Source organism: Geotrypetes seraphini, chromosome 9, assembly GCF_902459505.1.
Source record: "Geotrypetes seraphini chromosome 9, aGeoSer1.1, whole genome shotgun sequence".
NCBI lineage: Eukaryota > Metazoa > Chordata > Amphibia > Gymnophiona > Dermophiidae > Geotrypetes > Geotrypetes seraphini.
In genome coordinates, this window is record NC_047092.1 from 45,708,310 (window position 1) to 46,861,742 (window position 1,153,433).

The 1,153,433-nt window shown below is 43.1% G+C and overlaps 4 protein-coding genes across 9 annotated transcripts; all 4 read right to left on the reverse strand.

Annotated features, from left to right (window-relative positions):
- Nucleotides 1–7,978: 7,978 nt before the first annotated feature.
- On the reverse strand, nt 7,979–18,100 carry LOC117366704 (secreted frizzled-related protein 2-like). The gene is made up of 4 exons (XM_033958437.1): nt 17,644–18,100; nt 16,578–16,747; nt 15,381–15,473; nt 7,979–8,595 (listed from the first exon to the last, which is right to left on the reverse strand). Exons 1-4 carry the CDS (start codon nt 17,925–17,927, stop codon nt 8,288–8,290), a joined length of 855 nt encoding a protein of 284 aa, XP_033814328.1. The 5' UTR covers nt 17,928–18,100; the 3' UTR covers nt 7,979–8,287.
- A 36,743-nt stretch (nt 18,101–54,843) lies between these two features.
- On the reverse strand, nt 54,844–151,829 carry MAPK12 (mitogen-activated protein kinase 12). 3 transcript variants are annotated; one of them, XM_033958439.1, is made up of 12 exons: nt 151,602–151,829; nt 138,974–139,103; nt 134,619–134,677; nt 104,216–104,327; nt 95,190–95,219; nt 94,425–94,472; nt 88,456–88,570; nt 82,085–82,156; nt 80,402–80,481; nt 77,341–77,419; nt 65,446–65,619; nt 54,844–58,911 (listed from the first exon to the last, which is right to left on the reverse strand). In XM_033958439.1, the coding sequence occupies exons 2-12, from the start codon at nt 138,986–138,988 to the stop codon at nt 58,841–58,843; spliced, it is 855 nt and encodes a 284-aa protein (XP_033814330.1). In that variant the 5' UTR covers nt 138,989–139,103; nt 151,602–151,829; the 3' UTR covers nt 54,844–58,840. The 3 variants fall into 3 exon arrangements, with proteins under 3 accessions (XP_033814330.1, XP_033814331.1, XP_033814329.1); XM_033958440.1 differs by lacking the exon at nt 151,602–151,829 and adding an exon at nt 140,079–140,386; XM_033958438.1 differs by lacking the exon at nt 151,602–151,829 and adding an exon at nt 140,020–140,386.
- Nucleotides 151,830–174,938: 23,109 nt separating this feature from the next.
- MAPK11 (mitogen-activated protein kinase 11) lies at nt 174,939–251,904 on the reverse strand. 2 transcript variants are annotated; one of them, XM_033959249.1, is made up of 12 exons: nt 251,626–251,904; nt 212,829–212,958; nt 211,804–211,862; nt 209,153–209,264; nt 206,164–206,193; nt 205,978–206,025; nt 200,745–200,859; nt 200,565–200,636; nt 198,871–198,950; nt 195,028–195,106; nt 183,686–183,859; nt 174,939–175,601 (listed from the first exon to the last, which is right to left on the reverse strand). In XM_033959249.1, exons 1-12 carry the CDS (start codon nt 251,736–251,738, stop codon nt 175,528–175,530), a joined length of 1,086 nt encoding a protein of 361 aa, XP_033815140.1. In that variant the 5' UTR covers nt 251,739–251,904; the 3' UTR covers nt 174,939–175,527. The 2 variants fall into 2 exon arrangements, with proteins under 2 accessions (XP_033815140.1, XP_033815141.1); XM_033959250.1 differs by lacking the exon at nt 251,626–251,904 and adding an exon at nt 251,154–251,287.
- Nucleotides 251,905–301,638: 49,734 nt separating this feature from the next.
- On the reverse strand, nt 301,639–922,902 carry PLXNB2 (plexin B2). 3 transcript variants are annotated; one of them, XM_033959732.1, is made up of 38 exons: nt 922,452–922,902; nt 777,025–777,191; nt 562,135–562,226; nt 494,693–495,806; nt 489,354–489,542; nt 484,001–484,123; nt 469,865–469,965; nt 448,837–448,969; nt 443,327–443,480; nt 439,906–440,017; nt 438,483–438,588; nt 436,977–437,078; nt 421,877–421,966; nt 418,871–418,952; nt 417,123–417,289; nt 416,746–416,894; nt 412,710–412,818; nt 400,461–400,603; nt 382,878–383,045; nt 378,946–379,066; nt 376,450–376,680; nt 369,327–369,503; nt 365,399–365,535; nt 363,360–363,460; nt 360,408–360,637; nt 356,557–356,735; nt 353,170–353,236; nt 348,101–348,247; nt 345,780–345,936; nt 344,577–344,677; nt 342,899–342,983; nt 340,370–340,524; nt 334,391–334,551; nt 333,635–333,782; nt 329,718–329,782; nt 326,192–326,267; nt 320,444–320,518; nt 301,639–303,531 (listed from the first exon to the last, which is right to left on the reverse strand). In XM_033959732.1, exons 4-38 carry the CDS (start codon nt 495,791–495,793, stop codon nt 303,427–303,429), a joined length of 5,547 nt encoding a protein of 1,848 aa, XP_033815623.1. In that variant the 5' UTR covers nt 495,794–495,806; nt 562,135–562,226; nt 777,025–777,191; nt 922,452–922,902; the 3' UTR covers nt 301,639–303,426. The 3 variants fall into 3 exon arrangements, with proteins under 3 accessions (XP_033815623.1, XP_033815624.1, XP_033815622.1); XM_033959733.1 differs by lacking the exon at nt 562,135–562,226; XM_033959731.1 differs by lacking the exons at nt 562,135–562,226; nt 777,025–777,191; nt 922,452–922,902 and adding an exon at nt 497,373–497,406.
- Nucleotides 922,903–1,153,433: the final 230,531 nt, after the last annotated feature.

Sequence of the window (1,153,433 nt, forward strand, 5' to 3'; positions counted from 1 at the left end):
TTTTAAAATGACCAAGTCAAAATGATCTACCAACAATAAAATTAAAAACAAAACAAAACACAAAGCACACTGTACGCATAGAAAATGTTAATCATCATTCCTATTCCAGGGTTTTTCAAAGAGGTCAAAGCAGATGACTCTATGCACTGTCACCTCAATAACAACCATACAAAAACAGACAAATACCCCCTCCCTTTTTACTAAACCATGATAGCAGTTTTTAGCGCAGGGAGCTGCGCTGAATGCCCAGCGCTGCTCTCAACGCTCATAGGCTCCCTGCGCTAAAAACCTCTATTGCGGTTTAGTAAAAGGGGACCACAGTGTAAAACATAGACAGCAGATATAAATTCAGATACATTTTAATCACTAAATTTAAAATAAAATCATTTTTCCTACCTTGTCTGGTGATTTCATGAGTCTCTGGTTGCACTTTCTTCTGACTGTGCATCCAATCTTTCTTCCCTTCTTTTAGCCTGTATGCTTCCTCTCCTCCTGACCTCATTCCCCCCCCCCCAACGTTTTTTTCCTCTCTCCCTGCCCTCTCTTTCTTTCTCTCTTCATGCCCCCTTTCTTTTTTTCTGTTTCTCTTCTTTCCTTCTGTCTCCCTGTCTGCCCTCTTTCTCCCTCCCTGCCCTCCCCCAAGCCACTGCCATTGGATAACACAAGCTCTCCCTGCTTCGGGCCCACCAGCATTCCTCTCCCCGACGTCAATTTTGCCGTCGGAGAGGAAGTTCCGTTGGCCAGAACTTCCTCTCCGAAGGCAGAATTGACGTCGGGGAGAGGAAGGCTAATGGCCCAAGATCGACCTATTGGAAAAAATGCTGCCAGGTCCTGCCTTTGAGGAAACAGAAAGTAGGCAGAACCTGGCAGCAAGAAGAGCAAATCGCAAGCTTAACTGACCTGTCTCCCACTTTAGCCCGCGAACGGGGCTCTAACATGTGCGTGCTGGCTTCCCTTCTCCCCCCCCCCCTCCCCCCGGACATAACTTCCGGTTTCAGAGGGAAGAGAAGGGAAGCCGGTACAAGCACACAAGCCCCCGGATTATAAGTTCTTCAAGCCGGCTTTTTTTTTTTTTAAATGTTGAGCAGCGGCGGCAACAGCAGAATTCAGGAGCGGGCTAGTCAGGAGGGGAAAAAAAGAGAAGGGAAGGGAACCCGCTCTGCGATCGACTGGGGTTGCCTGAGCGAGCGAGCGACCTGTCGATCACGATCGACGTATTGGGCACCCCTGCTCTATAATAAAACCTTAAATGCGGATGCGCACTTACAATTTTGTGATCCCTGCTGCCGTGGTTTCTGACTGTGGCTGTGTTTGATTTGCGGCACGTGCGTCATGCGGTGTCGTGCGGTGCATGTGCATGTTCAGAGCATGTGTGGCATGCGCGCACATTCGGAGCTAACACCAGGGAGAGAAGGAGGCAGTGGCGACTGAGCTACGGAGCTAGGGGAAGGAAGACCACAACCACTGCCACTCACTCGCACGGTCTTCTCTGCCTCCACTCTCGCCTCTGGGTCAGAGCACCTTGCAGCTTGCAGGAGCCGTGCTCTCTACCCACCTGGCAGAGTTTGTTGGACGGGTCAGGCATGAGGATCTGTTTATTCGCTGCCATGGCGGTGGAGGCTGGTGGCTCTACTGCAGAGAGGGGGTGGGGTGGGCTGGGGGGAGGGGGAGGGCAAAGGAAGGGGAGCGGGGCACAGGCGGGGAATGGGAGGGAGGGAAAGAGACAGAAAGACAGGCAGACACACAAACAGCAGCCAAGGAGAGAGAGAAACAGAAAGACAGACAGTGGACAATGAGAGAGAGAGAGAAAGAGACATAAAGACACACAGACAGCAGCCAAGGAAAGAAAGAGACAGAAAGGCAGACAGACACACAGACAGCGGCCAGTGAGAGAGAGACACACACTGACAGCGGCTAACGAGAGAGAGAGAAAGAGACATAAAGACACACAGATAGCAGCCAAGGAGAGAAAGAGACAGAAAGACAGACACACAGAGAGCGAGAGAGAGAGAGACAGAAAGACAGACAGTGGCCAAGGAGAGAGAGAGACAGAAAGATAGACAGACAGTGGCCAAGGAGAGAGACAGAAAGACAGACAGACACACAGACAGCGGCCAATGAGAGAGAGGAAGAGACAGACAGACAGCGGCCAAGGACTGAGAAAGACAGACAGACACACAGAGAGCGAGAGAGACAGAAATACAGACAGCGGCCAAGGAAAGAGACAGAAAGGCAGACAGACATATAGACAGCGGCCTAGGAGAGAGAGACAGACAGAAAGACAGACAGACAGCGGCCAAGGAGAGAGAAAGAGACAGACAGACAGCTACCAAGGAGAGAGAGAGAGAGACAGAAAGGCAGACAGACACACAGACAGCGGTCAAGGAAATAGAAAGTGACAGAAAGACAGACAGACAGCTACCAAGGAGAGAGAGACAGACAGACACCCACACCCACACAGAGAGCGACAGAGGAAGAAAGAAAGACAGATAGCAGCCAAGGAGAGAGAGAGACAGAAAGACAGACAGACACACAGACAGCGGCCAAGGAGAGAGAGAGAGAGACAGACAGCGGCCAAGGAGAGAGAGAGAAAGAGACAGAAAGACAGACAGACAGTGGTCAAGGAAAGAGACAGAAAGGCAGACAGACATATAGACAGCGGCCTAAGAGAGAGAGACAAACAGACAGCGGCCAAGGAGAGAGAAAGAGACAGACAGACAGCTACCAAGGAGAGAGAGAGAGAGAGAGAGAGACAGAAAGGCAGACAGACACACAGACAGCGGTCAAGGAAATAGAAAGTGACAGAAAGACAGACAGACAGCTACCAAGGAGAGAGAGACAGACAGACACCCACACCCACACAGAGAGCGACAGAGGAAGAAAGAAAGACAGATAGCAGCCAAGGAGAGAGAGAGACAGAAAGACAGACAGACACACAGACAGCGGCCAAGGAGAGAGAAAGACACACAGAGAGCGAGAGAGAGACAGAAAGACACATAGACAGCAGCCAAGGAGAGAGACAGAAAGGCAGACAGACAGCGGCCAAGGAGAGAGAGAGAGACAGACAGACAGACACACACACACACAGGCAGTGGTCAAGGAGAGACACAGAAAGAAAGACAGACAGCAGCCAAAGACAGAGAGAGACAGAAAGAAAGACAGACAGACATCTATTCTAGCATCTGTTAATGTAATGGGCTTAAACACTAGTTGTTATAGAACATGCACGATGCATGCACAACTTAGGTGCAAGCATTTAGGCTTGATTTTAGCTAGCTTAAACGGGTGCACCTAAGTTATGAGATGCATACGGGCGCCAAGAGCGATTCTGTAAAAGGTAGGCACACCTTGTTGAATCATGCTAAGTGCCATTCTAGTCAGCACCAAGTTTTTTTGGGTGCTATGTATAGAATCAGGCCTTTAACGCGTGGTTAGTGCACACAAACAAGCTACCACAGAAATGTGCTAAACCATTTTGCAGTATTTTGCCTGTTTGCACATGCTAACCCACATGTTACAGATTTTCAAAAATATTGGGGGGAGGGTGTGTCAGGAGTGGAGAGTGGGTGTTCCTGTGGTAACTAGCAAGCATGTCCAGGTTGAGCACACCATTCACATTCTCACCAATGTAACCACATTTTTTCCTCTTATTTTTTTTAATCAATTTTACTATTCCTTTCAACCATATTTATTTCAATTTTATATCCCGTCCTACCCAGGAGCCCAGAATGGGTTACAGTAGTATATTCAGAATGACTGGGGTACAGCAATAAAGGTACATTGTATATACTGTAGGGTATATAATATTCCCTTGTTTTTTGTTAGGACCCCTGAGGAAGATGTTTTAATCAAAACACAGACCTTGTTGGGTCCCCATTTCTCTAGAGTAAAGGAGAATGTGTATTATGCAACAATTTATTGACTGAATAAAGTGTCTGAATCTTGTACATCTTCTCGGCAGTTTTCTTTGTGATATCCACTGCAGACTGTTTGGATTTGTTTTCATTGCTGAATTAACGTTAGAGCTAAGCACCTACATTAATTACCTAAACAAGCATTAATAAGCTCATAATTGGGGGAGGGGCTTAATTGTCCAATGGGAAACTACCCAATTCTATAAAAGGCCTAATAACTAAATAGGCATGCTTGGGGTGGAGATAGAGATATGTGCTGTTAGGCAGGATTCTCCGAAGAACTTAGCCACCTCCAATGTAGGCCAGCAAAACCCTAAGAACATAAGAATATCCTTACTGGATCAGACCAATGGTCCATCTAGCCCAGTATCCCGTCTTCACGGAGACCAATCCAAGTCGCAAGTACATAGCAAAAAACTCAAATAGTAGCAGCACTCCATTTCACCAAGCCAGGGCAAGCAGTGGCGTCCCCCATGTCTTTCTCAACAGCAGTTTATGGCCTACATTACCGGTGGGAAAACGATTCTATAAATGGCACCAAAGTGTGATTGACACACGGCCAGCACCTTTTTTCAAGGTGCCTTCCAATTTAGGTGTCGTTTGCAGAATTTGTTCCTAAGCACCTTCAAAATAGGAGATCATAAGTGCTCCCGCATTAATGTTTTGCAGATACCATGTTCTAATGAGAATATTAGCATCCAACCTTCAAATATATATAAAAAAGGGCCATGGTAAATCTGGGCTTAGCATGTGGGGAAAGTCCCACGTTAAAACATACTAAGCCATGATTTTACCACACTTTAGTAAATGGGCCCCTAAATGTCTTTCTCTTATTTGAACTTATTGAATGCTTTTTTTTTTTTTTTTTTCTTTCTTAGTGATCTACATTACATTACTGATTTCTATTCCGCCTCAATCTTGCAGTTCTGGGCGGATTACAAAAGAGACAGCTGGACATTTCCAGGATAATTACAGAGAGAATTCTGGTCATTTCCAGGCGAAGTTACATCTATGCATTGTATTTTCTATTTTGCGAGAATTTGGTAGGAAACTATCCCCACCTTTTACTAAGCCTCAGTAGAACTTTCTACCACGGCCCAGAGCGCTAAATGCTCCAATGCTCATAGAATTCCTATGAGCATCGGAGCATTTAACGCCCCTGGTCACGGTACAAACCTCTACCTTGGCTTAGTAAAACAGGGCCTATATGTGTTAAGAAACTGTGTAAAAATGCAACTTCAGGGAACTCCAGCATGTGATTGACTTTGTTGGTAATGCTACAAGCTCTAAAAAAAAGTAGCATAACAGATGGACATAGGCTGGGAAATGAGGCAGCTACAATGTAGCAGTTGTCAGGCTATAGATGTGAATTTAGAAAACAACAATCATAAAAATGTAGCAATTTGCTATTAGATTATGTTACCAACTTCAATGGGTGCCTATGACATAATACACAGAAGTTTAATAAATAAAGAGAAAAGGGATTGTTATGGAGTGTCCCTAGCAGGCACTGTTCTCTGATGCTTGATGAATTTCTGGCTCTGTGAATAAGGGCTCTTCTATGCAACGGAATTGACAGGAATCTACCAGGAGCTGTGGTGCCAAGCCTTCTGCTGTGCCACTGGAACAGACGGCCTTAGCTGGGATGTGAATCAAGGGCTTAGAGGTTGGCAGGCTGTCCCTGTTGTCCAGAGCCACTTTGCCTTCATTCGCCTGGAAATCAAAACTGTTAGAAGCACAGCATTGAACCAGGGCAGTATACTCTGATAGGCTGATTTAGGGTACGGGTGGAAAAAGATCAAAGGGCAAATTCTATAGGAAGCGCCCAAAAGTTAGGCGCCTAATTAAGCACTGTTCAGCGCAATTCAAGCACAATTGGGTGCTGTTTAATGAATCACGCTGAGCGGAACCTATTTTGGAGGCGCCCAAGAAATCGGCCAGCTCTAGGCACAACTAAAAATTAGGCGCCTAGCTGAGCGCTTAAGAACGGTGATTCTGCAACAAGGCGCCTAACACGTAGCCACGCCCATGCCTAACGCCTATTTTTTTGAAGGCCACCTAAATTTTTAGAAGAGGCGCCTTGTTACAGAATCGTGCTTTCTTGATAGGCGCCTATGTTTCAATCAGTGCTGATTAAAAAGCTTAAGTGAGCTTGTTATTCAATTTAGATATGCGCCTATCTAGGTGGGAACCTCCGAAATAGGTGCCTAACTTTAGGCGCCGGTTACAGAATTTGGGCCCAAGTGCTCTGGTTAGTCAGAAAGTGACATGCGATTGTGAGCATTTAAGGCTAATGTCTATACAGTCAAACCTTGGATAGCGAGTAATGTGGTTTGCGAGTTTTTGCAAGACGAGCAAAACATTTTAATTTTATAAACGAGCATTGTCTTGCAGTAGGAGCACGTATACGCACATCACATCAAGTACGTACAATATATGCGCTTTGCATCGCTGAATGCGACTGAATGTAATACAAGCACCCGCAGTCCAAGCACGCACATCTTACGCTGAGCATGACTGAACATAATAAACTTTTCAATATATTATTTTATAGTTTTCTTTTTAAGTTATAAAAGTGCTCGTGCTTAATACTATATTAGTAGCCAATGTAGCTGTTACTTAGCTTTTTTGTAAACTGGGTCTGGCTCAATCCCCACCGACGCGTTTCATTTTTTCATCAGGGTCGGGGAAGGAGAACACAGAGCAGTATACTATCTTAGCTGAATGCTAAATCCATGATTTGTGAGCCGGCTCACAAATCATGGATTTAGCATTCAGCTAAGATAGTATACTGCTCTGTGTTCTCCTTCCCCGACCCTGATGAAAAAATGAAACGCGTCGGTGGGGATTGAGCCAGACCCAGTTTACAAAAAAGCTAAGTAACAGCTACATTGGCTACTAATATAGTATTAAGCACGAGCACTTTTATAACTTAAAAAGAAAACTATAAAATAATATATTGAAAAATCGCATAATATAAAAGTTCCTGTAAGGACAGCTACCATGCGTTAAAATCGTGTGGCACTCTGAGGAACTTTAAGCGAAGAATATGGTGGCTATCTTTAATTAAGTTTTGTTTCTTGATACAATATTTTGTGCACTTTTTTGTTTTGAACATAATAAAAGCATCACGCCCAATTCACCCACAGTGTAGTGACTGTTCAAAACGAGCGAGGTCTTGCAATACAAGTATGTACTGTACTGTATTTTCTATTAAAGTTTTTGGGTTGTGGAATGAATCATCTTGAGTTTCCATTTTTTCCTATAGGGAAATTCGCTTTGATATACAAGTGCGTTGGATTACAAGCATGCTTCTGGAATGAATAATGCTTATAAACCAAAGTTTTACTGTATATGGTGCCCCCCAAAAAAATTGGTGCTAAAAAAAGCACTATTATATAAGCTGTGTTTAGTTAGATGCAGTTTCTAGACTAGCATTTACACCCGGGAACCAGGAACTGATGTCAGGAAAGCAGAGGCTGGCGCAAGCAGCAGGTAGGAGATGCTACTGGCTGCTGGCAAAGATTTGAAGAGGTGGGTGGGCGGAGAGGAGGACAAGTGCTGGTGTCCACCTCCAAGATGGCACCCTGGGCATTCCCCCTGACCCCCTCACTACGCCACTGTTTTAAAGCAGTGTTTTACCAATAAATCCTAGAGCACTGTTCCCTCCAAGCTGAACAAGAGTCCTCTAACTGCATTGCTGTCAGTAGGGGGTAGTACTTCAATATTGTGTTTTCAGTGGCTAGAGACAGGCAGGTTACCTGGAGTTTGGAAGAGCTTGCTTGTCCCTCACTATTGAAAATGTGATAGTGAAACAGCACCTCCCACTGGTGGGACTATAGGTAGAGGACTCCTGCTCAACTTAGAGGGAACAGTGAGTATCCCTAGCCAGTCTGATTTTGAGGATATCTTTGATAGATTTGCATATGCTGTTATGGGTTCATCAGGACACATTTGGGAATTTCTGGATGAGGGGATTCTTCAAACCTGATTCAAGAAATACTGTCTTAGAGTTCTCCCACATCAAGTCCATACCTTCAGATAATAATTTTAAAAGACGAAGCTTTTGTAAGTAAAACATTTCTTTTTATAACAACATAGTTTACAAAGTAATTGCTATGATTGTTTTTTCACGTACTGAGAACAACATATACATGATATCTAAGTATATTTAAGGAAGTTTAAGCCTAACGATTAGAATAAGACTTTACATTTCATTTATAATACATCAGTATTTACATAATTGTTTAGATACAAAGAGTGCATTCAGTATTTACAGACAGTGGGGCACGATTTATAAAAAGGTTTTACCCCACAGGCATAAAAAGGGGGGGGAAAAACTTATTATAAATCATATCTCAGTTAGGAATAAATTAACATTTATGATGTCTCCATTTTCTTGTGGCCAGAATGAGTTGCGAGTCTCGTCTCTGCCAGTGATAAAGCCTGCTAATGAAAACTGTGCCCTGCTTTACATCTCCTACCATGATGTACACCATGGAGCGGTTGCTGCGGGTCATCCTCTGAGCACAGCTCTCATTGATGAGAAGCCACTGCTGAATCAGATTGCGTGTGTCATACGGCAGGAGCAGGCCCTGATTAATGAACTCAACCTGGCCTTCAATGTTGTACTCTGGCTCCCCAGAGGCAGCTTTTCTTTTCACCAGCTTAGCTTTCAAGGCTGTAAAAAAAAAAAAAAAAGAAAAACCAAATCCAAAAAACAGGAGGTATTTTTTTTGGACATTTTTTTTTTTCATAAACACCCACTGCCCTTTTTTTTTTTTGCAGCTTGACTGCTGCAAACAACATGTAAATAAATTAATTGGTAAAATATTGCTGCTAAAACCCATACTGTAACTTTATACAAAGTTTTGATTAATGAGGTTTCAGTAGGCATAGCCATACTGCTGAAGCTCCATTGACCATCCCAAGTACTTGGGTCAATGGATCACTGCTTGTTAGATGTGCCACTTACTTGCTAAAGCCAATTAGAAGAGACCCATATTTGCATGTTCTTAGTCACAGGCCCAATATTACGGAACCCTCCACTAGGAGAGTTGCAATTTTTGACTAATGTAGTGAACATTTCAGAGGCGGTTGAAATATATTCCAAAGGGCTTAACCAGGCATGAGCGACTCAACACTGAGCTGGCCATCTGCCAGTATTCAGTGGAAAGTACTTAAGCAGAATCTACTTGAGATGCAGCCAGCGGCGGGCAGTGCTTTGAATGTCCTCCACTGGCATTAAACCTGGATTTTCAATGCCAGGCCATTTCCAGTGACTGGCATTGAATATCCAGGTTTTTCAATGCCAGCAATGCATGGCCAGTTAAGGCAATATTCAGACTTAACCAGCCATGGCTTAGTGGAGAAAGATAGGCCATGCATTTTATGTGGCCTTATGTAGAAAGGGATTGGGAGTTGCATACCACCTTTTTTTTGTGTAGTTTCAGAACCATACTCAAAGCGGTTTGCACACAGGTACTTCAAGCATTTTCCCTATCTGTCCCGGTGGGCGCACAATCTATCTAATGTACCTGGGGCAGTGGAGGATTAAGTGACTTGCCCAGGGTCACAGGGAGCAGCACAGGGTTTGAACCCACAACCTCAGGGTGCTGAGGCTATAGCTTTTAACCACTGTGCCACACTCTCCTCATTTGCCCGCTAAGCCTGGCTGCTTAGGTTCCAAATATTGGGACTGAAGCAGTCATGCTCCCAGAACACCCCAAATATCGTTGAGGCATTTTTGGCAGTGATAACAGTTAAATGTTATTGAAAATGCCCAGTTAGCCACTGAGATGCGAGTTAATTGGTCGGCAACCATTCCCAGCCAGTTAACTTGCACTGAATATCGGCTGGTTAGTGCTGTTAAAAATTGCCTCTAGTGCCGTTGTACTGTCTGGATAGTGCTGGGGTGGAGTTTGTGTGAGTTTGTTTTGGGTGGAGCTGACACTTAATTGGTTAGTGGTGATATTTGTGAGGGGGGGGGGCTTTTAAATCATGGTAAAATAACCCCATCAAGCTGCAGCCCGATGCTCTTGGCTGTGATATTCAGGGTTTCCACCCCCCATGTTCATATCTTAATTCCCTGGTAGTCTAAGGGGGTCTCCAGGCAGGAGTGATCCCCCTGCTCTTATGGCGCCATCTATTAAAATGGCACTTCTAGCAGTAGACATGCTATTTTAATGGACAGCGCAGGAAGGGCAGGGAGTAGCCGGGGACCTCTCTAGGCCACTAGGAAACTGATCAGAAGGTTCTACTTCAGAGGGGCTTCTACTTTGGGGGTAGGGGAGGGACTGTGGAGGACATAGGAGCTTTAGGTGATAGCTTGGCGGCCCAGTGCTCCAGGCAGATAGACTAGTACAACTTGTGGAGTGGCTTGCAATTAGCGCATTATTCATTTTACCATGATAGCAACCTGTTGTATTGCAGGTTGACTCCTGTGGTAACTTCTCCCCTCACTCTGCTAACCAGTTAAGTAAGTCCATAAAGTTAGGACAGCCTAGGGTTACCGTATGGCTCCAGAAAAAGGAGGAAGTAAAACCAAGGTGTGTCAATCTGTCCTGCTTACTTCCAATGGAAGTAAAACCTGGATGTCTCAATCCGTCCTCTTTTTTTCCTGGAGTCATATGGTAACCCTAGGACAGCCAGAAGGCTTCCAAGCATTACCCACCGGGCTAAATGTGCACCGGTCTGATTATCGGTCAGCGCCCAATTAACTTCCAGGTGACTGAACTTAGCCAGATACTCAATGCCAGAGCCTGAACATGGCCTTGCATTGAATACATAGGCTTAATTTGGCCTGCGCTTGTAAGAGGCTTTAAAACTGTCATGGCCTGATTTAATGGGAATAAATAGAAATAAAAGAAAATGAAACTAGACTAACACAGTAACCACTCCAGTTTGGAATAATATGCGTTACAGATAGTTGTGGAAGGATTATGTGCTGAGAAACAGAAAGTTGTATAAAAGGGAAGGCACTGAGGCTGGCAGAAACAACACATTTGAATTATTTCTCACTGCTGGCGACCTTAAGGGGCAAAGAAAAGTTGTAAAGGGACACCAGGGGATTGAGAGATGGTTTGAGGGTGGGAGTAGAAGAGAGGGAGAGGTGCTGGATCTGGAGCAGAGGGAACTGGGAGAGACTTGCCACATAATGGGAGAGAGATGTGGGGGGAAGAAAGAATACAGCAGGGAAAAATGAATAGGTGTTGGATTAGGAGGGAGGGGGAAGGACAGCAGGATCATGGGAGGGGAGGATTGGAAGAGAGGGAGAGATGCTGAAGAGGGAAGAGAGGTTATGGAGAAACATGTGAGAGAGGCCATCAGGGGGTTGTCACGGAGATGCATGAGAGGAGGATGGTGAATACAGAGGATAGAAATGTGGTAAAGGGGTAGAAGTCAAAACAGAATAGGCTGGGGAAGGGTGTGAGACAGGAAAATGGGAGAACTAGGGAGGGAGAAGCCTTAGACCCCCCTCCCCAGTACATCTGACGAGGGGCCTAAGGCTTTTATTGGCCCAGACACCTAAGGCATCTCCCATGTGAGGGGCCTTAAATAACCTAGGCCAATCAGCCATAGGCCCATCCCCGGTACATCCCAAGATGCACTGGGGAGGGGATGGCCCACCATTTTAAAGAGGCGGGTATGCTGGCCAGACGGAGTAGGCAACTCTCTGGCCAGCCATCAAGCAAGGGAAGGGGGAAGGGGCAGGGGCAGGGGTCATCGGAGTCACAGGAGGGTGTCCGGGGGGGGGGGGGTTTGTGTGGCAGCAGGAGGGAGTGGGTCTCTCTCCCACTGTTATGGAGGGTGTAGGGTGGGAATTCACTTGATGGCAGTGGGGGGCAGGAGTGGTCATCTCTCCCACTGCCGGGGGAGGTGTCGGGTGGGGGTTGCTTGATGTTGGCAGCAGGAGTGGGCATCTCTGCTGCTGCTAAGGGGATGTTGAGGGTGTTACTTGTGGGCAGGAGGGAGTGGGCATTTCTCCTAGTGCTAGGGTGGGGGGCGATGAATGGGGTGTTGCTTGACATCAGCAGCGAGAGGGAGTGGGCATCTCTCTCACTACTGGGAGGGGAGGGTTTAGCAGTGTTGGGTGATTGTGTGACGTGGCAGGAGATAGTGAGCATCTCTCCCTGCTGCCGGGGGTTGTCAGGGGACATTGCTTGGCAGTGGGAGGGAGTGGGCATCTCTCCCAGTGCCGGGAAGGGGGGGTTGGTTGGTTGGGAGGTTGCTTGACTTCAGCGGCTCAATTTGTTGTTGTTTTTTTTTGGGGGGGGTTGCATTTATTCTGTGCATATGCCCATCACTATCATCAGCGATGGACACATGCAAATTTAGCAAACCTTCGCTGCTCTCCAACAACCTCATTTGCATGAGCATTTTTTGGGAGAATGACTCACTTTTATTAAATCGTTACAATAACAGCTGCAACTGCAGCCCATCGATTTTTAATGTAAATTTTTGAGAACTAGCCCTGAGAGAAGGAGATGAAAAGTTGACAAGTAAAAGTAAAAAGAAAGTGGTGAAGAACCAGAAGGTGAGAAGGGTAAAATTAGAGAGGCAGAAAACAAAGAAAAGAGGAAAGAGCTAAAAGGGAAGGATTAATAAAAATAATTCTTATATTCTGTTGAATCTCTTGTTGGTTTGAAGTGGATTACAGAACAGCAGAGGTGAGGGGATAGGAGAAGAAAGGAGAAAAGACAATGGATAATACTCATTTGAAAGAGTTGGCAGAAAGGAAGGAAAGCAGAAGAGAGCAACTGGGACTAACATGATTGGAAAAATAAAATGCCCAGACAACAATGGTAGAAAAAGGGTTTGTTTTGAATTTATCTTTGGGATATGTACATCACAGATGTCTTTTGTTCAGTAGAAGAAAAATGCATTTCTGTTTTTTTATTTCTCCAGTTATTGTGGTACATGTCAAGTTTGACTTCTTGGGGTTCCTAGTTTAATTTTTGTTTTTCTGTTTCTGATTTGTGATCTGTATTTAGTGATAATCTATTTCAACATAGACACCTGCATTTTATAAGGGGGTACCAATGGGACATAAAACAATAGAAGGTAACCAGAAATATAGAAACATGATGGCAGATAAAGGCTAAATGGCCCATCTAGTCTGCCCATCCACAGTAACCATTATCTCTTTCTCTCTCCGAGAGATCCCACGTGCTATCCCAGTCCCTTTTGAATTCAGACACACTCCCTGTCTCCACCACCTCTTCTGGGAAACTGTTCCATGCATCTACCATCCTTGCTGTAAAAAGTAGTTCCTTAGATTACTCCAGAGCCTATCATCTCTTAACTTCATCCTATGCCCTCCCATTGCAGTAAAATAAGAAATGCTGTGGTTGGGTGGTAGAGCTTGCCAAATCCCCAAACAAAAAAGTGTTCCCCTGTCCCTGGTATATTTCATTATGTATGTGAGTTTTTAGATAGTGCAAGCTGACTATATACAGCTTTACTGGTAGTTTGTGAATTATACACATATGTATAGTAGGGGCTGCTTAAAAGTAGGAGCAGTCTCCATCGAGGGCTATACATTTAGCCCAGTGATTTTCCAATTTTTTCATTTTGTTAGAAAAATATGGAATGAAAAAAGTAGTAAATCACTGGACTAAGTGTATAGCCCTCAATGGAGACTGCCCCAAATTTGTTGGTGGGTTAAGAACTTTTCAGTGGCCCCTCGTACATACTTACTATGAAATGTGGAAAAATTGATGCTATTGAAAACAGAGATTAACACTATATATATCTCACAGTATATATCTCAACTTTATCTTATCTTATTATGAATTCACTTACTTTCTAATGTTATTACTGAGCATTGATATGCTACCATAATTCTGGCAGGTCTTTTGGCTTTGAGTGTTTTTGGAGCCCTTCATATAGCTAGTTTCAGTTTCAGAGAGAATTTGAATGAAAATATATAAACCCTAATTAACTGGGCTATTGTGTTACTATTGTGTTAATTTAGAAGAAATTTTATTTTTCTTAAGCAAGGAATGTACAGGAAAATACAATATTTATTTAATTTTCTGTACCATTCTCCCAGGGGAGCTCAGAATGAATTTATTTAGGTACTCAAGACTTTTCCCCTATCTGTCCCGGCAGGCTCACACTCTACCTAATATGCCTGGGGCAATGGGGAGGTTAAGTGATTTGCCAAGAGTCACAAGGAGCAGCATAGGTTTGAAATTCAGGGTGCTGAGGCTGTAACTTTAACCACCATGCCATTCTTGTAGTCTTATTTTTTTTTTCACTACAACTGAAGTTTTCATAAGAGATTTTTAAATTAGAATCTTAATTCTGGTAAATTTGCTAGATTCCTTACTTTTATATCTGTAATCTGTACCCACGCACAGAAAACACGGTTGGAAAGAATTCCATGAATCAAGCTCTGCATGCTTTTCCCCATTTGTTCTGCTAATCCTGCTGCTGCTTCACTCCCTCAGTTTTGGACGAACAAAATTATTTTTTAATCCATTTTCTATCAAAGATAGCTGGATTAATATCCAAGTACAGGTCATATTATTTCTGCAACATCTCAGGCTAAAACCAATAAATTTTAGTACTATAGTCATCTGGGAGCCTGGCAGCTCTGGCTAGAGCTAATTTGTTGTGCCCTGCCCTGCCACCAGCAGTTCATTCCAGAGCTGGATCCTCTTTGCATAAACCACACAAACCTTTGACAAATATCCCAGTGCCTGAAGTCAGTAAAAGGTATTTCAGTAATGAAACAAGATAGTTATCCCAAGAAAAGAGTTACACACTTCAATAAGGTAATACTAGTCCAATATTCATATTTCTCTTCCTGAATACAGGCACGTAAGAGGGATCTCATCGAGACAACATTCAAGTTGAAAAAAGTGGAAAATCACTGGACTAAAGTGTATTGCCCTCGATGGAGACAGCCCCAGCTTTTCAGCAGCCCCTTATATATGTGTGTATAATTCACAAGATACCAGTAAAGTAAAGTTATTTATAGAATTTCTAGCTTGCACTATCTAAAAACTCACATACATAATGAAATATACCAGGGACAGGGGCAAGCTCCATCTCCCAACCCCAGCATTCCTATTTTCCTTCCCTTCAATCGTTTCATGGCCCATTGATATCCCCTTATAAAATGCAGGTGCCTCTGTAGAAATAGATTATCACTAAATACAGATCACAGATCAGAAATAGAAAACCAAAAATTGAACTAGGAACCCCAAGAAGTCAGTACCACAACACTGGAGAAATAAAAACAGAAATGCATTTTTTCTTCTACTGAACAAAAGACATCTGTAGGTGAATCTAAAACTTCAAAGGGGACTGGGAAAATTCTCTAATTAAGGCAGGTCATTAAGTTAACCCCCCCCCATATATCACGACTTGTTGACCATTATTTATGTTCCCCCCCTTTCAACTCTGTATGATCATTTTTCTCCGTTATCTTATCTGTATTATTTAATACATACTTACCAAAGTTACTGTCGCAGAAAGCTTCCAGGACGGCTGTATAAGAGAAGGCATCTTCCACAGTTGGGCAGCCCTGGCAGGTAGGCTTTGGTAATTCTGCAAAGAGCACGTTAAAACTGGCGTTTGATTTCATATAAAAAAATGTAGCAGCCGCCAGTGCAAGAAATTAACTGGAAGCCAACAGTATATAGAATAGGATTGCTAGAAGGTAGATTACCAAGGTGAGAAACCAATGGCTTTTTACAGAACTTTCGAGGCACTCAGGCCCAAATTCTGTAACCAGCACCTAAAGTTAGGCACCTATTTCGGAGGTTCCCACCTAGATAGGGGCATAGCTAAATTGAATAACAAGCTCACTTAAGCTTTTTAATCAGCACTAATTGAAACTTTGGCGCCTATCAAGAAAGAGCAATTCTGTAACAAAGAGCAATTCTGTAACAAGGTGCCTCTAAAAATTTAGGCAGCCTTCAAAAAAATAGGCGCTATGCATGTTAGGCGTGGGCGTGGCTACGTGTTAGGACCCTCTTACACAATCAGTGCTCTTAAGCGTGCTTAAGCGCTCACATAGGCGCCTACTTTTTAGTTGTGCCTAAATCTGGCCTATTTAATGGGCGCCTCCAAAATAGGTGCCGCTCAGCGTGATTCACTAAACAGCACCCAATTTTACTTGAATCGCGCTCTACAGTGCCTATATCGGCACCTAACTTTTGGGCGCTTCTTATATAATTTGCCCTTCAATATATTTATTTTAATAATACAGGATAATTGTATAGATCAGTGGTTCCCAACCCTCTCTCCTAGAGGACCACCAGGCCAGTCGGGTTTTCAGGATAGCCCTAATGAATATGCATGAGAGAGATCTGCATATAATGGAGATGCCAGGCATGTAAATCTGCCCCATGCATATTCATTAGGTCTATCCTGAAAACCCGACTGGCCTAATGGTCCTCCAAGACAGGGTTGGGAACCACTGGTATAGATAGCTAATCTGTTTGGCAAAGCGCTTAGCAATCAGACATTTAAAGTACTGATGAGCTCTTAACAGTTGTGAGTAATCCTTCTGTGGATTTACTTTTTAATTTGTTATGATGACCATACACCAGTCATTTCCTCTCTCACTCCACCCCTGAACTAGGCTGACCAGTAGTCTTAATTAGATTTTTCCCATCATTAAACCCGGAAACCGCGAGACACCCCCACCTTTGTAAATATACTCCTCCTCTTTGCTAAGGGGGGCCAGGCACATGTCTTCCCCCGCAGGGATTCGTTCACAGTTCAGGCTGGCCGGCCAGCTGTGGCCGAGACAGGCCAGGACCGGGGCGCAGCTTCTACGCACGGCCAGACACACGCTGCGACAGGGCTGGATGAACCTGCGGAGAGACGCCAAAGAAAGTTGGGTTTGTTTTCTTTCAAATTCAGCCTCGCGGCCTGCCCTGCCCCTTTCATGCAATTGGCCGTTGTCTCTGGTGTAAAACGCGGACCTCACGGATCTTAACTGCACGTCCTTAAAAATCCGAGGTCCTTGGCACAGCCCTGCAGAACACTGGGAAAACAGGGGCTGTCCCGCCCAAGACGGAAATGAGGGGGAAGAATTCAGAAATGCATAGCTTCATATAACAAATTTCATACTTTGAGAATTAACATTTTACTTTCACAAAGTTGGAGACTTGAAAAAAAATAAAGAAAATTGTGTGTAAATATTTCCACCGCTAACAGTTGTAAAATCAAGCCACTGGCGCTATTAAAAGAACTTGTAAACGAGTTGTTACCTAAGTACAGTAAGATTTATAAAAGGAATCATTTCACCCTTACGTTCCCTCAGATCAAACAAAATCTTTGCTCGGGCGGCATGTACGGATCTTAACTGCACGTCCTTAAAAATCTGAGGTCCGTGCCACTTTAAGTCTCGACATAGGTTACGGCTTCTGACAGATCCTAAGGCTTTTCCCGCCTTAATCCGAGACTAAAAGTGGCAAAACTTTTGCCCTGAGGTCTGTGCTACTTTTAAGACTCAGCATAGGGAAGGAAAAGCATTAGGATCCGTGAGAGCTAAATTGTCTTGAGCCATAACCTACGCCGAGACTAAAAGTGGTACGGCCCACAGATTTTTAAGGACGTGCAGTTAAGATCCGGGAGCTCCGCGTTTTACCCCTTCCCGTTCTCTCTTAACATGCGTATTATAGTCCAGGGGGGGAAAAGGCGCTTGTCATGAACCGTGCACGAGCTCCTGTCAAGGCTTAGGGGAAAGAACTGTCGGGGCACTTACGTATCCAGGCACACCGGAGCAAAGAGCGCGCACAGAAACGTCCTCGCGAAAGGATGGCAGCCGGTTTGCAGGAGATGCGCCCAGTCGGCTGCTTTGGAGACGACCTCTGCCAGGCTCGTGTGCCCCATCAGATTGGGAAGCCTCATCTCGGCGTAGCCGATGCCATGGCACATGCCCAGCTCTTTGGGAATAACCACACACTTGGTAGATAAGCCAATGTCAAGCCCTCGGGTCAGACCCAGTAGACAGCCGGCAGCAAAGACAAATGTTGGTGCAGGGAGCATCACTGTGGTGGTTTCTCTGGCTTTTTTTTTTTCCTGACAGCGAGCTGTCAAGTCCTCCTCCTACGATGCCGAGACCCGCTGAGATCCTGTTGCCTTATATGCATGAAGCAGTTGCCCGGGTCCGTTCATTATCGACAGCTTATCAAAACACTTAGAGGCACGGCGTATGCTCATTGCCCCAGCGAGTCGAAAAGATTGTTGTGATAACGAAAGAGGTGGAGACACGAGAGACGGGGGAGACTCTTTCAAAAAGGTTGGATTTGCATAGAGGCTTTAATTGACTTTGAAAATGTCGATGCTGCAGCCTGTGATGCGGGGCTGGATATGAAAATGTGACAAATTGGGGTTGTTTTGGGGTTGGTTTTTTTGGTTTTGTTTTGTTATGCATGCGCTAACTTGAATGAAAGCCAGGTCCTAGAAAGTGAGTGGACAGACAGGCTGACTCCTGGGGCTGGATTTGTCTGCTTTCTACTTTGGCAGGGCTGCTTTAGCAGATACCCCCAAGGACTGACCTATCCAGCCAGAATGGTTTGTTTTTGCTAATTGCTGTTCTCACTGGCTCTGTTTTACAGTATTTCAAGAGCTACCCTCCCGAAGTAGGCAAGTACTAAAAAGAGTCAGCTTTCTGGTACTTATTTGATTATGTGATTGGAACTTCCCCCTAATGAACACATATCTGAGCCATTACTTTCATTTAGACATAATCTTAAACTTTTATCAGAGGAAGACAGAATTCCAGGTCAAGCAAATACCATGTTTATCTCTTTTACCTTGGTTTGTACACAGAATGGCTATAAAATCCTCATAGTCTGAGCTCCTTAAGGAATGCTACTAATTGTATCACTACACTTTCATTTACTGGGTGAAAAGTGAGGTTGCCCTATCATAGTTGAATTAATTGATGGTCTAGAGCAGGGGTCTCAAAGTCCCTGCTTGAGGGCCACAATCCAGTCGGGTTTTCAGGATTTCCCCAATGAATATGCATGAGATCTATGTGCATGCACTGCTTTCAATGCATATTTGTTTGGGGAAATCCTGAAAACCCGACTGGATTGCGGCCCTCAAGGAGGGACTCTGAGATCCCTGGTCTAGAGCAGTGGTTCTCAACCAGTGTGTCACCAGCAGCTGGGAGGATAACAGGGGATGTGAGACCAGCACCAGGAATGTTGGGGGGATGTGGGGGATGTCGGGATCTGAGGGGGGGGAGGTACGGGATATCAGGGGTATGTTGGGGATGTCAAGGGAGGGGTGTAGTGCTCCGTGTCTCAGCTGATCCTGGCAGGGGGAATCCCTATCAGCTGAGCCTCCAGGAATCCCCCCCCAAACTGGCTCAGCTGATGGGGATTCCTTCTGCCTCGATCAGTCAAGGTAGTTGGAGGGTATGTTGACAAAACTTGCTTTTGTACATTTTTGGCGTGGTCGTTTTAATTTTTTTTAATGGGCAACAAAGGTGGACGTCCTAAGGACCAAAACTTATACCTTGCTCATTTTCAAACATAAAAGATAGACGTTTGTCAGCTTTGAAAATGGGCATTTTTCCTGCTGGGTTTATGGACAAAATGTCCAACCTCAGACTTAGGCACATTATTGATTATGCCCCTCCATGCATCTAAGGAAAAAGTACTGTATCACTTGAAGAGCAGTATAGCTGAATGTCACTTAGAGAGGAGGACCCAGGCCCATAAGCCACTCTAACCACTACATGTATAGTAGAACGTGTGAGCCCACACAAACCCTACTATACTGTCATATAGGTGCTACCTGCAGACATAAGTGCTATTGGGGGGTTTTTGTGGGCTCATCTTAAATTATAAGGAGGTTATGGTGAGATATACAGCTGGCACCCTTTATGTGAAGTTCACAGCAGTACCCTCTAAGGTGTTCCATTGCTCTGTTGGGATGTCTATGTGTCCAGTCCATTACTATGTTGGCCCCACTCACATCCAAATGGCCAAGATTAGGATATTTTCAACCTGGATATTTTTCTGATCGAAAATGGGGCATAAAGTTAGACATTCTGGCAGCCTAGATGATCTGGTGGCCAAAGACATCTAAGTAGACTATTAAAAAAAAAAATAAAAAAAAAATATATATATATATATTTAGACATCCAGCAATTTGCCATTCAAAAATGGCCATTTTTGTACCTCCAACTTTGGATGTTCAGCTGGAAACATCCAAGTTGAACTTAGATGGGTTTTTTTTTGTTGTTTTGAAAATGCCCCTCTTTGACTTATTTTTGGCCCTTGGCCTATGCCTACTCTCCATAAGTCCAAAAATATCAATGCAGGTACTCTTCTTAATTTTTTCTTCATTGACTTGGGAACCACCTCCTACAATTCTGTCAAGGCCATTAAAGCTGGAGGACCTCTACCTCCAGCTCCAATAGCCTCTGAAGACAACCTATGAGCAGAGGATCCTGGAGACCCAACAGAGGATGAAGTAGAGGAAGAGGAGACACAACTGGAAAAGGAGGAAGAAGACAACCTATGCTTACTCCTTTTCCCTTTTTTCAATCTAGCCAAAGCCCTACCTTTTGTAGCTCCTGACAATACCGTGGGTTCAGAAGACAAGGTAGTAAAATTGCTGACCATCTCAACCTCACTCAGTGCGGCGGAAGCAGCAGCAGTAGCAGTAGACACACCAAGGAAGAAGCCATCACAAGAACAGGATCCATTGAAGATGAAGGCTGTCCTTGAGTCATACATCCCTCTCTGACATGATCCTACAGCCTTGTATGTGAACGCCACATTGTTGTCTCCCAGTTGTCAATGTCAGGTGGAGCCTATGGAAAAATGGAAGAAGCAGGAACAGGAACCCAAACTGCTTGCAGGTGACACTCAGATCTGTGCTCCCAACCATGCCCATATGAACTCCAATCTGCCCAATCACCTGGGGGGTAATCCCAACCACCCCAAAACCGAGTACTGCAAGATCTTGGAATATCCCACATGATGGTGGAGGTCATCTAGACTGAGGAACCTCAACTATGGGCCCAAAAATAAGGAGGATGGTAATCCCAGTATCCATTAGCCTCCTCCTCCACCTCCCAACTATTATCAGGTTACTTAGGACGGGATGCCCCAGCATGACTCAGGGTAGAGATCCAAGGCCTTCTGGCACCATGAGATTCCATACTGCATTGGACTCACCTACCATTCCCAGCTCTGTTGAAATTGCATTCCCTGTCAGAGGAAATTCCCCTGCAGAAGAAGCCCTAAACTGGTCCATAGCAGAGGGCTATTGGGCGTTTTTTTTTTTTTTTTTAATATTAAATTGTGGAGCTGCATCAGCTGCAATGACTGCAAAAAGGTATGAGGGGGGCTAATTGGAACGGATCTGTAGAGGCTGCACCTCATAAGAACATAAGAATAGCCTTACTGAGTCAGACCAATGGTCAATCAAGCCCAATAGCCCGTTCTCACGGTGGCCAATCCAGGTCACTAATATCTGGCCAAAACCGAAGGAGTAGCAACATTCCAAGCTACCGATCCAGGGCAAGCAGTGGCTTCCCCCCTGTCTTTCTCAATAACAAACTATGGACTTTTCCTCCAGGAACTTGTCCAAACCTTTCTTAAACCAGCTACGCTATCTGCTCTTACCACAACCTATGGCAATGCGTTCCAGAGCTTAATTATTCTCTGAGTGAAAAAATTTTTCCTCCTATTGGTTTTAAAAGTATTTCCCTGTAACTTCATCAAGTGTCCCCCTAGTCTTTGTAATTTTTGACAGAGTGAAAAATCGATCCACTTGTACCCGTTCTACTCCACTCAGGATTTTGTAGACTTCAATCATATCTTCCCTCAGCCATCTCTTTTCCAAGCTGAAGAGCCCTAACCGTTTAAGTCTTTCCTCATACGAGAAGAGTTCCATCCTCTTTATCATCTTGGTCGCTCTTCTTTGAACCTTTTCTAGCGCCACTCTATCTTTCTTGAGATAAGGAGACCAGAATTGAACGGAATACTCCAGATGAGGTCGCACCATGGAGCGATACAGGGGCATTATAACATTCTTAGTTATAATGCTTGTTAACCATCCCCTTTTTAAATAATTCCCAGCATCTCTTAACTGGTCTGAAGATTCTTCCAGGGAGTCACCAGCAAGCAGGGAAAGCTCTGCTGGGTCATCAGGATTTTCTTTTGTCATGGAAATGGCTGTGGTGCACACACCCAGCTGGTGAAAAATACAGCTGAAAGACTGCCTGTGCAGTGAATCAAACCCCTAACCTTAGGTTTCAAAGCCTGCTACGCTACCACTGCAGTATGTAGGCTCTGATGATAAAAACAGGCCAACAAGCAGTAATAACAAACTTACCCTCCTTTTACAAAATGGCACAAGAGATTTTTAGCGCTGACCGGTGCTATGAATGCTCTGTGCTTCTCTGACGGTCATAGAGTTTCTTTGAGTATCAGAGCAGTGCAGAACATTCTGCATTCCAAACCTCTTGCATGGTTTTGTTAAGGGGGTGTGGGGAGGGGGGGAAGAAATTTCTTGATCTCGGAAGGGTCCATGTTTTCAATGGTATTGTCCTGATAATGCAGCTGAAAATCCCAGTATGTACCCAGTGAGTGGAGCTTATCTGGTTAAGAGCTGTTCCTAGCCAGGTACGTCCTGCTTAATATCAGTGGCTTGGTGTTTTAATTAGTTGCAACTTTTATAAATGTATAAAGTGCACAATATATTTGTGCCATTTATTTGTGTCACAAAGGATAAAAGAGACCTACAGAAACTATTGTCATGTGAATTTCTTTAGGAACAAGAGAGGAATTTCTGATTTGCCTTTCTCATCAAGTTCCTAGAGAGGACTGGCACAGTGAAATCGGAAACATTTGAATTGTTATTTGTGCGATGGCTAAAAATGAATTGAAGTGTGTGGGAAGTGCTTTCAAAAACTTTTAATTCTAATCTCTCTGGAGGAATGGAACAGAAATCAGAACCACAGTGCAGGGTTAGGTTTGGTATGGCAGCAGATTGGTCAAAACGACTTTTGTTTCTTATTTCCCAGCTCAGTTGGTCTTCATCTTAGGTCTTCTTCCTTTACAGGCCTTCTTCCTTTTTCATGTAATTAAGAATAAAGACGGCATATTGGCTACCACCTCCTCGCTTTAGCAATGTCTTTTTTTTCTGAGCCCATGTCTCAGCGATGTTTCCATGTATCAGATCCACACTGCTCTCTGTCTTACTGAGCTTTGCCCAGGTAGGCGTGCAGAAACAATTTTTAAAAAAAACTTTTAATACAGTAGCACCCCCTCAGAAATGAACAAAAGCCAGAACAGAAGCCTCTTAATTAATTTAACTGTCAATTGCATTTTCTAAAATGCCATACACCTCCTATTGGGAGGTTTAGATTGAAAAAACAGAACAAGATGGGCTGCATCAGATCCCTATGCAGAAATTACAGGTTCACAGAACCTTGGGGTCATACCTGTGGAACACAGACAGAACTTCGACAAACTCCAATAAGCTGCCCTTTGCTGGCAGTATCAGGTTTTATGTGCAGAAATAGTCACTTAAAATTTCCCCAGGAGCACATAAAATTACACACTGCTCACACATAGTGCACATGTTTATGCAATATTCCCCTAATTCTATTAACTTGTAAGCACAATTGTGAAATTGACTGACAAACTTGACGCGCAAGTTATAGAATCATGTCAGTTATGCACATAATTTAATAATTAGATGCTAATTGGCATTAACAACCAATTATTGGCTATAATTGTTAATTTGCATTAATTAGCAGTTATGTGCAAGCTGTCCTTAGTTGTGATTTTCAAATTGTACACATAAAATTCAAAGCATAGAAACATAGAAGATGACGGCAGAAAAGGGCTACAGCCCATCAAGTCTGCCCACTCTGCTTACCCACCCCCTGTCTATGCCCTAATGACCCAATTTCCTTATCTTGACCCTTGTAGGGATCCCACATGGGTATCCCATTTATTCTTAAAGTCTGGCACGCTTTCTGCCTCGATCACCTGCACTGGAAGCTTGTTCCAATGATCAACCACTCTCTCTGTGAAGAAATACTTTCTGGTGTCGCCATGAAATTTCCGCCCCTGAGTTTGAGCGGGTGCCCTATTGTGGCCGAGGGTCCCTTGAGAAAGAAAATATCATCTTCCACTTCGACACGTCCCATGAGGTACTTAAATGTCTCGATCATGTCTCCCCTCTCCCTACGTTCCTCGAGAGTGTAGAGCTGCAATTTGTTCAGTCTCTCTTCGTACGAGAGACCCTTGAGCCCTGAGATCATCCTGGTGGCCGTCCGCTGAACCGATTCAATTCTGCGCACATCTTTACTGTAATGTGGCCTCCAGAATTGCACACAGTACTCCAGATGAGGTCTCACCATGGCCCTGTACAACGGCATTATGACTTCAGGCTTTCGGCTGACGAAACTTCTATTGATACAACCCAATATCTGCCTTGCCTTAGATGAAGCCTTCTCCACTTGATTGGCAGTTTTCATGTCTGCACTGATGATTACTCCTAAATCTCGTTCTGCTGAAGTCCTAGTTAAAGTTTCTCCGTTCAAGAAGTACGTCCTGCATGGATTTCCGCTTCCGAGGTGCATGACCTTACATTTCTTAGCATTGAAGCCTAGCTGCCAGATTGAGGACCAACTTTCCAATGTAAGCTGGTCCTGTGCCATATAATTCTGTAAACTGCATTCACTTACTATGTTACATAGTTTGGCGTCATCGGCGAATAGTGTTATTTTACCTTGAAGCCCTTGAGTCAGATCCCCTATGAATATGTTGAAAAAGAGTGGACCCAGGACCGAGCCCTGCAGCACTCCACTGGTCACCTCCGATGTTTTAGAGAGGGTACCATTAACCACCACCCTCTGAAGTCTGCCACTCAGCCAATCATTGACCCATGCAGTTAGTGTCTCTCCTAACCCCATCGATTCCATCTTGCTTAGCAGCCTGCGGTGTGGGACACTGTCAAAAGCTTTACTGAAGTCCAGGTACACGACGTCCAAAGACTCTCCCAAGTCCAACTTTCTTGTTACCCAGTCAAAGAAGCTGATGAGTTTGGATTGGCAGGACCTACCCTTGGTGAATCCATGCTGACTGGGATCCCGAAGATTCCCTTCATTCAAGATTGTGTCCAATTTGCTTTTAATTAGTGTTTCCATGAGTTTGCACACTATTGATGTGAGACTCACCGGTCTATAATTCGCAGCTTCTGCCCTGCAACCCTTTTTATGCAGAGGAACGAGATTAGCTAATTTCCAGTCGAGGGGAACTTTCCCCTTACTTAGGGAGAGATTGAATAGCTCAGCCAACGGTTTTGCCAGGACATCGCTCAATTCTCTGAGCACTCTTGGGTGCAAATTGTCTGTTCCCATGGCTTTGTTCACCTTGAGTCTTGCCAGTTCACTGTAAACTTCACCTGGTGTGAACTCAAAATTCTGAAACGGGTCTTCTGTGCTTTGTATTGCCTTCAACTGCGGACCGTGTCCTGGTGCCTCACAGGTGAAGACTGAGCAGAAGTATTCATTCAGTAGTTCGGCTTTATCGGAATCTGCTTCCACGTAACTTCCGTCTGGTCTTCTAAGGCGTACTATCCCGCCTGTGTTCCTTTTTCTGTCACTAATATACCTGAAGAAGGATTTGTCCCCCTTTTTAATGTTTTTTGCCAGAATTTCTTTCACTCGAAGTTTTGCCTCCCTAACTGCCATTTTGACCGCTGTAGACCTGGTCCTATATTCTACCTTTGCCTCTCTTTTCTCTGTGCGCTTGTAGGAGAGAAATTAACTGCAAGGGAGCAAGGCTGGGAAGGAGGCAAGGAGCAAGGCTGGGAAGCAAGGAAGGAGCAAGGCTGGGTCAAGGGTCTAGCGCTTATGCACACATCTTATAGAATACAGTCCGTTCTTGTTATTCGCGGTAGTATGGTTCCCAAAAATGTGCCCGAACCACAAAATCATGAATAACAAAATATTGAGTCTATGGGAAAATAGAGGTAAGGTTCCAGCTAAAGACTGACACGGGAAAATTTGTCCCTGTCCCCGCAGGAACTCAATTTATCTGCCCTGTCCCCGCAAGTTGTGTCGCTGTCCCTGTCTGTGTCTCTGCCCCATTCCTGTAAGCTCTGCGTTAACCGCACAAGCCTTGAACACATGATTTTAGAGTGTTTGAGGCTTGTGCAGATGAGGACAGAGGTTAGGCATTGGTGGAATAAGGCATTATGACATCACAATCTGAGCTCTAGAATGTTGCTACTTATGATTTTAAAGTGTTTGAGGCTTGTGCAGATGAGGGCAGAGCTTAGGCATTGGTGGAATGAGGCATTATGACATCACAATCTGAGCTCTAGAATGTTGCTACTTATGATTTTAAAGTGTTTGAGGCTTGTGCAGATGAGGACAGAGCTTAGGCATTGGTGGAATGAGATACTATGACATCACAATCTGAGCTCTAGAATGTTGCTACTTATGATTTTAAAGTGTTTGAGGCTTGTGCAGATGAGGACAGAGCTTAGGCACTGGTGGAATGAGGCATTATGACATCACAATCTGAGCTCTAGAATGTTGCTACTTATGATTTTAAAGTGTTTGAGACTTGTGCAGATGAGGACAGAGCTTGCAGGAATGGGACAGGGACAGGAAAAGAACTCACAGGGACGGGATGGGAAAATGAGTTCCCGTAGGGACGGGGAAAAATTTGTCCCCGTGTCATTCTCTAGTTCCAGCAATATACATTGTGCTTCAAAACCGTGGAAAGTGAACAATGGATCTTATTGGGAAAATAGGGTTAGGTTCCTGCATGGGACAGCAGTTGAAGTGCAGGCAGTCTCCGAGTTAAGAACATCCAACTGACATCAGATGCATACTTATGAACTGGGGTCCTACTCCTCCCTTCCATGTCCCAATGCATCCTTCTTCATCCTCCCCTCCCTCTAGTCTGTGTCCCAAATTCATGCCTCCCTCCCGCCTGTGTTTACCTGTTCTGGCTGGCTCACTCCTCCCAGCTCTTCCCGTGGCTGACCCAAAAGACTTCCTTCTGACATCAGGGAAGGCTTCCGGGTCAGCTGCGAGCTGTATAAGAACAGTGGCCACAGCTTTGTGAAGAGAAATGCAGCTGGGAGGAGGGAGCTAGCCAGAACAGGTAAACACCCAAGGGAGTAGAACTTGGGGCATGGAATGGAGGGAGGGAGGGAGGGAGAAGACACTATGGAACATGAGAGAAATAAGGTGTGTTGAGACACAGAATGAAGGGAGGGAGGACAAACTGGTCAAAGGATGGAAGGAAGGAAGGTGGGAGAGGGCAAGAACTTGGGACACAGGATGGAAGAATGGAGGGAGTGAGGGAAAGATTCTGAGGTGGGGGAAGGAATCAAAAGGGAGAATTGTTGGGCATGGGTGTCTGAGTGAGAGGAAAAGAAAGATGGTGCATATGGAAAAATGAAGAAAGAGGGGAATTTTTGGGCATGGGGGGGAGAGAGAAATATTGGATATGATGGTGGAAGAGGAGTGAGTTACAGATGCAGGGGGAAGAGAGAGATGAGAGAAATGTTGAATGTGGTGGTGGAGATGCAACAATGGGACAGATGGAAAGGCATGAAAGGGGGGTCTCAAGGAGGTGGAGAAGATGGGAAGAATACTAGGCTTTGTGAAGAGAAACAAGGGTCAGTGCTTGCTGGAGCCAGGTCTGGAGCTACACAGTGTTGAGGCACAGGGGAGCAGTGGAGGAGGAGAGAAAAAGCCTGGTGCTGGTGTAGAGGCCTAGGGGAGCAGCGGAGAAAAAGAAAGGACTGTTTCGTTAATGTTTAATGTTTAATGTTTACAGCAGGGGTGCCCAAAAGGTCGATCACAGTCAACCAGTAGATCACAAAGGCAATGCGCCGGGCCCACAGACTCCCCCCACCTCCTCCTGACGTCAATTCTGACGTTGGAGAGGAATTTCTGGGCCAGCAAATTGCTGCCTGGCTGGCCCGGAACTTCCTCTCCAATGTCAGAATTGACGTCAGGGGGTGGGGGGAAGGCTTGTGGGTGGGCCTGGTGCTTGTATGCGCCTGGCCTGGCATCAGGGAACCAGGGAGAAATTTTCGGCAGTGGCTTGGGGGGGGGCAGGGAGAAAGAAAGAAAGAAAGGGGGGCAGGGAGAGAGAAAGAAAGAAAGAAAGAGGGGGCAGGGAGAGAGGAAGAAAGAGTTGGACTCATGGAGGGACAGATAGAGATGTTGCTTGGGGAATGGAATGAGGTCTGGAGGAGAGGAAGCATGCAGGTGGCAGAAAGAAAGAAATATTGGATTTAAAGTCAGAAGAAGGAAATGCAACCAGAGACTCATGAAACCACCAGACAGCAAAGGTAGGAAAAATTATTTTATTTTAAATTTAGTGATCAAACTGTATCTGAATTTATATTTGCTGTCTATATTTTACATTATGGCTCCCTTTTACTAAACCGCGATAGTGGTTTTTAGTGCAGGGAGCCTCTGAGCATTGGAAGCAGCACGGGGCATTCAGCACAGCTCCCTGTGCTAAAAACCACTATCACGGCTTAGTAATAGGGGAGGTGGTATATTTGTCTATTTTTGTATAGTTGTTACTGAGGTGACATTGCATATTTTAAAGTCATTTGCCTTGACCTCTTTGAACCCCCCCCCACAAATATAAATGATAATTAACATTTTCTCTGCGTACAAATTCAACTTAAAAACGGTTTTGAAAACAGAACTCGTTCTTAACCTGGGGACTGCCTATACCTATAATTCAATCTCTGCTAGTATTCTATATCGGCAACTGGATGTGCAATTACTGATTACAGAATTCAGGGCTCATAGTCGAAAGTTAAATACGTCTAAAAACCTACCCAAGTAGGCACTTGGATGATCTAAAAGACAGGTTATCCAAGTGCCGATAATCGAAACAACTTTATAGACATATCCAGTGACTTTTTAGGCCTCTGAATCTCGCTGTGCGCCCAGAGCTGAAAGGGACATTTTTGGAGGAGTGGTTAGGGCGGGATATGGGCCAATCTAGACTTAGTCGTCCTGCAGGGATAATCGAAGGTTTGACGAGTTAGACGAGTTGATGAGTTAGATGACATAAAGACAAGGCAGCCATTTCCTGTGAGCAATCTGCACAGGGCAGGAGTGTGGGAGATTGCTCCTGCCCCGAAAACCTTCTAGTCCACCAGGTAAGGCTTAAGGGGGGGGGCTTAAAGGGCTTAAAATAGCCTGAAAAATGAGAATGCATTTTTTTTGCTTTAAAACTGCGAATAAGCGAATCTGTAGATATGGAAACCGCGAATACGGTGGGGGAAGTGTATTTGCTTCAAGTTGTTGTTGGGTGCCATTGACTCATGCTCGAGTCCTAGTGACTTGATGAATTGCAGATCTAAAAAGAAATCGTTTTTGTGCTAGTCTGGAAAGGTCCTCCAGCGTCATCCCCACCGTTGTTTTCAACATGTCCAGCCATCTGATTGCAGGTCGCCCTCTTCGATCTTCTCAATCATGATGTCCTTCTCCAGTGATCTCTCTCTTTTCTGATCGTGCGACCAAAATAAGACAGTCGTAACTTCATCATTTGGGCTTCGAGTGATCTCTTCCAGAATAGATTTGTTAGTTCTTCTGGTGGTCCACAGCACACCTAAAATCCTTCTCCAGCACCAAATGAGTCAATCTTCTTTCTGTCTTGTTTCCGTAGTGTCCAGCTTTCGCATCTGTAACTGACCACTGAGAAAATGAGTGCTTGGACAAGTCTGATGTTTGTTTGAATTGTTACCTCCTTGCCTTTAAATACAATCAGGTATTCAAACATTTTCCCTGTCTGTCCTGGTTGGCTCACAATCTATTTAACGTACGAGTTGTTTCCCTAAAGGGTGGTATATCGGATTTTAATGAACTTGAAACTAAACTTTATTCAATCTACATATTCTCTGAAGACAAGATGGCATTATATTCTCACAAAATAGTATCCAATTGTCGGGGTGCATTTGTCAGGGTGCAATTGTTGTGCGTGCATTTGACGGGTCACCCTTTGTTTCTATCAATGTCTCCCTCCTCATGTTCGAGATACTGGATTGCATGGGGGGAAGATGGAAGCACCCTTGACACAGACCACTGAAACTGGGATGGCAAAGAGGTGACATTTGCCAACCCGTGCCACCCTGCAGTGACATCTATGGCTTGGGGCCATGCACAGTAAAGGAACTAGGAAGCATCCCCTCAGGGTCTGCACCTGGGCAGACTGTCTCCTCCGCCTCACCCATGGTATGCCACTGTCTCATATCATAGAAACTTAGAAAAAGGAATACAATCTACTTTACATAAATATTGTCTAATTAAATGGTGCACATGGCAAACCATAGTAAGGTGAATGTGTCTTTGAAAGCTATAAATAAACTAATATACTTACATATTGCTTGTTTAAACCACAGAGCATTCAGATTTCCAGTACTGAATCGGCTGAACCAGTAGTAGGTTCGGCATTGATTCGGTATGTTAAAAATTATACACATACAATTCCATGGTATATATTTTTCTTTTTCTAAATGCAGTTTGTAAAGTTCTGATCTAGTTCAGTCATCACAGCATGCTTTGTGTTTGTTGGAAGATTCCTATCCTTGGCTCCTGGTTTATTTTTGTCTGTCTCCTGGAGGGCAGTCAAAGAAGCCAGGCGGGAGGAGGGACAGCAGTCTCCAGGGATCCATTCACTTTATCAGGGCCCATCAGCAGGCGACTGTCCTACCAGAGCCTGTGGCTGATCAACTAACAGCCCTTTGCCATCTCCATCAAAAGGTTAAAAGAAAAAAGTCCAACCAGGCAGGGTCATAACTATCTGTTTTCAGCATAAAGGCACTGTCTCGGAACGAAAAGCACTGCATGGCTTTTGTTCCATTAAACTCAGTTATTGGTATTACTTTCACAGGTGTTCATATGGAAAGAACAAAAAAAATACCTTTATATCAAGCTGGTGCTGGTTCAATCGCTGATCCTATCCATCCTTGACTACTGCAACATCATCTACCTGGGTATCCCACAAAAAAACAGTAAAAAAAATTGAGATTAGTACAAAACACCGCTGTTCGCTTAATCTTCGGACTGAGAAAAAAAGACCATAAATGGAAAACTGGATCAAATTCATCAATGGCTGGATATAAATAGACTAGCCATGAACATCAACAAAACAAACATTATGCTCTTTCCATGGAAGGACTGTTGTAGACTTTCTTTTCCCATCTCTATTAAAGGCATCCCTCTGCAGCTGACTCAAAATATTAGGATTCTCGGGATAATTTTTGATAACAAATTATCTTACCATGATCATATAAGCCACGTGGTTAAATCAACTTTCTATAGACTTCATCAAATTCGTTCTGTGGCCAAATTCTTATGTGCAAAGTCCTTGAATATTCTAATCCATTCTTTAGTAATCTCTAAAATTGACTATTGTAATGCCCTGTTTAAAGGTCTGCCGCAAAAGGAAATTAGACGTCTTCAAATTATTCAGAACGCCTCTATTAAAATTATCTATAAAGCCAAAAAATTTGATCATGTTTCTCAATTACTAGCTCCTGGTCGCTCATCGTATATTATATAAAATATGTCTGCTTACCTTTAAATCTTTATTATTTAAAACCCCTGCTTTCGTTTTTAGAGTTCTAATTCCATATTCTACCTCTTGATTATTGAGATCAAATGACCAACATTTATTGGTCATTCCCTCGATGAAAATTATTAACACGAGGCGTCATACTATTTTTTCGGTAACGGCTCCTCAATCGTGGAATGCCCTTCCACTATATATAAGAGGAAAAGAATTTGGACAAATTTAAGAGCAAACTTAAGAGTTTTCTTTTTAAAGATGCATTTAATGAGTAAACGAAATGCTATTGACTCTTTTTATCCATATACTAGCTGATGCCCCGGCATTGCACGGGTATTTAATTATAGCAATAATACTGTAAATGGATTCAAATAAAGATACTTTATAGTGGTGAAAGAAATTATTTTTTTACAGCTTTATAAAAAGTACAATATTCAAATAATAATGTGAAATATTTGACAAAATGAATACAATACAACTAACACAAAACTTGATTATAAACAACATTTTTAGTTTCACCTCCAGGAGCAAGAACATATACATTCTTGGGTGAACCCACCCTTGAGCAAGCAACATAGAGTTGTCCATGGGAAAAAACAGTGTCCTTGTGATTTGTTGATTGTGATAGAGAATGCAAGTCTCACTGGAATTTGCAATCTCTTAAACTGAAAAGGAAGATCTGTTGGAATAAGTGGTATCCGCGAGATAAATACGGTTTCACCTTGTCCCTTTCCGGTTAAGATAGTCGCTTCAATTACATTGGACAGTAACCTCTTTACACAAAGCCTTGTGCCATTGCAAAGTTTTGGTGGGTCAAGGTTGCTAAGTAAAATAACTGGAGATCCCACAGCTTTTTACATTTTTTCCATTGACATGAATGGGTGAAATATGATTTTATGTTTGTAGCTCCACCCACGTGTGCAGGTGGGCCGCGAGACCCCCAGAACATATCACCCCAGGTAGTGAGGGATCTGCATATCAAGTTTCGTTCAAATCGGTCCCACAGCTTTTTACATTTTTTCCATTGACTTGAATGGGTGAAATCTGATTTTCTGTTTGTAGCTCCGCCCACGTGTGCAGGTGGGCCGAGAGACCCCCAGAACATATCACCCCAGGTAGTGAGGGATCTGCATACCAAGTTTCGTTCAAATCGGGCAAGCCGTTTTTGCGTTGGCAGCTTTTTACATTTTTTCCATTGACATGAATGGGTGAAATCTGATTTTATGTTTGTAGCTCCGCCCACGTGTGCAGGTGGGCTGCGAGACCCCCAGAACATATCATCCCAGGTAGTGAGGGATCTGCATACCAAGTTTCGTTCAAATCGGTCAAGCCGTTTTTGCGTGATCGCGGCACATACACACACACATACATACACACATACATACCTCCGATTTTATATATATAGATTTTATTATAATCTACATTTGTTTCCCTTCCTCTTGTTTTTTACCTTAATTGTTTTTCCTTTAAACACCAATTGTAATTTTTTAATAATTTTCCCTCTTGTTTTGATATTGTTTGTATAAGTTATTATACCTAACAGACTTAGATTTAGCCTAGGATTGTTTGTATTTGTTGATTTAACTTGTCTTAATTCATGTTTGTGAGATATGTTTCCCATAATTTTGTATTTTTATTTAATGTACATCGCCTAGAACTTGGAATAGGCGATTAATCAAATTTTTATAATAAACTTGAAACTTGATAAACCACATTAGCCCCTACTATAAAAAACTGCACTGGCTACCAATAGAAGTGCGAATACTATTCAAATTTGCATGTATCTGTTTCAAACAAGTTTGGGGACTAGCACCTTCCTACCTGCAAACTCACTTCATTCTGCACAACCCCACACCAACAACCAGAAACAAAAATATCTTTGCATACCCAAAGATCACAGGCTGCAGATACAAATCCTTCCTGGATAGAACCTTCATGTTCCAAGCGAATAGACAGCAAGTCTGGCTGAGAAACTGCATAAATGAACCCAAACTGACCTACAACGCATTCCGAAAATCAATTAAAACTGCCCTATTCGACAAATTCGTTGACTAAAACAGACCACCCTCTCTCACTATGATATTCCCCTCTGTAAACTCTATTTCAGTCTCTCAGGAAACTCCAAATTTCATGTACTCTTTACCCATGGAACTCCAATTAGTATGTAACTTTTCTATTTTTAGGCTTCTTGTTATTCGCTGACTGTCCAGCCTTCTTTCAATGTGAACCGCCTAGAAGTTGCTTGACTATGGAGGTATAGAAAAATAAAGTTATTATTCTTCTTATTATTATTACTTGAGTATCTTCAGATGTCAACAGTCCCACAGATCCATTTTTGATAAAGTAGCACGATTGACATGTTAGTCCACTTAAACATGTACGAAACAAAAGGCTGACAAATTATGGAGCCCTTTTACTATAAAGCATTAGGAAATAGGCTTAGTGCATTTTAATGCAAAACTTACCCATATGTTAAGCCCATTTCTAACACAGCAGTATGTAAGGAATTTTTCAATTAGTTTCTATTTATGTAATGTACTACTGTTTGCACTAGCATGTTTTACCTAAAAAAATTAACATGGGAGCACTTACCACCAGCTATTTAGGAAGCACTAAGGCCTGGATTCTGTATAGGTTGCTGATATAGGCAGCCGCCTAGAAAGCGGCTACCGATCATGTGTCAATCACACAACTGTGTCCTATAGAGAATCATGCCTCCACGAAAGATATACACCAGTAATGTAGGCCAGGGCTTATATTTCTGGTGCCTATGTCATGAACTTCCCTCCCCTTCAGATTCACCGAGCTCTGGAACAACCTTACCTCCCCTCTTCGGAACCTGAGTGCTCTCCAACCCTTCCGTAAACATCTTAAAACCTGGCTTTTCTCAAGAATCTAACACCTCCTACTCATCTGTCATCCTAGCCCCCTAACATTCTTCTTTCCTCTGATCTTCATCTAGCCCTTCCTTGTAGTTCCTTCTCATTACAATTCCTGTAAACCGTGCCGAGCTCCACAACCATGGAGATGGTGCGGTATACAAACCTAAGGTTTAGTTTAGTTTAGTTTAGAATCATGCTATGTAGGCACTTTAGATCACCTAATGCTTCTTCCGGCGTTAGCCATGCCCATAGTAGTGTTCGGTGGGCTAAAGCGCCTAGGTATGCACAATTCCGGTACATATTATTTTGGCGCCAGTCGTCACATACCGGTGCCTAAATTTAGGTGCCGTTTCTAGAATTTCTCCCTAATGCCCTGATTCTATAAAAAGCGGCTAACGATCTAGGCGTCCAACTTAATTTTTTAAAATTGGCTTAATTGGTGCAGATAATTGAAAGTGCCATTAAAAACTGATTAGAACAACAATTTAAAAAAAATGAATTAGCTGGTAGGCTCCTATCCGGAAAGTGGGCGGAGTTAGGGACGGAGTTTGGGCATGGATTGAGTTAGGCGTCAGTATTATAAGACCAAGAAAACTGTGTCTTAATATACTGACTCCTAAGTTGATTTAGGTGCAACTAGGTGCAATTCTACTGAGTTAGATATCATTTATAGAATCTGGCTCTAAGTGCTTTCACGTTAACACCCTGTTAACCAGCTAGTGTGCACTAATGCAAATGCATTACTGTTTAATAATTCCACACCCATGGCACGCCCCCTTGAAAAATATTTTTAAAACTATCAAATGTGCAAGATAGGACATGCTATTAAGCTTTGGTACAGGTATAAAAGCATTCATAGTGGTTTTTCTGTGCTTGAGTGAGTACATACCTATTCAAAGTGCCACACTGAAATTACAGTTAGATACTTATAAGTTACTAGTCATTAAGCCCGTTACATTAACGGGTGCTAGAATACTGTTCACCCTCTATGTTGCCCCTTCCATTCACTGCCCTCTCTTCTCTTTCCATCCAGTGTCCGCCCCCTCTCTCTCTGTCCCATATGGCCTCTCTCCATCTCCTCCTTCCTTTTGCCTTGGTCTGGCATACCTTCCTCCTTCCCTCCAAGCCATTCTCTCCCCCTCTGCTCCCTTTCCTCATTTAACTACTTCATTGGTCAGCAGCATCATTCACAATTCATTTCTGTTGCTGGCTTCAGGTCTTTCTCTCTGGCTGGTCCTGTCTTCATGAAAACAGGAAATAGGCAGGATCGGCCAGAGAGGAAGGCCTGAAGCCAGCAACAGCAGCGAATTGTAAACGCTGCTGCTGCCTGAAGCACCCGAGGCAGATGCTTCTCTCCCCTCCCAGCCCAACCCCCGCTGACTGTGCGACCCTCCCAGCAAGATGACTTTAATATCAAACCTCCCTCCAGCGTTGGCAGCCGCAGCACGCTAAACAGGCTGCTTCGGCTTTTTTCTGCCGTTGAGTCTATCTGTCGCGTCATTGATGACGTCATCAGTGATGCGGCAGAGGGACTCAACTGCAGGAGAAAGCCCGAAGCAGCCTGTTTAACGTGCAGCGACTGCCAACGCTGGAGGGATGTTTGTACCGGTGCAGAAGCAATATGTCTCTCCCCCTCCAGTACCTGTGCAGCACTTTGCTGCGGCGCATCCTCCCATCGTGAGTCGGCCACAGCGCTCGAGTCTGTTTCTCCCGCTTTGTGTAGCCGCCGCATACGCACTCTGGCCACGGACCTACAGATCACGGATCAGGGATTACAGATCAGGCAGGTCTGAGTGTGCATGCGCGGCTAACGTTTTATTATATAGGATTCCACATATTCACTTCTAAGTTCAACATTCTTGGTACATTTTGTCTGAAGTTTCTGTAACCCTTCCAAAAAATATTCTGATGTCTGCTCCGCTGTTACAATCACCTCCGATTCACTCGAAAAATGTTGCTCTTTCAAACTCTTTTTAAAATGTGGAAACAGAAAACAGTCAGATGGTGCAAGATCCAGTGAATAGGGTGAATGGTCTATGCACTGAAACCCCAACGGCGTCAAAACATCCATCGTTTTATCAGCTTTGTGAGCAGGTGCATTGTCTTGCAAAAAGAGAACTTTCAGCAGCTTTCCTATCCTTTTTTCTTTCAATGCCTCCTTTAATTGGCACAGCAAGTTACAGTAGATTCTGCATTAACTGGCCCCCTTGGAAGATAATCAGTCATTATAACACCTTCCTGATCCCAAAACACTGCGGCCATGACCTTTCCTGCTGGCTTCTGGGTCTTGAATTTTCTTGGCCTTGGAGAGCCTGAGTGCTGTCATTACATGGACTGTTGTTTTGGCTCAGGATCATAATGGTGCAACCATGTTTCATCAACAGTAACTAGTCATTCTAAAAAGTTGGCACCAGAAAATGCTGCAAAGTCAACTTGGAAGTGTCCACTTGATGTAACATCTCATAGGCATTCAAATATTTGGGCGTCCACTTGGCTGACAGCTTCTTCATACCTAGCTGCTCGTGCTCATGGAATATACACCCAACACATTCTCTGGATATCTGTAGTGTCTCAGCAAATGTTTTGACCGATCTGCCAAAATCAAGTCATGGTCAACAATTTCTTTGGTCTCAAAATCTCCACGCTGAAAGTTTGCACTTCTTCACTGTGGAGTATGATGGGCATTTGTAACTCCCACCAGTCTACGTCAGGAACTTGCTTGCTGCTCTACTGGGACTGGCCCTAACATCGTAAGCTGTCATACAAACAGGTATGAACTGTTTCATTTTCATCCTTTTTGTTAGAGGGGGGAAGGAAGGGGTTGTTGATCACAGAGGGGAGTGGGGGGGCATGCTTTCATCCCCCCCACTGGTCACTTTGGGTATCTTTTGGACACTTATTCATTGTTAAAACTGGTCTAGCCCCAAATGTCCAAACTGTGCCCTGGATTTGGAAGTTTTTATTCAATGGGAATCACAAGGTATCACGCTTCTCAGCCACGAACTTACGGTGGAGGGTATGTTACAATCGTTGGGTTCTTTGGGTATGGAGGGAGCCTCTTAGCTGGTAATCTTTGCTCACAGACTATTTGATCATTCTGTCCGGTCTTTGCCATGGCTTTCTTTATCGGCTAGTGTAGTTCAATGTGTGGACGATCTTTTTTCCTTGGAGGAAGTGGATTATCTGTCGATTTCCTTGCTTCATCGGAAACTGGTGCAGAAGTTGCCTTTGCGGGGGTGCTTGATAGATGGTCTCTGGACTTGGGTGTCTCATTGACTGCGGAAGAATTTTTATGTTTCATACGTTTGATTCCCTGATGGGTGGCCTCCTCGGAACTCCGGGAATGTCAATTTCGTATACTCTTTAGAGCTTATGTTTCCCAACATCAGCTATTTTTGATGGGCAGGATTTCGTCGGATGTTTGTGGTCGATTTAAGGGGGCTTCTAATACTTTTCTACAAGCTTTGTGGCAGTGTCCCAATATATATGCTTCTGAAGGGAAGTCTTGAGATATTTGGGTGATGTTCTATGCCAGCCCCTTTCTTTTCAGCCTGGAGGGGTACTCCTTGGTCAGGTGACCACTTTGAAGGTCAAGGGGAGAGGAACCCGGCTTTGGGTGTTGAAGGCATGTGCATTGGGTAAGAAATGCATTCTTCAACATTGGACTCTGGAGGAGGCCCCTTCTTTTTGGCACTGGAGAAATTGTTTGCATGAGCTGCTACTCTTTGAATTTCAGGCTTTGACTCTCACTTTTAAACGATCTAAACATTTGTATTCTGTTTTGAGTCCTTATATTCATAAGCTTCCTCCTAGGTTGGGCAGTTATTTTCTGAATAAGCTTGGCAATTTGGCCTCACTTCCTCCGACCGCTTAGCTACTTTTTCCTCACTCTGCAGCCTCTTTCTTTTTCCCGCCACACGTAAGATTAGATAGTAATGGCCGGTAGAAAGTCTGGATGGGGTGGTAGAAGGGATTGGGGTGCCGGGGAGGGGGTGGGGGTGCTGGGGTTGGTGGTTTCTAGGGCTCATAAGAGTCCAGGGCCATGGAGTGTTTGACATAGTTTGCAGAGCTGCTTCTTCCTTGCCTGGGGAGGGGGGGGGGGTTCGATAATGTAAAATTGTTGATGCTGCATTCATTGCCTGTTATGCTGTGCTTTGCTATCTGCTTCCTTTTTGAGTTGGTGCGATTCATTTTTGTACTGTTTGTATTTTGGCAAATCATCAATAAAATTGTTTGAACATAAATGCTCCATTATTGCAGAAAAATACCCCGATTATAAAACTGTCCCACCCAAACCACACCTCCCACACACCCCTTCAAATGTAGACATATTGAAGACAGTCTACAAAATAGGTTTTGAAAATAATGAATTGATAGGTTTGGCAAGATAAATGTCCATCTGCCACTTTATGCCACTTATAGGATGCTTTTTCTTCTTCTTTTTTTTAATGTGCCCCATAGTCTATTTTAGAATTTGGTTTGATTAAGTATGTAAACTTATGAAACTATAGCCAATCAATGCAATATTAAATCACTATACCACATCCCAGTTTTAGAGTAATTTTGTAAAAAGAGAATCCTGACTGTTATCATAAACAAACCATATAATTTTGTGCTTTCCTAAAAAAGAAATAACATACTTGGAATTTATGTTTAAATTATTTTTGAAATTAAACTGCTGAGTGGTGATATTCAGTGGCATTTAATTGGGCATTGCCACTGAATATCACCACAGACCATCCCTATACTGTCTGGTTAATGTTAGGGAGGTGCTTGGGGGACCTTAACTGGTTAATAGCCATATTCAGACTCATAACCAGTTAGGTAAGCAAATAAAATTAGGACAGCCGCAGCGAAAAGGCTGGGTTTTTTTTTTTGTTTGTTTTGTTCCCTTTTGAGGAGAAAAAAAAACATTTAGCAGAAGGTTCAGAATCCAGTGGAGTTCATGTCACAGGGCATTAGCAATTCTCTACTCCCTCCCAAATATACATACTCGGGTTTTTAATCTCAGTCAAAAGCCAAAGAAACTCTGTGCCTCCCCCAGCCCCATTCATAAGAACAGTAAATGCCTGCAGTTGCTTTTAATGAACTGCACAAGATAAAGTTGCCTGTCGCACCTCTGTATATTTATACACATCAAAGGCAAAGATGATGGGTTCCACTCTTGTAGCCCTTGAGAAATGCGCTGATAAAGATGTCTCCACCCTAATGATTAAACCTCATTCAGATTAAAGTGAACAGATGAGACCTGCTCAGCCTCTAGCCAAGAAGCGGAAAATCCTGACTCCAGAATCCATTTGCCAGTCTGGACAGGTATGGTGATGTTCTTTTGTGTGTGTTTTGACATAATTTCTTCTCCGGCCAGCTCTGTTCAAAGAAGTGTCTTGCCGACACAGAAATTTTATGTGGAAACAGGAATATCGGCTGTTTTATAATGGACATTCTCCAGGTACGATTGTAGAATGGCTTGAAAAAGCTATTAAAACATTTACAAATAATTTGTGGCTTAACACAGCTGTGGACATCAGTGTTAAGGGGAAACATGCCAGAAAAAGGTTCAGGTGACAATTTGTGAACCAAATGTACTAGAACCCAGTTTCAAAATAGTTCATTTTGCAGCTATGAGCTAGGCTAAATCTGGGCATTTTAAACTGCAAAACTGGGAAATGATTCTGGGCATTTTAAACTGCAAAATAGATGAAATGTGCAGGGCAGGCTTAATCAACAAATTAACTAGACAGTTGCCTAAGGTGGCCGGTTTTGGAAAGCAGCTGCAGTCAAAGCAAAGCTATACAGCCACAGAACTTCAAAACAACAACAAAACCATCATTATGCAAAGATACTAGGCAATTTTGAAATAACCCATTTGTCTGGGTATATGGTGTTTGGAAATTGCCTTTGTTCTATTACCTTCATTAATATTTACAAATATTGGTGCCCAATTATTTGTTTTTACAGGTTTCATTCTGGCAGGGGTGACACTGGAATTATCATGCCGCTGGTAGAGCTGCTGCTTCTGCTCCAAGAGGTTGTGAGATCAAATCCCAGTACCGCTCCTTGTGATCCAGGGGAACTTAATCTTCCAGTGCTCACCACTTTGAATGCCAAAGCCACAAAAAGGCAGTATACAAGTCCCCATCCCCTTTCCTTTAATGGGCTAGCCTTTATTTCTTTTTAATCTGTCAGCATCTCTCTGGCATGGTGTGCACCAGTTTCAGCTGTTCCTGAATGATGACATGGTTCCAGGCAGCATTAAGGGACTCTGGGCTAGATGCACAAAACATGGTCGCTAAGACCGTGCGGGGTAGCTGTGGGCCCGATTTCTAAACAGCGATCGATGTTCAACTGGCTGCCCATGCAAATGAGTTTTGTGGAGGGCAGTCGTAATCCCATCTGATCGCTTGCTTAGAAACCAGCCAGCTCTCTCTCACACATGCATAGAGCCTGAACAGCTGAGCGGTAGGAGAAGCCCCAATGCAGCCTCCTGCCACTCAGCTGTTGGGCTTTTCCTTTTTTTTTTTAATGGCACAGATGTTATGCATGTTTCACATGCACAATATCTGTCCCTTAAAAATAAAAGGCGAGTCAAGCTGCTGCCTCACCATGATGCCCCCGACACCCCCAGAAGACAAATAAAGAGAGGCAGGAGGGATGTCCACTCCTTTTTGCCTTCGTGACTCCCCCCCCCTGCTGGGCCATGCTGACCCCCCCGTCAGGATCTCCCTCTGTGGACTTAAATAAAAATTGGCAGGAGGGATGCCCACTCACTCCTGCCTCTGTAACCCTACCCCCTGATGAACTGACTGACCCCCTCCCCTCGCAGGACTCCCTCCCTCACTCCTCCTATCATAAAAAGAATTGGCAGGAGGGATGCCCGCTCCCTCCTGCCACCAGATGCCACCCCGAACCACCCCTCACACCTCGTACCTGTAAGGAAGATGACAGCAGGAGGGATGCCCAAGTCCCTTCTGCTTGCAGGCCTGACACTCCAAAATGGCAGGCCTTCCACTGATCATATCTCCCAAGTAGTTTCCACCTCATTCTACTATCTCCGACAGCTACAGAAAATCAGATGATACTTCTCGGAACCAGACCTCTCCCAGCTACTCTATGCCTTTGTCCTCTACGCACTACTAAATAGCTTTACTGCAAAAAACCGCCGTCAACTACGAGTACAAAATGCTACCATCTGACTCCTGAAGAACCTCCACAAATGAGACACGATCACCATACCATTACATGCTGCCCACTGGCTGCCGATTGACAAACGATATATATTCAAAGGCCTTGTAATGGCTTACAAACTCTTCCACGACATTGTACCAGCCTATATGGCCTCCAAATTTCCACCCTATGCCCCAAATCAACTGCTTCGCTCACAAGAAGAAAAGCAATTACGTGCTCCCTTGGGACGTGCCTTCTGCCTTGAAAATGCCCTGAAAAAAATCTTACACTACCTACCGTGCTTCTGGAACACATTACTTACCCGCATAAGATCATTAGAAAGTCTATTGAACTTCAGGAAGGCAATAAAAATTCACCTCTTCTCCTGACCCTCTATGAGACTATGCCAACCCAAATTCCCTGGTCCTTCTGACACAGGTCTTGACTATACACTGCCTCGAGTCTCAAATGCTTATGTGCTTCATTCTATGTCTGACCATGCCGTGTCTTGCAGTCCAGTATTCTGACCATGCCATGTTCTGTCATCCAATGTTCTACCATAGTCTGTTATGCTGTTCACCATCCTTGTCCTACTACACTTTACTACACACCATATTTACCATACTTTATTTGCCATACACAGAGATCCGTTTTGAGAACTGAGTCGGCAAATTCCGTCGGTCGCTAAACCAGTCAAACTGGTTTATCGACCACTGGTACATGATTGGAGAGTTTTGTGTATCTAGCCCTTTATAAGTTCCCTTTTATTCACTGGTGGTCTCAGCTATTTTCAGAGGCACTTTATACCATAAATTCCCAATTGGATTTAGATCTGGAGGTTGTGCTGGCCATTTAATTGTCATCTGGGTTCTTTTTCTGCCAGTCTGCCACTGTTTTTGCTTGAGATTATGAAGCTTTGTCATCCTGGAAGAAGTAATCGTCAGGAAACAGTTGCTGAGCTGATGGTAGCATAAATCGTCATTGAGTGTAAGAATATTTGGGTGCATTGACCATCTCATCAACTCTGCCAACTCCACTGGCTGCCAGGCATTCTACAAGCTACAAAACATCTGGCATAACATGTATAAAGTACCATAAAATTTTATAAAACCAAAATGAATGTAATATTAATTTCTAAATAAAATTTTGTATGACATACTTTGACTGTGACACACACACCATGTGTTGAAAAGTTCTTAGCTCAACCAAGAAGAGAATGATGTGGATATGGTTCAATCAATGATCTGAAATCATGTCAAAACATAGAATTTTGTTTCTGCAAATTGGCACTTAACGAAATAAGATAATACTCTTTTCTGCTACAGTGGCAAAATAGCGCTCAGAATTTAGGAAGTTAGTTGATTGGGCTGAGAGCTTTTCAGCACCCCCTCGTATATATGAGAGAGGAGTTTCTGGTGGGCTTTTTATAAAGGTGCAATGCTAAGCCACCTATAGGAATAGAATGGGCAGCTCGGCATATAGCATGTTCTGCTTGGCACCTTTGTAAAAGGACTCATTTGTTGTTTTAATGGAATCTCTTCTCTTGGTATATAATAGGTACCTTTTTGGAACATTGACAGAAGCACCCTTAATAAAATTAGTCCCTTACTTTGTTAAGGAAAAACCCCCCAAAGAAATAATTCAGAAAACAGTGGTAAAAATAAAGTAACCTTATAGCATACAGAAGGACAATTTCCTGGTCAGTTTATATTTCTGGCCTAGTGGCAAGATAAAACTTATTTTGCTGCTCTTTCTCCTAGGTTTACATAAAATTGCTCCTGCCTTTTTCAAAGGTAGCTGAAGTTGATGTTTCTCTGTCCACAGAGGATTTACAGTCTATGGGGCTCCCCAAAGAGCTCAGTACAGATTACAGGTTTACATCCTCTATAATAAAATCCTAAGCGCGCATGCGCACTTAGGACGGTGTGTTTCCTGACAGTGTGCTGTGTCCCTCCATGTCGAATTCCATTTTTGAACACAGAGGCAGGAAACATGCCGCCGACTCCCCCCTCCCACCCTCACTCACCACCAGAGAAACCTCCATAAGCGTCGGAATGGGGGGGGGGGGCACAGGCGCCCCTGCCGGCATCTACTTCTCCCCCTCGCCTGCTCACCCACCCGCCACATTTAACTTCATAGAAAAGCGTCGCGCCATGCTGCCGCTGGCCTCACCGTCTTCTCTCCACTGTGGCCCGCCCTCTGACAACTTCCTGTTTCCGCTAGGGCTGGCCGCAGTGGACAGAAGATGCTGAGGCCAGAAACAGCGCGGCGCAGCGCTTTTCTTTGAAGTTAAATACTGGGTGGGGTAGGTGGAACAGTGTTGAACTGTTTTTGCTCCTTCCTGATGAAAAGATGGGAGAAGGGGACTGGAGGGAGGGGGGGGGGGTAAAAATGGGTTTGGAGCTGGGGCTGAAAATAGGGGACATGTGAGGGAAGGAGGCTTTACTAGCACTCGTTAATATAACAGGCTTAAACACTAGTTCATAAATGTACAGTTAACAGGTTACAATTTGCCAAAGTACAGTACACGATTTTTGATGCAAGTTTTATCTTAATTCAACACATAAGGATCTAATACCAATATACATAGTAGGGTTTACAGGTTACAGTTTGCCACAGTTACAGTGACATATACTGAGGATCCGGTTCCAATATACATTAATATTTCTTTGTAGTCTATTAGCTTTAGGCAGGGGTGTTAGGTGAACAGGTATGTTTTTATTGCTTTTCTAAAGTTCAAGGCAGGGGTGTCCAACCTGCGGCCCAAGGGCCACATGCGGCCCAGTGAAGTATTTTGTGCAGCCCCGGTCGAGGGCAATGCAGTGTTTTCCTCTGCTGCCCCCAGGTGTTTACCGTCTTGCCGGCTCCCTCCTCTGTCTTGCTACAGCGTTTGCACGTTTGTGTGGCCCCAGAAACATTTTTTTCAGCCAATGTGGCCCAGGGAAGCCCCGGTTTAAGGGATCTGATCTGTGGGGGCAGTCGATTCCAGTGGCTCGGTACGAAGTGGGAGTAGGAACGTTGTTTGGTGGTTTGCAGTTGAAGGGCTAAACCAGGGATCATTTTGAGGTGTATTTCATCCTAAGAGCGGAGGGACCTGTTCAGCACTTGTGGAGGAAGCTTAGTCTTCATGTATGTGAGTCTTTCCTGCATGCTAAGGCCATTTTTACCGCTGGGATAAAATGACCAAATTTCCTACTTTTGTACTAATGGTCATGTGTTAATTATGCTGCTGGTTTAATAGATGAGCCTTTTCTTTTGTAGAAATCAAGGGCCTGATTCTAAAAACGGCATTCTGACTAGGCGGTGTTTGGAGTCCTACTGCCATCTAAAAGACCAATTGGGATGTACTTTTTTAAAAATTTTAAATCAATGGGGCAGATGATGCCTACAATGTAGGTGTTTTTCGTGCACATATGGAGATATCTAGGCACACCTACAGAGGCCTAAGGACAGTGTAGGCATGTCATATGCTGGAAGTGGCCTTAGGCATCTGCAGGTGTGCCTAGGTGCCTCTTGTAGGCGCAAGTCAGACACCTTGGTGTCTGTAGAAGAAAATAGACGCTATTCTGGGATGCGGCTACCGGTGATTGACATGCGGTAGGCGCCCATTATGCAGGTGCCTACCACAGCAGGCGCCGTTTCCAGAATCACACCCTAAGGCTCATGAGCCTGTTAGTTAGCATACGGCAGGGGTGTCAAAGTCCCTCCTTGAGGGCCGCAATCCAGTCGGGTTTTTAGGATTTCCCCAATGAATATGCATGAGATCTATTAGCCGTAAATGAAAGCAGTGCATGCAAATAGATCGCATGCATATTCATTGGGGAAATCTTGAAAACTTGACAGGATTGTGGCCCTCGAGGAGGGACTTTGACACCTGTGGCATATGGCAACGTAGCTGTGCTAACTGATTAGTGCAGAATGCTCCTTGCTCAGGGTGAAATTCAGTTCAACTTCAAACGTACAATAGGAAACTGTTGAAAAGGTTGCAAGATTCTTCTCCGTTCTCAGTGAAGTTCAAGAGCAGACATGGGCAACTCCGGTCCTCGAGGGCCGGAATCCAATCGGGTTTTCAGGATTTCCCCAATGAATATGCATTGAAAGCAGGGCATGCAAATAGATCTCATGCATATTCATTGGGGAAATCCTGAAAACCCGAGTGGATTCCGGCCCTCGAGGACCGGAGTTGCCCATGTCTGTTCTAGAGTCTCTTTTCTCACATGAAAGAACAGAAAAAGGACAGATTCGTGTACGAAGACACCTGTGGAAATTATTCCCTTAGTCACTGCAGGACTTGGCAATTAATAGTCTATGGAACCAACAATTCCGAGTCTCCACTTTTGCACAACGAAAAAGTTATTTAAGACCTTTTAGAAACTTGCAAGACTAAACTTAAATCCTTCTTCTTGAAACAACAATTCTCTCAAGGTCAATAATATCCTTTAACCTTTTAGTCCATAAGCTGTGTCTCAATTCATTCAGCAATATTGACTACCTAGTTCTAGAATGAATCCTTTATAAAAGACATATTTTTTTATTTATTTCGATTTCTATCCCATCCTCCCCAAGGAGCTCAGTATGGATTACCGGCTAACATACATAATATACAGTTTACAGGTTGCCATTTTCCATACTTACAGTGCAAGGTTTTTCAATTCAAGTTTTTGGGTTGAGGTCTTAAAGAGAGGTTTGGACAATTTTCCTCCAGGAAACTGTCCAAACCTTTCTTAAAAACCAGCTATGCTATCCGCTCTTACCACAACCTCTGGCAATGTATTCCAGAGCTTAACTATTTGAGTGAAAAAATATTTCCTCCAATTGGTTTTAAAAGTATTTCCCTGCAACTTCACTGAGTGTCCCCTAGACTTGGTAGATGCGTGGAATAGTCTCCTGGTAGAGGTGGTGGAGACAAAGACTGTGTCTGAATTCAAGAAAGTGTGGGACGGACACGTGAGATTTCTTAGGGAGAAGAGTAGATCAGTGATTCCCAACCCTGTCCTGGAGGAACACCAGGCCAATCGGGTTTTCAGGCTAGCCCTAATGAATATGCATGAGAGAGATTTGCATATGATGGAAGTGATAGGCATGCAAATTTGCTTCATGCATATTCATTAGGGCTAGCCTGAAAACCCAATTGGCCTGGTGTTCCTCCAGGACAGGGTTGGGAACCACTGGAGTAGATAATAGATATTGGTCATTTGTTCTTTATCTGTCATCATGTTCTTATGTTTATCATCCAAATGATATGAAATGAAACAATATGACCCTGTATTCTCTCTCTATATATATTCTAATATATGTCATCATTTGCTCATTTCTGATTTGAAGAAGATATTGCCTTCAAAAACTAATTTAAAAAAACCCACATTGTTAATCCAATAGAAAATGTGTTACCTTATTTTCTTTTCTTTATTTCTATTTACATTCCATTAGAGATTTCTATTCCGCCATTGTGGTTCAAGGCGGATTACAAAAGAGTTATATAAGGAGGGTTACAAAGTAAGATCACAGGTCATTTCTTGTGAAGGTAAAGAGTAGATCAGGTAGTATCGGTGAGTTAGGGAGAAGGTGGGAAGAAAGAAGGCAAATTTATTACCAATTGGAAAAAAAATACCATGATTTGTAATGCTAGGATCACCAGCAGTGGCAAACAAGAACAGACTGGGGCATCTGATGCCAAGTTAATGTTGCCACCTAGTATCAGTACATGTGTCAAGTGAATGCCAATTGTTTAGCCCGACCAGCTAACCCTGAAGAAGCCACGCGTTGGCGGCAAAATAGATCCCGTCGGACTTTTAAGTGTTTGGGGCTTATGTAATCCATGCAGCTTCATTGACACGGTCGATTATCCAAATGCTTGGGGCTCATGCAGTGTAAGCTTCATTGACACGGACTACCATCCGAAGCATAAGATAAGGGCTATTTCTATCTACAACCAGTAATGCAGGTTGAGAGATACTCCTTTGAATATGGTGCTAAGATATTCTTTGAGAAGACACACATAATTGTTTGAAACTAAAGCCTACTGTGTTTTCAGTCTACAACCGCTAAAGTGGGTTGAGATTTTTATATTTTGTAAAATGGTGTTAAATTATATCTATTAAGAAAATTGAAAAATACAAAAAAATTTAACAAAAAAAATCACAAGAAAAATTTTGAGTAGTAGAAAGCTAAAAGACTTAATACAATAGAAGCCAAATAAATATGAAGGTTTTTGGATCTATGAAAGATACCCATGCTACAACTCCTTAAAGGAGAATACTATCATGATCCTGGGAGTGGTAATTCTGTGATCCTTTCCTTCATTTAGGGCCTGTTTTACAAAGCTGCGCTGGCAGCTGCCGCGCGGCAACAGCCCCAAAGCCCTTTAAATCTCTATGGGCTTCGGGGCTGTTACCGCGCTGCAGCCGCTAGCGTGGCTTTGTAAAACAGGCCCTTAGTCATCCTAAATTTGTAGGTTAACCTTGCGTGGCTTTTGACTTTGACTGGTTAATCATATGTTCTAACTTTATTTGGATATTTTGAATTGCCAAGTTAATGTTGCCACCTGATCAGGGAGGCCCAGACTGCTGCCCATAGTCACACAATAGCTGGGGCTGAGCTCTAGACATTGTTGTGACAAGCTGATAGGCCTCATCTCCAGTCTAGCTTGAGTGCCTGTTTAGGCTAGACGTTCTAGGGACAGCCATAGGACAGCCATAAAAAGCAGGTCTTGAAGTGTGTGTGTGTTCATGGGATTTGATTGGATGGGGGAGGGGGGAAGAGTCTTATCATAGCGATCAGCAGTCAGCTACAAGCCATAGACAAAGGCACTAGACTCAGACAATATGACCCTGTTTACTTTCTCAGCAGTTTACAAAGAAGGTTTTCTGTACCTGCTGTTTACTTTCTACCAAAGGAGCTGATCTTTCAGCTCAAATGTTTCTGAAGAAGAATCTAACTTTTACTTAACAGGGGGCTATTAAACCCTTTAATAGTTCTTTCTCAGGGCTGTTGCCTGAGGAGTCAGCAGGATGCTAGTATAAATTTTAAAATCTATTCAACCTATGGGGGCATTAAATAACCCCCCCCCAAAAAAAACCCCAACACTTCCGAAGTACAGTCCTAAGGTTTATGTTTATTAAAATTTGATATTCCAACAAATCTTGCAAAAGTGCTCATCAGATTATATTAAAATTACATAAATAAATGATACTTAGCACATTTAGGGCTCCTTGCTTTAGCGCGCATGACTTTTAATCACACGCTAACACCTGCGCTAGCCGAAAAACTACCGCCTGCTCAAGAGGAGGCGGTAGCGGCTAGCGCGTCCAGCAGTTTAGCGCGCGCTATTATGCGCATTAAACCTTAACTACATGTGAAATTGAATTTGATAAAAAACGAAAAGAATTCTGTAATGAAAAGAAAAGACCTATTCTCATCATTCATATCTAAGATACATTCAAGTCCATCCATAAAATAAAATTAAATAGCTGGTCAGTTGCCTGTGAACCTCTCGAAGTAATGAATGTGATCATTTGGAAAGGAATCAATTCCAAAAGCCTGTTGAAAAAAAGTATGTTTTTAATAACTTTTTGACTACTTAATGATTAATTCCAATACGATTGGAATTAACTAGGTCAGTGTTCTTCAACCACCGGTCCATGGACCAGTGCCAGTCCACAGAAATTTCCTGCCAGTCCACAGGGCCAGCACGTGCATCAGGCCCAAAACAGTGTTCTTCAACCGCCAGTCCAAGGTGTGATCGATGCGGTGTTATCTTCGAGCCAGCTCCCTCTTCCTAACTGATTCAGTGCACAAAGCCACGGGCAGTGGCTCCTACGGGCATCCTGCGCCTGAACTGGAAGCCTTCTCTCTGACGTTGCAACGTCAGAAGGAAGGCTTCCAGATGAGTCACGGGACGTGCAAGGTGCAATTAGTACTATTATGGGGGCGGGGTCTGGGGTGGAGATTAGGTAGAGATGGGCGGGGTTTGGCCCACGACTTAGCCCAGTGTTCTTCAACCGCCGGTCCACAGACCGATGCCGGTCCACAGAATTATTCTTTTTTTCTGCCGGTCCATAGGTGTAAAAAGGTTGAAAAACACTGAACTAGGTGACTAGGTGCAAAGATCTCCGTGTTCGTTTTGGGATGTATGGAATGGTCAGGGATTGTAAGTAACTAGGCTCTGAAGTGTAAAATGCTTTATGAGTACATGGCTGAAAATATGTAGTAAATTAATATTAATAAGAGACTCTGGTGAGACCTCATTTAGAATATTGTATACAATTTTGGAGGCCGCACCTTCAATAAGATATAAAAAGGATGGCGTCGGTCCAGAGGAAGGCTACTAAAATGGTATGTGGTCTTCATCGTAAGGCTTATGGGGACAGACTTAAAGATCTCAATCTCTATACTTTGGAGGAAAGGCGGGAGAGGGGAGATAGGATAGAAACGTTTAAATACCTATGTAATGTAAATGCGCATGAGTCGAGTCTCTTTCATTTGAAGGAAAGCTCTAGAATGAGAGGGCATAGGATGAAGTTAAGAGGTGACAGGCTCCGGAGTAATCTAAGGAAATACTTTTTTACAGAAAGGGTGGTAGATGCATGGAACAGTCTCCCATAAGAGGTGGTGGAGACAGAGACTGGGATAGGCACGTGGGATCTCTTGGAGAAAGAAAGAGATAATGGTTACTGGGGATGGGCAGACTAGATGGGCCATTTGGCCTTTATCTGCCATCATGTTTCTATGTTTTTGATCAATGAAAGAGAGCTTGACCTGCTGATTAGTTCTCATGACATTCATCGGTGCAGGCATCTGAGATCTTTTTCCTCTCAATTACACTATTGCTGAATTTGTTTTTGTGAGACCTGTTGGGTGTTTTTCGTCTGAAAATTTGCAGTGTCATGCAGCGATGTTAATTCTATAATTACAGTGCATTTCTATTTTATAATTATTATATATTTTAATAGTTTTATCATTAAGCTTATGGAAACAAGCCTTGCTGGCATCAGCCGTTTAAAGCTGAAATATTGTGCCATCATACAGACCAAGCCGTTGTGTGACTAATATTGTCATTTGGTTTTCAACCCCAATTCTTATGCTTTAAATAAAGATGCAGTATGACAGGTTGCTCCGTTTTGGGAGACTTGACTTTGATATAATTTTGTTATTGTTTTCATATTGTAAATACGATCTCAGGGCTATCAGGTTGCGTGTCTGCAGAAGGACTTACTGTATACATGATCCTCAGGGGTCCCTGCTGGTCCTTCAGTTGAAAATACGTGGAAAAACTAAACAACCCAAATGTACTGCTCTTCCTGCCTCTACTGTGCAGCCAGAGCCAGGGTGGTTGTCTGAGGCTCCATTTCCAGAATTGAGGATACTGGTGCCTAGCAAGGTCCCTAGGCGCCAGAAATGTAGGCCAGGGTTTTACAGGCCTGGTGCCTAGGGTTCTTGCAGAATTGCGGTCAGTGGTGCCTAGTGATACTGAAGCCACTTGCTGTACTTCTTTGAGGGAGTAAACAGGCAGATAGACAATGGTGACCCGGTCGACATTGTATATCTGGATTTTCAGAAGGTGTTTGACAAGGTCCTGCATGAACGACTACTTCAAAAAATTGCGAGCCATGGAATCGAGGGTGAAATACTCACGTTGATTAAGAACTAGTTGGCGGATAGGAAACAGAGAGTGGGGGTAAATGGACAATACTCGGACTGGAAAAGCGTCACAAGTGGAGTGCCACAGGGTTCGGTGCTTGGACCAGTGCTCTTCAACATATTTATAAATGACCTGGAAATTGGTATCACGAGCGAGGTGATTAAATTTGCGGACGATAACAAAGTTATTCAGAGTAGTGAAGACACAGAAGGATTGCTAAGACCTGCAAAGTGACATAAACACGCTCGAGAAATGGGCTGCGACAAGGCAAATGAGGTTCAACGTGGATAAGTGTAAGGTGATGCATGTTGGTAACAAAAATCTTATACACAAATAGATGTCCGGTGCAGTAGTAGGAGAGACCCACCAGGAAAGAGACTTGGGAGTACTGGTCGACAAGTCAATGAAGCCATCCACGCAATGCGTGGTGGCAGCAAAACGGGTGAACAGAATGCTAGGAATGATTAAGAAGGGGATCACAAACAGATCGGAGGTTATCATGCCACTGTACCGGGCCATGGTACGCCCCACCTGGAATACTGCATCCAGCACTGGTCGCCGTACATGAAGAAGGACACAGTACTACTCGAAAGGGTCCAAAGAAGAGCGACTAAAATGGTTAAAGGGCTAGAGGAGTTGCCGTACAGTGAGAGATTAGAGAAACTGGGCCTCTTCTCCCTTGAAAAGAGGAGATTGAGAGGGGACATGATCAAAACATTCAAGATAACAAAGGGACTTAGTAGATAAAGACAGGTTGTTCACCCTCTCCATGGTAGAGAGAATGAGAGGGCACTCTCTAAAGTTAAAAGGGGATAGATTCCGTACAAACGCAAGGAAGTTCTTCTTCACCCAGAGAGTGGTAGAAAACTGGAACGCTCTTCCGGAGGCTGTTATTGGGGAAACACCCTCCAGGGATTCAAGACAAAGTTAGACAAGTTCCTGCTGAAGTAGAACGTATGCAGATAAGGCTAGTCTCAGGGCACTGATCTTTGACCTAAGGGCCACCGTGGGAGTGGACTGCTGGGCACGATGGACCACTGGTCTGACCCAGCAGCGGCAAATCTTATGTTCTTAAAAACAATTAAAACATTTAAGTTAGGCGTCGGCAGCCATGATCTAGAGGCCTGCTGATGCCTAACTTTTGGTGACTTTTTCATGAATCCGGTACAAAAATGCAGTTTATGGTCTGTTTTATAAGGACACTGAAAAGAGTCACAAGGTAATGGACCCAGGAGTTCAGAATGTTGATTTTGTGGAAGGACTCACATAACAGTATATAGCCATAAGATGGCGCTGTTCGGCAATTTATACAGTGCTCTGTTTTTCCAAGACAGCATTTCATCAAAGGGGCAGATAAAATTCACAAGAAGGAAAGATGCCTTCTGTTTAATGAGCGGTGATGCCAGAGATTTTCTGTTTTGGGAATAATATTGTTAAGCGTACACCTCTTTCAGAAAAAATGTGCATTCTAACAAAAGAATGTGCATGAAGAGTATGCACTTTTACACATTCTTTCAGAAAGTACACATATGTGTGACAGCTCTGAAAAATAAGGAACTACTTTTCCAAGTCTGACTTCACCCAACTACTCTATGCCTTAGTCCTCTCCCACATGGACTACTGTAATGCTCTATACAACGGTCTCATGGCGAAGAACATACAATGTCTCCAGCATGTACAAAACGCAGCAAACAGACTTCTAAAAAACTTCCATGCCTCTGACCCTTTCTCTCAGGGTGCTGAGGCTGTAGCTTTAACCACTGCGCCACACTCTCCCCTTTTAGGTACAGTTCACTGCAGTGTTCCTTAAGGTGCCCCACTGCTCTGCTGGGATGTCTATGTGGCCAGTTTACTAAAAATGTTGGCCCCTCCAACATTCTAATGGCTTGTTTTGTATGGTTTTTTTTTGTTTTTTTTCTTTAATGGTTCAAAAAAAAAAAAAAAAATGCACATCTGAAAAATTGCCATTTTTGAAAAAACAAGATAGGACATTTTGCAGGTTTGAAAATGGTCATGTTCACCGCTGGAGTTTTGTGCATCTTCTGCAAAAAATACAAACTCGGACTTGGACGTCATGTCGAAAATGAGCTTGATGAATTGGGGAGGGCTTTGATAGTAGCTCCAGTGACAGGACGGTTAGGATAGGCTGGAATGGGCTTGAATGGCAACTCCAGCAGTGGGAACCTAATGACAGTACCGGGTAGACATCTATGGTCTATTTCCCAGAAATATTAAAGACAAATTAACCATGAATATATAATGAGTGTGACAATGGGCAGACTGGATGAACCTGTCAGGTTTTTATCTGCTGTCATTTACTATCAAGATGATAAAGGGGATGGAGCTCCTCTCGTTTGAGGAAATTCTAAAAAGGTTAGGGCTCTTCAGCTTGGAAAAGAGATGGCTGAGGGGAGATATGATTGAAGTAGAACAGGTACAAGTGGATCGATTTTTCACTCCGTCAAAAATTAAAAAGACTAGGGAACACTCAATGAAGTTACAATGGGAGGAAATTTTTTTTTCACTCAGACAATAGTTAAGCTCTGGAATGCGTTTGCCAGAGGTTGTGGTAAGAGCGGATAGCGTGGCTGGTTTTAAGAAAGGGTTGGACAGTTTCCTGGAGGAAAGTCCATAGTCTGTTATTGAGATAGACATGGGGGAAGCCACTGCTTGTCCTGGATCGGTAGCATGGAATGTTGCTACTCTTTGGAATTCTAGAATCTTGCTACTCGTTGGGGGTTCCGGAATCTTTCTTACTCTGAGATAATAGATTGTTGCAGCTCTGGGTTTTGGCCAGGTATTAGTGACCTGGATTGGCCACCAAGAGAACAGGCTACTGGGCTTGATGGACCATTGGTCTGACCCAGTAAGGCTATTCTTATGTACTATGTCTTGTATTTATAGGGAAAGACCTTGTTACATTAGACCATGTCTCCCTCCAACTTAGGAATCAAGGAAACTCTTATATCTTGGCATCCCAAGTCCTCTAAATTTTCTTCACGCTTCTACCTCTAACCCTCTGTTGTAGTTCCTTCCTATTTCTCCTACTGTAAACCGCGTCGAGCTCTACGAACGTGGAGATGATGCGGTATACAAACCTAAGGATTAGATTAGACCATAAATAGAAGAATTCTAGAATAAAGGCACAATAAAGTGGAACAGGAGGGACAAAAAGAAAAACATTGTTCTTACAAAAACAGTTTATTCTCCCTGACACATTACAAGTTCATACAGGATGTATTTACATTTCCTTAAGGCAAGCAGAAATTAGGTTTTTTGTTCCTGAGTTGCTTAGCAGCAGCTGTGGTCTGTCCTGTGAGACCCTAGTGTCCCTTATTAAATATTTCATAACACTGCATTTATGAGTCACCAAGGCAGTACAACTGCTGTGCAGATTGGGTACAATTGTTGTGATTTTAAGTAACACAGGGCTTTGATGCGATTTTCCAGTTAAATCTAATTGATTTCAGAAAAGTGAAAGCACCTCAGGGCATTCATTCCCATTTTTCAAGGGCTGCCAATGGATCAGGTTTTAAAAATATCTGAAATGAATATCACGAGAAAGATTTGCATACAACAGAGGAGATAGGTATGCAAATCTCTTTCATGCATATTCATTAAGGAAATCCTGCATCCTGGCTTGCTGGTGGCTCCAAGGATGGGGAACATATACCAAGGACCTAGGGCTTTTCCTAGTTCATGTCAATATTTAAAATATAAACATAGAAAAAAAACAAAACCTTTTGCAGGGGAATAATGCAAAGCAGCTACAATAGTGGAATGTTAAGGTGGGGGGAGGGGGGCAGATTGTAATCTCCGCAGTAGCCTACAAATAAATTTTCCCAGGGAGTTTCCTTTTAAAAATCAGGCTGGAGGTGCGAAGTAGTGCTGCCCGATTCAGGGAAAAGTTTTTAAATTTGATTCGATTTGGCCTATTGAATCGGTTTTTTGATTCTACTACTACTATTAATTATTTCTATAGCGCTACCAGACATATGCAGATTTGATTTGCTTTTGACACCCAATTGGGTGTTGATTTTTTTCAAACGTCCTGATGGGGGCAGCACTAGTGCAAAGCCCACTGAACAAGTGCACGTGGGATTTTAAAATGAAATCCCCATGTGTGTTTTTTCTTTAGCGGACCTGCACTAATTCCACCTCTAAATTCTCAAATGGTTGCCAACATGTAGGCATCAGGTGATGCGCACTAAGGGGGAAATTCTATCGACAACGCCCAGGTTAGGCCCCTCTAAGCGCTCCAATCACAGGCGCCTAGCAATGCCTAACTAAAATTTGCACACAAAGCTTTTTTTTAAATTGGATAATTGACCCCACTATTAAAAACCAATTAAAGAAAAAAAATATTACTTAATTAGAGCTGTGTGCAGAACACCGTGCGACACCTACCTAAAAAGTAGGCGTAGTTAGGGGTAGAGAATAGGCATGGTTGACTTAGATATCGCTAGGTGTATGTGTTAGGCACCGATAAGTTAGGCCAAGAAAACTCTGGCTTAATATTCTGGCACATACCACAAGGACACCTAGCGATGCCTAAGCCTAGCCTAGCCGTTGATTGACAACCACGCCAACCAGAACCTACAAGTTAAGCACAGTTAGGCGCTGTTTATGGAATCAGGTCCTAAGTGTAAATTCTGTACCAGTAATTGTGTGTGCAACTGTTGCTATAGAATACTAATGCAAGTCTATTTTTCCAAGTCTAACTTTAGCTACAAGCACTTTCGTCAGTTCAATGGCTGGTGTTAATGCTCACAGCTAACTGGAGGCCGTTAGCAGGGCAGGATTAATTCGTCGAGAGCCCCTAGGCACACAAGTACACTGGGCCCCCCTGCCCTGCCCCACCCCACCCCACCTTGCACCCAGGCGGAAACAGGAAGCTGCATCAGAGGGAAGCTTTGGGCAAGTAGCACCGCTTGCACAATTACAGTTCCCGTTGCCTTTCTTACCCACGTTGCTTGCTTGTCTTACTTTCCGTCGATGGGGGGGGGGGGCCGTGTTGCCAATCAGGGTGGAGCCCACATTGCCGATCAGGGGGGCCTGCGTTGCCAATTGATGCTGGAGGGGCCCATCACCGTTTGGAAAAAACAATGTTGATGCCCTCCTTCATTGGGCCCCCCTGACCATTTCGGGCCCTAGGCACGTGCCTACTTGGCCTACTGGTTAATCCTGCCCTGGCAGTTAGGCATGCAAATGAAAATATTCTATGATCCTGAGCATAACTGCTTGATACGTCCCAACCTGCCCCTGCCCCTCCCTTGTCCATGCTCTCCTTGAAGTTGCACACTCTGGAATTTGAGCGTGCAACTTATAGAATAACAACAAAGGGCAGTTACATGTGTAACTGCTAGCTGGTGCCAATTGTAATCAATAAGTGGCTGTTAACATAACATAAGAAACATAACAATATGCTTGTCTACCTCAGCTACCTCTCAGTTCTGTGCAGTTTACAGAGTACAAATATTGGACATTCACAGTGAATTACAATCCATTAGTTAAAAAATTTACCAAACAAGTATGTTTTTAACAATTTTCTAAATGCCAGATAGATGTTGGAACTTAATATAAAATTACCAAGATGTTTATTCCATATACCGGCCTGATAAGATAATATTCTGCCCAAGAATCATTTGTAAACACATCCCTTAATAGACGGAAAGTCAAATATCCGCGAATGACAAATTATCAGCCCATTATTGATTCAAGTTATGTGCACGGCTGACCTATCTCTATAACTTGCATGTGCAAATCTGAGCATGCAAGTTTATAGAATCTGGAAGAACGTGCACAAGTTTCAACTCATATGTGTGGAAAACCTTCAGGAGGGTCATATGTATACTACCTGCAGTTTTCTGTACTCCCGTTGTCATCATTTTTAATAACAAATCACATTTTGCATTTGATTTAACTAATAGCTTCCATCCTCAAATACACCACTTCCTGGTGTTTGACATTCCAATTCCAATAGAAACTAAGCTTTATGACATCATTATGGAAAACAGTGATGAAGGCATAACTTTGAGCATTACAACTTCAGATCTCACACAAACAACACGAAGCTGGGATTATAGAAATAGGTGTTAACAGGCCAACAATTACCTTAAAAGCACATAGAAATGTACATATGCATTCCATATACTCTATATATTTCAACATAATATACCTCCCCTTTTACAAAGCCACGTTAGCGGCTACCACTGGGGTAACTAAATTCCATAAAGGGCTTTGGAGCTTTTGCCACATGGCTTTGTTAAAGAGGGGGATAGATTTTATGTTCCACCACCCAGCGAGAGATATTTATCCTTCAATAAAAATCCCTCTGTCATTTACCATTCAACCATAAGATTTATACAAACAGCAGAGAAGCCTGGGGAGAAAAAATGGTACCATTTTCCAACAGAATATGCTGTCAACATAAAGTTCCCCTATCCATTTTAGGATGTTTGTAATATATTCAGTTCTAAACACTCCTTGTAATCTCAGTTTTCCTCTGCCAATCTTTGGATTCATGAATCAATCCCGCTGCGTGATGGAGAAACTTCTAGGCCCTGGTAGATTTTCCCTTAGCAGGATGTCAGAACTGGCCTTTAAAATGATGCCAGGCAATCTCAGCTGGATTATAGTGTTGAGCGGCTTTGCACCCAGTGCAAAAGCTGTGCAGCTACAAGTCGACCGTGTTTCGTGGCTTCTCCTCTCTTGGATTTGTTTTCAGTCACGGGTATGCTCTGAACACTATTTCTTTTTAAGAATTACAATCAAACCTATGGCCTGTATTACTAGCAGCTTTTTAAAAGTTGGTCCTAAAGAAGATAAGATTCATGGCATTCCACAATATCTGTCGTATGTCCTTTACCATCTACAGAAGATACAGAGACTACGTGCCATAATCCACTAAGAAAAGACATTAGCAGCCCATAAAAATCACTCCAGCAAGCAAAAGTAGCTTTACCAGACTTCAGCTGTCCATCAAAACAGATCATGTGATAAAAGTGAGTCCAATACATTCCCTCTGTGTCTTCCATGCCACACCATGAGTTAGTTTCACTGCCAAAGTCTTGGAATTCACTGCCAAAGTCTTGGAATTTACAAGTCCAAGTAGGCTTCTCACAGCATGATTGGTTCTTTCTGCAGCAGTTCATACTAGCACATGGCTCAGCGTGTGTGTCTTGTATTAAGGAAACCTTTTTTTTCCCAGATGGATGCCTGAAAAGAAGTGCTCTTTGGAAGGTTTCATATCTTACAGTCTTTCATCGCAGTTTAGATCGATGATCTGATATTAACGATTAGGAACCCAATTCAGTCCAGACTCTAGGGCGCTGCCGGGGTACAGCTGTACGAATTCTGTTTTGGAATGATCTCTCTTGTATTTGCTTTCGTGCCATCATCGCAGGAATGTCAAACCTGCAGGTACGGACTACCTGCTGCGTTTCATTAATGAGTGATCGCTTGCCTAGGAAAGCCAATATAGGGTTAAATTAAGCCACTGCCAAAAAGCACCAAGTCCCTGGCGAGAATAAAATACACCAATCACTCTTACAAAAACAGAACAAAACAGACACATCCAGTTGACTTATTAAATAGTTTTACAGTCACTTCTCATATAACTAAGACGCCCTTCCTGTTTCACATAAGTGGTAGAGGGGTTGGTTGTCCTGATTACACGGCTGTTTCCTTTGGCTCTGGCAGCTGTTGAGGCTTGAAGTTGATCAGCTCTCTGTATGTGATTCCTGCATATAAGGCAAAACACACCATCACTTCCAGCTTGTGAAAACCAACTACAGTGGTGCCTCACACAACGAACTTAATTTGTTCCAGGAGCAAGTTTGTTATGCGAAAAGTTCGTTATGTGAAACGCGTTAAGCGCAGTGACTAACGACTGCCTGCAGTGCCTGCGCAGAAGGATGCAATACATCGGCAGCGATCGTGGAAGCTCGGGCGACTTCGTTGTGTGAAACGAAGTTCGTTGTATGAATCATGACATGAAGTTCGTTGTGTGCAGCGTTCGCTGTGCGAGGCGTTCTTTATGCGAGGCACCACTGAACATGCAGAAAACAGAGAATAGAGAAAAGTGTTACTGTACATTTCAAACAACATTGCAACTTTCTTAGAAGGGCCAGGCTGATGGCTCACTGAAATGAAGAGGACCTACTGTAGGTTCAGTTCCTGGGTAGGCCTTTCATTCCCTGGGTCAGCTGGGGTTGGAGATGCCTTGAAAGCAGCATCCATAGTCTCTGAGGGGAGAGAGATCCAGTCATTGCCCAAGAGCAACACCTAATGGTTCAGTTCAGGGCCTGTGAATGCAGGGCGGAGAATGACACGGGGACAAATTTGTCTCCGCCCCCGCAGGAACTCAATTTCCCCGTCCCGTTCCTGCGAGTTTTGTTGCCGTCGCTGCCCCTGACCCACTCCTGTAAGCTCTGCCTTAACCACACAAGCCTTGAACACTTTATGATCTACAGGGCTTGTGGGAATGGGGCAGGGACAGGAAAAGAACTCGAGGGGATGGGAAGGGAAAATGAGTTCCCGCGGGGACGGAAAAAAGTTTGTACCCTCTTGGGAGAACAGTATAAAAATTGATGTCGCAATGGCTTGATTGTCCTTTACTTGGCTCACATTTACTACATTTTGATTTCTAGAGTGGTGCGGCGTAGAGAATGACATGGGGACAGATTTTTTTTCTCGTCCCCACAGGAACTCAATTTCCCCATCCTGTCCCTGAAAGTTTTGTTGTTGTCCCTGCCCCATTCCTGCAAGCTCTGCCTTATCTGCACAAGCCTCAAACACTTATGATTTTGAAGTGTTTGAGGCTTGTGCAGATGAGGACTAGAGAGTTGCGCGGGGACAGAAATCCCACCCGTCCCCACCCGTCCCCGCCAAAGTCCCACCCGTCCCCACCTGTCCCCGTGAGGACTCCCACCCATCCCCACCCGTCCCCGTGAGGAATCCCTCCGTCCCCACCCGTCCAGCGAGGAATCCCCTCCATCCCCGCCCGTCCCCGTGAGGAATCCCCTACGTCCCCGCGAGGAATCCCCTACATCCCCACCCGTCCATATAAACTACAGAAATAGTTATTTCATTTAATTATGCTACTGAATTAAAGGCTCTGGTAGAAACCCATTTAAAAATAAGCAAAAAGACTTTATTAATTTGGAAATATTAATTGGGAAGAATACATACTTTGTAAACAGGTTTCTACCAGAGCCTCTAATGTTTATAAATTTTTATCAACACAACTAATATACTACTTTATCCTTAAGCAAAAAAAAAAAAAAAAAAAGAATTTTTCCTACCTTTGTTGCCTGGTTTCTGCTTTCTTCATGTTCTCATTCAATTCCTTCCATCCACTGCCTCTCTTCTCTCTGTGTCTTCCATTTGCTCTGTTACTGTGCCTCTCCCTTTCTCCCCCCTCCCAAATTGGTCTGGCACCCATCTTTTTCCCTCCGCTCCCCTCATAGTCTGGCACCTCTGTCTTCTTCCCTGCCAGCGTCTTCTCCCCATTCCCTCTTCCCCATTTCCTTTCAGTGTCCTTCTCCCCCACCATCTTCCCCATGTCCTGTCAGGCAGCATTCTTCTCCCCCCTCTGCCTTCCCCATGTCCTTTCAGCGGCCTTCTCCCCCCCTGTTTTCCCATGTCCTTTCAGTGGCCTTCACCCCTGTTTTCCTATGTCCTTTCAGTGGCATTCTCCACCCCTTTGTCTTCCCCAGTGCTTTCAGGGTCCTTCTCCCCCCTCTGTCTTCCCCATGTGCTTTCAGCATCCTTCCCCCCCTCCTCCCATGTCCTTTCAGCGTTATTCTCCACCCCTTTGTCTTCCCCAGTACTTTCAGCGGCCTTCTCCCCCCTTAAGCGTCTTTTCTTCTCCACTCCACCTTTCCTCCCTCCCTTTGTGGCGCTTTCGCACCCGACCGACAACAGAACAGGCCCGGTCGGACAAATCTCCCTGTCCTGTAGCCGCGAATCTAAATTACCTTCTTACAGCAGCTGGAGTAGTGAAGCTGCTGTAAGAGGTAATTTAGATTCGCGGCTACAGGGCAGGGAGATTTGTCGGCCGGGCCTGTTGTCGGTCGATCGTGGGACCTGACCGGCTGTGCACATTCTCCGGGGCGGACCGCCCCCTCCCCCCTCTTTCGTACGCCATTGCCTTCTTCCTACCTGCTTTGCTTAAGCCCTCCCTCCGACGTCAGCGTTGACATCGGGAAGACTTCCGTTCGGCTGTGTGCTGCGACAGGGCAGGTAAGGAGGAGGAGACTACCCTCGCGGCTCGAGTGCACTGCGATCCAACCCCGCAGGAACCCCGCAACCCTCGGAGGCATCCCCACGGGATCCCCGTGACCCTAGGGGGCGTCCCCACGGGATCCCCGCGACCCTAAGGGGCGTCCCCACGGGATCCCCGTGACCCAAAGGGGGAACCCGCGGGATCCCCGCGGGATTCCCGTCATCCCCGTGCAGCTCTCTAATGAGGACGGAGCTTAGGCACTGGTGGAATGAGGCATTATGACATCACAATCTGAGCTCTAGAATGTTGCTACTTATGATTTTAAAGTGTTTGAGGCTTATGCAGATGAGGACAGAGCTTAGGCACTGGTGGAATGAGGCATTATGACATCACAATCTGAGCTCTAGAATGTTGCTACTTATGATTTTAAAGTGTTTGAGGCTTATGCAGATGAGGACAGAGCTTAGGCACTGGTGGAATGAGGCATTATGACATCACAATCTGAGCTCTAGAATGTTGCTACTTATGATTTTAAAGTGTCTGAGGCTTGTGCAGATGAGGACAGAGCTTAGGCACTGGTGGAATGAGGCATTATGACATCACAATCTGAGCTCTAGAATGTTGCTACTTAGGATTTTAAAGTGTCTGAGGCTTGTGCAGATGAGGACAGAGCTTGAAGGAATGAGGCAGGGACAGGAAGAGAACTCGCTAGGGCGGGAAAATGAGTTCCTTCAGGGGCAGTGAAAAATTTGTCCCCGTGTCATTCTCTAATGCAGGGTTCCAAAACAAGGCCTGGAACATAACCCCTAGCATAGGGCTGTCACTGTAGTGTGGAAAGGACAAGGGTGGCTAATTCCATAGATTGAGAATTACTACCAGAATGAGTGAGTTGAAGGCCAGCGAGGAAGAGTTTCTAGTGGTGCCTCTGGGGTATACATTTGGACTGATCTGCATATCGTTTTGCTTCTAAATTCTGCGGAGGCTCTAGGGCAGTGGTTTACAATCTTTTTTCAGTTGGAACACACCAGATGGGCAATATTCTCATAGGTGATACATGGTCATCACAGATCTTTGGTCTGACACAGTACAGTAATTCTAATGAGCCCACAAAAGTCCAATTTATTTTATTTATAAAGCTTGATATACAACAATGTGTCCACAAAGGGGCACCTATGAAGTTTGCAATAAAACAATTCAATTAAACCCACAGAGTAATCTCCCTCCAACAACAGGTGTAGATCAGAACTGGCACATTCCTCCATGGAAATCTCCACACAAAAAAACAATATTGATCGTCATGTCATCTGAGCAATAGCAACATAAATCTCTCCTCTACCAGGCACTTTGTGAAATAATACAAAACCTGAAAAAATATAATATAGCAAACATGTCCTCTGATTCAAACAGCAAGGACAGTACCTCTGAATAGGCAGTGCCACATATATTACACTAGGCCTTTAAAAAACCTACTGGTAAAACAGAAGACTCATCACTCCTACCCCAGACTCCTACCGATATGCCCTTCTGTTTTTCATCTACTCCCCAATACCACATTTCTACGATCTGAACTCATTATCGTCCTCTCATTCATCTCACCATTGTCTCTCCCACATGGTTCCACCATGCTATCATCTTCTTTCCCTCTACTTTTGTAGTCAGAATGTCCTCCCTCTCTCCTCCCACCATATATTTTTCTCTCTTCCTCCTAGCATTTCAATACTCTATTCCTCTTCCCTCCTGCTGTGCCTTGTGGGCCAGCTTCTCTCCTCCTCCTGGACCAGCACATCTCCCTCTCTTTACTGCTGTCTTTCCATGGTTCAACATCTTTCCCTCTCTCCATCCTGTTGTCCAACATGCATCTCTCCCTCCCTTTCACCACCAAGTCCAACATCTCTCCCTTTCTTGTCCCTCCCTCCCTCTCATTTTCCAGCATTTATTTCCTTCTTCCTCTTGGATCCAACACTTCTTTCTCTCCCTCTCTCTTCTCTTCACCTCTGAATTCAACATCTCCTTCCTCTCTCATCCCTTTGCCCCCGAGTCCAACACCTCTCCCTTTCTATTTCCTCCCTTTTTTCCCCGTCCCCCGATCCAAGATCTCTCCCTCTCTTTCCTCCTGCCTGTTGTCCAGCATCTCTCTCTATCCCTAGGTCAGACATCTCTTTTTCCATTCCCCTCTACCCCTTCCTCAATAGCAGTCCGGCATCCCCCCCCCCCTCTTAACCTTCCACCCTTCTTCTGCAGTGTAATTTAAAATTTGTCTTTACTTCTAGAGGTTGCCAGCAGCAGCAGTGATTAACATACTTGCCTGCAGCCAGCCCTGGAGCATTCTCTCAGGTGCATGCTACCTATGCAGAAACAGGAAGTTGCATCACTGGTGCCTTATAAAAGCATATATTGCTGCCAGATGTCACAACATGCAAGTTTTGCTTGTCTTCTTCAGTTCATCTCCCCAAACCTGTGCATTATGATAGTCCTAAAACAGTATAACAACCAGCGCAGCAGTTGCGCAGTAAGGGGGGGTCCACCCCAGGCGCCATGTTGGTGGGAGCGCCGGCATCCCTTCTCCTCTCTGCCCCCTCCCACTCCCCCTTGCCACTCGCGTGCCCCCTTCCCCTGTACCTCAAGTTGTTCACCGCCACGAGCAATAACTTCAACGTGTTCCTTGCGACCGCATCAGCTCTCCCACTGACATCACTTCTGGGTGCCGCGCATAGGAAGTGATGTCAGAGGGAGAGCTGCCAGGGTCACAAAGAACACGTTGACATTGTTACTTGTGGCACTGAACAGCTAGAGGTATGGGGGAAGGGAAGATACACGGGGAGGCGGAGACGAAGGCGAGAGAGGGACGCCTGTTGCCCTCGCTACGCCACTGAGCAGCAGAATCTATTAAACTACTGAAAATGTATCCATTGTACTAGTTCTACCAATCGTCATCAGGGGAGTGGAAGAGTAGCCTTAGAGCAGCAAGCTGTGACCCAGAGAAACTGTGGTTCAAATCCCACTGACTCTCCTTGTGGCCTTGGACAAGTCACTTAGGCCCCGATTCACAAAAGTCAGCGATCGTCGCTAAGCCTATTTTCACAAGTTTAGCGACAATCGCTGCTATCCACCCAATTCACTAAACGGCCCATCGCGTGTTTTTCCCCATTTTCCGATCCAATCCGATCCAACTCATGCAAACGAGTAGAACCCTATGCAAAATAGCCAAGCGATTGATTCACTAACATTTGCTTGGCTATTTTGCATCGGGTTTTACTATCCTAAAACCCGAGTGCTGTAGACCTGTCGGTAACTATGTTACCGACAGGTCTGCCAGGTTTTTTTTTTTTTTTTCATGGCAAAGATATTTTGCGTGTATTACACATGCAAAATATCTACCCCATAAAAAAAGAACAAAATACAGGTAGACCTGTCAACCCCCCCCCCCCGACAAACGCGCCCCCCCCCCCGGTGACCCACAAATGGCAGTAGGGATTGCAAGCCATGTGGGGGAAGGGAAATCCCCACTCTACCTGAAGTAACTCACCTTGAACCACATTAGAAAGGCATTATGTTTATGTTTATTTTAATAATTTGATGAATCGCCTATCCATAATTTACTAAGCGATTTACAATAAGATATATAAACATTTTTTTAAAACATATAAGTAATATTATATAAAAGGTAAAAAACAGACTCATAAACAGACAAAACAAGAACACAAAATGATAAAATGGGAAAAGTTACATAATAAATGTTTTAAAAAGAAGAAAAGGGAACATTCAAGGAAAAAACATAAGGAGGGATGACTTAGCTACACTGTTTAAAAAGTATTTGTTTTAGAGACTAAAAGCATCTTTAAAAAGGAAAGCTAAATACTGCTAAAACAAAATTAAAAATTAAAAGAATGACAAGAAACTCTGAATATGTGGTGGAGCTGGTTGCTTCACTGAGTTGTCGGTGCCCTTTCGAGATGTCACCCGGCTAAGTACAAAATAATTTCTGCAGTCAATGCTAATCCTCTATGGAAGATTCTGTTTGATCCTATCCTGGCCTCGCCATACTTACGTTTCCATTCATCAAGGGGAAGGTCAACATTATCAAACGTGTCATCGTACGGCTCGGCCTCCGTTTCTTCTTCAGCATCTCGGAACTGTTCAAAGTAGGGATGAACCAGTGCTGCCGCTGCAGTTATTCTCTTCTCTGGATCCAACACTAGCATTTTCTCCAGAAGGTTTACCGCTGCTCAGTACAAAGAAAAGTATCTCATAAAACTTGCATAGATAGAAAATTAAATAGAGAACAGATGCAAGGCAAGAGAGGAAAGGCCTTTGCTAAGGATACATGATCTATTATTATTATTTTTTTAATTAAAAAAGTTATTAATCTATTTAAGAAACTAGGAATGCCATTTTAGAAGCACTGTGTTGGCCCAGTTGGACTACTGTAATTCTATTTATTTGGGTATTAAACAGGGCAGCTTAGATCGTCTCCAGTTAATACAGCGGCCAAACTTATTTTTGGAAAGAGAAAGTACGACCATGTTTCCCCATTGCTGAGAAAACTCCATTGGCTTCCAGTCCTTCATAGGATCCAGTTCAAGTGTGCATGTGTGGTTTTCAAACTCCTTTATGGAATATTTGACTCTTTGATTCCCCTTAGTGGGAATTCCTTTAGATCCTGCTATTCAAGAATTACAACAATTCACAAATTAGCATTTCCTTCTCTGAAAGGTATTAAATGCACTGGCGTACCTAGGGTATGTGGCACCCGGGGCCCATCATTTTTTGACACCCCCCCCCCCCCCATGTAAAAAAAAATTTTTTTTTTTTTTTTTTTTGCAATAACCATGAAATGGAATAAATGGTCAGAATAGAAACAGGCAGTGAAAATTTTCTTTTATTGAACCTCATATATGTAACCATTATTCCAAACATAACATAAAATAAATTATGTCTAAATTGTCATGACATTAGAAGTACATATGGAGTAGTTGCAGGTGATGCTTGGGACAGTTCTGATTGTGTTAGTTCGGTTTTATGTGTTTTTTGAATAGAAGGGTTTTTATTTCTTTTTGAAGGTTTTGCAGTCTGTGGTTGATATCAATTGGTTGTAGAGTTGGGGGTCGAGTGTTGCAGCTCGAATGGCTAGGAGGTTGTCGAACAGTTTTTTTCTTTTGACGTTTTTGGTTGGAGGGTGTGTGAATGGTGCACAAGTTCTCCTATGTCTGTTTGAAGTGGATTGAATTATTTAGCTGAAGAAATTAGTTACCCCCCATTCCACACACATTAATTCTCTTCCATTTTTGTTCCCATTATAAAAAACACTGATAAGTTCCCAGAAAAAAAATACATTAAAATAAGAAGTGAAAACAAAGGCCCCTACAGATGAGAACATAACATAAGAATAGCCTAACTGGGTCAGACCAATGGTCCATCATGCCCAGTAGCCCATTCTCATGGTAGCCAATCCAGGACACTAATACCTGGTCAAAACCCAAAGAGTAGCAACATTCCATGCTACCGATCCAGGGCAAGCAGACACTTCCCCCATGTCTTAATAACAGATTATGGACTTTTCCTCCAGGAATTTGTCCAAATCTTTCTTAAAACCAGCTACACTATCTGCTTTTACCATAACTTCTGGCCACTTCATTTTTAAGTTTAGATCTTTCCTTTCAAACAGAGACCTTGCTAGATGTCAAATACAGCACAAGGTAACTTCACATGGACTTAGCTGTGCAGGAAATGTGAATCTCCTCATACACCCACCATATAGTGCAAAAATGTGCAAAGGTCTGTTTTTTTTCTTTCGATCACTACATAGCCTAATGCCACACAAGCAGCGCTGTTACAAACATATTCTGTAGGTCAATGCTAAGGATAACAAAGTTTCCTTCCTTGGACCAGAAGGAGATAAATCACTGGAAGAGATCCCAAAACAACACCCAAAGACCCACTCAGTGTGTGAATCAGTTGAGTGGAGTGGACTAACTGGGGGGTGGAAATGGGCCCGGAGTTTGCTCAGCAGAATTTCCCAGACCACCTCTTCCTCTCAACACATTGACACGCTGCCACCATCACCACTAGGAACACCTCACTGGGTAGGCCAGCTATGCTATAAACTTTATAAAACACATTATTATATTTTCTTATAAAGCACATATTTTAACTGACCTCTCTGACATCCTCAGCCTTTCCATTCACAAAAATAGAAGGAAGAAAAGTTCCCATTTCCTGCTGTCTCATGTCCCCGGCCTATACAATATTTTTTTTCTGCAGACCCTTCAAAAGTCTGACCAAATCCTCGTTTCACTTGCATTATAAAGTACTGAGGATGCCATCTCTCCCCAATCCCAGGTCCTAAAGTCTAAGACAGTAGCGCAAACTAATGCTGCCAGATACAGGAAAAAAAAATTTTGATTCGATTCAGCCCTATTGAATTGGTTTTTCAATTCGATTTTCCTGCCCAGTTGGGTGATTTTTTTCAAAACTCCTGGTGGGTTTTATAGCTTTTTCACCCCCTTTGGCTTCTCCTAACCACACTGGCGCTGTGGTGTAAATAAAATAAAGAAACAAAAAGGACTTTTCCTCTTTCTGTTAAATCCTAGCTCACGTTTGCAGTCCAACACCAGCTCTGGCAGGATACACATTTCAAATCTGACATGTTATAATCACAAAACAGAAAATAAAATTAATTTTTCTACCTTTTGTTGTCTGGTTATATTTCAAATCTTGTTGGTCCAAGGCTCTGGTTTTCTTCTGATAACTTGCTTGCCAGGGTCTCCTTCTTTCTGCATGCTAACCATCCATCTGCCAACTCTGTCCTCCCTTTCCATTTCCCTTCCCTTCCCAGGAAGTCTGGTATCTTTCCTTTTTTTCATCTCCCTCCACAGATCCACCTTTTCTTAAATACCCTTTCATCCGGCATCTCTCCCTCCTTCCCCACCATCCCAGAGTCCACCATCTCTCCGTTTCTTTTCCTAATTACCCTCCTATCCAGTATCTCTATCCCTCCTCCACACCATCCCTTGTGTCCAATTTCTCTCCCTTTCTGTTCCTTCTCTCCCTAAATCCCATGGTCCATCATCTCTCTCCCTCTCCTCTATTTTCAGACCCATTATTTCTTCCCCCCCCCAAAGTTTGGCATATGCATGTCTCTTTGAACACCCCCTTCCCTCCGTGTACTTCTAAATCATGGTCCCCCCCCAAAGGCCTGTCCCCCCTTAAAGGTCTGCCTGTCCCACCTTGAAGGCCTGCACCCCCCTTGAAGGCCTGTCCCTTCCCCTTGTAGGCCTGTCCCCCCCTTGAAGGCCTGCCTGCCTGTCCCCCCCTTGAAGGTCTGCACCCCCCGAAGGCCTGCACCCCCCCGAAGGCCTGTCCCCCACTTGAAGGCCTGTCCCACCCCCTTGTAGCTTCTCCCCCCCCTTGTAGGCCTGTCCCCCCTTGAAGGCCTGCCTGCCTGCCTTTCCCCCCTTGAAGGCCTGTCCCCCCTTGAAGGCCTGCACCCCCTTGAAGGCCTGCACCACCCCCCTCGAAGGCCTGCCCTCCCTTGAAGGTCTGCACCCCCCCCCGAAGGCCTGTCCCCCACTTGAAGGCTTGTACCATCCCCTTGTAGCTTCTCCGCCCCTTGTAGGCCTGTCCCCCCCTTGAAGGCCTGCCTGCCTGCCTTTCCCCCCCTTGAAGGCCTGCACCCCCTTGAAGGACTGCACCCCCCCCGAAGGCCTGCACTCCCTTGAAGGTCTGCACCCCCCCGAAGGCCTGTCCCCCCCTTGAAGGCCTGTCCCACCCCCTTGTAGGCCTGTCCCCCCCTTGTAAGCCTGTCCCCCCTTTAAGGCCTGCCTGCCTGCCTTTCCCCCCCTTGAAGGCCTGTCTCCCCCTTGAAGGCCTGCACCCCCCTTGAAGGCCTGCACCCCCCCTTGAAGGCCTGTCCCCCCCCTTGTAGGCCTGTCCCCCCCCCTTGTAGGCCTGTTCCCCCCTTGAAGGCCTGCCTGCCTTTCCCCCCTTGAAGGCCTGTTCCCCCCCTTGAAGGCCTGCACCCCTTTGAAGGTCTGCACCCCCCCCAAAGGCCTACACCCCCCCCGAAGGCCTGCACCCCCCTGAAGGCCTGCCTGCCCCCCTTGAAGGCCTGCACCCCTTGAAGGTCTGCACCCCCCCCCCGAAGGCCTGTCCCCCCTTGAAGGCCTGCCTGCCTGTCACCCCCCTCCCCCTTGAAAGCCTGCTTGCCTGCCCGCCTGCCCCACCCTGAAGGCCTGATGCCCCGACCCACCCCGAAGGACCGCTCGCCCCCCTGGCCTCCCCGCACCACCTATGAACAGCCGCAGCAGGATCGCGAAGTCAGCGTCAGCGATCCCTGCGTTGCTTCCTGCGCCACGGTCCCGCCCCTCCTCTGACGTCAGAGGAGGGGCGGGATCGCGGCGCAGGAAGCAGCGCAGGGATGCTGACGCTGACTTCGCGATCCTGCTGCGGGCTGCTTCACAGGTGGTGCAGGAAGGTCAGTGGGGCGAGCGGTCCTTCGGGGGTGGCGGGGGACTGAACGGCAAGGCCGGGAACACCCCCTTAGGGCTGGTACCCGGGGCGGCCCGCCCCCCCCGCCCCCCCTAGGTACGCCACTGTGCACTGGGAAGCTTAGTAAATCTTTTACTTTTAAATTGGTGAGAATTTGGAATGGACTTCCAGATTCTCTAAGACTGGCAGATCAATTATTTCAATTTCAAAAAAGTTTAAAAACCTGGTTGTTTTCACAATAGTTAATTTGATTTTAGCTGTCGTATAGTAATTTTAAGCAATTCAACCTACTTTTTTCTAACTTTTTCCATCCATCTAATCTAACCAATTTCTGTTTTTATCCACAGTTTTTACTTGTTATGTTTCATTTTTTAACGAACTGTAAACCGAGTCGAGCTCCTTAGGGAGTAGATTCGGTATATAAAATAAAGATTAGATTAGATTCTACACTTGTAAATAATGATATTTAAGCATATAGGGGCTGATGCAGGGAGCGATTATGAGCAGAAGGATGAGGTTAACACCAGGAATGTGCACAGGTTATTTATTTATTCTTCTGTACCATTCTCCCAGGAGAGCTCAGGATGGTTTACAAGAATTTATTCAGGCACTCAAGTATTTTTCCCTGTCTATTCCAGTGGGCTCACAATCTATTTAATGTAATGGAGCAATCGGGGGATTAAGGGACTTGCCCAAGGTCACAAAGAGCAGCATTGGTTTGAACCCACAACCCCAGGGTGCTGAGGCTGTAGCGTTAACCACTGCACCACAGCTGCATGATGTAGAAACGGGTTCAGTGCAGGAGATAACCTGGGTGGTAGACATTGGCATGCATTAACGATCAGTTTCTGGCTCAATGCTATTCTGTAAGTATACACCAATATTTGAGAGCCTGTACTTTGCAGGTGGGCATTCGCATGGGCGTTCATATGGGTGGGCAGAACATGGGTGGGTTGCACATTTACACACAGAGATTGTAGTGTAGTATATAATCAGCACACATTTTTTAACAATCGAGGTGCAAACATTTATACCTATTTAACGGCTGCTGTAAGTGTTTGCACCTAAACGATAGGCACCTTTTTCGGTTCATAGACAAAATCGCGCGAGGCAACGGCGTGCCGACAACTGAGCGCAAGGTTGACGGCGCGCCGAAGAATAGCACTATTTTAAAGGGTTCCGACGGGGGGTGTTGGTGGGGAACCCCCCCTATTTTACTTAACAGACATCGCGCTGGCATTGTGGGGGGTTTGGGGGGTTGTAACCACCCTCATTATACTTGAAACCGAACTTTTTGCCTGTTTTTTAGGGAAAAAGTTAAGTTTTAAGTATAATGTGGGGGGTTACAACCCCCCAAATCCCCCACAACACCAGCGCAATGTCTGTTAAGTAAAGTGTGGGGGGGTTCCCCCCCCACCACCCCTGTCGGAGCCCTTTAAAATAGTGCTTTTCTTCAGTGCGCCGTCAACCTAGCGCTCAGTTGTCGGCGCGCCGTTGTCTCGCGCGATTTAGTCCCGTCCCCCCTTTTTCACCTATTACACTAGTATTCTATGAAGATAAGTAGATGCCTTTTCTTTATAAAACAAGGTAAAACGGGTGCCTTCCTGGTGCTTAAAAAAAGGCCCTTTGTTGTTATTTATTTTCCCCCCTTTTACAAAACTGCGAAAGCAGTTTTTAACGCAGGCCGGCGTACTGAATGCGCTGCGTTGCTCCCGATGCTCATAGGAACTCTATGAATGTCGGGAGCAGAGCATTCAGCGCACTGGCCTGCGCTAAAAAACGCTTTTGTGGTTTTGTAAAAGGGGTGTGGGGTTATTAGGTATTTATATATCACCTATCAAGGTGGTTTACAATCAGATTCAGGCAGTCCCCGAAGTACAGACGCCCAACTTAAGTACAACGCATACTTAACAACGGGGTTGCAGCTTAATTTGATTTCACTGAGCAGTATTTGCAGTGGTATAGACTCCTACACTTTTCCTGTAGCAGATTCAAGAATGATGCACGGCCACTTTAAGAACAGTGTGTGGTTGTGCATGCTGTACCTTAGAGGGAACATTGGTAGGGACAGTTGGCCCTTTTGTCAGCTGGGAGCAGAGGTAAGCAGCAAAAATCTTAAAATCTACAAGTTCTGAGCTACACACAAATCTGACTTAAGAACAACTTTAAAAATGTAACTTGTTTTTAACCTGTTGACTGCCTGTACTCAAGCATTTTTCCCTATCTGTCCTGGTGGGCTCACAATCTATCTAATGTACCTGGGGCTATGGAGGATTAAGCAACTTGCCCAGGGTCACAAGGAGTAGTGCAGGATTTGAACCCACAACCTCAGGATGCTGAGGCTGTTGCTCTAATCACTAGGCCACTCCTTCCTGGCACTTATAAATATCAAGCGAAGCCTCTTGTTTTTCTCTACATATGGTATTGCTCCCGTTGTACATGCCGGTACGTATTTGTTGGCTTGCATATACTTATTTTATGTGTAATCAAATTTTATTTTCAGAAATAAAACCAACCAACAAAGAACAGTCAACAGAAGAAAGTACAAAGAAGCAGAACCATTATACTATGCACACATGCCCAACACCCAATCCCCCCCATTTCCACTCGCACATCCCCAACTCCAGGTCCATATACAAAGCAGGAACAACAGCCCACTGCTGAAGAAAGAAAACCCTCCCCCATCACCCCCATGCTAATACACAGAGACCATAAAATGAAAAGGCAAAACAACAACAAAAAACCTTAATTGAGAAAAAAAGGAAGAAGAGAAAGAGAGAAGAAAGAAAAGAAATAGATAAATAAATTATAATATTCCTCTCACGCTCCCCCATATCCTTATTTGAATTACTTTTGTCAAATACTTACCGCAGTGTGAATATCCCAATCTGGACACCTCATTTCCCATATGGAGCCCCTACCCAAAATGAGACTTTATTTTGGTTTACTACTAAGGAATCTCTTGTTCTAAGCAGCAACTTCCATTTTTCTTGGTTTATATATACAGACAGTAAGAAATGAAAGGCCAGCTAGAGAGAAACTTGAGAAAAAGAATGCAATGAAATATTGATGCCCAAGAAGATCTTCAGCATCTAATCAGGAAGAGGAAGGATAGCCAAATACTTGAATTTATTCCTTAACAAGGTAGTATATGGGTATTCTTTATAGTAAGTTTTGCCTTGGTGCCTCACCGTGGCTATCCATGTTAATTTTTCATGTTCCTGTTCATGGAATGTTGCTTGTGTAAGCTTTGAAACTATGCAAAGGTAAAAAAAAAGACATACACAGAAAACAGAGGAAAATATCAACAGATTCAATGGGAGTTCCCTGATTCTGCTAGCCAATCAGAAGTTCAGGGCTCTGGCAGCTGATGAAGCAGGGTTGATGGTGCTCCTCAGACTCTGTTAGCTTCAGACAAATGTTGTCCCCATCTCTGTGCCTCCTTCATGGGCCATGCTGGCTGTGAGGACAGATAGAGCTTCAGCAGCAGAGAAGGGGAGGGAGGTGAATATAGAGTGTGAGTTGGGAGGGTTGGAAGAGTGAGGAAAGAGGGAGCTGGGGATAAGACTGAGAGGTTGTAAAATGAGAGAGATGTGACTGGGAGATGGCGAGAGGAAAGTGAGGGAGTGAATAGGTAGAGGGCACAGTAGGGAGGAAAACCAGGTGAGAATTGTATGGGGAGTAGTTGGAGGTGAATGCAATCACCAGGAAAATAAATACATCAACTTGTACTCCTGCCATCCATGTATCTTAAAACAAAATGTCTGGGAAGGTGGGGAGGGCCAATTGCATTTCATCTTTGGCGAATAAGTGTTGGAGATACAGAATACCTTTGGAAATTTTGCAAGCTCCATACACTTTCAATCATGTTAAGAGTATATTATCCAAATATTTGAGATGGAAGGGAGTGTAAAGGCAAAGAGGCCAATAACCAAAGATGGCTGAGGTTGTCGAAGTGTTAAAAAAAGAAAATTTACAAGACTTCAGGTCTTCAGTATGTCAAACAAGCCAAGTGTTCAGGATATCCCTAATGAATTCTTAATGAGATAAATTTGCATAGAGTAGAGGTAGTATCCCTGCCGATTTCTGTCATGCATATTCATTCATAAGGGGCATATCCTGAAAACCAAGCCTGTTTGTGGCACTCAAGGCAGAAACTCCTGCATTCTTGTCCTAAGCTAAGCGTCCAGTGCTGGTCCCATCTAATTTTCAGCAATCTCAATATACGAGTAGGCATCCTGTGAAAATAGGCTGCTACATTTAGGTGCTCAGCAGGAGAAAATATTTACTCTATTGTTACAATGTTTCCTGGCACCTAACAGAGATCTTCTGAATACTAGCCTAGAATACTAGTCTACTGTAAAGTGTATGTAAATGAAAGTGAAAGTGAAAATGGAAGCCAGCATGTAAAATACAGCTGCAGACTGGCAAGCCCGCTCTGCTCCCAGGAGGAAAAACTTCTGCCCAATGTGTGGCAGCGGCCAAAAAAGCAAACAGGATCCTAGGAATTATTTTTAAAAAAGGGATGGTTAACAAGACTAAGAATATTATAATGCCCCTGTATCAATCTATGGTGCGACCTCATCTGGAGTACTGTGTTCAATTCTAGTCTCCTTATCTCAAGAAAGATATAGCGGTGCTAGAAAAGGTTCAAAGAGGAGCAACCAAGATGATAAAGGGGATGGAATTCCTCTCGTATGAGGAAAGACTAAAACAGTTAGGGCTCTTCAGCTTGGAAAAGGGACGGCTGAGGGGAGATATGATTGAAGTCTACAAAATCCTGAGTGGAGTAGAACAGGTACAAGTGGATCAATTTTTCACTCCGTCCAAAATTACAAAGACTAGGGGACACTCGAAGTTACAGTTAAAACCAATTGGAGGAAATCTTTCTTCACTCAGAGAATAGTTAAGCTCTGGAACGCATTGCCAGAGGTTATGGTAAGAGCGGATAGCATAGCTGGTTTTAAGAAAGGTGTGGACAAGTTCCTGGAGGAAAAGTCCATAGTCTGTTATTGAGAAAGACAGGGGGGAAGCCACTGCAGGCCCTGCTTGCCTTGGAATGTTGCTACTCCTTAGGTTTTGGCCAGGTATTAGGGACCTGGATTGGCCACCGTGAGAGCGGGCTACTGGGCTTGATGGACCATTGGTCTGACCCAGTAAGGCTATTCTTTTGTTCTTATGTTCTTATCTCCTGGCTGAGCCCTCCAACTCCAGATGCCAATCCTACTCCCATTTCTTACCAAACTACTGGCATCAACTACCTCTACATATCAGACCTCTCGAAGGGCTCCTGAGCTTTAAGAAAGCAATAAAAACTTATGTGGGGTGATCAATAATTTATCTATCTCAGTAGGAAAGAAGAGTTTTCAAAAAGTTTTTATTGTTCAATATAGTCCCCTGATAGTTACATACATGTCATCCACTTTTCCTGCAATGACTTTAACCCCTTTGAAAATAATTCTTCCGTTTGACCTTCAGAACAGGACGTCACAGCTTCCTTGACATCTTCATCACTTGAAAACCGCAGTCCATGGAGAGATTTGTTCAAAACTCAGAATAGGAAATAATCCAAGGGAGCCAGGTTGCGACTGTAGGGTGGATGGTTCAACCGCTGAAATCCATATTCTGAGGGCAGTCTGTGATTGTCGTGACATGCACAGTCACATTGTCGTGAAGAAGCATCACGCCTGCTGTGGATTTTCTTTGTCTTTTCTCCTTGATTGACTCCCACAAAGCAATCATTGTGTTGGCATAACTCTCCCCAGTAATGACTGTCTTGTGTGGCATGAATTCCAGAAGCAAAAGTCCTTTATCATCCCAGAAGACAGCTGCCATGACTTTGCCTGCAGATTTTTATTTCTTGAACTTTTTTGGGGTGGGGGATGACTTGTGCTTCCACTGCATTGACTCCATTTTGGACTCGGGATCTCTGTGATAGACCCATGGCTCATCTCCAATCACCTGACAGCACTGGATCCTCATGGCCTTCTGACATGGCGTCACCATTCTTGGAACCCATTTTGCACTAACCATGACATGCCCAACTTTGCATGAATTATTTTCCAAACTCTATCTGCCGAGATGTCCATTTCTTCAGCTATTCAGGAAACCTTAATTCATCTGTCTGACAAAATTAAATCCTCAACTTTCTTGTCCAATGTGAGGGTCAGCTTCAATGGACTCTCTAATGCACTTAAAACTGCTTGCTTCAAAATTTTACTTTATAGGATGATGGGGCAGACTCACCATAAAGTACAGTCATGCATTCATGGGTTTCCTTTAGCTTCTTCCCTTCTCTTGTGAGAAATTTTATCACTGAACTGTGCTCCAAATCTAGCAGTTTCTTAGTTGATTTGCACGAGGACTCTCCTGACATCCCGTCTCTTGGAATGTTTAGACTCGCACTGAGCCGCAACTGTGCTTGAGTAACCTTGAGACATGTCACAACATGCATAGACTTGTTTCAACTTATTTGCTACTTTCTGTCATACTCAGGTAGATAAATTATTGAACACCCCTCATAGCTACATTTCTGTGATATTGTTCCAGATTAAACATGTTATTAAAGTCATTAAATTGCTGTACGATTTTCCTTGCCATCAATATTCTCACTACATTGCATGGGGGCTTCAAATCACTTTCTGACCACCTGGTGGACCACTTGGTGGTGCTGTAGCCCAATACAGGCTGGGTCTGACTGAGCTTGAGACTAAAAAGGGAGAAACAGCTGGATCAAATAATAAGAAAATAAAATGAAAGGAGAAAAAAAAATGACAAGATGCTTCATTCCATTCTCCGAGACAGACATTTGCAAATGATCATGGCTATTAACCTTTTAAAATGCTTAGGTCAACCTATGAAAGGACAACTTTAAAAATATTCAATGAGAGCACAATGTATTCTGACTTCCCTGAGATTTCAGCTTCTCTTGGTTGTTATATTTTTGTGATCAGGGAACTACAGCCACTAATCAAGGGGAGAGACAGCTGAATTAAACTGGCTTGTTTCCCTATAACAGGGGTAGGCAATTCCGGTCCTCAAGAGCCGGAGCCAGGTCAGGGTTTCAGGATATCCACAATGAATATGTATGGGATGGATTTGCATGCACTGCCTCCTTGAGATGCAAATCTATCTCATGCATATTTATTGTGGATATCCTGAAAACCTGACCTGGCTCCGGCTCTCGAGGACTGGAATTGCCTACCCCTGCCCTATAGGAAAGGAAAAGAAACTGGAATTCTATATTCCCTGGATCACAGCATATGACAAGTCTGAGCTGGGGTTGTGGGTTCTTGAGCATCTGTGGCAGAAATTTGAATGACTGGATAAATGGTTCAAAAGCTACTAGGGAGATGGGGAAACATTTCCAGGGGGGATCAGACAGACTGGCACACAAACATGACAATTTTTTAAGGCCGGTTTTCCTACCTGAATGCTGGGCTAAAATTATGCTTACCCAAAGGATTTGCATATCTGAGGACTGCAGCAAAGTCTTTTTTCTGCACTTTTGGGAGGCTTTTGATATAATTTTTTGCCTAAAAATAAAACAAGTAAAATAGATTAATCCAGTAACAATGAAAATATTTGATTTAAAAATGTATTTATCAATCATCATTTGTATTCTGCATAATGTAATCACAGTTAATCTTGGCAGAGGACAACACAGACATAAAAAGTCTTTAAAAACATTATAAAAAATTCTAAAAATACCTCCCCCCCAAAAAAAAAATGAATTAAAAAATCTAATACACTTCCCCCTCCATATTCGCGGGGGTTAGGGGCAGAGCCGGCCCGCAAATATAAAAAAAACGCAAATAATATTTGGGCCAGTTCTACCCCAAAACCCTGCTTCCCCTGGTTATTTTAAGCCCTGAAAGCCCCCCCTTAAGCCTTACCTGGTGGTCTAGTGGGTTTTCAGGGCAGGAGTGATCTTCCCACGCTCCTGCCCCGTGCAGATCACTCTCAGGAAATGGCTGCCTTGAGCTCCCTTAGTCTCTCGAGCCATTTCCTGTGAGCGATCTGCACGGGGCAGGAGCGTGGGAAGATTGCTCCTGCCCCAAAAACCCGCTAGACCACCAGGTAAGGCTTAAGTGTGTGTGTGTGTGGGGGGGCTTACAGGGCTTAAAATAGCCTGAAAAATGAAAATATATTTTTTGATTTAAAACCACGAATAAGCGAATCTGTAGATACAGAATTCGCGAATACGGAGGGGGAAGTGCCTACTAATAACAATAAATTTACTCTGCTTCTAAAAGTCCACTCAAAAATTGAGAATACAAAACTCTTCATACGGTATCTCTTCTGAAACCTCAGCACCTGCTACTGAGAAAGATAATATCCACCAAGTAATTATCAAGCTAGCTTTAACAGGAGAAACCCAAACCACATTCAAATCTGTAGATCTAAGCACATGAGGGTGCAGAGAAAAGCAACGAAGCTAGTGAAAGGTATGGAGAAGCTGGACTACGAGGAACGACTTAGGAGACTGGAGTTGTTCTCCTTTGAGAAGAGGAGACTGCGAGGGGATTTGATCGAGACTTTCAAAATACTGAAAGGATTCGACAAAATGGAGCAGGGAAAGCAGTTATTTACAATGTCCAATGTGACACGGACAAGAGGACATAGACTGAAACTGAGGGGGGGACAGGTCCAGGATGAATAGCAGGAAGTTCTGTTTCATGCAGCAAGTGGTGGACACCTGGAATACTCTCCCAGAGGAAGTAATTGCAGAATCCACTGTTCTAGGATTTAAGGGTAAACTAGATGCACATCTCCTTAAGAGTAGCATAAAGTGATACGGGTAAGGGTAAATTAATGCACATCTCCCTTGAGAAGCATACAGTGATATGGGGATTAAAACTATGCCAGGGTACACCTGGCGGGGCCTCCGCATGTACAGATCACCGGACTTGATGAACCCAGGGTCTGATCCGGAGATGGCAATTCTTATGTTGATTACCTCAATGTAAAATAAAACAATCAGTAAAACAAACTAGGAGCATCACTAAGGGCTCCTTTTATGAAGATGCGCTAGCGTTTTTAGCGCGCGCACAAGATTAGGGCGTGATAGCTGAAAAACTACTGCCTGCTTAAAAGGAGGCGGTAGCGGCTAGCGTGCGTGCTAAAACCGCTAGCGCACCTTTGTAAAAGGAGCCCTAAGTAAAATGTGATACATCAAACAGATCTTAAACACAATCAGGAGTCAAAATAATTCATCTAATAAAGAGGAAATGTACTGTTGACAATTATGATTCATCTAACCATTGAAATTTGAACCTTCTGCAAAGCTCTCAAGGGAAGCAGCTGAAAGGCCATGCAATAAAGAGTTGCATCCAACCTACAGAAAACCAACAATTGAAGCAATGCTTGAAACTTTGTCGGACAGATATTTCAATTGCTCAATCACAACTCGAAACAAACAAACAAACAAAAAAAAGAGCTCTTAACCAACTCACAAGTACATGCCTTAAATTGTAGTTCCTAATGGACCTGGGATAGCAATATACTCATGGTAAGTGGCATAGTAAGGGGGGGCAGTGAGACAGTCCGCCCTGGGCACCATTTTGCTAAGGGCACAGCACCCTTCCTCCTCTCCACCCCCCCTCCCCGCTTCTCTCCTTGCTGCGTGCGCACGTCCCTTGCCTTCCCCAACCCTTTTATACTTCCCCTACGCGAGGTTGCTGTCCGCACTGGCATTGGGACTCTCTCTGACATCACTTCCAGGTCCCACGCCTAGGAAATGACGTCAAAGGGCGAGCTGACTCCAACGTGGGCGTGCTGCTCGTGCCGGAGAAGTTAAAAAGGTACGTGGAGAGGGAAGGGGGGAGCGGGCATGACACGGGGGGAGGGGGGCTTCTCACCCTTACTACGCCACTGAACATCCTCACTCTGAATGCCCCTGATATTCAATGCCAGTATGCGGACTTGCCCCGGCATTGCATATCTGTAGGAATGGAACACAGCGAACACACACACACAGGATACAAGTCGGGAAGGAGGCGTTGCCAGTGGCTAGCTCCGAACCCATTTTATTATGCTTCTATGCTAATGACGTCATAGTAACTCCCTCGATTACATGTCTAATGATTGGATACAAAGTCACATGCATTTACATCGTGTCACCCTCAACTCTGCACGTAGGCAATGCCTGATTAACACGTAGACAAAACCTGAGTCTCTGCACCTGAGTCTCTGCACTATCCAAGGCCTGTCAACTGATGTCCTTCTCAAATAAGGACTAGTTAAATTAAGATAAGGGTTAATTTGTGACAGGCAAGGGGGAGAGAGGGAAAGATTCAGTATTCATTCACAGGGGCTTTAGAAATCAGTGTGCTGACCTTGCCCTGTTTCAGAATGGTGTCCCTTCACATATCGGCCTAATTTAGCCAGCGATGGCCAACATTAAAAAAAAACAAAAACAAAAAACCAGCCAAAACCCTGACCTCCACCAGTTGAATATTGATTGGTGTTGATTTCAATGTTCCCTTTCATTTCTATAAACAAACATCTATACTTACATCTGGACTCTGCAACTTCTGAATAAAATCCTGAGTTGGTGTGCCAGTCACCTTCATTATTTCTGTTAGCTGGTCCAGATCTGAAGGCGCAGTTTAAGAATCAAATGTCAGATCTCAGAAGCAAGAAGAACAGCAGACTCTTTTGCTCCTGCTGTGCTATGTCTCAGTGGTCAATAAAGCACAATTCTCATGCTAACAGACTCATATCTCTTTGAAAGAAAACAAGGGGAATCACCTTAGACCAGGGAGGTCAAAGTCCCTCCTCGAGGGCCGCAATCCAGTCGGGTTTTCAGGATTTCCCCAATGAATATGCATGAGATCTATTAGCATACAATGAAAGCAGTGCATGCAAATAGATCTCATGCATATTCATTGGGGAAATCCTGAAAACCTGACTGGATTGTGGCCTTTGAGGAGGGACTTTGACACTCCTGCCTTAGACTCTAAATCTACTGTTTATAAGCATAGTTCCCTCAAAGCTAGGTAATATTCCTCCACCTACTGTCCAGCCAGCAAGCGGGGTGTGTGTGTGTGTGTATGATGTTGCACACTATCACATTTCCAATAGTGAGGGACGGGCAAGTGCTGTCAGACTCCCCTTGCTGCTTGTCCTTAGCAATTAAAAAAACACAATTTTGAAGTGGCATGTGGTGTAGTGACAGCTACAGCTTCAATACCCTGAGGTTTTGAGTTCAAACCCTGAACTGCTCCTTGTGACCCTGGGCAAGTCACGTAATCCTCCACTGCCCCCCTTACAGATTAGATGGACTGTGAGTCTGCTGGGAGAGATAGGGAAAATGCTTGAGTACCTGATTTGTAACCCATTCGGAGATCCTTTGGAAGGACAAGCTAAAAAATCAAATAAATAAATAAACTACCCTGGTTGGGATGCCAGTGTGTAGTCAGAAAGGAGCGTAGCCTGCACAGGGTGGTAAGTACAGCTCTGGCCACCTTGTTGAGTGGACTGTGCATGTCTTTATCAGCTGATCTTTTAGGGAAATACTTTTAAAACCAATAGGAGGAAATATTTTTTCACTCGGACAATAGTTAAGCTCTGAAACACATTGCCAGAGGTTGTGGTAAGAGCGGATGACATAGTTGGTTTTAAGAAAGGTTTGGACAATTTCCTGGAGGAAAAGTCCACAATCTGTTATTGAGAAAGACATGGGAGAGGCCACTGCTTGCCCTGGATTGGTAGCATGGAATGTTGTGACATTTTGGGATTCTAGAATCTTGCCACTCTTTGGGGTTCTAGAATTTTGCTTACCCTGAGATAATGGACTGTTGCTATTCCTTGGGTTTTGGCCAGGTACAAAAGACCTGGATCGGCCACCGTGAGAACGGGCTACTGGGCTTGATGGACCACTGGTCTGACCCAGTAAGGCTATTCTTTTGTTCTTACTCACAAAAATACTTGCAAATCTGGAAAATTATTGGGTTTTAGAATTTGTTGCTCACAAAAAAAACATTTTTAAAAACTTGTCACTCATGTAAGAAAACATTTGCACGCAACCAGCTAATCCTTGGAGCATTGGCCATAAGTCTTGCTTTGGATAACGTACGCAAGACTAGCAATGCACCTTGAAACTCATCAACATCTTCACAGTCAGTGCTGCAATCGTTGTTTTCTTAAGATACAGTATCTTAGTGCAAAGAACAGAAGTACAAAGATGAAAAGGATACGATCATTTCCTTTAAAGAGAGGCCGTCCAGTGAACATTTCTGCCATGATGCAGCCAACGGACCATATATCAACTGTGAAGAACAAAGAAAGACTGATTATATCCTGCTGGAGCAATTTACCTTTCACTTGCAGTGCCATTTCAAGGATTTGAACAGAAATGGTTTACAGTTTATTATGGTTTATTGCAACATAATATACTAAAGTGGTGTACAACTAATCAAAATCTACTAGAAAGGAATGCCATCAAATAATAGGACAGAAGAAAGGAGATTAAAGTGAAGACAAGAATGAACAGAAAGATAAAGAAGATAATTAGGCACAAGTTTGCTCAATCAACACATCTGGGCCACAGAAAAAAGCTGAGAGCAAACTTCTGCGAAACAGGAAGTTACATCAGAAGGAAGGACTCCAGCAGAAGGAAAGCCCATGAGCAAGCCTGTGAGGATCAGTGGTGGGCAAGGGTTGAGAAGGTAGTGGGGTGGGGTGCTATACTGTGCTGCACTACTTTCTCTGCTGCTGCCATCAGACCTGAGGGGAGGGAGGGGGTGGGCACTTCCACTGATGCCACTGTATCCATGTGGGTGGAGGGGTTACTGCATTCTACCTCTGCCACTGATGGACCTGGGGGGGGGGAGAGAGCTGGAATATGGAGGGAAGGGAGAGAGGATACTGGACCCGTGGGAGGGGAGGGGGAGCGGGAAATTTGACTGGCTAAAGCTGGAGCAGGTGGTCAGTTTGGGATGTACCTCCGATCGGCATAATTTGCATGAGGACGCATTGCAAATCGGGCGCCCGGCCATGGATTGGATTGGATCCATGAGGTTAGTGAGGCCTATGAGTGGATGAGGAATGTGGAGGGGATGAAGGATGAGTTGTTCCAGTGGGAAGAGGTCAAAGCAATGGTGAGCTATGTGCTGAAAACCTCTTGCTAAAAATGGCTCCGCCCGAGCAGCTCTGGGAATGTCATTTGTCCTCCAAGCAAGCTGGAGTAGAAAAAACTAGTGCCAAACCAACTCTAAACTTCAAGAAAGTAAGCACTTAGGAGACATCCAAGGAGGGGAAGCACTGCAGTTACTGCACACAGAATATCCCACATAGTCAGAGAGTCCCGTGAAACTGTTACCGGTAAATTAGCCTTTACCAAGTTCACATATTTCTGATCATTATGCTTGAGTTCTGATGAAAATTTCACAGATGGTATGACTACGATAATGAAGAATCGTACACATTCAAAAGAAGGTTTTGGTTGGGAGATGCCCTTTAGTAAAAGAGCCTTTGGTACTGCCATAGCTACTGATTCTGCTGTAAGAATGGGATTTGGCCTTCTAAGGGCTCCTTTTACTAAGCTGCGATAGCGTTTTTAGCGTGTGCAGAATTGCTGTGTGCGCTAAACCTGCACTACGCGGCTAGAACTAACGCCAGCTCAATACTAGCATTAGCGTCTAGCGTGCACGGCAAATTAGCGCGCACTAAAACCGCTATCGAAACCTGCATTTTTTTAAATTTAGTCCCAATATCATTTTATTCTATTGTAATATTTTATTATATTGTATTATATTGTAAACAGTTTTGATCCTTTTTGACTGTATATGCAGTACAGTGTTCCCCCGGTCATTCGCGGTTCGCGGTCCCAGTCATTCGCGGTATTCTCCGACCCAGACTTCCTGTGCTAAAGTCGGGCTTCACCAATCAGGAGCTGCGTGTCAAAGCGTGTCATACTTTGAGTGATTTCTTTATTCGCCGACACTTCAGCTGCCCTATCCTGCCTCCCCAGGCGAAAAACCACCTAAATCAGGTTCAGGGTGATAGCACCATACATTGAAACTAATAAGCAATGCAAAAAAAAAAAAAAAGCACCACTCCTTAAGCCTTACCAGCATAGAAACGGATGAGGCAGCTGATTTCGGTCTCCATGCTCTCCTTCTGCACCCAGCCGCATCCCTGAAGCCCAGCTGCAGCAGGTAGTCATTCTGGATCTGCAGCAGCCGCTCGTGCGGCTCCAGCCAGCTCCAGCTGACAGGCGCTTTCCCCATGTAGCTGCACGTAGAGCGTGGGCAGGCGGGTGGCCTGCAGGGGGTCACTCTCGGGCACCGGCAGATAAGCGATGACCGGCGAGTGCTCTGGATCCGAAGGGAAGCCCGGAGTGACAGAATCCAGCCCGTCCGGGATCAAGCCGAAGCGCTCCGAGTACGTGTCCGGGAGCCTCAGGGCGGCGGCACCAGGCAGGGAGCATCCTCCAGCTCCTCGTCATCCTGTATTCGCAATTTTTCGATATTTGCGGGGGTTCCTGGAACGGAACCCCTGCGTATATCGGGGGAGTACTGTATATAAAGATTTTAATAAACATATCAGATGAAGAATAGAAAAGGTAAGAGGAGAAGGCATGATTAAAAAAAAAATAATGGAGGGGGAACTATAATTCAAAATTGGATGGAGGGCAACACGAAAGTAAGGCATCAGATAAGTGTCCCAGAACAAAAAAGTTTTTATCTAGATTTGAATGCTTGCAGAGACATCTGCAAGCGCAAGGTCTCTGGGAGTCGATTCCAGTGTTCTGGGCCTTGGACTGAAAAAACTGCCTTCCTGATGCACTCATGGACTATTTCACGCAATAATGGCACAATCAACAAGTTCCAAGATGAGGATCCAAGACTTATGTTCTTAATATATGGAGTCAGCTGATGAGAGAGAAGTCAGCTCACAATACAGATGAGTTTTATATACCAGAAGAACAAGTTTGTAGATGAATCGATAGGGTAAAGGTACAGTGGCATAACAAGGGTGAGCTAAAGCTAAGGGTGGACAGGTTCAGGACAAATATCAGGAAGTTCCGCTTCACGCAACGAGTGGTGGAAACCTGGAATGCTCTCCCAGAAGAGGTAATTGCGGAATTCACCGTTCTAGGCTTTAAGGGTAAGTTAGATATACACCTCCTTAAGAGTGGCTTAAGGTGACATAGGTAAGGGTAAGCTAGATGCGCATCTCTTATGAGAAGCTTAGAGTGATATGGGGACCAATACTATGCCAGGGCACACCTGGCAGGGCCTCCGCGTGTGCAGATCGCCAGACTTGATGGACCAAGGGTCTGTTCCGGAGATGGCACTTCTTATGTTCTTATGAGCAGCGCCTGAGGCGGTGGCACCCCTCCCCTGCCCTCTTCACCCCCCCTGGTGTGCCCCCCTTTCCCATACCTTTTTAACTTTGGCATGATCAGCCGCCAACTTGCTGCCCACATCAACTTTGGCAGCTCTCTCTGATGTCACTTCCGAGGGCCGGGTCCTGGAAGTGATGTCAGTACCAAAGCTGATGCAGGCAACAAGTTGGTGGCTGCTCACACTGAAGTTAAAAATGGTATGGGGGAAGGGAAGAGGCACACGCATGGAAGGGGAAGTAGTGAGAAGGGGGGGTGGAGAGGAGGAGGGGTGCCGGTGGCACCAGCAAGTCCGCGCCTGGGGTGGACCACCTGCCCCTCCCCCCTTACTATGCCACTGTAAAGGTAACTAGTGAACTGCTCTACAGGTATTCCATCCTTTCCTTCAATCAAAACCTAGTATGGATTCTGATGGGGGGAAAGGGATTTACCACTTCAAGGTCTATAGTGTGCATGTATTCTTGTTTTACTCACAAGTCATTCTACAGATGTGAATGCTGTTCCCAATAGACATCTTTACTGAAAATAACTGAAACAGAGGCATATTTCACCTAATCCTTCTCACTCATGCTATAGCAGCAGGGTAACCAACTTCAAGTCTTCAGCTGTAGCATAAGAATTGCTGCTGCTGGGTCAGACCAGTGGTCCATCATGCCCAGCAGTCCGCTCACGCGGTGGCCTTCTGGTCAAAGACCAGCGCCCTAACTGAGACTAGCCCTACCTGCGTACATTCCGGTTTAGCAGGAACTTGTCTAACTTTGTCTTGAATCCCTGGAGGGTGTTTTCCCCTACGACAGCCTCCGGAAGAGCGTTCCAGTTTTCTACCACTCTCTGAGTGAAGAAGAATTTTCTTATGTTCGTACGGAATCTATCCCCTTTCAGTTTTAGAGAGTGCCCTCTCGTTCTCCCTACCTTGGAGAGAATGAACAACCTGTCCTTATCTACTAAGTCTATTTCCTTCAGTACCTTGAGTAATTCATAGTGAAGACACAGGGGGATTGCGAAGATCTGCAACGTGACATAATCAAGCTCGAGAAATGGGCATCGACATGGCAAATGAGGTTCAACGTGGATAAGTGTAAAGTGATGCATGTCGGTAACAAAAATCTCATGCACGAATACAGGATGTTCAGGGCGGTAGTTGTAGAGACCTCCCAGGATAGAGACTTGGGAGTTCTGATCGACAAGTCAATGAAGCCGTCCGTGCAATGCGTGGCGGCGAAAAGGGCAAACAGAATGCTAGGAATGATTAAGAAAGGGATCATGAACAGATCGGAGAAGGTTATCATGCCGCTGTACCGAGCCATGGTGCGCCCTCACCTGGAGTACTGTGTCCAGTACTGGTTGCCATACATGAAGAAGAACACGGTACTACTCAAAAGGGTCAATAGAAGAGCGACTAAAATGGTTAAGGGGCTGGAGGAGTTGCCGTACAGTGAGAGATTGGAGAAACTGGGCCCTTGAAAAGAGGAGACTGAGAGGGGACATGATTAAAACATTCAAAATACTGAAGGGAATAGACTTAGCAGATAAAAACAGATTGTTCACCCTCTCCAAGGTAGGGAGAACGAGTGGGCATTCTCTAAAGTTGAAAGGGGATAGATTCCGTACAAACGTAAGGAAGTTCTTCTTCACCCAGAGAGTGGTAGAAAACTGGAACGCTCTTCCGGAGTCTGTTATAGGGGAAAACACCCTCTAGGGATTCAAGACAAAGTTGGGCAAGTTCCTGCTAAATTGGAACGAACGCAGGTGAGGCTGTACTCATTTAGAGCACTAGTCTTTGACCTGGAGGGCTGCCGTATGAACGGAGGGCAGGGCACGATGGACCACTGGGCTGACCCAGCAGCGGCAATTCTTATGTTCTTATGAATGTTTCAATCATGTCCCCTCTCAATCTCCTCTGCTCAAGGGAGAAGAGGCCCAGTTTCTCTAATCTCTCACTGTACGGCAACTCCTCCAGCCCCTTAACCATCTTAGTCGCTCTTCTCTGGACCCTTTCGAGTCATATCCCTACTTTGTTCTCTCCTTCACCTACCTGGGAAGAATCTCGAAACAAGCTATATCTTGCTGCTCCTTGTTCAGTTCCTTTTCACTCACTTTTCTATCTTCCACAGTCTTCTCATTGGACCACTGACCAATAGCTGGCATGGTCATTCCTAAGGGGGGTACTATAGCTAATGGGCAGTACACCTACTCTCACATTTATTAGGATTTAGCTCACATTTTTTCACTGGTTGTTCAAGGCGAGCTATACACTAGGCATTTCCTTTTCCCTAGAGGGCTTACAATCTGTTTGTACTTGAGGTAATGGAGGGTTTTGTCCAAAATCACAAGGAGCAGAAGCGGGATTTGAACTAGGCTTAAACTAGGTTGATAGCCTGGTGCTCTAACCAGTAGACTACTCCTCCATCTGCTTCCAGTGCTGTCAGATGGGAAAGAGGTGGTATAGAGCAATTACATTACATTTCTAGACCGCAAAACCTCTCGGATCAACACGGTTCACAAAAAGTAAAAATACTGGATAATCCCAGCGATCTACAGATTAGACATTAACCTTTTAAAATTCTCTAGAAATCTTGTGAATAATATTGATTTTATTAACTTTCTGAAATGAATGTAAGAACAAGACCTTATGAATAAAGAACATAGTTCACTATCCCAGCTCGCCACCTGGTAAGCAAGAAAGTGCTGTTGGAACTTTTTATGAGTGCAGTCTTGAACCAGAGGAAAAACAAATAGGTAATACGTAGTGGGTGATTTGCTTTGAACAAGGTGAATAGTTCTGCTAGGTATTCAGGTGCCTGACCATATAAGACTTTATAACAAAGTGTCCCCAATTTGAACAGCACACGGGCTTTGAATGGGAGTCAATGGAGCTCTTTATAGTAAGATGTAATATGATTCGATTTCTTCAAATCGAAAATCAATGACGGACTCCTACCCTTCTCTCACAGCACTGTCCATCCCATCCAGTATAAGGATCCTAAGTCAGTGTTGGGAATTAAAACCTGGTCTTTTCCATATCAATGCTGAGTAGTAGGTAGCCACAAAAGAATTCTGAAAGAACAGAATTTTGCTATCAAAAGGTCTTCGTTTTGCTCCAATGTGATCACAGTTTTGTTTACATTGTTTTCTATAACTTTACCATGTGTGTGTTTGAAGTGATTCATCACAGTCAGCAAATCTATACTGCTGTGACTGCTGGAGTGTGTGCATTACCTGTCTGACTATAATGCATCCAATTAAGGATGACCTCAGGAGCTCGGTACCATCTGGTGACCACATAACCTGTCATTTCACTGTCAGTGTGTCTTGCCAACCCAAAATCCAAGATCTGTAATGAAAAGCAAGTAACAGTAGTTAATGAGCTTTACAAAAGAAATCATTAGTTGAACAACACTGTTTCAGGCTAGCAACTATTTAATCCCTGCAGTCATCTGAAATATGCTTAATATGTGGTTTTACATTTAAAATTATTAAGACTTGAACCATGGAAGATAGATACAACTGATTAAAAAAACTTCAGGATAACAATGAAGATTCAGGAGAGACAGTCTTGAGGTTACATATAGATGGATTGGCAATAGACTGGAACAACATAGCAGACCATTATATTGATAAAACATCCAATACGAACATGCCGAGTACTAGTGGTATAGCCATATGGGGCTCAGGCTCCCCTCTAATACTGTGGTGGGGGTTCTCAAGCCCCACCAGTGAAAGACTTTCCCTGCTGGAGCCCAACCTGCATAACCTGAACAGCAGAAAGTTGGCAGGGTGCTCTGGTGGCTGATGCAGCACTTCCACACATGCTCAGTTGATGGATTTGAACTGAGCATGCACAGAAGTGCTGGCGTCAGTGGCCAAAGCAGCCTGCCAACTTCTGCTGCTCAGATAGTGTGGGTAGGGTTCTGGTAGGGAAATTTGGCTGGCGGGGCTTGAGAATCCCCACCAGCAAAGGTATGATCGAGGGGGAAGGAGGGTTGTAGCAACAGCGGCAGTGGGGGTGGAGAGGGAAGGAAACTGAGAAAAAAAATGCTTAAACCCCTCCTAAAATCAACTTGCTATGAGGGGTGCTGAAAATTCTCAGCCCAACCAAGAAGGGAATGATGTGGAACCATGAAACTTAGGGGTCAATTTGCAGAATAATTTATAAGTTCAACACACTTGATACATTGTGTCTGAAATTTCTGTAACCCTTCCAAAAAATATTCTCATATCTAGTCAAGTTCAAGTTTATTTGATAAATCGCCTATATAAAATATTCTAAGCTATGAACAATTTAAAAACAGCTTATGGGGAAATAAACAATCTTAAAACAATTTTTAAAACAGCAATTTAGAAAACAAATATTATCAAAACACATGTAAAAAAGTCTGGAAATTTATAAGATTTCTTTATATATGAGGTTTAGTAACAAACAAGATACAAAAGGGGAAAAGGAAAGAAATTTACAATTATCTCGGTCTGGAAAAACATAAAAAGGGTAAAAACACAAGGAAGGGGGGAGAAGAAAAAAAAATAAAAAATTAATTTATAAAAGTGAACATTGGCTTGAATGATTAGTTAGTAAAAGCATCATTAAATAAAAATGTTTTTAAAAGTTTTTTAAAAGAGATGAGATCTTTTTCTTTTCTGATAAAGAGTGGCAGAGCGTTCCAGGTTTGAGGAGCTAAAACAGAAAACATTTCATTTCTCCTTGTACCCACTATTTTTAAAGATGGAACCGATAGTAGATCTTGTGATGACGATCGGAGAGGTCGAGGTGAATGATGTGGAGTAATCATTCTAGATATGAACTGTGGTTCGTTAAATGATAATACTTTGAAAACTAAGAATGCTATTTTAAAAGTAATTCGATGATTAATAGGTAGCCAATGGGACTTGATCAATAGCGGTGTTACGTGGTCATATTTTTTTTGCTTTATGAATGAGTTTTATTGCAGTGTTTTGAATTATTTGAAGTCTCTTCTTTTCTTTTTGCGGTACGTTAAATAACAGAGAATTGCAGTAATCTAGTTTAGAAATGATCATAGAATGGATAAGAATATTGATAGATTTAGGTTCTAAAAATGATGAGATGGATTGTATCAAGTGGAGTTTGTAGAAACAGGATTTAACAATTTGGCTAATGTGATTGTGAAAAGATAAATTAGTGTCAATGATTACGCCTAAGATTTTTAAGGAAGATACTGATTCAATTGGAGTGTTATTGAGTACAAATGAAGAAATTGGGGTGATGTCTTTTCTCCAAGTAAAAAACATAGTTTGAATTTTCTGTATATTTAATGACAGTTTATTGAGGCTAAGCCAGTTTTTTTACTGTGTCCAGTTTGGTATTAATTGTTTTAATTTCTTCATCTTTTTCGGGGTCAAACGGGTAAAGAAGTTGAATGTCATCGGCATAAGAAAATGACGTAAAGCCCAATGAGTCACTGGAATACTGCTCCACTGCTGCGATCACCTCTGAATCACTCGAAAATTGTCATCCTTTCAAACTCTATTTAAGGTTTGGAAACAGAAAATAGTCAGATGAAGCAAGATCTGGATGCCCCTGCACTGTACAGAGCTCCTGAATTCTGGGCACATTTAATTTTACTGAAGGGCACATAGCATTATCATCACTTTATTCACACAAACCTGGATTTCTTGTTGGCCAATGTTTTGATATTACATCAGGATTGTCTAGGGCAGTGGTTCCCAACCCTGTCCTGGAGGACCACCAGGCCAATCGGGTTTTCAGGCTAGCCCTAATGAATATGCATGGAGCAGATTTGCATGCCTCTCACTTCCATTATATGCAAATCTCTCTCATGCATATTCATTAGGGCTAGCCTGAAAACCCGATTGGCCTAGTGGTCCTCCAGGACAGGGTTGGGAACCGCTGGTCTAGGGAACTCTGCCCATTGCAACCAATTGGTCTCTTGTATCTTAAATTTCCCCATGAAAACAAGGAAGAATCCTGAGCTTGAGTCACAATTCAAAATTCTACTACCGTGTTTCCCCGAAAATAAGACCTATCCCGAAAATAAGCCCTAGCATGATTTTTAAAGATGCTCCTAATATAAGCCCTACCCCCAAATTAAGCCCTAGTTAAGATCGACCCCCCAAACCACCCCGACACTCCCCCGACTTATTCCCTGACATTAGTGCTGTCTTATTTGCCAATCATCTCTCCCTTCCTCTCCTCCATTGCAATTCTTCCTCTTTCCTTTCTCCCCCCCCCCAAACACATGTGCAGCATCTTTCCTTGCCTTTCACCCATCCCATTGTGCAGCAGCTCTCGAGGCTTCCAAAAAAAGTAGCAATGCTGTGAACGGGCTGGTTTGCAGCCTAACCCGCCGGGGCTGGACCATTCCTCTGCAGCATCTTTCTATCCCTCCCTCCCCTCTGTGCAGTGGAACCCCACCGACCCTCCCACCGTGAGCCTGACATACCTCCACTCCAAAAGAATGCAAAACAGCAGTGGCGGCAGTGCTCTGAATGGGCTGCTTCGTTGCCTTCCCCGCCGATGATATCAGTGACGCAGCAGAGGAAGCCAAGTGGCAGAGAGAAGGCTCCGGCTGGGAAGGCAGTGAAGCAGCCCGTTCAGAGTGCTGCCACCGCTGCTGTTTTGGAGGATTTTGGATTGCAGGTATGTCAGACTCACGGTGGGAGGGTCAGTGGGGTTCTGCTGCAGAGAGGGATGGGAGGGAGGGATAGAAAGATGCTGCAGAGGGAAAACCCAGCCCCGGCAGGGAGGACTGCGAAGTAGCCCATTCAGAGTGCTGACGCTGGTTTTGGAGGCCTCTGAAGCTGCTGCACAAGGGGATGGGTGAGAGGTGAGGAAAGATGCTGTACATAGGGTGGGGGGGGTTGGGGGGGGGATAGAAAGGAAAGAGGAAGAATTGGGGTGGAGGAGTGGAAAAGAGAGATAGATGATTGTTGTGCATGATAAAAAAGACATTCCCTGAAAATAAGCCCTAATGCGTTTTTTGGAACATAAATTAATATAAGATCTTGTATTATTCTTGGGGAAACATGGTATCTGTTATAGAAGGCTAGGCTTTCCTCAGTGCAGTAGCAGATTCCACTAACATGGTACAAAACATGACTTTAAGCTTGCTGCTTCTTTCTGTGTCCTGTATTTATTTTACAATAATTACCAGGCTACTGAAATATTATTTAACATGCACTCAACACACAATCCTTAAATATTTCAAAAGTAGATTTTTTTTACCAAAAGCAAAATTGAAAAATTATGAATTATTACAGCGTAAAATTCTCAAAGATTTCCATCCTTTTCTGCAATGCCATATTCCCTTTAATCAATGCCAAGTTACTGTATATACTCGAATATAAACCGATCCCAACATAAAACCAAGGTATCCGTTCCCCCCCAAAAGGGGAGGGAAGTTGACTCGAATATTAATCGAAAATAGAAATTTGTGTTGTCATGGTAATAGTCACAAACTTGCTCCATTCGTAAGGCTGAGGGTATTAACTCAACGGAAGAAAAAGCCTCAGGTTTGTTCTGGCAGGGCATAAATGCTCAAGCCTCCTCCATCCACATCATCGGCATAAAAAACTTTTGTGGAGGCTTTTTCTTCCATTGAGTTAATACTCTCAGCCTTACGAGTGGAGCAAGTTTGTGACTATGACTGATTTATCCACTTTCACTTTTTGTTGTCATGGTAAGCCAGTCTATAAAGACTGCTTCCTCCCTATCAGCTGTCTTGTAAGTCACTAAACATAATAATTAAAAAAAATCTGTGATGCATATATCCCAAAGCTAACATATTCACAACAAGACCTTTACATAGGAAAACGCAACAACAAGCAGCCAAAAACTCAAATACATGTAAACAAAAATTAAGCCATGCGCTGTATGCAGTGCAACACCAAAGAAAGAGACAGAAACAGCACTCTACACTTTGGAAAATAAAAAGAAAGTAGTGTGAATTTACTGTAAAACGGCATTTTCTGTTCATAAAATTTTCTACCTTTGTTGTCTAGCCATTTTAGTCATATTTATCCCAGATTCCAGTTTCTGCTTTCTTCTGTCTTTTCTTAATTTTCTTTCCAGGGTCTTCGGTCTATCTGCTACTTCTCCCCTTCCTGTCCTCTCCTACATCCATCTCAAACTTTAACGTTTTCCTTTCAGTTTTCCTCCATTTATTTTTCTGCATCTCTATCTGCTTCTACTTACAGCTTTCTATCTCCCTTATCCTGTTCTGTAGTTTTCTTTTTGCTAACTCTCCCTCTCCCTCCTTCCAGCATCTTTTCTTCTTTCTCTTTTCCCCTCTGTTTTCATTCTTCTAACCAGTATCTCCTCTCTTGCCCCCTCCATACAGCATATCATCTTCCCTCTTTCCTCCAACACCTCAGCTCTCTCTCTCTCTCCACCACCATCTTTCCCCATCACTTTTTACCATTTGTCTCTTCCAACACTCATCTGCTATCAGCCCTGCCTTCAGCTCAGGTCCCATTAAACGGGGCCTTCCCTCATGCCTACGTCGCTATAGGCTCTTCCTGTCTTGATCCCACTCATCAACAACAGGAAGTAACTTCAGCCGGGTGGGAGGGGGTGGGATCAAGACTGGCAAAGCCTATAGCAACATAGGCAAGAGGGAAAGCTCCGCAACTTCTGTCTTCATTATTGCCTGCTAGTTTAGCGGGACTAGGACTTGAGGAAGGGACGTGTCGCCGACTCCTCACTTCCTCCTCCTAGCAGCTGGCAAACAGCATGGATGACCACTGCGGCCGCCACCAGGAGGAATCAGCTGTCTGTCTCACATGTCGTACCTACCTCCGACCCGTGACTTCAGCCCCCGCAACCAGCTCCCCAGGTAGGTTACTTTTAGGTTCACCCATTTAGGTTAGCTTAAACCAGACCTAAATGCCAGCACCTAAGTTGTGCATCAATTGGACATATTCTATAACAATGCACATAACTTTTAGAAATGTCCACGATCCGCCCCTGGCCATGCCCCCTTTTCAAGTGCGTGCACTAGAACTGGTGCATACTTTTTATAGAATCACACTTTCCAAGCTGTGCTTGTAACTTTTAATTATTACCAATTAGCATCAATTATGAGCTGTTACTTGCCAATTATTAGCACCAATTAGGCCAATTAATCAATTAAGCTGTGTGCACCAATTTGCACCATACACAGAATTTGGGGGGTCAATGCACAAAAGTCACTTACCTTTAATTCACAGTCTTCATTAACAGCTAGATTTCCAGGTTTTAGGTCCTGTAAAGAGATTAAAATTAAGGAGAACATTTCCATAGAAGAATCAAAAAGTACAGTCATAGTGGCTGGCTTAGGTGAGAATGACTTGAGGGATTCAGAAATTTGGTGAATGTGTGCAGCAGATAGGCTCCTACTGGGGAGGTAACACTCTTTCTTACACTGGGATTTAGCCTTGAGTAACTCGGCAACGTAACACCAGTGTAAGCCTATAATTCACAGGTGGAGGTCATGGGTGATCTCCTGTAAGGAGGAGCAATGTAGTGGTTAGAACCACTGCTTCAGCACCCTGAGGTTGTGAGTTCATTTCCCGTGTTGCTCCCTATGACCCTGGGCAAGTCACTTAATCCTCCGTTGCCCCAGGTACCACAGGTAGATCTGAGCCTGCAAGGACAGATAGGGAAAATACTCAGAGCACCTGAATGTAAAATAACCACCTTGATGGTATCGCAAAGGGCATTATATAAGTACCTTAATAAACATAATGCAAGCATCATAAACTCTAAGAGGGTAAGAGCAAGGCCATGTTTACTCATCACTTCCTGTTTTGTATCCTTTCCTATGTAATTTGTCTCTCATAACTGTCTTCCTTTCAATACACTTTGAAGTCCTATGTAACTTTGTAAGTCTATGGAAATGAGCACCAGTGTGTAACATGCAAATACAACACAGTAATATACTTCAATAATTTAGATTATGAAACTATTGATCTCAACTTACCCTATGAATCACACCTGCAGAATGGATATACTATAAAACAAATAAAATACTGTTAATGATCATGAAAAGTTTCATTTTTAAAATTTTTTTATTGGAATTTTGACATATGAAATGTAACATTAATTAAATAAAAATACCAAAAAGAAATTTTACAGTACAAATGATACATACATATTAACCACAGATGCATAAAGAACTAACAAGCATCCAAGTAATCTACTTTAATATAAATTTGAAGCCATATGAAAGCAATTCCTATGGAGACCAAAAAATTAAGGTATAATAGTACAAATTAATCTAATCTAACAACCTAGTTGAAATGTATCTAAAATTCAGGTCTAAGAAGAGGCATTTGTTATTGGTGCCCAAATTTTATTAGTTTTATAGTTCTTATTAGTGAGGCAATTAGCTTTATATTCATAACTATGAATCATCAGGACCATAGCCCACCAAAAAGAGATATTTAATAGTTGGGCAGATTTCTAGTGTGATAGAATCATTTGTAAAGTAATAGCTATTAGAGCATCAAATAGCTTAGAATGCCATTTATCTAGAGCAGTGGTTCCCAAACCCTGTCCTGGGGAACCCCCAGCCAGTCGGGTTTTCAAGATATCCCTAATGAATATGCATGAGAGAGATTTGCATATTATGGAAGCGACAGGTATGCAAATCTCTCTCATGCATATTCATTAGGGATATCTTGAAAACCCGACTGGCTGGGGGTCCCCCAGGACAGGGTTTGGGAACCACTGATCTAGAGTATCAGATAAAGCAAGAGATCGAAAGAGAATAACATTTAAAGATAGTTAATAGGAAATATGGTACATATGGTATTCCAGACAGATCTCCAAAATGGTTGAAGAATTGGGCAATCATAGATCATATTTTTAAGGTCACCTAAGCTACTATTGCAATGCTTACATAAATAGAATCCGTTAGATGAGCCCTATGCAGTCTGCTAGGAGTCCAATACGTTTTATTGAAAAAAAAAAAAAAATAAAAAGATTGCATTAAACTAGTAGATAGCGTAGGATGCTGTGTATATTTGAAAAAAATCTATCCATTGGTCATCGGAACCCTACCAGGAAGATTCAGAGGTCCAAATCTGTTTAGTACACGTAGTAGAATTTAAAGACGATGATATAAAAAATTTATAATAGAGTGAGGTCATATGGCCATGAGTAATTCCTAATTGACAAAATTCCATAAATTTGGATATTAATGGGGTATTAGGATTTAAAGGCTATTTTAATTTCTTTAAGCAGTGCTGCATTTGAAACCATCTATAGAATTCCGTAGAAGGAAGATCAAATTTTGTTTGCAGTTGTTGGAAAGTAGCCAGAGATTTGTTGTCCATAATTTGATTGATATACCAAATATCCTTACTAATCCATATAGACCAATAAATTGACTTACCACCAATCTTAAAGCTAGGATTATGCCAAAGAGGTGCAGAGAGAGAAGATTTACTATTAGAGCGTACAGTAGAAACCTTTTCAAATGCTTGAATGGCATAATTAGTAAATATAATAGTATCAAGTGATATCAAATATTTGATGTTATCTTGGAAGGGGATACATTTCAGCGGGACTGGAAAAGCTAAAAAAGATTCAATGGAATACCACAAAGGTGAAACTGAGATCTGAGGAATGTCAACTGACCATAAAGTACTAATCTCAGAAACATAGCAAGATGATATTTATAAAAGTCTGGAAACCCCAATCCCCCTTCCTTTTTTGGTAATTTTAATGTAGAAAGAGAAATACGAGGAGGTTTGTTACGTCAAATAAACTTAGAAAGGAGAGTTTCTAGATCTTTATAAAAAGGAGCGATTGTCAAGCTTAGGGAGCATACCCAAAACATAATTGATAATAGGAGTAATAGTTATTGTTATTGCTTCTATTCTTCTCCACCAAGATAAATGATACGGGGACCATCTAGAAGTCAAAGTAGAAACCTTGGATTGCAGTGATTTCAAATTTAGGAACATGAGGTTATCTCTATCTTTATGAAATAAAATACCCAGATATTTTAATTGATCAGGAGACCATTTCAAGTCAATAGGGCCTAAATCATGCAACAGTTATATATTAGTTCAGGTTACTGCTCATGGCAACTTCTTGACCTGTCTATAACCCTACTCCCCACTGCCTACAAACTTAGCCAGCAGATTAACCGTTCCCCTTAATTGTATCCATGACATCCTGTTTGTCTGTCTTAGCTGTTTAGATTGTAAGCTCTTTCGAGCAGGGACTGTCTTCTTTGTGTGGTTTTTAGTGCCAGCCGTAGTGGTACCAGTTCCTACGCTCATAGAATTCCTAAGAGCGTCAGAGCTGTTACTCCACAGCTGGCATTAAAAACCATGCTACGGTTTTGTAAAAGGAGGGGTGGGGGGGTAATGTTGTATGGTTTTATTGTGAACATATCTTGTTCTCTGCTTAGGATGTTCAGATAATGTGGAATACAAATAACTAACTAAATAAATGTAGAGATTTATTGTCACAAAAGAACTCAAATTTATAAGGTCCTACCAACTCAAGCACACAGATAACTATGACATAAAGTAGAACACAACCGAACACTGAAATTTATGAACTCATTTGTTTATTTATACCTCCTTTCTGTGGTATAAAGCCTCAGCAGTGACTCTCGTCACATGAGGTAACATCCCATGGCTTACCAGCCTCGTCATCAGCTCTTTAGAGATTAATTTTTTAATAGATGTTTAAATAATATATTATGATCCACTAGACCCATCACTGACATGCAGCATGTTTCACTGAACTTTGCTTCAGGGTCAGGTCTGCTACAATATAAATAAAAAAGTTCTTATCACTCAAATCCATTACTTAATACCGCAGAAAAACATCTGGTGGATCATAACATATTTCATTACTAAGATAAGTATGATACTTTTAATACTAAGAATTGATGAAGACTTATTTATGATGGTGTGCTACGGGGTGTTACCTCATGTGAAAAGAGTCACTGCTAAGGCCTTATACCACAGAAAGAAGGTTTACGCAAATAAATGAGTCCATACATTTCAGTGCTGGGTTGTGTTCTACAAAAGAACTCAAAGCATTTGGGGAGGGTGGGGGGAGGAAGTGTTGCATTAAAAGGTTAATTCTGCTTTATTTATTACTAGCTGATGCCCCGGCGTTGCACGGGTATTTAATTATAGCAATAACACTGTAAATGGATTCAAATAAAGATACTTTATAGTGGTGAATGAAAATATTTTTTTACAGCTTTATAAAAAGTACAATAATCAAATTATAATGTGAAATATTTGACAAAATGAATACAATACAACTAACACAAAACTTGATTATAAACAACATTTTTAGTTTCACCTCCAGGAGCAAGAACATATACATTCTTGGGTGAACCCACCCTTCCCACGTGTGCAGGTGGGCCGCGAGACCCCCAGAACATATCACCCCAGGTAGTGAGGGATCTGCATACCAAGTTTCGTTCAAATCGGTCCCACAGCTTCTTACATTTTTTCCATTGACTTGAATGGGTGAAATCTGATTTTCTGTTTGTAGCTCCGCCCACGTGTGCAGGTGGGCCGCGAGACCCCCAGAACATATCACCCCAGGTAGTGAGGGATCTGCATACCAAGTTTCGTTCAAATCCGTCCCACAGCTTTTTACATTTTTTCCATTGACTTGAATGGGTGAAATCTGATTTTCTGTTTGTAGCTCCGCCCACGTGTGCAGGTGGGCCGCGAGACCCCCAGAACATATCACCCCAGGTAGTGAGGGATCTGCATACCAAGTTTCGTTCAAATCGGTCCCACAGCTTTTTCCATTTTTTCCATTGACTTGAATGGGTGAAATCAGATTTTCTGTTTGTAGCTCCGCCCACGTGTGCAGGTGGGTCGCGAGACCCCCAGAACATATCACCCCCTGTAGTGAGGGATCTGCATACCAATTTTCGTTCAAATCGGTCCCACAGCTTTTTACATTTTTTACATTGACTTGAATGGGTGAAATCTGATTTTCTGTTTGTAGCTCCACCCACATGTGCAGGTGGGCCACGAGACCCCCAGAACATATCACCCCAGGTAGTGAGGGATCTGCATACCAAGTTTCGTTCAAATCGGTCCCACATCTTTTTACATTTTTTCCATTGACTTGAATGGGTGAAATCTGATTTTCTGTTTGTAGCTCCGCCCACGTGTGCAGGTGGGCCGCGAGACCCCCAGAACATATCACCCCAGGTAGTGAGGGATCTGCATACCAATTTTCGTTCAAATCGGTCCCACAGCGTTTTACATTTTTTCCATTGACATGAATGGGTGAAATCCGATTTTCTGTTTGTAGCTCTGCCCACGTGTGCAGGTGGGCCGCGAGATCCCCAGAACATATCACCCCAGGTAGTGAGGGATCTGCATACCAATTTACGTTCAAAGCGGTCCCACAGCTTTTTACATTTTTTCCATTGATTTGAATGGGTGAAATCTGATTTTCTGTTTGTAGCTCCGCCCACGTGTGCAGGTGGGCCGCGAGACCCCCAGAACATATCACCCCAGGTAGTGAGGGATCTGCATACCAAGTTTCGTTCAAATCGGTCCCACAGCTTTTTACATTTTTTCCATTGACTTGAATGGGTGAAATCTGATTTTCTGTTTGTAGCTCCGCCCACGTGTGCAGGTGGGCCGCGAGACCCCCAGAACATATCATCCCAGGTAGTGAGGGATCTGCATACCAAGTTGCGTTCAAATCGGTCAAGCCGTTTTTGCGTGATCGCGGCACATACACACATACCTCCGATTTTATATATATAGATTTATTTTAACATTTCTATTCCGCATAAAACCTATGTAAATACTTTATTTTTATTCTTTGAGATAGATACTCATCACCCTCTAATTCCCTTGCTTTACTTTTATTCTTTGAGATGGGGATGGGGGATTACGTCAAGGAATTGTCTGGATGGGAACATCTGGAAGGAGTAGAAATGCAGTGGGCAAAACTGAAAGGAGTTATAGACCTTTTTGTGAGGCAAGTAAGTAAACGTAAGAGGAAAAGACGGCCGCTTTGGTTCTCAAACGTAGTAGCTGAGAAGGTAAGGAATAAGAGGTTAGCTTTCATAAGCTACAAAAGATCGCAGAAAGAAGAAGACAGGCAAAAATATCTGGAAAAGTTATGAGAGGCTGGTTGAGTAGTCAGGAAAGCAAAAATGCAAATGGAAGAAAAAATAGCTGACATGAAAAAATGGGGAGATGAGACTTTTTTTTAGATATATCAGTGATAGCAAGAAGTATAAAAGTGGCATTGTGAGACTCAAAGGTGAAGGGGAAAAATATGTAGAAGCTGATAAAGAAAAGGTTGAATTGCTTAACAAATATTTATGTTCTGTGTTCATGGCTGAAGCGCTGGGAGCGGGACCACAGAAGACAAACATAGATAGGGATGAAGGAGTGGTAGACCCTGATCGATTTTTAGAGGGTTGTGTTCATGAGGAGCTAGCTAAATTAAAAGTAGACAAAGTGATGGGGCCGGATGGTGACTGACCTTTTCAATGCTTCTCTAGAGTTGGGAGTGGTATCGGAGGACTGGAGAAGGGTGGATGTGGTCCCTCTCCACAAAAGTGGAAGTAAGGAAGCAGTAGGGAATTACAAGCCAGTAAGTCTAACTTTTGTGGTAAGCAAATTAATGGAAACAGTTTTAAAACAAACATTGGTGAAGTTTCTGGAATCCAGTGGATTACAGAAACAGAGGCAACATGGATTCACTATAGGTAGGGCTTTTCAGACAAATCTGATCACTTTCCTTGACTGGGTGACCAGAAAATTGGATAGAGGGAGTTTGCTAGATGTAGTGTATTTAGGTTTTAGCAAAGCCTTTGACAGTGTTCCACACAGGTGTCTAATAAATAAACTGAGTGCCCTCAGGATGGGTCCCAAAGTGACGGGCTGGGTCAGGAACTGGTTGATTAGAAGGTGACAGAGGGTAGTGGTCAATGGAGCTCACACTGAGGAATGGGATACTACCAGTAGTGCGTCTCAAGGTTCTGTTCTTTGGTCTGTTCTTTTTAACATTTTTAGACGCGATATTGCTGCAGGGCTGTTGGGGAAGATTTTCCTCTTTGCAGATGATACCAAATCTACAATAGACACTCCGAATGGTGTGAATAACATGAAGAAAAACCTAGTGAAGTTTGAAGAATGGTCTGAAATTTGGCAGCTAAAATTTAATGCTAAGATATGCATGGTCATGCATTTGGGCTGCAAAAACCTGAGGAAACTGTACAGTTTAGAAGATGAAGAACTTATTATGTGCTGTGGGACCGGGATCCTGGCGAGGCCTAGTAACTTCCCAGAATCCCAGTCTTGGCGCGAGCGTAACAGTGGTGGACCACAGCGGCCTGGTGCCTCCCATAAACTGCACACCACACTGGCCGGGTTTTGTCCAAATATATTACTTTTATTTATTCACAAGGGACGTTTCAAACAAAAAAGGTCAAAATTTGGCATTCAAAGTAAAAACCCAAAAACATTCCAATTTTCTCTTGTTCTGCTTTCTTTCTCTCATGTGCCAGTTCTTTTCACTGCACCCTCAGTGCTGGCCAATTCAAGTTCACAATATTAAGAACATAAAATACAGTTCATGTTAGGTGTTATTTCCTCAAGCAGTGCTAGAACCGTACCTGCCTTGGTAATAGTTAGGCTACCTGGTTCTAGGCACTAATTAGGCTTCCGGTAGATTTGAGTGGCAGTTCCCTTTTACTAGGAGCAGAGGGACTTGTGCTCCCACAGGTGTGGCCACTGTTCCACTCATCTAACACAAAAGTAAATTCAGCAGCTTCCAGCCCAGGTTGAAAACAGGATACAAAATCCTTCACAAAACATAAAACTCAAAAAAGGAAGAAACAAAAACAAAACCCTTTCACCAAGGAAAAAGGACATCCAGGCTTTCCTAAACCTATTCCCATTCCATAGGGTGTTCTTCCCCAGACATAGCCTTACTCTCTAACCAGTCCATGTCACAAACCTCAGATTGTGTTTCAAGGTTTTGCATTTCCCTATCCTGGTGAGAACTTCTGAAGGCTGGCCAAAAGTTAGCTGCTGTAGCTGGTTTCCTTCTCAGCTTCCCCTGAGCTTCCAGTCCCAGCTGTCCCCCCCTCTCTCACTGACGAGGGAGCTTCAGAAAAAGGGAGACTCGGCACATAACCACGCCCCCTCACAGCAGCTTTAGCTAATTCCTTAAAGAGCCCTGTCCTTTCCGTTCCAGCCTGAGCTCTGTGAGCTATTAAAGGGACAGGCTCCCTCTTAACCTTGTGCTCAGGATTTTCCCTAAACTCAGGATATTTCTTCTCCTTAGTCCCTGGCACATTATTAATGCTTCCCTGCTCTTTTCCCTGGGCTTTTCCCCGGGCTTTATTAGGACTAGCCAGATCCCTGTCACAGTGCACAACAGAAGAGCGGGACTTGGGTGTGATTGTATGTGATGATTTTAAGATGGCCAAACAGGTTGAAAAGATGACAGCGAAAACTAGAAGGATCCTAGGGTGCATAAGGAGAGGTATGGCCAATAGGAAAAAGGAGGTATTGATGCCCCTGTATAAGACTCTGGTGAGACCTCATGGAGGCCGCACCTTCAAAAACATATAAAAAGAATGGAGTCAGTCAAGAGGAAGGCTACTAAAATAGTGCTTGGTCTTCATTATAAGGTGTATAGAAACAGACTTAAATATCTCAATATGTATGCTTTGGAGGAAAGGCAGGCGAGGGGAGATAAGATAGAGACATTTAAATTCCTACTTGGCATCATGAGTCGAGTCTTTTTCATTTGAAAGGAAGCTCTGAAATGAGAGGGGATAGGATGAAGTTAAGAGATGATAGGTTCAGGAGTAATCTAAGGAAATACTTTTTTACAGAAAGGGTGGTAGATGCATGGAACAGTCTCCCAGAAAAGGTGGTGTAGACAGAGATTGTGTCTGAATTCAAGAAAGTGTGGGATAGGCACGTGGGATCTCTTAGAGAGAGGAAGAGCTAATGGTTGCTGTGGATGGGCAGACTGGATGGGCCATTTGGCCTTTATCTGCCATCATGTTTCTATGAGCTAGACTCTCATCATTCTCAGAATAGTTTCCTTGCTTTACTTTTATTCTTTGAGATAGATACTCATCACCTTCAGACTAGTTCCCTTGCTGTAGTGTGCTCCCCTGCCAAGCCTGATTAAATACCAACTCCAACAGTGCAGAGACCTTAACAAGACTCTGCAGGGTGTCAGTGGATGCCTGGGGAATGAAGGATTATTAGTTGGCAAGAGAAAGATACAGCAGGGTTATCTTTTATTTGAAATAATATTCCCTGCAAAGAGTGCAAAAGGGCAATACAGAAACAATATAGATTGTGAATGTTTGCAGCAGCAGAGGAGACATTCCAATCTATTATAAATTGTAAGCTGCTATGACCTATTGAATTAGCGGGATATCAAGTGATCAATAAACATTATATTTGCCACTGAACAACCTCTTTAAGAGTATTTATTATTCTGCAGTCCAACTGGAAGAAATGGGAAAAACTGGACAATACCCATATGCAGACTGGAGAGTCGACAAATTAACTTGGATTCTCTATATAGCGCCGATATTGGCAGCTGCCGATTGTGCGTCAATCACACAACAGTGCCATGGGAAGGACGGGCTATAAAAATGAACAAATAAATAAAGAGAATTTCGTCTCAGGGAAAGAAAGGTGCCGGAAATGAAGGCCAGGGTTTTCTAGGCCTACATTTCCGGTGCCTATCTTTTCCTGAATTGTACCTACATAGGCGTTTTATATTATCTAACACCACTTCCAACATTAGTCAGGCCCATTGTGGCATTAAGCACTGTAAAGCGCCTACATAGGCACAATTCCAGTGCCTTTTATTTAGGTGCTGATAGGTGCTTTTTTTAATATTTTCTGCAGATTTAAACAATGTTTCTCAATTAAAGTAGGCGTCTAAGTTTAGGCACCGAGTCCCTAGGATCACCAACTCCCCAAAGAGAAAGGCAGGTGCGCAAACCTTGAGGCCCTTCAGGATCTGGTAGACCAGGAACTGGATGCGGTCCTCTGTCAGCTTCTCATGCTTCATGATCTTTCCCAAATCAGTGCCCATGAATGGCATGACAAGGTAGCTGGTGAGAATAAACACAAACATGAAAACAGGTTTGGGGCAAGAATCATTTTAATTTCATTTGCATAAGAAAAAACAGAACACAATGATGTGTTTGGGAATATATTGGCGGGGCTGTGGCACCAACAACCCACTCTATTCTGCTCTATAATCTGTTGACTGAGTGCCATGTTACCTTTTATACTGGCCAACCCTATATAGAGCTCACAAAAAATTACAATTTAGAGACCTGGGCCTCTAGCTGAATCTATCATCAGATCCAACCTCCTTTGTAACCATCTCTTTGCCAAACACATTTATTTGCGCAGCTAAACCACAAAGCAAACAGTCTGTATATGATATGATTTTCTAAGAGACGCGTCCCAGTCTTCTGATGGAACATCTCCTGTATAGATGTCCAACTATAGGTATAGAAATCACTCTGGGAAAAGGACTCCCTTAGAGTTCTGAGGGGTTGATTAAATTAAGGCTTCCAAACGGGGGCACAAATCCTGATGTGTCATCACGGTCACAGGGTGATGTCCTCATCCCTCCTTCACGGGGTAGGAGCAGTGATATTCTAAAATCCAGGCTTAAGAAGCCTCTGGACATCTGGAGAGGATCTGCTACCTACTGTTTCATAATGTTAGCTGAGGTACTTGAGAGAGATTATATATTTCTGTGCATGGGACCCTATACAACAGATATGTTCAAGGAGCTATTGATCTTATTTTAATCTTCCCTCCGCCTACCTTCAAAGACAAAATGTTTCCAAACTAGGCTTATAATTACACCAAAAACATGGTCATGCTCAGGTGGTCATCCCCCCATGGCCACATGCTGCAGGGAGATTTCATTATACTAGGAGGGAGGCTGTTCTTCCCCCAACACTCCTGGCCTCAACTCTACCACCTGGTACATCTGGTTCACAACAAGCAGATACAACTTTCTTTCTCCTGGTGCTTATTTTCCACCTGTTTAAACTTTTAATTAATTGAAATTGTAAAGAACAATATCAAACTGCAAAAATGAACATCAATGTTTCAAACAAAATCAGAGAGTACATTTTCAATGGTTTCCAACCCTGTCCTAGGGGACCACCAGCCAGTCGTTTTTTTGGGATAATTCTAATGAATATGCATGAGAGAGATTTGCATATAATGGAGGTGAAAGGCATGCAAATCTGCTCCATGCATATTCATTAGAGCTATCATGAAAACCTGACTGGCTGGTGGTCCTCCAGGACAGGGTTGGGAAACACTTCATTAGACGACTAACAAGGCTCACTACACACATAATTGAGAAGACTACCACAGTATGGTATGGCTCTATGGATAGCGCTGGTGCTTATTTTTCAAAAGCTGATTAAAGCAGATAGAAAAGAAATAGGAAAGGCGAGCAATACTTTCATTATAAAGAGACTTGCAAACTTCCCTAACAAAGTGTGCTCACAAAATAAAATATGAATTTCTTTCATCACAGTGGCAGGAAATGAGTAGAATACAGAGACGAGGCTAAAACAGGCTTGGGAAGTGCTAAGTATAGAAAAGCCTAAAGGTAAACACCATAAATCTCAAGTATTCTGTATAGTTTTTGAGTTCAGCATGAAATACCAAATTCTAGCAGAACTGCATCAGACTTTACAACAAAGGAATACATGGACAAACCTTCAATGATTTGAAGTGCAAACTCACCCACTGACAAGAACTTCCCAATTAATAAGACTGCAAAGTAGAAATAGAGGTCTTTTTTTTCCCAGCATGGTACATTTCAACTTATTCCATGTACAAGAGGAAATTATTTACTCTGCACTGGTGAAAAGTCACCAGAACCTCGTTTATATCTCAGAGTTCTTCCAAAGGCATTAAAGAGATATTAGAAACATGATGGCAGGTAAAGGCCAAATGGCCCATCTAGTCTGCCTATCCACAGTAACCATTATCTCTTTCTCTCTCCGAGAGATCCCATGTGCCTATCCCAGGCCCTCTTGAATTCAGACACAGTCTCTGTCTCCACCACCTCTTCTGGGAGACTGTTCCACGCATCTACCACCCTTTCTGTAAAAAGGTATTTCCTTAGATTATACCGGAGCCTATCACCTCTTAACTTCATCCTATGCCCTCTAATTGCAGAGATTCCTTTCAAATTAAAGAGACTCGACTCATGCGCATTTACATTACAAAGGTATTTAAAACTAAATAAGCAATTCATCATCAAACTAAATAAATAAATAAATGTCTCTATCATATCTCCCCTCTCCCGCCTTTCCTCCAAAGTATACAGATTGAGATCTTTAAGTTTGTCCCCATATGCCTTATGATGAAGACCACATACCATTTTAGTAGCCTTCCTCTGGACCGACTCCATCCTTTTTATATCTTTTTGAAGGTGCGGCCTCTAGAATTGTATACAATATTCTAAATGAGGTCTCACCCAATACCTCCTTTTTCCTACTAGCCATGCCTCTCCCTATGCAACCTAGCATCCTTCTAGCTTTCACCGTCACCTTTTCAACCTGTTTGGCCACCTTAAGATCATCACATACAATCACAACCAAGTCCCGCTATTGATGAAAACATGCTGGATTTACTTTCACTACAATGGCTTTGCTTATAGGAGAAGAGTGTGGTATAGTGATTAGAGCTACAGTCTCAGCACTCTGAAGTTATGGGTTCAAACCACACATTGTTCCTTGTGACCCTGGGCAAGTCACTTAACTACCCCATTGCCCCAGATACATTAGACAGATTATGAGCCCCCCCAGGACAGATAAAAAAAATGATTGAAGCACCTGTATATAAACCACATTCAATGTGGTTATAAAACTACAAAAAGGTGGTATACAAATCCCTTTCCCTCTTATAGCTCCAGTTTCTTAAGAATTATATCACCAGACATACGATGGAGATAATACTGGGGCTGGCTCTGCCTTTCCTATGTGCTGTGCAGCTCTACAGGTAAATAAAGCAGATTGTTTGAGGTGCCAGCATTGTGTTGTGTAATGATGAGAACTCAAGAGCCAAGAATTTGTCCTAGTCACTGCTCAGTAAGTCTCCTTGAGCAAATTTAACTTGCTGCAGCTTAAATGAAAAAGACTGTAAAGATGGCTAGCGTAGTGTGACAGCTACACATGCAGGAAGCACGTGAAGTCTCCCGCCCCGTGCTCTGAGCACCCACAGCGCTCCATAATAAATAAAGACCCCTTTTATGTTGTGTGACATTTTCTCTGTACTGTGGCCAACTGCACAAAAGGTTCTCTTAATTAAAGGACAGACTGAACAAACACAAGTTGTTCATTAAGATCAGCCAAAGATAGATGCAGGGAGTCTTCCAGGCAGTACAATTTAATTTATTCATCTGGATTTATATCCCTCTCCCCCATTGGTAGTTCAAAGCAAGTTACAGTCAGGTAACTCCCCCACAACCTCCACTTAAATAATCTCTTCCTCCCCAAAACACCAACCAAGTATTCAGATCCCTGAAATGTAATGTAATCTTATTTGTACTCTAACTGTAATCTATTTGTTATATCACACAGTAACGTACAGTCAATTTAATATCCAATTTGCAAGTTCTTCCGGAATTAATCCAGCTACCTCTCCTCCCTTGTAACCAAAAAAAAACCCAACGCACCAATACTGTTGTAACTTCACTGGAAATGTCCAGTTAGCTCTTTTGTAATCCGCCTTGAACTGCAAGGTATAGGCGGAATAGAAGTCCCTAATGTAATGTAATGTAATGTAATGTACAGTAGTTGGGTTTCTGTCCCTAGAGCAGCCATTTCCAATTCAGTCTCAAGGAACACCTAGTCCCATTGCATTTTCAGGATATCCGCAATGAATATGCATGGAGATAGGTTTGCTTGCAGAATCTCAGGGGCGTGTTAGGAGGCATGGTGCAGTTGGACTTATGACATTTTTCTGTCCTAATCAAACATTTAAGAATACATTCACTCGCTAAAGTTAGAAGGGAAAAGATTCCGTACAAATGTAAGGAAGTTCTTTTTCACCCAGAAAGTGGTAGAAATCTGGAACGCTCTTCTGGAGGCTATTATAAGGGAAAGCATCCTTCAGGGATTCAAGGCAAGATTGAGTTCCTACTGGAACAGAACATACACAAGTAAGGCTAGACTCAAATAGGGCACTTGTCTATGACCTAAGGGCCGCCGCGTGAGCGGACTGCTATGCACGATGGACCCAGATGGGCAATTCTTATGTTCTTATGTTCATTCAGGGCACAATGTGGACATCTGGGGCTAGACCTGCTTTAATAACAAATATGTTACTTTCTGCTGTGGAAACTCCGAACCATCAGACCTTATTTTGATTTTTATGCTTTCAGGCTTTTGGTGCAATCATTAGTTCTAAGTACTTTTTAGACTATTGTAATATGATCTATTTAGCATCTTGCAAAAAGAACATCAAAAGGATGCAAATCATTCAGAACACAGCTGTCCGACTAATATTTAACTTGAAGAAACTTGGTCATGTATCGGAATATTACTGGTTTCTATACTGGTTATGAAATGAAGCAAGAATATGATTTAAATTTGGTTGTATTTGTTACAAGACATTGCATGGTCTGGTGCCTAATTATTTTACTGTTAACAGAAAGTGCTTTACTCGTGATTCCAGACTATTTGCTTTCCCTCCTGTAAAAGGTTGTCTGTACAAACGATTTTTTTTAAACAAAATCCTCGCTTATCAGGGAGCCTTGTGGGCTAAGAGTTTTGATAGTTTTAAAAAATTGGTAAAAACTTATCTATTTGACAGATTTTTTAAAAATAACTGAATTTTAATTCACGGTGAATATATCGTATTTTAGAATTGTAAACCACACAGAACTGTAAGGGTAGCTGTGGTATATAAATGAATTGTTATGTTATGGGCCAAAAAGGTGCCCACACTGACCAGACGACCACTGGAGGGATGAAAATATGCCCTCCCCCCACCACATTCCCTCAGTAGTCACTGATCCCCCTACCACCCTCCAAAGATGGGAATGAAACAGTACATACCCGCCTGTATGATAGCTTCATATACTATGGCCAGCAGTAGCAGAACAGCAAGCAGGCCTATAGAGTACTCTTGTGGATAGTGCAGTTAACCATAGAGATGGGGACTCAGGCCCATACTCAGCTACACTTATTAGATTACATGAGCCTTCCAAAATCCACCCAAATCCTACTGTACCCACATACGGATGACACCTATAGGCATAAGGGCTACTGGTGTGGTGTACAGTTGGGTCCAGTAGGTTTTCGGTGGATGTTGGAGGGTTCAATCCGCTATAATAAAACCCCTTAGCATGCATATGCACTTCAATCTCTGTGTTCCGTACCTCCGTGGCGGCGTGCTGCACATGCGCAGTGCCTGCCTCAGCCGATTTCCTACCCCGATTTCCGATACCGGCTGACTTCCTACCTTCTGACTACGCTGCCGGGACCGCCTCTTCTTCTCACCCCCGGATTAGCAGCGGCAGCAGCCGCGAGGCATTTGCTAGGCCGGCCCACTTCAATAATGCGAGGCGGGCCGGCCCAGCAAAAGCAACGAGGCTGCCCGGGCTAGCAGATGCTGGACAAGGGGAGCGGGGAAGGGAGAATGGGTACTACTGGACAGGGGGGAGGTAAAAGTAAGGGAGATGGGCTACTGCTGGACAGGGGGAGCAGGGAAGGGGTGCTGCTGGACAGGGGGGAGGCAAAAGGAAGGGAGAAGGGCTACTGCTGTAAAGGGGGAGCAGGGAAGGGGTGCTGCTGGACACGGGGAAGGGAAAAGGAAGGGAAAAGGGGTACTGTTGGCAGGAGGAGCAGGGAAGGGGTGCTGCTGGACACAGGGGAGGTAAAAGGAAGGGAGAAGGGCTACTGCTGGACAGGGGGAGCAGGAAGCAAAGAAAGAAAGGCCTCAGTGCCCCATTGTGCTAAAAGTTTACACATCTATTCTAGCACCCATTAATATAACAGGCTTAGATACTAGTATACACTATAAAGGAGTTATGGTAGACATGATGTCAGAAGGGAGCTGAAGCCAGCTTGAGGAGCGGATGGAAAATGCTGCTCGTGCCGGCAAGCATTTCAAAAGGTTTGCTGGCTGGGAGGGGGGGGGGGACCAAGCAGCAGGGGAGAGTGGGGAGTGGTGCACAGTGATTTCAGGTACCACCACTCTAGGCACCAATGTCCTTTGCTATGTCACTAAAGGAGATACAGGGACCAAGCTTGGACGGCCATAACTAATTTTCACGACACCCCATTTTGACTGCACAATTTATGTAGGTGAATTCTGAATGTACAAATCTGCTACGGCTTCCGTTAGTTATGCTACAAAAAACCCTGACCTGTGGATAAATGTTACAAGTGATGAACATGTTAGAGTAGCATTTTAGATTTTCCAAAAATAACTTATAAAACTGCCCCATGGGTTTAAGGCGTGGCGCACTGGTAGAGCTGCTGCCTCTGCACCCAGGCAAGTCACTTACCCCACCCCCCCTTTTTACAAAACCGTAGTGCAGTTTTTAGTGCCGGCCGTGGTGGTAACAGCTCTGACCCTCATAGAATTCCTACAAGCGTTGGAGTTGTTGCCGTCGCGGCTTGCGCTAAAAACCGTGCTACGTTTTTGTAAAAGTGTGTGGGGGTGGGTGAGTTAAACCTCTAGTGCCCTCTGCTTTGAATGGAAACTTTGAAATGTCAATGCCACAAATAGGTGGTATACAAATCCCCATTCCCTTTCCTTACATATATGCATCAAGGCAGACACTAAGAAAATATGTCAGCTACATTTATGTAGTACAGAGTCATTTTATAAGGAACATCTCATTTTAGGTGGCATGAACTTGCATAGGATGTTGGTATTCTAATCATTTGTGCATTGTTAAGTGACAGTAACAGGCATAAAATAAACACTTTGATTGTGCACAGAGAGAGCATGCAAGTAAATTATAAAATAATTGCTACAATCTAGATCAGTGGTCTCAAACTCAAACCCTTTGCAGGGCCACATTTGGGATTTGTAGGTACTTGCAGGGCCTCAGAAAAAATAGTTAATATCTTATTAAAGAAATGACAATTTTGCATGAGCTAAAAAAACTCTTTATAGTTTATAAATCTTTCCTTTTGGCTATGTCTTAATAATAATAATAAGTAATTTATAGTTAAATAATAATAATAATTATTATTTTATTTTTATATACCGCCCTACCACATAGTTCTAGGCGGTTCACATACAGTACTAAAAGTATACAAACAGTGAATAAAAATACAAAATCTAAGAAAACTAAGATTATACAATAGTTAAATAAAATGCATTCACGAAAATAGATAGATATTCCTTAAAAAGTTCAACTGTAAAATCAATGTGCAAATTTCCCATCAATATTCTAAAACATCAGTTTACAAACTTTTCAAATAAATCAGTTTTCAATAGTTTCCTAAAAGACATGTATGAACAGGCCTGAGAAATAATAGAACTTATCCGTGAATCCATTTTACCTGCCTGAAAACCAAGCAATTTATCAAAGAATCTCTTGTAACGACAAGGCTTAATAATCGGGAACACAAATAAGTATTGCCCTCGAGTTATTCTTTTAAGTTTATATCTTTCAAAACATAGAGACAGGTAATTAGGCGCCATACCAAACAGTACTTTAAAACTGGTACAACCAAACTTAAACAGTACTCTAGCCTCAAAAGGCAGCCAATGCAACTGTTTGTAGGATGGAGTAATATGGTCATGTTTTTTCAGCCCAAAAATTAAACGGAATACTGGATTTTGTATATGTCTCAGTCTGTTTTGAAGCTTTTTTTGGGATCCCATGTATATTATGATCAAGAAACTGTTTTATTTTACTTTTGTGAGTATAATAAATATACTGAGGACTTCAAAATAGTACCTGGAGGGCCGCGTGTGGCCCCTGGGCCGCGAGTTTGAGACCACTGATCTAGATGGAGGCATTTGGATCACTCATATGGTTGGTATAAGTGATTGCTTCTCAAATCAAGACACATTTTTGGGCACTCGCATCTTATATAGAAAAATAGGTGCGTACTTTTCTTTATAAAATATGTCTGAAATAGGTACAATTTGCCACCTTAATTTAGGCGTCTAGTTACAAAAACTCTGGCATCGGGAACGTGTAGCTGTTCCCGATGCCAGAGATGGCCGGAACAAGGATGTGATCAGGATTTATGTACGGGTTTAAAAAAGGTTTAGACAAGTTCCTGGAGGAAAACCCTATAGTTTGCTATCGAGACAAACTTAGGAGATCCCACTTAATACCCTTGGATTGGTAACATGCAACGTTGCTACTATTTGGGGGTTTTGCAAGATAACTATAACCTGGATTGTCCACTCTGGAAACAGGATACTGGGTTAGATGGACCATTTACCAGTGGTCTGATCCAGTATGTCCTTTTATGGATTGAAAACTGGTTGAAAGACATAAATCAGAGAATCGATTTAAATGGTTAATATTCTTAACGGAGAAGGGTAAATAGTTGGGTTCCCCAGGGGTCAGTGCTGGAACTGCTGCTGTTTAACATACTTATCAATGATCTAGAGATGGGAATAACTAGTGAGATAATTAAATTTGCTGATGACCCAAAATTGTTAAATTGCAAAAGGACCTTGTGAGACTGGAAGACTAGGCATCAAAATGGCAGATGACATTTGATGTGGGCAAATGCAAAGTGATGCATGTGGGAAAGAGGAACCCGAACTATAGCTATGTCATGCTGGGTTCTGTGTTAGGAGTCACTGCCCAGGAAAAGGATCTAGGTGTCATTGTTGAGGATATGTTGAAACCCTCAGCTCAATGTGCGGCGGCTGCTAAAAAAGCAAATAGAATGTTAGGAATTATCGGGAAAGGAATGGAAAACAAAGATGAAAATGTTATAATGCCCTTGTATCGCTCTATAGTACGGCCGCACCTCGAATACTGTATGCAGTTCTGGTCACCATACCTCAAAAAAGATATAGCGGAATTAGAAAAGGTACAGAGAAGGGTGACAAAAATGACAAAAGAGATGGGACGACTTCCCTATGAGGAAAGGCTAAAGCGGCTAGGGCTCTTCAGCTTGGAGAAGAGATGGCTCAGGGGTGATATGATAGAGGTCTATAAAATAATGAGTGGAGTGGAAAGGGTAGATGTGATTTTCCAAAAATACTAGGACTAGGGGATATGCGATGAAGCTACCAAGTAGTAGATTTAAAACAAACCGGAGAAAATATTTCTTCACAGAATGTGTAATTAAACTCTGGAATTCATTGCCGGAGAACACGGTGAAATCAGTTAGCTTAGCAGGATTTAAAAAGGTTTGGATAATTCCCTAAAAGAGAAATCCAAAGGCCATTATTGAGATGGTTTGGGGAAATCCACTGCTTATTCCTAAGATAAGCAGCATAAAATCTGTTTTACTACTTGGGATCTAGCTAGGTACTCGGGACCTGGGTTCGCCACTGCTGGAGGCTGGATGCTGGGCTTGATGAACCTTCAGTTTGGCAATTCTTATGTCCTTATTCTTATGGTCTTATATGATGTATATAAATACAGTACTGATTATTACTGACACATACGAGTATGTGCACTCATTTGTTCCTGCCTCAGGGTAATTTTCTGCACTAATTTTCAAGCAGACTTTAAAAATAAAATAAAGATAGTTTCAAGTTTCAAGTTTAATAAATTTTGATTTTACGCAATATCCAATATTTCAATGCGTATTACATAATTCTAATATACAATAAAAGCCAGGGATGACAAATACAAATGAGACAAAATTATACAGACTAATCATTATGTTCTATTAATACAAACTGGAACAAATAGGTAAAGGGTAGAAATACAATTTATAAAATAAAAAAAAAGGAACATTTAAGGTTTGCACACAAGGATAGGGTCAATTAAGAAAGAATATAATAAAAATTGATTGAAAAAGCTTTAATTATTTTGAAATAATTCAAGAAATAAGATAATGTTAAGAATGATTAATCAATTTAAATGTAAAAGGCCTTTTGCGTAAAAAAAGATAAGAAGACTAAGATTAATATTAATGACCTTTTAAAAGAAGAGAAAACTAAGAAGATTAAGATCATCAAAGCACTTATAATTTCCATATTGATGTCTATTCATTTAATTCTTTGGGGACTAGGTACTGCGTTTATTGGAATGTTCTATCTATATATTGAATGCATCTTTATAAAGAATGCTTTTCAGACCGCATTTGAATTTGTCTAATGATGATTCGTTACGTAAATAGATTGGTAAATTGTTCCACTGTTGGGGTGCTTGTACTGAAAATATGGTTGCTCTTCTAGTCCCAATTATTTTCAAAGAAGGAATAGTTAATAAATTTTGTTGCGACGATCTTAGCGTCCTAAGTGAGGAGTAAGGTACATATACTACTCTTACAACATGGATGCCATATACGAGTATGTCAGTCTGTCTTTCCTGCCTAAACTCACTGTTCTAAAAGTATGCTTTAAGAACACATTCTGGCAGAAAGCCCAGAAGGGAGAGTGCTCTGTGGTTCAATGAGGCCTGAAAATGATTTCTAAATCCTGGCCTACCAGCTTAGGGGCTGCAACATGGAAAGAGCCTGGGATGTTAGACTAACAGCAGTCACAAGAACCAAAAGCACATTCCAGGCTGCTTTTAGTGTTAACTCATAGGGAAATGTGCAAGAGAAAGAGACGGCGAGGAACCATTGTGTCCGATCCTGGGACTGTGAAAGAGGCCAGCTGTCAGAACAAGGAACGTTGAAAGGTTCTGCGGTTGGACTGGGATAAAGGATGAAAGTGCTGGTCTTGGGCTGTGAATGACAGAAAGACGGTGCTGTGGCTGGTCTGGAGAAAGCACTGGAAGCGTTTTGAAGAAAGGCACGGAAGAATGCCTTCTTGCTGAGCTGGGAGAAAGTGGAGAGAAAATAATGCAGGGCAAGGGTAAAGAAGAGAGTGCTGGGGGTTGTCTTTTTTTTTTTTTTTTACATTATCCAATATTTTTATACCATTCAAAGAGGTTTCCAAAAATATGAAGCTGGATACAATCATTCCAGGAATTACACAATCAAAAATTAGGTCAATTAACCAATGCATGTTTCCTGAACAACATAGTCTTAATAGCGGAACAAAAAATATAATTTGTTATTTTAATAATACTGTATGCAATGGTAATGCATTCCATAATTTGGGAGCCCAGTATATGGTTTGCTTTTTAAAATTTATTTACTGCCTTTTCATAAATAGATTCACTCATAGCAGTTTGCAACACATTGAATGGTAATCAGTTACTCTTAAATATTTTCCTTATATGTCCCAGCAGGCCAGTCCTTCACCTAAAAGCTAGATTCTGTAACCAGTGTCTGTCAAAAAGAACACCAGTTACAGAATCCCCCCCAGCAATTGGCTGTCTCCCCTGTTGCAATGGTGATTGCCCAAACTGCCGCCAACTGCAGCACTTCGGGGTGAGAATCACGGCAGGAGAGATGAGGCATCTCCCCTGCCGTGATCCTCCCCCTGAAGTGCTGCGGTTGGCGGCATTTGGGGGGTCGCTATCGTGGCAGGAAAGTCAGCCAATCTCTCCTGCCGAGATGCAACCCTTCCACCCCTTACTAAAATACGGGCAAGATGGAGCCCAACCCCTCCTGCCCCGATGCAGCCCTCCCCCGATCGGATCCAGGCAGGAGGAAACCCAAACCCTCCTGCCCCGACGAACCCCCACAGCCCAACCCCTCCTGCCCCGATGCAGCCCCCCCCCCGATCGGATGTGGGCAGGAGGGAGCCCAACTCCTCCTGCCCCGGCGACCCCCCCATCCAATACAGGCAGGAGGGATCCCAACCCCTCTTGCCCCAACGAACCCCCACCCCCTGATTGGATATGGGCAGGAGGGAGCCCAACCCCTCCTGCCCCGGCGACACCCCCATGACCACCCCCCAAACCCCGTAACACCCCCTAACCCCCTCATCTGTCCTGCCATAATCCTCACCCCGAAGTGCCGCTGTTTGGGGGGTGGGGATCATCATTGTGACACACTGGAATAAATACTATGCAAATGTATGCAAAGATTTAAAATTATTAAAAATTATGTTAAATGGACTATTACTGTATATAGCCCAAGTCTCTATAATAAAGACTCATTGATTTTTTGAAAAATTAAGTGCACAAATAAACTAAATTCATATAAAGTAATATAAAAGCATACACACATTATAATCGAAATCATCATGATTAGAGCTGCGTTTTGTTAAATTTAAGCTTTTTCATTATGCATCGTGAGGGCACACGATGTGAATGCAAAATCTCATTGTATTAAACAACGGGGCAACTTTATATGAATTTACGGGTCCTTTTATCAAGCTGCGGTAGGGGTTTAACGCGCGTTAAACCGCCTGCCACGCTAGCCGCTAACACCTGCATTGAGCAGGCGTTAGTTTTTTAGCTAGCCACGGGGGCTGGCGCGTGATGAAATGTCTGACGCGCTAACCCCGCTAGCGCGGCTTGATAAAAGGACCCCCTTAGTTTATTTGTGCACTTAATTTTTCAAAAAAATCAATGAGTATTAAAGAGACTTGGGCTATATACAATAATAGTCCTTTTAACATAATTTTTAATAATTTTTAAATCTTTGCATACATTTGCGTAGTATTTACTCCAGCGTTTTCTTGATTATAAGGTATGACAATACGTGATATATATATTCTCATCTAATATAATAAAAGCCTAAGCGCGCATGCGCACTCTTACCAGCGTGTTCCGTTTTCCGGGCACTGTAGGTCCCCACAGGTAGGAGTGCGCATGCACACTTACCACGCACATCTCTCTTTCTCTCCTGAGGCGGATGTCGGCCGCGGTGGCTGTCGGCGGCTGCAGGCCACGGTGGCTGTTGGCGGCTGCAGGCCACGGTGGTTTGAGGCAGCTGTCGGCAGAGGGCAGACACGAGGTAAGGGATGCTGCTGGACAGGGGAAGAGACGGGGGGGGGGGAGAAAAAGGAAGGGAGGCCTACTGCTGGACCGGGGAGCAGGTAAGGGGTGCTGCTGGACAGGGGGGAGATTAAAAAAGGGAGAAGGGCTGCTGCTGGATAAGGGGAGCAGTGAAGGGGTGGTGGTGGATACAGGGAAGGTAAAAGGAAGGAAGAATGGGTGGACAGCTGAGGAAAAAGAAAGACAGAAATACAGAAAGCGGCTAAGGAGAGAGAGAGAGAGAAAGAAATAAAGACAGACACACACACACATATATTCTAGCACCCATTAATGTAAAGGGCTATAAGACTAGTTTAATATATTCAAGTAACTTATTTGTGGTTTTTAGATATTTAAAGTTAAAATAAATGTTATCATTTTATCATATTGTGTTTTAATATAGTTTTTCCTGCATTTTTTTATGATTATTAGTTTAATAAAGTTTTTGATAATTTTATTATAGATATTTGGGGCAATATACACTATATTTGTGCTTATTCACAATGTTTCTATATTTATATATGAATTTTTCATGGCTCTTAAATAGTGTTAAGATTGTTTGACAAAACTAAGCTTTTGATAATAAGTTTATTTGATTAATAATGATTTTTATGCAATTTATTAAGTACAGAGCTGGACCAAGGAATTTAAATCTCAGCCTCTGAAAGGCTGGATAAAATGAGCTCTGTTGGCAGCTATTTTTTTTCATTCGTTTCTGAAGACAATCATAGTCTTGTGGTCTCTTGGGTTGAGTAAGGCATTCTTTGCCCCTCCCTAAATAGTCATAACTGCTATGGAGTAAACTTGTATACTCAAGAACAAGAAGCAGCAGGAATCTGAAACAGGATATTCATCAGCTTGGGACAGTTAAGTGAACAGCGAAAACAACCAACTAATCCACAACACAGAGGAAGCCTACAAAATCCTAAGTGGAATAGAGTGGGTACAAGTAAATAAATTTTTCACTCCGTCATAAATTACAAAGACTAGTGGAAATTCGATGAAGTTACAGGGAAAGAAAATAGTTAAGCTCTGGAATGCATTGCCAGAGGTTGTGGTAAAGGCGGATAGCATAGCAGGTTTTAAGAAAGGTTTGGACAAATTCCTGGAGGAAAAGTCCATAGTCTGTTATTAAGACATGGGGAAAGCCTCTGTTTGCCCTGGATCAGTAGCATGGAAAGTTGCTACTCTTTGGGTTTTGGCCAAGTACTGGTGACCTTGATTGGCCTCTGTGAGAGCGGGCTGCTGGGCTTGATGAACCATTTGTTCTGACCCAGTAAGGCTATTCTTATGTTCTTGTGGAAAATAGGAGAAAACATTTTCCTCTATTTCTGTGACTCTGTGAATACATTTCAGGCTTGATTCTATAAAGTGATGCCTGCTGCGTAAAGTGTCTACAAAATAGGCACCTGCCACGTGCCAAACACTGAAAGGCGCTGTTTCCAGAATCGCAGCTCGTCGGGATCCTAAGCACCGTAAATATAGGCCAGGGTTTCACAAGCCTACATTTCCGGTGCCTAGGGTCCCATCAGAATCACGGCCAGCAGCGCATAGTGATGCCAATGTCTGGTGCCACCCCTAATCATGCCCACTTCTAGGCTTGGCATCACTATGCGCTATGATGCACCAGAGACCTAGGAGTTGGTCCTGAAGGCTGCACAGCATCGCCTTTTTTATTGTAATTACTTTTAATTGGTTTTAAATGATGCAGTCAACTATACATCATTTAGCACCAATTAAAACAATTAAGTTAGGCAGTGGTAGGACGTCTAATGCCAGGCCTTTATGTTAAACTGTACCTGCTGTGCGCTACCTTGGTAGACCTTTTCGTAAAGGTGGATAATAACTCTCAATTAATCTCTTATCTGGTGGCAACGTTAATAAGTACATGTCACACACTTTCAAACGTATATATTAAATTTCCAGTGTTAGTGCATTTTCGAGAGAAAAAAAAAATTGCCATGACTTATGAATCAACCCTTATATATACAATTTAATGGTTGCCTGTTGTTTATCGCATCTGTTTTAAATGATTGATATTGGTACACTGCGGGACGTTATCAGGATACTGCAAGTTATCTGAGAGCTAATTTGAAATTTTATCTTCCAGGGCGTGTACTGCACTCAGGAACAGCTGGGACTTAATGATTCCTCAGTATCACCGCTGGAGACTGAATAGTTGGCCCTTATGAGTGGAAGAAACTGTGGATTTAAAAGGAGAAGACTCATTTAACTATGGGCTCCTTTTACTAAGGCGCGCTAGCGTTTTCAGCGCACGCAGGAAATGACCGCCTGCTACGCTTCTAGAACTAATGCCAGCTCAATGCTGGCGTTAAGGTCTAGCACGCGCTATTCCGTGCGTTAAAGCCCTAACGCAGCTTAGTAAAAGGAGCCCTATGTTTTAAGAAACAGCTACGGCAATATTTGCTTCATGAGGCTTTTGCACTGTTTTGACTGTAGATTGGTTTACGGAAACTGTGTTGGATTGTCATAAGGAAGCGCAATGGAGCACTTGTATAACTGTATATTAGTTGTGCTTTTGTTTTAGAAAGTTATATTTTTTTTATTGTGTATTCTCTGTTCTGTACAAGGGCGGGTTATATATATATATAATAAACTATAAACTATTGTGGATATCCCGAAAACCTGACTGGCAAGGGAGATATTCTAGGACCAACTAGGGAACAGTGGCCTAATGTGTCTTCTGCTAAAGGGGTACCACTTGCCTTGGTGTCTGCGTGAAGAGAGCTTAGAGACGTAAATGGGATGAAATTAAGTTTGGAAGGTAGAATGTCGACTACGCATGCTAGGATCGGAGCATCAATGATATCTGTGGCTGGCGTAGAACTATGGAATGCCTCGCCTGGTATCCTGCGGTTTTGTATGGGGAGGATGAATTTTAAGAAAATGCTGAAAACTCAATTATTTGCCAATGCCTTCTTATGCTAAGGTATATTTCAGTTGATAATCGCCTTTTAGAATTTATTTTTGACACCAATGTATGATTTAAAGCTTGCTTGTATTCCTGAATTGATTGAATTTGCGCTCTATCCATGTTTATAACAGGGACGATTAAGGATGTTGTTTAGACATGTCTATGTTATATGTGATAATCGTAGGGAAACAAGATTTTATGTAGGCGAGATGGAAACCGCATAGTTGTATGCGATATATAAATTTTTAAATAAATAAATACAGAAGCATGGGAGCGAGTATGCAGATGGCTCTCCCCACCAGGAATGCCGTGAGAGGAGATTTAAGTGGTTTTAAAGTGGTTAGAATCCAATTTGTCTTTTGCTCTGTTTTCCTGCCATCCACACAATAGGAAACACAAGTTTTCCGAGAGGCTGGGTACAGAACAGGATTAACCCTTTGGTATGCTCTAGGCAAATGAATACATTGAACCAATGGCACAGTGAGGGGGCGGGAGAGGGAGTGGACTGCTCTGGGTGCTGTCATGGTGGGAGCACCGACACCTCTGCATCCTCCCCATGCCACGCACACGCCGTCCATTCCCTCCTCCACGTACCTATTTAAATGTTCTCCAGCATGAGCAAACTCTCCAGCCTTCTGAAATCACTTCCAGGTTGCAGGGCCAGGAAGTGACATCAGATGGAAAGCCAATGCTGGCATGGGCAGCAGGCTGGAGAAGCTGCTCACACTGGCAAAGATTTAAAGAGGTATTGGGGGGGGGAAGAGAGGGTGTGAATGTGGCATGGGGGACAGGAAAGGAGCGGGGAGAGGCGATACTTCCACCCTGGGCACCTCCTACCTTTGATACGCCACTACATTGAACCGCTCCATTCAAATAGAAATAGAAATTAAACTCCCACAGGTGGGTTCTCCTTGGCACTGACTACAAAGGAAATAATCAGAAACAGTAGATAAGGAACGCCACTCACTGATGCCTCCTGTTGACTGTGGGCAGCAGTGGCTCTGGTTTCTCCACTCCCACTTTCTTCTGCTAGTAGTAGATTTATCAGTGCAGACTTAGGGCTAGATTCACTAAGCCCACCGATCGTGTTTGCCATCGTGAACCGACCTGATTTTCCTCCGACCCCATTCACTAACCTCTTTTCCGATCATCCTCCGGTCTACGCATGCAAAGTAGGAAAGACGCGATCCACTAAACTAAAGAAGGCACACCGATTGGGCTGGCTGATCCAAAAACAAGCGACTTTGCCCCGATTCTCCTGCTCACCCTGTCCCGACTCTTTTATGCTGGCCACACTGCTCTCTGCCCGATTCTCCTGCTTGCCACCCCGCTCTCTGCCCCGACTCTCCTGCTTGCCATCCCACTCACTGCCCCAATTCTCCTGCTTGCCACCCCGCTCACTGCCCTGACTCTCCTGCTTGCCACCCCCCTCACTGCCCCGACTCTCCTGCTTGCCACCCCGCTCACTGCCCTGACTCTCCTGCTTGCCACCCCATTCACTCCCCCATTCTCTTGCTTGCCATCCCGCTCACTGCCCCGACTCTCCTGCTTGCCATCCCGCTCACTGCCCCGACTCTCCTGCTTGCCACCCCGCTCACTGCCCCGACTCTCTTGCTTGCCACCCCGCTCACTGCCCCGACTCTCCTGCTTGCCATCCCACTCACTGCTCCGACTCTCCTGCTTGTCGCCCTTCCCTGCGGCGTGAGCCTGTGGTTTTAATCTGCTTTAAACCCATGGGTTAAAACCACGGGCTCACGAGTAAAAAAGCAAAAAACAAACAAACACCAAAACGTGGACAGCAAACCCATGCGCAGACCATCTGCAGGCAAAGTAGATGGTCTGCGCATGCGTCAGGATCACTCTCCAGTGATCTGTGTCGTTGGTGAGGGGCACGCCTCCGATCGCCCCCATTTGCATGAGGGTGCGTTGTGGATTAGTCGGCCTGCCTCGGATCACCCACGGATCGGGTAGGATCGGTGGGCTTAGTGAATCTAGCCCTTAGGGCAAAATTTTGTCTTGGAAGCCACTGAATTAGCATATTTTAAAAGGGTCCTTTGTAAATATTTAAGCCCTAGCATATGCCTAGTTCACCTGCCCTGTCAGGCTTACACCCTGAAGAAAGGGAAAAATTTAAGGTTTAATTATGTAATTTGACTGCCTCTATCTATCTATCATCCTCCCCAAAGAGCTCAGAATGGGTTATAATTTTCACAGTGTTACAATACAGGGTTTACATACAGTGTGTTGCAATATATCTTTATATACCAGAGATAGCAAAGCAATGTACATAAAAGAAAGCTAATTGGCAGACATAAGAAAAAAATTACACAAGAAGGATGGAGGCAGCATGATCAATATAATCTACTTAGAGATGCAGGCAAATGACCTGGCAGAAGTGCAGTGCATTAATTAAACAAAAGGATGGAGGGGGTGGGGGAAGGGAGGGGGTGGCAAGCTGGACCCAAAGGGCCTATCAATAAGTGGGGGGGGGGGAAAGCTTTTAAGAAGCATCCCCGTTTCCCTCTCGTTACTCCCCATCCCTCTACCCTTCCTTTTATTTTTATTTATCATTGTAATTAAAACTTCCCTATCCCCTAAAACCTCTCGTTTCTAATCAGTCTTAATTCGTCATAGTTTTAGGTTTACCCTCTTTTTATTTTATCTCACCAAAACTAAAAATTTTATTAGACCTTTTAAATTTTTAATATTGTAAACCGCCCATATATATAGGTGACGGTCGGTATATCAAGCCATGAATAAACTTGAAACAGACAGAGTAAGGGCTCCTTTTATCAAGCCGCGCTAGCGCTTTAACGCATGTAATAGCGCACGCTAAACCGCTGGCCGCGCTAGCCGTCGCCGCCTCCTCTTGACCAGGCGGTAGTTTTTGGCCAGCGCAGGGGTTAAGGCGTGATGAAAAGTCAGGCGCGTTTTACCCCGCTAGCGCGGCTTGATAAAAGGAGCCCTAAATGTTTCGAGGGGGAAATTACCAGAGCCGAAAGTGGGATAGTGGACAGATGAGAGGGTAAGGTGAGGAAAGGAATGTAAAGAGAAATCTTGGAAATCTTGGAAAAGCTGATTTGGATAAAAGGAAAAGAACAAAAGAAGTGGTTATAATGTCTTGAGATGCTGGAGTAGAAGTGGAAAACAGAAGTCCTACATCACAGGCAGAAGTGCAACAATGTCTTGAGTACACCCCATCTCAAAAATACAGTCTAAATTAGAAAAAAGTGCAAGCTGTCCAAATGGTCACGACAGAATAAATTATTTTGATAGTTTCTACTTTAGAAGCTTAAGTTTTAAATAATTATTTTGATTTCTATGTTTCTTTCACTTTGTAGTAAGAATGTCGGCTCTTTTCCTGATGAAGCTCTTTCCAAATTAACGAGAGCGAAACGGAGATCTTCCGTAGCCACCATGATACCATGCTACTGAAGCTAAGTAGTTTAAGATCTATATATGGAAGTTATAAACTCCGACAGTTCTATTTTAGAATCATAATTTATAGAATCTCATAGAATCATTAATATTAAAATTTTGAAAAAAACTATCTATAGAGGGTTTCTGATAATATGGAGCGCATATTGGAGCAGTGAATAAAGATCGATGATAGCTCACCCTATGGTTATCAGCTTGTAAGACATATCGAGCTTTTAGCCGTGAGCGCTTGAGACCCTTTCTATACTCTCCTTGAGCTCGTATTAGAATCCTTTCCTACTTGCGATTTAGCCTTTTTTAAGGTTTTTTTGTGTGTTTCACGACTTTTTGGAGGATATTTGGGCAAATATGTGTACCACATATAAATATGAGAGAATGTATGGGGTTTAGTAGTTCATTTAATAAAGTGTGGAGCCCATGGAATACGTTTGTTACCTCGCAATAAGGGTCATGTATGTTTCCTTTTCTTAGATTTCTTTACACATCCAGGGTGGGTGGGTGGGGGGAGGGAAATGTATTGTGAGGATTTAAATTACTTAATTATAATATTGTAATCACATCATATGTCTTATTGCATTAATAATTTGGAGAAGGTTGGGAGAAAATGATTGTTTTATGTGTTACTTGTGTAGTTAATAGTGCGTTTTTTTGCAGTATTTTTTATTCAATTAATTGTATTGCACTGTCGAAGTTTGAAAATCAATAAAGATTTAAAAAAGAAAAAAGTGCAAAGAGCAACCACAGAAGACGGAACTCTTCCCCAATGAAGGAAAGCCAAATCAGTTTAGGTTCTTCAGATTGGAGAAGAGATGGCCGAGAGGAGTTACGATCGAGGTCTTAAAAAAAATGATGAGTGGGCTGAAATGTGTCAAGTTAGGATAAAAACTTGTACCAGAAAAAAACTTGCACTGTAACTATGGCACATTACAACCTGTTAACTGTATATTATGTATGTTAACTTGTAACCCATCCTGAGCTCTTTGGGGAGGACGAAATAGAAAACAAATTAAATAAATAAATAAACAAATAGGTGTAGCTGGATCACCACGACATGCCTTCTAGGACCACAGAGGAAATATTCTAGAGCCCCTGTTTTTGCACTGATCCCAATAGTAAGATAAGGTAATCAAGGCTGCCCACTTTTCTAGTTGGGAGGATCGTATATGGAACAAGGAGTCTGTACCTTCCAGTTAGGAGTTTAAAGGACAGGAGTGGCTGTGGCTACCTTCTTGGGCGCTCTTAAGTCTCGTCTCCTGAAGACGATCTCATGGCGAAACACAATCTGGTGTAGAGCAAGGCTGGCTTTAAGCGTTATTACCATTGGCTTCAAAAGCGGATATGAGAAGAACTTAAACAGTTTTCCATTCAATGACATTTGATAGATAGAGTAGATTTAAAGCACAAGCTGCTGTGAAGATTTCATGGATTGTAAGCTCTTCTGAGCAGGGACTGACTATTGTACACCTTTCAGCGCTATAGAAATAATAAATAGTAGTAGTAATGGGACTACTTACTATTAATAGTATATTAAACTTTGCTCTATTTACCTCTTTTTAGGTGTTTTTTGGGGGGAGTTAAGAGGGAGTAGGTTAGAGAGTTGCGCGGGGACAGAAATCCCACCCATCCCCTCACGTCCCCGTCAGGATCCTCTCCGTCCCCACCCGTTCCCGCATGGAATTACCTCCATCCCCGCCCATCCCCATAAAAAGCAGCAATTTCTTCTGACAGGATCATCAATTCCACAGTTTCTTTTGTGTTTGCGCTGCTGTTTTCCTTGTGGAATCTCTTTGGTGGAACCCTTTTTTTGTTTTCTGTTCAGGTAATTAACTTATAAACCCCCTCTTTTACTAAGACTGACGTGTCCATTATATTATATGGACGAACCCTGCTTCCAAAGCCTTCCATCCCCGTGGGAGTCCCGTGGGCTAGAGGGGGATCCCCATGGGAGTCTCGTGGGCCAGAGGTGGGTCCCCATGGAAGTTCTGTGGGTTAGGGGGGATTCCCGTGATCCCCGTTCCCGTGCAGACCTCTAGAGTAGGTGTGTTATTTATATTGAAATAAAATAAACTTATTTTATGTATATAATGCAATAATGATTTTATGTATATAATGATTTTATATATATAATGCAATAATGATTAAACAACTACAGACAATTCAGAATACAGCTCTGAGACTCGTCTATTCATTGAAAAAACATGATCACATTACTGAGGCATTCATCAATTCTCATTGACTTCCAATCCAGGAAAGAATACAATTTAAATTCTACTGTATACTATTTAAAACTATAAATGGAGACAGCCCAACCTACCTAAACGACCGCCTCATCCAAACCACCTCTACCAGGCATAGAAAAACACACACCCCATTCACTTACCCCCCAATCAAAGAAGTAAAACGGAAAAAAACTATACAACGGACTACTGGCCACTCAGGCAGCGAAGATAGACAACCAAGTCTCCAACCTATTGACAACAACCCCAGACTACAAGATGTTCAGAAAGGAAATAAAAACTATACTCTTCAAGAAATCCCTTAATAAAGCTTAATACCATGATAAAGCTTAACCCCCCTCTTACCATCCCCTCCCTAACCCCAGATCCTACTTTTCCCTCTCTTGGAAACCTTCTCTGATCTAACGTTGTAACCCTTCTTCCATAACTCTTTTTGTAATCCGCTTTGAACCGAAAGGTAATGGCGGAATAGAAATCTGTAATGTAATGTATAGTTAAGTTGAATGACTTATTAAGTAAATGGCATCATTATTGTAAACTCCCTTCTTGGGCACGACACAGGCAAGGGTGCTGCATCTTTATTAGGACATTGTGGTCATCAAGCCAAGCCTGTTTAGCCACGCCTTCTTTTTGAATTATTTCTCTCGGCGCTACCCGCGGTAGAATTTTTAGGCCCTCTTTTACTAAGGTGCGCTAACCGATTAGTGCGCGCTAAACATTAACGCGTGCATGCTAAGTCTATGGACGTGTTGGCGTTTAGCGCGTGCCAATCAGTGAGTGCACCTTAGTAAAAGAGGGGGTTAGTATAACAGGTGCTTCTCTCTGGAATTCACCCCCTGCCGTACCACAAAGCGGCACTACAATTTAGGAACAATACAAATAATTAATGACGTCTCAGCTAATTTCACTCAATCTTCCTCATTAGACTATTCTCCAGTTTCTTGCTTGGACCTGTATCTTACGCTTATTTTCAAGAAAAGCCTTTAATTGTTTGGGATCAAAGAAAAGATATCTATTAGATTCATATAGGATTAAGCATTTACAGGGAAAACCTAAAAAGAAATGGGCTCCCATGGATAAAAACTGGGGGCGCAACATCAAAAACTGCTTCCTTTTTTCCTGTGTATCCACACAGACATCAGGAAATATCCATACTTTCCCTCCCAAAAATAATTTACCGGAAAAACAGTCTCATCACCCAGTCTTTATCGGACCCAAAAACGAATGTCACCAGGAGTGTTGATCTTATACACTCTTCCTCAATAGATGTTTCCAATAACTGCGTGACATTCAAGTTGTCCATGGGTAATACTCCCTGAACCTGGGCTTGTCGTTTGTTTCCCCGGCACAAAGTAAACTCTGGAGAATGGAGGCACAGTTTCTTTCGGACCCCCCCCCCCCTGAATTTCCATCAGCTATCTCTTAAGCAGTTCAATGGGGGGTATGTTCTTGGATTGAGGAAAGTTAACAAAATGTAGATTTAACCTTCTGGTATAATTCTCCATTTTCTCCACTTTACTTCTCAGTCCCCTGACTGTAAGTCAGTGTGTTAGATTTATTTTCTTTCAGGTCTTTCTGAGCTTCCTCCATTTTCCTCTCTAATTCAAAATGTTTAGCTTCCTGTGTGACAATTCTGGTCTTAACATCTTGCAAGGAATTATTCATTAACAGTTTATTTCCAATTACTATCTTCTCCAAGCGTGCAATAGTGTCCCAGATGGAATCCAAAGTGACATTTGTAGGTTTAACCATGGGAATAACACTGTGCTCACCAGTATTCTGCTGCAGCTGGTCATGGTCTACAGACCTGGAGCTTCCTCGGGGCCATGAACCTCCCACAGCTCCTTCAGTCTCCAAGGGGAGCTCTAACTCAGCTCCCATACTGGTGTCCCACATACAAGTGTCTCCTCCTGCGCTCCGAAACCTCCCCTCCGATGACGAAAAATCAGCAGGACTACTCTCTCTCTCGGACTTCACCCCACGCTTGTTTGAACTCTGTTACCGTTTTCTTCTCCACCACCTCCCTCGGGAGCGCATTCCATGCATCAACCACCCTCTCCGTAATTAAGAATTTCCTAACATTACTCTTGAATCTACCACCCCCTCAACCTCTGGTTTTACCATTTTCCTTTCTCTGGAATAGATTTTGTTCTACGTTAATACCTTTCAAGTATTTGAACGTCTGAATCATAGGTGATGAGTCAAAAGCGCGTGAGGACAAAGGCGCGCCGACAAGCGAGCACGGACAACTGAGCGTAGGGCTTAATCACGCTGAAGAAAACCTGTATTTTAAAGGGCTCTGATGGTGGGGGGGGGGAACCCCCCCACTCTACTTAATAAGGATCGAGCTGCCTCACGATGCCGTGTTGGGGGGTGTAACCCCCCATATTATACTGAAAACTTAACTTTTTCCCTAAGAAAACAGAGAAAAAGTTAAGTTTCCAGTATAATGAGGGGGGTTACAACCCCCCAAACCCCCCACAACGCCAGTGCGATCTCTATTAAGTAAAGTGGGGGAGTTCCCCACCAACACCCCCCCTCGGAGCCCTTTAAAATACGGTTTTTCTTTGGCGCAATGAAGTTCTGCGCTCAGTTGTCTGCGCGCCTTTGTCCTCGCGCGCTTTAGACTATGAACCAAATCATATCTCCCCTGTCCCTTCTTTCCTAGTCTAGGTTATACATATTCAAGGCTTCCAGTCTATCCTACATAGCACATATGTATTTATAGGTAGAATGTACACATTTAAATGTATATTAAGATTAGAGCACCAGAACTTACACATGCAAATGTAACATATGTAAATGCTCTTTGTGTGCTATACATTATTCTACATATTGTGCATGAAATGTGCAGAATGCAAGGGGTGTATACATGAGTTGAACTGTAACAGCCATAGCCCGTTTACCCAAACTAGAATCACATAAACGCTAACAAGCAGTCTGGGGAGGTAAGAGAATATGCTTTTATTTACACAGAATTAGGGATCTGTTTTCCCCTCACAGAAACCAGGTGCTTTCCCAAAATACACTGCCTCTCTCAGTTTAGTTTAGTCAGTCCAGAGTTCTGGGTGTCAGTCCTTCACGTCAAGCCATGAGCACAGTTCATGCAACCCCGCCTCTGAGAGAGTTTTAAGATGCAGCCTTTTTACTTATTCATGTGCAAGCAAAAAACACTTCAGTTCAGCAGTTTCCCACCTCAGTTGGGAATAAGTTACAGTTCTCTCCTGACCCTCCATGTCCTTTCTTCACTCTGGGACTCCTGGTTCTGATCCTGGCTCTACCTTTTAAATGTTCCTCCTCTACTTCCTGGTTTGGCACTTTCCTCCTTTCTCCCTCTCCTGAAGCTGTTTTCCTTTCTGAGCTGTCCTTGCCTTTCTTCCAGCTGGCCAGGAGGGGGAGGGCTGGAGGTTCCTCCAGGAAACTTTCAGTCTGAGGAGCTGAACTAACCCAGGGAAGGGGCAAGGTTGCATAGCCTCTGTCCCAGGGACATGGGTGGGTCCTACATTTACTCATATAACTTGTTGACTACTATAAGTTACATACTAAAACAGGGGACCAGTAGATCGTGAAGACAACGCAAGTTGATTGCGGAGGCCATCCCGTGCTCCGTGATAGACTCGCGTTGCCTTCACATTCTACCTGCTTCCTGACGCGGTAAACAGAAGCGCCAGGCCGACCAGCTTTCCCCCCTCACCCACCGACGTCAATTCTGATGTTTGAGAGGAAGTTCCATGCCAGCCAATTGCTGCCTGGCTGACCCGGAAATTCCTCTCCGACGTCAGAAATGATGTCATGGGGAAGGCTGGTCAGCCTGGTGCTTCTGTTTACCGCGTCAGGAAGCAGGGAGCGCTCACAACTCGGTGGCGGGCAGCTTGGTGGCCTGTTCCTCGATGGCAGCAGCGGTGGCTTGGGGAGGGCAGGGAGAAAGAAAGAAAGGGGGGCAGACAGGGAGACAGAAATAAGGGAAACAGAAAGAAAGGGGGGACAGGGAGACAGAAAGAAAGAAGGGAAACAGAAATAATAAAAGAAAGGGGAGACAGAAAGAGAGAAAGGGGGCATGGAGAGAGAAAGACAGACAGAAAGAAAGATGGCAGGGAGACAGAAAGAAAGAATAAGGCAGGGAGAAAGAAAAGGGAGGGGGCAGGGAGAGAGGAAAAAAAAGTTGTGGGAGGGAATAAGGTCTGGAGGAGAGGAAGCATGCAGGAGGATGAAAGAAGGGAAGAAATATTGGATGCACAGTCAGAAGAAGAAAGTGGAACCAGAGACTCATGAAATCACCAGACAACAAAGGTAGGAAAAATGATTTTATTTTCAATTTAGTGATCAAAATGTGTCCGTTTCAAGAATTTATATCTGCTGTCTATGTTTTGCACTATGGCTCCCTTTTACTAAACCGCAATAGCGGTTTTTAGCGTAGGGAGCCTATGAGCATCGAGAGCAGCGCAGGGTATTCAGCGCAGCTCCATGCGCTAAAAAACACTATCGCGATTTAGTAAAAAGGGAGGGGATATATTTGTCTATTTATGTATAGTTGTTACTGAGGTGACATTGCATAAAGTCATCTGTCTTGATCTCTTTGAAAACCCCCTGGAATATAAATGATAATTAACATTTTCTCTGTGTACAGTGTGCTTTGTGTTTTTTGAAATTTTATTGTTGGTAGATCATTTTGACTTGGTCATTTTAAAAGTGGCTTGCGAGCCCAAAAAGTGTGGGCACTCCTGCACTAAAAAGTGACATGGGTGGGTCCCACATTTACTCATATACCCCCTCCTTTACAAAGCCATACTAACATTTTTAGTGCCAGCCACAGCGGTAACAGCTTGGATAACTTCTAGTTACACACTAAAAAGTGACATCATCCAATACATATTCATTTTTCACCATCACATATAGTAGACACAAAGCGCATGTCTAGTTCATAAAGTCTCCCACTGTTTCTCACGGGATGCTGACAAATTATTGCTGATTTTACTAGGTAAGCATTAAAAAAAAAAACCCCTCAAAAAACACTTCAATGCATTTTTGATATTTAGGGCTCCTTTTACTAAGCTACGTTAGAGCTTTAACGTGTGGAATAGCGCGCGCTACATTGTCGCTCGCACTAGACCTTAATGTCAGCATTGAGCTGGTGTTAGTTGTAGCCGCCTAGCACGTGGTAATTTCCTGCGTGCGCTACAAACACTAGCGCACATTAGGGTCCTTTTAAAAAGGTGCGCTAGGACCTTAACACGCGCAATAGCGCACGTTAAATTCCCAAGCGCGCTAGCCACTACTGCCTCCTTTTTAGGAGGCGGTAGATTTTCGGTTACCGCATGCTATAGCGCGCAGTAATTTTGTGCGTGCGCTAAAAACCTTAGCGCACCTTCGTAAAAGGAGCCCTTAGGCTCAAACAAATATGATCTTCTTTTAGGCTATTTATTTTTGATTGTATGGGACAAGTTCCTTTAAATAAGTTAAATTATATTTTCAGAAGTATGGCTTAAAGCGATCTGTGCTGCTTTCAGCATTGCGAGGTATTAAGTTTCTTTGGGCAAAATTGGGCACCTTGCTACATATCGCCATTTCTTTTGAGTAGTACTATTTCAGTTGTCGTTAATCCTCTAGTCAAAGCAGCTCCTGATTGGTGCAGCCTGACTTTAGTACCAGGAAGTGGCGGTCGGAAAATACCGTGAATGACTGAGTCCGCAATTCGCGAACCGTGAAGTCGCGGGGGGGGGGGGGAGGGTTTACTGGAACTACTTTCATTCCATACACTTCACAATTTTAGACACACGCAATGTATTGATTCCTCTCATGAATAAGTTTGTACAATGTTTATTACTACTTGATTGGCAGGACATGAAGTCTGCCAATCAAGTGGAGCAGGCTTCGTCCAAGGCAAGACAAATCATGGGCTGCATACGAAGGGGTTTCGTTAGTTGTAAGGCGGAAGTCATTCTGCCATTGTATAGATCCATGGTGAGGCCCCACCTGGAATACTGTGTGCAATTCTGGAGGCCGCATTATCGCAAGGATGTGCTGAGACTGGAGTCGGTGCAAAGATTGGCCACCCGGATGGTCTCGGGACTCAAGGATCTATCATACGAAAAACGGCTTGACAAATTACAGCTATACTCGCTCGAGGAGCGCAGAGAGAGGGGAGACATGATCGAGACGTTCAAGTATCTTACGGGCCGCATCGAGGCGGAGGAAGATATCTTCTTTTTTAAGGGTCCCACGACAACAAGAGGGCATCCGTTGAAAATCAGGGGCGGGAAACTACGAGGTGACACCAGGAAATTCTTTTTCACTGAAAGAGTGGTTGATCGCTGGAATAGTCTTCCACTACAGGTGATTGAGGCCAGCAGCGTGCCTGATTTTAAGGCAAAATGCAATCGGCACATGGGATCTATTCACAGGGCAAAGGTAGGGGAGGGACATTAAGGTGGGCAGACTAGATGGGCCCTGGGCCCTTATCTGCCGTCTATTTCTATGTTTCTATGTTTCTATGTACTTTCTTGTAGACCCGTGATGCAGGCACTGCGTGCCAAAATATGGCTTGTGTTCAGTCAATAAAGATTTGACCTAGTTCATTGAGGCCCGCTGTGCTTTTCTTGTTTACACACTAAAGTACAACATGCAGGCATAGACATTTATATCTACCGTAGACCAGGTGAAAGTCTTGTGCCGAAATGCTGGGGCATAAGTGTCAACTTATGCTCTGTTCTACAATAGCATCTGGGCACCCTTATTTTATATTTTTTTGTAAAGATTTGTATGGAAACTGCTTAGACTTCAATAAACTTCAAACTTGAATTTCACATGCATTTTTTTTTGGCTCCTTAAGTCCGTGGTAATAGAGAGTGAGGGGAACCAGAATTTGGTAACTTGTCCTGGCAAAACAAAGCCAGCTTGTCACCTTATCCATATGGGGTGTGATCTACAATGATATATACAAGAATTGGGTCTATGTATGGAAGGGCTAATTTCACAAAGATGAAAAATCACCCATGGCAAGGATTAAAACTGAGATAGAACTGCTTGGAGGCTAAAAGCTCACATTTTGAGGCTGCTTTTAACTTCTAACTCCTAATCACATGTTCAGTGCCCATGTTTGCTTGAATCATTCCCACAATACTCCCTAAGGCCCTATCTGTCCTGTTTGTCCGACTTGAATAAATTGCAAGCTCCATGAAACAGGGACTGTCTCTTATGTGTTTTGTGTACAGTGCTGCATATGTCTAGTAATGCTGTAGAAATGAAAAGTACTCATAGTAGTAGTAATAATAGCATGGACACTACACAATATATACGTAATGTTTAAAGGGAAATAAAACACAAGTCCCATAGTCTGCTTTGTAAAAAAGTAGCTAGTTACATTAATGCTATGGTCCAGGGAATGGAATTTAAAACTCACAGTATATACGTGGAGTCTGAGTTTGGACGGTTTAGGAGAGACATCCAAAAATGCAGTAGAGAAATTGTAAATTTTCAAAACAGCAAGAAGACTTATCTTTTTTTTTTTTTTTTTAAATGACCTATCTAGACACTTTGACCCTTAGTATGTCTATCTTTTTTGGCCATTCTCAAATATAAAGATGTCCACATGAAAAACACACAAAAGAGAGCTTTTCAGATGTCAAAGCAGCCAGCATTCTTAGCAAACTGTTCACAGAGAGCTGAGCACACCAGAGGGCCACTCTAGGGAGTACTACGTGAATATCACATTTCAAAGTCCCAGGTACACGTCACTCTCATCTACTTACATTGTATGGTGAGCCTTCCAAAGCCCACCCAAAATTTACTGTACCCATCTGTACACCACAGCAATAGTCCTTATAACTGCAGGTGTCATCTTTATGGAGGTACAGTCGGTTCTGGAGGGCTCACCATATAATATAAGCAAGTTATAGCAACATCTGACCTGGGACTTTGAAATGTGACATTCACTGCAGGACCCCCCCCTAGAGTGCCCCTCTGCTCTGCTATCCTGGGTTCAGATATCTGTGTGAAAACCTGAAGCTGAACAAGGGGGTGCTGAAAAGTTCTCGGCCCAACCACGAAGAGAATGACGTGGATATTGTTCAATCAATGATTTGAAACAATGTCAAAAACATAGAATTTTGTTTCTCCAAATTGGCACTTTAATGAAACAAGATAACTCTCTTTACAGCTGCAATGGCAAAATAATGTACAGAATTTTGTTGGGTGGCTGGGCTGAAAACTTTTCAGTACCCCCTCATAATATGAGCTAGAATGTACTGTTTTTTTCAAATCTTTGGATAGTGGGAGTGACCACTGGGTCAGTGGTCAGTGACCACTGGGGGATTAAGGGGGGGGGGGTCGTGCCTTAATTTCTCCAGTTGTCATCTGGTCAGTTCGGGCACCATTTTGACCCTTATTTGTTTTTAAAACAGGACTAGCTCCAAACATCTAAAAAAGAAAAAAAAAAAAAGCCCTGGACATTTTGTTACAGTTTTGATTATCTCTGCAGGATGCCCAAGGCCTAAGCCCACTTAAAACACACCTGTAACACAACCCCTTAAGATTTAAATGCACTGGAGACAAAACAACCAGAAAGACATCTGGAAAATCAGGTTTGAGAATGATCACAAGGACATTTTGACTAGTAAGACGTCCAAGTGCCAGTTCATGCTTTCTTTTAGACATCTATCTTTTTTTTTTTTTTAATGAGGCTGATTATCAAAGATCAACTTCAGTGTCATGCTTCCAAGCACACTTTCAAAGTTTGCACAGAACCAGATCTTTAAAAACTTACAAATCATTAAATTTCTCCAGCGTTGAATCTGGGGTAAACACATCCAGTATTCCAATTACCTATAACACAAAACAAGAGCAGTGACTATAAACACACCATCAACACAAAACAAGACAATGCAGTGAACTCCATAAATAAAGCAGAATTACACCTTCAGTCCCACATGTGTAGCAAAATAGTAATTACTGTATAATCAGGGCTTTCACGGCATCATGTTTCTCACTCTACATCTACCGTTGTTTTTGGGGTCCATACCAAAAGTGAAGTACTGGTTGGACAGTCCATGCAAAGGGTTTTCACAGAAGAATACATGCAGTGACAAATGGGAGGCAAGAAAAAGCCCGAGAGCTTGTCTCGATGGGTGATGTTAATATGGGACTGGAAGGCTGTCGAGATTTGCTTGGCGGGAATGAGGTAGGTAGAGGGGGAGGGGGATAGCAGGCTGGAAGCAGGGACACGAGCGGCGACTGGTCTCCCACTTTGGAAGTTTAGGAGCTAGGGGGACCTAGGAGGGAGAATATAAAGCTGGGACCTACGAGGCTCAGGACCTGTTCCTCAGAGGTGGCTTTCCCTCCCTCCCACCCCTTATCAGTGCCGGGGCTTATGTCATCATCGAGGCTCATGGATGTCGCAGGGGCGGAGATCCCAAGCTACCAGACACTGGGGCTCATCCGGCGATGAGCGGCTGGCTGGCAGCAAGCTCTGGGAGTGGATGCCATTGGGTCAGACGTCCCGGAAATGGGGCGTGAAGGTACATGTCACCTCCCAGGTCCTGGCTGACATGGCAGGAGCAGGGGGCTATAATTTGGTTATTTATTTATTTAAAAAATTTCTTACTCGTTAACATCCTACAATTCTGAGTGAGTTACAACAAACACTCATAATTTAAAGCATATGGATAATGCTAAACAACAGACACACAAACAACAAACACCAAGCAACACACACACACAGATATCAGACCAGCAGCCATACAAGGACTCAACCTCAGCCTTCCCATTTACATGAGAAATATCTCTCACACAGCATTGTTTTAAGCAACTTCCTAAAGTTCAGCAAGGCCGGAGCACACTTTACTTCAAACGGTAATGCATTCCACAAGAGAACGTTTTGCACCGCAATCATCAAATGACGAAATCGAGTCAATTTCACCTGTTTCAGAGATGGAACATATATGGCAGCTCGGGAGTTATTATTCGACTGTTAATGTTTGCAGTGTTGGTTTCCAATAAACAGAGCTGTGGCCTGGATTTTTTCAATAGAAAGTGTTTGCATTTGATTGCAGTATGCTTAAGTAATGAATGTGTATTATGCGAGTGGGCATACATGTATGGGCGGGGGAGGGAGGGACGACAACTGGGCCTTTCCAGATCCAGATATTAGGATCTGCAATACGAGTATCAGCAGCAACAGTAGCAGACCACCAAATAGCCAAAGAGTAGCAGTAGAATAAAAGCTTTAATGCACAAATAGAGATAAGAACTAGCCCAATGTGACCACATTTCACTTTCAAGGATGTGTCAGGGGCAGACTGTCAACCCGACATAAAACAGTAAATAAAGTGATTAAATAAATCAACAAAATCATTTATAGTACAATAAGTAAAAATCATAAGAACATTAAAAAATTCATCCTAAAAAATATTTCAATAAGATAGAAACAGAAGAACATGCATATCAAATTATCCAAAATACAAATAAAATGATTCAAAGTGGAATCATGCACACAATGAAAAGAAAACTTCTAATACACATAAATGTGAAAGTGAACAATTCACATACATTGATTATAGGTAGGCGTGACAAGTACATACATATTCTGTTCAGTTCAGTACACTAGAGGTCTGCACGGGAACGGGGATCGTGGGAATCCCGCGAGTCCAGCTGGGGTCCCGTAGGAATCCCCCCTAATCCATGGGGCTCCCACAGGGACCCCCCTCTGATCCACGGGGACCCCCCTCTAGCCAACGGGACTCCCACGGGGATGGAAGGCTTTGGAAGCAGGGTTCGTCCATATAATATAATGGACACGTCAGCCTTAGTAAAAGAGGGGGTTTATAAGTTAATTACCTGAACAGAAAACAAAAAAAGGGTTCAACCAAAGAGATTCCACAAGGAAAACAGCAGCGCAAACACAAAAGAAACTGTGGAAGTGACGATCCTGTCAGAAGTAATTGCTGCTTTTTTATGGGGACGGGCAGGGATGGAGGTAATTCCTTGCGGGGATGGGTGGGGACGGAGAGGATTCTGACGGGGACGGGTGGGGACGGAGAGGATCCTGGCGGGAACGGGTGGGGACGGAGAGGATCCTGGCGGGAACGGGTGGGATTTCTGTCCCCGTGCAACTCTCTACAGTACACATCAATATATCAAAGGCAGCAAGGAATTGCAGAGTGAAAGACTGTGCGTACCTAGAACGGAAATTAGCAAAGCTTGCTTCCCGCTAGAGCAAATCTGAAAAAAAACAAGTTCATATACATCGAATAGGAATCCCTCTAAGGAGAGCAAAACATTTTAAGCCAATATTTAAACAAATATAAAATTTGGTATAAGATACTTACAGCCAGCCAGCACTTGCGCACAAAGGGCCAGATTCTGTAAACAGCGCCCAAAATTGACAGCCACCTTCAAAAACGGCGCCGGCCTCATGTCAATCAGGCTCGGGCACTGTTATAAAGACTTGCAGCTAATGGAGCCTACCAGAAAACTTAGGGCTCCTTTTACGAAGCCACGTTAGCGGTTTAACGTGCATAAGAGCACGCGCTAATTTGCCGGCCGCACTAGCCGCTACCGCCTCCTCTTGAGCAGGCGGTAGTTTTTCAGCTAGCGCGGGGGTTAGCGTGCGATAAAGCCGCTAATGCGGCTTCGTAAAAGGAGCCCTTAGGCGTCTGCAATGTAGGCTAGGGTTTTACTGTCCTACACTGTAGCGCCTAAGTTCTTTTGAGATTTGCGTCTAATGGCACCCAAGGTCATATCCACCCCTAATCACCCCTACTTTGACCTTAGGCGCCGCGTGGCAACAGCCCTGAAGCCCTTTAAATCTCTATGGGCTTCGGGGCCATTAGCGCAGGGCAGCCGCTAGCACGGCTTTGTAAAAGAGGCTGATAATTTAGTTTTATCCTTATTCAATGTAAGTTGATAATTCATTACAAATCCATGATTAAGTTCAATTGTCCTTTTTTTTTAATCATTTTTATTAGAAAGCTCTATGCTACCTGTTTTAATCCGGTAACTATCAGCAGAAAGTGTAAGTTCAATTGTCTTTGTTCATTGATATTTCTGGGTTATAGACTGTAGAAGTCTGCCCGGTAATGTATTTAGGTTCCAGCTACTGAGTTGCCATCAGAGCTCTCTCCAGCCTATCTAGACCATCCCAAATTACAGGAGCTTCCATTAAAGCCCTCCTCAGCCCATCCTAAGCCTAATACACAGGACACAAACTATTCCAGTCTGCCCAGTACCGGCCTTGGTTCTTCCAATTATACCTTCATCTTCTGATTAAAGGTCCTCTGTATTCGTCCCACACTCTTTTGAATTTTGTCACTGTTTTCTTCTCTACCGCCACCCTCAGAAGGGCATTCTGGGTATCCACCACCCTCTCCGTGAAAAAGAATTTCCTAATATTACTCCTACCACCCTGCAACCTCAATTTATGTCCTCTAGTTTTACCACTGAAAGTCCATTTTTAGGCACCTATTGTAAGTCGATTAAAAAAATAAACTAGTAGCTGCCTACTTGTCTTTATAAAATACCAACATAATTGGTAGAAATCATGCCTACGTTATTTTCACCATACCTGAAAAGCAAGTGTAAATGTCTATGCCTAGATCACTAGATCAGTAGTTTCTAGTTCTACTTTCAGTCCTCAAGGGCCACCAACAGGTCAGGGTTTACATTACATTTCATTTCTAGACTGCAAAACCTCTCAGATCGATGCGGTTCATGTACTTTGGTTTGTTTGGTATAAAATATTCAATAAAACCTATTGAACTAAAAAAAAAAAAAAAAAAAAAGAGACTGTACAATCATAGTGACCTACAAAAATGACCCATTAATTTCCTAAAAATCTCACAAATCGGGTAGATTTTAATAATTTCCTAAAACGCAAATATGAGCATGATGGCAAAAACAAATTACAAAGCTCAGTGTCCCAACCGGCTGCTTATAAAGAGTTTAACCTCATGCAAAATTGTCATTTCTTTAATAAGACATTAACTATTTTTTTTCTGAGGCCCTCCAGGTACCTACAAATCCAAAATGTGGCCCTGCAAAGGGTTCGAGCTTGAGAACACCGATACACACCAAACGGCAGTGCTAGAGGTGAGCCTTTCAACTCGTCAGATGCAAAGTACTCACATTTTCGTGTTGCATGTGCTTGAGGAGTCTGAGCTCTCTGTAAGCTCTTTTGGCAAACAGCTCGGACTGAAATGGGCGATACAGCTTCTTGATGGCCACTTTAGCTCCTGCTCGTCCATCTATAGCAGAGCTGAAAAAAAACAGAGGGTAAAGATGGCACCTGTTAGCACAACAATATCTTCCCCCCATTTACATCTTTGCCTTCTGAATTATTCATATTTGAAAAGGTATTTAATGAGTGCAATGCCTTCGGACAATTTGGCAGGTCTAGCAAACTCCTGAGCTCTGAATGGCCTGGGGTTGCATTTCATTTCACTATAGAGCTCTCTCCCTACAGGGATCCAGTGTGATGAACAATCACACATACACATTATATAACTTAGCAAAAATAATCGTAGAAATATAAAATTGGATCGAGGTGATTCCATATGGACTCCCCCCCCCAAAAAAAAAATAACCCCCCCCCCACAAAAACCAAAAAATAAACCACCCTTGTTAGGTAAGTCTTGTTAAAAACAAACTCACTTTTTTTTTCCAAAAGCACACAGTGGCATGAGAAAGTGCCTTAGTATCTTGGTTTCTGTGCCCTATACTGTCTGAGAAATTAGAGACATCCCCAAATCAATCGGATTTGTGTTCTTTGTAACCGACCATTTCATGGATGATCTCGTTAAAGGGAGCATTTTTTTTTTAAGAACAGGAGAGGAGCTGTAGTAACAGAAAACTCCCTGAGGCTGATCTGTCAGGCAAACAAAACTGATCATTAGTTTTCATTGAAAACCAGGAAGAGAAGCTGCGAGAGAAACTCAAAGAGAGCCCAGAACAAAGTCCAGACTCCAGGCTGATAAAAGGCAGCACGGAAACACCTCGGAGCACAAAACAGGACGTGCAAAAGGGGCAGAAAAGTAAATCCCGGAGACGTACACAGAAAAAGACAGACAGACAGACAGCGGTGGGGTGGCTGACAGCTGGGACAGACATAACAAAAGCCCTGGGACTATCCTTTGTGTTGCTCATGATTGGGGAGGGAAGGGCAGAAGCCTCACCAGACTGTTCCGTACGCTCCGGATCCCACGGCCACCAGGTCCCGGTACCTCTCCCGTACCTCCCACATGGTCTTCGATATCTCCTGCCGGTAAAATCCTTTCTTGGGGGAAGCCATGGTCCGCGGTCCCGGAGAAAAATATAGACAGGGCAGAGAGAGGATCGCTGAACGTCTCTCTCTCTGCTGCCCCCTAGCGAGCGGGGTGGGTCTGGGCTCAGGCTGCGGTCAGGGCTTTCTGATGGCGGTGGACAGAGCCTGCTTGCTTCTTGCAAGAGTCGTCGCCTTTGTCACACACATAATCGCTGCCACTCTGTGCACCCCCCCCTCCCGTCTTTCACTGTCACAGACAGACTCTCACCTCCTCTGCGAGAACAAAAAGCAATCATTTCCCTCCCCGTCACGTGGCAAGCAAGCCCCCCCCCGTCCCCTCCCTTCCAAAGCCTACAGTCACATCCGATCCTTGTGAAAACCTTTTTTTTTTAGCATTTAAGTTAGTCTACTGCACTGTAATTATTGAATTGTAAACTTGTTTCTAAAGCACCAAGTGAACAAGTTTCAAGTTTTATTATTTTTAATATACCGACCATCAACAAATATCTAGCCGGTTTACAACACTATGATAAAATAAAGAATTAAAATAATGCTTATAAAAGGGGGGAAAGTGAACATTGTAGACGTTTTACAAAGACATACATGAGAGTGGGGATTGAAGAAGAAAGGAGGGGGTAAAGTTACATTGTTAAAGAGAGAGAGAGAAAAAAATAGGGTTAGAAAGGAGAGAGAGAGGGATAAAACATTAGGGATTGGGGGAAGGGGTAAAACGCGGACCTCGCGGATCTAAAACCGCACGTCCTTAAAAATCGGAGGTCAGCACCACTTTTAGTCTCTGGCTCTGACGGGAAGGGGTAAAACGCGGACCTCATGGACCTCGCGGATCTAAAACTGCACGTCCTTAAAAATCCGAGGTCTGTGCATTGACGAGTCCACCTTCGCTTTCCCTGCAGCTCAGCTCAGGCCCACGGCTGAGGTCCGCGTTTTACCCCTTCCCAATCCCGGGAAGGGGTAAAACGTGGACTTCACGGACCTCGCTGATCTAAAACCGCACGTCCTTAAAAATCTGAGGTCCGTGCATTGACAAGTCCACCGTCGCTTTCCCTGCAGCTCAGCTCAGGCCCCCAGCTCCCTCGCGGACCTCACGGATCTAAACTGCACGTCACATCCTTAAAAATCCGAGGTCCGCACCACTTTTGAGGTCCCTGCCACTTTTAGTCTTTGGCTCTGACAGAGCTCTATGACAATTTAACTGTGACGGATCCTAGCATAGGGAGGGAAAAGCATTAGGATCTGTCAGAATTAAATTGTCATAGAGCTCTGTCAGAGCTGGGAAGGGGTAAAACGCGGACCTCAGCTGGGGGCCTGAGCTGAGCTGCAGGGAAAGCGAAGGTGGACTTGTCAATGCACGGACCTCGGATTTTTAAGGACGTGCGGTTTTAGATCCGCGAGGTCCTTAAGGTCCGTGAGATCCTTCCCGGGATTGGGTCGCTTCTTAAAAGCAGTTGGCAGTCTTGGCAATAAGAAGTTTAGGAGTTGTGGAATGCATCTTGAAATAAAAACATAAGAACATAAAAAATGCCTTCACCGGATCAGATCAAGGTCCATCTAGTCCAGCGATCCGCACACGTGGCGGCCCATTAGGTATTCCTTTATGGAGACCCGAAATTGCCGTATCCCTCAATATGATATGCAAGAAGGTGTGCATCCAACCTGCGCTTGAAACCCAGAACCGTAGTCTCCGCCACAACATCCACCGGCAGAGAATTCCAAGCGCCCACAACTCGCTGTGTGAAATAAAACTTTCTGACATTTATCCTGAACCTGCTGCCGCTCAGTTTCAGACTATGACCTCTTGTCCGTGTCACATCTGACAATGTTAGAAATGCTGCTTCTTGGTCTATTTTATCAAATCCTTTTAATATTTTAAAAGTCTCTACAGTGGCGTACCAAGGGGGGGGGGGGGGGGGGGGCGGGAGGGGCGGTCCGCCCCGGGTGCCAGCCCTGAAGGAGTGCTCCCGGCCTTGCCATTCAGTCCCCCCACGCCCCCAAAGGACCGCTCGCCTCACTGACCTTCCTGCACCACCTGTGAAGCAGCAAGCAGCAGGATCGCGAGGTCAGCTATCCCTGAGCTGCTTGGGCGCAGGATGCAGCGCCTAAGCAGCGCAGGGATAGCTGACGTCGTGATCCTGCTGCGGCTGCTTCATAGGTGGTGCAGGAAGGTCAGTGGGGCGAGCGGTCCTTCGGGGGTGGTGGTGGGGGTGGGGACTGAACAGCAAGGCCGGGAGCATAGGTAGTGCTGCTTCATAGGTGGTGCGGGGAGGCCAGGGGGGCGAGCGGTCCTTCGGGGTGGGGCGGGTGGGCAGGCAGGCAGGCAGGCATTCAAGGGGGAGGGGGGGTGACAGGCAGGCAGGCCTTCAAGGGGGGGACAGGCCTTCGGGGGGGTGTGCAGACCTTCAAGGGGGAGGGACAGGCCTTCAAGGGAGGGGGCAGGCAGGCCTTCAAGGGGGGACAGGTCTACAAGGGGGGACAGGTCTACAAGGGGGTGGGACAGACCTTCAGGGGGGGTGCAGGCCTTCAGGGGGGTGCAGGACTTCAGGGGGGTGCAGGACTTCAAGGGGCAGACAGGCCTTCAAGGGGGGGACAGGCCTTCAAGGGGGGGACAGGCAGGCAGGCCTTCAAGGGGGGGACAGGCCTACAAGGGGGTAGGACAGGCCTTCAAAGGGGGGACAGGCCTTCAGGAGGGTGCAGGCCTTCGGGGGGGGGGTGCAGACCTTCAAGGGGGGGACAGGCCTTCAAGGGGGGGGACAGGCAGGCAGTTCTTCAAGGTGGGGGGACAGGCCTTCAAGGGGGGGACAGGCCTACAAGGGGGTGGGACAGGCCTTCAAGGGGGGTGCAGGCCTTCAAGGGGGGACAGGCAGACCTTTAAGGGGGGACAGGCCTTTGGGGGGGACCCTGGTTTAGAAGTACACGGAGGGAAGGGGGTGTTCAAAGAGACGTGCATATGCCAAACTTTGGGGGGGGGGGATGAAGAAATAATGGGTCTGAAAATAGAGGAGAGGGAGAGAAATGATGGACCAAGGGATTTAGGGAGGGAAGGAACTGAAAGGGAGAGAAATTGGACACAAGGGATGGTGTGGAGGAGGGATAGAGATACTGGATAGGAGGGTAATTGAGAAAAGAAAGGGAGAGATGGTGGACTCTGGGGTGATGGGGAAGGAGGGAGAGATGACGGATGAAAGGTGGATCTGTGGAGGGAGATGAAAAAAAGGAAAGATACCAGACTTCCTGGGGAGGGAAGGGAAATGGAAAGGGAGGACAGAGTTGGCAGATGGATGGTTAGCACGCAGAAAGAAGAAAGAAGGAGACTCTGGCAAGCAAGTTATCAGAAGACAACCAGAGCCTTGGACCAACAAGATTTGAAATATAACCAGACAACAAAAGGTAGAAAAATTAATTTTATTTTCTGTTTTGTGATTATAATATGTCAGATTTGAAATGTGTATCCTGACAGAGCTGGTGTTGGACTGCAAACGTGAGCTAGGATTTAACAGAGAGAGGAAAAGTCCTTTTTGTTTCTTTATTTTATTTACACCACAGCGCCAGTGTGGTTAGGAGAAGCCAAAGGGGGTGAAAAAGCTATAAAACCCACCAGGAGTTTTGAAAAAAATCACCCAACTGGGCAGGAAAATCGAATTGAAAAACCAATTCAATAGGCTGAATCGAATCGAAATTTTTTTTTCCTGAATCTGGCAGCATTAGTTTGCGCTACTGTCTTAGACTTTAGGACCTGGGATTGGGGAGAGATGGCATCCTCAGTACTTTATAATGCAAGTGAAACGAGGATTTGGTCAGACTTTTGAAGGGTCTGCAGAAAAAAAATATTGTATAGGCCGGGGACATGAAACAGCAGGAAATGGGAACTTTTCTTCCTTCTATTTTTGTGAATGGAAAGGCTGAGGATGTCAGAGAGTTCAGTTAAAATATGTGCTTTATAAGAAAATATAATAATGTGTTTTATAAAGTTTATAGCATAGCTGGCCTACCCAGTGAGGTGTTTCTAGTGGTGGTGGTGGCAGCGTGTCAATGTGTTGAGAGGAAGAGGTGGTCTGGGAAATTCTGCTGAGCAAACTCCGGGCCCATTTCCACCCCCCAGTTAGTCCACTCCACTCAACTGGTTCACACACTGAGTGGGTCTTTGGGTGTTGTGTTGGGATCTCTTCCAGTGGTTTATCAGTATCTTCTTCTGGTCCAAGGAAGGAAACTTTGTTATCCTTAGCATTGACCTACAGAATATGTTTGTAACAGCGCTGCTTGTGTGGCATTAGGCTATGTAGTGATCGAAAGAAAAAACCAGACCTTTGCACATTTTTGCACTATATGGTGGGTGTATGAGGAGATTCACATTTCCTGCACAGCTAAGTCCATGTGAAGTTACCTTGTGCTGTATTTGACATCTAGCAAGGTCTCTGTTTGAAAGGAAAGATCTAAACTTAAAAATGAAGTGGCCAGAAGTTATGGTAAAAGCAGATAGTGTAGCTGGTTTTAAGAAAGATTTGGACAAATTCCTGGAGGAAAAGTCCATAATCTGTTATTAAGACATGGGGGAAGTGTCTGCTTGCCCTGGATCGGTAGCATGGAATGTTGCTACTCTTTGGGTTTTGACCAGGTATTAGTATCCTGGATTGGCTACCATGAGAATGGGCTACTGGGCATGATGGACCATTGGTCTGACCCAGTTAGGCTATTCTTATGTTATGTTCTCATCTGTAGGGGCCTTTGTTTTCACTTCTTATTTTAATGTATTTTTTTTCTGGGAACTTATCAGTGTTTTTTATAATGGGAACAAAAATGGAAGAGAATTAATGTGTGTGGGATGAGGGGGTAACTAATTTCTTCAGCTAAATAATTCAATCCACTTCAAACAGACATAGGAGAACTCGCGCACCATTCACACACCCTCCAACCAAAAACGTCAAAAGAAAAAAAACTGTTCGACAACCTCCTAGCCATTCGAGCTGCAACACTCGACCCCCAACCCTACAACCAATTGACATCGACCACAGACTGCAAAACCTTCAAAAAGAAATAAAAACCCTTCTATTCAAAAAACACATAAAACCGAACTAACACAATCAGAACTGTCCCAAGCATCACCTGCAACTACTCCATATGTACTTCTAATGTCATGACAATTCAGACATAATTTATGTTATGTTATGTTTGGAATATAAGAAAATTTTCACTGCCTGTTTCTATTCTGACCATTTATTCCGTTTCATGGTCATTACAAAAAATATTTTTTTACATGGGGGGGGGGGGGTGTCAAAAAATGATGGGCCCCGGGTGCCACATACCCTAGGTACGCCACTGAGTCTCTATCAAATCCCCTCTCAGTCTTCTCTTCTCGAGTGTAAACAGTCCCAGTTTCCTGAGGCGTTCTTTGTAGCTCAAAGTTTCCAATCCTTTGACAAGTTTCGTGGCTCGCCTCTGCACCCTCTCCATCAGAGTTATGTCCTTCTTGAGGTAAGGAGACCAGTGTTGGACACAGTATTCTAAATGTGGTCTAACCATTGCTCTATAAAGTGGCATTATGACATCTTCCGATCTACTCGTGATCCCCTTCTTAATCATGCCCAACATCCTGTTTGCTTTCTTCGCCGCCACCGCACATTGTGCCGATGGCTTTAGGGTTCTGTCAATCAGTACCCCCAAATCCCTTTCCTGATTGCATTTTGCCAATGTCACCCCCAACATTCTATACTCGTGTTCTATAAATGTAAACCAAATTTCTTTACATCAATGGGCCCTTCTGATTATGTATTCATAAAGATCAGAGGCACTTCTCTATGAAAATACTATTTGTAAATTTTCTCCTATCCTTTAAAAAAAAATCTCTCATTTTTTCACCTTAACTCCTAAACTTTGTCAGTTAAGTTACCTAAATCTGAGTTCATTTTGTTAAGAGGGGCAAAGTGATGAAATTAGGAGACAGGGCTGGTCCTGCCACTGGATAGACTGGGCATCCAGCCAGGGCAGTAGGGCTTATACGTGCAATAGCTTTTCCCTTGATGGACCTGCCACCCCTAACATCTTGCCATTGTGGGCCCCAACCTTATAGAATAAGCACTACATTGGCCATAAGGACAGGCTCATGCTCAAACACTGTCTTGCCATCCCCTCTCTTGTCAGAGAGGGAGTGAGGTGCTGTATATATATTTAAAGAAGCTTTTAACATTTGATTTAAATTTTACAGTATCCTTTTTAACTCCCTTAAGGAATTAAGCAGCAACAAGCCCTTTCCTTTTGTTTTTTTTCCTTATTTGTCTTTCATTCCTATCCAAATTTTATTTCTAACCCTATTTCCTTTTGTCTTCCGTCTGTCTGTCTCATTTATCCCTTTTTAATATGCCAATTATTAGTTGATGCTTCTTTGTAATTTGTTTTTTTTTTAAATTATTAATGGTATTGTTAATGCCATTTTTATTATGTTCATGCTCTTTTTTATATATATTGTTAACTCGCTTAGAAATTAGATAAGTGATTAAATCAAATTTTAATAAAACCTTGAAACCTTGATATGATCCATGTAATGTTCAAGGGGCAGGCTGCAAAATAGGGAGGGAAGGTGCTGGATGTGGGATGGGAGTAAGGACGGGAAAATGAGGTGTTGGCTAAATGGGGAGGGAGAAGAAGAGATAGAGGAAGGGGAGATGTTGCCCAAATGGGAAGGGGAGATGCTGGAGACAGGTGGGGTAGCAGAGCCTTCAGCCACCCCTGGAAGAGTGAAGCTGAAGGGCTTCTGTTACCCTTGGCTTGGCCCAGTTTAGTCTAGAGCAGGGGTATGCAATTCCGGTCCTCAAGAGCTGGAGCCAGGTCAGGTTTTCAGGATAGCCACAATAAATATGCATGAGATAGATTTGCATCTCAAGGAGGCAGTGCATGCAAATCCATCTCTTACATATTCATTGTGGATATCCTGAAAACCTGACCTGGCTCCAGCTCTCGAGGAACGGAATTGCCTACCCCTGGTCTAGAGCAGTAGTTCCCAACCCTGTCCTGGAGGACCACCAAACCAATCAGGTTTTCAGGCTAGCCCTAATGAATATGCATGAGAGAGATTTGCATATAATGGAAGTGACAGGTATGCAAATCTGCTGCATGTATATTCATTAGGGCTAGCCTGATGGTCCTCCAGGACAGGGATGGGAACCACTGCTCTAGCCAAAGGACAATCAAATTGTTCTGATTTTTATTGTTGCTACTGATGCAGTTCATATGGGCAGACCCAAGCTGGACTTTTTTCTGGCTTCAGCTGGAAGAACTGTAGCTAGAGGCTAAACGATTTTCAATTTTGGTTTCAATTTCAACACCAAAACTGACCCCCAAATCCTTTTTCTGTCTAGTTTTAGCTGAAAGGCTACAGGCATGGCTAGTTATGGCCACAACTGATTGGGCTGGATGCTGAAAATTTGTGCTTTGTCCTTCATGTCTCCCTCCTTCCCCTCCCCTCTAAACAGTTGTTTCTCTTCCCTGTCCACCTGTAGGTGCCCCTCTCAGGTCTATCTTACAATCCCTGGCATTCTAGTGGTGTAGTCAGAGCAAGAACGATCCCCAGTTGCTCTTGCCCACGATGGTGCTGCTGTATGACAGTGTGTGATAACGTTCAAGCCTGTCCTGTAGCTGCTGCATGTGTCATGTGTAAAAGTATCATGTCAAAAAATGAATCCCAGATGTTGGACTGCCTTTTCTCTGCTATGAGCATTGAGTACTCAGCATTTTTTTTTTTTAAGGAAAGAACATTTTTCATCTTAGTATATGGGGAAATCCCATCTGCAATATCTGATTTGTTTTTAATCATTTCCCATTCATGAATCGCTGACGAAACATTTTTATCATGGCCTCATCACTTGGGGTTTCACTTTTAGTGGAAACGTCACTTGTGAAGATCTATAGTTAAGCAACAATCTATGGTTCCACCTTAACATAGCTCAGTAAGTTTTACTTAGTTTTATTGGTCTGATGCTGCATAAACATACAAAATCCTTTATTTTGGTGCTATTTCTTGTAATTTTAGGAATTCTTTTCCCATAAAGAAAGCCTTATGGCCTGATCTATTCCATTCTGGGAACTTTTATTCTGCTTAGTTCCATATAGATTCTGAGCAGATTATAAGAACATAAGAAGTTGCCTCCGCTGGGTCAGACCAGGGGTCCATCGCGCCCAGCAGTCCGCTCCCGCAGCGGCCCATCAGGTCCATGACCTGTAAGTGATCCTTTGTCTAAAACCTTTCAATACCCTTTCATCATCCTATCTCTACCTCTATCTATATCCCTCAATCCCCGTATCCTTCAGAAACTTGTCCAATCCCTCTTTGAATCCCCTTAATGTACTCTGTCCTATCACATCCTCCGGAAGCGCATTCCAGGTGTCTACCACCCTCTGAGTGAAGAAAGATTTCCTAGCATTGGTTCTAAACCTGTCCCCTTTCAATTTCTCTGAGTACCCCCTTGTTCTTGTAGTTCCCAATAGGCTGAAGAATCTGTCCCTTTTCACCTTCTTTATGCCCTTCATGATCTTGTAAGTCTCTATCATGTCTCCTCTGAGTCTCCACTTCTCCAGGGTGAAGAGCCCCAGCCTTTCTAGCCTGACTTGATGGGCTTTGGCCGACTTGATGGGCTTTGGCCCTTTTCTGCCGTCATTTTTCTATGTTTCTATATGGGATATTCACGTGGGATCTCTAATGATGTAAAGGTGGTGAACAAATTCAAGGCGAAGGGTCACTAGAGTGGGCAGACTTGATGGGCTTTGGCCCTTTTCTGCCATCATTTTTCTATGTTTCTATGTCTGCATATGAAAGGTTTTACATACCTTTTATCATTCTTGTCGCTCTTCTCTGAACCCTCTCAAGTATCTCCATGTCCTTCTATAGGTACGGCGACCAATATTGGACACAGTATTCCAGATGCGGGCGCACCATCGCGTGATACAGCGGCATGATGACTTCCTTCGTTCTGATTGTAATACGCTTCTTAATAATACCCAACATTCTGTTTGCTTTCTTTGAGGCTGCTGCGCATTGTTTTGTCCACCAGCACACCCAAGTCTTTCTCAAGGTTACTTCCCTCTAGTACTAATCCCCCCATTTGGTAGTTGAACATCGGGTTCTTTTTCCCTATATGCAAGTAAGAAGGCAATACATATGCTGAGAATTACATAACTTACTCCCCCCCCCACACACACTTTACAAAACCGTGGTGCGGTTTTTAGTACCCACCATGGTGGTAACAGCTCTGATGCTCATAGGAATTCTACGAGCATCGGAGCTCTTACCACTGTGGCCGGCGCTCAAAACTGTGCTACAGTTTTCTAAAAGGGGAGAGGGAGTTAAAAAATATAATATAAATGAGATTTTAAAGATTTGCATAAAAAGAATATAAGGTTGTATTACTCTAATCTGTAATGGAAGAGAATTTTACCCTTGTTTTCCTTTGGAACATAAAAGAACTACCCAAAATACTCTTAAAATAAGGAATCCTTAGCAGTTGAAAAACTCTCCCCCTCCCTCCCACACAAATTTTTATCAAACCACCCATTCTAATCCTATGAATAGCTCGGCCCTGCAGCTTGATAAAGGTGGGGGGAGGGGTCAGTTAAAAAAGTAGAGACATAAGAACATAAGAATAGCCCTACTGAGTCAGACCAATGGGCCATCAAGCCCAGTAGACCATTCTCACGGTGGCCAATCCAGGTCACTAGTACCTGGCCAAAACCCAAGGTGTAGCAATATTCTATGCTACCGATCCAGGGCAAGCAGTAGCTTCCCCCATGTCTTTCACAATAGCAGACTATGGACTTTTCCTCCAGGAACTTGTCCAAACCTTTCTTAAAACTAGCTACACTATCCGCTCTTACCACATCCTCTGGCAATGCATTCCAGAGCTTAACTATTCTCTGAGTGAAAATAAATAAAGGTTAGGGCTCTTCAGCTTGGAAAAGAGACAGCTGAGAGGAGATATGATTGAAGTCTACAAAATCCTGAGTGGTGGAGAACAGGTACAAGTGAATCCATTTTTTACTCCATCAAAAATTACAAAGACTAGGGGACACTCGATGAAGTTACAGGGAAATACTTTTAAAACCAATAGGATGAGAGTTTTTTTTTCTCAGAGAATAGTTACCGTAAGCTCTGGAACACATTGTCAGAGGTTGTGGTAAAAGCGGTTAACGTAGCTGGTTTTAAGAAAGGTTTGGACAATTTTCTGGAGGAAAAGTCCATAGTTTATTGAGACAGACATGGCGGAAGCCACTGCTTGCCCTGGATCAGTAGCATGGAATGTTACTACTATTTGGGTTTTTGTCAGGTACTAGTGACCTGGATTGGCCATCGTGAAGATGGGCGACTGGGCTAGATGGACCATTAGTAGGATTAACATATGGCTCCCGAAAAAGGAGGTTGCATTGAGACATCCGGGTTTTACTTCCATTGCTTTCAATGGAAGCAAAACCCAGATATCTCAATCTGTCCTATGTACGAACATTGTTTTCAATGGAAGTAAAACCCGGGTGTTTCAATCTGTCCTCCTTTGTCTGGAGCCATATGGTAACCCTAATCAATCTGACCCAGTAAGGCTATTCTTGTGTTCTTAAAGTACGTCTTTAAAATAAATTATTTATTTGACTCAAGCTAAAAGAGTGTGAAACTCAAGGAAATGTCACCTGTGGACTTTTGTATTTCTTGAGTCATCCAGTGAAGACCTTGGATCATTTTCCTCCTTTTATCCATCAGGACCCGGTTGCCGAGTTATACAAATTTTATTTTGTACTCTTTGGAGTCAGGAAAAACCAAACCATCGTTAACTGCAGAGCATCCAGGTCACATATAGATTAGACATGTTGAACACAAAGTCTGATTAACCCAAAGGTAAAATCATCAGATGACTAGAGAATGTTGGGTTCATGATTTATTGGGCCATCTCTAACCAGCAACTTGAATTATCCCCACCACATCTGGGCTTTTTGGAAATTCCACCACCAAACTGCTGAGCAAGAATGTTAGAAAAATATTTTAAGACCACATACAGAATAAACCTTTTTTGTGAAAGGAGAAAAAAGAGAAAAACCTGTGAACTCCAGCCAAAGAAGCAAGACATGTTTCTACAGGTTGCTTTTATAACTCATTCCAATGTGTTGCCTCAGCAGGTTAACCAAATTCACCGCAAAAGAGTTTTCAAGAAGTCTGAACATTTCCAGAACAAGCCTGAGCTGGTCAGGATGTTTGCTGGTCTCTTTTCATCAGGCAGCTGATTGTGAAAGGAGATAAGACCAAGAATGTTCATTTCAATTTGGATAGGCTGTGTGGTTTTTATCTGACACCATTTTGTTGTATACCTATGTGCATTTGCCCATATATACCAACAGTACACTCTCAATTATCTTATCTGACCATCCAACATATATCCCTCAATGACATCATCACAGTATTTCTTTCCACTTTCCCAGCGTCTGATTCAGTAGAAGGGCAGCACCTACCTCCTTTTGATCTTGCTACTGATTCCCTGCTTTCACTGCAACACTTCAAATACACATTTTCTATGCAATTTCAGTGTGTTCTGTGTTATCCGATATTTCAATTATCCGACAATGAGCCACTCCCATTTATGTCAGATAATCAAGACTCTACTGTACTAAGTTGTACAATCCCTTCCTCTCTTCTGTTCTTATCTCTTGCTTTCATGATTGTAGACACATTTATCTCCATCACCTTCACTAGGAGACTGTAAGAGTTAAGAGGCCCTGGAGAGGGAACAGTCTTTAACCAGTCAATGCTCAGCTGGCAGCAGTCAGCTGAATATGTCGTTTGATGAATTAGACCCAAATAGTCAATGCCAGATCATATCAGGCGCTGGCATTGAATATCCATATAATGTCAACGATTATCGCCTGAGCTTAGGCAGGTCTGGGCTGAATATCAGCTGCATATCAGGTCTGGGCTGCATATCAAGTCAGCATATCAGGTGCAGCTGCATATCAGCTGCATAAGAGCTATAATCTGTTTAAGAAGGATGGGATAGGAAGAAAGGGAGGGGTATTTGTTAAAGATAAAAAAGCAACAGAATTGCAGGATTATAGGGTAAGAAAGAGGAACTGTGGGTCAGACTAGAAAGAGGGAATGGAATGTATATTTATATTGGTTTGCTTCACAAACTTCCTTCACAGGCAGAAATAGAAAGAGATTTAATGGAACATATTCAAAATATAGCTGAGAAAGGGGGAAGTACTGCTACATGATCAAGTCACATTGTTATGACCACTGCCTATCTCTGACTCAGGGACATACAGCCAATGAACAAATGCATATGTTGCACGCAGACTATGTAGATATATAAGATGGGATGTCAGCAAGTTGCCAATATAGCAAGTGTTTCCACAATAACAGGGACAATGTATCAGCCAGAGTCAGAAAAAACTTTAAATGGCAGAATAAAGACTGACTCACTCAGTATAGCCAACATATGAGAAGGACAAGCACCACTGTTTCAAAGCTCAGAGACTTGTAACTCTGAAGAGGGGAAGATGATCCTCTCTTAGGAAAAGAGTTTTACATCCAATCATGGCTAGAAATGCAGTAAGAGCAAGTCCAACTCAAGAAGGCAACTGTTTGTAATGCTCACAATACTAATGTGTAAGTTGGTTCGTTTTTTTGAAAAAAAGTAGGAGATTGCATTCAGGTTGTACAGAGAGTGTACTTATCTTGTAAGCATAAAGCTATATTCAGGGTCCCGACGCGGCCCCGTTTCGGCGTCTGCTTCAGGAGACCCCGCCACACACACAAAATACTTGCAAAAGAGTCACACTAATAAAGGTGTTCAAACTGCGGTCGGTCAAACAATAGAAAACTTCTGTTGCACAGAAGTTTTCTATTGTTTGACCGACCGCAGTTTGAACACCTTTATTAGTGTGACTCTTTTGCAAGTATTTTGTGTGTGTGGCGGGGTCTCCTGAAGCAGACGCCGAAACGGGGCCGCGTCGGGACCCTGAATATAGCTTTATGCTTACAAGATAAGTACACTCTCTGTACAACCTGAATGCAATCTCCTACTTTTTTTCAAAAAAACGAACCAACTTACACATTAGTATTGTGAGCATTACAAACAGTTGCCTTCTTGAGTTGGACTTGCTCTTACTGCATTTCTAGCCATGATTGGATGTAAAACTCTTTTCCTAAGAGAGGATCATCTTCCCCTCTTCAGAGTTACAAGTCTCTGAGCTTTGAAACAGTGGTGCTTGTCCTTCTCATATGTTGGCTATACTGAGTGAGTCAGTCTTTATTCTGCCAATATAGCAAGTGTGGCTGTCACGGGCAAAAAGCACAATTTATCAGACATTGAAAAAGGCATGATCATAAGCTACCAGGCCAAGGGCAGGCAGCATTTTGGAAACGGTGGAGTCTGTGAACTGTTCACGGGCCGCTGCGGTTAAAGTGTACCATGGACAAATGGAACCTTTTTGACTGCCCGATGTGGTAACTGTGGGGCAGCACAAGCCATTGATGTAAGAGGTGAACTTCGGCTGCGCAGGTTGGTGCAGGCCGATTGGCACACTCCTGTGGAGCATCTCACAGTCCAAATGAACCAGGGGTCTTCCAGATATGTGTCCAAAATGATTGTGCAGTACACTCCATTGGAAATGGGAATCGGGAGCAGACAACTGGTGATTGCACCCATGCTCCCGAGGGTTCATCACAAAAAATGGGTGCAATTTGCACAGAAGTACCGACATTGGATTTGTACCAACTGGGAGAGGGTTGCTTTCTGCAATGAGTCACATTTTGAGCTCCATCAAACAGATGGATATTGGCATGTCAGGTGTGAAACTGCCAAGAACAAACACCCCGCAAGTACTGTAGGACATACACAAGCTGATGGTGTGATCTGGGTCCCTTGATACCTCTGGAAGGCACTGTCAGCTGATATGAGTATCTCTCCATCCTTGCTGATCAGGTACACCTGTACATGTTGAAGGTCTTCCCTATGGCCGATGGGATCTTTCAACAGGACAAAGCGACATGTCATACCGCCAGAATTGTTCGCGAGTGGTTTGCTGAGCATGACCAAGTCTCCAAGCTACTTCCCTGGCCTCCGAATTTCCCAGACCTTAACCCAATCGAGCACATTTGGAACCACCTCGCTCAACATGCTCAATGACTGGATCCACCACCACGCACTTGTCAGCAACTGTCAGACACAGTGCAGTCTGCATGGCTCCAGACATCTCTAGCAACCACCCAGCATTTTATTGAGTCACTCTTATGGCTTCTGGCTGATATCCATGCTCAATCTTAAGATTGGGAGTTTAATCTTTAAACCAGGGTAGGGAACTCCGGTCCTCGAGAGCCGTATTCCAGTCGGGTTTTCAGGATTTCCCCAATGAATATGCATGAGATCTATTTGCATGCACTGCTTTCAGTGCATATTCATTGGGGAAATCCTGAAAACTCAAGTGAAATACAGCTCTCGAGGACCGGAGTTCCCTACCCCTGCTTTAAACTATTCAATTCTCAAAAATACCAACTAGTTTTCTAAATATAGAGAACTGATTTATCAATAAACAAAAATAATTTAAAAAAAAAAAAAAATAAATGAAATGTGCTCAATGAAAAAGCCAATGAGCTTTAGGTACAGACTCCACCAGCACAGACCTCATAACATCATAGCACCCTTCCTACCTCCCTTCCATGTATCAAAATTCCACAACAGGTTAAGTAGAATGAATGCCATCCATGCTGCCAGAGGCAGTTATTCTGGATATTAGCTGGTGGTCATAATAATGTGACTCATAATAATAATGTGTAATAGGTGAATTTAGGCCTCCTTTTCTGAAATTGCAATAGCAATTTCTAGCACTGAACCCTATGCTGATCCTGACGCTCATTGACTTCCTATGAGTATTGGGATTCGCGCGGGCCATTCAGTGTGGCTCCCCGTGCTAGAAACTGCTATTGCAGTTTCATAAAAGAGGGAGTTAGTGTGCCAGAGTTGATTGGGTTATCCCTTTTGCAGGGTCTTTTAGAGCAGAGGTTCCCAACCCTGTCCTGGAGGACCACCAGGCCAATCGGGTTTTCAGGCTAGCCCTAATGAATATGCATGAGAGAGATTTGCATATAATGGAAGTGACAGGCATGCAAATCTGCTCCATGCATATTCATTAGGGCTAGCCTGAAAACCCGATTGGCCTAGTGGTCCTCCAGGACAGGATTAGGAACCGCTGTTCTAGAGGTAAGGCGAAGGGAGAATTTCTCCAGCGCTTTAGGCAACCATACCCCCACCTACACATCATCATCGGGTACCCCATGTGTGTTTTACATCAAATTATAAATCAAACCACAGTGAAAACCTAAATCAACACAATTGAAATCGCTCATTGAGACCACTCAAAGAACCCCCCCCAGCCAACTCCCCAAAAAATGATAGTAGACTTAGCTTTGAATAATCTTCCTAAGTCGAACAGCCAGGACAGGGGGAGGAAGGTCAAAACCCCCCTGGATACCAAGTTCAACCAAGCCCGGTTTTGGGAACTCAGTGTCCCTTCATCAGGTACCCGCGAATGAAAAAAACAAACAAACAAAAAAAAATCTGAGGTATCAATCCAAGCCAGCTGGGAGGAGGGCAGACTTTTGAGTGGTCTCAATGAGCGATTTCAATTGTGTTGATTTAGGTTTTCACTATGGTTTGATGCAGGTGGTCCCTGGAGTAGCCTGGAGTGGTCAGTCCAGTGGACTGTAGAGAAAAGCACCCTCAATATTGAGTGACATTCTTCAGTGTCTGTCTGGAAGGAGACACAATTTGTGCCTAATTTAGCACCCCCAATCTTTTTGAAAAGTTGTCTCCTATGCCCAGGCCCAAATCCCGTTCTAACTGGTACACTTGTGGTTGAAAGTGTGAGCATTCCAAAAATCACAAAATACCCACTGAGCCCATATATAGGTGACACCTGTAGTCCTAAGGGCTATTACAGTGGTGCACAATTTGGTACTGTGCATTTTTTGATATTCACGGAGAGCTCATAGAAATATGATGGCAGATAAAAGGCCAAATGGCCTATCCAGTCTGCCCATCCGCAGTAACCATGATCTCTTCCTCTCTCTAAGTTTTCACGTGACTATCCCAGGCTTTCTTGAAATCAGATACCTTCTCTGTCTCCACCACCTCTACCAGTAGACTGTTCCACGCATCTACCACCCTCTCTGCAAAAAAGTATTTCCTTAGATTACTCCTGAGCCTATCACCTCTTAACTTCATCCTATGCCCTCTCATTCCAGAGCTTCCTTTCATGTGCATTTATGCCACGTAGGTATTTAAACATCTCTATCATATTTCCCCTCTCCCGCCTTTCCTCCACAGTATACAGATTGAGATCTTTAAGTCTGTCCCCATATGCCTTATGACGAAGACAACAAACCATTTTAATAGCCTTCCTCTGGACCGATGGCATCCTTTTTATAACTTTTTGAAGGTGCGGCCTCCAGTCTTACTAGACTGGCCACACAGATATCCCGGCAGAGCAGTGGGACAGCCTAGGGGGGCACTGCAATGAATTTCACATAAAAGGTCCGAGTTACACATCACATCATAACCTCCTTATATTGTATGGTAACTCGGACCTAGGCTGTCTCACTGCTCTGCTGGGATATCTGTGTGGCCAGCCATCCCAATGGCTTGTTTTTGTGGAATTTTCCCCTGGATGTTTTTTTATTTTTATTTGAAATTGGCTCTTAAAGAAAGACACACCGAGAATAGAAAAGTTTAAAATTAGGCAATTTTCAAACCAAATTGACCAATTTTCAAACCAAAATGACCATGTTTGGCACTGGATTTTTGGGCATTTTTTGTAAGAAGTCTGATATCGGTTTTGCACATCATATCGAAAATGCCCCTCATAATCTGTTAAATATCACACAGTCTTGGAATATAAAACCTTACCACCACCACCACCAGTAGTCTGAAGAGTGGCTTTATCGTAGCATAGGGACATTCGTTATTAATTCACAATTAAATTCAAAAATATTGCAATGTGATATTTTACACATTAATTTCAACCTTAAGATGTCTTCCCTCTCTCTCTGAGATACATAGCATATATGATATGAATGCAATATAAAATGTGTATGCCTGATAGCTGTTCATCTTTGCTATATTCAGGACACAAATCATAGAAGTCTGCTGGGCAGTGACCTTACTTTCCATTACAACATTAATAGCCTTGAGGCCAGGTTTTGTTGTGATTCCATTCTCTTTCTATATAAGGATCCTCTGTGTTTATTTCATACACTCTTGAATTTTGTAAATCTTTTTTTCCAAACATACCATTCCTTATCAACACCGAGATGTTAATGACTACTAATCAAGGTAGGGATTAAGAAAGAGCATGTCTGCTGTGTCAAAGAACTTATAATGTAACTTGCAAAAAAACCAGACACCCGGATGTTTATTTGAGCCCTTAACAAATCCAAATATTACAAGAATTCTTGAAGCCACTGTAATTAAGGGTTAAAATGAAAGTGCTTAGATTAATGTTTTGGTGTGGTTTAATGTTTTGGTGTGCCCTATTAAGAGATGTTCTCCTGAAGCAGCTTCTGTGGCTGGAATAACCAGCCCAAAGGTTTGTAAAAGTTTTCTGAAGCTTGAAATAAAATAAAACATTTTAATTCCCAGTTTTATTTCTATTTCAAAACTGAAATGAAATAAAAAGGCAAATGAATTTTCATTTTGTCTCATTTAGCAGCCAGCTCTGAATCCCTAACAAACATAAAATTTAAGGTGCGCTGGGCCTGCTCCTGATTTTTGTGGTTCCTCCAGTTTCCTCCTAGATTTCACTCTGCATCACTGATTACCCCATCTCTGAAGTCCAAAAGGGGCTGAAACATTCTCCAGTGGCTCCTATTCTGGCAGTGCTAGGCTGCTGTTTTAGTGCCCTGGGTTGTTTTTTGTTTTTTTTTTTAATATCACAATTTCACTGTCTTTTGCTTAATTTCCTTAACTCTGGCACAGTTCTTTGGGTAGACAGATACCCACATGTTACAGGAAAGGAAGTGGTTTTCAGGCTGAAAAGTAAGAGCCATTACAAAAGCTTCAGGGGTAAAATGAACATTGAGGGAACTAAATTTGTCTCCCCCCCCTTTTAAACACTATTTACAGTTAGTAGTCATGAAGACAAATTTCAAAGATATTTAACTGGGTAAAATTTTCAGGCATGAAAATATTCTCTCACCCTCCCAACCACATACACTTTCAGAGCATGAGCATTTTAATGGCATTAAAAGGAGGCATTTGTGTATGTGTGTATGATTGGGGGGAGGGGGCATGAGTTTAGGATGCAGGAAAACAGCTCATGGGTCCAGAGAAGAGCGACAAAAATTGTTAAGGGGCTGGAAGAGTTGCCGTACAGTGAGAGATTAGAGAAACTGGGCCTCTTCTCCCTTGAAAAGAAGAGACTGAGAGGGGACATGATCGAGACATTCGAGATACTGAAGGGAATAGACTTAGTAGATAAAGACAGGTTGTTCACCCTCTCCAAGGTAGGGAGAACAAGAGGGCACTCTCTAAAGTTAAAAGGGGATAGATTCTGTACAAAAGTAAGGAAGTTCTTCTTCACCCAGAGAGTGATGGAAAACTGGAACGCTCTTCCTGAGGCTGTTTTATAGGGGAAAACACCCTCCAGGGATTCAAGACAAAATTAGACAAGTTCCTGCTGGTCTCAGTTATGGCACTGGTCTTTGCCCTAGGGGCCACCGCGGGAGTGGATTGCTGGCCACGATGGACCACTGGTCTGACCCAGAAGTGGCAATTCTTATGTTCTTATGATTTTCAATTTTATGCATATTGTTTGACTCCCGCTCAGCTGCTTGCTGAAATGCACACAGGCACTTCATAGGCGATTTTCACAGAAATTCTACCTAGGTGGTTTCCTTTGGAATACTATCTGCAAAGTTTACACGTTTCAGGCTTTTTAAAATAACCCCCTTGTGTAATAATACAACCAATGAGAATCATTACATAATGACGCAATACACAAAAAGACCACCACTGGCTAGGCTAGCGGTTCAGAAGCAGTGAGGGACCAGGTTTTGATTCAGGGCCCAAAAGTCTTCCATTGCCCTGCTACAGGAAGGCATTTCATCACCCTTAACATTTTTGTTGCCTGTCCATGACCCTTTGTCTAGTTACACAACATCCTTTTTGAGATGGGGTAACAATAGCTGTACACAATACTCAAGTTATGATCATATCAGAGACCTTCACAGAAGCTTACTGTGGAACTACCTGTTTTAGACCATTTTAACTTCATTCAAAGTAGGCAATTGTAAGAGCTGATTTCCATGCTTGAAACACTTTTTACCCAAAGGAATCGCTGTAGAGCTTGCTATCCCTTTCGCCACTAGCCATAGCAAGACTTAGTCCTAAACACTTTTTATATACAGTCCTTTCATCTAGCTGCCTCCTATGCCTGGAATAAATTACCCGAGTTTGTCCGCCAAGCCCCTTCCCTTGCCTTGTTTAAAAGCAGACTGAACACCCACCTTTTTGATAGAGCCTTCAATCCATAACCCTTCTCCCCACTGCCCACCAACCCAGCCAGCAGATTAACTGTATCCATGACATCCTGTTTGTTTAAATTGTAAGCTTTTTTGAGCAGGGACAGTGTACGTATGTCTGGTAGCGCTATAGAAATAATTAATAACAGTAGTAGTATGTACCATTTGGCTGCAGGACTAAACCATATCTAGAGGAGGAGGATGAACTTTAGAAGAATAAGAGACAAGGTCTGGTGACTCTTTTCTTTAAAGTCTTATTCTCCAGAGAGCTACAATAAATTCTGGCTTGAGAGGTAGGTGAAAGTGAGTTAAAGGCCTGCTGGCTGCTACCATCACCTTTCTCCAAGGGAAGCAGGATTGCAAGTCTTCACAAGTGATTGATAGCATTCAATGGAGCTTGATGTGGGAATATGGCTTAATTTCTAGAAGCTTTCTCCAACTCACTGTGCATGTGAATCTCTGTGTAGGCTACTGCACGTCTTTCTATTGTTTTTTTTTTTTTTAATATATTTTTATTGTAGGAACCAATCACAAGAGATACAATCAGCAACCAAGCCAAAAGGGAATAACACTATAGAAACAATAATCAGATAAGCAATACAGCTAGGCAAGAGATCAAACAATCAAACAAAGCTCTCTCATGAAAGTCCATAATGTTCTGTTTCCATTGTTTTTTAAAAAAAATTTTTGGTTAAAACACGCTAATTTTATAGGCAGATTTTTGTGGGGCTGGACTCTAGTATATCTAAGAGAGGCCCTGAAATCTTTTTTGTCACACACACATGGGTCTTCTCCTTTCTCAATCAATCTATCACATTTTCTTCTTTTTCCCTATTTGTCTTCTATCATCCTTATTTGGTGATTGAACTGAACCTTTATTATTTTTTTAAGTCATATTGCTTACATTTTCCTTGAGTTTTTTTTCAGGAATATGGGAATTGGATTTAACCGAAGCCTTTCTCAGAAGTTTTAAGGTGAGCTACATTTAGGTATGATCTCATCTTGAGTATTGCATTCAATTCTAGTCACCTTATCTCAAAAAAGATATAGCGGAACTAGAAAAGGTTCAAAGAGCGATCAAGATGATAAAGGGGATGGAACTCCGCTCGTATGAGGAAAGACTGAAGAGGTTAGCGATCTTCAGCTTGGAAGAGATGGCTGAAGGGAGATAGGATTGAAGTCTACAAAATCCTAAGTGGTGTGGAACGGGTGGATCACTTTTTTACTCCATCAAAAATTACAAAGACTAGGGGACACTCATAATTACAGGGGAATACTTAAAACCAATAGGGAGGAAATATTTTTTCACTCAGAGAATAGTTAAGCTCTGAAATGCATTGCCAGAGGATGTGGTAAGAGCTGTTAATGTGGCTGGTTTAAAAAAATAGGTTTAGATAAGTCCATAATCTGCTATTGAGACAGACAAGGGGGAAGTCACTGCTTGCCCTGGATCAGTAGCATGGAATATTGCTATTATTTGGGTTTTTGCCAGGTACTTGTGACCTGGATTGGCCATCATGAAGACGGAATACTGGGATAGATAGACCATTGGTCTGAATCAGTAAAGCTATTCTTCTGTAGGCACAGTAAGTAATTTTTTCCTGCCACCTACTATGTTTCTACCAGAAGCAAGAGGGGGTTGTGTCTTACTCAAAAGCATTAGGAACAGCAGTGGGATCTGAACCTGATTTCCCTCATCCACTACTTCTCCCCTCTAAGGCGCAGAAAAAAAGCCCCTAGCAGCTTTAAAACATTGACTGTGTAGCAAGACCATATCTAGTGTGGAGTGGACACTCAGTTAGTGCTGTCGGTGCCCGGGACCCAATTATAAATCCTGTGTTTTCTGGGTCTTCAGATGATATAGAGAGGATTTTGTGGCTTGTGAAGAACAGTGAGAAAGATGAACTGAAGAGTCTCAGTTCAACCCAGCATCAGTCCAAAAGTATCAAGGAACTGCATCAAATGCTGGTAATACAACTGTATTGAGAAGACCTTGATCACTATTGCCATAGGAAGCAGAATAGAGTGGGCCACTGGGGCCATAGCCCAGTCAATATTGTGCCCAAAACAGTATCAGCAACTAGAGAGCTTATGAGTGGGACTGGAAATTGGATTGTTTGCCCCTTTCAATTAAAAAGGTGCTCCACTGCCTCCATCCCTTGACATCATGCATTGATACAGGCCATCAGAATTAATCATCCACTGATAACCACACAAAGAGGCTTTGGTTACTTTCATAGGCATCAAATACTACCATTATTAAGTGGATACAAAGATGCATTAGCATTGGTCCCCTTTGGAGTACAATATTGAGAGTACCCAAATACTGACAGCTGCTATAAACACCAACTGTATCTAAAAGAAGGGCCACCCAACTTCCTTGATGTTTAATAAGATGTGCCATCCTCCAGGGACCTAGAACCACACCACTGATACATCTCAGATGGCCTACCAAGACATAGTCTCATCTACTATGCCCTCTTCAACCTTGGCATTGGCAGAGGAAGAGTTGATTAAGAAGATCAAAGAGAGGCTCACCTGGCTTGAATCCTGAACATTCCAGTATAAGATTATTATAATGCCTCCATCGCTCCATGGTATGACCTCACCTTGAGTATTGCATATCAAATAAGACATAGTGGATTTCAGCTTGGAAAAGAGACGGTAGAGAGGAGATGTGACTGAGGTCAAAAAAATCCTGAGTGGTGTAGAACAGTGGTTCTCAACCCTGTCCTGGAGGATCACCAGACCAATCGGGCTTTCAGGCTAGCCCTAATTAATATGCATGAGAGAGATTTGCATATAATGGAAGTGACAGGCATGCAAATCTGCTCTGTGCATATTCATTAGGGCTATCTTGAAAACCCGATTGGCCTGGTGGTCCTCCAGGATAGGCTTGGGAACCACTGGTGTAGACTATGTACAAGTGAATCAATTTTTTAATCTTTTCAAAAATTACAGACTAGGGGACACTTAATGAAGTTACAGGAACATCTTTGAAAACCAATAGGAGGAAATAGTTAAGCTCTGGAGTTGTGGTAACTGCAGTTAACATAGCTGGGTTTGAAAAAAGGTTTGGATAAGTTCCTGAAAGAAAAGTCCATAGTCTGCTATTGAGACAAACATGGGGGAAGCCACTGCTTGCGCTGGGATCAGTAGCATGGAATGTTGCTATTACAGGTACTCATCGACTTACGACCTATTCAAGTTACGACTGTTTGACTTTACAACGCATTTTCTACAGTTTCCCTCGCCAGCTGTTAGCAGCCCATTCTCCTGCACTCCCAAGTCTTGCGACGCAGCAGTAATAATATAAAGAGGAGGCGCCACAATGAATTTTCACCACAAAGGGCGTGTGCTGTGCTTGACTTAGAAAGTAAGAAAATGTTGATAAAATATTACTTTAAGATGATTACAATATCACTACCCAGTCTAATACAGTATTCTTACCTTAGTCTAACATAGGCCGACTTACGTCCTGATCAACTTACGACCTGTCAGTCGGACCCAATTACGGTCGTAAGTCGACGAGTACCTGTATTTTGGTTTCTGCCAGGTACTTGTGACTTGGATTGGCCACTGTGGAAACAGGATACTAGGCTAGATTGACCATTGGTCTGACCTAGTATGGCTATTATGTTCTTATGTTTAGGTTGCTTCTGGTTTTGAAAAACTTCCTTATCACTCTATGGCGATCAAATCCACCCAAGAAAGTCAAGATTATGAAATCCTAATTAGAGAATGACACGGTGACAAAATTCATCACCGTTCCCGTCCCCGCGGATAACCGCGGGAAATAATCCCATATCATTTTCTAGTGTCTATTTCAACCTCGGTCCTTCTACGCCAGCATTCTTCAAAGCAAAGTTTGCGGGTCAGTGGTTGTGGCCATTCATACTCTCATTCTTATGGGAGCCAAGGATAATGAAGCCATTGTGACATCACTGATGTGATTGGCTCTTAGGCACTGGTGGAATGAGGCATTATGACATCACAATATCTGCTCTGGATTCCAGAGACTGTCATTCTGTAGAGTCTATCTCAACTTCAATCCTTCTACACCAGCATTCTTCAAAGCAAAGCTTGTGGGTCAGTGGTTGTGGCCATTCATACTCTGATTCTTCCCTCTCTCCTTAAAGAATGACATGAAGATGGTTTCTCGCGGTTATCCGTGGGGACGGGAATGGTGATGAATTTTGTCACCGTGTCATTCTCTAATCCTAATCTTTGGGGCTGCCAAAGAAAGAGGTTTGTACCTTGGATTATTTTTGGAGGAAAATTATTCACCTAAGAACCAGAGCAAGCCAATTAACCCTCCATTGCTTCAAGTACAAACTTAGATTCTATGCCCTCCAGTACAGGGAAAAATTTACTGTAGTTGAATGCAAATCATCTCGAACTACTACTGAAAAGGCATGAACTAAAATCAAATTGTGTCCACTTCTCACATAACTTAGTGTATCTTCATGAGCCAGCACATGTGTGAGGGAGTTCATAAGTTCTCTCTCAAAATAACTCTGCAGAGCAAAAGCCACTAGTGGGCAAAAGAGAAACTGTCAATGTTATAAGCTTTGGACCTTCAATACCATGAAGCTTGTTGATGTACCATATTGAGGAAATCATCTCTCTGCAGATCATGCCAAGAACCATGATTCCCAAATCTGTTCTGGACAACTTCTCAGTGAGCAGCTGCTTAGGTTTTATATAAACCACTGGACCCATATAACCTCTAACCACTGGGATTTCAATTTTGTGTCTATTCAGCATGTCAAATTGCCTACTACGAATATCTCAAGGTCAGGAAATACTTAAACAAGGAATTCTCCTTCACAGAATAGTGCATTAAAACCTATTCCACCACAAGAAAAAAGGCAGGGAATTCAGACACCTTCCCAACCACCAGGGAAATGCCACCCCATCCCACACAATGGCTAGATATATCTGCTCCTAGAAATGTGCAAGATAATATGCTCAGAGAAACCAATTTCCATTTTTCAAAAGGGACATTAATGAGTTCTGAGCTAGAGGTCTGCACGGGAACGGGGATCCCGCGGGAATCCCCCCTAACCCACGGGACTCCCAAGGGGACCCCCCTCTGGCCCATGGGACTCCCAAGGGGATGGAAGGCTTTGGAAGCAGGGTTTGTCCATATAATATAATGGACATGCCAGCCTTAGTAAAAGAGGGAGTTTATAAGTTAATTACCTGAACAGAAAACAAAAAAAGGGTTCCACCAAAGAGATTCCACAAGGAAAACAGCAGCACAAACACAAAAGAAACTGTGGAATTGATGATCCTGTCAGAAGTAATTGCTGCTTTTTTTTTTTCCAATTCTTTATTCATTTTTTCATCTTATACCAAATGAACAATATTACATCATTTAATTTCTATACATCATTTGAAAATTATTTCATATTATTTCAATTCATATTTTAAATCCCTCCCACACCCACCCTCACTGCAAATAATGCAAATCAAACGTATCATACATGTAATGTGTTCAAAATAATAATAAAACAATATATCCCCTTCCCCATTTTTCTAAATATACTTTAGTGTATAAAGGTGCCTACTCATTACAATATGTTGTCAATGGTCCCCAAATTTTTTTGAAATTGTTATAATTTCCTTTTTGCATGGCAATTGTGCTTTCCATTTTGTATATATGGCATAATGAGTTCCACCAGAAAGTGTAATTAAGTCTGATATAATCTTTCCAATTTCTATTAATATGCTGAATGGCAACTCCTGTTATTAATAAAAGTTTATTATTATTAGATGAAATTTGACTTTTTTTTCTCATGGACGTTCCAAATAGAATTGTATCATACGATAGAGCTACATGATTTTCTAATAAGCCATTAATTTGGGACCAAATTGATTTCCAAAAGGCCATAATACAGGGACAAAAATAAAGATGATTTAGAGTCCCTGCTTCCAGATTACAATGCCAGCATCTATTAGACTTAGAGCAATCCAACTTTTGTTATCTAACTGGGGTCCAAAAAGTAATTGCTGCTTTTTATGGGGATGGGCGGGGATGGAGATAATTCCTTGCGGGGACGGGTGGGGATGGAGAGGATCCCGGTAGGGACGGGCGGGGACGGAGAGGATCCAGGAGGGGACGGGCGGGGATGGGTGGGATTTCTGTCCCCGCGCAACTCTCTATTTTGAGCTCTCTCAAATCCTGTGTCTGTCATTAACTCATTGTGACTTTTGGCAAGTCAGTTAACTCCCACCGCAACAGGTACCCACTTAAGACTAAGGGCTCCTTTTACAAAGCTGCAGTAGCGAATCCCTCACAGCAAATACGACAAAGTCCATTCAATTCCTATGGGTTTTGGTGCATTTGTTGCTACTAAGGCTTTGTGGCATGGACACATTGTACCTGAATACTCCTAAATCCTCTCACTTTGGGTTCTGCATCCCCAACCCTATATGTCATGCCTATCTGTTCAAATTAGATTGTAAGCTCTTCAGAGCAGGGACAGTCTACTAAATGTCCAGCACTGCATACGCCTTTCAAATAGTAGTAGCAGTTATCACATTGATTAGCACTATAAAAATAAGTATTATTAACAGGTGTAAATATATATATTGATGGCAGATAAAGACCATAATAATTCCATTCATTTTGCCTACAGTTATAAACATGGAAAAACGAACCATTCAGCAGATGAATTTCACAAAATATTTATTAAACAGAATAAAACAAAGAACAAATCCCAGGTCATAAATACTACAAGTCCAACTTGCACAAGCTTTGGCATAGACCTGCATTAGAGGCAACAGATAAAATGTTGAACAAAACTTGTAAATACATAAGATACATAACAAGGTTGGAAAAAGTGAGCAACAAATTACAGAATACATCAGAAGAAGAAAAAAACAAAACCTCCTACAGCCATATATATACACCTGAATGATACAAGGGTAACAAACTTTCACCTACTCTCATTCTCTCTAGGCTCTACCAAAACTGGCAGTGCAGACCAGACTGTAAATGGATAATACAAAAGCAAGCCACAGTAGAAAATGTACATAGCAAATTATAATACTGAAAATGATAATAAATAGAAATGACAGAAAACCATACGGCAAAAAAAGCTTAAAAAGGGAATTTTAAAAAATAAATAAAAAGGGAAAGGAAAGAGGAATCTATAATCTATTTAACTCATCACAAACCAGCAACCAAGGATATGCTGAAAAATGGTCAAGTTGGGAACGTGGAGGGGCATAATCAAAAGGAACGTCTAAGTCTGTTTTCACCTAAGTCGCAAGTCATCCAAAGTCAAGACACAGCTTAGGACACATTTTCGAAAACTACACCCAAAATATATATATATATATTTTTTTTTTTTTGAAAATCATCTAACTATACGTCCAGCCGTCTGATCGTTCAAGCTGCTAAATCATCCATCTTTATATCACATTTTCATCCAAATATTTATCCAAGTCAAAAACACCTAGAATAAGCCCTGTTGGATGTGGAAGGAGTCAGCAAAGTGATGGACTGGACACCCAGACATAGCACCTGAATACCTTACAGGGCACTGCTGTGAACTTCACAAAAAGGGTGCCCCATAAATCTCTCACTACAGTTCCCTTATAGGTAATGGTGAGCCCCCCCAAACCACCTCCAGAATCTTCTAGACCCACCTAGCTACCACCCCAATAGCCCTTATGGCTGCAGGAGCCACTTATAGGGCAGTACAAAAGGGTTTTGGTTTTTTTTTTAGGAGAGTGCATGTTTCACCATCAATGAAGTCATTACAGTGGCTTATGGGCATGGGTCCTCCTCTCCATGGGTCCCTAACTCAGCCCCAAGACCACTTAAGACGCCTCTGTGCAGCGCAACTAGGCTTTCCTATGTCAGGCTGCCAGGTGCTGATGTCCTGGAGGCAGAATTTAAAAGTTGTGATTATGATTTTTATGGGGGTGGAGGTGGAGGGGTCGGTGATCACTGGGGTAGTGTGTGGGGGTCTGTACTATGTGTTTGCAGTGCTTATCTGGTCACTTTAGGTTGGTTTTTGTGACTTAGACCATGTTTTAAATGGTCTAAGGCACAATGTCCAAGTTTCGTCCGCGTTGTGTGGTAAAACGTTCGGTTATACATGCAGTACGACTAAGTCTAAGCCAGCCCATGTCCTGCCCTCGACACTCCCCCTGAAACGCCCCATTTAGCTCTGGTCGTTCAGCGGCACTGTGAAGGTCTAGGTCGTTTATAAATACGTCCAAAACCCAATTTTATTATCGGCACTTGGATGTATTTTGACAATGTTCATCCAAGTGCCGACTTAGGCTGTTTTTTTGGACGTTATTCACATTCAATTATGAGCCCTATTGTTTGTGAACTTAAAATTCCATAGAAGAGAGACAAAACATTTTTCATCTACATGGTTTTCCTCGGTTGTTGTGGTTAGTTTTCAATGAGTTGGTTTTATCTTTTGTGTTTTTGTTCTATTCATTATGCTCTGCAACACTTTGTTCACTTGGTAGGTTTGGGGCTTGAGTTCCATATAAGAATGTGGCTAGTACATCAATCCAATATGCTTCACCAAATTTATTAGAGTGGGGCTGTTGCCTTTCAGGGTTGCAACTGCTGCTCCATGCAAATTCTTCTGTAACTTCTAATGCTTTATCATAGAGTTCACTGGTTGCAGGGCTGCAACTAGCACTGCATGCAACTCAAAAGTGCTCCATTTCCATCTTCTTACCACCTGAGATCCTCTGCCATGATTTTTTTTTTTTTTTTAAATTATGCTACATTTGTCTCTACCTTCTCCTCTGGAAGGACATTGCAAGCTCACCCTGTCGATTTTAAAAATAATTAACTTGGAGCTTCACATTTATGATTCCTAGTTCTAGATCTTGTTTTCCATTGAAATTTTTTTTTTTTTTGCTTTGTGTTAATACTTGCTGTGGGTATTTAAATGTCTCTCTTTTCCAAGGCAAGATCCCTGAGTTTCATCATTTTCATTGTCTTGGGACTATCACCAGAAATGGCCTCTGGAACTGACAATAGTATTCTAAGTGTGCAGCTTCTTGGATAACTTCTGAAGCTGCCATATGTATGCATTACCACCTCTGAAAATTTGGAAACGCTTTTACAAATGCACAGTTAGAAAGTTTCTCCCTTAATTAAAAACTGTTGCCAGTTAAAAATACTTGATGATTCAGTGAATTTTTCAAATAAAAAATAAACTGCAATGAGTTGCACCCTGCAGCACTTAACACATTTTCCATACTGCTTATAGGCATGCTTATAAATGAATTTTCTTACTGCATACATTAAAAAGAAAAAAATACAAAATAGCTCTGTGTTGGAAAAGAAAAATGCAGCCCATGTAAGCATACACATTGATGAAGTAAAATGTGCCAGAATGGCTAATATGATTTTACAGATGCAACATAACAATGATGAGTTGATCATGGCACAGGTTTCATCTGGAACCTTTAGGAGACATCATGATTTTTGATTCAACTCTTTGCCTTTCAGTAATGGCGAGCTACATTCAGGTGCAGGGTGGGGGGATATTTTTCTGTCCCTGGAGGGCTCCCAATCTTATTTGTACCCGAGGCAAAGCAGGGTTTAAGAGACTTGACCAAGATCACAAAGAGCTGTAGTAGGATCTGAACCCTGGCTTCCCTGGTTCTTAAGCCCACTGTTCTGTTAGGCTCCTCCCTTTAAAAGCTTATACATTCCGAGAGCAGTTCTATAAAGGAGCAGCTATATGGAACCTTTGCTATAAAGGAAAAAGTAGGCATAAACTTTACTTTACAGAATATTAGCATAACCAGGCACATATGGGCATTTGATTAGGCAAACCCTTAAGCCAGACATAGATCTAGTGTAAATACTTGTGCTTAGACTTGGGAGATATATGCAGAACTTACTGTAGTTTTCTATAAGCTAGCACCCATTTTCTATCCAAACGCTGCCTGTGTGTGTCTGGATAGGCCAGAGTGGGCTTCGACAACAATGCTGGCAGCTGGAACCTAAAGGACACTGCCAGGCGGACTTCTATGGTCTATGTCCCAGAAATGGCAAATAAAGACAATTTAATCATGAATTAATAAAATGTGACTACTGGCAGACTGGACCAACAGTTCAGGACTACGTTACCATCTGTTAACTAATTGCCATCAAAGATATGTGGTTAATTACAGAATAGCATGAAGCCAGATAATTGTTACCTATGCATGTAAATGACAAGAATACCAGCATTTACAGGGATATATGCCATCTAACTTAGGCATCTTGTAGAAATATCTATGCTATGCTTTTGCAGTTCTCGTGACCGATTTTCAATATTATTTGTGTTGACGGATGATCTACTACACTAAAGGCTCCTTTTACAAAGCCGTGCTAGCGGTTTTATCACAAGCACCGGATTAGCGCACGCTAGCCGGAAATCTACCGCCTGCTCAAAAGGAGGCGGTAGCGGCTTTTTAGTGCGCGCTATTCCGCGCATTAAGGCCGTAGCGTGGCTTTGCAAAAGGAGCCCTAAGTCACTATTGCTAGCAAATTGGAATGTGAATTTTTGTTCAATTGACTATACACTACGGGCCGGATTCTGTAACCAGTACAGATATCGGCGGCGGCCGATCGTATATCAATCATGTATTGGCACCTGTTTCAGAATCGCACTTACGGGAAAGATAGGTGCCAGAAATGTAGGCCAGGGTTTTCCAAGCCTACATTTCTGGTGCCTATCTTAGTGTGAATCACGTCTATGTAGGCGCTTTAGGCTGCCTAATGTCACTTCTGGTGTTTCCCACACCTACTTTGGTGTTTGGCGGCTTAAAGCACCTACACAGGTGCGACTCCAGTGCTTAAACCTTGGGTTTTTTTGCCATTTCTAATGGCGTTCTTCAATTAACTTAGGTGCCGGTTTTAGAATGTCCTCCTACTTGTTTACTGTGTACTAATTTAATCTATGCTAATACAAAACAGTGTGCACTATTTTGTTTGTTATTACTGAGATTTAGTTTAGCAAATAATAAAAAAAAAGAACATGATAAAATGTAAATGGTAAAATTTTAAAAATTATAGGGTCCCTATTCATTGTGGTCTAAAAGGAGGCAAGAGAGGCTCCTTCCTGCTTAAACCACACTGAATAATAGTCCATCTGCCGATAATTACTGGCACTTAACCAGGCAGTGCCAATTAAATATTGTCTAACCAGGCAGGCACAATCAAGGCAGTGCTGGGGCTGTACAGAGCTGGTGTTGCCGCTTAGGTGGACACTGGACACATTCAGTGCTGGTTCCCAAACAGGTAAAAGTGGGGGTCAGATCAACTCACGCACAAAAGATCGTCTTATCTTTGGCTGCTCACTATAGCTATGTAGGTGCTGGCACTGAAATTCGGCACCACACAGCTAATCTGACAGGTCCTTCAACCCCACCATCCTCAGTTCAACCCTTCCACCCCATAACCCCCAGGCTTAGCTAGAGATGATCTCCCTAGGTTCAAAAATGGCAGTGTTAACCTCTAAAAGTAGTCTAATGTTACTAACAGTAGAGTTCTGACTCCCATATAAGAGCGCAGATTGCTTCCAAACACTAAAATAAAATTTAAACACAGATATGTTTCAAAATCCTATATGGTATCCTCCCTCCCTTTATCCCTCTTTCTTGGAATTCCTCAAACCCTAATACCATCAGATCCTCCCACAAATTAAAACTATCCTTCCCCTCGCTAAAAGGCATTTCCCACACAGGAAAGCTAGGGACCTCCCTCCACTTCAAAATCACTGAGCTCTGGAACAACCTTACCTCCCCTCTTCGGAACTTGAGCTCTCTCCAAGTTTTCCGCAAACATCTGAAAACCTGGCTTTTCTCAAAAAATGTAAGTCTCCCTCCAACTTAGGAATCAAGGAAACTCTTATATCTTGGCATCCCAAGTCCTCTAAATTTTCTTCATACTTCTACCTCTAACCCTCTGTTGTAGTTCCTTCCTATTTCTCCTACTGTAAACCGCGTCGAGCTCTACGAACGTGGAGATGATGCGGTATACAAACCTAAGGATTAGATTAGATATGTGCACAGTTCAAAAGTTCCATCAGTAGTACCTTTTCTGTTTTTCCATTTTAAGGCAAACTATATCTAAGAAGTTCCACTTGCGAGGATGAATAATTATGCTTGTCTGCAGAGCAAACCAAAGTTACTAAACTAACGTGTTCTTCATAAACAACGGGATTTGAGTCCCTATTTACCCTCCCATCTGCCCTACAGGCTGTCTTCTAAGTAAGAATCGAGGAGGCCCTGTGTGATGACAATCTAAGAAGTGGTACACACATATGTGAAAATACACGAAACACTTAAGAACATAAGAGCCGCCTTACTGGGTCAGACCAATGGTCCATCTAGCCCAGTATCCCGTCTTCATACAGGCCAATCCAAGTCACAAGTACCTGGTAAAAATCCAAATAGTAGGAGCATTCCATGGCAAGCAGTGGTTTCCCCCATGTCTGTCTCAACAGCAAACTATGGACTTTTCTTCCAGGAACTTGTCCAAACCCTTTTTTTAAAAATTTTATTTATAAGATTTTCAATTTTAAATACAAGCATTGCTTTTGCACGATGCTACACATCCAGAAATTATATTCAATAAAACTTATAAAGGAAACTATCTCTTATTTAGTCCACAAAAATGAGGATCAAGAAAAGAAATAAACTTCCAAGGAGAAATAACAAAATTAATTAAGGTCACGGCATTAGATTCCCAAATTACAGCCAGCTGGTAGGTTATAAATCGCTAGACATAGTTACCAACCTTTCTTTTGATCCAATAAATTCTAAAAGTTGTTTAGGCTCAAAAAAAAGAAAATTCTTATCTTGATAAGAAACATAACACTTTGCAGGAAATTTAACAAGAAACGTAGCCCCCAAAGCAAGAGTTCTTGGCCTCAAGGACAAGAACTCTTTCCTACGTCTCTGGGTTTTCTGAGCTAGATCTGGAAAAACTCGAACATTAGAGCCTAAAAACCTATCATTTATATGACGAAAATACAAACGAAGAATAAATTCCCTATCACTCTCCAAGGCTAGAGTTAACATCATGGTAGTTCTATGGGTGACAACCTTAAGGGAGTTTTCCAGGAATGAAGACAAGTTTGTCCAAACCTTTTTTAAAACCAGCTACATTAAGTGCTCTTACCACATCCTCTGGCAATGCATTCCGAAACTTATTCTCTGAGTGAAAAAATATTTCCTCTTATTGGTTTTAAAAGTATTACTCTGTAACTTCATAGAGTGTCCCTTAGTCTTTGTAAATCTAGATGCAGCAAAAAACAAAAACCCAAAACAACGATCCTCTTGTACCTGCTCTATACCACACAGGATTTTGTAGATTTCAATCATATCTAGATCTAGAAATTGATCTTGAAGCATACTGTCCATGTAGAACACCTGTTCAGGTATGTAACCCAGGTTTCCTGATTAGTCTCTCCTTTTAGCTTTGCTTCCAAAATAGAAGTCGCTGCTATCCCGTGCAGAAAAGCTTTCATAAAACTTTAGACATTTCTCTTCAGGAATGAAATAAATATTTGCACAGAAAGGGGGGAGCTCTATGATTAATGTACATCAGTTGGTAGAATTTTCTAATCCTTCCCTAAAATTCACATATACAAACCAAGTGTGCCTTTCTTTCAGTTGCATGGATATTTGCAACCTGGGCTTGCTTTCCAGATGCAGCATCAGAAAGTTAACTTTTTGTTTCTCACGGACTAAGGAAATGGTAGTTGGTTCACATATAAACAATTCAGTAAATTAGCAATATGACATCAGTGATGGCATTTGTGCCTCTTTTTTAGTAAATGTGACGCGCCTATCTAGAAATAACCTGAGTGCAGGTTCTTCAGCCTCATGTGTTCAGATCTATTTAAGGAGTCCTGGCTGAAGGGTTCTTCCTGGTAGACTAATCTTTCAGGGTTTGAAATGCACTGTTTCTAGAATGAAACTGGGTCTTCCCAAGATGCTGTAATACATCACTCCTTAAACCCCTCTAGCTGGTAATAAGCATTACTTCTCTGATACATCTCTGTGGATGGTGAAAAGTGCTGCTCTTCTGGGTTCTGGTTGTGCATGACCTCAGATACACAGGCTAGCAGCAGTAAACAAATTATACCACCACACTGACTCATTCTAGAAACAAATTATACCACCACACTGACTCATTCTAGAAGTTTCAATGCTCAAGCCCCTGTCAGCCCTTAACCTTGCTCTCTAACACTTAACATGTCAACTTTTAATTTGCATTATCTACATATTTATATCACAACCCTCCTTAGTTCTAAAATCAATGTTTCCCCTGTTCCTCTCAGTGGCCCTGTAGTTTCTGCCAAAGTCCTGCTGCTACCGAGACTTGCCTGGCCCACAGAAGAGCACCCATTACAACAACACACTAGCTACCTATTGGCACCTTCCTGTAGCCTGAGTTATACTAGAGCTACAAATTGTTTTCCCCACCCCTCAAACTGGGGCCTATTTTCCACAAGAGCCTGTTTTTTTGGCTTCAGTATCATGCCCTATTCTTGATGGGAGGAGCTTACCTCCACCGCAGTTGCTAGGAACTGTTTGCCCTTTTTCTTCTCCTCAAAAACTTCAACACAGATTTGCATTTATAACCTGGCTTCAAGCCCTGCAGCAGAAACCAGAACTGGCACCATTCTTTGCATCTTCCTAAGGCTGAATCCAAGCTCCGCTGCCTTAGCTCTTGGATTTCTTCAATCCAGACAACCACCTCCCCTGGCAGTGGGGGGATTCTCCTTAACCCAGCATAGCCCACAAGAAAGAATCACCTTTTCACAGGTACAGGCTCATGTTTGCTCTGAGGAAGCCAGGCCTAGATTGCCCACTTCCCCTCCACCCCCCCCCCCCCAAAGGAACGTGGTAGCCTCTAAGCCTTCCATTGGACCAGCTCTCTTCCTTCTGGTTCAGCCCCTAATGGATTCCTTATAGTACTTAATAAAACAATTTTTCCCAAAAATTACTGCTGCTTTAATCTAGTATCAGTCCATTCTTTATTCACATTTAAGTGAATATTTTATGTCCCATCGTTTCTGACTCGCCTGACATCCAAATCACTTTTCAGCTATGAATTAAATTCTTATAGCAGCACTAGGGCATAGCAATATTATGATACAACTAGTGTAGCTAAAACATGTAAACACACTGTATAGAGAGAGGTTTAAAAAAAAATAAAATTTTAGTGGTTGGACGGTAAACTGCCATACAGATGTAAAGCTGTAAAACCAAAAGGTATCATGACCATAGAAAGATAAATATATTTCATAGCCACAGGAGACATTTATTGGCTTTGGTGTCAGCGTTGCACAGAGACATTCTGCGTAATGGACACAATCATATCAGATTTATATTTGATTTGTATGTTAATTTTAACTTACTGCCATGCTCCCTTAAATACATTAGCTAGAAATAAAAGAAAAACAAAAACCATTAAAATAAAACCATACAAAAATGAGTTAATCCCTTGTACACACCCCACTGCTTCCATTTTGTGTAGTCATGCTTTTTATTTTTTAATAGCAGCTATCACTTCCTTGCTGTTCTCATAGAATGAGACACATGCAGAAATCCTGCAAAAAGCTATCGGTGCGGTCTGTCAGAATGGCACTTCAAAAATCACCTTGTATATCATGTGATTGCAGTCATGGCACAAGAGCAAGAAAAGACTGCAGCGTGAAGGATCATTTACCCACTCCTCCTTATTTTGTTTTTGAGGGTTGGTTTTTTTGTTTTGTTTTTTTTTCAGCATGCGTAAGCATCAAAATGGAAGTTTTGAGAACACTGGGCATGTTCTGATGCCTTGCAGGGACACAGTGCAGTTGTCTGCGATCACTGTTCTATTTCCAGGCTATCCAGTTTAAAATCGGGTGGCTTAAAACTAATAATTTCTTCATATGTAAGCTCTGAAAAATAAAAACACGAAAAAGAGGCGTTAAATACCTGTACTGTAGTTTGACATTTAAGAAGTAAATGGCTACAGACTGAGAAAATATAACAGAAGGTAGCTGAGATATTTTAAATACAAGAAACAATATTCAAAAGTGTCTTGGACTTGTAATATTTCCAAATAGTCTGGGCATGGTTTATTATAGTTAACAACTGATTAACCCTTCCCCCCTTAAAAAAAAAAAAAATTAAGCCATGGTAGAGGTTTCTACCGTGGCCTGGAACGATAGATGCTCTGATGCTCACAGAATTCCTGAGTATCGAAGCATTTATCGCTCTGGGTCGCAGTAGAATCCTCTACCACAGCTTAGTAAAAAGGGGGGTAGGGGGGGAGGGTGGTGGTGGTGGTAGTAACTGAGCTACAACCTTTGCTCTGAAAACAAGGCGAAGTCCATCTATATATAATTAGCATTATCTTTATCCATTCAACCATTTGATCTTAAGAATGGTATCCAACAAGGCTCAGTATCAGGAACAGAGTTATGCAACACACCCACTTATGACGTGCAGAATGAGAAACATGTGCTGAAAAACATGTTGTCAGCCAAAAGAGAGAAGAGATAACAGAATTCTAGGAAAAAAAAAAAAAGCAGATACTTCTAAAACATGAGCACAGCTGGAAAATAAGCAGTGAAGGCACCACTGTGTTTAACTGTTTTACTGTCCACTGCCAGAATTATAAAACTACTAGCCAATGTGCATTGAGATTGAGGACAGATATCCTGCTGATGCCATGTGATTTAAAGCAAATAGATGTGGTTAAAACAAGCAGTAGCAGAAATGCCGGCTTTTCCTTATTATGACTGGGATAGTCATGCAAATAATTACTCGCAATTGGAAGAACTGGGATCACCTTAATTTTCCTTTTTGGTGGGCGAGCTTATGCTTAACTTATAAATATGAGAAAATGAATGGTGACATGCTAGGGCCTAATAATCTAATCTAATCTAAACCTTAAGTTTATATACCGCATCATTTCTATGAGTATAGAGCTCGACACGGTTTACAAGAACTTAAAATAGTGGGTAGAGAAGAAGAAAAAGGATTACATGAACTTATGTGTAGAAGGGGGGAGAGAAAGGGGGGAAGGATAGAGTACAATTTGCTGAAAAGCCAGGTTTTCAGTTGTTTGCGGAATAACTGAAGGGAGGTCAGGTTCTGCAACGGGGTGGTGAGGTCGTTCCAAAGACCTGTGATTTTGAAGAGAAGGGATTTTCCCAGTTTGCCTGCATAGTGGATGCCGCGTGGAGAGGGGAAGGCTAGTTTATGCCTTTGGGCAGTTCTGGAGGAGTCGACAGTGGGATAAGAGGAGGGAGGATTCCGTGAATGATCTTGAAAGCCAGGCAGGAACATTTGAAATGGATTCTGGAGATTATTGGGAGCCAGTAAAGTTTGGCAAGGAGTGGGGAGGCATGGTCAGATTTGCGTTTTGAGATAATAAGATAAGATATTTAAATTAGTTTGGGGGTCCATTGACATCTTTTGTAGATTTGCTATAGTTGTCCTTTATCTTTATTTTCCGTTGTTTTTCACCCACACATCCAGGGGGGTGGGAGCAGAGGGGGGGTGAGTATATCTTTTGTTTTGGTATTATTTCTGATGGTAATGATGGATGGAGAAGGGAATTTTTATATTTTGTATAGATACTAATTGATTATATGTGCCTGGTTGATTATCATTATTTGTATATAAATTGTATTGCACTTTTTGTTGGTATTAAAAACTAAATAAAGTTAAAAAAAAAAAAAGCAGTAGACTTCAGTTCTGGCCTCGATGTAGTGTGGTGTGTTAGAACACTGTACTAAGCTTCAGCAGCTTTCTAACATACAAATCTGTCAACCTGATGAAGGTAATGACATGCAAATTGCAGTGGAATTAAAAGAATGTGCTGTTAAAAAAAACAAACCACCACTACCATGGGTAATATGCAGCCATTTGCTGCAGTGACAGGTAGGGAGACATTTCCAGAAAAAAAAAAAGCCACAAGCTGGACTCCCTATTCCCTACCACCCCATCACAAAAATTCCTGGTCTCAGAAACCAGAACTAGCTTTTTCTGCACCAGGGACAGGGTTTAAAAAAGGTTTGATAACTTCCTAAAAGACAAGTCCATAAGCTATTATTAAGATGGACTTGAGGAAGTTCACTGCTTATTTCTAGGATAAGCAGCATAAAATCTGTTTTACTCTTTGGGATCTTGCCAGGTATTTGTGATCTGAGTTGGGGGCCAGTGTTAGAAACAGGATATTGGACTTAATGGACCTTTGATCTTTCCAAGTATGGTAACTCTTATGTTCCAAGATTCCTAAATTGAGAACTTCTGGTCTAGAGAGACACTCAACCAATGTAACCAGATTAATTTTATAACTTTAAAAAATACCTGTGAGAGGTTTGGAGGAAAGGCCCAAACCCCAGGGAACAGATCCTCAGATTCCGTGGCCGATTCCAGGCCGCTAGAATGAGGGGGAAAGGCAGAGTAGTGAGCAGGAAAGGCCTAGATCAATACTGAGGCCTGGGCAGAGCAAGCAACGTTGCTGTACACATGCAGTGATGTAATTAATGACATCACGCATGCATGCGTGAACAGGAAGGGCAGGCCCCAAGGATACAGGAAAGTCCCAGAGCCAAAATAAACACTCTACCACTAATGATTTGGTTGTTAATGGTGGCAGAGGGGTTGAGAAGGCTCGAGTCAGAATGCAATTCGCACTTTGTGTGTGATTGTGCTTATAATTAATTTTTGGCCCCAGAGGATGCTGGGTAAGCAGTGGGGTTACTATGGGGGTCCGAAAATAGTGTTTTTGGTGCTATAACCCTTATATGACCAGTAAATAAAAAAGGAGACTGGCAAGGAGACCAACTTCTAAATAAAACCATCAAAAATAAGATGTATTAATTTTAAAATGTTGTGTTTTTTTTTTGTCCAGCACAAGGTGCTGGGATCTCCAAAGAGCAGCTGTATGTTGGTTGCTCTGAAAAAACACTTCTGGAGTTTTTTTTTTTTTTAAAAAGTTTCTGCAAGATAAAGTTTGCAATATTTTGATGGAATAGTAATTCTGAGTGTTAGCACCGTTGAATTCTGTAAGTCAGTGTCTCTCAAACTGTGTGCCCCGAAGAGATTCCAGAATTTTACTTTATTTTTAAAAATTCCCTTCATAAGTATACACTAGAATAGATGACATATATGCCGTGTACGCAAGAGTCTTTCAATGTTATGAGCGTCTGCGTGCGTAAAGATACGACTGGCCAGACAAGCATTATTCCAGCAATAACAGGTCCAGTAAGAGCACTTTTAGATATACAAAAATTCAAAAAAGTATTGAAAATCTATTTGTGGAGGTATTTAAATGAATGAATATCGGTAATTTATGAGGTTTCCGGTTTTATTGTATGGAGATGATTAAGAGACTGCATTTGTTTTCTGGAAGATATTATTGTATATGATTTGTCTGTTTGTTTTATTACTGTGATTGTATTTTTTGTAAGCCGCCTAGGTATAGGTGGGTAAGAAATTTTTAGATAAATAAAACTATTCTTTGACATGATTGGTCCTTGAAAACTAACATCAAGTAATTTCATTTTTATTTTTTTACGCAGTAGTTATTCTAACTTGAGAAACAAAGCAATCAAGGATCTTATCTTTGCAACCTTGGATTTTCAGCTCCGACAGAAATTAAATTGAAAAAAAGAGAACGACTGCAGATGGTGATTGATGAAATGCGTGTTTGCTTGTTGACTATCAAGCAGTGTTTTGAGTTAATTTGCACTCAAAAACAAGCACATCCATCGCATTGATTAGCAATTCTTTTTCTATCTACTTTAGTTTCATCTTTGTTACAATTACCCATACATAGCTTAAAGAACTTTAAATAACTCTCAAATTTAATTTTTTGTTGGTTTTGCTATTTTATAGTTTCAATTATAATGTGCCGCAAAAAACATCTGCTGTTTTGTGTGCTGTGAAAAACATTTGCTCTGTTTAGTGTGCCAGAGTTAAAAAAACAGTTTGAAAGACACTGCTTCGAGTCATTTCAAAAACAAAGGTTTTAAAATTTAAAATTAATTTAAAACTGTAGTTAGAATGTACAGGAGTTTCTGTGCATCTGAGAGGAGTCTTCTAATTGGCTTCACAAGTCAGAAAGCGACTTTGCTGTTTGTGATAGTCAGGGAGAGCAACTGAAGAGAGAAGGCGCTTGTGATGAATGCTCTGTGTGAGAGGGATTGTTTTGAAAGGAAAAGTGCAAAATTTGAGAGTGAAAATAAATATTGTTGTGTATTCGAAAAAGTAAAGTTTTTGAAACAAGTTAGACTTTGTTTCACTAGAATTTCTGGAAGAAATTTAGGGCTCCTTTTACAAAGATGCGCTAGCGTTTTTAGCGCACGCACCGGATTAACGCACGCTATACCCAAAAAACTACCGCCTACTCAAGAGGAAGCGGTAGTGGCTAGCGCGCATTGCATTTTAGCGCTCGCTATTCCGCTCATTAAGGCCCTAACGCACCTTTGTAAAAGGAGCCCTTAATCTGTAGGTGTATTGAAGGTAAAACTGGTGGGAGAAATAAAATTCCAAGTAGATATATTTTATACTTATCAGTTTTAGGGGTCCTTTTATTAAGGTGTGCTAACTGATTTAGCGCACCCATATAATAAAATGGCACATTAGCATTTAGTGCATGCTAATCTTCAGTGTGCCTTAGTAAAAGGACCCCTTAATAAAGGAACAAAAACATATTTAAAAGAAAATTGACTTTTGTAGAGAAATTTAATTTAGGGGAGACATAGAGGTTCCTTTCCTATTTTTAAAAGATAAAGAAAAGTCTGTTAACTAATAGCAGCTTGTTATAATTTATACTAGAGGAGGGTAGGAAACAGAGGGTAGGAGTGAAGGGCCACTACTCGGACTGGAGGAGGGTCACGAGTGGGGTCCTGCAGGGCTTGGTTCTCGGGCCGCTGCTATTTAATATATTCATAAATGATCTAGAAACAGAGACGAAGTGTGAGATAATAAATTTGCGGACGACACTAAACTATTTAGTGGAGCTCGGACTAAAGAGGACTGCGAAGAATTGCAAAGGGACTTGAACAAACTAGGGGAATGGGCAACGAGATGGCAGATGAAGTTCAACATTGAGAAATGTAAAGTATTACATGTGGGAAACAGAAACCCGAGGTACAACTATACGATGGGAGGGATGTTATTGAATGAAAGTACCCAAAAAAAGGACTTGGGGGTAATGGTGGACATGACAATGAAGCCGACGGCACATTGCGCAGCGGCTGCTAAGAAGGCAAACAGAATGCTAGGCATAATCAAGAAGGGCATTACAACCAGAACGAAAGAAGTTATCCTGCCATTGTATCGGGCGATGGTGCGTCCGCATCTGGAGTACTGTGTCCAATATTGGTTGCCGTACCTTAAGAAGGACATGGCGTTACTCGAGAGGGTTCAGAGGAGAGCAACGCGTCTGATAAAGGGGATGGAAAACCTTTCATACGCTGAGAGATTGGAGAAACTGGGTCTCTTTTCCCTGGAGAAGAGGAGACTTAGAGGGGATATGATAGAGACTTACAAGATCATGAAGGGCATAGAGAGAGAAGAGAGGGACAGATTCTTCAAACTTTCGAATAATAAAAGAACAAGAGGGCATTCAGAAAAGTTGAAAGGGGACAGATTCAAAACGAATGCTAGGAAGTTCTTCTTTACCCAATGTGTGGTGGACACCTGGAATGCGCTTCCAGAGAGCGTAATAGGGCAAAGTACGGTACTGGGGTTCAAGAAAGGATTGGATAATTTCCTGCTGGAAAAGGGGATAGAGGGGTATAGATAGAGGATTACTGCAAAGGTCCTGGACCTGTTGGGCCGCCGCGTGAGCGGACTGCTGGGCACGATGGACCTCAGGTCAGACAGACCCAGCCAGAGGCACTGCTTATGTTCTTATGTTTTTAAAGGAAATACTAACTTTTATTCCCATAAAGTGTCTGCCAATGGCAGTCAGTCTGCCTCTAGGTGGAAAACCTGATCTGGTGATAAGAAGTTTTACCAGATATTTGAAGTTTTACCAGTGAAGTACTTTTTTTTTTTTTAAAGGACAGAGTGTTTGGTCTGGATAAAAGTTGTTACTTGAGTTTCATGACACAACTGAAAACATCAAAGAGGATCCTGCTCTCCTGTAGTTAAACTAGGGAAAGAAAAATAAGCAGACAGGACAACAGATGGGGAAAATACTTTTATTTTCTTTTGCTATATTTACTCAAACAATATACAGGTATCCAGAGCAGGCAGGTCTATATTATAGGAAGTATACACTCAGGGAGGTAGACTCCAATTTCAATTTAAGCGAGGTCTAGGGTGAAAAGCTACAGATGAAGACTGAAGAGGGCTAAAGAAAAAGATAAGTAAACAGAAGAATGGAGTAGATGCCACGCCGTTCATGAAAGAAACTGTTTATAAACAACTTGAAAAATTGAAAGTGGACAAAGCAATGGGACCGGGCAGGATCCATCCCAGGATATTGAGGGAGCTCAGAGAGGTTCTGGTAGGTCCTATTAAAGATTTGTTCAACAAATCTTTGGAGACAGGAGTGGTTCTTGGAGATGAGCAGATGCGGTCCCTATTCACAAAAGTGGTCGCAAAGAGGAAGTGGGATTATACAGGAATTTACATTGAGAAGGAGAGAGGCCCTGCTCCTGGGCTGTTTGCCATTCTCAATAAAAATATATTAAAAAAAAAAGAGGAAGTGGGAAACTACAGGCTGGTAAGCCTCACTTTGGTTATTGGAAAAATAATGGAAGTGTTGCTGAAAAAAAGAAGGATAGTGAAATTCCTAGAATCTAATGGGTTACAGAATTCGAGGCAACATGGTTTTACTAATGGTAAATCATGCCAAATGAATCTGATTGAATTTTTTGATTGGGTGACCAGAGAACAGGATCGAGGATATATGCTAGATGTAATTTGCTTAGATGTCAGCAAATCCTTTGACATGGTTCCTCCTAGGAGGCTCTTGAACAAGCTTGATGGGCTGAAGTTAGGACCCAAAAAGTGATGAATTGGATTAGAAACTGGTTGACTGACAAGACATCAGAGAGTGGTTAATGGAATTCACTCAGAGGAAGGAAAGATGAGTAGTGGAGTCTCTCAAGGATCGGTGCTGGGGGCCGATCCTGTTCAATATTTGTGAGCGACATTGCCGAAGGGTTAGAAGGAAAGGTTTGCCTTTTTGTGGATGATACCAAGATTTGTAATAGAGCAGACACCACGGAGGGAGTGGAAAACCTAAAAAAGGATCTGCAAAAGTTAGAGGAATGGCCTAATATCTGGCAACTATAATTCAATGCAAAGAAGTGCAGAATAATGCATTTTGGGATTAAAAATCAGAAGGAGCTGTATGTGCTGGGAGGTGAGAGGCTGATATGCACTAGCCATAAGAAGTGCCCCAGTGCTCAGCCACATCATTTTGTTTATAATGCTAAAAAGGTTAGCGATACACTGTTAAATTCACTTTTATTGCAGCGTGAACTTTGGAAAGACTAAGCACAAAAGTTGGTTTACCCCTGTTGAGGAGAAACTACCTAAGGGGAAGCTTCCTGAGGGACAGTAAAACAGTTAACAGTTAATTTACACTCAAAAAACAAGCACATCCATTGCACTGATTAGCAATTCTTTTCTATCTACTTTAGTTTCATCTTTGTTACAATTACCCATACATAGCTTAAAGAACTTAAAATAAATAACTCTTGTTGGTTTTGCAATTTTATAATTTCACTTATAATGTTCCGCGAAAAAAACTTATGCTCCATTTAGTGTGCCAGAGCTAAAAAAACGTTTGAGACACACTAATCTAGCAGAACATAGTGAGGCACTTTTAATGCATGCTTTTCTAAGAAAGGTAGAAAAAGACCTCTACAAGATGAATTAATTGCATGTTTGGCACTGCAAAACATTCCTGGTCTTTCTAGGAACATTAGAGCGAGGCAGAGCAAAACAGTCCTGAGCTCTTCATGCCAAGACATTTGTCGAACCATGCACCATGGGTCCTTACCTTTCCATTTCTCTATGGTTCGCTCTTTATTCTCTATTGACTCGTCATAGAGCTCTGCTTCGGGCTCATCATCGGGGTCATGGTACTGCACAAAGTAGGGATGCGACAATGCTTGAGAGGCCGTTATTCGCTTATCACTGTCCAAGACTAGCATCTTCTCAAGAAGGTCCACCGCTGGGGGAGGGGGGTGGGAGAAAGAGAAGACATTTGAACATAGCAACACAGTCGCTAACCTGATCTTTCTCAGAATCACAGAGGAATAGAGTCAGCACTGTTACTCTAGTGCAGGTGTAGGCAATTCCGGTCCTCGAGAACTGGAGCCAGGTCAGGTTTTCAGGATATCCACAATAAATATGCATGAGATAGATTTGCATCTCAAGGAGGCAGTGCATGCAAATTCATCTCATAAATATTCATTGTGGATATCCTGAAAACCTGACCTGGCTCTGGCTCTCGAGGACCGGAATTGCCTACCCTTGCTCTAAGTAGAAAACAGGTATTGTATTGTATGATTCTGTTCTGTTACAAATAGCGTAACACAATAGCCTAATGTTGTTCTAAACACCGTCAGTATTGTATATATTCCAAGGACAAAATAAGTAGTATATTTTTTGTTGTTAACTTATAGTCTTCAGATCATGCCAACCACCAGCCAATTTATTCTTAGGCTTATTTCATTTTTTGGCTTATGATTCATCAAAAGTTTTAACTCAAAAATTATTAAAGAAAATGTTTTGCATTTGACTTCTATAATAAAATGCACATATGAACAGCACAGAGCACTTTAGAAAATTATTATTTAAGGTCTGATGATGAATCATAAGTCCAAAAATGAAATACGCCTAAGAATAAATTGGCTGGTGGTTGGCATGATCTGAAGACTATGGGCAGCTAAAACCGAGTCAACATGGCTTCTGTAAGGGTAGGTCATGCCTCACAAACTTATTGTACTTCTTTGAGGGAGTGAACAGCCAGGTGGATAAAGGGGAATCTATAGACATCATTTACCTTGACTTCCAAAAAGCCTTCGACAAGGTGCCACATGAGAGACTGCTTAAAAAGATATGGAACCACGGGGTACAAGGGGAGGTCCACCGATGGATCAAAAACTGGCTGGCAAACAGGAAGCAGAGGGTTGGCGTAAAGGGACACTACTCAGACTGGAAAGGGGTCACGAGCGGAGTTCCGCAAGGGTCGGTGCTGGGACCGCTCTTGTTCAATATCTACATAAATGATCTAGAGGCGGGAACTAAGTGTGAAGTCATTAAATTTGCAGATGACACCAAACTATACAGCAGGGCTCAAACCAAGGAAGACTGCGAGGATCTCCAAAAGGATCTAACGCAGCTAGAAAAGTGGGCCGAAAAGTGGCAGATGAGCTTCAACGTGGGGAAATGCAAGGTCATGCACGTGGGTAAAAAGAACCCGATGTTCACATACAAAATGGGGGGAACATCACTAGGGGTCAGTAACCTGGAGAGAGACCTGGGAGTGATGGTAGACGCAACACTGAAGGCATCGGCGCAATGCGCCACAGCCTCTAGGAAAGCAAACAGAATGCTGGGTATCATTAAGAAGGGTATTACGACCAGGACGAAGGAAGTAATCATGCCGCTGTATCGTGCAATGGTACGGCCGCATCTGGAGTACTGTGTCCAGTACTGGTCGCCGTACCTCAAGAAAGACATGGCGGTACTTGAGGGAGTACAGAGAAGAGCGACTACACTGATAAAGGGAATGGAAAATCTCCCATATACCGACAGATTGAAACAGTTGGGACTTTTCTCACTGGAAAAGCGGAGACTTAGAGGAGACATGATAGAAACCTTCAAGATCCTGAGGGGCATAGAAAAAGTAGACAGGGGCAGGTTTTTCAAATTAAGGGGCGCCACAAGTACAAGGGGGCACTCGGAGAAATTGAAAGGGGACAGGTTTAGAACAAACGCTAGGAAGTTCTTTTTCACTCAGAGGGTGGTGGATGCATGGAACGCGCTTCCAGAGGCTGTTGTAGACAAGAAAACATTAAATGGTTTCAAAGAAGGTTTGGATAGATTCCTAGAAGAAAAAGGGATTGGGGAGTATAGATAGGTATAGACCATTGCTCAGGCAATGGGCCTGATGGGCCGCCGCGGGTGCGGACCGCTGAGCAGGATGGACCTATGGTCTGCCTCAGCGGAGGCAACTTCTTATGTTCTTATATTGTTAACAACAACAAAAATACACTACTTATAAGTTTAAATGAATTTCTAATGCCGATTTTGTCCTTGGAATCTGTTCTGTTACATGTACACACACATACAGTTAGCATAGACAAAGAATGAATTGTGAACATGGAAAATTTCAGAAAGGAGATGGCAAAGTAGCAAGTCATCTGTGTGTTGTATTTTATAATTGATTTGAATATATTTTATAATGTAAGCGACTCAAGGGCCTTAAATGACCAAGAATGAGTGAGTAATAACCCCAGTGGAAAAAGAATATTTACAAAAGGCAGAAATTTGGAGTTCAGGATCTGTCACATTTTGAGCGTAAAATGAAATCTTTTGGACTGGATTTGAGCTCAGTGCATACCCTCCCCCCAAAAAGCTTTTGTGCGGTTCCTGTAATGTTGTCTCCCAGGAGAGAAAAAAAAGCAACTCGGGGTGGTGGTGGGGGTAGGTGGTGGATTGGTGGTGTCTGAATTGGGCCTAATGTATTTAAGTCTCAAAGTTTATCTTTATGATTTGTATATTTCTATGGGGCTTGTAAGGAGTGAAAAGGAGGGAAATTTTATCTTTGGGTGCTTCATGACATCCCATAATGCATTTGACTTTAGCCTGACCAGTATTTTGTGGGTAAGGGGTAAAAAATTAAAAACAAAACAACTCTCTAAGGTGACCAAAAGCTGTTCCAGCTGCAATCTTATGACACGTTTAAAAACTTACTTTCAAAGATAAACTTTCCCATTAGCCAATTTCAAATTGTGGTAATAACTCTGATAATTATTCTTGTGAATGGGTTTCCTACATATACCCCTGGATTCTATATATGGCACACAAAATTGTGCATAGAAAGATTATGTTACTACCTCAATAATCTTCTCTCTTATAGATGTGTCTAGTAGTCTTTAATGCTAGGTTTATGTGTCTGAACCTTCAAGTTGCTTGCAGAATATCATTCATCTTTCAATCCCCCTTCTTTCCTAGCAAGCTTGCTCCTGCTCTCTCAGTTTGTACAAAAGCAGTCAAGAACCACTGTAATGGAAGACATCACTGGAAGGAGGGCAACATGGAGAAATCCCCAACACTATACTTCTGTTCTGCTCGGAAATAAAATATAACATCATCAAAATAATACAAAACTGTGTGCAACCGGCACTAACATTCATAGAGCTCGTAGCTACTCGCATGTCCTGCTAAGAAGCAGAAACTCAAAACTTGATATTCCCTTATTTTTTTCCAGCTTAACTGAAAGACAGAAATTCTTCATGGACATAGATTGAAATTAAGATCAAAGACAGGTGAAGCCCACTCACAGGGCAGGGCTTCTGGACTACTAGACACATCTACAGTACAAGAAAGAAGATTATCAAGATAAGAACCTATTCTTTCTTTCTAATGTAATGTGTCTAATAGTCCTGAACACTAGGGATGTAGCAAAGCAGTCCCCTGAGTCTAGGGCAGGACTACAGAATCTGCTTTTAATACTGAGGACCCAAAAGCGGTTTCCTTCCTGGCTGCCATGTCTACTCTATAGAACCTGGTCATGGTATGAAGAGTAGACCATGTTGCTGCTCTATAAATCCACAATCAAAAGAAGTGGAAGAGAATGAGATGCTTTTCAGGTGGGATCTTTATTCGTAGTAACACCAATTTTCAAACACTCAACACTGACAGTGCTTCAACGCCACAATGGTGCCTTCCTCAGGAGTATATAAACATACATCAATATATAGGAAAATAAACAAACACTTTGGGGCTCATAATTGAAACGTAAACACGTCTAAAAAAACCACCCAAGTCGGCACCTGGATGACCTAAAAGACAGGTCATCCAAGTGCCGATAATCAAAACTATTTTTTGGACGTACCCAGGGACTTTTTAAGCTTCTGAATGCTGCTGTGCCCAGAGCTAAAAGGGGCGTATCTGGAGGAGTGGTTAGGGTGGGATGTGGGACAACCTAGATTTAGTCATTCTGCAGAGATAATCTAAGGTTTTACAAGACTTCCTGGATGGAACGTATACGTTGTGACATATAAAGGTATCCAAAAGGTATCCAAAGTGACCAGATAACCACTGCAGAGTCAAAGTAAATACCCCCACATACTCCTCCAATGTTCACTAACCCCCTCACACACCCCCTCAAAGATTGGAATAAAAACGTACATACCTGTCTCCAGAACATCAGCACCTAGTATAGGAAAGCCTAGTAGACCTGCACACAGGTCTTTTAATACCCTGGGGGGTGGGGCTAGTGAACCATAGAGAGGACCCAGGCCCATAAGCCACTCTAACCACTATATTTATGGTGGAACATGTGCCCCCACCAAAAAAACACCATACCCTACTCTACTGCCATATAGGTGCCACCTGCATCTATAAGGGCTATTGGGGTTGTAGGAAGGGGTATAGTGGGGTGTTCTCGGGGGCTCACCATAACCTGCAAGGGAGTTCTGGTGAGATGTTTATCTGGCACCCTTTTTGTGAAGTTCACAGCTGTGTCCTATAAGGTGCCCCTCTGCTCTGTTGCCGTGTCTGAGTGGCCAGTCCATCACAATGCTGGCCCCTCCCATGTCCAAAACATCTTGTTCTGAGTGTTTGGGACTTAGACGAATTTTTGGTCGAGAATGTGGTATAAAGACAGATGTAGTGGCGGTATGGACGATCAAATGCCTGGATGTCCAGATAGATGATTAAAAAAAAAAAGTTTGACTTACTTTTTGAGAATGGACATTTTCCTGCTGGTGACTAGCGCCCTACGTCCAAATCAGACTCAGACGTATGTTTGATTATGCCCCTCCACATGTTAGGTATGATTTGCCTTATAACCACTATGTCTGTATTGTCAAATTTTTATGCATGTTTTTTTTATGTGAACCTCGTAGGCTATATGCAGTATATAATTTTTTTTAAATAAATATAATATCCATAAAAATTAAAAATCAATAAACAAAATAATCATCATTATGCATCAAAATTTTAAGAAAATAAATCACATCAAAGTCGCATCAAATTAGATCAATCTTTCAACAAAATATAAATAAACCTTAAAAACACCACATAAGTAAAAGTATGAAAAAATGTTATAAAAGACACATAATTGTGAAAGGAGGAGTTGAAGTCCTCCTTTTGAGGTCTTAAGTGGAATAAAGAATTAAAGCAAGAATAAAAGACTAAAAAAAGTAAGGTATTGCAAATATATTTATTTATTTAATATATTGATATCCTGCATATTCAAAGTTCTAAGCAGGTTGCACAAACATACATAAAGCATATCATAATATACATAAATCATATCATACCAAAACTTAGACATAAAATTTCTTCAGCTTTCAATCACTTCAAACAATCTAATCAAATCTACCTCTTAAATACGATGAAAAGCCTTGCTATAAAAGTAAGCTAACACTTTCGAAAAGTTTGAAACGTTGAAATACAACAAACAGATTCTGGAAGAGAATTTCATAGTTGTGGACCTGCCACACTGAAAACACGAAATCGAATACTTGCCCTAGCTATACATCGAAAAGATGGAACAACTAACAGATTATCAGATTATCAGATTATGATGTCAGAGAATGGGAAGGCATATAAGGATTTAATAATGAATGCTCACCTTTGGAGATAAGTGATGCAGAATTTTGTACAGCAGAGTTAAGATCTTAAATTGATTTCTCCTTTCTACTGGAAGCCAATGAAGCTCAGCTAATATCAAAGTAATATGCGCATAGTGGGGTAAGCCACCAAGTACCCTCGCTGCAGCATTTTGAGCTATTGTAATGTCTGAAGAGATTTCTTTGGAAGACCACACAAAAGAGAATTATAGTAATCCAAATGAAGTAAAACAAAACACTGCATAACTTGGCGAAAATTGGATGGGGAAAGCAAGTTCTGTAATTTATATACCAATCGAATCTTGATGAACACTGTCTTCACTACCAGTGAGATAGGGCCACAGAATTGTACTGAAGAGTCTAGTAAAACACCTAGACTCAATCTCTTGATGTATCTAGATTACTAGTCCATCATATTTAAATTCTGATGGAGCTCCATCCATCCCAAATGGTGAAAGCCACAAAATTTTGGTTTTAGCAACATTTAATTGGAGACCATTTCCAATCATCCATTGCATAACTGTATCTAGATAAGTTGAGAGTAAACAAAAAGCCTTGAGTATGATCAGAGGGAAACTCAAACAAAAATTGCAAATCATTGGCATAAATCCTATACTGCACTTCAAGCTACGAAAGCACTTTAAGCTACGAAAGCACTTTACCAAATATAAACAACTCTAGTGAAAAAAAGATGTTTCAAAGTCATCCATACCTTCATTAATGATGCAGGAGCAAAGGTAGCTTCATGTACAGTACAGTGGTGCCTCGCATAACGGACGCCTCGCACAGCGAACGCTGCGCACAACGAACTTCAGGTCTTGTTTCACACAACGAAGTCGCCCGAGCTGCATCCTTAACTGCCCTCTCTCCGCCTGGCTCCCTGTGCAGTGGCGCTACATATTTTAAACCCCCCTGCCGCCGCTGCTGCATATTTTTAAGCCTCTGCCGCCACTGCATATTTTTAAACCTCCCCCCGCCGCCACATATTTTTTTTAAAAAGCCACCACTGCTGCAACTTTAATCTCACCCGCTCACTCGTAACTGGTGGTCTAGCAAATTTCCCAGCCAGAAGCGCAGAGATCAAGAGCAAGCCTTCTGTGCTACTGCCTGGGCCTGCGCTGATCTCTGAATGGCTGCAGTCAGCTCTCGCGGGACTCACAAGAACTAACTGCAGCCATTCGGAGATCGGCATGGGCCCACACAGGCGTGCAGAGGAATTGCTCCTGATCTCTGCGCTTCTGGCCTGTACGCCACTGGCTGGGAAAGATGGGAGGAATTAAAAAAGGTACCGAGGGGGGATGATTAAAAAGGTACTGGGGAGTATGTGGGGGGTGATTATAATACACAGCAAGGATCAACAAAACCCCTGTCTCCCCTCCCCTTCACATATATCCCCTCTACTATCAAGAAAATTGAATAAGCCAAATTATTATAGAATGCTACACAGAAATATCATGCTAACAGAATACCACAGTCACACATAGCAGGAATAGGGTTAGGGTAGTGCAACTAGGGCAACTGTCCCCCCTGGTCAAAGAGAGCCGTAAGCCTCTGCCTGGACTTTGCAGTCCCCAGTTGTGTCTAACACCAGCTCTAACAAGATAAATTTATCTTTTTTTATGTCATCTTAGCATATTTTATGCTACAGAACGAATTATTTTTTTTAACATGTATTGTTATGGGAAAACGCGTTTCACATAACGAACTTTTCGCATAACAAACTTGCTCCTGGAACCAATTAAGTTCGTTGTGTGAGGCACCACTGTATATAAAATGGGACAAGTAAATCCAATGAACATGCTTTAAAGGAGTGTGTTGTCCTACTAAAAGGAAGCCAAAACAGGGGGAACAAACCCTGAGAGGAAATTAAAAAGCTATGCATAAAGGGCAAAAAACAATAATTAATAGACGTAATCTATAATTTATATACATATTGAAACCTGCCAAAAACTAAAATCATCATCATGACAAAAGTGAATGCCTCACAAATATAAAGCTGGATTTCAGGATGGAGCCGACACTAAAGGTTTAAAAGCATGACAACAGTCAATTATGTACAGCGTGTCTAAAAATTGAAGTCCTGAAAGCTAAAAGCTAACGATGGTGGTGCAGACAAATAAAAAGAGGACTGCCAAAATCGAATATGCCACCAAGCAGTACAATAAAACAATAGTCCAGAGGAAAGTCATCACGGCGTGCAGTACAAGCTAAGTGCAGTGAAGCAGCCTTCGAAAAACAAGGCGGAAACAAAAAAAGTAGATGCACGTTCAGTACGGCAAATAAAAGGAACGGGATCGCTAAGGAAAGGAGCCAACCAAAAGAAAGCAAGGGGGGCTGAAAAAACCAAAAAATAAACACAAGGAAAGGCAGTGCATGAAAAAAAGAGTGAATCAAAGAACTAGCAACTACAAGTATGTACAGACCTAAAGTAGTTATGTGCACAAGAATACTCATAGCAAATACACATACCATTTAACAAGGGAATTTACAAATAGAACCCCTCCCCAGCATATACTGAAAACCTATAAACAGGTATATGCAAGCATAAATTAGAAAATCAGAAATATTATCTCGATCAAGCATGACAATGAAAAAAAAAATCAATATATGAAACAAAATCACATTAGAACAAATTGAAAAATGTATATATGGAACAAAAAGAAAAAAAAGGAGGGAGGGAAAAAAGGGGAAAAATGAAAAAGAGGAAAAGGGGAGCAAAACCTAAAAAACCCCACGGAAAGAAAATCATTGTGAAAGTATATCTTAGGGGCTCTAAGTTTGATGTAACCATGTTAATGAACATGTCTGACTCTATTTCACATTTGTTCTATCGTGAAAATGGATTAAAATCTGTTTCCAGATTGAGATCTTTAGGTGTCACACAATCAAGGGGAAAAATGTTTTTGTTCTTCTTGAAGAAAACGGTCACAATCATCCCCTCTGTCTCTCTGTTTAATGCCCTTAAAAACCAGAAATTTCAAATCATATATATCGTGTGGTGTCCATGATCATGGGCTTTATCATCCTCTTAATGCCTGTTTTACAAAGCTGCGCTAGCAGCTGCCGTAGCAACAGCCCTAAAGCCCTTTAAATCTCTATGGGCTTCGGGGCCGTTACTGCGCGGCTTTGTAAAAGAGGCCCTTAGTCTTACCAACATAGATATGTGGGCAAGGACATTATACAATATACACCACGTTACTGGTATTACAGTTTGAGTTATGTCTCAAGACATATTGTTTCTGAGTATTTGGATGGTTAAAAATGTTAGTTATTAAACTTTTAGGAACAGAGGAATGTAAAAAAAATGATCCACGAAAATGCATAAAGGTTCTAAAATGGAGCCATTCACATAAACAATAGGTCTGCCTGGAGAATTCGATAAAGATTTGTATATCTTTGGAAGGACTATATAGTAGGAACATATAAAGAGACACCTTGCACAAGGGGTCTCTATGACCCCAGCAGGGACTCCCTGAAGATCCTCCTGGACTCCACGGCATTCACACATCTGCATTTCGCCAAATCTCCATTGGAGGGATCTGAAAAGGGCCTCTTCCCCTGGGATCAAGCTTCCTGTGGATCCCCAGCCCTGGACGACTCAGAGGAGGCTGAGCCCAAGGCTCCCATTCCTCATCCATGAGCCCCAAATCACAAGGATGCTGCTCAGATGACCATCTAGCGAAAACCTGGAATGAAACATGTGTAGAAAAGCTAGAGGGGTTTTGAGGAAGATAGAGGCTTTAGAAAAAAAAAAGATAGTCTAAAATCCAAGATGGCCAGTGTCTGAATTCACGCCAAAAACAGTCCAGAGGCTCCCATTAAGTTCAAAAACTATAGAGAAAGAGGTTTTGGAGGAGGGGGACCCTAGCTCTGGCCCCAGAAACCCTCAAATTTCACTTTTCGACCCCTCCCTGTTTGTCCCCATAGGCTTTGATAGCCTTGCTCACTGTGCCATAGGGTCTAGAACGATTCATCATGGCTGGTTCAGTGCGATGAACTGGCTGTGATAAATCATCCAATTGTGTGTGTGTATGTATGTGTGTGGGGGGGAGGTGATGCCCTCATACCCTCTCCAAGATTTTAGAGTTTGGGGGCATTGCTTCCCCATACCCCTTCCCCCCCCTATTCATGATCCAACACCTCTGCGGTGGCTGACTGGGAGCCCGGGCCCTAGGAAGAGAAGCTGCCACCAAAGCTGCTGCATCACATTCTTCGAACCTGGGCCCTAGGGGGATAAGCAGCCGCCGGCGCTGCTGCATCAGCCGCCCTCTGCAGGTACCACGAAGCCCAACCTCCCCATAATGGGATGTGCTGAAACGTCCTGCACTGAAATAGCCATGATGAATTGTCCCATTCCACCGTGCCATGTGGTACTTGCCTGCCTCAGCTCAGAAGTTCAGCTGGTCTTCAGCTGCCAGTCGGACTGATGTTGGACTTAGCCTCAACCCCCAGAAACTCTCTCGCTGCAACAGGGGGGGGGGGGAGGACCATGCAGTTGGCCCACTATTAATTCTGGCCAAGCAGGGAAGGAGCCAAACAGCCTGGACTCAAGCTCATGATAAATCAGGGATGTGAGCCCCCGAGTTCCAAAAATATTACAGCAGGCTAGATGTCCCCGAGGGCCGATTCTGCTAGCAGCAGACTTCTGCTGCACGAGTCTGCATCTTCTCCCAGGCAAAGGTCCTAACAAGAGGAAATCTCTGAGCATCAAGCCTCAAATTTAAAATGACAGGGAAAAAAAATCTGAAAATATTAAAAGTCACATAGCAGATCAGAAACACATCTGATCAGCTTGCTTGCAGAAAAAAAAAAAAAAAAAAATGCAGCACCAAACCTACAGGGAAGGCGGAGGAGTTGAAAGATGAGTGATACCATTCTGCAAGCAACTTGCAGGTTCCATGTATAACCCTATTGTTCAGGACTACTAGACACAAATTTAGGTGTGCACCCAATTTAACTGAATAATGAACCAATTAGCGTTGTTAACGAGGTGCTAATAAATTATTGATGCTAAATGACAATAATTAGCATACCTTAAAAAATTAAACACATGCTAAATTTACTTAGGGGGGTCTTTTACTAAGGCGCGCTAGCCGATCTAGCGCATGCTAAATATTAGCATTTGCTACATGCTAACGCATCCATAGAATATAACGGGTGCATTAGCGTTTAGCGCACACTAAATCGGCTAGCGCGGCTTAGTAAAAGACCCCCCTTATAGTGTTAATTTGATTAGTGTGCATTAAAACATATACTTTTTATTTATAAATTAAAACAAATGTATGAAATGATCTGAAAAAAAGAACCAGAAAAATAAAAAAAGCCTTTTTTGCCCTGTCACTCCCCTAACAATTATGTTTAAGAGCAGTTATTACTATATGCAATAATCTAAAATGTCTAGAAAACATACCCCCACCTTTTTTTTTTTTTTTTTTAAGAACCTTTGTCTACCCACACTAAATTCTCTAGATTAAAGTTTGCCTAGTATTAGCATATAAATACAACCTTTGATTACTTAAATTGAGCATACCCAGTGGGTTGTCACCATGGAACACTTCTTTCAAATCTTGGGGTGGCATATATGGTAACGACTCAATATATTTTCTAGCCTGTGGATGTATCAAAAAAACAATTACATTCAGTTATCCAAATCTGGGAGAAAATATCTGCATTCCACAACTTATTCTGACTTATGCACTGATTTTTACTAATCCTATTAACGTTCCTTCCATTCTTTACAGCAGCTTGGAAACATCTCTTCATCAAACCAGAGTTAAAGAGAATTTGGTGTCTATTTGCTAAGCTGTGACAAGCAGTAATGCACACTGCTCTATCTGGTTCCCACAGGCAGCACTTTGGGCCTATTCATTAAAGGAGGCAAAACCAAGAAAAGAAAGACTCTGCAGAACACATTAAGCAACCAAAAAGCAGATATGTCCAAAAAGCACAGACACAACCACAAGTCAAAGTATGAAAGACTTCATATATTTTGATCTGTGGTTATATTTCTGCTTTCTGGCTCCCCTTTTTGCCTATTTGCTAATAACATATACAGTATTAATGAACACCACAATTAGTCGATGGACCTCTCTACCTTTTAATCTATGTAGTTCTCCTCTAAAGAAATAGCATCAATGAAAAGGTGTGAATGGTTCAAGCAGCCATATTGGTCTTGGAGAAAACTGGATTCTTTGAAATTCAAATAATCTTTTACTAGACTAATATAAGAATAATACACCAATGAGCTTCAAAAAATTTTAGGCCCCTTTTCCAGATGACAATTTTGACTTGGAAATAGATATATTTTTAATAACACACACAATTCACTCCAAAAGCCTTGCTCCTTTCTATATATATTTTTCATGTGGAGGGGCATAATAAATAAAACCATCTAAGTTCCCTTTTAGCCTAGGCCAGGGGTCTGCAACCTTTAAGACATAAAGAGCCACTTGGACCCGTTTTCGAAAAGAAAAAAAAACTTGGAGCCGCAAAACCATTATAAAACAAATCTAACACTGCATATATTGTTTCTTATCTTAATGCTATATACAGGATCATGCAGTTAGCTGCTCTCAATGCTCATAGGCTCCCTGTGCTAAAAAACGATATTGCGGTTTAGTAAAAGGGAGCCATAGTGCAAAATATAGACAGCAGATATAAATTCTCAAAACAGACACATTTTGATCACTAAATTGAAAATAAAATCATTTTTCCTACCTTTGCTGTTTGGTGATTTCATGAGTCTCTAGTTGCACTTTCTTCTTCTGACTGTGCATCCAATCTTTCTTCCTTTCTTTCAGCCTCCTGTATGTTTCCTCTCCTCCAGACCTCATTCTCTCCCCCAACTTTTTCTTTCCGTCTCCCTGTTCCCCCTTCTTTCTGTCTCTGTCTGCCCCCTTTCTTTCTTTCTCCGTGCCCTCCCCCAAGCCACTCGGTTTGCTGCCACCGCCATCGGGGAATAGCCCCCAAGCCACCGCCGTCCCAAGCTTTCCCTGCAGAAGCGTCGCGCTGACCAGCATTCCGCTCACTGACGTCAATTCTGACGTAGGAGAGGAAGTTCCGGGCCAACAAGGCATTTCTCCTCATTCCATCCAGCCTGAGCCCCATCTCTCCTTGATCCAGCATTTCCCTTCTGTGTTTGTCAGAATTACCATTCCACCTATTTTCCAGCATCACACTTCTTTGTGTCCATCTCACTATATCTTCCTTTCTTTCAGCCTCTCCTCCAGACCTCATTCTCTCCCCCAACTTTTTCTTTCTGTCTCCCTGTTCCCCCTGGCCCACGGGACTCCCACGGGGATGCCCTCCTGACCCACGGGGACGCCCCCTGGCCCACGGGACTCCCACGGGGATGAAAACAGCCTACCTAAATTCTGGCGATGCAGGCATGCAGCTTACAAGTCCGGCGTCGCGGCGGGAAATAGCCATGCTGAGCAGTGAGCTCAGCACGTACACAGATGAAAGCCTTGCTTGCTGATTGGTCCGGCGGCACGGCGGGGCGGGGCCGCCGGACCAATCAGCAAGCAAGGCTTTCATCTGGGTACGTGCTGAGCTCACTGCTCAGCATGGCTATTTCCCACCGCGACGCCGGACTTGTAAGCTGCATGCCTGCGTGACACACTACCGGAGCCGCGGCAAAGGTGGAAAAGAGCCACATGCGGCTCTGGAGCCGCGGGTTGCCGACCCCCGGCCTAGGCCCTAAACACTGAAAGTAGAAGCAGAGAAAATGTCTTCTCAAAAAAAACATCCAAAATGAGGGTTTTTTTTGAGAATGGCCTACCTCTACGTTCACCAGTTTAAATGGCCATACCACCTCTACGTCTACACTTACAACACATTATCAACCCAAAAGCAGCCTAAGGCCCAATCGCCCAAAACCAGACCTTTTAGGTGAAGGAGGGGCCAGTCCTTCGCCTAAAAGCTAGATTCTGTAACCAGTGTCTGTCAAAAACAACACCAGTTACAGAATCCACGCCCCCCTCGGTAACGATCACGGCAAGAGAGATGGCTCATCTCCCCTGCCGTCATAGGCCCACCTCCTGCTGCGGTTTGTGGAAATTCGGGTAGAGGGGTGATCGCAATCGCTGCAGGAGAGAAGCCCAATATCCCCCCCCTACTGAACAGATACGGGCAGGAGGGAGCCCAAGCCCTCCCGCCCCAGCAACCCCCCATCCGATATGGGCAGGAGGAAGCCCAGCCCCTCCTGCCCTGGTGACCCCCCAATACGATATGAACAGGAGGGATCCCAGGCCCTCCTGCCCACGACTCACCCCCTCCGAATCCCCGATCCACCCCAACCTGTGACCCCGCGACACTCCCCCCTTACCTAAAATCAGTTGGACGGACACACGAGTCTCAAGCCCATACGTCGAATGGCAGGCCTTAGGGCCTGATTGGGCCAGGTGCCTAAGGCCCCACCTAAAGGAGGGGCCTTAGGGGTGTGGGCCAACCGGAATTGGATCGGGGTGGGGGTGGTCGCCAGGGCAGGAGGGGTTGGGCTCCCTCCTGCACGTATCAGACCGGGGGGGGGGGTCACCGGGGCAGGGCTCTCTTCTGCCTGTATCGGATCAGGGGGGGTGGAGTCACTGGAGCAGAAGGGGTTGGGCTCCCTCCTGCACGCATCGGACCGGGGGGGGGGGGGGTCGCTCGGGCAGGAGGAGGTGAGGATCGCGGCAGGGAAGATGAAGCATCTCTCCTGCCGTGATCGTTGTGGAGTGCCAACTAGGCAATTTGTTAAAACATTTGGTTATACCTGATGTACGACTAAGTCTAGGTCAGCGTACCTACCGCCCTTTCCCCTCCTCTAAAAATGCCTCTTTTTGCTCTAGGCGCTTAGAGGCAGGGGAAAGGCCTAGGCTGGTTTTAGATACATCTAAAACTAGCTTTGATTATCGGTACTTGGACGATCTGGCTTTTTGATCATCCCAAGTACCAATTTAGGCCACTTTTAAGCCTTTTTTTTTTTTATTATGAGCCCCATACTGTATAAGCGTATATTTTCATGTGTATGTATTCTGTTTAGCCTTCAAAACTCATGGTATCCCCTTCTCTGTCTGAACTCAACTCTGACCATAGCAGAGTGCGCTAGGCCTGGCCCAGCTCTTTCATTCCCATTACCTCAGGATCCAGCAAGGCCTTGATGGGCAGGAATGATGCTCCATAACTCTTGCAGCACTAGCAGCAATATTTCAAGATGGCACCAAGTCAGCTGCTGCACTATATCACAGAATGTACTCTAGTGCATACACAATGTAGATGTAGTGCAGACACACAAACCCCACCTTCCACAATTTGAACTGGTTTTCACTATCTAAAGATTAGATATATTCTGAAATCAAAATGTTTATAATTATTTCTTTCATAATGAACTCACATGTTCAGAGGAGATTTTCTTGAGCAGTTCAGAACTAGGTGTACCTACAACTTCCATTATTCTCTTTAATTGATCAATATCTGTAATGAGTATTCAGGAAACCTTTAACATGCTCATTAAATTATCTTTCTTTAGATCTTGCAGAGAAATAAGCTACTGCACAACAGCGTGTTTGCAACATAATAAAACCAAACCCTTCTCCCCATATTAAAATGAAATTCAGAAATATCTTTTTCAAAATGAAACCCATCAGGCGTGCACACCCCTAATTTCTATTGGTTTCACTACCCGGACATCCACCCACATGCAGTGGTGTAGTGAGGAGGTGGGGGCAGACTGCCCCAGGCGCCGTCCTGGTGGGGGTGCCAGCACCTCTCCTCCTCCCCACCACGCTCGTTACCTTCCTTCCCCCCTGCCCTGTACCTCTTTAAATCCTCGCCAGCGCAAGCAACTACTCTGGCCTGCTGTCACATCAGCCTGGTTCCCTCGTAAATTACTTCCAGGTCGCAGGACCTGGAAGTGATGTCAGAGGGAAAGCCAATGCTGGAGCAAGCAGCAGGCCAGAGAAGCTACTTGCGTTGGTAAAGATTTAAAGAGGTATGGGGTGGGAAGAGAGGGCATGAGTGTGGCATGTGGGGCACGGAATGAGCGGGGTTGGGGGCGGAGAGGAGGGCATGTGTGTGTGTGTGGGGGGGGGGGGGAGTGACCACCACCCCAGGCACCTCCTACCCTCGCTACACCACTGCCCACATGACAGCATAGTCAAGCTGCAAGAAGTGAATAGTTCCAGAATATGGAAGGTTAAAGGACTAACGTTATTTTCTTTGCTAAGCACTGCAAGGCTGTCACACTTAAAAGTATGTATAGTGCAAGTCAGTGTGCATTTGTAAAGCAGTTTGTACAGAGCGAGAGAGTTAGGGTACAACGTGCACAAAGTCAAGATTTATCTGCATATGTGTGTAAAATACTCACTAATATTTAGCAAGTGTAATGTCTGTGCCTTTAACCTTGCTGCGATTTCTACAGGATTTGTGCTAGCTTTTTTATCAAAACCAATATATGCCTATGGATTTTTATAAAAATAGGTTCCCTCCTGCCAATTAACCTAGGCACCCGTTAATAAAGTTACCCTCTTAATGCACATTAAAACCAGTTAGAACACCTTAAATCAGGGCTGCCCAAGTCCGGTCCTCGAGATCTACTGGCAGGCCAGGTTTTCAGGATATCCACAATGAATATGCATGAGAGAGATTTGCCTGCATTGCCTTCTTGGTATGCAAATCTCTCTCATGCATGTTCATTGCGGATATCCAGAAAACCTGGCCTGCCAGTAGATCTTGAGGACCGGACTTGGGCAGCCCTGCCTTAAATGATTTTACAAAGATATTTTCTCTCTCAATATCACCCTCAGGAGGTGGCCCCAGCAGAGCAGAATTTAGGCTGACTAGTAGGATAGTGTGAGGGACAGCTTGCACCATTACTGCCTGTGCTGTATGCTACATCTTCCATTTGTTGAAGACCTGTGTTTCCAAATGCTCTTATGGAACAGAATCATTCAAAGTAAATAAAAGTAAATTGGACAGCTATAGCCTTTGATTAGATCTTAATGCTGCTGCAACAAGAAAGTATTAAATGAATGTAAAGGGACAGAATTAGATGGGTTTTAACAAAATATAGTTATACATTCAGGATACAATCATTTCCTGGAAACAGCGCTTTGCCCTTCAACAGTTCTGCCATGATGCATCCAACAGACCAAATATCAACTGCCAAGAAAAGAAGAGAGAATGAACAAAAGCATTTCACAATATTTTCTTTTTATACGAAAGTGAATTTAGTTTTAACGGAAAGGTTGAGACATGCTTTCTGCTCACCTGTTTGGTTATAATGCATCCAGTTCAGCATGATTTCAGGAGCCCTGTACCACCTCGTGGCAACATAACCAGTCATTTCATCATCAGTCTGTCGGGCTAAACCAAAATCTAAAATCTGCAGAGTACAAAAACCCAAAGCATCATCTTTTCAATCTATAATGGCTCCTAAGAAGCTGAATTACCACATAAACTCATGTAAAAATCTATTTCATGTAGAAGTCAAAATGGCTGCCGAGGCTGCTGCTGTAGGTCCTGGCAGCCATTTTGAGACTGGAACCAGCACAGGACACAGCAAATCTCCTGCCCGTGCTGGTTCCAATCTCAAAATCGCTGCTGGGGCCTCCAGTGGCAGTCTTGAGCCAATGGTGCACAGAATTGAGTGGGGATGTTGCTGTGCCCACTACCCACTTATGACAAGGTAGGCCCAGGAGTGTGTTTGGGGGTGGCGGGGGGGGGGGGGGGGGGGGGTGGCGGGGGTCACCAGGCTGGGGAAGGAGGCTTTTTTGGTTAGATGGAAAGAGAGAGTGGGCAATTTCAGTTTTAGCAAAAGCTGAAGATCCTGGCATTGATTGGCCTCTATATACAACACTCTTTCAGACAACTGGCTTCCTTTTAAGTATACATCAGCAAGAAAGCAATCACATTTATAGAATATTTTACTGTTATAGTTTGGCGGGCATTACATATTTATTTTGAAGAGCATTATTGTACTGAACTCTGGGATAGGAGGTTGGAAGGCGGAATGTTGCTGTGTTATACATAAACTAATTGATGAGCCCAAAATCATGACGACGATTTTTACATTATTTTAGAAATACATAACTACGTTTTAGTAAAGCATTTCTTTAGGGAGCATTTAACCTTTAGGGAGCAGACTTTTTGACCTGGTGTTTTTGAAATCTCTTTTTAAACACACTCAACAGGGATTGTCAATTTGTAAATGCAGACAGATTGTCAAAATGTTAGTGTTTGTAGTAAATGCATAAAACTTATTGTTACAATGATTAGCCACAAGCTAGCCAAACTAGAGAGAAGGAGGGAGGATTGTAGTTATGTGATATACAGAGTAGAGAACAGGTAAGAGCTTCTTTGTAGTTTGTGGAGGAGCAAAGTTTGATCTCACAAGTCACTTGTAGCTGGACAACTGAGTATCCCATCATTGAAATTTACGTTCAGGGCAGTGACTGGACAAAAAAATGCCCCCCCCCCACCTCTCCTTTTTGGGTCATGTGCCCACCAACTTGCAGAATGACTCAAAAGGGCAGTTCACACTTTGCAACAGTCCTGATGATGTTCCTTTTTAATCTCCCCTTTCAAAAGACGTCACATGACTGAGGCACCATATTTGGCACTCAGACTTTCCGCCCCAGAAGGCATTTGAAATGACAGTGCACTTTCTAAGTGTGCAAAGGAGCTGTCTGGACAAAAGGCACAGCTATAGAAATGCAAATTGTATCGGTTCTTCCTTCATTTAAAGCTTGGAATAGAATCCTTCTGGCCTACTCAGCCATCACTCTTCCTTTCAGAGACACACAATAAGTTTCCCTTCCTCCAGCAGAGAACCTTTATCCTTTTAGGACATGGTAAAGGGGGAATGGGTGGGAGCAAAGGAATGCTTATGGAAGGCATTTGTTCAACATTCCTAGGCTTTTATTATACAAGAAAGTCTGGGTCTTGCTCCGATCAGCTAACAGGAATCTTGATGACTGTGGAAGAATAAAGGTAAGGCAGCACTGCGAATAAAAGCACCCTTAAAAGACGTTCCCCAAAGTCTTATTTTACCTTCCATTTATAAGAAAATAAAGGCTGTTCCTGGCGAGTGGAACCCTGCACATAATTTCACAAGTGTTAGTGAATTATGAACTGCTCATCCTTTGGGTGCACCTTCCCCTTTTAAGGAAACCAACAGAAAGCAGCTCCAGAAAGACTTGGGACAAACCTCAATATTTTATCCCTTTGGAAATTCAATGAACATTCTGATATTCTAGCGAAGTCATCAACTATGAAAGAATGTGTGCATTTAAAGAGACAATGATGCACAGGGTGCTGCCTCAAAAGGTTGTTAGATATGTGATCATTCTACTATATTGATTATTATGCTGTGAAATGGGAAGGCAACTAGGCAGTATCACAGTGACCCAGAGTAACCAGGCACTGACCACAGCTTGGACACATTAGGGGTTGGGGAGAGCTGTGGGATGGTAGTTGATGCTGGTTGTTTTTTTTGACTAGCAGACAGAGTTGGGTGACTAGTTGCAGGGCCAACAGAATGATGGACCTGTGAGTAGGTAGGGGGAGGAGGAATTCTTTAGTATAGTGGCAATTGGTGAACTGGCTCTAGTCCACAGGGGTCATAACTGCTGTTGCTGAACCACACTTTTGTATTGTCATCGTGTCTGTGGGATGTTGCTTTTCTGGAGTGAAAGTATTCTTGACAGGCATCATGGCTTCTCATCAGAAGACCACTGTGAGTGGCAGTCCCAACAGGAGAATGTGAGCAGAGAATAGTTAAGCTCTGGAACGCACTGCCAGAGGCTGTGGTAAGAGCAGATAGCGTAGCTGGTTTTAAGGGTTTGGACAATTTCTTGGAGGAAAAGTCCATAGTCTGTTATTGAGAAAGACATGGGGGAAGCCACTGCTTGCCCTGGGATCGGTAGCATGGAATGTTACTACACCATATGTTCTGGCCAGGTACTAGGGACCTGGATTGGCCACCATGAGAATGGGCTACTGGGCTTGATGGGCCATTGGTCTGACCCAGTAAGGCTATTTTTATGTTCTTATGAATTGGAACCCCTGGTAAACCCAGACTGATTTGGGGTCAGGGCAGGTGCAGAGGTTTGCAGAACCTGAGGGTGAAGACATGTGGCCCATGTTGGTGACCACTAGCAGAGGTGGGTTTGTGCTGGAAGGAGCTCTGGTAGGGTTAAGAAGAAGCAGTATAGGAGGAGGCATATTTGGTTGTTATTTATTCTGGATTGGAGTAGCCATCACTGCTATGCAGGCTATGCTGAGGGAAGTGATTATCAAGGGGCTTGAGAGATGGAGGTACGAGGCTTATGTGGGCTACATTCAGTCAGATGGGGGATGTTCAAGTGACGCTGCTAATTCTTAATTTTTCTTTCAGATTTCAAGACTAGTAGAATATTCATTTATTTACTGGGCTGCAAGGCAAGCGGCCTCAGGACAATGAAGCCATTGCTTGGAACTCTCTCCAGTCAATGCCTCAGTACAGGCTGACTCCCTGTTTGCAGCATCATATGCAGAGAAGGCAATGTCATGCAGTTCGCCTCATCTGTCTTTGTTTTAAAACTATAACAGGTTCAGCTCCAATTTATCTCATATACCATTTTGATTTTGCAGATACCAGTCGTACACATAGTGCTTATCTGTTTTCCTTCCCATCTCTGAAGGGTTGTATTTACAAGAGATTCTTAGATAGAACACTCTCATTTCAAGCTGGTAAATGGAAGAATGCCTAAGTGAGTTCATCTCGAATGTATTTTCTTAATAAACCTTTAGAAAATCAATTAAAACCTATCTTTTGGATAAATTTGTCCGATTCTGTTCCCATGCTGATGAATTTCAGAATGCTTTTTGCAATATTTCCATACTGATGTATTTCTACATACTTTTTGTAATATCACTGTTTGTATGCAGTCTCTTCCTTTGTAAACTGCTCTGAACTGTTTGTGGTACTGTGGTATATAAGAATAAAATTATTCTTATTTGGACGCGTGGACATTTAAACAATTGATTAGTGAAAAAGGATGTGGAAATTGTTTTGGTATTTTGTCATGGGATTTTGCTTCTTTGGTCAGACATTATTCCAAGGCTTTGTTTTAAGGGACAGAAGCAGTGGTCAAGGGACTTAGTAAAAGTTAACAAGCAGATTAGTCAGTGGGTGGTGACTAGAAATGGAATGCAGGATAAGAATAAGTGAATGGATCTGGAGTGTATGGGCTTGTTTCATAGGGATAGTATACATTTGTCAGAGATGGGTCAATAACTTTTTATGAATAATCTGCAAAAGGTTTTGGTATTGGTAGCCCAATCTTGCCAATTATTGGTCACAGCTCTAATTAAGGGGAGAGGCCCAGGCTGGATCTTTAGTGCCCAAGCCAGTTCAACTGTTGAAGATGGCGACAAGGATATGCTGTTGACAGAGGTGGTGGCCCTAGGGTCACTATGTAGTGTTAGTTATTTGGAACTGTGGGTTGTCAGGGTGCCAAGACTGGTGACTGGTAGTCTGCAGCTAGCACTATGATGAAAACTACAGGAGTAGATTGTTGGATACATTGTTGGTGTTATAGGAATGGCTTGGTTGCCACAGGCTATTTAGCTAGAAATATGGTGGGTGGCTAGGCAGTTCAGTTCTTATGTATTTGAAAAATCTTGCTATGTTTTGCTCAGGCTTGGATTTGTCTACAGTACTGTTGACCACATGATGGTTATGTTCAGTTAATGAAGAGACTTTCCTATAAGGTAGGGATTCTGAAACAAAGTGTTACGGTATGCAGAAGGGCAAGTGCCATTTGCCCCGATTACTGTTCTGTATTCTTTTCTGAAGGGTAACTTTGTCTAAAACAAAAAAAAAGTGTTTCATCTGATCTTTCTGTCACCTGTCATTTGAGATTATGCTTCATACGACATGCTTTAGTGCTTCCTACAGCTTAGTTAAAGGGCATTAGTAAAATTTGTTTCCATGCATGCCTCAGTACAACGTGGGGGAACGAAGAGTTAACATTCTCTGCCCATCCTACTGCCCAACCTACTGGCCACCAGAGCAGCAAAACTGGACAGACAACACACCAATCTGCTGTCATCGACCACAGACTACAAAACCTTCAAAAAAGAAACAAAAACCCTACTCTTCAAAAAATACATAAAACCTATATAACACAACCAGATTATCTCAGCAAAAAAAAATATCATGACAATTCTTATGTAATCCGCCTTATTTATTTAGCAATATCATAACAATGCTTATGTAATTCGCCTTGAACCGCAAGATAATGGCGGAATAGAAATCACTAATGTAATGTAATAAATTACACCATTTACAAATACTGATGGACAAGCTAGGGTGGTATTTCTCTATTTGTAGTGCAGTGGTACATTATCAATCATTTTTTAAGAAACTTGGATAAAACATGACCATTAATGCTTATTCTACAAGACTCAAATGCCAGATCCCTTGCAATGCCTTTAGTAAACAAAGCACACGTCTTACCCGTAATTCACAGTCTTCATTCACAGCTAGATTGCTAGGCTTCAAGTCCTGTATCAGAACAGACAGATGACATCAGCCACACATGTTTGAGAGATTATATAACTGTACTTTAAAAAAATAAAAAAATCAACATCTCAGTAAGGCAGAGTACAGAGAGTTTTGTTACAACATATTAACGGAACTTACTCGGTGGATGATCCCAGCTGAATGAATATACTGATGGGGAAAACAAAGGACAGATGGTGTTAATTATTGCACTATTATGCATCATTCTCTTCAGGATATCTCTAAAGTAGATTTTGCCCCATAGTCTCTCACTCCTTTGTGCTTCCACCTCAAATGAAATCTGTTCGCATACCAGGATTGCCACATCCTTACCCCCTTTATTCCCTTTTCCCAATCTACCACTCATTCCAGCAATAGCCCTCTGATAAACAAAAGTCATGGTTTTGTGCTATACCAATGCTCATGAGCAATGGCTGAAGCACTCTCTACCTTCTTTTAACCTGCAATCACTGCCTCTGGAAGTATTTTCAACCTCTCTACTCTGGGGGAAGAGGCAGAAACTGGGTATAGGTTTTGAACCCCTATCTACCCCAAAAAAGCTGCACCTAGGTTGCTGAGTTATCCTATTTAACAGTTTAGAGAGAGAAAGGGAAAAAGGAGATGCATCATGCAGTGGTTCTTATGTACTTTCAAGCTCATCTGCCACCAACTATACAATAGGGTTTTTTTTTTAGGATAACTTGTAAATACCTAAATTCAACAATTTTATTTTAGCACGTGCTTCAATTTTATTAAGGATTTAATATAAAGATTCATTTATATTGAATATGTGAACCAATACCTGTTTCAAAAAATAGAACTCATCCCTATAGTTAATGATGAGGTAGAAGTATCATAAATATGCATAATTCTCAGTAAAGCAACCTCTTAGAACCTGGATGTTATTTCAAGTCTTCATTCTGAATGCATGTGATATAATCATCTACTTCAAAACCTCCTTCCTACCCTAAGATCTTTATTATTAGTTTATTAATTAAAATGAAATGAAAAATATATACAATTAGCTAAGAGAGTGAAATTTTTCATTAATTATGTGCAATTCTAAAAATATTTAATACAAGAGCAACAACACTTATCTTGATGGCTTCTCAGCCAGAGCCAACGTTGGGAGACCATGAACTGCCCAACGCTTCTCACCAAATTTAGAGCGTTTCAGCCAGTGAGGCCTTCTTCAGGGGACAATGTTGCTTTTGTGCCACTTGCCTTCAACCTTTGTAAACCTGCTTGCTTATGCTTATGATACTTCTACCTCATTAACTATAGGGATGAGTTCTATTTTTTGAATCAGGTATTGGTTCACATGTTCAATATAAATGAATCTTTATATTAAATCCTTAATAAAATTGAAGCACGTGCTAAAATAAAATTGTTGAATTTAGGTATTTACAAGTTATACTAAAAAAAAAACCCTATTTGTTTAGTTTGTATACATCTTATGTTTAAATATATTTATTGATTTTCAAATCATATAATCAAGAATACCTTGTACAGAAAGCAAATTAGCAATTCTACATAAAGCAAGAAAACATTCCAATAACATTAAATCATATATTAACTAAAATGCTCAAGTCCTCAAATTTGGATCCAAGATTTCTTATAAAATAAAACAAAGATAGAAGAATTGAACTTAATGTACACTCTTTCATAAAGTTAGCTGGAAGGCTGATTGCTGGGATTAACCAATAGTCATAGAGCTTATGATTTTTCTACCTCCAATCGGGAGAGCGCTAAAAAAGAGGTCAACTGATTAGGCTCAAAGAAAACATATTTAACTGATCGGTGATGCACTATACATTTACAAGGGTGTCGCAAATAAAAAGTAGCACCCAAAGATATAACACCTGGCTTCAACAAAAGAAATTCACGACGACGCTTTTGCGTCTCTCGTGATAAATCAGGAAATACCTGCACTTTACAACCCATAAATTCTAGTTTGTATACATCTTAATGTGGGTTGGATAATCTATAAATTGATCCGTGTATGTAATTGAGGACCAACTCAGACCCAAGCATAACTTGCCAAGTCATTTCCCAGGGTAATGACAACACAGCGTCAAGAGTCCCTGGCTCCATATTTTAAGCAAAGCATCAATCAAAGCCACCACTAACAGCACAGAATCAGCATGTAGCCCACTCATTCACAAGATATCACTAGCAAACCCAGGGCTAGATGCACGAAAGAGGATCAGTAAGACTGTGCGAGACTGCTCCAATCCGATTTTTGGCCGATTCAAAAAGAGCTATTGATGTACTAAAAAAGTTTGCATGCAAATGATTCAGGCGGGAGGTCCGTCGTAATCCCCGACTCTCCTGTCTGATTGATCGCTGTGAAAACAAGACTCATACATGCTCAGAGCCGGCAGGGGGAAGCCCTGAAAGCAGCCTTCTGCCACTCAGCTGTACAGGGCAGGAAACCTTAATTTTTTTCTTTTAATGGGCACAGATGCTGTGTGCGTTACATATGTATAATATCCGCCCCATTAAAAAAAAAAAGCGCCCCCCCCACCCGATGACACCTGATAAACGTGGCACTGGGAATTCCCCGGTGCAAGAAAAAAAATTGGCAGGAGGGATGCCCACTCCCTCCTGCCATGATGACACCATCTCCGCAGCAGTGAAACAGCAGGCACTCCCCAAAAAAACATCCCCTACTCTCCCCCCTTCCCACCCAAAAAAGGCAGAAGGGATTCCCGCTTCCTCCTGCCACCGGATGCACAGGGAGGGACCTAAGGCCCCTCCCAAGGATCTGTTTTGTGAATCGGGTCAGCAAATGCAATCATTGCTAAAGCTGTCAAAACAAAGTTTTAGTACATCTGGGCCCCAGCCAATAAAATAGTTAAAAAAAGGGAAATAACCTATAATTCTCAGAATCATTTATACTTCTGTTGATACTATTTCAATACATAATGTTGAGCAAAAATACTTTGGTTGGCAGTTGCGGAGAAATATGTCTGCAACAATTTAAGTGCCACAACCTCTGGCACTTGTGGATGAATCTTTCTAGAAACCCAAGGCTCCTCAAGCCCACCAAGATAAAAACTCCAATAAATGACAAGAAAAGGAGAAAAGGAAATGAAAGCATCAGAGGAGCATACCAAAGAATTAGTACCTTAAGACCTCTAAGTAACTGGTATATTAGGAATTGTATATGGTCATCTGTCAGCTTCTGGCACTTTACAATATTATTCAGGTCAGCACCCATTAAGTTTGTCACAAGATACCTGAAAAAATAAAACATCATGTTATACTGAAGATGAAAAACACCATCTTCCTCTGTGTTGATGATCCAAGAGAAGCGAAGTGCACTGGGGTCCTACTCAATGCTCCCTTTAAGGAATGGCTGGATGCGTGCAAATTTTTTCTCATGTGAGCGACAAGTTATAAAAAAAAAAATTTTGTGTGAGCAACAAGTTCTAAAAACCAACAATATTCTAGATTTGCAAGTATTTTAGTAAGTGAGCATGTAAAATCTGTGAGCAATGCTCCAAGAATGTATGAATTTAGAGGGAACGTAGGTCCTACTCAAGAAAGCTCTTCTCTAATGGGTGATCCGAAGCTAGGTAGCACGCTGTGTGCATAAACCACATTATACATTGGCCCAAGATTTCTATCTAGGTGAAGCTGCAAGAGCATTTTCCAACAGGCAGATAGTCAAGTTGGCTTCTTTTTTTCATGAAATGTGATCTAATGTTACAAGAACAAACCAAGTAAAGAGAAAGGCTCTGCCATCTGCTGTAAGGGATGTCCAGGATGAAAGACCAAAAATGATAATAAAAAAGCATAGCACAGTGCCACATTATCTGATCATTCTTTCGACAACTGAAAACACAAGTTGTGGAGGAAAGAGACTCAGAAAATCTCTCACCCTGAAATTAAGCACATGCAGCCATAACAACTAATCTTATTTCTAGGGCATCCAGGGATACAAATGGCAAAGCTCCGGTCCTTAAAGAGCTAATGAACTATGTTTAGAAACAGAGCAAATGAGTTCATTGCTCAAGGTCATAGTGAATTTTCAAAATGGATTTGCAGGTTCTGCTGCTTTGTGTTCCAACTATTGCCTTACTGTGCAACCTTCTAATGATATATCTCCTAAATATGGGCCAAGTACTGCAATAACCACCTGAGGAGGAAGCACACCGTCACACTCAGGAGGTTTGGCTTTTCAGTGTCACCTTAAAATTTTTTTGCTACTTCAGCTTGTCTGTGGTGCTCTTTGCTCACATGTTTAAAGACAACAGACTGTTTTCAGTCCAATTCTTTATATGTGAGTTTGCAAACCATTGGACCCCTGAGGAAGGCGTGTTCGCCGAAACACGGACCGTGTAGGGTCCGGTTGGAATTTTATCACAGTATTTTTTATCATTGTACTTTTTAAATTGAATTTTTATGGTTTTATATGTCAATGTTTAATAAATTATCTCCAGAACATCTGTAGCCACAGTTTTTGTTTTCATCGGTGGATTGTTTTCACTGTGGATCTCCCCATTTCTCTTTGGATACAGCGGACAGCAGCAATTCCCACTCACTGCTGCTAGTGTTGGCTCCGGATTCAAAATAGCAGCCATAACCTCTAGTGGTAGCCTGCCTATAGGAAAGTGGGTGGATACACTTTTGGAAAGGGGGGAAAGAGTGTAAGGAGAGCAATTATACATGCTAGACAAGCAAAAAGAGGCAACGGATAGGGTCCCTGGAAAGTAATACTACAGTTTACAAATATTTGCATGAGACCACAGCTACAAAGTACATTACCACTGAACTATAACTACTGACAGCTACAGAACTCATAACTTTAATGAATTGCGTAGCTTAATGTAAGCAGCATATTTATAATTAACAGTCTGTTAAAGTTGTGCTCTATTTGATACATCTTTATATTTGTACTCCACTTAGTTTTAAGCAGAACAAACATTTTTAAAATAAATAAATAACCAAAATATCAGCTCTCACATGTCTCTCAGTATGTCAACCAGTAGTAGTAACCTGTTGGTCTATAGTTTATGCATGTTAACTGGTAACCTGTTATGAGCTCAGGAAGAATGGGATAGAAAATGAAATAAATAAAAAAGTGACCTACCACCTGCATGCCAAGACCTATAGACTTTAAAACAATTTTCAATGGCATAAAGATCCCTATGAAAATAGTGTATGGAAAAGTATTCACACTTTGCTATTTGTGTGGCTATTTTTCTCTTTAGAACTTATATGCATAATTCCCGATTTCGAAAATTATGTGAAAAGTCTACTCCCCACCCCAACCACACCTCCAGATTCCTCCTTGATGCACATGTGCAGCACTACACTAAGGGCTATGCACTGTGGTTACATAGCGCGCAAATATGGAGGGGCATAAAAACTGCCCCCAGCCCACCGTCTCCTCTCATTGAGACAGCGAAGCAGGTGGAACAGGAATGCCAGCGGGCAAGTCAAGAAAGTGCAACTAATGTGTCGAGCAATTTTCAAAATGCCCACCTCAGCTCACAAAACCCTGTTTTATGTGGAAACTGCCTTCAAAATAACAGAATTCTAAACAGAGGGCAGCCTTGAAACAGACACGTACCAGCTGAGTACTCAGGTAACACGAGTATTATGGAATAACAGCCCATACCACAACATGGGAAAAAAATACTCCGTTCATATTATATGCACTTGGTGGGTATGGATAAGTGAAAAGCAGGAACGATGAAAATTAAGCTTTCACTTTAAAAATAAATTTCCCCCCCAACCTACCCTCCCCCATTAATATCAAGCAGGACTTACACCTCATTATAGTTTTCTTTTGAAGTTGAAGGCGTAAATACATCTAATAATCCTATTACCTGAAATAGAGAGAAAAGTAAGTTATCAGTAAACTCTTTCAAAAAAACCTAACCATGGGATCCTTTTATTAAGGTGCGCTAAATTGGTTAGCGCGCCTTAATAAAAGGAACCCTATATTAACAAGTAAAAAAAAAAAAAACCCACGCCTAAGGCTGTTAAACCTATCTTAAGACAACAGCATTGTACAAATAAAGAAATAATAAAGGTTAAGATATGTCTAACTGACATCATTACTGCTCTACTTCTAAAGACATTCAGAACAAAGCATATGGCCAGTTTAAAAATTCAACAAAAAATTCTCTGCTACTTATACCCTTACTATAAGAGAAAATACTGAAGTACATTTTCTTGGTGAAAGTTTTTTTTTTTTTTTTTTTAAAGGCTAGAGAAGGGGTAGGCAATTCCAGTCCTCGAGAGCCAGAGCCAGGTCAGGTTTTCAGGATCTCCACCATGAATATGTATGAGATGGATTTGCATGCACTGCCTCCTTGAGATGCAAATCTATCTCATGCATATTTATTTTGGATATCCTAAAAACCTGACCTGGCTCCGGCTCTCGAGGACCGGAATTGCCGACTCCTGGACTAGAGGAATAGAAAAGTTGATGATCATTACATTTAGCATACATGCCAGTTCTCTGCTACCTAAGCAGAAGGCCTTTATGCATTACAAATTCCCCTCTGGTGTGCAAAACCGTTCAGTACAGTGTTTAAGTGCTATCATAGAAGAGCTGACTTAGCCTCTTATTTAATCACCAAATAATTGGCAATTTCTTTACAATCATGTGAATTACTCAGTTGGCAAGAGTACCAAAACGTACAAGTATGTAACCTGTTTCAGATTTTAAAGAAAACGTGCATTTGGATAAGTGTGGCCAAGGCCTCCACCGCAAAACACCTTGCAAACATTAAAACCTTTCAAGAAATGCAACAAATGGAATGAAAATCTAAAGACTGTCCACTTACATTTTCATGTTTCATGTGCTTAAGCAATCTCAGCTCTCTGTAAGTCCTTCTCGCGTGGATAAGAGACTGGAAAGGCCGAGAAAGCTTTTTCACTGCCACCTTCTGTCTTGTTTTAGTATCATAAGCTGAGCTAGAAGTGATGACACAAATAATTTGATATACTTTTTCAACACATACGATATAAAAGAATGACTTGCAACATGATTCAGAGCAAATAGTTTGCGTGTTGCGTTTGTATTTGTGATCTATGATATGTATGGTTATTTGTAAACTGCTTATGTTACAGGCAGTATGTTTTTATATATATATATATATATATATATATATATATATATATATATATATATATATATATATATATATATATATATATATCTCCTATATAATAAAACCCTAGCCGCGCATGCGCATTCCTATCTGTGTGCTTCCATGATCCATAGGTCTGTGGCCGCAGGAGTGCGCATGCGCGAGTCCCCAGCCTTACACCTACCTACACTCGCCGATAGGACTCGCCGCCAGCGCTGGATTCCCTGCTCTACAAAGACGAGGGTCGTAGGAGGCCCGAAATCGCCCAAACTCACAGCCACATACCGGCACAAACCTCCCTCCAGCATTGGCAGCTGCAGCACGCTAAACAGGCTGCTTCGTGGCTTTCTCCTGCCAGTGAGTCTTCTGCTGGTGACATCATCAGTGACGCGACAGAAGGACTCAACTGCAGGAGAAAGCTGTTTAGCATGCTACGGCTGCCAACGCTGGAGGGAGGTTTGTTAAGATCATGTCGCATGGGAGGGAGACATAAGAGAGTCACCGGGGGTTGGGCTGGGAGGGTAGAGAAGCGTCTACCTCCTGTGCTTCAGGCAGCAGCAGCATTTACAATTCATTGCTGTTGCCGGCTTCAGGCCTTCCTCTCTGGTGGGTCCTGACTAAGGACCCGCCAGAGAGGAAGACCTGAAGCTGGCAAAAGCAATGAATTGTGAATGCTGCTGCTGCTGCCCGATGAAGTTCAAGGAGGAAAGGGAGCAGAGGGGGAGAGAATGGCTTGGAGGGAAGAAGACATGGCAGGGCATGGAGGGAAGGAGGAAGGTATACCAGACCAAGAGAAAAGGAAGGAGGAGATGCCATATGGAACACAGAGAGAGAGAGAGAGAGAGAGGGCGGACACTGAATGGAAAAAGAAGAGAGAGCAGTGAATGGAAGGGGCAAGACAGAGGGTGAACAGTAGATGGAAGGGGTAGAGAGAGGGAGACAGACACTGAATGGAAGTGTGGGGGACAAGGGGAGCAGACGTTGGAAGGAAGTGGAGAGGAGAAAGAAAAAAGGGCACATGCAGGATTGAGGGTAGAGGATAGAGTTAGAAATAAAGATAGAGAGACAGGGGGCCATGGAGAGACACAGACAGAAAGAATGACAGACAGCGACCAAGGAGAGAGACAAATAAAAACCAGACAGACATCTACTCTAGTACCTGTTAATGTAATGGACTAAAACACTAGTATATATATATAAAATATCAAATTTTATTACCTTACAACATTAAAGAAAAGTGATTTCATTTAAGAGCTCCTCTGGGAGTCTCCAGCAAAAGTCTTTTGCAATGGTAGCTATCAGTCAATTAGAGGAGTTCAAGGAATATCCCTGAGTGGCAAATACATGAGGGAAATTAACCTGGCAGCTTCCTTCCTTAATTCAGGACAATTTTATAGTATTTTAGTCTTGATATGGCTTCAACACATGGCCTCTGTGACTAGACCGTGGCTCCTTAGCAATTACAGTGCAGAAGCCGTGTAGTCTACTAAATAATAAAATAGATACGGTTAAATGGCACAATTTTATATCTTCAATAACCTGTCAGTCCCAATTGTGAATCTATTCAAAGGAGCAGCCTATCATGGTATCTTCAAATGATCATCTCTTCTGCACTAGTATAGTAAAAGAATATTTTTTTCTTTGATGCAACCCATCAATCATAACCATATATTATAATTCTGTTTAACAAGAAAGAAGATACTTTTACCCTCCCCGTGTCAAATATTATTTAGTGTTACCAAATTCTTGACATGCGGCATCCGTGTAACAGGAATATGACATTGTTGCTGTCCTGCCCAAATGCCATAGTATTACGATGTCCTACTTCTATGCATTTTAAAATAAACCATCAAGTTCAACTTGGACGTTTCCAGCTGAACATCCAAAGTTGGAGGAACAAAAGTGGCTATTTTCGAATTGCAAACTGCTGGACGTCCAAATATATATATTTTTTGAAAATCATCTACTTAGACATCTTGACCACTGGGATGTCTAACTTTATAGCCCATTTTTGATTAGAAAAACATCCAGGTTGAAAATGTCCTAATCCTGACCATTTGGACATGGGTGGGGCCAGCATGGGTGGGGATGCACAGAGACTGAAACACTTCGCTAGACGTACAGAAAGAAGGTTTTGATTATCGGCACTTGGGCATCCTGGTGATTAGGACTGGCCACACAGGCATCCTGAGAAAGCAATGGGACACCTTAGAGGGCACTACTATGAACTTCACATAAAGGGTGCCAGCTGTATATCTCACTATAACCCTCTTATAATTTATGGTGAGCCATCCAACCTCCCCCCTAAAAAAAAACAAACCCTACTCTACCCTCCTGTGTATCACCCCAATAGCACTTATGGCTGTAAGTGGTATCTATATGCAGCGTAGTAGGATTTGGGTGGGCTCACATGTTCTACCATAAATATAGTGGTTAGAGTGGCTTATGGGCCTGAGTCCTTCTCTCTAAGGTTCACTAGCCCACCCACCAGGCTACTTAAAACACATGTGTGCAGCTCTACTAGGCTTCCCCATAGCAGATGCTGCTGTTTTAAAGACAGGTAATGTACCTTTTTGTGTTCTCATCTTTGTATGGTAAAAGGGGGTCAGTGAGCACTGGGGGAGTGTGGGGGGTGTCTTACCTTGATGCATGCAATAGTTATCTCATCAGTTTGGGCATCTTTGTGGCACTTAGACCCTTCTAAAACAGGTCTAGTTCCAAACATATAAGTTCCATCCAGGATGTCTTGCAAAATGTTTGATTATCACTCCAAGACGTCCATGTCTAACCCACTCTTGAGACCACCCAAAACATGCCTCTACCACACCCATCTCATGCTCTGGACACACAGAGACTGGAATACTTCGCTAGACGTACAGAAAGACGGTTTTGATTATTGGCACTTGGGCGTCCTGGTGATTAGAACGTCCAAGTGCTGATTTAGGGTGCTTTTTGGATGTCTGTTTTTTGATTATGAGCCTGATAGTGTACATTTTTATTGTATGCTGTTTCACACTTTCATAGTGTAATTTTTCGTATGGTAACGATTATAGAGGGGTAAATTCAATAAAAGGTGCTGAAATTTAGGCACTAGGATGATGTGCGTTTAATGCAAATTCTATAACAGCACACACGGAACCAATGTTATAGAATACTAGGATAAGTTCAAAGTTTCACATCTAACCTTAGGCACACAGACTTATGCCATGTCAAAGGCTGGTGTAATTGCTAGTGTAACTGTTGGTCGCTATGTGCGTAACTCCTATTATTCTATAAACTGTGTATGTTAACTCCTAGGCATGCCCCTGACCTGCCTATGTTCTCCTAGAAGAAACAGAAATTGCTCATGCAGTTTTTAAAATAGCGATTAAGGTCAGTTGCACATGCAACTGCCAATTTGGTCTTTGCTATTAACACCAATTAGCAGCCAACTTATTTATTAAAAAAAACAAAAAAAAAATAACCCACAACTTACCACCCACCTAATAACTAGGTGAGTTCCAATCAACATAATTCATACACATACAAAACAACAACAATAAAAAAATCATATAAATCATAATTTTAACATTCATACGTCATTAAATGCCTGCACAAACAAGTGTGTCTTAAGCAATTTTCAAAATTGTTTAATGCTTTTATATAAACGCAGCACGTCTGGCAACTTATTGCATAGCTGTGCAGAACCAACCCTTTTGCTTCATGTTTTATGCCTATGATTATGAACTGTAATGCACGTTGAGTATAAACTTTACCCATAGAAAAATTTATACAAACAGCTTGAATTTGAAGAAGGGGCAAGACAAGATAAAAAATACTCTTAGAAAGTCGACTACTAGGTGGCTCAACTGAAAATGTGAAAAATGTGGTGTTTAATGGCTGTTATTAATGAAAGGTCATAAAAATTTGCAGAAGTGCCAAGATAAAATCCATGCAATTTTAACAAGCTGCTATTTGTAATCTCCATATAATTTAACAGTTCTCTATAATTTGCCTTATGTTCCAATTTTGTTTTATTCTCAGTTTAACAAACAGCTTGTTACATAATTATTCCTTTTACATACCCATCTCATCTACTTTATAATGAGATCAACTTTTCACTCTAATTACTAAAATTCTACCTACAAAAGAAGAGACTGAAGAACATGAAAAGGACTACATTTAGGAAAAATTTAAAAACATATTTATTTGATAAATTAGATTGATGTTTTTTAATTCTGATGGGTTCAATTACTTGTTGATCTGTTTTTAGAAGAAAACTGCTGTAGGCCTTTTTATAATGTGTTTCTTTTCATTAGACTTTTTAATATTTTAAATTGTATACTAGTCTCTACTGCATTTGATTGCTTACGATGTATTGTTTTTTTAATATGAAATTGTATCCTTTTCGCTGAATTGTTCAGTTTTATTCCTTATTGTGAACCGCCCAGAACTGTTGGTAGGGCGGTATATAAGAAAATAAATTATTATTATTTCAGTGGTTCCCTGCGAGTAGCACAATCCTCATTTGGGGGTCAGATGAGAACTGCAAAAAAAAAAAAAACAACAACAACAAAAAACCAAAGCAGTATCATCATCAACTCACACAGGCCAAGAGCAGCGAGACCTGAGGCACCCACTCTCAGTCAAAACTAAAAGCTGGCCTGAAGTGAAGCATGACTTAAAATGGGGTCACAGCTGAAAAAAAATAAAAATAAAAAGCTTGTGAAGGATTGTACTGGCTTACTGTGTTTTCACAGGTTGTACTTTATCTGTGGTTTTCTCCCTCTTCTACCATTGTTTCTGAATGATTAAATCTCACCAAGTTTTGTCTCCAGTACTCTGTGCTAGAACTTGTTCCCGATTAGCATCATTCTTAAATAGATATACCTGAGAGTACTGAAGGATGTGCTGGTGGCTCCACTCTCTGTCATTTCCAAAGCTTCTTTAGAGCAGTGTTTCTCAACGTTTTCAAGCCAAGAACCCCCCAAGACTAACGAATATCAACCGAGTACCCTGACTACTGACCGTCCAAGCTTCGCCCCAGACCTGCCCAAGCTCCGCTCCAGACCCTGCCCCACTACTAATTGTAATTCAATTTCTTCCATTAATTTTTCATATACACACACACACACACAATATACACAGCAGATATAAATTCTCAAAACTGACACATTTCAATCCCTAAATTAAAAATAAAATCATTTTCCCTATCTTTGTTGTCTGGTGATTTTAGTTTTCTAATCATCTTTTCCCAGTCTCAGTTGCACTTCCTTCTGTCTGTTCTCTTATCTGTGTTTCCAGGGCCCTATTTTCCATTGACTGTTTTTCTCTCAGACTTCTTCACTTTCTGCCCTGTATCTATCTTTAGCATTGTCGTTTTAACATTCAACTATTTTTCCATTTTTCTGCTTTCTTCTCAAAATCTACTTTTCCATGTCTTACATACCATGTTTCCCCGAAAAAAGACCTACCCAGAAAATAAGCCCTAGCATGATTTTCAGGGTAGGTCTTAATATAAGCCCTACCCCAAAAGTAAGCCCCAGTCCCGGGATTTGCTGGCAGCAACTCTTCGACGTGCCCTCCCCCTGCCGCGCAGCCAAACCCCCCCTGACCCTCCATCCTTCCCTCCTATCCGAACACCGCCGACTGCGAGCGAGCTCTATATACCCTTCATCCAAAGCAGCATCAGGCCAGCAGCACTCTAAACAGGCTGCTTCGGCCTTCTCCACTCTGGAATTCACTCTGCCGCATTATAGATGATGTTGGGGCGGCACGGACTTCTTCATTTCGGTCTCCCTAATTCCTAGGTGCCAGCAAGCTTATTGAATATTCTGAATTGCCCCCAGGGTTTCTTGTAGCTTGACCCGGTGCTGTGTCGTACCATTATACCGAAGAGCCCAGAACAACCTCACCTAGCCCACCCTGAGATCTGCCCTTCTTAAACCGTAAGATGTCAGTGGCTCCTTCCCAAAAGGTGACACTTTAGAAAATATGGTCCACGGCATCTGATCTAACAGTGATACTGTCTAGACCAAGTATAAGTGAAAGAGTAGTGGTAGAAATGCACCGCAGGCTGACATGCATGTAAATGCCCGCAATAAACTGCTGAGTTACCCCAGCAGCCTAATACCTTGAACTAAGTGCGACAGGCTACATGCTTAACTATTTAAGCACTTCAGAGGATGTTAGAGGAGAGGAAGAGGGACTAGATATTTGGCTTTGTGAGAAAGTTTCTTCCAGCTCTTCCTTGCGCAGAGAGCATGCGCAGACCATCAACAGGCAAAGAAGCTGATCTGCTCTTGCGTTGGGATGACTCTTCAGCGATCCGTGTGGTCGGTTTGGGGCGAGCCTCCGATTGCAATAATTTGCATGAGGATGCATCGTGAATCAGCCCCCCCCCCCATCCCCGGCCGCGGATCAGATGGCTTAGTGAATCTAACCCAAAGTAAATGACAGTAGATAAAAACCTGAACAGTCCATTCAGTCTGCCCATAAGTTATACCCATTAAACAAAGACATAATTAAATTAACTTGTCTCTTCTTTGGTATTTCTGGGCCATAGACTGTAAAGTTTTTTTAAAAATTGTATTTATTTATAAGATTTTCCATTTTTAATACAAGCATTGCATTTGCAAATTGCTACAGATCCAGAAATTATATTCAATAAAACATATAAAGGAAACATTAACTATCTCTTATTTAGTCCACAAAAATGAGGATCAAGAAAAGAAATAAACTTCCATCAGAAATAACAAAAATTAACTTAAGGTCACGGCATTAGATTCCCGAATTACAGCCAGATGGTAGGTCATACATCACTAGACATGGTTACCAACCTTTCTTTTGATTCAATAAATTCTAAAAGGTGTTTAGGCTCCATAGACTGTAAAGTTTGGTATTGTCCTAGGTTCCAAATGCTGAAGTTGCCATCAAAGCTCACTCCAGCCTATCCAACCATCCCGTTGTTTGCAGGATATCTACCGTAAAATCTGGCCAGTAACAACCTCATGTTCCATATTAGTGGAGCTCCCACTGATGCGTACCCCAGCCCATCCTACACGAATCACTATATATGGGACACAGACCATGCAGGTCTGTCCAATACCGGCCTTAGTTTTTTTAATTTACATCCTTTGTTTTCTAATTAAAGATCCTCTATTTTTATCCCACACTTTTTTTGAATTACATCACTGTTTTCCTCTGGAGGGCATTCCAGGTATCTACCACCCTCTTCTTGAAGAATTTCCTAACATTGCTCCTAAAGTCTTCCTCCCTGTAACCTCAAATTATGCCTAGTTTTATCATTTTTTCTTCTCGGGAAAATATTTGGTTCTTTATTAATACCTTTCAAGTATTTAAACGTCTGTATCAAATCATATCTTACCTTCCCTAGCAGCAGCTGTGTGCTTTTAATTTCCCCACACAGCTGCTGCTAGTGTTAGTTTAGCTACGGTTCCATCAGGCTGCCTTTGCTAGGCTGGCCAACCTCTGATGAAGCAACTTCTTTTTTCGTCAGAGGTGGGCCGGCCTAGCAAAGGCCCCAAGGCTAAACTAATGCTAGTGGCTGCTGTGTAGGGAAGTTAAAAGTACATAGTAAGCTGCCGCTGCTAGTCTGGGGGTGGGGGGGAAGGCAGGGGAGAGAAGCTGAGAAAGGCGGGAGATATGCAATGGCAGGAGGAGGATTATGAAACACACTGCACCGTGTACCCCCTGACAGTGGTACACATACCCCCTGGGGTAAATGTACTGCGTGTTGAGAACCTCTGCTTTAGAGAATGAAAAGATCCTAGACCACTGGAATACCTATTTCCACAAAAGCAGAAGTAAGGAGGAGGTTGGGGGTACTGCAAGCTGGTCAGTTTGATCTCTATAGAGAGTAAATTAATGACAATGCTTCAAAGACAGAGCACTTGTTCACATTAAATTTCATCTGCCATTTAGATGCCTAGGTTTCCAATTTCCTAAGGTCTTCTTGTAAATTAACAACTTTGGCAGATGAGACAAAACTATTCAATGTAAACTCCTCTTATCAGCCCCATTTCCAAATCATTTATAAATGTTAAAAAGCACCAGTCCCAGTATAGATCCATTCACATTCCTCCATTGGGAGAATTGGCCATTTAACTAAACTCTCTGGCCCAGATTCTTGAACCAGCGCTGATATCGGTGGCTGCCTTATAAGTGGCAGCTGATCAGGTGTCAATCGCGCATCAATGCTGGTTTTGGAGGCAGCCTCAAAGCAGGCTGCTTGTGGCCAGCGTCGGAGGAAAGGCCCTTCCGGGGCTGGCTGCGAGAGGCCTGTTTTGAGGCTGCCTCCTGCTGCGCTTTGGGTAAGGGAGAGAGGGAACGAAGGGGTTCGCAGCTCAGAACCTCCACCTGCTTCTGCCACTTCAAGGCTTGAGGAAGGGAGGGAGGAGGGCTTTGCAGCTCAGGACCGCGCCACACTGGTGCTTCAGGGCGAGAAAGAGTGGGGTTAGTCTCTCAGTTGCTTGGAGGCTTGAGAGAAAGAGGGGGGGAATTTGCAGCTCAGGATGCTGCTACACTGGTGCTTTGGTTCAGGAGGTAGATGGGGTTCACAGCTCAGGACTGCCGCCGCTTGTAGTTCTTTGGGGCTTGAGGGGAGTTTGCGGCTCAGTACTGCTGCCACAGGTGCTTCGGGGGACATTTTTTTTCACTGGTAATTTACCGGTTGGGATTCTACTATATTACATCAACCGGCTCACCTTTATCCATGTTTATTCACAGCTTTAAAAAAAATGTAGCTTATTGGTGAGGCAAGGTTCTCCTTGGCAACATCCATGTTGACTCTGACCCCTAAACTATGTTTATTTAAGTGTTTGGCAATTTTATTCTTTAGAATAGTTTCTACATTTTGCTCGGCACTGACGTCAGGCTTACAGGTCTGTAATTTCCTGGATCACCCTTGGAACGCTCTTTAAAAGCTGGCCATTACATTGGCCTCTTTCCAATCATCTATGACAACTTCAGTACAAACAGGCAATGTGACAAAGCAATTAAGAAAAGAACAATTGGGTACAGAAAGAGGGAGATCAAAAGCAGAAAGAATGAAGTAATACATCAAAGGTCTCTTCTGAAACTCTGTCAAGGATGCTTTTCTAGCACCTAAATCCAGAATTAACCTTCCACAGGGGTAAGCTTATAAATACTTTTTTGTCCATATATACCGCAATGTACACGTAAAATGCTTTTGATAAAATTACTCTAACTCTGGCGTATGCATGTTTAGGGATGGAATAGGGGTGGACTACAGCCAAAATCATATTTTACAAGTGTTGCTCATAAACTACATAGAGTTGCATGCAACTTCTAAGCTAGAACAAATGTATGCAAGTTATTTAGCCACGATTTCTGCTAATATTTTATAAAGATATATTGGCACCAGTGAGTTTTTACTACATAAAATAGATCCAAAATAGGTGCCTACTTGGCCTCACAACCTAGGCATCCTGTTATAAAATTACTTTCCATATAGACGAATTTTTGCCATATATATTTTTCCACCCTTGCTCCACCTAAAACCACCTGGTGGTCCACCGGCGCATTGAGGCAGGAGCAATTCCTACTTGCTCCTGCCCATGCTCTTTCAGCATGAAAATGGCTGCAGAGACTTCCAGCAGCAGTCTCGAGCAACTCTACAGCCATTTTCATTGCTGAAAAAGCATAGGCTGGAGCAAGTGGGAATCTCTCCTGCCCCAACACGCTGCTAGATCACCAGGGAATCAAGGAAGGCCTAGGGTCCTTTCTCTGAGTCCGGGAGGGGGGTTGGTGGTGTCTGTTTGGAGAGGGAGGGACTATATCCCTCCCTTTCCAAACAGATATATATAATCAAGGTTCCACTATATTTTTATATATATAAAAATATAGTGGAACCTTGATTTCCGAGCATAATTCATTCCAGAAGCATGCTTGTAAACCAAAGCGCTCCTATATCAAAGTGGGTTTCCCCAAGGGAAGCTCGCTTGATCAGAGAGAGCAGAAGCTAGAAGGCCTTGAGCATGCGCAGATGCTTAAGGCCCAGCAGCAAGAGGCAGGATCTTCAGGCACCGGCACTTCCTGTGGGTTGGTGCTGCGTGCTGGTGCCAGATCAGGATAAGGATTTGGGCGGGCAATGCCTGTTCTTGGGGGAGGGAGGCTCGCGGGTGGGGCGATGCTGGTTCTCGTGGGGGAGGGGCTCGCAAATTGAGTCAATGCTCGGTTTGCAAGGCACGATTTGCTTGAGTGTTTTGCTCATCTTGCAAAACACTCGCAAACCGAGGTTTGACTGTGACTGTATATATGTATGTATATCTATATCTATCTATATATATACTAGTGTTTAAGCCCGTTACATTAACGGGTGCTAGAATATAGCAGCATTTCCCACCCTTCCCTGTGCAACAGCAGCATTTCCTGGCCTTCCCTGTCCAGAAGCAGCATTTCCCCCCCACACACACACACTTCCCTGTGCAATAGCAGCATTTCCTGGCCTTCCCTGACCAGAAACAGCATTTCCCCCCCACATACACACTTCCCTGTGCAGAAGCAGCATTTCCCGCCGCCTCCTTCCTAGCTGCCGCATTTAAATTGTGAGAAAAGCGCTGCAACGCGCTACCGCTGGCTTCGGCGTCTTCTATCCACTGCGGCCAACCCTAGCGGAAACAGGAAGTAGTCAGAGAGGGCGGGCCGCAGTGGACAGAAGATGGCAAAGCCAGCGTTAGCGCGGTGCAGCGCTTTTCTCAATTTAAACGCGGGTGAGCCGGCGAGAAGGAGGAGGCTTTGGCGGTGGTGGTTTTGGCGGTGAGTGAGGGCGGGAGGAGGGAGTCACCGGCTGTGCTTTCCCGATCTGGCCGCCACATACGCACTCTGACCACGGACCTATGGATCACAGATCATGCAGGTCTGAGTGCGCATGCGCGGCTAGCGTTTTATTATATAGGATATAGGTGTTCAATTTATCTGAGTATGAAAGAAAGTAGCGAGCGTGTTGAAACCAGTCTGTGCATGGTATGACATGTCTCAAGGTTACTCATGCATAGTTGTGGCTCAGTGCAAGTCTAACATTCCAAGAGACAGGATGTCAGGAGAATCCTCATGCGAATCAAGTAAGAAACTACTAGATTTGGAGCACCCTTCAGTGATAAAATTTCTCAGAAAAGAAAGGAAAAAGCCAAAGGAGGTCTAAGAATGTATAGCTGCAGTTTATGGTGAGTCTGCCCCATAATCTTACAAAGTAAAATTTTGGAGCAAGCAGTTTAAGTGGGGTAGATAGATGACCCTCACACTGGACAGCCTGTGGAAGCAACTTGGAAGCAAGGATTTAATTTTGTCAGACAGGTGAATTAAGGATTTCCGAATAGCTGTAGAAATGGGCATCTCGGCAGGTACAGTTTGGAAAATAATTCATGATAAGTTGGGCGTGTCTAAGGTCAGTGCAAGGTAGGTTCCAAGAATGCCAATGCCATGTCAAAAGGCCATGAGGCTCCAGTGCTGTCAGGAGAACTTGGAGATGCTCTGTGAAGACCAAGTGAATTTTTTTCATCATTTGGTGACTGGAGATGAGACACTGGTCTATCACAGAGATCCCGAGCCCAAAATGGAGTCAATGCAGTGGAAGCACATGTCATTCCCCCATCCCAATAAAGGTCAAGACAGAAAATTCTGCAGGATGATGAAGGACTTTTGCTTCCGGAGTTCATGCCACACAAGACAATTGTAATCAGTGAGTTACACCAACACAATGATCGTTTTGTGGGAGTCAATCGAGGAGAAAAGTCAAGGAAAACTCATTGCCGGTATGCTGCTTCTTCACAACAATGCGCCGGTTCACATGTCGCAACAATCATAGGCTGCCATCTGAGAATGTGGGTTTAAACAATTGAACCATCCACCTTACAGTCCTGACCTGGCTCCCTCAAATTATTTCCTGTTCCAAGTTTTGAAGAAATCTTCACGTGGACAGCGGTTTTCAAGTAATGAAGGCATCAAGGAAACTATGACGTCCTGGTTTGAAGGTCATACAGAAGAATTATTTTCAAAGAGGTTAAAGTCATTGTAGGAAAAGTGGATGAAGTGAGTGAGTGAGTAGAGCAATGCTGAAAATGTGTGCCATATGTTCATGTTACAGACTGTACATATAGCAGTGATAAAAACAGCACTTGCACATGTTTTTCAGACATGCTAAGTCCATTTTCTATCTTTTTTGTACTAGTGACCATTAAAAACAAAAACAAAACAAACAAAAAAAAGTTACTGTGTGAATGAACACTTACTGCCACTGATTTTGTAGGCTCATGCAGTAATCCTGCACTAACCAGCTAAATCAGGGGTAGGCAATTCCGGTCCTCAAGAGCCATAGGCAGGTCAGGTTTTAAGGATATCCACAATAAATATGCATGAGGTAGATTTGCATCTCAAGGAGGCAGTGTATGCAAATCCACCTCATATATATATTCATTGTGGATTATCCTGAAAACCTGACCTGCTTGTCTCAAGGACTAGAAATGCCTACACCTCAGCTAGCTCATTATAATGTGAATTCACCAAACTTTAGCGAAGGAATGCTCACACCTGGCACACCTCCTCTCAATCATATTTATTTATTTTAGCACCTGATTAGTATGCTCTAATTTGGCAGATACTGAAGATCTAAAGGCGAAAAAACAGTGTGACAAGGCGGTGGCTGCTGCCAGAAGGATGCTGGGCTGTATAAAGAGAGGTGTAGCAAGTAGAAGGAAGAAGGTGTTGATGCCCCTGTACAGGTCATCGGTGAGGACCCACTTGGAGTATTGTGTTCAGTTTTGGAGACCGTATCTGGCGACAGACGTAAGAAGACTTGAGGCGGTCTAGAGGAGGGCAACAAAAATGATAGGAGGCTTGCACCAGAAGACATATGAGGAGAGACTGGAAGCCCTGAATATGTATACCCTAGAGGAAAGGAGGGACAGGGGAGATATTATTCAGATGTTCAAATACTTGAAGGGTATTAACGTATAACAAAATCTTTTCCAGAGAAAGGAAAATGGTAAAACCAGAGGACATAATTTGAGGTTGAGGGGTGGTAGATTCAAGAGCAATGTTAGGAAATTCTACTTTACGGAGAGGATGGTGGATGCCTAGAATGCGCTCCCGAGAGAGGTGGTGGAGAGGAAAACGGTGACTGAGTTCAAAGAAGCGTGGGATGAGCACAAAGGATCTAGAAAAAGAAAATAATATCAAATATTGAACTAAGGCCAGTACTGGGCAGAATTGCACGGTCTGTGTCTGTAAATGGTCATTTGGGGGAGGATGGGCTGGGGAGGGCTTCAATGGCTGGGAGGGTTTAGAGTAGGAGTAGGTTTTAACAGAGATTTCGGCAGTTGGAACCCAAGCACAGTACCGGGTAGAGCTTTGGATTCTTGCCCAGAAAAAATAGCTAAGAAGAAAAATTTAAAAAGAATCAGGTTGGGCAGACTGGATGGACCATTCGGGTCTTTATCTGCCGTCATCTACTATGTTACTATGTAGGATGAACGAGCGCATCTCGTGGTGCATCATTTTAAGCTATGTTAATTAAACATTAGCACTTAGCATAGTTTAGTAAAGGCACCCCCCCCAAGTTAGCCAAAAGGGATCAGAGTAACCATTTGCTTTTTGGTGGTCACAAAAACATTGGTCATTATGAACTGATGCCTTATCATCCTCTAGACTAGTGGTTTTCAACCCAGTCCTCAGGGACTACCTGGCCAGTGGAGTTTTCAGGATATCCACAATGAATATGTATGAGAGATTTGTATGAACTGCCTCCTTGGTATGCAAATTTTTCATGTATATATATGCATTGTGAATATCCTGAAAACCCAACTGGCCAGGTGGTCACTGAGCACTACGTTGAAAATTACTGTAGACAACCATAAATAGATTGGACATAATTTGTCAAATTGCCCATCACTGTTGCAAGTATTCTGCTATTTAAATTTATATATGTGCCCTCTACGACATGTTGAACCTGTGTAATGCATGCATTGACCTTTACGCTGGTGTAATGATTCTTGTTCCATTTTCTCTATCTCATGATCATCCCAGACTGTTTTAAGCCTACCCCTGATGGTTAGACATTCTCCATCGATACTATTAAAAAATAATGGCTAATTATCACACTACTTTTTTTTTTTTTTAACTTTTATATTTACGCAATTTATAAATAAATCAAAGATGATAAATCCTGCACTGGAAATACAGATATGAAAAAAGAAAATGCATCACCAATACAGGAAAACAAATATAAACATCCTACTGGAAAACATAGTCCAAATTACTTTATTAAGGACTTTAGGACAATATAAGCCTGGATGAAGAACCACAGACTACAACTAAATGCAGAAAACACGGTTTCTATTAATGGAGAATGATAAAAAACTAAAGCAACCACATAAGAATTAACTCCCTAACTTACCCACTAGAACCCACATTAAAAGTATTAGGGGTCACTATAGATAGATGCAATCTCTTCAATTACAGATGAACGCTGTCTGAAAATCCTTCATAAAGATGCACAACCTAAAACGCACATGCAAAAAATTGGAGTCACAATTTTGTCTCCTAGTACAATCCCTAATCTTGGGAATGCTAGATTATTGCAACATCTTGTAACTACCATGTCCAGCATCAATGATAAATCCGTTGCAAACTACCTATATATAAAAATAAAAAAATACAGCACTTAAGTTTAATTTTTTCCATGAACAAATATGACCACTTAACACCAGCCTACCTAAAAACACACATTGGCTCCCAGTAAAAGGCCAAATCTTAATCAAATTCTATTGCCTGTTGTTTAAAGCACTACAGGGCTATGTCCCAATTTATCTGAACAATAGACTTGCACTGAAAGAAGCAAAAAGGCCTCTGAGAAACATGAATCCCCTTATTTACCCCCTTAATCAAAGAGGCTAAAAATGTTAGAAGACCTACTGTCATTCCAAGTAACAAAACTAGATAAAGATGTTGTCAGAATCTTAGGCGCCATATCAGATTACAGACTCTTCCAGAAAGAAATCAAAACGATGTTATTTAGGAAATATGTCCTGCAATGCTAATCAAGTTTCAAGTTTTATTAGGATTTTATATACCGCCTATCAAGATTATCTAAGCAGTTTTTACAATCAGGTACTCAAGCGTATTTTCCCTAATCCAATGTTTGTCTAATAATAAGCTTTGAAAAGTAATTCCCTGGAAATGTCCAGATTCCTCTTGCTGTAATCCGCCTAGAACTGAAAGATTAAGGCGGAATAGAAGTCAATAAATGTAGTGTAATGCAGATTTAATATTCCCACTGTTTTCAAGATATTATACCTAGAAGGGTTCAACTTGAAATTTGCAAATCAAGAAAGTTATTAAAGCTCCATTTTCTAAATACACCTTCTCTATAAATCAAAATTATGGATGATATCACAGGACTTATGAACTTTTTTTGCAAACTAATAATGCCACTTTTTGATTACTGTAACGTAATGCAATTTGACTTGCCAGATGAAGCCACGGCACGTTCAAAATGGATCTGCTTAATATAGGAGCCCTTCTACTAAGCTGTGTTAGGTGCTAAAATATACCTAATGAAGCTTAGGCTTTCTGCAGTAACTCCAGGTGAGTGCAGAGGAATCACACGGTGGCAAAATTCATCACCGTCCCCGTCCCCGCAGATAACCGCGGTAAACCATCTTCATGTCATTCTTTAAGGAGAGAGGGAAGAATCAGAGTATGAATGGCCACAACCACTGACCCTCAAACTTTGCTTTGAAGAATGCTGGTGTAGAAGGACTGAGGTTGAAATAGACACTAGAAAATGGCATGGGATTATTTCCCGCGGTTATCCGCGGAGACGGTGATGAATTTTGTCACCGTGTCATTCTCTATGCAGAAACTCCAGGGGTGGGAAACTTCGTGGCGACACCAGGAAGTATTTCTGCACCGAAAGGGTGGTTGATCATTGGAATGATCTTCCACTGCAGGTAATCAAGGCCAGCTGCGTGCCTGATGTTAAAAGAAAATGGGATAAGCATGTGGGATCTCTTCGAGGAAGAATTTAGGGGGGTGGGTCATTGGGGAGGGCAGACTTGGTGGGCCGTGGCCCTTTTCTGCCGTCATTTTCTATGTTCTATGTACTAAACATGTGCCAAAATTATTTTTAATTATTTTTGTCAGGGGTTAGAGAATGGGAATTACTGTGCGCTAATTAATGCAGCAATACCATGCGAGCCTTCATTACCTGCATAATGAGTAGCAGAAAGTGCTCACTAGAGCATGGCCACCAGTAAAAAAGAAAACCTGCCATTTTACAGCTGCAGTATGGAAGGGTATAGGAATAACCCACAGTATTAATAAAAGGACGTCTTAACTGTGGACATTTTGAAATTTTTAGTTTTCACTTTTTATGATGGTTGCCTGTACAAACATTCATTTCAAATTTGCAGGTCTGCTTAAAAATCTTACACAGGCTAGCACCAGCCGATTTCTAAATGTTTTGATTCCTTATACTCTGGTCTCGATATTTATGTTCAGCTAGTCAAGGTCTTTTTATGGTTCCCTTTTCTCAGGTATCCAGACAGATGGGTTTTTGTGTATGTACATTTATAGTAACAGGTCCCTTGTCAGTGTACTCTGTGACTTATGGTTGAAATCCAATTTACCGTTCAGAAAGAAGCTTAAGATAGTCCTTTCCAATTACTGTATTTGTCAGCCAGTTTAACTCTTTGAATTTGTAGCCCAAATATTACCAGGCTGGACTCTGTGATTCTTGAACAGGTTTGTTTAATATCAAACTTAAAACAAAGAATAAATACGCGTACATTCGCTGTTCTGAAGATCTCAAAGCAGTTTCTCTCACAGAATCCACACTTCTACTGGCACATCCTAGATACTTCTCCCTCCGTATTCGCGGTTTCAGCAATTGCGGTTTCGATTATTCGTGGTTTTTTAGCTTGTTGGCTCCTCCCCCCGAATTACATCAGCTTGCATAGAGAAATTGCTGATTCTAAGCATTTACAGAGAAAATCGCTGATTCCCAGCACTTTCTTCACCGTGTTTTGCCTCTCCTTCAGGAACAGGCCAGGTCTCCCACCATGTTATTCGCGGTTTCACCATATTCACGATGGTTTTTTAATAGAAAACAGCGAATAACATATGAAAAAGTTATTTGCAGTTTTTCTGTATTTGCAGTTCTGTTAATCTCCTATCACAGCGAATACGGAGGGAGAAGTGTATAGGGAAAGCCAGGAATGTCTTCAGCACAGACCCTACGCTAGAAGTAATATGTACGTAGAAAATACAGCTTGTGAGAGAAACTAACAGACTCAAGTTAGGAGGCTAGCAAATCCAAAGTGTACAAACAGATTGGGGAAACAATGCCCTCTTTCCTCAATCACATAAGGGGCCAAAATCTAAAGCACAGGCTAAGTTGCGGGTCAAATTTTTTATTAAGATACTTAGTTTTAGTAGAAGTATCAGTGTTCTCCCCAGCGCTTTTCAGCCGGGCGCTCCGCCCAGCAAATTTACATTACCGCCCGGCAGTCGTCTGCCGAATCCTGCTGCCACTACTGCTTAACGCGCAGCCTGAAGAGCCGCCGAAAGACTCCCGCCGGACTTTAAACAAAACAAACCCCAGGAAGCGACTCGAACCCAGCTTCCCTCCGAAACCGGAAGTTACGTCGGGGGGGTGGGGGGGGGGGTAGGGAAGAGAAGCCGGCACGGACCATTAGAGCCCCAGAGCATGAGGGAGATAGGCCAGCCACATAGGGAAGCTTACTTGCTCTTGCTTACTTCGGGCCTTTCTCGCTGCCGGGTCCTGCCTACTTTCTGTTTCCGCGAAGGCAGGACCCGGCAACGAGAAAGGCCCGAAGTAAGCAAGAGCAGCAAGTTGTAAGCTTCCCTCTGTCGCTGACCTTTGGGAGATAGGTCAGCGATGAAGGGAAACTTGCAACTTGCCTTTATCTATAGCGAATCTGCCGGGTGTGTGAGACGGGAGGAGAAATGCTGCTGTACCCAATTAGAGGGGGAGGGGGAAGAGAAATGCTGGTGCTTCTGCTGTACCCAATTGGGGGGGGGGGTTAAGAGAAATGCTGATGATGCTGCTGCTGTACTCAATAGGAGGAGGGGGAAGAATCATGCTGCTGCACCCAATTAGGGGGGAGGAAAGAGAAATGCTGATGATACTGCTGTACCCAATGGGGGGAGGGGAAGAGAAATGCTGCTGCACCCAATTGGGGAGAGAGAGGGAAGGAGGGAGAAGGAAGATCAGGAAAAGGAGGAAAGAGATGCAAAGACCATGGGAGGGAGGGAAAGGAGATACCATACCATGGAGTGGAAGAGAGAGATGTCAGGGCGTATGGGGGGGGGGGGGGAAGGATAGGCCCAGTAGGCACAGGCCTAGGGCCTGAAATGGTCAGGGGGGCTCGCCAGTGCTGTGCTTTGGGGCCTCACCCTTGCTGGATTCGCTGGCAGCAGCAGCAGCCTCATCATCATCCCGGGCGCCCCCCAAACCCGTTCCGACCCTCCTATCTCTCCCTCCTTCCCTCATCAGTGACATGCCAGAGGGAATCACAGCAGGAGAAAGCGCTGAAGCAGCCTGCTTAGAGTAGAGCAGTGCTGTTTAGAGTCTCATGATGGGAGGGAGGGAGAGATAGGAGGGTCGTGGGGGGGAAGAGTAGCAGTCTGCCCTGGGTGCTCGGCCTGGCGTCATGAACTTCTTTGGCTAGCAGCAGCATTTACAATTCACTGCTGTTGCCAGCTTCAGGCCTTCCTCTCTACCGGGTCCTGCCTACTTCTGTTTCTATGAAGGCAGGACCCAACAGAGAAGAAGGCCCGAAGCTGGCAACAGCAGCGAATTGTGAATGCTGCTGCCTGAAGAAGTACATGACGCCAGGCCTTGGGTGACAGAAGGAGGAAAGGGAGCAGAGGGGGAGAGACTTGCTGCACCCAACTGGAGGGAGAAAGAAGATGAGGGAGGGAATGAAACGAGATGCCAGGGATTGGAGGGAAGGAGGAAAGTATGCCAGACCAAGGGAAAAGGAAGGGAGAAAGGAAAGAGAAGATGTCAGAGCATGGAGGGGGAGGGAGAGATGGAAGAAAAGGAAAGAAGTGAGATGCCAGAGAATCAGGGAAGGGAAGATACCAGACTGTGGGGTGTGAAGGAAAGAAAGGAAAAGAGAGACTTGCCAGAGCATAGGGGACGGGGTGTTGACAGAGAGAGAAAAATGGAGAGGTGGCAGAGCTGAAATCAATCATGTTCAAAGGAGAAGAGAAGGGGCACAGGATAGACAGTATATTGAAGGAGCATAAAAAGAGGGAAGATGCCATATGGAATGGGGAGAGGGCGGACAGTGGATGGAAGGGGCTGATGCTGCATGGAAGAACGGACAGATGCTGGCTAGAAAGAAGAGTGAAGACAAGATGATTAAAACAGAAACGACAAAAGGTAGAATCAAGTAGTATTGTATCTTATTGATTAAAGTTTATAAATAGGAAATGGAAATAAGGCAGTTTTTGGGGGACTAAACCCCTTTCCTCAGGTCAGGACAGGATACCATAACAGCAGGGGTGCCCAAATGGTCGAGCGCGATTGACCAGTAGATCGCAAAGGCAATGTGAGTCGATGGCAATCTTTTTCTTCCTGCCTCCCTGAGCCAGGCCAGGCACGTACAAGCGCAGGACTCACAAGACTTCACCTCCGACATCAATTCTGACGTCAGAGAGGAAGTTCTGGGCCAGCCAATCGCTGCCTGGCTGGCTTGGAACTTCCTCTCTGACGTAAGAATTGACATTAGAGGTGAAGTCTTGTGAGTCCGGCGCTTGTACATTTCTGGTCTGGCTCGTGGAAGCAGGGAGAAATCGGCATGGTGGCTTAGGGGGTAGGGAAAGAATCGGGGAAGTGGAGAAATTGGCGCGATGGCTTGGGGGGGCAGGGGGAGAGAGAAAGAAAGAGAGACAGAAAGAAAAGGGGAGGGGCATAAAGAAAAAAATATTGGATTTATAGTCAGAAGAAGGAAGTGCAAACAGAGACTCATGAAATCACCAGACAAAAAGGTAGGAAAAATGATTTTATTTTCAGTTTAGTGATCAAAATGTGTCTGTTTTAAGAATTTATATCTGCTGTCTATATTTTGCACTATGGCCCCCTTTTACTAAACCGTAATAGCGTTTTTTAGCGCAGGGAGCCTATGACCATCGAGAGCAGCGCAGGGCATTCAGCGCATCTCCCTGCTCTAAAAACCAGTATTGCGATTTAGTAAAAAGGGAGGGGGTATATTTGTCTATTTTGTATAGTTGTTCCTGAGGTGACATTGCATAGAATCGTCTGCCTTGACCTCTTTGAAAACCCGCGGAATATAAATGATAATTAACATTTTCTCTGCGTACAGTGTGCTTTGTGTTTTTAAAAAAATGTTATTGTTGGTAGATCATTTTGACTTGGTCATTTTAAAAGTAGCTCGCAAGCCCAAAAAGTGTGGGCACCCCTGCTGTAGAGCCATTTCTTGTATGACTGGATGAGCTATATTTATCTTTTTTTTTTTAGTTGTTTAAATTCATGCAGAAATAAATGGCTAGATTGTACCTAATGACTTCATTAATGCCTTTCCCTTTTTTAAACCTCTATACCATTTGAAAGAGGGCAAATACTTCTTAAATTTAGTAAAAATATTCTGGCACAAGTGTCAAATCCTAAAAAAGGAAGTCATATTGAGCAATGGAAAATAATAATAATAATTAACTAATAAAAATAGTATACATTTAGGGCTCCTTTTACTAAGTTACGATAGTGGTTTTAGTGTGCGCTTAGCGAGCGGAGGAATTGCCATGCGCGCTAGATGCTAACGCCAGCATTGAGTTGGCGCTAGTTTTCCCACGTAGCGCAGGGGTTTGTGTGCGCTAAAAATGCTAGCGCATCTTAGTAAAAGAGGGGGTTAATTTTCCCCACCACCAAATTTCCCCATCCCGCCCCACCCGGCTACTTTTTCATGCTACCCGGCTGGAAAAAATTTCTGGGGAGAACACTGAGTATAGATCCTTCCTCACCTTCAGACACCTGTGGCGCAGTCAGGCACTTGTATGGAGCGTCTTGCTCCAACCTAGCTTTTACACTGGTACTGGGTTCTGTCTGCAAATGAAGACCGGGGCTACACAGTCAGGCGCTTAAATGCAGCAGTCACCGTGGGCCACATAAAACAGCCAGGCGGGCTGGATTCACCCAACCCCCCAGGCCTTATGTTTGACATGTATGCTCTACAGCGTAAGGTGGCTAAAGATGGAGTCTGTTTCTTTACAGAAAGAGAGAGAGAGAGACTAGTCACATGCAAAGAAATGCAGAGTAATGCATTTAGGGAGTAGAAAATCTGAAGGAGTCATATATGCAAGGCAGGGGTAGGGAACTCCAGTCCTCAAGAGCCGTATTCCAGTCGGGTTTTCAGGATTTCCCCAATGAATATGCATGAGATCTATTTGCATACACTGCTTTCAATGCATATTTATTGGGGAAATCCTGAAAACCGACTGGAATTCAGCTCTCGAGGACCGTAGTTCCCTACCCCTGTGCTAGGAGGTGAGAGGCTAATATGCACAGATGGGGAGAGAGACCTTTGGGTGATAAGTGTCCAAAGATCTAAAGGCAAAGAAACAGCGTGACAAGGCGGTGGCTGTTGCCAGAAGGATACTAGGCTGTATAGAGAGAGGCGTGACCAGTAGAAAACAGAAGGTGTTGATGTCCCTGTACAGATCGTTGGTGAGGCCCCACTTGGAGTATTGTGTTCAGTTTTGGAGACCGTATCTGGCAAAGGACATAAGAAGACTTGAAGAGGTCGCGAGAAAGGCGACGAAAATGGTAGGAGGTTTGCACCAGAAAACGTATGAGAGACTAGAAGTCCTGAATATTTATACCCTAGAGGAAAGGAGGGACAGGGGAGATACGATTCAGACAAATATTTGAAAGATATCAATGTAGAACAAGATCTTTTCCAGAGAAAGGAAAATAGTAAAACCAGAGGGCATAATATAAAGTTGAGGGGTGGTAGACTGAAGAGTAATGTTAGGAAATTCTTCTTTACGGAGAGGGTGGTTGATGCCTGGAACGCACTCCTGAGGGAAGTGGTAGAGAGGAAAACGGTGACAGAGATGAAAAAAGCGGGGGATGAACACAGAGGATCTCTAATCGGAAAATAATGGTATATATTGAAGAACTAAGGCCAGTACTGGGCCCGTATATGGCCATTCAGTTGAGGATGGGCTGGGGAGGGCTGGGATGGTTTAGATGTGCTAGAGCATTGGTCTCAAATTCACGGCCCGGGGGCCATATGTGGCCCACTAGGTACTATTTTGAGGCCCTCGGTATGTTTATCATAATCACAAAAGTAAAATAAAACAGTTTCTTGATCATGTGTCTCTTTAGCTATAAATTACCATATTATTATTAAGACTTTGCCAAAAAAGGAAATATTTATAAACTATATAGAGTTACCTCATGCAAAATAGTCATTTCTTTAATAAGACGCTAACTATTTTTTCTGAGGCCCTCCAAGTACCTACAAATCCAAAATGTGGCCCTGCAAAGGGTTTGAGTCTGAGACCAATGGGCTAGAGTGAGCTTTGGCGGAGAATTCAGTAGATGGAAATTAAGCACAGTACTGGGCAGAGAGCTCTGGGTTTCTGGCCCAGAAATATCTAGGAAAAAGGACAATTTAAATTACATCATTAACTTATAGAGATGGACCATTTGCGTCTTTGTCTGCCGTTGTCATTTACTATATTACTATGCTTCCCCAATGTACTCTGAGTGTTTGGCTTAAAGACACACACACTCACTGTTTACATTATTTAAGATAAGCCCTCTGCACTGCAGCCATGCACTCAGAGCTGGGGCTCCACTTACTAAGCCCACAACAGTGTACACTGCTTACTTCTTAAACAGCACTTTGTTCACAGAACAGTTTTAATTACCTTAGACTATTTCCCGAGTTTAAGATCACAATTTCATGTCACTTATTAACCTCTTAGAATGGTAGCTAGGCAGGCTTAAGTTGTTTACTATAAATAAAAAATTATGGCAACTCCCTAATAATCTTGAAGGCCTGTCCCTTCCACCACCAAATTCAATATTAAAAAGCCAAACAGCTGGTATTTGAGCAAAGAAAAATCATTCCTCCCAACTGTACAATTTGCCGCAAGGAGCCTACAGAAAAACTGCAAAGACTGTTGTGTGAATGTACCACCTCTGAAATGTCCCCAACCCAAGACAGACTACTAGACTGCACATGTTTGGAGAAAATTAGTATAGGAAAATAATGTGTTTATGCTATAGTCATGAATTTGAAACCCTCTCAATCCTGTGAGCTCTTGAGAAAGAAGCTAACACAAAAAAAATCTTACTCCCTTGCTAATGTTTGAAAAATCTTCTTCAGGCATATCTAGAAAACTGATGCCAACACCAACTGTATTATAGAACAGAACAGGAAAACTCCTAAATATACAATCACAGAGCAGGTCAGCAGCTTGATTAATGTACAAAAACTAAAGCCCAGATTCACTAAAGATAGCGATTTAATCGCTGTTGGCAGATTCCCAGCCGATTTTAAAACAGCGATTGATTCACTTATCTTTTTTGCATACAAGTGATTTGCCTAGCATTTATGCACTAAGGGCCAGATTCTCAAAACTTTAACATGGTTGCTAAACTGGTTCCAGAAGGTTTAGCCTCCATGCATTTTAGTGGAGGATTATCAAAACGGCTCATCGCGGTCTTTAGTGAGCTTTCTAGCAATCTCTGACATTGCCATGCAAATGGGCCCTTGAATATTGAAACAAGCACTCCAGTGGATTCTTAAAAATCAGAGTCATTCTCCAAGAGTGGCGTTGGCTTTTAGCGACAAAAATCAGCGACTGGTCCAGGGGTGCCGGTATAGTTAAAAGTGCATCTTGTGGGTGTGTCTTGACTGTGGCTAATAAAAATAAAAAATTACATGAAGACTCATTAATTTTAGTCTATTTTTTTTTTAGTGGAAGAAGTATACTTCTTGAGCGTGTGTATATTATAGCCCCTCAGCAGCGGAAGAGATGCTCACTCTCTCCCAACATCAACACCCCTTCCTGGCAACGAGAGATGTCCAATCTCTCCCACCACCAACCGACACCCCCCAGTAGCAGGAGAGATGCCTGATCTCTCCCGCCACCAAACACCACCACCTCAACTCTCCTCGGAAGCAGGAGAGATGTCTACGCTCTCCTGCCACTATGCAACACCCCTCCCAGTACCTCTGATGACCCCCACCCCAATCCCCTTACCTGACTTTCAGATGGCTGGTGGGCCTTTCCCTCCTTGGTGCATCCTGAGATGCACCGGGGAGGGGCCTGAGGCTTTGATTGGTCCAGGTTGTTTAAGGCCACTCCTTATGCATCTGGGCTAATCAGAGCCTTAGGCCCCTCCCCAAATGCACTGGTGAGGAGCTTAAGGCTCTGGCCCAGATTCATAAGCCCCACCCATAGGAGGGGCCTTAAACAATCTAGGCCCATCAAAGCCTCAGGCCCCTTCCCGGTGTATCCCAGGATACATTAGGTAGGGGAAGGCCCATCATTTTGAAGAGGCGAGCCAGCTGGCTTGAGGGAGCAGGCATCTCTCCAGCCAGACATCTGAAAGTAAGGTAAGAGGGAGAGGGCGGGGGCCGTAGGAGGCATTGGGGGGGGGGGGGTTGCATGGTGGCAGGACAGTGCGAGCATCTCTCCCATTGCTGGGGGGGTGTTGTTTGGGCATCTCTCCCACTGCCATGGGGGTTGGGTGTTTAGTCGCTTGGCGGCAGGAGAGATTAGGTATCACCAGCGATGGGCACATGCAAATTTAGCGAATCTTCGCTACTCTCCTCCAGCCTCATTTGCAAGAGCACTTTTTGGAGAAAGACTCACTTTTTTAACATCGCTACTGTAATGGCTATGACAGTGGCCCATCAGTTTTTAGCGCAATCTTTAGAGAATCTAGGCCTAAGATTCTGTAATACTGTCACTTGCACAAATAAAACATTTAGTCATGGTCATTCACACCAGCCACTGACATGCTGAAAGCAACTTCCAATTTAAGCTAGTATTCTATGGCAATTACATGTGAATTGATGCTTGGAGTACAGCATCCTAGCTTCTAAATGTCAGTGAACTTTTCAGTTATCTATAGGTTCGCAAATTCTAAATCCAGTCCTACATTCTACTCTACTTGCATGTTCAGTATTGTTGATATAGCTATTTCATTCACATCTTCCTCTGGTGGCACTGCCCTCTCTCCCTCCAATCTCCTTAAAGAAATGTACAAGTGTGGTTTTTCCAGACAAATAAATGTTCATTCATCAGTGTGACTGGAATTTTAGCAAAATATTTTTATGTTTTGGCCAGTTTAAATCTGTTTCCGCAGCCCGCTCCCCCTTGATTGCTCTTCTCTGTACAGCCCCCATGATCTCCAGGCCCCCACCCTGATTGTTCTTCTCTGTACAGCCCCCCTCTCTAATGTTCTTCTCTACAGACCCCCATGATATCCAACCCCCCCAATGCTCTTCTCTGTACAACCCTCCTCTCTAATGTTCTTCTCTATAGACCCCATGATATCCAACACCTCCAATGCTCTTCTCTGTACAGCCCTCCTCTCTAATGTTCTTCTCTATAGACCCATGATATCCAACACCTCCAATGCTCTTCTCTGTACAGCCCTCCTCTCTAATGTTCTTCTCTATAGACCCCATGATATCCAACACCTCCAATGCTCTTCTCTGTACAGCCCTCCTCTCTAATGTTCTTCTCTATAGACCCCATGATATCCAATCCCCCCAATGCTCTTCTCTGTACAGCCCTCCTCTCTAATGTTCTTCTCTATAGACCACATGATATCCAGCCTCCCCCAATGCTCTTCTCTACAAGCCCCGTGTTCTCCAGCTCTCCCTCCCCAATGCTGTCCAGTCCTTCCCACCCCCCTCCCCTTGATGCTCCCCAGGTCATGCTCCAGCCCAACTAACCTTAATCGGGCTGGAGCTGAACAGAGATCCCAATCCCACAGTAGCAACAGTGGCAGCCCTGAGATGGCACAGTCTGGCAGCAGCAAGCACAGCAGTCCTGAAGAGGATCCTGGACCTGGAGGCAGTTTGGCGGTAGCAGCAGTGAAGTGTGTGCAGGAGGTGAGCAGACACAGCACAGAATGTGGTAGAAGTTAAACATCAAAACTCCCAACCGCCAATTTTTGTGGGGTCTGTGGCCACCCCAGCTCTAACATCTATGGGCTGAGAACCCCTGCTCTAGAAAGATCTCAAAAAAGGAAGCACTTGCGTAAAATAAATTCAACTAGAGCAACAGAATTGTAAGCCCATGCTGCGTTATAAATGCATTTTCTTTAAAATGATGCTCTGTACGAAACATGCAATAAATGTGAACCAGTATGCAATATTAACATAATAAATAGTGACAGATAAAGTCCTGCAGAGTCCATCCAGTCTGCCCAACAGTCACACTCATCATTAGTTCACAATTAAATTGTCTTTGGAGGGCATGGATTGGGGGAAGGGATTACTTGTTTAGTTTGATGAAGACGGGCGATAGTGGTACGGGGGGAAGGGAGTTGTGTACGTCTGGCTTTGCCACTTGTTTAGTGTGGTTACATGATCCTATTTCTAGCTTCATGTACATGGGTTTGAATGGATAGGGTGGGGGGGTTATGTTTCTTGTAAACAAAACTTTGATGACAAGAGTAGCACTGTATCATAATGTTTATTGTGAATTTTCTGTACAGTCATCAAAAAAAATTATTCAACCTTAAATAGTCTTTGGCATTTCTGGGACATATAGACCGTAGAAGTCCGTCCAGCACTATCCTCAGGTTCCATCTACCGTACTATAGTTATGGTTGAAGCCCACTCCAACTATCTTCTCATTTGCAGAACACAGACTGTAAGTCTGCTCGGCATTTTCCTCATGTTCCAAATTACTGGAGTTTCTGTCACAACCCCCCCCTCCGGCCCATCCTAAACTGAACTGCCATATACGGGACACAGAGTGCAAGTCTTTCCAGCACCAGGCTTAGTTCTTCACAGTCAGAGTCATCATCTAAGCACCACTCAACACATCAAACACATGCAACTATTTAAATTTTGTTTTTTTTTTTAAACATTCATTTTTTCCAATTAGAGATCCTCTGTGTTCATCCCACACCTTTTTGAATTCTGTCACTATTATTGTCTCCACCACCTCCCTCGGGAAGGCATCCCAAGCATCAACCAACACTATTAATTATCAGTTAAACTTGTACCGCCCATAAATTATCCTCACAAAATGTTATGAATCAAACCAATGGCATGCAGAGCAATTTACATGTACGATAATCACAAGGTGTTGCTCCTTTAGTAATATTTATGTACATGAGTAATTTATATTAAAATGAATTGCTATGGTACATACAATTCAACTCGGCCAATATATCAGCAAAACCCACATTTAATGAGAGCAAACTGACAATGACTTGCTAATTATGACCAAATCTGCTGATACAAAATGTTACCTATTATTCAAGTATGGAGTGATTCAAATCTTTGAATTTCAAACCATCTACTATTATCTATTTTGGACTATGAAATATTTATATAGAAACTGATGGCATTAAAGGCCTTTCTGGCTCAAGCCATCTACCCAGTTATTCTGCCGCACGGCCAAGGGTGCATAATATACACAGCTGCCAGCTTCCATGTGTGACATCCTACAAGATTTCTTTCTATTCAGGACAATCTGTCTTCCTTCTTTGTACTCCATCTTGGATAGCAGAAACATCCGAGATCCCCAATTCATTCCTCTTCTATGCCTAAACAAAGCTCTATAACATTTTAGATAGCCACGCCAGTGACAATGTGGCCACAAACTACTAACTGATCATCACCTCATAGGTCCCTTCAGTAGCCTGACAGATAAGGATGTTGCTATGTAAGCTTCTGTGTTTCTAGCTTTTTTTCCTTATTATATGATTTTTATTTTATGCTTTGTTCTGTCATGGGCAATGTCCAATTAAAATTAACAATTTTTGTTTATATATATATTTATGATCATTATTTCATATGTTGTTTATTAACCACTTAGAACATAAGAATAACTATACCGGGTCAGACCAATGGTCCATCTAGCCCCGTGTCCTGGATTGGCTATTGTTGGAAGCAGATCACAAGTACCTGGCTGAAACCTAAATTGTAATCTCACTTATGCAGATATATTATTTATATAAATGTGCCTGCAATCCTGGACTCTAAATAGTTGAATATTGTCAAAAGGAAGCCTCAGCCCCCACCACTCCACCGCAAAAACCGTTTCAATTTGCGAGAAGTTTTACGTGGTGCTTCATCATTGGCTGTCCTCTTTCTTTAGCGTGTTTTTTATGTTGTACAAACTTTTTATGTCATTCACGAATTTATGCTGCGTTACCACTTTAAGTAAATAAATATAAATATAAAGTGCTTATGCATTAGTAAGTTACTTATGTACTTAGCTAAAATACAGCCAAAACTCAGGAGTCTGACCCGACATGTTTCACATGAAATGCTGTATCAAGGGTCCCCCGAGTGTGCCGTCGTCATCCAACTCCAAAGTGGCAATACTCGAGAGGGTCCAGAGGAGAGCAACGAGGATGATAAAGGGTATGGAGAACCTCTCATATGCCGAACGGTTAGACAGGCTGGGGCTCTTTACTCTGGAAAAGCGGAGACTGAGAGGGGACACGATACAGACTTATAAAATCATGAAAGGCATAGAGAAGGTGGAGAGGGGCAGATTCTTTAGACTAGCAGGGGCAACTAAAACAAGAGGTCACTCAGAAAAACTGAGAGGAGACAGATTCAAAACGAATGCAAGAAAGTTCTTCTTCACTCAACGGGTGGTAGACACCTGGAACGCGCTTCCCGGAGAGGTGATAAGCCAGAGTACAATTCTGGGGTTCAAAAAGGGACTGGATGACTTCCTGGAAGCGAAGGGAATAACCGGGTACAGATAGAGGTTTACCTCACAGGACACTGAGCAAATAGGGTATGGACTTTTTAGGTTAGGTAGGGAACATTTTCAGGTCATGGACCTGGAGGGCCGCCGCGGGAGCGGACTGCCGGGAACGATGGACCCCTGGTCTGACCCGGCAGAGGCAATGCTTATGTTCTTATGTAAGAGAAAGGTGGAACCTAAATTGTAGCAACATTCCATGTCAGTGATCCCAGGACAAGCAGCGACTTACCCCATGTCTACCCCAAGAACCGGTCTAAACCTTTTTTTTAACCCAGACACACTATTCTTTAAAAGTTTTTCCATGTAATTTCATTGATTATCCCCAAGGGTCTTCCTGGGTACCAGATTCAGCAGGGGGGATCTAGGGGCAGGAGCATGACCCTCTCATGGCAGCTCAACCCTAAAATGCCTCTGCCCATCTCCACTCACCATATTTAAGGTACCCCCCCCTGGCCTAACAAGGTACCTGGTGGTCCAGCAGCTCTTTTGCTCCTGCCTCTTCGCAGCTGTCTTCTAAAATGTCTGTCACAACATTTCCCGGGTGCTTGCAGCATTTACAGTAATACTGCAAGAGGTTGCGGCATGAAGACCCCTGCTGGACCACCAGCTACTTTGGTAGGTCTGGGGATTATGAGAGAAGAGCCGCAGGTTGCCGACCCTGCCCTCCATGCAGCAACTCTTCCCTCCTTCTCCACCCCTCCCCCAAAGCATGCAGCATCTTTTCCCTCTCTTCCCATCCATCCCATGCCCGTACAGCGTCTTACCAGCCTTTCCCTTCAGGCTACTGGCACCGTTCCTTCATGCTACAGGAAGATGACCTGAAGCCTTCCCTCTGATTCTAGTAGCATGAAGGAAGGAACGCTGCTGGCAGCCTGAAAAGAGCAGCTACATGAAAGAACCTGATGCCGAGGAAGGTACCATCCCAGAAAGATCGCCAAACAAAGACGCCCCATCCCTATATATGATCCCCGAGGACCTGGAGGAGATACCCACTCTCGTGTAGCTCTCTAGTCCACTGGTCACAAATTTGAATTTTGGCATAAAATCAGTTGGTCTCTTTTTCCCGTAGAATGGAAAATTCTCCAGCGAGTTTAAAGATGTTTTCCCCATGAAGCTGGGTTATATGTTCTCAGGCTTCCGTGGCTAGCATTATGCTTGTTGCTGTTTTCCAGGTCTCGCCTCATCTGGTCAGGTAGAACCCGGAAAATGGCAACAAGCATAATGCCAGCCGCGGAAGTCCGAGAACATACTCTTAAGTCAGACAAACGTTGGCGTCGAGCAGTGGATTTTCCTCAGATAAATATCCCCTGTATTTCTGACCCTTGATAAAGCCAGAGAAATAGGCGAAACGGGTCCCTTCGGGGATGGGGATTGGTTGAACAGTCATTTTGTTTTTTAAATTCAGACGCCGGCAGATGCAGATCAAGATAAGTTCCACTCTGCTGTTTTAGTAATTCTCAAATTAGGAGTTTTACATACAATTTGATGATCAATAAGTTATTTATTTAAAAAAAGTTAATATTGATTGATTGACTGAAAAAAACCAAATATAAAAATTATAAGTTAAAAATAGCGAATTATTAGGAGTTTTTTTTGGGTCAATGATAGACACCGGAACCCCTGATATATGCAGATGAAAATTATCTTTTGTGGATGGTTCGCAGGGTTACCGAGACCCTTTTTCCTCTGACTTAATTATCTATCTTTGGCTTGCACAGGAGATCGTATGTCTTTGGTTATAAGCTTTAAATTATCTCTTGATCCTCTAATAGCGAGTTATTGAACATACAGTATAACCCAGCTTCATGGACATCTTTAAACTCACAAGAAAAAGAGACTAATTGATTTTCCCGCTAAAATTCACTTCAAGCCCCACTAAATATGAAGACAAACTGAAGACCTCACAACATACCCTGAAAAAAGCCACAGCAGGATGGCTGAAACACCTGTTCTACCTGACCAGACACGGTGAGACCCAGAAATCTGCAGCAACCATGCCAACTTTGTCCCATTACACCATGTTTGTCCATGTGTTCTGCAATTATATTTTTATAATACTTTCCACTATTTTGCCCACCCACTAGAACTTTTTTTTAACAAATTGGTTTTATATTGTCCACCCATGTAGAATGACAGGCCGTCTATAAGTTGTTTAAATAAAAGCTTGTGGCAACTACTATTTCTTTAAGTCCCATCCCCTCCAATCCTAAATTTAAATTACAAGTCAAATGACCTTTGCAAGCAAAACAATTCCTCATTCTTTTAAACTTTGGCTTAATGAGCTACCAGGGAAAAAGTGCAAATCCATGGATCTTGGAACTTGCAGCAGACAGTTCCAGTTGCTAGTTCACTTTTGCAACCTGTCATACGAATCCAACCACATGGATGCCTATGTCACTATGTTCGAGGAGCAGCCATGATGAGAAGCGGAGTTCCTGTTAAAGACTAATCACCTTCACATCCTGAGGCAGCTAATGTTTGATGAAACACTGGCCATCGTCGGTATGTGGTGTAAAGGATAAGTACTCCTTTATTGAGGTTATAATCTTTTCATGGTGGCTTTGTTTGAAAACCAGTAAGTTTGCATTGCACAAGGCTTTTTCCTGGTAAAATATCAATCGAGGAGGTTTTTTTATGCCAGCGACTTAACTTTACCCCGCGATAGTCTCCACTTTTTCAGTAGCCGCTTTGTCGTCTGGTGGAGGAGGGGCTCTGAGGCTTTTTCCTACCTCGAGGTGATTCTTTTGAGGGAAAGCTGTTTTATGTGTTTTTTAATAACTCCATGTATGTTGGTTGTGCTTTTTTGAGGGGCTCAGAGTACTTCATCAGGATTGTATGTTTGCTGTGCCGTAAGATTTTGAGTGTTGGTATTTGTAACTATATGAAGTCTAACATTTCACATTAACCTCTCTGTCATAAATTCTTCCAGTCCCATTCCCTATCCTCAAGTTTTAGTACCTAAAGATCCCCTATGCTTAACCCCCACATCCTCAAATTCTTGAACTGTTTTCTGGATAGATGCACGAGTGTTACGTAAACCTTTAGCCTTGCACCCCCTCCCTTAAATTAACTTTCAGGCCCCTAAAACTACCCCTGGGATTGACAAACTCAATCATGATCATCCCAACATCATTTCCCAGTACAATCCGATAAAAACACATTGGATATACCTTTAACTATTACACTTTGTATTGCATAGATATGCATAACAAGGGCAACTTTCAGGTCAATGAGCTACTTGAATGAAACTTGCCCACCCTGCAGGTAAAGGTACTGATGGTTCTTTGAGTCTGAGTGGTTGTCAGAATCTATTGTTTGATTGTAGGTGCATCTGTTGTTTGCTGAAGCTTCTGTCCTAAGTGACTCCCTAAGTGACTCCTGATGTTTAGGCCAGCCCAAACTATTTCAGGTACCACTAGAAATATTTCCTTACATTGCTCATCTGTCCACTCCCTTGGAGCTTCATATCGTGACCTCTAATTCTAGAACTTCCATTCCTTTGAAGCAGGTTTGCTTTTAAGGAATTTCAATACACATCAAGTATTATAATATCATCTCACCCAAGCTCACCTCTCTGCTAAGGTATACATTTTTAGACTTCTAAATGTCATCTCATCGGACTTCTACTGCGGAACACGCACCATTCTGGTGTCCCTTTTCTGCACCACTTCAAATGTATTATGTCAGCCTCCAGAAGACTACAGATAAAAGGACAATTGAATTATCACCACCTCCTTTCTACCATTTATATGGATTTATTGGATTTAGCTCACACCTTTTTCAGTATTAATCCAAGGTGGGTTACATTTAGATATGCAGTAGACTCTCAGTTAACTGGCACTCTTGGGGATTGGTAGATATTGGATAAATGTCATTTCTGGTTGCCTGAGAGTTACTATTAAAAATAGGCCTAACTAATACTATATCCCATACTATGCCATACCATAAACTGCTCCAGACAAACTACTGGACATGTGGTAGGCAAAGCATGGGCGTACTCGGGTTTGGCATGCCAAATTTACACTAAAATTTCTGCCAAAAATTGATTTTATTTTCATTTTTAAAGTATTACAGTATTTCTTAGATTTTTTTTTTTTTGCTTTTGGTTACTTGAGTTCTGGTTAACAAAGTCTACTGTACTAAGTATTTCCCTCCCTGGAAGGCTCACAATCTAAGTTTGTGCCCAAGCAAACAGAAGGTTAAGTAACTTGCCCAAGCTCACAAGGAACAATATCACTTATGAACCCTACCATTCCTCTGGTGCTGGTCCTCACCTTAACACACTGTTTCACTATCCTGGACTCATGGGATAAGATCGTCATGACATTACTTTCCATCTTCATGGACATCAGTCTCTCACCCTTTAACTGTGTTAAAGAAATCCTTTGGATTTCTGCAGTTTTCATGTATTCAGGACACATTTTTTCATTCTCAACTTAGGTGCCAAGCAGCTGGCCATGCTTCATCACTTTCTTAAATCATTCCATCTGTTCTCCCAGGCCTGTCAATTACTCTATCTTAGTACAGCAGCATGAATTAAAAATGTAATACAGAAGTATTTCCCCCCCCATATCTGTATTCAGTTTCTGGGGTTGTTTCAATTAAATGTTTGGCCCAATAGCTGACTTTTAGCCAATAGAGAAGCCAGTTCCAATTGAGCCGAGAGTACCATGAGCTGTCATTCACAACTGATACTCAGGCACTGTGCTCTACTACAAGAGAATTCCAAGCTACCTATATTCAGCCTTAATCCTGTCCCATGCAGCAGCATCCTTATATCTTTACAGGCCAACAATTCCATCAAATACGAGTACAAAGCAAGCACAGCTTTTAGTTGTATAGCCCCCATCTCTGGAATACTCTACCTCTTGACACAGAAGAAATTCAAAGTCGCCATTAAAATATGGCTGTTTCATAAGTCCTGCCTAGACTTGAGCACAGTCCTGCCTAGACTTGAGGCACAATTAAAAGTGCTTGGGCTAGAGACCTCTTTCTGTTTCTCTGTCTACTGATCTATTGGATGAATTATGCAATTAATTTCCCTCCTTTCGTTAGTTTTCCTGTCATAGTGGCTTTTGCTTGCTTGTCTTCTGTTTTTCGTTCTCCCATTTTTGTGAACTGCTCTAATGCGATATACCGCTCCTCTTAAGTTATGTTCCATTACATAAATTGAAATCCTTTCATTGTACGGACAGTCTTTGCCTAGTCAGCTATTGGGACTGAGCAAATTTTGGATTTGGATCCAAAACAATTTCAGCTGAAAATGCCAGTGCATTTTTGGCTAAAACCAAACACACACACACACCTACCCTCATAGGCTGCCCAACCACTCCTGCATATGCCAGTTCCAATCTCAAAATGGTTGCCAAGACCTCCCCTGGCAGTCTTGAGAGGCTGCCATTTAGGGAGAGGAACCGGCAGGGATAAGAGCAACTAGGGATTGCTCTTGCACAGAAGAGGCCACTAGACTACCAGGATATTTAAAAGGTAGGCCTGGGTGGCCTGGAGGAGAGGGCTTCACTCGACTGGCAGGACATTTAAAGCAAGAAGCTTAAGATCTGCCAAAAAAATATATTTTTAAGGAGGTCCTTCTTTCTGTTTTGTACATTTAGAGGAATATCGTTCTTCCATATTTATGAATGTTAGTCCGCAGCTCTGGAATTCTCTAGAGTTTGAGAGAGGTTCAGAGTTTGGACCTCTTTAAAAAGGCATTGAAAACCTCTTTTTGAAAGCATTTGGTACAACTTGATGACTTAAGAAAACCGAGTCCTCTTGATCACGTTTTATGGAAAAATATGAATTTAGAACCGAGCCTGAATTATATTGTTTTTAGGCTTAATATGTATTATGTGATTTTATGTCTGATTTGGGTCACTCTCTAGTTAGCTTATGTCTCTACTAAACAATGGCTGAATCCATCACACAATGGATATTACTGCCAAGGAGAGAGTGCCACTTGGCACTGTAGCCTTTCCTCCTGCCCTCCACCCTGTGGCACTCGCACAACCAACTCTCACCTCCCCACCTCTGGTGTATACCCCTCATCCTGAAACACTCACCTCTACTCAGGCTTTCCTCACTTATCTCCTCTTTCCACCCTCTCTTCCCCAGTGTGCTTCAGCACAAGCAGGAGAGTTCTGGTTTATGTTCTTACATGTTTGGCTGCTTTCTCCTGTTCCGCTGTGCTAGGTCTATCTATTGAAACATGGGACTTTAGTGTCTTGTGTGGTTCAAATTCAGTTTGGGAGGATGAGACCCAACATACAACTACTCTCCCTCTCCTTTGCGTGTGCTAAAGAAGGAAAGGAAAAGAGGAGATTGGGTGGCAAGCTGGAGATACTGAAGGGAGAAGAAGGGGGGGGGGGGTCAAGCTGAGGATGCCACAGATGGTCAGGTAGAACCCGCATCTTGCCATGTCTGGTCAGGTAGAAATATTTGTACATGCTCCAGATATACCACAAGGGAATGTGGAGGTATATTGGGAGGATTCATTAAATAGTTATGGGGAGGGATTTGAGAAAGAGAGATCTACAATGATGTGAGTACTTAGAAAGTTTGTGATCAAGGAACCTCTTCACGCTGCCTTGTGAGGCAGTGAGCAGATCTTTTGTCAGTGCTATGTTTTGCTGAACTATACTTGCCATGCTCTGTCTTACCATATCATGTTTTATCATGCTCTGTTAGCTATGTTTTGCCATGCCATCTTTCACCATACTATGTCTAAGAATACAACACTGTGGTTGGAGCTGCAGCCTCAGCTCCCTGAGGTAGTAGGTACAGGCCCACACTGCTCCTTGTGACCCCGGGCAAGTCACCTGCTCCCCCATTGACCCAGGTGCATTAGACAGACAGGGAATTATGCTTGAGTACCTGAATAAATTCATGTAAACTGTTCTGAGCTCCTCTGGGAGAACGATATAGAAAATTGAATAAATAAATGAAGGTATGGCATGTACCTATAATGGAGTTTATATTTGTACTAGTATTTTAGCCCGTTACATTAAGGGGTGCTAGAATATATGTTTGTCTGTCTTTATTTCTGTTTCTCTCTCTCTGTCCCGCTGTCTTTCTTTCTGTCTGTCTCTCTCCCTGGCCCCCTTTGTCTGTGTCTTTCTGTGTCTCTCCCTGTGTCTTTCTTCTTTTCTTTCCGTCTCCCTTCCTCCCGCTGGTGCTAGAATATATGTCTGTCTTTCTTTCTGTTTCTCTCCCTACCCCTGTCTTTTTCTTTCGTCTCTCTCCCTCCCGCTGTCTGTCTTTCTGTCTCTCTCCCTCCCCCTGTCCCTGTGTCTTTCTTCCTATCTCCTTTCCTACTTCCCTGTGCAGCAGCCACAGCATTCCCTCTCCCTCCATTTCCCTGTGCATCATCATTTTTTCCCTCAGTCTAGCTTCTCCTGCCCCTCCTACATTCACTACTTTAAACTTCGGCCCAGCCTGTAGGTCAGGGGTTTCTCGGGTTGACCGCCACCCGCTGCTGGTGTCTGCGTGCTCCGTGCTCGCCCGCCGCGGCCTGCATCCGCCGACAGCCACCACGGCCTACAGCTGCCGCGGCCGACATCCACCTCGGGGGAAGAGAGAAAGAAAGAGAGAGAGATTTGCGCACATGCACACTCCTACCTGTGGTGCCCTACAGCGTTATGAAAACGGGAGCACGCAGGTGGGAGTGCACATGCGCGGCTTAGGGTTTTATTATATTAGATGTGGGTGAAGATTGAGAGAGAGATCTGTATAGGTGGGGGAGATGGAAGGGGCTCACAGTGAGCATATTATTTGTAAGAGGTATTTCAGGAGTGGCCTCTCCCATATACCCTGGGAAGAGAAAAGCTAGGCCCTCCCATATAGCAAAAAAAGTCACACTCTGAGCTGGCCTATCAGTTATAATTGTGATATAAACATATGATGTTTGTAACTTATACCCTAATTATTTACTGCCAACATGAGTACAACAGATTACATTAACCATGAAATGCCATGCTATGGCCATTCCAGCTTGCTGCAGATCTTGGAGACTGTGGTGTTACACCTAGGCCTGCCAGGGCCTGGTTTAAAATCACCTGACCTTATGAAAACACTCAAGAAACTTGTCTGTGGGGATCTGGCTTGGCAGGACCCAGCTACAGGAAATGAAGCTGTTCACAGTGGAATGGAGAGGATTAATTACATCAGCAAGCTACTAAATAAGGCAGTCCAAAAGGAGAAGCAAGTCCCAATATGACTACTTTCCTTAGCAGTTGGTCATGTACCGAAATTATTACCATAACCCCATGGCACTGGCAGGTATTACATGCAGTTACTGAAAGCCAATTTGAGTTACTTGGATTCACAAAAAGGAGCTAAAAACACAGAAGTCTACCGGATGTTATAAGGTGCAAGCGAGCTTAAAAAAACTATTATTTTAAGTAATTGTACAACCCTTTGCCCTAATAGTATGGATGTTTTCTTTAATACAACACCCTGAAAATCTGAGTATAAAATTATGAAAACAGGAAGTCCACAGCATAAACAGAGACCGAGCTGGAATCTCTGCTTTTACAGAACACACACATCATGGGATTGTGCAAATGTAACTCATCATCCCTGTACACTCACCACTTCAAGCATCTTGTATCATCATATAATCACTGTATTATAATAACTATTCAAAGTGCCCGGCCTGAATTTACACCTGTCCAACGGGATTCTGACATACTTAAGATACACCAGGTTTCTTAACGAGTTCGAATTGTTGACAGAACAGAAATTCAAGAGCAACTTTTTAACTCACGTGCCCCATAACCAGAACCTCTGGTTCTACGGTATGTTTATTGCTCCAAAACATCCATATTTTAAATTTAAGAGAGACAGGAAAAAAAAAAGTGACAGATCCGACTTTACCAGCTAATAATTATTTTTATACACCTTCTTGCCTCTCCAAAACTTAATGGTGGCCCACGAATCAAGTTTACAAAGACTGATTTTTCTTTAAATAAGACCATCCACAGCTTGCCCGATAAAAAATAAAAAGATATTGCTAATAACTTAATTTACTTTAATCAGCTCACAGAAGTCGTTTAGATGCGCAGAGAAGCATCACCAAGAGGTGATCAGAGTTTCTTCTGTATCGAGGCAAAGCAGGATTTGGGTTTTCACCTCCACCCAGAAGGTGGAATAAACTAGTTAGCCGGAAAGCTTGCGAGTACTGCTCCACCCCCCCCCCCCGATTTAGCCTCCTCCCCGGATCCTAGTGCACTGCAGCACCGTGCCCGCGGGGGGGAGGGGGGAAGGAAGCCAGAGCAGCCCCGCATCCCAGCCTCGCGCCGGCCCTGCAGCCTCCCATTGTGCGAACTGCCCCGGAGGTGGGGGCAGGGAGCTCAGCATTCCAAGCCGGGCTTGGCGGCGCGAGCGGGCAGGTCGAGTGGCGCGCGCGCTTCAGCCAGTTTCACCACAGCACAGGCACGGCCCCTACCTACACCTGCGTCGTCCCCGTCCCCCCCCCCCCTTCCCCGCTCCCGGTACGCACCACACCGAGCCATAGGCCCCGGAGCCCACGGGCGTCAGGTTCTGGTATCGCTCAGGCACTTCCCACACCGTCTTGTTCAGCTCCTGCCGGTAGAAGCCGGGGCGCTCCGACATGATCCCGTGCGGCGAACCAGGTGGCTCTGAAAGCAGCTCCGTGCCCGCCCGGGAGAGGAATACAGCAGAAGGGACCAGGGGGGAGGGGAGATGAGAAGCCGGTGAATGGGGACGGAGGCGGGGTCTTGGGCGGAGGTGTAAACAGAGGGGAAGCTGCCGCTGCCCATATGGCCAAGGGAGGAGCCAGAAGACGCGTCTCCTGGAGAAAGGGGCGGGCAAAAAAAGAGCATGGGAAAGGAGCAGAGGGGTCGAAGGGAGAGCAAGTGTGTGAATAGGGAAGGGGAAGTGGAGGAGCTGGCTGGCTCTGTCGTGTCCAACAAAATGATGACTTTTCTTTTTTTTTTTTTAGTCAATGTTTATTTATTGAATTTTTACAAAATTACAAAGTATGGAATAAAACAATCCATAATAGTGGAAAACAAAAGATATTATTCGTCTATCTACTTACTCACTCATTTATTTATTTATTTACTCACTTATTTATGTATTTATTTTCTCCCCCCTTTTTTTTTTTTTTTCTCTTTCTCTTTCTTTCTTTCTTTCTCACACTTATTTCTCTCTCTACCTTTATTTTACCTGGAACGTGCTTGTTTAGGTAGTTAGGATACAGTTTGTTGTATTAGATATGCTATGAAGAAATTTCTTGAGGAATGTACGAATCCATGTTCATGTTCTGCATTTCATTTTCTGTAGTTGACGACTTTTCTTAATGGCACAACCTTATGAGGTCCGGCATGTGGGGCAACGGTGTAGTTTAAAAAAGTTAAGTACTGGACTAGTCTGGGACAGTGGAGGAGCCCAGCGATGCTTGCAATCTTAACGTTTCTTTTCTGATTTCTTATCCATTTACTTTCTTGGCATTCCCAGTGTTCAAGTCCACCTCTTCGAGAGCGCTTTCAACTTCCAACCTCCTCGCCCCTTGGGTTCTGCATATGTCATGTCTCTCCAAGTTAGATTGTAAGCTCTTCTGATCAGGGACCGTCTACTAAGGGCTCCTTTTACAAAGGCGCTGTAGCGGTTTAACGCGCCGCTAAACCGCCGGCCGCGCTAGCCGCTACCGCCTCCTCTTGAGCAGGCGCTAGTTTTTGGCCAGCGCGCGAAGAAAAATCGCATTAACCCCGCTAGCGCAGCTTTGTAAAAGGAGCCCTAAATGTCAAAATGAACAACGCTACGTACACCTTTCAGCGCTATTTAAGTGATAAATAGTAGTAGTAGTCCCAGTTTGGTGGTCTATAAGTGAGGTGTGTGGTTTTGCTCTTGGCTATATCATTTCAGTCACAAAAATTTTGCTACTCCTTGTTCAACTATAGGTTTGATGTAATTTTTGAAAGTAAGTCAAAGAAATGTCCTCTGGCTCTCGTAGTGTGGGGTGGAGTGAGGGTAAGCGTGCATAATAACTGGCAGCCGCCTCTGATGAGTTTCCTCTCAGGAAGAACAGGTTTTTTTAGAGCCTTACCAAGAACATCAGTCCATTATCCTATATAATAAAAGCTTACTGACACATGCGCATTGAAAACATCGTGATCCCTGCCGCTGTGGTGTGTGATCCGTGGCCGTGTTCCATTTTAGAACCCGGCGGCAGGGAACATTCTGGCCACTCCCCTCCTCCTGCCCTCACTCACCAACCGCTGGAGGAAGCCGGCCATATTCGGCGGCTTGAGGAGGCAGTGCGGAGCGGTGCTGGTGGTGGCTGCCGGGAGGAGGGCTTCGTGCAGCGGCGCTGGCGGCGGCTGCCGGGAGGAGGGCTTTTTGCAGCGGTGCTGGCGGCGGCTGCCGGGAGGAGGGCTTCGATCTGCTGAGGGTCAGGCGCTACTCCAGTGAGGATCGTGGCCGCCTCTACTAAACTTTGCGGCCGCACAGCACCTCAGTAGAACGTTTCCTCTGATGTACGCGATCGCGTCAGAGAAAACGTACTTCTGAGGGGCAGAGCGGCCTATGAGGTTCACAAAAGCCGGCCGCGAAGCTCACAATGCTGCATACTGGACCGGGGAAACAGGTAAGGGGTGCTGCTGGAGCAGGGAAGAGGTGCTACTGGGGCGGGAGAGCAAGGAAGAGAGATGGACAGCAGGGAAGAGGTGCTATTGGACCGGGGGAGCAAGGAAGAGGGACAGGGGGAACAGGGAAGAGGTGCTATTGGACCAGGGGAGCAAGGAAGAGGGACAGGGGGAGCAGAGAAAAGGTGCTACTGGGCCGGGAGAGCAAGGAAGAGAGACGGGGAGCAGGGAAGAGGTGCTATTGGACCGGGGGAGCAAGGAAGAAGGACAAGGGGAGCAGGGAAGAGGTGCTACTGGGCCGGGGGAGAAGGGGGCTGGGGGGGGGGTAAAATTGGTTTGGAGCTGGGGCTGAAAATACGGGACATGTGAGGGAAGGAGGCTTTACTAGCACCCGTTAATGTAACGGGCTTAAACACTAGTCCTATATAATAAATCCCTAGCCATGCATGCGCACTTACCTGCGTACTTCCGTGATCTGTGATCAGTAGGTCCGTGGCCAGCAGGAGTGCGGATGCGGAGGCCAAAGTAGAGAAACACAGCACAACCGGCAACTCCCCCCTCCCGCCCTCACTCATCGCCAAAGCCACCACCGCCAAAGCCTCTTCCTTCTCGCCAGCTCACCCGCGTTTCAATTAAGAGAAAAGCGCTGCACCGCGCTAACGCTGGCCTCACCGTCTTCTGTCCACTGTGGTCCGCCCTCTCTGACTACTTCCTGTTTCCGCTAGGGTTGGCCGCAGTGGATAGAAGACGCCGAAGCCAGCGGTAGCGCGGTGCAGCGATTTTCTCTCAATTTCAACGCGGCGGCTGGGAAGGAGGCGGCGGGAAATGCTGCTGCTGCTGCACAGGGAAGTGTGTGTGTGTGGGGGAAATGCTGCTTCTGCACAGGGAAGGGTGGGAAATGCTGCTGCTACACAGGGAAGGGTGAGAAATGCTGCTGCTGCACAGGGAAGTGTGTGTATGTGGGGGGGGGGAGAAATGCTGCTTCTGCACAGGGAAGGCAGGGAAATGCTGCTGCTGCACAGGGAAGTGTGTGTGTGGGGGGGAATGCTGCTTCTTCACAGGGAAGGCCGGGAAATGCTGCTGCTGCACAGGGTAGTGTGTGTGTGTCTGTGTGTGTGGGGGGGAAATGCTGCTGCTGAACAGGGAAGGGCGGGAAATGCTGCTGCTGCACAGGGAAGGGTGGGAGGGAAATACTGCTGCTGCACAGGGAAGTGGAGGGGACGGAGAGGGAAAGGGGGCTTGGGAGCAATCTTGGTTTGCTTTGGGGGAGGGGAGACAGAAGGGGGCCATGGAGAGACAGAAAGACAGGCAGGCAGGCAGCGCATTAGAACGAAAGACAGATACACAGAAAGACAGCAGGCAGGGAGAGAGACAGAAAGAAAGACAGACAGACAGGGTGCCAGAGAGAGAACCAGAAAGAAAGGACAGACAGCGGGAGGGAGAAAGAAAGAAAGGAAGAGAGACAGGGGCAGGGAGAGACACAGAAAGTAAGAAAGAAAGACAGACAGACATATATTCTAGCACCCGTTAATGTAACGGGCTTAAACACTAGTTACAAAATAATACAATAACTTATATGCGACAAATAACTAACATTTCACAATGAGAAAACCAGGCTAGTTATTTTTTAACAACTGTTGTATGTGTTATTGAAACTTTAAGGAAGGCTTATGACCCATACTCCTTGTTTAATACATGGAAGTTTTTTGTCTTTTTAAATCTAGCACTGTTAATAGTTCACTTGGAAGTTAAGAGCAAAGACTAGGGGCTCCTTTCACTAAGCTGCGATAGGGGTTTTAGCGTGTACAGAATTGCCCCGCATTGAGTTGGCGTTAATTTTTGGCGCTTAGCGCGCGTGGCAATGCAGCACATGCTAAAAACGCTAGTGCACCTTAGTAAAAGGAGCCCCAGGTTTGTGGGTGCAAGCCCATGCTGTTCCTTGTGGCCTTGGGCGAGTCACTTAATCCCCCCAATGCCCAGATACATTAGATAGATTGTCAGAGGAAAAACGCTTGAGTACCTGAATAAATTCAAGTAAACTGTTCTGAGCTCCCTTGGGAGAACAGTATAGATTAGAACAGTGTTTTTCAACTTTTTTACACCTATGGACCAGCAGAAATAAAATAATTATTCTGTGGACCGGCATCGGTCCGTGGACCGGCGGTTGAAGAACACTGGGCTAAGTCATGGGCCAGACCCCGCCCATCTCCACCCCAGACCCCGCCCCCATAATAGTACTAATTGCACCTTGCACGTCCCGTGCCTCATCTGGAAGTCTTCCCTCTGGCATTGCAACGTCAGAGAGAAGGCTTCCGGTTCAGGCGCAGGATGCCCGTAGGAGCCACTGCCCATGGCTTTGTGCACTGAATCAGTTAGGAAGAGGGAGCTGGCTCGAAGATAACGCTGCATTGATAGGACCGTGGACCGGCAGTTGAAGAACACTGTTTTGGGCCTGATGCACATGCTTGCCCTGTGGACCGGTGGTTGAAAAACACTGGATTAGAACACTGATTCCCAACCTTGTCCTGGAGGACCACCAGGCCAATCAGGTTTTCAGGCTAGCCCTAATGAATATGCATGAGAGAGATTTGCATATAATGGAAGCGAGAGGCATGCAAATCTGCTCCATGCACGATCTACTCCTACTAGAGCGCTGGTCTAGGACCTGGCAACTTAGCTTCAATGCCAAAAAATGCAAAGTCATGCACCTAGGCAACCATAATCCATACAAGACTTATACCCTTAACGGTGAGATCCTAACAAGAACGGTAGCAGAACGGGACTTGGGGGTGATCGTCAGTGAGGACATGAAGGCTGCCAGTCAGGTAGAGCAGGCCTCATCCAAGGCAAGACAGATCCTAGGTTGCATACGCAAAGGTTTCGTCAGCCGTAAGCCGGAAGTCATTATGCCACTGTATAGATCCATGGTGAGGCCCCACCTGGAATACTGTGTGCAATTCTGGAGGCCGCATTATCGCAAGGATGTGCTGAGACTGGAGTCGGTGCAAAGAATGGCCACCCGGATGGTCTCGGGACTCAAGGATCTACCATACGAAAAACGGTTAGACACACTGCAGCTATACTCGCTCGAGGAGCGCAGAGAGAGGGGGGACATGATCGAGACGTTCAAGTATCTCACGGGCTGCATCGAAGCGGAAGAAGATATCTTCTTTTTCAAGGGACCCACGGCAACAAGAGGGCATCCGTGGAAAATCAGAGGCGGGAAACTACGAGGTGACACCAGGAAATTATTTTTCACTGAAAGGGTGGTTGATCGTTGGAATAGTCTTCCACTGCAGGTGATTGAGGCCAGTAGCGTGCCTGATTTTAAGGCCAAATGGGATCGACACGTGGGCTCTATTCACTAGGCAAAGGTAGAGGAGGGTCATTAGGGTGGGCAGACTAGATGGGCCGTGGCCCTTATCTGCCGTCTATTTCTATGTATCCTGAAAACCTGATTGGCCTGGTGGTCCTCCAGGACAGGGTTGGGAACCACTGGATTGGAAAACTGAATAAATAAATGTGTATTCTTGAAAAGTAGAGCTACTCAGTTCTGGCCCTTGAGATCCAAAACCAGGTTTTCAGGATAACCACAGGGAAGTCAAGGCCATAGTGTAGAAATTAAATTAATTCTTTGCTTCAGTCTTCACTTGAGGAAGATGTGTGGGAGTTACTGGTGCCAGAAATGGTATTCAATTCTAATGAATCAGAGAAACTCAACCAAATCTCTGTAACACTGGAAGATGTAATGGATCAATTTGACAAATTGAACAGTAGCAAATCGCCTGGACTGGATGGTATACATCCCAGCGTGGTGATAGAATTGAAAAAAATGGACTTGCAGAGCTATTGTTAGTAATTTGTAATTTTCTTTAAAATCCAGCATAGTACTGGAGGGTGGCTAACATGATGCTGATTTTTAAAAAGGGTTCCAGAGGTGATCCGGGATATTCTAGACCAGTGAGTCTGACTCTGGTGCCAGGCAAAATACTAGAGACTTATAAAGAACAAAATGACAGAATTATGGAGAGAAAGCTAACATGGATTAGGGAAATCTTGCCTCACCCATCTACTGCATTTCTTTGAAGGGGTGAATGAACATGTGGATAAAGGCGAGCCAGTTGATATTGTGTATTTGGATTTTCCAATGACCTTTGACAAAGTACCTCATGAAAGACTTTTCAGGAATTAGGAAAGTCATATGATAGGAGGTAATGTCCTATTATGGATTAAGAGCTGGTTAAAAGACAGAAAACAGAGAGTGGTTTTAACTGGCCAATATTCCCAATGGAGAAGGTAAATAGTGGGGTGTCCCAGGAGTCAGTGCCAGGACCACTGCTTTTTAACATATTTATCAATAATCTAAAAGTGGGAATAAGTAGTGAAATAATTAAATTTACTGATGGCACAAAGTGGTTAAATCACAACAGGATTGTGAAAAATTGCAAGAGTGCCTTGGGAGACTAGGCATCAAAATAGTAGATGGCGTTTAATGTGAGCAAGTGCAAAGTGATGCATGTGGGAAAGAGGAATCTAAACTAAGCTCTGTAATGTAGGGTTCCATGTTAAGAAAAGGCCAGGAAAAGGATCTAGATGTCATCATTGCGGATACATTAAAACCCTCAGCTCAAAGTGTGGTGGCGGCTAAGAAAGCAAATAGAATGATAAGAATTATCAGGAAAGAAATGGAAAATAAAGATGAAAATTTTATAACACCCTTGAATTGCTCTATGATATGGCCACACCTCAAATACTGTGTGCAATTCTGATCACCATATCAAAAAAAAAAAAAAAAAAAGACATGGGGTTCTTTTTGCTAAGGTGCGCTAGCGTTTTTAGCGCGCTAACCATGCGCTAAATGAAAAATACTAACGCAAGCTCTATGGAGGCATTAGCATTTAGCGTGTGCGGTATTGTAGCACACCCTAGTAGAAGGAGCCCATAGTGGCATTAGAAAAGGTACATAAAAGAGCAACATAAATGATAAAAGGAATGGGCTGACTTAACTATGATGAAAGGCTAAAGCGGCTAGAGCTCTTCAGCTTGGAGAAAAGATAGCTCAGGGGTGATATGATAGAGGTCTATAAAATACTGGAGTGGAAAGTGTAGATGTGAATTGCTTATTTACTCTTTCCAAAAATACTAGGACTAGGGGGCATGTGTTGAAGCAACTAAGTAGTAGATTTAAAACAAACCAGAGAAAATATTTCTTCACACAAGTGTAAGTTTCAAGTTTAATATATCTCTTGATTGATCGCTTAGTCAGATTTCAAATCGATGAACAATTAAAATACATTCATTAGCAATTACAAAGTAAACAATACAATATAATATAAACTTTGAATAGTAACATTAGGTTAAAAACTAGGACATCATTAAAAAATAAAAAAAAATAAAAAATATTGGGAAGGAAGGGATAACGAAATACAGCTAGGAATAATAAAACAATACATAAGAAAAGTATAATAGGAAGACAAATTAAAACATAGTTAAATATTATGTACCGTATTTTCACGCAAATAACGCGCACCCGTATAAAACGCGCACACGGGTATAGCGCGCAGAAATCACGATGATATGTACAAAAACTTTGGTATACCGCGCTCACGGGTATACCGCGCATGCTGCCCGACGCTCCTTTCGCCCGCCCTGACTTTCCGACTCTCCGTTCACCCCCCCTGACTTCCGTGCACTGTCCCCCCTTGAAGGTCTGTCCCCATCCTGAAAGCCTGATGCCCCCCCCCCCGACGTCCGATACATCCCTCCCCCCGAAGGACCGCCGACTCCCCAACAATATCGGGCCAGGAGGGAGCCCAAATCCTCCTGGCCACGGCGACCCCCTAACCCCACCCCGCACTACATTACGGGCAGGAGGGATCCCAGGCCCTCCTGCCCTCGACGCAAACCCCCCTCCCCCCAACGACCGTCCCCCCCAAGAACCTCCGACCGCTCCCCCAGCCGACCCGCGACCCCCCTGGCGACCCCCACGACCCCCCCACCCCCCTTCCCCGTACCTTTGGTAGTTGGCCGGACAGACGGGAGCCAAACCCGCCTGTCCGGCAGGCAGCCAACGAAGGAATGAGGCCGGATTGGCCCATCCATCCTAAAGCTCCGCCTACTGGTGGGGCCTAAGGCGCGTGGGCCAATCAGAATAGGCCCTGGAGCCTTAGGTCCCACCTGGGGGCGCGGCCTGAGGCACATGGTCGGGTTGGGCCCATGTGCCTCAGGCCGCGCCCCCAGGTGGGACCTAAGGCTCCAGGGCCTATTCTGATTGGCCCACGCGCCTTAGGCCCCACCAGTAGGCGGAGCTTTAGGATGGATGGGCCAATCCGGCCTCATTCCTTCGTTGGCTGCCTGCCGGACATGTGGGTTTGGCTCCCGTCTGTCCGGCCAACTACCAAAGGTACGGGGAAGGGGGGTGGGGGGGTCGTGGGGGTCGCCAGGGGGATCGCGGGTCGGCTGGGGGGCGGTCGGAGGTTCTTGGGGGGGGGGGTCGTTGGGGGGGAGGGGGGTTTGCGTCGAGGGCAGGAGGGCCTGGGATCCCTCCTGCCCGTAATGTAGTGCGGGGTGGGGTTAGGGGGTCGCCGTGGCCAGGAGGGTTTGGGCTCCCTTCTGGCCCGATATTGTCGGGAAGTCGGCGGTCCTTCGGGGTGGGGGTGCGAGTGGTCCTGCCGGGGGGGGGGGATGTATCGGACGTCGGGGAGTCGGCCGGGCAAGAGGGCTTGGGCTCCCTCTTGCTCCGATCGTGGATGCGGGTGCGGGTGGGAGCGCGTGCGAGCGGTCGTTCGGGGTGGGAGTGCGAGCGGTCCTGCTGGGGGGGGTGAATCGGGCGTCGGGCGGGGTGGGAAATATGTTTTAAAACTTTTGTATACCGCGCTCACGCATATAACGCGCGAGGGGTATGCGCGGTAGGTAAAAACGCGTATAACGCGCGCGTTATATGCGTGAAAATACGGTAATCTGTGGCCTAGGGGTTACTAAAAGCATCTTTAAAAAGAAAGGTTTTTAAATTACTTTTAAATTTTCCGAGGTCTTGCTCCATACGTAAATAAATTGGGAGGGAATTCCACGTCTGTGGGGCCGTCACAGAGAAGATGAATTGCATTCTAGTATTAATGATTTTAAGTGATGGAATAGTTAAAAGATGTTGCTCATTGGATCTTAATGTTCTAGATCACAGGTGTCAAAGTCCCTCCTCGAGGGCCGCAATCCATTCAGTTTTTCAGGATTTCCCCAATGAATATGCATGAGATCTATTTGCATGCACTGGTTTCATTGAATGCTAATAGAGCTCATGCATATTCATTGGGGAAATCCTGAAAACCCGACTGGATTGCGGCCCTCGAGGAGGGACTTTGACATCCCTGTTCTAGATAGTTGATACGGAATTAATGATTCTAGAATTTATTGCCAAAGAATATTCTTCACACAACATGTAATTAAATTCTAGAATTTATTGCCAAAGAATGTGGTGAAATCATTTAGCTAGCAGGGTTTTAAAAAGGTTTGGATAATTTCCTAAAAGAGAAGTCCATAGGGCATTATTGAGATGGCTTGGGGGAAATCCACTGCTTATTCCAAGGATAAGCAGCATAAAATCTATTTTACTACTTGGGATCTGGGTTAGCTACTGTTAGAAGCAGGATATTGGGCTTGATGAACCTTCGGTTTGTCCCAGTATGGCAATTCTTATGTTCTTATGCATGCCCAGATAAACCCCAATATTCAGTGCTGGTGGCTGGACCTGGCCTGGCATTAAATATTTGGACATTATAGTGGAATACATTTCTGGGATATTTACAACAGCAATATAGTTTGAGTAGTTTTAAGAAAATGTTGAAGAAACATCTCTTCTTTAAGATGAAATATGGGACTTGATTTATAGTTTTTTGATGCGAGGCACTGGTAGCTTCTTTGTAATTTTAGGAGGCTTTGCATTATGATGATGATGATGATGTTATATTGCTGTTTGATTTGTTGTATTGTATGTGATTCTGTTTGTCTATGTACTTTATTGTGACCCGCCTTGGGAAAGGCGGGGTATAAATAAAGAAATACGAAATAGCTGTTGGCTTTTAAAACACACTGACCACTATGTGCTGAATTTTTTTTTTTTTGGGGGGGGAGGTGTTATTGCCTGGAATCCTCTTTTCATGAAACACAGTGTTTTGTAAAAAAAAAAAAAAAGAGCTCTCCACTCCTCACAGTAAACTACACTCCTTTAAAGCGTGCAAGGAACATCCTCCAGGACAGACTTCCCTCCCTAATGAGGTTGCTGGGAAATGTAGACCTCTCTCTGTTTCCTGTCCTGGGAGATGACCTGTTCTATATTGTTGATATAATATAAACTGCTTTGATTGTTTCCTCAGAAAAGTGTATATCAAATCTGTTCCCCTTTCCTCTGTTCCTCATATACCCCATCACAGCTGGACATGGGGTAGACAAGGGAAGGAGAATTGCTGGACATGGGGTGAGGTAGAAAAAGGAAGGGGAGTTGAGATTCTGGCCATGGGCAGGAATGATAAGATATTGAAAGTGAAGAGGAAATGCTAGACTATAGGATAAAGGGCCCTAAGTCACTCCTGGTTTGGGGGGAGGGGGTGGGGGGAGAGTGAGGTACATGGCTGATGTTTCAGCTAGGTTATCAGTTCTACCTAATCTCTCTCCTACATGTCCATTAGATATATCCTGTAGACCTGACCTTTTGGTGAGCCTTGAGATCTGGAAGAGAATACCAACAGTATGAACAAAAGTAACCAAACCTGTGCTAAAAGTGTTCTGCCAGTGCATGACTAGCAGAACAAATGCTAAAAACAGGATACAAGCGATCAAAATCATGAAGTTGGGCATAAATTGCCATCACCAGGTAAATATTTCTACTATAAATTTATTTCCAATTGATAAGCAAATTTGCAATGAACAACATCTAGAACTGAAGTGTGAGAAGGTATCAGGAATCACTGATAAAGCCAAACGGTGTCAGGTCAAAACCGCGGAAGACAAAGGCGCGCGCCGATAACTGAGCGCAAGATGGAGGCGCGCACCGAAGAAAATGACAGTTTTTAGGGGCTCCGACGGGGGGTTTTGTTGGGGAGCTCCCCCCACTTTACTTAATACACATCGTGGTGGCGTTGTGGGGGATTTGGGGGGTTGTAACCCCCCACATTTTACTGAAAACTTCACTTTTTCCCTAAAAACAGGGAAAAAGTTAAGTTTAAGTAAAGTTTAAGTAAAGTTTAAGTTACTGTATTAAGTAAAGTGGGGGGTCTCCCCAACAAAACCCCCCCCATCGGAGCCCCTAAAAACTGTCATTTTCTTCAGCGCGCGCCTCCGTCTTGCGCTCAGTTGTCGGCGCACACCTTTGTCTTCCACGGTTTTGTCTATGAACCAAGCCTAAAAGTACATCATTCCATGCTTTCATCCAATGCATTTTTTTTTTCTAGAAAAAGATGTCGATACTCAAATACCAGGCCATTCTTCAGGAGTGGGGGGTGATCACTGAGGGACTAACAAGGTATAGAAGATGATAAAGTGAGGTAAACTGGAAACATCCACAGTGGCAAATGGCCCCATTTCTGAGTGTCCAGTAAGAAGAGAAAACCTAGCCCTAAGAGAAAAAGGACGCTTGAGTGGAGCTCCTTAAGAACCCTTGAAAAAGCCTTTTTAGGGTGAAACGGGTCCCGTCTGGGCAGGCTAGTGATTCTGCACATTAAAAGATAAGTGAAAACACTTTCTGTTGTGATGGTTTTTTTTGAATTGGTTCATTGAATTATGAAACAACAGAAAATGTTAAGCAAGGCATCAATGAGGAGGTGAAAATAAGGGTAAAGAATATACATTATTACCTACTAAATCAGGGGTAGGGAACGCCGGTCCTCGAGAGCCGTATTCCAGTTGGTTTCCAGGATTTCCCCAATGAATATGCATGAGATCTATTTGCATGCACTGCTTTCAATGCATATTCTTTGGGGAAATCCTGAAAACCCAACTGGAATACGGTTCTTGAGGACCGGAGTTCCCTACCCCTGCACTAAATGTTTGTACCACACAATCAATGTGAAATTGAGTGGATGTTGGAGACCTTTAGATCTCTCTTCTTACTGGACACTCAGAAGAGGGGCCATTTGCCACTGTGGATGGGATCACTGAGGGATTCACCCAAGCTCCCTACAGCCAGCCACAGAATTCATGAAAAGGCAGCAATGAGTGCACAGAACCTCAGCTCTTTCAGTAATTCTTTGGGGGTGGGGGGGGGGGGGCAATGGGTCATTTTTGTCAAGCAATGGAAAAGGTGTTGGTACTCCTGAGTACCCCCTCAAAAAAAGACCTGGCTTCATCATACCATACAGTCCTCCGAATAGCTGGTTGACTTCAGTAATACTCATAAAAACATAAGAATAGCCTTACTGGTTCAGACCACTGGTCCATGAAGCCCAGTAGCCCATTCTCATGGTGGCCAATCCAGGTCACTAGTACCTTGCCAAAACCCAAGAAGTAGCAACATTCCATGCCCCAATCTAGGGCAAGCACAGACTACTCCCATGTCCTACTAACAGACTATGTACTTTTCCTCCAGGAATTTGTCCAAACCTTTCTTAAAACCAGCTACGCTATCTGCTTTTACCGCAACCTCTGGCAACGCGTTCCAGAGCTTACCTATTCTCTGAGTGTAAAAGTATTTCCTCCTATTGGTTTCAAAAGTATTTCCCTGCAATTTAATCGAGTGTCCCCCTAATCTTTGTAATTTTTGACGGAGTGAAAAATCGATCCCCTTGTACCTGGTTCTACTCCACTCAGGATTTTGTAGACTTACATCATATATCCCCTTAGCCTACTCAATACCTTTTCACATTTCAATCCTAGAAATTGTTCATTGCAAATGTATGTTTGTCAATTGGAAATGAATTTGTAGCAGAAACTGTTTTCCTGGTGATGCAATTTATATCCAACTTTATGATTTTGATTGCTTGTACCCTGTTTTTAGCATTTGTTCTGCTTGTCATGCACTGGCAGAACATTATTAGCACAGGTTTGGTGATGCAATTTGTCCTACTTCTTGATTCTAATGGACGCAGCAGAAGTGAACTGTAAAGTGTAAGTAAAAAAATGGGGGAGGGAACCGACTGTCACATTTTCTGCTAAATATAATTGTCTCACCATTGCATTTTAAAAAATCTTGCGGTAACAGTATCGGAAGGAGTACACAGAAGGTTGAGTGACAGTGGGTGTTAGTGTTTCTTTGTGAAATAGTTTATTTTGTTATAGTGCTAGTTGTTTGTTGTTTTGTGGGTTTTTTTTTTTTTAACTGTTACTGTTTCATAATGCTGACACAAAAGCTGCCCTATTCCAGGCAGTCTTCTCAAAGCCAGAAACAGCATCACCTAGACCTGATCCCTCCCTGTATTGTTACTTAAGGGAAGGAACCTGTTAATGAATGGCTCTTTCCTTAATACGTACATATCAATTTTGATATTCCTGCAAAATACGGCAACTTTTGTGGAGTGGTAAATTATGAAAAAGTGTTTGGGTTGATTTTGGTTTTTTGTTTTTTTTACAGTTTTGAAAACTTGCTTTCAAATATGTGACTGCCTCTGGGAGAAGATGGACTAAAGTGGCAGATTCAAAATGTTGAGAATGGACTTTTTTTCATGTCATGGATCCTGAAGTAATATGCAGAAGTTACATGTTTCAAATTCTGTAACTTTTAATTTTTTTTTTTTTTTTTGGGCTCCGTCTCTGACAGTGTTCAAGGCCCAGTTAAAAGCCCACCTCTTTGAGAGTGCTTTCAACTCCTGACTCCTCTCATCTTGGGTTCTGCATCCCCAACCCTATATGTCAGAGGTAGGGAACTCCGGTCCTCAAGAGCTGTATTCCAATCGGGTTTTCAGGATTTCCCCAATGAATATGCATGAGATCTATTTGCATGCACTGCTTTCAATGCATATTCATTGGGGAAATCCTGAAAACCCGACTGGAATATGGCTCTCGAGGACCAGAGTTCCCTACCCCTGCTATATGTCATGGCTGTCTGTCCATGTTAGATGGTAAGCTCTTCTGAGAAGGGACTGTTTATTAAATGTCAAAATGTACAGCGCTGTATAAGGGATAAATAATAGTAAGGCTTGGACTGTTGTATTACTAATTGTTTGATCTACTAGAATTCATTATAAACCTTATTTTTTTGTTTCTGGTGACTTTAGTCACCTTTCTCCAAAGATGATCACATAATATGTTATATGTTATTTATTTATACAATATGTTATGTTATTCAGGTTTTCTAGCAACAAAAAAGAAATCCAACCGAATCTGCAGGAAAACCACCGAAACAGGAAAACCAAACAAAAACTGCAGACAATGTACACGAAGCAGGCAAGAATTTATTATACCAAAGTTAAAATGCAGTAATATAAAAACCTTTTACCAACCAAGAGACCCAACACGGTCCGTGTTTCGGACAACATGCCTTCATCAGGGGGTCCATGGTAAGTAAGGTATACAATGTACTGCCAAAAATGAAGGTAATAACAAATGCCTGTGTATTATGCCAAAAACGCTGCCAAAAATGGAATCACTCAAAAGCTTTACCCATTCAGTTCAAGGTCAGATACCCAGGAAGTTACAATGGACAGTTTAATACGAATGTTCAATAGGATTGCACAGTACAATTATGAATGCAATTAAGGCCATAGCTACAAAAACATAGTTACAAGTATAAGTAGGTCATCATTGGCTCATCATTATGTCCCAGGAGTTGCATTAGACAGTTTAGAAATGGGCTTTTACAATTACCATTTCAGTTATTCAGGGTTGGTTCCTGGCATCCTAAAATAGCATTTCATACATTTTTTACACTTTTTGAAGGCAGCTAAAGATTAATCATGCCATTCATTTCTACCCAGTTTTTCTTGTCCACAGTGCCTGCCTAGATCCTAGCTGCCAGCCATTAAAACCTTGTGCATTTACAGGCACTTGGTTCTGACTTTGGGCTAGAGTGTATTCACAGATGGTCTTTGGTACCACCCTTTCCCATAGTCTGTTTCTCACACCTTCATCCTCATCCCCCCCCTACAATTTTCCAACCTTTCTTAATGCCCCCTCCCCTTTTTTCTTATGCTTTTTCCCATTTTCTTCCACATCCCCCGCCTCTTCCATCAATCAGTGTCCAGTGCTTCAGCAGGAAGAGAGGGCCAGGGCTCAGCTGCCGCTGAGCTGATCGTGGTAAGGGATTCTCCTCGCCATGTTCAGCTGAGCAGCACTGGCAGGGAACCCCCAAACCCACTGCAAGTTGGACACCGCCCCCCCCCCCGACTGTCTACAGCAGGAGGAGTGCCCAATTCCTCCTGCCGCTACCCCCTGAAGCTTCCCTTGGCAGGTGGAATGCCCAATTCCTCGTGCTGCCCCCCTTAGGTATTACCCCCTCCAAGCATTCCTGGGAGGGGTTTTAGGTATCTGGTCAGAGTCATAGACCACTCCAAGTGCATCCCAGGATGATTAGACAGCGATAGGATGCCTACCGGTGCCTCCCACTCATTTGAATCTACGTATTCCACCCACTTACTTGAACTCATCTACTCACTCAGTCCGCTCACTCACCTTCTGCATATTCACACAACCCATCTACTCACATTCTCAATCCTCTCACTCATCCTATACATATTCAGACACACCCCCTATTTACTTACAGGCAGAATTTTAGCCTTACTGACTCAGGGAAATGCATCTGTGTGCAATGCTTATGATATGCACTTGCTAATTGTCTCAGCTTTATTTGTTCTTGGAGTTCTCTAGTAACCCTGATAAAATAATCCAAGTGCCACCTGTGACCAGGAAATGCAATTCATAACATGACAAAAATACTAAATTTGTATTCAAGGTATAATTCATAAAGTGACTTCTCAATTTTTGTACTGGAACCTTGATTTCTACATGCTGACTTTTTTTTTATTTCCTAATACCACAGTCAGGCTGAAATAATACTTTGATCTGACACCATATTTTATCCGAACCCTAATTATACTCCACTTTTTTCCTTTTCTTCTTTTGGCTCCATTCCTTCTTTTTCTTAATTTGCCTCGTTAGTCCTTCGGTATTTATTCTAATAGCACATTTCTTCTGCATTCTAATTAACTCTAAAAAAAATTTTATTTTTTAATTTTTTTTTAATTTTATAATTTTTATTGTTTTTTGATTTTTAAGTTTGTTTTTTTTATTTTTTTTTCTCTTTTTTTCATGGAAGTTGGTCAATCAATCTATTAAAAAAATTTTGTATATAAAATTTGTTACATTTTATTCCTTTTCTATTAACTCTTTTTTTTTTTCTTTTGTTATTTTTGTCTTCCTCCTTTTTCATTAAAGCTAATCAATCTAACAGTCTAACAGTCATTTTTTTATATACAAAATTTGTTGTAGTAACCCATAATTAAATCAAAATGTTTGTTTAGTGAAGTTGGCAAAGGTTGAAAAATAAAGGAGTCTATGTGTGGTATAAATCTTCTCGTAAAAACAGGAGATAAATATCTTATATGAAATTTCTCTATGTAACTATAACCAAAATTTTCAAATAGCAGTATACAATAATCCTGGCATGTAATAAAAGAAATATTAGAGTATCTGAGGTAAAGAATATCAAGTCTTGCATTAAGAAAAAGAAAGATCATCTCTCATTAAGACAAAAATTAGTCGATTTAGTTAAAGGTGCTAAAAAAAATTTTCTTAATCAGTCATAGGCATACAATAATCAATGTATGCTTCCTCTAGTCATTCTCTAGTCCCCATCATTCATCCTCCATTTTCAAAAATAGGAGTGAATCAGCGTAAAAGAAACACATGCACATAATTTCAGTGATCAACAACTGACACATAGCAATCATAGTATATGTGAGAGTGTCAAAGGCAAAGAGATGGAACCCTGAGACAAATAATTGAGTTGAAATTTCATTAGGTGACTATCAAACAAGCACTAGTGCATATAGCAATCAACATATGTTTCATAATGAACGTGAAATTATTTGAAGTGAAGAAAATAAAAATCCAGGAATAATAAGGACTAGAGATTCCAGTTGGAAGTGCTGTGTAAGTATGATAATCAGATATGAATGCAGAACAACCATTGTGTACCTGAGAATGACAAGAAGACAGTAATCAAGAGTGACGTATGAATATAGAGACAGAAAGTAAGGATTAAATCAGAGTAGATGTGAATATATGGAGTGGACTAGTTCTATAACTATAGCACTGCAAGAAAGAGTAAAGAAAGGGAGATGAAGAAGAGTCAATAAACAGCGATACACAATCATGGGTCAACAAAAAAGCGTTGGAATAAGTGAGAAGAGACAGTAAAGTAGGGAGTGGAATAACAAAGATATGTATGCAAGAAGAGAAGAAAATTTAAAAAGTGCAGGTATATGGAAAAGAGAAATGAAACCGACAGACATTAACCTATTCAGTAAATCACAGTGAAAAGTAACATGTAGGCAGTAAAGTAAGTCCCAACAATAAAATGGCAGGGGCAGGAGTCATTCGTAGAGCAGTGTAGAGGCTGACTGAGTCCGGCTGCCAAGTCAGTGAAGAAGAAAGGTGAACATCGGAAAGTTAGGTGAATAGTGGGTCTCCTGTCGTGATGAAGATAGATATAGAGTCTGTATCAATGTAAAATAGATCAGAGAGAAGGGTTATTATGATCTCCTTTGGCAGGTAGGGTGAAGAAAATAGGAAGCATTAAGCCGCAAATCCGAGAGAGAGACTCAGGTAGATGACATTCCTTGCGATTGCAGATTATCCAGAAATGACTGAAGGAGTTCAGGTGACTCGAAGTGCCTTGTTGAGTTGTTGAGAGTCACAATCATTCGGGCCGGGTACTGTAATCCATAATGAGCCCCCATGGATTTCAGCCGTGCACGCAGGTCTAGAAAGGACTTCTGTTTCCGCGCCGTGGTCTTGGCAAGGTCAGGAACAATTATGAATTTCTTGTCAGCGTAAGTTAAATTTTTTTGTGTTTTGGCAGCAGTCAAAATCTGGAGAGCTTGAGGATATCGTAATAGTTTAGCCACAATTGGCCTCGGCCTTGTAAATCCCGGCTTCGGTGAAGATGGCGTTCTGTGAGCCCGCTCAAACTGAAGCGGGAGGTCTGTGGTGATGTTTAATAACTTCGGTAGAGAATCAGTAAGAAATTTAATTAGATCCGATCCTTCAGAATTCTCCTGTAGTCCGATTATTCTAATATTATTACGGCGATTACGATTACAGAGATCCTCCAAGTCTTGATCCATTTTTTTAAAACGCTGTTGTACTTGCGTTTCAAATTGCGCAAAGGAAAGCGCCGCCATGTCGGCTCTGTTTTCTAGAGAGTCGACACGTGCCGTGCAGGCAGCAAAGGAAGCGGTGAGAGAGTTTATTTCAGCTTTCATTTCGCATGTAATATCGTATTGCTTGGTAATAAGATCTTTAAGAGCCCGAAGCTCATCTAAAACTGCGTCGGATGAAGCTTGCAGGGACTTACTAGTTGACGGTTTCTCCGGCGAGGGAGGATCGTGCTTGGAGCGCTTAGATCCGGTGGATTGAGTCAGAGAGGTCTCAGCTTTATTAGATTTATTAGCGGACATCTCGTAAGTTGTTAGAGACAAAGTTTGCCAGAAAAAAGCAATTTTGAAAGCTTGCTCCGAGTCGATGATTTGGTGCGATTAGAGGAGAAAGGAGACTATGCGGCCATCTTGCTTCCTAGCTCAACAGTGCCCCCCCCATCCCCTTTTCCTTTCATTTGCCCTAGAGCCAGGCAAGGTTTTGACAATGTTGTCCCCATTATTTTTTGGGTGGCACAGCTGCATATAGCTGTTCTGTGAGAAATACAAAAATTCTTTAACTTTCCCTGAAAATGTATTTCTTATAGAATACTTGTATGCAGATGGATCACTAGAATCTTTTTTTTTCCTTTGATTGTAGAGGCTGTGAAATAACACATAACTTTAGCTACTTCTGGAACTTCATAATTTTTACAGTTTGTCTGAGAATTCAGTTCAACAATTACCATTGCAGTAGGTAAAAGGGACAATTAGGGGACGTCAGGGTCAGAGCAGGATATCTCAGTGCATAGGGCCTACAATAATCTTGCATTTCATTATTCTCCCTCTTCCATCATTCCTCATTGTCTCTCTTTGCTTCCCCCTGGTGTCTAGTTATTGTCTGTGGAAAATTTGGTACCCTTAATAGTAATATAAATTTGTTTGTTTCTGCCATGTAATGAAATAATCTTAGACCAGACAGCACTATCTTGTCTTGTTTAAGGTAGTGTAGAGACTGGAGAATGTGTGATGTACAAAGCAGGGTTTTTTTCGGCAATCCTATAACAGAGCCAGGTAACAGGGTCTTGAAAGAAAGCATCCATCTTTTTTGCCATATTCACTGCCTTAAAGATCCTATTAAATCCCATAGTTTAGAATTTGTATTTTTTTTTTTTTTTATAATCATCTAGTCACTGCTATATTATTATTTTCATGAATACCATGTAGGGCAATATAAGAAACCTATTTACAGATAATTGAAATTTCAATGATTTCATGGCATAATTTTAATGAATCTATAATGGGTAAGTATTGTAAAGGAATGCTTAGGAGCCCTATACAATACAGTACAATAAGAAAAAATAAAATTGCATTATACATTAAATTTATGAAAGACATGGTGATATACTTCATTTAATTGAAATTATTATTCAAAAATATTTTCATTTGTTTCACCCACCAAAATAAAAAAAATGGTAGAGAGGTCATTTAAGGACATGGGTTTGGTGACAAACTGCCACAATATTTATAAGTCCACTTAGTAAAAGTTCCTATTGCTCAACCTGTAGTTTAGAAGGAAATTTTTTTTTTCTAACAACCTACGAAATCAACATTTCCTGATTTACCGGAAGAATGGGTGTATTTTAGGAAGTTAATCTAAGGCATCACATCAGAGAAACGAAAGAACTCAAGAGTGAGAAATAGTCAGTGATGTTATAGTAAGAAAAGTGTTATGTTAACTTTCTCCACAATGATTTGAAATTGGTTGAGGCCCATTTGAAATACTTTCCTAGAACATTGATGTCACTGCTCATTGGAGATCTGGTACAAGCCCGCAAAGATTTTGACTTATGTCACTGAACAAAATCTTCAGACTACAATACTGGAGTATTAAGTACTAGTATGTTATATGATGGTCCTACTGGCCATTTCTAGAGAGAATTTGGTGGTTTGTAGCCCTCTGTGTGTTGCATTTTACAAGAGGCTCCAGCATGTTTAACTGCCAACAATTTATTTTAATTAGAATTTCCAAATACCTGTTGCAAGTAGAGTTGTACCAAATAGCATATTATTCGGAACACCGAATAGAAATAACGGGCATTGAGCTTTATCATAACAAATTATAAAATAAGCAATATGATCATGTCACCCCATTTTTATATAAAGCTAACTGGTTACCTACACAACACAGAATTACTTATAAAATTATTTTATTAACTTTTAAAACCAGAGAAAATAATCAGCTTGAATTCATTGATAACCTACTTATCCCTTACAACATTAAAAGGTTTTTGCAATCTACAGCTCAAAACCTTCTTGTTATCCCATCATTGAAACATATAAATACATTAAGGACCTCAATCTTTTCTGTTAGCGCCCCTTCTCTTTGGAACAGTATTCCAAACTACTTCCGCGAAAAACTTACACTTACAGACTTTAAGTCAAAACTAAAGACATTTCTCTTCCACGACGCGTTTGACTCTTAATTGTCCTTTTAAGGACTACCCAGTATTTAGAAGGAATCTTAATACCTGTTCCCCTTCCTATTGTTCTTCTCCCTTACATGTTCTCCTTTTCTTTACATATTGTTGTTCCAGCCCTCCTTTCCCGCTTGTCTCTGTTCGTTAATTTTTTTTGTTAGTTTATTAGTCCTTAAAAGCTAGTATTTGCCCTAGTATTGTTGTGTGTTTTTTTAAAACTGTATTTTAGTCAGTAGATGGTTTTAACATTTTTGTACACCACCTAGAATGTTTGATTAGGCGGTATAAGAAATTTTAAATAAACTTGAAACTTGAATATGAAATCGAAGAAGGAGTGGCCTAGTGGTTAGAGCTACAGCCTCAGCACCTGAGGTTGTGGGTTCAAATCCCATGCTGCTCCTTGTGACCCTGGGCAAGTCATTCAATCCTCCATTGCCCCAGGTACATTAGATAGATGGTGAGTCCACCAGGACAGATAGGGGCAAATGACTGAGTACCTAAATGTAACCGCTTAGATAATTAATAGGCAGTATATACTGTAAATAACTTAAAGAAATCAAGCAGTTTTATTTTAGTAGGATTTAGCACAGTAGAGCCCCGGTTTATACAAATAATGCATTTGGGGCACTATTTTTGACAGAATCAAATACAATCCTATTTGCAAGTTTACTTATAACCTCTGGAAGCTCTCAGAGCACCATCATCACTAATTGGGGCACTAGTAGCTGTCATCAGACTTTGAATCTCAGTCTTTGTGATCTATTGGCCTAGTTAATGTGCCATTTTCAGAACTTTCCCTCTTAGCTTGAGTAGAATTTGTTTTGCAATTGTTTGTGAACCAGTAATTCAAGAATGCACTGCTTCTTCCTTAATATGCTGAATTCCAGAGCGGTGAATCTTAGCACCGTCGTAGGTAGAGATTTCATTTTTCCCCGTGTAGGGAATCCCTTGAATTCAGGACTAGCCTATGTGTCAAATTTACAGTGGTATGGTTTTAAATAAGGAGTATATGATACGTCCCATTTGTAAGAGCATCCTTTTCTATACATTATCATAGTAGGTGTTTCTAGTTTAGTAGTATTCTAAAGCAGTGTTCTTCAACCTTTTGACACCTATGGACCGGCGGAATAAAATACACTTCTCCCTCCGTATTCGCAGTTTCAGCATTCACGGTTTTTAGCGTGCTGGCTCCTCCTCCCAAATTACATCAACTTGCACAGAGAAATCGCCGATTCCAAGCGTTTACAGAGAAAATCGCTGATTCCCAGCACTTTCTTCACCATGTTTTGCCTCTCCTTCAGGAACAGACCAGGTCTCCCACTGTGTTAGTCACAGTTTCACTATATTCATGATAGTTTTTAATAGAAAACAGCGAACAACATATGGAAAAGTTATTTGCGGTTTTTCTGTATTTGCGGTTCTGTTAATCCCCTATCACAGCGAATACGGAGGGAGAAGTGTAATTATTTTGTTGACCGGCACCGGTCCGTGGACTGGCAGTTGAAGGACACTGGGCTAAGTCATGCCCATCTACACTCAATCTCCACCCCAGACCCCGCCCCCATAATAGTACTAATTGTAACACCATTTTTCCCATTCATTTTTCATATATACACACAATATAATTGTATTAACACCACATAATGGTAAACCACAAAATTAAAATACACAAAGCACACTGTATGTTTTTTAACATTCAATCCCTACCAGAAAACAGATAACCCCATGCAAATGCAGGACCAAAAACTAAAAGTATTAATCTTTACAAACAAACCCTAAGATGCAAGACTCTGCAAGCAGTACAACCCCAGAGGAAAAGAAACAAATGCATTTCTTCTTGAACAAACAAATCAATCACTAAATAAATTTAAAAAAAGCATTTCCCCTACCGTTGTTGTCTCTCTTCTTCCATGCTGTGTCTTGCCTTCTGGCCTGCCCCCTGGTGTTATCTTTGGGCCGGTCCACGGTGCGATCAACATGGCATCTTCGGGCCGGCTCCCTGAGTGCTGCATTGCACAAAGCTGTGGGCAGCGGCTCCTTGCGACGTCAGAAAGAAGGCTTCAGATTCAGGTGCAGGCCACGCTTAGGAGCCTTTTCCCACGGCTTTGTGCACTGCAGCACTCAGGGAGCCAGCCCGAAGATGCCATGTTGATCGCATCGTGGACTGGTGGCTGAAGAACGCTGTCTTGGGTCCGATGGACGTGCTGGACCTGCGGACCGGAAGAAAATTTCTGCGGACCGGCGGTTGAAGAACACTGTTCTAAAGAAGGGGGGCAGCTGCAGAATAATTATGGAAAGTATGAGGGGATGTTCAATAATTTATCTACCTAAGTATGAAAGAAAGTAGCAAGTGTTTGGAAACAAGTCTGTGCATGCTGTGACATGTCTCAAGGTTACTCATACATAGTTGCTGCTTAGTGCAAGTCTAACATTCAAAAGACAGGATGTCAGGAGAGTCCTCATGCGAATCAAGTAAGAAACTACTAGATTTGGAGCACCCTTCAGTGATAAAATTTCTCACAAAAGAAGGGAAAAAACCCAAAGGAGATCCATGAATGTATGACGGCAGTTTATGGAGAGTTTGCCCCATCATCCTACAAAGTAAAATTTTGGAGCAAGCAATTTAAGTGGGGTAAAGAATCCATTGAAGATGACCCTCACACTGGATGGCTTGTGGAAACAACTTCCACAGAAATGTGCAAGAAAGTCGAGGATTTAGTTTTGTCAGACAAATTAAGGTTTCCCGAAAAATTGAAGAAATGGGCAACTTGGCAGGTACGGTTTGGAAAATAATTCATGAAAAGTTGGGCATGTCCAAGCTTATTGCAAGATGGGTTCCAAGAATGCTGGCGCTATGTCAGAAAGCCACAAGGCTCCAATGCTGACAGGAGAACTTGGAGATGGTCCATGAAGACCATGTGAATTTCTTTCATCATTTGGCGATTAGAGATAAGACATGGGTCTATCTCAGAGATCCTGAGTCCAAAATGGAGTCAATGCAGTGGAAGGAAGCACAAGTCATTCCCCATCCCAATAAAGTTCAAGAGAGAAAATTCTGCAGGCAAATTCATGGCAACTGTCTTATGGGATGATGTACTTTTGCTTCTGGAGTTCATGCCACACAAGACAACCATAACTGGGGAGAGTTACGCCAACACAATGATCACTTTGCGAGAGTCAATCAAGGAGAAAAGACAAGGAAAACTCACAACAGGCATGCTGCTTCTTCATGATAATGTGCCGGTGCACATGTCACAATCATAGGCTGCCATCCAAGAATGTGAGTTTCAGCAGTCCTGACCTGGCTCTCACAGATTATTTCCTTTCCCGAGTTTTGAAGAAATCTCTCCATGGACAGCAGTTTTCAAGAGATGAAGATACCAAGGAAGCTGTGACATCCTGGTTTGAAGGTCAAACAGAAGAATTGTTTTCAAAGGAGTTAAAGTCATTGCAGATAAAGTGAATGACGTGTATGGAGCTATCAGGGGACTATATTAAAAAATAAAACAAATTAAAAAAAAAAACTCTTTTCTTTCCTATTGAGATTGTTGAATGCTCCTCGTATATAAGATCCCAACAAAAAGGGAAGGAGGTGAAATCAGAAACTTTCCAATTATTTTTTTATTCCATATATCTCACTACAATCCTATAACACAGGAACAAGAAAAGGATACATACAGTGTATACTAAGAAATAATTAAAGTACAGAAACAAGCCTGAAATCATCCTTAAGATCACTTCAAGGTGGGGACTGTAGCTCTAGTCAATACAATAAGAAAAATGAAAATTCATTAGGATATAATGGGAATTGTTTTCTTGATAATAGCTCCAAAATAACCTACCCATACAAACTCATTTTTCCTTCTTAAATAATAAAAACTTTTCCAGCTGAGGAGGTTTCACAAATGAAAACCAGCTATTCTGTGTTTGCTAATTCTGTTAATGTGTCCTAAGCTTTAGGTCGTTTTACAAAGCCACGCTAGCGTTCAATTCACTCACTTCTCCAACCTTGTTCTATTCATTTTCTTATTCATTCCTTGATTATTGTAATTTTATTTTAATAGGTTTACCATACTATAAACTTCATCGGTTACAGTTAGTTCAAAATATTGCTGTTCAGTTACTCTATCACTGTTCAAAATTCGATCACGTAACTTCTCTCTTAAAGACTGAACACATTCTTCCTGTTTCTTATCGGATTCCATTTAAATACAATATTCTTACTTTCAAATTCTTTTCAGTGGTCTTCCCTCTTTTATATTTGGTTACTTAGTTCAATATTCTCCCCAGAGAACCCTTCACTGTTCATCTCAATCACTATTGGCTGGCTGTTAGGGGTGATTTTCGATGATAAGCTATGCTTTAAGAAGCAAGTCAGTTCAGTGGTTAAAAATGTTTTTTTGAAACTCAAAATGATTTCTTCCCTTTCGTCTCTTTTGGGCTACTAATTAGAGAATGACACAGGGAAAAATTTTTCCCCATCCCTGCGGGAACTCATTTTCCTGTCCCTGCCCCATTCCTGCAAGCTCCGTCTTATCTGCACAAGCCTCAAACACTTTAAAATCATAACTAGCAACATTCTAGAGTTCAGAGTGTGATGTCATAATGCCTAATTCCACCAGTGCCTAAGCTCTGTTCTCATCTGCACAAGCCTCAAACACTTTAAAATCATAACTAGCAACATTCTAGAGTTCAGAGTGTGATGTCATAATGCCTCATTCCACCAGTGCCTAAGCTCTGTTCTCATCTGCACAAGCCTCAAACACTTTAAAATCATAACTAGCAACATTCTAGAGTTCAGAGTGTGATGTCATAATGCCTCATTCCACCAATGCCTAAGCTCCGTCCTTATCTGCACAAGCCTCAAACACTTTAAAATCATAAGTGTTCGAGGCTTATGTGGTTAAGGCAGAGCTTACAGGAATGGGACAGGGACAGCGACAAAACTCTTGGGGACCAGACAGGGAAATTGAGTTCCTGTGGGGATGGGGAAAAAATTGTTCCTGTGTCATTCTCTAATATTCTTATCTAGTCGCTGGCCATCTCCCATTTAGACTATTGTAATTCACTCTATCAGGGAATCACTCAGAAGGAAATCAGAAGGCTTCAGATAATACAGAACACAGCAGTAAAAATTACTCCTCTCCTGAAAAACACACACCGGTTGCCTATCACCCACAGAATTATATTCAAATTACTTTTTCTTACCTTTAAGGTAAAAAAAAACAACCAGATCTCTCACCAGCTTTTATAGATAGACTGTTGATTCTGTACATGACTTCCAGAGCTCTTCGATCGACATAACAAAATCTTCTTGCAATTCATTCTATTTGCCAGATAGTCTACGACATGTCTCGCAAAACAATCTTTTCGGACATAACACCCACATTGTGGAACTCCCGCCCTTCAAATATGAGATAAGAAACTAATATTACCAAATTTAAAGCAAGCCTTTTCTTTTTAAAGATGCTTTTGGGGTATAAATTAGGATCCTGATTTCAGAGTATTTGCACTCCCTTTCATTTTTTCCTTCTCCCTATCAATATTTTTATTTTTATTTTTTTAAATGCAATGATGTAATCCTGGCTGTTTTCCTCATATAGCCTGTGTTTGGCCCCCTTGCTATCTTAATTGTCTATGTTAGTCTCCCTGTTTTAATTTAATTTTTAGGTTATGTTTTTATGTAAACCGCTTAAGATAAATTTTAAGTAGTATATCAAATCAAATGAGGAAAGACTAAAGGGCTCTTCAGCTTGGAAAAGAGACGGCCGAGGGGAGATATGATTGAAGTCTACAAAATCCTGAGTGGAGTAGAACGGGTACAAGTGGATCGATTTTTCACTCCATCAAAAATTACAAAGACTAGGCGGACTCTCCATGAAGTTACAGGGAAATACTTTTAAAACCAATAGCAGGAAATTTTTTTTCACTCAGAGAATAGTTAAGCTCTGGAATGCATTTGCCAGAGGATTTGGTAAGAGTGGATAGCGTAGCTGGTTTTAAGAAAGGTTTGGACAAGTTCCTGGAGGAAAGGTCCATAGTCTGTTATTGAGAAAGACATGGGGGAAGCCACCACTTGCCCTGGATCGGTAGCATGGAATTTTGCTACTCCTTGGGTTTTGGCCAGATACTAGTGACCTGAATTGTCCACCTTGAGAACAGTCTACTGGGCTTGATGGACCATTGGTCTGACCAGTAAGGCTCTTCTTATGAAATAAAACTTGAAATTTGTTCCTTCATTTAGGCAGTTATTCTTGGATGTTCATAGACCTTTTTCAACTTTTAAAGCTCAACTAAAAGCCTACTGTTTCTCACAGGACTTTAATACAAAGTTTATTTTCTTTTTTGATTGAAATTATTTATTATCCCATAACCATTAAGTTTTTGTAATTTTGTAATTGTAATCCCCTAACTTTTAAAAAATTTTGTCATTTTACCCTTCACCTTGTCCTTTAGGTTTTCAGTCTTCTTTGTTTTTATCCTGGTTTTTTTTTTTAGTTTGTGTCTTCAATCCTCTTACCCAATTTGTATTGTAAACCACTTAGATTTTAACTTTGGGTTTATATTGGCGGAATATCAAATAAATTGAACTTGAACATTTACCGCAGAAGCATCGCTATTGCAGTTTTGTAAAAGGGGCCCTTAGTAAGAGGGCTGCTAATAGACCGCCCCCTTTTAGAAAACCGCAAAAGCAGTTTTTAGTGCAGGCCGGCACGCTGAATGCTCTGTGTTGCTCCCGACGCTCATAGCACCGGTCTGCGCTAAAAACCACTTTTGCAGTTATGTTAAAAAAATAAAAAATAAAAAAAAAAGTGGGAGGGGGAGGGGAGTAACTTAAAAAAAAAGATAGTCCTAGTGCCAAAACATGAGATTTAAGATTCAAAAACAATTTACACCTCATCTGAGTAGCTCTTAAAGCATCAGGGAATATCACAATTTTTTTTGACCGCAAAGCAGTTTGTCCTATGCTCAGAATGCAGCTGTTAGGCATGGGACACACACTCACACAACACATACACAATAAGGGGATCATAATAAAAAAAAAACCATCTAAAAAGTGGCTTAAATGGCTACTTGGACGATCAAAAAGCCTGATCGTCCAATTACCCAAAATCAAAGCTGGTTTTAGACGTATCTAAAACCAGCTTAGGCCTTTCCCCTGCTTCTAAACGCACAGAGATAAAAGAGGTGTTTTTAGAGGAGGGAAAAGGGCGGGCGGTGGGCGGGACGTGGGGCGATCTAGACTTAGGCAGGTTGCCTAGTCGGCGCTTATACATTTTAACTTAGACCAAGTCAAAACAGGTATATGTATCAAAAAGGGTCCGCTGAGCTGATCGTGGCTGCAGCGATCAGCTCAGCGGCCCCAGCAACCTGCCTACCCCCTACAGCAATGATCCCGGCAGGAAAGATGGCTCATCTCCCCTGCCACGATCCACCCTTCCAACCCCCCAACAACCATCAGGGCAGGAGGGAGCCCAAGCCCTCCTGCCCCGTAATCCCCAAACCCCCCTGATGACATCGGGGCAAGAGGAAGCCCAAGCCCTCTTGCCCCGCGGCACCCCGACCTCCCCGCCACTATTGGGGTAGGAGGGAGCCCAAGCCCTCTTGCCCCGTTATCCCCAACCCCCCCTGAACCGAATCCATTGGGGCCAGGAGGGAGCCCAAGCCCTCCTGGCCTGCGACCCCCCTCTAACCCCCACCCCCCTAAAATACAGGCAGGAGGGATCCCAGGCCCTCCTGCTTTTGACGCAACCCACCCCCCAATGACTGCCTCCCCTAACCCCTGATCAGCCCCCCGCGACCCCCACCTCTGACCCCACAAGCCCCCGTTGACCCCTTGACCTCCCACCCCCACTCCCCTTCCCTGTACCTCAAAAAATGTTGGCCGGACGGACAGGTGCCAAGCCCGCCTGTCCGGCAGGCCAGCCAGTGCAGGAATGGGGCCAGATTGGCCCAGGCGGCTCCAACCCTGCCCACAGGTGGGGCCTGAGGCACCTGGGCCAACCAGAATAGGCCCAGGAGCTTTAGGCTCCTCCTGTGGGCAGGGCCTTAAGCACATGGGCCGGGTTGGGTCCATGTGGGGTCAGTGGGGGGGGGGGCCGATCTGGGGTTTGGGTGGGGCCGGTCATGGGGGGGTTGCGTTGAGGGCAGGAGGTCCTGGGATCCCTCCTGCCCGTATTTTAGTTGGGGAGTGGAGGTTAGAGGGGGTCATGGGCCAGGAGGGCTTGGGCTCTCTCCTGGCCGGATCGTGTGGTGGGGGGAGGGGGGAGATCGCCGGGCCAGGAGGGCTTGGGCTCCCTCCTGGTCCCAACGGATTCAGCCCAGGGGGGGTTGGGGATCGCAGGGCAGGAGGGCTTAGGCTCCCTCCTGCCCCAATAGTGTCGGGGAGGTCAGGGGTGCCGCGGGGCAAGAGGGCTTGGGCTCCCTCTTGCCCTGATGTCGTCAGGGGGGGGGGGTGGATTCTGTAACCGGTGTTGTTTTTGACATACACCGGTTACAGAATTCAGCTTTTAGGCGAAGGACTGGCTCCTCCTTCGCCTAAAAGCCCTTGTTTTGGACGTTTGGGGCTTAGGCTTTTTTTAGGTTGATTATATGGTATAAGTTTAGACGTAGTGGTGGTCTGGGCATTTAAACAGCTGAACGTAGAGGCTGGCTATTATAAAAAAAAAACCTCCTTTTGGACTTTTTTTTGATAATGGACATTTTCCCTGCTTCTACTTTCAACGTTTAAGGCCTTAGGCTAAAAGGGGATTTAGACTTTTTTTAAAATTATGCCCCTCTAACTGTCCATAGTGCAGCTAAAACCAAAAAAAAAAACAACCCATAAAAATAAATTGCTCATAAGCTCTGGTGATCAGGAACTGTACTGGGCCTATGCAAAAAAACTGTGCCTACCGCATAGCTTCCAAGCTGATGTTCTTTTACTAGTTTGTCAGAACTTGTGCATCTTGCCCTAGGAGTCCCCCATCATAATGTCCTGAATTAGAAGAGGGGGAGGCCTACAAGAGACTTAGAAGAGACATTACCTAAAGGAACCTGCTCAGAATTTAAGAAAATGCTATGGGGCTCATAATCCCGCCCAAAAAAATATTCAAAAAGAGGCATAAATGTTGAGTTAGCTTTTGAAAAGGTACAAACAAAGCAAAAAACTGCAGACCTTGTACACGATGCAGGCAGGCTTTATTATGACAAGTAAATTTAGGTTAAAAACCTTTTACCAGGTGAGGGACCCAACACGGTCCGTGTTTCGGACTAACCTTCGTCAGGGGTCCTAATAGGTACAAATACAATATTTAAAACAAACATATTTAAAAATACAGTATATTTAAAAAATTTTTTTAAAAAAAACAATATATTAATTACAATAATGGTCCAATTTATTCAATTAAAAAAATAGATTATATTAAAAAATAAAAAGAAAAGAAAGAAGGAAAAATATTCCATAAAAAGAATAAATGATATGATGGATAATTTAATTTTTAATTAATCTATATATATCTAATGAGAAACACATAAAATATACCGAGGAAATAAAAAAAGGAAAGTGAAGAAAGAAGAACCAATAAAAACAAATTGAATAATGTAAATATATGATACATACCAATTTTGGTAAAGCAGAAAATTATCAAAAGAAAAAAGCCTTGGGTGATTAGCTATCAAGGGACATAAAAAAAGGCATATCAACAATAAAAATCATCATAAACATATAACTTAGTCAAAATTAAAATGAATAATATAATTTGGGATGAAATGTAACACTAGCCAAATAAAAATCATAAAACACTATGATATACAGCAATGATAACAATGGTAATTAAAAATAAAGACAATTAACAACAATTAGAAACAATTAGAATATTAGCACTAGCCAAATAAAACACTAGCCAAATAAATGTCATAAGTCACTATGATATACAGCAATGAAACAACAATGATGATTAGAAATAAGGAAATTGACACCAGTTGAGAGCAATTAGAAACAATACAACCATTAGGTAATTACTAATCGTATACTATTGAATGTGAAAGGAAGCCAATTAACAACAATTAAAAGTAATTAAAAACAGTACAACCATAGGATAGTTACTGATCATATGCTATTAAAATGAGAAGACAACCCAGATAATGAGAGGTATACTCATGTTAAAAAATCATCATTTTTTATGAAAAACCTTAACCCTGCAGTGATTATGAAATCAATAAAGAGATATATATGTATATATGCCAAACCACTATATATTTACTCATTTGCAGAGGCACCCCAACCAAATATTATATTATATTCTATTATAACAAGAGAAACACCATATAGAAATACTTGTGGCTTACAAAAGAAAGTAGGATTCAGAGCAGATGTCACAGATTGTATGCTTTAAAGACAGATATTACAAAATAAAGAATATGCAGAAAAAATGTGAAACATAATGGATGAAATTGAACAGCAGAGCGTTTGAAAAAGATAAACAGCAGAACTAAGAGAAAAGCAGGCAGGTTTTTAACCTAAATTTACTTGTCATAATAAAGCCTGCCTGCATCGTGTACAAGGTCTGCAGTTTTTTGCTTTGTTTGTTCTGGATTGTTTTTCACTGCAGACAGTTGAACCTTGTTTTCCTCCTTGGATTTGGTTTTTAGCTTTTGAAAAGGTGACATAACGAATTATAAAATGGCAGTTTTATGATGTGTCCTCTAGATGGCACTTTGAGATAAGTTTCAGTTAACTTATTGTAGAAACCCTCTATAAGCAAGGTCTCTTTCTCATCTATATAGGTAGGACACCTTTCCCTTTACACTCTTCACAAACCTGTAAACTTTTACCAAAGTTATACAGGGATATTTTCCAGAAATAGAAAGCACAAACCCTGTAACAAAAAAAAAACATGCTACAGGAAGTCATTAGTTTTGTGACAATTTTGCAGGTACTCAAAAATACTACACATTTTACAAAGATGTGTCAAATCAATTAATTTACTGTCACATATGAAAACAATTCAAGCTGTTATTTATCAAATTATGAACAGTTCAGGCTCTGCATTTCAAAGTCATTTTAATATGCAGTCTTCCAGAACAGGACAAAACTTATTTTGAAACATTTTATTGAAGAAATCAATCAAATATACAATAATACAATATATGCTCATTACAATTAAATTCAAAGCTCTAATGTTACATAAATAATTTTTATCATTTCTCCAAAATATATTTTCCATATTACCTATTCATATTACCATATATATCCCCTATACCTTTACCAACCCCCCTTTCCTCCCCTTCACATGCCCCCAAATTATATAAATATAACAATGTAATAAATTAATTATATAAATATACAATTCAAGAAATTCCAACTATTATTATCATCAAACAAATTTCCTCCCTACCCCTATAATGAAAGATGACACATATTACAAAGTGTTAAGAAGTAATGAAAGCTTCTTATTTCTCAATATAAAACATTAAGAATCATACTACGAGCTCTATGGGAAAGATTTTGAATATATGGATTCCAAATTTTCAAGAAATACCTAGTTAAAGCAGACTGCGCAGTACGGTCATTGGGTACATAAGAACATATAAGAACTTAAGAATTGCTGCTGCTGGGTCAGACCACTGGTCCATCGTGCCCAGCAGTCTGCTCACGCCGCGGCCCTCAGGTCAAAGACCAGTGCGCTAAATGAGTCCAGCCTCACCTGCGTACATTCCAGTTTAGCAGGAACTTGTCCAACTTTGTCTTGAAACCCTGGAGGGTGTTTTCCCCTATAACAGACTCCGGAAAAGCGTTCCAGTTTTCCACCACTCTTTGGGTGAAGAAGAATTTCCTTATATTTGTACAGAATCAATCCCCTTTCAACTTTAGAGAGTGCCCTCTTGTTCTCCCTACCTTGGAGAAGGTGAACAGTCTGTCTTTATCTACTAAGTCTATTCCCTTCAGTATTTTGAATGTTTTGATCAAGTCCCCTCTCAGTCTCCTCTTTTCAAGGGAGAAGAGGCCAAGTTTCTCCAATCTCTCATTGAACGGCAACTCCTCCAGCTCCTTAACCATTTTAGTCGCTTTTCTCTGGACCCTTTCGAGTAGTACCGTGTCCTTCTTCACGTACGGTGACCAGTGCTGGATGCAGTACTCCAAGTGAGGGTGCACCATGGCCCGGTACAGCAGCATGATAACCCTCTCCGATCTGCTCGTGATCCCCTTTTTAATAATTCCTAGCATTCTGTTCGCCCTTTTTGCCGCCGCCGCGCATTGTGCAGCTGGCTTCATCGACTTGTCGATCAGAACTCCCAAGTCTCTTTCCAAGATAGGCTTTTCTTTTTTATTTTCAAATACCTGCAGTGGGTAGGGAGAGAGGTGCTTCATGCTGTCTCCTCACACCTGTAATCTTTCCTGTTTTATTAAATGAGTGGATTGAGCCTGGAGCTTCATCTAATTCTAATGCAAACTTACAAACAGCAAAGCAACAAAATAGCCAACCAAAAAGTAACAGAAATGGGAAAATGCATACGAAACAGGATGGACAAGTGAAGAAAAGCCAAAAGACTGTGGGGAGAGTGTGGCGCAGTGGTTAAAGCTACAGCCTCAGTATCCTGAGGTTGTGAGTTCAAACCCATGCTGCTCCTTGTGACCCTGGGCAAGTCACTTAATCCCCCCCCCTATTGCCCCAGGTACATTAGATAGATTGTGAGCCCACCGGGACAGACAGGGAAAAATGCTTGCATACCTGAATAAATTCATGTAAACCATTCTGAGCTCACCTGGAAGAACAGTATAGAATATTGAAAAATAAATAAAATACTAAGCCTTTTTTATTCTTGAATTCTCATACTCATCTTACTCCTGATGCAGGAGTAAAGATTAGCATGGGGAAATCAGTATAAAAGCAACAGATAAGAATGCCCAACACTCATTTCAGTGTCTCAAATGTTAGACCTGTTTCTGGGTATATTTGAACTACCGATTCCAAAAATGGCACCAGTTTTCTCTCATCAGCTGTAGTTTTTAAGATACATGCAAAATATCAGTTCCATTAAAAAAAAAAAAAATAAACCCTTCCCTCCCCCCCCCCCCCAGGTAGACCTGTCGGAGTCAGATTTTAGGATCGTAAAACCAGATGCAAAATAGCCAAGCAAATGTTAGTGAATCAATCACTTGGCTATTTTGCATTGGGGTTTTATTACTTTGCATGGGCGATCGAGGGGGCTCAGTTAGCAGCGATCATCGCTAAACCTGTGAATCGGGACCTTAGAGCACTTTTCTGCAGGCTAGGCTGTCCCAGGTAGTAGGTGTAAACCCCAAAGTTAATCTTTTTGGACTCAAGACATGCATTCCCCCTTTCTGAAATGGGGCATACATATTTATTTTTTAGTCCTGCACTAAACAGGCCAAGAACACATCCCCTTGCCATGTGCAAGTTTTAGCATTTTTGTTTAAATGCCAGTTTATGTACATCTAAAACCCACATATCACTTTCTTTTTTTGTTTAAGCACCTCAGAGGGGATCCAACAAAGGGCAATAAGCGCGTTAGTGCTCACAACTGTGTCAGCTCATGCTAACCGCTAAAGGTGCCTATAGAATATAATTATATGATAACTGCCAGTAATTTATGCTTTAAGTTTAATAGCTTCTTTCAAAAAGCACTCTTATTCACTATTTATTCAGTCATTCATTATATATAAGCATCTTACAAGTCTCAGAAGAGGCAAAGTAACGGGAATAATTTACCCACCAAAACTCATTCAGCTGCCAGCTTCCTCATTGGCTTTAGACGCATAATCTTAAACTGTATATCAAAGACGTGCATTCCCCCTTCTGAAATGCTAGCACCATTTTCAGAGTATGAGCAGCATAACAACAACGGTGAAAGCAGATTGATAAACTTAGCCCTGATGAAGACAGCCAAACATGCGTGTCGGCAGTTTGTTTTGGCGGTTTTCGTATTATCAACTGAGAAGATAAGTGAATTAGAAAACACATTTATAAATATAAGACTGAATGAATATAACTAGTAAAATTGGATTCAGAGACTTGTAAGATGCCTGTGAATGACTGAATAAATAAATTGTGAAGAAGAGCGCTTTTTGACAGAAGCTATTAAACTTACTTGAAGCATAAATTACTGGCAGTTATCATATCATTATATTCTATAGGCACCTTTAGCGGTGCTGACACAGTTGTGAGCACTAACGCGCTTATTGCCCTTTGTTGGATCCCCTCTGAGGTGCTTAAACAAAAAAAGAAAGTGATATGTGGGTTTTAGATGTACATAAACTGGCATTTAAACAAAAATGCTAAAACTTGCACATGGCAAGGGGATGTGTTCTCGGCCTGTTTAGTGCAGGACTAAAAAATAAATATGTATGCCCCATTTCAGAAAGGGGGAATGCATGTCTTGAGTCCAAAAAGATTAAGTGCTCTAAGGTCCCGATTCACAGGTTTAGCGATGATCGCTGCTAACTGAGCCCCCTCAATATTACTTGTTTGCCGGGTTCAAAGAATATTATTTACCCATAGTCAATAGGATATAGAATATGGTCCTTTGGCCTTTATCTGCTATCATATTTCTATAAGGGTGGTAGATGCGTGGAACAGTCTCTCAGAGGAAGTGGTGGAGACAAACTGTCTGAATTCAAGAAGGCGTGGGATATGAACATAAGATCTCTTAGAGAGAGGAAGAGATAATGGCTACTGCAGATGGGCCAGTTGGCCTTTATCTGCCATCATGTTTCTCTGTTTCTTATAATGGGCATCTTAAGTGCTTTAACACATGCAACCACAATAGCGGGCACTAATCGCCCTTTGATGAATCCCCCCAGTAGTGTATTTGGATTTTCAAAGGGTGTTTAAGACACTTCAAAAAAATCAAAATGATGGAATGAGGCAGAAATGTAAATTGGCCAGGAACTGGTTAAACATAAATCCTACTCTGTTACCTAAGTGGTCAGTTTTCTTAAAGGAGAGAAATACTTCAATGCCCCATGACTCTGTAGTGGACCTAGTGCATTTCAGCATTTACAAAATGAGCTAGAAAAGGGAACAAAGTAGGTGATTAGCTTTGCAGATAACAAAAATTTATTTAAAGTTGTTTAATTATAAGCATATTGTGAGGAGTTGCAGGGGACTTGGTGAGATTAGAAAACAGTCTAAAAGGCTGATTAAAATTATTACAGACAAGTGTAAAGTGTAGAGAGGGAACATAATCGACTCTACATACATAATACTGGGTTCTGTATTAGGCAATCAAGATCCCCCCCCCCCCCTCTTCCAGGAGAAGGATCTCAGGGCCATTATGCACAATACATTGCAATCCTTAGCTTGGTGTGCAGTGGTGTCACCAAACTAGATATAAGGTGAGAATTTGGAAAGGTATTGAGAATACAAAGAATATCACAAGGCCTCGGTATCAATCCATGGTACAACTCCACCCTAAATGGTCAACCCATTTCAAATAATATACAGTGGAACAAAAGTACAATCAAGATGATGGAATGGCTTCCCTATGAAGGGAGTTTGAGCAGGTTATAGTTCTTCAGCTTGAAGGATGACAGGATATGACAGAAGTCTATTACGACTGAGGTGGAATGGAGAAAAGTTGTTTTAACCGTTCAAATACCACCAAGATGAAGGAACATGCCGTGAAACTAATAAAACATTTAATATGAATCACAATGGGGGTTTTTTTCCCCCCCTTTCAACATACAATTAACATGTGGAAGTTGCTGCTAAAACATTGAGATCACGGCAGTTGGCACTGCTGGGTTTGAAAAAGGTTTTCAACAAGTTCCTGGAGGAAAAGTTTATAAACCATTGGGCAGCATATACAACGCACAAAATGACCCCTGAGTCTACAAAACACCTTACTACCTCAATGACACTATGCACACCGTTATCCAAGTGACCTTGGCCTATAAATTACCTCCTCCTTCCACCTCAAAGCACAACTCCTTCAACAATCCTAGTTTATTTCTTCTTGGTTTGTTCCATCTCTCAATCTGTATTGTATCACCCCTGACATCCTTTGTACTGTTCTAATTTGTATCTCCTTAAATTGTACTGTAAATCACCTTGAACCTATTTAGGCAGTGTGACTCATAAATCCCAGATTAGATTAGTTTAGGAAAGCCACCATATATTTCTTGAGTATAAATAAAGACTGGATCTAGCCTTTGGGATTCTGCTAGGTACCTGTGATCTGGATTGCATACGGAGGCACAGGAAACTGGGCTTGATGATCCTTTGCTCTGACATCGTATGTTACATTTTAGTCTAAGTCAGTGGTCTCAAATTCAAACCTTTTGCAGGGCCACATTTTGGATCTGTAGGCACTTGGAGGGCTTCAGAAAAAATAGTTAATGTCTTAAAGAAATGACAATTTTGCATGAGGTAAAAACTCTTTATAGTTTATAAATCTTTCCTTTTGACTAAGTCTTAATAATAATATTGTAGCTTATAGCTAAAGAGACATATGATCAAGAAACTGTTTTATTTTACTTTTGTGATTATGATTAACATACCGAGGGCCTCAAAATAGTACCTGGCGGGTTTGACACCACTGATCTAAGCCTAATGGATTATAGGAACATTCCATGGAAAGCATCCCTTGCACAGGGAAGGTGCTTTATACAGATACTGGTAAGATCCTTATGTTGAAATGGCTGAAATTGTACAGTAGAAAAGATATGCAAATTAAAAATGCAGGGACTCGGAAGAATTTTATCAAGGACTGAAGCCACATGATAGGATAAGTCTGTGGCCTCAATTTGCATATCTTTGCTGCTGGATTAATAAAGAAGCTTTAGGCCCCTTTGCTTAAGAGTATGCACAGATATTGCGCTTTTGTCAGCAATGTAATTCATAGTATATTTGCCACCTGCTTTCACCTCCCTGAAGATGTAACAGCAAAATTGCGAATTACACTGTTCTACTGAGCTCCACCACCACTTAGGGCTTTTATCAAGCCATGCTAGCGGGGTTAAGGTGTGTGACGTTTCATCACGCGTTAATCCCGCGCTGGCCTAAAATCTACCACCTGCTCAAGAGGAGGCGGTAGTGGCTAGCGCGGCCGGCGGTTTAATGCACGGTATTACACACATTAAACCGCTAGCGCGGCTTGATAAAAGGAGCCCTTAAACTACCTCCAAATTGTTAATATTGCAGTAGGGTGTCAGGGCGCTGTTGTCTATGAATCAGTAGGGTGTCAGGTCAAAAGCGCGCCGGGACAAAGGCGCGCCCAGACAATTGAGTGCAGCGCGGAGGCACACGCCACTCTAAATTACTGTTTTTAGGGCTCTGACGGGGGGGGGGGGGCGTGGGGGGAACCCCCCACTTTACTTAATAGACATCGCGCCGCGTTGTGGTGTGTGTGGGGGGTTGTTTACTGAAAACTTCACTTTTTCCCTGTTTTTAGGGAAAAAGTTAAGTTTACAGTAATTTTGTGGTCTTTTTAGTAAGCTGCAGTAAGGACTATGCGTGCTATTTTCTTAATACTCGCTTAAATTTATTCTGTATGGAATGTTGCTACTCTTTGGGTTTTGGCCAGGATTGGCCACTGTGAGAATGGGCTACTGAGCTTGATGGTCTGACCCAGTAAGGCTATTCTTATGTTCTAGTATAACACATATTTGTAAGGAGAGTGTACCCCATCAACAAAGTTTGGGTTAAGCTTAAGCAGGGACTCCCACATGTGTTATAAATGTGTCTGTGGCATTTAGGCACTAACACACCAGCTCTATGGCTCTATAGTGTAAATACTCACACCTAACTTTTAAGCATGTGTTTACGCAATTCTGTTATATAGGAAAGCAGGTGCCAAAATCTCTTGTCGCATAGGCTCTTTCCAAGTGCCCAATTTTAGAATGGCCTTCTTTATGCTTAAATCAAGAGGCAACTAATTATTTGAAAGAACTCTTGATTGATTATGTACCATCTAGATCTCTGTGTTCATTTCAACAGAGACGTGAACTGATTCCCTCATCTTTTCTGAAGCTGGAAACAACATTTCAGCTCTTCTTTACAGTACATATGGGATCCAAACTAGAGAATGACAAAATTCATCACCGTCCCTGCAGATAACCGCGGGAAATAATCCCATGTCATTTTCTAGTGTCTGTTTCAACCTCAGTCCTTCTACACTAGCATTCTTCAAAGCAAAGCTTGCGGGTCAGTGGTTGTGGCCATTCATACTCTGATTCTTATGTGAGCCAAGGATAATGAAGCCATTGTGACATCACTGATGTGATTGGCTCTTAGGCACTGGTGGAATGAGGCATTATGACATCACAATATCTGCTCTGGATACCAGAGACTGTCATTCTGTAGTGTCTATTTCAACCTCAGTCCTTCTACACCAGCATTCTTCAAAGCAAAGCTTGCAGGTCAGTGGTTGTGGCCATTCATACTCTGATTCTTCCCTCTCTCTTTAAAGAATGACATGAAGATGGTTTCCCGCGGTTATCAACGGGGACGGGGAAGGTGATGAGTTTTGTCACCGTGTCATTCTCTAATCCAAACTGTGAATTATTCAACCTAATATCTACTAAGAGAATCATTATTGTGAATTTAAAGAAAAAATTAAAAACTTGGCTATTTACTTAGCCTATTTAGGAACAGATTTGTTTGAATAAACATTGAACTGTTTTTATAAAGTTATACACCGATACCTTGGAATCCGAACTTAATCCTTTCCAGAACCACATTCGAGTTCCAAGACAATTTTTCCCATTGAAAATAATAAAAACTGGATTCATCCGTTCCTGGGTCCCATAAACTCACATTTTAACAGGAAATACACTGGATTTTAAGGTAAAATATTAACAAATATTCCAAAGCAGCATTCAGATTCTGGAGCAGAAACACACACATACAATGTGCAGGGTGTTCGGATTCCAAAGCAGAGTTCGGATTCTGGGGAAAAATTTACTACAAAAAAAAGTTCGGATTCCAAGTCGTTCGAGTTCTGGGCGTTTGGATTCCGAGGTACCACTATATTTGTTTTATGATTTTATTATGTAATTAACATTGAGATTAAAGCAAGGGAAGGAGTGGCCTACTGGTTAAAAGCTGCTGCCTCAGTACCCTGAGGTTGTGGGTTTTGATCTCAGCTGACTCTGTGAATTTGGGCAAGTCACTTACACCCCCCTTTTTACTAAGCCATGGTAGAGGTTTCTGCTGTAACTCAGAGTGCTAAATACTCTGACAATCATAAAATTTCTATGAGCATTTAGTGCTCCAGGCCGTGATATAAAACCATACCACAGTTTAGTAAAAGGGGAGGTTAATCTCTCTATTGTCCCAGTTAGATTGTGAGCCTGCTGGGACAAATAGGGAAAATACGAGTACCTGATTATTATTCAGTGGTTTGTAAATTGCTTTGGGTGAATCTCTTCATGAAAAAGGTGGTTAATAAATCCTCCCCCCCCAAAAAAAAAAAAAAAATCAAACTTATGTAATATAGGGGTCCTTTTGTTAAACTGTGTTAGGTGCTAACATGGGACACGTTAAAGCAGGGGTCTCAAAGTCCCTCCTTGAGGGCTGCAATCCAGTAGGGTTTTCAGGATTTCCCCAGTGAATATGGTATGAGATCTATGTGCATGTATGAAAACATAGAAACATGACAGCAGAAAAGGGCTAAGCCCATCAAGTCTGCCCACTCTACTGTCCCACCCCATTAAGTCAGAGTGCTACTTGACCCACGTAGAGATCCCACGTGGATGTCCCATTTATTCTTAAAGTCGAGCACGCTAGTGGCCTTGATCACCTGCACCGGTAGTTTGTTCCAGTGATCCACCACCCTTTCTGTAAAGAAATACTTCCTGGTGTCACCACCAAATCTCCCTCCTCTGAATTTGAGCGGGTGCCCCCTTGTGACTGAAGGTCCCGTAGGAAAGAATATGTCGATTTCCACCTCGACAGGACCCGTGACGTACTTAAATGTCTCAATCATGTCACCCCTCTCCCTGCGCTCCTCTAGAGAGTAGAGCTGCAACTTGCCCAGTCTTTCTTCGTATGAGAGACCCTTGAGTCCGGAGACCATCCTAGTGGCCATTCGCTGGACTGACTCAACTCGAAGTACATCTTTACGGTAATGTGGCCTCCAGAATTGCACACAGTACTCCAGATGAGGTCTCACCATGGTTCTGTACAGTGGCATTATGACTTCAGGTTTATCCCAGGACAAGCAGGCATGATATTCTCACATGTGGGTGACGTCATCTACGGAGCCCCAGCGCGGACAGCTTTTCAAGCAAACTTGATTGAAGTTTCAAGTTTGTTACACTGCACCATGCATGTGCATGCCTTCTTGCCCACTAGAGGGCGCATCCCCACCTCGTGGTCCTCAGTTCAGTTTTTTCCGCGGAGCCAGAAGCCCTGTGGAAATTGTGCTCTCTCTTTTTTGCCTTCTGACACCGCGTCTGAGTCGTTTTCTTGGTCGCTGTGCTTGCTTTATTTTTTTTTTCTTCGTTATTGTGTTCAGTTATCGTCAAAAAAAAAAAAAAAAATTATTTTTCTTTCGGCTCCGGGGGCTCCCCGTAGCTGCGGCCGCGGTACATCGTTCGTTCCCGGCCATTTTTTGAGTTCATGTCCCATCCCTTGACGGGCTTTAAAAAGTGCACCCGGTGTGATCGGTTGCTCTCTATCACCGATCCACACCGGTGGTGCTTGCTCTGCCTGGGTCCTGAGCATCCTACAGAGTCCTGTGATAGATGCTCGACTTTTCAGTCTCGAGCGCTCCACAGACGCCGTGCCCGAATGGCGGAGCTCTTTGCTGTGGACCCCGCGGCGGCAAAGGCCTCGGCTTCGGCCCCGGCCTTGACCTCGGCCTCGGGTACCTCAACCTCGCCGCGACCTTCGGCTTCATCCAAGCCTGCTACCTCGACGAAGCCTGCCCAGGGTAAGTCCTCGCTTCCTTCCTCGACTCCAGGGTCTGCGAAGAAGCCATCCTCGGGCTCCTCGACGGCGGGTGGGTCGTCCTTGGCCCCGCCCCGAGTGTCGAAGTCAGGTACCCCGAGGGAATACTCGAGACCGAGGTCGCCCTCCAGGGAGCACCCGATGGCCCCGGACCTGCTCCGAGCGCTGATTGCCTCGGAGCTGTCCGGGGCCCTCGCACACCTGCAGCCGGCTTCGGCCTCGACTGCTCCGGCCTCGTCCTTGACTGCTCCGGCGTCGGCGGCCTCGGCCTCAGTCCCCTCGGCTTCGGCCCCCGGGGTTCTCCCGGTCTCGACCCCGACCTTGCCCTCGACCTCGGTTGACCAACCTGAGCGGAGCGTGCGGCCTCGGGACAAGGTGCGTCGGGTTAGGAGGATCTCTTCTTCTTCCTCTTCCTCGAGGTCCTCCCGGGGCTCCTCGCCCTCGGGCGAGGCGTCGGCCGAGGAAGCCCAAGCGTTCTCGGGGTTCTCCTCGGAGACGCGGTCGCTCCTCGCCGACCGGGGGTGAGACGTTGCGGGTCTCGGAGTTCCGCCTCGACAACCCGAGGCTTTTCCGTTCCTCTGAGGGCAGGGGTTCGAGGGGCTCCTCGCCGAGACGGAGGGGGCGTGCCTCGGTGCCTCGTATCCCGGGGACTTCTCCCAAGGGCTCCTCGGGGCATAGGCGATCCCCGACCCCTTCAAGGTCCCTGGATGTGGCCTCCTGGGGGTCGAGGTCTAGTAGGGAGCCTCAGTATTCCCGTGAGGTTTCCCCCTCCTTTTTGGCGGCGCGGGCTTCTCGAACTCCTTCCCCACCTTCCAGGCCCTCCTCATTCTCCAGCTTCGTGCAGGATATGGCACGTGCTTTGGACCTGGACTTACTCGCGGGTTCTCAATATACGAAAGAGTTTTTGGAGGAGTAAGACTTGCCCACTCCCCAGAGAGAAACTCCTCGGCTGCCTCTCAATAAGGTCCTCCACCAGACCTTCCTGAGAAATTTGGAATCCCCTCTTACAGTCACAGCGGTGCCGTCTAAGATGGAGTCCAAGTACCGGACCATCCCATGTAAGGGCTTCGAGAAGACACAACTGTCTCACCAGTCGTTACTTGTTGAGTCGGCGCTGAAGAAATCGCAGCCCTCGAGGGTTTCAGCGGCAGCTCCTCCCGGACGGGAAGGGCGGACCCTGGACAAGTTTGGTCGCCGCCTCTATTCCAATTCATTGATGGCTACCAGGGTCCTCAATTATGCCTTTACATTTTCCTCCTATCTTCGACGCATGGTGAAAGACTTGCCCCGTTATTATGGGGTCATGCCAGATTCCCATAAGGAGGGGTTTGCTACTTTCATGGCCAATTTGTCTCAATTGCGTCTGTACCTGTTCCACGCTGTTTACGATGCATTTGAACTGGCCTCGAGGGTCTCCGCCTTTGCGGTGGCGATGCACCGGCTGGCATGGCTCCGTACGGTTGATATGGACCCGAACTTGCAGGAGCGTCTGGCCAATCTACCGTGTGTTGGATCGGAATTATTCGATGAGTCCCTGGAGGCGGCGACCAAACGACTGTCGGAACATGAGCGCTCCATCGCCTCCTTGGTCCGTCCTAAACCTCGGGTCCCGCCGCTGAAGCCATTCAGACCTCCCCCGCGGCAATACCCGCAAAAGTCCACGCCGGCTTTCTCGAGGCCTCCGCCCCGGCGCCCCCCGCGACAGGGTAGAGCGGGCCAACCAAAACCTCAGGCGCAGGGGGTGTCCAAGCCGGCGCCGTCTTTTTGACGTGATGTGCGGATGGGGGCGGGCCCCCTCCGCACTCTTGCCGGACCCCTTCCCATCGGGGGTCGGCTGCGGGCCTTTCATGCGGCCTGGACCGGGATCACCTCAGACACTTGGGTGCTTCGGATCATCTCCGAGGGCTACTCGCTAAATTTCTTAGCCACGCCGCCGGATCATCCGCCGAGGGCTTCTCTGTGCAATCGAGCCCAGCTTCCTCTACTCCTCGCGGAAGCCAGGGCCTTGTTGAGCCTTCAGGCGGTGGAGCGGGTTCCCCCCGAACAGCGGGGGCGGGGGTTTTACTCCTGCTACTTTTTGGTCCCAAAGAAGACCGGGGACTTACGCCCCATTTTGGACCTCCGGAAGCTCAACAAGTTCCTGGTCCGGGAGAAGTTCCGTATGTTGTCGCTTCCGGTTTTATACCCTCTTTTGGAGGAAGGGGACTGGATGTGCTCCCTGGACTTGAAGGAAGCATATACTCATGTCCCGGTGCATCCCGCCTTCCGCAAGTTCCTACGGTTTCAGGTGGGGGAGTTGCACCTTCAATATCGGGTCCTCCCCTTCGGACTGGCTTCGTCCCCTCAAGTCTTCACGAAGTGTATGGTGGTAGTCGCTGCAGCCCTGAGATCTCGGGGGCTGCAGGTCTTTCCCTACCTGGACGATTGGCTGATCAAGGCATCGACCAGGGAGGGGGTTATCTCAGCGACCCAACAGACTATCATCTTCCTTCAACGTCTGGGGTTCGAAGTGAACTTTCCCAAGTCTCAATTGTGCCCGACTCAATCCCTTCAGTTTATCGGAGCCGTGCTGGATATGGTTCGCCTCCGTTCGTTCTTCCCCCCCCCCCTCGGTTGAAGGCCCTGCTTCGATTGAGTCGCCAGGTTTCGCTGATGCCTATAGTATCGGCTCAGCGCATGATGGTTCTGGGTCACATGGCATCGACGGTCCACGTTACTCCATTCGCCTGCTTGCATCTGAGGCTTCCTCAGTGGACCTTGACCTCGCAGTGGCGTCAGGATTGCGACCCAGTCTCTTGTCCAATAACGGTGACTCCTTCTTTGAGACGCTCGCTCCGTTGGTGGACCAACTCTTCCAATCTTTCCGGGGGTTTGCTCTTTCTCGTTCCTCCGCATCGCAAGGTCCTGACCACGGACTCCTCGGAGTACGCGTGGGGGGCTCATCTCGACGGTTTGCGGACTCAGGGTCTATGGTCGGCAGAGGACCGTCTTTGTCACATCAATGTGTTGGAGCTTCGGGCCATTTTTCTGGCGGCTCGAGCGTTCTGCCACTTGTTACACGATCAGGTAGTCCTCGTGCGGACGGACAACCAGGTGGCAATGTATTATGTGAACAAACAGGGAGGAACGGGCTCTTGGTCCCTGTGCCGGGTAGCCCTGCGCCTTTGGGAATGGGCGGTCTCCCAGAACATCTTCCTACGTGCGGTTTACATTCAGGGAGAGAGGAACTGTCTGGCAGACAAACTCAGTCGTCTTCTCCAGCCGCATGAGTGGTCGCTGAACTCCCGGGTTCTACGCGAGGTCTTCGACCGCTGGGGGACTCCTCAGGTGGATCTGTTTGCCTCCCCGGAGACTCACAAACTGCCCCTCTATTGTTCTCGGATGTACTCCCGGGACCGTCTCGAGGCCGATGCCTTCCTTCTCGACTGGGGGGGGGGGGGAGGTTCCTTTATGCGTTCCCTCCTTTTCCTCTGATCTTGAGAACCTTGGTACATCTCAAATCGACCAGAGCCACTATGATTCTCATTGCACCTCGTTGGCCCAGACAGCACTGGTTCTCCCTGCTCCTTCAACTCAGTGTCAGGGAACCTCTGCTTCTGCCTGTTTTTCCCTCTCTGCTGTCTCAGAGTCGGGGTTCGCTGTTACATCCCAATCTTCAGTCTTTACATCTGACCGCTTGGTTCCTTTCCCCTTGACTTCGGTTCCTGTTTCTCGGTCGGTGAGGGAGATTTTGGAAGCCTCGCGCAAGGTCTCGACTAGGCTTTGTTATTCCCAGAAGTGGACCAGATTTTCATCCTGGTGTTCCTCGAACCATCTGGACCCGAGTTCAGTTCCAGTGTCTTCGGTGCTGGAATATTTGTTGCATCTGTCTAAGTCTGGGCTGAAGACGACTTCCATTCGGGTGCATCTCAGTGCCATTGCGGCGTTCCATCGGCATCTCAAGGGTCGGTCTCTTTCTCTTCATCCTCTGGTGACTCGTTTCATGAGGGGTCTCGTGAATGTTCACCCTCCTCTGAAACCTCCTCCTGTAGTTTGGGATCTTAATGTGGTCTTAGCTCAACTGATGAAGCCTCCTTTTGAGCCTATCGACAAATCTCATCTTAAGTTTCTCACTTGGAAGGTGGTCTTTTTGCTTGCGCTCACGTCCGCTCGTCGGATTAGTGAGCTGCAGGCTTTGGTTGCGGATCCACCTTTTACTGTGTTTCATCATGACAAGGTGGTTCTTCGCACCCATCCTAAATTTTTGCCTAAGGTTGTGTCTGATTTCCACCTCAATCAGTCCATTGTTCTTCCGGTGTTCTTCCCGAAGCCCCACTCTCATCCTGGTGAGGCGACGCTTCACACGCTTGACTGTAAGAGGGCGTTGGCCTTTTATCTCCAACGTACCAAGTCTCATCGGAAGGTTCCTCAATTGTTTTTGTCCTTTGATCCTAATCGGTTGGGACGTCCTGTTTCCAAGCGCACCTTGTCCAACTGGTTGGCTGCTTGTATTTCTTTTTGCTACGCTCAGGCTGGTCTCACGCTCCATGGTCGAGTCACGGGGCATAAGGTCCGGGCTATGGCAGCTTCTGTTGCTTTCCTCCGGTCTACTCCTGTGGAGGACATATGTAAAGCTGCCACTTGGTCTTCGGTTCATACGTTCACCTCCCACTACTGTCTGGACACTTTGTCCAGAAGCGACGGCCGGTTTGGCCAGTCGGTGTTACGTAACCTGTTTTCCTAAATTGCCATCCTCCCACCTGCCCTTTTTTGGTTAGCTTGGAGGTCACCCACATGTGAGAATATCATGCCTGCTTGTCCTGGGATAAAGCACAGTTACTTACCGTAACAGGTGTTATCCAGGGACAGCAGGCATATATTCTCACAACCCGCCCTCCTCCCCGGGGATGGCTTCTTTGCTGGTTATGGAACTGAGGACCACGAGGTGGGGATGCGCCCTCTAGTGGGCAAGAAGGCATGCACATGCATGGTGCAGTGTAGCAAACTTGAAACTTCAATCAAGTTTGCTTGAAAAGCTGTCCGCGCTGGGGCTCCGTAGATGACGTCACCCACATGTGAGAATATAAGCCTGCTGTCCCTGGATAACACCTGTTACGGTAAGTAACTGTGCTTTACGGCTGACGAAGCTTCTATTGATACATCCCATCATCCGCCTTGCCTTGGATGAGGCCTTCTCTACCTGTTTGGCAGCCTTCATGTCTGCACTGATGATTATTCCCAAGTCCCGTTCTTCTGAGGTCGTAGCTAGTGTTTCTTCATTCAAGGTGTATGTTCTGCATGGATTTCTGCTGCCGAGATGCATCACCTTACAGTTCTTTGCGTTGAAGCCCAGCTGCCATGTCGAGGACCAGTTTTCCAACTTGATCAGATCCTGCGCCATACCATCCGTGAGATCGCTTTCACCTACTATATTGCACAGTTTGGCGTCGCCGGCAAACAGTGCTGTTTTTCCCTGAAGCCCTCGGGTCAAGTCCCTTATGAATATGTTAAAAAGGGATGGTCCCAGGACTGAGCCCTGCGGCACTCCGCTAGTCACCTCCGATGTCTCAGAGAGGGTGCCATTGACCACCACTCTCTGAAGTCTTCCACTTAGCCAATCGTTGACCCATGCAGTTAGTTTCTCACCTAACCCCATCGATTTCATCTTGTTTAATAGTCTACGGTGTGGGACACTGTCAAAAGCTTTACTGAAATCCAAGTATACTATGTCCAGAGACTCTCCCGAGTCTAGCTTTCCTGTCACCCAATCAAAGAAGCTGATGAGATTGGACTGGCATGACCTGCCCCTAGTGAATCCATGTTGACAGGGATCCCTCAGATTCCCCTCATCCAATATCGTGTCTAATTTCCCTTTAAGTAGAGTTTCCATGAGTTTACACACTATTGATGTGAGACTTACTGGTCTGTAATTCGCAGCCTCCGCTCTGCAACCCTTTTTGTGCAGAGGAACAACATTGGCAGTTTTCCAGTCCAGGGGGACCCTCCCCGTACTTAGGGAGAGATTGAAGAGCATGGCTAACGGTTCCGCCAAAACATCGCATAGCTCTCTTAGCACTCTTGGGTGCAGATTGTCCGGTCCCATGGCTTTGTTCACCTTGAGTCTTGACAGTTCTCTGTAAACATCAGCTGGTGTGAACTCAAACTCCTGAAATGGGTCATCCATGCTTTGCTTTGCATCCAGCCGAGGCCCGTGCCCTGGTGCCTCGCAGGTAAAGACTGAACAGAAGTAATCATTCAGTAGTTTGGCTTTATCGGAGTCAGTTTCCACATAATTCCCGTCTGGCGTTCTAAGGCGTACTATCCCGTTTGTGTTCTTTTTCCTGTCGCTAACGTATCTGAAGAAGGATTTGTTCCCTTTCTTGATGTTCTTCGCTAGAGCTTCTTCCATACGAAGTTTGGCCTCCCTGACTACTGTTTTGACCGCTGCAGACTTTGTCCTGTATTCAATGTTTGCTTCTTTTTCCCCCATGCGTTTGTATGATAGAAATGCTCTTTTCTTCTCCTTGACGAGGCATGATACCTCATCTGTGAACCATTGGGGTTTCCTTTTTCTTTGTTGTTTGGTTACCGATTTTATGTAGCGGATAGTTGCCTCATGAAGGATCGATGTCAAGGTTGTCCACATAGCTTCCACATTATCAGTTACTTTTGAACCTGCAGCATCTGGTAGACGAAATCTCCCATGCGTGCGAAGTCCGTGCCCCTGAAATTGAGTACCCTAGTTTTTGTTTTTGATTGCGGCCCTCAAAGAGGGACTTTGAGATCCCTGCATAAAAGCATCATGGTTAGTTTCGGAATATCCACACAATAACTGAATATGTAAATATGTTTTGGGAATTTTTTTAGGGGGTGTGCCAAGGGCAGAAAGAGACATTCCTATAATAATGAATTATGCACATCCATATTACCATGCACTAAATGCATGGATAACAAAGGAGCCCTTAATTACTAAATAGGTGGCAGCAAGTACTCATTTGTTAATTTTTAAAAATGGCTGTGTGCAAATAGCAACATTAATATATGGCCATTAATGGGAAAAATAGAAAATCAAAGTTTTTACGCTGCTATAAAAATGGCCTTAGTGCACAGGAAATACCCCTGTAAGGGTACGCTAAGGCCTATTTTTAATGTAGCTTTATAAAAAGGACCTCATACTAAACAAAAGGCAACATGGTGTGAACACATGAAGGATCAAAGTAATGGGCCAAATCCACCCCTGGAGTGTGTGTGTGTGTGTAATAAATGCTGAATTTGCTCCACATTTACAATTTGTAGGATTTATTTACCACGTTTTGGAAGAAATTCATCCAATGTAGTATACAGCAAAAATAAGGATCCCTTTTATCAAGTCACATTAGGGTTTTTTTTTTTTTTTTAAATCTCCGGCTGCTGCGGTAAAAGCTCCGATGATCATAGAATTCCTATTAGCGTTGGAGCTTTTACTGCAGTGGCTGGTGATAAAAAAAATAAAAAAAAACACCTAATGCGGCTTGATAAATGGTGGCCTAAGCCAGATATAGAAAATAGATCATTACAGTGATAAAACCAAATTCCAAGAACTCAAGTTCATGGTCTCCAAAGCATTAAAAGTAGGGTGTAGAGAATCTACAAAAATGCTAGAAGACTAAATTGTAGGTTTGACCCAGCTATGAGATTATTACACACAAAAAAGTACCCTCAAATATGCATAAAATGGACCATAGGACTTCTTCCTATCATTAAAATATAGCCCAGTCTCAAATTCCTTCAAACTTTAAAATGATTAAAAGAAATACACAAAAAGTTGTAAAAATTCTAACACTTTGATAAAACATAAAGGTTCATGGGGACAAATTTTCTCTGCTCTCATCTGCACAAGCCTCAAACACTTTAAAATCATAAATGTTCAAGACAGAGCTTACAGGAATGGCACAGGGATAGAATTCACAGGGACAGGGATATTGAGATCCCATGGGGACAGGAACAAATTTGCCCCCATTGTCATTCAGAGATGTTTTACGAGGAACTGGTTCTCTTTTAGCACAGGCCCCATTGAGACCTAACTACTAATAACTGGGGTTAACAATAAAATATTATCTTTAATGGTAGCCCATGTTGATAAATATACTCCAAGAACGACAAACCTCCAAGGCTTATTTTCTCAAAATATGTCCACTTCATGCTATACCAACCACGATGATACCCTCTTAAGCAGCAATGGGAGTTATCTTAACATAAGATTAGGAATGTTTTCCATTATAGGGCATACACAATTATAGCAATTAATGTAGTTTATTTAACATAAAAATTATTCAAATATGCTGCACATATGTTTTCAGACCACAGGGTTTGCTTCATAGGACATCTGAAGAATACAAAATATGTTTTACATATATCACTATGACCGCTTCTCTTAGAATGCTGAGGGAGAGAAGCACGGAATTGATGCTTGCTGTCTTCCTTAAAGACATGAGAAAATGAAAAAAAAAAATCTTTCAAGTCGGAAGGACTGGAGCTCAGAAAACATTATTCTTAAGCACTAAGTCACAGAGAGCAACATATAAGTTCAGTCTCAGATGTGATGAGGCTGTTGCTCCTTTTCAGTGACTTCAGAAAAACAGCGAGATCCAGCAACACTTGGATAAAGTTCATCGAGTCCAATTCCAGCAGGCTGGGGACAGAGTGGAGGGAAGGGAAAACACTGGGATCCCGGCTAGAAGAATTTAAATCTCTTCCACTTTAAGCAGGCAGTTGTCCTTGAAACACACACTTGCTGATGTCATAAAACAGTGAGAGCCAGAGATACGCTGCTTTTGGCAGACCAATCTTAAAGGCCTTAGAACAGCAGAGTACATGTACACAGAGCACCTGGTGTTACACTGCTTAATGAACCATATTGACGACAGAGAGAGAGGATTTTTTTAGCATACAATATAAAAGCAATCAGATTGTGCACGTAGACTGTTACTCCTTGGCCACTCTGCAAATACACACGCACACAGCACATCTGAGTACCATTTTTTCAGTTCAGATGTAAGGGGGCAAGCAGGACACCAGAGCCTGAAGATTTTATCCCATTTAGTGGTCTTTCATTAACAAGTGCAAGGCTTTTTAACTTTCATAGTTTACTGTCCATGTTTGACAGGCAATGATGAGTTAACTCTCTTCAAAGAAAAAAAAACTTTTCTCAAGAAAGGTTTCAGTACATGACACTAAACCTAGTGAAAGTTCATTTCAGACGACAGTTTTGATAAGCGACTGATTACAGGTATCTTATTGGTCACAATTTTTCACCCCAAAAAATCAATATATTCATAAATAAAATTTTCCTGATTTTTTTTTTTTTTTTTTACAAACACAATCAATGTCTGACTCACACAAATTAGTACAAGTAAGGCACATTATCAAAATTATATATATATACTGTATATATACAATGCGTGTGTGTTTAATAAAATGCAGCTCACAATACAAAGATAGAAATAGTGCTGTTAAGGGTCCTATGTGCTTATAACGTTTTAAGAAGATGAAATAACACTTCTTTCTTGTGGAATGGATTAAGGATTTGTCTCAGCAGGTGCTGAATGACTGCACAGCGAGACAGAAAAATCAACACCACTGGCATGTATTTCCAGCTATTGCAACAGAAACCAGATATTGCAGCACTTTCTCCAGGTACTTGGCTGACAATTTTTAATTTCTTAGTACAAATATTGCTAATGTTTGAGATTCTGAAGCATTTAGTGTCGATTGCATAACGATTTCTAAAAATATTCATATCTCAGTTCATTGAATGCGTCTCCTTTGGAGTCTGCTCTGCCCTCACTTTTAAAAGTTCACACACACAATCATTTTTGATTAAGACAATTTACAGTAAAAAAAAAAAACAGAAAAAAAGAAAAAAATTTTACATTGTATTGCAATGGAAAATTTTTGTTTTTGCTTTTTTTTTTTTTTATAAAAAAAATTGAATTGTACATTAAAAATATAACACTACGTAACTCCTCTGTCAAGGAGAAAGAATTTAAACATCTTGATTATCAGGGCTGAAACATGCACTGTCAGAGGTCGGTCACTTTGTTCTCCAGTGCGGCAGCGATCTGTTGCAGCCGGAAGGCAAGCTGCATCCGTTGTGCGGCAGGGTCTTCCTCCAACGCATTGATGATCTGACAAAGATAAAAAAACAACTCCAGTGAAATATAAACACATAGCAAACCGATAAAAGCTCCCCACCTCACACAAATACTTAAAATAAACCCATAGTATTAAAATTCTTAAATGCCAATAAATGGAGGAATTTTCCATATTTTTATTTCACAAGTTAGACATCTGCACAAAAATGAACAGTTCCTAGTAACAAAACAAAGAGAAAAGGGAGGTCCCACCTAAACTGCAGTAAAAAACCAACCGAGAGCAAACAAAACAAAACTGCAGATCTGTACAAGACATAGGCAAAATTTATTGTGATAAAATAATTATATGCAAACCCTTTTACCAATCAAGGGACCCGACACAGTTCCTAGTAAGACATTTTCTTTAGTCAAGGCAATACACAGGCTACCAATGAAAAGATGTGAAACAAATACAGTAGAGTCCTGATTATCTAACATAAAATGGGACCAACAGGTTGCCAGCCAAAATATTCAGATAATCCAGAAATGTCAGGGCACTACTGCCACACTAGCTGCATTCCTCCCTCCATTCCCAAGCAGAAGCAACCGGCACCTCTCAGAAATCCTCCAAAAGTGCTACCTCCCCTACCTATCCATGGGCCCACTTTATAGTCTAGGGCAGGGCTGCCCAAGTCCGGTCCTCGAGATCTACTGGCAGGCCAGGTTTTCTGGATATCCGCAATGAATATGCATGAGAGAGATTTGCCTGCATTGCCTTCTTGGTATGCAAATCTCTCACATGCATATTCATTGCGGATATCCTGAAAACCTGGCCTGCCAGTAGATCTCGAGGACCGGACTTGGGCAGCCCTGGTCTAGGGTTACCAGATTTTCCGGAATGAAAATCCGGACCCATGGCACGGCCTCGTTCTGACCTCATCCCCGCCCCCCCCTGAACCTGTTCGCTTGTCGGTAGGGCACCCGCGCATGTGCTGTTGTGATGTGATGACATCACATACATGCGTGTGATGTCACCTCATCGCATCCACACATACACAGATGCTGCTAGCTGGAAGCGTTTCAAAACCTGGACAAAGCGCTGGGTTTTGAAAAGCCATCCGGACCCCCAGACATGTCCTCGTAAAGGAGGACATGCCCGGGGAAATCCGGACGTCTTGTAACTGTTATAGTCCCCAGGCTGGCACCGCTTTCAAAATGGCTACCACAACCTCTAGTGACTGTCTCACCCATACTGTTTCCAATTTCGAAATAGCTAGAGGTTGTGGAAGCAGCAATTCCTGCGTTGACCTTTGTTTTCTTTTCTAATGACATATTATATTTCTTCCTTATGTTCCTTGAGTATCATATTGCGTCTTTTTGTTAATCCCTGAATGAGATTTTTAAAAATTTATTATTTAGTTTTTTATCTGATGTGCGGTATATCAAAATTGTAATAAATTTGGAACTATAAAATAGTCTGGAGGTAGGTGGGTAGGTGAGAAGGCACTTTTGGGGGAGGGTGTCTGGGATGTGCAGCTGCTACTGTTTGAGAAGAGAAGACATTGGAGTGGGGGTTGAAGGATATACTGCTGCTACTGTTCAGGGGCTGGGGGGAAAGGAGGGATTCAGTGAGTTGTAGATAGTGGCCCAATATTCAGGAGAGAAGGAGGGGACTAACCCCAGTTTACTAACCGTTGGGTAATCCAAAACATGCTAGTTAAATTGGGACTCTACTATGTAAATAAAATAATGGATTTCCCCTTAATAAAATTTGAAATAAAGGAGTGAGAATCTTAAACCCAATGTAGTAAGAAGCCAGTGGATGAGCTTTACAATAGAACAGTGTTTTTCAACTCAAGTCCTGGAGTACCCCCTTGCCAGTCAGGTTGTCAGGATATCGACAATGAATATGTATGAAAGAAATTTGCTTACAATGGAGGCAGTGTATGCAAATCAAGTTTATGCATATTCATTGTGGATATCCTCAAAACCCGACTGGCGCAGGGGTACTACAGGACCAAGTTGAGAAAAAACTGCAATAGAAAAAATGCTTCTCAACCCTCTCCTTGAGGCACACCCAACCAGTCGGCTTTTCAGGATTACCATAATGAATGAGCATGCTACAGATTTGCATACACCAAACACCAATTGTATTCAAATCTACTTTATGCATATTCATTGTTCTGAAATCCCAACTGGCTAGGTGTGCCTCCAGGAGAGGACTGAGAAGCACTGCAATAGGGATAGTCTTTCCTACATGCCCTTCTGGCAATGAATTGTACTGATGAATTATGAACATTTTGCAACTTACCGATGTGATCCCCCAGAAATATTACATTACATTAGTAATTTGTATTCCGCCTGTACCTTGCGGTTCTAAGCGGATTACACTTGAAGATAGCTGGACATTTCCAGGAGATTACATTACATAGAAGAAAACTGGTTTCAGGTTACATATTGTGATTTCTGGACATGTTGAGACATTAAGGAGACCTATCTGGTAGGTTACCATACTTTAGAAGAAAACTAGTCCGGTTATATATTGAGGAATCAGTTTAGAGACATTGAATGGGTGTTACTAGAGAAGAGGTAAGTTCACGGGGAGTCTGCAGAAGGGATGGGAATAGGGGGGTGATTAGCTTGATGGGATGTGTTTTTTGAATAGTAGTGTTTTGATATCTTTTCGGAACGCTTTGTAGTCAGTTGTTGCGGTCAGCAGCTTGGAGATGGAGGGGTCAGGTTTCGCTGCCTGCGTCGCTAGGAGGTTGTCATATATTTTCTTGCATCGAGTACCTTTGAGTGGAGGGTATGTGAATTGGATCTGGGTTCTCCTTATTCTGGGTGAGCGGTTTCGGTTTAGGCGATTGTTTAGGTAGGTGGGTGCAGTTCCGTTTGCTACTTTAAATAGTAGACAGTATAATTTGAATTGGATTCTTGCTCGTATTGGTAGCCAGTGTGAGTCTAGATAGGCATTGGTGATATGGTCAAATTTTCCAAGTGAGTAGATAAGTCTGAGAGCTGTGTTCTGAACGGTCTGTAGTTGTTTAATCATGTTGGTGGGACATGGTAGAGAGAGGATGTTGCAGTAGTCAACTAGTCCTAGCACAAGGGATTGGACTATGATCCTCTATTGTTCTTTGTCAAAGTATTTTCTTATTTTTCGTAGGTTGCGCATGGTGAAGAATGCTTTTTGGGTAGTTTTGTTTATTTGTGGTTGCATTGTGCAGCCTCTGTCTATCAGTACTCCCAGAATTTTGAGCGTGGTCAGTATTGGGTATTTGGTTGCATTTGCTTCCAATTCAGTTAAGGATGGTTTTTTGTCCTTTTCTAGCAGTAAGAATTTGGTTTTATCCGAGTTCAGCTTCAGTTTGTGATTTGTCATCCATTTTTCCACGAGTCTACTGTAATACTCTAATTGTGAAAGACCAATGTCTTGCATAACTGTTATGTATGTTGGCTTAATAAACCATCGAGTATCTTATTTACATATAAAGTGCCTCTTAAAGATATTTATACCCTTGTAAAACGTTCACACTCTGCTGCCTAAAAAGCACAAATCAAAATTATTTATTTTATCAATTTATAGCCTGCCCAGCAAATTTATGTTCAAAGTGGATTTCAAATTCACATTCATAATGAAAGGAAGCAGACAAAACATTAAGGGGCAAGTCAATGACCTAAATGCTAACATTTCTGTACAGGTTACATGCGTAAATGTTTAGAATGCTAGCATATGTGTGTGTGTCGGCGCACCACCCATGAACTAGTCTGCAAATAGTTGCTTAATTTGCATAGCATAGCATGGAGCATTGTGGGAGATATGCAAAGCTCCCATTCATGCGCATAACTTATAAAATACAGTGGTACCTCGGAATCAGAACTTAATCCATTCCAGAACCCTGTTCGAGTTCCACGACAATTTTTCCCATTGATAATAATAAAAACTGGATTAATCCGTTCCTTGGTCCTCTTGCTCTTATTTTCCGCTGGACACATTGCTAATATAGATGGCCTGAGGGCTGTGCAGGAACAATGCGCTGTGGCATAGACAGCAAGATTGGGCCTCCCCCAACCGGCATAGACAGCAAGATCGGGCCCCCCCCCTCACTGGCACAGATAGCAAGATCGGCTCCCCCAACCGGCATAGATAGCAAGATCGGCCCCCCTCCAACCGGCATAGACAGCAAGATCGGGACCCCCCAACCGGCATAGACAGCAAGATCGGGCCCCCCCACCCGGCATAGACAGCAAGATCACCCCACCCCACCGGCACAGATAGCAAGATCGACCATGGCAACTGCAAGCGGTGTTCAGCCCAAAGCTTCCCTCTGACGCAAACTGCCCAGGTGGAAACAGGAAGCTGCGTCAGAGGGGGAAGCTTTGGGCTGAGCAACGCTTGCAGTTCCAGTATGTTTGGATTCTAAAGCAGTGTTCGGATTCCAGGGCAAAATTTAATAAGAAAAATAGTTCGGATTCTAAGTTGTTCGAGTTCTGGGGAGTTCGGATTCCGAGGTATTATTGTACTCATATGTGATATGATATGTAGGCGCCTGCTGCATTTAGGTATGTGCACTTACACTAGCTCTATGGCTTATGCCCATTAATGTACATCATCTAGTCAGGCTAGTATTCCATAAAAGAAAGTAGGCACCTACTTTGCCCTGTAGCAGTGGTTCACAAACCTGCCTTCTACGTGGAATCCTGGGGACAGTGGCATAGCGAGGGTGAGATGCGTCCAGGGTGGTGGCATCCCTACCCCGCCCCCCATTCCCCTCTGCCTGCGTGCGCCCCCTTCCCCCATACCTCTAGCTATTCGCCGCCACAAGCAACAAGAGCTTCAATGGGCTCCTCTTGACCTTGTCGGCTCTCCCTCCGACGTCACTTCCTATGTGCAACGCCCGGAAAGTGATGTCAGCGGGAGAGACGACGTGGTCACGAGGAACACGTTGAAGTTGTCGCTCGCGGTGGTGAACAACCAGAAGTACGGGGGATGGGAAGGTGCAGGGGGAGGTGGGGGCGAGCATGTGGTGAGAGGAGTGGGAAGAGGCGGGGTGGAGAGGAGGAGGGGCGCTGGCGCCCCCACCAAAGTGGCACCCAGGGCGGTCCACCCCTTCCGCTTTATTCCACCACTGCTTGGGGGAACCTGTCAGTCGGTCAGATTTTCTGGATATCTGCACTGAATATGCATGAGAGAAATTTGCATGCAGAAGAAGCAGTGCATGCAAATTTTTTAAATTCGTTTTCTATCCCGTCACCCCCAAGGAGCTCAGGACGGGTTACAGGTCAACAGGTTACATTGGCCATACTTATAGTACACAACCTAAAACAACTAACCCAAGTAGTTTAGATATCACGAATCACACAATATATAATATACCACTTATTCTGAAAAGTGCAATTAGTGTCTTACAGCCATTATTCTTCCAAACCTTACACTATTGGCCTCAGAATTGGAGCCTATGCACTGTTGCAAAATCACAAACTGGAATAATCAGCGTAGTGTTTCTGTTCCTTGCTCCAGTCATCAGCCACAGGGATTAATAATATTCATCTATTTGCTTTTTTTTACACATTTTTTTTATCAGTTTATTATATATTTTTTCAAGATTTTCATTTCATTACTTAGCAGTATTTTTTTCTGTGTCTATATCTATTTATCAATTTTCTAGCGTGCACTTGTTCGTTATATTGAAAAAAATTGACAAAAGAGAACTTATCTCAAGCAGTCTTCATTCTTAAAATGCTTTGTGCTCTTTTTCTTAAGCCATCTTCATTCACAGACATGCCTTTGTTTTGTTCACCAAACAGCTAATGCCACAGCTAATGCCTGCCTGCTGATTATTCCAGTTTGTGACTTTGCAACTGTGCGTAGGCTCCAATTCTGAGGCCAATAGTGTAAGGTTTGGAAGAATGATGGCTGTAAGACACTAATTGCACTTTTCAGAATAAGTGGTATACTACCGTATTTTCACGCAAATAAAGCGCACCCGTATAAAACGCGCACACGGGTATAGCGCGCAGAAATCACGATGATATGTACAAAAACTTTGGTATACCGCGCTCACGGGTATACCGCGCATGCTGCCCGACGCTCCTTTCGCCCGCCCTGACTTTCCGTGCGCTGTCCCGACTCTCCGTTCACCCCCCCTGACTTCCGTGCACTGTCCCCCCTTGAAGGTCTGTCCCCATCCTGAAAGCCTGATGCCCCCCCCCCCGACGTCCGATACATCCCTCCCCCCGAAGGACCGCCGACTCCCCAACAATATCGGGCCAGGAGGGAGCCCAAATCCTCCTGGCCACGGCGACCCCCTAACCCCACCCCGCACTACATTACGGGCAGGAGGGATCCCAGGCCCTCCTGCCCTTGACGCAAACCCCCCTCCCCCCAATGACCGCCCCCCCCAAGAACCTCCGATCGCCCCCCCACCCGACCCGCGACCCCCCTGGCGACCCCCACGACCCCCCCACCCCCCTTCCCCGTACCTTTGGTAGTTGGGCCAGAAGGGAGCCCAAACCCTCCTGGCCACGGCGACCCCCTAACCCCCCCCCGCACTACATTACGGGCAGGAGGGATCCCAGGCCCCCCTGCCCTCGACGCAAACCCCCCCCCCCCCCAACGACCGACCCCCCCAAGAACCTCCGACCGCCCCCCCAGCCGACCCGCGACCCCACTGGCGACCCCCCCACCCCCCTTCCCCGTACCTTTGGTAGTTGGCCGGACAGACGGGAGCCAAACCCGCCTGTCCGGCAGGCAGCCAACAAAGGAATGAGGCCGGATTGGCCCATCCATCCTAAAGCTCCGCCTACTGGTGGGGCCTAAGGCGCGTGGGCCAATCAGAATAGGCCCTGGAGCCTTAGGTCCCACCTGGGGGCGCGGCCTGAGGCACATGGTCGGGTTGGGCCCATGTGCCTCAGGCCGCGCCCCCAGGTGGGACCTAAGGCTGCAGGGCCTATTCTGATTGGCCCACGCGCCTTAGGCCCCACCAGTAGGCGGAGCTTTAGGATGGATGGGCCAATCCGGCCTCATTCCTTCGTTGGCTGCCTGCCGGACAGGCGGGTTTGGCTCCCGTCTGTCCGGCCAACTACCAAAGGTACGGGGAAGGGGGGTGGGGGTCGCCAGGGGGATCGCGGGTCGGCTGGGGGGCGGTCGGAGGTTCTTGGGGGGGGGCAGTCATTGGGGGGGGGAGGGGGGTTTGCGTCGAGGGCAGGAGGGCCTGGGATCCCTCCTGCCCGTAATGTAGTGCGGGGTGGGGTTAGGGGGTCGCCGTGGCCAGGAGGGTTTGGGCTCCCTTCTGGCCCGATATTGTCAGGAAGTCGGCGGTCCTTCGGGGTGGGGGTGCGAGTGGTCCTGCCGGGGGGGGGGGGATGTATCGGACGTCGGGGAGTCGGCCGGGCAAGAGGGCTTGGGCTCCCTCTTGCTCCGATCGTGGATGCGGGTGCGGGTGGGAGCGCGTGCGAGCGGTCGTTCGGGGTGGGGGTGCGAGCGGTCCTGCTGGGGGGGGTGAATCGGGCGTCGGGCGGGAACTATGTTTTAAAACTTTTGTATACCGCGCTCACGCATATAACGCGCGAGGGGTATGCGCGGTAGGTAAAAACGCGTATAACGCGCGCGTTATATGCGTGAAAATACGGTATATACTGTCATACTTATAGTACAACAAATTTTTTTCCGTTTTATACAAGATTTTGTCCTAACATGACACATACTAGGGATTTAATACCCATATCTGTAATATACAGTTTACAGGTTAAAACTGTCACAGTTACAATATAAGATTTAGCAATACAACTTTTTATCCTAAGATGACACATATGGAGGATCTTGTTTCAATATACATTTCTTTGTAGTCTATCAGTTGTGGGGGGTTAGGTGAATAGGTATGTTTTTATTGCTTTTCTAAAGCTGAGGAATCCTTCAAGAGAACTTATCTGTGGGGTTAGTTGATTCCAGCACTGGGATTCGATCCCACAACCTATGGGTGAAGGGCAGCAGCTCTACCACTAGGCTACTCCTCACCTTCAAGGCAGATATAAACCATATGGCCTATCCAGTCTGCCCCTCTTAAGTCATCTACTATCTCTTCCTCTCCCTTAGAGATACTATGTACTTGCTCCAAGCTTTCTTGAATTCAGATACAGGTTTTGGCTCGTTCCACAAATTCACCATCCTTTCTGTGAAGTGATGATTAAAGCATCAGTAGTTGACCTGCATCAGCAGGCACAGAACGGGATAAGTGTATAAGAACAGCCTTGCTGGGTAAGACCAAAGGTCCATCAAGCCCAGTAGCCCGTCTTCACGGTGGCCAACCCAGGTCACTAGTACTTGGCCAAATCCCAAGGAGTAGCAACATTCCATTATCTCAGAGTAAGCAAGATTCCGGAACCCCAAAGAGTACCAAGATTCTAGAATCCCAAAAGAATCCAATAACAGACTATGGACTTTTCCTCCAGGAAATTGCCCAAACCTTTCTTAAAACCAGCTACGCTATCCTCTTAAGAAATGTATTATTTATTTCATTTCACGTTATTTATGGTTTTGCTAACATCTTTTGTGATATATATTTATGTTTAGTGGTGATTGGGATTGACATCTGTATTTTTATATTTATGCTCATCTATTTAGACTATTACAGGCCTTGTTTGAAATGCTGATAATTTTGTTTTGCTTTGACAAAGGATGCAAAGGTATATATAGTCGAGACTGTTTAATTTCTTATTCTTAATTATTCTTTGAAGGTTTCTAAAATTGTTCTTTCACTTTGAAAATATACCATGAGAAAATTCATTCTTATAAGCATCTTGAATCATATTTTTTAGACAGCAGAATGTGAATATACAAAAATATGAGAACATTTACAGGCACTGTAGCTGAAATTGACCAATCAATGGAGGGCTCCTTATCCCTAGAACAGAGAATAATTTATTTGAACTATAGTCAATAATTTCTAACTACTGGAGAAAGACACTCATTAATATGCTTATGTGGAAAAGCAATTTCTTGTCCAATTTCAAGATGGAGATGGGGGGGGGGGGGAAGATGCCAGCATCTCAGATTTTGCTTTAATTCCGAGGAGCCTGATGGAGACATTGAAACTTTGGTTCAAGAGTTGCAAATCTTTCTTCTAGTAATTGCTACATTTAGGGGTCCTTTTACAAAGGCACGGTAGCGGTTTAACACACAGAATACTGCGCGTTAAACTGCCTGCAGCGCCAGTACCTAATACCTCCATTGACGAGGCGTTAGGATTTTAGGCTGCCGCGGGGGTTAGCGCGTGATGAAATGTCCGACGCGCTAACCCCCATAGCGCGCCTTGATAAAAGGAGCCCTTAGTTTAGATGTAATTAGAGATTACATAACTCCCAACTCCGGCTTTAAATTGGATGATTTTTTTTTTTTTTTTTTTCGTTTCACACACGCTCTAGAGATCAAGAAAAATTTTTCACTGAATCCTTCCAAGATGATCTCTGCCTGTTTAGGAATTGCACTTGGATCCTTCTACTTCCCCACAACTTCTGAACTCAAATGGTCAATGGAAACATCAATTCTACTGATCAGGATACATTTTTCTTCTGGCAGATGAAGTTCAACGTTGAGAAATGTAAAGTATTACATGTGGGAAACAGAAACCCGAGGTACAACTATATGACGGGAGGAATGTTATTAAATGAGAGTACCCAAGAAAGGGACTTGGGGGTAATGGTGGACATGACAATGAAGCTGACGGCACAGTGCGCAGCGGCCGCTAAGAAGGCAAACAGAATGCTAGGCATAATCAAGAAGGGCATTACAACCAGAACGAAATAAGTTATCCTGCCATTGTATTGGGCGATGGCGCATCCGCATCTGGAGTACTGCGTCCAATATTGGTCGCCGTACCTTAAGAAGGACATGGCGTTACTTGAGAGGGTTCAGAGGAGAGCGACGCATCTGATAAAGAGGATGGAAAACCTTTCATATGCTGAGAGATTGGAGAAACTGGGTCTCTTTTCCCTGGAGAAGAGGAGACTTAGAGGGGATATGATAGAGACTTACAAGATCATGAAGGGCATAGAAAGAGTAGAGAGGGACAGATTCTTCAAACTTTCGAATAATAAAAGAACAAGAGGGCATTCGGAAAAGTTGAAAGGGGACAGATTCAAAACGAATGCTAGGAAGTTCTTCTTTACCCAACGTGTGGTGGACACCTGGAATGCGCTTCCAGAGAGCGTAATAGGGCAGAGTAAGGTACTGGGGTTCAAGAAAGGATTGGATAATTTCCTGCTGGAAAAGGGTATAGAGGGGTATAGATAGAGGATTACTGCACAGGTCCTGGACCTGTTGGGCCACCGCGTGAGCAGACTGCTGGGCACAATGGACCTCAGGTCTGATCCAGCAGAGGCATTGCTTATGTTCTTATGTTAAGAATTTTACTAAATTATTAGGGTGTATGTAGGCACAACATGAATAAGAGACTTGAAGTGCTGAGTTACACAGAAAGATGTGCTCTGACCTGGTTGCTGAAGTGCCATTGCCAAGTGTTTTAGGCCCAAGGATTAGGAGTCATGCTAGCCTAATGTTTCTCTGTCTAGAAACTTTCACTACTGATTGATAGACCTGTTACATTTTGCTCTAACCGGTCTACTCAATGTCCTTTCTAAAGTAGAAAAACAAGAAGTCACTTGGGTTGTTTTTTTTTTTTTTTTTGCTTTACCTAAAGCACTCAAAATAAATGTTTTTCCATCTGTACAAACTCCGTGGCTCACATCCAACTAAAAAGCTTTCATCTCTAGAACACTCATTTCTCCCAGAAGAAATTCTAACCTTTGGTTTCATTTTTTTTTAAGCAAACACAGACAAATAGATTAAATGAACAGATGAATCTAAGAGGCTTTTCTTTGGGTTTCAAGGTCTTGCAGCTGCGCCAACTCAAACATTACTGCCATAAGTTAAAAAATAGAGTTAAGTGATAATTGGAAGCTTAAACACACTGTTCATAAACCGTTGTTAATTTTCCTCATTTCTAAGCCTGCAGTTTTTATTCTGACCATTGCTTTAATAATAAAACTTTGCAGGACCGAGTCCCAGCCTTATAATCTAGTGATTGCATTTGCTGGGTAGGGGCTGTGGATGTTAAGCTGGGATTTCTGCTGTCAATATATCCACGGTACACGGTTCAGCAGATGCACCCAATTCCTAATCGCTCTCACATGGCAATGATATTCAGCATGGTTAACTAGGCAGAAGTGGTTCCTACCAGGTTACATTGTGCTTTCTAAGTCCAGTGGAACCAGCATGAGCTGCTGAATATGAATTCTAATTAGAGAATGACATAGTGATAAAATTCAGCATCATTCCTGTTCCTGCGGGAAACAATTAAGTGTCATTCTTTAGCGTCTATCTAAACCTCAGTCATTTTACACCAGCATTCTTCAATGCAAGGCTTGAGGGTCAGTGGCTGCGCCCATTCATACTCTGATTCTTATGTGAGTCAAGTAAAGGATAAGAAGCCATTGTGACATCACTGATGAGGATGGCTCTTAGGCATTGGTGGAATGAGACATTATGACATCACAATCTCAGCTCTGGAATGTTGCTATTCAAAATACTTTTAGCTCATTTATCGGATCTAGGCATTGACAGATAGGTTTGGTTTTGGCTCTCTTCAGATCTTCATGAAGGGTTATAATTTTTTTTTTCTCAGTGTCTTGGGCATTATATAACAGAGTTCCTTGGTGGTCTACTTTATCCTCCACACTGTTTAATAACTCCTTGAGGCCTTTGGCCAATGTTATTAAAAACTTTGACATTTATTTCTGATATATGCTGATGCTTTACAGCTGTCAGACCTTTCTGGTCAACTGTATGCTACTACCCTTTGATTAAAAAGGAAAGATACGCTGGCTCAGTTCCTCTACTGTGTTAAATATAAGTTCATTCCCTTCAGCTCATGAGGGTTTATTTCTCTCCCACGTACCTAGTTTGGGAATTATTGACCCACTTTTGAATCAGCTTTTACAAACTGGAGCAGCAACAAGAAATTGTTCTGCTCAACTAAAGCAGATCCATCAACTCAGCCACTTTCTGGATAAAAAGAAAACTATTTAAGTGGGGTATTTAATAGGGGTGGGGGAGTCATGGGGGTAGAAACGGGGTATGCAGATTGTCAAGGGAGGTTATGAATCTAAACTTCTCGTACTGCATGGTGAGAATTATCTTGTTTCTGGTAGAGAGATGTTTAGGTTGGATAGAGTTCAAAAGGTCTTAGCCTACGATTTAGCTCAGATGGACTGTTATCCGTTGACTGAATTGGGGAGGGGGAGGTGGGGGGGGGGAAGAGGTACTATTTAAGAACTGTCATGGTCTCTTTTCTGCCTTCTAATGTTTATCCATGGATACTTCTCCCTTTGGTCCCCTTTTACTAAGCCACAGGAGAGAGTGCCACGCAGTAAATGCTCCGATGTCCTTTCAATCCCTATGGGCGTCGGAGCATTTAACGTGTCAGTCCACACTATCAGGCTTAGTAAAAGAGGAGATTTATTTGTTGCTCACATAATATAAGGTTCTGGGGAAGGGGTAGTTAAAGAACAGGGATGTTCTGACAACGTTTATGCTGAATGATGTTTGCTTGTACTACTAAAGATAAGAGCCTTACTCTAAATGAGAGGGGTCAAAATGACTTGAAACTACAAAAACCAGACCAGCTCTCTATTTTCCAGACACCTGTACCTTTATTTTGTATATTCAATATAAATCGTTTACGCTGAAAAAAAAAAAATACTACTTTCATGTCTTAATTACATTGAGGCTGGTTAATTATTATGATTTGTATGTAGGCATTTTCCCAAATTTTCACTTGGTCCGTAATGCAGTTTACAAGTTTTCATTAGGCCTTAAATACAATAAGGACATTGATTATTGGCTGAGAGAACTTCATTAGCCCAGTCCTCAACTGGAGTAAGTTGAAGATTTTATTGATTGGTCTATTTTTATCTGAATAATTTTTTAAGCTTTTACTTTCTATTAAGGGCTCTTTAATCATTTCTGTTTTATACTTAAATACCGTCTGCCTGCTTTTAAAAAAGGGGAAAAACCTGTTTAAAATCTTAGTGAAGAACACTACACCTGTGGAGATCCATTTTGCACAGATAGGAGATGTTAGGAAATGCTTAATTCAGGATCTGCTTACTGTCTTTTCTGAAATACCTGCTGGAGTGCCCATGTTATTTGCTAGCTTGTTCAGTGGAAGCAGCCATATAACAAAGATACATGTTGAAAAAAATGTATGGCAGAGACCTGACAGCTTCCATATGGAGATGGCAGCATGTACACATGGTGATTTTACAATGTCTACGTCTAACTGACTATATGTACGCATATATCTGCACCATTTTACAAATTTGCATGTGTAAGTGCCACCAGGCTCCCCCCACCCCATAACTTTTGCAGACTGGTGTCTCTCTCCCTTCCTTCCTCCCCATGGTTTGGCATCTCGTTCACTTTCCCCCACCTCATACGCTGCCGCTACAGTTCTCCCGTGTCAGCTCTCAAGGCAGCCATAACTCTTGCTGGTCCTGGAAGCTCTCTCTCTCCAAGTTGTGGAGAAAGACAAGTGGGGCTGGCAAGAGGCACAGATGTTTTAAAAACTGATGCAGGAGAGTTGCAGCGGCAGTGTGTGAGGTGGGGGAATGCGAACGAGATGCTAGTCCATGGGAGGGGGGGGGAAGGAGAGACACACCAGACCCATAGGAGGTGAGAGAGAGAAAAAAATTGCATGACTACCCACAGGAGGCAGAGAGAGGAGGAATATGTTGTCCTCCAGAGCCCCCCAAATTGGAGAGATGATTATGCACCTGAGTACCACCAAGTAAGTAGTGAGGCTGCAAGCTTGGTTTCATTTTGGAGATATAAATAAACCTCATGGGATTAAGGAGAATGACTAAATTAATTTAGATTGTAAATTCTACTGAGAAGGGACAGTCTCAAATATGGGGTTGTGCAGTGCTGCATATGTCTATCAGTGCTAAAGAAATGTTAAATAGCAGAAGTCCAGGTTGAAATGAATATTTTAAAATCTATGCATACGTTTAAGCGAGAATAAAGCCCAACATGGGAATTCTTCCCCCCCATACACATGTTTTTTTGGTACAATGAAGAATAGGTATCCAGATTTTAGCCCCACCCATGCCACAACCCTTGAAATCTCTACATGGTGGAGCTATCAATCTGTAAACAGCATATGTACACGATATACACATGTAATCCATACTGAGCTCTTTTGGGAGATGGGAACACATTAAATAAATAAATAAAAACTGCTATTTATTCACGGATGTTTCTAAAATAATGGCCAATAAAATATAGAGTGAAACCAATAATGTTCATTAACAAAGACAAAGGTAAAATGTGTTTTAATTTGGTATTTCTTTTGTCTGTCATGCCCTCTGAGAAAAAACCAGGCTCATGAAAATTTCCTTCAGGGTATAAATGTGTAAAACATGAAGGCAATTTCTTTTTGATAGTAAACTATATTACTGTGTGTAGGATTCAGAGGGATGCACTTTTGTTTTGGTTTTCATGCTCTTTTAGACCGATTTAATACCTTTCTGTGCTTCCCCCTGTAAAAGAGTCAGGGATTCTCCCTCAGTAATGATGCTATTCTATCATTGGGCGGCAGAGGGTGCTGGCCCCCTGTAAAAGACTGATTTAATACCTTTCTGTGTTTCCACCTGTAAAAGAGTCAGAGATTCTCCCTCAGTAATGATGCTATTCTATCACTGGGCAGCAGAGGGCGCTGGCCCAGTAGTGCAGAAACTACTGCTGAGTCCTGTTGAGTCACAGGGGCAATCCTCAGACAGGGAGAATATATGATTGAACCTGGGATCTAAGAGAGAAGCGAACTCCTGATTTTTCCCTAGACATCAGCTGAGGGCAGAGCTGTGGAGAAAGGCCCGATGCCTGTACTACTTGGCTGAAGTAAGCCAAGTTAACTTTCTGTAAAGTGTTTTGTTCATATGAGGCTGTGTTGTGTTCTAACCTCTCCCCTCCAGCTCATGTGCTTCCTTACTATACACCCTTCTCTCTGTTTGATGGAAGCTGGGAATTGTATTCTTTATTGAATATCTGCCTTTTTAACCCTGTTGTCGAATTTCTAAATTAAAGGAATATACAGTGGTACCTTGGTTTACGAGCATAATCCATTCCAGGAGCATGCTCGTAATCCAAAACGCTCGTTTATCAAAGCAAAGTTCCCCATAGGATATAATGGAGACTCAGACGATTCGTTGCTACGGCTGCCAGCAACCGACATAAACATGATAGAACTGGGGCTCTTTCCACAGCCGAACCAACCAACCTTCTTTTTTGTTTGTTTTGTGCCGTGGGTGCCTACCTTTGTGCCGGCTTTCTCCTCCTTCTTGCCACAGTGCTTGTTTAAAGCCACGGGTAGCGGTTCCCACGTGCCCCCTGCAGCCAACCCGGAAGCCCCCCTTCTGCCGCCTCTGGATGATTGCCTTCTTGCCTTACTGTGGTGTTCGTTTGGGGCCGCCGGCGGCAGCTCCTGCATGCCCCCCGCAGCCGACCCGGAAGCCCTCCCTCTGACGTCGCAACATCAGAGGGAACGTCTCCGGGCCAGCAGCAGGAGGCATGCAGGAGCTGCCGCCCACTGCCCCGAGTGAACACCACAGCAAGGAGGAGGGAGCCGGCAAAAAGGCAATCATCCCAGGAGCGGCAGAGGGAACAAACACATTGCCCTCGAGTGGGCCGCACAGGGCAGCAGGTTGGACACCCTTATTTGGGACACGCTTGTATAGCGAGTCAAGCTCGGTTTACGAGTCGCAGATTTTACAAAATGTTTTGCTCGTCTTGCAAAACACTCGTAAACCGCGGTACTCGTAAACCGAGGTGAATGCATTTAAAAAACAGACTTATTAATTAACTTGCAGATGCTAGTCAGTCTGGCTATTTAAGAAAGGATAATGATATAATTGAATTGCTGTCTTGGGAAAGGGGCAGGAACCATTTGTTTTCTGTAATTATATTGATTTTATTGTTTTATGGTGTACTGTTTGGTTGTTGTTTTTTATTACACCTTCTTTTGAATTATGTACAAAAGGCGGAGGAACATATGTAAATAAACATTTATTCTTTGTCATCCTTGTAAATAGATCAGATTTAGGAACCTTAAATGGAAAACTGAAGATCTGTTAGAATGATATGGACCAGCACCAGAACTTGGGACCTGTCTGTTATCATCTTCTCTGTACTCTGCAACTTATTTCACCGTTAGTAATACTATTTTTCAAGTTGTTTTTTACCACTATTTTCTTTATTCACTATAAAGAATTACTTTGCATAGATGTGTAAAATTGTCATGCCAATAAACTTACTCAAAAGGGCAAGGATTTGAGTTAAGTTCCCCAAAATCGTCAACTGGGATAAATATATCTCTTCGGGTGGATCAAAATCTCCAAACTGGCTTGAATGTACCATGATCACCCATAATATTACAAAATAACTAATATGTCTATAAATGCTCAGGACCCGCAAACCTTTCAAGACTCCTTCAGTTAAGTGTTCAATCACTAATCAGTTTTGTTAAGTATTTCACACGTTGAGCACATCAGCAACGCATTCTTTAAATGCTGTGATTGACCAAGAGGGCTAGTTCCCGGTTGTGATTTCTCTACCTTAATTGGTTCTGAGCATTTATAGACATAGTTATATTGTAATAGCCATATTTAAGCCAGGCTGACAAGGGGCCACTATTTTGTAGTAGACCAATTACTGAAATTATTGGTAGCTCTGGGAGGGAAAAGTTCATCTGCACATTCTACCTCTGACTTTGAGGTCGAAGTACAGGTGATGACAATGTTATGAGAGGAAGCCAGAAAACATTTGCATATACATGCTCTTTTGCCCTTGAGGTTACCAAATCATCATGAACAGGCCCAGGTTGCTTAAACGAACCACAGTAAATCAATTCCTTACCTCATCATAATATTTGTTAGTATACTGGTATAACTGATGTAGTGCCACTAGTGTATTTAATGATTCTGTATGAGCCTGCAAAACAAAACATAAATGTCAAAACCCTGGTAGAACTACTGAACCGTGACGTCCTCTTACAGGCTAGTTGCTTCACGTTAATAGCTTTTGCTAATGTTAAAAGTCACGCTGAGCCACCACAAAAGAGAAACAGAACCATGCTGAGCTACCAATCACCCCATTTCAATGAGTGTGTTAAAGTGATCAAGTCTTTCTCATTTCCGCTGACATCTGTGTGAACCATGTTTCTCCACCACAGTCTCATATTTCCGAGTAAGGCCATGTTCCACTATAAATTCACATCCAACACAATAACTGGTTTTCTAATTATTCCAGGTCTTTCTGGAGGGGGTACTCAGGGGTACTGAGCACCGACACTTTTTTCCACTGCGTGACAAAAATGACCCATGGCTCCCCAAGAATTACTAAAAGAGCTCAGGCTCTGCGCACTCCTCGTTGCCTTTTCATGGCTTCTGCGGCAGGTTACAGGGAGCCTGGCTACTGTGGGGTGGGTCCCTCACCCCACTCCTGAAGAAATGGCTTGATATTTGATTACCGACACCTTTGTGGCTAGAAAAAAAAATGTACTGAATGATTCACAATCATTTTAACTGCTAATGCTAACAACAACAAAAAAATAAATCAAACAATGCACCAACTTTACTAAAAATGTGAATTGTACAATAATTTTCATGTTATGACTTTACAGATACATGATGTGTTCATACAGCACTTCAAAATGATTTTATATTTGCGTGATATGAGCCTGTGTGAGAAAGTGCCTATCCCAGGGCTACATGGCCAATCCTTATTACTATCCTTGGACAATTGGCTGTTTTAGCTGATGTTCACAGAGCACTGTGGGCCACAAAGCAGAATGAATAAAGAAACATGTACTGAATTGTCCCAACACTGCTCCCAGGCACTCAAGCAGTACTCGGCCATCTAATTCCCTTTTTGGTGCCCCCCTCCATGGATTCTAATTCAATTAGATTTGAATGTCTAATGAAATAGATGCAGTTGGTAAAGCAGAAGTCCTCCAAAATCCACGTAACAGTACTGCTACTACTATTTATTATTTCTATAGCGCTGAAAGGCGTGTGCAGCGTTGCATATTTTAACATACAATAGACAGTCCCTGCTCAGAAGAGCTGACAATCTAATTTAGACAGGACATTTCAGGGTTGGGGAGATAATGGTAGAGGAAATGATACAGTGGGGTCTAGGTATCTGACAGCAGTGAGTGGGAGTTAAGAGTTGAAAGCAGTTTCAAAAAAGTGGGCCTTCAGCTTGGATTTGAACACTGCCAGGGACGGAGCGTGATGTATTGATTCAGGCAGCCTGTTCCAGGCTACGGCGCCGCAAGAAAGAAGGGACGGAGTCTGGAGTTGGCAGTGGAAGAGAAGGGCGCAGATAAGAGGGGCTTGCCCAATGAATGGAGTTCACGGGGAGGAGCATAGGGGGAGATAAGTAAAGAGAGATATTGGGGGGCTCAAACAGGGGTAATGGAGGTGTGTCTATAAATCAGCAAAATCATGCAAAAAATGTTTAGAACAGCAGCATGTGCACAAGTGCACATAAAAGCCAAGGGCCTGATTCTATAAATGGTGCCTAGGATAGGCCTACTAATCACGGAAGCCTAGCAAAGCCTTAGTTAAAAAAGCCACAGAAGTTTCTACTGTGGGCCGGCAAAATAAATGTTCTAATGCTCATAGGAATTTTATGAGCGTCGGACAATTTACCTCACTGGTTTGCGGTAGAAACCTCTACCGCAGCTTTGTAAAGGCCAGCATTAGTTCTGCACACAACCTAATTGTTTTTAATTGGCTTAAATGGTGTGTTAATTGACCACACTGTTGAAACCCGATTAAAAAAAAACATATTATTTTAATGACCAATTTAGGTTGGGTGCAGATTTCCGCGTGGCACCTGGTGACACCCAAGCCGAGGTGCCCTCCGACACCTGCGCTGCCTACCTGAAAAATAGGCGTAGTTAGAGGTGGACAATAGGTGTGGTTCACTTAAGTGTAGAGAATGACACGGTGACAAAATTCATCACCGTTCCCATCACCGCGGATAACCGCGGGAAATAATCCCATGTCATTTTCTAGTGTCTATTTCAACCTCAATCCTTCTACACCAGCATTCTTCAAAGCAAAGCTAGCGGGTCAGTGGCTGTGTCCATTCATACTCTGATTCTTATGTGAGCCAAGGATAATGAAACCATTGTGACATCATTGATGTGATTGGTTCTTAGGCACTGGTGGAATGAAGCATTGTGACATCACAGTATCTGCTCTGGATACCAGAGACTGTCATTCTGTAGTGTCTGTTTCAACTTCAATCCTTCTACACCAGCATTCTTCAAAGCAAAGCTTGTGGGTCAGTGGTTGTGGCCATTCATACTCTGATTCTTCCCTCTCTCTTTAAAGAATGACATGAAGATGGTTTCCCGCGGGGACGGGAACGGTGATGAATTTTGTCACCGTGTCATTCTCTACTTAGGTGTCACTAGGTGCCAATAGGCACGATTGACAACTGTGCAGAGTGGCACCTACAAGTTAGCCACGGTTTATAGAATCAGGCCATAAAAGTCTACTTAAGTGCAATTCTGTAAATACACACATAGTAAGTGACAGTAGATAAATCCGTCCAGAATTTGGCTGCATGATTCATATTCTGGGAGAGCCACTTTACTCACGTTTCCCCTCTCCTAAAGTCACTTCATTGGCTTCCCATCCGTTTCCGAATACAATTCAAACTCCTCTTACTGACCTACAAAAATGCACTCAACTCAGCTGCCCCTCACCATCTCTCTTCACTTATCCTCCCCCCTATGATCCCCCCCGTAAGCTCTGCTGAGCTGGTAAATCCCAACTTTCTGTGCCCTTCTCTTTGGCTGCCAACTCCAAACTCCGTCCCTTCTGCCTTGCTGCGCTATATGCTTGGAACAAGCTGCCCGAATCCCTATGGCGAGCTCCATCTGGCAGTGTTCAAGGCCTGGTTAAAAGCCCACCTCTTTGAGAGTGCTTTCAGCTCCTAACTCCTCACACCTTAGGTTCTGCATCCCCAACCCTATATGTCATGTCTGTCTGTCCAAGTTAGATTGTAAGCTCTTCCGAGAAGGGACCATCTATACATGTAAAAATGTACAGCGCTGCGTACGCCTTCCAGAATTATATAAGTGATAAATGGTAGTAGTAGATTATAAAGCTCTGAATAGTTCATCCATTCTGCCCATTAATTATTCTCATTAAAAATACATGATTAAATAACTTCTCTTTTTTGATATTTCTGGGACATAGGCTAAAGTCCACCTGGTATTGTCCTAGTTTCCAATAGTTGAAGCTGCCGTCTAAACTCACCCCAGCTTATCCAACCATCCCATTGTTTGCAGGATATCTACCGTAAAGTCTGGCCAGTAACGTCCTCATGTTCCAAGTTAGTGGAGTTCCCATTGATGCCCTCCCCAGCCCATCCTACACCGTATATTTTACCGGCAGATACATCCCTAGGCAGAATCTGAAAACTACACGTAAGGAAGTTCTTCTTCACCCAGAGAGTGGAAGACAACTGGAACGCTCTTCCGGAGTCTGTTATAGGGGAAAACACCCTCCAGGGATTCAATACAAAGTTGGACGAGTTCCTGCTAAACTGGAACGTACGCAGGTGAGGCTGGACTCAATTAGAGCACTGGTCTTTGACCTAAGGGCCGCTGCGTGAGCGGACTCCTGGGCAAGATGGACCACTGGTCTGACCCAGCAGCGGCAATTCTTATGGCAGACAAGCTAGGGCCCAGGGCATAAATTTGGGAAGGAGACATCAAGCCTGCCAACCTATGCTTCCTTTGGCTTTGCACAGGCCTAAGTTTCCCTATGGTATGTGTCCCAATGTAACTTCCCTAACGCTAACCCTTCATTTGGGTCTCAGTCAGGAAAGTTATCATTGTGCCTGGAAATCCTGTTACTCATAAAGGAAATTTGGCTTTGTGCTATCTTGCTCCATGACAGGTAGAGTCCAGTACCAAGTAGGTCTATATTTTTCAACATAACTGTATTGCTGTATTTAATACATTCTACATGGCTGCTTTATAAAAGCTGGAACTAGTTCGAATTACTTGATACTGGAAAAACAAAATCTCTAGCTACAGCGGAAACAAAGTGGTTTTACCCTAGATGCAAATTTACAAACCAAAACTTAGAAATAATTCTCACCAGCTTATTTATAGCCTTTCTTGGGTTAAGAAATTTAATTTCTTTATTTTTCACAACAGAACCGTCTTTATATTATTTAGAAAAAGAGAAGTGCAAAATAAATCATGTCCTTGAACAAAAAAAAACAAACTATAAAATGAAACAATGTAAAAGAGAAAAGAGAGACAGGAGGACACAAAATTACCAAGTTAATGCAGTGTAATAGGTTTTGTAACAAACTAATTCCAACAGTATGAGGAAAGGTTAAAGAGGGGGTTCTTCAGTTTGCAGAAGGGTCACTTGAGGGGAGGTATGAGAGGTCAATTATGTACCTTTCAAAACTAGGGAACACCTCATGAAGCTGCATAGTAATATTTTTAAAATAGGAGAAAATAGTTTTTCACTTTCCGTATATACTCTAATATAAACCGGGATTTAAAACATTGGCCCAAAAATGGGTGTCTCGGTTTATATTCAAGCTAACAATACACCCCCTTCCAAAATTATTGCTGGCTCTGCACCAAGCCCCCCTTCCTGCCCTAGCCTCATACCTCTACTGCCGATCCCCGGTAAAGGTGCAGCGGACAGGAGCAAACTTTCCAAGTTTTCTGCCCCGCTGCTAACTGGTTGCCGCAAGTTTCTGAGTAGCACGAGCAGGCACGCGATTTGGCCAAAGAAACTCGCGGCAGCCAGTTAGCAGCGAGGCAGGAACTCAGAAAGTTTGCTCCTGACTGCTGCACCTCCACTGGGGATTGGCAGTAGAGGTATGAGGCTAGGGCAGGGAGGGGGGGCAGGATGCAGAGCCTGGGAGGGAGAGAGGGTGCAGAGTCTGACAGGGAATGGAGGGAAGGAAGGAAGGGGGCTGGGTGCAATGCCTGGCAGAAAGGGAGCTGGGTGCAGTGCCTGACAGGGGAGGAAGGGAAGGGTGCTGGGTGCAGTGCCTGGCAGAAAGGGAGCTGGGTGCAGTGCCTGACAGGGGAGGGAGGGGAGGGGGCTGGGTGCAGAGCCTGGCAGGGAGGGGGCTGGGTGCAGAGCCTGACAGGGAAGGGCACTTGAATAATAAGCCGCCCAACTTATATTCAAGTCAACCATTTTTTCTTCCTTTTTGGGGGGAAAAGGGGGTTCTCAATTAATATTCAGATCGACTTATTTTCAAGTATATACGGTAACAGATTATTAGGCACTAGAACTCATTGCCAGAGCAAGTGGTAAAAGCAGTTAGCATTATTTGGGCTTAATAAAGGTTTAGACAAATTCCTGGAGGAAAAATCTATATAAACCATTTCTACGCCCTTGGGGTTGGTAGCATGAAAACTATATCTTACTTTTTAGAATACTGTCAGGTACATGTGACTTGGAGTTACCACGGTTGGAAAGAGGATACCGGGCTTGTTGGACCCCTGATCTGGTCAGAATGGCAATTTTTGTTTTCTTATGTCAATTTGTTGAACCTAAGAGCTAAAAATCCTTCAGTTAATGAGACAGTCCCCATACATACCCTGGAAATCTCAGCTAAGTGTGTATTCATGTCCTGGTCACTCACTTGCACCATTTGACGAATACCTTTGTAATAGCTGCAAATGAAAACAATGTTTTGTTGAGAAGCAGCATGTCCTGTGGTTTTACCTGCAATAGGAATCTTTGTTACATTACTTCTTCCCTCTGGAAAGAATGGCGGGCAGATAGAAAATGCTAACATAATATGCAAAACATAGTCAACAGATAAAATTACTAGGGCTCCTGGGAGTGGTGATAATGGTATAAATATAGCAGTGTGACTTTGCCTATGTTTTCAAGGAGTATTATTTATGTGTCTGTTTTTAATTTTTTCTTTTTATGCATGTTATTCTTTTGGGACCATTTTCAAAAAAGATAGACAACTAAAAGACAGCATAAATCAGCATTTGGACGTCTTACTAGTCAAAACATCCAAGTGGGCATTTTCAAAACAGACTTTATAGATGTCTTTCTGGTTGTTTTGTCTCCAGTGCATCCAAATCTTAAGGGGGCATGTTAGAAGCATGTTTTGGGCGGGCTTAGGACTTGGACACTCGTCAGGCATAATCAAACCTTTAACAAAAGGTCCTGGGCTTTTTTTTTTTTTTTTGACATTTGGAGCTAGACCTGTTTTAAAAGTGTCTAAATGCTAAAAAGGTGTCCAAACTGACCGCTGGAGGGATTAAAACATGACTCCTCCTGTACTCCCCCCCCCAGTGGTCACTGACCCCCCTCCCACTACCTACAGATGTTAAAAAAAGAAGTACATTTTAGCCTATATTAGGAGGGGGTGCTGAAAAGTTTTTAGCCCAAGCAGCTTCAGATATTAACACAGACATTTGAGCCCAGAGGGGCACTCTAAGGATTACTGCAGTGAATTTCACATTAAAAGTTCCAGTATAGTTGTCACCATATCTTGCTTAAATTATATGATGAGTTCTCTGAAGCTTACTGTACCTATATTAAGATGACACTTGTAGGCATAAGGGCTACTGTGGTATAAAGGTGGGTACATTAAGTTTTGGAGAGCTCACCATACAATATAAGAAGTTTACAGTATAGTGACATGTGTGCCTGGGACTTTGAAATGTGACAGTCACTGCAGTATCCCCTAGAGTGCCCCTCTGCTGTGCTCAGCTCTTTGCGAACAGTTTACTAAGAATGCTGGCTGCTCTGAGGTCTGAAAAACTTTCTTTTGTGAGTTTTTCATGTGGATGTATTTATGTTTGACAATAGGAAAAGAAAGATAGACGTACTAAGGATCAAAACATCTACATAGGTCATTTTCAAAAAATAAAAAAATAAAAAAAAGATAAGACACCTTGCAGTTTTGAGAATGTACATTTTCTCTACTGGATTTCTAAATGTCTTTCCCAAAACGCCCAAACTCAGACTCATCGAAAATGCCCTGCCAACTATGATAGATTGTGTGGATTATACATTTTTTTAACTAAATAAAATAAATAAATTGTAGAGGGACAGGAAAATGCCTACTGAACCTGAATATAATTTGCCTTGAGTTAAATTCAAATCCAAATCTCTTACTATCTGGTGAGTAGAGTTGGCAAAAGCTTCTGAAAATATTACCAATAGATCACAGAATATTCTTTAGGTATTGTAGAATAACTAAGCTTGGGCAATTCTTAACTACTATATCAAAATGGAGCTAAGAAAGCATTAGAATATAATTTTACACCAATTTGGATAAAGGTATCATTTGTTTGTTTCACAAAGGAAGAGGGGGTACCATTATCTGTTAACAAGGGATATACCCATTCATAGGTTCTTTTATCAGCTCACTGTAAGCATTTTCACATCAAACTTTTCATTTTAGCTTAATTTAGGGAGCCTTTTATTAAATGGTATTAAGCCTTAATGCACGGTTGGCATGCCAAAAAAGGTTTACTGGCAAACACGTTAAAGCATTTTGTGGTATTTTGCATGTTTGTCCACACTGATAGCAAATTATTTTGGGGCGAGGACATGCCATAGGCATGGAAGTATTATTCAGATTTCATGCACTAATCAGAATGCACTAACTGGATAACGTAGACTTAACATAGGAACATTCAGCATCTTCTAAACAGAAAGTAATAAGTGCTCCCAAGTTATTTTTTTGCAAGTTCCAGACACTAAAGGAGAAATTAGCATGGGGCCTGGACAAAACAGTTATTTTAAAATGTTCTAAATACTGCCACAGAAAATCTAGGATTAATGCATGGGTCCCACATTAAAACGCATTAAGCCAAGATTTTAATGTGTTTTAACAAAATGATTCCATAGTAATTTTTAAAATTAAGTTATGCTAGTGAATATGTTTTTGAAATGGTGAATTTTTGGGATGGTGGGTTTATATGTTGTAGTTTTATTCTGCTGTATTTTTAGATGTGTATGGAGTTTATTTTATTCAGATCATATGTTTGCCTTAATATATTGGTTTTTTAACATTAAGGTTTCCTTTAACTAAGCTGCGCTACAAAGTGGCCTCAGCATGCCCTTACATGTGTCCTTCCCATATGCTAAGGTCTTTTTTTTTTTTTTTTTTTTAACAGCTGGAAAATAGCCAATTTTCCATTTTATGAATTAATGGCCCATGCTAAATAAGATGTCATGTCAGAGGAGTGGGGCACTGCAAAGGGAAGGAGCCAGCTCAACTCGGGCAGCGTGTTACCACTGCTGCTGCCAGTGAAGAACAGGTTTGCTGACTCAGAGGTGCTGAGGGAGGTGAGGAAGAGGTACTGGACCTGTGTAGTGGAGGGGGGGACAATAGAGATATGCCAGCCCTTGGGTGAGGAAACAAGGGAGAGTGAAATGTCAGACTATGGGAAGTGGAGAGAGGGGCTAGGGGTGAAGAAAGGAGGACATGTCAGATTGTGAGGGTAAGGTAGGGAGAGGAAAACATGTCAGCTGGTGGGGGGAATGAGATATACTGGACTGCAAAGGAAGAGACATGCAGGTGGAGGAGTGGTTGGGGGGGAGGTGCAAAACCAAAAATTGGTCCAGGGCATCACAGCCTCTTGAGCCGGCCCGGCTTATATTCTTGTACAATATTACTCTGAAATAATACAGAGAGATAGGGAAGTCAGAGCTACAATTCTCTGTATGCACTGGAGTACTCAGGACTGGATCAACCCTGTCTTGTGAATCTGGATCAAGTTGGCAGTCTTAGTCCTTGGTCACTATTTTAGAAGCTGTGTGCTGAATTTTCATTGTGTATAGTTGTTATAGGGTGTGGATGGATCATGGTGTACCTAGGAGTTTCATGCATTAGGGACAATACCAGGGATTAGACGCCCGCCAATAGTTAAGTGCGATTATACACCAGTCTTTAACACAGTGTATGTGCCCATGCCTACAGTTCGGTGTAAAGCTACAGACATATGCTAGGATTCACTAACCTGCCAGATTGGGCCCGATCTGGTCCCGATCCTGGCAGGTCCGATCAATTCAGAAACCCAAAATATGCAAAAGGGGGCGATGGGAGGAAAATAAATGCAAATTTCAAATTAAAAGATAAAATAGCTTACTCTTCCACCATCTTCTTATATGTGGAAATCTCTTTTGCATAAAGTAACTTGTTGCTAGGAGAATCCTGCAAAAAAGAAAAAAAAAAAACACCTTTTCAGTCAAATGAGATGAAAAAAGTGATTGCTCACTTGCAGTTCGATACTACCTATTGAAATTTAAACTGCACTGTGGATCAATCTTTGCCAGAACTACTCGATAATCCTGATTGTCACTCCTCTCCTATTGTGGTCTTCCTTTTATGAATTCTTTCCTTTTAAATTGTAGTTCTCCCAACTTTACTAATGTTTTTCTTGGTCTAGTAAGTAGATATTTGTCTATTATATGTCTCCCTTTTTTAATATAATTTGTAAAACGCTTAGAACCCATGATTTGCATTTAATCAAAAAATTTTAATAAACTTGAAACTTGGAGAAGAATACTAAACATTCCCACTTATTATCAAATGCTATGCTATTCCATTCAGAGCGAAGAACATACAATGGCTCAAGAGTGTACAAAATACCGCAATCAGACTTCTAAACCTCTATGCCTGCGACCCTGTCTCCCAGGCTCTGTCATCAGCTCATTGGCTACCCCATAGCCAAATGTTTCGCCTTCAAAGGCCTGATGCTAGCATTCAAATCCTTGTACAACATGGCGCCAGGCTACATGACAGCCAAGCTTCCTCCGCACATGCCAAACAGGTCCCTCTACTCCAGTAGTCTCAAACTCAAACCCTTTGTAGGGCCACATTTTGGATTTGTAGGTACTTGGAGGGCCTCAGAAAAAAATAGTTGATGTCTTATTAAAGAAATGACAATTTTGCATGAGTTTATAGTTTATAAATCTTTCCATTTGGCTAAGTCTTAATAATAATATTGTAATTTATAGCTATAAAGATTTACTTTTGTGATTATGATAAACATACCGAGGACCTCTAAATAGTACCTGGCATTTGGCCCCTGGGCCGCGAGTTTGAGCCCACTGCTCTACTCCCAGGATGAAATATGCCTCAAACGCCCTTCATCTGCAAGCCACCAAATGACGTTCCTACTCCCAGTACATACCAAACCACTGGAATCAACTGCCCCTACAGATCAGATCCCTTGAAAGACTCCTGAACTTTAGGAAAGCAATAAAAACATACCTTTTCACCTAACTCCCTTGCCTACAGCCGGTGAATTACAAAGAAATGTATATTGGTACTAGATCCTCAGTATATGTTGCCTTAGGATAAAAACTTGTATTGAAAATCTTGCACTGTAACTATGGCAAATTATAACCTGTAAACTGTATATTATGTATATTGGAATTAGATCCCTAGTACACTTCCCCCTCCGTATTCGTGAGGGTTAGGGGCAGAGCCGGCCCGCAAATATTAAAAAAACACAAATAATATTCGGGCCGGTTCTGCCCCTAATCCTCGCTTCTCCTGGCTATTTTAAGCCCTGAAAGCCCCCCCTTAAGCCTAACGGCCTAGCGGGTTTTCGGGGCAGGAGCGATCTTCCCACGCTCCTGCCCCGTGCAGATCGCTCACAGGAAATGGCTCGAGAGACTATGGGAGCTCAAGGCAGCCTTTTCCTGTGAGCGATCTGCACAGGGCAGGAGCGTGGTAAGATTGCTCCTGCCCTGAAAACCCACTAGACCACCAGGTAAGGCTTAAGGGGTGGCTTACAGGGCTTAAAATAGCCTGAAAAAATGAAAATGCATTTTTTGATTTAAAACCGTGAATAAGTGAATCCGTAGATGTGGAATTCGCGAATACAGAGGGGGAAGTGTATGTGTTGAGTTAGGATAAAAACTTGCATTGAAAAAACTGTAACTATGGCAAATTGTAACCCATTAACTGCATATTATGTATGTTAACCTGTAACCCATTCTGAGCCCATTGCGGAGAATGGGATCGTAAACGAATTAAAGAAAGAAATAATCAACCCTGGATGCCAATATGCTGAAACATAGCCTGTGTTGTCAACAATAAAATCTGCATCCTTTACACCTTCTTATGGCCAACTACCTTCCTTTGGTCTGTTTCCCTCTAATTTTAGACAAACTGAGCCGTGAGAGGGGGGACCTACCTTTCCAGGCAATAAGCAAGACAATTGTGCCAAGAATTTCAGCACTTTTAGGCTTGTTTTCCTTATAAACATATGTTATTTCCATAATTTGGAGGCAGAATTTGGTTATTTAAGATGGCTGACTTGTAGAATGCTTGTCCCACAATATGGCATAATACCTGCCTTGAAGTCACTGCATATACAGTGTTTCAAGTTTATTAAAAATTTGATTTAACGCAAATCAGAATTTCTAAGCATTTTACAATTTATAATAATAAAGGGAGACAAAACTTAACAAATAATCATGACTGACAGACATGACTGACAGACACAGTTAGGAAAATTAGGAGAACTACAAATTAAAAGTAAAGTGAACAAAAAGGAAGACCACAGTAGGAAGAGGAAGCAATCATAAATACTGAGCAGCTCTATGTGTAAAATTTTTAAAAAAATTTTATACGCCTCTTGGAAAAAGTAAGGGCCTGTTTTACAAAGCCATGTGGCAACAGCCCCGAAGCCCTTTAAATCTCTATGGGCTTCGGGGCCGTTACCATGCAGCAGCCACTAGCGTGGCTTTGTAAAACAGGCCCTTAAGTCTTTAATAATCCCTTAAATTTTGAGAAGTTTTTTTCCATCCTGATATACAAAGGTAAAGAGTTCCAAATCGTGGAACAGGATTGCTTAGAATAGGATTCTACTAGTTATTGGTCTTAATATCTTGTGCGTTTTCCAGTCAACACATATTTAGTTGCATAGGTGGTTTAAAAAAACCCCCAAAAACAAAACCTGGATAAGTTTCTTGAACAGATCCATTAACAGCTATTACACAATCTCTTACTGTTAAAGTTGCTGGGAGTGAACAGGAATTGGATCTCACCAACAGGTTCTGTTGGATACTTTTTCCTAAGCAAACCAGAACATCCAGCCATATCACTGGCAAGCCCCCCCAAATTGTGCATCTACATCTAGTGCAAACAGAGTCACTTTAACTCTCCATTGGGGAGGGGCTAGTAAAAGTTTTAGAAGCCTCCATCTCCCAGTCCAGTATTCTTCTACCCCTCCCCTCCCCAGTCTAACAATGCAGCTTCCTCACCCGCCAGCTAAGCCACTTCCCAACGAACCCCCCCACCTCAAACAACCAACAAAAGACACAGAGTTGGTGTCTAGGATGCATTACTGATGACTCTGCCAGTTCTACCCCTCAAAGAGGAAGTCAACATCAGAAGAGGTGGGAATGGCAGAACCATCAGAGGCACAGCCTACAATGGATCTGCACCTTTATGCTGCTTTTTTTTTTTTTTTCTTTCAAGAATCAGTAGGGCTGTGTGTTTGAGGGGGAGGGGTGTATGTGGCACGGAAGGTGGTGAAGAAGCTGCTGGACCACAGGAGAAGGAAAGCTTAGAAGAAAGCTGCTGGATCGAGTGAGGGAAAGGGAGGAAGATGCTAGATTGAGCATGGGGAGGGCATGAAGATGTCAGTCTGGAATGGTCCAGGTTTGCTTTTAATTATGGGCTCCCTGTTAAACTAGGCCTAAGGCAGCTGCCCCTTTTCCCCATAGGTAAAAACTGCCCTGACTACAAATGTATTAAGATTAAGGCCTTCTTTTTACAGATGAATTGGTAATGTGAGTTTCTCCTTTGTGAAAGCAACATTAGGGACAAAACTAGAGCCACTGTAGCAATGTGTAATATTTTTCAATTGCTTCTGCTCCCCTGGTGGGGTAGGGAAGAACTTGTTAGTCTTCAGCCAGTGCAAACATAACTCTCAGCTTCACTCTCATGAAATTTTTATTTAAACTTGAATACACCTTGAACAACTCCTGCCCTAGAGCGTAGCTCTCACTGGTAACCTCACCGCACGGCAGTCTGCGAGCCACTCACTCTGCTTAATTTGTGCTCCGTCCTCGTACACGCATCCATGAAGGTCTGTGCAATAACCGACAAGGATGCATCCACTACTTCATGAACGTGGACATCAAAGATGAAGTGGGGATTCTTCAAAATATTTACCCAGAACCTCAGAGGTAAGCTGTAGAGGGAAGAAACGTGGCATCAGTGCAGTGAAATGCTTCTGTTTTCCATGAAAAAGGCCAGTAGTCTGTTTAACATTCCTACATCAATGTTACTAATGCAAGTCATTCATAAATTTCACAGTTATCCTGGGGAGAGAATGAATAACTTTCTGGTGTCACAGCACAGATTCTAAATTCATATTTCTATTTCTATTTATCCCCTCTAGATGAAACCAAAATATCGCATTTGGTTTCTGGTGCCCCTAGGCTCAATCTGACCATCTATATTACAGGATATGCACCTATAGATCCACCATTACATCATCAAAAGTGAAGAAAAGCATTATGGGTGATTGAATTCCAGCCTATTTGGAAAATTTATAACAGTTAATAGAGCATTTAAACCAGCTGATCTAAGATGCATACAATTCTGAATGCAGAAAGCTATTAGTTTGCTCACTAAGTCCAAGCTGCTCAGCTTCTCAGGTAAATCAAGGCAGACCATCATTAAACCGCCCCCCCCCCTTCATTCTGAGGGCAATAGACAGACCAGAAACCCCTGGCACAATCGTTACAATTACCAAAGCTTTTTTCCTTCCCCATCCAGTAGCCTTAAGGTGCTCACCTGTTGGTTTTCCAGATATGAATTGTATCATCATCCTTGATGTCATGTTTCTCTGCTTGCTCATCGAGAAAGTCAAAGAAATATTTCACAGCGGGTGGCACAACATGAGTGGAAGTGAGAACACTTTGAAAAAAGTTATCTACAAATTGCTGAAGGGTACCCTGTGGAAAAACCAAGATGAGAGACATTGAAAGGTGCCCAGCAGCAGAATATACAACTGAGCAACGCTTAGTCTTTCCACAGTGCTGTGATATGCCAAGATAGAGCAGGGGGTTCTCAACCAAGTCCTAGGGACACACCCAGCCAACCAAGTTTTCAGGATAGTTTCAAAATTTCATAGTTTATTTAAATTTTGATTAAACACTTATCCAAAGGTTCAAAGCGTTGTACATAATAATTTAAAATAGCTGGGGAACAAACGATTTAGATAATAAACATGAACAAACACTACAAACATACTTGTAACATGAAAATATTGGGGAAAAAATGGAAGAATTACAATTTTTTAGAAAGAATACAAATAAGGAAAATACAATAGGGAAGGGAAATGAATAAGATAATGCAAAAGTGGGTACGTATGTACATAAAAAATCAGTTGAAGGCGTGTTTAAAAAGCAAGCATTTTAAGCTACTTTTAAATTTCTGCAAGTTTTGTTCGGCTCTGAGGTATAGGGGGAGAGAATTCCAAATTAAAGGGGCAGTGACAAAGAAAATGAAAGTACGACGGGTACCAATTATCTTTAAGGATAGAACGTTAAGGGAATGTTGTGAGGCAGATCTTAAAATTCTGGCATTAATAATCTATCTAGGAATGCTGGGATATTGGTCTGTATAGTTTTAAAAGTCAAGAGTGCAATTTTGTAGGTGATCCGATGGAGGACAGGCAACCAATGAGCTTTTTGTAATAAAGGGGTGACGTGATCAAATTTTCTGGAACCAGAAATAATTTTGATAGCAGTATTTTGTATAAGTTGAAGATGTTTTATACCTTTTAGATACCACAACAAATGTGCACGAGACAGATCTGTATACAATGGAGGCTGGACATGCAAATTTCTCTCATGCACATTCGCTGTGGATATTTTGAAAACTAGACTGACTGTGTATTTAGAGGACTGGGTTGAGAACCCCAGGGTACAGTAATAAGGGAATGGATATGAGCAATCTGGAAAAGTAGATTAAGGGCTCCTTTTACTAAGGTGTGTTAGGGCCTTAACGCGCGGAATAGCGCGCGCTAAATTGCCGCGTGCGCTAGACCTTAACACCAGCATTGAGCTGGCGTTATTCTAGAAGCATAGCGTGCGGTAATGTTGTGCGTGCGCTAAAAACGCTAGCGCACCTTAGTCAAAGGAGCCCTGTCATTATACTAGCTCAGTTAGGATCCTATTCCTTTTTTTTATTTATGATTTTATAATTTTATATACCACCAAAAAAGGAAATAAAAAAAAATAATAAGGTAACCCCCCTCAAAAAACCCCCCCCACACAACTATACACTACAAACAATCTACACAATGCATCCACAATTAATAGGAAACTAAGGATCCAAGAAAAGGAAATAATCAAGGAAAGATTAAACAAAAAATCATGCCATCCAGAGGCAGGTCCTATTGGTGTCAGGTCAAAAGCGCGCCGCGACAAAGGCGCGCCCAGACAATTGAGCGCAGCGCGGAGGCGCGCGCCGCTCTAAATTACTGTTTTTAGGGCTCCGACATGGGGGTATGGGGGGGAACCCCCCCACTTTACTTAATAGACATCGCGCCACGTTGTGGGGGGTGTGGGGGGTTGTAACCCCCCACATTTTACTGAAAACTTAACTTTTTCCCTGTTTTTAGGGAAAAAATTCAGTTTACAGTAAAATGTGGAGGGTTACAACCCCCCAAACCCCCCATAACGCCGGCGCGATGTCAATTAAGTAAACTGGGGGGGTTCCCCAACAAAACCCCCTTGTCGGAGCCCCTAAAAACTGTAATTTTATGCGGCGCGCGCCTCCGCGCTGCGCTCAATTGTCGGTGCGCGCTTTTGTCTTTCGCGTCGTTGTCTATGAACCGGTCCTATTCCTTTAACTCGGAGGAAGAATCCCTTATTTGGAGTCAAAGGTTTGCAAGTTTAAACCTTGAAAACCCCTGCTTAGAAAAATAAGCTGACATTTAAAAAGGGCTGAACATTAATAAACGTATGGCCACAGCAGCAGAGCACTAGCTCCGTCCAGTCTTATTTCCTTACACTGCCACTACTATTTATCACTTACATAGCACTGAAAGGCGTACACAGAGCTGTACATTTTGGACATTTAGACCCTGATTCTATAAAGGGCGCCTAAGCCCTGTCTAACGCTGAGCGGGAATTAGGCATCCAAACTTAGTGGTTAATGAGCCATTTAAGAGTCTTAATGAGCGATCATTGGCACATGGACGTCCAAAGGATGTGGATGTTACTTTGTAGGCGCCTATCTTGGACGTCCAAATGGCGCTTAACTTTAGACGCACTTTGCAGAATCAGGGCCTTAATATCCGGTCCCTGCTCGGAAGAGCTCACAATCTAACTTGGACAGAGAAACATGACATTTAGGGTTGGGGATGCAGAACCCAAGGTGAGAGGAGTTAGGAGCTGAAAGCTCTCTCGAAGAGGTGGGCTTATAACTGGGCCTTAAACTCTGCCAGAGATGGAGCCCATCACAGGGATTCAAGCAGATTGTTCCAAGCATATGGCGCAGCAAAGTAGAAGGGACGGAGTCTGGAGTTGGTAGAGGAAGAGATGTACACAGACAGGAGCGACTTACCAGATAAGCGGAGATTGGGAGGTGGAACATAGGGGGAGATAATTAAAGAGAGATAGTGAGGGGCAGCTGAACGAGTGCATTTGTAGTTCAGTAAGGGGAGTTTGAATTGTATTTGAAAATGGATGGGAAGCCAATGAAGTGACTTTAGGAGAGGGGTAATGTGAGCATAGCTGCTCCGGACAGATTGGAGGGGAGCGAAATGGCTAAGCAGAAGGCCTGAGAGTAGCGAGTTGCAGTAGTCTAAGCGCGAGGTGATGAGAGCATGGATAAAGGTTTTGGTAGTGTGCTCACAGAGGAAGGATCAGATTTTGGTATTATTATAGAGGAAGAAGCGGTAAGTTTCAGCAATAAGTTGTATCTGGGAGGTGAAAGAGAGAGAGGAGTCAAAGATGACCCAAGATTAAGAGCAGACAAAACAGGAAGGATGAGAGTGTTTGTTCTGATCCTGACAAAGGCAAGACACTGCTTTCTTGGATAAATTTGTTAATGAAGTGACAATTCCTAACTTAAGCCCCAGAAAATACATACGTACTTCAGATCCCTGGCACACTGCCAGCTGTCCTTTTAATCAGTTGTCATACTTAGCTAATAAGCAGCTACAATTGTTAATGGCAGTGAATGGAGCAAAGCACCACTTGCTTCTAAAAGGATAGAACTGACAAATACAGGAAGCAAAGTAATAACCATGAAAATCAATATCAGCCACCAGTAGCTCTGATTTATATTTACTGCGTGTATTTGCTGCTCTAATCCAGAAAGCCCTCCAACAAATGACAATTAAAAACTGCAGTAAAGAAATAAGGGGATGAATGAAGAGCAATTACATGAAGGTCAGCTGCAGAGGTCAGCACCAAGGCTTGCTTTGATATGTCAACTGATTTGTTCCTTGGACGTCATGAGGAAGAGGCAAGATGTGGGGAGAAGAGAGTGAAGCCACGCAGATATCTGCGAGAACACATTCACAAATATTTAACAGAGTTTATCTGACCTGGGAATCCAGGGGTCCGTGTTAGCTGAGATATTTGTCTTTTTTAAATCAGCAAGGTCCCAAACAATTTTTGGGAATGGACAAAGTTCAGAGGCTTTCTATATTGTGGTCTTCCACGGGGCTCAATTTTATCTCTGTTGTTTTTGAATCCTTGTGGTTTCTATGGTGTCAGGTCAAATCCGCGGAAGACAAAGGCGCGCGCCGACAACTGAGCGCAGTGCGGAGGTGCGCGCCGAAGAAAATAACTGTTTTTAGGGGCTCCGACGGGGGTGTGTGTGGGAGGAACCCCCCACTTTACTTTATACAGATCGCGCCGCGTTGTGGGGGCATTGTGGGGAGTTTGGGGGGTTGTAACCCCCCAAATTTTACTGAAAACTCCACTTTTTCCCTAAAAACAGGGAAAAAGTTAAGTTTACAGTATAATGAGGGGGGTTACAACCCCCCAAACCACCCACAACGCCGCCGCGATCTGTATTAAGTAAAGTGGGGGGGCTCCCCAACAAAACCCCCCGTCGGAGCCCCTAAAAACTGTCATTTTCTTCGGCGCACACCTCCGTCTTGCGCTCAGTTGTTGGCGCGCGCCTTTGTCTTCCGCGGTTTTGTCTATGAACCGTTTCTATAATGGCATAATTTCGACTGTTTTGTCATTAATTTGCCAATGACATTCCTCTTTGGCTGAAAGTCAGAAAAGAGGGTACGCTACAACTCAATTTAGAAAAATTATCAGGGGTCCCTGATTTTGGCATGGCCTATCGACAAGGTCCTCTAACCAAGAAATCACCAATTTAAAAAAACAAACAAACAAAAAAACTTAGGAGTTTGATTATATAAGGATCTAGTTGTCAAAGACCAGAACACTTACTTCTTTTGCTAATTTAAGATTATTTTGCAGGATACATAAAGATAGGGTTACTATATGAGTTCAGAACAAGGAGGACGGATTGAGACATCCATGTTTTACTTCCACTGAAAGCAATGGAAGTAAAGAGGACAGATTGAGGCGTCTAGGTTTTACTTCTATTGAAAGCAATGGACGTAAAACCAGGATGACTCAATCCAGCCTCATTTTTCTGGAGCCATATGCTAGCCCTACATAAAGATCTATTTTATTGCATGGTTTTGTTACTTCAAGATTAGATTACTATAATGTCTCTATTGTGGCCTTCCAAAGTATCAGTTAGAGATTTCAATTACTGGAAGAGTTACAATTAAGCAGTGAGTTTATTTTAAACTAAAATGGCTTTTGGAGCATTACGGTTGGAGAGCTCTGTGTACTTACAAAATCTTTTGCCAGTATATGAACCTTTGAGAGGGCTAAGCTCCTCCCAACAAGGTCATCTTACTTTACCACAACATTATACTCCAGTCCACTTGTTTACAGATATTTGGGGTGATGGGCCTAAATTTATGGAATAGCATCCTTTTGTAATTACAACAGATTTAATGTTATTTAACTTTTAAAAAGAATTTGAAGGTAGTATAGTTTTAATTGTTTTTTTCAAAATCAGCACACATACAAGCTGCTCTTCGACGTTCATCTTCACACAGGCTTCAGCATGCTTTTTGTGGTTCAATTTGACTCCTTTCCAACCTAGGACCCCTGAGGAAGGCGTGTACCGAAACACGGACCGTGTTGGGTCCCGTGGTTTAATTTTAAGGTGTTGTTTTTAACCGCAATTATTTTAATAAACTTTGCCTGCATCATTGTACATGTTAATACAGTTCTCCTTGCTTTGTATAGTTTTAATTGTAACACATAATGTAAGTAAGGTATATACTATTTTGAGTGCGATGGGGAGCATGGCAGTAAGGTTTCATTCAGTATTGATATGGTTGTAAATCACCTTGAGTTGGTTAGTAAGGTGAATACTTTACATGAAATGAAACCATTTAGTTTACATTTAATGAAAGTAAAGTAACTGGTAGTGAATATGGGGAAGCCAATAAAGGAGATATGAGGATGTGTCAAAGACCCTGATAGATCAGGTAAGTGTTGAAGTTTAAAGTAAGTTGTGGGTTCAAATCCCACGCTGCTCCTTGTGACCCTGGGCAAGTCACTTAATCCTCCATTGTCCCAGGTACATTAGATAAAAGTTTGAGCCCACTGGGACAGATAGAAAAAAAATGCATGAGTACCTAAATGTAAAGCACTTAGCTTATAAGTGGTATATAAATACTAAAAAATAAATAAATGTAGGCTCACACCTCACCTTCACCGAGAGAAGCCTTGTTAGGTAAATCTCTGTTATGGCTTTTGTTCGTTCCTTCTCTTTCATGCTCCCTCTCTTCGATTTACCTTCATCCACTTCATCTGCTGGCCGTGCCAAATGCCAGATTTTATTTTCATCTTCTAATAAGGCATGTCCTGTGAAAAACGATAGTGAAAGATTACAGTGGAACAAACAAGAGGTTGACCCTTAAAAAGGCCACAAAAAAATGGAAAACTGACAAGAACAAAAAAAAATTGTGAGGAAGGAAATGTTCAAGATGCAGGCTTTAATAAAATCACAGTTTAATAATCCACATAAAAATATATCTAGGACCCAAGGATTATTAAACTGTGATTTTAATGAAGCCTTCTCCACAAGTTTTTTGTTCTTGATAGATTACCGTGGACCAGTAACCTCGGCACATGCAGTTTTCTGGGCGCTTCACTTGCTGGTTTTAATATTTTGTAATATGGATACAACACTTTACCAACACAATGCATCTGGCAAGAATGACTCCTAACACAGGCACCATTGCTGCAACACAGGATTCATTGGGCCTCGTCTCAATAAAGCTGTTGCAGTTCACCAACTTCTATCCAAGCTTGTTGCCTTTTTCCTCGTTTCTAGTTTACTTTTGTGGATAATGACCCTATCCTTCTGCTTTCATTACTTTTATTTTTCATAAGTGTGGCAGCCAGGACACAGCAAGGCAAGTGGGGCTGCCATGTTCCACCAGCAAAGGGAGATATTATACAGGATGACATAGTAACAGACTTTCACAAAAACATTGAACCCGAAAGAAAGAATATCTAGATGACTGACAATTGAAAGAATACTTTCTACAATATGATATATTGCACCTGGGGAGACTCGTATTATATATAAAAGTGCCTTAAAAAACTCCAAATAATCAATAATATAATATGTGTGAAGGTCCTCAGTATTCACTACTAAACTCGGTTCATGTGGAGCGCAAGATGTCAGCGCGCTGACAATCCAGCACCGACAATTTGGTGGAAGACAGAAGCGCGCGGGGAAAAATAATTTTTAAAGAGCTCCAACAGGAGGTTTGGGGTGGCAACCCCCCCCCCCCACTTTATTGGTTAGTGTTCGCGCTGGTGTTGGAGGGGGGTTCGGGGGGTTGGAAACCTCCATTATAGCGAAAACGGAACTTTTTCTGATTTTTTTCGGGAAAAGTTCCGTTTTCTCTATAATGTGGGGGGTTTCACCCCCCCACACCCTCCCCGCAACGGCAGCGCAAACACTAACCAATAAAGTGTGTGTGTGTGTGGGGGGTTTCCACCCCAAACCCCCAGTCGGAGCTCTTTAAAAATTATTTTTTTCCCCGCGCGCTTCTGTCTTCCGCCGAATTGTCGGCGCTGGATTGTCAGCGCACTGGCGTCTGGCGCGCGATTATCCCATCACCACTAAACACACTACTACATTTTGAGATTCAGTGTCATCGCACTCTCCTCAGCATTCCTCTTGTTATCATTCAGTGGCTGCTCCTGAAGAAGTGGATTTCATGCTCCGAAACGGAGTTCTGTAGAGCAATCCAACATTACACAAACGATGAGCATCCCACGTATTAACTACGCTCATGTACTCTGAGATAAGTACCTTTTTTTGAAGTCTTTGTGAAGTTTATACTCATATTTAGCGAAGTGGATGCAAGGGGAGTTTAGACAGGGAGTTTTTCTCCTGTTTTGAACATTGAATCATAGAATTTGCTATTATGTAATATTGCACACTTAGGGCTCCTTTTACAAAGGCACGCTAGCGGTTTAACGTGCATAATACCGCACGCTACACCGCGCAGCCGCTACCGCCTCTTGAGCAGGCGGTAGTTTTTAGGCCAGCGCAGGGGTTAGCGTGTGATGAAAAGTCACGCCTGTTAACCCTGCTACCGCGGCTTAATAAAAGGAGCCCTTAGAGTGACTCGTGAAAAATTATATTATTTTTGATTCACAGCAGTTTTGCCACTATTCACTTGTGCACATAGGTCCGAGGATGTTTCACGCTTGATTACCCTGTTGGGCGAGTACAGCTCACAACTCTAGTAACAGGGTTTTCCAGTCTTAAGATCAGTAAATACTGAGGACCTTCACACATTTTATATCATTAATTGTTTGGAGTTTTTTAAGGCACTGTTATATATAATCCGAGTCTCTCCAGGTGCAATATATCATATTGTAGAAAGTATTCTTTCAATTATAATAACAGACTTTGCACTCCAGTGTTAACACGTCCACTCCCTGCTCAGCAAACTCCAACGGGATCCCTTCTCAGTTGCCCTTTTGGTGATTTTAAATGTCCTCTGTGACTCCTCTTGAAAGGTCTGGAGACCCCAGAGCTGCAGGCTTCCAAGATAGCTATATTCTGTAAGACCTTGCTTCTCTAAGCTCTCATATGGAGGGAATCTGTTCTGTTACTGGAAGACACCCTGAGCAGATATCCAGCCAACAGTTTCAATCGAACATGCTTCTCGTTTCTCTCTGGAGGAGGATACAGACACAATGCAGTACTTACTTTCCCCTGCAAATTCCTGGTGATTCTCCTCTTGCTGCTGGTGGATGCCCATTTTTGACAGAATCAGTGTGGCCGCATCTCGCACCTTTAAGAATATACACATGCGAACACACAAATATTTTTCAGATGTGGCTTTATAATACACATTTTATATATGACAGAAACTTAAGCAACAACGGCACAAGAAACACAAAACTAAAAGCAAACTCTGAAATGACCATACAGTAAGGGCCTGATTCTCAAAACGTGCATCCCAATTGCAAGCAGCGGTAGGCATCCTATTGCTGTCTGGTAGTCAATCAGGACACACGTTTTTAGAAAAAAATTGAGCGAGATTTTAGACATCTGTAGCATGTCTACGGAAACACGTAGGGCCGCTTAAGCATGCCCAAAGCAGAGCGTGGACACGGTTTTTCGCCTGGAGGTGGCCTTGGGCGTGCTTAAGCATCCTAACACATCTCCGTAGGTGTGTGACAGACGCCTTAAATGTAGGCCTTCAAAATGGCGTCTTTTCACCAATGTAGACGCAATTCTTTTTAGGATGCCAATGCGTAATTGACATGCAATTGGTGGCTGTCTCTTAGACGTCCGCCTAGATTGGCATCCTATAGAGAATCAGGCCCTAAATGTTAACTAACTGGACCATCTTGGTAATGGAGGCAGATGGCTAATTCTGAAATCAGTGCTACCTGTAGCTCATGCAACAACACAGTCTGAAGAATGAGAAAAGACCAAGCCTGATTCTGTAAATGCAATCCCACTTAATCTCACCAGTTAAGCACAAGTTACTATCCCAGATTTAATGACAGCTATTAGAGAAGTAGTGATTTTTCCATGTGTTAAGTTGGTTTTTCAGTCATTCAAAAAAGAAAGGGATTTGAAGTATGGACTAGCAAGAGGCACGAAAAGAAGCACAAGGGGCCTTCAAGTTCCGAGCAACCACATTTCTATTTATTGATGGACCCGACATGGGCCGTGTTTTAGTGTACCCAAGGCAGGATTAATTTGTTGAGGGCCCCTAGGCACCCAATTACACTGGGCCCCCTGCCTCGCTCCACCCCACCATGCGTCCAGGCGGAAACAGGAAGCTGCATCAAACGGAAGCTTTGGGCAAGCAGCACCGCTTGCACAATTACAGTTCCCGTTGCCTTACTTACCCGCGTTGCTTGCTTGTCTTACTTTCCGTCGATGGGGGTGGGTGGGGAAGGGCGTGTTGCCGATCGGGGGGCCCATGTTGGTGATCGATGCTGGAGGGGCCCATCGCCGTTTGGAAAAAACAATGTTGATGCCCTCCTTCATGTACCTACTTGGCTTATTGGTTAATCCTGCCCTGGGCGTACCCGCCTGTGACATGTGCTGTCCATTCAGACTTTCATTTCAGTAACACTAAAGCCTTTATCCTGGTTTCATTTAACCAGCTGTTTTTTTAAAATTTTTTATTGATTTCTCTTGAGGATTGTATTGAATGACTCCTGACACAGGTGGGTACACTGAAACAAAGCCCATGTCGGGTCCATCAATAAATAGAAATTTGGTTGCTCAGAACTTGAATGCTCTTTGTGCTTCTTTTCATACCTCAAGTTGCTTTTCATATAGGAACCCCTTTTTCCAACTTATTAAAGGCAGTGAGTTCTCAAGTATTAAGCATCAGTTCACTGGATCTAAAGATCTAACTCACATTATAGTGCATCAGGGTATTGTAGCGTTTCCAACGGCCATCTCTCTGAGACGTTAAATCCAGGTCTGACAAAATCTGTGCAGTGGATCCCGGCCGCCATTCTGCAAAGCAAAGGGAAGATACAGCTGACAAAGCCCTGCTGATAAAAAGATAAATACTCCACAAGTGCTGCCTGGCCTAACTTCCCCATGAAATTTGCTTAACACTTCTTTTTACACCCACTGAAAGGCTTGTATAGTGTTAATTAGGTGTTTCCCTGCCAATGTGCTCATGAGCAGGGAGATTACACAGCGAATTCCCAAGTCTTCAGTGAATGTTAATAGCTTAAAAAAATGTAAAATCAAACATAAGCATAAAAATAGATTTGACTAGTGCATGCAGATATAGTGCAACATTACAGTTATGCAGTATGATAAAAATGTATGTGCTTGAATTTGGTCTTGTTTTATTTAGCAAATATAATTTCAAATGCAGTTTTTTCATCATACTAACACATCACATGGGTTTTAATGCATATTAAACACAACACTAAAAATCAAAAGTGAACTAAAAACACAAATGAAACTCTTCCAGCTGCACAGCTTTTCATTACAATGTTTACAGTATTTTTATTTCCAAATGATCTTCATTGCTAGCTGTTCTGCACGGAAACTGCCAAATTACAACATCCTTGGCTAGAGTTGTCAACACACACCACATCATAAGAGACAGCTGTACCCACTCCAGGATTTAACCTACTGCCCACCCATGAGATTGTCTAAGAAAAGCGAAACTAGACATCTGTGCATGTAAATAGGGCAAACCCAGGGCAGATTCAGTGGTTTCTTTAATCAGTGTTTAATGCTTTTAGCCCAAGGAATGCAATTGTGAAACCATTTTCTTACTGAGTTACCTTTTACAAAGGATCATCAATATTACATGCTGTGAGGAAAAACTGATTTTACAATCTTAACGCTAAAATATAAGGATTTATCTATCTTTCTCAAACATTCAAATTCTAATCTTATTAATAGATGCTATCAGGTAGGGAATGATTCCTTGCCAGTCCATGGCAGGAGAATAGAGATGGCAGTGCAGAAGATTATCTAGTCAGACCCCACTATCTGATTCCTTGAATGCCAGCCTCTCCCCCACCCTCATGTATGAAATAAGATCAACCTATTAGGCCATTGTGACTGACAAAACACACATCAATCCACCTACCAAGAGCGACGGTGTCAGCTTTAGGCCGCTGAGAATAAGGAAGGTTTCTGTAGACCTGGTCGATCACTTTCTCTTTTACTTGAGTTATAGTGTCACAGCTGAGTACTTTTACTGGCACCGAATCTAACCCTTCTTCCTGTACAATTACATTTACAGTCTGCAGAAGCAAAAATCATAAAGGTGTTATTTAAATAAAGCAGACAGGCAAAAAGAAGAAAACCTCACCTCAAAGTCTTAAAAAAAGGCAAGGAGTACCTGAATATACCATTACACATCAGTAAAAAGAGGTGCTGTATTTGAATGGCAAGAAGGACATCTGTTCAACCAATGATAAAGTCTTTATTGAAAGCTATTGTCTCAACATGGATCCAAGTTTTGGCATGTACTTTCACCTTTTCTGAATGCCGTAGCTTTGTCTACTCAAGAGTACCTGACTCCTGTGCATTATTACAACGAGTGTCCCCTATCTCCTACACACCGGAACTTGGATCCTTATTGGTACAATAGTTTCAATAAAGACTTTATCATTGGTTGAACAGATGTCCTTCTTGCCAATCAAATACAGCACCTCTTTTTACTGACGTGTAATGGTATATTCAGGCAGCTCAAGACTTAGGTGATTCTGTTATTTCAATCTAAACAAACCGTGCAGTTTCTTTACTGCTCCAATGAACAGAAGATAACTCTTGAAAGCTTGTCAAAGATATAATTTAGCCTAATAGATATGATGTCACCTATAACTTTTTTTTTTTTCTTTTATTGTAATGAGTGTCGCAATTCTTTGCTCTTGACACGCTTATAACTCAACATACATTTTGAGTATTTTATGTAGAATGAGAACTGATAAGGTCAGAAATAACCAAGAACAAGCTCTTCTTTCTAGCTCAGTCAATATATCTAATCTAATCTATTCTAAACCTTAGGTTTGTATACCGCATCATCTCTACATTCATAAAGCTCAACGCGAGCTTTACGAATGTAGAGATTCTTGCAGGGCCTTGAGCATCTGCGCATACTCAAGGCCTGCGAGTTCACGTTCTCTCGAGAGAGCGTGAACTCGCAGGCCTTGAGCATGTGCAGATGCTCAAGGCCCAGCAAGAAGAGGAGGCCAATCTTCGGACACCGGCACCAAAGCACAGGACATGCCGGTGCCGAGGCCCAGATGACAGTAAGAAGCGGGTTTGGGTGGGTCTGGGGGACTTCAGATTGTGGTGGGGGTGCCGAATCGCGGCGGGGGGGGGGGGGGTGCCGATCACGGGGAGTGCCGCTCGCAAATCGAGGCACGCTTGGTTTCTGAGGTGCCGATTTTGCGAATGTTTTGCTCGTCTTGCAAAACACTCGCAAACCGGTGCACTCGTAAATCGAGGTACCACTGTATATATATTTTTTAACTGTCCAAAGAACTTGCTTTGAGTTTATATCTCAATCGACCCTATACTACCCATCTTGTTCCCATCTATATATCTGTTCGTGGTCCCTCGACTACATAGTAAGCTGTACTGTAGCCAAAACATTAGCATCATATCTATGTTATTTGAGGGCTCCTTTTACTAAGGTGCGCTAGCGATTTTAGCGCATGCAGGAAATTACCGCGCGCTACGCTTCTAGAACTAACGCCAGCTCAAAGCTGGCGTTAAGGTCTCGCGTGCGCTATTCCGCGCATTAAAACCCTAGCGCACCTTCGTAAAAGGAGCCCTGAATGTTCTTCCATGTATCTATTATGGTATTGGCTTTTTATTGTACTGACATTTATCGTATTTCTATTAAAAGTGTATATTTTTGATACAGTTTCATGTTAGTCCTATTATTAGGTTTAAATCTGCCATTTCCAAGTTTAACTCACTTATTGTATTTACGCATGTTTACATTTGTTCATTTTACTACTGTTATGCTGTTACCAAAACTAAGTTTTACGTTAAACTGTACTTGCTGTACAACACCTTGGGTGAATCTCTTCATAAAGGTGGTTAATAAAGCCCAATAAATAGATTTATCATCACTGTTCCACACCATAAACCACCTTCCCCTTGATTTCTAAGGGAAATGGAACAGCCAGACGTTCCACCCTCTTGAAATTTTGGGCCATGGAGAAAGAGTTACTGCAGCAACTGAACACATCTCTCCCACCTTTATAATGCATTAATAGATTTTGTTCATTCTTGTGTGACAAAAGACAGATGGAGCTGGCATTCTGCCATGAAATCTTAACAAGAGTATAATAAGTCTTGACATTAAAAGAAAAGAAATAAAGGATTAGCATGACAGTTTTGCTAAGACAATAAAAGCTGACAAGTGCTTGCATAGTTGGGGAAGCTGCTTACCAGCGGTGTGTACTCCACGTCATCACCTAGCAGTCCTGTATCATTCAGGGTGTATTTGGCTTTTATTTGCACGGCATCCACAGGTCCCTTTTCCACCTGATGCTTGATTGCCTTGAACAGCTTGTAGAAAGGTTCACCAGCAGTATCCTGTTCTCACAGAAACACAACAGGTGGTATTAGCCAATCAACAATCACTTGGATTCAGCCTTCCTGGCTCAGTGTTTTCCCTTAGGGCAGGGGTGTCAAAGTACCTCCTCGAGGGCCCCAATCCAGTCGGGTGTTCAGGATTTCCCCAATGAATATGCATGAAATCTATTAGCATGCACTGCTTTCATTGTATGCATATTCATTGGGGAAATCCTGAACACCCGACTGCATTGGGGCCCTCGAGGAGGGACTTTGACATCCCTGCCTTAGGGCTTCCATAGGGGGAAAACTGGAGCTAACTGTGTTGCTTTTTTTCCCTAGAAACTAAACCCTCTCCCCCATTGAAGATTTATACCCTGCTAAGGTCCTCAGATTCAATATAACCCCACCTATAACCAATTACCTTAAACCTTTTTTAGTCACAGCTTTGCTTTCTTAACTTAAAGCCCATTTGTTGTGAATCTTGTCTGCACCATCTCTCAACAAGTCTTTAAACGCTAAGGAGCAGGAACCAATTATAACAACTGTATATTTATAAGCAATTTGAGCAAGTACAATAGGGGTTTGACATGCTCATGCAGTTGCTTATATATTACCCAATGCAGAGAATGACACGGGGACCGCTTTTTCCCCTTCTCCGCGGGAAATCATTTTCCTGTCCTGGCACTTTAAAATCATAAGTGTTTGAGACTTGTGCGGTTAAGGAAGAGCTTACAGGAATGGGGCAGGGACAGCAATAAAACTCGTGGGGACGAGATGAGATGGGGAAATTGAGTTCCTGCAGGGACGGAGACAAAGTTTCCCCCGTGTCATTGTCTAATTCAGGGTATACATGCATAAAAGCAGGCAAGCACTTTTACATGATATGAATGGGCATACCTACGAGCAGAGATGGGCCAGAGAGGGCACACGTGTATTTTATGAAATACATCCATTTGTGCCAATTCCTACTGACACAAACATGTACAGGCACTTCTTTGTGTGAGAGTTTTTGGGTAGACTTCTTTAGAAAGCCTAGATACCTTTTTTTTTATACAATGACCTTTTAGGTCAATTGCCGGATTCTAAAGATTAAGGGAAGCCAATATTGTACAGAGAGTAAAGGGGTGAAGTGGTCTAGGTATCTCACATTATAAATCAGTCTCAATGCTTTCTCAATGCCAGATTTTAATGTTCTATACAAAATGGGGATGAAAATAATACATCAATAACACATTCCAGAAAGCCAGGGGTTAAAATGGTTTCCCTCAGGTTAGAGCTGCTTACTAATGAAATGCATCAAAATTAAAAGGGACCTCAGAGTCTGTAGCCGACTCACATCAATATGTTAACTTTCACACTGCTGCCCTTTCACAGCCCAGACTTAGAAGCACTGGTCCCATAGGCCTACCAGCTCATTTTTATTCAATGTTAACCCTTTGTTTTCTGGATTGTCTCATGTGGCACATAAATTGACTTGGCTTTCCCCCCTCCCCCCAAACCATAAATACCCCAATTAATTCTTGGACTGCTGTTAGTGTTTTCACATTTCTTTGAACGGTAATCTAACCCTAATGGCACTATGACTATTAATCATTTTGAAAGACTGAACTACTCCCCAGTGCTTTTAACTATATGGTTGCAATTACAGAATTTATAACTAGCAGCTAGATCTCTCAGGCAGACTGCAAGAACAATGATGACTAGAAGTCCTGGGAGAGAGAGTGGGGTGGGGGGGGGGGGGAGGAGAGAGATGCACACATAAGCAGGGTCTGTCTACCAGGCCACACAAGGGACCTAGGAGGCTGTATGTCTGGGCAGCAACTTTGTGGTTAGACATGCGAAGGAGAAACACTGGATGTTAAATAAACACAGGATCTGTATGCTCATTTACCAAAGATGATAATGCACTAATTAGAAAGACTATAAACCCTGTCTGGGATAAGAGGTGACATTTTATTTATAGGTAATAAATAGAAATAAAACAAACTAAAAAAAAAAAAAGACAATAAGATGATACCCTTTTTTTAATTGGATTCGCACCACATTTTTGAGGCAATTCTATCCTTTCGAGACCAATGGCATAACCAGACAGCCAAGTTTAGGCAAGCCTCAGTCCAAAGTGGGTGGACATCACTCTCCCTCCCTTCCCATCCCCTCCAGAAGATTCTTTCTCTCCCTCCCTTCCCGCTTCCTCAGCTTGCATACCTTTTCTTCACGTTGCCGGCAGTGGTTCCTACACTGCTGGAGGCTGACCCAGAAGCCTTCCGACACAAAATGACAGAATCGCTGCTGTGACCTGAAGAAAAGGTATGTGGGCTGGAGGGGGTGGAAAGGGAAGGGAAGGCTTCCAGGTCAGCTGCCAGCAGCATATGATACCCACTGCTGATGGCCTGTAGCTGCTGGGTGGATGGGCCTGAGCCCAAACTGGGCGGGCAAGGCCTGTCTAGGCCCACCTCTGGCTATGCCCCTGATACATCCAAATATACATGGGTTCTGGCTGTTATACATACTTGGGGTCTCAAGAGGATAAGTGGGCACCTCCATTCAGGTGCCCTAATATGTGGTGAAAGCAGATTCTATAATTGCATCTGGGCACCTGGGTTCTATTTTAGAACACTAGTCTAACCTGGCATCAGCATGCTTAACATTTATGTGCCCAGCATTATGTCAGCCATAAATCTGGTGTAACTGCATCTGCATAAAAGTGGAAAGGAAGTGCATAATTCACAGCATTCTTAATGTTGCATGCCTGAGTGATAGCTCTGCACACAATCCTCCCCCATGCTCCACCCCCTTGCACTTAAACACTAAGGACTGGATTCTCTAAACCAGTGTGTCTCAAACTTTCTCGAGCCGGGGCACACTAAAGGTAGTGGCCATGGCTCAAGGCACCCGGAATTACGTGGACGTCACCGTGATGACATCATGCGCATGCATGCACAGTGGCCCTCCAAACGGGCCCTGAGATACCAGTAGGGGGGTGCCAGCAGGGAAGAGGGCTGGAGAAAAGGAGAGGTGCTGGCATCGGCTGATTGCCTACAGCAGTGTTTCTCAACTACTTCAAGCTAAGTACCCCCTAAGTCTAACAAATATCAACTGAGTACCCCAACCACAGACCTCCCAAACTCCTCCCTAGGCCCACCCAAGCTCTGTCCCAGATCCCACTCCCTTTACTAATTGTAATGCAATTTTTTCCATGCATTTTTCATATATGCACAATATACACAGCAGATATAAATTCTCAAAACTGACACATTTCAATCACTACATTGAAAAAAAAAAATAATTTTCCCTACCTTTGTTGTCTGGTGACTTTTCTGTGCTTTTAACTATGTTTCCAGTGCCTTTTTAACATGCAATTTTTCTGCTTTCTTCTCAAAATCTACTTTTCCATGTCTTCCCTTTCCATCTTTCTCTCCTTCCCTCCCCCACAATCTTTCCTTCCTTGTACTTCTACACCAGGGCCCCCCCCCCCCGAAGGCCTGCATGTTCCCCCTTCTCTCTAGAATCCCCCCCTGGCTTCCCGGTCTCACCTTTAAAGCTAATTACAGCAGCCTGCAGAGGATCGCCGGTGCTGTAGCGAACCTAGCAGGCTGCCGTCAGCCTCTGCAGCACGTTCCCTCTACCACAGTCAGTTATCCTTGGCCAGCTTGTATAGAAATTCCCCTCGTTTTCCTTTCCCTTCTCCTTTTATCTTTCAATTATTGTATTTCCCTCTTTGCTCCCATTCTTTGTTCCTTATTTTCAGCCCCTTCTGTTCTTTCCTCTTTATACCCATTAATTAGCATTAATGTACACCTCCTAGACATTCCTCGATAGGCAGTATATCAAGCACTAAATAAACTTGAAACTTTTCTGAAAATTTAATAGCATTAGGTGCCTAAATTTATGCTCAAAACTTCACTTCATTTTAAGGTTTAGGAGCATAAAAAGTAGGTGGCAACAGGAGCGGATTTAGGGCAGAGTAAAGAAGTCAGGAGGTTAGCACTGATTTTCAGTACTAGGTTCAAAAATCTAAGCAAAAGAATACCTGGCCTAAATTTATAAGCATACATTTTAAGCTCCTAAATTAGGATGAATTTTCAGTTGAAACATCAGGCTCGATCAAGCAAATAGGGCATAAATTTAGGGCCCCAAGCCCATTGTAGAAGGAGGGGGGGGGTCAAGGGTCTTTTGGACTAGCAAACTACCTCCCCCCCTTTTATGAAGCCAAGTTAGGCTTTTTTAAATTGCTGGCTGCGGCAGTATTAGCTCTGATGCTCATAGAAATTCAATGAGCGTCGGAGCTAACACCGTTGTGGATGGCGATTAAAAAAAGCCTAATGCGGCTTCATAAAACGACCCCTAAGATACAGGAATCAAAAAATGTTCAGCTGCTAGCCATATAAATTATGGATAACAGTTATAAATGATATGGATACTATAACCATTTCAAAATTATAATTAAATATTCAACTGATTGACACACATATAAGCAGGCTGAATAGAAGTGTAACTTTATACAGATATCAATATTAAGTTATGTCTTGCTGTTGGCTGAATATTAAGCTTACCTTTATGAAGTGCCCAAAGGTAAGATAACGCACTAGGGGGGGGGGTCTTTTACTAAAGCACGCTAGCCGATTTAGCGCACGCTAAATGTTAATGTGTCCAAATGGGCATGTTAGCATTTAGCGTGCGCTAAAGACCCCCTAGGTCCTTGATCTTCATTTCCAGTCCTCAAAGGCCATAAATGGATCACGTTTTCAGGATATCCCTAATGAATATGCAATGGAGGTTGTGGGCATGTGGCTCTCTTTCACGCATATTCATTAAGAATATCCTAAAAATCGGTGTTCCCTTGGGTTGGGAATGAAGACCAAAATACTTGAGATCTTGTAGAGCCCCATTTTTCTATAGTTCTATAAATATCTGACACAAATGCAGAAATAAAGACTTACCTTAAGATACTGGTACAAACAGATTGACATCCAATTGGAAAGCATCCGCTCCACAACAGTTTCTGACCTAAACACACACAAAATAGGATTATAGTGACATTACTGGAGTAGTGTTATGAGAGACCGAGTATATGTGCTCAAGTAGGCACTCACAACATTAGAACAGTGTATAAATACAGGTCGATATTACATAATATAAAAATGTACAACAGTAGCTTAGGAGTTCTATGCGGTTTACAAAAGAAAATTGAAACAGTGATAATAAAAACAAATGACCTAGAAATTACAAAAATTTCTTAAGTAGGTTTTCAATAATTTCCTGAACTGCTGGTAAGAGGCAGAGCTAACTAACAGATTTACAAATGCTTTATCACAAGAAGCTGTCTGAAAAGATAGGAGTCATTGAAAATAGCTCTTGAATAAACGACCCTTTACTGATGGAAAAGCAAACAAATTACAATTACATCTTGGGTGTTGTGAATTAATGAATAAAAAATGATCCACAAGATAATCAGGTCCTAAACTATGTAAAACTTTAGAGCATACAGTATACAACCAAACATAAATCTGACTCTGGCCTCGACTAGTAACCAATGTAGTCTTTGGTAATAAGGTGTGACATGATCTGATTTTTTGGGATTGAAAATTAATCGGCCTGCTGTGTTATGTATGATGCGGAGCCTATGAAGATTTTTCTAATAACCCGCTAAGTAAACTATATTACAGTAATCGAAAATACTTAGAATTAATGACTGTACTAACAGTCTAAAAGAAGAAACATCAAAATATGGTCTAATAGTCCGTAATTTCCACAACATATAGAAACTTTTCCTTACTAAATTCATTGCAAGATTTTGATCTAAAATAACCCCTAGAATTCTAATAGCAGGATTAATCGAGTACAAAATTCCATTCAGATTTATACTCGTCTCTATTTCTTTCTTCTAGCAAGGAGTAGCATAGAAGAATTTTGGTTTTTCTATATTGAGTTTTAACTTAAATTTGCTCATCCATAATTATACATGAGGTGCTGGGCCCTATCCAGATGGGAAGACATTGGCTAATGTTTTAGTCCAGTGTTGCCAAAGGCTTACTAAAATAACAGAATGCTGAATAGCATCCCCACTGGGCTCTGTTGGATAACGTCACCCAAATGTGAGAAACAACATTTTGCTTGTCCTCAGAGAACTGGGTCTTTGGCGGTGTCTGGAAATTATGAGGGTACAGAGAAACTGGGCCTCTTCTCCCTTGAAAAGAGGAGACTGAGAGGGGACCATGATTGAAACCTTCAAGATAATGAAGGGAATAGATTTAGTAGATAAAGACAGGTTGTTCACCCTCTCCAAGGTAATGAGAAGGCACTCTCTAAAGTTGAAAGGGGATAGATTCCGTACAAACGTAAGGAAGTTCTTTTTCACCCAGAGTGGTGGAAAACTGGAACACTCTTCCGGAGAGTGTCGTAGGGGAAAACACCATCCAGGAATTCAAGACAAAGTTAGACAAGTTCCTGGGAACTAGAACGTACGCAGATAGGGCTGGTCTCGGTTAGGGCGCTGGTATTTGACCTGGGGGCCACTGCGGGAGCGGACTGCTGGGCACGATAGACCACTGGTCTGACCCAGCAGTGACAGTTCTTATGTTCTTATGTACAGCCAATATTCCATGCTGCGCCCACATACTTAACTGGGCAATATTAGAACTTTCATTATGTGCAGTTCTACATTCCTGGTTAGTTATGCAGGCACCTACGATAGTCAGTGCCGATGCATGCATAACTATTGGCTTCTCCTGAACTCTGGCCTGGACCACCTCAGTAATAGCCAGCAAGTGCTGCAGTGGACGCATCAGATTTTCAGCGGCACTGAAAGTCCAGGGGCCCACTGACTGTGATTTAATCGGGCAGGAGTCTCTCCTGCCCGGTTAAATTATTCTGAATATTGAGCTTATAATATGTACATGTGACAGTGGGTGGAAAATAGAGGGGGTAATTTACCAAGAGCGTACCTATATAGAAACACTCAGGGGCCAATTCTATAGTTGGTGTCTAGAAAAATAGGGCCAGCTAGGTGTCAATCATACTTAGGTGCCATTTCCAGAATCGCAGCTAGTGACGCCTATGTAAAAAACTTAGGTGCCTGAAATGTAGGCCAGGGTTTTAAGGGCCTAAATTTCAGGCACCTAAGGTTTTAGAGAATTGCACTTGGCGGCGCCTAAATCATGTTCCACCCTTAGAAACGCCCACTTAAGTGTTAGGCGCTGCTAAATGCCACGTGATAGGCGCTTATCTTTTATAGAATCAGATAGGTGCCTGTCCCCCAATTAAATTATTTTTTCCCCATTAAGGCTAGTAAGGGTATAGTATTCCTGGGGGTAGACAATGGATGAACTGAAGGTGAGATTAGATGACTGAAAAGTAATGAGACTGCCTCTGTTTTTATTTCCAAGAAGTAGATGTGGCAATGCTGTGCTGGTTTTTGTGAAGCTCATACATTGACATTTCTGAACCTGCAATTGGACTGCTGTAGTCTTCATCGCTGGGTCAAAGCGAGAGGAAGACCTTCATGTTTTGTCACAGCAGATGAGAGTCTGTGAGCGCATGCAAGAGGTGTGTGATTGAATTTTGTGTTACACTTGGAAAGAGTAGTAATAAAACTCTTGAAATGTTAAGGCAACACACTTCAAAGCGGGTAACATGCGAGTGACTGATGAAGTGCATTCTGGGAGGCCATCCACCGCAAAACAGTGAAGTCGCAATCAGTCTACTGTATGTCTTTGAATCACTTTTGAAACACTGCAAAAATGTATTAATGTGAAGGATGCTACTTTGGAAAAGAAAAATGTTCAGATCCTGTGGTGTCATCTGATTCTGAATTAAAAAAACAGGTGTCGTTACCTTTCAATCAGCCCTCAGGTATGCATATGTGTTGATTTCTACTGGTGCACACATTCACAAAGTTACTCCTGCCTTTATCCTCATTAAAGTGAATGTCAAGGTCATGGGTTTTGAAACATCTCACCACCAGTTCTACTCCACAGCATGAGCACATGGAAGAGCAAATTAAATTCATTAGACAGGCCCCACAGGTTCCCCCTCCCCCCAGTTCTTGCAACAATCAGGAAGGGGGACCAGTAGAAGCCTGTAGATGAGGCAAAGGATAACCATCAGGTGCAGTGGAGTTTCCATGACTATTCTTTATTAGCAGAAAAAAATAAACAACTTAGCATCTCTTATAAACATAGGTTTAGTGAATTCAAAAAATTCAAGGCTACAGCTCAATTACTAACATCTTAATTACTGAAAAGAAAATTCATGAATGTCCATGGAGAATGCAAAATGATGTTATGAAACATTAGCCAAGGGCTAATAATAGCTAATGGTACATTTACCTCCTGAGCATTAGCTTTGGGTTTTTGGCCACATATTGCTCCATCAGCTCCAAGAACAATGCTCGCATAATATCTGTATAGTATTCCAGCTTTCCATGCAGAGCCACTGTCAACAGAGATGCAAAGTAGACTTTGGCCCTGGCATTGAAATCTTTTTGATTTTCAAGGGTATGAATAAACTAAAAATGAAACAGATACAACACTCAGAAGAAATGCTTTATTATAAGCTGCTGAAGAATTTGACATTTCTAATGAAAAGCATGAAGTTACCAAACAATTGCATGAAATTTCAAAACTAAACAAACTACATGTTTTATGAGAAGGCAACACTTTACATTTTAAAAACCCTCCAAAACTTTTGTTTCTAAATTTTTGAGAAAGGGAACTAATTAGAAGGCATCCAGTGTACCACAAAGTGTGTTAAAGCAGAAATATTTATTTGATCAAACCCCTCATTCCTCTCCACACAAAGTAATTTTATAATAGGAGTGCCCACTAGGGCATTGGTTAACACCTACTGCATGCCCACTTCAAGAAAAATAGGTGTCTACATTTCTTTTTAGAAACATGACTGCAGATAAAGGCCAAATGGCCCAACCAGTCTGCCCATCTACAATATCTGCTATTTCCTCCTCTCCCTAAAATATCCCACATACCTGTCCCTTGCTATCTTGAATTCAGATACAATCTTCATTTCCACCACCTCCATCAATAATCTTACACAAAATCTGAGATGGGAGTCATAAAATATCCTCTGCTACTAGGCAGATGTGATATGGGAAAGTCTCTCTCGAGAAACCATGAACAAGCAGCAAGAGGTTTGGCCATTATCTTCATTTGGACTAAACTTTTATATAGTAAATGCATTAGCACCTCCTAAAAATGTATGAAATACATTGTCATATGCCTTTTTGCTTTCAAATTTTTATTCTGCGAGTTTTATTTTAACTTCGATGTATTTTTTTAATCTTCCCCCTCCCCAGCACCTTCTGTATCAATTTTTGTCTTTACTGTTGTCCTTGTCTTGTCCACATATTACCCTATTTTATTTTTATTATTTTAAACACTTATTTTAGCATTGTAAATCAATCAGATACTTGTCGATGGTCAGTATATCAAACCGCAAATAAACTTAGAAAATTGGAACTTATGAGGCCAGTGGTCAATGATTTAGTAACTCATAATGAGACATATGATTCATGTAAACCACTACTCAAGATGTTCTGGAAGTTTTTTTTGGTCATTTGCACATAGGATCTCTATTGTAGACGAAAGGATAGTAGAAGATATGGATTGTCTTCATCTGCCATCATTTTCTGTTTCCATGCCCACTGTGTTGCCAATAGGGCGATAGACCTTAATATTCCGCTACCTGGTGCTTCATTTATTCAATCCTCTCCCTTAGTCTAACCATTGCAGCAACAGTATTCACAGTGGCATAGTAAGGGTGGGAGGTGCCCGGGGTGGTGGCGCTCTCTTGATCCCTCTTCTCCACCTCACTCCTTCCGCATCCCCCCTGTTCCTTCTCACCTCCCATTCCACACTTGTGCTCTCCCTCCCCCACCGTACCTCTAAATCATCACCAGGGCAAGTGGCTTTGGCAGCATGCGCCTCGTGCCAGCATTGGATTTCCTCCGATGTCACTTCCTGGCCCCATGATCCGGAAGTGATTTAGAGGGGAACCAGGCTGGCGCGAGCAACAGGCAGAAGTTGCTCACGCTAGCGAAGATAATACAGAGGTATGGGGTGGGGGAAGAGATGGTGCGAGCGTGGTGGGGCAGAAAGGTGCCAGCGCTCCCACTGACTCGCGCCCAGGGAGGTCCAAACCCTCTTTCCTATGCCACTGAAGGGCAAATTCTATAAGAAGCGCTCAAAAGATAGGCGCCTATATAGGCACTGTTCAGCATGGGTGCTGTTTAGCATTGGGTGCTGTTTAGTGAATCACGCTGAGCGGCACCTATTTGGACACCTATTTTGGAGGTGCCCATTAAATAGGCCACCTCTAGGCACACTTAAAAGTTAGGCGCCTAGCTGAGCGCTTAAGCACGCTTAAGAGCAGCAATTTTGTAATAAGGCGCCTAACACATAGTCACGCCCAACATGCATAGCGCCTATTTTTTTGAAGGCCGCCTAAATTTTTAAGGTGCCTTGTTACAGAATCGCACTTACTTGATAGGCGCCTATGTTTCAGTCAGTGCTGATTAAAAAGCCTAACTGAGCTTGTTATTCAATTTAGATAGGCGCCTATCTACGTAGGCGCCTCCAAAATAGGTGCCTAACTTTAGGCGCTGGTTACAGAATTTGGGCCCGATTACTCAGATGTATGGTTCACAGATCTCTCGATTAGCCATTAGTGTCAGTTTTGTGTAATTGCTTAGGGAAATCTCTTTTCTTTAAAATCACTGAGCTTTGTAATAACCTTCCTACCCAGCTGCGGAATCTGGGCTCCTTCCAATTATTCCTAAAACATCTGAAAACTTGGCTATTCTCAAAAATGTAAATTTTGCTGCTCTCTTCCTATTCACTAATTCTCGTTATGTATTTTTCCTTATTTTAAGGTTCATGTAAACCGTGCCGAGCTCTATCTTTATAGAGAGGATGCGGTATATAAGCTTAAGGTTTAGTTTAGTTTAGATTCTCCCAGCAGGCAGTGAATGTTGCCTCTGGCCCATTCCCAGCCCAAACCTGTCTTAAGAGTAAAAGCAGATAAGTTCAAGAATCCAAGTTCCCTATGTAGCTGCACTGAGCATAGTGGGCCATTCAGCTGGCCCAGGTTGCAACTTTCTTTCATATTATATCTGGTGTGCCGAAGCAGTAAACGAGCAGACTCTGAAGGCCAGGTTTTGCACGTTAATGCAGCTGAGTCTACACAAAGTACATCCAGTAACGGGCACGAGAGTGAATTGAATTGTCTGAGGTATCACATTTTCACTACACTAAGTGGTCCACAGAGATCCTGAAAAAAGGGTTTTCAGGGATTCATGTGCACATATACTATAAATGTTTCAGAACTTAGGACCCCTTAATTCTACTGCATGTTATTTAAAACCCTATATGGAGACAACCCATCCTACCTAAACAACCGCCTCATCCAAGCAACCTCAACCAGACACAGAAAAACGCACTCCCCATTCATTCCCCCCCCCGATCAAAGAAGTAAAACGGACAAAACCATACGATGGCCTCCTAGCCACTCAAGCCGCAAAACTAGATAACCAGATCTCTAACCTACTGATAACCACCCCAGACTACAAAATATTCAGAAAATAATTAAAAACCATACTCTTCAAGAAATTCCTGAAACAATCCTGAGAAATGATCCACTCTTTACAACTCTTGAAAGGACAAATGTTCTTCCATTGTACAACCTGAAAAACGACAAAATGATCTTCCTTAGTTTCCCTTTCTTCATAAATTTCTTTCTACCTACTCCTCTCCACTTTTTACCATTCAAATACTGACAAATGTTCTACTCTTTTACAACTCTTAAAATGACAAATGATCTACTCTTTACAACTCTAGAAATGACAAATGTTCTTCCATTGTAACCCCCATTCATAAATCTTTTGTAATCCGCCTTGAACCGCAAGGTAATGGCGGAATAGAAATCTCTAATGTAATGTAATGTAATAAAATCTGTTAATTTACATATGGTATCCTCTTTAATATCTCATCTGCCATGTGGATTTTTGCATGACACAAAGATATACAGTACAAGCATTTTGGCACTGTACATCAATGCTTTACATAAAACAGATTGCACCAACAAACAGATGTGTGTCCAGAAAGGGAAGACAGCATGGTATGCAGTGATTGGGAAACACAGATATGATTCAGATTCCGACAGTTACCGTTATAAGGAATGACTTGCTGTTAAGCAGGTTGGAGAACTGATACAGAGCTTGCTCCACCGTTTGCCTCCTGTTCTCGGGTATGTCCAATTTTCCTGTGATCATCACATCCTTCTCACCATCCTTCGATGGTAAAAAGAAAACCCGGTCCGTGTAGGTCTTATAATCCAAGAAGGGGATGCAGGATTCGTTGGCCTCATTTGTGTGGTCTTCCATCTCTATCATCAAATCTACAACATTCCATATTGGTATGTTAGGGGTACCTTCAGAAGTGCATTGTCACATGACATCTTACTTTCAATATTCAGTGTATTACTGAGGAAAGTTTCAAGTTTATTTAAAATTTTTTATACCGCTTAATCAAACTTCTAGGCGGTGTACAAAAAAAATACCATAAAAACAAATTAAAGATTAGAGATACTAAACAATACCAAAGTATATTAGTAGAACACATGTGACACATAGACTTACTTCAAACAAATGGGAAAAAGAGGGCAAGAACTACAATCTTTGGAGAAAAGAGCACAAAAAAAGGAAAAACACAATAGGTGAGGGTAAAAACTACAAAGCTTTGTTTTAGTCCTTAAAAGGACAGTTATTGTACAAAAGCATCCTGAAACAAGAATGTTTTTAACTTGGATTTAAATTGATTTAATGTGGATTCGATTCGTAAATGATTGGGCAACGAATTCCAGAGAGAGGGTGCAGTGACGGCGAAATTATTAGATCTCAAAGTGTTGATTGACTTGAAAGATGGTACAAGGAAGTTCTGTGACATAGAACGAAGCGATTTAGAAGGACTATAAGGTATTAAGAGTCTGTCAATGAACTCTGGTTGATTGCTCGAGCATATTTTAAAGGTTAAAAGTAGGATTTTGTAGCTGATTCTATGTTCAATGGGAAACCAAGACAAGACAAAATGCCCCATTTTAAAATGGACTTAAGTTCTTGAAGTTGGTAGGGAAGGGGTTAAACCAAAAATATATACAATGATTCTATTTTAATTGTGTGTGGTCTTATTTTACTTGATTGTTCTTTGTTTTATATTGTACATTTTTTTTGTGCCCTGCTCAGAACTGTAGATGAATCAAGTTAGAAATTCTTTTTAATGAAATGAACTCTGACCCAGTACTTTTCTTGATCTTTAGTCCAATGCTCTAACTTACAAGCCACTCTTCCTCCTTGTATAGCATGAATTCAGCTCCCTGAATGTTAAGGAATTATGGTTCATCAGGCTAAAATTGTGACTTTTCAGGATATCATCAATCAATAGCAGACCAAATGAGTATATTGAGCAAAAAGAAATTTAATGTCACATGTGCCTGACATGGCCACATTTCACCCAAGGGCTGCGACAGAGGCAAAAAGTCCTGCTGCAATACTCCTTCAACCATTTATCTGCCTCTCTTTCGTCCTATCATCAATATACCCGAGATATATTTGCATGTGAAGGAGGCAGTACATACCAATCTCTCTTTTGCATATATTTTGCAGATATCTTGCAAATCTGACTGGATGTGGGTCTCCAAGATAGATTTTGGAACCACCAAGCTAGGCTATCATTGCTTGAAGTATTCCTTTTGAGTTTGGTGAGGGATTATGTACGAATTAATTACATAAATGCATTGTGGAAGGAAGAGCTTATCGGAGCAAATGCTAATAAAATGGTTGCTGGTCTTTATCATAAGGCGTATGGGGACAGACTTAAAGATCTCCTTGGAGGAAAGGCAGGAGATGGGAGATATGATAGAGACATTTAAATGTCATGGCATAGCATAAATGTGCATGAGGCAAATCTTTCATTTGAAAATAAATTCTGGAATGAGAAGGCATAGAATGAAGTTAAGAAGCGATAGGCTCAGGAGCAATTTAAGGAAATACTTTTTTACAGAAAGGGTGGTAGATGAGTAGAGTGGTTTCCTAGTAGAGGTGGTGGAGACAAAAACTGTTTGAATTCAAGAAGGCATGGAACTGGCACGTGGGATCTCTTAGGTAGAGATGGAGATAGTGGATGCTGTGGATAGGCAGACTGGATAGGCCATTTGGCTTTTATCTGACATCATGTTTCTATTATTGAAATTTCATTTTAAATAAAAGATGTCTTTGGTTCTGTACTCAAAATCTATGGCATCTATATTGTCTTATAAAGAAAGAAAACTTACAAACTTTCTTTTTTCTAATCAGTAAGGCAGATTATACGAACATTTGTATCCATCGCAGAACCACTTAAATACAACAGAAAAACAGTAGCTTGGGATCTATACATTAAATATTTCTCCAAGTCAAGGTATGGGCAGATGAGTTTGCAGAGTAGGATTCATAAAGCTGGTAATTGGTGGAAAGTGGTTTATTGAGCTTAGTCCTAGAGCTGTCAATTTTCCTAGAATAAGACTGCATATGGGAAAAATTTCTTATATAACGCAGATTTACAACTCTAAGCAGTTTACAACATATAAACATAGAATAGATATAACATTAAAACATACAACTCTTCAAGACATACAGTATTCAAAAACCTGAATGTCTAAAATTTCTGTTTTAATTCATAAAAATGCCTGAGAAAACAAATGTGGTTTTAAAAAGTTTTCTAAATGGACTCAAAGTACACATGTCTACTTCTAAGAGATCTCTACAGATTAAAGAGGAAAATAAAGTAGCAGTGCCTGATTTGAGACAATGTACAGCATTCTTTTACCATTAATGGTTCTTTTTCGAAAGCTGGGCCACAATTATAGAATATTCTTCCGAGTACACTACAAGGTTGCATAACTTTTCAGCAGTTTAAGAAACATTTAAAAACATATCTGTTCGTAAAGGCCTTTCTGATTACCTAGAATTTTATTTTGGGCCATGTTGATGTGTATTTTTATGTTTGGTCTATTTTATTGTGTATGTGGAGTTGTTGTAAGCCACAGGTGGCCTATATATGAAGTAACTAAATAAAAAAAATACCTGTGAACTCCTTCTTGCAGCGATCTCTTACACTCTCCTCCAAACCTTCTAGCTGTGACTTAATTTTTTCATATTCCCGCTCTGCCTGCTGGCTTTTTCGCCTTTGGGAAGTAAAACCAAAATTCTATGAGAACTTGCACATAGGGAGGACGATGTTTAAAGGCATTTACTCAGAAATAAGCCTGGACTAAAAAAGGGTCCTTCCAATATAGTTAACAGTATGTATGGCTTCCACAGTATGTGGACTTTTAGCTGGTTTAGAGAGGGGCGCTCCTAACGACATACAGGTACAGGGAGAAGGGGGCAACCGGTCTGTGTACATGGGTTTACCAAAAGTGGGAGCCTCACCTATGTGTAGATCCCTCTTGCAAATACAAGAAAGGAAGGTATTTACAGAATCATGCTTAGCTGGAATACTGGCATATACACTTCTCCCTCCATATTTGCGGTTTCTACACTCGCGATTTTGATTATTTGCAGGTTTTGTTTTGATGGCTTTCCCCCGCTCCAGTCCCGCGCCCACAACAATGAATTTATTTTTCCCTGGCCTGGCTGTCGGACGGCACGCTGTTCCTCTTGCCTTTGGCTTGCCGAAAGCTCTGATTGTCAAGCCTTTCATCCCTCCCTCTTCCTTCCTGTTGCAGAGTTAGTCCCGGAGTGCTGACATCTTATTGGCTAGGGTGTATGCCAATCAGTGTCATCACGCCCCTCCGGCTCTGGCACTCTGTCTCTGATTGGCTACGTCCAAAAAGCTCACGTCGGCTCTCCCGCCCTGCCAGCTCCCAGAGTTCAGCGTGTGCGTAGTGAGGCAAGTTTCTCCTGGAACACGGCTGAGGCGCGCGCAACAAACAGCAAAGCTTCCTTTCTCCCCCTCTCCCCCCCTCTCCCCCTTCTCCGGCACAAGGGGGAATTATAAATAGTTCTCAGATTTTTAAACAGCTGCTGGCAGGCACCGGATCACTGAGGCGGGTGGCGAAGAGTGCAAAGCTGAGCAGAGTCTGGGCAAGTACATAGAAATAGTTATTCACGATTTCTCCATATTCACGGGATGGCTCTGCCCCTAACCTCTGCGAATACGGAGGGAGAAGTGCATGCTTCTATTCTATAAATTTATGCATGCTAACATGCATGTAAAATGTTAACGACTACTTTATAGAATTGTTCTTTACATATGCTATGCATGATATTCAAAGTGATTTAACAGGCCAGAAATAGTGTTGGTCGGTTAAATCGTTTGTTCAGGGCTAAACAGTCATATTCAGCAGCACTTATTCCTTCCCCCACCTTTTACTGAGTCACGGTAGACCTGGAGCACTAAATGCTCTGATATTCATAGAATTCTTATGAGCATCGGAGCATTTAGCGCTCCGGGCTGCAGTAGAAACCTCTACCATAGCTTAGTAAAAAGGGTGTATGTGTGTTAACCAGTTAATACCGCCCAAAAATGTTTGGTTGGCGCCCAGCTCGAAACCAGCTATTTTGGGGGCATTTGGGGGTGGAGTCAGCCCTTAAACAGTCAAGGTAACCACATAAACAGGACCCTATAAAAGTCACTCCTATTTTTATGTGGTTTACAATTGCTGGTTAAGTGCTAAATACTGCACTATATATAGGCTATGGATTTGCTAGTTCCGAAACCCCAAAAATTCAATGCTGGAGACCTAAGATGGCCTAGCATTGAATTTGCGGGTATAATGCCAGTGGCAGTCAGCCAAATGTAGGCCACACTATCTGAATATCTACCCTACTTTTTTTTAACCATGCTACATTAGCCTCAATAGTACAGGGATACTATTAGTGTCACTGTGGCTTCTCTGTGCTAATAGCATCTGTGCACTAAGAAGTGCAAGGCCACAACAAAAACAGTGTGCAAATGCTAAACATTCATTGCTGCAAGCCTGTATAAAAGTTTGGCACATGGGCCCGTTGTTGATGCTGTCTGTTAACGGTCATAGGCAGGACTGATTTTATTTTTTTGTTGGGGCCAGAGGTAATACAGTCTTAGAATACAAGTTTAATAAACATACAATAAATCTTACCTGTAGCAATATATAGATACAAGGATGATGCCCACCATAGGAATAATAACCAATGGCAAGATAATGTTAAGTGGCATGGGAGTCACTTGCCCATATTCTACCTTCCCTAGGACCCATTCTCGATTGCCAAATTTTACCTAAACAATTATTGGAAAGAAATTTTGTAAACATAAAAATGGCCACTAGACTTGATAACATCCTCCAGAGGCATAAATTTGAGCATACTAAGTTCTACTTCTTTGTACTAAGGTCAAACTTCTTTATAAATATTTGGAATGGCAACACACAACTCTATCCAAGATTTTATTGGCAGAAATAGGATTTATGAAAATTGCCCACCTCACATGCAACTGCAATTCTGTGCGCATAATCAAGACAGACAAAAATAGTACATCAGCAGTCTACTGGCAGGCCAGGTTTTCAGGATATCCATAACAAATATGCATGAGACAGATTATGCATATTCATTGTGGATATCCTGAAAACCTGGTCTGTCTGTGGACCTCAAGAATTGGAACTGAGTAGCTCTGCTGTATATGCATATTGGGGGGGGGGGGGGGAGATTTGTAACAGAACACACTTACTAGGGCTACGCATTTCTTTCCTTCCACACTTAAAAAATAAATTAATTTAAAGGCCCTTTTACTAAAGCTTAGTGCGCGCTAACAGACATTTAGGGGCTCATAATAATAAAAAAAAACGTCTAAAAAGTGGCCTAAATGGGTACTTGGACGATCGAAAAGCCCATAATCAAAGCTGGTTTTATTAAGCTATGGTAGAGGGAGCCCAAGCCCTCTTGTCCCGACGGCACCCTGAACCCCCGACTACGTTCGGGGCAAGAGGGAGCTCAAGCCCTCTTGCACCGCCGACTCCCCAACAGCATCAGGGCAAGAGGAAGCCTAAGCCCTATTGCTCCACGATCCCCAACACCCCTCCCCCGCCGAATCCGATGGGGCCAGGAGGGAGCCCAAGCCCTTCTGGCCCCATCGGACTCGGTTGGGGGGGAGGGTTGGGGATCGCAGAGCAAGAGGGCTTGGGCTCCCTCTTGCCACGAATGTAGTCGTGGGTTCGGGGTGCCGCGGGCCAGGAGGGCTTGGGCTCCCTCCTGGTCCCATCGGATTCAGATCATTGTGGGAGGGGGGGGGGGGGATTCTGTAACCGGTGTTGTTTTTGACAGATACCGGTTACAGAATCCAGCTTTTAGGCGAAGGACTGGCTCCTCCTTCACCTAAAAGTCCTTGTTTTGGGCGTTTGGGACTTAGGCTTTTTGTAGGTTGATTATATGGTGTAAGTTTAGACGTAGTGGGCATTTAAACAGCTGAACGTAGAGGCTGGGCATTATCAAAAAAAAAACTCCTTTTGGATGTTTTTTTGATAATGGATATTTTCCCTGCTTCTACTTTCAACGTTTAAAACCTTAGGCCAAAAGGGGACTTAGACGTTTTTTTTATAATGCCCCTCTTAGTGTGTACTAAGAGGCAAATTCTATAAGAGACACCTAAAGTTGGGTGCCTAACTTAATTAATAAATTGGCTTCAATTATGAGCTTTAAAAAGCTCATAATTGAAAAAAATAAAAATTAATTAGGGGCGTCTCTTCTTAAGCGCAATTCTACAAAGATAGGCGTTTATTGCATGGTGCTTAGCGGCGTCTAACCCCAAGTAGGCATGTTTAGGGGCAGAGAAGGACTTAGGTGCCACTAGGCACGATTCTCTAAAGGACTTAAGTCACCTAAAATGTAGGCCTTTAAATCCCTGAACTACATTACGGGTGTGTAAGTTTTAAGATAGGCGCCACAAGGCACAATTCTGTATACAGCGCATGACTGACAAGTGATAAGCACATATACTATAGGTGCCTATCTTTTTAGATGCCATTTATAGAATTTCCCCCTAAGTGCTAAGAAGCCCGTTATATACACTAAGTTTTAGTAAAAGGGCCCCTCAGTGTGCACTGAAGTGATCTGGTGCACAATAGAATGCATAGTCAATTAATACATATTAAAAATATTTTAACCACCTCGAACACATGAAACAGATCAGAAATCTGAAAATCTAGAACTAAAAATAATCTGAACTAAATGTCTGCTATGCATATGCCTAACACTTACAATAATGTATAGATAGTGTCAAATAGATCACCATCCCTAGGGACCCAATCTCCAACGTTAGGTTCCCGATCCTCAGAGACAACACACTGGGGTTAAGGCAATCATTTCTCCAATGATTAGCATGCCGCTTTGTCACAGGATCAACTCTTATATTATGTATATAAATACTTATAAATATTTTTAAATCCCCTTAATGTAAATAATTTCATAAATAGTGTCATAAACACCAAATTTTTAAATAAACAGTTGTACTTAGCTTAATTTGTGGTCAGTTTTGGGATAGCTCTGTGTCAACATGTTTCATTGTAATGTTTTTTTCAAGACAGCCAATCCCCTTAATTTAACCGCCATCACTATCGACCACTCTTCAAAGAGTTGACACAGAGCTATCCCAAAACTGACCACAAATTAAGCCAAGTACAACTTTATTTAAAAATTTGGTGTTTATGACACTCTTTATGAAATTATTTACATTAAAGGGATTTAAAAATATTTGTATGTATTTATATACATAATATAAGAGTTGATCCTGTGACAAAACGGCATTGGAGAAATGATTGCCTTAACTCCAGTGTGTTGTCTCTGAGGATCGGGAACCTAACGTTGAAGACTGGGTCCCTAGGGATGCTGATCTATTTGACACTATCTATGCATTATTGAAAGTAAGGACCTTTTCTAATCAATTAAGTGCACATTAATTAATTTGATATGCCTAACACTTAGGCATGTAAAGGGCAAATCTACATCAGGGTGCCTTGTGGGACCCTATTCTATAAAGGAATGAAGACACTAGGGCTGTGGATGAATCGAGCTAACTAATGCAATTAACTAGTCAATTTTTTGTATGATAAAAAATTTTTTAATTCTGATTAATCTTGGTCAGGCATTGACTTGACTGGGGGTCCTGGACAGGTCTTCAATGCAAGCGGGCTTCCTTCGCTGGCCCAGAGAGCCTTCCTGCAGCCACAGAAACAGGAAGTTGCAGCAGAAGAGGCAAGACAAAGTTGTAGGAAGGCTCTCGGGGCCAGCAGAGGAATCCTGTTTGCATAATAGACATTGCCCATGACCCAGGCCAAGCACAGCAATGTTGGACCTGTTAACGGAAGATTAAAAATTTTAATTGTGAGATTAATCACAATTAAAATGTTTAATTTGCTAACAGCCCTAGTATTTTCTTTATAAAATACTAGCTTAAATAGATATATCAATGCTTAAAACATTTAGGTGCCAGCCACAGAACTGGTGTAAATGCTACATATCAGAGCTAAGTATATAATTTACATTATTCTGTAAGTTATGTGTGTATCAGGAACCCCGCTCATGCTCTGGTCACGTGTATGCCCCTTTGTAGATATGTACTGCAAGTTAAGCAAGTATTTGTAGAATAGCAGATATGCATATATATATGCCATTATTCTAAATGCCCTCTGCTTCTGTAGCTCCTGAAATAAGTCTACTGGGTAAAAAATCTGAACAAAAAGACGTGTGGAATTTTCCTTAGCCCATTTACAAAGGGAAGGTTTTCCTTTTGAAAACCTATGTAATATCTGCAGGTAAAGAGTACCTCGGTTTGAAAGTTGTCCTCCCTCTATCCCCCTCCCTCCCCCAGACGTCTATCTTTACCTAGTGTTCCATTTCCAAAGTCCCTCAAGTGCAGAGGGAGCTCATCTGTTATTTAAGAGGCGACAAACTAGAAAGAAACAGCATTTGCAGAAGGTTTAGCCAAGAAATCAAAGGCCATGACTCTCCAGAATAAAACGCTGGCATTTAGCCTAGGAATCTAGATTACCACAAACCATATTTAAAGCGATGACTTACAGTGAACTCAGGAAGGTTATTGGTGGTGTCCCTCTTGTGTCGTCTTTTTGGCTGAGGCTGAACCGTTGGTGGCACACAGTATAAATCAGTAGCTGTCAGTGTATTTATTTTGCAAGGCTCTTCACCAACAGATGCTTCAGCCTCTTTTATCGTCATAGCTGCATTCAGGTTACTTCCCTATACAAGCAAAGAGAAAGACATAAGTCGGTTAAACAGAGCCTCTTTCCCCAAAAATACAACCATGAACTTGACTGCAGCTATATTGTCAGCTCAGAGTGCCCTCAAATATACCAATCATGCTTAGACTTTGCATATCCCTAAAGATCAGGGGGATCCTGAAGAGAATATTCTTTAGAACAGCAATATCTCAGGTTTCTTAGTAAATCACAGCCTCTTTGTGCTATATAAACCTAAGCTTAGTGCCCAGTTTGTGAATGTTTTTTTTCATATTCTGCCTAGATGTGGCTGTCTCCTGGTTAAAATAGTTTGCACTCCATGAATCTATGAGGCTAGTTAGGTTTTGCCTCAAATGGAAAAGCCAACGTTCACTTAAAATATAAGACGCAATAGATATTTCCAAATGTGGTATCACCCTCATTTATGAAAAGAGAAAGTTCATGGTTAGAACTTTAAAAGGTATTTAAATTCACTAAAATTCTGAGTTTACAATGAGAATTCAACCAAGGTGAGAGTATCATTTACTAGTTCAATGTCCTAATCTAATATGCCCTTCATCAATATTTAGGGCGATGATTCCCAAACCTGTCCTGGGGTTTTTCCCAGCTAGTCAGGTTTTCAGGATATCCACAATGAATATTCAGAGATTTGTAAGCAGTGGAAGTAGTGCATGGAAATCTCTCTCATGAATATTCATTGTGGATAACCTGAAAACCTAACTGGCTGGGGAACCTTCAGGACAGGTTTGAGAACCACTGATTTAGGAGGTCCCTTACTTCTTTTTTAAGGTGGGTATCCTTTAACACCTTTTAAGGTGGGGGGATACTCTCCACCTGCGTCTCTTACCTCTTGGTGGAGATTATCAGTTAAAACCCTAAATGAAGACAGGAGGATGTAGCCTGCAAGGATCAGCAGTTACAATCTGAACCACCTTACTGAGCAGACTGAATGGGTAATATCAGTCTATCAATCATCTACTCATGGTTCTTCAATTCAAGGCTTGGAGGCCAATGGCGGCCCCAAAAATCATTCTGGATTATTTTCCTGCTATAATGTGCTTCCTTATCCAAGCTCCCCTCAGAAGGGGAAATTGGATGGGGAGAAAGAGCTGCATGGCCATTATGGGCAGACTAGATGGGCCATTTGACCTTTATCTGCCGTCATGTTTCTATGCTTGAATGTAATGGAATGGAATGGAATTTATTTCTTATATACCACTACATCCGTTAGGTTCTAAGCGGTTTGAAGAAAATATACATTAAGATTATAAATGAGAAGTAAGAAGGTACTTAAAAAATTCCCTTACTGTCCCGAAGGCTCACAATCTAACTAAAGTACCTGGAAATTAATAAAGAAGAGAAAATAAAGATGGTTGAAAAAAGAAAAATTCTATGTGAACTTATAGGATGGAAATTAAACTGACAGTGAAGAACTGTATGAAAAATACATATGGAATGCAGTTAGAGAGAGTAGGTTACAATCTATTTATGGTATTTGTTTAATTGGAAGGTGTTAAGGTGGGTAATTTGGGGGAAGGTTATCTGAAGGTAGGTGAATCTTCTGGAGGTAAAAGAGGAGGGGTTAAGATATTTGGATGAATTTTTTAAAAAGCAGGGTTTTGATTTCTTTTCTGAATGTTTTGAAGTTGTCTGATATTGTCATAAGATTGGAGATGGAATGGTTGATTTTTGCTGCTTGTGTTGCCAGAAGGTTGTCAAACATTTTCTTGCATTGTGTGCCTTTGAGTGGGGGAAGGCGAAAGGGTTCGAGGTTCTTCTGTGTCTTGAGGTGGAGATTTGGTTTAAGCGGTTGTTTAGATACGAGGACATTCTCAATAGACATAGAAAGCATCTGGAAATGCCCGCCTTCTTGAGCATATCCCCAAGAAAACATTTGAATGGTAGTCTGGTGGGGATGAATGTCACTGGCACACAGTGGTCAGTAATGTCTCATTGGATATTTAGTGGCTCCCCCTCAGCTCATTTGGATGCAAATAGTCCTGAGTTAAAAATTAGAGAAGACCACTGATCTGCAAACATCATTGTAGCTATTTCCTTTTCTTGTACCACTAAAATCTGTGTGCTCAAAAATAGTGCTTGTGATTGCTTTTTGACAGCAAAAAAAAAAAAAAGATAAGCATCTTATGCTCAAGATCGTTATGTACAAGATCAATATATTATGCTTATAACATAGGTTTCACATGGTCTTGTACATGGACATGAAGATCTTTTTAGGGTTTTTTTTTTTGTATGTAGATACTTCTTGATATTGTTGCAACAGATTCTCATGATGGATATTTAAATATATAATATACTGTACAAAACTACTGAGAAAAATCAAGATGGCTTTCAATCCAGTCCTCAAGGACCACTTGGGCTTTCAGGATACACATAATGACTATGCATGAGATGTGTTAGCATGCACTTCCTTCACTGCAAATGTCTCACGCATATTCATTTTGGATACCCTGAAAACCTAACTGGCCAGATGGTCCCTGAAGACTGAGTTGAAAACCGCTCTTATAGACATAGATAAAGGCAAGTGTCTTGGGAGTCAGATTTTCAAGATATCTGCAAAGAATGAGAGACTGGAATGTACCGCCTCCTTCACATGCAAATTATCTCATGCATATTCAGCTGACTGGTGCTCCTCCAGGATGGGAATCACAATTTTAGAAGTTTGCCTTGTTGAACCTTCCAGTCTTGTCTTATTTGATGTGGCATTCTAAGAAATACAGATGTTTTAGTAGAGGGTTTTCTCCTGCCACTGCTACTACTTTTCAAACCTGGGATAGAATGAGTATGGAACCTTAATTTCAGCTCTTTTTCTATCAGTCCATGCTAGACTAGAGAATTGTTAGTTTGGGCTAAGTTTTTATTGACGCAAAGCTGTTTGACATTGAAACCCTGGCTTGCACACATGTTTTGCCTCAGCACCACTTCTATGCCTCTGTTCAACAAGTTCATTTTCTGAGCTGCAAGAACATAAAAGGGTGGATGCTCTGACAAGAGACTTTCTTGGAGGAGCTCTATGAGGATCACTCGACTACAAAGAGTCTGGTCTTTTAATAAATACTTCAGAGATCAAGGTCCCAAGAATTCTGGGAATAGGGCTAAGTAGGAGAAAGGACAAGAATAATAATATGAGGAAAGATACTAGGCTAAGATGGAATTGGCCTTGGTTAAACTATAGGGCATCTCATTTATAAGAAAAGAGTGCAAACATTAGGTACTATTTGTATGTTCCTCCTCCTGCACAACTCAATTGCTATTATTTGAGGGTTTCTGCCAACTCTTGTAGAACTTATTAAACTAAACTAAACTAAACCTTAGGTTTATATACCGCATCATCTCCACAATCGTAGAGCTCGGCACTGTTTACAGGAGTTGAGAGATAAAGGAACTCCATGAAGGTTAATGTGTATAGAGAAAGGGTATAGAGAAAGGGTGATTGGGGGCTTACGATGCCAAAGATGGGTAAGTATTACATTTTTGAAAACAGCCAGGTTTTCAGATGTTTGCTAAAGAGTTGGAGAGAGCTCAGGGTCCGGAGGGGGGGAGGTAAGGTTGTTCCAGAGTTCAGTGAGTCTGAAGGGGAGGGAGGTCCCTAGTTTTCCTGCGCGGGAAATACCTTTTAACGAAGGAAAGGATAATTTAAGTTTGTGAGTGGGTCTGGTGGTATTAAGATTTAAGGAGTTCCAGGAGAGTGGGATGATGGGAGGGAGGATGCCATGGAGGATTTTGAAAGTTAGACAGGCGTATTTAAAGTGGACCCTGGCGATAATCGGAAGCCAGTGGAGCTTGGACAGGAGCGGTGAGACATGGTCGAATTTACTTTTTGCGAAGATGAGCTTGGCCGCGGCATTCTGGATCCGCTGAAGTCTATGAAGGTTTTTCTTGGTAAGGCTTAGGTAGATTGAGTTGCAGTAGTCCAATCTGGACAGGATGATAGATTGGACGAGAACAGTAAAGTGGTTTTGATAGAAATAGGATCTTACTTTCCTCAGCATGTGAAGGCTGAAATAGCATTTTTTTGCCAAGGAATTGAGGTAGTCGTTGAAAGACAAAGTAGAGTCGATGATGATGCCCAGAACATTGCTTGAGGACTCCAGCTGCAGAGTGGAGCCAGAGAGGAAGTAAAAGATATAGACCAAAAACCTGGGCTTTACAAAGTTAATCCAGTACAAAATTCAGGATTGAGAGACCCCTGCAAACCTGGTATCTTTTTACTCAATAGGCCAATGTTTGATTGCTGCTAGGGTGATTCTAGCCCAATTTTGGAAAAGACAACAGCCTCCCTTACTTCAAGCCTGGGTTTTCAAAACTAAAGTACATTTAAAAATATGGAAATAAAAGGCAGAAAGCAACAAGCCTTTTCATAAATGGAAAAGCTGTGGGGTCCTCCTGCTGTTTATTTATTTGATTCAATTTCTATCCCCATTCTCCCCAACGAGCTCAGAACGGGTTACAGGTTAACATATATAATATACAGTTAACTGGTTACAATGTGCCATAACTACAGTACAGGTTTTTCCAATACAGGTTTTTATCCTAATTCTAGGGATCTAATACCAATATACAGTACATAATATACAGTTTACCAGTTACAATTTGCCATAGTTACAGTGAAAGATTCTTTTAATACAAGTTTTTATCCTAATGCGACACATACTGAGGATCTAGTACCCACATATATTTATTTGTAATCCAACGGCTGGAGGCAGGGGAGTTAGGTGAAGAGGTCTGTTGTTATTGCTTTCCTAAAGTTCAGGAGTCAAGGGATCTGATCTATAGGGGCAGTTGATTCCAGTGGCTCGGTATGAAGTGGGAGTAGGAACGGCGTTTGGCGGTTTTCAGTTGAAGGGCACAACCAGAGGGCATTTTGAGGCATATTTCATCCTGGAAACGGATGAATCTGTTTGGCACATACGGAAGAAGCTTAGTTGTCAAGTAGCCTGGTGTCATGTCATGCAAGGATTTGAATGCTAGCATCAGGCCCTTGAAGACACAATGTTTGGAAATGGGCAGCCAGTGAGCTGATGATAAAACCTGGGAGCCGGGGCATGGAGGTTTTTTTAGAAGTCTGATTACTACATTTTTGTACACACTGGAGAAGTTGTATGTTCTTTGCTGTAGTCCGCTGAATAGCGCGTTGCAGTAACAGTACTCCCCCGATATTCGCGGGGGTTCCGTTCCAGGAACCCCCGCGAATGTTGAAAACCCACGAATACTGTTTTTATCAGGGGAGACAGGAGAGGGCAGCCGGAGCGCTGGCGAGTGAAGGAAATCACTCGCGGTATGCTCCGAACGCCTCTTCCTGTACTGAAGTCGGGCCTCACCAATCAGGAGCTGCGTGTATTTAATAAAAAGGCCTGCCTTTCTTTCTTTCATTTTTTAAAAATGAAAAGGAGAAAGGGGGAACAAAAATGTCCTAGCAAAGTTTGTTATTAAAGGAAAACATTTTACCACAGCTACTGAAGACCACAATTTAGCCCATCTGGATTCCAACAGCACAAGGCAGCAACGATAAACAAGAAGGAGAGGGTGCTTTGAGAGGGAATGCTTCAATTGATTTCAGATGAGGAAACAAAGAAGGAAAAACAAAAACCCAAAACAAAACTCAGGCAATAAGTGAGATTGTACATTTTTTCAGCTTCATGAGTGAAGAACTGCCCTGGCTGGTTATAAAAATACTGGAAGCTAAAAATCAGACATTCATTCCCAAATACTTTGTCTCAACCTATGACCTTGTGGAACCTTTTTAATTGTCCAATAATTAACTTGTCCCACCAAATTCTTGGTCACATACCTAACATAACTAATAAGGGTGCTTGCTGTCTTAGTCCTCTGAGAAACTACTGTAGAAGAATTGAGAGGGATTTTCAGAAAGCATTTACCTAGTTCATATTACTGTGTCTAAGCAGTACTGGACAAGTTCAATAGAAGATCTTTCAGAAGATGCTACAAGATCACCAACAGAAAGAAAACAAGATGACCTGAAATGTGTTTTCAATGAAATATCCACCTCGTGCATTTCTCAGTAGGTCAAGGTGCATTGAACAACAGGAGATATTTTCCTATCCCTGGAAGGCTTATAATCCAACGGCCTCTTTTACAAAGCTGCACTAGTGGCTGCCACGCAGCAACAGCCCCGAAGCCCTTTAAATCTCCATGGGCTTCGGGGCCATTAGCATAGCGCAGTTACTAATGCGGCTTTGTAAAAGAGGCCGTAAGTTTATACCTGAGGCAAGGAAGGGTTAAGTGACTTGCCCATGATCACAAACAGCAGCAGTGGAATTTACCATATTTTTTGGACCATAAAGTGCACTTTTCCACCCCAAAAAAGGGGGTGGAAAAGGGAGTGCATCTTATGGACTGAATATACTGTGTACCCCCGGTACCTTTTTTAGTGGCAGTGGTCAAGCGCGGTCTCCAGGACGGCTGCCTTTGTCTTAGAAGAGCGACGCAGAATACAGGAGCATGACCTTTGCACTTCCTGCCTGGTTGCGCTGCTCTGTGACTGGCTGCAATCAGAGCGGCACGGGACCAGGCAGGAAGCACAAAAGTCACGCTCCTGCATCGCTCTTTTAAGACAAAGGCAGTAGTCCAGGAGACTGCGCTGAACCATTGCTACTAAAAAAGGTACTGGGGCCTGCGGGCGGCTTCGAGCTTTGGGCAGCTGTGGGTGGCTACGGTCGGCTTCGGGCAGCTTTGGGCTTCCCAGCACCAGACACACCTACATGTAGAGAAGGAAAATGCAAGAAGAAAAAAATTCTGAACCAAATTTTTTTTCCTTGGCATTTCCTCCTCTACAGGTGGGTGCGTCTTATGGTCCAGTGCATCTTATGGTCTGAAAAATACAGTAAACCTGGCTTCCCTGGTTCTCAGTCTGCTGTTCTTAACCATGAGGCTACTTCAAGTAATTATTCCACCTTGAAACACTTTACCTGTGCATGAATCAGGTTGTTGACTTGCTTTTTAATGCCATCTGTGAAGTTTTCAAAGGTTGGATCAGCAACATAATTAAAAGAAAGTTCATTTGTTTTTAACACCAGTTCAAGCCCATCCATCTTAATAAGAGTAGTAACTTGACTGTGGCTATTAAAATCCTCAGGTAGTTTTGGAGAAGAGAAGACGACAATTGTTTCGTTGATTTTTTCATAATCTTTTCCTACAATCTTTAATATCAGAGAGAGGCAAAAATGTTTAGAAATTCTTCAGGACAATGAAAGTATCAGTAATAATGCAACAAAACCTACATTATCAGCAAGACAAAATATGCATGAACATTCCAAATACCTTAGGTATTCATATTGTGTATAGTATCTGTAAAAGTCTTCACACATATACATATTTTTCACATTCTTTTGTCTGAAAAAACAATTCAAAATGCATTAAAACAAGGTTCACTGATCTGCAAAACATAATGCTACACTTTCAATGTGAAATCTTTAATGTGAAAGAACAATTAGAAAAATATTCAAAAAGTAATTAAGACTAAGAACCCAGTGTCTTGACTACACAAGTCTTCAAACACTCTGTCATAGGTACCTAAGCCAAATAAGCTCTTTTTCTAAGAGTTGCTTTATGAAGCTAGAGTCTACAGTATGTGTGACCAATTATAGTACTCAAGCTGAATCAAACAGTTTCTCTGTATAAAGTGAATTTGAAGCAAAAGTCTAAACACAGAACACTGAAAGAATACAATTATTCAAAAGGTACAGATTGAGGGAAGACTATAAGCAAATTTCAGTGTATTTGAATATCCTCAGCAGCATTGTCAGGTCTATCACTATAAAGTGTGAACAGTTTGACAGTGCCTCAGATCAAGCCTTCCTTCCCACATCAGTAGCAGTGGGTAAAGAAACAAATGAGGAAGATCAGTATGGTAATTCTATAGGAATGCACATAAATGCTGGCATTCTATTCATTCACATGTGTAATATGAACACATAGATGCACAAATGAAATTCTGTTAAGTATCCCTCTAGATGTGATGGTGCATAGTTTTTTTTTTTACTAATTTATATTCTGCATATCCTATCCTATGCGTATCACAAATTATTCAGGTACTCAAGCATTTTTCCCTAACTATCCTGGAGGGCTCCCACTCTATCTAATGCACCTAGGACAGGGGTAGGCAATTCCAGTCCTTGAGAGCTGGAGCCAGGTCAGGTTTTCAGGATATCCACAATAAATATGCATGAGATAGATTTGCATCTCAAGGAGGCACTGCATGCAAATCCATCTCATACATATTCATGGTGGATATCCTGAAAACCTGACCTGGCTCCGGCTCTCGAGGACCGGAATTGCCTACCTAGGGCAATGGGGATTATGTGACTTGCCCAGGGTCACAAGGAGCAGTGTGGGATTTGAACCCACAACCTCAGGGTGCCGAGGCTGTTGCGCTAACCACTGCACTACATACTCCCACAAACTCCAACCACACACTCCCCAGTTAGTGGGAGGATGCTAACATGAGCAAAAGTTCAGACAGAATATGGATGGGGCAAGAACTTGGGCCAGAATTTTTTTTTTTTTTTGGGGGGGGGGCAGGGATAGACTTGGAGTGCAAGCATTTCCTCTTAGTTTTCCCCTTTGCCAAATTGTACGTTTGTTGGTAAGGATCCTCAAGTGCTTCCAGCTGAAGAGATTCTATAAAAGACGAATAAAGGTGCACCAACCTTTGAATTGCCTAAGGGCCTAAGATTTGGAAGAAAAATGGATAATACTGCTCTCTCTCTTTCACTGTGCAAAGTCAGAAGTCACTCATCCTAAATAGCTTATGGCAGTGCATGATAGAAGCCTCTTTTGCAGCAAGTAATGAGTCAAGCGGTGTGAAGAAGACTCATGTAATCAAGACCTTTTGTTTTCTTATTTACTTTTCGATATTTATATAATTGCTATTTTATTGTTGAAGGTATAGAGTATATTGAGCAGACCAATGAAACACCTACTTTACTTCATTTTCAGGTTTTTTGTTTTTTGGGTTTTTTTAACAGATATGAACACTTTTACAAGCTTGTAGATTTTTCAAAAGCACTGTATATACATTAAGGCAGGGGTAGGGAACTCCGGTCCTCGAGAGCTGTATTCCAGTCGGGTATTCAGGATTTTCCCCAATGAATATGCATGCGATCTATTTGCATGCACTGCTTTCAATGCATATTCATTGGGGAAATCCTGAAAACCCGACTGGAATACGGCTCTCGTGGACCGGAGTTCCCTACCCCTGCATTAAGGGCTCCTTTTACTAAGCCGCGTTAGGGCATTAATGCATGGAATAGCGCGCGCTAAATTGCTGCACGCACTAGATGCCCTAAATAGGTATCAACAAAGCCCAAAATATTAGCTTGTGCAGATGCCTGAAATGAGAATTGAACGATAATTGTTATCTAAACTAGTACAATTAACTTCATAATAAGAGAGATGGAACTTACAACTCGTGATTCTGGATTGCTCGTTTGCCTCTTCTCTCTACTGGGTGGCAGACGAACCAGCATAGCAAACGACTGTATCAAATGAAACCCCGATCCTGAAATAGTGATATTTCTTCCTCCACTGAAAAGCAAAATGTTAAGCGTCACAAACCTTGCTCAAAACAGGTGTAATAACACAGTAAATGATGGCAGATAAAGACCCTCATGGTCCATCCATTCTGCCCAACATATGAAAATAGCAAGTCCCTTAACCCTTTCAGGACCAAGGGACATATTTGTCCCATAACTTTAAAATCCTATAAATTTTGATTGGGATAGTCTACAGTTCTAAATTTGATATGTACAGATTCCATATGATACTGCCTTTATGTAAACAAACTGGTTCCGACATTCATTCATTAGCGTCGTTGCTAGATTGACGAGAAGATTCACTTGCCACACTGTCCATAAGCCAGAAGTGTGATTTTTTTAAATAAAAATAATGATATTTCACAAAAAAAATCAATTTTTTGGCATCTGCAAGCCCTTTTTACCATAAAAATGTCATCAAAACCACAAAAATTGGCCTACGATCCTTATGGTTCTGAAAGGGTTAATGTTAGGCTTGGATATTGTCCAAGATACTTTCATAGAATTAAAGCATCTGGGATTCATAGTTGGTTAACAATTTATTTTCAGCGGGAAAGAGATTTTTTTTTTTTTTTCATTTAAAACAGGAGCATATCAAGAGGTAAGGGAAGCACTGCCACATTTCAGTGAGAGGTTAAAATACATATATCCTCTTCTCTCACCAAATCCTCCCTATGAGTTTTCAAATCCTGCTTATATAGTAGAGAAAGGAACAGTTTCTTTAGTTTAGAAGTTTACAGGAAAACTGATGAGTGCCAGCATCAACTGAACTTCATTCATTCTGAGTTGGGAGCTGCATCTCTTGTGTACCAACAGAACAGTCAGTAAGTGCTGCTCAGGAATTTCTTGTTCATATAGAATCACAGACAGAATTCATTCAATCTCTCCTTGTTATGCTGAGTACAGCTCCCCTAACAATAAACCACACAGTGAATTGTGTGACCAGGAAGGGGCAGGAACGATGTACAGACTTACAAATAGAGCTGCTGAGGTAAAGCCTATGGAATTTCAAGGGCTTCAAAGAAGCAATCGCCAGCAAGCAAGTGTTACGTGCCATGCAATAAGTTTTAATCTGATTTGCAGAACATAGAGCTTTCCTATGACATACAAGGACTGTTCAAAAAGTATCAGACCTTAATTTTTCTTGCGTAAACAAATAAAGCTAGGGAGGCGTGGTTTGGTGCATTTATGTAGGCGACCCTAATGCACATGCTTGAATTTTTTCCCGCCTACAGAAGCTGTCGCTGGCAGACCGCCGATGAATGAGGAAGTATAAATGAGCACCGTCGGATTTTCTTTTTTGACAAAATGACAGAAAAAATTGAACGCTATTGCATTAAATTTTGTGTAAAGCTTGGTGATTCCCAAGTGGAAACAATCCGCAAGATTCAACAGGTCTTTGGGGACAAAGCAATGGGCACCATACAGATAAAGGAGTGGTACAACCACCTCAGAGATGGACGCACATCAGTGGAGAGTGAAGCACATTCTGGTAGGCCCTCAACATCCAGAAATGAGATCATCATTAACCAAGTGAGGACCCTGGTGATACAGGATTGTCGAATCACAATCAGAGAACTTGTAGACAAGGCGAGCATCAGTGCAGGATCCGTTCATTCCATTTTGACTGAGGATTTGGGCTTCAGGAGATTTTCAACAAAGTTCATGCCAAATCTGCTAACGAACCTGCCCATTCTTCACATTTGATATGGAGTTTTCTGGCCAAACACAACACACCTGTGATTCCTCAGGCTCCCTACTCTCCCAACATGGCTCCGTGTGACTTCTGGCTTTTCCCCAAGCTGAAAATGCCCCTGAAAGGGACCAGATTTCAGTCAAGAAAAGACATCATGCAGAATGCGACAAACCAGTTGCGAGCAATCTCAAGAGGTGTTCCAGAGCTGCTTCTGACAGTGGCAGAACCATTGGAAGAAGTGTGTGGCAGCCGAAGGGGACTACTTTGAAGGAGATTAGTATGATTGTTGTATCTGAATATGAGTATTTTTTATGAATAAAGGTCTGATACTTTTTGAACAGCCTTCGTATATACCTCCACGCAGTTATTTCATGAAAAGTTGCTAAAGACATTTGAATAGTTTAACAGTAGGGTTGCAAGTGGTGATAGGAGAAACAACCTTCTTTTAAATGGGAATTTTTCTGCATTTTATTAAATTTTCTGTTATATATACACACACACACAACTTAAACACCTAAAAAATACATTAAAAAAATTTATCAGGTTTTTATTTATTTATTTTTACATCACTTTAACAATTTCAGTTAGGCTGGAAAGGCTGCTTATATGTATACTCCTACAAATACTTTTTCAGATATTTTACAACAGATATGCATTGAAGAAGTGTCTTACACTATCTAGAGAAGTGGTTCTCAACCCTGTCCTGGGGGCCCCCGAGCCAGTCGGGTTTTCAAGACATCCCTAATGAATATGCATAAGAGAGATTTAAGTGACACGAATGCAAATCTCTCTCATGCATATTCATTGAGAACCACTGATCTAGAGGATGGCAAACTGGAGTGTTAGGTTTGGCCAAAAATGAAACTGCAAGGAGAATTTACTGCACAGTTTTGGCTCAAACCAAAACCAGGTAGCACAGCCACTACCCTCCCTTCCACAATTAAAATTAGGCTGCACAGCTCTCCAGTCCTCTATCCCCAAATGAAAGCCACCACCCTTAGGTCTTCTCTGGGCCTACCTTTGAAGCTCTGGTAGTCTAATGGCCTTGTTGGGGCAGGGGCGTTCACCAGTCACTCCTGCTCATGCCAGCTCCTTAGTAAAAATGGCTGCAGACATTGCTATGGGAGGTCATGGCAGCTACTTTGAGATTGGAGCCAGCAAGGGCAGGAGCAACTGGAGATTGATCCTGCCCCAATGAGGCTAGTAGACCACCAAGGTTTCTAAGGTAAGCCTGGGGAGGCTTAGCGGTGGTGAGAGGACAGTGGAATCCAGGGGGCTATGCAGCCTGAGTGTTGGCGGGGGAGGGAGCAGATTTAATTTCAGCTCAAAAAGCACTCGCTGATTGTGGGCCAGTTTAGGTGCTCTAGCTGAAACCGATATTTGGTCGGGCTATAATGCCATCATTTCTTTGCTTGACAAAGTAACGGTTAAGAGGGGTTCAAAACTCACCATGATTCTGTATACTGTTTTAAGAGATGAAGTTAAGTAGGTTATGTGTGTGCAGAACTGGGATGGTCTTTTCTGAAGAGTACTGGAAAGATTTTGTTGTCCTCTTCTAGACTTGTCCCATCAAAACTACAGTAATTTGAGACCTGTTCACATTAGTTTTAGCCATAGAACATTTCATATCCAAGATCAGTTAAGCTGGTGACTTCCTCAGATTACACAAAGTGTGGGGTAAGGCAAAAGATTCATTTGTTTTATAAAGTCTGGCAATGTAAAAACTACATACATTGGGGAGGAGGTTTATGTCTGTCATTCCTAGTTCATACCACAAAGCAATTAAATATGTTTCAGAAGTAAGTGCTAGGAAGCTTGGATAAATGTGTGGGCATGGTTTTAGGCTTAGATAAGAGGAGGATTGCTTTATACAGGAAAGAGAAAGAACTTACTGAAGAGGACTGGCTTATAGATATTCTGATTAATCTAAAAGAAAAAATATTTATTTGAATAGGGGTTGGGAGGAGCATGCTATTTTGGATTTGGAATGTGGAGGGTACATCTTTGATGCATGTATCAATGGCAGTGAAGATATAGGGAAGACTCATTTGTTATATATATTTCAACACATCTAGAGTTAATAAATAAATGTGCTTTAATAAATTACCTGTTAAAACTCTTTGTTGGGTCAAAGTTTTTGATGATAGGGTTTTCTCTGTATGAAAAAGTCCCAACATTTATTTCTGTTTTATTTCCATAGTATAATTTCACGTTGACATCCTCTATCTTCTCATATTGTCCTGTAGTGCAAACTATTTCCTTACCAAATGACGTACTATAAGGAAGACAAAAATAGTGTTCAGTTATGCAAATATAATGGTGTCCACACATGATGTACAGTAAAATCAGTGTTAACATACTGTTTGGTCGAAATTACTATGTGGACAGGCTACATACATGCCCCTCGGTTCTTAAATATTTCCCTCAGTTCTTAATTCTGTCTCAGAGGAGATCAAAGAATTCCAATACAAAAGTGTGGTTAATAGTCACGGCCTTGTGCGTTTTGACCATTTACTGAAATTGGTAAGCTGACAGCCAAAAGTCTCCTCGCATTACCAGTGACTGGCCATTTTATAGGGATGACAGCATCAATTAATTCATTATTAAACATATGTAGTTGGTACATCTTCCAATACAATCCATTTACAAATTGCATACTTCAACAATATTCTGTTGGTTCAATTCAAGTCACATGGTTTCTGGTTAATTATTTCACCTCTATCAGCAATAGAAGGAAGTGAACAACATGCTCACCGAGGACATGCTGACCTTGCAGACATGTTCTATTCTATTGCAAATATCTAGTTTACAGAAACTTTCTCATTTGCTAGACAATACACTTCTGTAGGCTACAATCACATGGTTACAGTGACATGATTTCCCCTAACTCTATAAGTGACAAATAAGTTAGTGTGACTTTTAGCTTATTTTCAGGGAACAGTTATATTATGGCTCCAGCATTTTGTTTCAGACATTAAACCAAAATATTGTTCTATTAAGAAAAATTATGTACTCTGCATGCTGTGCTGTCTATACTATGCTGTGTCACAAGTTTCTGAAGCATTTCTATTATTCAGCTACATCTTTTTATATAATATTTGTGTCTTTTAAGGTCTTAACTAAAATTGTATCTAATACATATTGGTTATTGGGACCTCCTTATATCCTGCATAATACAATTATCACCATCAATACTTTTCTGCATTTTCCTGCTTATCTGCCAAATTGGCATAAATGACCATAAATCCCTCTCCTTTTTCCTCAATAACTGACTCATGATGTTCCTTCTTCAGGAGTATGGAGGGTGGAGGAAAGGAGGGATAGTGAACACAAAGGCAGAAGGGGAAGAGAGAGAGAGAGACATTTTGGATAATGGGTGTGAAGGGGAGGACAGCAGGGAGGGTGGAAGGAAGGAAAGATGGGGGCAGGAGGAAAGAGATGGCATAGAAAGATGTTGGCGGGTGAAGGGAAAGGAATAAGGAAATGTAAAGCTACTAGAGAAGGAGTGAGGAGAGAAGTGGAAATGGTAGAATTATGTGAAGAGGTTATTGGGGGAAATAGAAAGGACATGAGTATAACCATCTTTTCAGTTGCAGCGTCTTCCCTCTGGAACGCCACACCAAATCATCTATGGGAAGAAACTTCGCTAACCTATTTCAGATCCAAATTAAAAACCTTTCTGCTTAAAGACACTTTCAATCTATAACCATCCTTTTAAGGACGCTGCTTTTTGATTTCAAAGATTTCATTCTTGTTCCCCTACCTTATGTATTTCCCTTTATCTTCTGCTATAAATAATGTATTTCCAACCTCCTCCCTTTTGTTTCAGTTTGTCCAAATGTTTAGTTCGTCTTTTGTTTACAGACCTTAATGTATTCCCTTTTTTAAATTATTATGTTATGTTATATATGCCGCCTTTAAGCCTGAATAGGTGGTATAACAAATTTTTAATAAACTTGGAAAACAGATGGTAGAAATGTGGTAATGGGGAATTAAAGACCAAGTAAAAGTGAGATGGGATATGGAAGAATTGGAGCAAAGTTGATAGGCAGCTAAAAAATAAAGAAGGGTTAAAAAAAAAAGCATTTGTAATGTAGAAACCATACATACTAAACTAAACTAAACCTTAAGTTTATATACCATAATTATAGAGCTCAGTACGGTTTACAAGAACTTAATAAAGGAAGAACAGTATAATGGGGTTGGAGGAAGAGTATAGGGGGGGAAGAGAGCATTACATTTTTGTGAATAGCCAAGTTTTCAGGTGCTTTCAGAATAGTTGGAAGGAGCCCAGATTCTGTAATGGGGCAGTAAGATTATTCCAGAGCCCTGTGATTCTGAAGGAGAGAGAGTTCTCCAGTTTTCCCGTATAGAGGATGCCTTTTAGCGAGGGGAAGGAGAATTTAAGTTTTTGGGTGGACCTGAGTTCCAAGATAGAGGAATTAGGGGAGGGAGGATGCTGTGAAGGATCTTAAAAGCTAGGCAGGCGCATTTGAAATGAACCCTGGAAATTACTGGAAGCCAGTGAAGTTTGGACAGAAGTGGGGAAACATGATCAAATTTGCTTTTTGTGAAGATCAACTTGGCTGCAGTGTTCTGAATTAGCTGAAGTCTTTGCAGACTTTTTTTAGTTAGACTTAGATAGATGAAATTACAGTAGTCTAGTCTGGAGAGGATGATAGATTGAACAAGGATGGCAAAATGTTGTTGGCGGAAGTAGGATCTCACTTTCCTCAGCATGTGGAAGTTAAAAAAGCATGATTTTACCAAGGAGTTGAGATGGTCATTGAAGGAAAGAAAAGAGTCGATAATGATACCTAGAACTTTGCTTGAGAACTCAAGCTGTAGTGTGGCACCAGAAGGCAGTGAGAAGAGGGTAGGCAGCTGTTCTAATTTTGGGCCGAGTCAGAGAAGTTTCGTTTTGGACTCGTTCAATTTCATTTGTACTGAGAGGGACCAGGATTGGAGTTTCGTTATGCATGCTGTTATTTTCTCAGAGAAGCTGGTAAGGTTCGAGTCTGTCTTGAGGAGGACAAGGATGTCATCAGCATATGTATAGAGTGTTTCAAGGGGAGACAGATGGAACAGTTTCAGGGAAGACATATAGATGTGGAAGAGAATAGGGGATAGGGGTGAACCCTGCGGGACTCCACAAGTCGGTTTCCAAGGAGCGGACGTGAAGCCATTTGTGTTGACAGAGTAGGAGCGGGATCGTAAGAAATTTGAGAACCACTCTAGAACTGTGGAGTTGATGTCTATCTCGGAAAGTTGATATATTAGAATATCGTGGTGGACGACATCAAAAGCTGCAGAGACATCGAATTGTAATAGTACATTAAACTTATTATGAGAATGAAGTTGTTGCACCTTTGAAATTAGTGAGACCAGTAGGGATTCGGTACTGAAGTTGGGTCTGAAGCCGTATTGGTAAGGTAAGAGAATGGAAAATCTTTCTAGGTAAGATGAGAGCTGGGTAGATATGATGGCCTCTAGCATTTTGGTCAGGAGAGGGATATTTGCTATGGGACGGTAGTTAGATGGTGAGAAAGGGTCAAGATCAGCTTTTTTCAGTAATGGAGTCAAGGCAATATGTCCCATTTCAGCAGAAAATAGGCCCGATAGTAGGGCAGAGTTGATGAGTCTGGTGAGGGATGAAATGGCCTGCACGGGAATGTTCTTGTATAGGTAGGAGGGGAATAGATCCAGGGCACATTTGCAGGATTTCAGTTTGAGACAGAGTTTAGAGATCTGGGATTCGGATACGAGTTCAAAGGCAGTCCAGGATCTGTCTGCTGGGATAGGGTTAGAGTCACTGGGAGCCAGAGAATTGTAGGAGACTGCTGGTGGGAAGGACCTCCTTATGGTAGTGATCTTTTTGTTGAAGAATTTTACTAGGTCATCTGCTGATGGGGTGGAAAGGGGTGGGTTGGTGGAATCATTTTTAGAGATTAGGGTGCGCAAGATGTTAAACAGTGTACTACTCTGGTTGTTGGATCTGGAGATTTTGTCACCATAGAAGTTCTTCCTTGCTTTTTTTAGTACTGTGTTATAGAACTTGATATAGTCCCTCCAGGACTGTTTGTCTGAAGGGGATTTAGATTTTTTCCATTTACGCTCCAGTGCTCGACACTTCTGCTTCAGTACTCTGTGGTATGGGAGATACCAAGGGGCCTTACAGGAGCAGGAGATAGATTTAGTGGATAGAGGGGCAAGAGCACAATAGGTAGTTTCAAAGAGGTGTACCCAGTTGTGCCAGTTGGATTCTGGGTCAATAGGCTTAGGGCAGGAGGGAAGCTGGTTGAGAAATTGAGTCCAAAACAGTTTGCTCGTAATTTTTTTGCGGAAGGTAATAGAATTTGTAGCACGGGGTGGAGATCCAAGGTGAGACATTAAAATGGGGAGGCAGAAAGAACCTAAAAAATGATTGGACCAGGGGACATGTTCGCAACGAGCATCTTCGGCAAAAGTTTTGTGCTCGGTCAGGTCGAGGAAGCTGATGATGTCTAGTGTACGCCCCTTTTCGTGGGTTGGAGAGGATGCAGGGGAGAGGAAACCTAGAGAAGAGAGGAAGTTTTTGAATTCAGTTGCATCATTACTGGTGTTGTCATCTAGGTGGAGATTAATATCGCCAATGATCAGTACTTTCAGAAATTTTAAGAAAGCGCTTGTAATGGTCTCAAGGACAAGTTCGGAGGATTTATTCCAGGGGATTGGTGGCTGGTATAATAACAAGATACCCAGTGGGTGGGGGTGGAGTTCATCTTTGACTGAAGCTAACATATATTCTAGTGAAGTGTGGCTACCTTTTTCGAGGAGCTGAACGTCGAAGAAAGATTTGTAGAGTGCCAGGCCCCCTCCTTTCTGGTTAATTCTGGGAGAGAAGAGGCCATGGTAACCATAGGAGCGGAGTTCGTTTTGTGTGAATAAATCATCTTTTTCGATCCATGATTCTGTGATGCACAGGAATCCAGGGTCGAAGTCCTCAAGTAGGTCCTTTAGTAATTGGGTCTTGTTGCAGGCTGATCTGGCGTTATAGTAGAGTGTTGGGACTGGGTTGAGGGAGTCAGAGGCGAGGTTGGGTAGATTGGCAGGGGGAACGGGCTTTAAAGAGGAAAAGTTAACTTCTCGGGGTTTTTTTTAAAAAAGGGTGATTTCTGGGGTGCACCAGCGCGGGGATTCTGAGGCCAGGGCAAATGTTGTTGACATTTGGGGAGTCGAGTAGATTAGGGGGGGAGAGGTTTCAGGCAGTGAGTAGTGTTGGTAAGTGAGCAGAGTAAGAGAAGAAGAAGCCAAGGAGGTGGCTTTATGGTGAGATCTAGGAGAACCTATGAGAGGGCTGAAGGCAGAACCAGTTTGTTTATCGTGTGGGGATCTGGAATCAGAGGATTGGTTCTTGTTGGGTATTTAATAGTAGGTGGCTTAGGGCTTGTTTGTTCTCTGAAGAGAGCTTAGAAAAGATGAAAACTTAACATCTGATTGCTTCTGGTAAGACTAAACAAGGGTAAAAACTTAAATCAGACGAAAACTTAGCATCTAGATGCTTCTAGTAAGACGTAAACGGAGGTAAAACAACAGCTAAATGCTTTTGGTAACTTAGCACCTAATTGCTTCTAGTGAGACAAAACAGAAGTAAAAACTTAAATCAGGTGAAAACTTAGTACCCAATTGCTTCTAGTGAGACAAAACAGAAGTAAAAACTTAAATCAGATGAAAACTTAGTACCCAATTGCTTCTAGTAAGATATATTGGCCTATAATACAATTGCTTCTAGGAAGACATTGCTTCTAGTAAGATAAACCCTCATCACAAAATTGTAGTTCAGATACTTCCTTTAACCTAAAGTTGTCATACCTTTGCACCTGAATGAGGAAACCGTACTTCCCACCTTCTATTAGGAACATTATTCAAATACTAAAGACTGACCCTTCATACTTTAGATTATAAATAGGCTTTCACCTGCTACTTGTATAGAACTGTATCACTGAGAAAGTGGTCTCAACCATTCATTTCATTTGATCCAAATAGGGCTAATATATTGGTTGCAAAAAAAGTTCCAATAGTAAACTGGCTGGCCTTTTGCATATGGTTTTGCAATGAAGCAGCACATACTCCTCTCAGCTTCAAAGTTAAGTCTCATCAGAGTCGAGCTGCTACAATTACCGTAGCCCTCCTGATCTGCCTCGCTGAATACCATTTGCAAAGCAGCTACATGGTCCTCTCTTCATATACTTTTATCATGCGGTTTTGTTTTTACTCAGCATCAGTAAAAAATGGTGCTTTTGGTCAACCCTACTCCTCTGCCCTCCAACCCAGCCAGCTGATTAACCGTTCCCCTTAACTGTATCCATGACATCCTGTTTGTATGTCTTGGCTGTTTAGATTGTAAGCTCTTTCGAGCAGGGACTTTGTGACTCTGTGCAGTGCTGCGTACATCTGGTAGTGCTATAGAAATGATTCATAGTAGTAGTAATAGTGTGAAAAGTTTCAGTCTTTGGGAAGCAGAGCTGAGATTGTGATGTCATAACGCCTCATTCCACCAATAAGAGTCAACCTCATCAGTGATGTCACAGTGGTTTGATTGCCTGAACTCCCCACTGTCCACCAACCCAGCTAGCTGATTAACCATTTCCCTTAACTGTATCCATGACATCCTGTTTGTCTGCCTTGGCTGTTTAGATTGTAAGCTCTTTCGAGCAGGGACTGTCTTCTTTGTGACTCTGTGCAGTGCTGCGTACATCTGATAGTGCTATAGAAATGATTCATAGTAGTAGTAATAGTGTGAAGAGTTTCATTCTTTGGGAAGCAGAGCTGAGATTGTGATGTCATAACGCCTCATTCCACCAATAAGAGTCAACCTCATCAGTGATGTCACAGTGGTTTGATTGCCTGAACTCCCCACTGTCCACCAACCCAGCTAGCTGATTAACCGTTCCCCTTAACTGTATCCATGACATCCTGTTTGTCTGTCTTGGCTGTTTAGATTGTAAGCTTTTTCGAACAGGGACTGTTTCTTCTTCTTTGTGACTCTGTGCAACGTTGCTTGCGTCTGGTGGCGCTATACAAATAATTACTATTAGTAGTAGTAGTAAGCAGTCCTGGCCAATATGTCCTTCTTTAAAATTCTTTATTGATTTTCTAAGCTTCAATAGTGCAATAATTAACACATGCTACTGGAGAAGCAGGTTCTGAGATCCAAGATGGCCGCAGACACGGTTTGCTGAGCAACTGCCCGCAAGTCTCATCTCTTGAATTTACTTACCGGCGGTTTTTTCCTTCGGCGATTAGCAGCTATGCCAAAAAGGAGAGGAAAGGGTGCCCCTGGAACCCCGCGGCGCTCTGGAGTGCTCTCCTCTGGCAATATTGAAGACTTGTTGAGGCGGATGCAGGACGCCATGGGAACGTCGGTATTGCCACAGCCTCAGACGCTTCCGGGAGACGGAATGGAAGCGTCGTTTCGGGCGCACGAGATCTCGTTGAGCCCCGACATGAGAGTTCCTCCTCCTAATCCCTGTGCCGCTAGTTCCCCGGGGGTAGAGAGGCAGTCGGAAGTCGGCATGCGCTCTCTCCCCCAGGTTCCCGGGGACAGCGAGAGAATCAACGACTCAGGTTCTTCTGATTTACAGCAGAGCCTGAATGCCCACGGGGATACAACAGCATTGGACCTAGTACCGACCCAGGAGGAACAAGGAAGAGAGAAGCCTTTGATTGAGAAGCCTTTGATTGGTGAGCTAAACTTTTCATTACCAGATTTGCAGACTTTTAACATTGTAAAGCCCCAGGAAGTGACTTTGGCGGCTCTGTGGGATCTGACTGCCAATTTGGTCAGAACAGTGAATACTAACTATTTTCAAATTGATGCTAAAATAAAATCTCAGGATAAAGAAGTTTTCCAGATAAAATAAGATCTGGGTGAATCAAAATTAGATATCCAGGATATTAAGGACCAACTTAAGTCTTCCAAATTACTTCAAGAGACTTTAATTAAAGATAATGTTAATTTAAGAAGGAAGATAGAGACACTTGAAAATTTCTCTAGGAATAATAATCTTAGATTGATTAACTTTCCTCGAATCCTAACAGTTACTCCAAGAGTAATCCTAACAGTTACTCCAAGAGTAATGTTAAAACGTTATTTGCTGGAGATATTAGAAGTTCCAAAAGATTCAATGCCTCCTTTCACCCAGGTCTATTATTTGCCGAATAAAAATCAACTTCATCAGGAAAAGAATCAAGATCCAATCGATGTGTCTGCTTTACTTGAGATGTCAGATAAAGAAAGCGCAACACCTGCAACATTGATTGTGACTTTAGCTATTGCATTGGACAAAAATTGGCTTCTGAGATTATTCTTTAAAAATAAGGAGAAAAAGTTTCTTCATCTTAAAATACAAATGTTCCCAGATTTGGCAAAGGACACACAGAGGCGCAGAAGAGAGTTCTTACTACTAAAACCTGGAGTCTTAGCTCTTGGAGGCACTTTTTATCTTCGCCATCCTTGCAAATGTATAGTACAATATAATTCTCAGAAATATGTTTTCTTTGAGCCATTTCAGCTAACGGCTTTCCTATCTATGTCCCCCCTAGAAAGGGAAAAGAAATGAGGACCTTAATATATTAGACGCCTGATTATCAGTTAACCATGTTCCACGTATCCTAAGTTTAATATTCTTCTTGTATTCCGTTTGTGTTATATCATGGATCTTATTGTGGAATTGAGTGGTTTAGTAATATTTGTTCTTCAAAATGGATTAAATGTTAAGTTTTCTTTTGCTGTAATCACTTTCTGTACAAGTGTATCTTGATTTGTTATTTGAAATTATAAAAAAAAAAAAAAAAGGGCAATACACAATAAAATTCTCATGCTTGATTGTGCAGGCTGCTCCAAAAACAAAGACAACTCAATGCTGAGAAACTCTACGTTTGTGTGCCTAACTTATCCCCCTTTTACAAAACCGCAAAAGCAGTTTTTAGCACAGGCCGGGGCGCTGATAGCTCTGCACTGCATCAGACACTCAGAATTCCTGTGACTAAAAAACACTTGTGGTTTTGGGAAAAAAAGGGGGGGGAGGTGTTAATTCTGCTTGGTGATGAAAAAATCAATATTACTCACCTGTAACAGCAGGTTTGTTGATAAGACACACAATTCTTCCCAGCTCACTGAGAGTTGTCTGTTTTGAGCTTTAGAACTAGCTGAAAATAACTGTAGTTATAAGAAAGGCCGCACATCCTCAGAACGTCACACTAAGAATCTGAGCTCTGGGAGAGCAGTTCTGCCCTGGTGCCACTGGATGGCATTGACCACTTGTGCAGCCTATCAATTCTGCTGGCTATAGAAAAAAAATGTCACAGGTGGGCAATACTGCTATACTGTATACTAAATGGTCTGGAGAGAAAAAAAAAAGCAATGAATGAAGTGAAGAAACCTGCAGGGACACTTCATGAAAATCAGGGCCAGTGGATTGAAGACAAGTGTTAGAAAGTGTTGTTACTGGAGGATGTGGTCAAAGGGAGTAACATAATGAGGGGTTCAAAAGAGAATTGAACAGGTTTCTACAGAGAGGGCCTGAATCTATAAATGGTGCCTAGGTTAGGTGCCATTAGGCATCTTAATTGTGGAAACCTAGTGACACTGCACATTAAAAAAACAATTAAAATAATTTTTTTTAAATATTATTGTAATTAAAACTGAACGTGGATATCCGCATTATGCCTAAGTCCAGGCGTTCTCTGACTCTTAATGACGTCTACCTGAAAAGTAGGCGTGGTTAGGGATGGAGAAGAGGCATGGTAAACTTAGGCGTTGTTAGGTGTGCAAGATAGGAGCCAGTAAATTAGGCCAGGTAAAATCTGGCCTAATATACCAGCACCTACCTTAACGATACCTAAGGATGCCTAGGCACTGCTAGACGCGAGTCTATAAAGAACGCCTAGATCAGTGTATCGCAAACTGTGTGCTGCGGCACACTAGTGTGCCTCCTGAGATTTCTGGTGTGCCGTGGTACACTGGGGAAGAGGAGAGATGCCGGCGCCAGCTGTCTACAGGACGTGCCTCTAGCGAAGAGAGGCATATCCTGTAAGCAATCTCCTGACGCCGGCACCCCTCTTCTCTCTGCCGGCCCTTCTCTCCAGCTCTTCTCACTGGCTCTTCTTGCCTTCTTTCTGTCGGCCCTTCTCGCCTCTCATTGCAAAGACTGTTTGAAGGGCCTTTGCGCATGCGCGTGACATCATCACGCCGATGACAGCGCACTTCCAGGTGTCTCGAGCCAGGGACAATAGGTTTAGTGTGCCCCAGCTAGAAAAAGTTTGCGAGACACTGGCCTAGAGATTGAATGACAACTGAGTAGACTGGTACCTACAAGATAGGCACTATTTATAGAATTTATAGAACGTCCATAAATATTATCAGACAAACAAACTTGGGAAAGCCATTACCTTAGCTCTGGAAATGAGCTAAGAGAAGTTTAGACCTACTTTCTGGACTCTGCTTTCAGAGGCAGGATGCTGGTTTCGATGGACTTTTGTCTGACTCAGCCTGACACCTCCTATTTTCTTAGAGCTCTCTAAGCTTGTCTGTGTAGGGTTTATGTTTCAGGCCATGTACATTGAGCAGCCTCTATCTTCAATGCTCTGGAACCATCTGAAAAGCAATGTTACTTACCGTAACAGTTGTTATCCAGGGACAGCAGGCAGCTATTCTCACTAATGGATAACTCTACTGGAATGTCCCAGATAACTCTACTGGAATGTCCCAGATATTTTCTATATTGTATTCCGCCTAGAACCGCAAGGCACAGGCGGAATAGAAATCCCTAATGTAATGTAATGTAATGGGTGACGTGATCCAACGGAGCCCCGATGCGGATGCTTCTTTGAAGAAAACTCGAAGTTTCGAATCGCCTGCACCGCGCATGCGCGAATGCCTTCCCGCCTGATGCACCGGGCGTGTCTCCTCAGTTCAGCTAGCTAGCAGAGAAGCCAACTCAGGGGAGGTGGGTGGGACGTGAGAATAGCTGCCTGTTGTCCCTGGATAACAACTGTTACGGTAAGTAACATTGCTTTATCCCAGGCAGGTACGGTAAGTAACATTGCTTTATCCCAGGCAGGTATTCTCACTAATGGGTGACCTCCAAGCTAACCAGAATGGGATGGTGGGAGAGTTGGCAATTTAGGAGAATAAATTTTATAGTACTGTTTGGCCAAACTGTCCATCCCGTCTGGAGAAAGTATCCAGACAATAGTGTGATGTGAAGGTATGAACTGAGGACCAAGTGGCAGCGTTACAAATCTCCTCAATTGGTGTTGATCTGAGGAAGGCTACAGAAGCTGCCATCGCTCTGACCTTGTGGGCTGTGATTTTTCTGTCAAGGGGTTATCCAGCCTGGGCATAGCAGAATGAGATGCAAGCCGCCATCCAGTTGGAGATGGTGCGCTTGGAATTGGGCGACCCAACTTGTTCGGATCGAAGGAGATGAAAAGTTGAGGAGCAGTTCTGTGAGGTTTGGTGCGTTCTAGGTAGAAAGCCAAAGCACGCTTACAGTCCAGAGTATGAAGAGCAGATTCTCCAGAGTGAGAGTGTGGCTTCGGAAAGAACACTGGCAGGACGATGGATTGGTTGAGATGAAATTCTGAGACAACCTTAGGAAGGAATTTCGGGTGTGTGCGTCATGATGGAATACTGTAAAGGGCGGGTCCGCAACCAAGGCTTGTAGCTCACTGACTCTTCGGGCAGAGGTGAGGCCAATGAGAAACACCACTTTCCAAGTGAGATACTTCAGGTGAGCCTTGTGGAGAGGTTCAAATGGAGGCTTCATATGTTGTGAAAGAACAACATTGAGGTCCCAAACCACTGGAGGCGGTTTGAGGGGAGGGTTGACATGGAACAGCCCTTTCATGAATTTGGAAACCACCGGATGAGCAGAGAGTGGTTTCCCTTGCAGAGGCTGGTGGAAAGCAGCAATTGCACTGAGATGGACTCGTATCGAGGAAGATTTGAGGCCAGACTGAGACAGGTGCAAAAGATAGTCCAAAACTGAAGACAAGGAGGAATGTTGAGGCTCCTGGCGTTGGGAAACACACCAAACAGAGAATCTAGTCCATTTTTGGTGGTAGCATTGCCTAGTAACGGGCTTCCGTGAAGCTTCCAGGATGTCCTTCACCGGTTGGGAAAACTGTAGAGGGGTTACGCTGAGAGGAACCAAGCTGTCAGGTGTAGAGACTGCAGGTTGGGGTGAAGCAGAGATCCTTGCTGCTGTGTAAGCAGCGATGGAAAGACTGGTAGAAAGTATGGATCCCTGCTGCTGAGTTGAAGTAGCAGGGAGTACCAAGGTTGTCTGGGCCACCGTGGAGCAATCAGGATCACGGTGGCATGGTCCGACTTCAGCTTGACTAGAGTCTTTTGGATGAGAGGAAATGGAGGAAAAGCATATAGAAAGCAATTCATCCAGTCCAGGAGGAATGCATCTGCCTTGAGGCCTGAGGGGTGTAGATCCTGGAGCAGAAGTGAGGCAGTCTGAAGTTGTGGGGGGCTGCAAAGAGGTCTATCTGAGGCGTTCCCCACAGAGAGAAGATATGATGCAGGGGCATGGAGTTGAGGGTCCACTCGTGAGGTTGCAGAAGACGGCTCAGGCTGTCTGCTAAGGCATTGTCTGCCCCCTGAATGTAGTCCGCTCTGAGGAAGGTGCTGTTGCGAGTTGCCCAGTCCCACACCTTCAGAGCTTCCTGGCAGAGGGAGGCCGATCCCGTGCCTCTCTGCTTGTTCACATAGTACATGGCGACCTGGTTGTCTGTGCGAATGAGGACAACCTGGTCGCGAAGGAGATGTTGAAAGGTCTGGAGAGCGTTGAAGATCGCCCTAAGTTCTAGGAGATTGATGTGGCACTGGCGGTCCGTGCTGGTCCAGTAACCCTGGGTGTGGAGGCTGTCCAGATGAGCCCCCCAGGCATAAGTCGACAAGTCGGTCGTGAGGATTTTCTGGTGACGGGGTGTGTGGAATAACAAGCCTCTGGATAGATTGGAGGATAGCATCCACCAGCGAAGAGACTGTTGTAGAGCAGGAGTGACCCGGATGAGGTGAGTCAGAGAGTCGGACATCTGGGACCACTGAGACGCCAGGGTCCATTGGGGAATCCTGAGGTGAAGTCTGGCAAGCGGAATCACATGAACTGTAGAGGCCATGTGGCCTAGAAGGACCATCATTTGTCTCGCTGAGATGGAAGTGCGAGAGGACACTGAGTGGCAGAGATGAAGGAGAGCATCCCTGCGTGGGGGAGAGAGGAACGCTCTGAGTTGGGTAGTATCCAGAATTGCTCCGATGAAGGGAAGTCTGGGAAGGTTACAGGTGAGATTTGGGGAAATTGATCTCGAATCCCAGATGTTGCAGTAACCAAATTGTCTTCTGGATCGCGAGAGCGACTCCCTGAGATGTGGAATCCTTGATGAGCCAATCGTCCAGGTAAGGAAACACCTGGAGGCCATGGCTCCTGAGTGCTGCGGCCACCACAACCAGGCATTTGGTGAAGACTCTGGGTGACGAGGACAGGCCGAAGGGTAGCACTCGGTATTGGAGGTGTCCCACCCTGAATCTGAGATATTGATGGGAGGCTGGATGAATTGGAATGTGAGTGTAGGCCTCCTTGAGATCCAGTAAGCATAACCAGTCGTTCTGCTCGAGGAGGGGGTACAGTGATGCCAGGGTCAGCATGCAAAACTTTTCTTTGACCAGGTATTTGTTGAGTACCCTGAGGTCCAAGATGGGTCGCGGGTCGCCCATCTTCTTTGGAACAAGGAAGTATCGGGAGTAAAACCCCTTGTTCTGTTGGTCCTGAGGGACCGGTTCGACAGCCCCCAGCTGTAACAAGGCCTGAGCTTCCTGAAGAAGAAGGGCGGTCTGGGTCAAGTTGGAAGGCTACTCTCTTGGAGGGTGCTCCGGAGGAGCTTGGTGGAACTGAAGGGAGTATCCTTCTTTTATGATGGAGAGAACCCAGAGGTCTGTGGTGATAGTCGTCCATCGGAGGTAGAAATGAAGGAGGCGACCTCCAATGGGTGGATTTACTGAGAAAGGGAGGACGATGGAGGAAATGTCCTCTTTGAGACAGTCAAAAGGGCTGGGGAGCCTTAGGTGCAGCCGGTGGCTGAGGCTTATGCTGGTGTTTCTGCGGGTGCTGTCTCTTCACAGGCTGTCTGCTGGGGAGGGGGCCTGTTTTGGAGGGTAGTGCCGCTGGTATACCAATGGCGGGCGAGGCTGGCGAGGGGGAGCAGGCCTGGGCTTCAGACGTAGGATGGACTGGAAGGATTGTTCATGGTCCGACAGCTTATTGGTCACCGCCTCAATAGATTCGTCGAAGAGGTTGGTGCCAATGCAGGGAACATTTGCGAGCCTGTCCTGGAGGTTGGGATCCATGTCAATGGTCCTCAGCCATGCCAGCTGGCGCATGGCCACTGAGCACGCTGTTGCATGAGCCACGAGCTCAAAGGCGTAGTACGAGGACTGCATCAACTGTACCCGGAGCTGGGATAGTGAGGCCAGCGCTTCTTGGTACTCGAAATGTGCCCTCGTGTCCACGAAGGGCATAAACTTCTGGAATACCGATAGGAGGAACTCCAGGTATGTTGTGAAGTGGAAGTTGTAGTTCAGAACTCTCGAGGCCATCATGGAGTTCTGGTACACTCTCCTGCCGAATCGGTCCATGGTTTTCCCTTCTCTGCTAGGCGGGACAGCTGCGTAGACCTGGGAGGGATCAGATTGCTTCAATGATGACTCCACCAACAGGGACTGGTGAGAGAGTTGAGAGCTGTTGAACCCTTTGCGATGGACCATGCGGTACCTGGTGTCCAGTTTACTCGGGACAGCAGGGATGGAGTAAGGTGTCTCGAGGCATCGAGCAAAGGTCTGGTCCAGAAGTTTGTGCAGCGGAAGCTTAAGGGACTCAGTGGGTGGTTGAGGGAGGCGCATAGTCTCCAGATATTCCTTTGAGAATTTGGAACCCGTGTCCAATGGTATGTCCATGTCCTCAGCCATCTGTCGGAGAAACGAGGTCGAGGCTTCCGGATCTGCTGGGGACAGGGATCTAGATGGTGAGAAAGATCCCATTGTGTCCTCGAATTTTGGGATCTGTCGAGGTGAATACTCCAGGTATGCTTGTTTCCGCCGAGGCGAGGCGTACCTGGATGAATGTCTCGAGGAATGCCTCGATTGGTGTCGAGAGGTTGGCCTCGATGGACGGGGCGAGGCAGGCTTCGTTGAGGCCTCCAGGTAGTGGATGGGGCTGGAAGCGGTCGATCGAAGCAGGGGTTGCTGCCGTAGAGGATCGAACCCCGTTGGGGTGATCGGTTCCAATGGAGGCATTCGCAAAGACTCTGCTCCTTGCATTGAATGGATCGGCTCCAACGGAGGCACTCGCAAAGACTCTGCTCCTTGCATCGAGTGCGTCGGTTCCAAAGGTGGCATGGGCAAAGACTCTGCTCCTTGCGATGCATGCATTGTTGCCAGACCGGACACTCGCAGAGACTCTGCTCCCTGTTGAGAGTGTGTTCCCCACTGAGGCACTGGAGGCGGCTCGACCTCGCGGGAGGCCTCCGTGTGCCCAGGCTGGATTTGGGAAAGAAACTGAGGCCCCATCGTGGTAAAGAGCTTGATGAAGTGCTTCTGTAGCATGGTCTGGAATGAGGCCGGCAAGGATGGGTCTGCATCTGAAATGGGACCATCTGCGCGGGCCTCGCGTTCCCTCAGAGCAGCGTGTGAGTGCTTGGACTTCGAGGCCTTGGGCACTTTCAACACTACTGGGGGAATGGGCTGCTGGGCTACCTGACCTGAGGAGGTTGAGGAAGGCATCGCAGCAGGCGCTGGAGTCTGAGCCGGGACAAACGAGGCGGGCTTGATGAGACTCGGCACCGCAGAGGTGGAAGACTGTGGGGCTGTGGATGAAGTCGAAGGAGTGGGTCCCTTTGAGGTCGATGGCTCCATCGAGGACTCCATGAAGAGCGATTCCCACAGGACGCAACGGCGCTTGAAAGCACGTGTGGCAAGTGTGGAGCAAGGCCGGCACGATTTCGGGATGTGTTCAGGCCCAAGACGCCGAACACAGTGTCAATGAGGGTCCATTAGTGAAATCGCGCGCTGGCACTTGTCACACTTTTTAAAACTGGTGATAGGCCGGGACATAGGCTGAAAAAGCTCCGCCGCAAGATCGAAGCTGCGGGGCTGCGGCCACGTGGCCTGCCCGGTTGAATGGTACGAAGAAATTAAAAAAAAAAACAAAAAACAATAAACACGATGAAAATCAGCGATTACGATCAATTAAAATCAAAACCACGGACTTAGAAGGCACAAGCGAAGGAACTTTGTGCAGAGAGTCGAAGACGGACTTCTCGGCTCCACGGAAAAGTAATAACTGAGGAGACACGTCCGGTGCATCGGGCGGGAAGGCACTCGCACATGCGCGGTGTGGGCGACTCGAAACTTTGAGTTTTCTTCAAAGAAGCGTCCGCATCGGGGCTCCTTTGGATCATGTCACCCATTAGTGAGAATACCTGTCTGTTTGTCCTGGGATAAGCTCATTTACTTCAGCAAGCCTTTGATTAATGGTGATAATCTGCTCCAATAATTTTCAGGATGTTATAGAAGCCACAGTAAGAAACTGCTGAATGAGGATTTTAAAGTGGTCTAAAAAAGAATCACCATTATTTCTACGTAACGTTTTGGCTATGAATCTTAATTATTTGGATGTTAGATTATACCCCCTTTAGATTTTGCAAATAATGCACAATATAAATTTGAAGAATTACAAAATCAAAAAGGAGGAAAGGGGGTGGAAAATCAATATTGTTCATCCAACCCCCCCCCCCCAAGATTCTTGGGGAGTTTTTTGGATGAACAATATCGATATAAATTTGATAAATAAAATAAAAAGAGGTGACCTCCAGACTACATTGTGGATTCTTAACAGTGGCCTGTCCAAGGGCAATACCATCTTCTTTTTCCTACTGTTGATGCTACTTGTTATATGTTTGAACACATTTTTACCTTTGACCAGCTCATCATTCCAATTCACAGCATTCGGGTTACCTGAAGTGACAACTAAGAACATAAAAATTGCCGCTGCTTGGTCAGACCAGTGGTCCATCATGCCCAGCAGTCCGCTCACACGGCAGCCCTTAGGTCAAAGACCAATGCCCTGAGTCTAGCCTTACCTGTGTATGTTCTGGTTCAGCAGGAACTTGTCTAACTTTGTCTTGAATCCCTGGAGGGTGTTTCCCCTATAACATCCTCCAGAAGAGTGTTCCAGTTTTCTACCACTCTCTGGGTGAAGAAGAACTTCCTTACGTTTGTATGGAATCTATCCCCTTTTAACTTTAGAGAGTGCCCTCTCGTTCTCTCTACCTTGCAGAGGGTGTACAACCTGTCTTTATCTACTAAGTTTATTCCCTTCATTATCTTGAATGTTTCGATCATGTCCCCTCTCAGTCTCTTCTTTTCAAGGGAGAAGAGGCCCAATTTCTCTAATCTCTCACTGTATGGCAACTCCTCCAGTCCCTTAACCATTTTAGTTGCTCTTCTCTTGACCCTCTCGAGTAGTACAGTGTTCTTCTTCATGTAAGGCGACCAGTGCTGGACGCAGTATTCCAGGTAGGGGGCGTAAATATATACAGGAAAAGAACCCTATCTTCCACAAAAGAAATGCAGAATACTTACACTGTACAAGGCACATCATTGAGATCCACCCTAACATCTTTCTTGGAGCCCGTGTCTAGATTTTCGCCCATGATTGTAAGAGAAGTTCCTCCAGCTTTTGGTCCTTCTGATGGTTTAATTGCATTATGAAAAGGAACAGGAACCTGCAAGAAAGGACATGACTATTTTTAAAGCCATGGTTAAGCTTTTCGAAATTGCTCTAAACCAGTGTTTTTCAACCTTTTTACACCTATGGACCGGCAGAAATAAAAGAATTATTCTGTGGACCGGCATCGGTCCGTGGACTGGTGGTTGAAGAACACTGGGCTAAGTCGTGGGCCAGACCCTGCCCATTTCTACCCAATCTCCACCCCAGACCCCGCCCCCATAATAGTACTAATTGCACCTTGCACGTCCCGTGACTCATCTGGAAGCCTTCCCTCTGACGTTGCAACGTCAGAGAGAAGGCTTCCGGTTCAGGCGCAGGATACCCATAGGAGCCACTGCCCGTGGCTTTGTGCACTGAATCAGTGAGGAAGAGGGAGCTGGCTCGAAGATAACACCACATCGATCGCACCGTGATTGAAGAACATTGTTTTGGGCCTGATGCATGTGCTGGCCCTGTGGACCGGCAGGAAACTTCTGTGGACCGGCACTGGTCCATGGACCAGTGATTGAAGAACACTGCTCTAAACAGTCCAATAATTTTGCCAGTGCATTTCGGAATAAGTTGAATTCATTTGGCTTGATTTTATTTAGTAGCTTTTCAACTAGCTAAAAAATGATACAAGTAGTATTGAATATATACTACAATAACTGGCTCATTTAATACACTAAAAAAAGATCAAAAGAGGTGGGCACACAATTCAGTTTTCTAACCTGCTGATGTGAACATACAAAGGCACATTTCAGAACAGAAATCATCAGGATCGATTTGAACTCTGCTCAACCTGAGCCTTGTGGTGACCTATTGAGAATCGTTTGTGTTAATGGAAAGGACCTACCATTGATATATGTATGAGACTCCTGAGGTAGGCTCTTTGCAGCCAAAACATGGACCATGTCAGGTCTCTTCAATTTACAATAAATCACCGCTTATGTTTGAATTATTACATCCAGAGCATTATCTACTGTGGATTTTTTTGTTGTTGTTGCATTCCAGATTTTCCCACTTTTTGTTTTTCTGCCTTCAAGCCTGTGGAATTCTTGTTTCGTTCTGGGTTTTTTTTTCACTTTCCAGTCTGTTTTATTTTTTTTTAGAGAGTACTAACTGAAGCGGTTTCTACAGGTGAAGTTGTGTCTACCTGTCTAAACTGGCAAGTCAATTATTGCTTCCTTGATCCTCTGTACAGGTAAAATTATGCAAGTTGACTCAACTCCCAAGGATTGATTGCTCTTTTCTCGAAGAAAGATTGCCTAGATAGTGCGTGCAATCTGATAGCGTGTCAAAAATCTGAGACAAGAATCCTCACTTTTAGTAAGGCCTATCCCTCCATTGTACTTTCAGAGTAGGGCCAGGGCTGGTGTTAGATAGGTAGAGGCCCAGGACAGAAACTGGGGGCAGTACACAGAATTTATATCTCTATGACATAATCATCCACATAAGAGCCTTAAAGGACCTAGTCTGCTAGGGATACAGGACCCAACACGGTCCGTGTTTCGACAAAAAGTCTTCTTCAGGCGTCCCTGGGGGTCCTATAAAGGTGAGTACGTGGGAAACAATTGTGTGGTGAGCCGGAAGTGAGACACTGCTTGCATTTCCCACATACTCACCTTTATACAACCCCCAGGGACCCTGAAGAAGACTTTTTGTCGAAACACGGACCGTTTTGGGTCCTGTATCCCTACGGACTAGGTCCTTTAAGGCTCTTATGTGGGTGATTTATTTTTATGTGGATGGAATTATTTTATGTGGATGATTTCAGTGTACCTTTGGAACTTTGACACTTTCAAATAAAATCCATTTAGAAACATCGTCACTCCACAGAGTTTTTTTTTTTTTTTTTTTTCCCTAAATTTATACATGCACAACTTTTTATGCACATGCCCCTTCATTCTATAATGTCAGCACCTAAATGTAGATGCCATTTGTGTGCGTAGATTATAGAATACAACCCCCTAGGCACGTGAATGTTACAGGTTCACACAAGTGCTAGTTGGGCGGTATTCTAATAATCTCAGTGCTCAATTTACACAGCATGCAAATGCAAGTGAAGGAGTTCATATGAGCATGTCCCACAATTACATACATTATAGAATATTGTAATTTAAATGTTAAAGTGCCACATTAAGGGGGAATTTATCAAGGCGTCCTAACCGATATAGCACACACTTCCCATTATATTCCTTTGGGTGTCTTCGCGTTTAGTGCTTGCTAAACCAGTTAGCGCACACTAAAATCAATTAGCGCCCACTAAATTGGTTAGTGCCCCTTGATGAATTCTCCCCTTACTCATGTGTATTTGTTTATTCCTGCCTAAATACTGCTCATATAAATGCTCCAACAACTGTGATCGTCACCATTGGGGTGAGGTCATCTGTCTATAAGGGAATCTGTATGCCTGGATCCCATTACACTTAACACCCAGCATTTTTGAATTTACCCTTTGACACACTTTATAAAATTGCCTGCATAAAGTTTAGCCAGCCAGAGGTGCTGCTGTGCTCTAGCAGCAAAGATAGGTGGCTGAAATATAAGCCAGGGTTTTCCGGGCCTAAATTTCAGCCTCTTATCTTGGCTGAATCAGGCGAGATTCTGTAATTGGCGCTCTTGAGTGATTGACATGTGATCGGCGGCTGCTTTTAAGGCGGATGCCAATTTTAACACCAGTTACAGAATCTGGGTGTTTGAGACTGGAGCCAGCAAGGGCAGGAGCAAGTGGAAATTGATCCTGCCCCAGTGGGGCTACTAGACCACCAAGGCTTCTAAGGTAAGCTTGAGGAGGCTTACAGGTGGTGAAAAGACAGCAGAATTCAGGGGGACATGGGGTATGGAGAAGGGTTGGTACTATGTGTATTTTTACATTTTTCAAACCCATGTGTCAAATTTCTAGTTTAGCAGATTCAGAATGTACAAGTTGGTTTCCTGGAGCAATTTTCAAAGTGAAAGCAGACATGGACTTTGTATTGTTACAATTATTCTCAAAGCATCTGCTTAGTGTTTACTAAGAGAAAAGGCCACGTTGCTCCTAGCAGGTAAAAAAAAAAAACATATCGAAGGAGAAGCCTTCACGATGATGACGATCATCATATAATTCATAGCATTACTGCAGCACTGAAACTATTAAGGTAAGTTGATATGTCCCTACCCCACATATCTTACAATTTAAATGAGTACTTGAGGCAGCTGAAAATAAAGTGACCTGCCCAAGGTCACAGAGAGTCAGTGGTAAAAACTTTGAATCTTGATTTTTCCTGGCTCTCCACCCATGTTCTAACCAATAGGTCACTTCCTCTTACTTACAGAAAACTAAAAGAAAATAAAAGGAAATAAAATCCCATTCAGTCTATTTTTCTGATTTATATTAAGCACATCTTTTAAGAAGTTTCCACAGAACTGAGAGGGTTGACTTGTTTACTTGCCAAAAACCATAAATGCCACTGATGGGAGGACTTTGCAATCAAGTAAGTAAGAAAACACAGTAAGCCTGGGCCACCTTTCTTCCAAGGAAATGAAACACAAGGAGATAAAGGGGGCAATTCTATAAAACTGATTCTAACATTTATGGGCGGGCTCCGTTTCTGGCAGTGTTCAAGGCCCAGTTAAAAGCCCACCTCTTCGAGAGTGCTTTTGCCTCCTAACTCCTCTCATACCTTGGGTTCTGCATCCCCAACCCTTTATGTCATGGTCTGTCTTTTCAAGTTAGATTGTAAGCTCTTCTGAGCAGGGACCCATCTATAAATGTCAAAATGTAGAACGCTGCGTATACCTTTCAGCACTATATAAGTGATAAGTAGTTATAGTAATAGCCATACTGGGTCAGCCCAATGGTCCGTCTACTCCAGTATTCTGTTTCCACAGTGGTCAATCCAGGTTACAACTAAATAGTAGCAACATTCCATGCTACCAATCCAGGGCACTACAGGTTGCTCAGAATGCTTCCGCTTCATATACACATATTACTCCCTCTCTAAAAGTGCATCATTGGCTTTCTATATAGCAAAGAATACCAAAATTCTACAAACTCTACAAAATGTGGCCATTAGACTGTTTTATAAAGCTGGTAGGCAGAAAAGAGTCTTCAGTCTTCTAAAATCGCACCATTGGCTTCCGGTTGAGCAGAGGATCATGTACAAGGTTCTCCTGCTGATGTTCAAAGCATATTGGTTTGGAACTCCAGAGTACTTCGCTCGTCTCACCATCCCCTACAATCCAGTCCAGCCCCTGTGCCCCCTAAATGACACTCGCCTAACCCTACCTGGCCCATGACAGGCACATCTGGAGTGTAGACATCACTGAGCTTTTTACTTTACTGGACTGTCCGATTGGTAACCTCTAACCCCTCGTTATCCGCAACATTCCCTCTCTCAAGGAATTTAATGTTGCCGTCAAAACATGTCCATTCACTCAAGCCTTCTCACCTGCTAAACATATGGCTATATACACCCACCTAACAGAGAAATACAGTTTACCACTACGGTACTCCCCTGATATTCGCGGGGGTTCCGTTCCAGAAACCCCCGTGAATCTTGAAAAACCGCGAATACGGTTTTTCATGAGGGAGACTGAAGAGGGCAGCAGGAGAGCAGCTGGAGCGCCGCAAGTGCAGGAAATCACTCGCGGTATGCTCCGACCGCCTCTTCCTGCACTAAGTCGGGCCTTATCCAATCAAGAGCTGCGTGTCAAAGCAGCTCCTGATTGGATAAGGCCCGACTTAGTGTAGGAAGAGGCGGTCTGAGCATACCGCGAGTGATTTCCTGCACTCGCGGCGCTCCAGCTGCTCTCTCCCGCTGCCCTCTCCTTGTTGGTGGTTCGCGGTCGGAAAATACTGCGAACCACCGACCACGAACGACGGGGGGAACACTGTACTGCCAGGCCACCCATGCAGTCTTCATCTTTCAAATTGTCTTCCCATTTCCTGTCTCTCACTCCACTTTAGGTGTTGAATGAGTTATTACCCTCCCTTCCTAATCTCATATCGGCATCCTTTTCCAACATTTTGATTCCTCGCTTAGAATGTCTTTCACCTCACTTTTATGCTATGCAGGTGCTACACTACTTTCCTATCTACAGATTGGTGTTCTTTTTCAATTTTATCAAAATGCTTTTTAGATTGTAAACCACTTAGGGCTCCTTTTACAAAGGTGCGCTAGCGTTTTTAGCACATGCACCGGATTAGCGTGCGCTAGCCAAAATGTATCACCTGCTCAAGAGGAGATGTGTGCAAGGAAGGGTGTACATAGGGTGGAACAAAGATGGGACCAATTTTGCAAACTATGGCCTAGATGCACTAAACGCTCCGATCGTGTACCAATGGTCATTAAACCAATTTGACTGGTTTAGCGTCCAACCGAATTTGCCGACCCGATGTTTAAAACGGCTCACCGCGTGGTTTTCCATGTGTTCGTACATTCTCCAACTCTGGCATGCAAACAACCTCATTACTATTAAAATGAGGTCATTAATATTTAAAAGAGCCATCTGATCGATGGCCTAACATTGCAAAGCCATAAGCGGACCAATAATACCAACCTGAAAAAAAATGACTGGTCTAGACCTGTCAGTAACTGTGTTACCGATAGAAAACCAAATGAAAAAAACACGGCAGACCTATGGAGACAGATGTTGTGTGTGTGTGGCTCTTTCCGTGTACTCTAAAGATGCCCAATTCTAGATACCCTATTATATAGAACTGTCCCCATCTACTTTGTCTGCAATGCTGCAGCCCACATCACTTTAGGCTTTATTCTCATTTCCCTTTCATTAAAAAACAAAACTTGAGAAATGAGGTGAAGACTTTGACCATTGCCAGACTACTCTTGGGAGGGATCCTGGCAAAGTAAGTACTGTAGTTTGAATGCAAAGCTTAAATGATCATACGATTTAAAAAAAAACCCAAAAAACCCAGAGCTGACAGAAACTTTCAACAACAAAAGGTCAGATTTGATCCTTCACTGCCAGGCCACAAAGTACCAGAAATTCCACATTTACTGGAGGTATGTGGAAAGCAGCCAAAGAAAGGTCAGGCAGCTTAGCTGGTACTGCAATTATAAGCAGGAGGCATTTCCGGCCATTGAGGAAGAGGAACGAAACATGAGGAGGGCAGTTCAATGCAGTTAAGGAGACTAGATGCTGAGAAAATGGAGCTCTCCATTCCTGAGCTTATTGACCTCTTTTACAGCATAATCTTTTAATGAAACAAAACAATACCACCACATCCCAAAAAACCTCCCAGCACAAAAAATTTTACTCGGAGTCTTCCTGACTGATTATAACTTATTTTACTATAATAAATGCATTTCCTGAAGTCTCATTTGTTTTGTCTATGCCCTGACTAGATTTTAAAGTTCCTTAAAGCAGTGTCTAAGGGGCAGATACACAAAGCCTACATGTCTCAGACTGATTTTAGCCAACTAACTGAAACATTATTTTTGAGGGCAATGCAGAGACCTTCAGCCACTGCTTTACTGTACATGGAAACAGTGACTGAAAGTCCTATGTTAATGAGTTCACAGGTATTTAAATGAGCTCATTAACAATTCCTTCTAATGCTCAACCTCCCCTCCCCCCACAAAAAAAACCTGCCCTAACACCTGAAAACTACTGACAGCTCTGAGCTGTCAATAGTCCTGTGTTAACTTCCAGAAACCCCCTCCAACTTGTAAATTCCTGGATGGCCCAGTGGACCCCTCTGATCCCTCCTGAACCAACATGGCCCCAGGTCATGCCCCCTAGCAAACATATTGCTCTGGTGGCCTTGTGAAATCCCTCCCCTCATACCTTTAGTTGGAGGCAGGAAGAAAGCCACCTCCCTTCCTGCCTCTGCTAGGCCCACCCTTATCAAAATGGTGGCATACAACCCTACCCAGTGCATCACCAGATGCATCCTTTTCCTTCTCTGTTGCTGAAGATTTGGATTGCACTTTGAACTATATGAGATACACGGGGTGGAGGATGCAGCCTCAGGCACTATGCTGCTATGGTTTTCCTAGCTCTGAGATGGCATAGAAGGAAGAATGAGCAAACTGAGGGTTGGCAAGATAGCTGAGAGTAATTTGACATTGGTGAGGGGATGAGAGGTGAGGAGACACGTGTTCTCGTGTCACCAGCAGGTCAACCTGAACTTCTAATCTTCTGCAGAGACCAAACAAGTTTTGCAGCAAGGACAGATAGTATGGTCCTTACCATGGCCATGGAAAGTGTAAAGCTAGGGCTCTGGTTTAGCAACACAGATCCTATGAACATCAGGGAACCCTACTGATGGGAGGTCATACAATTAAGTTCGCAAACTTGCCTCCATGTGCTTACATTGGCAGCACTGTACAAAAATCTCAGTAAGGTTTCATAACCTTGGTATATCAGTGTCTCACAGCTGTGTTCGTGTCGACATGTAGCAGGGTCTTGCTGAGTGGCGTTCATTATTGCTGTTGCATGTTTTTGTGTGCCATTGTAAGAATGTCACAGCTTGAATTAGAGCAATGAACAAACATTAAATTTCTTGTTAAACTTGGCAAGAATGGAAGTGATATCAGGGACATGTTAGTCCAAGTGTATAGTGATAATGTGTTGAAGGAAACGGCAGTGTACAAACAAATTAAATAGTTTTTTTTCTGAAGGGAGAGAGTGTTGCTGATTAAAAAAGGTCAGGACGGCCAGTAACAACCAGAATTGATGAAAACATTGCAAAATATCCACTAAATTGTGCGTCAAAATCGTTGGCTGACTGTGGGAAGTATAGCAGACCAAGTAAACATCGATAGAGAAACAGTTAGGAAAATCTTAACTGAAAATCTTGGCATGAGTAAAGGAGAGTCGACATTTGCCTAGACCTATTGGAGAGGCAAGATGATGTTTTGGGCCATGTTATCACTGGTGATGAACAAAAAACAGCAAGGGAATATATTTATCCAAGGTGATACTTATAAATCACTGTTGTACTAATCACCTTTGTTTTACTTCAAACTCTAATTGCAACACAAGCTGATGTGGTTAAGTGAACACTCAGACCCGCAGCTGAGGTCCGGTGAAACAAGTTCACGGAGCAGCTGTTAAGGAGACCATCATTGTTGTTCACAGTCTCTTCCACCAAACAAAGACTAAATGACAACACATAAACTTGAAGAAAATAAAAGAATAAATTTAACAGCAACTTAACTTTGAATGGTGTGGATGATACACATAACTGCTCCGGGCTCCTCCGTTTATTCACAATACCGACCCCCCAACCTAGGTTTCACCCGCTGGCTTCTTCAGGAGGGGTACTACAATTACAAGATGACTCAAATCAGCACTACACCACACAGCTTGCTAACTTAATAAACACTACATTTTGAAATACTCAATATAAACACTCTCTCTGCAACTTACCGGCACAAACACTCCATACTGCACACACACGCACTGCTGACAAGAGGAACTTCCCAGCAGGCTACGCTTTAAATACACTCCCCTTTTGCTACCTGCTACGTCATCACTCCTTACATCATGAGTGAAAGATTATATTTGAAACCATTCAATATCATTGTTTAATCCTGCGGGGGCCAAGGTATGCCATTGGAATATAAACTTCTGCTCTAAATAGAGAAGATGTTGAGTAATATTTCCGGATTTTTTATGAGCACACATAAGAACAGTATATTGTAATTCCTCAATGGAGTGCTGTTGTTCAATCCAATGGCTCACTAGGGGGGCAGTAACACGTTTGCATCTTATATTGCTCAAATGTTCGGCAATGCGAATTTTAATAGCACGCCGAGTAGAAATTCTTTCTAAGAACAGGCACTAATTGTTTGTCATCTGCAGTAATATATTGTATTATTTGCCCTTGTAGGCTATATTATATAGGACATACTCGGCGTGCTATTAAAATTCGCATTGCCGAACATTTGAGCAATATAAGATGCAAACGTGTCACTGCCCCCCTAGTGAGCCATTGGATTGAACAACAGCACTCCATTGAGGAATTACAATATACTGTTCTTATGTGTGCTCATAAAAAATCCGGAAATATTACTCAACATCTTCTCTATTTAGAGCAGAAGTTTATATTCCAATGGCATACCTTGGCCCCCGCAGGATTAAACAATGATATTGAATGGTTTCAAATATAATCTTTCACTCATGATGTAAGGAGTGATGACGTAGCAGGTAGCAAAAGGGGAGTATATTTAAAGCGTGGCCTGCTGGGAAGTTCCTCTTGTCAGCAGTGCGTGTGTGTGCAGTATGGAGTGTTTGTGCCGGTAAGTTGCAGAGAGAGTGTTTATATTGAGTATTTCAAAATGTAGTGTTTATTAAGTTAGCAAGCTGTGTGGTGTAGTGCTGATTTGAGTCATCTTGTAATTGTAGTACCCCTCCTGAAGAAGCCAGCGGGTGAAACCTAGGTTGGGGGGTCGGTATTGTGAATAAACGGAGGAGCCCGGAGCAGTTATGTGTATCATCCACACCATTCAAAGTTAAGTTGCTGTTAAATTTATTCTTTTATTTTCTTCAAGTTTATATGTTGTCATTTAGTCTTTGTTTGGTGGAAGAGACTGTGAACAACAATGATCCGTGAACTTGTTTCACCGGACCTCAGCTGCGGGTCTGAGTGTTCACTTAATCACATCAGCTTGTGTTGCAATTAGAGTTTGAAGTAAAACAAAGGTGATTAGTACAACAGTGATCACTGGTGATGAAACATGAGTGTACCAATACGACACAGAAACAAAGCACCAAAGTGCACAATGGAAGTCAGTCAATTCTCCACAACCAAAAAAGTTCTGCCAGTCCGAATCAAGAGTCAAAACGATGTTGCTAACCTCTTCTTTTTTTATATATCAGAGGGATTGTTCAATATGAATTTGTCCCAACTAGACAAACAGCTAACCAAGTTTACTATTTAGAAGTGCTGAAAAGGCTGCATGAAAAAGTTAGATGAATAGGACCTGAACATGTCGCCAACTCAGGGCTCTTACATCACGATAATGCGCCAGCTCACATGGTACTGTCTGCGAGGGAGTTTTTAGCCAGAAAACAAGTAACTGCATTAAACATCTTCCCTACTCACCTATCTGGCCCCCAATGGCTTTTTTCCTTACCCAAAGATAAAGGAAATATTGAAAGGAAAACATTTTGATGACATTCAGGACATCAAGGGTATACGACGACAGCTCTGATGAACATTCCAAAAAAAGAGTTCTAAAATTGCTTTGAAGGGTGGACAGGCGTCCAGGAAAACCTGGACATGTCCCCTTTTTAGAGGACTGTCCGGCCTTCTGGACAGAATTTCCAAAACCTGGCATTTATCTGGGTTTTGGAAAGCCCCAACAAGCTCCGGCTGCATCCGGAGGGCCCCTGAGCATGCATGGATGATGTCACACACATCCATGCATGCTCCAGGCCCTCCAGATGCGGCTGGAGCTTTTCCTGAAGAAGATAGGAGGCTTTTTGGAGGTGTGGCTGGAGGCAGAACAGGGCAGTGCTGGAGGCGGAACTGGGCAGGGCTGGGGGTGTGGTCATATTTCCAGGGTTTCCCAGAGAAAAATATGGTAATCCTACCCAAGGGGAGTACTTCGAAGGTGGCTGTAGTGATATTCAGCAATGAGGTATGTAGCACTTTTTCTAGGATGAGTTTGCAAACTTAATTGCCAGACCTCATTTGGTGACAGCACAAAATGCAGAGGAAGGAGTCAGATTTACAAGAGTGCTTTAAACCCTAAAAAAAGGGAAGGTTATCTTCAGAATGCATGAGTGTCTAAAAGGCAGTCATTCGAAATGGATAAAGTTACTCATAGACATTAAAACTCCCTTTATAACTTACACTTCCTCGGTAAAGGCTAGAATGTTCAATGATTCAAGTCCAAAATTTCTCTTCTTGGTTATGCTAGTGTTCCTAAGAAGAAATCTCCACAGCTTTAATGATCATACACTGTGGAATGGATTCTATAAATGGCACTGCAAATTAGGCACCATAAAAAATTGGCAATAAGTGCTTTTTGTAAAGGGTGTGTACCTTTAACAATATAGCTTAAGAATGGATCTTAGGCCTAACTATGGATGCCAGACTTATGCCTGCTAAAACCTGGTTGTGCTCAAGTTAAGTTATACAACACTGGGTCAGTGTGCCTCCCTTGGTTACCATGCCCCTTTGAAGATACACACTATGGGCTGGATTCACAAAGGAAACTGATTATGTACCGATCGGTTTGCGACCCCTTTACTAGCAAATTTTCCTCCGGCCTGATTCACTTACCTCTCCTGCGATCCGCTTCGAATCTGTGCATGCAAATGAGGAGAAACACATGCAAAGTAGACAGGGACGCGATTCACCAACCAAAATTTTAAAACTGACTGGGCTGGACGATCAACCCAAGAAGCGACGGCTGGAGACCAGTCAAAAACAACTTTCCGACTCTCCAGCTCCATAGAAGACCTGCTCTGTCCTGATCTGTCTCCTGCCTGATCTCCCCGAATGTCGCCCTGCTCTGCCCCGATCTGTGCCTCCTGCCTGCTGCCCTGCTCTGCCTCGATTGCCGCCCTGCTCTTCCCCATCTCTCCTGCCTGCTCCTGCCCTTCCCCGCACTGCGAGTCCGTGGTTTTAACCTGCGAGTTTAAAGCGGGTTAAAACCATGGGCTCACAGGGCGAAAAAAAAAAAAGATTACGGCTCTGACGGGCATGCACAGACCATCTACAGAAAAGCGATCTGTGCCGACAGATGGGGGCGTTCCTCCGATCGCCCCCATCTGCATATTTTTCTTTTCTGACTTCGTCAGACCTGCCCAGACCGGGCCTGATTGGGCAGGTTGGTGAATCCAGCCCATGAGAACAGGGCACACTGCCTTATAGAATAGTGAGCAGCCCGATGCACAAGCAAAAACCTAACTAGTGCCATTGTCAATTGTTAGCGCCCAATTATTGCCATTAATTGGCTCGTTAACCAATAAGTGGCATCTCAGAATTCTGGTGCGCAAATTTGGGTGACCTTTATAGAATCCGGGGGGGGAGGGGGTGTCATTTCTCACTATGCAGGCAAATAAAATATGATTACAAATGCTATCATCAACATTTGCATTGCAAAAGCTAGTTTAATACATTATTATATTCTGGGGAAGGAAATCTGATCCTTACTCACCTGGTATGTAAACTGAACATTCTTGGGAGAAAAGCCTATTTTTCCATTTATGTCCACCTTAACTGTGCCCGACAGCTGTTCGTTTGCCTCCTGGACCTCACACACAACCCTAATTGAGAAGAAGATTGTCTGATGAATATTTGTAGAGCAGATTTTTAAGCAAGCCTTGTAAAAATGCTACACATGTATACAGACTCGAGCTAAAGGCGTTGTACAGTGGTACCTCGGTTTACGAGTGCACCGGTTTGAGAGTGTTTTGCAAGACGAGCAAAACATTTGCAAAATCGGTGCCTCGGAAACCGAGCATGGCTCGATTTACAAGCACCCCCTCCACAATCCGGCACCCCCCCTGCCTCGAACCGGCATCCCCCCGCCACGATCCGACCCCCCCCCGACATGATTGAGCACCCCCCCGCACGATCCGACCCCCCCCGACACGATTGGGCACCCCCTGACACGATCCGACCCCCCCCCGACACAATTGGGCACCCCCCTGCCGCTTCTTACCCTCATCTGGGCACTCTTGAAGATCGGCCCTCGTCTGCTGGGCCTTGAGCATCTGAGCATGCTCAAGGCCTGCGAGTTTCCATTATTTCCTATGGGGAAACTCGCTTTGAATTACGAGCATGCTTCTGGAACGGATTATACTCGTAATCCAAGGTACTACTGTATTTGAAACTTTCTGCTATATCTGGACTTGAATTGATCCGACTGCCTAAAACAGCTCATGCCTAACTTTGTCTTGTACTTCTGGTAATCTTAGGGCTCCTTTTACTAAGGTGCGCTAGCGTTTTTCGTGCACACAGCAGATTAGCGTGTGCTAACCCTGTGCTATGCGGCTAGAACTAATGCCAGCTCAATGCTGGAATTAGTGTCTATCGCATGGGACATTGTAGCACACGCTATTCCGCGCGTTAATGCCTTAACGCAGCTCAGTAAAATGAGCCCTTAGTTCTTGTTTCCCAACTGGTTCAGAAGGAGCCACTGGGGGCAGGCTTGAGCATTTCTGCTCTGCTTCTGGGCTTGTATCCATTTGCTTCAGTGTTTTAAGTTCAGTTGTGTCCTCAAAAAAATGTATAAACACAAAACAAAATGAATATTTAAACTTAAATTAACAAAATGAAGCAGCTTGCAAACAATACAGGAAACTAAACAAAACAAAATGTTTCTTTCCTACACATCCAAAAATAAATACAATCAAGAGAATATTAAATATTTTAAAATATTAAAAGGATTTGACATAATAGACCAGGAAGAAGCATTACTGACATTTTCAGACGTGACACGGACAAGAGGTCATAGCCTGAAACTGTGTGGCAGCAGGTTCAGGACAAATGTCAGAAAGTTCTTTTTCACACAGCGAGTGGTGAGCGCTTGGAATGCTCTCCCGGAGGAGCTTGTGGCGGAGACTAGTGTTCAGGGTTTCAAGCGCAAGTTGGATGCACACCTTCTTGCAAATCATATCTGGGGATACGGGTAACCCGGGTCTCCAACAAGGAGCACCTAACTGGGCCTCCGCGTGTGCGGATCGCCGGACAAGATGGACCTAGGTCTGATCCGGTGAAGGCGTTTCTTATGTTCTTATGAGAAAAACTTTTTAACTAAATACATAACTCAGTTCTCAAACAATGTAATCACAAAACAAGAGAATTCAAGTAGATTCAAAAACACATACAAAAAATGACAAAAAACGATAAACATAAATATAAATGTGTGCTTATTTTATTTTGGAATGCGTATACCTCAGAATATTTTTCTGCCAGCATTAATATTTGGTTCAAGTCATGTATAATTCTCATCAAACTTCTGGTCTGGACTTGGAATGTGGTGGAAAGTTTGATGTCAGAAAACCTTACCCTCAAAACCACCTCCAAATTTCACGCAGTTTGATGTCAGAAAACCTTACCCTCAAAACCACCTCCAAATTTCACGCAGTTTGATGTCAGAAAACCTTACCCTCAAAACCACCTCCAAATTTCACGCAGTTTGATGTCAGAAAACCTTGCCCTCAAAACCACCTCCAAATTTCACACAGTTTGATGTCAGAAAACCTTACCCTCAAAACCACCTCCAAATTTCACACAGTTTGATGCCAGAAAACCTTACCCTCAAAACCACCTCCAAATTTCACAGTTTGATGTCAGAAAACCTTACCCTCAAAACCACCTCCAAATTTCACACAGTTTGATTGATGTCAGAAAACCTTACCCTCAAAACCACCCTCAAATTTCATACAGTTTGATGTCAGAAAACCTTACCCTCAAAACCACCTTCAAATTTCATACAGTTTGATTGATGTCAGAAAACCTTACCTCAAAACCACCTTCAAATTTCATACAGTTTGATTGATGTCAGAAAACCTTACCCTCAAAACCACCTCCAAATTTCACACAGTTTGATGTCAGAAAACCTTACCCTCAAAACCATCTCCAAATTTCACCCAGTTTGATGTCAGAAAACCTTACCCTCAAAACCACCTCCAAATTTCATACAGTTTGATGTCAGAAAACCTTACCCTCAAAACCACCTCCAAATTTCACACAGTTTGATGTCAGAAAACCTTACCCTCAAAACCACCTTCAAATTTCATACAGATACTTACTGGCATCACTAGGTGTTTTAAAAAAGCCTCTGTGTTCACCAATATAAATACTAGAGCTTTTTTTTCTGCATTTGCAGATCGAAAGGTTCACTTTCTGAGCTAGATGACCTATTAAAATGTATCCTCTGTGAGGGGTAGTTTCAAAGTTATTCCATCTGTAAAGCCTTTTTAAAATGCAGAAGGGGCCTTAATTATGAATGCAACAAAATGTAAAAAGCTCTTTACAACCTTACAACCTACTCAAGACATAATATTAGAATTAAAATCAACGAGGCCATGTTTGAAAAGGGTTTAAGACTAAAAGTAGTCCCTACACAAAACCAATGCTCAAAGGTTCACAGTCTCATTTAGTCCTCTTTAAACCAATCCTAAGTAACCTTTCTGGACACTCAACTATGCTTTTCTGTCTGGCACAGAAAGTTTCCAAATATTGGCACCATTAAGTTTAAACTTTATCTAGGAAGATCCAACCAAACCAACACTCTTAAAACTAAAGTCATCTAAAAGGTAGAAGACCAGCAGGGGCAGAGGTAGGCAAAGGGAGCACCATCTTGAAGGATGAGAACAGACTTCACTTTCCATATTGATTAAATCACTGGCTTCTCTAGAAAGGCTGCCATTTTCTTTCCAGCTGTGGTCCCCTGGTCCACACAGATGTGATCTGGAACCATTAATTTGCTCAGCAAGGGTCAACTACAAAGCCAGGCCTGGATTTATGCCCAGACAATTTATGCTAATAACTAAGGTGCAAATTTTGATGGTGCCAAATACCCAGGTTTAAAAGAAGCCCAGTTCCATTTACTTTAAAGCTATGATCTCTGATGAGAAATCTCTCCTCTGCACTGCACTTGGGACCTGCCTACAGATGCCAACATCTTTAAATTCAGTCCTTTACAAAGCGCCCATAGTGAGGACTTTCTTAGTATTCATCTGGGTTGGTTGTGACCTAATATACAATTAAAAGGCTGCATGGCTTACATCAAATCCATCTTCTACTGACATTTGATCACAATTTTATTCCTCCAATCATCCTTCATGTTTCCTGGGGGTAGGGTGGACCATTCTGGGTGCCAGTGCCTCTCCTCCCCCTCCGGTGATGGTATGGATCTCTGAAGGACACCCTTTTGCTGCTACCTCTTCAAACTCTGACATCACTTCCTGTTTGTGAGGCCAGGAAGTGATGTCAGAAGGCAGGCTCAGCCAGCATGAGCAGTGGGTATTCCAGCTTGCTTGCTGCTATGGAAAATGTGAATAGGTAGGGAGGAGAAAGGTCGTGGCGATGTTTGAGCGGCAGAGAAGAGTTCATGAGGGGGCACATGAGGAGGTGATAATGGGGGCCTCTGCCCTGGGCGCTTACTTCCCTCGCTATGCCACTGCCTGGTAGATCTTATTATTCATTTCATACTGCAAGTAGGCACAACAGATAGCAATTACCTTGTTGAAACAGAATAGAACTCTTCTTTGAATATACACGGTATATCTCTTACAGAAATACTAGTCACATCCTCAGCTCGAATCCCCAAGTTAGATCCTCTTATTGTCAATTGAATTCCACCCAGTAATGGTCCAGTGGTTGGCTCAATCTAGGGCAAATAAATAAATATCAATCACATATAAATTTACATACACAAAATAAGCAATATACAACATTCTAACCACTTTTCGTTGTTCAAATAATCAGCTGCTGTTGACGTATTCCAGAGAACAACCAAAACCAGGCTAAACACTGTAGGAGATCAAAAGACTATTTCTGTTCAACAGCAGTTAACATACATTAAAAACAAGGGTAAATAGTAAAATATTAAACTTACGCTCGTGATGACTGGATTTGGGCAGTCGGTGACAGGCTCACTATCGCACAGGTCTTTATAGATGCATCTGGTACTGGGGTGATTGCACCAAACACACTGGTACTTGGGATCCGCAGCGAGGCACAAGCTGCAGTCGCTCCGGCCATAAGAACAGTTGTATAAAACCGCTATAAAGAAAATAAAGATGTTCTGAAAAAAAAAAAATGCTCACTAGTGCAGCTTTTCTAAAGCCAGTCCCGGAACATCGCCTAGCCAGTCTGGTTTTTGGGATATCACAATCAAGATGCATGAAATTTGTCTGCAGTGGAGTTAGTGCATCAAATCTCTCGTATGCCTATTCATATGTGTGTTTTTGTATAGTATGGATGTGATGGCTGAGCAGATTGGATAGACTAGACATGGGCAACTCCGGTCCTCGAGGGCCGGAATCCAATTGGGTTCTCAGGATTTCCCCAATGAATTAAGCATGAGATCTATTTGCATGCACTGCTTTCAATGCATATTCATTTGGGAAATCCTGAAAACCCGACTGGATTGCGGCCTTCGAGGACTGGAGTTGCCCATGTCTGGGATAGACCATATGGTCTTTATATGCTGCCATTTTCTTTCTTTCTAATGTCTCCTATCCTTCTGAAAAGGAAAGATGAGGTTTACATTAAAAGCTAATCATAAATAAACTCACTGGAATCATAGCAGCACAAATAAATGTTATTAGATATAACAGTGAAGTCTCGTGAGCCTGCCCTAACACCACCATTATCACTGGCTGGAAATATACATCTAGAAAGTATCACATGTTGATTTGTAAAAAGACTAGGCCATGGCATAAGTTAAGATTTTCTTTAAAAAAATCTTTGCTCATTTCCACTTCTCCATTGAATAATGAAATGCTATGAATACCGGAAGCTCTGCGAGATCAAATTTCTTTGGAAAGGCAGGCAGTTGAGAGCATGGAAGTTATTTTTAATAATTGTATTCGCCATCAGTCTTCTACTGGTGACATGCAGTACAAAGACTCCGAGCCTTCTATATAACCTCTCCCCCAGAGAAACCAGTTACATTCATTGCCAGATAAGAAAACTTTGGCTATGCACATAGCTGCCTATTCCTTGAAGCAGCAGAGACTGGGTGTGCTGTAGGAATCACACGCATTCTCTAAGGCAGTGTGTTGCAAACTTTTTAATCTGCGGCACACTAGTCTCGGGGCAGCAGCTGGAGGGCACCCGGAAATGCGTGGATGTCAGTGTGATGACATCACACATATGCATGATGTCATCATGTCAATGTTCGTGCATGGGCGGTTGTCCTTCAGCCGCAGTCCTGAGCCTCCTATTACAATGGGGGGGGGGGGGGGGGGGAAATGGAGAAGGAGTGTCACAGGCACCGGCTTATAGACTACAGCACCTCTCCTCCTCGTCGGCATCTCGCAGCCTACCTGGAATCTGCCACGGCACACAGTTTGCGATACACTGCTCTAAGGTGATCACAAACAGCCTCTTGGCACAACCTGCTATTTCTCTCCAGATCCCCAACTTGCCTACAAAGTGCACTGTACAGGAATGCCCATTAAAATAGGACACTAGGATAAAAGGAAATGGGTTTCTTTCTTCTCAGAAGCGAGCAGTAGCAGCAGCAGTACTTGGATTTCTCAGACATTTCATAACACATCTTGGAAGGCATCTTTCACTTTAACACATTCTGAAGAGGAAAAAGTTTTAAGTTTTAACCATAATGTCTTCCATACCTACCTTTCAACTTGCTGTCAATCTTTTTACCATCCACTTTAACATAGAAATTAAGTGGCAGCGTTTCATTTGTTTCACGATGGAACTGGGGAGGGAAAAAAAGTCACAAAATCAAGATACCACCAGGCATTACAGCAATTTTATAGTTTTCTTCTCCTGTATGTTTTTTTTTTTTTGCTTTTAAGAGGCCACTTATAAAATTCCTTCACAACAATGTTAGAGGCTACTTTCTGGTTAAGGCAAGTAAAAGATGCAAAAACTCTGGGGAACATTTGCCAGAATGTTTCCTAAGGGCAGGCCCCATCAGTTACATTCATTAAAGTCTAGTTGCTTTTTTTTTTTTCTTGGCAAAACTGGCATGTGAAGGATGACTGTGTGCACCGGTTTTCACTAAATTTTGAACTAATCAGTTGCTTGCATGGTAGCACATCACAACGCTCATTAATTCACAAATTTAGTAAAACTGGATGGAGCAGATTAGGTGCAAATTCTTACTACCTGGGAAGGAGCAGAGCGACCTTGCAAATTCTCTTAGAAGTGTGGGTTTGTGAGGCAAACACGAACACTTCAATTGCACTACCCTTTACCCACATGACCAATATGGGCGTGTGAGCAAAATGATGATAATTTTCAGTTTTGGTGGTGGTTTAGCTCTTCTATTTTGGCATATGCTAAAAAAACTGAAACCTAAAACAAAATTAAAATGAGGCCTTTTTTTCTGTTGGTTCTGTCTTAGATTAGAAACGCCACAAATAATGGTGCTTTAAGTTGCTGCATATACTCAAGTATGAGAATGACAACACAGAAGCCTATTGATCTACATATTGAGAGTAATTCAGTAAGGGCACCTGGTAGGATCCTATTATATAAAAGAAATATAGCCCCCCCACCCAACCTTCCTCTACATCAATGTCTCTCGAACCTTTTTAGCTGTGGCACACTAAACAGAGCAAATGTTTTTGTGGCATATTATAATTTAAATTATAACATTGCTAAACCAACAAACAATTAAATTTGAGAGTTATTTAAAGTTCTTTAAGCTATATACCAGGGGTGTCAAAGTCCCTCCTCGAGGGCCGCAATCCAGTCGGGTTTTCAGGATTTCCCCAATGAATATGCATGAGACCTATTTGCATGCACTGCTTTCATTGTATGCTAATCGGTCGCATGCATATTCATTGGGGAAATCCTGAAAACCCAACTGGATTGCGGCCCTCGAGGATGGACTGACACCCATGCTATATACGGATAACTGCAACAACGGTGAAACTAAAGTAGAATTGCTAATCAATGAGATGGATGTGCTTCTTTTTGAGTGCGAATTAACTGAAAATGCTGCTCGATAGTCGACAAGCAAACACGCATTTCATCATTCACTACTTGCAGTCATTCTCTTTTTTTCAATTTATTTTGTGTCAGAGCTGAAAAATCCAAGTTCGCAAAGGTAAGAAGATCCAAACGGTGACAAAGCCTTGATTGCTTTGTGGCTCAAGTTAGAATAACTACTGCCTAAAAAATAAAAATTAAAATCATGTGCCGTTAGTTTTCAAGGGCCAATCAGATCAAAGAATGATGCTTGTCTGGGTGGTTGTTTCCTTAAGCACACAGACGTTCGTAACATTGACAGACTCTTGCGTACGTGATGTACATGTCATCTATTTTAGCGTATACTTATGAAGGGAATTTTTAAAAATAAAGTAAAATTCTGGAATCTTTTCAGGGCACACCACTGTGCCGTGACACACAGTTTGAGAGACACTGCTCCATAAAATTCAAGCCCAACTGGGTATTTACATGTCTAACATTTAAATGTTTACTCTTATATCAGACTTAGAGGTGTATTTAAGTATTAGCACCTAAGCACTGCACATACCTGTGTGACTTACAATATTCTGTAAGTTATCTGTACAACTCTGAGCCTTGCCCACGCTCTGCACTAAGAAAAACTACAGAATAGCACTTGTGTGTTTAACCGCCAAAATTCCACCTGCGTGCCTATGTATATGCTATTATTCTAAACATGTATATGCATAAGGGGTGAATAAATGTTGGCATCTGTCCATAGAATTAAGAACATACGAGTTGCCATACTGGGACAGACTGAAGGTCCACCAAGCCCAGTATCATGTTTCCAACAGTGTCCAACCCCAGGTCACAAGTACCTGATAGGAGCCCAAGGAGTAACACAGATTTGATGCTGCTTATGCTAGGAATAAGCAGTGGATTTCCTTAAGTCCATCTTAATAATGGCTTATGGCCTGTTTCTTTTAGGAAATTATCCCCAATCTTTTTTAAACCCTGCTAAGCTAACCCCTTTGGTGTTTGTGGGTCTTAATGCACATCAATAGCAAGGTGCTGCATTAACTGGTAGATGTTTAATGCAGTAGATTGTGTGTGCTAATGCAGAAATTCATATTAGAGGTGTCGATGGGAGGGGCATGGGCAAAAACTGTGCCTTGCACTTAATGCAGAGGTTGTTACCCTACATTAACTGCCAACCTGGCAGACAGTTTGTTAACAGTTAGCTACACCTCCAGAGAGCATACATATTTTTCTAACACACCGATCCCCAATCATATGCCACTTATGGTATTTTGCTTCCATAACTGATCAGTCTCCATAGTCCATTTATACCAGGGGTCTCAAAGTCCCTCCTTGAGGGCCGCAATCCAGTCGGGTTTTCAGGATTTCCCCAATGAATATGGCATGAGATCTATGTGCATGCACTGCTTTCAATGCATATTCATTGGGGAAATCCTGAAAACCCGACTGGAATACGGCCCTCAAAGAGGGACTTTGAGATCCCTGATTTATACCCAAGCGAGCAACCGTACACAGGCAGAGCTGTGGCATCTCACCCCATTCCTCGCAATGCGTACATGAATCGCTCCCCCACACATATTCTATCTGTAGCGATGTTGGGTTCAGTGTACTAGATATGATCTCTCTGGGACCTAGTTCCAGGGCACCTCCCATAAGCTGAGAAATACTACAAAGAGTCCTACATACCGCATCAGTTTTGAATCTGAAATTTTCACCTTCAACCTGAACAGGAGTTTGAAATGTAAATTCGTCATTCCCAACGATGAAGGGTTTTCCCTGTAAACAATTGCAATATTACTGTTATTACGTGGTACTGATTGCTCTACAAAAGCTATCATACTTCTATTACAGGATTGTTTTACAATGCTTTTAAGTGTTAATACTAAATTTCAATTTGCTACCTCCAAGTTATCTCATCGATTGAATTTATGCATATAGTTGGCCATTTTACAATTTTGTTAACAGCATAACAGTGAGTTTTATGTCAAGATGTACGCTGGGTGAATCTCTTCATAACAGAGGTTAATAAATCCAAATAAATCAATAAATACGCAGAATTGAGTACACTTCTCCCTCCGTATTTGCGGTTTCAGCAATCACGATTTCGATTATTTGCGGTTTTTAGCTTGCTGGTTCCTCCCCCCCAAATAACATCAGCTTGCATAGAGAAATCGCTGATTCCAAGCATTTACAGAGAAAATCACTGATTCCCAGCACTTTCTTCACCGTGTTTTGCCTCTCCTTCAGAACAGGCCAGGTCTCCCACCATGTTATTTGCGGTTTCACCATATTCACGATGGTTTTTAATAGAAAACAGCGAATAACATATCAAAAAGTTATTTGCGGTTTTTCTGTATTCACGGGTCTGTTAATCCCCTATCATAGCGAATACGGAGGGAGTAGTGTACACCGAGCAAAAGATACAGTGAATACATTTTATTATGAAAAAGACCCAGGATCCTCTTGTCAAGAAAGACTTTGGGCTAGATTCACTAAGGACACCGATCGTGTCCTGACCACTTTGCGACCCCGACCTGACTCACAAACCTTCTGGGTGATCCTGTCCATGCCTGATCCGATCCACATATTCAAGTGAGGGGAAACGGCATGCATAGTAGGGCAGGCCTCGATTCACTAAACAATTTAATATGAAATCAGAGACAGCTCTCAAAGCTCTACGCAAATCTTTACTCTAGGGATGTCAAAGTCCCTCCTCGAGGGCCACAATCCGACTGGATTGCAGCCCTCGAAGAAGGACTTTGACACCCCTGCTGTAGACTAAGCCGTAGACTAAGCCGACAGAGAGTAATCTCTAGTACAGGGGTTTCAAAGTCCCTCCTCGAGGGCCACAATCCAGTCGGGTTTTCCCCAATGAATATGCATGAGATCTATTAGCATACAATGAAAGCAGTGCATGCAAATAGATCTCATGCATATTCATTGGGGAAATCCTGAAAACCCAACTGGATTGCGGCATCGAGGAGGGACTTTGATACCCCTGCTCTACTCCTTGGAGCAAAAACTGGGTCCCTCCAGTTAAGTAAGAGCCTATTCTAAAAAATAAAGTACATGCCTCCTTTTTTTTTTATAGGATACTTGCATACTAACATTTAGATGTTCACATACAGCTGGAGTAAGTGCTTGTGCCTAGGAGTGGCAGGGATGCATTTAACTTGCAGAATAATGTAAGTTCTATGTATAAGTGGGAGCTCTGTCTATCAATGGCATAGCCCCAGATGGGTCAGGGTCCACCCAGTTTAGGCTCAGGCCCGTCCAGAATTTCATCTCCTTTAGTATGGCCGGTGGGGATTCCAAAGCCCAGTCAGCCGAAGACCTCCTTCCCGCCAAAAAGAACTATGTGTTGGGCAGCTGCCGGCACTGTCCTGGAGCCACCAGTGTTCCCAGCTGCAGGCCACTCCCTCCCTTGCACATGCTCATTTTTCACACTTGCACAAAACTTAGCAAATGCGCACAGAGGCTGGTGGCAGCATTTCTGGGACAGTGCTGGCAGCTGCCCAACATGTAAACTCTTTGGCGGGGAGGTCTTCAGCCGATGAGGCTTGGGGATCTCGTCCAGCACAAGTATGCTGCTTAAGTTGGGGAGGGGGGCACCAGTGGAGAGGAGCAGAAATTAAATTTGGGTGTGCTTTAGTTTGGGGAGGTAAAGATGAAATTTTTGGCCCATCCTAAATCAGCTGCCTGGCTATACTACTGATGCCTATGTCCTATCCATTCTCCACCAATATGCCCCCCTCCTTGCAAATACAGGCTATGCAAATTCAGCTAGATTTTGCAGTATGGCATTTGTGTATATAAACGCAGGTATGGCACCTAAGTGTATACATACAGTATGTAGGATTACCAGATTTTACTTATGTACAATTCAGACTCATAGACCGGTTCATAGACAAAATCGCGCGAGACAACAGCGCGCAGACAACTGAGTGCAAGGTTCACGGCGCGCCGAAGAAAAGCACTATTTTAAAGGGTTCCGACGGGGGGTGTTGGTGGGGAACCCCCTATTTTACTTAACAGACATCGCGCTGGTGTTGTGGGGGGTTTGGGGGGTTGTAACCCCCCTCATTATACTTGAAACCGAACTTTTTGCCTGTTTTTTAGGGAAAAAGTTCAGTTTTAAGTATAATGTGGGGGTTACAAACCCACAAACCCCCCACAAAGCCAGCACAATGTCTGTTAAGTAAAGTGGGGGACCCACACCCCCAGTCGGAGCCCTTTAAAATAATGCTTTTCTTCGGCGCGCCGTCAACCTTGCGCTCAGTTGTCTGCGCGCGATTTAGTCCCGTCACCCCATAGACCCGCCCAGTTTCACCCATCCACGCCATGCCCCAGCCTCACCCCTAGCCCTGTCTCCTCAGCCTGCTCATCGGTCGGAAGGGGCATCCGCGTGTGCGCAGATATGACGTGATGACGTCACCACATTGCATCCGTGCATGTGCGGATGCCCCTCCTGACGAGATCTGCTTTTCAAAACCCGGACAAAGTGCGTCTTGTGTTGTCCTCTAAAAAGAGAACATGTCTAGGTAAATTCAGATGCCTGGTAACCCTAACAGTGTGTATGTAAATGCTAGTATGCTAGACATTTACATGTTTAACATATGAATAAATGTGAGTACCCCTAGTTATAGAAACACCCCGTTACTGTTTTAAATACTAACCTGCCAATCCCCTAATCACTATACAGTGGTACCTCGGTTTACGAGTGTTTTGCAAGACGAGCAAAACATTTGCAAAATCGGTGCCTCGGAAACCGAGCATGGCTCAATTTACGAGCACCCCCCCCCCGCAATCCGGCACCCCCCCTGCCTCGAACCGGCACCCCCCCGCCACAGTCCGACCCCCCCGACATGATTGGGCACCCCCCCGACACGATCTGACCCCCCCCCGATACAATTGGGCAACCCCCCGCCGCTTCTTACCCTCATCTGGGCACTCTTGAAAATCGGCCTTCTCCTCTGCTGGGCCTTGAGCATCTGAGCATGCTCAAGGCCCAGTAGAGGAAGCCGGGGGGGGGGTGGGGGTGGGATGTCGGATCATGTCAGGGGGGTGCCCAATCGTGTCGGGGGAGGGGGGGGCGGATCGTGGTGGGGGGGTGCCCAATCGTAGCAGGGGAGGGTCGGATCGTGGCGGGGGGGTGTCAGTTCGAGGCAGGCGGGGTGCCGGATCGCAGGGGAGGGGTGCCTGATCGCGAGGGGGGCCTTCGAGGGAAGCAATGCCGGTTCTCGGGGGGGGGGGGGGGGGGTGGAACGCATCAAAGCGAGTTTCCATTATTTCCTATGGGGAAACTCGCTTTCAGAAACGAGCATTTTGGATTACGAGCATGCTCCTGGAACGGATTATGCTCGTAATCCAAGGTACCACTGTATATATATGAAACAAACAAACCTCCCTAAAAACCAAGTTTAAAACAGGCAAATTCATCACCACTACAAATTTCATGACTAATTTTCAGGAGCTAAGATCCCTTTCCTCAGGACACAGCAGAATGAGCTAAGGCTGTATCATTAGAAAATGCTAGAATTTTAAGAAGCATTCCAAAGATAGTGTAAAGGGAAAATCTGGAGGAGTTGGTAGACTGATGGACGGCAGGCACTAGAACTTTATGGCTCATGCTGAGTTAGGAATGCAGATCTCTGTTAAGTCCTTTCATAATGAGCTTTTCCATGGTGCTTTATCAGTATCACAGTGATCGCTCTGCTTCATGCAAAGAAGTTATGCAGCATAACCTTTTGAGTTTGTGTGCAACAAACTTAGGGCAAGATGTACAGTGCGCTCTGGCAACCTGGTATCGATGCACCACAGCTTTCACTACAGTACTGAGGCCTCACCTTTATAAATTTACATATTTATAGCCAGATTTTCCCTATTTGGGTTGGAGCTTATTCGAGTGCAGTGCTGCCCACTTTTCTCAGTTTATATCTGGGGATTTTAGTTTTCTAACTGTACAAATAGCATGCAAATTATGTATGCTATTCGTGCTGAGCGCTGTGATGAAAGGGGGAGGAACTATGCCTGGCGTCTGTGGTAGGTGTAGCTCTTGTGCGTAGGACCAGTACAATGCAGGGCTTTTATCACCAGAGCTTCTTTTTTTTTTTGGACACAGCTATTGTATGTGTGTCTTGTGTGCATGTGTATATCCCACGCCTATAGTCAGGATGCAGCAATCAGGCACTGGACACATATAAACTCCTATTTAAGCTACTGACAGCTCCAGACCTGCCAGAAAATTTTGACCGCCGAAAGGTGAGCAGTTCCTGCTGTACATTAAATGGAGTGCTCATTTCAATACTAATGAGTTCCTTGTAATGCTTTGCAAAGGATTCTTGGGGCTAGATTCTCAAAAATATGCGTTAAAAATCAACGGGATGCTATCCCAGCCGTAAAAATCAACGGGACGCTGTCCCAGCCGTTATAGTAGTGATTTAAAAAAGCGAGTCATTCTCCAAACAACACTCATGTAAATGAGGTTGGCAGAGAGTAGCGAAGATTTGCTAAATTTGCACGTGCCCATTGCTGGTGATAGTGATGGTCCCATTTTTTTAAAGTGTCCCAGAAAAGAAGCTTTGTTTTTCTTTTTTGCATGACCTGTGCTAATTTTACTATTTGTGTGCGGCACTTGCAAAAAAGTTAAAATAGGATCACTTAGCATCTCTGCCTTCTATTTAACCAATTAAGCATGTGCCAGCACTTAACCCTGTTTAGTAAAAAGGTCCCTGAGACATTATTTCTTAAAGCAGCCAGTCAAACTAAAGATTCTGAGGGCAGGATGCACAAAGCTCCAACAACACAATAATAAATACCATGTTGGGAGCGATTTTAACTTACAAGGTGATGCTCAGCACAATAGCATGAAAATTATATGCATTCTATTTGTGTGGAGCAGCCCCAGCAAAAGGGGGAGGAACTGTGCCTAGCACCTGCTCAGAAGAGCAAAGGGGTAGGCATAGCTTCTCCCCCAATCCCTCCCGTCAGCCCGATATTTTCTCTCCTCTGCCTCTTCTCCCGTGCTGGCCCAGCTTGATTGACGGCTCTGGGGAATTCTGCCAGCTCAGCTGTTCGGGGCTTCCCCTGCCAGCTCAGCTGATTGCAGCTCCTGAGCCCTGATCAGATGAGCCAATAGCGGGAGAGCAAGGGCCTACCGGCTCAGCTGTGAGCTTTTTTTGTTGTTGTTTTGGCCCTAAAATGAGCGCAGCTGTTGTGAGTGTGTTGTGTATGCTGGACATAAAAACACACAAACGCACATCAGCTACCAGGAGGTCCAGACCTGCTTGAAAACTTTGACCCATAAAGTGCATGTGGGGGGGGGGGGAGCATTTATTTATTTAAGTATTTACATACCACTTATAGCCTAAGTGGTTTACATTTAGGTACTCAAGCATTTTTCCCTGTCTGTCCCAGTGGGCTCACACTATCTAATGCACCTGGGGCAACGGGGGATTAAGTGACTTGCCCAGGGTCATATGGAGCAGCATGAGATTTGAACCCACAACCTCAGGGTGCCAAGGCTGTAGCTCTAACCACTGCACCACATTGCATCACAGGAAGAGCTCACTTAAATATGAGTGAGATCCTTGTGATGCATTTGCCTAGGGTTCTCAGTGGCTGCTACGAGGTTTGAGGATCGGTAACCGCATCAGAAGCAGAGCTTCCATGCTAGTAAGACTGATTTAACAAGTCTTAAAAGCACAGAAAGCTTTTGAGCATGAGGGCACGAGTCCAGAATGCAGCGTGTTCAATGTAGGGAGATATAAAGGGACTGAGCTAAAGAAAAAAATTTCAAAGAAGTTCAGACATATAGTAAGGAGCAATGCAGGACATGATTCTAAAAGGTACATTACAGAAGTGGTTACGACAGAGTATAAACAAAGGGTCTAAACTAGACTGGATATTTAAAAGGCTGCAAAATACCAGAGCTCCATTCTTTAAGGAAAAGTCAAGAGGGGATTTTATGGTTGGACAACTATAATCCTGACTGGAACAGACAGAAAAGAAGCTGTGAAGCTATTTGTGATTTTGTTAGATAGAAGAAATAAAGAGGGCTTTAACGGCAATAAATTCCAGAACCTGCCAGAAAGTTAAATGAAGGTTGCTTAGGGAGGGCATTAGTCAAACAGCATTAGAAACTGGCCAAGCCTGTGGCAAGAAACCCCAGCACAAGTTTCAAATAATAGAAGGGGAAGAAGCAGCAGAAGCCAAATTGGAAACAAATCCAGGCTGTGGTGCTGCCAATTTTGAGGGCAATTTCCAGAAGGATTCTCATTCTGGTCAATGGACCTTCTGAAAGTGGAACCTTCTCCCTCCCACCCACTCCCCCCCCTCCAAGTGTGGAAGAAAAGCTGGTGCGCTATTCACACCACCTTCACTATAAGAGCATAGCCGGAAATAAATCTTAGGCTTTGGAAAGCTTGGCACTCAAAGTTTGTAAAATGAGGGTTATCATATGGCTCCAGAAAAAGGAGGATGGATTGAAACATCCAGGTTTTACTTCCATTGCCTTCAATGGAAATAAAACTCATATGGCTACCTATCCTCCTTACTTCCATCTCTTTCAATAGAAGTAAAACCCGGATATCTCAATCCATCCTTTTTCTGGAGCCATATGGTAACCCTATGTAAAATAAATGGAATAAAGTCCAAAAATCTGAAGAAAAGAGACACAAAACCAACAACAAACTCCAAATGAATCCAAATTGGCCTAAAACTTTTGCCCTGTGCACATTCCTTTAAGATAGCCTTTTCGGTGTCAGGTCAAAAGCGCGCCGGGACAAAGGCGCGAGCAGACAACTGAGCACAGTGCGGAGGCGTGCGCCGAAGAAAAAGACTGTTTTTAGGGGCTACGACGGGGGGTGTGGGGGGAACTCCCCCACTTTACTTTATACAGATCGCGCCGCGTTGTGGTGGCGTTGTGGGGGTTTGGGGGGTTATAACCCCCACATTTTACTGAAAACTTAACTTTTTCCCTGTTTTTAGGGAAAAAGTTATGTTTTCACTAAAATGTGGGGGGTTACAACCCCCCAAACCCCCCACAACGTCGCCGCGATCTGTATTAAGTAAAGTGGGGGGGGGGGGGGGGCTCCCCAACAAAACCCCCCGTCGCAGCCCCTAAAAACAGTCTTTTTCTTCGGCGCACGCCTCCGTTTTGCGCTCAGTTGTCGGCGCGCGCCTCAGTTGTCTTCTGCGTTACTGTCTATGAACCGCCTTTTCTATTTCCCTGCGAAAAAAGTTATGCTATGAGAAGTATACCTATAAGTTAAATCAAAGAATTCCTCTGAATTTACACTGATGAAGCCTCTCTACAAGTCAAGGAAGGCATGTCTACTAATTTTGTTTCCTCAAACAATAGCTATAGCTACTTGCCTCACTGCTGCTTTTCAGTAAGATCTTTGTAGATCTGGCTGGAACCTGGTTTTCCTGTAGCTTCTTAGGCTGTATTACACCCCTCCCACCCCCAAGCATTACATCTCTGTAAACCGCATAGAACTTCACGGTCCTGCAGTATATAAACTGTTATATAATTATTATTATCTCTATGCCTCATTTTACCCTTTGAAGATCTATATCGCAACTGGCACAGTGACAAAATTAATCACCGTTCCCGTGGATGACCAAGGGAAACCATCCCATGTCTATTTCAACTTTAGCCCTTCTACACCAGCATTCTTCAATGCAAGGCTGAGAGTCAGATGGTTTCCCACAGTTATCCATGGAGACAGGAATGGTGATGAATTTTGTCACATTGTCATTCTCTACTGGTCTCTCAAATTGCCTGTCCTGGAGTCCTGTACAGATATCTAGAACCTAAAAGTTGGCATTACAGACGATTAGCACTAGACTGGCACCAGCATTAATCTGTGCAGAATGCTAACGAGAAATAATGTGTGCGCCAAAGATGACTACCAAATTGCACTTAAATGTAGTCAAACAGATGTTGCCATGCCCTCCCAATACTCAAAGAAGAGCACACAAACAAATCTTGGTCTTACCACTGGGAACCTACCACCAACTCAGAGCTGGCATTGGGGATTTGAAGAGAGGATTCCTTATGACTTCCTGTTTAAAATCAGCTGGATTTGGTTTGCTTCAGAAGCAGAAGGAAGCCTGTAGAAGCAGTGGTGTAGCGAGGGAAGGGGGTGCTCAGGCTGGTGGAGCTCGGCATTGCCATGCCACGCATCCCTGCCGCTCACACGCCCCCTCCCCCCCCTTGTACCTCTTGAAATGTTCGCTGGCGCGAGGCAGCAACTTCCACCTCCTGCTCAAGCCGGCCTTGGCTCCCTTCTGATGTCATGTTCTGGTTCCACGACCAGGAAGTGACAGAAGGGAACCAATGCCAATGCGAGCAGGAGGTGGAAGATGCTCGTGCCAGTGAACGTTTCAAGAGCTATGGGGGGTGGGTGGCAGAGAGAAGGAGAGGTGCTAATGCCCCCAAGATGGCACCCGACCCCCTTACTATGCCATTGTGTACAAGCCACTAAGAAATATATGCGAGTCTGAGCAAACCTGAAAGCACAGTTACTTACCGTAACAGGTGTTATCCAGGGACAGCAGGCATATATTCTCACATGTGGGTGACGTCATCTACGGAGCCCCGGCGCGGACAGCTTTTCAAGCAAACTTGATTGAAGTTTCAAGTTTGCACACTGCACCACGCATGTGCATGCCTTCTCGCCCACTAGAGGGCGCATCCCACCTCGTGGTCCTCAGTTCCATAACTAGCAAGGAAGCCATCCCCGGGGAGGCGGGCGGGTTGTGAGAATATATGCCTGCTGTCCCTGGATAACACCTGTTACGGTAAGTAACTGTGCTTTATCCCAGGACAAGCAGGCATGATATTCTCACATGTGGGTGACCTCCAAGCTAACCAAAAAAGGGCAGGTGGGAGGATGGCAATTTAGGAAAACAGATTTTGCAAAACTGACTGGCCAAACCGGCCGTCCCTCCTGGATAAAGTGTCCAGGCAGTAATGAGAGGTGAATGTATGAACCGAAGACCAAGTGGCAGCCTTACATATGTCCTCCATCGGAGTGGATCGGAGGAAAGCTATCGAAGCTGCCATCGCTCGGACCTTGTGCCCCGTGACTCGACCCGGGGGAGGAAGGCCAGCCTGAGCGTAGCAAAAGGAAATGCAAGCGGCCAACCAGTTAGACAGAGTGCGCTTGGAAACTGGATGCCCTAATCGATTGGGATCGAAGGACAAAAACAATTGAGGAACCTTCCGATGAGACCTGGTGCGTTGAAGATAATATGCCAACGCCCTCTTACAGTCAAGCGTGTGAAGCGCCGTCTCGCCAGGATGGGAGTGGGGCTTCGGGAAGAACACAGGAAGGACAATGGACTGATTGAGGTGGAAGTCAGAAACAACTTTGGGTAAAAACTTAGGATGGGTGCGGAGAACCACCTTGTCGTGATGAAAGACAGTGAAAGGAGGGTCCGCAACCAAGGCTTGCAACTCCCCAATCCGCCTGGCGGAGGTGAGGGCAATTAGAAACACCGCCTTCCAAGTCAGAAATTTCAAGAGGGACTTGTTGAGCGGCTCAAACGGGGGTTTCATCAGTTGAGCCAGAACCACATTCAAATTCCACACGACAGACGGAGGCTTAAGAGGGGGACAAACCCTGAGTAACCCTTTCATGAAGCGTGTCACCAAGGGATGGAGTGACAGAGGGCGTCCCTCCAGAGGTTGGTGGAAAGCAGAAATCGCACTGAGATGAACCCGCACCGAAGTGGTTTTCAAGCCGGAGCGTGACAAATGAAACAAATATTCTAAAACCGAGGATACCGGAAGTGATACCGGATCCAGGTGAAAAGACGAGCACCAGGTGGAAAACCTGGTCCATTTCTGCGCATAGCAAAGCCTCGTCGAGATCTTGCGGGAGGCTTCCAACACCTCCTTCACCGATTGAGACAGGTCCGGAGGAGTCAGGGAATAAGAAACCAGGCTGTCAGGTGCAATGACTGCAGATTGGGATGTAACATGGATCCTTGACTCTGAGACAGCAGAGAAGGAGAGACAGGCAGGGGAAGAGGCTCCCTGGCACTGAGCTGGAGCAGCAGGGAGAACCAGTGCTGACGCGGCCACCGAGGTGCTATGAGAATCATCGTGGCCGTGGACGATTTTAGGTGTACCAACGTTCGCATGATCAGAGGGAACGGAGGGAATGCATACAGGAACCTCCCTTCCCAGTCGAGTAGGAAGGCATCCGCTTCCAGACGGTCCTGCGAGTACATCCGAGAACAATATAGTGGTAGTTTGTGTGTCTCCGGAGAGGCAAACAGATCCACCTGTGGCGTTCCCCAGCGAGCAAAAACCTCGCGTAGAACTGCTGAGTGTAGAGTCCACTCGTGCGGTTGCAGAAGTCGACTCAGTTTGTCCGCCAGGCAATTCCGTTCTCCTTGGATGTAGACCGCCCGGAGGAAGATGTTCCGGGAGGCCGCCCACTCCCAGAGGCGAAGAGCTTCGGAGCAGAGGGGCCATGACCCCGTTCCTCCCTGCTTGTTCACATAATACATTGCCACCTGATTGTCCGTGCGGACGAGGACCACCTGGCCCTGCAATATGTGAACGAAGGCTCGAAGTGCTAGGAAGATGGCTCGCAGCTCTAGCACGTTGATATGACACTGACGGTCTTCTGTCGACCACAGGCCCTGCGTGCGAAGACCGTCGAGATGGGCTCCCCACGCGTACTCCGAGGAGTCCGTGGTCAGGACCTTGCGAAAATGCGGAGTGTGAAACAATAGCCCCATGGACAGATTTGAAGAGTCTGTCCACCAACGCAGCGATTTCCGCAAGGGCGGAGTTACCGAAATGAGGCGAGACACCGGGTCGCACTCCTGACGCCACTGGGACGCGAGGGTCCACTGAGGGATCCTCAGATGTAGCCTCGCAAACGGCGTGACATGTACCGTCGATGCCATATGGCCCAGCAGCATCATCATGCGCTTGGCCGACACCCTCGATAGTTGGGAGACCTGGCGGCTCATCCGTACCAAGGTTTCCAACCGCTGGGTCGGCAGGTAGGAGCGTAGGCGCACCGTGTCCAGCACCGCACCTATGAATTGAAGAGACTGCGACGGCCTCAACTGAGACTTTGGAAAGTTTATCTCGAACCCGAGAGTTTGCAGGAAGGCAATAGACTGTCGGGTCGCTGAGATAACCCCCTCCCTGGTCGGGGCTTTGATGAGCCAATCGTCCAGGTAAGGGAACACCTGGAGTCCACGTGACCTGAGGGCTGCTGCAACCACCACCATGCACTTCGTGAATACTCGTGGGGACGCGGCCAGGCCGAAGGGCAGTACCCTGTACTGGAGGTGGAGGTCCCCCACCTGGAATCGTAAGAATCTTCGACAGGCGGGGTGCACCGGAACATGGGTGTATGCTTCCTTCAGGTCGAGGGAGTACATCCAGTCCCCTTCCCCCAAGAGGGGGTACAAAACCGGGAGAGATAGCATTCGAAACTTCTCCTGGGCCAGGAATTTGTTGAGCTTCCTGAGGTCCAGTATGGGGCGCAGGTCCCCGGTCTTTTTTGGGACCAAAAAGTAGCGGGAGTAAAACCCCGTACCCCACTGGTCCTTGGGGACCGGCTCGACTGCCCGAAGCTTCAAGAGGGCTTTGGCTTCGGTTATAAGGGTCGGTAGCTGCGAACGGTTGCAGGGGACTAAACTTGGGGGACTGTCCGGCGGCGAGGACACAAAGTTGAGCGAGTAGCCCTCGGAGACGATCCGGAGCACCCAAGCGTCTGAGGTAATCCCGGTCCATGCCTCCCGGAAGGACCGGAGACGGCCCCCGATAGGAAGGGGTTCCTGTGAAAGTGCGGAGGGGAACCCGCCCCGTCCGCTCAGCCCGTCAAAAGGAAGGCGCGGGCTTGGAAGGGCCCTGCGCCTGGGCTTGGGTTTGTCCTCCTCTGCCTCGCTGAGACGGACGTCTCGGGGGCGGTCTCGAGAAAGCCGGGGTCGACTTCTGAGGGTATCGGCGCGGCGGAGGTCGAAAGGGTTTCTGCGGCTGGGGTCTAGGTTTGGGGCGGACCAGGGATGCTAGAGAGCGCTCCTGTTCCGACAAGCGTTTGGTCGCCGCATCCAATGACTCGTCGAATAACTCGGACCCCACACAAGGCAAGTCTGCTAGGCGTTCCTGCAGGTTTGGGTCCATGTCTAGGGTGCGAAGCCAGGCCAAGCGGCGCATGGCCACCGCGAGGGCCGACACCCTCGAAACCAGCTCAAAGGCGTCGTACACTGCGTGGAATAGGTACAACCGCAATTGAGACAGGTTGGACATAAACTTATCGAATCCTGCTCTTTGGGAGTCCGGTAACGAGTTTCGATATTGAGGAAGGTCCTTCACCATACCACGCAAATAGGAGGAAAAGGTGAAGGCGTAATTTAGAACCCTGGTGGCCATCAGGGAATTTGAATAGAGGCGACGGCTAAACTTGTCTAGGGTCCGCCCCTCCCTGCCTGGTGGAACCGCCGCAGAAACCCGTGAGGGCTGTGATTTTTTAAGAGCAGACTCCACCAGAAGAGACTGGTGTGAGAGCTGCGCCTTATCGAACCCTTTAGGGGGAATCGTCCTATACTTCGATTCCATTTTTGAAGGCACGGACGTGACTGTAAGAGGGTTTGACAAGTTATTCAGCCAGGTTTGCAGAAGGACACTGTTGAGAGGGAGTCTAGGCACCTCCCTAGGAAGAGTGGGGAGGTCCTGTTCCTCCAAAAATTCTTTGGAATACCGAGAGCCTACCATCAGGTCAATCCCCAGGGCTTGGGCCATGTCCTGAACGAAGGATGAAAATGAGGACGGCCTAGCCTGGGGAGACGGGGTTCTCGACCGCCCAACCGAGGAGAGGGGGGAGGCCTCATGGGAATAATGAGGATCCCTAACCGATCCCGAATCCCAGGATCCCCTCTCGAGGGCCCTCGAGGGGGAAGGGGAAGTTATCCTCCTCGCAGAGCCCTTGGGTGAGGACCCAGGGGTTCGTGGGACACTCTCCCGTTTCCTCGGCGAGGCGGCCCGGGAAGATTTCCCATGAGGTGAGCGGAGGAGCCTCGGGTTGTCGAGGCGCAACTCCGACACCTGCAGCGCCTCGCCCCCGAACGACGAGGAGCGGTCGCGCCGAGGCGAGCCTCGGGGTCGCTTAGACTTCCTCGATCGACGCCCCGTCCGAGGTCGCGTCGAGGGCGAGGCGTGTCTGGAAGACCCGGAGGAAGAGGAGGAAAGACGGCGCACTCTGCGCAACTTTTCCTTGGGCCTTACACTCCGCTCAGGGGGTTCCCCCGAGGTCGAGGTCCGGGGCGGGGCCGAGGCCGAGGTGAACGGGGCCACCGTACCCGAGACCGAGGTCGCCGAGGTCGGGGCTCCCGAGGGAGCCGAGGCCGGGGCCTCCGAGACCGAAGGCGCCCCGGCCGAGGTCGAGGCCGCCGGAACCGCAGCACGCTGCAACACTTCCAGGGCTCCCGACAGCTCCGATGAGATCAGAGCTCGGAGGAGATCCTGGAAGGCCGGAATCCCCACGAAGGTGGGGAGTTCCGAGTCCGGGGCACACTCCCTGGAGGGCGACCTCGGTCTCGAGTATTCCCTCGGGGTGTGCGGAGTCGAGGTCCGATGCGGGGCCGGGGTCGACCCACCCGCCTTGGCCTGACTCGAGGATGGCTTCTTTGCTGAAGGGGATGGAACAGAGGACTTACCCGAAGCTTGCTTCACTGACGACGCCTTCGAGGAAGAGGGCCGAGGCGAGGCCGAGGCCCCCAAGGACGCCGAGGCCGAGGTCAAGGCCGGGGCCGAAGCCGAGGCCGACGTCGAGGCCTTAGGTGCGTCGACGGCGAACAATTCGGCCATTCTTGCCTTACGGCGACGGAGGGCCCTGTTTTGGAAGGTAGCACAGCGATCACACGAGTCTGTCGGATGTTCGGGCCCAAGACAGACAATGCACCACCGGTGAGGGTCGGTGATGGAAAGCAACCTTTCACACCGGCTGCACTTTTTGAATCCCGTAACAGGACGGGACATCCACGAAGAAAAGGAAGAAGGCCGGGAACGTACCGACGTCCCGCGGCCACGGATTCCGGGAGCTCCCGGAGTCCAAAGAAAAACGAAAGACTTTTTTTTTTTTTTTTTTTTTAAAAGGAACCGAAAAGAAAAACAGCACCGCGAACTAATTCGAAGGGAAAACAAACTAAACGCGGCAGCTAGAAGGCAAAAACACTGGAGCTCAGATCCACAGGGCTTTCTTGCTCCGCGGAAAAATTTGAACTGAGGACCACGAGGTGGGATGCGCCCTCTAGTGGGCGAGAAGGCATGCACATGCGTGGTGCAGTGTGCAAACTTGAAACTTCAATCAAGTTTGCTTGAAAAGCTGTCCGCGCCGGGGCTCCGTAGATGACGTCACCCACATGTGAGAATATCATGCCTGCTTGTCCTGGGATAAAGTGAAAGTACGCACTGGACCTGTTTTCTGTGCTTAAATACAAGTGAAAAATAATTTGAAAAGCTTATATTTAATGATGCAGAAGAACGGTGCTGATGTGGGCTTCACTTCAGGATTTGTCGAGGCATGCGCAAAACAGCTGCGCATACTGCAAAACTCTTGTGCATGCATGCAGGGTATATTCGTCCTCCTCACGTGTGGTCTCATAACGTGCATATAATTTCTATGTCATTAGCTTTGAGCACTGGAGGGCTATTTTCCTGAATGGTTCGGTTCAGCACCAGCACTTTTGAGCATCAGGGCCTAATGTATGGATCTATTTTGAAATGTTGTAACTGATTTAATTTGCTCACCTCATAATACTGGAGATTTTTTCCTTTGAAGTGTATGCGTGTTGCATGCCCGATAGGTACTATGGATGGGTCGGGGTCGAAGAACTGTGGGCAGTCTTCCTCCTAAGAATACAATGGGTAGAAACATAATAACATAAGAGAAGCCATATTAGGACAGACCAAAAGTCCATTAAGCCCTGTATCCTGTTTCTAACAGTGGCCAACCCAGGTTACAAGTACCTGTCAGAAAACCAAATAGTAGCAACATTCCAGAGCTGATATTATGATGTCATAATACCTCATTCCACCAATGCCTAAGAGCCAACCTCATCAGTGATGTCACAATGGCTTGATTATCCCATACTTGGCTCACATAAGAACACAAGAGTTGCCATACTGGGACAGACTGAAGGTCCATCAAGCCCAGCATCCTGTTTCCAACAATGGCCAACTCAGGTCACAAGTATGTGGCAAGATCCAAGGGAGAAAACAGATTTTATGCTTCTTATCCTAGGAATAAGTAGTGGATGTCCCCAAGCCTTCTTAATAATGGTGAGTGAGACTTAAGAACATAAGAATAGCCTTACTGGGTCAGACCAATGGTCCATCAAGCCCAGTAGCCCGTTCTCACGGTGGCCAATCCAGGTCACTAGTACCTGGCCAAAACCCAAGGTGTAGCAATATTCCATGCTACCAATACAGGGAAAGCAGTGGCTTCCCCGTGTCTTTCTCAATAACAGACTATGGACTTTTCCTCCAGGAACTTGTCCAAACCTTTCTTAAAACCAGCTGGGTTCAGTTCTAGAGGTCATAAACTTGCAAGCTGGAAAGAATAGAGACTTTACTAGAATACTTCAGAGTCTGCAACAAAAGCAATAATGAGATAATAATCTTTGGTACCTACAATATGCTTATTTTAGATAAGAGAGAACATGACCAACATTCACTCAGATTTTGAAAATTTGTTCACTTTCTTATTAGAGGCAAGTAGACTTTTGGGGGGAGGACAATCATCATTGACTTTAGCCCCAATGAGGGAGAGAGAGGGTAGTGGCCAGATGATTAAGTAGCAGATGGTGGTGGGTAGTAAGAGGGGAGAGTATGAGGGCAGTGGGGAGCACAACGAGAGGATAATGAGAGGGAGGGCAGTGGAAACGAAAGAGAGAGAGGACTGCTTATTGGTGAGGTGGGGAATGCAAGATTTAGATCAGTGATTCTCAAATGCGGTCATGAGTGGCTCCTGGAGAAAAGTTTTTAACTAAAACCCAAATCACTTCTACAAGATCAGCTTTTGGGGTTTGTATGAACTGCTAAGGATGGGGGGGAAAGGTTAAACCAATGAAGCAGCCAGGCCTGAGAGCAACAAAATGTCTAGTGCCTTCTGCCTAAGAGGATTGAGGTTTTTCAGTTTTCTACAGCTCACAGTACAGAATTTTGAGCTGCAAATCCAGTCAAAGTCTCCAGAGTGAGACCTGGCCTACCATCATGCTCTTAAATACAAGCAACATTTCCTCCTCTTGGACTTACCCCATTTGATTTAATCACATTATTCTCGGAGGAGGAAGATTCTTCACATTTATGGCGGTTCCAGTTCCATTGGCAGTTATACTTGCTGCTCACGCAAGAAATACATCTGAAAGTGAGATACAAAAAAAATATCAACATGAGGAGCATAATTAATGGCAAGGAAGCAAAACCAGTCACAAAGTAGGAGGGAAAAAAATCAATCATACAGAAATCAGTAAAAACAGTGAATGATTGGATTCTTTTTTAAGGGGGAGTGTGTGTGTGAGTGTGTGTATGTGAGTGACAGCGTGTGAGTGTGTGTGAGAGTGTTTTGGGGGGGGATCAGTTTATAAATTGAGGATTAATAAAAATTACAGCCACAAGTTACTTGGAAAGTTTTGTCAATATAACCAAATCAAATTCTGTGTTAAATACAGGCGTCTTTCTCAGACTCTGCAACCCTGAGTAAAGTCAAAATAATACTCTTTTCTCTCAATTTATTATTTAATTTAGAGTGCTTCTCAAATATCAGATCCAATTGCAGATGTAGTTTGCCTGCTTATGGGTGGAAGGGGGGGGGGGCAAAGGAAATTATACTGGCAGTAAGTGGAGGGAGACCAATTCTGTATTAGTACCCACAATATTAGGAAGTCAAAGAAGAAAAAAAAAAAAAAGAGAAATACAAGGAAGCCACTATTGGTCCAGAATGTCTCCCCCTGAGGTCAGCCACCACCAATCCTGCAGCTTGACTTCTCTCACACCAATTGCAAGCAAACATGCCCCGAATTGCAGGCACTGTACCCTTCCCCTCTCCTCCCATTCCATGCGATTCAGCATTTGTGGGGGGACTGATCACCCCTCTCAAATTCAACCCTCCCCCACTCCTCCCTGTGCCCCGTGCCCTCTCAGAATGGCTGTCTACAGCAGCTGTCTTTCTCCATCCCCTCTAGGAATGCGACGTTTCGCCACAGCCAGTTCACTGCGGCTACAATTAAACGTCCCACGACGAACTGGCTGCGGTGAATCGTCCCAGTCCGATGGTCAAGGAGCGCCCAGCAAATTCTGGATAAAAACAGTCTCTGGCCCTTGGCAGGACTGTGAGTGTAATTTTCTGGGTTAGATTGAAATGGGAGAGAGGGAGGGAATATTTTTAAAAAAACTTTTGGAAAATCCCCTGAATATCTGAGCAAAGGCTCATGGCACCATAGCTGGAAATTACCTGCCCTGCACCTCCCCTCTAGATTCCACAGCTCATATTATAAGGCACTCAGCTTACATATACTTAAAAAACAATCACGCACAGCTGCAAGAATGTTTACTCATTAGCAATCTCTTCCAAATGCAAAGAATGGACGCCAGCTGTAAATATTAACCACACCGAGGGCAGGAAAGCACCAGGGAAGTTGTGCAATAACCAGGACCCAAAAAAGATTTGAATTCTTACGGGAGGTTGTCCACTAAGTTCATTGCTTCTTCACAGTCATAGAAAGGATAAGGGTAGGATGTAAAGAACACGCCACCTCTGAAGGTTAGCCGAATTTCCACAAAAACGTGATCTAAAAAAGAAAATGTAACAAGAGTGAACGACAAACTCCAGCCTTTTAAACAGTCTATATGCAATCAATCAGCCAAAGAGGAAAAAAAATCCTCACACCTAAAACTGATCACCCTTGATGAGCGGTAGAAACTGTGGCATGCGCCTTCTGTACGTGCAAACGTTCAGGGGGCGAAACCAAAGACTTTAATCAGCTGCAGCTCCTAACAAGTCCTCCTTAGCAAAGGCTGCAAATGATTAGAAGCTTGAATAAAAAGCTCTCTGTAGTCTGAGTATTTAGGACGTTAGAAAAATGACACGCTGCGACTGAAAAGAAGGGATTTGGTTTTTTCTTGTGTGCTTAGAGTTTCTATTCATAAGAGCTTGAGAATTGTAGAGTCCTATTAACTTTGATATACCACACATTAAGCCATTGACCTTTGTAGTTTGAAATAGGGGTTAATCCAGTCCTTGGGACACACCTAGCCAGTCAGGTGTCAGGATATTTACAATGAATATGCAGCAGATACATTTGAATGCACTACCTACATCCTATGCAAATCTAGCTCATGCATATTCACTGTGGATATTCTGAAAACCTGGACTGGTTAGCTGTGTCCCAAGGATTGGGTGGAGAGCTCCCTGAAATCTTTCTTGTATAAAGATGCCTTTGCAGTTTAAATCTTAGCTCCATGCTCCTTTTTAAAGGAAAAGAGTTTTAAGATTTGAAATCAAAGGAGGCTATAGACACTTCCCCTTGTTAACCCAATTCTATTTTCCCATATTTGTTTCTTTTCTATAATTATTGTGGTTCTATCGCAATAGCGTGTTCCTTTTGTATCAGGTTAGTCCTTGTCCGATTCTGTCTATATTTTTAACCTATAATATAATGACCTTGTTTATCATCATGTAAATCGCTTAGAAAAATGCTTGAGTACCTGAATAAACTCATGTAAACCGTTCTGAGTTCTCCTGGGAGAACGGTAGAAAAAATTAAATAAATAAATAAATTACCAAATTTTAAATAAACCTGAAACCTGAAAATAATGGGGTCAATATTCAATGCAATTTAAACGGCCAGGAGAGACTGCTGGTATTGCATATACAGTGGCACTTAACCAGATAAAGCTGACAAATATACCGGGCTGGCATCAAAGCCGAAGCCGGCTATTTTGTGGGTTGCTAGGTGTGGAGTCGGCACTTATCTGGTTAAGTGCTAATATGCTGCACTCAACTGGAAATACAGGTCAGCATAAAACAAGGTCCTATCTTATCTGGTTAAGTTCTGAATATCACACTTATTACATTATCCGGCTATGTATAACTGGATATTCAATGCAGGTGTTGGTTCCAAAGGGTGCCATTTACTGCAGGTAACCAACATAGAAACTGCTGTGCAGATAAAGTCAACCATAAAGCAAGCAGGAAAGGAGCTCTCTTATCAGCTAGAAAGTGAATGGAATGTTAAGTTTTTCCCCATCACCCTGGATGGAATGTTACGTTTTTCTTTCCATCAATGTGTTTAATTTTTAAAAGTAGAGGGACAGGTGGAGGGGAAGAGATATAGAAGCGAATGGGCAAGGTGGTTATCACAGAGCTCTTCTCTTAATTTTTTGACAGAAGATTTTATGCTCCTGCTTTGGTTATGGTTGATTCATCAGAGCACCCCCCAGAGGATGTCATATGGCAGTGCATTAATAAAAAGGTGCAGGTGCTAGTTCTGTGGGTGTATGATCGCCCCCCCCCCCCTATCACCTCTAAAATATCTTCACTTCTAAGCTGTCACATGTTTGAGCCTGAACAAAGTGAGGGCAACAGGAAGCAGATCTGATACTGAGGCTGCTTAAGTAACAACGGAGTTGCAACTGATGGCATTAATTCCTCCTACATTGTACAAGTTCTTAGTCCCAGTTTATAAGACCAAGCTGGGACTGTTGTGAACTCAGAGCACCCTGCACTTGTATTTTAGCCCAAAATAAAAACTGCTGAGAGCCACATTAATTTTTTTTCTAAAGAGAAGCCAGAATATTCCAAGCACTGCACTGTCCTTTCCCCTGTAGCATTTACCCTTTAGCACAGGGGTAGGGAACTCCAGTCCTCGAGAGCCGTATTCCAGTCGGGGTTTCAGGATTTCCCCAATGAACATGCATTGAAAGCAGTGCATGCAAATAGATCTCATGCATATTCATTGGGGAAATCCTGAAAACCCGACTGGAATACGGCTCTCGAGGACCGGAGTTCCCTACCCCTGCTTTAGCAGCTCCTTAAATCACTTCAGGACCGTCAAAAGCATCAAGTCACCGGCTAAGGCCCCTCACACACAGCACACTGCGGTGCAAGATGGGAATTTCACCACACCACAAGCTGATCATCGTTCGTCACACCACCACACCTCCCAAAATAAATAGACACGCTTGCCAAAACCACAAGTATTAACTCACATACACAAAGCCTCATACTGAGCATAAAGAAAACATTTTCCGTTGTTGCGCTTTCACTTAGTACCGAGGTAGCTGCATTTTATTCTGTTGGGTTTGAACTGGTGATGCATATTTGTACTTTGTAAAGCAGAGTAGCTGTGCCTTTTATTTCGCAGTTACAATGAGCAGTTTGAGATTGCATGCTAGAGAAAGGCTAGGTATAAATGCACTGAGGAGGAGGATGGAGACGCAGTTACAGCTTATCGTATATACTTGAATATAAATTGACAATATTTTTATTTTATTATTCCTATTGTAAACCGTTTAGCTATTGCTTGATAGATGGCATAACAAATGATAAATAAACCTGGAACCTTTCCCTCCCCCCTCAAAAAAAGAGGAAAAAAGCTTGACTCGAATATAAATCAGGAAGGTTAATATTCAAGTGCAGTGCCTTGCCAATCAGCTAGCAGCTCTGCATGGGCTGGAGTGAAGGAAAGGTCGCTCCTCCTGCAGGTCACTGTTGGACCACCAGGGATTCTAAAAGGTATGCATGCGAGGCGGGATGGAGGTAAAAATTCTTAGAATCGGCTGGGAGAGGAGACAGAATGAAAACTTCCTGTCCCAGCCCACCAGGTCTCACGGTAGGCCGGCAGAGGCCTGCCACAGGTTCGGGGGGGGGGGGGGCGGGTCTGCGCTGACCCAAATATAAACAGAGACCCCCCATTTTGGGGCTATTTTTTTTGGCCCCAAAATCTCTGTTTGTATTTGAGTATATATGCTATATTAAAACTTGTCATGCATGACTATTATAGACACTCACTAGGATTGCTTGCTAAACTGTGCTATGTAAGAGCAGATCATCCTGCAATCTACAGATATCTTCCTAGACAGTAAAACTATCTCCTTACCTTTGCCTCTTGGGGTGGGAGGTATTTCATGAGGTGCTTCACATATAATGCTTCCCGAAGGTTCCAGGGTGGCTAGAACGGTCATCTGAGGGAATTCGCACTGTAGCTCGTCATCCTTTGTTAATGTTATCGATGGACTAAAAGTCAGCGTGATCTAGAATGGAATCAGTTCACTTAAAAAAGTCTTAACACAATTGCCAAGATCAAAGGGGAGGGGAGGGGGGGGGGGGGGGAGATACAGGGCAAGAGAATAAAACTACTTGGCAACTTAAAAAAAAAAAACAACCAAGAAAATTTCTCATAATCACAGCGCTGATCCTTCAGTAAGTGCACCCTAAGGGGGCATCTGCAGAGAAATCAGGGGAGATGCTCCCAAAAATCAGTGATTCGTGGAATGTACAGTTCTACCCATAGTACTGGAGTCTGTAGACCAATGATCTCAAACTCGCGGCCCAGGGACCACATGTGGCCCGCCAGGTACTATTTTGAGGCCCTCAGTATTATAAAAAGATGATTCTTTATGGAAAACTTGTGCCTTCAGTGTCTGACGGTCATGTCCGGCAGTCGCATTCTGGAACACTGCCCGCCTCACTGCTGTAACCTCACGCAAGCGCTTTCCTGCGTCTGTACGAGATTGTCCTCTCCACTCCACCTCACAATCTACTAAGTCTATTCCCTTCATTATCTTGAATATTTCGATCATGTCCCCTCTCAGTCTCCTCTTTTCAAGGGAGAAGAGGCCCAGTTTCTCCAATCTCTCACTGTACGGCAACTCCTCCAGCCCCTTAACCATTTTAGTCGCTCTTCTCTGGACCCTTTGCATGAAACTCCTACTTGAACTACTAAGGTTGTTGAATCGTGTTGGCTGCTATCCACGGTGCACTTATGGATCATTTTGTTTGCCGTGCGTTAACCAGGGGGGGGGGAGGGGAGGAATAGGTGAGCACGCTATTGTAATCCAGTGCTGTACACAATTTATTGACAGCATTGCTGGTCTAAGTCCCCTTTCAAACTGTTTGCATGTTTCAGTGAGAATTAGCTGAAGGAGCTGCAGGATCTGCTCTCTCTCTCTCAAAAGTAATTTAAAAGCATTCCTTTTTAAAGATGCTTTTGATAATTAACTTAATAATCCATAGGCTAAACTATTTTTACTGTATTATATTATACCTTTTATTTGTCTCCCTCTTTGTACTTTTCCCTTTTTGTTCTACTTTTCTATATTGATTTGTATTTCACATCCCCTCTTTCCTTGTGTTATGAGTGTGTTAAGTTAAACTTTAATCCCTAATGTTATTATATATAGTTTTGTATTATATATTGTTTTGTATTTTGTATTGTATTGTTTCCCATAAAATGTAATTTTAAACTGTTCATCGCTTAGAAATATGATTAAGCGATTAATCAAAAAAACCATTAAACTTTGAAAAGAATCTTCACAGACAACTGGTAATCCAAAACAAGAAGAAAAAGCTCACTCCAGGTTCTCTAGGTTTCCAAGAATATACAAATTAAAGTCCAAATCTAGGACACGGTAAAAGAATGGTTGAAAAGAATGTGGGGCTAGATTTATTACAAGGTGCTACTGTGTTAACACATGTTAATGCACATTAGAGCACATTATTTACCAGATGATATTTCATGCATCTGTATTAACAGTATTAATGCATGCCAATGCAACCACAGAAAGATATAGCTTCCACAATCTTTAATGATTACACATCTAGCAAGCTGGCATCTAATCTTCAAGCTTCTAGAGAACAGTAGTGAGAAAACTTGGGCCTCATAATATTTCCACTGGGTTCTGTCCTTCCCCAACCCAGGAAAAAGCATAAACCACCTCCCCCACTTCTACAGAGAATCACATCAAATAACTTTGCGAATGAACACTGATGTTAAGGTAAAACTCTTAGTCATCTAATCTGGGAATATTTACCTTCCTGGGACAAGTTCAATCTTCAGTGCTCCCTAAATATTAGAGAGGAAGAGAGCCATTCACTCTCCCAATAGCATCTGTGGGATTTGTACCCTGACTTCCCTGGTTTTTAGCACACTGGTCTAATCACTAGGCTACAACTTCAAAACTAGGGTTACCAGACGTCCAGGAAAACCTGGATATGCTCTCTTTCTGGAGGACTGTCCGGATGACTGGACAGAGAAAAAACAAAAACAGCTATTTGGCTGGGTTCTTGAAGAAAACAGACCTGTGTGCAACATTTAGTTACTATTAGTGCAGAACCGGGTGTGCATTAGAGAGCTGCACGGGAACGGGGATGAGGGGAATCCCGCGGGACCCGCGGGTTCCCCCCTTCGGGTCACGGGGATCCCGTGGGGACGCCCCCTAGGGTCGCGGGGATCCCGTGGGGACGCCTCCGAGGGTCGCGGAGTTCCTGCGGGGCTGGATGTGCGGCTCTTCTTCTCCCTACCTGCTCCGCTTGCAGCACAGAGCCGAACGGAAGTCTTCCCGACGTCAGCGCTGACGTCGGAGGGCTTAAACAAAGCCCTCCCTCCCTCCGACGTCAGCGCTGACGTCGGGAAGACTTCCGTTCGGCTCTGTGCTGCAGGCAGGGCAGGTAAGGAGAAGGAGAGTAGCCTTGCGGTTCGAGTGGCTACCAAGGGAGGGGGGCGGTCCGCCCTGGTAGCAGCACAGCTGGCCAGGTCCCCTTACTTTTGTGGCACTTCCCCGACCGACTGACAACAGCCCCGGTCCGACAATCCTCCCTGCCCTGTAGCCGCGAATCTAAATTACCTTCTTACAGCAGCTGTAAGAAGGTAATTTAGATTCGCGGTTAAGGGCAGGGAGGTTTGTCGGACCGGGGCTGTTGTCGGTCGGTCGGGGAAGTGCCACAAAAGTAAGGGGACCTGGCCGGCTGTGCTGCACCCGGGGCGGTAGAGAAGGAGGGGGGAGAAGTACGCTGAAAGCACTGAAGACAAAGGGGTGGAGAAGGACGCTGAAAGGCCATGGGGAAGACGGGCAGGGGGGGGGGGGAAGGACTCTGAAAGCACTTGAAGACAGGAGGGAGAAGGACGATGAAAGCACATGGGGAAGACAAAGTGGTGGAGAAGGACGCTGAAAGGCCATGAGAAGGGCAGGGGGGGGAAGGACTCTGAAAGCACTTGTGGAAGACAGAGGGGGGAGAAGGATGCTGAAAGCACATGGGGAAGACGGGGGGGGGGGGGGGGGAGAAGGACGCTGAAAGGCCATGGGGAAGACAGAGAGGGAGAAGGACGCTGAAAGGACATGGGGAAGCAGAGGGGGGAGAAGGACACTGAAAGCACATGTGGAAGACAGAGGGGGGAGAAAGACACTGACAGGACATGGGGAAGATGGGGGGGAGAAGGACGCTGAAAGGAAATGGGGAACAGAGAGTAGGGAGAAGACGCTGGCAGGGAAGAAGACAGATGCCAGACTATGGGGGGAGCGGAGAGAAGAAGATGGGTGCCAGACCAATTTGGAAGGGGGAAGAAAGGGAGAGGCACAGTAACAGAGCAAATGGAAGATGCAGAAGGAAGAGAGACAGTGGATGGAAGGAATTGAATGAGAACATGAGGAAAGCAGAAACCAGGCAACAAAGGTAGGAAAAGAATTCTATTTCTTTTTTTTTTGCTTCAGGATAAAGTAGTATATTAGTTGTGTTGATAAAAATTTATAAACATTAGAGGCTCTGGTAGAAACCCGTTTACAAAGTATGTATTCTTCCCAATTAATATTTTCAAATTAATAAAGTCTTTTTGCTTATTTGTAAATGGGTTTCTACCAGACCCTTTAATTCAGTAGCATAATTAAATAAAATAACTATTTCTGAAGTTTATAGGGACGGGCGGGGACGGAGGGGATTCCTCACGGGGACGGGTGGGGACGGAGGGGATTCCTCGCGGGGACGGGTGGGGACGGAGGGATTCCTCACGGGGACGGGTGGGATTCCTCACGGGGACGGGTGGGACTTTGGCAGGGACGGGTGGGATTTCTGTCCCCGCGCAACTCTCTAGTGTGCATTTGTCTGCAAGTGGCCTTCTAGGATAGCGCACAAGTTCTGTGCAAGTTATTTGTATATAAATTGTTTGCTTCATTGACATGCACAAATCCTGTGGGCAGACTTGCACGGTCTGTGTCCTGTATATGAACACTCAGTAAAGTACAGGCTGGGGAGGGCTGCGATGGCTAGGATGGTTAAGATGGGCTGGAGTGAGCTTTGACAGAGACTCCAGCACACTACCGGGCACGGCTCTGGGTTTCTGGCCCAGAAATATCTAAGAAATAGAACCATTTAAACTAAATGATTAATTTATGGAGCATGTATGGTTGGGCAGACTAGATGGACCATTCAGGTCTTTTACTATGATACTTTTAGTAACTCTCGCGCTAAGCCATCAGTGCTTGGCTTTAATACAGTCTTACTGCAGTGGCCTCACAGGTTACAGTTTTCTGGGGATAGAAGAATCCCCACTGTACCTACATGTAACCTGCCTTGAGTTACTATTAGAAAAGCAAGAATTAAACCAGCAACAACAACTTGTTAAAATCTTTCTTAAATCTGTCAACACTGCAATTCCTATCAATGAGAGCGCACTGGGGAATAAATTCAATTTGGAGGGGGGATTTAATAAGTGGATTTAGTGGCACTATTTGACTAATAAATATTTAAATATATTTGAAATCTAATACCTTTAGGAAAATGATTAAAATAGCCTTAAGAATCAGAAGCTGGCAAAGTATATGAATTATTTGCTACATTATTAGTGTCACTGTCTGGAGGAGCCATAGTATATCATTATTTAATTAGAGAGGATTAGGTGGAGAGAAAGAATAAAGAGTTTGGGCAGATTAACATTTTTCTAAATTATTTCTTTTATGCCCACTCAAAAAATTGTAACACTATTACAGATCTCATAATAGAGAATGACACGGGGACAGATTTTTTTCCCCGTTCCCGTGGAAACTCATTTTTCCATCCCGGTAAGTTCTTTTCCTGCCCCATTCCTGCTAGCTCTGTCCTCATCTGCACAAGCCTCAAACACTTTAAAATCCTAAGTAGCAACATTCTAGAGCTCAGATTTTGATGTCATAATGCCTCATTCCACCAATGCCTAAGCTCTGTCCTCATCTGCACAAGTCTCAAACACTTTAAAATCATAAGTGTTTGAGGCTCGTGCGCTTAAGGCAGAGCTTACAAGAATGGGGCAGGGACAGCGACAAAACTCATGGAATGGGGAAATTGAGTTCATGTGGGGATGGGGACCACTCTGAATCGACTCCCCCCCAGTCATTAGCAGCGGTATAGAAGCTTTCAATAATCAATAAATGGACAAATACTAATTTTGCTTGAATAATCAGTTCATTATCGGAAACCTTATCTGCACAAGGAAGCCCCTAGTAGTAATCCCTGAAGGCCAAGCAACTGTATTGTGTCAAGAAAATTAAAGATGATCAATCTAAACGTAGGTTTGCAGGATCCGTCTCAATTCTCCATTGTGCATCTTATCAAGGCAAGTTTGAACATCTGTTTCCTTACCTTTCCAATCGCGGTGTGCTTCCTGCTCATGCTTTCAGGGCTGGCACTGACAACTGCCATGCATGTACCCTCTGGACTCCACAACCAGTGGTTTTCCTCCTCAGCTCTTTCACAGTCCACCCGTCTTGTACACCTGCAAGGAGGATTTAGGGGCAGTACAGTTAACCTTAAATCCAGGTCATGTACACTGTATGGAGAGAACGTAATGGCTATGTTTAAAATGTCCAAGTCAGTTCTGTTGCTCCTTGTGTCAGCTAGGGCTAGAGGATACTACAAAGGCAGCAATCACAGCCCCTCTGGGGTAGAGGAAGGAGAATTCTCTCATTCTGCAATGGTAACACCCAGAAGTTACATTTAGGCCCCATATTTCAGAAAAGAAATAAAAACCCTGCTATTAAAGAAATCCATCATAACAAACTAACACCATAGGAAGCTCTTCAGTCCCCCAAAGTAACCCGTTCAACTCTGTTAACTCTTCTGGAAATAGCCAGAAAACCTCTTATGTAATCTGCCTTGAACCACAAGGTAATGGTGGAATAAAAGTCACTAATGTAATGTAATATTTAGGGCCCAGAGTTATGAGAGAATCTGGTGCGTGGCAGGTGGCTGAGAAAGCACAGTTACTTACCGTAACAGGTGTTATCCAGGGACAGCAGGCAGATATTCTTAACGCATGGGTGACGTCACCGACGGAGCCCCGGTACGGACACTTTTTACTAGAAAGTTCTAGTTGGCCGCACCGCGCATGCGCGAGTGCCTTCCCGCCCGACGGAGGAGTGCGTGGTCCCCAGTTAAGATAAGCCAGCTAAGAAGCCAACCCGGGGAGGAGGGTGGGTCGTAAGAATATCTGCCTGCTGTCTCTGGATAGCACCTGTTACGGTAAGTAACTGTGCTTTATCCCAGAACAAGCAGGCAGCATATTCTTTTGGGTTAACCTCCAAGCTAACAGAGAGGGAGGAGGGATGGTTGGCCATTAGGAAAATAAATTGTGTAACACAGATTGGCCGAAGTGCCCATCCCGTCTGGAGAAGGTATCCAGACAGTAGTGAGTAGTGAATGTGTGAACTGAGGACCAAGTGGCAGCCTTGCAGATTTCCTCGATGGGCGTGGAACGGAGGAAAGCCACAGAAGCAGCCATAGCTCTGACCCTGTGGGCCGTAACAGCACCTTCCAGTGAAAGACCGGCCCGAGCATAACAGAACGCAATGCAGGCAGCAAGCCAGTTGGAAAGCGTCCGTTTGGAGACAGGATGACCTAGACGGTTAGGGTCGAAGGACAAAAAGCTGAGGAGACGAGCGGTGAGCCCTGGTACGGTCAAGGTAATAAGCAAGGGCACGCTTACAGTCCAGCGTGTGCAGTGCCTGTTCCCCAGGATGAGAATGGGGTTTTGGGAAAAAGACAGGTAACACAATGGACTGGTTAAGGTGAAAGTCCGAGACCACCTTGGGGAGGAATTTCGGATGGGTACGCAGAACCACCTTGTCATGGTGAAAAACAGTGAAAGGTGGGTCGGCAACCAGTGCATGCAACTCACTAACCCTCCTGGCAGAGGTGATGGCAATGAGAAAAAGCACCTTCCATGTAAGAAATTTGAGGGAGGTTGTGGCAAGAGGCTCAAACGGAGGTTTCATGAGGGCTGATAGAACCACATTCAGGTCCCAGACGACTGGAGGAGGCTTCAGAGGTGGTTTGACATTGAAGAGGCCTCTCATGAACCGGGAAACCAGTGGATGAGCCGTGAGAGGTTTTCCAAGGATAGGCTCATGAAACGCAGTGATGGCACTGAGGTGAACTCTGATTGAGGTGGACTTGAGGCCAGCATCGGATAGAGAGAGCAAATAGTCCAGAACAGTTTCCACCGCCAATGAGGTGGGATCGTGGTGATGCAGTAGACACCAAGAGGAGAACCGGGTCCACTTCTGATGGTAACACTGGAAGGTGGCCGGTCTCCTGGAGGCATCCAAAATACGACGGACAGGCTGCGACAGATTTTCTGGAGAGGTCAGCCCGAGAGAAACCAAGCTGTCAGGTGGAGCGAAGACAGATTGGGATGCAGTAGAGACTGATGCTGCTGTGTAAGAAGAGTAGGAAACACAGGAAGAGGAATGGGTTCCCTGGCGCTGAGCTGGAGAAGGAGGGAAAACCAGTGTTGACGAGGCCACCGAGGGGCGATGAGAATCATGGTTGTTCTGTCCCTGCGTAGTTTGAATAATGTCCGCAACATCAGAGGCAGTGGAGGAAAGGCATAGAGGAACCGATCCGTCCAGTCGAGCAGGAATGCATCCAGGGCCAGACGATGAGGAGAGAAGAGTCTGGAACAGAACTGGGGCAGCTGATGGTTGTGAGGAGCTGCAAAGAGGTCCACCTGAGGAGTGCCCCACTGAGCAAAAATGGAGCGGAGTGTGGGGGGATCCAGGGTCCACTCGTGAGGTTGAAGGATGCGGCTGAGATTGTCGGCCAGGGAGTTCTGTTCGCCCTGGATATAGACCGCCTTGAGGAAGAGACTGCGGGCCGTGGCCCAGGTCCAGATGCCCTCCTGACAGAGGAGGGGAGATCCGGTGCCGCCTTGCTTGTTTATGTAGTACATGGCGACTTGGTTGTCTGTGCACAGGAGAAGAACCTGAAGGTAGAGAAGGTGCTGGAAGGCCTTGAGGGCATAGAACATGGCCCGGAGTTCCAGGAAATTGATGTGATGTTGACGCTCCTGAGGGGTCCAGAGTCCCTGAGTGCGAAGTTCTCCCAGGTGAGCTCCCCATGCATAGGGGGAGGCATCTGTAGTAATGATCATGGAGTGAGGGGGTAGATGAAAAAGTAGACCCCTGGAAAGATTGGAGGAGTTCAACTACCATTGAAGAGATTGCTGAAGAGACGATGTCACAGAGATGGGATGAGAAAGAGGATCCGTGGTCTGCGACCATTGGTTGGCTAGAATCCATTGAGGTGTCCTGAGGTGGAGTCGCGCCAGAGGAAGCACATGGACCGTCGAGGCCATGTGGCCCAGGAGGACCATCATCTGCCGAGCTGGAATGGAGTGACGGAGGAGCACCTGACGGCAGAGGTGGAGCAGGGTCCGTTGGCGGTCGGAGGGGAGAAACGCCCTCATGAGAGTGGTGTCGAGAACGGCTCCAATGAACTGAAGTTGCTGTGTGGGAAGCAGATGCAACTTGGGGTAATTGATCTCGAACCCCAGGAGATGGAGGAAGGAGATGGTGTGCTGAGTGGCTTGAAGCACAAGTGGAGACGTAGGTGCTTTCACCAACCAATCGTCCAAGTAGGGAAACACCTGGAGGTTGTGGGACCTGAGAAAGGCTGCTACCACAATAAGGCACTTGGTGAATACCCTGGGCGATGATGTGAGGCCAAAGGGTAGCACTTTGTACTGATAGTGGCGGTGCTGTATCTGAAATCGGAGGTAGCGACGTGAATTCAGATGGATTGGAATGTGAGTGTAGGCCTCTTTGAGGTCCAGGGAACATAGCCAGTCGTGTTGAGAGAGAAAAGGATAAAGCGTGGCCAGGGAGAACATTCTGAACTTTTCCTTGACCAGACACTTGTTGAGGTCCCGGAGATCGAGGATGGGACGGAGGTCTCCTGTCTTCTTGGGAACCAGGAAGTAGCGGGAGTAGAATCCCTGACCTCTTTGGTCTGTGGGAACCTCTTCGATGGCATTGTGAAGGAGGAGGGATTGGACCTCCCTTAGGAGGAGAAGGGACTGGGAGGAGTGAGACGCAGACTTTATTGGAGGATTGTCTGGGGGAAGAGTCTGGAAGTTGAGAGAGTAGCCGTGGCGAATGATGTTGAGGACCCACAGGTCTGATGTGATGACCTCCCAACGGTTGAGGAAGAGTTGGAGGCGTCCTCCGATTGGTTGAGGGAGAGGTAATGATGGTGGGAGACTGGCTATGCCCTGGAGAAAGGAGTCAAAAGGGCTGAGATGGTTTTGACGGAGGAAGAGGCTTGGCAGGTTGGTGAGATTGAGAGTGAGCCTGAGTGTGTTGTTGCTGACGAGGTCTGCGAGGCTGCTGCTGAGGCGGGTTGAGAGGTCTGGCCGAGAACCTGCGCTGGTAAGAGGACTGTGGTCTGTAAGGACGAGCAGGTGGAGCCTTCTTTTTAGGTTTCACCAGAGTGTCCCATCTGGTTTCATGGGCTGAGAGCTTCTGGGTGGTTGAATCCAGGGACTCCCCAAACAGTTCATCCCCAAGACAGGGTGTGTTAGCTAGGCGGTCTTGGTGGTTGATGTCAAGATCAGATACCCTCAACCAGGCCAGACGTCGCCTGGCAACAGCTATGGCAGATGCTCGGGAGGTCAGCTCAAATGAATCATAAATAGAGCGCACCATGAATTTCCGCAGTTGAAGGAGGCTGGAAATTTGTTGTTGAAAGAGTGGAATTTTGCGTTCAGGGATGTATTTCTGTAGGGCGGATAGTTGTTGTACAAGATGCTTCATATAAAATGAGAAGTGAAATGTGTAATTATTCGCCCTATTGGCCAGCATCGCATTTTGATAAAGGCGTTTGCCAAACTTATCCATCAAACTTTGCCCTCTCTGCCAGGAGGGGTGGAGGCATAAACACTGGAGCCCTGAGTTTTCTTTAATGTGGACTCAACTAGGAGAGACTCATGGGGCAATTGAGGTTTGTCAAAACCTGGAATTGGGATGACCCTGTATAGGCTATCTAGTTTACGAGGGGCTCCGGGGACAGTGAGTGGATTCTCCCAATTTTTATAAAAAGTTTCCCGCAGTATGTCATGGATGGGTAACTTGAGAAATTCTTTGGGAGGTTGTTCAAAATCTAAGGCATCCAGAAAGGCCTGGGATTTTTTTAGAGTCGGACTCTAAAGGAATGGAAAGAGCCGCCGACATCTCCCTGAGGAACTTAGTGAAAGAGGATTGCTCAGGCTTAGAAGTGGTATCGGGCACTGAGGGTTCCTCGTCTGTTGACGATGCGTCCTCCTCGGTACCGGGTGGGGATTCTTCCCATAAGTCCGGGTCTCTGATATCAGTGTGCGCACGCCGAGATATCGGGGTGGAAGGCTCGGTGTGGCGGGTCTTAGAAAGAGACTTGCCAGAGCGCATTGAGACGGTACCGGGAGAGGAAGACCGGTGCTGATCCCGGTCCCGGGAAGAGCGGTGCCGTTCTCGGTCCCGGGGAGATCGGTGCCCTTCCTGGTCCCGAGGAGGATCGGCCTCAGAGCGGGTCTGTACTACAGGATGAGAACGGAGTGGTTCAGCCGAGAGGACTGGCATGGAAGTGTTGAGTGGCACCGAGGGGGTGGACACCGGTGGGATGGTGCGAGGCTCGGGCCGGTCTGGTACCGAAAGGAGTGGTGCCAAAAGGGTCGGTAACAGGTGCTGGAGTTGGTGCTGCAGCTGTTCCTGCAATTTGTCTTGGAGTATGGCCGCGATGCGGTCATCCAGGGGTGGCACCGGTACCGCTTTTTTCTTTTTCGGTTCCATAGGTGCTGCTCCACGCCCCGGCGATGAGGAGGCCGATGACGAGGCACTCACCGAGATCGGGGCAGAGCGTTTGCGGGGTCGGCGTGAGGCTGGGAGGACCGGCGTCGCCACTGTGGCAGGTGGGCGCTCAAGGGAGGTGGAAGGCTTCTTAGCCGGCTTACCTGGTGCCAGCGACCCCGAGGAAGGATCGGGCGTCGAAGTAGTCGGTGCCGTCTTTTGCGGTACCGTCGACGTCGCGGCAGGTTCCATAGCAGATCCGGTACCGAAAAGGATGTTCTGCTGGATCTGCCGATTCTTTAAAGTGCGTTTCTTAAGAGAGGCACAGCGGGTGCAGGTGTCAGCCCGATGCTCTGGACCCAAACACTGTAGGCACCAATTGTGTGGGTCAGTGAGGGAGATCGGGCGTGCACACCGCTGGCACTTCTTAAAGCCCGGCTGCGGGGGCATGAAGGGAAACACGGCCTCCACAAAATCAAAACCGGAGGCCTGTATTGTGACAACAGGCCCCGCTGGGGTCGGTTTCAAAAAATAGAGAAAATCGAGAGATTTTTTTTATTTTTTTTTTTTTGAATCGAAGAAAAAAGAGAACCCGAAGTGGGAAAAAGAGAAAAAACGAGAAAAAAACGCGAGCGGGAAGGCAAAAAGGATGTTTTCAACGGCTGTTGAAACCACATGCGACTTCTTCACTCCGCGGAAACGAAGAAACTGGGGACCACACACTCCTCCGTCGGGCAGGAAGGCACTCGCGCATGCGCGGTGCGGCCAACTAGAACTTTCTAGTAAAAAAGTCGGTGACGTCACCCATGTGTTAAGAATATGCTGCCTGCTTGTCCTGGGATAACAGTAGTTATAATGATGGGACTAAAGAAAATTGGGAGAAGGACATGAGATGGAAAAACTCCAGAGATATTTATGAGTTACAGCTCATGGGACCAGATTCCATCTCTCAGCCCTGGTTTCAACTGAGTTGGAAGTCCAAAGATACAGGAGGATACTGCTAGATTTTAGAATGAAAGCACTAAGTCAATTAGAGCTAGATGCACTAAACTTTCCGATCATCGCTAAACCTGTTTGACTGGTTTAGCAAAGACCATAGGAGGGGCTTTAGGCACCTGGGCCAATCAGGGCCTTAGGCCTCCTTCTCAGTGCTTTCTGGAATACAGTGGGAGAGGAACTAAGACCCTGATTGACCTGGATACCTAAGGCCCCTCCCATAGGAGGGGCTTAAGGTATCTGAACCAATCGGAATCTTAGGCCTCACTCACTACATCCCAGGATTTCTACGATGATGCCTTTGACAAAGTATGGAGGGGAGGGTGTCCTTGAGCTGGGGAAGTTCTGACCTGACTCCCCCAACCCACCAAGGCCTTATTTTAGGGACTTTAGTGGGGTGGTGGGAGGGGTCAGAAGGGAGGCCTTTGTGTTGGGGGCCCTCCAGATGCGAGCCCAGATGCACTAAAAACATCATGTTGCTGAGGCAAGAGGGAGTGGGCATCCTTCCTGCCAATTTTTTTTAAAGTATGGGGGTTAGGAGGGGGGTCCTGGTATGGGGGCGAGTTCCTCAGGGGCTACCCAATGGCAGGAGGGAGTGGGCATCCCTCCTGCCACTCTGTATTTAAAGGTGGGGATTCCAGGTGGCCAAGGCAGGAGGGAGTTTGCATTCCTCCTGCCTCTCTCTTTTTTCGAGGGATATCATTTGGGGTGGGGGTGGGGGGGAAATGGCTATCAATGCACATCTGTACCATTAAAAAAAAAAAAGTCTTCCTGCCCTGAACAGCTGAATGGCAGGAGGCTGCTTCAGGGCTTCCCCTGTTGGCTCTGCGCATGTGTGAGAGTCGCTTTCTGAACAATCAATTGGATGGGATTAAGGTTAACCTCCCCAAAACTCATTTGCATGCAAACTTGCTGGAACATCGATTGCTGTTTTAAAATCAGCCCCCCTCAAAAAATAAAAATAAAAAATCATTCCACAGCGACCCACATGGTCTTGACTATTTTTAGTACACCCAGGCCTTAGTTCATTCATCTCACAAAAGAGAAGGGATAACAAATATGTGAGCATGTATTAAGGATGGTCTGTCAATACTCAATACTTTTAAGTGTACACTCTTGAAAATTTTCTGTGTGCCCGTCTTCAATAAAAAAGTGAGGCAAAAAAAAAAAAAATCCCCTTCTGTTTTCTCAACAACCGCTTTGGATTTCAGTGAGAAATTTTATGTTTTAGTCATTTTACTTTAACATTTAATTATCTTAAGCTATGTCGATTTTCCAGACATTTTAGCTTTACTACCTACTGATTTTTGCGTGCTAAAAATATTTGAACTATAAAGGTAAAATAATGTCATTCAAATGATATACATTAGCAATATGTCAGAATTTGGCTGATACAATCAATGCTCAAAGGGCTACATTCACTAAATTCACTTTTCCGATCCAATCCGATCCGTGGCCAAGTCTTGCTGGGCGACTGATTCACTAAAGGGTCCTCATGCAAATTAGGTGATCAGAAGCACGCCCCAACAGTGACCCCAAGATCACTGCTGAGCGATCCAGACGCATGCGCAGACCATCCTCTTTGCCTGTAGATGTGGTCCGCGCCTGCGCCTGCTCATTTTACCTAACTTTCTGGTACTTGTGGTATAGCAATCCAGTGGATGAAGACAATATTGATGTGCTGGTGCTTTTGCCTATGATCGGATACGCTGCAGGGAAGGGCGGGAAGTGAAGGTTGCCGGTTACTCCCGAGCCCGTGATTTTAACCCGCGGGTTTAAAGCGGGGCTGCACTACGGGGTGTTCTGTTCCAGTCTGGAACAGAACACGCCGTAGTGCAGCCCTGCTTTAGACCTGCAGTTTAAAACCACGAGCTCGCACTGTAGGGAAGGGCGGCAGAGAGCAGAAGAGTCAGCAGGGACAGGGCAGCAGAAAGCAGCCTCTGGGATTCATTGTGTTGCAGACAGCCTTTAAATGAACTCAAATCAAGAGCCATCTAACCCGGGTCAAGCTGATATACCACCGAGTCAGCCCAGCTTCTATAAGTTTCAAGTTTCAAGTTTATTTAAGTCTTGATGGATCACCTATTACAAATATTCTAAGCGATGTACATGTTATAATAAAACAACTTTAAACTTATTAATACAAAAATAACTAACATGAAAAGAAGGAAAGGGGGTGTAGTTACAATAAGGGAATGAGAAAAAGGAAAAAACAAAAGGTAGGGTAAAAATTACAGAGCACTTTTGGAATATCAATTAAAACAAAATAATTAATTTAGAATTATTAAAGGTCATAGGCATCCTTAAACAAATAAGATTTTAATAGTTTTTTAAAGGTTAAAATATCTTGTTCTATTCTAATGTATTGGGGAAGAGAGTTCCACCATTTTGGACCTGCAACGGTAAAGATGTCCGCTCTTCTCGTTCCAATAACTTTTAAAGAAGGGACTGATAATAAGTTTAACTCAGATGAGCGTAAAGATCTTTGGGGATTGTATGGGATCAATGATTTTGATATGAATAGTGGTTCACTAGATTTGAGGGTCTTAAAAATTAAGAACAAATAGGACACCCGGCAAAAACCACAAACTCTTCCCCAACCCAAGGTCTTGTATTAGGTAGCTCGGCAGAAGCCATTTGTCCTGAGGCTAGCTCGAGCCAAACCCAGGTGGGCTATGGAGACTGCGGTGGTGCCCACGGACAGCATCTTTTCCGGGCCAAAAAGTCCCCCTTTTGGCAGAACGAAAGAGAGAAACTGGACCGCTTAGAGCCCAAAGTACTAAACTGCCCGACGGAAACAAGTTTAGATTGTGAAGAAGTGGACATGGAATAAATTTTTAGAAACTGGAAAAGACAGGGCAGGAGAGTCGGCAGGGATGCTTCAGTTTGGATTGGCCAGCCCCATCAGTGTTCCCCCTTCTCTTTAGTGAATCGAGGGCTTCCCTACATTGCATGCCATTTCCCCTCATTTGCAGGTGCAGATCAGATCGGGTGTGGATCGGTTCGGGCAGGAGGTTAGTGAACTGGGTCGGAGAAGGCTTGCAAACTGGTCAGGACATGATAGGTGAGCTTAGTGAATTTGGGCCAAAGTGTCCACTCTCAGTTTTAACACAGGTCTTCAGTCACTTTGGGAAGTCTTGTTGATTGGTCACTCCGGCAGGCTGCCATAGATTATCTGTAGTAGACAATGTAGCAATTTGGGGGGGATCTTCAGACTGCCTATCGAGTAGCTTAACACGATGAGGCTGCAATCCTCATTGATCCCTTTGTTACGCTAAAAAAAAAAAAAAATAAAATCGAACGTCGCTGTGTTTAAAGATAATCTCATTCCACTTGGCACATAAATCTAGATAGTAAAAATAAAGTTGTAAAATTTCAAATAGCAAAAAAAAATCTAGGGGTTCCTTCCCCCCCCCCCCCCCATCTATTAAGAGTAGCTTTGCTGCCCTCCTGTTTCACTTCACCACCTGCTAGGTTCATAATCTGCCAAGTAGGAATGTATTGCAAGAGGTATATAGAACCAGAGCGAGGGAGGAAAGATGCTAGACAAGAAAATCCAGTTCTTTTCCTACTGGCTCTTGCCCACCTGCCCCTCCCCCAGCCCCATAGTTCCACTTCCCTTTTGTCTGCAAATTAAGCCCTGCTCTTCACAGTCTTAATTACATGACCTGGGCCTTGTACAAACACCGATTTAAAAATGTTTAAAAATATTAAATGGCTCCAAACGCTTTAGAGAAAGTGGCTGCGGCAGCTGAGATGTCATGTGTAGACCAGCGTCTTCCCCTTTTCTGAGCTGAAATTAATGAGGCAACCTACATTCTTCTATCACCTCTCTCAGGAACTTTCCAACCGATCAATCATAAGGAATGCCTTTCTCAGCAGGCAGGCACCAGTACTAAATATGATTTGATAGTTTAGACAAGCACAGCTCATTCTACACTCTGTCTGTTTGCTCAAATAATAGTTCCCAAATGATGCGTATTAATATAGCATCCAACATTCCAGCAAGCATAACTAGTATTACCAGTTATACCCAGTATTGAAAAACGTGGCGCAGTGGTTGTGGGGTCAAACCCACGTTGCTCCTTGTGACCCTGGGCAAGTCACTCAGTTCCCCCCATTGCCCCAGGTACATTAGCTAGAGTGTGAGCCCATCAGATCAGACAAGGAAAAATGTTTGAGTACCTGAATAAATTAAATGTAAACCATTCTGAGCTCCCCTGGGAGAACAGAGATAATGAAATAAATAATACAACAGGCCACCTCCGTCCAATCAGAAATGGATGATTGCCGTGTTTGGCTGCATTCACAGCGGTCAGGGATGGCAAAGCCACTCTGACAATTCAATGACAACCGCCAGAAATAAGCTACTTTAAATGCAACATTATGGGCATTGTGCTCTAAATTATTCTCATAAGTTGAGCAATAGTGTTCAATCACAACCTGCAGGATTCATACTCTCTGGTCAGCGCCAAGGGGTACAAGCTTATCTCAATGGCCAAGAGGAAGGAGAATGTGTGGAGGAGTGTGTGGCGCAGTGGTTGGATCTACAGCCTCAGCACCCTGGGGTTGTGGGTTCAAACCCCGCGCTGCTCCTTGTGACCCTGGGCAAGTCACTTAATCCTCCATAGCTCCAGGTACATTAGATAGATTGTGAGCCCACCGGGACAGATAGGGAAAATGCTTGAGTACCTGATTGAAAAACCGCTTAGATAACTTTGATAGGCGGTATATAAAATCCTAATAAACTTGAAACTTGAACTAGAATAAAACCGTTACGCACAAGGCGACTGTGATGAACAAGTCCCAGAAGTGGTAATGCAGCATATGGCTAGGAGTAATAAGCTGGTATATGGCTAGGTATAATAAGCTGGCCCAATCTACTAAGATCAGATAGCTGTGATGTGAACATGGAAGGGTCAGAATATAGGGGATCTATACCCAATTTGCACCAGGATTCTGCTGGTGTAAGTCTGGTGCCCACAGTTGGGCCCAGGAATTCACCCCAAGCATTATTCTCTTCAAAGCATGCAACATAACATTGTGCTTATTAACCGCATAACTGTAAGTTCTACGCGGTTTACAAAAGATTATAAACAATATACATAGTCTAGAAAATAGTAATAAGTTAGTTAACCAAATGTTTCGAAAAGAGTTAAGTCTTCAATTGTGTTCTGAAATGTTTATAAGAGTAAGCTATAAGCAACAATGATCAGAATTCTTTGTCATGGGAAGCTACCTGAATCGCTAAAGTGTGATTGAGAAATTTCTTACTTTTGCGGCCCTGTACAGAGGTAAAGTTAAACAGAGCATGGGATTTTCTGCTATGTTTGTATGAAGCTATGGAAAGTCTATTAACCAAATAGAGAGGAGCTGTGCCATATAAAGCCTTATAACGAAAACAACTCAGCTTAAACAATACCCAGGCCTCCATTGGCAGCCAGTGCAGCTCACAATAAAACGGCATAACATGGTCATACTTCTTCAGGCCGTAGATCAATCTGACCGCTGTGTTCTGTATCAGTAGAAGTCTCGCCAGCTCTTTCTTAGTGATTGTTAGATAGACAATATTACAGTAATCAAGAAGACTCAGTAGTAATGATTGAATCAAAAGTCTAAAAGCAGAAAATTCGAAATACAGTGGAACCTTGGTTTACGAGAATAATTCGTTCCAGAAGCATGCTCGTAAATCAAGTTACTCGTATATCAAAGCGAGTTTCCCCATAGGAATGAATGGAAACTCGCTTTGATTCGTTCTACCTCCTCCTCCCCCCGAGGCTACCGGCGCTGCTCCATCACCCCCTCCCCCCCCGCTCTAACCGGCATCGCACCCCCTGAACCAGCATCGCACCCCCACCCCCCTGCGAACACCCCCCCCCCGCGAGAACCGCATTGCATCCCCATGCTGAAAGCGGCATCCGCCCGCCCTTCCTCCCAAACATGCTCCTTACCCCATCTGCCGGTTGTGCCACTGAAAGAAATCTCCCGCCTCTTGCCTGGGCTGGGCCTTGAGCATCTGCGCAGGCGCAAGGCCTTCTGGCTCCCATTCTCTCTGAGATCTCGGAGAGAATGGAGGGGTGGGGGTGCGATGCCGGTTAGAGCGGGGGAGAGGTGCTCGTATAGTGGAACATGCTCGGTTTGCCAAACAAAAGTTTGCTAAGTGTTTTGCTCGTTTTGCAAAACACTCGCACACCGAGGTTCCACTGTATGGTCTAATTGTTCGGAATTTTCATAGGTTATAATAACTTTTGTATACCACTGCACCTATCTGATTTTTCATGGTGAGATGCTGATCCAGAATGACTCCTAGTATTTTAATCGTTGGATGGATTACGTATGATGTTGAGTTTATAAGAATGGAGGGTGCCCTTGTTAGGATAGCGCTTATGCTGATTTTTTTTTTTCTGGTGCCAAATTTTGAGCGTCATGTATAGAATTCCCCCCAAAGCTACTGTTCTATAATGGCAAATTTGTGCACATAATCCTTTATAGCAGTGAATGGCACACTAGTGTGCCGCATCGAGATTCAGGGGCGGCCTTTATGGATTGAAGGACATGAGTGTCACTTCCAGCATCGGCGCCAATCCTTCTCTCTGCCTCCACACGAATCTCGTCTCGTTTTCCCTGAGCTCAGAGCCGGGTCTTGAGGGCCTCTGAGCAAGCGCGGACAACGAAGTGATGATGTGCGCATGTGTGCGACATCGCGTCGAAGTCGGCGCATATTCGGAGGCGCTCCAGATGCGGCTCGAAGCTCAGGGAAAACGAGACAAAGCTCACTGTCACTGGAGCAGGGCGGGGTTGTGGGTGTGCCACAGAAAAACATTTGCACCTTTAGTGCGCTGGACACTGCTTTATAGAAAACTTAAGAACATAAGCATTGCCTCTGCCGAGTCAGACCATAGGTCCATCATGCCCAGCAGTCTGCTCCCGCGGCGGCCCCACAGGTCAATGACCTGTAAGTGATCTATTACTCTAAAGTGTTTTGTACTATATAGTAACCCTCTAATTGTACCCCTCAATCCCCTTTTCCTTCAGGAACTCGTCCAATCCCATTTTGAAACCCAAAATCGTACTCTGCTCTACCACCTCCTCTGGAAGCGCATTCCAGGTGTCCACCACCCTCTGAGTGAAGAAGAACTTCCTAGCATTAGTTCTGAATCTATCCCCCTTCAATTTGTTTGGGTGCCCTCTAGTTTTTTTTGCCCCCGCCAGTCTGAAGAATCTGTCCCTCTCTACCTTCTCAGTGACAGGTATAAATGGGTGCAGTAGTTAAGCCACTTAACTGACAGTATTCAATAAAGCACCTATGTAAATAATCATAACACCATGGTCTGTCCATGCCTCTCCTATGTGATTGTTCCCTTTGTAGTTACAAGCTAGAACACCTACGGCCTCTTTTACAAAGCCACGCTAGCGGCCCTGAAGCGCAGAGAGATTTAAAGGGCTTCGGGATGATTGGCGTGCGGCTTTGTAAAAGAGGCCTTTAGGTGCTATTTTCTAACTTGGCATATAACTGCTGTTTCATCCCTGTTTGGCACTTTACTTGCATTCGACCACCAAGAATTAGGCACCTAATTGGCGCCCTATATAGAATTAGAGACTATGAGGGTAATTCTATAGGGAACTTGAGTTTGCAGAGCGGCATTTTACATTAGGGGGTTCAAGTGTATAAGGAGTAAGTGCACAGAAGCATAGCGCATTTCCAGTAGCTGAGAAAAGGTGATTGGGATCAGAGCTGGCACTCATGTACATATATTATATATTACAAGCATGTGCACCTGTTTTTGTTTTTATCAGCACGTGTGTGTGTGCGCGTACACACACATACAGTTACATAACAAGTTTCAAGTTTAATAAATTTTGATTTTACGCAATATTCAATATTTCAATGCGTATTACATAATTGTAATGTACAATAAAAGCCAGGGATGACAAATACAAATGAGACAAAATTATACAGACTAATCATTATGTTCTATTAATACAAACTGGAACAAATAGGTAAAAGGTAGAAATACATTTTATACAATTTATAAAATAAAATTTAAAAAAAAGGAAAAGGAACATTTAAGGTTTATACACAAGGATAGGGTCAATTAAGAAAGAATATAAAGAAAATTAATTGATAGAAAAAGCTTTAATTATTTTAAAATAACATAAAAATCCATTTATATGTCGCTATACTTTTCAGTTCTAAGCGGTTTACAAAAGAATTAAGAACTGTACAAACACAGTAGATAAAAGCAGGCTGTGGAGTCGGAGACAATTCTGGGTACTAGAGTCGGAGTCGGGGGTACCAGAAACTGAAGAGTCGGAGTCTAAGGATTTATCTACCAACTCCACAGCCCTGGATTAAAGCTCATTTATAAAATTTACCAAATAAGTGAGTCTTCAATGTCCTTCTAAAAACCCAATAAAAACTGGAACCCGAAATCAGCTTAAGACTCTTGTCCCAAAGTGCTACTTGATAAGCTAAGATTCTCTGAAAAAATCGCTTATAAATACAGCTTTTTCATTGTAGAAAACGCAAATATAGTTAGTTTACGCAGTGATGGTTTTCTTTCTGCAAATTTAAAATAATCAACAAGATGGTTTGGCACAAGACCGTGCAAAGTTTTATAGCAGAAACAGGCCATTTAAAAAAGCATCCTTGCTTCAATTGGAAGCCAATGTAGTGTCCGATAATACATTATCATGTGATCGGATTTTTTCAACTTAACTTAATTGGTTTTCTCTTTTAAAAAATTTTATGCTTCTTTTATGTAAGGTATCATCTTTTTTTTTAAATATTTTATTTAGAAATTTTTCATTCTTACAATAATTTAATTTTACATAAACTTCAATTAATACATGAAAAATTGTGATTACAAGTAATTCATCTTATCACATAAAATATAACCCTCCCCTTTCTTCAGTTCTTAAATCCCTATAATATACATTCCCACCCTTCCCCAATCTAATATATCCATTATTAATGTGCTATGAAACCTGATCATTGGAATATCGAGTCAATGGTTCCCAAATTTTCTTAAAATTATTATGAATATTTCCCTGTTGTAATGCTATTGTTTTTTCCATTTTGTATATATGACAGACTGAATTCCACCAAAATGTAAAATTTAATTTGGTGTAGTCCTTCCAATTTTGAGTTATTTGTTGCATGGCGACCCCTGTCAATATTAATAATAGTTTGTTATTGTTTGCTGAAATCGGACTCTGAGTTATCATTGCTGTACCAAATAGTATAGTATCATATGAGAGTCCTACATGATTTTCCAGTAATTCATTAATTTGGGGCCAAATTAGTTTCCAAAATGCATTTATACAGGGACAAAAAAAAATTAAGTGATCTAATGTCCCGACTTCTACTCTGCAATGCCAGCATCTATTAGATCTAGTACTATCTATTTTTTGTAAACGCGTAGGGATCCATAAAGTTCTATGTAACAAAAACAACCAAGTTTGACTCATAGATGCTGACTTTGTAGATCTTAATCTCCAGGACCAAAATCGTGGCCATTGAGATTCAGAAATTGTCTGACCAATCTCAATACTCCAAATATCCCTAAGTCCAGTTTTCTTTTTTTTGTTTAAAAATCCATTTAACAATTTATACCATTTTGCGGCTTGGTGACCCAAAAAATCCGCCTGGAAACATAGAAGCTGCAGACTATATTGAGTATTAAGAGCTTTCCATTCAGGGAACCCTGCCTGAATAGCTTGCTTCAATTGCAACCATTTAAAATATTGTGTTTTATTTAATCCAAATTTATGTTGCAATTGTGAAAAACTAAGCATTGCTCCTTCTGAAATAACATCATTCAATGTTCGTATACCTGCAATTATCCATTGTTTCCAGACGATTTTGTATCCTGGAGTTTACCCAAATTGATTGATTTAATGATTTAGCAATTGGTTCTGGTGATAGATTACTAACATATCTTAACGTCTTCCAAGTATCCAATAAAATTCTGTTATCCTTATATCTTCTTGGCATGTTTATACTAATTAGATGTTCTGGATGTAGTGGGAACAGGAGCCGCCATTCTAGATATAGCCAATCTAGTACATTCTCCATGAGATCTGGGAGGATCCAATACATACCCTGTCTTAGAATATAGGCTTGATGGTACCTATAAAAATTTGGAAAATTTACCCCTCCCTCCACAATTGGTCTTTGTAAAGATACTAAAGCAATTCTGGGTCTTTTCCCAAACCAAACAAATTTTGTAAGAATATTGTTTAACTTTTTATAAAATGACCCCTGAAAAAATATTGGTATCATACTCATTTGATAACAAACCACAGGCAATATCATCATTTTAATTGTTTGGACTCTTCCCCACCAAGAAAGATGTAAAGGATTCCATTGCTCACACATTTCTGTTATTTTTTTAATAAAAGTTTTTCATTTTCTTTTACTGTATCTTCAATTGTATTTTTGATAATAATACCTAAATATTTTAATCCTTCTTCTTTCCAAATAAATGAATATGAATCAAATAATCCTTTGGTACAGTGAACATTAATTGGAAGAATTTCCGATTTACTCCAATTAATTTTATATCCAGGAAATTTCCCAAATTTCTCTAGAAGATTAAGTAAACTTGGAACAGTATTCCCCGGTTCTCTTAAATATAATAATATATCATCTGCATATGCAGAAAGTTTAAATTCCCAGTAAGAAAATGGGATTCCCTTTATCTCCTTAGTTTGATTAATTGCAATTAATAAGGGTTCTAAAACAATATCAAAAAGTAAGGGGGACAAAGGACATCCTTGTCTAACTCCCCTACGCAAGTTAAATCTATCTGATAAATTGTTATTAATATATAATCTTGCACCAGGAGAGCTATACAATGTCTGAATCATTTTAATAAAACCGGGGCCTATTCCAAACCATTCCAGAGCTTGATACATATAACTCCATTCCACTCTATCAAATGCTTTTTCTGCATCTAAAGATAGCATAAAAGCTGGATCATTCATATTTTTCACTAAATTTAAAGAGTGGAATGCTAATCTAGTATTGTTTGATGAGTGTCTTTTAGCAATAAATCCTGTTTGGTGTACATCAATAATAAAAGGAAGAGCTTTTGCCAATCTTATTGCTAATACTTTAGCAATCAACTTACCATCTACATTTAATAAAGAGATAGGCCTGTAGTTTGAAACCAAGGTAGGATCCTTGTTTGGTTTTGGTAAGACAATAATTACCGAATCAGCCATAATACCTGATATATTCCCATTATTTATTTGATATTGATACAAATTTAATAAATATGGTAAGATGATATTTTGAAATGTTTTATAGAATTCAACAGTATATCCATCACCACCCGGAGCGGATCCAACTCTAAGAGACTTCAATGCTGATTCTATTTCTTTTAAAGATATAGGATCTTCTAAACTTCGTTTTATATGATCCGGAACATTTGGTCCATTAAATGAGTTTAAGAAATTTAATCCCTCTTGTTCTTTATTTTCATAAGATTCAGAAGAATATAAATCTTTATAAAAATCAAGAAATTGTATTAAAATATCTTTGGTGTTAGTGTGTGTATTGCCTTGTGTATCTTTAATTGCAATAATCTTAGATTTCCTTTTTTTTGCTTTAAGAAAATTAGCTAATAATCTTCCAGCTTTGTTTGAATTACCATAGTACTGAACTTGCTTATAGAAGATATCTTTCCTCACAAATTGAGAAGAAATCTCATTATATTTCGCTTTTATTTTTAATAAACTTTGTAATGTATTATGTTCCCAGTTCTTAATTAATTTATTTTCTAATACTTTAATTTGGTTTTCCAGATTAACATATTGTTTTTTAAGTTGTTTTTTGATAAATGCTGAATATGAAATAATATTTCCTCTTATTGTTGCTTTAAATGCGTCCCACAAAATCTCAGCATTAATACTGTCTGAATTATTTATTTGAAAAAATTCATTCATCTTTAATTTAAAATCTTCCAGAAAGTTCGAGTCCGCAAGTAAAGCATTATCAAATCTCCAAATTGGATCGAAATGTACTATATCATTATTCTTAAAGTCAATCCACACACCAGCATGGTCTGAAATTATAATGGGATCAATAACTGCATTCATCACTCGCTGCGCTATATTATTAGACACAAATATATAATCAATTTGTGAGAAAGATTTATGGACCTGAGAACAAAAAGAGAATTCCTGATCATTAAAATGAAGAATACGCCATATATCAACTAAATTACAAGATTGAACCAAATTATCTAAACCTAACGATTTCATAATTCTACTTGGTCTCTTATCCAAAATTGGATCCATTACAGCATTGAAATCCCCTGCTACGATTAAATTAGAAGTAGCCAGTGGTAACAGAAATTGTTGAACTTGTTTGAAAAACTCCATTTGATTCGAATTAGGAGCATATACATTTTTTTTTTTTTAAATCTTTATTCCTTTTTATTTCTCTCAACAAGTGTACAATATTATTACAATTAATTCACATAACTCACTTGACATTCTTACACAATATTATTATACATGTTTTAATTCCCCCCCACCCACCTCCCATCCCTTCCCATATCAATAAAATAATCTATCCAAACATATACATACTTAGACATCCCTCTTCCTTAATACAATTAATCATACTTTAACCTATCCCTCCCCCCACCCTTTCTTCCTCAAACTCTTTTTTCATTTTATTATATACATTAATGCACAACAAATATATCTCATCATAGTACATATATCCCCTAATATTTCATAACAACATATTTCCAATAATTTTACCCCCTTTCCTTTTCTATTCATACATATATACCATGTTTCTTATATCCATTAATCAGTTGAAATATACCGCTATTTAATTGGATTATCCTATCCCCCCCACCATAGAAGCCCACTCAATCTCTAAATTCATCCCATGTGGGACTACTGTGTCAAGCCTGTAAATCCATCTTTGTTCCTTCAGATTGAGGATTCTTTCCGTATTGCCACCCACCCTCCCACTCTGTTGTAAGCTGTCAATTATGCGCCATCTTAATTCAGCTACAGTGTGGTTGAAATTAGTCATATGGGAACAAAGATGGATTTACAGGCTTGACACAGTAGTCCCACATGGGATGAATTTAGAGATTGAGTGGGCTTCTATGTTTTAATCCAGGCTGCTCGTGTGGTATTGATAAAGTTGAATGAATCTGTAACTCTGGATCGGGAGATTCTAGCGCCCTTGGGGCAGGGGGCGGGTTTCCTCCGGTCCAATCAAATGCAGGGGGCGGTCTCGCAACAGGAACTGAATATAAAGGGAGCACCTAAGACGCTGCCGCCATCTTGCAAACAATGAATGATTAGAGGTAGACAGCGGCGGTGTTGGTAAGCAAAAGGATTTTCTATTAGACTTTGTAGAGTAATGGTATATGTGAGGGACACTAACTTGATTAATATATTTATTTTAGGTTAGACCCCTGACGAAACTCTCGTGAAACATGTCGGGTCTCACCGCTAGCCTACAATGAGAACTGAAAGATCACCATTACTAAGATAAGTAAAACGCAAGTTTAAAAATGATAAGAATTGCACAGTATTTAAATTGCATAGACCGGTCAGGATTTTACCACTTGCATCTCCCCCGTTATAACACTTCTGTGGGATGGAGGAGTGGTGGTTCTGAGGTCTATTAAAATGGCTAGAAAACTACTTAAAGCATTTATTAAGGTGGAATAAGGCATTTGAAGAGCACCTTAGAAATTCATTTAAAAACGGGACATTGATTTTTCTAAGGTAACATTTGGCCATACTCTGCTGCTGGCACCCCCCTCCGACAAACCCGATAACCGGCAGGAGAGAGCCCAGGTCCTCCTGCCGAGGGCGCACTCCCGAAACACCCACCCACCGACAATACTGGCAGGAGGGATCCCAAGACCTCCTGCCGACGGCGCACCCAGCAGGAGGGTCTGGGCTCCCTCCTGCTGGTATTCGGGTTTGTTGGGGGGGGGGTCAGCAGGAGAGATTGGGTATCTCTCCTTCTGTGACTGTTGCGGTGGGGGGTAGGCGGGTTGCTGAGGCTTTTCTACCTAGTCATCCTGTTATAAAATTATTCTCTTTTGTGTTTGTGACTGCCATCAGGCTAGGAAAGATATCTGGATGGATTCCTCCCCCCCCTTCGCCCAAACTAGAGAATGACATGGTGACAAATTTCATCACCGTTCCCGTCCCCGCGGATAACCGCGGGAAATAATCCCATGTCATTTTCTAGTGTCTATTTCAACCTCGGTCCTTCTACACCAGCATTCTTCAAAGCAAAGCTTGCGGGTCAGTGGTTGTGACCAATTATACTCTGATTCTTTCTTCTCTCCTTAAAGAATGACATGAAGATGGTTTCCAGCGGTTATCTGCGGGGATGGGAATGGTGATGAATTTTGTCACCGTGTCATTCTCTAGCCCAAACAATGTTTGACCAGCTTTACCAACAGTGCATTAAATAGTCTAGTGAGTACTATATATGCACAGATTCTCTCTGTTAGCAACGTTTGATGAGTTCAATAGGAACTTATGCTATGACAATATAAAATATTTGTAGAGACACTTACCTTCCTTCTACTACACACCAACCACAGTATGGATCCTTCGCCTGTACACACTGTTTGCAGTCAGAATAATGAGTACAGTCCTGAACAGGAATGCGGAACAGCTGGAAAGGGATAAACAAGAGACACGTATAGATCACAAAGAGCAAAAAGAGGCTATTGAAAGTTTTATTGTAGCTACTATTGAAAAAACAATCTAAAAGTTAAATCAATTTCAAAGGGTTGACACACTCAGTCTTCATGGGTCCCCCGAGCTCAGCAGTTACATCATATCAAACTCTCGTTAGATGCTGGAAGCTTGACTGGGAAGATACCAACTATGTGCAGGGGTAATAATGGACATTTACTAATACCAGCCAAGGGGGGAGTGTGTGGCGCAGTGGTTACAGCTACAGCCTCAGCACTCTGAGGTTGTGGGTTCAAATCCTTCACTGCTGCTTATGACCCTGGGAAAGTCACTTAATCCCCCCATTGCCCCAGGTACACTAGATAAGAGTTTCAGCCCACCAGGACAGTTAGGGAAATATGATAAAGTACCTGAATATAAAACCACTTAGGATATAAGTGGTATATAAATAAAAAAATAAATTATATATATATACACACACATATATATAAACATACACACTAGAACATATACACATACATACATAGTTTCAAGTTTATTAGGATTTTTATATACCGCCTATCAAGGTTATCTAAGCGGTTCTATAATCAGGTACTCAAGCATTTTCCCTGTCTGTCCCGGTGGGCTCACAATCTGTCTAACGTATATATAAACATACACACTAGAAAGGCTAATGGTATTTCATAAAGTCCAACCACATACATATGAATTTCACAAATTTGGGTCAGCTATTGGAAAAATCCTAGCAAAAAGTCTGCATGATGGACTTGGCAGATTGCTTGTAACTCCAATAACCCTTTATTTAGTGATCTCAACTGGTGAAATGATTGAAAAGTCCTAAGCAATGAAGCAATACTCAAAGGTGCTTCATCACAGAAAACCTTGTTAATCAGTGACAAGAGAGAGCCAATGTAAGCTTATTAGAAATGTACACATCAGCCTGTGACGGTGTTGAGTTTCTTTTTTTTTTTTTAATTCTTTATTGATTTTCTAAACTTCAAAAGTGCAATACACAAATATATATCATATAATAAGTTAATAAAAGCACATTCAACTTACAAATATGCATAACCAACCATTTTCTCCCCCCCCAATGATTATTCCATAAAACACAGAAACATAGACTATCCCAATAACCTTACCCTATTCAGATTAAAAATATCCTCCCACCCTCCTCCCACCTCAGGTGGACAAACTCAAAAGTCAAATTAGGACAGAAATAGCCCCCACCCACCCTTTCCTGGATGTGTACGAAAATAAACCAAAACTGACTCATAATCAAAGACCTACTATAGTGAGGTAATATATGATATCAACGGCCCCCAAATTATCGGCATTCATTTTTTCATATCTATAGGTGGAGCACAAATTTGCCCACCAGAAAGGAAAATTTAGGCGGTCATAGTTCTTCCAATTTGGGGTTACCATCTGCATGGTTATCCCGGTCATGACAAGAAAAGGGCAGCATTTATAACGATCCATAGGGGGTTTAACATGTAATAACGTTCCACATATGACCGCTTCATACATCAGTGGAATTGATGATTCTAATATGTTGTTAATCGTACCCCATATTGACCTCCAAAAGTTAAGTGTCAAAGGACAATAGAACAATAGATGATCCAGTGTCCCTATGTCCAGATGACAATGCCAGCATCTATTAGATTTAGAACTGTCTAACTTGTGCAACCTAACAGGGCTCCAAAAAGATCTATGTAACAGAAAAAAACATTGTTTGTCTCATGCTGACGCTGTACATCGCATCCTCCAAGTCCAAATTCGTGGCCATCGAGATGCAGAAATATACTGCTTAATCTCAATGCTTCAAATGTCTCTAAGACCATTTTTTTTTTCCAAGAAATCAGATATTAATTTAAACCACGGTGTTGAGCTTCAAATCATTTATTACATACAACTTACATACAAATAAATATCAGATCCCAGGACTCACTTTGCCTTGGCGATCTATCGAGCCGATCAAACTTCCTCTCCCCGACGTCAATTCTGCCGTCGGAGAGGAAGTTCGGGCCAGCCAATCGCTGCCTGGCTGGGCGGAACTTCCTCTCCGACGGCAGAATTGACGTCGGGGAGAGGAAGATTGATCGGCCGAAGCAGAGAGAGCATGGTGCGGCATCGGGGCCTGTTATCCATTGGTGGTGTTTGGGTCCCGTTCCCCGATGGCAGCGACAGTGGCTTGGGGAAGGGCAGGCAGAAAGAAAGAAAGGGGGCAGGCAGGGAGACAGAAGGAAAGAAGAGAAACAGAAAAAAAGAAAGGGGGCATGAAGAGAGAAAGAAAGAAAGGTCAGGGAGAGAGGAAGAAAAAGTTGGGGGAGGGAATAAGGTGTGGAGGAGAGGAAGCATACAGGCTGAAAGAAAGATTGGATGCACAGTCAGAAGAAGAAAGTGCAACCAGAGACTCATGAAATCACCAGACAAGGTAGGAAAAATGATTTTATTTTAAATTTAGTGATCAAAATGTGTCTGAATTTATATCTGCTGTCTATATTTTACAATATGGTCCCCTTTTACTAAACCGCAATAGTGGTTTTTAGCGCAGGGAGCCTATGTGCGTCCAGAGCAGCGCTGGGCATTCAGCGCAGCTCCCTGCACTAAAAACTGCTATTGTGTTTTAGTAAAAAGGGAGGGTGTGGGTATTTGTCTATTTTTGTATGGTTGTTACTGAGGTGACAGTGCATAGAGTCATCTCCTTTGACCTCTTTGAAAAAACCCCGGAATAGGAATGATAATTAATAATTCTATGCGTACAGTGTGCGTTGTGTTTTTTTAAAATTTTATTGTTGGTAGATCATTTTGACTTGGTCATTTTAAAAGTAGCTTGCAAGTCAAAAAAGTGTGGGCACCCCTGCTTTAGACCCTTCTGTAAAGCTATTATGATACATTAGCTTTTGTAGAGCTGTTACCATAAGGATTTGTGAGGTGTTACAATACATGGGCTCCATACTGAAATATAATGAGCTCTGAGATGGTGTTATAATACAGAGTTATTAATACTGGCATGATTATGCCATAATCCATCATCCTACTTACATGCACATGTTTATATAAAATCAATCGTCCTATGTAAATACACATGTAATACAAGGTTTACTATTGCAACTAAATACTCTATACATTTTTTTTTACACACCTCTTAAGGAGGTTGACCATTTCAACTAAATATAGTCTATTTATATGCATTCCTGAAAGTTCTACTTTTCTTTCTCTGTCAACTTCATAATTTCAGTTGAAGTAGTTTGAAAAAAGGATAGTCTTTATTCCTTTCTTGAATTTTCGGGTTTTCTTTTCTAGCTTTAATTTATGCCCTAAAGTGCATTTCTTTAAAAAAAAACAACAACAAGCAACCTATAGACAATATAGGAAACAGCTATTGTTTCATAATGATTTATGACTTGCAAGAGAAAAATCCATCCATGACTGCTGCCACCTGGCCCACTTTCCCTCCCAGCTCCATTATAAGCAACAGCTGTAACCCACACTGCGCAGTACACCCAGCCAAAATCCAAATGGTTTGAAGGCTACGTTTGCAAGAGGCAATTTTCCTGGCTGCAGGCTTGAAAGAGAAATAGGACAGACTCAAAACCTCAGGCAGAAGACCCTGAATCTACAGATCTGTCTCATTCACCGTAGGCTGGAAGCATAAGTGTAAAGCTCAACACAGCAATTGAGAGAATAAAACCAAAGCTGCTTATCAAGCCAGTTTAAAAAGACTTTTAAAGATCAGCATTAAACTTAAAATATTGTGGAAAACAGAGTAATGAAAGTAAACTCAAAGTTTAACCTCAGCATTAAAATGGGCTTGGAGTTAGTCTTCAACCATGCCCTCGTTTTAACTTTGGAGGCTCTCTGGTTTAGGATACCATGTCCTAGGGTTCCATTAAGAACAGAAAGGGTGGTAGATGCATGGAATAGTCTTCCAATGGAGGTGGTGGAAATGAAGACTGCATCTGAATTCGAGATAGCATGGGACAGGCATGAGGGATCTCTCAGGGAGAGGAGGAGATAGCGGATGTTGCGGTTGGGGGAGACTGGATGGGCCATTTAGCTTTTATCTGCCGGCATGTTTCTATTTCCGAATCATCAGTCATAGGGGGTGGGGTTGTAATTGGAAGCTCCATGGTCTGAGTCCAAACAGAGATGGCATCTCTAGGGATTCCTCAAATTGGAAATCCAACTAGGCTGAAGCTTTAAATTTATTCCTGACTTCCCCTGAAGTCAATAGGAACTTAAAAACTTCACCTCTGGCACTGAAGTAAACATTCAGCATTATGAAGAAATTAAAAATGGTTCTAATCTTTAATGCAGTTTGCTGCATCAAAGTAATTCCACATGCAGCTTATTAGTATGCATTTACATATATAAGTGTCTTTCAGCATTAGAACTATACTTGCTACATTAGAAGTAATCATAATCCATCAACCAATTAACAGTAAAACAGGAAGCAGCCACTACACCGCATAGTTTGTTACATTGGCATGTACATGTGGCATTAATATTTTCTAATGGTTCATGGAAGGTGCTTGGTTTTATAGGCTGCCAAAAAAAGATCTAACATTTAATGAAAAACGTGATAGCTAAGCATCTCATGGAGTAATCGACAGGTCGCTTGCTTGTCAAGTTCGAATCCTCCACTGGGATTTCTGTTGGGTATCTGGGATCTAGCCAACTCAGCCATTTATCCATTTTTGGTCAGTAAGGGAGCAGTTCTATAAGTTCACACTTAGTTACACACCACTTACACGGATCAAAAACACATTTAATTGCCCTGTTTCACACAAGTGCATTAGGCATTATTCTGTAGGGTGGTATATTTGTGCAACTCCAAGGTAGGCAGATACGTGGGAAGAACTTGGATGTGGTACTAAGTAACACATGTAAGTTATAAAATACTGTTAGTTACACAAGTCACTTGGTGCAATTAGGCTGACGGTTTACACCAACCATTGACATAGCAACAAGGAAAAGAGCCTTCTCATATGCGGGTCCCTGCCTTTGGACTTCCACACTTCATGACTTTGAGAGAATATCTTACTCTTCCTTCCGGAAACTATTGAAACCTACTCTCTTTCATCTTCACTGTTTGTAAGGAGCTAGCTAAATTAAAAATAGATAAAGCGATGGGGCCTGATTGGATACATCTGAGGGTACTCAAGGAACTCAGTGGGGTTCTGACAGCTCCGTTGTCTCACCTTTTCAATGCTTCTTTAGAGTCTGGAGTGGTCATGGGTGGAGTGGAGAAGGGTGGATGTGGTTCCTCTGCACAAAAGCGGAAGTAAGGAGGAGGTAGAGAATTACAGGCCGGTTAGCCTGACCTCAGTAGTGAGTAAACTAATGGAAATGCTTCTTAAGCAGAGAATAGTGAGATTCCTAGAATTGAATGGGCTACAGGACACGAGACAGCATGGTTTAATGAAAGGCAGGTCTTGTCAGACAAATTTGATCGATTTCTTTGACTGGGTGACTAAACAGTTGGATTTGGGAGGAGTGTTAGATATGGTGTACTTCAGTGGTCTCAAACTCAGACCATTTGCAGGGCCACATTTTGGATTTGTAGGTACTTGGAGGGCCTCAGAAAAAATAGTTAATGTCATGAAAGAAATGACAATTTTTGCATGAGGTAAAACTCTTTACAGTTTATAAACCTTTCCTTTTGGCTAAGTCTTAATAATAATATTGTAATTTATAGCTAAAGAGACATATGATCCAGGAACTGTTTTATTTTACTTTTGTGATTATGATAAATATACCGAGGGCCTCAAAATAGTACCTGGCGGGCCGCATGTGGCCCTTGGGCCACAAGTTTGAGACCACTGGTGTACTTGGATTTAAGCAAAGCCTTTGACATAGTGCCGCATAGGTGGCTGATAAACAAAATGAATGCCCTTGGTATGGGACTTAAAGTAATTGACTGGATTAAAAACTGGTTAAGTGAAAGAAGACAAAAGGTAGTGGTAAACAGAGTGTGCTCCATGGAAAAGGATGTTGTTAGTGGAGTGCAACAGGGATCTGTCCTTGGGCAGGCTCTTTTTAACATCTTTGTGAGTTCTTAGTTGTTAACCGCCTGGAACCCTGTGCTTGGGTGGTATATAAGAATAAATTTTTTATTATTATTATTAATTTTGTGGAAGGACTGTCTGGTAAAGTTTGTCTTTTTTCAGATGATAAACTCTGTAATAGAGTAGACACCCCCAAATGGTATGGAAAACATGAGGAGGGATCTAGAAAAACTTGAGGAATGGTCTAGAAATGTAAGATTTAATGCTAAAAAAATGCAGATCATGCACTTGGGCTGCAAAAATCCAAAGGAATGGTAAAGTATAGAAGGCGACGTACTTCTGTGTATAAAAGAATAGTAGAACTTGGGGGTGATGGTGTCTGATGATCTCAAGGTAGCAAAACAGGTAGAAAAAGCAATGACCAGAAGGATACTTGGGTGCATAGGAAAAATGAGGTGATAGTGCCTTTGTATAAGCCTCTGGTGAGGCCCCATTTGGACTACTGTGTGCAGTTCTGGACATCGTACTTTCAAAAATAAATAAATAGGATGGAGTCAGTCCAGAGAGCTGCCACAAAATTACTTAGTGGTCTTTGTCATAAATCGTATGGAGACAGACTTGGAGAAAAATGGAAGAGAGGAGATATGATAGAGATGTTTACATCTCTCTGTGGCATTAATGTATAGGAGATGAGCCTTTTTCAAATTAAGTAAAACTCAGGCATGAGAGGATAAAGGATGAAGTTAAGAGGGCATAGTTTTAGGAGTAATCTAAGGAAATACTTTTTTACAGAAAAGGGTGGTAGATGCGTGGAATAGTCTGCCAATACAGGTGGTGGGGACAAAATCTGGGTCTGAATTCAGGAAATCATGGGGCAGGCACATGCGTTCTTTTAGGGAAAGGAGGAGATAGTGGAAGCTGCAGATGGGCAGACTGGATAGGCCATTGGGCTTTTATCTGCCATCATGTTTCTCTGTTTCTAACCCTCAAATCTGATAACCTAATGGCTAAAGAGGATATATAAATATTAAAAAGCAGAGGGAAAAATGTGACCCTTGTGGTGTTCCCTTGTGGTGTTGCACTTTCTCAACCCTGGAGCAACTCTTGTGGTGTTCCACAAGGGTTGCTCCAGGGTTGAGAAAGTGCATTGTCAAATGACACCCGGTAAGAACACAAGCACAAGAAATCACAAAGCTAGTGATTGCCTTAGAATGGGACCAAATTAACTGTTTATTAGATAACCCTGTGGCATTATCATATGATACTGTGCTGTTTGGTATGGCAATGAGAGCAAAAAGTCAGATATCTACAAATAATAACAAATTTATTACTTATAAATGACTGGGGTTGCCATTCAACAAATTACATATAATTGGAAAAATTGGAGTTGATTAAATTATAATTTTTGGTGGAACTCCTTATGTCATATTTATAAAATGGAGAGACTTATTGCATTACAACAGGGATGTTTCAGGAAATTTCAAGATATTTGGGAGCCATTAACAAAGTATTGTAATGATTAGAAAAATCTTGTTTCCCTTAAATTTACAAGTTCAATTATGGGGAGGGAGGGTATTTTTATTGTTACATGTTGTATAAATATTGATTATATGACAGATAAGGGTGGGAAGAGGGGAGATAAGAGAATATCATATGTATCATTGTTGATGATTAAGTGTTATATTTGTGGTTATTTGTTTGGATATATTATCACACTTATTATAAGTTTAAAAATGAATAAAGAATTAAAAAAAAAAAAAAAAAAAAAAAAAGAGAAGCCAAGCACTGAAGTAATATGTGATGATCAACAAGGTGAAAGGCACAGTTAAGATCATCTGTAAGATTAAAGACCCTGATCCCCTGCTAAAGAGTGCATATATGTGGTCCAATAGAGATGCCTGCACTGTTTTGGTACTATGGAACGATCTGAAACCAGCTTGTGAACTATGCAGGAGATCAACAGGTTACACATAATTTGTTGAAACTAGACCGTCCACAAGTCTAACTAAGAAAGGAATGGAGGCTATAGGCCTATAGTTGGCAACTGAAAAATTTCCCCAACCGAAATATACCTGGTCCCAAGGATGTCAGATAAAGGATCTTGGACCTGTACTACCTTTCCCTTAGCATCTTCAATAAAACAGAGCTAAAGCTTCTGATGGTACTACCTCTTTAAGAACCTAGCAACATGGTTTTCACCCTTTCTCCCTAAAACATTTCCAAAACTTTGTTTTATTTTTTCACTAACCGAGGTTCTAAAGTTCAATTTTGTATGAGTGTTTTTGGTTTTTTTTTTTTTAAGCCAATTCATTTCCATATTATGAAAACCTACCCACTGGAACTCTGGACAAGTATCTGTTGCTCAGATGATTTGGCGTGCTTAGGATTAATCACTATTATGAAAAATCAGAACTAGAAGAATGTCAACAGCTTTTCATTCGAGCAGCAGAATGGCTTGACCCTTGCATTTTTGTAAGTTCGGCTGTTCTATTGTAGGGGCATTCAAGAGCTCTTCATACATAGCACCGAGTGCCTTTTAAACTAATAGAATTTTGGAAGATTTATTTATTGCAAACAAAACCAGAAATTCTATAGTGAATACAGAAAGATAATGTGTGGGAATATTTTTTTTTTCTTCTGAAAAACTCCTGGTATGCAATTGAAATTATTTGCCCATAAATGGCCCTTTCCTAGGGCAAACACCTTAGAACAGTCAATCAGAATGAGTGATTCATGCATGTGTGAGAAAGAATAGAAGCTACGGTTCTTCATAAAATATGCACGATGAAGACAATATTCCAGCTGGAGGAGAGCATTCCTTCACCAAGTGTACATATCTTTCCAACACTTAACAGTCTGAATTCCATTTTAATTTATTACTTTCTCTCTTACCTCAAGAATTTTTTTTCCCAAATTGTTCCTGAAAGCAGCTGTATCACAACAGCCAATACAGTGGTACCTTGGATTACGAGCATAATCCGTTCCAGGAGCATGCTCGTAATCCAAAATGCTCGTTTATCAAAGCTAGTTTCCTCATAGGAAATAATGGAAACTCGCTTTGATACGTTCCCCCCGAGGCCAGGGCGCAGCTCCCCCCCCCCCATGTGATCCGGCACCCCCTGTGAGAACAGGCATCCCCCGCTCGACCAATTTTAACTCACCCCCCCCCCGGTCTGGCACCGGCACGAGAACCGCTCCTCCCCGCTCGCAAAGGCCCCCCCCCCGCTCGAATCGGCACCCCCCCCCCGCGAGAACAGGAACCCCCCGCCCGACCAACTTTAACTCACCCCCCCCTTTGGCACCGGCACGCAGCCCACAAGAGCCTGTGCCACTTGAAGATCTTCTTCCCAGTCTCTGCCGGCTTTGAGCATGCATCTGCGCATGCTCAAGCCCTTCTAATTCTCCCTCTCGCCGAGATTCTCGGCGAGAGGGAGAATTAGAAGGGCTTGAGCATGCGCAGATACATGCTCAAAGCTGGCAGAGACTGGGAAGAAGATCTTCAAGCGGCACCGGCACTTGTGGGCTGCGTGCCGGTGCCAAAGGGGGGTTGAGTTAAAGTTGGTCGGGTGGGGGGTTCCTGTTCTCGGGGGTGGGGGGGGTGCCGATTCGAGCGGGAGGGGGCCCTTTGCGAGCGGGGGGGGGGGAGCGATGGCGGTTATCGGGGGGTGCTCGCAAATCAAGTCAACACTCGGTTTGGGAGACACGTTTTGCGAGAATGTTTTGCTCGTCTTGCAAAACACTCGCAAACCGGGTTACTCGCAAACCGAGGTTTGACTGTACTTTAACAGAGAACTTTTGCCTTTCACTTAGAAGCCATATCATTACATTTTTCTCACGTCTTGTGAACTGTGTCTAAGGAAAGCAATGGCTCGGCGGGTATCGAGTTCACCGAAGCCCTCTTGCTCACACACAAAGCCTTTTTCACAGGTCTTTCTTCCTATTTAGCTAACCACCTTATTCCAACAACCTCAGCTGATCCAGGAGAATAGTACATCAGAACTTATGTTTGTGTGTTCAGAGTGGTATTGAGAATACAAACAGGGAAACATGCGAATGGCTCATTTTTTTGATGCGCTGAGGTTTATTTTTTAGTGCACTGATGTTTTTTTTTTCTAATGTTTTTAACACCATGTATAAGTTTGAACTTCATTATAGTGAGTCAGTCAGCTGTTAAGTGAATATGTCATTTTTGCCACGTCAGCGAGGACGGCAGATGCTGCCTTTAAACCGAGCGTCTCTGTTCTACAACCGTCGCACCTGTGGTATGAGCGCGGAGTGTGTGCGTCGGATCAGTATGTACAGAAACAGGATATTTTCGGTAAATTGCTGCAGTTATAATCTTAAACTGGTTCTTTTTCGGGACTTCCTGCTCTGACACAGCCAATGCAGCGAAACGGTGGCGTGCCTCGTCGGCAAGGAAGATATTAACCACAACTACATTACAGCAGCGTGAACCAGCAGCACAATTGAACCAGATAAGTTACTTCGGTTCTTTATTAAGTCAAAGTCAGTTAATTCTTCTTTAATGCATTACATCAATGAAGATTAATTCTTTGGGGGTTTTCCAGTCTATGAAGTGACGTCCCTTTCTAGCACCGCCACAAGATTCACTCAGGTGGCATGTGGGGATCTGAGGCTTTCCCTTTGACAAAGCACAGTCTCTGACCGAAAGTGTTTTTCATGAATTTTGTTTTGTGAATAACATGAATCGGAAGAGGTATATTGTTGAATTTGATTAATTTCTCTTCCATTAGGACCTATTTAATTGTTATAAAACTATTCTGAACCCCCAAGCCAACTTAAAGCTAAAAATTCATCCTGCCAATGTGCTTTGGGCCTCCTTCCCAAATTTGTGCACTGGGCTCCAGCATTTAGAACATCAGCCCTGCTCACATTTCCATTAAGAATCAAACCACCACAGTGCTTTCCTTTTTCCCGTGCCATCCTTTCTGAAATACTCTGCCAGGCTCCCTTCAGTTTGAATCCTTCCACTCTGAATTTCAGAAAGGGATTGCAAACAGTTTTCTCCTTCGAGGTCTATAGGGGGATGTGGAACAATGCAACCCAACTCTTTTGCCTTTTCCTATCTTCTTCTCTTTAATTTCCTTGCAGGGTTACATTTAAGGCTTTTATTCCTAGGTTTTTATAAATAATAAAATAAGATTTTATTTTCCTGTCAATTAGGATCCTTTGAGAGTACAAAATAATCCAATCAGTGTTTTCATGCCACAGGTACTATTGTTGGGTACTTTATTCAGAGAAATCACACGTGTACATTTACACCATACAGGAGTCGTTGGCACATGAAAGGCTTAAGAATTGAGTGGAGGATACAAGCCAAGCCAGGGGAGGGTGTGACAGGAGGAAGTGGCATTTTCTGGTGTTTATCCAGTAACACTTGTTTCAATTTTTTTTTCCATCAAGGGTGTTTTATTAGTGTTTATCCAGAGTAGTGAAGACAAAGAAGGATTGCGAAGACCTGCAACGTGACATAAACACGCTCGGGAAATGGGCTGCGACATGGCAAATGAGATTTAATGTGGATAAGTGTAAAGTGATGCATGTCGGTAACAAAAATCTTATACATGAATACAGGATGTCCGGTGCGGTACTAGGAGAGACACCTCCCCCCCCCCCCAGGGAAATAATGGTCGACAAGTCAATTAAGCCGTCCAAGCAATGTGCTGCGGCAGCAAAAAGGGCGAACAGAATGCTAGGAATGATTAAGAAGGGGATCACGAACAGATCGGAGAAGGTTATCATGCCGCTGTACCGGGCCATGGTACACCCTCACCTGGAATACTGCATCCAGCACTGGTCGCCGTACATGAAGAAGGACACAGTACTATTTGAAAAGGTCCAGAGAACAGCGACTAAAATGGTTAAGGGTCTGGAGGAGTTGCCGTACAGTGAGAGATTAGAGAAACTGGGCCTCTTCTACCTTGAAAAGAGGAGACAGAGGGGACATGATTGAAACATTCAAGATAATGAAGTGAATAGACTTAGTAGATAAAGACAGGTTGTTCACCCTCTCCAAGGTAGAGAGAACAAGAGGGCACTCTCTAAAGTTAAAAGGGGATAGATTCCGTACACACGTAAGAAAGTTCTTCTTCATCCAGAGAGTGGCAGAAAACTGGAAAGCTCTTCCGGAGGCTGTTATAGAGGAAACACCCTCCAGGGATTCAAGACAAAGTTAGACAAGTTCCTGCTGAACGTACGCAGATAAGGCTAATCTCAGGGCACTGGTTTTTGACCTAAGGGCCGCCACGGGAGTGGACTGCTGGGCACGATGGACCACTGGTCTGACCCAGCAGCGGCAATTCTTATGTAACAGCCAGAATCAGAAGTCCCAATTATATAAGGATTTGGTTTCTCTTCTTGAAACCTTGCTGTCATGTGACTGATTACATGTTCTTCCTCTCCTCTCCTCATAGTCTTTTCTCAGTTGAATATATTGATTCTAAATTATTTGTAATTGTAATGAAAGATGATACAGCGAAACCATGAATAAACTCTACCAACTATATATAAGGTGGTAAGGGAGGGGAGGAAGATGCTTCTGGGTAGAGGGATAGGGCTGAAGTGAGGGGATTCTGCTGGGCAGAGGAGGAGGAGGTAAGGAAGGAATTTTGATACTTGACAGAGGGTGAAATGGTACAAGGGAGGAGAGGGATACTAGAGGACAACTGAATTTCGGTTTTGGTTTACGCACTGTGCATTTTTGACTGAAACCCTAAACTCACCTTCCCCTTGCCATTACCTTTAGGCCCTCCCAGAGCCTAAGTCCTGGTAATCTAGTCGTCTCTTTGGGAGCAGGAACAAAAACCACTCATTCCTGCCCCATACTGCTGCTCCAATACAATGGCTGCTGAATGCCATAGAAGATACTGGCACACATTTTACAATTAGAACCCTCAAAATGGCTGCCAGGACATCCCACAGCAGTCTCAGAATAGACTATCAGAGTTTCCTATGGTTGGTCTGGGGAAGGTCTACAGTTGGTTGGTAGGGATGGGGTGCAGAGAGAGGGATCCACTGCTGGGGGTTGGACACAGGAGAGGGGCTTTATCATCAGGTGTGGGAGGCAGTTTCGTTTACAGTTTCGTTTACTACTGAAACTAAGCAGCCAATTTTTGTTGCAGATTCAGTTCAGACAGAAATTGAAGATCCCAGGTTTGGTCGGGCTCTAAGGGATACTTGTACCAGAGCTGTTTCTTCTGAAAGAGAGAGAGTGCTGAAGGCCTTACTGGGTCAGACCAATGGTCCATCAATCTGAGTAGCCCATTCTCAGGGTGGCCAATCCAGACCTAGCAAAAACTCAAAGAGTAGCAACATTCCATGCTACCAGTAGCTTCCCCCATGTCTTTTTCAATAACAGACTATGGACTTTTTCTCCAGGAAATTGTCCAAACCTTTCTTAAAACCAGCTACTCTATCCACTCTTACCACAACCTCTGGCAACAAGTTCCAGAGCTTAACTATTCTCTGAGTGAAAAAATATTTCCTCCTTCTCTGTAATTTCATCGAGTGTCCCGTAGTCTTTGTAATTTTTGACAGAGTTAAAAATCGATCCACCCATTCTACTCCACTCAGGATTTTGTAGACTTCAATCATATCTCCCCTCAGCCATCTCTCTTCCAAGCTGAAGAGCCTTAACCTGTTTAGTCTTTCCTCATACAATAGGAGTTCCATCCCCTTTATCATCTTGGTCGCTCTTTTTTGAACCTTTTCTAGCGCCGCTATATCTTTCTTGAGATAAGGTGACCAGAACTGATTGCAATATTCCAGGTGAGGTCGCACCATGGAGCGATACAGAGGCATTGTAACATTTATAGTCTTGTGAACCATCCCTTTTTAAAATAATTTCTAGCATCTTGTTTGCTTTTTTGGCGAATAAAATTGAAAAGGTTCGAAATTAGATAAGGCAGCCCTTTCTCAAGAGTCAGGCAGAATAATAAGCATTAAGGGCTAGTATCAAAGTAAAAAAGAACACTATACCTGATTCATAATCATAGCATACAAGTTTTCTTGTTTGGCATCAAAGGCAAGCTCAATCTTCACAGGGTTGTTGTTTTCCAAGACAATGGTATCATATTGATATGGACTGGTTGACAAGAACACCTGGTCAGGAAAGAGAGAGCAGTGTTGATAATGTTATATCAAGAAAACCTTATTTAATAGTATCAACAGGAAACCCGAGGCAATCAGAGGTATTTAATATGCCTCCACATCCACATGCTGATCAGCATTTACTTGACACTTTGGGGGCCTGATTTTATAAAATGACATGTTGGTGAAATGTCCAAAAAAGCACTTCTTCTATTCTAAGCATCCAGAATGAGCCCAAGTAGCATGCAAATGCTCTTTTGAAAATTTACATCTATTTATTTTCTTATATACCGCCCCACCAACAGTTCTGGGCGGTTCACAACAAAAATAAAAATGAGCAGTTCAGCGAAAATTCTACAGTTCCACAATAATAATACATCATAACAATCAATACAGCAGTGGCTAATATTCAATTTAAAATCCTAAAATCTAATGAAAAAGATGCATAGTATATTAAACAGCCTGCAGCAAATTCTTCTAAAAACTGATCAACTCTAATTCAAACACAATTTAAAAAGATTAAAAAGTCAAGGAAAAAATAATAAAACATCACAATTAAAATCATCATTCTAGTTTATCAAATAAATACGTTTTTAATGATTTTCTAAATGTAAAATAAAAATAAGTTTGAGCGATCAGCGGGAGTAAGCAGGAATTCAACTTCCCGGCCTGATACTCCAATGTCCTGTCTAGAAAAGTTTTATAACGGCTGGTCCTTGGGGCAGGAAAGACAAAAATACCTGAATTTCTGATATCTTTTGCTGAAGAAGACAATTTCAGGTAAGGAGCCAAGTAGGAAGGCAATAGACCAAAAAGCGCCTTATAAAATATGCACCCAAACTTGAAGAACACTCTGGCCCCAAATGGCAACCAGTGCAATTTAGCGTAGAAAGGGCTGTATTGTGGGATAATACAGATTTTAGTAACTGGAAGTGGAATATGGATTCATTTATGTTTAATGTATAATATAGTGTTAAGATTTGTGTTATTTAATAAAAATACAGTATATTTAAATAAAAACCTGTCTAGTTATATTATATGTGCTAAAGATATAATGTGGATGTTCTCTATTGTGGCAATTCTAGAAGCGCGAGCTTCCTTTTAAGTATTTCGATGTCTCATGGTGAGGGCCTATTCTATAACAGGTTCTGAGTGCCTAGATTCCAACTTAGAATACTAGTGTCAGCAAGTCTTATATTTAGGTGCATGTCGTTACACCAGCTATAGGGTTACCAGCTATCAGGATTTCCAAGGACATGTCCAGGGGTCCGGACGGCTTGTCAAAACCCAGCACTTTGTCCAGGTTTTGAAAAGCTTCCTTGAAATCACATCGGGCAGGAGGGATTCCGCGCATGCCGCATGTGACATAATTGCGTTGCATTTGCGCATGCATGGATATCCTCCTGTCTGATGAGAGCAGGCAGCGGAGGGTGGGACTGGGTAGGATTGCGGGGGGGCGGGACTGGGGCATAACGGGGTGGGGATGGGTTGAACTTGGCGGGCCTGGGGGGCGGGTCTAGGGGTCCAGATTTAACTAAAGTAAAATCTGGTAACCCTAACCAGACATAGATCTAAATGCTGCAAGGGTGCATAGTTTTCTATAAGTGATGTGCATAAATGGGATGCATGCTATCAGTGACGTAGCCACAGGTGGGCCCAGGCTCACCCAATAGCAGCACATCTATATGCAACTGATGGTTTAGGCACACGTAAGTGCCATTATAAAACTGGCACTAAGGGCTCCTTTTATCAAGTTGTGCGAGCGGGGTTAATGCGCGTGACTTTTCATCATGCGTTAACCCCCGCGCTGGCCTAAAAACTACCGCCTGCTCAAGGGAGGTGTTAGCGGCTAGCACAGTCGGTGGTTTAGCGCGCGGTATTATGCGCGTTAAACCGCTAGCGCAGCTTGATAAAAGGAGCCCTAAACGTACTCATTTTGGCACCTATATGAATGTTGTTATGTAACCCACTCAGAACTGTAGATGTAGTGGGCTATAAAATGTTTAGTTCAATCAAGGTGGTGTGTTACAGAATTGCCTCAGAAATGTACTTCTGCAGAATTCAGGTTAGTGAGATACTTGCGGGAGTAGAAGGGCCTAGCCCAGTGGTCTCAAACGCAAATCCTTTGCAGGGCCACATTTTGGATTTCTAGGTACTTGGAGGGCCTCAGAAAAAAATAGTTAATGTCTTATTAAAGAAATGACAATTTTACATGAGGTAAAACTCTTTATAGTTTATAAATCTTTCCTTTTGGCTAAGTCTTAATAATAATATTGTCATTTATAGCTAAAGAGACATATGATCAAGAAACTGTTTTATTTTACTTTTGTGATTATGATAAACATACCGAGGGCCTCAAAATAGTACCTGGTGGGCCGCATGTGGCCCCCAGGCCGTGAGTTTGAGACCACTGGCCTAGCCTGACATGCCTGTTTGGGTGGGTCTCAGCCCAAAGTGGGTGGGCAAACACTATTTAGCTTCCTTCCCCATTTAGACCAAATTCGTTTTCAATATCTGAGCCCCAGCAGCTGAAGAGATCCTGCTCCGGCAGCACAGCTGGCAGCACTCTCTATGGACCAGTGCCAAACCGGTTTTCCTTCCTTCTATACATGCACAAAAACCGAGCATGAGTGGGAGAGGGGTTAGCCAGCGTAGCAATAGCCCATAAAGAATGCAAATCAATCCCAAAGATCTGTTCCTAGTGCTTTGTATTCTATCTTTGCACATGCACCCTTACCATTCAAAAGGAGGAAATTGTAGCCAGCTACAGCAAGTATGGGAGCAGTCTAGGCTGCTGGAGGAACTTGGGGATCCCCAGCAGCCTAAACAAGGGTGCCATAATTTTATTTATTTAAAATATTTATAATCCATTTAATAATAAGCGACTTACAAACTTACATTCACAGTATTCTTAGACACTTCAGCATACATTTACAATACAACACTTAAAAATTCTGGCTCCCTACCCAGAAAACATATTGCACTAATCACATATCTTCTTATTCCAATTCCACATTACACTTTTAAAAATTATCAATGTTAAGTAAAAACTGAATAAAGTAGTAGTATATATATATGTATATAAGTAAGTATTTTGGATGGAAGATGCACAAAAAGCAGACCTTATTGAGAAATAGGCTTCATTGTTTATTTTAAAAGCTCCCACATATAAAATATTGCCCAATAGTGTATGATGGATAGAGTGCTTGTGGAAGGGCGAATGGATTGAGTGTGAGTGGGGATTTTTATCTTTTGTATAGATACTGATTGATTATAAGTGCTTGATTGATTACTATTATTTGTAAATAAATTGTATTGCACTTTTTGTTAGCATTAAAAACTAAATAAAGTAAAAAAAAGAAAAAAAAAAGAAAATGTAGATTGCAAAGGGGATCTAAATTTCAGTTCTGTATTGGTTTTTGCTGTTTTCTCTTTGTATCTTATTGATAATGCTTATGTTTGTATTGTTGGCTGGTTGTACAGTCTGTATTGCAACTCACAATAAATATATTAAATAAAAAAAAAAGCTCCCACATATAAAATACTGTTGCCCTTCTCAACTATGGAACGAACTTCCTCTTATTTTAAGGGGTCCTAGTCCTTTTCAACTTTTTTGTAAATCTTTAAAAACTTTTATTTGCCAAACACTTTGGAAACTAGTCATATTACTATTTTCTGATTGTTACTTTTTAAAGTATATTTTTTAGTTACTGTTAACCGAGTTTTTTTTTAATTACTGTTTTCCGAGTCTCAATAAGGCAGTGTCTCTCAAACGTTTTTAGCTCCAGCACGCTAAACAAAGCAATGTTTTTTGCAGCACATTACAATTGAAATGATAAAATTGCAAAACCAACAAAAAATTAAATTCGAGAGTTATTTATTTAAAGTTCTTTAAGCTATGTACGGATAATTGTAACAACGGTGAAACTAAAGTAGATAGAATAGAATTGCTAATCAACGTGATGGATGAGCTTGTTTTTGAGGGTGTCAGGTCAAAAGCGCGCCGGGACAAAGGCGCGCCCAGACAATTGAGCGCAGCACGGAGGCGTGCGCTGCTCAAAATTACTGTTTTTAGGGCTCAGACGGGGGTGTGTGTGGGGGAACCCCCCCACTTTACTTAATAGACATCGCGCCGTGTTGTGGGGGCAATGTGGGGGGTTGTAACCCCCCACATTTTACTGAAAACTTCACTTTTTCCCTATTTTTAGGGAAAAAGTTAAGTTTACAGTAAAATGTGGAGGGTTACAACCCCCCAAACCCCCCATAATGTCGGCGCGATGTCTATTATGTAAAGGGGGGGTTCCCCAACAAAACCCCCCCGTCGGAGCCCCTAAAAACAGTAATTTTGAGCGGCACGCGCCTCCGCGCTGTGCTCAATTGTCTAGGCGCGCCTTTGTCTTTCGCGCCATTGTCTATGAACCGTTTTTGAGTTCAGATTTGACAATTAAACACACATTTCATCATTTCATTTGCAGTCATTCTCTTTTTTTCAATTTAATTTCTGTCAGAGCTGAAAATCCCCAAGTTCACAAAGATAAAAAATCCAAACGGTAACAAAGCCTCACATTTAAAAAATAAAACATTATTTGCAGTTAGTTTTCAAGGACCAATCAGGTCAAAGAATGATGCTTGTCTGGGCGGTTCTATCCTTACGCACACACTCATAACATTTACAGACTCTTGTGTATGCAACGTACATGTCATCTATTCTAGTGTATACTTATGAAGGGAATTTTTCAAAATAAAGTAAAATTCTGGAATCTCTCGTGGCACACCTGGAATCTCTTTTGGGGCACACCACTGTGCCACAGCACACAATTTGAAACACACTGCAATAATCTCTGCTTTTGGGCATCTTCCATCTTGGATATCTCAGACCATCTACTTTGCTGTTTTCTTAGCACAATTTCGGATAGGTCTGAGCCAAAAGTGGATGGCCCCGTGGGGAATAGGTGACCGATTGTACCCTAGCACTCACTTGAGGTTGGTTCTGTACCCATTTCTGGTACACTTGCTATTCAGACCTCTACTTTTTAGGACTCTACAAGGTACTTGTAACCTAGATTGATTATTGTTAAAAACAGGATAGTGGGTTAAATGTACCTTTGGTCCGACGCAGTAAGGCAACTTCCTTGTTTTAGCCTTGCTTAAACCTTTGTTGTCACTGTCAAAGACCATGTTGGATCTTTTTTTTTTTTTTTCCTGCACAAAGAGCACAGCCAGGACAGAACACTGCTATTACCTTAACAATTGTGCCATCTGATGTCCCCAGAAATGCAACGGCATATTGATTCTCCAGTGCTACCGCCACCGCTGTAAATATATTTACTTCACGCTGCAACAAGGGCTCTGCAACCACACCGTCTGTGCTTTCCAATGGATACGGCAAGTGATCAGAGCCACAAGGAAAGGCTTTAGATGTGTTTGGCTCCTTGAAACAAATAGAAAAGTTGAAAATAAGAATTCAGGGCCTAAACACGTGATTTCTACAAACAGCATTGCCACAAAATCATCCAACACCAACTGACAATGAAAGGTGAGCTAGACCGTCCAGAACCCATTCTGAAAATGCCTGGATATGTGTGAGGCAGAAAGAAGGGAAAACTCAATGAGAAAATGTTTAAATATAGCCATCTATAGTGCTACATCCCTTACTTTTAAACGAATGATGATTTTTTTGGCAGACTTTGAACCCTAGGGCCTGTAGTTCAGTATTGAATGCATTGCAGCTTTAGGGGTTGAGAATTGGGATCTCTCTTTGGTTAAGAGTTCCATGCTGGGGGATTTGGGGGATTTTTGTTTAGTTTCCTCTCAGGGAACTTTGCTTATCAGTGACTGCTCATAGCATTATGCCTTTGACCACTGACTCAATGTGTTAAGGGATGGGAGGGAATGGATATGGCATTGAATAGCAAATGAGACGTTGCCTTGCTCAAGAACGTGTCCTCTGAGTCATTGTTGACTCAGTTATTTTATTGTTCCTATCTTACATTTTAAGAAGAGTTGTTTGGGTGGGGAGGGGTTAGGACAAGATTATAGTGGAATTTGTAATACAATATACTTATAATTATAAACATTACTGCTCTTTATATTTGGTTCCATATGGAAGGGGGAGGGAAGGTCTCTGGATGGGTGAGATTTTTGATACTTTGGTTGATGGATCACCTTAAGAGTCCAGGTGTCTCAGATTTTTTTTTCTTTCTAATTGAGGGAAGGAATGGGGTATAATTACTAGAGGGGTTTTCAACATTGTTATGTGATTCTATTTGGTAGATATATTGTTACTGTCATGTTCAGTATGTATGTTCTTGGTGTACCTTTTTGATATAACAATAAAGATTTTGACTAAATTTAGCTATTTCATGCTCTACTGTGGTACCGTGTTGGTCCACTTTTAAAGGTAATATTTAGGAATAAAGCAAAGCAAAACAAAGGAAATAAGGTGATACTTTTTTTTAAATTAAATTAACAATCCATTTATTTTTTTTGAAAGTTAATAAAAATGCATTGTTCAATAAAAAAGGTTCCACCTTATTTCCTTTATGTTTTATTTCTACGGGGAGGGGCCTAAGACTCTGATTGGCCCCTCCCATCTGGTCCATCTGAGCCAATCAGAACTTTAGGCCCCTCTCCAGTGCATCCTAGGATGCACCGGGAAGGCCTGCCGTTTTGAAGGTTTTGGGGGGGAGTCATGGTATCCAGGTGGGGTAGGAGGTGTCGGGGTGGGGTATCAGGGTAGAATGTCAGGGGGTTCGGGGTGTCCAGCTAGAGTATCAGGGGTGTCGGGGTGGGTTGTTGGGGGTTTCTCAGGCAGGAGGGAGTGGGCATCCTTCCTGCCGATTTCAGGTAGGAGTGTTGACAAACTTTGTCCCCGTGCCATTCTCTAAATTTGAGACTAATATCATGTAAAAACCTAACATATCTTAGACAATTGGCCACTGAATTCAATGATTTAAAAAAAGCTGCAGAAGATGCTTTTGGGTTTAAATGAGCTACATACTGTTAAATGGCATCATTTGTGTCTGCCTTTGATGTGGCAAAAAAATCTTGTCTGATGATCAGACTCCTGCCATCTGCAATGTGCTTCCATCATGTGCCGAGCTGCTTAAGCATCTTACTGTTACTGCAACAGATTCGTCCATCGTTGCTGGCATCAAGGAGCATGTCCAACATTTAATAGACACTTATTTTCCTGTTCATTCACTACACAATTTATGTTCTCTTCTACACCCAAACCAGATTGAAATGGAAGGTTCTATTTTATACTTTAAGAAAAAAGATTTAAACATAAAATCATATGCTCCAGGCTCATGCAAAAGAAGACAGAGCCCATAGGATGGAGACAGACAGAATCTATGGGGAAAAGGACAGGGATAAACTTTGTCCTCATGCCATTCTCTAGTATAAGGATTTTCACATTTTTCAGACACAACTAGGAACTGTTAAGCTCAGAGTCTTGAAAAATAAAAATTCCCCTCCATGTCCCCCTGAAAAAAACAAACTTAGCTCTAAAGATACTGCAATCTTGCACAGTGATATCAGGCTTGATTTGGGTTTCAAACCATCTTTAACCTCCCCCCAAAAAGGTACCCACTGCTTATCCCTGGTGTTAAGTAGCCACATTTGGGGACTCAACTAGGCTGGCCGCTGTTAGAAACAGGCTACTGGGCTGGATAGACTTTCACTATGTCCCAGTATAGCAATGCTTGTGTACTTATTAACAGTGAAATCATGTCTCAATCTCTCTAAGCAGTAAGCCCTTGCAGGGCGGGGTGACGATCACCACCAAGCATTGGTTGGCGCTTTATATTTTCCATCAGGATGCAATAAATATTTCTCTGTCTTATCTCAAGAAGTCTGCATGAAAAGAACCTCAAGTTCAAAGTTGACAACACATCTCGTTATAATAAACGCTCATCTATGAGAAATATTTAACTTTTCCGCAGAATCCCCGCTAGTTCATATTAGAAATTCAAAATAAACATTTCATTTTAAAACAAATTATAGAGCACCCCCTCCCTCCAGTTAAAACCATACAATAATGTGACTGGGGAAGATTCAGCAACTCCAGTGTTGTAGATCTCTTTATTAACATGTGCAGTGCGTGAGGATGCTGTGCAATTTGGGGGGGGGGGGGGAGGGGAAGACTTCTTGACAAGTAACTTGAATACTGTCAGAAATATTTATATATTATATATATATATATATTGATATATATAATATATATATTGATATATATAATCAAGACCCCACCATGTTTGGCTCCCTATATGTGGCTGGCATGGTGGAGACTTGGCAATCAGTTTAAGCTTGGGTAGCTATGGCCCACACAGAGTGGCGGATGCATCCACTCTGTTGGGCAGAGTGGATGGACCATGTCAGGCCTATCTGCCATAATTTACTGCATTACTGTGTAATAATAATGAAAAAAAACCAAGCTCCGCATACAGAGGATAACGTTTAATAAATCATCTAGGTTGAAAGGCAAAGTCTTGGAGCTGTTTTTAAAGACAACATAAGCAACTGGGAGGGGGGTAATTTCTAAAAAGTGGGTGTGCCATATGCATGCATAAACGATCAGAACACCAGCATGCGTGTGTATGAGTGCAGATATGTGCATTAATGCCAAAAATCTAAGTGTATTCTATAAGAAGGTGCCTAATTGCAACGGCACTTCGTTTGAAGGCGAGTGTACACATTAGAGAGTTGGGCGGGGACAGAAATCCCACCCATCCCCACCCGTCCCCGTCAGGATCCTCTCCGTCCCCACAAGGAATTACCTCCATCCCCGCCCGTCCCCATAAAAAGCAACAATTACTTCTGACAGTATCATCAATTCCACAGTTTCTTTTGTGTTTGTGCTGCTGTTTTCCTTGTGGAATCTCTTTGGTGGAACCCTTTTTTTGTTTTCTGTTCAGGTAATTAACTTATAAACCCCCTCTTTTACTAAGGCTGACGTGTCCATTATATTATATGGATGAACCCTGCTTCCAAAGCCTTCCATCCCCTTGGGAGTCCTGTTGGCCAGAGGGGGGTCCCCGTGGGAGTCCCGTGGACCAGAGGGGGGTCCCCATTGGAGTCCTGTGGATTAAGGGGGATTCCTGTGGGACCCGCGGGATTCCCGCAATCCCCGTTCCCGTGCAGACCTCTAGTACACATGCATGACGTCTCATCAGAACATAGGCAGGGCACCTAGTTATGCCATAGAGACTCAAACATTTACACAAGATCTCTAGTTGGCTTAAGTGTGTGCACCTGAATTAAAGGTGCCAATTTTAGCTGGTTATGCTAGCATTCTATCACGGAAAGTATGCACCTACTTTCCTTTACTGGATACGATAAAATAACCTCAAATGTCTGCATTTTAGTCACATGTTCATTTGCACCTGTTCAGAAGGTGAAAATGTACATGATTCATTTTCGATTCCACCAGCATTCTGCCCAAACATGAGCTTAGAGAACAAGGCAGACGGTCTATAATATTCAAGAAAGAAGATTAACAGGGAGTCTAACTCTTACCCCAAACAAATCAAGGCTGAGAACTGTTTTAATCAGTTTTGGTGGAACCCGAAGTCTCACATCAACTGGTTTTTCATTGCCCCTGATGCAGCCATCTAACATAACATAACTTTATTCTTCTATACCGCCATAACCAAAAAGATTTCTAGGCGGCTTACACCAAAGAAAGCTGGACAATCAGCGAAATACAGAAATGATATAGAAATACAAAGGTGCACTAGCGTTTTTAACGCACGCACCAGATTAGCGTGCGCTAGCCGAAAATCTACCGCCTGCTTAAAAGGAGGCGGTAGCGTCTAGCGCACAAAGCAGTTTAGCGCGCTCTATTCCGCGCGTTAAGGCCCCAGCGCGCCTTTGTAAAAGGAGCCCAAAGTGTTTCATAAAAGGATACAAAATACAAACATTTATTTAAAATACAATTTTTAGCAATGATGACCTGTGTTAGGAGATGAATTTATCAAACAGCGTCGTCTTAATTGCTTTCCGAAAAAAGCAGTAAGACGACATAGGTTGACAAATGCATTTACCTAGCCAAGACTGCTGTTTACCTGCTTGAAACGCTAGGGTCCTGTCCAAAAAAAGTCTTGCATCTACAACCATTAATTTTTGGGTAAGCGAATAAGTGTAAACTTGGCTATGTCGACCAACATACCCCGCTCTTTTACTAAGTTGCGCTAATCAATTTAGCGCGTGCTAAATGCTAACACGTCCCTAGAACACAATGGACGCGTTAGCGCGCACTAAATCGATTAGCGCACCTTAGTAAAAGAGAGAGATAGTGTAACACCTAGGAGTTTTTAAAGAGTCCATAAAACCTTTTTGTCTGTTCCCTTGTTTTGAGGTTTTTTTTTTAATCTTCCAAACTACAAACATGCCTATAAGCAAGATGCGGAGAATAAGCACCTTCATGTCATCGCATGTACCTTTATGCACATAAATGGTCACAATTTTATTAAAGCCCTTTTCCGCAGATATAACAGAGTTTATCCTAACAAAATCAGCCACCCCCTCCAAAAGATCAACATATTGGTTACATAGAATGAACGTTCTTGATTCTATTACCTTTATTTCACAGGTGATGTCGCCACCATAAGGCTTATAGAAGATGTTCTTCCCATCTATCTGTTTGTTGCCTTGGGTGCTGTAACATGTCTCCCGGTTTTCTTCCAGTTTCTCATTAATTTGTTGCAGGGAGAACATACACAAAGCTGAGCCCTGGTCCTTAGTGCCATTGTGAAACACAGCAAAAAGCACTTTGTCATGAGCTCCAACGTCCCCATACTGCCCTGAATCCGACATGTTTTGGGCCAGGTTTCCCCCAGGATTGGTAACGTAGACAGACTGGCAGATATTGTACGCATTTTCCTGGTTTTTGCACTCCAAGTCCATCTCAATATAGGAATAATAATAGAGGTCCTTCTTACATAGACGTGCGATTAGGGTTCGATTCTTATTGTTGGTCTTATCCAGTCGACTAGAGATGAAATAGATAAATCCACCATCTTCAAACGTTTTGACAAACTGCTGAATGCTTGTAGACACAGACACATACTTAAAAGCTGAACTATCCGTATAAGTTTCAAACACATCTTTGCCTTCCCGTCGATCAAGTAGCCGAGTGCTGATAATTATCCCATTGTCATGCTGTCCATTGCCTTTCCCGACAAAAAGAGCCTGTGAACCTAACTCGGGCATGGTGGTGACCAGACCTACAGTAGCTACTTTCTCGTCATTACTAGCAACAAAGGACTTCTCACCACTGCCATCGTCATAGAAGATTTCATTTGAGATATTGTTCAAGTCTCTCAACGCACAGATTCCCTTGAAGATACTCCCACACACAACAATCCTACTGTTCAACTTGTCTAGTACAAGCAATTTGTTATAATTGTCTGTCTTCTTTGAATTTGGACACTGTTTCATGTCGATTGGGGGTGTACACATTTTGTTATCTAGTTTTGGACCTGTGGTGCCATTAAACTTGAGCTGCAGGTCTGCCGTGAGCTGATACAGTTCATTAACTGCTCCCAAGTACACAGTGTCCGTTTCCGTGTCAATAGTCAGATGGTTCAGCTCTGATCTGAATGACTTGGAAGTGAATTTCTCTGCCAGACACCCCCAGAATAGACTCAAAATGTTAAGTGACCAGATCCATAGAGCCATCTCTATGTAGCCCCTAAAAGAGAAAGAAACAAAATGTAAATAAGATAGCAATATACATCTTATTGTGGTACTTCAGAAGAAGTAGAAATGAATTAGGCAGTCAGGGGAATTCTTAGTATTACCGGTACACAGCAATGCAAAATTTAACCAAATGGTCAGAGTGGCAAACTGCTTTGTCCAGTTTTGTTTTTTTTAAGTCATTACTTATCAATAAAGAGTCTGAGTCCAACACTAAATGGCCATTTTACTAACTATAAGTAAGTACCTGACGTACATTTTACCATGTGATAATTGCTAGCCCATAACCACATTAAGGAGCTTTGCAGTATTTTTGTGGCTAGCATGTGGCAAACTGTTAAGTGTTTTTTTTTTGTGTCGGTGGTATGGCATGGGTGGAGTAGGCGCCATGAAAAGCATTTGGTAGTTAAGCACTTAGCATGTGGTAGGTAAGGGGTAGGCAATTCCAGTCCTCGAGAGCCAGAGCCAGAGCCAGGTCAGGTTTTCAGGATATCCACAATAAATATGCATGAGATAGACTTGCATCTCAAGGAGGCAGTGCATGCAAATCCATCTCATACATATTCATTGTGCATATCCTGAAAACCTGACCTGGCTCCGGCTCTCTGTGGTAGGTGAAGCATTTAACACAGATCATCACAGGATTTACTAAAGTGCTTCCACATTAACCATGATCTGCAATAAAAGAGAGAGCGGAATGCCCACCAATAGGTGCTGTGTTAAAAAAGATGCCACTACCTTAAAGTTGCCAACTGGTTCCAGATTTGCAGGATAGGGTTGATCCAGTCCTTGCTGGGAATTGCCTTGCTTTTCATAGGGAATACAATGGTGAAATCAGAACTATAAGTCCTTGCATGCAACAGGATAAACCCAAGACTGGATCAACCCTGGCCTAGCAATCTGGATCCAGCTGGCAGCCTTAAATGACCTCAAGGTTAAATCCCATTGGAACTATTGGTGTGAAACCTCTTTCAGAGTACTGAAGGAGCAGCTTTTCTATTCCAGGAAACCCACCACACTTCCTACTGCATCTTGGATCCAGAACGTTTTTCCCGTTTCTGAAAGCAAGGCATGTTGGGAGGGGGGGGGGATTTAGTCAATGGTAGCTGGGATGATCTGTTCTAAGATAGTATTCTACAAAGGGCGCTCTGTGAAATGGCCTTTGCAGAATACTAGTTCAGCTTGTATCGTACATCTAACTTTGGACACAAGCATTTAGATCTGCCAAAGGATAAATGTGTCCATCTCCAAATACATGTTACTACATTGAGAGGAGGCCGAGATAGGGGAAAATATGGATGGAAAGACTAAGGGGCCCTCTTGATTTCCAGCATGGGATAGAGAAGCATTGCCAAGAAATAGTTGCTAGTGGAAGTGCATTAAACGGGGAGAGTGTGGCGCCGTGATTAAAGCTACAGCCTCAGCACCCTGAGGTTGTTGATTCAAACTCATGCTGCTCCTTGTGACCCTGGGCAAGGCACTTAATCCCCCCCCATTGCCCAAGGTACATTATATAGATTGTGAGCCCCCCGGAACAGACAGGGAAAAAAATCTTGAGTACCTGAATAAGCTCATGTAAACCGTTCTGAGCTCCCCTGAGAGAACAGTATAGAAAAATGAATAAATAAATTTAACGATTTAACAAGTAAGTTGTTTCTGTTCTGAAAAGGCAGTACACACAGATTCATATTTTTCACAATGCTCAACTTTGTCTTTTTATAGAAATGCCATTTTACAACATTTTTATGCTATTTTTGCTTGATTTTTTTTCTTTTTCAGAGCAATTTCTCCTACGTTTCTTCCTCGGTGTTGCTTAACAACTTTCATATAAACTAATGGTAGTTAGGAGCATAAACAGAATTGCTCTGTAACAATTTGCTTAAATTCTGGTAATGCCCGTGCCCCTCCCATGAAGTTTTGTGCCATAAAATTTAGGTGCACATTATAAAATAGGGCTTAGGGCAGATCCTCACTTAATGCCTAATGACTGCCAATTAACACCAATTACCAATTGTTAACACCTGATTAGTCCATTATTTTGTGTACAGAGTAGAAACTTTGAGTCTAAGACCAATATACCAAATACCTCCCTCTATGGATGGCTGTTCCAGTGGGGCCACCCATGCTTTTCACTTTGACCAAACATTCTTGAAGCCAAAATCCATTGCGGTGTCTGCATGCATGGTAAGTAAGTATGCATACACACTTGTGTTGGGTGACAGACAACTGGAAGCTTCCTATTACTGTTTATACATAAATATATAGATAGAAAAGAGTAAGTACTTCAGGGGAAAATATTTTAGGCATAGCCCTTTTTGGAATGCAGAATTTGGCATGAAAGGTTAACAGTAGTGGACTCACTTGGCAAGCGGTCATAAAATCATCAAACTTATCTGCTCAGAGAGAGATAATGGTTACTACGGATGGGCAGACTAGATGGGCCATTTGGCCTTTATCTGCCGTCATGTTTCTGTGTTATCTTAATAACTGGAGAGAGGACACTAACCCTCCCCCACCCTCTTTTACTAAGCTGTGGTGCTCCAATGCAGCTATGACGCTCATAGAATTCTTATGAGCGTCAGAGCGTAAGACATAAGCAGTGCCTCTGCTGGGTCAGACCAGAGGTCCATCATGCCCACCAACCCGCTCATGTGGCGGCCCATCAGGTCCAGGACCTGCATATTAATCCTCTATCTATACCCTTCAATCCCCTTTTCCTCCAGGAAAACATCTAATCCTTTTAAAGATGCTTTTACCGTATTTTCACGCAAATAACGCGCACCCGTGTAAAACGCGCACACGGGTATAACGCGCAGAAATCACGATGATATGTACAAAAACTTTTGTATACCGCGCTCACTGGTATACCGCGCATGATGCCCGACGCTCCTTTCGCCCGCCCTGACTCTCCGTTCACCCCCCCCTGACTTCCGTGCACTGCCCTGACTTTCCGTGCGCTGTCCCGACTCTCCATTCACCCCCCCTGACTTCCGCCCTGACTTTCCGTGCGCTGTCCCGACTCTCCGTTCACCCCCCCCTGACTTCCGTGCACTGCCCTGACTTTCCGTGCGCTGTCCCGACTCTCCGTTCACCCCCCCTGACTTCCGTGCACTGCCCTGACTTTCCGTGCGCTGTCCCGACTCTCCGTTCACCCCCCTGACTTTCCGTTCACTGTCCCCCCTTGAAGTCCTGTCCCCCCTTGAAGGTCTGTCCCCATCCTGAAAGCCTGATGCCCCCCCCCGACGTCCGATACATCCCCCCCCCCCGGCAGGACCACTCGCACCCCCACCCCGAAGGACCGCCGACTCCCCAACAATATCGGGCCAGGAGGGAGCCCAAACCCTCCTGGCCACGGCGACCCCCTAACCCCACCTCGCACTACATTACGGGCAGGAGGGATCCCAGGCCCTCCTGCCCTCGATGCAAACCCCCTCCCCCCAACGACCGCCCCCCCCCAAGAACCTCCGCCCGTCCCCCAGCCGACCCGCGACCCCCCTGGCCGACCCCCACGACACCCCCACCCACCTTCCCCGTACCTTTGTGTAGTTGGGCCAGAAGGGAGCTCAAACCCTCCTGGCCACGGCGACCCCCTAACCCCACCCCGCACTACATTACGGGCAGGAGGGATCCCAGGCCCTCCTGCCCTCGACGCAAACCCCCCTCCCCCCCCAACGACCGCCCCCCCCAAGAACCTCCGACCGCCCCCCCAGCCGACCCGCGACCCCCCCTGGCCGACCCCCCCACCCCCCTTCCCCGTACCTTTGGTAGTTGGCCGGACAGACGGGAGCCAAACCCGCCTGTCCGGCAGGCAGCCAACGAAGGAATGAGGCCGGATTGGCCCATCCGTCCTAAAGCTCCGCCTACTGGTGGGGCCTAAGGCGCGTGGGCCAATCAGAATAGGCCCTGGAGCCTTAGGTCCCACCTGGGGGCGCGGCCTGAGGCACATGGTCGGGTTGGGCCCATGTGACTCAGGCCGCGCCCCCAGGTGGGACCTAAGGCTCCAGGGCCTATTCTGCTTGGCCCACGCGCCTTAGGCCCCACCAGTAGGTGGAGCTTTAGGACGGATGGGCCAATCCGGCCTCATTCCTTCGTTGGCTGCCTGCCGGACAGGCGGGTTTGGCTCCCGTCTGTCCGGCCAACTACCAAAGGTACGGGGAAGGGGGGTGGGGGGTCGGCCAGGGGGGTCGCGGGTCGGCTGGGGGGGCGGTCGGAGGTTCTTGGGGGGGGCGGTCGTTGGGGGGGGGGGGGGGTTTGCGTCGAGGGCAGGAGGGCCTGGGATCCCTCCTGCCCGTAATGTAGTGCGGGGTGGGGTTAGGGGGTCGCCGTGGCCAGGAGGGTTTGGGCTCCCTTCTGGCCCGATATTGTCGGGAAGTCGGCGGTCCTTCGGGGTGGGGGTGCGAGTGGTCCTGCCGGGGGGGGGGATGTATCGGACGTCGGGGAGTCGGCCGGGCAAGAGGGCTTGGGCTCCCTCTTGCTCCGATCGTGGATACGGGTGCGGGTGGGAGCGCGTGCGAGCGGTCGTTCGGGGTGGTGGTGCGAGTGGTCCTGCCGGGGGGGGGATGTATCGGACGTCGGGGAGTCGGCCGGGCAAGAGGGCTTGGGCTCCCTCTTGCTCCGATCGTGGATGCGGGTGCGGGTGGGAGCGCGTGCGAGCGGTCGTTCGGGGTGGGGGTGCGAGCGGTCCTGCTGGGGGGGTGAATCGGGCGTCGGGCGGGGTGGGAACTATGTTTAAAAACTTTTGTATACCGCGCTCACGCATATAACGCGCGAGGGGTATGCGCGGTAGGTAAAAACGCGTATAACGCGCACGTTATATGCGTGAAAATACGGTAATCTTTAAATTATGTTCAAATTTTATATTAGTTTCCTTCCAGGTTTCCACTTTTCCCTCCCTAATGTTCTTTCCATCTATGGTTCTCTTCTATACTTTAAAGCATTGAATTGTAGTTCTGTCCCTTTTTACCTTGTCTATTGATTAGTCTGTAAGTCTGTTTGTCTAACCCATTATTTTAAATTTTAAATGGTATGTCTAAATATATGCTTATATTTTTTATTAATGTTGTATTTCGCTTAGTAAATCTAAATAAAACAATTTGTCAAATTAAAATAAAACTTGAAACTTAATAAATAGTGTTTAAACAAATCAAAGTGTGGAAACTTTATGAAGATCCCTCGTATGTGTCATAAATATACTGCCACACCGGAAGTATTTGCAAAGCCAGTGTCTGAAGTTTTAGATTCTTTGGTACAGCAGGGATATTAGCTCGTTCCCTGACTGGGAGCAGAAGTTCACAGAGAGTTTGACGAGCACCAGGAATGGGAATTGATGCAAACTGATTCCTTGCTATGGAGTAAGTCAGTAAGATAATAGATGGTACCAGATAAACATCAGCTGAGCAGTCTAATTCTGTCCAGCTATGCCTGTCCAGATTGAAAGAATGTACCTTGGCTTCTAGCCAATCTGATCACCTGAAAGCTCTCTCCTTCCTCAGGAATGTTTTTATCTTCATTTGCACCTGAGCCTACAAATCCTCAATTTACATCCAGCACCCTCCCCCCCTCCAATGTCAGCTTTGTAATAATCTAAACAGCAAAACTGGACAGGCTGATTATAATAGATAAGTGTATTTCCATGCATTAAATTGTCTTTGCTGAAATTCCTTTCCACATTCTTTAACAAAATTAGCTGTGGGATGTCTACCTAAATTAGCAAACTAGTGATACTCCCATGTCCTTTCCACCTTGAAATCATATCTTCACGCTCCTTTACCTGCAAACCAAGGTCCATCTCTCTCAATCTATTTTACCTTCCATTGCTTACTGCTCCCTCAAATGTCTGCACCCCAGATGCATCAAGCTCTGCTTTATCTTTTACTGCTGAAACTTAGCTGAGTAACTGACCACCCCTAGAGTTTTCTTAAATATAGACCATCTGCAGGACTGTCGGGAGCCTCCACTCTGTTGAAGATCTTAATTTCTTTTCTTTCTGCAAATCAAAACAAAACTTTCACCCCAAAATATATTCTCCACCATCCTTATAAAGATTACTTTGTGAGCTGCAAACTGTCAGGAGCCTCCACTCTGTTGAAGATCTTAATTTCTTTTTTTTTCTGCAAATAAAGACAAAACTTTCACCCCAAAATATATTCTCCTGCCATCCTTATAAAGACTAGTTTATGAGCTGCAAACATCAAAACTTCTTATTTCCAATTTGAAAAACTGCATCCACTTCTAGGGGAAAGCAACCTTGAAAAGGACTTGGGTGTGCTAGTGGATACAACAATGAAATCAACGGCACAATGTGCAGCAGCCTCAAAGAAAGCAAACAGAATGTTGGGTATTATTAAGAAGGGTATCACAACCAAGACGAAGGAAGTCATCATGCTGCTGTATCGGGCGATGGTGCGCCCGCACCTGGAGTACTGTGTCCAGTATTGGTCGCCGTACCTCAAGAAGGACATGGCGATGCTTGAGAGGGTCCAGAGAAGAGCGACGAAAATGATAAAAGGTATGGAAAACCTTCCATACGCAGGCAGGTTAGAAAGGCTGGGGCTCTTCTCCCTGGAAAAGCGGAGACTCAGAGGAGACATGATAGTGACTTTCAAGATCATGAAAGGCATCGAGAAAGTAGACAGGGACAGATTCTTCAGACTATTGGGAACCACAAGTACAAGGGGGCACTCGGAGAAGCTGAAAGGGGACAGGTTTAGAACCAATGCTAGGAAGTTCTTTTTCACTCAGAGGGTGGTGGACACCTGGAATGCGCTGCCGGAGGTTGTGATAGGACAGAGTACACTACGGGGTTTTAAAGAAGGATTGGATAAATTCCTGAAAGATAGGGGGATTGAGGGATACAGATAGAGGTAGAGATGGGATATAGAGAGAGTACAGATAGAGACCAAGGGGAATTTAAGGATTCAGACAAAGATCACCGTACAGGTCATGGGCCTGATGGGCTGCTGCGGGTGCGGGCTGCTGGGCGCGATGGACCTCTGGTCTGACCCAGCAGAGGCAACTTATGTTCTTAAAGTAGGAGGACTCAAGAAACAAGATGAATTTAATAGTACCAAAACTGTTCACATCCACCTTATTTACCGCCTTCCTCAAGTATACACAGCACTGAGTAACTAAGGCACGCTTCTTCCATGTTAAAAATGAGCAAAAACTGCACTTTTTTTCTGAATAGTACATGACATTATGGCTTTGCTGAAATGCCTTTTGGCACATTATATTTAATAACTTGTGAACAGTAAATTGTTCTAATAATAGTTCTTTGATGTATACCGATTCTATAAATTGTTGTGGGTTTTTTTTTTTTAAGTTTTCTCTCATCTCCCACTGTTTCTGCTGATCAGCAGCTAATTGCTTCTGAACTTTTAATACAGCAGCAGGGAGTTGCTTGCCTGAAATTTTAATTGCTGCAAAACAAGGCCCTCTAGGGAGTAAAAATAAAATTCTCACACACTTGTTATGCCTAGAAAAAGCATTGGTCAGAGTATGTGAACACACAGGGGGGAGGGGAGGAAGAGGAAGGGTTAATACTAAAACAGTATGTCTATATTTAGGCATCTCCTTTCCTTTACAGGATATTAGTGTAACTGGGTATATAAGTGCATATATTACGCACTCGTGCCTAAATACTTTTTTTCCTCCCCGTAAATGTTTGAAGGGTTACCTCTTCCAGAAAGCTTTCTTTAAAAATCTGTGATGGGTTTTGGACATTACTGTTGTTTTTATTTATATGTTTTGAAGAATTTGATTATTATTTAGGATTTTTTAGCATATAAGGCTGTGTTTGTTGAGAAAGTTTGAGTGTGGTGTGTTTAGTATTTTAACATTAGGGTGCGTTTGTTTACTTATTTTATGTGTGTTTTTTTTTCTATAACCCATATAGGGTCTGTTTTATAAAGCTGCGCAGTAATGGCCCCGAAGCTCATAGAGATTTAAAGGGCTTCGGGGGCTGTTGCCACGCGGCTTTGTAAAACAGGCCCATAGAGTTTTGTATATGCAGGATATAAATATTTTAAATAAATCACATAGATATCTGCGTAACTTATAGCATTCTATAATTTTAGGGTTTAATAAAACTTGCTTTATCGTTTAGCTGGATACAATGGAAGAAAGCAGAACAAGGCTGGTCTTCTAAATCCACAGCATCATTCGCTTCTTCAATTTTCTTGTCCTTTCAAATTGGCTTGTACATTTGTTTTGTTATTATCAGGGACTCCTGATGTAGGCGGTTAAGCCGAAACACGTTGCGTGTCAAATCCAGGATGTTTTTATGATTGATCAGTTGCTTTATATGTACTGCACTATTGGTTGCCATTAAAATGGGTTCAGAAGACCAGGCTTGTTTTGCTCTCTTCCACTGTATCCTGCTCTTTCTGAGCAGAGGTGCTGGTCTCCATTGTTGTTGCTTTATTGTTTAGCTTGCATAGATTAGAGAGTTGCGCGGGGACAGAAATCCCACCCGTCCCCGACAAAATCCCACCCGTCCCCATGAGGAATCCCACCCGTCCCCGTGAGGAATCCCTCCTTCCCCACCCGTCCCCGCGAAGAATCCCCTCCGTCCCCACGAGGAATCCCCTCCGTCCCCCGCCCTTCCCTATAAACTTCAGGAGTAGTTATTTGGTTTAATTATGCTACTGAATTCACAATTATATTTTCATACGTATTTCTATCATTCCTCCAAAATGTATTTCCCTATGACCCATATCAACCCCCCTTACTCCCCCCACTCCCCTCCCCCTTCCCCCTTCTATTAACATTGTATTGAAGTAATTAATCAAATTATAATAAATTATGATATTTACATACATATTTCTACCATTCCTTCAATATACATTTCTATATGACCTATTCCATCTTACCCCTGCACCTCCCCCAGTTCTCCTTGTGGATTCGTTTAAGTAAACATATCTTTTGAAAATTGTTTATACACAATAAAAAAGATAGGGTTTGGGATTTTTTAAACCTATGAGTTATCTACCCTATCTAGGCTGAGAGTAAAGAAACACTGCTATGGACAAGGTTCTGAGGCTTTTTCCTCCTTTTCACAAAAGGCTACTATTTTTTATTTTTTGTCACACTTTGCATGAACATTTTGTATTTAAAAAAAACTATTGCTCATCCCTGGCAGTGAGTTATGTATGATACATCTAATTTACTGTTGGGGATCTGCTAGGTATTTTTTTTTTTTACCTAGATAGGCCAGTGTCCATGATAGGTTGCTGAGCTCAGTGCATCTTATGCCTAGGAATGGATGGTTTAGGAGGGCACAATGAGTCACAGCCTCTTATGAGTGGAACTGCATGAACTAGGGTTACCATGTGACTCTACAAAAAAGAGGACGTATTGAGAGTGACAACGGGCTATACTTCCTCTGCATTCTTTCTCCTACCTGCTCTGCTGCAGCACACAGCCGACCGGAAGTCTTCCCCGATATCAGCGCTGACGTCGGTAAAGACTTCAGGTCGGCTGTGTGCTGCGGCAGAGCAGGTAAGAGAAAGAAGACGAGCCTCGCGGCTCGAGTCGCTTCAACCCCACAGGATCCCCGCAACCCTAGGAGGCGTCCCCACGGGATCCCCGCGACCCTAGGGGGCGTCCCCACGGGATCCCTGTGACCCGAAGGGGGAACCTGCGGGATTCCCGTCGGCCCCGTGCAGCTCTCTAGCATAGATCATGGATGGCCCTGGAGCCACCCATTGCCAGTCAGGTTTCTTGGATATCCACAATAAATTTGCATGCGATTGATCTGCCTCCACTGTATGCAAATTTCTGTCATCCATAGTCATTGTGGAATGCGCTGTCAGGAACTTACGTCTTTGTAGAAACCTCCTGCAATTTAGAAAGTTGCTCAAAACCTACCTGTTCGTTCAAGCTTTTTTAAAAAAATGAATATATAACAGTGGCTTAGTTAGTTTTTACAGGGCAATGGTTCATTAAATTGAAGAACGATGGTACTTAAGAACAGTTTGAATGTAGTCATATCGTGGCTATGCAGATAAGACTATTGTAATCCTGTATTTTCCTCCATTTGATGTATGTCTTTTATTTTGAAATTTTATTGTGTATGGAAATTTGTAAGCTGCCTTGGATAAAGGCAGATTAAAAATGTTTGAAATAAATAAACAAACCTGACTGGCAAGGAGGTGGCTCCAGGACTGACTTAGGAAATACTGATATAGATCACAGCAATTTACAATAAAAAGTTATGTGCATGTTAATATCCACTATGTAAGCTAAGCATGTACTTCCAGAACGGTATTTAGGCTTTTTTTTTTTTTTGCATTTACACGCATATGTGCACACACACACGTGTATCCTAAACCTTAAGTGCAATTGGCACATAAATGTTAGCATCTACTTAACTGCATTATTAAAGATTGACTATTCAAAGTTTACTCTCAACACTAAACATTTTTGTGGAAACTCATCTGCATCAAGTACTGAAGCAAAAGATTTTCTTGCAAAATAATCGCATCCAGACTAGATGTGTGTGTTTAAAAAAAAATTCTATCAAGATTTGGTAAGATTTCCACATACAAAGAACCTTTAAAGACTATACTTTTGTGTGTGTCCCCCCTCCCAAATGAACCCCTATAGCAGGGCTGCCCAAGTCCGGTCCTCGAGATCTATTGGCAGGCCAGGTTTTCAGGATATCCACAATGAATATGCATGAGAGAGATTAGCCTGCACTGCCTTCTTGGTATGCAAATCTCTCTCATGCATATTCATTGTGGATATCCTAAAAACCTGGCCTGCCAGTAGATCTCAAGGACTGGACTTGTGCAGCCCTGCCCTATAGCATAGGTTAATTATTGGCTACACAAGCACAATGTCTCAATAAACCATCACTGCTAAGCCTAGCACAGTACATCAACCAGCATAAATTCATTAAAAAGCATTTTCATTATACACTTCAACTTGTTTTCTCAACAGAATATATTTCAAAGGATTAAATATGGGTACATTTGACTTTGAAATGTTGTGCCATCTCTTCCAGATCCTTAGCAAGTTCTATTTTCCTTAGTTTCTCTTCCTGAAGAGCAGACAAGGTATGTTGCATCTCCACTGGAATTCCTGCACTCTGGCTGGGGATTCAAGAAAAGGTTGGATAAGTCCCTATTGGAACAGAACATACTGCAAGTAAGGCTAGACTCTAATAGGGCACTGGTCTTTGACCTAAGGTCCGCCGCGTGAGCGGACTCTTGGGCACGATGGACCACTGGTCTGACCCAGCAAAAAAATAAGCCCTCTTGCCATTTCCCCCTTCCCTAGATTTCAAAACTGAGGGCTGACTTCGGTTCCTAAGTGCTACCAAGCCCGGCAGGGTGTGTTCAACAAATTCAAATAAATAAAATAAATATCCATAACAAAATGTTGATGACTTTCCTGTGTAAAACAGTTCTCACTGTACAGTCATCATAAATTGATCGGTTTTCCTTAACACTGGATCAACCTACGACTGGGCTAGACTGGAAGTAGGGGGCAGGACCCAGCTATAAAAATCCCCCACTCAGAGCGCCTACAGTAACTGTTTTAATCCGGCACGCATAGGTCCTGCGCACGATTGTCGGTATGCCATTGTCAGTGCGCGTTTGACCCATGCGGTTATGATGGGTCACCCATGCGTCTTCTATGTTTCTTATGGGAGATCTGCATCTCCAAATGCCTGTTTACTTGGCACTGTTGCTCTTGTTCAACATCAAGTTACATAAAGCAGCCATTTTACCATCTTCCAAGTAAAGGGTTAAATGGGCATGAAAAAAAAACATATATCTATTGGATAATGGTAAATAGCTTTGAAAATGTGCCTCTCTTTTTGCTTTTTTTTTTTTCTTCTTCATTGTTTCACTACTCATGGTATCTGATTTTTGGGGTTTTGCTTTTCCATTTTTGTCTGCATATAGTAAAACCTTGGTTTGTAAGTGTTTTGCAAGACAAGCAAAACATTTTATTAAATTTTAACTTGATATACAAGCAATATCTTGCAATACAAGCACATACAGTATACAACTGAGCTGATGGTTCTTCTCTGACACTGCGGGAGTGTAGCGACTGTTCTAAATGAGCGAGATCTTGCAATACAAGTACATATAGTATTTTGTATTAATGTTTTGGGGTTGTGGAACGAATCGTCTGAATTTCCATTATGTCCTAAGGGGAAATTTGCTTTGATATACAAGTGCTTTGGATTACAAGCATGCTTTTGGAATGAAGTATGCACACAAACCAAGGTTTTACTGTGGTTGGTTTCTAATTTTGGTGATGGTCGGTCTGTGTTTTGATTGTGTAAGTGACATGAAGAATTCTGTTAGCATTAAAATTCTTGGCAGTCCAACATGTTCTCTTTTTCCCAGCTGGAGGTATATGGGTGATATTTACTGTGTTGACTTTTCATAAGTTAAGATGGTGTAGTTTGAGTGCTGGTGCTGATATTAAGTATGGTGTGGTAGAACAGTGACATCACAATTTTATTTTTATTTTTTTTGATACGGTGGGTTTTACAGGGAAATAATTCTAGTTCCATGAGCTGGGGAATGTTGACTGTGTTACAGAACTGGAGCTGCAGATTTCATATTGACATTCTGTCCAAACTTCACAGATTTCAGAAATTGCTTTCATAGTGTTGAACTAATCAGATGTGCTATCAACTGTAATGGTTTTACTGGGTGGCTGAAACTGGCTGGGGGTTGGACTATATCAAGAGAGCTCTCAGTGGCCAATTGGAGCTCCCTTTCTATTGGCTGCAGCTGGAGCTGGCTAGGAACTGCCGCTGGACTTGCAGAAGCAGGAATGGGACCTAAGGGAGGGAGGCAAAACACAGCGCACAGAAAGTGCTCATTTATTTGGGGGGTGGGGGGAGATAGTGCTCTGGGATCTAAATATATGGAACACTTTCAAAACATCTCTCAGTTGGAATGGCAAAAGTTTCCAGCTATTCGATCTAATTATATTATTTTTTGCAAGCTTTTGAAAAATGTTTGTTTTCTAAATTTGTTTCATGATTTTTATTTGTATGTATTATTTTAAATTATTAAATCAACGTTAGTGAAATGGATAAATGTATATCGTACAACAAAACAAAAATGCTCCACTCTGTTGGCTAAGAGTAACGTCTTTAAATGGAAGAAAAAGCCTTAGGTTTGTCTAGGCAGGGCATATGTGCTCAAGCCTCCTCCACCCACATCATTGGCTGCAAAAAACGTGCGTGAAGACTTTACACTTGCCGCTAGGCTAAATTTCAGCTTGGGACAAAAATCGCTTAATTAGCAATGCTGCTAAAAGTGTTGAAGCGTCTCTCAAAAGCCAACGTTTCACAGATCACTACCGCTTCTTCAGGGCTTCCTGACACTCCACTTCTTCACACAATTCTGTAGGGAGCCAAATACAGTATTGGGGTGACAAGGTAAGCCATCCAATGAGGATAGCCCTAAACTCCCTCCGTATGAGTGACGTCGAGGCGAGTTATTGGTGGATCCCGTTTTAAAGTTGCTGAGTGCCGCTCAAAGAGCAGGACGCGGAAAAAATCGCGTAAGCATACAGCACGGTGAGTGCTTGCATCATTCTCTTCTTGTAAATTAGAGGGAGTTGATTTAGGATACGAGACAGAGTTGCACTTTTTTTTTACAGAATTGTGTGAAGAAGTGGGGTGTCAGGAAGCCCTGAAGAAGCGGTAGTGATCCGTGAAACGTTGGCTTTTGAGAGACGCCACGTTTACTTCAACATTGAGCATCGGCAACTAAAACCTCCCCGACGATGAATCGAAACTCAGCTTGAGTTGGAGGCAGGAGCGACTGGCAGCAGAGGGAACTACGTTTAACTGCTAGTGAACTTGCAAAGCTTTGGAAGAAAAGCTTTTAATGAACATAGCATATAAGCCAGTGGTCTCAAACTCGCGGCCCGGGGGCCACATGTGGCCCGCCAGGTACTATTTTGAGGCCCTCAGTATGTTTATCATAATCACAAAAGTAAACTAAACTAAACCTTAGGTTTGTATACTGCGCCATCTCCGCAAGCGTAGAGCTCGGCACGGTTTACAGAATTAGGATAGAAAGGAACTCCAGAAGAAGAAGGGTAATAGGAAAGGAACTAAGAGGGTAGAGAGAGGTCAAGGTACCAGAGAGCGGGAGGTGTTAGATTTTTGAAAAGAGCCAAGTTTTCAGGTGTTTGCGGAAGAGTTGGAGGGAGTTTGAATTTCTGAGCGGGGAGGTGAGGTTGTTCCAGAGTTCTGTGATTCTAAAGGGGAGAGATGTTCCTAGTTTTCCTGCGCGGGATACACCTTTTGTAGAAGGGAATGATAGTTTCAGTTTTTGGGAGAATCTGGAGGAGTTAGGGTTTGAGGAGTTCCAAAGGAGTGGAATAACGGGAGGAAGGATGCCGTGTAGGATCTTGAACGCTAAGCAGGCACATTTAAAGAGGATTCTGGAATATACTGAAAGCCAGTGAAGCTTGGACAGAAGTGGAAAGACGTGGTCGAACTTGCCTCTTGCGAAAATGAGCTTAGCCGCGTAAAATAAAACAGTTTCTTGATCATATGTCTCTTTAGCTCTAAATGACAACATTATTATTAAGACTTAACCAAAAGGAAAGATTTATAAACTATACAGAGTTTTACCTCATGCAAAATTGTCTTTTCTTTAATAAGACATTAACTATTTTTTCTGAGGCTCTCCAAGTACCTATAAATCCAAAATGTGGCCCAGCAAAGGGTTTGAGTTTGAGACCACTGAGAGTCGCTTTATTTTTTTTGCACTGGGATACGGCTGTGCCTTATGAGAAACTGACAGAACGTTTTGAGTGGTCAGACCACAGTGGACTTTGACATTTAAACCTCTAAAGGAGGAAAAACAGGAACCGACTGAATTTCAGGCTTTGCAAGCAAGCCTTAGGGCTCCTTTTACGAAAGCGCGTCCGGGCCTTAGCGCGCGCTAAATTGCCATGCACGCTAGCCACTACCGCCTCCTTTTGAGCAGGCGGTAGATTTTTTTGGCTAGCGCACGCTAATACGGTGCGTGCGCTAAAAGGAGCCCTTAGATTAGATATAATTTTAGACAGCAGCTGTTTATTGATACACTGAGCACTTTGGTTTGTATTGAATGCATTGTTGGCTAGATTTAATGTTATTTTTAAGGATAGATGAAGTATTTTAACATGATGAATTGTTGAAAAAAAAAAATATTTTTAAATAAATGGTATTTTCAATAAAGAATACATTTAAAAGTAATAAGAGGGCATTCTACGTATAGTATGCTATAAGCAATGGCATTTAATGCTAGCTTCCTTCTGGCACAGGGCCAGTCTCAGGGTATGAGCCCTGAGATCTGTATGGTTCATGCTGTGAGACTGGCCCTGAGGCGGGAGGGGGGGGGGGGCATAAAAATAAAAGAGGAATCTGAAACCTTCAGCAGAGTAGTTGCAGGACTTAATGGCATCCCGGGTAAGGGTGCATTCGGCACTCCACCTCTTTTGGGCTCTATGGCTCAATCCAATTAATATTTCTCAATCAATGTCCCTCTTAAGTCTAAGTCTTTGTTTTGTATTTGTGTCCTGTTAGTCTGTCAACTTGATTGTAAGCTCCCAGGAGTAGGGGATTTTCTATTATATGTCGCTGTAAAGTGCGGTGTACATTTCTTAGCGCTACATAAATATGCACTGCTCCTGGAAGCAGTGCTCTGAGATCTGAGCTCTGTCAGCAAATCCCAATACAAATCATACATTACAGAAATAATCAAATAAATCAAAATGGTTTGACTTGATAGCCACAACTAAACATCCAGGCTGCACCTCCCCCTCCAAATAAAGCAAAACTTTTCATTAGTCAGTCTTTGATTTCAAATAAGTGTTAGTTATGAATTAGAGAATGACACGAGGACACAATTTTCCCTGCCCCCATGGGAACTCATTTTCCCATCCCATCAAGTTCTTTTCCTGTCCCTGTCCCATTCCTGCAAGTTCTGTCCTCATTTGCACAAGCCTCAAACACTTTAAAATCCTAAGTAGCAACATTCTAGAGCACAGATTGTGATGTCATAATGCCTCATTCCACCAATGCCTAAGCTCTGTCCTCATCTGCACAAGCCTCAAACACTTTAAAATCCTAAGTAGCAACATTCTAGAGCTCAGATTGTGATGTCATAATGCCTCATTCCACCAATGCCTAAGTTCAGTCCTCATTTGCACAAGCCTCGAACACTTTAAAATCATAAGTGTTCGAGGCTTGTGCGGTTAAGGCAGAGCTTACAGGAATGGGGCAGGGACAGCGACAAAACTCACGGGGACGGGCAAACTGAGTTCCTGTGGGGATGGAGAAAAATTTTTCCCCGTGTCATATGAATATGACTAAGAATAGGCACCCCTTAGTGGTTTCTAAAGAACAGTGGAAGTGCTCCATTAACTACTTATTGATTTGGAAACTGTGTGACCCCTGTTACAGAGGTATGGGGGGAAGGAACGGTAAGAATGTGGCAGGAGGGGGCGGGGAAGGAGCATGTGGAGGTGGGCGGGGAGGGGCGTCGCCTCCCCGGGTGCCTCTCACCCTCGCTATGCCACTGGATGTAAGAAAATAAAAAGATATCAGCTTAAGCTAACATTGGGTTTTTTCTATGGTCTGTGCCCTCATCACGGCTAGACAGATAGGCCAGTGCCAGGCAGATTTCTATGGTCTGTGCCCTGAATATGGAAAGGACAAATCCAGTATTTGGGATCCTATAAAACAATCCTAGGAAGACTAAGGCTAATTCAAAATATAGCTGTCCATTTAATCTATAGGTTGAAAAAACAGAAACCTTGTCAGCCCTCATTATCGTCAACTGCACTGGTTGCCAATAGAAGCTAGAATACTTTTCAAATTTGCTTGCATTTGTTATAAGTTGTTATCTGGATTATCTGCATCTTACCTTTTTTTCTCATTTTGAATTGTATAGTCCAATTAAGTCTACTCGGCGCGCTGGTTTATTTGCTTTTCCTAATCCTAAAAATTGCCGTTATAAAAAGTTTTTTTGATAGAATCTAGGCCTATCAAACAGGTAAAATTCAGAGGTGGTTATCATGCCGCTGTACCGGGCCATGGTGCGCCCTCACCTGGAGTACTGCGTATAGCACTGGTCACCGTGCATGAAGAAGGACACGGTACTAGTCGAAAGGGTCCAGAGAAGAGAGACGAAGATGGTTAAGAGGTTGGAAGAGCTGCGAAAGATTAGAGAAACTGGGCCTCTTCTCCCTAGAACAGAGGAGATTGAGAGGGGACATGATCGAAACATTCAAGGTACTGAAGGGGATAAACTTAGTAGATAAGGACAGGTTGTTCACCCTCTCCAAGGTAGGGAGAACGAGAGGGCACTCTCTAAAGTTGAAAGGGGATAGATTCCGTACAAACGTAAGGAAGTTCTTCTTCACCCAGAGAGTGGTAGAAAGCTGGAACGCTCTTCAGGAGTCTGCCATAGAGGAAAATACCCTCCAGGGATTCAAGGCAAAGTTAGACAAGTTCCTGCTAAATAAGGGTGTACGCTGATAGGGCTAGTCTCAGTTAGGGCGCTGGTCTTTGATCGGAGGGCCGCCGCATGAGCAGACTGCTGGGCATGATGGACTACTGGTCTGACCCAGCAGCGGCAACTCTTATGTTTTTAAGTCTAGTTAGATGATATGATTCGACAGATGCATCTTATTGCAGTTTCAGGAAATTAGTTAAGACTTATTTGTTCAAAAAATTTGTTACTTGATCGATGATTATCATCATAGTATTCATACTATCCTATATAATAAAAAGCTAGCCGCGCATGCACACTCAGACCTGTGTGATCTGTCTTCCCTGATCTGTAGGTCCGTGGTCAGAGTGTGTATGCGGCGGCTACACAAAGCGGGAGAAACAGACTCAGGATGGGAGGATGCACCGCAGCAAAGTGCTGCAAAGGTACTGCAGGGGAAGAGACACATAGAAGACACATATCGCTTCTACACAAACCTCCCTCCAGCGTTGGCAGACACAGCACGTTAAACAGGCTGCTTCGCGACTTTCTCCTGCAGTTGAGTCCCTCTGCCGCGTCACTGATGACATCATCAATGACACGACAGATAGACTCAACGGCAGAAGAAAGCCGCAAACCAGCCTGTTTAGCATGCTGCGGCTGCCAACGCTGGAGGAAGGTTTGCTATTAAAGTCATCTCGCCGGGAGGGTCGCAAAGTCAGCGGGGGTTGGGCTGGGAGGGGAGAGAACCGTCTGCCTTGGGTGCTTCAGGCAGCAGCAGCGTTTACAATTCGCTGCTGTTGCGGCTTCAGGCCTTCCTCTCTGGCGGGTCCTGCCTACTTCATGAACACAGAACCTGCCAGAGAGGAATACCTGAAGCCAGCAACAGCAATGAATTGTGAATGCTGCTATTGCCCGATGAAGTATTTGAAGGAGGAAAGTGAGCACAGGGGAGAGTGGCTTGGAGGGAAGAACAGATGGCAGGGCATGGAGGGAAGGAGGAAGGTATGCCAGACCAAGGGAAAAGGAAAGAGGAGATGGAGAGAGGCCATATGGGACAGAGAAAGAGGGGGCAGACACTGGATGGAAAGAGAAGAGAGGGCAGTGAATGGAAGGGGCAATATAGAGGGTGAACAGTATTCTAGCACCCGTTAATGTAACGGGCTTAAACACTAGTAGTTTTATAAAATGGTATATTATATTGTGGCTTCTTATGTGCTCTGTTTCATCACTGAATTGTTCAGTCCTCTTCCTTTGTGAACCGTCTAGAACTCTTTGGGTGTTGACGGTATAGAAAAAGAAAGTTATTATTATTATTAAGTATGCAACTCCAGCCAGTATCAGATTATGCATTATGAGTTTATCTTGTTGGACTGCACAGATCTTTATCTGCTGTCATCTAATTTGTTAATTTTGGTTGACACAATGGTTTACAAAACTGATTAAACATGGGCATATTTGAATTCGATTCACTCTGAAATTAAGACGATGGAGCTGTTGGACGGCAATACAGAGGCAAAACTAAACCACAGAAAAGATATTCATCACAGACAGATCAAGTTCCACTTCCTCAGATGTGTTCCGTATTAATAATAGACTGAAAAGCAAACACTTGAAATCCCAGAGTTTTAAAAGCCAAATCCCCTAAACAAATCCCAGTGCCAGATGACTTTTATAGATCCACACGAACAGCAACAGGGATGGGAGACTGATCTGGAAGAGGAAGAATGACCAAGAGTTACGTCAGCTAGAATTTTATTCTGCTGACAATCAAAACAGTTTATTTTTTGAAATTGTCCCTCACCGTTTCGGGATTTCTCAATGCAAGGCAGCGCAACATGTTCTGATCAGGCCCAAAAGGCCACAATTGCCAGCCATAGACGCTTTTTGCCAACATCCTCTGCCTCATGAACACTTCCCGAAAAGCACATCAGATTTAGTTCTCTACAGCAGCCCTGTGAAGAGGAATCTATATTCAATGGCCTCAAATTGTCTATTACAGCTGTTTTCCTTTGAAGTCTAGCAAGCCAAGAGAGAAAATCACTTCTAATGACTTAAAAAAAAAAAAAAAAAAAATGAGGTTTAAGGGCATTAAGAGCCCATTTTAACCATTAAAAGGCTTTAAAAATTATGGCAGTAGGGGCTACAAAGGGTCTCTCCCTTCCTCGGGGGGAAAACAAGGAAGAGGTGACTGGTAAAACTGAGTTAGCTTGACCATGAGAAAACTCAAAGCCACTACAGAGAAATATTTTCAAGCACCGGACTTCGGTCGTTGCCCAGTTCTGTTATCAGTCACAGCAGAAACCAGAACTAACTAGAAAACGGTTGAGCGAAACAAAATTACCTAAGGGCTCCTTTTACAAAGCTGTGATAGCGTATTTGCCGCACACAGATTTTTAGCGCCTGCTAAACCCATGCTACGCGGCTAGGACTAACGCCAGCTCAATGCTGGCGTTAGCGTCTAGCGCGCACGGCAATTTAGCGCATGCTAAGCGCGTGCTAGAACCGCTAGCACAGCTTTGTAAAAGGAGCCCTAACTCGTCAAATCTACCCAATCCACCCAAGAACAAAGCAATGCTGAACATCGCATTTGACAAACTGGCACCCTAGCTTTTGGGTGAGGGCTGTTGTGGCATGTTTCTGCTGGTCTGTCTGGCAGATAAACATGAAGCGTCCCAGCTGACTTTTCATTCACGTGTGGACAGCTTGGAATTTCACAATCCGAGAAGTGCTGTAAAACAAACAAACAAAAAAAAATCCCAACTCTTAGCACACTAGATACATGTTGACTACACTAGTGGTTCCCAACCCTGTCCTGGAGGACCATCAGACCAATCAGGTTTTCAGGATAGCCTTAATGAATATGCATGGAGTAGATTTGCATAGCTCTCACTTCCATTATATGCAAATCTCTCTCATGCATATTCATTAGGGGCTAGCCTGAAAATCCGACTGGCCTGGTGGTCCTCCAGGACAGGGTTGGGAACCACTGGACTACACTCCTCTAGTGCTCCAAAAAGCAGTGCAAAAGTTGCTTTTGGTCCACCATCTCATCCTGCACCAGAAGGCGAGTAGCACGGGATGAAAACTATAGTTTAGTAGAGTCTTGCACCGGTCTCATTCTTCCTTTTGTTGCAAAATACCCTGCTATATAATATTTTAGGATTTAGCTCCTGTTAACCACAGGGGTTCTTTTCATGAGTAATCTTGTTCTAAACTTATAGGGACTAGGTCACTGTTTCAAGTCAGTGTTGGTCATGCAAACTGGCTGTGGGAACTTTTCATCAAATGTTGTTTGCTTGTCCTAATGTGCGGGGTATTGGGATTTGGTTTGGAGGATAAGTTACAGAAGTTTGTGAAATTCATATAGTAATAACATAAGAACCAAGTAAATAATATAATATGAAACCAAGTTACCTAAAATATCATTATCAATATTTCCTCCCAACCACCCAACCCCCCACCCTCCCTGGATGTGTAAAGATAAATACACCAAGAAAAAAGTAAGACAAAATACAGTATTATATTTGTACAAATGTAGTCAATGGGCACCAAATTTTGTTGAATATTCCACTAAGTCCCCTACGCTCTGCATTAATTCGTTCATATTTGTATATAGTACACGCATTCACCCACCAGAAAGTATAATTTATTCTATCATGATTCTTCCAATTACTTGTAATCAATTGAATGGCTATACCTGTAAGAATTAAAAATAGATGACTTTTATACTTATCTTATTTTATTACTATATGCAAAATAATGTAATTATTGCATGATAGTTCTGTTATCTATATAGATATTAGTGTTATGACTGAATGCAATAATATACTGTTCTTTTATTTATAACACTGTTCTTGTTTAAAAACCAATAAAGAATTATAAAAAAAAAAAAAAAGAAGTTTGTGAAATTCAGATTCAGCTTACCTATAAACTTGCAATATTGAGGTCTGTAATTTTGACCAAGCTGATGCATAAGCATAAGCCTAAAGTGTTTGATATACTAACGAGGTTGGCTATTCAAGTCATTTTGACTGGGTGGAAAGATAATACCGAAATGTCAATACGCATTTGGTGGAATGGGGTATGTCTCATAAGGAAGTACGAAAAGATTGCGGCACGGGAGAGGATAATCGTGTGTATTTTTAAGGTCTGGGCACCTCTAGATGCTTTTTTGTCAACTTGCATGGCAGTGATTTTGGGAAAAGAATGAAGGTGACTGCTGCATCCTGGGAAGGGGAGGGGGGATGTTTTTGTTTATTTGAAGAAATTTAAATAAAAATATGTAACATAAATCTTATAATTTTCAAATTCTAAATGAACTCAATTTTTTAAAATGGAATGAATCTTCCGTTTACATTTTTCTTTTTCTTTGCTTGCATGAGGGTTTTGAACGTCTTTGATTGAATTCATATTTGGACATTTGCTAATAAAAAATACCTTTACTATTTTTGTTCTTTATAATTTATTGAACATCACAACCTAAGGATTGTCCTTAAAATGGCTTTTCACAAATTACAACATATATATTAAATTCTTTTCTTTCTTTTGACAGTTATCATTCTCTAAGGACCCCCTTTTATCAAACCGCAGCACAGCCCCCCATCGCGGCCAGCGGGGCAAATGCTCCGACACCCTTTGCACAATGGTTAACTTAAAATGATTTAATTGTTTACTCAGTTCGGTCAGATTATATTAGCATTTTGGTCAGTTAAAAAATTTTATATAAAATTTGCTTACGTAGTAAGGAAATACCCCCAACCTTTTTTTTTTTTTTTACAAAACCGCTGGCCATGGGGCGGTAACAGCTCCGACGCTCATAAAATTCTATGAGCATCAGGGCTATTACCGCCTTGGCTGGTGCTAAAAACCGCGTTATGGTTTTATAAAAGTGGGTAATCCAAACTGAAAAAGGAAAAACAATTTGTTTAACTGGTGTATGAATCGTACTAACTATGAACAAACTGATTCTAAGTTCAAATTTCACCTAAGACCTAAAACACCTGCGACACTACTACCATGTTTTCACGAAAATAAGACACTATCTTATATTAATTTGGGACCCTTAAAAGGCACTAGGTCTTATTTTGGGGGAGGTCATATTTGTTTTCATGTACAATGATTATCTCTCCCTTTCTCTACTCCACCCCAATTCTTCCTATTTCCTTTCTCTCCCCCACATGTGCAGCATCTTTCCTCCCCTCTTACCCATCCACTTATGCAGTATCTTTCTATCCCTCTCCCTCCCATCCCCCTGTGCAGCAGAACCCTTGCAGCTTCTATCCCTCCCTTCCCCCCCGTGGAGCATTTTTTAAATCCCTCCCATCCCCCTGCCACCGCGCATCCCCCCCTCTCACTGCTGACCCTTTCATCTCCCCCACCCATCCGAACCCCGACTTAACCAAAATACAGTACCTTATAACAAACCGCACCGTCGGCAGCACAGGCCCCATAGCAGCTTTCTCATTCCCAGGCATTCCTCTGCTGCGTTGCTGATGACGTCATCCCAAAAACCCAGCTGGCTGGTGGTCTTCCAGGACAGGGTTGGAAACCACTGATCTAGGCCATCCATGCTATCCGCTGAGGAATGCAACATGGGTTCAAGCGGCGACTGCTTGCCTGTCTGGTAAACACAGGGCAGATGCTTCCACGTCCCTTACGTTCACCACACAGCCTTTGCTCTTACTGCATTTTAACCTTTGCAACAAACTTACTGCACTTTAATAAACATCCCCTTTATTGAAAATTTGGGGATAATAACAAAGGTCAATAACCTCAAATACAGTGAGAATACATGTCACTAAAGGTGACTAATAATAACAAATACAATCCACTGTACAATTAGCCCTTATAAACTAACCAATTTGTAAACAAAGTCATGTAATAAGAGGCTAAAAAGAAGATATAAGGGAAGGAAGGAAAGAGAAAGAAAAGAAAGGGAAGGAGAGAAGAAAGATCAGGCTGGCTTGTGTCCACTAGTTGCTTTCCAGCATCACAACATTGAATAATTAAGGTAATAATTGGAAATGATCTTAAAGGAATTTGGATTTAACTCATGCCTTTTCAGTAGTTGAACAAGGCAACTTACATTCAAGTACAGTAGGAATTTCTTCCGTGCCCAAAGTTTGTACCCATACCCATCTTCCGTACCCAAAGTTTGTATATGAGGCAATGGAGAGTTAAGGAAGGAAGGAATGGCCTAGTGGTTAGAGCTACAGCCTGAGCACCCTGAGGTTGTGGGTCCAAATCCCATGCTGCTCCTTGTGACCTTGGGAAGGTCACTCAATCCTCCATTACCCAGGTATGTTAGATGGATTGTGAGCCCACTGGGAAAATGTTTGAGAACCTGATTGTAAACCACTTAGGGATCTCCTTTTACGAAGGTGCGTTAGGGCCTTAACGCGCAGAATAGCCCACGCTAAATTGCCCCACGCGCTAGCCGCAACCGCTTCCTTTTGAGCAGGCGGTAGATTTTTGGGTAGCGTGTGCTAATCCGGTGCGTGTGCTAAAACGCTTAGCGCTCCTTCGTAAAAGGAGCCCTTAGATAACTTTGACAGGCGATATAGAAATACCTAAAATAAATAAGTGACGTCCAAGATCACGACGAGTATTCGCTGGATTTGAAAATAACTTCTCTGGTTCTCGGCCCGATGCTCTAACCACAGTCCACTCCTCCACTCCTAACTGACCATATCTTGATCTCATCTGTCCAAGCAGGAGGCAATTCCGTCATACTTCACTTGTTTCTGTTAAACAGTAACTTGCATTACATACTAAATGTTATTTAGCAAGGCTGCAAGGAAACCAAATGTAAAAAGGTCACCTTGCCTAATGTTGTCATTTTGTAAAGACCAGAATTGCTTAATACCAAGGGGGATGTTGGGGAGAAGGAGGAAGTAGCATTTGGTTACAAGAAATGATCAACATAGTAACATAGTAAATGATGGCAAATAAAGACCTGAACGGTCCATCCAGTCTGCCCATTAATCATACAATTTAGAAATATATTACATTACATTACATTACATTAATGACTTCTATTCCGCCTGTACCTTGCAGTTCTAAGCGGATTACAACAAAAAGATAACTGGACATTTCCAGGAATAGGAATACAATTAACGGCTTTGGGCCTAATACATCTAAACGATAGCTGGACGTTTTCAGGAAGAGGAATACAGTTAAAGGCGTTAGGTCTAAATCACATTTTGAAGGGAGGATCCTAAGAAGGGGAGAGAGGGGAGAAGAGTGGGGTTAGGAAATTAGGATAAATTTCTTGAATAGTATGGTTTTGATTTCTTTTCGAAAAGCTTTGAGGTCAGTTGAAGCTGTCAGTAGGTTGGTGATGGAGGGGTCCAATTTAGCTGCATGTGTTGCTAGTAGGTTGTCGTACATCTTTTTGCGCTTAGTTCCTTTATAAGGGGGGTAGGAGAAAGGGGACTGGGTTCTCCTTTGTCTGGAATAGAGGTTCCTATTTAGGCGGTTGTTTAAGTGAGAGGGTGCCGTTCCGTTTAATGTTTTGAATAATATGCAATATAGCTTAAATTGGATGCGGGCTTGTATTGGAAGCCAGTGTGAATCTAGGAAGGCGTTGGTGATGTGGTCAAATTTTCGAAGGGAATAGATCAGTCTGAGGGCAGTGTTCTGGACAGTCTGTAGTTGTTTTATTAGGTAGGTGGGACAAGGAAGGTAGAGGATATTGCAATAGTCCAGTAGACTTAGGACTAGGGATTGAACTATGAGTCTGTATTGTTCTTTGCCGAAGAATTTTCTAATTTTGCGAAGGTTGCGCATGGTAAAGAATGCTTTTTGTGTGATTTTGTTGATTTGCACCTGAAGAGTGCAGCATCTATCTACTGTTACTCCAAGGAGTTTGAGAGTGGTCTGTATAGGATATTTGGTGGTTTTTATTTCTAGTTCAGTTATCGAAGGGGTTTTGTCTTTTTCAAGCAGTAGAAATTTAGTTTTGTCTGGATTGAGCTTCAGTTTGTGTTCTGTCATCCAGTTTTCCACTATTTCTAGGGTTTTTACCAGGTTATCTGTTGTAGTGGGGTCTTGTGAGTCAAAGGGAAGGAGTATGGTTATATCGTCTGCATAGCTGAATGAGGTTACTTCGAGTTTGTCTAATAGGGTACCAAGGGAGGCAATGAAGACATTGAAGAGCATGGGTGAGAGTGGTGAACCTTGAGGTACTCCGCAGGGATTGGTCCAGGTTTCCGATATTAGATCTTTTGTTTTTACTCTGTATGTTCTTGTTTTGAGGAATCCTTGGAACCAGTTGTATACTCCGCCTGAGATCCCTATTGCTTCTAATATCTGAAGAAGTATACTGTGGTCAACCAGGTCAAATGCGGCTGAGAGGTCTAGTTGAATTATCAGCATCCTTCTTCCTTTGCTAAGGTGTTGTCGGGCTGTATCTAGAAGGGAGACTAGCAGTGTCTCAGTGCTGTGGTTGGATCTGAACCCTGATTGAGTTGGGTGGAGTAGGTTGTGGTCTTCAAGGTAGTTGGTGAGGTATTGGGCAACCAGACCTTCTATTAGTTTAACATATAGTGGAATAGAGGCTATGGGTCGGTAGTTGGAAGGGGTGTCTATTGGTCCTTTGTGGTCTTTTAGTATTGGAGTGATTATGATTTCTCCTAGGTCTTGTGGGAATTGGCCTTCCGTGAGTGTTGTTTGGATCCATTTCAATAGGCAAGCTCTAAATTTGGGGGAGGCATTTGTTAGTAAATATGAGGGGCAATTATTCAGGTCGCATGACGCTCGACTATATTTATTGTAGAGTTGGTTAAAGTCCCACCATTGCACCTTTTTAAAGTTGGACCAGTGTCTGTCGGCTGCAGTGGCTGTCGGCTGCAGTGGCTTCATCAGTTGTGGGGTTTATGATTAAATTAACTTGTCTCTTCTTTGATATTTATGGGTCCTAGACTGTAAAGTCCACCTGGTATTGTCCTAGGTTCCAACTGCTGAAGTTGCCATCTAATCAAGCCATTGTGACATCACTGCTGAGGTTAGCTCTTAGGCATTGGTGGAATGAGGCATTATGACATCACAATCTCAGCTCTGGAATGTTGCCACTCTTTGGGTTTCTGTCAGGTAACATAGTAAATGATGGCAGATAAAGACCTGAACGGTCTATCCCAGGGGTAGGGAACTCCAGTCCTCGAGAGCCGTATTCCAGTTGGGTTTTCAGGATTTCCCAATGAATATGCATTGAAGGCAGTGCATGCAAATAGATCTCATGCATATTCATTGGGGAAATCCTGAAAACCCAACTGGAATACGGCTCTCGAGGACCGGAGTTCCCTACCCTTGGTCTATCCAGTCTGCCCATTAGTTATACCCATTAAAAATCAAATATATATATATGGAGCAAAAAACTTTTACCCACATACTCAGCAGGCCAATTAGGTGGTTGAACCGATGTTTGATCACACTGGCTAGCCACCTATTATTCATTCTTTAATATGCTGCTATACAAGAGCAAACAAGTGACTAATCTCACCTAAAACTATTTTTGCTTAATACAGAGGCTTTGTGCAAGCTAAATTTGTAAGTTTGCTTCGTGTCTTCATTGTCATTTCATTACGAACAGTGCAAATATGAAGCTGTTTGGAGTGACAGCTGAGAAGGGGAACTTATAAAATAATCTTCCATTTCCCGTAATACTGTTGCACATACCGTACATGTTTTAATACTGTGCTTGGGATGTATTCTATGAGACTGCCCAGCACCCCGGGGTTATCGGCATCTACCCGGCTCCTGTGCCTGACAAGTTTTGTTTTAAGTGGGACTCAGGCACAGACAACCCCCTCTCCCCCCCACTGTGAGAAATAGAACAAGACTTAGAGCTCCTTTTACAAAGGTGCGCTAGCGATTTTAGTGCATGCACAGAATTAGTGTGCGCTAGCCGAAAAATGACCACCTGTTTAAAAAAAGGAAGCGGCAGCGGCTAGCACGTGCGGCATTTTAGTGTGCGCTAAGCGCGTGCTAAAACCACTAGCGCACCTTTGTAAAAGGAACCTTTAGGTATTGATGTGAAGCTTCTTTTTGTCTTCTGAGATTGTACAATACTATTTAGAAAGGAATAAAAGCAGATCCCAAGATGATTATAAACGATGATCTTTATTAATTCTAATAAAAGTACCCGACGTAGGCCACGTTTCGCCTGAAACAATGGCGGCATCATGGGTTTGTTTAGCATTTGAAAATAAATTGCCAATTTTACTACCCTTCTATTGAACAATCTCTGTTAAGTCGTCATTGGAACACATTTTGCGTTCCAACGACAAAAATAAATTTAAAACTCATTTTTGAAAACAATAATCGTGTTTTCACACAGATTTTTAATATCCTGTGTAGGCTCCACATGTTTTTTTTCCCCCCCATACTTTTCAGATTGTTTGTAATCTTAAATTTGCTCGTCAGAGAGGATGGCGGCATTGGAATGCATTTTAGCATTGCAACGATGATTTTTTTAAAGTTTTACATTATTTTTCTCTCTTAGATTTACTTTTAGATTATTTTTCTCATTTTGAATAGGTGCTAAATAATAAAAACATTTTTTGGATTGGATATAACATGAATTGTGTTTTCTGAAAAGGACTGAGAATAGATTAGTATAAATGTATCCCATGATGCTTTATGCCTCATTGTTGGCTGATCAGCAGGTTAGGGCCTGTTTTACAAAGCTGCGCGGAAATAGCCCCGAAGCCCTTTAAATTTCTATGGGCTTCGGGGCCGTTACTGTGGCTTTGTAAAACAGACCCTTAGTTACATGATGTGCTGCAGATGCCAAAAGAGAAATGGAGCTACTGGGGTAAGTTCCTTGTGCTATTTTTCCTATATTTGAAAGTCTAATTAATGAATCAAGATTATTATGTTATTAATTGAAATTTGGGAGAGAAGAGCTTGTTTTTGTTCTAATGTGGGTTTTTAACTCATATATATATTTCACAAATGCTTTCTTATGCTCATTATATAATTTCAACCTTGCAGTCAAGCTGAGTATTAGTGTGTTATTGTTAGAGTGTAAGAAATTAGCACTCTACCAACTGGTATGCGATTTGTATTACCATATATTCACCTAAGCCCGTTTCACATGTGAATGTTCACTATGTCACCTTTTCACATCTGAAATCTTAATTTACTCTCCTTTTACATATGGAAACTGAGAACCATCAGAAAGTACTTCGATGCAACCTCATTCCGATTACTGGTACAATCCTACATCCTATGCCTACTTGACTACTGCAACATTATCTACCTGGGGTCCTTCAAAAAAACCATTCAAAGACTCCGCATCATCCAAAATTCGGCAATCCGACTGGTCTTTGGGCTGAAAAAATGGGAACACATAACTCCCTACTATCAAAAACTTCACTGGCTACCCATGGAAGCAAGAATCCAGTTCAAGTTTGCCTGTCTCTGCTTCAAATCCATTCTTGGCATGGCCCCCTTATACTTGGTTCCCCATTTTTCCAGGCCCACCCGCAGAGCCCACCTCTTCAACCACCCAACTCTAAAGGCCTGCCGATACAAAAGACACCTGAACAGAACACTTGCCTTCCAAGCAGGTCATCTAAATGACTGGCTGAGCAGAATTATCTCACGCTCCTCATCCTACCTAAACTTCAGGAAATTATTAAAAACGAACCTATTCAACCGAATCATAACCCAAGTGCTTTCTCCCTACCCTTGCTCCCCAAGTTCTCTTTTGACTTACCTCTTCACCCTGCCCACCTTACATTTGTCCCATCTTATTTAACCTGCTCCCCGCACACGCATATTTATTGTACCTGTACTCGCTGATTGTAACTATTCGCTGATTGTCCAGCCCTTCTTTGTTGTGAACCGCCTCGAACTTCTATGGCTTTGGCAGTATATAAGAAACAAAATAATAATTATAACCACACAAGACGTTTTTAATGCCGACTGGTGCCCTGAACGCTCTGCAGTGCTTTGACGCTCATAAGAACTCTAAAACGGCCTGAGCAGGTTATTTGTAACCCGGATTGGCCACTACGGAAGTAGGACACTGGGCTAGATTAGTGTGTCAAACCTTTTAAGGCGCAGCACACTAATCTCACAGCCATGACTGGAGGGAACCCGGAAATGCACAGACATTGACTTGAGGATGTTACGTGCATGCATGACATCATCATGTTGACGTCCACGCATGTACAGATGTTCTCCAGCCTTGGCCCTGATCCTGCAATTACCACAGCTGGTAGTGACATTGTAAGCAATGAGATGTAAGGGGAGCCTCCATTCTTCGAGTTCTAATAGAGTTCTTAGCGTTCGTCCAATGTACATGTCACAAGGACATTTTAGACAATACACTACTCCACTAGAAGTACAATCTGTATGATTCTGCAAATGGAACATCCAAGTAGTGTATGTTAGTGGGTGTGTGGTGGGGGTGTTATTCTGGTAATTTCCACCGACTGGTAGATCTTAGATTTGAGTTTTGTTAAAGTTAAATGTGTGTAAAGGGGGCAATCCAATAAATTTGCTAAAATTTAAAGAACAGAAAATGATTTATGAATGGAATACGGTAACCCCTATGGGACTCAATCATGAGATTGAATGGCCAATAGGATGAAAGAGTGATTTCAAGTTTCAAGTTTATTATCACATTTGATTAATCGCTTAATCCGAATTCTAAGCGATGTACAAATTAATAAGAATTACAGAGTAAAGGAAGACAGACTTAAATGACAGGTACCTAAACGACTAAATCATAATTACATTACATTACATTACATTACATTACATTACATTAGGGATTTCTATTCCGCCATTACCTTGCGGTTCAAGGCGGATTACAAAAGGTTAATTTAGAAATACAGAGTTACATTGATTGTAGATTTTATAAACATAAACGGGTTGTTGAGGGTGAGGTGGTTTGTAAGAGAATTAATAGTTGGTCATAGTGGAGGTTCTTTTGTTGTTGTTAGAGCAGTAATGGGTAGATCAGATGTCGGTTTTAGAGTTACTAAGAGGTCGTGATGTTATTGCTGTTTCAGGAATTTCTTGAAAAGTGTGGTTTTTATTTCTTTTCTGAACGTCCTATAGTCTGGAGTGGTCATCAGAAGGTTGGAGATCTGGTTATCCAGCCTTGCGGCTTGGGTGGCTAGGAGGCCGTCGTGTAGTTTTTTTCTTTTTACTTCTTTGATTGGGGGGGGTATGAATGGGGAGTGTGTTTTTCTGTGTCTGGTAGTGGGTGCTTGGATGAGGCGATTGTTCAGGTATGATGGGCTGTCTCCGTGTAGGGTTTTAAATAGTATGCAGTAGAATTTGAATTGGATTCTTTCTTGGATTGGAAGCCAATGTGAGTTGATGAAGGCTTCAGTGATGTGGTCGTGTTTTCTCAATGAATAGATGAGTCTCAAAGCTGTATTTTGGATTGTTTGGAGTTGTTTAATCGTGGTTACAGGGCAGGGAAGGAAGAGGATGTTGCAGTAGTCCAATATACCTAGTATTAGTGATTGTACTATAAGTTGGAATTGTGTTCTTTCAAAGAATTTTCGGACTTGTCTCAGATTTCTCATGACAGCGAATGATTTCTGAATTGTTTTGTTTATTTGCGGTTGCATAGTGCAGCATCTGTCTATGGTCATGCCAAGTAGTTTAATGGTGGTTTGGACTGGGTATTTGATTGCGTTTATTTCTAAATTGGTTGTGGTTTGGACCTTGTCATTTTCGAGAAGGATGAATTTGGTTTTGTCTTGGTTGAGTTTAAGTTTGTGTTTTTCCATCCAGGTTGTGACTGTTTCAAGTGTTTGGTGAAGTTTGTCTGTCATGGTCGGTTTAGAGTGGTCAAATGGGATGAGGATGGTGATGTCATCAGCATAACTATAGGTGGTTATGCCCAAATTGTCCAGATGCGTTCCTAGGGAAGCGGTGTAGAGATTGAAGAGGGTAGGGGATAGTGGAGATCCTTGTGGTACGCCGCAGGGGTTTGACCAGGATTACACATACGAATTGAAATATAAGGAAAATTGGGAACGAATTACAATTTGATTATAAAGTAGTACAATTAGGGTTAAGAACAATGGGGAAGGGAATAACAAAAGTCAAAATGGTCTAGGTTAAAAACAGAGCCATAAGCAAACAGTGAAACCAAACAATTGATTGCTTGGTGTTTTTCGTCAGTTACTTGGTGGAGAACAGAATGGGGTGCCGCTGTGTATGTGATTATGTTAATATAAAGAGTTTGCAGAGAGACTCCACAGTTTGTGGAAAATTTTTGAATTTGCTGTTTTTTTTTTAACGCATATTATAATGCCGAGTGTGGCACCATCGGAACATTCCCTGTTCATTCCTCCTGAAGAAGACACTTGAAACCTGGCCAGAGTTGAGGAATTTTAAGCTGTGTTGGAAGGATATCAGTGGTTTATAGGATTACTTTTGGGGAGTTTTTGTGTTGGGAGTTGCACCAGGATCCTGGCGAGGCCTAGTAACTCCACAGAATCCCAGTCTTGGCGCGAGCGTAACCGTGGTGGACCACAGCGGCCTGGTGCCTCCCATAAACTGCACACCACACTGGCCGGGTTTTGTCCAAATATATTACTTTTATTTATCCACAAGGAAAGTTTCAAACAAAAAAGGTCAAAATTTGGCATTCAAAGTAAAAACCCAAAACATTCCAATTTTCTCTTGTTCTGCTTTCTTTCTCTTATGTGCCAGTTCTTTTCACTACACCCTCAGTGCTGGCCAATTCAAGTTCACAAATTAAGAACATAAAATACAGTTCATGTTAGGTGTTATTTCCCCAAGCAGTGCTAGAACCGTACCTGCCTTGGTAATAGTTAGGCTACCTGGTTCTAGGCACTAATTAGGCTTCTGGTAGATTTGAGTGGCAGTTCCCCTTTTACTAGGAGCAGAGGGACTTGTGCTCCCCCAGGTGTGGCCACTGTTCCACTCATCTAACACAAAAGTAAATTCAGCAGCTTCCAGCCCAGCTTGAAACCCGGATACAAAATCCTTCACAAAACATAAAACTCAAAAAGGAAGAAACAAAAACCCTTTCACCAAGGAAAAAGGACATTCAGGCTTTCCTAAACCTATTCCCATTCCATAGGGTGTTCTTCCCCAGAAGACATAGCATTATTCTCTAACCAGTCCATGTCACAAACCTCAGATTGTGTTTCAAGGTTTTGCATTTCCCTATCCTGGTGAGAACTTTCCAAGGCTGGCCAAAAGTTAGCTGCTTTAGCTGGGTTCCTTCTCAACTTCCCCTGAGCTTCCAGTCCCAGCTTTCCCCCCCCCCCCCCCCCTCTCACTGACGAGGGAACTTCAGAAAAAGGGAGACTCGGCCCATAACCACGCCCCCTCATAGCAGCTTTAGCTAATTCCTTAAAGAGCCCTGTCCTTCCCGTTCCAGCCTGAGCTCTGTGAGCTTTTAAAGGGACAGGCTCCCTCTTAACCTTGTGCTCAGGATTTTCCCTATACTCAGGATATTTCTTCTCCTTAGTCCCTGGCACATTATTAATGCTTCCCTGCTCTTTTCCCTGGGCTTTTCCCCGGGCTTTATTAGGACTAGCCAGATCCCTGTCACAACATTCGTTTTGAACTGAAGAGTACGTGGGATGCTGTTATCAACAAAGTGACCGGTTCCACTCTGTGACTATTCCCAACATCATGAAGTTACTATTAAGTTACTGTGTTTCATAAGTTGCCTTTGAACAATGTTGCTATGTGGGAGGCAATAAGACACAAAATACCTAAGCTTACTTAATATATAAGAGAACGGAGTGGTGCTATGATGGTTCTTTGCGCCATTAGTCTTCAGTGTGTAGGAGCACCGAGCATGCTCAGATATAAGGTTTCAAGGTTTATTAAAATTTGATATCCTGTCTTATCCAAATTCAAAGCAATTTTACTTCAATAAAATAGGATGTTTACAGCATTAAATAAATAAAAATAATAAAAAATAAAAAAAGAAGAAAGAACAAACTCAGATGTAAAGACATAAGACATAGACGAGACATGGGCAACTCCGGTCCTCAAGGGCCGGAATCCAATCGGGTTGTCAGGATTTCCCCAATGAATATGCATGAGATCTATTTGCATGCACCTCTTTCAGTGCATATTCATTGGGGAAATCCTGAAAACCCTAATGGATTCCAGCCCTCGAGGACTAGAGTTGCCCACTCCTGACATAAGACAGACAAAAAACCCCCCACAAAGACTAATTGGAACCAGAGGAAAAAGGGAAAAGAACTACAATATTTGGATGGTAAAGAACAATTAAGGAAAAAACCGAAAAGGATGGGTAACCAGGGGGAGCAGCTAGAAGGCTAGGTCAAATATTGTCTTTTAGTATGTCCTTAAAAGGACAGTCAAGTTTTGAAAGTGTCTTTAAAAAGAAAATGTTTTTAAACGTTTAAACGTTGCTTCTCTTAAATGAGGGAGCGGTAAGAACATAAGATTTGACGCTGCTGGATCAGACCAGTGGTCCATCGTGCCCAGCAGTCTGCTCACGAGGCAGCCCTTAGGTCAAAGACCTGTGCCCTATTTGAGTCTAGCCTTACCTGCGTATGTTCTGTTCCAGTAGAAACTTATCCAACCTTTTCTTGAATCCCTGAAGGGTGCTTTCCCCTATAACAGCCTCCGGAAGGGCGCTCCAGATTTCTACCACTCTCTGGGTGAAGAAGAACTTCCTTACAGAATCTTTTCCCTTCTAACTTTAGCGAGTGCTCTCTCATTCTCTTGGCCTTGGAGTGGGTAAATAATATCTCTTTCTCTACTAAGTCAATTCCCTTCAATATCTTGAATGTTTCGATCATGTCCCCTCTCAGTCTTCTCTTTTCAAGGGTGAAGAGGCCCAGTTTCTCTAGCCTCTCATAGCCTCATATATATTAGTTCTCATGGTACTGATGTGCTGTAATGAAGGAATGGAAAGCAAATTTTGATTAGAGCATCGGAGCGAACACTGAGTGAAGTGGTTGGTCAAGAGTTTATTGATAAATTCTGGTTGGACTGCAGCTATGGTTTTAAATGTCAACAGCATTATAATTATAAAAATATATTTTTTATTATTGTGTTACAATAGCTTTGAAGAAGTTTGTGCACTGAAAGGGTTGTTTAATTTTTGTATTCCGTTTCCAGAGTTTTTTTGAGTGGACTATTTATATAGCGCCATGGCTCCACTAGCTGCCATTTGGATTGCTAATTTGTTTTAAGTTGACAGCCGGTAGAAGTGTGGAATATACAGTATATTTGCTATAGTGCATTTTATTCCTCCTCCCTACTACATATATCCCTCACAAACAATTCCTTTTTATGCTGATAAAAGTATATTGTTGAACTCCAGTTATATCTTTAGTCACTGAGGGGCCAATGCAGAAAGCATTTCTGTGGGTTTTAGTAGCCAAGCAATGCCAAAAGAGCTTCAGTGCCGGTGTTAACTTGCATAGAAAATCCTTAACACAGACTACATTAAAATGCATGTCAATGCGGTCATTATGGATTCTGCATCTATACTTTAGATTTGTGTATAGAAAAATAGTACTACTATAGATTTGGATTCTGCATCTATACTTTTAGATTTGTGTATAGAAAATTTTCCACTAGGTTCTGGGTAGCATACAAAAGTTTGATTGAGAGGAGTGGGTGCCTAGTGGCTTCTTCTCTCTCGCTCTAAGCAGACCACCTTGCCAAGGATTACTTTCTGCAATTCCCAACCCGCTCTGGATCCGACTGTCCCCCCTCTCTCTCCCAGGAAAAAAAAAAAAAAAAAGCTGCCAGTATCTAGTGGCTCCCCCCCCCTCTCCCCCCGACCTGAATTTCTACCTTATAAGTTAGTTTGGCCCTGTCCCAGTGTATCCCAAGATGTACTTCATAGGGCAAGGGTGCCAACCTTTTCAAGATGGCGGCACTGGAGGCAGGAGTGAGTAGGCATCACTCCTGCCTCCTTTAAGGTACAGTAAAACCTTGGTTTGCGAGCATAATTCGTTCCGAAAACATGTCTGTAATCCAAAAAACTCGCATTTCAAAGCAAATTTCCCCATAAGAAATAATGGAAACTCCACAATCCAAAAACAAATACAAAATACTGTATGTACTCATATTGCAAGACCTCGCTTGTTTAGAACAGTCACTACACATTCCTGCAGTGTCAGAGAGAGAGAGAGAGAAACCCGGCTCAGTTGTGATGATGTAATGTGTGCATACTGTATGTACTTGTATTGCAAGACCTTGCTTGTATATCAAGTTAAAATTTAATAAAATGTTTTGCTTGTCTTGGAAAACACTTGCAAACCATGTTACCGTACTTGCAATCCAGGGTTTTACTGTATAAGGTTTTGTTTTGTTTTTAGGGGGGGGGGGGGAGGAGGCACCACTTATGAAAGTGGGGGAGGGGGCACTAGACTACCAGCGCAAGGGGGTGAGATCGGGTCAGGAGAAGAGGGGCTATTAAGACTACCATGGAATGTTTTTGGAAGAGAAGGGCAAGGGAGACAGATAGGGCAAGGGTTTGGTTTTTTAAAAAAATTATTATTATTAGGGGAAGGGGGGGGGGGGTTTGGGTTTGAGGAAAAGGGAGATCATGGACTGCCAGCAACTTATTTAAATAAAATAATCAAACTTTCTGTCAGTGTCTGAACGGATCCCTGCTCAGGTACTCACAGGAAGAATTACATTTTGCAATAAACTGCGGATTACTGCCACAATTTTAGGTCAAAATCTTTTTATTTGGTTTACAAACAGCATACAATAAATCTCATAAACAGACTAACACATCACATTGACTCATGACCCCAAATTCCCCGAACATTCCCCCTGTTCCCCTTTCACCATCTCCTCCCCCATCACTGAAGAAATCGTAACATAAAACTGAGACCCCTGGACTCTTATGTGTAACAGCCCCCCCCCCCTTTTACCTCCCTCCTCCCCAACTCCCCAACCCAATCAACTAGAGCCAGTGGTTATAAACAGAAAGACCACCCCCACCCTCACCTTACACCCCTCATAAGCTCTAACCTCTACGAAATTATCCAACCCCTCGGGTAATTACCCAACCCCTCGGGTAATGCTCGCTACTTATAGCATTCTGCAACAGTTTTTGAGCAATAGTTTCAGGACAGAGCCATGCGCTCAGCCAGCTCTACTGTGAGGCTCTTTGCATCAGCCCCTCAGAGAAAAAGGGCAATTTTAGTTTAGCCTTTTTAACCAGATAGTAACATAGTAGATGACGGCAGATAAAGACCCGAATGGTCCATCCAGTCTGCCCAACCTGATTCAATTTAAATTTATTTATTTATTTTTTTTTCTTCTTTGCTATTTCTGGGCAAGAATCCAAAGCTCTACCCGGTACTGTGCTTCAGTTCCTACTGCCGAAATCTCCGTTAAAACCTACTCCAGCCCATCTACACCCTCCCAGCATTTGAAGCCCTCCCCAGCCCATTCTCCACCAAATGGCCATATGCAGACACAGACCATGCAAGTCTGCCCAGTACTGGCCTTAGTTCAATTTTTAATATTATTTTCTGATTCTAGATCCTCTGTGTTCATCCCACGCTTCTTTGAACTCAGTCACAGTTTTACTCTCCACCACCTCTCTCGGGAGCGCATTCCAGGCAAGTGGCCTTTGAAACTTGTCCCCCATGTATGGTCATTTATACGTAGGTGGGATAATTTTCTAACTCTTGCAACAGGAAACGAGAGTGACACAGACCATCATAGAAAGTTAACATGGTAAAACATCCATCTGGAGCCTGAACAGGATTTCAGAAACACCAGCCTGCAAAGCATACTGTCTGCCATACACAGTAACACAATCCCCCTCTCCAATTAGCCCTTGAAGTCACGGATCATCTGAGTCCCTCTTACAAAGTTTGCAGTGGGCTTTTTTCCAAATGTTGCCATGGTTACCCTATGCTACCTCTCTCCTGAGAGCTCAACTCCAAACAGAGGGGAATTGCAAAAAGGCATGAAAATTCTCAAAAATAAATATGTTTTATTCATAGACTAGGAAATGACATGGATTCTTGTGAACTGGCCAAAGCTCCTGCATTGAAAATCAGAGACATCTTTTAATTTTATGGGCTATAAATGCATCCCATCATTCTCATTTTTAGTCAACCATGAAATGTTTAGAGAACATTTAACAAGTTGAAAAGCGCATGCTTATATTGTGCAAAAATGGTGTCCTTCCCCTTTCTCCATTTGCAAACTCATGTTTCAGGGCAGGATGTGAAAAGACATGGTAAAGTCCGCTTGATATGCCGCCATTTGGAAAACCATCATAACGGTTTGCAATAGCCAACATTAGCAAAAGAAAATATAAAAGCATAAAAACTTTAGACACAAGTGCATACAGACATACACAAATGGTAAGTATTTTTGCATGGAAAGGGTGGAGATGTCTGGAATGTCCTCCCAATAGAGGTGACAGACACAAAAATATGCTGGAATTAAAAAAAAAAAAAAAAAGGAATGAGATATACCCAATGGATCTCTAAAAGGCAAGAGGATATACAAGAAGCAAGTTATAAGATGACTTTTATACTACTAAGAAATTATGCGGAAAGTAACTTTCACTGTTCAGAAGGTACAATGGGCCATGTTGGACTTTCTCTGCTGTCATTTGCTACACTACTATGTGTATCCTTATTCTTGAACAATGAGAGAAAAAAAAAAGAGCAGACCAATCCTATATGATAGTAGACTATTCACTATACATCAGGGGTGTCAAAGTCCCTCCTTGAGGGCCACAATCCAGTTGGGTTTTCAGGATTTCCCCAATGAATATGCATGAGATCTATTTGCATGCACTGCTTTCATTGTATGCTAATAGATCTCATGCATATTCACTGGGGAAATCCTGAAAACCCGACTGGATTGCGGCCCTCAAGGAGGGACTTTGACACCCTTGCTATACATGCTCCTGGCTATTTAAATATGCATGACCGAAGGGGATCATGAACAGATCGGAGAAGGTTATCATGCCGCTGTACCGGGCCATGGTGCGCCCTCACCTGGAGTACTGCATCCAGCACTGGTCGCTGTACATTAAGAAGAACACGGTACTACTCGAAAGGGTCCAGAGAAGAGCGACTAAGATGGTTAAGGGGGCTGGAGGAATTGCCGTACAGTGAAAGATTAGAGAAACTGGGCCTTTTCTCCCTCAAACAGAGGAGATTGAGAGGGGACATGATCGAAACATTCAAGGTACTGAAGGGAATAGACTTAGTAGATAAAGACAGATTGTTCACCCTCTCCAAGGTAGAGAGAACAAGAGGGCAGTCTCTGAAATTAAAAGGGGATAGATTCCATACAAACGTAAGGAAGTTCTTCTTCACCCAGAGAGTGGTAGAAAACTGGAACGCTCTTCCGGAGTCTGTCATAGGGGAAAACACCCTCCAGGGATTCAAGACAAAGTTAGACAAGTTCCTGCTGAACCGGAACGTACACAGGTAGGGCTGGTCTCGGTTAGGACGCTGGTCTTTGACCAGAGGGCCGCCGCGTGAGCGGACTGCTGGGCGCGATGGACCACTGGTCTGATCCAGCAGCGGCAATTCTTATGTTCTTATGTTGGCCATGTTTCGCTCAACAGGCTGTTTCAGGGGCAATCACCATTTAGTGTGAAATTCAGGCTTCACCAAACTGGTAATACACAGCATCTCTGACCTAAGCTTGAAAGTAGTGAATCATGTGTAGCGTACAAAATCTACTGTCACATACTGTAGGATCGGTCTGCTCTTCTTTACTTTCCATATTGGATGCTACAACCCCATCTTCCTTGTTGTTTTATCAGATTTGTGCTTATGCATATAGAATGAGCCTATTCAACAGGTGCCGTTGCTTAAGCAAAACACACCTAAAATGTAATGCTGATTAAAATATTTGCTAAGTAAAATTTATGTTGTTGCCAATTAACTTTGTGGCAACTAAAAGAAGAGGCATAGATAGATACCCAATTTTGGAGTGGGCGAGCAGGCAAATCCTGCCCTGTCCCCATCCCAAAGGTGATTCGGTCTTGATCTCTCCCTCTTTCACCCTCCTACAAGGCATTTGATTTCTCGGACCCCCCTCTTCCAACATACCTTTTAAACATCAGCTCTTCACCAGCAGCGAGCAATAATTGATACAGCTTGCACCAGCCTCGCAGCCTTCCCTCTGCTATATTCCTGCCTATGCGGAAACAGAAGTAGCTTCAGAGGAAGCGCTGTGGAGCCTGCCGAAGATCTGCTATTTGAAAAGTATATATGGGAGGGAGAGTTTTTGGGAATTTCAGCTGGCGGGGCTTGGAGATCCCCCACCGGCCACATCACATGGGTGGTCCTGAGCCCACACGTGGCTATGCCACTGTTTAAAAGACTATGGCCTAGATTCACTAAGGGCACGGATCCGATCCGTGAGGAATCCGATCCATGTCCGGGGGCTGATTCACGAATTGCCCTCATGCAAATGAGGGTGATCAGAATCACGCCCCCGAGCGCACAGATTGCTTTATAGCGATCCCGATGCATGCATCGGTACACGATCGGTTTGCTTAGTGAATCTAGCCCTATATATTGGAAAGATAAACAGCAGATCATCTGCTGAATATATTTTTGGCTTCCTGAGAGTAACATCAATTACTTTATAAGCTCATCTATGATGCACTAATAATTCTATCAATATGCCCGCACTGCATTTAATTTATCCACAAATCAACATAATCAGGTGTGATTCAATTAACACCTTTCCCCTCAACAATCTGTGCTAATAAACATTTTGGAGTGCGTGACTTCGGGGTATATCACCTAAACATCAGTAAACCAGAATGGTGAGGCACAGTCAAACAGCAAATGAGTCGTAAAATACACGGACTTCCTTGGCAAGTGTACTTGACAACTTTTAGTAATGCATCTGTCTGCCTTCATTTAGGTCACACAAACATGCCACAGATTCAGTCAATCTGAGCAAAGTTCCCTTATGGGGAAATCACTTGACAATCTAATCTATATGTAATACAAAAATGCAAGACAATATACACAGAAAGAATTCTAATGCAATTTTCACTTCAGCTTTAATTTACACCCCCCATTGAGCTCATCAGCTTGTCAGTAAAAAATTAAAATTAGAAAAATACTGAACTCATGGAAGTTCTACAGCAACCGTTGTGCCTATAGTGTCTTGTAAAGTGTTCTGCTCTAGAAGGGCACGCTTTTGCTGAAATTGACTGAAGGAACCAAACGTGCTTATTAGAAATATGATGACAGATAAAGGCCAAATGGCCCATCCAGTCTGCCCCATCAACAGCATTCACCGTCTACTCTTCTCCCTGAGATCTCTCACATTCCTTTCCCTAGCTTTCTTGAACTCAGACCAATTATCAAGTATTAATTTCCACACCTGTGGGTACCGCATCCCTGTGAAAATCTAGTCCAGGCCTGCCCAAGTCCGGTCATCGAGATCTACTGGCAGGCCAGATTTTCAGGATATCCACAATGAATATGCATAAGAGAGATTTGCCTGCACTGCCTTCTTGGTATGCAAATCTCTCTCATGCATATTCATTCTGGATATCCTGAAAACCTGGCCTGCTAGTAGATCTCGAGGACCGGACTTGGGCAGCCCTGATCTAGTCAATCGACTTGTGGCACAAAATCTCTTCATAAAAGCAGTTAATAAATCCCAATAAAGAAATAAATAAAAACAAACCTGACTAACCCTGAGAATCCAGTCACAGAGGACTATAAAATCCATTTGATGAAATGTTTAGAAGATTGGTCTCCACCGCACTCTTGTAGCAAACTCAACCCTTTCCCTTGAGCTCCAAGTACCATCCTTTGTAGACTATTAGTTTTATGAAGGTTTGGTGGACTTGGAGAGATCTTTCCAGAGTCCTTTACAGTTGTTTGCAGCTGTGACAAACCTATCAAGTTCGGAGGAAATCACTCTTCAAATCCACCTTCGAGTTTCAAAGCACCAAAATTTGGAACTCCCTCCCGACACTGCTTACGTCAGACTTCCTCATATCTTCAACTTAGGAAAGTGCTAAAGACATAGCAGTTTTCATTATAATAATGTGTTTCTCAATTAACTACTGGTGCACCTAAGTTTGCCACTGTTTATAGAATATCCTCCTATACAGATCTCTTTCATGCATATTCATTGCGTATATCCTGAAAAGCAAACTGGCTGGTGGTCCCCAGGACAGGTTTGAGAATCACTTATCTACCCAGTAAGGGGGTAATCACATGCAGAAAATGGCTCCCATATAACTGCACAGCTACATATATGCCACGACTAGATGGTGTGTATTTATAGTATATGTGCACGGGCACTTCTGGGGCCATAATTTAGCTGGGCACAAGGGGGTATAGTACAGTATAGTAAATGATGGCAGATAAAGACCTGAACGGTCCATCCAGTCTGCCCATTAGTTATACCCATTAAAACTACATGATTAAATTAACTTGTCTCTTCTTTGATATTTCTGGGTCACAGACTGTAAAGTCCACCTGGTATTGTCCTTGGTTCCAACTGCTGAAGTTGTCATCTAATCAAGCCACTGTGACATCACTGCTGAGGTTGGCTCTTAGGCATTGGTGGAATGAGGCATTATGACATCACAATCTCAGCTCTGGAATGTTGCTACTCTTTGGATTTCTGTCAGGTAACATAGTAAATGATGGCAGATAAAAGACCTGGCGGTCTATCCAGTCTTCCCATTAGTTATACCCATTAAAAATACATGATTAAATTAACTTGTCTCTTCTTTGATATTTCTGGGTCACAGACTGTAAAGTCCACCTGGTATTGTCCTTGGTTCCAACTGCTGAAGTTGTCATATAATCAAGCCACTGTGACATCACTGCTGAGGTTGGCTCTTAGGCATTGGTGGAATGAGGCATTATGACATCACAATCTCAGCTCTGGAATGTTGCTACTCTTTGGATTTCTGTCAGGTAACATAGTAAATGATGGCAGATAAAAGACCTGGCGGTCTATCCAGTCTTCCCATTAGTTATACCCATTAAAAATACATGATTAAATTAACTTGTCTCTTCGGTGTCAGGTCAAAAGCGTGCCGGGATAAAGGCGCGCCCACACAATTGAGCGCAGTGCGTGCCGCCGCGTCGCTCTAAATTACTATTTTTAGCGCTCTGATGGTGGGGCGTGGGGGGTAACCCTCCCACTTAATAGACATCGTGCCGCATTGTGGGGGCGTTCTGGGGGGTGTGGGGGGTTGTAACCCCCCACATTTTACTGAAAACTTAACTTTTTCCGTTTTTAGGGAAAAAGTTCAGTTTACAGTAAAATGTGGAGGGTTACAACCCCCCAAACCCCCCATAACGCCGGTGCAATGTCTATTAAGTAAACTGGGGGGGGGGGGTTCCCCAACAAACCCCCCCATCGGAGCCCCTAAAAACTGTAATTTAGAGCGGCGCGGCAGCGCGCGCTGCGCTCAATTGTCGGCGCGCGCTTTTGTCTTTCGCGCCGTTGTCTATGAACCGTCTCTTCTTTGATATTTCTGGGTCACAGACTGTAAAGTCCACCTGGTATTGTTCTAGGTTCCAAATGTTGAAGTTGCCATCCAAACTCATTCCAGCCCAACTCACTCCAACTCACTGCAGGATATTTACCATAAAGTCTGACCAGTAACACCCTCATGTTCCAAGCTAGTGGAGTTCCCATTGATGTCCTCTCCATACCATCCTACACCAAATTACCACAAATGGGGCACAGACCAAGCAAGTCTGTCCAGTACTGGCCTTAGCTCTTTAATTTACATCCTTCATTTTCTAATTAGAGATCCTCTATGTTTAGAGGTGCAGAGGATAGAGATGCAGTGTACTTGTTACTGTATTCACATTTTTATAAAATGGACATTTTCACATCACCTTCGAATGTGTAAGAGAATTTGAACATTATTAAGAATAGTTCTGAGAGCCTATTTTATGAAGGCACATACCTTAAATTTTATGGCAGCAGTTTTATCCAAATCGTAAACAAGATTAATGACCGTTTAACACCACAAAACCTTGCTGCTATATAAAACTTGGGACTCCAATTTTGGTACCTGCCTAGTCTCTTGGCAAGACAGAAGAAAGCAGTCTGATTTATTATTTGTTTGCTGCTACTGTGTACATTTTAGGGGGAAATAGTGCAGTCTGTGAGGTACAATGCCTCGCTTGCAACCTGATTGATGCTAAACTGTGATCTATAAATGATGGTTGATACTATGTCCAACATTTCTCCCTCTCCCTTCTCCATGCATGTTTCCCTCCCCTCCACCATATGTAGGATTTCTCCTTCTCACCCCTTTTCTACCTCTTTGTTGCATCTCTCCCTTCCTCTCCTCCACCCTATGTCCAACAATTCTTCCTCTCTCCTCTCCGCCCCCATGCAGAGCAACTTTCCATTCCCCTCCCTCCCTTCCCCATGTGCAGCAGCTTGCCATCCTTCCCATTCCCCCTGTGCAGCACCTCCTGAACGACACCCCCCCATGTGATCTGACATATGGACCTCCCAAAGCAGCAGCATCAGTGATGCGGCAAAAGGGAGGCCCCCGATGGGGTAGGCCAGGAGCAGCCTGTTCTGAGTGCTTCCTATTCCCATTGGCCGCCGCCACTGCTGCTTTGCTTTTAGAGACCCAATCAAGACGCACTGAATCGGCGAGTCTGATTTTTTTTTTTTTAGAAAGTGAATCCATTTAAATTGGGCAGCACTAGTGAGGTGGGGAAGCAGAGGCCATGTTTATGTTACAGGGTAGCATATATTTTTATACCCTATGGATATTTACAGGCCCCTGTCAGACTGAGTGAACTTAAGTCTAATCTCTTTACTACAATGCTTGTATAACATGTAGATCATGGCAGATTAGAAGCTGAGCAGTCACACACAGCCTTTGTACATGTTTGTTTTTGCTGTTAAGGCACAGTATAGAGCACAAAAAACACACAACAAAAAAAAAACCCACCCAAAAAAGTACTGAATGTTAATAAAAACACTCCTTAAATCCAAAATTTAGAAGGTATGTTTGCTTAATAAAGTAAACAAAACTATATGTGGAAAAATATTACTGTATAAAGATTGTACTAGGAGATCATGTGACCTATGGTGCAGAGCAGAAGTTTATTTGCGTCTCTCTTGCCGATCTCTCCTAATATCTGCACTTTACATGCTTCCCTGACTTCCAGTAGAGCCCCGAGACCTTTATTGGCAGTTTGTGTCCTATCCGACCAGTTCTCATCTCAGGTTATGTCTGTTTGAGTGAGAAAAAATGATTGGGACCGGCACAGGACAGGAGATCCTAAGATGGCGGCGCTCTCCAGCCCCATGGCGTCCATGAGCAGTACTGCTTGGATCGCGAAAGTGACAGTGGCGATACAGCTGGTTTTGGAGACGCGCCTGCACCCGCTGGATGTTAAATTGGAGCATGTCCAGACTCAGCTGGAAAAAGTACGGGGCAGGAGGTAATGGCTTTCCAACGTGTCGGGGCCTTGGATGACCGTGTGCAGATGGTGAAGGACTTACAGAGCCGCCCATTCTTGGGCGATTGCAGCGCTTGAGGACCGGCTTGAAGATCTGGAAAATCAGTCACGGCGCTACAACTTACGTTTTGTGGGGCTGCCTGAGGATGTGGCTGAGATGGATTTGCGCTCCATAATAGAGTCCTGGCTAGCCTCCTCGCTCAACTTGCCTGCTGGTTTGGGACTGTTATGTGTAGAGAGTGCCCTCAGACTTGGGTCCCAGCGAATGGAGGCGACGCGGCCTAGAGTGGTGATTGCAAAAATTTTCAATTACGCTCACAAGCAAGCCATTCTCCGGGCACTCTGGGGGGGGGGGGGGGTAGACCTTGTCCTTTGCTAACCGCCACATTCTCTGCTTTCAAGACTATTCTTCTAAAGTCTCCCAGTAGCGTCGTGCCTTTGCTCCAGTCTGCTCAGCTCTTGTTCAGCGGGGCATCCGCTTTGCCTCGATTCTGGTTTTGATGAAGCTTGGACTTTGGGCCTGTCCAGAGACTTTTCCTGCACATTGGCTGGCTTGATCAACAGTGGACACTTGTTCCATGGTTTGGTGCTACATGAGTGATTGGGGAAGGGGTTTTTTTTTTGTGGGGGGGGGACTTCAGGATGTAGGTAGACTCTGGGATCGGAATGCTTGATTGGTGGTTGGTTCTGGGATTTTGGATGGTGTTTGCGGTGTGCATGGTTGAGTAGGGGGTATTGAAAGATTGGGTATTGAATGATTGGGGGATGGGAGTTGTATGTGAGGAACAGATAACTGGGGGTTTATAGTTGATTCTCTATTACCCATGCCATTCCCCCTAAACGCAGAGACCTCTTGTTATTACACTTTTGCGGGATGGTGGGAGTAGGGGTGTGGGAGTAGGGGTGGTGCTGCTATGGGGGGGTGGGGGTGGTGTGTGGGTGATGACTGCATAGATTTTTTGTTGTTGCCCTTGTCAGGCACGTATCACCCATGAGCTGTGCAGCAACTTGCAAGTTGGCAGGATTCTTGGTGGATGCTGGGGACCACGTGCTCACATCGGGATTGTGGGATGGGTGATGTGTGGGAGTACAGGGTGTAAGGGAACTTCTCACTGGTCCTTGCCTTGCTGGTATTATTCTTCAGTCTGTGCAGGGAAGTACATGTTTACAAACCTGCTTTTTACCTCTTGAGCCATCTGCTTGCCAGGCCCTTTGGGGTCTGGGTCTGCTTGATTCTTTTTCTTTGGAGGAAGGGGGACTTGCTTTTATGGTTATGGAGAGATGTGGAGGGAAGAGGTGTTGTGAGTGATCCACTTTTCCTTTGGGGAAAGTCTCTATTGGGGGGGGGGGGGTACTGGGGATAAGGGGGTTCCTAGGTTTGGACTTGAGGGGACAGTGGGCGGTGGGAGGGCTTGGGATTTGGTGGGGTGAGGAGGAGTATTGGGTTGTTTGTATTTGGTTTGGGTTGTTGTTTTTGTTTTTGCAGTATCTGGTCCTGGGAGACAGTATTCTTCTCTTGCCGTTCGTACATGTGCCGCTGTCTTGGGGGTTCGCTTGTAGGCTTTTTTTTCTGTTAGATGTACTGGCTGGGATGGTATCGTCAAACAATATAATGGCTCCCAGTCTAATAACTCTGGATGCCTTAGACCCCTGAAGAAGCCATTATCTGGGCGAAACGGGTCCCGTTGGGCACAGAGTGTAGAAAGAGCGAAATTGGCATAATATAAAAGCCACCACAAAAAGATAAGTGCTTTATTTAAAGTCATATTTGAGCGCATTTGCACTTCATAATTATAACAACAGTGGAGCTCAATGATTGATATTTATGCCTACAGAGCCGTTTGAATAATCATTAATGATTTAACGGTGTAGGTATCTGAGAGCTCCACGAAATTTAAAACATTTGATTCACCAGCCTATATCTTTTGTCTGTATCCAGTGGGATGGTATCTTGGCAGACACTCTTTTGCGTTTCTTTTTCAAGCCTTTTTGATTCATTTTTATGATGGTTGAATGGTGAGACTTGTCACCTGGAGTGTTGGGGGCATTAATTCGGCTATTAAACGAGAAAAATTTTACAAAATTTACAGAGACTTAAAGCGGATATAGCAATGTTGCAGGAGACACACCTTACTGACTTAGAGTATGCTAAACTCCAGAGGGGATGGGTGGAAAGCTATATAACTGCAGCTGCAGTGTGAATGAAGCATGGAGTGGCCATTCTTTTTCGTAAAGCAGAGGTGACACAGATTACTCCAATAGCTGTTGATAGGGACGGGCGTTATGCTTTTTGCACGGCAGTGATAGCGGGGGTCATGGTGCTTGTGGGGTGTATTTATGCTCCCAATACCTATGATAAATGATTTTATACCCGATTGAAGACTTTGCTTTTGATGTGAGCTCATCTTCCGAAGATTTGGGGGAGAGATTTTAATGTCGCCTGGGATCCTTCCCTGGATAAATCGCTTCCTCCATCTGGTGGCGTAACCCAGGCTAAGGGTCTCCCCTAGTTGTGCCATCTATTGGATCTTATCGATGTTTGGCGGTTTTTATACCCAGGGGAGAGGGATTACACCCATCTTTCTCGTGCACATTCCACTCAGTCCCGGACTGATTGCTGATCTCTCGTTCTATTTTCTCTAAGGTTCAGCGGGTGGAGATTGGGCCATATGCGATTTTGGACCACGCCCAGGATGTTGGGCCTATCCTTTATGGCTTCGTGATGATCCCAACCTTCAGCAATATCTCACGAAGGAGTGGAAGGACAATCAATATAATAATAATCAACATGTAGAAGACCCGGTTTTATTTTGGGAAACGGTGAAGGCGGTTCTCCGGGGTGCTATCATTAGTTAAGTCAGTAGAGTTCAGAAAGCATGAGACAGGGAGCTGATTCGTTTAACTGGACAAGTGACGAGGGCTCGTTGGATTTATGACCTTCATCCTACCCCAAAAAGTCTTTGCTATCGTTTCTTTAGGAATAAGATTAACTGAACTAGGCATAAAATTCTATAATTATGCAGATGACATAACGATAGTGGTTCAGATTTCTTCCAAACCATCTCAAGTCACAAACCACATATCTGCTGTAATTACAATAGTTGATCAGTGGATGAAGGAGTTTAGACTTAATCCAGACAAAACTAAAATTTTTCTTGCAACTGCAACTGATTGTAACAAGGAGAATTTAGTATTAAATGGGATCTGTTATCCCATTAACTCAACCATCAAGATTCTAGGGGTAAATCTGGATAAGAATTTGTCAATGAGGATGCAGACAAACTCTGGTTTGGAAAAAGTTTATGCTTTGGAAACTGTGGAACAATTAGACCCTATACCATTTAGATTACCGGTGCAATTGGTTCTGAATATTTTAGACTACTATAATATGGTCCATACTGCAAGCCATTAAAAAAATTCCGCAGCTAGGATGATTTGTGGAGGTTGCAAGAACAGCGCACATAACCACCACATCGAAAAGTTTGCACTGGCTACCAATTGAGCAGAGAATTCATTTCAAAGAATTATCATTGGTACATCAGATTTTACTGGTTACCAATCTGCACCTTTCTTGTTCCAGTTTTTGTGGGAAGTCTATAAACCAAATAGAGCATTGCCAAATAGAGGGGGGTATGAGATTAGTAGCATTGACATTTGAGAATGTAAAGTATGTGGCAACGAAACTCAAAATATTTTCTGTTGCTGGGATGTCCCATTAGAATACACTTACTGGGCAATTGAGATTATGTGCTGATCATGATCATTATAGCCAAGCTGTTTGTAGATGCAAACTTTTGATATGCCTCTCTCAAATATGTCTGGTCTCCTTCGAAATGTGTTATATTATATGTTACAGAAGAATTTTTGTTTGAAGATATTGCTTTAGAATGATATAAGAGCATAAGAATTGCCGCTGCTGGGTCAGACCAGTGGTCCATCATGCCCAGCAGTCCACTCACGCGGCGGCCCTCTGGTCAAAGACCAGCGCCCTAACCGAGACTAGCCTTACCTGCATACGTTCTTGTTCAGTAGAAACTAGTCTAACTTTGTCTTGATTCCCTGGAAGGTGTTTTCCCCTATAACAGCCTCCGGAAGGGCGTTCCAGTTTTCTATCACTCCCTGGGTGAAGAAGAACTTCCTTACGTTTGTACGGAATCTATCCCCTTTCAACTTTAGAGAGTGCCCTCTCGTTCTCCCTACCTTGGAGAGGGTGAACAACCTGTCCTTATCTACTAAGTCTATCCCTTTCAGTACCTTGTATTTTGTTTGCGTATTATGCATGTTATTATATGGAAATCGATGCGACTCCTGGCGGTATATGAAGTTTTCAAAACCCTAAATAAAGGCCAACTATAGAAAGAAAGGAACAGCTTGCTCACTCTCAGAGACAAATACTATTTATCTCAAGTGCCCAAAGTCTACAACCAGAGCATAAGTAACATTCAGCAAACAGTAGCAGCACCATTGTGTGATTGAGTCATATTTTAAATGATAGTTCACAGTTAAATAAGATAAGATAATTTAAACTACAGCTCACAGAGAAAATAAGACAAACATCAATGATAGCCCAGTTATAGGTTGAACAACCACGATATGCTCTGGTTGTAGACTTTGGGCACTTGAGATAAATAGTCTTCGTCTCTGAGAGTGAGCAAGCTGTTCCTTTCTTTCTATAGTTGGCCTTTATTTAGGGTTTTGAGTATTTATACTATTTATTGAATTGGACGGTATATGAAGTTTTTAAATACCCCCGCCAACTTTACAGGTTACATATTATACAAAATATGGCTGTTTGCCTAACTTTTAACCTGAAGAAGACAGCCCATGAAATATCTTATTATCGAAGGCCACATTGGCTTCCAGTTGAGGCCGGAGTATTTTTAAAAATTTGGTTGCTTTGTTATTACGTTTTACATGTTTAAGTGGATCACTTCACATTTGCTAAGCTAAGACATTTGTTGTGTCCCTCTGCTTTATTTGTCTTTCTAGCTGTAAAAGGCAGCCAACTTAAAAGATATCATCATCAACTATTATCATTTCAACCTGCAAGCTGGGATCATGATTTTCAACAATTACTGGTTAGTTCTACTTCCTACTTACATTTAAGGAAATGATTGAAACCCTATGTTTGTAAAATTTTTGGAAGTCTGATCTTGTTTTTTATTCTAACAGTTTATTGCATTGGATTTATATTTGATCTTTTCAATTTGCTAACTGCATAGAACTACAATGTTTGGCAGTATATACATACATTTTTATGTCATATTATGCTTAATGGGAAGGATTATCTTTAATAAAACATGTTATTTCATAAATATTGTTCAACTAATTTGGTAAAATAATAAAACCACCATAAATTAAAAAATGAATTAAGCATTTAAGTGGATACACATTTAGGTGATCCAAAATGACTGCAACATCCCTAATCATATGAGAAATGTATCGCTTTTATGGGAGAATGATAAAAAGCACCATGTGGAAAACAGACCAGCTCTGGTTTACATTTGCATAAATTCATATCAGATCCAGGATTAAATCAATGTAACGCAGAGCGATCAATGCAAATGAATTATATACATTTTGGTCCTGATTCTCAAAAAGTGCGTCCCGATTTTAGGCAGCTGTAGGCGTCTTACAGCTGTCTAATCAGCCAATCGGGATGCACGTTTTTTTAAAAAAATGCTCCCCAGGCAGGCCTGAAGGCGCCTCCGGGAGCCTAGGGAGACCCGCAAGACGCCTAAGCTCGCCTAAGGGCCTTAGGCGAACCTAGGTGGCCCTACGCGTCTCCCTAGTAGAGGAAGAAACCTTAAAAATGTAGGCCAGCAAAATGCTGGTCTACATTGTAAGTAGACGCAGCTGCTATACTTATCGCGGCAAGGGATCTCTCTGCCGCTATAAGTATAGCGGGCCGCGGCCTGTCCGATCGGATGCCCCCCCCGACACTACCAACCGCCCCCCCCCAGACATTACCGATCTCTCTCCCACCCTGACACTACTGATGCTGGCAGAAGAGTGCCCAATCCCTCCTGCCCGAAGACGGCACCCCCCCTCCTGCCCGAAGACGGCGCACCCCCCCTCCTGCCCGAAGACGGCGCACCCCCCCTCCTGCCCTTAGACTGCACCCCCCCCCCGGTGCTAACAACCCCCAAACTAACCTGTTCTTCAGGCCAGACGGTTCTTTCCCGTCTAGCCGGTAAGCCCGCCTCGTCGAAATGAGGCGGGTTCGCCCCTTCCCGGCCCATCCCACCGAAACCTAAGGCCTGATTGGCCCAGGCTCTAGAAGCCTGGACCAATCAGGCCTTAGGCATAGCGGGTCCGCCCATCCCCACTTGGCCAATCAGACCTTAGACTTAGTGGGGATGGGCGGACCCGCTATGCCTAAGGCCTGATTGGTCCAGGCTTCTAAAGCCTGGTCCAATCAGGCCTTAGGCTTCGGCGGGATGGGCCGGGAAGGAGCGAGCCCACCTCATTTCGACGAGGCGGGCTTACCGGCTAGACGGGAAAGAACCGTCTGGCCTGAAGAACAGGTTAGTTTGGGGGTTGTTAGCGCCGGGGGGGTGTGTGCCGTCTTCGGGCAGGAGGGGAGGGTGTGCCGTCTTCGGGCAGGAGGGGGGGTGCCGTCTTCGGGCAGAAGGGATTGGACACTCTCCTGCCAGCATCGGTAGTGTCGGGGTGGGAGGGAGATCGGTAATGTCGGGGGGGGGGGCGCGGTTGGTAGTGTCGGGGGGGGGGGCGGTCGGTAGTGTTGGGGGGGGGGCATCCGATCGGACAGGCCGCGGCCCGCTATACTTATAGCGGCAGAGAGATCCCTTGCCGCGATAAGTATAGCAGGCCGTGTCTAATCTAACCTAACCCGATTCTCTAACCAGCGTCCGTAACATGGACGCCGGTTACAGAATCGGGGTTTTAGTGTAGGCCGATTCTGAATAGTACCCCTCTCCCGGGCGTCCTATACAGAATCAGGGCCTAGGTGTCTTGCGGGCCTCGCCTTCAATATAGGCGGCCTGCCTGGGGAGCATTTTTTTTTTAAAAACGTGCATCCCGATTGGCTGATTAGACAGCTGTAGGACGCCTACAGCTGCCTAAAATCGGGACGCACTTTTTGAGAATCAGGGCCTTTGTTATTAAGGTGGCAAGAATTCCACATATTTTAGAATGTGTGCCAGGCATGATTAGACATCTCAGTTGGGATCACCAATCTGTTCTGTTAAAGGCCCGCTACAAAGATCAGCAGAACAACAGAAAACCGACAGGTAGATGCTTGAGGCCTACTGACATCTGTCATTTGTTTACCTACTAAACCAGAATGGAAAGGAAAAGGCTGCTCTCAGCCTGAACTCAGCACAGAAAACCAGTCAGGCAGGATTATGAGGTTTTTCAAAGGTGGGAAGTGTACATGGGTGAGGTGTGTGTGGGGGAGGGGCAGGGAGAGCAAAAAAATATTTAACAATGCAGCTGAGATTTTTGCTTTATATAATAATAAAAATAACTTTATTTTTGTATACCGCCATACCCAGTGAGTTCTAGGCGGTTCACATTAATTTAAACATAGTTACATACAGTTAAGTATTAATTGAACAGTTGCAGGCAACGAAGTAGATGAGGTTGGGGGGGCAGGAAAGAGTGGATCAGTGGGGGGGGGGGGTAGAGGCGTAATAAAGGGCGGGAGGAGGTTTAGGTTCTTTGAGGGGGGGGGGCAATTAAATGTCCTGGCCTTGGAAGAGGTGTGTTTTGAGTAATTTTCTAAAACTGAGGTAGGTGGGAGCATCGAGGATTAATTGGGCTATCCATGGGTTTAGTTTGGCGGCCTGGTAGGCGAAGGTTTTGTCGAGGAATTTATTGGAGTGACAGAGTTTTAGGGGGGGGGGGAAGGGGAATAGCTGGATTCTGCGGGAGTTTTTGTTTCTATGATTCAGGAAGAAGTGTAGGTTGATGTAGTTTGGGGCTAGACCAAATACTGTTTTGTAGCAGAAACAGGCAAATTTAAATAGGACTCTGGATTCTAATGGCAGCCAATGCAGTTTGTGGTAAAAAGGGGTGACATAGTCCCATTTTTTCAGGCCAAATATAAGTCGGACAGCGGTGTTCTGGATCATTCTGAGTCTTCTGATAGTTTTCTTCGTGGAGCTCAGGTAAATGATATTGCAGTAGTCCAGTATGCTGAGAATAGAGGATTGTACTAGCAGGCGGATAAATAGGAGCAAAGAAAATACACATATAAGGTGTCTGATTTAAAGGGGTGTAATGACACCTTATATGTGTAAGTTTGCTTTTTTATAATTCACTGTGTCAACTTCTTTTTCAGCTCCAGAAAATATGTGTATGAAAATACACATATAAGGTGTCATGACAAGGGGTGTGCTCAGCCGAAGTTGGCAGGAAGGGAGGTTGAATGAACCACATTCAAGCTACAGTGAGAATCTAAAGTGCAGTCAAGAGTCTTATGGTTAATTTTGACTCCCTCACTTTTTAAATCAGTCTCTCATCCTGCAAAGAAATTCAAGCAGCTTGTCAAATGCGCAAGAATACGAGGGGGCCGCTGAAAAGTTCTCAGCCGAACCAGTATCCACCGAGGGCTATAGGCTTAGTCCAGTGACTTTCCACTTTTTTGTTCCGTCAGAAAAATATGGGACGAAAAAAGTGGAAACTCGCTGAACTAAGCGTATAGCACTCAGTGGAGACTGCCCTGGTTTTGTTGGTTAGGCTGAGAACGTCTCGGCGGCCCTCATAGATAAACAACTGTGGGTTGCCTCAAAAAAGGTCAGATGTTCAAATTTTCCAAAACAAACTAGGACTGAAGTCTTGATGTTTGCCACTAACGGTCACAATATTCAAACTTATGGTTAAAACAGACAGACAAACAAACAACAAAAGTCCAACAGGGGGAACGGACAATGAACACTCCACTGAAGTCACTGATGTAGAAAGGTCTTGTTTATTTCAATAAAGGACACACACAAACTGTGGACCTGAAGCAGCAACTCTTGTTTTGATTCAGGGTTATTTGTTCTTTACTGCATGGAATAACATTATTTGGGCTCTATTCATGAGTTTTTAAGTTTAATATCATGTCATGCTGCTTTTTCACTTAAATGTGTGGTGGTTGTTAAAATGCATTGTTTGATGGTGCTATGTTATGTTTTTATTATATAGCTTTGTATTAACAAAGGACTTGTGACCTGTGGATTACAACACTACAGGTTCACTTTTGATTCATTTATCTGGTTGTCTTTTGTGTACATCAATTTCTTTAGAAGTTTTATCATCACTGGTTTTCTTTTTTTCATTTTTTATTTTGTTTACCTCTCTGCTATCTTTTATCCATTTTTATTCTGTTAATTTTTACTTAATTCATTTTTACTTAGTTATCATGTGTGATTAAGGGCTCCTTTTACTAAGGTGCGCTAGCATTTTATAGCGCACGCACAAAATTACCGGGTGCTACACTGCACGGTACGCTTCTAGAATAACGCCAGCTCAATGCTGGCGTTAAGGTCTAGCACACGCTATTCTGTGTGTTAAGGCCCTAACGTACCTTAGTAAAAGGAGCCCTAAATGTTTTATGTTTAGTGACCCCTGATGCAGGCGTTTCGTCGCCGAAACACAGTGCTGTGTCGGGTCCACAGTTTGTGCGTGTCCTTTATTGAAATAAACAAGACCTTTCTACATCAGTGACCCTCAGTGGGGTGTTCATTGTCCGTTCCCACTGTTTTTTGTGTAAAACAGACAAACAAAATTTAGCACGAGCAAAGTGCGCACAAACAGTCTGATTCATTGCTTCAAGTGCACAGCCAGCCCTCCAATTTCCTTTGTGGGGGGGGGGGGGGGTGAGGGGGAGGGGGCAATGCATTCCTCCTCTCCCCCTCCCACATGCATTAAGTATACCTAAAAAGATGAAATTACTAAGTGGTACATTTACAACACAAATGGAAACATTTTTTTTTACCTCAACAGACTCTGGAACTTATTGCTAGATGAAAGTATCTGTATATAATATATCAACCATTTTGGCTGTAGCAGAACCCCCCCTCCCCACACACACACACACTTTGGGCTTGGACCCCTTCCAAACCTTAGCACCTCAAACAGTTGGCATCCTGAATCTCTAAATAAAACTGATCAACTTTCATCTCATCTTGTTGACATTTAAACTCATTCTCTGATACCAACACTTTCAATTTCTTTAATAATCTCTTCTTTCATTTTTCAACATCATAGTTCTAGTTTTGTCAATAATCAGAACAATCAAATGCAATAAAAAATTTAGTGAGAATATATTGTATATCCATTTGTTAAACTTCTCATCTTCTATAAACAATTGAGGTTCCTTACAAATCCAAACCTCTCGGGATATATTCCTTTTAACAATATTCAGTTAAAGTAGCTCCATGTAACTCAGCTCCAATAAACTTATCTGAAAGTTGAAGAAAATCATCCCATAATACAGTATTGTTTATTCCCTCATCTTCCCAGAGGAGGAATTTAATATAGAATCTGCAGAAAAACTCAAACCACTGCCAGGAATGCATAGCCAATATCCCCAATCTACCATGTAGACAACACTAATAACTATATTTGGGGTCAGTGGTCAATAAACAAAAAAATTAGCACATATACAATAATCCCACTGAATTTTATGCTGTTAGTGCCTTATTATAAAAAAATAAAAAATAAAAAGTCTCAGATGTGGGGGTCTAAAATGCACAGATATAATATAACAAATTCACACTTGTATAGTGCAAAACCTTGCAGTTCTATGCAGTTTAACAAATAAGAAGACTGAACAATCTCAGTGATTAACAAGTCAATTCTGTCATTGGCATAAAAACTTCCTTCCTGTATTTACCTTTATTCCAAAATTCCAAAATATTTTTTATCAATGTTTTCTTAGTATTATAATTTTCAAACTGTTCATCATAAAAATCTTATCAAGTTCCTAATGCGTGAATTAATATATCGCCGATTCTTAAACGACTGCCTTGGTTACTGATTCAGCATAAGGTGCAACGCAAAGTATTGTCAATCGTGCATCAGGTAATGTACCACGTTTCTCCTGTTGTATTGAAGCGATGGTTTGAAATCTATCACCCACGAAGAACTTTGCGATCTGAAACAAGTATGCAGTTAATAAATTCTAACAAGAGTAGGTCAATTGTACATTCAAGGATTGGAGATGCTATGGTGTCGGTGAGGGGGTGAGAGTGGGGAGGAGGAGGAGATGCTTTGGAACACTCTGGCTGGAACCTTGTGGTTATATGTCCAGATTAGGCTTTAAGAAACTATTATACTTGTTTGTCAATGCATTTATGTGATGGGATTTGACTGAGGTTGAGAGATGTGGCTTGTGATAGGTCAAGGATTTGGTTTATGCACTCTGATGTTATTCTAAAGTTATGCATGATTTGCCTTTATAACCACTATGTCTGTGTTGTCAAATTTTTATGCGGTATATAAATTTTATAAATAAATAATACATATATCACACAACTCATCCTACTGATTCTCAAGACATTTTTGCCGAATGAGCAAGGAGGATCTGAAGCAACTTTCTGGAAAGTTCAATAAAATAGGCAATTCTAATTGCCTCTCTTATCTCCCAAAAATATTGGGGACGTGCATGGGTTAGCGTTAAGGCACTTAAAATACATTTTGTGCTCGCTAAATGTAAACATGTGATAATCTCTAGACAATGCAAGTAAAGTTGATTTACATGTGTTAAAATTTCAAGGCATGCTCAAAAGTTAACACCAATATGTGAAACAAACCAACAAAAATCCAAACCAACCAACCACAGGAAAACAAGAAAAAGGGTGAAAAATCCAAAAATGAACCCAAACTTTGGATCTATGCATTTGAACACAAAATATTTCAACTGCAGCAATAGCTTTCCTGGGCAGATTTTGAAAAAACACCAGTATCTCAAGGCAAATCTTTAAAAACTTGCACTATGTACCTTTTCTTTCTGTTTTAAACCACAGCCTGGTTTATAATAGCAATAAAGGCCTTTTAAAACAGTCCTTTTATCAGTTCAAAGACCCCAGTGCCCTAAGTATCACCATTAGCTCATAGCAGACTAATACAAGGCTGCAACGTCGCCATCATTCTGCACAGAGAACTTACTTTAAAAGATATTTTACAGAAAAGAAGAATGAGACGTTAAATGATAAATCAACTTCAGAATACTATACAAATCTGTTTAGGAAGCTGACAGTATTTTGTCTAGCACAGGTTTTAAAGGGTTTTTTTCTTCCAGTCACAGCCGTGTTCATTTGTTACAAGGGCATTAACTCCAATAATGTCTGTATTTGCAGCTCATCCAACATCAACAACTGTTTCAGCTGTACTCTTGAGCTGCAGCATTTATTTTTGTTCATTTTGCCAATTCTTCCTGCTTATGGGCTTGATTGGGGAGGGGTGGCGGCCATTCTGCTATCAGTTTGTGTACCTTTGGATTCCGTCCTAGGTCCTCTTCTTTTCTCCATCTACACTTCTTCCCGTGGTGCCCTAATCTCCTCCCACAGCACTCAGTACCACCTCCATGCTGATGACTCACCAATCTACCTCCCTACGCCTGAAATTTCTACAGAAATACAGGCCTCAGTATCTGCCTGCCTGTCTGATATTGCCACTTGAATGCCTCGCCATCATCTAAAATTAAACATGGCCAAGGCTGAACTCCTCATCATTCCTCCGAAACCCAACTGACTGGATAACACTCATCTACCCTGTCTTGTAATCCCTTTTCTTCTATTCACATATACAACAGACCATCAAAACTCATCGTTTCTTTCTCTACAACATTGTTAAAATCCAGGCTCTCCACAAATAGATGTTAAAAATATATTCGCTATCCTAGAGGAATCCATCTCTGATTCAATATTGAGAACAACATTATTGGTATCCTTCGTATTTCAACAAGACTTGGACTTATTTATGAAATTATACTTTTAAGTTTTTAAAAATTTTGTTTTATGGAAAGAGAATATGAGCATACTTAGATGTAACAAAGGTAACCCAGGAAAGAAGGAAACAGTTTCTTTCTTTAAGACAAGAAGTAATATCACTGGGAGCATCTTTCCTATTAGCTTACTCTTGTAAATGTATTGTGAAGTATGCCCAAATTAAGTACGTATTTTTTCTTCCTGACCAGTTAAAATCCTTTCTGGAGCTGAAAAAGAAGTTGACACAGTGAATTATAAAAAAGCAAACTTGTGTTATAGCATTTCCTTTAATAATTTGCCGTCATATGCACACGCATGATGTCATTGCATCAAAGTCCGCACATGCGACTTTGAAGCTCGGGGAGGTTCGTGTGAGGGCGGGGCTGGGGAAGAACAGGGTGGAGCCAAAGGTCTTCTTTTTTTCAAACAGGACATCTGGCAGCCCTAACTAACGTACTCTACAGTGGTCTGACTACAAAGGGTTTACACCAGCTCCCAACTGATTCAAAATGCTGCAGCAAGGCTAATAGGAGGTCTTAAGCAACGTGACTACATCACACCATTTTTGTAAAACTTTCACTGGCTGCCAGTACAATACAGGGCTAAATTTAAAACTACATCTGATCTTCAAGGCCATTAAAGCAGGGGTAGGCAATTCTGGTCCTCGAGAGCCGGAGCCAGGTCAGGTTTTCAGGATATCCGCAATAAATATGCATGAGATAGATTTGCATCTCAAGGAGGCAGTGCATGCAAATCCTTCTCATACATATTCATTGTGGATATCCTGAAAACCTGACCTGGCTCTAGCTCTCGAGGACCGGAATTGCCTACACCTGCTTTAAAGGAAATGGCCGGAAGAGTACTTGAACAGGATCTCCTTCTACACATGTCAAAGATTGGTAAGATCCTCTCAAGGAATGTCCCTAACCACACTCCCTCCAAAGGATATCACTTGATGTGATACCCTCCAATAAGCCTTCTCCAGAGTAGCCCCCACACCCTGGCCTATATTTCCCGAAAGGCTTTGTTTAACACAAGAATATCTATACTTCAAGAAACGGGTGAAAACTTGGTTCTTCAATCAGGCCTTTAATGGAAGTAGTAACTAACTTGCTTGTCATACACACAGAAAATAGAACAGGACATGTTGATCCATTCCTACCCTAGCTTAATTCAAGTACCTTTCTGACTTCAAGTGAAGCTTCCTTTAAATTAGTCTCCTTATTCTAACTCCTGTTACTCTATCTTATTCATCCATCTTTGCTTACACTCTATGCTAGTAAAATGTTATATCACATAGTGTGTTTACATTGTCAAAGCAGCTCCTAATTGGGGTAGGCTGACTTTAGTTCCCAGAAAAGGCAGTCGGAAAATACTCAGAATGATCCCGCACCTGATTTTCAGCACCCGCCGGTGCTCTACCTGCCCTCTCCTGCCTCCGATCCGCTGCTAAACCGCATTTGTGGTTTCTCAAAATTCGCAGGAGTTCTGTATTTTTTTTACTGTAATTATTTATTGCTTATGTTTGATCTATTCATGCTATACACTGCCTTGAGTGAATTTCTTCAAGTAAATAAAGCCTAATAAATAAAGGAACACTTACTGGCCTCATTAACATCTATTTAAATATTTTCAATACAATTTGCGACCATCTGTATCCATGCTCGAGCCCTCTGAGGATTTGGCACATGATAAAGTATGCACATACCCAGTGTTAACTGGCAGAAATTTTTAGCATCGGGATCAAAGTCAATATACTTGGTTTTTGGAAGAAACTGTGGTTTGTTGCTCCTAAATGTCTTCATGGTAGCTGGGTTGAGTGGTTAGGGCAGGTATAAAACTATAAAATAAAATAAAAAAACTCTAGCTATTTATGAAGAGTTCTGCTGCCATAACCGAATAGAATCTCACTGCAAATATGTTGGAATCCCCAAAGGAGCAGGAGGAGACCAACAGGTCAACATGACCTAGAAGGGAAATATGCTAAAATTAATCACATCCATTTACATAGCATTACAGCCCAATCTGATACAATCACCGTCTTATGAACGTCTGACTTATGTCAAATTTGTACTTACCGACGGGGGTCGTCATTCTACCTTCAGTGTTCCAGCAAGCCCCAACACGCCTCTCTCCCTCCCTCCCTCCATTCTATGTCCAAAGTCTGTGCCTCCTTCCCGTGAGTGTTTACCTTCTTCTGACCTGCTCCCTCCTCCTTCAGCCACAGATGCTTTTTTTCCACAAAGCCACAGGCAGCGGCTCCTACACACAGCCCGCGGCTGACCCAGAAGCCTTTCCTTTGATGTTAGAAGCTTCCTCTGACGTCAGATGGAAGGCTTCCGGGTCAGTCGTAGGCCATAGGATGGAAGAATGGAGGAAGTGAGGGAAGGAGATGCTGAGGTGGGGGAGGGATTAGAAAGGGAGAACTGGGTGGGAGTGAGAGGGAAGGAGAGATGGTGCACCTGGGGAAATGAAGAAAGAGGAGAATTGGTGGGCATAGTGAGGGAAAGAGAATTACTGGACATAGTCGTGGGAGAGGAGTGAGGCAGAGATTAGAGAATGACACAGGGAGAAATTTTTCCCCATCCCCACAGGAAATCAATTTCCCCGTCCCATCCCTGCAAGTTTCATCACTGTCCCTGCCCTATTCCTGTAAGCTCTGCCTTAACCGCACAAGTCTCGAACACTTATGATTTTAAAGTGTTTGAGGCTTGTGCAGATGAGGACGGAGCTTAGGCATTGGTGGAATGAGGCATTATGACATCACAATCTGAGCTCTAGAATGTTGCTACTTATGATTTTAAAGTGTTTGGGGCTTGTACAGATGAGGACAGAGCATGCAGGAATGGGTCAGAACTTGCTGGGATGGGAGAGAAAATGAGTTCCCACAGGGACGGGGAAAAATTTGTCCCCGTGTCATTCTCTAGTAGAGATGTATGGGGGAAGAGAGAGATGAGAGGGAGAAATGTTAGATATGGTGGTGGAGAAGGAACAGTGGAATGGATGGACAGGGATGCAAGAGGGGTCTCAAGGAGATGGAGAACGTGGGAAGAATACTAGGCTCCGAGTTACATACAAATTCAACTTAAGACCAGTTTTAAAAACAGAACTCATTCTTAACCCAGGGACTGCCTGTATTTTACCAGTAGCCGAATACATTTCATATTGAACATCTTGAGGTTTATCAACACCACACACTTTGGGCTTGATTTACTCAATATATTTCCTATGACTTCACGCCAAGGGTGAAATTGCTCTTCAGTCCATTGCCACCGGCAGTCACATTTAGCGTTACCTTCATAGAAAGCGTGCATTAACTGGCAATTGCTCACAAGAGAATCTACTCCACCACCCCCTCCTACATAAAATCCAAGCTTCCCATCTACAACCCCACTCGCACCCTCCGCTCACAGTCAGAGATACGCCTATGCACCCCCCCCGGAAGATCCCTGCTCACAGAAACCGCCCACAAACGATCCTACAGCCACTTCATTCCACACCTCTGGAACCAACTCCCCCCCCAACTTAGACAACAGAACTCATTATTAACATTCCGTAAATCGGTAAAGACCCTCCTCTTCAACTAAAGATCTCCTCTGTCTTCTCCCCCTCCTTAGGCCCCACCCTCCACTCTCCTATCACCTTCCCGAACTTCCAGTATGACCCTCTCTTCTCTATCCACTAACAAATGGCACCTAAACCCTTATAATTTTCCTTAAACTAAACTACTGTATTTCCCCCTTCTCTCTTTCTGCATACTCTCCCTGTATTTAATTCTCTCCAAAAACTATAAATCCAATCCCTAAACCTGTTGTACTACTTATATGTCTAGTTACTCCCCACTGTGTATGTTCATTTGTAAACCGTTCTGAGCTATTGGGAGGACGGGATAAAAATCTAAATAAATAAATAAATAAAACTTATACCTCTCACAGTCTCAAACTGTACATTACTTCCCTTCCCATGCAACTTTCCCAAGAGAAGGCTGTTCTTTATCTTCATTTGAGAAATGTCACCAGGAAGAGAGCTCCCTTCAGGTTCAGAGGCCAAGCTCTGTTTTGCAGATACATAAAAATAAAAATGAACTTGTATTATACAATTCCTTTGTATAATTAAAAGACGATACAGTGTGGGCTGCAGCAATGTAAGTTTCACAATACTGGCCTAACTATCTCACTCCTCTTCCACAGGGGTTCAGTGACAGGGTAAGTATGTCATCAAAGATTACCAGTACCATAGTTTACTCAGCACCACTCACATTGCTACTGGGGCTACACAGAAGTCAAACTTTTCCTGAGAAAAATCACAGATCTTCAGAAAACAATGCTTTAAAAAGTTGACCAAAATGCCACTTCATTATGGTCAGGCCATCTGCTCTCTATATTTTTAAGATATGAATGCAAGGATCAACATAACATCTTTTAAAGCAGAGGTTCTTAACCCCCTCCATTGTATACAAATCTATCTCATGCATACTAGAGAATGACACAGGGACAAATTTTTCCCCGTCCCTGCAGGAAATCATTTTCCTGTCCCATTCCTGCAAGCTGTCTTCATCTGCACATAAGGGTTTGAGGCTTGTGCAATTAAGGCAGGGCTTACATGTGTGGGGCAGGGACAGAGACAAAACTCACGGGGACGGGAGGGAATTTGTCCCCGTGTCATTCTCTACACTGCACCATTCAAGAAATCAAAATGTATTAAAAGTGAGCCAAGTAAAGGATAATCAAGCCACTGTGACATCACTGATGAGGTTGGTGTAATGAGGCATTATGATGTCACAATACCAGCTCTGGTCTGGTTATCAGAGGCTAAAACTTTTCAGACTATTTATTTATTCAATTTTCTATACTGTTCTGTCACGTAGAGAATGACACAGGGACAAATTTTTCCCCGTGCCTGTGGGAACTCATTTTCCTGTCCCTGCCCCCTTCCTGCAAGCTCTGTCCTCATCTGCACAAGCTTCAAAACACTTTAAAATCATGTGTTTGAGGCTTGTGCTGTTAAGGCAGAGCTTACAGGAATGGGGTAAGGACAGAGTCGGGGAAATTGGGTTTCTGCCGGGATGGAGAAAAATTTGTCCCCTTATCATTCTCTAATGCATATCCGTTGTGAGTAGCGTGAAAACTGGTTGGGTGTCACCTGAGTACTGGGTTAAGAACTAGAGAATGACACGGGGAAAAATTATGTCCCCTCTGCACCGCCCCGTCCCCATCTCTGCCGTCCCCTTCACCGCCCCGTTGTCTCTTTCACCGCCCTGGCCCCATCCCCGTCTTCAGCGTCTTCTCCTCTCCATCCCCCCACCCCCAGCACCCTTCACGCGGTCCAGCAGCTCCCTCCCACCGGCCAGCCGTGCATTTCCCTTCCTCCCTTCTTTTCCCTTACCTTTTCTTGTTAAAACGCGCGTTTTCTATAAGGCTAGGAGCTGTATTACAGCCAGAGCCTTGACGTCGCGTCGGGTTGCCGGCTAGAAAAGTCTCCTCCGATGCAACCGGAAACAGGAAGTTGCGTCAGAGGAGACTTTTTTTCCAGTGTGCAACGCAACTTGACTTCAAGGCTCCGGCTGTAATACAGCTCCTAGCCTTATAGAAAACGCGCGTTTTAACAAGAAAAGGTAAGGGAAAAGAAGGGAGGGAGAGAGATGCATGGTCGGCCGGCCGGCGGGAGAGAGTGGGCTGCCGCTCGTTCACCGCACGTTCCAGATGGTTCACCGCCCCGTGTTACCATTCACCGCCCCGCGGGTAACTGCCACCGTGTCATTCTCTATTAAGAACCCCCGCTTTAGAGACTTACTAGCTCTTCCTATTGGAATCATATTAACCTAGTAAATGACAGCAAATACAGACTGGCATGGCACATATAGTCTGCCCAGAAAGATGGCCAAGGTTGAACCTGTCGCTCCATGCGGGTTACCTCTGTGGGTGGGGTAGGGGGTTGCCAGTGGGCAAGTTGCACAGGGTACAAGAACAGCTCGATATGATCTTGTGTATTGGTTTATTTCCCAAAGAATTCTGGAAAGCTATGTCATAGCTCAAAATCTTGTGGGTAAAAAAGCTTTATCATCATCATTTCTTGTACATTTTTCAGAGCACTCAGACCAGTGATCCATCGTGCCCAGCAGTCCGCTCACGCGGCGGCCCCCAGGTCAAAAAACTGTGCTCTAAATGAGTCCAGCCTCACCTGCATACGTTCCAGTTTAGCAGGAACTTGTCCAACTTTGTCTTGAATCCCTGGAGGGTGTTTTCCCCCTATAACAGCTTTTGGAAGAGTGTTCCAGTTTTCCACCACTCTCTGGGTGAGGAAGAACTTCCTTACGTTTGTACGGAATCGATCCCCTTTTAACTTTAGAGAGTGCCCTCTCGTTCTCTATACCTTGGAGAGGGTGAACAACCTGTCTTTATCTACTAAGTCTATTCCCTTCGTTGTCTCTAATCTCTCACTGTATGGCAACTCCTCCAGCCCCTTAACCATTTTAGTCGCTCTTCTCTGGACCCTCTCGAGTAGTACCATGTCCTTCTTCAGGTTTGCTAGTAGCTGAGCTCTTAACTGTTCAGCAGACATGTTAGGTAAACATGTGATCTATGGCAGGGGTTACATTTTAGAACTTAAAGTGCATGTTCAATAGTACACATTAGAAATCATACCATATACGTCCGGCATGCCTTCATCTATATCCATGCACAGGTTACTCTGTATACACTAAACAATGTTTTTCTTCTCAGTTTATAACTTGATCCTTTCAAACCCCACTTCCTATATCGTCATGTTTCTGCATCCAATGTTTGAGTTTAAAGCATCTTTCCCAACTATGAGGGGATACTGAAAAGTTCTCAGCCCAATCAAAAAGAGAATGATATGGTTCGATCAATTATCTGAAACAATGTCAAAACATAGAATTTCATTTCCGCAAATTGGCACACAACTAATCCCATGCTCTCTCTCGCTTTCCTTTTTTTTTTTTTTTTTTTATCATTAAATTTTTATTGAATAAGGCACATATCAAATACAGGCACATACAAGGATATTAACACTCAGTATGCCCAATATCTAATACCACCCGAAATACAAGCCAACTAAGAAGCAAATTCCCATCCCATACAACACCATTAGATAGTACACTAGAGATGCCTAAACTCTAAACCAGCACAACCCAACTAACTCACTCCAAATAGTACATTGACCAATAGGTGAGACACCACATCCCCCCACCCCCACTCCAATCTCACCCATGCTCTCTCTCTCTTATATGCGAGTCAGTTATGTATTACTTGAGTGGAAATACTCTATTCCATTCTCTATCCATGCAGAGTATATCCCATGCTATCTGAAGATCTTCCCTGGGATTGTTTGTTCCATTGCTTAAAGAGTAGAAATGAGCAGTCCGCCATGTTCCCTGCTTACCTATTCATAGAACCTAGCTCTATGGATGCCAGCGACTGCTGAGAAGCCAGAGTATTGAGCAAGCTCCTTCACTGTGTCCAGGGAGGGGTAATTTGTCTTGTGCTTGGTGCTCCTAATCATTTCGAACTGTTGACACCTATGATCTTATTAACTGTTCCAAAGTTATACCAGATACTTCAATTCTGTAGCAACAGAATTATAGTGAAGAGTTTGGGAAGGGGGAGGGGGGGGGTTGAGGGACCAGTAAATGCACCATTTAAGAAACTGTGCATTGTAAAAACAACTGCTGAAATCTCAATTCTTTTTACTTTTCACCTTCATTCATGCTCCTTAATTGTATTTTTTCATCCGTCACTAATCTGTCTCTTACAATGCTAAAAAAAAAAAAGTACAAAAAAACAGCAAACAGCAGCTGAACAAACAAACATCTTGAGCAAAGATGTATCATTCATATCAAATTGCTGAATAACCGAAACACTGCTTAATACACACCCCTATCTTTACAAAGGAGAGGGAGTCAGAGTCAGAGGCATGATTATTTCATAGTCCTACCACAGGCCTATCTACTAGCTAAGTTTTATTATTATACACCTGGCCATTCATTTGTTATAGAGAAAACTAAAAAGAGGTCTACTTGATTGAAACCCAGTGAACACAATCTATGTACTCACCACTTCAATTCCATGCAGCCCACAACTAATACACACATTAACCCTTTAACTGGCAGATGGTGAAAATGGCTGCTTTACATAACTTGATATTGAACGAGAGAGCAAGCGTGCCATATGCAGATCTCCCATAAGAGCCATAGAAACACATGTTGCTTCTCAGCAGCAATGCCAAATAAAGGGTTAATACTGCTGAAACAGATATTCTTACAGAACTCTAGCAAACATTTAGTTACTTATGCTTTCGGAAGTTACGTTAGTGATTCATTAATCGATGTTCTTAATAAAAAATTTTAAAAAAAAGAAATCAGCAGCTAATCATGTTTGACTTGCCATTCTGTATACACCGCAAATTTACTGCATCATTTCATGAAGCGTCTGAAGAAACCTAGCCACAGCGGAGATACTTACAAGCTTTTTATCCCAACTGTTTTCTGTGCCACTTAGAATTTTCACTCTTCTCCAGGAAAGTAAGTTTCACCTGTCTCTTTGATGAGCTTTACCTACAAAAAGAAAAAAAAAAAACAAAACAAACCACACACAATAAGTTTTGGTTTGGTTTTTTTTTGCAGGTCATGCTGCTTGCCCTTACTGAATTCCCGGAACTGAGAGAGTATCCATGTGCCTCGCTCAAACCCTATGAAAGGGCAAAGTCCGTAAATTCCAGCAGAGTGACACAGCCTAGCGATAAGGCAGAAAACATTTAGCTTAGGTGTTAATCTCTCTTCGGAACGGTCATTCTGGACAAGCATCACTCATTCAGTTTCAGGACAAGAACATGGATCATTTCAAAAGTAACCTTAAAAGTTTTCTTATTAAGGATGCTTATAACTGCTAAATTTTCCCTAGCTCTATTTTCAAATGATTTTTTTTTCCCCATTCCTGTTGCATTTGCCTTTTTTTTTGCTTCTTTTCTCAAAAAGATTGCATTTCTCCCTTTTTTTACCCTTTTGTATCAGTCAGTTAATGTTCTTGTGTTGTTTGTAGTGTCAAATTTTTGTTTTTAACTGTACCCAGTAATTATTGTAACTCGCTTAGTGAAACCAAGATAAGCAACTTTATAAAATTTTATTAAACTTGAAACTTGTGGTTAAGTCTACTTAGTTACCAAAAGTAAGGTTACAATAAGTTCTAAGTAATACCTTGTATTTGCAGTAAATACATAAGAACAGCCTTATTGGGTCAGACAAAGCCCAGTAATCCGTTCTCACGGTGGCCAATCCAGGTCCCTAGTACCTGGCCAAAAATAAAGGTGTAGCAATATTCCATGCTACCAATAAAGGGCAAGCAGTGGCTTCCCCCATGTCTTTCTCAATAACAGACTATGGACTTTTCCTCCAGGAGCTTGTCCAAACCTTTCTTAAAACCAGCTACGCTATCCGTTCTTACCACATCCTCTGGCAACATGTTCCAGAGCTTAATTATTCTCTGAGTGAAAAAAAATTTCCTCCAATTGGTTTTAAGAGTATTTCCCTGTAACTTTATCGAGTGTCCCCTAGTCTTTGTAATTTTTGACTGAGTGAAAAATCGATCCACTTGTGACTAGCATTTTTGCACTAAACTTGTGAATTAACCTATGTAATAAAAGGCATGCTGAAGATGGCGAGGTGAACATTTTTCTATATGGAAAGCCTACATAAAAGGTTGCACAGGCCTTATTTGCTTATTTATAAGGTACATATCCCATTTTATCCATCGATCTAGACAGGCTGCACACAATGTTAACACAAAATTAACTCTGGCTTTTACAAAGCCGCAGTAGAGGTTTCTACCGTGGGCTGGCGAGATAAATGCTCTGACGCTCACAGAATTCCTATGAGTGTCGGAGTATTTACTTTGCCGACCCATAATAGAAACCTCTATTGCGGCTTTGTAAAAAGAGCCCTAAATAAACACAATACGAACAGATGACAATAAACTAACTAAACAAAATACCGCTATATTTAGTATAACCAATTAAATAAAATACGACATTTGTAACAATACATGAACCTGAGCCTGTCATCAGAAGGGGAGAGAGTGTGGCGCAGTGGTTAAAGCTACAGCCTCAGCACCCTGAAGTTGTGGGTTCAAACCCACGCTGCTCCTTGTGACCCTGGGCAAGTCACTTAATCCCCCCATTGCCCCAGGTACATTAGACAGATTGTGAGCCCACCAGGACAGACAGGGAAAAATGCTTAAGTACCTGAATAAATTCATGTAAACCATTCTGAACTCCCTTGGGAGAACAGTATAGAAAACTGAATAAATAAAATGTTATTTATTTTACCTATATGTACTTATTATTTCCATCACTAGCCAGCTTAAATTTGAAGTTTTGATTAATCAAAGTCCCTTCTTTCCTCCCCTGGAAACAAATCATCCTACCCAGATTCCCTGATGATTCTAATTTCACTCTGGCATCTATTTGTCATGCATTAATCTTTCAAAAATACTTTTCATCATATGGATCCGAGTAGAAAGACCTAAAGTACGTTTTAGTAGCCGCATTCCAAGGGCCGTGTGAGAAGGTGAAGTCAGGTCGGGTGCAAATACAGAGGGGCACAAAATGACCTGGCAGTGAAATGGGTGGGGTAGGGGGCTGCCAGTGGGCAAGTTGCACAGGGCACAAGTACTTGATCCTTTCAAACCCCACTTCCTATATCTTCATGTTTCTGCATCTGATGTTTGAACTTAAAGCATCTTTCCCACCTACGAAGGGGTACTGAAAAGTTCTCAGCCCAATCAAAAAGAGAATGACATGGATATGATTCAATCAATTATCTGAAACAATGTCAAAACATAGAATTTCATTTCCGCAAATTGGCACTCAACTAATCTTTCCCCCCCCCCCCCTTTTTACAAAACCGCTGAGAGCATCAGAGCAGCGCAGAGCATTCAGCGTTCTAGCCAGCGCTAAAATCTTGCGTGGTTTTGTAAAAGGGATAAATAAGATAACACTGTTTTCAGCTATAGTGGCAAAATAATGCTCAGAAGTTGGTTGTTTAGGATGAGAATTTTTCAGTACCCCCTTGTAGGGCCTTATTGTAGAATGGAGCTGGGAGGACAACAGAGATGTTTATAGTGACTTGTTGCGGTGTTTCCTCTTTGGTCCTATTACTGGTATAGGCAAAACAATTTTTAAAAATTGCATCCTTAAGTTTGATCCTTTTGTCTTAAGAACAGCAGCAAAGAGAAATAAGCATGCAACACAATCACTTTGCCATCCTCGTGCATTAAATCAGAGCTCCTACTCATTTATCCATGGGAAATAAGAGAAGAATGCGCTTTGATCTCTCCTTGGGGGAAAAAGTTATTTAAACTAAACTAAACTAAACTAAGCCTTAAGTTTATATACCGCATCATCTCCACGGAAGTGGAGCTCGACACGGTTTACAAAGCTTAAAAATATAGGGAGAGGAGAAAGGATTTACAAAAGCATATAAAAAGAGGGGGATGTAAACAGGAGAAGAGATGTTATATGCTAGAGAAAAGCCAGGTTTTCAGTTGTTTTCGGAATAGTTGGAAGGAGCCCAGGTTCCGCAGCGGAGCAGTGAGATTGTTCAAAAGGCCCATGATTTTGGAGAGGAGGGATCTTCCCAGTTTACCTGCGTGGAGGATGCCGTGTAGAGAGGGGAAGGATAGTTTATGTCTGTGGGCTGATCTGGTGGTAGCAGGCGTCAGGGCGAGGAAGGATAGAGGGATTAGGGGGCGGAAGGATGCCGTGAATGATCTGAAAGCCAGGCAGGAGCATTTGAAATGAATTCTGGAAAGTACTGGGAGCCAGTGAAGATTGGTAAGTAGTGGGGAGACGTGGTCAGATTTGCGTTTAGCAAAAATCAGCTTGGCCGCACTATTCTGGATAAGCTGGAGTCTGCGAAGACTTTTTTTTTTGTTAGGCAGAAATAGATGGCATTACAGTAATCGAGTTTGGATAGGATGATAGATTGTACAAGGACGGTGAAATGTTTCCATACTTCTGGCTGCACAAAATTACTTCTGGTTGATAACCACTATTCCCAGACACCACTGCACAACCTAGGTAGGCTCATTTCTCACAAAACAAGTCTTCCCCCACAAAGAGAGAAAGCATGCTATATGCTTCGAAACATATGTTTCATGTTTATTAAAATTTGATGCAAACGCTTATAAAATAGTTTCAAAGCGAATTACAAATATAAAAAGGGGTAATAAGACGACGAGATAGGCTTTCTGACAAGTGGGTTTAAGAAGAGCCACCATTTTGGTGCATTATTCCCTCAAGGATCAAGGAATGGGATGCTAGCTTTTTTTTTTTTTCTTTTTTTTAGATGACGTTGTTTCACACCACCAAATGAACCATTCTCAAATGCAAAAAAAATGTTCAGGAAAAGAAAATAAGGTTTTTAAACATTTGAAAAAATTATAAATGTACGGGAAACCTCTTTTCAAAAATGTTCACAACATTTGACAGATCCGTAAATGCGTGCAGGTATACGGGGCTCACTTCATTTTTACCATCTGGTGTTTATGTAATTGATGGGACTATTTTTGGCTTTTATAAACCATGTGGTGTAACGAGCAGTCCTCATCTGCTAAAAAGGTTCAAATAAAGAAACAGGCAGGAAACACAGCCCTCAGTTTCCCACGGCAACTTAGAGAAAGATTCTGTTGCACATATTAAACACACTTTTTATGATACTTTATATACATTTCTAGCCCATATCTGAGTCATATTTCTTTTATTAAAAATTGGTTAGGGTGAGGGAAAGGGAAGTCCAGTGATCACTGAAGAGAACAGAAAGTGGTAGAATGGTATAGGGATGGAGGAGGAAAAAAGAGCAAGAGAAAGAAGAATTTGAGGTGGTAAGAAGAGGAAGAAAGGGAGCTCAAATTGGAGGACCTGAGGAGAGATGGAAGATCAAGATCCAGAACAGGATGACACAATAGGATGACATTTTTTTCCACTCAGAGAATAGTTAAGCTCTGGAACACATTGCCAGAGGTTGTGGTAAGAGCAGATACCATAGCTGGTTTTAAGAAAGGTTTGGACAGTTCCTGGAGGAAAAGTCCATAGTCTTATTGAGAAACGCACGGGGGAAGACACTGTTGCTACTCTTTGGGATTCTAGAATCTTGCTACTCTTTGGGGTTCCGGAATCTTGCTTACACTGAGATAATGAAATGTTGCTACTCCTTGGGTTTTGGCCAGGTACTAGTGACCTGGATTGGCCACTGTGAGAACGGGCTACTGGGCTTAATGGACCATTTGGTCTGACCCAGTAAGACTATTCTTATGTTCACACACATATACTTCCCCAAATCTGGAACCTAGGACCTCATTTTCACAGATAACTCCCCACCCCAAAGCTGACCCTCCTCAAAATTTCCACCATACCAACTTTCCTTTCCCTATTCCGTCTCTCATTCTTTTCCCCCTAGTATTGAATTTTATGCTCCTCTTTCCCTCCTTCTACTTCTTTCATTTTCATCATATTTTCCCTTGCTGCTCTTCTCCAGATACTAACTGGCTAACAGCCAAGACAAGGCACTGGTGTCTCTACCACCTCCTGCCATTTTGGACCTGCCAGAGGACGTAATAATAGAGGATATTGGAATGGAATTGTGGCCTGGCCTCTTAAATATCTGGAAAAATTGAAATGTATGAACAAGAAAACTCCTCCATGATATAGTCTACAACAGTGGTTCCCAACCCTGTCCTGGAGGAACACCAGGCCAATTGGGTTTTCAGGCTAGCCCTAATGAATATGCATGAAGCAAATTTGCATGCCTATCACTTCCATCATATACAAATCTCTCTCATGCATATTCATTAGGGCTAGCCTGAAAACCCGATTGGCCTGGTGTTCCTCCAGGACAGGGTTGGGAATCACTGGTCTACAAGAATCAATGTATGCTGAGCCTGAACATTCCAGTAGCTGAAGGAGGAATGAGCCTTATAGAAACAAATTTTACATATGTCCATTCTTGGCTACTCCAACCAGCTGCTGTCATCCTGATTTCCCAAGATGCAACAGATAGATTAAGAGGTGACAGGCTCAGGAGTAATCTAAGGAAATACTTTTTTACAGAAAGGGTGGTAGATGCATGCAACAGTCTCCAGGAAGAGGTGGTGGAGACAGAGACTGTGTCTGAATTCAAGAAAGCCTGGGATAGACAAGTGGGATCTCTTAGAATGGAAGAGATGGGTCACAGTAGGCTCAGGAAGACTGCGACATGTAACACAGAAACATCCACCTTCACTAATATTACCTCTACAGAATTCCTTCGCTCCACTAGTGCACTGCGATACTCAGGAAAACAGAAGGGAGGTGGGACTGGAACCAATGAAGGAAACTCAAGAGAACAAGAGCACCCTAAGTACAAATAAAAAAGCCAAAAACAGAAAACTATTACTGTTGGGGGATTCTATCATCAGAGGCATTAACCTTGGAACACAGGGCGAGGAGACCAAAATAGTGAAATGTCTTCCAGGATCCTCAGCTACCAGGAGTTCCAGGCAAATACTGACTATAATTAAGGAAGAAACTAAGGATTTTAACACTGATGTTGTTATCCATCTGGGAACAAATGACCAGGCCAACAACTCCACACTTGCAGCACAGAAAGCTTTTTGGGAGCTTGGTGAGGGCGTGAAACCTTTTGTAAAGACTTTAGCTTTTTCTGAAATACTGCCTGCATATGGAAAAGGAGAGCAAAGAGTGAAAAACACAGAGGACTTTAATAGATGGCTCAGAGCCTGGTGTCATCAAGAAAGCTTCAGGTACATAGGAGGATGGGGAAATACATGGAAGGACAAGAAGCTATATTGCACTGATGGGCTACATATTACTACAGCAGGAAAAAGAAACCTTGCAGAGAAATTTAGACAATATTTTTCTAGGCATTTAAACTAGAAGGTGGGGGTGGTGTATGTACGAAGGACAATTATAGAGACCACCCCCGACAAAAGAAAAGATGTGATAGTAGTAAAGGCTGCAACATAAGCAATATCAGCAACTCATTTCTTAGTATTGCAACGGAAAGTGAAACGACACAAAAATCCATACGAAAAAGGAGATTATCGCTGAAAAATAGCTGGAAAGCGATGACCACAAATGCTCGCAGTCTAAGCAACAAAGTTCATGATCTGCAAGCCCTGATATTAGAGGCAGATCTAGATATTGTTGCTATCACAGAGACATGGTTCAGTGAATCACATGGATGGGATGCAAACATACCGGGATGTAATCTTTTTAGGAAGGACAGAGATGGTCATAAAGGTGGAGGAGTAGCTCTCTATGTAAAGATCAATATCCAAGCGACCGAAATGCAAGGGACCTGGGGAGAGAAAGAAGCGATATGGATTGCTCTGAAAAGAGAAGATGGAACTTCTATCTACGTGGGTGTAGTCTACAGACCTCAGACTCAATCGCAGCAAATTGATAAGGATCTGATTGTGGATATCCAAAAGTTTGGAAGGAAAGAGGAGGTTCTGCTGTTGGGAGATTTCAACCTGCCGGATGTGGACTGGAATGTTCCGTCTGCGGAATCGGAAAGAAGTAGGGAGATTGTGAATGTCTTTCAAGAGGCTCTGCTCAGACAAATGGTGACGGAACCCACAAGGGAAAAAGCGATATTGGATCTGGTCCTCACAAATGGAGAGAGTATCTCTAATGTTCGAGTGGGTGCTCACCTGGATAGTAGTGATCATCAAACGGTTTGGTTTGATATAACGGCTAAAGTGGAGAGTGGCCGCACGATACTTAAAGTCCTAGATTTCAAACGTACGGACTTTAATGCAATGGGAAAGTACCTGAAGAAAGAGCTGTTAGGATGGGAGGACATAAGAGAAGTGGAAAGACAGTGGTCTAAGCTGAAAGGAGCGATAAAAATGGCTACGGACCTTTATGTGAAGAAAATCAATAAAAACAAAAGAAAAAGGAAGCCGATATGGTTCTCCAACCTAGTGGCTGAGAAAATAAAGGCGAAAGAGTTGGCGTTCATGAAATATAAAAAAAACCAAGAAGAGGAGAGCAGAAAGGACTACAGGGTGAAACTGAAAGAAGCCAAGAGAGAGATACGTTTGGCGAAAGACACAGGCGGAAGAACAAATGGCTAAAAATGTAAAAAAGGGAGATAAAAATTTTTTCAGATATATTAGTGAAAGGAGGAAGATAAAAAATGGAATTGCTAGGCTAAAAGATGCTGGGAACAAATATGTGGAGAGTGATGAGGAGAAAGCAAATGTGCTAAACAAATACTTCTGTTCTGTGTTCACAGAAGAAAATCCTGGAGAAGGACCGAGATTGTCTGGCAAAGTTACACGAGAAAATGGAGTAGATTCTGCGCCGTTCACGGAGGAGGGTGTTTATGAGCAACTTGAAAAACTGAAGGTGGACAAAGCGATGGGACCAGACAGGATCCATCCCAGGATACTAAGGGAGCTCAGAGAAGTTCTGGCGAGTCCTATTAAAGACTTGTTCAACAAATCTCTGGAGACGGGAGTGATTCCTGGGGAATGGAGGAGAGTGGATGTGGTCCCTATTCATAAAAGTGGTCACAGGGATGAAGCAGGAAACTACAGGCCGGTGAGCCTCACTTCAGTTGTTGGAAAAATAATGGAAGTGTTGCTGAAAGAAAGGATAGTGTATTTCCTTGAATCTAATGGGTTACAGGATCCGAGGCAACATGGCTTTACAAAAGGTAAATCGTGCCAAACGAACCTGATTGAATTTTTTGATTGGGTGACCAGAGAGCTGGATCGAGGACATATGCTAGATGTAATTTACTTGGATTTCAGCAAAGCCTTTGATACAGTTCCTCATAGGAGGCTGTTGAACAAACTTGAAGGGCTGAAGTTAGGACCCAAAGTGGTGAACTGGGTCAGAAACTGGCTGTCGGACAGACGCCAGAGGGTGGTGGTTAATGGAAGTCGCTCGAAGGAAGGAAAGGTGGCTAGTGGAGTCCCTCAGGGTTCGGTGCTGGGGCCAATCCTGTTCAATATGTATGTAAGTGACATTGCTGAAGGGTTAGAAGGAAAAGTGTGCCTTTTTGCAGATGATACCAAGATTTGTAACAGAGTAGACACCGAAGAGGGAGTGGAAAATATGAAAAAGGATCTGCAAAAGTTAGAGGAATGGTCTAATGCCTGGCAACTAAAATTCAATGCAAAGAAATGCAGAGTAATGCATTTGGGGATTAATAATAGGAAGGAACCGTATATGCTGGGAGGAGAGAAGCTGATATGCACGGACGGGGAGAGGGACCTTGGGGTGATAGTGTCCGAAGATCTAAAGGCGAAAAAACAGTGTGACAAGGCAGTGGCTGCTGCCAGAAGGATTCTGGGCTGTATAAAGAGAGGCGTAGTCAGTAGAAGGAAGAAGGTGTTGATGCCCCTGTACAGGTCATTGGTGAGGCCCCACTTGGAGTATTGTGTTCAGTTTTGGAGACCGTATCTGGCGAAAGACGTAAGAAGACTTGAGGCGGTCCAGAGAAGGGCGACGAAAATGATAGGAGGCTTGTGCCAGAAGACGTATGAGGAGAGACTGGAAGCCCTGAATATGTATACCCTAGAGGAAAGGAGAGACAGGGGAGATATGATTCAGACGTTCAAATACTTAAAGGGTATTAACGTAGAACAAAATCTTTTCCAGAGAAAGGAAAATGGTAAAACCAGAGGACATAATTTGAGGTTGAGGGGTGGTAGATTCAGGGGCAATGTTAGGAAATTCTACTTTACGGAGAGGGTGGTGGATGCCTGGAATGCGCTCCCGAGAGAGGTGGTGGAGAGTAAAACTGTGACTGAGTTCAAAGAAGCGTGGGATGAACACAGAAGATTTAGAATCAGAAAATAATATTAAAGATTGAACTAGGCCAGTTACTGGGCAGACTTGTACGGTCTGTGTCTGTGTATGGCCGTTTGGAGGAGGATGGGCAGGGGAGGGCTTCAATGGCTGGGAGGGTGTAGATGGGCTGGAGTAAGTCTTAACAGCGATTTCGGCAGTTAGAACCCAAGCACAGTACCGGGTAAAGCTTTGGATTCTCGCCCAGAAATAGCTAAGAAGAAAAAAAAAAAAATTTAAATTGAATCAGGTTGGGCAGACTGGATGGACCATTCGGGTCTTTATCTGCTGTCATCTACTATGTTAGATAAGGGTTACTGTAGATGGGCAGACAGGATGGGACATTTGGCCTTTATCTGCCATCGTGTTTCTATGTTGCAAGAGATTTGAGCCCTGCTTTCAACTAGACATCAGTGGTGCAAACTCCTGTTGATATTATCAGACCCTGAAGTTCTGCAATTTTCAAGTGTGCTCAGAGGAAGCCAACAAGACATTCAGGTGCACAGCACTTGGAAGAAAGTCTCAAACTGATGGAGAAAAGTTATTAGTTTTGCAAGGTTTTGAAAAGCTTTGAAAATGCCTCCAGGACTTGCAATCAGTATATACCTTTTTACTTCTTGTCTTCCAAAATTCACTTTTTTTTTTTTTTTTGGGGGGGGGAGAGTTGGAGATGGGAAGATCATGAGTGTAACTATGGGCTCCTTTTACTAAGCTGCGCTAGTGGTTTTAGCGCACGCTTAGCGCGCGCTGCATTGCTACGTACGCTAGATGCTAACGCCAGCATCGAGCTGGCGTTAGTTCTCGGCGCATAGTGCGGGATTAGAACGCACGACAATGCAGCGCACGCTAAAAACGCTAGTGCACCTTAGAAAAAGCAACCCAATGTGTCTACAGAAAAGAGCATGTTCACGTTTGCAGGGATGTCCCTATGGAATAATTTATCCGGCCAAATAAGGTTATGTGTTGAACATTTGACTTAAGAAATTGCTTAAGACAAAGTTATTTGTTGACGCTTATTTCTGACATGGTTAAATAGCTATTATTCTGACACTGCTTTATTTTTATTGGCTATTGCCAAAGAGTTTTACTGATAATATCGCCATGGGTGACATCTGATGTTAAAGTTATATGTATGATGATTCTGATTTTTTTTGGTTCAGTGTATTGGTATTTTATATTTGTGTGTGTGTCAATTCTGTAAACCACTGAGTTTTTTTTTGGCAGTATAAATTTTTTAAAAAATAAATAAATAAAAAGAGGCACTTCACTGAAAAGTGGACAGACCAGTGCATTGCAGATCTCCCACTCTCCTCCATTCACCATTTTCTCTCTTTCTACCAAGATGCAGCCATCTCTCACTCTTCTTCCAACTCCTTGGCTTACTCTCCCCTCTTCTATTCCTCCAGCCCTGCTGCAGCCCAATCAATATCCTATTGTCTACCAACCCCAATTCCCCAGCCTTGATTGAAGGAAGCATATAGTATTGCCTCACCGGCTAAGAAAATCCATTCACCTAAGGTCAATTATGCACAGATTTACAAAAGTTGGGATATTCAATTGTAAATTCTTCTTCTCAATATACTGAGAAAACACTTTAAGCTAGATGACTTTTGAACCAATTGGGCTAAAAGGACACCATGAAACTGGACCACTACATTATGGTCATTCCATGTCAAGTAGTCTAGTGGTCCCTAATTGACCATCTTAGAGATCCATGAAATTTTATGTATGAGTAGCCTAAGGTTTTAAACTAAGCTGTGCAAAATATTAGACTCAGATATGCATTTGTTCCTGAACTAGAGTAGCTGATGCGAGAGGTACTCTGTCATGCTCAGACTGAAAAAAATGGCTATTTTCAGTATCTACAGTACATAAACCAAAACTGGTAGAAATCTCAAATTTGGCTTATCTATACAGTTTTTGACAATGAACTCAGATATACTGATGGAACTACCTAAATTAGATTACCTTTTTCATTATTGCCCAGCAAAATAGGCCAAAACATTCATTGCACAAAACAAGACTCGTACTTTGGTCATTAATAACTTTGAAAATATTTTATCAAATGCCTCATAACTTTACAAATATATTAACAAAGTTGGTTTCTGTACAAATATATAAATTACAAGCTGTCTAGCAAGAGTCCCTGCAAAAATATGGCATGGTAAAAAAGCCCTTGTAAATTTTTGCTTTAATTTTGCCTGGTTTTCAGGTCAAAATATCTCCATGTGGGCCATATTGGATTTTTTTTTTCTTTTTTTATACTACAAGAAAGAACATTTTTTTCTTTTACAAAGGACAATGGTCAGCATCTTGCTCCTAGACCTTCTATGGCCGTTAAAATTGCTTGCAACACAAGTGTGTTCTGTGATGCATTGACAATGTGAATATATTTTGGATTATTATTAACAGGTTATCATACTTGAACTGATCCATGGTAGCTTTGCCATTGCCATTTCAATGAATTGGTAACCCCATCGCCTAGGGGTAACACTCAATAGAGAGGCAAGGCCAGTCGCGGGTCAAGGATGAGTATTCACCAAATAAATGGAATCCAAATTGAACATCATCTCCCTAAAAGGATCTTTAATGTGTGTTCCTAAGCCCAGTAGGTTCTTGCCAGGGTTCCCAAGCCTGTAAATATGGATTTCTTACTAGAGCAAGGGTGGGCAACTCTGGTCCTCGAGGGCCGGAATCCAGGATTTCCCCAATGACTATGCATTGAAAGCAGTGCATGCAAATAGATCTCATGCATAGTCATTGGGGAAATCCTGAAACCCGACTGGATTCCGGCCCTCGAGGACCGGAGTTGTCCACCCCTGTACTAGAGCCTCAAGATGGCTTGGGAACCACTGGTAAGAACCCACTGGACTTAGGAACCCCAGAGAGGATGAATGGGCTAGTGGTTAGGGCTGTAGCCTCAGCAACTTGAGGATGCAGTTTCAAGTCCAGCACTGCTCCTTGTGGGCAAGTCATCTAACACTCTACTGCCCCTTGTACATTAGATTGTGAGCCCACATGGACAAAAAGGGAGAGATACTTGAGTACCTGAATGTAAAAAGCAGTGTATAAATACTAAATAAATAAATTAAAAATGCTGGTGGGGTATATGTGCAGAGGAATGGTGCAACCTGAAGGGTATGGCAGGCCAGAAACATTCTAATAACTATGGTAAAGGCAGTGAGCTTAGCAGGGTTTAAAAAATAGTTTGGACAAGTTCCAAAAAGATGGACTTTAGAAAATCCACCGCTTATTCCTGGGATAAGCAGCATAAAATCTATTGTACTCTTTTGGGATCTTGTCAGATACTTCAGGGATATTAGTAAACCATCAATTCAGCCTAGGGATAATGTTCAAAGGAAGCTTGAGTTTATCTGGGGGGGGGGTTTTTTCATAAGAAACTCGTATATCTTCCTTTAAAAGCGAAGATCTGATAAATCCTAGCAATATCCAGTATAGTTGATTTCTATATAGACTAAATATAGTACTTTTAACAGAAGCACATGACTTTACAATAAACACAGAGGTCGCAAGTCAAAACTAGTGTGGCTGCTGCTGAACCTAAGCCGTTCCACAAAATGCTCATGTATCATTTATGGACTGCTCATAACTACATATGTAAATAAACAGGCAAGTATTTGTACTCAAATAACTGCTGATGCACTGTGTTGAGGCACAAAGTCCCTGGGCCCTGCCAAGCATCATACCATTAGAAATAGCTCCACTGGAAAAAAAAAAAACCCAAAAACCCAAACAAACTACCATACATTTGGTTGTTAAAAAAATATCAGTTTTTGAAATAGAATTTGAAAACAAGTCCAAAAACTGAGAAGCAAACAAAAGCTGGGGAAAGAAAGACTTCCACAGACTGCTTATAATATTTTTAAAGAACTACTGGACAAACACAGGATGCTACTGTGGTGATAAATATGGTGATAAGGTACAAGATGTCCCTTCCATAAAGAGTTTACAAGGCACCTAACATGATTTTCTTAATAGGCTTAATCAGCTCTGTTAATTGAAAGTGCCATTGAAAACAAATAATTAGCTGGTAGGCACTTAACAGCATGTAGGTATCGATAAGGGTAGATTTGGAGTGGATTTTGGGCGCGATTGGACAGGCACCAGTAGACACACTCATTTAGGTCATTCCTGTTTCTTAATGTTAAATTTTGATTTGTACAATGCCTTGGTGAGCTTGTTAGAAAGGTGGTTTATCAAGTTCAATCAACAAACTTGTGATGCATATCTGACAGCCACACCAGATCTAGAAAAAAAGTGGGAGTTTTGTAGTCTGTAGTACCTTGAAAGACAACCCCCCTCCAAAAAAAAAAAAAAAAGGAGTTGTAGCTGAACAATCATACCACTGGTTTCAATCTTCCATCAAGACCTATGGCAGGGTTGTCAAAGTCCCTCCTCGAGGGCCGCAATCCAGTCGGGTTTTCAGGATTTCCCCAATGAATATGCATGAGATCTATTAGCATCCAATGAAAACACTGCATGCAAATAGATCACATGCATATTCATTGGGGAAATCCTGAAAACCCGACTGGATTGCGGCCCTCAAGGAGGGATTTTGACACCCTTGACCTATGGCTTTCCATAACTATAGCAGTGGCAATTTATAATAGTGGCCCAGTCTAGAGTCCTGGAATATCAGTGGTGGTGAGGGGGTTCTCCTCTTGTTTTTTTTCCCTATGGATTTTGTAGTTCCTTTCTTCGTTTTACTTTTTTTTTTTTTTTTTCTTCGCTTTACATTTTCATTTGTACACCTATTTGATTTGGTCTGTCAAAGGTGGTATGTCATATACTTAATAAACTAAACTAATCTGAAAAGTATAGTAGTGAGATCTCCCAAACCCCAGGTCTCCACCATGTTTTGTTAGCTCTATAAATGGTATCAGAGCTTATAAAAGCTCTCTGTAACGTGAAAATGATGTGTTAATGCAGGTGTGTCCAAGCTCAATCCTAAAGGGCTGCAAATAAGCCAGGTTTTCAGGGCATCCCTAATGAATATGTATGAGAGAGATTTGCATGCTCGTTAGCCTCAGTTAATGGGTGGTCTTGGTTACATTTTTGATGACCCACATGCTTTAAAGCTGGGTAGCAGAAACCATAGATCTATTTATAGCAGCAGCTGCATGTGAAATCATTTCTGAAGAATTAGTTTGTATTTAATCCAAGTGAAAATGCATGCCGTTTCAATTACCCTAAAAAAAGAATATAAGCTTCTTGTACTTGCTTGTCAAAGAACATTCTGCACACAAGTTGTCTGCAGCCAAGCACAGGATTTCAACTGTTTCCAGGCCAAACAACAGCTTCCACAATACACATACATATGGATGCTTGATATTTTTACTTTGTTATATCAACTGTTTTACTGTAAATTTCTACATTCATTTACTGTAAGCCACATATAGTTATGTATTGAAAACCGAGTGATGTATGTGTGTGTATTATAAGGTATAAATCAAATGCATTACATATATAAATATATTTTATATATACACATACATACTAAAATAAAAATTAAAAAAACAAAAAACAAATGCAAAGACATTCTTTAGGACCACCCCCTCCCCCACTAAAGGATGCTATAATTGAATGTTTAGCGTTTTACGATATAATCCTTCTGATTACATTTAAGTTGTGCATACAATTATGAACACAATGTCTCTCGCTGCTGTTGCTTGCAACATGATTAAAGCTTGTAAGGATCTCTTAATAAGACTTAAGGTTCACTCCGTATCCTGTCCCTTGTTCATATTGAATTCAAAGCTTCCGCATACTACAGAGCACAAATACAGAAGTTCATTTTCAGAAACCAGATTTCTGAATTACTTAGCTATGAAAAACAAACCACCTTTGTTGTAAAAGGACTATTAAAAGATCTTCTTTTTCTTTAGAAAGGAGACTATAGGACAATTCCATCCTATGGGAAATAGAAATATGTTAAAACAGTTGGCCCCTCCAAGTGATACCGTGGAAGAGCTGTCGATTAGGTTTGCCTCTTTGCACATGATACCAAAAAATGATCGAAACCTCTAAGAATGATTATTCAAAATCTAAAACCAGGTTTCTAGAACACAACTTAAAAGCTATGTCTCTATGTGTTGAGAGGAAAAGGTCTCAGAAATCCTGCTCCGTTCAATGAATAAACATCGGAGTTCACAAATGCAGGTTGGAATTTCATTCATTGACCAAAAAAAACTCTCAATGAATGAAATTCCAACCTGCATTTGTGAACTCCAATGTTTATTCATTGAACGGAGCAGGATTTCTGAGACCTTTTCCTCTCAACACATATAGACATAATTTTTAAGTTGTATTCTAGAAACCTGGTTTTGGTCTTTGCACATCATACCAAAATCTACCATAGGATAGACATATTTGGAAGGTGGTGATAACATGAGGAAGGATCGGGTGAAGTGTTGCCTAGAATTGAAGAGCTAAGATTTTAATGATTAAAAAAAATGCAGTCATACATTTGAGTTGCAAAAACCCAAAAGGGAATATAGGGAGTGAAGCACAGTTATGCATAAAAGGAGAACAGGACCTAGAAAGTGAACTATCCGATGATCTCAAGGTGGCCAAAAAGGTAAAAAAAGAAAAGAAGATGGCAAAAGCCAGAAGGATATTTGGATGCATAGAGAGGGCAATGGCCAACAAGAAAAGATAGTACCTCTGCTTAAATCAAACAGAGTAAATGAAGCAAACAGAAAAATGAACAATGAAGCAAACAGAAAAAGTACACTTCTTTTATGATTCCTGATTCTGTCCCCTTTCACCTCCATCCTGTGACCCCCTCCATTCAGAGTATTCTTTCAATTCAGAGGCCTGGCTCCTGTGTGTGTTTGTCTCAGAGGTATTCAGGATGATAAAAGGTGCCAAAATCTCAGTGAGATGTCTTATCCCTTTAGAAGTTTGAAGGTAGACTGGACTGGGATTTTTACACTCTTTATCACTGGGCAAGGGTCTCACCTGGTCTATAGGTTGAGCTGAAGGTATTTAAATGTCTATCATATTTCCTCGCTCCATATTTTCTTCCAAAATAAACATAGCAAGATTTTTGTCCCTAATTGCTTTGTGAAGATCACAGACAATTTTTATTAGTCACCCTCTGGACCAACTCCATCCTGTTTTTATCCCCTTTTCGAAAGTATGGTTTCTAGAAAAGTACCAAATAAGCCAAAAGACCAATATCCCCAACAACACAGAAAGCAAATAGAAAAAGTGGAACAAGAAATCTGTTTGGCCAAAAGTTTATTCAGCAACTAATAAGCAATCCCAAAGAAAGTATGATGTAAGCAGATCTCTTGTGTCTTTATAGGCAAGGTGTTGGTTACATGAAAAACCTCCCAGTGAAGGTAGAGGACTGTATATGAATTCAAGAAAGCATGGGGAAAGGGGAAAAGGGAAAAGGGAAAGAGATTGTAGGTGGAATGAACTGGAAGACAAAATAGGCTGAATGGTCTTTATCTGTTGTTTCTGTTTCTATATAACTTGGTAACTATTACATTCGTTGAGGCTGTCTCCTTAGAAGACTAATTGCAAAGATATTTAACTTGTTTTCTTTGCTGGCAAAATTCCAGTCCTCTTTTAGGTATCCTGAAATATACAAGTGTCTTTCCATTCTTCATGCTTTATGTTAAATAAGGTAGGCAAAAAGCACATATTCAATCAAGATGACAAAAGCAGAATTGTCAAGCTCCAGTTAATGAAGAGACATTGGGATCTGTTTGGATGAAAAGATGGGGCAAGCAGGATGACGGCTAGAAAACAGGAAAAAGCCATAGAAGCATATGTAGAAACATGATGGCAGATAAAGACCAAATGCCTCATCCAGTCTGCCCATTCGCGGCATCCATTATCTCCTCCTCTCCCTACTGGCTAAGGCTCTTAACACTTGCATTATGATGTCATAGAGCTTTATAGTTATAGAAACATAGAAACATGATGGCAGATAAAGTGGTTAAAGCTACAGCCTCAGCACCCTGAGGTTGTGGGTTCAAACTCATGCTGCTCCTTGTGACTCGGGCAAGTTATTTAATCCCCCCCTTGCCCCAGGTACATTGTGGCCCACTGGGACAGCCAGGAAAAAATGCTTAAGTACCTGAATACATAAGAACATAAGAATTGCCATCTCCGGATCAGACCCTGGGTCTATCAAGTCCGGTGATCCTCACACGCGGACGCCCCGCCAGATGTACCCTGGCATAGTTTTAGTCCCCATATCACTGTATGCTTCTCAAGGGAGATGTGCATCTCATTTACCCTTACCTGTTCTGAGCTCCTCTGGGTATAGAAAATTTGAATAAATAAATATGGGTACTAAGAATAAAAGAGATCTGTGTAATTGGCAGAACACAGAGGACTGGAGGTCGCAAAATGTAGAGTAAAGAGGCTGAAGAAACTGAAATCCATCAAGCAGGAAAAAGATGCATCTGATGTAAAACTAAACATATAAGAACTTATCACCCCCCAGAGAGTGTGCACTCCATGAACCAGCACTTACAGCAGACTGGACTCTGGTGGTAACAGTGGTAGTAAGGGGGGGGGGGGTGTTCTGCCCCGGGTGTGGTTTTTGTAAGGAGCACAGGCACTCATCCTCCTCTCCACCCGCCTCTGCTCCTTCCCTCCTGCCCCTTCCCTTTTCTCACATCTCCAATTTTCCCTGCATGAACAGCATTACAAACTTGCTGCCCGTGTCTGTCTCGCCTCTCTCTGATGTCACTTCCGGGCCCCGCACCTAAGAAGTGACATCAGAGGGATAGCCGACAAGACACGGACAGCAAGTTCGTGATGTTGCTCTCACCAGGAAAATTGTAAAGGTACCGGGGGTGGGGGGGGGAGGAAGTGCGCTACCACCCTGGGCACCACTCACCCTTGCTACACCACTGGTGTCACATATACAGATTATCTGAATTATGGCTGAACAAGCTTTCACCAACATAATTTTAGCTCATAAGTTTAAAGGGGGACAGGAAAGAAAAGTGGTTCCTGGTATTTCTAGCTGTTCTTTAAGTGCTATTGTACTTTATGTTTACACAGATGACATTTCAATTCTCATCCCTCTAACTGAACTCACTTCGGAAGTGTTAAATTATATAGCTTTTATTCATACACAAGTGGAAATTTGGACATCTACATTTAGATTGAAATTAAATCCGGGCAAATCAAAATTCTTTCTAGCTAGTCCTAATGAAAAAATTACTGAAACAACTTTACTTCTAAACGGTCAATCTTATTCGATATCTCCTATGCTGAAATTTTTAGGGGTTATTTTAGATCGGTCCTTATCTTTTAAGGCCCATACAGATTCTCTGGTTAAGAGATGCTTTACTGTCCTCTGGAAACTGCGTACTATTAGGAAATATTTTGATTTTATATCATTTTAAATCCTGGTTCAATCTTCAGTCCATTCAATATTGGATTATTGTAATGTTATTTATCTGGGATCGTATAAAATAACTACTAGCTGACTAAAAATGATACAAAATACAGCTATTCGTTTGATTTTTAATCTGAAAAAACACGATCTTATCAGTGTATATTATCAAAAGCTTCACTGGCTTCCGTTCGAGACTAGAGTGTTATTTAAATTTGGATGCAGTTAGAATGAGTTTAATAAAATGCAATTAGTGTGCTAGGAAACAGTGTTAGAATGAGTTTAAATCTGGATGCATTTGTTTTACAATTTTTTTTTGGCTTAGCACCGGCTTACCTTGTTTCTCATTTTAGTTTTTAAGAAAAATATCCGTAGATCTGGTTAGGTTTTTTTTCCTTCAGCAAATACATGTCATTACAAAAATTTTTTGAATAGGACCTTAGAGGGGCATAATCGAAAGGGACGTCTAAGTCCGTTTACGTCCATCTCACAAGTCATCCAAAGTTAAAAAGAGCCTAAGACACATTTTTGAAAGAGACGTCCAACTTTTTTTACTTTCGAAAATCGTCTAATTATACGTCCTGCTAATCTGATCGTCCAAGCCGCTAAATCGGCCATCTTTAAACCACATTTCCGTCCAACTTTCCGTCCAAGTCAAAAACGCCTAGAACAAGTCCTGTTGGACGTGGGAGGGGTCTGCAAAGTGATGGACTGAACACCCAGACATGGCACATAAATAGTGGGGTACCTTACAGGGCACTGCTGGGAACTTCACAAAAAGGGTGCCATGGCATCTCCTCACTACAACTCCCTTATAGGTGACGGTGAGCCCCCCAAACCACCTCCAGAATCCCCTAGACCCACTTATCTACCACCCCAATAGCCCTTATGGCTGCAGGAACCACTTATATGCCAGTCATAAAGGGTTTTGGGGGTATATAGGGCAGTGCACATGTTTAAGTATCAATGCAGTGATTACAGGGGCTTATGGGCATGGGTCCTCTTCTCTATGGGTCCCTAACCCACCCCCAAGATGACTTAAGTTGCCTCTGGGCTGGATGACTAGGCTTTCCTATGTCAGGCGGCCAGGTGATGATGGTCTGGAGGCTGAAATTTAAAGTTGTGAATAAAATTTTTATGGGGGGCGGGGGGGTTGGTGATCACTGGGGTAGTGTATGGAGGTCTGTGTTATGTGTTTGCAGTTCTTATCTGGTGAGTTTAGGTGGGTTTTTGTGACTTAGACCATGTTTTACATAGTCTAAGTCACAACGTCCAAGTTCCGTTTAAGCTCTGTTGTTAAACTTTCGGTTATACATGCTGTACGACTAAGTCTAAGCCGGTCCATGTTCCGCCCAACTCCCGCCCTCGACACACCTCCCGAAACGCCCTGTTTAGCTTTGGAGTTGAGCGGCACTATGAAGGCCTAGGTCATTTAGAAATACGTCCAAAACCCGTTTTTATTTTCAGCGCTTAGACGTTTTTGAGAAATGTTCGTCCAAGTGCCGACTTAGGCCAGTTGTTGGACATTTTTCTCTTTCGATTATGAGCCCCTTAGCATATACATTATTGATTTTCATATTATCATGTAGTTATAATGTACTTTAATCTTTTTATCTATACTTATTTTAGTTTATATTGCGTTTTTTTATACATTAGTTTTAATGCTTGTATTAATTACTTAGAATTTTATTATGTATGATGTTATTATTATTGTGTAATCGCTATGAACTGCTGGTCAGGCGGTGTATAAAAATAAATTATTATTATCATCTTGAAAAATATATGGGAGACTGAATCCACAATGTCATACTAGGGTTACTAGCTCTCGTGAGTTTTAAAGGATATCCTCTCGTTTTGGTTAAAAAAATGTAAATAAGCTGTCTACTTTTCAGGCACCTTATTGAACGGCAGATCCATAAATACTTTCAACATAAAATTCAAATGCCAAGAAAGTAACAACCCTCAATACCTTGTTTTGCAGCTTAGTTACACAGGAAAGAAAGTTTGCTTCTGGATGAGAAGATGAAATAAATTACAATCAAAGTATAAAGGACCATTGATTTTTGTGTTGTACTTAAACCCTACTGGAGGGAGAGCATACTAATAAGTTTTCTTACATAATCCCAAGTCTTTCTTGCATTAACTCTCCTTAGTAATAATGACCGTCTTCTAATGCAATATCGATTCAATGTTTCAGGAAAACAAACACACACACTTTTTTTTGTAAACCAGAGTTCCAGGTAGTCAAGGGTTAACTGCAGTTGGAATCGCTAACATAGCAGTCAGGTAAAAATAAAGACATTGCCCTCAGTCCTCTACAGGGGATCAGATGACCTGCTAGGAGCCCATCAGACTGGTGTACCCAACTATAGTGACAGTATATTCTAGAGCAGGGTTTTCAGGACTATCAACATGAGTATGCATGAGATAGATTTACATATAGTGAGTCTCCTGTATATGAAACTCTCTCTCATGCACATTCATTGTGGAAATCCCAAAAACCTGACTGGCTAGGTGTGCTTCCAGGAGAAGGTTTAGAAGCACTACACTTCTCCCTTTATATTCGTGGGGGGTTAGGGTCAAAGACGGCCTGCGAATACCAAAAAAATGTGAATAACTTTTTGCTATCATATTCTTGGAGTTTGTAGTATAGCCCTCACAAATATTTTGAAATAATGAATAAAACTTATTATTGGTATTCTTGATTGTTTAAAAAAAAACAAAAAAAAAAACAAGTTATGTATTGCAGTTCTTGCATTGTATTGTACACTTTAGCAGTACAATTCTTTTTCACTGAAAGGGTGGTTGATCGCTGGAATGGTCTTCCACTGCAGGTGATTGAGGCCAGCAGCGTGCCTGACTTTAAGGCCAAATGGGATCGACACATGGGATCTATTCACAAGGCAAAGGTAGGGGAGGGTCATTAGGATGGGCAGACTAGATGGGCCGTGGCCCTTATCTGCCGTCTATTTCTATGTTTCTAATACAAGTACTAACAGTATTATAGAATATCCGTGTGCTTATACTGTAATCCCATTAAAGCATGAACATAAGAACATAAGCAGTGCCTCTGCTGGGTCAGACCAGAGGTTCATCATGTCCAGCAGTCCACTCAGCGGCAGCCAAGGTACAAGGGAGTGGGCATACCTCCTACCAATCTTGAAAAAAAAGTATGGAAGTATGTTGAGGCTCGGTGGGGGGGGGGGGGGGGGGGGGGATGGGGGCATCGGTGGAAGGGATTTTTTTTAATGGTTGTTGGGCTGTCATAGCCTAACTTTCCTGTCAGTGCCTGAGCCAATCAGCTTTCAGGCACTGACAAGAAAGTAAGACTACGACAAACTCAGACCCTGTTGTTAAAGGTTTGCATGGGAAGCCCAGCATTTCCCTGCTGTGCATTACACGGAGTGCTCATTAGAATACTAATGAGCTCTTTGTAATGTATTAGCATAGGACTCTCGATGGCTGCTACCAATGATCAGTAGCAGCCATGAAGAGCCGTTCTGTGCATCGGCAGGAGAGTTTCCTTGCAAGTAAGACTGGTTAAAAAAAACAGCCTTACTTGCAAGGAAACCTTTTGTGCGTCGGGGTCTCAGTGGGGAAAGAGAAAAGGTTTCAGAGGGCAAAGACCTTTTTGTTACTTCGCCTTGTGGAGCATTCAACTAAATTTTGCATGATCATCAATCCCACAACCTCCCACCCATAGGAAGGGAGCAGTACTTTCTACCTATGCACACCTTAATCTGATGGCTTCACTCAAATGCCTAAAAATACGGGGTAGCGACTCTTGTGAGACTGCGAAGCCCCACACATTCAAACATCAAACTGAGGCCAGTAGATGAGGTGCACAAGTAAGACTTGCTGCTCTCCTCCAACCAGTGGAAAGGAGGAAAAGAGAGTAAGATCATCATATTTCTGGTGGGTAAATCTGGGATACTTGTTCTCTGTGGTGAGCAGTTCATTTTGCTGAGGCAAAGGAGGGTTAAGTGATTTACCCAAGCACCAGGGGACTCGAACCCCAATTTCCCTGGTTCTCACCCCATCAATTTAACCATTAAGCTTCTCCTGTACTCCAACACACTTATGCCAAGTCTCATCCCATATCTGTCAAAACCAAGGCACACCAGTTGAGGAGGACTGCATTAGCAAAGAAAGAAAGAGTGAAAGAGAGAGAGAGAGTGAAAAAGTGAGTGAATGAAAAAGAGAAAGAGTGAGTGAGTGAGAGAAAGAGAGAGAGAAAGAAAGAGAAAAAGAAAGAGAAAGAAATAAAGAGAGAGAGAGAGACTGAAACAGACATAGTGTTGCTGAAACTGTTGATAGTATCTGTAGGCATCCTGAAATCACAGGGCTTTCATGCCATACTTATCAAAGGAAGCTCACATCTGAGATGTTAAAACACTTCTTTACTTGCTGGCCACCTTACCAAGTGCCTACTGTATGTTTATTAGTCGTTTATTATACCAGTCAAAGCAATTCATATACTAACAGCGGTTGAAAGGAGAGGAACTACAATGAAAAAAAGACGGTAGAGCCATTGTAGAAGAAAGGAGTAGAACACCCCTTTCCATAAAGACCTCTAAAGTATTTTTCATCTGCTGTCCTCATTAAAAATCAAAGTCAGTCAGCTTACTTCCCAAAGTATTGTTGTGTTCCATTCTCACTGCATTGATAACTGTTTGCACACTTGCAACATCCACCCCGCTCTGTTAGAGCTTATAATGATGTTTTGGTTCCTGCGTTAAGAGAGATTTTTCAGTGATAATGTTATAGGGACTGTAAGAGTCATGACTAATTGCTTTTTCTCTTTATCCCTCTAGTACGTTTTGTTTTTCATTAAATTGAATATTTTTGGCATGCATTATTACAGTTAAGGATGTAAAAAATGTGAATTAAAAGAATATATTTTTTCTAGATTATAAAATGGCATAGATATATAATCTGAACAAGTAAAACTACCGTAGCTCATTAAGAGAAAAGGATTGTGTATGCTTCTTTTTGTAGTTCTTTTTTTTGCTTCTCTAACATTGATCAGAAAGAATCAAGGTGGAGAAACAGCCTATGATTGCGGCAGCAGGCTGAGAACCAGGGAAATGCGGTTCGATACCCACTGCCGTTCCTTGGGATCTTGTGTAACCCTCTATTGCAACCCTCTATTGTCTCCATTACCCCCTCTTTTACGAAACCGTGAAAGTGATTTCTAGCGCAGGGAGCCGTACTGAATGGTTCGCGCTGCTCCCGATGCTCATAGGAACTCAATGAGCGTCGGGAGCAGCGCGGGCCATTCAGCGCGGCTCACTGCGCTAAAAACTGCTATTGCAGTTTCGTAAAAGGAGGCCTTAGATTGTGAGCCCTTGAGGGATAGAAAAATACCTACTATAGCTGAATGTATACCACTTTCACAGGTTTTGAGTTTGCAGACAGTATAAGAAAGCACAATAAACTACTGTTCATTTACCTGTCTGGTTACTTGTTATCTCGCAGGGATCTCAAAGTCCCTCCTTGAGGGCCGCAATCTAGATGGGTTTTCAGGATATCCCCAATGAATATGCATGAGATCTATGTGCATGCACTGCTTTCAATGCATATTCATTGGGGAAATCCTGAGTACTCGACTGGATTGCGGCCCTCAAGGAGGGACTTTGAGATCCCTGCAGGATATACAAAGACAGATGTCCTCATGGATGGAAGAATTTCAAACAGAAAAGTCCATGAATGAACCAGAAGGCTTGGGTTGGGCATTCTTGGATATTTTCCACCCCATTTGCAGACAAACCCTCACCAGTCCCCGACATTTTCTAGTCAGTAAGTTATTTCTTTTGGCAGTGGTTTTCCCTCTTCCCCTACTTCTTTACCTCAGGGGATCACTACATATAAAAGATATAGCCTCAAGGAGATGGGCATTTCCAAATGCATTCTCTTCTATTCCACTTCCACTTTTGTGGCAAAAGCTTGCGAGGCAAAGAGTAGCAAAAAAATTGATGGCCTGTCCCAGAGGTCTCCAGGAACAGCCATTGGCCCTGGGCCATACATTACAGAACAGTGAACTATGCCCTCTATCTGTGGAAAAGGGCCAAGATCCTGAACCTCTGACCATCCTCCAGAGACCTTCAGAAACACTCAAGGGACATAAGAGATGGTGGTTTATTTATTTAGTTCTATGGATAGCCTGTGCAGATTTGTTTTCTTTACTATGTAAGGCAGAACTATTGGAGCTGAATAATCTGCTCCGAGAGATTTTTGTTTGAAAAAATTATAAAGTAATTTTTTTCCCCAGAAATTGAAATTTGCATACTTAAAGTACCTGATTACTATTCAGAAAGCCGCTTTGGGTGAATCTCTTCGTGAAAAAGGCAGTTAATAAATGTAAATACAGTATATGTTGACACTGTGAGATAAAGCTTATATGAACTGAGACCAGTCTTAAAATTCTCCAATTTCTCAGACTGCTAATTATATGGAGGTGGTACTAATTCTTATATATCGCTCAATACCTAAGCTGATGAGTCTGAAGCACTTGCCCATTTAAATTTTCAAGGTAACAGACCAAATTCAGGCTGGGCTGGATTTAAGCTTTTACTGACCCTACTTGAGCATTTATAAACACCTTCTCCAAGTTTCTAAATGTAGTCATTAAAGTCCTCTGGCTATCTCTTCCTACTGTTATTATCTAACAGCAGTGTTCTTCAACCTTTTTACACCTATGGACCAGTAGAAACAAAATAATTATTTTGTGGACCGGCATCGGACCGGCAGTTGAAGAACACTGGGCTAAGTCGTGGGCCAGACCCTGCCCATCTCTACCCAATCTTCACCCCAGACCCCGCCCCCATAATAGTACTAATTGTAACACTATTTTTTCCGTTCATTTTTCATATACACAATATAATCTTATTAACAACCAGACTACATCTATTTAACCACCCAACACTAAAGGCCTGCCGTTACAAAAGATACCTGAACAGAACACTTGCCTCATCCTAAATTTCTTTTTTAACCAATTTGTAACAAAGTCCTCTCAAGCTTCTCCTCTCTAACCCTAACCAAATTGTTTCCAAATTCTCTTATGTCTCACCTCTGTATCATGCTCTCCTGTATTTTGATGATCTTACTTTGCACTTGTTTTCGCTGTTTGACCAGCTCTTCTTTGTTGTAAACCGCCTCGAACTACCACGGCTTTGGCGGTATATAAGAATAAAATTATTATTATTTTTATAATGGTTAACCACAAAATTAAACTACACAAAGCACACTGACAGCAGATGTAAATTCTCAAAATTGACATAATTCAATCACTAAATTCAAAAATAAAATCATTCTCCCCCTACCTTTGTTGTCTCCCTCCCTCTATGCTGTGCCTTACCTTCTGACCTGCTCCCGCCTGGCCATTTTATGCCGCCCCCGGTGTTATCTTCAGGCCGGCTCCCTCTTCCTCACTGATGCAGTGCACAAAGCTGTGGGCAGCAGCTCCTTGCACGTCCCGCACCTCATCTGGAAGCCTTCCCTCTGACGCGACTTTAGAGAGAAGGCTTCCGGTTCAGGCGCAGGATGCGCGTAGGAGCCGCTGCCTATGGCTTTGTGCAATGAATCAGTGAGGAAGAGGGAGCTCGCTCGAAGATAACGCTGCGCTGTGGACTGGTGGTTGAAGAACATTGTTTTGGGCCTGATGCACGTGTCGGTCCTGTGGACCGGCAGGAAATTTCACAGACTGGTGGTTGAAGAACACTGATTTACAGTATATACTGCCTATCAATGTAGGTTGTCTGAGCAGTTTCATTCAGGTACTCAAACATTTTCCCTGTCTCAGTGGGCTCACAATCTGTCTAATGTACCTGGGGCAATGGAGGATTAAGTGACTTGCCCAAGGTCAAAAGGAGCAGCGTGAGGTTTGAACCCATAACCTTAGGGTGCTGAGGCTGTAGCTCTAACCATTAACCACTAGGCCACTATTCTCCTTGCCTATCATCTTTGCTTTCTTTCCACACTCCCAAGGTCTCCTAACCAGCATTCATTCCTCTTTCCTCATAAAATCCCTGCCCAGTCCTTGTTTCTCTCCCCCCCCCCCCCTCACAGTTCACCCAGCTTTATAGCCTTCTTTCTCTGGCCCTCCCCTTAAAGTTCTCCACCTACCATCCATTCCTCTTCATTTCCTTAGCATCCTGACTCTCTCTGTCCTGTCCTTACTGGCAGTGCTTAGTCTTTTAACACCTCTCCTCTGCCCTTGGACTGAACAACAAAGACTGGCCTAGATGCACACAAGTCAGTCGGTATTACCGACTGGATCGCTGTTGGCCGATTCCCCAATAGCGATCGATGCACAAACAAATTTGCATGCAAATGACCCTCCTTGATTAGTGATAAACTACAGGCTCCGATTATTTGGGAGTTTGACCGAATATAAGGTTTGGACACTGAAATTTACTTCATATCTAGAAAGAGATAATTTTTAAGGAGTTAATAGTGTCTGTTGGAGGCAGTGTCACCAAATGGATTAGTTTTGGACATATAATGCAAATCACTCCTAAGCCGAGGTAAAGGGTAAAGAGGCTGGGACTCAATATACAGTGTTCCCCCCCGCAAATTCGCAATTTGCGGACTCAGTTATTCACGGTATTTTCTGACTGCCTCTTCCGGTCAGAAAATACAGGGAATGAGTTCGCAAATCAGCCTTCTGCATAGCCGATTCCTCCTCCTCTCCCCCCAGTCAGCCAATCAGCCTTCTGCAAAGCCGATTCCTCCTTCTCTCTCTTCCCCCTCCCCCCTCTCTCCCCCCCGGAGCATACTGGGTATGATTTACTGCACCCACCGGTGCCGCAACTGCCCTCTCCTGCCTTTTTACAGACTCAAAACTGCATTCAAGGTTTTTCAAAATTTGCGGGTATTCCTGGAACAGAACCCCCGTAAATTTTGCAGGAGTACTGTACTGCTTTTTCTGTGTGCTAACAATCAAAGCAGTTTATATATTTTGTACCCAGGGTAATGAAGTGTTAAATGATTTGTTCAGAGTCACAAGGACCCGCAGTCAAAATTGAACTCACAACCTCAGGGTCCCGAGGCAGCTGCTCTATCCACAAGGGCAGTCCTCCATACTCCATTACCCCTAGACTGCCCTAGACTCCATTACCCCCACTGCCCTAGACTGACATTGCATTTACAGTCCCAATGCTCCGGAAACCAACACTTGACGCTCTGTGCCAGGCTGAAGGGTGTTGAGCATCTGTGCATGCTCAAGGCTTGTTGAACTCCCTTCGAGAATCCCAGTGAGAGCGGCAGCCAGCAGGCCTTGAGCATGCACAGACGCTCAAGGCCCTTCAGCCCAACACAGAACATTGGCATTGGCTTCCACCGGGACTGTATGTGCGATGTTGGTCTGGTACAGGGGTAGTGGAGGATAGGAATGCTGGTCATTGGGGGGGGGGGGGGGTGTGTGCGATAGGAGTGCCAGTAATCATGGGGGGGGGAGGAGGAGAAGATAGCAATAGTCATCAGTGGGGATAGCAGTGCTGGTCATCTGGAGGGAGAGAGATATTGCAGTGCTGGTCATAGGAAGGGCTTGGAGGACAGCAATGCCAGTATCTGGAGGGATGGAACATAGCACTGTTGGTCATTGGGCAGGGAAGGGAAGAATAAAAGCACCATCATCCAAAGGAGGCTTGAATATAAACCGAGAACCCCATTTTGGGGCCATTTTTTGGCCCATAAGTCTTAGTTTATATTCGAGTATATGTGGTAAAGGATGAAATGCAGTTATTCTAGTAATGCAAGCAATGAAATTAAATTGTCATTTCTTAACTAAACATCTAAACACTATTTAGCTTTGTACTTTAGCTCTGTCTCAGAGAATTAGACTTATTTTTTTACAGTATTGCATAAATTTGACAAGCCGAACACAGAAATTCACAACATGTCACACACCTGCCCCACAGACAACACACAAGCACACAGACAGTCCTGTTGAGTAGAGAAATTAATTGCTTTGGTTTTAGATACAAGAGAAGTTATTTCTTACCGATTCCTGTAACCTCTTCCTGGGCTTAAGGTCAAATGTACAACCTGAAAGCCAGCAGGTGCCAAAGCCCTCTCAAGAACACCATACACAAGTCAATTACAAACCAGTCTCAGCTAGATTAAATACTTTTGTTAGCAACAATTAGTTCTCACACAGAGACTTAGGGACCCCAAATGGAGCTGTAAGGAGGGGAACAAATCCAGTGATTGCTGAATAATAAATAGACGGGACCATAGCTGGCGTGGCTCACATGATCATCCAAGCAGCAAATGAGAAACAAAACCCACCATGAATATGCATACAGATATCATAATGCAATGTGAGAAAGGACAGAATTGCCAACTAAAATCTCATCTTTGTAATGATAATTAAAGCTATTAGAAATGCCAAAGAGGAGCAAAACCCATTTTTCACTGGACCCTTAATGAAGATTTTCTTTTCCGTGTATTAATAAATGAAGTTCCTTACAACCCATTTCTTGCTTTATCACTGTGGTTCTCTACATTCAGGCCTTAACAGCCTATTTTTCAGGACCTGTCCAATGAATATGCAATGGACAATTATATTTCATCTTAGCATCAAGTTAATTTGCAGCTTTGGTTACTCCAGCTATGAGAATGATTTCGTGGGGGGAGGGGGGGGAACTTTCAACTAGATTTTCAGATGCACTAACTTCCTGTGCACTACAGAATATTTACAAGTAAAAGCCCTTAGACCAGAGTCATGTTTTTTTCTACAAAAAAAAAAAAAAAAAAGCAGCCGTTGTAAATTTGTTTCCTTCAATCAGGAAATGATTCAGGCTTTGGATAGTTGCTTTCATCCAATTAAGTGAAAGCCTTCCAGAGTTGTCTTTTACACATCTGCACTTGCCATTCCCAATAGGCTCAGCCTTTTTAGATAGACTGAATCAACACATTCATATTCTTTCTCTTATGCTCTTTTCTGATCGCAATTTTAGACCTTGGGGCTTGCAATTATCTTTTTTTTAGGTATATACCATGAATATCTGTAAGATTTATTTGCATGTAATTCAATTAGATTTATTGACAATCTACTACAACACTATTTCAGTTCTAAACAAGTTGCTAGATGCTATAAATTCAGTTCTGATGGATTTGGGTGTTGTACTGTACTGAGGGAGAAGAAGATAGGAAGGCTATTCTTTTTTTTACTTTAGTCTAACTATTTAAGCCAATGTTGGATGTTCTTCCCGTCTCCATATAATTCAATTTGAAAAGGAGAGCATCCTCCATCTGAGATCTTTTCCCTGGTACAAGAGTGGCTCCTGTTCACATAATCACCTAGGTCCAACTGCTATAAGACTGAAGATAGCACTTGTGGTTGAGAGAAGAGGGTTACGTCTTAGATCATATGGAACTGGTCACCTTTAGCTTTCCATACTGGGTCAGCTCAAAGTGTAATTCAAATTTAGCCTAGACATATATTAACCAACTCCAAACCCTAGCAGAAATTTTCACAGCTAACTCGGAAGTTTCATTGTTTCAGCTGTTTCTTGATTGTATAGTAAATAAATTACTCACTGTTTTAAGAGGTACTTCAAACCTGGCTAGCTCAAGGAGTTGATTTTATTTTGGGTTATTTTTCTCAAGCGATTCTAGGTATATTTGTATCTTCTGATTTAGGATTAGGGGGAGAGTGTGCTGCAGTGGTTAAAGCTACAGCCTCAGCATCCTGAGGTTGTAGATTCAAACCTATGCTGCTCTTTGTGACCCTGGGCAAGTCACTTAAGCCCCCCATTGCCCCAGGTACATTAAATAGATTGTGAGCTTGCAGGGACAGACCGCAACAAATCTTGAGTCCCTGAATAAATTCATGCAAACTGTTCTGAGCTCCCCTGGGAGAACAGTATAGAAAATTGAATAAATAAATAGTGAGAAGAGTTTCAGCCCTCTGATAACCACAGCTGGTATTGTGACATCATAATGCCTCATTCCACCAATGCCTAAGAGTCAACCTCATTAGTGATGTCACAAAGGCTTGATTGTCCTATACTTGGCTCACTTTTACTACATTTTGATTTCTAGAGCGGCACAATGGTTAAAGCTACAGCCTCAGCACTATGAGATTGTGGGTTCAAACCCACGCTGTTCCTTGAAACCCTGGGCAAGTCACCTAATCCCTCCCCCCATTGCCCCAGGTACATTAGATTGTGAGCCCACCAGAATAGACAGAGAAAAATGCTTCAGTTCCTAAATAAATTCATGTACAGTAAACCTTTCTCAACTCCCCTGGGAGAATGGTACAGAAAATTGAATAAATCAATAAATGAGAATACACACCCTTCAAGATGATAGCTGCCTGTACTGAGAGCATCTTTCTAAAAAAAAAAAAATCAAACAATACAGTCATTTCCCTTTCATTTAGAAATCTAAGCACAAGATTGTAAACACCATATTTACAAGTGGGTTTATTTTTTTTTTTGTTATTTTTTTTAGAATAGATTGAGGCACATTGCAGCCATGCTATACTTTGCAAACAAATAACCTTCATGGTACCTGCAGCTAACCAAAAGCGATTGTGGATGGTGCGCAAAATGCAGTGGTCAGGTTATTTTTTGGGGCTAAAGAAATATGGCCACGTGACACCCCTCTACCGGATGTTGCATTGGTTGCCAGTGGAAGCGCGTGTGAAATTAAAATTCGGTTGCTTTTGTTTTAAGGTTCTATTTGGTTTGACTCCTAAGTATATAAATTAACTTTTCTCTTTTACAACCAATAGACATAAGAGAAGTTCACATTTGAATTTTGTTTTTCCGCTTGTTAAAGAATGCAAACGTAAAAAAAATTTCACCAGCATCTTATTTCATATCAGGCAGCAGCATGGGGGCAAGATTTAGATCAACTGCTTCTTCTTACCAAAATTTATGGGGAATTTAGAAAACATCTAAATACATATTTGATTCTGAAGCATTTAGATGGTTAATTTGTAAAAAAAAAAAAATTATTAGGCAATAATCAGATCTTTTAGGGTTTTTAGCCATTGTTTTAATTCTCTAATTCTCTTCAACTTTTATTGTATACTAAATGAAGTATTTTAAATGATGTAAACCGCACAGAACTTCACAGTTTTGCGGTACATAAGTAAATCTTGCCTCTAGAATACAAATTCCAGTAGTTATCCAGTAATTATTCAGTGCAGTGCTTCTTCCTGCTTAATTGACTAGGGAAGTCTGAAAGGATGGTTAGGGGCTCATACCCACGTCTACTAGACAATGTTCCAATCTCAGAGAACAGTTTTCTGCTTACTGCTCTAGATCCTCTGCTAGGCAGCATGAAAGAACCAAGAGGATGAATTCAGCTCCTCTCCCTCTTATCATTCAGGTATGAAAGACTGGAGCAGAGGCTGCAAGGAAAAAAAAAAAAGCCTCTATAACGTCTAGTTATTTGCTGCTTTTTTACTTTCTTGGTCCCAGGTCCACTTCTCAGAGGCAATGGGACTGCACCACCACAAGACAACAGACATATGTGGCTTGGAAAAGGGTAGGCTTACTACAAATGTACTAGTATTGCTAACATGACCACATGCCCCATTTTGAACGGGACCATCCCGTTTTTAGGTAGCCTGTCCCATTGTCCCCAAGCACAGCTTCGGGATGATATGTCCCGTTTTCAGGAGCCCACTGAAGAAACAAGTACCGTAGCGAATACAGCCCCCCTCCCCCCAGTACCTTTTTTTAATCCCAGCGGCTGCCTCCTGTCCTGATATCTTTCAACGGCGCACAAGCCAGGCGTGAGCTTTTCACGTGCCTGCCTGGTCCCGTGCCGCTCACTGAATGGCTGCCGTCAGTTCTTGCGAGTCTTGTGAGAACTGACGGCAGCCAATCAGTGAGCGGCGCGGGACCAGGCAGGCACGTGAAAAGCTCACGCCTGCCTTGTGTGCCGCCGAAAGACATCAGGACAGGAGGCAGCCACTGGGATTAATAAAAGGTACCTGTCCTGTTCTGAGGAAAAAATAAAATTAATGGTCACATTAAGTATAGCACTTAGTACAGAAATTTGTTACAGATTTGCTTGTGTGCGTGTGCACAAGCGTCTGTCCTTTTGTAAGTGGCTGAGGAGTAGGTGTGTGTCTGAATGTGTATCTTGCTTTCTGTATGTGTAATGGGTCTACGTAGCGAAGGCGAGGGTCACCCAGGGTGGTAGCATCCCCTGCCCTCTTCTCCACCCCCTCACCTCCACACGCTCCTTCCCTGCCCCCTCCTTCATTCCCTCTCTTCCCCTGTACCTCTGTTAACATTCCAGGCGTGAGCAGCAACCCCCAAGCTGCTGTCGGCTCTTCCTCTGACATCACTTCTTAGGCGCAGATCCAGGAAGTGATGTCAGAGGAACAGCAGATGCTGGCGCGACAGCAGGTTGGGGTTGATGTTCATGCCAGGACGTTACAGAGGTATGGGGGAAGGGAAGCAGTGCACACGCACCACATTGGGTTAGTGAGGAAAGAGCAGGGGGGATGGGATGGAGAGGACAGGTGCTTGCGCCCTCACTAGGATGGCGCCCAGGGCAGACCGCTCCCACCTTACTACGCCACTGTATGTATGTCCTGCTTGCTTGATTGTCTGAGTCTGGTGTTTATATACCTGAATTATGGTTTCTATTATTTTCCTGTTATAATTTGGTTTGTTTGATCCGATGTCTCCCGATTACCAAGGGGGTCCAGAGACAAGCTGTCTGTGTCCTTTTGCTGCTCTTAAGCACTGGTCTTAAAACATGTAAACTTAAGCCCAAAAGGGTAAGAGACATCCAGTCTACCTGCACTGAGATCACCAAGGATCAGATTTGTAATGTTTCGCAGAGGTCTTTGGCTATGCTCTGTGTAGAGCCTGAAGGGTCAGTTAGGCTAAATTTCAGGTTAGGCCCTGAATAGCATAATGCCATGCCAACAGCACATTTCCCAGTAAAGAAATTTTTTTTTTTTTGTGTGGGGGGGGGGGGGGAAGGAGGGAGAGAGAGAAGCAGAAAAGAGGAGCTGGATCAGAAAAAAACTGCTTTACTCTACTTGTAAACTCCAGCCTCTCTTCATTTTTGCCCCCTGTGGATGCTAATTGTCAGCAACAACAAGGGGGGAAGGTTTAGGCAAAGACACGGTGACAAAATTCATCACCGTTCCCGTCTCCACGGATAACCGTGGGAAACCATCTTCATGTCATTCTTTAAAGAGAGAGGGAAGAATCAGAGTATGAATGGCCACAACCACTGACCCGCAAGCTTTGCTTTGAAGAATGCTGGTGTAGAAGGACCGAGGTTAAAATAGACACTAGAGAAAGTCTCTAGTATCCAGAGCAGATATTGTAATGTCATGTCTCATTCCATCAATAAAAGCCAAGCTTATCAGTGATGTCACAATGGCTTCATTGTTCTATACTTGGTTCAGATAAGAATCAGAGTATGAATGGCCACAACTACTGACCCGCAAGCTTTGCTTTGAAGAAGGCTGGTGTAGAAGGACTGAGGCTGAAATAGACACTAAAAAATGACATGGGATTATTTCCCGCGGTTATCCGCGGGGACGGGAACGGTAATGAATTTTGTCACAGTGTCATTCTCTAGGTTGAAGCAGAAACAGGATCACAGCTGCAATTTCTGTAAGTAATTTGTAGGGGAGAAAGAAGGTAATGCTGAAAAGCAAGGAAGTGAATACCTGGGGTGGGGGTGAATGCAGAGTAAGTGAGAAGGCAGGTTGAGTTTAAAAGAAAAAGGTTTGGACAAATTTGTGAAGGAAATGTCCATAAATCATGATTAGATAGACTTTTCTCCCTAAAGTTAAAGCATGGAATCTTTCTACTTTTCAGGACTCTGCCAGCTATTTGTGACTTGGACTGGCTACTGTTGTTTAGATGGACCGTTGGTCTGACTTGTATGGCAATTCTTGTGTTCTTACTTTGGCAAAAGGGTAAATGGGAAGATGAGGAAGGTTTGAAGGGGAAAGGTGAGGAATAGATTTCAAGGGATAGCACACAGAATGCTGAATGTTATCAGGGAAGCTTCTAGCCAAATGGTGCCCAAGGCAAGATTTCCTTTTGATGTCACCTTTATCATGTTCACAGAAATGATTCTAAAAGACTTTGTGGCCACCCTGTTTGCCTGATACTTTAAACAATCCTGAAAGTCATATCCTCCACATCACCTTGAAGTCAGCAATGCAAACTTGGGCTGTGTGGATTTATCTATTTTGGTGTTCCCAAGATCTGCTGGGAATAGAGAATGGGGAAAATAGAAGAGATTGGACAGAGGCCCTTTTACTAAGCTGCGTTAGGCACAAACACATGCCTATCACAGCTTAAAATGTCATACCATGGGATGCCCTCGGGCATCCTGCTGTAAGAGCCAAATCTACGTGCACTAGCTGCGTGCTAAAAATTGTTCAAAAAAATTTTGACGGGGTATGTTAGTGTAAAGTGAAAGTATATGTTTCAAGTTTCAAGTTTATTAGTGTTTTTGATTAATCGCTTAATCACAATTCAAAGCGATGAACAGAAATAATAAACATTAAACATTAAAATTACAATAATAAACATTAAACATTAAAATTACAATATTAAGGGGTAATACAATATTTAACATAGACTTAAAAATCAAACAGGACTATTAACAAACTTCACAGACAAGAAAAAAGGGAATTGAACTACAAAATATTATAAATAGAATAGTTAGGGAAAAAAACACAAGGTAGGGGATATAAAATTTCATAATCAAAATCAACACAATTAATAAATCTAAGAGGGAAAACTATCACTCAAAAGCATCTTTAAAAAGAAATGTTTTTAAATTAGTCTTAAATTTATCGAGGTTATGTTCTTCTCTCAAATAGATAGGAAGAGAGTTCCAGACTTGAGGCGCCGTAACGGAAAAAATAAATTGTCGTCTAGTATTGATGATCTTGAGAGAAGGAATTGTCAATAGATGTTGTTCGTTTGACCGTAATATTCTATTTGAGGAGTAAGGAATTAATAATTTGAAAATAAATGCAGGAGTTTTATAGAGTAAAGATTTGAAAGTAAGTAAGCATAATTTATAAGTTATTCTATGAGATACCGGAAGCCAATGGGCATTCTTAAGAAGTGGTGTTACATGATCGAATTTCTTTGTTTTTGTAATAAGCTTAATGGAAGTATTTTGTATAATTTGCAATCGTCTAATTTCACTTTGTGCAATTCCTTTAAAAAGAGCGTTACAATAATCGATTTTGGAAATCACCAAAGAGTGGATAAGAATATTGAGTGATTTAGGGCAGAGGTATTGCGAAAAGAGATCGAATTTGACGTAGTCTATAAAAAGATGAATGAGAAACATTCGGGAAGGGGTTATGTCTGAAAGAGTACGGTTGGAGGGAACTGAGGGATATAAGAAAGTCAGGATATCAGAGTTGGACCGGGAAGCATACATGAGAAAAACAGCCAGAAGATAATAATGGAGGTAAAAAAAAACTAAAGATGGTATTTTGTCTTAGGGTGAAGTTGGGAGGAGCAAGGTGAGGTAAATTGGTAATGGAAAAGGAAAAGGTGTTAATATAAACAAAAAACCTTCCCCATTAATCACTCAGCTCTCATATTAGCTGACTCAGTGCATACGTTATATATCTCAGTTTGCAAGTTATCATTATTACACTACCCCAGTACTGAAGCTTAACTAAGGTCACCGAAAGGTGTTTCAACTTGTTATAAAACACAAAACCAGTTTCAGACACAGGAAATATGACAAAGGTATTCCAGTCTCGGCCTGTAACTCTAATCTAATTATTGCTGGAATGTGCTCCAGCAGCTCTATGACTTGCCCAGCAACACGATACATGCTTTTCATCAGCCAAGTTTGTTATTTCATTTTTTCTTGCTTGTACCTTAGGCATTTATAAGAGATAGTTGTTCTAGGGTCGATTGCGACTATAACCTACATTTAAAATCAACTATGAGATCTTACAGTACAGAAAACATGCTTGCTTATGAGCATTACTAACTCACGAGCCAACCTGTGTTGCCATATATCCTATATAATAAAACCCTAGCCGTGCATGCGCATTCTTATTTGTGTGCTTCCATGATCCGTAGGTCTGTGGCCGCAGGAATGTGCATACGCGAGTCCCCAGCCTTACACCTACCTACACTCGCAGGCAGGACTCGCCGCCAGCACTGGATTCCCTGCTCTACAAAGACAGGGGTCGTAGGAGGCCAGAAATCGCCCGAACTCATAGCCACATACTGACACAAACCTCCCTTCAGCGTTGGCAGCCGCACGCTAAACAGGCTGCTTCGCGGCTTTCTCCTGCTGGTGACGTCATCAGTGATGCGACAGAGGGACTCAACTGCAGGAGAAAGCTGTGAAGCAGCCTGTTTAGCGTGCTGCGGTTGCCAATGCTGGAGGGAGGTTTGTTAAGGTCATGTCGCATGGGAGGGAGACATAAGAGAGTCACCGGGGGTTGGGCTGGGAGAGTAGAGAAGCATCTGCCTCGGGTGCTTCAGGCAGCAGCAGCATTTATAATTCACTGCTGTTGCCGGCTTCAGGCCTTCCTCTCTGGCGGGTCCTGCCTAAGGACCCGCCAGAGAGGAAGACCTGAAGCCGGCAAAAGCAATGAATTGTGAATGCTGCTGCTTCCCGATGAAGTTCAAGGAGGAAAGGGAGCAGAGGGGGAGAGAATGGCTTGGAGGGAAGAAGACATGGCAGGGCATGGAGGGAAGGAGGAAGGTATGCCAGACCAAGGGAAAAGGAAGGAGGAGATGCCATAAGGAACAAAGAGAGAGAGAGAGGGCGGACACTGGATGGAAAGAGAAGAGAGAGCAGTGAATGGAAGGGGTAGAGAGAGGGAGACAGACACTGAATGGAAGTGTGGGGGACAGGGGGAGCAGATGTTGGAAGGAAGTGGAGAGGAGAAAGAAAAAAGGGCACATGCAGGATTGAGGGAAGAGGATAGAGTTAGAAATAAAGATAGAGAGACAGGGGGCCAGGGAGAGACACAGATAGAAAGAATGACAGACAGACAGCGTCCAAGGAGAGAGACAAATTAAAAAAACCCAAAATAGACAGACATCTACTCTAGCACCCGTTAATGTAACGGGCTAAAACACTAGTCCAATAATATTTATATAGTCTCATGTACTGTAGCTTTTCATGAACTTGAAGTCCACAAAGGTGGACAACCGGCAAAGGAAGTTCCACCTAAAGCAGGTTCTGAGATTTCAAGTATATAAACTTGTCTTCTAAATATTTGGGCAACTAATTTTCAACCTAATTGGACATCCTACTTTTTGTAAACCGCATAGAACTTCACGGGCCTGCGGTATATAAGTTGATTGTTAATAAACCAATATTTCATTATATCTCCAGAAGCATAATTTGAGTTGTAGGTGCTTCAGTGTTCCTCAAACCTTTGAGGCTATCACCTTTTTTTTTTTTTTTCCTAGAAACACTTAGGGGCTAATTCTATAAACGGTGCCTAAATCGGCCAGTACCTAGAAAAATGGTGCCAGCCACATGTCAATCACACTTAGGCGCCATTTGCCTGAAATGTAGATGAGAGTTTTAAAGGCCTACATTTAAGGAACCTAAGTTTTTGGAGACTCGCCTAACTTTAGGCACCCTTTATAGAATCAGCCCCTTAAGGCCTCCATCATATAAAACAAGCCAAATTTCACATTTATTTAAAAAAATAGAATAGCAACATAATGTATAGCAATTCAGGATTAGAAACATAGAAACCTGATGGCAGATAAATAATAATAATAGTAATAACTTTATTCTTATATACCGCCACAATCTTGTGACTTCTAGGCAGTTTACAGTCAAAAGAGCTAGACATTCAGCGAGTTACAATATGCAGATAGTCAGAGGAAATACAGAGTACAGAAACTTTAAAAAAGCGAAAAATAAAATAAACAGTTTATTAAGAAAATTCCCGAGAGGACCTGTTTGAGAGATGTCGCGAATTACAAAAAATGCAGCGAATGTTACAAAAAATACAGCAAATGTTACAAAAAATACAGAAAATTACAAAAAATACAGCGAATATTACAAAAAATACTGTGAATATTACAATATACAATTTGTTAGGAATTTTCAGAGGGGACTTTTTAGATGAAAGGTCCAGAAATTACAAAATATAGTTTGATTAGGATTTCAGAGGGGGCATATTGGGAAGACAAGAAAGAAAAAGGGGTTCGGTGCAGCTTCTGTTTAGGTGATATATCTATCGAATAAGGCAGTTTTTATGAGTTTTCTAAAAGCGTTATAGGTCAGTCTAGCTTTATTAATGTAGTTGTCTAGCCAATGTTGTTGTTTGTTTGCTTGGTACGCGAAGGTTCTATCCAGAAAGGTTTTGTATTTACAATTGGTAATGCTTGGGTATGCAAAAAGATAGCAATTTCTGGTTTGTCTTATAGGGTTGTAGAATATGAAGTGAGATTGCAAGTACGTAGGAGTTAGTCCCCAAACTAGTTTGAAACATATGCAGGAGAACTTGAAAATTATTCGTGCCTCGATTGACAGCCAATGCAGTAGTTTGTAGTAGGGGGTGACATGGTCGCTCTTTTTTAATCCAAATATCAAGCAGACCGCTGTGTTCTGAATAATTCTAAGTTTCCTTACTGTTTTTTTGGGTATACCCATATAGACGATGTTGCAATAGTCCAGAGTAGAAAGCACTAGTGATTGCACTAGTAATCTGAACGATAATGGGTCAAAATATTTTTTGATGGTCTCAATTTCCATAATATCAGGAAACATTTTTTTATCACTATGTTCGTGTGTTCAACCATTGTCAGGTGTGTGTCCAATGTGACTCCCAGTATTTTTATTGTATTAGTAATCGGGTAATCGTGGTCTTTTATGTGTAGTGTTGTGTTGGTAATTTTATCCGTTGGGCTTGCAAGGAAGATTTTTGGTTTTTCTGTGTTAAGTTTCAGTTTGAAGTTGATTGTCCAATGTTCTATTTCAGTCATAATATGAGAAATGTATTTTGAGGTTTCATTTGTAATGCTGTTCACTGGGATTAAAATGGAAATGTCATCTGCATATATGTAGTAGATCAAGTTTAGTTTTTGCAGTAAGTGCCCTAGGGATGATAAGTAAATGTTGAACAGTGTGGGTGAGAGTGGTGAACCCTGTGGCACTCCTGAGGGGTTTCTCCAGGAGTTTGAATATGTCCCACCGCTAACCACTCGATATGATCTCTTTGTTAGGAAGCCCTGTATCCAGTTCTTTGTTTTTCCCATGATTCCTATTGCATCTAGGCAGTGTATCATTATTTCATGGTCAACTAGATCAAAAGCACTGCTGAAGTCTAGTTGTAGAATTAGAGCACTTGGCCATATAAGTGATTTAGGATCGAGGATAGGACTGTCTCGGTGCTAAAGCCCTTCCTGAATCCTGATTGGCATTCGTTTAGTATGCTGAATTTGTCTAGATAGTTTCCTAGTTCCACGTTGACCAATCCTTCAAGAATCTTGGTAAATACGGGGATGCTCGCTATGGGTCTGTAGTTGGTTTTCAAGGAAAAAGAGATTTTTTGATCTTTTGGGATGGGTGTGATTAATATATGTTCCATTTCCTCATGAAATGTTCCTTCCGTGAGGGTGGTTGTTATCCAATTGAATAGGTCCTTCTTGAAATCTGGTGTGGCTGTTTTCAGGGTACTGGAGGGACATACGTCTAGGAGGCAATTTGATTTAGTATATTTATTGAACAGGGTGAGAAATTGGTGCCAATCAGGAGGTTCAAAATGGCTCCAGATCATGTCTACTCTGGGTTCTTTTTCAAGGGGTCTGATTTGGAATTTGAAGTTAGGTGTGGGTGAGGGTATGGTCGCTCTTACTTCTAAGATTTTGTTGTTGAAAAAAGTGGCCAGGGTTTCTGCTGAGGGTATACATTCATTTTCCTGTCGTAAGATTTGGGTAGTGTCAGTTAGACTGTTTACCAGCTTGAAAAGTTTTTTTGCTATTTGTTTTGGGTGTCCCTATTTCTTGTGCGTAATGTTTTGTTCGTTTTTCTCTAATCCGGTTTTTGTAGTTTTTCATTCTTTATTTCCAGTGTGTTTTGTCTTCCTCTTTGTTTGTTTTTTTGCCAGGTTCTTTCTAGTTTTCTCAGTTCCTGTTTTAGAGTTAGTAATTCAGAGTCGAACCATTTATTTGGTTTCCTTTCTTTCTTTTTATAAGTTTGGAATGGTGCTATTTGGTGCTATTTGGTCTAACACTTCAAATGGCTCATCCAGTCTGTCCATCCACAGCATCCATTATCTTCTCATCTTCTTAAAAGAAGCATTTCATCGATTACCTCTTATTCTCACGGATGATTCTCAGTTTTGCCACCTCCTCTCTCAGTTCTTTTACTTCCTTCATGAGGGATCCAAGCTGAAGACAGCTTGTACATGGAATCACTTCCTCTGCTTGGGTAACATTTTCTGTCTCCACAGAGACAGAAGGTGTAACTTAAGCAACAGCTTTGGTGACATCATGTTTCCCAGCCATACTGTGGTTGCAGAAGTACTTGGGCTTCAGTGCACTGAAGCCCAAGTTTACCTTTTCCCACGTTTGAATGTCAACAGGTAAGATATTCCAGATGGAGTTTTTCTTAGCAGATCCTCACTCAGCACCTCTTCAGGACAAGGAGCAGTTGAGGTCTGGGTTTCCTTTTTGTTAGCTGTGCTTCTAAAGTCAAAACCAAAAAGCCATCCCTTCTCCCAGTCCCATCCAAGATCCATCCCATACGCTTCTACTGTTGTGATGTCCTCCCAGGTCACTAAACTGCACCTTTTATTTTAACTAGTTTTCTTTTTCTCCCCAGAGTAGCTGGAAGGGGAATTGGAGGATACCACTATCCCCAGCCCAATATCTTTTGGTTAGAAAATTACCACTGGCTAGAGTCAAAAGAATCAGATGGCCAACACCACATAAATACCATTATGCCTTAACTCTAAAATTAAACCAGTATGGTGGAACACTTGTGTATATAATGTGATTTAAATCAAGGGAAAAAAGACCTCAAAATACCCCAAGAGTGTGATCAATAAGTCACAACTTTTTCGGGGTTGGGTATCATCACTGGTCAAAAACCCTTGAATATATTAATTTTTAATTAAATTTTAAAATTTTTATAATGCTTTCGTGATGAATTCTTAGATAGATAATATAATAATTGTATATCAATTTTTTGTTTTTGTTAATGAGCATTGAATGATCATCAACTGCATAATCCAATTTCACATTGTTTTTATCTGGCTTGATTATAAAATACTGTTGAGCACTTATCTTAATAACCCTAGGATTATACAGTTGCTGGTCATTCAATGCTCATTAACAAAAACAAAAAATTGATATACAATCATTATATTATCTATCTAAGAATTCATCATGAAAGCATTATAAAAATTTAAAATTTAATTAAAAATTAATATATTCAAGGGTTTTTGACCAGTGATGATATACCCAACCCCGAAAAAGTTGTGACTTATTGATCACACACTTGGGGTATTTTGAGGTCTTTTTTCCCTTGATTTAAATCACATTATATACACAAGTGTTCCACCATACTGGTTTAATTTTAAAATTTGTCATTTGGACACTTTAATAGGTTTTCCATTGTTTTATTCAGATTATGCCTTAACTCGTCATCAAATCACACATAAGGGCGTCACATCTGTTACTTAAGAGGGGATCTTTTATTAGCTGTGGTAAAATGTGGTCTTAGTGAAGGATTAAAAATGGCTTAAAAATGGTCTTTTTATTTCTATATTAATGGTCATGCACTAATGTTATTAGTGCACAGACAATTAAAAAAAATGCATGAATACAGCCACACCCATTTTGTAGGGGGTAAGGGTCAAATGCTATATCCTGCGCTAATCGGTGTGCAGTAATGTAGCTGCAATAACTGATTAAGGCGGGAATGCTCACTTTACACTAACATACCCCCTCAAAAATTTTTTGAACAATTTTTAGCACGCAGCTAGTGCACGTAGATTTGGCTCTTACTGCAGGATGCCCGAGGGCATCCCATGGTATGACATTTTAAACTGTGATAGGCATGCGTTTGTGCCTAACGCAGCTTAGTAAAAGGGCCTCTAGACATTTCAACATTTTGGGGCTTAATTTTAAACTTGATCAACTCTTTAAACCTGGCCAGGATGCATTTCTGGTTTTGTTCCTAGGTGTATGTATTTGGTCCACTCTCTCCTATTTCATAAGTTTTCACTTAGGTTGTAAGCTCTTTTGACTGTCTAATTCAGTGTTCTTCAACCACCAGTCCATGGACCAGTGCCGGTCCACAGAGCCAGCACGTGCATCAGGCCCAAAACAGTGTTCTTCAACCGCCGGTCCACGGTGCGATCGATGCGGTGTTATCTTCGAGCCAGCTCCCTCTTCCTCACTGATTCAGTGCACAAAGCCACGGGCAGTGGCTCCTACGGGCATCCTGCGCCTGAACTGAACGTCAGAGGGAAGGCTTCCAGATGAGGCACGGGACGTGCAAAGTGCAATTAGTACTATTATGGGGGCGGGGTCTGGGGTGGAGATTGGGTAGAGATGGGCAGGGTCTGGCCCACGACTTAGCCCCATATACTTCATCCGCCGGTCCACAGAATAATTCTTTTATTTTTGCCGGTCCATAGGTGTAAAAAGGTTGAAAAATACTGGTCTAATTCGTGACTCTGTACAGTGCTGCATACGTCTGGTAGTGCTCTAGAAAGAATTAATAGTAGTAGTAGTAGTTATTAAGCTGATATTTAGTACAGTAAAACCCTGGATTGCAAGTAACTTGGTTTGCAAGCCTTTTGCAAGAAAAGCAAACATCCAATTAAATTTTAACTTGATATACAAGCAATGTCTTGCAATACAAGTACATACAGTATACACACATCTCAACTGAGCCGATGGTTCTCTCTCTGACGCTGCAGGAGTGTAGTGACTGTTCTAAACGAGCAAGGTCTTGCAATACGAGTACGTATAGTATTTTGTATTAAAGTTTTTGGGTTGTGGAACAAATCGTCTGAGTTTCCATTATTTCTTATGGGGAAATTTGCTTTGGTATACGAGTGTTTTGGATTACAAGCATGTTTTCTGAACAAATTATGCTCGTAAACCAAGGTTTTACTATATTTGCTATTTCCTATACATTCAAGACAGTATTTATTAACGTTCTAGCATGAAGAATTGTTTAATTGCAAGCCACATTGTTTCCTGGTTATACTCACCCATAGAAATTCTGGTTGGTAAGTAAGTGTGTAGAATATTTTTCTGTTGAATAAGTCACTTTGGGGCATTAGCTTTCACATGGTTATCTTTCCTTCTACAGTTCACTTTGCATACACACACCTCTTAATTCACAAATTTTAACTCACAAACATACATTTTCCAAGTGTTTTCATTCATTCAATATGGCACATATCAAATCCATGATACATCTGATTATATAATATCTAGTAGGCGTCTTTCTCCTGACACTTTAGATGCACGACATAACTGTACATAATTGCAAAATATGTACAATTGTTTTTATTCATTGTTGACCTCTGATGCAGGTTCTGTGCACTGAAACGTGGCTCGTGTTGGGTCAATAAAGAATTGTCTTTTTTCACTGAGGCCTTTTGTGCTCTGGAGTGCCTGACTCTTTCAAAGACTTGCTTAGCTATAATGTATGCAGGGATTCTCCATAATATACCAGAGAAGTACCCTACCGGAGCTTTAATTCAACTGAAATTTGGGGACAAAGTACCATGGGACATTTTGCCATTGTAAATACAACAACATTAAAGCACCCTTATTGCTCTGTTCTTATGAAGGAAGAAAGTGCGAAGACATTTCCGTATGATACTGAGTGAAAACAGTCTTTATTGATACCTCATTCTTCCCTCATGGAATAAGTTGATACAATATTTTTGCTTTTGACGTGGCTATATTGGAGGAGATAAGACAATCAACTCACACAGGAACTACATCAAACTTTACAAAGCATATAAAAGGTAATGCCCCTGGTTTTCCAAAGCTTTTTGGTTACCCGAGAACAAGATCTCGTAAGACCACTGAACAGGGTGCTGTAAAATTTGTCTCTGTTGCGCTTGTGCTGGCCAAGAGAGGAGTTCTTCGCTACTGGATGGATGAGACACCAACTCCATTGGCGGCTTGAAAGGCCACCAATTATTGGGAACGACACAATTACTCTGATGAGTATAGGGAGAAAAAGTCAGCATATTGGAAAATCCGGTGAGAATGCTTATCGGTATCTATTTGAGGCTACTTCTCTGACGCCATGAAGATTTCCAAGGATACACATGGGTGTTCTTTTTCCCTTTTTTTTTCTTCTTTCTTTTCTTGGGAGGGAGGCAGGGGGAAAGGGGGGGTGTTCTGTCAGGGGAGGGGACAAGAATTTGTTACATAAAAAGAGGGATGGGAGGAAATGTGTACAGATGTTTCATGATTGTATTAATAGTTATCCTTTGCTGTTCTAGACATTGTTGACTGGGCCTGTTGGGTGTGCCCATGCTCATTGATTATTAATCCTTGATCATTGTGCCTTTATGTCTTGGTTTGTTGTTTTTTTTTTGGGGGGGGGAGGGGGTTCACTGTTTACTCAATAAAAATATTTTTTTTTTAAAAAAAGGTAATGCCACTATGGGGTCCTTTTATCAAGCTGCAGTAGGGGTTTAACGCGCGTTAAACCACCTGCCACGCTAACCGCTAATGCCTGCATTGAGCAGGCGTTAGTTTTCTAGCCGGCCACGGGGGTTAGCGCGTGATGAAATGTCCGATGCGCTAACCCCGCTAGCGCGGCTTGATAAAAGGACCCCTATGGGTGAACACTTTTCAGAACTTGGGCTTTGCATAAATGACCTTTATGGACAGAATATAAGTACAGTGGTACCTTGGATTACGAGCATAATCCGTTCCAGGAGCATGCTCGTAATCCAAAATGCTCGTTTATCAAAGCGAGTTTCCCCATAGGAGATTCTCGGCGAGAGGGAGAATTAGAAGGGCTTGAGCATGCGCAGATGCATGCTCAAAGCCGGCAGAGACAAAGAAGAAGATCTTCAAGTGGCACCGGCACTTGTGGGCTGCGTGCCGGTGCCAAAGGGGGGTGAGTTGGTCGGGCGGGGGGTTCCTGTTCTCGCGGGGGGGAAGGGGGTGCCGATTCGAGCAGGAGGGGGCCCTTTGCGAGCAGGGGGGAGCGATGCCGGTTATCGGGGGGTGCTCGTAAATCGAGTCAACACTCGGTTTGCGAGACACGTTTTGTGAGAATGTTTTGCTCGTCTTGCAAAACACTTGCAAACCGGGTTACTCGCAAACCGAGGTTTGACTGTACGTACTTTAAAACAGCCCAGGTATATAGGACCTCTCTGAAGTTAAAATAATGACACTTAAACTTGTCAAAAAAAAGAACCACCTTATTTTCCTCTCTTTTTCCTATTTCTATTTGTTACCCTTAATATACATATGTGATGAGACAAACAGAACAGTTTATAGAAATTGCTTAATTAGATGAATCATGAGCACCCCATGGAAGCATCCTACAAAATGTTCTCACTGACAGCAGAACACTTTTCCCACCATGCATTGCATATCTGGCTCCACGACAGGATTTTTTTTTTTTTTTTTTCTCCTTATGATGTTCTCTTATAGTTAATGTTTGGTCAACATCCATGATTATGTCACACTCACACCCTTTCTCCTAATGCTTTGCAGATGGGCGACGAGAGAGTAAAATACAGCTTTTCCTGGGCGACAGTGACTAGTGCTGAGAGAAGATTTCTGCAGTGGTTTTCTGGCCTGTGATTTAAAGAAAAGTGTCTCGACCCAGACAACTAGTACTGGGAAACTATGTTGCAACCCTCTGGGAATAGAACACTTGAAATTTCATTACAGGCAAAAGAGAGAGAGATAAAGCACCACATTCAGAGTCAAAAATGTGTCCTGCATCAGTGAAACAGTATTTCAGTTTGTCCATACACCCCTTTTCAGAACTCTCTGAGTGATTCATGCAAAATCCTTGATGTAACTCCCTGCTAAATGGATCACATTTAGAATCTGAGCTATAGCATTTCTATTTGCATTAAGTCCTATCTTAGAGACTGAAAAGCATCCCATATATTCAATCCTTCCCCTCCCCCCAGCCCTCCCTACTGTCTGCAACCCAGGACATTCCACATTCATTTGAAAACAGCCTGCCCTACATTTTTTTCCAAACACATCACAGTCATTTGAGCTTCCCAAGAGATCCGATGGCTGCAGCTGGGGTTGGGGTTTTTTTTTTTTTCCATATAATAAAATTTCATTCATCTCTACTTTTTTTTGCCGATAATACTGAAGCTAAATAGCCCTTGTCTAATGGTTATATTACTTATAAGTGCCAAAGTAAGGCTGCTCATTTCCATGGCATATTTGGGATAATTTATCATCATTTGCTCAGCACAAAATGATAGGAAGACTTTCCCCCCCCCCTTGCAGTAAAAATATGCCATGAAGATTCTTCAAAATATAAATTCCTACCACAGTGTTCTACTCAAAGTAATTTACTAAAAGAAAAAAATCCCAATCCTTTCCTAAGGTAAAATGTGCTTTTGAAATTTTCACATTTAAGTGGAAAATTGAGACTGACCCCCTCTTTTACAAAGATGTGCTAAGCTTTTTAGCGTGTGCTAAAATATTGGCGCATGCTGAACTCTAATGCGTGCATGTTATCCTATGGATGCATTAGTGGTTAGCGCATGCATTGATTTAGAATGCACTAAATCCATGCTAAGACAATTAGTGCGCCTCTGTAAAAGAGGGCCTGAACATGTTACCAAAGTGGATACTACTAATACTACTTATTTCTATAGCACTACTAGACATATGGAGCGCTGTACATCAAAACAGCTTTATATTGGACAACTTTTCTATTCTCTTACACTATGCAAATGATGGTGGCATCAAGTTCAATCTTTCAAAGAAAGCACTGTATTTTTTTTTAACATATATAATACATGCGTTATATGTTTTTGTTAAGGTCTGGCCCCCATATGTTATACAGGGTGGGCCATGGAAAAGTAGCCCGCCTCTAATACCGGTGCCAGAAAGATGGTGTTCTCCCTGGAACAGTGATTGTGAAAAGTGCAGAGACATGAACAGGGACCACTTTCACCATCTGTTGTAACTTGTAGGTAAGTGAATAAAAATCCACTTGCTCGTTCATCTTGTCATACTATCGCCGGAGGCGGGCTACTTTTCCATGGCCCACCCTGTATTTTTTTTTCTTTTGTTCTGGTTGCATGCATCATAGAGAATGACACAGTGACAAAATTCATCACCGTTCCCGTCTCCGCGGATAACCGCAGGAAATAATCCCATGTCATTTTCTAGTGTCTATTTCAACCTCGGTCCTTCTACACCAGCATTCTTCAAAGCAAAGCTTGCGGGTCAGTGGTTGTGCCCGATTATACTCTGATTCTTCCCTCTCTCCTTAAAGAATGACATGAAGATGGTTTCCCGCGGTTATCCGCGGGGACGGGAACGATGATGAATTTTATCACCGTGTCATTCTCTAATGCATCATTCAAAAGAACAATGGAAGCAGTTGGGTTGGTAATATAACAGTCATAGGACTCCTTTTACAAAGCCGCAGTAGAGGTTGCTACCACAGGCCGGCAAGGTGAATTCTTCGATGCTCATAGGAATTCTATGAACATCGGAGCATTTACCTCACCAGCCTGCGGTAGAAACCTCTTGATGGCCTTGGATGGAAAAATTGAGAGGGGCCCTCATATAACACCATCACTTGCAAAGAAGTAGAGATGCAAGGGTGGAGGAGGATGTGTACTTCCCAAAGCTGCATGAGGAGCCTGTGATTAATGACCTGTAGCCTGCTGACTTAAAAGTATTTGGCTTGGAACTGCTGATCCAGCCTGTGTGTCTGACTAAACATTTTGAGAAGGCAGTGACTGTTCACAATGGAGTGACTTTTTTGTCGCAATAAATTATATACTGGATAAGTAAGAGTACAACAAAAATCCCTGAAAACATCTTTACTTTCCAAAGCTGACATCTTACAATTAAATTCAGTGTTGCTTTGGTCTTTTATGTCTCTTCTGCTTATCTTTTTTTTCTTTAAATTTAACTCGCCAGGGTCATCTATCCATTTGACATTTCTTCTCTATGTCCACCATACATCTTTCTTGTATGTCTATCTGTCCTGGCCAGAGTCTCCCCCCTATCTACCCTTCAGAGCCAGCTTCTCTTGAATTCCTATCCCTCCCTATACCTAGTTTATCTCCTCTTCCCTCTCTCCTGTGTCTTTCCCCCATGGTCTGGCATCTCTCTTCCCTTTCTCCTGTGTCTTTCCCCCATGGTCTGGCATCTCTTCCTCTTTTCTCTCCTCCAGACCAAGTATTTTTCTCTTCTGTCCACTCCCTCTCCCTTAGTCCAGCATCTGCCCCCTTTCTTTTCCCCTTTGATCCAGGACTCTCTGGCTTTTTCTATGGCCTCTACTCCTCCCCCCCCAAGTTGAACATATCTCACCCTCTTCCCCAGAACCTTTGTCTGGTCCCCACCCAGCACATGCATCCAGGGTCTCTCCATCTTGGCATCTGCCTACCTTTCCCCCGCTGTGGTCCTATCTCTCTGATGCAAATTCCTGTGGACAGCATGCAGCAGAAGAAAGGCTCCATCAGAAAAAATAGCCTTCAGCTCTGCCATGACCCGCCGCAGGTTTTCAGGTGTGGCAGGGGAAGGTAGACATATGCTGAGGTGGGGAGACCCCAGACCTGGACTCAGGCATGGATGAATGGAGTGGGAAAAGGCAAGGAAAGAAGGTGGCAATATCAGGTGGCCCTGGACATTTTGCTGGCCTCACACAAATAGTAGCTATAAAGTAGGTTAAAAGTTTTATTGAGAAACTTTAATCAGGGGCATAACTAACTAGAATTACCGGTAAGTGTAATTATCCAACACAGAATGCCCTGAAATAATTGTTCAGTTGTTGGTTACCTCTGCTCTGGGAATGTCTTCATTTAAAGTTTGTTGTGTAGGACTTATGCTTTATAGAATGCCATGCCTAAAACAAGACATGTTAAAAAAATAAAATAAAATGAATTAGGGCATATGATGGATGCAAATTACCCAACAAATTCCTTACGCTTACCTTGATAGCAACAGAGAAAATCAAAATGTCTACTGTCTCTGGGGTGGCTTCACCATGTGTTATATATCTGTGTGTTCTCTGAATGGATACGATACCCATGCCTATAACAAGCTATAGCAACAGGTGGGTTTAACATATCCATTCAGTATTCAGGCAGCTAATTTGTAAAAATTTTATTATACACTATTTTGATTATTTTAGTGTCTCTAATTATTGGCTTTTAACATTTTTAGTTCTATTCAACTTCTTTTATTGTTTTTTTTTTTTTAACTATTGTAAACTGCATAGAATTTTACGGCCTTGGGATATATGAACTGATTATTATTATAAACCTCCTCTCTTTTTCCCCAACAAGCTCCGGCCGCAGACGGAGGGCCTGGAGCACGCGCAGATGTGTGTGACATCTACCCATATGTGGCCAGAGCTCATTGAGGTTTTCCATAACCCAGGCATACTTCTAGGTTTTGGAAAGCCTGTCCAGGAAAGTCCGTCCAGGACCCCTGACAGTCCTCTAAAACAGAGGACATGTCCGGATTTTCCCGAATGTCTGGTAACCCTAGCCATAGACAGATGGCAAGCCATTTCAATACACTTTGAGGAATACTAGCCAGTAGTTGGGAAGTCCACAGTCATGGTGCATGGGCTTGTCGTGCCACTGGGGCTTATGCGCATCTGAGAAGCTGAAAGCAATGCCGTCAGTAGTTTCATTACCAGCAGAGCCTCCCAAGGCAGAAACGTTTCAGTGGAAATGCCAGACTAACAATATACTAACTAAACTAAACTAAACTAAACCTTAAGTTTATATACCGCATCATCTCCACGGAAGTAGAGCTCGGCCCGGTTTACAAAAACTTAAAAATGAGAAAGGGTAGGAAAAGGTTTACATAAGTTTATAAATCGAGTGGAAAAGTAAGGGAAAAGAAATTACATGTTAGAGAAGAGCCAGGTTTTTTAGTTGCTTGCGGAATAAATGGAGGATGAATAAATGGAATATACCACCTGGAGGATCTTACCGGACTAGCACAAAACCAATTTCTTTTTAGATCTCTAATTCATCAAGTCGCTAGGACTCAAACATGAATCAATGGCTCCTAACTAACTAGTTGGGAAGTAAGATAGGTGTCAGGCATACTGCTATATTCTGTTCCCCCAAACTCGCTAGGACTCAAACATGAATCAATGGCTCCTAAAGCACAGTTACTTACCGTAACAGGTGTTATCCAGGGACAGCAGGCATATATTCTCACATGTGGGTGACGTCATCTACGGAGCCCCGGCGCGGACAGCTTTTCAAGCAAACTTGATTGAAGTTTCAAGTTTGCACACTGCACCACGCATGTGCATGCCTTCTCGCCCACTAGAGGGCGCATCCCACCTCGTGGTCCTCAGTTCCATAACTAGCAAGGAAGCCATCCCCGGGGAGGCGGGCGGGTTGTGAGAATATATGCCTGCTGTCCCTGGATAACACCTGTTACGGTAAGTAACTGTGCTTTATCCCAGGACAAGCAGGCATGATATTCTCACTTGTGGGTGACCTCCAAGCTAACCAAAAAGGGCAGGTGGGAGGATGGCAAATTAGGAAAACAGATTTTGCAATACTGACTGGCCAAACCGGCCGTCACTCCTGGATAGAGTGTCCAGACAGTAATGAGAGGTGAATGTATGAACCGAAGACCAAGTGGCAGCCTTACATATGTCCTCCATCGGAGTGGATCGGAGAAAAGCTATCGAAGCTGCCATTGCTCGGACCTTGTGACCCGTGACCCGACCCGGGGGAGGAAGGCCAGCCTGAGCGTAGCAAAAGGAAATGCAAGCGGCCAACCAGTTAGACAGAGTGCGCTTGGAAACTGGATGCCCTAATCGATTGGGATCGAAGGACAAAAACAATTGAGGGACCTTCCGATGAGACCTGGTGCGTTGAAGATAATATGCCAACGCCCTCTTACAGTCAAGCGTGTGAAGCGCCGTCTCGCCAGGATGGGAGTGGGGCTTCGGGAAGAACACAGGAAGGACAATGGACTGATTGAGGTGGAAGTCAGAAACAACTTTAGGTAAAAACTTAGGATGGGTGCGGAGAACCACCTTGTCGTGATGAAAGACCGTGAAAGGAGGGTCCGCAACCAAGGCTTGCAACTCCCCAATCCGCCTGGCGGAGGTGAGGGCAATCAGAAACACCGCCTTCCAAGTCAGAAATTTCAAGAGGGACTTGTTGAGTGGCTCAAAAGGGGGTTTCATCAGTTGAGCCAGAACTACATTCAGATTCCACACGACAGACGGAGGCTTAAGAGGGGGGCAAACCCTGAGTAACCCTTTCATGAAGCGTGTCACCAAGGGATGGAGTGACAGAGGGCGTCCCTCCAGAGGTTGGTGGAAAGCAGAAATCGCACTGAGATGAACCCGCACCGAAGTGGTTTTCAAGCCGGAGTGCGACAAATGAAATAAATATTCTAAAACCGAGGATACCGGAGCTGATACCGGATCCAGGTGAAAAGGCGAGCACCAGGTGGAAAACCTGGTCCATTTCTGCGCATAGCAAAGCCTCGTCGAGATCTTGCGGGAGGCTTCCAACACCTCCTTCACCGATTGAGACAGGTCCGGAGGAGTCAGGGAACAAGAAACCAGGCTGTCAGGTGCAATGACTGCAGATTGGGATGTAACATGGATCCTTGACTCTGAGACAGCAGAGAAGGAGAGACAGGCAGGGGAAGAGGCTCCCTGGCACTGAGCTGGAGCAGCAGGGAGAACCAGTGCTGACGCGGCCACCGAGGTGCTATGAGAATCATCGTGGCCGTGGACGATTTTAGGTGTACCAACGTTCGCATGATCAGAGGGAACGGAGGGAATGCATACAGGAACCTCCCTTCCCAGTCGAGTAGGAAGGCATCCGCTTCCAGACGGTCCTGCGAGTACATCCGAGAACAATATAGTGGTAGTTTGTGTGTCTCCGGAGAGGCAAACAGATCCACCTGTGGCGTTCCCCAGCGAGCGAAAACCTCGCGTAGAACTGCTGAGTGTAGAGTCCACTCGTGCGGTTGCAGAAGTCGACTGAGTTTGTCCGCCAGGCAATTCCGTTCTCCTTGGATGTAGACCGCCCGGAGGAAGATGTTCCGGGAGGCCGCCCACTCCCAGAGGCGAAGAGCTTCGGAGCAGAGGGGCCATGACCCCGTTCCTCCCTGCTTGTTCACATAATACATTGCCACCTGATTGTCCGTGCGGACGAGGACCACCTGGTCCTGCAATATGTGAACGAAGGCTCGAAGTGCTAGGAAGATGGCCCGCAGCTCTAGCACGTTGATATGACACTGACAGTCTTCTGCCGACCACAGGCCCTGCGTGCGAAGACCGTCGAGATGGGCTCCCCACGCGTACTCCGAGGAGTCCGTGGTCAGGACCTTGCGAAAAGGCGGAGTGCGGAACAATAGCCCCATGGACAGATTTGAAGAGTCTGTCCACCAACGCAGCGATTTCCGCAAGGGCGGGGTCACTGAAATGAGGCAAGACACCGGGTCGCACTCCTGACGCCACTGGGACGCGAGGGTCCACTGAGGGATCCTCAGATGTAGCCTCGCAAACGGCGTGACATGTACCGTCGAGGCCATATGGCCCAGCAGCATCATCATGCGCTTGGCCGACACCCTCGATAGTTGAGAGACCTGGCGGCTCATCCGTACCAAGGCTTCCAACCGCTGGGTCGGCAGGTAGGAGCGTAGGCGCACCGTGTCCAGCACCGCACCTATGAATTGAAGAGACTGCGACGGCCTCAACTGAGACTTTGGAAAGTTTATCTCGAACCCGAGAGTTTGCAGGAAGGCAATAGACTGTCGGGTCGCTGAGATAACCCCCTCCCTGGTCGGGGCTTTGATGAGCCAATCGTCCAGGTAAGGGAACACATGGAGTCCACGTGACCTGAGGGCTGCTGCAACCACCACCATGCACTTCGTGAATACTCGTGGGGACGCGGCCAGGCCGAAGGGCAGTACCCTGTACTGGAGGTGGAGGTCCCCCACCTGGAATCGTAAGAATCTTCGACAGGCGGGGTGCACCGGAACATGGGTGTATGCTTCCTTTAGGTCGAGGGAGCACATCCAGTCCCCTTCCTCCAAGAGGGGATACAAAACCGGGAGAGATAGCATTCGAAACTTCTCTCGGGCCAGGAATTTGTTGAGCTTCCTGAGGTCCAGTATGGGGCGCAGGTCCCCGGTCTTTTTTGGGACCAAAAAGTAGCGGGAGTAAAACCCCGTACCCCACTGGTCCTTGGGGACCGGCTCGACCGCCCGAAGCTTCAAGAGGGCTTTGGCTTCGGTTATGAGGGTCGGTAGCTGCGAACGGTTGCAGGGGACTAAACTTGGGGGACTGTCCGGCGGCGAGGACACAAAGTTGAGCGAGTAGCCCTCGGAGACGATCCGGAGCACCCAAGCGTCTGAGGTAATCCCGGTCCATGCCTCCCGGAAGGACCGAAGACGGCCCCCGATAGGAAGGGGTTCCTGTGAAAGTGCGGAGGGGAACCCGCCCCGTCCGCTCAGCCCGTCAAAAGGAAGGCGCGGGCTTAGAAGGGCCCTGCGCCTGGGCTTGGGTTTGTCCCCCTCTGCCTCGCTGAGACGGACGTCTCGGAGGCGGTCTCGAGAAAGCCGGGGTCGACTTCTGAGGGTATCGGCACGGCGGAGGCCGAAAGGGTTTCTGCGGCGGGGGCCTAGGTTTGGGGCGGACCAGGGATGCTAGAGAGCGCTCCTGTTCCGACAAGCGTTTGGTCGCCGCATCCAATGACTCGTCGAATAACTCGGACCCCACACAAGGCAAGTCTGCCAGGCGTTCCTGCAGGTTTGGGTCCATGTCGAGGGTGCGAAGCCAGGCCAAGCGGCGCATGGCCACCGCGAGGGCCGACACCCTCGAAACCAGCTCAAAGGCGTCGTACACTGCGTGGAATAGGTACAACCGCAATTGAGACAGGTTGGACATAAACTTATCGAATCCTGCTCTTTGGGAGTCCGGTAACGAGTTTCGATATTGAGGAAGGTCCTTCACCATACCACGCAAATAGGAGGAAAAGGTGAAGGCGTAATTTAGAACCCTGGTGGCCATCAGGGAATTTGAATAGAGGCGACGGCCAAACTTGTCCAGGGTCCGCCCCTCCCTGCCTGGTGGAACCGCCGCAGAAACCCGTGAGGGCTGTGATTTTTTAAGAGCAGACTCCACCAGAAGAGACTGGTGTGAGAGCTGCGCCTTATCGCAACCTTTAGGGGGAATCGTCCTATACTTCGATTCCATTTTTGAAGGCACAGACGTGACTGTAAGAGGGTTTGACAAGTTATTCAGCCAGGTTTGCAGAAGGACACTGTTGAGAGGGAGTCTAGGCACCTCCCTAGGAAGAGTGGGGAGGTCCTGTTCCTCCAAAAATTCTTTGGAATACCGAGAGCCTACCATCAGGTCAATCCCCAGGGCTTGGGCCATGTCCTGCACGAAGGATGAAAATGAGGACGGCCTAGCCTGGGGAGACGGGGTTCTCGACCGCCCCACCGAGGAGAGGGGGGAGGCCTCATGGGAATAATGAGGATCCCTAACCGATCCCGAATCCCAGGATCCCCTCTCGAGGGCCCTCGAGGGGGAAGGGGAAGTTATCCTCCTCGCAGAGCCCTTGGGTGAGGACCCAGGGGTTCGTGGGACACTCTCCCGTTTCCTCGGCGAGGCGGCCCGGGAAGACTTCCCATGAGGTGAGCGGAGGAGCCTCGGGTTGTCGAGGCGCAACTCCGACACCTGCAGCGCCTCGCCCCCGAACGACGAGGAGCGGTCGCGCCGAGGCGAGCCTCGGGGTCGCTTAGACTTCCTCGATCGACGCCCCGTCCGAGGTCGCGTCGAGGGCGAGGCGTGTCTGGAAGACCCGGAGGAAGAGGAGGAAAGACGGCGCACTCTGCGCAACTTTTCCTTGGGCCTTACACTCCGCTCAGGGGGTTCCCCCGAGGTCGAGGTCCGGGGCGGGGCCGAGACCGAGGTGAACGGGGCCACCGTACCCGAGACCGAGGTCGCCGAGGTCGGGGCTCCCGAGGGAGCCGAGGCCGGGGCCTCCGAGACCGAAGGCGCCCCGGCCGAGGTCGAGGCCGCCGGAACCGCAGCACGCTGCAACACTTCCAGGGCTCCCGACAGCTCCGATGAGATCAGAGCTCGGAGGAGATCCTGGAAGGCCGGAATCCCCACGAAGGTGGGGAGTTCCGAGTCCGGGGCACACTCCCTGGAGGGCGACCTCGGTCTCGAGTATTCCCTCGGGGTGTGCGGAGTCGAGGTCCGATGCGGGGCCGGGGTCGACCCACCCGCCTTGGCCTGACTCGAGGATGGCTTCTTTGCTGAAGGGGATGGAACAGAGGACTTACCCGAAGCTTGCTTCACTGACGACGCCTTCGAGGAAGAGGGCCGAGGCGAGGCCGAGGCCCCCGAGGACGCCGAGGCCGAGGTCAAGGCCGGGGCCGAAGCCGAGGCCGACGTCGAGGCCTTAGGTGCGTCGACGGCGAACAATTCGGCCATTCTTGCCTTACGGCGACGGAGGGCCCTGTTTTGGAAGGTAGCACAGCGATCACACGAGTCTGTCGGATGTTCGGGCCCAAGACAGACAATGCACCACCGGTGAGGGTCGGTGATGGAAAGCAACCTTTCACACCGGCTGCACTTTTTGAATCCCGTAACAGGACGGGACATCCACGAAGGAAAGGAAGAAGGCCGGGAACGTACCGACGTCCCGCGGCCACGGATTCCGGGAGCCCCCGGAGTCCGAGGAAAAACGAAAGACTTTTTTTTTTTTTTTTGAAAGGAACCGAAAAGAAAAACAGCACCGCGAACTAATTCGAAGGGAAAACAAACTAAACGCGGCAGCTAGAAGGCAAAAACACTGGAGCTCAGATCCACAGGGCTTTCTTGCTCCGCGGAAAAATTTGAACTGAGGACCACGAGGTGGGATGCGCCCTCTAGTGGGCGAGAAGGCATGCACATGCGTGGTGCAGTGTGCAAACTTGAAACTTCAATCAAGTTTGCTTGAAAAGCTGTCCGCGCCGGGGCTCCGTAGATGACGTCACCCACATGTGAGAATATCATGCCTGCTTGTCCTGGGATAACTAACTAGTTGGGAAGTAAGATAGGTGTCAGGCATACTGCTATATTCTGTTCCCCCAAATTGGCAGGGGGAGGGGGGGGAGAGAAAGAGAGAGATATTAAGTATTCCAGCATTTAACCATGAAGAAATGGAACCTAAGTAGAGTGCAGATTCAACTCTGGCCACCTTGTTGGACAGACTGGATGGATCGTGCAGGCCTTTAAAATGCCAATATTTACTAAGTTACTGCTTTTAAAATGTCCCAATATGTGCTTCTTTCACTTTTTATTAAGCAAAAAGGGCTATTACACACGTCAAGTAAGAATATAAGAAATTCCGGTATGTTTATGTATCCTACCCCAAAAGCTTGCCGTTTTAAGAGGGTTTTTTTTTAAGAAAAGACACTTAAGAACATAAGAAGTTGCCTCCGCTGAGGCAGACCAGAGGTCCATCTCGCCCAGCGGTCCACTCCCGTGGCGGCCCATCAGGCCTATTGCCTGAGCAGTGGTCCCTGACTATTTCTATAACCTACCTCTACTCCTATCCCTATAACCTACCTCTACTCCTATCTGTACCCCTCAATCCCTTTGTCCTCTAGGAACCTATCCAAACCTTCTTTGAAGCCCTGTAACGTGCTCCTGCCTACCACAGCCTCCGGAAGCGCATTCCACTTGCTTTTCAAGCTAGAAAAATGAAATCTTGGATGAGCTCCTTGATTGCTCATTCACATGTATTTAGAAAGTCGATGAAAACTTACCTGTCTGAAAGATTTGTACAATAATTTTATTGTTGTATTTTCTGATTTTGTACTTTCTCTGAAATGTAACAGATGTGAACCGCCCAGAACTATTGGTTGGGCGGTATACAAAAAATAAAATTATTATTATTATATGGGGTCACATCATCAATCACAGAAACAGGGCTGCTCTCCTCCTCTCTTCTGGGCTTTTGCTGTAACCTTTCCCCATTAAAGTGGCATCGTACAGGGCCTGTGAGTCTCGAGTGTTCAGAGGTGCTGCCCTCCGTGCAGAGTACCGGATGGCGACTGCATGCTGGGACACAGGTTCCTGCGCCCGCTGCTTCTCCCACATATCTGTGCTGTCAAGCACAGATATGTGGGAGAGAAAAGGAAGTGGATGAGAAAGAAAGGGACGTGGCGGGAAAGTGTGGTATTTTATTTACTGGTAGGAGTTAGAGCTACAGCCTCAGCACCCTGGTGGTTAGAGCTACAGCCAGCACCCTGAGGTTGCGAGTTCAAATCCTGCGCTACTCCTTCCGACCCTAGGCAACTCGCTCAATTCTCACCTGCCCCAGGTACATTAGATAGATTGAGAGGGCACCAGGACAGATAGGGTAAATGCTTTGAGTACCTGATTGTAAACCGCTTAGATAATCTTGATAGGTGGTATATAAATACCTAAAATAAATAAATATTAACTGCCTTTAAAGAGCGATTCTTTTGATTTTCATCATTAGGCTAAGCATATGCCTTTCTAAGGGCTCCTTTTATCAAGCCACGCTAGCGGGGTTAACGTGTGCGACTTTTCATCAAACGTTAACCCCCGCACTGGCTAAAAACTGCCGCCTGCTCAAGAGGAGTGGGTAGCGGCTAGTGTGGCCGGAGGTTTAGCGCGCGGTATTACGCACGTTAAACTGCTAGCGCAGCTTGATAAAAGGAGCCCCAAGTATCAAATCAAAGATGGTTACATTTATTATTTGGAGATAAATTGTGAGCCCAGTAGGGACAGAAAAATTAAATGTTTGTACCTCTGGCTACTGAGGGGTTAAGTGACTTGCATCTGGGGTCATGTGAATTTTTAGGGGCTAAAAGGGGGTCATACTGGATGAAAAGTTTGGGAAAAAGGGATAGGTTTGAATGGATTTTATAGATCTGAATAGCAAGGACGACCCGTGTGGGAGGTTTCCATCATGTATTTTGGGAGGGGGAAGAGGTAGTGATTTTGGCTCAGGACATACTCCATAAAGTGTGGCATTCGCATCAGTAGCGAGGGTGAGAGGCACCTGGGGCAGTGGCACCTCTCCCCGCCCCACTCCTATCCGTTCCTTCCCAGCTCCTCCTGACGTACGTGTGCCCCTTCCCTTCCCCCGTACCTCTTTAATGTTCCTGGCATGAGCAGGAACTCCAATCTGCTGCTCGCTGCAGCGCTGGCTCTTCTTCTGACATCACTTCCTGTTAGCCAGCTTGTAGAATCGCTGCATGCCCCTTCCTTCCCTCCCTCCCTGCTGTAGAATCACCATGGACCCCCCCTCCCTCGGAGAAGAAGAGTAGGGCTTCCCGTAATCACTGGTGGTCCAATGATGTGAGAACATCTTACTCTCCTGCAGTCTTGCTGAAAATATGGCTGCCCCAAGTTCTCATGGCAATTCGGGAGACTGCTTCAAGTCTCACACATTGCTGTGGGATGAAGCATGAGGATCACTCCTGCCCTGCCTCACCCCACTGGACCACCAGTGATTAAGGTAGGCCTGGGGGAGGCCTACTTTGCTTCTCTGAGTGAAGGAGGGAGGTGGCATGCATAGATTCTACAGCAGGGAGAGGAAGGGGTGTGTGGTGATTCTACAGCCAGCTGACAGTTGGGACAGGACCCACCTTACCTCATGGAGAGGGAGGGATTGCTCCCATCTCGGTTTGGCTCACCACACCACTGGACCACCATGATTTAAGGTGGATTCAGAGAGAGATAAACAACCAAAGGAAAGAATGACCCTAATGTTTCCACAGTAAATGTGAAGTCCAAAAACCAAAGCAAAAGAGGCTGTGGAAAACGATGTTCTTGATCTTGCCCTTTAATATAAACTCTCGGATTATATTATATTTTCCCCCTTATAAAAGGCGGGGAAAATGTTATCTCGGTTTATATTTGGATCAGTTTATATTCAAGTATATATGGTATATTTTGGGAAACGGTTAATGTTTAAGAAATATATAAATTCCTAAATAGCTGATCTAATACCATTTTGTTATCCACTTGGAATTATAAGCAGTAAAAGCAGAATAAAAAGACATAACTGTAACTGCTTAGATCAGCAGTGGGGAAATTGACCACAGGCCAGAGCTAATACCACAGCCTGAGGTAGACATGAAATCTACTCCAGGGATGAAACTCTAGGGAATAAGGGAAGGAATCTCCATTTCTCCCTCAGGCCAAAAGTTTTTTTTTTTTCATTTCAGAGTTCAACTGCAGTAAAAGTTCAAATGGTGGGACTAGACTGGAAGTGTTTTGATTAGTGGAAAAAAAAAAATTCCCCCATCCCCATGCCACAGAACCCATTGTTTCTGTAGGCTGCCAGAGGCAGAGAGCTTTCAAGATATTTGAAGAATATTGGATTCTGTGGCTTTTCAACTTGATATCGATGCTTGACATTCTGAATGGCACATGATTTCACAACCAGTGCTTTAAGGGAAAGAATGATGCTAAACAGATTCAGAGTGACCCAAGAAATGTCACCAGTAGTAATTCTACAATCAGATCGCACCCTGCCCTCCTTCCAGTGTCAGTACTGTTTATAGAAAACAAGAGCTTAGGGTGTACACTTCTCCCTCCATATTCGCAGTTTTAGCAATCGCGATTTCGATTATTCAGTTTTTAGCTTGCTGGCTCCTCCCCCCAAATTACATCAGCTTACATAGAGAAATTGCTGATTCCAAAATCTATGATATTTTGTTTTGGATCACATTCTGTTAAATATTCGTGGGGGCAATAAATGGTTACAATGCCAACGAGAACAGGCTGGATTTATACTCTCAGTGTGATATACTCACTAGGTATGAATGTGATGATTGGCTGGTTTTATTTTTATCAAGTCTGTCGTTTATAAGCTGATTTTGCTGGACCTTTGATTGGCCAATAAATAGACCAACCTTGAACAGAGCACTCTTGATTGGCTGAAGAGCAGTTAAAATGCCTAGGCGCCATGTTCATTAAAAACCAAACACAAAAAAAACCCTAAGAGAAGTGAGCAGCAGCTATCACAGTACATGTAAGATTGATGTGATTTTTAAAAAAATGTAATTTCAGTTCTGTGCATGCGTTCAAATACTTTTTTTTAAAATTACATGATTCTCTAACCAGTGCTTATGACAGACGCCCATTAGAGAATCGTGGTGTTAGGTGAAGGACTGGTCTCTCCCATGCCTAAAAGGTCTCATTTTGGGCGTTTGAGACTTGGGCAATTTTTTTTTTTTTTCGAGAATAAGGCTTAAAGGTACACATAGTGGCAGTCTGGGCGATTAAATGCCTGAATATACAAGGTAGGCCCTTTTTGAAAAAAACAACACATTTTGGATGTTTTATTTTTTTTAGAATGGACATTTCCCTGCTGCCTACTTTGGGCACCTGGCAGCTTAGGCCAAAAAGGGATTTAGATGTTTGTTTTTTTTATTTTTCCCCTCCACATGTCTATTAAAAGTTATAAATGTTACTTGATATCAACAATGATAGATGTATCTGTTGCATTAATATTACACAAATGATGTCATTTAACAGTAGTTCATTAGCATGTGTCATTTTTAAAAAATCATTGAATTCAGTTGCTAATTGTCTTCTAAGATGTGTTAAGTTTTTACAAATTGATAGTAGTCTCAGATTTTTAGAGAATGACATGGGGACAAAGTTTGTCCCTTTCCCCATGGGCTCTGTCCCTGTCCCTACCCCACAGATACCCACGGGTACCCATCCCATGTCATTCTCTAATTTAGTGGTTAAGACAGACTCCACATTAGAAAGAAAGAGTTGCTCTTTTTGATCCTTGACCAAAGATTCTTGAAGTGATAGCCAGCCTGAAATGGCAGAATGATATAAAGGCTCATAGCATTATATAGCAAATAGCACCCATCATGACTTAAAATGTACATGTTATACTGCACCACTAGGAGATGGAGGAAAAGGAACAAAGTTATTACTGGAAAAAGCTGGGAGAGCCATATTGCATTGTGAGTAGAGAATGACACGGGGAGAAATTTTGTCCATGTCTCTGTCCCGTCCCCGCAAACCATCTGATCCCATCCATACAAGCCTCAAATAGTTTTATACTGAACTTATTTTATTAAAGTATAAAAAACAATATTCTGTACAACTGTCATTTTATAAATCAGAGTTCTGGCTGCCGAACTAGAGGAAGAAATCTTCAGCTGAGAGGGCTTTGTTTATCAACACACCTACAATACTACTTGATCCTAAAGCAAAAAAGAAAAGAAATAAATGTTTTCTACCTTTGTGGTATGGTTTCTATTTTACTCATCTTCTTGTCATTCTTTTCCTTCCATCCACTTTCTTCCTTCTCTCTGCCTCTTCCATATATGGCATCTGCTCTATTTCTATGCCTCTACCAGAAACTGTCTGCCTCTCCCTTCCATCCCTCCCCCCACCCCATTGGTCTGGCACCCATTTTCTTCCCTCCACTTCCTCATGGTCTGGCATCTCTGTCTTCTTCCCTTCCATCTCTCCCTCCCTCAGGTGGTTTTTAGCATCTCTCTCCTCCTTTCCTCCCTTCAGATCTGATATCTGTCTCCTCCCCCTCCCCCAATGCTCTGGTATCACTCCCTCCTCTCCCTTCTCAATTTGTTCTATTTTCTTACTTTCCAGCCCTCAATTTCCCTTTCATTGTGTCTACCTACAGCTTGCCACTTCTTTCCCTCACCCTTTCCAGTATCTCACTAACTCTATCCTCTTCCAATCCAGCATGTGTCCTTTTACCTTTATCCCCTCCTTCCATCCCGTATTTGCTCTCTATCTCCTCTCCATTGCCTTCCAGTCTGCTCTGCTCTCTATCCTCTCCCACCCAGTGTCTGTTCCCCTCTCTCTCTCTCCCCTCCAGCATCTGCTTCCCTCTCATCCCCACTTCCTTCTAGCATCTGTTCCCCTATCTCACTCCCCTCTTCCATACAGCATCTGCTTCTCTCTCTTCACTTCCCTTCAGCGTTTGCTCCCCTCTCTCCCCTTACTTCCCTTCAGCATCTGTTCACCTCTCTCGCCACTTCCCTTCAGCACCACTCCTCTTCCCCTCGTCGGGCCATCTCCCTCCCTTCCCCTCACCATCAATCACGGGTGCTTTTCAGAATTTTCTCTTTCTGAGGTGTATGAACGTGATAACCATTCTCACAAGTCCAACGCAACTGCTCCCAAAATTTCTCCCTTGACCACCTTCCTGTTTCTGCCTGGGTGGCTCACATCAGAGGAGAAGCTTTAGGGCAGTCGCATGGAACCTGTGAGAATGGTTACCACGTTCAGACACCTCAGAAAGAGAAAACTCTTAAAAGCACCTACGAAGGTGAGAAGGGAGGGAGATGGCAAGGGGAAGAGATGCCCAGATGTTTTGTTTTTTGCTGCCTGCGATCAGGAGGGAGCGAGTGTTGAGATCGCTGGAAGGGCTGCTGACTCCATGGGGCAGTGAATGGATTTGTCCCCATACCCATGGCAAGTAGGTTTTTTCCACCCCATTCTTGTGGGTTATCCGCAGCTACCCACAGATAACAGCCACCATGTCATTCTCTAATTCTGAGTTTTGAAGCTGAAGTTTGAATGAGGAGTGTGGTCTGTTCCACAGTGTCTGACATAACTGTGGTTTTTGCTTCTATTCTTTTTTCTTAAGAGTTTATATGGTGTTTTTATTTTTTTGTTTTGTCTGGGGCTTTATTGTACATTTTAAGTGATGATTATTATATACTACTCTGGGTGACTCTTTAGGGCCTGTCTAAAACTAGTGGCTGATATCCATAACAAAAGTCAGTTCTGATTGAACTGGAAGCCCATGGAAGGAGAAAGTACCAGGCGAAAAAGTTGCAAACCCCAAAGACCAGATTTATGAATGATACATTAGGATAGGGCAGTGCTCATGTCCTGTAACATAGAATTTCGGACTCTTAATGGCTATGCTGCCTAATTTTATGGCTGCAGAAAATGAAATAAATATCCTGTTCAGCAAATCAGACCTTCCCCTAGCAACCCATGAAGTGTGTAAATGAAAGGTATTTGTCTCTTGTTTATATAAAATGTTAATGCAAATATTTACTTTCTTCCTGCACTTTTGATCAGTAAGCCAGGCACCACATACCATTTTAATGATTACGTAATGACAGTTTGAGGCTGGTTTCTTTACAGCTTGCCAGGAAAGATGTAAAAAGACTCCAGGGAAAGCATAGTGGCTGGTCTGTCAGAGCGTAATACATGAAATAAACAGGAAACAATTCTGCATGCATAAAAGCTCTAAAAAGATGCATTATTCACTTCCTAGTTACTGTGGCCTCGATGCTTTTAGGTTTAATCAAAATTGTCACTCTTGCATGGTGCCACTTAGCAAAAATCTTTTCACTCTAAACTCTGACATCTGGTGTCAGTAATAAACCTCTATCAGTAAGCCAAATTTCTGAAAAACATTCATTGTTTGTTGAATTAGGAAGGGCAAAAACTTAGAATATTCACTGAAACCTTTACAGATTCCTCCCACCTGTGACAGCCTAAAACTCTGAGCTTTAAAAACCAAATTTCTACTTTGTTACAACAGAGTCCAATCTCAGTTTTGGCATTCAGGGCTGGCTTTAACCATTCAGCAGACTAGGAATCAGGATGGTTTATTTATATTTACTTCCCCAAATTTCTAGGTGTTGATTGAAGCAAAATAAAAACTAGTGTCCAAAAGCGTAGCTAAAAATCACAGGTACCTGACTCTTGATAAAGGCACAGACGCTGAAACATTGCCAGTGTCGAGTTTATTGAGCCACTGCGGCATATTCATCGATAAAGTGGTTTGTTTTGAACAATACACTCTTGGCTGATCTATTGACATCCTGCCCTCACGGCTCCCTCGTTGTGTGATAACTTTTCTGAGCACACTAGAGAGTCCTTTTATAAAGCTGCAGTTAGCACTAGCACATGTTTACCACCCCCTAGTGGTAGCAATGCAGTTGGAGGACACCCAACAGTGGTTATCAAAATCATTTAAATTTTGTACAGGACACATTTGCACACTAGCTTCTCCAGAGCAGAGACCGTCTATTGAATGTTAAATACACAGCGTTGCATATGCCTTTCAGTGCTAAAGAAATGATAAACAGTAGTAGTAGCTTCAAATTTTTCCAATCTCCTCAGTTGACAGGTACAAAGACTAAAACAGCAGCTCTAATTTGGAATCTTGGAGGAATTATTATTTTTTTTTTCTTTGCTTACATTCAGTTCTTTCATTTCCAAACAAAGAAATGAACAGTCAGTCAGAATCTATTCGGTATCTTGTAAATAATTGCATCTAAAACACAGCTATTCATTCCAAACACATCTGACAAGTCAAGCATGAAGCTTGGGTACTTTCCCAGAAAGAGTCAGATAGGGAAGGTACAGTCTGCTTCATGTAGCCAAGGAAGTTATGGCAATTGTATGTTTTCCTACTTTTTATCTTTTCAAAATAAGCTTATTATTACCACTGCTGTATTTGCACACCTGCATTCCAAACATGATGATCACCTTCTATTTAGATTTCTCTTGAGAGATGCTCAAGCCAAAATGGCCAAGGAGATCTTTGCCCCTTTTGATTTCCTCAGGCTTCCACCAGGGTTCATGAGCTTCAATCAGTACTCAGCCCAGATGCACAATCTTTAGTAGATGCCCCGTTACTGATATTTGCTTCTAAAATATATACTGTGGATAGCAGAAATTAAAGGGATCATATTCAAAATGATTTAACAAGCCGGGAACATTTCTTAGCTGGTTAAATCGCTTTTGCAGGGCTATCTGCTGATATTCAGTGGCACTTAACCAGTTACCGTTAAATAAGAACATGATTGCCATACTGGGACAGATCAAAGGTCCATAAAGCCCAGGATCCTGTTTCCAACAGTGGCCAACCCAGGTCCCAAATACCTAGTTAGAACCCAAGTAGTAAATCAGATTTTATATAGTGACGTAGCAGATTTATTTTGATGAAATTTATTAATGCACATCCATGCTGTTAATTATAAGTTGATTTTTGCTATTATCTATTAGTAATTGCAAGTGAACTATCTTTATTTGTGCTTTGTTTTAATTGTGTTAATGAATACTTTTTTTCTGATGTATTGTATAGGACGATTGTTGGTTCCTATGTATAATGTAAATCTGTTATGACTTGGTTGCATCTATAAGTATTATATAATAAAATTTATTGAACTTAAAAAAAAAAGATTTTATGCTGCTTATCCTAGGAATAAGCAGTGGATTTCCCCAAGCCATCTCAATAATGGCCTAGAAAATTATCCAAACCTTTTTTAAACCCTGCTATGCTAACCGATTTCACCACATTCTCCGGCAATAAATTCCAGAGTTAAATTACACATTGTGTGAAAAAATATTTTCTCCAGTTTGTTTTAAATCTACTACTTAGTAGCTTCATTGCATGCCCCCTAGTCCTAGTATTCTTGTAATGAGTAAACAAGCGATTCACATCTACCCTTTCCACTTCACTCAGTATTTTATAGACCTCTATCATATTCTCCTGAGCTGATTCTTCTCCAAGCTGAAGAGAACTAGCCGCTGTAGCCTTTCCTCATAGGGATTCATCCCATCCCTTTTATCATTTTTGTCACCCTTCTCTGTACCTTTTCTAATTCCACTAAACCTCGTTTGGCGACCAAAATTGCACAACGTATTTGAGATATGGCCATACCATACAGTGATACAAGAGTATTATAATATTTCACAACAGACTGCTAAATTCAAAGTGGTCTGAGGCACTAATATGACAATATTCAGCACTTAACCACAGCACTTGGAGAATATACAGCACTTAACCATAGCACTTGGAGAAGCACTTGGAGAGGTGTCGCTTATGCAGTTGAGAGCTGAATATCACATTTAACCACCACACAAGAGATAGTTGGCCGCATAAACTTAGATATTGAATGCTAGTGCCTGGACATACCCTGGTATTGAATATCCAGAATTAACATTGCCAGCAGCTAAAAATACTGACCACTGCCAGCTGAATATCTACCTCTATACAAAACGTCACAAATTATTGACCAGTAGCTTCAATACCATTGTTTACTAAGATAACGGAAGGTTGGGTTGCAATGAAACTGACAGAATATTTGGATAAATTTGATTTATTGCATCCAATTCAATCTGGATTCAGACCTGTTTTTAGTACCAAGACCTTCCTTCTGCCACTAGGGAACAAAGTCAGATCATTATTTAGACGAGGTCAGAATGCTATATTAATACAGTCTGATCTCTCTAGTGCCTTTGTCTTGTTGATCATAATTTACTTTTACTTATATTACATATTTGGGGTTTAGAGTGACAAATGCAAGGCCATGGAATAGAAGGAGATATATTAAGATGGATAGACAAATGGCTGGAGAACAGAAGGCAGAGAGTGGGCAAAAATGGGAAGTTCTCAAACTGGGAGAAGGTGACTATCGGTGTACCCCAGGGCTCGGTACTTGGGCCCATCTTATTTAATATTTTCATCAATGACCTAGAGGATGGAATACCCAGTGAGATCATCAAGTTTGCAGATGACACAAAGCTATGCCGGGCAATCAAATCGCAGAAGGACAGTGAGGAACTCCAGAGTGACTTGAGTCGATTGGAGAAATGGGCAGATAAATGGCAGATGAAGTTTAATGTGGAAAAATGCAAAGTGATGCACTTAGGCAGAAAGAATAAGGACCACAAGTATAGTATGTCAGGTGCAACTCTGGGAAAAACCGAGCAGGAAAAGGACCTGGGTGTACTAATTGATAGGACCCTGAAACCGTCGGTGCAATGTGCGGCGGCGGCGAAGAAAGCAAATAGAATGTTAGGCATGATAAAGAAGGGAATCACGAGTAGATCGGAGAAAGTAATAATGCCGCTTTATAGAGCGATGGTCAGACCACACTTGGAATACTATCTAAAGAAGGATATAAAACTGCTGGAGAGGGTGCAGAGACGAGCAACAAAGCTCGTTAAAGGTATGGAAAACTTGGATTACGAGGAACGACTTAAAAGACTGGGGTTGTTCTCCCTTGAGAAGAGGAGACTGCGAGGGGATCTGATCGAGACTTTCAAAATACTGAAAGGAATCGACAAAATAGAGTGGGAAAAACAGTTATTTACAATGTCCAATGTGACACGTACTAGAGGGTACGGACTGAAGCTGAGGGGGGACAAGTTCAGGACAAATAACAGGAAGTTCTGTTTCACACAACGAGTGGTGGACACCTGGAATGCTCTCCCAGAAGAGGTATTTGCGGAATCCACCGTTCTAGGATTTAAGGGTAAGCTAGATGTATATCTCCTTATGAGTGGCATAGAGTGATACGGGTAAGGGTAAACCAGATTCGCATCTCCTTATGAGAAGCGTAGAGTGATATGGGGACTAAAACTATACACCTGGTGGGGCCTCCACGTGTGCGGATCGCTGGACCTGATGGACCTAAGGTCTGATTCGGAGATGGCAATTCTTATGTTCTTATGTTTTAAGTATTAAACTGGATAAGTAGGGTTTTTTTTGTCTCACCAATTATATAGGGTTAAAACGACTGGTCTATTATCTATTAGTTGGAAAACAGGTTGCGGGGTGCCGCAGGGTTCACCCTTTCCCTGATATTAGTTAATGCTATGATGCTTGTGTAGAGCATTGGAAGTATATAATGTTTAGTTACAGTTATGCAGATGACTTTAATATTTTGTTGACAAAAATAAATATATACAAGCTGAATATCTTAAATATATGTAACCACTCAAAAAAAATTCATGTATAAATCAACATCAGAAATTATAATGTGGCACGTTTCCAACATAAAATAGAGAAAAGACCTCAGTGTTTCCCAGGAGCACACCCGGGAAACTTTCTATGGCAAGTACTTTGTTGCCAAAGAGAAATACATCCTCGGTCTAAGAAAAACTCCATAGTATAAATAGCACAGTTACTTACCGTAACAGGTGTTATCCAGGGACAGCAGGCATATATTCTCACATGTGGGTGACGTCATCTACGGAGCCCCGGCGCGGACAGCTTTTCAAGCAAACTTGATTAAAGTTTCAAGTTTGCACACTGCACCACGCATGTGCGTGCCTTCTCGCCCACTAGAGGGCGCATCCCACCTCGTGGTCCTCAGTTCCATAACTAGCAAGGAAGCCATCCCCGGGGAGGCGGGCGGGTTGTGAGAATATATGCCTGCTGTCCCTGGATAACACCTGTTACGGTAAGTAACTGTGCTTTATCCCAGGACAAGCAGGCATGATATTCTCACATGTGGGTGACCTCCAAGCTAACCAAAAAAGGGCAGGTGGGAGGATGGCAATTTAGGAAAACAGATTTTGCAAAACTGACTGGCCAAACCGGCCGTCACTCCTGGATAAAGTGTCCAGGCAGTAATGAGAGGTGAATGTATGAACCGAAGACCAAGTGGCAGCCTTGCATATGTCCTCCATCGGAGTGGATCGGAGGAAAGCTATCGAAGCTGCCATCGCTCGGACCTTGTGCCCCGTGACTCGACCCGGGGGAGGAAGGCCGGCCTGAGCGTAGCAAAAGGAAATGCAAGCGGCCAACCAGTTAGACAGAGTGCGCTTGGAAACTGGATGCCCTAATCGATTGGGATCGAAGGACAAAAACAATTGAGGAACCTTCCGATGAGGCCTGGTGCGTTGAAGATAAAATGCCAACGCCCTCTTACAGTCAAGCGTGTGAAGCGCCGTCTCGCCCGGATGGGAGTGGGGCTTCGGGAAGAACACAGGAAGGACAATGGACTGATTGAGGTGGAAGTCAGAAACAACTTTAGGTAAAAACTTAGGATGGGTGCGGAGGACCACCTTGTCGTGATGAAAGACAGTGAAAGGAGGGTCCGCAACCAAGGCTTGCAACTCCCCAATCCGCCTGGCGGAGGTGAGGGCAATCAGAAACACCGTCTTCCAAGTCAGAAATTTCAAGAGGGACTTGTTGAGTGGCTCAAAAGGGGGTTTCATCAGTTGAGCCAGAACTACATTCAAATTCCACACGACAGACGGAGGCTTAAGAGGGGGGCAAACCCTGAGTAACCCCTTCATGAAGCGTGTCACCAAGGGATGGAGTGACAGAGGGCGTCCCTCCAGAGGTTGGTGGAAAGCGGAAATCGCACTGAGATGAACCCGCACCGAAGTGGTTTTCAAGCCGGAGCACGACAAATGAAATAAATATTCTAAGACCGAGGATACCGGAACTGATACCGGATCCAGGTGAAAAGACGAGCACCAGGTGGAAAACCTGGTCCATTTCTGCGCATAGCAAAGCCTCGTCGAGATCTTGCGGGAGGCTTCCAACACCTCCTTTACCGATTGAGACAGGTCCGGAGGAGTCAGGGAACAAGAAACCAGGCTGTCAGGTGCAATGACTGCAGATTGGGATGTAACATGGATCCTTGACTCTGAGACAGCAGAGAAGGAGAGACAGGCAGGGGAAGAGGCTCTCTGGCACTGAGCTGGAGCAGCAGGGAGAACCAGTGCTGACGCGGCCATCGAGGTGCTATGAGAATCATCGTGGCCGTGGACGATTTTAGGTGTACCAACGTTCGCATGATCAGAGGGAACGGAGGGAATGCATACAGGAACCTCCCTTCCCAGTCGAGTAGGAAGGCATCCGCTTCCAGACGGTCCTGCGAGTACATCCGAGAACAATATAGTGGTAGTTTGTGTGTCTCCGGAGAGGCAAACAGATCCACCTGTGGCGTTCCCCAGCGAGCGAAAACCTCGCGTAGAACTGCTGAGTGTAGAGTCCACTCGTGCGGTTGCAGAAGTCGACTGAGTTTGTCCGCCAGGCAATTCCGTTCTCCTTGGATGTAGACCGCCCGGAGGAAGATGTTCCGGGAGGCCGCCCACTCCCAGAAGCGAAGAGCTTCGGAGCAGAGGGGCCATGACCCCGTTCCTCCCTGCTTGTTCACATAATACATTGCCACCTGATTGTCCGTGCGGACGAGGACCACCTGGTCCTGCAATATGTGAACGAAGGCTCGAAGTGCTAGGAAGATGGCTCGCAGCTCTAGCACGTTGATGTGACACTGACGGTCTTCTGTCGACCACAGGCCCTGCGTGCGAAGACCGTCGAGATGGGCTCCCCACGCGTACTCCGAGGAGTCCGTGGTCAGGACCTTGCGAAAGGGCGGAGTGCGAAACAATAGCCCCATGGACAGATTTGAAGAGTCTGTCCACCAACGCAGCGATTTCCTCAAGGGCGGAGTTACCGAAATGAGGCGAGACACCGGGTCGCACTCCTGACGCCACTGGGACGCGAGGGTCCACTGAGGGATCCTCAGATGTAGCCTCGCAAACGGTGTGACATGTACCGTCGAGGCCATATGGCCCAGCAGCATCATCATGCGCTTGGCCGACACCTTCGACAGTTGAGAGACCTGGTGGCTCATCCGTACCAGGGCTTCCAACCGCTGGGTCGGCAGGTAGGAGCGTAGGCGCACCGTGTCCAGCACCGCACCTATGAATTGAAGAGACTGCGACGGCCTCAACTGAGACTTTGGAAAGTTTATCTCGAACCCGAGAGTTTGCAGGAAGGCAATAGACTGTCGGGTCGCTGAGATAACCCCCTCCCTGGTCGGGGCTTTGATGAGCCAATCGTCCAGGTAAGGGAACACGTGAAGTCCACGCGACCTGAGGGCTGCTGCAACCACCACCATGCACTTCGTGAATACTCGTGGGGACGCGGCCAGGCCGAAGGGCAGTACCCTGTACTGGAGGTGGAGGTCCCCCACCTGGAATCGTAAGAATCTTCGACAGGCGGGGTGCACCGGAACATGGGTGTATGCTTCCTTCAGGTCGAGGGAGCACATCCAGTCCCCTTCCTCCAAGAGGGGATACAGAACCGGGAGAGACAGCATTCGAAACTTCTCCCGGGCCAGGAATTTGTTGAGCTTCCTGAGGTCCAGTATGGGGCGCAGGTCCCCGGTCTTTTTTGGGACCAAGAAGTAGCGGGAGTAAAACCCCGTGCCCCACTGGTCCTTGGGGACCGGCTCGACCGCCCGAAGCTTCAAGAGGGCTTTGGCTTCGGTTATAAGGGTCGGTAGCTGCGAACGGTTGCAGGGGACTAAACTTGGGGGACTGTCCGGCGGCGAGGACACAAAGTTGAGCGAGTAGCCCTCGGAGACGATCCGGAGCACCCAAGCGTCTGAGGTAATCCCGGTCCATGCCTCCCGGAAGGACCGAAGACGGCCCCCGATAGGAAGGGGTTCTTGTGAAAGTGCGGAGGGGACCCGCCCCGTCCGCTCAGCCCGTCAAAAGGAAGGCGCTGGCTTAGAAGGGCCCTGCGCCGGGGCTTGGGGTTGTCCCCCTCTGCCTCGCTGAGACGGACGTCTCGGAGGCGGTCTCGAGAAAGCCGGGGTCGACTTCTGAGGGTATCGGCGCGGCGGAGGCCGAAAGGGTTTCTGCGGCGGGGGCCTAGGTTTGGGGCGGACCAGGGATGCTAGAGAGCGCTCCTGTTCCGACAAGCGCTTGGTCGCCGCGTCCAATGACTCGTCGAATAACTCGGACCCCACACAAGGCAAGTCTGCCAGGCGTTCCTGCAGGTTTGGGTCCATGTCGAGGGTGCGAAGCCAGGCCAAGCGGCGCATGGCCACCGCGAGGGCCGACACCTTCAAAACCAGCTCAAAGGCGTCGTACACTGCATGGAATAGGTACAACCGCAATTGAGACAGGTTGGACATAAACTTGTCGAATCCTGCTCTTTGGGAGTCCGGTAACGAGTTTCGATATTGAGGAAGGTCCTTCACCATACCACGCAAAAAGGAGGAAAAGGTGAAGGCGTAATTTAGAACCCTGGTGGCCATCAGGGAATTTGAATAGAGGTGACGGCCAAACTTGTCCAGGGTCCGCCCCTCCCTGCCTGGTGGAACCGCCGCAGAAACCCGTGAGGGCTGTGATTTTTTAAGAGCAGACTCCACCAGAAGGGACTGGTGTGAGAGCTGCGCCTTATCGCAACCTTTAGGGGGAATCGTCCTATACTTCGATTCCATTTTTGAAGGCACAGACGTGACTGTAAGAGGGTTTGACAAGTTCTTCAGCCAGGTTTGCAGAAGGACACTGTTGAGAGGGAGTCTAGGCACCTCCCTAGGAAGAGTGGGGAGGTCCTGTTCCTCCAAAAATTCTTTGGAATACCGAGAGCCTACCATCAGGTCAATCCCCAGGGCTTGGGCCATGTCCTGAACGAAGGATGAAAATGAGGACGGCCTAGCCTGGGGAGAGGGGGTTCTCGACCGCCCCACCGAGGAGAGGGGGGAGGCCTCATGGGAATAATGAGGGTCCCTAACCGATCCCGAATCCCAGGATCCCCTCTCGAGGGCCCTCGAGGGGGAAGGGGAAGTTATCCTCCTCGCAGAACCCTTGGGTGAGGACCCCGGGGTTCGTGGGACACTCTCCCGTTTCCTCGGCGAGGCGGCCCGGGAAGACTTCCCATGGGGTTAGCGGAGGAGCCTCGGGTTGTCGAGGCGCAGCTCCGACACCTGCAGCGCCTCGCCCCCGAACGACGAGGAACGGTCGCGCCGAGGCGAGCCTCGGGGCCGCTTGGACTTCCTCGATCGACGCCCCGTCCGAGGTCGCGTCGAGGGCGAGGCGTGTCTGGAAGACCCGGAGGAAGAGGAGGAAAGGCGGCGCACTCTGCGCAACTTTTCTTTGGGCCTTACACTGCGCTCAGGGGGTTCCCCCGAGGTCGAGGTCCGGGGCGGGGCCGAGACCGAGGTGAACGGGGCCACAGTACCTGAGACCGAGGTCGCCGAGGCCGGGGCCTCCGAGACCGAGGGCGCCCAGGCCGAGGTCGAGGCCGCCGGAACCGCAGCACGCTGCAACACTTCCAGGGCTCCCGACAGCTCCGATGAGATCAGAGCTCGGAGGAGATCCTGGAAGGCCGGAATCCCCACGAAGGTGGGGAGTTCCGAGTCCGGGGCACACTCCCTGGAGGGCGACCTCGGTCTCGAGTATTCCCTCGGGGTGTGCGGAGTCGAGGTCCGATGCGGGGCCGGGGTCGACCCACCCGCCTTGGCCTGACTCGAGGATGGCTTCTTTGCTGAAGGGGATGGAACAGAGGACTTACCCGAAGCTTGCTTCACTGACGACGCCTTCGAGGAAGAGGGCCGAGGCGAGGCCGAGGCCCCCGAGGACGCCGAGGCCGAGGTCAAGGCCGGGGCCGAAGCCGAGACCGACGTCGAGGCCTTAGGCGGCGCGTCGACGGCGAACAATTCGGCCATTCTTGCCTTACGGCGACGGAGGGCCCTGTTTTGGAAGGTAGCACAGCGATCACACGAGTCTGTCGGATGTTCGGGCCCAAGACAGACAATGCACCACCGGTGAGGGTCAGTGATGGAAAGCAACCTCTCACACCGGCTGCACTTTTTGAATCCCGTAACAGGACGGGACATCCACGAAGAAAAAGAAGAAGGCCGGGAACGTACCGACGTCCCGCGGCCACGGCTTCCGGGAGCCCCCGGAGGCCGACGAAAAACGAAAGACTTTTTTTTTTTTTGAAAAGAAACGAAAGGAAAACAGCACCGCGAACTAATTCGAAGGGAAAAACAAACTAAACGCGGCAGCTAGAAGGCAAAAACACTGGAGCTCAGATCCACAGGGCTTTCTTGCTCCGCGGAAAAATTTGAACTGAGGACCACGAGGTGGGATGCGCCCTCTAGTGGGCGAGAAGGCACGCACATGCGTGGTGCAGTGTGCAAACTTGAAACTTTAATCAAGTTTGCTTGAAAAGCTGTCCGCGCCGGGGCTCCGTAGATGACGTCACCCACATGTGAGAATATCATGCCTGCTTGTCCTGGGATAAAGTATAATTATCAAAACTTTTTTAAAAAATAAATTTTCAAAAAATAGTAAATGGAAACAGGCACTTATCTTAGGTAAACTCTATCTTCCGATATTGAAAAAAATCACTGCAGTTCACATGTTTATCACACTCAGAGGAATAATTAAAATTTCCTTTTTAGATTTCCATTTACTATTTTTTGAAAATTAATTTTTTTTAAAAGTTTTGATAAAAGTCTTGATAATTTCACCACTATTCAACAGACTTGTTTTTAATTTAATTTTAACATCTCCCTGTGACCTTCACAGACTCCTCTTGCCACTTAATTAATTCTAATGACCTACAAAGAATGTTTCCTTTAGGGAAAATGACCATGTGCTGAACACCTAAACTTTACACTTTTAGCGATGTCATATTTCTTCTATACTGATTTTTTTGGAGACTCAGGATTCTGGCTTTCCACACTATGAAGCCCCCCCCCCCACCCCTCCTCCAAAAAAAAAAAAAATGTTCAGACATTATGAGAAATACAAAATGTTCAGTTATCCATCCAGAACACATTTACTGTACTTGAATATAATTTGCCTGGAACTGCTGCTGAAAATGGCATGACCTAAATTCAAATCCCTTCCAGATTCCTTTTGAAGGAACAAATTAAGAGTGGCTATTGCAAAGAGGATGTAAAGTGAAACAATGGTAGACTCAAGAGCAATGTAAGGAAATTCTACTTTATGGAGAGGGTGGTGGATGCCTGGAATGCGCTTTCGAGAGAGGTGGTGGAGAGGAAAACGGTGACAGAGTTCAAAAAAGCGCGGGATGAACACAGGGGTGTCAAAGTCCCTCCTCGAAGGCTGCAATCCAGTTGGGTTTTCAGGATTTCCCCAATGAATATGCATGAGATCTATTAGCATACAATGAAAGCAGTGCATGCAAATAGATCTCATGCATATTCATTGGGGAAATCCTGAAAACCTGACTGGATTGCGGCCCTCGAGGAGGGACTTTGACACCCCTGATCTAGAATCAGAAAATAATAGTAAATATTGAAGAACTAAGGCCAGTAACTGGGCAGACTTGCATGGTCTGTGTCTGTATATGGCCATTTGGTTGAGGATGGGCTGGGGAGGGTTTCAATGGCTGGGATGGTGTAGATGGGCTGGAGTAAGCTTTGACGAAGACTTCAGTAGTTGGGACCTAAGTACAGTATCGGGCAGAGCTTTGGATTCTTGTCAGAAATAACTAAGAATATATATATATATTTTTTTTAATTGAATCAGGTTGGACAGACTGGATGAACCATTTGGGTCTTTATCTGCCGTCATCGACTACGTTACTATGAGCAGTGACTAAAAAAGATCACATCAGCCCCTACACTGGTTACCAATAGAAGCGCGAATACTATTCAAATTTGCATGTATCTGTTTCAAACAAGTCTGGGGACTAGCACCTTCCTACCTGCAAACTCACTTCGTTCTGCACAACCCCACACGAACTACCAGAAACAAAAACATCTTTGCCTACCCAAAGATCTCAGGCTGCAGATACAAATCCTTCCTGAATACAACCTTCATGTTCCAAGCGAATAAACAACAAGTCTGGTTGCGAAACTGCATAAATGAACCCAAACTGACTTACAATGCATTCCGAAAAGCAATAAAAACCGCCCTATTCGACAAATTCATTGACTAAAACAGACCACCTTAAACTAAAACAATCCCCCTGTAAACGCTATTCAATCTCCCAGGAAGCTCCAATTTTCATGTATTCTTTACCCATGGAACTTAAATTAGTATGTACCTTGATTATGTAACTTTTCTATTTTAGGCTCCTTATCATTCGCTGACTGTCCAGCCTTCTTTCAATGTGAACCGCCTAGAAGTCGCCTGACTATGGCGGTATAGAAAAATAAAGTTGTTATTATTATTATACTCTTGCTTAATAAATTGAAAACCTGACAGCAAGAAGGATGTACAAAGGAGATTATAGACTGCCAACAGGATCCTGGGCAACATTCTTGCCAATACGACAGCATCTAGGCAAAGGTAAATAAATGTAAAGTTACTTAATACTAGTTTACCATTTTAAGAAAGGCAAACGCATCATTTATTTACAGATGTGGAATACTGCCATGAATGGGATAGGTTTTTATACTATTAATGTAACAAAGCAGCCCTTTAGAGTAGAGATGCTTCTTTCCAGAGATAAAACAGGACACAGGCACTTTCTATACCTTATTTACAATTCTAGGTCCAACCGTTACAGCCATTTAAAATTTAAACACACTTGCTTCCAGTTTAGCATTCTACTGGTCACTTAACTCAGCAGGACATTTTAAATACACAAATACAGTTCTAGGCCACTCTGTACCTTACAATGCTGAGCACAACTTTGTAACCTGTCTTCTTCCATCTTCTCAGCAGTCGGCTGCCCCTGGTTTTCAAATATACCAAGACTCTACCCTCACCGCTGACACTTCCTTCACTTCTTCTACTTTATCCCTATCCACGTATAAACAAACACGTGCATTTTTGTAAACATGCTTAAAAATGACAGGCAAAAAATTTTAAGCATATGATAATGCAGTCACGTTTTATTAATATTTCTATTAAGGCAGTATAGGGCAATGTCTCTTGTTCCTCGATCTTTTCTGAAACCAGCCTGAACTTTGGATAGTTCTTGCTCAACATACGATTGTAGCCTTCGTTGTATTATTTTCAGCAATATTTTGCTGGCAAGTGAATTAATGCAATCGTTCTGTAGTTGTTTCAGTCCTTGGTGCTACCTTTCTTCGGTAAAGGTATGAACAATGATCTTCTCCACTCGGTCATATTCTTTCCCTTCCAGATCTGTGGATACAGTCGAGTGAGGACCATGATAGCACCTTCTGAGCCTTAATTCAATTGGAATTCCATCAAAACCAGGCGATTTTTTTTTTTTTTTTTTTTACAGAGCTTTAAAGAAAACAACCATGGGAACGACGTTGGAGGACTTTACCGGAGTAGCACAAAACCGATCTCTTTTTAGATCTGTAATTCATCAAGTCGCTAGGACTTGAGCACGAGTCGATGGCACTTAACTAACTAGGGCAAAGAGTTCTTTGCAAACCAGTTTAGATCTTTGCGCTTGTCTACATTTTTCATGATCTACATATTCTGGTGTATTTCCACACTTTTTACTTAATGTTTAATTCAGCTGTAATAATTAACTTTGTAGAGCATATGGCACCCTTTTCTTCTTTCCACATTAATTTTCATGTATTCTGCGTCAATGGCCACAAACGACGACAACTTTCTGGCAGAATGAAAATTAACTATGCAAATTATTCTCAAATTTAAACACAAAGATATGATTTTACGACCAAGAATACAGCTTTTCTCTTCACAAAGTTTTGAATCATAAGACCGATGATTAGATTTATTCTTGTTTAACCCTGGTCAGTCATTTCAATTGTGGGTTTTTTGGATGCTGAGGCCCTTATTCTCTTCATGTTTATGGTAGTTTTATTAGGGGTTACTTAGCATTTAGCGTGCAATAATTGGTTAGCGCACCAATGTTACTTCAGTTCCACTGAGCTGACTTTGGTCTTTAATCAGAATTCTTAGTAATCTTGCTATTTATTGGTGGTTTCATTCCGCTACCCTTTTTGGTTTTGATTATATACACTGAGAACCTGCCCTGTGCTGCAGAAATTCAGAATTTCTGCATTTTCAGATAAACCCTCTCCATTTGCACATACTACTACTATTACAATTGGAATAATTTTTTTTTTCACTCAGAGAATAGTTAAGCTCTGGAACACGTTGCCAGAGGATGTGGTAAAAGTGGACAGCGTAGCTGGTTTTAAGAAAGGTTTGGACAAGTTCCTGGAGGAAAAGTCCATAGTCTGTTATTGAGAAAGACACGGGGGAAGCCACTGCTTGCCCTGGATCGGTAGCATGGAATGTTGCTACTTTTTGGGGATTCCGCATGGAATGTTGCTAGTCTTTGGCGTTCCGGAATCTTGTTTACTCTTTGAGATTCTGGAATGTTGCTACTATTTGGGTTTTGGCCAGGTACTAGGGACCTGGATTGGCCACCGTGAGAACGGGCTACTGGGCTTGATGGGCCATTGGTCTGACCCAGTGAGGCTATTCTTATGTTCTTACGAGTAACATAAAAACATACAATAGGGACAGAATCAAAAGTTTCCTTCTGTAGAAAAAAAGAGAACGAGTTGAAGAGCATACATTGCTCATTCTGTATGCTTTCTCAGCAAATCTCTGTTTTCATTGGAGTCCCTACTCAGTACCTTCTCTCCCCCCCCCACCCTCCAAGTGTGAATGCCAGTTCAGCCCTCCAGACGCAGTCATTTTTCCTCCTCCCTTCTGCCAGAACATACCTGGACCACTCTGAACCAGTTCTTCCCCCATCTCTGCTTGTAGCCCTCTTTAACTCCCTCACCACAGAAGATCATGAATAGCGCTGACATTTGGAGGTGCTGAAATCTTCCACGATCACCTCTCTGTCTTGACTGTACTGGCCCTGTTTGTACAGGTGGACCAGTTCTTTAGCTTTAAGCCATGTGCTAAAGGAAGAGCTCTGATGAAAATCTCAGAAGAACGAAAAATTGTGCTGGAGCTCCTTCCTGCACTAGGTGACAGCAGAGGAGGAATATAGTGGTGTTGGTGACTGCAACAGCAGCAGCACCTGGGGAAGAAGGAGGGGGAACTCTGTCCCTGAGATCGACGCCACTTCCTTATTGCTCCTGGTTGTTCCATGGTCAAAGATTTTCTTTTATTTCCTGTTAGTGACTAGGAAGACTGGTTAAAGTAGGTTTAGTATGCATATAAACACATCAAAGAAAGACAAATACCCCCCCCCCCCAAAAAAAAAAAAAAAAAACACAAAAAAACACCCAAGTTGGCCACAGACGAAGATGAACCACAGGAAGTCCATTAATAAGTTCTAATAATGAATGCATTAAATGACCCAGCACAGGTTGAGTTTTGGCTTTTGTATGTGTCAGGGATCAGGGTATGATGATCTGACCATCTGTGGGAAAACATGATAAAAGTCCATTCTGAACTTTAATGCTCAGTTTAAAAAAAAAAAAAAAATCACTAAATAGTCACAGTTTGAACTTCCATAAGCTTGATTTTTTTTCACATAAAAGGATGGGGTTTGGACTGTGTCTATTAGAGCAAACAATGTGTAATTCATTAAAACCTCATGTTTTATTTCTGGTGACTTTAGTCAAGTTTTTTCAAAGACACTCATGCATGTCAACAATGACAGTTAGAACAGCGCAGAAATCTTGGCGAGTAGCTCAAAACTGAAGTGACAATATCTTTATCAGAGCTACAAAACAGGTGGCCTTTGGACTTCCTATGGTTCATCTATGGACTGTGGCCAATTCCTTATTTTCCCTTGCAGTGCAGATCAATATAGCGTTACTGAGCAATCAGATTATCCAATTTATTTCATTTTTTAAAAATAAAATACAAGTACAAGATCCTTTATCTGAAATTCTGAAAACCGAAAAGTTCATTTATGTTTAAAGGTTATTGCTCCAGTCCCATAGTTTGGAACATGTTTGTGCTTGAAGTGTTTAATATTTGCCTTATTTTAAAAACATTTTTTAAAAAGTGCGGTGGCAATTTTATGGTCCTTTAGTGTAACTTTTTCCAACTTGAAATTACAAAATCTGAAAAGTTCCAAAAACTGAAATATGAAGGATTTCAGATAAAGGATCTTGTATCTGTACTACAATAAGGAAAACCACTCCAAATATACAAATTACAATTCTCCTTTTGTCACAACCTAAAATTATCTTTCTGTGGCTAACCCTTCTACTGGCAGAACCAGAGGAAAAGGTACGCTTATGGTTGAAAGGATTTTTGGAAGGAAGAACATATCAAGTAGCAAGAGGCACTGAATTATCTGAAATATGGAAAGCTTGATGTGGTTTGCCTCAAGGTTCTCTCTTATACCTTCCTTATTTAATATATACCATTTACACTCAAATATAAACCGAGATTTTGGGGCCAAAAAAAATGGCCCAAAAATGGGGGTCTCGGTTTATATTTGGGTCAGAGCTGATCCACTCTCCTCCCAAACCTGTTGCAGGCCTTTGCTGGGCCTGCGGTAGGACCTGGTGGTCCACTGGTGGGTCAGGACAGGAGTGATCCCTCCCATCTCATGCCCCAGCCAACTTTTAACAATTTTTATCTCCCTCCTGCCACCTCCCCCACCCTCTACCTTTTAAATCTTTGATGGGCCAGGACAGGAAGGATTCCTTCCATCTCCAGCCCCGGCTGACTTTAAAACAATTGTTATCTCCCTCTGACCCCCCTCCATGTACCTCTTAAGTCCCTGGTGGTCCAGTGGTGAACCGCAGCAGAAGCGACCTTCCTTCGCTACTGACACAGACATGAGGGGAGGCCAATACTTGCCCTGGGATCGGTAACATGGAATGTTGCTATTATTTGGGATTTTGCCAAGTACTTATGACCTGGATTGACCACTGTGGAAACAGGATTCTGGACTAGATGGACCACTGATCTGACTCAGTATGGCAATTCTTATGTTTGCAGCACTTGAGGACTGAAGTGATTAAAAAAAATAAAAGCCTGCCTTTGTAGATTCGTCTTTCCCATTCAAACCCTAGCTAAAAGCATCTAGTCATACTACTATATATGCATAATTTTTAGCCACATACACCAAGGGGGAGGGGGAAGACAATCCTGAAAACACTGATCAAGCTAGCTAAACACATACTTGCCTCAAAATTGACCAAATGTGTATTTGAAATAAATGCTAGAAGCTCTGTACCTAACATAGGGGTCCTTTTACTATGGGTGCGTTAGTGTTTAGCACAGGGGTCTCCAAAGTCCCTCCTCGAGGGCCGAATCCAGTCAGGTTTTCGGGATTTCCCCAATGAATATGCATTGAAAGCAGTACATGCACATAGATCTCATGCATATTCATTGGAGAAATTCCGAAAACCTGACTGGATTCGGCCCTCAAGAAGACCCCTGGTTTAGCACATGCTAAAACAGCTAGCATGCCTTAGTGTAAGGAACCCATAGGCAGATTGAGACTGTCTCAGAATTTGCAAGCATATCCTAAGTTGAAAAATGCAATAGTATCGAAGAAAATCTAATGATTAGTCTGCCTACGAAGAATTAATTGAAACATTTCAAAATCTAAATTAGTTAATTAAATATCTTCTTTTCATAATAATAATAATTATTTTATTTTTTTATACCGCCCAACCAATAGTTCTGGACGGTTCACATCAAGAGAACTGTTACATTTTCATGTGCAATAATTTTAATCATATTCAAGCATATTTTATATTACAGAACCATGGGCGGATAAAAAAATAAAAAACTTTAACCAATGCATTCTGAACACCTTGAGATAGAATTAACCCTCTGAATGCTACAGAAAACTAAGATCTTTGAAAACAGTACAGTTTTCAAATGACTTTCCTTCTTGGGGGGGGGAGGGGAGCATTTTATTTATTTCTTCTATTAAAAAAAATTTATATTCTGCTCTTATCAACATTCCTAGGTGGATGCCATCAAACATACATAATTTATAACAAACAAATACATTAAAACAATTACTTAATAAGCTTCAAAACACTTAATAATAAAAAAATATATATATATATTTATTTATTTTAAAAATTGATATACCGTTTAAAACTAAGTGGTTTACATAATATACACATAATAAAACAAATACATGATAAAATAGACGTGACAAAATAAAAAATGCAAACAATTCTCAGAAAGATATCATAATTTGTGGATAATTCATCAATTTTACTAGAGATAGCTAGAAAAAGGCAACTACAAATAACTGCGTCTTTAAGTAGTTTTCTGAATCTGCCCTTTTCACAGCAATTCCGTATCTGACCCACCAAGGAGTTCCATAGCTTAACTCCTGCACAACAAAAAGTCATTTTACCAGTCTCGACAAGTCTTGGCTTCATAGACATCCTCAGTAAAGCTAAATTCTCAGAACGCAAAGCTCTTTTTGGTGTATAGTTAAATATATTATTTTTAAACGATTCTGGGATGTTTCAATACAAGACTTGATGGCGTATCATCACTGCTTTATACTGTACTCTGAAGACGACTGCAAGCCAATGCAATTTTTGGAGAGGTGGTGAAATATGATCATATTTAGACAATCTCACTGTCAATCGTGCTGCTGCGTTTTGTATAACCTGCAATGCTCTGTATCTTGCTTTTGTTATTCCAAGGTATAGGGCATTGCAGTAATCATGTCTAGACAAAACCATAGCTTGAACAATATATATCTGAAATCAGCCTTGATGTACCTCCCGAAACAAAAACATTTTCAACAAAATCCTGAATGAGTCATCACCAAGGCCTCGCAGTTGCACAGGTAATTGGTTCCATAACTGTAGTTCACGCACGCATAATATAGATTTCCCATATTCCTCACGGTGAATTACACAAACAGAAGGAACCACCATGGCATTATTGTTCAGGGAATGTTAAGTATAAGTGTACTTTTCAAAGGCATTTGCTAGAACACAAAACTGGGGGGTGTCCCTGCCTTGTTGAGCAGTTCATTTGCGCTCAGCTCTGTGCCCCAAGAACCCCAAGCTACTCTTGTTTTCAAGATAACAAATCTAGGGAAATTCTTTGTTTTCATTCCATACGGGGGTATAAAACATGTTTTACTCTGGGAAAATAGTTATTATAAAAAACTGTGTGTGGGTATATACAGTATATAAACAAACAAACAAAAAAAAAAAAGCACACAATGAAAGCACCTACTTTCTGCAATTACACATGCACAAAATCCTAGGAGTGGAGTTGGAATATGTGTACCTACTTAATATAGACATGCACATATACAATAAACACACAGATATGCACACCTGCCTTGAACTGGTGTACATTTGTTCGATTGCATGTGTGTACTACTGGGAATAATTCTTGATGCCTATTTTATTAAGGCTTATAGGTACCTATGTTGCTTTCTAGAAATATTTTTAGGTGGCATTATTCAATTAACTGCCAATTCCAGACTTCGTTCCTTTCATCTAGCTGCCCTCTATGCCTGGAAAAAATTGCTAGAGTTTGTCCAACAAGCCCCTTCCCTTGTTTAAAAGCAGACTGAAAACCCACCTTTTTGATATAGCTTTCAATACTTAACCCTACTCCTCTGCCCTCCAACCCAGCCAACTGATTAACTGTTCCCCTTAACTGTATCCATGACATCTTGTTTGTCTGTCTTGCCTGTTTAGATTGTAAGCTCTTTTGAGCAGGGACTGTTTTCTTACTCTTTGTGACTCTGTACAGCTCTGCGTGCTGTGACAGGGAGAGTCCTGTCATGCTGGAAGAAACCCTGCAGTGCTCTAAAACTATCCCTAAACCTACCCCTAGAAGCAAGGCAGTTTAGGGAAACTGCCCTGCAGAATTTATCCCCAGTGAAAGGCAACCCAAAAGTGACCCAATTATATTTGCCTAGTTCTAGTGAAGGGAAAGCTAAAGGCAAAGAACTACAGGTACCAGAATGCACCAGATGGGTGATAGCAAAACCCACAAAGGGATTAGTTCCTGCAATCAGCTCTGCTGGAGGCAGGGTTAGTGAGCAGGGAAGCTATCCAGGCTCATTAGCAAAGCATCAGAGAACTACAGGTGTTTTGAGAGGCAATCAGCCCCATGCTAGAGAAAAGGGTGTGGTCTCTAGGCCCAGGGGGCAGTCACAAACTTACAGCATTCCTGAATCCTTGAGGAGAAGCAAATCTGTGCAAGCCTGGATTCAGAAAGCAGAGACCAGCACTTCCCAAACAAGCAGGTAGAAAATCTCAGAACTGAAGCCTCTTTCTTCTGAAGGTACTGAATATGGGATGGAAATGGCAGAAGAAATGTCAGTAGGGGATATTGAAATGAAGCCTGAGGAATAAAGCATGTTTGAAGGCATGGTCACAGAGTGAAGTCTGAGGGAAGTAAAAGCTGTTTCTGATAACAGAGAAATTAAGAATGACTGCTTCTGATTAACTAAGGGTAACAGAAGAGTTAAGAAGCCCATGCTTAAGGTGAGAGGGCTAATTATACCCTGAGAGTTGCTGTTTGAAGTTGCCATATTTTTTTCCTTAAACTGTAAAGTGAATAAGCATGGTGGGCTAACAGGCTGTTTAGCCACCAATAACAGTTTTTTTGTTTGTATGTTTTGAATTGCACTACAGTATAAAACCAGAAAATAAAGTCATCTTAAAATTCACACTAAACACCTGTTCTGGACCTTTTTATTTTGATGCAGACACCCCTCTACCCTCCATGCCTCATTCAACTGCTCGGCTGAGGCTTGGATGATCCAGGTCAGGGCTTGGGCTCCTCCAGTCCTGGTCATATAGTGTCTGGTAGCGCTATAGAAATAATTAATAGTAGTAACCATTATGGGGCTCATAACACTGCACAACAAAGTTTTTGCTTCCTGAACACTGCTGGGTGTTTCTTATAGAATTTTGGGTGCTGATCATGAATATTACATCAAAAATTACCCATCACGTACCATTTCAGAGAAATCTTCAATTTTGTCGTGATTTTTTCTTATATTTGGATGCAAACAATTTTTTCTCCCATAAGTGTCTTATCAACAACGGTTTGTGCCGCCTGGGTATGTCCATGCATAAAATCTAGCCAGGTTGGAAGCTGTTTTATGGAAGATGACATCCTGGGCATGTCTGGGCAGGTCTGAACAAGCTTGCGCTGTCTCACCATGCTATAATGGTGGCTTCCATACACCGATCCTGCTCATTTGGTTAATATAGATAGTCCGTGTGTGTATATAGTATCAGTATAGTAAAGTATAGTAGTATAGTAGCTGTAGCAATATAACAGTAAGTAAGCTTGATGCTATAGACGTTTTGGTGTCGGGCAATATGTCTCGTCGGTGTCGTAACAGCCGCGACACATTCTGCTATATCTGTGGGGAATATACACTTACGCCTCAGAGACGTTCGATGACTGCCCTTGTAAAGAAAGCCTATCATCTGTATTTTGGCTGCAAAATAGGTGATCAAGACAAGCAATGGGCGCCTCACATTTGCTGTGCGACATGTGCTGTTAGTCTGAGAGCCTGGCTCAGAGGTACTCGAAAGACGATGCCATTTGCTGTTCCGATGATATGGCGAGAACAGAAAGACCATGTGACGGACTGTTATTTCTGTTTGACTAATGTGTCTGGTTTCTCTGCCAAAAACAAGAAGTCAATTGAATATCCTAATCTGCCTTCAGCAATGAGACCCATGCCACATGATGACAGTCTTCCAGTTCCGAAACCACCAGAGGATTGGACCTTAGACGAACCAGATGAAGAAACTGCAGTGCAGGGTTCTAACAGTGACATTGACCCGGATTTTGAACCATCCTCATCAGGCGATCCACATCTGATAACACAGTCCGAATTGAACGATTTGGTCAGAGATTTGGGTCTGTCAAAAGCAAAAGCTGAGCTGCTAGGTTCGAGACTGCAGGAATGGTGTTTGCTATCACCAGGTACGAAAATTTCTGTGTTTCGAGACCGGCATCATGATATAACCAAATTTTTTGCACAAGTCGACAGTCTCTGTTTCTGTTGTGACATTGAAGGATTGTTCTCGGTCTTTGGTTGTGATCACAACCCGGAAGAGTGGCGTCTTTTCATTGATTCGTCAATGTTAAGCCTGAAAGCTGTTCTGTTGCACAATGGCAACGTTTATCCTTCAGTACCTGTTGGCTATGCAGCACATATGAAAGAAACATATGAGAATATGGAAATGTTACTAAAGTATGTCCAGTATACAAGGTATAACTGGAATATCTGTGGAGACCTCAAAGTCGTTGCTCTGTTACTAGGACTGCAGCTTGGCTATACAAAGTACTGCTGTTTCATCTGCGAATGGGACAGCCGAGACAGAGAGTCGCACTATTCTAGAAAGAACTGGCCACTCCGTAAAAAGTTAGTTCCAGGACAGAAAAATGTAGCACATGAATCGCTTGTTGACCCGACAAAGATATTTTTGCCTCCTCTTCACATTAAACTGGGACTCATGAAGAATTTTGTGAAAGCAATGAACAAGGAAGGGGAAGGTTTTCGTTATTTAAGACAGATGTTCCCAAGAATAACTGATGCCAAGATCAAAGAGGGTATTTTTGTTGGCCCCCAGATCAGACATGTTATGAGTGACAAGCGATTTGAAGATCTGTTAGTTGGGCCGGAAAAAATTGGCTGGAAAGCCTTGAAAGACGTTGTTGACAATTTTCTGGGCAATTACAGAGCCCCAAACTACATTCAGCTGGTAGACAAACTTCTCAAAGCATACAAGAGAATGAAGTGCAATATGTCACTCAAGATTCATTTCCTCCATTCACACTTGGACTTCTTCCCCGCAAATCTCGGTGCTGTGAGTGACGAGCACGGTGAAAGGTTTCATCAAGACATAGCTACGATGGAGAAACGATACCAGGGCAATTGGAATCCGTCAATGCTTGCCGACTATTGTTGGATGCTACAACGTGATGCACCAGACACTGAATATAAAAGAAACTCGGGAGCAAAACACTTTTAATTCTGTTTCATTTAGTCGCTTGTGCGAAACGTAAACTTGACTATATATTTTATTGTCAGTAAACATAAAAATGTCTATTTCTCATAGTTCTTACGTGATGCAGTAAAACCAAAACCATATTTGAGCATACCAAGTTGGTACCTGTCATAATCACCAAAAACTTTTCAGGAATCAAGACTTAACCAAAAAATTGTTGTGCAGTGTAATCAAAAGTTTAAAACATCCCCAAAAAAGCCTGTTGTCACTTGGATGCCCTAATAGTAAAGCCATTCAAGTACAGATAATCAAAACCAACTTTCTGGATGTGCAACAGCACTTCTAAGCTACTGTGCATCCAAAGAGCAAAGGGGCATGTTGGGAGGTGTGTTATGGGCGGGCTTCATAAGTTGCTGTGCATCCAGAGAGCAAAGGGGCCTGTTGGGAGGTGTGTTATAGGAGGGCTTCAATATGGATGTACCCCAGCCAAAATCAAAACTTTCCTAGAGGGAGCTTAGACGCCAGAAGTTAGACCTGTTTGAGTTGTGTCTAAGTTCCACAAAGGTGCCCAAACTGACAAGACCACCACTATAGGATTTAAGGCATGACCCCCACCCATCACCAAAAGAGCAACCTTCCTCCCTCCCCGAAAAAAAAACCCATAGACTTTCCATCAGCTGATCATGGCAGAAGGAATTCCCATCAGCTGAGATATTTTGGGGATTCCTGGTGGCTCAGCTGAGGGGAATTCCACCTGCTAGGATCAGCTGAGCCACAGAGCCCTACTCCCCTCCCCCTGACATCCCAGACATACCCCTGATATCCTGTACCTCACCCACATCCTGATATCCCCCTGACATCCCGTATCTCACCCAACATTTCAGCCTACCCTATACCACCAACATTCATGGGCTCCCCTCCTACAAACCCAGAACCCCCAACCTTTAGAAGAGCAACAGCAGGAGGGAAGCATGCTGCAATGATGGAGCTTCCACCTCCCAATGCATCTTGGGATGCACTGGGAAAAACCGAAGCCCCTGATTGGCTAAAAATCGCCATTTTGAGCCAATCAGTGCTTCAGCCCCTCCCAGTGCATCTGAAGATGCATTGGGAGGGGGAGGCCCCATCATTGCAGCGCACAGCCCTGTAGGCAGGAGGGAGTGAGCACAAAACATCCAACCTCATACTTAGGCACATTTTTGATTATGCCTTTCCACGTACGCAACTATAAAATTAATGATGTAGATCTCTGACAACTTCTAATTCCCTAGGGGCTGGGGAGGAGGGGACTAATTAGGTAGCCCAACTCCAATGATTCCAGCTTGAAAAATATGATCGTACCTGCAGAACGCTGGCAACCTGTCTTTTATAGAAATCACATTTAAACTACTCATACTAGTGGCATAGTGATTAGAGCTCCAGCCTTGCCCCAGGTACATTAGATGAGAGTATGAGCCCACCAGGACAGATAGGGAAAAATGTTTAAGTACCTGAATGTATACCACTTAGGCTATAAGTGGTATATAAATACTAAAAATAAATAAATAATAATAAATAATTCTAGTATCATCCCTCCCCCTCTCACTTATTAACCCCATATTGTCCTTCCAGAACTCTTTGCTCAACCATTCTAACCAATTACTCCTCCCCTCCCTTCAGGCCTACATCCGTACATGAATTTTCAGCATTATGGACCCCACTCTATGGAACACACTCCCCTCATTACTTTGCCCGGAAGACTTGCATCTTAGGTTTAAATCCAAACTCAAAGATTTTTCTCTTTCTAGATGTGCATAATCCATGACCTAACCATTGCTGACACTTGGAGCCCTGACTGCTCTATTCTCTTTTCTTTTACTTGTTTTCTATTCTTTATGTTATTGTACAGGATCCTTGTGAGCGGTATATCAAAATTTAATAAACTCTAAACTTTGACTTGTCTCTTACTGTATTCCATAACTCAACACTATCTGTCCTCTACATCCCTCCATTTGTCCCCTCTGCATCTTGCCCCCCCCTTGCCTCTCACTCTCTGAATGGCCTCTTCCATTGCTTCCTCCATCTTTTCTTCTTCTCCTTTCTACCTCAATAACATCCTTCCAACTTCTCTAGAACTCAGTATCAGCAGTAGTTCCATGTAGATGGCTCTCAAATCTGTTTGTTTTCCATATGCTGAGTTTCTCTCTGTGGTTTCCCTTCTATTTCAGTCTTCATTGTGTGACACTCTTCTCTTTCTTAGCCAAGGCCAGAGAGCTGTCATAGCAGTACATACTCCTAAACGTGCCAGTATGGCAAATGATTCTATTATATAAATATTTATTTATGAGTTGTTAATATACCCCAATAGGAGTTCAATGCAACTTCAAAATTAATAAAAGGCTGGCCAACTCCAGGAATTATAATCTTACATTAAAATCAAAACATAAAACACACAGAAAATCTGTTCATCTGTTAGAGTGAAAGAGATACCTTACAAAGAGGTTTTCAAATCTTTACAAAAATCACCTGTTGGTGTGAATGAGGTATCTTGCAAATAGGTCTTCAAGCCTTTACAGATACTCTCACTTGGCCTATCCCGGCTGCCATGCTGAAACTCCTGGGCAGGTCACTTAATCCTCCACTACCCCAAGTACAAAAAAATACCTTATTTATTTAATAATTTATATACCACATATATCCTAAGTGGTTTACATTCAGGTACTTTATCATATTCCCTTATCTGTCCTGGCGGGCTCAAACTCTATCTAGTGTACCTGGGGCAATGAGGGGATTAAGTGACTTGTCCAGTGTCACACGGAGCAGTGAGGGCTTTGAACCCATGACCTCAGGGTGCTAAGGCTGTAGCTCTAACCACTGCGCCACACATGCCCCACACACTCCCCTTAAGATTGTGAACCCACCTAGGGACAGAAAATGTACCTGCATATAATGTATACAGCACTGTGCACATCTAGTAGCGCTATAGAAATGATTAGTAGCAGACAGTCGTCGAAATCTGAAGCTGCCTAATTTCAGCATAGTGAAACAATGTGATGAACTGGTGGCTACAGCCTCCAAAATTCCAAAAAGGCCGATATCCCCAGAGAGGTCACCTGTTCTCAATGAGAAAATCCACTTTAGGCCTCGTACCATTTCCACACCATCACGTGCCTCCAAAAAAAAAAAAAAAAAGCTTAGTCCTGAAAGACCTTTTCACTCTTCCTGAGTCTCAACAGCCACCTAGAAGGTAAGGCAGAAAATTCTATTCACTTCCTTATCACTCCCTAAAGCCCCTTTGATGGTTTCGTGCACTTTGGTTTGCTAATTCTTCACGAGCAGATATTTCCATAAATGGAGCTGCATCTATTACACTCCCAGATGTAGTTTTGTCATTGATCTGCCTCCACTTTCTTCTGCAGTGAAGAACAAACAGAAGTTAAATTTAGGATTTCAGCTTTTTCCTTCTTGCTCCCCCTTCCACTCCCCCCCCCCACCGCACAACAACATATTTAAATACTTTCGACATAATTCTGGACCTGGCCTTCCTCCTTTCACTTCACTTTTTTTCCAAGCTGTCTACTTTCACTCGCATTTTTGCTATTTTGACTTCTTTCTCTGCTTCTTTTAGCTTTACTGGATATGAGAAGTATGTAGTGTAGTGGTTAGAGCTACAGCCTCAGCACCTTGAGGTTGCAAATTCACACCCTGCACTGCTCCTTGTGACGGTTCATAGACAGTGGAGCGCAAAACGTCAGCGCACCGACAATTCGGCGCAAGACAGAAGCGCGCGGGGGAAAAAGTAATTTTTTAAGAGCTCCGACATGGGGTTTGGGGTGGCAACCCCCCCACTTTATTGGTTAGTGTTCGCGCTGCTGTTGTTGGAGGAGGGTTCGGGGGGTTGGAAACCTCCATTATAGCGAAAACGGAACTTTTTCTGATTTTTTTGGGGAAAGTTCCGTTTTCTCTATAATGTAGGGGGTTTCACCCCCCACCCCTCCCCCGCAACGGCAGCGCGAACACTAACCAATAAAGTGGGGGGGTTGCCACCCCAAACCCCCAGTCGGAGCTCTTTAAAAATTATTTTTTCCTCCGTGCGCTTCTGTCTTCCGCCAAATTGTCGGCGCTGGATGGTCGGCGCGCTGGCGTCTGGCACACGATTATCCTGTCACCCCTTGTGACCCTGGGCAACTCAATCCTCACTGCCCCAGGTACAGATTGTGAGCCCACCGGGATAGATAGGAAAAATGCTTGCCTGTAGGTAAACTGCTTTGAGTGTTGTTGTATAACTACAAAAAAAAGGGAGCAGACAAATCCCAATCCCTCATTTATAAACCATAGTGTTTCTTTTCCTTCTTACTTTTTATTTAAATTTCTTGATAAGACAGTTTGCTGTCCTTAGAGCTCCTTTTACGAAGGTGCGCTAGCGTTTTTAGCGTACGCAGGAAATTACCGCGCGGTACGCTTCTAGAATAACGCCAGCTCAATGCTGGCGTTAAGGTCCAATGCGTGCTATTCTGCGCGTTAAGGCCCTCACGCACTTTAGTAAAAGGAGCCCTTAATATAGCTTCTCTTAAATTTAGCTCACTGTTCTTCCACTTCATCTCCTATCTACCAGCCCTTCCTTAAGGTACTTTTCCCCATTTTACCATCAGTAATTTTAAAATCCAGATCTGAGTTAGTACAAACCTTCCACCTTTGTTACTATATCAAACCATAACATCTGATGGTCACTGATGCTCAACTGTTCATCTATTCAGACCTTATCTTCTTTCTCCTTGTCTAGTACCGCCTTCCATCATAGGTTCTAATATTATTCTGAAGAGCACCCTTTGATCAATCCGGGATTTCTATTTCTAAACCACATGCTCTCTATTAACAGTATTCACCAACAGAATAATCCATTCAACATCTGAAAAGTTAAAATCTCCCTCTAATGCAGTGGTCTCAAACTCAAACCCTTTGCAGGGCCACATTTTGGATTTGTAGGTAGTTGGAGGGCCTCAGAAAAAGGTCTTATTAAAGAAATGACAATTTTGCATGAGGTAAAAACTCTTTATACTTTATAAATCTTTCCTTTTGGCTAAGTCTTAATAATAATATTGTAATTTATAGCTAAATAGACATATGATCAAGACACTATTTTATTTTATTTTATTTTTGTGATTATGATAAACATACCTCAAAATAGTACCTGGTAGGCTTCATGAGGCCCCCGGGTTGCTAGTTTGAGACCACTACTCTATCACCTCTTACTTCTTGCCTATTCTTGAGGTGCATGGGCAGGTTTCTGTCCCTCCTCATAATTCAGAATGCTGAAAGCCGCACAGATGTGGCCTGAAGTAGGAGCGTGTGGTGCAGTGGTTAGATCTACAGCCTCAGCACCCTGAGGTTGTGGGTTCAAATCCCACACTTCTCCTTGTGACCCTGGGCAAGTCACTTAATCCCCCATTGCCCTAGGTATATTACATAGAATATGAGCCCACTGGGACACACAGGAAAAAACACTTGAGTACCTGAATCTAAACCATGTGGAGGGGCATAATTGAAAGGAACGTCTAAGTCACAAGTCGTCCAAAGTAAAAAAACAGCTTAGGACACATTTTTAAAAAATACGTCCAAAATTTATTTTGTTTCAAAAATCGTCTAACTATATACATCCTGCTGATCTGATCGTCCAAGTCACTAAATCATCCATCTTTATATCACATTTTCGTCCAACTTTTCATCCAAGTCAAAAACGCCTAGAACAAGCCCTGTTGGATATGGGAGGGGTCTGCAAAGTGATGGACTGAACATCCAGACATGGCACCTAAATAGTGTGGTACCTTACAGGGCACTGCTGTGAACTTCACAAAAAAGGGTGCTATGTCTTCTACTCAATACAGCTCCCTTATAGGTCATGGTGAGCCTCCCAAACCACCTCCAGAATCCCTCTAGACCCACTTATCTACCACCCCAATAGTCCTTATGGCTGCAGGAGCCACTTATATGCCAGTACAAACGGGTTTTGGGGGTGTATAGGGGAGTGCATATGTTTAAGTATCAATGCAGTGATTACAGGGGCTTATGGGCATGGGCCCTCCTCTCCATGGGTTCCTAACCCACCCCCAAGATTGCTTAAGCCGCCTCTGTACTGGATGACTAGGGTTTCCTATGCCAGGCTACCAGGTGATGATGGTCTGGAGGCTGAATTTTAAAGATGTGATTACGATTTTTATGGGGTGGGGGGTTGGTGATCACTAGAGTAGTGTGTGGGGGTCTGTATTATGTGTTTGCAGTGCTTATCTGGTGACTTTAGGTGTGTTTTGTGACTTAGACCATGTTTTAAATGGTCTAAGTCACAACATCCAAGTTCCGTCGATCCTGGGCTGTATAACTTTCAGTTATACATGCTGTATGACTAAGTCTAAGGCGGCCCACGTCCCATCCAACTCCCACCCTCAACACTCCTCCTGAAACGCCCCGTTTAGCTTTGGTCATTCAGCGGCACTATGAAGGCCTAGGTCGTTTAGAAATATGTCCAAAACCAATTTTCATTATCGGCATTTGGACGTATTTTGACAATGTTTTTCCAAGTGGCAACTTAGGATGGTTTTTGGACGTTTTTCTCTTTCGATTATTAGCCCATTAGGCTATAAGTGGTATATAAAGACTTATATTAAAAAATTAAAAAGTGCTACTGTCTCAAGGCAGCCCAAAGAGCTTCCTTCTTCCTCATAACCCCTGGAGTTCCATTCTTTTTTATTTTCTTTCAAAATAGAGTGCGACTATTCCTTTTTCTTTCAACCCTACCTTCCTAAAAAAAAAAAAAAATAAAAAAGATTATATTCTGGTACAGCAATATCTGATTCATGAAACTCACTGAACCCTATCTCTAGGATAGGAACTACATTCAGTTTTGTCTCAAAGGGCCTACAATTCCATCCCATATCTGGTCCGAAAGCTTCCTATCCTCTAGCAGCAGCTTCAGAAAAGCAAAGTGTGATTCCTTTTTGCTTCCTTTATCAACACATTTAAAATTGGAGTGGCTAAGCTAATTTCAAAAGCTGTTATGAGCGTAACACCACTAGTGTTCCACAGATCACATCCATATGACGGTCTTTTCCCAAGTTAGAAAGCATTTAATCAGCATTGTTGCGACAAGACAAAAGTCCTTGCTCTGCTCTGAAAAATCATGTATTTCAAAGCAAAATTACACCATCACACTGAAACCAATCATTTCCCTCAAGTCAACTGCATTTAAACAGAAATGCATTTTGGATTTATGTGAAGGATAATACAATGTGGATTCTGTGTTTCTCAACTTCTTCAAACCAAGTACCCCCTAAATTGAACAAATTTCTACCGATTGCCCTGAGCTCTCTAGATCAGCTGGGTCAGGTGTGCTGTACATTCCAAAAACTGTCATTCTAAATACAAAACAGAAAATAAAACTAGTTTTTTTTTAGCCTGTGTTGTCTTGGGTTTCTAATAACACTGGACCCAGTTTCAGGTTTCTGCTTTCCTGGGTCTTGCAAGGTAAACAAGCAAAGAGAAAAATTTGCCTTACTGTAGTGACAAAACAACAAAACAGGAATAATCAAATTACAATGTATTATTTAAAAGCTTTGCATCCTAACAAGGATCCAACTTTCAGCACAAGATTCATCAGGAGACAGTCTTGCTACAACTGTAAGAAAGCAAGATATGTTTGGCGAGTGCCAGTTTTACATTGATTGTAAAGCCAAAGATCACATGTTCATTTGATATATTTTTTTTTCTCCCTTTCCCCATCTATCTTCAGCTTGCCTCTTCCTCCCACCCAATCTAGCATCAGCCCTTCTTTTCCCCAATCAAGCATTGCTTCCTTCCTCTTTCTCTCCCCTGCCACTCATCTTCTTGCAGCTTTCCCAAATCAGTGGCAAGCCAGCAGTTCAATCTCTTCAGTCTCACCAAAATTTGCCCCTAACTCTATGAGCACACCACCCAGACCCTCGTCCATGCTCTCGTAATCTCATGCTTAGATTACTGCAATCTACTTCTAACTGGTCTTCCGCAGTATCGCCTCTACCCCTTGCAAACTGTGCAAAATTCTGTTGCATGACTCATCCTCTATCAACCTCGCTACGCTCATGTCACACCTGTCTTTAAGCCACTTCACTGACTTTCCTATCCGCCATCGCATACAGTTCAAGTTCTTATTGCTGACCTGCAAGTGTGTTCTTTCTGCTGCCCCTCAATATCTCTCCTCTCTTCTATCTCCTTATACACCTCCCAGAGACCCAGAGAACTCCGTTCCTCAGATAAGCTGCTCTTAGCTATACCCTTCTCCTCCACTGCCAATTCCAGACTTTGTTCCTTTCATCTAGCTGCCCCCTATGCCTGGAATAAATTACTGGAGTTTGTCCACCAAGCCCCTTCCTTTCCCTTGTTTAAAAGAAGACTGATATAGTCTTTTTGATATAGCCTTCAATCCTTTTCGATATCTATGTTTCGTTTCGCTGCAACTTTTTTCAAGGAAACCCTCTTCACCACCCTTGCTTCTAACTTCCAGCAACATAGATTCTATGTTGGATAATCAGCCCCTGCCGTTAGCTCTTTTAAAGATGAGTATTACCCTTGAATATTTATGAACTCTTTTTTTATAAAGTTTTGATAAAAATATATAAAGTAGCACAATAAATTATTGGGATTTAAGTAATACCGATGAAGAGGCTGATGTATGAGTCCGTTTGAAAATTTACCTCCCAAACAGCGGCACTGCTGAGGTCTTGAACATGCCTTACTCCTCTGTGTGCGTGAAGTGGATGTTCTGTGAAGTGATTTATGATATCTGGTGGAGCATATACTTCAGAAAATTTTTTTCTGTGCAAGCTAAATGATTATTTTATCATAAATCATTTATCCCAAATCGAAAAAATTGACACAATACAAATAAATTCTTCAAACAAAAAGGATCCTAGTTTTATACTCAGTGCAAATAAGTAAATTTGTGCTTTTCATACCAGAAAATACCAAACAATGAACAAAGCCTGAGATTACTTAAAGTCTTTTCTTGATTGATTAAAATCAAGTATGTTTATTGAGTGATTGCTCCAGAATGCTAGAGAACTCTGAAAATATGCCAAAGCAGGAGGCTTGGTAGACGGAATAAAAATTGCATATGTCTAAAAGGAATGCCAGCTATCCACATCATTTAACCTTCTGTCTGTGCTTTTTAAAAATGAGTGTCTGTTATTTCTCAACAGGCAATGAGTCAACAAAGATACTTACAAAGTATTTTAGGGAGCTGGACTCGCCAGAACTGGAGAGGCTGAGCAGGCAGTGTTCAAACTCACAGTGCAGGATAAATCCTGGTTATCTCAAAAGGGCAACATTTGATAGCCAGAATCCAGACATACTCATACTGAACTCCGGAGAGTGCCACAGTCTTGTGAGCCCTGGCCAATAACTGGGAAGAGGCAGGATCAGGGTGAGAAATAAAAGGACTCCCAGGAAGTAAGGGTGTGCATTTATTACCGTGTAAATTCAGCATTATGATTATAAATTTTAGTGAATGCTAAATTGATTTAATGCATGCTAAACTATGAATATAACATGTTCATTAGCAAACATTAAAAAAACATTTACTGTCATAAACCACTTTCATATACAGTGGTGCCTCGCATAACGAACGCCTCGCACAGTGAACGCTGCGCACAACGAACTTCATGTCTTGCTTCCTACAACGAACTTCGTTTCACACAACGAAGTCGCCCGAGCTGCATCCTTCCGCGCAGGCACTGCTATTAACTGCCCTCTCTCCGCCTGGCTCCCTGTGCAGTGGCGGACCGTCGGCTCGCAGGGGCCCGGCGCCTACTGCTGATGCGTTGGGGGGGGGGCGGAGCTACTCTCGCCGCTTCCCCGATGCTAGAAAAAAAAAAAAAATGAACAGTCCCAGTTTTTGCCGCTGAGACTCTGCCCTCTCTCACTGTAAAATTAGACTCTACTTAGTCTGTCTTTAAATTTAAAAAATGTGTGTTGTTTTAAAAAACAATTATGTTGTTAGATGTATCTAAATAAAAATAATAACCAAAAATTTATCTTTTTTTATGTCATCTTAGCATATTTTATGCTACAGAACGAATTATTTTTTTTAACATGTATTGTTATGGGAAAACGCGTTTCACATAACGAACTTTTCGCATAACAAACTTGCTCCTGGAACCAATTAAGTTCGTTGTGTGAGGCACCACTGTATGAACAACTAGGAGACCCTTTTCCTTCTGGACGTCCATTATGGTAGCAATTCTATAAACCTTTCCACATGTAAATGCTACCAAAATGTACATGCAGAGTAAATGTGTGTACTTAATAGTGTAGGCAGAGCTGGATTAAGGCAAACTAGGTGCATGCTTCGGGTCTAAAAGTTTAGGGGGGCCCTGTTAGATGTGCTCAGGATTCAGGAAGCTTGGATTGCCAATAGTCTGGATTTTTTCAGGATTCTAAAAAAATTGTAATTTACCTCTCTCAAAGCCAGAAGGATGGTTAGGTGTATGGATATTTTTCAGCGTTTAGCCCAGTACACTTTATGTCCCTCTCCCTCTCCCTCTTTCCACTGCAGAGGTTGTGGTAGGTGTCAGCCAATGGGAAGGCAGCTCTAGCAATAGGAAGGAGGGGCGTCCTCCAGCTGCATTGCTACCACTAGGGGGTGGAATATTTTCAGTCGCTAAGGACAGGTATGTTCCCTGGAGTCCTGCAGAACTTGCATGTCCCTCACAATTGAAAAATGTGACAGTAAAACAGCACCCTCTATTGGTGAGACTGTGGGTGGAGGACTCCTGCTCAGCTTAGAGGGAACAGTGAAGCAGATCTCTGGCACAGGGTCTTTAGAGAACATCAGTCGAACTAGTAGTGAGTGGTCTGGGGGTCAGGGATTAGGACTGAAGAATGGAGGAGAACTCTGAAGGGGCTGCTATAGGCTGAAGAAACGAACTGACAGCAAATGCAGACTTGGTGGGAGCACTGCTTGAAGGAGAGCTAGTGAGTGCATGCAGGTGTGTATGTTTCTGTGTCTCTGGAGAGGACTAGTCTCGTATAAAGCTTCCCTTTGAAAATCTGGGCTGGAAATGGGAGGTTCATTGGTACCTGTTCCTCTACTACGTGGAGGGAAGTTTTCAGTCCAAGGAATTTACCCTCTTCACTATTAAATTATTTGGGCAAATTCCTTGAATACTCTGCCTATATATCTCCTTTCAGAAGCATTAAAAAGCTTAAATATTTCATTTTTTTCCATTTGTGAACCGTTTTCTTAATGTGTAAAATTTTGTACATTTATTTCTTGTACACATTGCCCTTAAAATGTCACTCTATTGAGCAATCTACCCTTGGAATCTCTAGTTTCTACCAGAGGCAATGAAGAGTGAAAATGACTTGCCCAGCTTCTTGGTTCTCACTTGTTGCTGCAGGAGCTACAAAGCAACCTAGCTCCAGGAGGGAAACATTTTGATCGGTCCTGTTTTTCAACTTATATCCCTATTCAGTGTTCTATTTATAGTCCCTGATACCACCAGTTGAATTCAGCACGTCAGGTTCCATAATTTACCAGGATAGGGCTACAGAAATCCCGAACCGAGTTTTCCTTTTGAACTGGGTTAATTTGGCTGCTCTTCAGATCTACCCATTAAGCTTCTCCATTCAAAGTATGTGCTTGCTCCTAATCCCCATTTATCTCAAAATGTGCCCTAAATAAAACATTCAAGGGTCCTATGGGACACTGCAAGGCCACCCACACATACACCCACAGTCTGAAAAAAAGAAGACACAGAAAAAAAGTGGAGAAAAAGCCTCAGTTAAGCTTCATATGGCTAAAAAAAACCTCCACTTATGTGTCTTCTCTATATCAAAAACATTGGGGTAAAAATGAGGCACAATAGCAGACCCCCAAATACCATCTCACATCCAGCACGCCAAAATCTCACATACAAACATTGTGTGGAAAAAAATTGCAGTCCAGAGGCACAGTCAGAAATATTGCAACTTGAGCAAGGAAAAAAGAAAAACTTAGCTGTCCACGAAGTCCCTGCTGTCTCCAATCAGGCTTACTCCCAAGCCTCACTACCCGGGCCTCGTGGTTAAACAGCCCACCCGACGGGGAAATCTCCGTTTTGCTCTTGCTGCGGTCAGGGGTGAAAAACTTCCTGCATCAAAGGCAATCCACCATGACCCTCCGTGCAAATCCTTCACAGATTTCACAGTTAATCTTGCTCCTAATCCCCCATGCTCACTCACAAACTATTACTATTATCATACCCATAGCTAAGCTCTGCTACCTCTGGAGAGGTGAAATAAAAGTGAGGGAGCCCACAAATCCATGGTTTAGCATGGTTTACCATGGTTTAGCCCACATATCCATGGTATAGCCCACATATCCATGGTATAGTGTTAATCCAGCCCTGAGTCTAGGCGTGCTCAGGAGGAGTTTTGGTGGAAAATTTACGAGTGTATGTACGAGTGTTCACAATTTATGCCAGGGGTGGGCAACTCCGGTCCTCGAGGGCCGGAATCCAGTCGGGTTTTCAGGATTTCCTCAATGAATATGCATGAAATCTATTTGCATGCACTGCTTTCAATGCATATTCATTGGGGAAATCCTGAAAACCCAATTGGATTCTGGCCCTCGAGGACCGGAGTTGCCCACCCCTGATCTATGCTATACTTCTGCAGGATATGTTCTATCTAGTATTTTAACAACAACAGAAAAAACCCCAAACCAAGCACAATGGTACATCAAACAAATAAATGCTTATTGGGAAAAAGTCAGGATTGGGGCAAAAGTCTTCTATATTCACAACATATAGGTATCTGTGTCTTTATAAAACAGCTCACTATGTTAATCTGAGTGATAACATTAATTGGGTAGAAGTTATTTACATACATCTTCATTGTTTCACATAAAATTTGTACAGTAATATTTGTATCATCCTTCATCATATTTGTTGTATCTAGCACTATATACAAGATTTTTTATAGCCATAGGTGCATTTTTTGTGCTCCTTCACAACAGTACCTGTTGTATCTAGTCTTGCTTAACATTTACTATTTAACTAAAGATTTATAGCCTCATCCATGCTCTTCGTCACCTCTCGCCTAGACTATAGCAACTTGCTTTTCAGAGGTGCTCCTATAAGCCATCTCTTTCCCCTTCAATCTGTTCAGAATTTTGCTGCATGCCTCATATTCTGCCATTATTGAGATGGCTTGAGGAAATCCACTGCTTATTCCTAGGATAAGCAGCATAAGATCTGTTTTACTACTTGGGACCTGGATTGAACACCATTGGAAATAGGACACCGGGTTCGATGGACTTTCGGTCTGTCCCAATATGGCAAGTCTTATGTTCTTATGTTAAATTATATTACATTACATTACATTAGGGATTTCTATTCCGCCATTACCTTGCAGTTCAAGGCGGATTACAAAAGAATTATCAAAGAAGTATTACAACAAGAACTTACTAAAAAAGAAAAAAAAAAAAAAGGAGTTTGGTCGTTTTCAAAGAGTAAGAAATGAGTATGGTTATTTGTTTAGGGTAGTTGGCTTTAAAGAGAGGTGGTGTTTGAAACTTGTGGTGTTATTTCTTTTTTCAGGGCTTGAATATGGTCTTTATTTCTTTTCTAAAAGTCTTGTAGTCTAGGGATGCCGTCAGTAGATTGGTGATTTGGTTGTCTAGTTTGGCTGCTTGAGTGGCCAGGAGGCCATCATATAGTTTTTTTCCGTTTGACCTCCTTAATTGGGGGGTATGAGAATGGGGTGTGAGTTTTCCTATGTCTGGTTGCGGTGTTGTGGATGAGGCGGTTATTCAGGAAGTTTGGACTGTCTCCGTATAAAGACTTAAATAGTAGACAGTATAATTTAAATTGTATTCTTGCTGGGATTGAAGCCAATGCGATTTGAGATGTGCTTCTGTAATGTAGTCATGTTTCTTCAATGAGTAGATGAGTCTTAGTGCTATGTTTTGGATAGTTTGTAGTTGTTTTGTTATAGTTACAGGGCAGGGGAGATAGAGGATGTTACAGTAGTCAAGTAGGCCTAGTATTAGGGACTGAACTATGAGCTGGAATTGAGTTTTCTCGAAGAATTTCCAAACTTGTCTTAAGTTTCTCATGACTGAGAATGATTTTTGTATTGATTTGCGGTTGCATGGTGCAGCATCTGTCGATTGTTATTCCTAGTAATTTTAGGGTAGCTTGTATGGGTAGTTCATTGCGTTGATTTCAATGTTGGTTATGGTTGGTATTTTGTTGTTTTCTAGGAGGATGAATATAGTTTTATCTGGGTTCAATTTCAGTTTGTGATTTTTCATCCAGGTTGCTACTGATTTTAGTTATGCTCACTTTACCCCTTCTACTCACTGGCTCCCTGTCCATTTCTGCAAACAGTTCAAACTCCTCTTATTGACCTACAAGTGTATTCAACTCTGCATTTCCTCAGCATCTCTCTCTCCTCTCTCCCTATTCTCCGCCCCGGGAAATCCATTTATCAGGCAAGTCTCTCTTCTCTACTCTTCTCCTTTACTGCTAACTCCTGACTGTCCCTTCTACCTTGCTGTGCTGTATGCTGCCTGACTCGGTACACTGGGATCCATCTCTGGCGATATTCAAATCCATGCTGAAAAATGCATCTTCAAAAAAAGTGGGTTAAGTCCTAACTAGAGAATGATATGGGGATAGATTTTTTTTTTCCACTCAAAACACTAAGGAAAGGACATATATAATCACAAGTTTCTCAACCTATGTCCTATCAGGAACCACAAGGGGCCCCCTAGATTTTTTTTCCCCATCCCCGCGTGAACTCATTTTCCTGTCCCGTCCCAACGAGTTGTTTTCCTGCAAGCTCCATCCTCATCTGCACAAGCATCAAACACTTTACAATCATAAGTGTTTGAGACTTGTGTGGTTAAGACAGAGTTTACAGGAATGGTGGACAGGGGCAGCAACAAAACTCACGGGGACGGGATGGGGGAAATTATCCCCGTGTCATTCTCTAGTCCTAACCCAACTCACTTGTAAAGCAACCATATCTGTCATTCCCCTCTATAATCCCCTACCCAATCTTATCATTCCCTATCTGAACAGTGTGTATAAAGTCACCCTTTTGTTCTAAGCACATATAAGCACATAAGCATTGCCTCTGCTGGATCAGACCAGGGGTCCATCGTGTCCAGCAGTTCGCACCCGCGGCGGCCCCCCAGGTCCGTGACCTGTCATTGGACCTTACCTAAGTCTTTCATTCCCTATTCATTTAATACTTGTACCTATACCCTTCAATCCCCTTATCCTTCAGGAAGTCATCCAATCCCTTTTTGAAGCCCAATAATGTACTCTGTCCTATCACCTCCTCTGGGAGCGTATTCCAGGTGTCCACCACCCTCCGAGTGAAGAAGAATTTCCTAGCGTTCGTTTTGAATGTCTCCTTTCAATTTTTCTGAATGTCCTCTTGTTTTTGTGGGCCCGGCTAACCTGAAGAATCTGTTCTTTTCCACTTTCTCTATGCCTTTCATAATCTTATAAGTCTCTATCATATCCCCTCTAAGTCTCCGCTTCTCCAGGGTAAAGAGCCCCAGCTTTTCCAACCTTTCAGCATACGAAAGGTTCTCCATGCCCTTTATCATCCGTGTCGCTCTTCTCTGGATCCTCTCTAGTATCGCCATATCCTTCTTAAGGTACGGCGACCAGTACTGGACACAGTACTCCAGATGTGGGCAAACCATTGCTCGATACAATGGTAGAATAACCTCCTTCGTTCTGGTAGTGATACCCTTTTTGATTATGCCCAACATTCTGTTCGCTTTCTTTGAGCTGCTGCACATTGCGCCACTGGCCTCATCGTTTTATCCACCACAACCCCCAAGTCTTTTTCAAGGATGCTTTCCCCCAGTACCCTCCCTCCCATCGTATAGCTGTACATTGGGTTCCTCTTCCCCACATGCAAGACCTTACATTTTTCTACATTGAAGCTCATCTGCCATCTTATTGCCCACTCACTCAATCTGTTAAGGTCTCCTTGTAATTCTTGGCAATCCTCCACGGTTCTGACTCTACTGGAGAGTTTTGTGTCGTCCGCAAATTTTATGACTTCGCACTTCGTCCCTGTTTCCAGGTCGTTTATGAATATATTGAACAGCAGTGGTCCCAACACTGACCCCTGTGGGACCCCACTTGTGACCCCTATCCAGTCCGAGTAGTGTCCCTTTACACCTACCCTCTGTTTCCTATCCGCCAGCCAACTTTTGATCCATCTGTGCACGTCCCCTACCACCCCGTGGCTCCACAGTTTCCTCAGTAGGCGCTCATGGGGTACCTTGTCGAAGGCTTTTTGGAAAGCAAGATATATGATGTCTACGGGGTCGCCCTTGTCCAATTGCTCACTTATCCCCTCAAAGAAATGCAGTAGGTTAGTTTGGCATGATCTTCCTTTACAGAAACCATGCTGGCCTTTTCTTATCAGATTATTATTTTCTAAATGTTCATTGATACTTTCCTTGATCAAGGATTTGGCCATCTTTCCCAGAACTGAGGTTAAGCTTACTGGTCTGTAGTTTCCTGGGTCGCCCCTCAATCCCTTTTTGAAGATAGGTGTAATATTCGCTATCCTCCAGTCCTCCGGGATTACCCCTGTTTTCAAGGTTAGGTTGCAGATCTGCTGCAGTAACTCCGCTGTTTCGTCTCTGAGCTCTTTCAGAGTTCTCGGGTGGATTCTGTCTGGGCCCGGATATTTGTCAGATTTTAGTCTATCTATCTGCTTGAGTACGTCTTCTGTGTGTCTGTCATAATTTAGATTGTACGCTCCATCGAGCAGGGACTCTCGCTTGTGTGTTTAATGTACAACGCTGCGTGTGTCTGGTAGCATTATAGAAATAATAAATAGTAGTGGTAGCTTTATTCCCCAAATGTATTTAATATCCATTTTAGAGCTATCAAATTAGATAATTACATAAATGTTTGTACCTTTTGCTCTGTGGTCAGCACTATAGTTCCACCATTATATGACCTTGTGACTACAATTATTGGGTGTACAAGAAGCAAGGCATTTTAGAAGAGGATACTCATCTCTATATATGCAAATGAAAAGGTTTACGCCTAAACTCAAATTTAATTTATTCATTCTTCTCTTATGTTATTACTCAATTATTGATCTTTTACTATTGCAAATATTATTTCCATTTGCTTGTGCGACTTCCAACACAGGCGTTACTGCCGAAACACAGCTGTTTTGAGTCTGATCCTTTGGGCCACCCAACCTGCAGTTGAGTCAGAAAATAAGCATAGCCTTACTGGGTCAGACCAATGGTCCATCAAGCCCAGTAGCCCGTTCTCACGGTGGCCAGTCCAGGCCATAAAACTGAGGGCTCCTTTTAAAAAGGTGCGCTAGTGGTTTAACGCGCGTAATAGCACGCGCTAAACCGCCAGACGTGCTAGCCGCTACCGCCTCCTCTTGAGCAGGCGGTAGTTTTTGGCCAGCGTGGGGTTAGCACGTGATGAAAAGTTGCGCGCGTTAACCCTGCTAGCGCAGCTTTGTAAAAGGAGCCCTGAATGCTTGACTATTTTTACTACTAATTATTTCTATAGCGCTATTAGAACATACGCAGCGCTGTACAGAACCACCTGTTGGTTCCAATAAATGTTTACTCACGTATAATTTTGGTTCTTCTGATTTTTTGCATTGTTCGCCTCAATATTCTGTTTATCCAGAAACTTCCATGAGGGTTCTATCCTTTTAGGCTCTGCCTTAGTAACTTAGGTACCCCGTTATAACATCACTTTCTATGCTAAACAGTGTATACTTTACTGAGAACACATCAAATCCCTCAAACTGACAGAGCAACAGGCACTGTTTGAAACATGAACATTCAACATTCACAGCCGATTACGCGTTAACAATGTTAACAGAAAGAGCAACAAATCAATCGGGCTGAAGCAGAAGCACACAATTAAAAAGTGGTGAATGTGCTCATTAAGGGCCTCATGACGAAGAAAGGGTTTAAACACTGTTCGTTTCTTACACTGTAAAAAATCAGGACACAGTATTTTAAAGTACATTCTGAACAGGCTATTGGCTAATCTACAGCAATGAAGAGATGTTTCTTAGCTGCGCTGATGTCTAGCTCGGTGTTCTTCAACCTTTATACACCTATGGACCGGCAGAAATAAAAGAATTGTTTTGTGGACCGGCATCAGTCTGCGGACCGGTGGTTGAAGAACACTGGGCTAAGTTGTGGGCCAGACCCCGCCCATCTCAACCCAATCTCCACCCTAGGACCCGTCCCCATAATAGTACTAATTGAAACACTATTTTTTCCATTCATTTTTCATAGATACACACAATATAATCTTATTAACAACACATAATGGTTAACCACAAAATTAAATTACACAAAGCACACTAGCAGATGTAAATTCTCAAACTTGACATAATTCAATCACTAAATTCAAAAATAAAATCATTCCCCCCTACCTTTGTTGTCTCCCTCCCTCCATGCTATGCCTTACCTTCTGGCCTGCTCCCGCCTGGCCATCCGATGTTATCTTCAGGCTGGCTCCCTCTTCCTCACTGATGAAGTGCACAAAGCTGCGGGCAGCAGCTCCTTGCGTGTCCCGCACCTCATCTGGAAGCCTTCCCTCTGATGTTGCGACGTCAGAGAGAAGGCTTCCGGTTCAGGTGCAGAATGCGCATAGGAGCCACTGCCCATGGCTTTGTGCACTGAATCAGTGAGGAAGAGGGAGTTGGCTCAAAGATAACGTTGCATCGATTGCACCGTGGACCGGCAGTTGAGAACACAGTTTTGGGCCTAATGCACGTGCCGGCCCTGTGGTCCGGCAGGAAATTTCTGTGGATCGGCACAGGTCCATGGACCAGTGGTTGAAAATCACTGGTCTAACTCATAAGAAATCAATCACCAGGTCTGAGGCAGTATGGAAGAGGGTGCCCCCTGACCCAAACCCCTGAGTTAGATTTAGCTTTCTGCATTGGCCCAGCAGCACTTCCAATCCCAACCTGAATCAAGTTAAAAAAACAAAACTCTGGTATCTAGTGGCACCCATCCCTCACCCCACCATTAAAAAATATCCCAGGTCTCTAGGGAATCCCCACCCTATCCCCCTCACTTACTTTTAAAGAAGCTGGAGGAGCAAGGCCAACTCGCTCCTGCCTCTGTGCTGTCATCTTGAAAACTGGCAATGCCTGACCCCCTTTATTTAACAGGTTGGCCCCACAATGTATCCCAGGATTCTCCACATGAATCAGACACCAGCAATTTTCAAAATGTTAGTGCAGTGGCAACAGTGAATGGACATTGCTCTTGCCTCTTTAAGGTACACAGCAGGTAGGTGGGGGAGAAGTATACTTTTTTAACACCACAAATTTTTTTATTGGTGGGGATCAGGTTGGGGTACCAATAGAAACCAGAGAATAATTTTAAGTTTGGAGGGGGGGGGGGTTGTTGCAGTCATGAGATGGGAAGGGGGAGAGAGAGGTGCTTGGCCTGGCGAGAGAGGTGTCACTGCTGCTCTGCTGGATGGAGGTAGAGAAAGAGAGCGGCAGCTGGATGTAAAGAGAAGAGGAATAGATACTGGACCAGGTGATGGGGGGAAGAGAGATGGGGGAGCAGAGACACTAGAGACCTAGCAGGGAACCATACTGAACTATAGTGGGGAGAGAGATACTGGCCCTAGGGTTGGGGGGTTTGGAAAGAAAAGAGAGGAGAGGGTCAGGGAAAAAGGATTCTAGATATGGCATTATTGCTCAGAAACAACATGTGTTTCTATCGCTCTTATGGGAGATCTGCATCTCCAAATGCCTGTTACTTGGCACGGGCACTCGCGTTCAATATCAAGTTACATAAAGCAGCCATTTTTACCATCTGCCAATTAAAGGTTTAAATCCTGGTGGTCCAGTGGTGTGGTGGTGAGTCAAGCTGTGATAGGAGCAATCCCTCCCTTCCCCTGAGGTGAGGTATTAGGTCCTGTCCCAGCTGTCACTGTAGAATCACCACGTGTCCCTTTCTTCCCTTCCTGCTGTAGAATAAATGTACGCCCCCCCTCCCTCCCTTGGAGAAGCAGGGAGGCCTCCCCAAAGCCTACTTTAATTACAGTGGCCCAATGGGGTGAGTCAGGGCAGGAGCGAGCTTTTTGTGCTCCTGTCTACGCACTCTCGCTGAAAAAATGGCTACTGTGAGTTCACAAGACTTGAAACAGTCTCGTGACTTGCCACGGGAACTTTTCTGCAAGACTGCGCAGACAGGAGTATAAAAGGATCGCTCCTGCCCCGATTCACCCCGCTGCACCACCAGTGACTATTCAGATAGGCCTGGAGGCGGCCTATGCTGCTTCTCCAAGGAAGGGAGAGAGGGGGTGCATGGTGGTTTTATAGCAGGGAGGGAGGGAAGGGGCATGTGGTGATTCTAAAGCTAGCTAGCCAGGAAAGATCCAACATCTTACCTCGGAGAGGAAGGGATCGCTCCCATCTTGGCTCACCACATCACTGGACCACCAGGATTTAAGGTAGACCCAAATATAAATCAACAAGGCCCATTCTTGGACCATTTTTTGGACCAAAAATCCAGGTTTATATTCAAGTATATACAGTTCGTATTCTATTCTACCAGTAAATTTTTGCAGAACTTTGACTTAAAAGCTGTGCAGTCAGTAACTCTAATGTGCAGCTTTCTGAATTGATCCCTCTGTACAAATCCTGGGGTTCTCTATAGAGTTTTGCAGATTTCATATAACAAAGATTTAACCTGGAAGTAGTGATGATGTGTTAGCTAGGAAATAATACACAAACTTCTGCAGAGAGACAAGTGAAAAGGCATGGCAAAAACATATGGTATACATTTCCTCTACAGTCTATTTTTTTTTACAAAACATGGGGTTGTGCTAGTCTGTGGGTCTGGATACAAAACCAAGGGTCACATATGAAGCTAGATAAGTAGGCTTTTTTCTTGCCAAATTAGATTTCAAAACAAAAGCTTCAGAGCTTATGGGCTAAAAATAAACTAATTAGATAAATACTTCAGCACGATGGCTGATAAAACTATCCACAGCTACATGCAAGAAGCTTGACCAAACATGTTTGTCAGCTTTTTGGACATTGTAAAACTATTTCATGGCAAGAATAAAATACATATAAATCATGTGTTTTACTCTCTCAAAAAGGGACAAATTGAAAAAGCAAAGTTTGGAATATTGATTTAGTTCTACAGTGTCACTTTGCCCTGTGATTCAATTTAATTGTTGGGTCATCAATAGAATTGTGTTCATCCAACCATTTGGTTTATATAGTTCTCTCCACAAATCCTTCCCCTTCATCTGCCTGCACCTGCGTTCACGCCCCGCCATGCTGATTGGACCTATTTTAGGACAGCAGCAGTGCACTAAGAGCCGGATAGTACAAAATGTGGCGGTCAGGCAGATTTTTAGGTTGAAGAAATATGATCACGTAACACCCTCCTATCAAGTACTGCATTGGCCGCCAATGGAGGCGCGGGTGAAATTTAAGTTTGGTTGCTTCTGTTTTAACGCTTTGGTTTAGCTCCCAAATATATAATTGAGTTTTTCTCTTTTGCAACCAACAAACATAAGAGAAATTCACATCTGAATTTTGTTTTTCCGCCCGTTAGAGGATGTAAACTTTAAAGAACATCATCAAAATCTTTTTTCATATCAAGCAAAGTTATGGGGTAAGGATTTAGAACAATTGCTTTTGCTTACTGACACTTATGGGGAATTTAGGAGACATCTAAAAACGTATCTGTTTTTGAAGTATTTAGGCAGCTAATTCATAAAAATTTTATTATGCACTATTTTGATCATTTTAGTGTCTCTAATTATTGGCTTTTAACTTTTTTAGTTCTATTCAACTTTTTTTAATTGGGGTTTTTTTTTTTTAGGGGGAGGGTTAACTACAGTAAACATCATAGAACTTTATGGCCTTGCGGTATATAAACTGATTATTATTATTATAAACAGATTGTCACAGTGGTCATCAACCACAGGGTGCTGTTTATAGAATCACACCTAGCAGAACCTAAGTGGACTTAGGTCTTGCTAGATGTCCGTGAGGTTACTGTTATTGTTGTTAGGTGCCATTGACTTGTGCTCGAGTCCTAGCGACTTGATGAATTGCGGATCTAAAAAGAAATCTGTTTTGTGTTAGTCTGGAAAGGTAGTCCATGAGGTAGGCGTCAGTATACTAGGCTAGGTATTACCAGGCCTAATTTACAAGCGCCTATCTTCAAAGCCTAGTGATGCCCAAGTAAACCATGCCTATTCTCTGCCCCTAAGCACAACTACTTTTCAGGTAGGTGGCATTAGCCATCGGAGGGTGCCCCCATTTAAGCGTCACTAGGCATTCTAGAGTTCAGCATTGAACTCTTGTTAATTTAAATTGTTTTTGATAGGTTGAAAACTGTAGCAATCAATTACCACACCAATTAAGCCAATTAAACGGTTGCATGCTGACTCCAAAGTTAGGCGCTGCCCTAAGTGCCGCCTCCTCCTCTCTACTGCAACTGGAGTCCAACTCACATTTGAACCATGCCAGCACTACAGTGTTCTGCGTGGTTCAAACTCCAAATATGAGCTCAGTGGAGGAAGATCAAAGTGGTTCAAACTCCAAATATGAGCTCAGTGGAGGAAGATCAAAGTGCCCAATGCATTGCTACTCCATGCCTAATTAGAATGGGGAGAGAGGGAAGAAGATGAAAGACAGCAGAGATCTGCTACGGAGTTAAATTGGAACATTGGGTATATATGTGAGGGGTGATCAGAAGGTGTAACAGGAGGGGAACCAGAGACAAGGAAATGGCTAGTAGTGAGTGCAGTAGGCAAGAATAGTCAATCAGAAGGGAAATCAATAGAGGGAGTGTGGTTAGGGACATATGAATGCACCTGAGTAATGAGTGAGGGGATCAGCAGGTGGGAGAGAGGGTGGGGGTGGGGGCAAAGAGGGAATACAGAATAGGGAGAATGAAGAGGTTATCAGGCCCCAAAAAAGAAAGCGAAAGTGATAATGGCCAGTGAGGGAAGCAATGAGGAGGGGAAGTAATGCAAGACGTTATTTGGTTGGTTGAATTAATGGAAACCAGTTATCGCAGATGTCTTACAAGTTTAACAAAACTAAGGACTTGCTTATTCTTAAATAGGGCCCCATATGAGAAACCAAGAGGCAGGCTAAAATCCCAACCAAGTTCTTAGAAATACTCTCCCATTGCTCTGTGCAAAATGGACCTAACCCTGCTGCCAAGCAAGGACCTATTTATTATTATTTTCTTTATACCAGGAAAAAAAAGGAACTGGCTCACAACCCCATAAAAGATTATTTGGATGGGGGAGGGGAATGATGGAATTGTTGTACGATACTGTGGAATTATGCGGCTGTTAAGTTTTTGTATTTGTACGGAAGATGTACTAATTGTGTTACTTATAATGTTTATTCTGTTTGAAAACCAATAAAAATTAAATTTAAAAAAAAAAAAAGATTCTTTGGAAAAGAAAGCCAGACTAAGAAAATAGGTAAAACGTGAAAGAGCAGACGCAAGCACAAAATTCCTAAATTTTTTCTTGAAAAGATATACAGAATCAAATTTTTAAAAGCATCCTCTTTACATTCTCCGTTTTCTGAGGGAGAAGAGATTGTGGGTTTAGATGGGGCAGACTGGATTGGCTGTATGTCCTTTTTCTGCCTTTATTTCCTCTGTTTATACCATGAATCTGGCCAGAGCGCACCTTCAGCAACTCAAAGGTGACATGTAGAAAATCGAAATCGGTACTGCAGCTGATTGCCTTCTAGTAATTACAGACATAAAATGTGCAGACCCGCTGTGCGCATCTATCCTCCAGCAGTGCCAGTTTCACCTCTATTTCCAAGCCAGAATGTGGAATTTTTGCATCCTATGTCCTCGATGAAAACCCAGCAACTCGCTCCTGCACCTCCGCGGGGTAAATACATAGCGTTGCCTTCTCCAACATATTTCAGCAGCACAGGCACGAAAGGAAGGAAAGAAAAACTACATTTGAGCCTCAGAGACCGAACTTGATGAAGTGGCTTTGCTCGCTTCTAAGTTAGGGTGGTGAAATCTCTTTAGAGAATGGAGAAAACCAGGGAAAGCTTTAAACAAAAGACAGGAGGGAAAAAAAAAAAACCCAACCCCTTTTTCCCACAACTTGAAGCACTGTCATTTTATCCTTCCAGACTCGCGGCACAAAGCCCAGGGTTAGGGATCCTAATCTTACCAGCACAGGGACAAAAGAATGTGCTCTAACAAAACCACTATTGCAAGGGGTGCAGTTGGCAGTGTGCTTGGGAAAAAAAAACCACTCAGGTTCAACCGAGTATAAAGAATGAATTACCCTGGTATTTTAGAAGCAGCTGATCTCACTAGGCTGAGACGTACAAGTACATGCCTGGAACAATATCCCACAGTCTACAGACCATAAGCTTGATTTTATAGAACAGAACACACACACACAGAGGCTTATCTGGATGACATGAACTCAACTACTGCAAGGCTTTGAAAGTCATGAATGATGTTATTTCTCCAACACTCCAAGCAGAAGGATGTTTCCCACACCAGGGCTTAAGGAATTCCCACTGTGCCTACCTTGCTATTTTTGACTTTATGTGCTGAGCCAGCAAGACAGCACTTGAAATGTGACAAAGTCTACAGTGCATCTCAAGAAATTGCTGAAGGAAAGCGTAGAAACATGCATAAAGAAAACACGATGATTCTAAAATAGGAAAACAAAGTCGTTTCTATTTTGTATCTAATTTACACTGAATAAAGTTAATTCATGAAGTACAGGCCTATTGCATTTTAAAGATCCACTTTCTTGAAGTGTTAGAAATTACCGGTATGTCTAGCTTCCCACGAGGGAAGGGACAATGCTGGATCTGGTGGTCACGGGTTAGTGCCCATATTGGTAGCAGAGATCATCATACCGTATGGTTCGATGCAAGAGCTAAAGCAGACAATGGATACACAAGTGCCTACAAAAATTTTTGCCCGATCTATGGGTCGAGGACTTGTGTAAGGTGTATCAGCCCATAGATCAGGCAAAAAATTGTTGCGGATACATATCCCTTACTGCCATCTTAGGGACAGCTGATGAAGACGGTTCATAGTCTAAAGCGCGCGAGGACAAAGGCGCGCCAACAACCGAGAGCGGACAACTGAGCGCAGGACTTCATTGCGCCGAAGAAAAAACATATTTTAAAGGGCTCCGACGGGGGGTGTTGGTGGGGAACCCGACGGGGGGTGTTGGTGGGGAACCCCCCCCCACTTTACTTAATAGAGATCGCGCTGGCGTTGGGGGGGGCTTGGGGGGTTGTAACCCCCTCAGTATACTGGAAACTTAACTTTTTCCCTGTTTTTTAGGGAAAAAGTTAAGTTTTCATTATAATGTGGGGGGTTACACCCCCCAACATGGCAGCGTGAGGCAGCGCAATCCCTATTAAGTAGAGTGGGGGGGATCCCCCCGTCAAAGCCCTTTAAAATATGGGTTTTCTTCGGCGCGACTAAGCCCTGCGATCAGTTGTCGGCGCGTCTTTGTCCTCGCGCGCTTTTGACCCATCACCGATGAAGACATGTTGATCAAAACATGGGCCGTGTTGAATCCCTTTACGTACGCAGTACTTAAAGCTACAGCCACAGCACCCTGCAGTTGTGGGTTCAAACCCACACTGCTCCTTGTGGTCCTAGGCAAGACATTTAATCCCTCCACTGCCTCCAGGTATATATCAGAGAGATTGTGAGCCCGCCAGCACAGACAGGGAAAAATGCTCGAGTACCTGAATAAATTCATGCAAACCATTCTGAGCTCCCCTAGGAGAACAGTATAGAAAATTGAATAAATAAATACCTGTTTTCCTCAAGGCTATGCATATTTAGAGGACAATGTTCAGCGCCCCCAAAGGTCAGCTTTAAAAAAAACACACACTGGCTGCTGTGGGCTGAATTAGATCTGGATGTTCATTACCAGGCCTTATATGGGTACCGACACTGAATATCTGGGACCTCCAAGTGAATATGGAATATCCACTTGGATATCCTAATTACTAGGACGTCCAAGTGCCAATAATCAAATCCTTTTTCCTGGACGTTTAGCAAGATGTTTCTCATGCTGTGTATCCAGAGTTCTGGGGGGGGGGGGGCATGCTGAAATTATAAAAATTAATAATAATACTCCTGAATATAGATGCCTTAGTTCTAATGTGAGATCAGAGCATTGATACAGACTAGAGAATGACACGGGGACAAATTCTTCCCTGTTCCCGGGGGAACTCATTTTCCACGTCCCCATGAGTTCTCTTCCTGTCCCTGCAAGCTCCGTCCTCATCTGCACAAGCCTCAGACACTTTAAAATCCCAAGTAGCAACATTCTAGAGCTCAGATTGTGATGTCATAATGCCTCATTCCACCAATGCCTAAGCTCCGTCCTCATAAGCCTCATAACACTTTAAAATTATAAGTGTTCGAGGCTTGCGAGGTTAAGGCAGAGCTTACAGGAATGGGGCAAAACTCACGAGGACGGGGAAATCGAGTTCCTGCGGGGACGGGGACAAATTTGTCCCCATGTCATTCTCCAATACAAACCCCAAACTATTTTAATAGCCTCTCCTACTGGAGTGGAGGAGTAGTCCAATGGTTACTGCAGAGGGTTGAGAAGCTAGGGAACTGGGTTGAATTCTTATTGCAGCTCCTTGTGACTAGGGTTACTGCATTTAATGGAGGACAAACCTGGATACATGGCCCTGCCCCATTCTGCTCCTGGCCCAGCCTTTTTCTCTCTCCAACTCATAAAAAGGGAAAACAAATACAAGTTTTTTTAGTCTCGCCCATTTTCACTGTTCATAGTTGAGCCACTAATTTTAATATAAACTCATTTTCACTCATCTTGTTCTTCTAATGGGTGTTTGTAATGGGAAAGAGAAAAGCGTGCTGAATAAAAACGGAGCTGAATTCAGAAAGCATTAAACAGTATTTGTTTACTGCCTCATCATGACTATATCAAGTAAAGTCGGAGCTTAGTTTGTGCAATTATATTATAGGACAGGCAGAGGAAGGGACCGATATTACCCACATTATGAATGGCTGAATCCTAATGAGGAATACCAAGTTCTGCATAAACACAAACCAGTTTGAAAAAAGAACAGAGCAGTCCAGGTCTTCAAACCCTGACTGGGTTGTGGCCCTCAATTTCCCCGTCCCGTCCCCCCAGTTTTGTTGCTGTCCCTCCCCCATTCCTGTAAGCTCTGCCTTAACTGCACAAGTCTCGGACACTTATCATTTTAAAGTGTTTGAGGCTTGTGCAGATGAGGATGGAGCTTGCAGGAATGGGGGAGGGACAGGAAAAGTACTCACAGGGACAGGATGGGAAAATAAGTTCCAGCGGTGGACGGGGAAAAATTTGTCCCATGTCATTCCCATAAAACATAAATCAATGTTGTGACTTGACTCGGGCTGTGTTTCGGCTAAAAAGCCTGCCTTATTAGCCTATTGTGGCATTTTATTTTCTTTATTTTTCGTACAAGCTTAATTGCACATGTTTTAATCACTACATATGAGTTAATTCAGTTAAAGAAACTCCAGGACTCCCGAGGCAGGCTTTTTAGCCGAAACACAACATTGCTTTATGTCATTAAAATCCCTATGGTTTGAAGACCTGGATTGCTCTGCTCTTTTTTTGGACTGAATCCTAATGAGACCACCAAACAAACTCGAGGAATGTGAATTAGAGGCCAAAAGAAAATTACCTGTATTTTTCGCTCCATAAGACGCACCTCACCATAAGAAGCACCCCAGATTTAGAGAAGGAAAACAAGAAAAAAAACCATTCGGAATCAAATTGTATACTAATATATACCCAGCACCTTTAAATTCCAACCCAGTCCCCCCAATCATCACTTTTATATACCACCAGCACATTTAAATTCAATCCTAGCCCCAGCACCTTTAAATTCTGACCCAGCACCCCCCCAATCAATCATCATTTTTATATACCCCCAGTACATTTAAATTCAATCCCAGCCCCCCAGCACCTTTAAATTCCGATCCAGCACCCCCAGTTCTACTGAAGCAGCCATTCAGAAGTGGCGCCTGCCCATGCAGCAGGGGGGGGGTTGTTCTTTTTTTGAATATTCACTTCATAAGATGCACCCTTATTTCCGCCCACTTTTTTGGGGTGAAAAAGTACGCCTTATTGAGCAAAAAATATGGTAAATATTCTTTGCCTGTCATCTAGAGCAGGGGTAAGCAACCCCATGGTTCAAGGATCGCAACCCAGTCAAGTTTTCAAGATTTTCACAATGAATATGTACGAGATTGATTTGCATATACTGCTTCCATATGTTATCCGGACATACATAAACTGGAATTTAGTTGTGCTTATTTCATACACACCTAAATCTCAATTTTACATGTATGCAAATATATCTCATGCATATTCATTGTGGAAATCTCGACAACTTGACTGGCTTGTGGCCCTCAAGTACTGTGGTTACCCAGCCCTGTTTTAGAGAATAAACCTCATCTTGATTCAGGTGGGGAGTGTGTGGTACAGTGGTTAAAGCGACAGCCTCAGTACCCTGAGGTTGTGAGTTCAAGCCCATGCTGCTCCTTGTGACCCTGGGCAAGTCACTTAATCCCCTCATTGCCCCAGGCACATTAGATAGATTGTGAGCCCACCGGGACAGACAGGGAAAAATGCTTGAGTACCTGAATAAATTCATGTAAACCATTCTGAGCTCCCTGGGAAGAATGGTATAGAAAATTAAATAAATAAATAAGACAGAGATCTTTGGTATTTTTCAAGTTGTCAAAAATACTTTGATTTGAGAGCCAAGACTATTCCTGGAGAAAGGAATAGGCTCCTATGCTGTCTCTTCCCCGTAACTCCTGAAGCTCCCCCCCCCCCCCCCTCCCGAGTTTTTCATCTCCCCCTATACTTTCTCTGGAGGCTCATTTGTGGACCACCTTTTGAACAGCTGTTCCGTTTTCTTCCAGCAATACACAATTTGTGGTATGTTTGAACTGCAAGGTGCTCTTTCAGTCTTGTGAGAATATAATGGGATTTTACGCAGCACATAGCTCAGACCCACCGAGAGCTGCGTGGTACAGATATTAAATAGAATAACTGTTTTAGAGGTATGGCAGCAGAAAGCCTGAAGAAAAGGTGGAGGAGGAGTCAATGGGCCATCACTGCTATAAGAATTGGTTCGCTTTCCCCGAGCGGCTGCCTTTCCATAACAGCACAGTATTCAGCAAAGACTAGGTCAGGATACACTCGTTAATCTCTCCTTCTTAAAACAATTCTATTTGTATCCCAAAAAAATCTTTGATTCTAAATGAAAAGCGAATGTCGCAGACCGGAGGTACAGTACAATACGTTTGCAATCTGATACAACAGTATGCAGCTGGGATGAAAGTATGCCAACTTATCGCTAAAACTATTAACATAGCAGCACAAAATTCAAACAGCATTTTTTTTTCCTGCGGCCGTGGTTAACTCATACAATTCGTTTCACCTCCCGCAGGAGAGTAATTACACAAATGTTTTTCAAATCATACTGGCAGGTGAAAATTAGCAAAAACAGTCAAATCTGTTTGAGGACAACAGTGATCTACAGCATATATGAGCAAAGCAAGCGTTAATTTGACTGCCCAGCAAGACCACTGTGACACTGTTAGGATTCCCATTAGGATACCTTACAGCAATGTTTAAGCTGGTGCTGGAATACTTCCTAGCCAGTCTGGATTTTAGTCATGATTACGACCGCTGTGCATGCAAATCTGTCTCCTGCATATTCATGGTATGTATCCTGAAAATCCAGCTGGCTAGGGAGGTTCCCCAGCCCTGGACCTGATCAAATACATGAACATTTTACACACTTCCTATTCATGCAAGGATCGAAGTTGGAAGGGTTATTCAAAAATTAGCCAAAATCAACTTGGTCTCTTGCTTATCTCATTTAGGAGATCAGGGATAGATTTATTAGTGCACCACTGTCCATATTTACTGCGGTTCCCATTATTTACTGTATGTGATGAAATCTATCTACTACCATTAAAGTGTACGTACACTAGTAAATCTTAGTTCATAATATGCAACCCAAAAGGAACAGGAAACAACCATATAACTTTTCACTCCTAGGTTTATCCCACTATAACTAAAGAGCATTAAAAAAAAAAAAAAAGCGCCACAGTTGAAGAGGTAGCAACGAACGAGATCTACCGTAGACAAAATGGAACAAATCCAGCTCCCAGGTAACAAAAGCGACACAGCAGTTTCAGAGTACACGTCATCCAGCTTACAAACCTTTCCAGCAGCATTCCCACTCAGCAGTTCAATAGAGCAGATCATTTGAAAGAAAAAAAGAAAAAAAATACTAGTTCCATGTGGTTTTGCTGCAGAATTACTGGGTTGGAAACAAATGCACAGTAAAAAGTGTAAATAAAAATTATTCTGGAAAGCAGTGTAAAACGTTTCAAGAGACTCTTTTCTTGCATGCTGGAGGCTCTCAGTCACCACAATATGAAACAGATGTGTCACAACAAGTTTTGGGTGGAGAAAATGTTCCCTCATGGAACTAAAATGCTCCAGAGGGGAAGAGCATTACAAAATAAAGGCCTGGTAAACTCTTTTTAAAGCAAGACAGAATTGCCACAGATAGCTTTCCATTCCAGAGACCCAAAACATGGGCTCAAGCTGCCAGGCTTATCGCAGAAAAATTAATCCTACAGCAAACATTTCTCTGGAAGATGGAAACGAGGCTATTCAAGGGACAAGGAGGGCAACTTTCAAAGCCATTAACTTGAATTGCTTTGTGCATGTTGGTTGTTGAAATGTGTACATCCTCAGAGGTACACTGTTACAGAAGGCCCATACGTTGAGAGAAAACATTCCCAGTGTTTGGTTTGAGGTGTAGGGGGAGGGGAGGGAGGAGTATGCACAGAGATTACATGTTAAAATCTTTCCAGCAAATACCCTAGTGACTAATTTGACTTTGGACTCATTTCTCTGTACAGTGAAACTGCACAAGTATTCCAACTGAAACTTGATGGAAAACCCAAAAGGTGAAAAGTATATGCACATTCAATGTAGATTTGAAAATCACCACCTACACGGGGTTTTTATGGAAGAAAGGGGCTTGTAGCCACTTCAAGATAAAGCACTGCGAAGCACTAATTTGATTTGGGATAAAGGCATATTTCTGCTTCGGTTCTTAAAGATTAAAAAAATACATTAGGGCCTCATATTTCAAATTTTTCCAGGACCCTCCTCTCTCTTCCGGTTAAAAACATCTGATCCAAACCCTTCCCTCCATAAATAGCCTAATAGCTACTGAAAGGGATAATTAGCTCATGTTTCTCTGCAACAGCAGGAGGTTAGTACAACGCACCAGCTATGTGATGCTTGCTCTTGGTATCTAATTTTCACCCATAGTGTCAATCTGCTTATGCTTCAGTTCAGTGTCATTCCCTAATGATGTCTCCTCCTCTTTCTTATGCAATCTTGTCTAAAATACATAATTTACATCTACACATGAGAGTCTCAAGGATTCAAAACATTCCATTTATTGCCAAATGTGTGGTTACTTAAAGTTGTAAAGAAATTATTCAACTACTTAAGTTGAATTTTATTTAAAGCATATATTTAAATTTTCCCTTGGGCAAGGGAAACTTACTGGTTTTTAAACCCTCTGTAATATAGCGGGTCTATATTGTATCTCCTGCTGCCTTAACCCTCTTCATCTCCCCTCCCAGAAAAATATCTCTGTCATGACAACTCTTAAGCAGTCAATGAACTTCTGATACTAGATTAACTGAATTGTTTCTTTTCTGCCATGTATGGGTGTTTGATATTTAGCAAACATTCACATACCACCACCGAAAGAGAGCTAAGATTTGAAAAAAATACTTTCAGGATTTTCTAGGGGTGAAATGCACTCATCAACTTGAAAGGGGTGGGGAGGGTTTAGAGAAAGATAGGCAATTACAACTTTCCCTCACACGTGCATCTCTCAAATTCCCCTCTTATTCCACCCAGGAGGAACCCTCCCCATTCTTCTCTAGTGCCAACTCCAGCACACACATGCCACTGCCTATATCATCTGTTTCCCTTGATCCAGCCCTCTGACCTTCAGTAATCCTCTGGATAGAAGGAGAATGCAAAGGCCTCTCAGAATCCCCCCAGTCCTCATTTTCCTCATCTAATCCCCCACCTAAGCTACAGTCCTCACACTTCCTCCCTGTAGCCCTGTTGCTACCTCGCAGGCTCCAATCAAGATGGAGGACACATTTATCACATTTTCTCCCATCTCCTGCATTCCAATAGGGATGTGATGGGACAGAGATTTCTCTCTGCCATACTATTTTTGCTCTACAGTGAATGGAGAGGGGTGTCAATCCTCACAGCTGGTTCTGTTACTTCCAGTTCTCAGTTGCCGTAGCATTGTCGTCCCAACGGCTTCATCAATTACTTCCTCAACAGCAAATACCACGAAGGTTCTTTAGCACTGATGTGCAGGACGAGTGAGGCTAAAAATCTACTTACAGTAGAATGACCAGGTTACCCATTCCAGAATGGAGAGATACTTGTTGGCCAGTCCTGGTTTTAAAATTACATCCCAAAGCAGTGTAGCATTTGTAGTCCATGATTCTATCCCACTGAAATCAATGCTGAAGGTCCCATAATGCACCAGGATGAGTTGGCAGAAATCCAGGACTGGCCAAAAAGTCTCCCGTTTGGCATGGGTAACCTGGTCACCCTAACTTACATGGGAAGGGGGAAACGGATGAATGTTATTGAAAACCTGAGGACTCACTGAAAGGAAGGCAATCTTAAACATTAATTTGGATTTCCAAGAAAAGCTAAACTAAAAGCAAAAGATTGAGAACAGACTACATTAGGAGGTGTTTCTACAAAACTGTTAGGTGGGGATGTCGTCTTAGAAAGAGTAGAATTTTTATCCTCGGTATATACAACTGGTGGCACCTCCCTCAGGTTCTCTTATAGAAAAAGTTGAACATTTAAATCATAGCTACAAAATTTGATTTAGCCTAAAAATGTTTGAGCTCAGTATCCAGCTTTGTATTAGATGATCTTGCAAATTATATTTGCTAATGCTACTCCTTCCAGTTGCATAATCTCAGTGGTAAGCCCCATATAATTCCACTGCTCATTAAGAACCATCTTTGGCTCTTGTTTTGGAAAGCAAAGGACTCTCCTCACTCAGAGTGAGGTCAATATCATTATCATCAACAAAATCCATCTAAGGAAGTAATTAAGCATGTCCTAAATGCTTAAAGAAACCTAAAATACAGATATTATAATACAGTAGATAGTAATACATGATTTATTATTGTAACTGTGCCTTGATTTTAAGCAAATAATATAGCGCTGTATATAAAGGACTATATCTACTCGATTGGGATCGATACGGCAACAAAGGCAGAGGAGCTAGAATCGCTATGGGTCAAATTGCCGGGAAAGAAGAGTGCAGACATAAAGCTGGGGCTGTATTATCGCCCGCCTGGTGCGTCAGAAACAATAGGACAAGACTTGGAAGCAGAACTGAGACAGGAATGCAGGACTGGAAGTGTAACAGTGATGGGGGACTTCAACTACCCGGGAATAGACTGGAGTACGGGACACTCCAACTCCACGAGGGAAGCAGGATTCGTAGAAGCTGTGAGGGACTGCTTCATGGAGCAACTAGTCAAGGAACCGACGCGAGGGGATGCTACTCTTGACCTCATCCTTAACGGATTAGGGGGGCCTGCAAGAGGGGTAGAAGTGGGAGGAACACTAAGCAACAGTGATCACAACGTGATCAGATTCACATTAGAAAGGGGGTCACCCATAGTGGGGAGGACCGCAACGACTGCGCTCAACTTCAGGAAAGGGAACTATGTTGCTATGAGGAAAATGGTGGGGAGGAAGCTCAGGAACGGCTTTAGGATGGAGACTGTAGGGAGCGCCTGGACCCTTCTCAGGGACACACTGCAGGAAGCGCAAAAACTGTACATCCCCAGTTTCAGGAAAGGCCGCAAGAACAAGCGGTCAAAAGACCCGGTTTGGATGACACCTGAAGTAAAGAGGGTAATCAGTGACAAGAAAGTGTCCTTCCGGAAATGGAAGAGGGATCCAACGGAGGAAAATCACCAGGAGCACAGGAAATGCCAAAAGGAATGCCACCGAGAGATTAGAAAAGCAAAAGGGAAATACGAGGAGGGGCTGGCCAGGGAGGCAAAAAACTTCAAGGCATTCTTCAGTTACGTAAAGGGGAAGCAACCAGTGAGAGAGGAGGTGGGGCCATTGGACGATGGGGATAGGAAGGGAGTGATTAAGGAGGATAAAGAGGTAGCTGAGAGGTTGAACACGTTCTTCTCGTCGGTCTTCACGAGCGAGGACACGTCCAATATACCAGACTCAGAGGAGCTCATGAGTGGGGAGCAGGCCAAAAGATTGGGGCATATAGAGGTAAGTCGGGAGGATGTCCTCAAGCAGATTGACAGACTGAAAAGCAGCAAATCACCGGGACCGGACGGGATCCACCCAAGGGTTCTAAAGGAACTAAGTCAGGAAATAGCGGGCGCAATCCAGCATGTTTGCAACCTATCCTTGAAAACTGGAGAGGTACCAGAGGACTGGAAACTGGCGAATGTCACACCTATCTTTAAGAAGGGATCGAGAGGTGACCCCGGGAACTACAGGCCGGTGAGCCTGACTTCAGTTATAGGGAAGATGGTGGAAGCAATGATCAAGGACAGCATTTGCGAGCACATCGAGAAAAATGGCCTACTGCGGACAAGCCAGCACGGATTCTGTAAGGAAAGGTCGTGCCTGACAAACCTTCTGTACTTCTTTGAGGGAATAAGCAGTCAGGTGGACAAAGGGGAACCCATAGACATCATTTACCTCAATTTTCAAAAGGCCTTTGACAAGGTGCCACATGAAAGGCTGCTTAGGAAGCTGTGGAACCACTGGGTGGGCGGGGATGTACACAGATGGATCAAGCACTGGCTGTCAGGTAGACTACAGAGGGTCGGAGTAAAGGGCCAATATTCTGACTGGCGGGGAGTCACGAGCGGTGTGCCGCAGGGATCGGTGCTGGGGCCGCTACTCTTCAACATATTTATCAATGACCTGGAAACGGAGGCAAAGTGTGAGGTTATAAAATTTGCAGACGATACCAAGCTCTGCGCCAGAGTTAGGACCAGAGAGGAGTGTGAGGAACTGCAAAGGGACCTTGATAAGCTGGAGGACTGGGCAAACAAATGGCAAATGCGCTTTAACGTAGATAAATGCAAGGTCATGCACATAGGGAAAAAGAACCCGTTGTTCGAGTATAAAATGGGGGGGAGATTGCTGGAAGACACCGGACTTGAGAGAGACTTGGGTGTGCTAGTGGATCCATCCATGAAACCATCTGCACAGTGTGCAGCAGTCTCGAAGAAAGCCAACAGGATGCTGGGCATCATCAAGAGGGGCATATCAACCAGGACGCGGGAAGTCATCATGCCGCTGTATCGAGCGATGGTGCGCCCACATCTGGAATACTGCGTTCAATATTGGTCGCCGCACCTCAAGAAGGACATGGCAGTTCTTGAGAGAGTTCAAAGGAGGGCAACGAAACTGGTAAGAGGGCTGGAAAACTGCCCATATGCTGAGAGGCTGGATAAACTGGGGCTCTTCTCTCTGGAAAAGAGGAGGCTCAGGGGGGATATGATAGAGACCTTCAAAATACTTAGGGGCATAGAGAGGGTGGACAGGGACAGGTTCTTCAGACTAAAAGGGACGACAGGTACGAGGGGGCACTCAGAGAAACTGAAGGGAGATAGGTTCAAATCAAATGCAAGGAAATTTTCTTCACCCAAAGGGTCGTGGACAAATGGAATGCGCTCCCGGAGGAAGTGATCCGGCAGAGTACAGTACAGGGATTCAAACAGGGATTGGACAGATTCCTGAGGGAAAAGGGGATCGTGGGGTACTGAGGGAGGTGCTGGGGTGTTGCATAAGTATAGACAGCTCACCAGGTCGTGCAGGTGCAAGGCCGGAGGGTTAGGACATTGATGGGAAGATAGGACTTCGATGAGAAACCTAGGGGGCAAGGGGGACCCTTCTGGTGATTAAGGCAGGTCATGACCTGTTGGGCCGCCGCGGGGGCGGACTGCTGGGCGGGATGGACCTCTGGTCTGACCCGGCAGAGGCACTGCTTATGTTCTTATGTTCTTATGTAAAGCACCTCAGTGCAGCATTCATAAAGCCAAAATCTGCATATTTATTTGGCAATTCTACAAATTGGTGCTTCAGTCTAGATGTCCCATGTGTGCTTATTGGTATCTGGGCATCAAGATTCTGTTACAGAATACTAGCTTAAAGTTGACATTGGCATGCCCATGTTTAGCTGTACCCTCATATGCCATTGTCAAGTGTAAGTTGGCATACCTTTTTGCTTATAGTATTCTATAAACTATACACTTAACTGGGAGATATACTCATGCTCCACCCAGGTATATGCCCCCCTTGGGTACTGTGGAACTTAGATGCTACCATATAGAACAGTGCCTAGTATATGTGGAGGGGCAAGATAGGACATCTTAGTCCAACTTTGGATGTTTCCCGCAAAATGTCCAAAGTTGGAGGTGGACAAACGGCCATTTTTGAAACTGGCAAAGCCTTTAGAAGGCCAATTATTATTATTTTTTAATCCCCTACTTAAATGACTTAGCTGCCAGGCTATCCAACCTTAGTACATCTAACTTTATTCACCATTTTTGACCACAGAAACTTCCAAGTGCAAAACGTCCAAATCCAGACCATTTGGACATGGGAGAGGCCAGCATTGCAATGGGTTGGCCACACAGACATTCCAAAAGAGCAGCGGGACACCTTAAGAGGCCACAGCTGTGAACTTCACATAAAGGGTGCCAGATGTACATCTCACCATACACCCCTTATAATTTATGCTGAGCCCTCCAAAACTCCTTTTATGCGTTTTTATATGTATTTTTATTATGTATGTTTATATTGTGAGCCACTTTGGGAAAAGCGGGTTATACATAATAAAAACAAACATACAAAACTATAACCACTTGTCTACCACCCCAATAGCCCTTATGGCTGCAGGTGGCACTTATATGGCAGTAGAGTAGGATTTTGGTGGGCTCACATTTTCCACCATAAATGTAATGGTTAGAGTGACTTAGGGGCCAGGGTCCTCCTCTTTATGGCTCATCACTAGTTCACTCACAAGGCTATTTAAGACACCTGTGTAATGCTTTACTAGGCTTTCTCATACTAGGTACTGCTGTTCTAGAGACAGATATGTACTATTTCATTCAGAATTTTAAGGGGTGGGAGTCTGTGACTACTAGGGGAGTATGGGGGGTCATAACTTAATCCCTCCAGTGGTCAACTGGTCAGTTTGGGTACCTTTTAGGCACTTAGATGCTTTTAAAATAGATCTAGCTCACAACGTCTAAAGTTCCATCCAGGTTCGATTTTACCGCAAGACGTCTAAGTCTAACCCTGCCTAAAGACCGCCCAGAACATGCCTCCAACATGTCCCTCTCTTGTTCTGGACACACAGTGGTTGAGATGCCTCAAAGACATCCAGAAAGACGGTTTCGAAAATCGGCAAGAAAAATGTCCAAGTGCCAATTTATGCCATTTTTTGGACATTTGAGTTTTGAAAATGCCCTAATAGGCACCTCTCAATTAACAGCACCTCTGACATGCATATGTGGCGCATACGTCTAGATGTCAGTTTATAGAATTGCCCCAAATCTAATGCAGTCTGAGTTTAAACTCAAGAAGATCGACCACGATGATAAAGGGGATGGAACACCTCTTGTATGAGGAAAGACTAAAAAGTTAGGGTTTTCAGCTTGAAAAAGAGATGGCTGAGATATGATTGAAGTCTACAAAATCCTGAGTGGAGTAAAATGGGTATAAGTGGATCGATTTTTCACTCCGTCAAAAATTACAAAGACTAAGGGACATGCGAAGTTACAAGGAAATACTTTTAAAACCAATAGGAGAAAATATTTTTTATTCATAGAATAGTTAAGCTCTGGAATGCATTGCCAGAGGTTGACGTAAGAGTGGATAGCATAGCTGATTTTAAGAAAGGTTTGGATGATTTCCTGAAGGAAAAGTCCATAGGCTGTTATTGAGAAAGACATGGGGAAGCCCCTGCTTGCATGGATTGTTGCTACTTCTTGAGTTTTGGCCAGGTACTAGGGATCTGGATTGGCCACCGTGAGAACAGATTACTGGGCTTGATGGGCCATCAGTCTAACCTAGTAAGGCAATTCTTATGTTCTTTCCTTCCTTATCACCCTAAATTTGAGATTATACATGTTCAACAACGCTTACTAAGGATAACTTAGGAGTTTTCACTGGTTGGTCAATTTTTTTTTTAAATTACTATACTAGGAAGGACCAGTAAATCAAGCATCTTTTTGATCCCACGGTCTTATACAAAAACCACACTCTTTTTTTGCGAAGGTCTGATAGAATAAACCAAATGTGATTGTAAAGTATCCTTTTAAAGCATAGCATTTACTCCCGCAAGGTTTCTGCACAATTATACAATCCAGACAGAGTTTGCAAGGATTTATTCTCATTCACAGACCAGCACATTTTTCTTGCCAAATATGGTACATGGTCTAGGAGGTGGTATGTGGTCTCCATGTCTCAAATAGGTGTCAATGTTGTCCCATGCAGACCAGGCGAGTAGAAGTGGCTACATCAACCTCCATGGATTGGAAAGGAAGAGAGAACAATGAAGTTAAGCTCCCTGATAGGGATGAGAAGAAAAGGGCTAGATGTCAAGTTTGGGGGAGAGAACTGATAGGAATGAGGAGAAAACAGCTGGATGTCAAGTTTGGGGGAGAGAACGGCTGGATGTCAAGTTTGGGGGAGAGAAACACAAAGCTGGGGTTAGGGAGGTAGCGCTAGGAGGAAGAGAACTGCAAGGTTGACTTGAGTGGGGCAGGATGGGGTGGGGAAAAATAGTAGTGAGCTGGAGGGGTTCAAGCTTGGGGCTGGTAAGAAAATATTATTAGCAGGTAAAAAGGGAGAGACAGTAGCTAGGTCTTATGGTAAACTTATACTACTCATTTGAAAGTCTGCACACATAATGTTTTTAGGCTTTGCATCTGAATAATCATTTTTATTTGGATAAAAGTAAGGTAAATTATAGCACTGTAAAGAAATACTTCTCTCTATAACCAACCTCCTGTCTTTCACCTCTTCCCTTTAACAACCACAAGATCTGACTTAAAAGTATAACTTGAAGAACTAGATTCAGTTCTTATTGTAAACCGCATAGATTCCTTGTAGAGAATTGTGGGATATAAGACACCATATCAAGTTTCAAGTTTATTAAAATTTGATGGTTCGCCTATTAAAACTAAGCGAATTACATAATAAAAGCATTATAGTATAGAATAAAACAAGTTATTTTACATTAACAATTTTCAAGGTGCTACGACAAATTGACAATACAGACGGACTATGAAACATAAGGAAAGAACGTTAGGGGAAAATAGTTACAAATTGTGGTTTCCTTAAGGGAAGAAAGGGGGATGAAGTGGGGAGGAACAAACGAGTAGGTTGGGGAAGATGTGTATGAAAGTATTAATTGTTTACATGTACTCCAAATAGTTGTACTAAAGGTTAAATGAGGATTTGAAGAGATAAGTTTTTAAATTAGTTTTAAATAAATTGAGGTCTTTGATGTTTCTGATATAAAGGGGGAGGGTATTCCAGATAAGAGGAGCCATAACTGAGAAGATGTCATGGCGTCTGGTTCCTATTATTTTCAATGAGGGAACCATTAACAAACCCTGCGTGTTGGACCGAAGTGAACGTTTTGAAGTATGAGGGATTAAGAGCCGATCTATAAACTGTGGCTCGTTAGTATCTAAAGTTTTAAATACCAATAAAGCTATTTTATATGTTGTGCGTTGATTAATGGGCAACCAGTGAGATTCTATGAAATAGGGAGTTACGTGATCGTATTTTTTTCCATGGTGGATTATTTTGATGGCGATGTTTTGTATTATTTGTAATCGTCTTTGATCTTTTTGAGTGATGTTCATGAGAAGTGAATTACAATAATCGAGTCTGGATATTATAAGGGAGTGTATTAAAATATTTAGAGATTTTGGTTCCAGATATTTTGACATAGAACGGATTAAGCGTAGACGAAAGAAACAACTTTTGACTGTATTGTTGATGTGTTCTTGGTAAGAGAATTTGTTGTCGATTGTTACTCCTAGTATCTTAAGGGATGTGACAAGTTCGATTGCTGTGTTATCAATTGAGAAAGGCATAGATAGCGTTATGCCCTGTTTGAACGGAAAGAACAACGCCTTTGTTTTCACTATGTTTAGCGCAAGTTTGTTCAGAGTAAGCCAGTTTTTGATTTTTTCTAATTTTTGATTAATTTGTATTATTTCATTGGGGTTTTCCGGGTTGACTGGATGAATCAGTTGAATATCATCAGCATAGGCGTACGTTGTGAAGCCTATAGATTGACTAAGGCTAAGTAGTGGAGATAAGAAGATGTTAAACAGCAATGGAGATAAGATTGAACCTTGAGGGATTCCGTAATTCTGTGAGAATGATGTAGAGGATGAATTATTAAAGCGTACCGTTGAGGTCCGATCGGTTAGAAAGGAAGAGAACCATTGTAGTGCTGAGTTACTGACACCTATTGATTGCAGCCTATCTAAAAGGAGGAAGTGATCTATGGTGTCGAATGCCGCTGAGAGGTCAAGGGAGAAAAGGATGACTGAATTGTGATGGTCTAGATTGTAGATGATATTTGTTGTTAGTCCGATTAAAGAATATTCGGTACTGTGGTGTTTTCTAAAGCCCGTTTGGTTGGGGTGGAGTATGTTCGTGGAATGGACGAACTCTGCTAGCTGATTGAATATCACCTTCTCGGTGATTTTTGCTAAGAACGGTATGTTGGCAATAGGCCGGTAGTTGGTTGGATCATCGGGACTGATTTTATGATCCTTTAATATGGGAAAAATTGTAGCTGTTTTCCAGTCCTTAGGTATAGTCCCAGTAGAGAGACTTGTTTTGATAAGTGTTTGTATGAGAGGTCCAAAGCAGGAAAAATATTTCTTTAAGATTACTGGAGGGATAATCTCTGAAGGAGAGCTCTTTAGATTAGTTTTTAGAATGATTGATTTGATTTCTGTTAAGGTTGGCATTTTAAAATTGGAACATTTGGAGCAGGGAAGGTTATAGTTATTGTCTATTTCAGTGGGGGCAGTGGTTGGAGTGGTTGCAAATTTGGTACGTATTTTAGTAATTTTATTGCAGAACGTGTCTGCAAGAAGTTGAGCTGAGAGGTTTGAATTTTTATTTACTTGTTTTGAGGTTGGATTGAAGGATTTTATAATAGAAAATAAAATGGATGAGTTTTTAGCTGTCTTAATTTTATTGGTGTAATAATTGCTTTTGGCTTCATTTATTTTGATTTTGTAATATTGAGAAAATTCTTTGAAAGATTTCAAATTGTTAACGGTTTTATTTTTGCGCCATTTTCTTTCCAAGGATCTAAGTTGCCTTTTAATAAGTGTTAATTCTGGAGTGTGCCAAGGATTTTGGACTTTTTTGTTAGATATTGTTTTAGTGATGAGAGGGACTTCTTTATCAAGAAGATTATGAATTGTATCATTCCATAAATTGAGTTGGTCTTCAAGAGGATCTGTCTCAAGGATAGGAGGCCTTGAGTGAAGGAATGAGGCAACTGACGATAGTTCTAATTTGGTGTAATCACGATATGTTATTTGTTTGGGTAAGAAAATAGGAGATATTCTCTTATTTACCATTAGATTAAATGAGATAAGATGATGGTCAGACCAGGGGACTGAGGTATTGAGAATATTAGAGTAAGAGAGGAATTCCGTTTTAGCGACAAAAATCATGTCCAAGATATGGCCTGCCTGGTGTGAAGCCTCTTGAATAAGAGGTATGAAATTAAGAGCGTCAGTATAGGTTAGGAGTTCCTTGGTGAGAGGATTGGTAAGTTCATCAAAATGAAAGTTGAAATCTCCCAGAATAAAGGGATTTTCAGAAAAGGAACTAAAGTCAAAAATCAAGTTTTGTAGTAGATATAAGTTATTTTGCACGATTGGTGGAGGGATGTATAGTAAAAGTATGTCTATTTTTGGGTTAGTGTTAAGTTGAACCTGAAGAAATTCTATTTCTGCATTTCCAGCAGAGTGGTCCATTGTTTTTAAGATGTCCTTTTGATAAATGATAGCGAGTCCCCCCCCTTTTCTTTTCTGACGATGATTAAATAAGAATGAATAGTTTACTGGGCAACAGTAGGACAAGTAAGCTTCTTCACCGTCAGTTAACCAGGTTTCTACTAAGCAGAGAATGTGGAAACCTTCTGCAAGGATTTTTTCTTTGACTAGATGATATTTTCCTTTGATAGCTCTGGTATTTATAAGTCCTATTTTTAGTTTAGATTGATTTGGTATATTGGATTCTGGAGAGGCTAGTGTATGAAACTTGGGAATAGGAATAATATTTTTATTAATCGCGATCTGCTTCAAAGCAGTTGGTGTTACTGGTGGAAAACATGTTTCAAGTGTGTTATTGGTTTTTTTCTTGGGGAGACGGAAGCCCCAGTGTGTTGGTATGTTGGTAGGTAGATTAAGGTCTTGGTTGTTGGTATTGGGAGTTTGCATTAGCATAGTTAACAAGGCAGCAGAACCAAGAAAAAAGAAAATTGAGAGAGGGTTTCTAAAAGGGGAGAGTTTCCTATAATTTGTGTGGTTAACATGAGTGGCAGCACCCTCAGGTTGCGCACGAAGGAGCGCACTAAGGAGCAGAACCTGCTCCTTAGGTGCGCTCCTTCGGCGCGCGCCTTTGCGGCGTGTGCCGCAAGAGGTTTGGTTTTAAAGGCCATATACCGGGGTGATTGGGGGCGGATTAGGTGAGAGGCTGTAGAAGAAAATAAAACCAGGTAAAAACAGTTGAAACTCAGAACTTAAACAATAAAACAATAAAATATTAAAATGCTGCTACAACACTGGTGAGACAAAGAGCCGCATGCCTAAAACAGGTAGTGCTAGCGTGCGCCGCAAGAGGTTTGGTTTTAAAGGCCATATACCGGGGTGATCGGGGGCGGAGTCCTCAGCGAGCCGCCGCTGTGGCGTGCGCCGCAAGAGGTTTGGTTTTAAAGGCCATATACCGGGGTGATTGGGGGCGGATTAGGTGAGAGGCTGTAGAAGAAAATAAAACCAGGTAAAAACAGTTGAAACTCAGAACTTAAACAATAAAACAATAAAATATTAAAATGCTGCTACAACACTGGTGAGACAAAGAGCCGCGTGCCTAAAACAGGTAGTGCTAGCGTGCGCCGCAAGAGGTTTGGTTTTAAAGGCCATATACCGGGGTGATCGGGGGCGGAGTCCTCAGCGAGCCGCCGCTGTGGCGTGCGCCGCAAGAGGTTTGGTTTTAAAGGCCATATACCGGGGTGATTGGGGGCGGATTAGGTGAGAGGCTGTAGAAGAAAATAAAACCAGGTAAAAACAGTTGAAACTCAGAACTTAAACAATAAAACAATAAAATATTAAAATGCTGCTACAACACTGGTGAGACAAAGAGCCGCGTGCCTAAAACAGGTAGTGCTAGCGTGCGCCGCAAGAGGTTTGGTTTTAAAGGCCATATACCGGGGTGATTGGGGGCGGAGTCCTCAGCGAGCCGCCGCTGCGCGGTGGCAGAAGATTAGGTGAGAGGCTGTAGAAGAAAATAAAACCAGGTAAAAACAGTTGAAACTCAGAACTTAAACAATAAAACAATAAAATATTAAAATGCTGCTACAACACTGGTGAGACAAAGAGCCGCGTGCCTAAAACAGGTAGTATGGTATGGAATATACAGTACTTCTCCACGAGTACATATTTATTCAATCCATATAGCATTTGACTGACTTCTAAGTAAATTCATTGATGACAGAGGGAGAAAGGACTCTGAACAATATTTCACAATTCTTTTAATTCACCCCATCCTCCAATCAGATTCAAAATGCACTGCTCCACTAAAAAAGTTACCTTTCTAGACACCACATTCATCAATAATGGCTGTATGGAAACCGCTATATGCAGGGAACCAACTGACAGACACAGCTACCTCCATAATTTCAGCTTCCCTCTTAATATTAATAAAATCTTGTTATACACAGCTAGGCCGCACAATACCACTGTGTATGCTCTGACCCAAGAGGCAGAGAAAACATCTCAAAAATCCTGACTGAATCCTTCAAAAGCTACAACTTAAAAATGATCTCCAGAAAGATTTCCTCTTCGCTTAAAATCCTCAGGGGAAATCTACTGCAGTAGAAAGAAAAGAAAAAGAAAACCTCAGAGAACAGTGCCTCTTTTTGTGACATACAAGCCAGAGGTGGAAAAACGGAGAAAACTATCATACTGGCACTAATCCAGGAGGATAAATTACTGAAGGAGATATTCCCATTGCCGGGCTCGACAAACACCAAATATGAAGCAAAAATGAGTGAAAGAGCAAACTCCAAACAGAAACTCAAAAAAGAAGAGAATGCCAAGTCCCTGCAATTTACCAATCCACAAATTGTGCCAAAACCTATCACTGAACCCCAATTACCCACATGGGAAAAACATACTAAACATAAGATGATCCTATTCATGCTTTTCCTGAAATGTAATATACATTATTCAGTAAAGAAAATAACAAAGAGTACTACACTTCTCCCTCCGAATCCGCGGTTTCAGTATCCGCGGATTCGGTTATTTGTGATTTTTTTTTTTACAAAACAACTATTTTCATTTTTTGGTTATTTTTAAGCCGTCCGAGCCTCCCCGGAACCTTACCTGGTGGTCTAGCGGTGAAGCGGGGCAGGAGCAATCTTCCTATGCTCTTGAGACTACAAAGGGAACTTACAGCAGCCATTCTGATGACGGCTCTACACGGGGCAGGAGCATAGGAAGATCGCTCCTGCCCCGCTTCACCGTTAGACCACCAGGTAAGGTTCCGGGGACGCAGGAAGGAGGCGGGGGTGGGTCAAAGCCGGCCGAGAAGTTATTCGCGATTTTTCACACTTCACGGTCCGGCTCTGCACCTAACCCCCACGAATACCGAGGGAGAAGTATATACTAGGGAGAAAAATGAAATGGTACAGAAAAGATGAATCAACTCCCACAGGTACCACATCAAACACTACAAGGCAGAGAAGGTCTTATTTGCAAGGCAGCTCAGCCTCTAATGCTCAAAAGAGTGCGAGTGTGAATGTGAGAGTTACTAAAATGAGCACCCCTTGTAAAGCACAGAAGGGAACGCTCATCTCCTACCGGACACAATTTTCCAGCAGATCTGGAGCTGCCAGTAGCTGTTTGTGTGTATGTCCCACGCCTATGGTCAGAACACAACTGTTAGGTGTGGGACACACACTCACAGAACAGCTGCATCCATATCGCATGTGATAGAAAAAAAAAAAAAAAAAAAACCTTAACTAAAATAAATTGATCAGGAACTGTACTGGGCCTGCGCAAACGAGCTGTGCCTACCGCTAACCTCGCCAGGCACAGTTCCTCCCCCCTTTTACCAGGATACTCAACACACATAGTGTGCATACGATTTGCATTTATTTATGCTGAGCATGTCCCAGAAAATCGCTATCAATCCGTTTTTAGGGGTTTTTTTTAACTGGGTTGCTGGAGCTTTGTGCCCTGCCCTAAAATGTCATTAAAAAAAACAAAACAAAACAAAAATGTGCCGAGAGATCTGCAGATGACTAAGCACTGAATGGAGAAAAAAAAAAAAGCCTCAAAAGTCCATCATCTTAGTGGTTATATTTTATAAATATTGCTGTTTGTATTAGGACTAGCAATCATCCATAGGCAAAAAAAAAAACAAAAACACCTCCATTTATAGCAAACCCAAAGTTTAACATGTAGCTGGTGGCAGTGATGATTTTTTTTTTTTGCCGACACTGGCATTATTCCTGGATATTCAATACTGGCCCATGTCCTGGCACTGGCAGTAAATATCTGGGTTTATGTAGCAGTTTATGTGATATTTAACACTTAACCATATAAGTGATACCGCATAAAGATTGGATCACATAAGTTGGCACTTAGGCAGCTATATGCTGAATAATAGCACTGTACGGCATTGTGCCAACTCTACCCCCGGATCTGCCCACAAAATAGCCAGCTCTGAGTTTGGTCACTAGGGCCACTGAATATCACCACTGACTGGTTAAGTGCTATTGATTATTAGCACATAACCTCGCACTAACAATTTAACTGGCCCAGGAGCCATTTCTGGCTGATTTAATTGCTTTGGATATTGACCTCAAACTGCTTTGTCACTTTCTCATCACCCATCCATTTCTCCCCGTTTCTTACCTCCTTCACCTCTGCCTTTTCCCCTTTGAAGAGTGTGTGGCATAGTGATTAGAGCTACAGCCTAAGCACACTGAGGTTGTGGGTTCAAATCCCGTGCTGTTCCTTGTGACCCTGGGCAAGTCACTTAATCCTCCACTATCCCAGGTACATTAGATAAGACTGTAAGCCCACTGGGACAGAGGGAAAAATGCCTGAGCACCTGATTGCAAACCTTGTCCAAGTGGTACATGAAAACCCCATTCCCTTCCCTTCAGATTGCTATAGGAAATTTCACTTACATATTCTGAAATTGCCATCTTTTCTTCATACTGTCCTGAATTGGGGAAGGTGGTTCCGGCCTTCAAAAGCTAGTCAAAAATGTATTAGGTTGGTCCAACAAAACGGTACCGTTTTCTTTTTTTCTGTTTTTATTTCAATTAACCTTTAAAGTGGACTACTTTATCCAAGCTAGATTCAGTTCAGACATTGAAAAAAAAAATCAATCAACCCATTAGAGCACTGCATGGCACCAATTTCAGAGTTGGCCAGGAAGATAGGAATTTCACAATTAAATAGATCTAGACATAACAAAACAAAATTGTTACAGGTTAGAATCTGTACAGCTTATCGGCATCATGGACTTGAATTTGTGTATGTGTTGGAGGAGAGGGGATGTCAGTGTACTATAGCATTTAATTTGTTAATTTTCCATTCATATTTTGCTGGCATAGTATCTGCCTGTGGTTCCCTGTCTGAAATCAGCTGATGATCTATATAGTACCACAATAATTCTCACTGCCATCAATACCTAGGGGCATGTGGAAGTGCTTCAGAGAGACGACAATGTCTACAGCTCAGCACAAATGTCTTTCTTCACACTGGTTATTTCACAGACTATCTTCACAGGTTGAAACCCCTGTGGAACAAAAACATTCATGTGCTGATGACTTCTGCTCGCCATCTAGAATTGCTCCCTTGTAACAGCTCAAACAGCCTTTTCCATGCTGTACTGCCAAACTACTAAAGCACCAAGCAGTTATTTTTTTTCTTTCAAGCCCTCACATACACCTATTTTACCTAAGTTCTCAGTGTATCCTGGCCTGGTCCTTTTAAGCCTTAGCTACAGTGGACTTTTGCTATACTGTACTAACAAACCCTCTTTGTAGATGTACTCTCTGGCCACACCTGCCTTTCCAGGACTTTTGTACTTGGAACTACCCTTCCCATAAATCTCTGGCACACAGTAACATTTTCCCATGCTTTCGTTTGTTCAGATGCAATAATTTCTGGCAGGAACAAACACTTCCTGATAATGCTAAATCTACGCTAAAGTATTGCAAAATTATGCAAAACTACCTCCTTTCCTATTTATGCATTGAAAAAATACATTTTCTAATTGCTAAAGTAATGCATTTGCACCGTGTTCTATGAAACCCCCAAAAGTTACTACCTGGGGATGTAGCGCTATGCCTGCTACCATCTTGGGTACCATTTCTAGGCCTTGGGCTTAGTGAAGCTAAAAATCATTTTCACACCTGCCAGCATCATGGAATTTCAAGCTGCTTGTCTGTTAGCCAAGGGGGCCCTACTGCCTGAAGAACGTGAAATAAGAAGGATCCAGCATGGACAGGTGGCCATCAGAGCCTGGCAATCTCATCTCTAGGACAATTTATGATGACATCGGACCTTGGACAGATAACGCAAGACACTTCGGTATATCAAGAAAAACTGCCTGATAACAAGGACACTATTAGTCAATGATACAAGTTACCACCAAGGATTTGGGCAGTCTCAAACAGCTGGTCTTGAGGTGTGGAAAAGATAACTTCAAGATTGCGCTGGAAACAGAGAAGGGAAGCTGGAGTGACAGCATGTGCCATATTAGACCTAAGATCACAGAGAAGAGTTCCCTTGGGTTGTTCCTTGTAAGAGGGCACTAGTCTTCACCTGGACTTTGGAACTTTTTATCTCACCTAAGACTGATATCAGCTGACCACTCAGGCTGAGCCTACCACCAACCCTGTGAAGTTTGCCATTTGCTGAAATTCTGCAACTGTTCAATGAACTGGGATCTACTCCTAGCTTACTGCCCTAAATTGCAGCCTGGGAATGAAAATGGTAAGCAGGTTTACCTTTTTACAATTCACATGGGCTTTAGTTTAGAATTGCCTTTTGTGCATACGCTAGGAAATTTATGGGGCTTCATCTGTGATTTAGCCATTTGGGAAACGTAGCTGTTTATCGCTCTAGAGATCTTAGTTTATATGCTGTGTGCTATATATTTAGTTCTGATGCTGAGGGTATGCAAGTAGCTACCACTAGTTGACTAGTTTATGTAACAGTAATTATTTAGATAAGCCTAGCTGTGTGTTCTTTTCTCTTAGTAACCTTGTTTCTTAAGCATAGCCTCTATCAGTATTATCCTTTGTGTATGTTGTTCAGTGTTGAATATTCACCTATGTATGCATGTAACTAAGCTGTACATTCCCTATATACATGTGCAAGTATGCTTTCTGTGGGGATAACCACATAATAAAGACCATTGCTTTCAGGACAATGTGGTCATTGCCTATAAGCGAATTGGAAAGCAAAAAGTTGTTTGCTGGGATTTATTATTTGTTGCAGTGCCCCCCTAAACACCCAAGCATTTTATTACAAGTAATTATTATAGCACCGGCAAAAACTCCTATAGGGAGGTGGAATAAATTTTCACATTACCATTTGCATTGATGCGTGCACCTTATTTAATGCCTACCTCATGTGCACATTAATAGGTTTTAATGCACAATGAATATGATGTTTTAATGGTCAGTGCTAATGCAGCTTAGTACATCAGCCCATAGGGTGAAGTACAGCAGTTTATCTAACAGATTTATAAACATGCTATTAACTATAACATAAAATGGAGTGCTCGTGGGCTCACCATCTCGCGCAGAGGGCAAGGGAGCACGTACTCGTTGGTTCTCACTCTTGCGCAGGTGCACGCTGGCAGGCCGGCGCACAGCCGACCGCTTGTTCGTTCGGACGGAACGCTGTGACTGACTGTGGTTGCGTGTGAGGAGGAGCAGGGAGGAGATGGAGAAACTGCATTGCCGCCTGGGACCGGGACTGCCACTGCCTGTTTTTCTGTCTGGGTTGGAGCCGCGCGATAGGGATTTAATCTTATACCAGGGAAGCGAAAACTCAGGAAACATGTCTGCACAGCCAGCGACCGCCGGGGCCTTGGTGCGGCGGGGAAGGGGGGGGTCTTGCCTGCCATTCCTATTTAAAACAACCTGCTGAGGTTCGCGGCCGGCTGTAGCGAACCTCGCAGGCCGCTGTTCACCTCAGTAGCATGTTCCCTCTGAGGCGATCGCGTCAGAGGGAACGTGCTACCATGTGGAGAGCGGCCTGCGAGGTTAGCTACAGCCGGCCGCGAACCTCAGCAGGCCGTTTTAAATAGGAATGGCAGCGGTGACTGGAGGAAGGGGAAGAACAGCGGTTGTTGCGGGAGGGGGGGAGTCGGCGACGTGCAGGCCGCTGTGAACAGGAGCGGCAGCGGCGGCAGGACCATGAGTCCTCCTCCCGGCATCCGCTGCCAGAGCCGCTCCTGTCGCCCGATGCAGCTAACTGGCACATACGGGGACTCGCGCATGCGCACTCCTTCGGCCACAGACCTACAGCGCACGGAACACGCAAATAGAAGTGCGCATGCGCGGCTAGCTCTTTATTATATTAGATATGCCTTCAATGCACTCTGAATATAACCCTCCAACATACCGCCTCCAACGCCTACCACTAGTCTAATGTCCTTAGTCAAATTGTAAAAGCACCTCTGTAACCCTTAATCAAATTCTCCAGTGTGTTGTGAATATACCCTAAGGGCTCCTATAACTAAGGTGCGCTAGCGTTTTTTAGCGCATGCAGGAAATTACCGCACGCTACGCGGCTAGAACTAACGCCAGCTCAATGCTGGCATTAAGGTCTAGCGCGCGGCAATGTAGTGCACGTTATTCTGCGCGCTAAAGCCCTAACGCAGCTTAGTAAAAGGAGCCCTAAGTCTACGTCTCCAAAATACTGTGAACGTATCACTGTAACCAGTATGATGTGAACGTACCCAAAATATTGTGAATGTTACACTGTAACCCGTTCTGAGCTCCTGGGGAGGACGGGCTAGAAAACTACGCAAATAAATCAATCCTAGAGGGTCGCGCAACGTTTACAGAACTCTGAGCATTTTTGGTTTTGCGATCATGTAATGTTGTAGCCCTCTAGAGTAGTACTGATAATTTTTATTTAACTAAGAATGATGGAAGACTCCTAGAGTGACTATTCTTTTAAAAAGTTGCAAAATACAGAATTTAAAGTCGACTAAATGTTTGTTAATGACGGTTTCTGTCTATATTTCTCATGGTTCCATGGACTACATGAAATTCAATCGCAGGCTTCATTTGTCCACTGGCTTTTAAAAATTAACGTAGAGTTATAAAATTCAGGTTGATCCTGTAAAAAAAATAATAATAATGAAAGCTCCATACCATAGACCAAGATAAAGAATCAAAGAAAGATATGAGCTTCCAAGACATGGCTTCCCAAAACTTGTTCTGGGGACCCCATAACCAGTCAGGCTTTTGGGACACTCAATGAGTATGAATGAAATTACCTTGGATATACTCAAGATCTAGTGCAAATTTATTGTGGGTATCCTGAAAACATTAGAAAGCTCTGGTCTTAAAACCTCACTGACCTGTGAAGTTTTCTATGTGTAATAAGTCTCTTTTTGTGACTTATCCTTGTCTAAGAAATTTCCAATGAGAACAAGACATTAATAGGTTACAAATATGAAAAGATGAATGCTGATATGATGGGGCATAGCAATTTTTTTTAAAATTTGGTTTGGGGCCCATTAACATCTTTTGTTACTTCAGCATAGTTGTCTTTTATTTATTTTTATACATATCCAGGACAGGGTGGGTGGGTGGGGGATATCTTTTTGGTTTATTTCTGGATTAAATTGTTAGATGGGAGGGGAGGGATATTTTTCTTCTGCATTGTTATTGATGGAATTTAAAGTGCTTACGTTGATTATTAATGTCCTTATAATTCCTGGCACTTTGTATTAGTTTTGAAAATTAATAAAAAAATTTTTTAAAAACCCAAAAAAACTCCTTTTAACTGATTAACATTTAATTTGTGCATTTTGCTTCCATAAAGCCATTTTACTTTTTTTTTCTTCCTGCTCACTGAGTAAATCCAAAAGGAAAACTGCACTGGTGCTAATTAAATAGCAGATAAACAGATGCAGGAAACTAGTGAAATACAAACATTTCATTTCCACTCTTATGATTCAGAGCATCGAAACAATGGCTAAGATATGTAAAGTGGTCCTTCATATTTTCCATTTTGGGGACACTCTGTCCACTTAGCTATTTGATTTTTACAACAGCAGCTTGTTAAGGGAATTATAGGCAATAATAATTATTCTATGCCTCCCTTAATTTGCAACTGAGATTGAAATGTGCGTGTCTTTTGCTTCAAGATTGTTCAAGAAACCTCAGCTTCCAAAGAATTCCACTGGAGACTGGAAAGAATATGAACATCGTAGGACTGAGAAAGTTTAGGAGATATCGCAGCCAACCAGCTGCCTTTCCCCAAGATGCCAGTTAATTCAAACACAATTTTTCAGCTTTCCACACGTGCTAATTAACAACAGACTGACTGAACATTTTTATGTCGCACCCCCCCCCCCCCGTAGCTTCCTGCTCAATGTCAATTTCATTTTCCACTTTATTTTACTCGTTTCTCCCAGTTAACTATCAATATTCCCAGGTGGATAAACTAGGTGGTACAAATTGTGTTGTCGATTACTGCAATTCATGCACAAGAAGAATCATATTGGCGGCATGAGAAACTTTCAGGCTATTTACAAGCAGCAGTTATTGATTGTATACAAGTTAACGACTGCTTTTTAGACATTTCAATGGTATAGGATTACAGAGAAGCATATGCACATGTACTGAAATATGCTAATACATTCAAAAAGATTCAATTAGCATAAGTTTGAAACCTATGAGCAATACAACCAACATTTCAAGCTTAATTACTAATGATTTGTACATCTTTCATAAACACTCAAAATTTAATCATCCTTAGGAAATTAAACTACTCTGTCCATTCATCTCTTGCATACAAGAGGGTGTGTTTATAAACTGGATTAAAGAGTGAACGACTGAGTGGTTCCATGCCAGAGCAAGAGACTACCATGTAAAAGGCCAAGTTCAAGATCTGGTAGCAGCTTTGGTCCTTAGGCCAGCAAAGAATGCTGTTGGCACAGCAGGGAAAAAAAAAACCTCTTTTAAGGCATTAAAATAAATTGTAGAGCTTCATGCCTGAAGGGATGACGATGCTAGAGAAACTGAGTGGCATCAAATCTCCAATAGGGGGAGGAGTAATGTGTGATACATTCAAAGGGAATATGTCTTAGGTGTGAGGTAGTAGAGAAATAATAAAAATTCTGCTAAGAGAACGGTTGGTATACAGCAGTGGTCTCAAACTTGTAGCCTGGGGGCCACATGCGGCCCGCCAGGTACTAGTTTGCGGCCCGCGGTCTGTACTAATACTGCCCGCTCTTTGCAGCATCAACCGGCTTCCCCCCTGGCCTCCCGCTCTTACCTTCAGATAATTACCGCAGCCTACAGAGAGGATCACCGGTGCTGTCGTCCTCAGCAGCACGTTCCCTCTGCCGCAATCCTGCCCCTGACGTCATAGGAGGGGCAGGACCGCAGCAGAAGGAATGTGCTGCTGAGGCCGATGGCAGCCTGCAATGAACGCTACAGCACCGGGGATCCTCTATACAGGCTGCGGTAATTAGCTGAAACTAAGGCCAGAAGGCCAGGGTGGAGGACGCTGGAAAGAAGGGGAAAACATGCAGGCCTTGGGGGCGAAAAGATTTATAGACTATAAAGAGTTTTACCTCATGCAAAATTGTCATTTCTTTAATAAGACAATTCGTTTTTCTGCGGCCCTCCAAGGACCTACAAATCCAAAATGTGGCCCTACAAAGGGTTTGAATTTGAGACCACTGGTATACAGTATCTTTATCATTCTCAACCCTAAGAAACCACCACGATCCAAGGGAATGCCCAAGAGCATAGAGGAAAATCTTTCAAAGAGGCCTCATCCTGATGGAAGGACTGGTCAATATAGAATTAACAAAGCATGTGGAGAAGTTTAAGATTCTACATGACTGTCAATTGGGTTTTCATTTATGATTTAGCACTGAAACAGTTTTTGCATCATTGATTGACCATCCTCAATGTCTATTTAGTGTAGGTACTAGCGCTTTAATTCTTCAGCTAGATGTAAAGTAGCACCTTTGATTTAGTCGACCATGAGATTTTGTTGGGCTGCCTGGAATCAATGGGTATCTCGGGTAATGTATGGAAGTGGCTTCATGGCTTTTGGGAAAAAAAGATCATATAGAATATATTGTGATGGGAAATACTCATTTTCCTGGAGCAATCCTTGTGGAGTGCCCCAGGGTTCACCTCTTTTGCCTACTCTATTTAATGTCCATCTTGCTTCTCTCGGAAATTTATTACATAATTTGAACGTAAAATTTTACATCTATGCAGACGACATTACTATGATTCCAATAAAAACATTCACTATTGAGATGAAAAAGCAGATAACAGCAATTTTGACTACAATAGAACATTGGACCATAGACTACAAACTCAAACTTAATCATGAAAAAACAAAATTTTTCCTAGCTAGTCCTATTGATTAAAATCAAAGAAATGGTACTGCATCTTAATGACCAGGATTATCCCATTGCTACCTCTATCAGGATTATCCAATTGCTACCAAAATCTTAGGTGTAACATTGGACCGTTATTTGATTTTAAATGAGCACATTGATCTAATGGTTACAAAATGTTTCTCTGTCCTCTGGAAACTTCGGACTATTAAAAAATATTTTTAGTTAACATCTTTTAAGCTATTAGTACAGGCCTCAATTCTTTCCATCCTTGATTACTGTAATATTATCTATCTGGGCCCTTATTATCGCAGATTGCATTGGTTCCCATTTGAGGCAAGAGTTCTGTTTAAATTTGCTTGCATCTGTTTCAAAATACTGTTCAACTGTTCGGTCTGGCTCCAGCTTACCTTATCCCTCATGTAGAACGGTATAGATCAGGAATGTCATTGAAAAACTACACGAATACGGATGGGAAGTGTTACCTCATGCTCCCTACAGTCCAGACATGAGACCACCAGACTTTGACCTTTTTCCAAAGTTGAAACAACCTATGCGTGGACATCATTTTGCATCTCTAGAACAGCTTTCTTCCGCCGGTACCCGAGCTATTCAGCAAATGCATGAATGGGGGGGGGGGGGGGAAGGGGGAGAAGAGGGGAAGGGAACAGGGGGGTGTAGAGAGGAATAAAATAGGTCTTATGGAAATATATTTTGGAGGAATGATAGAAATATGTATGGATATATTATAATTGTGAATCAAATTGTAATGAATATCTTCTTGTTTTATTTTATTGTATATATATATTTGATTCCTTCAATAAAATGTTATAAAATAAAATGGTTAAAAAAAAAAAAAGAAAGCTTTTTATCTTGCTCTTGAATCTCTCTAGATTGCGTTCCTCCCTTGAACAAGACTTTTTTCAGACATTCTGCAACTCTTTTCTGCGGACAACGCATATGGATATATCCTGATGTAACTAAAACTACACAGGGTAGATGAAGACAGTTTCTAGCTATGAGAGATGAACTGAGGGGGTTGGGTGCTTCTTTTATGTTGGCCTACCCCTGTAAATGTATTGTTAAATACTTGGGTTTAAATTGTGTTTTCCTCATTCCTGATCATCTAAGATCTCTTTTGGACCTCAAGGGGTTAATCGGTGGTAAGGGAGGAGGGAAATAGCCGCATTATAGCCTATACCTTGAAAAGATTCTTATAATTTTCTCCTTTTAATTTCCATTTTTTTTTTCTCTCACAGACTGTGGTCTAAGGAAGAACTAAATTCCATTTTTCTTTTCAATGTTGCTTCTTGAAGCTTTGTTTAGGTTTGGATATGATTCTGAATTTCTGTAACAAGTAAAACTTGTAATTTATGTTAAATCAATACAAAATTAAATTTAAAAAAAATTTCAGTTTCATTTTCCCAGACAATTTGCCATCTTGTCTTTATTCACTTTTTTTGAATGGGTACAGATATCTACATATTATAGAGAAAACAGAACTTTCCCTGAAAAAAAATTGGAAAAAAGTTCCGTTTTCTCTATAATGGAGGGTTTCAAACCACCCCCCCCCCACACACACACACACAGCAGCGCAAACACTATACAGCAACGTAGGGGGGTTCCCCACTCACACCCTGCTTCGGAGCTCTTTAAAACTAAGTTTTCCCATTGCGCGCTTCTTTCTTGCGCCAAATTGTCGGCGCGCTGGTATCTCGCGCGCGACTGACTATGAACCGTGCACAACCCTCCCTCTTATCTCCCAAGTTACTCTGTGCTGGCAATGCAGTGAGTGTCCTATGCCAGTGCTACATATGAGGGCTTTACTAGAACTCTGCAACTGTAAGAACAGTCTAGCCCAGGGTTGGGCAACTCTGGTCCTCGAGGAACGGAATCCAATCGGGTTTTCAGGATTTCCCCATGAATATGCTTTGAAAGCAATACATTCAAATAGATCTCATGCATATTCATTGGGGAAAACCCAATTGGATTCCGGCCCTTGAGGACCAGAGTTGCCCATGTCTGGTCTAGCCACTAGTTGTCAGTCACTATGCAATGACTAGATTCCTCATAGGTGCAGTATCTTCCAACCAGCTTCCGGAACAGAAGACCTGACCAAGCGATCACAGATTCAAACATGTCACATTTAACCTTTTGTTAGCAAAGAGAATGTATGACATACCCCCTTCATTCCCACTAATATATTCATCTGCATTTTCAGAGACAATTCTAGGATAAGTACATAATCCTGATGGAAAATGTTACTGACAGCTAAATGCAGTACAATTACACAGTGTAAATATTACTGTATATAGGGTAAATATTGACCAATGAAAATATTCATTTTCACTTGTTATACAACATCAATAGAGCTAGGCCTCCAGCACAATTCCATTTCAGCTAATCAACATTGAATGAAGCCAATGTAATGATGGAAAATTAACTTTTATATTCAGTAACTGAAACCAGCCCTATTCCCAGAAATGTGTGTGAATACAAGACAATCATTTTCAGGGTCTTTGCTACTCGCCTTATTTTCTGAAAGATACAAAACATATTTTGGCAGTGGCAGATCTCATTAAAGGCAGGACAGGTACCTGGCAAACAGACAATTGATCATTACCAGACTTCAACAGCTACAAGCAGGCATTACAAAATTCTGCAGACCGCAGCGTTAAACCATAGTAATAAGGAGATCCTTAGGGACTGGTAGGAACCGGTACAATTGCCTCAGACCCCACCCTCAGCATAACTTCCTGATCCAGGGCACCAGCAGATCAGATCTATTGCAGTGGTAATAACTAGTGCTGCCTGATTCAGGGGGAAATTTTTTTTTTTTTATTCAATTTGGCCTATTGAATTGATTTTTCATTTCATTTCATTGATTCCATTTTTCCCACCCTGGCATTATTTTTCAAATATCCTGGTGGGTTTATTCTGTAGCCTTTCCATCCATTCCACCCCCCTTTGCTCTCTTCAACCCCACACTGGTGCTGTGGTGTAAACAAAATAAAAAAAAATATTTTTCCTGTTTCTGTTAGGTCCTAGATCGTGTTTACTGTGCAACACCAGCTCTGGCAAGATATACATTTCAAATCTGACATACTGTAATCACAAAATAGAAAATTATTTTTTTTTCTACCTTCCTCTGCCATATACAACATTTGTTTCTTTCCCATCGTCTGCCATCTCTCTCTCCCTGCCTTGTACCCTGGGTCTCTATTCCTCTCCATCTTTTCATTCCTTCTCTCCATTATCAAATGTAACATTTCTTTCTCTCTCCCCATGCACCGTTTCTCCCTGCCCTCCACCCTATGTCCAACATTTCTCCATCTCTCTTCTCCATGCATGTCTCCTTCCCCTTCACCATATGCAGGGTTTCTCCCTCTCACCCCTTTCTCGCCTCCATCCCAACAATTCTTACTCCTCCCCTCCCCCTTTGCAGCAGCACCCCCCACTAACCATCCCACTGTGAGACCAGACATACCTCTGGACCTCCCAAAGCAGCAGTGGCAGTGGATAGCCTTGATGAGACAACGCTGTGAAAAGGATTGCGGCCTGCCCAACCAGGGTTTCCCTCCGCTTCATCATCAGTGACATGGGAAGGCCCCAGCGGGGCAGGCCGCGAGCAAAAGCCCATATAGAGCACTACCTCTGCTGATTGGCCACTGCTACCGCTGCTGTTGCTTTAGGAGGCCTCACGGGAGGGTGGGGGGTGCTGGTCGCTGAATCGACGAGTGAATTTTTCAGACAAATCGATTTGAATTGATTCACTAAAGTGAATCGGTGAATTGGGCAGCACTAAGAATGACCTCAAATAGAGTAATCTTTGACAGGGACCCACTTCGATATAGTCAACACATTCCGGTAATTGTATTCTGTGCTCCATGCCCTGTGGTGTGATCAGTAAGTCGTTTGCCTGCTGCACCCAGGAGTCTGAATCCTAACACTAGTATGGGATTTCTGTTAGGTAGCTAGCTGGCTTCCATCCAACTCAGCCATCCATTCACTTTCATTCAGGAAATGAGGAAATGACTGGGGAAGACAACAGTCACTACCCTGCTGATAATCTGCCATCAAACTCTTATGCAAACAGTCATTCATGATTTGATACTTGCATACATGGTCCTACCTTTACCTTAAAGACCCAGACAGGAGTTTTTCAACTGTTCTTCTAGCTACAAAATATTATCTACTAAGGGTATAGGTGGGCGATATGTTTACATGCCATCAGATATGAAAGGATTGGGGTTTTTTTTTAACAAAACAAAATGTGATTATTGTATTTAAAGGCTATTAGAACGCCATCACTATTTTTGCTATAGATGTACATTAGGTGGAATTAACCAGATAATAAGTAAGGACCAACATAAAATGTTTATTTAAAATATTTTTTTTATTTATTTGAATGCGATTCTGAAGGTGATGTACTGTATATGTTGCAATTTGCAGTGGACCTTTTCCCTGATGAAGACTGCTAAACATTGGCCATGTTGGCAGTGGGTCTAATGCAGCATGATGGAGAAAGATAAGCTAAAGAAGTGTACTATTTATTTGTTTTTGGGAATCCTTACACTGAATAAACAAGCAAACATGTAAATGAGTTAGGCTCACACAAAAAAAAAAAATAAATAAAAGAAGGGGGGGAACCATACAGTGGAATAGCAAGGGTGAGAGGTGCCCAGGGTGGTGCCCTTCCCCCGCCCTCGTCTCCACCCCCCTCCCCTGCTGCACGTACCCCGTTTCCTTCCCCCGTACCTCTAGTTCAGGGGTGTCAAAGTCCCTCCTCGAGGGCCGCAATCCAGTCGGGTTTTCAGGATTTCCCCAATGAATATGCATGAGATCTATTTGCATGCACTGCTTTCATTGTATGCCAATAGATCTCATGCATATTCATTGAGGGAAATCTTAGAAAACCCGACTGGATTGCGGCCCTCAAGGAGGGACTTTGACACCCCTGCTCTAGTTGAAATTGGTGCTCGTGGCGGTCAACCACATGCTTCTCGCAACTCCTGTCTGCTCTCCTGCTGACATAACTTCCTATGTGCGGCACCCAGAAGTGACATCAGCAGGCAACAACTTTAACCAGAGGTACAGGGGAAGGGGGCACGCACATGGTAAGGGGAGGAGTGGGAAGAGGCAGGGGGCACCCATGGTGGACCGCCCCCTCACACCCCTCCAAACTGACACACTTTTTAAAATATTTTCTTTCTTAATAGCTCATTTAGCCTTGTTGCAAAGGCTTCTTACTCAACTCCCATTGTTCCAGTAGGGCATCTCTTTGCTAACATTGGCCTCCTTGACTAAAAATCCAAAAGGAGCTGAAAGCACCGCCGATTAGCTCCCGCCATACTTGTACCGACAGTCCCTAGTTTCCTGCACCAGCTCAGAGTTAGGCTATTTGGTAGGAATTCTAAAATTCCACAGCAATTCTATGTCACATTTGCCTGATTTTAAATTATTTTGCATAGTATTTAACCCTTCCCCCTTTTATGAAGCCGTGTTAAGACTTTTTTTTATCCCCGTCTGTGGTAGTATTAGCTCTGACGCTCATAGGAATTCCCACCTCCATCACAAAATCTAATATATGCACATGTACCTAGATGACTACCATCTTGGTCTTCCCCCCCCTCTCCCCTCCAAATCTGTTCATTATGAATCAGCCAGGAATTTTGCCTACCTTTTTCTTATGCCAAAGCTTTGGACTAATCTTCTGTCTTGCATTTGTTCAGAGCTTTCTTTACCTAAATTTAAGGTATTACTGAAAATCATTTTTGCAACCTAGCTTCTGACTTACCTACTATATATAGTGTCGAGTTTGCCTGCTTGCAAATGTTTCATTTTATTACTAGTGCAGATGTCTGTTTATTATTTTAGAGAATGTGTCTTTCCTTTATTTAATGGGCATTCTTTCTTTTCCGTTTTCAAGATTTTATGATTTTTTTTTTTTAAACTATAACCCACTGTGACTTGTTTGCAGAAAAGATGGCACCTTAAATGTAAATAAACAAAACACCTGCCCCATCCCCCCCCAGTTCCTCTTTAAAAGCTCCCCAATCCATCTAAACCCCTCTGATCATGCTACTTTCTTCCTGTTTGCCCCTCTTGCGCTAATCAGCAGTAGCACCTTGTACTACGCCCACCTCCTTACTGCACAGGGCATTGGTAGTGTCCTGTAGTTCCAGAATGTGCCCGGCTCTGTGTGGCAGCGGAAAATGAAGATGATCTAGCCTGGGGCACTCCCACTTACCTCTTCCTACTTTTAGGCCCTTTTTTAAAAGCCACAGTAGTGATTCCCTTGTAGGGAAAACAGAAGCTAGGCAATCAGACTGCACAATGACTGGAGGGCCTGGAGCTTCAGTACAGCTCTAAAACAAAAGTTGCTGTTGGAAGACGATATGCTCACTTCCTGTTCTATTTTAAGATTCTTCGAAAAAGTACTCCACAGCTGACCACAGAACATTTCTGCATACTTCTCTGGAAAACCATTCAATTCCTATGCGCTGCATTGCAACAGGGGAGAAGAAGTTCACATCCCAGTCTAGACCCTTCTGCAGCACTTCCAGCAACTGTGGAATTATAAGTGATTGGGGCTTTCCCTTCCCCCCCCCCCCCCCACAATGACTACCGTATTTTCACGTAGATAACGCGCACCCGTGTAAAACGTGCACATGGGTATAGCACGCGAAAAACACAAATTTATGTACAGAAATTTTTATATACCGCGCACACCCGTATACCGCATGCTGCCCGACTCTCCTCTGGCCACCCCGACTCTCCTTTCGCCTGCCCCGACTCTCCTCTCCCCCTTGAAGTCCTGTCCCCACCCTGAAAGCCTGATGCCCCCCCGACGTCCGATTCACCCCCCCCCCCGGCAGGACCGCTCGCACGCACTCCCACCCCCACCCCCACCCTGAAGGACCGCTCGCACCCCTACAGCCTCTCAATCCCCCATCATGTAGAAGCTCCTACCAGTGTCCTGCTGCTTCCTCTTGGCGGTCCCGACTCCCTGACATGATCGGGGCAAGAGGGAGCTCAAGCCCTCTTGCCCCAGCCAACTGCGGCACCCCCGACACGAGCGGGGCAACAGGGAGCTCAAGCCCTCTTGCTCCAGCCAACCGCGGCACCCCTGACACGATCGGGGCAAGAGGGAGCTCAAGCCCTCTTGCCCCCCGACTCCCAGACACGATCGGGGCAAAAGGGAGCCCAAGCCCTCTTGCCCCGCCGACTCCCCAACTCCCCGACAATATCGGGCCAGGAGAGAGCCCAAGTCCTCCTGGCCCTGGCGACACCCCCCCCCCCGCTAGTTGTTCGGGCCAGGAGGGAGCCCAAACCCTCCTGGCCACGGCGACCCCCTACCCCCACCCCGCACTACATTACGGGCAGGAGGGATCCCAGGCCCTCCTGCCCTCGACGCAAACCCACATCCCCCCAACGACCGCCCCCCCCCCCCCAAGAACCTCCGACTGCTCCCCCAGCCGACCTGCGACCCCCCTGGCCAACCCCCACAACACCCCCACCCCCCTTCCCCGTACCTTTGTGTAGTTGGCCGGACAGACGGGAGCCAAACCCGCCTGTCTGGCAGGCAGCCAACGATGGAATGAGGCCGGATTGGCCCATCCGTCCCAAAGCTCCGCCTACTGGTGGGGCCTAAGGCGCCTGGGCCAATCAGAATAGGCCCGGAAGCCTTAGGTCTCTCCTGGGGGCGGGGCCTTGGGCACATGGTCGGTAGGAGATTCTACATGATGGGGGGGTCGGGAGGCTGTGGGGGTGCGAGCGGTCCTTCGGGGTGGGGGTGCGAGCGGTCCTGCGGGAGGGGTTAATCGGACGTCGGGGGAGGGAACTATGTAAAAAAAATTTTGTACAACGCTCTCACACGTATAACGTGCAAGGGTATGCGCGGTACGTAAAAACCACGTTTAACGCGCGCGTTATATGCGAGAAAATACGGTACTTTTCTTCCACTTCAGAGTATGTGCAATATAAACACCACTGTAAATCCACTGTGACTCACTTTAGCATGGACCACTTGACTCGGCTGTCTTAAACGTGCACAAAAGTCAGAAGAGTTCTGCACCCTTCAGAGAACCATAACCAATGAAATGCATCGTCTTACCAAATCTTTTTAGTGAGGGGATGTAAACTCCCAAGCAAAAATTCTATGCCTGTCACATCCATGTATTACGAAGAGCTGCCAGTGTGAGGAGCTGCGTAGAGAATGCAAGGGGCGGAGACAGAGCCAGCAGGGAGAGCGACAGACTTTGTCCCCATATCATTCTGTAAAACCTTGAGACTAGTATCAATAGGTTCATAGACAAAATCGCGCGAGACAACGGCGCGCAGACAACTGAGCGCAAGGTTGACGGCGCGCTGAAGAAAAGCACTATTTTAAAGGGTTCCGACGGGGGTTGTTGGTGGGGAATCCCCCTATTTTACTTAACAGACATCGCGCTGGCGTTGTGGGGGGTTGTAACCACCCTCATTATACTTGAAACCAAACTTTTTGCCTGTTTTTTAGGGAAAAAGTTCAGTTTTAAGTATAATGTGGGGGGTTACAACCCCCCAAACCCCCCACAACACCAGCGCAATGTCTGTTAAGTAAAGTGGAGGGGTTCCCCCCCCCCCACGCCCCCCGTCAGAGCCCTTTAAAATAGTGCTTTTCTTCGGTGCGCCATCAACCTTGCGCTCAGTTGTCGGCGCGCCATTGACTCGCGCAATTTAGTCCCGTCACCATATCAATATGTAAAACCTAACATATCTTAGACAATTAGCAACAGAAGTCAATGATTAAAAACAACTAAAGCTACTTTTGATTTAAATGGTCTCTTCTGCCTTTGATGTGGCATCTAGAGTCTTGTCTGCTGATCAGGCTCCTAGCATGTTTTGTTATTTTTTCAAATTGTGTATGATTGGTTGTAATCCGCCTTGTTTAAAAGGCAGAATATACACTATAAACTACAGTGGAACCTTTGTTTGCGAGCATAATTCGTTCCAGAAGCTCATAAACCAAAGTGCTCATATATCAAAGCGAGTTTCCCTATACAAAGTAAGGGAAATTCGCTCGCTTCGTACCACTTCCCTAACCCCCCACCCCCACCCCCAAGGCCACTGGACGCTTCCACCCTACCCCCGCAAAACATTACCGTGATGAGGCACCGGCACGTAGCACCAACCCACAGGACGTGCCGGTGCCCAAAGAGCCTGCCGCTTGGCCTTGAGCATCTGCGCATGCTCAAGGCCTTCTGGCTCCTGCTCTCTCCGAGATTCTAATGAGATTCTTGGACACACCAAGAATCTCATTAGAGTCTTGGAGAGTGCGCAGATGCTCAAGGCCAAGCAGAAGCAGCGGCAAACAGCAGGCTCTTTGGGCACCAGCACGTCCTGTGGGTTGGTGCTGCGTGCTGGTGCTCCATCGCGGTAAGGGTTTGGGCAGGGGGCGATGCCGGTTCACAGGGGTGGAGGCTCGTAAATCGAGTCAACGCTCGGTTTGCGAGGCAAGATTTGCTCGAGTGTTTTGCTCATCTTGCAAAACACTCGTAAACCACGTTACGCGCAAACGGTGTCAGGTCAAAAGCGCGCCGGGACAAAGGCGCACCCAGACAATTGAGCGCAGCGCGGAGGCGCGCACCACTCTAAATTATTGTTTTTAGGGCTCTGACGGGGGGGGGATGTGGGGGGAACCCCCACTTTACTTAATAGACATCGCGCCGCGTTGTGGGGGCATTGTGGGGGGTTTGGGGGTTGTAACCCCCCACATTTTACTGAAAACTTCTTTTTCCCTGTTTTTAGGGAAAAAGTTAAGTTTACAGTAAAATGTGGAGGGTTACAATCCCCCAAACCCCCCATAACGCCGGCACGATGTCTATTAAGTAAAGTGGGGGGTTCCCCCCCACGCCCCCCCGTCGGAGCCCTAAAAACAGTAATTTAGAGCGGCGCGTGCCTCCGCGCTGCGCTCAATTGTCCGGGCGCGCCTTTGTCTTTCGCGCCGTTGTCTATGAACCCTCGCAAACCGAGGTTTGACTGTATCTGCAGTATCCTTCCATCATGTGCTCAGCTACTCAAGCATCTTACTGTTACTGCAACAGATTTATCCATTGTTGCTGGCATCAAGGAGCATTTCCAACATTTACTAGACACTTATTTTCATATTCATCCACTACTTTAGGTTCTCTTCTACATCCTTGTCCGAAATTACCTTTTACCTTCCCTAATGATATAAAAACATAGGCAACTAAATCTTTGAGAAGGTTGCATCAAACCCAGGTCAAAATGGAAGGCTCTATATTTGATTTATAAACAGTTGTACAGAATATTGTTCCTTTTTATGCTTTTTTTTATAAAAATATTTAAATACAAAATCATGTTCAAGGCTTGTAGAAATGAGGACAGAGTCCATGGGGATGGAACAAGGAAGGGGACAAACTTTGTGCCCATGTCATTCTCTAGTACAGCAATCTGAAAACCTGGGGAACCAGGTTCGATTCCCACTGCAGCTCCTTACTCTGGGCAAAGTCAAATAATTCGTACCTGGGGCAGTGGAGGGTTAAGTACCTGTGTACAGTACAATATATAAATCACTTTTATTGTAACCAGAGAAAGGTGATTCATCAAATCCCAGCCCCTTTCCTTTACTGTCTAGGGCTAACAAGCTGTCATTATGGTTGGGCTAGGGTAGTGTTGCCCGATTCAGGGACACATTTTTTTTTATTCAATTCACCCTGTTGAATTGATTTTTTTTCGATTCAATTCAATTTTAGTAACACAGCTTTTTAAGTTTAAACATTTTAAATATTTTATTCAACCAAGGCAATATCATGTCAAAGATAGGAAAATCCAATCTATAACATAAGCTTTAAAATTAGCTAGAAACATGGATTAAATGAATTACATTTTCTAGTTCTTATTTTGAAAGTATATATCAAGATTTAACTTTCAAATCTCTGGATATACTGGACATATATTTGCACGCCAATGTCTTAGGGCTCCTTTTACTAAGGTGCGCTAGCATTTTTAGCGTGCGCTGCCCCCCCCCCCCCCGCTACGCATAAAAATTAACACCAGTTCAATGGTGGCATTAGTGTCTAGCGCATGCTAAAACCGCTAGCGCAGCTTAGTAAAAGGAGCCCTTAGTCTTTTCCTCCCTCCACCCCCATTTCTCCCTCTTGTGTCCCTTTCCATCTGTCCCACCCTTCTCTCTACACAACATCCAATATTTCTCCCTTTTTCTTCCTTTCTTCATGTCCAACCAACCATTCTCCTTTTCTCTTCCAACCCCCAGCCCGTGCAGCACCTGTCCTTCCCTGCCTTCCCAACCCCAGCCCGTGCATCTGTCCTCCCCTGCCTTCCCTACCCCCTCCAAACCCATGCAGCATCTGTTCATCCCTGCCTTCTGCCCCCCCAGTCCATGCAGCATCTGTTCATCCCTGCCTTCTGCCCCCCCCACCCCGAGTCCATGCAGCATCTGTTCTTCTCTTCATTCTCAACCCTAGCCCCAGTCCCCCCACAGTGGGATCCTGTGGCATAACCTTTCTCTCCAGCTCCTGACTCCCCCACCTACTACCTCCTCAGCCGCTGTAATTATAAATCTTCAGGCAGCCAGCAGTGGCAGCAAAGTGAGCTTGCCGTTGCTGGCCTGCCCCAGAGGTTTTCAGCGAAACTGGACCACACTATCTCCAACCTGCTGATAACAACAAATGACTACAAATATTTTCGCAAAGAAATCAAAACCCACCTATTCAAAAAATTTATACAGATGGCTTAACCCCAACCGGACCCCCCTCAACGCAACTCCCCCCTCCTCCCCCCTCACCAGTTCCCTTCTCTTTAGCCTCAAGCATGTCAACTGCTTCCCTAAGGGTATATATACTGGATCTGCACTATTTCCTATTTGTACAACATCTTGTAGCTCTTGAAATATACAGCTCCATTATTCTTGTAACTTCTCCTGGAAATGACCAGAATTCTCTCTGTAATTATCCTGGAAATGTCCAGTTGTCTTTTTTGTAATCCGCCCAGAACTGCAAGGTTGAGGTGGAATAGAAATCAGTAATGTAATGTAATGTAATGTAATGTAATGTTTTCATTCTGCAGTGACTGCCTGTTCCCGCATAGACTTCCTGTTCCCGCATAGGCGGGACACTGCAGAATGAAGGCTTCCAGGGCAGGCCAATGGCAGCAGGCTCACTTTGTTGCCACCGCTGGCTGCCCAAAGATTTAAAATTACAGCGGCTGGGTAAGAGGTAGGTGGGAGAGTCGGGAGAGCCATAACGGACTCACAAAACAGGAAATTGCATTAGAAAGAAGGATTCCAGCAGAGGGGAAGCCAGAGCGGGCCTGTGCAGAATGGATAGGCAACGAGGGGGCTAAGAAAGAACTTCAGCGCCACTGTTGATGAATCCATGAGTCTGTTTTTCTGGGGGGGGGGGTTTCAGAAAACAAATTGATTCACCCAAAGTGAATCAGTGAATCGATTTGAATTGGGAATCAGGCAGCTCTAGGCTAGGGGAGAAAAGGAGGAAAACAGGCCGCCAGGAAGAGGAGGAGGGAAAAAAGAAAAACCCACTCTCAAAAAATTAAACACAAGTTATATTAGAAAGAATCCAAATATATTCCTGTTTATGCCCATATTATCTGAATATTTTTCAATGCTATTTTGCTACACCACGTAGCTTTATCTCCTGCACTTACCCAAAACAACCAAATTAAAAGATGGTATGCTGTACTTACCAAGAAATCTGCTGACAGCAAATAACCTTTCAGCTCCCCACTATGCATGCAACATAGAGAAGGAATTAAGGTTTTTGCAGAGGCAAAAAAAACAAGCAAGTCCCCTGGTATGAAGTGAGAAGGCTATGAAAACAACAAGCGACAAGCTCCCAGTGTGTGAGCTCACAACACTAATTAGCAAATTTCAGAAAGAAAGTCAGCTTCCCAGTATTAATCAGCTTTCTAAGGAAAGGCCATAGAGGATGAAAAAGGTAATAAGTGAATTTGATTAAGAAAAATTCCACACATTCTACTGTATTAGATTGTAAGCTCTTCTGAGAAGGGACCGTATCTTGCACGTACAATGTACAGCGCTGTGCGCGCCTGGCAGTGCTATAGAAATAATAAATTATTGCTGTTGAGGGGACAACAGAGGCCATGCACTCAGACTGCACAATGACTGGAGGGCCTGGTGCTTCAGTACAGCTCTAAAATGAAAAATGCTGTGGAAAGAAGATATGCTCACATCCTGTACTATTTTAAGATTCTTCTTAAAAGTACTCCATTTAGCTGGCCACAGAACATTTCTGCATCCTTCTCTCTGGAAGGGCAATTTAGCCCTGCGCTGAACTAAGAAATATATTCCAATATGAACAGTGACTAAAAAGTTACATAGATTTTTCAATGTTACTAGCAGAGACAGCAAAAAGGTGGTATAAAACAAACTAGACTTGGAAACAGAGAGCTAACAAGGGGGGTATTTTTCCCAGCCTAATCTGAAACCTTTTTTTTATGTGGAATATTTCGGTAAAAAAAAAAAATCAGCCATAATTTTAAAAACATCATTAATATCTTTTTTCATATCAGGCAGCATTATGGGGTATGGTTTGGGAACATTTGCTTATGCTTTCTGACTCCTATATGGAATTTAGGGAACACTTAGGGCTCCTTTTACTAAGGTGCGTTAGGGCATTAATGCGTGGAATAGTGCGTGCTGAATTGCCGCGCGCGCTAGACCTTAACGCCAGCATTGAGCTGGCGTTAGCTCTAGTTGCATAGCGCGCGGTAATATCCTGCATGAGCTAAAAACACTAGCGTAAAAGGAGCGAAGGTGCGCTAGGGTTTTTAGCGCACGCACAAAATTAGCTGAAAATCTACCGCCTGATGAAAAGGAGGCGGTAGCGGCTAGTGCGCTCGGGAATTTAACGTGCACTATTGCGTGTGTTAAGGCCCTAGCACACCTTCGTAAAAAGGAGCCCTTAGGCAGTTCGCTGGCAAGGACTTTTGTAAGTGACCATCTAGATCAGGGCTGCCCAAGTCTGGTCCTCGAGATCTACTGGAAGGCCAGGTTTTCAGGATATCCACAATGAATATGCATGAGAGAGATTTTTCTGCACTGCCTTCTTGGTATGCAAATCTCTCTCATGCATGTTCATTGAGGATATCCTGAAAACCTGGCCTGCCAGTAGATCTTGAGGACCGGACTTGGGCAGCCCTGATCTAGATCATTATAGTATTCTTTTAATTTTTTGCTATCTAATTTTTCTAATTTTATCTCTTTTTAATTGTAATTTTTTAATTTTTGTAAACCGCATAGAACTTTACGGTCCTGCGGTATATAAACCGATTATTACTATTATTTAGTGGTACAGACCAGTGTTTTTCAACTCAGTCCTGGAATACCCCCTTGCCAGTCAGGTTTTCAGGATATCCACACTGAATTTGCATAAACTTCATTTGCATACACTATCTCCATTATATGCAAATTTCTTCCATGCATACTCATTGTGGATATCTTGAAAACCTGACTGGCAAGGGGGTACTCCAGGACCGAAACACTGGTCTAGACCACTTGTGTATTTGCTTCAACCTAGGTTTCCAGATGTCTGGACTTACCCAGACATGTCCTCTTTTTAGGCAACTATCCAGGCATCCAGATAGCTTTTCAAAACCCAGCACTTTGTCTGAGTTTTGAAAAGCTTCCAGTTCCTTGGAGAGACCTTTAGGGTGCCTCTTTTTTTTTTTTTTTTTTTTTTCGAGTTTTAATTCCTTTTTAATCGGTTGCAGCCAATTAGTGCGCTGATTAAACCACTTAAGTTAGGCAGCGGTAGGGACCTACCACCATCCAAATTCAGGCGCTGGTTTTAGAATTAGGCCCTATGTGAATATCTTCTACTAACTATATTCAGATTGATCTTCTTGTATGCTGCCTTGGGTAATTTTCTTTAAAAAAAAAAAAAAAATTTAGATGGCAAATAAAGCATAATAATTTTTTTTTTTTAAAAATAAAATATGGACTATCCCTGCTACAGCTCATTCTTCTGCCTGCTCCCAGTACACACTACTGACAGCTCATCAACCGAGAAAATCCATCTATCCTGCATGATTAGATTTTTTTAAATCTATGTATACGACAAGTATGCTACTGTGCCAGAGTGTCAAGAGCTTCTGCTTCATAGGGTTAGGATTTACAGTACTTCAATATTTTATACTCTCTTAAGCCCTACATTAGACAGAGGCTCTACCTATTCTCTACCTTGACCGAGATGATGCTTGAACAATGGGTAACCTTGCACCACCAGATATTCTCTCTCAGACAGACAGGTGATGCAAATTTATTGATCTGGTGATCCTAGACAAGATCACAGTTTAAATTACATTAGTTTATCAACATAAATAATTTATGTTCTAGAACACAAGCAACACACATGTGATAAGAGAACAATGAATTTTACTATTTCTGTTAAGATAGTTGGCAGAAAAGATGTAGATTTAAAACAAGCCATAGAAAATATTTCTTCATCACACAATGTGTAATTAAACTCTGGAATTCGTTGCTGAAGAATGGAGTGAAATCAGTTAGCTCAGCGGGTTTTTAAAAAAAGGTTTGGATAATTTCATTAAAAGAGAAGTCCATAGGCCACTGTTGAGATGTCTTCGGGAAATCCACTGCTTATTCTTAGGATAAGCAGCATAAAATCTGTTTTATTACTGTTGGCCAGTGTTGGAAACGGGATATTGGGCTTGATAGACCTTCGGTCTGTCTCAGTATGGCAATTCTTATGTTCTTAATAAGGAAACTAACAAGTTTATGATCAAATTGTTAACATGTTCCTCAGTTAACGTAATAAGATCAAAAAGGTAGAGCAGTAGATGCTGTTGCATAATTCAGGGGTCTTACACAAATGTTACATGAAATGTTACCTCTCTCTTGTCTTTTAAAGTACTTTCTCACATACTTGCCTATTTAAAGAGCTCGGATTAGGAGTCCTGGGTTCCCCATTTTGGAAGTTCTGAAGTAAAGTTTCTTTGCTAAACAGGAACTTAAGTAGCGTGCTAATTTTGAGTGCATTTTCCTGACTTGGAAATAATTTCATATGCAGGTCATTAGCCATGCAAAGTGTACTAAAATTAGATCACTCCTTTCCCATTCAACAAAGTTGTGTGCGATAAAACCTTCACTATATTCAACCCTGTATTTAAACAGAAGTGACAGACTATGCTAAGTGTAACATCGTTTATTATACAGTACTCCCCCGATATTCGCGGGGGTTCCTGGAATGGAACCCCCACGAATGTTGAAAAACCGCGACTACGGTGTTTAGCAGAGGAGACAGGAGAGGGCAGCCGGAGAGGCATGAGAAGGTAGCCGGAGCGCCGGCGAATGAGGGAAATCACTCGCGGTATGCTCCAACCGCCTCTTCCTGCACTAAAGTCGGGTCTCACCAATCAGGAGCTGCGTGTCAAAGCAGGGGTCTTACACAAGGAAAAATGTGCCTGAACATAAAATATTGCTAAAGGCAGAATGATTAATTTTAAGCTGGATTGGAAAAGTTACTCACTATGGTGCAGGGCCAAGTGATTGCAAAGTTCTTTTAGGAGCACATGGCATGTTGATTGTGCAGCGGACAGAGAGCACATGTTTCCAGCGATTGTTCAAAGAGCGAGACCATGGTGAATTATCCTCTTTTTATGGATACTGAAGTCTGGTCCAATTACAGAGGCAGGAACCCAAAAGCAGTGTCCAATCCCTGAAGAGTCTGGCATAGTATCCAATCACAGTTCAGAAATTAAATTCAAAACTTTTTTTTTGTTTCTGATTGTATGAGGTCATCTGATTGAATTTTAATTGAGGTTATTTGGCTTGCTATGTTCTTGATTGCTGGCAGGGCAGGGGTTAATTGAATTATAATAGTGTACTTTGTCTGGAATTTCAGGTGAACCAGTCTTGTCTTAGTTTTGAATGGCTTAAGTTCCACTATGTATAGTGGCTAGGCAGGGTCTTATTGAATACCAATAGCATCCCAAAACTAAGTATTGTCCCCACCAACTGGGGGCAGTTCACACTGTTGATTGGGATTGTGGTCTGAGGAGATACTGGGCTATCTATGCACCCTCCCATTCTTGTTCTCCACTAAATAGGTGCACTTAATACCTCCTGGGTTCAGGCTGAAAGCAGTGCTGGCTCAGGGCTGGATGCACTAAAGTCTAACAATTGTCGCTAAACTGGTTTGACCGGTTTAGCGATCGATCATATTCGACGATCCGATTGCACAAAATGGTTCACCGTGTGTTTTACCCTGTGATCGCTCATTCTCCAATCTGGCCATGCAAATAAGATCATTATTGTTGAAATGCCATGCAAACTAGAAAAACCGATTGATGCTTTAACATAGCACAAAAATAGTGATCGCTCCTACCGACCCGATAAAACAGGCAGGTTTGCCTGGTATTTTCTTTTTAAATGGCACAGATGTTGTGTGTGTATTACACACGCACAATATCTTCCTCATTAAAAAATGCTGTGACCCTCCCCCCATGATGGCCTGCCCCGATGACCCGCCTGATGAACCAGAATGGAGGCAGGAGGGATGCCCACTCCTTTCTGCCACCTCAAAACACCTGCGTGCCAGCCAAAAATCGGCAGGAGAGATGGCCACATCCTCCTGCCACCATGAACCCCACCCCACCCCACACACGTGAAAATCGGCAGGAGGAATGCCTCCTCCCTATTGCCACCAGATGCCCCTCCCCTTCCTTAAAAAAAAAAAAATTGGCAGGAGGGATGCCTACTCCCTCCTGCCACCTGATGCTCCCCCCCCCCAGCTTCCCCCTATACACACCCCAAACTTCCCCTGTACCTGTCTCAGAAGTTGACAGCAGGAGGGATGCCTGGTCCTTCCTGCTCCGAGGCTCACCACTCCAAAATGGCGGGCCTTCTCCTTCCTAGAGCATCATGTGATGGACGGGAAAGGGCCTAAAACCCCTCCCCTAAAAGAAAGGTTTTTGATTAGCCCTGATGAGCCAGCCTTAAAAGTAAATAAAACTGATCTGGTCAAGGAAGCAGGTGTAGGGACCTGTCTTCCACCACTACTGGTGTGGAGAAAAAAAAGGACAAGATCATCTAGATCAGGGGTGTCAAAGTCCCTCCTCGAGGGCCGCAATCCAGTCAGGTTTTCAGGATATCCCCAATGAATATGCATGAGATCTATTAGCATACAATGAAAGCAGTGTATGCAAACAGATCACATGCATATTCATTGGAGAAATCCTGAAAACCCGACTGGATTGTGGCCCTCGAGGAGGGACTTTGACACCCCTGATCTAGATGTAGCAGCAGGACAACTAAGGTAAAGCCTCTCTATACATATATCTCTCTAGAACAGGGATCTCAAAGTCCCTCCTTGAGGGCCGTAATCCAGTCAGGTTTTCCCCAATGAATATGCATTGAAAGCAGTGCATGCACAAAGATCTCATGCATATTCATTAGGGAAATCCTGTAAACCTGACTGGATTGCGGCCTTCAAGGAGGGACTTTGAGACCCCTGCTCTAGAAGGAACCAAGTTTACTTTAAGGAGAATTAGGAAGAAGAATCTAGAAGACTAAGTGTTATTCTTTAATTTCTTTTTCTTTTCTGGCATACACAACAGGTATAAATAGTTGCTTGAAGCTTGTCCTAGTTAACTGAACACTAAGTTAAAGTACCGTAAACAGTTTTGAGTATACTAAAAACTTATGAGGAACAATTCATTAATTGAGGAATATATCAAATGTGTGGATTGAGTCACCCAGCTTCTTAGCTTTGCTGGCTCTGCCTCTTAAACCGATCCAAGAAAATTTGTATTGCCTGCTGATGCTCACCCAGGAACCTAGGGCTACATAGACAGATTTATAGGAGAGAGAGAGAGTCACAATCGCTTCTCAATATTTGTAGCCTAGTTTTCATGAATTTTATACAGGAGCCACTTTCTCTCATAGAACTTTCTCTCATGCAATCTGACCATGGCTAGCTTAACTATTAGACAAATTACAGTATGTGGTAACATAGGGTGGCAGCTGCAGTCCAAGGAAAACAAACTTGACAGCAAGACAGCTCAAAAAACCATTAGCACACAGTTTTACTCATAGAGTGAGTAGTTAATTTTCAAAGAGCCCATTTGCTTGGATAAACAGCCATTATCCAGGTAAATGGATTCAGGAAATTGCCCTCATTACATGCAGAGCAAACTGTGATGTCCATCTACTCATTTTTACAGTATTGTTCTGGGATGGATGATGTTGGGATAATCATAAAAAGCCCAGAGGAAGCCAATGGACATGAAAAAGTTTTTGGTTTTTTTTTTTTTTTTTTTTGGGGGGGGGGGGGTGCTGGTGGCGTAGCAGCAGAGTGAGCAAGTCTGAAAAGTCACCTAGGGAATCTAATATCCTTGCCCTGGCTCTGGCCATGACAACTGAATAGCTAAGAACTCTTTAGCTTTCTACTTTCAGCTTTTATTGGGGCAATTAGTGTCATAAGGTCTCAGATTTTCTAGAAGTCTTCTGCAAAAGAAAAAAGTCTTGATTTGTTGAAGCCTCATCATTCTCCTTAAAATTGAAGAGGTCAATTTCAATCCAATGCAAGATTTCATGTTTTGTTGTACCACCAAACTACATCAAGGTTCTACCATCTGCTACTAAAACTGACTAGACTTGTGGAGGGAATTCTATGAGCCTTTTTTGTGCATAAATTGCTGTTTTACTTGCATAAAATGACTCTTATAAAATTAGGTCATACTTAAAAGTACATGCATAGAAGCCACTGCATGCTCAGGGAAGGAGTTTGGTTACAGCACAAGTGAATTCATGATTGACATGTATAATTTTATTTTATTACAAAACCCCACACACGTGTTCTTACATTACACACTAATATTTAGGCATGCTTCCCCAATCTAGGTACTATTGATGAAAGATTTGTGGAAAGTGTTTTTATAAAGACACAGGCTAAGAACAGGCACCTTCCCATCCTAATTAACCTAACAACTGTTATAAAATTACTCTCAAAAGGAATGCGTGTCTTCCTCCTTCTAATCCCCTTTTATCTATTTCAGCCTTTCAAAAAAGGTCACAGTTTTTTTTCACAGTTTTGATTATTGCATCAGTCACTTGATGACATCATCAAATCCCTCCCCCTTCTCTCTATTTAAATCGGGAGTGTACTGCTGTGTCCTTTCTGGCAGTTTGAATACACTTTGTGGTGTGAGAGCTTTTCAGTGTTGGTATGTATTTTGTGCATTCCCTCCTCTAGTTTAGCCTTAAAAAGTAATACTTTTCATCGAGGTGTGGTTATGGATTTTTACTCACACCCGATGTTGTAAATGATTTTTGTATTGCAGAAATGTTGTCGTATCACTAACTTTAACATAACTGAAGTTTAAAAGACTACAGCCAGTTTTCCAGCAATCGTGAGTGGGTCTCCTGACGAAGGACACGAAACGGGGCCGCGTCGGGACCCCAAACCCCTCATTTGAGCTAAGTTATGATTCTATTAATCATGCTTAAGTGATGTTCTGACAAGTATAAAACAAGCATAAGAAGAAAGGAGAAAATCCTATACTTTATATCATTTCAAGGATTGTAACAATTTTTTATTAACTAACATCCTGGCTTGAAGTGTGATCTCTACAGTTGCAATGACTGGGAGGTAAAGCACAGTTACTTACCGTAACAGGTGTTATCCAGGGACAGCAGGCAGATATTCTTAACACATGGGTGACGTCACCGACGGAGCCCTCGGTACGGACCTTTTAACTAGAAGTTTCTAGTTGGCCGCACCGCGCGTGCGCGAGTGCCTTCCCGCCCGACGGAGGAGTGCGTGGTCCCCAGTTAGGATAAGCCAGCTAAGAAGCCAACCCGGGGAGGTGGGTGGGACCTAAGAATATCTGCCTGCTGTCCCTGGATAACACCTGTTACGGTAAGTAACTGTGCTTTATCCCAGGACAAGCAGGCAGCATATTCTTAACACATGGGTGACCTCCAAGCTAACAAAGAGGGAGGTGGGATGGTTGGCCATTAGGAAAATAAATTTTGTAACACAGATTGGCCGAAGTGTCCATCCCGTCTGGAGAACGCATCCAGACAGTAGTGAGTAGTGAACGTGTGAACTGAGGACCAAGTGGCCGCCTTGCAGATTTCCTCGATGGGCGTGGAACGGAGGAAAGCTACGGAAGCAGCCATAGCTCGGACTCTGTGGGCCGTGACAGTTCCTTCCAGTGAGAGACCGGCCCGAGCATAACAGAAGGCAATACAGGCAGCAAGCCAATTTGAAAGTGTCCGTTTGGAGACAGGACGGCCCAAACGGTTGGGATCGAAAGACAAAAAGAGCTGAGGGGATGTTCGGTGAGCTCTGGTACGATCAAGGTAGTAAGCAAGGGCACGCTTACAATCCAGCGTGTGCAACGCCTGTTCTCCAGGATGCGAGTGAGGCTTAGGGAAGAAGACGGGCAGCACAATGGACTGGTTGAGGTGAAAAGCTGAGACCACCTTGGGAAGGAATTTAGGGTGGGTACGCAGAACAACCTTGTCATGGTGAAAAACAGTGAACGGTGGGTCGGCAACCAGTGCATGCAGCTCGCTAACCCTCCTGGCAGAGGTGATGGCAATTAGGAAAAGCACCTTCCAGGTAAGAAGCCTGAGCGAAGTTGTGGCAAGAGGCTCAAACGGAGGTTTCATGAGAGCAGAGAGAACCACATTCAGGTCCCAGACGACAGGAGGAGGCTTGAGAGGCGGTTTGATGTTGAAGAGCCCTCTCATAAATCTGGAAACCAGAGGATGAGCCGTGAGGGGTTTTCCGAGAATAGGCTCGTGAAACGCAGTGATGGCACTGAGGTGGACTCTGATGGAGGTGGTTTTGAGGCCAGCGTTGGACAGCGAGAGCAAATATTCCAAGACAGTTTCCACCGCCAAAGAGGTGGGTTCTTGATGATGCCGGAGACACCACGAGGAGAATCTGGTCCACTTCTGATGGTAACATTGGAGAGTGGCCGGTTTCCTGGAGGCGTCCAAAATGAGGCGGACCGGTTGAGATAGATTCTCCGGAGAGGTCAGCCCGAGAGAAACCAAGCTGTCAGGTGGAGGGAAGACAGATTGGGATGCAGTAGAGACTGATTCTGCTGTGTAAGTAGAGTAGGAAACACAGGAAGAGGAATGGGCTCCCTGGAGCTGAGTTGAAGCAGGAGGGAGAACCAGTGTTGACGAGGCCACCGAGGGGCGATGAGGATCATGGTGGCATTGTCCTTGCGGAGTTTGGACAAGGTCCGCAACATCAGAGGAAGTGGAGGGAATGCATAGAGGAACCGATCCCTCCAGTCGAGCAGGAATGCATCCGGAGCCAGACGGTGAGGAGAGAAGAGTCTGGAACAGAATTGGGGCAGCTGATGGTTGTGAGGTGCTGCAAAGAGGTCCACCTGCGGAGTGCCCCATCGAGCAAAGATGGAGAGCAGAGTCGGAGGGTCCAACGTCCACTCGTGAGGTTGAAGGATGCGGCTGAGATTGTCGGCCAGAGAGTTCTGTTCGCCCTGGATATAGACCGCCCTGAGAAAGAGATTGCGGTCCGTGGCCCAGGTCCAGATGCGCAGAGCTTCCAGACAAAGGGGGCGAGATCCGGTGCCGCCTTGCTTGTTTATGTAGTACATGGCGACTTGATTGTCCGTGCATAGGAGGAGGACTTGAGGACAGAGAAGATGTTGGAAAGCCTTGAGGGCGTAGAACATGGCTCTGAGTTCCAGGAAATTGATGTGATGACGACGCTCCTGTGGGGTCCAAAGTCCCTGGGTGCGTAGATCTCCCAGGTGAGCTCCCCACGCGTAGGGGGACGCATCTGTGGTGATGATCATAGAGTGGGGGGGCAGATGGAAAAGTAGACCCCTGGAAAGATTTGAGGAGTTCAACCACCATTGGAGAGATTGCTGAAGAGATGATGTCACAGAGATGGGATGAGAAAGAAGATCCGTAGTCTGTGACCACTGGTTGGCGAGAGTCCACTGAGGTGTACGAAGGTGGAGACGTGCCAGAGGAAGGACATGCACCGTCGAGGCCATGTGACCTAGGAGGACCATCATCTGTCGGGCAGGAATGGAGGGATGCATGAGTACCTGACGGCAGAGATGGAGCAGGGTCTGCTTGCGATCGGAGGGGAGAAAGGCCCTCATTAGCGTGGTGTCCAGAACTGCTCCAATGAATTGAAGTCGCTGGGTGGGAAGCAAGTGCGACTTGGGGTAGTTGATCTCGAACCCCAGGAGGTGGAGGAGAGAGATGGTGTGATGAGTGGCTTGTAGCACGAGTTGAGATGAAGGTGCTTTCACCAACCAATCGTCCAAGTAGGGGAACACCTGGAGGTTGTGAGACCTGAGGAAGGCCGCTACCACTATAAGGCACTTGGTGAAGACCCTGGGCGAGGAAGCGAGGCCGAACGGTAGCACTTTGTACTGATAGTGGTGGTGCAGTACCTGGAACCGCAGGTAGCGGCGGGAACTCTGATTGATGGAGATGTGAGTGTAGGCCTCTTTGAGGTCCAGGGAACATAGCCAGTCGTGTTGAGAAAGAAGAGGGTAAAGCGTGGCAAGGGAGAGCATTCTGAACTTCTCCTTGACCAGACACTTGTTGAGGTCCCTGAGATCGAGAATGGGACGGAGGTCTCCCGTCTTTTTGGGAACCAGGAAGTAGCGGGAGTAGAATCCCTGACCTCTTTGATCTGGAGGTACTTCTTCGATGGCATTGAGAAGGAGGAGGGATTGAACCTCCCTCAGGAGGAGGGGGGTTTGAGAGGAGTGTGAAGCAGACTCTACGGGAAGATTGTCCGGAGGAAGAGTCTGGAAGTTGAGAGAGTAGCCGTGGCGGATGATGTTGAGGACCCACTGGTCTGACGTGATGACTTCCCAACGGCTTGAGAAAATGGTGAGACGACCCCCTATAGGCTGTGGAAGAGGCAGCGAGGGTGGATGACTGGCTATGCCCTGGAGAGAAGAGTCAAAAGGGCTGAGATTGTTTAGCAGGCTGAGAAGGCTTGGAGGGTTGAGAGGCCTGAGATCGAGCCTGGGCATGGTGCTGCTGTTGACGGGGTCGTCGAGATTGTTGAGGAGGTGGATTGAGAGGCCTGGCGGAGAACCTCCTCTGGTAAGATGATTGAGGCCGATAGGGTCGAGTAGGCGGAGCCTTCTTCTTCGGCTTGATTAGGGTGTCCCATCTGGTCTCATGGGCCGAGAGTTTCTGGGTGGTGGAATCCAGTGACTCTCCAAAGAGTTCATCCCCGAGACAGGGGGCGTTGGCCAAACGATCCTGGTGGTTGATGTCCAGGTCGGAGACTCTGAGCCAGGCTAAACGACGCATGGCTACGGCCATGGCAGAGGCCCGAGAGGTGAGCTCAAAGGAGTCGTATATTGAGCGGACCATGTATTTACGCATCTGGAGAAGGCCAGAGATGTGTTGTTGGAATAATGGGACCTTGCGCTCAGGAAGGTACTTCTGGAGGGCAGACAGTTGTTGGACCAAATGTTTCAGATAGAAAGAGAAATGGAAGGAATAGTTGTTTGCCCTGTTGGCAAGCATGGCATTCTGGTAAAGCCTCTTGCCAAACTTGTCCATGGTCTTACCTTCTCTGCCAGGAGGGGTAGAGGCATAGACACTGGAGCCCTGAGTCTTTTTCAAGGTGGATTCCACCAGAAGGGACTCATGAGGCAATTGGGATTTGTCGAATCCAGGAATAGGAATGACACGGTAAAGGTTGTCCAGTTTACGGGGGGCTCCCGGTACCGTGAGGGGATTTTCTAAGTTTTTATAGAATGTTTCCCGTAGGATGTCATGCACGGGAAGCTTGAGGAACTCCTTAGGAGGTTGCTCAAAGTCTAAGGCCTCTAGAAAGGCTTGAGACTTTTTTGAGTCAGATTCTAGAGGAAGTGACAGGGCAGCAGACATTTCTCTCAGAAATTTAGAAAAAGAGGACTGCTCTGGTTTGGAGGTGGCATCGGGTGCCGATGGTTCCTCATCAGACGAGGAGGGATCCTCCTCGGTACCGAGAGGAGTGTCCTCCCATAAGTCAGGGTCCCGGACCTCTGGTGCATGTCGAGACACCGGGGTGGAGGGCGCGGTATGGCGAGTCTTGGACAAAGATTTTCCAGAGCGCACCGAAACGGTACCAGGGGAGGAGGATCGGCGTCTATCTCGGTCCCGAGAAGAGTGCCGCACCGCCTGGTGCTGAGGAGGATCCAATGTGGCCTGAGAAAGAACCGCGGGATCGCTATGAAGTTGATGGGCCGAAAGGATCGGCATGGAGGTGTTCACCGGTACCGAAGGAGTGGACACCGGGGGCTCGGTACGGGGCTCGGGCCGGTCTGGTACCGGAAGGAGCGGTGCCAGGATAGTGGGCAGCAGTTGTTCAAGCTGTTTCTTCAACTGCTCCTGGAGTTGAGCCTTTAAGATGGCCGAGATACGGTCATCGAGGGGTGGCATCGGAACCGCTTTCTTTTTCTTCGGTTCCTTAGATGCCGCTCCACGCCCCGGCGATGAGGAGGCCGATGACGAGGCACTCACCGAGATCGGGGCGGAGCGTTTGCGGGACCGGTTCGATGCCGGTAAGGACGGTGTCGCCACCGTAGCTGGAGGGCGCTCGAGGGAAGAGGAAGGCTTCTTAGCCGGCTTACCTGGCGCCAGCGACGCCGATGCGGGGTCGGTCGGTGTCGAGGACGACGGTGCCGATTTTTGAGGTACCGCCGTTGAAGGTGAGGAGTCCATTGCCGACTCGGTGCCGAAGAGAAGAGTTTGTTGAATTCTTCGGTTTTTAAGAGTTCTCTTTTTAAGAGTGGCACAGCGGGTGCAGGAATCCGCCCGATGCTCCGGACCCAGACACTGCAAACACCAATTGTGTGGGTCAGTAATGGAGATCGGGCGTGCACACCGCTGGCACTTCTTAAAACCGACCTGCGGGGGCATGAATGGGAAGACAGCCTCCGCAAAATCGAAGCCCGAGGCCTGTATACTGGCAACAGGCCCCGCCGGGGCAAAACGAAAGAAAAAAGGGGAAAAAGCAAAGTTTTTTTTTTTTTTTTTTGTAAATCAAAGAAAAAATAAACCCGAAGGTAAAGAAAGAAAAAATAAGGAAAAAAGCGCGAGCGGGAAGGCAAAAAAGTGGTTTCAACAGCCGTTGAAAAAACACACGCGTCTTCTTCGCTCCGCGGAAACGAAGAAACTGGGGACCACGCACTCCTCCGTCGGGCGGGAAGGCACTCGCGCACGCGCGGTGCGGCCAACTAGAAACTTCTAGTTAAAAGGTCCGTACCGAGGGCTCCGTCGGTGACGTCACCCATGTGTTAAGAATATGCTGCCTGCTTGTCCTGGGATAAACTCTGTTCCCATTCTAGGGGGGTGCGTTCCCCCCTTGTTGAGTTTCACATTTCTGAGCAACTTAAAACATATTGATTACACTTCATAGACAGGTTTGTGTTGAATGCGAAGTCAGTTCATATATTATTTTTCAAAAAAGGTCAACAAACTTCTATTCACTAGACAAATAAACTCAAAATACTAAATTACCGTCAAACATAAATATATGTTTTCCACATCATCTTTTGACTGATCATGCTTTCAGGAGTTTGCTGAAATTGCTCTTACCATCTTAACCCATTTCTATCTCCGGGAATATCAAATTATATTTTCTCTTCAAACAACCGTCATTTTAATTCTTTCCACAAGGTTCTATGTAAGTCTATCAACTACTTATAATGTTCCAAATGGAAATAATTGTCCAATATAAATAAAAGTATCCAAACATCTCTTATTGCCAAAGAAATAACACAGAATGTTTTTATTTAGACCCAGTGTGTTTTCCCTAGTACCTGCTGACCACAAGCAAGCAAGCTATAAATGGCTTATAGACCACTATAAATGGGCTGGTTTCAATGGCAAGCCTGTCACCTGCGGCCATCCAAAGGCAATAGAGAGCTTGGGTGGCTTACCCAGGGCCACAAGGAGCGACTATTGGTTTTGAGCTTGGGCCCTCCCAGTTCTTAGCCCACTGCTCTAACCCAATATATTTTAATATCAGTCAATTTGTACTTTAACACAGTGGTTCCCAACCCTGTCCTGGAGGACCACCAGGCCAGTAGGGTTTTCAGGATAGCTCTAATGAATATGCATGAGAGAGATCTGCTTATAATGGAGATGCCAGGCATGCAAACCTGCTCCATGCATGTTCATTAGGGCTATTCTGAAAACCCGACTGGCCTGGTGGTCCTCCAGGACAGGGTTGGGAACCACTGCTTTAACAGCCTGAACTGACTCTTGATTCAAGTCGAGCCCTATCTCTTTAGGGATGATATGGTATATAAACCTAAGATTTAGATTAGCTTCTTGATACAAGCTCTGATAGAAATGCCAAATTAATTTTAATCATTCCAAACCAACTTTCCACTTGTCTTGACCTTTCACTCTCAACTCTGAGGATTGTCAAGCAGCTTAAACTCATCGGATTTGAAGCCTATAATATTACCAGGCTGGACTCTGATTCCTTTAACAACTTTCCTTAATTCAAACTTGAAACAAATAAACTCACAGTCCAATAGATCTTAAGGAATTTCTTCCCTCACAGAATTCACTCTCAACCACCACCTTCTATGAAATAGGGCAAGCCGGGAATGTCTTTACTAAGCTCCAACTTCTCTCACTAAGCTGTATTTTTGCTAGCAAAATCCAAGGAATTTACTTTATTTCATTTATTTTATTTTTATTTATTGTTTTCTCAGGTACTTTAGCTAGATTGTGAGCCTTCGGGACAGCTAGGGAAATCCAAAGTACCATTTTTATTTATTTTAATGTATCTTTAATCTATCTTCATTGTAAACCCCTTTGAACCTCACGGTATAGCGGTATATAAGAAATAAAATAAAAATTACAAAATAAAATTATAAAAATCAGAAGGGAAACAGTACTTTCTATAGCCATACACAGCTCTAAAATGGAGTCCGCTATATCCTCACACAAAAGTAGCAGCCAGGAGAAAGGAGGGCTCCAGCCCACAGGGCATACAGAACTGCTGTCTGGGAGCTTGTCTTGAAGAAATACTCTCACTGCTTACATATATCTTATACACAATCTGCATTCATGAAGATGGAGGCAGAACACCATTATTCAACCTTTATAATCTCTCGCATTCTGTGCATATGCAGATATAAGATAGGACCATATACATTTTTTTTAATCGATCATTCAAGTCGACCAAGAGATCACAGTGATATAGCTATATGCTGTTTTGAAAATTTACAAGTGACTTGCTGCTTATGTTTTTTCTCTGGCTGATTTGGAAGACACAACCCTTGAGAAAGCTACAAGCGAAATGGCTAGGCCACCGTCGGGCCACCAAAGATAAGTGAGTTTCCTTACGGGACAGTTTATTTTGTCTTATGACTGCCCTCTTTCTATATTGGGGATATAACACTCAAGCTATTTTCAGCCATTCATTACAGCAAAATCACTGTGACTCAGGCATTTTGTGAAATTACCCTAATATGGGTAGCAGAATGTTTATATATAAAAAAAATTATTAAAAAATATTTATTCACATTCTAGTGTTGCAACGAGGTTTTTTGACCCATGATAAGAACCTGTACCCCACTAACTTATCGTCGCAAAAACTCCAGTTTTTTGACAAAGGGGACTTTAAGGTCTTTTTCCCTTGTTGTGTCCACTAGTATCAATATTACTGTTGTTACTTTTTGATGCTTGTTTTCAAGTGATTACACAGTATTACTTGTAACATTACTCTTGAACATACGGGATGTTTTGTGCACCCGTGTACACGTCAAATTTATGCTTCAAAACATGTCACCTCATGCACCACTACGCTTGTAGTCTATATGTTCATTTGCCCACGTCCAAGGATTTATGTTGGTCGGACTACGCACCCATTTAGAACGTGGGTGACAGAGCACAAGAGCTGCATCTTTAACAACAGAGTACAACCTCTGCTAGTCACACACTGTTTGGAGTATGATCATACTTGCAATGATTTATGTTGTTGTGTTATAGATTACATTCCTGAAGGACATTTAAATATAACAGGTCACTTTTTATGATCTCAGCAATTTTGGATTCACACTCTCAACAGTGAAGAATCTGAAGGTTTAAATCAGGGGTCCCCAAAGTTCCTCCTTGAGGGCCGCAATCCAGTTGGGTTTTCAGGATTTCCCCAATGAATATGCATGAGATCTATGTGCACGCACTGCTTTCAATGCATAGTCATTGGAGAAATCCTGAAAACCTGACTGGATTCAGCCCTCAAGGAGGGACTTTGGGGACCCCTGGTTTAAATCATAAATTGAAATGGAATCAATGCATCTAAATTTCCATATCTTTCCCATGATTTTGAAGACAATTCCAGTCTTGGGTAACATTTTAGTAGTTTTGCGGCAGAGTCCATGGTTAGAACAATAGCATCACAGTAATGACGAGTCGTCAGTTTAGATTGTGACGTACTGTGACATACTGCGCTGGAGATGTTCACCAGTCTACAATTTTGATATTTTGTGCTCCTGGGAGCTTGTGGATATGCAGCAGTATCAGGGCAGTGTCATAGTAATGACACACTGTCATTTCCCGTTCTTAGGCGCTGTGCTAGGAGCGTTCAAATTCTTGCAGATAGTGTGTGGAGCCATCTTAATGTGCAAGGAGACGTGTTTTTCGAATCCCATTTAAAAGGTATGCTTTATCCTGTTTGAAGCTTTTTTGAACTCACAATAGGAGGTATTTATTAAACATTTCATTCTTGTATTCTCACTCTCTCTAGTTTGCGATCGGATTGGTCACACCCTGAGGCAGAATTGTGACACGCTGGCCACCGTTGGTGTACCGATCATCAGTTTGAGTTGTTAAAATTTTTTTCAACTGTCTTGGTTATATTAAGCTTTTATTATACAGCGCAGAGCTTTTTCTGCACCCAAGGGGAGGTTTTTTTATGCCAATGAGGTTATTGCCTGAACACCTTGAATCATCATTGAGGGGTGGGAGGGTTTGCTTCTGAGGCTTTTTCCTCCCCTGGGTACACTGTTTCTAGCCTGTGCAATAGCTTTTCTCTTTAACTTGCACTGGCTGTGTAAAAATGTCACATATTACAGTAATGTAGCTAAAACATTAACAAACCTCTGAGAGGAACAATGAATGCAAGAAAAATACAAGTTAAACAAGAACAAACAGCCTGAACATTTATGGGGCTCAACCATTCCTCCCTTTTAATTATATTCAAAGACTCTTTATAATCCCATAGTCTGACTGACAGGAAAAATCTTAGTGATGTAGCTAACCATTAAGCTTGAGTGAAGAAAACAGGCACATCAGTTAATTGCTGGGCAGGGGGGTTCAGCATACCATCCTTATCTAATGAAAAATATATTAACAAGGCAAGAACCTAATCTCTTTTTCTACTGCAATAGAGATGGCATGCTAAACCATAGGGACGTTACCTAAGCAGACCCCAAAGTCTAGGGTGGGAGAGATGAGTCTTCACATAGTACTAAGGACCAGAAAGCAGCATCCTCCTGTGCTGCAATGTTCACCGTGTAGAATTTGGTGAAAGTATGGAGGGAGAACCACGTAGCCAAGTTATAAATCTCCTCAGGAGGAATCGCCCGTGCTTCTGCCCAAGAGAAGACAATTTCTTTTGTCGAATGTACCTAAGAACATAAGAAGCGCCATCTCCGGATCAGACCTTCGGTCCATTGAGTCCGGTGATCCGCACACGTGGAGGCCCTGTCAGGTGTACACCTGGCGTAATTTTTAGTCACCCATATCCTTCTATGCCTCTCGTAAGGAGATGTGCATCTAGTTTGCTTTTGAATCCTAAGACGGTCGATTCCGCAATAATCTCCTCTGGGAGAGCATTCCAGGTGTCAACCACACTCTGAGTGAAGCAGAACTTCCTGATATTAGTCCTGAACTTGTCCCTCCTTAGCTTCATTCCGTGTCCTCTTGTCCGTGTCCAATTGGATAATGTAAATAGTTTTTTCTGCTCTATTTTGTCAATTCCTTTCAGTATTTTGAAGGTCTCGATCATATCCCCTTGCAGTCTCCTTTTCTCAAGGGAGAACAATCCCAGTCTCTTAAGTCAATCCTTGTATTCCAGATTCTCTATACCTTTTACTAATTTTGTTGCTCATCTCTGTACCCTCTCCAGCAGTTTTATATCCTTCTTTAGATTGGGAGACCAATGTTGGACACAGTATTCCAAGTAGGGTCTCACCATTGCTCTATAAAGCGGCATTATGACCTTCTCCGATCTACTTGTGATTCCCTTCTTTATCATGCCCAACATTCTATTTGCTTTCTTTGCCGCTGATGGTTTCAGGGTCCTATCTATCAGTACACCCAGGTCCTTTTCTTATTCGCTCTTACCCCAGAGTTGCACCTGACATTCTATACTCATGTTCCTTATTCTTACTGCCTAAATGCATCACTTTGCATTTCTCCACATTAAACTTCATCTGCCATTTCTCCGCCCATTTCTCAAACTGACCCAAATCTCTCTGGAGTTCCTCGCTATCCTTTTGCGATCTGATGTATATAGAGAATATAGCTCTATATGAATCCATCTAGAGATGGTAGCCTTGGAGGTGAGCCTGCTTCATCTTGCCTGATTGGTTACCTCCAATGATTACCTCCAATAGTGCTCTTCTGACATCCTAAAGTTTTTAAGGCCTTGTCTTTTTTTCTTGGTTGACTATTCCCATATGAAGAACTATTCAGTGGATCACCCAGTCTTTCATGAGCCAAGAAGGATACACATACAGGAGCCCAGTCTCTTGGCCATGGTTGAACTAGAGCGTCTATCCCTGCACTTTCAGGCTCATATCTGCGACTGAAGAATTGATCTGCCTTCTTGTTCTTTGCAATTGCCATGAGGTCAACCTCATCTTCTTACAATGGCCTGGAATTATTTCAAAGACAATGCCCACTCTCCTGGGTCTAATATCTGTCTGCTGAACTGCTTGAACATTGTCTACTCTGGCCACATGCACCACAGAGATTGCCTGCAGATGTATTTCTGCCCCATAGAACAATGCCTGAGCTTCCTGTTATAGTGAAGCGCTCCTGGTGCCTCGCTGCCTGTTGACATATACCACTGCTGTGGCATTGTTGGAGAAGACTCTTGACTGCTTTGCCCTCCAGCAAAGACTGTAGTCAGAGTAGCTCCATGTGAACTGTTTGAAGTTCCAGCCCGTTGAAAGACCACTTCCATTGAGACAGATCCCATTGACCTTGTATTGAGTGATCGTTGCAATGGGCCCCCCCAGCCGAACAAACTGGCATCTGTTGCTAAGGTTACCCATGAATCGACCGAAGTGGGATCCCCTTTGCCAGAGCCACTGTGGATGGAGCTACCAGTTCACACTGCGTTTGGCTTGCATTGTCCAGGGGAGTGGAACATGCAGAGAGTCTCTCTGAGGTGACCAACAAAAGAAGGCATCCTGGAGGAGGCAATGGTGGTTCCATTGCCCAGGGCACCACCTTTATTATGGTTGCCATTGATCCTAGAACTTGAAGGTAATAACATGCTATAGGCTCTGGCTTGGACAACAGGTCTGTAAGCTTCTGTTTGCATGTTTCTGGAAGAAAGACACTGCCTTCTACTGTGTTGAATAAGACTCCCAGATATTACAGGGACTGCGTCAGAACCAGATGGCTCTTTCAAAAGTTCACAATCCAACCTAGACTCTATAGCATCCCCACGACTGCTGCTACCACGTTTTCTCCTTCTGTTCGTGATGGCGCTCTGATGAACCAATCGTCCAAGTATGTGTGCACCTGCAAAATCAATCTGCAGAGATGAGCAGCCACCACCACCACTACCATAACCTTGGTGAAAGTTTGGGGTGCTGTTACTAGCCCAGAGGGCAGCATTGAGAATTGATGGTGATTTTCCAATACATAGAATCTGAGGAACTTCCTGTGTGAAGGTATGCTTCCATCAAATCTAAGGGGGCCAAAAACTCTCTTGGCTCCACTGTGGCAATGACACATTCAATGGTCTCCATTTCGAAACCAAGGTACTCTCAGGGCCAAATTGACATATTTGAGATCCAGGATAGGTTTCCACTCCTTTTGGCATGACAAAGTAAATGGAGTATCTGCCGGAGCCCTAGTCATCTGGAGGAATTGGTTCTATGACTTGGATATCTAGTAATCTACCTAGCATTGCTGGGACCCTTTTTTCTTTCTCGGGCTGGCCTGTCAGCGAATCCACAAAATTCAGAGAGAAGGTGCACAAACTCTATCTTGTAATCCTCTCTGATAATGTCCAGGACCAAGCAGTTGGACGTTATCCATTCCCAAGCCTCCAGATAGTCCGAGAGATGACCTCAAATCATCAAAGGAGTGGCGTGAGGGCTAGCGTCATTGTGGCTTTTTGGCTGGCATGGCAGAGCGGGAACCTGAACCTTGGTTCTACCAGTTCCCAGGAAAATTTCTGTCTGGAGCCTTGAAAGGTGCTCTGGGTAGAGGCTCCTGCGGAATACTGGCGACAGCACCGGTAGCCATGAAAGGACCCTCGGCTCTGGCTTGAAGTCTAGCTGCTTGAAGTCTGCTGTCTGGTAAAGATCTTGGCTAATGATCTTGTACACTGGCCATAAAATTATCCAGACCCTTTCCAAACAGCATCTGTCCCTTGAAAGGGAGCCTGCTCCCATTGCTTTAAGAGGTTGAATCATCCAAAGCATATGATGGACGGCGATCAAAAAGACAGAGACTTTCCCCATTACTCTGATAATGGCAGAGTGAATCCGCTATGTAGCCTATTCTCGCCAGCACAAGTTGAGGCAGGGACTCAAGTTCATCAGGCTCTGATTTATCAGCCTAGAATGACAGGCGTGTACCATGAAAGAGGCCGTGGCTGTAGCCTTAACCCCTCAAACTGCCTCTGGAGAATCATATCCACTCTGCGGTCCTGCGGATCCTTTAAAACAGTGGTCTCAAACTTGTGGCCCGGGGGCCACATGCGGCCCGCCAGGTACTATATTGAGGCCCTCAGTATGTTTATCATAATCACAAAAGTGAAATAAAACAGTTTCTTGATCATATGTCTCTTTAGCTATAAATTACAATATTATTATTAAGACTTAACCAAATAAACTATAAAGAGTTTTACCTCATTTCTTTAAGAAGACATTAACTATTTTTTTCTGAGGCTCTCCAAGTACCTACAAATCCAAAATGTGGCCCTTCAAAGGGTTTGAGTTTGAGATGGCTGCTTTAAAACCTCCCTCACTTGGTAGGGAAGTGCATTTGGTCACCTGGGCTACCAGGGAGTCCACATTTGGCTTAGCAAACATTTGCGGGAATTCCTGATCCATGGGATACAGTTTAGCCATGGGTTTTAGCTACCCTCAGGGAGCCTTCAGGTACTGTATCAAGGCAGTCTCATTTTGGTCGTCACACTGCTATTCTACCTCCTTTTCCTCCCAAACCAGCAGTTGATTTCAGTAGGATCTAACAACTGTAAGTTGGTGAGTTTGTCTCCACCAGCCCCAGGTCTTACTTGGGACCAGGTGGTGCTGCTGCTTCTTCCATGCCACACTGGCTCTGCCGTACTTCTCCAGCTTGTTACAGTGCCAGCCGCCCTTGTTCCTACTGTGGTTCACAAAACATTAAAAAAAGGTTGGACTGCTGCCATTGCAGCTGCAATGCTGCCCAGCAAACAAGGTCCTTCAAAGGGCTGATCTCTGCCTGCTGTCATGGAAGTGCACAAAATAGGTTAACCTCTGTATATGATGCCCATAAAAATAGCAATTCCCATTTAATAGCAGCTTCTCCTCCTCTACCTAACATCAGTTAACATGCTACCCTTTGGGCAATTTTCATTTGCATTTTAGCAATTTACAAAATAGTTACTGTTTTGGTTCAGTTAATAATCTTTTAGTTTTGAATATTTAACATAATACATATTTCAGCTATTTTTCCAGGAGCTATAGACCTCTCATCAGATCTGAAAAATAAGATGAGCAACAAGGTGGCATTGCTAGAAAATAAAAGGGTAATCATCCGGGGGGAACAAAATGCAAAAAAAATTCTGTGTACGGTATTTTAAAATCCTGTAACATTCTGGATTCTATTTGTTCAAAGAACAAAATATAATCACCGACACAAATAATCTATAAAGCACTATAGAAGCATGTTATTACTCAAAACAGCATAATTTTTAATACAAAATCCCTCATTATTTCCCTGGCAACATTCCCAGGTTTGGCTCTGTCAACTATCCCTCATCTTTTGACTTTAACCCTCCTCCAGGCTTTATCTCTCTCCCTCTCCTTTGAGGGTCAATCCCCAACACCGCTCCCATTTCTTCCTTTCATCCTTTCTGTATCCCAACTCATTCTTTCATCCTCTGTTCTCCCCTGTCCACTTGCAAATTCACAGTCCTCCTTCCTCAGTTCCGTCGGCCTTCCTAGCCCCTCCTTCTCTAGCAAACTTGGCTTTACCTTCTTTTCCTTCCTGTCTACCTCACTCCTCCAACAAGATCTCCATCTTTCTTTCCCATCCAAATTTCTCTTTAGCTCAGTGGATCTCAGCCTTTATCGTGGGATTTACTGTGTCATGGAACACCTTCACCTTCCCTCCCCCCTAAAAAAACTGACATCATTGCTTGCCCTTTCATCTCCTGGCATTAATTCCCATTCCCTTTTATCGTTTGCATCAATAATTTTCCTTCTCTCTGCCTTTATGTTTTTTGGCTATGAATTATTTTCCATTCTTCTCATTTCTTTCATTTCTCTTTACCCGCATTGGCTATTCATAGCCCATCTTTCTGCTTTCTCTTGTCTCACTTCCTTCTAGTCACCCCCTCATGTCACTTCTCATCCTTTTCTCATCTTCATATCTCTTCCCTACATCCCACATCATGATCTCTTTTCTTTCACCTTTCTCTCAGCCCCTTTTTCCAAAGCCACAAATACACACCATCTCTCAGCTTCTTTCTTCTGCATCACATCCCCCTTTGCCTGCTCCTCTTTCTTTCTCCCAAATCATTTCTCCTTTTTTCCCTTTAAAGAGCTTTCAGATGCTTTCAGCTCTTTATAGCAACATTCCTTTTCCCTTCAACCCTTTGTAACCCCTTCTATTTCTTCACATAACTCCACTCCCAATCTCTGTCCCCAAAACCTAGCCTCACTTTCCCTTACAACCACTTTTTGTCTCTTCTAGCCCTTCAGAGTAGAATTGTCTTCATGTCAGAAACCCCATTCAATCACCTTTACCCTTTCCCTAGACTTATCTATGTCTTCCCCCAGGTCCTCTAACCCCTTTACATCTCCATTCTATTTCTTCCAGCCTTTCACAGCAGAAATTCTCTCTCCTAGGCAGTACCTTTTAATTCACTTACCCCTTCCTATTCCTCCCTGTACAGCTCTACTCTCAGCCCAGTGATTCTCAACCCTATCCTAGGGGACCCCCAGCCATTTGGGTTTTCAGGATATCCCTAATGAATATGCATGAGAGAGATTTGCATATAATGGGGGGAGACAGGCATGCAAATATGTCTTATGCATATTCATTAGGGATATCTTGAAAACCCAAATGGCTGGGGGTCCCCCAGGACAGGGTTGAGAACCACTGACCGAGCCTTTCTTTCTCTTCCAGCTCCTGCCTCTTCCAGCTCTTCACAGCAGAATTTTCTCCCCCAGATAGTAATCCCTTTCAGTTCTCTTCACCTCTTCCTAGCCTCCTCGATTCCTCTCCGCATTCCATTTCAAGCCTGTGCTTGTTACTCAGCTTCTTTTCTCCTTATAGCTGCTTTCTGCTACCTCTAGCTCTTCACAGCTACATCCCGACTTCCAGATGGTAATCCTTTTCAAAACCCCTTCACCCCCCCCCTCTTTGGTCTATTCTTTTCCCAGTACAGTACTTGTCATTTTATTTATTTATTTATTTTTTTACCTTAACTGCTAACCTAGTTTTTCTCAGTGTCTATCTGCTGCTATTCTCTTCCCCATTGGCAGCTGTAGGCAGAAAGTTCCTTTACTATTGGTTACAGCAGCTCCCTCCTCCTCCTCCTGAAATCCATCATTCAGAAAGAACCAACCAATAAAACTTCAAAACTCTCTTTTTCCTGTGATCCATTGGTTAGATATTCCAGCCAATAGGCTGCAGGGGGAGGAGAGATCACTTCCTTCCTGCAGTATAGAGATTTCTGCTCCAAATGTAATAAAGTATATCATAAAAAATATTGGGCGTAACCAGGCACCCACAGAGCTGGTGCCTTTGTACATGTACACTATGAAATCAGCACCTATACGTGTACCGTATTTTCACGCAAATAACACGCACCCGTATAAAACGCGCACACGGATATAGCGCGCAGAAATCACGATGATTTGCACAAAAACTTTGATATACCGCGCTCATGGGTATACCGCGCATGCTGCCCGACGCTCCTTTCGCCCGCCCTGACTTTCCGTGCGCTGTCCCGACTCTCCGTTCACCCCCCCTGACTTCCGTGCACTGTCCCCCCTTGAAGGTCTGTCCCCATCCTGAAAGCCTGATGCCCCCCCCCCGACGTCCGATACATCCCTCCCCCCCCCCCGAAGGACCGCCGACTCCCCAACAATATCGGGCCAGGAGGGAGCCCAAATCCTCCTGGCCACGGCGACCCCCTAACCCCACCCCGCACTACATTACGGGCAGGAGGGATCCCAGGCCCTCCTGCCCTCGACGCAAACCCCCCTCCCCCCCAAGAACCTCCGACCGCCCCCCAGCCGACCCGCGATCCCCCTGGCGACCCCCCCCACCCCCCTTCCCCGTACCTTTGGTAGTTGGGCCAGAAGGGAGCCCAAACCCTCCTGGCCACGGCGACCCCCTAACCCCACCCCGCACTACATTACGGGCAGGAGGGATCCCAGGCCCTCCTGCCCTCGACGCAAACCCCCCTCCCCCCCAAGAACCTCCGACCGCCCCCCAGCCGACCCGCGATCCCCCTGGCGACCCCCACGACCCCCCCACCCCCCTTCCCCGTACCTTTAGTAGTTGGCCGGACAGACGGGAGCCAAACCCGCCTGTCCGGCAGGCAGCCAACGAAGGAATGAGGCCGGATTGGCCCATCCGTCCTAAAGCTTCGCCTACTGGTGGGGCCTAAGGCGCGTGGGCCAATCAGAATAGGCCCTGGAGCCTTAGGTCCCACCTGGGGGCGCGGCCTGAGGCACATGGTCGGGTTGGGCCCATGTGCCTCAGGCCGCGCCCCCAGGTGGGACCTAAGGCTCCAGGGCCTATTCTGATTGGCCCACGCGCCTTAGGCCCCACCAGTAGGCGGAGCTTTAGGATGGATGGGCCAATCCGGCCTCATTCCTTCGTTGGCTGCCTGCCGGACAGGCGGGTTTGGCTCCCGTCTGTCCGGCCAACTACTAAAGGTACGGGGAAGGGGGGTGGGGGGGGTCGTGGGGGTCTCCAGGGGGATCGCGGGTCGGCTGGGGGGCGGTCGGAGGTTCTTGGGGGGGAGGGGGGTTTGCGTCGAGGGCAGGAGGGCCTGGGATCCCTCCTGCCCGTAATGTAGTGCGGGGTGGGGTTAGGGGGTCGCCGTGGCCAGGAGGGTTTGGGCTCCCTTCTGGCCCGATATTGTCGGGAAGTCGGCGGTCGTTCGGGGTGGGGGTGCGAGTGGTCCTGCCGGGGGGGGGGAGGGATGTATCGGACGTCGGGGAGTCGGCCGGGCAAGAGGGCTTGGGCTCCCTCTTGCTCCGATCGTGGATGCGGGTGCGGATGGGAGCGCGTGCGAGCGGTCGTTCGGGGTGGGGGTGCGAGCGGTCCTGCTGGGGGGGTGAATCGGGCGTCGGGCGGGGTGGGAACTATGTTTTAAAACTTTGGTATACCGCGCTCACGCATATAACGCGCGAGGGGTATGCGCGGTAGGTAAAAACGCGTATAACGCGCGCGTTATATGCGTGAAAATACGGTAGATGCCAATGTTTTCAGATACAACGCTCCGCTTGTTTTCTGCATGCATAACATTTCAAAAATGAACACTCCAGCTATATATGCTGGCAGCCAATGTGTATTCCTGCTCATCCTCATAAGTATTTTACAAAAACCTGTACTTGGAAGAACCTTTATTAAAATATTGGCAGAAATGCGATTGTTCTAGCCTGGAAGTTCCATTTTCCGCATCCCTGAGACCGTCTCAGGCATGGAAAGTACATCAGCTATAAATATAAAAAGCACAGATTTATATTACTGAATCTTTAAGAAATACAATGAATGTGGTACTTGTTAATATCAGAGAAATAATTTGCTCTTGTTACTACTGTCTGCGGTTCAATGTATTTTCAGCTGCTAAAATGGGGGTCACATTGGAAAAAAAGTTTGGGAAACCCTGTCTCAGGGAATGCAATTGGGAAATCAAAGCCCCTGTATGCATGAACCAAGACTGGATCAACCCCATCTGCTGAATCTGGAGCCAGCTGGCAATTCTTGTAGCATCCTACTTCCCACTCTCTGCTCTGACTAATGTGCACTATATTCTTCCATTCTTAGCTAAATGTTTTACCTTTTCCTCTGCTCTGAAAGCCTGAAATGCCACATTCTTATCATTTATAGATCATCTTAATCTGTAATAATTTGCTGCTTGTGCTGAAGCAATTTAGGTGGTAATGGAATAATGGGACCGAAGTCTGTCTCTCTCGTTTCTGTACAATCTGTGCATTGATTAATTCTGTCTAGTATGGAGGGCTAAGTCAGTCTGGCCATCTGAACACAAATATAGGGGCTCTAAGCCTATTTCTACCACGGCTATGAAACAAATATTTTTGCATTTGTATCATTTATGGCAGTGCACAGTTATCATCAGCACAAACACGTAGAGCCTCCTAGCTAGGACTTGGTAAGGGTTCCTGGATTAACCTTGCAGTAAACAATTAGCGCAAGTTAATGTTCATGTGCTAACTGGCTAATGCTTCCGTACCCATTCTCCACCTGACAAGCCCCCTCTAAAAAAACTTACACTTAGACACACAAAGTACCATAGAAACCCATGGTACTTTGCGTGCATATGTGCTTTGAAAATGAGCCCCATCTATATATATATAAAAATGTGTGTGTGTATGTGCCGCGATCACGCAAAAACGGCTTGACCGATTTGAACGAAACTTGGTATGCAGATCCCTCACTACCTGGGGTGATATGTTCTGGGGGTCTCGCGGCCCACCTGCACACGTAGGCGGAGCTACAAACAGAAAATCATATTTCACCCATTCATGTCAATGGAAAAAATGTAAAAAGCTGCCTTTCTCACAGTAATTCAAAAACGGCTTGACCGATTTGAACGACACTTGGTATGCAGATCCCTCACTACCTGGGGTGATATGTTCTGGGGGTCTCTCGGCCCACAACTCTATGTTGCTTGCTCAAGGGTGGGTTCACCCAACAATTTATATGTTCTTTCTCCTGGAGGTGAAACTAAAAATGTTGTTTATAATCACGTTTTGCGTTAGTTGTATTGTATTCATTTTGTCAAATATTTCACATTATAATTTGAATATTGTACTTTTTATTAAGCTGTAAAAAGTAATTTCATTCACCACTATAAAGTATCTTTATTTGAATCCATTTACAGTGTTATTGCTATAATTAAATACCCGTGCAACGCCGGGGCATCAGCTAGTATTCTATAAATAGCGCCTACATTAGGTATCACTAGGCATCTTAACTGCGGCTACCTAAGTTTGGGATTCACGCCTAACTTTTTTAAAAAATTTTTTATTTAATCAGCATGGTAACTGACCACGCTGGTTTTCAGCCAATCAAAAAAAAAAATTAAAATTAAACAATCTAAGAGTTTGGTGTCAAACACTTAGGACACCTAGTGATTCAAAATACAGCTATTTGCCTACTTTCTAATGCGTCATGTTACGATCTTACTCCTTTATATCTTCAATATCATTGGCTTCCAATTCAGTTTTGTATAAAATTTAAAATTCTTATTTTGACTTTGCAATAGTCTTTCATATCTTTCGTTACGTATTCGTCTTTATTGTGCAACAAGAGTTTACGTTCTTTGAATGATCAACGTCTTCATATTCCTTCTCCATGCTCAATTCTCTACGAACCTACCAGACAGAGAGCGTTTTTCTGTCTTTCGTGGTCTCTTTGGAATTCTCTTCCATCTTCAGTACGTTTTGAACTTACATATCTAAGATTCAGAACTTTACTAAAAATGTGTCCCTTTGAACAGGCTTTTTCTATTGAGTTGGACAGCTCCAATATGGTTTGGATTTACTAGCACCGTTGCCTGCAATTTTTCTTTTTTCTTTTTAGAAAAAGATAATTTTGTTGTATGTTTTATAAATTTTGTGAACCACTCTGTCATTGTATAAGGAAGGGTGATATATTACATAAAATAAACCATAAACCTAAGTGAAGGCGCCTTCCCATTCCTAAGGATGCCTAATGACGCCTTTCTCAAATAGCAGACGTGGTTAAGGGTGGAGAATATGGCTTCTGACAAAGATGCCACCAAATTAGACGCGTGAAAAGCTGGTTTAATGAAGAGTGCCTATGTTTAGGATGCCTTGCAATGCCTATGGCCACTTAGGCGCCGCTAGGTGCGATTCTATAAATGGTGCCTAGTGGTTGATTGACAACTTCGTGCCAAGCAGCGCCTGCAATCTAGTCGCCATTTATAGAATCCAGGCCTCAATGTACACTAATGACAAAAGCAATGCAGAATTTTATTAACTGCCTTTATGAAGTGATACACCCAAAGCAGTGTACAGCAAGTTTTGTTTTTCTAATCAGGTATTTTAAGTATTTTCCCTATCTGTCCCAATGAGCTCACAATTTAACTATGGTATCTGGGGCAATGGAGGGTTAAGTAACTTGCCCAACGTCACAAGGAGCAGTGCTGGGATCGAACCCCCAACTCAGGCTGCTGAAGCAGCAGCTCTAACCACTAAGCCACTCCTCCATACGCATTCTGCATTGGGCCATTTTTGCAGTATTAGGTGCCTGTTAGCATCTAGCGCAGCTTAGTAAAAGGGCCTCTCAGCGACACAGGAGCCACTTCGCATTCACGAGGACAATTCTACATGCCATCTGTGTGCAAATGGGTTCTTATGAAAATAGGTCATGCCAACAAATACTGGAAGCTTAAGCTGGTACATAATTGTATAGCAGGCATGCTCAGTGTGGGTTTAGGGTGGGACATGGGCAGAGTTTTGATTTACATGCATATTCCATGTACAAATATTTATACCAGCTCTCAAGCAGATGTAATACCTACAACCTTCAGTTTAGGTACAATTTCTACAGGATTTATGCTAGTATTGTATATAAAAAAAGTATCTACATGTCTATAAAATAGTGCAATAATAAGTGCCTTCCTGTTCTATTAACCCAGGTGACCTTCACATGACATTCCTTAAGATAATGTTTAAAGTGAGCCTAAGAGGGATTAAAAACTTTTCTTAGTAGAAAAGAAAATATATTCCCACCATATGAGGCAAACCGAAAATTCACTTTCTATTTATTGTTGTAGCCAGTTTGCTGAACAATCTAAGGATATGACAGCTCACATCTGCTGAGAGCTTTGTAATTGTTGATATGACTTACTTTCGACAGGCTTTTAATCTATGATTTTAATCACCTTGTTTATTTAGACTTTTTTTTTATTATTTGATTGTAGAGGATTTTATTTGTTGTATTATAATGCTTTAGTTTTATTAGGTGATTTATTTAGACTTTTTTTTATTATTTGATTGTAGAAGATTTTATCATGCTTTAGTTTTATTTGGTGATTTGATTACATTTTAATTTGTTGTTACACTGAGCAGTGTACAGAAAAGTAACTATAAAATGAACGAAATTAGAAGCAAAGATGACTCATCATGACAAACTTGAGCTGATAGGGCTCCTTAGTTCATTCTCTTTCATAAGAACATCTACTGAGCATGCACGAGTGAGCCAGCATTGTTGACCAAAGCATACCTGACTTAACTGCTGCTCAGACAACACAGGTAGGACTTGAGCAGGAGACATCTTTGACCGGTGGGGCTTGGCATCCCTGCTAGCCATTAAAGCAGATGTGTCCCGAGCCTAAGGTGAGGGGGCCCAGGTCCCCAAGGACCCACCCTCATGGCTACGTCACAGAAACCTAGGGATTAGCCAAAGCTTTCCCAAGTCTACCACTGAAGCCGACTTGAGAATCCCCACAATTTACATGGGTGAACTTTTCAATATCAGTAATGATATTTCTTTATATGTCACACATGGTTGTTTCTACATAAGTAAACTATTTTGGACCATGTTTTCATTCAAGTCCTATCAAGGACATAATGCAGCTTAATGTCTCAGGAATGGAGATGTATAATCCTCAGATTACAAACATGCCCAAAAATGAGAAATATAGAAAAACAGAAGTAGAATCTACTACTACTATTAATTCTATAGCGCTGAAAGGCATATGCAGCGCTTACATTTTAACATGCAATAAGACAGTCCCTTCTCAGAAGAGCTTACAATCTAATTTAGACAGGACATTTCAGGGTTAGGGAGGTTATAGGGGATATAGGTATCTGACATCAGTAGGGTTGGGAAGATTATAGTGGGTATAGGTATCTGACAACAGTGAGGGGGAGTTTAAGAGTTGAAAGCAGTTTCAAAAAAGTGGGCCTTTAGCTTGGATTTGAAAACTGCCAGGGACGGAGCACGACGTATTGATTCAGGCAACCTGTTCCAGGCATATGGCGCTGCAAGAAAGAAGGAACAAAGTCTGGAGTTGGCAGTGGAAGAGACCATGAGGAATTTTAGAATAGTTTATTTATATGAGTATATATTGGTTTAGTTTTGAAGTATTTAGAGAATTACTTCAGCTAAAGCCTGCGTATTGATTTTTTGGATAAAATATAATCTAATGGTTCTTAAGTTTTGCATGTATGTAAGATTTTATGAGATTTAAGCCAATCGGCTAGTTTTTTGTGTATTTGGGATATTAGCACAGGGTGTTTGATATATAATAAAAGTGTTTTATTTCAGAGATTGGTTTTATGGAAGTTAATATGTGAATTAGGTTAGAATCATATGAGTATTACATTATACATTGGCTAATTAATAATTGTCGGTAATCACTCTTACACTTGAACATGATTGATTGTTCTTAGGGAATTTAATGATTTTTAGCATTCTCTTTTGTCAGGTTTATTAAGTATTTAATATTGGTTGGGTTAAAAATTGATTATTCACTAGTTATTTAAATACAAATATTTATTGAATATTTTAAGATTAAAATTGATAATTGATTAATTATACATTTGAACACCTGGAAACTTTTTTGATTATCTTTTTTGATTAACTTTTATGAGGGGCTTTCCCGATGAGTGGAGATCATGGGGGGGGGGAGCATAGGGGGAGATGAGCGAGGAGAGATATCGGGGGGCTTCAGAGCGAACGCACTTGTAGGTCAGCAAGAGGAGTTTAAACTGTATTCGGAAATGGACGGGGAGCCAATGAAGCGACTTGAGGAGAGGGGTAATGTGAGTTAAAAGTGTTTGAGATAGAGGTAAAAGGGAAAGAGTGGAGTAGGAAAAATAGGAACAGAAAAAATGGGAGCTATATAGAAAATCATTCCCACACATGAAAAAAGGGTAGGCCACATGGGGACAATATGATAGAAAAAATAGTAAACAGAACACATGGAATGAGGTATACAAATAAATATAAGGGTAAAGAAAAAGAATGGAACACACCCCTCCCCCCACCACAATTAGATATAAAACAAAAGCTTTGCAATGGAAGCCTATCAATTTATGGAAATGTTAAACATGTGGAGGTTTGCCCTTAAGCATACAGTCCCAAGCTGTGGTGGTGTAACCTCAGCAGCTTGGAGCATCAGCAGATGGGAAGCTAAATTGGAAAGTGCTATTTTAATTTTCTTTTAAGACAATTGCCCAGACCTTTATAGGTCTGAAATATGCACTCTATACTGTTCCAGTTTCTATGTCCAGCAGTCTTAATTCCTATAGCTCTCTTTATAGTCAATACATGGCACAACATTCAAACATTAGGCTTTTTTTTTTTTACTCTGTGCCATTTTTCTCATGCATTCAGTCTTGTGTCTCTCAATTTACATTTTTAACACAAAATTTCATTGCCAGATGTCAGCCCTCAATGCAAAGTCTAAATTCTAATCGAATTTCTTGCCACTTCCTCCATAGTCACTGCTCCCCTCCACATGGTGTCATTAGCAAGATAACACACACAGTTGGGCCTTCTGCCCAAGCTTATTACACAGATAAAGATAAGATCAATTACAGTGCATTGCAGAAGCCTTCTGAAAAAAATTACTTTCACTGGAGACTTCTGAACTTGCAGTATATCTACTGTTCCTTTTGTCTGATAATTTTGGACCACAAATTCTTTCCTATCTTTGTCTTCTGTTTCAACTTGAATATCACTGTTGACTTTCATTAATAGTTACAAGAGAGAGAGAAAAAAAAAAAAAGCTTGTACAGTGTGTCATGTGTATTTATTCAGCATATGGTCAATTTGGTTGCCACGCATGATTCTCAGATGCAACTTCTGTTCAAAGCATCAAAGGTTGTGGATACTGCATAGGAATGATTTAAAACATACCCAACCCCCTAAATAGGGGAGAAAAACACAAAGTGGTGTTGAAGGTGTACATAGTACTGGATTTCAAAAAAAACACCGAATGCAGATGCTACAATGGACAGCTTACATTATAAAAAAACATATGGGTGTGACTGAAAAATGAAGATGAAAGGCTCCATGGACAGCGTGGGGAAAGACCTAATTGAGCAGAAAACTTAGAAATAGAGGAAGATGATTGAGTTTTAATAAGTTATGGATTGAAGGACCACATAAAGCTCATGGATATGGGTGATGTCTTTCTGGTGTACTCACAGATAGGACCCTGAAACCATCGGTACAATGCGTGGCAGAGGCAACGAAAGCAAATAGAATGTTAGGCATGATAAAGAAAGGAATCACGAGTAGATAGGAGAAAGTTATAATGCCGCTTTATATGGCAATGGTCAGACCACACTTGGAATACTGTGTCCAACATTGGTCTCCCAACCTAAAGAAGGATATAAAACTGCTGGAGAGGGTGCAGAGACGAGCAACAAAGCTAATAAAAGATATGGAGAACTTGGAATATGAGGAATGACTTAAGAGACTGGGATTGTTCTCCCTTGAGAAAAGGAGACTACGAGGGGATATGATCGAGACTTTCAAAATACTGAAAGGAATTGACAAAATAGAGCAGGAAAAATATTATTTACAATGTCCAATGTGACACGGACAAGAGGACATGGACTGAAGCTAAGGGGGGACAAGTCCAGGACAAATATCAGGAAGTTCTGCTTCACGCAACAAGTGGTGGACACCTGTAATGCTCTCCCAGAGGAGGTTATTGAACTGAAAATGGGGGAATCTTATGGGCACCCAAAAACTTGGTAGTTCCAGAAATCTTCACACTTGGGTGCACTTGGATGAACTTAATGAATCAGTGCGATAGATATACATCATGTCTCGTACAGTTTCCTCACCTCCTCCCACAATTTTTTATTTTTTTTTTAATAGACAAATTTAGACAAGAACATGATTTGGTCCGATGACAAATATAGAAATAGCAATAAATCCCCATGTGGTCAACAAGTAAAGAGAAAAACAACTGGACATATGAACATAATTACTTGTAAAAATAATAAATAAATGTATTAAAATTATTCTTGCCACTTCTAATTTGCACATAAAACAAAAGCTAATTATAATTCAAATCACCAACAAAGATCAAGCATGGTCCTTTTGTGAAAGTTGGATTGAGCTAATTCACATTCCCATCATGCCATCACCTATCTGGCAGACAGGTCTATGAATTACTGCCCAGATGACTTTACAATAATAACTAGAGACATAGACATGTCCCTGGTGTTGGCTATTTGCTGCTTTCAGACAATGTGAGGGATGAGATCCCAGAAACATGATACTGCAAAATGTATATGCTGGTCCAATAAAAGGTATTCCACAATATCTAGTGAAAAGAAACCATTACCCTTGTTTGTACAGATCATCCTCTGACATTGTGGGCTGGGAAAGTTAATTTTTAGTGTCCTAGGCTAAAATATCAAAGTACCCTCCAAATTCCTCTCCCCAAGCACACACAGAGCTGGCTGTATAATTTGTGAATAGTCTCTGGACAAGCACATAAAACTCACATTGAAAAAAATAACTGAAGGCGGCAGGTAAGGATTAGAGTAAAGATATCCATTTATTGAACCCTTCCCCAAATGCATAAAAATAGAGCTAAGCAAAAAAAAAAATAATAATAATAATAATAATGCCCATAGTCCATAACAACTAAGTGATACATGTTTAAAAAATTTAGTGATTTCCTCCGAGGAGTGCTCTCCCCTCTATTTTCCTACATCTCTTGTGCTTCCTTCTCTAGCAGACATGTTTTGAACCCTCGCTGATCCTTGGCAAATGACTTTTCAGTCTCAGGACTTCTAGCAGCCCCAATCTCCTCTTTCTAATACTCTTGGATATAAGTGAGCTTTCCTGGCATGAGATATTTCTACTCACAATGAATATGCATAAGAACATAAGAATTGCCGCTGCTGGGTCAAACCAGTGGTCCATTGTGCCCAGCAGCCCGCTCCCGCGGCAGCCCTAAGGTCAAAGACCAGTGCCCTATTTGAGTCTAGCCTTACTTGCGTATGTTCTGTTCCAGTAGGAACTTATCCAATCTTGTCTTGAATCCCTGAAGGGTGCTTACCCCTATAACAGCCTCTGGAAGAGGGTTCCAGATTTGTATCACTCTCTGGATGAAGAACTTCCTTACGTTTGTACGAAATCTTTTCCCTTCTAACTTTAGCAAGTGCCCTCTTGTTCTCTTCACCTTGGAGAGGGTGAACAATCTCTCTTTCTCTACTAAGTCAATTCCCTTCAAAATCTTGAATGTTTTGACCATGTCCCCTCTCAGTCTCCTCTTTTCAAGGGAGAAGAGGCCCTAAATTTAGGTGCCCCTTATGGAACTGCCCTTATATTATTTCTCCAGGACACTGGTCTGCCATCCCAGTCAGAGGAAGTTATTACAAGAATGAGCAAAACAAGTTTTTTTTTTTCCTGCTTATCTGGCCATAAAATTACTAAGAAAAGCGTTTCTGAGGCAGTCTCAGTTGATGAGATTGTTTACTCCTAGAAATACCGTGCTAATCGGGAGTGGAGTGAGTGTAGTCCCAACTTCACTGCATTCTTTCCAATACAAATTAGTGAAATTAAGTGGTGGCCATGTTAGTCCACTTTCCAAGGTAATATATAGAAATAAAAAACAATTCAATTAATAAGGTATTACCTTATTTTCTTTAAGGTAATACCTTTTTTATTGGACTATTTCCTTTGTTTTTTGTTTCATTTCTATATAATACAAATTATATAGACACTGTCTCTTCAGAGCAAATTAATTACACCAAATTTCCACCACCACCAGCCCGCATGGTTAAAAGTGTTAAAAGCTGTCACAAACTAATTGCACCTCCAACTTAACCCAGCTGGAAATCAAAGCTAGTTCTGTCAAAGGGGAGAAATGGGAACAAAGCTGACCCAAAAACCAAATCCAGGTATTTAAAAAATAAATAAATTGAAAAGCAGTTAGGAAAATGGGTTGCTTGGAGGAGGGGGGGAGAGGGTGGAGGGAGGCACTACCACAACTAACATTTCAGTGAGTTTTCAAAAAAGCATCCACACAAAATTCTGTGTATTTCTAAGATTTATTCAAAAACAGAAATAAACCCATCATATACTGTTAATGCTTTTTGGTGAAAAGTTCCACTATCAGGTTTAAAAACTGAATGTTGAAAGTTGCACTATTCCCATTGAAATGAGAGATTTTTGTGGGTTATTTTACTGCTTTCATTTCTCTGCCCCTAGTCATATGTGACCTCAAACACCCACATACGGCCCCCATCTTGGGAGTGTGGCTGGCCCACCGTCAACATGTCAAAGCACAAAGAAAGTTAAGCCATGCTAGAGGGCTTCACAAAATTGCTGAACTAAGTGCATAAAGACATTAGTAGGGGTACCATACATCTGGTATTTTTTAGAGGACTGTCAAGTTTCAAGTTTATTGAAATTTTGATTTACACGCAATATCAAATATTTTCAATGCGTATAACAAAAATAAAATTGGGGAGATCATAAGAAGGGAAAATTATCTGATTTAAGATTCAAATGCATCTTTATAAAGGTAACTTTTTTAATTACTTTTAAATTTTTCTAGAGAGGTTTCGGCGCGTAGAAAGATTGGAAGTTTGTTCCAGAGCAGAGGTCCAAAAATAGAAAAGGTTGTATTTCTTCTAGTGCCTATTACTTTCAATGATGGAATGGTTAGTAAGTATTGATCTGCTGATCTAAGAGATCTAGCTGGGGAATAGGGTATCAAGTACAGATATAAGAATATTGGGGTATTAGTTTTCTGAATTTTAAATGTAAGCAGCGCAATTTTGTATGTTATTCTATGTGAAATCGGTAGCCAATGTGCGTTTCGCAGAAGAGGTGTGACATGATTATGTTTTTTAGGGGGGGGTTAATTTTAAAAAAAAATCTTTGTTGATTTTCATATATCAACAGTGCAATACAGAAGTATATAAACATATAATAAATCAAGAAAAGCACATTCATCTTACAGACATACATGAGCATTTAAACCCACTCACCCACCCATCCAATAACTAGTCAACAAAAACATAAATACATAGATTATTTCGATATCCTTTCCCTATTTAAAGTAGTAATGTAATCCCACTCTCCTCCCACCCACCTGGATGTATGTATTCAAAGGGCTAAAATTAAGATAAAAGTATCCCTCCCCCCACCCTCACCCTTCCCTGGATGTGTATAGAAATAAAAATTAAAGACAAAAGACAACTATAATGAAGAAATAAAAGATGTCAATGGTCCCCAAACCAATTTAAATAAATGGCTATGCCCCAACATGTCAACATTCATCTTCTCATATCTATAGCTTGAACATAAATTCACTCACCAAAAAAGGACAATTGAGGCGATCATAATTTTTCCAATTACGAGTTATCATCTGCATGGTTATCCCGGTCATAATTAATTGGGGTTTTTTTAGATTGGGGGAGTTTGTCCAGGTTTGGCATGACTGGCTTACACAGAGTCTTGTGGGTCTCCCCTTCTTACCTCCTCGGCGCTGCAATTCAATTTCCTTCAGGCCACCAGCAGCTCAGCAAAGTAAGCTTGTTGCCTTCAGCCTGCCTGACTTTCCTTTTCGTGCTTAGGCGGGACACTGCAGAGAGGTTTCCAGAGCAGGCCGAAGGCAGCAGGCTCACCTTAATGAGCAGCTGGCGGCCCAAAGAAAACTGAATTGCAGTGCCGAGGTAAGAAGGGGAGAGCCATCAGACTCTCGGCAGAGCATGCGCTGTTAGTTGCTCCTGTCATGCTCTGGTTTTTTTTTTTTTGTGACTGCACATGTCATCTAGCTTTGGTCACTCTCTCCAACCTTCTCCAGGTTTTACTTGAGTGCAGCAGAGGCCGGTGAGCTTGGCCATGGGAAAACCTCCGCTTTCCTTCCCATTGTGCCACATGAGAGAAGGGATGGAGAGGCTGCAGGATCTGAGAGCCCATTGTTGCTCTACTGTTCCTGATCCCCCAAACAGTAAGAGGGGTTGGATGGTAACATGCTGCCAGTAGCGGTCCTTGAAAAGCTCTCACATCCGCCCCTCTCTATTTGAGGCGAGTCATGCCTTACCTGTTGCTTGTTAAAACTTGGGAAATGTCTGAGATTCAAGAGCCATTATCTTTAAAAGCTAAAGACTACAGATATTACTGTACAATATACTGTATATTTTCTTTTATTTTATACAGTTGTAACCTCTTTACAGTATTCCTTTTTGTTATAGATTTTGTTGAAATGTGAAAACATTATTCCACATGCTGCTCTGTGTAGAATTTATAACAACTTACAAATTTATTCTATGATGTTCTTCCTAGAGAGTCCTCAAAAGGAGGACATGTCTGGGGAAACCCTATGGGTGGGGGACTTGGAAGCCCAGGCCCCTACCCCCAACTGCTGCAGTATCACATAAATGGCTGGCGGGAATGCCCAAGCCCCACTTCTGAGCTCAGAACTAAGCATGCACAAAATGTTGGCATCTGCAACTGAAGAACCCCCGCCAGATTCCCTGCTGCTGAGACAGCATGGTCAGGGCAGTGGCGTAGCAAGGGTGGGAAGCGCCCTCCCTATGCCCCACTCGCACCCTCCCTTCCCCTGTACCTCTTTAAATCTTCACCAGCACAAGCAACTTCTCCGGCCTGCTGCTCGCACTGGGGTTGGCTCTCTCTCTGATGTCACTTCCTGGCTCCATGACCAGGAAGTGATTTCAGAGGGGAGCCAGGCTTGTCCAAGCAGCAGGTCTGAGAAGTTGCTCGCTTTGGTGAAGATTTACAGAGATAAAAGGGTAAGGGAAGAACATAAGAAGTTGCCTCCGCTGAGGCAGACCAGAGGTCCATCTCGCCCAGCGGTCCGCTCCTGCGGCGGCCCATCAGACCCACTGCCTGAGCAGTGGTCCCAGACTATCATATGAAGGGAGGACGCAAGTGTGGCATGGGGGAGCAGAAAGGTGCCAGCGCCCCCACCAAGATGGTGCTTGGGGCGTTCTGCCCCATCTACTCCCCTTACTACATTGCTTGACAGGGGCTCAGCAATGAATCTCTTTGGCTGGCAGGGCATGGACCCTCCCCACCAGCCTTTTATCCGATGCTATAATTTTGGAGGGAGCCCAAGCACAAAGTTAGGGGCTAGGCCTAGGCCTCCAAGGATCCCCTGTAGCCATTCCACTGCTTTTAACCACAAAGTAGAGGGTAAATTTCAGTGCACAAAATTTACCCATATTAGCTCTACCCTTTCAAAAACTCAAAAGAAAAATATATATTTTACACAGCTGTTTTGCATCTGCAGAGCAATACAATGTTCAAATCTTTTAGAGCTGTATCCTGGTTGTGCTGTCTGAAAAAATATCACTTATTGGCTTTAAATCTTCCTCTTTGGGATGCTTCACTTTGGCATGTCTGCATTTACTGCAAACAAGCTTTCACTGTGATGGGGACATTGATAACAGCAGTACAGTAGTTGCATTCTATACAGGTTTGAATAATACACTTTCAGCTCTAGCATATCCAGGTTCTGCTCTCAGCCATGAGAGCTCAGAAGCTGAGCTCCCAAACTATCCTCATTGGCAGAAAGCATATATTTCTGGGAATATCTCTATGAAATGCAATGCTTTCGACAGGCAGTGACCAGACAACCCACAAATCAACTTTCTAATGAAGAGCTACATACAGCTCCAATAGTTTTAGTTATGACTAATCTGTACGGCTCCAAATTTTAGCTACACAGACTCTAGGACTTGCAGCCAGGAATTTTTTTAATTTTGAAGCTATGATGGCCATTAAGATGGAATTGGAAAAATGCACTGCATACTCCTAGGAGAAGCAGCATAAAATCTATTTTACTACTTTGGGATCTTACCAAGTACTTGGCCACTATTGGAAACAGAATACCGGGATTGATGGATCTTTGGTCTGTCCCAGTATGGCGATGCTTAGAAAATCTTTCAGTCGATGAAGCTGTCCGCGCAATGCGAGGCGGTGGTGAAAAGGATGAACAGAATGCTAGGAATGATTAAGAAGGGGATCACAAACAGATCGAAGGTTATCATGCCGCTGTACCGGGCCATGGTATGCCCTCACCTGGAATACTGCGTCCAGCACTGGTCACTGTATATGAAGAAGGACACAGTACTACTCGAAAGGGTCCAGAGAAGAGTGACTAAAATGGTTAAGGGGCTGGAGGAGATGCTGTACAGTGAGAAATTAAATAAACTGGGCCTCTTCTCCCTTGAAAAGAGAAGACTGAGAGGGGACATGATCAAACATTCAAGATAATGAAGGGAATAGACTTAGTAGATAAGGACAGGTTGTTCACCTTCTCCAAGATAGGGAGAACGAGAGGGCACTCTCTAAAGTTAAAAAGGGATAGATTCTATACAAACATAAGGAAGCTCTTCTTCACCCAGAGAGTAGTGGAAAACTGGAACACTCTTCCTGAGGTTGTTATAGGGGAAAACACCCTCCAGGGATTCAAGACAAAGTTAGACAAGTTCCTGTTGAACCGGAACATACTCAGGTAGGGCTGGTCTCGGTTAGGGTACTGGTCTTTGACCTAAGGACCACCGCGGGAGCAGGCTGCTGGGTACGGATGGATCACTGGTCTGACCCAGCAGTGGCAATTCTTATGTTCTTATATATATTTTCAATTTAACTGCTTGTCTTTCCAGTTCAAGTATAGAAGGCGGGTTGCTGCCCTAGAGGTCTTAGAAGTTACTTAAGAACATACGAAGATAAGCAATGTCTCCGCTGGGTCAGACCTGAGGTCCATCGTGCCCAGAAGTCTGCTCATGCGGCGGCCCAACAGGTCCAGGACCTGTGCAGTAATCCTCTATCTATACCCCTCTATCCCTTTTTCCAGCAGGAAACTGTCCAATCCTTTCTTGAACTCCAGTACTGTACTCTGCCCTATTACGCCCTCTGGAAGCGCATTCCAGGTGTCCACCACATATTGGGTAAAGAAAAACTTCCTAGCATTCGTTTTGAATCTGTCCCCTTTCAACTTTTCCGAATGCCCTCTTGTACTCTTATTTGTCGTTCTATCGTGCGCTAATGCCATAAACAGGTTCCATGGTAAAGAATGGGCTCTGTGATCAAGTAACACATCAACAGCAGTCATGTTTAGACAATAAATGGTGAAGTGATTTCCTCAAAGTCACAAGAAGCATCCGTGAGAGAAGTGGTATTTGAACCTGGCTTCCCTAGTTCTCAGACTACTGCGATCAGTGGCACAGTAAGGGTGAGCGGCACCTGGGGCGGTGGTGTCCGTTCCCCTCCCCCCATTTAGCTGGACCGCTAAGGGCGTTAGATGTTAGGGACATTCAGATGTTTAAAAAAATACTGAAAACTACACTATTTTTAGAAGCTTTTCAATGAAAGATATGTTGTTTAATGCTGGTTTTAGGATGATTTGTACTGTGAATATTTTCTGGAGGGGGACCCCTGGGGGGGGAGTTGTTTTGGGAGTTCTTGGGGGCTGGGTAGAGTGGGGGAGTCGGGCTGATAGGTTTGCTCCATTGGGTGTTTCTGACAATTGTGTATTGGTGGATATTGATTCCTTTGCTCTTGTTGTATCTTTTTTTTTTTGATCTTTTGTATTTTTCACATTCGCAATATAAATGATTTGAACATAATTACGGCCCCCTAAGTTGTAACTACTCATTTGTAATTTAAGATGTCTGTATAAGCTTGGTCTGTGTCATTTTGTATATATTACTTTTGTAATGCCGTCTAGGAATAAATGTAATGCTGCCTAGGAATAAATAAATGTGCTCCCTTCCCTTTCCCAGTACCTTTTTAACTTCTCTGGCAAGAGCAGCATGCCCACGTAGGTGTTGGCTTGCCCACGTAGGTGTTGGCTTGCCCACATAGGTGTTGGCTTGCCCACATAGGTGTTGGCTTGCCCTTAGGACATCACTTCCTAGGTGTGGGTCCTGGAAGTGCCATCAGAGAGAGCGCCGATACTGACACAGGCAGCAACCTCACGCTGGGGAAGTAAAAAAAAAAAAAAAGGTACAGGGAAAGGCAAGGGGTGTGTACATGGGCAAGGAGAGGAGTTGGGGTGGGGCAGAGAGGAGGAGAGCTGCCGCATCCTTGGTAAGACGGTGCCCAGGGTTGAACATCTCCCCCTCGCCACCAACTACAATGACCACTCCTCACATATGTCTTTTTTTTCAGAAGAGAGAGAGAAAAAAAAAAAAAAAATCAAGTCCAATGATTAAATGAGAGTGCACTGCAGAAGCCCTGATCCAGTATCATAGTCCAGCTCCTCTCTTTGGGCCAGCCTGATCTGAAGCTGTTGTGAAAACAGCATTCACAGTTTTGGAAGCCACCCTCAGTCCCTGTACAACAAGGGCATTTCTTTTCCGATTGTGGGTGAAAGCATGCAGGCCTCCAAGGGCTTCATGGTCTGTGGCTGGGGTCAAGGATACTTGCTGTGACAGCTGGCTTAGTGAGAAAAAGGGGCGAACATTAAAGGAAGGGGGGGAGGAAAAAGCAAGCTCCTAGGGAGCAGCAAATGAAAACCCATGAACCACAGCCTTAGAGGAGGCCATTTCAAGCAGCAGGAGGAAGCTGCCAGCTGAAAAAGGAAACAAAAAAATATAATTAAGGGAAGAGAGAAAGTCTAGACACAAGACTGCATGGGCTGACAGATCCTGATGTACATCAGAAGGATGGAAGAAAGTTATGACAAGGCCATTCGCCCTCTCCCTCAATTAGGAAAACGTGCATTTTGAGGCCAAGAAGGGAACCTCAACGGCAAAGCTGAATAAAATATAAAGTGGGCAACATTTCCAAACCTCTGTTAAAAATAAATACCAAAATATTAAGAACCTTTTGCTGTGCCCTCTCCACCCCACAAAGATGTCGGCTTTATAACATTAAATAACCAGCTGGGTGCTTGCCATCCTCACTCCCCACATTGGCTATAGACACCATGCTGTAGTTGTCATCAATGCTGTCACAGATTTGAAATATAAAGATGGTAACTGATCACATTGTTCAAAAGAGGATTTTTTTTTTTTTTTAGAACACATCATCAGACCTCAGCACGCATATTTGACAATGGTGTGACAACCAGATACAAGGAGACAAAATAATGTTTAGAGACGTAGAAGGATTACACTGACAATTAACAAAAATTTCAACAAATGAGCAAATCCTCAATACTGTTTTTCTGGCAGTTCACGCAGATGAAAAGCACATGTGCAAGCCGCTTTTAGAAAAGGAAAAGGAACCCTCTAATCTCCTCCTCACCCTGTCAGCGAGTTAATGGTCATTACCACAAAGTGATTTTTATATCATCAAGGAAGTCAGGGCTTCATTGGTGCTTGTCAAAGGTAATGAGGAGGTTCAACACTGCAATTAAGTCAGTACCGTACAAATTTGCAGTTGTACAGTAGTTTCAGCTCCAACTTTTCACTCGCACTAAAATTAAATTAAATATGCTATTGAGTACAGAAGGAGGATTCTTAGTCCCTGCTTCCAGCCCAGGAGAACAGGGTAATTTTATATGCATTCATTCTTCCCTCCTCTTAGAGGACGAAGGGGATCGAAAGCACCCCCACCCCCTAAGAAATATCAAGGCAATACAGGAAACTGTTAATACTGTGTTATTTCCTGAGCCCAATAGCTCAAGGAAGGTTCAACATATGTTTTGACTAAAGATTACCACTACTTTATCAGTGCTGGTTCCATTCTGCTTATGTCAGCAGGCAAAATATTAAAAGGTTCAAAAACAGACAGATTTGCTAGGGCATCAGGCAGCCAAGTGGTATAAATCAATATCTGATTATAAAAATAAGAAACCAAAAACAAGCTTGAGAGATATTTGGAGCATTGAGATTAAGCAGCAGATTTCTGTGACGCAATGGCCATGGATATGGATTTGGACTTGGAGGATGAGATGTACAGCATCAACATCTATGATACAAACATGGATTTTTTGGTTGCATAGAAGTTTTTAGACCCCTGTTAGATTACAAAAGTTAGATAATTCAAAATCTAATAGATGCTGGCACTGTCATCTAGACATAGGGACACTGGATCATCTGTGGTTCTATTGTCCTTTGATACTTAACTTCTGGAGATCTATATGGGGACATATTAATCTGATTTTGGAGACTGCGATTCCGCTGTCGTATGAAGTGGTAGTAATATATGGAACCTTGCTACTTTCTACACCTCCAACAGATCAAAAAAAAAAACAGATTACTGGGTATAATGACTGGGGTGGCCATGCAAATGGTCACGAAAAATTGGAAGAATTTTGATTGATTAAATTTTACTTTTCGGTGGAATTCGTTATTTTTGTGTTTTAGATATGAGAAAATGATTTCTGAACAAAGGGTTAATAATAAATGGTTTAATCTAACGTGGAGTCCATTGACCAATTTTATCGATTCTAATTGAATGGTTTAGTCCTTTACTTCTGGTTATAATTACACATCTAGGGGAGGGGGTGGGTGGGAGGGAGAGGGATAGTATTATTGGGACTGGTTTATGAAGATATAAAAGTTCTATTGTTTGGTTTCTTTTTGAATATATTGAAATCAGGGGGGAGGGGTCTCGTATATTTTATGGATGGATGTAAGTACTGTTCTTCAAATAACTTTTATGAATTCTTATATGCACTGTTTTTAGTTTGAAAATTAATAAAGATTTTTTTTTTTTTTTTTTAAGGTTCAAAAACACAATCTCACAAGGCTTGCTGTCGGTCACATTTTTAAAGATTTATTGTCTTCTTCTAAATTAAAAAATATAATAGAAAATAATTTAAACCACCATGCTGAGGAAACCAAGTTTGATTAGGGAGTGATTATAGACAGAAAGAGCAGAAAAAAAAAATGTGATACTTCAGGATCATGTTTAGAGAGGTCTTCAATATCAAAAGAGCTTTAAGTTTCCATAAAATCCAAATAAAACCAATGGAAAAAAATTATGCATAGTGGCTTTGGCCTGGGATATTTTATATAGTCCTTGACTATTCTAAAATGTGGACCTGCTACAAAATCCTGAGTGGTGTAGAATGGGTACAAGTGAATCAATTTTTTACTCTATCAAAAATTGCAAAGACTAGGGGGACACTCGAAGTTACAGGGAAATACTTTTAAAACTGATGATAGAATTTTTATTTTCCACTCTAGTTAAGCTCTGGAACGCGTTTGCCAGAGGATGTGGTAAGAGCAATTAATATAGCTGGTTTAAAAACAAGTTTGGACAAGTTCCTGTAGGTCGTGGCATTGAAAGGGTGAGCGGCACCCCTCCTCTTCCCCACCCCACCCCCACTGCGCGGGCACCCCCTTCCCTTTCCCTGTACTTTTTTTAACTTATCCGGCATGAACAGCATGCCTATGTCGGTGTTGGCTTGCCCTTTGACGTTACTTCTTAGGCGCAGGTCCCATAAGTGACATCAGAGAGAGCACCAATGCGGGTAACAACCTCGTGCTTGGGAAATAAAAAAAGGTACGGGGAAGGCAAGGGGCTCGTGTGCATGGCGAGGAGTGGGGGGTGGCTGAGAGGAGGAGGGGTGCCACGCCCCCCCCCCCCCTCTATGCCACTGCCTGGAGGAAAAGTCTATAGTCTGCTTTGAGACAGACATGTGGGAAGCCACTGCTTGCTCTGGGATCAGTAGCATGGAATGTTGCTACTATTCAAGTTCTTGCCAGGTACTTGTGTCCTGAATTGGCCACCGTGGAATCAGGATACTGGGCTAGATAGAATTCGGACAAAGACAAATCCAACAAATTGTAAGGATGCAGTGGAACAAGGACAAAAGAAAAACTGCAGACAGATGTACAAGATGCAGGCAAAGTTTTAGGACAAACAATTTATTGCGGACAAATAGACTATTTTTTACAGGTTATGAGACCCAACACGGTCCATGTTTCGAACACCACGTCTTCATCAGGGGTCCCATAAAACAGTGGTATCAAAGAACACGCAACAAATTTGCCTGATCTGTGTTCTGCAGCGATGAACGGATGCTACTGAAAACCCGAAACGGTAATGGGCTAGATGGACCATTGATATGACCCAGTTAAGGCTATTTTTATGTTCTTAAGTTGTGCTATTCTCAAAGTCAAAAATGTCACCCATGCTAGAGGAACAGTACTTTAAACTCCCCATTGAAACTCCAGAAGGACTCTCTCTTTAATAGGATTTACCAACTTCAGGGAGCATTACCAGATTGTACTCTAGGTTTAGGGCTGAGGTTCATTGCTGCCATGGCTTACACAAAATAAATCCACTTGAACACGTAGGGGTTAATATTCAAAGTGATTTGACTGGCCAGAAATGGCTCCTGACTGGTTAAATTGCCTGTTTGGGGCCCAATTGCTAATTTTTAGCAGCACTTAACTGGTTAATAATGTTGAAAATAACTAGTTTGTGTTGAACTGTGGACCAGCTATTTTGTGGGTTGAATTGGCACTTGGCTAGTTAAGGGTCAATATTCAGCATTTAATCGATCAGGTTAACCCCATAATAGGATCACACAAAAGTGAATCCCTTCTTTATGCAAGAATCTGTCGCCAGTTAAGTGTTGAATACTGGACTTACCGTATTTTCGCGGATATAACGCGCACCTGTGTAAAACGCGCACAGGGGTATAGCGCGCAGAAATCACGATGATATGTACCAAAACTTTTCTATACCGCGCTCAGGCATATAACGCGCATGATGCCCGACGCTCCTTTCGCCCGCCCTGACTTCCGTGCACTGCCCTGACTTTCCGTGCGCTGTCCCGACTCTCCGTTCACCCCCCCTGACTTTCCGTGCACTGTCCCCCCTTGAAGTCCTGTCCCCCCTTGAAGGTCTGTCCCCATCCTGAAAGCCTGATGCCCCCCCCCCCGACGTCCGATACATCCCCCCCCCCCCGGCAGGACCACTCGCACCCTCACCCCGAAGGACCGCCGACTCCCCAACAATATCGGGCCAGGAGGGAGCCCAAACCCTCTTGGCCACGGCGACCCCCTAACCCCACCCCGCACTACATTACGGGCAGGAGGGATCCCAGGCCCTCCTGCCCTCGACGCAAACCCTCCCCCCCCCCCAACGACCGCCCCCCCCCCCAAGAACCTCCGCCCGTCCCCCAGCCGACCCGCGACCCCCCTGGCCGACCCCCACGACACCCCCACCCGCCTTCCCCGTACCTTTGTGTAGTTGGGCCAGGAGGGAGCCCAAACCCTCCTGGCCACGGCGACCCCCTAACCCCACCCCGCACTACATTACGGGCAGGAGGGATCCCAGGCCCTCCTGCCCTCGACGCAAACCCCCCTCCCTCCAACGACCGCCCCCCCCCAAGAACCTCCGACCGCCCCCCCAGCCGACCCGCGACCCCCCCTGGCCGACCCCCACGACCCCCCCCCCCCCCTTCCCCGTACCTTTGGAAGTTGGCCGGACAGACGGGAGCCAAACCCGCCTGTCCGGCAGGCAGCCAACGAAGGAATGAGGCCGGATTGGCCCATCCGTCCTAAAGCTCCGCCTACTGGTGGGGCCTAAGACGCGTGGGCCAATCAGAATAGGCCCTGGAGCCTTAGGTCCCACCTGGGGGCGCGGCCTGAGGCACATGGGCCAAACCCGACCATGTGTCTCAGGCCGCGCCCCCAGGTGGGACCTAAGGCTCCAGGGCCTATTCTGATTGGCCCACGCGCCTTAGGCCCCACCAGTAGGCGGAGCTTTAGGACGGATGGGCCAATCCGGCCTCATTCCTTCGTTGGCTGCCTGCCGGACAGGCGGGTTTGGCTCCCGTCTGTCCGGCCAACTTCCAAAGGTACGGGGAAGGGGGGTGGGGGGGTAGTGGGGGTCGGCCAGGGGGGGGCGCGGGTCGGCTGGGGGGGCGGTCGGAGGTTCTTGGGGGGGGGCGGTCGTTGGAGGGAGGGGGGTTTGCGTCGAGGGCAGGAGGGCCTGGGATCCCTCCTGCCCGTAATGTAGTGCGGGGTGGGGTTAGGGGGTCGCCGTGGCCAGGAGGGTTTGGGCTCCCTTCTGGCCCAACTACACAAAGGTACGGGGAAGGCGGGTGGGGGTGTCGTGGGGGTCGGCCAGGGGGGTCGCGGGTCGGCTGGGGGACGGGCGGAGGTTCTTGGGGGGGGCGGTCGTTGGAGGGAGGGGGGTTTGCGTCGAGGGCAGGAGGGCCTGGGATCCCTCCTGCCCGTAATGTAGTGCGGGGTGGGGGTAGGGGGTCGCCGTGGCCAGGAGGGTTTGGGCTCCCTCCTGGCCCGATATTGTCGGGAAGTCGGCGGTCCTTCGGGGTGGGGGTGCGAGTGGTCCTGCCGGGGGGGGATGTATCGGACGTCGGGGAGTCGGCCGGGCAAGAGGGCTTGGGCTCCCTCTTGCTCCGATCGTGGATGCGGGTGCGGGTGGGAGCGCGTGCGAGCGGTCGTTCGGGGTGGGGGTGCGAGCGGTCCTGCTGGGGGGGTGAATCGGGCGTCGGGCGGGGTGGGAACTATGTTTAAAAACTTTTCTATACCGCGCTCAGGCATATAACGCGCGAGGGGTATGCGCGGTACGTAAAATCACGTATAACGCGCGCGTTATATCCGCGAAAATACGGTAACTAGCTATGGGTAGCTGACTCTGCAAAAACAATTCCAAAACCTGAACACAGCCCAGCATTGAATATCCGGGTTTAATTGCTGATGGAGGTCAGCAAAATGCCAATCGCTGCCAACTGAATATTACTCCCATTGTTTCTCCTGGGGCCACCAAGTCTACTAAGGAAGCTATGGAACCATGGGGTGCAAGGGGAGGTCCACTGATGGATCAAAAACTGGCTGGCGGACAGGAAACAGAGGGTTGGAGTAAAGGGACATTACTCAGACTGGCAATGGGTCACGAGCGGAGTTCCACAGGGGTCGGTGCTGGGACCACTCCTATTCAATATATTCATTAACGACCTGGAAGCAGGAACAAAATGTGAGGTTATTAAATTTGTGGATGACACCAAACTATATCGCAAGGTCAATAACATGGAGGACTGCGAAGATCTCCAAAAAGATCTGACAACACTGGAAAAATGGGCCAAAAAGTGGCAAATGAGTTTCAACATAGGAAAATGCAAGGTCATGCATATAGGGAAAAAAAATCCGATGTTCACTTACAAAATGGGGGGATCAGCGCTAGGGGTGAGCGACCTTGAAAGAGACCTGGGAGTGATGGTAGACACAACATTGAAGGCGTCGGCGCAGTGTGCCACGGCCTCAAGGAAAGCAAACAGAATGTTGGGTATCATTAAGAAGGGTATCACGACCAGGACAAAGGAAGTCATCCTGCCACTGTATCGTGCTATGGTGCGCCCGAACCTGGAGTACTGTGTTCAGTTCTGGTCGCCGTACCTCAAGAAGGACATGGAGGTACTTGAGAGGGTCCAGAGAAGAGCAACTAAGCTAATAAAGGGCATGGAGGACCTCTCATATACTGACAGATTGAAAAAGCTAGGGCTTTTCTCCCTGGAAAAGCGGAGACTTAGAGGAGACATGATAGAAACCTTCAAGATCATGAAGGGCATAGAAAAAATAGACAGGGACAGATTTTTCAAATTAAGGGGATCAATAAGTACAAGGGGGCACTCAGAGAAATTGAAAGGGGAGAGGTTTAGAACAAACGCCAGGAAGTTCTTTTTCACACAGAGGGTGGTGGATACATGGAACGCGCTACCAGAGGATGTGATAAACAGGAGCACACTACAAGGGTTCAAAGAAGCTTTGGATAGGTACTTGGAAGACAAAGGGATTGAGGGGTACAGATAAGAGTAAAGGTAGATTATAGGGATGGGATTAGAGGTAAGTTACAAAATTAATCAGGGACCACTGTTCAGGCACTAGGCCTGATGGGCCGCCGCGGGAGCGGACCACTGAGCAAGATGGACCTCTGGTCTGACTCAGCGGGGGCAACTTCTTATGTTCTTATGTTCTTAATTGCACTCATTCAGAAAAATCCAATTTCGGGATTCCATGAGAAAATGGATCCCCTTCATTGATCACAGCGGCAGTTTGACAGCAGAGATCAAGCATCGATTAGCACTGGGGCATGCAGCCACGGTGAGCAAGTACCAAATATGAAGTGCAAGGACATCTCAGTCACAATCACTGCCATTGTGTTCTCAATCACAACATATTGGATGTGAGACAGGCACTCACAAAAGCAGATAGAAGAAAACTTGATGCTTTCAAACTGTGCTGCAGGAGAAGACCTCTACGAATCCCTTGGACAGGTAGAATCACCAACAAGATTACCAGACAGAAACTGACCTATTTTGGACATGTGATGAGGGCAAATTCACTAGAAAAGGAGGTGCTACTCGGAATGGTCATTGGTAAAAGATTGCAGGAGAGACCAATGGCCCATTGGCTGGATACAATCAAGAATGACATGGGAATCATCATCAAGCAATTGAAAGAAGCTGTTGAAAACAGGAAAGCATGGTGAGGACTGGCCTACATAGTATCCAAAGGTCGGACACGACTGAATGGATAGTAGTAGTAGTAGTAGTACGAGAAAATGGCATTGCAAAACCCAAGTTCAAAGATGCTCTTTTAACAATTGGTTGCCAAATGGACTTGTGCAATTAATTTCAATAGAAGGAATAACTCTGAATCACAATGAAAGGGATGGTATGCCCAGTGACGTCATTCACAGCTGAACCGCCGAGTATTTAATGAGCAGAGTACCATGCCGCGGCCATCTTTAGATCACATACCGGGTGGCCACATCATGAGTAACGAGTTAAATTGAGGTAAGCAACTGAATTAAATTGGGATCGTTTAGCTCTGTATAAGATAATATTTCAACATATACTAAAGTTAGTCTTGTGTTGCAGGGATTGTGCCCTGAGGAAACCCCCTAAGGGTGAAACATGTTGGCGATGTTATCTCTCTTGGCCTACCACCCAAGTTAAGTACCATTTACTTTATCACTTAGTTGAGCTGACGGTTTTATCTAACTTATTGAAGATTTCATACCATTGACGACAGGATGCATAAAGCCAACTGTTATGAAAGTCTATTGAACATTTGGTGGCACTTCTGAGGGTCGTAAACACGACTGATATAGACTGATTCATACCGATGACGACAGGGTACATAAAGCCAACTTTTATGAAAGTCTATTGAACATTTAGTGGCACTTCTGAGGGCCGTAAACACGACTGATATAGAAGGCATTTAGGGGAGGTCGAACTATACCATCCCTTTCATTGTGATTCAGGCTTTTAACAATTGGTGTCATAAGTACACAAGGAATGCCATACTGAGTCAGACTGGTGGTTCATCAAGTCCAGCATCCTATTTCAGAGAATGGTCAGTCCGAGCCACTTGGCAATATCTTAGCCAGACATTAAGTAGTGTAGAAAAGACTTTCCTATGTAGGATGTTTATTTATGAAGCCACCCTCCAGAAAACTTGTCCATAATGATTTTTAAATGAAGGGAGGTTATGTGGTGGAACTCAGGGTGGAGAGGGAAGGAGGAGGAAAGGAGAGATGCTGGATGGGAGGGCATTTGGTGCATGGGGATGTTGGGGGGGAGGAGAAGAGAGGAATTGGGGGCCCCCAGCATGTCTGGCCCTATTCCTAAGCGGGTAACAAAATTAAGCTATACCTTGGGGGGGGGGGGGGAAGAAAGCAGGAGAAAGAGAGGGAGAGAGAAAAACTAGTTGTACAAAATACCAGCTTAACAGGTACAATAGGCATGACCACTTACAACTGGTTTAAACGCTCTCACTTAGGGCTCCTTTTACTAAGCCGCGTTAGCGGTTTTAGCGCGCGCTAAACCTGCGTTATGCGGCTAGAACTAGCACGCAGCTCAATGCTGGCGTTAAGGACTAGTGCATGCGGCAATTTAGCGCGCGCTACTCCGCGTGTTAAAGCCCTAACGTGGCTTAGTAAAAGGAGCCCTTAGTCTGTTTAAAAAACTGTATTGTTTATACTGGAACTGTGTCCTCTGTCCATCCTCACACTAACATGCCATCCCATTTAGGAAGCATTTTACAGAACTGTACATAGCCAGAAGACTGGCATTCACACACGTGTGTGTATATTCCGATCATTTATGTGCATTCTTGATGCCCAAATGCTGGTGCTTTTTTTTTTTTTTTTTTTTTTTAAATAGACGTACCTCACAGTTTTATTATTTATTTCATTTTCTACCCCATTCTCCCCAACAAGTTCAGAACGGGTTACAGGTGAAAAAAAAAAGCTCCTGTACGCCTGTATTTTCTTATTTTGACAGCAAAATAAAATGGTATAAAGGAGTTCCTTTTTACAATAAGTACACTTCTCCCTCCTTATTCGCGGGGGATACGGGCAGAATCGGATTGCGAATGGCGAAAAACCGCGAATATCCGGCTCTGACCCACCCCTGCCTCCCTTCCGCCTTCCCCTGGCACCCTGGCCTTACCTGGTGGTCTAGCTGATTTTCGGGCAGGAGCGATCTTCCTACGCTCCTGCCCCGTGCAGATAGCCATTAGGAAATGGCTGTGGGGAGTTCCCGTAGTCTCTCGAGAGACTATCTGCACGGGGCAGGAGCGTAGGAAGATTGCTTCTGCCCCGAAAACCAGCTAGACCACCAGATAAGGCCGGGATGAAGACCAAAATATGGGGAGGGGGGGTTCTTCCTTCCCCCCCCAAAAAAAAAAAAATTGCGATTATGTGAAATCGCAAGTAGGGAAACCACGAATGGGGAGGTGGAAGTGTAAGTGCACACATTGTTAGAAACACTGAATCCTCCACTCAGAATACATATCAGGCAGTTTCTCTTGAACACAAAGCTGAGATTCTATCTTAAACCAATGGGAGATCTCACTTAGTAAATTAAAGAAACATTTCAGCCAGCCTTCATCTGGTATAGATAACATGTTCTTACATTGCTGACAGAGCTTCTGAAATGGAAGTCAAGTACGATAGGTAGCTTTTATCTTATTTTTATTTTTCTATAAATAAAAATGTCAACCCTAGGACTCTACAAAATAAAAAGCTTCTTACAGCATCCCTCAGATGTTCACATTAAAGTTCTTTTTCTCAGAGGAAGGCAGAAGGGCAGGAATAAAGGGATGCAGCATTTTAAATGCTAGTCAGGAGTGCACATTCGGATCCTCAGTATTTCCCCTTTACAAAGCTGAGACTTTTGGCTGACCCCAGGCTGACTTACTGCCGGTGCGGATAAAGTCAGAATAAAACTTAAAAGGCAGCAAAACCCAATTCAATATATCGACATTAAAGGCATGTGATCCTGCTCATATCTCATCTATGTGGTTTTAAGCAAGTCCTTTGGCTAAGGTCACTCAAGTAAAATGGACTTAAACATTGCCCTTCCCTCTCCTTTTCAGAGATGCATCATGCATGTATGAAATTCAGCTAGAGACAGCTCTGCTTTGGGTAAACAGGATACAAGCCTGATTTTATGTGGTTAATTGGACTCTGATAAACTAGATGATCTTTGTTTCATAGAATATGGATGGGACTGTAGGCTCGGAGTGTTCCAAGATCCAAATACATTTGGCGGTCTTGTTGCCATGTATACAAGTGACAGCAAATAACCCAACTGGACCATCTAGTATGTAAAAGCGGTCAGTGCTGCTCCAGACAAGTTCTCCCTTCCCCAATCATTTATTTCACCCTTAATGGCATTCAACTTACCTATCAGCTGAAGGTAAAATAACTAAAAGTGCTTGAGGCACTGTAGAACAGGTTTGGTGGATTTACATAGGCCATACAATGGTTCATAATCCTAAAATGGCTACCTTCAAAAGCTTTAGAAATGTAATATGGCTTTTTTCATTCTCTTCTGAGAAGGAAGGACAAAGAACCAGTGCTTGCTGTAAGGAATGGTACGGAATTAACACGTATACCCTCTCAAAAAAAAAAACTTCAGTTTTTCAATTTCATTGTGTGACTTGTTTTTGCATATTTTCTCTGCTATGTGATTGTTTTGAGAGAGGAAGACAGCAAATAGTCTTTATGGCACTATTTCTCACTGTAGGGAAGAACAGATACCAATTACCGTATTTTCACGTAGATAATGCACACCCGTGTAAAACGCGCACACGGGTATAGCGCGCGAAAAACACAAATCTATGTACATAAATTTTTATATACCGCGCACACCCGTATACCGCGCATGCTGCCCGACTCTCCCGTCGCCGCCCGACTCTCCTTTCGCCCGCCCCGACTCTCCTCTGGCCACCCCGACTCTCCTTTCGCCCGCCCCGACTCTCCTCTCCCCCTTGAAGTCCTGTCCCCACCCTGAAAGCCTGATGCCCCCCCCGACGTCTGATTCACCCCCCTGGGGGCGGGGCCTTGGGCACATGGTCGGGTTGGGCCCATGTGCCTCAGGCCCCGCCCCCAGGTGGGACCTAAGGCTCCCGGGCCTATTCTGATTGGCCCAGGCGCCTTAGGCCCCACCAGTAGGCGGAGCTTTGGGACGGATGGGCCAATCCGGCCTCATTCCGTCGTTGACTGCCTGCCGGACAGGCGAGTTTGACTCCCCTGTTCGGCCAACTACACAAAGGTACGGGGAAGGGGGGTGGGGGTGTCGTGGGGGTCGGCCAGGGGGGTCGCGGGTCGGCTGGGGGGGCGGTCGGAGGTTCTTGGGGGGGCGATCATTGGGGGTAGGGGGGTTTGCGTCGAGGGCAGGAGGGCCTGGGATCCCTCCTGCCTGTAATGTAGTGCGGGTAGGGGGTCGCCGTGGCCAGGAGGGTTTGGGCTCCCTCCTGGCCCGAACAACTAGCAGGGGGGGGGGGTCGCCAGGGCCAGGAGGAATTGGGCTCCCTCCTGGCCCGATATTGTCGGTGAGTTGGGGAGTCGGCGGGGCAAGAGGGCTTGGGCTCCCTTTTGCCCCGATCGTGTCGGGGAGTTGGGGGGGCAAGAGGGCTTGAGCTTCCTCTTGCCCCGATCGTGTCAGGGGTGCCACGGTTGGCTGGGGCAAGAGGGCTTGAGCTCCCTCTTGCCCCGATCGTGTCGGGTGTGCCGCGGTTGGCTGGGGCAAGAGGGCTTGAGCTCCCTCTTGCCCTGATCGTGTCGGGTGTCGGGACCGCCAAGAGGAAGCAGCAGGACACCGGGAGGAGCTTCTACATGATGGGGGGGTGGGGGGTCGGGAGGCTGTGGGGGTGCGGGTGCGGGTGGGAGTGCGTGCGAGCAGTCCTTCGGGGTGGGGGTGCGAGCGGTCCTGCGGGGGTGAATCGGACGTCGGGGGGGGACTATGTAAAAAAAAATTTGTACAACGCACTCACGCGTATAACGTGCGAGGGTATGTGCGGTACGTAAAAACCACGTATAACGCACGCGTTATATGCGAGAAAATACGGTACTCCCCAACAGTACATTCAAAACACATATCAATTAGCTCAGGGGTGTCCAATGTCGGTCCTCGAGGGCCGCAATCCAGTCGGGTTTTCAGGATTTCCCCAATGAATATGCATGAGATCTATTTGCATGCACTGCTTTCATTGTATGCTAATAGATCTCATACATATTCATTGGGGAAATCCTGAAAACCCGACTGGATTGCGGCCCTCGAGGACCGACATTGGACACCCCTGAATTAGCTGCATTTGAAGATGCATTTCTGCAGTCTTCAAATGAGCCAATGTCCATCTGCCTGCGCTCAGCACTTTGTGAAAACCAAGGCGAATGGGATAGATCTCTATCAAAATGGTGACTTCTACTCTTTTTGAGCTGCTGAAGCATAGTAGACAACTAACATTTGCAAGCTTCTCTGCATATTTAGCAACTAAGCTCATCTTCTGCAGAAATAACTAATACACATTCTCCTTTTCACTTAACATTCAGAGAAATGATTTTATAATATAGGCCATTATTAGCCATGATCATAACTTTTCAGAAATCACAGAAGCACCGCAAGGATGACTGTTCAAATAGCAGCTAGCTATATACCAAGAGACTATCTCTACAACAGTTCGCTCAATAAACTCAGCAATGTGCTCAATAAACCTGAGGAAGTGTGATAGCAGAAGAGAGCGGGAACTAAGTTGTCACCGCATGCAGGCAGTATAGACATCTTCAGTCTTTCATAGCAACTGTACAGTCCCCTCCACACAATGGGGAAAGCGTTGCAACACATTGTAGAGGAAGGTAACATTGCTGCAAGAGGGGAAACAGTTACATCACATTTTGGGGTTCATAGACAACGGCGCGAAAGACAAAAGCACGTGCCGACAATTGAGCGCAGCGCGCGCCGCCGCGCCGCTCTAAATTATAGTTTTTAGGGGCTCCGACGGGGTGTTTTGTTGGGGAACCCCCCCAGTTTATTTAATAGACATCGCGCCAGCGTTATGGGGGGTTTGGGGGGTTGTAACCCTCCACATTTTACTGTAAACTGAACTTTTTCCCTAAAAACAGGGAAATGTGGGGTTACAACCCCCCACACCCCCCACAACGCGGCGCGATGTCTATTAATAAAGTGGGGGGGTTCCCCCCCCACGCCCCCCCGTCGGAGCACTAAAAACAGTAATTTAGAGCGGTGTGGCGGCGCGCGCTGCACTCAATTGTCTGGGCGCGCCTTTGTCCCGGTGCACTTTTGATCTGACACCCATTTTGGAGGAAGGCTACATGGTCATGGAGAAAGGGCAGTTACTGAGTTGAAAGGAATTTGTCAAATAGGTACATTTTCAGTCTTTTCCTGAAGGTGAGATAGTTCAATTCTGTTCTTATGGGCATTGGAAGGGTGTTCCAGGTTCTTGTAGCAATGTACTTGACGAGGGTGTTGAATAGTCGCTTGTATTCACTCCCTTGGATGAGGGGATAGATCAGCTGGTGAATGTTGGTGATCCTGGTTCAGGTAAAGATGAAGATCCTGGTTGAGGCATTATTGCAACACACCCTGTTATTTTGGACTTCCATGTTTCATTATAATTTCTGCATTTGCTTAGTAAGGCATCTAACGTCTGTTAGCTGGTCAGCATGAGCCATTACATAATTTTCTAATACTTCAGTATCATATTTAGCTTCACTTTGATAAAAAGTTATCTCCTCATTAATGCTACCCATCAATGTTTCATTCTCTTTGAGCAGCTCTTTCCTTTGTAAGACCTTGGCCAGTAAGGTAGGGAGCACAATCCCTGCATTTCTACCAGCTGACATCTTGACCACGAATGGAGATACCAGCTTAGATTGTTTACATCTTGACCCAAGAATCCATGAAGACTAACTTGCAGGCTTAAGATTCATCACTTTAACTAAGTTGCTCTGCTTGACTGATTAAAAAAAAAATACAGCAGCCAAAATGTCACTGGAGTGTATAATTTGCCTGGTTATATGGAAGCCATAGCAATATGCTGCCATCTTGGATCTGGCACACTAGCTGACAATACATTCAATTTTAATGCTATCTGAAGTTTTCAACACACGTGTATATATCTAATCACTTTTGAATATTTAGGCCCTTACCTAATTACACATTCAGTACAAATTTAACTGTGGTCTATACTTTGCACTGAAATGGCACCCTCTGGAAAAATGCAGCTAATGAACTCCAAAACCAGTCAAGTGCCAATTAAACTGCAGTAAGCAACTTGATTTTATTTTTAATTAAATCACAGTTAAATGTAATAGCCTACTGCGGAAGGCTATGGAAATATTGGTCGGAATAATAGACAGCAACATTTTGTCCAACACTGCATGAGTCATTTGGAGAAAAGCAGACTACCGAACTTTTTACATTGTTTTTAGCAAGACTGTTCCAGTTCAAGGAGGATTATGGGTAATACTGCAAGTAAAGAAAACTTCAGCAATTTCAAATCACCCTAGTTTTGCCAAGTTTCAGGAAACAATTTATGGTAGTTTGCCTTACTAGTCAAAACATTGGATTTCATAGAAGAACTAACGTAGTGGGTAACAAACCAGATATGACAATCTGCTGTGCACATTCCCTCACCTGCGAGATCAATGGTTAAAGAATAATCTATATTTCCTGGAAGTACATATCACACACAGATTTAGCTTAATGAAAGAAAATGTTTTCCTGAACAGAATTCTCTTGCGCAATCCTTCTTGAAGTGGAATAAAAAAAAAAGCTTAAAACTGTACCACTTTTCAAAAATAGTACTTCAGCACAGAACACCACAGATGAAACACACACAACTTAAATGGAAAAAATGTGATTGGATACTTCATTATGCAAACATATTTTAGAAAAAAATAATAATCAAGAGCTACTTCAGCAAAAAGATGAATGGATAAGAACCAAAAAGACTAGCCTAGCTTGCTTATTTCTTTTTATTGGTGAAAGATGACAAAGTGTCGGTTTCCTCCTGCACCTTTGAGCTTTCAATTCAATTGAGTCTGTGGTTAGGAGCTGGAATTAATCATTATTTTTTAACCTTCTCACTCACTTAAGCCCAGTCACTATAGCAGCAGTCCATGGCTAGGCAACATGTATGAAACTGGACAAAATGCAGACCTTGAGGACCTGCACAACCTTAAAAATCTGCTCACCTCGGAGGGTGAGCGGGATCTGTGGGAATTAAAATGAGGATCCCTGCAGACCCGGGCATGCGGTTATGATCCATGAGGTCCGCAGCCAGCAAAAGTAGAAGTTAAAAAGAGGATCTTGCAGACCCTACAGAACTAAACGCGCATGTCCTTAACAAGAAAAAGGTTTTGGCATGGGGGTCCACACGGATCCTCATTTTTTAACTCTTGCAGTCCTCATGGATCATACTGCGGGGGAGTAAGATGACAGTGGCAGCAAGAGTAGGTGGCACTCCCCCTACTCTCTTTCCAGCCTCCCCCCCCTCCATGAGCCCCCCTTCCCATACCCCCCCAGCAATGCACAAGAGAGACCCCATTTCCACTCACTAATTACCGGTAGTTCTGGAGCTGCCGGCAACTGTTGTGCATGTGTTGTGCACACAACACAGACAACAGTGTTTAAAAATCCCCTGCAACCTTAATGGCAGGGGGGCCCAAAACGGGACCCTCTGACACCAAGCCCCTGACATCAAGCTCCCCCCTTTCGATCCTCCAACCACACTCACCACCCCAAAACAAAATCCTGGTGGTCTAGTGGGCTGGGGGGAGGGGTAGAGTCAGACATCCCCCAGCTCAAGGACCCTCCATTCCCGACACCACTCAGTCCCCCTCTTACGTTTTGTGGAAAATCAGGCAGGAGGGATACCCACTCCCTCCTGCCGGAAGGGCTGCCTCTTTATAATGGCAGCCCTTCCCTTTCCCGGTGCACAATAGTTACTGGCAGCTCCAGAATTGCCGGTAATTAGCGCATGGAAACAAGGGTCTCTTTTGTGCATCACTAGGGATGTTTGGGAAGGGGGACTCCACCTACCATTGCTGCCACTGTCATCTTACCCCCCTACAGTAGGATCTATGCGGTCTGCAGGAGTTTAAAAAAAACAAGGATCCATGCAGACCCCATGCCAAGGCTGCTTTCTTTTTAAGGTCATGTGCTTAAGTGCTGTAGGGTCCGCAAGATCCTCTTTTTTTTTCTGCCTTTGCTGGCTGCGGACCTTGCGGATCTTCATCGCACACCTGGGTTCACAGAGATCCTCATTTTGGCTCTCGCAGACCTGGTGGATCTCACTCACCCCCGAAGTAAGCAGATTTTTAAGGGCATGCGGGTTAAGATCCGCGAGGTCCTTGTTTTACCCAGTCCCAGCATGTAGCAACAACCCTTTTGGAACCCTACAATTGTGTTATCTTTAAATTCTGATCAATAGATATCATTGTTGTATAGTAACTGGGACTCTTTTGAACCACAGGGTGCTTTTTTTTTTTATTTTAACACTTCCAGAATTGGTTGGCACAATAATTAAATCCCTGTTTTCTAAATGCCAATGTGCAGCACTACCCTTCCTAGTCTACTCATCGCTGAAAATCCCCTAATAGTTGTATTTTATAAAAATATTAGGATTTCAGAAACTGTGTGGGTAACCTTTGCTTCCCAACTAGAGCAAAGGTTTAAATAGGGTCAGATTCAGGGTTGTCAAGATGCTTCCAATTTTGCATGCACTTACTTCAGCTAGCTAATTCTCCTGAAATGATGCTGCTGGGTCTCGATGGAGGACTGACCAGTTGCATCAGAGGGGGACCCACCCCCTCCAGACCATAGTAGGTAGACCACTATCTCTTCTCTCCCCTACTTCCCCTGGGCCCTTTATGACAGTGCTGAGCTAATTAGTCAGTTAGTGGTTTAGGCCTGTCCAGGCAAAAGCCAACACACTTTCATTAGCAAGTGAACTAATATAGTCTATACATTCTACATGTACTTATTTATGCAGAAAGGAGAAAAATAGTGACCGATGAGGTGACAACCTAAGTTGACGTGATGGCAACATGCCATATTTAACTAGAAAGAGAGACAACATACCATGTATAAACAAAGAACGAATTATCAGTCATATCTTGGAAGCCATTGAACAAAAGTCTCACCAATCACTTTGGTCTTAGAACCTGAAGCAATATATACGGGGAGAAGGGGGTAATGGTAATTCAGACCCATCTGGCTTCAGTTAAACACTAGTACTAACAGTTTAACTTAATCCAGATAGTGATCCCCCCCTGCTGGCACTATACATTTAGTTTAGACCTGCCATTCAGTAGGCCTAAACTAAAATGTATAACTTATTTGTCAAGATCCAGATAATTTTCTGGCCCACCTTCATACTGCCTTCCCTCTGCTCTTATACAACCAGCAGGATGTGGCCCCCCAAAAATCATCCTGATCAACCTAACAGTATATATTGGTGAAACCACAACTGGTCTTCAATATTAGGCCATAGGTGTCCCTGTTCACGATTATCTGACAGGAGTAATCTTACCTGGAAGTTTTTTATTTCTGAGAACGAGTGTCATTCTAATTCACAGCTGCTCCAAAATAAGGGAGAGGCAACATGTCTCCAAGAGTAGAAGTAGATATTCCTTAGTTCCCGTGCCAGTGGACACAATGGATATTGCTATTATGTCAAAATTTGAACTTCTTTTTTGCCTATAAGGAAAAAAGGGAAAAAAAGAAGAAATATAAGAACAACACAAAAAAAACGACATTGCTCACCACTTTTTGGACCAACATTATTATTGTGACCTGTGTAGAACATCAGAAGATATTTATAAACAAGGCAGACCAATGTCCAAGATGGATTTATACATTTAACCCCAGCCCAACACCCCCCCCCAGTTTAGTTGGGTGCCAATATTTGCTACTACTACTATTTCGATAGCACTACCAGATGCACGCAGCGTCGTAAATTAAACATTCAAGAGACATCCCCTGCTCAAAAGAACTTACAATCTAATTAAGACAGACACACAGGACAATAGGTGTAGATCCAAGATGTGCACCCAACTAAACTGGCTAACATGCCAATAACTGTACCAATAACTGGGTGCTAACTGGCACCAATTTTGATTTGGGTGCACATCTTGCTATGCACTATAACTATGTGCTCAAATCCCACAGTGCAAAACCCCAAAAGGGGGCATTACCATGGGAGGTGCATGGGCTTGTGAGGGCATTCCTAAAATTTGCACACAGTGTTATAGAATACAGAGGATGCATGCCCAAACTGAGCACTGGGAACTACGCCTTATGCCAGAAGGTTTAAGTCCTGGTGCCCAAATTTGGGTGCAAAATCTGCATTCAATAGGCCTTGAGTGCCCGTCATAGAACACTGAGGCCCAGATTTTCAAAAGTTTAAAGCTGTCGCTAAACTGTTTTCCGATAGTTTAGCCTGCACGGATTTTTAGCAGCGGATTATCAAAACGGCTTATCTCTGCTTTTAACAAGATTTCTAGCAGTCTCCAACACTGACATGCAAATGGGCTCTTCAGTATTGAAATGAGCACTCTGGTGGATTCTTCAAAATTTCTGAGCCATTCTTTAAGTGTGGCGTCAGCTTTTGGTAACAAAAATCAGCAAGTGGTCCAGGGGTGCCGGTACAGTGACAGCACTATTTAAAACCCCAGCAGCACTGTTTTAAACCCCGGCATGGCAGTGTCGGGGACTGCTAGAAAAGCCGTTTTGAGAAGATACTCCTCCCCCACCCTCCACCAGCAGCAGGAAAGATGCCAATTCTCCTGCTGCCACAAGCTTTAATTCGGACGCTGAGCAAGATGTAGGAGATGCGCTCAGCGTCCGAATTAAAGCTTGATCAGATACGTTACACCCTGAGGCAGCAGACTTGTGAAACGCTGGCCACCGTTAGAAGATAAGTTGAATATGTTTTTTCATCTATCTTGAAATGTCTTCTAAGCTAAGCAAGCATAATATACAGCACAGTGCTTGTTTCTTTTAAAGGAGGTTTTTTTGCCAGCGAAGTGAACGCTCCACCACCGCTATTCCACCATTGTGGAGGTGGGAGGGCCCTTGGCTGAGGCTTTTTCCTCCGTTTGAAAATTGTCATTCAGCCTGTACTGTGTTATCTAAATACCATCTAACATAGTGCATCTTACTGTTGTGGATATGTACTTATTTTGTACATGGGACAATGGAGAATTAGATTGACTTGCCCAGGGTCACAAGGAGCAGGGTTAGGATTTGATCCCACAAACTTGGGGAGCTGAGGCAGGAGCTCTGCCACTAGGCCACTCCTCACCTCCATATAGGTAGAATGTGCATCAACATATCCCCCTGATATTTTAGATCACCATCCAATATTTCTTGCCGCTGCATAAAAGCGGCATCTCCACTACAGCTGACCAAACTAGTTAAGTGTCTAATGCTGCAATCTGCAGCTTCTGTAACCTTCTAAAATCCAGCCTGGGGAAGAGACAGAAGAAGCTCCAATTACAAGCAGCAAGTCCAGTCAAATTCCCCCAACAGTCCCATTTCGAACATATTTAAAGATCTTGCCCCATACCCCTGCTAGAAGTTCCAGACCCTTTTCATTTTACAATTTCTGAGCTGCAATATATCTCCAACCAATGTGCTGGTTTATTCAGGTAAAAAAGCCATTTATTTGTCATTGAACAATTTTTATCAACTTAATCAGCTGTGAGAGAGGACTAAAAATATACCGAGTAGGTTTTAATAACTTTTGCCAGAATTGCATATGCAAACCACTTAAATTAGCACAGTTGGAAGACTGACAATCAGCTCCTTAAATACAATAAGAGCTACACTGAACATGTAATCACAAAATATAAGAAACAGATCAGAGTGCAAAGATGCTTATTGTTGAGCATGGTGGATCTTATGAAGAACTAAGCTTTATTGCGTTACAGATGACTTTCAAAATTCAGAGATAGAAAAAAAAAAAAAAAAAAAACCACCCAGGAAAATTACTATAACCTTCCTCTCGACAGCACATCTCAACAGAGGATCTGCTGTCTCCCAGGTTAATTAGACACTGCTAGCTAGTTGCTCTTGGACTATATGCTAATTTCCTCTCAAATACCACAAAACCTTTGCTTTATAATACTGAGATCCCTCCTCCTGCTGAAGAATCACCTAATTATTAAAGCAACATATTATGCATTTCAAGTGCTCAAAAGTGTCATGTCAACTTAGTTTAATGCATTCAGGAAGAGGTCCCTCTGGCAAAATCCTTGTTTAAAAATTAATAGGTCATACGTCTTTTGGGTGTTGTGGCAGTACTCAAGGATACAAGAGAACAAAAGACAGTTGATATCATTGAGGGCTCGATTTACTGAGCTCCCCACCCCCACCCCTCCAACACAGAATGATAATGGCATACAATTTAGCTTACTGCATCTAAAAGGCAAAACTTTGTTACCTTCATGTCAGAACAGTCCTTCTCAACCTTTTTGTGCCCGCGACCCCACAACTGAAGTCAAATAAAATTGTGTGGCCTCCTGGAGGTTTTGAATAATGATGTACCTATGGAGAGCCTACCTAGATCAGTACCCCACTTGAATTCCAAAACCATAGTTTGAGAAGCTGTGTGTTAGAAGCCGTGTGCTCATGTGGCTCTCTACATAGACCCCTGGTTCAGCTCCATCATCTCACATGACCTACTGCCCTCTCATGTCTATGCAAAATTATAGCTATCTACTCAAAACTTTTTGAATTTTAGCTGCCACAAAACATTTATGGACTCAATGCAAAAGCCTCAGGGTTGATAGGTATATACTGTATAAAAGAATTATGCACCAGAGAAAAATCAGATTAGTCAACCCAAACTATTCCCAATCTATAAATTCCATGTGAAAAGTTCAAGTCAAGAGATGGCACACTGGATTTTATAGCATTCAGCTTATTTCAGAAGCATACAGCTAAGAGATCACATATCAATCACTAACCTGAAAATAAAATACATTTTCCTACCTCTAGGTTACAACAGAAAGGGGCTGGAACAAGGAGAATAGGGGATGCTTTGATCTGCACCATTTGCTCCTCTCACACTCAATGTTTTTCTGAAGTCCAGTCTGGGTGAGCATTGAGTATATTTTCTCTGTTGATGCAAAGCTCTGCTTCCAGCTACGTATTCTCAAGCCTAGTCCTTTATCAGACTAATTATACCCACAAATGGATTGATATATTAGTCACTATTGTGCAGAAAATAGAAGGTTGATTGACATACTTTTTACAGCGGGGCACAGTACGTGTCACTTAAAGGTCCAAAGCATCAGTTGGAAAATTCAAAAGACCCAAGCACTCTTAAATATGTCACCCCAGGAATTTGCATCTTCTGCAAATCGTAAAAAAAACTGTTCACTTTGGGGGTAATTTTATCAGTCAGGGGCTCAAAGTAGACTTGTAAAAACAGATTGCCTCCTTCTTGGAGATATATGGATAGGCATTTTCAGGAGTTGAGTAGTGTGGGAATAGCACTTAACCTCAGGTTACCAGATGTCTTGATTTACCCAGACATGTCTTTTTTTTTTTTTTTTTAAAGAGGACATGTCCGGGCGTCTGGACGGCTTTTCAAACACCGGCACTTTGTCCGGGTTTGGAAAAGTTTCCAACTCGGGACCGCATCAGGAGGGCATCTCTTAGTCTTCTTAGCTCTGCGGAAAAAAACGAGCTGGAGACCACGAGGAGGGGATGCGCCCTCTAGTGGAGCAGGAATCAAACATGCGTGGTGCAGCACAGCAAGCTTGAATCTTCAATCAAGTTTGCTTGAAATGCTATCCGCATCGGGGCTCCGTAGATGACGTCACCCACATGTGAGAATATCATGCCTGCTTGTCCTGGGATAATGCGGTAATGTCACACATGCATATGTGTGACATCATTGCATTGCATCCACGCATGTGCAGATACCCTCCTGATGCAGTTCAAAGGATAAGAACAGGCTGAGGGGGTAGGTTTTTGATGGAATGGGGTGGGGCTGGGGGTTAAGGCTGCAGTGGAATGGGGGCGGATCTGGGGTAGAACTTGGCTGGCCTGGGGGCAGGGCAACTGGTCCCAATTTTACGGGAGTAAAATCTAGTAACCCTAACTAAGTTTTCCATCTTTTCTAACTGAAAATGCAACGACATACTAGCCTTAATATTTAACACTGCAGATTGCAAAGTGGACACCGAAGTATCCAACTTATCTAATCTATTTCCAATCAGGTTCAATTGACTCCTGTTCAAAATGTCTATTGATTAAAGAACACAGATATATCTTTGACTGGCAAAGCTTAGATCCAACTGGCTTAAATATGGAGATCGAATGGTTTCAATTATAATGATCAGCTGTAGGACCTTGGTAATTTGTTATCTAGGGTCACGTCACTCCCTAGTGGGAGGTGCCTATTGAACACTTTATAAGGAGAGGGCAGTGGTGCGGCTCCTCTTTTAGCCTTTACGTCTTTGCAGTCCGAGTTGTTGTAAGCCGATATCAGGTACGTGACTGGCTATTGAAGAGGAGTAAGAAGTTATTGGATGTTAGTATAGAAAGCTACTATGAAAATTAATGATAACATAGTAAGATTTAATAGGTTTACAAAAATAATGAGGCACAGACATTTTGTTTTATTTCACAGTATCCCCTCCTGAGGAAGAGTCGAAATTCGAGTCGGGAGTTATCGGTTTCAAACTCTTGATAGTATTCACTCATCACTGATATTTTATCGACCCTATGGTTATGCTCAATGCTTTTCATCATCCACTTGCAACACCGGATAAGTGATTTATTGTTATTTAAAGCTTATCAATTTTCTTGTATAGCGAGTGGTTTGGGACCATAAAGAGCAATGATGGTCCCATATTAGCCATAGGCTGTTGTTATCACAGCATGATTTGGTTATGGGTCTGAGCACTTTACACACATAATTTTATAATTTAATTATATCTGAATTGAGAGCTGTGATCAGCAAAGTTAAGTATAAGTAATCATCACAGATTGCAAATAAGCATCTCCCTATTTGGGTTGAATGAACAGTTATTTTTATAGTCATTTCAGATGAAAACTGACAAAGCTTAGAAACAGTACCTTGTAAAGAGGTTTCAATTTGATTCACCACCAGCCAAATATCTTATAAAGTAATTGTTTTATCCTTTGGGAAGGAATCTATGCTTGGACTTGATTCCATCTGAACAGGAACCAAGCATTGTGCACTAGATGTCACTGTGCTTTGCCTTAATGGCTCCATAATTGGGTCCAATGATTGTAAAGGGAGTGATGCTTTCCCATCTTTGGAGACTGAATCAAAGCTCCCCTCTGATCTTAAGATAGGTTGAAGAAGTGGTGAGGGTTCCCTCGATAAGGAAGCAAATTGAACAGAAATTTACTTTTTCTCCGGATGATACTGTTGAGGAGGGGTGAAGATAACGATCCATAGATCCAACAGAGGAAATTTTTTTTGCTTTTCTTTTCCCCATTCCTCAAAGAAGAAAAATACTAAACTAAAAAAGAGAAAAAGCCAGATATGCAACTAAAATAAAAATATAGTAGCCTGCTCCCTGCTCCTCAGGGATCTGAAGGAGCTCAAAAGGGGTGTGCCCTACCCCTTAGGTCACACCCCTTTGTGCTCACATCCTCTGTCCGCGTTCCGCGGCGTGAAGATCTTAAGAGGCCAATTAGGACCTCTCTTTCCCGGCACTGATATCAGCAGCTGGCCATGGTGGTGTCTGTTCCCAAACTTGAAGGGTGTCCTCCAGTTCATCAACAGCCCCTGGTAACCCTAACTTAACTCAAACAGGATGAAGAGATCCACCGTGTGATACTGACATTGCACTATGAATCAATGAAAGGTTTATGAATGGGTAAAAAGGTTTAAAGCGAGAAGAACAGGTATAACCAACAAAGGTCGTTCTGGTCGCCCTTCAACATCTTGCACAAGAGCACACTGACAGCAGTAGCGACAGAGCAGACAGTGCAACAGCTTGGGTTTGAATGTCTTCCACATCCTCCTAAGAAAACCAAAAACTCTGTGGAGTGACGATGTTCCCAAATGGACTTTATTTGAAAGTATCAAAGTTCCAAAGGTACACTAAAATCATCCACATAAAATAATTCCATCCACATAAAAGTAAATCATCCACATAAGAGCCTTAAAGAACCTAGTCCGCTAGGGATACAGGACCCAACACGGTCCGTGTTTTGACAAAAAGTCTTCTTCAGGGGTCCCTGGGGGTCCTATAAAGGTGAGTACGTGGGAAACAATTGTGTGGTGAACCGGAAGTGAGACACTGCTCCTAGTGATTACCACATCTTTGGTCCACTGAAGAAGACGCTGTGAGATGCAGATTCACCTCTGATGAAGTAAAAAAAAAAAAGCGGTGCTCACCTGACTTCGGGAGCAGCCAAAAAACTTCTCTGCAGGAATGCAGAAGCTAGTTGAATGATGCAACAAATTTGTCTTGCATGGGGACTCTGTAGACAAGTGATATGTTCAATCGCTTACAGTTACTTCTATTAAAGCCGTTACTTTTGGATTTGCTGCTGTATAATCTCACAAAAGCAATACATGAACATCTCAGCATGTACTTGAACAAATGCTAAAGCCCATGTTGCTCCTGAGAACAGAATTTAAAGTGCTTGCAGAAGAAAGTGTAGGTCCTTGAAAATTAAGTACTACAGTTTGGCTATATCTGTGGAATCTAGCTAGAGCGGAAGTCTTATCCTAAAAACAACATCCATGTGGTTCTTGTTTAAAAGCACTAGCAATTTCATTTTAGACTGCATTTTACTTAATAGGTGATCAAAATTGAGCAGAACTATACTGAACAGATGTAAACAGATTAGGCTGATGTAATAAAAGTGCTGAAAATCTGCACATGAAAAGAATTCTATAGTTAGGCCTCTGAGGTTACATGCACCTTGTGTGTATGTGTAAATGCTAAGAAAGTAAGCATGCTTGAAATGCTCTGAAGGTCACTCTATGAAAGACATATGTCAGTGCAATGGGTTACAAAGGAGGCATACATATGGGAGGGGCATGGATCCCAGTCATAGGGTTACCATATTTAGAGCCTCACGAACCTGGACACATGGGCCCACTCTGTTCTGCCTCCAGCCTCGCCCCATTCCACCCCCAACCCCACCCCCTCAAAGCCTTGTCTTATTTCCCAATGAGCTCCGGCCACATCTGGAGGGCCTTGAGCATGCGCGGATGTGTGTGATGTCATCTGCACATGCTCAGAGGCCCTCCAGATGCGGCCAGCGCTCGTCTTGGCTTTCCAAAACCTGGACAAACTGCCAGGTTTTGGAAAGTCTGTGAAGGAGTGAAGGAAATCACTCGCGATATGCTCCGACCACCTCTTCCTGCACTAATGTCGGGCCTCACCAATCAGGAGCTGCGTGTCAAAACAAGTCCCTGCTCCCCCCACTGCTTCGAGTACATTAGATAGTGAGCCCACTGGGACAGACCGGGAAAAATGCTTGAGTACCTGAATAAATTCATGTAAACCATTCTGAACTCCCCTGGGAGAACGGTGCAGAAAATTAATTAATTAATTATATATATATATATATATATATAGTATATATATATAGTAGTATATATATATAGTGTATATATATATAGTGTATATATATATAGTGTATATATATATATATATATATATATATATATATACACTACTATATATATATACTATATATATATACTATATATATATATATATATATATATATAATTAATTAATTAATTTTCTGCACCGTTCTCCTGAATAAATTCATGTAAACCATTCTGAACTCCCCTGGGAGAACGGTGCAGAAAATTAATTAATTAATTAATTATATATATATATATATAGTATATATATATAGTATATATATATATACTATATATATATACTATATATATATATAATTAATTAATTAATTTTCTGCACCGTTCTCCCAGGGGAGTTCAGAATGGTTTCAGGTACTCAAGCATATATATATATATATATATATATATATATATATATATATATATATATATATATATTTCCCTGGTATTGTCGAGGTCTTCTTGAAAGTAAGCCACACTGAATCTGTGTAAGAAAGTAGTGAGGAATCAAAACATATCATATTGGGGCTTCCCAATCCTGTCCTTAGTTGGGTTTTCAGGATTTCCATAAATGAATATGCATGGAAAATCTGTATACTGTACACTAAAGACTTAGTACATATAAACTCCTCTCATGCATATTTGCAGATTCTTCAGGAAACACTGTGGACCTTAAAACTTGGCATTTAAAGATTTTTTTGTTTTAAATCATATAGTTTGTTTTCTCAAAATTTTTGATAATAGTCTCTCCTTCTTATGTTGCCTTGTCAAAAGTTAACATGCACCAGCACTGTGAAAACATGATACACAGCCACCACCCCCTCCCCCACTATTTGCTCAGGTGGCATTGAGAAAATAGCTCTCCTAACTCAAGCTTTGTTTTCACAATCTGATTTTTCTTTAATGCCTCTCCTGCAATAACACATAGGACAATAGGTAGAAAACTGCTGATAAATTACTGATGGTAGGAATCACAGCAGAAGGTGAAACGGAAGTCAAAGTGGTCCGCAGAGAGCGATGTCCAACTAGGAATTTATCTTCCTATATTTCTCCTAGGCAGATGTTGACATATTTTCAAAATGTCTCTTTCAAAATCAGAAGTGCCATTGAAAATGTGGCTTTTCACAGACTGTTGATCCTGTGAAGATATTGATTTTGCTTTATGGGGCTGGGTGAAAAATTATATTGGAGTAGTGGATGGGGATATTTAAATATAGTTGTTGTATGGAGGGCGTGGTGTTTTTACAGGCGGTTAAATCTTCTGTAACAGATTTTATTTTGCTAATTTGTGTGTTATACTATGTAAGCTATTATGATCTGTCACAGTTAAGCAGTAGTAAGTTTTAATGAAATAATTTTTTAACCCCACCTCCACCCCTCATGGCCCGGGGTACTAAATGCTCTAATACTTCTCCTATGATCACAGGCTTCCTATGAGTGTTGGAGCATTTAGTAAAGCAGGGCCTTAGTAAAGCAGCTTATTAATAAAATAAAATTATGAGAAGTTACATACTTTTACAGTAGCATTCCTCAAATGGCCCAGGTTTTAGTTAAGTAGTTTGCTATTGAGATCACTCATAGAGATGGGGCTCTCCATGTCAATATTGCCACAAAAAATGTGCTTCAACACCAAAGAAGGATTTAATAACTCATTGATCTGGTATACTTTGTGTCATTATATTCTAGACATTATTTACAGCCAATCTGTCACATCAAGTCAAACCTTTTAAAGGAATTCATGCATTAGACAAATACCCCGGGTATGCAGATGAATATCCACCCGGGAATGTTCTTAATACATTACAAACCTGACAAGGCTGAGAAACAGAGAAAATTTCAACTCCGAATTTATCTGCGACTGGACTTGGAAAAATCCATTGCTTATTTCTAGGATGAACAGCACAAAAAGCACAGTTACTTACCGTAACAGGTGTTATCCAGGGACAGCAGGCATATATTCTCACATGTGGGTGACGTCATCTACGGAGCCCCGGCGCGGACAGCTTTTCAAGCAAACTTGATTGAAGTTTCAAGTTTGCACACTGCACCACGCATGTGCATGCCTTCTCGCCCACTAGAGGGCGCATCCCACCTCGTGGTCCTCAGTTCCATAACTAGCAAGGAAGCCATCCCCGGGGAGGCGGGCGGGTTGTGAGAATATATGCCTGCTGTCCCTGGATAACACCTGTTACGGTAAGTAACTGTGCTTTATCCCAGGACAAGCAGGCATGATATTCTCACATGTGGGTGACCTCCAAGCTAACCAAAACAGGGCAGGTGGGAGGATGGCAATTTAGGAAAACAGATTTTGCAATACTGACTGGCCGAACCGGCCGTCACTCCTGGATAGAGTGTCCAGACAGTAGTGAGAGGTGAATGTATGAACCGAAGACCAAGTGGCAGCCTTACATATGTCCTCCATCGGAGTGGATCGGAGAAAAGCTATCGAAGCTGCCATTGCTCGGACCTTGTGACCCGTGACCCGACCCGGGGGAGGAAGGCCAGCCTGAGCGTAGCAAAAGGAAATGCAAGCGGCCAACCAGTTAGACAGAGTGCGCTTGGAAACTGGATGCCCTAATCGATTGGGATCGAAGGACAAAAACAATTGAGGGACCTTCCGATGAGACCTGGTGCGTTGAAGATAATATGCCAACGCCCTCTTACAGTCAAGCGTGTGAAGCGCCGTCTCGCCAGGATGGGAGTGGGGCTTCGGGAAGAACACAGGAAGGACAATGGACTGATTGAGGTGGAAGTCCGAAACAACTTTAGGTAAAAACTTAGGATGGGTGCAGAGAACCACCTTGTCGTGATGAAAGACCGTGAAAGGAGGGTCCGCAACCAAGGCTTGCAACTCGCCAATCCGCCTGGCGGAGGTGAGGGCAATCAGAAACACCGCCTTCCAAGTCAGAAATTTCAAGAGGGACTTGTTGAGTGGCTCAAAAGGGGGTTTCATCAGTTGAGCCAGAACTACATTCAAATTCCACACGACAGACGGAGGCTTAAGAGGGGGGCAAACCCTGAGTAACCCTTTCATGAAGCGTGTCACCAAGGGATGGAGTGACAGAGGGCGTCCCTCCAGAGGTTGGTGGAAAGCAGAAATCGCACTGAGATGAACCCGCACCGAAGTGGTTTTCAAGCCGGAGCGCGACAAATGAAATAAATATTCTAAAACCGAGGATACCGGAACTGATACCGGATCCAGGTGAAAAGACGAGCACCAGGTGGAAAACCTGGTCCATTTCTGCGCATAGCAAAGCCTCGTCGAGATCTTGCGGGAGGCTTCCAACACCTCCTTCACCGATTGAGACAGGTCCGGAGGAGTCAGGGAACAAGAAACCAGGCTGTCAGGTGCAATGACTGCAGATTGGGATGTAACATGGATCCTTGACTCTGAGACAGCAGAGAAGGAGAGACAGGCAGGGGGAGAGGCTCCCTGGCACTGAGCTGGAGCAGCAGGGAGAACCAGTGCTGACGCGGCCACCGAGGTGCTATGAGAATCATCGTGGCCGTGGACGATTTTAGGTGTACCAACGTTCGCATGATCAGAGGGAACGGAGGGAATGCATACAGGAACCTCCCTTCCCAGTCGAGTAGGAAGGCATCCGCTTCCAGACGGTCCTGCGAGTACATCCGAGAACAATATAGTGGTAGTTTGTGTGTCTCCGGAGAGGCAAACAGATCCACCTGTGGCGTTCCCCAGCGAGCGAAAACCTCGCGTAGAACTGCTGAGTGTAGAGTCCACTCGTGCGGTTGCAGAAGTCGACTGAGTTTGTCCGCCAGGCAATTCCGTTCTCCTTGGATGTAGACCGCCCGGAGGAAGATGTTCCGGGAGGCCGCCCACTCCCAGAGGCGAAGAGCTTCGGAGCAGAGGGGCCATGACCCCGTTCCTCCCTGCTTGTTCACATAATACATTGCCACCTGATTGTCCGTGCGGACGAGGACCACCTGGTCCTGCAATATGTGAACGAAGGCTCGAAGTGCTAGGAAGATGGCCCGCAGCTCTAGCACGTTGATATGACACTGACGGTCGTCTGCCGACCACAGGCCCTGCGTGCGAAGACCGTCGAGATGGGCTCCCCACGCGTACTCCGAGGAGTCCGTGGTCAGGACCTTGCGAAAAGGCGGAGTGCGGAACAATAGCCCCATGGACAGATTTGGAGAGTCTGTCCACCAACGCAGCGATTTCCGCAAGGGCGGAGTTACCGAAATGAGGCGAGACACCGGGTCGCACTCCTGACGCCACTGGGACGCGAGGGTCCACTGAGGGATCCTCAGATGTAGCCTCGCAAACGGCGTGACATGTACCGTCGAGGCCATATGGCCCAGCAGCATCATCATGCGCTTGGCCGACACCCTCGATAGTTGAGAGACCTGGCGGCTCATCCGTACCAAGGTTTCCAACCGCTGGGTCGGCAGGTAGGAGCGTAGGCGCACCGTGTCCAGCACCGCACCTATGAATTGAAGAGACTGCGACGGCCTCAACTGAGACTTTGGAAAGTTTATCTCGAACCCGAGAGTTTGCAGGAAGGCAATAGACTGTCGGGTCGCTGAGATAACCCCCTCCCTGGTCGGGGCTTTGATGAGCCAATCGTCCAGGTAAGGGAACACATGGAGTCCACGTGACCTGAGGGCTGCTGCAACCACCACCATGCACTTCGTGAATACTCGTGGGGACGCGGCCAGGCCGAAGGGCAGTACCCTGTACTGGAGGTGGAGGTCCCCCACCTGGAATCGTAAGAATCTTCGACAGGCGGGGTGCACCGGAACATGGGTGTATGCTTCCTTCAGGTCGAGGGAGCACATCCAGTCCCCTTCCCCCAAGAGGGGATACAAAACCGGGAGAGATAGCATTCGAAACTTCTCCCGGGCCAGGAATTTGTTGAGCTTCCTGAGGTCCAGTATGGGGCGCAGGTCCCCGGTCTTTTTTGGGACCAAAAAGTAGCGGGAGTAAAACCCCGTACCCCACTGGTCCTTGGGGACCGGCTCGACCGCCCGAAGCTTCAAGAGGGCTTTGGCTTCGGTTATAAGGGTCGGTAGCTGCGAACGGTTGCAGGGGACTAAACTTGGGGGACTGTCCGGCGGCGAGGACACAAAGTTGAGCGAGTAGCCCTCGGAGACGATCCGGAGCACCCAAGCGTCTGAGGTAATCCCGGTCCATGCCTCCCGGAAGGACCGAAGGCGGCCCCCGATAGGAAGGGGTTCCTGTGAAAGTGCGGAGGGGAACCCGCCCCGTCCGCTCAGCCCGTCAAAAGGAAGGCGCGGGCTTAGAAGGGCCCTGCGCCGGGGCTTGGGTTTGTCCCCCTCTGCCTCGCTGAGACGGACGTCTCGGAGGCGGTCTCGAGAAAGCCGGGGTCGACTTCTGAGGGTATCGGCGCGGCGGAGGCCGAAAGGGTTTCTGCGGCGGGGGCCTAGGTTTGGGGCGGACCAGGGATGCTAGAGAGCGCTCCTGTTCCGACAAGCGTTTGGTCGCCGCATCCAATGACTCGTCGAATAACTCGGACCCCACACAAGGCAAGTCTGCCAGGCGTTCCTGCAGGTTTGGGTCCATGTCGAGGGTGCGAAGCCAGGCCAAGCGGCGCATGGCCACCGCGAGGGCCGACACCCTCGAAACCAGCTCAAAGGCGTCGTACACTGCATGGAATAGGTACAACCGCAATTGAGACAGGTTGGACATAAACTTATCGAATCCTGCTCTTTGGGAGTCCGGTAACGAGTTTCGATATTGAGGAAGGTCCTTCACCATACCACGCAAATAGGAGGAAAAGGTGAAGGCGTAATTTAGAACCCTGGTGGCCATCAGGGAATTTGAATAGAGGCGACGGCCAAACTTGTCCAGGGTCCGCCCCTCCCTGCCTGGTGGAACCGCCGCAGAAACCCGTGAGGGCTGTGATTTTTTAAGAGCAGACTCCACCAGAAGAGACTGGTGTGAGAGCTGCGCCTTATCGAACCCTTTAGGGGGAATCGTCCTATACTTCGATTCCATTTTTGAAGGCACAGACGTGACTGTAAGAGGGTTTGACAAGTTATTCAGCCAGGTTTGCAGAAGGACACTGTTGAGAGGGAGTCTAGGCACCTCCCTAGGAAGAGTGGGGAGGTCCTGTTCCTCCAAAAATTCTTTGGAATACCGAGAGCCTACCATCAGGTCAATCCCCAGGGCTTGGGCCATGTCCTGAACGAAGGATGAAAATGAGGACGGCCTAGCCTGGGGAGACGGGGTTCTCGACCGCCCCACCGAGGAGAGGGGGGAGGCCTCATGGGAATAATGAGGATCCCTGACCGATCCCGAATCCCAGGATCCCCTCTCGAGGGCCCTCGAGGGGGAAGGGGAAGTTATCCTCCTCGCAGAACCCTTGGGTGAGGACCCAGGGGTTCGTGGGACACTCTCCCGTTTCCTCGGCGAGGCGGCCCGGGAAGACTTCCCATGAGGTGAGCGGAGGAGCCTCGGGTTGTCGAGGCGCAACTCCGACACCTGCAGCGCCTCGCCCCCGAACGACGAGGAACGGTCGCGCCGAGGCGAGCCTCGGGGTCGCTTAGACTTCCTCGATCGACGCCCCGTCCGAGGTCGCGTCGAGGGCGAGGCGTGTCTGGAAGACCCGGAGGAAGAGGAGGAAAGACGGCGCACTCTGCGCAACTTTTCTTTGGGCCTTACACTCCGCTCAGGGGGTTCCCCCGAGGTCGAGGTCCGGGGCGGGGCCGAGACCGAGGTGAACGGGGCCACCGTACCCGAGACCGAGGTCGCCGAGGCCGGGGCTCCCGAGGGAGCCGAGGCCGGGGCCTCCGAGACCGAAGGCGCCCCGGCCGAGGTCGAGGCCGCCGGAACCGCAGCACGCTGCAACACTTCCAGGGCTCCCGACAGCTCCGATGAGATCAGAGCTCGGAGGAGATCCTGGAAGGCCGGAATCCCCACGAAGGTGGGGAGTTCCGAGTCCGGGGCACACTCCCTGGAGGGCGACCTCGGTCTCGAGTATTCCCTCGGGGTGTGCGGAGTCGAGGTCCGATGCGGGGCCGGGGTCGACCCACCCGCCTTGGCCTGACTCGAGGATGGCTTCTTTGCTGAAGGGGATGGAACAGAGGACTTACCCGAAGCTTGCTTCACTGACGACGCCTTCGAGGAAGAGGGCCGAGGCGAGGCCGAGGCCCCCGAGGACGCCGAGGCCGAGGTCAAGGCCGGGGCCGAAGCCGAGGCCGACGTCGAGGCCTTAGGCGGCGCGTCGACGGCGAACAATTCGGCCATTCTTGCCTTACGGCGACGGAGGGCCCTGTTTTGGAAGGTAGCACAGCGATCACACGAGTCTGTCGGATGTTCGGGCCCAAGACAGACAATGCACCACCGGTGAGGGTCAGTGATGGAAAGCAACCTTTCACACCGGCTGCACTTTTTGAATCCCGTAACAGGACGGGACATCCACGAAGAAAAAGAAGAAGGCCGGGAACGTACCGACGTCCCGCGGCCACGGATTCCGGGAGCCCCCGGAGCCCGAGGAAAAACGAAAGACTTTTTTTTTTTTTTTTTGAAAAGGAACCGAAAAGAAAACAGCACCGCGAACTAATTCGAAGGGAAAACAAACTAAACGCGGCAGCTAGAAGGCAAAAACACTGGAGCTCAGATCCACAGGGCTTTCTTGCTCCGCGGAAAAATTTGAACTGAGGACCACGAGGTGGGATGCGCCCTCTAGTGGGCGAGAAGGCATGCACATGCGTGGTGCAGTGTGCAAACTTGAAACTTCAATCAAGTTTGCTTGAAAAGCTGTCCGCGCCGGGGCTCCGTAGATGACGTCACCCACATGTGAGAATATCATGCCTGCTTGTCCTGGGATAATCTGTTTTACTCTTTTGGGATCTTGCCGGGGGGAGAGATGCCCAATCGCCCCCCTGAACCCCGTGACAACATACCACCCCACCCCTCCCTCACCCCTGACACACCCCCATTCACTTACATTAGTTGGACGGACGGACGGATCCCAAGCCCGTCCATCTGGCAGGCCCGCCATCCTCCGAATGGCGGGCATTAGGGCCAGGCACCTAAAGCCCCGCCCACAGGAGGGGCATTAGGAGCCTGGGCCAACCGGAAGTTAAAAGGGTACGGGGAAAGGAAAGGGGGCATGCGCACGGCAGGGGGGCAAGGCAGGGTGTCACCACCCAGGGCACCGCTCACCCTTACTATGCCACTGCCTGGATTGGTTTTCCTCTGGCTAGGATAGATTTAGTAGCCCTTTGACATATCTTTGATTTATTACTAAGCTGCAATGGTTTGGGGGGGAGGTGTCCTGATTTGGTCTGTCTTAGTCAACTCTGAGATTGATAATTCTTTACAAAATTTTAAGTCCTAAATCCTTTTTCAAGAAGCCACAGGCCTGGTAAAGTACAGAGATTTAATTCAGAGCATATCTGGCCTGCAGAAGGTGGGAAATGAAGCTGCACAAGGGAGCGTGGTGCCTGTCCAATAAAGTGGATAAACTGCAAAACTGCCATTTGACAAACTTCCTAAAATCTGAATATATATTCTGGGGAGGTCCTTACAAAATAATTGATAGGAAACCCTTCATATGCCACAGAGGGTTTAAAACAAACTCCAACAGAACTATAAGAAAAAATATTCTAGGCCAAAGAAATGAATTTTTATCATCAGAGGGGATATCTCTGGGACATCAACTAATAGGGTATAGGATCAACTATAGGAGTTTTGTCCTTGAATGTCAAATATTGGGTTTTGAGACTATTTCAGGAATTGTGAGAAGCTGTTTATGGATGGAGAGGTATAGATTTTTCCTGTTGTCTTGTGTGGCTACACAGGGGGGGGGAAAAAAAAGGACTTGCTTGACATGAAAATGATAGAAAGAAATTTGTGCCAAGTGTACTCAGACAATGTCTAATTCAGATTGAGATTATAAAATATGTAAAAGATTATTCTCAGTCAAAACAAGGCTTTTCTTGAGAATAGGTATCAGGTAATAGTACTTTCAGAGCTAATGAGAGGGCACAATTAATAAAGACCCCTGCTGGACCACCAGGTACCTTTGAGGGCCTGGGGGGGGGGTAAATCGTAGTGTTGGGAGGCAGATTAAAGGGTCAGGACCTGGAGAGGGGAGAGAACCTGGGCTAGGGGTTGGGGAGGGGGATGCGCAGAAGAGAGAGGACAGAGAGGAGCAGAGACCTGTGAGGCTTGGAGGAAAGAAAGAGGGGAGAGAAGCTAGACCTAGGCTAATGCCGGGGCAGTTCAGTTTGCTAAGTTGGTGTTCTCTTGAAGAGGACATGTTTTATCCGCTTCATCCACAGGATGCAATAGGAACTGAATTGCCAGAGCATTTGAAATCAAATCCTATTATAAAGTTCCACTCAAAAAGCACTCATCGAATTGGATCGACAAATGCACATTCCCTTTGGAAGTATGCATAGATGTCCATTAAGGGGAAATAAAAACATTCGTAGTGATGGTAAACAACTAATGTGGAAAGAGAGCATGAAGCTGGGCATCTACACAATTGAAGATGTTACGATATCAGATAAGCTCAAGTCTTTTTCGGAACTATGGGACAGTCATCAAATTAAGTTCACACATAGCTTCAAATGGTTACAACTTCGGCATCCTTCAAGATCTCACTAAAATCGTACAAGCTAAGTATTCTGTCACAGTATGAAAAAAATTATGAGCGTCAAATTGGTACAAAATTCTAGTCCAAAAGGAACAACAAAAGCGAAGAACAAATGGACTAAAAGACATATGGGCTCGTGAATTGAGTGTGGAAATATTTGACGAACAGTGGAATCTTATGAGATGCTGTCAATCGGCATTAATGAAACAATCATTATATCTCACGGCAAGACGGGTTAATTGGACCCCTGTTAAGCTCAGCAAAATTAATACTGAACATTCTCCTTTGTGCTGGTCGTGCAAGAATGAAAAGGGAACGTTGGATCATATGCTTTTTTATTGTTCTATACTGCGTAGGAGCTTTCGCAGATTGTTTGGCTCTTCCCTAACGATTCCAGTTGTTATCCAAAAAAGTGTGTCATGTACTGGGGAACCTTATGGATAACAACTGGAAACAGCAATGTCTTAAAAAAACAAGCTTCTTCGCAGTGCGGGTGCAAAAGCAAAAGGGATGTAGCATTGCAAACAGCCAGATCTTAAGCAAGAAGTTAAACACAAAGAAATTTTACCTCTAACCGAAGAAAGTACGCTTCCAAGCACAGTCGCTGAACGGACACGTATCAGAACTTTAGTAAGTGTCCTTAGGCATATGTTGTTTAAAGATGCAAAGGTAGGCCCTGTTTATCTTTCCCTTCTTTGAAGATGGTACAAGGCAGGTAATGTTTAAACAGAGATAATGTGAAGTGAATTCAATTGTTTTGTTAAGCCGTATTTACAGACAGATTTAGATTAGGGGCTCTGCTGGTTAAGGCTTTTTCTTACCTTTTGGACTTCAGTCTCCAGATAGGAAAAATGCTGATATGTTTAAAGTTTCATGTGACCTTCCATATATGGTTTGTATTTACGTCACATGCTGACACATGCTGGCAAACCTGATTCGTATAAAAGATGTGAAACTCATAATAAAAGACGGACATATTTGAAAGATGGTTTCTGGTCTTTAAGATGTGTCCCCAGGTACCTGACTTACATATGACAGAGACAGAGAAAGTATGGGGCAGGAATTGGGACCTGAATCCTTTTCAGTCGCCTTTCCTGAAAGGCCTCTCTTCCTTACTGACAGAAGTCAAAAAAGCCTTTGCAGATGGAAGAAAAAAAACAAAAACAAACCCCCCAACCTTACCTTAAAAATAAGACTTCTGAACCTGCCAAGCCACCCTTTCTAGAATTCTAAGCAACTATAAAGCAATCTTAAACTGGGCAGGAATAACTGGCAACTAGTGCAAAGCTTTAAGCAAAGGTGCAGCCCTACCCCACCGTTTAGGGCTCATTGTTAGCTCTGTTTACTTTTAATTTTACTATCCTACCCTCCGATACAATGACCAAAACAGTTTTATATGACTGAAACAACAAATAAGGCACTAAAGCAGTAGTCTCAAACTCAACCCCTTTGCAGGGCCACATTTTGGATTTGCAGGTACTTGGAGGGCCGCAGAAAAAAATAGTTACTGTCTTATTAAAGAAATGACAATTTTGCATGAGGTAAAACTCTTCATAGTTTATAAATCTTTCCTTTTGGCCAAGTCTTAATAATAATATTGTCATTTATAGTTAAAGAGACATATGATCAAGAAACTGTTTTGTTTTACTTTTGTGATTATGATAAACATACCGAGGGCCTCAAAATAGTACCTGGCGGGCCGCATGTGGCCCCCGGGCCACGTGTTTGAGACCACTGCACTAAAGGGAACAGGGAAGACGAAGATGACTTCTGTCATAGCAGTAAACAGTTCAGATGTTGAAAATGTGTCAACAGTATTAAGTATCTTTTTTAAACTTGAAATTTACTCAAGATTGTTTTTACAATGCCAGTGCCAATTTTTTATTTTAGTATTTTTATTCTGCTTATAGCCTAAGCGGTTTACATTCAAGTACGCTAGAATTTTTTTCACTCAACATGTAATTAAACTGATCCCATGTTGCGTGAAGAAACATTTGTTTGCTTTAAATTTACTACTTAGTAGCTTCATGATGGTGGCTCTAGAAAGTGGCATAGTAAGGGGAGGATGTGGCTGGGGTGGTGGTGGCGCCCTCCTCTCCACACCCCCACTCCTTTTGTGCCCACCCACCCCGTTCTTTCCTGCCCCCATTCCACACTTGTGCTCTCCCTCCCCCCCGTACCTCTTAATCTGCTTCTGCAAGCATGCTCCTCGTGCCAGTGTTTGATTCCCTCTGACATCACTTCCTGGCTCCATGACCCAGAAGTGATTCAGAGGGGAGCCATGCTGGTGTGAGCAACAGGCTGAAGTGGCTTACGCTAGCAAAGATAATATGGGGGGTATGGAGTGGTGGGGAGAGATGGTGCAAGGGTGGCATGGTGTGTCAGGGCGGGGCGGAAAGGTGCCAGCGCCCCCACTAATTTGGCACCCAGGACGGTCCACACACCCTTACTACACCACTGGATCTGGGCAATATGAAACTTTTTCTTCTTATACATTTATTGGTAATATTAAATGTTTTCTTGGCTCCATGATAAAGAGTGAAATGTGAGTGAGCATGGGAAAATATCAGGGAACCACACAAGTATTTCCTTGTAAAGGGCTAATTGGCTTGCGGTTTACTTTTTAAACAGGGCATTTTGTCAGACATTAATAAAAGTACAGTTTATTACAAATACAGATTTTGAAATGCTTGATTAAAATTACAGCCTTTTCTAGTACAATTGGCTATATATGAGTTCATTACAAACCCATGAAGTAAAGCTGCTATCTCAGTTGACTATTTATGTATTCTCCCAATAAACTATTTTTTGCTCATGGCATATATTTATATATCAAATTACTTGCTCCTGCTATTTCTTTTTGGCACAATGGCTTTGCAGATCTCTCTCTCTCTCCCCCCCCCCACCAACCCAATGGCCTAATTTTTCTCCCAGTTCCTAAAAGGGTTCCTGGCTTTTCTTTAAAATATCACTCTATTTCCCATGATGATTTTGTCTTTAGGTTAAAAAATAATAAAACTTATTATGTTTATGTTATGTTATGTTTATGTTATGTTATGTTTATTATCATTTGTTATACTGCATACACCATAATACAGAACAGACCTCAGCAGTTTACATTCCAAGTTACATCAAATATGGACCTAGACGGGTTACATTCTAAATTATAGTCCATATCAAAGAAAACTAAATTCCTAGAGATGAAGAAAATAAATGATAAAGATCAGAAATTATAAAAGGCACAAACAAAGCAGCAAACAAAAGAAAGGACAAAATTAGGCCACCCCACCAAAGAAAGATATAATAAAACAGATCCCATTCAGTCTCATCTACCACCCCTCCCCCACTCCCAGATTATTCTTACAGGATGGGGTGGGGGAAGGTTTGGAGAAGAAATTAAATAAATACATAAGTTTATTTATAAAGCTTTGATACCCTCTGCTTGATAAAAATTAAAAAATCACAATGGTGTACGCAGTTAAGGCCAATCTACCATGGAGAGATACAAGGGTGGTATAACATTCTCATCTTTGCTTTCCATTCCTTTCCCGATAATTACTAACATTCTATTTGCTTTCAAAGTCACTGCAACATACTAAGCTGAAGGTTTTAACGTATCCTCAACAATGACACCTAGATTCTTTTTCTGGGCGGTAACTCCTAACATGGAACCCTGCATCACATAGCTATGGTTCGTGTTCCTCTTTCCCACATGCATCACTTTTCACTTGCTCACATTAAACATCATCTACCATTTTGATGCTCAGTCTCCCAGTCTTGTAAGGTCTTCTTGCAATTTTTCACAATCCTCTTGCGATTTAAAAACTTTGAACAACTCTGTGTCATCAGCACATTTAATTATCTCACTAGTTATTCCCATCTCTAGGTCATTGATAAAATGAAGCAGTGGTCCCAGAACAGACTCCTGGGGAACATGTGGGGTCTGCCATCTTTGCACCAGGCAGATAAGTAACCAAGTGATCCTCACATCCACCAGCCACCCAGCTATCTACATGCCTAATGATCAAATCTCCTACTACAACGGGTATCCTAACCTTTTCTTCCTGGGCAGAAGCACCTGGAGACACATTCTCAGTATGAGAGGATATTACATCCCCTGGAAGGCAGGTCCTGGCTACAAGATCACTACTTGCCTCTCCATGGTGATGCTTTCCTTTCAGGATACCTTTAATCTCCATGGCAACACAGAGGTTACCAGACTGGAGGTGGGACCTCTCTACAGTGTCCTTGTACATCTCCTCTATATACCTCTGTCTCCCTCAGCTCCTCCAAATCTGCTACTCTAGCCTCCAGAGATTGGACCCATTCCCTGAGTGCCAGGAACTCTCTGCACCAAGTATACACATATGACCTCATCAACTGGGAGATAGTCAAACATACGACACTTGGTGCAGAAGACTGAATAGCCCCCATCTTGCTGCTGGACTGCTGCCTGCATCTTAATATTGGTGATTTATTTGTTAAGTTCCTAAGGGAGTAGGAATATGTACACTAAAGAGCCCCTAAGATCGCTAGTTAAGTGTTAGGCTATGGTAACATTTAGTTTTTATTATTATTTTGTAATGTTATTGGTAGGTTCAACTCCGAGGATCTAGAAGACTATTTCTAAAAGCTAATTATTTTCTAATAGAGATGCCCTAATTACTTTTGTAGCCTTCTAATTGATTCAAGGCCTATAAATTAGAGATCAGGCCAGGAGTGGGTGGGCATAAAAGTCTAAACTGAGGCTTCCTGGGACTATTAGCTGTGCTCTATACTGATAGCTGGAAATACAAAACAGCATAAATGAATGCATCATTGTTTGGAAAGTCTTGGGGTGGGGGGATCTTTGCACATTTCTTGACCTCTGATCACACTATTATTATCCCCTTACAGTTGGTCTGTTATTAGACAGAGAGGCAGAATTAACACTATAGTCTTACTGCACGTAGGTGTAATTAAGTCTTGTTTTTGGCCTTTGGAATTAAAAGCAGTCTGGTTCCAAAGCTTGCTTGGCAGACCTGCTAGCATTTATTTATCCACAAAAAGGGCATTTTGTATTAACTGATTATCAAAATTCAGGAAGTTTATATATTTTCCATAAACAAGTCTACTTTGCAATTTTGGAACATCAACAGTAAAATTTCAACCCAGAAATTTTGGAACTCATTGCAGACAGATCAGCCTTTAAGCCATAAGGAATATTGAATAAAATGTGTAAAATGCCTCCACCCACCCCCGATATAACAGTCATTGCAGGTAAATAAAAAGTGAATGGTACTAGAAATCTGTACCGAGTCCAATGCTTTTTAACCTATTTACAAATGATCTGGGAAATGAAGTCTGCCTGCAACACAAAATTATTCAAAGCTGTTAACACACAAGCAGGTCTGTGGGGAGTTGGAGGATCTTGTGAGACTAGAATCTGACCATAAAGGGTAGGCAAAATTCAAAGTGAACAAGTGCAAAGTCATGTATTATAGGAAACAGTCAAAGTGCTCAATCAGACAATATTATGTGGCACAATGTAAATCAGCATTTCGAGACGTGTTCCTTTAGCCTAATAAATGAGTCGCTGTCTCTCCAAATCCTCTTTCTTGCTCTCATTAACCCTATTATTGAAACCATGCCACCAAGAAGGGAGGGAAGGGGCAAGATTCCCTGGGTCTAGCCTCCATTGGAGGAGGGGGGGGTGCTGGCAGCGCTAAAAATAGAAGAGCACTACTTTAAATCCCCCTGGCTGACATATGCAGAAGAGTTTTCTAATTGATCTCCTGCTGTGCCACATTAGCTCCAACTCTGTTCTGCCACTGGTCACAGGTCCTCCTTCCTACCATTTCCCCTCCCATTTATGTGGAAACAGGAAGTACTTTTCATGAGAGGAAGGGCCCCAGCAGAAGGAAGACCAGTGGTCAACGGCTGAACTAAGTTAACATGCTAATACGCTAACTTGGTAGGCCAGCACACAAGTAGAAAGCGAGTGGAGACGAAGCAAGCTGCAGCCTGCAAGAAGGGGCTTGGAGGAAAGTCTGTGGGGGGTGGTTGAGAAGCCCTTAAGATCGTTTGCCCTGGACCTGGCTTTGTCTCAGTGGCCTTAATTGTAACTCTATTATGGATTACAGTGCTCCCCCGCAAATTCATGGTCGGCGGTTTGCGGTATTTTCCGACCACGACCCGCCAACCAGGAGAAGACAGCTATAGAGGCAGGAGAGGACAACCGGAGCGCTGATGAGTGAAGGAAATCACTCGCTGTATGCTCTGGCTGCCTCTTCCTGTACTAAAGTCGGGACTCGCCAATCAGGAGCTGCTTTGACACACAGCTCCTGATTGGTAAGGCCCGACTTTAGTACAGGAAGAGGCGGTCGAAGCATACAGCGAGTGATTTCCTTCACTCGCCGGCACTCCGGCTGCTCTCTCCTGCCTCTCCGCTGCCCTCTCCAGTCTCCCCCACGAAAAAACGTATTCGCGGTTTTTCAAGATTCACAGCGGTTCCTGGAATGGAACCCCCGCAAATATCAGGGGAGTACTGTACATTCAATTTAGCTTTGCAGATTACAACTTATACAGAACACTGCAGAAATATAAATGTCACCATATTACCGCTCTGTTGGTGCCATTTAAGAAGTCTAGTGTTTGTCCAGTGGCATAGCGAGGGTGAGAGGCACTCCTCACCGCCTTCCCCCCCCCCTTCTCCTCCCTTGCTGCACCCGGAAGTGACATCAGCAAGAGAGATGATGTGGTCGCTGATACACCTCCCATAAAGATTGAAAATTCAAAGAAACAGATCCATACAACCTCTGATGCATCACTGACAACATTTTATAACAAATCTTTTCAGTGCAACTGTTTTAGCACAGGGGTAATAATATGCGTGAGAGTCCCAAGATCAACCTTTCTGAGGTATCTTTCCCTTTGAGTATGATAAGTGACAAGAGAACAAAGCTTGAGATAGTCCAACATTAGTGTACCATTAGAAATAGCAGAACAGAACCATTAAGCACAAGGATTCTCAGCTTCCCCACAAAAAAAAGTAGACATGCTTGTAAAACCCACACACCATGTAGAAAAAAGTAGGCATCACTAACACATCCAACATTTGACTCTAGGCTGCTTCCTAAAGTTGCAACCAAGACGTTTTCGTATTTGGCTTATGAGCAGGAAGAGAAAACAGATACAACACACATCTCAGGGCACTGACTGCACTAGAGTGCCAAATTTTCTCTTACCACCTTTGGAGGCTTATTATTTTAAAAAAAGCAGTAGAAAGCTTTTTTTTTTTTGTAAATCTTTATTCATTTTCAAATATTAACAGTGCAATACAATAAATTTAAACATAAACAAATCACGAAATGCACTTTAAATATACAAATAATTTGAAAAACAATAATTTTCTCCCCCCCTCCCCTTAACTAATAAAAGTAGAAATACATATATAATTTCAATAAAATATTACAGTTGATTAAAACTTGATATATTGCCATACCTACATGGATTAAGGTGGTTTACATTGAAATACATTAATAGTTCATCAGAAAAGAACTCTAGAATATAGAACAGGATAGACCTAATTCATTCAAGCCAACACTCAAGATATACAGGCTAATAAACTTTCCACTCCCCCCTTGCCTCCTAGCCATATATCATCCAAAAGAAATGTGTTTTTAGTCAAAACCTTAAAATTTTCTAAAATTAATTTCCACATGAATTAATTTAGATAAAGCATTCCGGAAAGTAGGGAAAATCTATGCAAAAGCCATGGTGCAAGTGGACTCCCATCTGGTACTAGCAATTGACAGCATATACATTCTATGATCTAGAGATCGCAGGGTTCTGGATGGGGTATACTCATATAGAATCGCTGGATTGCTAAAGCATACTGGTATATTCTCATAATATGCCCTGTAGCCATGGCCAAAAATCTTAAAATTAATTCTGTAATACGTATTGTGGCGGGGCCAGGGATAAGCCTAGCGCTGGCAACCCGGCTCCCGCCCCAGGCGTAGGACGGAGCGCTCCCTGGAGGACTCCCGCTGGATAATTTCAGTAGAATAATCAGCATACACTGCCCTTTTGGTAAAGTTCAAATTTTCCTCTTTATTATCCCCAGTTCACGGCACTGGGGCTCCAGTAGTCCCTCTTGGCTGAGTGGACTTAAAACAAACACCACATCCACAATGCTTCTCTTTTATCATACAGTCCAGCCTGTTGCTCAGGCAGATAAGCCAAAATAAACAAAACGTTTTTCTCTTCAGTTTTACTAATTGTGCCTGTGGATACTTCAGGAAGCTTTTCCCACCTGACCCACCTGAAGTACAATGCCCCCACTACCCTTATGCTCCTGGGTAGGGGCTGGGCAACCATCCACCCTTTTCTGACTGGTGTAAGTCCCCTCCCAAAAGTTCCCCTATTCAGGGTTATGTAATGTCAGATCACTGAATTCCTGTTCAGGCTTTTCTGGGAAGTTAATTAGGGTTCCCACCTCCTTCACTCTCTCTGCAAGGCCTATCTCGCGGGCTCTAATTGACTCATTCACACTTTCTTACAGTCCTGCCTAAGGGAGAAAGAACCCTGCACAGAAATACGTTAACTTTCATTCCCCTCCCCCATTCATACCTTATTGACTGTGATTAGATAGGAGATCCCAGGCTGCTAGACTGCAATCCATTTCACTGCCTTCAGAGACCTCTCCCTCTATTTCCATTAGGGACTCTCTGCTCTCTGAGGCTGGATAGGAATTCCCTTCAATGCCCGTTACTGGCCAGCCCTGCTCTGGAAGCCTTTCTCCTCCCTTGAGCTTCTGCCTAAGAGCCAGAAGTTTGTTAGTTCGGGAGAGCTGTAAGACAGCCGGTTCCTTAGCCCTGGACTGGGAAAGAGAACTCCTAGCTGACTCCTTCCTGCTCTGCACGGCACGTCTCTCTCTAGCAGTTCCTGAGTTCCCCTGAATGTTCCCAGGTGTGCTGGTTTTATGCTGCAGGCTCGTTCCCACTCTCCCTCTGGGTTCGTCTTGCCTGTCAGCTCCGCCCCTTTCCTTAACCCTTCCTGGGCTAGTTTTCTTTACCAGAGGCTTTACTGGAGAACTGCCCAAGGAGTTATAAAAGGGATTATAGTGCCCTAAACCAGATATTGTGGTTTCTGCCCTTCTCTCTCTGCCTTGCCCTGCCTGTTGGCTCTTCGCGATAGGAACAGGGTTACTGGGCAGCTTCCTGGGCTTAGGAATAGGGGCAGCCCTTTGCATGGCAGGGTTTAAAACCGGGTTTAAACTGGTGACAGGAGCTTCCCTGTCACAATATATAGGTAACCAGTGACAACGTAAGAAGAAAGGTGCAATATGCTCAAATTTTATCGTATTTCCAAAAATTATCAGTATGGAATTTTGTATAGTTATTTATGTTGGCCTTAACTACTTTTAAATCAAGCAGAGGGTATATGAAGCTTTATGAATAAACTTATGTATTCATTTAATTTCTTCTCCAAACCTTCCCCCCACCCCACCCTGTGTTTTTTTTTTAACTAAAGACAAAATCATCGTGGGAACTATAGAGTGATATGTTAAAGAAAAGCCAGGAACCCTTTCAGGAACTGGGAGAAAAATTAGGCCATTGGATGGGAGGGGGGAGGGGGAGATCTACAAAGCCACTGTGTCAAAAAGAAATAACAGCAGCAAGTATTTAACTCATTGGGTTGCAGTCCGTATATTGTTGAGGCTTTTTCTCCACCGATTATAAATGGTTTTTCAAGGGATATCTCCACCACTAGGCTAATAACAGGTTGAATTTATATATAAATTTATGCCATGAGCAAAAAAGAGTTTATTGTGAGAATATATAAATAGTCAACTGAGATAGCAGCTTTACTTCATGGGTTTGTAATGAACTCATACAGCCAATTATACTAGAAAAGGCTGTAATTTTAATCAAGCATTACAAAATCTGTATTTGTAATAAACAGTATTTTTATTAATGTCTGACAAAAAGCCCTGTTTAAAAAGTAAACCACAAGCCAATTTAGTCCTTCACATGGAAATATTTGTGGGATTCCCTGATATTTTCCCATGCTCGCTCACATTTCACTATCGTGGAACCAGGAAAACATTTAATACTACCAATAAATGTTTAAGAAGAAAAAGTTTCATATTGCCCAGATCCAGTGGTGTAGTAAGGGGGTGCAGATTGTCTCGGGTGCCAAGTCAGTGGGGGCGCTGGCACTTCTCCGCCCCACCACACCATGCCACCCTTGCTCCATCCTTCCCCCCATCCCATACCTCCGTATTATCATCGCTAGCGTGAGCAAGTTTTGCCTGTTGCTCGCGCCAGTCTGGTTCCCCTCTGAATCACTTCCGATTCATGGGGTCATGTCCTGTAGGCAGTCGGCTAGCGCTGGCGCCTCTCCTCCTCCTCCTGGAATCTGGCAGCACACCTGGAATCTCACGTGGCACACAGTTTGCGTTTGTGTTTTACTGGTCTAGACCAGTAGTTCCCAACCCTGTCCTGGAGGACCACCGGCCAGGCCAGTCAGGTTTTCAGGATAGCCCCAATGAATATGCATGGGACAGATTTGCATGCATGCCACCTCCATGATATGCAAATCTCTCTAATGCATATTCATTAGGGCTATCCTGAAAACCTGACTGGCTGGTGGTCCTCCAGGACAGGGTAGGGAACCACTGGTCTAGACAATCTACAGTCAGGTTGTCAGGAAATCCATAATGAATTTGGATGTTTGCATACAACCAGACCTGGCCCAGCTATCAAGTAAGGCTAGGCAGTCACCTAGGGCAGCAGGTGAGCCTGGGTCACCCAACACTCTAGTATCAGCCCTGCATATAAACTGACAGGGCATATCCTGAGGGCCTAGTCAAGTACCACCAGACTACAGTCACAGTATACTTCATACCAAATATAAAATGCACAAATTCGGCCACAAAGTGCTGTACAAATTTGAATAAAATTTCAAGCAAATGCTGCAAGCAGTTTCCTCACTAAGCCGCTGCCAAGCTGAATAGCCTGCCAGATAAATCATAGCCAGTGGGTTGTTTAAGAGTGTGCGAGATAACACGACAGATGCACCATTTACAAAAACCAGCTTGAGAGAAACGGAGTCAGGGTCTTACAACTGGATCTTTAAAAGAATATTCCAGACATACCAAGATCCACAAAATGCTCCTTAATTCCACAGCCTCAGCCAACAAGATTAGTTTCTTGGGAATTTTTTTTGAACAGAAGTCATTCAAGACCCCTCCCCCCCAATAAAATCAAAGTGTCCTACTGACCAGAACAAATATTGCAACGATATATGGGTTACTTGAGCCAGTGACAGTCAACATTTATAACCAGCTAATTTAGACTTGTATATTCAGTGGGCATCAGCACTGATGACCCGGCTCTGTAAAACACCTGGAATATATGGCAAATATACAGTACTGTACCCACATAGCTATCTGGGTAAAGACATTTACCTGTGTGGGCACCAGGTATCACTTACAGCCGTACAACTTTCAGCTCTACCCAGACTCCGCCGTAGACCACCCTGGCAATCAGAGGGGATGTTCCACGTCACTGAATATATCCTCCTGACTAACTCAATACGAATTAACTGGGCAGAAGCCTCTCGTTCAGTTTTCATTTCATTTAATAAAAGTTTATAGACCGCCCTATATCAAAGCAGTGTACATAAGTACATACATAATGATAAAACAAACAACAATCGAACAAAGGAAAACAAAGGCGAGTTCAGATCATAAGCCCCTTGCATCGTCTGTCTCAAACAAATGTCGCTTCAACAGCTATTTAAACGGTTTGGTTACATAGAAACATGACGGCAAATAAAGCACAAATGGCCCATCTAGTCTGGCCAGCCACAGTAACCATTCATTATCTCTTTCTCTCTCTGAGAGATCTCACGTGCCTATCCCAGGCCCTCTTGAATTTAGATGCATCGAAGTCCTGTTGGTAGCGTGTCCCAGGCCACAGGGTCTGCCACTGAATAGCTCTGTCTAAGAGAACGTTCAAGATGTACCTCCTGAATCATTGGAATCAGCAACTGACACGCAGTTTCAAAATGTGGAGAGACCTCCTTGAGCATACCAATGAACACAGTCCTTGAAATAATGACAAGATTGTCGATACAAACATTTATGCATTGTCATCCTGTCAGCGACCGTCAACCACTGCAACTTCCTATAAAAAGGAGTAAGATGTTCATATTTATCAAGGCCAAAAATAAAATGCACAACAGAATTCTGTATTACCTGTAAAGATCACTCGTAATACTATGAGTACAATAATCAAATCCACATAAAATCAGTCAGGCCCGATAGTACATGTATTAAATGCAAATCCCAGAGGGGAAATTTCTTGCATTCATTTTTTGATTGTCCAACATTAACTTTTTGGGTTTCTGTGCGCCACTGTTTGAATAGCTTGTTAGTGTATATTGACTTGGAATGGCCCAGCTTTACTGCTGGGGGATGCACAGAACTTGGTCCAGCAGGGTTTCGACGCAGCCTCTCAGAAGTATGTTCTGCATGCTATTCTTCTGGGGAAGAAGCTCGTTTTGCAACATTGGGCTTCCGAGGAGGTTCCATCTTATCCTAAGAGATCACTCAGATGAAGCAACAAGCATGTTTTGAACTAGATACCTACTCAGCTCGCGCCAAGGACGTGGAATGTTTACTGTGGACTGTGGGAGGGGTTCCTAAACACTGCTGTTTGAATACTGATGTTTAAGGGTTGATGATTCTGCTGGGCTGCTTGTTTCTATCTTCAGGACCTGTGCATCCCAAGTCTTGTCTCCTAATTTGCATGCCTTTTACCGTTTTTAGTTGGGGTGTTCTGCTGTACTGCCGAGAGCCTGTCCCTCTTTTGGGTACCATTTTACTCATTGTCTCTTGGGTGTTCATGGGGGAATGGCTTCGGAGTGTTTGGAGAGAGCATTTTGTGTGGTGATGTGGGTATAGATGTGTGTGGATTGAGTGTTTCGAATGTTTGGGTGGGTGACTGACTGTGTTGACTTGTTCGGGGATTCTGTGGAACTTATAGCGTAAATGGGCAGAGGTGATTTGGTCCGGTATTTTGTGGTTCTGTATCTAGGCTTTCTGATGTTATCTGATCAGTCTATAACACCAGGCTCCGAGTTCCGCTGCTTGTGCTTTATTTGCTGTTCTCTCTGATGTTGCATTGTTCTGATTGCCTTTGTTTGTATATGATTACCTTCTGTCTTAATAAACATGAAATCACATAAAATCAGACTCTGAAGAACCTTACAAGCCTGCCTGTGAGAACATCGGCCTTTTCACTCATATATATACACCTGTATATATATATATATATATATATATATATATGTATATATGTATATATATATATATATATATGTATATATATGTATATATATATATATTTATTTTTTTTTTTTTTTTCTTCATCGCTTTATGATTCCAGAGTCTGTGTTTGAAGTTTATTCCAGATGTTTCATTAAATTACATTCACAGAACACAGGGCTACGCCTCTGGAAGTTCCTAGTATATTTCTCAGTTGCTTATGACAGAAATATTCAGATTGTCATCAATTTACTAGTATAAGATGTTCTGTTTATCTGCTTCCTTTACCACATAATTATATCTTCTCAATTTCCAGCACATTATACTAGACAGTATGTGGTGTTGTTAGAACTGCTTTATGCATTAGGCACAATGCCCAGGCCCTATGAAGAAATTTAACCCCCTCCATAAATTATCTCAGAGAAAAAAGAAAAGACCATTCTATTCTTCCTAATCATTTACTTTACATCTAGGATACTTAGCAAAAATTTTTTTTATTATTCTTGCCAATCCAGCAGAAGTTAGAATTTATAGAAAGGTAGAACTACATATACATACTATTTATTTTTATTTATTTATTTAATTTTTTATACCCTTCTCCCAGAGAAGCTCAGAACGGTTTACATGAATTTATTCAGGTACTCAAGCATTTTTCCATGTGAGTCCTGGTGGGCTGACAATCTATCTAATGTACCTGGGGCAAAGTGACTTGCCCAGGGTCACAAGGAACAGCGTGGGTTTGAACCACCAACCTCAAGATGCTGAGGCTGTAGCTTTAACCACTGCAAACAAAACAGAAGACTGCAGACCTTGTACACGATGCAGGCAGACTATTTATAACAAGTAAATCATTAATTAAAAACCTCTTTCTAGGCAAGGGACCCAACACGGTCCGTGTTTCGTACAATCTTCATCAGGGGTCCTATTAGGTAAAAAGAAAAAGGTATCAAAGGGGTAACCTTGGACAAATAGCGATAAAAGTGACACGCTGTAGGAACTAAAACGCTGGTGACACGCTGTGGAACCTGCGACGTTGGTGACACGCTGAAAAGACTGCCGCTTTAACCACTGCGCCACACTGCCCCACTAGTTAGCAGATACCCAGTGAAATTCACAGAAGGTGCCTGCACATCTCATCGTCCCTACTAAGTCACCTCTCCCCAGCATGATATATCGTCCACTCATTCCCACAGTGCTTACAAAAGAAATTGAGGAGAACGAGTGGTCAGCTATATGGACTTTAAGAAGGCTGAATAAAATGACAACAAGTCAAGAAGATAGAGAAAGGCAGTACAACTGCAAGTTGACTTTGCCCTTTTCTTCTGCTCATAGGTGGGGAAAAGATTTCTTCCCTTTCCTCACTTAAAACTATCATCCTCCTCTCCTCCCTTTTCCTCTCCAGCTTCAACTTCCGATGCCTTCTTGATGTGAGGTGTGACCTCGTGATACAGCTGCTGCCTAGTACACTGAGGTGGTGAGATTGATCCCAGAGCTGCTCCTTGTGACCCTGGGCAAGTCACTTAATCCTCTATTGCCCCAAGTACAAAATAAGTAACTGTTTGTATATATGTAAACTGCTCTGAATGTGTAACCACAGAAAGGCATTATACAAGTCCCATCTCCTTTCCCGCCTTCTTTGGTCTTCCTCTAGGCCACGGGTGTCAAAGTCCCTCCTCGAGGGCCACAATCCAGTCGGGTTTTCAGGATTTCCCCAATAAATATGCATGAGATTATTTGCATGCACAGCTTTCATTCTATGCTAATAGATCTTATGCATATTGGGGAAATCCGACTGGATTGCAGCCCTCGAGGAGGGTGACACCCCTGCTCTAGGCTGAAGCAACCTCTCATCTCCGTTTTAATAGTTTAGTGAACCTTGTTCAGCCTAAATGTGCTTGTCTTAGTGGCTGTGCTCCTGGCCCAGTTCATGACCCATGTCTCCTAGGAGTCTAGGCCAGGGGTAGGCAATTCCAGTTCTCGAGAGCCAGAGCAAGGTCAGGTTTTCAGGATATCCACAATAAATATGCATACAATAGATTTGCATCTCAAGGAGGCAGTGTATGCAAATCCATCTCATACATATTCATTGTAGATATCCTGAAAACCTGACCTGGCTCCGGCTCTCGAGGACCGGAATTGCCTACCCCTGGTTTAGGCCTACTCTCCTAACAGTGCTGCTCTGGGCCCACTGCCATTCTTGCTAGCATTTTAGTCTAGTTATGTACCTGCTATTCCAGGGAAGCCAATATAGACTATACTTTTGCTGTCCAGGAACCTATAGTGGACAGTGATAGCACTTAGCATAAACATGAATTAATAGGTACCAGTTATGAATATCTGGTCACCTAGACCAGTGGTTCCCAACCCTCTCCTGGAGGACCACCGGGTCAATCGGGTTTTCAGGTTAGCCCTAATGAATATGCATGAGAGGGATTTGCATATAGTGGAAGTGACAGACACGCAAATCTGCTCCATGCATATTCATTAGGGCTAGCCTGAAAACCCGGTTGGCCTGATGGTCCTCCAGGACAGGGTTGGGAACCGCTGACCTAGACAACCAGAAGCCTGGCATTTTTCCCACCCCGGAGTTTCTCAAATTATAGGTTTTCCTAAAACAAAAGCACAAGTTATCAACAATACAGCATTTTCTTCCCTCTTGTTCTTTGCTCTGGAAAATACTGAAAGATCTTAACTCTCGGAGAGAGCGAGAACCAGAAGGCCTTGAGCATGCGCAGATGCTCAAGGCCCAGGCAACAGGAAGGATTTTCGTTCACTGGCACATCATGTGGGCTGCTTGCCAGTGCCAGATGGGGTAAAGCTTCTGTTTGGGGGGGGGGGGAGGGAGCGATGCTCGCAAATTGAGTCAACACTCGGTTCGTGAATCACGATTTGTGAGAATGTTTTGCTCGTCTTGCAAAACACTCGCAAACCGCATTACTCGCAAACCGAGGTTTGACTGTATATTAGGGGGAAGCAAAAATGGGAAACAAAAGCTTACTAGGGTAGGGTAAGGGAACCAGGAGACTAAAACAAAAGGAAAGATTATAATTTAAAAAGGGAGAGAATGCATATGTGAAAGGCTATTTTCAAAAAAGGACATCTAAGTCCAGCTTGGATGTTTCTCACTACACATCAAAATTCAAAAACACAGAAACATCTATTTTAGAACAGGACATCAAAATATTTTTATTTTAAATCACTTACATGGCCGCCAAAGCGTTTAGACTGCCAGGATGTCAAACTTTTTTTCTCATTTTTGACCACAAAAACATCCAAGTTAGAAACATCCAAATCAGCACCATTTAGACATGGAAGGGCCCACCATTGTAATGGACTGGCCACACAGACGTGCCAACAGAGCAGTGGGGCACCTTTTAGGGTACTGCTGTGAACTTCACATAAAGAGTGCCAGATATATAATTTATGGTGAGCCCTCCAAAACTTCCCCAAATCCTACTATACTCATCTGTCTACCACCCCAATAGCCCTTATGGCTGTAGGTGGCACCTATATGGCAGTACAGTAGGGTGTTGGTGGGTTTTGATGGGTTCTTTTACCATAGATGTTGTGGTTAGAGAGCCTTATGGTTCTGGCTCCTCCTCTCTATGGTTCACTAGCCCACCCACCTGGCTACTTAAGACACCTGTGTGATGGTCTATTCCCATACCAGATACTTCTCTTCCAGAGACAGGTATGTATTGTTTCATTCAAAGTTTTGAGGGGTGGGAGGGAGACAGTGACCACTGGAAGAGTGTGGTGGTGGTGGTGGTGGGGGGGGGGTCATTACTTAATCCATCAAGTGGTTATCTGGTCAGTTTGGGTATCTTTTTGGCACTTAGATATTTCCAAAAGAAGTCTTGTGTAATGTGTAAGTTCACTCCAGGATATTTTGGGAAAGGTGTAAATATCCCCCCATGACGTCCTTATATTGCATTTTATGACAACAATGCTTTGTGGCTGATGCCTTTGACACACGCAAATAAACCATCCCTATGACTGGCGTACAACCGGCGCATGTGTACATTGCAGCATGAACCAACAGGAATATTCGGTGCATGCGTTTAAATCGCTCTCACAGCGATCGATCAGGTGAGATTAGGATGAGCCTCCACTCAAATCTTTTGCATGTTAACTTGGTAGTGCATCGATCGCTCGTCCACAATCGGCCAGAGTATCATCCAACAGCAATCCAGTCGGTATTAGCGCATTCAGGCCTAAATCTCTTCTTGATAAATGCTGGGATGTTGGTTTAGCTTTCTGCCATATTCTTAATTCCAAGAATTCTTTAATGCGAGTAAACAAAATAAATACAGTACTTAAAATGAAGATGCAGATGAAGCAGGAGTGCTACTATGAGAAGAAGTGTGTTCACCCTTTCAGATCAAGAAGGGCTGTGAATTAATCAGCTGTAGAAAACGCTGAAAAATATATTATGGATAAATATTGTGGAAAACTTTACTAGAAAATATTCATCAGATTTCAGGGTTTATATTTTTCCATTGAAGGCTTATTTTTTTCAGGAAGCTTTTTGAAACGGTGGTTTGCTCAGTTAAGGTTTTTAAGATACTAAATTTATTCCTGTTTTATGTTATAATTACCTCCAGTCACGGCACGAAGTTTAATGTGCCATGGCATCAAAGTCTGTAAGACAATGAACTATACACACTAAACAATAATTATTAGTTGCCTAATATACTGGACTAGAAATGCACACTGTGTAGCATCATGCTTAAGCAGGATTTGGCGTTGCTACATGTTCTAACATTTAGGCACAAACCACAAAAGAGTGGAATGGTCCAAAGAAGACTGAAAATGTGTTCCACAAACTTCCTTTATTTCTTCAATAAAACGTTTCAATGGCTCAACATGTACATGTTTCGGCCAGAACGGCCTGCCTCAGGAGTCTTGCCAATCTTGTGTTGAAATGGAAAAATCCCCACATCAAAGTTCATTCAAGCTATACACAAGATAAAAGGCGCGGAGCACAAACTTCAAGCGCCATCGCAAAGACTCTTGAGGCAGGCCATTCTGGCCTAAACATGTACATGTCGAGTCACTGAAATGTTTTATTGAATAAATAAAGGAAGTTTGTGGAACACATTTGAGTTCACCAGTCTTCTTTGGACCATTCCACTCTTTTGTGGTTTGTGCTTGTGGATTTGACTTTCCTGTGTTGGACCACCCTCTTAATATTTAGGCAACCCGATTTATGCCAGGGTTTTCTTGGCTTAAATACCTATACCTAAGTTGTGTGCACATTGGCTCAAATTCTATAATCATGCACATAAAAAAAAAAGCCCACACTCCATCCCACTCATGCTTTCTTTTAGGTAGGCTCCTTGTCCAAAGTGTCTACATTTTACAGATTCACGCAAAATTGTGCACCTAACATTCAATAAACTTGAATTAATGTCAATTATGAATTATTAAGTGCCAATTATTGGTGCCGATTATGCTTATTAATCAAGTAAGTTAGGAGCCTACTTCGGCTAGTCATGCCTAACCTTAGGCATAGAATTTGGGGTTGTTTCTCTATTTCCAGCATGCATACTTAAGAGAACCGGAATGCAATTCTGCTTTAAACCAAAGTGCAAACACTTAAATTGCAGCCAGAAAAACAAAGCACACATACAAAAAAACAAATATGTTCATCTTTAGGTATGTAATTATGATTGCCTACATAATTAGTAAATCAAATGAGAAACAATAGTTATTAATGCTGTTACCAGTCAAGGAGGTACAGTCACCAACGAAAGCACATGTTCTGAAGGGCGGTGATCCTTTAATTACCAGTCCTGCATTCGTTATTCACATCTCAACCACAAGTTTACATTGACCAAAACATACAAATCAAAACTGACTTTGCTATTCTTTAGTTTTGAAACTAAATATTGGGGCTCCTTTAGATATCTGGCCTATTTAGAGAACCCTTTTTTTTTTTTAACAAAAGCTATACACTTCCCCCTCCGGATTCGCGGTTTCCATATCTACGGATTCGATTATTTGCGGTTTTAAAACAAAAAATGCTTTTTCGTTTTTCGGGCTATTTGAAAACTTCTAAATGACAATACATCATTGCATATACACTTCCCCTCTGTATTCGCGGTGGTTAGGAGCAGAGCTGGCCCGCAAATATTAAAAAACCGTGAATAATATTCGGGCCAGTTCTGCCTCTAACCACCACTTCCCCCAGCCTTGAAAGCCTCCCCTTAAGCCTTACCTGGTGGTCTAGTGGGTTTTCAGGCAGGAGCGATCTTTCCACGCTCCTGCCCCGTGCAGATCGCTCACAAGAAATGGCTGCCTTGAGCTCCCGTAGTCTCTCGAGCCATTTCCTGTGAGTGATCTGCATGGGGCAGGAGCGTGGGAAGATCACTCCTGCCCCGAAAACCCACTAGACCACCAGATAAGGCTTAAGGGGGGGGGGGGGACTTTCAAGGCTTAAAAAAGCGGTGGGTAGGGGCAGAACCGGCCCGAATATTATTCACGGTTTTTTTAATATTCACGGGCCGGCTCTGCCCCTAACTACCGCGAATACAGAGGGGGAAGTGTATATGCAATGATGTATTGTCATTTTGTAGTTTTCAAATAGCAATTCATTGCAGATAATGCCAGAAGGCAACTGGCTCATCCGGTCTGCAAAACATGTCTACACAGTTAAAGATATATCCTAGCTACCATCCAGCATATACCGCTCCCTATCCTGAACAGTTTTTATCTTCCTCTTAACATGCCACTATCTAGGGCACAAGATCATAAACAGGGTTCACAAACAGGTTCCCTGCTTTCCTCATCCCCAATCACAAAACTGTTGCCTGAACATTTGGCTTAAGTCCCCTGTATAGCCTTCCTTAATACAATGTTCTTGTTCTTTATTTATTAATCTATACAATATCACTTGTAGTCCAGTCACACAGAATACGTTCTTAAGTGCCTATGGGGTATCAGCCTACCCTCAGAGCAGCATAGCTCTTAAAGGGTTAATTCTTCATTTTTCCCCCGAAGGCATAATCCTCACTATTTTCATATTTTCTTATCTTTCTTTAAATACTGATAATTATATAAATAATGTCATAAATAATTTGTTTATGTTCTTCAATAAATAGTTTTATTCAAAAATGTTTTTGATAGTTCACTTAATTTAACTTTCCAGCCATTACTGGTCGAGGGGATTACTAGTAATGGCTGGAAAGTTAAGTTAAGTGAACTATCAAAAACTTTTTTGAATGAAACTATTTATTGAAGAACAGAAACAAATTATTTATGACGTTATTTATATAATTATCAGTATTTAAAAAAAAATAAGAAAATATGAAAATAGTGAGGATTGGGGGAAAAAAAATGAAGAATTAACCCTTTAAGAGCTATGCTGCTCTGAGGGTAGGCTGGGACCCTGTATAGCCTTCCAGATAGACATCATCAAGGAAAAAGACAGGTACTCATGCTGAATTGTGTCTTTATTTGCAGTCTACCAGACAGAAGCAACTACCAGCTTAGCTCTATATTTGCCATCTGTTTCTACAACCTGTGTTCATCTCAACAAACAGGAACGTCCATATTCTATAAGTGGCATTTTAAATTAGCAGCCAGTAGGTGCCCTACCAGTGCCTAACTTAAGTACAAAGCACCGTTTTATAAAGAACTTTTAAAACAAATTTCAATGCACCTAAAAAACAGCACCAGAATCACTCCTACGTAAAGCACCTCTGTAGGTGTGATTCATGTCAAAAATGTAGGTCTTGAAAACCCTGGGCAACATGTCCAACACCTACATTTCCTGAAGGCACGATTTTATAAAAGGCACCATCGCTTGACTGAAGTGCGATTGGCAGCCACTAAAAATGGTGCCTTTTAAAGAATCTGAGCTGAAGTGACCAAGATGTTTCAGAAAATTCTGGATAGTGGGAGAATAGCTAGTAGATTGCTCCGAGTAAAGCATACATTCAGGATGATACGTAAGGGGAGAGTGTGGCACAGTGGTTAAAGCTACAACCCACGCTGCTCCTTGTGACCCTGGGCAAGTCACTTCTTAACCCCCCCCCCCCCCCCAGGTACATTAGATATTTATTTTATTTTTTTTATATCTTTTTCTTTATTGGATTTTTTATATTACGCAAGTATGACAATCATAACTTGATACAGATCAGAGATGAAGAAATTTATTATTAACAAAAGAAAAACTAAATATAAACAAGTAATATTTACTCTTATTTAGCCCACAATAAATGATATCAAGAAAGGAAATAAACTTCAAATCAACTTTTAAATTATATTAGAGTAACGACATCAGATATCCTATCCCACAGCCAGATGGAAGGTCATACCTCATTAGTCATGGTTACCAAACCTTCTTTAGAGCCAATAAATTCTAAAAGCTGTTTGGGCTCAAAAAATAAAAAAAATTCATATTTTGAAATACATAGCATTTTGCGGGAAATTTAACAAGAAACGTAGCCCCTAGAGCGAGAACTCTTGGTTTTAAAGCCAAGAATTCTTTTCTACGTCTCTGGATCTTTTGAGCTAAATCAGGAAAAATTCGCACATTAGAGCGCAAATGCTTGTCATCAATATGACGGAAATACAAACGAAGACTAAATTCCCTGTCACTTTCCAAGGCTAATGTAAGCAATAAAGTGGTTCTATCAGTAACAACCTCAGGGGAACTTTCTAGATAAGTTGACAAGTCCATATCCACATTTTGATCTGGTGGCTTTTCAATAAGAGTAGACTCCCCTTATGGCCCTTTAATGTTCAGGTAATAAGCTCTCACAATTTGAGATTATTTATTTTAAAAATTTATATACCATTTTAAAACTAAACTGGATCCATAATGTACATACAGAATATTTAAAATGAATACATAATAAACTAAACTAAACTAAACCTTAGGTTTGTATACCGCGCCATCTCCGCAAGCGCAGAGCTCGGCACGGTTTACAGAATTAAGAGGAAAGGAACTACAATGAAGGATAAAGGAGAGGGACTAAGAGGATAGAGAGGGACAGAATACTGGAGAATGGGAGGTGATTAGATTTTTGCAAAGAGCCAAGTTTTCAAGTAAATTCATGATAAAATAGACATATAATAAAATAAACATACATATAGTCTTCAGAAAAATAGCTAGATATGGATAAAGATCATTGATAGTTCATCAACTGTAGCAAAAATAACTTTAAAAAGGCATCTGCGAATAGCTGCGTCTTTAGTAATTTTCTAAACCTACCCTTTTCACAGCAGTTTCGTTATCTGACCCAACAAGGAGTTCCATAACTTAACTCCTGCACAACAGAAAGTCATTTTACCAGTCTCAACAAGTCTTGGGGTTCCTTTTACAAAGGCGAGCTAGCAGTTTTAGCGCACGCTAGCTGCTATCGCCTCCTCTTGAACAGGTGGTAATTTTTCGGGTAGCGCACGCTATAGCGCGCGTTAATCCAGTGCATGCACTAAAAACGCTAGCACACCTTTGTAAAAGGAGCCCTTGGATTCACAGGGCCATGGTGAGACCTCATCTGGAGTACTGTGTGCAATTCTGGAGGCCACATTACAGTAAAGATGTGCGCAGAATTGAATCGGTTCAGCGGATGGCCACCAGGATGATCTCGGGGCTCAAGGGTCTCTCGTACGAAGAGAGACTGAACAAATTGCAGCTCTATACTCTCGAGGAACGTAGGGAAAGGGGAGACATGATTGAAACATTTAAGTACCTCACGGGACGTGTCGAAGTGGAAGATGATATTTTCTTTCTCAAGGGACCCTCGGCCACAAGAGGGCACCCGCTCAAACTCAGGGGCGGAAAATTTCTTGGCGACACCAGAAAGTATTTCTTCACAGAGAAGAGTGGTTGATCATTGGAACAAGCTTCCAGTGCAAGTGATCGAGGCAGACAGCGTGCCAGACTTTAAGAATAAATGGGATACCCATGTGGGATCCCTACGAGGGTCAAGATAAGGAAATTGGGTCATTAGGGCATAGACAGGGGGTGGGTAAGCAGAGTGGGCAGACTTGATGGGCTGTAGCCCTTTTCTGCCGTCATCTTCTATGTTTCTATGTCTACGTTTCTAAATTCTCAGAACGCAAAGATCTTTTTGGTGTATAGCTGAATATATTACTTTTAAGCAATTCTGGGATGTTTCCATACATGAATTGATGGCAAATCATCACTGCTTTATATTGGATTCTGTAGGCGACTGGAAGCCAATGCAATTTTTTAAGATATAATGAAATATGATCATATTTAGACACACCCATTATCAAATGTGAGTGTACCGAGAGACAGGGAAAAATATTCAAGTACCTGAAAAGATAAATGTAAACCCTTTCTGAGCTCCCCTGGAAGTACAAATAAACTGAGAAGATGAATATGAATCTTTTCTGTAAGTTGTATGAGATGCCAAAATAAAGACCTCGTGTTTAATTCTAAAAAGGACACAAAAGCTAGTGATGGTTAGTTAACATAGAACTGACATGAGCTGTCTTGCATGTAATATGGGGCAATCTGACTGCTGTAATTTGAATTACTTGAAGTTGCATCAGTAGAATAAGTATAATGTAAAGCCATTATACAGAGAATTACTGTAGTCAATACAACTGATCCCAAGTAGCAGCAGCAATTTGGGAGTTGAAGGTTAAGAGGGCATCAAGCTAAACATAGTGAGGTTGTTTCTCAAGATCACATCAACGTCATGAATTGTTGGCAAAACAGATGGAAGGGGTAGTTCCTTAGCAATCCCCAGGGCTTCAGATTAGGTAGGACGGCGCTCTGACCGGTGAGCTGTTAGTCGGGCCAGAGAAAATTGCCTGGAAAGCATTCACGGAAGTCACTGAGAATTTTCTTGGCAGTTACAGAGCACCAAACTATATTTAACTGGTTGACAAACTTCTTAAGAGCATACAAAATCACGAAATGCAACATGTCACTGAAGATACACTTTCTACATTCACACTTGGGACTTCTTCCCCACAAATATTGATGCAGTCAGCAACAAATATGGTGAAAGGTTTCACCAGAAACTGAATACTAATGAAATTCAGCAGGAAAAACTTATCTACAGGAAACTATCACAGCATATCAGAAACTTTGTGCATTAAACATACCATCATGTTCTCAAAATTCCTATGTGATACAGTCAGTGGGAAATTACATTTGTGTTTCTTTTGAAGGTGTCTTATCATAATCACCAGTTTAAGGAAACAAAACTTTTGGAAAAATTTGTTGTCCAGTGTTATTATTAGGATTAATAACCTTTATTTGTACATCACAACAACCAATAAGCCAGCAATACAATATTGAAAATATACAACTTCATAAATAGAATAAGACAACATAAGACAGAATAAGAACATAAGAAGTGCCTCTGCTGGGTTAGACCAGAAGTTCATCATGCCCAGCAGTCCACTCACGCGGGGGCCCACCAGGTCCAGGACCTGTATAGTAACCCTCTATCTATACCTTTCTATCCCCTTTTCCTTCAGAAAATTGTCCAAACCCTTCTTGAACTCCTATACCGTACCTTGTCCTATCACACCCTCTGGAAGCGCATTCCAGGAATCCACCACCTGTTGGGTGAAGAAGAACTTCCTAGCATTGGCTCTGAACCTGTCCCCTCTTAATTTTTCCGAATGGCCTCTCGTTCTTGTAATTTTCGAAAGTTTGAAGAATCTGTCCCTCTCCACTTTCTCTATGCCCTTCAATATCTTGTAAGTCTCTATCATGTCCCCTCTAAGTCTCCGCTTCTCCAGGGAAAAGAGCCCCAGTTTCTCCAATCTTTCAGCATATGAAAGGTTTTCCATACCTTTTATCAAATGTGTCGCTCTCTTTTGAACCCTCTCGAGTATCACCATATCCTTCTTTAGGTATGGCGACCAATATTGGACGCAGTACTCCAGATGCGATACAATGGCAGGATAACTTCTTTTGTTCTGGTTGTAATACCCTTCTTGATTATGCCTAGCATTCTATTTGCTTTCTTAGTGGCCGCTGCGCACTGTGCCGACGGCTTCATTGTCTTGTTGACTATTACCCCCAAGTCCTTTCTTGGATACTCTTACTCAATAACAACCCTCCCATCGTGTAGCTGTATCTCGGGTTTCTGTTTCCTATGTGCAAGACTTTACATTTCTCTACATTGAACTTCATCTGCCATCTCATCGCCCACTCCCCTAGTTTGTTCAGGTCCCTTTGTAAACCTCTATATAGTCCTAGCACCACTAAATAGTTTAGTGTCGTCTGCAAATTTTATTACTTCGCACTTCGTCCCTGTTTCCAGATCATTTATGAATACATTGAATAGCAGCGGTCCGAGCACTGACCCCTGTGGAACACCACTCGTGACCCTCCTCCAGTCCGAGTAGTGGCCCTTCACTCCTACCCTCTGTTTCCTACCTGTCAACCAATTCCTGATCCATCTGTGTACGTCTCCTTCTACCCCATGATTCTTCAGTTTCCGAAGTAGGCGTTCATGGGGGTACCTTGTCCAAGGCTTTTGGCTTTTTGGAAGTCTAAGTATACGATGTCAATGGGGTCCCCTTTGTCCATCCTTTTGTTAATTCCTTTGAAGAAGTGCAATAAGTTCGTTAGGCATGATCTTCCCTTGCAGAAGCCATGTTGGCTTGTTTTCATAAGTTTATTCCTTTCTAGATGCTCCTCGATGGTATCTTTTATAAGTGCTTCCGTCATTTTCCCCGGAACTGAGGTCAGACTTACTAGTCTGTAGTTCCCCGGGTCACCTCTTGATCCCTTTTTAAAGATGGGCGTAACATTGGCTATCTTCCAATCATTCGGGATCACGCCTGTTTTCATGGATAGATTACAAACTTGCTGTAGTAGTTCCGCTATTTCCTCCTTAAGCTCTTTCAGCACCCTAGGGTGGATTCCGACTGGGCCTGGTGATTTGTCAGTTTTAAATTTTTCTAACTGCCTGTGTACGTCTTCAAGGTTTACTTGCATGGATGTTAATTTTTCTTTTTGTTCTCCTTTGAATATTTGTTCAGGTTGCGGGATGGATGTGTCCTCATTTGTAAATACTGACGAAAAGAACGTGTTTAGTCTTTCTGTCACTTCTTTCTCCTCCTTCACCACACCCTTCTTATCTCTGTCATCCAACGGTCCCACCTCATCCCTAGCCGGCTGCTTCCCTTTAACGTATCTAAAGCGGTTTGAAATTTCGTGCTTCCCTGGCTAGCCTCTCTTCATATTCTCTTTTTGCTTTTCTAACCATGAGGTGACATTCTTTTTGATACTTCCTATGTTCTTTCCAGTTCTCCTCGGTTTAACCTTTTTCCATTTCTTGAATGAATTTTTCTTATCACCTATCGCTTTCTTCACTTCTTTAGTTATCCACGCCGGGTCTTTTGTTCAGCTCTTTTTGCACCCTTTTCTGAATCTGGGGATATACAGATTTTGCGCCTCGCTCACCGTATCCTTGAATAAAGACCAGGCTTGCTCTACAGTCTGCCATTTCTTTGAGCTATACCTAAGTTTCTTCCTTACCATTACCCTCATCGCTTCGTAGTTTCCTTTCTTTGAGTTAAGAGTTGTCGCTGTGGTTCTCTTTCCCTTTGATATTCCTACTTCAACTTTGAACTTGATTATATTGTGATCGCTGTTTCCCAATGGTCCCACTACTTCCACTTCCTTTGCAAGTCCTCTTAGCCCATTAAAGATTAGATCCAGAGTGGCATTCCCTCTCGTCGGTTCTCTGACAAGCTGATCCATAAAGCAGTCCTGTATAGCCTCCAGGAATCTGGTCTCCCTAGTGCATTTTGAGTTTCCAAGACTCCAATCTATCCCGGGATAGTTGAAATCTCCCATAATAATCGTGTTACCGCTTTTGCATTCTCGTTTCATCTCGGCTTCCATTTCTTCATCGGCAGCTTCAGTTTGCCCAGGTGGACGATAGTACAGGCCCATCTTTATCTCAGGCTCTTTCCTTCCCGGTATTTTAACCCATAGTGATTCCAATTTTTTGGTTGTCGCTGCTGTGTCCACTCTGATCGAGTGTATTCTTTCTTTTACGTATAGGGCTAATTAATCGTCCTTTCTGACCTGACCTGTCTTCGCAATAGAGTTTGTACCCCGGCAGTTCTATGTCCCATTTGTTTTCTTCATTCCACCATGTTTTGGATACTCCAATGATGTCTAGGTTCTCAGTTTTGGCCATGACTTCTAATTCCCCCATTTTGTTCCTTAGGCTCCTTGCATTAGTATATATGCAGTTTAAGTCCTGGTATTTTTTCATCTTCATTTCCTTTCCCTGTGCTTCGATCTTTGTTTTCTTCTCCTGTGCTATGATCCTCTTATCTTCCTCTTCTGGATCAGCCAACTCCTGTGTTTTGCCCGTTGTTTCTTCCCAGCATTTTACCCACTTAGTATCTTCACGGGATACCTTCTGAATCGTCAACACCTAAGACCTACTACACCTATTTAAAAAAAAAATCTTTACAATTATTTCTAAAACATTAATAGGATACATTAACAGGACAATGATCTGACACTTCTCTCCAAAATTGAACTGCCTGATATGCTAGCAAATTTTCTGTGTAACGCTTATTAGATCATCCCCTCATTAAGGGAAAAATTAAATGGTCATTATTACAAGTCACCCTAGATGGGTTTGCAAAGCTGAAACAATTAATCAAATACCGCAGAACCATCCCATGGAAAAATCTCAGAGAGAACACATGCGAATTTAAAACAAATTCTCGCATCAATTGGTAGCCAATAGGACTCAATGACACGGTCAAATTTCTTTAAAGAGAATATCAAGCTCGCCACAATACTTTGAGCAGTTTGCAAACACAATCTGATACTGTGGACACTTTAAAGCAGGATTGCCCACACTTTTTGGGCTTGCGAGCTACTTTTTAAATGACCAAGTCAAAATGATCTACCAACAATAAAATTTAAAAAAAAACACAAAGCACACTGTACGCATAAAAAAATGTTAATTATCATTCCTATTCCAGGGTTTTTCAAAGAGGTCAAAGCAGATGACTCTATGCACTATCACCTCAGTAACAACCATACAAAAATAGACAAATATACCCCCCTCCCTTTTTACTAAACCACGATAGCAGTTTTTAGCGCAGGGAGCTGCGCTGAATGCCCAGCGCTGCTCTCGACACTCATAGGCTCCCTGCGCTAAAAACCTCTATTGCGGTTTAGTAAAAGGGGACCTTAGTGTAAAATATAGACAGCAGATATAAATTCAGACACATTTTGAAAACTAAATTTAAAATAAAATCATTTTTCCTACCCTGTCTGGTGATTTCATGTCTCTGGTTGCACTTTCTTCTTCTGACTGTGCATACAATCTTTCTTCCCTTCTTTTAGCCTGTATGCTTCCTCTCCTCCAGACCTCATTCCTTCCCCCAACTTTTCCTTCCTCTCTCCTTGCCCTTTCTTTCTCTCTGCCTCCCTTTCATTTTTTTCTGTTTCTCTTCTTTCCTTCTGTCTCCCTGCCTGCCCTTTTTCTTTCTTTCTCCCTGCCCTCCCCCAAGCCACTGCCACTGCCATTGCCATCGGGGACCAGGACCCAAACGCCACCAATAACAGGCCCCAAGCTCTCCCTGCTTCGGCCAACCAGCATTCCTCTCCCCAACGTCAATTCTGCCGTCGGGAAGAGGAAGGCTGATCAGCCCAAGATTGTGATCAACCTATTGGGGGAAATGCTGCCGGTTCCTGCCTTCGCGGAAACAGAAAGTAGGCAGGACCCGGCAGGAAGAAGAACAAATGCATCACTAACCTGTCTCCCGCATTAGCCCGTAGCGAACGTTTACTTCAGGGCTCTCAACATGTGCATGCCGGCTTCCCTTCTCCCCCCCCCCCCCCCGGACATAACTTCCGGTTTCGGAGGGAAGAGAAGAGAAGCCGGCACGCACACGTTAGAGCCCGGAGCATAAGTTCGCTACGGGCTGAAATCTCCAAGCCGGTTTTTTTTTGGGTTTTTTAATGTTCAGCAGCAGCAGATGACTGCTGGGCGGACCGCCCAACTAAAAGGCCCTAGGGAGAACACTGGAGAGGAAGGCTGATCGGCCCGTAGATCAGGACGGCAACACGAGTCAATCACGGAGCCCGGGATGGGCTCCGCGATCGACTCGCGTTGCCTTCCTGAGCTACTGGTCGATCGCGATCGACGTATTGGGCACCCCTGCTTTAAAGGAGTGAGGTCCAGAAAATCAGAATTTTTATACACAAGTTTAATATCAAAAGACCTAATCCTGAGATGAAATAATTGTGAATAAAAGAGGCCAGATCTTGAAGAAAACCAGAGCCGGAACAAAGCCCTGTACTTTTCAGATTTGATCCTTGAAAAAGGAAGCTGAAGTAGTTTAGGACAACACTCCAGGTCAAGGTCTAACAGATAAGCAATTAGGAAACGATCAACCAGGCCTAATGACATGACCAGAGCTATTTTTCATGTGTCTAGCTGCAATCAAATTTTATTGGTCATAGCAACCAGTCACGACTCTGTGCTATTACCTGGGCATAAACCTGACGGTTTTGGGTGACCACCTCTGGAAAAGGTGAAAAGCTGAGAAAGGAACATCTTTTCTAGAATTTGGAGCTAAAAGGTAAATTGAAAACTAAGCAAAAAGAATACAATATTCTGTAGGTCTAACCTTAGTTTCTCAGGAAGTGAATAGTGACTTCAAAAAGGGTGGAATAGCTTGCAGCCAGTGACGTAGCAAGGCTAAGTGGCACCCAGGGCGGTGGAGCCCTTCCCCCCACCCTCTTTTCTGCTCCTGCTCCTTCCCGACCACCCCCCCTGCCTTCCCTTCCCCTGATTAATTTTCCAGGCGAGAGCAACAGCATGAACTTGCTGCCCATGTCATGTTGGCTACCTCTCTGACGTCACTTCTTAGGCGTGGGGCCCAGAAGTGACGTCAGAGAGAGGCGACACCGACACAGCAGCAAGTTCGTAATGCTGATTGCGTAGGAAAAATTAAAGATGGAAGGGGTGCACGCACATGGCGGGGAGGTCGGAAAGGAGGGAAGGCGAAGGGTAAGATGGATGCCTGTGCCCTTTACAAAGATCGCGCCCGGGGCAGACCACCCCCATGTACCCCCTTACTACGCCAGTGCTTGCAGCAGTCATCGCGAGTAGGTAAAAGTTGATCATTCTTAGGATCAGTGGAGAAAATGGAGAGATGAAGAGAAGCCAATGTCTTCTTAAGCAAGAATATAAAAGCAGATTATAAAAAAACTCCCAGAACTACAAGAAATAAACAAAATACCATATATACACCAAGATATTTGGGCCACTTCTCTCTTTCAAGGATGACTGCCCCCCCCATCCCCCCTCCATCCCCCCAGCGCTGCTCTCATATACCGGGACGCATCTCAAGACTGGCATTGCATTTCTCTAAACATGAGAGATGATCCTCCATGTTGGGCCAATGCAGGGTTTTAAGCATCTGTGCATGCTTAAGGCCTGCTAGCTCCAACCCTCTCTAAGATTGCCAGGGGGGAGAAGGGATTGGTCCTGGTGCATGACAGCAGCACCAGTCATCTTTGGGGAGGAGGTGTGGAAGCTATATTCTCCTAAATATCACACCACAAATTTGAAACATGAAACAAACTTTGAGGAATAGGTGTGAAGAGGAACATGTTTCTCCCTAATGAGGTAATCATGCTTATTGGGATGGAGATATAATGAATTGGGTCCTGTAAATTTTTGAGTTGAGGTAGAATTAGTACTATTTCTTAAAGATTTGTTTAGATTTTGTTTCTTGTAATTAATTTTGTTGGAATCTAATTCAGTTGAGATTGTCTTTCATGAGAGTAAGGCACTAGCACCATGGTCATCGGGAGAGACAGGGAAGACACCAGTGGTGGTCATTGGGATTTAGGGTCTATGATTCCATAAGCAGCCTGGTGCAGTCTCTGGCTGAGGTCTACACTACAAATAATTGGACTAGTTGCTCTGGGAGGAAGTGAGTGAGGAAAAAAAAATCAAATAGGGAAGAAATCCTCAGGCAACTGCAAATGACAACTCCTGATTTCAATCAAGTTGGAAGTACAAAGAAGCAAGAGGAAAATGGCAAGTTAAAAAAACAAAAATTTGAGGTACACTGTAGTCACATTATCTGAACACACTTCATTAAACTTTAATCTGGCTAACATGACGACCCAAATTTCTGACCTCAGTTTATATTTTGGTCAGTTTATATTGGAGAATATACGGTAACATCTAAGGGATTGCCACAATCCTTGGAATTGAAAGCAGAAGGGATAGAGAATTACTTCCATTATCCAGGCAAGACAGGGGAAATTCCAGGTATTGAAGGGGGTAAAAGAATTCTAATATGGGTGATTTTATTAAGCAGAAGGCAAGGTGATTGAAGAGAGGGGAAGGAGTATGGCAGAGTGGAAACTGAACTTAGATTGGGTCTTAGGCTGTGTGGACAGTTATGTGCAGAAATCAGATTAAAGTAGTAATCTCTATTAGCCCACCACACAGTATCCCAATAAAAGGAACAACATTCTTTAAACAATTTTTTTTTTTTTTGTATCCCATCTTTCTGCTGTCACTCTGAATGTCTGACTTGCATTATGGAGTTAAAACCCCTAGATAGGGATGACTGTGTCTAATAATAATAATAATTTTATTTTTATATACCGCCAAAGTCATAGTAGTTCGAGGCGGTTTACAATAAGAAGAACTGGACAGTCAGTGAAAAAATAACATGAAGTCTTTGACTATATGAATATTTGTAGGGAGGGAGAGAGACAAGAGTAAAAATCACAATGTAGGGACATCGAGTACATGTAAGTAGAATACAGGGGTAAGGCTTTAAGAGTTCTTGGTTACAAATCGGTTAAACAGGTTGGTTTTAACTAGTTTTCTGAAGTTAAGATAGGATGAGGAGTGCTTGATGATGTTATACTAGCCAGCCATTCTGTTGACTTGCTCGGAAAGCAAGAGTTCTGTCAAGGAACCTTTTGTATTGGCAAGTTTTTATTATAGGGTGGCTAAACATATGTATTCTGCGTGTAGGCCTGTTGGAACAATCCAATTTAAAATGGGAGACCAGGTATAGGGGGGCCAAATCAAGAATAGATTTGAAACAAAGGCAGGCAAATTTGAACAACACTCTTGCTTCTAGGGGCAGCCAATGAAGTTTTTGATAGTAGGGGGTTATGTGATCCCATTTTTTTAATACCGAAAATCAGTAACACTGCTGAATTTTGTATGATTCGGAGTGTTGAATAGTTTTCTTGAGAGACCCCAGATAAATGATGTTACAATAGTCGAGCAGGCTTAAAATGGAGGATTGCACCAGTAAGTACTTTCTGATGATTCTTAGTTTCCATAGTGTCGAGAAGCCTTTTTTGATCAGTAACTCTGTGTGAATATCTGAGATAACGGTCCAGCGTCTGCTCAAGATATTATCCTAGATGACAGTCTGGTGAGGCAGTGAGAGACTTGCAAGTTGCATAAAAAGTTTGACAGTTGGAGGCTAGCTCCAGACTAATCTCATTTAGCTTTCTGGTCATCTTACATACACTGTTTAGGAGACCTGCTCCCTCAAATTATGGTACCAAGAAAGGTTAAACCCTAGTAAACCCTCTGCTTCATAGTAAACTTTGGTTATTCAAATCAAAACCCATTTCGGTCTCTTATTTATTTGTTCAATTTTCTATACCATTCTCCCAGGGGAGCTCAGAACTGTTTACATGAATTTATTCAGGCACTCGAGCATTTTTCCCCATCTGTCCCAGTATGTTCACAATCTATCTAATGTACCTAGGGCAATGGGGGAGGGGATTAGGCGACTTACCCAGTGTCACAAGGAGCAACGTGGGTTTGAACCCCCAACCTCAGGGTGCTGAGGCTGTAGCTTTAACCACTGCGTCACACCCTTATTTAGGACTCTCCTTTAAACACCTGCAAATCTATAGTTCCTTGGACTGATGCGCCTATCCTTTGATTTTAAACGGACCCTCTTCTAGGCACAGATTTCCAAAAAATTACACAACCAATACACCAGACTTTAGTGTCTCAGGCCAAATGGATTCTTGTTGATATCTGTTCTGGAGAAGGAAATAATCTCTTTCCTCTTGAACTCCTTAGAAAGGAGCTAGCTCATATTGACTTTCCCTGAACCATTCCCCAATTCCAAATCCCTCTAGGGCAGGGGTGTCAAAATCCCTCCTCGAGGGCCGCAATCCAGTCAGGTTTTCAGGATTTCTCCAATGACTATGCATGAGATCTATTTGCATGCACTGCTTTCATTGTATGCTAATAGATCTCATGCATATTCATTGGGGGAATCCTGAAAACCCAACTGGATTATGGCCCTTGAGGAGGGACTTTGACACCCCTGCTCTAGGGACTCAATTCCTATAATGCCTTTTGCAGTTATCTTGCCTCTTTAGGAGACTGTTCTTGTACACAACTTCACTTTGGAAGTCAAAACCTGAGAAATACAAAAAATGAGAATTTGTAGGGGCTTCAATGGCTTGGAACATGTGCATAGAATTAAAAGATGTATAACAAGCCCTTTGTATAGTGGGTTTCATCCTCTGTGTGGATGACAGGTGCTATAATTTAAAAAAAATGTTATTCACCCAGATCCATGGCATGCAGTTGGTACAATTTTGTGTCTTGTCAAATAACCTTAGTTCTTAAATTCAACTTAAGTGGTACCCAAAACTGTCAGTTGCATGGTATACTTCCCTGTGAGCACTATGCAGAACCAAGCATAGCTGTCTACTTCAAGGCTATGCAGAAGTTTAAACTATTCAACTGATCAAACAAAACCACAAAACTAAACCAAGATGTGGCATGCCATCATGAATCACGAAGACTGAAGGATGGCAATTAGAACAGACTGAAGAATGCAGCACATTTACAAGACTCCACCTTCCTTAACCACTGCCTTTATCGGCAGTATGTAGCAGAAAGCTACAACTGGCATTATGTTCACATAAACATATTGCTTTCAGGTGTATTCAGATATCCCAGGATTAACCAAACTAATGCCAATTCAACCAAAGGCAGGAACACACCAACAAAGGAGGAATACCCAAGTCTTTTGACTGATCTACTAAAGGAATGCTGATTAAAAAGTTGGGGTAGGGAACAGGAATTGTAATCACACTGTGTTTGGTACGGGGGGGGGGGGGGGATGAGAAGACAGGAATCCTGCAGAATAATAAATACAAAGTCACAAGACTACATTGATTGCTGCCAAGTAGGAAAACACCCCAATATTCTGCCTGAACACTGTGTTAACTTTCTTTGTATTACAATTTGCATATTTGTTAAGCATAATGTAAACTTAATACAGAATTATTGCTTTTGGCACAGAATTCGCTGACAAGTATGGTAGGGGGAAGGACCTGTGGAAATGCAGAAATGGAAACAGAATTCAAGAAGCCATAGTAATGGCATGAAGAGCAGCACCAACAGCATTAAGGAAGACCCTAAAAAGATAATAGAGGCATAATGAGACGAAGGTGCAAAGTAACTGAGGAGTATGGAAGGCAGGAAAGAATAAAAACTGGGAGATGCTCTAGGACAGGGGTAGGCAATTCCAGTCCACGAGAGCCGGAGCCAGATCAGGTTTTCAGGATATCCACAATGAATATGTATGAGATGGATTTGCATGCACTGCCTCCTTGAGATGCAAATCTATCTCGTGCATATTTATTGCGGATATCCTGAAAACCTGACCTGGCTCCGGCTCTTGAGGACTGGAATTGCCTACCACTGCTCTAGGGTAGAGTAGCAGAAAGCCTTGCTGATGCTAAAACTGTCTTAACCACCACAGAGGATGCAATAGTCCACTGTTCCCTCTAAGTGGGGCAGAAGTCTTCCAACCGCATTGCTACCAGTAGGGGGTGGTCCTTCAATTTGCATTTTAATATCCGAAGGGACAGGCAGGTTCCCTGGAATCCTGTACAGTTTACCTGCCCTTCATTACTGAAAATTTAATAGTGAAACAGTACCCTTCCCCTCCTGGCAAGATTGTTGGTGGAAGAATCCTGCTCAACTTAGAGGGGACAATGCAATGGTCTGCTATCTCTGAATAGCAAACGCATTCCAGAATAAATATCAAGAGAAGACAGCAAGATGACCTCTTAGACTCAGTAATAAAGGTATAGAAAAATAAATTGAAAACTCAAGCCTACCCAACATAATACAAACTTAATAGGATTGTTCAAATGGTTAATTAAAGGTTTTAAAATATTCTGTAAACACCTCAATGAGGTACGGAGAGATGGAGTTGTTCAACTAAGGCTGATCACTCATATTACAAAAGATTATAATATGGGAAGGCTCACAGAAACAAACATAGAAGCATGATGGCAGATAAAGGCCAAATGGTCCATCTAGTCTGCCCATCCGCAGTAACCATTATCTCTTTCTCTCTGAGAGATCCCACTTGCCTATCCCAGGCCCTCTTGAATTCAGACACAGTCTCTGTCTCCACCACCTCTTCTGGGAGACTGTTCCAGGTATCTACCACCCTTTCTGTAAAAAAGTATTTCCTTAGATTACTTCGGAGCCTATCACCTCTTAACTTCATCCTATGCCCTTTCGTTGCAGAGTTTCCTTTCAAATAAGATTCGACTCATGCACATTTACATTACTTAGGTATTTAAACGTCTCTATCATATCTCCTCTTTCCCATCTGCCATACCTATGCCGTCTCTCCCTATGCAACCTAGCATCCTTCTAGCTTTCACCATCACCTTTTCAACCTGTTTGGCCACCTTAAGATCATCACATACAATCACACCCAAGTCCCACTCTTCTGTTGCACACATTAGCTCTTCACCCCCTAAACTGTACCGTTCCCTCGGGATTTTGCAGTTTTCTTTAGGAGCACATTAATCTTTGGTGTTAGCTGCCAAATATCTACTAGCGTGTGGGATTTGGATTTTTGGACAGTCTAGTTGGTGAGACATCATGAACCTCCAAAGCAATGAGGAAACTTAAAACATGAATCTGTACTATACCCCCCCAATCCCAATATGTTGCCAGAACTGAACTCTTCCTATACAATCATGGCTTCCACATTGCAATGATGGTCTAAGGGGGAGGGGATGAGCATGGAGTTGATGTGTCTGCTGAATGGTTAGATTGCAGCCTAGAGCAGTGGTTCCCAACCCTGTCCTGGAGGACCCCGGGGCCAATCGGGTCTTCAGGTTAGCCCTAATGAATATGCATGACAGAGATTTGTATATAATGGAAGTGACAGACATGCAAATCAGCTCCATGTATATTCATTAGGGCTAGCCTGAAAACCTGATTGGCCCTGGGGTCCTCCAGGACAGGGTTGGGAACCACTGGCCTAGAATCCCTGCATGATTTCTTGTCTTCCCTGTGCTTTCTAAGTTTGATGCCTACACCCACCCTTGCTCATGCTTCCCCCTGCTGATTGTGCCCAACCTACTATTCTCCCTTGCTGCTGCCTGTTCCTCCTCCTCCTTGTTCTCTACTGCTGCTAATGAGTCACTTCATGCCCCCTATCCTACTCATCTTTTCAAAAGTAGACTGGGTAGTACCCAAACTGTTTTTAAACCCTGCCAAGCTAACTTCTTGCACTTTTCCTAGCTGTTAAAGTATGAGTTAAGAAATGTTAAGAATTAGAGCATCTTTCCAACTACTGAATACAAGAGTCTGTAGAAAAACCAATTACTCAATATACTGCCATGTAGGTGGGTTTCCTTATATAGGTCATAGGTCATGTTTATTTAAGTTACCACCATTCACTTTGTATCAAGGCAGTTTTAAAACCTAAAAAAAAAGAAAAAGCGGAAAATTATCAGTAAACTAAATAACAGAGGCAGTTGTAATAAAATTATCAAGCTAAGATTGGAAAAGGAGATAAAGACAATACGATAAGCTCAACTAGAGGAGTTCAGAAGAGCTACAAGGGTACCAGCCTGGAGGTAAATGTCTAATCTGTTAGAAATACCTCGGAGACAGACCTATCGGCGATTCATATGGGATACTATTTGCTCATTATTTCATATTAATATAACGCTATCATATGAAATGTTATTGTTGAAATCTTCTGCACTCCCCACGTGATCTATCCCCACAAGATGCTTCATTGTTTGATATCTTACTTGTCTTAAGAACATAAGAATTGCTGCTTCTGGGTCAGACCAGTGGTCCATCGTGCCCAGCAGTCTGCTCACGCTGCGGCCCTTAGGTCAAAGGCCAGTGTCCTGAGTCTAGCCTTACCTGCGTACGTTCTGGTTCAGCAGGAACTTATCGAACCTTTTCTTGAATCCCTGGAGGGTGCTTTCCCCTATAACAGCCTCTATAACAGCCTCTTAGCGCTAAAGATCCTTCTTAGCTCAAGGAAGGACTTATCTCATACTTCACATATACAATGGTGGAATTTAGTTTGTGTAACATATAGATTGAAGCATATTTGGCTAAAACATCTGATCGATTCCATCAGTTCCAACAAAAGTGGAATTCTCTTAAGTTGTATCTACAAAGCTCCTACCCTTAATTTCTTTTTTTTTTTTCTCTTTTATTATTCCATTATTAAACGGCTCTCCGCTTCCTCAACTATTGAAATTTGTTTTGATTTGGTATATTTTGACATTTTTTTTATTGGGGGGGGGGGGAATGTTAATGGCACTGTCAAGATATGTTTATGTTATATGTATGGAAACTGTAGGAAATGTGGTATATAAATTTTTAAATAAATAAATTCAAAAAAATCTTGTTCATACTTGTATCTTTCAGCATCAGTGCCACACTATATAAGACCTTTAATTAAAACCAATTTAAATTAGATGTTAAGAAGCAACATTTTAACAGTGAAAATAAGTGTGTATCAAATTTGATGGTCTAGAAGAGCAGGCTTGTGCAACCTGGGGCCAGAACCCAACCCTCTGTGTGCTTTTTATTTTTTTCCTGGCCTTCAGAAGCTTGGTAATTCATGTGGTGCTTATAGCAAAATTCCCTCTTCCCCCACCATGATTCAGATCTCTAAGTTTGAGCCGAGTAATGCTGGAAGTTTGGATTAGTGTCACGGTTTTTAAGTCCTGTGAAACTTGAAACCATTAGATCAGCCTGAACGCCCAGCACCGTGCAGCCCAGACTTGTAGAGAGCCAGTCATGGTGGGAAAGCAGGAAGCCCATTGTTTGTTCCGCAACCGAAGCCATGTGAGGGGGAAGAGACTGGGTGAAGCCTGCGGGGTACAAGAGAAAGAGAGCGCAAGTAGACTGGGTGAAGCCTGTGGGGTAAATGAGACAGAGAGACTGGGTGGGAGGGGATGACACACTGTTGTATTTTGCAACTATTTGACAAAACATGTGGCAAAATACAACAGAGCTTGTTTTGCAACTATTTGACAAAACATGTGTGTTTTGCAATTATTTGACAAAACATGTGGCAAAATACAACAGTGTGTGTTTTGGCCCTCTGAATGTTACAAAATAGAAAATATGGCCCCTGAGAGAAAAAAAAAGGTTGGTCAAGCCTGGTCTAAAGGATATGGTAATGTGGTGGATAGACATAAGAGAAACTGGTGCTGATTTCCCAGAACCAGCAGGGCCATAGGGGTTGGGAATGTTGTAGATGCTGCTTACACATCACCAAGAGGGAGAGTGTGTGGTACACTGGTTAAAAGCTACAGCCTCAGTACTATGAAGTTCTGGGTTCAAACCCACTCTCCTCCTTGTGACTATGGACAAACCACTTAATCCCCCCCCCCATTGCCCCAGGTACATTAGACAGATTGTGAGCTTGCCAGGATGGATAACTAGTGGGGTAGTGTTGCACAGTGGTTAAAGCTACAGCCTCAGCATCTTGAGGTTGGGGGTTCAAACCCCATGCTGTTCCTTGTGAACCTGGGCAAGTCACTTTGCCCCAGGTACATTAGATAGATTGTGAGCCCACCAGGACAGACATGGAAAAATGCTTGAGTACCTGAATAAATTCATGGAAACAGTTCTGAGCTCCCTAGGGAGAACAGTATAGAAAAATGAAGGAAGGAAGCCCAGTCAGCACCTCCTAGGATGAGATTCAAAGCACACCAGCCTATACCAGACTCAAGGGAAGCTTCATAAGAACATAAGAATTGCCATACTGGGACAAACCAAAGGTCCAACATGCCCCGTTATCCTGTTTCCAACAGTGGCCAATCCAGATCCAAGTACCTAGTTAGATCCCAGGAATAAGCAGTGGATTTCCCCAAACCATCTCAATAATGGCCTATGGACTTCTCTTTTAGGAAATTATCCAAACTGTTTTTAAACCCCGCCAAGCTAACTTCTTGTGCCTTTCCTAGCTGTTATAGTGATAACCTTTCTTAACACTCCTAAGAAAGCTAAAGTAGAAAAGGTGAGAGATACACATATACCATAGCCCTAATGGTGCAGGATGAAGCAACAGCCAAGAAAGAAATGAAAATCTTTCCACATTTTCTCCGAGTTAGCCTTGAATAATTGTTTTAGTTTACCGTCCTTTTTCAATTACCAGCACAAAATAATCCCACACATCAAGGGAAATAAAAGCAGTAACCAAACCAACTTTATCATTAAAATGATTCTGACAGTATTCATTGCTCACCTGCTTTATTTAATAACTGCACCACATACTGTACTTATCCGCTTTCCTCGGTAATCCATTTTAAAGCACATACTGGACACTAAAGTCAAGGATGGTGGGGCAGGGGGGGGGGGAGGATGACTTTACATGAGGTATTTAGCATGGCAAAACTGTTTGTTCACATCTATTTCTTAAAATTAATTGTAGGAACTACACTGCACCAACCAGTACACTTCTCCCTCGGTATTCGCGGGGGATAGGGGCAGAGCTGGACCACGAAAAACCGCAAATATCTTCTCGTCTGGCTCTGACCCATCCCGCCTCCCTCCTGCCTTCCCCCCGGCCTTACCTGGTGGTCTAGCAGGCTTTTGGGACAGGCACGATCTTCCTACGCTCCTGCCCCTTGCAGATCGCCAATAGGAAATGACTCCGTGAGTTCCCGTAGTCTCTCGAGACTACGGCGGGAGCTCAAGGCAGCCATTTCCTATTGGCGATCTACACTGGGAGGAGCGTAGGAAGATCGTTCCTGTCCCAAAAGCCTGCTAAACCACCAGGTAAGGCCGGGATGCCGGGAGGAAGGCGGGAGAGAGGCGGGAACGTGATTTTAAAAAATCACGAATTTGTGAAACCGCGAGGGTGGAAACTGTGAATGGGGAGGGGGAAGTGTGCAGAAAATTACTGTTCATCTCACATATGCTAGTTAGGGATATTCTGAAAACCAGACTGGTTTGCCATTTCACATCCCCTCCATTAGCCTCTTAAACAGCTAACCCAGAAGAATCAATGATATCTTCATTAATAATTTTAATTATACTATGATTAGAATCTCTCTCTCCAGCCAACTCTATAAATATTTTTGTCCAGGCAAAAGACCCTTAAAACATTTGCACAACCAGTACATATGCCCTAGATATACAAAAAAATATATAAAAACCTCAAATGCACACTGTTGCTATAATCTCCCACAGACCCGCATAAGGAAGATCAAAACTGACCAGCAGGATTAGCTAGTGCATCTTTTACAATACTTGTCAAATGAGCTAATCAAAAACTTCATAAACCCTCCCCCAAAACCCATCGCTCATGCTAGTCTTCAATTCATGTAAGCTCACTCTATCAACTCTGTAAGCTCCCTGGGAATGCCCAGGCCAACTCTTTTTATAAACCGCCTAGAACTGAAAGGTACTGGTGGGATAGAAAACACTAATGTAATGTAATGTAATGTAATATATGGCTGATGCACCCATTTAAAAATGTCCAAATGTGGAATTTTGCATATATGTGGGAGAAGAGGAGAGAGCACCTATAGAACTTGCTATTAGATAAGACACGTAAAGATTTTTTTTAAACTGTTTTCAGAGGACAGTAACCCCCCCCTGTAATAATAAAAATGGCTGCCTCTCCTAAATATTTATCTTAAGAAATAACTTTTTATGTGACACCTTCTCGCGTTACTAATAGGAGTCAAAAAAGATCCGAGAACTTAAAAAAAAACCTCCAAAAGGAAATAAAGGCAATAATTCAGCACATTTTATGCAGCTTACTGATGAAGCTGCTGTAAATTCAGTTTATGCATGACTGAGACTGAAAGAGCGCAGAGTGTACCAGAGACCAAAGATGATTTGTCTCTTGAGACACCCTCAATTATTGTAAATCCTGAGGAGTGCGAATCAACTTATAAGCACCTGCCCGTGGAAACTGAAGGAAAATGAACTGCTGCACATATGCAAGCAAGAGCAACTAAGAAATAAAATAAGGTGTGAAGGGTTTTATATATTGTAATCCTGGGTAAGATGTCATTGGCTTACTTCTAATTTATACTGTGGGGGAGGGTGTGGTGCAGTGGTTGGAGCTACACACTGCTCCTTGTGACCAAGTCACTTAATCCCCCAATGCCCCAGGTACATTAGATAGTGTGAGACTGCCGGGACAGACAGGGAAAAATGCTTGAGTACCTGAATGTAAACCACTTAGGCTATAAGTGGTATCTAAATACTTAAATAAAATAAAAATATAAACTATCATTAGAGGAGTCATTTTGGTGATTAGAATAGAGAGGGAACCAGCGAAGTCCAGCTTAAAGTCCCACCGATGCTCCTTGTGATCTTGGCAGTCACTTAACCCTCCATTGCATTCAGGGGATAGGGAAATACAGTGTTCCCCCAGTCATTCGCGGTTCACGGTCCCGGTCATTCGCAGATTTTCTGACCATGAATGACCGGGCAAGAGAGAGCAGCCAGAGCACCGGCGAGTGAAGGAAATCACTTGCGGTATGCTCCACCTGCCTCTTCCTGCACTAAAGTGTCAAAGCAGCTTCTGATTGGTGAGGCCCGACGTTAGTGCAGGAAGAAGTGGGCGGAGCATACCGCAAGTGATTTCCTTCACTCACCGGTGCTCCGGCTGCTCTCTCCTGCTTCTCTGGGTGCCCTCGCCTATGTCCCCCGCTAAAAACCGTATTCGCGGTTTTTCAGCATTCGCAGGGGTTCCTGGAATGGAACCCCCACGAATATCGGGGAAGTACTGTACCTACTATTCCTGAATGCAGCAACTCACCTAGGTGTGAGCCAAATCCCAAAATTAGTTAAACTAAACCTTAAGCTTATATACCACATCTTTTCTATAAGAATAGAGCTCGACGTGGTTTACAGTATACAATAGGGATAGAGATAATATAGAAGGAAACGAAGATCACAATTTTGAAAAAAGCCAAGTTTTCAGATGTTTACAGAATGATTGGAGAGAGCCCATATCATGCAACTGGACAGGAAAATTATTCTAGAGCTCAGTAATTTTGAAAAGAAGAGACTGGTTAAAAATTGTTTTTATAAGTTACGTCTCATTAGATCCTTATTAAAACCTGAAGCTCTTAACATTCTAATACACTCATTAATCATTTCTAGGCTTGACTATTGCAACGCCTTATATCATGGCATAACCCAAAAAGAAACAAGAAGATTTCAGATAATACAAAATTTAGCAATAAAAATTATTAATAATTCAAAAAAAATATGATCATGTTACACCACTTCCACAAGCAGCACATTGGTTACCAATCACACATAGAATAACTTTTAAAATTATACTGTTAACTTTTAAAATTCTCTGATATTTCTGGATCGTCTCTTGATACCGTATTCTCCATTCAGGGCACTTAGATCAACACAACACCACTTACTGACTATCCCTTCTTTAAAAGTAATAGGGATCAGGAGATTTACCATTTTCTCGGTTCCAGCTTTGGAACAATTTACCAATATACTTACGCAATGAACTTTCTTTAGAAAAATTCAAGCGTTTCTTAAAAAGTTTCCTGTATAAGGACGCATTTGAAACATAAATAGCTTAACTTACCAATTACTAAATCTTTTAGATCTTTATTAGACCTACGAGTAGGTCGTAAATTTATCTTCTTTTTTCTATGATCATTTCTGCCTTTATATCCCTTTTTTTGTTGTTGTTGTTTCTCTCTTTTGTGTTCCCACCATATGTGTTCTACCCTAAATGTTTCTTCTCCTCTTTCTTTAAAGATTGTAGTTCTTCCCCCTCGCCTTCTGTATCAATTACGTATTAGAATGTATATAATTTGTATTCAATTGTATAAAAAATGTTTTGTTTTGTCCCCTATTTTTTTAAAATGTTATACGCATTGAAGTATATGATATTGCGTATACAACAAACCTTAATAAAAACTTGAAACTTCCCTAGTTTTCTGGTATAGATGACGCCTTTCAGCGTAGGAAAGGATAATTTAAGTTTTTGAGTAGGTCTGGTAATCTCAGATCTTGTAGAATTCCAAAATAGAGAAAGGTAGGAAGGAAGGAAAAATGTCATGCAAGACCTTAAATGTAAAGCAAGCACATTTGAAATAGACTCTAGAAATAATTGGAAGCCAGTGAAGGTTTAGCAAAAGCGGAGAAACACGAGTGTGCATATGGGTTTGAGTTTAACGAAGGTAGATGTTTCCCCTTTGAGATCTCCTGAATAAAACCTCTTGTGCCAGCTATTTGTTTAGAGTTATACTCTGTTCGTGTTCAATAATTTTCTTAATATTTTAAAAACTTACCCCAGGAACATACTCGGAACAAAAGAGAGCAGAAAATTAAAAATTAAAAAAATTAAAAATTGGCGCACACAGATTGCCTAATACTTCTTTGGATTAAGAATACTTTCACATAGTTCCTGGAAGACTCATCTACACAAAATCAAAGATTTGGCGTATGTTGATTTGTGGAGACAAACCATCTTGTATAATGTAGCAGCATCTTCCTAGATGAGTTTATGCTACGTTCAAACAGTATATAACAGTTGAAGTCACATATGTGAATTCAATAAATAAACACGATATCGATGGCTATAGAGGAAAATCCATAACAAAAGCACCCTATAATGGAATATTCAGGCACACACCCTTTGAAGTTTTGGGTTTGGACTTCTAGCAGATAAGTCATTTCATGGAGACACCAGGAAATACTTCTTCACCGAAAGGGTGATTGATCGATGGAATGGTCTACCACGCCAGGTGGTAGAGGTCAGTAGCGTGCTCGACTTCAAGAGACGATGGGACAAACAAGTGGGGTTGCTATAAAGTTATGCTTATAAGATGGATTCTCATGGAAGGGAGGACTCTTGAGTGGGCAGACTTGTTGAGGAGGTCAGACTTGGTGAGGGAGGGTTCTTGAGTGGGCAGACTTGTTGGGCCACCAGCCCTTTTCTGCCATCATACTCTATGTTTCTTTGTTCAACGTGGCTGGGTTCATCTTGGAGCTCCTTTTACTAAGATGCGCTAGCGTTTTTAGTGCGCACTGCATTGCCGGGCGCGCTGACCTCACACTACGTGCCAAGAACTAATACCAGCTCAATGCTGGCATTAGCATCTAGCGCGCGCACTAAAACCGTTAGCCCGGCTTAGTAAAAGGAGCCCTAGGTGTCTCTATCAAGGTGTTGAGAGTATTTTCATGCCAATGATCGTGCTGAAGACAGCTATAAGATTTATTGTCTAAAGAAAGCCGTCACTTTAGTCTGAGGCTTTTTTCATCAACTCGTTTGAAGGTGCATGTTATTGGGGCATAACCCGACATATTGACTTGCCATTTCAGGAACCATAGAATTAGTTTTGCTTCAGAGACTGGGTTGCTTCCTTCACATATTTTTATTTGGTACTTATGTATATACCATTATTCTAACCATTTACATATGTACCCTTGGATTCTAGATTCTATATATGGCACCCAAATTTGGGCATGGATTAAAGATCCACACACAAATTAGTTAACAAGCTATTATAGACACTAACTGGCACTAAATTCTATAACACTAAGCAACCCAAAATGTGGCATGGGTGGGTCAAGGGCAGTCCTTGAGGAGCAATGGCCAGTCAGGTATTCAGGCTATCCACCATGAATATGCATGAGATGGTAGTATGCATTGCTTTCCCTGTATGCAAACCTTTCAAATGCATATTCACAATGGATAGGGTGAAAACCTAACTGGTGTGGCAGTCCATGGACTAACTAGACCAACACTTGTCTGCTGTAGACTTTTTAGACTGTGCATTACAGAGAGCAAACTCTTACACTTGTTGGTTTGGTTTTCTAATTCATGTGCATTAGGTAGCTTGCAAAACATCCCAGTATGTGAAACCTAGAAGTAGTCAGATTAGTACTTTTATCATGTTTCTCTGGTGTTTAGAATATGCCCTGAAGATCAGTATACAAATATACAAAACCCAAACCTCCGATCTGCATGGTGCATTATTTTTCAAATTTATCGACGGTGCCAACAAACTTATTTGTACCTTGCAAGTCTCCAAACATATAAAAAGTACATTTCTATACCACAGATATTAAGGCGGTACTGTTCTAACAACTTAGACATTGCCTACGGCAAGCATTTACACCAGATAAGAGGTTTTATTATAACCTTCTCTGCTACATCTTTTTGACAGTGTAAGTTGCATGCAACCAAGCCAACAATCAAAATCCAACAATTTTGTCAGGTGACAGGTCAAAAGTGCGCGACGACAAAGGCACGCCGACAACCCAGCGCAGACAACTGAGCGCAAGGCGGAAGCGCGCCGAAGAAAAACAGTATTTTAAAGGGCTCCGACGGAGGGTGTGGGGGGGGGGGAACGGCGTTGTGGGGGGTTGTAACCCCCCACATTATACTGAAAACTTAACTTTTTCCTTAAAAAAAGAGGGAAAAAGTTAAGTTTCCAGTAAATGAGGGGGTTAAAACCCCCCCACAATGCCGGCGCGATCTCTATTAAATAAAGTGTGGGGGGGTGGGGTCCCCCCCACACACACCCCGTCGGAGCCCTTTAAAATACTGTTTTTCTTCGGCGCACTTCCACCTTGCGCTCAGTTGTCTGCGCTGGGTTGTCTGCGCGCCTTTGTCGTCGCGCGCTTCTGACTATGAATTATTTTGGCATTATCTGTTCCTCTTGCCTCAGATAATGGAGACAGCTGTTCTCCAAAGGCAAAGGCTGGGAGTGTTCCTTGCAGAATTACCCTTTGCACGGAGTTGCAGTATATGTTACATAAGTGTTACAGGAGTTAAAGGGAGGATTGTCTATTATGAAAAAGGATGAATACTTTATTAATACTCAACAGAAATGGAATTGAGTATAAACCAGATCTTCAACTGTGCTGCCCCAACATCTTGCACACTTCCAGGGACAGAGCTGAATTAAATGGGGGGACGGGGGGGGGGGGGGAAACAGATGCAATTTTTCCTTGCCACCCAGCCCCCTTTCTCCTCATGATTATATGCAATTAACTGGGCAGGATAAAAGTATCCTGAGATGACAGTCTGTGGGTGCAGCTGAATACCACACTTCAGATATGATACACAATTGTCAGAGGGACTGCATTCTATTTAGCTGCACCGAAAAAAAAAAAAAAAAACCATGGGTACAGGTTCCAAATTGTCAAGCTTGGTGCTAAAATCAGGCCCTTTTGTGTTACAACTTGTTTCACTGTAGCTTATCAGACCTACTTAGAAACGAAAAGGCTGAGAACATGGCAGAAGCTGAGAGAGGAAAAAAAAAAATCAAACTGTTTAAAGAAGATAGTCATTAAAAAAATTGAGTCCAAAATGCTTCCGCATATATCTCTGCAGTTTGTAAGAGCACAGGGCTACAAATCAGACTTACATAAATATTTACCTGCCATGCCAAAAATAGGCAACAACCTATGTCCCAAGGAATTGAGTCCAGTCTGTCTGACTGACAAGACATCCCTGTTGCACCAGTCTATCTGTACCATCTGCTGGAGGCAGAGAAATCCTGACAAGTTATGTGCAATCTTATATCCCACCAAATTCTCATTAGGGCTCTCTTTTACTAAGCCACAGGAAAGGAATTCTGTGAGCATTGGAGCATTTACATTGCATTAGATTATAATACATTAGGGATTTCTATTCCGCCATTACCTTGCAGTTCAAGGCGGGTTACAAAAGAATTATCAAAGAAGTATTACAGCAAGAACTTACCATAAAAGAAAGAAAAAAAAAAAAGAGAGAAGGAGTTTGGTCGTTTTCAAAGAGAGTAAGAAATGAGTATGGTTATTTGTTTGGGGTAGTTGGCTTTAGAGAGAGGTGGTGTTTGAAACTTGCGGTGTTATTTCTTTTCCCAGGGCTTTCTTGAAGTCTTATAGTCGAGGGATGCCGTCAGTAGATTGGCGATTTGGCTGTCTAGTTTGGCTGTTTGAGTGGCTAGTAGGCTATCATATATTTTTTTTCCATTTGACCTCCTTAATTGGGGGGTATGAGAATGGGGTGTGAGTTTTCCTATTAGTGCTCTGGGCTATGGTAGAAACCTCTACAGCAGTGGTCTCAAATAGAGAATGACACGGTGACAAAATTCATCACCGTTCCCGTCCCCGCGGATAATCACGGGAAACCATCTTCATGTCATTCTTTAAGGATAGAGGGAAGAATCAGAGTATAATTGGGCACAACCACTGACCCGCAAGCTTTGCTTTGAAGAATGCTGGTGTAGAAGGACTGAGGTTGAAATAGACACTAGAAAATGACATGGGATTATTTCCCGCGATTATCTGCAGGGACGGGAACGGTGATGAATTTTGTCACTGTGTCACTCAAACTCAAACCCTATGCAAGGCCACATTTTGGATTTGTAGGTGCTTGGAGAGCCTCAAAAAAAAAAAAAAGTTAATGTCTTATTAAAGAAATTAAAGACTATTTGCATGAGGTAAAACTCTTTATAGTTAAAAAATCTTTCCTTTTGGCTAAGTCTTAATAATAATATTGTAATTTATAGCTAGACCAACCCACTGCCAGTGTTTAATCAGCTGAATGGGTATACTCTTTTGGGAAAAGTCCTACACGGTTTGGATATACAGATACCCAAGGGCTTTATTCTCTCCAAGCTTGGAAGCTCAGCACCTGAGCTCCCTCAGGAGTAGCCATCCAAAAGATTTTCTTCCCAACACAAAATGGAAATAATATCTTAGCTGTAGCATCCATATTTCAAATTTACATATAAGAGAGCTATAAGGAGTGGAGGAGAGGGGACTCAGACCCTTGAGTTATCTACTTTAAAACCACCATTTGTCAATAACATTCTTTTTCTAGAGCTGAAGACTAATTAAAGTATCCCCCTGTTTATCTGGGCTAAAGCTGTCCAGGAAATGCATAGTTAGCCTATCACTAACTGCTGGAGACGGAGAAATACTGAACACCCGAGGCTGCAAGGTACCTTTACAGGTACAACCCAGAAATCCAGAATCTATCTCCACATCTGCTGGTTGAAGAGCATAACCCAGCGTTCTGGACTAGTCTGGTACAGACACTAAGGAATTGTAGGATAACCTAATACATCAATGTAAAGCACACTAAATTTATATTTAAGCCATGCTATCAAACTGAAAGCATGCTAAGAAAAAGCACATCCCTACAATTAAAAACAAACAAACAAACAAACAAACAAACCCATGAACCCATTCCTTTCTTCCTTTCTCTTTATCACTGTCCATATAGGTTGAGGGGACAAGAATGACATACACCCCCCCCAGACCCAATATAAAAATGTATCTGACCAAGCTACAGAATAAGGTTGTTCATCATTTAAATGGTCATAATTAGCCAGAAGCCTGGTCTTAAACTCATTCTAGGCGATGATATCGCATGTCCTCGGATGTTTCCCCGGGATGTTTGGTATGGTGTTTGGCTGAGTGTTGATGGTTGGTATGGATGTAGTGGAGTGTGTAGTCTCGTGAGACCAAGGGAACTCACAGCATGGCTCGGCACGGGGCAGGAGTGTGGGAAGATCACTCCTGCCCCGCATCACCGCTAGACCACCAAGTAAGGTTCGTGCTCCTGGGGCAGCTGCTTGCCTCCTCTGCCTCCGATGGCCACCCTCCGCCTCCCTCCTTGCCCCGATCCAAGTCCCGGGGCTGTTTTCTTTTTTTATGCGGGCTGCCAAAAAACGTCTCTCCAAGGAAGGGGGGGGAGGCCTGGGGAAAAACCCCACAAATAATCAAAAGTGCAAACAACGAAACCGCGAATAGGGAGGGGGGAAGTGTACAATGAAATTTGCCTTTATAGAACAGTTTAGAAAAATTGTAATGCATCCACACCATGGAAAAAACAAAAAAACAAAACCAGGAGGAGAACCCAAGGTTCTTTCAATCTTACTAAAAATAAATTTAGACAAAATTAGAATACCCATTTTCATTCCCGGGGGAAGCTGCTGCTGCCGCAGCTGGCGCTGAAAAACACGCTGTTTGTGAAAGGAGAAGGGGGTATAAAATGAAGATATTAGCTATGCTTAAATACCTAGTTTCACAATTAATCCTTCATGATCTTAAGCCTATGCATGTGTGAAAACAAAATTCACATATTCAGTCAGATTCTCCGATAAATGCTCTTTACACTTATTTCTTTTACATATGTTATTGGTAGTTTATATCCAGAAACAGCACTTGGTTTTAATTAGTGCCATGCCAAGCTGATACTTATTCAATGAATGAGGGGTGTCTTTCGAAAGGAAGAAGGATTTCACACTCATTTCCCTGCAAAACTCCCACAAACTCTCTGCAAAGCATCAGTGATTTGACAAGAGTTGGCAACCAAAGTAGACACATATTTCTAGCTACAAACCAAGGTTTCAAATTACAGCTTCACTAGAATGAGGGGGTGGAGTGGGAAATGAAACCCAGAACTAAAGCCTGGCAAAGTCCTACAAAGAGAGTCTATAAAGTTTAGGCAATCATATTCACAAAAAATCATTTTCATTTGCCAACAATTTCTAAGTTAAATATGGTCTCCACTACCAAAAAAAACCACCACCTAACTAATAGCCAAATTAATATATCTGAAAGACTTACAACGCTTGCATTTCATGATTTGTGATCAGATACTAGGGTTGTGCATTAATTTTAAATATCATTTCACATGGTATTTTCACCCCAAAGCAACAGGAACACACTGAAAAAAAAATTTTATTATTTTTTTTTTTGGGGGGGGGAGGGAGGAGGTTAACCTCAGTTGCGCCCTCTTTCCAAAATAACGTGTCCCTTTTGCATGGAAAAAGTGTCCCCTTTTTAAAAGAAAAAAAGGGTACTCTATTTCTCCTAGGGTGCATTTCCGCTGCAACACAAAGAGTTCCAACCAAAGAAACTAAACAATGAAACACTGTAGACTAGAGCAGGGCTGCCCAAGTCCGGTCCTCGAGATCTACTAGCAGGCCAAGTTTTCTGGATATCCGCAATGAACATGCATGAGAGAGATTTGCATACCAAGAAGGCAGAGCAGGCAAATGTCTCTCATGCATGTTCATTGAGGATATCCTGAAAACCTGGCCTTCCAGTAGATCTCGAGGACCGGACTTGGGCAGCCCTGGACTAGAGAATGACATGGGGACAAATTTTCCCCGTCCCCACGGTAACTCATTTTCCCACCCCGTCCCCGCAAGTTCTTTTTCCTGTCCCTGCCCCATTCCTGCAACCTCTGCCCTCATCTGCACAGGCCTCAAACACTTTAAAATCATAAGTGTTCGAGTCTTGTGCGGTTAAGGCAGGAATGGAGGAGGGACAGCGACAAAACTTATGGGGACAGCACTGGGAAATTGAGTTCCTGCGGGGATGGGGGCAAATTGGTCCCTGTGTCATTCTCTACTGTTGACTACTACCCCTCATTGTTAACTATGTCTTGCCATCTCTATTTTCTACCATATGATGTCTGAGAGTGTGATGCAAGCGTTATAAATACAGCCTCGGTAACCTGTGGTCGTGGGTTCAAACCCACGTTGTCCCCTATAATTCTGAGTGGGCCACTTGGTCCTCCATTGCTCCAGGTACATTAGACACACATTGTGAGCCCACCGAGACAGGTTGAGGACCTGAATAAATTCATGTAAACTGTTCTGAACTCCCCTGGGAGAATCGTATAGAAAAAAATAAATTGATACCAGAAAAGACTGGTGTTGAGCACTCACCTGATACTTCTTGATGTGAAACTCCCTCATTACTTCATATGTAGAATTATGATATAATATAGGTGGGTGAGTGGGTCTAGTACACCACTTTTAAAAATATGCTCTCCTAATATTATAAAGATAACTATTCTATAAACTACAATGTAAATACAATACAGGGCTCCCCAGATCATTTGCAGTCCCAGTCATTCGGTGTATTTTCTGACCACGAATGACCGGGCAGCCGGAGAGGCAGGAGAGGGCAGCCGGAGCGCCGGCGAGTGAAGGAAATCACTCGCGGTATGCTCCGACTACACTAAAGTCGGGCCTCACCAATCGGGAGCTGCTTTGACACGCAGCTCCTGAATTGGTGAGGCCCGACTTCAGCGTAGGAAGAGGCGGTCGGAGCATACCGCGAGTGATTTCCTTCACTCGCTGGCACTCTGGCTGCCCTCTCCTGTCTCCCCCGCTAAAAAACGTATCTGCGGTTTTTCAACATTTGCGGGGGGGTTCCTGGAACGGAGCACCTGCAAATATCGGGGGAGTACTGTATACCTAAATCAAAGAAGTCCACGAATACTTAATGGCTGTACACAAATCATGCCCAATCAACCCAAAAAGATGGAGGAAAAAACCCTCAGAAGTCCAGAGGTAAAAGTGCTATTTCAGCATATATATCAACACCCCATATGAAGGGCTGAATATCTTTCATCAGCACACAAAAACCCCCTCCATATAAATAATCTAACTCAATTAAATATGTAAATTAAACTAGCACTTATCTTACGGCCCAATGGAAACTTCTTCAGGGGATCCAAGTGCTGTGTCTTGAACAGAGCAAATCTGAATTTCAAACTGAAGCAGTTAGATTATTATATGGAGGGTTTTTTGTGCCCATGAAAGTCATTCAGTCCTTCATATGGGGGTGCCGATATATATGCCGAAACAGCATTCACCTCTGGACTTTGTGGCGTTTTTCCTCCATTTTTTGGTAGATAGAGATCTGGTTGATTGGGTTTGCATTGCAATTTTTGGATCTCTTGTTATGTTTGTATACTAAATATCACACGCTTCCTTGGGAAGGGCCATGAGTCACAAAAATCAAAGTCACAAGATCATTCTCTACTCTGAAAGTTTGCTACTTTGTATTTATTCCTTTTCTGTTACATATTATATTCCACTAAATCCTGGGTGTTGGGAGTGGTCTGTGACTGAGTGCTAGATGGCTCAAATCTAGCATATAGTTACATGGGGGTTTTTGGGTTTTTTTAATAGCAGAAAATTAAGAAAAATGGAACTTTATGTAATCAGTGGCTTAGAGCAACCCCAGGATGAGCTTTAAATTTTTTTTATTTTTTTTTTTTTCTGATCAAGCACAATCAAATTCATGGGAAAAATATCAATTTCCAGTTTTAGGTTTTTCTGGACAACCCTAGCGAGACGGGCTTTTGACACCCTTAAGCTGAGGGGTCCTGAGACAGCATCTCACTGGTGTGTTCCTTAAGCTGACCCTGATTTCTCATGCCAGCCTTGTAGTAGGAGTTTGCTGAAAAAAAGATGAAATAGCTGTAAAAAAAAAACATTTTTTTCAAATTCATTAGGAAACCAATTATGAATTGCAAAATAAAATGTTAGGATCTCTCAGGAAATATATACTGTATATATGAAACTGGTTTGAAGTCAGTAGAAAAGTATTTATTTAAACTTGATATACTGCCTTATCTAACTGGCAGAACAAAGGCCTACATGCACTAAAGATACCGACTGGATCACTGTTGGTCATTTCTCTGGCCAATTCATGATGAGAAATCGATGCACTACCAAGTTTGCATGCATATCATTTGCATGCAAACCTGACAGAACAATCGCTCAGTGAGTTATTGACATGTGCGCAGAGCCTTGACATCAGTGACAGGCGAAGCAGCCTCCTATCACTCCTGTTAGGGTTGTTGTTTTTTTTTTTTTTTTAATGGCACAGATGTGTATGTGTTACACACACACACACAATCTGTCCCAATAAAAGGAAAAAAGCCCCCCACACTGATGGCTCTCCCCAACAACCCCCTATGAACCGGCACCGCAACCCCTCATGGCAGTGAAAATGGCAGGAGGGATGCATACTCCCTCCTGCCTGGCCACATACCCCACGCTATGTCTCCACCGACCCCCCATAACCATCCACAACCTTTCCCCTTCCACCCCCACCCCACCGGATGCTCCCCGAACACCCCCCCTCCCCCAAGTACCTTTGTTTAATTTTGGGAGCTGAAGGGAAGCATGGTCTTTCAGCTCCGAGTCCTGTCCATCAAAAATGTGATGCATGGGGAGAAGCCTAAGGCACTCAAAGGGAAGGGCCTTAGGCTCCTCCCTATATATCTCATGTGATGCACAGGGAGGGGCCTAATGTTTGACGTCTGAGCAAATCAGATGTCAGATCTTAGGACCTGCCCTGTAGATCACATGTGATACAGAGGGAGGAGCCTAATGTCTTGATTGGCCTTAGGGTCTTCCCCATGCATCATATGGTTAACCGGAGAGGGGACGGAGCTGAAGGGACCATGTGTTCCTCCAGCTTCCAACGTTTAACAAAGGTACGAGGGAGGGTTTGGGGAGTGGGGGTGGGGTTCAGGGAGCATTCAGTGGCAGGAGGGAGTGGGCATCCTTCCTGCCCTTTTTTTTTTCTCAGAAGGAAGGGTCTCTGTTAGCAGGAGGGAGTGGGCATCCCTCCTGTCAATTTTTTCTCAAGGAGGGAGGATTCCTGGTGCTGTCATCGGTGGTGGGGGACTTTTTTCTTTTTGGGACAAATATTTTGCATGTGTAACACACGCAAAATATCTGTCATTGAAAAAAAAATGAAAAAACAAAAACAGGAGACCTGTCAGTTTTTTCGATTGCTAAAACCCCATGGTTTTTCTTTCTTTGTTTTTTTTTTTATTTTTTTTATTTTTTTTTGGGGGGGGGGGGGTTAATAGCCAAGCAATGTTAGTGCAACAGTCACTTGGCTACTTTGAATGGGGTTTTAGCTAAATTGCATGGCTGGATCGGAAAATGGGCAATCGAGGGGAAAAACACACGGCGGGCTGTTTTCTGCATCGGGTTGGTAAAAGTGATCATCGCTAAACTGTGAAAACAGGTTTAGCAATGATTGTCGACTTTTAGTGCATCTAGTCCATACTGGTTTACATAATAAAAACAATATCAGAAAAAAAAAAAAGGAAAGGAAGTTTAATAATTGGATAAGAAAGGGACATTCAATCAAGACCATGTTATATAGGAAACTTTGGCAAGGTAATGTAGGATAGAGGGGTAAAGGGGGTCCAGCAGATCCCAAGAAAAGGTAACAATCGGGAAGGTGAGAGAATGACAATATCAAAATGTAGAACGGTAAGACACACTGTTATCGCCACACTAAAGTCTTTTCATGTGTCTTAGATATTCAGTCTTGTGCTTGGTTCATCGGTGGTCTATTCGGCACAAGCTGAATAACTAAGACACATGAAAAGCCTGTAGTGAAGTGAGAGAATGAGACAGGATATAGATCTCAGTTGCAACTGACCTAGCTTATTTGGAAGGCTTGCATGAGAAAAGAACGCAAAGTATACAAGCCTGTACAACAAAAAAGCTGGATTAATGTTAACAGCTTCATAACCTATAAATAGCACTGCCGTTTGTGATGCTAGACATGGAATCCCCAGAAAGAACTGAAGAATTTGTAATCACACTTAAGCAGCATTACATGTCACCTCAATGCACTGACACAGCAAGTGAAAGAAAGGAGAACCGTTACTACCAACTCAGTGAACACACACAAGCATTTCAGCAATAAAATGATGGCCTATGATAGGCATATTTAAGGATTTTGACAGGCAATGGGACCTGGGAGTCCTGAAATTGTAAAAATTTAGCTGTTCTGTTTATGATGCCCTTTCAGCTATTTTTTGCCAAGTCAGTCATCCGTCCATCCCACGTACATCAACAGATAGTGGCACACTTGCCTTAAAAATATTTGGAGAACATAAGAATAGCCTTAATGGGTCAGACTAACGGTCCATCAAGCCCAGTAGCCCGTTCCCATGGTGGTCAATGCAGGTCCCTAGTACCTGGCCAAAACCCAAAGAGTAGCAACATTTCATGCTACCAATCCAGGGCAAGCAGTAGCTTCCCCCGTGCCTTTCTCAATAACAGACTACGGACTTTTCCTCCAGGAAATTGTCCAAACCTTTCTTAAAACCAGCTACGCTATCCGCTCTTACCGCAACCTCTGGCAACGCGTTCCAGAGCTTAACTATTCTCTGGAACGCATCAGTAAGAATGAGTGAAGAAAAAAAAAAAAGGAGTGCTTTAGAAGCACTAAATTTTGATTCAATAAATTGATCTAAAATATTCAGCACTCCACTGGCTCTTCATTACCTTGGACAAGTCATTCTTTGACATTATCAACTCTCAAAGCAAGGCATTCCAGTTTAAGATCAAAGGAATAATGAAATTCCAGATAATATAAAAATGAATATTAAAATACAATATCTACTGGGGGGGGGGAAACAATAATCAATCAACATTTAGGGGAAAAAAATCATCCCCTTTGGTACCTTGCAATCTAAACAGTCTCAGAAAAAAAAGAATGCCCCCTTCTAAAGTATAGAAACATGATGGCAGATAAAGGCCAAATGGTCCATCCAATCTGCCCATCCACAATAACCTTTTATGGAGTAAAGATTCATAAACTATGCTGCCTCTGGGAGCAAGAGTCTGGTATTTCCTTAATCTATAATAATAATATGCTAAGCGTGCATGCGCACTCTTATCCCATGTTCCCCGAGTCCTGATCTGTCGGGATGTGGCCTGCAGAGTGCGCATGCGCGCTAAGGAGCATGAAAGGTGGTGCGGAGCGGCGGCTGCCGGGAGGAGGCCGCGGCGGCTTGAAGCAGCTGTCGGCGGAGGGCAGATGCTAACGCCTTCTCGGTCTCTTGAGCCACATACTCACTGCCCCGATTGCCTGCCGCGATGGCCGCTGCTCCGCTCAGGGTGAAACTGCCCAGTACCCTGAAAATAAAAGCAAAGGCACAGACAGCGATATGAACAGCTCAAAGAAGGCACGGGTGCAGCTCAGCCCAAAATGCAGGGTGCAAACCCATAACCAGAGGAGCCTGATCCTAGCAGAGTGGATATGGGAGGGACAGGGAGAGCAGGGGAAGAGGTGCTGATGGACAGGGGGGGAGGGGCAGAAAAAGAAAGGGAGGCGTACTGCTGGACAGGGGGAGCAGGGATGGACAGGGGAAGAGGTGCTGATGGACAGGGGGCAGGGAAGAAAAAGGAAGGGAGGCCTACTGCTGGACAGGGGGAGCAGGAAAGAGGTGATGATGGACAGGGGGGAGGTAAAACAAAGGGAGAAGGGCTGTTGCTGGATAAGGGGAGCAGTGAAGTGATGGTGCTGGACACAGGGGAGGTAAAAGGAAGGGAGAATGGACAGGGGGAGCAGGCAAGGGGTGGTGGTGGTCAGCCAAGGAAAATAAGACAGAAAGAAAGAAAGACAGAAATACAGAAAGCGGCTAAGGAGAGAGAGAGAGAGAGAAAGAAATAAAGACAGACACACACATATATTCTAGAACCCGTTAATGTAACGGACTATAAGACTAGTAGCTAATATTCTTAATAGAAGAAACTAATGGTGTTGAAGGTTGCTGTGAAATCTAATAAAATCAAAGTTGGTTTCCCAAATCCAAACCCTACTATGCTTTAGGGACCAACTGAAAGCAAGAAGTATCTAAAATCTTGTTTCTTTCATCAATAACAGTAACAATAAAAACACATTTTTGAACTGTCACAGGATGTTTTTTTGCTGCATAGTAGCAATTTCTTTTCCCCCAAATACCAGATTTTACACAGTAACAAAGCAGTAGTTAAAATCAGCAGCACCCCCTGCTTAGACAATGTAACACTTGCCAAAAATGACGACCTGCTTTGTTCCAACAAAACAACCCCTGTCAGAATAGGTTTTGAAATTATAGTCATTAAAATGAAAGGTTTGGGAACTTGCAGCTTCTACACTTCTCTCTTCCTCAGATGCTCCCCATCACGCCCAGAACCACTAACTGAGCAGCACAGCTTCAGAAAAATAAACTGAGAAGCAGCATGCCTTAAAGAAAAGGCAGAATCCAATACCTTGCTCAAGAGGAGTTTCCCCAGGAAAAAGCGTTCATTTAAACATCATTCCATTAAGAACAAAATGATGGACGAGTTATTTTTTACCTGCATTCCTGCCATTAGAGGGTGCTATTTCAATATCACATTTATAATAGCAGGAGACAGGCAAGTTCTGTAGACCACCACCTGTTTTACTCCCAGTGGAATTCTGTGCAAATACAAAATAAAACTCAATGCACAAAATTTGCAAATTCTGCAAGTTTTGACACTTAAATTTATTTATTTTTGCTAAATTATCATCCAGAATTTCAGTACAATTTAGTCATTTCATTAAGTTATACTAGAGAAAACAAAGAGCCAGCATCTCTCACCCCTGTCCCTCCCGGCCAGCATCTTTCACTCTCTCCCCATCGTCCCCTATCCAACATTCTTGTCCACTACCTCTGCAAAAGCAATTCCAGTTAATGGCAACCTGCTGCCGGCTCTGCAGGCTTCCCTCTACCGCGGTTCTGCCGAAGAAAGACATCATTGAGGGAAGCCTGCAGAGCCCAAAGATGTTGCTGGCAGCGATTCAGGCTGCAGCAATGGAGTGCTGACCGAACACCAAAATCTATGCAGACCTGAGATAATTCTGCATTCCTGGGGAATTATGTGCAAATTTTGCATTTCGCAGTAGTCTAGAATTCCGCCAGGAGCACTGCTTGTCTGCAGTGATTGGAAACAGAATATTAAAACAAGGAATGCAGCTGAAGGACTCCAACACAGCTTATAGGGAACATTGGTTATAACGGTTGTAGGATCTACATTTTTGTTAAGATCACCTAGCCAAATACACATTCTTTATATTAGAGGGTGGTAGATGGCTGGAATGCCCTCCCGAGGGAAGTGGTGGAGAGGAAAACGGTGAAGGAATTCAAAAACGCTTGGGATAAAAATAGAGGATCTCTAATTAGAAAACAAAGGATGTAAATTAAAGAACCAAGGCCAGTATTGGACAGACCTGCATGGTCTGTGTCACATATATAGTGATTCGTTGTAGGATGGGCTGGGGTAGGCATCAATGGGAACTCCACTAATATGGAACATGAGGATGATACTGGCCAGATTTTATGGTAGATATCCTGCAAACAACGGGATGGTTGGATAGGCTGAAGTGAGCTTTGATGGCAACTTAAGCATTTGGAATTGCTCTCTGAATTGCCATTGAATATCCAAATCTAGTTTAGCCAGTGTTAACCAGCAGGCCGAATGTTGACCTGAGATAAGTTTATTCAAAACAGAGCTACTCCCATAATATATTGGAGAATGACAGTTATAAACCTAATAGTAGTATGACTGTACAAAGTTTCAAGGAGGTAGAAACTACTTGCACGAAACATCCTCCTTACACGTTTTGGTAGCTCTGTGGATTGTTACGAGACTTGAAGAGGAACTCAGTGTTGAATGACAGATTGATCCGTTATGAAACAAGATGACAAAAAAAAAAAAAAAAATGGCCTACCACTGGATATGAGCATGTCAGCACATACTGACAGATATTGAGGGTAAAGCTACAGTATAAGAGGATTTGCAAAAACACAAACAAAAAACACTCAAGAAAACCAACACAGAAGGGAGCTTGTATTGGTCTAAGCATCAAATGTCATATGCTCATCCAACCCAAGTGGTTGAGAGCAGGGGAAGAGGGCTTACATGAACTAATCTGCTGTATTTTACTATATAACGATGGTGGGCTAACATAGCCGAGATACCAACAGGAGCACACTGCAAACAAGTGTTAACATGACAGTGTGACTGTCCACTTAATTGCAAACGTTGAGAGCAGAACACCACGGGCAGAGTGCAGTAAGGTTTGTGCGGTCTTCTGGACATCAGAGCATATGTATTTCTTTCATTTCATTCCTAAGGAAGGTCAACAACGAAACACTGGCCGTGTTAAGTCAAATTGATAAACTTTTGAATAAAATATCTCTGTAGAAACATCTCTATTTGTTTGCTTGGATTCAATGTCTTGCTTGTTACACACTTCCCTTTGGAGGCTGATATAACAGCATGGTAAAAATCAAATGGTAAAGAATGGCTAACTTGTACTTTTAAATATTTTTCTTATTATATTTCTGATGTTACGCAAATGGGGAGTGTGTGGCACAGTGGTTAGAACTACAGCCTCAATACCCTAAGGTTGTGGGTTCAACCCACCTCCCCCCTGCTGCTCCTTGTGACCCTGGGCAAGTCATTTTATCCACCATAGCCCCAGGTACATTAGGTAAATTGTGAGCCCACCAGGACAGAAAGGGAAAAATGTTCGAGTACCTGAATGTAAACCACTTAGGTTATAAGTGATATATTACATTACATTACTGACTTCTATTCCACCTGTACCTTGCAGTTCTAAGCGGATTACATCAGAAGATAACTGGACATTTCCAGGAACAAAAGTTACAATTAAGAGAACTGGACATTTCCAGGAAAAAGGAAAAAGTTACAATTAAGGAGCTGGTTACATTGTACAATTAAGGAGCTGGTTCATAATAAAGTTAAGAACATAAGAACATAAGCAGTGCCTCCGCCGGGTCAGACCATAGGTCCATCCTGCCCAGCAGTCCGCTCCCGCGGCGGCCCAAACAGGTCACGACCTGTCTGAATCACCAGAAGGGGCCCCCTTGCCACCTTGGTTTCTCATTGAAGTCCTATCTTCCCATCAAAGTCCTAACCCTCCGGTCTTGCACATGCACGACCTGGTTGGGTTTCTATACTTATTACCTGGTTAGCTTTCTATACTTGTGTTACATCCCAGCACCTCTCTCAGTATCCCACGATCCCTTTATCCCTCAGGAATCCGTCCAATCCCTGTTTGAATCCCTGTACCGTACTCTGCCTGATCACTTCCTCCGGTAGCGCATTCCAAGTGTCCACGACCCTTTGGGTGAAGAAAAACTTCCTTGCATTTGTTTTGAACCTATCTCCCTTCAGTTTCTCCGAATGCCCCCTCGTACTTGTTGTCCCCCTCAGTCTGAAGAATCTGTCCCTATCCACCCTCTCTATGCCCCTCATGATCTTGAAGGTCTCTATCATATCTCCCCTGAGCCTCCTTTTTTCCAGAGAGAAGAGCCCCAGCCTATCCAACCTCTCAACGTATGGGCAGTGTTCCAGCCCTCTTACCAGTTTCGTTGCTCTCCTTTGGACTCTCTCAAGTACCGCCATGTCCTTCTTGAGGTGCGGCGACCAATACTGAACGCAGTATTCCAGATGTGGACGCACCATCGCTCGATACAATGGCATGATGACTTCTCGTGTCCTGGTTGTTATGCCCCTCTTTATGATGCCCAGTTTTGAGAAGAGGGTACCAGATAGGTAGAGAGAATAGGAAAAGTGTCGGATGATGCTGAGAATATGAGGATGTTAAAGAGTAGAAACTGTCACATTGTTGAGTCTTTGGGGGATAATACAGGTAGAGGGTGGGAGGGGGGAGATTGCAAGAGGGGAGGAGAAGGGGGTTAAGCTAGCTGGATAAATACTAAAAATGAAATAAAATACAGCTGAAATTGTATGCTGAAGTCAAATAAGTATCCTCGACTATTGTAATATCATCTATCTGGGCGCCTACAAGAAAATCTTTAAAAACTTGAGTGTGGTTCAAAACACTGCAGTTCGACTGATTTTTGGCCTGAAAAAAAATGGGAGCACATTACTCCCTACTGTCAGAAACTTCACTAGTTGCCTATTGAGGCCAGAATCTTGTTTAAATGTACATGCATTTGTTATAAATCAATCTTCGGCATGTCACCAGGCTACCTTGTTTCTCACTTTTCTTTGAACCATTCAAATAAGCCTACACGTAGAGTTCATTTGTTTACATACCCTCTTATTAAATTATGTCATTATAAGAGGTTTCTTGAGAGAACCCTCTCTTTTCAGGCTGCTAAATTGAATGTTTGGTTTGGAAAAATCATGCTAGGAACTTCTTATTTCGATTTTAGAAAATTATTAAAGATACAACTTGTTTGATAAGTTTGTATCCTAATGCACTCTTGTCTTTTAAAATAACTTATGTTTTTCTTATATTTTATAACTTGATATATTTCTATTATGGATTGTATTTTATTTTATTTAAATCGCTGAATGCTCATCTCTACTTGTTGTGAACCGCCTAGAATCATTTCTGGTCTGGCGGTATATAAGAATAAAATTATTATTATTATTTAAGAGATCTTTAATAGCTATGTTAGGCTTACCTAATGCAGCTTAAAATGGTTTACCGTGGGATACGCTTAGGTGTAGTAAGTGTCATTTTAATGTGCACTAAACCAGTGGTTCCCAACCCTGTCCTGGAGGAACACCAGGCCAATCGGATTTTCAGGCTAGCCCAAATGAATATGCATGAGAGAGATTTGCATATGATGGAAGTGATAGGCATGCAAATTTGCTTCATGCATATTCATTAGGGCTAGCCTGAAAACCCAATTGGCCTGGTGTTCCTCCAGGACAGGGTTGGGAATCACTGCACTAAACTATATGCTAAAAAAAAAAAATGGGGGGGGGGGAAGAGAGGGGACATCCCTGCACTAATCAGGATTACTGCACGAGTCTTTTCAGCCTACAAAATGGGTTATCAAGGACCCCTGAGGAAGACTTGTTTGTCGAAACACAGACCATGTTGGGTCCAGTGTTCCCACCAGACTAGGTCCTTAAGGTGTTGATGCAGATTGCTACATATTTATGCATTTTTAATAAAGTCCATTTCAGGAACATTGACTCTCCACAGTGTTTCTTTGGTTTCTCAAGAAGAAACTATAAAATGTTGTGAAATCCAAATAATTAAATGTAATACATTCAAGAGTTTCCACAGTACATTCACTTATGCAAGAGATATGGAACACAGGGTGATGTAATCTGTATGTAAGCTACAATAACTAAAATGTTTCTATGTTTCTAAATCATTTGGAACGCATTCCGAGAATTTACCATGATTGTTTAACTAACTGACCATTGACTAGCAAACTGCAACTAAGTACACCAAATCAAATTCAAGGATTCTGAACAGAAAAGTGCAAAATAAGAAGCAATCTACATGAACACACAACAAAAGGATATGTGGCAAGCCATTGAGATCAAAGTACAATGACCCCACAGTTCTAGACCACTGACATCAGCAGCAGCAAAGTGGACTATAACAAATTATGCAGAAAAGGCTCATCACAGATAAGCATTTCGTAAAACAGGGTAGGCAATTCCGGTCCTCGAGAGCCAGAGCGAAGTCAGGTTTTCAGGATATCCACAATAAATATGCATGAGATAGATTTGCATCTCAAGGACGCAGTGCATGCAAATCCATCTCATACATATTTATTGTGGATATCCTGAAAACCTGGCCTGGCTCTGGCTCTCAAAAACCGGAATTGACTACCCCTGTCCTATACCAAAGGTTCCCAAAACTGTGCTGGAACCAACAGGATCACAAAATAAATAGATGGGTTTACTAGAAGAGGATTGCTCCCCACCCCCGAACCTCCACCGTGCATCTATGCCTGTTAGTGGAGGTCAGCATGAGACCTGAAAGTTAGTCAGTGTCTTTTATTCTTGTTAAAGTGACTGTCTCTGCCAGCACCACACAGGACTCTATGCTGACTGCTGCATGGGGGATGCTGGGTTTAAGAAAGGTTTTGGACAAGATCCAGGAGGAAAAAGTCCAGAGTCTGCTATCCGAGACAGATGTCAGGGAAGCCACTGCTTCCCTCGACTATTTTAAGCCCTGAAAGCCCCACCCCTTAAGCCTTACCTGGTGGTCTAGCGGGTTTTCAGGCAGGAGCGATCTTCCTACGCTCCTGCCGCGTGCAGATCGCTCACAGGAAATGGCTGTCTTGAGCTCCCATAGTCTCTCGAACCATTTCCTGTGAGCAATCTGCATGGGGCAGGAGCATGGGAAGATCGCTCCTGCCCCGAAAACCTGCTAGACCACCAGGTAAGGCTTAAGGAGGGGAGGGGGGCTTACAGGGCTTAATATAGCCGCGAATAAGCGAATTCGTAGATACGGAATTCGCGAATACGGAAGGGGAAGTGTATTTGGATTTTCTGACAGATACTTGAGACTTGGTCACTTTTGAAAACAGGATACTGGGCTAGCTGGACTGTTGGTCTGACCCAGTATGGCTTCTTATGTGAGAAAGGAGGAGGTTTAGAGGTCAGCGATTTTATCACTTAGGGTCATAATCGGATGAAAAAAAGAAGCTTGACAAGCACTCGTATACGTCTCCAATATACTCACTGAACAAGTCTATGCTTTAATCATCACTCTGAAAAAAAACAAAGAAACAAAACAACAAAAAACAAACAAACCAACCCTAAGGCCCGCTTTTACTAAGCCGTGGTATCAAGGTTATCTAAGCAGTTTTACAATCAGGTACTCAAGCATTTTCCCTATCTGTCCCGGTGGGCTCACAATCAATTATATTACATTAGTGATTTCTATTCCGCCATTACCTTGTGGTTCAATAGGAAGTTATCTGGACATTTCCAGAGGAAGCGTAGAGTAGAGCAGGTTGCTTCCGGGTATTGAGATGATTCCTGTGGTGATTAGTTTGTTTTCAAGTATTTCTTGGGGCTATGGAGGACTGAGCGACTTGCCCAGGGGCACAAGGAGCAGAGCGGGGCTAGAACCCACAACCCCAAGGTGCTGAGGCTGTAGCTCCAACCACCACACTTACACTCCTCCTCTGTTTACTTACCCCCCACCCTTTTTTTTTTTTTTTTCTAAGCCGCGGTAGAGGTTTCTACCGGGGCCCAGAGCACTAAAAATACAGCTCAGACGCTCATATGAATTCTATGAGCATCAGAGCAGCATCGGAGCATTTTTAGTGCTCTGGGCCACGGTAGAAACTTCTACTGCGGCTTAGCAAAAAAAAGAAAAAGGGGGGTGTTTAAGTAAAAATAATAAAACAAATAGAAATGTGACTTCACCTGATTTTTAGCAATAAAAGCCCATTCCTAGGGTAAGCATTCTTAGCAAACTTCAGCATCTTCATCTCAGGTCTACCAAAATAAAAAGGTAGCCTCCTGGATCTTTTTTTTTCTTTTTTTTTTTAAGTACATTTCTAACCCAATCGCATTGATACCTAGTCATAAATCTATTATCAGTGTTCAGAGTCCCAGGTTTGTAGAATTCTGTGACCATGGGAGCTGCTGCTGTTTCTAAAATAATTCCTCATGGAACTGTTAGTGGAATGATTTTCTGTTTCACTTATGTATTCTGATATGGTCCTCTTTTGATTATTAATATTGCCCTAACCTGGGGAAGAAGGTTCTGGCTCCCAAAAGCTAGCTAGTCAAAAGATGTATTAATTTAGTCCAATAAAAAGGTATTTTATTTTCCTATTTCTTTTTATCCTTATGAAATTATTGCACAACTAGTCTTATAGATTAACGGGTGCTAGAATATATGTGTGTGTGTCTGTCTTTATTTCTTTCTCTCTCTCTCCTTAGCCGCTTTCTCTATTTCTTTTTTTATGTCTTTCTTTTTCCTCGGCTGTCCACCACCATCCCTTGGCTGCTTCCCCTGTCCATTCTCCCTCCTTTTACCTCCTCTGTATCCACCACCACCCCTTCACTGCTACCCTTATCCAGAAGCAGCCCTTCTCCCTTTGTTTTACCTCCCCCCTGTCCAGCAGCACCTCTTTCCTGCTCCCCCTGTCCAGCAGTAGGCCTTCCTTCCTTTTTCTGCCCCCCCTGTCCATCAGCACCTCTTTCCTGCTCCCCCTGTCCAGCAGTAGGCCTCCCTTCCTTTTTCTTCCCCCTCCCCCGTACTGTCTCTTTCCTGCTCCTTCCATCCTCTCTGAATTCCCCTGGAATTGTGCAATAATTTCATAAGGATAAAAAAAAAAATAGGAAAATTCCTTGGGCTGCAGCAATCAGCACCTGTTCTGGTCTTTTCTTACTCAATATAAATCTCAGTATAAATCACCGGCAGGACCCCCCCCCCTCCGGACCCCCCCTGCGCTAACACCTCCTCTGCGTAACTCCCCCTCCGCGAACCCCTCTAACCTTTAATCGTTGGCTGGCTGGACAGGTCTTGCTACCGGCCGGCCAGTAGGCCCGCCTTGTCGAAATTTTCTGGCCCATCCCCGATAAGCCTAAGGCCCGATAGGCCCAGACTCCTAGTTACTAGGGAGATGCGTAGGGGGAGATTACTAGGGAGACGCGTAGGGCCACTGAGGTTGCCTGAGGGGCATTTTTTTTTAAAAAAAATCATGCGTCCCGATTGGCTGATTAGATTGCTGTAGGACGCCTACAGCTGCCTAAAATTGGGATGCACTTTGCAGAATCCGGGCCCATATGTAGAATCCAGGGGACTGTGCTTGTGATAACAAATAAAAATGCTCTTACTATGCTCCAACTGACATGCTCTACTTGAAAGTCAGTACAGCAAATGGCAATTTGGCATCAACAACGTTTTGAGGATCCAGTTCATTAGCCATGAAAAATTCCTCTCATTTCCATTCAGTAACCATTTCTTGAAAGGATGACAACTCATTGGTTAACGCTGAGAGGCTGCACCACAAAATAAATGCAATTCCCAGGTTCTGAAGTAGCACAAAGTAGTTTTACTCTTTTCAGACCACACGCACCATCTATTTTCCAGGCAGCTAGAAAAGAAATGTACACTAGAGAATGACATGGGGCCACATTTTTCCCCATCCCCATAGGAGCTCATTTTCCTGTCCCAGTGAGTTCTTTTCCTGCCCCATTCCTGCAAGCTGTCCTCATCTGCACAAGCCTCAAACACTTTAAAATCCTAAGTGGCAACATTCTAGAGCTCAGACTGTGATGTCATAATGCCTCATTCCACCAATGCCTAAGCTCTGTCCTCATCTGCACAAGCCTCAAACACTTTAAAATCCTAAGTGGCAACATTCTAGAGCTCAGACTGTGATGTCATAATGCCTCATTCCACCAATGCCTAAGCTCTGTCCTCATCTGCACAAGGATACCAGTCACAGCTTCCACTCAGTGCAAACAATTCTTATCCAATGGGAATTCTGATTCCACCTACTCAAACAGAGTCAGTGGTAATGGGATTCTTCATTATTCCCCACTATTGAATAGCTACTATTTTTATATATTTTTTTATTATTTATTTTGAGCATTTATAACTTATTTTATGACTTATTTATAATTTATTAAATAGATTTAAATATGCATCACTTATCTTTAAATCCTCATCGGTTCCCCTTCCCGACGCGTTTCGAATCTCTTTTTCAAGGTCGGGGGAACAAAAGATAAGGTAATCTTAATCCATTTTCTACTGCCGCTGGCTATCAACAAAATAAATAATAAAAAAAAATATATAAAAATAGTATCTATCCAACAGTGGGGAATAATGAAGAATCCCATTACCACTGACTCTGTTTGAGTAGGTGGAATCAGAATTCCTATTGGATAAGAATTGTTTGCACTGAGTGGAAGCTGTGACTGGTATCCTTGTCTATGTAAAGTAGCGAGTCAATTATAGTTGGTAGATGGCTCATCTGCACAAGCCTCAAACATTTTAAAATCATAAGTAGCAACATTCTAGAGCTCAGATTGTGATGTCATAATGCCTCATTCCACCAATGCCTAAGCTCTGTCCTCATCTGCACAAGCCTCAAACACTTTAAAATCATAAGTAGCAACATTCTAGAGCTCAGATTGTGATGTCATAATGCCTCATTCCACCAATGCCTAAGCTCTGTCCTCATCTGCACAAGCCTCAGGCACTTTAAAACCCTAAGTATTCAAGGCTTGTGTGGTTAAGGCAGAGCTTACAGGAATGAGGCAAGGACAGCGACAAAACTCGCAGGGACGCAACAGGGAAATTGAGTACCTGCAGGAACAGGGAAAAATTTGTCCCCGTGTCATTCTCTAATACACACCTCTCTTTCTAGTACATCTACCAAGTGACAGATAGCGAAAAGTGTGTATTATATTCTACAAAAACTGCCAAGGAGCCAAACACTACCAGCAGTTCAATGTGATTGTCTGGGAGGCTCTTCCCTCTCAAAAAAAAAAAAGTGATGAGATTTTACTGTGAAAATCCTATATGGTGTTTCCTTTGGGAACTGTCGGATGTGAAAATAGAGCAGAATTAATAGGCAATGCTGCCAGTCTCCCCAATGTGCAACTTGAGGCAGCTTTACAACTCTATTTTCATGCATGCAATAATAATGTGGTCATGCGCACAGCAACCACCCGGGCTGCTTGCAATGCTGACAGAATCACAGTCAACAGACCTGAACAGAAGTAAATTAGCTTCTAAAACTGCCGTAATGGAGGTCTGAAAACTTACAAATTTGACCGAGACACTTAGCTAATAGCAGCAATCTCTCTAATTTTATTCATTAGGAATGAAATAACACAGCTGAACATGTAATGCGCAAACCTGATCAACACATTTGTGGGTCGTTGCATGGAGCATAAGCAAAAAAGTGTTTACTGATCTTCCCCCTTCCTCTGCAGTTGAGATACATATGAAAAAGGGTCAAAAAAATAAAAAGTGAGCATTAGAACTTTTCTGGATTAATCAGATGGCTGACAACAAAGAAATTCATACTGCTTCCCCCCCCCCCCCCCATATAAGCAGTATGGATTTCAATTATTACAAAAGTAGATGCGAGGGCCTCTGTCGCTGCCCACTGAATACTAGCACTGAACTTCCGAAAAGGGAATTACGAAGGGATGAGACTCATGGTGGGGAAGAAGATTAAGAAGAGGATAAGCACTGTAAAAACGCTAGAGCAAGCTTGATCCCTTTTTAAGGACACAGTCACCGAGGCGCAAAATCTACATATACCGCTTATCAACAAGGGATCCAAGAGGAAAAAGTACAAAGAACCGGCGTGGCTCACTGTAGAGATGAAGGAAGCGATCAGAGACAAGAAAACTTTGTTTAAAGAATGGAAAAGGTCATAGACGTCGAAAACTGGAACAAACACAATCATCAACGCAGGTGCCATAAGGCGGTAAAAGGGGCCAAAAAGCCAAGAAGGCGAAAAACTTCAAGACGTTCTTTCGATATATTAAGGGGAAACGACCCGCAAAGGAAGCAGTGGGACCATTGGATGACCATGGAATAAAGGGAGTGCTAAAGGAGGACAAAGCAATCGCTGACAAACTGAACACATTTTTTGCGTCTATATTTATCGAAGAGGATATACACAGCATACCAGAACCCATCAGGCTATATGCTGGAAACGAAGATGGGAAACTGGCAGGGTTGACAGTCAGTCTAGAGGAGGTATATAGGCAGATTGATAGGCTTAAGAGCGATAAGTCCCCGGGACCAGATGGCATCCAATCCGGATGGGGATTGCGAAGATCGGCAACGTGACATAATCAAGCTCGATAATGGGCATCAACATGGCAAATGAGGTTCAACGTGGATAAGTGTAATGTGATGCTTGCCAATAACAAAAATCTCATGCATGAATACAGGATGTCTGGGGTGGTACTTGGAGAGACCTTCTGGGGCATAAGATTGGAAGGCAGCATATCAACACTGGTAGAGTGAAATACTGTGTGTGCCTGCTACTGCTATAGTTCACCCCCTGACCTTTTCCCCAAATTTGCTAAAGGCAATGCAATCATGTAGTTTATAACCTTGCCTACAAATAGCAAGTCACGAGTTCCATCTTGGCTGCCCTCTCCCCTACACACAATGCAGGAGGCTGCTCCAGTGATATTAACAGTATGGGGAGGATGGGCGATACAGCAAATCTCAGATGTGGAGTAAAAAAAAGTAGTATAAAACTGGGATTAGGGGACTAGGAGGGGAAGAATGTCAAGTATGGAATAAGAGGGGGGGGGGGGAGGTGGGCAGCAAGAGAAAAGAAAGGAACAGAGGCACAAAAAGCCTTAATCTAGGAGGTCCAGATGATCCAGTTCCAAACGTGGAAGTGGGAAGTGATAGGGGAGAAGGCTTTGGAAGACCAATCCAAAGCATGGTGTGGTGTTAGGGGGTGACAAATAGGACAAATGCCCTGAGCCCCCATGCTACAGGGAGTTACAAGCCTGCCTCAACCTGGAGAAGGCACAGCCAACAGGAGGGCATTGAAGCTTGCTCCCCAAGCGCCTGAATATTTAATACTGGCCCTGGAACCAAATCTAGTGTTAGGTAGGAAGCAGCTGCAGACTGAGGTTCTTAAATGCCAGTGCTCCTGTTCAGCTGTCAATCAGGAAGGGCGGAGCCAATGCTCCTGCTCAGCTTAATCAGGGAAGAGGAAGAGCCAGTGTTTCTGGTATCAATCATAGCTACTCCCGGCAGAATTCTGTGAATTTGTGCTGAATCTCTCAACCCCTCAGGACACACAGAATTCTGCACATATTGTGCAGAATTCAGTGCAGACACTGGCAGTAGAGAAGGAAATGAACCCCTGCACAGCGGGTCACTTCCTCCTTCTGTGCCTGCTTAGACCCAACTGTTTAAGTGAACCGCCATCTCGCAAGCACAAAATTCCTCTAGAAGTAATCATAGCATGTTCTGCTCCTTCTCCTCCCTTCTATGTTAGCAAAACTGACTGCATCTCCTTCTGCATATTCCCACAGAGCCAGCTCTTTCAAGTATGGCATTCAGCAGCAAACTGGGCTGGTTCACAGCTCCTTCGCCTCCTCCTGTGGGTTCAGCCGCACATGGGCATCTCCCATGGAATCTCTAACTGAATACGCTCCATCTCCTCTTCTTCCTCCCCTGGACTTGCTGGATTTTCCCCATTTTATTAATAGTGGTTATATTGGTATTCTAAGGCTCAGTGTACTATTTGTAGTGCTGCCTACTCATAGGTAGGGTTCTTGCTGTTTGACTAGAAATCAATGGCATTGTTGTATGGCAGCTTTGTTATTTGTGTGCCGAGTTAGAACTTTTTCAGGTTTTTTATTAATTTATTTTACATTGTGCCTGGTAGTGAAGGTAATTATATTGCTATTGCTCATAAAACACGCAAATCCAAATTTTTTTATACGGGGAATGTCCTAATTTTGATCTTCACTTGTTGATGGTGGGAGGTTGGAATTATGTTTGCAAGGCTAGGGTTGCCATATTTTTCTCCGGGAAACCCTAGACACATGTCCCTGCCCCGCTCTGCCTCTACAAAGTCTCCTCTCTTCTTCCAGATAATCTCCGGTCGCGCATGTGTAGATGGGTGCGATGTCACCCGCGCATGCTCAGAGGCCCTCCAGATGCAGCCGGAGCTCGCCAGGTTTTGGAAAGTCCGTCCGGAAGCCCGGACAGGCCTCTAAAAAGAGGGCATGTCTGGTTTTTCCCAGATGTCCGGTAACCCTATGCAGGATAGGTTTACATTTACTCATAAGAACCGCTATACTCGTCAGACCAAAAGGTTTGCGAGGGTCATGTATGCAGTGTGTCACATGAGCATGTTTCAACTCAAAGGCTGAGAAACTGATCTAGCAAGATACTGCTTATAATCTTCGCCATCACCACCTTGTACTTATCATAGCTGGAGTGCAGCATGAAAAAGCCAAAAGTGGGACCTCCAGCAGGAAAGGTATTACAGACCATGAACAAGAAGATTTAGCCAGCAAGACGGTACCATCCTCTCCTCCCCCAAAGCAGGGATGGAAAAAGTCCAGCAATCCAGATATCCAGGAGTTTGTCAGTAAGGCTGTGTAGAACAAGGTGCAGTGGCTACCAGAAGACAACAGCGGCTTGGGGAGGGAGGAACTGCATCAGCAGGAACACAAAAGAATAAAATGCAGCAAGCTCAAACTGTGGCAAGAAAGAACACAAACACTATATAAAAAAAAAAAGTATCTTTTCCCCCAGCTCTTAAATTCTGACTGGTGCCTACCTTTGAAAAATAATTCTCTCTCAGCCCTGAAGCCTTGAACAGAAAGACACCAAGAAAAGACAGACAAGTCACCATCTTTAATAATTTAGACAACACTTGCAGCCTTTAGCATTATCTAGCTGTGTTAAATAAGATTTTCTGCAGCCTGTAAACAGATGTGGTGTTCCATCATGCCAATTAGTAGTGCTATGTCAGATAGGCGAATATCACATCTTCATATACACCTGTGCTCTCTCGGTTCCTGCCCTGGTTCCCCAAGGTGGAAAGGAAACCACTTGCTGTATACTGCTGTGCCACCTGACATTAAAACACAGAAAAAGAACTACTACTCAGAATAAATCTGTTCCCTAGACTCAAAAGCTGCCTTGGATTCGATTCTCAACTCAATTTTTTCTCTTTTTGTCAGAGCTCAATTTTCTGTCAATAAGAAAAATCACTACCTTATTCCCATACGAATACGTCTTGGTCTAGCTGCTGAGAATTTGATAACAGCAACAAAAATGAATTTAGTTATGCAACACTGAATAAAATTTGATCTTGGATGTAGAGATCTCATGGAGTGAAAATTTCCCTCTACCTCACCCTACTTTACTTTCAGTGCCTAGGTCCACGAGGTGTTTAAAAGTGTCCATGGCCAGGTGGCCATGTTATGTCAGGGGAAGAAAATTTAGCATCAAGTATCTGTTCATGATGCTACCTTACCACCACCAACCAGGCTACAGGACTCAGGAAGGTTGAATTTCCGAGCAAAAGCAACATTGGTATCAATGACTGCAGGGGTGGCTCTGTAGAAGGAATCAGCAAGGTAAATTCCTGGGCCCACAAAAATAAGAACCACTACATGGTGTTTTGCCAGCCTACCATAAAAAACATCCAGGCGGTAGCCATATATTAGAAAATTCTGCATGGACAAATACTCGTAGGTCTGCAGTGGCTTCCACCCTTTTCTACTGAAGAGCTTATTGCTTGTGCAGATGAGGACAGAGCTTAGGCATTGGTGGAATGAGGCATTATGACATCACAATCTGAGCTCTAGAATGTTGCTACTTAGGATTTTAAAGTATTTGAGGCTTCTGCGGGTGAGGACAGAGTTTGCAGGAATGGGGCAGGGACAGGAAAAGAACTTGCCAGGATGGGAAAATGAGCTCCCACAGAGATGAGGAAAAATTTGTCCCCGTGTCATTCTCTAGCTGTGGCACCACGTTATCACATTGCAAGCTAGCATACCTGAGTTACTTCCTCTTTTACAAAGCCAAGCTAGAGGCTGCTGCATGGCAAAAGCCCTGAAGTCCTTTACATCCCTATGGCCTCAGGGAAGTTACTGTAGCGGCAGCCACTAGCACAGCTTTGTAAAAATAAAAAAAAAGGGGGGGGGGAGTGGTGATAATGAGCCAATACATTTCTACTCCTTGAACACAGTTGCTTAGGGCAAACCTTGAGCAACTTACATGGTAGGACCTAGTCTTAGATTTTTGTCATAGGTACAGAGTACAATAAAGCTATTTGAATATGGCAACTGTACAGGAAATAGTTATTACAAAGGTAATAAATAGTAAAACAAGAATGGCATCACTGTTTTAACGAGCATCATGTAAAACCGGATGGCTTATTAATATTATTCTGGAAAATAGCAACATAAAACATGCAACCCCATCTATGGGCTGAGATTTTTGCTTGAGCATAATTTGTGTTTTAAATAGACTGGCATTTTGATATGTGTGATTTCCTGTCATTTCTGGAGGTCACCTTTTTGAGACCAGATCAGGATGACAACAAATGTTATCAATTCCTCTTCTTCACTGCAACCAGAGCTGCGAAGAAGGGGGGAGGAGTTCTCTGAGGAGGGAAATATCAGTAGGCATTTCCTTGTCTAAGAGTCGGTTTTGTCACATCTGTCAGAGTAAGCAGATCACAGATAACATAAGAGGTGAAGGATTTTGAGAGTTAGTGCTGTGATGTCTGTCAGTGTGAATAGATCACACATGACAGAGGTCAGTTGAGGTAGTTGTGGGAGGCGAAGCAAAACAGGGGTGAGGAGGATTTGATAGTTGAATTCACAATAGGGCAGTTGAATTTTGTACTAGTCCTGAGAAAAAGGGAAGGGAATCTACCCTTTAATACTTTTCCTCCTTCAGTGGACGCACCAAGGTGAAACAGAGAGAGATGGGGGGAGGGAGAAATCTGGCCCAAGGGGGTGAACCAGGCGAGCCCCCACCCCCTGAAATCCAGGGACACTCCGAAGGATGTGTTTACACACAAATAGTGATACCAGACAGCCAGTATTTACATGTGAATATCCACATCATGCACAGATCAAGGGGGTGTGGTTTGGGCGAGGACTGAAATTGACATTTATTCCCCATTTTATATAACGAATACACATGCTTGGGAATAACTTCAATTTTTCGGTTTCAGAAAAGCTCATAGGCAAGCAGAAGTTTTCAAAAAGTGCTGGTTTTAGTCGGGGCTTATTTTGCTTGGCATTCACACTACAGTACTCCCCCGATATTCGCGGAGGTTCCATTCCAGCAACCCCCACAAATGTCAAAAAACCGCAAATATGGTTTTTAGCAGGGGAGACAGGAGATGGCAGCCGGAGAGGAAGGAGAGAGCAGCCGGAGCGCCAGCGAGTGAAAGAAATCACTCATGGTATGCTCCGACCGCCTCTTCCTGTACTAAAGTTGGGCCTCACCAATCAGGAGCTGCCCTCTCCTGCCTGGTCATTCGTGGTCGGAAAATACCACAAATTCGGGGGGGAGAACTGTATATGCATCAAAAATATAATGCTGTAATACTTATTTTGTTTTTACTGGATTTTTAAATATTTTTTTCTTATGCTTTCTTAATACTCTATATCAGTGGTCTCAAACTCAAAACCTTTGCAGGGCCACATTTTGAATTTGTAGGTACATGGAGGGCCGCAAAAAAAATAGTTAATGTTTTCTTAAAGAATTAACAATTTTACATGAGGTAAAACTTTTTATAGTTTATAAATCTTTTCTTTTGACTAAGTATTAATAATAATATTGTCATTTATAGCTAAAGAGACATATGAGCAAGAAACTTTTATTTTACTTTTGTGATTACGATAAACATAACGAAGGCCTCAAAATAGTACCTGGGGGGCCGCATGTGGCTCTATATCCACAATCTTTGTTAACTGAAAGACTCTTTTCAGTGTGCTCAGTGCTCCTCCACCCAGGCCATTAGCAAAACGCTGTAACTGCTTGTGTGACTGCTGGGCACCATCATCGCACATGTAGGTTCCCACCTACTCAACTTCACAAACACCAACTTTAAATTGCTACTTATCTTTAGCATAGATGTTCCACGGTGATGATGTGCAATGAGGATCTGCAGTTCACAGAACCAGAGAAATAAGAAAAAGAGCAATGAAATGACTAAAGGTTGTAATATAATTTCCTGATTTTGCACAAACACTTTTGTATAAACTAAAAACTGTGAACTGCATATCCTTCCACCAGGTTGAGGGGGTGGGGCTGGGGGCAGAACAGGGCATGACTCAGGCAGAATGGGGCGGGGCTATGGGTCCAGATTTTCATTCCCGAAAACCTGCTAACCGTACAGCCTCACTACTTAACCAGTGCAGGTTTATAAAATGGGGCAACTACACGTGGAAGCAGTGAAATCACTACTTTCGTTTGTACATGCCGACACCTTCAAATGGAAATTGCTTAATCTATGTGGTTCATTTTTTTTTTTTACAATATGTTTATTGGTAAATTTGGCTGCTCCTGCTGTATGTGCCAGGAGACGCAACGTCAGAGGGAAGGCTCAAAATGAGGTGCAGGACGTGCAAGGAGCCGCTGCCCGCAGCTTTGTGCACTGTATCAATGAGGAAGAGGGAGCCGGTCTGAAGATAACACCGGGGGGCGGCATAAAATGGCCAGGCGGGAGCAGGCCAGAAGGTAAGGCATAGGATAGAGAGAGGAAGACAACAAAGGTAGGGGAGAATGATTTTATTTTTGAATTTAGTGTAGTTTAATTTTGTGGTTAAACATTATGTATTGTTAATAAGATTATATTGTGTGTATCTATGAAAAATGAATGGAAAAAATAGTGTTACAATTATTATGGTGGCGGGTCTGGGGTGGAGATTGGGTACAGATGGGCAGGGTCTGACCCATGACTTAGCCCAGTGTTCTTCACCCGCCAATCCGTGGGCCGATGTCAAAATAATTCTTTTATTTCTACCGGTCCACAGGTGTAAATAAGTTGAAGAACACTGCTCTAGACCAGTGGCTGGCGTGGACCTTCTCACTGACGTCAGGTGTAAAGCTTCTGGGCCAGCGGCGTGCAATCGCTGCACCTGCCTGGCCTTTCCCTTCCTCTACTTTCGGCAGCAGCGAGCGAACAGCAGCAGCAGCGGTGGGGGAGGGGCGGTTTAAATACGGTAATGGGGAGGGAGATTTGGGTATTCGCTCAATAGGTGCACCCTTTTTTCTACCCACTTTTTGGGGGGAAAAAGTGCATCTTATGGAGCAAAAAATACGGTATCTTTTTCGTGTGCTTTCTTTGCATTCAAGAATAAGCTGATTGGAGCACTTTTTGTCAGAAAAAAGGGTAGCTTTTTAGCAAGAAACCTAAAACTGTGTTTTTCATGTGCTGTGCTTCAGTTAATGGATGTTTTCCTCTAAATGACTTAGGCTCAAGTTTTAAACATGGGTGTCCATAAAATTGTGGACACGTCTACAAAGTAGCATCCATGCCCTTTGGACGCCTAAGGGCCAATCGCTCGTTAAGACTCTTAAAGGGTCATTAACCACTTACTTTGGACGCCTAAGTCACGTTCAGCGTTAGGCGTGATTTAGGCACCCTGTATAGAATCAGGGCCTAAACGCCTAGCATGGCCATGTTTCACTCCCTCAAGGGTTGCATCAGGGACTGAATATAAAACTATAAAATGAATACATAAAACAGAAGCAGTACAGGCAACACATTCGTTGAAGCATCACCTAAGTAAAGGCCCCTTTCATCAAGCTGCACTAGAGGTTTTTAGGGTGAGCCGGTGAGGTAAATTCTCCGAAGTTCATAGAATTCCTATGAACATCAGCATTTACCTTGCTGGCCTGCGCTAAAAACCTTTAATGCAGCTTGATAAAGGGGGGGGGGGGGGGAAGAGTATAAAAATATTAGCCAAATGCAGTGTATTCAACAACAATCATACCATATCAATCATAATTAAACAGCTACAAAAGACCAATATATACATGTACATTGTTCCAGGTACATTAGACAGATTGTGAGCCTGCCGGGACAGATAGGGAAAATTACTTCAGTACCTGAATGTAAAAAACACGCTTAGACAATCTCCATGTATGCATGTGACTTCTTATCTTACTTTTAGAAAATTAGTAAAAACCCAGCTGATCGATTTATAATTTAAAGGTTTATTGTTTTAACTTTAACTCATTTTAATCTTATTTTAATATTGTATTTCATCTGATATCTTTCTACTGCTTGTCCAGTACAGTGGAACCTTGGATTACGAGCATAATCCATTCCAGGAGCATGCTCGTAATCCAAAATGCTCGTTTATCAAAGCGAGTTTCCCCATAGGAAATAATGGAAACTCGCTTTGATAGGTTCCCCCCCCTTGAGGCCAGCAGCGCTGCTCCCTCCCCCCACGAGAACTGGCATTGCTCCCCCCGAAGGCCCCCCCCCCGTGAACCGGCACCCTCCCCCCGCGATCCGCACCCCCCCCCCGCCGCGACCCGAGGTCCCCCCAACCCACCCGAACCCTCTTCTTACTTTTCTGTAGCCTCCGCAGCGGCACCGGCACCAGCATGTCCTGTGCGTGGTGCCGGTGCCTGAAGATCTGCTTCCTGTGCTGGGCCTTGAGAGTTCACGTTCGAGAGTTCACGTTCGACCTCATGTTCGCGCACATGCTCAAGGCCCAGCACAGGAAGCAGATCTTCAGGCACCGGCACCACGCACAGGACATGCTAATGCCGGTGCCGCTGCGGAGGCTAAAGCAAAGTAAGAAGAGGGTTCGAGTGGGTTGGGGGGGACCTCAGGTTGCGGCGGGGGGGGTGCCCGATGGTAGCAGGGGGGTGCCGGATCGCAGGGGGGGGCGCTCACAAATTGAAGCGCGCTCGGTTTCCGAGGCGCCGATTTTGCGAATGTTTTGCTCGTCTTGCAAAACACTCGCAAACCGGTGCACTCGTAAACCGAGGTACCACTGTATTTCTTGTTGTAAACTGCCTCGAACTATTATGGCTTAGGCAGTATATAAGAATAAATTATTATTATAACTAATAAACTTGGAAAACAATGTATAGAGAGAGAGATGTACAGAGGCATGCATACCCATAAGGTGAAATTTCAGACTTCCATCTACTTGGCAGATACTAAAACCAAACAAATATATAAATAGAACCACTTCTGTTAAAGCCTAAATATAGCCAACAAAATCTTGTTTATAACAAACCTCAGCCCAAAGTGTTATAAAGCAATCATTACTCAACAAATTATCCATAGTCAGACTAAAGTCACAGCATGCTGTTCATAGTAAATCAGCCACAGCTGCTGCAAACACTGCTTAAATGTATGTGTGTGGGAAAGGTCAAAGGGCACCCTTGAGTCTTCCTTATAATTTAAAATCTACTTAATACAAATCTTTTTGTTAGAAGCTAAGATTAGAGATGCAGACATACAAAATCAGTTCTAACATCTACTCACAGTCATTACCTTCATGTAAAAATATAAAATGCTGAAATTTTTTTTTTTTTTTTTTTTTTAATCAGGCAAATCAAAAGCCATAGGTCACATTCAAAAGATTTGCCTCAAATTAGCTGAATTGCTATATTTTGAACATTTTAAAGTGTTAAAAACGCTAGAAAAAATGGCTGGAAATGTCATGATTTTGGTATGATTACACTTCCATTACCCAGTGACATCATTAGATGATCAAGCATTAGGGCTGAAGTGAAACACATAGGGCTCCTTTTACAAAGGTGCGCTAGCGGTTTTAGCGCGCACTTGGCACGCGCAAAAATGCCACATGCGCTAGCCGTTACCGCCTCCTTTTAAGCAGGCGGTAGTTTTTCAGCTAGTGTGCACTGTAGCGCACGCTAATCGTGTGTGTGCGCTAAAAACGCTTAACGCACCTTCGTAAAAGGAGCCCATAGGCCCAGATTCTACAGCCAGCACCTTAAAAGTGGCTGCTGATCGCGTGTCAGTCGTGAGATGGTGCTGGGTAAATAATCGTGTGTCTGGCAAAGGTAGTTGTGGTGCCTACCTAGATGCGAATCATACCTACGGAGGTGCTTTAGGCCACCTAACGCCACTTCTGGCATTAGCCATGCCCACAATGATGTTCAGTGGTCTAAAGCGTCTCCCTACGTATGATTCTGGTGCCTAACAGCGCCTAAAAAAATTGGCACCCGTTCAAGAATCCGGGCCATAATGTAATGTATAATTAAGCGGAAATAAAGTGCATTTCATCAAAAGAAGCAAATCTGTGTATTAAAAAAAACTAAATAACCTAACATGCACCACAACAATATTCTATACATTCCATAGTAAGAAAGTATAAATGTGATTAATACTTAAATCAGAAACATTAAAAGTGAATAATAAAATCACTTCCACATATACACCTAGATAATAAATAAAACTTGATAGAACCATAAATATGGATAAATAGAAACATATAAAAGGAAAATTGCATATCCATAAAAATCAGCTTTACATATGAAATACTGAAGGTCCTGTTCACTGAAAAAACACTAAAAGGTTATCATGTTCACTTAGATAACACATAAATAACTAATCACACCTCAACCCCTCCCCCCAAAAAAACAAACAAACCACCATGGAGTAAAACCATAAATATTAAATTCAGATAAATTAAATGATAAAATGGACAGATAAAGATGGTATATCCATCAAACAAATACTAAATGAAGGAAAAGAAAAGAAAATCATAAAAATACTGAAAGATCACTTTCTATATTAGGCCCATTTGGTGTCAGCGTTTTGAATTGCTTAATCAACCTATGTGCCACTCTTAATAGAAGTACATCGACATCACTGTGGATAATATGGTAAGGACTGCTTATACTATAGCATTGTGTGCATTCTGCTACAAGCCCCTCTCCTAAAGGGCCTAAAAAAATTTAATGAGGGTGTTTGAGGCAATGGGAAATAAAGCAATTTGCCCAAGGTCAGAAGGCATATTCATGGGAGTAGGTGGGATTTGAAGTCTGTCCCCCTTCCAATTCTTCTCAATTTCCACCTTAATGGAATTGTCACAGCAAATCTATAACAATTTTTCACTAGAAAACTACATATAGATACAAGATACCCAGTGCACCCTGGTCATAAGTTGTTCTGGAAAAAAATGTCTGTCTTGAAGCCAACTGGGAGGCAGATTTCTGCTACCATGTATTTCATTTTGTTTCCTTTTGTCTCTTTCTTTATGCAATCAAAGGGGGATGGGACCTTACATACCGGCAGGGGGGGGGGGGTTTCCTGTGTGGTGGACTGATAACAGCACCACTGTAATATATCTGCTTTTATTTAAAAAAAAAAAAAAACAACCTATCAAAGACTCATTTAGCTGTTTATATAACATCAGCATGTCTGTTCTCATAAACCATAATATAAAAATTAATTAATTAATTAAAACTAGATACATACTACATTTGATCTCCTGTATAAAGTGGCCACAGTACAGAAAGTCGCTATTCACCTTATAATAGCGTATACTTTGGGCTAGATTCACTAAGCAAACCGATCGGATTGCGACCCCTTTGCAACCCGATTCACTAACCTCTCCTGCGATCCGCTTCCGATCCTTGCATGCAAATGAGGGGGAATGGCATGCAAAGTAGGCAGGGACCCGATTCACTAATGAAATCTTGCAAACCGACTGGGCTGGCCGATCAAACAAGTGACTGCTGGGGACCAGTCGCAAACGTCCTTTCCAACTCTCCAGCTCCATTGCTGCCCTGCTCTCTGAACGCCCTCCTCTCTGCTGCTCCAAATCGCCGCCCTGCTCTCCCCCAAATCTCTCCTGCCCGCCGTCCTGCTCTCCCCCAAATCTCTCCTGCCCTTCCCTGCACAGCGAGCCCATGGTTTTAACCCATGGGTTTAAGTAGGTTAAAACCATGGGCTCGCTGGGCTAAAGTAAAGTTTAAAAAAAGTTGCAGCACTGATGGGTCTTAGACACATGCGCAGACCATCTACAGATGGTCTGTGCATGCGTCGGGATCGCACACCTGCGGTGGGGGGGTGGCGTTCCTCCGATCGCCTTCATTTCAATATTATTGTTTTGGGAATTTGTCGGGCCCGCTCAAATCGGCCCCAGAAGTCAGGTTAATAAATCTAGCCCTTAGTAAGGAAGGATAAAGCGTAAAAAGCTTACCACCAGCAGCACTCAGACTTTTAAAAATAGTTACAGAAGTAATGCAAGGAAAACTGAAAAATCAGACACCAAAAATCGCGTTCTGTAAAAGAAAGTTGGACAAAGTAGGTCTTCTCCAGCCCTCTCCTTCCCTCCTCCATCCCTTTCCCTTAACCACACAAGTTTGTTTGGGCAACAGAGGTTTCTTTGTTCTCTTATTGCTACATTTACACATTGTGCTGTAAAGCAGTGAAAACCCTTCTGGCAGGCAGGCTGCTGTTTTGTATAATTCCGGAATGAACAATGAAGGAACACTGGCCTGGAAGTACATATATGCACCAAGCACCTCATTTAAAAACGGTGCCTGCAAACAGAATTGATTTTAAAAGGTGATAAAAGCTGCAAGGTCTCCCCTCCCCAGTTCAGCTTGCAGGGCAGAGCTTGAGAATTACTAGGGGGGGAAGGGGGAATGACTTTTGCTGCAGAAAAATCAAATCCTATTTCTACTTAAACTAGGGAACAGCGCTTGCCATATTATTCAACTTGGAAAGATACGGGTCTAAACAGTTGGCCATGAAACAGATATCAGCAAGAAACGAGTTATCCTCGTCTATCAGGTCAGTGAATAAACAAAACAATTTACACAGGGTTTATATATACAGTCAAACCTCGGTTTACGAGTAACCCGGTTTGCGAGTGTTTTGCAAGACGAGCAAAAACACTCAGCAAACTTTTGACTCATAAACCGAGCATTGACTCGATTTGCGAGCCCCCAATCGACCCGACCGCGGGAACCAACAGTACTGCTCCCCCCGAGGCCACCGGCGCTGCTCCCTCCCTTCACCATAGTCTCCTCCCCATATAATGACCGGCCCTGTCCTTACCCGTGTGCCACCAGAGTTCGAAAGGGAGGCCGCCAGTCTGCTGCTGAGCCTTGAGCATTTGCGCATGCTCAAGGCCTTCTGGATCTCATCCTCACCGAGATTCTCATGAGACTTGAGATCTCATGAGAATCTCGGAGAGGGTGAGATCCAGAAGACCTGAGCATGCGCAGATGCTCAAGGCTCAGCAGCAGACCGGCGGCAGGCACTTTCTATCCCCGGTTGTGCAGGGGTAAGGACAGGGCCAGTTGGGGAAGGGGGGGGGAAGAGGCGATAGCAGCACCGGTGGCCTCGGGTGGAGCATGGGAGTCGGGGTGTGTCCGGCAGGAGTGAGCCAGCACCTGAGAGTCCCAGCAGAGGGGGTAGTGGCATCCGGGGGAGGACAGCGTCCGGGAGCGGCAGAGCCAACAGTGTCCAGTCGGGCTCTGTGGCGGCGGCGGCATTTGCTTAGCCAGCACCACCCGCAGTGAGAGGCAGCAAACAGCAACAGAGGAGGAGAATTAGAAGAGCCGCGTGGATGGGTCTGTAGCAGAGGCAGCGGTGGAGGCGTCCCTAATGGTAATTAAGTTTTTGGGGATGTGGAACGAATTGTTCAAGTTTACACTAACTCTTATGGGAAAAGTTGCTTTGATATACGAGTGTTTTGGTTTAAGAGCATGCTCCTGGAACGATTATGCTCGTAAGCCAAGGTATCACTGTATAGTACAAACTCCTTTCGGTCTTTGGTTGCGATTATATTCCACCTCCTTTTACCGAACTGCAATAGGATGCACACAGCATAAGATCTAGTTACGTCTATAGTATTTAAACCCAGTGTAGCTGAATTCTGGACGATACTCAGGCCATGGCAGTCAGCACTTTGTTTAAAGCTGAATTACACCTGGTTATTCAGTACCGGACCATATCTGACTTATCACTGAAGTCCATATGCTCAAAACTCATCGGGCCTTTAACGAAAAGATGCTAAACCAGTTTTTAACCTGTTTGGCATCAAAGCATTTAAGTTATTGATGCCCAAAATGGCTAATCGCGACCTTTTGTGGGTTGTAGCAACCTCCGATAATCATATGTAAATTGATTACGACAAACTCATCAATGTTAAAATAAGCACTGATCAGTACTGAGATGATACACAAAATGAAGCGCTGGTGTTTAATGCTCCAAAATCTCCGACAGGTTTTGAAGTATTAAGTACTGAACAGCAGTTTTTTTTTTTAATTGGCACAGATGTTGTACGTGTTACACAAGCACAATATCTGTCCCCATTAAAAATAATAATTTTTTTAAAAAGTCATGCTGGGACTCCCCTCAACCCCTAAATTTAATTTTAAAAAATAAATAAATTGGCACCTCCACCACCTGGCCATACCCCCCCCCCCTTAAATTGAAGATTGGCAGGAGGAATGCTCACTCCATCCTGTCACTGCGGCCCCTCGATTAACCCCCCCACCTTTACATCGAAGATCGGCAGGAGGGATGCCTCCTGCTGCCGTCCCCCCAAACAAATTCCTTAACCCCCCCATCTCTCTAAATTGAAAATCATCGAGAAGGATGCCCACTCCCTCCTGCTGGCAGGCCCGCCTCTTCAAAATAGCTGGCCGGCCCCTTCTGATGCAATCCTGGGATGCACTGGGAGGGGCCCCAGACTGATTGGCCCAGGCGCCTAAGACCCCTCCCATAGGTTGACAACCTACCTTTTTGGTAGCCTTTAACTCATAACCCTACTCCCCACTGCCCTCTCTTAACACCTTAACCAGCAGTTTAAATCAACCCCACTAACTGTAACTCCTACCCTGGCATCCTGTGCCTGTCTTGATTAGACTGTGAACTCATTCGAGCAGGAACTGTCTCCTTCATGACTCTGTGTAGCGCTCTAGAAATAACAGTAGTAGCAGCAGCAGCAATAGTAATAATAATTTGCCGCTACCCAGATAACTAAGCATAAATTGTGTTTAGGTGGTTCTACTTGCCCAGTTAGTTATCCAGCTACCAACATAATTCCCAGGTCTACCATGACTTTGCCCCCAGATCACCACAGCACTAACCTCATTGCATTCAGGCATAACAAGATGGTGCCACTGAATATTCGAGCGCCGCTAAAAAAATTATGCCTCAACCTGGGTCAGTATTATCTGTTTCTTTACAAACCTAATGACGGAAAATCTCTTGTAAGCTTGGCACAGATACCGTTTTATTTGCTGACCTTTAGTTCCACATTCTTTTATTGGTGCATAAGATACCACCTACAGCAGGGGTGTCAAAAGTCTCTCCTCGAGGGCCGCAATCCAGTCGGGTTTTCAGGATTTCCCCAATGAATATGCATTGAAAGCAGTGCCTGCACACAGATCTCATGCATATTCACTGGGGGAAATCCTGAAAACCCGACTGGATTGCGGCCCTCGAGGAAGGACTTTCACCACCCTGACCTACAGGAACAAAGTGTGTTGACTATACTGTTTCAGTTCGCCGCAGTTTCTTTTGGGAAATGCGCAGCTTTTACTGCGCTTGGCAATTTCAGAATTCACTATGGGGAAAAAGGTGAGTTGGAATGGGGAATGTCTTAAGGCATTACAGGATTTAGGGAATGTTAAATATGTGATGGGATCGAATCAAAGGACAGAGTATATTAGACTTAGTATTCAATACAAGAAATATGGGGTTTAGACATAGAAGTGTGGTTCCTTTTCTATTAAGGATTCCATTTTTCTATCTTTATGGCTGATGTTAATCAAAAAAGGAATGACTGCACATCAGTTCTGGCAGCAGTCGGAGATTAAATCTTAGGGAACAAAAGCTGAAAGGGGAAGTCTTTAGATGACCAAGTTAGATTATAGAAGAGAGATTTAATGGATGTCATGGAAGTGTTGGCACCAGAAAAAAAATATGGAACCTGATGGCAAGAAAGTAGGCTGCGTGGATTCATCCAGGACTGCAGCTCTTAAAGAGCAACTAAGCCATTTCTTCACCTCCTTCTTTACTTCCCCCTTACGTCTTTTTTTCTTCTTCCTCACTCCCATTTAATTTTAACTTTAAGATATAGAAACCACTCAGACAACAGATGGGTAGTATACCATGATACCTAGATTTGTAACAGAGTAGACACTGAGTAGGGAGTGGAAAACATGAAAAAGGATCTGCAAAAGTTAGAGGAATGGTCCGATATCTGGCATCTAAAATTCAACGCAAAAAAATGCAGAGTAAGGCATTTGGGGTTTAGAAATCAGAAGGAGCCATATGTGCTGGGAGGAGAGAGGCTGATGTGCACGGATGGACCTTGGGGTGATAGTGTCTAAAGATCTAAAGGTGAAAAAACAGTGTGGCAAGGCAGTGGCTGTTGCCAGAAGGATACTAAGTATATTACGGGACGTATAGAGGTGAAGGATGATATCTTCTGTCTTACAGGGCCCTCGGTCACCAGAGGGCACTCGCTGAAAGTCAAGGGAGGGAAATTTCATGGTGATACCAGGAAATACTTCTTCACCGAAAGGGTGGTCGATCATTGGAACGAGCTACCTCAGCAAGTAATTGAGGCCAACAACGTGTCAGATTTTAAGAGAAAATGGGATATCCACGTGGGATCTCTAGAGGAGTAAAAGTCAGGGAGTGGGTCATTGGTATGGGCAGACTTGATGGGCCGCAGCCCTTTTCTGCCGTCAATTTCTATGTTTCTATGTTTCTATGTTTATAGAGAGAGGCATGACCAGTAGAAGAAAGAAGGTGTTGATGCCCCTTTTTTAAAAAATTTTATTGTTGGTAGATCATTTTGACTTGGTCATTTTAAAAGTAGCTCACAAGCCCAAAAAGTGTGGGCACCCCTGCCATAGAGGAAAGGAGGGATAGGGGGAGATATGATTCAGACGTTCAAATACTTGAAAGGTATTAACGTAAATCAAAATCTATTCCGGAGAAAAGAAAATGATAAAACCAGAGGGCATAATTTGAGGTTGAATGGTGGTAGATTCAAGAGTAATGTTAGGAAATTCTTCTTTACGGAGAGGGTGGATGATCCGTGGAATGTGCTCCCGAGGGAGATGGTGGAGAAGAAAATGGTGACAGAGTTCAAACCAGCGTGGGCGGAACACAAGAGGATCTCTAAGCAGAAAATAATGGGTATATATTGAAGGAACTAGGCTTGGTACTGGGCAGTCTAGTATGGTATGTGTCCCATATGTTGACATTCAGTTGAGGACAGGCTGGGGAGGGCTTTGATGGCTGAAATGGTTAAGATGGGCTGGGGTAATGGAAACTCCAGTAGATATAACCTAAGCACACTAGCGGGCAGGGCTCTGGGTCTCTGGCCCAGAAATATCTAAGAAAAAGGACAATTTTAATTAATGATTGAGTATGTACGGTTGGGCAGACTGAATGGACCATTCAGGTCTTTATCCGATTTGATTTGATTTGATTTCTTATATACCGCTATACCGTGAGGTTCAAAGCGGTTTACAATGAAGATAGATTAAAGATACATTAAAATAAAATAAATAAAAATGGTACTTTGGATTTCCCTAGCTGCCCCGAAGGCTCACAATCTAGCTAAAGTACCTGAGAAAACAATAAATAAAAATAAAATAAATTAAATAAAGTAAATTCCAGTCAGACAATAAGATCTGATGTTAGAAGTTCATAAAGACGATATGCCAAGGAGCGAAAGCTGGTATGCTCCTTGAGCCCTGACGTATGCAGCCAAGCCAACACACAATATTTCAGCCATGAGGTTTCCCAGGAAGTAGTAATGAGTGCCAAAATGCAGGCTAGTCATTTAGATCAGAGTCAATGCAATGCTAAAATGCAGGCATGTCATTTGGATCAGATGACCTCTGCAACAGCCAGACAACTGCCACTATCATCTCGGTGCATCAGCTGCATTAAACGGTCAACTGCCACCATTCTCAGATCCGATATCTAGTTTGGTATAGAACCCTGCTGGATCAGGGGAGGGGCGGAGCTGTGCTTTTAAGTCTCTGCCACTGCTTCTTCTGCCTGCCGCTGGTTTCGGTGTGGCCTCAGTATCTCCTTGTGCTCACCGTTATACCCTGCTGGATCGGGGGAGGAGCGGAGCCCCCCACTTTACTTAATAGACATCGCGCCGCGTTGTGGGGGGTGTGGGGGGTTGTAACCCCCCACATTTTACTGAAAACTTCACTTTTTCCCTGTTTTTAGGGAAAAAGTTCAGTTTACAGTAAAATGTGGAGGGTTACAACCCCCCAAACCCCCCATAATGCCGGCGCGATGTCTATTAAGTAAACTGGGGGGGTTCCCCAACAAAAACCACCATCGGAGCCCCTAAAAACTGTAATTTAGAGCGGCACAGCGGCGTGCGCTGCGCTCAATTGTCGGCGTGCGCTTTTGTCTTTCGCGCCATTGTCTATGAACTGAAATATTTATATAACCCATTACTGCTATATGCTCCAACAAGAGTTGCAGGTTGTACAGTCCTAAATAAGATTTTATAGTACCAGCCAATGAGCATTTGCATCTTATAGGCTGGACCTACAGAATTTGCAGGAAACTTACACAACATTCAGGAAAAAGAAAAAAAAAAAAAAGTTATTTTATGCTGCTGTAAGAGGAATTAGAGAGGTATGTGTGTGTCTAAAATAAAGTGAAAAGGTAAGTTTCCGTATTCACAAATCAGTGATCCGGCTAAGAAAAGATACTCTAGCGTTATCAGTCAAAGTCTCCATGTCAGGACTCGCAAGGACTGATCAAAACTATTCCAAAATCAATCAAAATGGAGAGCATGTTTAAATGCTTAAGGGGGGGGGGGGGAGGAAAGCTTCAGGTACCTCCAGATATGAGAAACTAGCAATTGGAAAAACTGAATACATTACAGCTGTGAGATTCAACTAGAAAACATACAGAGAAGCACTTGTTCTCTGCTAAGGAACATTGACTGCAGACAAGATAATTTGTACATTGGAGTGCAACTTGATTAATCCCCAACTCTTCTCTTCCAGGGAGGGTGCAAGCATCGCTGCGCTCACCAAGTGACAGCTGAACTAGAAATATCTAAAACGGTTACATTTGCTTTGAAAAGCTGCACAAGATAACAGCAGCACTTAAGCCTAAAAAAACCCTACTGCACCTGAATGTAACTCACCTTGAGCCACCACTGGAAAAAAAACCAAGAGCTACACACACACATATATACACACACACCATGTTTCCCCGAAAATAAGCCCTAGGATGATTTTCGGGGTAGTTCCTAATATAAGCACAGTTGGATTGACCCCCAAAGCCCCTCTCAAATGTCCCAGACACTCCATGATTCGCCTGCGGCAATACTTTCTTCCTTCCCCCCTCCCTCCCCCCCCATGCAGCATCTTTCTTCCCCTCTCACCCATCCCCTTGCGCAGCATCTTTCCATCCCTCCTTCCTATCCCATGCAGCAGAACCCCGCCAACCCTCCCACCTGCAGGCCTTGAGGATGCTCAGATGCTCAAGGCCTAGCAGAAGAGGAGGCCAATTTTCGGGCACCGGCACCAAGCACAGGACATGCCGGTGCCCAGATGAGGGTAAGAAGCATCGGGGAAGGGGGGGTTGCCGGATCGTGGCCGGGGGGGGGGGGTGCCGGATCGCAGGGGGGCCTTCGGGGGGAGCAATGCTGATTCTCGTGGGGGGTGGGAACGCATCAAAGCAAGTTTCCATTATTTCCTATGGGGAAACTCGCTTTGATAAACGAGCATTTTGGATTATGAGCATGCTCCTGGAACGGATTATGCTCGTAATCCAAGGTACCACTGTGTGTGTGTGTGTGTGTATATATCTATATCTCTATATATCTATCTGATAGCAGGTCTAAGATCCTACTTCAGATGATGCAGGAGATATATATATATATATATATATATATATATATATATATATATATATATATATGCGCATGCTCAAGGCAGGCAGAAGCCGGAAGATCTTCTAGGCACCGGCACGATCTGTGCCTGCGTGCCGGTGCCGGGGAGAGGGGTAAGTTTAAGTTGTTCAGGCGGGGGCCAGTTCGCGGGGGGGGGGGGGTGCTGGTTGGAGCGAGGGGGCCTTTGCGAGCGGGGGGGGGGTGGGGAGTGATGCCGGTTATCGGGGGGGGGGGGGGTGCTCGCAAATCGAGTTAACACTCGGTTTGCGAATCAAAAGTTTGCTGAGTGTTTTGCTCATCTTGCAAAACACTCGCAAACCGAGGTTTGACTATACTGACTTCACTGCTTGGCCTGAAAACATTTTGGTCCTGATTCTTTAAACGGCAGCTAACAGTACCCAACTTAAAGATACTGGTTGGCACGGTTGTCTATCAACTGTGTTACGCCATTTATAGGATCCATCTATCGGCGTCTAAATAGGCTTAAGCATCGCTAGGTGTCCTAGTGGTAGGTACCATTACATTAGGCCAGGATTTACTTGGTCTAATGTACTGGTGCCGAATATAGACACCTAGTGATACCCAAGTCAACTCTAGTGATACCCAAGTCAACCCTAGTGATACCCAAGTCAGGCCTATTCTCTAGCCCTAACTATGCCTATTTTTCAGGTAGGTGTCATTAAGGGGGGGGGGGGGCGAGGAAATAGGGGGCTTATATACCGCCTTTTTGTGGCTTTGGCATTCAAAGTCGTGGACACTGGAGGATTAAGTGACTTGCCTAGTGTCAGAAGGAGCAGCACTGGGATTTCATCTCACAACTTCTAGGTGCAGAGGGAGCAGCTCTATCAGTGAGCCACACTGTCCCCTTGTAGGTACCTCAACTTAGGTGTCGCTAGGCACCACACGGTATACCATGCGAAACTTTAAAATTGTTTTGGGTTTTTTTTGTTGTTGTTTTTTTTAATCAGTTCTTAATAGCACATCAATGACAAAGAATTACGCTTTGTGAGGAATTCGGTTAGGCATCTCTGATTAGGGTACCTAACCTAGGCACCATTTATATAATTTCTCCCTCGGTTTTTAAAGAACATGTCTTTTGTAGATTTGTTATAGTTGCCCTTTATCTTTATTTTCTGTTGTTTTGCACCCACACATCCGAGGTGGAGGGGGGAGTGGGAGGGGGGTATATCTTTTGTTTTGGTATTATTCCTGATGGTAATGTTGGATGGGGGAGGGAATTTTATTTTTTGTATAGATTCCGATTGTTTATAAGTGCTTATTTGATTATTATTATTTGTATGTAAATTATATTGCACTTTTTGTTAGCATTAAAAACTAAATAAAGTTTTTTAAAAAGAAGATGCAGAGTGCCAGAAAAACCGATTTAAAAGAACTGCATGCTAAGATCTGCATCTGCCAGAATCACTCACATAAAAGCCAAACTCATAACAGCTCTTCTGGACTCGCACATCCTACCTGGAGGTGTTGCAAGTGCTAGACAGTGATCTTCACACTTCCCTGTAAAGCAACTATACTTTTTAGTTTAAGCAAAGCAGGAACAGTACTAACAAGATCATGAACATCCTGCTGTCTGCGGCATTCTTCCTCTTTTCATGTTATTTATGTTTTACGTAGTCTTATATCCTGTTGAATCCTTGCAGATGAAGGTCTAAGGCAGGTTATAGATATTTTGAGTAGGCGCATTATATAGAACTTATATACATTACAATATCTGGTAAGAATCAGTTTACATTTTTAACAGTCACTCCTGTAGCTCATTTAATCCCTCCTTCCCCCCCCCCCTCAAAAAAAACAAAACAAAAAAAAAGGAATAAAAATGTAAAGATGTACTGTTTTGGACTTTTCAAGGGTAAAATAAAATTAGAGGTCATTTTCCCTTTATTCTGTCCTTCACCACTTCTTTTTAACATTACTTTATGCTTTGTCCAATTTTCCATTTATGCTTTTGCTTGCTTTTCTTTCCTCCCACCTTCAAGATACTATCCTTACCCATTACATCCGTCTACTTTCCCTCCACTTCTTCCTGGTAGTCCTGGGAGGGGGGGGGGGGAAGGAAGGTGTGGCTCACTGGTAGAGCTGCATCTTAAGAGAGTTTGTGAGATCAAATCCCAGTGCTGCTCCTTATGACCCTGGGAAATTCACTTAATTCTCCAGTGCCCACCACTTTGAATGTCAGCTTTGAAACGCCACAGTAGTTAGCACGCGCTAATCCTGTGCTACGCGACTAGAACTAACACCAGCTCAATGGCGTTAGCGTCTAGCACGTGCGCCACTCTGCGCGTTAATGCCCTAAAGCAGCTTAGGAAAAGGAGCCCACGGTGTATTAAGTGGCTTACAATCAGGTACTCAAGCATTTTCCCTATCTGATCTGACAGACTCAGTCTAATATAAGCACAGCTAAAATTATTTGAAAGAGAAGGAAATTTGTGCTGTTAGTGGAGATGTTTCAGCCAGAGCTCAAACAGTGCCAGAGGGACCTTGGGAGAAGAGGTTTACAGAGGAACATATTTGCTGAACTGATTAAACTAAACAGATCTCAAGTCTGATTGTAAAGTGTGCAGAGGAGATAAAATTATCAACTACATCTCTGGCCACTTCAGCTACTAGGGAATGGCAGGAGCGGGGAAGGAAAGAGAAAGAAAATCAGCATTTTGATAAGCAAACTGTGGCGAAATGCTGAACACCAGAAGATTGAGCCTTCTGATATTTGAAAGAACACAATTTAAAGAGCCAGTACGAGTATTAGGACTGTCCTAAATCTGAAGATGTAGTTTAAAATGTCTTCCCTTCAAAGATTAGGGTTCCTATTTCATCAGGAGATCATATGATTAGAAACATTCATTTAATTCATGCTGGTGCATGTCATGGCATTGAGAAATGTTGCTCTGAATGATACCATTATACATCTAAGTTACCTGCGACTCACAATGGGCACAGGACAAGCACAAAAGAGTGAATAAACCAGGAGTGGGCAACTCCGGTCCTTGAGGACCAGAATCCAGTCGGATTTTCAGGATTTCCCCAATGAATATGCATTGAAAGCGGTGCATGCAAATAGTCTCATGCATATTCATTGGGGAAATCCTGAAAACCCGACTGGATTCCAGCCCTCGAGGACCGGAGTTGCCCACCCCTGGATTAAACCCACACATCATATGTGTTGAGGAAATGTTTTAGTTTTCATATAAACACACCATTCATAATACTGTTTATAAAATCTACTAACCACGGTTTTTTTTTTTATATGAATGCCCAGAAAATGTAAAAACATCCCCCCCTTTACAAAACCGTAATACATTTTTTTTTTTTAGCACCAGCCGTTGCGGTTAGCAGCTCCAACACTCACAGAATTCCTATGAACGTCGGAGCTGTTACCTCCGCAGCTGGCGCTAAAAACTGCTTTGCAGTTTTGTAAAAAAATGGAGGGGAGGGGCATGAGGCGATATCTTTTCACTGGACTAAAAAATTTATGCACTAATTTTTTGGACTTTTTCCCCAAGATTTATTTACTGCCTTTTTAGTAGTATTATCAAGATAAAGCCATGACTCATCTCTACAGTCCATCCCAACACTGGGAGCACAACATCCCCTATGGGGAGTGTGTGGTGTAGTGATTAAAGCTACAGCCTCAGCACCCTGGGGTTGTGGGTTCAAAACCACACTCCTCTTTGTGACCCTGGGCAAGTCACTTAATCCCCCCATTGTCCCAGGTACATTAGATAGATTGTGAGCCCACCAGGACAGACAGGGAAAAAGCTGAATAAATTAATATAAACCATTCTGAGTTCCCTTGGGAGAACGGTTTAGAAAATTGAATAAATTATTTAGTTAGTTAGTCGCTGTGGTCAGTGGTAAGTCATACCGATATTCAGGGCCAGATGCTCTAAAATTGCCGTTAAAATCCTGTGGGTCACTGTGGTGCTGATAAATTGTCTGATTTGAAGATGGTGATCAATGTTCAAACAATTTTGCATACAAATGATTTTCGCAGAGGTCCATCGTAATCCCATCCAATCAGTCATTGGAAAAATGACCATCATGCACAGAGCTGACAGGGGAAGCCCGAACAGCTGAGCAACAGGGAAGCTCCGACTGGTTCACATACCAAAGGCCTTAGGCACCTGGGCCAATCAGATCCTTAGGCACCTGGGCCAATCAGATCCTTAGGCCCCCTCCTAGTGCATCTCAGGATGCACTGCAAACGGGAAGGCCCACCATTTTGAAGGGGCCTTTCAGCAGGAGGGAGTGGGCATCCTTCCTGCTGTCATCTCAATAAGGTATTGGGGTGGGGGGGGGGGCAGGACAGTTCAGATCATGGGGTGGAGGGGATCGAGGTAGCTGAGGCAGTGGGCATCCCTCCTGCTGACGATCTTCTCGGGGATGGGTGGTGCCAGCAGGTCATGGTGATCCTATATATTATATATATAGAATCATGCTCCCAGGATATGAAGACCCTAAAAAAATCTAAAAAGGAGCATAAAACTTTAAGCAACATTTAAGCTCATTGCTTCTTAAGCCTAGAACAATTGGTTTAATTTATTTGCTTCTATTCTGCTTTTTCTAAAAGCGGATTTCCAAAATACATACCTAAATCAAATGACAAATATAAACCAATATTAAAATAATGCAAGACATTCCCGGGGACACATTATGCACATTTATTTATTTCTATACCGCACAATCTACGTTCACGGGTCCAGGTAGGTAAAGTGGTCCGAGCACATGGGCAGGGCTACCATCAGCTCTAAAAACAAGGGTTCTTAACAGTTTCTGCACTTTCATATTTTCACAGAAAATGATTAGGGCAGGAGAAGTGGTAAGAGAAGTATCATAGAATGTCATGGGAAAAATGTATTGCAAAACGGTGATTATGTGGAAAGGTGATGCCATTTGCTTTTGAGATATTTAATAAGTGGAGGGGCATAATCAAAATAAACATCTAAGTCCGTTTTGGGCCTAAGTCGCTAGTCGCCCAAAGTCGGCAGCGTCAAGTCCATTCTCGAAAATACGTCCAAAATACTTTGTTTGTTCGAGTCGTCCAACTGTACGTCCGGCTGTTTGCTCACCCAGACTGCTATGTCGTCTGTCTTTATACCCCATTCTCATCCCAAAATTCATCCAAGTCAAAAATGCCTAGAAAAGGACCTTTTGGATGTGGAAGGGGCCAGCAAATGGACTGGACACCTAGACATAGCAACAAAGTAGTAGGGCACCTTACAGGGTACTGCTGCGAACTTCACAAAAAGGGTGCCACATAAACATCTCACCATAACTCCCTTATAGGTCATGGTGAGCCCCCAAAACCTACTAGACCCTCCTGCCTACTACTCCAATAGTCTTCACGGCTGAAGGTGGTACCTATATGGCAGTACAGTAGGGTTGGAGGGGGGTTTGGGGGTGCACATGTTCCACAATAAATGCAGTGGTTAGAGTGGCTTATGGACCTGGGTCCTCCTCTCTATGGTTCATTAGCCCAACCCCCCACACTATTTAAGCCACCTCTGTGCTGCTCTACTAGGCTTTGCTATGCCAGGTGCTGATGCTCTGGAGGCAGGTATGTACATTTTTATTCCAATTTTTATGGTGTTGTGGGGAGGTCTGTACTTTGTGTCTGCAGTGCTTATCTGGTCACTTTGGATACCTTTTTGGCACTTAGACCTGGTTTTATATGGCCTAAGTCACAACGTACAAGTTATGTACAGGCAGCCTCGTTAAACTTTCGGTTATACATCCAGTACGACTAAGTTTAGATCAGCCCACATCGCGCTCAAATCCCACCCTCACCACTCTTCCTAAAACGCCCCTTTTAGCTCTGGTCATACAGCAGCACTGAAAAGGCCTAAGTCGTTTTTAAATACATCTAAAACTCGGTTTTATTACCGGCACTTGGACGTCTTGTCTTACGGATCGTCCCAAGTGCCGATTTAGACCGGTTTTTAGATGTATTTCCATTTCGATTATGAGCCCCCTAGTGTTTAAAAAAAATAAGGGTTCAGAAACTTTTTGAAGAACCCTCCTATCTGATTTGTTAGTTTTCTACTTAGATGAATTAGGACAACAGTTTTACAGTTTGGGAACAAAGTTGTGCATGTTTTATCACTAACTTTGTGACTGGAAGCAGTAATAACATAACCACAATAATACACAGCTATTTTTTGCACCCAAAAAATCAAGGTATAATCTCTTGGCTATTTGAAGCTCAATGAGTAATTAGAGTTTTGTATAGGTTAAGTTGGCTGTGACCAGTTGTCCTTCCCCTCTGTGTCCCACCATCACTGCTAGTCTGGGTGAACATCTCATCAGTCATTGATATAAGGGATGGAATGCACCTCTTCACCTTTTGAAACATCATCTTATACAGGTGCGGGTTCTGTTCCATAATTCTGGAAGAGCGTTTTACTTCCATAACTAGAGAAAGTTTAATGACAAGAGGTTTCTTCAAACACAGTATTTTGGTGATCTATATATACTTTTGCAAAAGCCAACATAGAAACCGATACATTTTAATTGGGGGTAGAAAATTCCAAGACATCAGGTTTCCTGAAACATAGGATACAGGAAAAAGTTGTCTTCATGGTAGCAGGTTTTGGTCAAATGTTGCGACGCTACAACTGTGGTCTGGACAAGATGCAAAATGTAATTGATGCAAGCCCAAGAGGCCAGAAGACAGAATAATAATAAAAACAAGAGGAGCCAAGGGGCAAAACTCAGACAGGAAGAACAACTTATTATAAAAAAGGTTACCAAAAAAACAAGCCATTTTTGCCCTGGCTCCTAAAATATTTTGACTGTAATTCATGTAATTTAATCATAATTTTCATGGCTCCCAAATAGAAACAAACACTCTTGTTAAAAATAAAAAGTTGGTTAAACAAAAACTGGGATTTCAGTTTCCAAAAGAACAGATTTCACAAGTAAAACAAAGCTCTGCTTTCTTTTCCTCTGGCAAGCACCCCAACAGCTACCTTTTCATTAACAAATGCCGGCAACAAGGTTACAGTTCATACAAATTTCCATCAGAGAGAGGTAGAACGCACACGAAAGAATGCTTTGAAGGGTTCCACACCTGGATCTAGCTCCTGGATGTCCACACCGATCCAGCAGGCATATTCCAACTAAAAGTCCATAAAACTGCTGACATTCTTCTAAACTGAAGCAGCTTAGCACTAGACCTCTTTAGGAATGAATCTCTGAAACCGATCGATCGATCAAGGCTAGGTCTGATGTTGCCTAAACACAAACTGATGTTCTGGAACCATTTTGAACTCGGCAAAATCTTCTGGCAATATGGGATTGAGCTCAGTCAGTAGGTGAATAAAAGTGCCCAATTTGGATTTAAGTTACAAAAACTACAAACACAGATATCCATTACCCAGTAGAGTTTGTAGAATATCATGTCTGAAATAGATATATAAGCTACCTTCCCTGTCCAGACAAGAAAGACTAGAATACAGTGTACAAGTTTAAAGCATTCAGATGACAAGTTATAAAAAAGTTTCAAGTTTAATAAAGTTTTGATTAATCATAATTCTAAGCGATGTACATAACACTAAAATTACAAAATTTAGGGAACGGTACAACACATAACAACAACTGAGTCTTGCAAAACTAATGACAAACTTGACAAACCTATAAACACAGGTAAAGAGGGGAAAAGAACTACAAGTTATTTGATAGTAAGTAAGACATTCAAGGGAAATACATGAGGGGAGGAGAAGTCAGTATACTTCAGTGAAGTTGAAATCAGACCAGTGAACTGGATTGCTAGTTATCAAAGGCATCCTTAAAAAAAAAAAAAAAAAAAAAAGTAATTGGTGGAGAGAAGTCTACAAGAACTCCTTCCTAAACTGTGTATTATTTTTATTTTATTTATTTAAAAATTTATAAAAATCACCTAAGATCCAAGTTTTACATATTTGATATACGTCTATCAAAGGTTACTTAGACGGTTTCCAATACTAAACTTTAAAAAGAAAAAAAAAAAAAGAATGAGGAGGCATTCATCTAAGCGGTTTTCATAGGAACATACATAATTTAAACACAAAACTTATAATTAACAAATTTCCATTCACTCCAAATTGAAATTATAACTTCACTCACTCTCAACTAACAGCCAATTCACAACCTAGAAGTTCCTACAAACAGTTTAGCCACAGCATAGATGAACAGTCAAGACTGTCTGCTTGTGGGCTCCAAAAACCAAAACAGAAACTATTTTCCATAAAGGAACAGACTTACCAGATCTCAGATGCATTGTTTAAAAAAAGTTAAGACAAAAATTTAAAATCAGTGGTGGTGAAAGTGATGGCATTTTATTCAAGTCGGTAAACAAACATTTTGCACGATTCTCACGTCACAGGTAGAGAGAGTCACTTGGTGCAGGCACCCGCCACATGTCAAACCACCAACAGGCGCCGCTTCCAGACTCGCAACTTGATGGGACCCTAGGCACCAGAAATGTAGGCAAGAAAAGGGTTTCTCAGGTCTACATTTTCAGTGCCTAGGGTCACACGTCAGTATCGTGGCCAGCGGCACATAGCGATGCCGAAGTCTGGCACCGCCCCTAACCATGCCCCCTTCTGGGCTTCGGCGTCACTATGCACTGCTAGCCACCAGGGAGATAGGCGTCGGTCGGGGTGGCTTTTTTTTTTTTGTTAATCACCTTTAAATTGGTTTTAAATGATGCGGTCAATTATCACATCATTTATCACTAATTAAAGCAATTTAATTAGGCGACAGTAGGACGCCTACCGCTGCGTAACTTTCGGTGGCACAATAAAAATCTGACCCTACATGAACATTAAGGATACCGATTCAGAAAAAAGCTCATATCTAGCCCAAGGCAGGGATTCTCAACCCTGTCCCTGGAACACCCCAACTGATCAGGTTTTCAGAATCTTCCCAATGAATATGCATGAGATATATTTGCATACAGTGGAGACAGTATGTTCAAATGTTTTTTATTATTATTTCAACAAATAACAAATAAAACAAATAGCATAGTCAGGAAATAGTATTGTATACACTACCCCTTCCTCCCTTCCCCTCCCTCCCCACCCAAGAGTCCAATGCCACAGTAAAATTGAGAGTGAAAAGTAAATCTATTGATTCAAGAGTCTACTTCGAGCATATGGTGTGAGATCCTGCCAGAAATGTTCCCAGGTCTGACGAAATCCACGACCCGGCCCATATTCCAAGTCTCCCACCGATCTTCGCTCCAGCGTAACATGAGTTATCATCAAGGCTCTCCACTGAGCATTAATAAAAATTATTGAACTTAAAAAAAAAAAAAAAAAAGAAGGAGGATCTCGGGATAACCAGTTAGTAAGAATTGCTTTCTTTCCCATCAAAAGCACTCGTGATAAAAGCTGTCATTCCCTTAGGTTTAGGAGTGGCTATATTGTAATATCCAAATAGTGCTCTCGGTTGCGGAAGCCAACGCCTTCTCCAAAGCATCGTAGTATAATGACCAAGATGTATCCAAAACTGTTGAATTTTGGGGCAGGTCCAAAACATATGTCCCAATGAAGCATGAGCCTGTGTACATTTCGGACAAGAATGAGATGTAGTTATCCCCATCCGGGCTGCTCGTTCTGGTGAAATATAAATTCTCAAAACAATTTTCAACTGCATTTCCCAGTGGGTGATATTAGGAGACACCTTCTGGATATTCTTCAGTACCCGCTGGAGCTGGTGGGCCATTATCGTGCATTGCAAATCTTCAGCCCAAGCTGCCGCTAAAATGTCCAAATTAGGGCCGGATTGACCATCTCGAATCCCCACTATGTGAAACCGTAGAGGAATGCTCTGTTGTGCAGAAAGGCTAAAGAGTTCCGAAAGAGCCTCCCTTCTATCTTCCGTAAGATGAATCATTGGGAGAGACTGAACATAATGTCGGATTTGGTAATATGCAAACAGATCCTTTGGCTGTAATTCAAATGTCTGCTGCAATTCTACAAAAGTTGCTAGTCTCCCCTCCTCTGAAAACAAGTGAAATAGATATTGAAGTCCCCGAGCACTCCATCTCTGACAGATAGTATTTTGCATTCCAGGTTAAAAGGCTCCATTGCCCTGGATGGGTAAATATAAGGAAACCCCAGAAGACAATTTTGCAGATTTACAAACCCACTTCCATGCATGCCGAGCTGGCGTAAATATCGGATTGTGAGACACCAAAGAACGCAATTGTGGATCCGCCACATGTAAGAAATAGCTCACATGAAACGGAGCCAATAAAGACAACTCCAGTGACGTTGCTGTAAAATCAGATGTCCCCCTAAACCAATCATTAATATGTCTCATCTGGCATGCCATAGAGTACCAACGCACATTCAATAAACCAAACCCCCCCCCCTATCCTTAGGTAAACACATCCTAAGGAATTATATAATTAAATAATTTAACTTTTCAAAAATACAATACTGTATTCACATCATATGTATTATTTTAAAATGAAGATGAGGATGGGAGAAAATAATTGTTTTAATGTATAATTATATAGTTAAGTGTGTTCTACAGTATTTCTGATTTACCATTTGTATTACACTATCAAAGTTTGAAAATCAATAAAGATTATAAAAAAAAAATAAAAAAAAAAGACATTAACTATTTTTTCTGAGGCCCTCCAAGTACCTACAAATCCAAAATATGGCCCTTCAAGGGGTTTGAGTGAGACCACTGGTATAGAACAAGTGAGAATTTTCTTTTCCTTATGTAAACCACACATACGTATACAAAATATGAATTAGTCAAAGTTTCTCATATTTCTGCTAGACTCCCAAACAAAGTTCAGCTTCAAGCCAGCCCAATTTAAAAATCTCCAACAGTCAATCACTTGTTTAGCTTTCGGTTTTCTGCAAACAAAATCTATGCAAGGATAAAACATTAAAGTAGGGCTGGCCAAGTACAGTCCTCAAGATTTACTGGCAGGCCAGGTTTTCAGGATATCCTCAATGAATATGCATGAGAGAGATTTGCATGCACTGCCTTCTTGGTATGCAAATCTCTCTCATGCATTTTCATTGTGGATATCATGAAAACCTGGCCTGCCAATAGATCTCGAGGACCGGACTTGGGCAGCCCTGCAAAAGCCAAAGCAGATAACAGGATGAGATATTTGACAGTAGCAGGTGAACAGCCAGAACTTGTGCACCCCAGTGCTCAGAAAGGACACTATCCCCAAGCAGTTTTTTAAATTCAAATTTATTTATAACTCCACTATACCTCAACAGTTCAGAGCGGTTTACAGCAAGAGAATCTGCCAAATGCAGATGAATTACAATATTTGTAAAGCTGAGGTTTCTTAAATAAATTTATCATACAGATAATATTTCACAGATTTCCTATACATTTGGCAAGATAGTGAGTTCACAAATAAACCACTTAAGGTATTGCTCCATGTACTGGCCTGGTAAGATAAAGTTTTGTCCAGAAACCTTTTCACGTAGGGAAAGGGAACAAATATTTTCCATGCATCCACTTCAGATTAGTATACTGAGTCACACAGTCCCCAACTAAGCAAATTTAGAAAGATGGAGCTCATACAGATGTTACCCACCAAGTTAAAAAGGGATAGATAGCTAATGTTAGCAGCTGTAAGCTATCTGCTGCCAGGGGTGACCTAATGGGGGAGGACCTGCAGCCCTAGAGCTGCCTGGCATGAATGGAATGTGCCCAGGGCAGAGGAAGCCTGACGTGAACCAGACCAAGGAAAGGACTGGAAGGATTCTAGGAAATTCTGGGAGAGTAGTTAAAATTTCAAGTGTGAGAAAAAGGGAAGAATGGCCCCTTCAGAAGAAATGGAGAAGAGTTGGTGAAACTTAAGACAGAGAAGCTCTAATCCCTACTGGGAAAGGGGCTCTGAAATGAGATTTTGCAAAAAAAAAAAAAAAAAGGAGGCAGGAAGAAATTTCCTAATAGGATGAAGAAAAACAGACTGCAGAAGTTTGGTGGCTCAAAGATAATAAATGAGCGTGACTGCTATGCAGATTGGATGGACTGACTGTTCAGGTCTTTTATCTGCTGTCATTTACAATTTAAGAATGTTTTTGCTAGATTTGCACTCATGAGTCACAGAGACATGGAATCTGCCTATACTTCCTGTGGGGAGAGAAATAAGGAATGAATTAGAAAGACCGACAGAGTTAAAAACACGCTGTCAGAAGGACATGAGAAAGGAACTTTAAATCAACCAAAAGCAGTGGATGTTTATAGTTAGCCAAAAACCCAGATGAGATAGATACTGAAGAAAAAAATTGAGAGGCCCCATTCTGAGTAAGTGCGTGAGGTAAAGGAAGGAATTGTCACACAGCTCCAGCTACTTCTTTACATTTGATTATTTTTCTTAAAAAGGGAGGGGAAACATCCAATCCACAAAACACTGTCCTTTCTGGATGGAGGCAGTGCACTAAGGTAGGCTTGCCAGACATCCGAGAAAACCCAGACATGTCCTCCTTTTAGAGGACCCTCTGGTTTCCCGGACAGACTTTCCAAAACCCAGCAGTTTGTCCGGGTTATAGAAAGCCCTGAGCTCCGGCCGCATCTGGAGGGCCTCTGAGCAGGTATGGATGACATCACACACATCCGTGCATGCTCCAGGACCTCCAGATACAGCCAGAACTCATCAGAGAAGAAGAGAGGAGGTTTGTCGGAGGCAGGGCTGGGATAGATGTGCAATGGGGCAGAGCCATGTGTTCAGAGTTTTACCGCTCAAAATATGGTAACCCTACACCAAGGTAACAGACTGAATAAAGGATTAAAAGTCGTACTGATAGCAACTGTCGGGTCTTTCCTGGTTGCAAGTGACAAGTGTATCACCCACAGCACAGTTCACTGGGCCACAAAGAAAGACGATCTGCAAATGCAGCTCAACATTTACCTCTGTTATTTAGTTGTCGTTTTGGGGGTTGTTTGTTGTTAATACTGAATAGAAATCGGGAACCAAACATCTCTCCGGTTCAACTCTGTACTGTTCAGCATTCCAAATACTTGTGCTGGTTGGTCAATATTTAAACTATGCAGTCAGCAGTTCTTTACATAAATACCAGCCAAGGTATTTAAACATGTACCCGGGTATCTGGGTAGGGTGGTAACACAGCTGTTCTCTGAACAATAATGGCAATGGTCAGATCCATTATCTAGGTATCTTAAGATAGTTATATCCAGACTGCACTGGTACTCTATAGTCTGGCAAAAAACTTTTCAGCAACATTTGCCTAAATAGGATGGATACACAACATAGATAATGAGATAATGGGCAGGAGTGGGAACCGAGGCCGATGCCGGACAGACTTTTACATTGCAAATGAAGAGAGAAAAGTAAAGTTTCAACAACTCCAGTGCGTTAGACCATTTTACTGCTAGACTGTAAATGAGGGGGGGGGGGCAGGGGAACACATCTTGACTGATAATATTCAACTTATCAGCAATTCTTGGAGTATTGTTTATAAATCACATCATCACCATCAAGTTTGGCTGTCAATTCGGTTGGCATGGTGATGACTTCACAACCGACACTTGAACATAGGTGACTGGGGCCTTTACAAAGTAGCGAGTGCAACTCTGGCCACCTTGTTGAGCAGACTGATGAACCATGAGGGTCTGTGTTCAGATCTAGTAACACAGTAAATGATGGTAGAAAAAGCTGCTGAAAATCGCAGACTAGCCCTGGTGAGCAGCACATCTCCTTTAACTATCAGATCCTAGGTTGCGTCACAGACCTTAAAACATCTTTTAGAAAATATAGTCCAATACATTGCTCATAAATTGTTGGCCTGTGGAAATTAAGTTTGCACAGCATATAGGATAACAGCATCAGGAACGGCTTCAATAAATCAATATACCTTGGAAGCAAAAAATTAGCTGGTTAAAAATTAAGATTGCTTATCAGTTAAAACCAATACGATGCTCTCCTCATGCGCTATGAAATTGCATCCATTAGTCTGTCCATGACAACTTGATCAGTTTATGTCAGATTTTCTGTCAGAACTATATTTTTATTAAGTATGCGTCAATCTTCAAAAATAGTGCTCTATTATGGCAAAGGACAATATACCACTGCAAAATAAGCAAAGTGTCATCTTTAGGCTAGATCAGAACACAAGGTGATAACGAAATATGGGCAGCAAAGCAGCAAAAGATGGAACAGTGGAATGAAAGAGGAGAATTTTGCTCCCCCTTTCTCTGGAATTCATTGCCAGAGAATGTGGTATAAGCAGTTAGCTTAGCAGGGTTTAAAACAGGTTTGGATAATTTCCTAAAAGGAAAAGTCTAAAAACCACTATTAATATGGGACTCCCACTGTTTATTTCTAGGATAAGCAGCATAAAATCTGTTTTACTCTTTTGGGATCTTGCCAGATACTTGTATGGATTAGCCACTGTTGGAAACAGGATACTGGGATTGATGGACCTTTGGCCTGTCCCAGTATGGCAACACTTATGTTCCCATCCATTGTCTCTCTTACTATTCTGTGCTCCGTTTCTTGCGGCAGATTCCACAGAAGGATCGACAATTAGGGCCCTATTCTAGAAATGGCGCCGTTAAGTTAGATGGTGGTAGGCGCTGTGCTGCTGCCTAGCTGATTTGGTTTTATCAGCACGGTAATTGACCGTGCCGTTAAAAACCCGATTTTTAAAAACTTATTAAAGAAAAAGTAGGCACTGGCAGTTGCCTACGAAGGTACACGTCAAAACGAATCTAAGGAGATGCCTATGATCAAAATGGGCATGGTTAGGGGGCAGAGATGACCATACACACCATTAGATGTGATTCTCAAAAGAACTTAGGCGTCTGCAAGGTAGGTCAGTAAAACTTTGGCCTATGCTGCAGATGCCTACGTTTTGTGGTAGGCGTCGTTAGCCACGATTCTTTAAACAGTGCCTAAGCACGACTGACACACTGTTTTTGTAGGCGGCTGCCGATTTAGGCACCGTTTGCAATATCTGGCCCTTAAGCCCGCCATCTCTCCTTAAAAGGAAGGTCAAATTCTTCCCCCTCTTTCTACATGCCACCCATTGTATGGATATGTACTAAAGAGCAGGGGTGTCAAAGTCCGTCCTCGAGGGCCGCAATCCAGTTGGGTTTTCAGGATTTCCCCTAATGAATACGAATGAGATCTATTTGCATGCACTGCTTCTCATGCATATTCATTGGGGAAATCCTGAAACCCCGACTGGATTGCGTCCCTCGAGGAGGGATTTTGACACCCCTGCTATAGAGGAAAGAAAATAACTGCACTCCTTCCTCTCTCTTTTCCTGCACTCGGGACCTCATATCTCTTTCTTCCTTGACCTCCCACCTCTCACTGGCTTCATTTTTTCAAAGGGGAACCAGCCAGGACCAATCTCGGACTCAGATGAAAGTTATAAATAAGGGCAAGGACTGACCAGAAGACACTAACGCAAAAGCGGTCCTACCTCCCAAATGAAATTCCTTTGCACACATGAAGTCATATGCGAGGGAAAAACAAGGTCGATACAGTTTGCCTGCAACCCACAGTCCCCTGCTCTGCTGTTCTCTTAGCAGCCAAAAGGCCAACCCAGCAGCTTTTTCCAAAAGACGTAGAGAGAAGATAAGGCCCACATACCTGACTAGTAACTTCCTCCTGTTGCTGGCCTGATGAAGCAAGATCCAGGGCTAGTACAAAGGAAACATTTATGCAAACCTCCGGCCTTACACTACCTTTTCAGTTAACTTCTAGGTCCCTACTAGCTCCCCCTAATAGAGAATGACACGGGGACAAAGTTTTCCCTGTCTCCGCAGGAACTCATTTTCCTGTCAAAATTATTTTCCTGTCCCTGCCCCATTCCTGCAAACTCTGTCCTCATCTGCACAAACCTCAAATACTTTAAAATCATAAGTGTTCAAGGCTTGTGTGTTTAAGGCAAGAGCTTAAAGGAATGGGTCAGGGACAGCGACAAAACTCACGGGGACGTGACAGGAAAATTGAGTTCCTGCAGGGACAGGGAAAAATTTGCTCCCGTGTCACTCTCTAGTCCTGCAATTTTGTTAATTTATCACCTTAACACTTTCCCCAAAACAATCCTATAAGAATGAACAGCTAACTTTTAAAGGCACACTACTTAATGTTTGCTGTATGCATGCATAACGATGGTAGCTTAGGAGTCATTCACCCAGGCAAATGGGCTATTTGAACATTATCCATCCTCCTTTTAGGTTAAAGAAGAGGGAGAGGGAGATTTGCTTTTTTCTCTACAGCTACTGTTTGTTGCCTCTTTGAAACTGCCACCCTAGGCAATTGCTTGGTCTTGCCTGATGGTTTGGCCAGCCTTTTGTCAGATCTTCACTTACTCCCAAGACATCTGAAAGATGTAACACAATAGAAGAAAATGTCAAACTAAAAGCAACATGGCTGTAGTTTTGACTAATACAGCATGGAACCTTTAATAGCTGCAGAAGGTGGTGACCCGTCAAATGCGCGCCAACAATTCCACCCTGACATTTGCACGCACGACAAATGCGTGCACTGAATGGGAGGTGACCTGACAATTACGCCCCAACAATAAAGAAATCTTTGGGATACTATTTTGCTTGCACCTCGACAGTAAAATATTCACTTGGTATCTAATGTTAGGGTAAGGTTTAGATCAGGGGTGTCCAACCTGCGGCTCAGTGAAGTATTTTGTGCGGCCCCGGTCAAGGGCGATGCAGTGCTTTCCTCTGCTGCCCCCGGGTGTTTACCATCTTGCCGGCTCCCTCCTCTGTCTTGCTGCAGCATTTGTGTGGCCCCAGAAACACTTTTTTTTGGCCTATGCAGCCCAGGGAAGCCAAAAGGTTGGACACCCCTGGTTTAGATCATGATTATGGGAACTCTTCCAGAAAAAAGACTTATGCAGTTCTGTAGATACTATTTTGTCTTTTTGAGGGTTACAAAGTATTCCTCTTTTTGGAGGTGTGACTCCCCCTCACCCCCCACTACACTTAAAATATTCACTTGGTGTCTAGTGGGGTATCTGGAAGGCCCTGATTGGCTCAGACTCCCCAGGCCCCGTCCTTTGGGAGGAGCCTGAGCCAATCAGGGCCTTCATGCACCGGGGAGGCCCTAAATGTCATCATTGAGGGTACATTCAGAGCAGCACAATGTATGTATATAATGTATTTATGGGGGGAATAAATCTCATTTCAAATGTTCTCTTTTTGCTGTGCGAAATTGACGAGGCACAATTTGTCATGCACGCACTTGTCGATGGGCGCATTTGACAGGGCGCAATTGTTGGTGTACTGAAGAATAGCACATTTTGATTTAAGAGTCAAATAAGACTACTAGAAGCAATTTTGTCAATTATGTTACACTTCCTACAATAAATGTAGTGACAAGTTAAAGCTTTTAATGTTTAGAGCTACCTATTGGTTTGAAGGCATCAAAATGAAATTATAAACCTGTATTTCACAAAAGGTGGTACAGTAAAAACATGAACATACATAAACCTACTACAGCAGTTTACAACATAAAATTTCAAAAGAAAAGCCAAACAAAAATCAAGGAAAATTTTAAAAGATACCATAACACCGTGAAGAAACCATATGGTAGACTTTTCTTGTCGTCCTTTGTATTTGGACTGTTGTACTTTGAATTTATAAAATTTTTCTAAAAAATAAAAAAATAAATAAATTACTAACACTGTAGTCCACAGCAGGGGCCAGCACAAACGTCGACTCAGAATCATGAGCGAATAGTGAAAGTAAAATGCGGCTTTAGTTTGACTTTCCATTTCTTAAGTGAAGTTTCCCTTTCAGAGAAAACCAGGCAATGAGTTCCAGAAAAGGGCCCCCCAAGGAGAAAACAAAAGCTGCTCCTCTGGGAGAGTCACGTCTACGCCTAGCAACCAATGGATACAGATAAGATTATCATGCTAGGCAGAGAAAACAACTTTCAGAAGTCACCACTGTAAAACAGTAATCCAAGGTTCACCTTCTCAAACCGACTCTCCGAATGAGATTTTAGCCGGAAGAGGAGAAATCAAAATCATGACTCATGAATGTGGGAAAGTAGATATTTGGGATTCTGCATTTAACCAGGCAAACACAACTGCTAACCTGTGGAATTTAACATTATTAGTATATGGCGGTAAAGCACATTCAATTCCAGCAAGCCAGAATTTGATTCCAATTGTTGGTTGTCCAGTACTGGATCCTTCTCCCCCTCATTAAATTTATTTCCTCTATAAAGATGGGGAAAATGAATCGGGGCACTAAGAAAGCAGCTCCTCATTCACTAAAATAAAAAGCACTGCAAAGAAAATTTCTTTATCAGTACCATAATGCAATACAAAGCAAGCATCAGCCTAATTAGTCATGTATAAAGAGGCGAGTGCATATACACGTGCCGCACAATGTGTGTGCAGCATGCACATTGCCTGTACATGCAGCCAAGTAGCAACTGTTGGGGACCAGTGGCATACACATGTACACTTTGCTGCGACACTCAGAAAGCAGTCAGCAACGGTGCAATCAAGTTGAAACTAGAGAACCTGAAAGAGGAAATCAGAGGGCTGCAGGGCAGGAGACAATGGTTGAGTAGAAGGAAGAAAAGGGAAGCTGCAAGACTAGCCAGCAGGGGAAGAAACACAGGATTGTCAAGTACATTTTATCAGGTGTCGGAACTAAATATACATCCAATGGTCTGAATGGGAGAGGACATCATGGTGTCAGGTCAAAAGCGCGCCGGGACAAAGGTGCACCCAGACAATTGTGCGCAGCGTGGAGGCGCGCACCGCTCAAAATTACTGTTTTTAGGGCTCCGAAGGGGGTGTGTGTGAGGGGAACCCCTCCCACTTTACTTAATAGACATTGCGCCGCGTTGTGGGGGCATTGTGGAGGGTTGTAACCCCCCAAATTTTACTGAAACTTAACTTTTTCCCTGTTTTTAGGGGAAAAGTTAAGTTTACAGTAAAATGTGGAGGGTTACAACCCCCCAAACCCCCCATAACGCTGGCGCGATGTCTATTAAGTAAAGTGGGGGGGTTCCCCAACAAAACCCCCCGTCGGAGCCCCTAAAAACTGTAATTTTCTTCGGTGCGCGCCTCCTTCTTGCGCTCAATTGTCGGCGCGCGCCTTTGTCTTTCGCGCCGTTGTCTATGAACCGGACATCATGGGTTGATTACTGTAGGTAGTTCTTTTCCGCTGCTGCATTCAGAATGGCAGGCAGAAATACCCCAACGAGATACAATCATCTCACGAAATCGCTAGTCACTCTACAGAGGATGGAACTGAGCCATTTACAGCAGCAAGGTAGATTGAGAAGTTGGGCCCTCCAGTCTCCCTCTCATTTTACATTACATTACATTAGTGACTTCTATTCTGCCTGTACCTTGCAGTTCTAGGCGGATTACAACAGAAGAAAACTGGACATTTCCAGGAAAAATTACACACAAATCTCAAAGTATTTCCTATTTGAAAATGCATGCGAGATGCCAATTTGCATTGTTTTGATGTGGACATTCCTATTCTGATTTGGGCATCCTTTCGAAAATTTACCTCCATGGTACCATGTTACTATGTAAGATACAATAGACTCACTTGAATATCTCTGGTATAAATGCAGAAGAGTTGGGCCCCTCAACAAAAGGGGATGAAGGTGAAAGGGGATAGACTCAAGAGTAATTTAAGAAAATACTGCTTTATTGAACAACCTTCCAGCAGAGAAGGAGAATTCAAGAAAGCATGGGACAACATTGAAGATATCTGAAGAGGACGGGAAAGTAGATTTTAATAAGCAATATGGATGGGGCAGACTAGAATCAAAGTCTGATATATACACATACATATATATACAGTGGTGCCTCGCACAGCGAACGCCTCGCACAGCGAACGCTGCGCACAACGAACTTTATGTCTTGATTCGTACAACGGACTTCGTTTCACACAACGAAGTCCGGGGTTCCTGCGGGGTTGGATCGCAGCGGGGTTGGTCGAGCCGCGAGGGTAGTCTCCTTCTCCTTACCTGCCCTGTCGCAGCACACAGCCGAACGGAAATCTTCCCGATGTCAGCGCTGACGTCGGAGGGAGGGCTTAAGCAAAGCCCTCCCTTCCTCCGACGTCAGCGCTGACATCAGGAAGACTTCCGTTCGGCTGTGTGCGGCTGCGGCAGGGCAGGTAGGAAGAAGGCAATGGCGAACGAAAGAGGGGGGAGGGGGCGGTCCGCCCCGAAGAATGTGCACAGCTGGTCAGGTCCCCCGATCGACCGACAACAGGCCCGGCTGACAAACCTCCCTGCCCTGTAGCCGCGAATCTAAATTACCTCTTACAGCAGCTTCAATAATCCAGCTGCTGTAAGAAGGTAATTTAGATTCGCGGCTACAGGACAGGGAGATTTGTCCGACCGGGCCTGTTCTGTTGTCGGTCGGGTGCAAAAGCGCCACAAAGGTGGAGGCAGGGAGGGAGGAAAGGTGGAGTGGAGAAGAAAAGACGCTTAAGGGGGGAGAAGGCCGCTGAAAGCACATGTTGGAGCAGGGGATGAGAGGGAGGGAGAGAAGGGGAAATATTGGACAAGGGCAGAAGGGATGCTAAATCATAGGGTGACAGGCAGAGAGAACAACAGGAAAAAGAGTGGAAGCAATCTTGAACCCTGAGGGTGAGGGCAGAGAGAGGTGGTGAGATGATTGATCATGGGGAGAGGGACAAAAGGGAATAGAGATGGGATAGGAAGATAGTGGAAGTAAAAGGACAGGGAGATGTATGTTTTTAGATGTATCTAAATAAAAATAATAACAAAAAATTTATCTTTTTTATGTCATCTTAGCATATTTTATGCTGCAGAACGAATTATTTTTTTTTACATGTATTCCTATGGGAAAACGCGTTTCACATAACGAACGTTTCACATAACAAACTTGCTCCTGGAACCAATTAAGTTCGTTGTGTGAGGCACCACTGTATACACATATTCTGTGAGATTTGGAATAATCTCCCTGCCCTGCTGCGGAACCTAGGCTCATTCCAATTATTCCAAAAGCATCTGAAAACCTGGCTTTTCTCCAAAACGTAAAGCTATCTATTTAAAATGTAAAGCTAGCTATCCTCTTCATAACCTCTAATTTCTTATTATGTCCTTCCCTCATTTATTGAATTACCTGTAAACCGTGTCGAGCTCTATCTTTATGGAGATGATGCGGCATACAAACTTAAGGTTTAGTTTACTTTAGAGGGGATCAAAGAGGGCGGCAAAGAGAATATACAGACTGAGGGTAAGGCCAAATGTGAAAGAAAAATTAGGGGTGTGTGTGTTGTGTGTTGTATTTACATAAATAGAGAGGACACACACACTGATGCCACTAATTTGTTCCCTCTAACCACACAGAAAGGTTTTCAGCCCAACCTTCACTACTGGAAACCTAAAGTACCATGGGAATACTTATATCAGGAAGAAGAAAATAATCAAATCCATATTTATTTCACAAATAACGAACACTTAAAATCTCAATCTGGAGGTGAGAAGTTAGGGGAGGTGTCTCTTTCAAAACTCACAAGTTTCAGCCTGTGGTCTACTGCTATTTTAACAAAATTCACATCCCACTTGGTCTTAAAAATCTGCATGGTTTCCAAAAACAGAAATTGAGAAATTACAGAAACCTAAACATAGCATATCGAAGTAAAATGTTATATTAAAACAATAAGAGGTTTTATGCATAGAAGCTTACAAAGTCATTAGGATAACAATGAAACACAAGTACATATCACAGCACAACACCCTCCCTGGCTACGGTCAGAAAACAGGATACCAGGCTAGATTGACCCTTGGTCTGACCCATTATGGCAACTCCTATGTATATTTCAATGGTCAGACATTTGGGAAGAGAGGGAGGCTTTGCTCTGCCCATATTTGAGAGTTTTGACACACCCCAGGGTAGCACCATGAGACTACTACTAAGGGTCAAATGTCATTTTGAATCCAGAGCAGGAATTACTGGTGGCAGTAGCTCTTGCTTTCTTTCTCCTAAGACCACCAGGGAGGGCCCCTGGTAAGTATGGGGGGTGGGAAGCTCATGTGGATGTCAGAAGCAGCAGTTTTAAAAGTTACTCATTAAAAATATTGGGGGAGAGCAATGTGTTCTTCCCCCAACACCCCCTGTGCAAATTTTTTTATATCGCTGCCCCCTACAGGTGTGGAGGCTGACAAATGCAGAAGGTTCTGTTGGCCAAGCCCATGTTAAATATAGGGAGAACTGTGCAAGTCGTCATCTGGACATCTGAAGTAGAGAATGACACGGTGATGAAATTCATCACCGTTCCCGTCCCCATGGATAACCGCGGGAAACCATCTTCATGTCATTCTTTAAGGAGAGAGGGAAGAATCAGAGTATGAATGGCCACAACCACTGACTCGCAAGCTTTGCTTTGAAGAATGCTGGTGTAGAAGGACTGAGGTTGAAACAGACACTAAAGAATGACAGTCTCTGGTATCCAGAGCAAATATTGTGATGTCATAATGCCTCATTCCACCAGTGCCTAAGAGCCAATCACATCAGTGATGTCACAATGGCTTCATTATCCTTGGCTCACATAAGAATCAGAGTATGAATGGCCACAACCACTGACCCGCAAGCTTTGCTTTGAATAATGCTTGTGTAGAAGGATTGAGATTGAAATAGACACTAGAAAATGACATGGGATTATTTCCCGCGGTTATCCACGGGGACGGGAACGGTGATGAATTTTGTCACCGTGTCATTCTCTAATCTGAAGTTCCCTCTCCACTACCGACTACAACATGCCTTTAAATACATTTTAGATAAAATAAGAGCATAAATAATTCTAAAACGTCCAAAATACAGCATATACAAGTACTTCAGAGAATAAAGCCTTCCAACCATTTTCTGAACTTCAGTAAATCCAGTTCTGCACACAACAAAAATTGGAGGGGTCGTCCAATCTACAAGACAAACTATCGAATAAAAATCGTGGGAGCACACATAAAACTAAGGGGATTTTCTTAAATGAATATTCCTCTTAACAAGTGCCAACTGACTGAACTACAACAAAGTGACAACTTTTTTACATGACAATTGCAGCACTTAAGTCATCCTGAAGTTACAGACACAGGGGGAAAGGCCTAAAGGTCTAACTCCAATCATATCACAGCAAATTTAACACCAAACTCTGCATGTTTATGTCCCGTAAAAATGCATATTTACTGTTAATATCCAATCTTGTTTGGTTCATTGCTAAACTCTAACCCCCTCCTTTACAAAGCCACGCTAGCGTGTTTTAGCGCCAGCCACGGCGGTAACAGCTCGGATGCTCACAGGAATTCTATGAGCGCCTGAGCTGTTACTGCGGCGGCCGGCGTTAAAAAGGCTAGCACGGCTTTGTAATGGAGGGGATAAATGAAGAAATGCCAATGGCTTTGGCGTGACAAAAAAAAAAAAAAAAGGTACAAAACTACAGTAATCTCTTATGACATGATGAATCACGGGGTCAGAAACCTTTCAGAAGATTATTGCACCATTTTCTGTCAAGCACTTTTGTTCTGTATAACAATGTTGGTTTCAGTATAGCTGTAGTTTCATTTTTTATACTGTTTGTATTAGTCAATGAATTCAGCATTTTTTTCAGTAGATGAGTACTGTAAAACAGCCGATTTAATTAGCTTAAAATAGCTGGCCCTTTACCCATCACTACCTTCCTAACAAAACCAATTATCAAACTGCAAAGTCTCTGCCTTCCCACAAAACCATCAGGCAGGCATGCACAGTAAGCTCCATCTCACTAACCACAAAGCAGAGTTACTGCACAAACATTACGGATTCATATACAGAGTAATATTTGCTATTGATCTGTTTCAACTACTACTGGAAAGAAAAAAAGAACCCTCAAGCTATGGTTTGATGAATATCTGCCACATATTTCTAACTCTCAAATCTGTTCTTTACAGCTCTAAGCACATGTACCAGCTGTGACATTGTGTACAGTCCCCCAAGTCCCTCCCCAAGCAGAATAGTCAGATATCCTATATAATAAAAGGTTAGCGGCGCATGCGCTTTTAAAAAAGCGTGATTACTGCCGCCGTGGTGTGTGATCCGTGGCCGTGTTCCATTTTAGAACCCGGCCAATGATCACTCTGGCCACTCCCCTCCTCCCGCCCTCACTCACCCTGAAGCCAGACAAGCTCTCTCCCTGCCCACGTCCTCGGCAGGGAACACACCTCGGCCCTCACTCGCTACCGCTGCCACTGCTGCTGATCCTCCTGTAACGAGCAGCCTGCGATGGTGGCCGGCTTTAGCGAACCTCGCAGGCCGCTCTCCAACTCGGTAGCACGTTCCCTCTGACGCGATCCCGTGCATCAGAGGGAACGTGCTACCGAGGCTGGAGAGCGGCCTGCGAGGTTCGCTAAAGCCGGCCACCATCGCAGGCTGCTCTTTACAGGAGGATCAGCAGCGTGAGAGGAGCTGCTGCCGGCACTTTTAAAACTTGAAACAAAAACCTTCGGCCACAGCAGGCCAGCCCGCGGGAAGGGAAGGGGGAGGGGGCCGCACGGAGCAGGCCAGATCGCATTAAGAGAAGGGAGGGGCCGAACGGAGCAGGACAGCTCACGGTAAGAGAAGGGAATTGCTTCACAGGGACCTGGAGGGGAAGGGAAATACCGCTGCTGCTTCTGCAAAGGAAAGTGGGGGGAGGGGAGAAGGGAGTGTGAGGGGGGGAAATGCTGCTACTACTTCACAGGGACCTGGAGGGGAAGGGAAATACTGCTGCTGCTTCTGCAAAGGAAAGTGTGTGGGGGGGGGGGGGAGGGAGGAGAGACAGAAAGAAATACAGACAGACAAAGGAGGCCAGGGAGAGAGACAGACAGAAATAAAGATAGACAGGGGACCAGAGAGACAGACAGACAGACAAAGGGTACCAGGGAGAGAGAGAGAAAAATAGCAGGAAGGAGAGAGATAGAAAGGAAGAAAGAGCCAGGAGCAGGGAGAGAGACATAAATAAAGAAAGACAGACAGGTATATTCTAGCACCCGTTAATGTAACTGGCTTAAACACTAGTGTTTAATATAAGATTGACATTCTACACCGAGATACACCTCTGCTTAGAATAAAATTCAAAAACAAGAATTATTTTATAGACCAAAAGATTGATATATATTAGTATACAAAAAACATCACAGATAATACCCTATAAAAAGGAGTGCACCAAACAAGGTGAACTTCATTAAAATTAAAAAAGAAAAAAATGAAAGTATTCCAGCACTATCTCTCACTCTTGTCTAGATAAAAAGGTCTGTGCCATCAAAACACCAATATGTTGTCGATGACCCAATTAATTTGACCACGGTCTGCACATAGCTTAATAAATTTACAAAAAAAATGTATTCCGTACTGTATACTACCTCTCCCAATGTTTCATACTTCTGTGAAAAGCCAGCTCTCCCACTCCAACTTCAGAGCCTATTTTTTTAAACAGTTAATTATACAATTAAGACTTTGTCCATGAATTCCTCAAAGTGAATTAAACATCATGCATGAGAAATGGAAATCATGGCCACAAACATGAAAGGCAAGAATCATCACCAACAGAAAAAAAAAAATTAAAAAAAAAGAAAGAAAAAGCGGTAACTTACAGATCAGATAGAAAAGGGCTGTCCAAGTTTCTGCAAGGCCAAGATATAGTGGAAGGCAGACATACTAGATAGGGTTGGGAGAAAATGCAACAGATTCTTTTTTTCTATGGTTTCAATGACTTGCTTCCAAACAGATTCTTTTTTTCTATGGTTTCAATGACTTGCTTCCAAACTACAATAGCAAAAAAAACCCAAAGTAGTAACCAGTAAGATAAAGGCACTCACTATTATCAAAGGGAGCAGGCCTTTTGGAAAACGGTGCCGGTGCAAGGCTCATCTGCATACTATGCTTCCCTGAAAATAAGACCTACCCCAAAAATAAGCCCTAGTCGTAGGCAGCTGTGCCTGCCCTGCCTCCCCCCCCCCCCCCACCACGCAGCCAAACCCCCTGACATCATCAGTAACACATCACACAGAAGGCCCCAACGTGAAGGCTGCGAAGTAGCCTCTGAGTGCTGCTGGCCCAACGTTCCTTGCCGGGAGGGAAGGATGGAGGGTCAGCGGGGATTCGGCAGTTCGGCTGCTCAAGGGTTCTGCTGCACGAGGGATGGGAGGGAAGGAAGGATGGAATCTGGGCAAAGGGTTCTGCTGCACGAGGGATAGAAAGATGCTGCAGAGGGAAGGCACAAGGGGATGGGTGAGAGGGGAGGAAAGATGTTGCACATGGGGGGGGAAGAAAAGAAGAAGAATTGGGGTGAAGGAGAGGAAAGGAGAGATGATCATGTACATGGAAAAAAAAAAATAAGCCCTACCCGAAAATAAGACCTAGTGCCTTTTTTGGGCCCCAAATGAATATAAGACACTGTCTTATTTTGGGAGGGGGAAACACAGTACCGTATTTTCGCGGATATAACGCGCACCCGTGTAAAACGCGCACACGGGTATAGCGCGCAGAAACCACAATATTATGTATAAAAACTTTTGTATACCGCGCTCACGGGTATAACGCGCATGCTGCCCGACTGTCCTTTCGCCCGCCCCGACTCTCCTCTGGCCGCCCCGACTCTCCTCTGGCCACCCCGACTCTATGTGCGCTGTCCCGACTCTCCGTTTACCTGCCCTGCCCTGCCCCCCCCCCCCCGGCAGCACCACTCGCACCCCCACCCCGAAGGACCGCCGACTCCCCGACAATATCGGGCCAGAAGGGAGCCCAAACCCTCCTGGCCACGGCGACCCCCTACCCCCACCCCGCCCGACGCCCGATTCCCCCCCCCAGCAGGACCGCTCGCACCCCCACCCCGAACGACCGCTCGCACGCGCTCCCACCCGCACCCGCGATCGGAGCAAGAGGGAGCCCAAGCCCTCTTGCCCGGCCGACTCCCCGACAATATCGGGCCAGGAGGGAGCCCAAACCCTCCTGGCCACGGCGACCCCCTACCCCCACCCCGCACTACATTACGGGCAGGAGGGATCCCAGGCCCTCCTGCCCTCGACGCAAACCCCCCTCCCTCCCTCCAACGACCGCCCCCCCCAAGAACCTCCGACCGCCCCACCAGCCGACCCGCGACCCCCCTGGCCGACCCCCACGACACCCCCACCCCCCTTCCCCGTACCTTTGCTAGTTGGCCGGACAGACGGGAGCCAAACCCGCCTGTCCGTCAGGCAGCCAACGACGGAATGAGGCCGGATTGGCCCATCCGTCCCAAAGCTCCGCCTACTGGTGGGGCCTAAGGCGCGTGGGCCAATCAGAATAGGCCCTGGAGCCTTAGGTCCCACCTGGGGGCGTGGCCTGAGGCGAGGGGTATGCGCGGTAGGTAAAAACGCGTATAACGCGCGCGTTATATCCGCGAAAATACGGTAGTTGCCATTTCATTCAAAATCTTTTCGGGAAACGACTGCCTCCCTTGTACCCCATCTAGCCTCTGATTATTATAAATAGCTCTAACCAATTTTGTTAGGAGGAAAGTGCAGTGCAGTGGTTAGAGCTACAGTCTCAGCACTCCGAGGTTGTGGGTTCAAAGCCCGTGCTGCTCCCTGTGAACCTGGGCAAGTCACTTAATCCTCCACCAGAACAGATCTAGAAAATGATTGAAGTACCTATATGTAAACCACTTTTGAGTGTGATTGTATAGCTACAAGTCCCAATTCCTTTCCAATCATTTACCTTCTCATTTTAATTATCATATCTCCATTATTAATTAATACACTGGTAACCTCACTGCCACAACTTTCATTTTGATAAGCGACAGAGGACCACATTCTATCCCAGGGATAGGTAACCTATGGCCCAACAATTAATTTTATGCGATATACAAGCAGATTTCCCCTCTCCCAGGCCTGCGGGACTGAAGAGGAGTACCTGGCCCCACTCAGTACTGGCAATTAACTTCAGTGCACTGTAGCCTTGGCACCACAAGCATGAAGGCTGTTTTGGTCCCGCCTCCACTAATGTATATGCAACATGTACGGAATGTGTCAGGAGGACAGGACAAGAAGAATCTTTGCACACAGGGTGCCAAGGCTCCTCCACACTGAAGTTACATCACCAGTACTGAGTGAGCTGGGCCAGGTACTTTTCTTCAGTCCTCAGGGACAGGAAAATTTGTTTACAGTGAGTGAGGAAAAGAATGGGAGGAGAAACCATGGCACATGGATTAACATAGTAACATAGTAGATGACAGCAGATAAAGATCCAAATGGTCCATCCAGTCTGCCCAACCTGATTCAATTAAATTTTTTTTTTCTTCTTCTTAGCTATTTCTGGGCAAGAATCCAAAGCTCTGCCCAGTACTGTGCTTAGGTTCCAACAACTGAAGTCTCTGTCAAAGTTCACTCCAGCCCCCAAGACGTACTGCAATAATTAGCATGTTCAGTGTCGTTGGTGCCAACTGCGAGTAGGGTGGGTGCTCAAATACCACAGTGCTAAGAAAATGCCTTGAAATGCATCCAGAAGGGGTCATGTGTGTTGTATTTACAGTCCCCAATCGTGTTCAAAAGTTGAATTCTAGGCTCAAGCCCATGCCAAAATTGAAAGCTAGGAGATTGATGAAGTCGATTTTACAAAATTTCTCTGAAGCACTACAATACCACTTTATTTTCTATGAAATAAAAAAGGCACAGCAAAAACACCCTCCCAGCCATTGTGGGGCAAGTGGATGGAAGGGTATGTAGAGAAACATGCAGGAAACCATAGTGCTGGGGAAGGGAGATAGAGGAGAAAAGAAGAACCTTCCGCAGAGCAGTAAAAACCTTCCTCTTCTGCCAATCGGGCCATTAAAGACTGCTTCCTCAATATACTTCTCCTAGTACTCTTCACTATGAGCAGTCTGGTCTCTAGAATAAGCTCTATTATTGTCATGACTAGTCTGTCTTCAAACAATTGTGAATGTCAACTTGTAACCCGTTCTGAGCTTCTGGGATAGAAATTGAAATAAATAAATAAATAAAAGGAGACCGCATATGAGCAAAAAATTTTTATGTGGGAGAGATGTGTGTGTGGTCTGGGAGGGTGGATTTTAAGTAGAAGGAAATAATTTTAAGGGGAAGGTGTTTGACATTTTGTGTATGGGGAAGGTGATAGTTCTTGATGGGATATGAACCCAGGACCTCTTGCAGCCAAAGCGAGAATCGGAGGGGAGGAAATGTATGCGTGCAACTGCCTAGGGATAGTGCCAATGCTCATGTAGACTTTCATGTAAAAAGATTGCCCACACCTTTTGTATCCTAAATACCTACCATCTATTCTAAACATTCAACTTTATAAATACTACAACATGCAAGAGCAGAAGGGTTTTTGCAAGAAAGTGTATGCATCCAAAGGAGTGTTTGTATTCATAATCCTGAGCATGGAATCCTTAAGTATGGAATTTGGCAGTCAAGATTTAATGCAAAAATAAATGCAGGGTATTAGCATTTGAGTCAAGTAACGAAGCAGAGGCAACGTCTACAAAGTATAAGAAACCGGTGATTTCAACTCTTTTTGACCAATTATCACAACGCCTAAATAATATGCAATGACTGGATGGTATATCTATCTTGTGGGTTTGTACCCTCAATTGGTCTTCTGGTCTCTGAGCTTATTTTACATTCACCATATTAAACTAAACTAAACCTTGGGTTTATATACCGCACCATCTCCACGAATGCGGAGCTCGGCACGGTTTACAGGAAGAAAGATGAGAGAGGAACTACAGTGGAGAGATTAAAGAGTTAGGTGTAAAGGGGGAAGGTGAGAGGCCTAAGAGGGGGGAAGTGTTACAGTTTTGAGAATAGCCAGGTTTTTAGGTGTTTGCGGAAGAGTTGGAGGGAGCTTGAGGTTCGGAGAGGGGAGGTGAGGTTATTCCAGATCTCAGTGATTCTAAAGGGGAGGGATGACCCAAGTTTGCCTACATGGGAAATACCTTTTATGGAAGGGAAGGATAGTTTAAAAATTTGGGAGGATCTGGAGGAAGTAGGGGTTGGGGAGTTCCAGGATAGAGGGATAACGGCAGGAAGGATGCCATGTAGGATCTTGTAGGCCAGACACGCACATTTGAAGTGGATCCTGGGGATTACTGGGAGCCAATGGAGCTTAGACAGGAGTGGTGAGACGTGATCAAATTTGCTTTTCGCAAAAACAAGCTTAGCTGCGGCGTTCTGAATCCGCTGAAGTCTGTGGATAACATAACATAAAAATTTATTTCTATACCGCAATACCATTAAGTTCTATGCAGTTTACAAAATAGAATAAAACTGCACATATATAGTTGAATACAACAATTATTACTACTTATATAGCGCTGCTGTACATTTTGACATTTAAAGACGGTCCCTACTCGGAAGAGCTTACAATCTAACTTGGACAGACAGACATATAGGGCTCCTTTTATCAAGGTGCGGTAGGCGGTTAACACGCAGAATACCGCGCGTTCAACCGCCTGCCGCACTAGTCGTTAACGCCTCCATTGACGAGGCGTTCGTTTTTAGGCTTGCCGCGGGGGTTAACGCGTGGTGAAATGTCCGACGCGCTAACCCACATAGCGCGCCTTGATAAAAGGAGCCCATAGGTTTGGGAATGCAGAACCCAAGATGAGAAAACAACTGAAAACCTGACTTTTCATCAAATTGTAACTCTATCCTCCCCCCCTTTTTCTTCTCCCTTCTTCACATAAGTTCATGTAATCCTTTTACTTCTTCTCTACCTACTATTTTAAGTTCTTGTAAACCATGTCGAGCTCCATACTCATGGAGATGATGCGGTATATAAACTTAAGGTTTAAATTAGATTAGATTAGAGAAGAATTAGGAGTCAAAAGCACTCTCAAAGAGGTGGGCTTTTAACTGGGCCTTAAACACTGCCGAGATGGAGCCCACCGTAGAAATTCAGGCAGCTTGCACCAAACATATGGTACAGCAAGGCATTAATTTCCTAAAAATCTTGTAAATAAATATGTTTTCAATTGTCTCCTAAAATGCTGATATGAAGAAGAGGTCACCATGAGAGAATTCAAATCTTTATCCTATATTGCAGCTTGAAACAACAGAAAACGATTTTTTTATATTAACCACCTTTGACTGAAGGAAAGGTAAATACAGCGTCGAGGGTGCATGGAATTTACAAAATGTGAACGAATCCACAAGATAAATTAGGTGCAAGGCCGAACAAAACTTTATAACAAATGCAAGCAAATTTAAATTTCACAGGAGCCTCGACTGGCAACCAATGCAATTCATGGGAAAAGAGAGACAACATGATCAAACTTTTTCAGATTAAAGATCAGTACGAACGGCAGCATTCTGAATACGCAATGTACACAGATTTTTTGGGGTAACCAGCAAAGAGAACAATAAATATTACAATAATCCAGCTGGCTCAGAATCAATGATCTCAAAGATAAGATATCAAAATATGCTTTAATGGTGCATAATTTCCACAATGTGTGGAATTGATTACACTTTTGCCTTAGATATGGGATTTTTGTATGTGTGGTTATACCTAATATTAGCACATAGCCATTAATACAAAAATTAGACAATCTGTCATGCTACAGCTGCTATAAAAATGGCTTTCATGCGCAGGAAAACCCCATGTAAGGGCACACTAAGACCACTTTCTATTGTAGCTTTATTAAAGGGCCCCTAAGTAGCATACCCTCTATATAGTTCAGTGTCTCGCATATTTTTGGGCCGTAAGGCACACTAAACCTAGTGCCCCAGCCGGAAGGCACCCAGAACTGCATGGAGGCCCATCTGGCCACGACCCTGAACCCATCACTTTGGTGGAGGATCCTAGAAGAGAGAGACACCGGCGAGGAAAAAAGTCATCAGCACTGGTTGACTGCCTACAGGATGTGCCCCTTGCCGCAAGAGGCATGTCTTATAAGCAGTTAGCCCGTGCCTCTCCGCCTTACCGGCGTCTTGTCAGGGCACACTTAGAATGTGCTGTGGCATACTAGTGTCCCGCGGCACACAGTTTGCAATACACTGATATAGTTAATTCAAAAGGTTATGTGCGTTTGTTTCAGCCACCTTAAATTTTGGGCATGCTAAATTAATTTGATGTATGTTAAATCTTCTAGATCAGTGATTCCCAACCCTGTCCTGGAGGAACACCAGGCCAATCGGGTTTTCAGGCTAGCCCTAATGAATATGCATGAGAGAGATTTGCATATGATGGAAGTGATAGGCATGCAAATTTGCTTCATGCATATTCATTAGGGCTAGCCTGAAAACCCAATTGGCCTGGTGTTCCTCCAGGACAGGGTTGGGAACCACTGTTCTAGATAACCCCCTCCTTTACAAAGCCGTGCTAGCGATTTTAGTGCCAGCCATGGCGGTAACATCTCGGACGCTCACAGGAATTCTATGAGCGTCAGAGCTATTACCACAACAACCGGCACTATAAACGCTAGCGTGGCTTTGTAAAGGAGGGTAATGCACAATAACTCAATCACCATGTACTTAAAAGTGTTAGTGTATTAAATTTTTAATTAAAACAAATGTGTGTACTGAACTGAAAAATATCTGGGGGAAAAAAAATAAAAACTAAATATTTTTGTCCTCCGAGTCTGAGCGTCCCAAATGTCACAGGTCGGAAAGGAAAGATTTACCAGGGGAGCTTTATGAGAAAATGATTGGACAAGGCTGGTTTCAATGTTTGCTGGAGGGCAAATAACTAAAGAAGACAGGAACTTTGAGTTTCCCTTTGTGACAACAGTTTTGGCATTAGCGAGGAAAGTAAATAGCTCTTTCATTAGTCAGAAGAAAAGCTAATAAATTACATGTGTGCAGGAAATGAATTATAACCTGGTTGTGGGCAAAGGTCAAGAGCTAGCAACATTTAAAAACCAAATGCATTTTATTCTGGCGACAAGACGTACTGCAATAATTAGCATGCTCAGCGTCTTAGGTGCCAACTGCGAGTAGGGTGGGTGCTCAAATACCACAGTACTAAGAAAATGCCTTGAAATGCATCCAGAAGGGGTCATGTGTGTTGTATTTACAGTCCCCAATCGTGTTCAAAAGTTGAATTCTAGGCTCAAGACCAGGCCAAAATTGAAAGCTAGGAGATAGATGAAGTCGATTTTACAAAATTTCTCTGAAGCACTACAATACCACTTTATTTTCTATGAAATAAAAAAGGCACAGCAAAAACTGACTCAGTCCAGAAATTGCTTTCAAACACTTTTAACTGTTTGGTTGCTATGTTCAAGCAAATAAAGAAGCTTGGCTACATTCTGCCTGAAACCAAAGGAGGTTATTTTCTACTATCAGGGCCACTGATGTGTAAATTCCAGACAGGACTTGTTTTTAGACATGTTGGGACCCATCTACAGTCTGTCCATATGTATCTGAAACGCATGACAAACCTGACGTCTTGAAAATGTAGGGTGGGGGGGGGGCAAAGGAATCTTATACATTTTCTTCCTCTTTAAAAAAAAAAAAGTAGGATGGAAATGGATTTAGGCCATCTTCCTATGCACTTAGAAAAAGAGTACGGTATATAAAGTTAATAAATCAAATCAAAGAGTAATTTTCAAAAGCTCGTTGCACCAATAAGAATGCTACTTGGAAACTATCCATCCTTTTATATGGGGCAAAGTGTATGTGTTGATTAACCACATTTCTTGGAGGCCTTCCCAGGGCTGGATTGCTACATGAGATGTAATATTGGCCAGAAAAAAAAAAAAAAAGTAGGTAAACGTTTGAGGGCATATTTTCCTTATACAATTTTCAAAGTGAAATAATAAGCTCGTTGTTGAAAAACTGGTGCAGAGAGATTAAAATGTACCTGCAAACTTTGAAGGAATGTGGACAGTTTAAAAACTTCACTCTGATAGGGCAATTTAACAGACCTGCATAATTTTGCATGAGGAAAATTTTAAAAAATTTATGTAATTTTGTGCCTAATACTCATTGTATAGACACTATGGGCCGGATTCTGGAAAAGGCACCAGCCACACGTCAACACACTTAGGTGACATTACCAGCATTGCGGCTTCCATCAAACTTAAGCACCGTTAATGAAGGCCAGGATTTTAAAAGCCTACATTGCCAGCACCTAAGTTTGAATGAGCGCCTAAGGTAATTTCAGTCCATAACCATGTTTACTTTGACCTTAGGCGCAACTAGGCACCATGACATAACCAGAATTCTGATATCTACATTTTTTAATGGATTTTTAATTGGGTTTTAAACAGCACAGTCAATTACTGCACCAATTAAAGCAATTAAGTTATGCAGCAGTAAGATGCCTACCACCACTTAACTTACAGTGCCGTTTTTAGAATCTGGACTTATGTATATTGCAGCAATTAGAAGTCCTCTGCTGGCAGTCCACACACCTTGAAATGTCACAGCATGCCACCATAAACAAGGGACCTTCTCCATTCAAGACAGATCCATGGCCCCAAGAGGAACAGTGTCTATTATAGCCTGCCGACTGCTCCCAAGATCCTGATTCTAGGCTGCTTTCCCACTCAGAGTGAACAAAACAAATTTAGCATCCAGCTGTCAGAAAGATGCTGGATGCTTTAGGATTTGTTTGTAAAGTTCACAAGAAACTCCAAACCCTGGATTCCTTCCTTAGCAATTTATAATCCAGAGATTTTAACTGTCCACAAGTCATATGCAAATCAAGTCTGGAAAAATCCAATCCCTTAGTCTTTCCTTACAGATCCTTCCCTTGGGATAGTTTTCTTACATAAACAGGCACTATCTACCACCCAGAGGTATCATCCTGAAAGTTGTAAGTTGTAGCAGATACTGTCTCTTGGGATGCCCTTTTCTTACTCACATTTCTATACGTTGGGGTTCTACCCAATTGGCTGCATCACAGTAGTCCATAAACTCTGTTTCTGACATTTGATCCTCCCATTGTATCCCAGGCCCCTTCACTTCCATATGAGTAGGTTCCTCCACCCTTTCAAGTCCTATCAGGAACTCCACCCCCCTTGGTCCTGCTGCAGATCCATGGAGGCTCATCTTTCTCAGGGCTTTTACCTTTACTAACCCTACCCCATGAAAAATCTCCCAGGCACTTGTGACCTCTCCTCTGGTCTTAAAATTTTGTCCACTGGTATACTCAGTGTTTCAAGAACCCCTGCTTTTTCATGGCAAGAGATTTTGTTTTCAGATTCATGGGCTGGGGCAGAGGCATCTTCCTGAATATGGCATTGTGCCTTCAGTTTATGCTTTTGGTTTGGAAAATGTTTTGTGGGTAAAGAACGTGCCCCAAATTGATTTTATGCATATCAAAACTACTAAATCAATGCATTTTAATTTGATTTACATGCATTAACAGTCTTGTGTGCTTCAAGTATCACACAAATTAATTTTCACAATGAGCTGAAAAAGTGTTTAAAAAAAAAAAAAATCAAACCAAGATCTCAGAAAATGATCTGAATAATAAAACTGAATTTTTTCCCTACGCATCTGTAATATGCATATATTTACAACTGCTCTCTAGCATATACAGATTCTCAACATACATTATGATACTCAAGAGAAACCTTAGGCAAATGATATGAACAGTTAATTTGCACAAATAAACCAGAAGATAAGGAATGTGCTGGCACAAGCTCACAAAGGTTTTGTGAAAAACGCAACTCTCGTGTGCACATTCAGACAAACAGGAAGTGCAAATACCTGTGGTTCTGTTCTGTGCTTTTAAATATAAGGTTTTTGAAAATTGTTTGTACTTTAAATTCTTTTAAAAGGCTCACAATTAAGTGCAACATAACAAGCACCAATCTGTGCTTTCACTTTTGTTTGAACTTTTGCACAGTTGTTTGAACTGCAGGTTTTTCCATCTTATATAAGCGGAAGGAAGCTTGTGAAAAATTGACAAGAACTCTCCTGTAAAACCTTCAACACTGTCCGGGAAATTACCAGGCAAAATGGTGGAAACAATTATAAAAATAAAAAATTGTGGAAAACTTAAACATGATTTAATGGGACACAGTCAGCAGCATGGGTTCAGCCGAGGGAGATCTTGCCTCACCAATCTGCTTGACTTCTTTGAAGGTGTGAATAAGCATGTGGATAAAGGTGAGCCTGTTGATGTAGTGTATCTAGATATTCAGAAAGCTTTTGACAAAGTTCCTCATGAGAGGCTCCTGAGAAAATTAAAAAGAGTCATGGGATAGGTGGCAAAGTTCAGTTGTGGATTAGGAATTGGTTATCGGATAGAAGACAGAGAGGGTAGAGTTAAATGGTCATTTTTCTCAATGGAGGAGAGTAAACGGTGAAGTGTCGCAGGGATCTGTACTATGCTATTTAACTTATTTATACATGATCTGGAAATTGGAATGACGAGTTCGGCAATTAAATTTGCAGATGACACTAAACTGTTCAAAGTTGTTAAAACAAATGCAGATCGTGAAAAATTGCAGGCAGACCTTAGGAAACTGGAAGACTGGGTGTCAAAGTGGCAGAAAAAATTGAATGTGGACAAATGCAAAGTGATGCATATTGGAAAGAATAATCCAAATCGCAGCTCCCAGATGCTAAGGTCCACCTTGGAGGTTAGCGCCCAAGAAAAGGATCTGGGTGTCATTGCGGCAGCCAAAAAGCAAACAAGACGTTAGGAATTATTTAAAGAGAGATAGTTAACAAGACCAAGAATGTTATATAATGCCTCTGTATTGCTTCATGGTGCGACCTCACCTGGAGTATTGCGTTCAATTCTGGTGTCCTTATCTCAAGAAAGATATAGCGGCACTAGAAAACGGTTCGAAGAAGACTAACCAATATGATAAAGGGGATGCAACTCGGTTCATAGACAATGGCGCGAAAGACAAAGGCACGGCCGGACAATTGAGCGCAGCGCGGAGGCGCGCACCGCTCAAAATTACTGTTTGTAGGGGCTCCGACGGGGGGTTTTGTTGGGGAACCCTCCCACTTTACTTAATAGACATCGCGCCGGCGTTATGGGGCGTTTGGGGGGTTGTAACCCTCCACATTTTACTGTAAACTTAACTTTTTCCCTAAAAACAGGAAGAGGATCCTGGCGGGGACGGAGAGGATCCTGCCGGGGACGGAGAGGATCCTGCCGGGGACGGAGAGGATCCTGCCGGGGACGGAGAGGATCCTGGCGGGGACGGGCGGGGATGGAGAGGATGCTGGCGGGGACGGGCGGAATTTCTGTCCCCGTGCAACTCTCTACTTTAGACTCACTCAAGAATTTGGGGGCAAATGCTGCCATGTTAGCATATACTACTTGCAGAGCGTTAACGGTAACATTAATGCATGACCTGCAACAAAAGAAAGGGGGGAGGGGAGAAACAGCCCAAATGTGGTATGATAAAATGTAATTTAGCACACAGTAATGTCCTGTGTGTTACAACATGCTAGGCCTATATTTTAGCACATGACAGTAAAAGGGTCCTAAAGTGGTTTACACATGTGTTTTTAAAGTTTGTACACACACACATGACTGTGCCTGCACTCCACCCCTGATCACACCTACACATTGGTTGAGCAAAAGTATGCGACTTCTTGCAATTGCAATATAATTCTGCATATGTAACCCCTAGCCTATAGTAACTTTATATAAGTTCTTTAAATGCAAAATATGCCTCCGCCTCTACTATATACAGCAGGGGTGTCCAACCTGTGGCCCGAGGGGTTCATAGACAACGGCGCGAAAGACAAAAGCGCATGCCGACAATCGAGTGCAGCGCGGAGGCGCGCACCGCACAAAATTACAGTTTTTAGGGGCTCCAACGGGGGGTTTTGTTGGGGAACCCCCCCTAGACATCGCGCTGGCATTATGGGGGGTTTGGAGGGTTGTAACCCTCCACATTTTACTGTAAACTGAACTTTTCCCCTAAAAACAGGGAAAAAGTGAAGTTTTCATTAAAATGTGGGGGGTTACAACCCCTCACAACACGGCGCGATGTCTATTAAGTAAAGTGGGGGGGGTTCCCCAACAAAACCCCCCGTCGGAGCCCTAAAAACAGTAATTTTGAGCGGCGCGCGCCTCCACGCTGCGCTCAATTGTCTGGGCGCGCTTTTGACCCGACACCGGCCCGAGGGCTGCATGCGGCCCCGTGAAGTATTTTGAGCGGCCTTGGTCGAGGGCGATGCAGTGTTTTCCTCTGCTGCTCCGGGGTGTCTATCATCTTGCCGGCTCTCTCCTCTGTCTTGCTGCAGCGTTTGCGCATTTATGCGGCCCCAGAAACTTTTTTTGGGGCCAATGCAGCCCAGGGAAGCCAAAAGGTTGGACACCCCTGATATACAGAAAAAAAACCACATGCTTATGGGGAGGGGTGGGGTAAAAAAAAAAAAAAAGAAACACAAAAAAAAACCCTCCATAGTAGTTTCATCTACAGGAGGGTTTTTTTTTTTTTTTACCCCACCCCTCCACATAAGCATGTGCTTTTTCTCATACTTAAAGCGAAAATCATTTCTGGGAGACACCCTTCCCAACAGGCTATGCAGATCTACCTACATATCACCCACGTTTCAACTTTAGTCTCAGAACTGAAATACTTTTTTCAATCGGATTTCAGGAGAACAAAACAGTTCAACTTGTCACTAAGAATCAGCTCAGTTAAAACCGGAATACTTTCATTCACGATCGATTCAGAAACCGTGATTAAGCAATAACGCCGCTGGAAGCGGCCAGTGTCCTAACCGCTCTTGACAGATGGCCGAAGCCAAACGGTGAGAGCACCAACCTCCCGAGGAAAAGGGCACGTCCAGTATTACAACATAAAATCAGCATTAAAAATCGTTAGCTTGCATTTTCCACCCTTGTAAAACCACCCGATCTCTGGCCTTTCGAAGGCAATTAATAGTCCGCTTGATTCTCGACACTGGCCGGCGCTAATGGACCATTTTCTAATCATCAATAACCTCCCCCCCCCCCTCTCCAATCCCACGACAAATTAAAAGGCTACAGTCATCTATCTTGGAGACACACAACGCAGTTGCAAATCCCTCCCGATCTAGCAAGTGCTCTGCTGGATTAACTGACCACCAATCTGATCATAATTTAAACTAAAAATGTTTGCATGGCGTACGGGGGGGGGGGGGGGCGACTTGATCAAGGTTATGGCTCTGTGCACTAGATAAGCCTCGGCGAGGCCAAAGTCCAAACAGCCATCGCAGAACTCCCAGTTGATGAAAACCAGATGTTTTGCGTTGAGAGAGAGCAAACCTTCCCCCCCCCCCCCAAAAAAAAAAAAAAAAACGCGACCGTGGCACGAACGTCCCACCCCTCCTCCCGGCTCGATGCGTTGTTCGTGAAAGTTGTTGTCACGCCGGGGGAAAGAAGCTCCTCGCCGGACTCCCCACAAGGCTCTTCCTAACCTAGTTTCCAGCAAAGGGGGAGCCGCCCTCTGCTCTACTTTTCAACAGGTGAAGCGCCGCCGAACGGCAGCGACAACTTACCGAAGTTGCTCGCCCGGCTGTACTCCTCCTCGCCCTTAGCCGGGGGCTCCACCAGCCTCTCCCCCCCGCCCTCCTCCTCCTCCGCCGCTTCAGAGAAGCCCGAGATCCGCGCAGCAGCTTCGTTCCATTTTCCGGGGAGTCTCCGGGAGGCGAGAAAAAGGTGTGAAGCCGCCGCGCCGCTTCCTGGGCTCGAGACGGGAGCGCTCTAGAGTCCCGCGCACCTGTGGGCGACGCATGCATGCAACCCCCCCTCCCGAAGAGACTCCGAAACAGGAAGCAGAGGGGGGGGGGGGGGAGAACGCAAATAAAGGAGAGGGAGAGTGAAAAGTCCAACCCTTCCCAGCCGAGGGCCAGAGCGGGATCAGTTTACATCTCAGCCGTGCTAACAAGAAGGTCACGCAAACAGCCGCCTCGTATTGCTGATCTTAAACTATAAAAGAGATATTTAAAAAAAAAAAAAAAGCAGCATTCGGGTTACGTTTAAGAGCAATCTTCTAAAGGAAGCACGTTAGGATTTGTAATTGTGTTCGGGAGACCTCGCCTCCTCCTGCTGATTTAAATATGTATGAAGTCAGTCACGGCTCCCCCTCTCTCTCTACCAATTGCTTCCTCCCCCCGCCCCTCGGCTCCCAGTTCATCGTTGGCGATTGGCTCCCTGCCTTCCCTGGGTGCTCGCGTCGTATCAATCTCAGCCTTCTCGTCGCACCTAGAGGCTGATACCTTACCTTCCTCCTCAGCCGGCTTTCTTTGCGCCGAGCAAAGAGAGAGAAAGAAAAGCGGGAGCCACGTCTGGCCGACGTGGGGGCTGAAAGTGGAGCTGAAAACATTTTGCCGTTTCCTGGGTCGATTTTTTTTCTCTCTCTCTTGATGGGTTTGTTCGTTTCTAATTTGCCTTTAATGCAAAGGGAAATAAACATAAATATTTATTCATTTTTCTCTACTGTTCTCCCAAGGGAGCTCAGAATGGTTTACATGAATTGATTCAGGGACTCTGAGCATTTTTTTTCCCTGCCTGCCCTGCTGGAACCGGTTTAGCACGTTAAAGGCAGATTTTCGTTTTGAGAATCTGCCCCTAAGTGACTTGCCCAGGGTCACAAGGAGTAGAGTGGGTTTGAACTAGAGAATGACAGGGAGACAAATTTTTCCCCCGGTTCCGTCCTGGAGAGTTCTTTTCTTGTCCCTGTCCCATTCCTGCAAGCTCTGTTCTCATCTGCACAAGCCTCAAACACTTTAAAATCATTAGGAAATCCAGCTGGGTTGTCAGGATTTCCCCAATGAATATGCATGAGATCTATTAGCATACAATGGAAGTAGTGCATGCAAATAGATCTCATGCATATTCATTGGAGAAATACTGAAAACCAGACTGGATTACAGCCCTTGAGGATCGATTTTGACACCTCTGTGTTAGAGGCTTGTGCAATTAAGGCAAAGCTTACAGGAATGGGTCAAGGGCAGGGACAGTGAGAAAACGGACGGGATGGAGAAATTGAGCTCCTGCGGATATGGGGAAAAATTTGTCCCTGTGTCATTCTCTAGTAAGGGATCTCAAAGTCCCTCCTTGAGGGCCGCAATCCAGTCGGGTTTTCAGGATTTCCCCAATGAATATGCATTGAATGCAGTGCATGCACACAGATCTCATGCATATGCATTGGGGAAATCCTGAAAACCCGACTGGATTGCGGCCCTCAAGGATGGTGAGATCCCTGCGTCTGGTTTGAACCCACAACCTCAGGGTGCTGAGGCTGTAGCTTTAACCACTTATACTCTCCTGTGCTAGCCATTGGAAATGCTGAAATGCTATGGGAAGAAGAACTGCGACTAAAATGGGTTTCTGGAAAAACAACAAAAGTGGGTTTTGGCTGTTTAGTTCGGTGACGGGATAATCGTGCGCCGACAATCCACTACCGACAATTTGGCGGAAGACAGAAGCGGGCGGGGGGAAAAATAATTTTTAAAGAGCTCCAACTGGGGGTTTGGGGTGGCAACCCCCCTCACTTTATTGGTTAGTGTTTGTGCTGCCGTTGCGGGGGGGGGTGAACCCCCCCCCCCCCATTATAGAGAAAACAGAACTTTTCCCGAAAAAATCAGAAAAAGTTCTGTTTTTGCTATAATGTAGGTTTCCAACCCCCCGAACCCCCTTCCAACAGCAGCGTGAAACCAATAAAGGGGGGGTTGCCACCCCAAACCCCCGGTCGGAGCTCTTTAAAAATTACTTTTTCCCCCGCGCGCTTCTGTCTTCCACCGAATTGTTGGCGCTGGATTTTCAGCGCGCTGACGTCTTGCGCTCCACTGTCTATGAACCGTTTAGTTCTCTTATGTTGATGGACATCATTTAAGTTTTATATTTTTATTATCATGGGCAGAAGAGATAGATAGCCTATCTTTTACCAGAAATTAAAACCACAACCAGACATTTTAACGGAGTTCACAAGGGCCCAACCCAGGCCTTTACAAATTGCACGCCCACCCCAAGTTAATGCTGAGACTTTCCTTTTTAATTGCCACTCAAAGGCACCTCCCAGCAGGGGGGAACCTTCAACCCTCCTGATTTTAGGTGCCAGACTTGCCAACGCCACTCCTCAATTAATGCAATGGTTTTAAGGGGCTCCCTGAGTCAACCCCAGTTAAGACTCCTCCACTTTCGTTCCCATTACAAACTGATTTAGCCAGCTAGACTGTTTCTGCTCCCAAATGCTGCAACAATGACTCAGATCATACAAAATAACAATATCTTACAGAGAACGCAATTAAACAGTGCATTTTAAAGAGTGCAGTTATGAATTCTACTATTAAGACTTGTTATTTTACCAGTCACAACAGTCTGTATCCATGCTGCTGTGAGCATTGAGTATTGCTGAGCACTTCTGTATATATTAGTTGGGATTTTTCAAGCCTTCCCACTTCTGGTGCAAATGTCTTGTCTGAATCAAATGCAGCACTGGGTCGCAATTTTTCCCAGGCACTACAGCTCCTTTCTACTGCCTCCTGCTTGTGCTGAAGACAAATTAGACCAGGGATCTCAAAGTCCCTCCTTGAGGGCCGCAATCCAGTCGGGTTTTCAGGATTTCCCCAATGAATATGCATTGAGAGCGGTGCATGCACATAGATCTCATGCATATTCATTGGGGAAATCCTGAAAACCCAACTGGAATACGGCTCTCGAGGACCAGCGTTCCCTACCCCTGGTTTAGACGCACCCTATTTATGCTGGAGTTTTCTTGGCCTAAATACCAGCACCTATAAAGTTAGGCGCCTAATGGCTCCTAACTCAAAATCATGCCCATGATCCGACCCCATAACTCCGCCCTTTTCACTGGACGCCTATCTGTTGTAGAATCATTCTTACTGAGTTAGACACCTAACTTTCAATTGACGCAGTGCCAACAGAGGTGTGGAATGCTGATTATCAGCGCCAATTTAGCCTATTACTCAATTCCCCCCCCCCTTTACGAAGCCGCATTAGGATTTTCTGTCACCAGCTGTGACGGTATTATCTCCGCAAATCATAGGGTTTCTGTGAGCATCGAAGCTAATACCGCCTTGGCTGGAGATAAAAATCCTAATATGGCTTTGTAAAAGGGGGGAGGGTAAGTTGGGTGCGTACATGGGCTTGCCCTGGATCGGTAGCATGGAATGTTGCTACTCCTTGGGTTTTGGCCAGGTACTAGGGACCTGGATTGGCCACCAAGAGAATGGGCTACTGGGCTTGATGGACCATTGGTCTGACCCAATAAGGCAATTCTTATGTTCTTATGTGGGTGTCTAACTTCAGGAACATTTTATAGAATTTGGGGGATTGTGTGCATACAGCTCTCATTGCATTAGGGCTTATTTTCAGGGGATGTCTTATCTTTTTTTCATGTAAAACAATCATCTCTCCCTTCCTCTCTTCCACCCCAATTCTTCCTCTTTCCTAACCCCTTCCTCCCCTCCCCCCACGTGCAGCGTTTTTCCTCCCCTCTCACACATCGCCTTGTGCAGCATCTTTCTATCCCTCCCTCCCATCCCCCCTGTGCAGCAGAACTCCACCAACCCTCCCACAATGAGACTGACATACTGTACCTCTGAGGCTTCCAAAAGCAGCGGCAGCAACACTCTGAACAGGCTGCTTCGCGGCCCTCCCCGCCAGGGCCTTCCCTCTGCCGCATCACTGCTGCACAAATGGATGGGTGAGAGGGGAGGAAAGATGCTGCACATGGAGGGGGGGCTGCCGCCGGCGAATCAGGCAGCACTAATGTCAGGAATGGAGTCGGGGAGTGTCGTGGACATTCAGGGGGGGAGCTTCAGGGATCGATCTTAACTAGGGCTTATTTTGGGGGTAGGGCTTATATTAGGAGCATCTAGGTCTTATTTTCGAGAAACACGGTATAGTTATCATTTCTGTAGTGCTGCCTGGTCCACAGCGTCCACCCACAGGCCATAAGATCTAGTATTTTAATGCATCTTAACAGCAAAGGAAACTTCAAGCTGAAACCCTTCTCTAATTATAATTCCACTAATGGTGTGTAAGTTTTCCAGTGCCCCCTGCAACTGTTAGACAGTGGTAAACCTAAAAGAAAATTGAAAGTCTACCTACTGGAACACAAAATAACAGCATCAATTTACATTTATTCCAGCATTTTGAGGGTTTAGGTGTGAACCTATAGCCTGACTGAAAACCTGCCTACAGATATAATATCTGTAAATATGCATTAAACATCCTACTGAATGTTGAATTCTATTCAGTCAGTGGTTTTTTTTTTTCTTTTTAATACTTGATATTGCTGGTGTCCTAAGTTAGCTGAGAAGCTGTTTGAGTTCCTTTGTCCAATATCATTAATTTATTTGTGTTTATATACTGTCCTCCTAGAATGCAGAGATAAAGGGTATGGAACTTGATATACAGCTTTTTTTCAGTGTGATTTACTCAATCAAAGCAGTTTACATATTTTAGACAGATACTTATTTTGTACCTGGGGCAATGAAGTGTTAAGTGACTTGCCCAGAGTCACAAGGAGCTTAAGTGAGAATTGAACCCACAACCTCAGGGTGCTGAGACAGCTGCTCTAACCGCGAAGCTACTGCTGCACCTGGCTCTGCCCTCCTAACGCTTCAGCATTAACTGGATGGTGGCACTATCTGAGTAAGCACTGCTGGATATTTGGGTTGGACCTGGCGAGTGGATCTTATCCAGGCAAGGGTTGCTACTAGTGCTGCCCGATTCAGGAAAAAAAATTTGATTCGATTCAGTCTATTGAATTGGTTTTTTGATTCAATTTGATTTTCCTGCCCAATTGGGTGTTTTGTTTTTTGTTTTTGTTTTTTTTTCAAACATCCTGGTGGGTTTATTTTTATAGTCTCTTCACCCCCTTTGCCTTCTCCTAACCACACTGGCGCTGTGGTGTAAGCAAACAAAAAATACTTTTCCTCTCTCTGTTAAATTCTAGCTCATGTTTGCGGTCTAACACCAGCTCTGGCAGGATACACATTTCAAATCTGACATATTGTAATCACAAAACAGAAAATAAAATTAGTTTTTCTACCTTTTGTTGTCTGGTCATTATTCAAATCTTGTTGGTCCCAGGCTCTGGTTGTCTTCATGTGCCTAAGGCCCCGCCCACAGGAGGGGCCTAAGGCTCCCGGGCCTATTCTGGTTGGCCCAGGCGCTTCAGGCCCCACCTCTGGGCGGGGTTTGAGCCGTCCGAGGCAATTCGGCCCCATTCCTGCACTGGCTGGCCTGCTGGATGGGTGGGCTTGGCACCCGTCCGTCCAGCCAACATTTTTTGAGGTATGGGGAAGGGGTGTGGGGGGGATTGTGGGGTCGGCGGAGGGTTGCGGGTCAGCAGTAGGGGTCGATTGGGGGTTTGGGGGGGCGATTATTGGGGGGGTTGCATCAAGGGCAGGAGGGATCCCTCCTGCCTGTATTTTAGTGGGGGGTGGAGGTTAGAGGGGGTCGTGGGCCAGGAGGGCTTGGGCTCCCTCCTGGCCGGATCGTGTGGTGGGGGGAGGGGGGAGATCGCCAGGCCAGGAGGGCTTGGGCTCCCTCCTGGCCCCAATGGATTTGGTCCGGGGGGGTTTGGGGATCGCGGGGAAAGAGGGCTTGGGCTCCCTCTTGCCCCGATGTCGTCGGGGGGGGGGAGGTGGATTCTGTACCGGTATTGTGTTTGACAGACACCGGTTACAGAATCCAGCTTTTAGGTGAAGGACTGGCTCCTCCTTCTAAAAGCCCTTGTTTTGGACGTTTGGGGCTTAGGCTTTTTTTTAGGTTGATTATATGATATAAGTTTAGCTGTAGTGGTGGTCTGGGCGTTTAAACAGCTGAACGTAGAGGCAGGCCATTATCAAAAAAACCTCCTTTTGGACATTATTTTTGATAATGGACATTTTCCCTGCTTTTACTTTCAACGTTTAAGGCCTTAGGCCAAAAGGGGACTTAGACGTTTTTTTTTTATTATGCCCCTCCACTGACTTTTTTGATGGAAAAATTAGCCGCAGCTCAGGTTATTAATCATAACACTTTAACATATCAAAACTTCAATTAACATGAAAAAAAGAGCTTCTCCCGAGCTACCTAATTAAAACATTCAGCCCCATCTCAGCAAGGGTCAGAGGGGTAGCATGTCCCTCATGCCCCTTTATCTGGGTCACCTGACCCACCAGGCACGGCACCCTGCCGGCCCACCACTCATCAACTGATGAGCCCCAATGACCCAGTAGCTTGGGAGATCCACCCCCCCCCCCCGAGCTACCCTTCACTGCCTAAATCACAGGCAGGTGGGTGGGAAAAGCCACCCTGGAGGACCCTAAACGGCTGAGTCATCCACGGTCCCCTTCTTAAAAAACCTCGCCCCCCGCGCACCATCCATCTTCCCTCCAATCAATTAAAAACTTTCCTGCATGACAGGCCCTCTACCAAATCCCACCTTGTCGTTACTCCCCTGCTCCCTAACCACCCCAGCTGATGGGCGACACGAGGGCCTGCCAGCCCTGTGTTATCTTCCGCCCATCAACACGGGGTCTCGGGCTCCCATAAATGATACTACAGGTTTTTAATGTGGGCCGACGAGGTAAATGCTCTGACACTCATAAGAATTCTATGCGCATCGGATCATTTACCTCGCTACCCCCCACTAAAAACCTGTAGCACCATTTAGGGCTCATTTTATCAAGGTGCGCTAGCGGGGTTAGCGCATCAGACATTTCATCACGCGCTAACCCCCGTGGCAAGCCAAAAAACTAACACCTCGTCAATGGAGGCATTAGCAACTAGCACGGCAGGCGATTTAACGCGCGGTATTCCATTTTTTTCAAAATTTAAAAATATCAATTTTCTGGTAGGCACCTAACTCAGTAGGTGCCTACAACTTTCCGATAGGTGTCTACACTGAGGCACCTGCAAGAAAGTAGGCATGGTTAGGGGTGGCTTCGTGGCAGATTTGGGGCATGATTTGACTTAGGCGCTGGAAGGCACCTACAGTGCGCCTAAGGATTCAATGCCTACCAGCGCATAAGACAGCTTAGGCACCGCTAGGCATGATTCTATAAACACCTCTTCCTATAAGCTCCGCCGGTCAAAATCCTACCCCTCAAAAAACAGGAAGTCACTTCAGAGGGGGGGGGGGGGGCGGGATCAAGATCAACAGAGCCTATAGCGATGCAGGCAAGAGGAAAAGTCCCGCGGCTTCTGTCTGGATCGCGGGGCCCCCTTGAGCTGTGGGGCCTAGGGCAGCCGATCTGTTTGCCACCTCTTAACGCCAGCCCTGGGGCCCCCTCTGACTATTTCGGGCCCTAGGCATGTGCCTCTTGGGCCTATCCTTTAATCCGGCCCTGCCCATTGGTGTACTAAATTCTAAAAAGCCCATAGGTGAAAATTTATCTCTTCTACATAAAAAAAATCTGCAAATGTGGATTTTGATTTTAAATTGATATTTTGAATGAGTCTCTAAATATTCTGCAACGTTGGAAACTAAGGACTCCTGTTACGAAGCCGTGGTAGAAGCTACTGCTGTAGTAGTCACTCAGACACCCGTAGGGATTGCTTGTCATGCGGCAGCCACTGCCGTGGCTTTGTAAAAGGGGAGGGTGTTTAAATTTAAATTATGTAAGAGCACTGTATGTGTCTGTATTATATTGCTGTTGATTTATATTATGTATGTTGACCCATTCTTGGTTCTTTTGGGAGGACAGGCTAAAAAAATTGAATGAATGAATGAACAAACGAATGAATGAGTGAATGAATGAATAAATAAATGTATATATAATGGGCTTCTTAGCACATAGCAAATGCTAAGTGCGCACTAAACTTTCAATCATTTTTAATAAAAGGACCCCTAAATATCTTTAATTATTTGCTTGCAGCTTTTTTTTAAGTTGCTCTTTGCTTCTGCTTTATATTGTTGACTTCTGTGTACACTTGATTCCTTTTCAGCTGATTTAATCAGCCCATGTGTTTTTGAGAACCATCTCTTAATGAGACTGAATCCAGATTTGGTACATGCTCCACTGCTCTGTAGCTCCATGGAAACCCTAAAGCTTTACTCCATTCAGTCTCCCTGTGATTTTCACCGTTTCAAGATAAGTGCTAGTTGGAAATTAACATCTACCCACTGTTCTCCTGAAAGGATGGACAATTGTAGGTATTTCTGTAGGATTGTTTTTTTTTATATTCCATAGGATTGTTTTTTTAATTACCATATTTAAATCTGTTTGGTCCTATTTTTATATCTATTTAACCTGTTCTCCCCCCCCCCCCATTTTACAAAACTGCAATAACGGTTTGTAGCATAGGTTGGCGTGCTGAATGCTCTGAGCTGCTCCCGATGCTCTTAGGAACTTTATGAGTATTGGGAATAGCACAAAGCATTCAGCACACCAGCCTGAGCTAAAAGAAACCCTTCTATTGTAGTTTTGTAAAAGGGTGTGTGTGTGGGGGGGGGGGGTAAATTTTAATTTAAACATGGAATATTGTTTGCTAGTTTTACATACACATTTAATATTATATAGATTTTATATTTTTGTGTTTTTATAAAATTTATTTTAGGGTTGTTTTTTTTTAAATAACAAGAAAATCCCAGATTTAACAACAACAACAAAAAACCCAATACAGTACAACAATGTACTACAAGGAAAATAAAATATTTTTGTGACTGTCATATATGTGCAATTTGTTTCCCCCAGTTTCTCCTAGCCAATCAGGAATCCTTTTCCATTCACAATAGACTCCGTTCGCCTTGCTGTAATTTCAAAAAAAATGTATCTAGCCATCGTACAGCTTCCAACTAAAAATGATTTATCTATGTCTGAATTAGTGGAGCAAGAGACCCTGCTGTGAGATGATGCAGTCAAGCAGTTAATTGTTGATTATTCACTAAGGAGCCAGTGCTGTGCTCCGCTCAGATGGTGCTGGCAGCCATATTGGGTTGCAGCTGAAGAAGAAGCCAGCATAGAGCCCAAGGCATTCTCTAGACAGGTAGCCATATATTGGCCTGCCAAGTAGGAAAGAAACAGCTGAGCCATACCAGTCCACTGTTTTGAGAAGGATTGGCCTAAAACAACTTTAATAAGCATGGGGACATGATTAGTTGGTTAAAGTGGGCACAAGAAAGGGATGGACGCAAAGCAAATCTCACCTAAATGATGATATTTCAAGAGAGAGAAGAATATTGCAATGTTTACAGTAAACAATACCAGAGACTAGAAGAGTAGTTGCTGGGAGGAACAGAATTATTATTATTTTAGGCACGACTATGTGTTTTTGTTGCTAGAGAGCTTCAGTGGTAGGAAGTAAATGCACAGTCAAGTGCAGGGGCCAGGCAGGACACTGGAATTTTGGTGCCTGGAAAGCATGGCATAAAACTTATTTTAGTAGGGATATAAAAAATCCTAACCATGTTTCTTACAGCTAGGCTGCCAGCTGGCTCCAGATTCAGCCCTGGGTTTACGCCATTTGGACTTGTAGTCTTGCTTTTCATAGGGAATCTAATCTAAACTGAATTTCTGTATCAGGCTTATCCGGTACAGGTTCAAGGCAATTTACGAGTTAAGATGCCTATGGGGACTAGCTGATACATCATATCAAAGAGAAGAATGCAATGTTGCAAGTAGAAAGGGAAGCAGGGAAAAGGAAATGCTGCATAGAACAGTGGTCCCCAACCCTGTCCTGGAGGACCACCAGGCCAATCGGGTTTTCAGGCTCACCCTAATGCATATGCATGAGAGAGATTTGCATATAATGGAAGTGACAGGCATGCAAATCTCTCTCATACATATGTATTAGGGCGAGCCTGAAAACCCGATTGACCTGTGGTCCTCCAGGACAGGGTTGGGGACCACTGGCATAGAAGGAAGGAAAAAGACAGCGGAGGGGGTAGGCGATCACAGGATGACCAATGGAGAAAGGGGAGTGTAAACACTACATCAGAAGGGGTAACAATCACAGTAGGCTTGTAGCATTGAAGGGAGGCTGAATCACTGCATGGTGAGGAATTTATGAAACAAGAATGAATACAGTTTGGGAAATCAGAACTACAATAAATTATTATTATTATTACAAGTCCCCGCAGGTAACACACTAAAATAGGGACTGGATCAAACATGTCAGGCAAGCATAGAGATAGTTGCTACCGGCATCTCCTCCTCCCGCACAGTACTCAATAGATGTTCTGAGTATGTGATGTTAAACAGCTGAGTATAGAACCCACATTGGAGGAAGAAGCAACAGCGGTAACCATGAGAAGAGCAAGTGGCTCCAGTCATCAGCTGCAACCCAAAGAGAGGGAGAGAAAGGTTTCAAATGAGAAGGGAAGACAGCTGCCACCTTTTTGCACTCCACTAAGGATACTTGTGCCTGGAGGGCCAAATGCCAGCACTTCTTAAAGAACCCTGCAATCATGAGCCCTGAATTCTGCCATAAGGGTCACCAATACGCAATAACTTCCATCTTCTCCAACACTCTGAATGGTTCCTCAGGAGTATAGTTGCTGTTTAGACTATAAGGGGAAGAGGGACAAGATTATGGATTAAATATGGATGATGATGATGATGATAGAGAGCCAAAAATTGACCTGAGTAAGCAGTTTCTACAGCAGCAATGACAAAAACATAATGGGGGGACCAAAGCATACTCAGAAGTAGAGAATGACACAGAGACAAATTTTTCCCCATCCCATCCTGGAGAGTTCTTTTCCTGTCCCTGCCCCATTCCTGCAAGCTCTGTCCTCACCCGCAGAAGCCTCAAACACTTGAAAATCATAAGTAGCAACATTCTAGAGCTCAGATTGTGATGTCGTAATGCCTCATTCTACCAGTGCTTAAACTCTGTCCTCATCTGCACAAGCCTCAAACACTTTAAAATCCTAAGTAGCAACATTCTAGAGCTCAGATTGTGATGTCATAATGCCTCATTCCACCAATGCCTAAGCTCTGTCCTCATCTGCACAAGCCTCAAACTCTTTGAAATCATAAGCAGCAACATTCTAGAGCTCAGATTGTGATGTCATAATGCCTCATTCCACCAGTGCCTAAGCTCTGTCCTCATCTGCACAAGCCTCAAACTCTTTGAAATCATAAGCAGCAACATTCTAGAGCTCAGATTGTGATGTCATAATGCCTCATTCCACCAGTGCCTAAGCCCTGTCCTCACCTGCACAAGCCTCAAACACTTTGAAAGCATAAGTGTCCGAGGCTTGTGCGGTTAAGGAAGAGCTTACAGGAGTGGGGCAGGGACAGGGACAAAACTTGCAGGGACGGGACAGGGAAATTGAGTTCCTGTGAGGATGGGGAAAAATTTGTCCCCATGTCATTCTCTACTCAGAAGCTCATACAGGTAAAGGGTAATGGAAGTAGGGAACCCAAGATACCCCATAACCTATCCCTGTTTGAAAAACTGGACTGAAAAAAAATTGAGCAGATTGGATAGAACAAGCGGCGTCTAGCTCCTGACATCTACTATGAATAGATCTTGAAAATTTGTTCAGCTAACTGTCAAATTTAGCTGGGAACATTTTAAATATCTACTATGAAGTTGATATTTAAAATGCTCCCAGCTAAATTTGACAGTTAGCTGAACAAATTTATGGGCAGACTGGATGGACCATTCAGGTCTTTGGCCTAGATTCACTAACCTTTCTGATCGTGTCCCGACCAGTTTGCGACCACTTTACGACCCCCAACCCAATTCACTAACCTTTCTCCCGATCCGATCCGCGCATGCAAATGAGGGGAAATGGCATGCAAATGTAGGAAGGCAGTGATTCATTAAACAATTTCAGGAACACCGACTGGCAGGCCAATCATAAAAGAAGCAACTGCTGAGGACCAGTCGCTCATGTCCTTTCCGAATGAAATAACATCTCCCTTGTGCAAAAACCCTGCTCTCTGCCGCCACCCTGCTGTCCAGCCTCTCTGCCGCCTTTTGAGCCCGTGAGTTAAAAGAGTTCCTGGCTGCAGCAGGGCTCTGGCTAAAGTGTGTTCTGTTCGCCCACCCCACCCCTCTTGTTTTGACCTGCACATGTGTCGGGATCGCTCTGCAGCGATCCGTGGGGTCGGTGTGGGACGTGCCTCCGACCGCGATCATTTGCATAAGGACTGGTAGTGAATTAGTCGGCCTGCCATGGATTGGATAGGATCGGTGAGCTAAGTGAATCCAGCCCTTTATCTGCTGTCATTTACTATGTCACTATTTATTTTTAGCATTTATAAACTGCTTATAGCCTAAGCAGCTTACATTCAGGAACTCAAGTATTTCTCCTTTTCTGTCATCAGATAGTTTGTGTTTGGAAGTTCATTAGCAGTTGTGAGGCTTACAGGGAACCGTAAGTCCATGGTCTCTGTGCAGGGCTCAGCGCTGTGGAATGCCTTACCTCTGCCTTTGTGCCAATCTAACATGCTCTGGCATTTTAGAAAGGGGGTGAAAACTGTAGCCCTCTTTTACTAAGGTGCACTAAGTGTTTTAGTGTGAGTTTAGCGTGCACTAAATCAACACGTGCGCTAATGCATCCATAGGATAGCATGCAGAAGTTAGCGTTTAGCATGCGCTAATATTTATCACGCACTAAAAAGCTGTTTAGAATATAAGTGGAAGAGGGACAAGATTTTGGATCAGAAACATGATGCCAAAGGCCAAATGGCCCATCTAGTCTGCCCATCCGCAGTAACCATTATCTATTTCTCTCTCCGAGAGATCCCACATGCCTATCCTAGGCCCTTTCCACCACCTCTTCCAGGAGAGTGTTCCATGCATCTACCACCCTTTCCGTAAAAAAGTATTTCCTTAGATTACTCCGGAGCCTATCACCCTCGTAACTTTATCCTATGCCTTCTCATTTCAGAGCTTCCTTTCAAATGAAAGAGACTCGACTGATACACTTTTACATTATATAGGTATTTAAATGTCTCTATCAAATCTCCCCTTTCCCTCCTTTCCTCCAAAGTATATAGATTGAGATCTTTAAGTCTATAGATTAAACATGGGCGCGGGGCATAAGGCTCTGTTCCCTGAATTGCTTGTGGAATTCAAAATTAATATAATAGCATAGAGCCCTCTATTCATATAGTAGCATATTTCAAAAGAAATAAAGGCCTCTTTTGGTAACCAGTGCAGGCTTCTCTGTAATGGCCAGCGCCATTTTTTTCAACTTTAAAGATTGGGCTTTAGCAGCACAATACACCATTAAACCCCTGAGGAAGCCCCAAGTTGGGTGAAAGGGGGCCCATCGGGTTGTGATTCGCAACAGAATAGAGTACCGGCAGTGACAACACACGCTTAAAAAGCTAAGTGCCGGTTTTTCAGTTGCGTTTTAACACATAATATTTTAGCTTGAACACAGCATTTCAAAATCTAAAAATTTAAAAATTTAAAAATTGAATTCTCTATAGCTTGATGAAAGATACCTCCTTTCCTGCATAAGTTGGTTCAAAAACAATGTGACAGCCAACGCAGGCGTCTGAGAGCTTAAGAGATTTTTCAGGTCTATACTGGTGACAACACTTTAAGTCCTATTTTGTGTTTATTTTTTCTCAGTAATGGAAACACTCTCTCCCATTTTCATTTGTGACATATTGACCTAGCTGAGGTATTCTGCAAGGTGTGCAATCACCATGACCCCTACCAATATGGGCAAGGCCGGAGACTGGTTTGTTTGGTTCCAAGACATTGCTCTGTTGCCCCCCCCCCCCCCCCGACGACGAGGGCTATGACCAAACTGTAAAAGGAATGACTCATTAAACCCTTATTCAGAGCCCAAAGATTGCTGGTTTAACTCCCCATTTCTCCAGGAGTTTCAACTTCAATGGCTACTCATTCCAAGGAAACACTATGCTCTTTCTTATCACTGAAGACTGAAGACGAGAAGTGAAAAACAAAGCCAGTAAAACAGCTCCAGATCCGAAAGAATGTTACTGTTTATTCAGTGTTACTTAAAAAGGCGATCTGCAGCAGGAAGTAACAGCGCTTCAGGATCCTGGCACACCAGAACAAGGTGCCCATTCTATCTCATGGGTGTTGTATTTGGGCTACTTCCCCTATACTGCTGGATTAGATGTTGTGACTGCATTCTGTGCCCAGCCGACAGCTCTTTGAATTAGGAAGCAAAAAAAAAAAAAAAAAAAAAAGTATTTTATCAGATCTTCCTGCCAGAACTGCTTTTGGCAAAGGTTCTCTTTAAAATGGCACACTTGTTAAGTATTTAACGGTAAGTGCAGCCTTAAACTGTGGAGCTACTAAGTCACGCAGTTCCGGGAGGAAAACTTTAGACCAGTTCTGGATTTCTGACAACCGATCCTGATGGACGATGGGATCCATAGCCCCGATTCCACTGGGTCGAATCGGGGACGGCAAATACCACACTGGTTTAGAATGTACTGAACATTCAAGGCCAGGCCTGGCAAAAATGTCTCCCTCCTGGAACTGGGTAAAGTGGCAGTCAAAGTAAAATCAGGACAAACAGTAAAACTGTAGGAACAATTCTACTAGCACAGACAAACTGGTTTTATTTCATTTCTACTTCAGGACGACCTAAATTTATTGTTTATCAGTAGATGGAGATTAAATTCAGATTTATTCAAGTTACCACAGATCCAGGGTAAGCTGTTGGAGTAAGCTGTTGTTTTCCACCAGCTGGTTCTTTTTTAATGTTGGTGGAAGCTTTTCATTATCCCAGCCCCTGAGGCAGCCTTTTTTTGGAGAAATGCATTGGGCACTGTTGCTGGGAGCATCTTGAATATATCTGAACTAGTCTTATAGCCCGTTACATTAACGGGTGCTAGAATATATGTGTGTGTGTGTGTGTCTTTATTTCTTTCTCTCTCTCTCTCTCCTTCTGTATTTCTGTCTTTCTTTTTCCTCGACTGTCCACCCATTCTCCCTTCCTTTTACCTTCCCTGTGTCCACCACTACCCCTTCACTGCTCCCCTTATCCATCAGTAGCCCTTCTCCCTTTTTTTAATCTCCCCCCTGTCCAGCAGCACCTCTTTCCTGTCCCCCTGTCCAGCAGTAAGCCTCCTTTCCTTTTTCTACCGCCACCCATCTCTTCCCCTGTCCATCAGCACCTCTTTCCTGCTCCCCTGTCCAGCAGTATGCCTCCCTTCCTTTTTCTACCCACCCCGTCTCTTCCCCTGTCCAGCAGCACCCCTTACCTCGCGTCTGCCCTCCGCCGACAGCCACCTAAAGCTGTCGCGGCCTGCTGGCGCCGACAGCCGCCGTGGTCTGCAGCCACTGATAGCTGCCGCGGCCTGCAGCCACCGACAGCTGCCACAGCAGACAGCCTCCGCACCGCCCGAAGCCGACATCCGCCTTGGGAGAGAGAGAAGCGTGGAAGCGCGCATGCGCACTCCTACCTGCGAGGACCTACAGCACACGGAAAATGGGGGCATGCAGGTCAGAGTGTGCATGCGCAGCTTAGGCTTTTATTATATTAGATTTAATCTCCATGTTGTTTACTGATCTTCTTTTGTTCCACATTGGATTCTTTGGTGGATTGGTTGCTTCGTTTTTTTCCTTACACCTATATGTAGTGCTTTATTTATTTATTTAAGGTATTTATATACCGTCTAGCAGAGTTATATAAGCAGTTTACAATTAGGTACTGAAGTATTTTCCCTATCTGTCCTGGGGGGGGTGGGGGAGCTCACAATCTATCTAACGTACATGGGGCAATGGAAGATTGAGTGATTTGCCCAGGGTCACAGGGAACAGCATGGGATTTGAACCTTCAACCTCAGGGTGCTGAGGTTGTAGCTCTAATCACTAGGCCACTCCTTCATGAACTGTCTTGGTTCCTGAGTAAGGGCCCTATGCACAAAGCTCCAGCAACCCAGTAAAAATCACCGGGTTGTGAGCGATTTTACTTTAGCAGGCGACGCTGAACACAAATAGGCTGCAGATCAAGAACTATGATCGAGACTTTCAAAATGCTGAAAGGAATCGACAAAATAGAGCAGAAAAATCTATTTACATTGTCAAATTTGACAAGGACGAGAGGACACGGAATGAAGCTAAGGGGGGACAAGTTCAGGACTAATATCAGGAAGTTCTGCTTCACTCAGAGAGTGGTTGACACCTGGAATGCTCTCCCAGAGGAGATTATTGCGGAATCGACCGTCCTAGGATTCAAAATCAAACTAGATGCACATCTCCTTACGAGAGGCATAGAAGGATATGGGTGACTAAAATTTACACCAGGTGTACATCTGACAGGGTCTCCGTGTGTGCGGAACACCGGACTTGATGGACCGAAGGTCTGATCCGGAGATGGCGCTTCTTATGTTCTTAACTGTGCCTGGTGCCTGCACAGAAGAGCAAATCAGTAGACCGAGCTCTTCTGCGCATGTCCAATATAGCTCCTGATCACGGGAGCTCGTGAACAGTTTTTAAAAAGTTTTTTTGTTTTGTTTTGTTTTTTTTACACCTGATATGGACACTCCTACTGAGAATCTGTTATGAGAGAGTATGTCCCCTACCTAACAAGTTTCCCCTACCTGACGACACCTTTGCTTGACTATTGTAATTCCATTTATTTAGGTTTGCCTACATGTGTCTTGCGGGCGCTTGCAGCTGGCACAAAAAGCTGCTGCACGCCTTACTGTTCATGTCTCAAAATCCGATCGCAATACACTGATACTCCGGGAGCTTCATGGGCTGCCAATTGGCATGTGGGTCGAATTTAAGGTTCTTTTGTGTGATGTTTAAGGCGCTCCAGCATAATTGTCTGTCAAGTATCTGCTCTCGTCTGCAGTGGCACTGTCCTTAGTGTGAGCTACGGTCATCAGATAGTTCGTGTTTAGAAGTTCCGGCATTAGCAGTTGTGAGGCTTACGGGGAACCGTAAGTCCATCCTCTCTGTGCAGGGCCTGGCGGTGTGGAATGCCTTACCTCGGTCTTTGTGCCAAGCTAACACGCTCTGTTCAAATCTACCAATATTTGGCCGAGTATTGCCTTAGAAAATCAATATGTCGTTTCTAAATATATTTCTAAGGTGCTCTTCAAATACGTTATCCCACTTTAGTGAATGCTTCAACTGGTTCTCTAAACATTTCAATGGATTTCAATAGACCTCAGAACCACCACTTCTCCGTCCCTCAACGGGGAGATTCAAGTGGTGAACTCCTCACCTGTCTATCCAATTTAAATAATGTGCAATTCTTATCCTTTTTATAAAAAGATTTAATATTCACTTATCTCAGTAATGATAAGAATTGCACATTATTTAAATTGGATAGACCGGTGAGGAGTTCACCACTTGAATCTCCCCGTTGAGACACATTTGTGGGACGGAGGAGTGGTGGTTCTGAGGTCTATTGAAATCCATTGAAATGTTTAGAGAACCAGTCGAAGCATTCACTAAAGTGGGATAACGTATTTGAAGAGCACCTTAGAAATATATTTAGAAGCTAACATGCTCTGGCATTTTAGGAAGGGGGTGAAAACTGTGGCCCTCTTTTAATAAGGTGCGCTAAGTGTTTTAGCGCGCGTTTAGCGTGCACTAAATCAACACGTGTGCTAATGCGTCCATAGGATAACGTGAACGAGTTAGCGTGTAGCGCGTGATTAGCGCGCGCTATTTATCACGCGCTAATAAAGCATAGTGCACCGTAGTAAAAGACGGGGTGTGTTGTTTGAGCGTTTCTTTGGCGTGAGCCATGTGACCATTTGAGTTAGGGTAGTTCCTTTTTTTTTTACGCTGTTTCTCTTTTGCTGTTTTGTACCTGTTTGCATTATTTATTGCGATTGTGAATGTGATTTTTGGTTCCCGCTTAGAGTTGTGGGTAGATGGGTTATAAATAATTTTAAATAAATATATAAAATTAAGCGAATTACAATTGATTACAAAAAGTATTAAAAAAACAAAACCCATACAATTTATAATAATAACTAGTCTTATAGCCCGTTACATTAACGGGTGCTAGAATATATGTGTGTGTCTGTCTTTATTTTTTTTTCTCTCTCTCTCTCTCTCTCTCTCTCCTTAACCACTTTCTGTATTTCTGTCTTTTTTTTTTCCTTGGCTGTCCACCACCACCCCTTGCCTGCTCCCCCTGTCCATTCTCCCTTCCTTTTACTTCCCCTGTGTCCACCACCACCCCTTCACTGCTCCCCTTATCCATTAGCAGCCCTTCTCCCTTTGTTTTACCTCCCCCCTGTCCATGATCACCTCTTTCCTGCTCCCCCTGTCCAGCAGTAGGCCTCCCTTCCTTTTTCTGCCCCCCTGTCCATCAGCACCTCTTCCCATGTCCATCCCTGTTCCCCCTGTTCTAGCAGTACGCCTCCCTTCCATTTTCTCCCCCCCTGTCCATCAGCACCTCTTCCCCTGTCCATCCCTGCTCCCCCTGTCCAGCAGTATGCCTCCCTTCCTTTTTCTGCCCCCCCCCGTCCACCAGTACCTCTTCTCCTGTCCATCCCTGCTCCCCCTGTCCAGCAGTATGCCTCCCTTCCTTTTTCTGCCCCTCCCTCCATCCATCAGCACCTCTTCCCCTGTCCATCCCTGTCCCCCTATAATCAGGCCTGCCATTAATCTACAGGGTCTTGGCCAGGAGAGGGAAGAAACGCATGCACGTGTACCTGTTGCCAGCTCAACCCAGACACAAACACTTCCACCAAGCCCCACACTCCATTCTCTTCCGCAGCCATGAAGGAGAGGGGCGGGGGCAGGGGGGAGGAGCCACGGCTTGGAGGCCTACCGAAAAGCGCAGCAGCAAAGGCACAGTCCACAGCCGGCAGGTCGTAAGTTGGGGTGAAGCGCGCTCTGCGCTTGCACCTTTCAACGGAAGTTTTTTGCTGAAGGACAAAGTTTATTTTTTAGTTCAAAGCCGCCGGTGCGGCTCCTCTCTCAAGCCGCACCTGCGTCGGAGAAGGCTTCTGATGCAGGCGGGGATCGAGAGAGGAGCCGCGGCGGCAGCTTTGAACTAAGAAATAAACTTTGTCCGTATTGAGGCTGAGGGAGAGCGGCACGAGGTGGAGAGTAGGGGGGCCTGATGCCTTGCGCGCTTTCTGCGCTCCCACCGACTTCGTAGCCCTTTTTGCCGGCATTTGCCCTCCTCTGACAGCCCTCTTATGGGCAGCCGCCACTCCGCGCGTCCTGGAGTCCTACGAAGTAAGTGCGCATGCGCACTCTCGCCAGCCACATCCCGACAGATCAGATCTCAGGGAACATGCAGCGCGAGTGCACATGCGCGCTTAGCGTTTTATTATTATAGATATGTTCTGGTCATAGGCATGGGACATACACGCACATAACAGATGCACAAACAACTACCAGCAGCTCCAGACCTCCCGGAAAATTTTGCCCCATAAGAGATGCATCACAAGGAGAGACACTACAAGAAAAGGGATCAAAAAAGTGCAGAAAGAACAAGCAACCGAAACCCCCAGGACTGGGACTAATTCTTTATTCACAAAAGACCTGAGACTGTCTGTGTTTCGGCTGAAAGCCTGCATCAGGGGTCTGTATAGTTGTTTCATATATACTTGAACAATGCAACATTCAATGATGTACAAGATTCAAGTCCCAATTAAAGACAAATTAATTCTATTAGCTCTCTCCAAAGCCCTGTGAAGAAGGCTGACAGTGTGGGGCCTTTAGTGAATAAAGAATTAGTTCCAGTTCTTTTGGCCTTTGTGCTGTTTTTTTTTGTTGCATTATAAGGAGAGCTCATTTAAATACTAATGAGCTCCTTGTAATGCATTTGCATAGGCTTCTGGGTGGCAGCTACAACAATCGGTAAAAGTACCTGTGAACTCTTTTGAGCATGGAGGCTGAGCTACCATGCAAATAACACTGGCTACACCCAGTCTTACAAGCACGGCAGACTTTTGTACATCAGGGCTTGACTCAGTTGCCAGTCCTGTCAATTATGGCAAATTATGGTAAATTAGATTAAAAATTAAAATTTCTATGACAATATCATTGTCATATTTTTGTTATATTCTGTTTCTTATTTGAAAATTCTTCATTAAAGATGATTTTAACCAAAAAGTTCAAATATCTTAAGAAAGCACTTTTGTGTGAATAAAGACTTTCTTTCTTTCTAGGGTTGCTAACTAGCTCCAGTTTTACCTAACAGGATTGTCCAGTCCAGGTTTTGCCTCATAGCATACAGGGACTTGTTCTCATTTCCAAACTGTGGCCCTGATGCTCAGAAGCTTGCCTTGCAAGTAAGACATGTTGTAGCCAGTTTTACTTGCAAGGCAGTTCAGCCTCCGATGCTCAGAAGCGGGGGCGGGCCTATATATAGCCGGCAGCTGCCGAGTGTCGGATCTCTTCTGGTCCTCGGCAGTGGCTTTCCCTTTGAGGGGTGGCTGTTTCCCGGGTAGGGAGCTCAGAAGTCACAGGCAGGGGTTCGAGCTACCAAAAGCCAGGGCTCATCTGGAGATGAGCGGCAGGAGGGCAGCTGGTTCGGAAGCGGGTCCCAGGTGGGCTAGTGATCCGACCGAAGGGGCAGGGCGGCACCTGCCACCCCCCCAGACCCTTGTTGACAGGGGCGGGGTCACGGGGGCCAAAAAGCTGTTTATATGTTGTTGTGTGGTAGCTTGATGGTTGTTTATAATACATGTACTATGTTATTTGTTGTTATAATAAACAGAGCTGTGACTCTATTTTTCCAAAATGTTGTGTGATTTTATTAATAGTGATTTAAGGTAGGGGATTTTAGGGGGGGATACATGTGTGTGTGTGGGGGGGAGAAGACTAATGGGCCTTTCCAGATCCAGCTGTTATAGCTTTCCTACAAGAGGAAGCAAATGTAAGGAAGAGCAGAAAATTCCAGGGAATGAAAGATCCTCCCTGCCTATGTAACTGCAGCACAATGGAACTAGATTAATTTCTGGTGGGCACTTATCAGGTCCTTCCCATTGTTTCTCTTGATTTAGTTCTACTCTCAGGACATTTATAAACTATTGGTTTCAAATGGAAAAAAAGAGACAGGGCTGTTTTACATGGCAAATGCAATCTGTAATATTAAAAGCAGAATCTTTCATGGTCTTATCTTGCTTGAGTCGTATTAATCACAACAAAAGACACAACATGATTAAGGTTCTAAGGTTTTCTTTAGCATGGGCTGAATGAGATGAATCCTTTGAATAGAAATAGACTTTAGAGAATTGGACATTAGAAAAGAACTTCAGTAAATGTTCTAATTATATTACTCTGGTGGAGTTGATGTTTGAAGCACTGCCGGTAATAATTTTAATTTCTATTGCAGATATATTCCAAGAACTATCTAAAATATACAAAAAAAGGGGGATCATTATCTGAAACATGGTAATAAAAAAGCACTTCAAGGACTCTGTGCTGGAAGGAAATTAATTGACCCTAATGCTATCTATCAGGAAAAGTATTTTAATTTGAATAGAGAGACTTATCTGACAGAGTCCTGTGAAATTCAAACTGGCATATGTTTCAACTTTTTTGTGGGCCAGTGCAGGGCTCAGATGGTAGGTGCTGTGCTGTACTCCATGAGTAGAATCCTCCCCAGGTCAGCTGGTAGCTGAAGGTGGTGTGAAGGCAGAGTTCTCAATCTTGGGGGGTGGGGGAGGAGAAGGGGAACAGGGACTTACATACTGCCTTTTTTGTGGTTTTGTTTCCATAGAAAAACCAGGGATCAAATATAATAAAGGGGAAGTCAGAAAAGAGTGCACTATATATCAAACAGACTGACTTCAATAAGAGATACTGTGGTTTTGGCATTTCAAAGCCGATATTGAAGGTGGTGGGCACTGGAGCTGCCCGATTCAGAAAAAAAAAAATTTCAATTCGATTCAGCCTATTGAATCAATTTTTCGATTCGATTCGATTTGATTTTTCTACCCAATTGGGTGTTTTTTTCAGACATCCTAGTGGGTTTATTTTATAACCTCTTCACCCCCTTTGCCCTCTCCTACCCACACTGGCACTGTGGTGTAAACAAAATAAACAAACAAAAAAGACTTTACCTATCTCTGTTAAATCCTAGCTCATGTTCACGGTCTAACACCAGCTGTGGCAGGATACACATTTCAAATCTGACATATTGTAATCACAAAACAGAAAATAAAATTATTTTTTCTACCTTTTGTTGTCTGGTCATTATTCAAATCATGTTGGTCCCAGGCTCTGGTTGTCTTCTGATAACTCATTTGCCAGGGTTTCCTTCTTTCTTCTTTCTCCATGCTAACCATCCATCTTCCATCTCTGTCTTCCCCTTCCATTTCCCTTCCCTCCCTGGAGGTCTGGCATATTTCCTTTTTTTCATCTCCATCTCTGCAGCTGCAGCGATGGACCCCCCCCCCCATCCCCAGATCCACTATCTCTCCTTTTCTCAACTACCCTTTCATCCAGCATATCTCCCTCCTTCCCCACCATTCCAGGGTCTACGAGTTCTCCCTTTCTCTTCCCAACTTCCCTCATATCCAGTATCTCTATCTCCCCTCCACACCGTCCCTTGTGTCCAACTTCTTTCCCTTTCTGTTCCTTCCCTCCCTAAATCCCATTGTTCACCATCTCTCTCCCTCTCCTCTGTTTTTAGACCCATTATTTCTTTCCCCCCCCCACATCTGGCATATGTACGTCTCTTTGAACCCCCATTCCCTTCCTCCCTCTGCCCGCAGCTGTCTTTCTCTCTGCCACGGTCCCACCCCAATGGCAACCTGCAAGGATCGCTAGCACCGGCGATCCTCTCTGCAGGCTGCTCCGCTGCTCTACAGTAATTAGGTAAATGTAAGAATGGGAGGCCAGGGGGGAAGCCGGATACTGCAGCACTTCCTGACTGACCCTCCCCCTTCACCTCCTTCAGCAGGAGCGGCAGCGGCCAGCCAACAAGAGGCAGCACTGCCGCTCTTGCTTTAGGGGGAGAGGGGGGAGGGTCAGTTACCGAATCTGGAGGCCGATTATTTACAAAAACCAAATCGATTCAAATTGATTCACCCGAAGTGAATCGTGAATTGATTTGAATCGTGAATCAGGCAGCACTGGTGGGCACTGGAGGATTAGGTGACTTAGGAACAGTGCTGAAATTTGATCCCACAACCTCTTGATGCAGGGGAAGTGGCTCTACCAGTGAGCCACACCTTGGTGGGTTAGGGTGGTGGTGGTAGTGGGGGGAGGGGGAGGCTGGACTTGTTCTGGTTGCATGAGTTTTATTTTGCCACTGTTGTTGAAGAGTGTTATCTTATTTAATTAAGTGCCAGTTTGGAGAAACAAACTTCTATGTTTTTGATATTGTTTCAGATCATTGATTGAACCATATCCACATCATTCTCTTCTTGGTTGGGCTGAGAACTTTTCAGCACACCCTTGCCTAAATTGGTGCAGATCCTTTGAATTCTACAATAGTGCATACATCTTCAATGAATGCGTCTGACCCTCCCAAGCTCCGCCCATGGCCACACTCCCTTTTCAGCTATGTACTAAAGAATTTACACTCACATTTTAAAAGAAGAGCGCTTTGCAAGATGCGCATGCAAATCCAAATTGTTGACAATTAGCACCTTAGAATCAATTGTTAGTGTCCCATTATTGGTGCTAATAGGCTCATTTGGTGGCGTAGTAAGGGGGGGCAGGGGGTGGTCTACCCTGGGTGCCATGTTGGTTGGGGCGCCAGCTCCCCTCCTCCTCTCCACCCTGCCTCTTCCCACTCCTTCCCTCACCACGCGCATGCTCCCCTTCCCTTCCCCCGCTCCTCTGGTTGTTCACCGCCATGAGCTATAACTTTAACATGCTCCTCACGACCGCATCGTCTCTCCTTGTGCATAGGAGTGACGTCAGCGGGAAAGATGACAGGGCCGCGAGAAGAACATTGAAGTTCTTGTTGCTAGCAGGGGTGAACAACTAGAGGTATGGGGAAGGGAAGGGGTGTGTGCATGTGGCGGGGGGGATCGAGGAAGGAGCGGGAAGTGGAGATGAGGGCGGGGGAGAGGCACCACCATCCCTGGTGCCTCTCACCCTCGCTACGCCATTGGGCTCATTATCTAATTAAACCCGCCCCCCCCCCCCTGTTTTTAGCACCAGCCGCAGTGGTAACAGCTCCGACGCTTATAGAATTCCTATGAGCATCGGAGCTGTTTCCACTGTGGCCGGCGCTAAAAGCCACAGTACGGTTTTGTAAAGGGGGGAGGAGGTGGTGTAATTTTAAGTGCCATTTACAGAATTCTCCTGAAAATCCACAGTGCTGCACGTTTATTATAGTGCTAAATTGTTAATATGGAAAATGAGCTCAGGCTGGTTCCGATATCTATATAAGATAAGAATAATAATAAGAAAAAGCAATAGAGATAGAGATAGAAAAGAAATACCTCCAACCCACATGCATCTGTGTCAAACTATATTTATTTATTTATTTGGATTTGCATCCTGTCCTCCCAGATGGGCTCAGAACAGGTTACGAGTTTGTAAGAGGGCTGTTCAAAAAGTATCAGACCTTTATTCCTAAAAAAAATGCTCGTATTCGGATACAACAATCTTATACTAATCTCCTTCAAAGTAGTCCCCTGCCACACACTTCTTCCAATGGTTCTGCCGCTGTCGGAAGCAGCGCTGGAACGCCTCTTTTGAGATTGCTCGCAACTGTTTTGTCACATTCTGCATGATGTCTTCTCTTGCTTGAAATCTGGTCCCTTTCAGGGGCATTTTTAACTTGGGGAAAAGGCAGAAGTCCCACGGAGCCATGTCGGGAGAGTAGGGAGCCTGAGGAATCACAGGTGTTTTGTGTTTGGCCAGGAAACTCCGTATCAAATGTGAAGAATGGGCAGGTGCATTATCGTGATGGAGCTGCCAACTGCCGTTGCACCCCAGCTTTGGAACAATTTACCAATATATATTCGTAATGAATTTTCTTTTTAAAAAATTCAAGCGTTCCTTAAAAAGTTTTTTGTTCAAGGACTCATTTGTAAAATAGACAACATAATTTTACAAATCACCAAATTTCTTAGAACTTAATCAGATTTATGCATAGATTATAAATTTATCTATTTTTTTTCTTTTTGTGTTACAAACCATATGTGTTCCCCCCTAAATGTTTCCTTTCTTTCTTTAAAGATTGTAGTTCATACCCTTCACCTTCCTTACCAGTAATATATTAGAATATATAGAATTTGAATGTAATTGTATAAAAGAGTTTTGTTTTGCCCCTCATTTTTTTCAAATGTTATACGCATTGAAGCTTTTGACATTGCGTACATAACAAAAATTTAATAAAACCTGAAACTTGAAACTTTGCATCTCACAGCGTTACAATGGCGACACAGAACCTCTTGGTAGTAACCCTTGGCGATTCGACGATCCTGCATCACCAGGGTCCTCACTTGGTCAATGACGATCTCATTTCTGGATGTTGAGGGCCTACCAGGACGTGCTTCACTCTCCACTGATGTGCGGCCATCTCTGAAGCGGTTGTACCAGTCCTTTATCTGTGTGGTGCCTATTGCTTCGTTCCCGAAGGCCTGTTGAATCTTGCGGGTCGTTTCCACTTGGGAATCGCCAAGCTTTACACAAAATTTAATGCAGTAGCGTTGTTCAACTTTTTCTGTCATTTTGTCAAAAATGAAAAATCGGACAGCGCTCACTTACACTTCCTCACTCATTGGCGGTCTGCTGGCGACTGACAGCTTCTGTAAGTGGGAAAAAAATTCAAGCATTCGCATTAGGGTCGCCTACATACATGCACCAAACCACGCCTCCCTAGCTTTATTTTTTTACACGAGAAAAATTAAGGTCATACTTTTTGAACAGTCCTCGTATATATATATAATAAAACATAACATAATAAAGTATAACAAGGTTTGCATAATAAAGTAGAATATGATAGTACATTTTTGGTCATGACATGATAAGAGAATAAATAGGGGAGCATAATTTTAGTCAAAAAGCATAGTAATACTTAATAGGATATGACAGGACTTTGCGGTAACTAATAGAACTTGACAGTCCATTATAGTGCCTGACAGTACGAAGCGTGGTAAGGCAGTAAGTAACAGAGCATGGTAGTGTATTAGGATGTATGACAATACATGGTATGGCAGACAATACATACAGGAGCATGGCAGGAATATGACAGTGCAAGACAAGACAGTACAATACATACCTGTGAATAATATAATATATATATGCTAGATGTGGTATAGCATGGAATATCTAGTAAAGTGTGGAATTATCGCCAACGGCAGTGCATGACATGGCAAGATAGTACATAACATTGCATGATAATATGTGTTAGGAATGAAATGGTATGGAATGTATGGCAGGGCATGGTTGTATCATGGTTGATCTTATTGCGTACACAGTGGTATTTAAACTGGAGCTATTTCATAGAAGGTTAGAAGACGAGGTGAGTTTTTATTCCTGAAGTTCATCAGTCTTTCTAGTAATCTGATATGAGGTGGTAGTTGGTAGTTTGGCCAAAACTCAGCTGTAAAACGTCCATTTAACCAGATATTCAGCCAGCTAACTAGATCAGTCATTGCTGCTGAATATATTTGATTAAAGATAGCCACATGTCTTTACCTTGATACGTTTATTAGACCTGTTATAGCTGTGGCCAGTTTAACCAGTTAAACAGGATAGCACTGAATACCAGTACTGTTCAGTAAACGGAATGCCCCTTGTTCTTCCTGATGACAGTCAGTTATTACACGTTATGGAAACTACGTACCATTAAATTGTATTTTGAGTTTTCTGCTTTTAAACTTCTGATTCAATCCCTGTTGCTGAGTCTTCTAGACTATTGCAACATTGTTTATCTGACAATCTCCAGACTTATATTGATTCAGAACACAGCAGTCAGATTGATCTATGGTCTTAAGAAGTATGACCATGTAACTCCATTTTATTGTGAGTTGCATTGGCTTCCACAATGTTTAAATTGGCTTCCACAATGTTTAAATTGGGTTGTTTTTGCTATAAGGTTATGTATGGGGAAAAAGCTTGAGTACCTGAATAAATTCATGTAAACCGTTCTGAACTCCCTTGGGAGAACGGTATAGAAAAAATTGAAAAAAAAAAAAAATTGAAATGGCACCGCTCCGTTTTACATGGCCAAAAGATTTTCTTTAGCATTATACAAATAGGTATAGTAGAAGATCTCATGCCCTGTTTACTTTTCCACCAGTACAGGGCTGCAAAAGCAAGAAATTTCTTGACCACACTCTAGCATTTCAAGTGGCTTCCCACGATAGAGAATTTCGATCGCTATTTCTTGGAGCTTGTTCTTATAAACATTTTAGAACTCAGTTGAAAACTTATCTTTTTTCAAAACACTTGGTCAAATAATTTTTCTTGCCATCATTAAATTGTCTAGTGTTTATAATCTTTTGTAAACCGCGTTGGACTTATGGTTACGCGGTTAAGAAATACGATGTTATGTTATGTTTTAACTGAACAAGTTGTCTGTTTAGAATGTTAAGAATGTGGTGGTGGTAATGCATGTAAATTAAAACAAGCACTTTGGGGCCGATGCAGACAGCTGCATGTCAGAGCTGCTGACTGCCTGGCTTCTGGCTTCTAAAATGAAGTTCCCACAAAAAAATTAAATGTAGGATACAGTGATCATTGAGCAGGCATACAAACACCATGTTACAATCACAGTAATAATCTGTAACTCAATGTGAAATGTCACCCTTTCTTAAAAGATAAAGGAGTGATGTTCGCTCATGCCTGCCTCTGGTGCCACCATTTTGGAAAATGGTGGCACCTGACCTCATTTAATGCATCCTGCGATGCACTCAGCGAGGCCAGTCTGCCATATAAGGGAATTTTTCCCTTATTTGGTAGTCTCTGCCTACGCTACCTAATAAGGGGAAATTCCCTTATTTAGCAGACTGACCAAGCTTGGTTTATTCTAGGATGCACCATGCGAGACCAGGTTCCACCATTTTCTAAAATAGTGTCACCGGAAGCAGGAGTGGGCAATACTCGTACCTCTGTTAAAATATGACCTGGGGAGTGGGTTGGGTGGCTGGGGGTGCCACTAAATACTGGGGCATGTATTTTTGAGTCAGGGGAGGGAAGGGGATCATGTTGGGGGAAGGGGTGCTGCTAGTCATCAAAGATTTTTTTTAAGTAGTGGGAGGGGTTCAGGTCAGGAGGTGGAATGGGTAGGGGTGCCCAAGACACTAGGGAATTCTTTTTAAAGTTGGGTGTGGGGGTTCACCTGACTCACCAATGCAGAAAACTATAAAATGAAGGAAACTGATTGACTGGCGGGAGGGAGGGGGGGTGCAGCTACCCTTCCTTACTGTCTAGATCTGGCACAACATTTCTTACATTGTGCATATTTATAGCCACTGTTTCTACCCATGCATTGCAGCAGAATGGTTAATGGCAGTGGCGTACCTAGGGTATGTGGCACCCGGGGCCCATCATTTTTTGACACCCCCCCATGTAAAAAAATATTTTTTGTAATAACCATGAAAAATAAATGGTCATAATAGAAACAGGCACTGAAAATTTTCTTTTATTGAACCTCATATATGTAACCATTAATCCAAACATAGCATAAATTATGTCTGAATTGTCATGACATCAGAAGTATATATGGAGTAGTTGCAGGTGATGCTTGGAACAGTTCTGATTGTGTTAGTTCGGTTTTATGTGTTTTTGAATAGAAGGGTTTTTATTTCTTTTTTGAAGGTTTTGTAGTCTGTGGTCGAGGTCAATAGGTTGTAGAGTTGGAGGTCGAGTGTTAGGAGGTTGTCGAACAGTTTTTTTTCTTTTGACGATTTTGGTTGGAGGGTGTGTGAATGGTGCGTGAGTTCTCCTATGTCTGGTTGAAGTGGATTTAATTATTTAGCTGAAGAAATTAGTAACCCCCCCCCCATTCCACACACATTAATTCTCTTCCATTTTTGTTCCCATTCTAAAAAACACTGATAAGTTCCCAGAAAAAAATACATTAAAATAAGAAGTGAAAACAAAGGCCCCTACAGATGAGAACATAATATAAGAATAGCCTAACTGGGTCAGACCAATGGTCCATCATGCCCAGTAGCCCATTCTCATGGTAACCAATCCAGGTCATTAGTACCTGGTCAAAACCCAAAGAGTAGCAACATTCCATGCCACCGATCCAGGGCAAGCAGACACTTCCCCCATGTCTTAATAACAGACTATGGACTTTTCCTCCAGAAATTTGTCCAAACCTTTCTTAAAATCAGCAATGCTATCTGCTTTTACCATAACTTCTGGCCACTTCATTTTTAAGCTTAGTTCTTTCCTTCCAAACAGAGACCTTGCTAGATGTCAAATACAGAAAGAACAAGGTAACTTCACAAGGACTTAGCTGTGCAGGAAATGTGAATCTCCTCATACACCCACCATATAGTGCAAAAATGTGCAAAGATCTGTTTTTTTCTTTCGATCACTACATAGTCTAATGCCACACAAGCAGCGCTGTTAGAAACATATTCTGAAGGTCAATGCTAAGGTTAACAAAGTTTCCTTCCTTGGACCACAAGGAGATACTGACAAACCACTAGAAGAGATCCCAAAACAACTACCCAGGCACAACACCCAAAGACCCACTCAGTGTGTGAACCAGTTGAGTGGAGTGGACTAACTGGGGGGTGGAAATGGGCCCAGAGTTTGCTCAGCAGAATTTCCCAGACCACCTCTTCCTCTCAACACATTGACACGCTGCCGCCACCACCACCACCATTAGGAACACCTCAACGGGTAGGCCAGCAATGCTTATAAACTTTATAAAACACGTTATTATATTTTCTTATAAAGCACATATTTTAATTGAACTCTCTGACATCCTCAGCCTTGCCATTCACAAAATTAGAAGGAAGAAAAGTTCCCATTTCCTGCTGTCTCATGTCCCCGGCCTACACAATATTTTTCTTCTGCAGACTCTTCAAAAGTCTGACCAAATCCTCGTTTCACTTGCATTATAAAGTACTGAGGATGCCATCTCTCTCCAATCCCAGGTCCTAGAGTCTAAGACAGTAGTGCAAACTAGTGCTGCCCGATTCAAGAAAAAATAAATTTCGATTCGATTCAGCCTATTGAATTGGTTTTTCGATTCAACTTTCCTGCCCAATTGGATGTTTGTTTGTTTTTTTTAAAACATCCTGGTGGGTTTATTTTATAGCTTTTTCACCCCTTTGGCTTCTCCTAACCACACGGGCGCTGTGGTGTAAATAAAATAAAGAAACAAAAAACTCTTTTCCTCTCTGTTAAATCCTAGCTCATGTTTGCGGTCTAACACCAGCTCTGGCAGGATACACATTTCAAATCTGACATATTGTAATCACAAAACAGAAAATAAAATTAGTTTTTCTACCTTTTGTTGTCTGGTTATTTTTCAAATCTTGTTGGTGCAAGGCTCTGGTTGTCTTCTGATAACTTGCTTGCCAGGGTCTCCTTCTTCCTTCTTTCTGCATGCTAACCATCCATCTGCCATCTCTGTCCTCCACGTTTCCCTTCCCTTCCCAGGAGGTTTGGCATCTATCCTTTTTTCGTCTCCCTCCACAGATCTATCTTTTCTTTACTACCCTTTCATCCAGCATCTCTCCCTCCTTCCACACCACCCCAGGGTCCACCATCTCTCCCTTTCTTTTCCCAACTACCCTCCTATCCAGTATCTCTATCCCCCCCTCCACACCATCTCTTGTGTCCAACTTCTCTCCCTTTCTCTTCCTTCCCTCTCTAAAAACTATGGTCCATCATCTCTCCCTCTTCTCTATTTTCAGACCCATTATTTCTTCCCACCCAAAGTCCGGCATATGCGCGTCTCTTTGAACTCCCTCATTCCCTCCGTGTATTTCTACACCAGGGCTCCCCTCCCTGAAGGCCTGTCCCCCCCCTTAAAGGTCTGCATCCCACCCCTGAAGGCCTGCACTCCCCCCCGAAGGCCTGCACCCCCCCTCCGAAGGCCTGCACCCCCTTGAAGGCCTGAACCCCCTTTGAAGGCCTGCCTGCCTGATCCCATTGAAGGCCTATTCCCCCCTTGAAGGCCTGTCCCCCCCCCTTGAAGGCCTGTCCCTCCCTTGAAAGCCTGCCTGCCTGACCCCCCTTGAAGGCCTGTCCCTCCCTTGAAAGCCTGCCTGCCTGCCTGACCCCCCCCGAAGGCCTGTCCCCCCTTTGAAGGCCTGCCTGCCTTTCTCCCCTTTGAAGGCCTGCCTGTCCCCCCTGCTTGCCCCCCCCTGGTCTCCCTGCACCACCTGAATCAGGCCCTGAGGGGGTGCTCCCAGCCTTGAGTTCAGTCCCCCCCCCCCCCGAAGGACCACTCGCCCCCCTGGCCTCCCTGCACCACTTGAATCAGCCCGCAGCGGGATCGCAATGTCAGCGATCCCTTCGCTGCTTCGGAGCTGCTTCCTCCGCCGCGGTCCCGCCCCTTCTCTGACATCAGAGGAGGGGAGGGGCGGGACCGTGGCGCAGGAAGCAGCGCCGAAGCAGCTCAGGGATCGCCGACATCGCGATCCCGCTGCGAGCTGCTTCATAGGTGGTGCAGGGAGGCCAGGGGGGTGAGCAGTCCTTCGGGGGTGGGGGGGACTGAACGGCAAGGCCGGGAGCACCCCCCTCAGGGCTGGCACCCGGGGCAGACCGCCCCCCCCCCCTTAGTACGCTACTGGTTAATGGCCTCCACATAAGTTAATATCAATGCTCAACCCCTCTCCAAATTGTTTGGAAAGTAATGTGGGCATACAATTTGTGGTAATCGGTGGTCAGCTTAACCAGTTCCAGTGAACAGCATAGCTTCTTTTCATCTATACTTCTTTTAGTTTATATTGTGTATTCCTTATTCATTAGTTTTAATGCTTGTATTAGTTACTTAGAATTTTATTATGTATGATGTTATTATTATATTGTATGCTGAGTACCTATTGTGTAAACCGCTATGAACTGCTGGTTAGGGGGTATATAAAAATAAATTATTATTATTATTATAGTGTTCTCCCGGTCATTCGCGGATTTTTCAACCGCAAATGACCGGGCAGGAGAGGGCAGCCGGAGCGGCAGGAGAGAGCAGCCGGAGCGCCGGCGAGTGAAGGAAATCACTTGTGGTATGCTCTGACCGCCTCTTCCTGCACTAAAGTCGGGCCTCACCAATCAGGAACTGCATGTCAAAGCAGCTCCTGATTGGTGAGGCCCGACTTTAGTGCAGGAAGAGACAGTCGGAGCATACCGCGAGGGATTTCCTTCACTCGCCGGCGCTCCGGCTGCCCTCTTCTGCCCTCTTCTATCTCCCCCGCTAAAAACTGTGTTCGCATTTCAGCATTTGCGGGAGTTCCTGGAACGGAACCCCCGCAAATATCGGGGGAGAACTATATTTTTATTCTTTATCAGCCCCCCTTCTTTTCCCAGTAACCACTTTGAATACTGACACCTGAGAGTTTATGGCAGCAATTCCCAAAGTCAGGTTCCATCCCAAAACTGGGTTAGAAAAGCTTCATTTAGGGTTGTGACTACAGTGCCCCCCCCCTAAAAAAAAAGCCAGGAGAGTGCTATAACAGCCTGTGCAGACTTTATGGGAGGAAGGACCTGTTGTGGCATTGTTGGCCAGTGGCAGAAGATGGCATGGAGATAGACAAAGAAGAAAGTGGTATGGTTGGACTGTGGAATGTTTCTTTGTAAAATGGGAATGCAGGTGGAAAAAAAATTTGGGATCACTAGTTTATGGGCCTTTATTTAATAGCATAGGAGCAAAATGAAAAAAAAAAAAGTTTGAATATAGTCCATAAGATTAGGGTTGCCAGATTTTCTGTTTGGAAAATCCGGACTTCTAGACCTGCCCCTAGGTTCGCTCTGTTCCACCCATTTCCACCCCCTTATGCCCCAGCCCCGCCCCTATCTGCCCTAGCCCCGCCCCAGCCCCGATCTGGCTGCCTGCTCTTGTCGGGCAGGAGGACATCCGTGCATGCGTTGATGCCCTCCTGTCTGACAGTGATTTTTTTTCCAAGTTTTTCAAAACCTGGACAAAGTGCCGGGTTTTGAAAAGCCTTCCGGACCGCCATACATGTTCTTAAAAGGAGAACATGTCCGGAGAAATCCGGACGACTGGTAACCCTACATAGAATGAAACTGGTATGCTTGTTAATTACAGATATATCATGTTTGATTTTGCTTACTGTGACATGGTTACAAATTTGGAGATAGGGCAAGAGATGCTTAATCATCTGCCCACTGGAGAGGGAATTTGGTCTCTTGTTGGTCAAGTTAATCTCTCTGGATTGAATTAAGAGTAACTCACAGCAGCTGGCAGATTGGTTTTGCTTGCCAGTGCAGTCACTGTGCTCCGTCCGTCTGGTACACTAATTCATTGCAAATGCGAGCGCAGGGAAGGGAGCAAGAGAGGAATCACTTCTAAGAGCTCCTCCTTGAACAAACCCATTGTTGGTAAAAACATTAGGATTGTTTCTGGGATCAAAAATAAATCTCCGAAGAAGCACACCCTGGGCTCTTGTGCTGATGCCAGGTTGTTTAGCATATCAAATATTAACTCAGTCCTTCTTCCATAAATCTTTGCTTCCCTTGATCTCGCACCTTGATATACTGCTTGTAATGAATGCAAAGAGCAAGACCAGCCAGCCTTGCCAGTTTCTCTCTGTGCAGTCTTAATAAAAGTTAGGAGTAAGAATCAGCACAATTTCTCTTTAGACATCATAAAGTATTAAAGGAATTTGTCTGTCTTAGATCTTTGCCCCTGCGGCTATGGAATGCTGCTTTGATATTTAAAGGGAAAATGAGATTTTTTTTTTTTAAGTAATAAATGTGCTCCAGGATAGACACAAAGCTCTGGTGTTTTCATATTTAATTTTCTTTCACGTCCTCACTGGTTTTATTTGCCTCTCGTATATATTCTTCCTAGTATGTTTATTTATTTATTTAAAACTTTTTTTTATTCTGTTTACAAAAAACTAAACCGTTTACATCAGTAAAAGCATACATAAGATAAAATCAAACCGTTTCATACAATCTACGTAATTAAACAGTTCCTTCTATGTAAATGTCAACTAATAAATTGCAAGAATACAATAGAAAACATCCTCTCTCTCTTTCTGGCCTCTGGGGGACTCTCTCTTCTCTTTCTCACCCCTTGTTGCTTTCTTACTTACCTTTCGCCCTCCGTCATCACCCTTCTTTTTCTTTCTTTTCCCTCTTCTCTCCTGGCTTTTTTTTCTTTCCTTGAATATCTTCCCGCTACTTATCACAACACCATAGAATATTTTTACCTCTGATTATATGTATCTAACGATTTTCTGTTGTGCTTGAATAATTGTTTTTACTCATTTATTGTTTCACGATTATGGTATTGATGTTGATTGTTTGTTTCTCTCCTTTTTTTGTATTTTGATAAAATTTTCAATAAATTTTCAAGAGAAAAAAAAAAAGAAAACATGGCTAAGTAGATTCTTTTCTTCAAATGCCGACTAATAAATCATGAAAATGCAGTAACAAACAACTGAGTTTTTAACTGTTTCTTAAATTGAAATCGGTTTACACACAGTTGCAATTGGCCCAGCAGAGCATTCTACATTTTAACACCAGCAATACAGAAAGTCATTGCTCTAGTGTCTGCATAATTTCCCTGCGCTATTGGAATTAAATAGCTTCTGATTTTCAGATCGTAAAGATCTATTAGCCTTACAGAGCGCCACAACTTGTCAAAAGTACCATGGTGCTTGATGGTAAATAGTCTGATAGACCACAGAAACAACTTTAGGATGCACCCGAAATGCAACTGGTAACTAATGTAATTGCTTCAGAACTGGCGTAATATGTGCCACCCTGTCAACTCCCATTACTAACCTAGCTGCGGCATTTTGTACCAATTGTGATGCTCTCCCTCTTATTTTCGACATTCCAAGACAGAGAGCGTTACAATAGTCTAACCTAGACAGAACCATCCCCTGCACAACAGTCCGAAAATCAGAAGGCAAAATCAATGACTTCAAACGATAGAGCATATGAAGCTGGTTAAAGCATGCCTTAACAGTGCTTCATGGTCAGGTCTGAATCCAAAACAACCCCTCTAGAACAGTCATTTCATTCCTCACAGGCAGTGTCACCGCCAATACACTTAAGGAATCAGGCCACAACTCTTCCCCACTCCTTTCAACAAACATTACCTCTGGTTTTTCCCACATTCTCATCCAATCTTCTATCTTCAGCATGTATTGATTTATGGACTGTTGCAAATACATAACCCGCTTATGTACCAGGAAGAAAAATAACACGTCGTCTGCATATTGTCAGTATGAAATCTGCAATTGTTCAAATACTTTCCCCAATGATGCTACGTAAGTATTAAACAGAAGCACTGATATAGCAGAGCCTTGAGGTATACCCCTCCCCACTGAAGCCTCCTTTGATGCCTTACGACCATTGTACACTCTAAATGTACGGTTAAACAAATATGGTCTAAACCATTGCAATACCTCCTATATCTACATTTTCTAATTTTCTTGACAGTAGTTTAAATCAAATGCCCCAGCTACATCAATCAAAATTTAAAATGTATATACTGCCTGGAATCTCAGCGGTTTCCAAAGTAACATACATTAAAAACATAAAAATATATACGTGTACTATTATACAATAACCCGATAAAATCATTATACACATATCTTTTTTTTTTTAATATTCTTTATTCATTTTCAAAATTACATTAAGTGTAAAATATAATCATTCACAGTAGCAATAAATATATCACTTATAAACAATCATTGGTACATTATATAAATTTTTATCCCTTCCCTTTTCCCATCCCTCCCATCCATATCTTCCATTATTATATAATATATGTAATAATAAAAATACCCCTCTCCCTATATCCTGAACTGATAATTAAAAGGGAAATAATTTTACTTAATCCTTACAATATTTTGTTAATGGTTTCCACACATCCTGAAACTTCTTAAAGTATCCCCTTTGTAAAGCAATAAATCTTTCCATTTTATAGATATGGCATAAAGAATTCCACCAAAAGTTATAATTTAATCTCCTCCAATCTTTCCAATTATGTGTAATTTGCTGAATGGCAACCCCTGTCATTATTAGTAGTAATTTATTGTTGTTAGCAGAAATCTGACTTTTTGCTCTCATTTCCTTACCAAATATCACAGTATCATAAGATAATGCCACTGGGTTATCTAATAAATTATTAATTTGGTCCCAAATTGATTTCCAAAAATTCATAATATATGGGCAATGAAACAATAAATGATCTAAAGTTCCTACTTCTAGATGACAATGCCAGCATCTATTAGACAAAGAACTATCTAATTTTTGCAACCTAACAGGGGTCCATAACGCTCTATGTAACAGAAAAAACCAAGTTTGTCTCATAGATGCAGACACCGTACATTTCATCCTCCAAGACCAAATTCGTGGCCCTTGAGATGCAGTAATTTCATGCTTAATCTCAATGCTCCAAATATCTCTTAAACCAGTTTTTAATTTCTTTTTAGTAAATCCACTTAATATTTTATACCACTGGGCAGCCTGGTGACCCAAGAAGTCTGTCTGAAAACAAAGAAACTCCATACTATAATGATTATTAAGGTTTTTCCAATTAGGGAACCCCACCTGAATGGCATGCTTCAGTTGCAACCATCTAAAATTTTCTGATTTATTAAGTCCAAACTTATGCTGCAACTGTGAAAATTCAAGCATAGCACCATTAGAAATAACATCATCCAATATACGTATTCCTTCTATCATCCAATGCTTCCAGACTAGCCTTTCTCCGCCAATTTGAATCTTGGAGTTTACCCATATAGATTGACTTGTAGATTTGTAAATTGGAATAGTTGATAAATTGCTTACATACCGTAAAGTTTTCCATGTATCGGCTAGTATTCTGTTGTCCTTACTGTAGGTGGTTACATCATATACATATCTATCAAAATAGCAAATATGCACCTTGAGGTACTTTCAACCATTATTCATCAACTACATTACAGGGAAAATAGCACAATTTCAGAGGAATAATTCACATTACATATCACAAATAAGCATCAATAAATAGCTTAGTTTTAAGCTATTTCTTAAAGCTAGTATATTCCACACATAATCTTAATTGACCGGATAGCTTATTCCACAAAAACCTCCCAGAAGTTTAATCTAATCTTCATTTTATATACCGAATCTACTCGGTTTACAGTTTGTTAAAAAATGGAACATAACAAGTAAAAACTGTGGGATAAAAACAGAAATTGGTTAGATTAGATGGATGAAAAAAATTAGAAAAAAGTATGTTGAATTGCTTAAAATTACTATACGACAGCTAAAATCAAATTAACTATTGTGAAAACAACCAGGTTGTTTGAACTTTTTTGAAATTGATATAATTGATCTACCAGCCTTAGAGAATCTGGAAGTCCATTCTAAATTCTCACCAGTTTAAATGTAAAAGATTTACTAAGCTTCCCAGTGCATTTAATACCTTTCAGAGAAGGAAGCATTTTCATTTTTGTAGCCACATATCTTATATTCATAATTGATTGATATACTAACTTCATACTACCAACTGATTGCAGAGCTCTACTGGGTCTGTACATCTCCTAGACACCAACAAAAGCTCTACGCTATGGGCCTGTTGAACCCCAAACTGATAGTGGTTTAAACATTGCTCTTGTTCCACAAATTTGACCACTTGGGATAAGACTGATTTTTCCAACACTTTTCCCCCCAAATGGTACCACAGATATTGGATGAAAATTAATGTGGATCTTCTGTCCGCCTTAGGGGCAATGTTCAAAAGCTCAAACGTGAGTACACATGTGTTTACCTGCAGAAAAATAGCTTTTCAAAACTGCTCCTTCCCCCTATGTATGGCTATGGTTTTCTTCAGTTTGGCTTCTACTGATACCTGAATTTTCAGGGCCAGTTTATATTTGCCACTTTTGCCTCTAACTGCATTTTTAGGTGAACCATCTCAGCTTTTAAAAAGAAATGGTTGCATGGTTGTTTCAAGTATATTGTACACCCTAGGCATATCTTGAGCTGTATATCCCCTCCCACATTCGTTTTTAGGTCCCTAGCCTGTTGGCCTCCCCTCTGAGATTTTGATAATTAAACTTGTACAATCATGATCACCCTACAGCTATTTCTATAAAAAAAACAGATAATTGGCTATTACTTTAAATATCAAGCCTTGTTTTACAGGTAGAATTAGGTGCTAGTGGTTCTTTTAGTTTGTGAAATGAAGAAGGGATAATGAGATCTATTACAGCCATGGACATTTATGGTACAAAAATCTTTTTTAAAATGAACTTTTTTAAAATGAACTTCAAAGTTGGTGAGTAGCCTACTGCAGCAGTGGCATAGCGAGGGTGAGAGGCACATGTTCACTGACCCCGTCACACCCCCACAAAGTTCAGAATAAAACGTACATACCTGTCTCCGGAACATCAGCACCTGGCATAGGAAAGCCTAGTACAGCTGCACAGAGGTGGCTAAAGTCGTCTGGGGGGTGGGCTAGTGAACCATAGAGAGGAGGACCCAGGCCCATAAGCCACTCTAACCACTACATCAATGGTGGAAAATGTGAGGCTACCAATCCCCCACCAAAAAAAACCTACTGTACTGCCATTTAGGTACCACCTGAAGCCATAAGGTTTATTGGGTTTGTAGACAGGTGGGTATAATGGGTTTTGGGGAGCTTACCATAATCTATAAGAGAGCTGTGGTGAGATGTTTATGTGGCACAGCAGTGCCCTCTAAGGTGCCCCACTGCTCTGTTGCCCTGTCTGGGTGGCCAATCCATCACAATGCTGGCCCCTCCCACATCCAAAAGGACTTGGACAAATTTTTGGTTGAGAATGTGGTATAAAAATAGACATAGTGGCGGTCTGGAAGATCAAATGCCTGGATGTAAATATAGATGATTTTTGCAAAAAAAAAAAATTATACTTTTTGAGAATGGACATTTTGCTGCTGCCGACTTTGGGCGACTAGCACCCTATGTTCAAATCGGACTTAGGCGTTTCTTTTGATTATGCCCCTCTATCTGTTTAGATCTTGATATTCTCAGGGTGAGAGTGATAAGTATTTTTTAACCTAATTTTGGAGACTTGTCTGGCATAATTTCGATGAACAGCAGCAGTTATATCGGATTAGTCTGCAGGATGTAAGGCTTTTGTGGTTGTGAAATCCCTAGGTATTTCAAATATTTTCCCCCCCAAAGCAGGTAATTAAGTGCTGAAGAGAGCTATTGTTGGATTTTAGTATAAGGTATTGTTTTCACATTTTCAACATTTTGTGGGTTTTTGACTAAGAAGAGAATACATTTTTCTAGGAAGATTTTTGAAATAGAATATTTTGAATAAGGTAGGGTGAGTGCTATGCTAATGCTGTGCTAATGGTGATTTATATTTCGTTTTCTTACTTGCGAATTCAAAGCGGATTACAGTACATGAAGAGTAAGCAGGCATGAGTGAATTAGCTCATGGGTAGATTTGAGCGGATTACACAAAGAGTAAGCAGTCGTAGATATTACATAAAGAGTAAGCGGACATAGGGCTAGATTCACTAAGCAAACCGATCGTGTACCGATCGGTTTGCGATCACTTTGCGACCCCGGCCTGATTCACTAACCTTACTCCCGATCCGATTCCTGCCCTATCTGATCTGTGCATGCAAAGGAGGGGGAATGGCATGAAAATGTAGGAAGGAAGTGATAAACTAAAAAAAAAAAAAAAAAAAAATCAGAAACACCGACTGGGCTGGCCGATCAAAAGAAGCGACTGCTAGGGACCAGTTGCTCACATCCTTTCTGACTGTCCTGCTCTCTGCAGCCCTGAAACCATCAAAAAAGCGCCTGCTCTCTGCCGCCATGCCTCTCTGCGAGCCCGTGTTTTTAACTCGCAGGTTAAAAGCGGGGCTGCACATCTCGCCACCATCCCCAGCTGATCTCAGCGTGCGGTGTCACGATGCCCCGACCTGGCATTTCCCCGTTCCCTAGCGTGAGAAGAGTCACACGACCGCTCTAGGGCAACCAACCCGTGTTCATGGGGCAGGGAGGAAGACAAGGGCTGGAGTGTACTCTTCTGTGTCAGCCCTCCCTTACCGGAGGACTTCCTTGTGCGCCTTCAAGTGTGCCTGTATTTTAAAAACCTCCGCTCCCAGCTTTATTATCAATACAGCCTTACAGTAGAAGACTGTACAACACGATCCCACCTCTCCCTCCCACGCTTGTGCTGAGAGCAAACACATGCGCAGACCATCTACAGGAAAAGAAGATGGTCTGCGAATGCATCGCGATCGTTCAGTCACTGTAGGGCGTGCTTCCGATTGCATTAATTTGCATGAGGAGGCTTGCTGAATCGATCACCCAGGAAGACTCGGCCACGGATCGTCCAGCAAAGGTAGGTGTAGTGAATCTAGCCCATAGTCCAGGAGTTGGTTCAATTGGATTACATGAGGACTGAGCAGTTGCCAGACCACTTTAGAGTTAGGGGTTGTTAGGATTATCCCAGAGGCCAGTTTTCTAACAGGTAGATTCTTCTCCTTTTCAAAAGATAGTGTAGGTAGGTGAAAATCTAATTGTAACTAGTAATTCATTCCTAGTTTTTGCTCCCAGGTAATTGAATTATCCCAATTTTGTAGAAGTGGCCACCATTTGCTAATTACTTTGGGGCATTGTCCAAATAGTGATTTAAAGACAAAACAAAAATTTGATTCTGCTTTGAATGGGCATTCGGTGTAATTCTTTCAACAGTGGTGTAACCTTGTTGAACTTCTTAGCCCCGTATATCAGCCTTGCAGCGGTGTTCTGCAGTAATTATAGGGGTATTTTTTTTCAGGAGCTTTGTAGACTTGCTTTCATATAGGGAGTTACAGTAGTCCATGAGAGGCAGTAGGATAGCTTGTGTAATAATTCAGAAGCTGGTGGGATCTAGTGAGAATTGAATAGTTCTTAATTGTCTCATATTATAAAACATTTTCATAACTAGTGTTATGACTTGGTCTTCCATGAATAACCTAGCATCCAGGATAATTCCTAATATTTTGATTTGCTTTCTGTCTGGAGTAATTCTCTGGTATTTAAGGTGAGGTGTTGTCACCATTTCTGAACCATATACCTTGGGGGGGGGGGGGGGTTTCCCTGTTTATTTAGTTTCAGAAAATTATGTTTTTTGCCAGAATATCCAAGGTGTTACTGACAGTCTAATGTGTGACATAGCAGGAATATGTCATCTGCAAACGATAGGGGCATTTTTGATAGAATGTCTAAGTCCAAGTTTGGTTGTTTCCCACAAGACATCCAAAGTCGGGGGTAGAGAAATGGCCATTTTAGAAACTGGCAAAACTGCTAGACTTCCACATTTTTTTTAAATTGCCCATTTAGACGTCTTGGCCATCAGGACATACAGCCTTAGGATGCTTAACCCTTTATTTTGTCAATACAACCTAATTTCTGACTCTATTGATTTCTTTAAATTTTCCTTCAAGTCAAACCGCATATATATCACAGAGAAGATCTTGTATAAATTTATACCAATATTCAGTACACTCACAGACCTCAGTGATACCGTCTGTATGCCACTAGACTTTAGAACATACAGACACCTTCGGTATCCCTAATCGTCATTGGTCTTGTTATTATTTTGTAATACTTTTTCTTTTATATTAAATAGTGAAATGAAATACTCATCTTGTTTCATACTACGCGGGTGGGGGTACGCACTCCGACGTAGTCTACGTTTCGCCCATACGGGCTTTATCAAGGAAATCCCCCTCAAAATTAAACCTACAGCGCGGGGAGCATATGCTGCTAATATTGAGGGGGATTTCCTTGATAAAGCCCGTATGGGCGAAACGTAGACTACGTCGGAGTGCGTACCCCCACCTGTGTAGTATGAAACAAGATGAGTATTTCATTTCACTATTTAATATAAAAGAAAAAGTATTACAAAATAATAACAAGACCAATGACGATTAGGGATACCGAAGGTGTCTGTATGTTCTAAAGTCTAGTGGCATACAGACGGTATCACTGAGGTCTGTGAGTGTACTGAATATTGGTATAAATTTATACAAGATCTTCTCTGTGATATATATGCGGTTTAACCCTTTATTTGGCATTGATGCTCAGAAGCAACATGTGTCTTCTGTGGCTCCTATGGGAGATATGCATCTCCAAATGACTATTTACTCGGCACTGTTGCTCTCGTTCAACATCAAGTTACGTAAAGCAGCTGTTTCACCATCTGCCAATTAAAGAGTTAACTTTTTTTTTTTTTAGCTATTTTCAACCATAAAAATGTTCAAGTTCAAAACGTCCAAAACCAGACCATTTGGACATGGGAGGGGCCAGCATTGTAATGGACTGGCCGCATGAACATACCAACAGAGCAGTGGGGCACTTTAGGGGGCACTATTGTGAACTTCACATAAAGGGTGCCAGGTAGAGAATGACACAGGGATAAATTTTTCCCCGTCCCCGCAGGAACTCATTTTTCTATCCTGTCCCTGACCTATTCCTGTAAGCTCTGTCCTCACCTGCACAAACCTCAAACACTTTAAAATCGTAAGTAGCAACATTCTAGAGCTCAGAGTGTGATGTCATAATGCCTCATTCCACCAATGCCTAAGCTCTGTCCTCATCTGCACAAGCCTCAAACACTTTAAAATCATAAGTAGCAACATTCTAGAGCTCAGGCTGTGATGTCATAATGCTTCATTCCACCAATGCTTAAGCTCTGTCCTCATCTGCACAAGCCTCAAACACTTTAAAATCATAAGTAGCAACATTCTAGAGCTCAGGCTGTGATGTCATAATGCTTCATTCCACCAATGCTTAAGCTCTGTCCTCATCTGCACAAGTCTCAAACATTTTAAAATCATAAGTATTTGAGGCTTGTATGGTTAAGGCAGAGAGTACAATTTAGTTTAATTTAACCTAGGGAGAAACACAATGTGGGGAAGGAAATGAAAGAAAGAAAATGGTCAAGACAGTGAAAAATCTCATTGTGAGGGGTAGCGAAGGAAGAAAAGGGGTATCATTGTAATCATCTTGGACCAGGGGTGAATGGTTTAGTGAAAAATAGAGCTTTAAGGATGGCTTTGAAGTTTAGGAATGAGGGTTCAGTTCATAAGTGTTCATAAGTATTCAAAACATCCAGTATCCAGGTTAAAAATAGAAGTGACTCGGTACAGAGCTTCTTTTGTACATGCCTGGACTTGACTTTTCCAGATATCTTTAATCAGAGTTGTAGATCTAAGTTATAATTTGATCCCTACCGAGTCTTTGTTTATCAGCACAAAACAATGGACTTGGTCTGAATAAAAGATCTGTAAACTGAGGGCAGGATGCACAATGCTCCGACAACATGGTAAAAAATACCATGGGAGCGATTTCTCTTAATCAGGTGATGCTCAGCACAATAGTATGTAAATTATATGTGTGCTATTTGTGTGGAGCAGCCCTGGTAAAAGGGGGAGGAATTGTGCTAGGTGCCTGCTCAGAAGAGCAAAGCATGGGAACTGCTCCTACCCCCATCCCTCCTGTCAAAATTTTCCTGCCGCTGCTGCTATCCCTGCCAGCTCATCATAGATTACTATTAGTTGGGCACATTCCATGATGCACTTAGGTGGACCAACTTATACCAGCCACTGACCTGGCATAAATAGAGTATGACGGCAGAAAAGGGCCGACGGCCCAACAAGTCTGCCCACTCAAGAACCCTTCTTCCCTGGAGTATCTTTCGTTTGAGCGTGTCTATATTTTGACGTGTCATTGGTTTGAGCTAGTATTCTATAATAGTTCTGAAGCTGTTATAGAATTGATGCTAAGTGCTCTCAAATTTTTGGCAGCTACATTTTGGACAAGGAAAAAAAAATGGCCAAAGAGCCTTCAATTTTGGATGCCAACCTATTCTTGAAGTGAATGTTCCAACTGAAACTGGCTTGAATATTGCCTTAGACCAATCAATGCTCAATATATAAATAAATGGTTTCTAAGGTGCTCAGTAAACATCTTATGTCACCTTAATAAATGTTTTCAATAATTTTGTAGTCTGTTTAATAGAACCACCACTCCTCCGTCCCACCGAAGTGTAATCACGGGGAGATGCAAGTGAATGGCGGAGGCATTTGACAGACCCCTGAAGAAACAATTGTGAAACATGTCGGGTCTTACCGCCAGTCTACTGTGAGAACTGATAGTACGCCATTACTAAGATAAGTAAATTTAAGCATAAGAATTGGAGGAATGATATAAAATTTAAATTAAATAGACCGGTGAGGAGTGCACCACTTGCATCTCCCCGTGATTACACTTCGGTGGGACGGAGGAGTGGTGGTTCTATTAAACAGACTACAAAATTATTGAAAACATTTATTAAGGTGACATAAGATGTTTACTGAGCACCTAAGAAACCATTTATTTATATATTGAATCTATTCTTAGAGGCCATTTGGGCCTGATTCTATAAGCTGTGCCTAGCTGTTAGACACTGATGAGCACGGCTGTCAATCATCCAATATGCATGAGATCTATTAGCATACAATGAAAGCAGTGCATGCAAATAAATCTCATGCATATTCATTGGGGAAATCCTGAAAACCTGACTGGATTGCGGCCCTCGAGGAGGGACTTTGACACCCCTGCTGTAGTGTATTTTTTAGCGCCAACCGTGGTGGTAACAGCTCTGATGCGTCAGAATTCTATGAGAGTCTGAGCTGTTACCACCATGGCTAAAAAACACACTACAGTTTTGTAAAAGGGGGAGGGGTTAGTTTGTGATTACATATTCCATACTAGGCAAAGGTGTGTTCTGTGTGTTCAAAAGACACGGTTTTCTGTTAGGATTGACTGTGCAGGACTGATCTGTACTAGTCTGACTTGTTTAGTTTTACAGTGGGTGTATTGATGTTGTACTGCTCACTGCAGTATGTAAGATGCTGCCTTTTCCTAGGTACACTCTTGTGTGACGTGTGGATTGTTACTAAAAATCATGTTTTTCATACAGATATGGGGGGGGGGTGTCAAAAAATGATAGGCCCCGGGTGTAACATAGGCTAGGTACGCCACTGGTATAGACACCTACCTAGGAAGTGGTAGGTGCCTACTGAGTTAGGCACCTGTAACTAGCTAATTAATTGTAATGATTTTTTAATTGTTTTTTAATGGTGCTTTTAATTATCAGTGCTAATTAAGCCAATAAAATTGTGCTGATCTAGGTGTGCCGATCTAGGTGCCTAAATTTAGGCATGTTTTATAAAATCAGGACCTTTGTGCTTTCCTCGCTTGACCTGGTTTTGTGTGCTTTGGATTCCCTCTCAAGTCAAGTCCTTGTTACCCTGGGCAGGTCGCCAGATTCCCCATTGCCCCAGGTACATTAGACAGAGTGTGAGCCTGCCGGGACAGACAGGGAAAAATGCTTAAGTACCTGAATAAATTCATGTAAACCGTTCTGAGCTCACCTGGGAGAATGGAATAGAAAACTAATCACCACTAATCCAAGTTTCCAAGTTTTATTAAAAATTTGATACAACGCTTATTAAAATTTCTAAGCGATTACATAATAAAAAATTGGGGGAAAGGAACATATAAAGACAGACATCGACCATTACTCACTTGAATTTCAGGGAAGTAAGGGGTAGAACTGCAAATTTATACAGAAAAGAAGAACACAGAAGGTTAATAACAATAGGGTAAAGGGTTAAAAAGCTGCCAAATTGAGGCTTGTTATTGTATTAACTTGTGCGACTTAATAAATTGGAAGTGCGTGCTTAAATATGCCCGATTAACAAATGCATCTCTAAAAAGAAAACTTTTCAGTGAGGTTTTAAATCTTTCTAGCGTTGTTTCTTCTCTTATTTAGGCTGGTAAATTATTCCATATCTGAGGGGCAGTGACTGAAAAGATGTCTGTGCACCTAGAATTAATGTACTATGCACTAATGTGCATCCGCCCTCATTCTCTGCCCATAACCTACCCCGTTCCTGCCTCCTAATGTGGCTTGAAATAGTCAAAGAGTTTTAGAGTGCTGGCTGCTTTTAGTGTGCTGTAGCTGTTACTATGGGCCCATGTTAACGGTTAACTAAATCCCATACTCACTGCTAAAGCACACTTTAGTAGATGGACCCCCTTACTATAATCATACACTGTCTCAGGACACACCTAAACAGTCAAATTTCAGGATACCCACAATGAATATGCATGAGATAAATTTGCATACAATGGAGATAGGCATTCAAATTTATCTTATCAAGTTTCAAGTTTACTTAAAATTTGATGAAACGCTTATAAAAAAAATTTCCAAGCGAAGTATATAGAAATAAGGATACCAAACAATTAAGATTAAACAGATTTAACGAATAAAGGACATTTTACGAACAGAAACAAGACGGAAGGGGAGATAGAACTACAATGTTTCTAGGAGAGATGACACTAATGGAAAGAGGAATAGGATCGGGGACACAACAAAATCAAAAAATCTTTAGAGGATGTGGTGTAGGGCCAGGAATAGGCATTATTCTGCTTGAACAGGATTAGATGAATGATTTTAACTTTCAAACGTGTCTAAAGAAGTTTCTTCTCTAAGGTGGGTTGGAAGCGAGTTCCATAATTGAGGAGCAGTGATTGAGAAGATTTCATTACGTCTAGTGTTAATGATTTTTAATGAGGGAACTGACAGTAGACTTTGCTCGCTTGAACGTAATGTTCTTGGAGGGCAATGGGCTATTAAATGTCTGTCTAGGAAAGTATTCATGATGGGTATCCTGAAAACCTGACTGACTAGCTATGTCCACTGGACTAGATTGAGTATTCCAGCACAAGCTGCACTAGATAAATGGAAATGAACATGCAAAGATATTAAATTTCTATTAAATTTTAATAAGGCAAAAACAAGACAAAGGGTTCCTTTTACGAAGGCGCGTTAGGGCCTTAACGCGCGGAATAGCGCACGCTAAATTGCCACGCACGCTAGCTGCTACCGCCTCATTTTGAGCAGGCGGTAGATTTTCAGCTAGCGCGCGCTATAGTGCGTGCTAATCCGGTGTGTGCGCTAAAACGCTTAGCGCACCTTCGTAAAAGGAGCCCAAAGAGAATAAACCGGTTATCTATCATACAGAGCAAACAAAAATAGATGATATACACAATGGCCTAGTAAGGGGGAGGGCATGGGGAGCGGACTACCCCAGGTGCCCTCTTGGTGGGGGTGCTGGCACCTCTCCGCCCCCCCATGCCATTCTTGCGCTTTCCCTTTCCTGCCCCCCCATACCTCTTTAAAAATCTTTGCCAGCGCGAGCAACTATTCTAGCCTGCTGCTTGCACTGGCCCTACGCCCTATGAAATTGCTTCCGGGTTGCGGGGCCCGGAAGTGACATCAGAGGGAATGACAGCGCAAGCGGCAGGACGGAGAAGCTGCTCGTGCAGGCGAAGATTTAGAGGTACGGGGCTGGGAAGGGAGGGCGTGAGTGTGACGGGCGTGAGTGTGACTGGCTGGCTGGTGGGTGGCGGCACGGAAGAAGCGGGGGGAAAATGGAGAGGAGAACATAGGAGGGTGCCACCATCCAGGGCGCCTCTTACCCTCTCTACACCACTGAATATACAAGACACCCTTTCTCAAAAGGACCTTAAGAGTTTTGTTTTAAAATTGCAGTAGTTGCACAGTTAAATGAACTGGGTATCCATTCCTTTAAAAAAAATCATGCTTGATGCAATGGCGCGTGCACCTATAGGAACTCTGTGAAGTTTGTCTATTACTTGTTCTTCACCATTTGAAATGAGGCCACAGAGCAGCCAAGACCTGGAATGATGCAAAGCCTGCATGAATGAGGGGCTGGCAACTGTGATAACTTGTCTTTCACTAAAGCTACGAACTGGAAGAAAATCCTAGATCCTGTTGTACATTAGCGTCAGAGATTTCACAGGTTACCGAGTCCTTTTGTTTTAAATACCAAATACAGTAAAACCTTGGATTGCAAGTAACTTGGTTTGCAAGCGTTTTGCAAGACAAGCAAAACATTTTATTAAATGTTAACTTGATATACAAGCAATGTCTTGCAATACAAGTACATACAGTATACACACATTACAACTGAACCGATCGTGGTCCTCTCTCCGACACTGCAAGAGTGTAGTGACTGTTCTACACAAGGAAAGTCATGCAATACAAGTACATACAGTACAGTACAAACACATCACATCATCACAACTGAGCCGACGGTTCTTCTCTCTTTGACGTTGCGGGAGTGTAGTGACTGTTCTAAATAAGTGAGATCTTGCAATACAAGTACATATTTTGCATTATAGTTTTTGGGATGTGGAACAAATCGTCTGAGTTTCCATTATTTCTTATGGGGATATTCGCTTTGCTATATGAGTGCTTTGGATTACAAGCATGCTTCTGGAATTAATTATGCTCTCAAACCAAGGTTTTACTGTAGTTTGATCCCTATTTTGAAGACAAAGAGGTTTACAATACAATAGTCACCACGACCAGTAATGTTACGCATAGTCTTATGAAAACCTTTCCATGCACTTGGCTTGGCAAGAATAGAGTGACCTTGATAGTATTTGAACTGTGACCTTAATATTGAGAATGAATAGTATAGACCAGGGGTGCCCAACATGTCGATCGCGATCGACCAGTAGCTCAGGAAGGCAACGCGAGTCGATCGCGGAGCCCATCCCGGGCTCCGTGATAGACTCGTGTTGCCGTCCTGATCTACCGGGCCGATCAGCCTTCCTCTCCAGTGTTCTCTCTAGGGCCTTTTAGCTGGGCGGTCCGCCCAGCTGTCATCTGCTGCTGCCGCCGCTGCTGCACATTTTAAAAAAAACGGCTTGGAGATTTCAGCCCGTAGCGAACTTATGCTCCGTGGCTCTAACGTGTGCGTGCTGGCTTCCCTTCTCCCGGTTCCCTCCGAAACCGGAAGTTATGTCCGGGGGGGGGGAGAAGGGAAACCGGCACGCACATGTTGAGAGCCCTGAAGCAAGCGTTCGCTATGGGCTAAGGCGAGAGACAGGTTAGTGAAGCATTTGCTCTTCTTGCCGCCGGGTCCTGCCTACTTTCTGTTTCCGCGAAGGCAGGACCCGGCAGCATTTCCCCCAATAGGTTGATCGCGATCTTGGGCCAATCAGCCTTCCTCTCCCCGATGGCAGAATTGACGTCGGGGAGAGGAATGCTGATCGGCCGAAACAGGGAGAGCCTGGGGCAGCGTCGGCTTTCGGGCCTGTTATTGGTGGCGGTTTGGGTCCTGGTCCCCGATGGCAGTGGCAGTGGCTTGGGGGAGGGCAGGGAGAAAGAAAGAAAAAGGGCAGGCAGGGAGACAGAAGGAAAGAAGAGAAACATAAAAAAAAAGAAAGGGAGGCAGAGAGAAAGAAAGGGCAGGGAGAGAGGAAGGAAAAGTTGGGGGAGGGAATGAAGTCTAGAGGAGAGGAAGCATACAGGCTAAAAGAAGGGAAGAAAGATTGGATGCACAGTCAGAAGAAGAAAGTGCAACCAGAGACTCATGAAATCACCAGACAAGGTAGGAAAAATTATTTTATTTTAAATTTAGTGATCAAATGTGTCTGAATTTATATCTGCTGTCTATATTTTACACTAAGGTCCCCTTTTACTAAACCGCAATAGAGTGTTTTTAGCGCAGGGAGCCTATGAGCGTCGAGAGCAGCGCTGGGCATTCAGCGCAGCTCCCTGCACTCTAAAAACTGCTATCGTGGTTTAGTAAAAAGGGAGGGGGGTATATTTGTCTATTTTTGTATGGTTGTTACTGAGGTGATAGTGCATAGAGTCATCTCCTTTGACCTCTTTGGAAAACCCTGGAATAGGAATGATAATTAACATTTTCTATGCATACATTGTGCGTTGTGTTTTTTTAAAATTTTATTGTTGGTAGATCATTTTGACTTGGTCATTTTAAAAGTAGCTCGCAAGCCCAAAAAGTGTGGGCACCCCTGGTATAGACCCAAGAGTGATCACCAGATGTTCATTTTGTTTCCACGTTCATATTCACACATGAAAATATTTTTGCTTGAACTCCTTGCGAAGGGCTCTGCATATGTTGATGATGATTACGCACAGACACCCTAATGAATTATAACAAGAGATTCGAGCATTAATATGCCAAATGCTGTGATGTGAGCCACATCTAAAAACTAGACATTGCACATATGCTAAAGGTATAGGAATGAAGTCTCCATAAAGGATCTTTTGATACATTGGTTTTCATTGCAGTATAGGTACTCTGTTGTCAAGTGGATTATCTTGTAGATTAACACAAGAGTTTTTTTTTTAAAATCTTTATTAATTTTCAAATATTAACAGTGCATTGCAAAAAATTTAAACATAAACGAATCAGGAAAAGCACTTGCGGACCACCATGGGTGCCATCTTGGGCACCTCTCCGCCCCCCCCGAAGTCACGCTCGCACCCTCCCTTTCCTACCCGGTACTTCTTTAAATCTTCACCAGCGCGAGCGACTTCTTAGGCCTGCTGCTCATGCTGGCCTTGCTCCCCTCTGAAATCACTTTGGGTCAGTAAGTGACATCAGAGGGAAAGCCAATGCTGGAGTGAGTAGCAGGCCGGAGAAGCTGCTTGTGCTGGCGAAGATTTATTGAGGTACAGGGGAAAGGAGGGTGCGAGTGTGGCATGGAGGCAAGGAAGGAGCAGGGGGGGAATGTGGATGTGGAAGGAGTGGGGGCAGAGAAGAGGACGTGGGGGGTGCCATTGCCCCGGGCAACTCCTTCCCCCTCTATGCCGCTGTGTGCAGATGCAAGCGCAATGAGGAGTCTGTAAAAACGATCCACCAAGTTAAGTGTTCAAATGGAAGTTAGGTGCACATGCGAGGGTTAAATGGCAGGTGCCTAATTGTACTTAGGTAACATTCTACTAATTAGCGCCTAAGTGCTAACTGCAAAAGGGGCATGGGCAGGGTATGGCTGAGTCACATGCATGCACCAAACATACAGTAGAATACTGTAAATTGTGTGCCTAGGTGCCAACATTGACACCTGCCTTTGACATGGTGTAAGTGTTGGCACCTATATGTCAAATTAGGCTACATCTATAACTGAATCTGGATGCCCAGATGCCATTATAGAATGCTATCTTAGTGCCGAGAATTTGGGTGCCTGATTTTTGGTATCCTTTATAGAATTACCCCCTATCTCTGCGGCATCCGTGGGCCATCTACCCCAGGAAGCAGAAGATTCAACTCGGGATGAAACTGGGGGCTTCTGCTCAGTGATGTAGCGAGGGGTGAGTGGTGCCCATCCTCCGCCCTCTTGTCCACCCCCTATTCCTTCCTGACCCCACCCTGCTGCCCACACGCCCCCTTCCCTTCCTTCGTACCTTTTGAATTTTCCAGGCAACATCACAAATTTGCTGTCCGTGTCGTGTCGGCTATCCCTCCGACATCACTTCCTAGTTGCGGAGCTTGTAAGTTACATCAGAGAGAGGCGAGTTCATAATGCTGCTCGCACAGGGAAAATTAAGAGGTACAAGGGGCGGGAAGGAGCAAGGGGGGAGGGGATGGGTGCCGGTGCCTCTACCAAGACTGTGCCCAGGGCAGACCGCACCCCCCCTTATTGCCCCTTACTACGCCACTACTTCTGCTTGACAGCGCTGGCAATGAGCTACTGGGCCAGGAGGACTGCAAATTCTATTTGATCTCTGACTGGACTGATACTTTCCTATAGTCAGAAATTCTTTGTATTTGTTCAAGGCTCTCTCGAATCTCGACACAATGTTTGACTCTTTTGGGAATGCCAGGTATCTGCAGCTATTCTTTGAAATAATGCTTCCTTTCATGACTCTTGAGCTTATCCCATTCCTAACAAGGGCAATTGACGTCCTTCCAAAGGTCTGAGGACATAGTGTTGCTAGCATTGAATTAGAGCTCAGCAAATTGAGGCTCACTGAGAAAACGACTTGCTTAAGATCACACAGAATCACTTCGGATCAGGAAATAGAGTTTTAAGTTCAAAAGTCTGAGGGGTTCAACATATGCTTGTTGATTCTTATTTCTGTCAGCATCTGAAATATTTGACAACATTATGTAAAGGGTTCCATGTGCTGATCTCTAAAAAGGGACCATAAATTAACACTTTTGGCAAGTAAGGAGAAAATAGGCATATCTTGGACAAGTTTAAAAACTAGAAATGTCAGGCTAGTATTTTCAGAGAACTGAGTTTCAAAAAAAATATTCATTGATTTCCCATGAGAAACAGTTACAGACTGCAGAAAAGTTGATTAATGCTTTCCTCCAGCCCTGAACCTCTGCTCTCCAGCACCGCATAGCAGACAGGAACAGAAAATGGGAAAATAAATGAAACACCTGACAAAGGATGGCATATAATCCCCAGCACTTCAAAAGTCAGACATATCCCCTATACCACCATCTACATCAGGAGTTCTCAATATCGGTCCTCAAGGGCTGTTGAATATGCATAAGATCTATTTGCATATAATGGAAGCAGTGCGTGTTAATAGATCTTTTTTGCATATTCATTGGAGAAATCCTGGAAACCCAACTGGGTTGCGTCCCTCAAGGACCGACATTGAACACCCCAATTTACATAACCCACTTCTCCAACTGAACACATCCACACATACATTCCGAACAAACAATTCTCCCCACACAAACCCCTCACATCATGGGTGAGCTAACAGTGATCTGACCCCTGGACAATAACGGTCATGTGCCCCTAGCCTTCTATTAAAAGCAATTAAACCACATGGATAGGGGAGGATAGGACCTACTGCTGTGGGTCCTGGGCACTGCCCTATTGTCTTAATGGTTGGTCGCCCCTGCCTCATAGACACTCAGAGAACCTGGTGGGCTGCAAAATTGACCGCCTCCCCATGCTAATTTCACAAGAGGAGAAGGAAGGAGCCACATCTTATGGCTGTATAGTTCAAATCAGTAGCCAGTTCCTGGGGAGCAGAAGAGGAAGATGTGGACCAATGTGCAATCGCTCTCCTCTTCTTGCTGAGAGATTAGCACAGGAAGGAGTGAGACCAGGAAGCAGCTGGGGGGGAGGGAGGCGACGAGTTTAGGTAGAGAGGTTCAGAGTAGGGGCTATAAGGAAGAGAAACTTGGTGACCAGGAGAGAAAGTGGAATACAGAAGTTAGGGTAAAGGCAATGAACAGGAGAATGTTTGCTGGGTTTTGAAGCATCTGTGAAAGCAAAATACATTGGCCACCATTGACTGGACGTTTTCGTGCTTAAGAAGTGCTACATTTCAAAGATATGTTTTTCGTTGATTGACTTTTTTGAGCACTATGCACACTCTTTTGAATAATCAAGATCCTGTTGTATTAAACTATAAACTGAAAAAAGAATACAATAAAAAGAGTACACTGGTATTTTTTGTGTTTTCTTGGAATGCAATTTACATATTTTGACAATTTGAATATTTTGAAATTTTAATAAGAGGGGTTTTTTTTAGCCAGTGAAGTTACTTAACTTGTGTTTTGGAGATTTAAAATTGATTTCTCCATAGGCATTCTGAGACTTTTCACCTCTTATTTGAGTAATTCTTGGTAGTTTGTGATATTTCCAGATGGATTATTTGGATATATAGAGACGATAAGGAGATCTCAAAACTCCTTTCTTCTACTCTATATCGTCAAGATCCCCGGACATCCTTTCCTCTCCTCTCCTTCCATCATGTTCCTTTCCCTTCTTCTATTCTGATTTTCTCTATTTCTCATCTGTCCCTATGCCCAATATTCCCTCTTTCCTCTTCCTTGTCTCCCCCATTCCCAATCCTGTCTTTCTCTTTCAAGTTTCTCTCCTTTGCTTTTCCTCCACATTAATATCTGAAATTCCTTAACTATTAAACTCCCAAAAGAATAGATTTTGGATTTAGCTTTTTTTTTGGTTGTTGTTCAAGATAAGATACATTCAGGTACAACTGTTTTTATCCTGTTCTTTGAGGGTTAACAAATAATTTTGTACCTATCAAAATAAAATATTAAGGCACAATCAAGTTTGAAAACTATTTTATTTTGCAATTCAAAGCTAATGTACATTATTTAAAATGCAAAAATTCAAATACACCGCATAATTTTCTAATTGTTACCACAGAATATAATCTGATGCAGAAAGGTAAAGGCTGTTCTCTTAATTGTACTGTACTTCTATCTTCCAACACCTATTACCCAGCTGAATACTATCACACTAAAAATTTCAGTAAAATAATATACTGTACAATAGTTGCTGGAAACTATTGGAGAGAAAGGGAGGAAGGAGCTGGGGAGGGGGGAGAAAAAGGAGAATTAGGCCAAAGCTCCAGAACATTCTGTATTAACATAGAGATTTATGTCTGTAAATCTCACTGTGTTTTTGGGTCCCTTTTCCCAGATCTCTAAACATTCAGGGTGAGACAAATGGAGATCACAATTTAATTTCTCCCTCCCCCCGAATAAAGTATTTCAAATACCAGTCATTCAGGCTTCTACTTTGTACAACTTAGCCCTGTAATGTCTTTATCTTTTATCTTCTTTTCATATGGAAACAATTTACCAGCAATCTTTGCATATGCAAATTAGTCCAGTACTTCCTAGCAGGCACTCCATATTTAAATTGGATTCCAAGAAAAACTCCCCACAAAAAATACCAGTGCACTCTTTATTGAATTCTTCTTTCAGTTCAGTTACAGTTTAATAAAACAGGACCTTGTTTATTATACTTTCATGGGTTTCAAACATCCACTTTCTTTTCCTTTAAATCTCACACTAAAGTGGCTTCTCTTTAAGTCTCAATAAACCTCCAAGTGGAGGCAAAAAGAAGCATACCTTTATCTTTCTTGGAAGCTTCTATACCGCTACTAATGACTGGGGAGTCAATTCAGAGCGGTATTCAGACATCTGTAATGGATTTTAAATACAGATTCAGATGGATTCCACTGTGATTGTTATCGGCTTCCTAGATGCTTGGCTAGTAAATGTGTTTGTATCATATGTATACTATGTTTACACAAGATTACAGTTAACCATTCTAAACTTCTAAATAGGTTAACCGTTACAACTAAGTAATCTATGTTTATATATATCCTAGATAGCTCTAGAAATATGTACTATATTTCCTTATTCTAGGCAAGGGATGATTAAAAGCACTGTCCTACTGCCTAGCTTCTTCTGATTGGATATCATTCTTATTGTTTCTCATTGGGCAGAAGGGCAGAGGACTACATTGTTTCGTTATATGTCTGACCCTTTGATCTGAAGTGATGTTATTTCCCCTAATTCCTTGGGTACAACCTGTTCACTGGAACATGTATACCCCTTTCCCAAGATATAAACCCATTTTCTTCCTTCTCGGCTTTCCAGGGTCCCTGCCTGTCCCTAGCAATTGAAAACATGATATGGCAATACCACTCCCCACTGTAAACAATGACTCCCGCTCAGCTTAGAGGGAACAGTGCTCTTTCTTCCCCTGTCTTTAAACCTAGAATCAATGTCCCTATCACAATATACAGACATCATACTTACCCTGTGCCCCACAATAATATAACATCACCACATACAATCACAATTACTACATCCACTTCCCCACAGATCTATATCCTCATAATATATCCACTTCCTATAATCCTCACACACCCACATTCATCCTACCTACATTTTAATTTATTACCCATATCTCCAATTGCAGTAAGCTCAAAGCCGGTTAATAAAAATTAATGACCTTAAAACAATGCATCATTACAGCATGTAAATGTCACTCTTCAAGGAAGGCTCTTTGTTAAATATTCAAAGGCAAGAAAATAACACTCCAAACGAAGATCAGACTTGTCCACGCGCTCATTTTTTCTCAATGGTCAATTATGGATGTGAAAGCTGGACACTATGGAAACAAGACAGAAAGAAGATTGACTCTTTTGACCTTTGCTGCTGGAGAAGGATTTTATTCATGCCATGGACCATCAGAAGAACTAACAAATCAGTTCTGGAATAGATCAAACCAGCTACGTGTCACTCAAAGCCCAAATGATGACGTTACGACTGTCTTATTTTGATCACACTATCAAAAGAGAAAGATTATTGGTGAAGGACATTATATTTGGGAAGATCGAAGAAACCAGGAGAAGATATCCAGCATTTCATCTCCCCTTCCCTGTTCTGGCCCCATGTCCAGAATCTCCCCTCCCTTCTCTTTCCCCTGCAATTGCCAAAGATGCTCTACCTCTTCCCGTTCCCATCTACTGTAAAGGAACTCAGCACCAGCACAGGGCCTTTCAGTAGTTACCTGTGTTCACGGACTGCCAAGTCCTGCCCCCAGGCTGTGACTCAAATTATATCTTCATATAGGGACACAATTGTCTTTTTGCACAAATGGTAAGTATGCCACATGTGTCTCCCTGTAAGTCCTTCCAGTTCACTTTATGCACTTCCTTGCGTGTCTGTGGGGCTTCAGGATGATAGCTCAAGCCTGTGCCCCCTAATGTTTCTGTTGTCTTCTTTCTTCTATCTTGCTGACCTGCTTTCTCCTTTGTTCTGTTTTCTCCATGTTCTCTTCCATCTTCCTTTGTTCCAGCCTCCACATGTGAACAGCAAAAGAAGTTACAGGTAACAAAACCTGTGTGTACCCTGTAACCCGCATTGATTGGTGTGATATGTGGGATAAAAGATTTTTAAATAAATAAATAAAAACATTTCAGTTTCTGGCACAAGAACAGTGAATGCAGTAGTATGTAGCATTTTTACTTCTGGTCTTCTGCCTTGCACTAAATCCCCAGCACTAAGAAACTCTGTACTTGGCCTTCTGGCCTTCTTTGCATGACTTTGGATTTGGATGAAATGGCAAATTACCTCATTATCTTGCCATATAATATACAGAGCATATTACTATGCAATTATAAAACGCTGAACTATGTCATTTGAACAGCCTCTAACAGATTACGCTTGTGCTAAACTTCCTGCATTGTTCTCCCTAAATTGCACAGAACATTGTACTCAAATGCTGAATTTTTCTGCGTCAGCTTCTAAGTAGGAGGGAGAATGAGAATGGGGAGAGTATGTCCAGCTTGCTGGGCCTCTTTAGAAACTAAATTTAATAGGTGAGGGCCTATATGCTGTAAACTGCTGGGATCCAGGAAAGGCAAGTGTTATATCAAATGGAAAATAAACACAAATATTACTATACATTACATTACATTAGTGATTTTTATTCCGCTTGTACCTTGCGGTTCAAAGCGGATTACATAAGAAGAGAACTGGACATTTCCAGGATGGTACATGACAATAGAGAATACAGTTTGAGGATAGAGACTTAATAACAGAATGATAGTAAAGACTTAATAACATCGGAAGATGTTTTGGACGGCAGTGTTTTGGTTTCTTGGGGGATGGGGTGAGGGAGGTTAGGTAGATTGTATATATTTTTTGAACAGCAGTGTTTTGATTTCTTTACGGAATGTCTTGAGGTCTGATGTTGTGGTTAACAATCTGGTGATGGAAGGTTCGAGTTTTGCAGCATGTGTTGCCAGGAGGCTATCATAAAGCTTTTTGCGGTGAGTACCCTTGAGTGGTGGGTATGTGAATGATGTCAGTGTTCTTCTTGTTCTGGTTGGAAGGTTACGGTTTAGGCGGTCATTTAGGTAGGTGGGTGCAGTACCGTTAATTACTTTGAAGAGTAGACAGTATAGTTTGAATTGAATTCTGGCTCGAATCGGTAGCCAGTGTGAGTCTAGGTAGGCATTGGTGATGTGGTCAAATTTTCCGAGTGAGTAAATTAGTCTAAGGGCTGTGTTCTGAACGGTTTGAAGTTTTTTGATCATGTTTGTGGGGCATGGTAGATAAAGGATATTGCAGTAGTCCACGAGACCTAGTACCAGGGATTGTACAATTATCCTGTAGTGTTCTTTGTCAAAGAATTTCCTTATTTTTCTTAAGTTGCGCATTGTGAAGAATGCTTTTTGGGTAGTTTTGTTGATCTGGGTCTGCATAGTGCAGCTTCTGTCTATCAGCACTCCCAAGATTCTGAGTGAGGTCTGGATTGGGTATTTGGTTGCTTTAATTTCTAGGTCTGTTATGGATGGGTTTTTGTCCGTTTCAAGCATTAGGAATTTGGTTTTGTCCGAGTTTAGTTTCAGTTTGTGGTTTGTCATCCATTTTTCTACTTCATCCAGAATTATTTCCAGGTGTCCTGTTGAGGTGTGATCTTGGATTTCAAAGGGGAGGAGAATAGTTATGTCATCTGCGTAGCTGAATGATGTTACATTTAGGTTGTCTAGAGTGGTGCCGAGGGAGGAGATGAAGAGATTGAATAGAATGGGCGATAGTGGTGACCCCTGCGGGACTCCGCATGGATTTGACCATGAGTTAGATTTCGTGTTGTTTGTCTTAACTCTGTACGTTCTTGTTTTAAGGAATCCTTGGAACCAATTGTAAACCACCCCTGAGATCCCGATTGCATCAAGTATCTGGAGTAATATGGTGTGATCGACTAGATCGAAGGCGGCGGAAAGATCCAGTTGGATAATTAGGATCCTGTGTCCTTTACTGAGGTGTTGTCGGGCTATGTCTAGTAGTGTTGCTAGTAGTGTTTCCGTGCTGTGGTGAGATCTAAATCCTGATTGAGAGGAGTGAAGTATATTATGGTCAAATAGGTAGTTGGTGAGGTATTGAGCCACAAGTCCTTCAATCAGTTTGACATATAATGGGATCGAAGCGATAGGTCTGTAGTTGGTAGGAGCGTCTATAGGGCCTTTTTGATCTTTCAGTAGGGGTGTGATTATGATCTCTCCAAGATCTTGTGGGAATTGACCTTCTATGAGAGTGCTTTGAATCCATTGCATGAGGTTGGTTTTGAATTTAAGGGAGGCATTTGTTAGCAGATACGATGGGCAGTAGTTCAAGTCGCATGAGGCGTGGCTGTATTTTTTGTATAGTCGGTTCAAATCAGACCATTGTAGAGTTGGGAATGTGGTCCATGTTCTGTCTGCAGATATGGCTTCTTCCGTTGTGGGGGTTATTATCTCGTAGAGTTTGGTGGTTGAGTTGTTGAGGGTATTTCTGATTGTAGTGATCTTGTGTTTGAAGTGTTCTGCTAGTTGAGAAGCTGTTGGTGGTTTATTGCCTTGAGTGGCAAGGAATGGGTTTGTGTCCGTAAGTTGTTTTACTAAGTTGAAGAGTGTTTTTGTGTCAGAGGTGTTTGTGCCAATTAGTTTAGAGTAGTATGTTTTGCGCTTTTCTTTTAGTTTGATGTTGTATAGTTTGATTTGGGTTCTCCAAGCGGATTTGGTTTGATCATTTTTCTTTTTTTTCCAAGATCTTTCAAGTTGTCTGCAGTGCCTTTTTTGTAGGAGGATTTCGGAGTCGAACCACTTGTCTGAGGATCTGCAGGTTCTATGTTTGGTTTTTTCAGGGGCTAGCTCGTTCAAGGTTGTTTCACTTAGGATGCGCCAGTGATTTACGAAGTCAGTTGGGTCGATGGGGGCGATTATAGGGTCAACTTTATCCCAGAATGTGGCAGGCTCAATTTTCTGTCTAGATTTGAAGGTTGTTTTTTGTGGCTTGGGTTTTGTGTTATTTTGAGGCCAGTTGATGGTGAAAGTGTATTTGTGGTGGTCTGACCAAAGAGAGGGATGCCAGGTACCATTGGTGATATGAATTTTTGGGGTGTGGAGGTTATGAGACGTGAATGCTGCTATATCAAGTTGGTGGCCTTTTTCGTGCATGGGTTCAGGATTGAGGATCTGGTAGGATAGGGCGTCGAGGTACGAGAGTATATCGTCTACTTGTTTGGATGTGTGGTCCTCGAGGTGGAGATTGATGTCTCCTAGGAGCAAATTGTATGTGGAGGTTAGAGAGTTCTGGAATATGAATTCTTCGAGTTCAAGTTTTGAGGTGTTCCATTTTCCTGGAGTGATGTAGCATAATAGACAGTTCAGGGTGTCTGTGAGTGTGTTGTCGGAGAGTTGGCATGCAAGAAGGTCTAAGTGAGGGGTTGAGTGTTTGTGTAGAACTATAAAATCCCTAGCGTAAATTTTAGCAAGTTTTTAGATCAATAATGCATATGGTAAAAAACCCTAAAAAAAATAAAATAAAATCAAACCCAAAACCATATGCAATTGCTGTTACTAACTTATCTAAGTATACATCAGTTGGCTCCAAAATACTTGCTTAATAGTATTTCACCTTATGTATTGCTTCAAAAGTTGCGCTCTGCAGCGCATTACGATTTATCTATACCACTAAGAAAATAATTAAGATTACAAACAACTAGAGTAAGTGTTTTCTCATGTGCAGGCCCTGCAGAATGGAACAGATTTGAATATTAAAAAAAAAAACCTGAAACAGCACTTATTTTGTGAAATGAAGTAAAGGTGATGAAATTGAATAGTGTGGTCCAAAGATGAAATGTTTCAAGTTTAATAAGTTTTTGATTAAACGCTTAATCATATTTCTAAGCGATGAACATAATAATAAAATTACAATATTTAGGGAACAATACAATACTTAACAAGAATTAAGTCCATCAGGACTATTAACAGACTTGACAAACCCATAAACACAAGGAAAGGAAGGGAAATGAACTACAAGTTATTTAAGAGAAAGCAAGACAATCAAGGAAAATACATTAGGAAAGAGAAGCAGAAAATTTCCATAACATTATACAACAGAAATAAAATCAGCCAGAGAACTGGCTAATTAGTTATCAAAGGCATCTTTAAAAAGAAAGGTTTTTAAATTACTCTTAAATTTTTCCAGATTGCACTCTTCCCTCAAATAAATAGGAAGAGAATTCCAAGTTTGAGGGGCTGTAATAGAGAAAATAAATTGCCGTCTCGGGTTAATAACCTTAAGAGAAGGAATCGTCAGCAAATGCTGTTCATTAGATCTCAACGTTCTATTAGAAGTATAAGAGATTAATAATTTAAAAATAAGTGCCGGAGTTTTATAGAGTAGAGATTTGAAAGTAAGCAGCCATAACTTATAAGTTATGCTGTATACCGGTAATTCTATATGTATGTTTGTTATGGCTTATGATGAATGTGATCCGCCTTGTTAAAGGTGGACTATAAATAAAAAAAACTATAAACTATGGGCTCCTCTTACGAAGCCGCGTTAGCGGTTTAACGCGCGCTAAACTGTCGGCCGCGCTAGCCACTACTGCCTCCTCTTGAGCAGGCGGTAGTTTTTCGGCTAGCGCGGGGGTTAGCACGTAATGAAAAGTCCCGTGCGATAAAGCCGCTAACGCAACTTCGTAAAAGGAGCCCTACAATTTAGCAACTGAGAAGAGACATTGCCATTGAATTTAAGTATGAAAGGTCAACATGACATATATATGCTTTAAAAATGAATTATATTTTTCATCCAGGGAGCCAAGGGAAATCCTTTAAAAAACAGATGTGATTCTTTAAGAATGTCTACTGTCATTTAAAATCTGAGCTGCAGCCTGCCTAGCCAGTTGTAATTTACATATACTTTTTCATATAAAGTGTTACAGTAATTTAAATGAGACAACATGTAAGCATGAATGATTATAATAAAAGCAGCTTTATCAAAAAAAAGAAGCTATGTTGTGTTTACTAATGAAATCTGAGATTCTATAGTTTATATTAGGATCCAAAATAACCTCCAAGCACCTATGCATACCCTGAACCATAGGCAGCGGAACGCTTTTTTGCTTGGAGAGGCCTGCAAGCTCCGCCCCAGAACCTGCCCAATCTCCGCTCCAGACCTCGCCCCATAATAGTACTAATTGGAACACCATTTTTCTCCATTCATTTTTCATACACACACACACACACAATATAATCTTATTAACAATACATAATGGTTAACCACAAAATTAAGTTACACAAAGCACACTGTACGTATGCTTCTCAACATTCTGTATATTTGTAAGTGGAATGTGCTTTTTTGACTCATTATATCTGATATTTTTGTGTATTGCACTATTGAAGTTTGGAAAATCAATAAAAAATAATTAAAAAAAACAAACAAAAACATTCATTCCTATCAGAACACAGATAAACCCTATGCAAATACGGGACCACAAACTAAAATTACTAACATATATAAACGAAAGAGAAAAACGTCCAAAAAGCGTCCAAGTGCCAAACGAAAGACATCCAAAGGCCGATAATCATAACAGGTTTTGGACGTATTTCTAAACGACCTAGGCCTTCATAGTGCTGCTGAATGACCATAGCTAAACGGGGCGTTTCAGGAGGAGTATCAAGGGCAGGATTTGGGCGGGACGTGGGCAGGCTTAGACTTAGTCGTACAGCATGTATAACCGAAAGTTTTACAACAGAGCCTAGACGGAACTTGGGCGTTGTGACTTAGACCATTTAAAACATGGTCTAAGTCACAAAAACCCACCTAAAGTCACCAGCTAAGCACTGCAAACACATAATACAGACCCTCACACACTACCCCAGTGACCACCGACCCCCCCAACCCCATAAAAATCGTAATCACACCTTTAAAATTCAGCCTCCAGACCATCATCACCTGGCAGCCTGGCATAAGAAAGCCTAGTCGTCCTGCACAGAGGCAGCTTAAGCCATCTTGGGGGTGGGTTAGGGACTCATGGAGAGGAGGACCCAAGCCCATAAGCCCCTGTAATCACTGCATTGATACTTAAACATGTGCACTACTCTATACACCTCCAAAACCCTTTTTTACTGGCATATAAGTGGCTCCTGCAGCCATAAGGGCTATTAGGGTGGTAGATAAGTGGGTCTAGGGGATTCTGGAGGTGGTTTGGGGGGCTCACCATGACCTATAAGGGAGTTGTAGTGAGGAGAAGACATGGCATTCTTTTTGTGAAGTTCAAAGCAGTGACCTGTAAGGTACCCCACTATTTAGGTGCCATGTCTGGGTGTTCAGTCCATAACTTTGCAAACCCCTCCCACATCCAACAGGGCTTGTTCTAGGCGTTTTTGACTTGGACGAAAAGTTGGACAAAAATGTGGTATAAAGATGGATGATTTAGTGGCTTAGACGATCAGATCAGCAGGACGTATAGTTAGACGATTTTCAAAACAAAAACAATTTTGGACTTATTTTCGAAAATGTGTCCTAGGCTGTTTTATACTTTGGACGACTTGCGGCTTAGATGAAAACGGACTTAGATGTTCCTTTCTACTATGCCCCTCCACGATTCAAGACTCTACATGCAGTATAACCCCAGAGAAATAGAAACAGTGCAAAATATAGACAGCAGATATAATTTCTCAAAACTGACACAATTCAATCACTAAATTGAAAATAAAATCATTTCCCCTACCTTTGTTTGGTGATTTTGGTTTTCAAACCATCTTTCCCAATCTCTGGCTGCACTTCCTTCTGTCTGCGCTCTTAACTGTGTATCCAGGGCCACCTTATCCATTTGCTAGTTTTCTCTCCTTCACTTTCTTTCATACATCCATCTTTAGCATTAACTTTTAACATTCAACGTTCTTCCATTTTTATGCTTTCTTCTCAAAATCTACTTTTCCATGCCTTCCTTTCCCATCTATCCATAAGTACCATCTCCTCTCTCTGTCTCCCCTTTCCCCCCATCCCCATGCACTATCTCATCCCTCTCCCATGGTCAGACATCTCTGTCTTCTCCCTCACCCCTCATATGGTCTGGCATCTTTCTCCTCTCCTTCCCATAGCCTGGAATCTCTCTCCTCTCAGGCATCTCTCTCCCCTTCTCTCCCTCTTCCTGGGGTCTAACATTTCTCTCCTTTCCTTTCTGCTGTCTGGCATATCTCTCTCCCCTCCTTCCCTTCCATTATGTGGTCTGGCATCTCTTTCTCCTTCCCATTCCAGTATTCTGACATCTCTCCCTTCTTTGGGTCATCTCTCCTCCCTCCCAGTATAACATTTCTCCCTTCCTCCTTTCCACCCCTATCATGTCCAACAATTCTTCCTCTTTCTTCCTTTCCCCATATATAATCATCTCTCTTTCCCTCTCACGCCACACACCTATGTCCAACAATTCTCTGTTTATTTTCCCTTCTCCACTGGCAGGATTTCTTTCTCTCTATTCCCACTACTCCACTTGTGCAGCATCTCTCTTTTCCTCCTTTCCTAACCCCCCCCCCCCCATCAGTGCATTTGTCCTTTCCAACCCTCTCCCAGTATGTGGCGTATCTGTCTTCTCAACCTCCTGAGCATCTGTCCTCCCTGCCTTCCCAACTCCCTACCCCCTGCACCCAGCCTGTCCCTGCCAGGCTCTGCATCCAGCCCCCTTCCCTTCCAGTCAAAAAGGTTGCTCAGCGCCAAGCAGGAGCACCAAAGCGCGTTCGTGCTTGTTGCTGCTGAGCAGCAGAAGAAAACGCATCCTGCGGCTGCTGATATCCACCGGGTTAGCAGTGGGCAGGAGCACAGAAAGCTTCCTCCTGCCCGCTGCACCTCTGGACCACCAGGGCTAAATTTTAGGGGAGGCCACAGCCCCTGTGGCCACCCCTGTTCCAACACCTATGCCCAGAACCACTCCCTTATTTATTTAAAAAGTGTATAACCCGCATATCCACCAATTCTATGCAGGTAACAACAGAACATACAATCAGAAACACAAAACAGCAAAAACAGATTACATATGCTCAACAATATAACTATACCCAGCTACCCTACTACAACTAAAAACACACAAAACAACCAGAACAAACAGGTCAAAACAAAACAAAAAAAACCCTCATTAAAACTTCCCTAAGAAATAAAAAAAACAAAACAGCTATTACATCAGCAAATAAAGAATCAAACTCATCCCCACTGCCATCTCTTAGTTGACATAAACATGTTCGAACAAGGCTGTTTTCAGTCTTTTTCTAAAGTGTACAATAGTGGAAACCTATCGTAACTCCTGTACAGATAGCATTGTTTTATGACTCACTGATAGCCTCACAATGCTCAGCTCAAAGATGGTACTTCCAAACACATCCTGTCCATGGATCGCAATGCACAAACTGGCTGATAAGTGTGCAATAGAGAGCGTAACACAAACGTAACTCCCTTACCTATATCTACATCCATACCTACCTTATACAGTACTCCTTTTATAAACAAAGCTCATATATCTCCTATGTACACTTATACTCATACAGCCCACAAATATATACTTTAGGGGGCCTATCACATTTTTTGGGGGGTTGGGGTAGTAGCTTTGTGATTCTAATTAAGAGGAGGACAATGAAGGCCAGGATCTCTTTACTCAGGGTGGAAATGCAATTCCCATCAGGTCTGGCAATAGGGTAGTGTCTTCCTGGGCTATAGAAAACTAGAAGAAAATCCTGGGCTGAATTCCCATTTGGAGGGGAGAGACAAAAGGTTCCAATAGCCCTTAGCAAATAGGAAGGCCTGCAGAAAGGAATACTGGGTAAGTCATGGGTGTGTCTCAGGGTGGGTGAGTTCCAGAACCTTCCTAAACAGAAGGTATTGATGGCATGGTTTGGTGCTACAGGAGTGCAAGGGGAGAAACTGCCTAGAGTTATTGATGAAGTCCTTGGGAAAGAAGGGCTCAGCAAGCAGCATGTAAGATTTGGCAGGACCAAACTCTAGACAGAGGGAAAGCAAAAGCTGAGGGAAAATAAATGCAACTATAAAATAAAGGCTGGGAAATGAGGAAAGCTAGTTGGATGTGTTGAAGAGGTATCTTGCCAGCACTCTGTGAGCCAAAACCAGGCACTGAAGATAAATTTTTTATGTCTGTTTGCATGGGAAATACAGTAATGCTGAAGAGGTTACAGTGTCAACATAGTTTTATGTTAAGTATTTTCTTTTAATTATCAGCTGGGGAGGGGGGTAAAGGATGACATTGGTAGGAAGTTTTGTGAATGTAGGTATCATTCAAGGAGTGACGGCTGTCATAATTAAAAGGAAACATCCGCATGCGTGGATGCCATCTGGGTGTGGGGCTGGGGGGTGGACCAGGATGTGACAGAGGCGGAACTGGGTGGTCCTAGGGGCATGACCATGGGTCCAGATTTTCCCAAAGAAAAATCTGGTAACCCTATGTGGAACAGGAAGTCGTTGCAGAAAGAAGGCTTTCGGGGGGGGAGGGGAAGGGAGAAGGAATAGGGGTAAGCGTGGCATGGGGGGATTGAGAGGTGCCAGCACACCCACCAAGATGGCACCTGGGGTGGTCTGCCCTCCTGACCCCACTATGCCACTGATATAATAAAGATTCAATGTTGTTTGCTAAAGAACAGGGATCTCAAAGTCCCTCCTTGAGGGCCGCAATCCAGTCGGGTTTTCAAGATTTCCTCAATGAATATGCATTGAAAGCAGTGCATACACATAGATCTCATGCATATTCATTAGGGAGATCCTGAAAACCCGACTGGATTGCGGCCCTCAAAGAGGGACTTTGAGATCCTTGCTAAAGAAGTAGCGTGAGAAGTCTTGCATTCTGCAAGTAGGGTTACCAGATTTTTCCAAACGGAAAATCCGGACCCAAGGCCCTGTCCTCAGACCTACCCTGCTCTGGCTGGCTACACTCTGTTCTGCCCCCAGGACCACCCCGCCCCCCTTGACTTGCATGAGCAATGCGTGACATTGGACGGCATTCACACATGTGCTGATGTGACGCAATGAGGTTACGCGCATGCACGTGACATCACCGCGTTGCATCTGCGTATGTATGCGCGAATGGTGTCCCAGTGTCGCTCATTGCCAGAAGCTTTTCAAAACCCGGACAAAGTGCCAAGTTTTGAAAAGCCGTCTGGATCAAAAGGAAAACATGTCCGGGGAAATTTGGACGTCTGGTAACCCTATCTGCAAGGCCTGTGCTGTGGGTAGTGGGGTGACACGGAAATAGGGTTACCTACGGCTCCAGGAAAAGGAGGGTGGATTGAGACATCTGGATTATACTTCCATTGAAAGCAATGGAAGTAAAACCTGGCTGCCTCGATCCATCCTCCTTTTTCTGGAGCCACATGGTAACCTAAGAGAACACCTGTTTGGTATGTGCCTAAGCGAACAGGAAACAAAACAATAATTCTTTTCTTAAGCTGCTCTGGTATGCCGCCTTCCTTTTGTAAGTCATCATTTCAGTTCATAGACAAAGGCGCGCCGACAACTCAGCGCAAGGCAGAAGCGCGCCGAAGAAAAACAGTATTTTAAGGGGCTCCGACGGGAGTTGTTGGTGGGGAACCCCCCACTTTACTTAACAGAGATTGCGCCGGCGTTGTGGGGGGTTTGGGGAAAAAGTGAAGTTTTCAGTATAATGTGTGTGTGTGGGGGGTTTAACAACCCCACAAACCCCCCACAATGCCTGCGCGATGTCTGTTAAGTAAAGTGGGGGAATTCCCCCCCACACCCCCTGTCGGAGCCCTTTAAAATACTGTTTTTCTTCAGCGCGCTTCCGCCTTGCGCTCAGTTATCTGCGCTGGGTTGTCGTCGCGCCTTTGTCATCGCGCACTTTTGACCTGTCACCCATCATTTCTACACAGGACTGCACACTTTTACTGAGTTAAAGGTTTGTGCTAGTGTTTCTAGGGTTAAAGTTTAAAAAAATCTGAGCAATTCTTAGTTTCCTTTCAGCTAAAATGTAAGAACTGCCTTCAGATCTAAACTATTTTTTTTTTACATTCTTTTCAATCTACCACATAACTTTAAACTTAATTCACCCAATATTCAAAGACACCTATTCAGATAGCAGAACCTGCAGCTTGGATAAGTGTCACCAACCAGGATATTTAGAGACAGTATTAAATTAGGGCTCCTTTTACTAAGGTGTGCTAACGTTTTTAGCGCACACACAAATGTGCTCTAGCCAAAAAATTACCGCCTACTTAAAAGGAGGCGGTAGCGGCTATCGCGTGTGGCATTTTAGCGCGCACTATTCCACGAGTTAAGGCCCTAACGCATCTTTGTAAAAGGAGCCCTTAGTGCTACTAAGGTGGCTGGGGGGTTGAAATTCATAAGTCAGCACTTGGGTTTTAAGTCATGTAATTGAGCCTTAACATGACTTATAAGGCCATAAAGCTGCCTGACTTACTGTAAGATACCACAGTGATAAGTGTGGGCTAGGTAGAGATGAGATGCAAAACATATAAATGCATGTTTTGCATCTCATTACTATGTAAATATCCTAATGCGACTTGTGGTGATACATTGCAAGTCGCAATAAAGCCCCAAAACCACGGTAAAATAAACCCAGCTTTTTTGCTGGCGTTATTTTACCATCCAGGAGCACTGGGCCACAAAGTCACAGCATGATGCTCTCGGGCCATTAGCTCAGGGACCCACCACAGACTTTGGTCCCCCTGACTCAAGCCCTCCACAGTGCTCAAAGCCCCCTCCCCTCCCCCACCTTACATTTTTGTTGGTGGTTCAAGATGTGGGTCTTCCAGGGGCTCTTTGGGCAGGAGCTGCAAAATGGCACCCCTAGTGGTAGTCTCATGTGATTACTGTTAGGGGTCAGATCTTCCATATATGGGAGGTGAAGTGGGTTTCAAACTCAGTGGGGGTGCGGGGCTTGTAAAAGGGGGGCCAAAGTCTTTGGAGGTCCCTGAATTTGTGGCCCGAGACCATCAGGCCACAGGAATAACATTGCTTGCAAGGCTGCTCACAAGTAGTATTATTCCTTTAAAATAGAATTCAACAGCCTGTGGTACCTGGATTCTACAGGTTGCTGAATCATGAAGGGTATCATAGAAACATGATGGCAGATAAAGGCCAAATGGCCCATCTAGTCTGCCCATCTGTTGTAACCCTTATCTCTTCCTCTCTCTAAGAGATCCCACGTTCCTATCCCATGCCTTCTTGAATTCAGACACAGTCTCTGTCTCTGCCATTTCTTCTGGGAGACTGTTCCATGCATCTACTACCCTTTCAATAAAAAAGTATTTCCTTAGATTACTCCTGAGCTTATCACCTCTTAACTTCATCAAGAAACTTTAATGCACCTTGATGAAGTCCTTCCTAAATATCCTTACAGACAGCCTTGGCACTATCCGGATAATGATATCTAGATATTCAGTGCCAGCTATTATCTGGATACCAATATTGGTGCTTAATATCTGGAATAATTTAGTTGACCATTGAGGTTGAATATTGACCAAAAAGTGTTGCCATTTGCCTAGGATTTTTGCCATAATCACAAAATAGTACAAATTTCTATAACAAGGAATGGTATATAAAGAGGTAAGTCTTGATGTAGGATTTAGAAAGATAGAAAAGGCCAGAGGGGGAATTCTATAAGTGGCACTCACAATTAGGCACTGAAAAAGTCATGCTGAGCACGATTCCATAAAAAGCATGTGTCGTTTATAGAATCAGGCTTACTTTGGGTGCCAGGAGCAATGTTAGGAAATTCTTCTTCACGGAGAGGGTGGTAGATGCGTGAAATGCCCTCCTGAGGGAAGTGGTGGAGAGGAAAACGGTGATGGAATTCAAAAAAGCGTGGGATAAAAATAGAGGATCTCTAGTTAGAAAATGAAAGATGTATAGTAAAGAACTAAGGCTGGTATTGGACAGACCTGCACAGTATGTGTTCCATATATGGTGATTTAGTGTAGATGGGCTGGGGTGGACATCAATGTGAACTCCACTAATATGGAACAGGAGGATGTTACTGGCCCAGACTTTACAGTAGATGTCCTGCAAACAACGGATGGTCGGATAGGCTGCAGTGAGCTTGGACGGCAACTTTAGAATTTGGAACCTAGGACAATACCAGACTTTACAGTCTATGGCCCAAAACTATCAAAGAAGAGACAAGCTAATCTAATCATGTTTTTTTTTAATGAGTATAACTTATGGGCAGACTGGATGGACCGTTCAGGTCGTTATCTGCCGTCATTTACTATGTTACTATGCCTGCTGAAAAATGGTGTAAATGCTGGCACCCAGATTAAGGCCCAAATTCTGTAACCAGTGCCTAAAGTTAGGCTCCTATTTCGGAGGCACCCAACCAGATAGGCGCCTATCTAAATTGAATAACAAGCTCAATTCAGCTTTTTAATCAGCAGTGATTGAACCACAGGTGCCTAACAAGAAAGCGCGATTCTGTAACAAAGTGCCTCTAAAAATTTAGGTGGCCTTCAATAAAATAGGCGCTATGCATGTTAGGCATGGGCGTGGCTATGTGTTAGGCGCCTTCTTACAGAATCACTGCTCTTAATCGTGCTTAAGCGCTATCATGGGCGCCTAACTGTTGGTTGTACCTAGAGCTAGCCTATTTAATGGGCGCCTGCAAAATAGTTGCCGCTCAGCGTGATTCACTAAACAGCACCCAATTTTACTTGAATCACGCTGAACAGTTCCTATATTGGCGCCTAACTTTTGGGCGCTTCTTATAGAATTTGCCCTTTGGTGTTCTGTGAGACTACACAGTGGTGGTGGTGGTGGCTTCGTGTCAATGTGTTGAGAGGAAGAGGTGGTCTGGGAAATGGTGGGCGTATGAGGAGATTCACATTTCCTGCACAGCTAAGTCAGTGTGAAGTTACCTTGTTCTGTATTTGACATCTAGCAAGGTCTCTGTTTGAAAGGAAAGATCTCAGCTTAAAAATGAAGTGGCCCGAAGTTATGGTAAAAGCAGATAGCGTAGCTGGTTTTAAGAAAGGTTTGGACAAATTCCTGGAGGAAAAGTCCATAGTCTGTTATTAAGACATGGGGGATGTGTCTGCTTGCCCTGGATCGGTAGCATGGAATTAGAGAATGACACAAGGAAAAATTCTGTCCCCGTCACTGCCCTGTCCCCGGACCACCATCCTCTTCACTGCCCCGTCCCTGGCAACCCTTCACCGCCCCGTCTCTGCTGTCCCCTTCACTGCCCCGTCACCGTCCCCACTGTCCCTTTCACTGCCCCGTCCCTGTCTTCAGTGTCTTCTCCTCTCCATCTCCCCACCCCCAGCACCCTTCACGCGGTCCAGCAGCTCCCTCCCGCCGGCCAGCCGTACATTTCCCTCCCTCCTTCCCTCTCCCTTACCTTCTCTTGTGGTGAAACTGATAGTTTGTATAAGGCTATGTGCTGTATTACAGCCGGAGCCTTGAAGTCGCGTCAGGTTGCCTGCTAGAAAAGTCTCCTTTGGTGCAATCGGAAACAGGAAGTTGCGTCAGAGGAGACTTTTCCAGCAGGCAACGCAACGCAACTTCAAGGCTCCAGCTGTAATACAGCCTTATAGAAATTGCCAGTTTCAACAAGAAAAGGAAAGGGAAAAGGAGGGAGATGCATGGCCGGCCGGCCGGCAGGAGAGAGGGGGGCTGCCGGATCGAACGCTCGTTCACCGCGCATGTTAACCATTCACGCTCCATGGGGCGGTGAATGGCCTTGTCCCCGATCTTGCGGTGACCTTTTTTTTTGGTCACCGTTTTGGCGGGTTACTCGTGGCTAGCCACGGGTAATAACCATCTTGTCATTCTCTACATGGAATGTTGCTACTCTTTGGGTTTTGACCAGGTACTAGTGACCTGGATTGGTTACCATGAGAATGGGCTACTGGGCATGATGAACCATTGGTCTGACCCAGTTAGGCTATTCTTATATTATGTTCTCATCTGTAGGGGCCTTTGTTTTCACTTCTTATTTTAATGTATTTTATTTCTGGGAACTTAGTGTTTTTTATAATGGGAACAAAAATGGAAGAGAATTAATGTGTGTGGATTGGGGGGGGGGGGGGGGTAACTAATTTCTTCAGCTAAATAAGTTTACTTTGGTGTTCAGATGCCAGGCCATTAAAAATGGAAATACTAATAGTATAGGATCCCTAGAATAGAGGTTCCCAAACTTTTTAATGTCTTTTTTTTACCTATCTTCCTCTTTCTTTCACCCCCTCCCAGTATCCACTTTCCTCGCATGTTCTTAAGATAAGCCATGCTATGTCAAGCCAAGTTCCTTGGGCAGTCTGCATCACAAGTAGCTGGCAAATACCAGAGTAGATCATATTTTTCACAGTTGATCTGAAACAATGTGATGGCTTTTACTGGTCTTTTCATTCAGCCATCTCCTTTTTGTTCTCCATATTCTCTCTCTTGTTTGTTCTCCTCTGCTTGGGCTATCGGTCCCAATCCTAACTCTTTAAACTCTTACCCCACTGGTTCAAATTGCCACCTTTCCAATCTTATTCTTATTCCTCCTCTCTTTCTTATGTACCTTGTGAAAAGTCTTTTGTCTCCAACAAGTTTGCCTACATTCATCTTTCTCTCTCATACTTATCAACTCCCAGAGCAATGAACTACTCCTAATAAAAAGACAATGCAGACAACTAGAAAGAAAATGGAGGAAAAACAGTCAAGATTCCACAACCATGATAAAACAACTACAAACAATACAAAACACAGCCCTAAGACTGGTCTACTCACTGAAGAAATTCGACCACATCACAGAGGCATACCACGACTCACATTGGCTCCCAATGCAAGCGAGAATACACTTCAAATTTTCCTGCCTACTATTTAAAGCAATAAACGGAGACAGCCCAGCCTATTGGAACAATCGACAAGTTCAATCACCAAAACCAGACATAGGAGAACCCACACACCATTCACACACCCTCCAACCAAAAACATCAAAAGAAAAAAACTGTACGACAACCTCCTAGCCACTCGAGCTGCAACACTCGACCCCCAACTCTACAACCTATTGACCTCGACCAATTTGAACCAGACCACAAAACCTTCAAAAAAGAAATAAAAACCCTTCTATTCAAAAAACACATAAAACTGAACTAGCACAATCAGAAATGTCCCAAGCATCACTTGCAACTACACCTACATCACTTGCAACTACTTCTAATGTCATGACAATTCAGACATAATTTATGTTATGTTATGTTTGGAATAATGGTTACATATATGAGGTTCAATAAAAGAAAATTTTCACTGCCTGTTTCTATTCTGACCATTTATTCAGTTTCATGGTTATTACAAAAAAATATTTCTTTACATGGGGGGGGGGGGGGGTGTCAAAAAATGATGGGCCCCGGATACCACATACCCTAGGTACGCCACTGGCAGTGGGTCCGAATTTTAAATCCAGAAAATCTGGTAACCCTAAGTTGGGCGAGAGTGCTGGTTGCTTGAGTACCAGATAATCGGGATTCTACTGCATTAATTTGACAACATAGATACAATTGTCATGCTAATAAAGTTATCCGAATTTGTATGTTCCTTTTGTCTGTCTGTTGCACTTGCCTTCCTCATTGGCAGCTGCTAGGCAACAGCATCTCTCCCCTCTTCTGCAGTCTATTGGACAGACATCAGTCAACAGGCTGCAGAAGGAGTTGGGTGCAGTAGCTAAGATACAGAAGCATTTCCTTCTTGTGCTTTCCTGAAGCTCAGCCACTTGGAGCTTGTTGCCCCAGATCCAAAACCATACAGGGAAAATATTGGGAGTGCTCAAGCACCCACAGCACCTACAGAGCTGGTACCGAAGAATCAAATCATTGGTATTCCCTAAGCATTCCTAGACAATTCTCCTAAAAACAGAGGGTTGGATCAACAAGACAGTATTCAAAACTTTGCATCACTTAAACTTAGGGTTACCATATGACTCCAGAATAAAGGGAATGGATTGAGAACTGCCTTCATAACCTAAAGATTTTTGTTTCTGAATCGGGATCTAAACAGTCCCACTCGGAAACCACCAAACTTATATTGTGGCAGATCATATTTTTCTTTTCATAAATAGTCTCCAAAAATATTCTTTGACTGTCTAATACTGCAAATGAGATGCCAGGGCAGCTTTTAGTTTATTGCTTCTGTGAAAAATTATGAAAATGTCACTGTTATTAGAATTTCTCTGCATATTCTGCTACAAACCATAATTGTGCTTAATTAAAGGTTTATTCTGTATAAATATTCGTACACCTGTTTTAAATGGACTTATTCAGATCATATCTTTTCATCCCACATAGCGCATGCAAACATATTTAGTCTGGTGGAAAAATCATCCAAATTAAGTAGAATTTTCATTATATTTGCATTTGCATGTTTCTCCATACTAATTATGAAACATTTCTATTAGTAAGAGAAATATCCTCTCATTCAGTTTTGAACACAGTTCTACTGATCAGAGTTGCCATGATTTTGTTATATGCTGGTGGTGTTATCTGTGCGTCAGAGGAAAGGCCCTGCTGGGACTGGCTGTGAGCAGCCTGTTTTGAGGCTGTCTCCTGCTGACCGGTTGTACTTCGGGTAAGGGAGGGAGGGAGCGAGTGAGGGGGTTTGCGGCTCAGGACCGCCGCCTGCTTCTGCCTTTTTGGGTCTTGAGGGAGGAAGGAGGGCTTTGAAGATCAGGACCGCTGCCACGTTGGTGCTTTGGAGCGGGAGGGAGGGAGGAGTAGGATTACCAGACGTCAGGATTTCCCCGGACATGTCCGGAGGTCCGGATGGCTTTTTAAAACCCGGCATTTTGTCCGGGAGGGGGGGGCCTGAATGGGGCGTGATACAGGCAGAATGAGGTGGAACTGAGCGGGCCTTGGGTTGTGGCCATGGATCCGGATTTTCCTTCAGGAAAATCTGGTAACTCTAAGGGAGGGGATTCGTATCTCAGCTGCTTGGGAGCTTGAGGGAAGGGGGATTTGCTGCTCAGGATGTTGCCACGCTTGTGCTTCAGGTTGGGAGGGAGGTGGAGTTTGTGGCTCAGGACTGCCACCACTTCCAGTTCTTCGGGGCTTGAGGGAGGGAGGGAGGTTTATGGCTCAGGTCTGCTTCAGCTGGTGCTTCGGGGGACATTTTTTTCCACTGATGATTTTTGTGCCGGTTGGGTGAGAGTGTCATTTAACCAAGAGCCGGTTAAAAAAATCATGGCAACTCTGATCAGTAGAACTGACTTCAAAACTGAATGAGAGGATATTTCTCTTGTCTGTGGTAGAAACCTCTATCACGGCATAGTAAAAAAAGGAGGGCGGGGGGGGGGGGGAGTAAGATAGGTAAAAATGATTTTGATTAGGTTCCTGTTGTTAAGAATGGCTTTTTTCTGCGCCTGGATTGTGCACCTGTTTAAGTGGAGTTTTTTTGGGTTTTTTTTAGACTAGTCATGGCTTTTTGGGTCCTTGCTTTATAATTCTCCGGTGGGTGTACCCGTATTCTGAGCTAGTTTTTCTCCACTTTCTTGAACAGTTTGTTGCCCCAGATTCAGAGTGGTTGTGTGCTTTTTTGGATTTGTGGTGTTTTTTAAAATTTTGTCACCTGTCATGGCAATATTACCAATGAGGAGTTCCTGAGAAGTGACTCGTGCTGGCTCAAGATGAGTCAAGGTTTGACAAATTTGTATTCTAATGCTATATAATTACTGACATCCAAAAATTGCCACACGATGGATATCAACAGGTAGGAAGAGAAAGACAGGGAGACCAAAATAAAACCTGACATGGCACAATCACACGCAAAGATCTTCAGTAACGTGCTGAAGAACCTTTGCTGTCCAATGTGCTCAGGTGTACAAGTGGACCTAATTCTAAGGATTTAATACAGAGAGAACATAAATAAAATAAATATAACTGCACACCATATCATGCTGTGTTTCTCAGGTATTGAATGCTTGCCTATGGCAAATGAAATAAAGCTTAAAGAAAGAGTCACCTTTGATCGAGGTTCTGCTGCTTGCCTGTTTTTTTTTTTTCTGCTGTTCATTTTTTAGCAACTTGAATTTTCCTTAGTTGAATGATTAAGGAATGCTAAGTAGAGAGTTGCGCGGGGACAGAAATCCCACCCGTCCCCACCCGTCCCCGCCAAAGTCCCACCCGTCCCCACCCGTCCCCGTGAGGAATCCCTCCATCCCCACCCGTCCCCGTGAGGAATCCCTCCGTCCCCACCCGTCCCCGTGAGGAATCCCCTCCGTCCCCACCCGTCCCCGCGAGGAATCCCCTCCGTCCCCGCCCGTCCATATAAACTTCAGAAATAGTTATTTCATTTAATTATGCTACTGAATTAAAGGCTCTGGTAGAAACCCATTTACAAATAAGCAAAAAGACTTTATTAATTTGAAAATATTAATTGGGAAGAATACATACTTTGCAAATGGGTTTCTACCAGAGCCTCTAATGTTTATAAATTTTTATCAACACAACTAATATACTACTTTATCCTGAAGCAAAATAAAAAAAAAGAAATATAATTCTTTTCCTACCTTTGTTGCCTGGTTTCTGCTTTCCTCATGTTCTCATTCAATTCCTTCCATCCACTGTCTCTCTTCCTTCTGCATCTTCCATTTGCTCTGTTACTGTGCCTCTCCCTTTCTTCCCCCTTCCAAATTGGTCTGGCACCCATCTTCTTCTCTCCGCTCCCCCATAGTCTGGCATCTGTCTTCTTCCCTGCCAGTGTCTTCTCCCTACTCTCTCTTCCCCATTTCCTTTCAGCGTCCTTCTCCCCCCCATCTTCCCCATGTCCTGTCAGCGTCCTTCTCCCCCCTCTGTCTTCCACATGTGCTTTCAGTGTCCTTCTCCCCCCTCTGCTTCCCCATGTCCTTTCAGCGTCCTTCTCCCTCTCTGTCTTCCCCATGGCCTTTCAGCGTCCTTCTCCACCCACCCCCCGTCTTCCCCATGTCCTTTCAGCGTCCTTCTCCACCCCTTTGTCTTCCCCATGTGCTTTCAACATCCTTCTCCCCCCTCTGTCTTCCACAAGTGCTTTCAGAGTCCTTCCCCCCCCCCGCCCCGCCCTTCCCATGGCCTTTCAGCGTCCTTCTCCACCCCTTTGTCTTCCCCATATCCTTTCAGCGTCCTTCTCCACCCCTTTGTCTTCCCCATGTGCTTTCAGCATCCTTCTCCCCCCTCTGTCTTCCACAAGTGCTTTCAGATTCCTTCACCCCCCCCCCGCCCTTCCCATGGCCTTTCAGCGTCCTTCTCCACCCCTTTGTATTCCCCATGTGCTTTCAGCGTCCTTCTCCCTCCTCTGTCTTCAAGTGCTTTCAGAGTCCTTCCCCCCCTCCTCCCGTCTTCCCCATGGCCTTTCAGCGTCCTTCTCCCCACTCCTTCTCTACCGCCCCGGGTGCAGTACACAGGCCAGGTCCCCTTACTTTTGTGGCACTTCCCCGACCGACTGACAACAGCCCCGGTCCGACAATCCTCCCTGCCCTTAACTGCGAATCTAAATTACCTTATTACAGCTGCTGTAAGAAGATAATTTAGATTCGCGGCTACAGGGCAGGGAGGATTGTCGGACCGGGGCTGTTGTCGGTCGGTCGGTCGGGGAAGTGCCACAAAAGTAAGGGGACCTGGCCGGCTGTGCTGCAACCGGGGCGGGGTGTGGCGGGGCGGACCGCCCCCTCCCTTGGTAGCCACTCGAACCGCGAGGCTACTCTCCTCCTTACCTGCACTGCCTGCAGCACAGAGCCAAACGGAAGTCTTCCCGACGTCAGCGCTGACGTCGGAGGGAGGGAGGGCTTTGTTTAAGCCCTCCCTCCCCTCCGACGTCAGCGCTGACGTCGGGAAGACTTCCGTTCGGCTCTGTGCTGCAAGCAGAGAAGGTAGGGAGAAGAGCCGCGCGACTGAGTACATCCAGCTTTGTTTAAGCCCTCCCTCCCCTCCGATGTCAGCGCTGACGTCGGGAAGACTTCCGTTCGGCTCTGTGCTGCAAGCAGAGAAGGTAGGGAGAAGAGCCGCGCGACTGAGTACATCCAGCCCCGCAGGAACCCCGCGACCCTCGGAGGCGTCCCCACGGGATCCCCGCGACCCTAGGGGGCGTCCCCACGGGATCCCCGCGACCCTAGGGGCGTCCCCACGGGATCCCCGTGACCCAAAGGGGGAACCCGCGGGATGCCCGCGGGTCCCGCGGGATTCCCGTCGTCCCCGTTCCCGTGCAGCTCTCTAATGCTAAGTTGATTTCTGCCTTGCTTTGAAAAATGAGACCGCTTACTAATAGTGCACTACAGCGTTCCTATGGATGAAAAGATTTTGGTAGAAATTTGTGGATGCATGGAGGTGTTTACTGATAAAACTGGATGAACCAAAGAAGGGAAGGCGAAGCAACTATGAAATGGAAAATTAAAGTTTTACCACTTGCTCTGGCAATGATTTCCAAAAGATATAGAAAAATATTTTTTATTTGTTTTCAATGTAGTTTTAAAGAGTTCCCTAATTGATTTGCTTTTCTGTTCCACTCCACTCAGGATTTTATAAACCTCTATCATATCTTCCCTCAGCTGTCTTGTCTTTAAGCTGAAGAACCATAACCTCTTTAGGCTTTTTTCATATGAGAATTGTTCCACCTCCTTAATCATTTTAGATACCCTTCTTCACACCTTTTCGACTTCAATTCCATCTTTTTTGGAAATGTACCAACCAGAACTGTGCACAGAACTCAAGGTGTGGCCTCATCGTGAACCAATGCAGAGGCATTGTGATATTCTTTGTTCTATTCTCTGAACATGCAGCAACTGTGTTAACATAAGAACATAAGATTTGCCGCTGCTGGGTCAGACCAGTGGTCCATCATGCCTAGCAGTCCGCTCACGCGGCTGCCCTCTGGCCAAAGACCAGTGCCCTAACTGAGAATAGACCTATCAGCATACATTCTTGTTCAGCAGGAACTTGTCTAACTTTGTCTTGAATCCCTGGAGGGTGTTTTCCCCTATGACAGACTCCAGAAGAGCATTTCTACCACTCTCTGGGTGAAGAACTTCCTTATGTTTGTACAGAATCTATCCCCTTTCAACTTTAGAGAGTGCCCTCTCGTTCTCCCTACCTTGGAGAGGGTGAACAACCTGTCCTTATCTACTAAGTCTATCCCCTTCAGTACCTTGAATGTTTCGATCATGTCCCCTCTCAATCTCCTCTGTTCGAGGAAGAAGAGGCCCAGTTTCTCTAATCTTTTACTGTGCGGCAACTCCTCCAACCCCTTAACCACCTTAGCCGCTCTTCTCTGGACCCAGGGAAGCACAGGTCCTGATTCTATAAAGTCCACCTACAGTTAGGCAGCAATAGGATTAATTGGTGCTGATATTGGCACTCAATAACTCACAATTGGCTTCAATTGCACTTAACTGAAAGTTAGGCACCTAACTTAAAAATGTGATTCTATAAAACATAGGTGCCTAGCCCAAAAAAGCGCTTACACTTATTAGTGTGGTTAGGGGCAGATTATGAGCATATTTTCGATTTAGGTGCCTCTTTGTGAATTAGGTGCTGTTAGGCTCTGATATTGGCACCTAACCTTAGGCAAAGAAAACGCTGGGATGAATTGGGGATGACTACATGTTAAGACGCTGAGCGCCACCTAAGTACGTTTAGATGACATTAAGTGAGATTGTATAATGGGCACCTAAGTTTTATAGAATTGGTGCTGATATTGGCACTAGAGCCTCCTATTAAGGAGGCAGTAAGTGACAAATTCTGTAACTTGCACCTAAAAAGATAGGAGCCTACAGTTAGGCGCCTACAGTATGTCAGTCACGCTTAGGCGCCCACTACAGAATTGTACCTGTATTATAGGCCAAGGTTTGAAAGACCTACATTATTGGCATCTAAGTAGAGAATTGTGCCTAAGTCTTTCTCTACCCCTAAATATGTTAGGCACCACCAGGCACCATGCAATAGAATCACGTCTAAGAGGTTAGGTAGGTACCTATATCCCAATTAATTATTCTGTGGTTAGACCCAAAATTGGATCATCTTCATTCCACTGTACTTTTGGATTCTGGAGCTTCCCTACAAATTAAGTTCTCCTCTAAGATTCTGGGAATACTTTTTGATTCTTCTCTTACTTTTAAAGATCAAATAATCTCTCTGGTTAAGAAATGTTTTTTCAGCTTACGAATGTTGAGGAAGGTCAGATCTCTTTTCCATCAATGTCATTTTTCTGTTTTGGTCCAATCTATTATATTATCCTGGTTAGATTATTGTAACACCACTAATAATTTGTTTAGGGCACAAACGTGAGACTAATAGTAAATATATTACAGATACGTTTTGTCAAATACAGTTATAAGCAGGGATTCATCCAGACCAAAAATACAAAGATATAGCTGACATACTGAAAATCAAAAAGATGAAAAAGATGAAAAGGAGAAAAATAAACCTCAATTGAGGGCAGTTGGGACTACACAAGTACCCAATCATCCACTCATCATCACGGGTCTATAAAAAACTCCAAAACATGTATAAATAATCAATTCTCACGTCTTTCATTCATACAAAATCTTCTTTTTGTTATTTTCATCTTTTCATCTTTTTGATTTTCAGTATGTCAGCTATATCTTTGTATTTTTGGTCTGGATGAATCCCTGCTTATAACTGTATTTGACAAAACGTATCTGTAATATATTTACTATTAGATTATTGTAACACCATTTATCTTGGCATCACTAAGAACTGCCTTCAAAGACTACAATTGATTCATAATACCGCCGCGAAGTTGATCTATGGAAAGAGCAAATTCGACCATGTGACTCCTTTGCTTTTCTCTCTCCATTGGCTCCCGGTTTATTTTAGAATTCAGTTTAAGTGTTTATGTATTGTTTTTAAGATTTTACATGGTATCTTTGCTCCTCTTTGTTCCTCTGGTATGAAATGTTTATAGATTTTTCATATGTGAGAGGCATTCATCGATTTAAACTTTCTCTTCCTTCTAGGAAAGGAATTCAAGGAGTTAAGAATTTTAGTAGCTCTCTGGCGTTTAAATTTCCCCAACTATGGAATGAACTTCACCTAATTTTGAGATGTCCCAGTTCCTTCCAACTCTTCCGTAAACTAGGTAAGTCAGGGGAGGGTACCCATTCACATAATAGTGCAGAAAGGAATTATCCTGATGAGGTGAGTCGAAACTCCGCTTCCATGTCCAAGGTAAGTACCCACATTGCAAACAGTTCTTTAGGAGTCACACCGACTCGGGTAGGATACGCCTCACAGGGACTTAGCAAACACAAGATATGAAGGGCCATGTATGTCAATGCACACAGTTTAGGTAACAAAATTCTAGAATTAGAGGCTGAAATAAGGAATGCCGACCTAGATGTGGTGGAAATATCTGAAACTTGGTTCACGGACTCACATGGGTGGGATATGGCTATACCGGGCTACAATCTACTTCGTCAGGATAGAGAGGGCAGGTTAGGAGGGGGGGTAGCTCTATACATTAAAGAGGACATCAAAACCACCAGGATCACAGATGTCAAGTACACCGGGGAGTCCCTCTGGGTAAACCTGGCAAGAGGCAGAGAAAAATGCCTGTATCTAGGTGTGGTATACAGACCCCGAAGACAACTGGAAGACATGGACGCAGAATTAATTGAAGACATAGAGAATATCACTCTACGAGGAGAAGCTTTACTGCTAGGGGACTTCAATATGCCTGATGCAGACTGGAACTCATTTTCAGCAACAACCAGCGGTAGCAGGAGGCTCTTAACCTCCATAAAGGGAGCACGTCTCAAACAAATGGTAACGGAGCCCACTAGGGCCCAGGCGATCCTCGACTTGGTACTCCCAACGGGGAAAGCGTCTCAGAGGTCTCAGTAGGAGATATGCTAGCCTCCAGCGACCACAACATAGTATGGTTCAACCTTAGGAAAGGCTTCCCTAGATCAAACACGAAAACAAAGGTACTCAATTTCCGGGGCACAGACTTCGCACGCATGGGAGATTTCGTCCATCGGACGCTGCAGGACCAAGCGGAGACCAATGATGTAGAAGCTAAGTGGTTAACACTGAAATCAACCATACATGAAGCAACTAGCCGCTTCATAAAATCAGTAAATAAATGACAAAGAAACAATAAACCCAAATGGTTCACCGCGGAGATCTCGCACCTCATTAAGGAGAAGAAAAAAGCGTTTCTCTCCTACAAGCGCACGGAGAAACGAGAGGCAAAGGTAGAATATAGGACCAGGTCTACAGCGGTCAAAATGGCAGTTAGGGAGGCAAAACTTCGAGTGGAAGAAATTCTGGCAAAAAACATTAAAAAGGGGGACAAATCCTTCTTCAGGTATATTAGTGACAGAAAAAAGGAACACAGGTGGGATAGTACACCTTAGAAGACCGGACGGAAGTTACGTGGAAGCAGATTCCGATAAAGCCAAACTACTGAATGAATACTTCTGCTCAGTCTTCACCTATGAGGCTCCGGGACACGGTCCACAGTTGAAGGCAACACAAAGCACAGAAGACCCGTTTCAGAATTTTGAGTTCATACCAGGTGAAGTTTACAATGAACTGGCAAGATTCAAGGTGAACAAAGCCATGGGACCAGACAATTTGCACCCAAGAGTGCTCAGAGAATTGAGCGATGTCCTGGCGAAATTGTTGGCTGAGCTATTCAATCTCTCCCTAAGTAAGGGGAAATTAGCTAATGTCCTGGACTGGAAATTAGCTAATATCGTTCCTCTGCATAAAAAGGGTTGCAGGGCAGAGGCTGCGAATTATAGACCGGTGAGTCTCACATCAATAGTGTGCAAACTCATGGAAACACTAATTAAAAGCAAATTGGACACGATCTTGAATGAAGGGAATCTTCGGGATCCCAGTCAGCATGGATTCACCAAGGGTAGGTCCTGCCAATCCAATCTCATCAGCTTCTTTGACTGGGTAACAAGAAAGTTGGATTTGGGAGAGTCTTTGGATGTCGTATACCTGGACTTCAGTAAAGCTTTTGACAGTGTCCCACACCGCAGGCTGCTAAGCAAGATGGAATCGATGGGGTTAGGAGAGACACTAACTGCATGGGTCAATGATTGGCTGAGTGGCAGACTTCAGAGGGTGGTGGTTAATGGTACCCTCTCTAAAACATCGGAGGTGACCAGTGGAGTGCCGCAGGGCTCGGTCCTGGGTCCACTCCTTTTCAACATATTCATAGGGGATCTGACTCAAGGGCTTCAAGGTAAAATAACACTATTCGCCGATGACGCCAAACTATGTAATATAGTAAGTGAATGCAGTTTACAGAATTATATGGCGCAGGACCTGCTTACATTGGAAAGTTGGTCCTCAACCTGGCAGCTAGGCTTCAATGCTAAGAAATGTAAGGTCATGCACCTCGGAAGCGGAAATCCATGCAGGACGTACTTCTTGAACGGAGAAACTTTAACTAGGACTTCAGCAGAGCGAGATTTAGGAGTAATCATCAGTGAAGACATGAAAACTGCCAATCAAGTGGAGAAGGCTTCATCTAAGGCAAGGCAGATATTGGTTGTATCAATAGAAGTTTCGTTAGCCGAAAGCCTGAAGTCATAATGCCGTTGTACAGGGCCATGGTGAAACCTCATCTGGAGTACTGTGTGCAATTCTGGAGGCCACATTACAGTAAAGATGTGCGCAGAATTGAATCGGTTCAGCGGATGGCCACCAGGATGATCTCGGGGCTCAAGGGTCTCTCGTACGAAGAGAGACTGAACAAATTGCAGCTCTACACTCTCGAGGAACGTAGGGAGAGGGGAGACATGATCAAAACATTTAAGTACCTCACGGGACGTGTCGAAGTGGAAGATGATATTTTCTTTCTCAAGCGACCCTCGGCCACAAGAGGGCACCCGCTCAAACTCAGGCGCGGAAAATTTCATGGCGACACCAGAAAGTATTTCTTCACAGAGAGAGTGGTTGATCATTGGAACAAGCTTCCAGTGCAGGTGATCGAGGCAGACAGCGTGCCATACTTTAAGAATAAATGGGATACACATGTGGGATCCCTACGAGGGTCAAGATAAGGAAATTGGGTCATTAGGGCATAGACAGGGGGTGGGTAAGCAGAGTGGGCAGACTTGATGGGCTGTAGCCCTTTTCTGCCGTCATCTTCTATGTTTCTATGTTTCATAAAACATCAAAGTATTCAAATGACAGTCTTATAGGAAGAGGGAGGGGAAGGTGGGAGACAGGGAGATAAGGAAGGGTGTCAGAGCAGTAAAAAATTATGTTTTGTAATGCGAGAGAAAGTCAATGTCTTTGTTAAGTCCTGTCTGACGGATTTCAAAATGTTTTATCCTTTTGATCTCAAAAGTCTTGCGTTCCTGGAATGTCTAAAATTTTCCTTTTAATATTCTCATCATAAAATTATTGATGCAGTGTTCTGGTTTTCTGAAATGTCCCACGGAAGTTATATCCTGGCTGGAATTGCAATTTTTAATATGATATCTGTGTAAATTAATCCTAGTGTTTAGCATCTGACTTGTTTCTTCAATAAAGTATCCTTCTCTACACCTTTTGCACTGAATGATAAAAACTACATTTGAAGATGAGCATGTGAAGGATCCCCTTATATTGAATGATTTCCCCTTGTGGGTGGCTGGGGGTTCTTGTGAAATATGTTAGCATAATTTGCAGTTTTGTTGCAGAGAAGTGTGTCATTGTCACATAAACCCCGATGAAGCTATACAAAACATTTGGTCATATAAGCAAGTTTTGACAGTATTGGTTCTGGGGAAAACTGGATTCTTTCATTATATCATATTCTGAAGTACTGTTTAGATTCAAACAATCATATCATAATACATTAAAATCTGTAAAGCATCCCATAAGCTCATAGCATAGTAAAAAAAAAAATCATTACCTAATTTTCAGTTATAATATTTACAACTTTAAAAAAGTGGAGAAGCTAACTAAATCATTAGCGTTAAAAGCTTGAATGAACAAGCAGGATTGAACACCCTTTTTAAATTTCATTAAATCTTTCTCAAATCATAAGTGAATGGGCAATTGGTTCCATAACAAGAGATCAGCAATAAACAAAGCCCAGCTCCAATTGAATGACTTATGAGCAACTTTGAGGGAGAACATATTTGTCAATTCATGTTCCTGAGCCCATAAATATCTGGATACACAAGAATGCATCAACAGAGCCATAAATTACAAAGAAGAAAGGCCTAACTTATCAGGAGCACTTTAAATATAACCTGCTATATGACTGGGAGCTGATGTAATTCAGAAAACATAGGAGTGATATGAGCCTGCAGGTTGACATCCATAAAAAAGCAGGTGGACATGTTTTGCCCTAGGTATAAGGTCTTTACTGAGAATGATGGAAGACTTAAATATAAAGAGTTACATTAGCCAGTTGGAGTTGGGGGGGGTTTGTTGTAAAACAGTATGAAAATCACCAACCAAAGTAGCTTATGTAAAGCATGATCACTTGTCTAATATGTAGCTAATGTAGCTTAAATGTTAGGTCAACATCCATTACTATTCCTTAGTATCAAACATCTTTCTATATTTGGAGTTTATTCCCCAACACTGCTACACAGCTTACTGATGTATTTCAACATAATATCAACAGTTCTTTTAAAAAAAAAAAAGAAAAAAAAAGATTGAGCTTTAATCCATTTGCATCTAGCCAGTAGTCAACTATGTATCTTGATCTGCTTGGTAAAAGCACCATAAATAGTGATAATCGTACCTAAGACCAGCTGTAAAATATTCTCAAGATATGGTTAATGATACGTCAAGAGACAGTTCCACAAACTTCATAGATTCTTTCCTCAAATGATATTCTTCAGTAGATGAACCATGTGAAATATTTATGGAGCCCCAAATGAAAATATAATGAACTTATGGATAAGAAACTGTCCTGAAAATTTTGGGAGCCAGCGGAAGCTAGGTATGTGTGTGTCTAAGATGACAGATATGGTCATGGTGTGTGATACCCTCCTCCTCATGTAAAGAACAAGAAGAAGGGAAAACTCTGAATATACTTCTCGGTACCAGGTGTGAGTACACCACAGCAGTTAGCATCTCGTCTTATATATAGCTACATTTTTCATGGGACAGTCACTTCTCCAGTTGATGCCTTCCTGGTTAGTGTGGGAAGTGTGGAGGGTCCTCACTCAACCTTGGAGCACTGTTCCTTTCTCCTGGAATGTAGGTACCTCCAAAATTGCCAGCGGTTGAAAGAACTGAATTGCAAGAGAGGCTTGTGCCACATTATTACCCTCAGTCGCCACCCTCTTTATGGCCTTGTATGAAGAACAGCAAGTCTACACCACAGCCCAATTTCAAAACATCGTGCTGTGGACTAGATTTTTGGATGATGTGTTCTTCCTATGGGAAGGAACTCATTGCGAATTGACACAATTTATTGAACACCTTAACTCTATTGACAGGCAGGTTCAGTTTACTATGACTTCTAGTCGGGAGCATATTGAATTTTTGGACTTGTCTATTTTTTTGAGGGAGGGTTTTTTAGGTTTTTTTTACTTCCCTTTATAGAAAACCCGTCACGAGGAATACTCTGCTGCAATTTGACAGTTTCCATCCGTATAAGTTAAAGTTTAACTTGCCTGTCAGACAGTTTTTAAGAGCTTGCAGATTATGTTCCACCTTGGAGGAGTACAAGGCACAGGCCAAATTAATGGAGAAATGATTTTTACAGAGGGCTTACCCCAGGAGAACCATTAGAGTGGCATTTTTAAGAGCATGTTTCGCCCAGAGGGAGCTCCTGTTGCTGGAAAAAGGGGAGGAGATTAAAAACATACAAGAGAATCTTACCTGTATAATTTCATATTCCCCCATAGCAGAAACATTCATTTAGATCATGCGGAAGCACTATTATGTATTGAGTCTACATCCTACTTTACAACTGTTTCCAAGGGTAGCGTTAGGGGTAAGACGTTAGGTCAAAGATTACATCAAGGACACAGCCCCAAGAGAGAGGATACTTACCAGCACACTGATTGTGGCCGATGCCAATGGTGCTCCAAAACTATAAAGGGGAACAGTTGGGAGGTCCCTAACAAGACGTATATCATTAGACCTAAAAGCAATGCAAACTGCAACAAAGCCTATGTTATTTATGCAATAATGTGCCCATGCAGTCTGATATACATTGAACGCACTAGTAGACCGGTTAAAATTAGAATGAATGAGCACAAGTCTCGCATAGTTACTGAGTGTTTGTAAGCACCTTTAGTGCAACACTGGAGGCACAAAAACCACACACTACTATGGTGAGTTATAGAGTCAGTTGGGGAGGGGGGTGGGGGTAATATAGAACAAGTATTAAATTTTAAAGAACAAGGTTGGATCCACCGGTTGGATACGGTGATCCCAATGGCTTCAACTCAGAGGTTGAATGGGCTACGTTGATTTAACCCCTCTTTCGGGCTGCATGGGGGGGGGGGGGGTCAGCTGACAGCCAAAACAGAATAAGAGAGATAGTTGAGTACGCCGCCACCATCTTACCATGAAGTTTGAGTAAGGTGGACGACACAGCGGCTCTAGTAAGAAAAATAGTGGTTGGTAGTGTAAGCAGGAGAACTTTGGGTGTTTCATTATATATTTTATACCATATAAATGTTGAAGAGTATTTGATTGGTTTGTATATGTCTTATAGGGGGAGATCCTTGAAAAAGCAACTCGTTGTGAAACGTGTCGGATCGATTAATCCCATTAGCATGAGAGTATGATGAATTCAAGCTAAGTATTATATTCATCATAAGTTTTAACAAATACTCTTTTAATAACTTCTAAAGCAATACACTAAAGTAAAAATTAGAATATAAATAAATAAGAGCGAGGTGAGGAGAATGTAGGCCAATGAGGATACTGACACACCGGGATTTCCACTAGACTTAAGCTTTGTCAAGGGTGGAGGAGGTGTACCTGAGGCCACATTCACATAAAATATGCATATGTAATTGAAGCATGATATTTAAGTGTGAGACACACAGTTAATGCACACGGATGTTTTTGGTTTAAAACTCAGCATCGGGGGATATTGTTAAGATTGAAGTCTGGAACCCCCATTGCATATTTATTACGAAAATTTATGCCATCTTTGGTGATTGTGCCTACTGATGACATGGGGCTAGTGTCTTGTTACATGGATGGAAGATCTTAGCAAAGGAAATGCAGGGCTGAGTCAGGATACCATTGAGATAAGCTTCATGTGTGAAGACAAGTCACAAGTGAGACCATTGTTTAGGAATAGACATGGTTTGAGGTGGAGATGAAAAATGTATCTGAATTTAAGAAAGCTTGGAATAGGTACATTGGATCTCTAAGGGAGAGGCAGGGCTAGTATTTGGTTAGGCAGACTAGATAGGCCATATGGTCCTTATCTGCCTTATTTTTCTATGTTGAAGTACTGAGCTGTTGCTTTGGCAGCAGTGAGTGAGTGTTTCTCAATTTCTTTATCTTCAACTGTGTCCATCTGTGTTTAATTTTTTTTTTGATTATTTGGGAAGCTACTTAAAGTCTGCAGCATACATGTTCCAGGCATATACAAAGTTTATCCTATCAAATCTCAAATGGCTCATCTCAAATTAAATAGGATTTGGGGAAAATGGATAAAAGCCTTTATGAGAAGGAACATTGAAACTAATATGAATCATTGCAGATGGACAATTTGAAATCAGCAGGAAAGAATGGAAAATGTAATGTATGATAGGAATCTTCTGTGCATTATACATTTTCCTAGACTGCTGACTGCATCACCTTATAATATCTTTAACAGATACCTCCTGGAATTTGTGAAGGTGCCGGAAGCTTCATACCCCCTATCTCTAAAATGTATTTGCCTCAGACATAAAGAACAACCCCTTGATAGTCTAGAGTTAATGAATTTCTTTAACAACCTCCAGGCTGAGAGTTGTGTTGGATTTGGACTTGGAATGGGACTGGCACCTGAAGTTACACTTTGGGCTCCTTTTACTATGCTGGGGTAGTGGTTTTAGCGTGTGCTAACCCTGCGCTACACAAAAAATACTAACGCCAGCTCTTTGGAGGCATTAGCGTGTAGCGTGTGTGGCAATGTAGCGTGCCGTGAAACCGCTGGCACAGCTTAGTAAAAGGAACCCTTTAAGGTTTGTGAAGCTGAGTCCTTGAATTGCAAGAAAAGAATGAATCCAGATGTGTGTTGTGAAACATAGAAGAAGCAGCAGCAGCAGCAATTTTGAGTTTTCAAGCCTAAGGTTCAGCAGCTAGGCAATTCCTTTTTTTTTTTTTTTTAAACTTTTTTTTAAAATAATTTTCAATCATATTTTTAATCATTTCACAACCTAAAGAATTCTACAAATAAGGCAAATTTAGCAAAAAAAATGACAGGAAATTCCTCTCATCAGCATATTTTTTTATGACTAACTAGAAAGCATTGAGCAACTCACTAAAAATAAAGAAGACGGGGGAGCTGCAGAAAACCAAGAGCATAGAATAGCAAGAACATTTTTTTTTAATCAGGAAAACCCAAGAAGATATGAAGGTGAATCAAAAATTAAAGGCAATTGTTAAATTACGTGATAACTGAAACAGAGCTGGCGAAATGCAACATATGTAGTCGTACATTGACTGTTGGATAGTTTGTCCACGCACAGTGCTGCACTCGGCCTTTAGTCATGTGGCAGCCATGAGGTCAGAAACATGGATGCTCCATTGCAAGATTGCACCATCAAAGAACAACGTGCAATATTGCACTTTCTTTGGGCAAAAGGAGTCAAACCTATGGAAAATCACCGTTGGATATTGACTCAGTATGGACATAGCACCATGAATCAACGAAAGGTTTATGAGTGGGTAAAAAGGTTTAAAGTGGGAAGAACAGGTTTAACTGATGAAGATCGTTTTGGTTGCCCATCGACATCCCGCATATTGATAAGGCGGATACCTTGATTAGAGAAGACCAATGGATAAAGGTGTTTCAACTTGCTGCAAATTTGGATATCAGCTAAGGATCTGCATTTGCCATAATACAAGATGACTTGGGATGCAGGAAAGTCTGCGCACGACGGGTTCCCAAACAGCTTAGTGATCTGCACAAGCGACCTAGTTCCTGAGACGGTATGAAGAAGATCCAAGTATTCTGGAGAGAACTGTCACTGGTGATGAGACACATACCCTCCCACTCCCCTTCTACCCCTGCCACCTTCTGAGGATTTCATTGGAGGGTAGAAGAGGGCTAGGAGCAATTTTAAGATGCTCTTGCCCTGTTATTGCCCAGGTTCAACAACTACTAGTGATAATCCCTCTAGGGATTAGAGTAGTAGTAATACCTCTACTACTAGTAATACCTCTAGGAGACCAACTCCAGCCCCTCTATAAAGCTCTCCAGGTGCATCAGGCCACTCATTAATGATCTGAAGCTCCTGGAGCATTTAGATAATGCCAGCTCAATGCTGGCATTATTTTCCCCTAAATAACAAAGCTTGTGAAGTCACACCAAGCGGCATTATCCTTTTTGCATAATAATGAGCTGCTGTGCGTGCATGCATGCTCATGCATTGCATCTCATTATTATTTAACTTGCATGACACTAAAAAAAATGTACATCACAGGGTACATCACTGCGACCTGGAGAGCAAAAGACAAAGCATGATGAAGTAAAGGAAGCGGTGCTCACCTAATTTTGGGAGCAGCCGAAAAACTTCTTCTCTGAAGGAATGCTGAAGCTAGTTGGACAATTCAACAAATACGTCATCTTGCATGGGGACTACGTGAAAAAGTGATATGTTCAGTTGCTCACAGTTATTTCTATTAAAGCCGTTAAGTGTATTTTGCCTTTATTATTTTTTTTTAATTTACCTTCGTATTTATTTATTGGGATTTATTAATCACCTTTTTTTATGAAGAGATTCACTCAAAGTGGTTTACAATACACTGAATAGTACTCTTAAGTATTTTGCCTATCTGTATACCGTGGTAGTCAGTGTTTAGCATGCACTATTGAAAAATAGCATAGACTACAGTAAATGGAAATAAAGAGATAAAAGTTAAAACAAAATTTAAAACATTTAAGAACACAACAAACATGAAAATAGCCCCCACTGCACATTCCGTAGTAAATGATCTTGCTAGGATGGGGGGATTGAAATGAGTACTAAATATAGATTGGTAGGTAATGACATTCCAGGTGAACATTTCTCATAGGGTAGTCTTGGGCTATGTCAAGAATTTCATCGGTTTGCATTTCTTACTAGTGATTAGATATTGCCATCACTATGATCAGATATCATGAATTCTCATTAAACAAGAGCAAGGCATATCTTTATATTGGATTTGTAGCTTTACTTTCCACGGGAGTTAATTCAAAGCAAGGAAAAATGAACACCATAACCATGTGCACGTCAGTTCTTGGGACATTACTTTCCTTGAAGCTTAAACACTTTATCTATTGCTTTCACTGTTCAGCAGTAGAAGTATAATTGCTTTGGTATCATTACAAAAGTGCCTGCTATGGATAATTTGTAAAACAGTACACTTTTATTCAAAGATGACTATAGCTAGGGAAGGCTTTTCATCTATTTTTAATTTCCAACCTTTGAGTAAATGGCTCACAAGCACGTTGGAGACTTGAACTTGACTATTGATGCCTTGGTTAGAATTGCCTTGTTTTGTTGTTGGAATGAAAAGAATGCTTCTGGAAACAACCATGACTTTGCCCTGCACGTCGGATTAGCCTTAGAGTGTCAAGGATCATTACTGAGCTTTTTCAGTGTCAGCTTCAAATTTTATCAGCATGACAATTTTACAAGTGTTGCCAAAGTAACACATTGAGAGAAGTGGCTACTGATGTGCTTTATGGGAACAGCACATGTTTGTCGTCAAATTTGCACTAAATAGTTACAAATAAAGTTTAAAAAAATTTGCACTACAAGGCAAAAGTGTGCATTCGTTTTCTTGAATGCACATTTTTTTTAGTGTCATGCAAGTTAAATAATAATGAGATGCAAAGCATGAGCATGCATGCACGCACAGCAGCTCATTATTATGCAAAAAGGATAATGCCGCTTGGTGTGACTTCACAAGCTATGTTATTTAGGGAAAGATAATGCCAGTATTGAGCTGGCGTTATCTATCTGCTCCAGGAACTTCAGATCATTAATGAGTGGCCTGATGCACCTGGAGAGCTTTTTAAAGGGGCTGGAGTTGGTCTCCTAGAGGTATTACTAGTAGAAGAGGTATTACTACTACTCTAATCCCTAGAGGGATTATCACTAGTAGTTGTTGAACCTGGACAATAAAAGGGCAAGAGCATCATAAAATTGCTTCTAGCCCTTCTCTATCCTCCAAGGAAACCCTCAGAAGGTGGCAGAGGTAGAAGGGGAGTGGGGAGTGGGAGGGTATGTGCTGTAGAAGATGGGAGGTTGGATTGATATTGATAACTAAACTAAACTAAAACGTAGTTTTATAGACTGAGTCATTAACCAAGAGGAGCTCGACTCAGTTTGCATTAATGTAAAACATAATACATAAATTTGACAAGAAAAAGTAGACTGAAATAGTTAATTTCCCAAATGTTTAGCAAACAAAAAAGTTTTCAGAACTTTCCGGAATAAAGCAAAAGAACCTAAACTTCTTAATGTAAGCGGTAAAGCATTCCAGAATTTGGTTAATTTAAAAGCAAAATAATAACTAAATCTCTTAAAGGTTCTGTTTTTACCACTGAGAGAGAAAAATGTAAGTTTTAATTTTTGAGAACTTCTGGCACGATGAGAACTATGAACATTCCAGTCTAAAGGAGGGAAGGTATTAAGGTGGTATATTTTTTCAGTCACTAGGCCTTTTAAACATTAGGGGGGGGGGTCCAGCTTTGAGGCTGCTATGCTGTGGCCAGGAACAACGCAAAATGAAATTTACCACATGAATTATTAATCTGTGGGACCGATGTAATATGGGTTAATGATTTATGCCAGAGGTGTCAAGCTCAAGCACATTAAGGGGCCGCAATCCAAAACACAGGCTAAGTCGCGGGCCAGACCCTGCCCCCATAATAATACTAATTATAACACCATTTTTTCCATTCATTTTTCATATACACACACACAATATAATCTTATTAACACATAATGGTAATGGTTAACCACAAAATTAAACTACACAAAACACACTGTATGCTTCTCAACATTCATTCCTACTAGGACACAGATAACCTCTATGCAAATACAGGACCAAAAACTAAAGGATCCTTTTACTAAGCTGCGTTAGTTCTAGCCGCATAGCTCGGTTTTTCGCCTGTCAAAAGGCAGGGGAGGCAGGAGAGGGCAGCTGGAGAGTCAGAAGAGGCATCTAGATCGCCGGCGGGGGAAGAAAATCACTCATGGTCTGCTCCAACCGCCTCTTCCTGTAGAAAAGTTGGGCTACACCAATCGGGAGCTGCTTTGACACACAGCTGTTGATTGGTGTAGCATGACTTTACTACAGGAAGAGACAGACAGAGCAGACCACGAATGAGTGAGTCTGCGATTCGCGAACCGTGAATTCACGGGGGAACACTGTATTAAGTCACACCCATGGCATGTTCAATGAGTTATTAAGTCATATATTGTAATACCATTACTGGAGCTCATGGGTGATATGAGTGCTGAATAACTTTGTTCTTTACATAAATGAGGTAACAATTTAAAAACTGCGTTATGTGTTAGGTTCCCTTGGCCTAATACAGGGGTAGGCAATTCCGGTCCTTGAGAGCCGGAGCCAGGTCAGATTTTCAGGATATCCACAATAAATATGCATGAGATAGATTTGCATCTCAAGGAGGCAGTGCATGCAAATCCATCTCATACATATTCATTGTGGATATCCTGAAAACCTGACCTGGCTCCGGCTCTCGAGGACCGAAATTGCCTATCTCTAGCTAATACAATAGTTCATTTTGTTTAAAGATCTGAATCCATTCAGTATGGCATATATTCAATACGAGAATTCAGATGGAGGGAAAATCTTTTTCACATCACTGTATCTGTAGGTCCATTGGGTTACAGCACACAGTTCACCTGGGGCCTGGATATGCTTCATTTATAGCTCAGGAGATATAGGTATCATTTCAGGGACCTTAGTAAGACTCTTAACACTACAGCCCTGATATTCCAAGGCATTTATCCACATAAGTATCGTAGACCAATCCAAGGATTTTCCGGTATCTATTTAGTGATTATTCTATACAGGAAACTAACCAATCAATATTCAGCCCAGCTATTCTGATGCTAGACCATGGCAAAGCACCAGTATTGAATATCTGGAGCTAATCAGAGTTGTGCTGGCCCACAGAGCCTATTCAGGTCCCCATCAATATTCAACTGGGACCTGCATATGGGATACAGGTGCCCCACCCCTGCATAACCCTTGAAGGATGTTAATGAAAAAGATCTGGAAATGTGTCTATGTCTATTACGTTATCAACAAGCAGCCCACAATTGTTCTTTTGTCCACAGACACATAAAAATGCCAAGCTCTCTGGGGAAAAATGTTAACAATACCAAAACAAAAGTGAGACATTATACAAGAAGCCACTGATAATGAATGTCTTAGAACAGCCATTGTGAATGTTGGTATTATCTGAATGAAACATTGATAAATTTCTCTTTCAAACTGTGAACAGAAACAGGACAGAGAGACACGATAAAAGAAATCTCCATGAAAAAAGTCAGGCTGACCTAAATTAGTTCTTAACGAATGGACAGGCGTGTGAATGAGAAACTTTAGACGAGAGAATAAAACTGTGGATTCCAAACAATAAAAGGTAGAATGTTCAGCTATCATCTGATGACCTCTCACAGTTACTGACATTGGATGTGTGATAGGGAAGATTATGTCACTACTATGTACTTGAGGATTTTTATGTGTGTGTGGACATAAGACTTAAATATCTCAATATGTACGCTTTGGAAGAAAAGAGGGAAAGGAGAGATGTGATAGAAACATTTAAATAAATGCACTGTAGGCGAGTCTCTTTCAAATGAAAGGAAGCTCTGGAATGTAGAGGCATAGGATATATATGAAAGGAGATAGACTCGGAAGAAACCTCAGAAAATACTTCTTCACAGAAAGGGTGGTGAATTCATGGAATGGCATCCCAGTGGAGGTGGTAGATATGAAAACTATCTGAATTCACAAAAGTTTGAGAGAGGTACATAGGATCTCTAAGGGAGAGGAAGATATAGTAGATGGCAGTGATGGGCAGTTTGGATAGGCCATATGGTGGGCTGGATTTTGGATTAAAACTAGAAAAGGGCACCAAAAAGTTCAAGAAAGGAATAAAGATAGAAAATAAAGAAACATTTAGGGGTAATGGCAACATGGAGGAAACACACACAATGAGGAGTCGTGAGGACAAGATGTCAGGAGTCCAGCCAAGGGTGTCTAATTAAAAAATGAATATGTCATAATAGCTCAAAGACTTGACACTGGCAATGTTTCACCGTACGTGCCTTTATCAAGAGTCTGTCTCTAAAGTAGGCATCATGTACATACGCACTTGAGTCGAAGCATTGGAAGGTCTGGTGAAAGCAAGGAAAAATACTAATGTCTGCAGAAAAACTGAAGTCTTCTGGAGGAAACAGCAGGCTACCTTCCACTTGGAATACGAAAGGCTGAACTCACAAATAATACAAAGAAAGATGAGTATATGACAATACAGAAACAATAATTATAGTACAGTGGAACCTTGGTTTGCGAGCATAATTCGTTCCAGACGCATGCTTGTACACCAAAGTTCTTGTATATCAAAGCGAGTTTCCCCATAGAAAGTAAGGGAAACTCACTTGATTCGTTCCACAGACCCCCCCCCACGCCTCACAAGGCCACCGGCGCTGCTCACTTCCACCCCACCCCACCCCATCACATCCCAAAAAGATCCCCCCACCCCCGAGGCCACTGGCATGCTTCCACCCCACCCCCGAGAACTGGCATCACCTCCCCTGCCCACGAGCCCCCCCTCCCGAGAACCAGCATTGCCCTCCCAAACCCAAACCCTTACCGTGTTCTGGCACTGGAATGCAGCACCAACCCACAGGACATGCCGGTGCTGGCGCTGCTTGCCGCTAATCTCTGCTGGGCTGGGCCTTGAGCATCTGCGCATGCTCAAGGCCTTCTGGCTCCCATTCTCGTCTTTGAAAAACACTCACAAATCGCGTTACTGGCAAACCGAGGTTTGACTCTAGATGCATATTGATGGTATAAATAGGTAAGATTCACATATATTTAGTTCATACATTGTAACATTACTGAAGCGTATATATTGTAACACCTTTACCGAAGCTCATGCAAACTGCTCAGAATTGACTCTCAAGTCATTAGTAGCGATATAGAAGTTTCCAATAAACAATAAATATTAGATGCTGCTAGGCGCCCTAATCATGGATGCCTATAAATACCTAAGCAATAGAAGTAAAACCTGGATGTCTCAATCCGCTCTCCTTTTTCTGGAGCCATGTAGTAACCCTAAGCATTCCCAATGTAATGCCAATAGCTGAATTGATCACAGAACAAAGTCATATCTTAGCTTGCAAGCTAAAATTATCTGTAGGGGCCTAGTCATTAATTGGGCTATTCACATACAAACTGTGAGCCTTAGTAGCTGGTGATCACAGGTACAATTTCAGTCACAACACTATGCTGAAAAATAAGGTAAAACATAACCACTGAGATTTAAACCTGCTTTTTGACTGTTTAGAGTTAAGCAGCAAGGGACTGAAGCCAGGTATTTCATATGGCATTATGTAGTACAACAGCTTAGTCTCTGGGCTGGTCCACTTGTAAATTAAATTGATAATGCTAATGATAAAAAGGAAAACAACTTCCTCAAAAGCGAGTCTTGTTGAAATGATGGCAACCTTGATTCATAAACTATTATTTCATGATCATTTGTGTTGCATTCTGGTGATTATCATGAGGCTCTGTGCATTCTCGGTTTATTGCTAGAGCATCAGCAAATTGCTTATTTTGCTACACTTTGTCATGGTTGTCCATATGATTATCCTCTCTCTCGTCATCTTTTGATTTTTTTTTTCTCTGCTTACAAAGGATAATCCAGTTACTTAAACATCCAACTCCTCGAAATCATTTGAAAAACATCTGTAGATCAGTTTTCAAATTCTTCAGCATTGTATCTCAGTAACCACGTGACTGTATATAGTTTGGCGAATTTACTATTTGTCTTAGCAACCTCTTCCAAGAAGATTGTTGTGTTCCCCGAGGAAGTGATGTGAATGATGAAGCTCTGGCTCCCAATACAAGCAAGAGTACACTTCAAATTCTATTGCCTACTATTCAAAACTATTAACGGAGACAGCCTAACCTACTGGAACAACCGACTAACTCAATCCACCTCAACCAGACACAGGAGAATCCACTCACTATTCACACACCTGCCAACCAAAAATGTCAAACGAAGAAAACTGTATGACAACCTAATGGCCACCAGAGCAGCAAAACTAGTTAGACAAATCATCAATCTGCTGTCTTCGACCACAGACTACAAAACCTTCAAAAAAGAAACTAAAACTCTACTCTTCAAATAATACATAAAATCTATTTAACATGACCAGTTCCTTCCCAAGCTCCACCTACCACACTGTCTACTCCTTATCAAATCTAAAATGTTCAAATTACCCAACATGTATTACCTTAATTTCTCGACAATTCTTATGTAATACGCCTATATATCTTGTAACTTCATGACAACTCTTATATAATCCGCCTTGAACCGCAAGGTAATGGCGGAATAGAAATCACTAATGTAATGTAATGTAATATGATGTGTAGTCATTTTAGCTATATTTAGATCTTTTGGATGGTGGGGCTATAGCACTGGAAGGGTATAAGAATGAGTAATGATCAAGGGCTGGATTCTCAAAACTTACCGTGCCTTCAACGATGGTCACTAAACTAGTTCCAGCCAGTTTAGCGTGGCAGTATTTTACCTTGTGATTATCAGAACGGCTCACCGTGGCCTTTTCTAAGCTTCCTAGCAGCCTCCAACTCTGCCATGCAAATGTATTACAATGAGATCATAAATATTAAAATGGTAGTAAAATGGACTCATTAATATGTAAACGAGCACTCCGGATGACTCTCCATCATTCACGGATGATTCTCCAAGTGCGGCACTGGCTTTTGATGACCAAAAATTACCGTCTGATCTGGAGGTGCTGGTACTGTGAAAAGCACGTCTCAGGTGTGTGTTTCTGGCAGTGGCTCATGATAAAATAATTTTTTTTTTAAAACCCATTCACATAAATTATAGTAGTATAGTTGTATAATAGTTTCAGAGGAAAAATATCTCAAAAGCACGTGTCATGGGCATGTGTCTTATGCGTGCTTTTTGAAAGTCAACACTTGCACCTCCCCACCCTTCCCTTCCATCCAATAGCGCTGGCACACTTATGATTGACACAACAGTTACATGTGCCACGCACCTATGACATGTGCATATATTGCACTCCAATAAGGCATGCCCATGATATACATGCCTACAGTATAGCTTATGGCGACCCTCCGTAGAACATCCACAAACCTAATCTAATCTAATCTAAACCTTAAGTTAATATACCGCATCATCTCCACGGAAGTGGAGCTTGGCACGGTTTACAAGAACTTAAATATAAGAAGAGAAAGGAAAAGGTTTACATGAGCTTATATATAGAAAGGAAGAGTAAGGGAGAAAATAGAATTACATGTTAGAGAAGAGCCAGGTTTTCAGTTGCTTGCGGAATAGTTGGAGAGAGCCCAGGTTCTGCAGCAGGATAGTAAGGTCGTTCCAGAGACCTGTGATTTTGAAGAGAAGAGATTTTCCCAGTTTACTTGCATAGAGAATACCATGTAGAGAGGGGAAAGATAGTTTATATCTTTGTTCGGGTCTAGTGGAGTCAGGATTCGAGGAGTTAAAGGATAGTGGGATTAGGGGAGGGAGAATGCCGTGAATGATCTTAAAAGTCAGGCAGGAGCATTTGAAATGGATTCTGGAAATCACTGGGAGCCAATGAAGATTGAACAGAAGTGGGGAGACATGGTCAGATTTGTGTTTTGCAAAGATCAACTTGGCTGCAGTATTCTGGATAAGATGGAGTCTTTGAAGACTTTTTTTAGTTAGGCATAAGTAAATGGCATTGCAGTAGTCAAGTTTGGAGAGGATGCTGGATTGGACTAGGACGGCAAAATGTTTTTGGCGAAAGTAGGATCTTACTTTCCTCAGCATGTGGAGGCTGGAATAGCATGATTTTGCCAAGGAGTTGAGGTGGTCGTTGAGGTAGAGAGAAGAATCAATAATGACGCCAAGGACCTTGCTTGAGAACTCAAGGTGTAAAGCGGCGCCTATGGGTAGTGCGAAGAGGGTGGGCAGGTGTTCTAACTTTGGGCTGAGACAGAGTAATTTTGTTTTTGATTCATTCAGTTTCATCTGTACCGAGAGGGACCAGGAGTGGAGTCTCATTATGCAAGATGTAATGTTCTCGTGGAGGTTGGTGAGGTTCTGATCTGTTTCAAGAAGGACAAGAATGTCATCAGCGTATGTGTAGATTGTTTCAAGGGGGAAAGTTGGAGGAGCTTCAGAGAGGACATGTAGATGTTAAAGAGAATAGGTGATAGAGGTGATCCCTGAGGGACACCACAAGATGGTGTCCAAGGAACGGACATGGTGCCATTTGTGTTGACAGTGTAGGAGCGAGAGCGAAGGAAGTTTGAGAACCACTTTAGGAAGGTGGAGTCAATTCCTATCTCGGAAAGTTGATAAAGTAGGATGTCGTGGTGGACAACATCGAAAGTTGCAGAGAGATCGAATTGCAAGAGAACAGCAAATTTGTTATGAGAATGTAGTTGTTGAACCTTTGAAATTAGTTAAACTAGGAGGGACTCAGTGCTGAAGCTGGGTCTGAAGCCATGTTGGTAGGGGTAGAGAATGGAGAATCTCTCTAGGTAAGAAGAGAGCTGGGTAGCGACTATGGTCTCTAGCAGTTTAGTTAGGAGAGGGATATTTGCTATGGGGTGGTAGTTCAATGGTAAGGAAGGGTTGAGATCGGCTTTTTTCAGAAGAGGGGATAAGGCAATGTGTCCCATTTCTGTGGAGAACAGGCCCGATAGTAGAGCAGTATTTATAAGACTGGTAAGGGAGGAGATGGCCTGCGCAGGAATGTTTTCGTAAAGATAGGATGGGAAAGGATCTAGGACGCATTTGCAGGATTTCAGTTTGAGACAAAGTTTAGAGATCTGGGGTTCGGATACGAGTTCGAAGGCAATCCAGGATCTATCAGCAGGGATAGGGTTGAAGTCTTTGGGAGGCAGAGAATTGTAAGAGAAAGCTGGGGGGAAAGAACTCGCTTAAGAATAGTTCAAAATGCTTAAGAATAGTTCAAAATGCTGCTGTCCGCCTCATCTTCGGCCTCAAAAAATATGACCACGTTAGCCCCTATTACGCTAAACTCCACTGGCTGCAGGTGGAGGCAAGGATCATCTTCAAATTTGCCTGCCTCTGCTTCAAAACCCTAGCAGGCTCTTCCCCAATCTACCTATCCGAGCACCTTGAAATCGCTGGCCCCTCTCGTACACGAAACACCTACCTGTTCTCCTTTCCTTCCCTGAAAGGCTGCCTCTACAAGAAATTTCTCGACAGATCCCTCGCATTCCAAGCGAGCAAATGGAACAAATGCCTCACAGCACTCATCTCCAATTCCCCCCCCTACCAAATGTTCAGGAAGACAATCAAAACCTACCTTTTTGATAAATTCCTCTAACTTCTCCCCCCCTCTTCCTAGCCTCCTCCTCGGATCTTGACTTACCTTAGTCTCTCGACTCTTCCAATCCTGTCTTTCACCAAACGGCTTAACAAAATGGATCACTCTATCCAACTAATCACCCCTTCTTCTTTACCCCCCTTATTTAATGCCTCTGCTCGGCTTTATTGAACGCCACAGTATATATCACCGCTGTATATAACACTACTGTATGAACTCCGCTATATATATGCAACCTACAACAAATGTAACTTCACTGCAATAGTAACTGACCTGAAAAATAACTTCACCGCAAATGTAGCGTTGCCGAAAATGTAAATGTAGCTATGCCAAAAAAAAAAAAAAAAAAAATGTGTAACTTCGCTGTAATGTACAGTCTCTTCATCTGTTAACCGCATAGAACTTCCATGGTAATGCGGTATACAAAAATAAAGTTATTATTATTATGGAAGTAATTTTTTTGTTGAAAAATTTGGCTAGGTCGTTTGTGGATGGGTGGAAGGGGGAAAGGTGGAGTTGTTTTTTGAGGCTAGGTTGCGCCAGATGTTGAACAGTGTACTGTTTTGGTTTTTTGATCTGGTGATTTTGTCTCCACAGAAATTCTTCCTTGCTTTTTTTAATACAGTGTTATAGAACTTGATATTGTCTCTCCAGGATTGTCTGTCAGAGGGGGATTTCGATTTTTTCCATTTACGCTCCAGGGCTCGACATTTCTGCTTCAATTCCCTGTGGTAAGGAAGATACCAGGGAGCCTTGCGGGAATAGGAGACAGGTTTAGTAGATAAAGGGGCAAGAGCACGGTAAGTGGTCCCGGAAAGGATTACCCAGTTGTGCCAGTTGGAATCTGGGTCAGCATGTTTAGGAAAAGGGGGAGTTGGTTGAGAAATTGGGACCAGAACAATTCACTCGAGATTTTTTTGCGGTAGGTAATAGAGTTAGTGGCTCGGGGTGGAGTGCCAAGGTGAGACATGAAAATGGGAAGGCAGACGGAGCCTAGAAGGTGATCAGACCAGGGGACATGTTCCCAACGGGCCTCTTCAGCAAAAGTTTTGTGTTCGGTCAGGTCGAGGAAGCTGATGATGTCTAGAGTATGCCCCTTATCGTGGGTAGGGGTGGGCGAAGGAGCAGTGAAGCTAGGGAGGTGAGGAAGTCTTTGAAATCAGTTGCATCCTTGTTGGTGTTATCGTCTAGGTGGAGGTTAATATCGCCAATGATCAATAGTCTCTGGAATTTTAGGAAGGCCCTTGTTATGGTCTCGAGAACAAGTTCGGAGGATTTGTTCTAGGGGGTAGGTGAGCGGTAAAGTAACAGGATACCTAATGGGTAGGGAATAGGAGACAGGTTTAGTAGATAAAGGGGCAAGAGCACGGTAAGTGGTCCCGGAAAGGATTACCCAGTTGTGCCAGTTGGATTCTGGGTCAGCATGTTTAGGAAAAGGGGGAGTTGGTTGAGAAATTGGGACCAGAACAATTCACTCGAGATTTTTTTGCGGTAGGTAATAGAGTTAGTGGCTCGGGGTGGAGTGCCAAGGTGAGACATGAAAATGGGAAGGCAGACGGAGCCTAGAAGGTGATCAGACCAGGGGACATGTTCCCAACGGGCCTCTTCAGCAAAAGTTTTGTGTTCGGTCAGGTCGAGGAAGCTGATGATGTCTAGAGTATGCCCCTTATCGTGGGTAGGGGTGGGCGAAGGAGCAGTGAAACTAGGGAGGTGAGGAAGTCTTTGAAATCAGTTGCATCCTTGTTGGTGTTATCGTCTAGGTGGAGGTTAATATCGCCAATGATCAATAGTCTCTGGAATTTTAGGAAGGCCCTTGTTATGGTCTCGAGAACAAGTTCGGAGGATTTGTTCTAGGGGGTAGGTGAGCGGTAAAGTAACAGGATACCTAATGGGTAGGGATGAAGTTCATCGTTGACTGAAGCTAGCATGAATTCTAAAGAGGTATGGCTGCCCTTTTCAAGGAGATGGACATCGAAGAATGATTTGTAGAGCAGAGCCAGGCCTCCTCCTTTCCGGTTGATTCTGGGAGAGAAGAGGCCATAGTAGCAAGGGGGGCAAAGTTCATTTTGTGTGAATAAATCATCTTTTTCGATCCATGATTCAGTGATGCACAAGAAACCTGGATCGAAGTCTCAGAGTAAATATTTTAGTATTTGGGTCTTATTTCGGACAGATCTGATGTTACAGTACAGTGTTGGGACTGGGGTGAGAGAGTCAGAGGTAAGGTTGGGTAGGTTGGCTGGAGGAATAGGCTTTAAAGAGGTGTGGTTAACTCCTCGGTGTTTTTTGAAGGGGTGGGTTCTGGTACGTACTAGTGTGGGGATTCTGAGGCCAGGGAAGGTGTTGTTGGAATATGTGGAGTCGGGAAGGTTGGGAGGGGAGAGGTTTTTGGCAGTGAGAAGTGTTGGTGAAAGAGCAGAGTAGGAGAAGGAGGAGCCAGAAAGGTGGCTTCATGGTGGAAATCAAGGAGAACCAATGAGAGGGGGTTGGGGTGGAGTTTGCCAGGCAGGAGGGAGGAGAGTTGAGTCGGGTGAGGACTGAGTGAAAATGGGAGAGGGACAAAAAACTGAAGAAGAATTTGTACCCAGTTGTTTCTAGTGAGATGCAAACAGATGCTGCCGCTGGTCTCAGTGTGCTCCCTGCATGATCGGTGGAGGGGCGGTACTGGATTCAACCGCCCTGCTGGAGCTGGTCTCTGCAAGCTTCGGTGTGGGAAGGAGGCTTCCCATTGCCGCCGCTGGTCACAATGTGCTCCCCGCAGGATCGGGGGAGGGGCGGTGCTCGATTCAACCGCCCTGCTGGAGCTGGTCTCTGCAAGCTTCGGTGCGGGAAGGAGGCTTCCCGTTGCCACCGCTGGTCAAATTTGCATGTGTGGTTCTTCAAGAATGACTCGTCTTTGTATAATCGTTACATTTGCGGCATTAACAGCAACTGTTGATAAAAAACCATAATGCAGCTTGATAAAAGGGGGACATTATTATTATTATTGTTACAGGTATTAATATTATTACTATCACTTCTCAAGTTGAAATATAAAGTTAAAATTACAAAGACTAGGGAACACTCATTGAATTTACATGGAAATATCTTTAAAACAAATAGGAAATATTTTTTCACTCAGGCCCCCTTTTATGAAGCTGTGTTAAGTTTTTTTTTATCGCGAATCACTGCGGTAAAAGCTCCGACATTCCTAGGAATTTTATGAGCGTCAGAGCTTTTACTGTAGCAGCCTGAGATTTTTTTTAAAAAACCCTAACATAAAAGGGGTCCTCAATGAATACTTAAGCTCTGGAACTCATTGCAAGAAGATGTGCTAACAGCAGTTAGTGTAGCTGGATTAAAAAAGGTTGGGACAAGTTCCTGGAGGAAAAGTCCATAGCCTGCTATTGAAACAGACATAAGGGAAGTGTATGGAATGTTGCTACTGTCTGGGTTTCTGCCAGATGCTTCTGACTTGGATTGGGCACATTTGGAAACAGGATATAGGGCTAGAAGGACCATTGGTCATACCCAGTATGGCTTTTCTTATGTTTTTATGCTGTCTGCATTGTAATTCACCTCATATTTTGATAATACACATGTATACACAAACTACGTGCAGAAATTGAAACATTTTTGTCAGATCAGGTGCATTAAGCTGGAATAGAATAGTATTACTTTCAAAACAAGGTTAAGTAAAACACCCTAGTTATATCTATGTTGTCTTTAGCAAGGCCATCAAGGCATAGCCAGGTAAGTAATTCATTTTTATGAGTTGGTGAGACTGATTTATTTGATTGTAATTCATTTTATTTAACTATCCCCCTCCTTTACAAAGCCGTGCTAGCGTTTTTAGCGCTGGTCACCACGGTAACAGCTCTGATGTTCCTAGAATTCCTATGAGCGTCCGAGCTGTTACTGCTGCAGGAGGGGGTATGTTTTATTGGCTTGACTGCGCATTGCTTGGGACTTCCTTTAGGTTTGGAAAGGTGGCACAGAAGTCTTTTCATATAAATAAATAACGTCAGGGAAGAAACTGGACTTAAACTGAGAATCAGATGAAGAATGAAACATCTATCTGCTAAGTTCATTTCTGTTATATTGATAATAGTCAAATACACATGATAACATAAGAAAACAAAACACCTCTTTAGAGATGAAACTCACCAGTATTAGTAGATATATTTGTATATTAGTGGGCTCTTCAGATTTGCATACTTGATTCTAACAAAGATAATGAAGCGTGCACTTGATAGAATGCTTTGCAAAACTAATTAATTTGCTGACATATATGAACGTACATTTAATTATACTTGCCACTATTTCTGGAAATAGGTTAATAAAACACATCTAATCCATATCAAGGGACAAAAAAAACAAAACCCCACCTGAGCACCATTCATAAAGCACTCGTCTATTGGTCAAAGACTCAATCACTTGCCTCGTGCGTTAATCACTGCATGTTGCAAACTGAGAAAAAGTCATTTTGCAAATGATCTGAAAGCAAAAGACAATAATGAAACAAATCTTATGATTGCTATACTTAATGATTTGTTTGTTCAGTAAATATTAAATAGAACATTTTATTGAAGGTAATAGTGATTAAAGAGGCCTAGAAAAGGCCATGTAAGATCAATTAGTGTGCTAGATGAATTCATGAAGCAAAGCTCCATTAAACAAACAAAAAAAAGAGGATAAAGAAAAAAAAATCTAATACATCTTCAAAAACTGTGCCCCACTGATCCTGGAGATTACTCGTTGATAACATGAAAACAGATTCACAAGCTTGTGCTACGAGGTGGTGCCCAACTAAGAAAAGAATAATGTGGATATGGTTCAATCAATGGTCTGAAACAATGTCAAAAAACAGAATTTGTTTCTGCAAATTAGCACTTAACGAAATAAGATACAGCTCTCCCTCCGGATTTGTGATTTCATTACAACGGGAACTCACGGCAGCCATTTTGATGACGGCTCTGCATGGGGCAGGAGCATAGGAAGATCACTCCTGCCCCGCGTCTTCGCTAGACCACCAGATAAGGTCGGGGAGGCAGGAGGGAGGCGGGATTGGGTTAGACCCGGCCCTAAAAATCATTAGCTATTTTCTGGGCCGGCTCTGCACCTAACCACCGAGAATATGGAGGGAGAAGTGTAACACTTTTTTCAGCTATAGTGGCAAAATAACCCTCAGAATTTAGGAAGCTGGTTGGTTGGACTGAGAACCTTTCAGCACCTCCTCGTACAGTCCAATCAAACTAACCAGTTTACAAGTCCATAAAATTCCCAAAGATATATAAGAATGGTGTTTCTTCATTCAAACTTATACAAGGCTGAACAATCAGATAAGGAGACACATGATTAGAGAATGCTATAAATAACACTTGAGTCAGAGCAGAAAAAAAATTGACACCAAGCGTTATTCTATAAAGAGCGTGAATTTTTTTTATAGTATAGTGCATAGTGCCGACTCCCATGACTAAACTGGGTGCCAGGCTTACACCTGCTGAACCCTGGTGTAAGTGCTGGCACCCCAGTATCCTATAACCATGTGTCTAACTTTTTGGAATGCCCGACACACACATATGTAAACAAATCAACCCTACATTCACTGGTTGTCATGCTTTAGCTCGGACTATTCAGAAGTGGCCGTTGCTGGCAAATATTTACTGTCAACAACTACCGTATTTTCACGCATATAACGCGCGTGTTATACACGATTTTACAAACCGTGCATAACCGTGCACGTTATACGTGTGAGCGCATTATCCCCCTTTTTTTTTTACATAGTTCCCCCCGACGTCTGATTCACCCTGCAGGACCGCTCGCACCCCCACCCCGAAGGACCGCTCGCGCTCGCACACGCACCCGCATCCGCACCCCCACCCCGAAGGACCGCTCGCACCCCCCACAGCCTCCCCACCCCCCCATCATGTAGAAGCTGCCTACCGTCGTCCTGCTGCTTCCTCTGCTGGCGGTCCTGCCCCTTCTCTTAGCCCTGCGTCTACGCTGCTTCCTCTTCCGGCGGTCCCGCCCTTTGGTCCCTTTGGGCGGGACCGCCGGAAGAGGAAGCAGCGTAGACGCAGGGCTAAGAGAAGGGGCAGGACCGCAGGCAGAGGAAGCAGCAGGACGACGGTAGGCAGCTTCTACATGATGGGGGTGGGTGGGGAAGCTGTGGGGGTGCGAGCGGTCCTTCGGGGTGGGGGTGCGGGTGCGTGTTCGAGCGCGAGCGGTCCTTCGGGGTGGGGGTGCGAGCAGTCCTGAATCGGACGTCGGGGGGGGCATCAGGCTTTCAGGGTGGGGACAGGACTTCAAGGGGGGACAGGACTTCAAGGGGGAGAGGAGAGTCGGGGCAGGCTAAAGGAGAGTCGGGCTGGCCAGAGGAGAGTTGGAGCGGGCGAAAGGAGAGTCGGGCAGCGACGGAAGAGTCGGGGCGGCATGCGCGGTATATGGGTGTGCGCGCTATATTAAATTTTTTTAACATAAATTTGTGTTCCCCGCGCGCTATACCCGTGTGCGCGTTTTACATGGGTGCGCGGTAAATGAGTGAAAATACGGTAATAGCCAGCTGTCACCTCCTCTTGCGTCTTTTTTTTATTGTTCTCGCAGGAGTCTGTTTGCCCTGAAGCAAGACTTGAAACATAACTGTGTTGGCTACTGACTCTCCTGCACAGCTCATAAGGTAAGTTTTGTTTTTGACAAATTTTGAAATGTTTCAGATAGACCGCCAAATCAGAATGCAAGGTGGTTTACAAAGATACAATAGGGTAACGTATACTAACAACAAAACAAACTGTGGACGGAGCACTATGTTCTTGACCTTCCTTTATTTCTTCAATCAATGTTAAGAAAAAATATCCACATCAACCAAGTCCAATCTTTCCAATTGATTAATACAGTTATCATTAGTAAGTTTTTCAACAATTGTGCTTTATAAACCAAGTGCCCCAAGTATGACTATTTTAAAAGTTAATGGTTCTGATAAGGAAAGTATCTCAGACACAGTTAACCAATTTTTTTCCCCCAAAAAAACAGACATGAAAAAAGTCAGATGTTCTAACGTAGCAATCGCTGATCTGCAAGTCCAAACAGAAGTTCTGCTTGCTAATATCTATTTTGGATAATATCAGAGGTCTCCAAAAAGCTTTGTGCATATTCATTTCCTGAAAACCTGACCTGCCTGGGGCTCTTGAGTACTGGAATTGCCTACTCTTGTGCTAGGCAACTGCCTGAGTGACATACAAAATGTACTTCCTAAGTTTGTTGCCCCTCTGCTTTTGCTTCACTGTATGGTCTGTGCAGTGGGCTTTTGCCTCTTCTGTCATATAACTTAAGAATGTAAGAATAGCCTTATTGGGTTAGACCATCAAGCCCAGTAGCCCATTCTCATGGTGGCCAATCCAGATCATTAGTACCTAGCCAAAAACCAAGGAGTAGCAACATTCCATGCTACTGATACAGGGCAAGCAGTGACTTCCCCCCGTCTTTCTCAATAACAGACTATGGACTTTTCCAGTCCAAGATTTACTAAACCATCAGACTTCTGTTGCCTGAGGCAGAGATGCTGCCACACCCTAATTATGGAATGGTTGGCAGCATAATAGTGTTTTATTAACAGCCAGAGAAGGGAAAAATAGCTGATGGAGACACTGCGGCCTTGGCTGCAGAGGCAATTATTTATTCATTCATTCATTCATTCAATTTTCTATACCATTCTTCCAGGGGAGCTCAGAATGGTTTACATGAATTTATTCAGGTACTCAAGCATAATTCCCTGGTAGGCTCACAGTCTAGCTAATGTACCTGGGGCAATGGGGGAGCAGATGACTTACCCAGGGTCACAAAGAGCAGTGTGGGCCTGCACACACAACCTTAGGGTGCCTAGGCTGCAGCTCTAACCATGGTGCTGCATTCTCAGACATGGTATGGGAACAGATAGCATGGTAAACTTAGACAAGATGGCACAACATAGCCCACAAAGCATGATAAAACATGAAACGGTGAAACACAGCATGGCGAGTATGGTTCGGCAAAGCAGCACGGCAAACAGTGTTACAAAGCATGGCTAATACAGCGTGACATGACTTGTTAAAGTGGCAAGGCAAGCGTGCATGGCAAACATAACACGGAAGACAGAATGGCAAACACTCTGCGGCAAACATGGCATGAGAGATCATAGCATGGCAGACATAGGGCTCCTTTTACTAAGTTGCGTTACGGCTTTAACTCGCGGAATAGCGCAGGCTAAATTGCTGTGCGCGCTTGGACCTTAACGCCAACATTGAGCTGGCGTTAGTTCTAGCGGCGTAGCGCAGGTGCTGCGTGCGCTAAAAACACTAACGCAGCTTAGCAAAAGGAGCCCATAGTGTGGCAGACACAGTATGGTAAATATGGCGTATAGTATGGTATTGGAGAACAGTGGTGAATAGTCTGACATAGTATGGTAGAACATTGTATGATAGAATGTGGTATGGTCAGACATAGGACGGAGCTCATCAGCTTTTGAGACTCAAGATAGTGAAGCATTCGAGGCCCTTTGTCAGAATGTTCGGAGGATCTGGATTGGCGCAGGACCAGAGGAAGAGGTGTGTTTTTCTAGCTTTCCTGAAGTTCAGAGGCCTTTTAATGATCTTATGCTGGTAGATAGTTTGTTCCAGAGGCGCAGTAGGAAGTGTGAGTACAATTTTTGGGGGCACTCTCAAAGCGGAGGGCACATCCCAAGATTAGTCCAACCTCCTGTTATCAGTATAGGGACAATAACCTTTTATTTATATTGAACACGCTAGTTTGCTGCTGAGGAAAGTTGTCATTTTTGTTGTATTGTCAAGTCTGTGTACAAAACTGAATTACTTTAGATTCTGAGGATTAAAATTCACTCTAGTTGCCCATGGGAACATTACATGAGAATGCAAACTGAAGTGGAATGCACTTTAAACTTGTCTGAGGTAAAGTTAGATGGGAAGTACATGATAACGATGCATAATAATGAATGCATTAAATGTTCCTACATTTATTGCATTAATTAATTTCAATAAAGGGCAGTTCCAAAGAAAGAACAATCACTACAGCTTCAAGACATTGCTTGAGTGATTTTTAAGACTACGGTTCTTTTTCCTTTTAATCTTTTTCTTAGAGATGTTATGAATCAAAAATTTTTTTTTCCATTTTGCATATACTGAAGATGGGTTTAATGGCAACAGTCTCTTAAAATTGGATTGTTAAGAATGTTTATCCCCCCAACATTTCTTTGCAAGTGGTACAGAATGCTGCAGCCAGATTGATCACGGGAGCTCCTAAATATGATCATATTACACCTTATTTTCAACAATTGCATTGGCTGCCTGTGACATTTAGATTTTGATGATTTTGTCATCAATTTTTGTATGGTACCATTCCAGAGTATTTCAAGCAAAGGATGACTGTTTACCCCTCTAAAAGACTGTTGCGTTCTGAAAATTCAGCTATGCTGTGGGGCAAGGTTAATCCGAAATATGTAGAAACCTGTGTAATGACCTTTTTGCTGTGCTGGGGTATTCGCTGGTAGGACAGTTAAAGAAATGTGATGACAGAAGATCTTTTAGAAAATCCTTAAAAATACAACTGTTTGTCACTGCTTTTTTGTAGGTTCTGACTTACTTTGATCGAAGATTTATTGTCAATTTAAATCTTGATGTCTGATTGTCCTTTTGTATTGTTTTAAGTACTATGTACTGTATGTTTGATCTTATGCAAACCGCCTAGGGCAGACATGGGCAACTCCTGTCCTCAAGGGCCGGAATCCAATCGGGTTTTCAGGATTTCCCAAATGAATATGCATTGAAAGCAGTGCATGCAAATAGATCTCATGCATATTCATTGGATTCCGGCCCTCGAGGACCGGAGTTGACCAAGTCTGGCCTAGGGCTAGATGGTATAGAAATTATAAAAATAAATAAATAATACATTTGTTGTTATGTTGGGCAAGTCACTTCACTAGAGCAGATTTAGGCCTCTATTTGCTAACCATGGTGAAATAGCCTTTCTTCGGTTGTCATCCTGACTCTTACGTGCTCCCACAATATTACTGATAGGGGTGGTAGTTGCTGAGGCAGGAGTGACCAGAGATTGCTCTTGCTTCCTACTATCTACCAAGGACACAGAGGTATGTGCTGGGGGAGGGGCTTAGTTCAGAGCCACCTAAGCAAGACTAAACATTAAAAAATAGTATTAAAGGATGGAGATGCTCTTTGGAGTTTACAAATGGATTGGAGAGTGGGAAGATTTTTTTTGGGGGGGAAGTATTCTTCGGAGTTCAAAAGTAGATTGTGGGTTGGGGTGAGTTTGGGGGTGTCAGGTCAAAAGCGCGCCGGGACAAAGGCGCGCCCAGACAATTGAGCGCAGCGCGGAGGTGCACGCCGCTCAAAATTACTATTTTTAGGGCTATGACGGGGAGGCGTGGGGGGAACCCCCCCACTTTACTTAATAGACATCGCGCCGCGTTGTGGGGGCATTGGGGGGGTTTTGGGGGTTGTAATCCCCCAATTTTACTGAAAACTTCACTTTTTCCCTGTTTTTAGGGAAAATGTTAACTTTACAGTAAAATGTGGAGGGTTACAACCCCCCAAACCCCCCATAACGCCGGCGTGATGTCTATTAAGTAAAGTGGGGGGTTCCTAAAAACAGTAATTTTGAGCGGCGCGCACCTCCGCGCTGCGCTCAATTGTCCGGGCGCACCTTTGTCTTTCGCGCCGTTGTCTATGAACCGAGTTTGGGAAAGGCAACATGTATTTAAAGGGATCAAGGCCAATTATTTGAACTCTTGCAGTGAATTCTCCAAAATCATTCTCTTCCTACTCCGTCTTGTGCTTTCCCCACTTGTCTCATGCTCTCTCCTCTGTCTCTAATTCCTGCGTCCTCACACCATCTCTTTTCTCTCATCTCCTCATTTCTCCTGAAATTATTCTCTCTCTTTCTTTTCTTCCTGAGCATTGTTACATCTTTATCTTTACCCCATATATTTTCTGTCCCTGAACGCTCTCCTCCCTCCTGCACTCTGCTGCTGTATTATTTCCTTTCCTCCTGCAGGTACTGTCTAATGTTTCATAAGAACGTAAGAATAGCCATACTGGGTCAGACCAATGGTTCATCTAGTCCAGTATCCTGTTTCCACAGGGTCAATCCAGGTTACAAGTACCTGTCAAAAACCCAAATAGTAGCAACATTCCATGCTACCAATCTAGGGCAAGCAGTAGCTTCCCCATGTCTGCCTCAATAGCATACTATGGACTTTTCCTCCAGAAACTTATCCAAACTTTAAAAAAAACAACAAAAAACTACCTATGTTAACTGCTTTTACCACATCCTCTGGCAATGTGTTCAAAAGCTTAACTATTTTTTGAGTGATACAATATTTCCTCCTATTGATTTTAAAGGTATTTTCCTTTAACTTCGAATGTCCTGTAGTCTTTGTAATTTTTGATAGAGTAAACAATTTATTCACTTGTACCCATTCTACATCACTTAGCATTTTGTAGATTTCAATCATATCTCTTCTCAACTGTCTCTTTTCCAAGTTGAAGAGTCCTAACTTTCTTTAATCTTTCCTCATTTCTTTTATCATCTTGGTCACTCTTCTTTGAACCTTTTCTAATTCTGCTATATCTTTTTTTGAGATACGGAGAGCAGAATTGAACTCAAGGTGAGGTCGCACCATGGAGTGATACAGAGGCATTACAACTTTCCTAGTCTTATTTATCACCCCTTTTCAAATAATTCCTAGCGTCTTGTTTGCTTTTTTGGCCACTGTACTGCCACACCTTGGGTGGAAGGTTTCAGCGTATTATCTGTGATAACACCTAGGGGCTCCTTTTACGAAGCCGCGGTAGTGGCTTTAACGCGCGTGACTTTTAATCACGTGCTAGCCCCATGCTAGCCGAAAAACTACCGCCTGCTCAATAGGAGGTGGTAGCAGCTAGCACGGCAGGTAGTTTAGCGTGCGCTATTACGCGCGTTAAACCGCTACCGCGGCTTCGTAACAGGAGCCCTAGATCTTTTTCTTGGGTGCTGGCCCCTAAGGTGGACCCTAACATCTGGGTTATTCTTCCCAATGTGCATCACTTTGCATTTGTCCACATTAAATTTCATCTGCCATTTGGATGCCCAGTCTTCCAGTTTCCTAAGGTCTGCCTACAATTTTTCATAGTCTGCATACGTTTTAACAACTTTGAACAATTTAGGCCCTCTTCTATCAAACTGCGATAGCAGTTTTTAGTGCGGGGAGCCACGCTGAATGGCCCGTGCTGCTTCCGACTCTCATAAGAACTGTATAACCACGTGCTTATTCACACTTTGAAATGCAGCAAATTGGCGAGGCAAGACCTCCCTTGGCTGAACCCATTTTGACTCTGTATCATTAAAACCATATTTATCTACATGTTCCATATACAGGCGCTATCTTTCTAAATTTTTTTTCCCCTGTGGATGCTCCATCCTCCTTACCTGTCTCCCCACCAGCTTGGACCCTGGTGCTTTCACTCCTCCCCATGCCCTCCATCTAGGATTACCATATGGCTCCAGAAAAAGGAGGACAGATTGAGACCTCCAGGTTTTACTGCCAATGGAAGTGGTGGGGGAGTGCTATTTCACCATCACATTTTCAATAGTGAGCAAGAGGCAAGCTCTGTATGATTCCAGGGAACCTGCCTGTCCCTAGCAATTGTAAACACAATATTGAAGCACCACCCCTCTGCTGGCAGCAATGAGGTTGGAGGACTTCTGCTCAGCTTACAAACAACAATTCACCTGAAATTCTGAAATTTGCCACTTCCAGGTGTAGAGGTGGACTGACCGTGATCTAGGTCCCTGAACTCACAGGCCTGAGTTCATGTACTGCTACATCCTGCACTCACTCTCTCTGACAGGAAATGTCAGGCAGTGCGTGGAAGTCAAATTCATTCATACATACTTATTGTGGATATCCTGAAACCCTGACTGGCAAAGGGTACCCCAGGATCGACCTGGAAAATACTGAGTTAGCACATCAGCTACCCTTGGGCTGACTTTGCAAAGAGGTCATCCAACTGGCACATGACTACCATCTGTTAGTAACTCAATGTGTATTAATTTATTTGATAAGCCTTCATGTGACCTAATTTTGGCATGGGAGGATCTTACTAAAATTGAAACTATTGTCTGCTCGGTAAGTAGGAGCAAAGGAATTAAAATAAGGGATATCTATTTTTTTCTGTACTACACATAGCTTTCTTATTAATAGTAATAATGTTTGTACACCTAACTCCCATGCAGAGTTGAAAAATTACCCCTGTATCTTTGGATTCAGACATAGTTAGTTAAACCTAGACCGCTTTCTTTTGTAGACAATGAATGATTTTTTTTGGTCTCCCCTCAGCATGCACAAGTTATCAGCAACAAGGAAAATGGATGATAAGGGGTTTTGCACATTTGCCTGCTATTGTGTTTAAAAGGAATTGAAAATGAGGACATGCAGGAAACCTACTGCGTATTATTATTATTTTTTTGCACTTTTATACCTGAGTGAATTTAATATTCATGAAACGTTTTGGATTAATGGCATATGGAACTGAGATTACTTATCTCTCCTACAAGTGGACCATCTCTAGGGGTATGGTAATTTAGGATTATTAAAAGAGACCAGCTTAAAACCAGATAAGCCTAAAGCTCTCATACTTTTGTGATAATAAAATTTAACTTGTGTATTGATAAAGAGCAGAGAAGTCGATCTATAACAAACCTTTGGACCTGAGGGCCACACTGGGTTTATGGGGCCCTTCTGGAAGGTGGTAAGGCAGGAGGTACTCCTGGAAAGCAGAGGAATGGGGGTGTTGGTCCTTTTTTTTTTAAAGAGCTGATGGTTCTACATAGAGAATGACATGGGGCCAAATTTTTCCCGGTCCCTGTGAGAACTCATTGTCCTGTCCCAGCGATTTCCTTTTCCTGTCCCATTCCTGCAAGTTCTGTCCTCATCTTCACAAGCCTCAAACACTTTAAAATCATAACTAGCAACATTCTAGAGCTCAGATTGTGATGTCATAATGCCTCATTCCACCAGTGCCTAAGCTCTGTCCTCACCTGCACAAGCTTTAAACACTTTAAAATCCTAAGTAGCAACATTCTAGAGCTCAGATTGTGATGTCATAATGCCTCATTCCACCAATGCCTAAGCTCTGTCCTCATCTGCACAAGCCTCAAACTCTTTGAAATCATAAGCAGCAACATTCTAGAGCTCAGATTGTGATGTCATAATGCCTCATTCCACCAGTGCCTAAGCTCCGTCCTCACCTGCACAAGCCTCAAACACTTTAAAATCATAAGTGTTTGAGGCTTGTGCGGTTAAGGCATAGTTTACAGGAATGGAGCAGAAATTGAGTTCCTGCGGGGACGGGGACAAATTTGTCCCTGTGTCATTCTCTAGTTCAACAGTAACAGTGCCGGTGTTACAATCACTAGCTAACAACAGTCACTCATAATCCATTGAACTTTAATATGCATTTACAGTTCCATACTAATTTGAATAAATTGTGAGGTTTGGGTTTTTTTTTTTTTTTTTAAAGGTTCCGTTTGAAATCAGTAAGTCAAGCCCATCTCAGGCCAAAAATGCAGAGGACTAAATCTGGATTTGAACCATGTCACAGAAAGATCACCTATCTCTAATCACTTATTTAAATTAGCTGCACTGTATCCCTTACTCTGCCTTAGTCACAAATGAATTTCATGCCTTGTGAGAAGCAGCAGACTTCAAATATTTTATCAGATGAATTTTGGCAAGCCCGGAAGATTTTTTTTGGGGGGGGGAGGAGAGTCTAATAGTTATTTCATGTAAACCCAGCACAGCTGCGTTTGGCTCTCAGACATGTAAAACTTTAATAGTCTGATCCTTTTCCCCTTTCATTTTCTTCTTTGTTTTCATTCTTTTCACAATTGTGCTCAACTTTTCCTTACAATGATACCAACTTTTATGTCTATTAGAGGGTCTCCAAACTTTCCAAGAGAACTGCCACTGAGGATATTTTATATCACTGGAAGGGCCCATGTGACATGGTGTTTCCTTTTGACGTTTTTCTTTGTGAGACGGAGGTTTCCTTTGGAGTTCTGCTTAGTGACGCAGGGGGCTGTCTTTGGATTTTTGTTTAATAGTGGAAGTAGTCCATTTTGGAGTCTGGCCATTTGTTATTTTGAAAAACATAGGCCAGGATCCGTAGAGATGAGGTAGATAGAAATTCATTAAGGTTGAGATTAGTATTCAAAACAAGACAACTGATGTGATTAACTTACCATATATACTCTCCTTCCTCTCCCCTTCCCTGATATCCACATTCCTGCCTTCCTTGAGTTGTTCTGTTCTGCCCTGTCCTTCCTGTCTCTACACTCAGTCCCTCCCTCCTGCTGAAGTCAATTGTAGTTTTCTCCCTGGGTCTCCCGCACAACCTCACGAAACCATGGGAGCCCATGGCAGCCATTTTCATTAGTAGCTCTGCAGAGGGCAGGAGCGTAAGTAGGATTGCTCCTACCCTGAGTCACCTCTGGACCACTAGAGAAAGCAAATTAGGCCTTTGTGAGGTGGGAAGGAGTTGAGGTAGTGTGGAGCTGGCCAGGACAGGACACAGGAGGGGTCGCTCCTGTCCTAGCTCACCACTGAACGATGAGGGCTCAAGGCAGGCCCGGGGGGAGGCCTGCAATGGATCCAGGAGGGGGACGGGGTGCACAGCCGGGGATGGCTTGAATATAAACCAAGACCCCCATTTTTGGCACAAAATTTTCAGTTTATATTGAAGAATAAACAGTATCTCAAATTCTGTTTATTTATTTTAAAGACTTATATTTAGGGTTATCATATGGCTCCAGAAAAAGGAGGTCGGATTGAGACTTCCAGGTTTTACTTTCACTGAAAGCATTGGCGGTACGGAAGACAGTTTGAGAATCTGGGTTTTGCTTCTAGTGAAAGCAATGTATGGCAACCCTACTTATATTGCTTTCTCAGCCTGCAGGATGCCAAAAGTGGTATATAAATTAAAGGTCTAGAATAAATCTGCATAAAATGACAAGCGTCCTGCAAGGTTCAGCGAAAATGTAGCACCTTTTACACAGCCCCCAATACAGGCACAAGGGAGGACAAAACACAGGTGACAAGAATGTGTGAACACTATGACTTTCAGCAATTGATGTAAGAATAAAATAGATTTGAAATGTTGAACAACATGGTGAAAAGAATGAGCGCAAAGGAAAAAATGAAGGAAGCATTGTGGCTTTATAGAGTTTTTATATTAGTGTACAGGGCTGCGTAGGTTTAGCAGCATTACAGAAATGATAAGTAGTAGCAGTATATATTTCTTCAAATACATAGTTGAGAATCAATTATAATATTACAGCCTTATTTCTCAGACACAGGGAAAATGATGAGACTATTAAAGTTTTATTTGTCTGAGAACTAAAAGCGGCTGTGCTGGGTTTACATCAGGGGTGTCCAACCTGCGGCCCAAGGGCCGCATGCGGCCCAGTGAAGTATTTTGTGCAGCCCCGATTGAGGGCGATGCAGTGTTTTCCTCTACTGTCCCTGGATGTTTACTGTCTTGCTGGCTCCCTCCTCTGTCTTGCTGCAGCATTTGCATGTTTGTACGGCCTCTGAAACATTTTTTTGGGCCAATGCGGCCCAGGGAAGCCAAAAGGTTGGACACCCCTGGTTTACATGAAATAACTATTAGACTCCCCTCCCGCCCCAATCTACCAGACATGCTGCTACTCACAAGGCATGGAATTCATTTGTGGATAATGCAGAGTAAGGGATATTGTTGTGAACCGCCTAGAACTTTTTCGGTACAGCGGTATTATTATTATAATGCAGCTAATTTAAATAAGGGGTCCTTTTACTAAGGCATGCTAATCGATTTTGTGCGCTAAATGCCAAGGCACCCATTATATTCTATGGGCGCCTTAGCATTTTGCATGCGATAATCTATAGTATACGCTAAATCTATTAGCATGCGCTAAATCAGTTAGCACATGCTAAATCGGTTAGCACACCTTAGTAAAAGGACCCCTAAATAATTAGGGATAGGTGAACTTTCTTTGACATGGTTTAATTCAGATTTAGTCACTTATAGCAAAAAAGGGGTTATCCAGATGATCAAAAAATTGACAATTGTAGTGATGAGTCTCTCAAACAAGTTTCAAGGCTTTACTCTGTAATATCTATGTGTTAATTCAAATTTAGGCCAGAAGTTGAAAAGAAGCATTGGCAGGAGCATTATTGGCACTTACCTTGAAGAAGCCTATTTGGGGAAATGGGACCCGTCCGTGTTTTACACGCTACATGCAGCTAAGAGTGCATTTATAAAATAGCCCCTTAAAAATATGTGATTACATCATTTTTTTTCATTCATGAACATCAAAATGTCAAAGATTTGAAGTAACCAAGATGCATTGGGATGTTTGCTAGTTTGAATAAATGACCTTATCTATGACAATCGTTTTCTGCGCTCCAGAAAATAGTAGCGGTTTTTGCAGACATTGAGTGCCGTTTGCGAATTATAAAGAGATTTGTTTCTATGAATTTAGCAATATTTTGCCACAAATCAAAAGTCAAAAGGATTGAAATTAATTGAAGAAGAAAAAAATCATTCAAAACATTTTTTTTCCATTAAAAGAATTAAAGTCAAAAATTGAAGATTTTAGGGATCAATGAGGAGAAAATTCAATCCAGTTATAAGCAATAGACAACAATTACAGTCTGTGGTTTGGATTTCTGAGATCCATTTCCTTCAACAATATTTGTACTGATTGATGTAGTGACATGCATTCTCAATGAATAAACTTCCAGTTGAGTAATATTGATTGTATCTTTGGTTTATTCCCATTTTTGTTATTTGGGATATGAATTCAGATTTAATAATAATAATAACTTTATTCTTGTATACCGCCATACCCAGTGAGTTCTAGGCGGTTCACATTAGTTAAACAAGGATTACATGCGGTTAAGAATTAGTTGAACAGATTTACATTAATTGAATATAATTACATGCATCGTTACATGCGGTTCACATTAATTAAACATAGTTATGTGCAGTTAAGTAATAATTGAACAGAATTGCATAGAGTTGGGTGTTAAAATGAGCAGGGATGCAGGCAGCGGAGAAGATGACATTGGGGAGTAGGATAAAGTGGGTCGGGGGGAGAGGGTGAGGCGAGAAGAAAGAAAAGGGGGGAAGGGGTGGTGGGGGTGGGGCGAGAAGAAAGAAAAGGGGGGGAGGGTGGGGATTCTTTGGGGAGGGGGCCTTTAAGTGTCGTGGCGTTGGAAGAGGTGTGTTTTGAGTAGTTTTCTAAAGCTGAGGTAGGTTGGAGCCTCGAGGATTAATTGGGTTATCCATGGGTTTAGCTTGGCGGCCTGGAAGGCGAGGGTTTTGTCGAAGAATTTATTGGAGTGACAGAGTTTTAGGGAGGGGAAAGCGAATAACTGGATTCTGCGGGAGTTCTTGTTTCTGTGATTCAGGATGAAGTGTGGGTTGATGTAGTTTGGGGCTAGGCTGAAAACTGTTATGTAGCAAAAACAGGCGAATTTAAATAGGACTCTGGATTCCAATGGTAGCCAATGAAGTTTGTGGTAGAAAGGGGTGACATGGTCCCATTTTTTCAAGCCGAATATAAGGCGGACAGCGGTATTTTGGATCATTCTGAGTCTTCTGGTAGGCCTTTGAATTTTGGCCCCAGATGTGCTTGGATTACTGGCATCAATATAGAGTGCAGTAAGTTTCAGATTTTTATGGCAATACATGATGGTGAAAGTGATTTGAAAGTTATGGATACCGATTGCTTTGTATATTTAAAAGGTTACATGTATAGAAAATGAATCAATTCAAATACGCACAACATCTGGTGATGTTTGATTGCTATAGGGGAGAGTTTAGTGCAGTGGCTAAAGCTACAGCCTCAGCACCCTAAGGTTGTGGGTTCAAACCCACACCACTCCTTGTGACCCTGGTTAAATCTCTTAATCCCCCCATTGCCCCAGGTACATTAGAGCAGGGATCTCAAAGTCCCTCCTTGAGGGCCGCACTCCAGTCGGGTTTTCAGGATTTCCCCAATGAATATGCATTGAAAGCGGAGCATGCACATAGATCTCATGCATATTCATTGGGGAAATCCTGAAAACCCGACTGGATTGCGGCCCTCAAGGAGGGACTTTGAGACCACTGCATTAGAGAGACTGTGAGCCCACCAGGACAGACAGGGAAAACTGCTTAGCTGAATAAATTCATGTAAACAATTCTGAGCTCCCCTGGGAGAACAGTATAGAAAATTGAATAAATAAAAATATGAATTTGTATTTCACATTGATAAGTGGTTTTTAAATTACATTTTCTATTATACACCTTTGAAGAAAAAGCTATAAAAGCCTTGGCTATGATTATATTAAGTGAAATTGAAAGGTTTCATGTTATATAAGGATGCATGCTGTGTAACAGAAATTTGTTTATATTGAGAAAACTTTTTAAATTGTTATATATTTCGAGAGGCCACTGAAAAGTTCTCAGCCCAACCATGAAAGAATGATGTGGAGTCATGAAACTTACAAGTTATTCCGCACTTTTCTTGACACTTCATTTCATTACACATCATTGAAACAAAAAGTGGCTAAGCAAAGTGCGGAATAACTTGTACATTTCATGACTCCACATCATTCTCTTTCTTGGTAGTGCAGAGAACTTTTCAACAGCCCCTCATACTTTACTTAAAACTTTTCTTATAATTTACATTTATGGGCCCTTTTATGAAGCTGCAGGAAAAATGGCCTTAGCATACAGCAAAATCTTACATAAAGGGATACTAAGGCCACTTTTTACTACAGTCATAAAAACTGGCCTTTTTGTATTTTTGTATTAATGGCCATTAGCAAGTAGCCATTGCAAAACTTTAACGTGAGCACTTGCTGGAGAATGCGGTGAAATCAGTTAGCTTAGTAGGGTTTCAAAAAGGTTTGGAGAATTTCTTAAAAGAGAAGTTCATAGGCCATTATTGAGTTTTATGCAACTTATCCTTAGAATAAGCAGTGGATTTCCCCAAGCCATCTCAATGATGGCCTATGGGATTCTCTTTTAGGAAATGATCCAATCCTTTTTTAAAACCTGCTAAGCTAACTGATTTTACCACATTCTCCAGCAATGAATTCCAGAGTTTAATTAGACGTTGTGTAAAGAAATATTTTCTTTGGTTTGTTTAAAATCTACTGCTTAGTAGCTTCATCGCATGCCCCCTGGTTCTAGTATTTTTCCAAAGAGTAAACAAACGATTCACATCTACCTTCCCACTCCACTCTGTATTTTATATAACTCTATTATATCACCCCTGAGCAGTGGCATACCTAGCATATCTGACACCCGGGGCCCATCATTTTTGACACCCCCCCATCTGTATGAAAATCATGATATTTAGTAACAATCCACACATCACACAAGAGTGTACCTAGGACAAGGCAGCATCTTACATACTGCAGTGAGCAGTACAACATCAATACACCCATTGTAAAACTAAACAAGCCAGACTAGTACAGATCAATCCTAACAGAAAACCATGTCTTTTCGAACACACAGAACACAGAAAACACCTTCGCCTAGTATGGAATATGTAATCACAAATTAACCCCTCCCCCTTTTACAAAACTGTAGTGTGGTTTTTAGCCACGATGGTAACAGCTCAAATGCTCATAGAATTCTGAGCATCAAAACTGTTACCACCACAGCCACCGCTAAAAAGCGCTCTATAGTTTTGTGAAAGGGGAGATAAAATAGAAATACATAGACAAAGGTTAAACTAAGAAGCTGGACTCTGCATACAATGCAACATCACAGAAACAGCGATGCATCTCCCCTAAAGCAAAAAATAAATAAATTGAATTTTTTTCCACCTTGTTGTTTCTGCTTTCCTCATCTTCTTGTCACTTTCTTCCTTTCATCCACTGTCTACCCTCTCTCTGCCCCTTCTATATGGCATCTTATCTGCTTCTATTCCCCTTCCAAAAACTTTATGTCTCCCCCTTCCATCTCTCCCTTCACCCCCATTGCTCTGGCATCCATCTTCTTCCCGTCCCTCCTCCAATGGTCTAGCATCTCTCTCCTCTCTTCTTCCCTCTCCCACACCCCTATGGTCTGGCATTTCACTATCTCCTCTCCCTTCTCCCTACTTCCATCAGCATCTGCCCCCTTTCTTTCCCTCCAACCCAATTCCATGCAGTATCCTTCCCCCTTATGTCTCTCTCCCCTTTCCCTGCACACCAATTCAATCAGCATCTGCCCCCTTTCTCTCCCTCTACCACCCTTCCATACCACCCTGACCCTCTTTCTCTCCCTTTACCACCCTTCCATACCATCCTGACCCCTTTCTCACTCTCTACCATCCTTCCATAGCACCCTGACCCCCTTTCTCACCCTTCACCATGCTTCCATACCACCTTGACCCCCTTTCTCTCCCTTCACCACCCTTCCATACCACCCTGACCCCCTTTTTCTCCTTCCACCACCCTGGTATGCTTTTTTCTCTCTCCTCCAAATCAGCAAAGTCCCGCGATGACTGCTTGTGCCGCCTCTGCTCCGGAAGAGGTTAGTGACATCAGAGGGGGGTGGGCTGGCAAATACAAGGAATTGCGGCAAGGTCCTGCGTTGACTTTGGCTGCCGGTCCATCCCCCTCTGATGTCACTTATCTCTTCCGGAGCAGAGACGGTAGACTCAGGTGTTGTGGGACCTTCCTGCACTTCAGCATGGCTGCTGACTCTGCTCCAGAGTAAGTATGGCAGCCACGCCGAGGTGCCATTTATGGCAGTGTGGGAGGTTCCAGACCCATCCAGCTGTGTACCCCCAGCGGCGGTTCGCACCCCCCGCCCTTGGTATGCCACTGCCCCTGAGCTGTCTCTACTCCATACTGAAGAGCCATAGCTGGTTTAGTCTTTCCTCACAGGGAAGTTGCTTCATTCCTTTTCTCATTTTGTCACCCTTCTCTATACTTTTTCTAATTCCACTATATCTTTTTTGAGAAACAGCTACAAGAATTGCACACAGTGTTTGAGGTGTGCCGTATCATAGAGCGATACAAGAGCGTTATAACATTTTCATCTTTGTTTTCCATTCCTTTCTTGATAATTCCTGACATTCAATTTGCTTTCTTAGCTACCATTGCACATTGAGCTGAGGGTTTCAACGTATCTTCAACAATGATACCTAGATCCTTTTCTTGGACAGAGACTCCTAATGTGGAACCCTCTATCATGTATGGATGATATTGTCAGTGGTGTGGAACACTGGAGAGGGTCCTAAGGCCCGATTGGCCCAGGTGCCTTAGGCCACTCCCATTGGTACCACTTTGGTATCTGGCTAATCGGAAACTTAGACCACTCCCAGTGTGGATGATATCACCATACTTTTGCCAATGTTAGCCTTTTCAGATGGTATAAAAGCTCAGATTGCTGTTCTTCTAGAGCAGATAGAACATTGGATGTTCAGATTTAAACTCAAGTTCAATCCAGAAAATCCTAAATTTTTTTCTCACAAGTCCAAATGATAGCATTGCAGACAAAAAGTTACAAATCAACAACCAGAATTTTGATATTGTCATCTTAGGGGTGACATTAGATTGCTACTTAATGTTAGAAGATTATACTGATCTTATGATAAAAAAATGATTTGTGATCCTCTGGAAACTGCGTACTATTAAAAAATATTTTGATTTTGTTTCTTTTAGATTATTAGTCCAATCTCTAACTCTATCTGCTCTTGATTATTGCAACATTATCTACTTAGCATCCTATAAGAAAACCTTAAATCGCATTCAAATGATACAGAATACGGCAGTACGCTTGATCTTTGGATTTAAAAAATATGATCATGTGAGCCCCTTTTATCGGCAACTGCATTGGTTGCCATTCAAAGCGCAAATTCTCTTTAAATTTAGCTGCACTTGCTTTAAAGCTCTTTTTGGTCTGGCTCCAGGATACCTATCCTCCCAATTTAAAGAATATAAGTCGAATAAAAATACTCACAATGTCTGTATTTTTATGTTCCCATCTACAAAAGCTTGTCGCTATAGAAGATTATTAGATAAGACTTTTGCTTTCCAGTTAGGAAAAATGAATTCCTGGTTAAGTCCTTTGATTTCTCAAATGCAATCATATCATGCCTTTAGAAAGTTAACTGAAAACCTATTTGTTTGATAAATTTGTATTATGATTATTCTCTTGACTTGTTTACATGTATGCTTCACTGATTGTACAGTCCTTCTTGATTGTTAATCGCCCGGAACTCATGGTTGGGCGGTATACAAGAATAAAGCCTATTATTATTATTATCCTGAGAATCCTGGAAATCCTAGTTTTACCCAGACCCCACATTAACATGTGCACATATACAAACCTACTTGTGCATACATGCAGTACAAACAAACACACAGACATACCTGTCCACAGGGATGAATATAATTCTGGTGCACAGGGCATATGAGTGGGTTAACTCCTTTAACTGGAAGCTATGCAGAAGGCATCATCTACAATTTTTTCAGTTCTGCCTCCTTCCTTGGTGGGCTGTACTGACTCTCTTCAGTTTTTCCTTCTGCAAGTTAAGGTGTCTTTCTGATCTGCTCAGAGTATATATTTTATTATTTTGGGGTTTTTTAATCCGAATCTGGAGGCCTTTGGTGCTCAAGAGGTCCCCAGAAGTCTACGGCATCTTTGCCTGGGAAAAGATACAGACTTAGCAACAGCTAACAGGGCAACCCTTCAGGGAATCTTTTTAGCCAGCCTGCATTTCCATTTGTGGAGCTTAGGGTCCATTCCCCTGGAAGCTAGGCTTGTCCCTGATTTATCAGGCGCTTGAGCACAGGCTAGTTGGCTCATAGCTGTCTGGGACGGGCTTTAGCATGTGCCGGCTGTGCTCCCTTCCCCTGTTGCAACAAGTGGATCTGTGGAGGTCTGAGGTCTCAGTCTGACTTCGGTCCGACTGGCAGCCCAAAGATCGCAGTGTTGTGGACCCTTTCATATGCTTGTTTGAGGCTGTGGTTTTCTCCAGATTCTAGCTGCAGTGTGAGCTGAAGTAGGCAATAAGCACCAGTACAGCACAGTGAGTACCGTATTTCCCCATATATAGGCTGTGGCCTATATATGGGTTTTGCAAGCCGGCACAGTGGGTGCAGCTTGCAAAACTGGGGTGACCTATACAGTTAAAAAAAATCATCTCCACCCCCCCCCCCCTTACCTCCCTCACTGGATGAACTGGAATCGCTGCTCCTCAAATCGTGGTGGTGCAGGGCAGGAGAATTCTTTTTGATCTCCAGCCTGGCCCCGCGCTGCTTCCTGCATGCCTTTACTGTCAGTTCTTGTGGGACTCGTGAGTCCCGAAGGCAAAGGCATGCAGTAAGTAGGACTAGTATAATTGGACTAGTATAATTGGACAGGGGGAACTTGATAAATGAATCCACACTTCACCAGTACTCAATAACTCAGTCCAGGACAGAAATGGGGTTCTGAACTAAAAGATTACTTTTTAAAAAAAAGTTGTCTTAAGACTCAAAATAACTATTATCAGAGAGCAAAAAATAACTAAGATCCATGAATGGCAATTCTATAACTAGGCGCCTGATTGGAATCTGTTCTGTAAACGAAGGTAGGCACCTACTTTTTTTTTACAGGATACTAGTGTAACAGCTTAAATGTTAGGTGTTAGACACAGAGCCAGTGTATTAGCACCTAAATACCACAGATACATGTGTAATTTATAACCGTCTATAAGTTACACATGTAAGTATGTCTATAAATTACATGTGTAACTTGCGTGTGCAACTTACACATGTAACTTATAGACATACTTACATGTGTAACTTACACATGTAACTTATAGACATACTTACATGTGTAACTTACACATGTAACTTATAGACTTATAGACATACATGTGTAACTTATAGACACCTAACATTTAAGCACGTATTTAAGCTGTTACACTAGCTTAAATCCTGTAAAAAAAAGTAGGAGCCTTCCTAGGGTCAGAATTGCAGTATCCTGACACATCCTGCAGGATCCTGGCAGGTCCTGTACTTTTGATGGGGAAGGAGTGCAGGGAATGGATGTTTCCTGCCATATAGGTGGTGAAGGGTATTGAATCCAAATAGATACAGCCCTTCCTGGGGTCAGTATTGCAGTGTTGCAGGGGACTCCAGTAAATGCATAGCAGCTGTGGCAATAAAAAAAAGAGTTAAGGTGGTCCAGGATCCTGAAAAGGCCTACAAATCCTGCTTTTATACCAGGATCTTCATACAAGTCAATGAGGATCCTGGAGATTCTAGAATTCCTGGTTTTTTACCATGATCCACTTTTCTGATATTCAGTCAGTTTTGCAACAGTCAGTGCCTCAGAACTTAAAATTGAAATATATTTGAAAGAAAAATACAAGCAGAGAGGGGTTCTGTGGACGATGAAAAAAGTCTGAGGGGGAGCCGTTGAGGATTATCTACTCCCTTTCATAGCTCCGGTGCAACGTCTTGCCCCAGGGCTTCTGAGGCCTTTCCCCTACTCTTTGAAGTAGCCTGGCAAGTGGGGTAAGAGTTGTAAAGGGCAGATATATCCAGCAATTTATACTGGAGTTACTAGTTGATTTATTTTTTGCTCTGCATACAAACTTTGCTAAAACTTTAGCAAGATCCATATTTCAATATTGTTTACCATCTCAGCTCCAGAAGTTTAGATTGAATTATAGCTCTTTGATTTTGCAGATGTATGCCTTTATGCATCATTTGCAGAGGAATACTTTTTTTAACACATAATTGTTTCAGTGTCTTAGTGAAATCTAATGAATAGCAGTTAAGCTTATTATACCTTGTGGTGGAAGACGCAGACTACAGAAGCTCAGCTACACTGACCAAAAAAAAGAAAACGCAAAAATAAGTATTTTAAAAGGCTTTTTTTTGCTGGAGGTTTAAAGTTCTTGTTTAGGCAAAAGTAATTACATCATCATATTTTCAGAGGATCTCGAATCTGAAAATCAAGTTTAGTTTCAAGTTTATTCAAATTTTTGATGTATCGCAATATCATAAATTCAAAGCGATTTACAATTAAAAACAGGGTCTCAGTTACTAACTACAATAACACACCAACATTGCAGACTTATACAGAGGGGAAGTGGGGAGAACTACAATAAGCATAGTAAAGTAAACAAGAAAGATAAGTATAATGGGGGGGTAAGAATTTTAAAAGTGTAATAATAAAAAAAATAGATAAAAAAATAATTAAAAATATTTTTATTTATTTATTTATTTTTCCATTTCTTGAGGCCTGGGACAAAGGAGGTGAAAGTTTCTGCAAAAAGAAAATCCGGCAATTATGTCTCAAAGGCATCCTTATACAACAAGGATAATTCAGAATACAGCTGTTCGATTGATTTTGGTTTCAAAAAGAACAACCCTATTAGTCCATATTATTGTTTACTTCATTGGCTGCCTTTGGAGGCAAGAGTATCATTCAAATTTTCCTGTATCTGCTTTAAGCTGATATCGGGATTGTCTCCAGCTTAACTTTTTGTTCATTTTGTGTTGCATAGACCAGTGTTTTTCAACCGCTGTTCCGCGGCACACTAGTGTGCCGCGAGATGTTGCCTGGTGTGCCGCAGGGCCGCCGGGCCCGGAGCTGACAGGGGGCCCGAGGCAGGGGCACCAGTAGCTCGCCAAGGCAAAGTGAGTCGATCACCCAGGACTCACTTTGTCTTGGCGATCTAATCTATCGAGACGATAAGTCTTCTCCCCGACGTCAATTCTGCAGTCGGAGAGGAAGTTCGGGCCAGCCAATCGCTGCCTAGCTGGGCGGAACTTCCTCTCCGATTGTAGAATTGACGTCAGGGAGAGCATGCGTCGGCGTCGGCTTTGGGGCCTGTTATCCATTGGTGGGTCCTGTTCCCCGATGGCAGCGGCAGTGGCAGTGGCTTGGGGAACGGCAGGGAGAAAGAAAGAAAGGGGGCAGGCAGGGAAACAGAAGGAAAGAAGAGAAACAGAAAAAAAGAAAGAAAGGTCAGGGAGAGAGGAAGAAAAAGTTGGGGGAGGGAATGAGTGTGGAGGAGAGAAAGCATACAGGCTGATAGAAGGGAAGAAAGATTGGATGCACAGTCAGAAGAAGAAAGTGCAACCAGAAATCACCAGACAAGGTAGGAAAAATGATTTTATTTTAAATTTAGCAAAGTAGAGGCAGTAAAGGAATTTGCCCAAATAACTTAATAGTTAACTGGGTAAATTCCCAGAGATGAAAACTTCCCTTCACTTACTATGCACAGTTCTGAATTTATATCTGCTGTCTATATTTTACAATATGGTCACCTTTTACTAAACCGCAATAGTGGTTTTTAGCGCAGGGAGCCTATGAGCGTCAAGAGCAGCGCTGGACATTCAGCGCAGCTCCCTGTGCTAAAAACTGCTATTGTGGTTTAATAAAAAGGATGGAGGGTATATTTGTCTATTTTTGTATGCTATAAAAACCAAATACAGAGAGAGACTGAGAGCTGTTGACGAAGAGCTACGTGTGTGTCTTTCTTCGATTCCAGCCAGAATATCAGCTTTGTTGTGTTCAGCCAAACAGGCCCAGGTTTCGCACTGAATAAAGTATTTTATAATTTTTATTTCGTAATAAAGTAATTATAAAATACTTTCTTTGTGTTTATTTGATTCCTATTCAAGAGAATTACTTTATATATAGTCAATATAGGCAGAGAGTAAAATTTTTTAACATTTTCTAATGGTGGTGTGCCTCGTGATTTTTTTCATGAAACAAGTGTGCCTTTGCCCAAAAAAGGTTGAAAAACACTGGCATAGACCATCAAGAGAAACTAGAAACTTCTACTTATTTGCTTATCCAAAAATTAATGGGTGTGGATATAAGACCTTCTTAGATAGGATCCTAGCATTTCGAGCTGGTAGGCAACAATCTTAGTTAGGTAAATGTATTCAGCAAGCTATGTTATCCTATTGCAGTTTTTGGAAATTAATTAAGATGACTTTGTTCGATAATTTTATTACTTAGTGAGTTTTATTATTGAAATTCTATTTTACAAATATTTCTATTTTTTTACTGTATTATTGTATTTCACTGATTGTCCAGCTCTTATTAATGTAAACCGCCTAGAACTTTTGGTTATGGTGGTATAAAAGAATAAAGTTATTATTATTATTACAACCAGTATTTTAACAGTCCTTTAAATTTATCTAATGATTTTTCTTCCTTAATAAGTTCCATATTCTTGGCGCAGTAACAGCAAAGATCGTATCTTGTCTTTTATTTATTATACTAAGCGATGAATTTACTAGAAGGTTTTTGCCCTCTGATCTCAAACTTCTGGTAGGAATATATGGAATAATATACTTTTCTAGGAATGAGGAGGCTTTAGTTTTTAATATTTTGAATGTTAATAATGCTATTTTAAAGATGATTTTGTGAACAATTGGCAGCCAATGAGCTTCTTTGAGAAGCAGGGTTACATGGTATATATTGAAAAACTAAGGCCCGTACTGGGCAGACTTGAATGGTCTGTGTCCTGTATATGGCCATTCGGTTGAGGACAGGCTGGTGAGGGCTTCAATGGCTGGGATGGTTTAGATGGGCTGGAGTGAGCTTTGACGGAGACTCCAGTAGATTGAACCTAAGCACGCTACCGGGCAGAGCTCATGGTTTCTGGCCCAGAAATATCTAAGAAAAAGGACCTTTTAAATTAAATGATTAATTTACAGAGCGTGTACGGTTGGGCAGACTGGATGGACCATTCGGGTCTTTATCTGCCGTCATTTACAATGTTACTATGTAATAGGGTTGGAGGATGTTGAGCCTCCCTCATATTGTACAGGTTCCTAAAAGGTCAATATGCCTGACAGCTGTTGTGTATGTGACTCCTGAGGCTACAGATTAGAGAATGACACGGTGACAAAATTCATCACCGTCCCCGTCCCCGTGGATAACCGCGGGAAACCATCTTCATGTCATTCTTTAAGGAAAGAGGGAAGAATCAGAGTATGAATGGCCACAACCACTGACCCACAAGCTTTGCTTTGAAGAATGCTGGTGTAGAAGGATTGAGGTTGAAACAGACACTACAGAATGACAGTCTCTGGTATCCAGAGCAGATATTGTGATGTCACAATGCCTCATTCCACCAGTACCTAAGAACCAATCACATCAGTGATGTCACAATGGCTTCATTATGCTTGGCTCACACAAGAATCAGAGTATGAATGGGCATAGCCACTGACCCGCAAGCTTTGCTTTGAAGAATGCCAGTGTAGAAGGACTGAGGTTGAAATAGATACTAGAAAATGACATGGGATTATTTCCCGCAGTTATCCGCGGGGACGGGAACGGTGATGAATTTTGTCACTGTGTCATTCTCTACTACAGATGTGAAGGGGCAAATAGTTCCTTACATTCTTTTATAAGCCCTGAAAAGCAGCGGAAGAGATATTAGTATTCTAGCTTGGGAATGGCAGTGATAACTTAGTGCTTTATTTAAACCTTATTACTGGGGATTGGGAGGGGATACCATCCAAGAGAGTAGTGCCTCTACCTCACTGAGGGGGTCTTTTACTAAGGTATGCTAGCCGATTTAGTGCATGCTAAATGCTAACATACCTATTACATTAGTAAAAGACCCCCTGAGTTAGAGATAGTAAGAGCTCATTGAATGACTCTTTCCAATAGTAAATAAGGTGGGAATAATTTAGCCTAGTGTGCACTACTATGAGAAAGCATGAGAATGCCTTGTAGATTTGTATAGTGGTCAGTTAACCCAGGAGGAATAAAGGGGAACTGAAGACCCACTTATAAACTAGGCCAAGCTAAAGCCAAGCTGGAACCCTGAGGGGCGGAGTGGAAAGCCCATATTGAGCTATGCTGTACAGCCTGTTTAGACAAGACTGACAGAAGCCAGTGATAAAGAATCCAGAACACGGGGGCCTGTGTTTTGCTGTTTGAAAGGCAAAAGGAAGAAATGTTTTGGGGCTTGATTTGAACTGCTATCCTGAGGAAGCAGCATGTGAAATTAGACTGTGAGAATACTATTGTTTATGGCATTTTATTTATTTATAAAATTTCTAAAGCCTAAGTGGTTTACAAAACACAACCGTACCATCAAATAACATAGCAACACACAACCAAAAACAGCATTCAATAAATTCATAATAACCATCACTTCCCGTTAAATTAAAAGCCCATGAGGAGATGCAACAACATTCTCCTCAGGCTTGGATTTCACTATCTGATTAAAAACCTGGATACCAAGGTCTGACTCTGAGCCAAGCTCCTCTGGAGTCACAGGACTCAGCTGGGAATATGCTACTGTTAAAGTCATCACACTAGCAAATAATAGGAGAGGCAAATGTCTCTTCATGGCTTCTTCTCACTAACACTACCTCAGTACTGCGTTTCCCATGAGAGTCGGGACGCTCTAAGTGCATTAATGATGTACTAAGTTTGGGGTGCAAATGAAGACACTCGCATGAACTCTTTTGTATTTTGAAGTTTGTGGAATAAACAAGAAAGTTCACATATTTTATTTTGAGTTTGCCATCCTACTCGGTCATTCCAGTTCCGCTCGGCTGATACAATGTGAGGGTTAAAGTTAAGCCTCATGCTTCCTTTACTTCCTGCTTGTTTATTTATTCATTTGATGAATCGCTTATCCATAATTACTAAGCGATTTACAATAAGATACAAGAGCATTTTAAAACCTATTAATAATATCAAGTACGAGATAAAAAAACAGACTCATGAGCTGACAAACACATAAACATTTTAAGACAAACATAAGCATTTTAAAAGACATATTAATAATATCAAGTACTAAATAAAAAAACAGACTCATAAACAGACAAACACAAAGACACATAATGATAAAAGGGGAAAAGTTACATAATAGATGTTTCGAGAAGAAAAAAAGGGAACATTCAAGGGAAAGACATAAGGAGGGATGACTTAACTACAGTAATAAAAGTATTTCTATTAAAGATTAAAAGCAGATATAACCAGACATAATTCAGCCAGGTAAGCACTGCAGACTGAATATGGACCTCAAAATCTGTTGGGTGAATCAGTAGTTAAACCGTTCATGTGTTGTTTTTGCAGACATTTTGACAAGTAAAATCAAAGAAAGGAAAAGGCCGAAACCACTAAAAGAGATGCCGGTTTATTAAAATTGAAGTCTTCCTCTCTGTAGGAGGGGGGTGCTGAAAAGTTCTCAGCCCAACCAGGACGAGAATGATCACGGGCATGGTTCAATCCATGATCAGGAACAATGTCAAAACAGGTTTACGCGTCTGCAAGTTGGCACTTAACGAAATGATAACACTCTTTTCAGCTACGGTGGCAAAATAGCGCTCAGAATTTAGAAAGTTGGTTGGCTGGGCTGAGAACTTTTCAGCACTCCCTTGTACTTTTCTTCTGAGCTTCTGGGTGGGTTTGTACTTTTGCTCCTTTATCAAGAATCTTACACACTCTCAGTTGTGGGTTCCTTGAACCCAGGAGATTCCTGTTTGGCAATCTCTACTCCCTCTACCCCTTGATATAAGATACTGCTACATATCCTCTTTTCCCAGTACAATTACTGGTCGTAGACCCATCATAATCACCTCTGGTTGCAAGTTCTCTGGCCAATCTATTTCTATCCGGTCACAGGACTTTAGCCGGACACGTCTGTCTGCCAGTCTTCTTCTCCAGTTCCCTTAACCAATCCTAGGCTCTGTGCAGTTGTCCCCCCCAATTTCCTTACAGATGGAAGAAGCCAAAAAACAGAAATCCAATAGCACCTTCTTTTCTCAGGGGCTATCATGTTTAGCTGACTATATGGTTGGCATGGTGAAGACTTGGCAACCGACATGGTCTGTCTTCATGTAATCACCATATCTCTATATGGAACTCCTTGGAGGGTCAGATACGAAATTGCTATGAAAAGGGTAGGTTTAGAAAACTAAAGATGAGGCTATTCGTAGATGCCTTTTTTTAGTTGCTTCTACTAAAATTGATGAATTAATTATGATCTCTACTATCCACATTATGGTATTTTACATTACATTAGTGATTTCTATTCCGCCATTACCTTGCGGTTCAAGGCAGATTACAAAGAGTTATCTGGCCATTGCCAGAGGAATTGAAGAGTAGAGTGGGTTGCTTCAGAGAATTGGAACGAGTCTTGCGGTGTTACCCGTAGTTTGTCTTCAAGGATTTCTTGACTAGCATGGTTTTTATTTCTTTTCGGAATGATTTGTAGTCAGGGGTCGTTATCAGTAAATTGGAGAGTTGGTAGTCTAGTTTTGCTGCTTGTGTGGCTAGAAGGCCATGGTACAGTTTTTTTTTGTTTGACGTCTCTGATTGGGGGATGCGTGAATGGTTTGTGGGATCTCCTATGTCTGGTTGAGGTAGTTTGGATTAGGCGGTTGTTTAGGTAGGCTAGGCTGTCTCCGTTTATGGTTTTAAATAGTAGGCAGTAGAATTTGAGGATTGTATGTATTTTTATTTTATTACTAGTCTTATAGCCCGTTACATTAACGGGTGCTAGAATATATGTGTGTGTGTCTCTCTTTATTTTTTTTTTTCTCTCTCCTTAGCCGCTTTCTGTATTTCTGTCTGTTTGTCTTTTTTTTTTTTTCCCCTTGGCTGTCCACTACCACCCCTTGCCTGCTCGCCCTGTTCATTCTCCCTACCTTTTACCTCCCCTGTGTCCTCCACCACCCCATCACTGCTCCCCTTATCCAGCAGCAGCCCTTCTCCCTTTGTTTTACCTCCTCCTGTCCATCATCAACTCCTTCCTGCTCCCCCTGTCCAGCAGTAGGCCTGTCTTCATTTTTCTGCCCCCCTGTCCATCAGCACCTCTTCCCCTGTCCATCAACCCCTTTTCTGCCTCTCCATTTCCGTGTGCTGCAGCATTTCCCTCCCACCCCACTTCCCTGTGCAGTATTTTCCTCCCCCCCCCATACCTTCCTCCTTAACTCCATGCCCTATCATTCTCTCCCCTTCTGCTCCCTTTCCTCCTTCAACTTCATCGGGCAGCAGCAGCAATAATTAATTGCTGTTGACGGCTTCAGGTCTTCCTCTCTGGCGGGTCCTGTCTACTTCATGAAAACATGAAAAAGGCAGGACCCGCCAGAGAGGAAGGCGTGAATCCGGCAACAGCATCGAATTTTAAACACTGCTGCTGCCCGAAGAAGCCAGGCCTTAAGCACAAAGCTGGGGGGGAGGGTTTTAAAAGGTATTGCGGCGTCGGCGGTGGTGGTGGGGGCTTGAAAAGCTATCGTTTAAAAACTTATTTTAAAATGCTGTACGGGTTTGGCCGCCACGGCCTGCAGCCACCGACAGCTGCTGCGGCCAGCAGCCGCCGCGGTCGACATCCAACTCGGGCCGCCACGGTCGACATCCGCCTCGGGGGGAGGGAGAGAGAGAGCTTCGGGCGGCCAGCAGCTGCCGCAGCCGACATCCACCTCGGGCCGCTGCGGCCCACATCCACCTGGGGGGGGGGAAGAGAGTGAGAGAGCTTGGTGCCCTACAGCTCACAGAAAACGGGCGCATGAAGGTGGGAGTGCGCATGCGCGGCCTAGTGTTTTATTATATTAGATGTCTATTTTATCATGTATTTGCTTTTATATAGTCTTCATTTTAATTTTGTGTATGTAAATTATGTAAACCGATTCGTTTTAAATGGTATATACATTTTAAAAATCAATCAATCAATAAAATTTTAGACTCCTGAGGCCGAAACACCATTGTATCGTGTCATTTCATTCAATAAAGGAAATTGAACATTGATCAGTCAGCTTTGTTGTTTGTTTTCTGAAGACTTGGCAACCAGCATTTAAGCACGGGTGACTGGGATCTGCACAGCGTGGCTCTATCTTGTTGGACAGATTGGATAGGCCATGTGGGAAAATATCCAGGTTCTGCTTGTGGTCACCATTTTGAATGGGCAGCAGTGCGAGGGGATAGCTGTTGGCCACTCTACTGAATTGTCAGGGCATTGGTCTGGTGGGTCCTGGGGGTGTAAGCTTGGAGATGGATGTGGCGGGGGAGAGGCTTGGGGTGGGGGAGGGGGCAGGGGGGAAGGATGGAACACATTATACAGGGTGAATTTTTAGCTTGTTATGCCCTGAAAGGCATTGTCTTATTTGAGAGATTGATCCTTAGATTTGCATCCCAAAGACTGAAAAACTCTGCGACATTTTAGCCCATTATTTTATTTTGTATTCTACATTTTGCACGCCACTGCGCTACTCTTTAGCACAGAGATTTTATCGCAGATTTCCCCATGCTAAAAACGTCCTACAGCATCAGGAATCTGGAGCAAACTGCCCTGGTAAAGGGTAATATAGCTTACTGCATCAAGGGGCTCCTTTTACTAAGGTGCGCTAGCATTTTTAGCGCCCGCAGGAAATGACCGCGTGTTACGCTTCTAGAACTGATGCCAGCTCAATGCTAGCGTTAAGGTCTAGCGCGCGGGGGCGATGTAGAGTGCGCTATTAGAAACATAGAAACAAGCAGCAGAAAAGGGCTATAGCCCACCAAGTCTGCCCATTCCAAGTATCCCCTCCCCTGAATTTACTCCCTTAAAGATCCCACGTGAGTATCCCATTTTCTCTTAAAATCCGTCACGCTGCTGGCCTTTATCACCTGGAGTGGGAGTCTGTTCCAATGATCCACTACTCTTTCGGTGAAGAAGTACTTCCTGGAGTCGCCATGAAACTTCCCTCCCCTGATTTTCAGCGGATGCCCTCTGGTGGTCGAGGGTCCCATGAGCCAGAAGATATCATCTTCTGACTCGATGTGTCCCGTGATGTACTTATATGTTTCAATCATATCTCCCCGTTCTCTTCTTTCCTCAAGTGAGTACAGCTGCAATTTTTTTAATCTTTCTTCATACGTGAGATCCTTGAGCCCCGAGACCATCCTGGTGGCCGTTCGCTGAACCGACTCGATCCTCAGCACGTCCTTTCGGCAGTGTGGTCTCCAAAACTGAACACAGTACTCCAAGTGAGGCCTCACCATGGCTCTGTACAACGGCATCATAACTTCAGGTCTCCTGCTGACGAAACCTCTGCGGATACACCCCATCATTTGTCTTGCCCTGGAGGAAGCCTTCTCCACTTGATTGGCAACCTTCATGTCCTCACTAATGATCACCCCTAGGTCGCGTTCCGCCGTGGTCCTAACCAAGGTCTCACCATTTAGTACATAAGTTCTACGCGGGTTTCTCTTACCCAGATGCATTATTCTGCGCGTCAAAGCCCTAGCGCACCTTAGTAAAAGGAGCCCAAGGTTTCTGCATGAAATTTCATTTATTTGATATGAAGACCCTCAAGAGGCTGGATTAGCATGTTCGAAACTTGCTAGCAGAAGCACCGCTTTGTAAAGCTTCAGGTGCACTTCTTCCATATGCATTCATAATTTAATTATAAACACACACACACAAAAAAATCTGTTTTGTCTAAAACGCTTAGAGCAGAAAAGACTTCTGGAAAAAAAAAAAACCCCAACCCTCTGAGCGTCTGAACTGCAACTAAAAGCTTCATGTGTGTTTTTCTACTGCCATCTGGTGGATATTAAATAGTAAGCACTCAAAGTCGGGAAAAGGCACTTTTGCACATCAGGTTGATTTGCGGCACAGCTGTTCCATATCATTGCTACTTATTCTATTTCTTGTTATACGCATTTTGCATTGTGGCATTTTATATAGCATTTCAAACTGTGTCTATTCCCTGTATCACAAAAGCCAAATTACCCCACAGTAATGGCAAATACAACATGAACCATTAAAAAAAAAATCCTAAAACGAAGCACCACAGACCAGAGTAAAATAGGCAAAGATAAACTTAAGTTTCCCCCGTCCTTGATAAAGTTAAATGAAACGCGTCGGCAAGGGGCCCAATCTGCTGAAAAGCTAAGTTATTTAACATAACTATGGATAAAATCTAAAATCTAAATATGAAAATTTAATAACTATAAATGCTAGACCGGGAATTATGAAGAACAAGACCACAACGAGTTAAACTACTCGGGTGGAGATCTGAACTCCCCTATTGTATCAGCATTATAGGCTATGCATGATAAAAGATAAAAAAAAAAAATAAGACCAGCGCTACTGTAGTGGATGTTTGGTATTTTATTTACCCTAAGAAAATAGGATTGAATAAAGGGAAGACGGCACTTAGATGTTAGGCACCGCTAAGCGCCATGCGATAGGCACCTACATTTTTTTATAGCAATTATTGAGCCTACAGTTTTGTAAAAAAAAAAAGGGGGGCTGATAAGAGAGGTGCCTAAGAGGCTTCTAATTTTAGGCACCCTCTATAGAATCAGCCCCGAAAGTGTAAATCCTGGCATGCAAGTTGGGCGTGCAGCCTGGCTATTCTACTGTATAACATTGCACCAAAATATTTGGAACACTCCTGACCCATCCATGTCCCTCCCATGGCCACGCCCCTTTTTGGGTTGCAGCAGCTTTACAAAATAGCACATAGGCAGATGTAGGCGTAAATCTAAATTAATGCCAATTAACTACTTAATGCCAATAATGGGTCGTTAGCACACAATTGACTGATTGGTTCACGGGCATATCTGGGCTCTGTGACCAAATTCAGACACACAAATTTGGGCAACCTATATCGAATCTGGGAGTTAGTACCTCCTAAATAGGACATGGTAAATGTTCCCACATTTAATTTTTTTTTTACAGATCTTGTGCACGAACAGAAAAATTAGTGCAGGATCTGAAAAAAAAAAAAAAAAAAATGGCCTCAATCCTGACATGTTAAAAATGGGTGTAGGAATGTCCCAGGTTAGCACACACTAAGCCCAGATTTTGGCCGCCTAAAGTTACGTGCTGCTATTGGCGCCTAATTTAATTGATCAATAGGCTAAATTAGGGCTGTAATTGGCACTCAACACCTCCCAATCAGCTTTAATCAAACTTAATTGAAAGTTAGGCGTCTAAAAAAAACATGATTCTACAAGAAGTAGTTACATAGCCCAAAGTGCCTACATTCAGTAGTTTAGTGAGGTGGTGGAGCCCCCCAATGCCCTCCTCTATACCCCACTCCTCCCCCACCTCCCTTGCCACCCTCGCACCCTCCCTTCCTCCCCCGTACCTCTTTAAATCTTCACCAGCTTCTCTAGTCTGCATTGGCTTTCCCTCTGACATCACTTCCTGGTCCAGCGACCCGGAAGTGATTTCAGAGGGGAGCAAGGCTGGCGCATGTAGCAGTCCGGAGAAGCTGCTCATGCTGTCAAAGATTTAAAGAGATATGGGGGGCTTGAGTGTGGCGTGGGGGAGGCGCCGGCACCCCCATCAAGGCAGCGCCCCAGGGTGGTCTGCCCCCCCCCTTTACTAAGCCACTGCCTCCATTAAAAGCAGATATAGTTAGGGGTGGATCAGGGGTGTGTTTTTGAGTTAGGGACCTCTTTATGAATTAGGTACCATTAGGCTCTGATATCAGCGTCTAAGTTTAGGCAATGAAAACCATGACATAAACTGGGGATACTTAAGTTTTAGGATGCTGAGCACTGTCTAAGCGCGCTTAGGCAAAGCTATGCATGATTCTATAATGTGCGCCTAAGTTTTATAGAATCAGTGCCTAATTGGCGTCTAAATGTAGGTGGACTTTATAGAATCATGGTCCACGTGTCTCCGTTATTTCATAGGTACAAAGTTACATAGTGTTTTATTTCATGGGTACAGTACTTCATATGATCTCCGTTCATAGCTCAGGTATATTATTTCTTCTTGTATGTGTTTTATATTTTAGACGTGATAGTATCATAGTGTGCATTTTCATGCCTAAGGTACCCAGCATTTCATACAATGGTCCAGTACACCTGCTTCATATGTGGAGCACAGCGTTTCCTGCTCTCCTAATTTCATATATCAAGTGAAGCATTTCATAGCATAAGAACGTGAAATTAAACTCCGGAATTTGTTCCTAGAGAATATGGTAAAAGTAGTTAGCTTAGGTTTGGATAATTTCCTAAAAGAAACATCCATAAGCCATTATGGACTTGAGAAAATACACTGCTTATTTCTAAGATAAGCAGCATAAAATCTGTTTTACTCTTTTGGGATCTTGCCAGGTACTTGTGAGCTGGTTTGGCCACTGTTGGAAACAGGATGCTGGGCTTAATGTCTGTCCCACTATGGCAACTCTTATGTTCAATATTTTATATCCATGCATTATATCAATTAGCAGCCTAAAACCTGGAAGTCTCACACACCAAAATATATTGGAAACTGTGCAGACAGTTTCATCATCTCCTTTCTCTTATACAATTAGCGTACCTCTGTAAAAGAATCTTTACTGATAGATGTTAGTACTATTCTGGAAGAAAGACTCTGTAGAAAGCAAGTATTGTTTCTCATCACTTTTAGCTATGTCCCTAAAAACTGAATGAATTACAAAATCTGTTGCTGTCAGGAACATTTATTTCTGCCAGTCTGTCCATCAACATCCATCTTGATATGCCGTGGGGGCCCCTGACATCTGTGCTTAAACAGCAGGGATCTTTGCTGAAGGCTACTGGCAGAGGACATAGTGGTATATATTTTGAAAACTTGGGATAACTCATAGACTTGGGATGCTGCCTATGGCTCTGAGGCCAGGAACAGCTGGTCGCCAAATACACTCTGCTCATTCAATGGGCAGAGGGAAAATGGCAGTGAAACAGGCTCAAAAAAAAATAATAAATGAGCTGGAAGTGAAAGACAGCACAGTTGAAAGGGACCTCAGTAGGGGCAGTTTTCAGGAATGTGCATGGCCAAAAACTTTTGGTTAATTTTTAGATTTTCCTGAATTTTTCTTCAGATTTTTGAGTGGGTTGTTTGTTTGTTTGTTTTTGGGGGGGGGTTGTTTCGCACTTAAAAAATCTCCATGTTACAACTATTTTATGCATGCAAATGAATTGTATGCACATTACCCCCTCCCCCTTTTACAAAACCGCGCTAGCGGTTTTTAGCGCAGGCCGGAACGCTGAATGCTCTGTGCTGCTCTTGACACTCATAGGAACTCTATGAGTGTCGGGAGCAGCGCAGAGCATTCAGCGTGCCGGCCTGCGCTAAAAAATGCTAGCGCGGTTTTGTAGAAAGGGGTGATAGATTTTTAGGTTTATGCATGTGTAATCGATTCTGAGAGCACTATTTTAAGGCATCCAAATAAATCTAATGTGCATGAAGAAATGCACTTTCCTAGCCATTTTCTAGATGTCTGATTTGGGTCAAAGACTGCAAATTATTTTCACCTGTTGACTCTGCATGAGTTTCAAAGGATGCACTGACCTATTTGAAACTTGCTGCAGGACCTTCATCCTCCTGTACTTGCTTTTTTTATTCAGCTAGATTTTTAAAGGTGTGCAGAGTTGAAAATAAAATCTTTCCATGCGGCATTTTTAGATCCTGCCCAAATACACATCTCTAGAAATATATTTCCATTGTATGGATAAATGTATGTGCACTAGGAAACCCCTTGCAGGGGTAGCAGGACTCTAGGAATTGTCCATCCAAGAGCAGACTGACCATCAGGACAATTATTTCAATCTCTGGGAGTTGAATATCAAATATATACGGATACAGATTGCAATTCGATAGGAGTAGTGTATTGTATCTTATGTCCCTGCCAAAAAATGTATATAGGTCAGACTGCCCGTAAAATCAAGATAAGAATTTCAGAACACCTTAGTGGCATAAGGAATAATAGAATCTCCGCCCCCCTGACAGCTCATTGGATAGAACATTCCCATGACATCGAAGACTTGAAATACACAGTATTAACTCATATTAGAAACTATGAGGGGGATCTTTCTAAGATCTTAATTCTCAATGAACAGCGTTTCATATATAATTGGGACACCTTGAGTCCTTCGGGACTGAACCATGAAATCGAATGATTATTAGTATAGATAGTTCTGTTCCTCTAGTCGGGTGTTCTCTTCCGGTTCGGCTTTTGCCAGTTCCGGTGAGGGAGCCTTAATAAACTGAACAGCGGGTATCCTTCAGCTTGTCCTGTTCCAGTTGCTCATTCGTTTAGGAGAGCTAATTCAGGTATGAAATAGATTACTTAAATAGATTTTTCAAGTATTGTGGCCTTTTTCAGGCCGTGTATATTAGTAGGCATGCAGGTTCATTTAAGATTTTCAAGATCAGAACCCTTCACCTACAATTTAAGGTTTTAATACGTTTTTAATATTAGTCATAGTTAACACGTTAGGCACTTGTGTTTTATTTGGCAGTGTCCTTCCCTGATGAAGATGTGAAACTCGAGTCGGGGGGACGGGATATCAGCACTATTTTTATAGAAGATAATGAATGAATGAAACAATCATTTTAAAGTGATCTGGGGCTCATAACAATCAACACCACCTCCATATTCAGATAAGTCATTGAAGTTTTATTCTTCATAATTATGTTTGTTTGACGCTAGGCAGCTAACTCTGAATTGACGTTTTATGGTTTGGTAGGTGTATGGGGACGGTGATTGCCATGATGGTCCCCTTATGAGCCCCAGTTGTGAGTTTATCACTAATCACGGGGTGTAGGGTCTGAGCATTTCACATAAAAACAAAAAAATTTTAAAATAATAGCGCATGGAGAATTATTTATGGTTTATTATTGCACAGTAAGACATAATATAATCAAGAGCTGTGATAATTAGGAAATTTATTGAACACAATCACAGAGGAACATTAATTATCTCCCTATTAGTACATTAATTGTAAAGATATGTAAACCATTTAGGTTTAAACGATATAGAAAATTTTAAAATAAAATAAATAAATAGGGCAGTGCTCAAGGGCCCACAGCAGTGAGGGCCCACTCTCCCCTAGGTTAGGGGCCCATGATCTTTATTGTCTAGGGTACCCAGATCCCTGCTGGTCCACCCGTGTCCATCTATGTTTGAAATGAGGTAAATTCTGAAGTTCCTACTCCTCATGTGATCTATGGGTGCAGTAATGTAATGAAGAAAGAGCCTCTATGATAGTCACTGGGCAGTGGGTGTATCCTTTTAGGATTTGAAGGGAGCTATGTGGAAGCGGGCGGGAGTCTGAGATGTGAATGGACAGCAAAGAGCTGCTTTTCATCATGGCTGGCTAGGCATTGCACAGGGAGTGGGGCTGCCTAAGGCTCGCTTGGCCTGACTGAAGGAGGAGATGGGGGAGTTATCAAAGTGAGCTACTTAGAAGATGTGTTATTTTACTGTTAACCTTAGTTTCTACGAGGGGCCACTGAAGAGTTCTCAGTCCAACCAAGAAGAGAATGCCATGAAATTTACATGCTATTCCACACTTTTCGTTTCATTGAGGCAAATGTATCTAGTAAAGGGGCACAAGTATAGGGAAACCAAGCCATTGTGACATCACCGATCAGGCTGGCTCTTAGGCATTGGTGGAGTGAGGCATTATGACATCACAACATGAGGGGCCACTGAAAAGTTCTCAGCCCAACCAAGAAGAGAATGAGGTGGAGCCATGAAACTTACAAGTTAGGCCACACTTTTCATTTCATTTCATATCATTGAAACAAAAGTGTCAAGAAAAGTAAGTTGTCAGTTTCAAGGCTCCACATCAAAGTAAGTTGTACGTTTCATGGCTCCACATCATTCTCTTCTTGGTTGGACTGAAAACCTTTCAGCGGCCCCTTGTAGCAAAAAGTCTCATTGCATAAAATGGAACCTGTGCTAAAACAGCACAAATTACTGGTAAAATAATACATCGTAATGTTAGTTCATGTTGATAACTATACACCTTTTACAGATATTACAGGCAAAAGAGAAGGTCTGGAGAAAAGAACATGTACTTGTTGAGTGTTCCTTAGGAAATGAATGGGATACATTTTGGTTGAACTAATTTTGCATAAGTGACATGAAATCTTTCTGGAGACATTAGTTTGATCTGTTACATGGGGAACATTGGCTTAAATTTTGCAATACACAATTTAAGGTGGTTTTTATGTCTGAGGAAGCACAGGTAGGTCTGTGAGGACAGTGGTCCAGGATTGTGCCTCAAGGCTTTTCCTCCTTAATTTAAGTTTAATTAGGCTTCAGTAATAATTTCCACTCTATTTGAGTTATTGGGTTTATAAGACAATAGTGGGGATATATATCATGGTGCAAGTTTTCAAGTTTTTATTAATATTTGATAAATCGCTTATTCAATTAACTAACCGATGTACAGCTTTATAAAAACATAAGTTGTGAAACTAACAGGGTAATACACATCTTTTAACTCTAAGACAAACATGAGACATGGGGATAGCGGGGAGAAGTTACAATTTTTAGTTCAAGAGAGAGTACAAAAAGAGGGAAAAACAAAAAGGAAGATAGCAAAATAATGGTTTAAAGTTTCGTGTGTTAGGTCTCGTTATTAGATCTTGAACGCGTCTTTAAAAAGATAAGTTTTTAACGCTTTTTAAAATGAAGTTATATGTTTTTCTTCTCTAATGTACTGTGGTAGTGCATTCCACAGTTGTGGGGCCATCACAGAAAACATATCGTGTCTTCTAATGCCTATAAATTTCAAAGAGGGGACGGTTAAAAGGTTTTGCGACGTTGAGCGGAGAGATCGGGAGATGCTGTGAGGGATAAGCATTCTTGAAATAAATTGTGGTTCGTTAGAAGATAAGGTTTTGTATACTAAAAGCAAAATTTTAAAGTTAATCCGATGGCTGATTGGCAGCCAATGAGAATCTATTAGTAAAGGAGTGACATGATCGTGGAATCAGGAACCCGAGGTACAGCTATACGATGGGAGGGATGTTATTGAATGAGAGTACCCAAGAAAGGGACTTGGGGGTAATGGTGGACATGACAATGAAGCCGACGGCACAGTGCGCAGTGACCGCTAAGAAAGCGATAGAATGCTAGGTATAATCAAGAAGGGTATTACAACAAGAACGAAAGAAGTTATCCTGCCGCTGTACCGGGCAATGGTGCGTCCGCATCTTGAGTACTGCGTCCAGTATTGGTCACCATACCTTAAGAAGGATATGGCGTTACTCGAGAGAGTTCAGAGGAGAGCGACACGACTGATTAAGGGGATGGAAAGCCTTTCATACGCTGAGAGATTGGAGAAACTGGGTCTCTTTTCCCTGGAGAAGAGAAGACTTAAAGGGGATATGATAGAGACTTACAAAATCATGAAGGGCATAGAGATAGTAGAGAGGGACAGATTCTTCAAACTTTCAGAAAATAAAAAAACAAGAGGGCATTCGGAAAAGTTGAAAGGGGACAGATTCAAAACGAATGCTAGGAAGTTCTTCTTTACCCAACGTGTGGTGGACACCTGAAATGCGCTTCCAGAGGACGTTATAGGGCAGCGTACGGTACTGGGATTTAAGAAAGGATTGGACAATTTCCTGCTGGAAAAGGGGATAGAGGGGTATAGATAGAGGATTACTGCACAGGTCCTGGACCTGTTGGGCCGCCACGTGAGCGGACTGCTGGGCGCGATGGACCTCAGGTCTGACCCAGCGGAGGCATTTCTTATGTTCTTATGTATTCCATCTTAGCACCTGAGATGTCTAATTTGAGCCTGTGAAGACACCAAAACAATTTGTTATTAGTATTATCATACTTGTTCAATGCCCTAATTTCAAACAGTATCTACACGTTATTTGATTGTCACCTGAAGAAGGCATCTCAGATTGCCGAAACTCGGATCCTAGTCGGGACCTTAGTAACCATACTGGGACTTTATGTGACTATCTCTTCTTGTTTTTCTGAGACTAAATGTACATCTGAGACATCTCGCTCGCTTGCCCCTTTCTTTTGTTGTCTGTCTAAGCTGAGCACATGAGCAATCGCTCATAACTTCTAGGATCGTCTCTCACAGATTTTATATTGTGTGTGCACAAATCTGGAAAATTGTTGGTTTATAGAGCTTGTCGCTCACATGTGAAAACAATTTGCATGCATGCAGCCAATCCTTAGAGGAAGCATTGGACTCTGAGCATGAGAGATTAAGGGATTGAACCCAGTGCATCCCTCACACTCGGAAAGAAAGTGGGGAGTCAGTTGCAGAATTTATAAAGTTGCTGAACTTAGTCCAAGGAGGGTTTGGAGTGAGGATCAGATCTCCAAACTACTTTCACAGGAGAAATTAAGGAAAGAAGCAGTGGCAGAACCCAGCAGTGGATTTCCAATGGTGGGGGAGAAAGCTTCCGCCAAGGCAGACTCCAAAAGCTTAGCCTCCTGAGAGAAAATAGCCATCTACCTCAAAACAACCCTGTCTGGAAGAGAGAGAGAGAGAGAACCAGTAATCGCTTTCAACAATATGCCTCTAATACACCTGAGGGTCTACCAACTTCTGCTAAAGTACCATATATTTACTTACAGTATACAAAGCACCCACACATATAATGCACACATGCATATAACATGCACAGATTGCATGTGCAAACACATGCAATACATGCTATACCTGTTAATATTTCTAAAGCAAGATAATTGCAGAATTAATGTATTTGTTTTTAAGGGATTTTCTGCTTAGGTTTTTCAGATATTATTAGCACACGAAACCTGACAAAATTTAAGAAAAAGAAAAGGCCTTAAAAACACACTCCGAACATGAGGATAGATGCGGTTTGTAACTATTAGTGTTAAATACTATTTTGATACCATCTTTGAAAAGAATACTTTATATGACTATAAATACTTTATATGACTATAAATAGTTCCTGAAAGAAGTGGATTGTTTTACATCACTAAAGCTGAGTAAATATTTGGTTGGAGCTTACAAACATTGACACGGATCACCTTATTGTGTGTCTGTGTGTGTGTGTGCATGTGTGGATTTACTGTATCATTTGGCCTTTGCCCTGTCCCCAACAACAATCCATAATTTTGCTTATAGCCATCTTCTTGATGTTAACTGAGCAAACAAGAGTTACACATTTGTTGTTTTTTTTGGTAGTATACAGTAATTTTGAGATCACTGATTGTGAGGCTAGAAAGGATGCAGATAGAAATAGCTGTTCAAGAAGCCTTATGAATAAATATATTTTCTATGCAAATCTGGATCAGAGGTTGCACCCTAGAATGAATAGGGGCAAATTGGGTGATAATGAGTACACAATGATGTATTGCAGTCCCACCTGCTCCAAGCTCTGGAGTGTCTTAGCAGCCTCGTTATTCCTTTTAGGAATGCAAAGTCACTTAGGCAATGTCTGTCTCGTATGGAATAAACAGTACAAGAGAAAGGCAAGGGAGGCGTCCTATCAGCCAATAAACAGTCTTTATTCAAACAGATGGTTCCCAACAAGGATCCTAGTTTCGGCGCGCAGTTTGGCGCGTATGACTCTTTTTGAAGACTAATTATCGACATCTTATAAACGCGCCGCAGTGATTTCAGCGTCGGTGTCCCCTGAGGAAGGTGTTTTACACACGCCAAAACTAGGATCCTTGTTGGGGCCATCTGTTCGAATAAAGACTGGTTATTGGCCGATAGGACGCCTCCCTTGTCTTTCTGTTGTACTATTTGCATTTTTAAGGCGAGGAGCTGCTTCTTTTGTTTGTCTCGTATGTAATACAGTAAATAAACCATGTTCGGCGTGCTTGTGTAACTGACTGCACTCTGCTGTCTCTCTGAAAGAGATCCTGTGACCTGCACATAGCTTCATGCAATTGGATCTTCCTTAGTGTTCATTCAGTTTCTTTTATATTCTGGAAAACTAAACATTAAGCTCTACGATTCAAACAGATTCTAATTCAATATTACCTCTGCAGAAACACAAGGACAGATCATTTCCCCTTAGCATATGACAATATACAAAATAGTTTTGGCAATATAAAACCCGAGGGCCTCTCAGCCTTGCTATGCCATTGCACAGTAGGCTTTGGGTGGGTTTTAGAGGGCTTACACCTTTCACCACAAGTGTACTAGGTAAACTGGGATATGGACTTGGGTTTCTATCCCTATAGTCCACTGCACTGACCACTAGGCTACTCCAAGAACCTGCGTGCTGCTCAAACAGGATTGGCCATAACATCTGAAGCCGTCACACAGGCTGGTATGTACTGTTTCTTTCATATCTGTGGGTGATGAGAGAAAGTCGAAGACCACTGAGGGAGTGAAGGGGAGGGTCATGCCTTAATCCCTACAGTGGTCATCTGGTCGGTTTGGGCAACATTTTTGGCATTTATTCATTACTGAAACTGGTCTAGCCTAAAATGTCCAATTTTTACCCTGGACATATTCTACAATGTTTCATTATTGGAGAAAAATGTCTAAATCATAAGCCTGGCCCCAATGTACCCCCTTGAGATTTAGATGCACTGCAGATGAACTGCATAGAAAAGCGTCTAATTATGGGTTTTGAAAACAGTGATTTGGATGTTTTAGCAAGAAAAACATCCAAACGCCAGTTTGTTTGGGATGGTTTCTCTCTTTTGAAAATTAGCTCCTCTGCAAACAATCTCTTAAGTGTGTTACTCAGGTGTCTCATTTATGGAATTTGCTCCTGTTGACAATCCAAATAAAGTAAGTTTTTAAAATATATCCTTGACATGTTGTAGAATCAATATTAGTATTAATTAATGTTTAAAACCCAGTCTACACAAGTAGGCCAAGGCAGTTTTCAAAATTAGTGGCATGTGCAAGCTTGAAATCTTTAGGTGACCCTCAGAGCTATCTCATATTCACACTACGGCCCTTTATGTGAGAAAGGTTAGAGACCTCTGAGTTACATCAACTGAAACTAGGTGTAACTCCAGGTGTGAAATCAGTTAGCTTAGCAGGGTTTAAGAAAGAGTTGGATAATTTCCTAAAAGAGAAGTCCAAAGGTCATTATTGAGATGGCCTGGGGAAATCTGCTGCTTATTCCTAGGATAAGCGTATAAAATCTGTTTTACTACTTGCGATCTAGCTAGGTACTTGAGATCTTTAAATGAAGCAGCATTTCTTCAGGCTACTTCTGAGTCTATCCCCTTTTACCTTCATCATATGCCTTCCTTATCCAGAGCTTCCTTTCAATTGATATAGACCTGCCTCCTGTGCATTAATGCCTTCACTGCCTTTGTTAACCCTTTCAGGACCATAAGGATCGTAGGCCAATTTTTGTGGTTTTGACGACATTTTTATGGTAAAAAGGGCTTGCAGATGCCAAAAAATTGATTTTTTTTTGTGAAATATCATTATTTTTATTTAAAAAATCCAACTTCTGGCTTATGGACAGTGTGGCAAGTGAATCTTCTCGTCAATCTTGCAATGACGCTAATGAAAGAATGTCGGAACCAGTTTGTTTACATAAAGGCAGTATCATATGGAATCCGTACATATCAAATTTAGAACTGTAGACTATCCCAATCAAAATTTATAGGATTTTAAAGTTATGGGACAAATATGTCCCTTGGTCCTGAAAGGGTTAAAAGCCCACGGTCTGTGTTCCTTAGAGATGCTGCAGAGGCAGCATATAGAGCTCTGGACAGGAGAGAATCAGCCATCGTGTAATGGTGACATCTAGTGGCTATGTTTAGGGCGCATGATTGCAAGTTTTCAGAACAAGGGCATTTTACCTTATTGATAGAAGTTGGAGGGGAAAACAAAGGCACTGCAAATCCACATTCATTCCTTTCATCGAATAGTCCAGGCCGGAAAGTGCAATTCAAAACACGGACTGAGGGGAAAGAAAAAATAGGGCAATTTCTCAACATCAACTACCTGTGGTATAAAGATAATATCCAATACTTACAGTTTATTTTGTAGTAGCTCTGCTAAGCCTGCTTGGGAAAAGGTTCTTTACAGAAAGTCCTTTACAGCTGCTCTTTCTGTCTCTCTTTCCGGACTCTGGTGCCAGAAAAGGGCAGCTGTGAGGTACTGTAGATAGTTTTTCAGGAAACTAGTGGTAAAACTCTTCCCCTTTAGGAATGCATCACTGGTGGGGGTGTTTTTTAAAATTTTTTTATTAAATCCTGGAGCTTCTCCTGAATAGATAGTTTATTTATTAAATTTTCTATATCATTCTCCCCAGGGAGCTCAGAACAGTTTTCATTAATTTATTCAGGTACTCAAGCATTTTTCCCTATCTGTCCCAGTGGGCTCACAGTCTATCTATACCTGGGGCAATGGGGGGATTAAGTGACTTGCCCAGGGTCACAAGGAGCAGCATGGGTTTGAACCCACAACCCCACGGTGCTGAGGCTATAGCTTTAACCACTGCACCACAGACATGAATCGTGTCAAGTCTTCTGTTTGTGTCATCCATTTGTTACGACAATAAATTCATTTTACGCGCATTTTGGCCATCCTCACTTTTGTTTCCATCGCTTTTTCCTTGTGTTGGTTTTGGCTTGTGGAGGAATTTGGTCTTCTGTTTTGGCAGCTTTAACCACTGCGCCACACTCTCTCCCTTGTTTTCTTGTGAAGGCAGCGTGGATGGTCTGTTCCCCATTTCGGTCCAATCTGGAAATCGGTTCAGTAACCATGTAGGTTCTGTTACTGCTCCTCACTCCTCTCCTCATGTGCACTGACTGTGTTAGCCACAAAGGACTAGATTCACTAAGCAAACCGATCGGTATGCGAACCCTTTGCGACCCAATTTCCCTCCGACCCAATTCACTAACCTCTGTCCCGATCATCCTCTGATCCGCCCATGCAAATGAGAGGGCACGGCATTCAAATGTAGGCAGGAAGTGATTCACTAAAATAAAAAAGCAACATCGACTGGGCTGGCTGATCCAAAATAAGAGACTGCTGAGGACCAGTCGCTGAGGTCCTTTCTGACTGCCCTGCCTTCTGTCGCCCTGCTCTCTGCCCTGCTTCTCTGCCCCAATCTGCTGCCTGCCCCGATCTCCTTCTCTCTCTCAGCCTCAGTCTCCTGCCTGCCCCAATCTCGTGCTCTCGCCCCAAATCACCGCCCTGCTCTCACCCCGAATCTCTCCTGCTGCCCAGACTCTCCTGCCCTTCCCCGCAGTGCAAGCCCTTGGTTTTAACTCGTGGGCTTAGAATGGGTTAAAACTATGGGCTTGCAAAAAAGTTAAAACCAGTCATAAAAAAGAAAAATTAGCTCTGCCAGGCTCGGAGGGCCAGCGCATGCGCAGACCATCTACAGATGGTCTGCACATGCGTTGGGATTGCTATAGAGCAATCCGGGCAGGCGGTTGGGGGCGTGATTCTGAGCACCTTCATTTGCATGAGGGTGATTCGTGAATCATCCCCCTGGACATGGATCGGATCCCTCACAGATCCGATCCATGCCCTTAGTGAATCTAGCCCAAACTTTGGAGAACCAATTGCCAACTTCCACATTTCAGATAATTTTTCTTAAAAGATGTCATCATATAATTTGATTTGTGAATTTTGAGTACTGATTTATAGAAAATGAGGCCAATGACAAAGGATAGTCAGCTGCTCCTACAATTTGGAATGCCTTGCCAACTTATCTTTGGGCAGAGCAAAATTTAGATAAATTCAAAGGAGCATTAAAAAGTTTTCTATTTATAGATGCATTCGACTCCTGAGTTTTTCTTCCAATTTGTTTCCCTTGCCCTATTGTTATTTTCCATTTTTTGTTCTCTTTCCTATACGCATTGTAGTTCTCCCCTTTTTCCCTCTCGTTTTTTCTGTATGTTTCATTCTGTGTTTGTATGTGTTTTTATTTATTGTTGTTTTTAATTTGTCTCTTCCCTTATTTTTATTGTTGTAAAACGCTTACTACTACTAGTATTAATTATTTCTATAGTGCTACCAGACGCACACAGCGCTGTACAGAGTCACAAAGAGTAAGAAAACAGTCCCTGCTCAAAAGAGCTTACAATCTAAACAGGCAAGACAAACAATCAAGATGTCATGAGTACAGGACAATCATGCCATTGTGACATCACTGATGAGGTTGGCTCTTATTGGTGGAATGAGGCATTATGACATCACAATCTCAGCTTTGCTTCCCAAAGACTGAAACTCTTCACACTACTACTACTACTACTATTAATTATTTCTATAGCGCTACCAGACGCACGCAGCGCTGTACAGTCACAAAGAGTAAGATAACAGTCTCTGCTCGAAAGAGCTTACAATCTAAACAGTATTTGATAGGCATTTAATCAAACTTTGAAGCTGAAGAAATTGATTGCATAGGCTGCTTCCAACTGATCCTTAAAAACATGAAAACAGGTGTTCAAACATTGGTAGTATAACAACACAGCATGCGACATCATGAAGGGGATGCTCAAAAGTCCCATTAAAATCCATTGTCCTGTTGCAGTCATGGTAAAATTTCTGATTTCGAAATGGCGAGCGATGGTCAAAAACACCCCCCATGCAAATGAGATACACCAAAATTCATTAAATTCCTCGTTAGTGAAAGTGGCTCACATATGGAAAAATGTCTCAATACACACGTGCGTCCAGAAAATCTATTGTAAGCACATGGTGTAGGCAAGCCAACGATAAGCCATCCAAAGTGGATAACAGTTACCTTTGTAGCTCAACTAATTTTTTTTCCCTGCGCTTTGGAAAGTTATGTGAATATTCCAATGAAGCAGAGGAAAAAAGGATATTCATCTATAATTTGAGCTGCCCCCTACCATGCTAGCAGCACTATATGCCATTGCATGCTTATAATACAAATAAACAAACAGTGGAGATGTCCAAAGAAAACAGGTGAGCTGATATGTTTCATGACTTTGCTTTATTCACCCAATGACTCGACATGTACACGTTTCAGCCCACTAATAAGCGTGTGTGAACTTACAAAACACTCCGGTGCAATGGCACAAGCTGGCATTCTCAGCGGTCTCGAAAAATGAGAATGCCAGCGACCGCTGTGAATGCCAGCTTGTGTCATTGCACCGGCGTGTTTTGTAAGCTCGCACAAGCTGGCATTCTCAGCGGTCTTGAAAAATGAGAATGCCAGCGGCCGCTGTGAATGCCAGCTTGTGTCATTGCACCGGCGTGTTTTGTAAGCTCGCACAAGCTGGCATTCTCAGCAGTCTTGAAAAATGAGAATGCCAGCGACCGCTGTGAATGCCAGCTTGTGTCATTGCACCAGAGTGTTTTGTAAGCTCGCACAAGCTGGCATTCTCAGCGGTCTCGAAAAATGAGAATGCCAGCGGCCGCTGAGAATGCCAGCTTGTGCCATTGCACCGGCGTGTTTTGTAAGTTCGCACAAGCTGGCATTCTCAGCGGTCTCGAAAAATGAGATTGCCAGCGACCACTGAGAATGCCAGCTTGTGTCATTGAACCAGAGTGTTTTGTAAGCTCACACACGCTTATGAAAGAAAGTGGGCCAAGTGATTGATTTGATACATCTCAGCAGTATTTCTGCTAAGCATAAGACTCCTGATGTAGGCCGTTTGGGCCGAAACATGTCGAATCATTGAGTGAATAAAGCAGATTTGTGAAACATATCAGCTTACCTGTTTTCTTTGGACAGCTCCACTGTTTGTTTGCGATTGACTCGTGGAGGTAATTCTCCTGTTCTGGACGCTTATAATACACGCATATGAGTTGTGCTTATGACACATGTATATGAGTCGTGCCTATAAGTCATGCATGTTCAATTCACTCAGCTGCCCCTCACTATCTCTCTTCACTTACCCCCCTCCCCCCTATCCCCCTCCCCGGCAGCTCTGCTCAGCTGGTAAGTCCATCCTATCTGTACCTTTCTCCTCCTCTACCAGCACCAGACTCCATTCTATCTTGCTGCGCCGTAGGCTTGAAACAAACTGCCGGAATTTCTACGGCGGCCTCCGTCTCTGGCAGTGTTCAAGGCCCAGTTACAAGCCCACCTCTTCAAGACCGCTTTCAACTCCTAACTCCTCTCACCTTGAGTTCTGCATCCCTAACCCTATATGCCACGTCTGTCTATCCAGGTTAGATTGTAAGCTCTTCCGAGCATGGACCGCCTATTAAAATGTCAAACTGTACAGCGCTGTGTACGCCTTTCAGCCCTATATAATTGATAAATAATAATAATAACTTTATTCTTGTATACCGCCACACCACACAGTTCTAGGTGGCTCACAAAAAAGAACTGAACAATCAGTGAAAATACAAATAATAATAGTACTGGCACCTCCAGGCCTGCCATAAACTTTTAAGTTTTAAAGCTCTGCTCTGCATGCTGTCCATCACATGGTAATGTCTGGGCATTGCCCAGAGTGCTCATTTTAATAATAATGAGCTCATTTGCATGACATTCTTGGAGGCTGCTACAGGGCATGGAAAAAAACCACACAAATCACTTCGGCACATTGGAGGGATGAATTGCTTGTACTCTGGCTGTAACTAGTTTTAAATGTCCCTTAAAGGCTTGGTAAGTTTTGAGCATCCTCCTCTATAAGTCAGCTTGTTGAATATGGTTTACAGTATGGGGATTTATTCTTTATTAAAGTGCAGTTTGCATACGCAGACATGCTTCTGCAGAAATGCTCAGCGTGCAGCGGTGGCTAAGAAAGCAAATAGAACGTAAGGAATTATCAGGAAAGGAATGGAAAACACAGATGAAAATGTTATAATGCCTTTGTATTGCTGCATGGTGTGGCTGCACTTTGAATACTGTGTGCAGTTCTGGTCACCACATCTCACAAAAAAGATATAGTGGAATTAGACAAGGTACAGAGAAGGAAGACAAAAATGATAAGGGGGATTGGACAACTTCCTTTTGAGAAAAGGATAAAGTGGCTAGGGCTCTTCAGCTTGGGGAAGAGATGGTTCATCAGAGATATGACAGAGATGTATAAAATACTGACTAGAGTGGAACAGGTAGATTTGAATCATTTGTTTATGCTTTCCAAAAATATTAGGAATAGGGGGCATGCAATGAAGCTACTAAGTAGTAGATTTAAAACAAATTGGAGAAAACATTTCTTCACATGTGCAATTAAACTCTGGAATTCGTTGCTGGAGAATGTGGTGAAATCAGTTAGCTTAGCGGGGTTTAAAAAAGGTTTGGATAATTTCCTAAAAGAGAAGTCCATAGGCCATTATTGAGATGACTTTGGGAAATCCGCTGCTTATCCCTAGTATAAGCAGCATAAAATCTCTTTTACTACTTGGGATCTAGCTAGGTACTTGGGACCTGGATTGGCCACTGTTGAAAACAGGATACTGGGTTTGATGAACCTTCGATCTACCACAGTATGACAACTTTTTACATTCTTATGCTATATTCTTATCTGTTATTTTGTGGTATGTTGCCTGCTTGAACACATTAACCCGCACATTACTATGGTACCAGGGGTTCCTAAAATTAGGCAACTCATAGAATTACCCCCAGAGTGGCTGTAGCTACTTTAACAAGCCATACACATTTATTTGCACAATTTTATTGGATACCCTGCGAAAGATTTATTTCACAGTTAGTTTCTTTTCTTTTTACTATGTATAATTTAGAAGTAAGCATGAAACGAAATGACAAATTCTGGGGTGTTGGTGAATCACATTTCCTATCACACCTGTTTCTTAGTCAGTAGAAACCAATAAGCCTTCTCACTATTTTTATTTCTTCACATGTCACTTTTACAGCCTCTCAGCAATGACTTCCAGTATATATTGCAACTTCCAAAATCAGCATCTGTTAACAATGATAAGAAGCATTCAGTAAACTTTGAGTTGGAGGCAAATGGTTGAGTTAATTAGCTTCATTCATCTGGTGTTCTGAGACTTAATGCAGGTCAAGTGTGGTGCAAGAATGCGTTCCACCTAAGGAAAGGAATCTAGACATTATGTTTTCCTCAGTAAATCTAGAGTAGCTTAAAAAGCCCTCCCCAGGGCAGAGCAGACTGAAGAGAAAGATCAGTAAATAAGTGCTCCATATGGAAACTAGATGGGAAAAACTGCTAGTGTGTTCTGTTCAGTCCACAAAGGAGGGCTTCAGTAACCTTTACCCTACCGTGTCTGGGGGGGGGGGGGGCTATTTTATAACAACATTAGCATATAATTGCACACATATTAATCAATCATTAATAGTATCTAAGTATCTGCCAATCACAGTAAATCACCATCAGAGATTGAAGCTTCAAAATTCATACACTTAAGTATTATGTCTTCCTTTTAGTATGTATTACGAGGAGCCGCTGAAAAGTTTTTAGCCCAACCAACAAAGCAGAGGCAGTCTCCATCGAGGGCTATCCACTTAGGGTCTGATTCTCAAAATGGCACCCCAATTGTAGGCGTTCTACCGCCGTCTAATGGACCAAGCAGGACGCACGTTTTTTTAAAAACTTGATGCGGCGAATGACGCCTACAATGTAGGCATCTGACTTGCACCTATGGAAGCGTTTAAGCATGCCTACAGATGCCTAAGGCCAGCGTAGGTGTGGCTTATGCTGGAAGTAGCCATAGGGGTCCTTAGGCATGCTTAGGTGCCTCCATAGGTGCCAGTCAGACGCCTTAAACGTAGGCCTGTAAAATGCTGGCCTACATTTAAGGCATCTGTACAAAAAATAGATGCGATTCCGGACGCAGCACCTACTGGTGAATGACACATGGTAGGTGCCCATTTTACAAGCACCTACCAAGGAAGGTGCCGTTTCCAGAATTAGACCCTTAGTCCAGTGATTTTCCATTTTTTTTCATTCCATCGGAAAAATGCGGAACGAAAAAAGTGGAAAATCACTGGACTAAGACCTTCTTTTACAAAAGCGCGTTAGCCATTTTACTGCGTGCTAAATATTAGCGGGCACTAAACGCTAATGCGTCCATAGACTTATAATGGGCACATTAGCATTTAGCACGTGCATATATTTAGCGTGCGCTAAAACGCATAGCGTACTTTAGTAAAAGGAGCCCTAAGTGTATAGCCCTCGATGGAGACTGCTCCAACTTTCTTGGTTGGGCTGAGAACTTTTTAGTGGTCCCTCATATATCTCTCTCTCATTTTGAATGTCAATGCTTTAAATAAGTATATTTTTGAACTGTTTCATGGCAGTTCTATTATTAAGTTTCAATTTACTGATTTTAACTTTACCTCATTCATTGTATTTATACAGTATATATATTTGGTCTTTTTACTACTGCTATGCTGTGAAGACAGGTTAGAAAAGCTGGGGCTCTTCATGAAAGGCATCGAGAAGGTAGACAGGGACAGATTCTTCAGACTATTGGGGACCATAAGTACAAGGGGGCACTCGGAGAAGCTGAAAGGGGACAGGTTTAGAACCAATGCCAGGAAGTTCTTTTTCACTCAGAGGTTGGTGGACACCTGGAATGCGCTGCCGGAGGTTGTGATAGGACATAGTACACTACGGGGTTTTAAAGAAGGATTGGATAAATTCCTGAAAGATAGGGGGATTGAGGGATACAGATAGAGGTAGAGATGGGATATAGAAAGAGTTTAGATAAAAGACCAAGGGGGATTTACGGGTTCAGACAGAGATCACCGTACAGGTCATGGGCCTGATGGGCCGCGGCGGATGCAGACTGCTGGGCGCAATGGACCTCTGGTCTGACCCAGCAGAGGCAACTTCTTATGTTCTTAAGAAAACGATAAGTTTTATATTGAATTATATCTGCGGTACACTGCCTTGGGTGAATCACTTCATAAAAGTGGTTAACAAATCCCAATAAATAAATAAATATACATTTTTTTCAACATTAACATCTAAATGATAGCATAGGATTATTCTAGCTGCAACTAACAGATTTAAACTACTCTATTATCACATTTAGAATAATTACACTCTGTTTCTGTTGCAGTGCCAGAATCCCTTAAATCCCTTGACTTTAGATAAACCTTTAGTTTTGAATTAGATGTCGTTTTGCAAACTGCTTAGAAAGGCTTTAATAAATAATGGAAAATGGCACTGTGGGCTTGATTTGCCCTCTAATAGATGAGCTGCCAGGACTTCACAATTCAATGAGGCTTAGACCTTGGAACAATATTAAGTCTTAAATGAAGTCAGGTGCACTTAATCACTGATTTACACCGAACTATAGCACAAAATATAATCTCAAGGAACCTTTACATCATGGTCTTGATCAGTTTTGTACTGGCATAATTAAAAAGGTAGCTGATTATTGCACCTTTTTCTCTCTAATTTTCATTTTAATGAATACCTAGTAGATAAACCTTTTTAGGTTTCCCATAGATCCTATATGTCAAGAATTAAATCCAACTGTTATCCTTATCATAGAAACATAGAAGATGACGGCAGAAAAGGGCTACAGCCCATCAAGTCTGCCCACTCTGCTTACCCACCCCCTATCTATGCCCTAATGACCCAATTTCCTTATCTTGACCCTCGTAGGGATCCCACATGGGTATCCCATTTATTCTTAAAGTCTGGCACGCTGTCTGCCTCGATCACCTGCACTGGAAGCTTGTTCCAATGATCAACCACTCTTCTCTGTGAAGAAATACTTTCTGGTGTCGCCATGAAATTTTCCGCCCCTGAGTTTGAGCGGGTGCCCTCTTGTGGCCGAGGGTCCCTTGAGAAAGAAAATATCATCTTCCACTTCGACACGTCCCGTGAGGTACTTAAATGTTTTGATCATATCTCCCCTCTCCCTACGTTCCTCGAGAGTGTAGAGCTGCAATTTGTTCAGTCTCTCTTCGTACGAGAGACCCTTGAGCTCCGAGATCATCCTGGTGGCCGTCCGTTGAACCGATTCAATTCTGCGCACATCTTTACTATAATGTGGCCTCCAGAATTGCACACAGTACTCCTTTGAGGAAGGAACTTGGGCCCAAATTCTGTAATCTAATGTTAGGCACCTATTTTGGGGACGCCCAACTAGATAGGCACTCAACTAAATTGAATAAAAGCTTAATTAGGCTTTTTAATCAGTATTAATTGAAACTTAGGCGCCTATCAAGAAAGAGAGATTCTGTAATACGATGCCTCTAAAAATTTAGACGGCCTTCAAAAAAAAATAGGCGTTATGCACGTTAGGCATGGGCGTGGCTACACGTTAGGCGCCTTGTTGCAGAATCTCTGCTCTTAAGCGTGCTTAAGCCCTCACAGAGGCACCTAACTTTTAACTGTGCCTAGAGCTGGCTTATTTATTGGACGCCTTCAAACTAGGTGCCACTCAGTGCGATTCATGAAACAGCACCCAATTTTACTTGAATCGCGCTGAACAGCGCCTAACTTTTGGGCGCTTCTTATAGAATTTGCCCTTTGGTGTTCTGTTAGACAACACATAGACTTTCCCCCTTAGTTCCTATGTTTTACAGTAGAGAATGACACGGGGACAAATTTTTCCTCGTCCCCACGGGAACTCATTCTCCCGCCCCCATCCCCGCAAGTTCTTTTCCTGTCCTTTGCCCCATTCCTGCAAGATCCGTCCTCATCTGAACAAGCCTCAAACACTTTGAAATCATAAGCAGCAACATTCTAGAGCTCAGATTGTGATGTCATAATGCCTCATTCCACCAATGCCTAAGCTCTGTCCTCATCTGCACAAGCCTCAAACACTTTGAAATCATAAGCAGCAACATTCTAGAGCTCAGATTGTGATGTCATAATGCCTCATTCCACCAGTGCCTAAGCTCCGTCCTCATCTGCACAAGCCTCAAACACTTTAAAACCATAAGTGCTTGAGACTTGTGTGGTTAAGGCAGAGCTTACAGGAATGTGGCTGGGGCAGGGACAGTGACAAAACTTGCGGGGATGGGACAGGGAAATTGAGTTCCTGTGGGCACAGGGACAAATTTGTCCCCATATTCTATATTATAGAGTTAGACTAACAGTTACATGCATGTATTATACAAAGGTTTAGGATAAATGACATTTATACATGTATATAAAAATGTGCATATTGTAAAGAGAGTATACACATGGGTGGAGCCTGGTGGAGATCCCACTTATACATGTAAGTTATAGGATGTGAGAGGACTTCTAAAGAGAGAGAAAAAACTTCATTGGTAAGCCTTTGCTGATAAATTGCTTTTAAACATGGGAAAAGGTAGACTGAACTAAATAAGTAACCTCAGTGACTTTATTTTAAGTTACTCTGCTTATTTATTTATTTATTTTAGGATTTAAAGTCTCTGTTACAGTTCTATAGGCATGGATTTAAAAGGACTATTTTAGATTTTATCATAGTATCAGTATAGAGCGCAGCTAATAGTCACAGGAAACCTCAGGAGGGAAGGGTTAGAACAGGTGTTTAAGTTGGAGATTCAATCATTAGACATGTAGATAGCTGGACGTCTAGAGGTTTTTAGTGAGGGCCAGCATGGTAAATGCTCCAAAACCTATAGAATTCCTATGAACATCAGGGCACTTACTTCACCGGCTCAAACTAGAAACCTCCTTGTATAAAACTGAGATTATAAAGGCCTCGTATTGCTCCATGTTGTGACCACTGTGACAGGCAGGAACCTGCCATGGTTAAAAATCCAGCTCTCAGACCAGAACAGGCTAAAAGCAAGCCCATGCTCAAGGGAAACAGGACCATAAAACCCCTTAAGAAGGATAAAGCTCCCTTGGAACCAAAGAAACTAGAAGCCATGGTAGGAAGGGCTCGAAAAGCGAACTCTTTATTATTCCTTTCCCACACCCAGGGAGAAGGTTGAGTCTGTTTCAGCAGCAAGGCTGCAGGACAAATAAAGGGTTAAGGAAGGGGAGGTACTAATAGTGCCAGTAAGCTTCAGGCTCATGGAAGGATGACCCAGGGAAAGGAAAAAGCCAGCCCAGCACATGAATAAATTTGCTTCAGGAGGGGCACCTGCAGCTCAGAAATGCAAGGCACGGAAATCATCCAGGCACACAGATGAGTTTGACAGGAACCAAGGCTTCTTTATCCATACCTGACCGAAAAGTTCAGATGAAAGGCAGCAAAAGAGACAGGTGTTTTGCTCCCAAAAGATAAGTTTACTGGGGGGGAGGGGGAGAGGAATGCCTCTCTGAAGCTAACTCCAAGAAGCCTTTACACCCAAAGACAGGGGGTGGGGAACCAGAGAGTGAGGAAGAAACGTTTATGGACACAGAGGGGGACATGGAATGCACCTCTGCACAGGACTATTTCATGGAGGAAGAATGCATGTATGATTGAGCTGAGAATTAAGAAAGTTGGATACTGTTTGTGAATATTGAAAGTAAAGTATGTAAAAGTGGTTTAGGAAAGGCCAGAGCCATGCTTTAGGGGAGGAGAGAATGTATGAATGTGTTTACCAAGCCCCAGGGTGTCAGGGCTACATTCAGTACTATACTAGAAAGAAAAGCTCCCTAAAAATCTGCCTTTCCTGTCTCTGAATGTAAGGACACTAGGAAACAGAGGTGGGAGTCAGGATCAACTGATTATTTAGTGGGAGGCATGTTTCCATACAGGCTGTTCCAGGCTAGGTTTTAGGGCAGTACTGTGAGTGCCATAAAGGGAAAAAGAAATAATTGCAAAAGAAGTTTTGGTGCAAAGAAAAGTTTTCTACAGTAAGGCTGAAGTAAGAAAACAGCTGGCAGAGGTGGCTAATTATCCCAGCCAGCAGGCCAAGGCCCTAGGGTGGAACTCCCTGGTCTGTGGGAAAAGGCAGTCACAGAAAGGCACAAAACACAAGCAGGAGGATGTGACCATATGGCTACAGAAAAAAGGGGACGGATTGAGACATCCGGGTTTTACTTCCATTGAAAGCAACCAAGATGTCTCAATCTGTTCTCCTTACTTCCATTGCTTTCAATGGAAGTAAAACCCGGATGTCTCAATCCGTCCCCTTTTTTCTGGAGCCATATGGTCACACTAGTTATAACTGAAGATTGTTGGACTGTGACAATACAATGAAACATGCTATGAACTGCAAAAATGCAATGGTGCTATGAGCACTGATGCATGATGTAATGAGACAATGCTTGTTATTTGGTAAAAAGAAGAAAGACAAATAATTTTGTGGGTTTTTTTGTTAATGGACTAAAACTCAGAGACTTTTTTGAAACACTAAAGAATCCTGGCTTAATTTCAAAGGTGCTAAACAATATGCTCATGGTACAGGTGAGGCCTTGCCCGGCTAGCAGCTTCCTGCCTGGTCACACCACACATTGAACATTGTGTGCAATTCTGGTCACTGCATCTCAAAAATGATGTGGAGGGACATTTTCAAAATGATATCTAAATCTGAGTTTAGAAATTTAGCAGAACATATTACGTTATAATTATGATTTTATTTCCTCGTTAGATTCCTTTACACATCCAGGGATGGTGGGAGGGTGGGGGGTGGAATATTTATTTGGAAGAGTAAAATTAATTTTTTTTTATATTGATAGTATAATATATAATATTATTGTTTATAATTAAGATAAGAAGGGGATAAAAAAATTGTTCAGTGTAATAATGTGATGATAACAATGTATTTTCATACAGTTTTTTCTGATTCTTTAATTGTATACATTATAAAGTTTGAAATGTCAATAAAGATTTACAAAAAAAAAAAAAGTTTAGCAGAGCATACACAAAAATCCAGTACTAAACATGCCCATTTTCAAAACATCTTTCTTGTTTTGGTTTTTTTTTTTAAAGAATATGTTTGTGCTCAGTTCATCTGTCTTTAATACTATTTTTGATTAAAAAAAAACAACACATAACACACACACACACACACTCACACATTTAACAAGCCATTGGGATGTATGAAGGGTCAGAACTCTTAGTAGACTGGCCACATAGACATCCCAGCAGAGCAGTAGGGTACCCTAGGGGGCACTGCAGTGAATTTCACATAAAAGGTCCCAGATACACGTCTCAACATAACCCCCTTATAATCTAATCTAATCTTCAATTTCTGGGCCACTCCATGCTGATCTAGGTTCAAGGCGACATTCAAATCAAGAATGTATGGTGAGCCCTCCAAAACTCGCCCAAAACCCATTGTAACTAACTGTACACCACACCAATAGCCCTTATTATAACACCTATTTGTCAGTAAAGTGGGATTAAGATGGGGTTTGGAAGGTTCTACTACAAGGGTAATGTTTAGAGTAGAGTATGGACCTGAGTCCCCATTTCTGTGGTTGACTACACTGCCCACCAGGCTATTCCAGGAATCTGCTTGCTGTTCTAATAGGATTGGCCGTAACATCTGAAGCTGTCATACAGGCAGGTATATACTGTTTCATTCACATCTTTAGGAGGTGGGAGGGTTCATCATTACATCTCTCCAGTGGTCATCTAGTCAGTTTAGCACTTATTCATTGTTAAACAGGTCTAGCCCCAAACTTCTAAATTGTGTTATATAACTAGCTTGTATACAGTGGTAAACCACTTTGATGACTTGCAGGCTATTTTGGTGGTATTTCAAATGCTAATAAAGATAACGATAAATGTTCAATTATGGCAGAAAAATGTCAAAGAAATACCATAAGAACATAAGAAACGCCTTCACCGGAACAGACCAAGGTCCATCTAGTCCGGCGATCCGCACACGCGGAGGCCCATTTAGATGCTCCTTGTTGGAGACCTGGATTTCCCATATCCCTCAATATGTTTTGCAAGAAGGTGTGCATCCAACTTGCGTTCGAAACCCAGAACAGTAGCCTCTGCCACCACCTCCTCCGGGAGAGCATTCCAAGCGCCCACAACTCGTTGTGTGAAACAGAACTTCCTAACATTTGTCCTGAACCTGCTGCCACTCAGTTTCAGGCTATGACCTCTTGTCCTTGTCACATCTGAAAATGTCAGTAATGCTGCTTCCTGGTTAATTTGGTCAAATCCTTTTAATATTTTAAAAGTCTCTATCAGATCCCCACGCAATCTTCTCTTTTCGAGGGTGAACAGTCCCAGTCTCTCGAGGCGTTCCTTGTAGCTTAAATTCTCCATGCCTTTGACCAGTTTCGTGGCTCGCCTCTGCACCCTCTCCAACAGAATTTTATCCTTCTTAAGGTATGGAGACCAGTGTTGGACACAGTATTCCAAGTGTGGTCTGACCATTGTTCTGTAAAGTGGCATTATAACATCCTCTGACCTACTCGTGATCCCCGTCTTGATTATGCCTAACATCCTATTTGCTTTCTTCGCTGCCGCCGCGCATTGGGCTGATGGCTTTAGGGTTCTGTTTATCAGTACCCCCAAATCCCTTTCTTGTTCGCATTTGGCTAAAGTCACCCCCGACATCTTGTAATCACGTTCTTTGTTTTTCTTTCCCAGATGCATCACCTTGCATTTGTCTATGTTAAAATTCATCTGCCACTTTATCGCCCACGTTTCCAGTTCGTTTAGATCCTTCTGAAGATCCTCACAGTCCTTTTGAGAGCCAACTACCCAACATAGTTTTGTATCATCTGCAAACTTGATTATATTGCATGATGTTTCCTCTTCCAGGTCATTTATAAAAATATTGAACAAGATGGGCCCAAGAACCGAGCCCTGGGGCACGCCGCTGGTCACCTTTTCCCAGTCCGAGAATTTCCCATTTATGGTTACCCTCTGCGTTCTGTTCTCAAGCCAATTTCCGATCCATCCTTGCACTTCTCCTCCTATTCCATGACTTAGTAGTTTACTCATAAGCCTTGCGTGCGGAACCTTGTCAAATGCTTTCTGGAAGTCCAAGTAAATTATATCCACTGGATCTCCACTATCTATTTGCTTATTCACCTTCTCAAAGAATTGTAGTAAATTTGTCAAACATGACCTCCCTTTCCTGAAGCCGTGTTGACTAGCTCTTATTAGGTTGTGCTTATCCAAGTGTTGCACAATGCGATCTTTAATTAGTGCTTCGATTATCTTCCTAGGAACCAATGTGAGACTCACCGGTCTGTAGTTTCCTGGTTCACCTCTTGATCCTTTTTTGAAAATTGGGATGACATTTGCTATCCTCCAGTCGTCTGGTATTTGCCCGGTTCTAATTGACATGTTAACTAAGGATTGTAATAGTTCCCCAATTTCTGTCTTAAGTTCTTTTAATACTCTCGGGTGGATTCCATCCGGTACAGGGGATTTATCACTTTTTAGTCTGTCAATCTGAGAGTAAATCATGTCCAACTCCACATTTATTGTTGTTAGGCTCTCCTCTATGCCCCCGGTGAATACCCTCCCAGTGTCTGGCATTGTTGTAGTGTCCTCGTTTGTGAAGACAGAGGCAAAGAATGAATTTAACTTATCAGCAACCTGTTTGTCTTCTTTGATTGACCCTATCCTTCCCTGGTCGTTGAGAGGGCCCACTGTTTCTCTTGCTGATTTCCTTCCTTTTATATATCTAAAAAAGGGCTTAAAGTTTTTGTTTTCTTGCGTTATCTTTTCTTCATAGACTTTTTTGGCTTCTTTTACCGCTTTATGACACTTTTTCTGGTCGATTTTGTGACGGTTCCAGGCCTCCGTCGTTTTTTCCCTCTTCCATTGTTTAAACGAGTTCCTCTTTTCCCTTACGGCAATCTTCACCTCTTTGGATAGCCAAGCTGGTTCACCTTTGCTCTTTTTCCGCCTTCCTTTGGATATCTTCGGTATGTAAAGATTATGTGCTTCAATGATGGTGCTTTTCAGTAGGGACCATGCTTGATCAACTGTTTGGATTTCTGCTTTGCCCTTCTTGAGCCGTTTTCTAACCATGGTTCTCATGCTTCGTAATTTCCTCTTTTGAAGTTAAAGGTTGTGGCTTTAGTCTTGACTGGTTTCCCCTTTCCGATGCCTATGGTAAAATTGATCATGTTGTGATCACTTGTCCCCAGCGGGGCCGCAACCTCTACATCTGCTGTCCTTCCAGTAATGCCATTTATAACCAAGTCCAGGATTGCGTTTCCTCTTGTCGGTTCTCCCACCATTTGTTCAAGGAAACAATCTCCTATCATCTCCAGGAATTTTGTCTCCCTGCCGCAGACTGACGTTCCCAGTTTCCAGTCTATCCCCGGAAAGTTGAAGTCCCCCATGATTGTTACATTTCTTGATTTACATCCACTGTTAATTTCCTGCATCATTTCTTTGTCTGTTTCCTCAGTCTGTCCCGGTGGTCGATGATAGAGGCCAATTTGTATATCTGCTTCTTTTTGTCCAGGGATCTTTATCCAGAGGGACTCTAGTTTACCATTTGCTTCCATCTCCCCCTCTCTAACAGACTCTATTTCCTCCTGGACGTACAGGGCAATGCCTCCCCCTTTTTGCCCAATCCTATCTCTTCTGTATAGTTTATATCCTTGCAATGCCGTGTCCCATTCATTTTCTTCATTCCACCATGTTTCTGTTATTCCTATGATATCCAGTTGTTTGCTCCTTGCTAGTTCTTCCAGTTCGCCCATTTTGTTTCCTAAGCTTCTGGCATTTGTGTACATACATTTAAGATCTGTTCGTAATAATTTCCTGGATTTAGTGGTCCTCACATCCCTTTTTGTATTCATTTGATCTTTTTTGTTTTCATTGCCTCCTGTAGTTTCATCTTTTTCTTCCCCTATATCTGTGTGGTTGTTTGAAGATACCTCTTCAGGATGTCCTGGTGTCCGGGCCATCGACTGGTTGTCGACTGTCGGCTCTCCCCTGATCATTAGTTTAAAGCCTTCTCAATGAACTTCTTCATGTTCTCAGCTAGGACTCTGGCTCCCTGCTTGGTGAGATGTAGACCGTCCTTTCTAAAGTACCTGCTTCTTCCCCAGAATGTTGTCCAGTTTCGCACAAAGTCGAAACCCTCCTCTTCACACTATCGCCTCATCCAGGCGTTAACTTCTCTCAGTTCATCCTGTCGCATTGCGTCCGCTCTCGGCACTGGGAGGATTTCTGAAAAAGCCACCTTCACATCTCTGACCTTTAATTTCCTTCCGAGTGATCGGAGCTGGTCCTTCATTACTTCCCTATCATATTTCCGTCCGCTGACATCGTTGGTTCCCACGTGGATAAGTACGGCGGTATCCTTTCCTCCTGCTCCGTCTATGATCCTGGTGATCCTTCTGGCCACATCCCTCACTCTTGCACCAGGCAGGCAGGTAACCAGTCTATCCTCTCTTCCTCCCGCAGTGTGGCTGTCCACATTTCTTATGATGGAATCTCCAACTATGATCCCAATCTTTTTTAGTTGAAGGTTCCTCGGGGGTCTTAAGTCCGTATCCATGGTGTAAATCCTGTCATCCTTTTCCTGTGGCTCATCCCCAGATGGTCTATCATCTCTTCTGATCGGATTGGTGCCTCCTTCTTCATCAATTATTACATCCTCCTGGGTTGTTTGGTTGCTAATCTCAAGCCCTGGGATTTCCACAATCTGCTGGTGGGCATCTTTGATGTATCTCTCTAATTCCTCAATCACTTCATTGGTACTGGACTCCACAGTCAACCTCTCTTGCTTGTGCTTTTCCTCCTTTTGACTGAGAAGTTCTTCGAGTTCCTTCAAGGTTCCCTCCAGCAACCAGACTTGCTGTTTCAGGCTTTCCAGCTCCCTGCACCGACTGCAAATGTATGCCATGGTCCCTGAGGGGAGATAGTCATACATACTGCAGCCGATGCAGAAGCCTGGAAAGTTCATCACATGACTTCCGTGGGTGCTCATAACCTGTTTCCTCCTCCAATCTGCTTGTTCTTTATATGTGAACCCCTTGTACCTGAAAGTTATGTACTTCCACCTGCCAAATAGTTGTCCTCCTTTCTGCTCCAAACCAACCGTCCGTGTGTGTATAGCAGTTCACAACTTACGATTTGGAATTACTAGTTTGTTGGCCTTGCTTCCGGGTGCTTTCTTAAGGCGTCTTTGCAAAGGTGCTCTCGCTAAGGCGAGCGGCAAAGGCGCTCGCCTTTGCCGCGTGCCGAACGGCTGCGCGCCGTTGGCCCTCCCCCTTTTAAGGGGGAGCCGAGTCGCGCTGCTGGTGACGCGCGGGGATGGGCGGAGCTAACTCTCGCCTTCCCCACGCAGCCTACAATCTCCTGTAGCCTTCCCCTCCTGAAAAATCTAACGCAGAGTGACTAACAAGGCAGCAATTTACAGAGGTAATCTGCCTGGTGTCGGATGTTCTCCGCGGTTCTCCCTTTTAAGGGGGAGCCGAGTCGCGCTGCTGGTGACGCGCGGGGGTGGGCGGAGCTAACTCTCGCCTTCCCCACGCAGCCTACAATCTCCTGTAGCCTTCCCCTCCTGAAAAATCTAACGCAGAGTGACTAACAAGGCAGCAATTTACAGAGGTAATCTGCCTGGTGTCGGATGTTCTCCGCGGCTCTCCCTTTTAAGGGGGAGCCGAGTCGCGCTGCTGGTGATGCGCGGGGGTGGCGGAGCTAACTCTCGCCTTCCCCACGCAGCCTACAATCTCCTGTAGCCTTCCCCTCCTGAAAAATCTAACGCAGAGTGACTAACAAGGCAGCAACTTACAGAGGTAATCTGCCTGGTGTCGGATGTTCTCCGCGGCTCTCCCTTTTAAGGGGGAGCCGAGTCGCGCTGCTGGTGACGCGTGGGGGTGGGCGGAGCTAACTCTCGCCTTCCCCAGGCAGCCTACAATCTCCTGTAGTCTTCCCCTCCTGAAAAATCTAACGCAGAGTGACTAACAAGGCAGCAACTTACAGAGGTAATCTGCCTGGTGTTGGATGTTCTCCGCGGCTCTCCCTTTTAAGGGGGAGCCGAGTCGCGCTGCTGGTGACGCGCGGGGGTGGGCGGAGCTAACTCTCGCCTTCCCCACGCAGCCTACAATCTCCTGTAGCCTTCCCCTCCTGAAAAATCTAACGCAGAGTGACTAACAAGGCAGCAATTTACAGAGGTAATCTGCCAAAGAGGATATATCCAATATACCAGAACAAAAACAAAAGAAGACCCAATATTCCACAGTGAAAGCAATCCAAACGATGAGAACAAGAAACCATGGATGTGGATGTTCTGAAAGATGATGTTTTATTCATTCTTCACAATAAAATCATAAAAATACAAAGAATAAAAGCAAGTTAGTAGTCTACCTGTAATTGTCCACATGCACAGTTTCTTGTTCTCATCGTTTGGATTATTTTCACTGTGGGTCCGGTAGGACAATTACAGGTGGACTATGAACTTGGTTTTATTCTTTGTATTTTTATGATTTTATTGTGAAGAGTGAATAATACATCATCTTTCAGGACATCCACATCCATAGTTTCTTGTATTGTCATTGATCAGAAAAATGTCAAAGTAATGAGCCCACCCTAGTTCCACACAAACCACGCCTCTAACATACCCCCTTGAGATTTAGATCCACTGCACACAAGCACCGTAGAAATCCATCTAGAACATGGGTTTTGAAAATAGTAAATTGGAAAGGTTCGGTGAGAAAAATGTCCATCTACCCCTTTATGCCACATTTTGGATTTTATTTTTAATGAACTCCATAGTGGAATTGGAAAAGGTACAAAGAAGGGTGACAAAAATGATAAAAAGATAGGACAACTTCCCTCTGAGGAAAGGCTAAAGAGGCTAGGTCTTCTCAATTTGGAAAAGAGATAGAGGTCTATAAAATACCAAGTGGAATGGAACAGGTAGATGTGAATTAGAAACATGAAACATGATGGCAGATAAAGGCCAAATGGCTCGTCTAGTCTGCCCATCCGCAGTAACCATTATCTCTTTCTCTCTCTCCGAGAGATTCCACGTGCCTATCCCAGGCCCTTTTTCCAAAGGAATGGAACAGGCTTCCACAATATATACGGCGACAGGGGAATTTGTAAACATTTAAAAGCTTGCTAAAATGCCATCTGTTTTGCAACATGAAATATGGGTTGAAGAATGAGGGACTACATTTATGGCTATGAGAATTCCTGCTATGAACATTGATGTTTAAATGCTGTTTATTGTTATATTGTGTTTTTGTATGGTTTTACATCTGTAATGACATTTTTTATGTTTGTTGATTTGTAGTTCGCCGGACTTGATGGACCGAAGGTCTGATCCGGAGATGGCAGTTCTTATGTTCTTATGTATAAGGTGAATAATAAATAAACACACAATACAATACATTAAAATTTCCAAAAATACAAGGACTAAAGGGCATGCAAGGAAGCTATTAAGTAATGAATTTAATACAAGTCATAGAAAATATGTCTTCACTCAATGTGTAAATAAATAAACTTAGGTGTGAATGTTTACACCAGCTTTGTGGCTGGCATAAGTGCTTGCATCTGTCTCAAAGGGGCATATTTTTGTAGTTAACGCTAGTATTCTATAAAGAAAAATAGACACCTGTATTCCTTTACGGAAAAGGCTTTTGCCAGATTCTAGAATTGCCCTGAACCTGTGCAGTAATTGCCACTAAGGCAGTGTGGAAAGGAGCAGTGACCCCTGGGAACTGTCTGCTCATTTATATTCTCAAACCAGCAAAAATCCTCCAGAAACAGCTCTTTGTATAGACCAAATAGTGAGAGAGAGTTGAATGAACTCTTTTGAATTGCAATAAAATTAACATTTTTGAACAATGCAGTGCTAAAGTAATGAATGTGCTACTACTTGGATCTGTCTTTCTACTGTATAAACTCTTGAGTGGTTTTATGAAAACAAGCTAGGAGTTAATTCATTTTCTGAATGATCTATTTACAGTATTCATTCTACATCTTGCACAAATTATCAATCATTGCTCAGCCTTTAGCATTCTTTAGATTAATACTAGTGTAAAATCCTGTCAGAAAATAGAAAGACTATATGGCAGGCCTCATCTTTTCTGGTCAGCTTGAATTAACCAGATAAGAGCATAAGAACATAACAAGGGGTTGTTTATGGATAGATCTACCGATCCAGGGCAAGCAGTGGCTTCCCCCATGTCTGTCTCAATAGCAGACTATGGACTTGTCCTCCAGGAGCTTTCCAAACCTTTTTTAAACCCATCTATGTTAACTGCTGTTACCACGTCCTCTGGCAATGCATTCCAGAGCTTAACTATTCTCTGAGTGAAAAAATATTTCTTCCTATTAGTTTTTATTTTTTTTAATTGACAAGCTTTTATTGAAAAACACTCCAAACAGTACAGAACAATCGCACATGAAATGCAAGAACAAAAATACATAGAGCTGAATACCACACTCCAAAATAGCACACAGAAGTAAAATCAATAGCATAGACATGTGCAAGTCCTACAAACTAATAAGAACAATCTATAATGCCCACCAAAGCACAGTCAATATCCCCCCTCCCACCCCCCCAGGGACAAAACACAATACCTACAGCTCACAATATGGTTGAGAGATAGTCAAGTCCAAACAGATACCAAAAATTGAAAAGGAATATGGTTATGGGATCCCCCCAATCATCGCCCATCTATTCCAACCCCAAGGCCAACTCAAAGCCCCTGACCACCCCTACCACAGACCCCCACAGAAGCCCGAAAATTGCGCCACACATGAGCATAGCCATGTAGTTTACCATGCCGCAAGGCCGTTAAGTAATAAAGGTTCTGCCAATTAAGCAAACGTTGCTCCACCAGGGCCCACGTGGGAGAGAGCGCCTGATTCCACAAAGAGGCAATGGCCAATCGAGCAGCTGTGAATGCCAACTTACAAAACAAAGAGTCGCCCCCAGCCAGTTCCAATTGATGCCAAAACAACAAGGCATGTCGCCAATCGGCCGGTATCTGGACATCTAAGATCCGGGACACCCGATCAAAGACCTCAGTCCAGAATCCACACACCTGCCCACACTGCCACCACATATGAAAATAGGTACCCACTTCCCCACAGCCCCTCCAACATAGGACACTCGCACCTCCCCGCCAACGAGCCACAACCTGAGGGGTATAGTACCACCGAAAGAGGACCTTGTAACCATTCTCGATCAGCAAAGCAGCAATCCCCGCCGAGGAGATCTCCGACCATATGTCACCCCAAGTATCCCAGGAAATAGCCGAACCACAATCATCTTCCCAGGCCCTCATGTAGGGAAGGGGAGCCCCCCTACCGTTAAGGCACCTATATATTGCAGAGAGAGCTCCCCTCCGAAGCACTGGACCCAATAGCAGCTCAAAGGGCATCTTACCACCCCTCAAGTCTCCCAGAAGACCCGAGGTCCTAATATAATGTAAAACCTGTAGGTAGGGGAACAGATCCCTTATCCCAAACCCAAACTTACCCCTGAGTTCTGCAAAGGGTCTAACACCTCCCCGGACCGGGTCCCACAACTGTCCCACACACACCAAACCCCGTGACTCCCAGTCTGCAAACACTCCCCCATCCCTTCCCGGTGGAAAGTCAGGGTTGTATCTCAACGGAGTATACCATGAATGTCGCCTACTCCCCAGTAAACAAGCTCAGGTCTGATTCCATACCCTCAAGGAAGTCACTACTGAAGATACCCCCCCTACCAGTCGCGCCCTACCAGGCACCCACGGCCTATGTAACAAAGGCACCCCCTCACTTAAATTTTGCTCAATTTCTACCCACGGTTTCGGCGTCTGCCATTCTAAAAGGGCGCGCAGCTGAGCAGCCTGATAATATTTCACCACATCTGGGACCCCCAGCCCCCCATCCCCTCTCCCCATACATAGAACCTTCCTACTCACCCTTGGCCGCCTACCAGCCCAAATAAAATTAGATATGCCTTTGAACCCCCTCTAGCGTTTTTCTACCCATCCAAAGAGGCAATACTTGGAATAAGAACAACAAACGAGGCAAAATCATCATCTTCACGATGGCCACCCGGCCCAACCAAGAAAAATACAGATCTTTCCAATTAAGCAAATCTTGGCGAATACGACGAAAGAGCGGGGGAAAGTTAAGGTCATATAAATCCACTCCCGGCGGTCCAAAATAAACACCGAGATATCGCAAAGAACGCTGAACCCACCGAAACGGATATCGGTCTCGGAGATAGGACACCCGGTCTGCAGGCAGGTTAATGTTGAGGAGCTCTGATTTACCAACATTGACCCGAAAGCCCGACACCCCACCATAAATATCCAACTCCCGCAATATAGCTGGCAAGGAGGTCGCAGGTTCTTCCACCGTGAACAGAATATCATCCGCAAACAAGGCCAGTTTAAAATCCCCTCCCGGCACCGTAACCCCCTTAACATCCTGATTCATCCGCACTCGCTGTGCCAGGGGTTCTACCGTCAAAGCAAAAAGGAGCGGGGAAAGCGGGCACCCCTGACGTGTGCCCCTTGCCAGAGAGAAAGTCTCTGAATAACCACCATTTACCTTGATGCAGCTCAAAGGTCCACTATACAGGACCCGAATCCAGTCCCGCATTCATGGGCCCAACCCCACCGACTCTAGGACCTGAAATAAAAAGGGCCAAGCTACCCTATCGAATGCCTTCTCAGCATCGATAGATAAAAACACCGTTTCTCGCCCCCCCCCCTAGCCCTATCATATAAGTTATAGACCCTACGAGTATTATCACCTACCTGTCTGCCTACCACAAAGCCCGACTGATCTGGATGGATCAGCCGAGGGATCCAACTCATCAATCGGTCCGCCAAAATTCGCGTGAAGATCTTAGTATCAACCCCCAGCAAGGATATCGGCCTGTAGGAAGCACATTGGAGGGGGTCCTTCCCCTCCTTAGCTAACACCGTCACTCCCGCCAAGCGCATGAAGTAAGGGAGGGTACTATTCCCTTGTAAAGAGTTAAGAAAACGCAATAAAGGAGGCAGTAGCAGATCTTGAAAACGTTTGTAGTACCGAACAGTAAAACCGTCCAACCCAGGCGATTTACCAAGCTTCATAGAGCGCAGCGCGCTACGAGCCTCAAGCAATGTAAGAGGGCGGTCCAACCGCGCCCCATCAGCCTGTGTAATCTGGGGCAACTCTGCTGAAGTTAAATAAGCATCCTGGTCCCGTGAGGGCCCTGGATCTTCCGGGGTATAAAGTTGGGAATAATATTCCACAAAACGGGCACGGATAGCATCCTCAGTCTGTAACACTTCCCCAGAAGCCGCCCGGAGTGAAAAGATCTGGTTGCGCGTCTGTCGCACCCTAAGACGATGTGCAACCAGTTTTCCTATTAGTTTTAAAAGTATTACCCTGTAACTTTGAGCATCCCCTAGTCTTTATAATTTTTGATGGTGTAAAAAATGGATTCACTTGTACCCATTATGTGCCACTCAGGATTTTGTAGACTTCAATCACATCTCCCCTCAGCCATCTCTTTTCCAAGCTGAAGAGCGCTAACCTCTTTAGTCTTTCCTCATATGAGAGGAGTTCCATCCCCTTCATTATCTTGATCACTCTTCTTTGAACCTTTTCTAATTCCACTATGGGGCTTATTTTCAAAAGAGAAAAACATCCCCAAAACGGTGACCCATCAAAAGCACGCTGGATTTTGGCGCAGTGACAGTCACGCCCCAACATTTGCATGCAGTCACTCTGACCACTCTGATGCCTTCCCATGTGCGCTCTGGGGGGTGGGGAACTCCCCACTACACTTACAATTCCTTGCGCTCCCGTTCAGGAGGGGTGTGAGGGGGAACCCCCCCCCCAGTAAGAACTCATGCTCTCCTCCCAAAGCCAGGCTCTTCCACTGTGAGGGTGTGTGTGGGGGAACCCCCCTCCACTACAATCGCGATCTTGTTCAGGGGATGCCAACACGGTTTCAATTTCAACATTGCCGCAGCCCCCCCCTCCACTACACTTACAATTATGCTCCAAAAATCCCGCTCCCTTCATGCATGCACTTATCGGTGTGCGCATTTGACAGAGCGGAATTGTTGGGGTGTAACTTTCCTGTGTGCTATTGATGATGTACCTCTCAAAAATGTATATACCATCACTTGGATGTTTTAATCGCCAAAACAGCCAAGTGTCAATTTTTCAAACTAATTTTTTAGATATATTGCAGGGCATTTGCCCTCCTGGATGTCTAAATGTTAAGGGGGAATGAAAAAGGCAAGGTTTGGGCCAGACTTGGGTGGGCTTAGCACTTTGATGTCTTGCAGGGATAATAAAACCTTTTCAAGGCATCCAGGGCATCATTTAGATATTTGGAGTTAGACCTGTTTTAAAAGTAAGTAAGAGCCAAAAAGGTACCCAAACTGACCAGATGACTACTGGAGAGGTAAATGTATGGTCCCTCCCACACTTCCCCAGTGGTCACTGACTTCCACCCATCCCCTAAAGATGTAAATGAAACAGTACATACCTATGGTTATCCAGACATGTCCTCTATTTAGAGCAGTGTCTAGGTGTCCGGATGTTGTTGTTTTTTAAATGAGGAAGTCTGGATGTAGCTGGCTCTCCCGACTCCCCCACCTACCTCCTCGCTGGGCCCAGCCACAGTAATTTAATCTTTGGATAGATGGCAGCAGCAACGAGGTGAGCCTACTGTTACTGCCTGCCCCAGAATCCACCTCTCTGCAGCAACCTCCTGTTCCTGTGTAGGCGGGACCTGCAGAGAGGTGGTTTCTGGGGCAGGCCAGCGGTAGCAGGCTCACTTCATTGCTGCTGCCTGAAGATTAAATTACAGTGGCTGGGCCCAGTGAGGAGGTAGGTGGGGGAGTCAGGGTCTAGAGAGGTCATGAGGGGAAGTAGCATCAGAGGATGGAGGGGGGCTGGAGAAACCACATATAGGATGGAAGGGCTGGAGAAACAGCATAGGGGGCTGGAAAAATTGCATGAAGGAAGGGAGGGAGAAACAGCAAAGAGGGGGCTAGAGAAGCAGCATAGAGGGAGGGAGGAGAGCTAGAGAAACAACATGGAGGGAAGGAGGACTAAAGAAGCATTATGGAAAGGAGAAAGTGCTGGAGAAAAGCGTATGGGGTAGGGTAGTATTAGATGGAAGAGACAGAAACAGCAGGAGAGGGGCACCTGTGCATGGGAGTAGGGGTGGGGGGTTGGAAGTAGAGAGAAAGAAAAAGAAAGAAAGAAGTACCCACAGGAAAGGAGTGTTGGAAGAAGATAGAGAGAAGCACCCATGGAGGATGAAGGTTGCAGGAAGGGAGAGAGAGAGAGAGAGAAGCACTAATAGGGTACAGAGGATGGGAAATGAGACCAAGGAAATTAGTGGAGTGTGGACAGGGCTGTGGGTGGGCTGGGTCATGTGCCCTCTTTCTTGTCTTCACAAATATGATAACCCTATACATACCTGTCTCTAGAACAGGTATCTTAAGTAGCCTGGTGGGTGGGCTAGTGAACCATGGAGAGGAAGACCCAGGCCCACAAGCCATTCTAACCACTACTTTAATGGTAGAAAGTGTGAGCCCACCAAAATCCACCCCAAACCTACTGTACTTTCATAAAGATGACACTTGCAGGCATAAGGGCTACAGTACAGGTGAGCACAGTAAGATTTGTGTGGATTTTGGAGAGCTCACCATACACTATAAACAGGTTATAATAACATGTGCACCTGGGACTTTTTAATGTGACATTCACTGCAGTACTCCCTTGAGTGCCTCTCTGATCTGCTCAGCTGTGACCAGTTTGCTAAGAATGCTGGCTGTTTGGACATCACATTAGCTTGTTTTTCTATATTCTTCATTTGGATGTCTTTGTATTTGAAAATGGCAACCCCCCAAAAAACAAACAAACAAAAACCCAACAAAAACAAAAACCACAAAAAAACAACAACAAAGTACTAAGGGCCAAATCGTCTAGATAGGTCATTATAAAAAAAAATAAAAAAAGAGACATCTTGCTGTTTTGAAAATGGACATTTTTTTTTCTACTGTATTTCTGGATGTATTTCCCAAAATGTCCAAACTCAGACTTAGACATGCTATGAAAAAATGCCCCTTCACATGTATTCCACCATATATTATATTCTAATTGTACAAAATATCTTTAAAAGCCACAGCAATTAAAAAAATCAAAATATTTTTGGTGAGGTTTTGCAATGGTCTGGGATAAATCCAAAGATTTCTAAATTACACGTTTAAAATGCATTGATTCAATAAGCTGGGAAGTGTTGCTTAGTTTCTCCCACACTCTGTAAATAGTCCCATAACATAGAACAATGATACAACATGTGGGAGAATGTTGAACATTGAGCAGAGGACTGGTTGGACATTATGGCAACTTTATAGCTTTTATTTCAGCGTTGCTCAGCCATTTCCCTGAAGCAGCGGGGGTGCTGAGTTTGCCCCGCGAAACCAAGGCCTGGTCAGATATAAGTTAGAAGCAACGATGCTGATTTGACAATGGGTTACTCGAGTTAAAGAGCTAAGTATTTGTAAAAGACTACACTAGTTTATTATATTAAATGGAAAGTCAGAAGTCATAAGCTACAATGAATTTCCTTTTTTCATATGAACTATTTTTCAAATGAACTCATTTTTTGCTAATGAACTTTTTCAAGTGAATGATTGAAGAAACGTTTAGAAACATTGAAAGGAATGTCATTGATGTTATAAGCTACAATGAATTTCCCTCTCTTTATATGAATTTTTAAATGAACTTTATTTTTGCAAATGAACTTCCTTCTTGTCATTTGAACTATTTTCTAAACGAACTCAATTTTTGCTAATGAACTTTTTTCCAATGAACGATTGAAGAAATGTTTAAAACTTTGATAGGAAAGTCATTGATTTAGTGAATTTAAGATTGTCTCAGAGCATTTTTTTAGTGTATTTATTGTATTTATAATACTGAAGCACTTTCACTGAGCACTTTATATTATGCACTTTAAGTATTAGTAACATTGTTAAAATTTTGTGGTAATTAGTGAAATATGTAAGATACGTGAATTGATGAAAATAATGGGATGAACTATAATTAACAATAAGAGGAAATGAATTGCAGTGAAATTGAATAAGAATTTGAGATGAGATATCTTGATTGAATTTGATTAGGTAATATATATGGTTGGATATGAGTTGGTCCTGAGTTTCAAAAATGGCATGCTGATCTATTTCAAGTAATATATATCCCATACCAAAATAGTTTTTGTAGTTTAAATTTAATAAGCTTTTAAGGATTTAAATTAATAAAAGAGGAGACGTGGTATTTAGAATTTTTTTTATTTATAAAAATTAATGTAATGTATTTAAAAAAAAAAAAAAAAGAGAATTAGAATAAAATAGTTAATTTGTCTATATTGGTAGGGAGTGAGGTCAAATAGCCAGTGATGTTATAAGGAGATAAGGGAGTAATGTGTTTCTCTCTTTAAGTAATCTCATTTTGGGAAACATGTTCTCCTAAGTCTGAGGCTTGTCCCCATTAGAAGTTAATTAATGTAATGTGATTAAAAGTCAACAGTCATACTATTAAATCCAATTACTTAAGTAGTAAATCTAATCAACAAGTTGGAATATAGAAGTAGTGTCCATTTTTGATATTGTGCAAATGGTTTTCAATAGTTTCAAACTTTATAAAGGTGTCCGCACTGTTCTGTGGAGGGTAAAGAAGGTTGTCTGTATTGAAGATGCTAACAAAGAAGGGAGTGTGTGGCAAAGGGGTTGGAGCTACAGCCTCAGCACCCTGAGGTTGTGGGTTCAAATCCCTCGCTACTCCTTGTTACCTTGGGAAAATCACTTAATCCCTCATTGCCTCAGGTACACTAGATAGAGTTTGAGCCACCGGGACAGATAGGGAAATATGATAAAGTATCTGAATATAAACCACTTAGGATATAAGTGGTATATAAGTAATAAAATAAATACATCAAATGGGGTTTGTTTAGTCTTGTTCAGAATTTATACCACATGAAGGTAACGCAGAGTAGTGGCATACCAAGGAAGGGATGGAGGGTGGGGGTAGACTGCCCTAGGTTCAGGGAGCTTGGGCTGCTGGAGTGGTCATGGGTCTGTGGTCTACTGGCTCCTGCCCCCTCTGATGCCAACTTTTTGTTCTGAGTCAAGAGACCAGTGGAGTCAACAGCTGTATGTAGGCAGCTTCAACCCTGTGACCGATCCAAGTGCCTTCTCACTACTTGGAGGAAGGGGATGTTTCAGCCTTAGGAGGAGTGCTCCATCCCATCAGATACGCCACTGCCTCAGAGCTTTCACCATCATAGACCGTGGACAGGCATTAGACTTTGCACATTGAAGTCCCAAAATTTTAGGCACAAAGGATTTGGTGAAGGCTACAGCATCTATACCTTCAAACCTCTCTTGAACTCCTAATAAAAGAAAGTTATTATGCTGGCTTCAGTTGTTTAAGTATTCAGGGCCTTTCTTCAGTGGATCAACCACATGAAGTTTGCATTGAATACAGCCCAGCTCACTTTCCCACATCAGTGTGCTCCACAAATTCAGTTACTTAGGCACTGGAAACAGCCACCTCCTCTTTAAGCAAGGATAGATCCATTCTCATTCTGTGGGTATCACAGGTATCTTTCATTAACTCTTTTATTGAGAGTATGTTTGCCACAATCATCACCAAAATGGGTTCTTCCTGTTTAGATCTAGACATCATCATAGGGGAAGGTCAGCATTTGGCTACTGGACTCTGGCTTGGGATTTGCTATATATTCAGGGAACCAAAATGATTACATATTCTAAGTCACGGTATACCTGAAGTCAGAGCTCATAAGCGAATTATAGGCTCTTTGCCCAGAGCAACTATATACTGTTTGTATGTCGACCTGTAACCCGTCTTGACTATTTTATGTATGTTAACCTGATACCCGTTCTGAGCTTGTTGGGGAAGATGGGATATAAAATGAAATAAATAAAGACACCGCCATTTGGAGTGAGCTCACCAGCACTCCCTGATGCTAATATATATACTGTAAACATTGGTGAGTTGGCAGGTGTTGACTTTTGATTTTAATATTTGTACATGTGCCTTTTAGATATCTAAAGAATTCATTGAGGCAAAAATACTTGCGTGCAATACACATTTTTCCTTACCCCTAATCTCATAACTGCCATTATTATTATCAAGCTTCCTAGAATTTACAAGGACAATATTATTTTTCATTCAACTTGGACTATGCTAAAATTTATAGATCGTTTAATTCCAGTCTCAATACAGCAAACAAAATGCATTCGAACATTAAATGATGTAATTTTGAATGGAAAAATGGCTTCTTTATTGCAGTTACAAAACTCATTTGATATTTCAAAATCTCAAGGTTATAAATGGTTGCAGTTGAAACAGGCCATTCAGAAAGGGTTCCCTGAATGGCGTAATTTAAAAAGTCAGTATAGTCTGCCAGCCCTATGTTTCCAGGTAGATTTTCAAGGTCATCAGGCCGCCAAATGGTACAAATTAATATATTAATATCTAGCAACCCCCAAAACAAGCTTAAGAGATATTTGGAGCATAGAAACAAAGCAGAATATTTCTGCTATGCAATGGCCATGGATTTGGACTTGAAGGATGAGCTGTACAGCTTCAGCATCTATGAGACAAGCTTTGTTTTTACCGTTATATAGAATATTTCAGACTTCAGTTCGTTTGCAAAAATTGGATAACACAAAATCTAATAGATGCTGGCACTGTCAACTTAAAGTAGGGACATTGGATCATCTTTATTTTATTTTATTATCCATTGATACTTAACTTCTGGAAATCAATTTGGGGCAAAATTAATTTTGTTTTAGGTGTCTCTATTCCGTTGTCATTCGATGTGATTTTATTTGGGACATCGTTAAAACCTAAAAGTCCAATTGACAATATAAAAATAGACTTCTTATAATGACTGGGGTGGCCATACAACTAATTACTAGGAATTGGAAAAATTGGGATAGACTGAATTTTTCTTTTTGGTGGGAAACACTTTGGGCTCCTTTTATCAAGCCGCGCTAGCGGTTTAACACGCGTAATAGCGTGTGTTAAACCGCTGGCTGCGCTAGCCGCTACTGCCTCCTCTTGAGCAGGCGGTAGTTTTTGGCCAGCGCGGGGGTTAGCGCGTGATAAAAAGTCACGCGCCTTAACCCCGCTAGGGTGGCTTGATAAAAGGAGTCCTTTGTTTATATTACCGTTATAAAAAGATATTAGCGGAACAATCTGGGAATAGTAAGATTTTTAAAGTTATTTGGAGTCCATTGGAGTCATTTGTTAAAGAAAGGAATAATTAATAATTCAGTTACCAGAATTAATTTTGTTTTCACACACATCCAGGGAGGGAGGGAGGGATGGGGGGAGGGAATGGGTAAACTGTTTCAGTAATTTGCAAGTATGTAGGTGCTGTTTTTTATATCTTTGAATGTATAATTGTTGCACTTTTTGTACGCTTATAAAATCAATAAAGAATTTTTTTTTAAAAAAAAGGTAACTCATGTTAGTCTGGCTAGAATTGGCCTGCAGTACAATAAGATTTCACATACTTCATTTTGAAAAAATTATTTTCTCAAATCTTTTTTTGTAGTGATCAAATGCACCCCGAGTGAATTATTCACACTTACAGTTCAATTTCTAAATCTCTCATTTCAGAATTGAGTTAAATGCTACAGCCTGAAGGGCCTCACATGTCTGCAGCTAACAAGGCATCCTAAACCATTCATCAGACTGCCTGTGGGCAGTGATGGCAGACAGCCAAAGGCACAAACGACACAGAGCTCTGCTGGTTTTGAGAACTTTCTTCGAACAGAATTGTTCTGTAATCAGGTGTAATTGCAGATTTCTCAGAGAATCCTAAAGAGTGAAAAACAGAGGCAAAACTGTTATTTCTCTTTTTTTTTTTTTTTTAAATGACATATTTGTTTTCACTGCTCTTGCAATGCAATGATCTCGAAAATGGACCCACTTGGATATAGTTTGAAAAGTGCATTTTTGTATTTGGCTCTGCCTTTGATCGAATTAATCTGGGCTTTTTTTTTTCGTAGCCCTAAACGAGGTCTGTGGGCTGACAATGTATCTGTTTAAAGGGGGATTTTAGGGGATAATAGCCAATGCAAATAGTGCCATGAGAATGGAAACTTGCTTTTGCGCTTTCAATCACATAATAACAGCAAAGAAGGCTTTTTAAATGAATTGAAATGGTAGCATGCCATCTGGGATTATTTGGAAAAACAGTTCTACAAAAGAATGGAGCTGTGGCCCGCTCTTAAGCTGACATGTTTCAGATGGCAACCTTATGCTAACTGTTGTAGAGTTGGCCAGCATTTTTTTTTTTTTTTAATCATTATTATTTCCTTTCATTTGGATTATATGCAAAAATTCTCTTTGATTCTTGGTATTTGGGCCTGAAAACTTTTCTATTGTTCAAGAGTTCAATTCAACCTGCTTGCAGCTGCTTATCGCACTTATTGTTGCAAGTGCTAGGTCTATGCGTCTCAGATGAATGTAGCCAAGCCTTTAGTGCCTTAATAGGTATCCTGACAAAGGTTATTTATTCTGCGGTATTTTGTTTTAACAAAAAGTTTACACACACAACAGTGACGCCTAAAACCTTCACATTACTTGGTGTTCCTTGCAGTGCAAATGCAACTCCCCTCCCCCCCCAATGAAAAAAGAAACCCTAAATCAGTGGTCTACAACCTTTTTCATGCAAAGGGCTGCAGCGTGAATACGAGAAAGCTCCGAGGGCCACCATGAGATTTCAAGCTTGCACATACTATAATTTTATAACGTGCCTTGACCTACTTGTTTAGATACATTTTAAAAACCCAGTTTATTTTGGATTGTCAACAGCAGCAAATTCCATAAATGAGACGCCTAACACAATGAAGAGATTTTTTTTGCAGTTACTATATCAAGTTGGCAAGATTGAAATGAATACATTTACTGCATTTGAAGAGAACTTCAGCCAACTGTTTGAGGGCTGCAATGGAGGACATTGGGAGCTGCAAGCAGCCTTGGGGCCACGCGCTGGAGAACATTGCCCTAAATGAAAAAAATCCAGGCAAAGACATACAATAGATATTTTAGATCAAATGAACAAGGACAATAGGAAATTATCCTTAGACTGTCTTTTGCGGAGATATGTAGATGGCTATAGGTTTCTCTGAATTGGCCCAGCTTGGATCAGATTGTAGAGATGCCTCTGTGACAGATAACCCCAAACTCTAGCAACTCAGGTTGGAGCATGGTGTGTGAAAATGGAGAAAGGGTTTAGTAGACAGATCTTTTCCACCTCACTTAGGGTTGCCAGATTTTCATTCGGAAAATCTGGCCCCCTAGCCCCGCCCCAGGCCCGGCCTAACCCCACCACAGGCCCACCCTATCCCTGCCCCTGTTGCCTGCTCTTGTTCGCCACTTCCCTCTGCTTGCTTTTGTCTGCAAATCGCGTTGGGCAAGGAGGTATGATTATAAATGGGTTATGGTGAGAAGTACATCTGGCACCCTTCATGTGAAGTTCCCAACAGTGCCCTCTAAGGTGCCACACTGCTCTCTTGGCATGTCTTCCTGGCTAGTCAATCATAATGCTGGCCCCTCCCATATCTAAATGGTCTGGATTTGGACATTTTGAACCTGGAAGTTTTTGTAGTCAAAAATGACCCAAAAAGTCAAACAACCTAAGGTTGGACATCCTGATGGCCAAGACGTCTAAATAGGCAATTTTCGGAAAATAAAATTTGGGCATCTAGTGGTTTTGCTGGTTTCGAAAATGATTGTTTCTCTGCCCCAGCTTTGGACATCTTGCCGGAAACATTCAGTCGGACTTAGACATCCCAACAAATATGCCCCTTTTTAACTATCAATTTGTCAGAAAGATATCAACGTGTTTAACCATGTCCTCAAACAGGATATGCTAAGGCCAGAATTTACATTCTCTTCTCAATACAAATAATTTCTTGAATATCCCTAAATGCTTATTTCTCTATATATGTGGTTGCAAAACACTTCTGAAATCACTACATTTTCAGATTTATTACGAGGGTGGTTTGAAAAGCTTGGTAGAAAAGCAAATTGAGGAGCATAGGCCCTTTTTATCAAGCCGTGTTAGGGTTTCTTTTTTATCGTTGCCCACTCCCTCATGCTGGAATCCCCAAAACATCCCCGCTAACTTCAATAGGCAAGAGGAAATCCCACTCCCTCCTTCCAGCAAGCCCCCCTGAACCCATGACCCCCCAAATCTATGACCCCCAGAATTGAACCCCCCACTCTAGCACCCCAACCCTCTGACCCCTATACCCTTTGTAGTATGGCAGGCTAGAGGGATGCCTACTCCCTCTAGCCGCCAGGCCTGCCTCTTCACAATATTGGGCCTTCCACTTCCCAGTGCATCCTGAGATGCACCAGGGAGGGGCCTAAGGCCCTGATTGGCTCAGACACCTAAAACCCTCCTATAGGAGGGGCTTTGGACACCTGGACCAACTTGAGTCTTAGGCCTCCTTCCCAGTGTATTCTGGGATGCACTAGGCATGGTCTAAGACTCCGATTGGCCAGATACCAGATATCTGGCCAATTGGAGTCTTAGGCCCCTCCCTGGTGAATCCCTGGGTGCACCGGGAAGGGGAAGGCCCACCATTGTGGTGTGGCTGGTGGCCAGAGGGAGTAGGCATTCCTCCAGTCTGCCATACTACAAAAGGTATGGGGGAGTTGGAGGTTTGTGGGGTAGAGGGGTGGAGGGTTTGGGTCTGGGGGTGCCAGGGTGGTGGGTTTGAGTCTGGGGAAGAATCATAGAGTGGGGGGTCATGGGTTCGGGAGGGGCCTGCTGGAAGGAGGGAGTAGGCATCTCTCCTGTCAGCTGACTTATGGTGGGGTTAGTGGGTTCCCTGCCACGGCCATTCAGCTGATCGCAGCAGCGTCTATTTGAAATGTAGGCTAGCATTTTAATGGTCTACATTTCAGATGTATGTTGCGGCTCTAGTGAGATGCCTGGGGCTGCTTAAACATGCCCATGGCCACTTCCAGGTGAAACCATGCCCATGCCCAGGTTTGGGCAAGCGAAGATGTTCCTACATGTATCCCTAGACCCACAAAAATGTCTACAGTGTATTCTTCCAGCCTTGGGTAGTTTTTTTTTTAAAAAACGTGCATCCCACGTTTAGACAACGGTAGGACGCCTACTGCTGCCTAAAATCAGGATGCAGTTTATAGAATTTGCTCCTAAGTTTATAGCCCTGGATGGAGACTATGTTGTTTAACTTGCTTTTTTTTTTTAGTACCAAACTTTTCAAAAAAACCCTGTGCATTCAAAGTGAGAAGGCCAGTAATACCTTGGAGGAAACAGTGACAGCTGTTGCAGGCTTATTCCATTTCCTTTCAAGGAGAGGAAAGGGTGAAAGTGTAAGTGACCCTTTCCTTATGTGTAGATTTGGCTGGAACAGTGAGGAGGAATTCTGCCAAGGAGGTTAATGATTCAGACCTCAGATTGGTTTTCATTCTATCCACATCTCTCACTTTGCATAGGTCTAACCCAGTTAATTAGTTTGCCTAGTGATATGATAAGCAGTGGACTGTTTGCAAGGGAGTCAAATTAAAGAGACCACCAAATGTTAGGTAATGTTTAAAAAAAAAAAATTAGACTTAATACATTTGTGACTGGCTTTGGTGACCTACACTAATATGGCAACCAACGACATTACTTTATTCAAAGACCAACTGAAAATTACATAGACTAACTGGAAGAAGCTCTTTGACTTGCTAATGAATCTTGCTTGGTACTGTCTTGTATTCCTGTGACTCCGTTAGTTAGAGCAGTGTTTTTCAACCTTTTTACACCTATGGACCGGCAGAAATAAAATAATTATTCTGTGGACCGGCATCGGTCCGTGGACCGGCGGTTGAAGAACACAGGGCTAAGTTGTGGGCCAGACCCTGCCCATCTCTACCCAATCTCCACCCCAGACCCCGCCCCCATAATAGTACTAATTGCACCTTGCATGTCCCGTGCCTCATCTGGAAGCCTTCCCTCTGACGTTGCAACGTCAGAGAGAAGGCTTCCGGTTCAGGCGCAGGATGTCCATAGGAGCCATTGCCCATGGCTTTGTGCACTGAATCAGTTAGGAAGAGGGAGCTGGCTCGAAGATAACGCCGCATCAATTGTACCGTGGAATGGCGGTTGAAGAACACTGTTTTGGGCCTGATGCACGTGCTGGCTTTGTGGACTGGCAGGAAATTTCTGTGGACCGACAATGGTCCATGGACCAGTGGTTGAAGAACACTGAGTTAGAGCATTACACATTCTAGTTCCCAGATCGTTCATTTGGTATTGCACATTTTTACCATTACACAACACTGAAACTTTGCTTTTATGTTCTGACAATGTTGCATATCTTACTAGGCGGTAGGTGACATTTTAGTTAAAGTTTAATCAGGCATTTATAATCTGCTTCTGTCCCCCCTAGGGATTTCAGGCAGCTTACATCATAATCAATAAAACAATCATTAAATGGTTATAAAGTCCTCAGTAATATGCATTCTGGTTAGCTCAATAATGTAGTTTAATTTTATTTCATAGATCAGTTCTTCATTATAAATGACAGATGTAACTAATGTAAATGATATTAACCTAAAAATATAGTATAAATTCCCAATTTTTATAATACCCCTTCCTTAATCTAATTATCCCAGATTTAATCACTTCATCTATTGCTTAAATAATAAAGTTTTAATGGCTTTCCAGAATTTTAAGACAATTCTCTTATGTTCTAATTTTATCCCTTTAGGCATTTCATTCCATAGTATAGGATGGTGGGGCAGGTGGTTATTATTTGTTCCTTCGATTATTGTACGAGGAGGGGTAGCTGAAAAGTTCTCAGCCCAACCAACAAAGTTGGTTTTAAGAAAGGTTTTGGATAAGTTCCTGGAGGAAAAGTCTGTAGTCTGTTATTGAGAAAGACATGGGGGAAGCCACTGCTTGCCTTATATTGGTAGCATGGAATATTGCTACATCTTGGGTTTTGGCCAGGTACTAGTGACCTGGATTGGCCACTGTGAGAACGGGCTACTGGGTTTGATGGACCACTGGGCTGACCCGGTAAAGCTATTCTTATGTTCTTACTAAGGCGCGCTAGCTGTTTAACGCATGGTAAATATTAGCATGTGCTAAACGCTAACATGCCCATAGGATATAAAGGACCGCGCTAATATTTGGTGTGCGCTAAAACTGCTAGCCACATTAGTAAAAGAACCCCTTATTCCAGTGATTTTCACTTTTTTCATTCTGGCGGAAAAATATGGAACATAAATAGTGGAATATCGCTGGACTAAGTGTATAGCCCTTGATGGAAACTGCCCCAACTTTGTTGGTTGGGCTGAGAACTTTTCAGCGGCCCCTCGTAACGCTTTATATGCAGGTTTATCTAGCAGGTTGTTGAAGAAACTTCAGGTACCCGTAATATGGAAGCAAAATTTTTGTTCAGACGTAGGGGAAATACTTGTGCCTCTAAACTGCTATGCCAGTTACATTGGCTGCAAATTCAGGAATGCATTTCATTTTTTTAGTATTGTGAACAGGGCTAGATGCATGTCGATGGTCGGTATATTAAAATTAGTAAAACTTGAAACTTGCTACAGGTCTTTAAGGTTGTAACATCTTCAGGTGCTTCAGTTACTGTGTCCTTTTATTCAACACGATGTCCCAAATTGATTATTATGCTCTGCACAGAACTTGTTGCAAGTACCACCAGATGGGTGATTTTATTTTAGGAAGAAACCATGGGCAGGAGGGCTTTTAGTCATCTGGCTGTGGTGGGATGGAATAATTTACCAGTATGCTTAGTCATATGGGTCCAAAGATTTGGAATATTACTTCATTGGAGACAGCTGGTTTGCTATGGATCTTTTAAAAGAAAATTTAAAGCTTGTTCTTTAAAATGATGTGTTTAAGTAGCTTGTTCTAGAAGAAAATAGCTTCCTTAATTGTAACACCTCAAGACTTATTTTGGGTGATGCGAGTAATCAAATCATAGTAAAGTAAAGAAGTATTTAACAAATATAATCTCTTTATGATTTTAGAAAGGCTTTGGAGATGTCGCAACCAAGAAATGGATACAAGTCTTTTATTGGAGTAAAGCCACTGAAATGTGTAAAAACAAACAAAATCCCAACTAGGACCAAGTTTTGGCCACTGTGTCGCCTTCCTCAGGGGACAATATCAATCTCAGCCAAACTGCTGCAGGCATCAGTCTATTTTCCTAAGGCCTGCCTCCACCTATCTCTAGGGAGAAAGAGAAACGCTCAAGTTTTCCCTAGAGCATGGGTAGGCAATTCTGGTCCTTGAGAGCCAGAGCCAGGTCAGGTTTTCAGGATATCCACAATAAATATGCATGAGATAGATTTGCATCTCAAGGAGGCAGTGCATGCAAATCCATCTCATACATATTCATTGTGGATATCCTGAAAACCTGACCTGGTTCCGGCTCTCGAGGACCAGAATTGTATACCCCTGCCCTAGAGAACCTACACATTATTGGAAACACTGAAACATGGTGGACCGAGGACAACAAATGGGACGTAGTACTGCCAGGGTACAAACTCTACAGGAGAGACAGGACTTACAAGAAGGGTGGAGGAATAGCACTGTACATAAAGGACACCATTCATTCGACCAGAATGGATACGGCAGCAAGGGCAGAAGGACTGGAATCATTATGGGTTAAATTACCAGGAGGAAATGGAGCTGACATAAAATTGGGACTGTACTATCGCCCTCCTGGACAAATGGAAGCGAACGACAAAGAGCTGGAAGCAGAATTGAGGCGGGAATGCAAAAGCAGAAGTGTGATGGTGATGGGGGATTTCAACTACCCCGGGATAGACTGGAGCCTTGGAAACTCAAACTGTGCGAGGGAAACAGAATTTCTGGAGGCTGTGAGAGACTGCTTCATGGAACAGCTTGTCAAGGAATCAACGTGAGGGGATGCCACTCTCGACCTAATCCTCAACGGGCTAGGGGAACCTGCAAAGGAAGTGGTGGTAGGAGGACCACTAGGAAACAGCAACCACGACATGATCCGGTACAAATTAGAAGTAGGAACATCCAAAGTGAAGAGAACCACAGCAACGACGCTCAACTTCAAGAAAGGGAACTACGATGCTATGAGAGCAATGGTGAGAAAGAAACTCAAAAACAGCTCAAAACGGATGGAGACCGTAGAGAAAGCCTGGTCCCTATTCAAGGACACGGTGCAAGAAGCACAAAACCTGTACATCCCCAGGTTTAGGAAAGGGTGCAAGAAAAATCGAACAAAATACCCGGTATGGATAACAAATGAAGTGAAGAAGGCGATAGGTGACAAGAAGAAATCGTTCTGAAAATGGAAAAAGGACCAAACCGAGGAAAACTGGAAGGAACATAAAACACACCAGAAAAACTGTCACCGAGTGGTTAGGAAAGCAAAAAGAGAATACGAAGAGAGGCTGGCTGGGGAAGCAAGAAACTTCAAAACGTTCTTCAGATATGTTAAAGGGAAGCAACCAGCGAGGGAGGAAGTAGGACCGTTGGATGATAGAGACAGAAAGGGAGTGGTAAAGGAGGAAAAAGAGGTAGCTGACAGGTTGAATAAATTCTTCTCGTCGGTCTTCACAAACAAGGACACAGCCTATGTACCAGTACCCGAAGAGATCATAAGTGGAGATCGAGAAGAAAAACTGGCGCATATAGAGATAAGCCATGAGGATGTCCTCCAGCAGATAGATAGACTGAAAAGCGACAAATCGCCGGGCCCGGACAGAATCCACCCAAGGGTTCTAAAAGAGCTAAGAAATGAAATAGCGGAAACACTCCGACAAATTTGTGACCTATCCTTGAAAACTGGGGAGATCCCGGAGGACTGGAAAATAGCTAACGTCACACCTATTTTTAAAAAGGGATCAAGGGGTGACCCCAGGAACTACAGGCTGGTAAGCTTGACTTCAGTTCCGGGCAAGATGATGGAAGCACTAATAAAGGACAGCATCTGTGAGCACATAGAAACAAACGGACAACTGAAAGCGAGCCAACATGGCTTCTGCAAGGGAAGGTCATGCCAAACAAACTTACTGCACTTCTTGATGGAATAAACAGCCAGATGGACAAAGGGGAATCCATAGACATCATTTACCTTGACTTCCAAAAAGGCTTTGACAAGGTACCCCATGAGCGAATACTACGGAAGCTGTGGAATCACGGGGTGGAAGGGGACGTATACAGATGGATTAAATACTGGTAGGCAGGCAGAAAACAAAGGGTTGGGGTGAAGGACCAATACTCGGACTGGCGGAGAGTCATGAGCGGTGTTTAGCAGGGGTCGGTGCTCCGACCGCTGCTGTTCAATGTATTTATAAACAACCTGGAAACGGGGACGAAGTGTGAAGTTATAAAATTTGCAGATGACACCAAACTCTGCAGCAGGCTTAGAACCGCGGAGGAATGCGAAGACCTACAAAGGATCTAAACAAACTGGAAGAGTGGGCAAATAAATGGCAAATGCGATTTAATATAGAGAAATGCAAGGTCATGCATATAGGGAAAAAGAACCCGACATTCAGCTACAAAATGGGGGGATCGGCGCTAAGGTAAAACAACCTTGAAAAGGTGTGCTGGTGGATACAATGAAATCAACGGCACAATGTGCAGCAGCCTCAAAGAAAGCAAATAGAATGTTGGGTATTATTAAGAAGGGTATTACAACCAGGATGAAGGAAGTCATCATGCCGCTGTATCGGGCAATGGTGAGCCTGCACCTGGAGTACTGTGCCCAATATTGGTCACTGTACCTCAAGAAAGACATGGTGATGCTTGAGAGGGTCTAGAGAAGAACGACAAAAATGGTAAAAGGTATGGAAAACCTTTTATACGCAGACTGGTTAGAAAGGCTGGGGCTCTTCTCCCTGGAAAAGCGGAGACTCAGAGGAGACATGATAGTGACTTTCAAGATCATGAAAGGCATCAAGAAGGTAGACAGAGACAGATTCTTCAGACTATTGGGGACCATAAGTATAAGGGGGCACTCGGAGAAGCTGAAAGGGGACAGGTTTAGAACCAATGCTAGGAAGTTATTTTTCACTCAGAGGGTTGTTGACACCTGGAACGCGCTGCCGGAGGTTGTGATAGGACAGAGTACGGGGTTTTAAAGATGGATTGGATAAATTCCTGAAAGATAGGGGGATTGAGGGATACAGATAGAGGTAGAGATGGGATATAGAAAGAGTATAGATAGAGACCAAGGGGATTTACGGGTTCAGACAAAGATCACCGTACAGGTCATGGGCTGGCCTGATAGGTCGCCGCGGGTGCGAACTGCTGGGCGCGATGGACTTCTGGTCTGACCCAGCAGAGGCAACTTCTTATGTTATGTCTGCAGCAGTTTGGCTGAGATTGATATTGTCCCCTGAGGAAGGTGATGCAGTCGCCGAAACTGGGTCCTAGTTGGGATTTTGTTTGTTTTTACACATTTCAGTGGCTTTATTCCAATAAAAGACTTGTATCCATTTGTTGGTTGCGACATCTCCAGTGCCTCTTTTTGCTGTTCTCTTTAGAGCAGGGGTTTCAAATTCCCTCCTTGAGGGCCGCAATCCAGTCAGGTTTTCAGGATTTCTCCAATGAATATGCATGAGATCTATTAGCATACAATGAAAGCAGTGCATGCAAATAGATCTCATGCATATTCATTGGAGGAGGGACTTTGCCACTCCTGCTTTAGAGTAGCTCAAGGCTTTGTTTCTTCTTTTTTGTTCTTTAGAAAGGCTTTGAAATTTTATCTGTTTTCTAATATGATTTATTGTAATTTAGATCAGTGTTCTTCAACCTTTTTATACCTATGGACCGGCGGAAAAAAATATTATTTTGTGGACCGGCAAACTACTAGGACTGAAATAAAAAAACCCCGTTTCCGCCCTGTCTCCGCGAGCTCAGTCCTCGCAAACCATCTGATCCCATCCGCACAAGCATCAGTTATGATTTATTAAAGTATAAAAAGAAACAATATTCTGTACAATTGTCATTTTATAAATACAAATAATACAAGGATCAACAAAACCCCTTTCTCCCCTCCCCTCTACATATATCCCCTCTACTATCAAGAAAACTGAATAAGCCAAATTATTACAGAATGCTACACAGAAATATCATGCTAACAGAATACCGCAGTCACACATAGCAGGAATAGGGTAAGGGGAGTACAACTAGGGCAACTGCCCCCCTGGTCAGAGAGAGCCCTAAGCCACTGCCTGGACTTTGCAGTCCCCAGTTATGCCTAACACCAGCTCTAGCAGGATATATATTTCAAATCTGATATATTCTAATCACAAAATAGAAATAAATTATTTGTTTCTACCTTTGGTACCTCTGGTTTCTGCTTTCATCTTCTTTTCACTCTCTTCCTTCCAGCGTTTGCCCTCTCTGTCTCTTCAATCCAGCATCTGCCCCTTCCATCTACTGTCTGACCTCTCCCCCTTTCATATGGTATTTGTCTTCTTTCTATGCCCCTCTCCCCTTTCCATCCAGTCTATGCCCCTCTCCTTTTTACACGATTCATTCAAGCTTCACTGCTCTCTTCATTTTTATCTCTCCTACACCAGATCTAGCATCTTTGTCCCTCTCACCCTTTCCCATTTCATTCCTGTCTCTCCCCTTCCCCTCCTCTAATCTCCGTGCCAGCTGTTCCCTTCCTTTTTCTTCTCCCTTCCCTCCTCCCCCTGTCCAGCAGTAACTTTCTTCCCTTTCCTTTCCCTCCTCCCCTCCCAGCAGCATCTCTCCTTCTCCCTCCCTCCAGGTCCAGTAGCAGCTGTCACTTGTTTCCCCTTGCCCAGCAGTTTCCCAGACTCCTTTCCCTCCTCCCTTCCCAGCAGCATCTCTCCTTATCCCTCTTCAGGTCCAGTAGCAGCTGTTCCTTTTTCCCCTTGCCCAGCAGCTTCCCAGACTCCTTTCCCTTCTCCCCTCCCAGCAGCATCTCTCCTTATCCATCTCCAGGTCCAGTAGCAGCTGTCCCTTTTTCCCCTTGGCCAGCAGCTTCCCAGACTCCTTTCCCTCCTTCCCTCCCAGCAGCATCTCTCCTTATCCCTCTCCAGGTCCAGTAGCAGCTGTCCCTTTTTCCCCTTGCCCAGCAGCTTCCCAGACTCCTTTCCCTCCTCCCCTCCCAGCATCATCTTTCCTTATCCCTCTCCAGGTCCAGTAGCAGCTATCCCTTTTTCCCCTTGCCCAGCAGCTTCCCAGACTCCTTTCTCTCCTCCCCTCCCAGCAGCATCTCTCCTTCTCCCTCTCCAGGTCCAGTAGCAGCTGTCCCTTTTTTTTTCACCATGCCCAGCAGCTTTCTCCCCTCCCAGCAACTCTCCTTACTTGCCAGCACTGCGATTCAGTAAGGCAGCCTCGGGTCCTTTGTTGGGTCGCATCACCTCTGAGGAAAGCAGAAGTTGCATCATCAGAGGCGGCCCGACTCAGCAAAAGCTCCAAGGCTTCCTTCCTGAATCGCTGCTCTTGTAAGTAAGAAGGGTCGCTGGGAGGGGAGAAAGCACACTGTCTGATGCTCCCCATTATCTCTCCGGCCCTGCGCAAACTACAGCTCCTCAATCTTGCTGGTCCTGCGCAGACCGGCAGGAAATTGAAGATGTTGATCTCGCCGGTCCTGCATGGACCGGCAGGAATTTTCTGCGGACTGGCACCGGTCTGCAGACCGGTGGTTGAAGAACTGTGATTTAGATTGTTTTGTAAACCGTTTAGATTGGCTTTGCTAAGAAGAGGGTATAGAAAGTTTAACAGATAAAATAAATGCAAGCTAGACTAGCCAAACCACCTAAAATATGGAGAGCTAGTAACAGTGGTATAGTGAGGGTGAGAGGCGCCCTTCCCCACCCCCATTTTCTCCTTCCCCACCCCCTCCTGTCATATTTGCCCGTACCCCTTCCCCTGTACCTCTTTAACGTTCGGGGCACAAGCAGCCACCCCAACCTGCAGCTCGCACCAGCGTTGGCTTTTTCTCTGTCACTTTCTAGGCGCAGGGCCCAGGAAGTGACATCAGAGGAAGAGCTGACGCTGGTGCATGCAGCAGGTTGGGGTTGTTGCTCGCGCCCCCAAAACGTTAAAGAGGTACAGGGAAGGGGTGTGAGCACGTGGTAGTGGGAGGGTGGGGAAGGAGCAGGGGAGGCGGAGAGGAGGATGGATGTCGGCGCACCTATCTAGACGGCGCCCGGGGTAGACTGCCCACCCCCCGCCCACCCTTTCTGTGTCACTGACTATTAAGGCTTGGGATACTTGGGTTAACCTTTCTGTTCAGGTGTTTGGTAATGGAGAAAGAAGATAGCTTGGGCAATGCTATAAATTGGCATCTCAGTTTAGATGTACAATGCTGTGCACTTAGAGGGAAATTCTCTAACCAGCGCCAATAGGCGCCCTACTGGTGCCTAAGTTAATTAGCAAATGCTGTTTGAAATGGGAAATGATTTTAAATTTAAAGAAAAGGCGCTGTAATCATACCTTTGGAGGCGCCTACTGGTACCTAACGCCCCTATGGGCATGACTAATAAAGCACATATGTAGGAAAACCCTGGCCTACATTTCTGCCACTTATCTTTCCCAGAGTTATGATTCTCTATATGGCACCGTCACATGACTGACACGTGATCGGCCGCTGCTTTTATAGGTAGCCACTGATATCAGCACCATACAGAGAATTTTTGGTCTTAAAAAATATGATCCCGTAAGTCCTTTTTATGCCAAACTACACTGGCTGCCGTTTGGGGCCAGAGTATTTTTTTAATTCGGGTGTGTTTGTTATAAAGCTCTTATTTGGTATCAAATCTGAAATTGTTTAATTCAAAAAAGCATACCAGGAATTCGGGCATGTTTATTTTCCCCACCCCTAGGGGTTGTCACTATAAAACATTCTTTGATAGGACTTTAGAATATTAGGCGGGGAAAGCGAATTCCTGGATAAGCCCGCTGATTGCTCAGGCTTATTCTTATCCTATATTTAGGAAATTATTATCTGTTAGATAATCAAGAATGTTGATCTTCAAGTTTTCAAATGATTTTATCATGCCGTGTTTGTAAATTTTTCTTTACAATTAGGTTGTATTTTAATTGAGATAATAATACTTGTATGCTTAAGTTGTATTTTAACCATGATGTATAAATCTGCCTACAGAAATTTGTATTTATCTACTGTTGTGAACCGCCTAGAACTAATAGCAGGGTGGTATACAAGAAATAAAATTATTATTATTATTATTAATCCAAGCCATGGCACCAGTTCTAAAACAGCATCTTCAGTTCCTGCTTCTGCTCTCTGGAATGCAAGCCCCCTGCATCTGTGAACTGAACTTTCGTCCTTTAGATTCAAGACTATACTTAAAGCACACTTTTTCTCCCAGGCATTTCCCCTTAAATAACATTCAAACTCCCTTTGCAGGTTCTTACTCCTTTATAGCAATGATTTTCCCTCCACTGTCCTATTTTTCTTTTCCATTACTCTCCCCCACTGCGTGCATCCCACCTCTGTATTAAATACAAAATATTTGGGAGCACTCCCATCTGAATTCTGGCTTCAATTAATTATACCAATCATAAACAGTAGAGTGGAACATGTTATAATTGATATCACGTGTTTGGGTATTAAAATGGTCAGAGAGAAAGGATTTAGGTCGAACTTGGTTAGTTACTCATTTCAGCGGGAGAATGCAATGAGGTCTGTTTTTGGAGGTCTTATTCAGACTGCTGTCACAATCTGCAAGGTATATGTATAAGTTTATGATTAGAAAGTGATTATGAATATTAAGATTTATACCATGGTGGGTAATGTAACCTGTTTGTCTGATATTTGTACTTATTGTAACAAATAAGTAAACAGCAGACCATCATCCCACAAGTCCACACATCCTTTGCCATTATACATTTCAAAGTCCAGAAAATAAGGCCAAGTGTTCTCAATAAGCATCAATCAATATTGATTCTGAAACAGAAAAATGAAGTATAAAGTGATCACAGGTACAAATGCCAGCCAGGCCTCACCGCACTTCCAGGTTTCACTCTAGTCAAGGTGAGCACAGTCAAGGTCCCTTCGCCTGGTCGGGAAACCATAGAGAAAGTTGATCTCGTGCACCGGCACTGGTTTCAAATATGAACGATTGCCCATTATACAGTCTCTCAAGGATGCCATAAACTGAAGAGTAAAGCACAATTTCTTCTTAGTAAGCTGCTTGCAAATGCCTGAAAAACCACATCGCAGGGATGCCACATGCATGGAGTAATCCTGGAAAAGAAGTACACAATGATTCTGAAAGGTGAGTTCTCTGCACTGTTGAAAATTTTGTAATAACAGATCCTTGAGAGCAAAATTTTAAATCCTCACATTTACAATCAGGGATTTAGTGGAACCATCTTGCTTCCTGCCCACATGATGGGCCCATTCGATATGCAAAGAGCCCGCACAAGGAGCCACCAGAAGCTCCTCCAACAACCATTTTTCCAGAATGTGAACCAGTTCGCTATCCTTCAAAGATTCTGGCAATTCCACAAATTGAATATTGTTCTGCCTAGAGCGGTTTTCCAAATCGTCCAACTTTTCAAAGCAGTCCAATTTTCGCCGAAGTTGAGTCAATTCCTTGTGCACTGCAGTTATGGAGTCCTTGGCCAAACTCACTTTCTGTTCAATCTCAGAGACTGGTGTGTTAAAGTCCATTGCTGATGTCAATAACGTGGCAAGATTTTCAATGACCTTGTCTAATTGAGAGCCTAGGGCCACCGCTACTGCTTCAGTAAGCTTTTGAAGAAGTGCCTCGCTCACCACATCTGGCTCCTCGACATTAGCCACCATTTTTCCTTCAATGGCTATGGCTATCTCGACTCTGTCCCAATCTTTCTTCCCAGTCTTTGTAGTCATGTCAGAAACACTGTTATGCACAAAAGAGCTATAAAGGTAAGAAAGGTACGGAGCTCAGGAAAAACACGACCTTCTGGCTCACTGCATGGCCATGCCTCCCCTCCCCCCCCATCTCTTAGTTTTAAAATCTTAGTAAAGCAGATAATAAAAGCACATTGTTGGTGTTTAGTGGTTCTCTACTACCATTGCTCTATTATCCTTTTTAGAACTCTGGAGCCCAGCAGCAAAAAGGTCTTCATAGAAATTTATTGAGAATTGGGGGGGGGGGGGGGGGGATGAGGGACTTTACTGTGCAGTAAATTTTGATTAAAATTTTTTAATCACGATGAATCAAGTGAATAAAAGACCAATTTCTTCTTCTCTCCCACCCTCAGGGTCAGCATCTCTCCCTCTCTCTTCTCCATCCCTTCTCAACCCTATGGTCCAACATCTCTTTCTTTTTCTTTCTTCATTCTATCCCTCCACTCCACCCCTATGAATCTAACATCTCTCCCTTTCTTCCCCTTCCCTCCCTTCCTCCCTTCCAAGTCCATCTCTCTTTTGTTCTCCTCTCCCGCTCTTCCTTCCCCCATCCTCAGGTCCATTATCTTTCTCCTTCTCTCTCTCCCATTGACCAGCATCTCTCTCTCCCTTCCCCCCAGTGGATTGTTATATCATGTCAAAGTGGCCCTGCACTCAAATTAAGCAAATTAAGCATTTCTTTCACTTATACTCTGGCAATTTAAATCAGGTTTTCCTAATACCTAAATACCTAATAGATGCCAAGTATATTTGTGCATTCACTGAATACCTATTCTGGCTTTATATTCTGAATTTCAAATACTGAAACAAGGTGGGTGATGCATATAAAATAAAAATTTGTGCAATATTATGTTTGCACCTGTTACATTTGCATAATATGTTTCATATGAGAACACTGCAATTATCATGAAGTGGCATTCATAAATGTTATTGAAAAGGCAGGAAAAGTACAAAATTTTTACATGTAACTATGATCAAATTGGAGAACTGCATCAAGTAGAGCAAGTTGTACATCATAAAGGAATAGGATGTTTATTGTTTATTGAAAGCTTCTATACTGCTACTAATGACTGGGGAGTCAATTCAGAGCAGTTTGCATGAGCTTCTGCTGTTACAATCCTTGAGGTTTTGTAATGGTGTTACAATACAGAGCTTCTGTAGTGATGTTATAATACATTTATGTATCTTTTACATTCAGTCTTTTTGACTGTGTATACAGAGTTTACATACTACATCTTCACCCAGATATTTTATTTACATACTATATCTTCATCCTCAAAGTTTGGGTAATTAACCAAAATACTCTGTGGGTCATGTCATTTAAAGGAACGGCTTTTGAGAGCCCTCCCTAGGACAGCTTCTCCCTATCATAAGTTGTCTAGCCTCTGCTCTTAGACTCAAAGCTCTGTGTTTTGTGCAGCTCATATAAAGCTCTATGCAGCGATATTTTCCTTAGTCACCAAATTACAAAAAAGTCCTTTTCCAATAAGCCCACCGAATGAATAAGCAGCTAATGCTGCTTTTACTTAGACCCCTGAAAACTTGATCAACAGGAAAAGCACCTCTGGAACAAATTACCGTAGCCCATATAACCAAAGTTCTATACTTCCCCCCCCCCCCCCACAGATGGCACCAATAAGCATTACCGTATTTTCGCGGATATAACGCGCACCCGTGTAAAATGCGCACACGGGTATAGCGCGCAGAAATCACGATGATATGTACAAAAACTTTTGTATACCGCGCTCACGGGTATACCGCGCATGATGCCCGACGCTCCTTTCGCCCGCCCTGACTTTCCGTGCGCTGTCCCGACTCTCCGTTCACCCCCCCTGACTTCCATGCACTGCCCTGACTTTCCGTGCGCTGTCCCGACTCTCCGTTCACCCCCCCCTGACTTCCGTGCACTGCCCTGACTTTCCGTGCGCTGTCCCGACTCTCCGTTCACCCCCCCCTGACTTTCCGTGCACTGTCCCCCCTTGAAGTCCTGTCCCCCCTTGAAGGTCTGTCCCCATCCTGAAAGCCTGATGCCCCCCCCGACGTCCGATACATCCCCCCCCCCCGGCAGGACCACTCGCACCCCCACCCCGAAGGACCGCCGACTCCCCAACAATATCGGGCCAGGAGGGAGCCCAAACCCTCCTGGCCACGGCGACCCCCTAACCCCACCCCGCACTACATTACGGGCAGGAGGGATCCCAGGCCCTCCTGCCCTCGACGCAAACCCCCTCCCCCCAACGACCGCCCCCCCCCCCAAGAACCTCCGCCCATCCCCCAGCCGACTCGCGACCCCCCTGGCCGACCCCCACGACACCCCCACCCGCCTTCCCCGTACCTTTGTGTAGTTGGGCCAGAAGGGAGCCCAAACCCTCCTGGCCACGGCGACCCCCTAACCCCACCCCGCACTACATTACGGGCAGGAGGGATCCCAGGCCCTCCTGCCCTCGACGCAAACCCCCCCCCCCCCCCCCAACGCCCGCCCCCCCCAAGAACCTCCGACCGCCCCCCCCAGCCGACCCGCGACCCCCCTGGCCGACCCCCACGACCCCCCCCACCCCCCTTCCCCGTACCTTTGGTAGTTGGCCGGACAGACGGGAGCCAAACCCGCCTGTCCGGCAGGCAGCCAACGAAGGAATGAGGCCGGATTGGCCCATCCGTCCTAAAGCTCCGCCTACTGGTGGGGCCTAAGGCGCGTGGGCCAATCAGAATAGGCCCTGGAGCCTTAGGTCCCACCTGGGGGCGCGGCCTGAGGCACATGGTCGGGTTGGGCCCATGTGCCTCAGGCCGCGCCCCCAGGTGGGACCTAAGGCTCCAAGGCCTATTCTGATTGGCCCACGCGCCTTAGGCCCCACCAGTAGGCAGAGCTTTAGGACGGATGGGCCAATCCGGCCTCATTCCTTCGTTGGCTGCCTGCCGGACAGGCGGGTTTGCCCCCCGTCTGTCCGGCCAACTACCAAAGGTACGGGGAAGGGGGGTGGGGGGGTCGTGGGGGTCGGCCAGGGGGGGTCGCGGGTCGGCTGGGGGGGTGGTCGGAGGTTCTTGGGGGGGCGGTCATTGGGGCGGGAGGGGGGTTTGCGTCGAGGGCAGGAGGGCCTGGGATCCCTCCTGCCCGTAATGTAGTGCGGGGTGGGGTTAGGGGGTCGCCGTGGCCAGGAGGGTTTGGGCTCCCTTCTGGCCCGATATTGTCGGGAAGTCGGCGGTCCTTCGGGGTGGGGGTGCGAGTGGTCCTGCCGGGGGGGGGGGGGGATGTATCGGACGTCGGGGAGTCGGCTGGGCAAGAGGGCTTGGGCTCCCTCTTGCTCCGATCGTGGATGCGGGTGCGGGTGGGAGCGCGTGCGAGCGGTCATTCGGGGTGGGGGTGCGAGCGGTCCTGCTGGGGGGGTGAGTCGGGCGGGGGTGGGAACTATGTTTAAAAACTTTTGTATACCGCGCTCACGCATATAACGCGCGAGGGGTATGCGCGGTACGTAAAAACGCGTATAACGCGCGCGTTATATCTGCGAAAATACGGTACTCTTCGATCGGGCAAAACTCTCCCTGTACATAAATCCTGCAAAATCCTAGGTTGCATTCTGGACTCCACACTTACCATGGAACCACAAATCTCCAGTCTCCGAAAGAAATCCCTCTATACCTTGAGACAAATAAGACTAACCAGACCATACTTTCACCAGCACCACTTTGCCTTAGTTGTACAGCTGATGATACTTCCACAACTTGACTACTGCAACTCCATCTACATGGGAATCAACACCACTCTGATTCACAAAATGCAACTCATCCAAAACACTGCTGTCAGAATAATTTTCAACCTGAAAAAATATGACTCGATTACAGCCTTCATCAGGCAACTGCACTGGCTACCCATCCCATCATGAATAACCTTCAAAACTTCATGCATCATTCACCGTATACTTTACGGAAACTCCATGGCTCCTCTCATCTAGCTCTTCTCCAAGGTATGGTCTACTTCCCACAGAACCCTCAACAGAATACTTCTAAATCTCCCTTCCACAAAAAAATCTACAATACAAGCGTGTTTTCCACTCCATGTTCACCTTTCTAGGTATAAAAACATGGAATGACCTTACTGAAATGACCAGGACAGAACCTAACCACATCAAATTCCGGAAGAAACTGAAAACTCATCTATTTGACATCTAATCACTTGTATTCTCTTCTCCTCTTGCATTTTCCTGCCCTCCATTGTCCTCCCTACCCTCTTCTAACCCCTTCCTCTGTAATGTCACCAAGAGCTTGTATAGGTATGGGCGATGCACAAAAGGAAAAAATAAATAAATATAAGATCGCTAGAAGGCCTAGTGAAGTTCAGAAAAGCAATAAAAACTCACCTCTTCCCCTGACCCTCTATGAGAGTGTGCCAATCAAATTTCCCAAACTTTCTGACAAAGTGCCCAACTCTCCACTGTCTCAAATCCTAGGTCTGACCATGCCATGTTATCTCATACAATGTTCTTCCACACTGTCATACTATTTGCCATCTTTGCCCTGTTATATTATACGCCATATTTACCATGTTATGCTTGCCACACTGTCTACCATGCTTCAATCTCTCATGCCATGTCTGCCACACAATGTTTGCTGATCCATGTCTTCTATGCTATGTTTCATCACACACGCTTGCTTTATCAATGTTTCCAAGTCATGCCATACTATGTTACCCATGCTTTGTAATACTATGCTCACCATACCATGTTTGTCATATTATGTTTTTGCCATGCTTTGTTAACTATGTTTTGCCATCTCTGTCAATGTTTGCCATGCTAGCTCCTACCATACTATGTCTGAGAGTATGGCACAGGGGTTGGAACTGCAGCCTCGGCAACCTGGGGTTGTGGGTTCGGGCCCGCATTGCTCCTTGTGACCCTGGGCAGGTCACGTGGTCTACCAATGCCCCAAGTATATTAGACAGATTGTGAGTCCACTGGGACGGACAGGGAAAAATGCTTGAATACCTGAATAAAAATTTGTGTAAACCATTCAGAGCTCCCCTGGGAGAATGGGTATAGAAAATTGACTGAATGAATGAAAGCTGAGAAAAGATGCTGCTTGGTAGGCTACATGGGCTATGCTTCATTTGAATGACATTTGTGGCAACTGTATAAGCTGGTGCCTAGAGAACACATCTGTTAGGCACGTCAAAGGTGCCAATGACAGGTGCCTATATAGACTGTGCTATTCAATAAGATAGTGCCTAACTGCAAGGGGGCATACACATGGACAGAGCATGTTGAGCCATGGGTGCGTCTCAAGTTTTGTGCAGTTTTTTTGAAATACTATAAATTAAGCGCATCACTAGGTTCACTTAGACCCACTAGCTTATGCTCGCCATTGACAGGGTGTAGGAATATTGTTTAATGGAATCTTGGCTTCACAGTTCACATTTATTAATATACCATACATAAAACAGTTATCTATGCAGTTTATAGGCAATCACAAATTAACCCCCTCCTTTACTAATGCGTAGTGTGGGTTTTAGCGCCGGCAGCGGCAGTAACTGCTCCAACGCACTATGAGTGTCGGAGCAGTTACCGCCACTGCTGGCACTAAAACCCTCACTATGCATTAGTAAAGGAGGCGGTATATTATGTAAAGGAGAGGGTGAGATACAAGAGGATTCTGAATATACATGGGGGGGGGGGGGATATCACTCAAGGAGGAGAAATATACCTTTAATACAGAGGTCAATCATAAACAAAGAACCCACCAAAAATAATTACATCAATGTTTTATCATTTTTTTTAAATTAAAACTTTTAAATAATTGCTTAACTATAAATTATCAATTTCAACGTCACATTTTATCAAAGTGAGAACCCTTCCCTTTCCCCCATATCATCAACAAAACATTTACATAGAGCGTTGTCATATTTTTTGTCAAACCACCAGCCAACGGCTTTTTTCAAACGTCTTCAAATGTTCATGCACAATGGCTCTATCATCCTCATAACAGTTCATCAAGTGTCACGTTCACGCAAGCAAGTTCATCGATTGTTAAGTTCATACGCAACAGATTTTCATTAGTCACGCCTGACACAGGACTATGTTTTGCTATGTTAGCGTCTTCAGGAGCTGTGACCAGGAAAGGCTCCCATACTTAAGAACATAAGAAGTTGCCTCCGCTGGGTCAGACCAGAGGTCCATTGCGCCCAGCACCCCGCTCCCGCGGCGGCTCATCAGGTCCATGATCTGTAAAGTGATTTTTGTCTGAAACCCTTCATTCCCCTTTTCCCTTCTATCTATTAACCTTCATAGTCCTATCTCTATCCCTATCTGTATCCCTCAATCCCCGAGTCCTTCAGGAATTTATCCAATCCCTCTTTGAAACCCAGTAATGTACTCTGTCCTATCACATCCTCCGGAAGTGCATTCCAGGTGTCCACCAACCTCTGAGTGAAAAAGAATTTCCTAGCATTGGTTCTGAACCTGTCCCCTTTCAATTTCTCCAAATGTTACAATAACTACAAATATCAAACATGTTACATTACCTACCATGGTATAAATCTTAATATTCATAATCACTTTCTAATCATAAACTTATACATATACCTTGCTGATTGTGAAAGCAGTCTGAGCAAGACCTCCAAAAACAGTCCTCATTGCATTCTCCCACTGAAATGAGTAACTAACCAACTTCAACCTAAATCCTTTCTCTCTGACCATTTAATACCTAAACACGTGATATCAATTATAACATGTTCCACTCTACTGTTTTTGATTGGTATAATTAATTGAAGCCAAAATTCAGATGTGAGTGGTCTCAGATATTTTGTATTTAATAGAGAGGTGGGATGCACACAGTGGGGAGAATAATGGAAAAGAAAAATAGGACAGTGGAGGGTTAATTTAACACCAGTTGAGAACTAAGATTGGATGGAATAAATAGGCAATTTGTTCTTTTGAACAAGGTATATGTAGGTCTTTTGGTCCATGATTTTTTTTGTTTTATTCTTTTGGATAATGTTTGATTCTGTTTTTTCCTTCCATTTTCTTCTTTATTACCTAGATTTAGATGAAATGGTCACATATATTTGGATATGTGTCTTCTTTTGTCTATTTAATGTTATTATCCTCTCAGGATTTGATTTACCTTATATGATATAATATAATATTCAATAAAAAATGTATTAGTCAAGTCCAATAAAAAGATATCTTATTTTCATTCTTAAATGCCTGAACTGAGCATGCACAACAGAGGCAGACTTGGCAGCTGAAGCAGACTGCTGACTTCCACACTGCTTAAACAGCATGTTAGAGGACTTGGGAAGTGGACCTCTTTGGATGGTAAGCTTGAGAATCTCTGCCAGTGATTCAACTGGTGGTGCAATTTTTCGAGGGTGCTTAAAACCAAAGTAGGGGAGCTGAGGCCCCCCTCGAGATTATAACCCTGGGGAGAATAGATGCTAGATAATGAACTGGTTGAGTTTGAATATGTTAGCTTTAAACATTGACAAAACAAAAGCAATGATTTTCCCCATCTAAAGATGGACTATCTTTGGCCAGTCCAATTAAAATTGGTTCCTCCCCGTTAGAAATTGTTCCAAGTCTTAAATTGCTGGGCATTCCTTGATAGAAAACTATCCTTCCATGACTAAATTAGTTTGGTGGTACAGAAATGTTTCCACCAATTACGTATGATTCGCTCATCATCTAAATTGCTCGACTCATCTTCATTAAATATTTTAATCCATTCACTAGTGATCACATGCCTGGATTACAGTAATGCCTTATATAAAGGGATAACTAAAAAATAAATTAGATGCTTACAGATAATCCAGAATATAGCGGTCAAAATTATAGCTCATGCAAGAAAATTCGACCATGTAACCCCCTTGTTGATTGCAGCCCACTGGTTACCCATCAAGCACTGAAATACATATAAAATTCTGCTATTAACCTTTAAAACCCTTGAAACTAATCAATCTGAATTCATTAACAGACTACTGATTCCATATTCTCCTCACAGAAGTCTTCAGTCGGTCTCTCAGAATTTACTTTCTATTCCATCTTTAAGACACATTAACACCTTACGTGCTTATATTTTCTCGGTTACTGCCTCGTCTCTCTGGAACTCTACTCCAAGCCATTTAAGAGAAGCTTCCTCTTTAATTTTAAGTCCAACTTAAAAGCATTATTGTTTAAAGATGCCTTTAGGCTCTAACTGTCCTTGTAAGGACGATCTCTTTTTATTTTATCATTCAGTTCTTTCCTATCAATTATGTAGTTCTACCTCAATTCCTTTTTTGTTCCAGTTTCATTTTATAATTTTGTTTATTTTGTTACTAATTTGCTGATTTTATTCTATATTTCTAGCCTTGATATTACCATTTTATGTTATACCATTTTAATACATTGTAAACCGCCAAGAAGTTTGATTTGGCGGTATAACAAATTTTTTAATAAACTTGGAAACTTGGATAGGGATGTATGAATACTGAGATACTTCCTCTTATCCATCCATGCTTAAACAGGTATAATAGGGAACTTAATATTTTTAAAAGATATAGGCTGCCTATAACCTAGGCTGTGGGACTGAGATGTGTCGGGGGTGAAGCCATGATTCAGAATGGATAAGACCAAGGCAGAGTGGGGTAATGCTTTGTTTTTTTCCGTAGAGCTAATGCTCCTTCAATAAGCTCAATGACTTGTCTCGAGACATGATTACTGCACCACAGCACTGCTACCCTCCTTCATGGTTGGGGACACATAATGACCACGACAACCACTTTTCCCATACTCCCTGCTGATATATTAAGAACGTAAGAAGACAACCCTGCCTGATAATGGAAACTGGTTCTTAATAGTCTAGTCTGCAACAGATAGCATTTAAGTAAGCATGAGCTAGCAACTTTGTACAAATAAGCCAATGTGCGCCTGAAGAAGTGCATACATCACATGTCCCACTATTTAGGGGCGTGACCCCCACAGGTGCCAGTTCATCATTTGCTTTTTCCTGCACGCTGCTATGAGCCCACCTGTTCCATCCCAGTCACCTCAAGGCTGACAGAGGTGAACTGTATGCGACCGCAGTGGAACTCCTGCTGGAGCTGAGGGCCCAGGATAACCGCAGCCTAGAGAAGGAGGGAGGCCAGGGGCTATTGCCAACAGGCCCAAAGAAGAGAGAGGATGGCGTGGACTCTTAGGAAAGGGACATCCACCAACTAATGCTTTTTTTCTCCTTTGCCATGAAACTGGACTTTGCTCTGTCTACGCACTGAAAGTCAGCTAGAAAAACAGTGATCATACCCAGTGGAGAGCAACTGCTGAAGTACTGCATTAGGTTTAAAAAAAAAACACACACCTAACACAGGCAACTTGAACAAAGCTTCTGTAGCCATAAGAGGTGGAAGAGCAGGAGAAGCTGAAAGCAATTAATGGCCACAAGCAGGAGAAGTATGTGTACTGGTCGACAAGTCAATGAGGCCATCTGCACATTGTGCGGCAGCAGCGAACAGAAAGCTAGGAATGATTAAGAAGAGGATCACGAACAGATCGGAGAAGGTTATCATGCCACTGTACTGGGCCATGGTACGCCCTCACCTGGAATACTGCATCCAGCACTGGTCGCCATACATGAAGAAGGACACAGTACTACTTGAAAGGGCCAGAGAAGAGCGACTAAGATGGTTAAGAGGCTGGAGGAGTTGCCGTACAGCGAAAGATTATAGAAACTGGGCCTCTTCTCCCTCAAACAGAGGAGACTGAGGGGACATGATCAAAACATTCAAGATAATGAAGGGAATAGACTTAGTAGATAAAGACAGGTTGTTCACCCTCTCCAAGGTGGAGAGAACGAGAGGGCACTCTCTAAAATTAAAAGGGGAAAGATTCCATACGAACATAAGGAAGTTCTTCTTCACCCAGAGAGTGGTAGAAAACTGGAACGCTCTTTCGGAGTCTGTCTTAGGGGAAAATACCCTCCAGGGATTCAAGACAAAGTTAGACAAGTTCCTGCTGAACCAGAACGTACGCAGGTAGGGCTAGTCTCAGTAAAGGCACTGATCATTGACCAGAGGGCCGCCGTGTGAGTGGACTGCTGGGCACGATGGACCACTGGTCTGACTCAGCAGTGGCAATTCTTAATTCTTAGGTCTTAGTCTATCTACTATGGCCTTGTCCTCATTAATGCCCCTTTTAGCTCCTGATCATCTAATGGTACAACTGACTGCTCAAAGGCTTCCCCCTTTTAATATACCTGAAAAAAAAAAAGATTTTATTCTGAGCTTTCCCCTTCCATGATAAGCTTTTTCATTTATTTTAGCAATACGCCTTGAGGGCTTTAGTTGCAGCATTGGTTCTGATACACGTTAGACTTTTTGTGATGCTTTGTTTCTGGACTCAGGATTGGGGAAAGAGAGGTGCTCAGGCAGGGACTGGTTGGGATGCTCAAGGGGGAGGGTTTTATCTGAGAAGAGTTTGGATATTGGGGAGGTTGGGTAGAAAGATGTTTTTGTTGTAAGGGTGGAAGAGTGTGAGTAGAGTAAGAAAATTCTGCCCTCCTTCCTTCTCTCCTGTTGTTAGTTAGGTACTTGGTGCATTTCACTGCTTTGGTAGGAGTATTGCAAGGAGGAGGGATGTGGGGGTTGGTCTATGGCTGTAGCTCAGGAATTTTGGGTGGTTGAAACCCAGATGCAGCTAACTGGTAGGGTGAAAATCAAGAAATGGGGGGGGGGGAGGGAGTGCTTATGTATGCCCCCACCATGAGTAAAATAAGGGCTTTGCGTCGCCGCAAGTTCTCAAGGACAAGTTATCTTCCCCAATGAAAGAGGACTCATTCTCTTTCTCTCTAATTAACACTGTAAGTTGATTGGACATTTTGACTGACTTTTATATTACAACTACCATTAAATTGGGTGGTCTGTCTTGCATTTAGCAACAGTGCAACTCAATTGTTTTAGTGATATTATACAAGTTCCTTTTTCTTTCACCTGAGTTGTGCCTTCAATTCATGCAAGTTGAAAGATTCCCTGTAAACTCAATTAAGAAGATAATTTGGAGTCAGGCAGATTTAGGATACTATCAAATATTCAGCAACAAAAAAGCTCATTGGTCTGTGAAATGCTGTAATTTCTTATATTATTAACTTTCAAGACCATCAAATTTTTTTTTGTTTCAAATCATCTAACAATATATATTTTCAAGAACATGAAATTCTTTCTAGTGTATTGAAGCTCATAATTATACATAAAAATAGCTAAGGAACAACAATACTGCCAATTATTTTGTCACCCATGAATAGTTGGTAATTGTTATAATATAGAAAAGAAGATATAGCACACTGGAAACAATTTAACTATCCTTACAATACAGAGAACAATTTTTATACAAGATTATTGAGGATGTGTAGGTTAAGAAAACATCTTGCAAATGGGTTTTTTTCCCCCCTGGAGCTGCTAATGATATTTACCAAGAAGTAACTAGTAATGTGTTAGTTTCACTTGTTTTCATATTTTGTTCCAAACTTTTCTTGTATCATTTCATTTTTTGGGGGGGCAGAGAAGTGCAACAATTTTAGCCATAAGCAACAGTAACATGGGGGGAGGGGGGGAGGAATTCAATAAATGATATTCAAAGAGGCACTGGAAAAGTTCAGCCCTAAGTGTTATTTATTTTTTTTATTTATATACCAATTAGTGGTGTACATTACATTACATTACATTAGTGATTTCTATTCTGCCTGTGCCTTGTGGTTCTAGGCGGATTACAAATTATAAGAGATCTGGACATTACCGAGAGAATAGCGTAACAAAGATTATATAGAGAAATTACATAACAGTGATTCATGTACTTTACATGGTGTGGTAGAGGATTCAATTATAAGAATTACATATCAGAGAATCAAGTGATAACAGGATACAGTGGAGAATATCAGTATATACGGGTTACAGACGAGAAGTTATCTAACAGTGACGTAAGAAGTTTGTTGGATAGTGAGGTAAATGCTTATTTAGGAAATCTGAATATTTCCTAAGTACATTCAGGTACTCAATCATTTCCCCCTATCTGTCAGGGCAGGCTTGCACTCTAATGTACCTGGAGCAATGGGGGATTAAGTGACTTGCCCAGAGTCACAAGGAGCAGCATGGAATTTGAACCCACAAACCACTGTGCCACACATTCCCTGCTATTCTGTAAAGAGCATGCACCCCTCATAGAAAGGCATTTAATGCTGGTTTCTGTGCCCAACTTCTTTCAGATTCTTTCATTGAAAAAGCCTTAAATATGAAATAACAAAGGTGGATTTATAGGTTAGCTATGGTAGAGCCGAAGCTCTTTATGCTGAGTTAGAATGGCTCTTTGATCTGATCAGGCTGTCTGATTGGTGGGGGTGAAACCAGATGATTTTATAGTGATTTAAATAGCAATAAGAAGATGCCGCCTCCATCTTGACTCAAAGAGTATAGTGGAGTTGGTTGGCAATAGGCGGTTCTGGTAAAAGTTATTTAATAAAATTTTGTAGAATGAAAAGATTTTTTTTTATATTTTTGATACAAATATGTAAATTGAGAATATAGGTTATTGATGTAATTTCTATTTATAGGGGAGGATCCTTGAAAAAGCTTTGGGTGAAACATGATGGATCTAGCCCTCCCAGATCATACCGAAAAACTTCTAAGAAAAGTGAAATTCTTTAAAGCAAATGTTTAGTAGTTAAAAGTTTATATAAATGTATTAAATGAAGTACAGGCAGTCCCCGTTTTATGAACATCCAACTTATGTCGGACTCGTCCTTATGAACAGGGGTCCTGTTTGGCCTTCAGTGTTCCATCGTGCCCCTCTTCCTCCCACCCAAGTACCAATGCACTCCCCTCTCTCTATTCTATGCCTCCCTCCAGCGGGTGTTTACCTTCTGGCTGGCTCCCTTTTCCTTTCTGCTGCAGTCATTTCTTTGCACAAATCCATGGGTGGCAGTTTCTACATGCATCCCATGGCTGAGCCAGAAGCCTTCCTTCTGACATTGAAGGAAGCTCCTCCGACATCAGAGGGAAGGCTTCTGGCTCTACCACGGATGCGCAAAGGAGCCGCCACCTTCACCTTTGTGCATAGAAACAACTGCGGCAGGAAGGAGGAGGGAGCCGGTCAGAAGATAAACACCTGCCGGAGGGAGGCACGTACTTGAGGCACAGAATGTAGAGAGGGAGAGGGGGCGTTGGGACTCAGGAGGGAGGGAGAGGGGCGTGTTGGGACTCGGGAGCCAGCACAAATTTTGGACAAATGATGGAAGGAAGGAGGCAGGGCGGCATGAGCCTTAGGATAGAAAAATGGAGGGAGTGAGGGAAAGACATGCTGAGGTGAGGGAGGGAATAGGAAGGGTGAAGTGGGTGTCTGAGAGAGGGAAAGAGAAATGATGCACATGGGGAGATGAAAGAGGAGAATTGTTGGGCATAGGGAGAGAGAATTATTGAACATGGTGGTGGGACAGAAGTGAGGTAGAGATGCATTGGGAAAAGTGGGATGAGAGGGAGTAACGCTAGATGTGGTGGTGGAGAGGGAACAGTGGGATGGATGGAAAGAGATACAAGAGGGGCCTCAAGGAGGTGGAGAAGGTGGGAAGAATACTAGGATCTAAGTAACATACAAATTCAACTTAAGAACGGTTTAAAAAATGGAACCTGTTCTTAATCTGGGGACTGCCTGTATAATGGACCTATAACGAGATGACATATAAAGCCGCTATGAGCTATTGAGCGGTGAGTGGTGTTGCTGAGATCCGGGAAGAATTGGACTTGGGGAAGACAATGAATTATATTGTTAAATTTGCTGTCTCAAAGTATATATTAGTATACAATATTATCATCTATGAGAGAACGGGATTGATATTAAAGGCACATAAATGCCTGTGGAGCTCTTTTACCAATGTTTATATTTATTTATCTTTTATGTTTATTTAATCTTGATATACCACCTTTCGAAACAAGAATCCAAAGCAGTACATTTTTCCATTTTCCATGCATTAGTTGCAAAAACTAGTGTACAATTAAGTGCAAAGTTTGTGCAGTAAATTCAGGGGGTCTGTTAAGTATCTGTCTTTCATTTACTACTCAGCATGCCTAGTCTATCAAACACACACTAGCACACACTCACTGTACATCCAGCCTTTCTCCCTGTCCACTGATCCTGCTCCAACAGCCACACATCCACCTCTGGGACTTACTCAGTCAGGGGTCTTCAGTGGTGTTCAGTAGAACTCAGATGGAAGTGATAGTTCTTTGCTCCTGACCAGAACATAAGAACATAAGAATTGCCTCTGCCGGGTCAGACCAGAGGTCCATCGTGCCCAGCAGTCCGTACCCACGGTGGCCCCCAAGGTCCATGACCTGTAAGTACTCTTATACCTAAATCTTTTATTCCCTAATCGTTTAATTTCCTGAATTGTAGCCCTCTATCTATACCATGCAATCCCCTTTTCCTTCAGGAAGTCGTCCAATCCCTTCTTGAAACCCAATATTGTACGCTGTCCTATCACCTCCCCTGGAAGAGCATTCCAGGTGTCCAACACTCTCTGAGTGAAGAAGAACTTCCTAGTATTCGTTTTGAATCTGTCTCCTTTCAATTGTTCTGAATGACCTCTTGTTTTTGATGTCCCCGCTAGTCTGAAGAATCTGTCCCTCTCCACCTTCTCTAAGCCTCTCATGATTTTATAAGTCTCTATCATGTCCCCTCTAAGTCTCCGCTTTTCCAGAGTGGGATCAAAGAATAGCTACCATGACCCCTAGCAATGGTCTCATAGTATGTGACAACACAGTACATGAGATTGATTGCCCTTATTTTTGACGAAGAGTGCCAAGACAGAAGAGTGCAGTATGTTTTACCCCTAATTCTATAAAAAGTGATGAAAATTGTGTGTACAAATTAGGGCTCGTATCTGATTTGCACATGCAATTTAACTGAACATGCTAATCAATGCCAATAATTGGCATTTTAATAAGCAATTTTTTAAATTACACTTTACATGTGCCAATGAAATGGGGCACGGAAATGTGTGAGTTCATGGGTAGATCAGGTGCATTCCTTTAAGTTATGCTCATAATTATAGAATAAGGGCACCTGCTTTAAACTGAACCACATAAAATCAACTTATATAAATTCTTCAGGAGCAGTCAGAAGTGGCCGTTGTCAGCAAATACTTTACCGCTGACAAACTATCGCCAATAAACATCTCCCCATCGGTCCACAGTATTTTCAAAACAAGTAAAAATCTTAAACTTATCTTAAAGTCATGCAGGCATTTAGGCCTGGTTTTAGCTGCCTTAAATGCTTTTTCCTACATAAGTTATATGTCACACAAAGATGCTATTATTGAAGTTCAACTTTTCTAGTTCATGTGTGATTTTTCCTTTGTTTTTTTTGTCAACCATTCTGTTATTGTCTAAGGGCAGCACATTAAATAAATTCAAACCATTAACAATAAACACAATTCTATAAAAAGTACGCATACCTCGTAGAATTGTGCTTAGCACTGCCATTAGTTGACGCTGATTATCTAGGCGACAAAAATGAGCACATAGCGCCAGGATCTGTGCCCAATTTTGGGTTCAAGGATTTACACCAACTTAAACCTGGTGGAAACCCTCATGCCTACATTAGGGATGGATCTGCCATATTCAATAACACTGTGCACGGTTTCTAGGATCACTCCTGTTCTGCTCACAGCAGCACCCCTTTTTCAGATCCATACAGAAAATTTACAAACACATCTTTATACAATTCTGACTTTTAAGTTACATGCATAAATTTTAATGATTGCCAATTAGCACCACTAATTAACCTAGAAACGTGATGGCAGATGAAGGCCAAATGGCCCATCCAGTCTGCCCATCCGCAGTAACCATTTTCTCGTCCTCTCTCTGAGATCCCATGTGCTTATCCCACGCTTTCTTGAATTCAGACCCAGTCTCTGTCTCCACCACCTCTTCCCGTTCCATGCATCTACCACCCTGAGCTATCACCTCTTAACTTCATCCTATGCCCTCTCATTCCAGATCTTTTCAAATAAAAAGACTCTACTCATGCACATTTATGCCACGTAGGTATTTAAACATCTCTATCATATCTCCCCTTTCCTCCAAAGTATACATATTGAGATTGTTAAGTCTGTCACCATAATCCTTACGATGAATACCACGCTCCATTTTAGTAGCTTTCTTCTGGACCAACTCCATCCTTTTTATATCTTTTTGAAGATGTAGTCTTCAGAATTGTACACAATATTCTAAATGAGGTCTTACCAGAGTCTTATACAGGGGCATCAATACCTCCTTCTTCCTATGCACCCTAGCATCCTTCTAGCTTTCGTCGACACCTTTTCAACCTGTTTGGCCACCTTAAGGTCATTACATACAATCACATCCAAGTCCAGCTCTTCTGTCATGTACACAAGTTCTTCATCCACTAAACTGTACTGTTCTAATTATTCATTAGTGTGCAATTATTGTCAATCAACTCCTCATTTGCTGATTATGTTGCACATGCAATTATAGAATATACCCGATGTACCCAGTGCCCAATTTTGGACACCATATAAAGAATTTGGGGAAAATGAATCATATCAATCATGCTCTGCTCATACTTTGCCCCAAACCTGCTCCCAGACACACTTACACCCATGTTACATAAAAATATGTGCATGCTGGTCACCATGTATACCTTTATGACAGGTAATTTTTAAGTATCATTTAAAAAAAATGACTCTCATAATTTTCCAAAATCCCACTTTGGAAGCCTGCACTGCACATGGATTCGAGCAACCAAAAAAACAAATAATTTTTGAGTGTTTTCAATTTAGAATGACCAGCTGTTATTGTTACAGTCAGGATGATCATCTGGGTATTCTTTTAAATCAAATAAATCCTCAGTCTCACTGGCTAAGCTACCCTTTAGATTTCAGAGGGGGTTTCTGGTGCAATAGCACAGCTGGTCAATAGTTTGTACAGTGGGTAGGCAGATCCAGAAATAAACAGATTCATGCATTACTAATTTATTTGGCTTATGGGACAATCAAATCATTAGAATAGTTAGTTAATAAGATTTTATCAGTTAACAATTTGAATAACCTTGCAGTTTAAGGTTATTTCATTCCTGGTAGATTTTACAAATTCTAAGAGATATTTGTGAGGGTCCAAAAAAGATATTCAGAATTTACAGGAGGTAGATACTGCCTGTACTGTAGCTTGGACCTGACTAGGGTAGACTACTTGTTTGTGCACAGTATTTTGTTGCGTATCTCTATTTTGTGGCTCATAGCATTATCAGACCCCGGAAGAAGGTCTGGTAATGCTATGCTACAGTTCTTGTGACATTGTACATTTTATTCTCTGCACCCTGTTCAAATAAAAGTTTTTAACAAGATCATCAGTTCCACAGTTTTGTTTTCAGGTAGATCTCTTACATCTTCTTCTGTAAAGACTGAAGCAAAGAATTCATTCAATCTCTCTGCTAAGGCCTTATCCTCCCTGAGCACCCCTTTTGCTCTTTGATCATCCAATGTTCCCATGGATTCCCTCACAGGTTTTCTGCTTCTGATGTACCTGAAAAAATGTTATTGTTTTTTGTCTCTTTTGCAAGTTTCTCTTCATATTCTTTCTTAGTTTTGCATCTAACTTGCCAGTGCTTGTGTCTCTTCTTATTTTCTTCATTCAGATCCTTTTCCATTCTTTAAAGGATGTTTATTTGGCTCTAATAGCCTATTTCACTTCACCTTTTAACCATGCCAGCTCTTGTTTCCACCTTTGCTGATACGTGGAATACATCTGGTCTGGGCTTCCACGATGGTATTTTTAAATAACATCCATGCCTGGTTTACCTTTGCAACTAATTCTTTTAGCTTCTTTTTAACCATTTTCACCATTTTATCACAGTCACCCTTTTGAAAATTAAATGCCTCTACAGTAGATCTCTTTTGCAATATCCCTCCCTGTATCAGCTCAAATTTGATCACGTTATGATTACTGTATCCCAGTGGATCCAACACAATTAACTTCTGTACTATGCCTTGCATTCCACTAAGGACCAAATCTAAAATGGCTCTCCCCTCTTGTCGGTTCCTGGACCAGTTGCTCCAAGAAGCAGTCATTTACGACGTCTAGGAATTTTACTCTATCAAGCAAACCCACAAGAGCACCCCATTCACACAACCCTTTCCTGTAACCATCAGAATTCAATCTCACAAACACGCACAAAAGGTGAAAGAAGTGGAGAAAAACCTTAGTTCTGCTTCATTGGTAAAAAAAAAAAAAAAAGACTCCACTTCATAGTACACAATGCTTCTTATATTCATGCGATCCTACACCGGACAGTCCTTCTGGTGAAAGGAATCTGTTATAGAGGGAGCACCCCTCCTGACAAAAAGTGCAATTACAAACACAGTGCAAAGTCAAAGTCCTGCAATGGTAAAAGAACAGCAAACTTAGCTCGCAAAACCGTGCAACCCTAGGAATCTCAAGCAGTCCATCAAAGCATACTCCAGTCCGGTGCTTTGATGGACTGCTTGAGATTCCCAGGATTGCACTTCAAGTAAAAGTAACAAATGCTTCCTGTACTTTTTTTATTGTTTAAATTTTAATTAACAAATAGCATATAACATGCATTAGGAAACACAATTCAATTGCATTATACAAATATTAACAAAGGCAAATATAAACAGAAAAATCTGTATGGAAAAGGAAAAGCAGTGAATTTCCTATAAGTCCATAATCTGAGGAGGAGATCTCAAGGGAAAAAGGCATAATTACTAAGGAAAACATAATTAAAAAAAATAAATTTCAGGGTATCTAGATAGTCATTTCTATATCTTCCACTTCTTCCATTTAGAAAACTTACCCCCTCCTTTACAAAGCCGCGCTTGCATTTTTACTGCAGGCCACTGCGGTAACAGCTCTGATGCTCATAGAATTCCTAAGAGTGTCCGAGCTGTTACCACCTGGTCGGCGCTTAAAACACTAGTATGGCTTTGTACAGGAGGGGGTAAGTTTCCTTACTCATTTCCCTCCTAGCTACACTTGGGATCTGTATTTGCTGTTTATTTTCAAGAAAAGCCTTCAGTTGTTTTGAGTCATAGAACAGATATCTATTAGATTCAAAAAGCATTAAGCATTAACAGGGAAAACGTAAAAAGAAATGTGCACCCAGAGATAATACCTGAGGAAGCAATGACAAAACTTGCTTCCTCTTCTCCTGTGCATCCATACAAATATCAGGAAATACCCAAACCTTTCCTTCCAAATACAACTTATCTTAATTTCGAAAGTGCAGCCTCATCACCCAGCCTTTATCTGACTCAAAGACAAAAATTACCAAAAGAGTAGTTCTTACACGCTCTTCTTCTATATATGTTTCCAAAAGTTGTGTTAAATTCAGGCTATCCATTGAGAGCTCTTCTTGCCTTGAAACCTATCGCTTTTTCTCTGGCAAAAAATATGTACGGGAGAAAGAAGGAATAGCTTCTTTGGGTACTCCCAAAATCTCCATCAGATATTTTTTGAGCATTTCTAAGGGGGCAACTTTTCTTGACTGGGGAAAGTTAACAAAATGGAAGTTCAACCTCCGTGTATAACTCTCCAATTTTTCTACCTTATTCCTCAGTCCTGCAAATCCTTGGCCAAATGCAAAGGAGTTAGATTTAATCATTTTTAGATCTTGTTGAGCTTCCTCAACTTTTCTCTCCAGTTCAAAATTCTTTGCCTCCTGAGTGACTAGGCGCATCTTACAATCTTGTAAAGTAATATCCACTGATGTTTCATTCCCCAAGAAAACTTTTTTTCCAAATGAGCAACTGCATCCCAGATGGAATCTAACGTTACATGGCTAGGTTTAATCATTGGAGAGAGAGAGGGCTCACCACCAATCTGACGCTTCCCTGAAGGAGCCTACTAGCTGTTGCCTTTCCGCTGCTCCCTCAATTTCTTGGAGCCCCAGAATAGACTCAGGGCCCATACCCATGGCGATGTCTGCTCCTCCAATTGCTCCCTCCAAGCCCCAGTCACTCCCCTCTATCGATGATACAATAGCCGCTTCTCACGGCTTCATCGATAGCTCTGGTAGCATCACCATGCCTGGATCTGAGGGCAGAAGTCTCTCTGAACTAAGAGAGTCACATCCAACACCTGTTCCAGAGGGTATAACTGATCTCATCATGAACCTCTCAATGGACGAGATGAGGAGAGGATTCAGAAGGGAAAAATCCAAATTTTCCACTTTCTCTTACCCATCTTAAGAATAAATAAACCATACAAAGTAAAGATGAAAAACCCAGAGCCCATTTCAGTGCATCCATTTAGATCGCCATTTTGGATCTTTCTGATTTCCTGTACTTCTTTAAAATTAAAAAATGACAAACTTATACTTAAAACACCTTTAGATGTTCTTGCAGGCTTGTTTATTCCTACTAAGTGAACATCCAATGGCAAACGTATTTGAAAAAGTTTAATACAAAATTTCTCTGGACTAAAACCATGTTTTAAGATAGTACACTGTAAAACTTTCACCCACATGCTATAAGCTGGTTTATCTTTAAATATTTGCGAAATATAGAGATGTATATTTATTGTTACAAGTAAGCGCATTTGTAACCAACAGATGTCAGTCTTGTAGTGTAATTCATGATTTTTGTCCTCATTTTGTTCTAGGCTGTGCATTAGCTTGTTGCCGGAACCTCTCAATAATGAAACAAACAAATGCGAATTGATACGGACTCACATGATAGTACATCTCTCAAGTGAAACTATATTTGGCATTGTTCAGAAGGATTGGTCTGCTTTAAAATGCAAGGCGAAGAAACATTTTGTTTACTGTGAAAATGACTGTGACTGTGCTGCAAGACAAGAGAGAACTGCAGATATGGAAAATGCAATCCTAAACATTTAAATGAATATTTGAACTAGAGAAGTTCAGTTAAAAAGAAAATAAACCTGAATTTCCATCTCTGCCTATTTGGCAAGGAAAAGAAATTTGAATGCAGCAGGCAGCCAAGGCAATTTTTTTTTTTTTTTAATGCTCATGGTAATTTGTCTGAATTAAACGAGCCCGATTTTCAGTTGGCAGCGATCAACCTTTTTGCTGAACACCACCTGTGTTATACCCAGAAATTCAATGTTGGGCCATGTCAGAGCTCCAGCACTGAATTTCTGGGTATACGGACTCAGAAAAACATAGATGGTTGAGTGCTATATTCAAAAATTGAATGAACAGGTTTCTAACCAACTTAAAGGGGTGACGGGACTAAATCGCGTGAGACAACGGCGCGCCGACAACTGAGCGCAAGGTTGACGGCACGCCGAAGAAAAGCACTATTTTAAAGAGCGCCGACGGAGGGTGTGTGGGGGGGAAACCCCCCACTTTACTTAACAGACATTGCGCTGCCGTTGTGGGGGGTTTGGGGGGGTTGTAACCCCCCACATTATACTTAAAACTGAACTTTTTCCCTAAAAAACAGGCAAAAAGTTCGGTTTCAAGTATAATGAGGGGGGTTACAACCCCCCAAACCCCTCACAACGCCAGCGCGATGTCTGTTAAGTAAAATAGGGGGGTTCCCCACCAACACCCCCCGTTGGAACCCTTTAAAATAGTGCTTTTCTTCAGCGTGCCGTCAACCTTGCGCTCAGTTGTCTGCACTCAGTTGTCGGCGCGCCGTTGTCTCGCATGATTTTGTCTATGAACCACTTAAAGGTTGTGGTATGGTTGAGAGAGAGGGTCTCAGAAATCCTGCAACGTTCAATTTTTGAACACCGAGATGGTAATGCAGGTAGGATTCTCGTTCATCGACCCAACTCACTCACTCATTATTTAAGACATAGGAGTCAGCTAATACGATATGTTAGATAGATTAAATAAATATTGCACTTATCTTTAAGCTTTATATAGAAAAGTGCCTCCATGCAAAAAGTGCTTTCAGCACGGAGGCACTTTTCTATATAAAGCTTAAAGATAAGTGCAATATTTATTTAATCTATCTAACATATCGTATTAGCTGACTCCTATGTCTTAAATAATGAGTGAGTGAGTTGGGTCGATGAACGAGAATCCTACCTGCATTACCATCTCGGCGTTCAAAAATTGAACGTTGCAGGATTTCTGAGACCCTCTCTCTCAACCATACCACAACCTTTAAGTTGGTTAGAAACCTGTTCATTAAATTTTTGTATGTTTACATTTTGAGGTTTCTTTGAGCCTTGCTTGATGTAAGTGCTATATTCAGCACTTAACCAACTATGGTGAACCATATAAAGACAGGACTGACTTTTATGTAGTCCTATTTATGGGGTTACCTTGGCCATTAAGTACTAAATATCAGCACTTAACAGACCATGAGCTGTCTCTGCCACTGATGAATGCCCCCCAAATAGCTAGACATTTTCAGCAGCACAGCGGGTTAAATGCTCAGTTATCAACATTAATGCATTTATCCCCTTTTTTATGAACGCAAAGCCCGGGTTTTAGCGCCGGCAGTGGCGGTAACTGCTCTGACGCTAATAGGAATTCTATGAGTGTCGGAGCAGTTACCGCCACTGCTGGTGCTAAAACCCACGCTATGCATTTGTAAAAGAGGAGGTTAATTGTGTATCACCTTGTAATTACTATAAATCACTTTGGATTGTCCATTGCACTAGAAAGGTGGTATGTAAGTTTGAGAGAGCTATAGACTTACCTAAACATTTATCTGTTGTAACAAAATCTTTTGATCTGCTAAAATATAAAAAAATGGTAGTTTGCCATATCAACAGAAGACATTATGAGCATGGCTGTGAAATAATTTAGCTGCTGAATTTTCCCAATGAACTCATTTGGGAGCTAATAAACAAGATTTTATATTCACCAGCAGCAGGTGAACATAGCACTCCATTCTCCATAGATTTTCAGCTGCTATATGTATAGTATTGGCTTGAGGTCCACTCACGGTAGGAAAGGGGGCAACTTAGTGAAAGGAGGCCACTGGAGGGAGCTCTAACTCCTTGAGTACACCTTAGGTTCATAAGACTAGAGGAAATGGTCTTGACATTCTTAAGGTTGACAGATAGAGGGCCCTGGAGTACTCCCTTGCCAGTGAGGTTTTCAGGATATCCATAAACTTGATTTGCATACACTGCCTCAATTATATGCAAATTTATTTCATACATATTCATTTTGGATATCCTGGAAACCTGACTGGCAAAGGGGTATTCCAGGACTGAACTGAGAAACACTGATTTAAGGGATTAAAGCATTTCCCTTTTAAAAAAGAGTTCCCTGCTAAGAAAGTTTTGTTTCAATCTGGAAATAAGGGGAGTGCTCTGGAAAGGGTGAGGTTTGGTCTTAGATACAATTTGTCTCTGTCTCCGCAGCTAAACATGGAAAACCATCCTGTGCCATTCTTTAGTGTCTTTCTCAACCTCAGTCCTTCTACACCAGCATTCTTCAATGCAAGGCTTGAGGGTCAGTGGCTGAGCCCATTCATACTCTGATTCTTACCTCTCTCCTTAAAGGATGACATTGGGATGGTTTCTCATGGTTAACCGCTGGGATGGGGGGACAAATTCTGTCCCTGTGTCATTCTCTAGAAGCTCCATGATGGCTCTTCCCCTGAAGAAGTGAGACAGACAGTGAGAGAGCCTGGAGACAGGTGCTCTCTGCAGCTCAAAGGAAAGGGCTGGGTCAGACTGAGAATCCTAGGGCACAGTCCCCTAAGGAAAGAAAAAGGAAAGACTTCTGTCAAGTGAAGGGGACTGCCTGATTGGATAAATTCCATCTGGAAGGTCTGTGGCAGGATGGGCTGCAAAGTTGGGACATAATGTTTCCTGTTGTTTTCAAGTAGCTTTTTTGTTTTCAACTGAGATGAAACTGCTATCACAATGGATTATGAAAGGAAAGCATGCTTGGAAAGGCAGCCTGAGAACCAAGTGGGAAAGACCTCTTTAAAGGAAGGTCCTAGATACCTGTTTGCTGAAGGAACATTGGGCTAGATTCACTAAGCCCACCAATCAAGTCCTGACCACTTAGCGACCCCTTTGCGATTCAGACCCGATTCACTAACCTTCCTCCCAATCTGATTCCGATCCGCATCTGCAAATGAGGGGAAGGGCATTCAAAAGTAGGAAGGCAGCGATTCGCAAAAAAAAAAATTAAGGGACATCAACTGGGCTGGCCGATCACAAAGGAAGCGACTGCTGAGGACCAGTTGCACACATCCCTGCTGACTCTCCTGTGCATTCTCTCCTATGGGTCCTCTGAAAAAGCACCAGACAGCTGAGGCACATCTTCTGCTCTCTGCCGCCCCGACTCTCCTGCTCTCTGTTGACCTTCCTCATAGTGCAAGCCCGTGATGTTAACCCTCGGGTTTAAAGTGGGGCTGCACTGCGGGGAAGGGCGGCAGAGAGCAGGAGAGTCGGGGTGGCAAGGACTTCCATTTCAGTCTTCTTTCTGCTCCCAACTATTAGCCTGATGTCGCACTGGGCACAAGCCATAAACTTCTCCTCCATCCCCTGCAACAAGTCGGCAGCACTTGCACACCGGCGGGAGGGAGAAGACCTGCTGCCGTCCCTCTCTCTTTCCCTTCACCTGGAAGCGCGGGTGAGACCGTGTCAGAACGCCGCCACATCCCCTTTGTGGAGCGTATGCTCTGCTCCAGCTCAGAAAGGTTTACAGATATGAGTTTGCTAGTTTGCTGTTGGGGATAGTACAGATATGAGTTTGCTAGTTGAAAAGGATTCAGGTCCCAATTCCTGCCCCATACTTTCTCTGTCTCTGTCATATGTAAGTCAGGTACCTGGGGACACATCTTAAAGACCAGAAACCATCTTTCAAATATGTCCGTCCTTTATTATGAGTTTCACATCTTTTATACGAATCAGGTTTGCCAGCATGTGTCAGCATGTGACGTAAATGCAAACCATATATGGATACAGGTCACATGAAACTTTAAACACATCAGCATTTTTCCTATCTAGAGATTGAAGTCCAAAAGGTAAGAAAAAGCCTTGACCAGCAGAGCTTCTTAACTAAAGCTGTCTGTAAATACGGCTTAACAAAACAATTGAATTCACTTCACATTATCTCTGTTTAAACATTATCTGTCCTTGTATTCTCTTCAAGGAAGGGAAAGATAAACAGGGCCTACCTTTGCATCTTTAAACAACATATGCCTAAGGACACTTACTAAAGTTCTGATACGTGTCCCTTCAAATCCCCTCTTACGACATGTAAATGACGTCACAAATACACAGCATGAGCTGGAAGGGAGTGATACTCTAGGTATGTCTCTCAAGGAGGGGTCTTTTTAGGAGCTGTAATACGAATAACACAGTACATGAGCAGTCAAGACAAGAGTGCAAATAATAAGAGATTATGCATTCAACTAAAGTGCTGATCCCAAAAATTAGATAAATCAGAGTTACATTTGAACTCAGCAAAGAGGTCTGCTAATTTCTGAATGTCCATAGGAGGACCTATATTGTCAGAAAGAAAAGTACAACAGCTTAAAGTACTGAGGAGAATTTTTCAGAATTCTCAGCTAGAATCATATCTAGGGCCATATGATTTTGAGAACCATCTAAGAAGTGGAGCCTAATTGATCAGTAATACTTTGCAAGGCGTCCCTAGAATAGTTCACAAAGCGTTGCTGATTATAATAATTTTAACTAATCCGATCAACATTCTTATTAATAGTAATAAGGGAATAAGGAACTCAAACCCAGCCTTAACCTGAGCTCGGGCCTTAAATTCATCAGGGACCCCTCTTGGGACCCCTATAGCATCTATGTATACATGTGATCAGATTTATATCAAGACAAATAAAAGGAAAAACCATGTGAATAGGAAGGATGCCTTTCAGAAAGAATATGCAGGAGCATAGTAACCTTAACTAAAGTGCACTGGCCTATCCACTGGCTGGGTAGCTTAACAGGGAGCCAAAAGTCTCCATAAAGCCAGTAAATATCAAATCTGATGCAGCAACAATAGGGCATACCTATGAGCCAAGACAGAACAATAACCTGGGGGTAAATTACCTACAAAACTACTCTGTGTCAGATTAGAAACATGACATGTGTAATTGCCCTTATAGATGATAACGGCAATATCAAGCTTTTGCTGTCCTGGCAACAAAGGGTATTTAGAACACTACAGTGCACAAAGGGGATAGGTAAATAACCCAAAAAAGCATGGTTGGATACCAGGAGGGAGGTCCAGAGATACGGTTCCTAGATGGGGTCTAGCTTGAGCACATATGTAACAATTACTCTTATTATGTTGATCAGCAGTGAATTTCATCCATTCTAACCAAAGGTTACGTTCTGAAAACCCTACCTCAACAGCCACAATATCTTCAAAAGTGGGATTGGCAATAGCCATCATGTCAGTAAGTTTATTGAATGTAGGGGCCAGTGGGTTAGTATTTTTTGGGGCCCCCACAAAATGGCGGGAGAGGATGAGTGGAGGTAGATAGATCCCATAAGAAAACTGATGATAGCTAGACCCACCCTTAAACCACATGTCCATAATGTACATACCTTCATCAGTAGGTCTAGGGTTGTCAATAGTAAGAGAAAGCTTAATAATTTGTGCAGGAACACTTTTCCTATAACAGTGTCCAACCTTATGAAGGGTCATACAAGTAAGCAGTGATTTACCATTTTGGTCCACTGTTTTTCAGAGTATTTTCTAGTTTATAAACCCAGTCAGTATTAATATTCCACCCTACCACTCCCCAGAATGCACACTTATCCCCCCAACGTAAGTCAGTAACATATACATATATGTCCTTAGTTTTAGGAATCTCTGAGGACCAATGGCACAGCCTTGGGATATCAATTGATGAACAGTCCACAATGTCACAATACTCAAAGGAGAAAGTGGCAACTTGCACACTGCTGGAATTATACCAAAGGGTAGCATACTATCGGTCTTTTCTGGATTCCAATTGAAGGACAGCCTTTGCGAGGGAGTAGTCCAGCTTGACGTCGTGTTCGCAAAGAGGTGTCGGGGGTGCTGTTTACAGCAGGAGTGTCATTTACAGATGGGTATGGGCAGAAAGTGTCGTGAACCCAGAACACATCATCCCTGTAGACCCAGTTAGAAATGATCCATACAGGGAGAAAAACTAGCAGCAGCAGTGCCAGTAAGAGAATGATAAAGTTGGTAGAATGCTGCAATGAGATCATCATGTTGTTCTACTGGAGGAGGTGAAATCTGCGCAGGGAAGACTTGCTTCTGGGGTTTTAGGTTAACCCTCTTCAAGCGACTTGCGTGGATCCAAACAGGAAACTCCTCAGTGAGTGCAGCGGGCCTGGTCACAGCGATCACAGTAGTGGGAAGGCCAAAGGGGAAATCTGTCTGCTTCCGATCCTTGGAAAGCTGCTGGATAATCACCAGGCTGGAAAAAATGGGTAGGAATCTGTGGAGAGAAAGGAGAAGTGCAAGACACGTTTCTTTGAACAAGCCCTAATATTTCAATTAGCTTTTGGACGTATTCCTCCTGTATCAAGGGAAAATCTACCCATGGGGCGGGGAAAGGTCATCCGTGAGAACCTCAAAGGGAGAACAGCCAGATGTCTGTGCATACAGAAAGAGATACTTGAAAAGAAATGCTTGGAAAGCATTCCAAATATCATTCAGCAGCTGTACTCCAATGTGATCCAAATAAGAGATAGAAAACAAGAGAAACCATGTTACCTGTACTGAATGTGGCAACATGTAACAATACCAATTCATGTACTTGACATAGCTATGGCAAAAGAGAGACAATACTCAGTTACTTAAGGTTCTTAATTGAACAATCCAAAAGGATATGTTTTTATCGTGCTGCATATAACTATTATGCACCTCAGAGAAACCATACTGATGTACTGAATGTATTCAGAAATGTATATTGAATGGATCATATGTAGGGAACACCACGAAATAAACGCTGTATAAAGTAAAACTTTTTCTTATAACCCCTAACTAAACTATATTCAGAATATAAAAGCTAAAAGTAAAAGAACATTGCGCAGTTAGGCTAGTAAGAAGTGGAAAAAGAGTTCTAGAAATGGCCAATATTATGTATCCTGGGGTACCCACCAAACCAAAACAAGTAGACATGACACAGACAAAACATAAAGTTTTTAAACGTGGAGCTATTTCTCCATCTGTCAAGTGTGCAGGGCTGAATTTAACTCTGCAAATAAACACATTGATATAAAAAAACCAAAACAACAAATAATGTATATCATAACCATCTCATATTTGAAAAAAGGCATAAAGCTAATGTCTCTTTGGAGCGTCTCTATCTCTGCAGTGATAAAGAGGACCCGTGGAAAACATTAGAAATATCTGTGCCAAAATGGATCTGGGATGGCTATGTATAAATCCGGAAAAAACATTTTAAATTAGCAACATCCTAATTTCAGCTAAAACAATAGAAAGGAATTGTATTTTCCAATTTATTTTCAATTCACAACCATGCCAGCTGTAATTATTGAGCTATATATCTCTGTATCAAGGAGCAAAAGGTCAAGAATGAAAATATCACTAGCAAGAAGTTAAAATGTCGAGCGAGCACTACGATAACCAATACCATGATATTGAGCAATGAATAAGGGAGAGCTAGCAGCTGGTATCCAGGGTTTCCCCTCTTTGCACCAAAGTCCGTCCAGAAGGGCGGCTTTGGGCACCTGCCAAATACCAGGCATCAAATTCAGAGGAAGCTGTGAAAAAAGAGAGGAAGAGAATCCTGTTCACCCGTGAAACCCAAAAACCCATTTAAAAGAAGGGCTTGAACATCGTGAAGAGTATGAAGGGTAATGGGGTGACCTAGGATCAGAAAAGTAACCATCTCTACCACAATAGCACAAGCAGCCAGGGCTTTCTTGAACAAGAGTGACTATAAAAAAAAGGCAACAGAGCGTAATTTACCGCCATGTTCTCCCTTCATGGTGTTACAATAGTCCCAAACAAAGAGATAAAACATGTGGGCATAAGCAGGGAAACCCAAACTTGAGCTAGAAACCAAAGCACATCTTAAATGTCCAACATTTCATAAGTCCATCTGATAAGAGCAGTCATTTCAGAAACCAGGGTCTGTCTCAAAATCTGGTCATAGAAGGAACAAGCAGAGATCCATTGGCGGCAGTGACCAATCATAGCAAGAAAAGTAAGCATGTCTTTCTTGGTAGCTGGGCGGGGCAGACACAGAATAGCAGCAGTGCAGAAAGTGCAGATTTTCCTCTGACCATGAGACAGGACAAAACCCAGGTATTTCACTTCAGATGTACACCAGTGCAGTTTATTTCATGACACCTTGTGACCACACACAGACAACCATTATAAAAGATACAAACTATCAGCCTGACAGGTCTCCTGAATTATGGAACACAAAAAGTTGTACAAAATAAGAATAGGACCATGAGGGGCAGTGCATGACTTTGTAGAATAGCCCGAAGGACATTCCACACTGGGTATACTGTTGTTTAAAGGTGAAGGCAAAAAAAGGGCTGAAAAGCTTCACCAACAGGGACTAAAAATAAAACATTCATTAGGAAAATGACAGAAAAAAATCATTGGCTGCCGGTGGAATGGTGGAAGAAACATAAGTGCAATGAGAATTACCAAAACTCTAACAGCCCGAAATCTAGGATGGGCGTATTATAAGAAGAGATGGTGGTTTTGATAATGCCGGAGAAAAGTCAAGAGACGAGCAGTGGAATCTCACCTTACTGCTTTATAAAACCAAGAATGAGTAACTTCAAAGAAGCACTATAGGGGGTCAGTGGAAGCCCAAACAGAGAAGTCTGGGGGAAGGGACAAAAACATTCATGCACAGACCCTGATAATGAAAGCAAAGAACAGATTAGCTTTGCTCTGCACAAGAAAGAAAACCTTTAAAACGGAATTTTTTCTTTTTCTTGTTTCTTTTTTTTTTTTATGATCCAGCACAGAACACAAAGAAAGCAGCCGGTAGAAGAAACGCACAAAATTGTACAAACTACAAGGGAAAGATCTTAGACTGATTCAAACAGCGCTTTCAATTCATTCCACATAACAGCACGTCCTACCTCAGTATTAAACATTGGTGACACAGAAAGATGGGAGCAAAAGGAAAAAATGTCATACACACACACAGCCGTACAAGTCTCATTTGTCTAGGAGTAAGTGCCTTTATGACTCATTACAAAACCCAATATAACAATGCAAACTATTCGCTTATCTTACCTTATAAGCGAGGTACAGTAATAAGAGACAATAAAATCTTATACTCTATAAAAGTTTTTAACCTTACAAATGACAGAGTGGGCAGGGGGGTTCTATAAATAAATTCATTCTTCCCGAAAGAATGGCAGCTGCGTATATATATGAGGGGTGCTTACCGAAAGTACCCCAAGATTTTTCCCAAAAAAACTCCATAATAGAACCCAAAGCTTGAACTTAAAATAAGGGGTTGGGTACAGGTCACCACTACCCAGTGAGTATTAAAGAACAGAAAAAATTCAGAAATACTCACAAAATACCGGTGATATCATCTGCCCATCGCGGACAAGCCCCCAACTGAAAAGGATTCAGGTCCCAATTCCTGCCCCATACTTTCTCTGTCTCTGTCATATGTAAGTCAGGTACCTGGGGACACATCTTAAAGACCAGAAACCATCTTTCAAATATGTCCGTCCTTTATTATGAGTTTCACATCTTTTATACGAATCAGGTTTGCCAGCATGTGTCAGCATGTGACGTAAATGCAAACCATATATGGATACAGGTCACATGAAACTTTAAACACATCAGCATTTTTCCTATCTAGAGATTGAAGTCCAAAAGGTAAGAAAAAGCCTTGACCAGCAGAGCTTCTTAACTAAAGCTGTCTGTAAATACGGCTTAACAAAACAATTGAATTCACTTCACATTATCTCTGTTTAAACATTATCTGTCCTTGTATTCTCTTCAAGGAAGGGAAAGATAAACAGGGCCTACCTTTGCATCTTTAAACAACATATGCCTAAGGACACTTACTAAAGTTCTGATACGTGTCCCTTCACTAGTCTGCTGTTGGGGATAGTACATTAGCAAAGTAAAAAAGGTTTAAAAAAGTTTTAAAAAGTTTCAGCAGAGAGCATGCACAGACCATCTACAGGCAAAGAAGATGGTCTGCGCAAGCATCAGGATCACTCTTCGGTGATCCGTGTCGTCGGTGGGGGGTGTTCCTCCGATCGCCCCTATTTGAATATGGACCCGTCATGAATTGGTCGGCCTGCCACGGATCACACACGGATTCCTGAGAAAGAAAACATCAACTTAACATTTTCTTTTAATTACCATTTGGAAGTAGAGGATGGTAACCAAGAAAGTCAAACAGTGTTGGAGCCATCCAGGCTATGGAGGCTGTTAGGCTGAGAGTTCCAAGTCCTTGTTCAAAGGGAGCCAGTCTATTTTAAAAGTTAAAATATCCCTTATTCTTGTTGGAGTGTCATTGGTGGAACCTGAGAAAAGCCAGGCGTTATTTTGCATATGTTAATGACTCTAACAAGACTGTCTTTTATCCTGTTCTCACTGCGATGGGAGAGCAAGCGTAAATGAGCCAGAAAGCTTGGAAAGTTGAAGCTATGAAACAATAGATCCTCTAAGACGTATTGATCAACTTCCTGAAGAAGACTGTTGATGTTGGTTAAGTCACCCTGACTATAACAAGTTCCTGTAATAAGGACTTTTGATGTTAAAGACTGCTGTTACAGTGGGTCTATCTCTAAGATTTCTGAGGTCCCTGAGGAAACTGGACTTGGTTGGATCTGATAACGAGGCCATTTTGGGAAGAAACTGTATATCTCCTCGTTTGATTACAAGACCACTGGAAAAATCCTTAAGTGCTGAATTTTTTTGCAGAGGACGGCTGGGGGTTCTTTCAGTGGAACGTCCTGCCTTATTATGCACATTGAGTGATTTATAAATATTAAATATCACAGTTCATTTGAACTTATTAATTGTTTTGAGCACACATGAGGTGTTCCGTGATGGTGTGCAGGTGAGTGGGTTTTTACCCGCTTTCCAGTTGTGTCAAGCGCTGGAGAATTTTCTCCCTTTGCTGACCCCTCATACTGAGGATACCTCGATTCACAAATTAATTATTTGTAGTTTTTGTGGAATGTGTTTATGTGCACAGGTGAGTCCCCTGTAAGAACCTATTGACTAGTTCTGCTCTTTTGTGGTATCTTTCTAAGAACCTATTAATGTAGCAATTTTATAAGTGGGTGCCTCATTTAAGGCACCCCGATACTGTGTGGTGAGGGCCTATCCTATAATGGCATCTAGGCACATGGATTCCATTATAAAACATTTGCGTAACCTGGTCAGTATCAAAGGCGGCAGACAGATCAAGAAGGATGAGGATAGAGTAGAGGACTTTGGATCTAGCTAAGAAGAAGTCATTGGAAACTTTAGTAAGGGCTGAAGCGGATCCAGAATAGCATGGGATGATAGGAAGTCAAGGCAACGGCGGTGAATAGCACATTCAAGTAACTTGGATAAGAAAGGGAGGAGGGAGATGGGTCAATAGTTGGAGGAAGAGAACAAGTCAATGTCCTCTCCAGCATTAAGGTTTTGGCCAGAGGCATTCTCCCATTCCATTGCAGAGTCTTCCAGAATGCTTCCTTCCTCATGCATTAATGCCTCTGCCATTTCCCAGTCACTCTCATAGTGCTGGTCCTTCTCCCCGCTCAGTAGAGTTCTCGAGAATCACTTTCCCCAGCTCCTCCCCTTCACTCCTGAAGCTTCCATGGGAAATAGGCTTTGCCTCCTCTTGCCCCACTCCCCCTGGGAGTTGCAGGCAGATTTTTTAAAGGGACCTTTACTCCCCAGCCTGGGTTCTAAGTTGCTGTTTCTTATAGGCAGGATTAAAATTCCAGGTTCTGGGTTGTTTTGTCCTTCTCTTCTCTGGTACCTTCAGTATTCTACTGCACTCAGGGGTAGGATTAGGGATTTGACATGTACCTGACTCAGGGTCATGGCTGCACTGCGCAGGGTTCCTGTCACAGTCCAGAATAGTGCTTAGTTCAGGAGTGGGCAAACTTTTTGACTCGTGGGCCACAATGGGTTCTTAAATTTGCCAGAAGGGCCAGGTGACTGGGGGGGGGGGGGGGTCTGATGCATTGCAGAATGATGATGGTAAGAGAAAGGGCTAAGGCAAAAAGAAAGAAAGAACCCCCACCCCCCAAAGGGCAGACTGTTGTCTCTGGTTTCTGCTTTCATCTTCTTTTCACTCTTTTCCTTCCAGTGTCTGCCCCTTCCATCCACTGTCAGCTCTCTCCCCCTTCCATATGGTATCTGCCTTTTTTCTATGCCCCTCTCCCCTTTCCATCCAGCCTGTGCACCCTCTCTCCTTTTTACATGATTCATTCCAGCTTCACTGCACTCTTCATTTTTATCTCTCCTACACCAGATCTAGCACCTTTGTATCTCTCTCCTTATTTCTCTGCTGACCCTCCTTCCCAGCATCAATCTCTCTCTACTTTCTCATTCCTCTGTCTCTCCCCTTTCCCTCATCTGATCTCTCCATTCCACCCTGACCCCTTCCCCTCATCTAAGCTCCCTGCCAGCTGTTTCCTTCCTTTTTTCCTCCTCCCCTGTCCAATAGTACCCCTTCTACCTTCCCTCCTCGCCCTATCCAACGGTAACTCTCTTCCCTTCTCTTCTCCCCTCCCAGCAGCATCTTTCCTTCTCCCTCCCTCCAGGTCCATTAGCAGCTATCCCTTTATCCAGCAGCTTCCCAGCCTCCAACAGTGGCTTCCTCCCCTTCCTTCTGCTCCCCTTCCAGCAGCTCTCAGTACTTGCCTGCAGCAGCGATTCACTTAGACAGCCTTGGGTCCTTTGACGGGTAGCACCGCCTCTGAGGAAAGAGGAAGTTGCATCATCAGAGGCAGGCTGTGACTCAGCAAAAGCCCCAAGGCTGCCTAAGTGAATCACTGCGCTGGCAAGTATCAAGAGCTGCTGGGAGGGGGAAAAAGCCACTGTTGGAGGCTCACCCTGATCGAGCCGGCCCTGCATGGACCAGCAAGAAATTTTTGGCGGGCTGTAGTTTGCCCATGTCTGGCTTAGTTGTTTTGCAGCCACTTATGTAAGTTTACACCAGTGTCTCACAAACGTTTTCAAACCACGGCACTCTAAACTTGGGGCCATGGCTGGAGGGCCTCCTAGCATGCGTGGATGCTGATGTGATGACATCACGCACATGTTTGATGTCATCATGTTGACATCTGCGCATGTGCAGAGACCTCCAGACAGGGCTCTGAGCTTGCTAATCCTGAAATTGATATGCCTGTGGGAGGGTGTGGGGGGGTGTGGAGAGGAGAGGTGCCGGCACTGGCTGACTGCCTACAGGACATGCCTCTCTCTGCAAGAGGCAACCAGCCGGTGCAGGCACTTCTCCTCCTCACTGGCATCTCGCAGCACATCCAGAATCTTGCCATGGCACACACAGTCTGTGATTCAGTGGTTTACACTTACCTATGAAAGTGCTGGTAATCTGTACATTTGCACATGCATTGTGCAAGTGGCTCATACAGTAAATGCAGACACCCAGTTAGAGAATTTCCCTTCACATGTATATTCAATATTGCTGAAGATGTGTAACCACACTGAATATATTAATTTAAACATAGGTGCAGACATTTAAATTAACATGGTTACCACTGCCACTGAATATCAGCATCTTGATAAACAAGTTTGTCCTTGAGAGGCTTTTTTTTCCTACATCACTATCTATGGTGCACAGGATCTAACCTTTCAATTAGCTTTGAGACTCAAGAAGCTCCACTTCTTGCAGCTGGCCTCATTGATTTAACTCAAAGACCAGAATTCAACTAAATGAGCTTTGGACTGTGTAAACTGAATTAGTTGTTTTGCATTTTTTAATCTAAGTCCCTCACACCATATGTTTTGTCTGTGTTAGCTGTCTGTCTTTATTAGGCTCTAAGCTGCAAAGAGGAACTGGCTACCATATGTGTCTGAAGTGGTGAGGACATAATTCCTAAATATTAATTAGAAGGATACCATGAAAGGACTGAACAGTTAGAATTGCAAAGTAAATGTAAAAACATGTTAAAAAATGTGAAGTAATCACCTAGCATTTATCTCCTGCAAACAATCAGGAAAAAGGGAGACAAAAGAAGACTATCTGGCCAAATCTAAAGCTGTCAAAACAGCAGTCAGAGAGGCCAAACTCCGAATAGAAGAGAATCTAACAAAGAACATTAAAAAGGGGGATAAATCCTTCTTCAGGTATATTAGAGACAGAAAAAGGAAAACAGATGGGATAATACGCCTTAGGAAACCAGACGGGAATTATGTAGAATCGGATTCCGATAAAGCCGAACTACTAAATGAATACTTCTGCTCAGTCTTTACCTACGAGGCGCCGGGGTCCGGTCCACAGTTGCAGACAAGGGAAAGCTTGGAAGACCCGTTTCGGAATTTCAAGTTTATGCCCAGCAGCGTCTACTGTGAACTATCAAGACTCAAAGTGAACAAAGCCATGGGACCAGACAATCTACACCCCAGGGTGCTTAGAGAGTTGAGTGATGTCCTAGCGGAACCGTTATCTGCGCTCTTCAATCTTTCCCTAAGTACAGGAAGAGTCCCGTTGGACTGGAAACAGCTAATGTCATTCCACTCCACAAAAAGGGATGTAGGATGGAGGCTGTGAATTACAGACTGGTGAGTCTCACATCAATAGTGAGTAAACTCATGGAAACACTAATTAAACATAAATTAGATACGATCCTGAACGAGGAGAATCTACGTGATCCCCATCAACATGGATTTACAAAGGGAAGGTCCTGCCAATCCAATCTAATCAGCTTCTTTGACTGGGTAACAAGAAAGCTGGATATGGAGGAGTCCCTGGACGTCGTGTACTTGGACTTCAGTAAAGCTTTTGATAGCGTCTCACAGTGCAGGTTATTGAACAAGATGAGTTTGATGGGATTAGGTGAAACATTAACTGTATGGGTCAAAGACTGGCTAAGCGGTAGACTTCAGAGGGTGGTGGTTAACGGTACCCTCTCCGAGCCCTGCGGCAGTGGAGTGCCGCAGGGCTCAGTCTTGGGCCCAATCCTATTTAACATTTTCATAAGAG

Bases quoted from the DNA above. Each gene is read 5' to 3' on its own strand.
- LOC117366704 (XM_033958437.1), bottom strand. From the start codon at position 17,927: ATGCTCCCTGCACCAACATTTGTCTTTGCTGCCGGCTGTCTACTGGGT. The intron at 16,748-17,643 runs GTAAGTGCCCCG...GTCTCTCCGCAG, and splicing joins GCTCCGGTGTGCCTGGATAC to GTTCATCCAGCCCTGTCGCA. The intron at 8,596-15,380 runs GTAAGTATGTAT...TTTTTTTTACAG, and splicing joins TTTCTGCGACAGTAACTTTG to CCTTGAAAGCTAAGCTGGTG.
- MAPK12 (XM_033958438.1), bottom strand. From the start codon at position 140,135: ATGGCTTCCCCCAAGAAAGGATTTTACCGGCAGGAGATATCGAAGACC. The intron at 88,571-94,424 runs GTAAGTGACTTT...TTTTCATTACAG, and splicing joins ATGAAGACTGTGAATTAAAG to ATCTTGGATTTTGGGTTGGC. The intron at 65,620-77,340 runs GTAAGCATAATT...TGTACTGAGCAG, and splicing joins CAGATATGCAAATCCTTTGG to CGGTAAACCTTCTGGAGAAA.
- PLXNB2 (XM_033959731.1), bottom strand. The intron at 365,536-369,326 runs GTAAGTCATCGC...ATAATTGTTTAG, and splicing joins ATAACCTTCCTGAGTTCACT to GTAAAATTTGGCAATCGAGA. The intron at 348,248-353,169 runs GTAAGTCTTTAT...CTGTGAGAACAG, and splicing joins GTTTGTACCAGTATCTTAAG to GATACTGCTGGTGAACCTTT.
- MAPK11 (XM_033959249.1), bottom strand. From the start codon at position 251,738: ATGTCGGAGCGCCCCGGCTTCTACCGGCAGGAGCTGAACAAGACGGTG. The intron at 200,637-200,744 runs GTGAGCAGAAAG...TTTTCTTGGCAG, and splicing joins GATGCATTATAACCAAACAG to TTGATATTTGGTCTGTTGGA. The intron at 175,602-183,685 runs GTAAGGACCCAT...TTTATTTTTCAG, and splicing joins AACCATAGAGAAATGGAAAG to AGCTTACATATGAAGAAATT.